Source organism: Budorcas taxicolor, chromosome 7, assembly GCF_023091745.1.
Source record: "Budorcas taxicolor isolate Tak-1 chromosome 7, Takin1.1, whole genome shotgun sequence".
Lineage (NCBI taxonomy): Eukaryota > Metazoa > Chordata > Mammalia > Artiodactyla > Bovidae > Budorcas > Budorcas taxicolor.
The window spans coordinates 53150048-54303480 of NC_068916.1; the positions used below are offsets into that span (position 1 = coordinate 53150048).

Here is a 1153433-nt window from a genome sequence, read left to right on the forward strand (position 1 = left end):
ACACGAGTAACGACTGGGCTAAGCTTGTCAAGTTCACAGTAATGTTTCTTCTCAATGCTTTGGGTCTTTGCAACCACAGACTTCTGTCTCATCTTTTAGCCACAGTTTTAATTTTTCTTGGCCAATGTCATACTTGAATTTGATTCGTAAACTAAAAATTATGGACCATTATAAGTATCTTAGAATTCCTCGCTGGGTGCCTTTTCCTGGCCAAATCTTCACAGGCAAGAGATGTCAAGCCACACTGCACTATCCTCAACTTCCCTGCAAAGACTTACTAAAATAAGGTAAAATTGTCTTACCCAACTTACGAGAACAGAAGAAGTTATGAAATGTTCTGCTGTACGAATGCAGAATTATATTAATAACGTAGTGTTAACTTAGCTCCTCAATTGTATCATGCTGAACTTTCACATACTGCCATTTTTCTTATTCAGAATAGTTCAATTACTAAGGAATTACCTTTCAATTAATAATTACTGAAAATCATTATAAGACATCAGTTTTTATACACAATTATATCATTGCTCGAGAGTCCCCGTTTTCAAAAGAAAATTTATAACACCACAGTGAGAAACAAAGAGAAATCTCATTTTCTAAGGTAAATGTAGTAGTCTAAGTAGTAGATAATTAAGGAGCTTATATAGCATATGCTATTATTGCCGTTGTCAATGGCTGAATACTAATCCGTTTAACTGCCTTTGAGCTATATATTTTTAAATATGAGTAAAAGGTACAATCTCACAGTAAGTTTAAATGGCTTATTAAAGGTCTTTACATGGCAACAGTATCACGTCAGAGATGAATGGTGTTTCTAATTTGCTAGCCACTTGGGTCAAGTTTTCTTGAAGCAGGAAGCATATTTATATAAGTAATCATCACACAAACGGCCTTTTGGGAAAAGCTGTTTGTGAGGGTTTAACATTTTTGAAGTATGCTTTTGTATATCTTCTAAATGGGCATTTTATAGGCATTGGGCCAAAGTGCTTTGAACCCACAATCCGTAACTCAAGCATAACTGCCTGAGTGCAGGAAGATCCATGGAGCATGGGGTCTGGGTTTGAGCCCCCTTATATTTGAATAACACTTTCAGGGACCTTGCTATTTAATGTGTGGGGGTGGAGTGGATAGGTAGCAGCATCTGCAGCACCTAGGATCTTGTAAGAAATGGGAAAACTCCACCGCAGAGTCACTGAACCATAATCTGCAGTCAAAACTAGATGCTCTATGGTTTGTAAGCAGTGTCCCAGGACCCCCAAACCTGTACTTTCTGGTGCCCACACATAGGTCATGGTGTCCCTTTCTCTTTCCTTCTCATTTCTAGAATATCCTTTTTGGAGAATAACATCCTCTCAGCCCATGCTTCCCCAATCTTATCACTCCCACACCCACTCCCCAGACCCAAATGAATTTCCCAACACCTGACAATCTGATTTTTATCAAGAATCCACTTCTGCTCTCCACCTGACATCATCCAAGGGCTTCCTGCTGCTGAATAACCAGGGGGAAGTCAAGGCATTGTAACAGCTCCTAAGGCTGTGCCTTCATTCTGCTCTCTTGTGCCCGAGCCTCCCACGATCCTCCCAGTGGGATTGTGCACTGAAATCCCACTCGAATCCAGTCAGCCTCCCCTTGCCACTGGAATCCCTTCTGTTCTTGAGAGGGGATTTCTTCATCCATGTTTCCACTCATGGAAAGCTGCCTTCCTCCAACCTAGCCATCAACTTTTCTGCTGACATTCTTGATGGATTGAAAGGATGAAAGGGAATCATGCCAGATGTTCGGGGGACTCACAGGCAGGGTTTACTCTGTAGAGGGAATTGCATGCAGTTACTCCCAACCCACTTGGCAGCCCCCTGCTCATACTTCATTTGGCCCCACCCATGCATCGAGAGGCTCAGCCAGCAGCAGATGCCCAGAGGCAACTGGACTTCCAAACCAGACCCAGACTGGCCAGCCAGCTGGCCCCTAAAAGCCATTTGGTCCCTCAGTTCCAAACTGTGCCAGGGCGAAGGGCTCTAAAAATAGTGAACTGGGCATGTAGAAGCGCATTACAGGTTTAGGCTCTGTGGGCCAGGGGTTAGCACGGCCAATGGTAAAGGGTACAATCTGGGGTCAGCCAGGTGAGGACGCCTTCAGATTCCTCTGGAGTGGTCAGCACCCAGAACAGATTTCTTTAATCAGAGGAAACTGGCAGGGGGAGAAACAAGATGGCTTTCTGGCCGAAGTGAGTCCGAGGACCGAGTTTGGAGCTTCCGTTCTTCTTGAGACCAATGAACCAATTTTTCTCTGCATGCTTCTTGGATATGTAGGTGTTATAATGGTTTTCCTCCAGCCTTTCCAGGAACAAACATTCCTCACTGGGTGTCTGCTAAAAAAAATAACAAAACCAGAGAGAGTAGAATAATTAGTGAGTGGTTTTCGATGGGGTTCCTCTGTTTACTAGTTGTGTGACCTTGGGCAAGTTAGTGAGGCTCTCTGTGCTTCACTTTTTTTGTTCAGTGAAGCAAATACTGGGAAAATAATGGAACCTGTGTCTGAGGCTAGAAATGAGGACTTCAGTGAGCCTTCAGTGTGCGTCTGCTGTTATGCAAGCTCTTCTCGTGTCTGTTGTGCTTAGGACCCTGCACTCTCCCACGGAGGAAATCCTGAATGACTTTAAGTACCTCAAGGACAGGGCTGAATCTTTTGTTTCTGTGGAGACCTGACATCTAGGTTTGACCGTGAAAAACATCCAAAAGAGGTGAAACCAGATTGTGATGCTGTGGGACGTTCTTAAGTGTGATCCTGAAGAGTAAATGAAAACTTGCCAATTTTACTTTATACCCTGGTGGTTTTCACTAACAACATTAGGATTTTACTTTAGTGCTATTATGAACATGCTGCTGCTGCTGTGCTGCTAAGTTGCTTCAGTCGTGTCCTACTCTGAGCGACCCCATAGATGATAGCCCTTCAGGCTTCCCCGTCCCTGGGATTCTCCAGGCAAGAACACTGGAGTGTGTTGCCATTTCCTTCTCCAGTGCATGAAAGTGAAAAGTGAAAGCGAAGTCACTCAGTCATGTCCAACTCTTCCTGACCCCATGGACTGTAGCCTACCAGGCTCCTCTGTCCATGGGATTCTCCAGGCAAGGGTACTAGAGTGGGTTGCCATTGCCTTCTCCATTATGAACATGAGTGCACAAAATATGTCCAAAGCACAAAACATGTCCTGGAACGTAAAGGGTTGTTTTTGTTTTAATGAAAATAACTTTATTTTTTGCTACTTATCAAAAGAATGGTACTTGTAAAAATCACAGCTTCACTTTAAAAACAGAAAGAAAAAAATCACCCCAAAGCATACCCATTCAGATATAAGCATCTGTTAACAGTTGATGAACTTCCTTCCATACATCTTTATGTATGAGCATACAGAGACATAGATAGGCCATATGGATATAGATTTAGGATGTTATCAAAATGGCATGTTATCTCTGCTGTTTTAAAAATGGGTGATAAATCTATGAAAACATATTTAATCTCACTAGCAAGAAGATGTAAATTAAAAAATGATTTAACTTATATTGGTTATAATAATCTTAAAAAGATTTACAAGGCTTGGTATTGGGGAGAGTGTGGGAAATAGGCACTTTTACACACATTGGTGAGATTAATTGGTGGAAACTTTTTGAGGGGACTTTTGCATATGCTGAAGCTGAAACTCCAATACTTTAACCACCTGATGTGAAGAACTGACTCATTAAAAAAGACCCTGATGCTGGGAAAGATTGAAGGTAGGAGAAGGGGATGAAGAGGAGGAGATGATTGAATGGCATCACCGACTCAATGGACATAAATTTGAGCAAGCTCTGGGAGTTAGTAATGGACAGGGAGGCCTGGCGTGCTGCAGTCCATGGGGTTGCAAAGAGTTGGACACGATTGAGTGACTGAATTGAACTTGCATGTGCATCAAAATTTAAAGTATGCATTACCCTTGACTCAGTGATTTCCCTTCTAGGAACTGACACTTCTGAGTTAGTTGAGCCAGTGTAAAACTATATTTTCAAAAGATGTTCTTTAATATTGGCTATAATGATAACATGGGAAACAATGTAAATACCCATGGAACTGTGATTGGTTAAGTGGAGAGCAGTATATCCACATGAAAGGATCCAATGCAACTGTCAATTTATTAATTGGATAGATAGTTAAAACATTTTAAATTGTGCAATTACACTGAAAATATCTACCAACAATTACTTTTCTTTTTTTTTTTTTTACTAAAATGCATGTTAGAATGGGAGGAATTCCAGTTCTTGGCAGTTTCTATTTGTCAAGATTTTAGAATACGTTTATTATGTTTGGACATAAGACAGGAGTTTTAAAATACATGTGCTCTGTATTGACTTAGCTCCAATTCCAAGTCATGTGATGTCTATGTTATCTCTTCACTCAGCAACGGTTGGCAAGTCCCTTTCTGGTGGTTTCCGATCCTGTTGTTTATTCTCTATTGGTGAGCATGTTTGTGTGTATAGACTGTCAGTCCTACTGAGGAAAGAGATGGAATCTTGTCAGCCTTGTGTCTCCTCCCCAACACAGAGAATTTGCACATAAGAGGTGTTCACCAAGTAGGTGATGAATGTACTTTCATTCTTGAGTTCATTTAAAGTATTCAGTAAGGTTATCTTTGATTAGTAAGGAACTACGTAAAAGGATTATACAGTGAAAGTGACAAATAGATTCAAGGGTTTAGATCTGATAGACAAGAAGGCCAGAAGAACTACGGATGGAAGTTCCTAATGTTGTATATGAGGCGGTGATCAAAACCATTCCCAAGAAAAAGAAAGCAAAAAGACAAAATGGTTGTCTGAGGAGGCCTTACAAATAGCTGAGAAAGAAGAGAAGTGAAAGGCAATGAGAAAAGAAAAGATATACCCATCTGAATGCAGAGTTCCAAAGAATAGCAAAGAGAGATAAGAAAGCCTATCTAAGTGATCAATGCAAAGAAATAGAGGAAAACAATAGAATGGGGAAGACTAGAGATCTCTTCGAGAAAATTAGAGATACCAAGGGAACATTTCATGCAAAGATACAATAAAGGACAAAAATGATATGGACCTAACAGAAGCAAAAGATATTAAGAAGAGGTGGCAAGAATACACAGAAGAACTATACAAAAAAGATTTTCATGACCCAGATAACCACGATGGTGTGATCACTCACCTAGAGCCAGACATTTTCAAGTGTGAAGTCAAGTGGGTCTTAGGAAATATCACTATGAACAAAGCTAGTAGAGGTGATGGAATTCCAGCTGAGCTGTTTCAAATCCTAAAAGATGATGCTGTGAAAGTGCTGCACTCAATATGTCAGCAAATTTGGAAAACTCAGCAGTGGCCACAGGACTGGAAAAGGTCAGTTTTCATTCCAGTCCCAAAGAAGGGCAATGCCAAAGAATGCTCAAACTACCGCACAATTGCATTCATCTCACACGCTAGTAAAGTAATGCTCAAAATTCTCCAAGTGAGGCTTCAACAGTGCATGAACCAAGAAATTCCAGATATACAAGCTGAATTTAGAAAAGGCAAAGGAACCAGAGATCAAATTGCCAACATCCATTGGATCATAGAAAAAGCAAGAGAATTCCAGAAAAACATATACTTCTGCTTCATTGACTATGCTAAAGTCTTTGACTGTATGGATCACAACAAACTGTGGAAAATTCTTAAAGAAAGTGGAATACCAGACCACCTTACCTGCCTCCTAAGAAATCTGTATGCAGGTCAAGAAGCAACAGTTAGAACCAGGCAGAACAATGGACTGGTTCCAAATTGGGAAAGGAGTACATCAAGGCTGTATATTGTCACCCTGCTTATTTTACTTAGAAGAAGTACTTCATGTGCAATTCGGGCTGGATGAAGCACAAGCTGGAATCAAGATTGCCGGGAAAAATATCAATAACCTCAGATATACAGATGACACCACCCTTATGGCAGAAAGTGAAGAAGAACTAAAGATCCTCTTGATGAAGGTGAAAGAAGAAAGTGAAAAAGCTAGCTTAAAATGACATTCAAAAAACTAAGATCATGGGATCCAGTCCCACCACTTCATGACAAATAGATGGAGAAACAATGGAAACAGTGACTGACCTTATTTTCTTGGGCTCCAAAGTCACTGCAGATGGTGACTGCAGCCATGAAATTTAAAGACACTTGCTCCTTGCAAGAAAAGCTATAACAAACCTAGACAGCATATTAAAAACCAAAGACATTACCGTGCCAACAAAGGTCCATCAAGTCAAAGCTATGGTTTTTCCAGTAGTCATGTGCAGATGTGAGAGTTAGACCATAAGGAGAAGGCTGAGTGCCTAGAATTGGTGCTTTTGAACTGTAGTGCCAGAGAAGATTGAGAGTCCCTTGAACCATAAGGAAATCCAGTCAATCCTAAAGGAAATCAACCCTGAATATTCATTAAAAAGACTGATGCTAAAGCTGAAGCTCCAATACTTTGTCCACCTGCTACAATGAACCTACTCATTGGAAAATACCTGATTCTGGGAAAGACTGAGAGCAAGAGAAAAGGGCCGCAGAGGACGAGATGGTTGGATGGCATCACTGACTTAATGGCCGTGAGTTTGAGCCAACTCCAGGAGATGGTGAAGGACAGGAAAGCCCGGCATGCTGCAGTCCACGGGGTTGCAAAGAGTTGGACACGACTGAGTGACTGAACAACAACAACAGTGTAACAGGAGGTGTTCTGCTCCTTATTCATCTGTAGCCTAGTGCAGTGACAGCTGGGCGAGACACTTTAGACCATTTAGGAACAAGATAGGATAGAGATGTAATGTTTGGTAGGTGACTCTGCAGCCTCTGGAGGAACTTGCCCAGACATTAGTCTGGTGCACATCATCGGGGTGGGAGGAGGTTGGCAGTGTTGGACCCAGGTGGGTTATCCATTCTCCTGCAGGGAGGACTCAGCCTATGACAGCCCTCCGTGGGTGTCAGGCCTGGGTGCTGTGATGAAGCTGAGCATGGTCACGTCCCTCACCTGATGTGTCTGTTACCCAACAGCAGCTGACACACAGAATTGCTGAGTCACAGGCTGAGTCAGAGGCCAAATTGGAGATGCTCTATCTGTGTTTCAACCAGGATTTGTCAGCACTTACTGTGTACTTCGTGCAGTGCCATAGGCCTGGGGATTAACAGCTGATTCATGGCTGTTGTTCTAGTTAATTTTTTATATTTAGCATGAAAAAGAATGAAGTGAAAGTGTTAGTCACTCAATCATGTCTGACTCTTTGCAACCCCATGTCATGCTTTCCCCCAATTACGTAGGCGATGGATACCCACTATAGAAAATTTGGAAAACACAAAGAAGCATTCGCGTATTATAAAGTCATCCATTCACCATTCCCAAAGATAAATATATTAATGTTTTAGAGCCTTTCAAACTTTAAAAAAAAAAAATGTACTTTCCACGTATAAAAATTTGTATCTGGATAAATGAATACCTGCTATTGGCTAAGAGCATGGGGCAGAGCTCTGAGATATTTTAGAACTTTGGTTCATCAATGAAGGCAGATGAAAATTCATATTCTTAGGAATATGAAAATAGTGATATATTAAGATCACCCTGGGCATATTTCAGGTGAATCAGTGACAGCCAAGACTATGGTTAGAGAAGGGTGTTTCAATCCTAGAGGAAATGGAATTTAAGGGGCATTCTCCGTCAAAGTTTAATACAAGTAAGAGAAGGTTATAATAAACATCAGTATTGACTTAAAGAAAAGCCATAAAACTGTAACATATAACGTGATAATGAAGGTGAGGAATTTTTAAAGCAGTTGCGTTACAGCTGTCATTGCTCCGTGCGTGTGGATTCTGTGTGTTGTCTCTCTGACTCTCCTGCCCTATGTAAGTATGCGGTAATTACTGTTCATTACTGTCCTTGCTTCAGATAAGGCTCAGAGTAGGTGAGTAACTTGCCAAACTGGCAGAGATAACGAGATTAAGTTATGAGTCTGAGACTGATTGATGGATTGGTCTATTGATTTCATTACAGATTGGAAGATCTGCCTTAAAAAAAATATCTACTCTCACTTCCAGTGACTGCCTAGCTCTAAACCCTTTCAAGTTGTCCAAATCAATCTGTATTTCAGCAAACAGCCTACAGGAGTTAGCTGTTCCTCCGATGGTCTCATCTGCTGAGCCCTAGTGGGCAGCATGAAAAAGATGAACTGTGTTCAGACCCCAAGCCCTAGCTGAAATTCCAGCTTCAAGAAAAAGTTTGAATTGCCACTTGGCAATTCGATATAAGTTAAAGGGAGACCTGGACTGAAATTCCCCTGCTGGCTGCCTTTTGGTAGATGTCTTCATAAAAGGGAAGAAGGGGGTTTGGTGAAGCCTTAATGTTCAGTTGTTAGGCTACAGAGAAGGGATTATTGAAATCCAGAAATAATTTGCAAAAGGTGCAGCCATTGGCTTTAGCTCTCATTCAAAATCAAATTGCCCCTGTTTCCTTCCTTTCTCACAAAGATCAATATGTACTGAGTCAGACATGTATAAAGCCTTAAGTAAAAGAGGGAAGGAGAAGGATTTTAGCCACTGAATAAGCTCTTGGACTGTGCTTCTCCAGGGCAGGGATGTGTCTATTCATTACCCTCCCCACTCCCACTCCCCACCCTCCTCTCACCCCTGTACCCAACTGCACTTACACACAGGAGGCATTACTACATGTTTGTTGAATTAACTTATTAAACTTTTTATCCTTTTAGGTGACCCTTCCAGAATAAAAGGACTATTTTAAAAGTTTTATGTATGACGTATCAAATGCGAGAGTCTGGGCTCTGCAGTTTTTATAAAAAGCATGAGACATACCTATATAACCCAAGGCACATGCTCAGGAAGCATTTTTGGAATTAATGAATGAATGAATAAAGTGGGATTGGGTATTCTGGAGCAAGTGACTGGATGAGTTACTAAAATTTCAATCAATGTTTTCTCTTTGTCTATGTGATAATATGTTGGAGTATTTTGAGAGAATACCGCAAGAAACTCTTATGTTTGTGCCTAAAATAAGGCAGTGTGGAGGGTGGGAATCCTGCTGGAAAAAATAACAAACAGAGACTAATTGATGCTTTATAGTTTGCATCACTCCATGTAACAAGATTTCTGGAAACCTCAAACCTTGGCTGAGTCTGGAAGCATGTCAGCCACATACTTACTGAGCCGTACAAAAGCCCGTTGGTGTCCATGGCCAAGAACTGGCCAGTCTCCGTACTCTTAATATACACCTCCCCTATGCTTTCCGCATAGAGCTGCAGCTGAACTGAAATAAAAATAACACGAGCAAAAGTAAATAAACACTAAGCTTTTGCCGATAGAGTCTGGCAGCCAGGACAGTTAGCCACGGAAAATTCTGCTCATTCATCTCACAGAGCCTTCAAGGATGAGCCTCATATTAATCAAAACATAGAAATACAGTTCCTTTTTCTTTGCCCTCCAAAGAAAGCCGTCTGTTGGGAGTCATGTTCTCGACGGAAGGAGAGGTGGTGGCAGGCTCGCCCACCCGTCTCTGCCTCGTTTGTGACCCCAAATGCACTTCACAGGGCAGGGTCAGGGGAGGAAGCTCATTCACTTCCCTGGATCCAGCATCCCAGCAAGCGATCTTGGGGTACCACAGAGTCGGCAGCTGGCCAGCCTGAGGCTGTTCAGCTTCAGTTCTCAACCTGCTTTGGCAGGAGTGCTGGGAAGGCCTGGGCCTTCCTTTCGTGGGTGCTTTTCATGGACAGATTGTTATTTTTCAGAATCTAATAATGTTATTTTCCCAGATGGAAGAGGTTCCCAGGAAGTTATTGGCACGTATGAAACTCAAGGAGCTTACCCACGATGAAGTTCAGTCAAGCCCCTACCTCTGTGGCAACCCCACTCGGGTACTGGTAGAGGGGAAATCCTGACCTCTGACAGGGAGAATGAGGAAGGTACCTGGGGTGGGAGTGGTGGTTCTCAACTGGGGATGATTTTGTTCTGCAGGGGGCAGGTAGCCATGTCTGTAGACTCTTGGTTGTCCCAGCTAGGGTGGGATAGTGCTACTCACATCTAGCAAGTAGAAGCCAGGCATACTGCTCAACATCTTACAGTGCCCAGGGAACCCCTTCACAGCAAGGAATGATTCAGCCCCAAAAGTCAGTAGTGCCAAGGTTGGGAAACACTGAGGTTAAGGGTAAAGACTGAGATGCTCTGAGTTACCTCCTCTCGAGTTACACTGACTGATACTCCCATGGTGCCTTGCCCACTTCGGGACAATTTCATTGGTCCTAACCATTGTTATGATTAGGGGTGAAGTCTGGACTGGGGACCACTGAGCATCCAACAGTTCTTTGGGAGTCAGCTGACCTCTCTAAGGGTAGACTTTGTCAGAGGCCAAGGTACAGGGGATGCTAGAAGGAGCACAGGCCTGCAGTTTGAACCGCTAGGCCCTTCATTGCTTTTCTTTGTTTTCATTTTTTATTTGATTTCTTAGAATCAGAAATGTATTCCCATGTTTCATACTTGGAAACACAGAGGAGGAGGTGGTGAATGTTTTCCTTCTGCCCCTTCCAACCTCTTGCTCCCAATTGATGGGGGTCAAGACAGACAGGGATCCTTGCCCTTCCCCTGGGATACATTCTCCTGGGTAGACAGAGACAAACAAGTAAACTCCTCCTAGCTATATTTTGAGTGTGTTCTTCTAGAGAGATTTTATGCATGAGAAATAGATTTTATCCCTCCTGTCTTTTTGTTTTTTCCTACACAAATGGTGAGATACCCTACAGTCCTGTACCTGTGTTTTCCAGTTAAAACTGACTGGAAATCTTTGCACTGAAGCAGTGAAGAAGTTACCCTCCATCTTTGCCAATTGAATTGTGTCCCCTTATATGGATGTGTGATAATCATTTTACCACTTCCTTATTAGTATGTCTGTATCTTTCCCACTGTTTTCCTTATCTTCTGATTCATCCCAAGGGTGATACGTAGTTACATCACCATTATTGAAGACTCAGTTCTCTTGTCCTTGAAAGTCTTTGCTGCAGAGACTCAGGACCTCCACTCACTTCCTCTGGTGAGCAGAGTTTATTTAACTCATAAGAAGAAAGCGAGAAGCCACAATCTCCTTTGCTACCAGGCCTCCTGACTCTGCTTAGCTCTGAGAGGCAGTCATGAAAGCACAGGCCAGAGGCCTCCTCTCTCCAGCCTCGGGTCCCACCACTCGCTCACTGAGTCACTACTCCAGCCACACCACTCCTTTCCCACACCAATTTCTCTTCTGCCACAGGATCTTTGCACACAGGCTCTGCCCTCTGTCTGGTATCTCCTCTCCCCTAATAGTCACAAAGATGGTCCTTTTCCTCCTGGCCTCAGCCCAAAAACCCTTCCTCAGAGAGGCCTTCCCCCCACAAGTACCCCACAACACTCTGCACAGCAAGTCCTTTCACCCCCACCCCAGAAGCCCTGGCACCCTAGTCTCTGCATCTTTGTCTTTCTCCTTCCTGGTTTGTTTCCTTCATGGCACTTAGCGTGCACTTATTTTTGTTGTTTAGGGCTTTACTCATTTATTTCTGCCTCCCCAGGGGAGTGTACACTTGGAAGAAAGGGCAGGAATTTTATCTGTCCTATTTCCCCTTCAGTCTCCTATGCCTCCCACAGTGCTTTGCACCCTGGGGAGAGCCAGTATGTATTTGTTGAGTGGACAATGTTAGGCTAATCTTTGCAGAAATGATTCTGTTGGCCCATCATTAGTAAGCTGCACATTTTGAATTGTGTTTCCAATAATGCTTTGTGGAGTGAAGTAACATGCAACCGAGTTGTGAGTTGTAAGGTTCAAGGCTGGGCTTTGCCACTTAGGAGCAGGACCTTGGCTGTGGACCTTTCAGGCCACAGTCTCCTTGTTAGTAAAATTGGAATGATTTAGATTCAATTTCTAGAGTTTTTTCCCACCACTAGCAGTCTTGAAAGCATGTAAATACATTTAATGATGGTGCTATATACAACAGAATATTATTTCACCATAAAAAGGAATAAAGGACTGGTGCATGCTACAGCATGGCTGAACCTTGAAAGCATGTTAACTGAAGAAGCTTACTCACAAAGGACCACATATTGTATGATTCCATTTAAAATAAATGTCCAGAATAGGCAAAACCCGTAGAGACAGGAAGTAGATTAGTGGTAGCCAGGGGCTGAGGAAGGGGTTGGAGAGAGAAGGGGAAACTATGGTTAAGAGGTATAGGGTTTCTTTTAGGGTGATGAAAGCTGATTGTAGAGATGGTTGCACAAATCTCTAAGAAAACCACTGAATGGCATCCTTTAAATGGGTGAATTGTAAGGTATGTGAATGTATCTCAATAAAAAATTTTTTTCAATGCTCAGTATTTTCATTGACCTCTGATTTGCAGAGAACTTTCACATGTGTTTTCTATCAGTTTCTCAGCATAGTCCTGTATATTTAAGAGAGACCAAATTGCTACTTCTGCTAAGTCATGTCAGTCGTGTCCGACTCTGTGCGGCCCTATAGACCGCAGCCCACCAGGCTTCTCCGTCCCTGGGATTCTTCAGGCAAAAACACTGGAGTGGGTTGCCATTTCCTTCTCCAATGCATGAAAGTGAAAAGTGAAAGTGAAGTTGCTCGGTCGTGTCCGACTCTTAGTGATCGCATGGACTGCAGCCTACCAGGCTCCTCCATCCATGGGATTTTCCAGGCAAGAGTACTGGAGTGGGGTGGCCATCGCCTTCTCCAGAGAGACCAAAGGAAGGGAATAATTGTTTATTCATCATCTACAATGTGCCAGGCATCTTGCTAGTTTCTATCTTGGTATAAATAGTGTAAAACTGAAGAGTTTGGACTCAGGAAGCAAACTGCATGAATTTAAATTCTGGCTTGGCTGTGTATTAGCTGTGTAATGATTGGGTATGGTATTTACCTCTGTTTCCTCATCTGTAATGATAGTGTCTGCTCCATAGAGTTGTGAGGTTTAATGATCTGACACCTAGACGTGTCCAGTAAAATTGCTATCATTTTTATTGTGTTTAGGTGACATCATCGCTTCTCAGAGCATCCCGGGAGGAAGGTGGCACTGGCTCTGTCCTACAGGTGAGGAAACTGAAGCTTGGTAAGAGCACCTTTACCAGACATTGTACTTGGAATCATAGACAAAACCATGACCAGAATCCAGGCTTGACTATTTTAAATATCCTGCTTTTTCCTCTCTTTCATACAATACCTTGAACAGTTACCAGAAAGATTGGTCCAAATCAAGCCATATTCACTTCACTCCTTGGTCCCCCTTATGTTCAAGATCTGACCTGCACAAGATGTCGGATGGCCATGCAGAACCCCGTTTTGTAGCCATGATGATGTTAGCTACCTGGGACTTTTGGCTCAGATGGTAAAGAATCTGCCTTCAATGTGGGAGACTTGGGTTCGATCCCTGGGTGGGAAAGATCCCTTGGAGAAGGAAATAGCTACCCACTCCAGTATCCTTGCCTGGAGAATCCCATGGACAGAGGAGCCTGGCAGGCTATAGTCCGTGGGATCACAAAGAGTCAAACACGACTGAAGTGACTTAGCATGCACATCTATATAAGTAGGTCACATTATATATAAGTCAGTCACGTTATAGCTGCAACAGAAACCCCAAAGGGCAAGTCCTTTGGGGTAATCAAGAAAAATGTTTTTTTAATAGACTTCTTTTGTAGAGCAGTTTTAGGTTCATAGCAAAAATACGGGGAAAGTATGAAATTTACCATGTGCCCCTCCCCTGCATGGCACAGTCTCCCCATTATTGTCACCCCCCACCAGTGAGGTACAGTTGTTATAAATGATGAACCTACACCAGTACATCGTGATCACCTAGGAAGACTTAGTTTTTTTAGCTTTTTATTTTCTAGTCCATTTCTGTTCTGCGCCTTAAATACTGCCCGTTTGTCTCGCTGTGGGGGTAGGTAGAGTTGACTTTGCCGTCTGAGGAGCCCCGTCTTGGCCATGTAAACGCTCCATGGAGGTAGACATGAGACAGAGCTGCCTGGCGCACGACTCAGCCCTCGGCCCTGAGCCCCAGCACCAAGTTGTTGCACTGGTGAGAGTTTGTCTCAAGAGTTTCCTCTGTAAATATTATTTCTCCAGGATGTCCAAGTTTCATAGCTCATTTTCACTGGATTTCTTTCTGGCTAAGTTGCTTAAACATATATCCTTCTACAAGCAGGGCTGGCAGGAAGGAGTAACACCCAGCGCGTTGCTCGCGTAGCTGACTAGGTGTCCAACTGCCTAGTGTGACTTCATTCCAGTTTTCCAAACCTACATCCTCCTGCAGCTGCTGTTAAGGGTTGAGAGGGAAGGAGGGCAAGTGGGAGAGGGGGGCTTACAAAGAGAGGGAGGGACTGGCCAACACCCTTGGCAGAAGCAGCAGCCCTTCCCTCTTGGAGGGAGCAGGGGCCTCAGGGGAAGCCACCGAGTCATCATGTATTCATGGTCTGGGCATTATGTGCTGGGTGCTCTGTTCAGTGTGGGCAAGGTCCCCGCCTTCAGGGGCTTACACCTATTCAGGGTCAGATGACCCAGAGTAATCAAGCAGTACAATAGCAAAAACTCCACTTGTTTTCGAGCTAAAAGTAAACAAAAGTGCAGCAACCAAAACCCTCTTTTTTCCCTCTCTCTATAATTGTTTTCTCTCTCAAAGAAAAGCAGAAAATAATGTATGATGGGGAAAAAAAGCAAACTGCAAAATAATATTTATGGTAAATCCTTGATGAAAATTTTGTAAACAAAACATAAACCAGTGCACATAGTTCATGAATAGATAGGGAGTAAAAGGTTAAAATGTGCATTTGATTCAGTCCAAATTCATAGCAGTGGCTGCTCTGGGGAGGATGAAAATGACTGAGACTGGGGAGGGGAATGGAGGGAAATTGCCTTTCATCCTAACTTCATTCCTTCCAAAAGACAATACTGAGGCAAGAACAGCCAGCCAGTTGATAACAGTGGTTAATTTCGGGTGATGGGGTTGCTGATGGTTTTGTAGTGTTCTGGGTGAGGCTGAGTAGTTGATCTGTAAAGCCTGGTTTATAGCTGGTGGGCAGACATTCAGTTTCTTGCTGTTGCTGACCCCTGCGGTGCTCTGTGACCCAACACAGACTTGACCTCGGGGACCATCTAGACCTGAATGCAGGTATCTGCAGAAGGTATGTCATCTTGAGGGCAGACACACCTTTCCGACTCACTGGAAAAGACCCTGATTGAGGGCAGGAGAAGGGGTCGACAGAGGATGAGATGGTTGGATGGCATCACCAACTCAATGGACATGAGTTTGAGCAAACTCCAGGAGATGGTGAAGGACAGGGAAGCCTGATGTGCTGCAGTCCATGGGGTCACAACTTAGTGACTGAACAACAATTTAAGGGCAGACAGGGAACCAGGAAAGCTGGTGAAGGGCCCTCAGGTCACACCTGCTCTGTTCAGTGTCTTCTTCCAGCACCTTCCACCAGGTTAGCACCCAGGACACAGGGGTGGAGGCAGTGCCTCCTCTCTCCCATATGGGGAATTTAGGACTTGCTCTCTATGAGCAGGGTGGTCAGTGGCTCTGTAGCATCCCAAGGATGAAGGGGCAAGTACTTTTGGAAAAAGAAGGCAAATCACTCAGCCCTCAGGGGAGTTACTGTTCCCCATCTCTGAAATATGGACAGAGACTTTTGACTTAGCAGAAGAAGTGAAAAGCAATTTTTAAGAAACGTACTCTAGTGACAGTTACAAGTTTCTTTGAGAAATTCAAACTTATAAAGCACTTTAAAAATGTGCTACAGAAAGACTGGAAGCATTTGCCTGATGGACTAGTAACCATAGCGTCCCCAGTGGAATCCAGAGTCCTGCTCCTTGTCTAGGAATGCATTAAGGTGTGCTGGTTTGGGAATGGCCAATTTATCAAAAGTAAATGTCAAATAAATATACAAGATGACCTTTGCAGCCCATGCTCCTGCCTCATCCTTTGGACCCTTAGGGGAACCTAGGTAAGTGGGAAGCCAGGGATCTGAGTGGATATGCTGGCCCCTGTCTAGAGCTCTTCCTTCTTTTCCTGAGGAATTATAAGCTGGTATCTCTGGTTTTCTCTTCTGCTCCTCAGAGCCTTCCATTAGCTCTTCATAGTCATTTAGTCACAATAAGACACATGATCCCTTACATTCCAAGGATAGAAAGAAGGAACAGGAGTTAGAACCTGCCAGTGCCAAGAGACATGAGCTTTGGGGTACCATGCTATTCTCTTCCTGTCCTTCCCTAGGAATTTTGAAAGGTAAGACTACAGCTGCTGCGTTCAGCAGGATGAATGCTGTGGAGGGAGGTCCTGCTTCTGCAGCACGTTCCTCCATGGCCTTTAAGCCTGCTTTCCACCTCTGTTCTCCAGATAGAGGCCCAGAGAGATTATGTGCCTGGTTTATTCTGGGTTGGAGACTTCCCGTCCTTTGCCTTGTTTACCCAAAATGAGGTCAGCCTCATTCAGAACTTGGTGAGGTTGTTTTATGTCAGTGGCATTTATAATTAAAATGTAGCCACAAGCCAGGCACTGTAAAACATTAGAGAAAGACAGAGAAGAAATAAAATGGAGTTTGTGGGGGGAAAAAAGTTACAGTGGTTTGGATACATGTGTGTGTGTGTGTGTGTGTGTATGAAAAAGACTTTTCTTAGAATGTGTAAAGGTGTTTGCTTCTCCTCTAGGGTCTGAAAAAGGTGCCTGGAAAATTTTGATACAGTCCATGGACTGTGTGATATTTTTAAAAAAAAAGTAGTCTATCTGGAAAAATCCCTCCTGTGTAAGCAGATAAGGAGCTGGTAGGGAGGAGAGGGAAGGAGGCCTTCAGCAGGATGTGCCTCCAGGGAGAGCGTGCCTGTCTGAAGACCAGTCACTCTCTCTGATGCCTGGCTCTGCCCACTGTGGTCACCTGAAGAGCACACCAGTGCAATGGGGAGCACAGTGGGTTCGCCGTCAGGTGGTAAGCCACAGCAGGATGGGGAATCTGGATCGCCCCCAGAACTGCAGGCAGGAGGGATTCACTGAAGGGAAGGAGCCCTTTCTAAAGGGCTGCAAAGCAGGGTTCTGGGGACCAGTGAACTCCTCTAGTGCCTTTAGGATGTGGTTTGATTTATAAATATTTGATTGGCACACACTTTGCTCAGGAACATTTCCATTTGTGCAGTGAGTGGTGCCGGTAATCCTGCTCCCCATGAAGCCTCGTACGTGCTTGGGGAGGTGAGGGGTGCGCACCACAGGAGGGGGCTGCAGGTTTGGGATGCTTGTGAGCTTTTTCCTATCCTCCAGTTACTGCTCCAGAAATAGGTTATGGCCCCCTTAGACAGAGAGTGAACTCCCCCCAAAAGAGCGGAGTCAGGCACGGAGATCCTTGCTTTGCCCAAGACAGCTTGCTGTGCAGAGAGGCGAGACAGGGCAGGGCTTGCAGAGCCGCTGGTGCCTGGGCACAGGGTACCTACATGCCAGGCCTCAAGAGCTCCAAGCCCGGACAGTCCTGGAGATGCCGAGATGCAGGGAGCTGGTATAGCACTGGTTTAACTCAGCACACTCTGAAGATCAGATGGTTAGATGAGGAAGGCCCAGCAAGCCTCAGGATGCTGCTGCTGATAAATACCATGTTCCAGGCACTTCTCATGTGCCTGGCAGGCTGTTAAAAGACATTCACAAACTGTCATACTTAAAATTCCAACTTTCCTATAAGAGTGGGTACTGTTGCCATCCTTGTTTTTAAAACAAGGAAACTGAGGCATGTGGAGAAAAAGTAACTTCCTGACAGGGAAGCTGACAGGGAGCCAGTAAACCGCAGTGATGGGTCCTGCATCTACTGGGCCCACAGATGGGCTGTGTGAATCCAGTATGTTCATTTAATTAGTTTGTGGGGTGAAACCACCGCTGTGGTGTTGGTGTCAGGGGTGGAAGTGTGCTATAAGAGAGCCTTAGTTTTGGAAGATGCAGCTGAGGGTCGGGCCCAGTTTCCCAATTACTGGCTGTTCCCCAGGACTCAGTGTTTGCAGAGTTAGTGCACAGGGCAGTTCATTATGAATGATAATTAATAACCTCATCAGGACCGTGGCTAAGAGGAAATTAAATAGTCTAGCGCAACGCCTGGCATATATTACGTGCTTGATAGATATTTATGGAATATATTATTGAATTTGAATTTATTTGCTTCCAACAGTTCATTCACTCATCCAATTAATATTTATTGGCCATGATCCTGACCGCCTAGCCATGTGCTTGACACACAGGTTGCAGTGTTGAGCTGTGAGAGACGAAGTCCCTGTCCTCAGGGAGCCCAGCGAGGCAGGAGACCATTAGATAATCGCACAAGGAAATGTGTGGCATGACCCCGAGGAGGGCTGCCTTGATACAGAAGGCGCTCCTCAAACACTGCGTGTCTGAGGTGAAGCTGGCCCTCATTCCCTGTCCCTGTCCCTCCTCCAGGAGCCTCCCTCTCCTGGTGATGTGGCCACTAACCAGCCCCCCAAGCCACACCCTAGGGGTCAACAAAAGTCTTCTCACACCCTGTGCCCAGCGCCCCTTCTCACAGCCTGCCAGTCTCCTGTCTGGTCCTGCCTGGCCTTCCTAGTGTGGCCAAGTAACAGATGTCCATAGTCTGCGTTACTACCTGCCTGCAGCTGTGATTTGAGCCATTGTAAAGGGATGAACCAAAAACATCTCTGCAGGCCAGAAATTCCCACCTGTGGAGACCTCTGACTCAGGTCTACAGGACAGTGGTCCATGCACATCCATCCATCCTGGGTTTATTCCACTCCAAGAAAGACCTTGGGTTAGGTTCTGGGAAACTTATTCTCCTGGGGGTAGGAAGGGAATACATTTTGCAGATTTCTCAGTCTTGTCCAGGGTAGATCAACTGGTTGGGGACAAAGAGAAGCTGTGAAAGGAGTTGAGGTTTTCTTTTTTTTTTTGCCTTGTAGTACTGGAAGGCGTATAGTTCCATTTTGCATGGTGTATGTAGATTTATTTAAGTATTTGATTGGCTTTTAGAAATACTCTCCCTGGAGGAAGTTTTAGAGTGTGGTTATCCACTTATCTTCATGGTCTCTAGTCATACTCCAACTAATGATCCAGGAATACAAACCGTTGTGCTAACCACCCAGGGATCATCCACTCCACGCCTGCCCAGGTTTCTGAAGAACCTTGCAATTCAGAAAGATTGTGGCAGTACCACCACTGGGCAGAAGAGGGCGACAGAGCCACATTTAGTGGGTGCATCCATGGCAGGGAGTCAGTCCTTTCGGCTGCAGGATCTCATGAGTTTTCAGCTTTGTCAGACACACAAGGCAGTGTTGCTTTTCCCATTGCACAGGTGACGAAACTGAGCCTCAGTATCTCCCCACTAGTTGAGATAGCCGGAAACACTGGAGAATTTCACATTTTTGTAGAGGAGAACATGATGGGAAGGGTCTGGGGGCTGGGAGAGTTGAAGCTGCTTTTGCAGAGCACTTTATGCCAAATGGAGAGAATGATAATTGTCTGGTGCTGATCCAGTTAGAAAGCAGCAGCATAGGAATATGACCTCAAGGTTTCTGACTCTAAATCTAGGCCTCCTGTCTCTGCAAGGGGTACATGGATTACCTGGTTCTCCTGGCACTGACAGGTAGTGGGGGATGGATTTTGGCTTACTCGCCCTGCTTTGATTTCTGTCCTCCTTGGCCTTTGTTCTTAGTTCTAGACTAAGTAAATAGGCCAACACAACAACTCTGAATGTTGCCAGAGAGGCCTTGCATCAAAACCCGAATCCAAACCCTTGGCTTCCTGGAGGGCAGTGTTGCTGAAGAGAAGAGCCCAGGGAGGGTCGTTAAGGGCTATCCTGTGTTCCATGTGCTGTGTTGAGTGCATGGAAATCTTGGTGGTGGTAGTGACGGTGATAGTGGTGACGACAGTAGCAACATGAACCAACATATGGGGAGCTGTTACTCTCGGTCAAGAGGCCGTGCCAAGAATTTTCGCTACATTGTCTCATGTAAGCTGCCCAAGAAACTTGGGAGGCAAGTAATATTGCTCTTATTTTTACAGTTGAGAAAAGTAAGGCCAGAACAGTTACATAACTAGCCTGAGTTCACTTGGGAAGTAATTAATCCACCATCACTCTTGTGTCGACCTCCTTATACACAGTCCTGTGCCACTGTATGCTGCCCTTCAGGGCTTCTGACATCTCAGGTCAGGCAGCTGAATTTGCAGCACTCTGCAGAAGTTGTCCCACATTCTGTACCCAGAGTGCAGACTATAATGTTAACAGTGAAGTCACATGCCCTGTGTACAGAAATTCTAGTACTTGGAATTGTAATTGTAGCCTCCTGTGACCCCAGAATTTAAGGTTTCCCAGAAGAGCCAGCTTAACCCCATAGAATACATCACCAAGGTTGTCTTTTCCTCTGGGATGCGGAAGACCAGAGAACATTCTCGTTGGTTCAAAAAATTGGTAAGACTTACTAGAAATGTTTAAAACCTTCCAGAAATTACAGCTTGTTCCCTTTATGTTGTGTGAGGCAGATCACACAAATTGTGTAGCTTGCCTGATACAACACGACAGATTGAAGTCTGAGTCCATTTATTTGCAGTGAACATTGCCTGTGTGTATGTTTGACATACTCAGAAGTCTTTTTATTGCTATACTCTGGCACATATTTTTCATCAAGTATAGGCATTCGGAAGTCCATCTGAAGACCAGCCATTAAAACTAAGCTGGCCCTGCAGCGGTCAGTCCCAAACTTCCTGCTTCTCATTGCAAGCGTCTGCTTGGTGGATGAGAGGGAAGGGACAGTGCCACCTGGTTGGTAACTGCTGGCTCCCGCCCCCATCATCTGTGCTCCTGTGGATGGAGAGTGGGCACCACTGGGGTGACCATCTGTGCCTAGTGCCTGCAACCTTTGGTGTATGTACATGCATGCTAAGTTGCTGCAGTTGTGTCCAGCTCTTTGCGACCCTGTGGACCATAGCCTGCCAGGCTCCTCTGTCCATGGGATTTTCCAGGCAAGAATACTAGAGGGGTTGCCATGCCCTCCTCCAGGGGATCTTTCCAACCCAGTGATCAAACCCATATCTCTTGAGTCTCCTGCATTGGCAGGTGAGTTCTTTACCACAAGTACCACCTGGGAAGCCCTAACCTTTGGTGTAAATCAAATCAATAATTAAGACTACCATCACATCAAAGCCAGTGTTCTGTATCTCATTTCAAAGCCATCCTGCACAACCTTAAATTCTACCTGTGCTATTCTCTATCTCCTGATTTCATCCATACTTTCCTTCCCTTGATTCATGACACGTTTGACCCCTCAGACCCTCTGAGCAGGGACCAGATCTAACTTTTGGCTCTGCTCCAACATCTAATGATTTGGTGGGGCTCAGGGAATCCCCAGTGACATCACAGTAGAACCCAGACACCTCGTATCAAACATACACACCACTGCCAGAAATACCAAAGCAGAAGGGAGGGATTTTTTTCTTAGTCAAGGAGAGTCTTTTCTCCAAAGTTATGCCGCCATTTATCAACACCATCTGGAGAGCCAGGGCTGGCAGGAAAGCCCGGAGGAGATACTCAGCCTTTGGCTCAAATCGCTCCTACTCTCCTGTTTCTATAAGGTCTGGTGAATGACTTTACCCCTCCCAGTTACCACAGCCACGTCTGCATGATATGCAGAGCGAGAGCAGCATAATTAATGATGTGTAAGACTACGATTGTGAACTAGGATCTCACAAATCAAGCCCAATGGAAACATAACCTGGAGAATCGGTTAACTTGGAATTGAGCCCTTGTCTGTTGGGAGTTTATTGCCCCTGCTCCGTGTGGCCCTTCCCGTCATGGAGTGAGATGGGCCCTGACTAGCCTTGGGGATCAGGCTTCTCGCTGCTTACAGGAATCTGGAACAGTTGAACATTGGCAGCCAGTCTGATCTCACAGCAAGTATGTTAGGTCAACAGAGAGTCCTCTTAAACTCTTGAAATCAGACTCCTTTAGGCAGGCTGTTGCCCTCACAACTCCCCGTTCTCCACACCCAGACCCTCTGTACCTTGTTACCCCTGTGTCTGTGTGTCATGTCTGAAAAGAATCTTGGAGAATGGGTTACAGCCCTTAGCTATTCTCCCTTCTCCCATCCCTGACTAAGGAAGATACCAGAAATGTGAGATGGATGCTTACTGTGCTGGTCGCTCCTGTCCTTCGTCCCATCCACTCTGCCATCTGGGAGGATTCTCAGGAAGTAGCCCCCGTTGCTGCAATAGAGGAGCTTGGGCTTCTTGTAATTGCCTAGAGGCAGGTTAAACTTCTCAGTCAGGGCCCTGAAGGTTGTGGTTTCTCCTTCAGCCATGGCTCAGCAGCTGCTGGTTGTGGCTGTTTCAAGGCTGTAAGAAATTAAACAACCCTGTAGGATGTTCTTCCAGTGAAGGTGCTGTGTGCACTTTCAAGAAGGCAAGGAGAGCCTCAGGGCACCGGCTTCTGGGTGGGCGGAAACCACAGACTGCCCAGGTGCTGTCCACAGTAAACAAGCCTGCGCAGTGGCCAGTGGTTAAGGAATGATGGTCCCCGGCAGGGGAGGGATTTTCAGTCATTTCCCACTTCCCAATTGGACACAGCTCTGGACCAGGCTGTGCGTTTTTTGGAATATCAAATTTGATCATTTTGGTGGATGGAAAAAAAAATAGTGTTTTGGTCCCTCCTTCTGATCCACACACATCCTCAAATTAAACACCAAAGTTGCACTAAAATAACACTCAGGGTCTGGCTGAAACCCACAAAGCCAAGAGGCCGGCACCAAGGTTGTGCCCTCCACCCTCCCACTGTTTTGCCCAGGTGCTGAGGCCTGTGTACAGAGATAGCCCAGGGAGCCTGGGCACGCGAGACCCACGGGGGCAGGGGTGGGGTGGGCTGGGGTGGGGTGGAGTGTTTCCGAACTAGCCAACAGTTAATGTGTAAAGGAAAATTATGGGTTTGCTGGTGGGAACGGAACCAGAAGTGGAGAAGTAGGCACGTGGAGGTGTTAGGTGGGGTTTTTAAAGGGCCATCACTGTGCCAAAGGAAATTTTATGGGGTGGAATATTTTGAAGGTTCTGCTGGCTGTCGCCTGCATCCACAGCTTCCTGTACATCCTCAGATCACACAGGGAAGACAGTAGTCTATCCCTGGTACAAAGACTACCTTCACCCTAACTACTTCCTAATGAGAAGTCTTATGACACAGAAACCATTGTATGACCTTCTATGACCCTCTAATGCTATGTATACCCACTATACACAAATTATATTATCGGAAATGCATATATGTAGAAATGCATTAGTGAACCCACTATACACAAATTTAGATTATCAGTGTACAGGTGGATTAGTGGACCCACTCTACACAAGTTTGTATTATCAGTGTATAAACGCATCAGTGGCCCTCTACGAACTAAAAAGCAAAGCTGATAAACTTTAGTATTTTAAAATATCTCCTTGCTCCACCATTTAGAAGACTGGATCAGTGCTTACTACAAGGACTGCACAAGAAAGAGGTGAAGAAGAGGCCAGAAAACCACCGTGGGAATTTCATCCTATAAGAGTGAGTAGATGCCAATTGTACACATTGATTACCAAGCAGCCTTATAATACTAGTGATCATCAGCATCATTGTTAACATATGATGGGCTAGAAGTTAACTTATGTCATTGAGGCAGGCACTGATATTATCCTCAATTTTTTAATAAGGTGAAACCAAAGCTTAGAGCTGCTCATGGCCTGTCTCAACAGCTAGTAAGTGAGCCTCTAAAGGGGTCTGTTGAAAGAAAGCCCCAACTTGCCCTTCATTACCATGACAGTATTAAGTGACTTCAGTGATAGCACAGTGTTATTAGCAGAAGTGGGGGTTTTACTCATAGCGTGGCACGTACTTCTGCCCCCATGACCTAATCATTCATTGTTACTCATCTGTAACCCAAGTACTGGCTGTCACCACCAACAGCCTCCACTTTTGCCCCCATGCATGTTGTCATTCCCTGGAGAACCCATGTCACCAGGTGTTAGGAGCCCTGTGAACTTAACAGAAGGCCAGCCAGTCTCCTACATCCCTCACACTCCCCTTCCAGCCGTCCAGCCGTCCCTGGAGTGGCTTCAAGGAGCTGCTCGCGTAGAAGGTAATTCCAACAGAAATCAAGACAGCAATTTGGATGATTTGTCCTGGTGACTTTGGAATTAGAGTTCATGTTAGAAACCTCCACATGTTCCTCTGCTCCAGGCATTTTAATGTGTCTGGTACATCTCTTCCAATCTGCAGCCACATGGGCTATGGTTTGAAGTCCCTCCAAGGATCCTCAGAGTTTTGCATACACCATGTAAACTATCTTTAAAGTCAGATCACCTCCAAATGTCTCCTTCACATAAGGCAAAACTCTGTCTGATCCTGTTCACATAGTACAATAACAGATGGAAAACTAATTTCATATACATCAGTTCCACAGGGCAGATGGCAGAGTTCATGCATTCCCTTCACAAAACCTCACTCTCTTTTCCAAAACTCTTTATCCACAAGGCTCTGAGTCTCTGTACTCAGCCCTGTTTCCTCCCAACCTCTCAATGTCCCTCTCCCTCCTCTTCCCCGTTACACACAATTCTGGAATCCCCTCTGATGTAAAGCGATTCAGTGTTTCCAAACATGGGCATTTTCACCCATCACCTGTCATCAGCATAGAACACTGACCAGATCCTTGTTCCTCAAATTACAGCTAAGAGATAATCCATACTTTTTGTTCTATCAGTCTTCTTTTCAAGCACCTAGTACTTAATTAGGTACAGGAGACAATAACTATATACTAGTGGTGGCCATTTCACTATACAAATAGTCATTTGTATTCTCCATCTTAGGCAGAATTTTGTTTCTTGCTGTCCCTGGATTTTCTCAAAGGGAGGTCCCCATGAGCCCTGGTCATGTAGCAGTTGCTGTGGTGAGGATGGCCTCCGTTCTAGATCTGGCACCCATTAGGAGTCTCCATTAAGTTGGTTTTTAAGTGTTGCATGTGAATTTGGCTCTACTCATTTACATTGTTGCCTCCATCCCATTGGGATGAAGGGGACAGTTCAGTTCAGTTCAGTCGCTCAGTCATATCCGACTCTTTGCGACCCCATGAATCACAGCACGCCAGGCCTCCCTGTCCATCACCATCTCCCGGAGTTCACTCAGACTCACGTCCATCGAGTCCGTGATGCCATCCAGCCATCTCATCCTGGGTTGTCCCCTTCTCCTCCTGCCCTCAATGTCTCCCAGCATCAGAGTTTTTTCCAGTGAGTCAACTCTTCGCACAAGGTGGCCAAAGTACTGGAGCTTCAGCTTTAGCATCATTCCTTCCAAAGAAATCCCAGGGTTGATCTCCTTCAGAATGGACTGGTTGGATCTTCTTGCAGTCAAGGGACTCTCAAAAGTCTGGCCAAGGTTGGAGGCCTCAGTTCTGGCCAAGATTTCTACTTATGCTCTAACATTCATGTATGTGTTAAGCCATGAAGCCTGGGCTTTATCACTGCAACTCTACCCAGATAGGGCCTCTGCCAGAGGCCAGGCACCCCTTCCCTCTGGTTTGCATTGCAGCCTGGGGTTATACAACCCCCCGCCTCTGCTCTGTGCCTGCTCCACCCACTAAGAGGTGCAGTGACAGTGTGGCTGCATTGACTTAAGATTGCTCCCATCACCCTTCAGTTCAAATCCATACCTGAAATCTGAAGGTGATTTGCTGATCCCTGAAAATAAGCCTTGAGTTCAATGTGAATTTGGTAGGCTGTGACAGTGGCATATATGAATCAGCTGTAAAACATACTGTTAGGGACCAAACGACGGTCTCTAGGACCTGAGTCATGTTTACCAGAAAGAGAAAGGATATGCGCTCATCCTGCCTGGCCAATCATGTAACGCCAGCTATTCCTGTAACTGAGACAAAGAACTGCCTGTATATAAGCCGCCATACTCCTTTGTTCGGGGCTCTTGTCAGATTCCCTTGTGTGGGATGAGACTTGAGCCCTAGCGCGCTAGAGATAAACTCCCTTCTTGTTTTCGCGTTACTGTGGTGGACTTGCTCTCTCGGTCGGTTCGGAGATATGGGCTCGGAGCATAACATTTGGGGGCTCGTCCGAGATCTCTGTCCCGCCGGGGAGGACAACTCTCCTGGTAGAAGGGAGTAACCTCGTTAGGAGATAAGAGCTCTGAGCACCGGTGCTAACGTTGCAGAAGCCCAGATTAAGTCCGAGGCCCGGTATCGTACTGGGGAGGCATCTGGCTGTAAAGTGCAGAGGCAAGTCAGCGTAAGGCCGGGGCCTGGTTTTGTGCTGGGGAGGCAGCTGGCTCTGGTTACTGGATTAAGTCAGTGTAAGGCTGGGGCCCAGTTTCGTGCTGGGGAGGCGGCTGGCTCTGTGAACATCCTGCAGGTAAGATTGAGTGCATTGTCGGTGGCCACCTTGCGTTTGTTATCTGTTTGTCTATTTGTGGTGTCTGCGTTGCTCTTTGTGTGCTCTGTTGGCTCCCAGTATACTTTTCTGTGATCATGGGGCAAAGAACTTCTACTCCTTTATCTCTTATGATTAACCACTTCTCTGATTTCAAGTCTAGAGCACAGAATCTATCATTGCTGGTAAAAAAAAGCAAGTTAGTAACTTTTTGTTCTGCCGAGTGGCCTGCTTTTGATGTCAGCTGGCCACAAGAAGGCACCTTCAGCCTGCCTACTATTCGAGCGGTCAGAGAGAAGGTGCTTGCCCCCTACACTTCGGGACACCCAGCCAGACCAAACTCCATACATTTTGGTCTGACAGGACCTGGTGGAAAACCCCCTGGTCTGGCTAAAACCTTTTGTTTTTCAGCCCCTCACTTCCCTTCCCTCTTCCCTGCCCTTGCTTCCACAGCTTCCACAGGTTTCATCGGGAAAAGCCAAAAAGAAAACCAAGCCTTCAGCTCCTCCCAGAAAAAGGGGCCCAGCCTAGGGAACTCGAAAAAAGGCAAAAAAAAAAAAAAAATGGCCAGCGTAGCGGAAAAAGACCCGGAGGTTCCCTCCTCCACCGTTCATGCGTTTCCGGTCCGGGCGGGGCCAGCCAGAGAGGGTAGAAAACGGACAAATCAGTATTGGCCCTTCTCCACTAGTGATTTGTACAATTAGAAAACCCAGACTCCCTCCTTCTCTGAAAAACCACAGGGTCTTATTGATCTTTTAGAGTCTATCCTGTTTACTCACAATCCCACTTGAGATGATTGTCAGCAACTGTTACAGGTACTTTTTACTACAGAGGAGTGCAAATAGATCCTGTCAGAAGCCCGAAAAAATGTGCCAGGGGTAGATGGGAGGCCCACAATACAGCCTAACCTCATTGAGGAGGGGGTCCCCTTGGTGCGACCCAACTGGGACTTCGAACGCGCTAAAGGTAGGGAGCGTCTCCGAGTGTACCGTCAGACTCTCATGGCTGGCCTTAGAGCGGCCGCCAAAAAGCCAACTAAATTGGCCAAAATAAATCCAGTGAGACAACAGCCAAATGAGAGCCCAGCAGCCTTCCTTAAAAGGATAATGAAAGCTTTTAGACAGTATACCCCTATGGACCCACAGGCAGATGAGTCACGAGCGGCAGTTATGTTAGCATTTGTAAATCAAGCAGCCCCCGATATTAAAAAAAAATTACAAAAGATAAAGAGGTTAAATGAACAATCCTTGCAAGATCTAGTGAGGGCAGCCGAGAGAGTTTTTAATCATAGAGAGACCCCAAAAGAGAGAGAGGAGCGCATTAAAAGAAAAGAAAAAAATTTAGAGCTGAAAAAAACCGTAAAAATCAAAAAGAGCTGGCCCAGATATTTTTTGCTGGGGTTAAAAACAAAAACAGGTTCCAGAAAGAAAAAAAAAATTGGACTCAAAAACTAAAGAAAAAATGACAAGGCGTAAGCTTGAAAAAAAACCAATGTGCGTTTTGTAAAGAGTTTGGACATTAAAAAGATAAATGCCCCAAGAAAAATCTAAAAAAGGGGCCCAAGAACCCCAAAAACGAAACTCCCTCTCCAGACAGTCATATCCTCTACGCGGGTGAGGATAGCGACTAGGGGAGTCAGGGCTTGAAGCCCCTCCCCGAGTCCTGGGTAACTATAAATGTGGAGGAGAAACCGGTTAGCTTCATGGTGGACACGGGAGCTCAATACTCAGTCTTAAACCAAAAAGATGGACCCATGTCTAAAAAAAGTAGCTGGGTGCAGGGAGCAACCGGGACTAAACGATATGGATAGACTACAAAACAACATGTGAACTTGGGGGCCCACCAGGTAACCCATTCTTTTCTGGTGATACCTGAGTGTCCAGCGCCCTTGTTGAGAAGAGATTTACTGTCTAAAGTAAATGCCCAAATTCATTTCCACCATGGACAAGTGTTGGTTTTAGATGGGACCAGGCATCCTCTTCAGGTCCTGTGTCTGGCATTAAAAGATGAATACAGACTCTACTTGCCAGAGGCCCCAGCGACAATAAGCCCCAAAGTACAACCATGGGTTCAAAGATACCCTCAGGCCTGGGCTAAAACAGCAGAAATGGGACTGGCCAAACAGAGGCCCCCTATCATTGTAGAACTGAAAGCCAGTGCTTCCCCGGTGAGGGTATGACAGTATCCCATGAGTCAAGAGGCTCGACAAAAAATTACTCCTCATATACAACGCCTCATAGATGCTGGGGTCCTAAAAAGGTGCCGGTCCCCATGGAACACTCCCCTGTTGCCTGTAAAAAAGCCTGGGGGAACTGATTTTAGACCGGTTCAAGATCTACGAGAAGTCAACAAACGGGTAAATGATATTCATCCTATGGTTCCTAACCCTTATACATTGCTAAGCAACTTGCCTCCAAACTACATTTGGTACACGGTTTTAGATTTAAAAGATGCCTTTTTCAGTTTGCCTCTTGCCCCCGCAAGCCAAGAGATCTTTGCCTTCAAATGGCAAAAAGACGGTGGTCAGACCCCTGTGCAGCTGACATGGACTCGCTTACCACAGGGTTTCAAAAACTCGCCCATGTTATTTAATGAGGCCCTGGACGAAGACCTCCATAAAAAGCAGAAGATAAAAAAAGGGGTACTAACACAGAGATGGGGACCATGGAAGCGACCTGTAGCTTACTTTTCCAAGAGACTGGACCCAGTGGCAGCCGGATGGCCACCTTGCCTCCGTATCATTGCGGCCACCACGCTCTTAGTCCACGATGCTAGTAAACTGACTTATAGACAGAGACTCTTGGTCTACACTCCTCATGCCATAGAGAGAGTTTTAAAGCAACCCCCAGGTAAATGGATTTCTAATGCCCGCTTGACGCACTACCAGGCCTTGCTACTTGACACCCCACGGATTCATTTCCAAACACCCTGCACTCTAAATCCGGCCACTCTTTTGCCCAATCCAGAAAAAAATAGCCCCCTCCATGATTGTGATGAGATACTGGCCGGGGTAACAGCAATGCGAAAAGACTTAACCGATACTCCACTAGATAACAGTGAGCTAAAATGGTTCACAGATGGCAGCAGTTATGTAAAAGGTGGACAGAGACGGGCAGGAGCCGCAGTAGTAGATGACTCTGGACAGACGATATGGGCAGAGGCCCTTCCCCCGGATACCTCAGCACAAAAGGCAGAGTTAATTGCCCTGATTCAAGCAGTAAAAAGAGCCAAAAAAAAAGAAAATAACTATTTTCACTGACAGTCGCTATGCTTTTGGCACGGTACACATCCAGGGCCCAATATATCGGAAACGGGGGTTTTTAACAGCTAAAAAAAAAAATTTAAAAACTTGCCTGAAATCCGTAGACTTTTAGAGGCTGTACAGATGCCTCAGGCTGTTTCAATAGTACACGTACCTGGACATCAAAAGGGTGACAGCCCCACAGCACGAGGGAATCGTGCCACAGACCTGGCGGCTCAAAAAGTAGCTAATGAAGATTTCATCACCCCTGTGTTGGCAATCGGACTTCCACCTCCAGGTATGGGAACTCTGCCCCCAACCCCTGAGTATTCATCCACAGACTTTGCTTAGATCCAAAAACACACCAACCTTCAAAAAGGTGAAGATGGATGGTACCGAGACTCAGACGGCTACTGATACTCCCTGCTCAGTTGGGACGGCAACTATGTGAGCATTTACACTTGTCTACTCATCTAAAAAAAAAAAAAGACTCTGATGCTCTTTCAAACTGCGCGCCTGCGATTTCCCCAGCACCAGACAACTGTAAAGAACATAGTGCATGCTTGTAAGGCATGTCAACAGATGAAGCCAGAAAAAGGACAACATGCAGGACTGAGGTATCGGGGAAAAGGACCAGGGCAACACTGGGAAATAGATTTCACCGAGGTAAGGCCAGGCATGTATGGTTACCGGTACTTGTTAGTGTTGGTAGATACCTTCTCAGGGTGGGTGGAGGCTTTTCCTACAAAAAAAAAACCGCGATGATAGTGACAAAAAAAGATTTAAAAAAAAATAGTTCCCAGGTTTGGCCTGCCAGTGACCATTGGCTCTGATAATGGACCTGCTTTTGTGAGTCAAATAGTTCAGAGCCTTGCCCTAGCCCTGGGGACTAAATAAAAGTTACATTGTAAATACAGTCCACAGAGCTCAGGGCAAGTAAAAAAAAATAAATCAGACTCTAAAAAAACTTTAACTAAATTGGCTATAGAGACTGGCGGGGACTGGGTGACCCTCCTTCCCTTCGCCCTCTTCCGTGCGCGTAATACTCCTTATCAACTTAACCTGACCCCATTTGAGATTCTATATGGGAGACCTCCCCCTATATGTCCAATATTTAAAGAAAAAAAACTACCGCCTCCCACGTTGGGGCAACTCCAAGAGGCCTTGATGGCCTTAAGAAGGTGCACTCTCGTGTCTAAAAACTGCTCCGGAAAATACATGTGGGTCAAAATAAGAAAACTATTCCCTCACATGACATTGACCCCAGAGACTGGGTATGGGTCAAAAGGCACCAAACCAAGGCACTAAAACCCAAATAAAAGGGTCCTTATGTTGTTCTTCTTACCACCCCAACTGCCCTAAGGGTTGACGGTATCGGGCCTTGGGTGCATTGCAACCACGTACGCCCAGCTGCTTCAGCAGAGCAAGAAGACGCTAAAAAAAAACAAAAAGCATCTCTGCACCCGTCCAACCCCTTGAGGCTAAAGCTTCAAAGGCGCCAACAAGACCAGGACAGCTCGGCTGGGCCACCTTGTGGATGACCCAGTTACTCTGCTCCAGAGCTGCCAGTGTAAACCTGCATCAACCAGTCAAAATCACCTGAAAGCTGCAAAATAGACTAACACGTGAGATGCTTAACTCCACCACCGCAATACATCCACCAAATACTTGGTGGCCAGACTTCTACTTTGACCTTAAGCCGATGGTAAATGTGCCTTGGGCTAGGGCTTATCTCCAAAAACAAGGGTTCTGGGCATGCCCAGGCGCACCCAGACATGACTAAAAGACCTATGGGGGGGCACAAGACTCATTATAAAACTTAAGATTGTGTTACTTCTAATGATAGACCTCGGCGCTAAAAAGTAAAAAATCGAGATTTACTTAATTTTTCATTCGCCAAGCCCCTCCCTAGGGTCCTCGGAAATCCAACTTTTAGCTGTAAAAGTTGCAATTATGCACAAGTCAAAATAAGGTTCAATCCAAAAAAAAAAGCAAACAGGAGGGGATTAGATCTGCTCTTTCTGCAACAAGGGGGACTCTGTGCTGCCCTAGGAAAAGAGTGCTATTTCTATGCGGATCATACAAAAATAGTTTAAAAATCTATGGCCAAAGTGAGAAAAGGACTAGCCCAACGTAATAAAAAACATGAGGCTCAACAGAGATGGTTTAAATCTTGGTTTCAACAATCCCCTTGGCTGACTGCCTTAATCTCCACCTTGCTGGGACCCCTGCTAATACTTCTGATGCTTACCTTTGGCCCATGTATTATCAATAGACTTATAGCCTTTGTAAAAAAACGCATAAATACAGTACAGCTGTTTGTGCTTCGACAGCAATATCAAACTGTGTCTCAGGACCAAGAGAAAGATTCCTCTATATGATCTAAGGACAGGGGGGAATGTTAGGGACCAAACGACGGTCTCTAGGACCTGAGTCATGTTTACCAGAAAGAGACAGGATATGCACTCATCCTGCCTGGCCAATCATGTAACGCCAGCTATTCCTGTAACTGAGACAAAGAACTGCCTGTATATAAGCTGCCATACTCCTTTGTTCGGGGCTCTTGTCGGATTCCCTTGTGTGGGATGAGACTTGAGCCCTAGCGCGCTAGAGATAAACTCCCTTCTTGTTTTTGCATTACTGTGGTGGACTTGCTCTCTCGGTCGGTTTGGAGATACGGGCTCGGAGCATAACACATACAAAAATGAAATATTTTTTTTGATGAAGGAAACTCCAGAGGCATGAAATGCCCCTCCTCTTTTTGCTTTGTTTAGAGTTTACTTGTATTTTTAGTAGTGGTTGGTCCAAAGTTCCTTGCCAATCCAGTAAGTGTTAAAGGGACAGGCATGAAGAAAGTATATGACGCGATAAAACCATTAGGCAGCAGCCTTCCCAGACCCTTGGGGATTTTCACAAATTGCTCTAATAAATGAATCCATTAACTATGTGAAATCAGGCATAGAGCATAATGGAAATTTATAAGCCCTGCTCCTGCTTACTATAATCTTTTTGTTGGCTGTCAGGGAAGGGAGTTATCTCTGTGTATGTTGGGAGATGGAAAAGACCAAGCCCAGTGGTCTTTTGTCATGTGCTTGGCCCAGCTCTCTGGGATTTGGGGCCCTGGGGAGATTTTCTCGACTTAACAGTGACAACCAAAGTGAGGAGAACACCAAGCCTATTGGAACATTCATATTAAGTCTGACATATTTTGTTAGCTGTAGTCTCTGGAAGAGAATCTGAGCTCTGACGCATGAATAGGATGTTAAGTATATGCTCTTACCCGGGAATACAACAGTCACTTTTCAGTGTGAGAGAGTAAGGAACACTGTACAGCTCTAGCTATGCTCAAATTGTCTCTGGGAGCCTGGGCGAGTCATTAACTTCTTCCAAGATGTTTCCTCTAATAATCTCCACCCTGCTGCCTACGTCAGATTTAACCCTTCAACTGTCTGAAGGGTTAAATGAGCATAGTGTTCATAACACTACTTAGAAAGTTTACAAGTGTGACCTGACCTCTAGGAGAGAGGGCTAGGTGGTTATGTTGAACTGGTCGAAGCCTAATGTGTTCTAGGTCAGTTGCAACTGAATGCTTAATTTAAAATAATTTTTTCAGAGGCGGCCCTAAGATGGCGGAGGAGTAGGACGGGGAGACCACTTTCTCGCCCACAAATTCATCAAAAGAACGTTTGAACGCTGAGTAAATTCCACAAAACTATTTCTGAATGCCGGCAGAGGACATCAGGCATCCAGAAAAGCAGCCCATTGTCTTCAAAAGGAGGTAGGAAAAAATGTAAAAGATAAAAAGAGAGACAAAAGAGGTAGGGATGGAGATATGTCCCAGCAAGGGAGTCTTAAAAAAGAGAGAAGTTTCCAAACATCAGGAAGCACTCTCACTGTCGAGTCTGTGGTGAGCCTTGGAACCTCAGAGGGCAACATAACCGGGAGGAAAAATAAATAAATAATTAAAACCCACAGATTATGTGCCCAGCGTAACTCCCAGTGGAGAAGCAGGGCAGACGCCTGCATCCACCACTAGCAAGCAGGGGGCTGGGCAGGGAGGTGCGGGCTGCATTGCTTAAAGTAAGGACCAGGCCTGAATGCCCTAAGGGCAATCTGAGGGAACTAACTTGAGATAGCAAACCAGACTGTGGGATAGCTACCCCACAAAAAGCCCTAACTTAAGACACCGCCAGGCCCGCTCATAGAACAAAGGACTGACTAGAGCTAGCCAGCTTCGGACCAGCCCATTCCCCCTCCGGAGACAGGAAGTCGAGGGCAGCCAGAGCCAGAAGGGGGCTATCACGGCCCTAGAGAGGCATCATCTACCAAACTGCAAGCAGGCTTCATTGTTAACCAAGACTTCTTGAGATTCTGGATGGTCGACATCTGCCTGAGAAGGTGCGCTGGTTGTACACCCAGAAAATCGAGCAGCAGGGACGGAGGAGGCAATAAGTCTCAGCAACCACGCTTGCCAAACACTTGGTCACCTGAGCTGCTTGGACCTGAGCTGCTCGGACCTGGAAAGGGCACAAAACGCAGGCCCAACCGAATCTGTGCCTTTGAGGAGTACCCAAGTACCTGAACCTGAGTGGCTTAGACCTGGGAAGTGCATACAACCCAGGGCTGGCCTTAGACAGTTCCTGGCAGAGCAACCTAGAGCCTGAGCAGTGTAGACAGGGAAAGCACACATGTCGTGAGCGGGGCCAAACCCAGTGGGCCTGAAACACTGCGAGCATTCCCCACACACGCCAGTGATATTCGTTTGCAGTGTTCCTTCCTCCCCACAGCACGACTGAACAAGTGAGCCTTAAAAAGTGTCCACCACCACCCCCTTGTGTCAGGGCGGAAATTAGACACTGAAGAGACCAGCAAACAGAAGAAGCTAAAACAGAGGGAACCACCTTGGAAGTGACAGGTGCAATAGATTAAAACCCTGTAGTTAGCACCGACTACATAGGAAGGGGCCTATAGATCTTTAGAAGTATAAGCCAGATCAAGGAACTATCTGAAAATGAACTGACCCCACAGTGTCCATAACAACACCAGAGAAAGTCCTAGATATATTTTTACTATTATCATTATTTAAAAAAATAAAAAATTTTTAAAATTTTTAAGTCCTCTATTACTCCTTTAATTTTTATTTTTATAACCTACTATTACTTTGCAAAAAAAGACCCTATTTTTTAAAGCAAACTTCATATATATGTATATATATATATTTTATAATTTTTGTGACTTTGTTTTTTTTTCTTTAATATTGTATTTTTGAGACTCCAACCTCTACTCTAGATTTTTAATCTTTGCTTTTTGGTACTTGTTACTTTGTACCTTTAAGAGCCCAATCTTCAGTACCCCTTTTTACTTGGGAGCAAGATTACTGGCTTGACTGCTCTCTCCCCCTTTGGACTCTCCTTTTCATCCACCAGGTCACCTCTATCTGCCCCCTCCCCCTTGTCTTCTCTACCCAACTCTGTGAATCTCTGTGTGTTCCAGACTGTGGAGAACACTTAGGGAATTGATTACTGGCTGGATCTGTCTTTCTCCTTTTGATTCCCCCCTTTATCCTCCTGGCCACCTCTGTCTCCTTCCTCCCTCTTCTCTTCTCTGTATAACTACATGAACATCTCTGAGCAGTCCAGTTTGTGGAGTGCACATACGGAAGTGATTACTGGCAGCTTGCTCTCTCCTCTTTTGATTCCCCCTCTTCTCCTCCTGGTCACCTCTGTCTTCCTCCTCCCTCTTCTCTTCTCCATGTAACTCTGTGAACCTCTCTGGGTGTCCCTCACTGTGGAGAGACTTTTCATCTTTAGCCAAAATGTTTTATCATTGGTGCTGTATAGATGGAGAAGTCTTGAGGCTACTGTAAGAATAAGACTGAAAACCAGAGGCAGGAGGCCGAAGTCCAAATCCTGAGGACACCAGAGAACTCCCGACTCCAGGGAACATTAAGCAATGGGAGCTCATCAAATGCCTCCATACGTACACTGAAACCAAGCACCACCAAGGGCCAACAAGTTCCAGAGCAAGACATACCACACAATTTCTCCAGCAACACAGGAACATAGCCCTGAGCTTCAATACACAGGCTGCCCAAAGTTACTCCAAATCCATTGACATCTCATAACTCATTACTGGACACTTCATTGCACTCCAGAGAGAAGAAATCCAGCTCCACCCACCAGAACACCAACACAAGCTTCCCTAACCAGGAAACCTTGACAAGCCACCTGTCCAACCCCACCCACACTGAGGAAACTCCACAATAAAGAACTCCACAAACTGCCAGAATATGGAAAGGCCACCCCAAACACAGCAATATAAACAAGATGAAGAGGCAGAGGAATACCCAGCAGGTAAAGGATCAGGATCAGTTCAGTTCAGTCTCTCAGTCGTGTCCGACTCTTTGAGACCCCATGAATTGCAGCATGCCAGGCCTCCCTGTCCATCACCAAATCCCAGAGTTCACTCAGACTCACGTCCATCAAGTCAGTAATGCCATCCAGCCATCTGATCCTCTGTCGTCCCCTTCTCCTCCTGCCCCCAATCCCTTCCAACATCAGAGTCTTTTTCCAATGAGTAAACTCTTCGCATGAGGTGGCCAAAGTACTGGAGTTTCACCTTTAGCATCATTCCTTCCAAGGATATCCCAGGGTTGATCTCCTTCAGAATGGACTGGTTGGATCTCCTTGCAGTCCAAGGGACTCTCAAGAGTCTTCTCCAACATCACAGTTCAAAAGCATCAATTCTCCAGTGCTCAGCCTTCTTCACAGTCCAACTCTCACATCCATACATGACTACTGGAAAAACCATAGCCTTGAGTAGACGGACTTTAGTCGGCAAATGCCCACTAAACCAAACAAGAGAGGAAGAATTAGGGAATCTAACTGATAAAGAATTCCGAATAATGATAGTGAAAATGATCCAAAATCTTGAAAACATAATGGAGTTACAGATAAATAGCCTGGAGACAAGGATTGAGAAGATGCAAGAAAGGTTTAACAAGGACCTAGAAGAAATAAAAAAGAGTCAATATATAATGAATAATGCAATAAATGAGATCAAAAAAACTCTGGAGGGAACCAACAGTAGAATAATGGAGGCAGAAGTTAGGATAAGTGAGGTAGAAGATAGAATGGTAGAAATAAATGAAACAGAGAGGAAAAAAGAAAAACAAATTAAAAGAAATGAGGACAATCTCAGAGACCTCCGGAACAATGTTAAATGCCCCAACATTCAAGTCATAGGAGTCCCAGAAGAAGAAGACAAAAAGACCATGAGAAAATACTTGAGGAGATAATAGTTGAAAACTTCCCTAAAATGGGGAAGGAAATAATCACCCAAGTCCAAGAAACCCAGAGAGTCCCAAACAGGATAAACCCAAGGCGAAACACCCCAAGACACATATTTTTCAAATTAACAAAGATCAAACACAAAGAACAAATATTAAAAGCAGCAAGGGAAAAACAACAAATAACACACAAAGGGATTCCCATAAGGATAATAGCTGATCTTTCAATGGAAACTCTTCAGGCCAGGAGGGAATGACAGGACATACTTAAAGTGATGAAAGAAAATAACCTACAGCCCAGATTCCTGTACTGAGCAAGGATCTCATTCAAATATGAAGGAGAAATCAAAAGCTTTACGGACAAGCAAAAGCTGAGAGAATTTAGCACCACCAAACCAACTCTCCAACAAATGCTAAAGGATCTTCTCTAGACAGGAAACACAGAAAGGGTGTATAAACTTGAACCCAAAACAATAAAGTAAATGGCAACGGGATCATGCTTATCAATAATTATTGTAAACATAAATGGGTTGAATGCCCCAACCAAAAGACAAAGACTGGCTGAATGGATACAAAAACAAGACCCCTATATATGTTGTCTACAAGAGACCCACCTTGAAACAAGGGACACATACAGACTGAAAGTGAAGGGCTGAAAAAAGATATTCCATGCAAATAGAGAACAAAGGAAAGCAGGAGCAGCAATACTCATATCAATTAAAATAGACTTTAAAACAAAGGCTTTGAAAAGAGACAAAGAAGGACATTACATAACGATCAAAGGATCAATCCAAGAAGAAGATATAACAATTATAAATATATATGCACCCAACATAGGAGCAGTGCAATATGTAAGACAAATGCTAACAAGTATGAAAGGGGAAATTAACAATAACACAATAATAGTGGGAGACTTTAATACCCCACTCATATACAGAAGAACTGTACAAAAAAGATCTTCATGAACCAGATAATCACAATGGTGTGATCACTCATCTAGAGCCAGACATCCTGGAATGTGGAGTCAAGTGGGCCTTAGAAAGCATCACTACGAACAAAGCTAGTGGAGGTGATGAAATTCCAGTTGAGCTATTTCAAATCCTGAAAGATGATGCTGTGAAAGTGCTGCACTCAATATGCCAGCAAATTTGGAAAACTCAGCAGTGGCCACAGGACTGGAAAAGGTCAGTTTTCATTCCAATCCCAAAGAACGGCAATGCCAAAGAATGCTCAAACTACTGCACAATTGCACGCATGTCACATGCTAGTAAAGTAATGCTCAAAATTCTCCAAGCCAGGCTTCAGCAATATGTGAACCGTGAACTTCCTGATGTTCAAGCTGGATTTAGAAAAAGCAAAGGAACCAGAGATCAAATTGCCAACATCCGCTGGATCATGGAAAAAGCAAGAGAGTTCCAGAAAAACATCTATTTCTGCTTTATTGACTATGCCAAAGCCTTTGACTGTGTGGATCACAATAAATTCTGGAAAATTCTGAAAGAGATGGGAATACCAGACCATCTGACCTGCCTCTTGAGAAATCTGTATGCAGGTCAGGAAGCAACAGTTAGAACTGGACGTGGAACAACAGATTGGTTCCAAATAGGAAAAGGAGTACGTCAAGGCTGTGTATTGTCACCCTGCTTATTTAACTTCTATGCAGAGTACATCATGAAAAATGCTGGACTGGAAAAAACACAAATTGGAATAAAGATTGCTGGGAGAAATATCAATAACCTCAGATATGCAGATGATACCACCCTTATGGCAGAAAGTGAAGAGAAACTAAAAAGCCTCTGATGAAAGTGAAAGAGGAGAGTGAAAAAGTTGGCTTCAAGCTCAACATTCAGAAAACGAAGATCATGGCATCCGGTCCCCTCACTTCATGGGAAATAGATGGGGAAACAGTGGAAACAGTGTCAGACTTTATTTTGGGGGGCTCCAAAATCACTGCAGATGATGACTGCAGCCGTGAAATTAAAAGACGCTTACTCCTTGGAAGGAAAGTTATGACCAACCTAGATAGCATATTCAAAAGCAGAGACATTACTTTGCCGACTAAGGTCCGTTTAGTCAAGGCTATGGTTTTTCCTGTGGTCATGTATGGATGTGAGAGCTGGACTGTGAAGAAGGCTGAGTGCCGAAGAATTGATGCTTTTGAACTGTGGTGTTGGAGAAGACTCTTGAGAGTCCCTTGGACTGCAAGGAGATCCAACCAGTCCATTCTGAAGGAGATCGACCCTGGGATTTCTTTGGACGGAATGATGCTAAAACTGAAACTCCAGTACTTTGGCCACCTCATGCGAAGAGTTGACTGATTGGAAAAGACTCTGATGCTGGGGGGGATTGGGGGCAGGAGGAGAAGGGGACGACAGAGGATGAGATGGCTGGATGGCATCACTGACTTGATGGACGTGAGTCTGAGTGAACTCCAGGAGTTGGTGATGGACAGGGAGGCCTGGTGTTCTGTGATTCATGGGGTCTCAAAAAGTCAGACACGACTGTGTGACTGAACTGAACTGAACTGATACCTATGGATAGATCAACTAAACAGAAAATTAACAAGGAAACACAAACTTTAAATGATACAATAGACCAGTTAGACTTTTTTGATATCTATAGGACATTTCACCCCAACATAATGAAGTTCACCTTTTTCTCAAGCGCACACGGAACCTTCTCCAAGATTGATTACATCCTGGGCCATAAATCTAGCCTTGGTAAATTCAAAAAAATTGAAATCATTCCAAGCATCTTTTCTGACTACAATGCAGTAATATTAGATGTCAATTACAGGAGAAAAACTATTAAAAATTTAAACATGTGGAGGCTGAACAACACGCTGCTGAATAACCAACAAATCACAGAAATCAAAAAAGAAAGAAATATGTATAGAAACGAATGAAAATGAAAACACAAAAACTCAAAACCCGTGCGACACTGTAAAAACAGTGCTAAGGGGAAGGTTCATAGCAATACAGGCATACCTCAAGAAACAAGAAAAAAGTCAAATAAATAACCTAACTCTACACCTAACGCAACTAGAAAAGGAAGAAGTGGAGAACCCAGAGTTAGTAGAAGGAAAGAAATCTTAAAAATTAGGGCAGAAATAAATGCAAAAGAAACAAAAGAGATCTTAGCAAAAATCAACAAAGCCAAAAGCTGGTTCTTTGAGAGGATAACTAAAATTGACAAACCATTAGCCAGACTCATCAAGAAGCAAGGGGAGAAAAATCAAATCAATAAAGTTAGAAATGAAAATGGAGAGATCACAACAGACAACACAGAAATACAGAGGATCATAATAGACTACTATCAGCAATTATATGCCAATAAAATGGACAACGTGGAAGAAATGGACAAATTCTTAGAAAGTACAACTTTCCAAAACAGAACCAGGAAGAAATAGAAAATCTTAACAGATCTATCACAAGCACGGAAATTGAAACTTTAATCAGAAATCTTCCAGCAAACAAAAGCCCAGGTCCAGAAGGCTTCAAAGCTGAATTCTACCAAAAATTTAGAGAAGAGCTAACACCTATCCTCAAACTCTTCCAGAAAATTGCAGAGGAACATAAACTTCCAAACTCATTCTATGAGGCCACCATCACCCTAATACCAAAACCTGACAAAGATACCACAAAAAAAGAAAACTGCAGGCCAATATCACTGATGAACATAGATGCAAATATCCTCAACAAAATTCTAACAATCAGAATCCAACAGCACATTAAAAAGGTCATACGTCATGACCAAGTGGGCTTTATCCCAGGGATGCAAGGATTCTTCAATATCCACAAATCAATCAATGTAATACACCACATTAACAAATTGAAAAATAAAAGCCATATGATTATCTCAATAGATGCAGAGAGAGCCTTTGACAAAATTCAACATCCATTTATGATAAAAAAAAAAACCCTCCAGAAAGCAGGAATAGAAGGAGTATACCTCAACATAATAAAAGCTATATATGACAAACACACAGCAAACCTTATCCTCAATGGTGAAAAATTGAAAGCATTTCCCCTAAAGTCAGGAACAAGACAAGGGTGCTCACTCTCACCACTACTATTCAACATAGTTTTGGAAGTTTTGGCCACAGCAATCAGAGCAGAAAAAGAAATAAAAGGAATCCAAGTTGGAAAAGAAGAAGTAAAACTCTCACTGTTTGCAGATGACATGATTCTTTACATAGAAAACCCTAAAGATTCCACCAGAAAATTACTAGAGCTAATCAATGAATATAGTAAAGTTGCAGGATGTCAAATCAACACACAGAAATCCCTTGCATTCCTATACACTAATAATGTGAAAATAGAGAAATTAAGGAAACAATTCCATTTACCATTGCAACGAAAAGAATGAAATACTTAGGAATATATCTACCTAAAGAAACAAAATACCTATATGTAGAAAACTATAAAACACTGTTAAAAGAAATCAAAGAGAACACTAATAGATGGAGAAATATACCGTGTTCATGTATTGGAAGAATCAATATAGTGAAAATGAGTGTACTATCCAAAGCAATCTATAGATTCAATGCACTCCCTTTCAAGCTACCAGCGGTATTTTTCACAGAGCTAGAACAAATAATTTCACAATTTGTATGGAAACTAAAAAAAACTCAAATAGCCAAAGCAGTCTTGAGAAAGAAGAATGGAACTGGAGGAATCAACCTGCCTGACTTCAGGCTCTACTACAAAGCCACAGTCATCAAGACAGTATGGGACTGGCACAAAGACAGAAATATAGATCAATGGAATAAAATAGATAGCCCAGAGATCAATCCACACACCTATGGACAGCTTATCTTTGACAAAAGAGGCAAGAACATGCAGTGGAGAAAAGACAATCTCTTTAACAAGTGGTGCTGGGGGAACTGGTCAACCACTTGTAAAAGAATGAAACTAGAACACTTTCTAACACTATACACAAAAATAAACTCAAAATGGATTAAAGATCTACACATAAGACCAGAAACTATAAAACTCCTAGAGGAGACATAGGCAAACACTCCCTGACATAAATCACAGCAGGATCCTCTATGACCCACCTCCCAGAATATTGGAAATAAAAGCAAAAATAAACAAATGGGACCTAATTAAAATTAAGTTTCTGCACAACAAAGGAAACTATAAGCAAGGTGAAAAGACAGCCTTCAGAATGGGAGAAAATAATACCAAATGAAGCAACTGACAAAGAATTGATCTCGAAAATATACAAGCAACTCCTGCAGCTCAATTCCAGAAAAATAAACGACCCAATCAAAAAATGGGCCAAAGAACTAAACAGACTTTTCTCCAAAGAAGACATACAGCTGTAACAAACACATGAAAAGATGCTCAACATCACACATTATCAGAGAAATGCAAATCAAAACCACAATGAGGTACCATTTCATGCCAGTCAGAATGGCTGCTATCCGAAAGTCTACAAGCAATAAATGGTGGAGAGGGTGTGGAGAAAAGGGAACCCTCTTACACTGTTGGTGGGAATGCACACTAGTACAGCCACTATGGAGAACAGTGTGGAGATTCCTTAAAAAAAAAAAAAACTGGAACTAGAACTGCCATACAAACCAGCAATCCCAGTGCTGGGCATACACACTGAGGAAACCAGAATTGAAAGAGACACATGTACACCAGTGTTCATTGCAGCACTGTTTATAATAGCCAGGACATGGAAGCAACCTAGATGTCCATCAGCAGACAAATGGATAAGAAAGCTGTGGTACATATACACAATGGAGTATTACTCAGCCATTAAAAAGAATACATGTGAATCAGTTCTAATGAGGTGGATGAAACTGGAGCCTATTATACAAGTGAAGTAAGCCAGAAAGAAAAACACCAATACAGTATACTAACGCATATATATGGAATTTAGAAAGATGGTAATGCTAACCCTATATGCGAGACAGCAAAAGAGACACAGATGTATAGAACAGTCTTTTGGACTCTGTGGGAAAGGGCAAGCATGGGATCATTTGGGAGAATTGCATTGAAATGTGTATTATCATATGTGAAGCAAATCGCCAGTCCCATGATACAGGATGCTCGGGGCTGGTGCACTGGGATGACCCAGAGGGATGGTGTGGGAAGGGATGTGGGAGGGGGGTTCAGGATGAGGAACACATGTACACCCGTGATGGATTCATGTCAGTATATTGCAAAACCAATACAACATTGTAAAGTAATTAGCCTCCAATTAAAATTTAAAAACATATTATAAAATAATTTTTTCAGCTGGTATAGAAATAGAGTTTTTCTCCCCTCTAATATTTGGCAGAAATTAGCTAAGCCCTTCTTCCCTCATCATTCAAGCCTTAAACACAGTGGAAAAGGTGGAGGAGGCACAGGTAAGCCATGGTCATGTGAGAGAGAATCCAGGTCACTGTTTCAGACTCAGTTTTCAGCTCACTGACAGTTATTTAAGGTATGTTCATGAGGCTTGCTGTTTTTAGGACACATTTGTGTTCAGTGTGGCCCTGGGCTAGATCAGAAGGGAAGACATGGATCTAAGAACCAAAGGAAGACCAACACTGATGTTAATTGTTTTTTAATTTTGTTTTTAATTTCTGTCACTGCTTCAGCAATGCAGAATACCCATGAAGGAGGATGTTTTGCAAAGTGTATTAAGCCATTGAAGGTAAGTACATAGGCATCTGTTAAGGTGATAATTGGGTATGTGTCCTCAAATTCAGTTTATGTAAAACAGATCTCACCTTTGGCCTCAAAAGTACCCCATGTCCTTTCTCTAATCTCTTTGAATGGTGTGACTCAAAAGCCTGAACTCTTCCTTAGAGATACTCATTTACCTTAGATTTTGACAAGTCAAATATACATGTTAAAAGAAATAGAATGTATTCATTCCAGCAAGCAACTGACAGGTATAAGGGAAAAGAAATGAATAAAACTGTACTTATCCCAAAGAATCTAGAAAAAAAGAGAAAACTAATAGAAACTTTAAAAAACACTGCTCATAATTAACTGGCAGAAATAAATTCAAATATGTTTATAATCACAATAAATGTAAATGGGCTAAATTTGCTAGTTGTTGGATTTTTTTAAAAAATCCATCTACACTGATTACAAGAGACACATTAAAAGCATGAGGACACAGAAAGGTTAAAAGAAAAAGGATGAAAAATAGACACCAAAAGTTAACAAAAATTTAAGTTAGTATAGCAGTATTAATATATTAATAATATAAAATAGGTCTATGGCAAAAGGAATGATCAGGGATAAAAGGGATCACTGCATAATGGTAACTGGGTCAATTCAACAGAGAGATGTAAAACTTCTAAGCCTGTGTATACTTAATGCTGCTGCTGCTAAGTCGCTTCAGTCATGTCCGACTCTGTGCGACCCCATAGATGGCAGCCCACCAGGCTCCCCCGTCCGTGGGATTCTCCAGGCAAGAACACTGGAGTGGGTTGCCATTGCCTTCTCCGATGCATGAAGGTGAAAAGAGAAAGTGAAGTCGCTCAGTCATGTCTGACGCTTAGCGACCCCATGGACTACAGCCTACCAGGCTCCTCTGTCCATGGGATTTTCCAGGCAAGAGTACTGGAGTGGAGTGCCATATACTTAATGATGTAGCCTCAAAAATGAAAATGGACAAATATATGAAGAGAAGTCATTGACCAGTCCACAATGATGGTGAGAGATTTTAGCACATTTTTATCATAAGTAATAGAGCAAATAGAGAAAAAATACTACAGATGTGGAAGATAAAAATACAAAATTAACATGCTTAATTGAAGAAACCATATAAGAGAACCCTATACCCAACAATTAGTGAATACCATTTTTCTCATGGACACACAGAGCATTTACAAAAGTTGACCATGTTCAAGGTCATAAAGTAAGACTCAACACAAATAGAATTTTGTTGAGACTATTCTTTGGTTAGAGTAGAAATCACTGCCACCCATCCCACGTGTGACAAAGCCCTTTCAACTGTGCCTCTTCAATGTCTGCTAGCATCACCCTCCCTCTTGCATTTTCACTGTGCTCCTGAGAGCAAGTGTAACACCTTTTCTCACCTGGGCTACTGAGATGGGCAGCAGTGGCCTCTCTTTTCCAGCACTGCTCTCTTCCAGTCCACTTTCTACCTTGCTGCCAGTGACCATTCTAATGTATGAAAAGGAGCATTTCTCTCCTATTGAAGACCTTAGACTGTGTCCACGGGTTCTCTGCTGCCGTCAGGATAAAACCCAAACCTATGACCTATGGCCTTTCCTCATCTGGTCCCCACCTAACCTTGTCACAATCAGCCAGCCACGTTCTCTCTCTCTCCCTTCTTCCACCCTTCCACTGTGGCCTGGCTAAGTCATACTCATCTTTCAAAAATTCATCTCAGATATTTCCTCCTCCAGAAAGCCTGTTTGGACATGTCCCCAGCCCTAACCTCCCCACTTTTCCTCCATTCCACAGATACCAGTTTAGATTAGTTGATTCCCTAATGCTCCCATGGCAGCATTCCATTTATTCTGTCATAGCACTAGGTGTAATTGCTGTACATATTCCCTACTTAAACCATTCATTATTTTCCAGTTACTCTGGGATAAAGAGTAAGGCCAGAACAAGGACAGCAGGGTTCTGTGAGGACCAGCCCTGGCTTCTACCCCTGCTGATGCCCCTTCATGTTCTCTTTCTAAGCTTCTACTTTCTTGAAAACATGGATTCCCACCCACCTTAAGACCTTTATCTATGCTATTCCCTCTCTGTGGAGCACCGTTCTCCTCCTCCTCCCCTCTACCTTACTCACCTGGTTAACTCCTACTTTTTTTTCCAGTCTTAGTTCAATTCTCATTTCCTCAAGCCTTGCCTGACTTCCATTAACTGGATTAGGTTCCTCTAGTTCTCCCAGGACCATTTAACATTTCTTCAGAGCTCTTATTTCAGTTTTTAATTACACCTTCATTCTTATGATTATTTAATTTCTGTCTCTTTGTGACTGAGCTGTCAGCTCCGTGATAGTACACACCAATCTGTCTTGCTCACCATGGTAGCCTAGTACCTGGCAAAATGCCTGTTACTGAATGGGCATTTGATAAATATTTGTTGAAAGAGTGAATGAATATAATTTGACTATGTTTGCTTGACCGTCTCCTACATTAGTTTCCAAGGCCCTGGAACAGAAACTGTGCTTTTTCTTTCTAGACACAGAACTTAGCAAATGGCTGGACATAATCAGTGTTATGTGCATTTCTGTTGATTGAATACCAGGCCAGTCCCTTCTTGGGAGCCTCTCATGGAAACATATTATCAGGCCACCTAATTAGAAGGTGGTGTCCTAAAGGTGTTAACAGAGTAGCTAAGCCAAGAGCCTACATGTATTTTAATTTGGTTCAGATTAGGTCTGGAATATCCTATCCTATGTTAAAAGCAGGCCAAAACCTGGTTCTCATCTTGTAGAAGATACTTACTACTTTGAAGAAAATGTTAAGGAAATTAAAGATCTTAAAGGAAGGGATCAGACCCTTTGGTCTTTATCTCACCTAGAGAAAGTTGGTAGGGTCTGGGGAAAAGTTCCAGGTGTTGTTATTTCTGCCAGGGAGTGTCAGATTGGCAGGAACCCACTTCATACCCTCTGGTGAGGAGAGGGAGACAAGTGTGTTCTTCTCCCCTCTTTCCTATCCTACTCTTGGTGTGTACCAGGTCTGCACCAGGACTGAGGAAGGAATGGAGCCATGACTCCCTGGTCTGGGCTATCACTTCTGCATGTTCCTCCTAAGCCAGATCTGTTCCATGAGCTGATATCTCATCTTCCAAAGTTAGCAGTAAACTATGGACATGGCCATGGGGTGAACTTGACAGTGGCATGTAGGAGATGACTCCTACAAGTTTGTGAAAGCCAATTTATTAATTCATGAGTTTTGCTAGCCGGTTGTTGAACCATTAGTAACTTGTAAATTGGCCCCAGGGAGAGTATTTACACCACAGAAATTGGCAGATGCTGTAAGAAAAGACTTTCTCTCTCTCTGTTCTTCCTTTCCCTCTTTCTCTCCCTGCCTTCCTTCCTTCCTTTTTTTCCTCTGACTGTCAAACTCAGGTTGGAGTTCTGGCTGGACACTCACTAATGTGTGTCTTTTATTTTTATTTTTTTTAACTCCTCATCTCCAGAATGAGGCCCCCATAGTAGCAGCTACTTCATGTAGTTCTGTAAGCCATAAATAATAATGCATCCAAAGCACTGAGCCCAGCACTTGAAAACTTATAAGCATTCAGTATATGTTAGCTTGATTACCAGCCTCCATGTATCTTATTGTTTGGTTTTGCCAGTTATCTGTGCTATTAAAATTGAACAAAGTTGATTTTTAATGTTTACCGATATTTTAGCAATATTTGAAAATATTTTTTAAGTGATAGGGTAGAAATTTTTCATGTCACTGACATGCATTGATGCTCTTTTCTCATTTGGTTAGATGTTGATTATAATATACTATGGGGTTGTGTGTGTTACTGTCCAGGATGATAGAAAATCTATATTTCAGTTGTCTTCATCTCCAATACTCTTTAATTTAGTATTCTTCTAATCCTTAAGAATCCCAAAGTCATTGAAGATAAACTATCCCCTGGCTTCCAGAATCAAATATTACGTGAGGGAGATCAAAATGTCATTTTGTTTTTTAAGATAACTTCTACTCTGCACCTGTCAAGGGCAGGATGCTGCAGATGTTCTGAAAATTTGCAAAAGAAGGAAAAATAAAATAAAATTTTAAAAGGCCTGAAATCCCTAATCCATAATTCTGAAATTCAGTTCAGTTCAGTTCAGTTGCTCAGTCATGTCCGACTCTTTGAGACCCCATGAATTGCAGCTCGCCAGGCCTCTCTGTCCATCACCAACTCCTGGAGTTTATCCAAACTCATGTCCATCGAGTCAGTGATGCCATCCAGCCGTCTTATCCTCCGTTGTCCCCTTCTCCTCCTGCCCCCAATCCCTCCCAGCATCAGGGTCTTTTCCAATGAGTCAACTCTTCACATGAGGTGGCCAAAGTATTGGAGTTTCAGCTTTAGCATCAGTCCTTCCAATGAACACCCAGGACTGATCTCCTTTAGGGTGGACTGGTTGGATCTCCTTGCAGTCCAAGGGACTCTCAAGAGTCTTCTCCAACACCAAAAGACTCTGAAAACCGGAAGTCCTTTCATAATTCAAATGTGGCAAAACCTGACACAAACTGTCCTGAGACTTTTTAAAGTTTTTTTTTTTATTCCATTTTGTGTTAATATTTATATAATCTGGTGCAGAGTTACTAACATGCTTGATTTTAGGCTACTATGCCAGACACCTCTGGAATTGTTCCATCATATACAATATACACACCATACTACCTTTCTAAAATCTCCCAAATTCTGGATTTTGAAACATATCTAAGTCTTTTCGAAACAGGAATTCTGGACCTGTAGTAGAAATCATGTCTGCCTTTAAGGTATTCACAGTCTGGCCATACCAGACGTATGAAGTCATGAAGTTATGCTTCAGATAAGAGGGACATAGATGCTTAGACCAAGTGTAGCCAGCAGGAAGTGGGGACTGTTCATCTAATTGGGCTGTGTCACCCAATGGCTCAGTCCCAGCCTTAGGTCTTATACCCCTCAATGAAGAGTAGAAAATATGAGTAGACACGTACATTCCAAAGAATCTCCTCCAGTATCCTTCATTCCTTCCCTTGATTCCCAAATTTAATTCTCTGCAGTCTGGCTTAACCATTCCCAAAATACTTCCCCCTTAGAGCATCATTTGTTTAGACATCAGGAATTCTTTTAAATGCTTAGAGAAAACGGCCTCTGTTCAAGAGGAAAAACAGTGCTCCCTGGCGCAGCTGTGTGCTCTGTGGGCCCCAGGTCTGTCTGGGCTTAATGGTACACCCCAGGCCAGAGCATCCAGCAGGCACTCAGCCATTCTGAAGACCTGCACACATCTTCAGTGGAAACATCCTTCTTGCAGACTGACACTTTAAAGCCCCAGGGCCTCGAGCCAAATGCAAAGTGATTCTGCAGGGGCTCTAGCAACCCTTTCCACCCATCCTCTAGCCTCCTCTTACTGATGTGTCTCCACAAATCTTTTGAATCTGTTGTGCAAATTAACAGTCTCCAGGACCAGCCCAGCAAGGACATTCCTTTCTTGAAATCAACAGACCTTCCAGCTCATAGAAAGAGAGTCTGTTTGCTGAGTTGTTGGTTTGTTTTTTTTTTTCTTTTCTCCTGACCTAGAATATTTGGCTTCTACAAACTCAGTCTTTTGAAGTATGTGTTTGTTATCTCTTTGGAAATGCTGAGGCCTTGCCCTACCATATGTTTCCCAATAGCCTACCCTGGACATACCCATAAATAATAAAATATGCCCATAAATAATAAAATAGTGACCTTTTCTCGAATATTTACTATGTACCAGGTACTGACTTAAATGCTTTGTATATATTATATTAATTAATCTTGAAGAACTTCCGTTAGGCAGGCATTGCTTTTATTTCTTTGTTTTAATGGTTAGGAGGTAAATGAATAGGGAAATATTTTCTAGCCATCAGCTATCCTAGCCAGTTTGATGTCCCTGAGTTTAATTAGCAGAACAGAGATGCTGCCCTGAACTGAACTCAAGCCATTCCTTGTTTGTCCCCTATTTTGCTTCTGAAGACCCTGAGACTCAGAGAGCTTAAGTAATTTGTCTTAAGGTCATACAGCTGCTGTTGCTGCTGCTAAGTCGCTTCAGTCATGCCCAATTCTGTGCGACCCCATAGATGGCAGCCCACCAGGTTCCCTCGTCAGGCAAGAAAACTGGAGTGGGTTGCCATTTCCTTCTCCAGTGCATGAAAGTGAAAAGTGAAAGTGAAGTTGCTCAGCTTCATAAATGTGAAAACTGAGAGCTGAAGAAAGACTTTTCTGACTCCAGAGTCCATGATTTGAATTGCCAAAGAAACATGAGGAAGAGAATAAAATGCCTGTTGGATTAAGTGATCCTTAGCTTTTCGGCTTGTTTCACCCCACCAGCTTCCATAGCTTGCAAAGGGCCCTGGCCTGTGTTCTGCTGAAGGTACTTTTTTCCTTGAATGAAGTCTTTGACGGGTTCTCCTTTGACACATGACTATCGTCTTCCCCAGCGGTATAGTGGCCCCCACCCGCGCTTTCCTTATTGTCACTGTGATGCTCGCCCCAAATAACCCAACAATGGCTAAATCTTTCTTGGCTTTTGTCACTGCAGAGTCATTTGCCTTTACTTTTAAAGGGCTGGGGTGAGGTCTGAGGTCACTGGGCAGACTGAAAGATCTTCCTTCCTACTGTGTTGAAAAGGCCATGAAAAAGGGAGGTTCTCATAGACATTGCTTTTTATTTTCTGTTGGGTCTTTAACTACTTGCATGACCTGGCGAGTCATTTAATTTTTCTGATCCTTATTGGTAAAAGGAAGCTGTTAGGAGGACTGATCCTATTGTGGTGCCATGAGGACAGGAGAGAGTGAGGCCTGGGAAGGGCCTTACATATAGTGAGTGAGTGCCGTGAAAATGGAAGATATTATGACTGTTGTTAGTAAGAGTGTATGTTTTATCCTATGTGTTGATTATTTACTTTTTTACAACATTTAGGGTTTCACAAAGCATCTTACATGAGTAAGCTATCATCTGGGAGTGTCAGTTGCATAGACTGTACATTAGGTACTTAATAATCATTTCATATTTGCTCTTCCTGCTGTTATGTCAAATGGATAAAGACCTCTCCTTTTCTCTGGCCAAGAGACCTGGGGTGCAGAGAGGCTGAGTGAGTGACTTATCAAAGCAAACTTATAACTTAGCCAAGACTAAAACCCTCAGTCTCGAGATATCAGTTTATCTTGCTGCCTCCCCTCTGTGGGGCAACCTCGTTTCCAAGGGCCCCATGCTCACTTGAAACATTAAAAAATCAAAAAGACAAAACTCACATTTCTTCCAGACAGTGATTTCCAAATGTCTCTGGAAGAAGAGTTAGCATTCCTGGCAGGCGGTTTTGTGTTGCAAGGTGCTTGGATACGAAAGAGGAATGTAAACCCCATGGAACTCGTTTCACATGTCAGAGTCTATTCTGGATCTTGAAAGTGGGCCACAGAGGCCCCAGCTCTGCCCCAAAAGCTACATTCCTGTGGAGGCATCCAGCAGGAAGCGGGCGGGGAGCAGAGCCCAGGATTCACAGAGGGACCCAGTGGATGTCACAGCCAAAGGGCAGGAAGAAAAGAATCCCCTACCCCAGCACCAGCCTTCCAGAGCCTGGTCCCTGCTGAGCTTGCCTCAAGGCAGTGTGAAATTTGTTTCCTTTTGTGTTATTTCTTTTTAAGGACTTTGGCTATTTTTATACGTTCCTTTCACTTGCCTACTCTCTTTGATCCCACATGAAAAGTCCAAAAGGGACCAATGTCCAGTTTGCACTGTTTGCCGCGTTTCAGCACATCTGATGGCTCTTTGGCCCTGTGACCCCATCACTGGTGTTGCCCACACAGGTCTACACATAGCTCAGCTATTGGTGGGAACTGGGGGGACTTTATGGGAAGGGATGGAGCAAGAGAAAATCAACACCAAAAGCCCCAGGAAATGGCTGGTGTTTGATAAACCTTGGAAGTAAGTTGAAATTTGTCTCCAAGAAACTCAACTAAGAGATAACTCTGCCCCTCATAGCTAGTGTCTCCAGGAACATGCACATTGCAACCAAGACACCATTTATCAGGAAAATCACAATGATAGCCCAGGACCAACAACCAGGGCACTACACTCAGATGTTAAACATGGCCTCATAAGAGTTGTATTTAGTTCTGGCAGGTAGCTGGAAGCATGCTTTGCTCTCATCCTTCCCACTCCACGTGGTTTCTGTCCTTGTTTATTTCTTTTTTCTAACTGACTTTTCGAAGTCACTAATATCCTCTACCATCCATTGCTCCCCTCTGATGTTTTAGAGATCAAAGCGCCATTACATTGGGTGGAGTGGTTTGAAAAATGGGGCACTTCTATTTTACTGGCCTTTGAAGGCAGATTAAGCAACAAGAAGTAAGGGGAAATGTCAGAGAGCCTTCTTACTTCTCTGGGCTGCCATCTTTTTGCACATAATTCCTCTTGACTTTCAAGGAGCCTACATTCCTTGGCTCCTTACCATTGTCAGGTTCAGGGGACTCCTCTGGAATTTGATAAATCTAGACATTTAGGTGGGACCATGAAGTGGGGCAGTCAGAAGGCTGAACATTTCCTAACATTTTCATGATATTGTATTCCTAAACCCTTGATGGTATGAATAATTTTTCTGTGGATTTGTTCATACAGAAGATAGATAAATAGATGGATGTTGCTTTTCATAACTGGCCTGCACTGGATCAAATCGTTAGGTTGTCAAGTTTCACATTCTGTAAGGAGCTTGGTTGATTAGATTTGCAAAAATTCTTCTTAACAGCATCTTCAACTGCATGACAGTTGGGAGCCTCCCTGAGTCTACTTATGTTGGGCCCACCCTGTCTAGGGGAGATCCTATTACTTCCCTATCCTCTATCTCAGACCCAAACATTTATGATAATTTATGATTTTATTTATGTATTTGCTTACACACAGACAGACACACACACACACAGACAAATGGAAGCCCCAGGAGGGCCCAGGTCAGGTTCCTTAGGCTTACATGATATTGTCAGTGCCTAGCTCTGTGCCTGATGCATAGTAATTACTCAATATGGGAGTGCATGAATTCAAGAAATATGTTCCCAGAAAAGTTGTTGGGAAGAAGTGTAAAGAAAACCAATTTATCAAAAATGCTTCCTATGGAAGAAGGTGATATTTAAGGTTAGTTTCCTTTTCCTTTGAATCCTTTTAAGCAAGGTAAATAGCATGTTAAAGAATAGTGTTTGACCGAGTTGGAACCGCTTGTTATCCCTATAGGACTTTGAAGGAATTAGTGGAAGGCCCACCCCTTTTTCTTTCTCTTATTTTCCCTTCTATCTGTTCATCCGTCTTTTCTTCCTATATTTATTAAATGCCTGTCAAGTACAGATATATACCAGACATGGTAAAATAGGTAATAGTATATCTACCTAGTATATATTACTGTGAGGATTAAATGAGATAATTGTACTTAATTTTTTCTGGCAAAGCACCTAACATAATAAGAGCTTGATAAATGTTAGTTATTACCATTACCATCAGAATTATTTATGAAGCAACTATTTACACCCTTTGTCTCAGAGTCTCCACAATAAGGAAGGAAGGATACCATTGAAACCACCAGGGGCTTTCGATGATATGTCATTAATTCCCCTTCCTTCATGTCTGTTTTAGAGCAGTGTTACATATGGCCTCTCATTTTACAGGTGGGGATGGTCAACTCGACATGACAAGAGTGAGGAACAGAATGTCAAATTTTTCAGTAAAGATAGGATCAGTGACTGATTTTCCCCTTTTGCCCCAGCTCCCCTAAATGACTTAGCTCAGCACTTGTACTGAGCTCATCACTTGTACTCTTTTTAAAGAAGCTCGATATTTTGTTCATCATGGACTTTTCTGCATAAAATTTGATTTTTAAAAAGTCTTGCATTAAAATATCATTTCTTTTGATTTCTAAGTTTATTTTGTGCCCAGTGCAAGTGCCTCCCTCATCGTACCCTGGTACCAGCCCTTTTATCTGGTTGACCTCTCTGAGCGCTCATGATCAAGCCGTTCGACTCTAGTTAAGGGCTATCAGATTCACGTTCTTGACACCCACTGCCAGTACCCAGCCCAGTTCACCACTGGCTCCTGTCTTGATGTCTAAAGTAGCCCCTCATTTGTTCTTGGTCACCTCAGGTCAGTACTGTACACAGAGTCAGAAGATCTTTTAAAACCTATTTCAGGTGATCACTCCATGGCTTAAAACCTGTAATTTTCCATTTCCATGAGGTAAAACTCAAATCCTTAACCATGGTCTGAGACCCTATGACCTGGCCTGACCTCCCATTCCTCTCTCCCTTTGCCCATCACTTTCCATCCACTCTGTTCCCTTGGATCCTCGAGTCCACGGTGGTCTCCACATGGCTGCCTTCATCACATGGTTCCCTCTCTCAGCAGTACCCTTCGCCACCTCTTTCTACCTTGCAAATGGCAGCTGAAGCGCCACCTCCTCAGAGGTCTTCCCTAACCTCTGGTCTTAAGTTCTGCTGCCCTCTGCCTCTATTGTTCTCTTCTGTTGCCTCTTGTTCTTTCCCTTTTCAACACTTCTCATCATTTGTAATTTCACTGTATGTCCACCCATGAGTTTACTTGCTTTATATCTTTCTCTCTGACTCAACCATAAGCTCCTGGAGGACAGAGCTGGGCTTATTCACCACCTTCTCCCCAGCCTCTAAACCATGCCTGGCACAGAGAAGTCACCCAGCCCTTTATTGAGTAAGTGGGGAAGGAAGGGAATGAGTGGAGAAATCGGTCTTCAGCTTGCAAAATCTTGATCTAAGGACTCTCCCACACACTGAGGAACTTTTATGTCCTATTCTATTCTCTGTCGTCATGAACTTTGCTCTTCTAAAGCAAGTGTTTTTCCCTTGGATTATTTTTATAGAAAAAAGGGAAGCAAATATAGAGATAATTATTGATTCTCACTCATCAAGTCGCTGCTCCCTATCACCAACATCCTTCTGAGAGCCTGCTGCAAAATTCTCGGGAACCACAGGAAATAAGTCCACTAACCACTTGAAATGCTGTTATAAAAATAGACTGGACTTGACCTTCTTCCTGTGGAAAAGCCTCTTTCTTCAGGGCAAATGTTACAGAGAAATTCTGTCTGCTCTTAAGAGCCTCCCTCTTCCATCATCCTTCCAGCAGGACTTAATTGGACAAGTGTGGAATCCTGTTCTGACCCTCTGCCTGGGTCACCATCTGAGCAAATTCTTCCTTTATTATTTTCATGCTGTTGTTTTTATATTGAAATGGTGAGATAAGCAGACAGAAGTCAAAGCCTGGGGGAACTATTGGGATATTCTGCCGTGCACTGATACTCCCTGAGGAGTGGTGTTTGTCTCGCCACAGGTCATCACCACTATGCCCTGGCTTCAGTACAGGGGTACACCTTCATCACTCTGACATTATCTGCTTACTTTAAAATTTTATTACCAAAGTGCAGTTTTACTTCAGTTCAATGTCCTTGTGTAAAGGAGGCTTTATATCTCTAGTATAATCGCAAAAATATCCCATCAGTAGAATGCAGTGGTCAAGACAAATAAAATCAAAGGACACAGTCACTGGCTCCTGCTTAGGTGCTGTTCTCTGCCTGCTCAGCTCTTTTGGTTATCAAGAGAGCGACAATTCTGCGGCTGCTGCTAAGTCACTTCAGTTGTGTCTGACTCTGTGCAACCGCATAGATGGCAGCCCACCAGGCTCCCCCATCCCTGGGATTCTCCAGGCAAGAACACTGGAGTGGGTTGCCATTGTCTTCTCCAATGCATGAAAGTGAAAAGTGAAAGTGAAGTCGCTCAGTTGTATCCAACTCTTAGTGACCCCATGGACTGCAGCCTACCAGGCTCCTCTGTCCATGGGATTCTCTAGGCAAGAGTTCTGGAGTGGGGTGCCATTGCCTTCTCTGGACAATTCTTCTAGGGGAGTTGAAAACAAAATTGTACCATGATGACGCTTTCTCCTTCAACAGTGAAAATGATTGAAGGAGACTTTGAAGGGGACAGTGGTCTCCCTACAGTGGTCCTGAGAGATGTCATAGCACCACTCAGAGCTTCTCCTGTAGCAGCAGGGGCACATGCACCCTACTTGATGAAGCGAAGTGTTAGTACTTAGGCTTTATTGTTATACCAGTTCAACAAAGAAGCAGAGAATGCCAGTCAGTCCCCTTAGAAATCCTGAAATAGGAGGAGGTGATAGAAAAATTAGAAAATACAGATAAACAACAGTAAAAAGTTTTAAAAGATTGTTCATGATCCTGTCAGCCAGAGAGAACTCCTTTTAACATTTCCATTCATGGAAATGTAAGCATTTTACAAAGTGGAATCATATATGTGAATCATATATACAAATATCTCAGATTTTCTGCGACACAAAACTTGCTGCTTTGTTAATTTTCTGCATTGTTTGCCTAATTTCTATTTTGTTACTATCTACTTTTATCTTTATTTTTTCCTATTACTGCTTACTTTTAGTTTACTTTCTCCTTTTATTTTTCAAAACCTTTTCCTGCAGAGTCTTGGATCATCAATTTAAAACCTTTTAAAATATTTTAATGTGAGCACTTAAAGGTAAAATTTCTAATAATTGTCTTGAGTTACCTCCCCAAATTTTTGTATGTTGGGTTTTGTATATCATTTAGCTTAAGCTATTTTGTAATTTCTTCTTTGATTTTTTTTTCTATATGTGTAGTTCAATTGAAAATATAGTTTTCCTAGATATGTTATGGTTATTGATATTTAATTTACCAGTGACCTTAGGATTTACTCTCTATGGTTTCAGTTCTGTTAAATTGATTCAGACTTGGTCTAAAGAAAGTGGAATCACATGTATAATTTTTTTTCATTAATAAACATATATCTATGTACCTCTCCATTTGTAATGGCTACATAGAATTATAGCATTTGGTTATAAGTACAAGCAAAACTGTGTCAACTAAGCCTCTATCATTAGACATTTAGGTTGTGTACTCTCTGTCACTGTTATGAACAAAATTGCTCTAGGCAGCCTCACCCACCAGGCCTTTATGTCCTTAGGATGATTTATGGAAATAGAATTGTTAGGGAAAAGCATATACATTTTAAGTTTTTTCAAACTTTTCAGAATTTTCAAACTTTCAAAATTTTCAGAAAGTTTGTACCCTTTATGTGCTTAGGTTCCATTTATATTCCTTGACTTATTATCAGTATTTCCCTTCTTATTCCTGTCTGCTCTTCAAGGTAGAGAAATTAATTTGAAACCTTCTGACCTGGTGACTGGTTTCCAAGTCCTCTCATAAACTGGGGCCCTTGCTCCTTTTGCCTCCACTTGCTCTGAGGGTGCCTGGCACCACTTGTGGAATCTTGCTGCACACGTTCCCAAGCCTGTGACCCAATGTAAAGGATGCTTTCCTAGCAGTGTGGGCCTGTAGAGCTTTCCAGAGTCCAGTGAGCCCTGGGCTCCTGGGGAGCAGATACCCCAGACCAGCACTGGCTCAGGCAACCTTGGAGGCATCCTTTGTCTCTTTGACACTTCAGGCCACTTCACTCCTTTGCTACACTGCCCTCATCTCTCAGTTCTGACAAACCACTCTTGACTTCTCTTCAAAGCTCACCTCCTCTATGGATCACGTGGTATTGATGACTGTTCAATCCAGCAATTCCAAGACCTCTTGTGATTTTATCCACTATTAATTTATAAATTTACAATGAATTCTTGCAAAGGGGCACCACACACACCTTATTAAATGTGGAGCTCTTATGTAGCGTGAAGCACAGTGTACTGAAGGCAGTCAGTAAACACTTGTTGAAATAAGAACTCAGCATCTCCCAGACTAAGGCGTGGCTTGGCATAGCCAAATACAGAATGGCAGACAACTGGGAATTCTTGCTCACTGAGTATCCCAAGTACTGTCCTTGTGTCTAAATGTTTAAGTAAGAGACAGCCAAGGCACTGGGTAGAAACTCACTGAGATTCAGACCAGCAGGTGTAATTCCATAGTTGGTGTGTGATTCCAGGCCAGTGTCTTGTCCTCTCTAAGTCTGTTTCCTCTCCTGAATGGTACCTGCTTGTGAGGTTGTTGCAAAGATCCAACTTGATAAGAAGGTGTAAAGTGAATAGCACTTGTGCAGCATGTGACCAGCTCACCATGGATGACATCATTAATGTCCTTTGTATTTAGGGCATTTACTGAACGATACAGTCTCCCTCTGAGTTTAGCCTGTGGTCTCCCTTCTTTGTGCAGCAGAAACAGGCTGGGAAGGCCACTTGGTTTTCTCTAAAATCCCCTCACTTCATCCTTCCACAGAGGAGGGAAAACAGCTCCTTTGCTTTCAGGGTTTGCCTTTCATGACTCCTGAGATCCAGGGAACAGCCTTAGCCAAGTGGTTAGCTAAAACAGGATAAGACTCATCCAGTGTCCCTAGGTTGATGGCTCATTGTTTCATGAAACTATATAGTTTGTACCTCTTCTTTTGATTGTCTTATGCCTTTCCTGTTAATTATAATTAACCAGGGGCTGGCTGTCTCAAGAGCACTTATGTGCTAACAGTTCAAATGGGAGATAGATTGCACAGTTAGGAAGACTTGGGTTTCAGTCTGGGTCTGCACTTACTTGCTGGGTGACTTTGGGCTAGTCATGTCATTGCCCATGCCTCGGTTTTCTCATCCATCAGTGGAAATAGTAATAGTAATACCTTCCTAGGTTGGTTGAACATTAAATGAGATCATGCGTGTAAAGCACCTAGCACATTCTATGGTGCCAGTACCTGTGAGTTACCATCATTTTCATGCTTAATTCCATCCCTGTCATCACTTTGCCTTTGCACCTGGCACAGGTCCTTGCCTACGAGGTCCCTTCAGTCAGTGTCAACTTAAGTGAATGAAATGAATAGAGTATGTGTCCCATTCCCCTTTCTGCCAGAAGGCGAAATCAATAATCTTCATTGTCCTACCAATCTTAACTATAGCTTGTGGTGTTTTAGTATGAACAAGGTTGTCAGTATCCAGGAGCAGATGTGAGTCTCTTACCTGGACCCTGTGTTACTAAGCAAGCACAGGGCATGACATTGCCTTCACATCCTGAAAGTTATTTCTCAAGGTGGTGCCTCACTGCAGTGACGGTCCCCTCCCCAGGGGTCCTGATTCACTGGGCCTGGGTTGGGCCTGCAAGTTCAGCAGACCTCCCCTAGGGATTCCAGTGCACACCAGGATGTGAGAACCACTAGTCTGGGATATCCTTTTTTTAATGCATCAAGAGAGAGGAAAGGAATTCAGCCTAGAAGGGCCAGCTTGGTTCTTTTTCTCTTTCTCATTTTAGCAAAGTCACTGAAATAACTCTAAATCTACTCACGTTGTTTTCTTTAAAAGCAGTGGCTCAGAGGACACTGACATTTTGATATGTTTATTTTTTCTCTTTCTTTCCATTACTCATATTTCCTTTGCTGAATTATTGTTTGTGCCTGCTGGGGGTGGGGTTGGGGGGCAGAATAAGACAGAGGGTAAATGAGTGAGGTAAATTAGTGAGGGCTCCAGGTCCTTCTCAACCCTTTTGCTCTGAGAGGCTGGGATGGGAGGGAGGTCTTCCTTTCTCTGCTGTGGGAGCCACAGGCCACTAGCAGGCAATGTGTCTCAACTAGGTCTGGTTTGCTCTGAGGTTCTGGCTTGCTGATCATGGTAGAGCCTGATGGAAAGGCCCAGATTTCTCTGAACTGAGTCAGAAACCAGTTCTGAAGAATTAACTGGGGCCTCAGCACAATGTACAAGTAAGATTAAATCAGGCCTCCAGAGTGAGGGAGGTTGTGCAGCTTGGAATTGCAATGCAGTTCTGTTGTATTCTCATTTCTCTCTGCTTCTTAATTTATTTGGTAAAGTTCTCAATTGTTCAAAGATCTGAGTACTCATTCATTCACTTGACATATTTAATGAGCACCTACTATGCATCAGGGATGAGGAATGTAATGGAGAAGAAGGCAGATGCAATGAGATCCTCTTGAACCTGGCATTCTAGTGAGGAAGACCTACCATAAAAGAAATTCCCGGTGAACTGAATGTTAGAGCAGCGAAGTCCAGGGCACCTTCCAAACTACATAATAGGTCTCTTAGAGAGCCTGGGAGATGGGAAGACTTCCTGGAAGAAGGAGCATTTATATTCCTAGTGAACAAGGGGAAAAAAGCAGCAGGAAGAGTGTGTGCAAAGATCCTGAGCCCACAAAGGGCATGCTTCATTTAGGGAACTGAAACTAGTCCACTATAGGTGAGGTGAGAAGGCTGTGGATGGGGAAGCTGGTGGGGCCAGGTCATGCAGCGCCCTGCAGGCCTTTGTCTAAAGACCACCAAACAATGCAGGGTGCAGGTTGGCATGATCAGATTTGCATTTCTAAAATGTCGCCCTGGCTGCTGAGTGGAAAAGTACTGAAGAAGAGTTCAGGGAAACTAGATGCACTGGTGAGAGGTGATAGGGACTCAGCAGGTAGACGTGGGTACAGGCCAGATGTGGTGTACATACTTCACAGCTACCGAGCCACTAGCCTTCTCTCAGAGGGACAGCAGCATCCAGCCAGCACATGGTATTATGAGATGAGCTAAAGTTGGAAAATCTGAAAAATCTCACCACCAGGCATATCAGGAAATGTCATTTCGACAGGAGATGGTGCTGCTGGGGAAATGTGAGCACACTGATCTTTAGGAGCAGATTGGGAAAGGATGCACCTTGGTGTCTTAATAAATGACGCAGAATCCGGGGCTCCAGAAGGCCTTGCTACCTGACCTGCTGACTAGGACTCTTGTCCTTGCTTTTCGTCATTCTTCCCTGACTCACCAGGTCACTGGACAAGTCATCTATCCCTTGGCTATACGTGTATGAGCTCAGAGACCCGAGTTTCCGAATCATGCTACTAACTTTATAAAATCTACAAGATTGCATCAGCTCAGGGCAGGTCAGACAGCCTGGAGGGAACAGTGGCCCAGCTGGCTCTCTGCATGACTCGTGGTCTTAGGATTCTTTGGGGCTTGGTGACACCAGAGGAAGTGGCTGGGGACACCTCCAGGGCACTTCAATCATTCACTCAGGAAATGGGTAAAGTCTTCTGGCCTCATCCTCAGATGGTAAAGAAAGTGGCAGAGTCTTTCCCCGGGGAGCTCATGTAACAGTCATTTCCTGAGGTGTAACTGATAGTCCACAGTGCCCCTCAGCTCTCCTGGTCTTGGTGTTGAATAGCGAAGCCCAAGAGTTCCCTGGCCTCGAATTCCTCAGTGACTTCAAACAGGGGTGACCATCTTTTGGTTCCAAGCTGGCAATCTGGGCCTTTGAACTTGTTTCCCTGTGGCCTGCACCTCTCTTTGCCAACATTGTCCACTGCCCACTGCCACGCAGGGTGTTCCTGCTTCTTTCTCAGCCACGCCCTCAGGTGTTCCTCAGATGAGCCTTCCCTGACCACTCGCCCCAGATCCAGGCCCACCCTCCCAGCGGATGTCCTTGCCCCTCTGTAGTTCACTAGCTGCTTACTGACTGTCCCTCCCATCAACTTTGCTCCATCAGGGCAGAGCCCTTGATTTTGTTGCTCAGCTGTTTAGCATCCTGCACGGACTAGCACATAATAGGTGAGTAATAGTGTTTGTTGGGAGAAGGCAATGGCACCCCACTCCAGTACTCTTGCCTGGAAAATCCCATGGATGGAGGAGCCTGGTGGGCTGCAGTCCATGGGGTCACTAAGAGTCGGACACGACTGAGCGACTTCACTTTCACTTTTCACTTTTGTGCATTGGAGAGGGAAATGGCAACCCACTCCAGTGTTCTTGCCTGGAGAATACCAGGGGCGGGGGAGCCTGGCGGGCTGCCATCTATGGGGTCACACAGAGTCAGACACGACTGAAGCAACTTAGCAGCAGCAGCAGCAGCAGTGTGTGTTGGAAAAAAGAGGGGTGGGAGAGAATGATGGTCTGGACATGTTGTGTATTGCATCAGTTTTCCTGAAAAGTCACATGCTACACGTAGAAGACCCCTTGTGAATCAAAGCCTGAAAAACTACTAATTTGCCACTTGCTGTACTGAACCGAGATATTAGTATTTTTAATAGATTAAGTCAATCAAAACTTCATCCTATATGTTTTCTGAAACCATTGATCCCATCCCACAAAAACTAACCCAGTCAGCCAGGAAGATGAAGAGACTGTGGGAAGAGATGAGGTTGAGTCAGTCTGTTATTATTCATTACTTCATTCCAACTTTATACAATGATTTCTCGGCCACTGAGGATACAGCACAGTCCCTGCTTTCATTGTCTGCTCTTATTCCTATGGGGGAGATAGTAAGTTTGTAAAAAGTGAACAACCAAATGAGAACATCTTTCAGTGCTAATTCCTGTATCTCCCTGTTGAAATCGCACAGCAGATGGCTGGTGGTGGCGAGGGCACTGGTAGATGGAGGGTGGTTGGGGTGTCTCTGAGGAACTGACACTGAGCTGAGACCTTGGGGATGGGCAGAAGTTCAGTGCGTGGGCCCAGGGATGTGTGCATAGCCACGTGTCCTAATCTGGAGGAGACTGTGTGATCCTCCTGGGTAAGGAAATGGCACATTTCGGGAAAGCAGTGTCAGGATGCTAAGCCTTCTTGCAGTAGTTAGCCCAGTCTAGGCAAGGGACGCAAAATAATTGAGCCGTTGGGGGCCATAGGAATTCATGTCATCTTTTAAAGGACAGATGTGTCTCAGAAGGGCAGTGCTGCCTCCTTCCTGACCCTTCCCAATCTGCACCAAGCCGAAATTGATTGTTTCCTGCCTCGGCATCCTGCACCTAGTTGGCTGGAGCTGTCTGTGGCAGTTACTGCGTTCTACCCTGCAATTAGAGCTATTTGCATCCTTCAGTTGGTCTCCTAGTGAATTTTCACCTCCTCAAGGCAGGGATTGGATCCTAGGGACTCCTTTCCTTCATAGATACATGCTTTTGGCTTGCATCTAATAGATGCTTGGTGATATATGTTGGCATTTATTAAATTGAGTAACTGAAATTTCTGACTAATACTTTGGAACCATACATTTTTTAAAAGAGTTTGATTTGGGGAATGGGAATGATAATATGGGTCATGTGGGAGACTCACACCTGGATGGTTCTAGTGGAGACCATTCAGTGCCTCAAGGCTTTGCAGTCAGGGTGGCTGGATAAGAAAAGAAAGCTGATGAAAGCACAAAAAGGGCTGGGGCTGTGAGGACTAACTGCCTATTGATAAAAAGCTATTGAAAATCACCTTGCTGTGCCACACTTGTGTGTGTTTGCTCTGAGGGTATGCTGATTGGCTTGTTGGTTGATTTGGAGTTTGGGGTTTCATGTCTTCTTGTGTTCTCTTTATCATTTCCTTCTTTGAGTGGGTTTATTTTCTATATGTACAGAATGTATTGTCCTGAATAATCTAGATATAGGCAGTTTTGTGCAGCTTTGTTATAATTGGTATTTTTGAAGTTGAACCAGTGTTCAATCTGGAATTCAGATCAAATAGAAAGTTAGTATCACTACTGAGGCTTTCCAGGTGACTCAGTGGTAAAGAACAGACCTGCCAATGCAGGGGGATTCAGGTTCAGTCCCTGGGTCAAGAAGATCCCCTGAGGAAGGAAATGGCAACCCCCTCCAGTATTCTTGCCTGGAAGATTCCCTGGTCAGAGGAGCCTGGTGGGCTACAGTCCATCGGGTTGTAAAGAGTCGGACACTACTGAAGTGACTTAGCACACCACATAGCACATTTTAAGTATCGAGTTCGCCAAAAATTTCCTTTGGGTTTTTATATAAGCTGCTATAGAAAAACCCGAATGAACCTTCGGTCCAACCCAATATTTCATAGATGTCATCTCATGGTTCCATGTAGGAGCTGAGGTGGCATAAACATTGTTATTCTCATTTTCACAGAGGAAAAATCAGATTTTGAGCAGTGAAGTAGCTCCTAGAGTTATGAGCTGTTTTAATATAAATTATCGTTTAGTTTTTTGTTTGCAAATGGAATAATGGAGCTTAAAAGTAGAAGGTGGCCCTGAAAATGATTACCTTTTAAAGTGGATACTTAAGTACTATTTAACTGTTTCCTTTTGTAACTAGATATAAAATCTAATGAAGCACAAGAAAAGAAAGCAAAAAAAGCAAGAACAGAAAAGACCTCTGTCCCAGGAGGAGTGAGGTAGACTGCTGTTGTCAGAGGAGCCAGCTGACCTTTGGCCTGCTGGGCCATCAGTGTGGATGTCCTTGGCGGTGCCGTCACCTCAGTTCAGGATGAGGAGTGGTGGCTCAATAAGCAAAGGGTTACATGGAGATGCAAAGATAGGAGAGGGACCAGGTGCTTTCCTCCCTCTTGACTGTTACCTATTAACTAAAACCAAGTCCATTTTCCTTGTCCCCTTGGACTGGGAGCAAAGTGCTGATGGAGGCCTGAGGGGATAGTTTTGTGGGGTCTTTTAAGGGTCAGAAAACTCACATGAAGGCAGCTTTGTTTACATCAGCAAATCCAGCTGCAGCATGCAAGCCCTTGACCGGCCAGTGACTCCCAACACAAAACAGATGTCCGAGCTGCACAGAGTGAGCGCACGGGGCTCCTCCACTGGTAGAACTTTGTCTTCATGAGCTGGGAAAAGGGCAGGAGATGGGTGGCACTGGGTGTGCCAAGAGTTGACAACAGCAGCGACCACATAGACCTGGCTTTGTGCTGGCTTGAACCACGTGGGCTCCAAGAGATGACGCTCAGAGGGGGCTGTAAAGGCCAAGCCGCATTCCTGCCTCAGAAGGCCCCGTTATTGTGTATGCTGGACTGTGGGAGTTTGAATTGCCTGTGACTGGGACATGGGAAGAGATGGGGTTCCCTAGGCCAGAAGAGGGGAAGTGGGGTCAGAACCAGGATTCCACTTGGTGCTCAGTCCTAAAAGCTCCTCTTCTACTTTTTGTCTCTATAGCATGATCAACGTCATCTGTATGGTAGGTAGATTGTGCAATAAATCTCTCCTAATTAATAAATTGTTACCTGATTAGGTTAATCATTATGTTAAGCATTTTTCAGGTAATGCTTACCAACTAGAAATATTAAATAATGAAAACCCAAGTCCTCCTAAAAGAACCAGGCACATACATTAGATCCAGTGCACCCCAGGAGGCCCTCATGTCTTCTGTCCTTTGAACAAAGGACCTTGCATTCCAGATCATGTTCTACTCCATTCACTGATATTCATTTAGTAGATTTACCAATTTGAATACTCTGATACAATTCTTCCTCAAGGAAAAAGGTGAAATCAAGGCAATAACAATTATTTAAGATATTAAGAACTATGATTTAAAAACATAATACCTATACATAGATATATATATGCAGTTTAAAGAGAGACTATAGATTATATACACACACAGACCCCGGAATAGGACCATAGCCATTATTAGGTGTCAAGGTTACAGATGATTTTTGTTTTCTTATTTATATTTTCCTATAGTTCCCTAGTTTTTTATAAGTAACATGTATTATTTGTATAAAGACATTTTTTATTCTAAAAATCCCATCAAATTGTTATATATGCCTCTTGCTGCAACCTAGAGGTTAATATCCTGACTTACTGCTACAGGCACCAAACTAAAGTGTTCCTCTAGGAAATGAGTCTTTTTTCCCCTCGGATAAAATTTGAAAATTTCTCAGTAGGGAGCAATAACTAACTTGAAGATTCAAAATGGTACCCATGAGAGAAGCAATAGCTAAGGAATGAAGCTTCCAACCTCTTAGCATAGAAAACAAAGTGTTTTCTTCTGTGATGACAGTTTTTCTTCATTGACGCTCACTTTGTTTTCTGTCAACACACTCTCGGTTATAGAGAAGTAAATCTACATTTGCATCTCAACTCCACAATTTGCTAACCATGGGACCTCAGCCAAGCCATTTATAATCTTTGTGCCTCTGTCTGCTGGTTTCTAAATAGGCTTCTAATGAGGATTAGATGAAGCAATGCATGTAAGTGCGTGATAGCACAAGCAATAAAGGCCAGTTATTGTCATGATCCCATTGGCTTGTCCCAGTCATCTTTTCTAACTATTTCACAGAGAATATTTTTCTGATTTAGCTGGTCTCTATAATCTATGTCAAGCATGTACTCAGAACTGTGACCTTCCAGAATGGCCCCAGGAACACCAAAAAATTTTTTTAAAAATCCAATATAGTTCCACTTACCTGCTGGCAATAGGCTTATTTCCCCACAGAGCCTCAAAGTCCCTGAGCAGCAAACTTAACTTACTCAGGAAACCATGAGAGCCTGGCTGTGGCCCCAGTGCCTGCTCCCCTCAGTTAAGTCAGTGCTCCCTTTAAGCTGTTCCTTTTGGCTTTTCTGACTCAGTGTCTTAGGTCATCCTGAGACAGCCTTCTCCCCACCTTCCCCACTTGTACCTGCTGTCCTGGACATTTGCCATCCTTTTTGACTGCCCACCATCTAAAGCCCAACATAAACACACAGGTCTTGATCTGGCTGGACCCTTCTTGCAGTGTGATTTGGGAGTACCAAACCTTCCCACTGATTCTGTGCAACTGTGGGTTCTCCATATTCTCTTTATGTTTATTGTCAAAGTCATTGGTTGCTCACAATTAAGGAGCTTAGCCAGCTCCTGCTTGTCCTACTTTGACATAAATCCTTCAGCTGTTAGTTCCCCAAACTCTCTGAGCTTCCTATGGCATACTGTTTATTTCATTCTGGTTGTGACATTTTATTGGAATTACCTTCTTATTCTCCCCTAGACTTAGCTCCCTGAAGGCAAGAACTAAAGCCATCTAGATCACCGTAGCGATGTTCTATCATGGAGGAGAGTGCCTGGCACATAGTAGGCCCTCTGCAAATGTCAAATGAATAAACAAGCAACCACCTGGGAGGGGACCAGAACAACCACAGTAGTTCCGCTTGGAGAATCAGTTACTTGCCAACTTTCTGATAACCTGGCACCGTTCCTAGCCTGATTCCAGGAGAAACCAGATTTCCTTTAGGCTTTGGCAGGGAAGAGGCTATTCCAGCAGCATCCTGAGTGGGCGGGTGAGATGTTGGCTGCATCTTAGAGTGGGTGAGTAATCCCCCAGGCAGCACTTAGCTTGCAACCCTGGCTTACATCACGGTCATCTCCTGAAGCTCCCAGCTTAAAATGGAAAGTGGCATTACTCATGGCGGAGAGCAGACAATAAAAAAAACATTGAGGTGGGGCCCAACACAATGGAGTGAATATTCCCTGATGATGGATGAGAGCATCTTTGCTCTGAGGGCTCACGGCCCTGACAGACAGCTCAGTCATAGCAAGGCTTTTGAACTACACCTCCAAATTAGCTCATCACCCAGAACCTCACTCTTTGGGATGTTGGAAGACGTTGTGTTTCTCAGCCTGCATCAGGCCTGGGGAGAAGAAATGCCCCTGAATCAATATCAGAAGGTGATAGCAAGCAGCAGTTATGAGTTGAGGCTTTGACATGTAACAGAGCTAAGCCTGAATCCTAGCTCTTCTAGTTGCTAACTCTGTGACCCCAAGTAAATTACTTCACCTCTCTACTTTTTATGTCCTTCAGCTGTAAAATGGGTTGAATAATAGTACCAACTACAATCTTGAGAAAAGTTAAGTCAGAGAATTTATATAAAATCCTTACCACAATGCCTGGCTTGCAAGCAACACTCAGTAGATGATGACTGAGGTTGTGCTTTTACCATCTTCCTTCAGCAGGCTCCATACTTCTCCACCCTTTATATTTTTTCCCCTTTTAATCTCTCTCAGCCTTCATACCCTTTCTCCTTCCAGCAGTCCTCCTTTACCTCTCACACCCTTCTGAGTTGACACCACCACCCAGCATCCCTACATGCTCACTCCTCTCCATTTCCAGCTCATCTTTCTCTCACTTTCTCGGTGTCTGTCAGCTTATGTCCCCAGATCCAATGTCCAGCCCATCATGGTCTCTTCTCCACTTCAGAATCCATGACTTGGCACTTGGTGAAGCGAAAGACACTGAAATAAATCAGTCTGGCTTTAGTGACACCTCATGGACAGATTGGGCCTAAGGTCATAAAATGGTCAGAGCGCAGTGCCCATTCCAGCGCCCCGGCATGCTGAACGTGTACCCACAGAATGTACAGTGGACCAAAGTCCAGTCTTATCAAAGCTGGGCATGGCACAGCAGTGGTGATGATCACAAAGGCAGTATTTCTCTCAGAAAAGATCATATACCAGCTTTTCTATTAATAGCCTTCTTTAAGAAGTTCTGAATTAGATTCCGTTTTTTTTTAAGGGGCACACTTTTGGCCTAAGCAGGTTACATGCATCACTGTTGAGAGATACATGAGTATCTCTCAAGTGATATACATGAGCTGAGACTCTTAGCATTGCACTAGATAGTTCCTTACCAATGGTCTGAGGAGTCCACAAACATCAGTTCCTCCATGGTTAAGAAAACTTCCCACTTTTGATCTCCAATGACTAGATTAACCACAGGCTGTCCTCCCAGGATGTGTCCTGATCATTATTTATTCAACACATTGAATGAATAGCTTTTTATGTTCTAGGAACATTGTGAATACCATGGCAGTGTTACAAGGAGACACAAATCCCGCAACTGATGGAGATTTAGGGAAGATATATGTATCTTTTTCAGATTCTTTCCCACTACAGGTTATCATGGGATATTATATGTAGTTCCCTGAGCTATACAGTAGGATCTTGTTCTTTTATCTATTTTCAGTATAGTAGTATGTATCCATTAATATCAAGCTCCTAATTTATCCACCCCAGCATTTCCCCTTTAGTACCCGTAAGATTTTCTGTGTCTTTGAGTCTTGAGAAACAGTACACTTTGAATTAAGGATGGCCCATATATAATGAGTTCATGGGGAAGGGATATGTCTGGAAAGATAATTTATAGCCAGATCTGTACTTGGATGTCTAGTGTTTATCTTAAAAAAGCTGACCTCAGGAATCCCCTGGCAGTCCAGTGGTTAGAACTCAGCACTTTCACTGCCGTGGCCTTGGTTCAGCCCCTGGTTGGGAAACTAAGATTCCACAGGCTGCTCAGTGCCAGGGAATAAGTAAATAAAGAAGACCAAAAAAAAAGAACCCTTAAGATTACAAAGAAAAACTCTTAAGATTACCTCGACAGAACAATTGGTTCCCCTCACCCAACCCCCCAGCTTTCTCAAGTATTTCAAATCTTCGTAAATGTCCCCAGTCATTGTTTCTCTCTTCTTCACCTACCCCGCTTCAGTTCATCAGCAAGCTCAGTATCCAAAATGTATCCTCAGTCTGACCTCTTCTATCTTCTCCAATATTGCCCCTATGTTCCAAGACATCATCTGTTTCTTACCCACTTCCTTGTTCCATTTCTTGCCCTCATACAGCAGGTAGCTCAAGTCAGATCATATGCCCTTGCTTGCTGAAAGCCTCCGAGCAGCTTCCTGTTGCTGTATCTGTCCATGGCAAGACCGTGTCCTACAGGCTCATGATTAGACCCAGGCTCTCCTCTCCTCTCCTCTCTTGCTTGTCCTGCTGCACCCGCACGACAGCGTCTCTTCTCTTCTGAACTCTCCAAGCATGGACTTGCTCCAGTATCTTTGTGTTTACTGGCCCCTCTGTCTGAAATGCTCCTCTTTGCTTAGACCTCTGTGTGTCCACCTCTTCATGGCTTATATCTCAGCCTGAATGGTACCTCTGCAGGTCATCCTCACTATCCTAACTAAAGGAGGCCCTTCTCAATTTTTCTCTATCTCAGAACTCCATTTTTCCTTTACAGCACTTATCTGAAATGCTCTTCAGTATTTTCTCTCTTATCACCATCACTTCTACTAACTTGCAAGCTCCATAAGACTTTGTCTTATTTACCACTGCCTCTTTAGTCCTTAGCACAATCCAGTCCAGGTAGGTACTCAGTAGTCACTCACAGAATGCAGATGCCTAGACCGCATGCCCAGAAAAATTCTGATTAGTCCTGGTTAGGAGTTTAAGAGAAGTTAAATTGTTTGAGGTGCTTTCTTTTTTTTTTTCTATATGCATATTTTTAGCCATGTTATATCTAGTACAGTTCCCAGGTGGTCCTGATTTTTAGATAGTTAAGAATCCTTGACTTAGGGAATAGAAATCTCTGTAGCATCTTTTACTCACAATGGGGTCTTTGGACTGGTATCCACCAGATACTTGTTAGAAATTCAGATTGTCAGGCTCCACCCCCACCTTAGAGAACCAGAATCTGCACTGTAAGAAGATGTCCCAGCTGACTTGTATGCATATTAAATTTGAGAAGCACCAACCTAGCAGAAATACGGAATTCCTGAAGAGTAAGAACCTTGAATTTGGCAGGTTGAGTTTGCTTTGTTTGCAGGACAGTGAAATCGGTATGTCTCCCAGACAGCTGGAAATGTGGTTCTGAAGTCATGGAAAGAGAACCCCAAAGGAAATTAACATCTTCACCAAAATGCTCATTAAGGGTCAGAGTGCAGGCTGTAGTGAGGTCATGAGTGGAGAGAAGAAGACAGAGTTGGTGGACCACAGGGGCAGGCCCAGTAAGGGTACAAGAAAAGGGGAGCTGAGATGAGGAAGTGGGGAAAGAGACTGATGGAGAATGATGGCTCAGGTGAGGGCAGGAGGCAAGGTTAGAAATGGAGTGATCCAAGCATCAGATTCTGCAGAAACATCAAGGAACATAGAAACTAAGAAATGGGCATGGAGTTCTGTCCCCAGAGGTGGGTGATAAGAGAAACCAAGCGCAGGGAGCGGAGGCTTGAGTCAGTGGTGAGCAGTTGGAAGCAGCGAGTCCACACCACCTGCCCAGGAAGGACTATGGTCTCACAAAGAGGAATTGTGGCTTGAAGCAGGAGGAATGGAGAGAAACTTTTCTCAAATGAGAGACCTGGGAATGCTGTCAAGAGGAAACCTTCAGAGAAGGGGACTGAGTAGATTAGAGATCAGAAGAGAATTTAATTGATGAGACTGGGTCCTGAAGCAGGTAGGAGGGAATCACATTAGACTCGTATGCTTGTTAACACATAAACCGACCTAGATGGGCATGAAATAAACAACAGGCCACCTTCAAGGAAGGAGACTGGGTGACTAGAGAGGCAGGGTAGCTTTCTTTTTTATTTAAGAAAAACGAAATAATAGTTAAAAAAACCTATGTGTGCTCTGCCCAGATTTAACAAATGTTAACATTTTCTCAAATTTACCTTAGATTTTTTATATATAAAAGAAAACATTAGGAAGTTGAAGTTCCTCCTGTTTTCCTTTTTCTTAACATTTTTGCCCTCTCTTCTCCAAGGGCAGGGGCAGATAGTTGGTGGAGAAAGGGTGTGCTTGGGGAGAGCTGGAGAATGACATTGATCAACAGCTCCCCTGTGCCAGGCACTGGGCTTGGGTTTGACATTTGAAGTAGCAGGGAGAGGGAGTCCACAGAGATTTATCAGGATGATGTGTGCGAAAGGTTCAAAAGGTCAGGAAAGGTGAGTATGGCAGTTAAAACCGTCTGTGAGCCTCAGTTTCTCCATCTGTAAAATGGTCATAGTAATACTACCTACCTCAGAGTTGAAGATCGAATGACTTGGGTGAATAATCTACTCAGAACTTGAGACTTCTTACATGGCTATTAAATGATGACAGTGGTGGCAAGGAAGATGCTTACAACTGTGATTGTTCAACCCCCTTTATAATCAGTATATATATTTTATCAGTTCAGTTCAGTTCAGTCGCTCAGTTGTGTCCGACTCTTTGCGACCCCATGGACTGCAGCACGCCAAGCCTCCCTGTCCATCACCAACTCCTGGAGATTACTCAGACTCATGTCCATTGAGTTGGTGATGCCATCCAAACATCTCATCCTCTGTCGTCCCCTTCTCTTTCCACCTTCAATCTTTCCCAGCATCAGGGTCTTTTGAAATGAATGCATCAGATGGCCAAAGTATTGAAGCTTCAGCTTCAGCATCAGTCCTTCCAATGAATATTCAGAATTTCCTTTAGGATTGACTGGTTTGATCTCCTTAGAGTCCAAGGGATTCTCAAGAGTCTTCTCCAACACCACAGTTCAAAAGCATCATGTCATAAGGGGTAATGTGTTCATAATGATGATAAGCATGAAGGTTTAAGTACTTAGTTCCGGGCTCTCCATACCACCTCATCTAGTCCTTCCTGAACCCTAGGATGTAGGTATTATGAACCCTCCTTCTTCATTCATATGAAGAAACTGAAGTCCAGGGAGGTTAAGTCATTGCTCAGTGCCACAGATCCAGGAAAGGATTGGCCTGTTACTTGAACCTAGACATTCTGACTTCAGATGTTAGTATTGGTAGTGCTGTAACCTCCCTGAAAAGTTAAGTGTTTGGCATGTAGTGAAAACATGCTCATGTTACTTCTTCTTATTGTAAATATTTTTGGAGCAGAGCCATTTAAATGGTCAGGCTGCAGTTCTTTTCTAATGAGACATACAGAGCACTGAGATGTTTGGAAATTCCCTGGTGCCATGCTGCCACGAGGTTACAGAACTGAAATGAAAAGCTGTGGGTACTGGAGGCTCCAGGCTGCTCTGAAGAGAGTGCTAATTGACTTGTAAGCTGAGCACTTACCAGATAGGTTATCCCATTCCATGCTAAGACAACCCATTTAGGAAACAGGTGCCCAGGAGCCTGGCCTTGCTCCCCCTACTCCCCAGAAGCTCCTTCCATGTTGCCCATCCCACACCACTTCTCCCCATCTGAGCCCAGGGAGCAGTGTCGGCAGACCAAGCAGATATCAGAGCACAGAAGCAGCCTGAGAGCCTGGGGTCTGGCCTCAGGGGCGGGCGCCTTGGCAGCCAGCTGCAGCCCCTCATCATCATCCTAGCCACAGTACATGCTGGTCCCTGCAGGGCGCCTCAGCCTGGGCACACCTGCTCACTCCCTGTCCCCTCCACTTCCTTCTGCCCTGGATTTCCAGACAGAGTCCAAAATGGGTTCACATCAAATAAGATTTGTTTTCTTTCAGTGTAATTTTCCGTTTATAGACAGCCTTCTCGCAGGAGGCACTGTCCTCCTTCCTCTGTCTCGGTTTTTTTCTGGGTGTTTGGGGATAAACTCCTGGTGGTTGTTTTGGAGCCCTGTGGTCAGCAGTCCAGCCGGTCATTCATTCAGAGTGTCTCCAGAAAGCCTGCACTTACGCTTACAAGAGCTTATGCTGATTTCTGTGGCCTCTGAGCCGTCTATGGAACTGTGCCCATGTAGCCAAGTGTTAAGAAATATCTGACGTGGGCCAGCAGGATCCTTATATGCAGGCTCATCCTGGTGAGATGATGTGGATGATAATTACAGCATTATAATAGCAGCCGATCCTCACAGACACTCCTCTAAGTGCTGAAAGGGATTCCCTTATTCCTGTGAGAGTAGGTGCTGTTTGGACCCCCTTTATAGAGGTGAGGAAATAAGCACCCAGAAGGAACAGTCCTGGCTGACCAGGGGGTGTATGGGATCCAGCCCTGCTGACCTCTCTGGCCCAGCCGCCCTACCACCCATCTCCGGCCCTGTGATCTAACCACACCAGCTTTGGTTTCATCCCTTGGATACACAGTGTGACCTCCTGCCACAGGTCCTTTGCACACGCTTTCCCTCTGCCAGGACCCCCGTCCCCTCTACTCCACAGCTAATTCACCCTGAACCATCTTTCACATCTCAACTGTGCCTTACTCAAGGATGTCCTCCTCAACCTTCCCTGACCATATGTCCCATTAAAGCTCTCATGGCGCTGCCTGCCTCTCCTCCATGGTCCTGGTCAAAGTTTAAACTCTATTTTTATTTGTGCACTTTACCAGTCAGTGTCTGGCTCTCCCTCTAGACTGTGACTCCATGAGAGCAGAAGCTTGAAAGTGCTGCCTTGTACGTAATTCTACCACTGCGCTTACCATGCTGAACTGAAATGATTTGTTCATTCATCTGTCTCATCTCTTGGTCTGTGAGTTTCCTAAGGGCAATATCCAGGTCTTTTTTCTAACACAGAACTCAGCTCAATAACTACTTGGTGAATTGAATTGAATGACTGGGATTTAATTGAACAGTGTAACTTGGGAAAGGGAACCTGAAAGTTCAGAACTTTGGATGGAGCAAGCCCACAAATACTCTCAGAATCACCCCCTGTGGAAATCTGGAGTGATGTTTGAGAGAAGGTTAGTGTTTTTAAAAAGCCAGGTTCACTTATAATTTGGATAGCAAACTAGGAGGATCTATGACTTTCCTGAAGAAGCATCATACGACGGTTATAAATCCAAGAGAAGTGAAGACAAAATGGTGTCTGCCTGTCCGAGGTTCATCTGAAGTTTAGTAGAAGTCAGAGCATAAATAACAAGTGGAATCTCATGGAAGTTGTGCTGGGATTTGGCTCCTCAAGCCCTCAGCCTTGCGTCATTTCCTTATCTCTCCTGGATGACCTTGCCTGGCTCGCTTCCCAGTGTGGTTATTGCTGTCTTTGACTCCATAAATGTGGTCTGGTTGCAAGGAAGCATCCCCATCTTTGGAGCCGATCCTTTCCACGACCTGATGCCCCTTAGTCTGGCAGATGGTCCCTAGGGATTACTTGAATGAGAATAAGAGAGGCAGAGAGGCAAAAGGGGCTTCCGTTTTGCCCAGAGGATGAGCAGGGCCAGGGGTAAGCTGCCCGTTAGAGGCTGGTGTTGTCCCAGCAGGGTTTATGAAGAAAGTGCCAGGTGACTGCGGGCTCTCGCATCCAGACAGGACCTGGCCTCAGCTCTACCCACCCCGGCTCCAAAGGAAACAGGCAGTTTTTCGGAAAAGCTGTTTTCATTCATCATGCCTCCTCCTTCCTATCAAAACAGATTATGAGCGTTTCTCTGGAGGATTGAACAGCACCCTTGAAGAAGTTAGAAGCCATTTCTGAGTTGAGAGGATTAACCTAGTTAAATTTAATAGTAGCGGCACATCATAGGTTAGCAGGTAATTTGAAAGAACACGATTGAGGCCCCAGTAACCCATTATGATGTGCATAGGTTTTCAACTGTTTTGCAATAACAATACCACCTGGTTATCACCTGTGAGGGATTAAAGTAACACTAGCCTCTTATCCCTGTGTGAATACCTCTGGCACAGAGCAGGTGCTCAGCAGTATTTGTTAAAGGAATAGAAGAAATATGAGGCTGATCTAAAGTTCTGAGAACTTTCTAAAATGGGACAGAAACCCACAGTTTTGAATAGACTTGCCCCAAATGCATTGGGTAATGGCACGTACAGCTGCTTGCTGTTCTCCTTGGGTTTCTAGATCTAGTTCCCACTCATTCAAAATTAGGAATGTATTCCTGACAGCCAACTTACAAGGAATCCCAAGGCTTAATTCAGATCTAAGGAGGGTAATTTTTTTTTTTTAAGTCACCAAGGAATCATTCTTAAAGAGGAGACAGAGTCCTGTGTAACCTGAAAATGTAGCACAAATATTGAAAAAGAACATCCTGGGGCTTCAGTGGCTAAGGCAGAGGGAACTCAAAGATGTGTTGAAGTTAGAATTGGAGCTGCTTTCCAAACTGAAAATCAGACTTGTCCTGTCTTTGGTGGGCTGGGCACAGGCTGGTGCAGAGGAGCCCAAGTCCAGAAGAGGGCGCTCCGAGCTAAGGGTGCTGACTGCAGCTGGGAACCCAGGGTCCTAGAAAGAGGCTGTTCATGCTTCATCTTTGTTTGTACTGCCTGTTTTTGTCTTCTCTGTAGAAATGAGAGAGGGTTTTCCCTCTTCTCTGCCAAAGAATGGTATTCCGAAAATATAATTAAGCTGATGATTTCACAGATTAAATACCAAATCCTAGGTGTAAAATTATGTTTAAAAAAAATTTTTAATAGCCTTCAACCTTTGGTCTCCCTGAAATCTGTGAACAAATTTCCCACATCATGGCTCTTCTAACTTATTTCAGTGGGCCCTTGGGAATCAATGGCATCCCACTCCAGTACTCTTGCCTGGAAAATCCCATGGACGCAGGAGCCTGGTGGGCTGCATGCAGTCCATGGGGTCGCTAAGAGTCGGGCACGACTGAGCGACTTCACTTTCCCTTTTCACTTTCATGAATTGGAAAAGGAAATGGCAACCCACTTCAGTGTTCTTGCCTGGAGAATCCCAGGGACAGGGGAGCCTGGTGGGATGCTGTCTATGGGGTCGCACAGAGTCTGACACGACTGAAGCAACTTAGCAGCAGCAGCAGCATGCATAAGTACCACCCTACCCACAGCATCTTGATTAAAAAGAAATCTGTACAGTCATAAGACTGGGATACATCAAAGTCTTGTTTTTAGTTGTATAAGCTTCCTTGGAAATATACCTTCTTCCCTGCCTTTTTCATCCCCAGGCCCTGAGGAGAAAGCAGACAAATCCAACAAGTCCTTCAAGGAGACATCACACTGTGTGCAGACTGTGGTAAGTCCAATGTGAAGAATTTGTCTTATGGAAGGATTCACCCCAGGACCCAGAGATCAATGTATAAAGTTCACAGAGGCACTGTTTCCCATAACAAGAACTGGGAAACCATGCTGCATCAATAACAGAATGATAAAGTAAATTATATAGTCAAGCAAATACCAGGCAGATATAAAAAGAGAGCGACATATGGGGGGAAAAAGCCCTAGAACAGTATGTGTGGAATTGTCCCATAACTGGTTTTCAAAATTATATGTGTGTGTATAGATACATAGATAGCCACCTGAAGAAACGATTACCTTGGATTGTGGAATGGAGCTGGTGAAAGTATATTGGGCGTATTCTTCTAATTTAAAGGAAAAACAATAACACTTGTACAGACAGCCTTCTGGAAAGAGAGCAAGAATGCTGTGTTCTCAGCCTGTCGCTTCAACCCCAAACCTGCTTGATGTCTTCCACCTAAAGATTCGTTCCCACCCTCCCTGGGGCCCTCTAGCTCCCACCTCACTCTTAGCTTTCCCCGTGGCCAAGCTTCCCCCCACCGGTGTCACTGCCTCCAGCCCCTCTCAGTCACCCTCAGCCCTTTGGAGTCCTCCTTCTGCCAAAACTGCCTCTGGAAAAGCTTGCCCCTGATGTTCTCCAAAACTGGGACTGTGGACTGGTGGCCCGTGAGCCAGAGGTGGCCTGAGGCTGTGCGGTTTGCCGACGCTGTGCTTGGGTTGTAGTTGCTCTCAGTCGATCCGATGTGTACCAGTTGGGAGGTTGCACCTGGACCTGGCACTGTCCTCTCTTTAACCATCCGAAGATCTGACCCGCTGCACCTGCCGTCAGACCGAGGGGCAGCCTGACCCTGGGTCTCCGCTGCTCCCTCCTGTGGGTTCTCCTGCTCCCACCGCCGGTAGAGCTTTCCAGTCCCATTCGAAACCATTCTGTTCTGTCTGATTTCAACCATTGCTCTGGCTTTCCGGTCTTCCTTTTTTTTCCCTTTTTTTCTTTTTTTTTTTTTTTTGGCAGCTCTTCATGGCTTTGTCGTTTGGCCCTTCCTTGGATGTTCAGACCCCTCAGGGGTCTGCACCCCCCGTGTCTTCTCTCAACCATGTACCTGCTCTCCTCCTCTCCCAACATGTCCTTGTCTGCATCAGCTTCCGCCCGTGTCTCCAAAATCCCAGATTGCCTTTGCCTTAATGAATGACAGTGCGGTGGTTACAAAGTAACCCAAACTATAAACGTTGGTCATATTCCCTTTCCCTCGCTTCCCACAGGCATTTCCTAATGATTTGACCTAAGTATGCCTTACAACTTCATTCCTCTCCTTCCCTGCCATCAGTGTCTTGGGCCAGGATAGTGAAATCTTGACCCCAGTCTGAGGCGATTGCTTCTAATTTTTCTCTCTGTAGTTTATTCCTCTTACCTCACCCACAACACCTCCAGCCTTGTCCTTCCCAACCCCAAATCTTATCATGCCTCATGTATGCATGCACACGTGCTAAGTCGCTTCAGTCATATCTGACTCTTTGCGGCCCTATGGACTGTGGCCCACCAGGCTCCTCTGTCCATGGGGATTCTCCAGGCAAGACTACTGGAGTGGGTTGTCATGCCGTCTTCCAGGGGATCTTCCCCATCCAGGGATCAAAGCCAGGTCTCCTGTGCCTCCTGCATAGCATCCTTGCTCAAATACCCTTCCATATTCTTCACTGCCTGCAGGCCAAAGTCCAAACTTCTTAGTTTGGCATTCAAGGCTCTTTATGATCTAGTTCTAGCCTTTATTTGTTCAGGTAACAAACTGAGGACTGATGGTATGTCAGGCCTTGGAGGTACTTTGGTGAAAAAAGTAAGTTCTTTTCCCTGTCTTTATGGGACCACATTTTACCTGGAACTTTACAGAGAACACTGCATGCATGCACACACACACACACACCCCACACACACACACACACACACACACACACGTGACTTAAACAACAGAGAAAGAAAAATTCAATATCAGGAAACAAAGGCAGAGAATAAAGAGTAAATCCAACTTTAGATTAGTCAGGCAAGACTCCCCGAGAAGGTGACATTTAAGCTGAGACCTGAAGGAGGAGAAGGTGCAGAGATTGGGGGGTAGCCCACCAGCAAAACCCCTCCTTCTCATGCCCGCCTATCTTCACTCCCTTTTAAAAAAACCTATTCTCTACTCCATGCACACTGAACCACCATCTCTACCTGTAGGCACTGTGCTGTGGGGGTGCCTCTGTCCCAACTGTGACCCTCTCAAAGGAGGAACTTTGTTGTTCATTTGGGCCTCTGGTGCGTTATACATACTAGGCTGAGAAGAAAAAGTGGGATGAAATGCTGAGGTGAAAGGGAAAAGTACATAGATCGATGGTTGGATAGGTGAATGGATGGATGGGCAGGTGGATGGGTGCGTGGATGGGTGCGTGGATGGGCAGATGGGTGGGAACACACATGCTTTGAGCTGAGCTGGGGTTAGTGTCTTTTGGATACAGGTACATAACCAACAAAGCTGAGGTCTTGGGTTTGCTGGAGGTGGTTTGTGCTAGGAGAAGATATGCTGTTAAAGAGTGCTCACTCAGGTTCTCTACCAATTTGTTCACTAGTCCACTTTGGTCACTTTTCTGGGCAATTTTTTTTTTTACGAATATGAAACAATAACATTAACATTTTTACTTCAGTAAACAGCTCTTGCCTCAAATCTTAAGGGGAATTTTTAGATAGAAAAGTGAGAGACCATGTATCCAGTAGTACAGTCTTCAGCCTCTGCAGCTAAATCACTGTGCTTCAAATGCTGATGCCAACACTTCCTATGAGATCCTAGGGGACCTCACCAAGCCCCCAATTTCTTTATAAAACACAACCACCAGTAGTCCTTACTTTCACAGTGTTGCTGGGAGGATTCGATGACGTGTTAGCACAGCACCTATAATAAAGGAAGGGCTCAAAAACTCAGAGGAGCCACTGTTCGAGAGGTTTTCTCAGCCTGGCCCATCCTCATGTCTCCAAAAGCTTCTAAAGGATATGAGCCAAACATGACAAAGGACATGCACTTTGAGCTGATCTTCTGGTTGTAGAGCAGAGTTGCCCAGACACTCCTAGACCCTACAGTGGACCCTCAGAAACAACTGCAGACAGAGCCACACTCAGGCTAAGGTTGGATTCCGACCGTGTCCCGTGCCCACTGCCCATGCAGCCTGGCTCACTGCTGGGTGAATCAGCCCTCCAAGGCCCCAGGTGGCATGTCACCAGTTTCATCACACAATGTGACTGGAGCGTCTCTTCATTCGTCTGTCATCTGGGCTTCTTCCCAAGACCTCACGTTTTAGGTGGCTGAAAAGCAGCAACATCAGTCTCACCCAGAATAGGAATCCAAACAGCCCTCTTGGGTGATGCCCCAACCCAGAGAGCCCCCTGTCTTTGGCCACTCTACCTGCCCCTCTCCAAAGCATCAGCTAGCTGTAACAGGAGTGGATGTCATTCAGCCTCTTATCGGAAGTGTCAAGACCCTCACTCAGGGCCTTTGGGGCTCAAGGTCTCCATGTGGAGCCCTCTGCCTGCTCTTGAGCTGCCCAACATGGCTTTCACGGCTCAAGCTGAGGCCCTGGTTTCACTCGTTTTAGCTGGGGCCCAGGGTGACTCCCTGGCTGAGTGGCTCTTGCTGGCCGTGGCCTCTCTGGGTGTCTGCCTCCAAGCCTAGGAGGCCTGTCCCTGGTCCTGCTACAGATCACCATGCAGTGGCCTCTGGCCCTCATTTCAGCATCACTCAGGAACAACTGCAGGTCTGGAGTCCAGGCTGCATCCACTTGCCAGGGGCTCAGGCCTGCCCACCCTCTCAACTCACTGGGATGTCATTAGAGCCACAGCTACCTCCAGCCCCTGCACACTCACAGGCAGATTGTCCTCAAGACTGACCCCCAGCAGCAGGCGAGCAGCCCCCTACACAGTGGCAGAAGTTCTATAATTTGTCTGCCAGGTCCGGCCCTCCCTGTATTAAGAGGGAACTTAAGCAGTTTCACAAATCTTGGCAATTCTTCTGCGTTCCAATTTCCCTCCCTGGCTCTGGGTGCCAGGCCTCCTGACCCAGCCTCTGGGAAGTGAGGCTCCAAATAGAACATGGTTTAGAGGCAGCAGGATGGGGTAAGAGGGATCAAAATGCATTGCTTCGTTTTTGTAAAATATATGCCCTCATCCAGCCACTCCTCTTCCAGGCCGGCTGTGGCTCATGGAGCCAGCGTCCTTTAAGGCAGTTTTCTTTGCTACATTCTTAGTTGTGTTCATTCAGTAATATTATTGAGCACCTGTGACAGGCATGCATTGTTCTGGGACTCAAGTCAGTTGCTGTCTCACAAACATAATTTAGATACTCTCATCTCCATATGGAAAGATACTCAGGATCATTAACCTTCAGGGATGTGCAGATCAAAACCACAATGAGATGCCGTTTACATCTACTAGGATAGCTGTAAGCAAAAGACAGATAATAACAGGTGTTGACAAGGATATGGGGAAATTGGAGCCCCTATACATTGTGGGTGGAAATGTAAAATTGGTGAACCACACTGGAAAACAGTTGGACAGTTCCTCAAATGGTTGTCCAAGGGTTACCATATGACCCAACAAAACCACTCCTAAGGACATACCTAAGATAAGTGAAAACGTGTTCATACGAAAACATATAATAATGTTCAGAGCAGCATTGTTTATAATAGCCAAGAAGTGGAAATAGCCCAAATGTCCAACACATCATGAATGAATGGATAAATAAAATTTGGTGTATTCATACAATGGAGTATTACTGGACAATAAAAAGGAGTGAAGTACTGAAAATGAAGGGATGGAGCCAAAGGAAAAACAGCAGCCAGTTGTGGATGGGATTGGTGATAGAAGCAAGGTTCGATGCTATAAAGAGCAATATTGCATAGGAACCTGGAATGTTAGGTCCATGAATCAAGGCAAACTGGAAGTGGTCAAGCAGGAGATGGCAAGAGTAAAGCTGAAACTCCAATACTTTGGCTGCCTGATGCGAAGAGCTGACTCATTTGAAAAGACCCTGATGCTGGGAAAGATTGGGGGCAGGAGGAGAAGGGGACGACAGAGGATGAGATGGTTGGATGGCATCACTGACTCGATGGACATGGGTTTGGGTGGACTCCAGGAATTGGTGATGAACAGGGAGGGCTGGCGTGCTGCAGTTCATGGGGTCGCAAAGAGTCGGACACGACTGAGTGACTGAACTGAACTGAACTGATAAAATGCTACAACATGGATGAATCTTGAAAACAATATGATAGTGAAAGACACTGGTCACAAATACCCATATAGCATCTGATTAGTTTATATAAAATGTCCAGAATTGGCAGGTTCATAGAATCAGGAAGTAGATTTCTGGCTGCCAGGGCCTGGGAGAGGAGGCATGGGGCAGCAACAGTCTAGTGAGTGTGGAGGTGTTAGCAGGATGAAAACGCCCTGAGGTTAGATAGTGGCAATAGTTGCCCTACTCTGTCAATATAATAAAATCCATTGAATTGTATGCTTTATATGGGTGAATTGTATGGTATATAAATTAAATCTCAATAAAGCGGTTAAAAAAATGTTTTCATCTCATTCTCTAACTGACTCTCCCTTTCCTAGTTGCTTAGCCCTCCTAGGACAAGCATGAATTCAAGACCTTCTCCAGCACGCTTATTAGAGTCCAGTACTTGGTGACTAGACTTCAAACTGTCCTTTTCCACTAGAAGTGAAGCTTCAGGGACTTCTCTGGTGACCTGGTGCCTGAGACTCCACGCTTCCATTTAGGGGATCCAGGTTCGATCCATGGTTGGGGAACTGGACCCCAAATACCACAACCAAGAGTCCTCATGCCACATCTAAAGATCCCACATGCTACAGCTAAAGATTCCACAAGCTGCAGCGAAGATGGAAGAAGATCTGGTATGCCAGAATTAAGACCCAGTGCAGCCAGATAAGTAATAAACATTTATTAAGAAAAAAAAGTGACGCTTCAGGATAGCAGGGACCACAGTAGGGGAAGGAGAGGGTGGGGCAAGCTGAGAGAGTAGCATGGAAACACATATATTGCCATGTACAAAGTAGATAGCTAACGGGGAGTTGCTGTGTAACACGGGGGGCTCCGCCCAGTGCTCTGACAGCCTGGAGGAGTGGGATGGGGTAGGGGATGGTCAGGAGGGAGAGGACGAATATATACTTATGGTTGATTCATGTTCTCGTATGGCAGAACCCAGCACAACGTTGTAAAGCAATTATCTTCCAATTAAAAATTTTTTAAAAAGAGATCAGAGACTCTTGTTTTATTCATACCCCCCATGCTTAACATAGGTTCTGGCACATGGTAGGGTACCACAGAGGTGTGTCAAAAGAACAGATGCTTCATGGTGCTCATATCCGAAATGGAGGCAGAAGCCCAGCAGTGGCTGTGAGTCATTCATTCCCTCAGCACATATTCACTGTGTCCTCATGACCCTTGGATGGAGTAAATGTACAAAGCAGACAAGTCTTTACTCTGGAGGGACTCCGAGCAAAGGAAACCTGTCCTGAGCAGGGTTAACGCATTGATCAAACACTGAAAATAAATAATAACGAACCTTCAGTAAAAATTTACATAGATGGAAAGTGGAAATTATGTTAAAGGGGGCTTTGTGGGAAGTTAGACTGAGTTGAGACAACCGTGCAGTAAAGAAGAGAGATTCTGAAGGATAGAGGCAGGGTGAGAAGAAGCTTAATCAGGAAAAAAGAAAGAAAATGGGCATTTTTCAGTACAATTATTCTGCCAGTTAGGAGGTGTGTCCACCTGGTGATTTTAATTTCTCCCTGAAGTGGGGAGTAGTATTCAGAAAGTGGAGAGTGCCAAGTACCCTCCTTCATCTCCTGTGTTGGGAAAGCTCTGAGAAGAGACGTGCAGGGAAAGAGTGACTCAAGTGGCCAGGAGAGGAGGGAACCAGGGTGTTTCAAAGAGATGGTGGAGATTTCATTAAAGCGCGACTGCCTCCTTCACTTTGGAAAATTGTGGGAAGGACAGCCGAGAGGTCAGGACACCAGGCGAGCAGATACACAGTAACACAGGCTGGGAAACCAAGAGGCCAGCTTTTAGCTGCATAGCCCGTGGCAGGTGATGGAGGTCCCGGCAAGAAAAATTAAGGAACCTTGGCCAGTTGGCTTTGTCCACACATATAACCATCTCACTCCACGTCTCTTTTCTCTGTGTTTTCATTTGGACACGCAGGGATTCTAGAAAGCCTTAAATGAAAAGGAGGTATGAAACAGGGCTAGGAAGTGATTAATATGTGAATAAGGCTCTTGAACAAGGCAGGGTTAGGCCGAAGAGTTAAGACACTTGGGAAGATGGGAGGAGGCAAGGAAGACGTGGGAAGAATAAAGTTCAGGGTCAAAGATGATGCTGCCAAATCTGGTACAGATCACCAGCTGGAGTTTGGGAAAAAGGAGATGTGGGTCAGAGAAAGACCCAGGACTGAGGAGGCTTATGAGCTCAGAGACGAAAGGGCAGAGCTGAAAGGTCTTCCTGAATGGGTCACCTGAGCTGGCCACCAGAGGCTGATGCAGCCCCAGAGTTCAGAGGAGCTTGAAACTCGGAGTGAGTCCAGGCACAGATGAGCCTGTGAAGAGCAATGAAGCGAAGTTTTCTTTTCTCCTGAAAAGTGCCGCTGTTGTGTTTTTGGTTTGCTTAGCTGGCTGCCCACCAGAAGGAACAAATGACAAAGATGGCCCACCTGCCTCAGAGGCAGTGTGGCCTGCTGGTCAGGCACAGGCGTTGTGGGCACAGGAGGTTGCTGAGCAGCCTTCTGGGTTCCAAGGCTCCATGGTGCTGTGTCACTGACCGTGGCACAGGCTCTGCTGCTCTAAGTGGCGTGTCCCCTCCCTGACAGTGGGGGTGATAAAGGGCTTTTGTTGGCTTGAGATAAAATAGCCTAGGCAAGGCTTTTAGTGCATTGTGGCACTTAGAACCTTTTCTCAAGCCTCAGATGAGGTTTTCCTTTGGTATTTTAACATCTCTGATATTAGGATATGCAGCATTGATTTCTTAGTGGTACATAAAATACAATTTATGGTGCCTTAGATTTGATCTGGGAGAAGGCAACAGCACCCCACTCCAGTACTCTTGCCTGGAAAATCCCATGGATGCAGGAGCCTGGTGGGCTGCAGTCCATAGGGTCCCTAGGAGTCGGACACAACTGAACGACTTCCCTTTCCCTTTTCACTTTCATGCATTGGAGAAGGAATGGTGACCCTCTCCAGTGTTCTTGCCTGGAGAATCCCAGGGACGGAGGAGCCTGGCGGGCTGCCGTCTATGGGGTCGCACAGAGTCGGACACGACTGAAACGACTTAGCAGCAGCAGATTTGATCTGGAAGTAGACAGCCGGTAAGTGGCAGTGGAGGTGTTCTGTGTCATTCTCCCTGGACCAATCTCATGGCTCTGTCCACATCTTGGGGTCCCTTCTTCTCTCTGGACTGATTGAGCCTTTTCCCTGGGAGACAGTTAGGCTTCCCTTGTAGCTCACCTCAGTGAAGAATCTGCCTGCAATGCAGGAGACATGGGTTCGATTCCTGGGTTGGGAAGATCCCCTGGAGAAGGAAATGGCAACCCACTCCAGTTTTCTTGCCTGGAGAATCCCATGGACAAGGAGCCTGGCAGGTTACAGTTGATGGGGTTACCAGAGTTGGACACAACTGAGCAACTAAGCATGGCACGGCACCTGGGGGACAGGAACTTGGGCCCTGCAATTAGGCCTGCTGAAGGTAAGTCTTGTCTGGGCTACTACTCTCCGTGTGACCCACGCTAAGCAACATCACCTCTCTGAACCTCAGTTTCCTCTGCTCTGCAAGGGAGAAATATTACCTACATTCATAGGGTTATCAGATGAGGATAAGAGGAGACGGTTATATAAAGTGCTTGCTTAGCGCAGTGCTACACTGGATAAATGTTAGATGATTATACAAATAAACAATGTTACCTTAGGTAGCAGAGTTACACTATGTTATAAGTATTACTATTCCTGAGGTATCTTGGGAGCCCCACACAAAATTTCATCTCAGACTCTCAATGGGAAGGATCTCAGAACCCAAATCCATCCTCCTGCCCTGTGATGGTGGCTGAGGTTGCAACCTTCCACTGCCTCACCTGGAACCCTTCTCCCACTTCCTGCCCTGCTCCTTCCTCAGCACTCCCCTGCACTGCCCTCAGGACTCTGGACTCACTACTTCAGGAACTGTTTTTCTTGGGAAGTGGCTGGCTCGCTCCCTCCTTGGGAAAGACCACCCCAAACCCTGGCTGGGGTTTTGTCAAGCAGTTAATCACCCGAGACCTCCCCCAGCAAGACTTCTCTGTGGCTTCATCTTCCTGTCTCCTCTTAAGTGCCCTGACTCACTTCACAAAGCTGTCTGCCTCTGTCCTTGCTGGCATCCTCTACCCTAAATGTAAATACCATATTTTTCTCAAAGCTTCTTACCTCTGCCTAATAAGTCTTACGTATCAGAATCAATCGTGCTTTACATTTATAACGTTGATAACTCATGCACTCAGAGCCTCCCCAGGTCTTCAGATCCCCGCTTAGTCTCTCCCATTCACAGCTTTCCCTGGTCCTGAGGGCATCGCACAGCCTTCCTCTTCAAGTGCCATAAGCAAGCCTTTCCTTGTGGGGGAGGCTACAGAGCCTCATGGAGAGACAGGTTTGGCCAGTCCCTTTCTTGAGCCCTCCTAATCTTTCTCATCATTTTTTCAGCACAGAAGATAGAACTAATGAGTCTTCCCCAGGCTAGCTCTTTGGCAAGCCCTTCTCTTTTGAGGTAAGACACCCCATCCCCACCCTACCCGTACCTTGCAGCCTGCCTTGTGCTGCCTTTTGTAACTGGCCTGCCTCTTTGCACCAAACCCACGGGCAGGAAACTCAAGACTTTTGCCCGCACCTTGGCTGGGGGATTCCAGGGTAGCACAGCCTCTCTGGTATGGAATGGCATCAGATCAAATCTCAGACTTTGTCAATGAAACAGCCACTAGCTCCCCCTCAAGATCTTTGTCAGGGGCTGGTTCTGGAGGAGCGTGGTAGGCCTGCCCCTCAGGGGAACTGTGGGATTTCTAGTCTTTACTGTGTTTGTAACAGAATGACTCCTGTGATCTTAAGGAGTGTGTCCCAAATGTATTGGCTTCTCAAAACTGGTTTCTGCTCCCTTAAAAATCTTCTGGACAGAGTGCCATGTGCTGAAAAGGATGGGGCAGATTTCACAAAATGCAGCAGCAGCCACATGGCATCATTGAGTTAGGAGAAAACACGACACATTAGACACAAGTCCCTGTGTTTACTTCTTTATCAGTCTGTTCGTCTGCCTGCCTGTCTGTACATCCTCTGATACGTTTAGAGAAGGACATGTGGTGTATACGCCAGGATATAAATGAAGCTGAGGGTGGTGTATAAAGGTGTCTGTAAGATAGCAAGATGAGGAGCCTCAAGGGCACCCTCCCTGGAGTCCCTCCCAGGCCACGGGAGGGACAGACAGTAAGAAGGCAGGAGTGAAGCCCTCCCCCTGTCGAACGTCCCACACTGCAGTGTGTCCTGTGGGCTCTGAGAGGCCAAAGTGTCTAATGCTGTCAGGCTTCAGAGCCCAGGGCTCCAAACCTTCCTGAAGGTTCTGTGGGGCGAGCTCCTACCCCACTCATCCCAGAAAGGAATGGAGGAGGCACCCAGCTGGCTCATGGCGGCTGCGTGTCCAGCCGTCCGGGAAAGCGGCCATTTCGCCTCCCCAGCCTTCCCGCCGCAGCTCTCCCCTCTGGCCGAGCTCCCAGGATGCGGGATGCCAAGCAGTGCCCTCCTCCTCCCCCCACTCCCCACTTCCCACCTTGCTCACAAAGGCAGGTCTGTCTGGAGCTGAGCAGGGCAGGCCCACAAGGAGAGCTGGTGCTCCACACCACACCCTTTCCTTACGGAAACGGACAGGTCTTGTCCAGTGACGGGGAGAGGGAATTCCCCTCGTGAAATACCTCCTCTCAGGCTCAGCAGAGGGTGTATGTAAGTGGGAAGTTCTCTGCTTTGCATGTCTAGTCAAAAGAGGGCTGTGAGGGCAGCACGTCACCACCTAAGCTAAGAGTAAATGCTCCCGCATTCAACAAGCCGCCTTCTGATCCTTTGCTCCTGAGTCAGTCAGAAATGTTTACTTTGCTTTGAAAATGGCCTCCATTTCCTAGTTAATATGTGTAAGAGAAGATGCTGCCACTCAGCATTGTGCTTTTGCCCAGCGATTGTGACTTGCATGCAGTATTACCTTGAGAAGACTGCTCTGGGCTTCACTGTCTCCATTCACTTAACTTCACTACACCTAGTAAGGGCCCATGCATACTACTATTAGGCACATGGACTTGGCAAGACACTACAAGGGAATAAAGGTGGAGATGCAGTCAAAGCGTAAGCTCTGAAGTTTGGCTTCCTGGACTTAAATCCAGAGGGTCGGTTCACCTCTCTGAGCATCAAGTTACTTGACCTGTGATAGCCCCCACCCCACATTGTTCATTGTGAGGGTGCAACAGGGTAAGATGTGTAACTCACTTGGCACAGCACCTGGCACATCTGATCTCTGTAGCTGTTATTTTGTTAGTTATTCAGAATAAATAAGTTCCCTGTGCTTGGTAGACGGTGAGAAGGAAAATCGTAAGTAAGCCAGACTGGTAAGTGCTTTGATGAAGGCGCCCTACTCTAGAGGGAGAAGAGGTCCAGGAGGATTTAGTGGAAGCTATGGCAGGTCAGACCCGGACAAGCAGCTTCATGCATGCGGACATGGAGTAAAGGGAAAGTTGAACAGAGGCCTGAGTGTGGGCAGATAGAGGCGGTCTGGTCCCAGCATGAGTGACTGGGGCTGCTGGACCGGGGCTTGCACACTACTTTGCAGGTCAGTGCACGCCAGTTTGGAGTCACACCAGAGAGGACCCCAAGTGGTGCCACCTGAAGAGTGTAGACTTCTATCTACAAGTTGTGGGCAGTCAGTGGAGATCTTTGAGAAGGGAATTAGATGTTTCTAGTAAAATTTTATGGGAAAATCTTTGTGGGGGCAGGGAGGGCTGGGCACTCAGGCTGAGGGACACTTGCTCTGTGTTCCCATCTCTGAAAATTCACTAGGCTTCTAGTCCTTGCTTAATATTCATCTTCTTTACTTGACTACAAGGTCATCTAGGACAAGAGCCATATGCTTCCTTCACACAGCTCTACCCCCCAGCACAATCCCCAGTGCTTCATAGATAGCTTTTGAATTGAAATAGACAAAAGATCTGAAACTCGAGCCATGAGAGTAGAGGGAAGGGATGGTCTAAAGTCACTTGAGGAGGAGCATGAAGAGGATTTGGCGAATGCCAGGAACTCAGCAAAGGAATAATCAGAGACAGCATAGGACATGGTGGGGAAGATGGATGAATGGATGGGAGAATGGACAGAATCAGGAGAAGCCTGGTCAGAGAGGCAGGTACCAAGTGCCTGACAGAGTGGGCTGCTTCCCAGGGGTGAGACACCATCCATTCAAAGCTGGGTGTCTGGCAGGCCTTGGACACGGGGCTCTGGGGAGAAGCCAGAGTTGGAGGCAGATGTGGGAGGGTCAGGGATGAGGGGAGAGATGGGGATCTTCAAGGAAGAAGGACCCAGAGCCTGAAAAGTGAGGTGGACAGAGGCAGCTACCCTGGGGGACATCCCACATTCTCAAGAGATTCCTAGTGCAGCCCTTGATCTCAGAGGAGAAGTCGCAGGGGACTGGAGGCCAGAGGGTACAGGATCACAGCATTCTTTGGGAAAACTAGCTCTAGACCACACTGTTGAGGTGCTGAGAGGTTAAACAGATGGAAAACAGAAGCCAGAACCTCGAGATTGGTCTCGTGGCATTGCTGTGCCAGTCACTTCTTCCAGTCTTCTAAAGGAAGATACATACTCACCAAACCTCCCATTATCAGAACCTTCCATTGGTTCCCACTTCCCAAACATTAAGGCCCTAAGTCCTTGGCAAAGGGTTTCAGTGACCCCCAATCTTGCCTGAAAGCCTCACCTCGCTGTTGCACGTCCAGAATTTCATGAGTTGGTTCATGCTATTCCTTCAGCCTGGAGGAGCCTTCCCTTCCAGTCTCTTCTAGCTAAACTTCTTACCTTTCAGGGCCTACATCACATTGCACCTCCACTGCAAAGCCTTCCCTAATATCTCCTATAAAAAGGGTCATTCCTTTGAGGACCCATGGAGCAGTGCTTTACCTAGCAATTCTTGCGTTCTCTCTAAGATTCCACCCGGCTGTTGGCTTGTCTCTCCCCTTCACTGGATTATGACGTCATGAGAGCAGAAGACATACCTTGTCTTAGAACATTCTGTGGCTTGATCTCTTATGCACAGTAGGGACTCCGCCAAGCGCCAGCAAAACATATGGAGAAACGAATATCTGAGGACAGTAGATGCTGGCTGTTCCGCTTGTAAATTACAGGGCCTAGGAGCTGTTTGACTTCAGGGCTTGGCCCTGCAATTAAAATCTTTGCCCAGAATTAGGTTGCCTTACAACCAGATGTGCTATCTGTGATCTCTAGAGTCATTTTGATATTGTGGATACATTATTACAGATACACTTAAGATTTTCCTGAACATTTCCCATATTTAGACAAAGATGGAAAAACTTGGCCTGGTCATCAGAAGTACTTTATCACATATGTTCCCCTTGATGGCGATTTACAGTAATCCCTACACAATTCCATGAGGATCATAAACATATTTCAAGAGCCATGAATTAGGAGGAGAAAGTTTCCCAACACTCAATTTACAGACTCAGAAAGCATCTGTTCATTTAATCATCTGTCATCTTCAGCCCCTCTGAATAGGCTCTGACAGTATTTAGATAAAATAAATATAATGATTTTGCAACAGCTCGTTATTTGTAAGGAAAACATGTATTCAATAAATATATTCAACAAGGTTCAGCGAGCACCTACTCTGTGCCAGTCGTGTGTCTTTGTTAGTGTATGAGTCGGATGAATTCTTTCTGTAGTCTGTGTCTTAGGGGTTAGATATTCTCTGTTTTGTTGTATAAAATTGAGAGCAATTTAGGACTGATATAGACAGTCCTGCTTTTTTTGGTCAGCTTTGTTTTTATTTTAGGATAGACAGTTACAAAACACAGCTGGCAAAATGGAAAAAAAAGCTACATTCTTCATGCAGCTGTGAACAACAGAATTTAAATATCTCTAATCCAGCAGACCTGGTTCTTGGCAAGGGAGGGAAAAAGAGTTAATTGTTTTTTACTACTTTAGGCTTTCACACTCATACGCACATGTGTGCACATGCATATCCAAAGAGTAAAAAGGCAGTGAAGCCAGAGGGTATGTTGAGTGCTTTTAAAATTCTTTTTCCGTGGATCTTGCGGTGTAGGCTGGGAAGGAGTTTCCCAAATAACTAACCTTGTAAGGAAAGCCTTCCTCTGCCTTTGTGATAATAAAAATCGCCTTCTCCTGAGCATCCGTCCTGTGCTAGTCTGGTGCCTGAATAGCATTACCTGTTTTATTATATCCTCTGAGGTGTGTGCCGTCTACACACACAAAATGAGGCTCAGAATGATGAAACAGGTTGCAAAACTGGGTAGGCATGGAATAGGAATTTAAATCTAGTTGTCTGACTTCAGGGCCCACATTTAGCCACAACTGGGTTTTTCCTTAACCCATCTCCACTGTGGCAGAACAGCACCAAAACATACTTGAGAGGTGAATAATGACCAGACTTGGGGAAATGGGGAACATTCCAGATGACATCTCGCCATCTTTAAGTGATTCCAAAGGACAGATGTAAGAAATGTGGTTGGCCTGCACAAAAGAACCCTAAAAATAGGGGTCTTCATCTTTTTTATATTTCAATATATATTGCCCTTTCCTCCTTAACAGTAATAGAGCTATGCTTAAATGTTTTTGTAGAAGGATATTCAATATGGCATTACTAATAATAGTGACAATGAACTGAATATCCGATAATAGAGGACTCGTTAGATTATAGAGGAGTACACTGCCACCATTAAGAAATCTGTTTCAGAACAGTCTTGAGTGGAGGACACCCATGATATGTTGCTAAATGAAAAAGTCAGTTAAAAGTCTGTAAAGACAGCATGATCCCATTTTTGTTTCACATACACAGAAAAAGACAAATAGAGACACACAAACACAGACATATATATAACACAAGAGAAGAACTGGGAAATTCTCAATATTTTAACTGTGACTATCTCTTGATGGGTAAACTTTTATTTTCTTAAATTGTATTTTCTGGTATTCCATTTCCTATAGTGAAATATATCACTTAATCATCTGAGAATAATCTTTTAAGCAGTGCATACTCATTAACTCAACAGCTTCATTATACAAACAGGTTTTGAGACTCCATTGTGTACTAGACTCAAAACATTTAAAAAAAGAAAAACAGAAAGAAAGCAAAGTTACTCATACCCTTGTTCACTGGCATTTTGGATGATCTCCTTCAGCTCATTTTCTGTGCTGCATTGAAAGCATAATGGTGACCAAAGCAGACAGCTACCAAGCCCTGGGACAGTTAGGAGTCCTGCCAATGGAGATAGAACAGCCTCTGGACCCTGATTCGGCCGCTTCTACCTCCAGACATCATTTCACTTTCCTCTAAGTCTCAGCTCCATCATCAGTAAAAAGGATGGAGAGTGGTACCTATGTCATCAGCCTTTGGCGGATTAACCGAGTTACAAGAAAGTGCTTTGAAGTAGACAACAAATAATAGCTATTGTTACTATTATTGTGTGGAATGGCTGCATTGCTGTTCTGTTTTCCATCTCCTTTCTTCCAAAGAGTGTAACATAGTTGTATTGCTCTTGGAGAGAGGGACCACTTTTTAGGTCTTTTTTGAAAAATTTATTTGATTTTAATTGGAGGATAATTAGTTTATGATATTGTGATGGTTTTTGCCATACATCAACATGAATTGGCCACAGGTATACGTGTATCCCCCCCAACCCAAAGCCCCCTCCCATCTCCCTCTTTTTAGGTCGTTAAGGCTTAGGACTTCCCTGGTGACTCAGATGGTACAGCGTCTGCCCACAATGTGGGAGACCCGGGTTCAATCCCTGGGTTGGGAAGATCTCCTCGAGAAGGAAATGGCAACCCACTCCAGTAGACTATAGTCCATGGGGTCGCAAAGAGTCGGACACAACTGAGCGACTTCACTTTCACTTTCTTTCTTTCAAGGCTTATAAAGTCACTTTTGAGTTTTGTCTGTGGTCAGATCACTCAGTCCAAGCCATTTTCAGGCAAAGCTATAAAGGTCAGAGGAGCTGCCATGGTTTAAAGAAAAACCAGAGAATTTTTACATCTATCAGAAAATCTTGGGAACCAATGTTGGACAAAGATCTTACTTAACTGTGTTTGGAAACCTCATAGATGTGGCTCGGTATAGGCATTATGATAGCTAAACTCTTGCTTATTTTCACCAACCCTTTGATTTCGGGCCTTGCTGTTCTGTTTTGTCTTATCAGCTCTGTTATTGTATGAGCTCTTTGGAGAGAGGATGCCTAGTAGTGGGCTAATACCTGGAGGAGCCAGCCTGTTTCTGGTTGTGGTCCTGTTTCAGCCTCTCCCATCTCCTTTCTGCATGATTCCCAGACCTCCTGACTCAGACCCCTGCCTTCCCTCCACCCATCTTAGAGTCAAATCTCCACTCAGGATCAAGTGAGGGTCTTAAAATGTCCATTGTTGCATGTCACCTCTAGTGCTAATCCCCTCATTATTTTCAGTGCATTCAGAATAAAGCCCTCGCTCTTTGCTTGACTCCAGGTTGTGCATGATCTGGTTCTTGCACACCTCTCCAGCTTCACATTGACCCATTCCTTCACTGTTTATTCTTGAGGTATCCTGGCCTCTGTTGGAGTCTAGAACACACGAGTTCTTGTCCACCTTGGGGCTTTATCTCAGGTTCTTCCTTCCACGAAGAATAGTCTTCATCCCTCCTCTTGGCATGCCTGGAGCGCCTTAATCCTTCTGGTCTTTGCTTCTGTGTCACCTTGGAGAGACTTTCCCTTTCTACCTAATTTCTAGCAGCTTCTCTTGTTCCAGGACCTTGTTTGTTCTATTTGTAGATCTTAGCATGGTTTTTACTTAGTTCTTTTTGTTGACTTACTTGGTGTGGGTGTGTGGGTAGGTGTATACACTATTTGCCATTCCCTTGCTGAATTAGAATGTCAGCTCCTCAAGGGTAGGGACCATGTCTGTCTCCTCCTCATATCCTTGAGGCAGTGCCCTTCACGGAGAATGCACCCAATATATAGGGAAGGGAGAGAGGGAGGGAGTCTCTGAAAAGTGAGATGCTTCTCCAGGCAGCCCAGTTTCCCGTGAATGTGGGCAGTGTGTGCTGCTCAGCCCTAACATTACTGTGCAAGTTTAAAAATAAAACCCCTGGGTGGAGTGAGAAACCTTTAGAGGATGGGGGAAAGATAATGAGAAACAGAAGCTGGCCAACACAGGCCCAGCAGGATGTGGGACTGGCCAGGAAGAGAAAGTGACCCTGACTCCAAGAAAATACTGCAAGAGTCTGATGAAGGTAGAACTCCGCGTTAGGTACTAGAGGTCTTCCTCTTAGTCGATGGTGGATGAAAGACTTTAACCGTTTCAGGCTGTGCTTCCATCCCGGAGCGAGACGTGGTTTAGAGTCTTTTTTTTTTATTTTTTTAAGAGCTATTCTTTACATTTGCTAGAACAGAGGCCTCCACACCCCACTTCTGACTGCCATGCTGTCAGAAGAAGAAGGAATAGCAGGAGGTTACAGGGAGGCGATGAAGCCTGCTTTGGCTCACTCTCCCCATGACCTTCCCCAGGGCCCCTCCCAGCGTGGGATCTGAACCTCCCACCACAGTAGGGCCCCGGCCAGACAACCCAAGGTATAGCCACCCTCCACAGTCTTGGCTTAGTTCTGGGGATGTGCAAGGCAGGGAGGGTCAGGTCAATGGGTCTCTAGAAACAACTAGGACGTTGCCTTGGAAACCTTTTTCCCCCACTTGCACTGTGTGCGTTTGGACCCACCCTGAACCAGCTGTTTATTAAATCCTCTGGCCGCAGTGGGAGGTAGGGAGTCATGTGGAGGAAGGTCAGAGTGTGTCAGGAAGGGGTCCACCTCTGTGATGGGAGACCATCCATCTTCGGGCCTTAGTGAGAGGTCTGATGACCCAGGAGAGCCATGGGCTGAAAATCCATACTCCGTGCCCGGTCTCTGTGGCGCAAGAATGGGCCGGGCTGAGTGTGGGGGCTGCCAGCATCCCCTCCTCCAGATTGTGGCCTGGACCCCTTCCCGTAATCCATCTCTCTGTGCTGCTCCAGAAGCCAAGTGATGTGCTCATGGTCACCTAGTGCAAGGGAGTGTTTGCAGACCTCTACAGCATTGTTCACCAGTGGGTTTTTCCATAATCCCTGCTCTGTTATGGTCAGGAGGGCCATGAAGGAAATCAGCGAATATAGAGGGAGACAGCTGGAGCTTTCCATGCCCCTTCATAACCTCTGCTCCCGCTTCTAGAGATGAACTCTTGTAAAGAAGGAAACCACAGCACAGGGAGGACCAGTTCTTACCCACAGTCACTCAGGAGGGCAAGATGGGGCACTGGGGCAGCCTGGGTGCAAAATAACTGTGCAGTTCACAGCCTACAGGAGGCCATTCTGTTCACTCTGCATTTCATCTTCAAATGTGTTAAACTCAAAGCCCAGGGGTCAGGGGACATAGAGGAAAAGTTTGAAAGCACCCGAGCACCAAGGAACCACATGTACCCTGGAAGGGTGGGGATCCCACAGCCTTTTGGGGAATGGTGCTAAAGGAGCGTTGCTAAAGTTGAAGCTTCTTTTTTTGTTGCAAACTCCTACAGCTTAAAACTGCTGGACAGGAGGCTTGTCTGCTCCATGCTTGAACTCTTTAAAGGAGCTATTGGTTTCTTGGCTAGTTCTAGGTTCCTGACATGTGAAAGAGCACAAGGTGATCATTGTCCCTTGGAACAAAGAAGACTGATGGGAACAGCAAGTGACCTTCATGTTCCCAGATCATTTTTTCAGTTCAAATACAGTCTTAGGTTTCCTGAAATCCTTAGCCAGACTGCAAAGTGTTGGTAGCAATAATAATTAATATTTTATTGATCAAACACTGTGCGCTCTGCATTATGTACTGAAACATTTTTGTCTCACTGACATCTTAAATCACTTCTGTGAGGGAGTAACAGCTAATGATGATAATAAAACACTTTCTCAGACTTCACCTGTATAAATTCACAGAGTCCCGTCAACAACCCTCAGGTGTGGGTGCTGTTATCATGTCTCTGTTTCAGAAGTGGAAAGGTTACAGAATTGGGCCAGAGCCTTACAGCTGTTGTGTGTCAGAACCAGAATTCAAACCCAAGCAGTCCTGCCTGCCCCAACTGGTACACTCCTATCCTCACGCCCTGCAGACTGTCACTATGGAAAAAGATGATGGGAGAGATGGGCCAGAAGTGGAGGCATCAGGAGAACTCTTGGTCTACCACATCAGCTCCCTTTCCAATGAACTTAGGACACTGCCTCCCGAGTCTTCGGCAGAGACATCCCAGGACCAGCCTTGGAAAACGGCAGCTCCTTCTGTATGGCCAACCAAGCGAGGATTTTACCCTTGGGAGGAAATGATCCTGAGGCTGACCTGCATCTCTGTCCCAGAGACATCCCCATTAGCATTTCAAATGTGAAAAACCAATAGAGGCTTAAGGAAGAACATTTTGCTCCTTTAACCTAACTACCACCTTAGCACTGAAGACAAAGGAGCCAGGGTCATGCCAGCCTTGAACTCTGAACCAGGGACATGCTCTCCTGGGGCTGCAGCTTGCCATATAGACTCCAGGGAGTGACTCTGCAGTGGTCATTCCCAGCTTTCTTCCAATTGCCATTTCAAAATTCTGACATAGATTCTGAGGAAGAACAAGTACAGCCTAGTTTTTGGACAGCTCTTTGTGTCCCCAGTTGGTACTGAAGCAGCACTTTGTGCTCATTGATTAATCAGTGCAGACCCTGCTTCCACCCCATGGACCTGGTAGCCAAGGTTGGGGTGAGTGGCTTTGTCCACTCCTCTCTGAGTGCAAGGGCAGGAATGTGCTGTATCAATGTCACCCTTCTGGGTGCCTGACATCACTTGTTTGCCTTTGATGCCCATCAGCCAAAAGGTGTTATTCATCTCTGAGCATGAATAACACAAACAGGCTGAATTTTTCCAGGCTTCCAAAGTGAGTTCTCTGAAGAGACGAGATTATGCACCCTAGGCCAGAGCAGCTGATGCAGAGCATGGGGCTCTGGGGGCTGTGAGGGGCCTGCTCACCCAAGCCGGGGTCTGAGGCCCCAAAGCACACTTGGCAGGGCTGCTTTCAGATGTAACGTGCTCCTTTCTAGAGCTACGAGGAGGGACAGAGGCTGGGAGGTCCCACTGCTGTCCTTGGTTTTGCCTTCTCCACTCCCAGGATTGAACCAGTCACTCACTTATTGAGCACTTACTATGTGGCTCAGCTCTGTTCTAGGCACTGGGGATACAGCAGGGAAAAAGAGAGACAAGGCCTGCCCTCCTGAGGCTTATCTTCAAGGGGAAAGGATGAATCAAAGCAAACTTTAAAAAACAATTGACAAGATGATACAGACTGGGGTCAGTGCCATGAACGAAATAGAATAGGGGGTAACAGGAGAGAAAGCCTCTTTGAGGAGTTGACCAGAGAGATGAGGCCTGAAGGACAAAGAGGAAAGAACAGCAGGGAAAGTACGCCAGGCAGATGGAACAGCAATTGCAAAGTCCCAGAGGCAAGAAAGGGCATGGAATGTCCAAGGCATGGAAGAGAGGCCAGTGGGGCTAGAGCTTGTGGGGGATATGAGAGGAGTGGGAGGATCTTGTCCCCATGAGACTCCCCAGCTGCTCTCACCTTCCTGAAAGTCTCCTCTCTTCTCCACAGTGGACTCCACTTGCCCCAGGGACTCATCCTTGCTAAGCCAACTCTAGCTCCTCTGCTGGCAGGAAAAGGAAGGGAATTCTTTTGTGACTGTCAGGACATATGGCAAAGGCATGGCATTCAGTTCGACATCAGGACTCACTCATGGTTTATGTCCACAGTGGCTGGCGTCAATGAGAAGTTTCCGAATGATGGGAATGGTGTGTGTGTGTCTGATAGGGAAGACACCTGAGAGGGCTAAAAACTCCAAGCTGGAATTCCATTGCCGCAGACCTATCTTTCTGCTTCTCATGTGAAATCCTGAATAAGGCAAATTTTGGCTTTAAGTCCTTTGTACTCCTTTATATTCTCTGCCTATTTTCATACCTGTGTCTGCCCACTTCCACCCTTTGCCACAAGGGGTCTGCCTGGGTTTCTTGCCCTCACTTCTTGCCTCTTTACAATTTGAATCTCTACCATTCTCCACAGCCCTGCTGAATGAGTCTGCTGACCTATTCCTGTAGCTTCAGGAAAGGTTCAGCAGGCAAAGGAGAGGTTACATTCATGAGAGCTCTGTGTGTCCTTCAAGTGATGCCAAAGAAGGTTGGGCTTGGCTGCCTGGTCAACCCCAGTCTGAGCCTGGCCCGGCTCCCAAGGTCTTGAATTAACTCATCAGTGGGAGACAATGGTCCCTATTTAGACTTTAAAATGCTGCACTCAGTATGTCAGCAAATTTGCAAAACTCAGCAGTGGCCACAGGACTGAAAAAGATCAGTATTCATTCCAGTCTCAAAGAGGGGCAATGCCAAAGAATGTTCAAACTACTGTACAGTTGTGCTCATTTCACATGCTAGTAATGTTATGCTCAAAATCCTTCAAAATAGGCTTCAGCAGTATGTGAACCAAAAACTTCCAGACGTGCAGGCTGGATTTTGAAGAGGCAGAGGAATCAGAGATCAAATTGCCAACATGCATTGGATCATGGAAAAAGCAAGGAAATTCCAGAAAAACATCTACTTCTGCTTCATTGACTATGCTAAAACCTTTGACTGTGTGGATCACAACAAACTGGAAAATTCTTAAAGAGATGGGAATACCAGACTACCTTACCTGTCTCCTGAGAAGCCTGTATGCAAGTCAAGAAGCAACAATTAGAACCAGACATGAAACAAAAGACTGGTTCCAAATTGGGAAAGGAATATGACAAGGCTGTATATTGTTACCCTGCTTATTTAACTTCTGTGCAGAGTACATCATATGAAATGCTGGGCTGCATGAATCACAAGGTGGAATCAAGATTGCTGGGAGAAATATAACAACCTCAGATATGCAGATGATACCACTGTAATGGCAGAAAGCCAAGAGGAACTAAAGCCTTTTGATGAGGGTAAAAAAGGAAAGTGAAAAAGCTGGCTTCAGACTTAACATTCAGAAATCTAAGATCATGGCATCTGGTTCCATCACTTTATGGCAATTAGAAGGGGGGAAAGTGGAAGCAGTGACAGGCTTTATTTTCTTGAGCTCCAGAATCACTGTGGATGGTGGCTGCAGCCATTAAATTAAAAGATGCTTGCTCCTTGAAAGAAAAGTTATGACAAACCTAGACAGCATATTCAAAAGCAGAGACATCACTTTGCTGACAAAGTCCATATAGTCAAAGCTATGGTTTTTCCAGTAGTCATGTACAGATGTGAGAGTTGAACTGTAAAGGATGCTGAGCGCCGAAGAATTGATGCTCTTGAATTGTGGTGCTGCAGAAGACTCCTGAGAGTCTCTTGGACTACAAGGAGATCAAACTAATCAATGCTAAAGGAAATCAATTCTAATTATTCATTTTAAGGACTGATGTTGAAGCTCCAACACTTTGGCCACTTGATCCGAACAGCCGACTCATTGGAAAAGACCCTGATGCTGGGAAAGATTGAGGGCAAGAGGAGAAGCGGGCAGCAGAGAATGAGATGGTTAGATAGCATCACCAACTCAATGGACATGAATTTGAATAAACTCAGGGAGATAGTGAAGGACAGGGAAGCCTGGCGTGCTGCAGTCCATAGGGTCAAAAAGAGTCAGACACAACTTAGCAACTAAACAACAAAACAGTGGGGCCATGACGGACACCTAGAACATGCTGTTGAGGGGACCATGGCTAGAACACTATTGGGGAAGAGGTCTGGAATTTTAATCCCTAATGGCGATGTATCCAACACTAAGTTTATGAGCTCAGGAAGCCTGCTGTCTTCCTTCGGGGCTGACCCACTGTTGAATCACGCCATCAACTTCTCTGCCCTTTGTTGAAATCAGAGTTTACCCTGCAGAGCATTGCCTCCTTCTCTGGCTTTCTGTGGCTCTCAGCAAAGCACCTAAATCCTCAACATGGCCCCCATGGTTCAGCCTCCGTCTGTGCCTCTTCTTCCCTGCCTTCTAGCCGCACAGCCTCCCCTCCACTCCTTGGTGAAGGCGCACTTCTCACACCATGTGATCTTCCCTCATGCTCTGCCTGTAATAGAGCATGGACAGAGTACACCCCTTAGCACACAGCCAACCCTCTGTGCTATTACCCGGCACCCTGTTACCAGGCAAGGGTTACCATGGGCCCATTGGTCCTGCCCCCCATTGGTTGGCGGGGCAGTGGGCCCTTCCCCCAGTCAACCAACTGGCAATAAGCAACCCTTAGTAGTCCTGTTCAGTCATTGGTTGGTACCGTGGTAGACCCCGCCCACAAGTAACCAACTGTCAGTGAGCGGCCATTAGTAAAGCAATTCAGCCAGTAATGGTTGTTGTCAGGTGTAGAGTGAGGTAAGAAGGGGATCTTGGCCTTCTCCCTGGGGCTCTTCAGCTCACCCAGCCTTGGTCCAGCAGGTGAGTTGGGGGCTCAGGGAATAGGCGAGGGCTTGGGTCCTCACCAAGGCCACCCATTGGCTGTGAGGCAGCCAACCGTGAGCCTCTCCCCCACCCCCACCTCTGTTAACGAATGGCTATGGCCGTCTGCGTGGGACGGTCTGTGGGTCTGCCCTCGCCCCCACCTCACACCCCCTTGGTTTGGGCGGCCCGAGGAGCCTGAGGGTCACTGTGTCCTGGGCACCTGGCTCCCTCAGCATTGATGGCTGGACAGGGTCTGGCGACCTGGTCCTGAGGGAGCTGCCAACTCAGTTCTGCCTCCTTTTAGGCAATATCTGGACCTTGGAGGAGAAGGAGGAGGAGGAGGAGGAAAGTTGGGACCTGGCCCTTGTCAGAACAGAGAATAATATTTATTTGTTAGAGATTTACAGGAACATGGTTACCTGACAATGACCTGACCTCCAGAACAAAGGATCTGACACGAAGAAATTTACAACAGCTAACCATGCCCCTCCTTCAGCTTTCTTAGAAAATGGCTTTGCTGAAAGCTTTTGGGGAACTTGGGGTTTTAAATACGGCATGAGCTACCCATGTCCTTGCAATAAACCTTTCTCTGTTCCAAACTCTGACGTTTTGGTATTGTTTGGCCTCACTATGGTTTGGGGAGAGAAGGAAATGGCACCCCACTCCAGTACTCTTGCCTGGAGAATCCCAGGGACAGAGGAGCCTGGTGGGCTGCCATCTATGGGGTCGCACAGAGTCGGACACAACTGAAGCAACTTAGCAGCAGCAGCAGCAGCACCAATGGTTCAGGCACATGGACTTGCATTTTTGATAACATTCTCTCCACCTGAAACATTCAGCCTTCACCCATCTGACCCCTGCCCATCCTCCAGATCTCATCCCAAGCGTCACCTTGTCACTGAAGCTTTTCCAGACACCCTGACTTGGTCCAGCATGCTGTCCTCTGCTTTCAGGGGGACCACTCAGGAGAATTCGTGCAGGATGGATGTTGATGGCCCCACCTAGCCTCTTGCTTTCGTGCAGGTAGGAACTGTTGGTCCTAGGCTCTGCAGCCTGCTCCTGGCACATAGGAGGGCCCAAGAATGAACCTCCTGACCTGGACTGCTCAGGAGTGGACTCCAGGCTGCCCATCCTGGTCTGCACCCTCTCCTCTTTCTCTATGTCCTCCTGTCTTCTTTTTTTCTTTGCTTTTCCTTCTCTTCGTCCTCTCCATCTTTCCTATCCCTTCCTTCTTCCTCCCTTGGCCTCAGGCTTACCTGTGGCTCCCCAGAACACTATGTAAGTCAACAGAAAAGCATTCAGAGTTAAAGAAATAGTTGCCACAACTTGGCAGGATGTGTTGGTCAACTAGATCACCCCAGACCCAGGGCCTCGAGAGGAGATCTGATTCCTAATATGATCATTTTCTAAGGCTGCCGTAACAAGACTGTTACAGAGACTGGGTGGCTTAAACAACAGAAATTTCTTGTCTCACAGTTCTGAAGTCCAGAAGTCCAAATTGAAGGTATTCACAGGGTTGGTTTCTCCTGAGCGCTGTGAGGAAAGGATGTGGTCCAGGCCTTCTTGACATGTAGATGGCTGTCTTCTCCTTGTGTCTTGTCATGTCCTTTTCCCTCTGTGTGTGTCACTATGGCTTAATTTCCCCTTTTTAAAAGGAGACCAGTCATACTGGATTAGGATCCACCCTAATGACCTCATTTAAACTTGATGACCTCTGTCAAGACACTGTCTCCAAATAAGGTCACATTCTGAAATGTTAGGACTTCCACCTACAGATGTGAGGGGGGACACAGTTTAACCCATAACTACTACCTTCCAACTACCCATTGCCCCCACCCTTTTTGGCTTATTGAATGAGATAAAAATAGGGAACAACAAGGATACATCATCTTCTGAAGAAATTATGTGGGAGTCTCAGGATAGGGGAGGACAAGATAGGAATATGAAGAGGAGAAAGACACTGAAGGGTGAGAAAAGAGGGTTGAACGGACAAAGAGCTAAAACTACCCTCACATATTTGTGAGAGGCTCCATGGCTATGCTATGGAGATCTGTGGGGCCTGGGATCCTATCCGGGATCTGCCACATACCAGCAGTGAGGTCTTTACCCTCACTAGTGAAATGTGATAATAACAGAACCTAACTTATGGGATGGTTGTGAAGGGCTTAGCACTGTGCCCAACACCCGATAACTTAGTAGCAGTAGGTGGGATGCTACACTGTTCCCACAGTGCAGGTTTAGCCTAAGTAAAACGGTGGTTCAGGAAGAAGGCCAAGTCAAAAAAGAGGCTAATCGCCACTGATTCAGGCCACATGACTCTGTTCTCATTAAAAGCAAAGAAGACAGGGAACCAGACCAACTGAAGAAGCCCTGGGCTTCTTCAGCTGTGAACTGTTAACTGGAGGCATCAGAACCAGCTGGGCCCTACCCAGGAAATGCAGAATCCTGGGCCCCTCTTGAACCCAGCTACGTCAGTACTTACGTGGGTAGTTCCCAGGAACCTGATGTTTTAACATTTTAAAATTAATTTCTGGCTGCTCCATGTCTTTGTTGCTTTGCATGGGCTTTCTCTAGTTACCGGGAGTGAGGGCTACTCTTCCTTGTGGTGCACAGGCTTCTCACTGAGGTGTCTCCTCTTGTTGCGGGTCACAGGCTCCAGGTGCATGAGCTTCAGTAGTTGTGGTGCACGGACTCAGTAGTTGTGGCTCACGGGCTTAGGTGCGCCACGGCCTGTGGTTTCTTCCTGGGGCAGAGATCGAACCCATGTTTCTTGCACTGGCAGGTGAAATCTTATCTGCTGCCCCACCAGAGAAGTCCAACAGGTTTTATTATTATTATTATTAATTATTTTTGAATATAGTTGATTTATCATGTGTTAATTTCTTCTGTACAGCAGAATGATTCAGTTATATGTGTATATACATTTTTAAAACAGTCTCTTCCATTATGGCTTATCACAGGGCATTGAATATAGTTCCCTGTGCTATATATATATATATATATAGTAAGACCTTGTTTATCCATTCTATATATACTGGTTGGCATTCGCTAATCCCAAACTCCCATTCCATTCCTCCTCCCCCTTTCCTTTCAGTTCAGTTCAGTTGCTCATTCGTGTCCGACTCTTTGTGACCCCATGGACTGCAGCACGCCAGGCCTCCCTGTCCATCACCAACTTCCAGAGTTTACTCAAACTCATGCCCATTGAGTTGGTGATGCCATCCAACCATCTCATCCTCTGTCGTCCCCTTCTCCTCCTGCCTGCAATCTTTCCCAGAATCAGGGTCTTTTCCAATGAGTCAGTTCTTTGCATCAGGTGGCCAAAGTATTGGAGTTTCAGCTTCAACATTAGTCCTTCCAATGAATATTCAGGACTGATTTCCCTTAGGATGGACTGGTTGGATCTCCTTGCAGTCCAAGGGACTCTGAAGAGTCTTCTCCAACACCTCTGTTCCAAAAATATCAACTCTTTGGCGCTCAGCTTCCCTTTAGCAACCAAAAATCTGTTCTCCATGAATCTGGTGTTTTAAACAAGCTCCCATGTTTTTCTTTGGCACATTAAAGTTTGAAAATGCCTGGGCCAGACCACGGGTTCTGGAGCAGCAAGGGTGAGTCTTGTCCATCAGTAATCCCCACATCTACACAGCTCTGGTACAAGATAGGCATACCTTCCCATCACCATCATTCCTTAAGTAAAGTCAGAGAGGTGGGCTTGAGCAACTATGCATAAAACAAATCTCTGTGTCATGTTTTGAACATTCAATTTAGAGAGATTACATTAGCAAATCAAGCCTTTTGCATCACTATAAACTTGACTGTGTCCAGATGCTAAGTTCTTTATTGCCCATTCCTCCTCTCTCCATGGCTGGAGTCACCTAGTCTTCACCTTAGGCTTAGCTCAAGATGACCTCTGATCTTAGGCTGGAGGTTTGTCAAGAGCTGTGGCCCAGCACCCTTGCTGTGTCCTTGTCTCTGTTGTTAGGCACCATTTTTTCTCTTCTTGGTACCATCCTCTTGCAGGAAAGCCTGTGCCCCACCTTGTCCCCCAGGGCCTGCATTCATGTCTTATTCCTAAACACCCAGGCCCAAGGTCATGAGTCCTCAAGGCTGAGATTCTATCTCCAGTCCAATCCAGGGTCTTGCTGTCTCTTGACAGAGCTTCCAAATCCTGGCCTACTTTCTAGGGCCTTCAAGAATCATCTTTTCCTGAAGTCCATCTGTCACCAAACTCTACCTGCCTCTCAGAACACCTCCAATGATCCCCCAAAATGGAGATGACGCAGCAGTTAGGAGCACAGCCTAGGTGAAAGTTCGGCTCTGCCACTTTTTAACTGTGTGACCATAGGCAAATGGCCAAACCCACCAGGCTCAATTCCTGCAGCCAGGAGAGCCCCGCTTCACGGAGCTGTTACTAGAATCTGGCAAGGTCACATACAGAGTCAAGAATGGTGCCTGGCTCATGTAAAGGCTCAAGAAATGCTGGCCACCAGCACAGAAGCTCCTCTATTTTTTAAAATTTATTTTAATTGGAGGCTAATTACTTTACAATATTGTAGTAGTTTTTGCCATACACTGACATGAATCAGCCATGGGTTTACATGTGTTCCCCATCCTGAACCCCTCTCCTACCTTCCTCCCCATCCCATCCCTCTGGGTCATCCCGGTACACCAGCCCTGAGTACCCTGTCTCATGCATCGAACCTGGACTGGCAATCTGGTTCACATATGATAATATACATGTTTCAATGCTATTCTCTCTATTCTAAAAGCTCAGAAATGTAAGCAAAACATCACACGAAGCAAAAGCATCTCCATGTTGCCCAGAAGGTGGCACTGATGGTCACACAGAGATTCACTTGGACCTTGGAACAAATGGACTTGTGAGCAGCCTTTTCAGAACTCACCTTTCAATAATAATAATAACAACAACAGATACTTAAATTTTGCTCACTATAAACCAGCCACTGAGCTAAGAGCATTTACTTATTTGAGCCTTTCAATTATAAGGCTAGTACTTTATTCCCCCATTTTATAGATGTGAAGACTAAGGCACAAGGTCACAGGACTAGTAAGTGTCAGAGTCTGAATTTTAACCCTGGCTTCTTCCTACCTGCAGAGTCTATGTTCTTAACCACTGTTCTGCTGGCCTCTCTTCAGTTCAGTTCAGTTCAGTCACTCAGTCGTGTCCAACTCTTCGTGACCCCATGAATTGCAGCATGCCAGGCCTCCCTGTCCATCACCGACTCCCGGAGTTCACTCAAACTCATGTCCATCAAGTTGGTGATGCCATCCAGCCATCTCATCCTCTGTCATCCCCTTCTCCTCTGGCCCGCAGTCCCTCCCAGCATCAGAGTCTTTTCCAATGAGTCAACTCTTCGCATGAGGTGGCCAAAGTACCAGAGTTTCTGGCCTCTCTTAAGTGGTAACATTTAGGAATCAAGGTAATTACCCTCCCCCACTTCCCTCTTCTCCTGCTGTAAGCCAGATGCTTGTCTTTGTTCCTGTACCCCGGACTCCTTTACCTCCCAGCTGAACTGGACATCCTGTCAGCCCAGGTTCATTCGCTCTTACCTGCCCACCCAGTTAAGTCCCCGCCTTTCTCTATGGTTGGATAGGCTGGATCCAGTCCCATGGGACACCTTGCCACAGTATTTGATGAACTTGATGAGTGATACTTTTCTTAAGGAAAAATAGTAATTACCTATACTTTATATGTCATGGATAGTTGTTAGATTTACCTAAAACAGGGTATATCTGTAGCCCGAATGGCTGCAGACTATTTTTCCAGTAGCTTAAATCAAGGAGTATTTCATTAGCCAAGCAGTGCCTATTTGATGACGTGGAAGGGGTGTGCCTTCCCCTCTGCATGGTCCCTGACTGCTGGAAGCTGGTGCAGTGGGGTGGCAGCTCCACAATCCTTAACCGTTTATTCAGGATCCACAGAATGCACATCAGCAGAGTAAGCAAACACATCTCTGTCCTGGCATCAGACATCCCTTCTCTGGATGTAGATGGAGCGTATAGGTGTCTGTCCACTGTCACGATGGAAATATCATCATCAGAGTTTGTGCTGCCTGCCTGTGAAATCAAGCCACTTAATCAACTGGATACTTCCTCCTTGAATCCTTTTTGGAAGCTGGCAAGGTGTATATGCATATGTGCACACCAGGTCTGGGAGGAAGTTTATAAGTAACTCAGTGTCTTCTCCCTAACTTATTTTGTGTTAACTTTGCTTTTGATATAACACTACAGCAAATCCTTTTCTTCATGCTAAAAAGGCAGCATCAATAGAAAACAGTTTCCCTGAGTTTACCCATTGCCCTTAGCAGCAGATCTGGCAAATTTGCCTTCAGATACATGATCTCAAAAGGGGAATTTCCTTGAGAGCCCTCAATGACCAACACAAAGAAAACAAAGGAAGTTTGTGACTGTGAATCACAGTCTCCACCAAAATCCACATTCATTCACCCAGACAGCCACTTTGCTAGACACCACTCAGCCAGCTGATTTCTCTCGAACCCTTTGCCACCACTGGGCTGGGTCACCCTCAGTCAGAACCCGGATGCTTGTGTCCACCCACCAGTGTTCGTGGAGCTAAATCATGAACAATTGTGTCCCTAGAGCAAATGAAAGGGAGAGTACTAGTCACCACAGCAGGAAGGTGGGGGTGGATTTAAACAACTTGAGAGAGCACAGAGTGAGCTCTTGCACCTGATTAGATAGGTGTGTGCCCTCTCGAAAAATGGGTCCTTGATTTTTTTTAGGTCTGGATTTTTGGAATGTTCTATCTAGAAGCCTTGCATACTTTCAGCATGTAATAGTGATGTGGGTATGGATAGCATCAGTGCCAGAGAATGTGCCCAGTGGCTAGCCATTCCCGTTCCCTCTCTGCCGGTGCCTATCTGGAGGAGCACTGAGATGACAGTGTGATTTTCAGAGATTAGAAAGATGGTAGGAAGTAATCCAGGTGACCAGCAGGGCCATTGGAATCCCACCCTCTCAAGCATACTCAGATAATTGCATACTTCAGCCTAACATTTATATCAAGATGTTGACTAATTCTAAGGTGCCCACCCAGTAGACAGGGTTGCTAAGACGGCTGAATTTCCAGGCTACTTAAGAGGGTGAGTATGACAAGCAAAATAATGCTAGCCATGCTCAGTACAGCCCCAGAGTCCTGCCAAACCACAAAGGTTTTAGTGAATGAGAGCCTTCTGCTCCCTCTGGTCCTCATGGCCGGCAGTGGGGGATGAAGATACAGGAGGAATGCTGCACGATTATTCTCACAGGCTCTGCACTCCAGGTGCTATTTTTCACATGTCTGTGATGTTAGCCAGCCTTTCTTTTTTTTTTTCCCCCAAGAAGCCTTATATTTGCACTCAGACAGACAGACAGACACACACACACACACACACTCTCTCTCTCTCTCTACCTCAGCACTGGATGTATATAACCTGCTCTCCGCTCCCAAGAGTAGAAACCCTGATTCCTACCTGAACAGCTCGCAGGCTGAGGGCTTTTCCTCTCCAGTCGAAGGGAAAGAGGATCCTCTCAGTCTCATCCGCCCTGCGTTGTCACTGTCAGTGTGCTGCGACTGCTTCTCCAGCAGCCCCAGGCTGGCTCTCAGCACCTCCCGGTGACTGCAGCTCTGTGTGGGGAGAGGGGACGGGCCGTGGCATGTACATCAGGTTGCTGGTCCGCCTCCAAACACCGTACTCCAGAGCCGGCTCCCAGTCCTGCAGGGCTGTGTGGGAAGCAGGGAGGCAGCCAGGGGGCTGAGCGTGCAGCCTGTAGGTCTCTCTCCAGCCCCGTTTGGATCGGCAGAGGGGACCTGCCTTTAGACAGCTGCCTGCACCGACCCTGCCTACCGGGGTGCACACGGAGTACCACTAGCCTTGGGCAGCCAACAGCAGGCCCAGGGACACAGAGCTTGTGGCCAGCGGGGAAGGGAGGCAGAGACAGCAGACAGTGGCGGCAGCTCTCCTGGGTGTTATTTTAACATGGTTTGTCTTGGGGCAAATGGCTGCACTGAATGGACTACTAGCCCGTCTGGGCAGATTCCTGTTTATTTTGAGGCCTCAGTTGGCAGGGAAACAGCAGGTCATGGCTCAGAGACACTCCTCTGCAATCAGAAGACAGCTGGATGAAAAGGAATCCTTTTCTGTTCTGACTTCTGGCACCTCTGCACAGTGTGTAGATGTCTGTCTGTCTGTCTGTCTGTCTGTTCCTGTTTTGCAAAGCCACTCGAGGCAATGGCCATGCAGTTTAGAGCTGGGGAGGGGCTGCAGAGAGAATATTTCTGCCCTTTCTCACCAGTGGTCAAACCTGTCCCTGCTGAACTAAGCAAATCATCAGGTGGGGTTTCTTCAGTGGACCACGGGCATCATCTTTGTGCCCCTGGCCAGGATGGGGTAAGGAAGAGGGGAAGCTGCTTGTACGAATGACTTTTGGCTACAACATGAGGAATGAATTTGGACTGAAAGGCTATGGATCAGGAGGTATCTCTGAAGAGACCAAATGGAAACATGATTAATAGTTTCCTATAATTGACAAAGAGTCCTATTCCTGATGCAGGCATTTGAGCCTGGGAGGTGTCACTGAGAAAGAGAGTGTGTGTGTATGTGCGTACACGCATACAAGCCTGCCCACCTGGTGATTCAGATAGGAGGTACAGATTGACCTGTTGGAACTAGAAATATATTCGCTGGTTTCTCCCTCCTCTGGGAAGGTGGAGATGGAAAACTGTTCTCCAAAGTCATCAGGGAAACTTCATGTGCCTCTGAAGGAAGGAGTTCAGAAAAGCTCACCTCCTGTGACAAAGAATTAGAAGCACAGACAAACATAACTCTGATAATGGATGAAGCACAGCTCTGCTAAACGGAACTTGAGAGGTACAGGAATAATTGATTTTTCTCAACTTTATTAACAGGAACCTCAATGAACTGTCAAAGGTCCTTTTGACAAAATTTAAAATTTGCTTTAAAAAAAAAATAGTAATCTTCTTAAGCATCTGCACAATTCCAAAGGACCTTCCAGATCATAGATGAAGATAGTTTAGACAGTCATCTTCTTAATGTTGGAGAATTGTTTTGCTGCTTCCAGAGTGCATGTGAGCTGTTCTTAGCCACATGGAATGATAGGTGGTAAAGTTAGGAAGCACCCTAAATCTTCCCTGCAAGCTCCTGTGATTATGGTGACAATCAAATGTGCCCAAATGTGTGACAACACCTCGAACACCAGTAATGCAAGTGTAAGTCATTATTTTAGTGCTGTTTCTTCATTACATCTAGTTGTCAAATGCTCTTAAGGAAAAAAAAAAGCCAAAAAAAACACACATCTCCTAGGCAGATATAGGCAAATGCAATCCCTAGCTACTGATATAAACCAATTAATTTACTACTATCAGGTGTTGTTTGGCAGTGTTCCTGTCCAAATTCTGGGAAATCATGATTTCTCAGTTCCTTAAAGTACTTAACATAATTCTCAATACTGAATTTTTAATGTTTTAATTTAACATCTCTCAAGTTCCATATTTGTTTCAATTTCCATGTCAAGTGTGTAGATTTATCTTTTTTTAAAATTTATTAAAGTATAATTTACAATATTTGTTAACTTCTGCTGTACAACAAAGTGATTCCATTTTATATACATATATATACACACACATATACATATATATATTCTTTTTCATATTCCTTTCATTATGGCTTATCATAGGATATTGAATATAGTTCCCTGTGCCATACAATAGGACTTGTTGTTTATCCATTCTATATATAATAGTTTGCATTTGCTACAACTCCAATCTCCCAGTCCATCCCTCTTCCACCTCCCCTTCCCCATAGCAACCACAAGCCTATTCTCTATGTCTGTGAGTCTGTTTCTGTTAGATAGGTTCTGCTGCTGCTGCTGCTAAGTCACTTCAATTGTGTCTGACTCTGTGCGACCCCATAGACGGCAGCCCACCAGGCTTCCCCATCCCTGGGATTCTCCAGGCAAGAACACTGGAGTGGCTTGCCATTTCCTTCTCCAATGCATGAAAGTAAAAAAGTGAAAGTGAAGTCACTCAGTTGTGTCTGACTCTTAGCGACCCCATGGACTGCAGCCCACCAGGCTCCTCCGTCCATGGGATTTTCCAGGCAAGAGTACTGGAGTGGGTGCCGTTGCCTTCTCCAATAGATAGGTTCATTTGTGCCGCATTTTAGATTCCACATATAAGTGGTATATGGTATTTGTCTTTCTCCTTCTGATTTATTCAACTTAGAATGATAATTTCTAGTTCCATCCATGTTGCTGCAAACGGCATTATTTCATTCTTTTTTATGGCTTTGTAGTATTCCATTGTGTATATATACTACACCTAGATTTATCTTTTAAATAATGTATATTCAGATGCTTGGAATCATGAGATATGAAATGTTAACAGTTCCTGGCCCTTCTGTTATTTAGCATGGTAAAGAATGGGAGGTTTCTTAGTTTAAAAGTCTGGCCTCAGAATAGCCTCCTAGCTCTGGACTAGGAAATAGTCCACGGAAATAACAGCTGTCAAAGCCTCTTGTTAAGCATTCACAAGCCACTAGATTCTATAGAGAGTATGTAACAGAAACCGTAGCTTCCTTCAAAGCTCTTAGACCTCTTTCAGTGCCATTAAGACCATTTAAGGTTGTGAAGTAATTAAAACTTTATATGTGCACTTACTAGCACTACAGAGGGTAGGTCTGAGAAAAGAAGAAAATGACAGATTTGGAGGACCAACAGAAGTCCTAGTAGAGGTCTGGTAGGTTTATCCACAGAGGTGTGGCCTTGGCCAGAGTCAGCCATGTCTACAATGTTGTGGCTGGTACTGGACCTGAGATTTTTCCTTCCCCGACCTGAGAGATTGACTTACTACCAAGCACTTAAGCAGTTGCTATTACAGAAAGTGGTTCCAAACCTCTTATAAGAGATTTGGAAGGACAGGAAAAGTAAAATGTGGCATTTCTATAATTTTTTCTTATTCTGTGTTCAGCGCCTCTGAAAATCAGACATAAAACTATCACTTTTTAACTGCACCAAAATGAAAGAGGAATCAGAGCATGATAGATTCAACAGGACTCCAAATGTCCACAGGAAATACATTTTCCTTCTCTCCTGCCATAACACATAAGCCCTGGCTTCTTATCTTTGAGTCTTGAGGCTGATGTTCAATATTTGCTTTAAAGTTTCCCTGTCATTCATCCTGTTTACATGAACAATGCAGTTATATGAAATGCATACCAGACACTGCATTTTCTTTCTAATCTCGTTTGACCTTGTTTGGACTCAAAAAATCCTAATCAGCTGACAGGAGAAATCAGATGCTGCCTGCCTCTCTCTCCCCGCAGCAAAGTATTTCCTTCTGTTTATGCTCAATCATGCAATTAAATGAAGGGCACGCTGGCCTCCTGGTGAACCAGCTGCCAAGATGACGGAGGGAAGCAATTTGACAAACAGGGCACAGGGAAACACAGCAGACATTCACAGGAAATTGTATTAGTTGCCCAAGGAGATCCAACAGACACAAACATAACCAGAGCTACAGGACAGAAACGGGGTCTAGAGGTTCTCAAGTGAGAAGGTGCCTTTCTCAAATCTCACTGTAACCCAAGAGCAGGAACTTGTCCCAGTTGATCGGCCTGGCTCAGCAACTACAGGAGAGGATGCTTGGAGAGGGTCACACCCATGAGAAGTCGGCTTTCTTTTTCTGATACTGGTATCCATTGCCTAGTCAATGTTTTCCTCGATCTCTGCTTTTCAATTTTATTTTAAAATATTTTATCTTTAAATAAAAGGAATGCTTTGTGCATTTATATAAATATGTACAGTATATAGACAGGTACAAAATGACCCGCACTAACCCCCTTCTTCGCAAAGATAATCATTGTTCACTTTTTTCCTGGATCCTTGGAGGGGAAAAATGTCTTTATACACCTGAATGTGTTTGTTTAAAAGCAATTTACTGGGCAGAGTGTCCCGCATTGTTTGTTTTTCGCCTAACACTAGGTCTTTGCATATAGGTCTGGTCTATCCAGGCGCCAGTATTCCCTGCCTGGCTTGTTGCAGTACCTCCTTGCTGACTTCCCTGCTTCTGCCCTTACCATCTACAGTTCCAGAGGAATCCTGCTAAAAGGTAAATGGGATTGTGTTTCTATTTGAACATAACTGCCCAGTGCCTTTCTCTGGCACTAGGAACAAAAGCTAAGCTTGCTGTCAACCACTTGCATCTTCAGGTCCATCCCTGATGCATTTCTCACTGTGCTCTAGCCTCCCTGCTCCTCATACAAGCCAAGTCTGGTCCTGCCTCAGGGCCTTTACACTTCCTGTTCCCTCCACCTGAAGTGCATGGATTTCTTTTCTGCCCCTCGATTCTTTACATGGCTGTCTCTTCCTTATCATTCTGGTCTCACTTCAGACCCTCCTCCCTGACCACCTGTTCTAAATTAGCCTCTCATAGATCTCTCTTTTTCTTCATAGATCTTACTACTATCTGAGAATTATCATGTTCAGTTATTTGTTGACTTATGTGTGTGTCCTCCTGACACACACACTAAAATGAAATGTCCATGAGAAGAGCCAGGGATTTTGTCTGTTCACCCTTATATTTCCAGTTCCTAGATCAAGAGTTTTCACGTTTGAATGTGCATCACAGTCACAGATAACTGGGCCTCAACTCCAGAGTTTCTCTTCAGAAGGACTGGAGTAGGCCTGGGAATTTGCATATCTGACAAGCTCCAGGTGATCCTGAGGCTGCCGGCCCATGGGCCAGACTTTGAGAACCACTAGTCTGCACAGTGCCTGGTACACGGTGGGTGTTGCTTATACATTTATTATGTGAATACACAAGTCTGCACAGAAGGATCTGCTACTTTCTTTGGAAAGGCAGTTTTATTTTCAGTTTATCATTTATTTATATTTATTAGACTATAAGCCTCCAATTCTTTGTGACAGGAGGGCTCCAAGTTCTGTCAGCTAAAGTGATGTATTAGCTCCATTCATTTGTCAGCAGATGATTAGAAACCTAAAGTGTTACAGGCCCAGGGGAACCAATGAGAGACAGTCATCGTTCTTTGCCTTAGTAACGCCGCAAAGCCAAAGGTGGTGGGATTCTCGCTTGACATGTGACAGAGTACTTTCCCTGTGGGTAAGTACTCAGGCCTCCCCTGTATTTGTTTAACAACTATGCTGTTGACTTGGCTTAGGCCTCAGTGCATTGGAATATATACAACACACACACACACACACATTTTCATATTGAATTTCAGGAAGTTACAAGATGCCTCAAATCTCTTTTAATCTAAAATTTAAAAACTCCTGATCTAATCATTGGCTATGTACTTGGCAGAACAAAGACAACCTGGATCCTCAATTTGTTAAATTCCTGATGAATAAAAGTTTATTAAATGTAATCAGACAAACCTTAGAGGGCAACATTAGAGAAAAGCATTAGAGGAAATTATTAGGTAATAAGGTTTCCCATCTTAGGTTGGAGAATGCTTTTTGAAGCATATTTTGAAACCCAGAAACAAAAATATAGTGAGATTGATTCCATAAAACTTAAAATGATCTTTACAAGAAAGAGGAGAATAAGATCCTTCAAGTCTAAATTCTGGAGAGAAATCTGTGCATCTTATGTTTTCCATCTATATTTTTTCCACTTGAATTGTCTGGGAGACCTATAGCCAAGCTCAGTGGGACGAGACATAAACTTATCAGAGCAGACAGGATTAGACTACATCCTTCAACAAAGCCATTTTGTCACTTTGTTAATTATTTCATTAGCCATGCATGGTTTGGTTTTTTTTTGAGAGAGAGATTTTATTGAGAGATAGTTCACATATCATGCAGTTCCTCCATTTAAAGTGTGCAGTTAAGTGGTTTTAGCATATTCCCAAAGTGGTGCAACCATCTCCACTGTCTAATTTAGAACACTTTTGTCATCCCCCAAAGAAACCCTCATACCCATTAGCAGTCATTCGTCATCCCCTCCCCCACTCCCGCCAGGCCCACACAACCACCAGCCTACTCTCTGTCTCTATAGATTTTCCTGTTCTGGCTATTTCGTATAAATGGGATCATATAGTATGGGTTTCTTTTCCTTAAAAAGCATAACGTCTTTAAGGCTTATCCATATTGTAGCCTATTCATATTTATCAGAATGCCATTCCTTTGTCCATCAGTTAAAGGGTATTTGGCTTGTTTCCTCTGTTTAGATATCATGAGTAATGGTGCTGTGAATGTGTGGTGTCCACATTTTCATGTGAACATGTTTCTATTTCTCTTGAGTCTAGCAATGGTTTTTCTCTTAAAGATTTACCCAAAACATTTTACTTAACTTAAATAATCCTTTTCGTTTTAGCTTTGTTCTATCATGATCACTTGGGGAAGCAAGAAGGCTTGTATCCTAAGGACTTCTGAACTCCTCTGCCCTGAGTTTGAGCCCTCCTTGCTTCTGTGTAATTGGGGATGTGACTTCATCTCACTGAGCCTCACTTGTGAGGAAGCCAGCTCTCTGATCCTCTCAGGGATACTGTGAGGATTAATGACATAAACCCAGTAGGATCTGCTCTTGAGAAGACACTATCCCACAGGAGTAGGTTCCTGTGTATCAGAGAAACAAGATACCCTCAAGCCAGGCAGGGGCTCCCCAGCACCACAGGTGATGGTATCAGCCCAGAGGCCAGTGGGTGAATGCAGAGGCACAGATGGTATAAAAAAATACTGTTTACTTGAGATTTGGGTTTCCTCTGCTATCTGAATTTGGTTGCATTCTAAATCCTTCAGACCACCCTCTGCAGGAGGCCCTGGCTTGGTCACCCTGCTCAGAGGGCAGGAGAAAGGTCAGGGCCATGCTCAGTGACGGGCAGCCAGATCACCAAACAAATTCTAAAGCCCACCCTCCAGCTAACATTTTCCCAGAGACTACTCTAATCAAAGACCTCATTTAATCAAAAAGTACCTGGCTTTCTGCAGAGTCCCAGAAGTACCTCCTTTTGTAAAATTCCTGTACCCTTGACTTTCTTGTTGGCCCTGGGGTAGGACCCCGCACCCCTGGATACAGTCTAATAAAGACTCCCCTGTAGAGGCACTGGGAGCTCAGGTGGCAGGAGAGGAGGCTAAAGTATCTGAGCTTATTCATAGTCTCTGACCAATTGCCTGTGCCCTTCACTTTTTAAAATCAGGCAGCAGAAAGTGCTATTGGATAAACAGGGAATTGATGAGTTTAATAGGAAAGAAGATGGCAGGCTTGCTTGGGTTCTAACTTCCAGACCACCACTTACTAGCTGTCTGATCTAGGACAAGTGACTAAGTTCTCTGAGACTAAAGTAAATGTCTGGATAATATTGGCACTTACTTCACCGGGTCACTGTGGGGACTTACTGAGAAGATGCCCATAGGGTCTCTAGTCTATCAGAGCTCTGTCAATGTTTGTCATAGTTATTATATTACTTGCAAATTAAGAATTAAGGATCTCAAGTAATCTAGCCATCCTCTCTAAGCTATTTAGTGACAAAGTGAAGGTTGCTCAGTCTTGTCCAACTCTTTGCAACCCAACGGACTATACAGTCCATGGAATTCTCCAGGCCAGAATACTCGAGTGGGTAGCCTTTCTCTTCTGCAGGAGATCTTCCCAACCCAGGGATCAAACCTAGGTCTCCCACTCTGCAGGTGGATTCTTTACCAACTGAGCCACCAGGGAAGCCCCTCCAAGCTATTTAGGGAGGCTGTTTTTATTTTTATTTATTTTTACTAATTGGAAGCACCTAATATGTGTTAGCAGAGAAGGCAGTGGCACCCCACTCCAGTCCTCTTGCCTGGAGAATCCCATGGACCGAGGAGCCTGGTAGGCTGCAGTCCATGGGGTCACTAAGAGTTGGACACGACTGAGCGACTTCACTGTCACTTTTCACTTTCATGCATTGGAGAAAGAAATGGCAACCCACTCCAGTGTTCTTGCCTGGAGAATCCCAGGGAAAGGGGAGCCTTGTGGGCTGCCGTCTATGGGGTCGCACAGAGTCGGACACGACTGAAGCGACTTAGCAGCAGCAGCAGCAGCATCAATATGTGTTAGACACAGCAGGTAGGGCTGGGGATGAAACTTAATTTTCCCCAGGAATATAGAATTCAAGTTGGGAGAGAAACTAAGATACGTGCAGCTCTTAAAGAGCAGGTAAACAGTGATGGAATGCTGAGGGTCAGTGCTGCCCCAGCTTGGAGAGGAGAGGAGTAGAGAAGGTCAGATGGGCCAGATGAGGTGTCGGAGGGAAGGCACTGCAGAGGCCAGCCTTTGAGAGGCCAGATGGGTTCCCATCAGCAGAGCAGAGCAGAAGGAGGCGGAAGTGGACAAGGGTGGGGGAGGGGGAGGGGAGACCCCTGTGAGCACAGCCAGGTTGAGGGTCCAGTGGGTCTGGGCATGGGGGGTGGTCTGGGGACTGAGCCAGAGCCAAGCCTTCCAATGTCTTTCCCACTCTCAGGAGTCTCTAGGGATGGCATACCGTGAGATCTTTTAGTCACCTGTTCTATTAATTATCTTTTCTATGACACTTTCTGTCACTTATACACTTTTGTGAACTCTTAAGAGAGAGGAAAGAGGAGGGGCTGTGTTGGAGGAGTTTTGGCTCTTAATCTGAATGGTCACCAAAAAAGCAGTACAAAGTGGTAACTGTTGACCCTAGCCGTCCTGCATCCAGACCCCTTCTTGTCTTTGGGGACCAGCCTTTCATTGCTTTCAGGTCATTTGGTTTTGGGTGGCAATGACTATACCCCTGTGGCACGGCTGGACACAGTTCCCACATTGGTTTAGTGAAATGAGATCCCAGCTAGAACTCTTGGGAAAGGACAGCACCCATTCTTATAGGGCAGCTGTACCAGCAGGGTGTCAGCCCTGAGCTGCTGGCAGCCATCCTCTACTGTGATGGATGGGTCTTCCTGGAAATGGAATGATACAAGGATGGAAAGCAAGAAATGGAGAGAGACAGATTCAGGATACCATCATCTGAACACCTGGATTCCACCAAATCAAAACCCTGGCCATTTCAGTTACATGAGGAAAACATTTCCACCCACCCCTTTCTTTTTTTGTGTAAGTCTCTTCAAATTGGATTTCAGCCCGTTGTCACTCAAAGAATTTTGATTTATTCAAGGATTTATCTTGTTCCCACCAGCATTTTGTTGGCTTACCCTTAGCATAGCATTCATAGTCAAGAGCTGTGTCTAGGAAGAGCAGTATGTGCATGCAAGCGATGGAGACATCTCTCTGTACCTCCAAACAGGCCCAGGTACACGTCACGTGCTTAGGAGGCAGAGACATTAGGCAGAGAACACAAGACTCTGAAACAATGTCTTTCTTCTTTTTCCTTTGACTCTGCTTACAGAGGAGTTCTCCCCCAAACCCTTGCTTTTTTCCAAAGAGAAGAATTTTTGGATCTGTTAAGTGTATTTTGCAGGGTTCCAAGACGTCAGGAGATAGGGAGGAGGTGAAGGGAACGGAAACTCTACAGATGCTCTTCAATCTCATTTGTGTTCTTCCCTTTTGCCCAATCACAAGGAATCACCTGGCATCTTTTTTCTTTTCTTTTTTTTTCCTATTTGATGCAGAGCTTTTTAAAAACAAAACAAAACAAACCACTAAGCATTAACATTACCGTAATGGGATTTGTTAATGATTTTCTGGGAAATATCTTCTTGAATCTCAGCAAAGATAATTCACTTGGTAGCAGCCCTTTCCTGCTTCCCTGCTAAGAATTCAACTCACCCAGTTCTTTCCGGAATCTAGCTAGTGTCTGAATGAGAGAGGGGAGTACAAGGAATGTTTCAGTTGAGCATCCATCACATAGACTCGAGCCTGCCACTGACTGAAGTCAGGGAGAAGAGGGTGGGGGAGAGCATTCATGCAGAGCAAAAGCCTGAAGTCAAGCAGAAAGTCCACAGTAATCTGAGCCCCTTGGAGAAACGAATGTACTCACCTCTGCTTTGGCTCTGGGGTGCTTTCTTTCTGGGGTGCTAGCAGCTGTGGCAGCCTACGGTGTCCACACTGTCCTAGCAGGACTGCAGCAGGCAGGCCTCTGCAGGAAGAAAGGAGTTCCCATCCTCCATCTGAAGGGAGTGGCCTTCACCAAAGGAGGCGATGCCCTTATCCCCGTAGGGGCCAGACGGTTGGGTCTGCTTGTCCTCTCTTGCTCCCTCTCTGATGTGTATGGAGCTCAGGGGAGCCCCGAGAGGCGGGCTACGTGCCGACCACACATCACACGCGCCCTGTTCCAGGTTGTCTCCCCAGCCTTGCGGAGCCTGGGGAGAGAGGCAGCGGAGTGTGGCATGAAGCCACTCTCCTGGGGCCCTACTAGAGCGGCTAGTGGACCCACAGAAAGCCCAAGGACGAATACTTGCGTATTTATTTCTCCCCTTCTCATGTGATCTTATTTTTGGACCAAACACAAAAGCTATTTGGGGGCTGGACAGCTGCCAGGTGAAAGGACAGTTATCTCATCCAGCTTGTCTCCATGCCTCTCTCTGAACTGTCCCTGCTACCTTTCTCCATGTAAAGCAGAAGGGGGAGGCAGGGCTTGCTCTGAACCTTACTTTTAATATATCTGAGCAGTTAGTCTAAATTACTAACTTTATTTCAACCGATTCATCCCCACCCTTTAAGGTTTCACAGAGGATCTATCCAAGGACAAAGTCACTGTTTCTATGTCTGAGGCTACACGTATAGCCATCATCTACACAGTACTGTAGACACAGAGACCCTGTTACCAGCACTGGGTGGGACCTCAGCCCTGGAAGGCACTTGTGAGTGATATGGAGGAGCGAGACTGTAACTCTGAATCTCTGATTCTGCCTGTTTCCTTTGGCGCTTCTGCTTCTAACTCCTGGATTTGTTAAACTTACAATATGTAAATAGCTTGTTTTTTTCCCTTCTGATTCTTCCTCTTCAGACCCAAATGGGAAGCTCTGAAATGCTCACTCCTGACAAAATGCCAGTTCCATATCATCATCTTCACCATCACCACAGTTATTTCTTGAGCCCTTGCAAAATGCCGTTCCCATCCTGAGCTCTTTTCTAGCATTATCTCATTTATCCTCACAACAGCTCTGTGGAGAAGGTAATCCTGTTCCCATCTGACAGCCAGAGAAGCAGAGGCCAGGAAGGTGAGCTTGCCAAGGAGAGAGATGCCAGCCCCATTGGCCGACTCCAGAGCAGGCGTTTTCAGTCACTTTGTTTGCTCCCTGCCTCCTGAATCTATAAATCATTGAAATTTCACTGTTGTTTTCATCTCATAAGAATAACAAAAACCCACGTTTGATTCAGATCCATGACTTCACTCCTCAGTTTCTTTTCTCAAACTCAGATCTTGAAGAGGAGAAAGGATAAAGTTTACAGTCCTAGGCCCTGACTCGAGGTGCAGGATGGAGAGTCTCGGGCCTCCATTCTCTGTGGAGCCAGTTTCCTATGAATAATTCACTGTGCAAACACAAGACACCAGAAAGGACTGGGCTGGACTGCCCAAGCTGTGGTCCCCACTGCATCCAAGGTGAATTGCCCTTTCTCTTTGCTACCTTGAGAGCCAGGGAGATAGAGCCTAGCAGCTTGTACAATACTTCCCTCTGCTGGCCACTGGTATTAATTACCCCCAGGATGGTGGTCTCTAAGATTTTCCAATGGGCACACCAAGGAATATTTTTAGAGAACCAGTTTCCAGGTTCCCAGATTTTATAAGGTATCTTTTCCTAAAACTGGTTAGCCTGAAAACAATGTCTGTGTTCATAATAATCCTATCCTTACTGGAAAGCATACCCCTCACTTTTCACAAATCTTAACTCAGGAGCCATAACCCCAAATGTGAAAATTTCCAGGTCCAAGTTCCCAGACAAAAAGGTTCCTTTAATAATTTAACTCAACTTCCTTCAATAAATAATTAAGGCAGTTTTAAATTTCACAGATTTTTCTTTTCCATCCCTTGAATTTGAAGGAGAGTACTGTGAAAGTTGTAGAGGATATTAGAAATAATAACAATAGATTAATAGGTACATTTAAAGAATTATATCAGAGTTTAATTTTTTAAATCCAATGTTTATAATATGCTGGAAATTATTATCTTAATTCCATATGAACTTGGTGGTGACCATTTAACATCAATTTTTAAATGTGAGTATAGGTAACATAATTTTTCATAATTGCTTTAGAAGGCACAGGGGCAAAAATGGATGAAGACTGTTGTAGCCTAGGGTGGCCCTTGTTGACTGATAATTTGCTCTTATCCACCCACCCCTCCATCCATCCATCCATCTTCCACCCATCCATCCAATACCCATCGAGCATCTACTGTGTGTCAGGCATTGTTTTAGGCACTAGATATAAAAATGGTGAGTAAGAACTGACATGTGATATGCCAACTTCTTACTTATGAGTCCCTATAGGGAGTTGAGTGAAGGGAAACAGATTAATTTAGTAATTTCTTAAATAAATGTAAGGATTCACCTTTGATAAGTACTTCCAAGGAAGGGTATTCAGTGATGAGACAGTGTATAATGAGGATTATATGTATATAATGCATATATATATATAAACATTATTGTATGTATACATTAATATATTAATGTATATAACATATATATGTATATGATGTCAATGTATAATGACACTATATAATGAAGATTGATCTAACTCATGGTGAAGATGTCAGGAATAAGGTCTGAACTCAGAAAAAGGTATTCAGCAATCTATATGAAAATCCAGGAAGAAAGGGCATTTTAATGAGACAGGATTGTCAAGAAGTAGGATCAACCTTTGCCGAGTCAGTTGTTTTTTAGAAAGGGCATTTCAGTTCAGTTCAGTCACTCCGTCGTGTCCGACTCTTTGCGACCCCATGAATTGCAGCACGCCAGGCCTCCCTGTCCATCACCAACTCTCGGAGTTCACTCAGACTCAGGTCCATCGAGTCAGTGATGCCATCTACCCTCTCATCCTCTGTCGTCCCCTTCTCCTCCTGCTCCCAATCCCTCCCAGCATCACAGTCTTTTCCAATGAGTCAACTCTTCGCATGAGGTGGCCAAAGTACTAGAGTTTCAGCTTTAGCATCATTCCTTCCAAAGAAATCCCAGGGCTGATCTCCTTCAGAATGGATTGGTTGGATCTCCTTGCAGTCCAAGGGACTCTCAAGAGTCTTCTCCAACACCACAGTTCAAAAGCATCAATTCTTCAGCACTCAGCCTTCTTCACAGTCCAACTCTGAGATCCATACATGACCACAGGAAAAACCATAGCCTTGACTAGACGGACCTTTGTTGGCAACGTAATGTCTCTGCTTTTGAATATGCTATCTAGGTTGGTCATAACTTTTCTTCCAAGGAGTAAGCATCTTTTAATTTCATGGCTGCAGTCACCATCTGCAGTGATTTTGGAGCCCCCCAAAATAAAGTCTGACACTGTTTCCACTGTTTCCCCATCTATTTCCCATGAAGTTATGGGACCGGATGTCATGATCTTCATTTTCTGAATGTTGAGCTTTAAGCCAACTTTTTCACTCTCCACTTTCACTTTCATCAAGAGGCTTTTTAGCTCCTCTTCACTTTCTGCCATAAGGGTGGTGTCATCTGCATATCTGAGGTTATTGATATTTCTCCCGGCAATCTTGAATCCAGCTTGTGTTTCTTCCAGTCCAGCATTTCTCATGATGTACTCTGCGTATAAGTTAAAAACAGTCCATACTGAAAATCAGTGGAAGCAAATTTTCCCCAGGGAAATTTTGGCAATTTTTGGAGACATTTTTGGTTGCTGCGGCTGGGCTGTGCTCATGGCATCTAGTGGGTAGAGGCAAAGGATGCTGCTAAACATGCTACAATGTTCAGGATAGCACCCACAACAAAGTGTCCAGGCTGGCCCTAAAGTCAGTGGTGGTGATGTTGAGAGGGCAGGGAAGGCCCAATAAGTGTCTACCATGGATGTGGATTCATCCATCCATCCATTCATTCATTCAACAGGTTCTCATTGGGTACCCACTATGTTTGAGACACTTTTCTGGGTGTAATCAAGGCATACCAGGCACTCCCTAACCAAAACTGTCACCTCCAATGGCCTGATAGTGCTCCTGTTACCCAGCCTAAACTTTTCACTATTAAAATGGTAGGCAAAACTGGTCTGGCTTCCTGTAGAAAAAAAGACAAAAATCTATGGATATTATTCACAATCTGGTCACTGCAATAAGGTAATGGTGAAACTCTATGTCTGTCAACAGGGAAGTAGCTTCATAATTTGGTACATCCATACAGTGGAATACTGGGCAGCCAAAAAAAGAAAAGAGGTAAATGTCTTTGAGATGACTCAGAAAATAACCGTGAAGATATTAACTGGAAAATTTTTTCTGAACAGCAGATTGAATGTAGTTGATTTGATTTTTTTAAAAATTGGTTTATATGACTGTTTGCTTGTACAAGCAATTGCTGGGAAAATTCTCACCAAATTTTTTAAATGTCTATTTCGAGGAAGTGGGGGAAAATGTTTAACATATTCATTGGGAAAAGTTCCCTACCTGATTCCCTCCTTTAACACCAGCTAGATTCTTCCTAGTTCATCCTCTTAGTTACTATCAACTTCCGGCACAGTATCTATTCCATACTGTTAATCCAAGGTCCTTCAGAACTTGCCACCAGGCAGTCTTCATGGGCCCTTCTTGGGAGCTGCTCTTCCTGCCCCAGCCCTGTTCCCACCCCACCTCCCCAGAGCTTAAGTCAGGTGAACTTGCCAGGACTTATCACATCACACTCGTACAAACAGGCTTACCTCTATGCCTGTAAAACAGTCCTTTGCTTTTTCTACTTGTATTAGTTCAGATAGACCAGGTTACATGACATTTATAAATAATCTCCACATTTCAGTGACTTAAAGTAACAAGGGCTTCCATGATGGCTCAGCGGGTAAAGAATCTGCTTGCAATACAGGAGACATGAGAGTTGCTGGTTTGATCCCTGAGTCAGGAAGATCCCCTGGAGAAGGAAATGGCAACCCAGTCCAGTATTCTTGCCTGGAAAACCCCATGGGCAGAGGAGTCTGGTGGGCTCCATACAATCCGTGGGGTCACAGAGTTGGACACAACTGAGCAACTAAGCACACACATGAAGTAACAAAGGTCTAGTTCTCACACATCAACATCAGCGTGTCCATTTGTAGGTTGGCTAGGCAGCTCTCTCCATGTCATCCTCAATTGAGGGTCCAAACTGAAGGAACTCTAACCCTCCCCTTACAGGAGGGAAAGGGGAGAGGTGTTTGCTATTACAATAGCACCTGGAAGTTACTCCTACTCACATTTCATTGGCCAAAATGAGTCTTACAGCCACACCTAACATAAAATGAGACAGAATTTTAGCCCTATAATTTGCTTGGAAGGTCACGGATTATAAATACTTGGGGAACCTGAATTCTATAATTGCTGTATAATACATAATAGTGTACCAAATCAAGTTTACTGATCATGTTCAAATAATCTACATCCTTACTTCTTTATCTGGTCACTTCTTGTGGTTTTTGTCAATCTTAGCTACATATTTTTTGAAGCTACATCATAAAATATATGATGTACAAGTTTTATAATCAGGATTTATAATCACTATTTTCTTTATGAATTGAACTTTTTATTATTTGATATATCCTTCTTTAGCTGTAGTAATGCTTTTGGCCTGAAAATATGTTTTGTCTTACATTAATATGTACTATTAATATAATTTTGTTTAATATTTGTATTTTGTCCACCCTTTCAATATTTTTAAAATTAATATTTTAGATGTGTTTCTTATAAATAATATATAGATTTTTAAAATCCAGTTCAGTATTCTTTGGCTTATAATTGAAGTATTTTGTTCATTCATATTTAATGTAATTATTGATATATTTGGGTCCATATCTACATCTTGTTAAATGCTTTCATTTGTCCCACATGCTTTATATTCTTTTTATTCTTCTTTCTTTTTTGCCTTTGGAGTGGTTAAATATACTATTTTTTCACCCTGTTACCTTGCAAGCTATATACTTTTTTACTATCCCTTTTGAAATTATCATGGCAATCACAATATTATCTTGGATTATCAAAGTCTAATATTAATTAACAGGGCTTCCCAGGCTCAGTGGTAAAAAACTCGCCTGCCCGTTCAGGAGACAAGCGTTCATTCCTGGGGTCGGGATGACCTCCTGGGAAGGCAATGAATGGCCACCCACTCAAGGATGCTTCCCTGGGAAATCCCATGGACAGGGGAGCTTGGCATGCTGCAGTCCATGGGGTTGTAAAAGAGTTGGATGTGGCTTAGCGACTAACCATCAACAATAACAATGTTAGTTAACATTTCAGTCTTCTTCCATAGTAATACAAGGACTTTGGAACATTTTAGTTCCATTTGTCCCTCCCTCCTTACTACGTGTATTTGTTATATATTTTAACTTTTTAAATCCCCAATGGACGTTGCCATGTTGTTTTGTAGAGTCTACTTCATTTGAATTTCCTCAAATTAACCTTTGCATTGTTCCTCATTTCTTCCTGCACCTATATCTATCATATTAAATCATCTTCCTTCTGCTTAAAGACGCTTTAGTATCTGCAGCTATTAAAGAATCCTGAAAATGTCTTAACCTTTCTTATTAGAGGCTACTTTCACTGGGCATGGAATTCTAGGTTGGCATTTATTTTCTTTCAGCACTTGAAAGATACTTAAATTCTGTTAATTCCTAGCTTCCATTGTTTCTGTCAAGAAGTAAGCTAACAGTCTATTCCATTTTCTCAAGTAATGATAACTCCTTTTAACATTTTTTTTTGGTCTTTGGTTTTCATATATTTTACTATGATGTACCTAGGTGGTGTTGTTATTTAATTACTAAGTTGTAATAACTTTTTTGTGACCTCATGGACTGTAGCCCACCAGGCTCCTCTGTCCATGGGATTTATCAGGCAAGAACATGGAGTGGGTTGCCATTTCCTTCTCCAGGGGATCTTCCTGTACCTGGGATTGAACCCCCATCTCCTGCATTGGCAGGATACCTAGTTGTAGTTTTCTTTTTATTTGTCCTGCTTGGGGTTCCCAGGGATTCTGGAAACTGTGGCTAGCTTTTAGTCAATTTTGGCAGTTTCTCAAATATCTTCTCTTCAAATTATTGCTATTGCCTTGTTCTCTGTCATCTCTTTCTAGAACTTCAGTCTTCACTTTATCTTCCTTATCTGTTATTTCCTCCCCAGTATTTCCCATCATTGTGTTTATGTTTCATCCTGATGTTTTCTTCTAACTGACTTCCCAGTTCATCATTTTCCCTTGTGACTGTGCCTAATCTGCTTTGAAGCCATCCACCGAGCTCTTCACTTTTGTTATTGTATTTTTTAACTCTAAATTTCTACTTGGTTATTTTTCAAATCAAGATTGGCCCCCACACACACACCTTTAAGTTTACAGTTCTCTGCTGTATTTTTACATCTCCAAAGTCTGTGTCCAGTAACTCCAAAAGTGGAATTCTCTGGGACTGTTTCTATTGTAGTTGTTTCTGTTGGATCTCATTCGTGTTGTCTTATTTCCCTAGGTATCTGGATATTTTCATGCTGAAATTGTATGTGAAAAATTGCTAGTAGAAGTAACATGTGACATTATGGTGTTATCTTCCTCCAGAGAGTACCTAACATTTGCTTCTGCTAGACGCCTGGGGATATTAACAGTTTGGGATAGCCTTAACCCAACTTAAAGAATTAAAATCATTGAAAGCTGGGTTGAGGCTCTACAAAATCTGTGGTTAGTTCCGATTTGCCTAGTCTTAAGGTATAGTCCTTCAGGGGCTTTGCCTAAAATGGGGAGTTACAGTGCCCTCTGTTCTTTGGTGGGCACTGGATTCTGCCTTTTGTCCCATTCAACATGCAAAATTGCCTAGGTACTGCTTAACTTTTCACCTTTTTAGCTGTCTCTTCCTGAAGCAGTAAATGTCCCAAGGGGGAAGAGCCCCTAGTTGTTGGGCTTGTCTCCTTGAATGGCTGTCTTTTCCCAAAACTTGGTTTGGCGATTCTTCATTATCTTATTGTCTTTGATGCCTTCAGGCTGATTTTATTCTTGTTTGGTCCAGACTTTCTAATTGTCCTCAGGAAGAAAGGAGAGCCCAGTGATCTAGTCTGCTGTGATCAGATGGCAGGAAATATAAATTCAAGAAGGTGTCCATGTGTATGTACATGTGCATACATTATGTGAATGGCGAGCACTAAGGTCAACCAGAGAGCATGGACCTATTTTTATTTTAGGGGAATGAAAGTCTCATGTTGGCAGATTTTCCAGTTTTTTGCTTTTCAAGAGAAGTAGGAAATGCAGACTTTTTAAATGTGAAATTCCAATTTTCAACGGTGGTTAAAAAATTAACTCTCAGTGAGCCAAACAAGACCCATCTGGGGTCCAAACCCAGCCCATAGGACACCAGTTTGAAATAGCTAGACTTTAGTCTGTGTAGATGGGAGAAGTGGGGTGAAGGGTGGCTCTCCTGCACCATTAAACACTAGCTTCCAGAAGTCCAGGCTGCCTTGAATAAACTTGTGAAAGTCGCTCAGTCGTGTCCAACTCTGTGACCCCATGGACTAGCCAGAATACTGGAGTGGGTAGCCTTTCCCTTCTCCAGGGAATGTTCCCAATCCAGGGGTTGAACCCAGGTCTCCCACATTGCAGGTGGATTCTTTGCCAGCTGAGCCACAAGGGAAGCCCGAGAATACTAGAGCAGGTAGCCTATCCCTTCTCCAGTGGATTTTTCTGACCCAGGAATCGAACAGGGGTCTCCTGCATTGCAGGCAGATTCTTTACCAACTGAGCTATCAGGGAAGCCCATAAGTTAATCAAAGTGAAAGTTGCTCAGTTGTGTCCAACTCTTCGGGACTCTATGGGCTATACAGTCCATGGAATTCTCCAGACCGGAATACTGAAGTGGGTAGCCTTGCCCTTCTCCAGGGGTTCTTCCTAACCCAGGGATCGAACCCAGGTCTCCCACATTGCAGGTGGATTCTTTACCAGCTGAGCCACGAGGGAAACCCAGATAAACTTGAGGCCCTCATATAAAAAATAGCTTTAAAACCACTTTATGTCTCTACTGAAATCTCTTAAAAATGCCAAGGGGAGGATGGATTCCAATCATAATATCAACAACGTTCCTGAACAATCTCCCATCTCTCTCCCAAATTCTTCTCATAGCAACCTAGCAGCTACTCCATTTCCCCTTAATTTATCTCTTAATTCCTCCCAATTCAGGCAATCCCTGGCTCCTATCTCTCGTCCCCCTTCTCACCTTCTGATCTATTCTGCTTTCTCCAATAGGTGATTTCACTATTCAGTGAACCCACAGCATCACACAGTTCAGAGCCCCTCCTCTATTTTCCTACAATCTGCACAAGAAAAGTCTCCAAAACTTAGCTGGCCAAGACTAAATCCTCCTTCATAGGAAGTGGGGGTGGCAAGAAACGGTGCTGTAAATACTCTAAAATACATATGTTTTCCTATCCCATCAGCTGTGCCATCTGGGCTGGGGTGAATCAAGGACAAGATGTCATTTGCAGAGGAGGCAGAGCCCATATCCTGGACGCTTTGGCAGCAAGGTGACTTTTCAGATGGCTGTCATCTCCTTGTCACTTACCCTCTGTTGAAAGGACAGGGCCCCCACCCAAGCCACCACCCCTCCCACAAATGGGGAGGCAGAAGTTAGAAGGAAGAGAAGTCAAACATGGACTTTTTCTGATGTGTCTAATAATAGAAAGTTGGCAAAGCATGTCACAGAATACAAAGTATTTGATAAAAATAGCATATGTTGAGCTTGGGACTCAAGCTAGAGATGCATGGAAATGAAATTTATTCCTTCCTTGAGTGTTCCCATACTAGTGTAACAATTCTGTCTCTCTCATTAATGAGGGTTCAAATGCTGTTTTCTGTGGCCAAGCAGTTTCCTTTCCCAGGGTCTGATGGTGGAGGAGGTGCTGGCTCAGTTAAAGAAAGCACAAGACTGAGAGGGTCACGGGCCATGGGCATGGCTCCACCACCCTCAGACCCACCCTTGACTTTGACACGCAGTGTCAGCTCTACCTTCCTCCAGCGCGAGAGTTTTCTAAACAAGCTAGGAGCCTGAACAGTAGTAGTCTTACTCCCCTAGAGGAGGGCACTGCCCAGGCGGCCCTCAGTAGAGGCAAGTCCATAAAGGCTGCTGTTTTCCTTCCCCCTCAATCACCTTCTGGAGAAGGAAATGGCAACCCACTCCAGTGTTCTTGCCTGGAGAATCCCAGGGACAGAGGAGCCTGGTGGGCTACCATCTATGGGGTCGCACAGAGTCAGACATGATTGAAGCGACTTAGCAGCAGCGACAGCAAGCAGCTTCTCAAGGTGTCAGGGACTCAGATTCCCCTCTTGCTCCTGAGGACTCCACAAGGCTATCCCTCTCAGTCAGGTTGGAACTCAAGACTTGCCCTTTCTCAAAGCACATCCCACAGCCCAGAGAACTACTACCCCTTGGACTGTTGCCTCTCACCAGCTCTTCCAGATCCCATCTCCTCAACATCCTGCTCTTGGCTGAGCTTCCTTTACTGAGACGTAAAGCTGAGCCAATCTAATAATAAATAAGAACAAGGGATCAAGTGGTCCTTTTTAAATTGCTTTTTAAAATTGTGGGCAGGATATATATGACACAAAACTACCATCTTATTTTTAAGTGTACAGTTCCGTTTACATTGTTGTGCAACCATACCATCATCCACCTCCAGAACTCTTTTCCTCTTCTCAAACTGAAACTCTGTACTCAGTAGACAACACTGCCACATGTTCCCCCTGCCACCCTACCCCAGCCCCTGGCAACTGCTGTTCTGTTTTCTGTCTCTATGAATTTAACTACTCCAGATACCATATATGGGTGGAATCATAACAGTATTCATCCTTTTGTGACTGGCTTATTTCACTTAGCGTAGTGTCCTCAAGGTTCATCCATATTGTAGCATGCGTCAGAATGATGTTCCTTTTTCAAAAGGGCTGAATAGTTTCCATTGCATGAACATACTACCTTTTATTGATCTGTTCATCCATCGATGGACACTTGGGTTGCTTCCACCTTTTGGCCATTGTGAATAATGCAGCAATGAATGTGGGTGCTCTTTTCCTGACTGTTTTGACCCATTTGTTGTTTAACAAGACTTTTTAGGAAAGTTATCCAAATGGTGCATTATTTCAGGAATCTGAGGGCAACCCTTGAAAGCTGTTTTAGACAGACTTGATGTTTCTCACGAAAAAAAAAACCAAAAAACTATGTCACATGCATATAAGGCTGCCTGGGGATATGTATTCTGGTTTCAAGTGTTGTGTGCTTTCCTCACTGATAGGGTTAAGAAATTATGTCCAGTGAGGGGAACATGTTTCTGACTATAGACGCATAACTTCTCAAGCCACTTGGCCGTGGGACTCTTGACAGTGGTTGATTGGCAGACAGTGACGGTGGGAGGTGATAGGGTAATACAGGTGCAAGAAGGCTTTGACATCAGACCAGCAAACATGTATCCCTGACATGGGCTTCAAACACCTCCCTTGTTCTCACTCTTTAGGGTTCTTGCTGATTCACATCCACCCCCTCCCCAAGCTTTTAATTTTCCACCATCAGCATTGCAACATGCTCATGTGTAACAAAACTGCAAAGCAAATCATAACGTCCCTCACCTTGCCCCCACCCTGAGCCCCATCACATTTCTTCTCCCACCCTCTCTCCCTGTCTTCTCCAAGAGACCTGTCTTCACTCTCACTTCCACATCCCCACCTCCATCCACTCCTAAACCCATCACGCTCTGGTGCCCATACTCTCCTATCTCTGGGTCCTGATATATGGCCTGCTGGGCCTGCTGGTTTGAACTCCTGATAGACCTGAGTCTCAGCCCCTATTCAAGGCAAGAGCACTGCATCTTGAATGGTCCTGGCATCTTGCTTCAGAGGCAGTCCTTAGAAAACCAAGAATTTTGTATTTTATTATTTTTTTTAATTTAAAATCTTTTATACAGTTTTTAAAAGTTACACTCTGTTCACAGCTATTACAAAATATTGGCTGTTTGGATAGATCACATCTATGTCCAAAGTCTTTCTTTTAAAAAATTGTTTTAAAAATTTTAATGCCATTTTTAAAGGTTATTTCCCATTCACAGTTATTGCAAAATTCTGGCTATATATCCCATATTGTGCAATACATCCTTGAGCCTTATACCCTGGAGTTTTGTATCACCTACAACTCCACCCTTATATTGCCCCTCTACTCCCCCAACCACTAGTAACCACTAGTTTGTTCTCTATACATGTGAGTCTGCTTCTTTTCGTTATATTCACTAGCTTGTTGTATAGTGATATTATACAGTATTTGTCTTTCTCTGTCTGACTTATTTCACTTAGCATAATGCCCTCCAAGTCCATCCATGTTGCTGCAGATGACAAAATTTCATTTTTATAACTATATATATATAAAGTATATATTTAATACTATATAATAGTATTCCATTGTATATATGAATCACACCTTCTTTATCCATTCATCTGTTTTTTCATTATTATTAAATGAGTTTATTTATTTACTTGGCTGCACCAGATCTTACTTGCGGCATGTGGGATCTAGTTCCCTGCCCAGGGATGGAACCCGAGTCCCCTCAATGTATCCCCTGCATTAGGAGTTCAGAGTCTTAGCCACTGGACCACCTGAGAAATCCCCCATTCATCTGTTGATGGATACTTACATTGCTTCCATATCTTGGCAAGTGAAATAATACCTGGTGTTCTGTGACAAACTAGAAGGGTGGGATGGGGGTGGGGGGTGGGAGGAAGGTTTGAGAGGGAGTGGACATGAGTATACTTAACGGCTGATCCACGTTATACAGCAGAAACCAACACAACATTGTAAAGCAATTATCCTCCCATTTAAAAGTTTTTAAAAATTGAAAAGAAAAAAGAGAAGAGGTAAGGGATATAATCTAGACTCACACTCTTACAAACTCAGAAATGAAGTCAGTACTTGCAAATCACCTTTCAGACAGTGGCGCATGGTGATGAGATCACCTTTATCATCAAACTAACTTCGATACAATTCCCGACTCTGTCAGTCGCTAGCTGGGACACCTTGGGCAAGCTTCTTATTCTCTCTGTCTCTTCTCCTCATTTCTGGATGGCAATTGTAATTGCACCTACCTTGTAGATCCATTAGGAAAAATAAGAAAATGTGTGTCGAGTGCTGGGCACAGCATATGGCTTGTAGGAAAATATTTCATAAGGATGAGCTCTTAATAACAACTTTTTATTGGTGTAAGTTAATGTTAGTGCTTATATCTGTCTTGATATTCATACCTGTAAAATTTGAATGAACAAATCTGGTAAGACTAAGGGATTTACTGCAGAATTCTCTAGGGAATGATTTTTTTTCCAAAGAGATCAGACCAGAAGCATTTACTGAAGACGGCATGAGAACTGCAGGGAGAAACATTGTCTGGGGGCTACTGAAAGGCACAGTCACTGAGGGAGGTTGAGCGTTCCTGGATGTGAGGGGATAAACCAAAAGACAGGAGAGTGTGAAGAAATGTGTGGCTCACTGATTAGTGACAGTTAAGATGGTCTCCGTGATGCAAATACAAACACAGACTGTGGGAAAACAGCCAATGGAAAAGCTGTAGGAACTAAAATTAGATGATAGCTAACAGGCTGGCCACCAGACGAGGAATCTACTGTTTGCTGAATTTCACAAAACTGCAACCCTCGTTTTAAAGTAAGTAGAGATATTCCAAGAAGAGATTGCAGGGCCCATGAATAGGTACAGGAGTCTGATAAAATGGATGAAGCATAAGCCGAAACCAAAAGACATTAAGGTGAAACTGACACACGTGTTCCACACATGGAGGCTGGAGGGTGGCTGGGCTGAGGTGCAAGTCTAGTCCAGGGTGATTCTGCGCAGCCCTAGAGCACCTGACCTGTGGCTGGTGGGCACTGAGGTGCTATCAGTGTAAAACATGCACAGCTCTCAAAGGTGGAATAAAAAAATGTAAAATATATCAACAATGTAAAAAAAATATTAATTGCATGTTAAAATGGTAACAGTTTAGACATAAATGTTGGGCAAAATAGAAGATTGTGTTTAGTCGCCAAGTCATGTCTGACTCTTCACAGCACCATAGACTGCAGCAGGCCAGGTTTCCCTGTCCCTCACCGTCTCCTGGGTTTGCCCACATTCATGTCTATTAAATCAGTGATGCTATCCAACCATTTCATCCTCTGTTGCCCTCTTCTCCTTCTGCCTTCAATCTTTCCCTGCATCAGGGTCTTTTCCAGTGAATCGGCTATTTGCATCAGGTGGCCGAAGCTTTTGAATGTTGAGTTTTAAGCCAGCTTTTCACTCTCCTCTTTCACTTTCATCAAGAGGCTCTTAAGTTCCTCTTCACTTTCTGCCATAAGAGTGGTGTCATCTGCACATCTGAGGTTATTGATATTTCTCCTGGAAATTTTGATTCCAGCTTGTGTTTCATCCAGCCTGGCATTTCACTTGATGTACTCTGCATATAAGTTAAATAAGCAGGATGACAGTATACAGCCTTGACATACTCCTTTCCCAATTTGGAACCAGTCCATTGTTCCATGTCCAGTTCTAACTGTTGCTTCTTGACCTCCATACAGATTTCTCAGGAGGCAGGTAAGATGGTCTTGTATTCCCATCTCTTTAAGAATTTTCCACAGTTTGTTGTGATCCACACAGTCAAAAGCTTTGGTGTAGTCAATAAAGCAGAAGTAGATGTTTAAAACTCAACATTCAAAAAACTAAGATCTTGGCATCTGGTCCCATCACTTCATGGCAAATAGATGGAGAAACAATGGAAACCGTGACAGACTTTTCTTGGGTTCCAAAATCACTGCAGACGGTGACTGCAGCCATGAAATTAAAAGATGCTTGCTCCTTGGAAGAAAAGCTATGACCAACCTAGACAGCATATTAAAAAACAGAAACATTACTTTGCCGACAAAGGTCTGTCTAGTCAAAGCTATGGTTTTTCCAGTAGTCATGTATGGATGTGAGAGTTGGACCATCAAGAAAGCTGAGTGGCGAAGAATTGATGCTTTTGAACTGTGGTATTGGAGAAGACTCTTGAGAGTCCCTTGAACTGCAAGGAAATCAAACTAGTCAATCCTAAAGGAAATAAGTCCTGAATATTCATTGGAAGGACTGATGCTGAAGCTGAAGCTCCAATACTTTGGCCACCTGATGCAAAGAACTGACTCATTAGAAAAGACTGTGATGCTGGGAAAGATTGAGGGCAGGAGGAGAAGGGGACAACAGAGGATGAGATGGTTGGATGGCATCACCAACTCAATGGACATGAGTGTGAGCAAGCTCTGGGAGTTAGCGATGGACAGGGAGGCCTGGGGTGCTCCAGTCCGTGGGGTTGCAAACAGTCAGACACAACTGAGTGACTGAACTGAACTGGCCAAAGTGTTGGAGCTTCAGCTTCAGCATCAGTCCTTCCAGTGAATTTTCAGGGTTAATTTCCTTTAAGATTGACTGGTTTGATCCCTTGCTGTCCAGGAACTCTCAAGAGTCTTCTCCAGCACCACAGTTTGAAAGCATCAATTGTGTGGTGCTCAGCCTTCTTTATCTTCCGATTCTCACATAGAGGATATGAAAATTAGTTTGTTTTTTCTGTTTTAATGTGACTTCTAGAAAATGTAAAATTATATCTATGGCTTGTATTTGTGACTTGCTTTATACTGCTATGGGACTGTGCTGGTTGGTTCAGCCACACACTCTCCTGTCCCAGCCAGATCTAACTGGTATTAACCATGACCTTGGACAAGTTATTTAATCCATGGAAGCTCCATTTTCCTCATTAGTAAGAAAGTGTTTGTAGGAGTTAAAGAGGGTAATTAAAAAGCATTAGTAGAGTGCCTTGCCTAGATTAGGTAGTCAATGAATGTAAGCCGTTATTTTTTGTTGTTAGTTAAACCCATAGAACTGAAAATTTACTGTAGGTCAGTAGCATCTTGTATTAAAGGCAATACTATGGGACACTGTCACAGTCTATCAAGTGAGAGAGGAAATCTACCCACCTTTTGGAGCAGTGGTTCTCAGGCGCTAATGCCTGAGAGGGGTGCTACTGGCATCTAGTGGGTAGAGGACAGGGATAGATGTTGCTAAACATCCTACAACTTACAGAATAGCTCCCAACCCCCAAAACACATACACAGAAAATTATCAGGTCAGAATATGAGTAGGGCCCAAGGTGAGAAGCCCTAAATTAGAAGCTTTGGGTTGCTTGCAACTTACACTGATTGATGGTCAGGTTCTAGTGTATGTATGATGTAAAGAGAAACTACAAATGCCATCCAGTTGCCTGCCTCCCAGCCAGCAGCATCATCGTCATCCAGGAAGTTATTAGAAATGCAGATTCTCAGGCTCCATCTCAGTCCTGCTGAATCAGAATCCCTGGAGGTGGAGCCCAAAAATCTATGGTTTAACAAGCCCTTCAGCAGATGCTGAGATGCTAATATACTATAAAGGCTGAGAAGCCTGCTCAGCTGACATTTTCCTGGTTACCGTTTCCTGCACATCCCAGGCCTGAGCAGCAGGTGGCAGCAAAGCCCATAACGATGTTGTAATTCCTGCAAGAAACTTGTGCTTTTGCCAAATCTGTTGGTAAGAGTTGGGCGCCAAAGTGTTTTCACACTAGATCACAGTTAATAATGCCAGCTTTCTCATTTCAGGGAAGTCAGAGGGGAAATGGTTCATAGTCATCCTAAGGTCCCTTCTTAGTCACATAGTGCTTCCAGGGCTTTGAAATTGTCCAGTTCTAACGTCTGTTACAAAGGCATCTTCTCCAACAGAGAATTTAGTGAGTAATCCGGTTTGGACTGTTCTCCTAAAATACTTCTCACCCTGTAAAATCCCAAAGCCAAGAGAGTAAATCATTTCTGCTGTCCTCAGGCAACTTTGTGCCAAGTATTCAACTCATCACCCATCTGAAAGGACCCTTGGTCCTTCCTCATGGACCAGATCTAGTGAATGATGAGCATCTCAAGTTTCCAGGGATCTTTTGTCTGGCAGAAAAAAACTAAATTTGTTCAACAACCTTTGTTAAGGGTAAAAGTGAGCAAATTTCAGTTCAGGTAATTTTCCATTTGTGCCACAAGGGGGCACCCTCCACACCGTCGTAGGCATTTATAGTCTGGATTAAGGCCCTGAAAAAGGAAGATTGAGTGACCTGCTAGGCAGGGAAGAGTGGAGCAAGGAGCAGTTACTTTTCTTCCATCAAGTAGCTGAATGATGTGGCTTCAGAGTTAGACTTCAGTCCTGGACTCTGGGCTTCCCTGGTGACTCAGACAGTAAAGAATCTGCCTGCAATGCTGGAGACCTGAGTTTGATCCCTGCGTTGGGAAAATGCTCTGGAGAAGGGAATGGCTACCCACTCCAGTACTCTCGCCTGGAGAATTCCGTGAACAGAGTAGCCGAGCCGGCTACAGTTCATGGGGTCGCAAAGAGTCAGATGAGACTTAACGACTAACACCACACAACCTTGGACTGTAGAGCTAGGTTTCTCAAAAGTGTGATCCTTGGTCCAACTACCTGGGAAGTAGTTGGAAAAGCAAGCTCTTGGCCCCACCTCAGATAGCTGCATCTGACGCCTTGGAGGCGGGGCAGCCATCTCTCTTAATAAGCAGCCCCCACTCTCCCCCAAGGTGATTGCTCTGCAGGCTTTAGCTTGAGCACCACGGCTCTCCAGTCCAAAGCATCTCCCTGGTTATTGGCTGGGAGGCAAAACCACCTTCCTATCTGATCTCATCACACTTCTGCCAGGAAGTGAAATCTAAGAGCCCACCTTCTTGATGCCCAACATCTTCTTCAGGTCACTTACCTGAGAACACCTGAGGATACTGAGGTCTGTCACTGTGCATGAACCTGTGGAATCTCTGGCTCTGGGAGATACAAAGGAGTGCTGAGTTGGACGTCTGTCCTCATGGAGCTTCCACTCTTCCTGTAGAAGATAGGATTGCCACAGAAAACCAAAGACCGAGGGAGTCCCGAAGGGTGTGGTTCTGGCTACAGGGGGAAGCAGCATGGAAGCTCCCTATACGCCAAATTCCCTTCCTGACCTTGGGCTTCCTTTCTTTCCCAGTGCTGCTGCAGCCCCTCCCCTTCTCCTTTCTGTGCAACTGACCCCGCCGGGTTAGCCCTGTTTTCTCTTCCTTTTCCCCTAACCTCTCACAGCTCTTGTCTTATTTCTCCCACCCCATTCTGGTTTTGTTTAAAATCACAAAAGTTCAGGGCCAGGGCCAGCAGGGGTGGGGACCCCAGGGGGGCAGGGGGAAAGGAGAGAGCAGAGTGGACAAAGGCAGGTTTCCTTTGGGGTAAAGCCCAAGAACCTCTGACTGCACTGGAATCCTGGTTGCTCCTGCCCATCACGCCATGCAAGTCTGGGGGATTGAGAGCACCCCAGGCTGCAGAGTGTGGGAGAAGTGGCTGTACCTGAGCTTAGCTTTGGCAGGTGAGCAGAAGGGAGGGAGGGGCCATGCCAGCCCCGTAGCAGGGAGGAGCTGAGGTGTGATGGGGAGTCATGAGAAGTAAGACCGGATGGGTCTCCAAATTGAGAAGATGACAAAGTTTGACTTCGATGATGGAGGTACTAGAGAGCTATACTAGATTTTTGAACAGAGGAGAACTGTGCATAATAATGAACTGTATTGGTATTGAGAAGGTATCATACATGACAGGGGGTGCAAACTCAAATACCTATAATTTGAAGCAGGCCAAGTAAGAAGCAGTGGGCATGGAAGGTGCTGGGGAAGCTAGAGAGCTGATGCCTGCCAAAATGAGCAGTTAGTATACAAATCCAGACAGTTACTGCCATGGAGAGATAGAAGCCCATAGCAGCCAACTCTTCTAGTTTCTCAAGAGAAGTCAGAACTCTGGATTTTTTCCTTAATATGAAGTTCCTTCAGTATTAAATATGGCTAATTAAAAATGTAAAAATCTGGGCCTCTTGTTGGCCAGTTCTCACATGCATTTTTGGGTCTGACCTGGGGGTTTGTACCATAGTCTCAAAATAATATACTGTTTCTTCCTCCCTCAGTCTTTTGTTATCAAATCCATCCATTATGAACAAAAAATAAATACAACATTCATCTATAAGTGGGACTATCTCATTGATCACCCCACAATCCTGTAAGATGAGTTAGTCCCGCTTATGGATGGGACTCGGCCTCAGAGAGGTACAGTCACTGGCTCTGCATCACATAGTTACCAAGTTGGGAGCCAGGATTCAAATTCAGGTGTTCAGATTCCTGAGTCATGCATTTATCCTATGTGTTATGGCCCTTCCTGTATAGTTCTGTTAGCATATTTTTGTCCTGTTTTTCTCTCTTCCAAGCATGAGTGATATTCATGAGGTTATATTTACCATTTTGTATTAAAATACCAGTTCTGCTCTTTCTATTGCTCATACCCTTGGTATATAAAGCATGTGAGTCAGTTCTGGTCAGTTTGACAGACGTTTATTGGAAGCCAATCATGTGCCATGTGGGGAGGTGGACACCAGTCCAACTTTATGAAGTCATTTTAATAGGGGATTCTGAAAAATAGAAGTGCCACCTGTCATGGGATATCATGTTGGGATAAAGTCATCTCCAGTATGCAGCGAGATCACACTGTGGGGTTGTGAATATGGGGAAGGGGTGGGTCAGGAGTGTCTTCCTGAGGTAAAGGTTGTGAGGCTGAGTGTCAGAGAACTCTGAACAACACCAGGGTTCAAGAGACCAACCAGTGGGAGAGCCACAGGGTGGAGGGAAGATCAGGAGAGTGGTGACAAGGCATCAGGAGGAGTGAGGAGAATCTACTTGGGAGGGCTAATAGATGGGAAGGAGGGCCAGTGTCAGAGTGTGTAAGGTGGATAGGCTGAGGGGACACTGCATAAGAATAAAGGTTTGTAGTATGAATAGATCAGTGAATCCATGGAAAGGCACGAAGAGGACATTGCCTCAGCTCAGCCTGGCACACAGGAAGGGCTGACTGCCTAGGAGTCTGTTCTGTATCTCTTTCATTTAAAAAAATTTTATTTACTTATATATTTATTTAACCGTACAGGGTTTCAGTTGCAGCACTCGGAATCTTCGATCTTTTGTTTTGGCATGTAGAATCTTTAGTTGCAACATGTGGGATTTAGTTCCCTGACCAGGCCCAGGCCCCCTGCAATGGGGGTTCAGAGTCTAAGCCACTGGACCACCTGGGAAGTCCCTGCTCTATGTCTTATTGTTTGTGGCATCTTAGGCAGTCACCTCTTTGATCCTCAATGTCCTCATCTGTAAAATGGGATCTCTCACTCATATGGTTTGATGAGAATTGTATGAGATGGACGTGCCAACCCTAGACCAGTGCCTGGCCCAGGGCAATCACTTAGACAGTGTGAGTTGTGATTATCATAGTTGGCGCTTGGTAAATGTTTGTTGAATGAATGGGAGAGAACAATGGCTTAAGCAGCCCCAGTGATACCCACTAGAGGTGGGAGATCAGGAGAGGAGCTAAGCTTAAGACTAGCCCCATGATTCCATTGTCTTTGACTGGAAAATGGGAGTTACATTCATCAGAATGAGACTTCAGCTTTATCATAAACTACAAATGAAGCCATCTGGTCTCCCTGAGAAGCATCCCACCTGGACAGGCAAGTCTGACCACAAGTTCTGCAGTTGAACTGGCCATAATTGGGTGCTGAGGCTGCTGATTTTCCCCAGTGCACTTGTCTGCATGCAGGCATATCTAGCATTCCTGAAGGTTACATCATTCCCGCCAGGTGCGGCTAGCCCCTCTGACAGAGCATGTTCTCCCGGGCAGTTGCAGCAACCTGGCACCTGGCATGGAAGAGCCCAACTAGTGCTCATATGCAGCTGTTCAGGATGTGTGCCAGTTTCGCTGACTCTGGATGATGGGCGGATACAGCTATCGCCACTGCCTCCGTTGCTCTTGAATACAGTGGCGCGGCCAGTCTCCCAGTCAGGTGGGTGACTCTAAGTGGCCACTTTCACCCCGGGGATTTCTACAAGACCCAGGAAAAGAGAGAAAAGCTCTGTAAAATGGTTACACTCATACTTCCCATTTCTGTAGTCAGTTGTGTTAAAGATCTCAATGACTGGGGCACATCGGAGTTTTTCTTCAGAGATTCTATGCTGACAAGTATTGTACCGTGATTTTCAGGTGGTGCTGGGTGCCCACACCAGAGGAAGGGTCTCAAAGATGAAAGTCTGTCTGCTTTTTTCTGAACGAAGTACGTCCTGTGGCAGTGGATCCCCGCCTTAGAGTGAGCTGGATTCCTCTGTGGAGAAGAACAGACATAGCACCACAAGTTCTGAATTGGTAGGTGAGTAGCCAGACCCGGACACTGGGATCATTAACCACAGTGTGGTCCATAGGCTGCCTACATTGTCTCTTGGGTACTTGTTGAAAAATACAGGTTCCTTGTTCCCACCCCAGACTCACTAAATAGACTGGGTACGATGGCTTACTGTTTAACAGGTGACTTTAACCACAGATCTCTCAGCAATTTGAACACATTTTCATTGAAAACTGCTACGTAAAAGATGCTAATGTACCAGGACACTCAGGAAGCCATTGCTTAACAACAGTGAAGTTTGAATTTCTGTCCCATAGACCCCATTTTTTTTCCTGACTCAACTAGACTTCCCTCAGCAACTGAGGGGAAGTGTTGATAACAGAACACAAAGAAGCAGAGAAAGAAAGGAGATATAATCTGAGGCTATATTGAGTCTAAGGCCAAGAAATTATGATGGAAAAACACCATAGCTTCTCACCTGGCCTTTGGGGGGCAAAGGAGAGTGTGTGAGAACCATCAGAAACTGTCCACATCACCCAGTTCTTTTTTTTTTTAAATAAGTAGTCTTATATTTTGCTTTATTTTTATTTTTTAATTTTATTGGCATATAGTTGATTTACAGTGTTGTGTTAGCTTCAGGTGTACAGCAAAGTGATTCAGTATACATATATTCATTCTCTTTTAGATTCTTTTCTCATGTAGGTTATCTCAAAACACTCAGTGGAGTTCCTTGTGCTATACAGTACATCCTTGTTGATTATCTGTCTTATATAAAGTAGAGTGTGTGCATTCATCCCAAGTTCCTGATTTATCCCTCACCTCCTCATTTCCCCTTTGGTAACTATAAGGTTGTTTTCAATATCTGTTAAGTCTGTTTCTGTTTGTAAATAAGTTCATTTGTATCATTTTAAAAAATTAGATTCCACATATGGGTGATACATTTGTCTTCTCTGACTTTCCTTAATATGAAGTGAAGTGAACTCCAGGTCCATCCATGTAGCCACAAGTGCCGTTCTCTCTTTCTTTTTAATGGCTGAGTAATATTCCGTTATATATACGTACCACATCATCTTCATCTATTCCTATGTCAGTGAACATTTAGATTGCTTCCATGTCTTGGCTATTGCAAACAATGATGCTATGAATATTGGCATGCATGTATCTTTGCAGATTATGGCTTTCTCTGGTTATTTGTTATATGCCCAGAGGTGGGATTGCTAGACCATATGGTAGCCCTATTTTTAGTTTTTTAAGGAACTTCCATACTATTCTCCATAGTGGTTTTACCAATTTGCATTCCCACCAACAGTGTAGAAGGGTTCCCTTTTCTCTACACTCTCTCCAGTACTTATCATTTATGAACTTTTTGATGATGGCCATTCTACCTGGTGTGAATACCACTCAATTCTTTGATGAAAGGGCTCATGGTAGTTTGCAACCTCCTTTGGGAGAAGAAGCTGCTGCTGCTTTCAGACCTGAGTGGCTTTTACCTCTGCCACAGGCTGGGGGCAGGACTGTGTGAACAGAGCAATTGGGAACTTGGATACCAGAGGTCAGAGCACTGTCCCTGGCCTTAGCCTGCAAGATCCAACTCCCAGGGAACAGAGGGGCACAGGCCAAGTGTCTGTGCAGTGGCTGGGGAACCTTTACCCCTGTGTTTCCTGTCCCTGTGGTCAGTCTGAGCCCTATGAGTGTGACAGCCAGTGCAGGATGTTCTCTAGGAACCCAGTCAGCCAGACAATGTGCACTCTGTCCCCATGTTTCCTGGCACCTAGACACTTAACTCAGAAATTGCCCTTGCACCCTTTGGGGGTGGGCAGATTTAAGAGCTCTCCTTTCAACTTTAGCCTGACATCTCATAAGCTGAGAAGATGCACTTTTCTATCCGAAAGTGCAGTTTTTCCGCACTCTTTGACCATCAGGCCTTCAAAAGAGTATCTTTTCTTCTGCTGAAGCTGATGGTCCCTGGGAGAATTCACTGAACTTCAGAAGAATTCCCCCAGAAATTCCTGTGACCAGGGGACCCCATGTCCAGCGATTTGGACTGGGACCACTCCAGTGTCCTTTCCCACTCCCAAGACAACCAGAGATCAAACAGCCATCCTAGAAGGCCGGAAACTGGAGAAATATTTTAAATGTGTTCTCAAGTTCATTGCGTTATACTCAATGCCATTTCTGAAACTAAGGCAGCTTGCCAATGCACACAGTATATCTCAGTAAAAGAAATAAAAGCAAAGGGAAAACAGGATGGGAAACAGACAAAACCAGGTTCTTGCATATATGCTTGAGTAGCCTTAGTAAAGACAGCACACAGATGGGTTCTGAGCTTTCTAACAAGAAAAGTGATCAGTCTTAAAGGTGACTCAGATATCCTTAATTCTTTCACCCTTTCTTTTGTTAAAAGATCCCCTGGAGGAGGGCATGGCAACCCAGTCCAGTATTCTTGCCTGGAGAATCCCTATGGACCAAGGAGCCCGGCAGGCTACAGGCCATGGGGTCGCAAAGAGCTGGACACGACTGAGCGACCAAGCACAGCGCACAGCACACACTTTACTGAACTTCTGTCTGCCAGGCACTGCCGCCGGCCCTGAAGATAGAGCCATAGGAACAAAACCAGTCTTCAAGGAGCGTACTTGCCAGTTGAGAGAACTAAACAATATCCAAGGAAACAATGAAACGTGATAATGTATCAGGTGCTGCTAAGTACTAAAAGATAGGAAACTATGTAATGAGGTCTAGTTAAAGAGAATAGTTAGGAAGGTCCTCTTAAGGAGTGATGTTTGAGAGGTAACCTGAAGAGTGAGGAAGAGAGTCACGCAGATGTAGGGAGAGAAGGTCTGGGGCAGAGAGGGCAGTGTATGCAAAGGCCATGAAAGGACAGTGGTGTGTCTGAGGAACCTCTGAGCCATCAGTGGGGCTGGAGCACGGTGAGGGGGGGAGTAGGACTTGCAAGACGCCCTGGGGAGTGGTGCGGCCTGGTGGCCCGGGGAGGTGATGAAGGCAGAAGGAGAATGGGATGTTCCAGGCCGCGTGAGGACTGAGACTCTTACTCTGAGTGAAATGGGCAGCAAATGAGAGTGTTGAGCAGAAAACTGATATGATTCTAGAAGATCCCTTGGGCTGCTGTGTAAAAAATGGGTGGCAGAGGGATGTTTTGCTAGTTGGCTAGGACTGCCATAATAAAATACCACAGACTAGGTGGCTTAGAAAAGAAATGCAAAAAAGCAAAATGGCTCTCTGGGGAGGCCTTACAAATAGCTGTGAAAAGAGAGAAGCAAAAAAGCAAAGGAGAAAAGGAAGGATATAAGCATCTGAATGCAGAGTTCCAAAGAATAGCAAGGAGAGATAAGAAAGCCTTCCTCAGCGATCAATGCAAAGAAACAGAGGAAAGCAACAGAATGGGAAAGACTAGAGATCTCTTCAAGAAAATTAGAGCTACCAAGGGAACATTTCATGCAAAGATGGGCTCGATAAAGGACAGAAATGCTATGGACCTAACAGAAGTAGAAGATATTAAGAAGAGGTGGCAAGAAAACACAGAAGAACTGTACAAAAAAGATCTTCATGACCCAGATAATCATGATGGTGTGATCACTCACCTAGAGCCAGACATCTTGGAATGTGAAGTCAAGTGGGCCTTAGAAAGCATCACTACGAACAAAGCTAGTGGAGGTGATGGAATTCCAGTTGAGCTATTTCAAATCCTGAAAGATGATGCTGTCAAAGTGCTGCACTCAATATGCCAGCAAATTTGGAAAACTCAGCAGTGGCCACAGGACTGGAAAAGGTCAGTTTTCATTCCAGTCTCAAAGAAAGGCAATGCCAAAGAATGCTCAAACTACCACACAATTGCACTCATCTCACACGCTAGTAAAGTAATGTTCAAAATTCTCCAAGCCAGGCTTCAGCAATATGTAAACTGTGAACTTCCAGATGTTCAAGCTGGTTTCAGAAAAGGCAGAGGAACCAGAGATCAAATTGCCAGCATCCGCTGGATCATTGAAAAAGCAAAAGAGTTCCAGAAAAACATCTATTTCTGCTTTATTGACTATGCCAAAGCCTTTGACTGTGTGGATCACAATAAACTCTGGAAAATTCTGAAGGAGATGGGAATACCAGACCACCTGACCTGCCTCTTGAGAAATCTGTATGCAGGTCAGGAAGCAACAGTTAGAACTGGACATGGAACAACAGACTGGTTCCAAATAGGAACAGGAGTACGTCAAGGCTGTATATTGTCACCCTGCTTATTTAGCTTATATGCAGAGTACATCATGAGAAACGCTGGGCTGGAAGAAGCACAAGCTGGAATCAAGATTGCCAGGAGAAGTATCAATAACCTCAGATATGCAGATGACACCACCCTTATGGCAGAAAGTGAAGAGGAACTAAAGAGCCTCTTGATGAAAGTGAAAGAGGAGAGTGAAAAAGTTGACTTAAAGCTCAACATTCAGAAAACGAAGATCATGGCATCTGGTCCCATCACTTCATGGGAAATAGATGGGGAAACAGTGGAAACAGTGTCAGACTTCATTTTGGGGGGCTTCAAAATCACTGTAGATGGTGATTGCAGCCATGAAATTGAAAGTCGCTTACTCTGTGGAAGGAAAGTTATGACCAACCTAGATAGCATATTCAAAAGCAGAGACGTTACTTTGCCAACAAAGGTCCGTCTAGCCAAAATAGTCTGTCTAGGCTATGGTTTTTCCAGTGGTAATGTATGGATGTGAGAGTTGGACTGTGAAGAAAGCTGAGCACTGAAGAATTGATGCTTTTGAACTGTGGTGTTGGAGAAGACTCTTGAGAGTCCCTTAGACTGCAAGGAGAGCCAACCAGTTCATTCTAAAGGAGATCAGTCCTGGGTATTCATTGGAAGGACTGATGCTAAAGCTGAAACTTCAATACTTTGGCCACCTCATGCGAAGAGTTGACTCATTGGAAAAGACCCTGATGCTGGGAGGGATTGGAGCAGGAGGAGAAGGGGACAACAGAGGATGAGATGGCTGGACGGCATCACCGATTCGATGGAAGTGAGTTTGAGTGAACTCTGGGAGTTGGTGATGGACAGGGAGGTCTGGCGTGCTGCAATTCATGGGGTCGCAAAGAGTCGGACACGACTTAGCGACTGAAGTGAACTGAGGTGGCTTAAGCCAGTGGTCCCCCACCTTTTTGGCACCAGGGACCAGTCTCATGGAAGACAATTGTTCTACTGACCTTGATGAGGAGGGGGAGCGGGGAGGGAGGGGAATGGTTGGTCTCGGAATGATTCAAGCACATCACATTTATTGTGCACTTTATTTCTATTACTATTACATCAGCCCTCACCTGATGGATCATCAGAAATTAGATCCTGGAGGTTGGGGACCCCTAACTTAAGCAACAGAAATGTATTTCTCCAGTTCTGGAGGCTGGAAGTCCAAGATCAACATGTTGGCAGGTGTAATTTCTTCAGTGACCTCCCTTCTTGGGGTGCAGACCGCCTTCTCCATGCATCCTCATGTGATTTTCCTCTGTTCTTGTGTATCCCTGGTGTCTCTCTGAGGGTCCCCATTTCCTTCTCTTGCACAGACACGGCTCAGATTGGATTAGGGCCCACCCTCACGTACTCATTTGAACTTAATCATCTCTTTCAGGGGCCTGTCTCCAAATATATCCCAATTCTGAGGTACTAGGGGGTTATAGCTTCAACACATGAATTTGGAGGGAACACAGTTCAGCTCAAAGGGTAGAATTGGAGAGACTACTTAAGGGGCTAGCAAGAGATGATGGTACCTTGGACTAGAGTGATAGATGTGAAAGTGGAGTAGTCAGCTTCTACAAGTATCTTAAAGGTAGCATAGGGTTCACTGATGTATTGAATGGAGGGTATAAAGAAGGACAAGAGACAAGAGTCACGGATGGCTCCAAATTTTTTGGCCTGGGCAATTGAAAGCAAGAGGTTGGCATTTACTGAGTTGGAGAAAAGTCTAGAAGGAACAAATTTGGGGAGATGCTGAGAATTCAGTTTGGGATATGTTAAGTTTGAGGTTCCTGCTAAGTATCCAGGCTGAAATGTCAAGTACTGAGTAGGACACACCAGTCTGGAGTTTAGGGGAGAGGTGACGGTTTCTCTGGTTTAGGGGAGACACCTGAGTTTCTATGGTTTCTTTCTCTTTTATATTAATAACAGCTTTATTGAGAGCTAATTCACATACTGTAAAATTCACCTTTCTGAAGTGTGTGGTTTGGTGGATTTTAATATATTCACATGATTGTGTAACCATCAGCACTATCTAATTTCAGGAAATTTCATCACCCCCAGAAGAAACCCCATACCTATTAGCCATCACTCCTCTGCCCCCTCGAGCTCTTGGCAATCAGTGATCTACTTCCTCTCTCTACAGATTTACCTGTACTGGACACTTCATAAAAATGGAATCATATAATATGTGGCCTTTTGTGTCTGGCTTCTTTCACTGAACGTAATGTTTTCACAGTACATCCATCAGAGTCAGTACTTGATTATTATGGCTTAATAATATTCTTGTGTATGGATATGCCAAAATTTGTTTGTCCCTTTATCAATTAATGGATAATTGGGTTGTTTCCACTTTTTAGCTATTATGAACAATGCTACTATGAACATTCATGTACAAGTCTTTGTGTGAACACATGTTTTCAGTTCTCTTGAGTATTTACTTAGGAGTAGAATGCCAGGTCATAGGGTAACTCTATGTTTAACTAAAATTGTTTTCTAAAGCAGCTAAACTGTTTCACCATTTTACATTCCTACCAACAATGTGTGAGGATTACAATGTCTCCAGATAATAATCCTTGTTGTTGTCTGTCTTTCTGATTACAGCTATCCTAGTGGGCATGAAGTGGTATCTCCTTGAGTTTTGATTTGCATTTCCCGGAAGATTAATGATGTTGAGCTTTTGTAATGTGCTTATTGACCACTTGTGTATCATCTAAAAAAAATATCTATTTAAATTTCCTGCCGATTTTTAATTGGGTTATTTGTCCTTTTATTTTTGGGTTTTGAGAATTCCTTGTGTAATCTGGATAGAACTCTGTCTCTGAAATATGATTTATAAATATTATTCTCTATTCTGTGGGTTGTCTTTTCCTTTCTTGATGATGTTCTTTGAAGGATAAAGTTTTTACTTTTGATGAACTAGCATATACATTGACAGTCATCACCTTATAGTTGTTATTTTAAGCCACAAGACTCCATGATATCCTCCAGGAAGTTAGTTTAATAAGGAATGGAAGTATCCAAGGACTTGCCCATCATTCACAGGTCCAAGATGTGAGAAGACACCAGCAGAGGAGACTAAGAAGGACACCGCTTCTACTTTCTCTCTTCTCTCAGTTTTGGGATGTTCATTACTTTCCAAGGTGACAAGAGAAAATTTAGAATCATTGTTCATTAATTAGGCAGTGCCTCAATTCTCTCCTTCAAGGCCATGCAAACCCCAGGGGCCTCTCCCAGTCTTTTTCTTTCATGACACTTATCAGATGATCTGATGGACTGAGCTCATAAATCTCTATATATTCTTACCTCTTATTACTTTTGCTTTCACACAGAATGGGTCCACATGCATCACTTACAGCGACACCTATTGAGAAGATTTTCTATCTCCATCTCATCAATTAAAGGCCACCCTTGAATTTGGCTATATTGCAGCCACCATCAGGCAATGGCACCCCACTCCAGTACTCTTGCCTGGAAAATCCCATGGATGGAGGAGCCTGGTAGGCTTCAAAACCATGGAGTTGCTAGGAGTTGGATACGACTGAGCGACTTCACTTTCACTTTTCACTTTCATGCGTTGGAGAAGGAAATGGCAACCCACTCCAGTGTTCTTGCCTGGAGAATCCCAGGGACGGGGGAGCCTGGTGGGCTGCCATCTATGGGGTGGCACAGAGTTGGACACGACTGAAGCGACTTAGCAGCAGCAGCAGCAGCAGCAGCATCCATTTTCGCCTTGCACCTGGCAGCCAGGCCAACTCATCTGTAAAGCCAGCAAGGGCTTCTTCCTCTGCTTATAGCTGGTCTTAAGGACCCTAACATGGCATTGGTGTAAGCTGGGCAAGGGATGTTTGTGCAACTGCAGTAAGTGACCTGGGAGTCTGGACTGTCCATCCATACAACCTGGTCCCAGACACACCATTTCCAACTCAACACCACACTGTTGCTGGGCCCACCCAACTCTGTGACTCGGTGGGTCTGACAGACACCAGCTCATAATAGGCAGCTACAGACTGTCTCTACTGGTACCAGGCAACACAGCATGAGCTGTTTCTCTAAAGGTGTGTGCTTGTCTGCTGTAGATTGCTTGACCCTGCTTTAGAATCCGAGATTCTTGATTCATCATGATTCTTCCACTGGGTCTGTCAGTAATTTTCCTTTTACTTTAGAGGCGATGTTCTGGTATACATCTGACCACTGGACACCTAAAGACTTCACAGTGGCTTTGGCTGGTCATTGAATCTTCGCAGCATTCATGTCCTACCCTGTACAGTGTACTTGTCTTACTGAGGTCTCCACTGTTCTGCTCATCGTGCTCTTGCTCTTCCTATCTGACCAGTCTGATGCCATCAGTGTAATGTTCCATGGAGTGTCCAGGTGGCTCAGATCTCTGTGGACTGTACTATTACAGAAGGTGAGAGAGTTAAAAGAGCAGAGAAACAAAACTAAATAAAGGTCAGTTTCACAGTAATGTGAACTGTTTCTCATTTTCTTTCCTAACCAAAATAGAAAAGGCATTTACCAAATTAAGAGCCACATACCATGTACTTTGCTGCTGCTGCTGCTGCTGCTGCTGCTGCTGCTGCTGCTGCTGCTGCTGCTGCTAAGTCGCTTCAGTCATGTCCGACTCTGTGCGACCCCATAGATGTCAGCCCACCAGGCTCCCCCGGCTGTGGGATTCTCCAGGCAAGAACACTGGAGTGGGGTGCCATTGCCATGTACTTTAGGCCTTATTAATCTTCTAGAGCAAAAATACCCCATGCAGCACTGCAGCTGCAATCAGGGGCACTAACTGAATTGTGACAGTCTTCAGTCGTTCTCCAGATACATTTGCTGTCTGCTGGATTCTAATTGACAAATTAAGTGACGATACAAGAGGAACCACCATCCCTGTCCTTTAAGCTTTTCATGGTGATATTAATTTTTTCCATCCCTCCAGGATATAGTATTTTTTATTTACATTCTTGGCCAGGAAGGAGGGGGCACCTTCCGAGGTTTCCATTTGACCTTCTCCACTATGATAACGCCTATGCCAAAGGCCAAGGACCCAGTGCAGGTATTATACCAACTGCTGAACTTATCAATCCCAATTTTACACTCAGGGATGGTGGAAATGATCACCTGGTGGTTTCACAAGCCACCATGAGCCAGATGTTAGCCATGATTTCATTTATAACCTGATCCCTACAAGCCCCTGCTCTGAGGCAGACCATGATAATGATTTGTGTCTCTGGCTATCAGTGTCACCCCACATCTGCCCAAGGGTCTCTTCAGTATCGGGACATTCCCATTTTCTTAGTGTTCAGTGACCTGAGTAATGCTCTAGTGCATACTTGCCATGGAGTGGCTAGGTCATTTCTGTCAAGGACCCATCTGCCTCTTCAATCAGCAGATTCTGGATCTGAGAGTGGACTTGATCCAGAAACCGAGTGAGGGACCACGACTCTTTCTGGGAAGGAATGCCTTGCTCCATCAGCCATCTCCACAGCCCCCTGCAGGTCAGTCTCCCTTGGCTGCCCCTCCACACTTGACAGCTGTTACTGTGAAGGCAGCAGAGCTGGCTTCTGATGATTGACATTTGGCTTATGTTACTTGAGAATGACGAGTCATGCCTATGGGTACTAGCAAGCCTAGCTCTGTGACTAGCCCTCTGGCCTGCAGAGGAAAGCTGCCACTAAACTTCTTACTGCCATGTAAGTTAATAAGGTCCTGATGGTCTTAGTTAATAATGTGTCCCCTGGGCTTTCTCATGGAACAGGGTCCTGTGATCCCCTGGCCACACGTAATGGATCCACTCCAGCATTCAGCTTCTTCATTCCTCCCTCGCCTGTCTTTGAGAAAAAATCAGGCATTTCCCCTTTGTCCTTCCTGGCTCATCACTGTTTAGGCTTCTGAGAGCTATTGGATTTCTCGTCTATTACTATAGACCAAATCCCCTAAAACTTGCTGGTTTCAAACAACAAACATACATTATTTCACAGCTGTTGTGGGTCAGGTCGGAAGTGGTTTAGCTTAGGGACTGTCATCAGATCGCAGTCAAGGCATCAGCCAGGTACACATCATCTTGTCACGCGAGTGTATGTCCCTCGGTTCTTTGTCTCATCACAACAAAGATTTGGAGTGACGGACATTAAAGCCCCCTCGGTGTATCACAGCTCTTGGGGGTCTTGCATAGACCGTGTTATAGCTCTCAGGTCTCAAAAGGACCATGATATAGCTCTTAGACAAATCAGTGTTACAGCTCTATTTTATTTAGAAGATAGCAGGAAAATCCATCTTCGAGGCGTGAGGGAAGTTAATACCAAACTAGATCTAATACCAAGTTAGATCCAAAGACGCGAAGAGAAGAGTGCCCCAGCGCGTGGGAGAGAGAGAGAGAAAGAGCTAGCTTTGGCTCCTCTTTTTATATGTTCATCTCTCCCTGGGCCTGTCCTATGAAAACTGGGCCATCCAGGAGCGTTGTTTGTTTCACCTGAGGTCCTCACTCCGGTCCTCAGACCTTCCTTTGTTCTATTTTCGCGGGCTTTTCCCTTCCTTGTCTTTTAGCCACCGCTATTTTGGACTCCTTTTCCCTATTCTACCAGCTAACAATCTGAAGCCGTGCTTGGACTGGAGGGGTTGCTTCCAAGAAGGCTTGCTCACCTGGCTGGCAGTTGGTCCTGGCTGGGATGCCTCGGTTCTCTTCCATGTGGCCTTGCATCCTCCAGGACTTCTCTTCCCCATATGACCTCTCTAGTCTGGATTTCTTTACATGGTGGCTGGACTGTGAGAGAAAAAGGAAGTGTGCATTCAAAAAAAGAAAAAGAACCTCAGAAACAGAGAGAGAGAACCTGAAGTAGAGAGAGAGAGAGCCCAAAACTTAAGCAAGCCTAATCATGGAAGTGCCATCTCATCACTTCTGCTGTGTTCTTCTTCATAGAAGTAAGTCATAAGTCCAGCCTACAGTTAGTGGGAATGGATTACACATGGGCATGAGTACTAGGAGGACCATCTTGGAGAATGCCTACATAGCTACCATAGCAGCAAATTGGCCTTGGACCCTGGGATCCTGGACAGGGTATTAACTTCCATGTATCAGGAAAATCCCTCCAAGTCAGAGTATTTTGGGTAGTGTATTCTTACCTTTGATCAAGAACCCTCAAAGCAAATCCCTGAGGTCTTCAGCTCCTGCTGACACATGTTTCGCTAATTCTTATAGCTCTCATTGTATGGCCCCTTTCCTCCCTTTTCAGGCCTAGCACATGCTGGAATTTAATCCTTACTAGTGGAAGGTGAGAGCAATTCTCAAGAGGGCTTGTCAGGGGAGAAACCTGTGCAGGACCATCCTGCGTGGGCAAGTACTCTTACTAGAAAGAGGTGGGCTACTAGAAAGAGGAGGCCTCCCGGGGAAGCAGGGTGTTGCCATAGATATGAAGAAGCCTGGAGCATCTGTCCAGGTGTCCCCATCCCCCATTTCAGGGACCAGATTTTCCAGCCAGGGTTTGACCTTAGCACAATAGCTGGTCTAGGCTGGGTTTTTGAATGCCTCTGGAACTCTGAAACTCAAACAATCAAGTCCTCTTCAGTCCTCAGCTCTGTTAGCTTTTCTACTGTAGGAAATGAGGGCCTTTTTGTAAACTACCAAATAAACCCTGTGACTCTCACGCTTAGCCTTTAACTGTTGGTTTAACTATTTGTTAATGACCTTCGGTTCCTCCTCCCTGGCTGGGCTTCAGGACAGCTTAGCAACAACCAGCTAACTCTGAGCTCTTTGTAGACATCATCCCAAACCTGTTCCTCACCCCCAGTATCATTCAAATTCCTCAACCTGACAGGCCGCTGGATGCCTCCCCAGGCCACCACCAATGAAGCATCAGCCATTAGGCCACCAGCTTGTGCCAAGGATTCTCTCTGCCCCCATTCCACTCAGGATGATGTCCTCAGTCTTCCTGGTGGTAAACAAGGCAGGTCCCAAGCCTCACCTTTCTGCCTGCCTTCTCCAACTGTTCCTGTGCTAGTTTGGATTCTCGGAGAAGCAGATGTGATGAAGTGTGAGAGATTATTTGTGGAAAAGGGAGGGAGCAGGATTGGACAGGGAGGGTCTTCAGACTGTTCTGCTGTTCTGATAGCTGTTTAAGGAAACCTTGGGAAGGATGATTGAGAAAGAGACTCAGACCACACTGTAGTTCTAAGAAAGCTTCAGTCAGACAATGAAGAGTACTTCAGCTGGAGTTAGAGGAGTCATGTGCTCAGACCTCAGCATTCTCAGTCATTGCTGGGAGCAGCTCTGGAAAGTACCTGGGCACCAACCCCAAAGGATTCAGAGGGGCTGTCAATCAGCTACACACTCCACCCCTTCCCTAGCTTCTGGAAGCAGCAGGAGGACTGAGCAGCCTTGTTTTGCTTGTTTTAATTTTTATTGAAATATAGCTAATTTACAGTATCTTTTAGTTTCAGGTATACAGCAAAGTGAATCAATTACATAAATATATATGTACATATGTCCACTTTTTAAGATTCTTTTCTCATATAGGCCATTACTGAGTAGTGAGTAGAGTTCCCTGTGCTGTGTGGTAGGATACTGAACAGACTTTTGATAGCCTCCAGTCCGCAAGTGTGCTGACTATTGAGAACTCCAGTTTACACAGCTTGTTAACTCACCTGGTGAGAAGATGTAATGACCCTCAACTTCTAAGTATCTGAATTTGAGGCCACTTCTGTTCTAGAAGCTCAGGGCCTCCTGGACTGCCCCCACCTCCCCTCACTGGCCCTGGATGCATACCTGGTCTCAGGGGTAAAAAAACTGGTTGTGTGTGGAATTGTGGAGAGTCAGGCAGAGACAGTGGGGCACATTTGGCATCTTTGGAGAGTCTTCTCTAGGATTTACTGTTCAGGCACAGAAAAGCTGGGATAGAGAAGCCATCTCAACAGCCGAGTGGGTTCCTCAGGCTGTACCCAGAGACTTGCGTTGTGATGTGATGGGTCCCAGCTGTTTGCTGCCCTGCCTTTGTGGCTGAACTTCCACCACTGGAGTCATTCCTTTGTCCAAAACATGATCTTCTCCAGGCTCCTCTTTTTAAACGATATTCTGTATCCACATCCCCATCCTTCTCTCACTTCCCAAGAAGGAAGTGATTAAATCTCAAATGCTCCCATATGAACTCATTTTCCTGGGCCTTTCCTCAGTTCAGGAAAAACCCTGGCAGTGGGGCTGCACTGGAGGTGCAGTGAGGGATGTGGTTAGGGCAGCAGATGGGGAGCCCCCATTTTTTTTCTTTTAATGATATGCTGCATAATAGATTATGATTACTTTGCTGATCCTTGCTAGGAAGGTCAAGTGATCATATTTTTTTTCTATGTGATATTTGCCCACTTCACCTATCTCCGAGTATTCTAGGAAGAGATCTTTGTGTTTTTGAGGCAGGAAAACAGCCTTTAATATCATCCAGTGGGTGGGTGAGGAAAAGCTAAGATCAGGCAGTGTTTCTGTTGCCTTGGGTGCCTCCAGCAGGCGGTGAGGGGGAAGACGACTCAGAGCTGCCTCACTCCACTGCACGGTGTTTGTGTTGTGGCCGCTTCAGGGTGAACATTATTCCAGAACTAAGATGCATCTGAAATGTCCTACTGCTTTCTTATGTTTTAAAAAGTAAAAATGAAATCCAACTCTAAGCCATCAGGTTTTCAGGAAACTCAGTCTCAGGTATTATAACAGAATGCCCAGACATGGGGGAGATGCCTATAGGGGCCTAAGGGGACTGATGCACCTGAAGTCTGCTGACCCTGAACTTGTAGGCCTCTAGAGCACAGAATTTCCAAGCCAGGCTTCATGCCTGTCTTCCTGAGCCCACCATGAAGCTCTCCCCGCTACACTATCCTGTAACTCTCAGGTCTCCACGTGACCCCAGGGAATGTCTCCAAGGCTTCATCACTCACCAACCTGCAGTCCTGCTCCTCCTCTCCCCATCAAAGCCAAGCCCCTCACCCTCCTGGCCCTCTGAGTCCCCTACTATCTGCTCTTCGGCTTGGTAAGACCTTCATAAAAGAGGAGGACAGGATGACTTCAGGCAGCTTCTGCTTATAACTCCACATCACCTATTCCCCCGTGGCAGGGAGGTGGGGACAGGGGAGGGTTTAAAAGGGTGAAATGCACATTTATTCACTTAGTTATTCAAGAAGTCCTGTCTGTGTCAGGTACCACTCTAGTCCCTGAGACTGATTTATGAACAAGTTCCCTCTCTCCAGAGGCTCACATTCTAGTGTGGGGAGGAGGAGTCTGATGATAAGCACATAAGCAAACATAGACGGTGATTTTGCCTGGTGGTGGTAATGTGCTAGAAAGCAATAGAATAGAGAATTGAGCAGGAGAATGAACATTTGGTTGGGTCACTGAGGAAGGCCTCTCTGGGAAGGTGATTTCTGAACTGAGCTTCACTTGCAAAGACGTGGTCGGAGCAATCCAGACAGAGGGAACAGTGCTGCAGTGGAAACGTGCTTGGCCTGCTCGGGAATCATGAGCAAGATGACGGTGCAGAAGCAGTGGGAGGCCAGATGGTGACCTTTCAGGCCATGGCAGGAGAGTGGATTTGATTTGAAGTCCATTGGGAAGCTCTTAGAGCAGATCTGAAGCAGAGCAGTAACATAATCTGATTTATGATTTTAAAAGATAACTTTGGCTGCTGGGCAGAGAACAGTTTATATGGGGGTATAAGTGGGAACAGAAATCATGAAGAGACTGCCTCTGTGGTGCTGGGGAGATGAAGACTCCTGCAATAAAGCAGTGCAAACAGTGCTCTCTGGCCACTGGGGTTGCCTCGGTGTTTTGATATTACAGCTGAAGCAGCCTGGCCTTCTTTTCCCCTTCCAGTAGACATTTTAATTCTACTTCTTCTTATTTCCCTTTTTATTTATGAACAAGCACAAACAGTTTCCTACCAGGTGTTTTAATTTTTGGCCAAACTGTGTAGCATGCAAGATCCTATTTCCTCAACTGGGGATCAAACCCATGTCCCTTGCATTGGAAGGCAGTCTTAACCACTGGACAGCTGGAAAAGTTATCCCTCCTGCCAAGTTATTTTAATTTTTACATTTTAATTTATTTATTTTGGCTGCTCTAAGTCTTTGTTGCTGCACGTGGGCCTTCTCTAGTTGTGGCGAGCGGGTGCTACTCTCTAGTTGCAGCTCCCTGTCTTAGCTTGTGGGATCTTGCCGGACCAGGGATCAAACCCGTGTCCCCTTTATTGGCAGGCAGATTCTTAACCACTGGACCACCAGGGAAGCCTAAGTTATTTTAAATGTTATCCTCTGTCACAGACAGATAAACTTGTGCTGGTGGGTAGGCATGTAATTCTTACAGTGGGCTCTTTCTCTCCTCCATCTTCCGTTCCTGCTTGGTATTTCAGAGCCTTACTCATTCATTCCCCTCTTCTCTCTTCTTTTATTTTCTTACAAGGTGTGGATTTGGTCAAATCTTGCCCCATTTCTGTGTCAATCCTCTTGGTACTGTTAAAATATAAATGGAGTCATATTAAAATTTTAAAGTTTATTTGAGCAAAAATCAATGCAGAGCAGGCAGAGCCCATCCAGAAGTGGTTAGGAGTGCTCCTTTGACAGGGAGTGGGGAAAGACTTACATAGAGAAAATGTGGAAGCAAGGAAAAGAAGTTCTTTGGCTGTAGCTTAAAGGGTAGTTGACTGTTTGTGATCGGCTGCCCTTAGGTTTTGATTTTGTAAGCTTGAGGCACTTCCAGGCTTAGATTTGGTTTGCATTCATATGCTGCCACATCATGGCATTAGAACCACCTCATTTTAATGACTTCCTTGTTTAATTAATTTAACAGTATGCTTTGATGTTTTATGGGGGGCAGGACTTCAAAGACAGTAATAAAGATTGTTACTACAATAAGAATCAGTCCTACTTAGCTGTAATCATACATTACTTGAGCAGTTACTGTATGTCACGCTGTGTGCGAGCTAACTCACTTCAGTTATGTCCTACTCTTTGCGACCCTCTGCACTACAGCCTGTCAGGCTCCTCTGTCCATGGGATTCTCCAGATAGGAATACTGGAGTGGGTTGCTATGCCCTTCTCCAAGGCATCTTCCCGACCCAGGGATCAAACCTGAGTCTCCTGCACCGCAGGCAGATTCTTGACCAACTGAGTCACCAGAGAAGCCCCGGCAGGTTGCAGTCCATAGAGCAGCACACACGTGTCAGGCACCAGGCTAAAAATTTGTTTCACTTAATTTCTCATGGCAACTTGTGAAGTGGTTGTATTATCCCCATTTTACAGAAAAAGAAAAGCTCTGGAAAACTAAGCACATTTCCCCAGGTCTCATGCCAGAGTAAGTAGCAGGGCCAGCATTCAGACTCAGACTGTCTGATGCCAAAGTGCCCTCTTGATTAACCCCCTCACTCCTTCCTGCCTCGTGGTTGGTTGTTTTATGCTTGGCTAACGAACCTGGTTTGAAATTAGAAGAACGTGGAGCTATGTGAGCATACACTACAGTTCCCTTCTCTGCACCTACGTGAAATAAACAACATGCAAATTCAAATTCTAATGCAAATTAGCATCTATTTGTTTTTCAAGTCAACTATTCAAGCATTTTCTGTACCAAGTCAGTGGCTTTCTGGGTCAGATTAGGCCTTGATTGAATGTGATGTTGCTGTCAGTCCAGATTTGTGCTTCCACATGTGTGCAGGTCCCTACAGGCCGCAGAGCACTTAGATGCAGCCCAGCAACGGCTCCTGCCCACTCTACCTTCCCCCCAAGAGCACGGAGCTGGTGCAGCTGCTGAGCCTGTCCTAGCCTAATGACTCTGTTCATTTTCGTGCCTGGCCATTGTTAATGACATTTGTCCATGACACACACACGAACACACACTAAATAGAATTAGGATGTACTGGAAAATGTGACTTCTGTATAGGAAGTTAAAAAAATTAAAAAATTGCCATCTGGATTTTGATTTTAAGTCTTCTTACACAGTAAGGCTGCCTCTCAAGATGGCACATTTTGGGGTCTGCTTGGCAGCATCATTGCAGCTTACTTTCTCTCCATCCTTCCTGCTCCCAGCTGCTGAGTCCAGCTCTATAGCTTGTGGGGTAGGAGATAGGTCAGTGTACACAATATCCAAGGCTGTGCCCTCCTTGTTCTCTGACTGTGACCACAGATGGGCCAGGATTCTTCTCTGTCTCTTTGCTCAGACTTCCATGAAGGCTTGTTTTCTCTTCTTTGAAATCTTAATGAAACCGTCCTCCAGCTAAATCTGGCCCTCATTCTCTCCACAGACAGCCCTTTAATTGTTTCATGTATTTATGAAGGCTGGCACAGCTTCCCCAAGGAAGACAAGTAAGGAGAGGGTAAACATAAATTCTCACTAAAGGCTAACCACTGCTACTACCACTGGTAAAATCCCTGATTCAGTGTCCATGATTGACGGCTGGCACAGCTTCCCCAGGGAAGACAAGTAAGGAGAGGATAAACATAAATTCTCACTAAAGGCTAACCACTGCTACTACCACTGGTTAAATCCCTGATTCAGTGTCCATGATTTCTAAGTCTCTTATATTCTGGAAGAATGCTGGATACAGAATAGATATTTATTAAATAGTAATATAGCTGTATTGATCGCTGAGGAAAGCTTTCTTTTCTCTTCTTGCTATTGTTTGGAACTCAGCATTCAGATGCTTATATCTTTCCTTTTCTCCTTTGCTTTTCACTTCTTTTCTTTTCACAGCTATTTGTAAGGCCTCCCCAGACAGCCATTTTGCTTTTTTGCATTTCTTTTCCATGGGGATTGTCTTGATCCCTGTCTTCTGTACAATGTCACGAACCTCTGTCCATCGTTCGTTCATCAGGCACTCTCTCTATCAGATCTAGGCCCTTAAATCTATTTCTCACTTCCATGGTATAATCATAAGGGATTTGATTTAGGTCATACCTGAATGGTCTAGTGGTTTTCCCTACTTTCTTCAATTTAAGTCTGATTTTGGCAATAAGGAGTTCATGATCTGAGCCACAGTCGGCTCCTGGTCTTGTTTTTGCTGACTGTATAGAGCTTCTCCATCTTTGGCTGCAAAGAATATAATCAATCTGATTTTGGTGTTGACCATCTGGTGATGTCCATGTGTAGAGTCTTCTCTTGTGTTGTTGGAAGAGGGTGTTCGCTATGACCAGTGCATTCTCTTGGCAAAACTCTATTAGCCTTTGCCCTGCTTCATTCTGCATTCCAAGGCCAAATTTGTCTGTTACTTCAGGTGTTTCTTGACTTCCTACTTTTGCATTCCAGTCCCGTATAGTGAAAAGGACATCATTTTTGGGTGTTAGTTCTGAAAGGTCTTGTAGGTCTTCATAGAACCGTTCAACTGCAGCTTCTTCAGTGTTACTGGTGAAAGAGAAGAGTGAAAAAGTTGGCTTAAAGTTCAACATTCAGAAAATGAAGATCATGGCATCTGGTCCCATCACTTCATGGGAAATAGATGGGGAAACAGTAGAAACAGTGTCAAACTTTATTTTTCTGGGCTCCAAAATCACTGCAGATGGTGATTGCAGCCATGAAATTAAAAGACGCTTACTCCTTGGAAGGAAAGTTATGACTAACTTAGATAGCATATTCAAAAGCAGAGACATTACTTTGCCGACTAAGGTCCGTCTAGTCAAGGCTATGGTTTTTCCAGTAGTCATGTATGGATGTGAGAGTCGGACTGTGAAGAAAGCTGAGCACCGAAGAATTGATGCTTTTGAACTGTGGTGTTGGAGAAGACTCTTGAGAGTCCCCTGGACTGCAAGGAGATCCAACCAGTCCATTCTAAAGGAGATCAGTCCTGGGTGTTCTTTGAAAGGAATGATGCTAAAGCTGAAACTCCAGTACTTTGGCCACCTCATGCGAAGAGTTGACTCATTGGAAAAGACTCTGATGCTGGGAGGGATTGGGGGCAGGAGGAGAAGGGGACAACAGAGGATGAGATGGCTGGATGGCATCACCGACTCGATGGACGTGAGTTTGAGTGAACTCCGGGAGATGGTGATGGACAGGGAGGCCTGGCGTGCTGCGATTCATGGGGTCGCAAAGAGTCGGACACGACTGAGCGACTGAACTGAACTGAACTGAACTGAACATACCTGCACTGTTTCTGTGCCACTGCCTGTAAAATACTCATCAGGGTTTCCCAAAGTTCAGTCATTTACTCATTACTTTTGCATATTTTTGTACCAGTTGTATAATTTTTTTTTACTATTCTTTAAATCCACAGGTCACTTTTGTTTTACCTGATTTATTTTCCAATTTATTTATTATATTATCTTCACAAATGGAAATTCAGCATCTTATGCATCAAGTAAAAGGGAACTTTAAACCTAATCTGTTACTATTAAAGAAGAAATCTGAACCTCCTTGGCAGTGCAGTAGACAAGAATCCGCCTGGCAGTACAGGGGATATGGATTCCACCCCTGGTCTGGGAGGACTCCACACGCCATGGAGAAGCTAAGCCTGTGTACCACAGCTCCTGAGCCTGTGTACTGCGACCACCGAAGCCTGAGGGCCTAGATCCTGTACTCCATAACAGGAGAAGCCACTGCAGTGGGAAACCCGGGCACTGCAATGAAGAGCAGCACCCACTCACGGCGACTAGAGAAAGCCTGACTGCTTTCTTGTCCTCTAGACCCTTCCAACTGCCAAGATCTGCACCTCTATGCTTGAGAGCCCCTCTGCCTCTGCCCTGTTCTGTGGGCTATCAGGAAATTACATCCCTGAGAGTAGCCTCTACCAGTGACTGAAGGGAATTGGTGTACAACAACCCTAGCTCTTTACCCCTCTGATGGGATACTTCTGAAGCATGCCTTTTGTACTCTTTCCCAGAGTTTCTCTGGAGGGTTAAGTTCTAGTCACTTGCTGTAGTTGCTACCCAATACCTCTTGTTGGCTGCCTTCCTTCCCTCTATTACCTTTACCTGCATCTCTGTACCTCCCACACGAGCTAGTTTCTCTCAAATCCAGGTCTTTTTCCAGGTGAACCCAAACTATGTCAAGGGCTTCTTGCAAATCAGGAGTTGATGGTCAACTTTGCACTCCCCAGTTGACATTTGCATGTGTGCTCTGCATGACTATGCACTGTCTACGAAAATTTATTAAATCATGAAAGTGAAGAAGTATGACCACAACTTCAATAAATATTTATCCAGGTAACATGTTTCTAACCAAAGTAACAATTTGAATGTATTTCCCAGGAAATGAAATTTAACTACATTGACTCATTTGAGAAGACCTGATTCTGGGAAAGATTGAGGGCAGGAGGTGAAGGGGACGACAGAGGATGAAATGGTTGGATGGCATCACTGATTCAATGGACATGGGTTTGGGTAGACTCCAGCAGTTGGTGATGGACAGGGAAGCCTGGCGTGCTGCGGTTCATGGGGTCGCAAAGAGTCGGACACGACTGAGTAATTGAACTGAACTGAACTGGACGCAGTTTTTAATAGCAATGGCTCTTTACAATAACACAAGTAAACATGAGATGAAAGTTTTATTTGGATAATGTCCTTCCATGAGGAAAGTCAATATCTAAATGCCTGGGTGTTATTCAGCAGAGAAATTTGTTATAACTGCAAATAATTACTTAAAGAGAATAGTTGAATGAGATGTTCATTAAATAGTAGAATCATCACAGTAGTAACTATGGTTAATAATTTCAGAACTCTCATAATTTTATCACTTGTGCTCTCTTTTAATGAAACCCTCTATATAAAAGCTGTACCAATGTCTCCTGCAAAAACTTACTCCAAGTGGTGGAATAACAAGACAGCTTCAAATACAAGGTTATTCTGCTTTGTTGATCTAGATGTTCAGCTGATATTCCACTTTGGTCTTCAGAGATACCAACATTACTGCAACCCCTTTGAAGGACTCCTATGTGCTTTCTTGACATTCAGATATTGGTGGGGCTGATTAGCAATGGAGTACAATGGTCACCCCCAAATCTAGTTGTCCAGATTTCTAGGTGCTGAGAATATAGCAGTGAGCAATGCAGAATGAGTCCCTCTCTTCCTGGAGCTTATAGACTATTAATCAAACAAATGATTATAAGGTTTAAGTGCTACAAAGAAAGAGGACAATAGGTTTTTAGAGATAAATCAAGGAAGTACTTATTTACTTCTGTGAGGATTATCAATGGAGGTTGTAGTCACCTAGAAGTAATAGAAGTCAAATGAACAGTAGCTTAAGCGATTTCGGGTTGGTTCCTTCCCACTGCGGGATGAGAAGTCTGGATATAAGTAGACAAGTGTTGGTATGGCATCTCTTCAGTGTCATCAGGGTGTTGGTGACAGTTGCTCAGTCATGTCTGACTCTTTGTGACCCCATGGATTATACAGTCCATGGAATTCTCCAGGCCAGAATACTGGAGTAGGTAGCTTTTCCCTTCTCCAGGGGATCTTCCCAACCCAGCAATCCAACCCAGGTCTCCCTCAGATGTTAGGTTCCTTCTAACTTTCTGCCATCATCAGAGTATGGCATCCCTAGTAGAAGGATGCTGGAGTGCCTTTCATCGTGACAGAGGTCCAGTTGGAGGCAAGGAGGAAGTGTCAAATATAAACAGGGTTAGCTTGCTTGCTGGTTGAATTGGCCTCCCTTTTAGGGAAATCTTCTGAAAGTAGTCTTAACAGCTTCTGTTCATACCTCATTGGCTTGAACCATGTCATGTAACTACCCTTAGCTGCAAAGGAGGCTGGGAAATGTCATGTTTTATTAGGAACTTTACCACCAACAAAATCAGAAGGATGCATTTAAGAAGGAAGAAGGAAGAGTGGATCCTGGATAGGCAGCTAGCAATCGCTGCTACAGAATAAAGGTTGGAGTAAGCTCTGTTGAGGAGTTCCCTTCAATTCAGTTCGCTCACTCAGTTGTGTCCAACTCTTTACCACTCCATGGACTGCAGCATGCCACGCCTTCCTGTCCATCACTAACCCCCGGAGTTTACTCAAACTAATGTCCATTGAATTGGTGATGCCATCCAACCATCTCATCCTCTGTTGTCCCCTTCTTCTCCTGCCTTCAATCTTTCCCAGCCTCAGGGTTTTTTCAAATGAGTCAGTTCTTCCTATCAGGTGGCCAGAGTATTGGAGTTTCAGCTTCAGCATCAGTCCTTCCAATGAACATCTAGGACTGATCTCCTTTAGGATGGGCTGGTTTGATCTCCTCACAGCCCAAGGGACTCTCAAGAGTCTTCTCCAACACCACAGTTCAAAACCATCAATTCTTTGGTGCTCGGTTTTCCTTATAGTCCAACTCTCACATCCATACATGACCACTGGAAAAACCATAGCTTTGGCTAGACAGACCTTTGTTGGCATAGTAATGTCTCTGCTTTTTAATATGCTTTCTGGGTTGGTCATAACTTTTCTTCCAAGGAGAAAGCGTCTTTTAATTTTATGGCCACAGACACCATCTGCAGTGTCTTTGGAGTCCCCAAAAAATAAAGTCTCACACTATTTCCACTGTTTCCCTGTCTATTTGCTATGAAGTGATGGGACCAGATGCCATGATCTTCGTTTTCTGAATGTTGAGTTTTAAGCCAACTTTTTCACTCTCCACTTTCACTTTCATCGAGGCTCTCTAGTTCTTCTTCACTTTCTGCCAGAAGTGTGGTGTCATCTGCATATCTGAGGTTATTGATATTTCTCCCAGCAGTCTTGATTCCAGCTTGTGTGTCATCCAGTCCAGCGTTTCTCATGAGGTATGTTGCATATAAGGTAAATAAGCATGGTGACGATATACAGCCTTGATGTACTCCTTTCCCTATTTGGGACCAGTCTGTTCACACAGTTCTAACAGTTGCTTCCTGACCTGCATACAGATTTCTCAAGATGCAGGTCAGGTGGTTTGGTATTCCCATCTCCTTTTTCCACAGTTTGTTGTGGTCCACACAGTCAATATGACCAACCAAGGCAACATATTAAAGAGCAGAGACATTACTTTGCCAACAAAGGTCTGTCTAGTCAAGGCTATGGTTTTTCCAGTAGTCATGTATGGATGTGAGAGTTGGACTGTGAAGAAAGCTGAGCACCGAAGAATTGATGCTTTTGAACTGTGGTGTTGGAGAAGACTCTTGAGAGTCCCTTGGACTGTGAGGAGATCCAACCAGTCCATCCTAAAGGAGATCAGTCCTGGGTGTTCATTGCAAGGACTGATGTTGAAGCTGAAACTCCAATACTTTGGCCACCTGATGCGAAGAGCTGACTCATTGGAAAAGACCGTGATCCTGGGAAAGATTGAGGGCAGGAGGAGAAGGGAATGACAGAGGATGAGATGGTTAGATGGCATCACTGACTCAATGGACATGGGTTTGGGCGGACTCCAGGAGTTGGTGATGGACAGGGAGGCCTGGCATGCTGCTGTTCATGGGGTCGCAAAGAGTCTGACACAACTGAATGACTGAACTGAACTGAACTGAACACTGTCAAAGGCTTTGGCATAGTCAATAAAGCAGAAGTAGATGTTTTTCTGGAACTCCCTTGCTTTTTTGATGATCCAATGGATATTGTCAATTTGATCTCTGGTTCCTCTGCCTTTTCTAAATCCAGCTTGAACATCTGGAAGTTCATGGTTCAAGTACTATTGAAGCCTGACTTGGAGAATTTTAAGCATTACTTTACTAGTGTGTGAGATGAGTGCAATTGTGCGGTAGTTTGAGCATTCTTTGGCCTTGCCTTTCTTTGAGATTGGAATGAAAACTGACCTTTTGCAGGCCTGTGGCCACTGCTGAGTTTTCCAAATTTGCTGGCATATTGAGTGCAGCACTTTCACAGCATCATCTTTTAGGATTTGAAATAGCTCAACTGGAATTCTATCACCTCCATTAGCTTTGTCCATAGTGATGCTTCCTAAAGCCCACTTGACTTCACACTCCAGGATGTCTGGCTCTAGGTGAGTGATCACACCATCGTGATTATCTGGGTTGTGAAGATCTTTTTTGTATAGTTTTTCTGTGTATTCTTGCCACCCCTTCTTAGTATCTTCAGCTTCTGTTAGGTCCATACCATTTCTTTCCTTTATTGTGCCAATCTTTGCATGAAATGTTTCCTTGGTATCTCTCATTTTCTTGAAGAGATCTCTAGACTTTCCCATTCTATTGTTTTCCTCTATTTCTTTGCATTGATTACTGAGGAAGACTTTATTATTTCTCCTTGCTATTCTTTGGAACTCTGCAATCAAATGGGTACATCTTTCCTTTTCTCCTTTGCTTTTCGCTTCTCTTCTTTTTACAGCTATTTGTAAAGCCCCCTCAGACAATCATTTTTCCTTTTTGCATTTCTTTTCCTTGGGGATGGTCTTGATCCCTGCCTCCTGTAAATTGTCATGAACCTCCATCCATAGTTCATCAGGCACTGTGTCTATCAGATCTAATCCCTTGGCTCTATTTCTCACTTCCACTGTATAATCATAAGGGATTTGACTTAGGTCATACCGGAATGGTCTAGTGGTTTTCCCCACTTTCTTCAGTGTAAGTCTGAATTTGGCCATAAGGGTTCATGGTCTGGGCCGCAGCCAGCTCCCGGTCTTGGTTTTGCTGGCTGTTGAGGAAGTAACACACCAACAGCAGTGGGAGAGGCTTTGCAAGGAGACCAGCAACACAGGCGAGAGAAAGAAGGGTGGGCGGAGGAGCCAGCTTCCGGATTCAGCGTCTCATCACGAGCAAGGTGAGAGGGTTCCAGCCCTCTCCCGACTTCCCAATGAAAGCCAGGAGGAGTGTAGTCGGAATATACAAGTATGCCGAGCAGGAATATTCAGTGACTGGTTTTCGAAAGAGAGTATTATACGTCATCACTTCTCCATGACTCATGCCTTCCCAAATAATTTCAGTTTTGAGCACTTAGTACTTTTTCCACCAAAAGTATGAAGTGGTTATCCTTCTTCCTGCCAAACTTCTTGTCAGCTTTGTTTTGGACCTAGGAAAAAAAGAAATCCTGTTTCCTGTCCTTTGTTTCCTGGCTGCAGCCTCTGGTTCTGCCCACTTCTTAGTCTCACAGTGCCTATTTCGTCCTCAGGCTCTCAAACAAGCTCACAGAGCTCTTTCTCTTCCACTGTTACTAGTTAGTCACACAGACTTATCAAAGTAGAAAACAACTTCTGTCAGTTTGTGAAGTCTGTTTTCTCTTTTTTTCCTCCCCTTGTATCTTTTTGTTTTGTTGCTTTCTTAGGTTAATTTCCCAGACTCCTTTCTGCAAAGCCAGGAAGAAACTAAGCAGGTGGTGAGGGCCTGGTTCTCCTGGGGAATATACTGGAGCAACGTTGATTCCAAACCAGAAATGATGTAATCAAGTCACTGGCAACAAACGAAGACAAGGAAAACTCCAGGGTTTTCTATTTTGAGTGTGGGAATTGAGATCTAACAGTATGGCCAGGAGTGGGGAGTAAAGGGTTCCTCATCTAAGAGAATAGCTCCTGGGTTTGCGTAAGTTCCGCCATTTCTAGGCTGGCTGCCTTCCAACCAGTTGTTTGACTGCTCTAAAGTTTGTTTTTTTGCATTTGTACAATAGAAAAGGAGATAATAGTTCCTATCTAATCAAGTTGTTGTGAGGATTAAATAGGCCAATGAATGTAAAGTGCTTGTTGAGTACCACATTGAAAGTACTCAACAAATGATTATCATTATTACTAGTGAGATTTAGATCATGTGTGTTTTTAAATTAAAATAATACTATTGATTCCAGCAATGAGAAGAAAATATATGGAAGATTACTGATTCCTTCATGGAGAGGCTGGCTTGGGAACAGATGACATGTGTAAGACTGGCATCAACCCTCAACCCTTTCTCTATTATAAACTCCTTAGAGTGAGAGCTGCTGGGCACAGATGATGTATCTGAGTGTGTTCCCAGTTTGCGGTCAGGCAGCTACCCAACTTCCCTGAGCAGTGCCTATGGATGAGAGAAACAACCTGTTCTGGGTTCTCTCCAGGATGTCAGTGGCCTAGTCTGTATGTAGATGAAATTCCAGCTGGGAATACAGATTTAGGAATTGTGTTTCTTACTCTCATGATGGCACAGAAATCTCTTTGATCACTTTTGGAAAGGTCTCTCTGAATCTTTCCACTAGTCTGTTAAAACTGTTCGGACATTGATTGTGATTCAGAGCTTCATTTCTCCATCCCACCAAACCAGTAGCTTCTGGAAATTAATTATTGACCAAAATGAGAGAATTTAAGCATGGCACCATGAGTGTGCCTATTTTCTATGTCACCTGCATTCAGAATTTTGCTATATCTGTTGGGATAAGCTAGATTATGCTCTAAAATTTAGTGGCCCTAAAATCTTTGTGGCTTAAAACAATAAAAATGTTATTTTATACACACTATACATCCAGAGCAATCTCAATTGACCCTGGCAGGGAGACAGGGGACATGCAAAATCATGTTCTGATTCTTAAAGACTACTGCCTACATTTCCATAGCTCAAGAAGCCACAGTCCTTGTAGCCACACCTAACTTCAGCAAAAAAATTCTCTCATCCTTGTATTAGGATTTTCCCCGTTTGAATGAGCCTACCTGTAGCCAGTGTGATCTGGTGGGTTTGTTGATCCTTTGAAATCAAAGAAACTGGCTTGAAACTGTCAAGGACTGAGTAAAGATCTAGATCTAATGAAAATGAGACAGGATAGGGGTTTTGAAATGCCTGTTAAGAGTCTCTTCTGAGAAAGTAGTAATGTTTCATCTGCATACTGTGTTCAAACTTAAACCTGTTTCATGCCTCACATCTGAACCTTGAAATAGAAACAGAACGTATGGACCATAAAACAGTCAAGTTTTGTGTAATATCAATAGCTATTTTCCTTGAGAAGTGATCAAAACCATCTTTGCAAGAGTGATAGACTTAGTTTATTGAATCTTTTCCAAGGGAGAGTTTAGTAAGAAGTGCTATGATAAATAAGTCCATGTAGCTTTATTCCCTTATTTCCAATTAATTCTGCTCATAATTTGGAAATAGAGAAAGTAATCTACATGCTTTAAGGATGACTTCAGATCACACTTGCCACTCAGAACATTGAGAACACACTGGACTTTTGGACTGTTTTGAATAAAATGTGTAAGTGGAGCCAGCAGAGACATCACTATTCCTAAGTCATCAGTTTACTGCCTACCTGTCATGTACCTGGCACTGGACTAATCATTCTATACACATTATCATGTTTTTGCCATTCTTTCAACAACAGACAAGACTGCTGAAGCTTTGGGAGTTTACACTGTTCTGCCCAAGGTCACTCAGCTAGTACAGCAGCAAGCCAAAGGCCTGAATCCAAAGGCTAAACTGAATTAATAGCAGAGAATGAATGAGACTCTACCGAGGGAACCCTGTAGACTTGGTGTGAAAGTTGGTTGCTTATTTATGTCCCTATTTGGCTGTTTTCCACATTTGAGGAACTGAGGCACAAAAGGATATACAATGGGTCTTATATCAACCAAAGATTAGCTTTAGTTCTGAAAGTAGTAATAAATAACATTATGCTCCCAGTCCTTAACAGAGAGCATAATAGCTGGATTTGAGGGTTTTGTAACAATGAGATGGGGTGGAAAGAAAATAGAGGCTTGGCGGATTCATGTTGATATATGGCAAAACCAATACAATATTGTAAAGTAATTAGCTTCCAATTAAATAAATTTATATTAAAAAAAAAGAATGTAAAGAAAAGAAAATAGAGGCTAAAGAGAGGAAAGAGTTCAACCACTAAAGCTCTTTCCTCTGCAGTAGTCACACCTTAAAATGCATATTAGAATGCAATTTCCAACATTCTTTTAAGTAGTTAAAGTATAGGCCTTTTCTTAAATTTGTGTGTAAAGGTTGAGATACAGCTGAAGGGGAGATGATTCATTTTTATTTTTTTGAGGTTTCAAACTTATTTTATTATATTTATTTATTTTTAAATTTAAATTTATTTATTTTAATTGGAGGCTAATTACTTTACAGTATTGTATTGATTTTGCCAAATATCAACATGAATCCGCCACAGGTGTACACATGTTCCCCATCCTAAACCCCCCTGCCACCTCCCTCCCTATACCATCCTTCTGGTTCATCCCAGTGCACCAGCCCCAGGCATCCTGTATCCTGTATCAAACCTGGACTGGCGATTTGTTTCTTATATGATATACGTTTCAATGCCATTCTCCCAAATCATCCCACCCTCTCCCTCTCCCACAGAGTCCAAAAGACTGTTCTATACATCTGTGTCTCTTTTGTTCTCTCACATACAGGGTTATCGTTACCGTCTTTCTAAATTCCATATATATGCATTAGTATACTGTGCTAAATGCTAAATGCTAAATCGCTTCAGTCGTGTCCGACTCTTAGCAACCCCATGGACTGTAGCCCACCAGCTTCCTCTGTCCATGGGATTCTCCAGGCAAGAATACTGTAAGGAAATGCAAATCAAAACCAGTATCACTTCACACTCATTAGCATCAGTTCAGCTGCTCAGTCGTGTCTCTTTGCGACCCCATGGACTGCAGCACGCCAGGCTTCCCCGTCCATCACCAACTCCCAGCTCAAACTCATGTCCATCAAGTCAGTGATGCCATCCAACCATCTCATGCTCTGTTGGCCCCTTCTCCTGCTTTCAATCTTTCTCAGCATCAGGGAGGGGAGATGGTTTAAACTGAAACCAAGATCTTCCTTTTTCTCTTGTCTTTTCCTTCCCTGAGGTCCAGAACAGTGAGCCTCCTTTAGATAAAAGAGTATTTACCCAAAGCCTATTTCCATTAAGGATATTTCAGCAGCCCAGTTAATCTTTTATTCTATTGAGGAATTTTCACTGTCTGTTATTATTGGAACAAAGATGTCTTTATTAAAATAAACTCTCGGCTTCCCAAAGAATTGTCACCTTAGTTAAAAGAGCATTATTTGTGATGGTTTTATAGGAATGGAAGCTATGACATCATCATCATATGGAACACTATCAAAGATCTTGTTTCTAAGAAACAGGATTCCTTGGTGGCAAGCAACAGAACCAATTCTGGCTCATTTAACCCCTTCTATACTTCACCCCCTCCACCCGCCCCCCCCCCCCCAAAAAAAAAAAGAAGACTTCTGCTCATAGATCCCAAGGAAAAGGCGGGAAACCAGATTTTTTTCTCTTTTTCCCATTTATTTATTTAGTTGTGTCGGGTCTTAGTTGCAGCATGCGGGATCTTCATGTGGTGTGGGGGATTTTTTTTTTCCTGTTTTTTGGTTGTGGTATGTGGGATCTAATTTCCCAACCAGAAATTGAACCCTGGGCCCCCTGGATTGGGAGCTACTGGACCACCAGAGAAGTCCCCAGACCAGGCTTCTGAAAGCACGGGGACCAAGATGGCTCAGGGAGCACGGTCCCTGATCACCTGTACCAGATGAATCAGCTTTGTTTTTTTCTGTCTCTGCTTCATTTGTCCCACGATTTTATTTCCTGGGAAAGAAAGTCTGGTTGGCCAAACTTGGGTCTTGTGCCTACAAGTCAGCAGGGGGGACATCAGAGCTCCTTGATTGATATTCCTATCAAGCCTACCTGCAATGGGAGAGTGGGAGAGGAGTCCTGCCACCTCCAGGGGATGTAGATAATAGAAAGGCAATAAGAATTTCATGATCGAGAGAGCTGCTGGGGACGAGAAGTAATGGAAGAATCACCAGTACTTTGTCGGGGAAATGGAGTCACTGAATGGAAGTAGTTTTCCTGAGGGGTCACAGTGAACAGGAGGAATGAAACATTCTGACTCCTAAGAGCCAAATGGGGAGTTCTCCCTTATTCTGTCCAGCTTGCTAAAGCAGTGGTTCAGAGGCCTGGCAGTGCATCAGGATTACTTACCTGTGGAACTTGTTAAAAATAGAGGAGCTGGGTTTGGCATGGGGCTGGTACCTCTGTATTTTTAATAAGCTTCTCATCTGATGCTGTTTACAACTAACTTGGAGGCCCATTACACCAAATCTCCACAGGCTCCAATATAGAAAAAGAACATTATAGAACTAAAAATGGAAGAATGTGATTTTAGGAAAAAGATTCAGGTTTGGTAATAAAGTTTTTGAGGTCCAGTTAGTGTTAGCTGTCTACGTGGTTTGTGGTTTGGAGAAGGTGAGGGCGGAGAATTCTTCCTTGGTTATGATGAGCCTGGGCCAAGTGGATTAGGAGGTTAGGCCATTGTCCCAGAAAGCACTTGCAATTGCCCTTTGGAGAGGAGGCTGGGGGCCCTCTGAGGCTGTCCTGACCATCTAATAGTGCTGAAGGGGGAGGCTCAGATTATATGGATAGATTACCCAAGGGCTAAGATCTGGAGTGTAGAAAGGGTTGGGAAAAAGGCCTGAGCTGACACAGACAGGAAAAGGATCTGTTACCTTTATCTTTCTGTTTCATCACAACTGATGACAGGCCACACCAAGTCTCTTAACCAGCTTGGAGCATGGAGGAGACGGGGGAATGCTGTTCTTCTGCTGGGAAGCTGCATGCCTCCACTTCTCACCTGGCTACTCCCATCCATCCTTCAGACCCTTGCTGAAATATCCTCCTTCCAGGCCCCCGAATCTCACGAGGCCCCCTGCTGTTCTGTCTTGTGGACGCGTGTTCTTTCCCAGGGCCAATTTCTTGGGCATGCAGCTTGAGCAACTCACAGGCCCTGTACTTCGGAGGACTAAGCTCGGTTGGCTGGATGCTCTGCTGTTGTCATCTTGCAATTCTTCATAATTTTTGAACAAAGGACTCTCCATTATCATTTTGACTAAGTTCTGATGATCATATAGCTGGTCCTGTTTGTTCCCTTCCTTAAATTTAGCATTATTTAATTTCAATAGCTCTAGCATCTAATTCTATGTCTACCACTATAGTATAGATTTGATAAATATTAGGTTTAATCATTTGAAATTATTGTTATTTGACTATGTTTGACTTATTAAAAAACATTCATGTGATTCAACCTAAAATATTCTGAGTGAGTGCATAAATGAATGACGGAAAGAGGAAAGATACCTTGAACACAATGAGTTGCTCACCTAGTATCCACTTTCTTCCTTCCTACCTTTCTTCCACCTGTTTTGATTGTGTCCATCTCCTCCCCAGTGATTCAGAGAAGGAGACTCCATCTCTAATTCCAGGGTAAATCCTGATCAGTCTATGTATTCTTTCTTCTAAGAACAATCTTTTTTCTCTGGACATTGTCAGGTTTGAAGGAGACCTGCTATAGCCATCTGCCAGTCTAACAACAACAACAACAACAACAAAAACTCAAAGCAGAGAGCAGACGTCAAGGGATTTCAGGAAAGCAGTATCAGGATATGTTGTGGATAGCCTGTAATCTACCCCTGAACTTCATATTATGTGAGATAATAAGATTTCTGTGCTGTTCATTTTGATTGTCTATTGTTATGAAACAGTTATCCCAAAATGGAATGGCTTGCAACAGCATCCGTTTTATTATATTTCACAAGTTTGTGGGCCAGGAAGCCAAGCAGAACTCAACAAGGAAGTCACTCAGTGTTATTCAGCTGACTAATGGCCTGGACTGAAAAGCCCAGGATGGCTTCCTTGTACTCGGCATCTTGGTGGTAATGGCTTGAAGGTTTTTTGTTTGTTTTTTAATTAATTAATTTTTGGCTGTACTGGGTCTTTGCTGCTACACGTGCAGTTCCTCTAGTTGCAGTGAGTGGGGGCTCGCTTTCTAGTTGCAGGCGGTGGCTTCTCCTGCTGTGAAGCACCAGCTCTAGGCACATGGGCTTAGTAGTTGTGGCGCACAGGGTAGTTGCTCCTTGGCAGGTGGGATCTTTCTGGACCAGGGATCGAAACTGTATCCCCTGGATTGGCAGGCCAGTTCTTAACCTCTGGATCACCAGGGATGTCCCTGGTGACATTTAAGTTCAACTGATACCTTCAGCCAGAACATGTCCATGTGGACTCTCCAGCATGGCCATCCAAGGTAGTCAGGCTTTTCACAAGGAGCACAGGGCTCTCAAAGTGCTGTAAGAGGCAGAAAGCAGAAGATGCCAGTCTCTTTAGGCCCAAGACTGGACTGGCACAGAATCGTTTCTATCATGTACTATGGATCAAAGCAGGCACAAAACCCACCCAGATTCAAAAAGAGATGACATAGATTCTATTGCTTGTGGCGAAAAGCCCTGAACATCACATAAATCAATTGGAAACAGGTTTTCTGTTATTTACAGTCAAAGGGGTCAGAAATAATTAAAGAAATTCAAGGTTCTTTCAAGCCTGGGAAGATATTTCTTCCTGTTCCTACAATATAGAGGTCAGTAAACTGTTTTGTTAAGGGCCAGATAGTAAATATTTTAAGTTTTACTGGTCACACAATCTCTTTTGCAACTATTTGGCTTTGCCAGTGACACATGAAAGCAGCCATGGGAAATATTTAAACGATTGATATATGTGTTCCAAAAAATTTTTATTTATGATCACCGAAATTCGAATTTCATATAATTTTCATGCACCATGAAACATTTTTTCCCAACTATTTAAAAATGTAAAAGCCATTCTTAGCTTTTGGAGTGTACAGATAAAGAAGGCAGGCCAGATTTGATCCCCAGACCACATTTTACCTACCCCAGCTGTAATGTAGCAAGTTTGCTCCAAGCTCAGGGCCTTTGCATGTGCTGAATTCTGTCTGGAATACTCCTCTCCAAGGTCTTCATGTGATTGGTACCTTCACTTCATTTGGGTTTTAACTCAGATATTACCTCCTTAGAACAGCCTTCTCTGATCACTCTATCCAAAATAGTTCCCTAACTATTTATATTAGCCCCTTATATTTTCTTGATAGCACTTCTCACTGTCTGATGATAGGCATCAGATAGCACTGTCTGATGTTCCTTTATGTCATATGTTTATTTGCTACCTCTTTTTGACCTTCAGTAGAGTAGGAGTTAAATGAAGCCTGTCCTCTTCTCTTTTGTATACCCCTTACCTAGTACAGTTCCTGGCACGTAATGGATGCTCAATTAAATATTCATTGAATTTGTATTGAATGGTTACAGTGCAGTTCTCTGGGGCTTGACAAGAACATAGACGCCTACTGAATTCATATGTATTGAATGAGAGAAAGATAATTAAAGCAGAAGGAGGTCACCTTATCATCTGCACTCAGAGAAGCATTGGTCCCTCTGTTATTCCCTGTGTTTCAGGAAAATGCCAAAGGAAAAACTCTTATCCTCTTGTATAATTCTGAAATAAATTGTTTTCCTCTCTTGGCAGGTGTTTCCAAATAGATACCTTGCCTGTTTAGAGGCAGGAAAAAGGGAAACCACCTTATTTGAGGACAGAGAGTGTCATCTTGGTAGTTGTGAAATAGTGTTTGGAAGCTAGATTATTCTAGTCTACTAAGGTATGATTTCCCAGAAATTCCTAAGATCCCTGAGGGAAAATGGCAAAGGTCTTTGATGTCACGACAACAATCGAGATGACAGAGTTGGGAATAACATCAGGGTAAACTTGTCATCTGGAGAGAGAAGAAAAAAAGCAATAGGTACAACATTTGGGATAAGAAGATTTGAGCTTGAACAAAGTGTACTGGGTGGTGTTGGGTGGTGGCCAGAGCCAGCCATTTGGCAGTGGGCTTTGCAAGCTTGGGGACAGAAGTGGCTTCCATCCAGTCCTGCCTTTACTTATTAAAGCAAACAATTGGCAGAGTAGAAAGAGCCTGCTGTAGGTGAATACAGTAAACAGGACGTATCCATGGGGAGCAGTGAGGGCTCCAATCTACTGGATCTTAGGACTTAGGACTTTCCGAGTTCAGTGAGTTCAGGTGATGAATAGAGCTTTAGGACACAAAGTAGAAATGGAGAATGAGGCTGATACAGAAGGTGACAGGAGGCTGATCTGAGAATGCTGAGCATAGTGTGGGCTATGTTCACAGGATGACTTGCCAAAGGAAGTTAACTTTGACTTTAGACAGTTGACTCCATTTTCAGGGGATGAAGCAGAAAGAAGAGTGATGGAATTTTGTCTCTCATGTAGACTTTTTGGTTGCAAATGGTGGGAAAGCTAAAAAAATGTTGCCAGAGTTTAAAAAGGGAATTTATTGCTTCACATAATTGATATTGCCTTAGGTATGCCCAGATCTAGGATTTCAAACATCTTTAATTTTTTTTAAAGATTTACTTACTTTTGCTGCACTGGGTCTTTGTTGCTGCACATGGGCTTTCTATACTTGGAGTGAGCGAGAGCTGCTCTTTGATGTAGTGTGCGGGCTTTTCATGGTGGTGGCTTGGCTTCTCTTGTTGCAGAGCATGGGCTCTAGGCGTGCAGGCTTTGGTAGTTGCTGTGCATGGGCCTAGTTGCCCTATGGCATGTGGAATCTTCCTGGAGCAGGAATCAAACCCAGGTTCCCTGCATTGGCAGGTAAATTCTTAACCATTGGACCACCACCAATAATGTCCTTAGTAACTTTTGGTCTTTCTTCACCTCTCAATTCCTCTTTCCTCTGTATTGGCCCTCCCCATGATCAGCTCCTAGTATACCCCATCCAGCTTTAAGTTCAGTAAAGAGTTTATTTGGCCTAGTTTCTCTAGCAAGTCCAAGGATCCTATCTCGTTGCTTTTTACTGGTCATGTGCCCATCCTTTGAACCCAGGGATTGCAATGTTTTATTGATCAACTCTGGGTCACATCCCCTCTCCTTGAAGTCTGGTGCAGTCAGCTCCAACCAGATTACTTGGACTAGACATGGGGAAGAAGTGGGTTCCCTAAGAGAAACTGAGATACCATTATCAAAACTCAGTATTGATGCTGGGTAGGCAAAACAAAATAAAACGAAAATAAAAACCAGATGACAGACGTCTACAACCAATAATCCACACACTCACATAAAATTGAGTTGGAAGCTACCATCTATCATCAGCACATGAATATATTATTAACTAAATGCTATCATCAGGTCTTAGATATTCAGTTGTTCTCATACTGGCAGAACTTTATCCTCTGGTTTAAATCAGCATTAGACAAAAAAGATCTTCATGACCCAGATAATTATGATGGTCTTAGATATTTAGTTGTTCTTATACTGACAGAATTTTATCCTCTGGTTTAAATCAGAGTTAGACAAAAAAGATCTTCACAACCCAGATAATTACGATGGTATGATCATTCACCTAGAGCAGGACATCCTGGAGTGTGAAGTCGAGCAGTCCTTAGGAATCATCACTACGAACAAAGCTAGTGGAGGTGATGGAATTCCAATTGAGCTATTTCAAATCCTGAAAGATGATGCTATAAAAGTGCTGCACTCAATATGCCAGCAAATTTGGAAAACTCAGCAGTGGCCACAGGACTGGAAAAGGTCAGTTTTCATTCCAATCCCAAGAAAAGGCAATGCCAAAGAATGCTCAAACTACCACACAATTGCACTTACCTCACACGCTAGTAAAGTAATGCTTAAAATTCTCCAAGCCAGGCTTCAGCAGTATGTGAACCGTGAACTTCCAGATGTTCAAGCTGGATTTAGAAAAGGCAGAGGAACCAGAGATCAGATTGCCAACATCTGCTGGATCATCGAAAAAGCAAGAGAGTTCCAGAAAAATTCTGCTTTATTGGCTATGCCAAAGCCTTTGATTGTGTGGATCACAACAAACTATGGAAAACTCTTCAAGAGATGGGAATACCAGACCACCTGACCTGCCTCTTGAGAAACCTATATGCACATGGTCAGGAAGCAACAGTTAGAACTGGACATGGAACAACAGACTGGTTCCAAATTGGGAAAGGAGTACGTCAAGGCTGTATACTGTCACCCTGCTTATTAAACTAATATGCAGAGTACACCATGCAAAAAACCAGGCTGGATGAAGCGCAAGCTGGAATCAAGATTGCTGGGAGAAATAGCAATAATCTCAGAAATGCAGATGATACCACCCTAATCGCAGAAAGTGAAGAAGAACTAAAGAGCCTCTTGATGAAAGTGAATGAGGAGAGTGAAAAAGTTGGCTTAAAACTCAACATTCAGAAAACTAAGATCATGGCATCTGGTTCCATCACTTCATAGCAAATAGATGGGGAAACAGTGGAAACAGTGTCAGACTTTATTTTGGGGGGCTCCAAAATCACTACAGATGGTGATTGCAGCCATGAAATTAAAAGACGCTTGTTCCTTGGAAGAAAAGTTATGACCAGCCTAGACAGCGTATTAAAAAGCAGAGATATTATTTTGCCAACAAAGGTCCATCTAGCCAAAGCTATGGTTTTTCCAGTGGTCATGTATGGATGTGAGAGTTGGACTATAAAGAAAGCTGAGCACTGAAAAACTGATACTTTTGAACTGTGGTGTTAGAGAAGACTCTTGAGAGTCCCTTGGGCAGCATGGAGATCCAACCAGTCCATCCTAAAGGAAATCAGTCCTGGGTATTCATTGGAAGGACTGATGCTGAAGCTGAAACTCCAATACTTTGGCCACCTGATGTGAAGAACTGACTCATTTGAAAAGGCGCTGATGCTGGGAAAGATTGAAGGCAGGAGGAGAAGGGGACGACAGAGAACGAGATGGTTGGATGGCATCATCGACTCAATGGACATGAGTTTGAGTAAACTCTGGGAGTTGGTGATGGACAGGGAGGGCCTGGCATGCTGCAGTCCATGGGGTCGCAAAGAGTTGGACACAACTGCGAGACTGAGGGAGTTAACACCAAGGACAGAAGCTAATCGTCATAAATGGGGAAAAACACTATCCAAAGTGATTTAAAGCAAAAGCACAAAATAGCATAAACTTGATAATTAAATTTGGTGATTGGAAATGCAACTACTGCCCAGTAGCCCTTGGATTACAAGGTGACAAAACTCTAGAAGACAAGAAATGCTCATTCTTATTTAGATATGTCTCAAGACAGGTTTCACCTTCAACTTAGAAATAATTCATGAAGTCCTTCTAATACCTGATAATGTGTGTGTACTTGGGTCCTATGTCTACCTCACTTTATTTCCATGACACCATACCCTTCTAGTCCTCCACATCTCTGACTTTTCCATTTCTGTATCCTTTATCCAGGCCCAAACTCTGGTATTTTCTAGAGCTTTATCAATGATTCCCAGCTCTTCTCTTCTTACAAACTCTCACAGACTAGCTCTTCATTCATGCTTTTCAACAGATTCCCAAGGACAGCATCCTTTGTGCCAGGTACAGTACCAACCATCCTTGAAGGTTAATTTGTGATCATCCCACAAGCTAATGACACCCAATCTCCTCTAAGTCCAGACCTCTCCTTTCAGATTCACACTTGGACATTCACATGGTAGGTACTTTATAAAGAATTCTTGATCGATGAATAAATGAATGAATGCTTCCCTTAATGTTGCAAGTTCAACATACGTCACAATGAAATCTTCTTCCTGCCTGATCCTTTTACTACTTGTACTTGGTATTACCCTCAGGGATAGAAACCTCAGGTTTATGCTTGCCGCCTCCTTCTTGGCTCCTTCATACTCAGTTCAGTTCAGTTCAGTCGCTCAGTCATGTCCAACTCTTTGCTACCCCATGAACTGCAGCACACCAGGCCTCCCTGTCTATCACCAACTCCTGGAGTCCACCCAAACCCATGTCCGTTGAGTCAGTGATGCTATCCAACCATCTCATCCTCTGTCGTCCCCTTCTCCTCCTGCCCTTCATCTTTCCCAGCATCATGGTCTTTTCCAATGAGTCAGCTCTTTGCATCAGATGGCCAAGGTATTGGGGTTTCAGCTTCAACATCAGTCCTTGCAATGAACACCCAGGACTGATCTCCTTTAGGATGGACTGGTTGGATCTCCTCACAGTCCAAGGGACTCTCAAGAGTCTTCTCCAACACCACAGTTCAAAAGCACCAATTCTGTGCTCAGCTTTCTTTATACTCCAACTCTCACATCCATACATGACCACTGGAAAAACCATAGCCTTGACTAGACGGACCTCTGTTGGCAAAGTAATGTCTCTGCTTTTTAATATGCTGTCTAGGTTGGTCATAACTTTTCTTCCAAGGATTAAGCACCTTTTAATTTCATGGCTGCAATCACCATCTGCAGTGATTTTGGATTTTGGATTCCTTCACACTTAGTTCTACTAATTTTAACTCAATATTTCTTCTACTTGTCTCCTCCATCTCCACTCCTCCTGTCCTAATTCAGACTTGTAGCACCTTCTACTTGGACGCTGCCATAGCCTCCCTACTCATCTGTCTGCCTCTAAATGTGTCCATATAGCACCACACTCCCCTCTTCAGTGACTCTCTGTTGCCTGTGAACAAAGCTCATACTCCTTAAAATGCCAAATAAAGTTCCCTGTGTCTGCTCCCTGCCTCTCTTTCCAGTCTCATCTTGAATATGGTTTGGCTCGAATGTTTGTTATTTCTCACACACCAGCACCCAGATTCATGGCTTTGCTCATGCTCTACTTCCTATCTGGAATACCCTGGACTCCCATTTCTGTACATCATTTATGCTTCCAGTGAGATATCATATCCTCTAGTAAACCTTGTCAACCCTTATTAGACAGATCTGGGTGCCCTCTAGCTGGCTTCCATAGCACGGTGGCCGTCCCTCCATCATTACACTATTAACATCAGATCCTCTTGCTGCAACCTGGACTCCTGTGTGAGTTCCTTGAAGATATGGGCATGTCTTGTTCATCCTTGATTCCTCAGTCCCTACCCACTACCCGAAACACAGTAGGATTTCATGTCTGTTGAAGAACTATGTTTTAAGTGGAGCAGGTATATTAGCCTTGGTACTTTTATAGTGTGAAAAAAGCACTCCATAGAATAGTAAAGCTAGAGGATATGCTATCCAAGACCGAGATCAAGGGTTATCAGTAGAGACTTGGAGGTAATCTAATTTGCATTTTCTGGCCCAAAAGATTAACTCCAGGCAAATACTAAAGACCCTAAAATATTAATATTTATGCTGATTTGATACCATGGGATCAGGGAATGGCAAATAAGAAAAATCAGATATTTCTCTAACTTAAACAGTTTATGTACTTATAGTCAGATATTTTAAACCTTTTCCTGAATTTTCAGACTAATACTTTCTAAATTAATCTGAAATCCATTCAGATTGTCAACCAGTTGTAGCAGAATGAATTGTGGGGAAAAGATGGAAATAAGATGAGAAGAGGTATTCTGGGTCAGATCATGCTTTTGCTTTTACTTTGGTAAGATGGAAAATTGTTGGAGAGTTTTGATTAGAGGAGATTATTGATGAGATTTTATACTCTGATAGGATCACTCTGGCTGCTTGGAGGAGGCTTTAACTACATATAGGCAGCATGGGCAGAAGCCAAGAGACTAGTTTTAGAACTGTTGTCATTCTAGGCAAAAGATGTTGGTGTCCTGGACCAGGGTGATAGCCAGGAGGCAGAAAAGTAGTCAGATTATAGGTGCATATCAAAGACTCAGCCAAAAGAATTTGCCAGTAATTGGATGTGGATTGTAGAGAGGGAAAAAATGGATAATTCCAAGGATTTGGGGTTGAACAACAGCCAGAATGGATTTGCAATTAGGAGGAGCAGGTTTAGGGGAAAAAATCAGGAGTTCAGGTCTGGTCCCTTTTTCAGTTTATGTCTGTTAGTTGTACAAGGGGGGAATTCTGAACAGCTGAGTTGTACATACCTGTCTGGAGTTCAGAAGGGAGGTTTTAGCCTACAGATGATATTTGCAGACACAAGGCAGGTAGGGGTCATCTAGAAGGTGTGTAAGGAATAGAGGTTTGAGGACCAACTTGGAACGGTCTGGTGTTCAGAATTTGGGAAAATGAGGAGGAATCAGCAAAGGAGGCCAAGGTGGAGGGACCAAAGAGAAAGGAGATCCAAGAGGCAGTGAGTGTGTGGTGACCCAGAGGTCAAGTGAAGCAAGATTATTGTGCCTAAAATAAAAAACAACCTACCAAGTTCTAATTTACCTTAAGTCTCAGTGGATAGTGTCTTTCTGTATGTGTACATGTGTGTGTCTGTGTGTGTGTGTATAATTTTTTGGCTTGAGGTCACTCAGCTACCATATATTTCCTTTGTTCCCCACCCCAAACCCCCCAACCCGCCGCAGGGATTCTGAGTCCCATGTAGTTCTGGACTTCATTACTGAGTCTATGTGGTCATGAATTTTACTAGTTCTCTTTTCATCTTGTGGTAACTGCAAGATCAGTTCACCTTCGTTTCTACACTTCTAAGGAAAATCTAAAGCCCTGAGCACCTGCTGGGGCTTCCCATTCATAAAATCATTCATTCATTCACCAAATAGTTACTGGGAATTTACAATACACAGGCGCTGTTCTAGGCCCTGGATTTACAGCTGTGAACCACTGAGTCCCAGCACTGTCTATGTAACAAAGAGCTTACATTCTAGCAGAGGGGGTAGGAGTGGAAGAGAGGGAGATAATGTGTGTGGGGTCAACAAATAAACAAAATAGCTTCAAATTGTTATGTCTACACTGAAGGAAACAATCAGGGGTCTGAGATGCAGACTAACAGTAAAGAGTAACTTTGGGGACTATTTTCCACTAGGACAGCAGGGAAGCTTCTCTAAACTCTAAGATCCTGATGGTTCCAAAGTAACCAGCACATCCATTTCTTTTTAGAGTCCTGAATTGAACTTGAGGCTCTTGTTAGAACAAGGGAGGAAGCCTACCTCCAGTTCCATCTTCTGTGAGCATCTGCCCTCAACAGTTTATAGGAGTAGGCTGAAAAATCAGTTCCTTTACAATTTTATCTAACATCTGCCAGAAGAAACAGAAGATTATAAAAATGAGACTTATCAAAGTTCATCTTCCAATGAAGAGGTTAGTAACCATTTAATTTTTAATATTTATCTGTTTGGCTACACCAGGTCTTACTGAAGGGATGTGGGGTCTAGTGTCCTGATCGGAGATTGAACCCTGGCCTTGGGAGTGCGAAGTCTTAGCCACTGGACCACCAGGGAAGTCCCTGCTGCTGCTGCTGCTGCTAAGTCGCTTCAGTCGTGTCTGACTCTGTGCGACCCCAGAGATGGCAGCCCACCAGGCTCCCCTGTCCCTGGGATTCTCCTGGCAAGAACACTGGAGTGGGTTGCCATTTCCTTCTCCAGTGCATGAAAGTGAAAAGTGAAAGTGAAGTCACTCAGTCATGTCCGACTCTTAGCGACCCCATGGACTGCAGCCTACCAGGCTCCTCCGTCCCTGGGATTTTCCTAGTTACCATTTAATTTAGCTAAAATTTTTTGGGGAACACTCAATACAGTGCAGACACTGGTCTAAGTAAGCTTTTAATATGCATCCTAACATTTAATCTTCACAAAATTCCTTGAGGTTGATACTATTATTACCCCCATTTTGCACTTAAAACTCTTGAGGTTTGGATGAACTACCTCACTGTCTAAGGTTACACAGTCAGCAAGTGGCAGGACTTCCATTAAAACCCATATCTGTCCAGTGTTCAAGATTTTGCTTTCGGCATGACTTTGAAAAAGATGATTTGAAGACATTCTTAACTATATTTTAAGTACTACACTCCTTATCTTCATAAAATTTTGTTAGATAAGAAAGAAAATTATAAGCTTTGAGGTGCTAAGTGCATAGTTGAATAATCTTTGGGATATTTCAGTGACAAACTTGTTTTAAGTGGTGTCAAGCAAATTCCATCCTAAAGTGAAAGTATGTCAGTTGGTGATTTCAAGTTTGAAAAAGCCCTACATTGTCTTTCAAGAATGCTATGAATAGAAATTGAAGGGAACTATCTGAACTAATAAAGATAAAAATATTTTTGGTAGGACATCAAATATTTAGGTCTTATTTCTTACTTAGCTCATTTAAAACCCACAAATTGAATATTTTTAAGCAGGTTTGGTAAATTGTGAGGTTTTTAAAGTTCACATAATAGAAATTCAAGCTATAATTTATTGAGCATTCATTGTGTGCCCCTTCAGTGTACTGTGTATATTGTTTCATTTGTTAACTATACTTTTATGAGATATTAATTATCAATGCTATTTAAAAGATGAAGACATTGGGTCTCAGTTAAGTAACAGATTCAAATCTGTGTGTCAAAGCCAGTATTACAATCTAGGGATGGAAACCCCATGTTTCTTTCTTATGAGATCTTATTTCTTATTCAGGTTTCAGAAGGTATCTTTTATTATTAGACTGTTTTCATTCTTTAAATAAGTGACCTTTGGGAAGTATCTTTATTCTCTAGTATTCAGTGCCCTTGCCTTTAAAGCAGTGTGATTGCACTGGATGTTTTCCATAATCTCTTTTCGCTCTAAAGCTCCATGGTTCTATGACTCCATAAATAGCTCAGTTCAAAGATAATTCAGTGGTGTTCAGTGGGACTTCGGATTTTATTTTTTCAATTAAAAAAAATGAAAACAGTAGGAAATTAAATCTTTTAAAACAATTTAGTCGGTCTGTCTACTATTTTCTCTTTTATACACATGGATATATTATTTGACCCTTTCCTCCTTGTCATTTATAATACTTGATCAGTAACAATAGCCCCAAAAAATAGATTCCAATTGCTCTTGCCAACTTATAGCTAGGGAAACAGGTTGTTCCAGTGCTTCAGTCTGGGTTTTCTGAGGTCGTGGTCACTCAGTGACAAGGAAGGATTGGGACCTACGTCTCTGAAATTTCTAGTTTTACTCTGTGTTTAGTCACTCACTCTTTCGTTTGATTAGTCCAGAGGTCAGTATCCTGTGGCTGGTGGGACATAAGATTTCCAAATTTTAATTTGCCAAAGGATGTTTAAAAAGACTACAGCTACTATCTTTGCTTTTCATTAAAAAAAAATGAGTATACCAATACCAAATATGTGGGAAGGACATACCTTAAACAGCACTTATTTAAATGGAGTACATGTAGCTTCATAGAAAATTCATTACACAGTCACTTTTTTTTTTTTTTTTTCATTTCATGACAGAACACAGAAAACTTCTTTCTAGGCAGGCCCAGATCATCAGGCCAGCTTTGGAAAGCAGAGGGGTAGTTCACACTGTTACTTTTTTAGACAAAACAACCTTTTAAAAATGTCTAGTTTGTACATGGAAACATGCTAGTATTTTAATTTGAGAGTATTACAGCCACAAGTTTTATAAGTAAAAATTTTCTATACATGGGTTTTGGGTAATAGAACTATAACAGTGGGAAATTCTGGAAAAGAAATACAAAGGGAAGTAAGGAAGAAAATGAAAGAAATCTGCCATCATCCACTGTTGCAGAAAGAGCAGATATTATATCCTCTTTGCTCTGTGCTTAGTATTAATTTTTCCTACTGGCTTCTCCCTAGAAAAAGGTGATGGAATAATTTTCTCTCTTGAAATATTGCCCTCCTCTGCCCCAACAGTGCCACCTTCAATAGACCCAGGAACCCACTAAAAACCACAACATCACCTCAAAACCAGAGTCATCTAACAGAATGTGAATTCCTGTGGAAGAAAAGCCCATCCATTAATAAGGTTTTAAAGTTGGATATGATAGCTTTCTAATTGCTTTAGAAAGTTTATTTATTCCCCATGACAAAATTTCTATTTTGCAACCACTGAAATGGCAACCAAAAGACTAGCAATTAACCCTTTCTCCTTATGCTCCTATTCCATTGTTTATAATATTGTTCATTTTCTGAATGTATTTCCTAGAGCACTATGTGGGATGTAACATTGGGGGAAAAAAACAGGATTCTGTGTTCCAAGAAATATGGGAAATAGTGGGTTAGGCAAAATCTCACAGTATTATTTACTTCAGGGCTTCTCAGGACCTCTAATGTGCTGAGGTACATTTAAAGTATACACATGTATGGGAAGATCCAGAGGCAAGAAAGATAGCAAATGTATGGGGGCTACTTCAATTTAAGTTATTTTTCATAAGTAAGCTGATTCATTTTGTCGTTTTAGCAGAAACAATGGTAAGAAATAGGCCAATTACTTTTATTGACCCAAATAACCCTGAGGCTGTAGTGAAATTGTATTTTTACAGTTTTCTGGTATCATCTCAGCTTTTGAATGTTTATTTTTATTAATGGATTATTATTTTTCTTAAATATTGTTTCTTATTTAATATTCAATCCTGCTCTGTAAATCAGATATTATTTTTATCATAAATGCTTAAGAAAACATTCTTATAAACTTGACCAAAGAGGTGAAAGATTTATATTCTGAGAACTATAAAACACTAGTAAAGGATACAGAAGATGATTCAAAGAAAAAGAAGAGATCCCATAGTCTTAGATTAGAGGAATTAACATTGTTAAAATGGTCATACTACCCAAAGCAATCTACAGATCTAATGCAATCCTTGTACATTTACCCATGACATTTTACATAGAACTAGAACAAAGAATCCTAAAATTTATATGGAACTGTAAAAGACCCGGAATTGCCTAAGCAATTTTGAAGGGAAAATACCAAGCTGGAGGCATAACACTCTCAGACTTCAGACAATACTATAAAGCTCTAGTAATCAAAACCGCCTGGTATTGACACTGAAACAAATACATGGATCAATGGAATAGAGCAGAGAGCCAGAAATAAACCCAACCCACACACCTAGGGTCAGTTAATCCTCAAGAAAGGAGGCAAGAATTTACAATGGGAAAAAGTCTCTTCAGTAGATGATGTTGGGAAAGCCGGACAGCTGCATGTGAATCAATGAAATTAGAATACATCTTCATACTACACACACAAAAAAACTCAAAATGACTTAAAGACTTAAATATAAGACATAATAAAACTCCTGGAAGAGAACATAGGCAAAACATTCTCTGATATAAATTGTAGGAAGTCAGTCTTTCAAGGCAATAGAAATAAAAGCAAAAATTAAAATATAATTAAATATATAAGCTTTTGCACAGCAAAGGAAACTATCAACAAAATGAAAATGCAACCTATGAACTAGGAGAAAGCATTTACAAATGATGCAACTGAAAGGGCTTAATTTCTAAAATATACAAACAGCTCATACAACTCAATAATTATAACAACAACAACAAAACAACCCAATCAAAAAAGTGGGTGCGTAGAAGACTTAAATAGACATTTCCCTAAAGAAGACATACAGATGGCCAGCGGGTACATGAAAAGATGCTCAACATCACTGATTATTAGAGAAATGCAAATCAAAACTGCAGTGAGGTACCACCTCACATCATTCAGAATGTCCATCATTAAGAAGTCTACAAATAACAAATGCTGGAGATGGTGTGGCAAAAAGGAGCCCTCCTGCATTGTTGGTAGGAATGTAGATTGGTGCACCTGGTGCAGCAACTATGGAAAACAGTATGAAGTTTCCTCAAAAAACGAAAAATAGAGTTGCTAAATGATCTAGCAATCCTATTCCTGAGCATATATCCAGGAAAACTCTAATTTGAGAAGATATTTGGACTTCAGTGTTTATAGCAGCACTGTGAACAGCAGCTAAGACATGGAAGGAACCTGTATGTTTATCAACAGATGAATGAATAAAGAAAATGTATATATACACAATGGAATACTACTTAGCCATAAAAAGAACAAAATAATGCCATTTGCAGCAACATGGATGGATGCAGAATTTATCATACTAAGTGAAGTAAGTCATAAAGAAAAAGACAAATGCCATATGATATCACTTATATGTGCAGTTTAAAATATGACACAAATGGGGACTTCCTTGGTGGTCTAGTGGTTGAGAATCTACCTTCCAATGCAGGGGACTTGGGTTCTATCCCAGATCAGGGAACTAAGATCCCTCATGCCATTAGACAACTAAACCTGCATGCCACAGTGAAGAGCCCACGCATACCGCAGGGAAGACCCAGCACAGTCAAAAACCAGAAACATACAGACGTAGAAGTAAACTTAGAGTTACCAAAGGAGAAATGGTTTAAGGGGGAATCTATTGGGAGTTTGGGATTAGCACATCCAGACTACTCACATAAAATAGTTAAAACAAGAAGGTCCTGCTGCTGCCGCTGCTAAGTCACTTCAGTTGTGTCTGACTCTGTGCGACCCCATAGACAGCAGCCCACCAGGCTACCCTGTCCCTGGGATTCTCCAGGCAAGAACACTGGAGTGGATTGCCATTTCCTTCTCCAATAAGAAGGTCCTGATATATAACAAAGGGAACTAATATTCAAAATTCTGTAATAAAGCATAATGGAAAAGAAAAATTCTTAAAGCTAATAATTTTCCTTTTTGGAAGCTATGTAAGAACCATGTATTAATGCAGATGATCAAAATTCAGGCAGAAGTGAAACAGTAGGTTTTGTGATTAGTGCATTTTATCAATTAGAGTTGTGTTTGGCTTTGAGTAGCAACAAACCCCATTAACGGGACTTAAACAGGTTATGTTTTTTTCCCCTTCAAGTGATGAGTAGTTGAGAGGAAGGCACTTTGGGGATAAGAGTTATGGCTCCGTGGCATCTGGCTTTCACTATCTTCCCATACATCAGCCCCTAGCATGTGGTATTCCTCTTCATAGTTGCAAGATAGCTGCTCCTCCTTCATGCTTTGTACCCACATTCTTGGCAAAAACAAGAGGAAGGAAGGTGGGCAAAAGATGTGTGTCAGTTGTCTCCTTATTTAAAACAAACAAACCCTTTTCCAAACCCTACACAGTAGATTTCTGGTTATACCTCAATGGCCAGTAACATGGCCACGGTCATGAGTAGCGCTGTGAAAGTCAGAGGAATTGAAATCTTTAGCTGGGCACTTGAGGTTCTGCTAGTAACATAGCCTAAGATTGGAGCTGTACTACCAGTTAGAATCTCAGCTCTGTAGATTGGTGGTTATCTCACAGTAGATGATTCCTTTTCAGTTTCCTCTTGCATAAAATGGAGATAAGATAATAATCTTGTTGTAATGAGATTAACTTCTGTAAAGAGTTTAGAAAAGTATTTGATAAATAGTAAATGTTATATAAGTACTTTCTCATTAAATGAGTAAGGAAGATGGGGGAATGGACTTTGGGTAGAAAAGTAGCAGGCATGGAATAAACAAATTATTAAAAAATGGAAATAAAAATATTGCTAACATATATGGCAGACTTATGTAGTACAAGGAATGAGTTTATTAATTTCTTGCATGAAAGAATGTTAATTAAGTGCTGTTACCTCCCTTAACAGGGCTTCTCAGGTGGCATAATGGTAATAAATCCGTTTACCAATGCAGGAGATGCAAAAGACATGAGTTTGATCTCGCGGAAGACTCCCAGGAGGAGGAAGTGGCAACTCGCTCCAGTATTCTTGCCTGTAAAATTCCATGGACAGAGGAGCCTGGCAGGCTGCAGTCTGTGGGGTTGCAAGGAGTCAGACATAGCTAAGTGCAAGCGCGTGTGTGTGCACATACATACACACATGCACGCACACACACACACACATGCACACACACCCCACATATTTCCCTTAAAGAAAACTGCAAGCCAGTGGTTTTATCAGGATATATTACTCTTTTTTTTCTTTTGGAGAAAAATGAGAATTTTACGTCTGTTTCAGTCAGTTGCTTCTACACAAATTACAGGGCCTGGGACTTAAAGCCAAAACAAATTAGAGGCTTTTGTATAGTGATTGATGTATCTGGGACATACTAGCAAAGGGAAAACACACACACCTCAGAATGAGACCTCCTCTTTCATTCATATGTGATTTTTATTCCATTTTTAGGTATTTGGCTATTATTATTTACATGTATAAAGTGTCTTTCTTATAGACATCTTGTATGGAGATAGTTGGGCTTCCCTGGTGGCTCAGATGGTAAAGAATCCATCTGCAATGCAGGAAACCCGGGTTCGATCCCTGGTTTGGAAAGATCCCCTGGAGAAGCAAATGGCAACCAGCTCCAGTGTTCTTGCCTAGAGAATTCGATGGACAGAGGAGCCTGGCAGGTTACAGTCCATGGAGTCAAAAAGAGTCAGACAAAATTGAGTAACTAACACTTTCACTTTTCATGGAGATTGTTATTGAAGGCAGACAGATTTGAATTATAAGCGTTGTTTCATCACTAACTATGTGACCTTAGGCACCTTACATCTTCAAGCTTTAGTTGCCTTATCTATAAAGTAGGGAGGGTTACAGCACCTATTTCCCAGAATTCTACTAAAGGTTAAGTGAAGAAGTAATAAAAAAAAAATGCTTAGCATGAATCCTACTACTCAACAAAAACAATAAATGTCATTGTTAATGCTACCACCACCATCATCATTTTTTAAAACCAACTTTGTTGAGGTGTAATTTATATAGACAAAAATGCACTCATGGATTTTCACAAATGTTAATGCCTTTGTGCCACAGTTGAGAAATAGATTTTCTGTTATCCCCAAATCATCGTTTTAAAATAGGATAACTGATGTCTTATCCAATAAGAACACAAAGGTGAAGTCGTGTGTAAGGAAATATACGGTATCAACTATAAAAAAACTTGAATGAATGCTAACTAGAATTACAAAACCCAGGGAATATAGCAGAAGGAGCACTCATTTTGAGGGGTGGGTGGGGGACTGGTCAGCTGTACTGCATGTTATAGTGTCTGCCTGCTGCTGCTGCTGCTGCTGCTGCTAAGTCGCATCAGTCGTGTCCGACTCTGTGTGACCCCATAGACGGCAGCCCACCAGGCTCCCCTGTCCCTGGGATTCTCCAGGCAAGAACACTGGAGTAGGCTGCCATTTCCTTCTCCAATGCATGAACGTGAAAAGTGAAAAGTGAAAGTGAAGTCGCTCAGTCGTGTCTGACCCTCAGTGACCCCATGGGCTATAGCCTTCCAGGCTCCTCGGTTCATGGGATTTTCCAGGCAAGAGTACTGGAGTGGGGTGCCATTGCCTTCTCCTATTCAACAGCAATTCTCTCTTTTCCCTTTAACAGCACTTTGCTTGCTAACTCCCAAGGCTTTATGTGTTGGGAATGGGACTGTTTCAACTCTGGCTTTAGTCTTGTATTTCTGCTAGATTTTTTGGAAACAAACAAACAGAACTTTCTTACTGCTAATACTGCTTGACATAAGTTTGGAGAAGTAGAGAGAATCTCTGAAAATGAAGGCATCACAGAGGAAGGTCAGCTGGAGTGATGGAGAGAGAGATCTTATGCCGATATCATCAGCTAAACTGCTAGAAACTGTCCTGAAGCTGTACTACCCTGGTCCTGTTACACGAGGACCAGTGAACTTTTATCATAGACGAGCTGTGTTCTCTAGCTTGTGTTCAGGAATCATGGGTGAGTGGCCCTTGCCCACCTCTGCTTGTGTGGGCTTGGAGATAACATTTGTGAGAGTGCTTTCCTGTTTTCTACAAAGGGGAAGTAATTGTATTGTGGATTTAAAGTTAATTGGACAATTCAAGTCAGAAATTATATGGATATAAAATATATTGATATCAAAAGTAGAACTGTTTGGACTAACTGGCTAATTGGGAGGAATTCAGATATTTATCTAAAATGTTTAGGCCAGATCATTTTGCCTAAATAATTTCTGTATTTCATCTGAAACTTATTTCTGGGCTTTAAGTGTTGTATTCTATTTGCATTCATGGCCACAGCCCATGCTGTTACAGGAGTCACTGTTTCTTCCTTACTGAAGAAGTGCCCCTCCCATTGGCATTGTGCATCTTTGAAGTGCCCATTGCTGTTCTAGGTGCTGGGGCTGTACAGTGAATAACACAGAAACTGTATTTCATGAAGATTACATTCTAGAAATAGAGAAACAGCTGCATCTTCCAGGGGCCAGTTACTGTACTCAATACTACTACATTCTGATTCTCTTCTTCTGATAATATTATCAACAGTGTGAGGGGTCTTTGTGGAAATTCTGGATAAAATTCATAAGAAATTTACATGCTATCCCTATACTTCAGTTCAGTTCAGTTGCATCTGACTCTTTGCGACCCCATGAATCATAGCACGCCAGGCCTCCCTATCCATCACCAACTCCCAGAGTTCACCCAAACTCATGTCCATTGAGTTGGTGATGCCATCTAACCATCTCATCCTCTGTCATTCCCTTCTCCTCTGGCCCTCAATTTTTCCCAGCATCAGGGCCTTTTCAAATGAGTCAGCTCTTTACATCAGGTGGCCAAAGTATTGGGGTTTCAGCTTCAACATCAGCCCTTCCAATGAACACTCAGGACTGATCTCCTTTAGGATGGACTGGTTGGACCTCCTTGCAGTCCAAGGGATTCTCTAGAGTCTTCTCCAACACCACAGTTCAAAGGCATTAATTCTTTAGCACTCAGCTTTCTTTATAGTCCAACTCTCACATCCATATATGACTACTGGAAAAACCATAGCCTTGACTAGACGGACCTTTGTTGGCAAAGTAATGCCTCTGCTTTTTAATATGCTGTCTAGGTTGGTCATAACTTTACTGCCAAGGAGTAAGCGTCTTAATTTCATGGCTGCAGTGACCATCAGAGACTTTGGAGCCCCCTAAAATAAAGCCTCTCACTGTTTCCACTGTTTCCCCATCTATTTGCCATGAAATGATGGGACTGGATGCCATGATCTTAGTTTTCTCAATGTTGAGCTTTAAGCCAACTTTTCCACTCTCCTCATTTCACTTTCATGAAGAGGCTCTTTAGTTCTTCGCTTTCTGCCATAAGGGTGGTGTCATCTGCATATCTGAGGTTATTGATATTTCTCCTGGCAATCTTGATTAACCCAGTCAAGCTCTTCCCCAAATTCCTGATCCACAGAGATTAGGAGAGAAAATACAATGATCGTATTTTGCTTTAATCTATTAAGTTTTGGTGTGATTTGTTATGTATTACTTAAGAGCCAGAACACCTACTTTTAAGTGCTCAAGATATAGCATTAAGCAGATTTAGTTTCATGGAATTCCATTCCACATCTTTCTCATTCTTGGCAACTGAGGAACAACTATTTTCAGACTTTTAATTATCCATTTGATAACTGTTTGGGCCTGCTATCAAGTCTAAATTTGTAGCTACAACTGGCAAACAGATCACATTCATTCATTCATGCATTTAATAAATCAATACCTCCATGTAGATGACTTCTCTAGCTCCCGAGTTAGCATTGCCTTCTCAACGTTCCCAACTTACTATGCAGCATTGCTATTGCTTGTCGCTTTTCTATCCCACTAACCAGTAGCAGACAGGTTCATTCTGTGTTATTCATCTTTGCATCTCTAGTATCTAGTCTAGTGCCTGCACATAGCAGACCTATGTAAAAACAAAAACAAAGACAACCGAACAAACAAAAAACAAGCCACACACACACACACAAAACCACCTAACTGGAGGGCTCCTCCTTCCTAGACATACGAATAATTTATTCAAAGACAGTCCCTTTCCTCTAGCACTTTATAGTTCAGCACTGGACACTGGGATCCAGACTGACAGGTGCAGTTAGTGAGCTGCCTGGATTGATTACTGTGGTGGAACCCAAGGGCAATAGGGCAACACATGACAGGAAAGTGGAAGGTGGAGAAGGACACGGGAACGGATCCATTCATTTATTCCACAAATCCTTATCAATCGCCGTTGCACATATAGCACAAGGGAAGGGCTCAATATCTGTTACTAGATGCCAGCCACTGTTCTAGGCGTTAGGGATGCCGCAGCGCACAAGAAAGCGGCGGTGTCTCATTTCGTAGTCTTGAAACTCACAGTATTGATTGCAAAGGACTACAGGCAGTGGACGTAATTATGTAAAATTGTGTGAGGTGCCCAGCAGGAAAACAGGCGGCTGAAATTCTTGAAAGGATGTTAGATCTTTCGGTTGGGGGCAGCCGTGGGCGGGTTTTGAGCAGGAGTGGCCTTGAGGGGGCCGGACTGTAGGGGGCGGGAAGACTGCAGGCCAGAAGAGATGGTAATTTTAAGATGTAAGTATGTTTTGCTTGAGTGGAAGAAGGAGCTTGTGTCTAGGGGCGACGTGGTCGCTTGGTACGCTCGGGGTTCTCCTGGGACGTGCGCGAGTGCTAAGTCGCTTCAGTTGTGTCCGACTGGGGAATGCATTTTGAGTGTAAGCACGATTGCCTCAGCCTTAGGGGAACTGCAGCCCTAAATTCCTAGATTTTTCATGTTCGGCACATCTAGGCTCCTCCGCTCCCCAGATATGCAGACGCACCGTCTCCGGCTCGGATCCCGGCCGCTGCGCTGGCCCATGCGGCAGCAATCTTCGTTCCTTTCTGGCTCCGACTGTGCAACCCAGAGCAGACGGGAGGGGGCGGAGCTTGTGCTGCGGACCTAGGCGGTGGCGTGGGCCACGCCCCCGACCTAGACCCCGCCTCTGGACCCCGTTGATTGGGTTATGGTCGCGGAAGGGCCGGGCATCCTCGGAAGGCCCGTGGGTAGGGCTGAGACGGGGTTCTGATTGGCTTGGCTGGGATTAGGTCATTGCTAGCAGGTTCGTCCGGCTCGGACGCCGGCTGGGCGGCCGAGGCTGCTGTGAGAGGGCGCTCGAAGCTGCAGGAGAGCGAACTGGCGAAGGAGGCGGGCAGGCGGCTGCTGCACTCGCTCGACTGCTCGTTCCCTTCCCGTCGCCGCTGCGGGTCCTCAGCTGCTCTTCCTGCTCCGCGCCCTCTCGGTTACACGCCGTTGGAGCAGACGCTCTTCGTTCGCCTCCAGGCTCTGTTCAGGAGTCGCGCGCGCCCGCGGACCCCGCGCTGAGACCGAGCCGGCGCCACACCTGTGGAGCCGGCGGCCGTCGGGGGTGCCGGCCAGGGTCTCGCCGCGTGCGTGCTCCGGGCTGCGGGCCGCCGGAGCCCCGGGGGAGGCGCGCCCCCCGGCTGGGCGCCGCGGACACCATGGGGCTGCCCGCGCTCGAATTCAGTGACTGCTGCCTCGACAGCCCTCACTTCCGAGAGACGCTGAAGTCGCACGAAGCGGAGCTGGACAAGACCAACAAATTCATCAAGGAGCTCATCAAGGACGGGAAGTCACTCATCAGCGCGCTCAAGAGTGAGTGCCCGGGAGCCTGGCGGGGACGGTGCCCCGGGGCGGGAGGGGCCGTCGGGCGGCGCTCAGACCTAGGGGTCCCGCGCCGGGCTGGATTTCTGCCCCCGGGCGCTGAGGGACGGGTGTAGACCCTTGTCGCGAAGCGGAAAGAATACGTAAAATGGGCGAGCTAGCAACAAGACAGTGAAGGCAGAGACCCGTCACCCGGCCGTTTGCGTTCCGGGGGGACTGAGAGGTGACCGAGCGCGAGTAGCGCTCTGGGGCGCCGCGGGTGGGTGTGCGCGTCACACAGGTGTCTCAGGAGTGGGACTGGAGTGCCTGGAGCACCGTAGCATATTGGGAAACCCCTTCGCGTCCACGACTCCGGCTTCCTTGGGGGAGAGTTGCTCACCCCTGAGTGCCCAGCCGTGGGAATGGAGCGTGCCCCGCCAAGGGGGCGCTGCCTCCCCTCAGGAAAAGGCGGGTTGTGCCTGCTTCACTCCCGCCTGCTCAGGGCCGCCGGGGTCTCCGAGAGATCTCCTTCCCTTCCCAGAAAAGGGCTGGGTAGGGTGGTTGGTCAGCTCGCGATTCTTTGGAATAGTGGCAGCTTTTAACCCACCAGATCTAGAATCAGGGCCACGTACGTGTGCAGGTTCTGATTCCTGTGTTTAGCAGAAGGTGATAGGGGTGGGAGTACAGAATCAGAGTGTTCCTTTACTCTAAACTGTGGGCGAGGGTTTAAAAATAGAACGAACATATCCTCTCCCTCTCTCGCTCCCTCACACTCCTTTTTTACCTCTCCCAATATCCTTGAAAACTCAAAGGTTTGGGAAGGAATGTCCTCGATCTTCGCTCAGAAAGAAGTTTAAACTTATCCTTAGAGATTTTCGAACCTTTTGCAAACCCATTTTTGCAAATTTCCCTTTGGCAGGGGAGAAATGAAATTTACATTCTGTGTATGATTTCCCTTGTCATTTGCAGAGCCAGAGAGTGTCTCCTTCTGGCCAAACGAGTGCTCTAGGGATGGATGCCTTGGATTGCTGAGCTCCTTTTTTTGGGTGCCTTTTCTGTCTGCCTATTTAAGAATAATTTGGTCCATCTTTTATTTTTAAGAATCAGAAATAACATAAAGGCAGATAGTGGAATTGTCTTTCACTTGACTTTTCCTTTCTCTTTGCTGCAATTCTTAATAGGTGATATCTTTCAACTAGGAAAGCTTGTCTTGGTAGAGTGCAGCCGTGGGCCTGAGAATTGTCACCAAGTCTCTTTAAAGGAGACTTAAAGTCAAGTGCCTGAGATGTCATTTTGTGAGCCTGTTGTTTCTAAAGATGAAGAAGACAGAGGAGCCCCAGGGCAGCAAGTGGTAGTCTTTTGAGGTGAAATAAAAGTAGAACTTTGGTGTGCTGAGGCTCTTCAGAGGCAGGGTCTCTGTTGGAGGCTGTGACCTGAAGCAAATGAATAGACTCTTCTTTTGTTGATGACCAGGGCCGTCCTTAGAATATGTAACCCCTAGTTTGGAGTAAGTTAGGGGCTCACTTACAGGTTGGGCCCACACATTTTGTTTGAATCTCAGACTGGCTTTAATTGGGCCTCTGCTTTATTCAGCAAACATCTGGAGTGCCTGCCGTGTGCTCGATATTACCCTGGGCACTGAGGATGTAGTAGTGACTGTTCTGTTGTTCCTGTGGCTGTGGAGACTTACTCCATACTAGGCACTGCTTCACCCACAAATTATCTCACGTATTAGAACTCATCTTTCAAATGAGAAAGCAGGCTTGAAAGAATCACTGGCTGAGAGTTTTACCGCTCTAAGAGCAGGGCTGTTTTTGTCCCCCGCAGGGTCTGAGCCAGAGATGAAGTTCCTGCTGATGTTGAGCTCTTAATTCTGTCTCATTCCTCTTGCCCAGAATTGAGCCCCTGGTCCGAGAGTGTTGGAATTTGGACTTGCATTCTGTATCTTAGCCTTGAGTCTGAGGAAGATGCCTTTATGTGATTGGCAGTTTATCTGCTTGCCACTATTTTTAAGGTGTGTATGGGGGAGGAACTTAAGAATTCTTTGGGTAGGAGGAAACAGTACAGGTGATAAAGAGTTTTTTAAATTGTCTAATGAATGGACCAGCTCTATAACTTGGGGGAGAGCTAGGTGTTCTAATCTCTTAATATCCAGCTCTGTAATTATTCTCTTCTACTCTTATTAGTGCTTGAACAGGTGCCACATGCCTTCTTAAAGAGGGTGGAGAGGATTATTATTTCCTGAACTTCAGGCGTTGTGTTATCATTGGGTCCTTCTTGCATGGTATATTACTATGCTAGTATATGTGTATTCATTTTCTTTGGATCATCTTTATCACTTCTGCAAAATGTAAAGCGTTTAAAAAAATATATGTAAAAATACATAATTGTGTAAAAGTAACATTGGTTTAGATGATTTATAGGCTCTTCCCTCTCTAAAATTTTATGGCTTTATTTTATAATTAGTATGCACAGATCTTTGGGTTTAGATTTCCTTTGTGTGTTAATCTGAGGCTATAATACTGGCCTCCAGGGATTGCTGAAGTTCAGCTAGATCATTGCTCTTTATGAATGAGGAAACTGAAGATCAGAGAGATCAGTCACCTGCCCAAGGCATCACAGCAGTTAAGTGTACTTAAACATAAGTTATCTGATTCCAGAGCCTGTGCACTTAACTGTGAAGTAGAAATGTTGTGTAGGTCTGTTGTCTATCGAATACCCTTGAGAATCTGGTAAACAAACGAACTCCTAGAAGTCTTTCCCTGGAGCTCAAACCTCTGGGCTGGACACATGGCAGCTAAGCAATAAAATAATTTGGGATCTGCATTTCAAAAATTCCTGCCTTTGGAGAAAGTTCTTGTTTGATGTGGTGACTCCCAGTCAATTTCTTCTGTGCTAATTTGTCTAGGCATTTTCTGTGAGCACTCTTTCCTTGACCTGATTAATCTGTCTCAGTCCAGAGGATTCAGTGTGCTTTGGTCATTTTTTCTTTCTGGAGAGATAATAGAGGCTGGCGATGACGTTCAGACTTGTAGAATTAAGAGTTTTAGGATTTTCTGTGTTCTTGACCTTATCACTTACTGGGCAAGGCACTAAGCCTGAGCTCCTCCTGTGTAAAATGGGAAGAGCCACGCTGACCTCCTAGGGCTGTTGTGAGCACGAAATGAAACGTGCATGTAAAGAAAGCACTTAGCTTGGAGCCTGGTGTGTAGCGCTGCTTAGTTAATGGCAGCTATTATTATCTTCCAGAATGTCAAGACTCAGAGCAAGAGTCACTAATAGCAGAATTGTCTACACAAGTGCACTGAACTTCATTTCTGTCTGTCTCATGGACTTCATGGCAAACCAAATGTGATTTCATAGAACTGGGAAAGTGAATTAGGCTTTTGGTTTTGAGAGGTGGTTTTCAGGAACTGTTTTCTTTCCACCTTCAGTTGGTTTATGGACTTGTTCCTGGGGATATGCCCCTTTCAATTTGACTTCTTTCTAAGATAGAGTGAATTCTCTTACTTTAATAGTCTTAGGTGGGAGGGATGGGGCAGGAATTCACATTTTAGAATATCAACTTTATTGAGATGTAATCTGTTCACCCTCTTAAAGCATCCAGTTCAGTGGTTCTTAGTACATCCACAGAGCTATGCAGCTGTCACCACAATCAATCTTAGAATATTTTCATCACCTCCAAAAGAAATTCCATTCCCATAAACAGTCAGCCCCCACCATTTTTTTCCAAGTCCTTCCTCCCCATTCTCCTGCCCTCCAGCCCTCATCAAGCACTGATGTATTTTCTGTCTCTATTGATTTTCCTATTCTGTATATCAGGAGTGTAATTTTAATAGTTTTCTCTTAGATGGTGGTGGGCAACTTGAGGCACTGAGTTCTTGATTGGAATTTCAGGTGGGAAACTTTGAACCATAAGCTGCTCTCCTACAGTGGGGTTTAAGTAGGGGTGAGGTCCCAGAGACTGAACTGTGTCCTAGGAGAAAACCCAGTTGTCTCATGAGATGGAAAGATGGATTCATTCTAGTTCCTGGCACTTTCAAGGATACAGAAAGTGAAAGTGTTAGTAGCTCAGCCGTGTCTGACTCTGTGACTCCATGGACTAGCCTGCCAGGCTCCTCTGTCCATGGAATTCTCCAGGCAAGAATACTGGAGCTGGTTGCGATTTCCTTCTCCAGGGCATCGTCCCAATCCAGGGATCGAACCCAAGTCTCCTGCATTGCAGGTGGATTTTTTATCATCCTAGCCACCAGGGAAGAGACTACCAAAACTAGGACAAGGATCCAACCCCTTCTGTCAGTCAGCTTTCAGTCAACTTGGGGCAGAGAGTGTGATACTGAATAAAGCCTTTCTCTGGGGTTGATATCTTGTTGGGTGACACTTTTTTTTTTTTTTTTGAGTAAAGTGAAATGAATGTATCTGTGTTTCTCTAGTTCAGCCTATAGTTTTCGTGAGGCTTTTTGGGTATGATATGCCTTTATCACTGCATTCTCAGAGGTTAGTAATTCTGACCTGCATTACATTTCGAAGGCAATCACAGTGAATTTTAACAGAAATAAATTAATAAGAATGCCAGTAAAAAACACAGCAATTAATTTTAGCTGCTATGTATTTGTCTGTCAATATCAAATCTTAAATTCAAGGCACATTTATCTTTTAACAGAAATAAGAGTTGTAGAAATCTGTCGTAATAGCTGTACATGAACAAAGCAAAATGCTGTATTTTGGACCTTGAACCAAGTGGAGAGATGGATAAAAAGTCTGGTATACTTAAGTGAGGTCATACTTGAAAGGTTTTTTGCTAAGGCATGAAGAAAACGTTTAGATAGTACATTACTATCTAAAAAAGAATGAGATTTAAATAGTTTTGATAATATTTGCTAGAGGGCATTCATGAGGCTCAGTGGGGCCCTGACCTCATATTATGGGGGGAAAAAAAGTAAAAATTATCTCATATCTACATTCTTAAATAATGCAAGCTGTCATTAATTGCCATAGTCTAAACGTCCAGTCTAATAGATGTGTTCTAGAAGAAGCATGAAAAAAAAGTGAAAGTGAAAGTTGCTCAGTGGTGTCCAACTCTTTGCGTACTCCAGGCCAGAATACTGGAGTGGGTAGCCATTCCCTTCTCCAGGGGATCTTCCCAGCCCAGGGATCGAACCGAGGTCTCCCGCATTGCAGGTGGATTCTTTATCAGCTGAGCCACAAGGGATGCCCAGAATAAGCATATATATCTTCAGTGTATTGAAAATTGTTTCTAATCCTCCGGTAACTGCTCTTCTGCATTTCACAATGATCTGGATTCTGAACATTAGTAATACTAGTGGGCATTCTCTTTATAGAAGTCCTTCGCAGGATGTCTTCCAAGAATACATCCCTGAATGTGGCTCTGGTGCCTCAGATGGTAAAGCGTCTGCCTGCAATACGGTAGACCCAGGTTCGATCCCTGGGTTGGGAAGATCTCCTGGAGACGGAAATGGCAACCCACTCCAGTATTCCTGCTTGGAGAATCCCAGGGACGGAGGAGCCTGGTAGGCTACGGTCCATAGGGTCGCAAAGAGTTGGACACGACTGAGCCACTTCACTTCTCTTCTGGCCCCTTTATGTAGATGGGGAACATATCTCAGCATTAAGTTCATTTAAGAAGTGAACTCTGCAGAATTAACTTGGAACTGGTAATGTTCAGGCTGAGGAGACCCAGACCTGGGGCACATAGTGTAATTCAGAGAGCCAGGCCTCTGTTATCAGGCAGACTTGATGTTCAGTCAAGCTCTAGCACATACATGCTGTTAAGACCTTGGGAGCACTGTCAGTTTTCTCAACAAACAAGCAAACAGAAAACCTGGAACCTTGCCAGCAGCTCTTGTTCTCGAAACACTCACCAAGGGCCCAGCCCTATGCTAAGTGCACACACTGTCTCATGGGTCCTTAACGTAGTCCTGTGAGGTTAATACTCTTATTCACCTGCATTTTGCAGTTAGGATAACTTGTCTCAGGTCACAGAGCTAGGAAGTTGTGTAGGCAAGTTTTGAACTTGGCAACGGACTGCAGGGCTTCTCTTAAACATGAGCCATCAGTGCTTCAGTAAACACTTTGCCAGTGAAGATACAAATTCTTCAGAGGTAGACGCTAGACAGGAGAAATGTGCAGCAGGTGTTAGATTAAGTGAGAATATTGTACCCATTGTTTTTCAGTCTCTGAGTCCTGGTTGCAAAGAATAGCCAAGATTTGTATTGTGCTCTGAAGTTTTGTGCTCTCATCATCGTAGGATTAAAGACCCATTGTAGGCTAGTGAGGCATAAGTAAAGGGTGCCTGACTACTTGGCTTTTTGAAGCAGTAGAGTTGCTCTTTGGGGGTGGCACTGATTACCAGTGAGTTTCTCTCTTCTTTTTAATGTTATTTAGAAAATGCATACTTTTCTAACATTTCTTTTTTCAGTTGAAATATTTAAAAATTGAGATATAATTGACACAGAACATTTTTTTAGTGTTAGGTGTACAATGTCACGATTTGCTATTTGTATATATTATGAAATGATTGCCACAGTATGTCTAGTTAACATCCATCACCATACATATATTACGAATTTTTTTTCTTGTGATGAGAACTTTTAAGATCTATTCTCTTAGCAGCTTTCAAATTATAGTACTATTAACTACAGTCACCATGCTATGCATCACATTCCACGACTTACTTATTTTGTGAATGAAAGTTATTCTCTTTTAACTGGGTAGTAAAGAGTTGAACATGGAGGCCAAAAACCTGTTCCTGGGTCTGATTTGTTAAGATAAATAGTTCGTCCTTTTTGCTCATTAAAACGAGAGTGGAAAAAAAAAATCACCAAGAGTGGTGTGCTTAAAACACCACTTTTGTACTTATTTAGGATTTGATGTAGGTTTTTGCAGTAGTGAGATGAATCCTTCGTTAATAGTATAAACTCCCAAAGGCTCTTCAGTACCAACCTGCTTTGTTTAGGACTAATATTATTTTTTACTTACCAAGTCCTAAAGGATCAAATGCATATGGAGTTAGGTAACAAAAAGTTTTTTTCTCAGCTCTTTTGCTTTGCTTTAGCACCTTTCAAATAAAAGAAGAAAAAGCATTTCCTAATTATTTGTAAATGGTGGTAATTTGCAATACTGACATTTGGAATATTACTCATACAAATATAAACATCTGCAAATTTTATCCAAACAAGATTTTGTAGTTTTCATATAACACTGGCTTTAAAAAAAGTCCTTCCACTTTAATTCAGTTATTCAGTTCTGGATTGGACTGAATAAATTGCATCTATAATCTGTACAAAATTTCCCACGTGGCTCAGTGTAAAGAATCTGCCTTCAATGCAGGAGACATAGGTTTGATCCCTGGGTCAGGAAGATCCTCTGGAGAAGGAAATGGCAATCCACTCCAGTATTCTTGCCTGGGAAATCTCATGGACAGAGGGCTATATTCATTGGGGTCGCAAAAGAGTTGGACACCACTCAACGACTAAATAACAATAATCTATAGCACTCAGCCCACTGATTTGAGGCTTAAGTTCCCCCTTCCCTCCTTTTTAAAAAACATGATTAATAGGCTTTATTTTTTAGAGCAGTTTCAGGTTTACAGAAATACTGAGTGGAAAGTATAGAAAGTTCCCATATAGCCTCTCACACCCATTTCTCTCAGATAGTACATTTGTTACAATAATGACATAGTGTTATAACTCAAGTCCATAGTTTACACAAGGGTTCATTCTTTGTGTTGTATATTCTGTGGGTTTTGACAAATGTATTGACCTTAACAGTATCATGCAGAAGAGTTTCAGCCTGTGAAATACATGTCTTTGTATGGACATATGTTTTCATTTCTTATTTAATTTCCCACCTAGGAGTAGAATTACTAGGATGCATAGATAAACTTAGGTTTAATTTTGTAAAAGCCTGCAAAACTCTATTCTGCACCAGAGGCATTCTTTTAAATTCCCCTCAGGAACATCCAGGGGTTCCAGTCTCTCCACATTATCACCAATACCTGCTATTGTCTGTCTTTTTGATTGTAGCCATCCCAGTGGGTAGGAAGAGGTACCTCTTTGTTTTATTTTGCATTTCTGTGATACTTACAATGTCAAGCATCTTTTCATAAGCTCATTGGCCACTGGTGCATTTTCTTTGCTGAAGTGTCTGTTCAGATCTTTTAGATGGGCACTGTTTATATCTTGGATTGTTTCTTTAATCCTTTTGTGCGTACATGCTCAGTTTCCAAGTTGTATCTGACTGTTTGTGATCCTGTGGACCATAGCCCGCCAGGCTCCTCCATCCATGGGATTTCCTAGGCGAGAATACTGGAGTGAGTTGCCATTTCCTTCTCCAGGGACTCTTCCAGACCCTGGGATCAAACCTCATCTCCTGCATTGCATTCTTTACCACTGAGCCTCCTGGGAAGCCCTTAATTCTTTCACTTTTTCCATAAAACTTTTGATGAGTAAGTGAACACCATTGGGCATACTTTATTTGCACTCATTTGGGGACTTTTTGCTTCTACTTGCTTCAACCTCAGATGTACTTGATGGATCAGTTTCACATCCCAGGGCTTGAGAGGTGATTCTGACAAGGCTATGGTTCAGATTTCTGCTCTAGTTAGGCCAGTCAGCGTCCCTCTGGGGAGAGGCCCCAGGCTGAACTTCCTAATGCTGGCCAACGTAAGCTAATGATCACAAACTCCATGAATTGACAAAATGAGAATGGGTCAGGGAGAAAGTGTTGTCACCATGGAGCTTTTGGGGAATGCAGTTCACGAAGGTGACTTTGTTACCCGGTCTAGGCCATTGCATTTTTGAAAGTTAGCCAAAGGAGAGGTGCCAGTATGAAGTTAAGTGTCATACATTTCTGACTGACTCAAGTTTTAATTTTTAAAATTATAACCCAGTATGTTTTAAATTGTATATCTTAGGCCACCAGAGGAAGGCTTTCATTCAACAAACATGGAGTCTTACTTTGCTCTTACCTTGTCATCCAAGCTTTGGCCTCGAGGAAGGGCTTTTAAGGTTGTGGTAACAGATGCAGAAGTTGTGAGGTGAGAGGAATTATGGGGTGTCCTGGGGCTCGCAGGGAGGCCAGTGTAGCTGGAGCAGAGCGATGGCAGATGAACAGGGAGAGAGGCTGGGAGCCAAGTCCTCGAGGTCTTGACTCCCAAAGGGACTTTGAGTTTCATTCTGAGTGTGATGGAAAGTCAGGGGAAGGTTGTGACATCATCCTTCTTGTGCTTTAAGAGATTATGGGGACCACTGTGTAGAGAATAATTTAGTGGGGCAAGAATGGAGGCAAGGAGAGCAGTTAGGAGGCTGTATAATAGGTGAAGTAAGAGGCAGTGGCACCTTGGGCTAGGGGGCAGTGTTGGAGATGTAGGTCAGATTCTGGGTGTGTTTGGAAGCCCACAAGATCTACTATTTGATTGGATTTAGGCTTTGAGACTAAAAATCAAGAATGATTCAAATGTTTTTAGCTAGAGCAGTTACGGAGAAGGCAATGGCAACCCACTCCAGTACTCTTGCCTGGAAAATCCCATGGACGGAGGAGCCTGGTGAGCTATAGTCCATGGGGTTGCGAAGAGTCAGACACGACCGAGCGACTTCACTTTCACTTTTCACTTTTCACTTTCATGCATTGGAGAAGGAAATGGCAACCCACTCCAGTGTTCTTGCCTGGAGAATCCCAGGGACGGGGGAGCCTGGTGGGCTGCCGTCTATGGGGTCGCACAGAGTTGGGCACGACTGAAGTGACTTAGCAGCAGAGCAGTTATGTGAATGATGGTGCTATTTTCTGAAATAAGGATGACTTGGGAAGGATTAGGTTTGGGGGAAGATGAACAGTGTAAATGGATGACCTAATCTTACCGTGCAAAGACAAAAAATTACACATTTCATGCATACACTCATAAAAGAATGACAGAGTATGGAAGTATACAGAGTAAAGCACCCCCTTGCCTGAGTTAGCCACCGATGTGCTCTTTTAACTCATCCTTTTTCTGTGCGTATTTGTTGTTTTCCTAAGTGGAGTTACAGGATATGAATTAGTCTGTGTTTTGCTTTTCTGGTTGATATTACCTCTTAGAGTACACATATACAGTGTATTCTTTTTAACACCTGCAGAGAGCACTGCTATATGGCGACACCATGGCTGATTTAACCCTTCTCCTGTTGAGGGATATTTGGATTGCCTCACTTTTCACTATCAGAGAAAGTGCTACAGTGATGGTTTGCACACTGTCCTTTCTGTGTGGCTCGTAGTAGTTCCATGGGGGTTGATTCCTTAAAGCGGAATTATTGCCAGCTCCCATCTTTTTTTTTTTTTTTGTTTTTTACAAGTTCCTTGACATTGACTCTTTAGGTCCTTGGCACCCCTGTCAAGTTGGTATTTGTCTGGCACTGTTTTAAGTGTGTTGTTAGATTGTTTCTGAAGCTTAATGTTTTGCTTTAATTGGAAGCGTCCTTAACAGGACAGGCTCTTCTTTTAGGTGCTGGCATGGATTCTGAAGGAACCAGGGGCTAGAAAAGAGAGAGAGATTACAATTAATTGGCTGTGTCCTAATTAACGTTGGACCTGTCTGATATCCTTTCTGAGCTCTAAGTTCTTACAGATAAAATGGGACATGGGATGTGGCTTTGCCCATATCTAATAGGCTGTTCCAACCTCAAATTTCAGGGAAATCACATTTGTTAGGATGAAGAAAATAGCCTTAGTGGCCAGAGGAATATTTACAAATTAGAGTCCCTGGAGTTTACACATTTTGTAGAAACGCAGAGTGGAGAAAGAGAGGAAATAGTAAGGAAAACAGCTTGGCAGTGTGGCCCAGAAGCTGTCACGGCATGTTTATATCTGGCTCATTTCACCTTGGTAGGAAGGCACGGAATGCTGCAGGGGGTGAGCCTGGAGGCTTGCGCAGTGTTACTATATTTAGAAAGTGGAGATTCCTGGGGCTGAGGGGGTGTCTGTGTGTGTGTGTTTTCTTTGCCAGATGGATAAAGGGTTGAGGGGCTTGGGAATTCTGGATCAAACCTTGCTAACTGGCTGGCTTCCTTTGGCCAAGCCAGTAGCTACGGTTGATTCCCGCTGCTGCCACACAGGAAAAGCCACAAGAAACCCCATTTTATATGGTTTGTAAAGACACCACAGGTTGATTTCAGAGCTCATCTGATCTTGCTGTCAAATGTGCTTTTAAGTTTATTCCAGGCTGATTTGAACACTTTGAAAAGATGAAGTGGCTTCTCCTGTGAGACTTTAGATAGGTTTCCAGGTAGATCGAGTTGAACTTGAGGCTGTTTCTGTGCCACAGAGACTGTCAAACAGATTGAGTCCAAACCATAACAGATTCCTGACTGTGTCTTGTTATTACACTGGTGGGTCAAGTGTACAAGCTGATTATTATTTGAGCAAGTGAGATGAAATTAAAACAGCATTTTTACTTTAATTCATACCTATGTTTCTTTTTAAAAAGTTTATGTCACTAAGTAATACCTGTAAATAGTACACAATTTAGAAGGGACAGGAAGGAATGCAAGCATCCTTAAATGCCTCCTGTCTCCAGATTCCTGGTTCTTCTACTGGAGACAGCATTTCATCCATTCTTGAGTATTTTTCAGATATAATTTATGCATGTGCCAGCAAATACATATTTATATATTTCTCCGGTAGCAAGCCATATGCACTGTTTTGCATATATTTGCATTTTGTACTATTTTAATGGATTTTGAATATTATTCAACTTTGGTACATATAGAGCAAATTCATTTTTAGCATTGCATTGTATGGCACTGTATGGACATAATTTATTTAATCAGACTTCCTGGGTGGCTCAACTGGTAAAGACTCTGCCTGCAGTGCAGGAGACGTGGGTTCGATTCCCGGGTCAGGAAGTTCCCCTGGAGAAGGAAATGGCAACCCACTCCGGTATTCTTGCCTGGGAAACCCCATGGACAGTGGAGCCTGGTGGGCTACAGTCCATGGGGTTGCAAGAGTTAGACGTGACTTAGCGACTAAACCACCACCAAATAATAGACATTTAGATAATTTCCAACCTTTTGCTACTATAAGCAATGCTGCTGTGAACCTGCTGGTACCACCTGTTATGAGCAGATGAGTGAGTGCATCTGTAGGGTGAATTCTGGAAATGGAACTGCTGGGCCAGAGGGTACGTACACTTTTCATTTCAATGGATATCTCATAGGAGTGCTTCTGAAAAGTTCTGAGTGAACTGAATTTTATAAATCACATTTTTGGAGTAGAAAGGAAATTCATCATTTGGTTTATCATAGAGTGGCACTGCAGTAAAGCAATGCTTCGAGTTTTGTCCATTTCCTACTCCTCAGTTTGTGTGTACTTCATTCTGGGATCAGAAGTGACAACAAAATTGCTCCCTAAAATGAGCCAGAGCTGGCCTGGTGATCAGTTGCACGTGGGGCCCCCAGAGAGCTTGTTTGTGCTTCTGGTGAGGGTGCTGCTGAGTTGTATCTTGGTGCAGTGTGTGCTTTACTTTGGAGGTTTGTCAGGTGTGAAGGAGGGCAGGCTCCCACCTCTGTCGACAGAAGACTTTTATTCTGAGCCAGTAGGCACAGCTTGTCTGTCCGTGAAGCTTTTCTGGGAAGTGGCAAGGGAGCTGGGCATTTTTGTCTGACCTCTCTCTGCTGGCTGCCTCTTCCGCAGAGCTTGGCACTTTTCCTGATGGAGGGCACGTGTTGTCTGTGGTCTCTGTTTCAGTGCCTGGGGCCACTCACATTGGGATAGAAGGCTCCTGGTAGTGGGGTTCTGGGATGAGGCGAGCACAGTGACTGCTCTGGTTGCTCGGCATCTTCAGGAGGCCAGGGAAGCCCAGACCGTCCGCAGTACAACGATTCCTGGCAGGTTAAGAGGATCTCTGGGGAGCTAGCAGAGGACTTAGGGAAAGGCAAGTCCAGGGAGGCAGTGTTCCTAACCATCAGTCTTCTAAAATCACCTAGGTCATTTCTGCCCCATCTTATCACAGTTTATTTATTTTGAAAAAGTCTACTCATTAAAAATTACATTTATTTCAAAAGAGAACATTATAGCATCCTGAAATCATGGCTTTGATGTGGTTAGTAATATTTTTTTCCTAGAGTATCTTCAAGTGGTCATTAATTCATAATCATTACATTGAAAAGTATTTGTTGTTGTATGATCTAAAATAGAACTATATTTTATCAGTGATTTGAGCTTCCCTCTGCTTTGCGCTGTCCTGGAGCAGAGGCGCATCAGAGAACAGACAGCATGTGGCCATTGTGCTAGGAGGGAGGGAAGGGCAGAGACGTGCTTCTCAGACTCAGGTGCTGGCGTCGGGGTAGGTGGCAGTGTGCCAGGGCGTATGCAAAGCTAGTTGCAGGGAGTGCACTTCTTGAAAATCTGTTTTACTCAGTGGAATCATTATTTGAATATTCAAACAAACACCCATAAATTATAGAAGAAAAATCAAGATACCATGGCACTTTTCACAGAAGACCTGGTGTGACTGAAGAGGAGAACAAAGGAAGGGGAAACAGGGGTGTCCCTGGCTGAACTGGTGGGGGACACGGGGCTAAGAGTCCTTGCTGAGTTATTTGCATGGGACCTACAGGTGGAGACACCTACTAGGTGGAGGGAAAAACAGGCCAGGGGCCCCAGAGAGAGAGGGGGTACTGCTGTGGGTTTGGGTCTCACCAGGTGCTATCAGAGGCCCAAGCAGTCCATTGAAGTCACTGGGAGTCTGGGACTCACCCCAGAGATTCTAATGTAATTTGTCTGGGTTGCAACTTGTGCCAGGGGAATTTTAAAAGCACCCCAGGTACTGCAAATGTGCAGCACAGTTGGAGAACCACTGGCATGGAGTGAGGAGAGCGCAGGGGCCAAAATTGTGGGCAGCATCAGCATTTGGCAGAAGAGGTGGGTGGAATAGGGATGGAGAGATTTGTTCTGATTAAGTATGAGGTGTGTCTTCCTGGGCAGTGTGGGTGAGGGCTTGCCTAAAGCCTTTGAATTTTGCCCTTGGAAACCAGAGAAAGCAGTTTAAGTGCGAGGGTGATACATATCCACTATCCGATATTATTGTGAGGAGTAAATGAAATTATCACAGGTATCGTGACTAGCGGGGTGAGCAGGCCCATGGTAAGTCCTTTGTGATTGGAATGTCACTACTGTCATTTCTAGATTTGTCTCTGGAAGGAACCATTAGAGCAGGTCAAGGAATGATGGGGAATTGGCTCCAAAGGGTACAGGTTCTCCCGTTTCAGAACATCTCAGCATGTGGCTGCACGCCTAGGATCCAGTTGTCCCATGAGCCTAGGGAGGCCGGGAAGCTCCTGAAGGGAAACTTTTTGCTCACAGTCACACGACACACATTTCCCCAGTGAGTCCTGTCAGGGTTAAAGTCATGTGGGATCAGAGCCTGTGATTATATTGCATGGTTTTTGTTTAAAAACCTAGAAGAAGCATAATGAGCTGACTGAGCTGTTGTTGCACTGCTGGTGGGGGGAACCCTGTCTCCGGGAGAGCCGCAGAGGGACTGGCTGATGGCTCTGGAGGACGAGCTGTGCACCAAACCCAGAGAGGGCTGGGGTGCCTCCAAGGTGCCATTGGAGAACTCATTTCTGGCACCAGCTCCTCCTTATCTCTCTTCTGATCTCAGTGGGTTCTCAACCTCCTAGGAAGGACTGGGTGACAGAGCAGACAACAGCTACCGCTGTTGGGACCCTGGGGTGTTGACCCGTGCAGCTTTTCCCTTGTGATTTGCTTCTTAAGAAATTCTGTAGGATGCTCTTCCAAAGACAGGGAAGGGGGTTTGCATTTGTATCTGACTGGTGCCTTGAGATGTTGACACAAATCCTGTCCTGGGCCGGTACCCAGCAGAGCATCAGCCTCATGACTCTGACTGTGGGCAGTGCGGAGACCAGGCAGGCCCTGGAGATGGGCACGTTGGCATCTGCAGCCTCGTCCAGCCCCAGCCACACCCAGAGGTGTCTGGCCTGCTGGCCAGGCCTTGGAAGCCACAGATGACTTTGCTTGCTGCCCTCTCCCAGCCCTCTGACTGAAGCCGCCCTGAGCTCAGTGTGCAAGGTTAACAAACCACCATATTGTCAGCTCTGTGTAGAGCAACAAGATGCTTCTCTCTCTGGAAAGAAATTCTGTTTCTCTCCATATAGCCAGCATGCTTGGAATCAGCTCCCCAGTGGGAAGCTCTGCTCCAGTGCGTAGAAAATTGGAGTGGCGCTGAGCTATTGGCCCCCGTATCTTTTGGGTTCTGTCTTTGGCTTGCTTTCCGGTCCCCTGTCTCTTCTGGCTGGCAGCACACCATACTGTGATGAAAGGAGAATCCCAGCAGGGCGTGGGATTTTGCACTTGAGGTGCAGAGTTCAAGCTTGAAGATGGTCATCAGCCGACAAGAACCTATATTTGGCTTGTTTTCACAAGTCTTAGTTTTGAATATTGGGGTCTCCTCCCCTTCCCCTCTAATCTGGAGAACTGAGCCCCTCAAAAAGAAGGTTGAAATGTTTCTTGGTGGTTATCTTAAATGAGAGATGTGTGAAATGTTACGGAGGAGAAGGATGACTCATGCTTCTTACTGTGACACCTCAAACAGTCAGATCACTGAGCTCCTCAAATGTGTTGGCATGGAGTTAAGCAATGGTGGGCAGAGACCTTGGAGGTCCTGCCTTAGGGTTTTTGAAAGTAACTTAATGAGATGTAATTCACATACCACACAGTTCACTCATTTATAATGTACAGTTCATGACTTTAAGTATGTTCACAGAATTTTTCACCCATCTCCACAAGTAATTTTAGAATATGTTTGGTCATCATCCTCAAAAGAAATCCTGCACTCCTTCGCCAGCATCCCCATCTCCCCAGCTCTAGTCAGCCACTTAAGATTTTAACCCAGGGCCCAAAGTGTGGTGCTCACCTGTCTGCTTTGTCCTTAGATCGTTTTAAACTATAGATCTGTTTCCTTTAAGGAAATGGCAACCCACTCCAGTATTCTTGCCTAGAGAATCCTGTGGACAGAGGAGCCTGGTGGGCTGCTGTCCATAGGGTCGCACAGAGTCGGACAAGACTGAAGCGACTTTGCATGCATGCATGCATTGGAGAAGGAGCAACCCACTCCAGTATTCTTGCCTGGAGAATCCCCTGGACAGAGGAGCCTGGTGTGCTGCTGTCTATGGGGTCACACAGAGTTGGACACGATTGAAGTGACTTAGCATGCACGCATGCATTGGAGAAGGAAATGGCAACTCACTCCAGTGTTCTTGCCTGGAGAATCCCAGGGACAGAGGAGCTTGGTGGGCTGCTGTCTGTGGGGTCACGCAGAGTCGGACACGACTGAAGCGACTTAGCAGCAGCAGCAGCAGCAGCAGCAGCTGTTTCCTTTGATGCATTCAGATAATTTGCACTTCTCCAGAATGCTGCAGTTTCAGCGCCAAGGTGTTTGGATCTGGAACTCAAGTTTTTCTGTATTCTGTTCACCCCTGACAAATGTGCTAGTGTGGCAGGGACTAATTCACACTCATCCCTGAGTGCATGTACATCTCTCGTTAGGATTTCTTTTATCCTGTCTTTCTCTGTTTTGATCTTGCTTTGTAGAGGGTAATCTGGTGTAAGTGGGGAGGAATACCCAATATCCAGTAGGTAGATGCCTTGTTTTGAGCAGAAGAGAAGAACATTTATTTCTAGAGTGGGAAAAATTTCAGTGATACACTGATTTGGATAGTCACACTTGGAGGGTTTTGGCTTTATTTTAGGAATGTTGGTAAAGAAGTAAGTTTCTTGTGCTGAAATGATGGTGTCTAAGGTACTTAACATGAAAGTCCTTCTTCCCTACAAAAGACCTTGGATTGTTCTAGGAAATGTCAGCCCAGATGTAGATGACACATTTTCTACATCTATTTGTTTTCTCTTTCTCTCATTTGCTTCTGTCCCTTCTCTTTCTTTTGCTTTTTTTCCCTCTCTCATTCTTTCCCTGTGCCCTTCCCACATCTTGCCTTGCCAGAGGGCAAAAAAAGTGACTGATCTCTGACCTCTTGATTTTGAAAAGCAAAACCTTTTATAAATGGGAATGACCTGAAATCAATTTCCAGAGTTTCTAGGGTTATACTTAAAAAGACTTCTAGATTTGAGGTGACTATGAATCTGTAGTGCCAGGAAGAAATGTGGGCTCTGAGTTGGCACTGTGTTGTAGACAGCACTGTGTGGGGTCCCGTTTCCTGTTAAACTTCCTGTGTTAGGTTCCAGAGGTGAAAACTGCTCAGAACCAGTGAGGGTGTAAAATGTCTGGCCCCTCGTTAGCTGTTCTGATGAGGAACATATTTTTTTCTTCCCCTAATGGGACTTGATGCAAGCCTCATTTTTTTGTCATTGAGATAGGGGTGCTGTTAAGATTATCTTCAACAAAAGTAGGCCAGTGATTTGTATTTCATAAAGATAAATTTGGGGATGCTGAATGAGAGCATGTTATTTGGGTTAGTTGAACAGATCCAGATATAATTATGTATATTTATAATGCTGATTAGAGACCTAGAAACCTATTTAGAATAGGTCAGGAAACGGGGTATGACATCTCAGTCTTTACTAGTATAATCTCTGGAAATAATATATTTTGGGCATAATTAAATGACAGCTGGATCAGGTGGGTTATATCTCCCTCCCTCCAGCTGAACAACCCACAAAGTTGTTACATGGCATGATAGTATGAAAATAACAGGACGCCCCTTCAGCCTTCTTCTAAGGTGTATATCTCTCGCCTTTTTCATCACATAAACTAATTCTTTAAAAAAAATTAAGCAATCCAAAAACAAACCTGTATTTTTTCTGATTATACCAGTAATGCGTGTCAATTAGATATAACTTAAAAATTACAGATGAATAAAAGAGGAAAATGCAAATCACACTAATAGTACTGATTAGAGATACTCATTTTGGTTTTATCATCTTTTTCACTCAGGTTATGCTCATCTTTCCTTATGATTATACACTATCTGAGATTGTTTTTAGTGGTTATGTAATATTCCAGGCATGCTCTGTCAAGACTTACTAATGGCCTACTTTTGGACGGTTAGGTGGTTTTTCTCTTTTTCATGTTCATTAACCAGTCTATAATGAATGTTCTTACAGCTATGCCATCATTAGCTCCTTAAGAGTATTTACATAGGTTGCCCCGTTTCTCTTCCTGTCTTTAAGATTCCATTCTCATCTCTCTGCTTGTTGCCTTCTTTTCCTGCAGGTTGAGCAGAACCTTGGAGCCAGAAAGTGGATGTCTTTTTTGAGTGCCACAGAATGAAGCATCTCATATATTGAATGCATATGATTGCATTCATTTTTTTTTTTGATTGCATTCATTTGAACATAATAACTAGTAACACGTTTACCACCATTTAACTGTTTATTAATATGTCAGAACCTTTTATTATGTGTTTTACAAACTATTTCATTGCACCTTCACAGTAGTATTATGAGGTATGTAGTAATATCTCAATTTATAGACTAGAAAAAGGAGACACAGAAAGCAACAATAACTCATCCAAATAAAAAGTATTAGACTCAGGGTTAGAACTTTGAGCCAGTGCGGACTCTTTTGCTCTTAACCAGTGGTGGACAGTTGACTATAATCTTAGCCCAATCTCTTAAATCTTCTGTTTCTTCCTTTGAAGTGAAGTTAAGTGAAAGTCACTCAGTCATGTTCTACTGTTTGTGACGCCATGGACTATGCAGTCCATGGAATTCTTCTGGCCAGAATACTGGAGTGGGTAGCCATTCCATTCTCCAGGGGATCCTCCCAACCCAGGGATCGAACCCAGGTCTCCCATGTTGCAGGCAGATGTTTACCAGCTGAGCCCCGAAGCGAGCCCTTTCTTCCTTTATAAAGTGAGAATAACAGTACTTGCTTGAGAACATTGTAAGGATTAAATGAGCTCGTTAGTTGTCAACAGCATCTGGCCCCAGATCACTGCAGCTGTTGCCACTCTAATGACTATTTCACCTTTTATAAGGTAGGAATAATATAGATACTGTAAAAATAGTCTTTGTGCAGTGTCTACATTTGAATCTCTGACTTTCTCACTGGAGATGAATCCATGTGTTGGGGATTATCTCTAAAAGTTAAACTGGGCCTCATACTCTAGTCACTAATGTTTTGGTGGCTTGATTTTATACACGTCTGCTCACAAGATTCTGATGCTGACTTGTCAAAAACCGCTCTAAAAGTAACACATTCCATGAGCACCTCACTACCCAGAGGTGAACTTTCTTGTGCAGACAACTGAATTCTAACAGGGAATTCTTCCTTGAGTCTAACCTCAAGTATCTGTTGCAGGACTGGACAAAAGTGTTTTAGATAAGTGTTGGTGTTAAGTGGAGGTCGGTGATCTCTGTCCTCTGGTCATGAATTGTCCCCATTTCCAACTCGAGTTGTTTCGTTGCGCGTGTCCTCCTGTCTCTCCCTCCCCTCCTCCCAATCACTCCTGCCTCTCAGCAGCCATGAACACTTGGGCAGTTCTAAGGAAAACAGTGCCGGTTCTCACACTGCATTCTGAGAGCATATCTAGGCTGGCTTACCTAGGGATCCAGAACAAGGCACTTTCCAGCCATAGGACCTTTCCATTGCTTAGAACACCTTTGCTACAGCTCTTCATAGGGTTGGCTTCATCTCATCTTTGGGGACTCAGCCGAGTGAGTCCCTCAAAGAGTCCTCCCCTGACCATCTGACCCCCTCCTTTATGTCATTACCCTAGTTTATAGGTAATGTGCCTATTCTACCCTTAAAACTCCCCAGTGCATTTTTTTTTTTAGTTAATTTATTTTTTAATTGAAGGATAATTGCTTTACAGAATTTTGCTGTTTTCTGGCAAACCTCAACATGAATCAGCCATAGGTATACATATGTCCCCTCCCTTTTGAACCTCCCTCCCATCTCCCTCCCTATTCCACCCCTCTAGGTTGATACAGAGCCCCTGTTTGAGTTTCCTGAGCCATACAGCAAATTCCCGTTGGCTATCTATTTTTCATATGGTAATGTAAGTTTCCATGTTACTCTCAACATACATCTCACCCTCTCCTCCCCTCTCCCCATTCCATAAGTCTGTTTTCTATGTCTGTTTCTCCATTGCTGCCCTATAAGTAAATTCTTTGGTACCATCTTTCTAGATTCTGTATATATGCATTAGTATATGATATTTATCTTTCTTTCTGACTTTACTTCACTCTGTATAATAGGCTCTAGGTTCATCCACCTCTTTAAAACTGATTCAGATGCATTCCTTTTTATGGCTGAGTCATATTCCATCATGTATATATGCCACAACTTCTTTATCCAATCATCTGTTGATGTTATTAGTTATGTTAATAGTTCTAGCTATTCTAAATAGTGGTGCAGTGAATAGTGGGATGCATGTGTCTTTTTCAGTTTGGGTTTTCTCAGGGTGTGTGCCTAGGAGTGAAATTGCTGGGGCACATGTGGTTTTATTCCTAGTTTTTTAAGGAATCTCCATACCATCTTCCACAGTGGCTGTATCAATTTGCATTCCCACCAACAGTGCAAGAGGGTTCCCTTTTCTCCACACTCTCTCCAGCATTTATTGTTTGTAGACTTTTTGATGATGGCCATTCTGACCGGTGTGAGGTCATATCTCATTGTAGTTTTGATTTGCATTTCTCTAACAATGAACAGTGTTGAGCATCTTTTCATGTGTTTGTTAGCCATCTGTATGTCTTCTTTGGAGAAATGTCTGTTTAGGTTGAACAGTGTTGAGCATCTTTTCATGTGTTTGTTAGCCATCTGTATGTCTTCTTTGGAGAAATGTCTGTTTAGGTCTTTTTCCTGCTTTTTGATTGGGATGTTTGTTTTTCTGGTATTGAGTTGTATGAGCTGCTTGTATATTTTGGAAATTAATCCTTTGTCAGTTGTTTCATTTGCTAGTATTTTCTCCCATTCTGAGGGTTGCTTTTCACCTTGCTAATAGTTTCCTTTGCTGTGCAAAAGCTTTTAAGTTTAATCAGGTCCCACTTGTTTACTTTCGTTTTTATTTCCATTACTCTAGGAGGTGGGTCACAGAGGATCTTGCTTTGATTTATGTCATCCAGTGTTCTGCCTATGTTTTCATCTAAGAGTTTTATAGTTTCTGGTCTTGCATTTAGGTCTTTAATCCATTTTCAGTTTATCTTTGTGCGTGGTGTTAGGAAGTGTTCTAATTTCATTCTTTTACATGTAGCTGTCCAGTTTTCCCAGCACCATTTATTGAAGAGGCTGTCTTTGCCCCATTGTATATTCTTGTCTCTTTGTCAAAAATAAGATACCCATAGGTGCATGGGTTTATTTCTGGGCTTTCTACCTTGTTCCATTGGTCTATATTTCTGTTTTTGTGCCAGTATCATACTGTCTTGATGACTGTAGCTTTGTAGTATAATCTGAAGTCAGGCAGGTTGATTCCTCTAGCTCCATTCTTCTTTCTCAAGACTACTTTGGCTATTTGGGGGTCTTTCGTATTTCTATATGAATTGTGAAATTTTTTGTTTTAGTTCTGTGAAAAATGCCATTGGTAATTTGATAGGGATTGCATTGAATCTGTAGATTGCATTTGGTAGTATAGTTATTTTCACAATATTGATTCTTCCTACCCAGGAACATGGGATATCTCTCCATCTATTTATGTCATCTTTGATTTCTTTCATCAGTGTTTTATAATTTTCTGCGTACAGTTCTTTTGTCTCTTAGGTAAGTTTATTCCTACATATTTAATTCTTTTTGTTGCAATGGTGAATGGGATTGATTCCTTAATTTCTATTTCTGATTTTTCATCATTAGTATATAGAAATGCAAGTGATTTCTTTGTATTGATTTTGTATCCTGCAACTTTGCTGAATTCACTGATTCAGTTCGGTTCAGTTGCTCAGTCGTGTCTGACTCTTTGCGAACCCATGGACTGCAGCACGCCAGGCTTCCCTGTCCATCACCAGTTCCCAGAGCTTACTCAAACTCATGTCCATTGAGTCAGTGATGCCATCCAGCCATCTCATCCTCTGTCGTCTCCTTCTCCTCCCGCCTTCGATCTTTCCCACCATCAGGGTCTTTTTCAGTGAGTCAGTTCTTCCCGTCAGGTGGCCAGAGGATTGGAATTTCAGCTTCAGCATAGTCCTTGCAGTGAATATTCAGGACTGATTTCCTTTAGGATGGATTGGTTGGATCTCCTTGCAGTCCAAGGGACTCTCAAGAGTCTTCTCTAATACCACAGTTCAAAAGCATCAATTCTTCTGGGCTCAGCTTTCACTGATTACCTCTAGTAATTTTCTGATACTGTCTTTAGGGTTTTCTATGTATAGTGTCATGTCATTTGCAAATAATGAGAGCTTTAATTCTTCTTTTCTGATCTGGATTCCTTTTATTTCTTTTTCTTCTCTGATTGCTGTAGCTAGGACTTCCAAAACTATGTTGAATAATAGTGGTGAAGTGGACACCCTTGTCTTGTTCCTGATATTAGGGGGAATGCTTTTCCACCATTGAGAATAATGTTTTCTGTAGGCTTATCATATGTGGGCTTTACTGTGTTGAAGTAGATTCTTTCTGTGCCCATTTTTTGAAGAGTTTTAAAAAGGCTTTTTCTGCATCTATTGAGGTTATCATATGGTTTTTATCTTTGAATTTGTTAATGTGGTGTATCATATTGATTGACTTACATCCCTGGAATAAATCCAACTTGATCATGGTGTATGAGCTTTTTGATGTGTTGCTGAATTCTGTTTGCCAAAATTTTGTTGAGGATTTTTGCGTCTATGGTGATCAGTGATATTGGCCTGTAGTTTTCTTTTTTTGTATTATCTTTGTCTGGTTTTGGTGTAAGGGTGATGGTGGCCATGTAGAGTGAGTTTGGAAGTGTTCCTTCCTCTGCAATTTTTGGAAAGAGTTTTAGAAGGATAGGCATTAGCTCCCCAGTGCATGTTGAATGAATTATGTCAAGTGTCCCTTCAGAGAGCCCAACTCAACCACTTGACTCTGTGTTCTAAAAGTCACTCTTAAGTGCTTATGGCTCCAGGTATCCCTTGGTTCTCTTTAGATTTTATTTTATTTAAAGATTCTTTCTTAGACAGATTCAGTGTTACTGCTCTGATGGGGTGGCAGTCCAGTCTACCTTTGGGGTAGCACAGGAAATGATGATGGTTTAGAAAAGGCAAGAGTCAGCTCAAAGAGCCTTCACCAGCTACCTCCTTGCTGCCCATCCCTTTGCTGTGTTTGCCCTCTTTCTCTTAGATCATTCTCTACCTCTTTATTTTTATGCTTGTCATATTTTATCTTTATTTCATGTTAATCACGTGGAGGAAAGGAAAGTCTGATGTTCTAAAATCCGTGTAAGTAGCACCAAGCAGGAAGCTCAGATACCCTTGGCTGGGCCAGTTAATGTGAGTTGACTATTTTCATAATCTTCACACCTAGAAGAAAGTGACTTACAACTGTCTCTTAAATCAATAAGACTGTTTGCTTAATTTTTTTTTCTTTAAAAAGAGAGATTTTTTAGGGTATTCTCCTCCATACCTCTTATTTAAAGGTGTTAGGTTTTGGATTTCCCTGGTGGCTCAGTGGTAAAGAATCTCCTTCCAGTGCAGGAGACACCAGTTTGATCCCTGGTCCAGGAAGATCCCACAAGCTGCCGAGCAACTAAAGTCTGTGTGCCACCAACTCCTGAGCCAGTACGCCGGCGCTTCGGAGCTGCCGCTGCTGAGCCCGTGTGCCTAGAGCCTGTCTCTGCAGCAGGAGAAATCGCTGCAGTGAGAAGACTGCCCCACAGCGAAAAGGAGCCCCTGCTTGCTGCAACGAGACAAAGCCTGCACGCAGCAGCCAACAGCCAGAGTAGACATCAGTAAATAAATAAATCTTAAATGAAACTGTGAAGTTTTAACTATCATTTTAAAGTAACACAAACGGAAAGGCATCCTTGGTAAGCCTCATAATCAATCATAAAAGGCTTATTTTTCATTTTCCTCTAAAAAGATTAAAAAAATATTTCTTTTGTTCATATTGCAGGCTGTATGTTGCTGACAGTGTTTCCAGCTGGAACCACTGTACTTCCAAAGGATACAACACCACTCTGCCAAGGCATAATGTCTGTACAAAATTTTTTCCTGAAACCTAGTAGTAATTTTTTAAAAAAACGATTTAAATCAGTTCATTTGGATAGTTTCATGTGGACAAATGGGTGTTAACAGTGATCAGCCAACTAAAGACAGTGCTTCCTGTACAGCCCCTTACTTTTTAGGACTTCTGTCTTGCTAAATAGAATTTTAAGCACAAGCGTGAGTTTCTTGTCCCTGTCTCTCTTGGGCGCTGTCTCTGTTTTGTGTGGAAAGCCATTGTCCTTGGTTAGATATGTAATTTAGGAGCGGGAAGAGAGAGAGAAGGAGCAGTGTCACATCTTTGTGGACACAGATGCCCTGCTTGGAGACATCTAAGCACTGGAGACTCACTGACCCGCATTCTTTCCCTACCCCCCTGCAGTGTACTGACCGTGCAGGGATCGGCTGCCACAGTTACTTCTAAAATGTGTTGCCAAATGCAGAAATCTCCGTCCCCACTGACTTCTCAGTTGTTGGAAAGGAACTCATGACCTAGAGTCGCATAGCACAGTGGCCAAGTTTTCAGCACCCAGATCCTTGGAGGTGTCCTCAGAGTATACAGGGTCAAGGAAGATTCCAGAAAATCCTGAACGTGAAACGCAAACTGGCCCATTTTTTTCTGGAGTGTGCACCATGCCCTCTGCTCCCTGCTGGTTTCTGCTGTCTTCATAAATAGTATTAGAGTTCTTTCCATGTCAGAAGCTGCTCTCTATTCTTCTGACAAGCTGTTTTTGAAAGTATTTTAAATCTATTTTGAGGAGACATCCACAGCTTACATTCATTGAAGGCGAAGGTTCAAGGGCAGTGTGGGAGAACCCCTAAAGACGGCAGGTGCTCTGTGGGCTGGATTTGGCCAGTTTTGTAGAACAGCACGAACCCACCCCTGCCCTGGAGTCACGGGGCATAAACAGGACATGCTGCGTGACCTGGAGGTCTGACATTCGTTCTTCTGCTTGTCCGCGGGAATTACCAGGCTGAGGCTGGTTGCCAAGCAACCCTGGACATAATAGAAGCAAGAGAACTCGCCCACTGACTGTTAAATTCCCTTTGCCTTTTTTCTCTGTTTTCCCTTGGAGGCTTGAGGGGTACTGGTTTTGGGTGGGAGGAGATCAAGTACACTAATTTGAAAGACTGATTGTGAGAGTCTTACTGTTTTAATACCACTGGTCTCAGCTCTAGTCAGATAACTGAGCCTTAAATGAGAACGATCATTCTCAGGGATCCCTACATTCCTGGAGCAGTTGGGAGAAGAGAGGTGAGCTTCCCCTCGTGTCTGCAGGGACGTGGTCTGTTGGTCTGGACCTTTGCTGACTGTGAAGGCAGCTTTTGTTATCACTAGCCTCTCAGTCGGTTTTCAGAAAGTACATGGTGGGCATGACGATTCCACTCTGTGCCAGACGGGCCACTTTCTGTTGTGAAGGAGTGAAGACACAGTCCAAGCCACTTACAACAGAGAATTGATTGTGGTGTGGAACCAGAAAGGCCAGAGATGTTCTGAGTTCTCACTGTACCAGCTCCCGTGGCTCACACAGTGTCTGCGGGCCCCAGTTTTTGCTTCTCTCCATGCCGCTTTCCTGTAGGTTGGTGCCATTTTCAGACAGCCTCTTTTCTTATGTTGGCAAGAGAACCTGTGGCCAGGAGTTTGAACCAAAGCCCTGAGTGTGGTTCTCTTTGGATTTTTATTGAGTCATGTGCACATCCTTGAGATAATCCTTGAAGCTTGCCTGACCTGAGCCCAGAGTGGAGTCAACAGCATATGAGATACAAGTTCTGAGTGTCAGGGAGGAGTGGTCTCCCAGAGGAATGTTAAGGTGCTATAAATACAGAAGAAGGGGGGCTAGCTGCCTGGCAGCCAAGGCAACCAAATTCCTCTACCCTGGCCTGGTTAGATTGAACAGGGTCATCCAGGGAAGAGAAAGGGTTATGCCTCTCAGATACTTCATGGTTCTTGGCCACCTTTGGGTGAGTTAATTTGGGATATGAGACTTATTTTTAAGTGAGGTAACCTGGAGATTCAGATTTGGGGAAAATGAGACAGTTTAGAAGCCCTGGGGACCACTAGGATTGGGCTGATGGTGGGCAACCTGAGAATAGTGTTTAGGAGCCTAGTAAGCTGGGGGTGGGGTGTCTGGTGGGTAGGAGGGTGAGAGGGGACTGTCCCTGTTGGGCTAAATTTTAAAAAATACAAAATGCTATATGAGATAAGTAATACAGCAGATCCATAACCGCAAGCCGCCGATTATCTTGCAGCCCAGCCAATATGAGATTGAGTTCTCCGTCTTCCAGAGCCTGTTTCCCCTAATGACCCTTGCAATTTGGGAAACATAATACATCCTGTGGTGTTTGAACCTGCTGGTGGTCAGTGTAGTAGGTTAGACTACCAAGGTCAGCAAACTTTTTCTGTAAAGAGCCAGATTTTATTATCTGTTTTAGGTTTTGTGGATCTTGTAGAGTCTCTATCACATATTCTTTCTTAGGCTTTTTTTTTTTTTTAAACAGCCATTTAGTAATGTAAAAACTCATCGTAGCCCAAGGACCACAGTTTGCTGAGTCCCAGTATGGGTTGTGGAATTAGTGGTCCTGGGTTCCTGTGTGGGCATTTTAACGTCTCAGAGACTCAGTTGTCCCAGTTTTCTCATATGTAAAAATGAGTCTGGTAAAAGTACCCACCTCATTGGGTTATTGCAGGGATGGCTCAGACAGTATTGGCTCCTTGGAATCGTGATGTTGACCCCTTAGAGCACTGCACAGTGTATGTACTCCGAGGGGACGATGGGGTTGAGATCTAAGAGTTTTTGTAATTTCCATTCTTCTTCCTCTTTTTTTATGCTCACTTTTTCTCTGCTCTGGACAGCTCTACCAGCTTTTGGGAACTTGGTGCCAATCTCAGTTTCATTTCTGGTCTGTTCAGGAAGTGACCCACATTTTAATCCATGTTTGGCAGTAACTGAAATAAATTGGCTTGGTTCATTGTCAGAATGCAGAATGTGTACTTGTTTTCCTTCCAGCCTGAAATTCCCTCCTTATCCACTTTTTCACTACATTCCACTTCATCAGCCCATCAGGACCTCTTCTTAAAGCTGGGAAGAGAATTGTTTTTTTCTGTTTTATCAGAGAGAATGTTAGAATTGTGGATTTTGTTTGTTGAACTTGGTGGATGGATGTCAGCCTATTACCTGCACTTACTTGTACAGGCAAATTGTGATGGAATGGATAGAAATCACATGACTTTCCAAATCCTTAGTATCCTGCAAGCACTCACCGTCAAGTCTTTGCTCAGTTGACATTCCTCAGTGAGATTCAAGCTGGCCACCCACTCCCATCCTACTTCTTTGTTCTACTTTTTCCTACAGTGCATTTCTCATTCTAACATACTACATAATTAATTTATTATGGTTTCTTTTTTGTCTGTCTCTCCCTACTAGAATGAAAACTCTACAACGCCAAGTGTGTTTGTCTCGGTTCACTTCTGTACTCCCAATGCTTTAAATGACATCCAGTACATAAATATTTGTTGAATGAATGAATGCCTTGATTCCTATATCGGAATGTTTACATCCTGTTCTTTCTTGCCTAGAAATCCATGAGATGGGTTTGAGTATTGACCCTACCACAAATTGCCTGTGTCTTTGAGCAAATCGTTTAAGCCCTTAGGACTATAGTTTTCTTATCTTTAAAATAAGGGGTTAGAGTAAATGATTGCTAAAGTTCCTACTAGGTCTTTAGTTCTGTGATTATAATCTCTGGTTAAAAGAGACGGTGTACTACTATTAAAATTGCCACAGATATTTCCTAAAAACAGCTTGAATTTCATTGGTGGGCAGAGTGGATTTAAAGAGACTCAGAAAACATTTTTAGAGGTACCTTGTGCCTTTCCTAAAACAATTCTCAAGTCTTATAGTCTGGTTGCAGTCAAGAACCTTTCCACTAACCCTTTTAGGAGAAAGCACGTATGTCGTGATAGTGCTTTCTGAGCTTCCGTACTCCGGCCCCTGCCTGCTGCCCCAGCTTCACATTATCGTCCTGTCTATACTCTGCGTTTTGGTCCTCCTGAATTTATTTTGGTTCCTCCAATGGAAGATGGAGTCAGCCCATTGAGTGTTTCTGTTTCTACCTGGTATCCCTGGTGCCTTCCTCATCCCCCTTTGGCTGGTGCCTAAACATACTTTGAGTCTCAACACACAGTGGGTATGGATTTAGGAGGGATTGGCAGTGGGGTTCCAGTTCTACCAGGAACCTCACTAGCTAAAGTGGAGACTAAAAAAGGCCTGAGTTTGCTCAGGAACTGTCACTAGCCTGGGTTGGCTAGAGCATCTATGCAATAAGTATGCCAAGGTTTGGGGGATTAGACTGTAGAAGGGTTGGGTGCCACAGTGAAGAGACTGTTTTCATTTAGTGGGTACTGGGAAGCCAGTGTAAGTTTTCTGAGTAGCACAGTGACATAATCAAAGCTTTATGAAGTGAATAGCACAGATGAACCTCTAAGAGCATTGAAAACATAATTTCCCTAATCCTTAAAGCATACTTGGAGGGATAAATGCTAGGGTTCCTGTTTTGCAATTGGGAAGAAAGCTGGGACACGTAATGATTAAAGGACTTATTTTAGGCGTCACAGAAAAGCAGTGATTGAGCCATCAAGCGTCTTTATAATTAGATAACATTGTGATCTGCAAGACTGATGGGTGTTGTAAGTGACTTCGTTCATTTTTCAAAGTGGAGAGCAAAGTGAATAATTGTTTGAGTATTAAGATTATCTCTCAAAGGTGACTGACTCATAGATGCTTCTGGAAGCTTTGGCAGAAGCTTGGATTCTGTTTAGGTGTGTTAACCAGATCCTTTGAGGGTGGGTAAAGGATGCTTCTTTGTATCATAGCTATTGTCACCCTACGTGGTTGTTATATGTGCAGATTTAGCAAAGTCAAGAAGCAGAAATGCCAGTTTCCTCTCCTGGCTGGTTTAGGAAGAGTTTTTTTCGCAGTAGGTGTTGTCTGTGATTCCATTTTACTTAAGATTTAAGGGAGATACTGGGTTTTTCACGTTCATTACAGACTATGTTTAAAGCTGAGTTTAAAAGACTTCAGCGGTATAAATTAATGATCTTCAAAGACCAGTTCCCACTCTGTATTGGAGCAGTGCTTTTCAGCCTTTAATGGCCATCTAAGTTGCCTGGGGCCTTGTTGAAATTAGATTCTGATATGGGGCTTGGAGCTGTGTCTTTCTCACGAGCTCCCAGTTGATTATTATTGATGGTGTCGAGTTGCAAGGAAAAGGCCTGGATCTCCTTTCACCTGAACTTTCTTCCTGTCCTCTGTGCCCTAGTGTTTCTATTTCCTGGTGTCTCAGATACTTGTCTTCCTTCAGTGGCTGCTTGTATTTGCCACCAAGACTCATTGTTTAGCTTGTAGCCAGAATGATCTTTGCAAAGTGAACATCTGAGCGTGTCGACAAACTGTTGAAGTCCCTTCAGTGGTCCCCAGTGCACCTCTGTATCCTAGTCCGGCCCATTTGCCAGTCTGGTTTCATCTTGCACCATCTTTGTATTTTCCAGCTTCGAGGCCTCTCCTCTGCTCTCTTTGATGCTCACGTGCCTCCCATCACAGGGCTTTGGTACACACGGTTGCCTCTGATGCTGCACTCCTTTGCCTCCCTTCCCCTAACTACTACTTCACACCCCAGCTCAAGTGCTACTTCCTCTGAAAACTGCCCCAGGCTTCCCTGTTCAGTGACCTTCCGCCTTGGCCTCTTCTGCCTTTGCCAGTCCCCTCTGGTCTCTAGCTGGGGTCCAGAAGCAAGGAAGTGGGGGATTTGGCTGGGGGCTTGCTGGATATTATATTCCAATAATCCACTCAGTTCAAGTGCTGCGCATCATTTTAGGAAGTTGTAGATTGCCCAAGAGCTGCCTTTCAAAAGCTCTCTGCCTGGAAGGGTGGTGATGGTGAAAGTGGTCTTTGTAGTGTGAAGGAGGAAGAGGAAGGGCAGTTTCCACTTGAAACCAAATCATGTCATCTAAAGTCTGCTTTCAGCGCTTTTATTGGTGTCCATGCACTTGGTGAAATGGTTCTGTGTGTCTCTCTTCCCCACTGCTTTTCCTTTTTCTGTTGTTCTTAAAATTACAGAAACTGTATTCCAGAAAGCAGTTGCCTAGCTCAGGCATATAGGACGTGTGGCTGAGCTGAGAGAAGAATCCAGGTGGGGTTGCTGCTGGGCTTCGTCATCTGCTGGGCTGGGCTGCTGGGCATGTGGGGGTTCTCTTTAAAGCCCAGCAGACCTTTGACAGCTTCCTGGGCCTACACATAGCCCTGTTGAGGTGAGGCTCTTCCTTCCCAATCTGGAACGCCTTGAAGGGATGCCTCGAATGTGTTCTGTGGCAAACCTAACAAACCTCAGTAATGTGGTCACCTTTTCTGCTGTGTCACCGCTCTTACAGCAGTGACTGTTACCATGAGTAACAACTGTGATACTGTGTGTGGTGGTTTTTTTTTTTTTTGAGGTAAGAGCTGTCATTTATTATCCCATTAAAATTTTTTTATATGTATGTACTTTTTAAAAGTTTACTGTCCATTTACGTTTACTGCAAAATATTGGTTATATTCCCCGTGTTGTACGATAACATCCTTGAGCCTATCTTACACGTAAGAGTTTGTATCCCCCACTCCCCCACCCCGATGTCGCCCCTCCCCGCTCCCCACTGGCAGCCAGTGCTTTGTTCTCTATATCTGTGATTGGCTGCTTTTTTGTTATGTTCACTAGTTGGTTGTATTTTTTAGATTCCACATATAGGCAGTGTCATTCGGTGTCTTTCTCTGGCTGACATACGCTTAGGATACTGCCCCCCAAGTCATTCATGTTGCTGCACGTGGCAGAATTTCATTCTCTGTTACAGCTCAGTCGCACTCCATTGTACTTACTGCGCCACATCTTCTTTATCCATTCATTGTTGACGGACAGCAGCTATGGGTTTTTTAGAGGCATATTTTAGTTTTCTCCTCCTCTCCCTTTGGAGGTTTGTCCTCTGCATTTTGGATCCTTCTCATAACTTATTATGATTTAGACTGAAAAGTACACTTAGATTCTAAGCTCCAGGAGGGCAGGCTCTAGGGCTGTATCCTTTGTTGTCTGCACAGTGACTGGCATATAATAGCTGCTCCACAAATGGTCATAAGGAGGAACTTGTTAATTTGCAATATGGTGAGACTCCCCAGCCTCATCCTTCCCATACCGATCTGATCTTTCAGCAGCCCTGCCAGTGATGCTTTGAGGCTGGAAGTATTTATACCTGTGAATTCCTGCAGAGGCTTTGTTCTGCCAGCTATGGGGACTGACACGAGCCGTGTGGTTGTAATTGGCCTCATGGCTGCTCATTGACCTGCTTGACCTGTTGGCCTGATGGAGTGCAATGCACAGTATTAAACGGACGATCCATCGGAACAGATGTACAGGGAATAGCTCGTTCTCCTTCTGTCCTTGAATGCAAGCTCTGAGAGGAGCCATGCTTACGTTGCCGTTGTCTGGAGTGGTTATCCAGAAAGCATTGGCTGTAGAATAAATAACTATAAAAAATGCAGACTAAGTGGATGAATGATGAATATATTTGTTCTGACTTAAATGTTGGGGTGCAGAGCTGGGGAGGACTAGGGAGACACATAAACATTCCTTATGACTCATTGGAGTCCCCTTTCCCTGCCTTTATTTTGGGCTTCTCTTCCATTAAACTACCTTTAGAAGGCCAAGCTTTTTTCTTTATTCTTGTCTAATCCCATTATTTGTGCTTCATTAATAGACCTGGTTGTGGTGGTGGTTCAGTGATTTCCCTACTTTCTGCAGTCCTCCTTGGGAACCCAGCAGCATGCTTCTGGTGTTCATGTGTGCTTTGAGTCTCCTAGTCATATGGCATCTGTCTGTAAGCTGGAGGGTCTTGGCATCCAGGTGGGAGGAAAGCAGGAGCAGTAGCAGAGAAGATTGAAATGATGTTGGGCTCATGTCTTGTTTCAGTTTAAGCAAGTGTCTAGGGAATTCCCTGGTGGTCCAGTGCTTAGGATCCGGTGCTTTCACTGCAGAGACCTGGGTTCAGTCCCTCGTCAGGAAACTGAGATCTCACAGACCACACAGCACCGCCAAAATAAATTTTTTTTAAAAAAATGTAGTGTCCAAACCTCCCCTTCCTGTAAGGAATATAAGGGCACAGACGGGCTCCAGGCTGAGCGTGTGTGTGTGTGCGCGCGTGCGTGTGTGTGTATACAGTTCGGTTGTCAGCTCACAGTAGGTGCTGTTTCCTATGCTGCAGGCACCTTTAATTTTGTGGTTTAGTTGGTTGGGGCACAGGCTGATAGCTTTTTCTTTCTGTTTAAAACTGTTTTCTGGCTTTGGTTCTTTTCTTTGGTCTTCAGTTGGAGAATTTCCATAAGAACCTTTGCCTCATGTCTTGCACACCATCCAGTTCTATATTCTGTCTTTCCAAGTTAACCTTCGTGGTCCAAGTACTGTGCTGGGAAATAGCGACAGTCATAACTAACATGCATCGATGATGCCCTCTGTGGCAGACCTTTCTATACATCCTACACATGCTCTCAGTAAACCCTGAAAACAATCAAGGTAGTGATATTATCACCCTTGCCGTTGTCTTTGTGAGGAAAGCTGTCAGATCCACTTGGAAAGATATTAGATGCCCCCTTTTGATAAAAACAGACAAAACAAAATAAGCATCCCTTTGAGAGAAAGGACTGCGTGTCTTGCCTGAATCACAGGCATATTTTCTAGACTGCCTGCTAAGGTGTAAGATTTAGTAGAGGGTTTTTTTTTTTTTTTTTCTTTTTTAGAATTGTTACCAAGGAGATATATTGCCTCTGAAAGGCAAATATGATGATGAATTCCCCCCGCTTTTGGCTACTCCTGTGCTTGAAGATTGTCACCATACCCAACTGTTTTCCTTATGGAGAATGAGGATGAAAAGGCCTTGTTCTGAACTTCGGTGGTTAGAGTAACCCACATGTCTCAGGAAACACTGTGTTCTTTAAAAATGAATTAAATCCATGCTATTCATACTCATTTGTAATGCCAGCCATTGGTTAGAGTATCCAGATAAGCAGTTGCCTTCAATCTGGTGAGACTAGAGTGGGCGTGGGTCAGATTCCGTAACCTTGGAGGAAGCGGGTAAAAACTGGACTGAAAAGAAGAACATCAAAGAGTATCTGTTCCCTCTTAAACCCCTGGCAGCCGTAGAGGCTGTCAGCATTGAGATGAGGAAAACTCTTCTGTGGTACCTTCTGTTAGAATAAAGCATTTGTTTATGACAACTGTCCAGGGAATTTTCTTTTTCACAGTAATGGCTACCATTTTCTCATTGTGGCCCAGTCCCATGATCACTGACGATGAAGGAGACAAATGGATATGATGAGTTGTCACTTTTCTGATTTCATTGTGATTCTAGTCTTATTTTCCATGTATCCTTTAACAGAGCTATACCCAGTCAAAATGATTTAACTTGTTTAAGGTTTGGTTACCCTTTGTTTTTTCTGTCCTTAATTTTAGTGGAAAGGCTCATGAGAATTGTCTGCTATAGAATGGAAGAGAGGAAAAGCAATTATATTTATCAATTGAAGTGGTTCTAGAGTGTTTTATGGTTTGAAGTTTCTCAGTTTTATTGATGGAGAAGTAGATATTGGAAAGCATTTTTTTTTAAACAGCCTTATTGAGATATAATTCACTTACCAGAGCATTGGAAATGTGGAGTTAGCTCAGGGACACCTGAATAGATTGTAGGCTGAGTCTGGGACTCTGGTGAGAGGCCCCAAGACAAGATAAATTTGAGGTTCAAATCAGGAGGCCCAAACTTGAGTTTGATTCTACCTCTCCTAAGCCTCAGTTTCCTCACCTGTATTATAGAGATAATAGTACATGTGCCTACCATGCAGGGCTAATTTGAGGATTCAGTGAGCTAATAGTGCTTATAAGGTACTTAATACTGTGCTGGTTACAACCTCAATAAATGGTGGCTGGTATAGATTCCCCTTAATCTAGCTTCATACACAGACTCTCACTAACTTTGGGAACTTTATCTTTCTGGACTGCCTAGTTTTACTGTGGTTAAAGAACAGTTAATTAAAGATGCATTTTCTTGTGTCAGGGAAATAAGCTCTGATAGAGTGCCTGAAGAACTGTGGATGGAGGTTTGTAACATTGTATAGGAGGCAATGATCAAAACCATCCCCAAGAAGAAGAAATGCAAAAAGGCAAAATAGTTGTCTGAGGAGGCCTTACAAATAGCTGAGAAAGAAGACACGCGAAAGGCAAAGAAGAAAAGGAAAGACATATACATCTGAATGCAGAGTTCCAAAGAATAGCAAGGAGAGATAAGAAAGCCTTCCTCAGTGATCAGTGCAAAGAAATAGAGGCAAACAATAGAATGGGAAAGACTAGAGATCTCTTCAAGAAAATTGGAGATACCAAGGGAACATTTCATGCAAAGATGGACTTAATAAAGGACAGAAATGGTATGGACCTAACAGAAGCTGAAGATACTAAGAAGAGGTGGCAAGAATACACAGAAGAACTGTACAAAAAAGATCTTCACGGCCCAGATAATCACGATGGTGTGATCACTCACCTAGAGCCAGACATCCTGGAGTGTGAAGTCAAGTGGGCCTAGGAAGCATCACCGTGAACAAAGCTAGTGGAGGTGATGGAATTCCAGTTGAGCTATTTCAAATCCTAAAAGATGATGCTGTGAAAGTGCTGCACTCAATATGCCAGCAAATTTGGAAAACTCAGCAGTGGCCACAGGACTGGAAAAGGTCAGTTTTCATTCCAATCCCAAAGAAAGGCAATGCCAAAGAATGCTCAAACTACCGCACAATTGCACTCATCTTGCACGCTAGTAAAGTAATACTTAAAATTCTCCAAGCCAGGCTTCAATAGTACTTGAACCATGAACTTCCAGATGTTCAAGCTGGATTTAGAAAAGGCAGGGGAACCAGAGATCAAATTACCAACGTCTGTTGGATAATAGAAAAAGCAAGAGAATTCCAGAAAAACATCTGCTTCATTGACTACACTAAAGCCATTGACTGTGTGGATCATAACAAACTGGAAAATTCTTCAAGAGATGGGCATACCAGACCTCCTGACCTGCCTCCTGAGAAGTCTGTGATGCAGGTCAGGAAGCCACAGTTAGAAGTGGACATGGAACAATGGGACTGCTTCCAAATTGGGAAAGGAGCACGTCAAGGCTGCATACTGTCACCCTGCTTATTCAGCTTCTATGCCGAGTTCAGTTCAGTCGCTCAGTTGTGTCTGACTCTTTGCTAACCCATGAACCACAGCACACCAGGCCTCCCTGTCAATCACCAACTGCCGGATTCTATCCAAACTCATGTCCGTCGAGTCGGTGATGCCGTCCAACCATCTCATCCTCTGTCGTCTCCTTCTCCTCCTGCCCTCAATCTTTCCCAGCATCAGGGTCTTTACAAATGAGTCAGCTCTTCACATCAGATGGCCAAAGTATTGGAGTTTCAGCTTCAACATCAGTCCTTGCAATGAACACCCAGGACTGATCTCCTTTAGGATGGACTGGTTGGATCTCCTTGCAGTCCAAGGGACTTTCAAGAGTCTTCTCCACCACCACAATTCAAAAGCATCGGTTCTTTGGCACTCAGCTTTCTTTATAGTCCAGCTCTCACATCCATACATGACCACTGGAAAAACCATAGCTTTGGCTAGATGGACATTTGTTGGCAAAGTAATGTCTCTGCTTTTTAATATGCTATCTAGGTTGGTCATAACTTTTCTTCCAAGGAGCAAGCATCTTTTAATTTCATGGCTGCAGTCACCATCTGCAGTGATTTTGGAGCCCCCCAAAATAAAGTCTGACACTGTTTCCACTGTTTCCCCATCTATTTGCCATGAAGTGATGGGACCAGATGCCATGATCTTAGTTTTCTGAATGTTGAGCTTTAAGCCAGCTTTTTCACTCTACACTTTCACTTCCATCAAGAGGCTTTTTATCTCCTCTTCACTTTCTGCCATAAGGGTGGTGTCATCTGCATATCTGAGGTTATTGATATTTATCCTGGCAATCTTGATTCCAGCTTGTGCTTCCTCTGGCCCAGCGTTTCTCATGATGTACTCTGCATAGAAGTTAAATAAGCAGGGTGACAATATACAGCCTTGACGTACTCCTTTCCCTATTTGGAAGCAGTCTGTTGTTCCATGTCCAGTTCTAACTGTTACTTCCTGACCTGCATACAGGTTTCTCAAGAGGCAGGTCAGGTGGTCTGGTATTCCCATCTCTTTCAGAATTTTCCACAGTTTATTGTAATTCACACAGTCAAAGGCTTTGGCATAGTCAATAAAGCAGAAATAGATGTTTTTCTGGAACTCTCTTGGTTTTTTGATGATCCAGCGGATGTTGGCAATTTGATCTCTGGCAGAGTACATCATGCAAAATGCCAGGCTGGAAGAATCACAAGCTGGAATCAAGATTGCCAGGAAACATATCAACAGTCTCAGATACACAGATGATATGACTCTAATGGCAGAAAGTGAAGAGGAACTGAAGAGCCTCTTGTTGAGGGTGAAAGAGGAGAGTGAAAAGCTGGCTTAAAACTCACATTCAGAAAACTAAGATCATGGCATCAAAAAACTAACTTCCTAGCAAATAGAGGAGAAGTGGTAACAGTGACAGATTTTATTGGCTCCAAAATCACTGCTGATGGTGACTGCAGCCATGAAATTAAAAGATGCTTGCTCCTTGGAAGAAAAGCTATAGCAAACCTAGTGTGCATATTAAAAAGCACAGACATGACTTTGCCAACAAAAGTGCATCTAGTCAAAGCTATGATTCCTCCAGTAGTCATGGATGGATGTGAGAGTTGGATGCAAAAATACAGAGCATTGAACAATTGATGCTTTTGAATTGTGGTGGTGGAGAAGACTCTTGAGAGTCCTTTGGACAGCAAGGAGGTCAAATCAGTCAATCCTAAAGGAAATTGGTCCTGAATGTTTATTGGAAGGACTGATGCTGAAGCTCCAATACTTTGGGCACCTGATGTGAAGAGAGGACTCATTAGAAAAGACCCTGATGCTGGGAAAGATTGAAGGCAGGAGGAGAAGGAGATGACAGAGGATGAGATGGTTGGATGGCATCACCGACCTGATGGACATGAGTTTGAGCAAGCTCCAGTAGTTGATGATGGACAGGGAAGCCTGGAGTGCTATAGTCCATGGGGTCACAAAGAGTCAGGCATGACTGAGCAACTGAACTGATTCTGGTACCAGTTTAATATTGAGTTACCAGATAAAGCACAGGATGCCCAGTTAAAATGGTATTTCGGATAAACAATGAAAATTTTGTAGTGTCAATCAGTCCCTACATATTTGTTGTTTACCTTAACTTTAACTGGTTGTCTTATATTTTTATTTGTGAAATCTAACCACCCTAATTTAATCCCAGTTCCCCCTGTTTGGAATCATAGACTAACTTTATGAGTACTAAAAATGAGGAATTTTGAGTAGGATGTAAGGATAGGATTTTATTTGCTTCTCCCCTGCTGCCCCCATCCTTTCTAGTTGCCAGTAGAAACCTGGCCTTTCCCTAATAGCCACAACATCCACTAAAACACTGGTTGCATAGCAGCCAAACATCTTTGTTGAGAAATAAGCCAGAAGGAACTGTCTCGGATGGCACTTCCCCTGCCGCATGGTATTGCTGAGCTAGTGGTGAGTAGACATTGGGAATGCCAGCGTAACAGTCCTGCAGTGATGTTTGTGGTTCACCTTGGAGGAACCTGGGGGTCTGCAGGCAGATACTGCAGTGGCATCCAGGAAACTGCTGTCAGGCTTCAGGAGCTGTTTGGAAGCATTCCCTGTGCAGGACTCCAGCAAGGAGCATCCTTTGTCTGCAGGTCTAGGGAACACATGAATACAAAAGAAAAATCCCAGTCCTTGATAACTGAGGAATGAGCAGTTTCATAGACAGGAGCAGCATCTACCAGTACTTTCTGTCATTTACTGAGCAATTCCTTGGTGACTTTGCCTCAGTGCTGGTCGGTGCTTTCCAGGTATTGTCCTAGTAATCCTCATAGCAGCCTTAGGAGCTGGATCCTATGATCATCTCCATTTTCCATCTGAGGAAATTGAAGCTTCCCATACAGGATGGAGCCTGGAGCCACACTCAGGCTGGTCTGACTTAAAACCTCTCTGGTCTTGGGTCTTAGTTGGTGGTCTAGTGGTTAAGACTCTGTGCTTCCAGTGCAAGGGGCATGGGTTCAACCACTGGTTGGGGAAGGTCCACATGAAAAAAGAAGTCTCTGTTCTCTCTTGTCTCCTCCATCAAAAATTGCATGCATAGGTTGAATCACGTGAAATTACCAATGCTGTACCAACCATTTTTGACCTACAGAAATGGCTGTTTCATATAGTTCAAACTGATCCAAAGACTTGATGATAAACATGCACACACACACGTAACACAATTCATTGTTATATAACTAATATATGTAACCTGTTGAGGCTGACAGGAGTGACTGAAGTGTGTAGACCTGGTTCAAGTTACCAGGGAGGCTTCTGGGAAATTAGTTTTCATTCATTCAATCATTCACTCACCCCCTCACTCTGTGGCTCACTTAGCAGATAGAATCTCACTAAAAAATTCTGCCAAGCATCATATTAAGCATAGAATTGAGCAAGTTTTTAAAAATACATAGTATGAAAATTTCCCTCTTGCACATTTGTAGTCAATCCTGCGCTCACCGCTAGGCACCCACTCATCTGTATTTTGTATGCTGACTGTTTTTGGACATTTCATAAGAATGGAGTCATACATTCTGCGGTCTTTGTGACTGGTGTCTTTCACTCAGCATCCAGTTTTCCGGTTCATCCTGCACTGTAGCATGTATCACTGGTTCGTTCCCTTGTACAGATAGACACTGTTTTGTTTTTCCATTCACCAGTTCCTAGATACGTGGATCATTCCTGTTGTTTGACTGTTAATGTATATTGCTACTATGAACATTCTCAGCTTTGTGTGGCTTTGTTTTCATTTCTCTCAGGTAGGCTGGGTCATATGGTAAATTTCTCCTTAAGGAGCAGATTTCTGAGGAAGGAGAGTGAAAAATGGGTTTACAGGAAGGCTCAAAAGTAGAAGAGAGGTTTGGATTAGACAGCAAGGCAATGATGACCTGGAGTAAAATGTCAGAACCCAGAAAGGTGAGCTGAACATACTTTAAAGTAGGAGAGTTAGGAAGGGCAGATGGAGTTAGCTAGAAGATCCTGGTGTCCATGGAGGCTAATACTGCTTCTCTTTGCACATTTGGCAGAGTGGGCAAAAGCCTGCTCTTGCCCTTGCTGTTTTTGGACATAGGTATTGGAACTCGTTTTATAATTTTATTGTAGTGATAGTCCTTCATAGGAAAGTAGTGTTTCCTCCTTCTCAAAATCCCAGTCCCACAGTTTTTGCTGAGAAAATGCAGACTGTATATTGGGTTTTTTCACAAAGCTAAATTATCTTATTCTGAGAGTGTATTTGTATTATTTTGGAATTGTTAAGACTGTTCTTATATTTAGTGATGGTGATAAAATTTTTTTAATGGTTGTGCTTCAAGTAATGTTACTGGCACCCAAATGTGCGTGTGCCTGCCTCCTTGCAGTTCTTGTTTAGTTTAAGTTGGTTGTTGAAATCCCCAAATCTGGGAACTTTTCTAGAGAAGGTTTTGGAAAGGAGGCTGTTGGCATCCATGGTGGACCTTGTGTTTTGCCTCCTTCCTGATTTTCTTACATAATTGTGGATTGTGGGCATCTGGAGTGATGCCTGGGTGAGACCAAAATAAAAGATTAGTGAAACCAAGAAAGGACTCTCCCAGGCACGTCACCCGCTTCCTTTCTTAGCCATCTGACTGTAAATATATGGAGTCGCTTTGGTAGGGTAAGGAAGCCAGGCTAAGCTCAGGTTGGATTTCTTAGCCATGTTTGAGGCTACCTGACAGTTGATTCTCTTCAGGGCAAGAGTTGTTTTCTTTGGATCTTCTGCTGAGGCTGGAGGCTCTGCAGGAGCAGTACTGTGGTGAGGACTCTGGGACAGAAAAGCAGCCCTGGGTCCTGAGGGTGAGGGGAGGCCCCAGTCTTGCTCTCCAGTGGCTGTTCTCTTGCCTGGGGTTTGGGAGTGGAATTTTTCTGTAACATGATCCTGAAGTACACATAGCCATTTTTTCCAGCTAACTACAACAATAGTGTTGGTGCTATGCATGAAATTATAAGAATGAAACGTGCCGATCTGGGCACTGTGCTCAGTGCTCTCAGGCGTGGTGTAATTTGACTCTAGCAACAATTGTGTTAAAGAGGCGCGGTTATTCCATTTTTTGTGTGAAACAACATCAGATCAGGAATGTTTAGTAATTTGTTTGTTTAACTTGCCACTGAATGAGAGACACAGAATCAGGAGTCAAACCTAGCCTGTCCTGTTAAAAACCCAAGCTGCTCAGTTCAGCAGTTTCTACACGAAATCTCATTTCCAGAGACCGATCTCACTTTGATCCCCCTTCACTGTGGGGGTCTTGTGTGTGAAAAGGTTGCTGAAGATGGCTGCTGTGGGCTGAGCTTAGCAAGTTCTCCCTGGGGTAGCCCACATAGCTCTGGTGTGTCTGATAACACTCTGTTTGCCGCCCCTTTGTCTATAGACAGCTCTATTGATTCAGCCTTGGGAAGTCTTTGCCCTGGCTGCCCCTGTCACCCCTTTTGTTGATACATCCCCAGAACATTCAAGTTCACACCCAAGTTGCAGGCCTGGCTCCTGGGGCTGAGGACAGGATGTGAACAGCTGCCCTGGTGCTCATGGGCGTCTGCTGGGTCACATGCAAGTGGCTTCCCCCTTGCCTGACCTTGGGAACTAGGGGCTTCTTATCAACTGTCTTCATGCCGCTCTTTCAGGCCACAGTTTAAACACTTTGCCAATTCCTAGTGAGGAAGAAGGTGGCTAGAAAATGAGAAATTGCATAGTTCTATCCATTTCTCTTCTATTTTGAAGAATGTTGTAGTTTAGGAGAACACTAGACTGAACAGCAGTTGAATCTCTTCTGCTTGTTCTACTTTAGCCCTATAGTTTGAGGTGGTGAAATCCCATCCATCTAAGTGGTATCAGATTTTGCTTAGTTCTTAAATTATTTCTTCCTTCCCTTTCTGCCCCCTCGCAGCTTAACATTTGCCTTAGTTTTTATGCTCAATAGCCTGTGAGATATGACTGATCTTACTAACTTTTGGTAAAATGGACTGACCAAGGCATTCAGTGGTTGAGTTGTACAGGGTCTGGTGAGAATTGGGCCTCAGAATTAGGTCTTTGATTGCCAGACCAGCTGCTTTCCTGTCACCACTTTGTGGGACAGACGAGCCATTGACAGTGAGTTCCAAGGACCTAACAGAAACAGAGGCACTTAGCTGGTGGTTACAAGCTGCTTAGAGTATGGTCCATCAGTTTGGGACCAGGGGTGAGCTCCAAGATGGACCAGCCAGCTCCATGAAGAGAGGAAAGCTCTTCTATCCCTGCAGAGGGTACCCTGGCCACTATTAACTTCTGGAGGTTTCTGCCTGAGAAGAGAGTTGCCGAGCAGCTTTTCTTAGCATGAATGAGTTAGAACATATGTCTTATCCATATATGGCACATTGCTTATTAAGCTTGTGTCCTTGTACTTGTCTCATTCTCTGGCACTTGGCCCATCAGTTAGTTGCCCTATTATAAGATAAGTGCCTGTATGACCAGGTGTTCCGCTTTTAAGTCAAGAACTTTGACTTTAATCAGAAATTTACAATTTGCTTTCCAGAGGACTTAGTTGAGTGCAATTACATGACATAGCAGTGTTAAATTTTGCAGTGTATCAATAGAAACATTAAAATGAAGTCCTGTAAAATATGCACGTTCAGTGTCCTTTTTGAATGGTCTTATTTGTGTGTTTCATCAGCCTGTGTTAGACATTTTTATAACTCTAGTAATCTATGTTCATCGTAAAATGATTAGAAAATTCAGATAAGCAAAGAGAGAAAGAGCAAAAGGAAAGGAGAAACATATATATACTCTAAATAAAAGTCCCTTGAGAGAAACCAGGATGTGAAGGACTTTGAACTTTTTAAAAGGAGGAGTCGAGTCCATTGGTGCAAGTCATCATTCTCAGAATCATTCTTCTCTTCCTTGGTCCAGGGAGCAAGACCTGGAGTTGGAGTGTCTGTGAGCATGCCCTGGAGAAAGTCAAGGTTGCTTTTGATTGGCTGCATTCTGCTATAATTCCAGATAGTTCAGGGATCAAAGGTTCTGCTGTTAATTTACCACCTGCTCAGGGTGGCTGTGAAAAGGGAAAAGTATCCTTTTTGGGGTCTCCTATTTATACAGTTGCTAATTCTCAAGCAGAAAGGGGAGAAATAATCTTACATTCACACCTCTTCACTTCTTCCTCCCTTCACTGCCGTGGTCATCCATCAATTCATACATTGATTGATATATAGATTGATTGATTGACTCATCTATTTATTTAATACCTATTTACCGTGTACCTCCTGAGCACCAGCCACTGATTGCGCTCAGCTCTAGAGTCAGACAAGCCCCTGCGCTTGTGGAACTTACGAACTTGTTGGAACACGTTGGCTTGGAGCAGGTTGTGGTACCGTTGCTTCCGTTTCAGCTTTTAGTTGCATGGACTTGAAGGCGTTCTTCTCTCCCCAAGAACTGATTGGACTCCTAGGTCTGACCTGGAGCTCAACTTGTCCTCCCACCCACAGCCGGCCTGAAACTTGACTATCCCCAACAGGGAAGGTGAGGAGGAGAAGGCTGCATGTGGCTGGCAGAGTTCTGCTCAAAATGGGACTTTACTTTTGTCTGGGAGGAGCAGGGGAGCAGATCACAGAGGGAGGGGTTCCTGGCTTCATCAGAGAGAGAAGGCCTCATTGTGTGTTGTTGTTGGAACAGGTCCCAGAGACCTCAGTGCAGTTCTTTGGACAGGGCTGAGCTCAGCTACCATGCCGTAAAATAAGAGCTGAAAGAATCGGTGTGGAATTCAGGATAGTATCAAAGGGAGCTCTGTGCTGCTGCTCTCCCCAGGCAGGGGCAGGGCTTCAGCTCCAGGTCAAGCCCTGCTGTGAACTTCATACTATCTTAATGAACGTGCCTTTTGTGTTTGTGTCTGTGCTTTCTCTCTCGCTCTTTTTTGTCTTTGTTTCTCTCAGTCTCTCTCTCACATGTAGTCATTTATTAAGGGGTTTGGATGGAAATGGAAAATTTTCATCTCTGTAGGTTCTCTTCCTTTTGAGTTGTGGCATGTCTGGGTGAACGCATGAGGTGCAGGGATGGGAACATTTGACACAGAGAACTGAGAATGTTCCAGGAAACCGCAGTTCCCAAACTTTAGTCACTCGTGTACTTCCATGAGGATTTTCTGTCACATCAACGCAACCTATTCTATTGTTTACCTAATGTGTTTATTTAAATGGGAGTGCTGTTCTTTTTGAAAGGTCACCCTTTGTTTTAAAAGGGTATTTTATAACTGGGCCATAAATAAAGCACTAGTATACTTTGGTCAAAATAGAAAGTAACCTTAGCAATCACGCCATCAGCTCTAGTGAGTATTTTTGTGCCATGTAAGCTGATTTTGTACCCTGCGAAAGTTGCGTGCTCACCATGCTTTGGGAAGTTCTGTCAGAGATTGTACTGGCTCTATTCAACTTATTCCTGACGAGTTGGACGAACCAGTCTCCCTGCTTCCAGTTGCTGTCTCTCCAACTACCTGTCCACTCTCAGGTGAGTTCCTGGATACAACACACGTTGCCGTGTGCGGCCTCAGGGAGTGTCACAGGTATGAGGGAAGGGCATATTCCTGACTGCCCCTTTTTCCTATCATCTGTAGGCCCCGGCCCCAGTTTCACTTTGCTCTGTACTCTGGATGCAGATAACATCTCCTTGCTGAGGAGCAGGAGATGCAGACATTGAAAAGTGCAGTGGACCAAGCTGTTTTCACACCAGGCATCTTCCCCAGCTCTTTAACAAGCATTCTCCATCCTGTGTGGCAGAGCAGAAGCTGAGAGTGTGGCCTCTGGTGCCAACAGCACAGGCTCAAATCCCAGGCCCGCTCCTTCTGTAACATTGACATGTAACCTCTGTTTTTGTTTATTCAGCTAGTAAACACGGTGTGCCTACTATAGCCCAGCCACTGTTCTAGGCTCTAGGGCTAACATAGTGAACAAACCAGGAAAAACACTGAGGCTTTCGCAGAGCTTATATTCTGGCCTTATTTTCATGTGCTGAATTGAAGTTAATAATAGTTCTCCCTGCTGTGGTTGTTTGAGGTTTTAGTGAGCCAGTGTGAGTAGTGTGCTTGCACAGTGCCTGGCTCACTGGCTGCCTTGTAAATAGCAGTTGTTTCATTATGATAATTAGGTGCCCAGCAGTATTCTTGCCTGGAGAAGCCCAGGGATGGGGGATCCTGGTGGGCTGCCGTCTATGGGGTCGCACAGAGTCAGACATGACTGAAGTGACTTAGCAGCAGCAGCAGCATACCAGCAGCAGCAGCATACCAGGCTTTGAGCCTGTTGAGCCCACTCCTGCCTGCCTCAGCTTCAGCAGCACCCAACTGAAATACTCTCTCCTTATTTCTTGGCCTTAAAGTAATTCTCGAAGCCCCGGAGCCTCTGGGAAAATTGCCTGGTTTGGAGCCTCCTCAGCTAATCGTAGGACTTCATGTGTCCTGGTCACCCCCTGAAATAAGCTTAGTCATTGCCTCACTGCCGTGAGGAGCCCTCACTGCCGTGAGGAGCCCTCACTGCCGTGAGGAGCCCTCACTGCCGTGAGGAGCTGGCGTTCTCATGCCCTGGATGGCGTTTCTGGGGCGGGCTCTTTTGCCCTTTGTTAACCAAGAAGGGACCCTCCTCTGCTGCTTTTCCCCCCAGAGCCGCCTCCTCCCTTCCTGTAGTCGGAGGGTTATTGAGGCAGGAATCCTCACCCTGCAGTGTGCTGTGAAGAACTGTTTAATGCAATTCTTTGTTACTGCACATGGGAGAAACCTTCCGTAGCATGGTTGGGCTCAAACAGAGGTATTGGAGGTAGGCCTTGGCACCTGTCCGTGAAGGGATTTGACTATGTTTGAATTCCATTCATTTCCAGAATACTGTTTTATCACCTTTGTAATTAAGGACGCAAGTATAGTTTTGTCCTGGGTCTCCAGTCCCAATGGCAAAAGTTTCCACTGACTCGAGCACTCAGTGGTCTGATTGTGATTTGTGTGCCCAGAGCGACGGCTTCAGAGGAGAAGCCAGTCTGCCTGTGCCCTGTCAAGACTGGGCGATGGGCAGTGACTTCGAGTTTGGAGCAACATGACTAGTGTGCATGTTCGTTGTCAGGGGCTGCCATTACCCAGTATCACAGACTGAGTGGTTTAAACCACAGAAGTTAATTTTCTCACTGCTGTCTGAGATCCAGGTCCACACGGTTCTTCTGAGGCCTCTTTTCTTGACTTGTAGATGGCTGTCTTCTCTCTGTGTCTTGACATGGTCTCCCCTCAGTAATTGTCTGAATCGTGGTGTCTTCTCTTTTCTTGGCTGCACTGTGCAGCATGTGGGAGTTTAGTTCCCCTGCCAGGGATCTAACCTGTGCCCCCTGCCTTGGAAGCCCAGAGTCTTAACCACTAGACCACCAGGGAAGTCCTCTAATATCTTCCTATAAGGACCCAGTCATATTGGATGAGGGCCACCCGTATGATCTCAGTTTTCATTAATCACCTCTTTAGAGGCCCTATCTCCAGATATAGTCTCATTTAGAGGTACTAGGAGTTAGGACTTAAACACAGGAATTTTGAGAGGGGACATGGTTCAGCCCATAACACTGTGGTTCAGGAGTGCAGTTCTGAAAACACCCCTATTTCCTATGCCTTGAGTTGTTCAGATGAGTGTTTGAGCGTGTTAGGGAGGCTCAGCAGGCCAGCCAGCTTTAGAATTGGGCGTTGGCTTTGTGGTGGCCGCCGTTACTGATTTAATGAGATCTTGCTGGTGACTTAGGTGAGCACCCTCCTCAGAGGTCAGCCAGGCCTCAAGTAGGTTGGCTAGTTTTATCCAAACAGGTAGGTAAACTTTGAGAGAGAAGAGTAGAAATAGTTTGGGGACGGATTTGTTGACAGAGGAAGCATGATATTGTCCTTCATAGACAAGACTCAGAACTTTGTCAAGAGTTGGGAAAACTGTGGCAGGAGCTTTCCAGTAATCTGAAACCCCCCTCTCCTTCCTGTTAGATGCACTGTAAACAGCGACTGCCTACAAGAGGGTTTGGAGGCTGTTGACTTTGGCTGCAGTGTGGCCTGAGAAGATTCATCGGTTTCCAATTCCTGTTCTCTCAGGATATTAAGTATTGCAATGAACTGGAAAACTTTTCTTTATTAAAATTGGAGGAAGAGTTGGGGTGTTTTGAGGGAGACCTACAACAGGAAGGGAGCTGACACTAGAAGTTTCACTGCATTCCTTCAGAAGTTATTTCATCTTGTTTCCATTGTCTGTGTTTAGCAGCTTAAATGTGTGTGTGTGTTTAGGGAGGGGTGTTTAAAAATAAACACAATTCCGGAAATTCTGACATTATAGCTGGCTTGTGAGGCAATATAGCATGGTGGTTAAGGGTAAAGGTCTGGTGTCTCATCAATCCTGGCTCTACTGTTCGTCCCCTGAGTGACCATGAACCAGTTACTAATCTGAGCCTCAGTTTCCTTCTCTGGAAGATGGGAGTGATACTAGTACCTGCTTCATGGGATGTTGTGAAGATCAAACGAGAGACTGCATGTCAGCCAGTGGTTAGCTTAGTGATTGACAAGCTGCTTATTTCCCCAGTCCAGTGGCTAGCTATTAATTATGAAAAAAAACAGCATTATATAACTTAGAGTCTTAAGTGATTTTTATCAGTTTCCAGCCTTGCTTACAGAGAAGGCAATGGGACCCCACTCCAGTACTCTTGCCTGGAAAATCCCATGGATGGAGGAGCCTGGTAGGCTGCAGTCCATGGGGTCGCTAAGAGTTGGACACGACTGAGCGACTTCACTTTGACTTTTCACTTTCATGCATTGCAGAAGGAAATAGCAACCCACTCCAGTATTCGTGCCTGGAGGATCCCAGGGACGGAGGAGCCTGGTGGGCTGCCGTCTATGGGGTTGCACAGAGTCAGACACGACTGAAGCGACTTAGCAGCAGCAGGAGCCTTGAGTGCATTTCTGTTTCCAGCTAAGAGAACTTACTTTAATCTTTTTCTGAGAACAGCATTCATGCTTAAGGAGGAAATTTCTTTCCAATGGGAAAAAAAATATACATATATTTTAAAAATAGCTTTGGTGTTCTGCTGTAGAGCTAAGGTGTATTGGTCTTGTTGACTTAAAAATTGTGTGCTAATTGGGTGGAGGTCACTCCACAGATTTGCTGAGATTCCGCAGTCACAGTGCAGCCTTCCCCTGCTCCCTTCACATTCTGTAATCGAGATGCTCTTGCCCACCGCAGGCCTTTGCATACGCCCTTGCCAAACCATGGAGCACTTTTGCCACTTCCCCTTCTCACCACTCATCCTTCAGACTCGTCCCAGCCTCACTTCTCTAGCTGGCCTTTCTGGCTCCTCTGTGCGTCTGTATGACCCTGGTTCTTGCCTTCTATAGCACAGAGCCGTTTTTGATTGCACATTCAATTAGGTAAGGACTGGTTAAAGTTTGTCTTGTCACTAAGTAGGAATCCCATGAGGGTAGGAACCTTGTCTTTTTTGGCTTACCACTCTATACTGAGCACCTTGTAGCACCTTGGGACATAGAGACACTGGGTAAATAGGTATTGAATGAATGAATGGATATTGTTTTGGTGAGAAGAGCTGTGTTAGATACAATGGAGAGCTGCAGAGATAGTCCTATTCAGTTCCTACTCTTAAAACAGTCTCTTAGAGGAGAACTCAGTGGTGCCATCAGAGGAGTACACCAGTGATGCTTGAGTTCACAGGAGGGCAGAGTCATTCTCCACAGGAGAAGCAGCATACGGGCCTAGGAGAAAGAGGAGTTGAGCATGAAGAAACGGGAGAAACAGGCACACTGGATGGAGGGGCCTGTGTGCCGAGGCTTGGAAGGCACAGCCTGGCTTCAGAGACTGGAGTCACGTGGTTTGGCTGGAGCCTTGAAGGCTGGCGGGGAAGCAGTGGGCAGTATGTTGGAAGGTATGTGAGAACCAGGTTGTGGCAGGCTCCAGGGCCAGGCAAAGCACTTGGGTTGGCATGGAAGAAAAGAGGAGGTGTCCTAGAAGTTAATGATGATGTGGGCACTGTGTCTCAAGAGGATAGTGTCTACGATCTTGTGCCGAGAGGCAAGCCCATGATAGGGAGGATGAATAGGAGATGCTCGCAGAGTGGGAGGAAGAAGGCTTAAGGGGGTTTTGGACAGTGAGGTGAGAGATAACACTGACTGGGTGAATCACTGGTTAGTGGGCTCCTCCGTCCATGGGATTCTCCAGGCAAGAATACTGGAGTGGGTTGCCATTTCCTTCTCCAGGGGATCATCCTGACCCAGGGATCGAACCCAGGTCTCCCACATTGCAGGCAGACACTTTAACCTCTGCACCACCAGGGAAGCCCAGGTGACTATGGGAGGTAGTAATGCCTCTTTTAAATGCAGGAATGTGGCGAGCTCCCAGCATGGTGCCTAGCTAGTGCTGGAATATCAGTAAATGCTAATTCTCTTCCCTGTGCCACAAATAAGAGCTCAGGCAGAGAAACATGTGGGAGGGGAGCGAGCAAGATGGAGGTGCCAGCCCAAAACTCAGGTGATGAATCTGGGCAGGTGGCTGGAGAAGCAGGAGTGGAGCTGGCCAGGGAGAGAAGCGTATGTCACTGTTATTGCTGCAGTCAACCGAGGGAGAAGGGGTGTCTTAGTGAGTTCTGGCTGTTGTGACAACAGAGATTGATTTCTTACAGTTCTGGAGGCAAGACGTCCAAGATGCGAGTGCTGGCATGGTCTGTTTCTCAGAAGGGCCCTCTTCTGGGTTGTGGACTATCGACTTCCTGTTGTGTCCTTCCCTGGTGGGGAGCAGAGGTAGGGAACAAGCTCTCTTGCGTTTAAGGGCACCAATCCCATCATGAGCGTTCTACTCTCATAACCTCCTTATTACCTAATTACCTCCTTCCTCACTTCCTTCACGTTAGGGAGTAGGGTTTCCATGTGTGAATTTTGGCAAGGACACAAACATTCAGTCTAAAGCAAGGGCTTGGGCAGCACTTTGGGGACCATCTCCCTCTGAGGATAAGAGAAGGGAGTCAGGAAGACTCAGAGATACAATAGGTGAAAAACTGAGGGGATGGTGCTTTGAAAGCCTTGGGTTATAAGATGGGTTTTCCTGCTGTCGACATGTCGAACGCTAAGAGGACTTTAGGTGGTCTGTGGGTGGCATTGTGGGTTGACGCCATTTCAGCCAGCATCTTTGTCACTTTGGTTCCCTGACCATAGGTTGCAACCCCAAATCCTGGCAGCCATCTGGTAAGTGCCTACTTCTCACGAGGCGGTGAGGACAGCTTGGCGTGACTTCAGCCCTTGGCTCGGTGCCTTGCCCAGAACTGGCATTTTATCCAGTCTCGTCGAATCGCACTGTTCACTCCTTTGGCAGAGATGGTGAGAAGTGAATGTGTCAGTGCTGTTTTCATAGGAAAACTCGCTGCCCAAACATTGAAAAGTTCAGGTGCCTTATTTAAGATTCCCGACCAGGTTTGGGGTCTTCTTGGAGTTTGGGGAACCAGTGCTTTAGTTGAAATTGATTTGTGGACTGTGGCAGGTTAGTTGTCTGCCCTGGGCTTCAGGTTTTAGAAATGAGAGATGAATAGCAGGGGTATCTATCCGAGCAGGCTCTGGGGGCATGATTTAGGTTCTGTTTTCTCTCTTTGACCATGTCATCCAGTCCCAAACGTGGAAATGTGATGTCTGTCCTGGTATTTATTAGAAGTTCTGACAGCATGGCTCTTGGGCAGGTTTGCTTAGATCTGTCTGGCCTGGGAGTGTGTCTTCCCTTTCACTCCGTGTGGGGCCACAGAGGAGACACCAGGTACCAGTTGCTGCTGCTGCTGCTGTTTTATCATTCTACTTTAACCCCGTGTCTGTGATCTGGGTCCAAGCCAGGCTCCAGTGGGTCTTACTTGGGTGAGCCAAACCACGCCCCAACCTGATGGCACCCCTCTCTTGGCTTCTTTTGCACACCCTTGTTTTCTTGGTGCTGTGCCCATAGGTGTGCCGCTGCTGGCTGGGGTCAGAGATTGGCACAGGAGAGCTGCTGGAGGGAAGGTCCTCTGGCGGCTGCACCTTCTGCTGTCACTCAGGTACTAGCTCTGCCCGGGGTCCCTGTGTTGTCCTTTAGTATCGTTTCATAAATCAGCATAGCGTGATGGGTAAGAGCTCAGACTCTGGACTTTGGATCCTCTCTTAGCTTTATCACCTTTGTGAAAGTCACTCAGTCATGTCTGACTCTTCGCGACCCCATGGACTACACAGTCCATAGGATTCTCCAGGCCAGAATACTGGAGTGGGTACCCTTTCCCTTCTCCAGGGGATCTTCTCGACCCAGGGATAGAACCCAGGTCTCCCACATTGCAGGCGGACTCTTGACCAGCTGAGCCACAAGGGAAGCCCACCTTGTCAAACACTTAACTTTTCTGAGTCTCAGTTTCCTCATGTATAAAATTGGGAACATAACATCACCACCTTCTTTGGGCTCTCAGGAAAAATAAATGAGATCATAATTGTAAAGAGTCTAGCTCATATGCCAACACTCAGTAAATGTCAGCTGTATTTGTCATCTCTCTTATTCTCTGTCCACCATCAGTGGGGGGAGGAGCTCCATGTACCCTTGTGTCAGCTCCTTCCTGTGAACCTTTCACCTGGAGTGATGCGGAGGGGACCCCCATGAGAACCCCCCCTTCCGTGTCCCTATGATAGGGTTCCAGCGTTACCCTTTCTCTGGGTGTGTCTGGAAGGGCGCCCACTCTGGCTCTGGCTCCTGGCGCCTGGCCTTTCTTCCCCTCCACCTGGTCATCTGAGCCAGGGCTGTGCAGCACACGGAGCCTTAATTTAGTGCTGATTGGGTTGCGAGGAACAGCTGCCTGTTCAATTCAACTGAAGCCAAGGGGAGAAATTTACCGATGGGATGCCGGGATGTCCCGTGGACCCTGAGGGCAGGAAGTGCAGCTGGCTGGGAACCAGGAATGGGGAAGTCTGGAGCCAAGTTGTGTGAACTTTCCCTCTGGGGCTGCTGATGTGTCCTCTCGCTTGCCTCCACAGACCAGCTTTATCTGTTCAGTGTGCACACAAGGGGAAGGAGGCTGCCCCAGCCCAGTTCTGAAACGCTCCTCAGTTTGAATGTCAGCATCAAGAACAGGCTCCTCTATGCCCCAATCACAAATGCCCAGAAGAGAAACAAAGTGGCCCAGCTAGCTCAGTGCCCACCTTTGTCCCTGTACTGAGGAGGCAGAGCTGGGGCTGGAGTGGGCATGTGCCACCTCGTTGATGGGGGCAGGCAGGTCACCTCCCAATGTACCATACCTCCAGTCCTCCTCTTAGGAAGGGAAGCCCTCTCCCTTCCTTGGCTGGCTCTGCCAGGCATATGCAAACTGAGGTTTTGAGGTTATCTGGGATTTGCCAGAATAGACAGCCTCTCGTGTCAAAGAGCATGAGTGCCTCATAAAACCCCAGTGGGTTCGGATTTCTGAACAACACAAAGTGCTTCATGAAGAGGGATAATACTTATGTCTCATAGGTGACACAGGAGATGGCTTTAGGATATGCAGTAACAACCGTTTTTTGTATTGATAATCATATATTTTATTAGGAAAACTTATAGCTAAAGATCAAACCAACAGACTCAAAGCTATTACGCATAATAAGTAGATAAAAATAAGTTTGTTTAGAAAGTTTAAATAGTATGGATTTGGAAAAAGAAAGTGTGGAGGTCGTATATGAATGACTCAGGCTGGGGAGCAGTGACTGTTGGTGTACAGAATTTTTACCCTTGAATCCAAGGGAAGACTTCAGGAGGTCTGTAAATCCCTTGAAGCTGTAGGCAAAATTGTGAATGCGTTTACTTGTTTGTCTTTTTCCTTGGGGCGTTAAGTCTTAGCGCTGTTTAAAATTTAGTGTGTGCTGGAACTTTCTGGAGGTGATTTATTAAAACTTGCGGTTTCCTTCCTCAGAAATTTTGATGTAGTGGGTTTTAATGGAACCCAGGAATGTGTATTTTCATAAGCATTTAGGTGACTAAAGTGGGTGATTCTTGACCTTGCTTTGAGGAACACTGGAACTTAAAGAGCTCCAGGAGGCTCAAAACTTGAGTATCCAATTTTTATTCACCCCAGTGTCCTTAGGATTGTTGTTCAAACTGGTATAACTTTCTTGTGAAGGATTTTTGAGATCTGTGGACAAAGGGTGCTGAATAAATTCACATCACAAATTATTAAGGGTTTCTTAGCATTGTGGCTCTTTTCTCTCTGAACAGCCATTTCATATTTGGGTTTGGCCTTGTTGGTTCAAGATGCTAATAAAAACTAAGGCTTATACTGAGCAATGCCAGCCTGGAGCTGGAGGCTTTGGATATAATCTTGAACCTAGTAGTAGAGAAACATGTGCCTGGCCACAGTGGTTGTTAAAGGACTGTCACAGTGTATTTTACATCAATAAAAACAGAAGCAGAAAAGACAACCACAGGGTTTGTGAGTGGCAGCAGTAGCCACCAGCATGGTTCTCTGACGGCTGTGTATGTATGCAGTGGAAGGATGGTGGGAGCTGGCCTTTGCCCTGGAGATGCAGCATAGCATTTAAGCTCTTCCATTTAGAAAAGACTCTTTGTGAATGGGTCTTGGTCTCTGCATGTTCATAAAGGCCATAATAATCAGAGCATAATAATAAGGAAACGTTTTTAAAGCCTTTCAGTGTTCCGAACACATTTGTATGCATTTATTTTTCCCCAGCATGCTATGAAGTGACATTTTACAGATGAGGAAACTGAGACTTCAAGAATAAGTAGGGAGGACAGTCTTCTGCTCCTTGGTCTAGATCAGAAGTCAAATCATCTGGGAAGGCAGTGCCATATGATGGTGAGATTCAGGTAGTGTCTGCTCTGCTTGGGACAGACAGATTGCCAGAAAGGAGGGCTCCTTGAGGCAAACTCAGGCTGAAGGTGAGTCACTTGTATCTTGGAGGCAGTTTATGGAGTTTCCTTATATTCTCTCTTGATTTCTTACTTATTATCCTTCATCTTTATGGCATCTTAATTGTGTTACCTTTGACCAAGGGAGGAGAGCACATGCTGCTCACATGTGGGCCAAAGAGCTCACTGGGATGCATCCCTCTGCCCTACGCCTGGCTTATCTGGTATTGGCAACAGGAACAGGCAGACTCCTAAGGCAGAGGTTCTTGTCTTGGGTTCCATGGACCATCTTACAAAGGTGGGGAGGCTCTTCAGTGACCTCTAGGAGAATTCTGAAATTTGTTGTGCACGTGCCCCTGGCTACCATGGTGGCTCAGATGGTGAAGAATCCACCTGCAAGCCTGGTGTGCTGCAGTGCACAGGGGTTGCAAAGAGTCGGGTGCGACTTAGTGACTGAACAACAGCAAAGACAGTGTGCCCCTGCCTGCAGGACACACACGCATTTTTCTAGGTAGTGGGGTCCTTGGCTCCCTCTCTACTCTCTGAGCCTCTACAACCCTGAACAGATGCCTCACTGCAAGGGGAGTGCCCACTGCTGAACCATGGCTAGCTGGTCTAGCTCCCTGCCTCTCCAGGTATAGTTTTCGGGCCGGTAGCATCCATGGCATCTAGGAATTTGTTTACATATGCAGAATCTTGGGTACCTAGAATTGGAATTGGCAGTTTAACAAGAATACCAGGTGATTTATAGGAACATGAAAATTTGAGAAGTACTGGCCGGGTAACCCTCTCCATCTGGTGAGTTAATTTCCAGTGCCAGCTGTGTGTTGAGAGGAATGTTTATTAAAAAGCCATATTTCCTTAAAATCTTTTTTAGGAAACAGTGTTCCTTTATGCATAATATTTCTCATCTTTCTCCTTTGCTTATTGGTGCTCAGCTGATTGTAAATTGAGTTAGATCTAGATAAGAGGATTTTTGACCTGCACTGGTTAATTCATGTGAACTTTTATGTTGGCCATAATGTGGCATCTGACCCAGCCCTTTGAGGCCAATAAATCGGAGGTGATAAACTATTGATTTGCTGAACAAACTCCATTTCCCATTAGGAATTTCTTCAAAGAGTATCATTTTGGGCTTTAAAGAAATAATTGAATTGACTTTTCAGCTGGTCATGGTTATGCTTGCTCATTTTCTTCTAGAGTTGGCTCATTCGTCATCTTTCCATTGTACTTTTGGATGAATTGTCAACAATAAGCCCGTTTAGTCTTACATTTGCCTAGAGAGTTGCCTGATGACTCATACTCACAGTTAATAAGTGCAGCCAGCTGGATGTCCATGCATCTTTAGTCTTGTGATTGTATGTTTTCTGGTGACATACACCTTGGACTCTGTTCATCTCGAGGGGGAGGCGATCTTCATTTCGGTGTGTATCCATCTGGCAGCTTCTCCAGTTCCTGCTGAACTTTAACCCACTGTTGAACATTTACTTTCCGTGGGTGTGTTGGCAAAAGCAGTGCCTGGTTGAATCTTAGTGTAGTTCCTGTGTAAGGAACAGATATCATATGGTGTCTGATATGTGTATTTTTGACCAGTGTCACAAATAAAATTCTAAATTATGAAGAGGCATTTGAACTGTTTAATTGTGTTTATGCTTTGTTTTACTCTGGAAACTTGGCTACCATATCAGTTATGTGCGCATCTCCCCATCAGACTGGAGTTGTTGAAGTTTGAGCCCCATGCTACTCACTGGTGTATCTCTAACCTCTGGCACCGTGCCTGGCACTTGCGGGAGCAGTCAGTAAATATTTGCTAAATGAGCAAGTGAATTAACTACTTTTATTGCTCTAGTTCATGGGTGAGCCCCCATTTATGGAAATACTGATGATATTGACAAGAGTAGCAGTCATTTATTGAGTATTCTTGCTGAGACAGGCCCTGTGCTAAGCAATTCCAGTACCTTCTATCATATAATTCTCTCTACAACCTTAGAAGGCAGGTGGTATCATTATGTCCATTTTACAGCTGAGGGAACTTATAAAGTAACTTGGCCAGCATCATGTGGTTGGTGATGGGACCTTGGGCCATATGACTTTGAAACTTGTGCTAAGTTGTTGTTCACTTACTAAGTCGTGTCCAACTCTTTGCGACCCCATGGACTGTAGCACACCAGGCTTCCCTGTCCTTCACTATCTCCGGGAGTTTGCTCAAACTCACGTCCACTGAGTTGGTGATGCTATCCAACCATCTCGTCTCTGTTGCACCCGTCTTCTCCTGCCTTCAGTCTTTCCCAGCATCAAGGTCTTTTCCAGTGTGTTGGCTCTTCCCATCAGATGGCCAAAGTATTGCAGCTTCAGCAGTAGCCCTTCCTGTGAACATTCAGGGTTGATTTCTTTTAGGATTGACTGGTTGGATCTCCTTGCTGTCCAAGGGACTCACAAGAGACTTCTCCAGCACCACAATTTGAAAGCATCAGTTCTTTTGGCACTCAGTCTTCTTTATTGTTCAACTCTCACATCTGTACGCAACTAATGGAAAAACCATTGCTTTGACCATCTGGACCTTTGTTGGCAAAGTGCTGTCTAGGTTTGTCAGAGCTTTCCTTCCAAGGAACAAGTGTCTCTGAAGTTCATGACTGTAGTCACCATCTGCAGCGATTTTGGAGCCCAAGAAGACAAAATCTGTCCCTGCTTCTACTTTCTCCCTTCTATTGGCCATGAAATGGTAGAACTGGATGCCTTAATCTTAGTTTTTTTAAATGTTGAGTTTTAAGTCAAAATTTTCACTGTCCTCTTTCACTTTCATCAAGAGGCTCTTTAGTTCCTGTCCATTTTCTGCTATTAGAATGGTATCATCTGCATATCTGAGGTTGTTGATATTTGTCCCGGCAATCCTGATTCCGGCTTGTGACTCATCTAGCCTGGCATATCGCATGATGGACTCTGCATATAAGTTAAATAGACAGGGTGACCATATACAGCCCTCTTGTACTTGTTTCCCAATTTTGAACCAGTCAGTTGTTCCATGTCTGGTTCTAATGGTTGCTTCTTGACCCAAATATGGGTTTCTTAGGAGATAGGTAAAGTGGTCTGGCACTCCTATCTCTTTAAGAATTTTCCACAGTTTATTTTCATCCACACAGTCAAAGGCTTTAGTAGCCAGTCAGTGAAGAAGAAATAGATGTTTTTCTGTGATTCTGTTGTTTTCTCCATGATCCAGCGGATGTTGGCAATTTGATCTTTGGTTCCTCTGCCTCTTTGAAACCCAGCTTGTACATCTGAAAGTTCTCTGTTCATGTACTGTAAAAGCCTAACTTTGTACATGAGCATTTAACTTTTTAGGTAAGGACACTGACCTGCAGAGAACGATGGGGTATGTGGGGCTGTGGCTTCTGCTTGGCTCCTTTAAAATGGTAAACAGTTACAGACAGAAAATGTTGGCTGCGCAGGTGCTTGGGTGGAAGTCCTTACTCGGCATGCTACTTACCTTCTTTCCTGCAGAAGTAAAGCTGCACACTGGTCAGTGCGGCCCCTGTTCTCTCACTGTCCAGCCTGAAACCTGGTTGGAGGGCCTCTGTGACCTTAGACACTGCTCTCTTTGTTTTTGGAATCCATCGTGTCACCCTGCTATTAACCTAGTGTTAGTGGCAAACCAATCTTAAAGCACTGGTTGGAAGCAATATTGTGATTTTTTTTTTTTTAAGCCTTCTTAAGACATAGGATTGAGAATCTAGTTTGAAACATTTTTTTAAGATTAACCTGAAAATCTATGCTCTGCTGTCTTTTAACATGAATGTCATAATGTGCATGTTGACAAGTATTTGACGGCGGTAATTGCTTATGACAGCTTATAGCTTGCTGATGGTTATTTAAAGGCAGTCTCTCCTTAGATTAACTTCCCCCTCCACTGCAGGGAGCAAAGCGATTTGTCCTTTTGTAAGGTCTGTCATGGCATATTTGTCACTTTTAAAAAGTGGGCATCTTATTTGTCACCCTAAAAAGATCTTTTCTTTCAGTGGTTATAGATAAACAGCCAACACAGTGAGTGAGTATTGTAAATAGTTTGTGGACCATTTCACTTATTTTCCCGTGGTCCTGGGTGAGTGTGACTCATACATTTTGGAGCAAGCTCTACAGTTAGTTTCACATCACATATTTTGGTTGGTTGGTTGGTTGCAGAACTCTGTATAGGGTTTTTTTTTTGGTGTGTGCATATGTTGATGCGGTTTCCTCTCACTGTATCTTACGGGTGTGTCCTGGATGATCCTGCCTTCCAGGTTTCTGGCAGTATGTGTTAGTGCTTCTAAAGCAGAGCTCTGTCTGTATGTTAGTTCTGAATTTGGCTAAATAGAAATTTAAAAATCCTCAGGGAGTTAGGAATGGAGTAGGAGGCCTAGTCTCTGAGGGTCACCTAGTACCAAACACCTCACCTGGGCTTTCTTTGGCAGGACAGAGCTTGAAAGTGTGTGGGCCCTGAGCCCCTGGCCTCTGCCGTTTACCTGTCGTCCTGCAGGGTTGCAGCCCTAGCATCAGCAGCTGTATAATCTCCAGGGTGGGTGTCCTGGCAAGAGAGCCAGACAGGTGATTTGTTAAATTAGTACCTATGTGCAGCTTCTAGCCTCTGGTGCCAGGCAGCACAGAGCTTGGCAGGATTAAAAGCAGGCTGATTATACAGCCAGCAAAGGTGGGAGGTAAGACTGCTGGCTGTCACCATGCTTAACCGTTGAGACACCCACAGAAAATGGTCCCAGCAGCTCTGTCTCTGTGGGATTTCAGAGCATGTGATAAATGAGAGATCCAAGCACAAAGTTTTGACTAGAAAAGAATTTCCTAGGAGGTCTTGCTAATGGGACAGGGCATCAGGAGTGCCACAGTAAGGGCCATGCTTTATGTATAGGAACACTGTTTTAGGAATTAGGGACTGTGCTTAGTCGCTCAGTCATGTCCAACTCCTGCAACCCTGTGGAATATAGCCCTCCAGGCTCCTCTGTCCAAGGGGATTCTCCAGGCAAGAATACTGGAGTGGGTTGCGATGCCCTCCTCCAGGGGATCTTCCCAACCCAGGAATGAAACCCTGGTCTCCTGCATTACAGAAGGATTCTTTACAATCTGAACCACCAGGCAAGCCCAGGAGTTAGGGGAATATCTGGCTTATGTTAAACAAATATTAATTGAGGGTCTTCTGCTCTCTGCTGCTTCAGGCTGAGAAGAGAGAAAGTGAGCTGGTACCTTTTCCTGGGATAACTAGTGGGAACACAGGCCAACTGCTCTTTTTATTCATTTATATGTATTCCTTGCCTCCTGTGTGTGAGGTCTGTGTTCTACCTTCCTTCTAACAAGAACAAGGGGCTTCTTTTCTCTCTCCTTCAAGCCTGGGAAGTGGGCTTGAATAAAGAGTGATTCCCTAGTTGTGTGATCTTAGGTATACTAACATGGCCTCCTTCGTAGGATAGTTGTGAGAATTTAAATCCGTGTTGTGCGAAATGGGCTGAATGCATCAAAAGCTGGAATCAAGATTGCCAGGAAAAATGTCAACAGCCTTAGATGTGCAGATGATTCCAGCCTAATGGCAGAAAGCAAAAGGAACTAAAGGTCTCTTGATGAAGGTGAAAGAGGAGAGTAAAAAAGCTGGCTTAAAACTCAGCATTAAAATTACTAAGATCATGGCATTCAGTCCCATCACTTCATGGTAAATAGATGGGGAAAAAAATGGAAACAGTGACAGGCTTTATTTTCTTGGGCTCCTAAATCACTGCAGATGGTGACTGCAGCCATGAAATTAAAAGACACTTCTTGGAAGGAAAGCTGTGACAAACCTAGACAGCGTATTAAAAAGCAGAGACATCACTTTGCCGACAAAGATCCAGACAGTCAAAGCTTTGGTTTTTCCAGTAGTCGTGTACAGATGTGAGAGAGTTGGACTATAAAGAAGGCTGAGCACCAAAGAATTGATGCTTTTGAACTGTCGTGTCCAGAAGACTCTTAAGAGTCCCTAGGACAGCAGGGAGATCAAACCAGTCAATCCTAACAACCCTTAATGTTCACAGGAAGGATTGTTGCTGAGGCTGAAGGTGCAGTACTTTGGCCACCTGATGGGAAGAGCTGACAACATTGGAAAAGACCTTGATGATGGGAAAGATTGAGGGCAGGCGGAGAAAAGGGGATGACAGAGGATGAGATGGTTGGATGGCAGCACTGACTCAATGGAAATAAGTTTGAGCAAACTCCAGGGGATAATGAAGGACAGAGAAGCCTGGTGTGCTACAGTCCATGGGGTCACAAAGAATTGGATACGACTGAGTGACTGAACAACAAAGATGCATTTAAAATGCTTGCAACAGTGCGTTACACACAATGCTAACACACAGTGCAAAGTCTGTGATAGTAATAATAATTCTGTTATTAGTAGTGCTATTATCATCATCATTGAACGAAGAGGGAGTAATTCCAGAGGAAGAGGGTTGTCAGTCGCTTCCACCCACTGCCAAAGGTTCTGGAGGTTTCACTTTTTGTCCCTCCTGCTGGAGGTGGATATGAGGATGTGAATGCGGAATCTGAGAGGGAGGACCCGAAGCCTGGCCCCTTCCCATCTCCCAGACAGGGACAGATGGGCCCAGGTCAACAGCCTCTTCCTGGAGACAGCCTGGAGCAGTGTCGGCTTCTTTGATTTAATCTCTTCCCTGTCCCCAGGCCACCAAAAGTTCAGAGAGTTCTTATTTTTCTATTGTAATTTTTTAGAAGGACGGTTAATTCCTTCTGGGACATTCAGGACATTTATTCTTTTGTTTGAAAAGCAAAATTGGCAACACTGACTGAAGGATAAGGCGAAAAGTACTTAAGAGTCAGTATTCTAAGAAGGTCTTTCTCTGTAGCAGAGGTTTGAGATCAGAAAGGAGGAAATTTTTCTTGAGCCAGAAAGTATCATTTATAGGTGTCCTTGATGAAATCAGTGCTCAGAACACAGTTTTAAAATCTGCTTATGACAGTGTTGCTTTTCCTCCTGCATTTCGTCTGGCCTGGGATTTGTGGAATTTGCACAGGATGCCTGTGGGTATTCAGTTTCCAGTGGCTGAGCAGAAATGAAGAGGAGAAGGAAGCAGAGTCAGAAGACCTAGGTTTTGGACTTGCTAATTAGCCCACTCCAGTATTCTTGCCTGAAGAATCCCTTGGACCGAGGAGCCTGGTAGGCTACAGTCCACAGGATTGCAGAGACTGAAGTACTTAGCAGGCGGTTAGCACAGGGAAACCTGCAACTGTGCCCTGTGTCTTCATTTGTAAAATTAGAATATCTTTCTAGTTCACAAGGATAGTAATGACCAGTGAGACAGTACTGAATCTGGGGATTAATTTTACTTGGGGATTAAGGGTGTGGATATTTTCTCCAATTGCATTTCACATACTTGACATGCTGAGGTGTTTGTGCTTCCTGTGTCCATTATTGTAGGGGAATGGGGGTTGCTTCATAGGTCCGATTTCCAGATAACTGAAGATGAGCTGTACAGATGTCACAGTATGGTAAGGTCCTGTCCACACCCTGGATGAGGCACTTTTCTAGAATTAACTTGTTTAATCCTTACAATTCCATAATATAGGAATTGTCCATAATATAGGAGTTGTCGTATCTATTTGGCAGAGCCGGAACATGCAGTTCAGAGACAGTGAAGTAATCTTGTCAAGGTTGCGTGGCTTCATTCAGTCACTGAATAATCATTTATTGGGTTTCTGATGTGTGCCAGGTAACAAGATCATTGTCATGAGCAAACTCGACAGGAGCTGCTAGTGGGTAGTTGGGACTCAGCCAGGCTTGCTTGGCTCCAGGGCACATGGCTTGCCCCTACTCTGTGTTCTTTCTAACAGAGCTCTAGTGATGGGGGGGACGGGGAGGCCCACGCTGTTGTTGAGGCAAGTCCCCAGGGCATGGGGATTTCTCTGGGTCCCCAGCCACAGAGCTGGGCCTTCTGCAGCTCTCAGCAGTGGAGCCCAGGGCACTGTCCTGTATGCCTGCTTCTACCAAGCCCCTCTACCTCTTACTATTTCAAATGCCGAGTCCTGAAAAATTTGAAATACTTGATCAAAACCTGGCTTAAATGGTAGGGATTTCCCTCCTTCTAAAGACAGAGGATGCTTAAGCAGAGGCCAGTTTTTTTTTTCATGATGACTCAGGCCTGTCATTTTGTGTTTTATTCATGTACCATATAATTTTGCATCTGTATTTTCAGTTTTTCCTTTTTTTCCCCTCTCTGTGTCATTTGTCACCTCACCTGCAGTTACTGAGATTGTCACTGACTGCCTCCGACTCCCTTTGGATTGATTGTTTCTAACCTGCCATGAATGAGGACACTGAGCATCTGGGCTTTTTATTCTATTTGTGTGTGTGTGTGTGTGTGTGTGTGTGTGTGGTCTGGGCTTTTTATTCTGTGTGTGTGTGTGTGTGTGTGTGTGTGTGTGTGTGTGAGTGGAATTAAAAAGCAGGAAGTTGCTGGGTGAGACTTGAAGAATAAGAGCCAGGGACTTTGTGACAGCCGCCTCTGGAGTTGGCCTCTGTTGTTTGCATTACGGTCCCCGGCCTGTGGTCATGGTCTTGCTATAGCCCTGGCCTCTGATGGAGGGATTGAGAGCTCAGTCTTTGAAGTCCAAGGGACCTGGCCCAAATCCTGGCTCCTCTGCATGTGTGGGATCTGAGTCAACTTAACATCTCTAAGCGAAAGTTTCTTATCCTGGCCCGACAAGCCCTCCATAAATGATGTACTCTGTTATTAATAGTGAGAGTAGAATTTGTCATATTCATGGAGTTCAGGGCAGGATGTCTAGTAATATCTTCCAGGTAACTGTGTAGAGTGTGGGTTAGGAGCATGGGGCTTTAGGGCCAGGAAGACCTGGGGTCCAGTCCTCACCTCCTGCCTTCACCAGCTGAGTGACCAATAATAGAAAGTTACATATTGAATATAGTGTAGAGGTCACCAGTGTGGGCACTTGAGTTAATGTGGGGGCCCGTTTCTAGCTCTGCTGACCCAAATCTAAAAGCCGCCTCTGGTTTCTCACCTCTGAAATGAGGATGGTAATGGAGCCCGCCTTTCAGGATCGTTGGGGGCTGAGCTCAGTGCGAATATTCAGTGCTTTACATGTGTCTTGCTCCTGTAAGAGCTCAATATCAGTTGTCACCAGCTATGACTCCCCTGGCTTCCAGGAAGTGTTGATACAGCTTTTATTCCTTAAATGTTGTAGTTTATGTTCTCTTTCCCAGCACTGTAGTTAATTTCAACATCACTCTTCCTGGTCTTTGTTCCCTTGGCTTTTCTTGGTCTACCAAGGATTGAAGTAGGCCTGGTGGAGGGGTTGTTCTGGGAACAGTTACACACACTCTCCTGAGGGAATAGATGGTTTGCTTTGGGAAGTTCTTTCACGGGTAGGCATTATCTCCGTATTGGGTTCTTGGCCTGGAAGTCCCTGGGAAGCTCTACCAGGTTGTATGAAATGCTGGAGATACTCTGAAGACAAGTGTCTGTGAAAAATGGAAAGTGTTGTCCTCTTCGACATCTCTGCCCTTTCTTAGGGAAAAAAAATTGGAGTGTACTTTAATGGAAGGATTATTCCTACACCCTGTACGATTCCACTTTTACTGATCTAATTTTTCTTGTTACAGACTTTTCTTGGGCTTATAGAATATGCATCATAAAACACATCATTATGAATTAAGATTATTTTATTTCCTTTTTGTTTCTTCTAAGACTGACACATAAAGCAGGGTCCTTCCTGGACAATTCTGTCAGTGGTTGGGGAAATGAAAATTAAACATATACATTATCTTTTCCCCAAAGGCTTTTGTTTTGACATGAATTTGGTTTCCTTTTCCTGATGATTAGTTGTAACTGCAATACTGTTGTCTTTGGGTTAGTTTACGAAGAAACGCTTTGCCCTGCTATGCAGGGGACTGGTCACTGACAGTGGCTGTGAGCCTGGGGATGGCCTGACTTCACAAGGACTTGTCATGTGGGGCATGCTCTGTGTTCTGGGGTTTGGCAGCACCCAAGCACTCTTATGTGGTGTTGCCCGAGTCTGGTCTTTGCCTCCCCTACCAAGACTTCGCCTGCCGTGCTAGGTGATTATAGGGCAGCTGCTCTCACCTCCTTCAGCCTGACCTTGTCCTCAGCCCAAACCAGCTTGTCTGACTGTGTTTCTGCTTGACCTTCCTAAATGCTTCTGTGCTCAGGTCTTCACTGTTGCTGTTGGTGGAAGTTGGCCACCGTGTTCAAGGGAAAGGCATGGTTTGACTGTGTAGGTTGTAAGTGCTGGTTAGGCATGTGCTTTTGTTGAGTCAGGGAAAGGGCTGGTCCTGAAAGGGAGGGGAGGAGGCTTTGAGGTTACCGTACTTTCTGACCTCTGGATTTCCTTGACTGAAACCTGGTAGAAGGGGGAAGAAAGGCTGTATATCCTCTTCCTCCTGGCCGAGGACCCGGCCAGGATGGACTGTATGTCTTGGGTCGCAGCTCCTGTCTCAGAATGATTTCTAATAGACCCCTTTTTCTCAAAACTGCCTTGCTTTGGATATGGTCACCCTGTGAATGGATCACATCGGATTCCTCTGAAAACCTTTGTCAATAGGAATGAACATCAGCTTCCTGAGGGGTTTTTCTCCAGTAGATGATTATAAGAGTGAGGCTACCTCCTTTTCCACCCACGTCAGCAAGAAAGAATGGTTCTGGAAAGGGTTGTTACAAGTTCCATCCTGACTAGCTTCAAAAACCTACAGACCTGTGGAGTGGTGGGCGCCTTAGATCCTCACAGTGGGAGAGAGTGAGGGATGACATGGTGGGATTGGGGTCTCCAGATTGAAAAAGCAAAACTTCAGTGCTAGTTGATGAAACCCGATATGCTCACTGGGGAGAGAATGAAACTTAAAGGAAACGAACGATGAGCTTACCCAGTGTCATCAAGCCCAGTAGGTAAGGGAGAATCCAGAGGAGTGCCAGGGTGTCTGACTCTTTCTGCTGCCCCTTGCTGGGTGCCCTGTGGACCTAGCGTTTTCATGATATTCCCATCATGCAAGCAGGGGATGAAACTGATTCCAGCCATGAGCCACTTCTCAGTCGGGAGTGGCAGAAGCAACTTTCACGCTCAGGGTTTTATACCATTGTTACCTTGGAGAGGTACAATTGGTAGAAGCTTTTGGCCTGATGAGAATAGTAGAAAGGGGCAATTAGGATACTGGTCCAGGATGAACCTCTTTGAGCCTATCTATGCGAGTCAAGTCATATCCCTCGAATGCTGGCCAAACCTCAGAAACGCAGCACGTGGGGATGTTATTCATGTTCAGTAAATGTCGAACAGCATCCACAGATTTATGGGTTTCTAAATCCAAAGAGGCTTCTATTATTGGGGCTTCTTACAAGCTCTGAATTGCTAACATTAAAAAAAAATCAATTCTAACAAAACCGCTCATTACTATCGAGTGTGATTTAAGTATCTGACTGAGAAAAGCAAGCTGATTTTTGGATCTTTTAATTCATGCCATTGAAGACAACTGTGGTGATGATGAAAAATTATTTTGTGGTAGATAATGAGTTGTGGTAGAGAGCAGGAAGAAGTAGTGAAAGATTCTCAAACCTCCTAATTTTCCCATTTGTGTTAAATTTCCACAAGTTGGAAATATTTCCTAGAGTATATTATACTCTATTTTTCTGTATAATTTTTGAATACATTTTTCATAGCTGTGATGACCTGTAAGTCATCACATTGATTTTTTTTTAAATCAATGGCTTGCTGAACTGAGAGTTTAATTACTATAGCTGTGCAGGTGCATGCAGAAAAATCAGCCTTCAAAAATTGTTGCTAATAGTACGAGTTTGCACTGGGACTGATTGACCACATAAGCATGTTTTTCTCCCAAGCAGTTCTTGTGGGAGCCAGAGAAACACACACACAAATCCATTTGCCATTACAAACATTTTGATCACATGCTTTAGTCACCCAGCCAGACCATTCCATATTCAGCCCCTCTCAGTTTGTACCATTTTCCCTGATACCAGTTTCCAGCTACATGCTTGCTCTCAAATCTCCATAGCTGCATCAAAATATGTATGAGAGGTTTTTTTTTCTTTTTTTTTTTAAGGTATGCTTCTTTCATTAAGTTATACGCGAAATGCTCTGGATACAAATTATTCATAGCACTTACTTTTAAGGGATGTTTGTGAGGATTAAAGATGATAAATCCATACAAAATTCCTATCATGATGCCTGGCACACACCTATGTACTCAGCCTGTTAGTGGCTGCCTAAACACCTTGTCCTACTGATCACATAGGAGCCAGATCCAAATGCTCTGTCTCGGCCATTCGATGTTTCTGGCCCCTGCTGATACTGAGCACTCCATCCAACCGGAAGACATTGCTTTTCTGGTTCGTGGCACTGTGTTATCCTAATTCTCCTCCTGCCTCTGTACCTTTCTTCAGTTCCTTTCCTTGGTTTTTTGGCCTCTTTTTCTGCTGTCCAAAGAAGATAGTCTCTGAGTTTCTGTGCTCAGTTCACCTATATTTTTTTAGCTATCTTACTCACTTCTGTGGATGATGTTCAGGTACCCACCTCTGGCCTGATTTCTCTCCTGGGGTTCCCTGCATCCATTTCTGATGGATTGACTAGCATCTCTGCCTGCATATCTCCTGGCAGCCCAGATTCAACATATCTCATATGCAGACCACCTTCTGCAAAGCATATCCTCCTCCTCCCATCCCTAGCTCTTTGGATGATCAGTTCTCCTCTCCCTATCTCCTCTCTTCCCCTTTGCCACTTTTTCATTCTCTGTGTCTCTCATCCAGTTGGTAACAATTTCGTGTGGATCTGACCTGGGTGATACCCCTTGCATCTAATCTTCCCCCTCTCTTCTTACTACGAACACCACAGCACTCAACTGACTCCTGAAATGGCATCTACCAATACATTCTCACCTCCTGTGTTTTGCATCTAGATCCAGACTTAACTATCTTCTCATTAATCATTCTAAAGCACAACAGGTTTGGACATATCACACCCATATCCAAATTCTTTCTTTCTTTAAAAAATTAAAAAAAATTATACAGTGTTTAAAAGTTACTTTCCATTTATGGTTACTGCAAAATACTGGCTACATTCCTTGTGCTGTAAGTACATCCTTAAGCCTATCTTACATGCAACAGTTTGTATCTCCAGTCTGCCCCCTTCTATTGCCTCCAGTTCTCACCTGGTAGCCACTAGTTTGTTCTCTGTATGTGTGAGTCTGCTGCTTTTTTGTTATATTCACTATTTTTTTAAATTTTTTAGATTCTGCATGTAAGTGGTAGCGTACAGTATTTGTCTTTTTCTGTCTGACATTTCACTTTAGCTTAATGTCCTCCAAATCTATCCATGTTGCTGCAGATGGCAAAATTAGGTTCTTTTTTATGGCTGAATAGTATTCCGTTGTATATATGTAACACATCTTCTTTATCCGTTTGTCTGTTGGTTGACACTTAGGTTGCTTTCATGTCTTGGCAGTTGTAAATAGTGCTGCTGTGAACATTAGGGTGTGTGTATCTTCTTGAATTAGTATTTTTGCTTTCTTTTGGGTATATACCCAGGAGTGGCATTGCTCTGGTGTATGGTTGTTCTATTTTTAGTTTTTTGAGAAACCTCCGTGCTGTTTTCCTCAGTGGCTACACCAATTGACATGCCCACCAACAGTGTATGAGGGTACCCTCTCCAGCACATCTCGGCCAACATATGTTGTTTATGTTCTTTTTGATGACAGCCATTCTGATAGGCATGAGATTATAGGTCACTGTGGTCTTGATTTGCATTTCGCTGATGATTGGCAATGTTGAATATCTTTTCATGTACCTCCTAGCCATCAACATGTTCTCTTTGGAAAAATACCTATTTGCTTCTTCCTATCTGTTAATCAAGTTGTTTTTTTTTTAATGTTGAGCTGTTTATATCTGTTGGATATTAGTCCTTTATTGGTTGTATCATTTGCAGATCTTTTCTCCCATTCAGTAGGTTATGTTTTCATTTTGTTGATGGTTTCCTTTGCTGTGCAGAAGCTTTTAAATTTAATTAGGCCCCGTGTGTTTATTTTTTTAATTTTATTTGCTTTCCTTTAGGAGACAGATCCAAAAAGATGTTGCTGCAGTTTATATCAAAGAGTGCACCACCCATGTTTCCTCTAGGAGTTTTATAGTATACAGTCTTACATTTATGTCTTTAATTCATTTTGAGTTTATTTCTGTGTATGATGTTAGACAGTGTTCTAATTTCTTTCTTTGACATGTGGCTGTCGAGTTTTTCCATGACCACTTGTTGAAGAGAGTCTGTCTTTTCTCCGTTGTATATTCTTGCCTGCTTTGTCGTAGATCAATTGACCGTGAGTGTGTGGGTCTATTCTTGGTTCTCTACCCTGTTTCATGGGTGTGTCTATTTTTGTGCTAGACTCATACTGTTTTGATGACTATAGCTTTGTAGTATAGTCTGAAGGCAAGGAACATAATTCCTCCATCTCTGTTCTTAATATTGTTTAGGCTGTTTGGGGTCTTTTGTGTTTGCCCATATTCTTTCTTGACTTGCTGTTCTGCATGAAATTAGGAAGACATACCAAAATCTTATACTTCTCTTTGGTGCACCCTATCAGACGTTGTTCTGGTCATAGGCAGTTATCTATTTTTGGTATCACTTTAGTGATCCACTGGTGAGGTGAAATGTTACCACTTTTCATTTACTAATGATATAGACTGAATTGTGCGCCCCCACAACTTACATTTTGATGCTTTTATACTCAATGTGACTATTTGATAGGGCTTATAAGGAGATAATTGAGTTAGATGAGATCTTAAGGGTGGGGTTGCATAGGATTAGTGTCTTTCTAAGAAGAGACATGTGTGTGCACTTGTACTTGCTCTCCCTGCCCCTCAACCCTGTGCACATGCATAAAGATGTCAGGTGAGCCCACAGCAAGGAGGTGACTGCCCACAAGGCAGGACTAGAGTCCTCACCAGAACCCAACCATGCGGGCAGCCTGATCTCAAGACATCCAGTTCTCAGAATTTTGAGAAATAAATATCTATTGTTTAAGCCACCCAGTCTCGAATTTTTTTATGGCAACTCAGACTAAGACAAATAGCATATACTTATTTTAGATCTTTTGTGCGCCAGGCGTGGGATATGTAGGGAAACATGGCCCCTGCTGCCAGGCAGTAGGTAAATCCTCTTGTCGTTACTCTGGCATCCAGCAGCTTTCAGTCAAAATATATTGAGTGCCCATTAAGGCAAAGACACTATGTTGAGCATTGGGTTTACAAAGAAAATGGAGAACTCAGAGCCTAGAGGAGAAGAAAGAAAGATAAATAGATTATTGTGATTCATTGGGAGTTGACTCTGGTAGAATGTTCAAGGTATGTAAACAGCTGAAGTTATGATTCCAGGCAAGGAATGTAAATAATGGATAAAATCACAAACGGTTACTAAAAGAGAAAGATTATAATGTTAATTACCTTCAGTTAAATGCATTTTTCTGGTTTTTTCTTTGTTTTGATTATAAAAGTAAGAAGTGAAGAACCCTTGCACTTTGTAGAAAATCTGAGAAGTACTGAAAGCTGTAAAGAAGTAGGAAGAAAGACACTCATAATCCTACCACAAAGAGAGAACCTCTTTTCTCTCTCTCTCTCTCCTTTTTTTTTTTTTTTGGCTACATCATGTGGCTTGCAAGACTTTAGTTCCCAGAACAGGGATTGAACCCTTGGCAGTAAAAGCACTGAATCCTAACTACTGGACCATCAGGGAATTCCTTCTTTTCTCTTTCTTAATGTCATTTTAAATGTCTTTGTGTTTCTGCTTTATGGATGTATAGCATTTCCTAATCTAATCTAACTTTAAACATTTAAAGGATTTGCATTCTTAATTTTTTCTATGTTAAAGAATTTGATAATATCAAATGTAAATCTTTGTCTCCATTTAATAAAATTATTTCCTTTGAACAGACTCCTTGAAGAGGAGTTACTTAGTCAAGGGATATAAACATTGTTAAGGGCTTTGGGGTGTCCTAACAACCACAGACATATATTGAGTTCTTTCTTTGTGAACAAGTGACTCTGCTTGTCTTTAGGATGAGAATGCGGGGGTTGGGGGACAGTGAGATGAGAGAAATGTGGTCTTATGGAGTTCGTGTGATCTCTTGCAGGCCGTTTTGTCCATGCCAAAAAGTCCTTGAAATTTGGTCCTGTCTGAAACTTTCATTGAGACATTTAGTCTGTGATTCATTAAATAATATAAGCATTTAATTTTGCCAAGAGATCACTGAAATTTGATCCTTTTCCAAATATCCATTGAGATGTTTGATCCATGATTCGTTCAATTTTGCAAACATTTAACTTGGTTAAATTTTCTTTACATTATTTTTATTGTAATTTATGATGAATTTTGGTTTTCACATTTATTCTTGTTCGTCCTCCTGATAAAGTTTGTCAAGGTTACTCTTAAGTCAGTGAGCAGTCTTTTAGATATATGTTATTGATTATATTTGTAAACAATTTCAGTAATATGGTTTTGCTTTTGTTCATATTGTTGCATAAATTGATGGCTGTATTTGTGTGCGACCACCAAGAACTTGGGTGCTAATTTATTGATTGCTTTGTTGTTCATCTTTTAATATGTCAATAAATTTTCAGATTAAAGAATGGTGCACTGCCATCAGCTCTTGAAATTTGCTCTGCCAGCCATCCACTGTATCGTTCATCCTGTGATCTGTGTTCAGCACTGATGTATATACATTGCAAGTTTCTGGGGGAGATCTGCCACGTCTTCCATGGGCATGCGTTTTCTCCACAAAATCTATTAGGTCATCTGAATTTTCCTTTGCATTCCTCATAATGCTTAAAAGTTTCATTTGCATTTTCCAAAGGCAGAAATGGCAGTCCAAACAAGATGCTTGATACTTCCGGGTGTTACGTTCCTTTGTCATATGCTCACACATTAGACTCAAAAGGTATTTTTTGGTCACAGTGATTGTGGAAAATGAAACAAGCGTCCTCTCACTTATGCACTTGTTGGGAGTAGTCTAATCACCTTTATATTTGCAGTTTTGAAATCCATCATGTACAGTGAAGAATTATTGATGAGATTTCTTTTCCTTGCAAGTGCAATACTTTTTTATATGTATATCTATAAGTGTCTTTTCACCGTTTCACTGTTAGTGTATGAACCAATGGCATAGTCTAAACCAGTGAAACACCACACACAGTAAATAACTGAACTTGTTAGTGTATGAACCAGTGGCATGGTCTAAACCAGTGAGACACCACGCACAGTAAATAATTGCACTGCATTGGTGCCACCCCTAAGGTGCTATTATGGCATAATGTGGAACTGGTTCTTAAATATTGAATATTGTCATGAGTTGCGTGAATAGGAAATCTGTCGTCATCTTGAGCATAGGCATCGTGTGTGAAAAATGGTCACTTTGTACTCCTCTAGAATTCGGCTTCCATGTGGTGGAGCTGGGTTTGGAGCTGGAAGTCTACTTTCCGTTCTCTTTACTTGCCTCTTTAATGAGTTTCTTTCTGGCAGTTTGAACAGGGTCTCATCATCGTGAGTATCATGATGAGTTCTTAGAGGTGCCCTTGATGGTGTTGCATTTGGTTCTTCTGTGTGTCGTTTTAACTTGTTCAGGGTTTTCCCTCCTTTGCTTTAACATCAGTGTTGTGCTGCTGTTTTCCTGTCCCATCTTGACTGATGGCAATGTTATCCGAATCCTGACTTGTATATATCGGGCATTACAGGTTCTCCTTTCTTCATAGTGTCAGTGCCTTTTAGTTCTTTGTCTTTTAAAGAAATGAAAACAGTAATAAAAGCCGTTATAATGCAGCACTGGCTTTTCCATTGTGAGTTTACTATTTCTGTCATACTCTGGTGGAATTTTCAAAGATGGCACATTGCCGAGCAACAGAAGAAGAGTTGTTTATTTCTTCTGTAGCTGTATGTCCAGTGGTCACTGGTAGGTAAACCTAATTAAATGTCTTATGTATTGAATCTTGGTTTGGCTGGGCTGAATCAGCCAGTAGGTAGGCACTAGCTGAGGGTGTGGTGGTCGCTGCTGATTGACAGTTAAGTATGGGAGTCATACCCACAAAAACGTTTCCAAATAGTGGCAGACATTTTTGTGGATACTGCAGTATTATCTTGTAGAGCATTGATTCAAAGGTAATATTGCCCCTTAATCCTGGGCGCTGGTATAGTTGTATGGGGCTTAATTAGATGCCTGATAATCTCTTCATGGTGACTCTTACACCAGACCTCTTATGTGGTAGGAGAGCCACACCCATTCTCTCTTCTCCCATACAAGCAAAATAACTTTGTTAAGTGTTTACATTACACTCACTGCTTGTTTTACACAGCAACTTGACCAAGCTCCTTCTTTCAAACTCTGCCCTTATTGAAGGACCCAGCAACATTCAGCCAAATGCCCAGTGATGTATTAATGCACCATGCATGCACTGCGAGACTCCATCCTCAACTTGTCAGTCATCCTCTGTACATTTCTCTAACTGTAGAACTCTTCCTGGGCATACATAGTTAATATACATTCTGCTCTTCTGTGGGACTCGAATCCTAACCCATCTACCTAACCCCAGTTAGACTACTGAGGCAAGAATGGTTATTATTGGCGTATAGCCTCAATACAGTTATTGGACCAATAAGACATGGTAACATTTTTTAATATATTAATTCCATAAACTGAAAGTGTAAGTAAGTGTTATGGGCTATTTGAACTCAGAAATTTTCCAAATGTGCATGTTTTTGGCAGGCCCCTGAATATCAAGGACCATTTGGCATGGACCAAGTAAACTCGAGGATATATTTTTGGTTTTTTTTTATATCCTGCCTTTAAAAGATTAGTTTGTTTAGTTTTGGTTGCTTTGGGTGTTTGTAGCTGTGTGCGGGCTTTTTCTAGCTGCAGAGAGTGGGGGCTGTGCGCCGGCTTCTCCTTGCAGTGGCTTCTCTTGTTGCGAAGCACAGACTCCAGGTCTGTGGGTTTCAGAAGTTTCAGCATGTGGGCTCAGTAATGGCATACAGGCTTCGTTGTTCTGTGGCACGTGGAATTTTCCTGAATCAGGGGTTGAACCCCTGTCCCTCACGTTGGCAGGTGGATTCTTATCCACTGTACAACCAAGGAAGTTCACTTGTGGATATTTTTGATAGGACCTGATTTCGAGGAACTTTCGGGGTGGACCAAGTGTCTCAGTAGATGTTTTGTACAGGATCAAATGTGTCCTAATCATGTGACCTATCAAGGGAGACATACCTGTGTGTACAGAAGCTCTGAGGACCTTTTACTTTGTAAGTGATTTGTACAGTGTTTCTGAAATGACATGAAAATTTCAAACCAGGACTTAAATATCTTGACCTAGGCGTTACAGTGGAGAAGGGAATGGCACCCCACTCCAGTACTCTTGCCTGGAAAATCCCATGGATGGAGGAGCCTGGTAGGCTGCAGTCCATGGGGTCGCTAAGAGTTGGACATGACTGAGCAACTTCACTTTCACTTTTCACTTTCATGCGTTGGAGAAGGAAATGGCAACCCACTCCAGTGCTCTTGCCTGGAGAATCCCAGGGATGGGGGAGCCTGGTGGGCTGCCATCTCTGGGGTCACACAGAGTTGGACATGACTGAAGCGACTTAGAAGTAGCAGCAGCAGCAGCAGGCATTACAGAGTTTCCTGGGATTTTGGGGGATATCTTTAGACTCATAAATGGGTCATGTTTTTGGCAAGGAAGAAACATGCTCATAGTTAAAAAGTGAGGCTGAGTTTTTAAAACTGGACTTGTGTGTGTTATATGCTTTTATGAGGAAATTTTCATCGACAAAAATAATTATGAGCATGATTATTTATTTCCTTTAGCCACATACCTTTGTTTCTCAAAGAGATTTTTCCAAGAGAGGTTTATTTTAAACTATTAAAAATGTAAGTTTAGTATATATCTGGAAAAGCCCACAGCTCAGAATTGCAGGGTTTGATAAATTATCACAAAGTGGACGTATCCATGTAGTCACTACTCAAGCCAAGAAATAAAATTTATCAGCATCCCATAAAGTTCCCTTCCCATCCCATTCCTCCTCTCCTAAGCTAGCTGCTATTCCTGAGTTCCAGCAACCTGGATTTTGCCTGTTATTGACTTAGGTAAGTTTAGGATTGTTTTGAAAGCTCATTTCAAAAATTGAACTCCAATTAGTCTACCTGTATCACTTATCTCTTGCTGTACAACCGATCACCCCAAACCTTTGAGACTGAAGGTGGCAGTAGTTATTAGAGTCTCTTCTGGTGACTCCGTGGATTGGTTGGATGCCACTCTTGCCTCTCCTGGGTTTGCTCATGCAGATGGATTTCACTGGGACACAGGACCCTTCTCTCTCCCCATGTGGTCTCTCTTCCTTGGCTTCTCCATGGAATGACAGTCTCAGGATAGTGTTCCAAGATGGCAGAGGTTGAAGCTTCAGCTCTTTTTGAGGCCCAGGTTTTGGAATTCACATAGCATCATTTCTACCACATTCTGCTGACCAAAGCAAGTCGCAAGGGCAGCCAAGATTCAAGGGAGTGGAGAAATGATGAATGGCAAAGTCACACTGCAGAGAAGCTTACGTTAAAGATCTGTGACCATTACCCAATGTGCCATACCAACTGAAAAGTGCTATTCCTACTATGTGGACCAAGACTACTGTTAATAATAGAACCTGACTTAACGATACTGAGGCTATATTCTACCTGGTCCAGTGTGAGCACTGTCATTTGTCAAAGCAAAGCAGCCTGGGGCAGGTGGAGGGTCAATTTTATCTACCTCTGATAGAAAACAACTGGATCAGAAATAGAAAGAAGTACTTTTAGGGATTGACTTTTTTTTTTAACTAAGTTTGTACTGTATCTTTTTCTTTTCCTGATATTTCTTTCATGGTTGAGTGGCTCTGCCTAGCTCATGAAGTGATATAAAGCACATGCTTTACCAGCACACACTTATCTGGAATTCAAATGGGTATTCTCAAAGTGCATGGCGCTTTGAACCATCAGAGGTAAAATTTTTGGTACAGAAGCCCCTTCTCTGCCCTCTAGGCCATAGAATCCTTGTGTAAGAGAGCATCCAGCAGGCCTTGCTCATTTAATTTCTGGGTCCTGAAATCTGTATTAAAGTGAAATTCGCAAGGTAATAATCAAGGCTGTTTGCAACTAGAGGCTCTGACTCATCAAAAAGATCTGGTTTATGTGTTATAAAATAGATGCCTAATATGTGATTTTCTTCGAATTGTATTACCCAGGTATCTTTGCAGAACTGAGTGAAGGGGTGTTTTGGGTTTGATTTGATAATGATAGTAGCAAGGGTGGGTTCCCTTTATCGAGCATTTTCTATGTTTCTGAGGGCACTGAGCTCAGTGCTTTACATTCATTGACTCACAGGGCTTTAGGGGACTAATTGGCAACCTATGGTTAGCACATGGTACAGAAGAAAAGCCCAGTAATGGCTGGCTAGTAGCACAGTGAGCTAGGCAGTGATAGCTTTGATTTAATTGAGCACTTGCTGTGATCAAGGCTCTATGTTTGTGTTCACTCATACAGTACTTGCAAAACTCACAAAAGATTGCTTCTGTTATAACCATTTTGCAGATGAGGAAATCCAGGCACAGAGCATTAGATCGCAGAGCTAGTTAATGACAGAGCTAGGATTTAAACCCATGTTGTCTGAGTCCAGTGCCTTGGTTGCCATGCCTGCCTCACTCAGGAATGGAGCCCTTGTGTATGTTGATGTGATGTCTGGATTGTTAGAGAGCAAAGGCAGGGTTGCTGACCCTTTTCACAGGCCCCACCCTCCTCTGTTGGAGTTCCAGGGCCAGGCACCCTCGGTGGTGGTGCCGTCACAGCGGCTCTGAACTGGCTGGGCCAAGTCTCTGTCTCACTCGGTTAATGATCTCTCTAGGGTTTTGACTTCCTCCTGAATCTAGCATTCATGCTTCCCCTCTGGAGAAAGGTGCTGTCTTCCTTAAAGCCTGACAGCCTTTTCCTCTGTAGTGAACCAGTCCTGTAAATCATTTATAACTTTAAAGAAATTTTCCCTTCTTCCGATACTAAAATTCAGTTTAACCTGTAAAGCAAGAGCTAAATGCCCTGACCTGCGTGTGTCATTAGGCTGCCTTTTCTGTTTGCTCTGTTTTGGGCTTCAGCTGATACTTAGCCTCCTATGTACCAGCCTGAAGTAATCACCATGGTTTTCCTTGTCACCAGTGGGTGTTTTGACACATTTCGAAAGCATTTGTTTTCACAGGAGAAGTTGTCCCTTGGTTGCTTGGAAGAGTGAAGATTGAAAGAGAACTGCAGGGTGCCAGAGAATAGTTTGAAGATGTCTGAAACTGAACAAATATAAATAAGATGTTATGAGTCATTTTTTGCTTCAAAACCAATACAGTATTGTAAAGTAAAATAAAGTAAAAATAAAAATTAAAAAAAGAAAAAGAAAAACTTTGGGTTGGATACCATGCTGGGCATCTCACATACATTAATCCATTTCTTCTTTAAAACAGATCAGTGATGGTGGTGGTGTTGTGCCCATTTCACAGATGTGGAACATGCAGGAAGAAGGTATAATTTGCCCCAGGTCAGATAGGAAGTATCTCTTCCAGTGCTGGGGTCAGGTTTTCTGATTTCAAATCCTGTGCTTTTCCTGTCAGCTTACCCTGGGCGGCCTGTCCTTCGAAAAAAAATAGTGAAAGTAAAAGTGTTACTCATTCATATCCGACTCTTTGAGACCTCATGGACTGTAGCCCGCCAGGCTCCTCTGTCCTTGGAATTCTCCAGGCAAGAATACTGACTGGAGTGAGTAGCCACTCCCTTCTCCAGGGGATCTTCCCGACCCAGGGATCGAAGGATCTCTTGCATTGCAGGTGAATTCTTTACTGTCTGAGCCACCAAGGATGCCTGTCCTTCAAGATCCCTTTAAATCTCTCACAGAACAGTGTTGGAAACCCAAACAGTTTTTGTTTAAAACCCATTCTCTGGAACTTGCCATAGTGAATGCTCTTTCTCCTCTTCTGTGCTAGCTTTCCTTTTTCCCTCTGAGTCGCAGGAAGAAGCAATGAGGTTTGGAGGCAAGAGGCCTGGGATTAGCTTCCCTTTAAGTTATTTGGCAAGAGAAAACAAAAGAGTGGACGTCATGAGAAACTTAACCATTGTATTGCAAAGCACGTGGAAGATACTCTGTTGAAAAGGCCTGTTCTTCCCAGGAGAGGAATTAAGAAAGGGAGGGGAAGATCTTCGGGAAGTTTGCTTGTTCACCCTCCTGCTGACCGCTCTGTCTTCACTTCTCTGCTGTCTCCTTCCACCTCCCTCCTGCTGACCAACCTCAGTGCTTTGTAGTAAAGACATCATTCTGACATGATAGCTTGTTCTTCCAGCTTCATTTGAGCTTCCTTTTTGGGCTTTGGTTCCCGGCTGCCCCACTTCTCTCCCTCTTTGCCCTGTTCTTGTCCTTTGGTTCTTTGCAGAGCTGAGGAGCTTAGGCATTTACCTTATATCTCAAAGGCAGAAAACAAGAAATGCAAAGAAAACAAATTTTGCAGTGAAACGACCAAAGGCATAATGGCGTAAGAACACAGGTGTTGGGTCAGGTTAACCTGGCGTGGAATCAAGGCTGTGCTACTACTGGCCGTGTTACTTCAGACAGTTATTAAACCTCTAGCAGCTGGCTGTGAACATTAGACATTTTTAAGTGGATGAAGCATTTTGGACAGTGGTCTTGCATATAGCGGGGACTTAATAAAGTGGGTACTCTTAGTTCATTTGCTATAAATGCACAAAATCGGGGGTCTGAGGGACTTGGGTCTAGTAGTCAGGTTGTGGGATCAGGTTTGAAAAGAAGGCACCTTTGGGGTTATCTAATCTGAAGCCTTCCTTTTACCAAGACCCAGAGAAGTTAAGGGTCTATGTCCCAGCTGTAGAAATAGTTAGGGGCGCAGCTAAGATTAGAATCAGGACTTCTCACTGTGACCATATGCTCTTTCTATGGCATCAGGATTGATTCAGTCCAGATATTTACAGCAGCATCTTTAGGGCAGGGTTTGTTGGAGTCACCTGTGGATGGGTGGGGGTGTTAAGAAAGCAACTTCCTGGACTCCATCCCAGACTATTAAATCAAAATCTCTGGAGATACAGTCAGGGATCTTCTGTTTAACAGGCCCCTCATTTGATTCTTATACATCTTATGAGTTTACAGGTTTGTGAGTTGATTATAAATTTGAGGCCCATGGCTCTTGCGCTGTAATAAGAGTTGATGTTTACAGAGTTACCCCAAGGGTTATGGCTTCAGTCAGAGGAATATATCGTCATCTAATGATGTTACATTAGTAATAGCGATGCTCATGACAGCCACTGCCTATGGACAGCCGCTGTGGGCCAGGGATGGTCTGAGTGCCTTCGGGCACTTAGAACAGTGTCTGACGTATGGTAACCACTTTATAAGTGTTAGTTGTACTAACCTCATTTAATTCTTACAACACCCCTTTGAGGGTTATTATTGTCTCCATCACAGGTACAATAAACTGATACACAGAGAAGTCAAATAACTTGCCAGGGGTCCCACAGCTGCTGAGTGGTTGAGCTTGTATCTGGACTCGTGTGTGTCTGATGCTGACACCCATGTGGGATCATAAACATGTGCATGTGAAATGTTCTTTCAACAAATATGAGACATGAAGGATTCTCCAGATTAGAAGAATATCCCTCCAAGTTTGGTTGATTAACGTCTGCCAAAGCAGATCTAAGAGCGCTCTTACATAGGTAGATAATCCCTATTCCAGTTTATTCAAAACAAAAGAAGTTCCAGAGTGAGGCTTTCCTGAGAGTGAGTGAACAAGCTGGTAAAAAGAGCTTGTTTAAAAGGGAGTGTTCTTACTTTCCAGTCTCTGTTCGGGGGAATGAAATGTACAGTGAAGGGGGAAAGCGGCAGCTGGCCAAAGAGCAGCTTCTTCAAGTCTGAAGAGCTCAGAGACTGGCGAACTTGGAAAAGCTTTGTGTGCTGTGCGGTTTTGTATTTTTTTTTTCCTGCTTCTTGTTTTGTGACGTTCATTAATCCAGAAATTTTGGGGTTGTACATTTGCATATATATACACACACACACTGCATGTGGACTGAACCACCCCCACCCCCAAGACATGGTGGTGAAAACTACAGATGCAGGACTGTTACTACTGATTTTGTATGTCTTGCAGCTTTGGTGGCTGAAAAACACAATACGTCCAAACTTAATGGTTTCAAAACAACAAGATTTATTTCACCCATGGATCTGCATTGTGGACAAGGCTCATCAGGGGCAGCTTGTTTCGGCTCTGCCCATTGTCACTGAGGGCTGGGGCTGGAATCATCTCTCTGGTCCACTCGCATGGCACCTGGTCTGGGAGGACCAGAAGAGCTGACGGTGGGAGCAGGTGGGAGCAACTGGGCCTCTCTTTATGTGGCCTCCCTGTATGGTCTCTCCAGCTCTACAAGGTCACTGTGGGCTCCAACGTCACGTGTCAAGAGCAGGAGGGCGTGCACACTGGGCAAATGCCGTCTTGGCTCTTGATCTTGCCTCTGAAGCCCTGCAGCATTACTCCCACGTATTCTTTCAGTTGAGGACATTGCAATGGTCCATTTGGTTCCAGGGAAGGGGAACATAGGCCCCACTGCTTGATGGAGGAGTGTCTGTGTCTCACTTATTGTTAGAGTAGCATGTGGGATGGGCTGTGTTGGTGGGGCTGTTTTTGGAAAATATAATCAGCCATGTTTGTTGACTCTACTCTTGCTGAATAGGTTCATTCAGGGCCTGGGTAGTTTGTTGAGTCCCTGTATCATCATGATTAGTGTGATTTATGAATTTGCAGATGTTAAAAAAGCTAAGTTTACACAGTTTTTGGGTGGAAACTGAACTGAGTTTACTCAGAGCCATGTGAATATATGATGGGGAGGGGCTGGCAAAGCCTTACCTCATCATGGAGGAATACTCCATAGATTATTTTTTTTCTTTTAAGAAGGAACAAGCTCATTGTCTTTGTTCAGAAGCCTAGGCAATCTCACAAGGCACGTAGTTACTGTTAAGTTTCTTTGACAATTGTTTTATGGGGCTTAAAATGTTCTGCAGTCTTGGAAACAAGACAGACAAGGCTCTACTCTTACGAAACTCAGATTCATGTGGAAAAGACAGATCCATTTAAACAAGTAGATGGATAGAAATTTCAGATAGTTATAAGATTCGTAGGTAAACAAATGAGAGAGCCTGGGGTCAGTGGTAGTTGCCATGATGTCTTTGAGCCTAGTTAGTGGGCAGTGGAGTCATCAGAAAAGTTATCTGTGGAGTTTCATGTAGCCTTCTTCTCAGGCTCCCCATGCACGTACTCCCTTCATAACTGAGAGAAAATTATCAAGGAATGGTTAGGGGAAGTGTGGGCTTGCTGATTCATATCCTAGAATAACAGTTGGATTTAGCCACCCCTGTAATATCTGTCCTGCAAGTTTTTTCCCTTCCATTCCCCCTCTCAGAATAAAGGTTCAGTAGAGGTAATTTAGGAACATAAAAAGAAATGTTACTTTCACACAGTAGAACACATGTAATTCATTTATTTTCCCTGAGACTGAAAGTGTGAAAAGTCATAAGAATAAATTTGTGAAAACTGGATCTGTAATAGATTATTTAGGCAAGTTAGTAGTATTAGGATATATCTCTTACCACGTGAGCATATACGAGGGCCTCTGTGTGGTTTTCCTCTCACCATCTTATCCCATCCACATGGTAAGTATTAGTCGTGTGCCTTGTTTGTGCCCATCTCTGGGGTTGAAGGATAACAGCAGTAATCAGGGTCCCTGTGTTCATGGAGGGAAACAGAAAAAGAAAACAACGAGGCAAAGTCACTCTAACCCAGGCAAGAAGCAAGTCACAGTTGATAGAGAGGGACTGACTTTAGGTGAGGCTTCAAGGAAGGGCTCTGAGGATGTAATCAATGGTGTCAGCTATTGTGGTGCTAAGCCAGTTGCCTAGGCTGGAAGATACACTGGGCCAAATCCAGGACCTCGTTGGCCCCATGCTTACACTGTAATTGAGGACAGATTGGGTGAGAGCTGGGGGATCCTGTGGTTTCTGCGGTGTACTGAGTCCTTGAAGTTTAATAAGAACCTTTGCCCTGGTCTGACTGGTTCAGGGTGACTCTTCAGTGACATCGGGTGAGGGCACTTCTGCAGAGCTTCTCTTGCTCTGAGCCTAGGTCTGATGGAAACTGTTGCTCTGCTTGACGCTTATCCCATGAGTGCTAGGGAGCAAGAGTTTTCAAAAGCCTGACTTCATCTTGGCTTCCTGGTTTTGGTTTCCCAGTTTTCCTTAGTATTTTGTTGGAGAGTAGTTGCTAAGTGACAGATTCCTCTGGCTGGAGCAAAGGAGATGGCCAATTGAAGAGGGTGTGAGTCCTGTGAAGGATGACTTCTAGGAACAAAAATCCAGAGAGAGTGTTTCATTTTCAGAGGGAGGTCCTGTTGCAGAACTTCCCACGTCCGTTGTGTCTATCTCTTGCCACCTCTCTTATGACCTCTGCTATTGGCTTTGGGATTCATAGACTTTTGCTGGCTTGGTTAGAGCCATGCAAACCTCAAGTCTGGTGGTAATTACTGGAGTGAGGTGGCCTGGTGTGTGAAAGTACATTTACCCTGATAGAACATTGTAGAACTCTTCAAGGGGGGAACAGACCTTTAAATGGGAACATTTGGTTCAAATTATTTTGATTTGTGTTAATGGGTTGGTTCCAAAGTCATGACTTGCTTTGGGAAATCTAATGGAGAACACTTGTGGGGTGTTATGTGTTTGCTTTTTTTATTTTGTTTTCAAGCGATGTGTCCTCTGCATTCTTCTTAGGTCAGGCTTCCCAGGTAGGTAAAGAACCTGCCTGCCAATGCAGGAGACTTAAGAGACGTGGGTTCGATCCCTGAGTCGTGAAGACCCCCTGGAGGAGGGCATGGCAACGCGCTCCAGTATTCTTTCCTGGAGAATCCCATGGACAGGAGCCTGGCCGGCGATAGTTCATGGGGTTACAGAATCGGACACTACTGAAATGAATTAGCACATATGCACGTTTCTTTGGTCACCTCTCCTTATTCTAGAGACACTTCACTATCATTTCTGGAATCTTGTTCTCTTTGGAGAAGGCATCTTTTCTTGAGATTGTGATTTTCTTCCTTCTCTTGGGAAGAAAGGAGTGTGGAATGCTCTGGGTATGTTGGTCTATGGGATAAAAGGTTTGTGGTCACATCCTCTTTTCCCTCACCTGTTAATTCCTCACCTCACATGTATTTTGTATTATTTAAACCCCTGTCTGTGTGCTTATGAGCATAGCTGTTGCTTGGCTTAGTGGGGTTTATCTTGGGTCCAGTACCTAGCATAAAAAGTATTTTGGATTAGGATAGAGTGGAATAAGTAAGTCCCTCACTTTCTGGAAGGACTAGGAGAAGAACCTGTCTACAGGCCTTATGGGTGGAACCCAATGTTTTATGTGAAAACGCATAGTAGTAACAGCATGGAAATTAGACACCTCTCTTTGTCACTTACTGGCCCTGTGACCTTAGACAGGCTGTTTAACCTTTTTGGTGCCAATTTCCCATCTGTATAATGGGGATTGGAATTTTCTCAAAATTCCATTTTGAGGCTTAGATGAGATAATATATATAAAAGACAGCATAGAGTATAATTATTTAATAAATAAATGGCAGGTGTTACTGTAAATATTTATTTTCTGTGTGGGGACTTCATCGATGGTGCTAGAGATGGTATATTCTGGCTGTGAAGAGTGGGTCCAACTCATAAAAATTATCATTCTTGGAGAATCACATCAGTTAGATGTGTTTTTTGGTAGGGATGAAGGGCCTGTGAGTCAGGCCCTTGTATCCTTGTTTATCCTCCCAAAACCTTGTCCACCAAAATCCTGGCTTTTTCATCTGTTTGCATATCTGTCTCAGGTGGCCCTGTCTCACCTTTGAGAACTTCTTATACTTATTTTCTGTTTTTATTTTCTGTATCTAGAGAAGCCTGCCATGGATATTCCCCACCTCCTGTAATTACCCTGGAGGTTTCCAAGACCTCTCTGCACCTCAGATGATGTTGAATAGTTGGCTCTGGGACCTAGGCTTGCTCCCAAGTCTTGCTGGCTGCCGCCACTGGCTTCCCAAGCAGGCAGCTGTGGGAAGTGTGATCACTTCTGGGAGCCACAGTGAAGCCTCTCTCACCAGCATCTGAGCAGAGTTGAGGGATGCAGGGAGGTGGGCTCACTGAAGCAATCTGGGGTTCACTGACGTAAAGATGGCACCTTGGATCACTGGGCTTCCCTGACATCTCAGTTCATAAAGAATCTGTCTGCAATGGGGGAGACCCTGGTTCGATCCCTGCGTTGGGAAGATCCCCTGGAGAAGGGAAAGGCTACCCACTCCAGTATTCTGGCATGGAGAATTCCATGGACTGTATAGTCTGTGGGGTCGCAAAGAGTTGGACATGACTGAACGACTTTCACTTTGATCACTAGGACATGTGATTCATTAGATTTTACTAATTACAATGATACCTACCATTCATGAATGCTTCAGTTCAGTTCAGTTCAGTCGCTCAGTCGTGTCCGACTCTTTGCGACCCTATGAATCGCAGCACACCAGGCTTCCCTGTCCATCACCAACTCCCGGAGTTCACTCAGACTCACGTCCATTGAGTCAGTGATGCCATCCAGCCATCTCATCCTCTGTTGTCCCCTTCTCCTCCTGCCCCCAGGCCCTCCTAGCATCAGAGTCTTTTCCAGTGAGTCCACTCTTCGCATGAGGTGGCCAAAGTACTGGAGTTTCAGCTTTAGCATCATTCCTTCCAAAGAAATCCCAGGATTGATCTCCTTCAGAGTGGACTGGTTGGATCTCCTTGCAGTCCAAGGGACTCTCAAGAGTCTTCTCCAACACCACAGTTCAAAAGCATCAATTCTTTGGTGCTCAGCCTTCTTCACAGTCCAACTCTCATATCCATACATGACCACAGGAAAATCCATAGCCTTGACTAGACGGACCTTAGTCGGCAAAGTAATGTCTCTGCTTTTGAATATACTATCTAGGTTGTTCATAACTTTTCTTCCAAGGAGTAGGCGTCTTTTAATTTCATGGCTGCAGTCATCATCTGCAGTGATTTTGGAGCCCCCCAAAATAAAGTCTGACACTGTTTCCACTGTTTCCCCATCTATTTCCCATGAAGTGATGGGACCTGATGCCATGATCTTCATTTTCTGAATGTTGAGCTTTAGGCCAACTTTTTCACCCTCCACTTTCACTTTCATCAAGAGGCTTTTGAGTTCCTCTTCACTTTCTGCCATAAGGGTGGTGTCATCTGCATATCTGAGGTTATTGATATTTCTCCTGGCAATCTTGATTCCAGTTTGTGCCAGCAAATTTGGAAAACTCAGCAGAGGCCACAGGACTGGAAAAGGTCAGTTTTCATTCCATTTCCAAAGAGAGGCAATGCCAAAGAATGCTCAAATTACCGCACAATTGCACTCATCTCACACGCTAGTAAAGTAGTGCTCAAAATTCTCCAAGCCAGGCTTCAGCAATACGTGAACCGTGAACTTCCTGATGTTCAAGCTGGTTTTAGAAAAGGCAGAGGAACCAGAGATCAAATTGCCAACATCCGCTGGATCATGGAGAAAGCAAGAGAGTTCCAGAAAAACATCTATTTCTGCCTTATTGACTATGCCACAGCCTTTGACTGTGTGGATCACAATAAACTGTGGAAAATTCTGAAAGAGATGGGAATACCAGACCACCTGACCTGCCTCTTGAGAAATCTGTATGCAGGTCAGGAAGCGGCTGTTAGAACTGGACATGGAACAACAGACTGGTTCCATGAATGCTTACTGCATGCCAAATGTGCATGGAGTAGTCATTTATAACCCTCATTTTCCCAGCAAGGAAACTGGGGCTTTTGGTACCGATGTAACATAGCCAGCTTTCTGTATACTTCCTTATGACATCTTGTTTCTTTCCTGATGTCTAGAAAATTTCTCAGTGTCAGTGTGTGAAGACAGACAGGATGGGTGTAGTGGAAAGATGTTGCACTGTAAGTCACATTTGGACCCCTCTCCCTCTCCCCCTCCCTTCCACCCTTCCTTCTGGTTTGTGAGATTGGGGGCTTGGCCTGGAGGAGGTAACACTCTTGACGTGATGACGAGGATCCTGAGCCCTGGCCTCAGACTCTGTTGGCGTTGCATCCTGACTTGGCCGTTTGCTCATCCAGGGTCCTTGGGAAGTGGTGGCCTCCTGTGAGCTCAGTTTCCTCACTTTGGGATGGTGACTGTCCCCTTCTGCTGTAATGGGGACTAAGTGACATGACACGTGGTGAAGCACTTTGTGAAAAGCGTCATTACATGTGAGCTAAAATTAGAGACCATTTTATGTTATTCTCTTTCTCTCAGACGTTCTTGTTTTCCCTTAATGAATTGGTGGTTTTAAACCCTTTTTCTTGGGGAAGTGTCACAGACTTTGTTGAAAGTCTGATGGATATTCTGGACTCTTTCCCAAAAACGGGAATGTTCACCCCAAATCATATTCAGTTTCAGAGGACTCAGGATCTTCTAAAGCTCCTTGTCTGTGAACTCCAGAAGGAAACCCTCCCAGATGATTGTGACCTACTTTCTACAGAGACCCTCCCTTATTTTCCCTCTGCACCCTGCTGGCCCTTAGCTGAGGCTGGGGTGCGTGGAGGAGCTCCCCTGAGGACTGTGGGATGCGTTTCCTTTTCTTCCTCCACTCCATTCACTACTAACATGCAGCCTCCTACTTGCTTGGCCCTGGTGTTACTGCCCAGAACATACAGCAGGAATGTCCTTCAGGGGTGGGCTGCCCTGGGAGCAGGGAAGATCAGTCTTTGTCTTCCTGCCTGGGTTATTTTAGGAATGAGAGGGGGATCAAGGAGGAGGGAGACCCTGGGATCTCAGGAATGACCAAGCTCCTGTGTGTTGATGGCCTGCTCTGTGCCAGGAACTGTCCTAGGTGATTTGCAGTCATTTCTGATCCTCACAAGAACCCTATTGGGTGGATGCGGGCCTCACTATCTCTTTACAGATGAGGACACTGAGGCTGAACGAAGTTAACTGAGCAGGCCAAGAGGCCGCGGTGGGAGTCAGGACCAGTCTGTCTTGGTCACAGAACGCCTCTGTGCTGTGCTGTGTCCTGAGACAGAGTCACCCTCCGAGGTGAACGGTAGTTTCACACCCTTTGCTGTTGATAAAGGAAATGCTTTTCCTCCTGGGGCCCAGACATCCGCTGATGGCAGCTTTGTTATGCGCTCTAGACGGCCTTTGCCGTGCTGAAGTGCAGATGTGTATTTTTAGAAAAGGAAGAGACTTCTCTCTCTACTGTTTGTGTACAGAGATGTATCAGTTTCTGAAGACTAAGGCCAGCTGAAGCAGCCAAACGTCTGCCGTGGTTGATGGCCAAATGCCGGTGGCCCATCTCCTGGCTGGCTCGTGTTTGCTGTGATGGCTTGAGGGGCAGGACTGACCCTCAGGTCTCTTTTCTTAATAGGCTAGGTGCTGTGTCCCCACAGGGACCTGTGTCTGCTCCCCCCTCACCGAGTCTGCACTTGCCACTAGCCTGGCTCTCGGAGTGTCGGCAGCTGGTTAGGTGACATCCTTCTCTTCCGTTTTCCTATTAGCGTGTTCTCCTTTTATCTCCCCAACCACTGGCCTTTCCCCCATGTAAGACCAACTGCATTTTAAGTTCTTGTTACTGTCAAAGAGGTGTTTATGTACCACACTGAGACTGACCACCTAATTCCTATATAGAACTAGTTGCTTAGAGCTCACGGGGCCAAGCTGCTGCTCCTGGGAGCCAGGACAGTGCCCGGTGATGTTGGGGTCCCTCTGTGTCCCCGCTGTCTGCCCACATTCAGAGCTGACACACACAGAGTGCTCCTTACGTACCAGGCAGTGGCTCCATGGATCATCTGTCCACTCCTCCCATCAGCATTCTGAGGGTAGTTCTGGGATTGTCTGGATTCTCCAGATGGGAAGACTGAGGTTTGAATGGGCCTGTGACCTGCCATACTGGGGCAGTGCCTACACTCAGAGCTGGGTGCTGAGGTGCGTGTGTGAGGCGAGGCTGAATCAGCTCAGACAGGGAGAAACATGGTGTGGGCCCCCCTGAGGCCCGTATTCTTGCTCCCGGGAGGCTGTCCTTTGGTGTGGCACAGGTGAGCCAGAATTTCAGGTCCTCTGGAGGATTAGTCTCGTTGACCTTCTTGGTGCTGACAAAGAGGATTTGAATGGGATTTTCCCTCCAGTGAGGATTTTGTCTTAGTGAGAGCTGTAGAACTGGACCTGCTGCTCTGGGTCATTCCTGCGCACCCCACTGCTGTGACCTCCCACACCCTTCCCCTGTACACTCGGAGTGAGCACTGCATCTGAGAGACACTGTGGAGAAAGAGGCTACGTTTTGTGCTGCCCTGTGAGGATCTGTATAAAGAATGTTCAGTATCTGCTTTAAAAATACTTCCTTCTCTTAATTTCATTTAGCTGATACTCTTCATTCTTTTCATTTCATTCATTCATTTATGCATTTATCCATTCTCTGATTAGTATGATTAAAGCATGCGCGTATGCCTGTAATTCTTCTCCCTTAAAGGATGTGACCTTTCTGGGAACAGAAAGACCCAGTACCAGTCAGTGTGCTAAGGACTTTTCCTGTATTATCTCAGAGGAGCCCTGTGAGGTAGGCAGGGGACTGAAGAAAAGAAGGGCAGCAGAGCCTGGTGATTGAGAGAGGTCCTGGAGGAGAGATTGCCAGAGAGAGAAACTCTGCTCTGTTGCTTGCCGGCTGTGGACATGGGCAAATCACTCAGCCTTTTTGATCATCTACTTTCTCATCTATGAAAGGAGAAGGCAGTGGCACCCCACTCCAGTCCTCTTGCCTGGAAAATTCCATGGACGGAGGAGCCTGGTAGGCTGCAGTCCATGGGGTCGCGAAGAGTCGGACACGACTGAGCGACTTCACTTTCACTTTTCACTTTCATGCATTGGAGAAGGAAATGGCAACCCACTCCAGTGTTCTTGCCTGGAGAATCTCAGGGACAGGGGAGCCTGGTGGGCTGCCGTCTGTGGGGTCACACAGAGTCGGACACGGCTGAAGCGACTTAGCAGCAGCAGTATCTATGAAATGAGGATGGTGGCACCTGCCTTCATAGGATTTCGAGGATCAAAAGAGACAGTGTTTGTAAATTTCACACCATTTCTCTGGTATGCAGTAAGAACTTCTTAAAAGGTGTCTATTTTCCCTTTTATTGTTTGTAGGCATTCCTACAAACAATGTTTTAAGATCTGTTTTAAAGATCCAGAAACCAAGCCCTGGAGAGGCTTTCTCAACTCATGTTACAGTGAGTACTGCAAAGGATGATAACATATTAACCGCCATTGAATGCGCATAGTGCCACGAAGAGGTTCCAGGGAGGGGAGTGGCGCTTGGTTTGTGTGAGTGGCAGGAGATGCTGCAGGCTGGGTGACGTGGCATTGGGAGGACTTCATGGAGGAGATGGCATTGGAAGGATTGGTCCATCTGGATGAGGGGAGACCAGGAAGCTAAATATTCTGACGGAGGGAACAGCAGGGATAAAGGCCCAGCCAGGAGGATAGGGTGGCATGTGCGCTTGCGCTGGGAACCCTTAGGTTCAGAGGAGAAGAAGGACTGTGTAAGCCTCAGGAACGTGGGGCCTGGGCTATGGCTCTGTACAGAGTTTAGCCCAGCTGAAAGGCAGTGTCTAGAGGGGTAAAGCTTTAGTTGGTGAGGGGGAGTTGACTTAATGGAAAGGAATTTTGAACTCCAGTTGGCGAAGTTGATTTCTGCCCACAGTGCCTCCTGGGATTGTTTATTTCGTCTGTAGAACGCCATCCCTCTCTCTCAGCTGCCTTCCTTAAACTGTAAGTCACTCTGGACACTAGTTTTGGTTTTACCTGGACTGTGAACAGATACTCCCTGAGCTTTTGGTCAGCATTCTGATAGTAATAGGAGACTATAGGACTGTGTGGCCAGTTCTCTCCCTGGGGTCATTTAAATTTGAGACCATCGGACCTTGAGCCAAGTAAAAACTTATTTGAAGTAAATATCGTGGGTGGCCCTGTGGTATTCCCAATCATGTTTCCCTCCTTTACTCTCTCGCAGTTTTTCCTTATTTTCCACGGTCTGGTTCTCACCATAGGTAGTTCTCAAGTCTTAGCTCATCAGCCGAGGCAAATGCTTCTCGCTTCCTGTAACATGGGGTTAGAGAATGTCGTGTGCAAATAAATCCCTTTGTGTGTGCAGGGTGGATGCTGTCAAGGTGAGCACTTTGTGAAAGTGAATCTTGCCTGCAGTGCTTGCTTTACAAGGTAAAAGATTGCTTTAGTTTTGAACACCTGTGCCCTGACACGATTTGTTTAGCGTTTTCATCATTGGATTTTCCTGGAGCAAGATTGGAAGCTCTTTAAAACAGGGATCTGCTCTCTCAATATGTGGTGCAGCCTTGGCTTGTGCGAATTAACCAGTAGGTTTCTGATCTCTGGACCAGGCAGTCCTTCCTTCCCTCCTGTTTGTCTTTGCGACCCCATAGACTGTAGCCTACCAGGCTCCTCTGTCCATGGGATTTTCTAGGCAGTAATACTGGAGTGGATTGCCATTGCCTTCTCCAGGGGATCTTCCCAACCCAGGACTAGAACCTGGGTCTCCCGCATTGTAGACAGACGCTTTACTGTCTGAGCCACCAGGGAAGTCCGTTTGGTTTCTTGGCCTTACTAAAAAATGACTGTAAGAGGATAAATAATTGGTGTACTGTATAGATCCCAGGAGCAATTGGTTGTCTTTTCACTAAGTTGATTTTAAACTGGAGGTAGTGATCCAGATCATCTTTTTACCAGTTGTCTCTGCTGCTCTATGTATGTCTTTCATGCTAATTCCATTCCCAACTTCAACTTGATCTAAAAAAATGGTTTTATCACCATCTTCTCTGAGCCACAAACAGCACTTTAAAAGGAGGCAAAGGATGTGAATGAAGGTCTGCAGTTTTGAATAATGTTATGAAAGATCGAAACCATTATGACAGGAGAGCTTTCATCTTAGCTGAAGCAGTTCAAATAGGTTTTCATGATGAGTAGGTGTGGACTCTGTCCACTCTGTAGTTTCCTCACCCTTGAGTGAGACAGGTTCTCATATAAAACAGAAGGAACAACAACAACCAAACACAACAACCCCCAAATCAAGAGACTTCAGAGCAAGTGAAGTACCTGCAGCCTTATCTTTTCTCTTCCCTCCCAAAACACTCACGTTGGTGTTGGCTTTTCTTCCAGAAAGATGAATGGTGCTTGGGAAGGAATGTGGGTTCATTTTCAAATATGACTCGCCATGTGGTATCATATGCACTGTGGTTGGAGACACAATCAGTGGAGAAACTGGTCAGCCTTCTCTCCAGGGAAGACCTACTGATGCTCTTAAAGCTCTCTCTCCCTGTTGCAATCCTCCTCCCTCTCCGGACACAAGATCCATTACTTTAGGGCCCAGAGCATCCTCCTTCCCCTCGTTAGACTCTCCCCCTTTACTAGTGGCACATTTTCCTTTTCATCTGCAAACAGGCTGAAGTCTTTATTGTCTTTTAAACAAGAGGAAACAAAAAACCTATCCCAGCAAAACTTCCCTTTGTACCTCTCCCACTTACTACTGTCCTGTGCTGCTACTGTTCTCCTAGCTAGAGTGTTTGAGAGAGTATTCTGTGTTTACTGCCTTTACCACCGAAAGCCCTGAGGTCCAGTTTCTGCCCGTAGTTCTCTCTGGACCTGCTGTCTGTCTCAGAGGTCCCCGGGGCTGCCCACTTACTTAAACCAGTGATTGTTCTTGGCCTTCTTCTTTCTCGAGACTCTTCTGCTTTGCCTTTATCGATGGTATACTCTCCAAGCTTCTTCATCCCTTCTGAGCATCCCTTCCCAGCTCATCATGTTTGTCCTATGGCTCTTCCCAAGGTTCCAGGCCACCTTTGCCTCCCAGACCAGAGGGTTTGTCTCTTTCTGTCATCATTAATCTCTCCTGTCCCTGGCTTCAGCCATCTCCACGTGGACATGATTCCCAGACTTCTGTCCAACAGCCCCTGCCCCTCACCTGTTCTTCATCGTCCTGAGGGCCAGAGAGCTCAGGAGGTCTGCCTGACTCACAGGAGGTTGTTCGTAAGGTCTCTATATCTCTAGAGTCCTTGCTTCATAGGCACACTGCCCCTCCCCAATGTTTTAAAGGTAGTTCACTTTGACCAGAAAGGTAGAAATGAAACTGAGCTCTAGCAATAGTTTGGATTTGCTAGTTGTCCTCCCTTCAGAGCTTGATAAAGTTATGATAGGCACTTGTGCTAAAGGGTTCTACAAGTTTTCTGTGAAGAGTTAGGGAATTCTATGTTGAGAAATGTTAATGAAAAAAGAAAGAGTCTTGTGCATGAGGTAAGCAGTAGGGCTAAGTTTTAGGGAACTATTTATCAGGTAGGGGGTCTGCAGCTGGATGTGGTTTGGAAGGGGCAGGTCTCAGATGGGACCCCTTTAGCCTGTGAGGTGTTGTGGGTGTTAGTGGGTATTGTCTTGAGGACCCCATTGTCCTTTGGAGGCCTGGGACCAGCTCAGGCATTGCCAGACTCCTCTTGACCAATGTGTCTGCTGTCCAAGATAAAAGGCCTTCTAGGGAAAGAAAGTATGACAGGATCTGCATTCTTAAAATCATTCTTGTATCTCTTGTGACATTCGGAGTTGGTTTCTTCATGGAGGCTGTCTTAGGGCAGGTTTATTTTAGTTTTCCCTGAATGACTCTAATGATAGGAGTTGTGCTATTAATACAGATGTCCATGGCTTGTCACAGAGGTTTTTATCATTTTGCGCATAAATTCTCACACGTTGATGTATTTTGGCTCCTTGCTGCATATAAACTGCCAGCAGTCATATTGATTTTTACACGATCTGGTTGAGTGTCCTGGATGGGGGCTGGTGGAAAGGTTCTTTGATTCAGAGGATTTCTGTGTTCCTCTGCACTCTGTCATTGTTATAACCACGATCTCTCCCAGTAAGTTTGTGTCTTACCTGTGCCTTAGAGGGCCAGCAGAACAGAAGAGTTTACCAGCCAGAGCCCTGGGTGTCCCTCTGCCTGCAGCCAGGGAATCGAGCGGTTGTGTTTCTGTGTCCTGTCGAGCGCTTCTTTTAGCACCAGAGAGATGTCAGTCTCTCTTGTGCAGAGTCTTGCTGCTCTGAAACATGTGAGCCTCCCTTACTTCTCACACTTGGCTTTGTCAAGCTCCAGAGGCGGTGGAAGTACTGATGGGGGAGGGTCAGAGAATGTGCTCAGCAAAATTTGTACTGGAAAAATTGCTTAGACTGTAAAATGGCTTTCTGAGGCAGTTGATGAGCAGCTTATCCTTACAGTGCTATAGCGTAGATTTTTAAATTGTGGGATCTAGAGTCGGGCTCTTGGGTTTATATCTCGGTTCCACCACTTAACTGGACATTTTCCTGTTTGTTAACTGGATTTAAACAATAGTACTTACTTTAAAGGGATTGGGGAAGAATTGCATGACATAATACCTTTAAAGCATTCAGGGGCTGGGTGCATAGTAAGCTTTCAATAAGTTGTTGTCTGTCATGACGTTGGCAGTCCTTCAGAATAGCCTTAAATCCATGTTCTGAGAATGTTGCAAGTCCTCCTTAGTATGTAGACAGCATTCTACTTGGGCATACATTTGTACGAAGCTACAAGCTCTAGGAGAACTGGGTTAAGTATGTTTTTGTTTGTATTATAATGGAGAACACAAAAGACAGTATCTGACCTGTAGTAGGTGTTTAATAAATCCTTGTGGAATGAATGAATGAAGCTGTGAGCCAGTCAAGAACAGGAATATGGTTGGGTGGGATGTTTGGTGTAGCCAAGTTTTTATTAGTTTGTAGCTATAGGAACCTGCATCATCCTGGAAATCCTGAGAGGTAGGCAGCAAATTTAGGGGGAAAGTCTTCTTTTTTTAAACAACTTAATTGGCATACAAAAAACTACACATGTTAAATTGTACAATTTGATAAATTTTGTTATCTGTATACACCTGTGAAGCCATCGCCACAATGCTAGGGGAATTTTTAATGCTTGTCTCAAAAGTCTTTTGTTTCTGGGTAGCTGATCAGCCACTTCCCTGTTTGCCTTGATGTGGCTCTCTGCCTTACCTAGAGGGAGCGTCTGCTTTCCTCCCCTTACATCATTCCTTCCCAGCCACCGGCTGCATTTTTATATCCTTGCCGGTGAGCTTTCAGATGATTATTGTGTGTGTTTGTGTCTTTGTTGAGTGTCTGTTCCCACCAGGTTACAGGTTGGGGGCACGAGGACTATATTGGTTTTGTTCAGTGTTCAGTTCTCATTGCCTCCCACAGTCCCCCACACATGGGAGGTGCTCAGTGGAGAGTAGAGTATGAAGCAGCGAGTCATGGTGCTTTGGGGCCTGAATTGAGAGCATAGGAAACAAGTGTTCTGAGACTCAGAAAGTTATTCTTATCTTTAGCAGAGGGAAATCAAAGGGAAGAAAGGCCTGCTAGGGTCTGAATGACTTTAGCTTCATTACTGAGTGAGACCAAGGAGAGCCTGGAAATGCAGGGAATTTAATCTGATACAGCTAGACCCAGAGGTAAGGCACATGGGGCCTCTTCTGTTGTTCTGAGCCTCGCTGTTTTATGCAGGAGTAAACATTTATGTTGGGGCTCTGTTAGGTTTTTTTTTTTTTTAATTGCAAACTGTTTCTCTACTATAGGTTGCCAAAGAAAGGCACTTTGACTGGATATGCTCTCAGAAGCCCCCCCACCCCATCCTTTTCTTCTCCATTTGTGGTATTTCCACTCCACCCCATCCCACCCCTCAATAGTAAATGGCAGTAAATTTTCAGAGTCAGCTGATTCCCTCAAAGAAAAGTCTCTCTTAGGTACTTGAAGAATCATAAAAATAATAATTAAGAATGACACAACCAGGTAAGTGGTCTGTGGTGTGCATTTTGGCAAGAGTCAACATTGTAAAGCAGTAAATACTCACTGTGGTGGAGAAGAACGAGTGAAACAGGCTTTTAAAACCCCCATTACGGAGAGAAAGGGAGGGGTGGGGAGCAAGAGAGAGCATATTTGTGCTGGTGAAGCTGATTTTCCACTAAATGTTTACAGAAGATCTGGATACCAGATTCATTTAGAATTAGCGTTTCTTTCAGATGCTAGCAGGCAGCTGGGATGCTTTGGGAAGAAATGAGGTGATTCCAGAGGTACCACTTAAGAAGGCTCTGAAGCCTTTTGTTCTGTGAAGTTGTATTTTGTACAGATTTCATCCCAGGAGCTTTGCTCCCTAGATATCTGTCTCTGTCCTTCCATTTGTTCATCATCATTGACTGCCTGTTATGTATGAGGCTGTATCCATACACTCATCTGTCTTCCTCCGTTTGTGTATCCACGTATCCTATTATTGACTATATCTATCCTATTATTGACTGTCCTATTATTGACTGCCTGTTACATACCAGGCACTCTCCCTTCCCTCCTTCCATCCATCTACCTATTTTCAACCTATTCATCCTTCAGCCATACAGAATTTTGGCAATCCTGTTATGTACCAGGTGCTGTTCTAGGTTCTAGGAACCCAGAGGCAACAGGCCCATGAACAAGACTGTTCTGTTGTTTTTCAGCTTTAATGTGAGGTTATTAATTACTGACTTACACCCATGCTATAAAGACACAAGCTGGGTCTGCTTTTTCCTTTCTTTGTCTCCCAGACTAGTATACCAGGCACATAGATGCTCAATGCATAGGTTTTTGAATGAGTAACAGAATAAATGAGTGATCTATATAGTGTGGGACACGCTGTGAGAAGCCACACAGAAGGCGGAATTACTCGCACTGACCCCATTTCTGTGCCGAGTGATGAGGGACGAGGGCTGGCCGAGCGTGCTGCCGAGCTTGCTGTCTCTGTGTTGGCTCGTGCGCTCGCTGGGCTGATCCCCTGTAGTGAGCTGTGTGGGAAGGCCGCAGGCTGTGATTGAGTACAGGATCGGCAAGGTCTCCAGCCTCTCAGAGCTGCCACACTGAGTGAGTGTGGAAAGTGCTCGGAGGGAGAAATCCAGGTGCCCTGGGCACGTGGTGGGGGCAGCCTGGGCCAGTGCAGGATGGCAGGCAGAGTGTGTGTAGCTGGCAGGGGTAACAGGTGCAGTGTGTGGACAGGGTGAAAGCAGGCCTGTGTGGGCACTGATCAGGAGGAAAGCCAGGACTGCCCAAGTGAGGAGAGCTGCCCTCAGTGAGGCCAGGCCAGGGCCAGCTACAGTACTGGAAGCATTCCTTTTAGTGTTGTTGCAGAACCTCTAGAGTTTGGTTGCAATGTGACTTAAAGGCTTCGACTTCCTAAGAAAGGAGGTGTATTAGCTTCCTGTGGTAAAAAATTTCCACAGACCAGGTGGCCTAAAACAACAGAAATTTATTGTCTCGTGGTTCTGGAGGCTAGAAATCTGAAATCAAGGCTGTGTTCCTTCTGAAGGCTCAGTGGAAGGATTTTCCCTTGCCTCTTCCTGACGTCAGTGGCTTCTAGCAATCCTGGGTGGTGGTTGGCTTGTGGTTCCATCACTACACTCTTGGCCCCTCCTTCCATGTGTGTGCATGTCTCCTCTGCTTCTAAGGATACTAGTCCTTGGGTTTTGGCCCCATTCTAATCCAGTGTGACCTTATCTCATCTAATAACATCTGCTAAGACTCAGGTTTCCCAGTAAGGTCATGCTCCGAGGTTCTGGGTGGACATGAACTTGGGAGACATCATTTAGCCCACTGTAGGAGGGGATATTGAAGTTGGTGAATGTGTGCTGAGAGGCTTCTTACGGATCTTCTCATTTCTCAGGGCTTTTGGGTTGACAGGCAGGAGACAGGTGGTGAGGAGGGTGGGCCAGGAGTGGCTGGAATTCCAGTCTCTAGGGAGGGCTCCTCGGAGAAGGCAATGGCACCCCACTCCAGTGTTCTTGCCTGGAGAATCCCAGGGATGGAGGAGCCTGGTAGGCTGCCATCTTTGGGGTCGCACAGAGTCGGACACGACTGAAGCGACTTAGCAGCAGCAGCAGCAGGGAGGGCTCCTGGCTACTGGACCCTTTTCACCCTAAAGGAAGCTCTGGAACTATAAGAGGTGGCCCTGCTTATGCAGCCCCTGGCTCACGTTCACTGTGTCCTTCCTGCAGTGAGGGGACAGACGTCAGGTTCCCTTACTGGCTGTCCCCAGAGCACCTTGAGAAAGGAGGAAGTGTCCACAAGAATAAAACGGCCAGAATAATTCACAGCCCTAGCCGACAATGGCCTGGGGTTTTTCCAGGCTCCTCTTCTCTGGGAACAGTTTCCTGCTTCTTTCTTGGAGGCGTGTTGCCAGGGACTTTCTGGGTCCAGAATGGGACATCGCTTTCCTTTTCTTTCTTGTGTCCCCGCTTTCTCAGGTTCAGTGTCAGTAGTGTCCTGCCGTCCCTTGGCATTTAAACAAATGACTCAACAATGTCTTCCTATAACAGCAGTTCTTAAACTTACTGTGATTTGCAGATTTGATTGCCAATCTGGAAATTTGATTTCCAGATCTAATTTTCAGATTAGATTCCCAGAATTTCAGATTTAAAAAAGTCTGGGGTGATCTGGTTCAGGTGACCTTACAAACACAGATCAAGAAACATTGCCGCCGAAGTTATGTTTCTCTGTTTTCCCTCAAGTAGTACCTGGTGTGTTAAAAGGGATGGCTTCTGTATTTGCATGACACAGTTTGTCACCAGATTATATTTTTAAAGTTCTGACCTAGGTATGCTGTCTAGGTATACTGATGCCAATTCTTTGCCTATCATTTGCTTGTAGGTAAAGTTTGTAGGTAACTCGATTTTAAGATCGAGTTAGTGGTACCTTGAAAACATTGCCGGACTGTTGGCCAAGAAAGAGAGTAGGGCCTGCGTGTCTGGTTCGTGGAGCGGCCGCCCGCCTTTTTTTACGCAGGTGGGCTCCATGGCCTAGTGCTCCCGTGCCCACCATCAGTGATCGCACGCCAAGGCCTGCGAGGGCTCTCTGCTGAGGTTTCCACCAGCTCGCAAGCAGGAGTATGGGGGCCATCCCCTCCAGCGGCTCACTCGTGGCCACCCACGACTGCTGCCAGCGCCGCCTGGGCTCCACTTCCAGTAACAGCTCCTGTGGAAGTGTTGAGTAACCTGGGGAAGCCATCCCCCACCACCTGGGTCTCCCCAAAGCAGACCCAGGACACTGGTGGGCTAGCTTCTTCTAAGAGAAGTCCGCTGTCCCGAGTGGACTCATGGCCACGGTGCTGGAGTCCCCAGAGCAATCAGAGTCTGCCCCAGCCTCCACCAGCATGATCACCTATGACCTGGCTCGGGAAGCTGCGGGGAAGCAGCAGCCTGGCAGCCAGCCTGGCAAAACCCACTGCAGCCCCTGTCCTGAGTGACCACCACCAGCTTCCAGGCTTCCTCAGAGGAAGCTCATCAGAGCCCTGCTCCTCCCCCTGTGCTGTACCTCCCCCCCCCTCCTCTCCCCAAGGCCAAGCAGACTGCAGTCAAGGGAAGCAGTTCGGTTTTTAATATCAAAATGGCAGAACACCAAAAAGGAAGTTGAGAGAATCCCACTCTCTGCTATCTGAGCCACACGAGTGTGCCTTCCTCACACCCTGTAACCCTGTGCCATGCACCAAGTGGACAATAAACTCCAGCAGTGAGGAAAAAAAAAAAGAGAGAGTAGGAAAAGTGTGTCTTCAAGGCTAAGCTAAGCCTAGGAAATGGGGTTCCTGTTTGATTTCGTGAGTGTAATGAAGTAAATAAAGAGATGGCTGACCTCCGTTTCGGTGATCTAGCTTCTTCCCTTTCTGTAAAAAGAGGATTGCAGGATTTGTCCCTTTCCTGGCTCAACTCTTAAAAAGAGTCACGCAAATTCGTTTATATATTTAAAAGTGTTATTGGAGGCTTGCTTACTACATACTAGAATTGTGATAGCTGTCCTAATATCATCGGTGGTATGCATTAAACAGCCATGAAAATCTAAGGAAATTACCTGTCATGTGAAGGGATGGGAAAGGAAGTTGTAGGGAGGCGGGAGAGCTACCATTAGGAGAGGGTGGGGGGTGAGAGGAGGCCACTTCCCTGAGGAAGTGCCCCTCCAAGTGGAATTTGAAGGGTGACAGCAGCAAGGTGGAGAGGGTTGGGCGAGGACTGTGGGCTGAGGAAACATGCCAGGCTTTGTGGCCAGAGGGGCCCAGGATCTGAGCTGGCCAGTGGGGCTGGAGGACTGAGGGAGGACCAGGCCAGTGGCGTGTGCCCTTGAGTTGTCTCCCACCCACTTTCTAGTCAGATTTGTAGTTACTTTGAGATGAAAGGGAAGAATTATAGCTGGGGAGGATGTGGAAGCTGCAGTGACAAGATCAGATCTGCTTTTTGAAAAGATCATCCTGGACAGCTTAGCTGGGAGGGAGCGGGGAGGCCAGCTATGATGCTGCTGGCTTGGGCTTATGCTGCTGGCCTGGGCTCATGCTGCTTAGCATTGGAGCTCCTCCTCCAGGTGCCAGCTGGAAGAAAGGAGAAAGTTAACGCAGGGAGAAGAGCCATCCTGGGTGTGTTTGTGCCTAGGGCTGTCTGTTTTATCTGTGGGCCTCTTGTTCATGAAGCCCAGATACGTGCTGCTAAAGGTGTATTAAAATGTAAAGCCTTTTTTTTTTTAATGGTCTCTCTCATTGTGTCTTGCCTCTTTAAAAAAAAAAAGCTATTTAATGCTATTTAAAAAAAAGAACAATCGAAAATTTGAACTATTAGTATGAATTTTACTATTCATCTTTATATTGTGCAATGCCAGTTTTAATTGTAAATATGAGATAGTTGATTTGTATATAGAATCACTAAAATTATATAGTTTGAATTGTGTATCTTATATGCATATTAATTTTGTTCTGACTAGGGCACTGCATGAAATGACTCAACTGGTTTTTTTTGTAGTTTTTTAAATTGCAATATAATTGACCAATGGCATTATATTGGTTTCAAGTATACAGTTTAATAATTCAACATTTTTATATATTGCGAAATGATCATCACAATAAGTGTAATTAACTCTGTCACCATGCATGGTTACAAATTTTCTTCTCCCTTGTGTTGAGAACTTTCTCTAAGATGTACTTTCTTAAATACTTTCAAGTATGCAATACAGTATTTTTAAGTATAGTAACCACATTCTACATTACAAACCCATGACTTTATTTTATAATGGGAAATTTGTACCTTTTGCCCACCTTCACCCATTTTGTCTGTCTGCTACCCACTGCCTCTGGCAGCCACCAATCTGTTCTCTGTACTATGAGGTAGTTCTTTTGTTTTTGTTTTTAAAGATTCCACGTATATGTGAAATCACACATTATTTGTCTTTCTCTGACTTATTTCATTTAGCATGATGTTCTCAAGGTCAATCTAAGTTGCCACAAATAGCAAGATTTCATTCTTTTTTATAACTGAATAATACTCCATCTCTCTCTCTCTCTCTCTCTCACACACACACACACACACACACACACACACTACACATACATCACATCTTTATTTATCCATTAATGGACTTTTGGGTTATTTTCACATCTAGGGTATTGTATATAATGTTGTAGAGAACAGAGAGATTAATGTATCTCTTTGCATTGCAGATCTTCCTTGACTTATGATGGGCTTATATCCTGATAAACCCATTGTAAGTTGAAAATGTAAGTGAAAAGTGCATATCGGGGGCTTCCATGGTAGTCCAGTGGCTAAGACTCCATGCTTTCAATGCAGGGGCCCCAGGTTCAATCCCTGGTCAGGGAACTAGATCTTACATGCTGCAACTAAGCATTTGAATGCCGCAGCTGAAAGATCCCACATGCTGCAATGAAGTTCAAAGATCCTACATGCTACAACTAAGACCTGGCACAGCAAAACAAGTAAATACTTTAAAATGCATTAGTACATCTAACCTACCAAATATGATAGTTTAGTCTAGCCTCCCTAAACATATTCAGAATACTTACATTAGCCTACAGTTGAGCAAAATATGCAAACCCTATTTTGTAAGTGTTGAATAGCTCATGTAATTTATTGAATGTTGTATTGAATGTGAAAGACAGAATGGTTGTCAGTGTATCAGTTGTTTGTTCTTGTGATTGAGTGGCTGATTGGGAGCTGTGGTTCCCTCCCACTGCCCATCATCATGTGAGAGTATCGTATTGCTTACCGCTAGCCTGAAAAAAGGTCAGAATTCAAAACTTGAAGTACGGTTCCCCCCGAGAGTGTTTTGCATTTGCACCTTTGTAAGTCAGAGACTGTCTGTAGTGTTTTTCTTTTCTTTTTTAAAAAAATGTATTTATTTTAATTGGAAGATAATTTCTTTACAATATTGTGGTGGTTTTTGCCAGACGTTGACATAAATCACCCCCAGGTGCACCTGTGCTTTCCTAAGGTACATATCCAGATGGGGAATTACTGGATGATTTGAGGACCCTTCACACCGTTTGCATGGTGGTTGTGCCAATTCGCATTCCCACCAATAGTGCATAAGTGTTTCCTTTTCTCTGTATCCTTGCCAGCACGTCTTGTTTCTTGTCTTTTTGATAACAACTAGTTTAACAGATGTGAGATAATCTTTTTGTAGTTTTGACTTGCATTTTCCTGCTGACGAGTGATGTTGAGCTTCTTTCTTATGTACCTGTTGGCTATCTGTTTGTCTTCTTTGGAAAATTGTCTATTCTGAGCCTTTGCTCATTTTTAAATTGGGTTGTTTGGCTTTTGCTGTTGACTTATATGCATTCATTATATATTTTGGATATTAGCCCCTCATCGAATATATGATTTACAAATATTTTCTCCCGTTTGGTAGGTTACCTTTTCATTCTGTTGATGGTTTCCTTTGCTGTGTAGAAGCTTTTTAGTTTGATACAGTCCTTCTTGTTTATTTTTACTTTTGTTGCCTTTGCTTTTGGTGTCAAGCTCAAAAAATCACCTCAAAGACTAATGTTACGGAGATTACCATCTATGTTTATTCTAGGAGTTTTATGGTTTTTGGTTTTATATTCAAGTCTTCAAGTCATTTTGAGTTAATTTTTGTGTATGGTGTAAGAGAGTGGGCTAGTTTCATTCTTTTGCATATAGCTGTTCAGTTTTCCAAGCACCATTTACTGAAGAAGCTGTCCTTTCCCCAGCTCATATTTCTTAAATTAATTGACTGTATATTATGGGTTTATCCTAGGCTGTCTGTTCTGTTTTAGTGATCAGTTTTATGTCAATACCACATTGTTTTGAATGCTATAGCTTTGTAGTATAGTTTGAAATCTGAGAGCATGATGCTTCTGTCTTTGTTCTTTCTGAAGATTGCTTTGGTTATTTGGGGTCTTTTTGTTCCATACAGATTTTAGGATTGTTCTATTTCTGTGAAAATACCCTGACAGAGCTGTTTTTGTTATTTCACTTTTTGATACTTGCACGTTCTACTAACAGCCTCTCTCTCTGGCTCACTGATGAATGAAGGAGGATTGAAAGGAATGTGACTATGGGTTGCTCCATCCTTTACTGTCCGGTGTTGTTGTGGTCAACATAAGTAGTCCACTTATCCTGGGAAATAACATGAATAAGAACGGCTGTTGCAGGGTTCCTTAGTCATTTGTATTTCTAGGATGCTCTTTCCTGCTTTTGCATTTCGGAAGTTCTGGTCTGAAAGAAAAGCGTAGCCTCTCAGGGCTGTCAGTATTCCTGCTTATTCAGTTGTAGGCATCACAGGCATACCTTGTACTCACTCTTAGTCTGGCTCAACTGCCACATACTATGGGTCCACCAGAATCCTGTATTTAAGGGGCCTCACACCTTGTGCACATGGGGCCAAAAGGAACCCTGGTGGACCCACATGACATTCATGTCGTAAGTCTTGCCTCAGCTCATATGCGTGCTCCACCATCATACCAGACTTCACTTGTAAAACTCAAGTTCAAAGATGAAAATTTAAAAATTTCAAAATGATGACAGGAGAGCAGTAACCCAGGCAGGCCCTTCTGTGTATGAGTCTGTGAAGGAGGTTGCACACCCCAGAAGTACCTTAGGTACTCTCTCTCCTAGGGCACCTGTGGGCCTTTTTCCCAGATTCAGTGGAGTCTGTGTCAGATTTATTATTTGCAGGCTCAGAGAAGATTAACCGGGCAGAGCCTGTATTGGGAGCTGCAGCCTTGCCTAGTCCAAGAGTATTTGGCTCCCCAGGCACTAAAGGCAGCTACCACTTTGGAAGCCAGGTTTTGGATGGGTTTCTAGGCAATCAACTGATGAACTGGCGTTCGTCACTTCCAGGTGCCATGAGCTGGGTCTGTGCAAATCAGGTTCTAAACAGAGCAGCTTTCCTAGTGGACTCTGTGGGCTTCACAGTAGAAGATGTGATTGAGAACATTTTTGAGAAAAGGCTCAGTGTTTGGAATTTGTGATTTTTAAATTGAATTGGGGTGTTCCCTCCTTTCATCTCTACTGTCACTTAGATTTCTTCCACTATGAACTTTGATTTCCTGCTTTGGAAACATTTGTAAATCTTCTGTCAGGAGTCAGAATTTTCGGCTGCTTCTTGGAGCCCCACCTTTGTGATCCGGAGAGGTTTACATTCTTGGTACTGGAATGAGATGTTCCGAAGGCTCTGGTGTTAGGAGTTTTCAAACTCCTGCATGTATAAAAACTTCTGGGGAGCCAAGATTCTTGGACCCTAGCCCCGAAGTTGAACTCAGGTGGCTGGTGTGGGCTCCCTGGGAGAGTCCGCCACAGGTGATGTCCCATCATATTTTTGACAAGCAGTAGTCTTTTTGATGCCTCAAATTCTGTGATGGTGTGGGGAGAGGTGGGTACTCTGAGAACTAGATGAAACCTAATTTTGTATGTGGACTGGGGGACGGAGCTGGGGAGGGGACAGTTGGGGAAGGAGGCAGGGAATCAGGTTCAGTGGGGAACCTATGAGGCAGAAGGGTGCCCACCTGGACCTCCCTGCTTGGTCTGGGAGCACAGCCTCCCCTGAGGGCAGCAAGGAAGGGGTTCATTAAACGGGGTAAAAGAAAGTGAAACTAACTTCTGAGAACATTATTAGGTGTGGCTATGTTCAGAATTGCTAGATACATTTTTTTTTTTCCCTTCAGGAAACGTTAATTTAATCCTGGAGCAACAGGCAGGTTTTCCCTTTTTAATTGAACTTTTTTGGTGCTGAGGAGTAGCCATCTTGCTTCCCGTGGTGTTAGTGAGGAGGAGAGTCTGAGTTGTGCTGAGGGATTAGGTGGATTCTGTTTAGAGGATAGTAATGTGGGAAGTCAGCCAGGTAGTGGGTGTAGAGGTGGGTGGAAGGAGACCGAGTGGCTTGGCTGTCCTTTCATCTTTACCCCAAAATAAATCAGCCTGTCGTTTTATTATGTTACTGCGTGAAACTCTACACTACAAATACCTATCGTTTATTGCCTGTTGCTTAGCCAGGCCTTGTGCTAAGTGCTTCTGAGCATCATTTGTTTCCTCACAGAAATCCCCAGAGGCAGCTTTCTTCTCAGTTTCATACAGGTGGAAACTCAGTACTGAGAGCATGGAGGGGTCTGCAGTGGGCTTTTGAACCCTGCAAGTTTGTTCCCTTACCCACCGTTCTTGGCTTGTAAGGCTGATGGAAGGCCTTGTTTTACTCACTGTGCCTTGTCTTGCCTTAACTACTCGTAAACTGTTACAGTTCTTGATGAGAACCACTGGTGATGTAGCAGATTTTGTGTTTCAGTTCCAGGTTTTGCTGCCCAGGACTTTCTGAGTTAATACCAGTTAAATGGACATTGAACCCTAGTTCTTTAGGCTGGGTTTTTGGTTTGTTGTTGTTTTTTCTTTTTGTCCTTTGCTGGAAAAGATTTGAAGGTTATAGGGAGGTGATGGACCTTGACTTCCCTTTTCCTACCTTTCAAGTGACATTCTTGCTTGCCTGAATTTGTTCAGAATAGACATGATTGCCCAAACCCTGGAAGAGGCAGGCCTGAGGGTTTGGGAAGATGGTAAATTATAAAACTTACAGAAGTTGTATTTTCCCTTCCCTTTTCTAACTCCAATCTAAAGACCTTGGAGCTGGAAGGTCTGCATCCCATGATGAGCTGTAAATCCAATTCCACCTCTAATTTACTATTCTGCAATTGTCCTCTTTTTCACCTAAGAGGTTTACAAGTCTGCTGCTGAATCTCTTAGAAACCTTTTCTGAGGGAGCAGTATTTGTTTCCTTTGATTATATACATGAAGGAGGCATGGAGAGAAGACAGTTGCTTGCTGATTCCCTGGTAGAAGTGGTGGCACTCAGATCTGCAGCTGTTTAACCACGTTCCAGATTCACATCTGGGTGATGGCTGTGTCTGTGTGGACCTGGGACAGGCAGGGTGGCCCTGCTCCAGTTTCTCATCAACTCAGTTTTTCTGGCTCCCTGTGCCGTCTTCGTTTTATTGGCAAGGCCTCTCTTTCACTTATAAACCTCTTCCAAGAAGATCTGGCTTTCACTGTAAATTTACGACCATAAATTTTGAGATGGTACACGTCACCCTCTTAATCTAATTGAGCCAGCACATCATTGTGAAGACATCATTTTATTTGGGGGGTATTAGTTGCTATGGTTATTTGCTGAGACCAACAGAATCTGTGTTCTCTCAATTGGATTTTTGGAAACGGCTGTCTGAGAATGACAGAGGTGTGTGTTGCTGGAGGAATATCGAGCAAATATCCTCACCATTAAAATGATTTTTTTTTTAAGGCACAGAAAAAAAATACTTTGGGTGGAGTTTTAGAGCTGGAAGGCCTTAGAGATCAAGTGGTTCATTCTCCAGGTTTTGAAATGAGTTTCCTAAGGCCAAGCATGTTAAGTAACTCTCCCTAGGTTCACATACATGATTGGTGGATGAGCAAGGATTCAGCCCATTTCTGGTTGTTGTTTTAGATTTTGTTCTTTTTCTGTTACAGTTTAAGTCGTCCTAAGTAATCTTTTTCCAGGAAAAAGACACTGTGATCTTTGATCTCAGAGTCTTGGGTGGGAATCACAATCCTTGCTTAGGAGAGTAGGGCTTGGACCAGCAGCACTGGCATCACCTGAAAATTTAGAAATGCAGCCTCAGATTCTCAGGCATACTGAACCAGAATCAGCACTTTGATAAGATCCTCTGGTGTGTCTTGAAGTTTGGGAAGCTCTGCTCTAAGTAAGAAGGTACTAGAAGCAAAAGCTGAATCTTGAGGCCCAAGCTGGGCTCATTTGCCCCTCCGCCAGTTTGTTCCTCCGCCCCTTCTCAAGCCTCATGCAGTGGTGTTGACCTAGGGGGCGCTCACCCGGCCTGCACTCTGGCTCCATCTCATTCTGGCCCCTCGGGGCCTTCTGGGTACCACTCTGACTCATCTTCCTGCAGATCCTTTGTTTTGACTTGTGTGGCCTCTTCTTCACATCCCCCTGTCACTCTTTTCTAAAACATGCCTGTTTTAGGGGCAAAGCACAAATGTCAGCTTCTCAGAAAGCTAGGCACTACAAGCCTGTGACCCCCCCAAATCCCATTTATCTTGCATGTCCTGTTAAGCATGCTCACTCTTTTATCTGTTTCATCTAGGACTGGCCTCATTCCCCAGGCAATTGACAGAAAGGGTTTGATGATACCACTGTTTCCCCAGTACATTTAAAAGGTACCACTTAAGGTTAATAAACTCAAGAAGAAACCCATACTGCTTTGAGTTACAGTTCAGTTTAAAAAAAATACTGTTACTTAGTCCAGGATTTTTGCTTTGCTTTCAGCTCTGAAGTGTGAAAGGAAACTTTTAATTTGTAGATGGATTGGGGTTTTCTAAGCATCTGAGGAAAACCCTTATGATCTCGAATGTGTTTTTCATTTCACTAGAATGAGGTTCTTTGATTAGTTTGGTGAATCAGTGAGGCAAAAATTTCTTAATTCTTACTCTAATTAAGATTCTCCTTTTGTTAATTCTCTTATCTTTAACCTGCAAGTAAACTTCCACTCAGCCAGTGCTTGTGAGCATCTAAGTTGCCAGCATCTAATATCTAAGGTCTGCCCTGTGCTTTGCTGTTTCATAACATGTTTTTTTGGAGAAGGAAATGGCAGCCCATTCCAGTGTTCTTGCCTGGAGAATCCCAGGGGTCGCACAGAGTTGGACACGACTGAAGCGACTTAGCAGCAACAGCAGCAGCAACAGCAATGTGTTTTCTTCCTTCCTTCCTCCCTACTTCCCTCCCCACTTTATTTCTTTCTTTCTCTCTTCCTTTCTCCCTCCCGCCTTTCCCATGACAATCCTGTGAGGTACATATTATCCTCATACTTACATGAACATTTGGAAAGGTTGAGTAATTTGTTCAAAGTCAGACAGCTGGCAATTGGCAGATCCAGGGTTTGAACCCCTGTTTGTGGAGTCCATGTACTTCACAGTCTTCTGAATTGCCCTTGACTTTGCTCTGTGTGTATGTGTACATTTGTACTTGGATGGCCTGGAAATACCCTTTTTTCCCTTTCACTCGATTAGCCCCTCTCAAAATAGATTTCTTTGTTTTAACTAAGCAAACCATCACTCTTTCCTTGAGTGAGTTTTTCCTTTACTGACCTGCTGTCTTATAAGATCTTGGGACATTTTAAATGTAATTGTTCTGAATCCTGTACCTCTGTGTTTTGGTTCTGTTTTGTGTCAGGGCTAAGCAATTCAAATTTAGGGCTGGAGTCTTTAGGGGTTGGGTTTTCATCTGTTGACCTAAAACAAATAGGCTGCCAGTCATTTTTCTAGCAAAAACGGGATTGTCAGGATCAACCAAGAGCTGCAGTGTGAGTTCTGCAACCATGGTGAGCCACGTGTGAGTCCCTAGCCCAGGAAGGAGAGACAGACTCTTTTCAAGAGGGAAAAAGGAAGTTGGGAGGACTGTAGTAAACAAAGAGTCCATTGGAGGAATCAGTGTTTAAAGTATAGTGGGTTTTCATCAGCTGAGTGGTAACAATGTCTCATTGGATGAGCTCTTGCCAACTAGAAGAGGAAGTCTTGCTACTTCCTCTTGGACTCTGCTATCATTGTAGGGTGTGAGCGCTCTCCCTTCCAGCCTCCCAACTCTTATTTTAATTGAGATTTTTGTTTATTAATTTTTACATTTCCTCCTTTTGATTAGGATCCTTCTCTGAATGGATCATTGGTAAGAGTTAGGTGTTCTTGTTTTAGCAGCTTTTTGTCCCTTCGTGCCAAAAAGGACCTTTTCTGAGTATAGTGTCCCACCTTGGAGGGATAATACACAGAAACCTACTGAGATTACATCTAAAAGCAACTCTCAGGTTCTTTTATCTAAAGTCCATATGTTATTAATATCCTAGTCATTGGAAATCATCTGAAATATTACATCATCATCAAAGGTTTGACAAACTTCTGTAAGCTTGATCCAGGTATCTTAGAAAGGCTGTCTCATCAGATGTTGTCTCCTTCAGTTCCGAGGAATCTTTCCATTCAAGTTACCAAACGATGTGCAGATCTGGTTTGGTTTGCTGCTTTGTTTAGCTGTGTTATGTAAATACAAGAGTCTATTCCCTGGATTTTGGCTGCAGAAAGGTTGGTTAGTAGTACCTGGTAGGGTCCTTTCCACTGAAGTTGAAGAGAGTCTTTCTGGAGGTGTCTCTTTCAGTAATGAAATGTCCAGGTTGCAAGGTGTGATGCTTAGGGTATTCATCTCCCAAGAGCGCTCTGTGAAAAGGTTGCTCTACCAAAATGGTTATTTTTGATAGAAGCAATAAGACATTTACAATACTGGAGTACTTCTCCTTTTATCATTTGTGAGTCAAAAGAATGATGAGTCAAATGCATTGAACATCTTGTGACTGTCTTAAAGGTGACAGTTTGAGTTCCAGAAGGGGTGGATCTGAGATTTAGAAGGATCGATGGCAGTGCTTTTTGCAAAGGTATTTGGAGGGCCTCTATCCTCCAGTTTTGCCAGTTGAGTCTTCTTCTTCTTTATTTTTTGAATTATGAAAGTATGATAACTCATCTGTAGGAGACTTGGAAAATATAGAACAAAGTTGCAAATGGTTGCGCTAGTTGTTGCAATTATTTTTTTTAAATAGATAAATTAAGATTTTTAGTTGGGGTTTTAATTTCAAACTCTCAAAAATTAATAGAACGAATAGACAGAAAAGTAGAAGGATATAGAAGACCCTCAAAGCACTATGAACCAATTCAACATAATTAAGATTTATTCAGTTTTCACATAACAGCAGGATAACAAATTCTATTCAAGTTCTCATAGACTCTAAACCAGGAGACACTGGAACATACGCAGAGACATAAAACTGACAAAAGTTTCATGGTCTAAAGGTATTAAGATGATTAGATAGCATCACTGACTCAATAGACATGAATCTGAGTGAACTCTGGGAGATAGTGAAGAACAGGGAAGCCTGGCATGCTGCAGTCCATGGGGTTTCAAAGAGTCATACACGACTTAGTGACTGAAATGTGGCAACAAAAGGTATTGAAATCATACAGTCTGTTCTCTTATCACTGTGAAATGATAGAAATGTTAGAAATCAATATCGAAAGATACTTAAATTTAATTCACATATTTTCAAGTGGAATGTGACATTTACCAAAAGAGATCTTTGACTTAGCCATTGAAAGCTTCAATAAAGTTAAAAGACTGAAAAAACACAGAGGGTGATTGCAGAGAAGAAAGCATTTAAATGAGAAATTAATATCAAAATGAGAAATTAATATCAAAGATATTTTAAAGAAAACCCATGTATTTGGAAATTAGATGTCTACTTTTAAATGATGAGTGTATCTAAGAAGCCATAATAAGGGAAACTAGAAAATATTTGTAACAAAATAAAAATAAAAAGAGAATTTATTAGAATTTGTTGCATGCAGTTGAAGCTAGTCAGTACAATTAAATAAAATGTGGAATCTTAAATAAGGTATGAAAAATAATGGATGCTAGCATAAAATTCTGTGTAATTTGAACAAAATCTATACTTTGGTTAATAATACTGTATCACATTTTAATTTCCCGTTTGTTTTACAACATAGTATTTCTTTATTTTCTCAGAATTAGAAGTTTCAAGCCTCATTCAGATTATTTTTTTTAAATCACTAAAATAGTAAGCTTTTTAGACTTTTAGTGATAATGCCAGATGGCAGAATAAATGGAACTAATACCTGTTTTGAGTGAATATGAATTAGAAACCTAGTATTCTATTCATACTTAGTCAAACAAATGGAAACAAAATGTCATAAATTTTTTAGTTAAGCAAAAAATCATGTTTTCTAAAATATAGATTATAAATATTATATATATGTATACCTAAACTTTTTCTATTTTATTTGATAAAGGCATGAGAAATAATAACAACAAAAAGAGTTGGAGAAATTGGAAAACATAAAATAAATGAAATGGGAACCTTAACTATAAAATAGAAAAAGTGAAACAACTAGATAGAAGTAAAAGGTCATCACATAGTCCAGTTGTTTTTAAACATGGATGCTAAAAAAAACCCCCCAAAAACCAAAAAACAAAACATGGATGCTCATTAGAATCGGATCTGGAGTTTTGGAGGAAAAAACAATACCTGGGTATTTGTATTAAAAAAAAATTCCAAGATAATTCTACTGTATATCTGGATTTTAAAAAGTGGTTGCAGATTTTTCTGTTATATGATAGATTTAGTAATATAGAATTCTATTATTTTCTATTGACTAATCATAATACAGTGGTATTAAAATGAATAAGAGTTATATAATCACAATAACAAAAGATATTTATCAGTTTTCACAATCAATAGCCAGAAAAAAATAAAAGATAATTACAGGAATAAGCCATAATGGAAATATGATTAACCTAACAATATAAAATATAAAATAATTGCTTACAATATGGGGGGTTAAGTAGAGTGAGGTAATAAGTGGAAGTTGCTGCTGCTGCTGCTAAGTCGCTTCAGTCATGTCCGACTCTGTGCGACCCCATAGACGGCAGCCCACCAGGCTCCCCCATCCCTGGGATTCTCTAGGCAAGAATACTGGAGTGGGTTGCCATTTCCTTCTCCAGTGCATGAAAGTGAAAAGTCAAAGATCCCCTGGAGAAGTGGAAGTATATACATGCAAATATTTTCATCCACCTAGCCAGTCTGTATCTTTTGATTGGTGCATCTAATCCATTTACACTTAAATGTAATTTTTGATATATATGATACTATTAACATTTTCTGAATTGTTTTGGATTTATTTTTGTAGGTCATTTCCTTCTCTTGTGTTTCTTACTTAGAGAAGTTCCTTTAGTATTTGCTGGTTTGGTGGTCTGAATTCTCTTAAATTTCGCTTGTCTGGAAACCTTTTAATTTCTCCATCAAATCTGAGTGAGGTTCTTGCTGCGTAGCGTGTTTTTGGTTGTAGGTTCTTCCTTTTCATCACTTTATAGATATCATCTCATTCCTTTCTGGCTTGTAGATTTTCTGTTGAGAAATCAGCTGATAACCTGATGGGAGTTCCCTTGTATGTTTTTTTTTTTTTTGGTCATTTTTCCCTTGTTGCTTTTTAATATTTTATCTTTGTCTTTAATTTTTCTCAGTTTGATTATTATGTGTTGGTGTGTTCCTCCTTGGGTTTATCCTGCCTGGAACTCTCTGTGCTTCCTGAACTTGGTTGCCTATTCCCTTTCCCTGTTAGGGACATTTTCAGCTATTATCTCTTCAAATATTTTCATGGATTCTTTCTCTCTTTCTCCTCCTCCTTCTGGGACCTGTATAATGCAAATGTTGGTGTGCTTAATGTTGTCCCAGAGGTCTGTTAGGCTATCTTTTTTTTTCCCATTCTTTTTCCTATATTCTGTTTTGTGGCAGTGATTTCAACCATCTGTCTTCAAGGTCACGTATCTGTTCTTCTGCCTCAGTTATTCTGCTATCGATTCTTTCCAGTGTATTGTTCGTCTCTGTCTGTTTGTTCTTTAGTTCTTCTAGGTCTTTGGTAACCATTTCTTGCATCTTCTCCATTCCTTTCCAAGATCCTGGATCATCTTCACTATCAATGTTCTGAATTCTTTTTCTGAAAGATTGCCTATGTCCACTTCATTTAGTTTTTTTTTTTTCTTTTTCTCCTGGGGTTTTATCTTGTCCCTTTATCTGGGACATAATTCTCTGCATTTTCATATTGATTAACTTTCTGTGGTGTGGTTTTTGTTCTGGTAGCTATGGAATTGTAGTTCTTGGTTCTTTCATCTGCCCTCTGGTGGATGAGGCAAAGAGGCGTATGCAAGCTTCCTGATAGGAGGGGCTGACAGTGGGAGAAACTGGATCTTGCTCTGGTGGGCAGTGCTCAGTAAAAACTTTAATCTGATTGCTGATGGGTGAGGCTACGCTCCCTTCCTGTTAGTTGTTTGACTTGAGGCAGTCCAGCCCCAGAGTCTATGTGCTTTACGTAGGGTTAATGGTGTCCTCCAAGAGGGCTCATGCCAAGGGGTATCTCCCAGGACTGCTGATGCCAGTGCTGCTGTCCCTGTGGCAAGCCACTGCTGACTCATGCCTCCACAGGAGACCCTCCAACACTGGCAGGTAGGTCTGGTTCAGTCTCCTGTAGGATCACTACTCCTTTTCCCTGGGTCCTGATATGCGCTAGACCAGGGTATGTCTGTGCCCTCCAAGAATGGAGTGTCTGTTTTCGCCAGTCCTGTAATCAAATCCAGCTGACCAAGGTTATATTCCCTGGGGATGTTAGTCCCTTTGATGGATCTTCAGGCTGTGAAGCCTGACGTGGGCCTCAGAACCTTCATAACAGTGGGAGAACTTCTTTGATATTTTTCTCTAGTTTGTGAGTCATCTACCTTGTGGGTGTGGGATTTGGTTTTGTCATGATTGCAGCTTCTCCTTTGTCTTTGAATGTGGGGTCTCTTTTTTTTTGGTGGGTTCCAACATCCTCCTGTCAATGGTTGTTCCTCAGCTAGTTGCAATTTTGGTGCTCTCTCAGGAGGAGATGAGCACACGTTCTTCCACTCCACCATCTTGAACCAACCTTGCCAGTTGAGTCTTAATGCCATTAGTGCATTCAACTAAAATAGAGAATTGAGGGTGGTAAGTTCAGTAAAGTGTTATTAAATTGGCCAGATAGCACAGATTTGTTGAAGTACTTGACCAATAAAGTAGGTTCCATGATCATTATGAAAACTGAGAGTAGTTCTCCAAGTAGGGGCAGTCTTTTCCAAAAGGACTCTAACCACAGAAGAGGCTGTCTGCAAGGGGAGGCTTCATTCAGTCCAACAATGACCAAAATATATTTAGATCAACAAGAGGGAGGAAGTTGTATGAAATCTATTTGCCATATCTTGAATGACCTGTTAGGCAGTTTAAAATATCAGAGAGTGGTATCCAGCTTTCTCTAGGTTGTGCTTTGGACAAGTGGGACAAGTGAGGTAGGCACTTTAAGCAGTCTTGTTGATGTTTCCTGCCAATATTGATTCATAAATGCTGGCATTTTATTAGTAGACCAGTGGCTGAATGGATGTGCAGTGGTGAGGAGTGGGAATTTTAGAGTCTGCAATTTGACTGGGTTGTTATTTGGTATGAACTAGCACCTTATCTTTTTAATCAAACAATTGTTGAATTTTTAATCTTGTTGTTCCTTTTTTGAGCCCAGTTATTATGCTTTTGTAATCAGCTTTTCTAAATTCCTATTTGGGGAACATTTTATATGAACCATGACAGAGGTTTGGCTGTTCTTGATTTCTTTTAGAGCAGCATTTCTCCTAGAAAAGTCAGTGAAGTGATTTCCCTTAGCTTCCAGAGAATTGGGCTTCCCTGGTGGCTCAGATGGTAAAGAATGTGCTTACACTGAGGGAGACCTGGGCTTGATCGCTGTGTCGGGAAGATCCCCTGGAGGAGGGCATGACAACTCCAGTACTCTTACCTGGAGAATTTAATGGACAGAGGAGCCTGGTGGCTTACAGTCCATGGGGTTGCAAAGAGTCAGACATGACTGAGCAACTTTCACTTTTCCAGAGAATCAAGCTTAGAATGCTCTGGGATCTTAATAACTATAAAGTGGTGGGTTAAAGTATCACATCCAATAATTCCTGTATACATGGGCCATTTTAAATTTTATTTCTGCTGAAAGTAAGGAAACTGTGGCTTCCGCAACATTCCAAAATCATGAGCTGCTCTGAAAGCATATCTACTGTCAGTATAAATATTGGCAGTTTTGCCCTCAGCTAAAGTATCAGCCTGTGTAGGAGCGTGTAATTCAGCCTGTTGAGCTGAAATGGCCATAGGTTAAGATGCTGCCTCAACGTATTAAAAGGAGCTGCGATATCATATCTAGCCCAGTATTCACCATTGTCATCTTTTAAATAAGAACCATCAGTGAACCGTGAGAAGTCAACCTTACCCAAGGGAATTTACTGTGGAATATCAGAGTCAGGAGGTGATCTCACAGAGTCAGGAGGTGATCTGCCAGCATTGAGCAGTTGTGAAGGAGTTTTTTTCGGTGACAGAGGGGAGAAGAGTACCTAGGTTAAGTGTATTATAATGTAATATTGTAGTTAAGTGAGGAGCAGTTAACAAAAGGACTTCTAGGAGGTAAGGTGACTGAGAAAAGTTGAGTGTGATGAAAATTCAGCAGGGCTTCTAGTACACAAAGTAGAGAAATTGTTAAGGGAGATCCCACAGTGATACTCTTGTTGGCCTTAACCAAAAGGGCAATGGCAGTTTTGGCTCTAAGGCAAGAAGACTTTCCCCTGTGTCACAGATGGTGCCCAGTTGCTGGCTCTAATACCATATGGTTTGTGGTGGTCCTCATGTTTTTGGGTGAGTACTCCAAGGACATTCTCTTCCATTCATTTTCCTATACAAAAAGGAAAAAGGCAATCTGATAATTGGACTGCCCGAGGGCAAATGGGTTAACCAAATTCTCCTTCAGTGCTTTATAGGCTGTGTGGATGAGTTCTTATAAAATTTAGCCAAGGTGGTAGTTCTTTAGTAAATCTCATAGAAGTTTGGCCATAAGAGAGAAATTTGGAATCAGCAGTAGCTAACTAGCCTGAGAAACCCTTGCAGTTGGTGCTTAGTTTTGGGTTTTGGGAAACTTAAGACTCTTTGAATCCTATCTGGATCTAAGTGGAACTTTCGTTCTGATATCAGTTACCTTAAAAATTGAACCTGGGTTTTGGTAAACTGCAGTTTTTCCTTGTTGACCTTATGTCCCTTTAAGGCTAGATGCTTTAGCAAGTGGATGTTACCTTCCTATGAGGAGGCTTGAGAAGAATAAAGAAGTAAGTCATCAACGTATAGCTGCAAAGTAAAACCTCCCAAGAACTTTTTATCATCCAAATCGGCCTTCAAGGCTTGTGAGAAACGAATTTCTGAGGCATTACTCTTAAGGTGAATTCTTGTTTATTCTCAAGTGAAGGCAAAGTGGTGTTGGCTGACTTCAACTGGAATACTAAAGAATGCTGTACGTTGATCAATTACAACACAGCATTTGCTTCCATGGAAATGAATGTTAGTAATGTATGAGGGTTAAGAACAACCAGGTGTCAAGAGGTAATGTTTCTTACTCAGAGATCCTGGACAAACCTCCATATGCGGCCCTTAGATTTTCTTACTAGCAAAGTAAGAGTATTACAAGAGGTAGTGTCGAGGGCAAGGACTTGCAATCTTCTGTTATGGGCTTTGTACCTTGAAGGGCTTCTTATACAGTATTGATTAATTCTGCGGAGAGATTTTGAGGGATCCGTTTGAATCTTGATAGGAGGTGCATTATGAATTTTGCCAATATCATTTTAGATATTTTGCACATTAGGTTGGTAGCTGATTCAATAGGAACAGATGATGCGTGTTTACAGACCCTACTCTAGTGTTGTCAGAAATGGAGCAAATAGAAAACCTCAATGGGTCATTTAATTCACCTAGTTGGTTGCTTTGACGACTGCTGTTAAGTTCTAGAGTTATTTTCCCCTTTTAGGAGAAAGAAATTTTGGCATGATACTTTTCTAAGAAGTCTAAGCCTGTTAAATGGATGGGGCAGAGGAACTGCACAGAAAAAGGTATTTATCTCTCAAAGAGTCTACACAAAAGAGGATAGACTCAAAACAGGAATCTCTGAGGTTCATCGGAGATCCCCACTATTTAAATTGATTTAGTGTCCTGAGGCAGGGGTTGTTTTGTTATAGTGGGGCTGAGTACCGAGAGTATAGCCCCAGTGTCAGGACTGGGAGAAATTAATCCATAATCTGGAGAAATGTTTCTCTAAGCTAATTAAGAGGGAGGATTGGAAAGAGCCTCTATATAGTTCCTTGGAGTTCCGTGATTGAGAATTGGGAGGACATTGGAAAGGCTGGTTAGACAGCAGAAGGTACCTGAAACATTAAAATTTATAATCTCTTTTCCAATGTCCTGGCTCTTTGTGATAATAGAAACTAGGAGGGTTTGGGCTTCATTTTGAGACCATAATTTGCTGTAGTTGAAGATTAAGAATTATAGCCATCTTTTAGGTGACTCACCTGCAGTGTGAGAGAGCTAGTTTGCCAGACTAACTAAATCTGGAGTGGACATAGTTTCCCATTCTATCCTGGTCCTTTTTACTAGAAGGAGAAGGTCTCGGTTCAGCCCATTAGTAAACGCAGAGCTAAGAGCTGTGCAAATAGAATCAATATCTGAAGGAAGACCAGAATTTCTTTTAAAAATAACATTGTCAATTGTAATACTTATGAACAGGCTCATCAGATTTTTGTTTGAATGCCTGAATTTTGTTTCTGTCCACAGACTTTGGAAGAGCCCTAGGGATTGCCTGATGAAGTTGCCTAGTGATTGCCTGAGCCTGTTAATAACAGAAATCAGTGGGCTGGGCTCCCAGTTGTAATCTTAGAGACCTTCAGGATTTTTCCCATTAGCAATTTTCATCCAGTGCTGGTTCTGGCCTTCATTCACAAGCATATGAACTAGCTGGTTCAAGTCAGAGCAGTAAGGTTGATAAGTTTGAATGCTTTATTAAATTTCTCAGCAAATATATGAGGATTTTGGGTTACTTTGGGAAAATAATCTTTGTGGTTTGCAATTCAGCTTTAGTCCTGGGAATATAAGAAATTAAGAGTTTGGCCTCTGGATCCTCAGAAAGGTTAATTTTAGAGGCTCAAGTTCTCATAGGTTTAGAGGAAAAGGGAGTGGAGAGTTTTAGGAGAAGTTGGGCCAGAGAATTAGTATGGGAGAGCTGAGGGTACAAAGGTGTAGTCAGCATAGAGGCAAAGGAAGAAGGCAGCCCTGGAGACAGAGCCTGAGACAGCCCAGGAAGAGGAGCTGGAAGCTTCAGAAGCCACTTTACATTTCTTTAATCATTTGTTTGTCTTAGTTATTTTTAAATCTTATTTTGCAGAAAGGCAGTTTGGGCTCCTAATAATGTTTGGAAACCTCAGAATACCAGTCAAAATAGGCATTTCTTTCAGTTTTTGAAAGTTTTGACCTATGGTTTTTAGTTTGGTTTTAAGAAAAGTTTGGGATTTTAAAAGTTCCTCATAATGGCTTTGATGTTTTAAATTGCCTTTTGTTAGGTATGTACATTTAGTTAGAAATGTGTGAGGAACAATTCTGTATTTAAACAAAACTGGCTGGAATCCTGGTGTGGGGAATGCCCTCAAAATAGACACACAACTTGGTTCCCATCGCTCAGAAGTTTTTCTCTTGAGCAATGAGTAATTTTCAGACAGCTTGTTCAGTTACTAAGTCACGTCTGACTCTTTGTGACATCATGAACTGTAGCACGTCAGGCTTCCCTGTCCTTCATCATCTTCATGAGTTTGCTCAAACTCATGTCCATTGAGTCAGTGATGTCATCCAACCATCTCATCCTCTGTTGCCACCTTTTCCTCTTGCCCCAAATCTTTCCTGAACAGCTCAGATAGCCTGCAGGCCTAATACCAGCCAATCCTAAGGGAACAGTCTGGTCCTGGAAGAGCCAGGCTGAAGGCTGCACAGCATAGCTCTAACGACACAGCCTAATTCTGAAAGAGTCAAGCCAAAGATATAACACATAGTTCCACTAGAGCAGTTTAGTCCCCAAGGAGTTGCATCAAAGGCTTAACAGCACAGTTCCAGTAGAATAGCTCCTGCTTCAAAAGGGATCAGGCCAGTGGCTCAAGTGGCACAGGTCCAATGAAGCAGGCCTTGTTCCAAAAGAAATGAATGGAAGACCAACACAGTTTGAATTGTAACAGCCTAGAAATCAGGCTGAAGTGTCAGGTTAGTACTTGAATATATTGATAGAATAAGGCCTATCAGAAACAAGACCTAATAAGAAAGAATGAGGCCTTAAAATAGATTTCAAGTGAAACCTGGAGAACTTCAAAACACAAAGAGAGCAGAAGCTTGGATTTGGATGGAGAGAGGAGGAAAAACTTAGCCTTAAACTCCGGGGTTGGTGAGAAAAGGAGTGAGCAACAATGGACATTAAGTGGGTACCACATCTGTTTGCTCACCAGCCTTGGAGTCATTGGGGTCTTCTCTGGATCCCCATACAAGCCACCAAAATCTTGACATCGATAGACTGACAATTACTTCTCCAGCAAAAGTGGGTTTATTTGAAATCAACAAAGATTTGCAATTTGGAGTTTACAATCATGGTGAGCTACATGCGAGTCCCAATACAGCAAGGAGAAGAGAACTTTTTCAAAGAGGGCAAAAGAAAGCTGGGAGGGCTGTAGTAAACAAAGAACCCATTGGAGGAATTGAGAGTTTAAGGTATAGTGGGTTTTCATTGGCTGAGTTGTGACAGTCTCTCGTTGGCTAAGCTTTCGCCAGGCAAGAAGGGGAAGTCTTTTTCTTCTTGAGCTTTGCTAGCTTTGTACGGCATGAGAGCTTGCCCTTCTGGCCGTCTGACTTTATTTTAATTAGAGTTCACTTATTTTTATTAATTTTTGCACATTGTAGATCTGATGCTGAGTCACTTAACATAATGATAATCGATTAGCATATGTTCATTGAGCACCTGCTATGTGATATGCACTGTCATTCAGTTAGTCCTTAATTTCCCATCACTTGAACTCTCAATATTTTTGTGAGGTAAAGCTAATTAGCCCTTGGGAAATACAGATGTGTTTGTATGAATCATTTGTATATACAGTTGGCCCTTAAACCATGTGGATCCACTTGTATGTGGGTATTTTTCAGCTGCAAATACTACAGTACTGCATGGTCTGTGGTTGCTTGAAATCTGCAGATGTGGAAGAAATGTGAATATGAAGGGAGAACCGTGAATATGAAGGGACAACTGTAAGTTATATGTGTTAACCCCCATCCTGTTCAGGCGAAAGTGAAAGTCGCTCAGTTGTGTCGGACTCTGCGACCCCATGGACTATACAGTCCATGGAATTCTCCAGGCCAGAATACTAGAAGTGGGTAGCTTTTCCCTTCTTCAGGGGATCTTCCCAACCCAGGGATTGAACCCAGGTTTCCCACATTACAGGCAGATTCTTTACCAGCTGAGCCACAAGGGAAGCCCAAGAATACTGGAGCGGGTAGCCTATCCCTTCTCTAGCAGATCTGCCTGGCCCAGGAATTGAACCCGGGTCTCCTGCATTGCAGGCGGATTCTTTACCAACTGAGTTATCAAAGAAGCCCCATCTTGTTCAAGGGTCAGCTGCCATTATGTATATGGAATGATGATGCTACTGACCCCTCATAGCTGGACCTGAAGTTGGAGGTTTTAGTAAGGAGCAGAGTTTCTTTGAATTCCTCATGGTCTCGTTATCTCCAGACTGGGTGGCCTGTGCACCAGGGTCCAGTTTGAGAGGTGTTATACCACAGGGAGAAAGCCTCTTTACTATGGTTGCTTGTTCTTGAGTGAAGTGGGATGGAATGTCAGAGTAGAAGTTCCCAAACTAAGTTCTGGGCTAGCCTCTCAGTGAAAGGGTTAATCAGTGTTTAAACTGATCTAGTCTCTCTTCTGTATAAAAATCTGGTTTCCATTTTCTTGGGGATGAAGTTCAAATTCCTTAGCTTGGCATTCAGTTTCTTCCAGAGTTTGATTCAAAGCTCTCTTCCTAGTCTTATATCCTTCAAGCTGAGCTTCCTGCTATTTCTGGAAGGTCCTCTGCTTTTGCATCTCTTTGCTTCCCCTTCCTACTTCTAGAATACCTTTGCATGCCTCTCTCCCCTGCCCTGCACCTCTTCCCATCTCTAGTTATTCAGATAGTACTAAACTTTTAAAGTGCACTTCAAATGCCACTTCTTTTTTTTCTCCTCCCCCCTGGGGAGCCTCCTCCCATGACCCCAGCTTAAATAATACCCCTTTTACACTTCCGTGGCTATTTTTTTGCCTTAGCATGTACTGCTTTAATTTATAAGTTTGTACATAAAGTGCGTGTATGCATGCTTACTCTCTCAGTTGTGTCTGACTCTTTGTGACCCCATGGACTATAGCCTGTCAGGCTCCTGTGTCCATGCAGTTTTCCAGACAAGAGTACTGGAGCTCGTTGCCATTTCCTTCTCCACGGGATCTGCCTGACACAGGGATCGAACCCTTGTCTCTTATGTCTCCTGTGATGGCACGTGGATTCTGTACCACAGCCCTGAGTAGACCCTTCTAAATTGTATTTTCCTCAAGGATATGGAGTAGATACGTGTCATCTTTTTATTTCTTGAGTACATACATTGGTATCAGATTCTCAAATATTTGAGTAAATTAGGCATTATGGTATAATAGTTAAGAATTTGGGCATCAGAGGAACCAGGTTCTTAGACTACCAGTTATTAACTATGTAGTTGTGACAGGTTATTTAACCTCTCTGGTTTACCCATTTGAAAATGGGAGTAATAACACATGCTCAGTGCAATGGTTGTAGGGATGAAATGATTTAAATTGCTTAGTAGGTACATGTTACACAGTAAAGTATCCAATAAATAATATATTTAAAGTTGTTTTGATTTACATAAAGGTGAGTTTGGATCTTCCACATTTTCCTTGAAGGATATGTTCATGTAAATAGAATTAGAAACCTCATCTGGAAAAAGGTTGACACACCTTTCTTTGTTCTGTTTGATTTCATTTTAAAAATCAACCCTGAAAATTTCATTAGCTTCAGTGCTCTGGTTGGAAAAACAAATTCTCCAGAGTCAGTGCTGGCTATGGCCTCATTTAAGAAATACAGTTTTAGGGGAAATGGCCTTAGGAAGAACATGCAGATGTGTACTCAGAATGCACACTGTGAGCTGTGTTGTGACTGATGTGGTTGGTGGGCATATCATCATCTGGAGAGGTGAGAGGTTTTCCGAGTCTTCTCCAGCCATGTTTGAAAGAATGCAGAAGGCACTGGTGGTGACTTCATCCCTCCAACCCTTCCCCTCCATGTCTCAGGCTTGATTGGATGAGACCAACAGAGGTTCTTGGAATGTATTAGGACAGTCCTTCCCCCATGGAGGCTAGGGCCCCTCTCTCCACTTCTGACTGAGCATCCACTGGACATTTCCCTCCTCTCGCTGGTATCTTCATCAGTGGGACAGGGTGAAGATTGGCCCTGTTGTTTTTCTGTGAGTCTTGGCACACCTTCCCTGACATAGTCACTTGCCACCTAGAAGCTATAGGCAAGACTGCACATCACAGAAATTAGTCAAATGTATTTGAACGTGGTCTGTTTCCTTTTGCCTGTGTAATAATCTGGAGTTCAGGCTGTAGAATGGCATTGAACAAGGAGATGTCACTTGTTTTTCTTACAAATTAAGCAACAGAACTCAGTTTAAAATGCTACATGTGACTTGGGGAAATGCCTCTCTCCAAGCACAGTTTTCGGTAGAATGTGTTCTCAGCTTGTCCACATATGGGGAAAGAGAAGAGTCTCTGGGAATTGCTTTCACCTGTTTTAGCTCCAGGCGTGGGATGTGCTGGGGCTGAATAGGGACACCTGGCTGTGACCAACAGTGACCATGTTTGTAGCTCATTTTCCTGGTCACTTGGTATAGAGGTGGTTTTGTTTTATGTGCTTGCTGGCATCTCTTTATTCAGTTCTGTGGGAATCTTCCTTAATGGACAGTGTCAGGGCAAGTGGCTGTATGTTTTAATAGAAACCAACCACATTCTTATGTGGTAAGCTCTGACCAGACTTGCATAGTTGGAAGGTTTCACCTAATGTACCTAATCTGTCTTTTTCTTTTTTCTTCACTCATCAAGCATAAAATTGGGAATATCACCTTTGATGAGTGTGATGAACTATGGAGTGGCCAATTTCCTCTCTCCTTTTGTTCTTTCAGTGACACCCTCTCTCAGCCAGTCACTGTGCTAGGTTCTTAGGATACAGTGGTGAACATGAAGGCACACAGTCATCACTCTTACAAAACTTGCCATCTGGGAGACCCTAAGCAGATAATTATCCGAACGATGTAAAGTTGCTGGGAAGAAGAGATACATAGGATTCTGGGAGTGAAATTGGGGCAGGGTTTGGCCTGAGTAGATGAGTCAGGGAAGACTTCTTGGAGGAAGCAACTATTGCACAGAGGGCTGCTGGCAGGAATAGGGTCCATTCCAGAAACTGGCAGAGGCCAGAGCTTCCAGAGCCCACGGGGAGGTGGCGGCCCAGACCCTGCAGAACCTTTGAGGCCTCGGGGGGTTGGAGGAGGGGGTTGGTCTGTGTCCTTAGAGCTCTGGGAAGCCGTTGCAGGGCTCACTGCTGGAGCCGGCATGGTTGGGTGGAGAGCCATTGTGGGACAAAGCTGGGAGGCGAGGAAGGGGCAGTTTCAGTTGTCCAGGCAATGGGGGTTTTGGTTTACAGGTTGCCGGTGTTGATGCAAGAGTGTGCAGGACTGAAATGCGCAGGAAGCCAAATAGACAGACTTGAGGAGGAGAGCGCTTGCTGCCAAAGATACCGCGCGGTGTCTGTCTCTGACCTGTGTGGCATGCTGAATGGTGGCACCCTTTGCCTAAGTAGGGACACAGGAAGGGGCCTGTGGTTGGCTCTTTGGGGAGCCGGTAGGAGAGAAGAGAGGATTTCATTTTGAGAATGTGGAGCTTTACCTGAGAATGGGGCTTCTGAGGAAAAGCTGCAACTTCTCTGGGGCTCATGTCCTCCTCTCAGCGCTCAATGTTGGTCCTCTTATCTAAAGAATCTGACATTGCGCACAAACCAACTTGTGTTTCTTTGGCCAAGCAGATCGATGCAACAGGTTTTGAGGGCCACTTTGTCCAGCCCTGTCCTACATACTCATTGTGCATTGTAATTCAAAATCACTCACGAATCATTCTAAATGCAGTATGATGGGGTGCAGGGAGTAAGTATAATTGGCTTTCAGAGAAGGGAGAGATTAACAAGGCCTGGAGACTTTGGTGTTCCTGTGCACACAAGAACACCACTTGTAAGCAGCCGAGAGGTTAATCCTGTTGCAAGTGTTTCCCTCGGCCGTTGGTCTGTATTAACTGGGACCAGTTTCTAGGTCCAGGGACAGTGACAGAGTAGCAGAGCATATCCAGTCTTGCTGACTTTGGAGATCAGATGCACCGATAATAAACATAACTGTGAGATTACCTTGAGTTCTTCATTATGTATGCGTGTGTAAGCCCGTGTGTTCATGTGCACGTGTGTTGTTTTACCCAAGGAGCAAAAGGAAATGGCTTGACTTGTGCTATTACTGGTAAAACTTACATAAACTAACTTAAGAAATTAGGATAAACCTACCTATTTCAGTGAAAGAAAGGATTATACTTGGCTTACTCTCTTAATCTCTGGGGAGTTAGTATCTGCTCTGGCATCTCCAGGAAGAGAAGGGCAGTTTCCTTTGGTTCTCGAGTGAGCAGCAGCTTTCGGAGCAGCCTGTCGGGCCCAGACTTCCAGCTGCTTCCTCGTCCCTTCATTGCCTGGTCTCCTCACTCAGCGGCAGAGCCTACTTACTCTGTAAAGCAGATCCTTGTCCTCCCCAGAGGCTGCCAGTCACGCCTTCCCTCTGTTCTGGCCAGCGTTCTGCCTTTCTAGCAACAGATGTTTCTGAAAAGTAAATATTATTGCCTCTGCTTGGCTCCTTGCTGTGTCTCCGCTGCCTGAACATGAAACAGTGGGGTTATATGAGCAGGGTGCCACGAAGCTTGGCATGCACCCAGCCCCAACACCAGCCTCCCTGCCTTCTCTCCTCTTACTGAAATGTGTGTGTGAGATTCCTGCATGCATCAAGATGAAGGCACCAGAAAGAAGTGTCTGTGCAGCTGCAGACACACTTCTGTAGCTGCAGACACTCTGTGGAGTTGCAGATCCACGTCTCAGAGGTCGTGTGAGCTTTTGTCAGTCCCTTCACTTCGCCCACTCTCAGTACAGGTCATCGTGCTTCCCTTTCCGGGTCCTGTTACGGGAGGACTAATGTATTAAGGAAGGGTAGCCCAGCCCTGCCTAGAACAGAAGCTGACAGCCTACAGAGCGTTTACCCCGTGTGTCTCTGTGGGTCTCCTGGCAGCCCCACAGCTTAGGTAGGTCTCCTCACCCAGAGGATGGTGACTTACATTAGGTGAGATGTTAGAGACTTTATGACTAACTCAGGGTTAGTTACGTAGCTGATCAGTGATAGAGCTAAAACGTGAATCCAGGAGCAGCAGAGGTTGAGGTGAGGGCCAAGGGCTGGGGAAGGGGTTGACCAGTGTGTAGAACCAGGACCCCATGTAACGCCAGTGGAGAAGGGAGGTTCTCACAGTTGAGCTGGAAATGCTGTTCCAAAGGCTGGGAGTAGATGCTGAACCAGGAAACAGCAGTGTTCACTACCTTTACATGGAGAGTTCTCTCTCAGGCACATGTCATTCAAGCCCGTGGTGAGTTTCTTTTCAGATTCTGATGACTGGGCTTCTCACTCTACCCAGCTGTCCTTTCTGGCCCACAGCCCAGTATTGACTCCATACCAGGACTCATTACCTAATCTCCCATCCAGGGGACTGTAAGAAACGCCGCGGGAAGAAGGACCCACCCCTATGGACCGTTGATCAGGGCCTTTTATTGGGCAGTCGCTCTGGGGCAGAACTCCCGGGGGGCGGGTAAGCAAGGGAGCGAAGGGGGTCTGCGAAGCAAAGGGGGTCTGTGAAGCAAAGGGAGTCTGCGGGGTAAAGGGAGTCTGCGGAGTCTGCGAGGTATAAGGGGTGGGGAAGGGTTTTATAGCCCTGGCCGGGCTCCCATATAAGGAAGAAAACGCGGGCTCAGCGGTGATTGGTGTCCAAGGGCTCCGTGTCGGCTCCTGATTGGATGGCGAGGGCCCCGTGTCGGCTCCTGATTGGACGGCTTGGTTATCGGCCCGCCTCTGGGGCGTGTCTGCAACACTCTCCGCCGGGACATGTCCCCACATGCCTGGGCATGCCCGGGCATGCCCAGGCATGCCTCGGCATGCCCAGGCATGCCTCAACACGCCTGACCTTGCCCTGACCTTTCAGGGACCAGCCTCTTTATCAGCTTTGTGGGGCCCACAGCACTTTGCGGGGTGTGCTGTGTGTCACCACACAGGGAAGTCGGGTCACAGTCGGGTGGTAAGCTTACAGGCTTGTTTCTGGCTCCATGGGCCTCCCGAGGAAGGCCCCACAGAGGCCCATTGTGTATCATTAGCCACTGCTCAATCTTCGTTGGCAGCACAGCTTTTCAGGTGCCTGTTTGGGAGCTTTCCCAAGCCTGGCTGACTTTTCTCCTTTCTTCTACCTTGTTGAGAAGAGGGTCCAGCTTGAGTCTTACTTGCCCTATTGGAGAGGCACAGGAGGGTTGCTGAGTGGATAGAGAAGCAGTCCTGTTCTTACTCTGCTCAGGCCTTTATCTGTGAATCTCGATCAGAGAAACATTCTGGCAAAGCCGAGACTGAGCACCACCTGCCCACATTCCATGCACTGCATGAAGAGCTTTGTCTTCTACTTAGAAACATTGTTCTTCCTCATTTTCTTCCTGCCTGACTGTTGCCACCCCTGTCCTTCTCCCCACAGTGTTCTTTCAGATGCATCTGTTTCTTTCTTGACTTGCCAGGGAGTGATGTGTGTTCTTGGGGATATTCTCAGCCTGGGTTGGCCAATCTTAAGAAATGCCCTGAGAGATTTCTCTGCCAGAATCTTTATACTTTTGGCCAAGAACCATTCCATTAAAGTGACTGAATCAGAGACTGCTGGCCGTTGGCTCCTGTGTTCCCCTCCGCTCCGAGTGCCTTTCTCTTCTGGTGATGAGCAGCGGGCCTTGCACAAAGCATAGCTAGCTTGGGACCCGCGTCATATGAGCTGAGGTTGGGAGGGCAGTCCCAGAGCAGGAGCCCCTGGAAACCATGCAGGGGTCTGAGCCTCAGACCCAAGAATAGCAGGACAGCCCACCTGGCTCCATTGCTTGGGGTGAACACTGGGTTTGGCGAGCTCACTACTGGGGATTGGATTTGTATATAGCTTTCCCCACCCCTGCCACACACATATTATTTAGCACGTACTGAGCAGGGTACAGTGCCAAGTACATAGAGAGGAAACAAACAGACCAAGCCAGTAGGTGGAAAAAGCATGACCCCTAACCTCAAGGGACAAATTTAGGAACTAAAAAAGAAGTGCTGAGGGTCATGGATGCTTTTATTCTAGAAGGCTCTGTTGATCTGTGAAGCTAGAACACTCCCTCGCCTCTGACTCCCCCTAGTACCTTATGAAAGCCAGACCTCGCTGCCAGTTATGCCTCATATTTCCCTCCTTTGGGAATTTGAACATAATGCCATTTCCCCTTCAACGAGGGAAACATGTCCGAGGGTAATTTGAATGATTAGCCTAATCTGCAGCAAGGCTGCACATGGAATTAAGTTAAGCACATTTGTGCCTAGCAGCCTTGTCCATCAGGCCACTTAAAGGTACCTCGGTGGTTTATACCCTTAACAGAAGCTGAGGGTTCCGGAAGGGTCATTGGTTTTTATTACTGTCTTAAATGAAAGCTTGTTTTTAAAATTTGACAAGGGCCTCTGAGAGCTTTCTTTATTACTACCATGTGTGGGGTGCGTTTTTTACCCCAGCTCAGAACATTGCCAGGGCTTTGTTCTTGTGACAGTGGTGGAACGAGGTCACCCAGGGAACTATCTGGTTCAGGCAGAGCTTTGTCAGGCTGGCGGCTGCTCTCCTCTGAGGGGAGCCCAGAGGGTTCTGAGAACTCAGGCCTTGTGTGTCCCTGAGTCAGAAGAGGGGGTTCGGGTGCTCCTGTGCAGTTCCAAGCTCTTTCTGCCAGCTCCCACCTAATGCCTGTTTGTCTTGTGTGTTAGATTGAGGTGCGTATTGTTGAGTCTGACATGAGGGCAGCTTCACTGACCATGCAGAGGGTCAATGACAGAGCAGGGCTGAGCAGATCCGAATGTGGGCTCTGACCCTGACATTCTTAGGCAAGTGGATTCCCACCCGTATCAAGTGGAGATGGCAGGACCTGCTGTGTAGCTTGAGGAATTAAGAGAGAGAGTGCCAGATTTGCTAAAGCAAATGTAGCAAAAGTACTGACTTGTGAAGCAAATCAGCTATTTCATGTTATAAACAGTTATTTACTATTTTGAATCGACATTATTTTGTGCTCTGAGATGGACTCAGGAACAGATCTAGCTGCTTTTCGTAGTACAAGGGCTAAAAAGTGCAGTAAATATGAAAGCAGATTTATTTCAATAATTCACATTTTTTACTCTCTTTTTTGTTGTTGTTGCTAGATTTGTCTTCAGCGAAGCGGAAGTTTGCAGATTCGTTAAATGAATTTAAATTTCAGTGCATAGGAGACGCAGAAACAGATGATGAAATGTGTATAGGTAAGTCACAGCCACGTGTAAGGAGGTGAAAAGTGCACTGTTCACCACACTTTCATCGTCCTCACTGGGTCTTTCCCCTGGAACAGTGAGTATGTAAGTGTCATATACATTAAGAAGTCGATATTAAGAGTAGAGCCAGCGGAGTGAAGTGAGGAACAGGGGCCCTCGGGCTCTCCTGGGCTTTTCCTCAGAGTCCTGGGATCGCCTCTCCGCCTCTGGCCTGTAGGAGAGCACGGGAAGGTAGGCGGTGGGGCTCCTGTCTCCACCCTCCACTAGCATGCTGCTTCTGGCTGGCTTCATGACGTTCTTCCCCTAATTCCAAACGTGGTGCCTTAGGATTAGAACAAAAGCAGAACATGGGGAGACGGGAGAAGAGCTATATCAGAGGTCCTAATGCAGACATGTTTTCTTGGCCACTCATTTTTTAAAACTGAATTACCATATAAATTGAATTTGTGTCAAGTTCCAGTTTTTCAGTTTCTCTAAAAACTGGGGAGCCTGAGAAGCCGACCTCTTGTTCTGCCCTGGCAGCAGTTGGCTGGGGCTATATAGTTGTCCTCGCTTTTGGATGTGGAGAAAAGCTGGGTGTCTGCATCATTCACTGGCCCCCACCCCCCACACACACCTGCCCCTTGCATTTTCCTTAGCAAATAGACTGAGAGTGGAGGTTCCCACTTATTCCCTCACTGTATCTCTCTTCACCGTCTCCTGTCCATCTTCTGTGGGCAGCACTGAGCACAGAGGATTTGCAATGTCAAGACACCTGTCTTTGCCAGATCCTAGTCTCTACACCTTATTCTTCCATTGGGTGTATTGGTTGACTCCATTAAGTGAGCAGGAGTTGAGCGAGTTACATTAAATTAATTAAGTCACCAAATGCTTATGGAGTCCCTGTTGGCTTACAGAGCATCAGAATCTGGGGGTGAGCAGAGGGAATTGGGAGACAGCTGAGAGTAGTGAAAACATATCATTGTTGTAATGCCTGAATATGTGAATGCTTTTCCCAACAATACATGAATGTCTCCAATATCCTTAGGGCTATTGTATGCAATGCTTGTTGTGTTTGGAATAATTTCAGTGAAAGAGACTGTCTACGCCTGATTGCTGTGCTGCCAACTGTGTTGCAATAATAAGGGGCTTGAGGATTCAGAGAGGAGGAACCCAAGGCAGAGAGGTGGCTTCCAATGCCAGCGGCATTGTTTGTTTAACTCTGGTGCAAAGAAAAGGTTGGGTTCTGACGCAGCCCCACAACAAAGGTTGCAGAGGTTGAATCCTGGGCAGGAAATCCTTGAACTCCTGAGAAGAACTCTACACCATCCAGCCTGGGAGCTAGCCAGCATCCCATCAGTCCTGGATACTCTCAGGAACAGGCAGGCCTTTTCCTTGAAGGAAACCCTTCCCCAGCTTGAGTTCCCAGTGGATTATCCTGCATTTTGGGGTCATCCTTAATGGTTAGTGATGAAAAGACAAGGGGAGCCTTGGGAAGAGTTGTCTTTAGGCTTCTGCACATGCCAAGGGATTTTAGTCCATAACATAATAGCTGTATCTGGAAGGGTTTCCAAGAGCCTTTCACTCTACTTCCACCTCACACCCCCTTTCTCTTTTCCAGCAAGGTCTTTACAGGAGTTTGCCACTGTCCTCAGGAATCTTGAAGATGAACGGATACGAATGGTGAGTTTGGCTGGGTTGCCCCTGGTCATGGACAGTATGATCAATGGGGGAGCACAGGGTTTGTTATCAGAAGAATGGGGTTGAGTCCAGGCTCTGCCACTTGAGCGCTCTAGGCTCATGAGCAAACCTCATCTTCTCATCCTTGTCGGGTTTTGAAGCCTTTTGTAAATATTAAAGGTTTACCATGCATAACTTAGAACCACATACTTACCCTCCTAAAGATTCACTATAAGGTATGTGTGTATATATGTACACACACACACATATACACACACACACACACACACACATATATATGTATATAAAGTATATGACTTAGGGTGGATCTTTTGAATTACTTAACTTTTGGATGAAATAAATCTTTTGAGTTTAACTCAGATCCCTTATTGGCAGAATGGGAATGAAAGTGCCCTGCCCTGCTCTCCTTCTCTTCACCTTACTAAATTCATCCAAGAGCTCTCTTTTGTTAATTCTGAGGCACCTAACACAGTGCCTGCCATGTTGGTAGGCACCCAGTCAATGGGTACTTAGTAAATGATAGGAACTATAAGAAGCTTTTCAAAGAGAGGCAATATGCCAATTCAAGAATCAAACACTGATCTCCAGGTTTCTAAGAGATATCTTTTGTATGAGGATTTATTCTGATGTCATCCAGCATTCACAGATGAGGGATTTTGCATTCACAAGAAGCTCTTTTGGGCCTCCCCCTTATTCCTAAGAATAAGGAATGAAGCTGCATATTAGGAATGAAGCTGCATGCTGCTTTGTCCCCAGGTGGGCTTGTGGCAGCAGTGCCACAGAGGAGAGTCATCCATGAGCATTTGTTTCTCTTCCCATACTAATAGTCAGTGGTTTCAGGACTAAGTACTGTCTTAGTCTGCTCAGGTTGCCATAACAAATTTCCATAGACTGAGTAGCTTAAACAACAAGCATTTATTTTTCACAGCTGTGGAGACTGGTAGTCCAAGATTAAGTTGCTGGCTGATTTGGTTCCTGGTGAGGGCCCTCTTCCTGGCTTGCAGACGGCCACCTCCTTCCTGTTTCCTCACAGCGCAGAGAAAGGTCGGGGCCGCTCTCCTGCCTCTTCTAACAAGGTCATTCATCCCATAACGAGGAGTCTATCCTCATGACCTCCAAAGGCTCCGTCTCTAAAAATCAGTACTATCACATTGTGAGTGTTGATAAACTGAGGCTTATTAAAATTTTAAGTTTATTTGAACAAAAATTGGTTCAAACTGGGCAGAACCAACCCATAAATGGTTAGGAGCACCCCATCAAAAGGAGACAGGGCAGAGACTTTTGTATAGCAGATGTGGAAGCAAAGGAAGGAAATTATTTGATTGGCTATAGCTTAAGTGGTTTCCTAATTTGGAAAAGTCTAGTTGTTTGTGATTGGTTTCATTTTCTTAGATTTCAGTTTCTTAACCTTGAGGGACTTAAAGCCTTGGGCTTTAGTTTGCATATGTAGGCTGCTAAGGCATTAGAGCCACCTCAGTCTAATGGCCTCCTTGTTTAATTTAATACGGGTTAGGGCTTCAATCGGAGAAGGCAATGGCAACCCACTCCAGTACTCTTGCCTGGAAACTCCCATGGATCGAGGAGCCTGGTGGGCTGCAGTCCATGGGGTCGCGAAGAGTCGGACACAACTGAGCGACTTCACTTTCCCTTTTCACTTTCATGCATTGGAGAAGGAAATGGCAACCCACTCCAGTATTCTTGCCTGGAGAATCCCGGGGATGGGGGAGCCTGGTGGGCTGCCGTCTGTGGGGTCGCACAGAGTCGGACACGACTGAGGTGACTTAGCAGCAGCAGCAGCAGCAGCAGCAGCAGCAATTCAGTTCACAAGCTCTACAAAGACATTATGTAGGCATGCATTTTCTATTTTAACTCTCATGATGACTCTATGAAGTGGGACCTTTATCATCCTCATTGTCCAGATGAAGATACTGAGATTTACGTCTGTAAAGTAATATGACCAAAATCACGCAGTTAATAAGTGGCACAGTCTGGATTCAAACCCAGGTGTGAGTGACATCAGAGAAGCAGGTGTTTCTGTTAAACTTCAACCAGAAGTCTGTCGCTTTCTGCTCTGTAGAGAGAGACAGTGTTTGCCCTGATTGCTCCCTGCCGGGTTCTTGAACCAGAGTCAGGAGGGTGGTGGGTGGAAGCAGAGCAAAGCTTGTATGTTTGTGCACGTGCTAGTGCCTCAGAAAGGGAAGTGATTCTTTTGAGTCTGATTCTTGGCGGAGTTGTTATTTGGGGGTGGGGGGGTGTGGCAGGCAAATCATGATGAATACTCTGCAGATTGCTATGGTCTGGGGTAAGGGAATAATGACTGGATTATACTTTTCAGCTTGCCTCTGCAATTTTATTATTAATGTCAGAAAATCGAGTTTCTGCTGTCTGCATATGAGTATCTGGCCATCGCAAGCCCCTTCCCTAACCTCCTCCCCTCGTGACAACTTTGTTTTCAGTTCACCTTAGCCTGGTAAAGCTGTACCTTCCTTGGGAAGCCTTCCTGGCCATCCTTTGTATTTTCTGAACGTCCAGTTCCTGCCTCTGACTTTGCATATGGAGTGTCTTGATAGTCACTGAGTATATTTGAGTCCCATTGGAAGAATGAGTTCTTGAAGGGTTAAGAAGGGGCTACTGTGTTCCCATATTAGCTTAGTGCTTGGAAATGAGTGGAAATTATATAGTCATAAAATTTTAGACCCACATGGACCCCATTCCTTACTGTGTACAGCCCAGTATTTGACAGAGAAGAGAAGTGAGGTGTCCTGAAGACTGATAGCATGCAGTAGCAGGCCCCGGGACAAGGACTTGGGCACCCTGATTCCCAGGTGGGAAGTTAGGGCTTTTGTATATTTAGCATCTAGTGAGGGCTGGATTCTCCCCCATGGAGGCCCACGGGAACAACTTGGGGAGTTTAAAAGATACTGATGTGTGGAATGAGGTACAGAGTTTCTGATTTATTGGTCTGGAGCGTGGCCTGGAGACTGGGAATTTTAAAAATTCCTCAGGTGAGCCTAGCTTTCAGTTAACACTGAGAACCGCTGGCTTAGGGGCTCTGAGCACCATTGTGAGTTTGAGACTTACACTTGATTTGTGGAAAAGATGAAATAAGTGAGCCAAATGACAGTATAAATCAAGCAAGTTAAACAGTAGTGCAACACTCTAGAGTTAAAATATTATAACAGAAATGCTCTCAAAAGTGAGGAAAAGGCAAATGGCAATAAATTTGGAGACCTGCCACCTTCTCCCCTTCACATTGTCTAGTTAGTTCTTTGCTGTCTCCATCTATGGCTTCTGGCATTTACTCTGTTAGTTTCATTGCAATGGATAGGCATGTGATTTAGAAAAATAATGCTTTGTTGCGATGAGATTCCTGAAATAATCAGTTGAGTGACAAGTGAGCAGTGAATGACTTAAAGGAAAGACTGTAAAATGTCGTGCTGCCTTAGAAAAGACCATAGAATCTTAGAGCTGGAACAATTCACCCCACTTATTTTGCAGATGAGGAAATTAGAGCCCAGAGAGGTTAAATGTTTTGCCCGTAGTCACACAGTTGGCAGCCAACCAAGAACCAATTTATTCATTTATTTCATTGTTGAAAACGTCTGAGTGTTCCTTTGTTTCAGCACTCTTCTGTGTTTTGGGGATGATGGTGGACAAGTGAGCATTTATAAGACAGTGGCGTGTATGTATGTATATTGTAATGGTGAAGCAGAGAGCTTCGGCTAGTCTACGTCTTCTGAAGAAAACGCTTGGTGAGGTGGTGGGAAGTTTCTTTGGATTACTTTGGCAGTAGAGAAAGCCTCCCTAAAGAGGTGATATTTAAGCTGAAAACTGAATTGCAAGAAGTAATGAGTTGTCCGCACAAGAATTTGGAAACAGAACATCTAAAAGACCAACCAAATGCAGAGTTTCGGAAGTGGGGAAGGTTTGGTCCGTTTGAAGTGCTTTCAGGTGACAGTAAGGCTTCCCTGATAGCTCAGTTGGTAAACAATCCGCCTGTAGTGTAGGAGACCCCAGTTCTATTCCTGGGTCGGGAAGACCCACTGGAGAAGGGATAGTCTACCCACTCCAGTATTCTTGGGCTTCCCTTGTGGCTCAGCTGGTAACGAATCTGCCTGCAATGCAGGAGACCTGGGTTCAGTCCCTGGGTTGGGACAATCTCCTGGAGAAGGGAAAGGCTACGCACTCCAGTGTTCTGGCCTGGAGAAGTCCATGGACTGTACAGTCCGTGGTGTCGCAAAGAGTCGGACACGACTGAGCGACTTGCACTTTCAGGTGACAGTGTGGTTGGAGGGCGGGGCCTGAGGGGGTGAGTACAGTGAGATGAAGCTGAAAGGCAGCCGGGAGGCCCGCGTGTCTTGATCCCAGTCCAGAACTGGTAGGGAGGGCTACATAGAATCAGTCTTGGATGGTTTTTATGTCACCAAAGGTGGGTTGTTTTTTTTTTTTTTTTTGCAGGGAGGGTTAACTTAGATTTAAGGTTGAATATATATCTACTTAAATATAACTTGGCTGAATGAGCATTTACAAGAAGATGTCAGCTGAAGCTTGAAATTTAGACCCTACTCTGTCACCAGTTCCGCTTGCCTTCAGTGTGGTTGCTTACATTTTTAAAGGTTCTCATTTTTATTTTTAAAGAATCTGTCTTACTCATGCATAGGAAGAATACCGTATTTTGAACCGATGACTAAAGTTTGATTTGGTGTGCTGTTGGTTCAAGTGTTACGAAGAGGTGACGCAGGCACCACGCTAACTCAGATTTTATACTGAGGCCTGGGGGAGTTTTCTGTGCCGGAACTGCCCTGCTTCTTTACCGATCCTGTTTCTGTGTCCCCCCTCCCCCACCCCTCTGCTTTTCCCCTCCAGATTGAGAACGCCAGTGAAGTGCTCATCACTCCCTTGGAGAAGTTTCGAAAGGAGCAGATTGGGGCTGCCAAGGTGAGAATTTTGCAAGCCTTCTTGGATTTCAGGATAGGAGGTCTGGAAAATACAACACCTAGTATCCGAATAAGACTGAGAGGTCATCCCCAGATGAGTCGTGTAGTGTTTTGGTATCTGATTGTGTTGTGCTAGCTCATAAATCATCCAGAGGTGGAAACTGTGTCTCCTTTGCGTGAATAGTTAACCTGTGTGTTTGGACACTATGGAATTGTATTGTTTGCCAAAGTCAGGACTGAGGCCTAGGACAGGGGTTACAAATAGGCCCTTGTGGATGTGAGGACCCTCTTCTTAGCTCACTTTCGCTGTGCGTGAAATTGAGCCCTTTGTTGTTAGATCTTTACATTTTTTCAAGAGAAACTGAAAAGTCAAAGTTTTATGTGAAATTTCCTGGCTTTAAAAAATTGGTGGCACATAATTTTAAAATAAATATTGCATGCTGTGCAAGTCAAAAAGCAGGACTGCGTCAACCCAGAGGTCAGCATTTGTTACCACTGACCTGGGACGATTGTTGCTGAAACTTGGCTGATTCTAACCTGTTATTCATTTTTTTAAAGGTGGATTCTCCTGGGTTTCCCGCCCTGTGATAAATCACTAGACAGCCCCAGCCAGGTTGACCTTCAGTAGAGTGTTAGAGCCCACCTATAGGCAAGATGTTTTCATTGGAATCAATGAAAGCAAAAGAATTTTCAAGGTTTTCTTCCTGGTTTTTTTTTTTTTTAAACTGAACTGAGTCTTTTGCCTTGCAGCCCCTTGCGCCACCTGCAGGGGATCTTGGGCAATGTCACCCTCTTGTTGAGACGGTGTGGATTTTACTGTTGTGAAATGGCCTTGAGAGATGCCTGCTTGTAGGTAGGAAAACACAGAATCGAAGTGTAACTAGGGTGGTCTCTCCCACCCCCAACTAAGTGCATCTGCTTTCTGAAAATGAATATGCTTAGGGCGTGAAAGAGACGTTCTGGTCAGTCACCGTTATTCAGAGGGATGGACGACCCTAGTTTGAAGGAGGGACCACAGCCGAGATTTTTCTTCCAGTTTTCCAGCACTTCTCATCCAGTTTTACAGTTTTCATTTATGAAGAAATTGGAGCTCATTGGTATTGTATCATCATACATTAAGGAATGTATAATTTAAAGGAAGTCTTATTCTGCTAAGATTTTGTCCAGGCCTTTGAACAGGCTGAGGGACAGATAGGATAATGCTGAGTGCCCCTCCCTGAGTTCTCACTGATGCAGACCCCATGAGCACCTTCTCTTCTGTGGCCCTGGGGCCTGTGCCTCCCAGTCCTACCGATATGGAAGTGGCTCTGGAGGATCCTAAAGAGCTTTGAGGCAGAGGCAGAGCAGACCCATGCACTGAGTCATCTTTCAAGCAGTCACTTCTCCAGCTCCCAAGCGCAGACGCCTCTCACTCCAGCCTCTTCCCTCGGTCCAACTTTGGGGATTACCATGGTTACCATGGAGAAGGAGGGGAGGTCTGAGCGCGCTCCTTTTGGGCTGATGTCAGTGATGGTCATGACAGGAGCAGGTACTTTTCAGAGAGCGATAGATGGTGAGGAACGCAAGCACTAAAAAACGTATAGAGAAGAGCCACTCGCCAAAACGTGCCTTTCCTCACACGCATTCTCCTCTCTCATTCTCGTCAAAGAGCAAGGTGATGGCACTGGGGATGATTTCCCATACCTCCCCCTTTGTTCTTTCTTTTTTTTCAATATACCTGTTCCTCATCCCCACCCCCACACCGTTCATGTATATCACAGAATTATGTACATTTACAAGAACACAAAGAAACAACAATCTCTCTACTAGGCCACTGAGGGAGCCAATTCAGGAATACCTCAGAGCCAGCAAGTTCCCTGTAACGGCCAAGTGGAAGTTTCCAAACTCTGCCCGTGTGATGCAAAAATTACCCATCCTCCTCCCCACTCTGGTGCCAGTTCAGTTGCTATAACAACCTGTTGCTACTCGAAGAAGCAAAAGTTAGAGTGCTGGGGGCGGTGGCAGGGAGTGAAGGCTATGAATGAGGAGCATTCTTGTGCTAATATGGTGCTTGGAGGTAAGGAAGATCCTATGGGCTTGGCTTAGCCATGGCCTTACTTTTAGATACCTGAGTTTGGGGGAATTGATTTTTCTTACAGCCAAAGCTGGGTTCTCCAGTGAAACTACAGTAGACGTCAGAGAGGGTGGTTCAGAGTGGGGCTGCTCGAGTCCAAATCCCATTTGTGCTGTTCACATATAAACATGGGGCGATTACTGACCTTCTTTTTCCTAAACTGAGAAATGGGGATCATGGTAGTGCTCACCTTACAGAGTTATTATGAGGAAGAAATCAGCAAACCCCTATACAGTGCTCAGAATGCTGTCATAAGGTCATTTGGTATTAGCTGTTCTGTTCCATACACGCAGTTCATTCATAAGATACGATGGAAGCCTGCTGCGTGCCTGGCACTGTGCTCCACATTGCTGTTTGGTGGAGAATAAATGCAGATGTAGTTGCCTTGCTCATGGCCTGCAGGGAGGAAGGCCCTGTACAGAATGGTATAAATAAGCATGTGATCTCGCACATTGCGGTGGGTGCTGTGAAGGGTTTCCTTCCTGGGATGTGGGACATGGAAAGTGATTGGTGTTTTGATAGAAGGAGGTAGGTTTAGATGCTGGACCTCATCGTCACTGCCGCTACCCCGGCTGCCGCCACCACCGTCAGCACGGAATTCTATCAAGCTCTTTCCATGTGCCAGGTGCTCTGCCAAGCACTGGATACGGCTAATCTCATTTAGTCCTGACAGTCCTACGATGGGGTGGGTGTTCTTAATGCTTTTTATATTAGTCTCTGAGCTGAAAGGGAAAACTGGAGGCATTATCTGATTTAGTCATCCTGAATTTATAGATCAGGAAATTGAGTCCTGAAGGGACAGAGGTTTGTACGGAGTTGGGAATCATTACCAGGATCCTAACTCTGTCTTGGATCCATTTTGCCAACTACTGTGTACCCTCTGGAAGTCAGTGAATACCGTCTTGGTACCTGAGTGGCTGAGTCTTACTACCTTCCTGTCTAAAGAACATTATCTCAGTCTTAGTGGAGTTATGCCCCCAGAGATCTTGTTTCTGTTTTCTCAGGACAGGAACCGCTTCCTGTTCCCTTAAGCTCTGGCTGTCCTCTTGAGCATGGAATGTGGAGGCTCAAGTTGCCAGAAAGTCACAGAATGTCAATGACGCATGTTCCCAGGCCTCTTCTCACCTCTGGTCAGCTGGACTGTGCTGGCACAGGGTTGTCTTTTGGGGGTTGCTGACAAGCCTGGTGAAAGGGCTGTATGAGTATTAAGCAGAGTTGGAACCGCAGCTCCAAGTCACTAGATTTCTGTGAAGGAAAAGCATTGAGTCAAGTGTCTTGCCTATACCTTTCCTGTTTGAAGGATTAATGTGTCCTCTGGCTTTGTCTCCACTTGCTTTTACATGTTTTTTCATGTATGTAAGACTTTCAAACAAAATTCAGATTTGTAGAAGTGGACACATGCCAGCTCAAATGGGTAAATGATGATTCTGCCCATTTTGTGAGGCTTAGAGTCTTGGCGTTGACCCGATGAATGGTGTTCTGATGCCACGGGTGCTTGTTGGCGCTTCAGGTGATGGTCTCTTGGTGTCTCCGTGACGCTTAGGCTCTGGGTGTTCTGCCAGCTGCATGTATCAGTCCCCTCCCACTCACTAGGTGAGCAGCGCTTTGATCACACTTCCCCTCCCCAGGGAAGCCTCTCCAGAACACTTGTCTGCAAGAATCTTTGGGGCTGCACCCTGTTCCCTTCATGGATCTGTGGCAGTCTGAAATCGCGCTGTTTGTTTCCTGGTTAATTGTGTTTCTCCTTCTGCTTGAACACCCCCACCATGAGGGTGGGGCCTTTTCTGCCTTATATTTCCAGTGCCTGAAGGATCCTTACATAGAGTGTTTGCTCATTACATCATCATTAAATGAAGAGGGGTCTCAGCTTCCTTATCTGGCCACAACTTTTTTTCTCCTCTTATAAGCCTTGGAGTTGCAGAAAAATATCTCCGGTGGAATCCCCAAAAGTCAAAAGCAGGAGTGATGCACCTAGTTAGTGCATTTGATCCTGTTTATCAGGCCATGGTGGACCTTCCTCCAGCCCCCTTGCCTGCCATCCCCACTGAAATGTGGAGGGAAGAGAAACCACCTACGACAGTATGTCCAGGTGTGGGCTTAGAAGCAGCTTGTCTTGGGCTCAGACTCGAGCTCTTGTCACTCTCTGGAACTTTTTACAGAAGTTAACCTCCTGCATCTAAGTTTTCTTATCTGTAAAATAGGGAATAGAAACGCAGTGACTTTGGGAGAGCAGGGATTATTACTTGTAATACAATGTTTACATACATATATTTTTTATTTTGAAAGCAATCATATAGGATAATAGACATCTCCCTAATGGAGGAAAACATCACTCATTATCCCATTTCCTATCTCAGGTATTTTCACTGAAGTACCTTCCCACCTAATGTTTGTCTGCAGGTAGACACATCCTTTGTAGGATGCAACAAGTTTGTATCATGCTGTCACTACTTTTCATTATGTTGTGAGCATCCTTCCATATGATAGCTAGCCTTCTAAGTTATGTGTATTGAGTACCTCATATTTTAATTATCCCAAATTCTATTCTTAGGCAGCAATGTTACTCTTGCTTTTTTTTTTTTGGTTATTATAAATGCTGCTGCAGTGAACACATCTGGGAAGATAACATCTTCTTTGTTTAGAATGATTCCTTACCTTGAAGATCCATATGTGATATTATTGCATCAAGGATATTTAGGCCTCCAAATTAAACAGTGCTTTTTGAACATGGTTAAAGCTTGATCTACCATTAGTTCAGACTTGTCCCCTTTAAGGTGTATGTAGACCTTCCTGTTTGGGGACTAGCTTTGCAGATAACTTTCCTTCTTCCTTTGGCTTTGAACATCCTTGTGAGTTATAAACTATAAATTTCTATCTTACAACTGAAGTTTTTAGAAGGTGGAGTCCTGACTCTGCCACTGTGAAATACTGGTGTCTACCTCTTTTCTGGTATTGCAGTGGCTCCTCTATGGTAGACCCTCAGAGCGGTCAGGATATTGATGTGTGGTTGTTTGGTTTCATGGGCATTATTGGGAGAGTAGGAGCTGGGTAGTCTGCCACATTTCTGGGTCTAAGGGAATGATTAACCCGTGAAGATGAACAGGAAGAGTCTGACCCTGGGTTGCTTTCATTCCTGGAACATCTTATTTTTCTTTTTTCTTTCTCTTTTCCTCTTTTTTTTTTTTTTTTGCCAGGAGGCCAAAAAGAAGTATGACAAGGAGACAGAGAAGTATTGTGGCATTTTAGAAAAACACTTGAATTTGTCTTCCAAGAAGAAAGAGTCTCAGCTTCAGGAGGTAAGAGACTTTACTAGTGTCCTGAATAAAGTGTTTTAATGTTTCCATGGTACTGTGGATATGTGCTGGTTACTCTTTGCTGGAACATCCTAGGGTTGGCAGGGACCTCAGAAGCCAGGAGCTTCATTCTCATCCCTCCTTCCATGCTTGCTGCCCACGTGGCCTTTGTCCCTTCTCAAACTGCAGCTCACACTGTGTGCTATCCATCCTGTCCATGGCAAGGAACATGCAGCTGGTCAAAATCACCCTAATCACTAGACTGTGCTTCCTCCTTTCAAACTGAGATCTGTTTTCCTGTTTCTCTCACCCTTGACTTTTGATTCTGTATGCCCTTACCTTGCCTTTTGACTTTCTCCTTACATCACTGATTTGAAATGTTAGTATCTGAAACCCTTTGGTCATCCTTCCTTAATGTGAAATGAAAAAAAAAAAAAAAAAATCCAACCGCTACTTGACATTATTTTTTTTTCTTTAGCATTATTTTATTGTCTCATATATTTTGTGCAGAGGTTACCTTGTTTCAAAAAAGTAAATTCTTTGATCTGCCCCTGTTTGTTTGTTTGTTTTTGCATAAAGTCTTTTTGAAGAGTGGTTAACTTGGAAAGAAAAGTTGGCTTTGTGAACTTGGAGCTGTGACCATTTTTATTTAGTTCATGGAGATTTTCAGGGTGATGGGGTATATGTTTTGGAGAGACAGGGCAGTTTGCTAGTGTAACTCCATGCTTGGCTACATGAATATCCTCTTAACTGTTAAAAATTTGCTTGAACTGTCTCAGGTGTGTGCTAAAAGAGACCCTGTGGGTCCTGAGTGAGCCTGCATTCTTCAGTTTCCTTTCTTTTAGAGCAAATTCCATGCCAGTACTTCTGTTCACATGAAGGTGATGGGGTTAAAGGCTGAAAGATCAGGATTAGTCAGGAGATGTTAGAGGCCACTCCCCTCCCCACTGGGATTTGTTTCATATCCCAGTTAGGAAGTAGTGTGCTTAGAACTCTTTGCTTTGAAGTGAGTGTTTGAATGAGTGAGTAAATAGTTGTTCTAGCACCTACTGGTATTGGGAGGTGCACATGTATGACATCCCCAGAGTGAGACAGCTTCTCCTCCCAGTCTGTTCTCTCCACGCTTGGATCCTGATGAGTTGGTCTGGGACAAGTCCCACATTTTCCTTTAGGGCCATGCCAATAGCATCTCCTCCTGAGATAGCTGAAGCTCCAATACTTCAGCCACCTGATGGCAAAGAACTGACTCATTGGAAAAGACCCTGATGCTGGGAAAGATTGAAGGCAGGAGGAGAAGGGGATGACAGAGGGTGAGATGGTTGGATGGCATCACTGACTCGATGGACCTGAGTTTGAGTAAGCTCTGGGAGTTGTTGAGGTAAAGGGAAGCCTGGTGTGCTGCAGTCCATGGGGTTGCAAAGAGTCGGACATGACCGAGCGACTGAACTGAACTGAGATAGCAGTATGGGGACCAGAACACTGGACTGACAGAGATACCTTCTTTCAAGGCTTGCTCTACCACATAGTTGACTGTGTGACCTGGTAAAGTACTTGGTCTCTCTGAGCTCTAGTTCCTTCGTAAAATACTCATAAATCACCTGTCCTGCCTACTTCATGTATGAGATGGTAAATCACAGCTGCTACACAAATGTAAAGTATTATCCCCATGACTGGCCTGTTCCTCCCCCTCCCCTGTTAACATTGGATGGCATTCTTCCTGGTGCCTTATGTTCCGGCTGCTGTGATGGAATACCATAGACTGGGTTGCTTATAAACAACTGAAACTTGTTTCTCAGTTCTGGATATTGGGAAGTCCAGGATCCAGGTGGTGGCAGATTTGGTGTCTGGTGAGGCCTGCTGGTTCATAGATGGCTGTCTTCTGACTGTGTCCTCAGAAGGCAAAAGGGGTAGAGTGAGTGAGTCTCCTTGGCAACTTGTGTAGAAACTCTACAAGAGACTTCCCTGGTGGTCCAGTAGTTAAGACTTCACCTTCCAGTGCAGGAGGTGTGGGTTTGATCCCTGGTTGGGGAGCCAAGATCCCACATGCCTCCTGGCCTAAAAAACAAAAAATAAAACAGAAGCAACATTGTAACAAATTTAATGAAGACTTTAAAAAAAGGATTCTATGCTCAAGACTCTAAGCTCATAATTACTTCCTACACGCTCCACCCCAAATGCTATCACACTAGGGATTAGTCACTAATGTAGTGGGGAGGAGGGCAAGCATTCTATCTGCAGTTCTGCATTTGCCAGTATTTATCTTAGTGGATATTTTTGCATTATGGTTTTTTTTTTTGTTGTTACAGCCCTTGTCTTTTACCCATTCACACTTCCTAAGTACTTGGAAAGCAAGTATTGGGCCGTAGGTCTTTGTTGAAAGTCCTGGTCTCTTCTCAAGCACTGCTTTTTATACCTTAGCTGAGTTAAATTGAATAAAAATCTCATAATAATAATGATGATAATATTTTTACTAGCAACAGCAACAATAATAGTGGTGGTGTTTACTGAATACATATTTATGTACCAGCACTTCACATGGAATCTGCTCAACTTCTCACAACCACCCTATGAGGTACAGATGGATTCCCTCTCTCTTACACAGAAGGCAGCTGATGCTCCAAGATGTTAAATAGCCTGCCCATTGCTAGTCAGCAAGTATTTGAACCCTGGCTCCTGACTCTGGAGACCTTTCCCTTAACCCAGTAAGCTCTTATCTCTCCATCTTGGAAGGGAAGGATGTTGCTGGGCTGCCTGCCAGCCATTGTTATTTAATGTGAGTGTCAAACTAATGGAAGCAGGGAGCAGGAGGGACCTTGGTGATCCTCTGGTTAAACCTCTTAGAATTCCATTTGCAGGAACTGAGGTCCTTGCAGAGGTCAAGTGATTAGCTCAATGTCTTCCAGCTATTTAGTGATGATTTTCCTCCCATTTATTAAAAAATAAACTTTTAACAATCTTATTAATCTACTACTACACATATAATGAAATCTATTTTCTTTGATGATCCAGAATTGTTCCTTGCTTGTAGGCCTGACCTGAATACTTGTAAATTCTAGCCCATCCCCTGTCTCTGGTGGCTGAAATAACAGGGTAGTGATGTGAAGCGATGCTGCCATCTAGTGGATGGCTTTAAAATGTCAGTGTCTTCAGTGGCTCAGAAGTTGGCTTCTAAGAAATCATTCCTTGGACAAATTATTCATTGGATGCTTCTGTGAAAAGTCTGTTCAGGAGTTAAGTGTGTTGTGGGGAGTGAAATGAATGGTAGGAACTTACAATCTAGGAGAATGTGTCTTTTCCAGGAAGCAGAGAGTAGTCGGTGGGTCTTAGACAAGCTGGTAGATTGACGGCTTCTTGAGTAACAGAAGAGCTGCCTGCTCAGGGGTTGGAATCCGGCTTCTGATTCCATTGTAGCAGCGGCTAAGGATGTGGGTGAATTCAGTGGTCCAGATAAGAGGGTCACTGGCAGGAGAAACATACCATTCCACTTGGGATTTCTTTTTTTTTTTTTCCTTTTCCATTGGAAATGCATCCTGTTTAACTTTTCTTCTCAGTGCTGGGTCACTGGTGTTCACATAGAGATCAATTCTTTTGTTCCTCAAGCATCAGAATGTTTGCTATGGGCCAGGCCCCTTTCTGGGATCTGAAATGGAAAAGTGGAACAAGGTCTTTACTCTCATTGACTTTATATTCTACTAGGCAGTACATGAAAAAAGAGAAGAATAAATGAGGATTTCATGTAGTGATAAGGAAATAAATTGGGAGATAGGATATAGACTCCTCTGGGTAACCTTCCTAAAATAATGTCAATGCAGGCTTCTCTAAAGAGGGGACATTTGAATTGAGACCAGGGGAAAAAAAGGAGCAACATGGGCTAAAAGCTAGGACAGTGTTCTTTAAATTGTGTATGTGTCATAAGATCTGAGTTATTGGATCATGAAATAGAGTAGAGTAGGCTGGAATAGAGTGAAAAAGATGACAGTGTGTTGCGTCTAATTATATACGTATGTTTATTGAGTTATGTGGCAAAGGTATTTCTCCGTATGCATTAAAGTCCAAAAAAATCGAACTTCTGTCTAGGGAGAGGGGTTTTTTCAGGCAGATGGAACAACAAGTGCAGGGGTTGCATGGAAAGAAAGAGTTTGGAGTGTTGGAGGGTGGCTAGAAGCCCCAGTTGGAACAGGAGAGGGAGGGGTTGAGGGAGAGAGAGAGGGGTGGGCTGGCCCCTCAGGGTCTTCAGACCATCGTTGGGGCCAGGGGGAGGCACTGAAGGAGCTGTGAAAGTATCTGATGGAGATTTTAGGAAAAGTGTTCCGGCTGCTGGATAGAGATCAGATTGTGGGGGCAGAGAAAGAAAGCAGAGAGGCCAGTGAGGAGAGGACTGGCATTGCCCAAGAAGATGTGGCTGGTTTAGGGTAGGAGCAGGGCTTGGAGCCCATCTGCTTCCACTTCCCTGGTGGTAACACTCAGTGTACATGGAACACATCCTGGTTTTCAAATTGTTCACGTCCTTTAACTCATTTTCTCCTCTAAACAGCTCTGCTCAGAGCAAGGGCAAGTCATACCAGCCCCAGTCTCCAGGTACGGGGAAGAGACCCAGAGAGGATACGTGGCTGTAGCAGGTCCCACCGGCTAGAAAGTGATGGGACTGCGATTCCCACCCAAGCGGTCGCTCTCGCGGCGCTCTCACTGATGCTGCGCTCTACTCTTCTCAGAGCACTTTCCTCCTGCCTTCTCCAGCCTGGCCTAACTTGCGGCTTTTCAGAAGCGCCCTTTTGCTGCTGCAGTCTCACTTGGCTAGGCTGAGCAGGGAGGATGTATTCAGGTTGTGGGGGAAGTCAGGGGAAGTAGATGTGTCCCTAGGTGTAAAGGTGTTGGACTTGCACTACGAGAAATCAAGAACTGCGGGGGCTTACAGGCCTCAGTTGGCAGGAGCCCAGGCAGAAGTGTGCAGACTCTTGCTGACCACCCTGGAGAGGGGGTTAGTGCAGCACTTTTTGAACTCTGTCCTCCAAGTGAACTTGGTCAGTGCTCAGACATCAGCTCTCCTGCTTGGAGGCTTAGGACATGCCCACAGGCTTAGCCCTTTATGTTGATTTGTGCAGCACTTAAACTTAGGGAGCTGGGACCTTCTCTGTATTAATATGGAAGTTGCCCTGGGAGGAAGTCACTACCAGGAGACTTGAATGGATCTTCTGGATTGTTTCATAGCACCTCGTCCTTTTCCAGAGTTTGTAAAATATTTTTTTTTTAATTTACACGATTATTTATCTCTTTTCCTCATTAAGCTGTGCAGCCCAATGACTGAATGAACAATTTGCCAAGTCCTTAAGATACAAGGTTAGCAATACCATATGTTAGCAATACCTAATGAAGTGCAAGATCTGTCCCAGGTTTGCTCTGCAGGAATCTTGACAATGGAACGCTGAAAGAAATACTCCTTTGGGAGCTTTGTCTTTGTAAAGTATGTTATCGAATGACACCTGACACCTTTATTTCTAAAGAAAAGAGTGTTTTGTTTCCTATTAGCAGGATATCCATTTTTGTTTTTAAAAAATCATATTTTTCTTTTGTCATTGAAATGTGCTTTCAGTGTAATTATCTGTTTGGAAAGAGTGAATTGACTTCCGCCACACTGTTGAAAGTGTAAGAGCTTGGTAGTGGTGGTTGAGGCACTTCTCAGCACAGCTTCTTGCCGCTCCACACAGTGATTTTCTCCCCTGGGTTCTGGATCCCAGATCGCTGCCTACTTGTACCAGGTGTGGGTCTTTCCAGGTCTCATGACCTGCAAGAGTAGGAGGTAAGGCTTTGAGGGAGCAAGGTAATTACTCTGCTTTGCTGTTGTTGTTCATCCAGGATTTGGGGGGAGTTGGGGGAAGTAGGTGGGTCCCTGGTGGAAGTGTGTTGGATTTGCACTTCGAGAAATCAAGGACTGCAGGGGCTTGACAAATCCAGCTGCTCGTGTAAGTGTATCTGACTGTTTTGCGACCCGGTGGCCTGTAGCCCGCCAGCCTCCTCTGTCCATGGGATTTCCCAGGCAAGAATACTGGAGTAGGTTGCCATTTCCTTCTCCAGGGGATTTTTTCCTGTCCCAAGGATGGAACCCAGGTCTCCTGCATAGGGATGTGGATTCTTTACTGCTGAGCCACCAGGGAAGCCCAATTACACTGTAAACTAGTAGTTCATCTTTGTCCAAAGAAAGTGTTTGGGATGAGTGAAAATGTTCTGTTCTGAGGTCTCCTGTCCGCTATCAGATTGTTTTGTTCATTAGGGTGGATCGGATGAGGATGGTCCTGCACGTTTTCTTTTTCTCTTTAAAATTCTGTCTTTCATGGAACGTAGGTCTGCCCCACTGTGGGAAGGTGGTAGAGTCTAGAGGTTTGGAGAAAGAGCAGCCAGGACAGAACTCCCAGCTCTGTCTTGTACCAACTCTGTCAGGTTTGTTAATGTTAGCCGATTTCATTTACTTCCTGTAAGTTAGGGGTAAGGATGCTATCTTCTTTTTAGGATTATAATGAGGGTTAAATAACTAAAATTTATGAGGACTGAATACGATAATGATGTACAGCTATGGGCACGGTGCCTGGCCCAAACTTAGCGCTCAGGTAACCATGAACATTATTCTGATTTCTGCTTCATGCTACTGGATTTGTTTTTAAAAACCATCTCCGGAGATCTTTTCTTGGCGAGGGGTGGGGGTAGGGGTGGGGAGCTGCTTACTGAATCCTCTCCTCCGATAGTGACCTGCTTTTTCTCTGAAATCCCATCTTGCTTGTAGGCAGACAGCCAAGTGGACCTGGTCCGGCAGCATTTCTATGAAGTATCCCTGGAGTATGTCTTCAAGGTGCAGGAAGTCCAAGAGAGGAAGATGTTTGAGTTCGTGGAGCCTGTAAGTAGATGCTCAGGGTTTTGCCGTGTACCCAGACTTGCATCCCTACCCCTCATTCCAGTTACCTAGATTTTGAAATGCTCTAAGTTGTTAAAGAAGAGACTGACCAGCCCTGATGCTGTGCCTTGTGCTAGTAACAGTGCTGTCATCTGGCTACCCTGGATTCTTCCCAGTGCCGCCAAAGACATGGAAGTAGAATGTTCAGCAACGGTTCCCTCATCTATGTTGGGTTGGGTTGGGCTGGTTCATTTCCAAGTCAGAGTAAAGGAGGGGAGGGGTTTTCATCTTGCAAACAATAGTGATGACCCCTTAACCTTTTCTTCTTCCTCTGCCTGCCCCTGAGCCCCCACCCTCGACCCTGCTTCCTTTCTCCCACAAATAACCCAAAGATAGCAACCCAAGGAAACCTTTCTCTTTTTGCCCCCTAAGTTCAAAGCCCCTTCTTATCCCAGGCATGTATTAAAAAGATGGGATAGGAAGCAGTGTCTCACTCTAGGCTTGTTATAACCAGGAGGCATGGAGATTGCCCTGAAGAGACTGTGATGGGGTTTGGACTTGGGTGGAACATCCCAGTGGGCATGTAGGGCTGCAGTGTGGGAACAAGTCTGTCCGTAGCCTCGGCCACCCCAGTGTGGTTGTGGTTTCGTGGAGACGTGGTACTGCTTTACTCTGCTGTGGCGCTAGTGTTCAGAATCCATGGAAACACCAAATGAGCACATGGGCCTCAATTTAAGACTTGCAGATCTTGAACTTTTCAGCCAGATGCAGCCTCTGATTTAGACCTAAGCCTTGAATCTCTTTACAAATAAGATTACCTAAATTTAAGAAAGAGTGATTTTCTTTAGTAAATAATAAAATTATAAGAAACTGAAAGAAAATGACCTCCCTTTTTGGTCAAGAGTGTTTTGTGCCCCCTTTCTATTTTATAGACTTTGGGGGTGCTTTTTAGGTGTGTAGACTGGCAGGTGATTTTAAGACTCTGATCTTGGAATCTGATGCTTCTGTCTTTTACTTTGCAGAAACTGTTATGTTCTTGGGATCTCCTCCCAGCCATGTCATCTGGCAAATTCTTCAGAGTTGTTAATTACCTCAGTCTTACTTGAATGTTGGAAATTTTAGAGATATCTTCCTTTCTAGCAGTGATCTCTACCAAGATCTCAAAATCCTTGTCTTTCTGCAGGATCTGTGAGATGGGGAAGCCATCTGTCAGAGAAAGCAAGCTTGTTGATTTCCCTGCTTGGGGCCCAGAGGTGTTAAAACCAGCCATTCAATTACAGTCTCATCTCTCATGGTTGGGGCAGGAATTCAAATGCTGTCATGAAGAATGAGCCTTTGGCATTTTTACTTGCTTTTGCTAGAATTTCTATAGAAAAACAGCAGTATGATTCTAATAACCTTTATGTACAGATTAATTGATGTTATTTTATAAATGCCTGATTTTGATGAGTTGCATTTTAATTGACCCATCCCGTTTTTTGGAGGTGTTTTTCCTTGTTCATTTTGATTTCTCCGTATAGTAAATCAGGTACTGTATCTGTTAGCTTTTGTTGGGTAACTAATAACCATAAAACCTTATATAACAGTAGATGTTTCTCACACATCTGTGGGGTTCATCTAGTCTAGGCTGGTCTCAGCTGGATGACTCTGTTCATCTATGTGAGCTTTCCTCCTCCTCCTCCCTTCCTTTCTCCTCTTTTTAAAAAGAAATCTGTAAGGATTTACCTTTCTGTTTCCTGGCATTCTAGTGTAATATATCAGTGTCTTGAGCTTTTTGAGAGGCAGTGTAGCATCATTGTCAAGGGCTCTAGAACCAGATTGCCTGCTTTTAAATCTCGGCTCAGTCATATTCCAGGTGCCTGTTCTTGGGAAGTTATTTTGTGGGCCTCAGTTTTCTCATCTGCAAAATAGGTACAACAATCCCATTTATAAAGATGTTAGGGAGATTACCTGAGTTTATCCAGGTAAGATGCTTAGCATAGAGCTAACCTAATTGGGTGTGTGTGTGCTCAGTCACTTCAGTTGTGTCTGACTTTTTGTGACCCTGTGGACCATAACCCACCAGGCTCCTCAGTCCATGGGATCCTCCAGGCCAAGAATACTGGAATGGGTTGCGATGCCCTTTTCCAGTGGATCTTCCCGACCCAGGAATTGAACCTGCATATCCTGCATTGCAGGTGGATTCTTTATGAGCCACCAGGAAAGTGCTAACCTAATTAACACCCAGTTATTATATAGTTGCTTATTAGGACCCAGTTAACAGCTTTTTTTTTTTTTTTTAATTCTGAGGCAGAGGGTCAGACGACCCCTGGCCATCCAGGGTCTCCTTAAATGAGTGAATGAGTCAAGTGGCAGTGTTAACAGGGTCTGCTTTGTTTAATACAGTCTTGATAAATCTAAAAGCATTTTTTTCTGAATACATAGAAAATACTGACAACCCAGCTGCTCTGTCCAGGGAGCTCACAGCCTCCTTGGGGAAGCAATATATATAGTAACGAGCTAGCCAAAGTTGCATGCGGGTGAGTGCCAGGTTGGACAGGATGTACAGAGGGGTTTAAAAAGTAGAAAACCATTGTGGATTGCAGATGTTTTTGAGTTCATAAAGTGAGGCACCTGGAAAGCTAATGAAAAAATGTCTGGTCTCGTGTTAGAATTGGCTGAGTGGCCAGTGGTCAAGTGGCCAGTGGCCGAGACACTGCACTCCCAATGCAGGGGGCCTGAGTTTGATCCTGGTCAGGGAACTACATTCCACATACCGCAACTAGAGATCCTACATACTTCAACTAAGATTCCACATGTCACAACTAATACCCAGCACAGCCAAATAAATAAATATTTTTTAAAAAAATGAGTTGGCTGAGAGGTTGGATATAGATACATAACCTTCACTTTTCCACAGAAGTTCTTGTTTCTGAGCATACTAGTAGACAAGCAGGTGAGTGGCTGGAGCTGTGAGTAGGGAGAAGAGAGTCATATAGCAAAAAAGCTACTGACTGGATTAGTAGTTCTCAAAGTCCTAGAAATAAAACTTCTCAAGCTGTACCCCATAACTGAAATTTGGGAGTGGGATCCGGTCATCTATACTTTTGTGAGCCTTCCAGGTGATTCTGCTGCACATTAAAGTTTAAACTACTGGCCTAGATTGTACAGAAGAACGTAACACTTGATATCAGCTGAAACTCTGTTATGTTCTGTGTAACTAATAAGTGCATTGCCACATTATGTCATTCAATCATTATTTGAGGGTAGGTCCTGTTTTTGTTTTCAGATAAAGAAATTGAAGCATGTTTATTTACCTCTCTGCAAGGTCACACCTAGTAAATGGCAGAGCTGTAATGGTCTGACTCTTAATTTCTATTTGAAACAGCATTTGACTATTTGCAGGTGGAAAGGAAACCGACAAAAAATCAATTGAACTAAATTGTTGGGGTGCCTGGTATAAGTGTTCATGTGTTGAGTTGGTTTCACTCAACGGAATCTTGCAGCCATTCAGGGAACCTCCATGCACATCAACTATGTTCATTTGTTTCTTAAAAAGTAACTTCAAGTACCAAGATGTTACCTACCTTTAGAAAAACAAAATGTTAGTATGCCAAGGAAGAAAAGTCAGACTTCAGGGATCTAAATCCTCTATTTTTTTGTGCCCTGGAAACCTTAATTTTATTGTTGAGATACTAAATGTTCTGGAGATTGGGATCATACATAATGACTTAATGGCTTCCCGAAGGGGAAGCCTCGTTCCGTCTGTTTCCTGAGTTTTCATAGTTGACGGTTACCTTGTGCTGCTGAGAACTCAGTCTACACATTTGTCAGGCTCTGCAGCCTCTGAGTTTCGCCTCCTGAGTATTTCTCAGTGCTCTGCCTTTCTGTCCTTTCTCACAGCTCTTGCCCCATTGCAGGTTGTCCTTCTTTCTCTTTGGTCAGTGGCATCCTGTTGCGACCCCATCCGCTCAGTGTCTCTTCTGATACACCGGCCTGCATCTGTCTCTCTTGCTGAGTGGCCCCGCCAGCACTCCTGTGCTAAATCAGCTGCATAGATGATCTCAGCCTTTGCCGTGGCCCAGTGTGCTAATAGGTTAAGGATGAGTTACAGGGAGTTACTTGGCTTCCCCAGCCCAGCTTTTTATCTCTCTGCCAGCAGCCCTTCTCTTCACTGTGTGCATGAATTGTTCTTAGTAGCTGTATTTTTCTGCTATGGTTTCTGTAACAAAGTACTACAAACTGGGTGCCTCAGAGCAGCAGAAGTGTACCGACTCACAGTTCCAGAGGCTATAGACGTCTGAGATCCAGGTCAGCAGGGCCCTGCTCCGCCTGGAACCTTTAGAGAACTAATCCCTCCTTTCCTCTTCCTGGCTTCTGGTGCTTTCCTGGCAGTGTTTGGCATTCCTTGCTTTATAGACAAGTCACTTCAGTTCCTCATCCTGGCATGTCTGTCTTCTCTCTGTGTTTGTTACTATGTCCAAACTCTACCCTCCCACACCCCCGGTTTTTCAGAACACCAGTCATTTTCAATTAGGGCCTAATGGATTCATTTTCACTTTATTACCACTGTACAGATCCTATTTCTACAGAAAATCACATTCTGAAATCTGGGGGTTCACACTTCATATCTTTTGGATATAGAGGGGCAAAATTCAACCTGTTCTATGAATGGAAACAAATTTATCACAGAGTCCAGAATGATGCAACCATTGCTAATAAAGCAGTTAGGTTTTTGTTCTTTCTTTTTTTTTTTTTAATTATGTAATCAGCTAGGAAATAAAAATAGATTTTTCTTACAGTAATTCTCAGAGGAAAACAAGGATGGGGCAGAAGGGAAGGGGAGAGTGGTAAGGTCTCTCTTTGGCATTTCCTTTGTTGTGCTGTGGTGGTGTGTCTGGTGTCCAGGGAGGAGCCTGGGTGCACATGCGGCTTCTCTTACCTAATAACCAGGTGAGGCCACAGCAGCACTTCTCTCTGTGTGAGGAGAAGCATTTCTTTGAAGCGGACAGATCCTTTCTTCTCTGGAGTCTTTCTGTGGGCCTTGCCCACCCCTGAGCAGTGGACTTTCATTTCCCATGGGTCATAGGTTCAGAGATGCATACAGTGTGTGGGAGGTCAGGGAGGGGAGGAAAGATGCTGTGAGGGGAGAAGGAAGGGAAGTGGTCCAAAGATAACAATATTTAAGGCATCATTTCCTGTAGAAAAATGGACAACCAGGCATGATACCAAAGGAAGTGAAAACCAAAATAAATATCAGCAGCCCTCTGCCTTTGGAGTGCTTGTGTGTACATGCAGGTGACATCTTAGTGAGATAATTACCCTGAGACAAGAGAGGCCCTGTTGATTTTAAGTGAAGGATAACTCAGAGTTAATAGGAGGAATATCCTGAGCATCAGTTGCTTATCTTCTGCATTATTCTCCAGTAGAGGGTGATTGAGTGCCCTGGAAAAGTTGATGGAGCAGCAGCATTCAAGGACGACAGGGAGGGAAGACATAAGGAAGGACAGCTGTCCTTGTGAATATGGCACTAGATTTGGCACAGCAGCCCCTCCTTCTCCATTACTGGAGCTGTTTAGAAGAAAAAGTATGGGCCTTCTTCACAGAAATGGGTTTTACACAGAGGACGTCCAGAGACTATGGTCATCTTGAGGAAAAGAATTCATTGTTAGCCCTTGGTGACTCTCTGTGGCTTACCCCCTGTTCCTTAATTTAGGTTAGGGATGTATAAATGGTGCCCCTAGATGTGTTTCTAGCCAGAGGAGCCAGCAATGCCTGTGGCTTACCTCCTGTGAAGATGTAAGGGAACAGATGCTCCAGGGACAATGGCAACAGGAAGTCAAGAGACCATGTTGTTATGAGCTGGGCCTTGTCTGACTTTCCAGTGTAAAGCTCTTTAAAGTGGGCTGGCCATGTGGCGTTGCCTGAAGACAGGTCAGTATACACCCTGGTGTTTACCATTCCTGCCACAGGCAAAGTGTAAAGGTCTCCTTTACTTTCATCGTTAAGGCTGCTTCTCAGAAAGGGAGAGTTAGGTGAAACAAAGTGAGATTGTGTTTAATAAGTAAAGGTGTGTTCATTTAAGGACTAGAAGATTAAACACAACAGTATAAAGTGATGCAACTGTGTCTTGATATAACGTGTTTGAGGTAGGTCTGAGGGAACAACTCAAACGATGTGAGTCAGCTTCAGGAAGTTCATGTTAAATTGGGGCTGGTCTCCAAATGTAGTAGAATTGAGCTTGTGATAAAGTTGAGGTCCTGGTTATTCTAAACCCTGTTCAGGCTTTAATTATAATCCTTTCAGCTTGCGATATGGGACCGAGGCAGGATATGTAGAGCTTGGGAAGGGGCCAGAAAGCGTAACAGCAATGAGGTTCCATATGCGCTATGAGAGGAGAGACGGCAGGACACTCGTTTATTTAGCTTGGAGAAGTGAAGGCTGGCAGGGGCTCAGGCTGGGGACATTAGTGGTTTTAAGTATATGAAGGCCTATTGTGAGAATCATGGTGAACAGATGTTTTCACTCTTCACTAAAGACAAGACTAAACAAGGAATGCCCTTACCTTTTAGCCCAAGGCACTTTAAATGAGAATTTAGGGAAACCATCTTAACTGAAAATGTGGGAACATGGGATTATTTTAATAAAGGGTCCAGAGTGTTGACTTTTGGATAATTTATGGCAAGTGCAGAAACACACTTGAACTGGAGTCTAATCTTGATGATTTTTTTTTATTTGACTTTGCCTGTTAGGCTGCAGACTCAGGACACACCAGCTTCCTTTTCTGTCTTCTTTGTCAGTTATCAGTATAACCACATCCTTTTGCATGATAACCTGATGTAATGAATTTAATAGGTGGAGACTGAGTGGGACCCCTCGTCTTTGGTTTCTGAAGGAGTGATTTTCTTAGGAGGTGATGAGGCTCACAGGATATGAGCTTGGGTGTTGGTGCCAAGGAGGCCTGGTTTCAAATCCTAGCTGCTATATACTGTGTGTTTTGGGGCAAGTTACCTAACCTCTCTGAATCTGCTTCCTTATTGTTAAAATGGAGATAACAACCTATGAAATGAATCCTACTGTTAGGACTATTCAGCGAGATGGGGCATATGAAGTCCCAAGTGCCTGGCATGTAAGAAGAGCTCAGTAAATGATAGTCATTATTATTACCTTGTCATTATATTATGTTCAGAGCAGGGCTGGGAACTCAGATACAGCTCCATAATACCTCTTGAACCTGCTTATGTGAGGTCTTCCCTTTACAGCTACTGGCATTCCTACAAGGACTCTTCACTTTCTATCACCATGGTTATGAACTGGCCAAGGACTTCAATGACTTCAAGACACAGTTGACTATCAGCATACAGAACGTGAGTGGGCGAGGGGATGGGCTTCCTTTCCCTTGTTAAGGGAAGGAAGAAACAAAACATGGGTCTGGTTGCATAGAGATCGCGTAAATGGATGGGAATGCAGATGGGGAGGATGGATCTTGCTTGGGTTCAAAGGGCAGCAGAGGGCAGTCATCTCCAGGGTGCTTGGTGGTCCCAGAGCTCATCCTCACCTCTGTTATTTCAAAGCTCCGTTATTTCTGTTCGCGGAAGTGCTGCTGCTGATTATGTTTTAAATCTGTAGCACCAACGTCAGGATTTCCTTCGGCAGTGGAAGTCCCAGCCCCACCCAACCCCGCCTGGCCTCCCTTCTGTGCGTCCAGCTGCCTGGCCACTTGAAACACTAGACTGTGTATTCAGAGGTAGGGGGTGGGGAACACATGCTGGCCTCCAGCTCAAAGGATGTGCTCTTGTTCAACTCTTGGTGAGGAAATCCAAGTCAGTGTGCCTTACTCCCAATCTCCTTTCCCAGATTGTAAGCAGCAGGACCTTTGGGTGCACAGAATCTGGCTTAGGCCTCTGATCAGTCTCACTGGGACTAAACCCCTTTCTTCCCTAATGTGATCACATTAGTCTACACTTTGTCTCTGGGTGATCCTGTGTCAAAATAAACCCAGGTGTATCCGAGTGGGTTGGACTGTATGCTTTTGGAAGCCCAAGCTCTCATTGTTCCCTGTGGTGCCTCTGAGAACAGGAAGTTGCAGGGTCTTGAACGAGCCTTCACGAAGTATGGCCTCCTGTTGGGCTGGGTTTCTCAGAAGACAGGCTCTGAAGCGGAGATTTACACAGAGCAGGTTCCCAGGAGGCAGTGTGGGTGAAAACGCCTATGAGAGAGTTGAGGGCAGCAGGCCCTGCAGAGGGAGGAGTTGTGCGGCCTCAGCTGATGGCACAGGCCCCCCTGGAGCTGCAGTGGTCCCTGGGCTGCCCTGTGTGCTGGTGCAGGCTGTCCTGGGGGAGCGGGAACCTTACATGGAACGGCGGCATTTGAGGAGGAAGCTGTCAGCAAGCAGCCAGCGCGAGAGCATCTCTGTCCTAGAGGCTGGTGGAGGGCTTGTCTTGCTGTGGGCCCTCTGCCTCAGAGTTGCTGGGACGCTTGCTAGAAACGCACGTCTCTGGGTTGAGAGGTGATGAGTTTATCTTTGGAGGTGAGGATTGGTCAGTTGCATTTCCTGCTGGTTCCCCATGTGATTTTGATGGTCCCTAGAATTTGAGAGTCATTCTTGGATAGGGCTTTCAGGCCAAAATATACCAATGAAGTGAACATTTGCCTTATTTTTTGATAGCTGAACATTTCTCACTTGGTTTTAGATCTGGGATTCTGTAGCTTGATACTCTGAAGTGTTGGAGAAACAAAGAGGGTTTCATTTCATTGATTTGGATAAAATTCCTTTCATTCTAGACAAGAAATCGCTTTGAAGGCACCAGGTCGGAGGTGGAATCCCTGATGAAGAAGATGAAGGAGAATCCCCTCGAGCACAAGACTATCAGTCCTTACACTATGGAAGGGTACCTCTACGTCCAGGAGAAACGTGAGTGCCAGGCAAACCAGCTGCGTGGCTGTACTCATGCCTTTTTTCTCAGGAGCTGGGGGTGTATCCAGTAGTGCCTGACATGGAACATTTATTTGGTCAAAGGAGAATGACTTTATAGTTCAGCTTTCTAGGGAAAAGATGCTGTCCACAGGTCTTGTCTATCTCCTAGTGAAATATTGTGTTTTCTGTGTAACTGGAATCCTGTTGCAACCCGGAATTCATAGGCTCTGCGGTGCCACCTCTCCCCTTGGTGCCACTCTATTCTTGAGGTTCCTGTGTACCCTCAGTACAGCTTTACATACCACAGCCTTGGCGTAGAGGCCTTGGAGAGGTCTAACTGACTGGACTTTATAGTCATATCCTGTGGTAGACCTGATAATAGTTGTTTTTGAGATTTGTTTCAGCAAGGCCTAAACTACCATGACTTTGGCCCTTTCCTTCTTCACTTCAACTCTTGTCATTCCAACAATTAAATTTTATGAAAAGTAGACACAAAAGCTCACTTTACAAGCCAGGGAGAAGGGCCATCGACTTGCCCATAGGACGTCATGAAAGAAATGCTAGGTGCTGCTAACATAGGGTTTTCAGTGATGACTCAGATTTATGCACTGGGCTGTAGCACTCCCAGACTTAATTCATGCATGCAGTACTAGAGATTAAAGACAGGGCATTGTTTTTCTTTAATGGATAGTTCTTCTTATAGTCTCCTATCTGGGCACTGTGGATTAGGATTGTTAAATGTCTTCACTCCTAGAAGTTTCCTATGAAACAAAATACTTACAGTGATTATTCTGTGTAGTGGTTGCTCAGAAACTTGCTTGGGCATAAAATTGTTCCCTGGTGACAATGGTGTAGGAATGGGATTTGAAGTTGGAGTATCAGTTATGACGAGAGTTTTATGTCCCTTATTCTTACAGGTATGAGCTTGTTAAGGCTTGTAAGAAGCAGAAGCTACATACACAGCACTTTTGAAATCTTTGTGCCATCACTGTAATTTATTCTCTAAGCCACAAAAACACATGAGAATAGTTGCTGTTTTCATTTGTTCTTGATGCTCCAATGTAAACACTCCGTTGCTTTTTAAGTGTATTAAGTGACATCCAACACTTGCAATGGGTATTCATACCCTGACAAATACCTATTAAGTGTCTGCTGAATCTTTTTTCATGTTATCATTATTTTTTTTAATCATATCTGCTATGCAATCTCTATAAGCATCCAGAACTCATATTGATTGAGGTCTTTGCAGGCTAACAATGCCAATTATGCCTTTTTCCCCTAATAGTACTTTGTTTGAAATAAAGTAATTGGGCAGGCACCAGTAAAATAAGAAACTGTAAGAATTTGTCTTCAGGGCACCTGCCTCTTTCCCGAGGGATAATTTTGAGGGACAAACACTTAGATTACATTTGAGTATTTGTAGTTACTTCTGTTCCACATGTCTAGTGTTTCTGGGTTTTTCTTGTCTGCTTTTCAGATCTTCTTGAGTTCTGCTGAAGTAAAAATTAGGAGTTTGAAAGTAGGTCAGAACCCCTGTATGTCTGTGCACGTGATCACACCGTAGCTGTGTGGGAAGCATGTAGTCATTGCACCAGATGGGGACGGTGACGGGCATTTTGAGGAGCCTCGCTATGTTCTTATTCAGTCATCTTACTCCTGTCAGGGGAGAGAAGGGAAGCTTCAGATGGGAATCGATGATGGGAAAGTGATTTAATTTCCCCAGAGAACCTCTACTTCCATTATATTTTAAGACCCACCAGATGCAGCATTTAGTGGGAAAAAGTCTTCCTTGGTCCTTGGGAAAAGTCCTGGGTTAGTTTCACTTCCAGTGTGTGAGATCACATTTCTGCCTGTGGTTGTCTAGCTGGTGTGGAGAATATATTGCCCCTAGAAACAGTTTAAGGATAGGTGAGCATTGTGAGTTACATGTTCTGTGTTGTCCAGTATGCAGTGGACATGTAGAGATGTTTAATGGGGAGTATTATTTTGCAGGTCACTTTGGAACTTCCTGGGTGAAGCATTACTGTACATATCAACGGGATTCTAAACAAATCACCATGGTACCATTTGACCAAAAGTCAGGAGGAAAGGGGGTGAGTTCATTTTTAAATTTCATGTTTGATTTACTTGGTTAACATACGATGGGTGTAATGCATGTTTGAAGTAAAACCTCCAATGTTTACTGTAATTTTCTCCATTTTTATATAGTAGTTTCAGAATAAAGTAGATAAATAAGATGATTATTTTTAGTTATAAGCTGTGTTAGAAGCTGTAATTAAGACAGATTCTTGTATTTCACATATATGCAATATTAAATGTGTTAATATGTTTAGATACTAGAAATTCTTGGATGACCTCATCCTGTGAAACTGATTTTCTATTATTATTATTTTTTTACTTTACAATATTGTATTGGTTTTGCCATACATCACTTTCATCTGATACCTAGAGGACTGCCAGTTTGCAGTTTAGATGTTCCAGTTATCTATCTGTCATTTCAATTTTCCAGATATCTATTCCAGTTATTTATTGTAACAGAACACTAAAAAATCTAGTGACTTTTAAAACAGCACCAATCATTTTAGTTATTTCGTGCAGTTTCTGTGGGTAAGGACTTTGGGGATCATATGGATAAGTGGTTTGGGCTTCAGTTCAGTTCAGTCTCTCAGTCGTGTCCGACTCTTTGCGACCCCATGCATCACAGCACGCCAGGCCTCCCTGTCCATCACCAACTCCCGGAGTTCACTCAGACTCGTGTCCATCGAGTCAGTGATGCCATCCAGCCATCTTATCTTCGGTCGTCCCCTTCTCCTCCTGCCCCCAGTCCCTCCCAGCATCAGAGTCTTTTCCAGTGAGTCAACTCTTCGCATGAAGTGGCCAAAGTACTGGAGTTTCAGCTTTAGTATCATTCCTTCCAAAGAAATCCCAGGGCTGATCTCCTTCAGAATGGACTGGTTGGATCTCCTTGTAGTCCAAGGGACTCCCTCAAGAGTCTTCTCCAGCACCACAGTTCAAAAGCATTAATTCTTCAGTGCTCAGCCTTCTTCACAGTCCAACTGTCACATCCATACATGACCACAGGAAAAACCATAGCCTTGACTAGACAGACCTTAGTCAGCAAAGTAAAAAAAAAAAAAGTTTGGGCTTAGAGTTTCTCAAATGGTTCCAATCAGATAGTGACTGGAACTGGATCATAAGGGTTTGAAGCAACTCTGGGCTGATCAGATATCTTGCTTTCTCCTGACCTCCTCTTCTCTTTTCTTCTCTTCCCTCTTTCTCTTTTGCTCTGTATAGTTCCAAGTCCTGTTCTCTGGCTTCTCTATGTGGGCTGGTTTGGGCTTCCTCATAGCATGGCGGGCTCAGGAACGTTTTCAGCTAACGTTTTCAGGAGTGAATCTTCCAGCAACAGAAGGAGACACTGCATCGCCTTTTAATGATCTAGACTTACGTTGGCCCTCTGTGTTGGCTGAAGCAGTTATAAAAGCTCACCTGATCTCACCCCCTTGCAGCGGGAGAGGATGCAGACCCTGTCTTGGTGGGAGGAACAGCACAGTCACATCACGTTGAAGAGCACGTGGGGTGAAAGACGTTCTTGTGGCCATCATTAGAAGTGCCAGGCTGCCTTTGTGGGGTGACTGCTGCTAGGAGTGCCTTGCCGTGCCCCAGTGTTCACCTTTCCTCCGGGAGCGCTCCGTCTGTCTACATTGCCTTTTTAGGTTCTGTCTTTTCTCTCTGGCTGCACATTACATCTTCTTCTTTTTCCTTTCAGTATTCTATTTATGCTGGTCCTCTCTGTGAATTTTTTTGTTTGTTTTTTTTTGTTGTGCTTAGGCATTTTGGCCTTTCTGGATTTGCAGATTGGTGTCTTTTAGTAATTTTGGAAAATTCTTTTCAATTATTATTTTGAATTCCACCTCCTCCCCATTCTTTCTATTTTCTCTTTCTGGAGATATTTAAATACTTTTAATAAAAAAAATTTATATTTTTCATTTCTTTGAATCTCTGGACTGTGTTCTGAATATTTCTCTGGTTCTATCTTTAGTGTAAAGAATTTTTCAGCTGTGTGTGATCTGTTGATAAGGTAGTCCTCTGTAGTATTCCAGCCATGGCCTTCTTTGTGGTGCATTTTTGTGCATCCTGTTGGGTTTGCTTGCATGTATGCAGGCACTGCAGTGTAGAGGCGAAGAGCACTGGCTTTGAGGTTAGACTGCCCAGGTCAGTGATGTGTGACACTGTAGGCGTTACTGTTAGCTGCTCCCCCAAGATGCCCCCTTGCTCTCTGCCACTTCCAGTTTCTCTTCCTGACTTTCTTTTTCTTAGGCCACAACACTGGAGTTGGTCAGCATCTCTGTCCTTCCTTGTATCAAAGCATAAAAAAAAGTCAAGGCACTTTTAATGTTTCCTGTTAGGGGTAGAGTTGACTTATAAATAATTGCAGGAAAATAGACATGTGAAATGATCAAACATAGAGAAATTATAGAGTTATAGGAATATTAACAATCTCTGTTAATAGGAGTCACTTATTATCATGAAGTGGAAATAGGGTTAGGTCTGCCTTTCTTAGACCAAGTCATAGTTCTTTTCTAATTTCTAGTCCTTCTAGAAATCAACTTCACTGAGTTATTCTCTCACATTTCTTTTGGGACTGTTTATCTGGTGCTTTCCTAAACCTGGAGTGAAGGAACTCTCTTGTCTTTTCTCTACTCCTTTCTTACCACACTTAAAAATGAAGGGCAGAAACCAATTATGGTGAGTGATTCGAACTCCTTAGGCTTTAGTGAGATAAAAGGAAACACCTCACTGAGTTGTGAAGAGGTTTATATATATTACAGTATATAAACTTTTTGGGACAGAAAATAGAGGCTGACATAGAGGCTGCTATATTGGGAGCTTGGTATTATATGAAATCATTTTTCTAGTAATAATTACTTATATTTATATTATGTTTTACGTTTTCTAAAATATTGTCCTTTCTCATCCTGTTTGATCCATTTTTCCTCCTTTACAAAAGAGGAAATTGAGGATTAGAGAGAGAAAGTGATTTCTAAGATCATATGATCAGTGAGTACTAAAGCCAGTATTCACACCCTGATTCTGGAGCTGGCATCTCCTGATTCTGAGGCAAATCAAATAGAATAATAATGTATAAATATAAAATAATGGCTTTTCATGACACCTCTCTGTTTCCTTAGCCTCAGGATGGAGGAGACATGAAGACTGGCTGTCCAGAGGTGATATTTTCTTAATTTATACAGGAGAAACATGTGATGTCAGTGTGTTACGTGTTTATGCAAAGCTCTCTTAGGAGCTGGAGATAAACTTAAATAGGTGATAGGGTGTTTTCTTTTCCTAACATGCTCTTTATCCACCCTTTCTCTGCTTCCTTCTTTGCATTTGAGTTATTTTCCTTTGAAAGTACCCGCTTTTCTTTTCATTTCAGTCCAGGAGATGTGAGCAGATTTTCTGCGTCCTCGTGGAGACAGGGCTTGTGTGTGGTGAAAGACAGTACCCCGAGTTCTACGCTGTGAGATGAGGCCCCTCTCTGTGGGAGCCCTGGAATAGCCCAGGGCTGACCCTGTCCCTCCCCTGGCTTGAAACCCTTCATTATGTTCCCACTGCTCGCAGGATACAGACCGTAATCTGCACGATCAGGTCCCTGTCTTCCTCAGTCCTCTTTCACTCTCGCTCTTGGATTCCAGACACACCGACTTCCTTTCAGCTCCTCCAGGGCTCCATGGACCCTGACTCTGGGGGCCTCTTCACCTGCTGTTCTCCACCCAGATCTGTGTTCTTGGTTTTATCTCCTATGAATCCTTTGGTCTCAGTTCAAGAAAGCCTCTGCTGACCTTTTTGCCCAGGTTACACCCCCTTAATTTAGGCTCTTGTAGCACAACATGCTTCTTTTTTTGCAGTGTTTGTCATGGTTGTAACTCCTCATTTGTTTGTATAAGTGATCGTTATCTCTGTCCCCTATTTTTTAAAACCATGAGTACTTGAACAGATTGTCTTTATAGATTTTTCCTGGTATGTTATGGTCATTTTTGGAACAGAATCTTATATTCCTCTTATTTCTGCTTATATTTGCCAGTTTTGTATGGACCCTCTGTTTTCTCCTGTTTCTCAGGGACACCTCCCCCTAACCCGGAGAAGGAAATGGCAACCCACTCCAGTAGTCTTGCCTGGAGAATCCCATGGACAGAGGAGCCTGGCAGGCTACTACTGTCCATGGGGTCACTAGAGTCGGACACAACTTGGCGACTAAACCACCCTCCCCCTAAACTTTCAAAGTGGGAAGCAGTCCAACACCATTAAATCAGAAATAGAGTTAGATATTAACATGGTCAGAAGTACATATGCTTGTGCATTTATGGGCCTACATTTATGCATTGCAGAAGGAGCAGTTCTCAATCTGAGAAGTTAATCTTTGCCATTCAGTAAAACACAAGTTTAGTGTAAGACTTGTGAATGTAGACTGTCTCTTCCTAGGTCTTCTGTGTTTTATGTGCTATTTTGATATTAGTGGGTGATTAAATTTTACCATATGCAGTCACATTTCCTATTATTCAACAGACTAGGCAAGTTTGTTACTTTCCCCCTAGTTTAGGAAGAAACATTGGCAGATACAGGAGAAAAAGGAACCCTAAAAAATTCCTTTGTGACAGGAAGAGAAGAAATCAGGGTCAGAAACCTCTATGTTTCTAAGCAGTAAATTAGTGCTGTGCTGTGTGGCAAAACCATTGCATTCCATTTGTACAATGGAATACTACCCAATAGTAGAAAGAAAAAAGCTCCTTTGTTTTGTACCATGGATTAAAAAAATTGCCTGCATTGTTTTTAATGTTTTTATTTTTTATTGAGATATAGTTGATTTCCAACACTACCTATGTTTCAGGTATAAAACAGTGATTCACAATTTTTAAAAGTTAGACTCCACTTATAGTTATTATAAAATATTGACTATATTCCCTGTGCTGTACAATATATCCTTGTAGCTTATTTATTTTGTACATAGTAATTTACATCTCTTAATCCCTTACCCCTATCTTGCTACTCCTTCCTTCCCTCTTCCCACTGATAACCACTGGTTTGTTGTATATTATGTGAGTCTGTTTCTTTTTTGTTCTATTCAAATGTGTTTCATTTTTTAGCTTTCACAGATAAGTGATATTATACTGTATTTGTCTTTCTCTGATTTACTTTATTAAGCGTAATACCCTCCAAGTTCATCCATGTTGCTGCAAATGGCAGAGTTTAATTCTCTTTTAACGGCTGAGTAGTATTCTGTTGTATGTGTGTGTGTCTGTGTGTGTGTCATACACACACCCCGCTTCTTTTATTTTAAAAATAGACATATACATATGTTTGCTTTTTTGCTGCAGTGGGTCTTTGTTGCTGTGCGCAGGCTTTCTCTAGTTGTGAACAGTGGTAGTGGTGACTTCTCTTGTTTTGGTGCACAGGCTTCTAGGAGTGCCGGCTTCAGTAGTTGTGGCTCATGGGCTCTAGAACCCCGGCTTAGTAGTTGTGGTGCTTGGGCTTAGTTGCTCCACAGCATGAGGGGTCTACCCTGACTAGGGACTAAACCAGTGTCCCCTGCATTGCAAGGCGGATTCTTAAGCCCTGTACCACTTCTTTATCCATTCATCTGTTGATGGACACTTAGGTTGCTTTCATATCTTGACAATTATAAATAATGCTTCTATGAACATTGGGGTATGTGTATCTTTTTGAATTAGTGTTTTTGTTTTCTTTTGGATGTATGTACACCCAGGAGTGGGATTGCTGGGTCATATGGTAGTTCTATTTTTAGTTGGTTGAAAAACCTCCATACTGTATTCCACAGTGGCTACACCAATTTACATTCTCACCAACAGTGTACAAGGGTTCCCTTTTCTCTACATCCTCACTAACATGTGTTATTTGTGGTCTTTTTATAATAGTCATTTTGATAGGAGTAGGATGATATCTCATTGTGATTTTGGCTTGTGTTTCTCTGATGTTTAGTGATGTTTAGCAGCTTTTCATGTGTCTATTGGCCATCTGCATTTCCTCTTTGGAAAAATATCTGTTTAAGTCTTCTCCTCATTTTTTAATTGAGGTGTTAGCTTTTTTTGTTGTTGAGTTGTATGAGTTGTTTATATATTTTGGGTATTACCCCCTTGTTAATCATATCATTTGTAAAAAGAAATAAACCCTTGATTCGCACAGCGTGAGTGAATAGCAAATGAATTACGTTCAATGAAAGAAGTCTGGCATAAAAAGGCATTCCATTTGTATAAAGTTACAGAGCGTTCAAACTAATTTGTAGTTGCAGAACAGATTCAGTGTTTGCCTGGGAATGGACTGGGTGGAGGGCTGATGGATTATAAAGGGACTCACAAGGAAACTTGTGGGCTGATGGAAATGTTCAGTACCTTGATTGTCTTGATGATTTCATGGATGTATACAGATGTCAAAACTCATAAGTTGTTTGCTTAAACATATGCAATATATTATACATTAAAAATTATACTCAACATCTCCTGGAGAAAGGAATGGCTACCCATTCCAGTATCTTGCCTAGAGAATTCCATGGACAGAGGAGCCTGGAGGGCTACTGTCCATAGGGTCACAATGAGTCAGACCCGACTGAGTGATAGGATGGATAAACAACAAGGTCCTATTGTATAGCACAGGGATCTATAGTCAGTATCCTGTGTTAAACCATAATGGAAAAGAACTGAAAAAGAATATGTATGCAGATAACTGAGTGACTTTGCTGTACAGCAGAAATTAACACAACATTGTAAATCAACTATACTTCAATAAGAAAGTACATACTTTAAATATATATACTCAAAAAGCTGTTAAAACATATTCATTGCACACCTACTCTGTTCCAGGGACTGTTTGGTCTCTGGGGACCCAAGGGCAAGCAAAAAACAGGCTTAGTACGTGCCCTCAGGGAGCTTGCAGAGACATTATTTGAATCATCCCTTAGGGCAGCAGCAGGTCTCAGCTGTGATCAGTGCTATGAGGGAAGGAGGGGGGGTACATGGTGCTATGTGAGCATGTCTGGTGTATTTGCAGGAATGTTTTCCTGAGAAGTGACCATTGCACCAAGATCATAGAAGCTCAGAATTGGGGGGAGGACCTCAAGATCCTCTTGTTTCAACTCTTATGAAACCTGCAGATTAAACTTATTTAAAACAATACCAACAAGAGTTTAATCTAGCATGTGTTGCTGCTATACCATCATAATCTATCAATACTCGGATGCTGGGCTCCAAGTAAAACATGGCTCACAGATTTTATCTGCATGAGGCTCTGGCCTGAGGAAGTTGGTGACCAACCTCCTGTGGTCCTGAATACTCAGGTCTTAGAAGATGAAATGATCACTCCTGTTTATGTGGCATCTTTGTCCAGGAGAGGAGCATGGCCCGAGTTCTGGCCTCATTTTGACTGTCTGTGTCTTCCCAACAGGGAGAAGATGAATCAGTCACCCTCAAATCCTGCACACGGCGGAAAACAGACTCCATTGAGAAGAGATTTTGCTTTGACGTGGAAGCAGTAGACAGGTGAGCAGCTGTCATGTTTTTTCTCGGAAAGAAATATCGCTAACTTTGAATTTCTTACCTTTCCCATCCAGTCAGAACATTCTGGTTTTTTACCCCCTCTTTCCCTTCTCCATTCCTCCATTTAGAATAGAGGCCAATTGCTTGTTTGCAGGAATCAGTATCTCTACCCCTGTGCTTTATAGTTGGAACTGAGGCCCTCGTTGGTTTTCTTTTAATGTCAGGGCTTCCTTCTTGGGAATGTGTGTTAGGTCTCAGGAAGGTGAATTTATGTTTAGAGAAATCTATTTAGCACAATTGTATCAGCTATATGAGATTTTTTTACTTAGAATTTTTATGAAATGGTTCAAAAGGAGTTAGATAAAAGGAAAAGTAGAAGTCCTACTCAGTTCATAAAGGGGCTTTTAGTTACAGCATTTCGCCTACCATTGTGATGTGTATGCCCCCAAGAAAGAAAACACACCACTTGTGAAATCAGTCTTTGGAGAGGAAGCTCTGTGTTGTGTTCCTCGAGATTTATAGAATCTCATTAAGTTGTACCATTTCATGATGTAAAGCTGGTTTGACAGCATTCCAGTTCTCTGAGACACTTTACTTGGCAACAGGTTAATTCTTTGAATGAATGCCATGAGTTAAGCTTATTTAAGCTGTCTATTTAAGATCAGCAGTGCTAGCACAAAGATGCTTAGATCTCAGCATCATTCTCTTGTCATGCTGTTTAATTTTTCCCCTTTATTAAAAAAAAAAGAAAAAGGTACACATTTTGTCAGGCCAGTACTTTCTATCTTCCCTGAGACGTTTACCTGTGGCCACTTCATGACAGCTCTAAAGGCTCTGGAGCGAGGGTACCACCTGGCGTGTTCTGCTCTGTGTGCTGCCAGGGATGAAATGCCTTCTTGTGGTGCGATGTGTCCCTGCAGTGTGGTCCCTGAGGCCGATAGCGTGTCCGTGGAGAGAGCATGCCCATGTAGTCTAAATTGGACATTTGTAGAAACTAACCGTGTCTCATTAGCAATCTAGTTATTATACTTTTGGCTCTCAAGTCAGGAAACCCAGATCTAAATTTTGACTTAGTAAAATTTTGCTTAGTAGCCATATGACTTTGGGCAAGTCACTTAATCTTGAGAGGCCTTGATTTCCTTCTCTGGAAAATGAAGATAGTCATAATGCCTAGTTCCGGGAATGATTAGGATTCAAAAAGATAAGGCATATAAAATGCTTGGCAGACTAGCAAATAATAAATGTTCATCAATGAATTGTTATTAGTTATTAATTAGCATGTCCCTCATGGTTATCTGACTTGATATTTCAAAAGCTGGCATCTAAATGCAGAGGAATAAATATAATTTGTAAAGAAAAGTGAGTGCCCTAGTTGTTTGCTGTGTGTGGGTTGTGAGAGGGGAAGGGAATGGAGAAGGGCTGTATGGAGGAGTAGGTTGAATTGGGGTAGCAAAGGGGGATTGCGAAAAGTGCACCGCAAACTAAGATTATTCTTGACTTTAAACAAATCCTACGTCTGGATGCTTTGAGCCCATGTAGGCATCTCTCTTCTCTATTACAAGTTTGGAATTTGTAAGAATTCATATTTGTTGACGTCCATGAAAAATGGATTAGTGGATGTGTTTGTGTGGAAATGGAGCCCTGTTGTGTGATGCTGGTCAGCTGAATAGTTCCGAGAGGTGGCCATCTATATTAGGGCTCCTTGAACAAGGGCATCCCCTGCATTGTAGGTCTTGTTATTTTGGAAATGAGGTCAGTGACACTTTCTGAAGCTGAGTCATTTTCTTCTTCAGAAGTTTCCCAGAAGTTGTAAAGAGTTGCTTTTTAGGCAATTAAAACTCGCCATGGTTCCTCTATCTCATTTCCACCCTTGCCAACACTTCCTACCACCTTCCCCCTGTGTTAGGCCAGAAAAGCTTTGCACGTCCCAATTATTAGCCGAGAGCAGATGTGTCACATTCAACATACTGAGTGTATTTGGGAAGTCCATTTCTTTTAAGTCATCGCCTCTGGTTTTCTTGGCGTGACATGGAGAGGTTTCAGTTGTGGTTCAGAATGAGGCTGCTGAATCTCCTCTTAATAAGCAGGAAGGGAGTAGAGGGTTCTGTTATATTATTTGTGTTTTTAATGTTCAGTGTATTGTGATGCTGTTCTGCCTGGGGAGAGCCTGCCCTATTCAGAGCTGGCCAGTTTTTGGAGTCATCTGAAGGCTGAACCTGGGGAGTACCACTGACATGTGGACCCCTGGTCCACAGCCACGCTGCCTCCAATGGCCCCCGCTGGCCCCCGCACCCCAGGAGGCAATATTCCTCTGCCTGAACCATCCAAGGCCAGGAACCAGGCCCCTAGGGACTGCTCTCACAACTTAGCACCTGTGAAGTTATTCAAACTAGCCAGTCCTAAACAGTTGACCTGGCCCTGCCTGGCCTTTGCTGCAGAAACTCTAACAAAGGTCAGAGTCTGGACTCTCCTCTCCAGCCACTTCTGCCTCCTGGATGATGCTGGTGTTTTCCCACGTGGTCTATGTGGTGTTCCAGGCATCCTGTTTCTAGCACCCTTGAATATAAGGAAATTGGTTTCCTTGAGTCCCTTCTGTGTCTCCTCTTGTGGTTGCACTTGACTGGCCATCACCTGAAAGAACACAGAACATCCACGAACCACCTTCTCTCCATTTTCTATACAGGTCGTCATCTTTGGTCTCAAAGATGAGGTTACCATTGGCACCATTTTCTTTAGCATCTTTCTCCATTTTCCTCCCACATCCAGGAAGAAACTGAGGTGAGAGGGAAAGGCATTTGCATGTGCTCAGGGGAGGCATCCCTGAGAACTCTGCATAGAGTCCTGTTCTCTGGAAGACGCCTGCACCCCTCTTTTTCCTCCAGTGTGCTTTAGCAAGGCAGGGATGCTGCTAGCTGTCCTGCTGTGTTTGCAGCCTTCCACAGACTTCTTAGCTTCTGCCTGCTGAGTTGGAGAAGCAAAGGGGTGAAACGCAAGTTTAGCACCTGGGAAATGTGAAAGTCAGTGAGAGAATGGTTATATCTAACAGCATGAAGTTTTAGAATGTTCCCAGAGTATGTAGCACAGATTAACATTTATGTAGTAGCTATTAATGTTTTCTTCTATGAAGATATTACTACATGCTAAAGTGTGACTTATTTGACTTAGAATATGTGAAGTTGTGGGGTTGGAAGATTGACTACTTTTATCCTTTCGGCTCAGTGCTGATATTTCATGTCATTGTGTAGCTGAAACTGTAGCCTTTAGGAAGTAATGTTCTAGGAGGTCAGTGTTGTGAGTTGAAGATACCAGTGTCTCTTACTGTGTGGTGAGAACCACCCACTCTCAACATCCACAGGGGTGCTTGTGAGAAAGGCAGCTTCTTGTTCCTGCCCCAGACCAACACAGTGCGCTTTTCTGCAAGAGGGACCCTGAAGTCCACTTTGAGAATAAGGTCTTCTCTTGTCCTCTCTTCTTGCTCATAGTTGGTGTATTGAAGAGCGGGCATATCCTAGTATAGTGTTCTCAGAGTGTACCAAAGCATTTTCCTTGTTAAAAACAAGCAACAGTAAAATAAAACAAAACAACTCAGACTCCTTCACTAAGGAGCTTAATTCTTAGCTTGATAGAGGAGAATATAGCTAGTAGAAAAAATGATCACCAGTCTCTGATACAGAGTACTAGAAATAAAGCAACAGTAAAACCCACAATAAAACCCAGTTTTTTAGGTAACTATGGAGGAGACCAGCAGTAAGAGAGTACTTTCTGGAAGCTGAACACTTCATGTAATTTCATGTAATCCTTACCCAGCCCAGGGAGACTTGTGCTCAAGTGTCTCATGTTACTGAGGAGGGATCTGCAGTTTAGAGGGTGAGTCTTACCCAAGGTTCAGGTGGCAGTTGAACCGAGGGCACTTTTGCTGCCTCAAAACTCAGGGTGTTTTAGAAGCGTTTTCAAGTGATGAGCCCAGTGCTCTCTGTACTTGGATCTTGGGGCTGCTGCTGAGCAGTCACCTTGCTGACTGAAATCTGAGGAGTGCTTTCTCACTCTTGTCGTTGGCGTTTGGTGTGTAAACTAATGGTGGTTGAATAAAAGCAGCACACACACTTCTGTTCCCGTATTTCCTACCCTGTGCTCTTCAGAAAGTCCTCACATGGCTCACAGTTTAAAGAGACACACAGTAGGTGTTCCGTGAATGCTGTGTGTTTTTTGTACTCTCTTCTTATGCCTTTTATTCCTGACGATTTACATTTCTGCTCATCTAAGGAGACTGGCATGAGTAAGGAATCCAAGCACTGGCACCATTTGTCAGTAGACTGTTTGCATTGCATCCCAGTGCATTGCTGCCAATTCGTTAATCCTCAGATTCTGCCAAAAAGGGATTAATTTCTGTCCTCTAGGAAGAGCTGTTGTAACTCTGACCCATGCATGAGTTGGAAATCAAATTGAGGATTAATTCAGAGTTTAGGGATTTAGATTTATACCTCTTGAACTTTTTGTGTCAAAGATCCTCCTTACTACTGTGAATACATCTCAGAAAGCTACTTTAATTCTTACATCTAAGAATCTGTGTGGCTTTAAATGAGTGTGTGACTTGTAGTAGTTGTGGGTGTTACCACAACTTGCTCTGAAGAATATTTTATTTTCCCAGAAGGTTCTTGTTATGGGTTAGGTTGCATACCCTGACAAGTTCATAATGCTGAAATTCTGATCTCCAGTGTCTGACAACAAAAATTGTTTGGAGATAGAGTATTTGTAGAGGTAGTCAAGTTAAAGTGAGGTGACTAGGTTAGGGTGGGCTCTAATTCATTCTGACTAGTGTCCTGATAGAAGGGGGTAATTCGGACACAGAGCCAGACGTGTACACAGGGAGAATGCTGTGTGAACATGAAGGCAGAGATCAGACTCTTTGAGCCAGGGAATGCCAGAGATTGCTAGCAGACGACCAGCAGCTAGGAGAAAGGCATGGAAAAGCTTCTCCTTTACATACTGCAAGAGGAACCCACTTGCTGACACTTTGGTCGCGAGCTTCTAGCCTCTAGACCTGTGAGATAACACGTTTCTGTTATTCATGTCACTCACTTTGGGGGTCTTTGTTACAGCAGCCTGAGCAAACCAATACAGTATTGGATAAGAGGGATTCTCTCAAGGAAGCAGCCATGAAAGGCCCCCACAACCTTTTAGATGGGTGGCCCAGTACACATTCCTTGAACAATCCCATTGATAAGGAGCCCCACTTCACAAAGCCACCCTTTTACATACATTATCTTCCTTAGCATTTGAAAAATCATTATTTCTTATACCTTAATAAAGAAGCATTCTTTGGTGCCTTTGTATTACCTTGCTGTAGAACTGAACATTTGAAAGTTTATATGCTACATTGGTTAATATAATAAAAGATAGATTTTTTTTCTTTAAATTGTGTTAGCTCTTTTTGAGTGAGTTTAATGTAAAATTCCTGAGTAAAAAATGAGAGTTTGTCTAAAAGCAGCCGTTGGGGTAGTGGCATGTGATACTTGCCATTGTCTGTCTTTAGTTACTCTGAATAATTAACTCTACCATGCAGCATCTTATGGAAATTAATGAGCAGATGTAGGGAAAATACTTACCTAAGCTGAAGAATCATGGTGGTAGTCATCTCTCGGCATCTCTGCATTTGTTTATTTTTAAAGAGATGTCTCACAAATGTATGTGACACATGGGTATTTTCTCCCAGATGTTTTCCAGGAGGAGCCATAAACCATATGGAAAATAATAGAAACAAAAGACTTCTTTTTGATGCATTGAATCAGTGTAGTCTCTTGAGGAGCGGTGTTTATACTTGGAGGAAAGGAAACAATTAGAATGCTTTATGTTTTCCAGGACTAGCTGACCCCAACAGAAGTCCATACATTTGAAGATACTGTGTGGAGTGTTGCATGCCGCATTCCCACCTTTGGTACTCTCCAGAGGTGGGCAGAACAGGAGAATTTATTAGGATCACAAGGTTACTGGGTGCTGGGGGTGTCATGGGGACCAAGACAAGCATAGTCCTTGCCTTCATGGGTCTTACTTAGCATTGATTGTAGAATGGCAAACACATTCGTGCAACTGGAGGTATAAACACCAGTATATTGAGTGTTCAGCAAACTTGGAGGATCAAAATGCTATGAGGAAGGCGTAACTCACAGGGGGATTTCACCCTTCCAGTCTTATAGAGACTGATGGCATAATTAGAATGCTTTGAATTTTCATTTCCTCTGTTCTCCCCTTCCCCCTCCTCATTTATTAGCCATAACTAACTGCCGGAGACTCTACTGACCATGGAGATAACAAAGTTTAATGAAGCAGTATGAATCTATTGGACTTTCCTTCTTAAGAGTCATCATCTGATTTTTCTTGAAAACCACATTCACAGTCCTCCTCCTGTGAGCTTTCTGTGAATAGGTCAAGAGAGACAGCTTTCCTGTGAACCAGTCCTAGCCTGGCATGTCACACCCACTGTGAACTCTATCCTCACGTCCCACCAGGTACTAGGTATTTGCACATTGTACAGGCTTTCCTTTGTATTGGTTAGTTGTTCACTTAGTTATGTTTTATATAACTCTGTTCAATTCTAACTATTTGTCTCAGGTAATTTGCTCCCAGAGGCAGAATAACATTACTTCAGCTTTTAGTACAGTACTGTGTGCTTGTAGTTCAATTTTGTTTTTTATAGTAATGCATTTTCCGAGTTAGATTATTTTGTTCTTTCCTTTGGGACTTTGGTGAATTACTATGTAAGAGATTATGGGAACTGAATCATGTTAGTTGATATTTAAACTGAAGCTTGGGCGAGTTTAAACATAATCTCCATTTCTGCATTGGTAGGACAAAAAACCAGAAGAATGGGAAACTGGTTAAAGAACGAATAGTGACAGCTAGAAAGATTAATGGAAGATCTGAATAATCTACCCCAACCTTCTAATGAGTCACCACCCTTAGTATATTTTTATAGAAGACTGCATGGTGCACGTAAAAGGTTGAAGCAGCCCTCAGTTTGAACTTGGGATCTGCCTCTTACTGGCTGTGTGAGTCTGGACTGGTGATTTACCACTTTAATCATACCTACCTTGCAAGATTATTTTGAAAATGGAATACTGTAATATTCTTCCCTGATGTAGTTCTCTGTTGGAAGAGGTTCTTTCTTTGAAGTTTGCTCTCTGTCCTAAAACTTGGGACTTCATTGTTCTTACAGTGTACTTTAGTGTTGGAAGGTATTTCTTTGAACCTGTTTCATTTTGATGGCACACCTTTTTCCTAGTGTTGTGACTTTTCCAGTCATCTATAAGTTGAGAGTGAATACAGGTACTTTAAGGGTATATGTGTATAGGAGGAAGAATCTGTTTTCAAACTATATGTGATAATCTATTATTTATATATATTTCCTATACAGGATAAAAGGTTTAAGCCCCTCCTTCCAATTTATGCTCTCAAAAGGAAACCATACCATACTACTTTTAACTTAAAATAATACTCTTCTAGTTGGGAATGTGGCGTGTGTGCGTGCGTTTGTTTGTGTGTCTTTGTGATTTGCGAGTGTAAGCCTGTGTTTTTTAAAAAGGATCGTCTTATGTAACAGACTTTGTTTCAGTGCCCAGCCTCTAGATGGCAGTGTTGTATACGTATTATAACCGTTAGCTGGTCCAGTGGAAAATCAGCTATCCTTTCTACACCGACATTTAGTAGTCAGTGGTGTGTGTGTGACGTGTGTTTCTGTAGAAGAAGCCATCATGTGAATATTACCTCTTAAAGGAAAGGCATTCTAAATGACTCATTCTTTCCCACCTTTCTATGATGGATCACTTCATACCCACTTTCCTGCAGAAGCAAGCATGCTCAGCCTCTGTTTAAACATTGCATTTTACCTTACTTTCTGAATTCATGTGTCAGGCTCTTTGCTTCAGGGACAGCTTATTCGAGGCTGGTGATAAAAACAGATGAGTGATTGGGACTGTCCAGTGTGTGCTGAGAACCAGGCATTTCTGCTTTTCCCTTTTGGTGCAGTCTGCCTTTATCTTCTGCAGCAGATGAATCCATTTTTCCTGGTTTCAAACTTCCCCTCCCCTCCCCTTCTCACCCCTTGTTTGAAATAATATTTGATTTTGCCTTCCTGCTGGTTGGTTACAGTGCTGGTCTCAATGCCGTTGACATTTCAGGGAGGAAATGGCTTTTTCCTTCCTCAGAGGGTGTTCTCCTACTCTGACTTCCATGATTTGGGTGGGGGTAGAGTGGGGAGAAATATTGTACTTTCTGAATTGCTCCTTGACTGTTCCATAAAATAAGCTAGTTTAGAAGTTCTTAGAATCTTTTTAAAAAGTTAAATGAGAGAGTATTTGCTGTTTGATTCTGGTTTAAGTAAGAGTGGGATGTGCTGGTTAATGAACTGTGGTGTGAAATAAGGCACCCGTACTTATTTTATTTCTATTACTTAATCCTGTTTCTGTTCTTTAGTCTACATGGTGAAATTTGGAGTTTTATTGATTGAATATACCATTTTATTTGCTAATTTCTAAGTATAAAATGAGTTTAGTTTTTAAAAATCAAAACCAAAATTTTGCTAGTATATGAATCTGAAGAAAGGAGACAATTCAGTATGTAAACTCCACTTACCTGCGTGTCTGTTCATCATGAGACAGAATACTAACAAGGATTGATAAATGACCTAGAAGATTTTTAGAATTAGAATATTTTCTCGTAGGTTGTTATCAAAATAACATTTGCATTCCCCCTGAGGGTTATTCGTCCTGGCAATGCTTTCTTCTGGTGGTGTGTGTTGAAATCTGCTTATTCCTCGGTCCTTGGTGCCTATGGCGCATAACTGGCGCTCAGTCAGTATGTTTCATTAAAGACCATGTAACTTACTGCGCCAAAGATGTCTTTGTCTGGGCTTCCTGATGTTTCATGACTTCATTCTCCTTTAAAGTAAAAATGTAAAGAAATTATATGAAGCGACTGGCAGTATTCCTCTTTAGACTGTTATCTTTGCTATGGTCCTGATTATTTTAGGACTTCTCCTCCCAGGAGCTCAGTGCTATAGGCTATAGTAGGTTATGATTCATTCACTCATTAGGATGATATCCTTTCTAAATAATTGATTAGAAGCCTGCTTCCGAAAATTTCTCAAGGGCTGTATGTGTATTTGTGTATGTGGGGGTGGGGGTGTGTGTAGAGGAAGTCCTTTCCTCCTTCTCCCGTTTCCTTTTTCCAGAGAGAGAGAGAAAGAAGTGCCTTCTCCCCCTTACCTCCGTCCTCCTAAGGAAATGGTCACCTTGGATCCTGGGGCACAGATACTCCCTGCTTGGAGTGGGGGCAGTACAGTGTTGTGCTTAATGTATGGGCCTTGCTTTAGAGTCAGGCAGACGGGGTTTTCAAGTTGAGGCTTTGCTGTTGCCTACCAGTTGAAGATTGTGCAAGTCATTTCTGAGCCTCAATTTTTAAAAAGAAGTATGATGAAAGTACCTACTTCATTGCGAGGAACAAACGATAATGCTAGCCACATCCTTAGCCCAGTGCTTGGCCCATAATAAACAATAAACCTTAGCTGCAGTTGCTGGGCCACTGTTTGCAATGTCTGGTTTCTCCCTCACGTCTGTCTTTTCTCACCTGTAGCCCACTGCAGGTTACTCTGGCATGTGTATTTTTCTTATGTGCAAGCATATGTAATGCACAAGGACCGCCAATGGTTATTTATCTCAGAACATGCAAATTGTGCAGATTCGTAAGTTTTTGAATGGTAGATGAATATAGTAGATGAATGTTGCCCTTCTGTGATGACACTGAGTCCTCATATTGGGAAGAAACGGGCAAGTATCCCCAGTTCCCCTTTCGTTAATGAACTGGAAAGACTCTGCTGAGTTGGACTCTGAGGCACATCAAGGATGCAGACATGCATCATTGTTAGTCCCAGCGCACAAGATGCATTGTGACATGTGGGGATGCCTTGGGATGGAGCTCAGGCAAGGCGAGGCAGAGAAGGACCAACAAAGACCCCAGAATCGTAGGCTGGCAGTCCATAGATGTTCAATTTGGCTTGAATAGTGTTTGAAGCAACATTTTAAAATGGGAAAGATGTGTAAACACTGACGCTGACTTCCCACGTGCCAGCTGTCTATAGAGCTGAATGGCAGATGCCTCATTTAGGTGGGGCATGTGCTTTCTACTTTGCGACCATCCCCACCATGCCCTGATGTCCCCCACCATGGTGACAGGGGATAGCTACCATTTTGCCTTGCATTTGTACTGTTGTTTTTCCCATAGAGGGAAACCCCTTTTGTTTCTGTGACTTTATCAGAAAGCAAAAGTGAGAAAGAAAAAATAATGAGCTGCATATTTTAAGGTAAATGAGACCACACCTGTTTTCCTTGGGGCAGGGAAGAAGCTTCTCCAGTTTTCCTCATTTTGCTTACTTGTCTGGTCTCTGTAGATATTTGACTCTGTAATCTCACATATACACGGAAGAGATGTCATTCTCCAGAATTATTCTGCTTTGTCCATAAGTTTGTGTACTGAAGATCTTCCATATGTTTGGTAACATGAAGATCTGCTGAAACCTTGCATGCTTGTAATTGCCAAGGAACAGTTAAGGACCAGGTTTGCTAGTAGCACTTTAAAACCAAAGGACCACTTCCTTTGGCACTCATATGTCTCTCTTTACCTGTGACTGGCAACCTCTTCTCTAGACCTTCATCGTTTTCCTCTGTCTTTCTGTCTAAGCACAGTGAGGCAGGTTTTGTGCACAGGCTGTGAGAACATGTGTTTCTGTGGATGCCACAGTCCTTCTTTTACCCAGATTTTAACCCTTATGTGTACAGCACTGTGGATAGAACCTGGGGAATGAACTCTTGCCAGGAGAAGATTTGTAGTCTCATGAATGAGTAAGCCCTAGATCTTTGGAGGTCAGTATAGAAAGAAAAGTACTGTTAGATTCTGAGTGTGTTTCAGTGGGGTGGAGTGAGTTAGTAATAGCATTTCCTGGTCCAGTAGGAAGTGGGTAAATTGCCAAGCCACTGAGATCACCATTGTTGACTCAGATTCAGGAATAAGATTAGAGTAGGAAGGCTGTCCAGCAACCCTGGAATCAGGGCTGGTTGTGATTCCGCTTGCTCCTGGCTGGTGAGAAGGCTGTGACCTGACATGAGTGGTCCCAGGTTCCTGGATGTGCTAATAAGTGATGTATTACTTTACGTGGACCCTTTGTGGAGACCAGAGTTGGAAGGAGATAAGTTGGTGGGTAGCAGTTTGCCTTTTGATAGGTGAATAACTATTTTCTGCATTGCCCCAGTAGTGCGAGAGGCAAGGTGTGTAGAAAATTGCAGATCCTTATTCATGCGTCTCAAGAGGATCCAGATAGAGCACCAACCAAGGACTTGTTCAGAGTGAACAGGAGGTACTGTATTTGAAGTAGAATTTTAGGGTTGAGCTCTAGAAAGGATTGTAGATCATTTGTTCTTCTCTCCTCTGGTGGGTAGTTGGAATGCTCTGGCAGGTTTTCTAGGATTTGCTGAAGACCCCTTATCAATGATCAGACATTAATTCCAAAAGGGGGAAGTAGGCCACTTTGATGTTTTACTCAGGAGGAAAAAGGAAATGGCCATGATCTCAGAGCCTGTATGTCAGCCCTTGGCCTGGCTTGCTTTGTGGTAGAGGTGTGATTTTTCAGTGGTGTGTGACAGTGTTTGGGGGGTGGGGATCATGTGTATCAGAAGCACCTGTGACTTTCTGTCCCTTTTTAATCTGCCCTTCTCCTTCCATAATTTGGACACCACCCAACACTTGTCATCTGTTCCTGCCACTGACCTGCTGCTCATTTGCTCCTGTGATAGAAACTAATTTTTGGATCACTTACTTTGTGTCTGACATTTTGAAATGCCTTATACATAGTTCACTTAGCCTTCACAACCACCCCATGAGGTAGGTACTCTTATTGTCTGTTTTTTAAAGAATAACATAGAGTCATTCAATTACTTGTCTGCTAGGAAGCACTAAAGTCAGAATGACAAGTAACGTTAGATGACAGGTGGTATATCTTGGGTATTTAAAAGCATTCTTTTTATTGAGTTATAATCAGAATAAAATGCATAAATCTGAAGTCTACATCTTAATGGCTGTGCACACACAGACACATCCTCCCACATACCTGTATGACCACCTAGGTCAAGTTATAGAACATTTCTGTCACTCTGGCAGGTTTTCTTGGGCACCTTGCCAATCACTGCCCATACTTCTTCTCCAAGGCAAAATCACTGTTCTGGTTTCTCTCAGCACAGGACTTTTGCAAGAATTTGAACATTATATAAATGAAATCCCACTGTTGGTAGTCTTTTGCGTCTGGCTTCTTTCCCTCGTTATTATTTCTATGAGATTTATTTATGTTGTTGCATGTAACAGTAGTTGGTCTTTTTTATTGTTTGTGGTGTTATATTGTTTTAAATATACAACAGCTTATTGTCTTGTGAATGAATATTTGTGTTCTTGTTGCAAAACTTGGCCATTGTGAATAAACCTGAGTATTCTCAAATGTGTTTTTTGGTAGATATGTGCTCATTTCTCTTGGGTATATATCTAGAGGAAGAATTGCTAGATCGTAAGGCATAGGTTTAATTTTAATAGATATTTCCAAAGTGGTTTTATCACTTTGCTCTCCCATCAGCAGTGGATGAGAGTTCCAGGAACTCTGCTTTCTTGCCAGTACTTGTTACTGGTGGTCTTTTGAATGCTTTCCATTCAGAAAGGTGTTTATTTCATTGTGGTCTTAATTGCGTTTCCCTGATGTGTCATTGCGTTCCCTTCTGTTTTTATGTTTGTGGCCCTTTGTGTGTCCTGTTTTATGAAGGTCTTTCATCCATTTTATTAATTAGGTTGTTCTTTTTTTTTTTTTCTTATTTGTTGACATTCTTTGCATATTCTAGATATTTGTCTCATTGGAGATAAAAATTACAAACACCTTCTCTTACTCCCCTAGTAGTATCTTTTGACTCTCTTAGTATCTTTTGATAACTGGACTTTCTTTTATTTTGGTGAAATCCAAATTTATCCTTATTTTTTATGATTAGTGCTTTTTGTGTACTTCTGCAAAATGAAAAACTTATTGCCTTTCCATCTCTTGGATATTTTTAGGCAGAAAAAAACGTGGAGACCCACTGTTATAGAATGTAAACCACAGTCACACTGCTCATTATTGGATTCCTGTTTTTGAACCAACTGTTTGCCTAGAGTGGTGTTCTGAGCCCTCATCTTTATAAAACACTTAAGGTTTCACAGAGCTCTTAATCATTCGACCTCATTTGATCCTAGGCAAGAGCTCAATAAAGGCCTTGCAGGAGGGTCTAGTCCCTTCTGATGGCCAACAGAGGCTCTCCGGCAGCTGCAGTATCTCCATGTTTCCCTTAGCTTTGTGCTTGAGGGCAAAGCATTAGACTGTGTGGTTTGGTTCCTGGCTCTGTAACTGGGGACAAAGTACTTAACCTATTTGTGCCTTGGTTTTCTCATCTGCTAAATGGGATAATGAGAATATCCCTCCCTCATGATGTAGTTGTGAAGATGAAATGAATTAATTACTATATAGTGCTTAACACACTATCTGGCACACAGAGTTGGGTTATTATTATTGTAGTTTTATTATTATTTGATGGGGTCACAATTCTCTTTTTAATTGATGTATAATTGACTTAAAATATTAGTTTCAGGTGTACAACACAGTGATTTTGTAATAGACTACACACCATACAAAGTTATAAAATATTGACTATATTTCTGGTGCTATATATGACATCCCTACGACTTACTTGGTCACTTGTACGTCTTAATTCCCTTCACCTGTTTTGTCCCTCCTCTCACTCTTCTCTCCTCTGATACCTGCTAGTTTGTTCTCTGTATCTGAGGACCACAGTTATTTGCAGAGCTGAAAAGAGCTCTGATCATTTACTCCATTTTCCTTTTATTGTGTCATATTTTCCTTACCTCATTCCACACTCCTAACTCGTGAGTCCTCTGTCTCTTTCCCTCTTTGTCTTTCCACTTTTGTTATGAAAAGCCAGATGCATTTCACACATGAACTAAATTGGTACCTGAATGAAAGTGTATTGCCTTATAGAGACTGACATGGAATATGTAGAGTCATTGAGAGTTTTGCTCAGTTTCTTTTGTTTTGAGGGATGGTAGCTAGCAGGGGCATAGAATATTGGAAAGGAAGTCACTACTTGATTCCAAAATAAAGTTGACCCATTTATCTTGGTTCTAGGAATTACAGACGTAAGAGATTTATGTAATAGTGGCTTAAATTGTAATAAGGGAAAAGAAAACTTGAAGCCAAGTGAGTGTTTTCTAGATGTCTAGAAAGGATAGTATAATACTGTGATCCAGATGTTTACATACATGAGGCTGAAAGTTTTCTGAACTTGGGGGTGATAGGATTAGTATCAAGTGTGTTAAATCTATTCAGCTTTCTGTCACCCCATCCCTCCAAAAAAAGAAAGAACAAAATCACACGTGGAAAAGAATTTATCTTTTGATATTTTTTCATGAAATAAAAACAAATCCTGTTGACTTTCCTGGTTGCTAATGCCAAGTGGCCCACCCTTAATAGCATCTGAGTTTGTTGGAACTTCCTCTTTGTGACTCTGGGTGGAAATTTCACACTGTTTGCCATGATGTTGATGTGACATCTGCAAGGTCCCTGAGATCTTGGTCTGCTAGGAAGCTATTGTGGTTTCACTGTTTGCTGATGAACACCTAGCAGGAAATGAATTGAGATACTTGGTGTGTAGAGAGTAGCTTTACGCCAGTGTGGAGAGTAGGGTGTCTTTGCTGTCCAGTGTGGGGAGAACATGAAGGAAAAATGGGGTGTCTGGGTGGGAAGAGGTGCCTCAGGATCACCCGAGAAGATGGTTAAAATTCAAGTTCTTAGGCACAGCGCAGAAGTTCAGGTTCAGTGAGGCAGGGCTGGGCTGGGTACCTCTATGCTAAGGGGATGCCTGATGTCCAGGCACAACAACACTGAGAACAACACTCAAAAAAGAGTTTCAGGCTCAGGGACTGGAGAGTTCCACAGTGGACTGCAGCTTCGTAGACTTTTCATCTTAAAGCTATTAAAGCTTTGCATGTGGCTTTAAACTAGAAGAGTAGAATCAGCCCACCAAGCCCCCAGCCACAGGGCCACAGCTGCCAGCAGTCTGCAGGTACGCAGCAGGTCAGGCACACTAGATGGGCTGACAATGGTGGGAGAAGAAGAAGGAGTTTCCTGGCCTGTGCAGTAAATCACTGTGCCTTTTGAGTCATTGGGTCTAGGTACTAGCACCCAGTGTGACCTTCCCAAGAGTGACTGCCCCCTTGGGAGTAGCTTCTGTCCCATCGCTTGCGTGTCGTCCACCTGCTTACCCCCAGCCACCTGCACACACCCCACCTCTCCCGCCGCTGCTACTCCCGCCTGGTCTTTCCCCCTCTCCCTGCCCCCACCCTCTCGTTCACTGCCTCCCACTAACACTCCCTCCCCAGTGCCCCTCGTTCCCAGCCTCCCCTAGATATGTTTTGTGTGTGTGTATCAGGTCTTCATTGCTGTGTGGGCTTTTCTCTGGTTGCAGAGAGTGGGGGCTACTCTCCAGTTGCAATGCATGGGCTTCTCATCGTGGTGGCTTCTCTCGTTACTGAGCACAATCTCTAGGCACGCAGGCTTCAGTAGTTGTTGTATGTGGGCTCGGTAGTCGCAGCTCACTGGTTCTAGAGCACAGGCTCAGTAGTTGTGGTGCGTGGACTCAGTTGCTGCACGGCATACGGGATCTTCTCAGACCAGAGATCCAACCCATGACTCCTGCATTTGTAGGCAGATTCTTTACCTCTCAGCCACCAGGGAAGCCTCCACACTTCCATCTTTGAAAACTTTTTTCTTTGGAGATGTTGAGGAAGGATGAATGAAAACAAATGTGATGTTTAAAATATGTTCGACATGAGTAGACCTAGCATGTTCATTGAAACTGTGGAAATAAGCCAGGAGCAGCTAGAACAGCGACTATAAGTGGATTGAATAAATAGGCTTAGTTGTTTCTAGACCCAGACTTGTGCTGTGCAAGGCATCGTGGAGTTCGTGTGTGTGTCCACTGTACCTTCTGTGATCCTGAGCAGTGCTGCAGACTTAATTCTTGCTCCGTGGATCTCTGCCTTCCTTTTAGGCTTTCTCAAACTTTAAAGATGAGGATTTGAGTCATTAATTCTTAACTTTTTGTGGGTTGCAGTCTCCTTCCATAATCTGATAGGCAGTTTGAATTGTTTGTCCAAAAAAAGGCACAAACATTTGGAGGAGGGAGGGTGGCTCATAGACTCTTTGGGGCCCATCCTTGGACCCTAAGTCAAGAATTCCTGTCTTAATGCACATAGAGGGCTTGTAGACCCTTCTGCCAAGTTCCTTTTTGTGGTGTACCCCTCTTGTGTGACATCTGTTAGGAGTACACAACAAACGTTATTCGATAATCGTGTGCATGCTTTCTGGAGGGTCTTTGCTCAGTTTGAAAGAGAGTGAAAAGAGCTAATGCATATAAAGAATGTGTTTAGTTCCTGCTGTGCTAAAGATTCATTTAAAACTTACGTGTACATTTAATATAGTCAGAAGTATAATACCCATTAGATATTAGACCAGGATCCCTCCACTTGGATGTTCCATCTCTTTTTATTGAATCCAATAATTCTCTTCAGTTTTTGTTGTTGGTTAGTCGCTAAATCGTGTCCAACTCTTTTGCGAACCCATGGACTGTAGCCGGCCAGGCTCTTCTGTCCATGGACTTTCCCAGGCAAGAATACTGGACTGGGTTATCATTCCATTCTCCAGGGAATCTTCCTGACCCAGGGATCGAACCCATGTCTCCTGCATTGGTAGGTAGATTTATTACCACTAAGCCACCAGAAAGCCCTATCTTCACTTTAGTACATGTTTATTGTACCCCTCAGTTCAGTTCAGTTCAGTTCCGTCGCTCAGTTGTGTCCGACTCTTTGCGACCCCATGAATTGCAGCACGCCAGGCCTCCCTGTCCATCACCAACTCCTGGAGTTCACTCAGACTCTCGTCCATCAAGTCCGTGATGCCATCCAGCCATCTCATCCTCTGTCGTCCCCTTCTCCTCCTGCCCCCAATCCCTCCCAGCATCAAAGTCTTTTCCAATGAGTCAACTCTTCACATGAGGTGGCCAAAGTACTGGAGTTTCAGCTTTAGCATCATTCCTTCCAAAGAAATCCCAGGGTTGATCTCCTTCAGAGTGGACTGGTTGGATCTCCTTGCAGTCCAAGGGACTCTCAAGAGTCTTCTCCAACACCACAGTTCAAAAGCATCAATTCTTCACAGTCCAACTCTCACATCCATATATGACCACTGGAAAAACCGTAGGTTTGACTAGACGGACCTTAGTCTTAGAGTCAAACACTCTGGTAGCATTTTGGGGGAGAGGAACGAATGTGATCTCAAAGAACAAACAAGGCCAGAGGGAATCACTTGACTCCTCTGTGTACTTAGCTGTATGTAGAGTCCTGTCTTCTGTGTTTCCTGCCACTATCCTGAGGGAAGTGGGCTTACTGAGAGGGATTTGGGGTGATGGCTTTTCTTTCTGAGGCTGGAAGGTGGCTCTGAAGAGCTGAGGGGTGCCTCTCTCTCTGCATGCCATTAACCCTAGTAGCCTTTCACTTTCTTTAAGACACACCTTCATCTATGGCACTGTGTTTACATGTCCTTGTTTCTCCGTAGGCCCGGGGTTATCACCATGCAGGCATTGTCTGAAGAGGACCGAAGGCTCTGGATGGAAGCCATGGATGGCAGGGAACCTGTAAGTAACAATTCAGGGAAGTAGAGCAAGAATAAAGGTCTCGAGTTGTTTTGCTTCCTTAGTGTAGCAGTTTTTGCTTTTGCTCTAAATAAAACCTTGGGCTCTCGAGACCAGTGTACCAGAGGGGCTTTTTATTTTAATTTTTTTATTCCTGGACTAATGTTCCTGGATATTGATATTGCTTTTGTGTGGATGCAATTCTGGAGCTCTGGCCTCTCAGTCTAAGGTATGGGTCCTTTATGACGCCACATCAGACCAGAGACCCCCCTTCACCAAGGCAGTTAACGCCCAGAGGACTCTTAGAGGGAGGCACCATCAGTCTAACTTGAATACTCATCGATACCTCCACAAAGTGCAGTGCAGAGCATTACTTCAGATCCATTTTAATAGATTAAATGATGATAAAAGTGTATGCAGATGATGCAGAATCTTGTCATCACCCTCTGGTTCAGTTTCCCATTGCTATACTTGGTTCACATCCCACTACAATTGATGAGATTACCAGAGTCCAAAAGGAGTTAAGCCTAAAATGTGATCTATCCTCCTGTTTCAGAGGTGCTTGTCTCCACCAGGTGATGTAATCTTGTGGTTTTCCTGCATCTTGTGACATGTAAAACCCCCGGAAGAACCTTGGGGAAGTCCCTAGAGTCAGAGTAGTCATCTTAACTTGGGGCAAAGGATCTCAGCTCCAGTACTCACCAAATCTCAAGGTTACAGAAGTCGTTAAGAGTACGGTCTAACCATGTCCCACCAGTAAAAGATAAAAAGAACTCCACACTGTCAGAGGGCCAATAATTGGGCCAATAATGATCACATTCAAAGGTACTGTCAAAAAAGGGAAATATGTGCAAGGGACATGAGGCAGGCATAGCCTCCATTGACTGTAGAACTGTGCATCACACGGGGTGTGCAATATAGATGATTCCAGTTCAGTTGTGTCTCTTTCTCAGCCTGCTCTGGTTAGGTGATCTGTATTGATTAATGTCATTTTCTACTGAGATATTTTGTGTCCAAACATGGAACTCATTATAGTCAACTAAGTATAGACAAATAACTAGTATTTGTATCACATTTAATAATACAGAGCAAGATTTAAAGAACTGTTTGAAGATTTAGGTGCAGTTTGCTAAACCTAGTTAATTAAATAAACATGTCTTAGTTCTTCTCCTGGACTAAATAAAATACAGGATACCCCTGATTTTCCCTGAATACTTTGTTACTGATAACTTTTGATAGCTCTCTCTAAAGCAGATACACATTTCTACCTTCAGGGCTTTGTGAGCACAGTAGGTGCTTGATGTCACAGGCTTTTCAAAGCAGTTTCCTAAGTAGTCTTCATTCTGCTATTATCACCTACCATTAATTGAGCGTGTGTGTGTGTGTGTGTGTGTGTGCGCGCGCGCGCGTAAGGCACAGATTTGACACATGGCATCTTTTAACCTCTTAGTACCTAACAAACTAAATGTTATGATTCCATTTCACAGATGAGGAAACTGAGGCTTAGAAGAGGTTAAATAACTTACCCCAAGTTGTACAGATAGTAAGTGGCTGTTATTAGTAGGGCACAGGCTAGGTTGCTATAACAAAGAGACTTCAAAGTACAAAAGCTTAAATAAAATAGAAGTTTATTTCTTTCATTGAGCTCAGAAGTGAGCAGTCTCTGCCTAACAGGGTCATTTTGCTGAGACAGATTGGGACCTGGGACCTTGTGCTGCAGTGCTTGCACCTGGACAAACCTGTCCTCCAACAACAGAAGACAAAGAAACTATGAGGGCCTAAAAATAACTGAGTGCTCGCTCTGTTGGGGCAGATTCTGGACAAAGGATACAAACAGACCAGAAGACCTAACTGCCACTTTTGAAGAACAACTAGCAAAAGCAGGGATTTGGGAGCAAAAGCAGGGATTTGGGAGCAAAAGCAGGGTACTGCACATGCCTCCTGCACACACTACCACCTAAGGGGTGAGAGAACCACCTAAGCCACCCCTCCAGCCCAGTCCCTCAACACACCTCTACCCTCATTGCATATAAGGAGCCATCTCCCACCTCCTCAGGGAGCAAGTAAGGGAAGCTGTTACTTGTTCTTGTTCCCCTGCTAGCTGCCCCGGGGCCCATAAAACCTTGCGTGAATTTCTTGTCTGGCCTCTACTCAATTTCTGTTGATTGGGAAAGGCTATGAGTCCTGACCGGTATCAGTGCCATCCTCAATCCATGGCTTTCCATGTTCCATTCATTTCCATTTTTCAGCCAGATAATGGAAATGAGAGCATCTGGGATCCAGAAGATGCATACCCCACTTCCACGGCCCCCCAAATAATTATATGGCCACATCCATCTACAAAGGAGCATGAGAAAGGCAGGCTGAACATGGGCAGCCGTGGCTCCAGCCAGTGCCCAGGGGGTCTTCTGACTTCAAGGAGGAAGAACAGAAGCTGTGGGGTGGTTAACAGTTTCCACCACAGTGCAAAGCTAGCACTGGAACCTGTATCTAGCCCTAAATGTCTTTGGTTTTCATTTTTAATAGAGATAAAATGTCAAATTGCCTTCTAAGAATCCTTACTCAGTTAATTTTTTCATTGATTTCTGTGACTTTCTTGAATGATTCTTAACTCTTAGGGCAGGAAATACCCAGAAAGAAAAATCCTGTCGGGCAAACTATTCTTTTTATGAACAAAAAACCCACTTTGGGGTGGGTAGATACGTGTGTGTGTGTGTTCCCTCTAATAAGCTGGAGTTCTTAAATTGCTTCACGCACTGCATTTTAGGTTGCCCCGCCTCCCTCTCCCACCCTTTGGTGTTTGTTCTCTATCTGCATATACTTGGTTTTCTTATAAACCACGTTAGTTTCCCCATAGATTAACATCTGACCTCTGCAGGGAAAGTGTGTCTCTGAGAGACACATCTCCTTGCTCCAAAATGTGCATAGTAAAACAAGCTTAAGCACAAATTAATTGTTTCCCAAATATAATATAAATTTATTTCCTCTCAGTAACATATAGCTTGCATTGAAAACCACGCCTCTGTGTGCTTTTAAGTTTCCTGAAGAGACACATAAATGCAAGCATGTGATGACAGTATAATTGGCAGGAATATTCGGCCTAATTTTGTCTCTCATTGCTGAGAGCCTCTGGGGAGCGTTACAGGAGCTTTATACCCAGTAGACAATTAGCAGCTCTGCTTAATCACCATCTCCCTAACAGTTAGGTCTGTCCCCTTGGGAATTTTGGCTTTGGTAAGGGAGCAGATACCTTTTTCTCTAGCTGATCTTTGAATATTTCCTTTACTCCGGGGAGATTTTAATGGCAGCACCTATCTTTTGTTTTTATACTTACAGCTTGGTTCTGTAATTGATTACTCAGTGTTGGTTTTTTTTTTTTTTTTGGTTAATTGAAGGGATTGGTAATCTTGGTTTCCATCTTTTTGTTCTTTCATCGTTCAATAACACCTGTTTTGGTTGGGAAAAAACCCTTTATGAACTCCGAGTCAATTTTGTTTTTTTTAAACAATGTTTTAGCTAATTGTTAATTACAGCTTTTAACAACCAGTAACATGCTAGCCTAAAGAAAAGTTGAATGTCTTTATCTTATTGATGGATATATAATGGAGAAAGAAATTAGAGTTGTGTTTCAGTAATGAGCATTATTGGAGAAGGCAATGGCACCCTACTGCAGTACACTTGCCTGGAAAATCCCATGGACGGAGGAGCCTGGTGGACTGCAGTCCATGGGGCCGCTAGGAGTCGGACACAACTGAGCGACTTCACTTTCACTTTTCACTTTCATGCATTGGAGAAGGAAATGGCAACCCACTCCAGTGTTCTTGTCTGGAGAATCCCAGGGACGAGGGAGCCTGGTGGGCTTCCGTCTATGGGGTCGCACAGAGTTGGACATGACTGAAGCGACTTAGCAGCAGCAGCAGCAGCAGCAATGAGCATTACGGTTTTTAATCTATGTAATGAATTCTAATTCAAATGAAGGAAAGCCAATTTAAACTTTTCAGAGAAAAATCTGAATTTATGGGGTTATGTAACTGAAAAATATTGGGGTGTAATAGTTCTGGCCCATCTGAATCCAGGGGCTTCCATAATATTTGGAGTCAGTTTCGTCTTTTTTACTGGCGTCATTTCTGAGAGGTTCTTTTTATGTAGTGGTGATATGCTTTTTAGCTGTTCCAGGCTTACATCTTATTATCAGGAACAGGAGAGAGGAACCTTTTTCTGTAATGGGCTAGATAGTATTAATAAATATCCTAGGCTTTGGAGGCTGTAGGCGTCACTATTGCAGCTACTCAGTTTTGTTATTGGAGCTCAAAAGCAGCCATAGACAATATGTAAATAAATAAATGCGTGTGGCTGCATTTCAGTAAGTTTATTTATAAAAACAAGTAGGCCAAATTTCAGTCATAGACTGAAATCCCCGCTCTGTAAGTCTGGTAGAAGGAGAGCTTTGCTTAATAATTCCCAGGAGGTCCCATGTTTGAATTTTAATGGGCTGAATACTTGGACCAGAGCATGGGACAGGTGAATTGACAATGTGGCTCACCTTCCCACTGCATGAGAACTGTAATGGTGAGGGAAGGTTGGCTTCCCTTGGGGTAAATCAAAGCACTGTTATGAAGAAGGGTGGTAGACATACATGAAATAGGCAAAAATGACACAGTTTATCCAATTCTGATATCTATATTCCATTAAATTTTCTATTCAGAGAGCTTTTAATACTTGGCCGGGAATGAAAACCACAAGTTTACCATTAACATCATACTTCAAATGAAAGACTGGATGCTTTCTTCCTAAGAGTGGGATCAAGGCAAAGATGTCCACTCTCATTACCAGTCTTACTCAGCATGGTACTGTAAGTCCTAGCCAGTGCAGTAGGGTAAGAAAAGAAAAGACCCATAGATACTTTTTAAGAGCTCAGTAACTAGCTAGTGAGATAAAATTTTGAAATGATTTTGCTGGATTTTCTTCACTTTCTGTTAAATGTGGGTTGACAAGCTATCGAGTCACCATTCCAGCCACATAAGCTTTGATTTTAATAGTCTATGGCCACTGTCTTAGCTTGAGAATAGACTTTATATATTAATTGGGACACAGAGCTTTAGTGCAAGTTGCATAAACATTGCAACCAGGAAAAATTTTAGAGACAGCAAATTTCCTTTTTTCTCGGTTCCTTATAACTAAAGTTCTCTCTCCTGTTCTCTTTGTATATTGCTCTAAGTATGTTCAGTATATTTAAGCAAGCAGATTAGAATCAGTGCAGTCATTACCAACACATACACCCAACCTTCTGCCCAATGGAAAGATGACTCAGCACATAAGTGGAACTAATAGGGGAACCCAGAGTCTCAGAACTTGGATCTTTCTGAACTGTATTCCTATATATTCCCGTAGTTGTGATTAGTGGTATCTCTGGAAGTGCTTCTCTTACCTCCTTATTTTAGAAGTATTAGTCTTCCTTCACACCCAAGAATTCTTTAGTAAAATTAAATGTTTCTCCACTTTGAGTTAGTACTTGAATCTCTTTTGATAGCCAGAAAGTTCAATAGTTGGCAGATGCCAGAATTATGTGGAATTAGTTTAGGAGGAGAAGAAACAGGTGGCATAGCATCAAAGATTGTGTGTAAATACATGTGTTAGTTTGAAATCATGCAGTTGCCACTTGTGAAAGTCAGAATGGCCAGATATTGGTGATTTCATGTGGCTCAAGCTCCTACTTGTGGAACAGAAAGAAGCCCACACCTAGGCCAGTATCACATGCTTATTTATTTAAGTGGGAACACTGCTCCAAAGGGCCAGTCAGTGGTTGATCTTGGGTGGATAATCCAGGTCTCCTAGCTTTCAGCTCTGTGATGTTTTATTAAGTACTACAACTCATAAACTGATGAATTATTAGGAAGCCAAAATTGAATGGGGGCTTTCCCAATGGCTCAGTGGGTAAAGAATCCACTTGCAGTGCAGGAGACACAGGAGACTCAGGTTCAATCCCTGGGCTGGGAAGATCCCCTGGAGGAGGAAATGGCAACCCACTCCAGTATTCTTGCCAGAAAAAATTCCATGGACAGAGGAGCCTGGTGGGCTGTAGTCCAAAGGGTCACAAAGAGTTGGGCATGACTGAGCGACTGAGCACAAGCACATAGTTGAATGGCATCTACCCTCCCTTTTAAATGGAGCTCCTCTGTTGGGGCTGCTGCTGCGAAAGAAGGAAAAAGTATCAGGGACTAAGGAAAAACCACTTGTCTAGTAAGTGGACAAGTCAGCATGGCTTCCTCCTGCAGACCTCCATGTTAAAGAAATGTTCTATTTTAGTCCTTGTGGACTTTGAGACTGAACGGTCTGTCCTTCTCTTACCTATCTCTGCTAAGCCCAAGTTCCAGCCCCTGAGTTCTTCAGGAACTCATGCTGCTGCTGCTAAGTCGCTTCAGGAACTCATAGGAAGCAGCAATTGCATTGGATCTTATGTTCTGCACCCAGTATCCGAAAGAGTGAGCTGTGTTTTAAAGGCAAAAGTGAGATTGATGACCATTCAGATGAGATCTCATAATCAGAGGCAGAATGTCATGGTGGTTAAAAATGTGGGCTCGGGCAGCCAGGCTTTAAATCCCTATTCACCACAAATAGCTCTCTAACACTAGGAAATGACTGGTCTCTGAGCATGTTTCTTTCTTTTTTTTTTTTTTTTATTTTGCTTTACACTACTGTATTGGTTTTGCCATCAAGGTGGAGATATTAATAGTATCATCCTATAAGATTATTTTATAAGGATCAACATTTATGTGAAGTGCTTAGATAAGGCCTCTATGTGGTGAAGTGCTCATTAAGTGTTAATTCATACCATTATCTTTTTGGAGAGGAGGGACAGATATCCAGACACTTGGATTCTCTTTCTAGCTCCTTTTCTAAATTACTCAGCTTATTTGAACACAGTTTATTTAGTCACCCTGGCCAGGCTTACCAAAGTGCAGGGCAGGAACTGTTTTCACTAGTATGGAAAATGTGATTTCATTTAGCAGTCAGTCTGAACTCTCAGGCTATGAGTTGGAGGAGCATGCAGTAATGTTTAGCCTTATTTGCTATGATGTGGCCCAGGTCTGGCAGTTTGTAATCCCAGCTGTATACTCAGCTCAGCTCACTATTCTACTGCTGAAACATTTTCCTTTCTTAATAAAATAAGTGATCAAAGGAGTATGGATGGTTAAGAAGGCGAGGAGTGGAATTGCTGAGCTCCTGTGTAATGATGCAGGTCTTACTTCTTTATGAGTAGAAGGGTGGTGTGGAAGAATACTTCTGTCCATTTTGTGAAGGCTGTCTTTGTAACATCACATAGTGTGAACTGATAAATCATCGGAAAGTGAGGTTCCTAATTTACTTTCCATTTCCCCACCTCAGCCCCCTACTTGGCCGCAAGCTGCGGGGAAACTGGATTAAACCTCCATGTTACTTGTTTCTGTTTCTTTTCCTCTTACTGAGTTAAGAAGCTGGTTGTAAGCTTCATCTTTGAATCATATCAGTGTTTTTATATAGGTAGAATTTATAATAGTGCATATTCTATCACCAGCATGCCCAAGTCTTAAAAAAGAATTGTAGTACTCATCATGTCTTTCCTTGTTCTCTTTGGTTAGATGTCCTTTAGAAGAACAATTTCTTATGAAAATCGTAGTGTATTTAATTGAGGCACCTGAGCTGTGAGTTGGGAGAAGAGATCAAGTGAAATTGTTTTATGATGAAGAGCTGATGAAACTGTTCTACGAAATGGAAATTTTGATAGCCAGAAGATTTTTGGTTTGAACCTTATGATTTAATAACACACTGGTGGTGCTTACTCAGGTCTTAATCATTCTTCTTTCAGCTTTAGCAAACATGTGTATATTGTCCACAAATTATCTTGATGAGTAATGAGGATGCCAATATGAGGAAGGCCCATGTTAATAGAAATCTCACTTGTTTGCTGCAGTTTCCCCATTGCCTAGCACAGCATAAGTACTCCGTAAATTCTTGCTGAAAAGCTGGAGTCAAAACTAAGGGGAGGAATTGAGGATAAACCCCCTTTTCTTCACAAACTGTATTGCTTCCGACACTTGAGACTGTGTGGGTAAATTTTTAATTCCTTGATTGTATACTTCATTTAGGTACATATCTACTTACTTGAAACAGGATTTAGCTGAGGGACCAGTTAATCTTTTTTGTGCCAGGAAGACATTTGGCAATCAGGTAAAGCCTTTAAATCCTTTCTCAGAGAAATATTTTTATTTTTTTTAAAAATTGGGGTATAGTTGTTTTATAATGTTATACAACAAAGTGTATCACTATAGTGGTGTGTTCACTTCAGTTGCTCAGTCCTGTCCAACTCTTTGTGACCCCATGGACTGCAGCACGCCAGGCCTCCCTGTCCATCACCAACTCCCAGAGTTTACCCAAACTCATGTCCATCGAGTCAGTGATGCGATCCAGCCATCTTATCCTCTGTTGTCCCCCTCTCCTGCCTTCAATCTGACCCAGCATCAGGGTCTTCTCAAATGAGTCAGTTCTTTGCATCAGGTGGCCAGAGTATTGGAGTTTCAGCTTTAGCATCAGTCCTTCCAATGAACACCCAGGACTGATCTCCTTTAGGATGGACTGGTTGGATCTCCTTGCAGTCCAAGGGATTCTCAAGAGTCTTCTGCAACGTCGCAGTTCAAAAGCATCAATTCTTTGGCACTCAGTTTCTTTATAGGCCAACTCTCACATCCATACATGACCACTGGAAAAACCATAGCCTTGACTAGATGGACCTTTGTTGGCAAAGTAGTTCCTCTGCTTTTTAATATGCTGTCTAAGTTGGTCATAGCTTTTCTTCCAAGGAGCAAGCATCTTTTAATTTCCATGGCTGCAGTCCCCATCTGCAGTAATTTTGGAGCCCAAGAAAATAAAGTCTGTCACTGTTTCGACTGTTTCCCCATCGATTTGCCATTAAGTGATGGACCAGATGCCATGTTCTTCGTTTTCTGAATGTTGAGCTTGAAGCCAACTTTTTCACTCTCCTCTTTCACTTTCATCAAGAGGTTCTTTAGTTCTTCTTTGCTTTCTGCCATAAGGGTGGAATCATCTGTATACCTGAGGTTATTGATATTTCTCCCAGCAATCTTGATTCCAGCTTGTGCTTCCTGCAGCTCAGCGTTTCTCATGATATACTCTGCATATTAGTTAAATAAGCAGGGTGACAATATACAGCCTTGATGTACTCCTTTCCCGATTTGGAACCACTTTGTTGTTCCATGTCCAGTTACAACTGTTGCTTCCTGACCTGCATATAGGTCTCTCAAGAGGCAGGTCAGGTAGTCTGGTATTCCCATCTCTAAGAGTTTTCCACAGTTTGTGGTGACCCACACTATCAAAGGCTGTGGCATAGTCGATAAACCAGAAATAGATGTTTTTCTGGAACTCTCTTGCTTTTTCAATAATCCAACAGATGTTGGCAATTTGATCTCTGTTCGTCTGCCTTTTCTAAAACCAGCTTGAACATCTGCAAGTTCTTGGTTCCCATACTGTGAAGCCTGGCTTGGAGAATTTTGAGCATTACTTTACTAGCGTGTGAGATGAATGCAATTGTGCGGTGGTTTGAGCATTCTTTGGCATTGCCTTTCTTTGGGATTGGAATGAAAACTGACCTTTTTCAGTCCTGTGGCCACTGCTGAGTTTTCCAAATTTGCTGGCATATTGAGTGTAGCACTTTCACAGCATCATCTTTTAGGATTTGAAATAGCTCAACTGGAATTCCATCACCTCCACTAGCTTTGTTCGTAGTGAGGCTTCCTAAGGCTCCCTTGACTTCGCATTCCAGGATGTCTGGCTCTAGGTGAGTGATCATACTATCATGATTATCTGGGTCATGAAGATCTTTTTTGTACAGTTCTGTGTATTCTTGCCACCTCTTCTTAATATCTTCTGCTTCTGTTAGGTCCATACCATTTCTGTCCTCTATCGAGCCCATCTTTGCATGCGATGTTCCCTTGGTGTCTCTTAATTTTCTTGAAGAGATCTCTAGTCTTTCCCATTCTGTTCTTTTCCTCTATTTCTTTGCATTGATCGTTGAGGAATGCTTTCTTATCTCTCCTTGCTATTCTTTGGAACTCTTCATTCAGATGCTTATATTTTTCCTTTTCTCCTTTGCTTTTCACTTCTCTTCTTTTCACAGCTATTTGTAAGGCCTCCTCAGACAGCCATTTTGCATTTCTTTTTCTTGGGGATGGTCTTGCTCTCCATCTCCTGGACAGTGTCACGAACCTCTGTCCATAGTTCATAAGACACTCTGTCTATCAGTTTTAATCCCTTGAATCTATTTCTCACTTCCACTGTATAATCATAAGGGATTTGATTTAGGTCATACCTGAATGGTCTAGTCATTTTCCCTACTTTCTTCAATTTCAGTCTGAATTTGGCAATAAGGAGTTCATGATCTGAGCCACAGTCAGCTCCCGGTCTTGTTTTTGCTGTATAGAGCATCTCCGTCTTTGGCTGCAAGGAATATAATCAATATGATTTCGGTATTGACCATCTGGTGATGTCCACGTGTAGAGTCTTCTCTTGTGTTGTTGGAAGAGGATGTTTGCTACGACCAGTGTGTTCTTTTGGCAAACCTCTATTAGCCTTTGCCCTGCTTCATTCTGTACTCCTGAGGCCAAATTTGCCTGTTACTCCAGGTGTTTCTTGACTTCCTACTTTTGCTTTCCAGTCCCCTATAGTGAAGAGGACATCTTTTTTTGCTGTTAGTTCTAGAAGGTCTTGTAGGTCTTCATAGAACCATTCAACTTCAGCTTCTTCAGCCTTACTGGTTGGAGTATAGACTTGGATTACTGCGATGTTGAATAGTTTGCCTTGGAAACGAACAGAGATCATTCTCTTGTTTTTGAGATTGCATCCAAGTACTGCTTTTTGGACTCTTTTGTTGACTGTGATGGCTACTCCATTTCTTTTAAGGGATTCTTGCCCACAATAATAGATATAATGGTCATCTGAGTTAAATTCACCCTTTCCAGTCCAGTATTTTTACCTGGAGAATCCCATGGACAGAGGAGCCTGGCAGGCTACAGTCCATGGGGTCGCAAGAGTTGGACACGACTTAGTGACTAAACCACCACCACCTCCCTCTTGGGCCTCCTTCTTCCCATCTTCCCCCGAGTCCTACCTGTCTAGATCAGCGCAGAGCACCAAGCTGAGCTGCCTGTACCGTACAGCAGCTTTCCACTAGCTAGCTGTTTCATACATGGTAGTGCACATGTGGCAATCCCAATCTCCTGATTCATCCCACCCGACCCCACCTCCATGCCCACACATTCATTGTCTGCACCTCTGTCTCTATTCGTTTCCTGCAAATAGGTTTGTCCATACCATTTTTGTAAATCCCACGTATATGTGTTGATATATGATTTTTCTCTTTCTAATTTGCTTCACTCTGTATGACAGACTCGAGGTCCATTCACATCTCTACAAATAACCCAATTTCATTCTTTTTTTTATCACTGAGTAATATTCCATTGTACATATTACCACATTTCTTAGAGTTATGTTTTTAAACATATAATATATATGACTTACAAAGGAAAATATAGAAAAATAGTTATGAAAATATTAAAACCATTTGTGATAAAATATATGCTTCTTTATCACCATAGTAAATAATAAGATACAAAGACAACTGCTATAAATAATATTTCAAGTTACCTGCAATGGCAGTAATGTTATATGGAAATATCTGTGATTTCTATTGGTGACAAAGTCACAGATACTACTTATGTGGTGCTTGCCCACAGTCATATTTCAAGAAAACGCTAAATTTCAGTTAGAGGCTAAGGTAAATAAAGGTTTATTTTTTCCCCTTGCTGGTGAATTTCATGGACCCTTGTATGCTCTCTTTCTTCCCCCAATTAGTCCATTTCTTTTCAAAGATGTTTTGAGAGACTTTCTTTTTGACTTCCAAGCCCTTGTCTCAGCTTTTAGTGGTACATCAGTTAATATGATTGTTTGATTAATATCAGTCCTCTCGCTTAGATTGCCATCTTCCAGAGGACATGACCATTTTCACTTTTTCAAAAGGTTTTTGTTTTTTTTTATCTTTTATACATAGTGTCTGACACAGAGTAAGAGTTCAGTATCCACTTGTCAAATAATCACATGAATTAACCTAGGAAAAAGAGACAGTATTGGTTTGGTGTGACTTGTTCTAAATTTATGGAGTTTCCTGGGATTTCTCACCTACCTTTATAGACTTGTGCAGACCCACTGTTTAATATTCTCACTTCTTTGTTCACTTTTGGGGTCTACATAGAACATAAAGGCCTGTTAGATTGTCTTCAGCATTTTCTGCAAGTCTCAGATCACTGTGAACTTCATCTTCACATCCCTGCCTTTCTAGACTTGAGCCCCTGTTCTAGGGGGCTTGTTCTTGTCCCCCTTTACGCTCCTGTCATTATTTTTGTCTTTATTATTTCAGCTTAACCTTGGGCAGGGGTATAGGATTGGTTGTGATGGACTTTGTAATGGTTTGAATTTTTCACCGTCAGCATGTGCTAATTTTGTTATTAAGTAAAAGTAATAATAGAGACTGTCCCTGTGAGTCACATTTATTCTTTCAGTCCTTTCTCACTCTTCCTTTGTCATTGGCGTTAGTTACTTGGGTTGTGGAACCTTCTATCCCTAGACATATTGGAAGGGAGAAACCCCTCTATAGAGTTAAACATATGGTGTACGTCTGTCTGGAATTTTCTCTGGGTATTTATTCCTTTACTTGTAAATCTAAAAATAAACTCTTCTGTTTCGTAGAATTTTTGAGTTAGTACAGATTTAGTGTGGATTAGTAGACAGTCTTTGACATTTAGGTTGTTTTCAACTTTTGATTATAAACAATCATGTCATGAAATCCTCATTCTGTACCTTACTGTCTACCTAGTTAAGCATTTTTTCTAGGATGCATACCAAATGGAATTGCCAGTTGAATGGTACATGCACATTTAATATTGTAACGAATTTTGGCATGTTGCTCTCTCCACAGAAAAGCATTAGCTTTTACTTCCTCTAGTGACTTGTGAGGATACCCAGTTTTTCCACACCTTTGCAAGTAGTGCATACTATGAGTACACAACAGAGGTGTGTATATACTTGTGTGTGTCAGTCTGATGGTAGAAAATTGTTCCATTTGCATTTTTCAAATTACTAATGAAATTGAAAGTCTCTTCTCATGTTTCCCAGCCATACATATTTCTCTTATTTTTATATAATAATGTATGTAAAGTACATAGAACAGTGTCTAGCTCATGATACATGCTATAAACTCAACATTAAAAAAAACGAACATCATGGCATTTGGTCCCATCACTTCATGGCAAATAGAAGGGGGAAAAGTAGAAGCAGTGACAGATTTTATTTTCTTGGGCTCCAGAATCACTTCAGTTGGTAACTGCAGCCATGAAATTAAAAGACAGTTGCTCCTTAGAAGGAAAGCTGCTGCTGTTGCGGCTAAGTCACTTCAGTCGTGTCCGACTCTGTGCAACCCCAGAGATGGCCTCCTACCAGGCTCCCCCGTCCCTGGGATTCTCCAGGCAAGAACACTGGAGTGGGTTGCCATTGCCTAGACAGCATACTAAAAAGAAGAGACATCACTTTGCTGACAAAGGTCTGGATAGTTAAAGCTGTGGTTTTTCCGGTAGTCATGTATGAATATGAGAGCTGAACCATAAAGAAGGCTGAGCACTGAGGAATTGATGCTTTCAAACTGTGGTGCTGGAGAAGACTCTTGAGAGTCCCTTGGACAGCAAGGATATCAAACTAGTCAGTCCTGAAAGAAATAAATTGTGAATATTCATTGGAAGGACTGATGCTGAAGCTGAAGCTCCAATACTTTGGCCACCTGATGCGAAGAGCTGACTCATTGGAAAAGACCCTGATGCTGGGAAAGATCAAGGGCAAGGAGAGAAGGGGGTGACAGAAGATGAGGTGGTTGGATAGCATCACCAACTCAATGGGCATGAGTTTGAGCAAACTCAGGGAGATACTGAAGGACAGGGAAGCCTGGCGTGCTACAGTCCATGGGGTCACAAAGAGTTAGATACAATTTAGCGACAATAGCAACAACAGCACACATAATTTCATTTTTTCTGGAAAATCCTCCATTTTCTGTCCTAGGTTAACTACTGCCTGACCTCTGTAGAGGTTGTCATAGGTGAGACTGTAAATCTGAAGGTTTCTGTCACCAGTTAGTTGTTCATTTGAGTCAGAATTAAGGCCAAATTAAGAGTTCCCTATTTTGTTTCCTCCATCTACAATATGATATTTTTGTAAGTCAAGAATTTATCAAAGGCTTCATTTGAAAAGACCCTGATGCTGGGAAAGACTGAGGGCAGGAGGAGAAGGGGACAACAGAGGATAAAATGGTTAGATGGTAGGATGAGAGACTGAACTGAACTGATACTTTTGTATGTGTATGTGTGTGGATGTATTAGCTTTTTTTCTTAACTTTTCATTTTGAAATTGTTTCAGAATTATAAAAATGTCACAGAAATAGTGCAAAGAATTCCAGAGTACCTTTTACCCAGGTATCCTGAATGTTACATCGTGTATAACCACAGTATGATTACCAAACCAGGAAATTCACATTGATGCAATATTATTAACCATTTTACAGAACCAGATTTTGCCAGTTATACCACAAAAAAAAAAGTTTTGTTTTCTAATCCAGTGTTCTACTTTATCACATCTCTTTCAGTTCAGTTCAGTTGCTCAGTCGTGTCCAACTCTTTGTGACCCTGTGAACTGCAGCATGCCAGGCCTCCCTGTCCATCACCAACTCCCGGAGTCCACCCAAACTCATGTCCCTTGAGTCGGTGATGCCATCCAACCATCTCACCCTCTGTCGTCCCCTTTTCCTCCTGCCCTCAATCTTTCCCAGCATCAGGGTCTTTTCAAATGAGTCAGCTCTTTGCATCAGGTGGCCAGAGTATTGGAGTTTCAGCTTCAAAATCAGTCCTACCAATGAACACTCAGGACTGATCTCCTTTAGGATGGACTGGTTGGATCTCCTTGCAGTCCAAGGGACTCTCAGGAGTCTAATCCAACACCACAGTTCAAAAGCATCAATTCTTCAGTGCTCAGCTTTCTTTATAGTCCAACTCTCACATCCATACATGACTACTGGAAAAACCATAGCCTTGACTAGACGGACCTTTGTTGGCAAAGTAATGTCTATGCTTTTTAATATGCTGTCTAGGTTGGTCATAACTTTCCTTCCAAGGAGTAAGCATCTTTTAATTTCATGGCTGCAGAAATCATCTGCAGTGATTTTGGAGCCCAAAACAAATAAAGTCAGCCACTGTTTCCCCATCTATTTGTCATGAAGTGATGGGACCAGATGCCATGATGCCTCTTGAGAAACCTGTATGCAGGTCAGGAAGCAACAGTTAGAACTGGACATGAAACAACAGACTGGTTCCAAATAGGAAAAGGAGTATGTCAAGGCTATATATTGTCACCCTGCGTATTTAACTTGTATGCAGAGTACATCGTGAGAAACGCTGGGCTGGAAGAAGTACAAGCTGGAATCAAGATTACCAGGAGATATATCAATAACCTCAGATATGCAGATGACACCACCCTTATGGCAGAAAGTGAAGAAGAACTAAAGAGCCTCTTGATGAAAATGAAAGAGGAGAGTGACAAAGTTGGCTTAAAGCTCAACATTCAGAAAACTAAGATCATGGCATCACATCCCCTTAGTTTCATTTAATCTGGAACTTTAGAGGCTGGGCTTTTTAAAGGAATATCACCATCAGCAGACGTCCAGATTGTTGAAATCAGGACATCATCCTCTCTCTGTTCCCATCTTGGTGTGGATTTGAGGACTGTTGTCAATATCCTCTCTCCCTTGAGATAATTTATAACTTTTATTTATATTTCTGTTGTCTTCTGTAGATTCTCTGATATATAGTTCATCTCATGTTTGTAGATTTTGTTATAATATATTTATTTCTTTTGGTCATTTTGTCTTCCACCGTATCTGCTCACATCATATATTCTTCCTTGGGCAATTTACTGTGTTTATTATCTGTACTGTAGTTGCTAGTTTAAAGGCACTAAGGCCGTAGCGTGGTCTTAATAGACATTCCATAGCGTGACCTCTGCCTCTAGCAGCAGCATCAATTACTTTTGGTCCTCTCTCAGATATCATGGCAGTGATTCATGAGAGTGGAGATTATGGTTGAAGTAGTTTCAATTTTTTTTTTTCTGCAGGAAAGGCAGTCGATAAAAGAGAAATCTTTTTCAAATGACTTTGTTCATTGGAAGAATGATTGAATGGCTTGTACGTCCATTTCTGCAGCCTTCTCTTATACCCTAAAAGCCAGAAAGTGGTCCTATCTCTTTAGTGATAAAAGTCAAGGGTGGTAATGTTAAAATTATACGGACAGAAGACAGTAATTTGAATATTAGGAGGACTGTGAATTAGGTTGTAGTGAGGTGTGGAACAAGATAAGCATTTTTGCGAGATTATCTTTGGGTTTACTGAATCGGGCTGCAGTGTGGTCAAGTTTGGGAGTCTCGTGATACCATTGGGACCACATTCTTTTTAAGTGTGTTCCCCAAAATCCTGGCCCACAATCCTGGAAGAAAACATAAGAACAAATAAAAAAAATCTGAACAGCAAAGCCATTTTCTAATATGGTTTAAAAAATCCTTCCCTTTGGTCATCAGGAAGATAGTGCAGACGTGTGGTCTAGTGGTTACAGCCAAAGGCTGAGCAGAAGGAACCAGGCCCTGACCGGCCCCCAGCCAGCTCCCCTGGCTCCCGCATGCTGTGTGGTCCTGACCCAATGCCCAGAAAAACGAGTTCTCCCTATCTTTGCCTCTATTTTTAAAGGCAAAGAAGAGAAGGAGGTGAGGGGAACCACAAACTGGGCTAAGATTCCTCAGATTAGAAACATGCTGTCTTATAATTAATCATTGCTAATTAGTTTTGATTTTTTTCTATAAATATTAAGAGAGCTTTACTTCCGCCAGTCTAAGGAAATCATCAACATTCTTGGGGTAAATGGACTTGGGTTTGTTGATTTTGTCTTTTTATTTGGGGGAAGGGTGCCTAGTGTTGAAATATATTGGAGCAATTTCAGCAATACGTGAACCGTGAACTCCCTGATATTCAAGCTCGTTTTAGAAAAGGCAGAGGAACCAGAGATCAAATTGCCAACATCCGCTGGATCATGGAAAAAGCAAGAGAGTTCCAGAAAAAGATCTATTTCTGCTTTATTGACTATGCCAAAGCCTTTGACTGTGTGGATCACAATAAACTGTGGAAAATTCTGAAAGAGATGGGAATACCAGACCACCTAACCTGCCTCTTGAAAAATCTGTATGCAGGTCAGGAAACAACAGTTAGAACTGGACATGAAACAACAGACTGGTTCCAAATAGGAAAAGGAGTACATCAAGGCTGTATATTGTCACCCTGCTTATTTAACTTCTATGCAGAGTACATCATGAGAAACGCTGGACTGGAAGAAACACAATCTGGAATCAAGATTGCCGGGAGAAATATCAATAACCTCAGATATGCAGATGACACCACCCTTATGGCAGAAAGTGAAGAGGAGATAAAAAACCTCTTGATGAAAGTGAAAGAGGAGAGCGAAAAAGTTGGCTTAAAGCTCAACATTCAGAAAACGAAGATCATGGCATCCGGTCCCATCACTTCATGGGAAATAGATGGGGAAACAGTGGAAACAGTGTCAGACTTTATTTTTGGGGGCTCCAAAATCACTGCAGATGGTGACTGCAGCCATGAAATTAAAAGACACTTACTTTTTGAAAGAAAAGTTATGACCAAACTAGATAGCATATTCAAAAGCAGAGACATTACTTTGCTCACTAAGGTCCGTCTAGTCAAGGCTGTGGTTTTTCTTGTGGTCATGTATGGATGTGAGAGTTGGACTGTGAAGAAGGCTGAGCGCTGAAGAATTGATGCTTTTGAACTGTGGTGCTGGAGGAGACTCTTGAGAGTCCCTTGCACTGCAAGGAGATCCAACCAGTTCATTCTGAAGGAGATCAACCCTGGGATTTCTTTTGAAGGAATGATGCTAAAGCTGAAACTCCATTACTTCAGCCACCTCATGCGAAGAGTTGACTCATTGGAAAAGACTCTGATGCTGCGAGGGATTGGGGGCAGGAGGAGAAGGGGACAACCGAGGATGAGATGGCTCGATGGCATCACGGACTCGATGGACGTGAGTCTGAGTGAACTGTGGGAGATGGTGATGAACAAGGAGGCCTGGCGTGCTGTGATTCATGGGGTCGCAAAGAGTCAGAGACGACTGAGCGACTGAACTGAACTGAACTGAATTTTTAACTTTCCCTCTTGAACTGCTTTGTGGAAATGAATGCCATGTTTCTCCTAGTTGTTGGCTATGCCAGACATCTGGATGGATTATGATACCTGGCTTTGGCAGTTTCTCCACTTAGCTCACACCTCTATGTGTTGTCATCTCAGGAAGATGTTGACTTGCTTATGGCCGGGATTGATCATATTCTTTCTGTCCTTAATATTATTTACCTATAGTGTTTGGGTTTGGAGTGCATAATAAGCACTCATGACTTACTAAATTACCTTGAAGGCAGTGAGTTGAGTTGGCTTCTGTTAGGTACTCTACAGTTCAATTCATTTGTTGAATGTCTTGGGTTCTGGTCACTATTGTGTGTTTGCTTATTTGCTCAGTTGTGTCTGGCTCTTTGGGACACCGTGGACTGTAGCCCACCAGGCTCCTTTGTCCATGGTTGCCATTGCCCTTCTCGAGGGCATCTTCCCAACCCAGGGATCGAACCCAGGTCTCCTGCATTGCAGGTGGACTCTTTACCATCTGAGCCACCAGGGAAGCCCATGAATACTGAAGTAGGTAGCCTATCCTTTCTCCAGGAGATCTTCCCAACCCAGGAATCAAACTGGAATCTCCTGCATTGCAGGCAGATTCTTTACTAGCCGAGCCACCAGGGAATCCCTCTGGTCACTATTGGGCCATCCTAAATATAAATCCGTGAAGGCAAGGACCTTGCCATTCTTGTTTTTCCATACATCTCTAGCCCTAGAACAGCCCCAGGCCAAGATCACTGTAGCATATTGATTGAGAATCCATGTTAAATAAATATTTTTTGAATGAATAAAGGAAAGGATACCCAGAGGTGTGTTTCTGTTTTTAGTCACAGGCTTTGAATTTAACTACATTACTTCCATGCGGCTCAGGGTTTCTTCTCCGTATTTTAGTCATTGTTGGTATGTGGCTGAAATCAGTGTCCTGAACCAGAGAAAGTATCAGTTTCGAAGGCTTATTAGAGACCAAAAATATGGAATTGGTTGAGAAGTTTGTAATCCCCTGACTGTTATATGCTGTCTGCAGCACTGACAATGAAGTTAGAATTCATATATGTATATATAATATCAGGGAGCTTGCCTGGTTGGCTCAGTGGTGAAGAATCTCCCTGCTAATGCAGGAGACACTGGTTCCATCCCTGTTCCAGGAAGATTGCCTGGAGAGGGAAATGGCAACCGACTCCAGTATTCTTGCCTGGAAAACCCCGTGGATGGAGGAGCCTGTGGGCTATAGACAACAAGGTTGCAAAGAGTTGGAAACGACTTAGCGACTGAAGGACAACAGTATATAATGTTAGGATATACGTGTGCTTGTGTATGTATCTTCTTGCTGCTGGTTTTCCATGAATTTATGCAAAATGCACAATTATGGTCACAGGTGTGTTTTCAGTGGTCAGATTGCCATGTTGTAGGAGACTCTGTGACCATCAGTATCCTTGTAGCCATGCTGAAGAAGTAAGAGTGATAGGTAAGGGCTGACCTCAGCCTTCCATTTCCTGAGATGATCCCTTTACTTTGACCCTTTTTTTTTAAGTGTAAAAAGTATAAACCCTAAGAAAATGTGTGTGTGTGTGTTGTATACACACATGCATGTGTGCATACACACACATAACTGCAGCAATTAGGTACAGTGGAGAAGCTGGCAGTAGTCATTTATTATAATTCCACAAATGGATTTCACTCTGTATTCAAGTGGATTCCTGCTGTCCTAGTTCACTTCATTTGTGGTAGGAAAAGGGTTAAATACATGGGCTTTGAAGTCAGCCAACCTGAGTTTGAATTCTGCTTCTACCATGGACCCTTGAGCAGCTTACTTGATATCTCCAAATCTCAGTTTACTGAGCTGTAAACGGGGGAGAATAATAGTACCTATGAGACTCGAGGAGATAACACATTGTTTCACATCAGTTCTGTAAAGATTAGCTGTCCTCTTAAATGTGAATTCCAGAGGCCTTTAGATTTTATATGTGCCTGTGTATAGATTATGTCATTGTCTAGATGCAGGATCTATCTGGACTCTATACTGACTGCCTTTTGGGTTAGTTCTAGTCAGTGGAACTATCAGTTCAGTCGCTCAGTCGTGTCCAACTCTTTGCGACCCCATGGACCGCAGCACGCCAGGCCTCCCTGTCCATCACCAACTCCCGGAGTTTACCCAAATTCATGTCCATTGAGTCGGTGATGCTATCCAACCATTGCATCCTCTGTCCTCCTCTTCTCCTCCCACTTTCAATTTTTCCCACTATCTGGGTCTTCTCAAATGAGTCAGTTCTTTGCATCAGGTGACCAAAGTATTGGAGTTTCAGCTTTAGCATCAGTCTTTCCAATGAATATTCGGGACTGATTTTCTTTAGGATGGACTGGAGGGGTCTCCTTGCAGTCCAAGGGACTCTTAAGAGTCTTCTCCAACACGACAGTTCTTTGGCACTCAGTTTCTTTGTAGTCCAACTCTCACATCCGTACATGACCACAGGAAAAACCATAGCCTTGACTAGACGGACCTTTGTTGGCAAATTAATGTCTCTGCTTTTTAATATGCTGTCTAAGTTGGTCATAGCTTTTCTTCCAAGGAGCAAGTGTCTTTTAATTTCATGGCTGCAGTCCCCATCTGCAGTGATTTTGGAGCCCAAGAAAATAAAGTCTGCTGTTGTTACCACTGTTTCCCCATCTGTTTGCCATGAAGTGATGGGACTGGATGCCATGATCTTAGTTTTCTGAATGTTGAGGTTTAACCCAACTTTTTCATTCTCCTCTTTCACTTTCATCAAGAGGTTTTTTATCTCCTCTTCACTTTCTGCCATAAGGGTGGTATCATATGTATACCTTTTATTGATATTTCCCCTGACAGTCTTGATTCCAGCTTGTGCTTCATCCAGCCTGGTGTGATGTACTCTGCATCTGAGTTAAATAAGCAGTGTGACAATATATGGCCTTGATGTACTACTTTCCCGATTTGGAACTACTTTGTTGTTCTATGTCCAGTTCTAACTGTTGATTCTTGACCCGCATACATATGTTTCAGGAGGCAGGTAAGTGGAACTATAATGGTTTATAAAATCCCAGGTGGCCCTAGTGGTAAAGAACCCACCTGCCAATACAGGAGACATTAAGAGATGTGGATTCAATCCCTGGATCCCCTGGAGGAAGGCATGGCAACCCACTCCAGTATTCTTGCCTGGAGAAGCCCATGGACAGAGGAGCCTAGAAGGTTACGGTCCATAGGGTCATAGTTGGACACGACTGAGGCGACTTAGCTTGAATACATGCACACAAAGCATGATATATTTTTTATTTATTGGTATGTTTTGGAGCAGAGTTTGGAATATGATATAAAGCAAGAAAGCAAAAGTAGTAACACTGAAAAACAAACTTTGGGGATAAAAATTGGAGGTAAATGTGATTCTTAAATTGTCAGGCCAGTTTTGTTAATTTATGTCCATCTGACAACAGTGCATTATGCAAGCACAGAAATGACCTGCTGAGGCTGAATTCCCAGATGCCGTTGAAGCATCTTGACAGAATGATGGGGCTACTTAGGATGTGCTACTGTCCAGTCTTTGTTGCAGAGGGCTCAGAGGCCTGGTGATTAATACCTTCCTCTCTGTGAAGAGGCTCAGGACCAGAGCCCTTATCACTCTCACCTTGAACAGAACACGAGCTATTTCTTTGGGTAGGTGTATCCATCGCTATTCTTACTGGATTCAGGACTCTTAACAGGTTGTTCTAAACTCCATCCACAATGTACTTGACTTGGTCTATATGCTCATCACAATCCATAGAGAACTGGTACAACCAGAGGAATTAGACACAGAAGGTAAGTTTGAAGGGTAAGGGGGTAGCTGGCACTTGAATCTTTTCTACAACAAGGGCTGCTCATTCTGGGAGCTGAGGACGGACTGGAGCGGGGGGTGTAATGATGATGTCTGTGAACCCTCTGAAGTGGCATGGAAGACGTCTGTGTATGGGGCTGCTAAGGAAACACACTCAGCATTTCTTAGTCTATCAGAGAGTGCTGTGGTCCACTGTGGCCTGGTCATTTCATGTGGACCTGGTTGTTTCATGAGACTTTTGAGGGAGGGCTCTCTCTCTCTCTTTTTTTTCTTTTTGTTGTGTTTTTTTTTGGCTGTGCCGTGTGGCTTGTGGAATCTTAGTTCCCCGCTACGATCAAACCTGAACCCAGAGCAGTGGAAGCGCCAAGTGTTAACCACTGGACCACCAGGGAAGCCCTAGCTTTCTCCTCTTAGTACCCAGTAAAGGAGGTGGCATATTGTTTGGTCTGGGTCCATGAAGGAGACTTGGGAAGGCTTTACAGCTAAGTGCGTTTTCTGCTGTCTGCTTGCATTTTGAGTTTGCTCAGAGATAAAACATAACCACATTTCCTTTATAGATGAGTTATACAGAGGACAAACTTTAAAGCGTGAGTGAGTGAGTGAGTGAGTGAGTGTGTGTGTGTGTGTGTGTGAGAGAGAGAGAGATGGAGGTGGGGGGGGAAGTGACAGGCAGAGAGCTGGAGGCAGAGGGAGAAAGGGCGCACACACATTTGGGGGGAGCTTTCAGTCTCACCATTGGGTTTCTGTGTTGTGTTGATTCCAGTGATATTCACCTCGTTTTGGTTAGTGCTTGTATTTTCATTTTTTGGCTGCCACATTCACAACTGAACTCAAGGTAGCGTGTGATTTTTTTTTTTTTAAGAACTTTAGAAAGTTTTTCTTACAAGAGAAATAGCATCACCATCTCATTTCCTTTTTCCTGAACAACTCTATTCCTGTCAGATTCTATTCTTGGCTCAAACAAGAAATCCTTAAAGTGAACCTTTCTTTTCTGCATGTTATTCCTTGTCTGGTTGTGTTATTGTTAGGAGAGTGCTGTGTTTCTGGCAGTGACAGCCAATCTGAGTCATTGACCAAGAAAGTCTAGTTAATGATTGTAAGATGTCTGAATCTGCTCTTGTTTCAGTTCAGTTCATCCTAGGCCAAGTTATGAGAGAGATCTGGTTAGGTAAGAGAAGGCCCTCTCTCAGGTGACATAGAGCACAGAGATGGCAACATGAGTTTCGTGGAGGAAAGAAACACTGGTTTGAGAATAAGGGCTGGGTCCTGTGTAAGGACAGGTGAGGAGAGCACATCCCACACTGGGGCCATTGCTCCCTCGTTGCCTTTTGTTGAAGCAATTCTGAGGTGGTAGGTGCTTGGGAAGTGTAAACAACTTTCAGAATGGTCATTGCCTTTGGAAGACCTTTGAGGAAGGCTGGAAATGTAAAGTGAGGAGAGGGGGGAGGCACCAACTGTGTCCCCACACCTTTGGGGAACAGCTCTTTGGGGTCCTCGCACCTCTGGTGTCATTTGGATTCATAGTGGGGAGCATCACATTGAGATTTGGGCTGGAGTCTAGTCTGATTCCATAGATGTGAACTTTGGGCAAGCTAGCTACCTTTCAGGGCTTGATTACCTCATCTGAAGAATAAAGGGACTTGTAAGGACGGTAGGCATGTCAGTCTTCAGGATCTTATCAGTCTTAAGGGGGTCCTTCCGTCTCTGAGATATGAATCCAAATCTCTGACTAAAGAAGCAGTCAAGATCTGACCACATAGAGCACCTGAGGGTCCTGCCCCAGGGGGGTTCCCCTGCTGCTCTGGCTGCTCATGCAGGAAGTGTTTCTGTGTCTGCTGGATTGGAGATGAACACACCATAAGAGGAATCCTGAGGGTAGGGCAGGTATATTAGTTTGCTGGGGCTGCCGAAACAAATTAGCACAAACCAGGTAGCTTATAATTATAGGAATGTGTTCTGTTGCAGTTCAGGGGGGTTAGAGGTCCTAAATCAATGTTATCAGTAGGGCTGTACTCCCTTTCAGTGCCCCAGGGAGATTGCTTCCTTGCCTCTCACTGCTCTGTTAGCTCCATTCACTCTTTGGCTTGGGGCTGCTTCACTTCAGTTTCTGCCTCTGTCTCCACGTGGCATTCTCCTCTTCTCTGTGTTGAGAACTCTTCTGTCTCCTATAAGGGTACTTGTCATTGGACCTGGGGCCCATTGGATAGCCCAGGATTATCTTTTTATAATTACATCTGCTAAGATCCTTTTGCCAAATAAGATCACATTCATGGGTTCGGAGGGTTAGGACACCATCCAACTCATTAGAGCAGATTAACTTCCTTTCTTGGTTTCTGTGTTTAGAGGTGACATACATCATCTTCGCTGCCAGCGTTCAGCTGTGAGGGAGGCCTTTGCCTGGGGCGCTTTCTTTCATGAGTGTGTCTTTTCTGTTGTCTGAGTCAGAGGCACTCTGTTCTGTCTTCGAGTTTGTTGGAGGTGGCCTTCTCATTCTCCTGTGGTCTCTCTAGACATTGTGGCTTGGCTGGAAGCGGATAAAAGCCTTGGTTCTTTCTTTAGTGGAGGAAGTTGGTGGAGGTGGAGGGGGCAACTGTGGATAGAAAGGAGAAAAGTTATTAAAGCGAAAATGGATCCTGACCCCATCCATGAGCCATTGTGTTGATTTAAAGGCAGATACAGGTATTTGCTGTGCAGGTGCTCTGGCCCTTGGCTGTTACTGTGCTTGGTTGCTTGTTTTTGTTAAGATGGTAGCAGCCAAGCGGAGGCTATAGCTTTTATCCCTTTGCCCCAGCCGGTGTACTGAAGCTGTGGTGTGGTGTGGCATGACAAATCGAGCACCCTGCACCACCCAGGATGTACCTTCTCCACTGTCACTCTCCTTCATTGACACATGAGAGGGCACAAACTGATCTTCAACATTTTGAACCTCTGGAGTTTACCTCAGTGAACATGTATTGGGTATAAAGTATGTACCAGCCACTATGTAGGCCTTGAGAGAGTTAACAAGCCAGCAGGTTAAGATACCTGCCCTTGTGCCGTAAATAGTTCTCTTTTCCCATCTCTTGTCGCACCTTTTTCCAGTCCTGAGCACTACAGTAGTTAGTTGTTGTAAACTTAATGACTTTTTTGTTTTTAAAACCTCCATGCAAGAGAGTCTCTGTGCACCACATGTTTATGGATGTGGTGTTTTGTAGCTTCAGAGCCTCATTTCCCATAAGTTGGGAGCTTTCACCAGCCTATTTGAAACACTTGCTGATTTTACCAGCTCTGTCCTATTAATTGGCTGGCCTTTCAAGTCCTGACTGTAGAGGACACTGGTCTGTGTCCTGTTAGTTCAGTGTTTCAGGACTTGCCAAAATTACGGCAGCTTGTCTTATATAGACAAGATTTTTTTTTTTTTCTTTTTTGGTGAGGTGGGATTTATGGAGTACCAGTTGACAAGAGAGCAGCCAAGAGTTTTCCTATAAGATGTGCTGACTAGGTATTCCCTCTGCCTGACAGGTGAGCTTCAACTGTCCATGAGGCTGCAGAGTTGTCTCAGTTTGGTACAGAGATTCCTGCAGAACATTTGGACCACTGAGGAGCATGATTCTGCCTATCATTTTATAGATGATGCAAGGCCAGCAAGTACCTAAAAAAGGGGCTTTTCCAAGGGATTTACAAACACTGCATGTTTTAGTTCTGCATCCCATCTCTGGGAAAGGGCATCTAGACTTTGGGGTGATTATTGCAGACCATTAGACTGTGGGGCTTCCTAGGTGGCTTAGTGGGTAAAGAATTCACCTGCAGTGTAGGAGACTTGAGAGAAGAGGGTTCAATTCCTGGGTCAGGAAGATCCTCTAGAGAAGGAAATGGCAACCCACTCCAGTATTCCTGCCTGGGAAATTCCATGGACAGAGGAGCCTGGCAGGCTACAGTCCATGGGGTCGCAAAGAGTCATACATGACTGATCAACTGAGCACACATACATGTACTAGACTGTAGTCAAGAAAATCTGCTAATTGCACTCTTCCTAGGAAGTGGAAGAATGTTATGCCCCATAAATGGGACTTTTTTTCTGAGCACTCATTATAATGTTCGCCCAATTTAGAGCTCAGATCAGGCTATGCTTTTTTTCTCTGCTCCTGTGATCAGAGTCCCTACATCCACTTTCTTGGCTTCTGGTAGAATCCTTTTGTCTTATAATTGAAAATTCCCAAGGTTTCCTCTCCCCTGTGTTATAATATGTTTTCTATAATAAGCTGATGAGTTATCCTCTAGCAGCAGCAGCCACCCCAGCCCTTTTGGAGTCATTCATTTGGCCCTGTTTTCTCTCCAAGCTCTCTGTTTTCTTTCTGTCCTAATGATGCTCAGCTTCCTTGTTAGGCCAGCCTACCTGCTTCCCATTGGGATCTCTACATCCTCCCTCTTAGGAACTTGTCTGGTTCTCTTGCCTAGATGAGTAACTTTTCCCAGTAGCACAGTATCTGGCACAGGGTCCCCTCAAGATATGTTGGGTAAGAGCTTGAAACTTGACCAGTGTCCATTGGTGGTAGAACGTCAGTTCAGTTGTGTTTCAGGTGTTTTGATGCCCATCCTGTGTTCTCATGGGGTTGCTGAAGTATCCATATTAGGCTTTTTCTTTTATTATTTGTTTAGGGACGTGATTTGCCTATTTACTGATGTATTTTATACAGGGCTAATTCCTCTATGGCTTTGGTGACATTGATTCAAAGGTACACTGTCAGTTTAATAATCGCTGTATTATTAAACTGAAATATGATGTATTTATGCTTTCCTGATGGCTCAGTTGTAACCCAGGAGTCATGGGTTCAATCCCTGGGAAGATGGCATGGTGAAGGAAATGGCAACCCTCTCCAGTATTCTTGCCTGGAGAATCCCATGGACAGAGGAGCCTGGTGGGCCACAGTCCCGCAGTCCCTCAGACACAACTTAGCTTTTGGAGGAGGAGGTGTATATGTAAACTCCTGGTGATCTACTGGGATTGATCTGGAGGAAGATTATGTACACAGGAGGTTTTGGAGGGAGGAGGGGCATGAGAGACTATTTTTAAAATCCAGTGGATACTATGGCCCATGTGAAAAATAAATGTATCCAAATAAGTAAGTTTGGCATAGTATTTATGAGCATTTATGTTTATGGACCCTCTGTGTCTGCCCAGGTTCAGATCTCCAGTGTCACACGTTGTGGATTAGAATGTCCTGGTTTGACCCTGTTGGGAAACTTTCCAAGGAATGACTGAAGAAGACATCTTGCGGTGTTTTGTATCAAGAACCTTACTTCAGTTATTAACACTAAAAACTCCATAGGCCTCTATTGGGAAGAGTGAGAGTAGATGATGACCATTTCCAGATGTTAGTGTCCTTAAAACCTGTCTCTCTGGCCAGGGCACGTCTCAGGCTGTCCCCGTGCAACACGCAACAGACTCAGAGTGAATCCTCTACAGCTCGCTGCTTCCTTGGCTTGATTCGCTCGAATGCCAGAATCCTGGCTGTGGTGAGAAGTGGAGTCCAGCTAGCCCAGCTATTTCTTTAGAGCAGTCTCCGGAAGGGTTTGTGTACTCAGGACTTAAGAAGACAGCTGAGAATTAGTTGTGAATGCTTAAACGCACACTATGTAATGAAGCCAGGCATGATTTTAGGCCTAACTTTAGGGGTAGGAGTATTTGTTTTTCTGTGTTTTCATTATCTCAGTCTCTGAAGTTAGGAGCCTACCTATGGAAGCAGAGGTTACAATTCATTGAAAATATCAGCTGATGACAGACACTAATAAAATTAGTCACAGCTTAACCCATTGTCCTCCTCTCTTCATGTTTTCAGTTATTGTGAGACATCTTGTCTGTGTCCTGGTTTCACCCTGAATGGCAGATATTCAAAAGCAGAGCACAGGGAAATTGTAAATCCTTGGAAGTGGTATTGGAGAACTTCTTGAGTTGTGTGCCTGGTCATGGACAAAGGAGAATCTTGGGTGTTAAAACAGCAGCTGATGAGGAGAAAATACGTGAGGACGGCAACTTGATAGATGCTTGAAATGAGAAAGAGTTGAATCAGAGGATGAAGAATGGACCTTGGGAAAACTGATGAGGCTCTTAAATGCAATAATGACCATTTTTTAAATTGTGCAGTTAAATTCAAACTTACAGCATTTGTCATAACATCTTGTAGGAAAAATTTTGTTTCTCATCAGCTATTAGTCTGTTAATATTTTGCGCACAGGTGAAATATGAAGTTCAGTCTTATATAAAGGAACCCTTATTTTGATTGCTACTTCATTTCCTAAATAAAGTCCTATTCAGCCCCTTCACCCTCACCCAAGACCCCCATTTGATCATCGAATGTTGGTCTTCTTATTAGGGATATTCGCCTTGTATCTTTGCTTTTGTACCAATCATCTTGTGATAACAAGTCCCTCTTTGCAATACATGCACACAGTACACAGAGGCAGGCAGGTCATCCTTACTAAGAATGGTGTCTTTTCTGATTTGATCTAGATTTCTGTGCAGTCCTGTTCTTATTCCCTGCTGCCCTGTATTGAAAAGTATCTTCTTTTATTGTAGCACATGCTGTTTTTTACAGGAAGCCCTCCAGCACTCTTGTGTGACAATTCAGAGTTCAGCTTGAGGTACAGAGAATTTAGCGGTTGAGCTGCTTAGGAAACTTGTGCCTGTCTAAACATGGCAAACCTCTCTCTTTCTGCCTCTCTCCCTCCCCCTTCCCACCCACTCCACCCTCTTGCTCTGTCCGCATCCTTTCCCCACAGTAATTCCTCCCACTTTCACACATTATCTTTTCATTCCCACATGCTCAGGTTTCCAGTCTGGAAAAGTACTTGAACTGTGACAAAAGCTCCACATAGTTTTTGTAGACAGATCTTTATTTCATAATGTTTCAGTTCAGAATGACTTGCAACTTTCACATGGCATGAGCACATTGAAATAACGGAGGGGAATGTATGTAATGGCCCTTCTCTCTGTTTGATTTAAAATACAAATTAGTAGTGAAAAATCCAAATGGTAGAAATGGAAATTTGAACAGAGGCCCCCAAACATGTATGGTCATTTTTTATTCAGAGAACATTTTTTAGGCTTTAAGGCATGTGTTTAGATAACTATCCTCCCACCTCCACCCCTAATTTGACACCCAGATCATGTTTTACATAGGTTTAGGATTATGTTGACTCAGCTTTTACATGAAGATAAGCTGTGTAGACTGCCTAAATATTTAGTTAACTGTGCGACTGAAAAGCCTCTGAGATGCTGTTATATCCTGTGATAAAAATAAATGCAACAATCATGTATTGATTATATTTAAAATAAGACGTATTAGCAGATCTTTGTTCTGCACCCTTCCTTAAATATTACAGCCTGAGACACAGATATACTAGTACACAGGAAGTGATGAGTATCATTTGAAAATAATATACAGAGAAAAATGTGCATGTTTGTTTTTAGTTCACTTTTCTTATGTAATAAGGAATGACTCATCTCTCAGAATGTCAGAGCTGGAGGAGACCCTAACCGTCAGTTTGAGCATCTCCCTCATTTGTAGAAAAGACAGGCTGAGGAGGAGAAGGACTACCTCGCTGAATGCCCAAGTACTTAGTGGCAGAGCCAGGACTAGACCTCAGCGCTGCTGTCTTCTAATTTTATGCACTTAGAGTGTCCTGTGCTCTTACTCTCTGCTTTTAAGGGACTTGTGTGATTAGATTAAGCCCATTCAGATCATTTCTGTGCCTTAAGGTCAACTGACTTTGGGACCTTAATTGAGAAAGCTTCTTCAGAGTTGTACCTGGGCTAGCATTTGAATAACCGCAGGACTGAAGTTTTAGGGAAGCTGTCTTTAGAATTCTACCTACCATATCCACTTTATCTGGTGGCCCCACTTTGGACAAACCCCAACACTTCTATGAACCTTGAAATAAAGACAACTATTTGGGGTTGATCTGTGTATTCCAAGGTCCTCGTGATGGTAATGGCCTTTGGGCAGCAATAACTGTCTCGAAATGCATGCCCTTGATTGCATAGAAGAGGCAGTGTCTTGCACAGCCTGATGGTCATAGCTGAAATTGTTGCCAATAAGGCAGCTGGAACAGTCTGAGGGAGCGAGAGTGACTTTTGGTAGCAGAGGAAGAAGAAAGAAACTGGATTATAAAAGCCCAGTTATCTTGGTTCAAACACCTCTGCTCTTCTCATGGATGACAGTACTAAAGAGTAGTTGATTGAGCCTAGGTCAGCAAGAAAAGGTTAAGCTCTATATCCCCAGTTTAAGAAGAGAAAATCTATGATCTAATATGAAAGGAATTCCTGTCAAAAAATGGTTTAACATTTTGATACCTAAAAAGGCTAAGTTTAGCTTAATGAGAAAACTAATCTGCTTTAGTGGCACCCTAGTGGCTTCCTACTCACTTGAAATAAAACCTAAAACTCCTGGTGTGGCCAGAAAGGCCAGCTTCATTGGCCATCTTTCTGTTCCCAAGTTCACTAATCTCTTTCCCTCCTCACGACCTTTGCACAAGCCTTTCTGCCTATCAGCGTTTCATGTGCTTTTATTATTTTTTATATAGCTCACTTTTCCCATCATTTCCCAGCCTAAATTGTACATTCTTAATTTCCTGATTGCCCTGTTTATACCATTACTATCTTCTCTCTTCCTAACCTCTGGTACCTTCTGTCTCATCACTCTGTCTTCTGTGCAGTCTGCTCCTTTTGCTTGTTTATGATTTGTTTCCCACCTTTAGAACTGCACTCCTTGAAATAGGCCTTCTCTAACTCACCTTTGTCTCCCCAGTGTCTAGATTGGAGCCCAGCATGGAGTTGACACTCAGTCACTATTTGTTGAATGTTAAACGGGTCCCAAGATATTAAATGTTCCTTTGTCACAAAGGGAGGTCATGGTGTAACAGGAGCAGCACTGTCAGCATGTCCCTGGACCTGTTGGTATTCCTGGTGATCGTTTTGGCAGTCAAGATAAGAAAGGCTTCATGACTAGCCTGAGGTCATACAGTTAAACAGAGAAACAGCTAACTAAGATTGACTTCCCCAATACTTGATGTTTCCCATCCTCCCATATGAAACTGGTCTGTGTTGAAAATACTCAACTTTTAGAGGTCTTCTCTTTCTCAAACAAAAGTCTTTTACTGATAGTCTTCTAATGTCCAATTTGAATTGTTTCATTTCACCCTCCTTACTCTGTTCATATTTTTTCTGCTTGTAGATTCTCTTCCAGATATGTTGTTTTCATTTTCAGTGTCTGTTAAACAAAAATGATGGCAGATTCATCTCCCAGTGGAAATTACACATCTTTTGAACTCTGGCCAATGTTCCTAACCCTTAGCACTCCTGGCTTTGTTAAAAATATCATTTATCCTTTAAGATACTTGTGCAGTTGGTATTGAGAGTAAATTAATGGGAAACTTCAAATGTTGGCGCGAAGCAGGGGATATATGCTGGTGGCAGAAAGTACATAGAAATTATTTCGCAAATAAAACTTTCTCTGTGCTTGTCTTCTGCAGATGATGCCAGATACTTCTTTCTCTTCTGAGGCTTCTTTCATTTAGGCATCTCCACATGAATTTTAGCCTGGCAAATATGAAACCGTGCTTTCGGGTTTTTGCTTGTTTTGCCTTTATTGCATCCTTTAATGCCCCTCAACTCTCTGCCCTCTGGAGTCTCTTGAGTAAACAGGAATGTTCTGTTCGGGTGGGGTTGCTTTTGGCTCTTGCATGTGTAGAAGAATGGGGCGGGGGGAAACAATAGGAAAAGCCAGGACCCTTTTTGCCAAGTTTCCAGATCATCTGCATTGTTGGGTGGTGATATGATGACTTATATTTGGTATCTTTATAGCCTTAATCTATTGCCAGCTTATGGGCTGCCAGCCAGAAGATCCACAAGAGTTTTCCTTGTTTGACTCACGAGACTGAATGGTGACAGCTTTTCTTTCTCTTTCTTTTCTTTAAAAAAAAAAAAAAAAATCTCTGGTTGATAAAGCTATATATGTACAAAACATTGCTTCTACTTGAGTGGTAAGAGAAACAACAGGAACCCCCAAACCAAGCAACCAACCAAGAATAGGCACAACCTTTTATACAACCATAGAGATGTTTAACTTTCGATGTCTGAGTATCTTGGAAACATAAACTGGGGGCAAAGTAAGTTAAGGGTCGAAAGGATTCCACATAGTCACACATAAAGGGATCACCTGACATTTCACTGGAATGTCTGCCATATTCTTTATAGATTATCAAATAATTAACAAGGGGAAAAACTGAAATCTGAAGGGTGCTATGTCATTGATGACCAAAAAGCAATCAGAAGTCAAGATAAACAAAATTAAATTATAATGATTTTTTAATTGGACGAAAAGATCAATGAGAAATCAAGAAAAAACAAATCTGGAGTTACAGTGCTTTCATTGGACTCACAATGTCTAGTTTTAATTGTTTGTTTTAACTGACAAATTAGAAATGTTAGATAATTTTTTCTATGTTGGATTCCTGGCAATTGAAATAAAACATGATATTAAAATAGAACCCTTTCCCCTTAAGGATATAACAGTTATGTTGAGGGTTGAGGGGATGAATATGTACAAAAGGTGACAAGTATGAAATGTAAATAGGCCTAATGCAGTTTTATAAACGTTAGCCTTTCTCAACATCCTTCTTGATTTTGGTCATATTCCCATAACACTTGTTTTGTTTGTCTTTTTGATTCTTTTTACTTTCTTTACTTAGCAAAACTATGTAAGCTAGTATCACTTACTGTATAAGGATATCCTAAAGATAAAGAAAATGGAAACACACTTACATTGGTAAGTTCTAACTAGATACATTTACTTGCTAAAACCTTTTACTTTATGCCCAGCTTTTCTCTCTGTTAAAAAAATGAGAGTATGTTAGCAACTGTTAAATGTTGAAGACATGCCAATACCAGATAGACACTTCTTTTAGATCTGTCACAAACCTTAGAAGGGAATAGGAAGGGAATGTCTTTCATATGCTGTGACACAGTGTGTTTCAAGGATGCAGCCCTGGGTCAGGTGAAATCACATCTCACACAGGAGCATAGGTGCCGCATGTGGGGATGCCAGCTGAGTGCAGGATGCTGCTGAGACCCAGACAGGGTGCATTTTGTCGGTTTTGTGTGTGCTTGGGAGTGGAGGCAAGCTTCTGAAAACCATCCAAGGTAAATAGGAGGAGCATGGTGATTTAAAGGGCTTATAAAAATGGGTGGTTTAGTTTAATCTTTAGTAGACAGTTTTAATATAGGACTTTTATTTTCTCTCTCAGTCCTTTCCCCCTTATATTTTAGACAGTTTGGTTTCTGTTTTTAGGGATTTGCTTTGCAGCATACAGAATGGCAATGACTGTGGCTGGGATGATGGAGAAAAGAGTACAGAAGGGAGTCAGATATTGACACACACTTTCCTTTTTCTCTTTGGGGACTCAGAACCAAGTGGAGTCACAAATAGGAAGACTGTTCCAGTGGCATTCACAGTGTACTGTGGGAGAGGGCATCTGGATGTAGACAGGCAGCTCTCAGGTCTGTGTGTAGATGGCTTCTGGCCTTCTTGCAGTTCTTAGACTGGTGTCCCCTGGCTTCTCAGCAGCGTTCAAATTTGTATTGGTCTTTTAATATTTCATAGTACTTTCACATACCTGATCTGTTTTTTCTACATGTTCTCTTTTGGTGTGTGAAGTGTAATTAAGAAGATAAATAATCTATAAAAGTATGTGTAAATATTTGGTCTCTCAATTGCAAACAGAAATAACTTGAGTTATCCTCAACTCTTTTTTCTTCTATTAGTGTGTATAATAGTGTTGACTGTAGGCATAATTGTTAAAACTCTTTAGTTTAATAGCCTATGACTGTCAAAAGCCTTACATTCTTTTTTCATAGCTTTGGGTCTAGTAATCCCAGGGCTGGAAAAATTTGTTCCAAGTCCATAATTAAAAAGAAGAAAAGGAGTGTATACAGGAAGATCACCTGTCAATGAGTTAACTTTTAAAACGGAAATAATTTCTGTTTTCATCAGTAGGAGAGTAAATAAGTAAAGTATGGTGTGACAACCCTTTGAAACTTTATACTGCTCTTAAAACCATAAATATTCAATGCAGAAAAATACTTTCTCAATAAGTAGAAAAGTAATATGAGAGTTTATGTGTGCTATGATTAGAAATGCATAAATTGACACACATGTACAAAAACAGAGAGAAGACACGAGAAAATAAAATAGCTGCTGTTAGCATGGTGAATTTTTTTTAAAAAATTATTCTTCTTAATGTTATTTTAGTGCTACAATATTTTGTCTGTAATAAAATTCAGGAGAAGAAAAAAAAGAAAGATACAACTTGACCACATACATATTAAAACAAGTGACACTGAAACAAAGTCAACTCCAGTTGTTTAGGGTAGTCAAATAATGGAATCTTTTTTTAATTAATTTTTATTGGCATATAGTTGATTTACAGTGTTGTATTAGTTTCTGCTGTACAGCAAAGTGAATCAATTATACATATACGTGTGTATACTCTTTTTTAGATTCTGTTCTCATATATAGGTCGTCACAGAGTACTGAGTAGATCACAGAGTACTGAGTAGAGTCCCCTGTGCTTAATAGAGCCATTAAACTACATGGTTGTTAGAAGCTATATATAGCATCAGTTTAACTTTTTATTGGATGATGGTATTCCTAGTCTCAGATGCCCACCCTGGCTTAGTACCCAGCACGATGATTGGCTTGCTGTTGTTAATCACTAAAGGATGGGTAGGTGAATGGATGGATGGGTGAGGGAGTGGGAGGATAGTTTTCTAAGAACACTAATTGAAATTAGAGTTTAAGGTTGAAGTGGTAGGGAAGAAGAAGAACATGCCTCAAACATCAATATATTTAAAGACCAATCAATCTAGGCACTTAAATATGTAGAGTGGGAAGGGATGGGAAGGGAAAGGAAATAATAACAGAATCAAGAGGATCTACTTGGATAAGCCTTAATGAGCACCACAGAGAGATGGAAAGAATCCAGTTTATTGGAGAACAGAGAAACTTCAAGGCTGGAGAAGTAAATACTTGTAGCCATGGAGACAGGAGAGGGTAGTGCATGGATATGGGTCATACTGGCTGGGAGGGAGGTCAACTGATGGGGTTAATGATGAGCAAGAGTTTGCTAAAAGCTCCTGATACCCTTGAAGAGGTGGTCCTTGCTGTTATTAGAGGAATAGATCACAGAAAGGCCAGAAGGGCTTCAGTCAGGCTTGTACTCAGAGATGTTTCAAGCAGGGTGGCATGTTCATGGATAGTATGTCTGAAGCAGCTTGATCTCCTTATTCTCTATCATCATCATTGCCTTCTCCCCATTTGTTATTAATTCATTTAATCCTCATAACAGAAGCAGAAGAGACTAAGAAGAGGTGGAAAGAATACACAGAAGAACTATAAAAAAATGATCTTCATGACCCAGATAACTACAATGGTGTGGTCAGTCACCTAGAGCCAGACATCCTGGAATGTGAAGTAAAGTGGGCCTTAGGAAGCATCACCGTGAACAAAGCTAGTGGAGGTGATGAAATTCCAGCTTAGCTATTTTCAAATCCTAAAAGATGATGCTGTGATAGTGTTGCACTCAATGTGGCAACAAATTGGGAAACCTCAGCAGTGGCCACAGGACTGGAAAAGGTCAGTTTTCATTCCAATCCCAAAGAAAGGCAATGCCAAAGAATGCTCAAACTACCACACAATTGCACTCACCTCACATGCTAGCAAAGTAATGCTCAAAATTCTCCAAGCCAGGCTTCAACAGTATGTGAACCGTGAACTTCCAGATGTACAAGCTGGATTAAGAAAAGGCAGAGGAACCAGAGATGAAATTACTAACATTTGTTGGATCATGGAGAAACCAAGAAGATTGTACAAAAACATCTACTTCTGTTTCATTGACTATGCTAAAGCCTTTGACTCTGCAGATCACCACAAACTGTGGGAAATTCTTAAAGAGATGAGAGGGCTTGTCTCCTGAGAAACCTGTATGTGGGTCAAGAAGCAGCAGTTAGAATTGGACATGAAACAACTGACTGGTTCAGAATTGTTGTATATTGTCACCTGCTTATTTAACTTCTGTGCAGAGTACATCATATGAAATGCTGGGCTGGATGATTCACAAGCTGAAATTAAGATTTCTGGGAGAAATATCAACAATCTTGAATATCATCTGATATACAGATGATACCACTCTAATGGCAGAAAGTTAAGAGGAACAAAAGAGTCTCTTGGTGAGGGCGAAGAGGAGAGTGAAAACCTGCCATGAAACTGAACATTCGAAAGACTCTTAAGAGTCCCTGGGACTGCAAGGAGATCAAACCAGTCAATCCTGAAAGAAATCTACCCTGAATATTCATTGGAAGGACTGATGCTGAAGCTGAAAACTCCAGTACTTTGGCCACCAGATGTGAAGAGCCAACTCATTCAGAAAGACCCTGATGCTGGGAAAGACTGAAGGCAGGAGAAAGGGACGGCAGAGGATGAGATGATTGGAAGGCATCACTGACTCAGTGGACTTGAATTTGAGCAAATTCCAAGAGATAGTGGAGGACAGAGGAGTCTGGTGTGCTACAGTCTGTGGGGTCACAAAGAGTTGGAGGCAACTTAGCAACTGAACAACCACAAGCCTCGTAACAACTCTGTGAGGTCAGTCTTATTAGCCTTAGTTTACAATTTGGTGATCTGAGGCACAGAGAGATTAATTTACCTTAAGTCACATAACACATAAGTGACAAAAGTAAAATTTGAGCCCAGATCATCTGATATGACAGCCAGTTCTCTTATATATTGTTAGATGGGACCATAAAATTTTAATACACAATTTTTAACACTCTTAAAAAATCCCAATGATAGTGAAAGTGGCATGTAGATGATAATAATTACCCAAATCCCCACCTTTTAGAGATGACTGCAAGTAACATTTTAGTGATTATTAACATACTTACACTCATAGATACAATATACATATATTTCTTTAATGACAATTGGAATTGCACTTCACCCACTGTTTGTACCTGTGTCTTTATGTGCGGGAGATTATCCGTGTGAATATATATGAATTGGTGGCACTGTGTTTTGTGTGCTCTTTTGGTTTGTGTGCCTTTTGAATGGCTGTCACAGAGATCTTACCTTGTTAATGAATTTAGATGTAGAGCTCTTAGGTTTGCAGTGGTCTCTCCACTTCCCAGTGGAGCTCTGGCAGATCATAGATGTTCAGTAAATCTTTGGTTAATGAATCATGTTGATTGCATTGTCTTAATGCAGAATGTTTAACTGGTCTTCTTTCTAACGAACATATACTTTGTTTCCTGTTTTTCGCTATAATAGATGACACTGTTCCCTCATTTCAGGTAGGCCAGTGTTTTTTTCTTTTTTAAGAAATCTTTATAAGGTTAGCAGGCTCTTGGACAGGGTGAGGATCTACCTACCTCTTTTCCGACTCCGTTCAGCTGGGCATTTGTAAGCTGCCACTGATCATTCCCATTAGAGACAGTGAATCTTGAGAAATCATTTCCTCTTCTACCAGAGGTCATATTTAAATTTAAACAAACACATAAATAAACCTTGACTTTTTGTTGGCCTCTTCCTTGGAGATTCTATCATTTATGGGTAAAAGAGCTCTAGTTCAATTATTTCCTGTTTTTTCTGTGAGTTACGGGCATTTTCTCCTAACTGAATTAGCAAAAGAGAAACAAAATGCCCGAAAAGCCCCTTGTACCCTTTAGAGCAGTGGTTCTCCACCTCTGTGGCATCACAGACCCCAGTTGTATATCATCTCTGAAGAAGATTGCAGGTGGGCATTCAGATCAGGACCGCCCCAAGGGTGAAGCTTACAGATTGAGAAGCGGGGGTCCCAGGGTAGCTATTCCTACCCTGCTTTCCTTGCCTTCCTGCTGTGGTCGCTCAGCTCTTTTCATGTGATGGTGTTTCAGTGACACTGCTTTGGAAACTTTGTGACTTTTGTTGTTGATGATGATAGTTTGAGATTGGGGGTACATATAGAGAGTTAATAAATGACTCTCTTGTAGCGAAAGGAAGAATACTCTTTCTTTTTAAAAGAATTCTTCCCTTTTGCTCTTGTATAGCAAAAGGGAAGAATGCAGCATTTTGTTTTCCCTCAGTGTGTTTGAACAACCCCTAATCAGATCTCTTTTGTGCAATTTGTTACTCACATTAAGCTAATGAGCCGGGTGCATATGCACCTTTTCTTGAAATAGGATAGTGGTTGTAGGAAAATCCTCTCTGAGCCCAGGGCCACTGTGCATATCTACTCAGGCCTTCTACTAATTGTGGGCAGAGGAAGACAGTAAAACATAGTTTCTGCCCTTCATGGACTAACAGTCTTGTGGAGGAAGTTGGGCATGAGTAGAAATCAGTAGAGCCAAGCTGTATATCTTAGCATGCTGCTGCTGCTAAGTCGCTTCAGTCATGTCCAACTCTGTGCGACCCCACAGACGGGAGCCCACCAGGCTCCCCCGTCCCTGGGATTCTCCAGACAAGAACACTGGAGTGGGTTGCCATTTCCTTCTCCAGTGCATGAAAGTGAAAAGTGAAAGTGAAGTCGCTCAGTTGTGTCCGATTCCTAGCGACCCCATGGACTGCAGCCCACCAGGCTCCTCTGTCCATGGGATTTTCCAGGCGAGAGTACTGGAGTGGGGTGCCATTGCCTTCTCCAATATGTTAGCATGTCTGCTTCCAAATACCAGAAACTGGCCCGTGGCAGAAAACAGAAGTTTTAGGCATATGTATTTCTGAAAATTTCAGAACTTTGTCTAATCTGTTTCCAGACCAGAGTGGACTTGCTCTGTTTCCATTTTCCTCTTTGTTGACTTTTTTTCTTAGGATGCATCTCTGCATGTATGACCTAACAGCCGTCTGATCTTGGTGGGCCCAGTCTTGCATCATCCTTATCACTAGCAACCCTAAAGAGAACACCTGATATTCGCCCCCTCAGGTTGTGATAAAGGTCTTGGAGTTGGGTCACATGTTAAACTCTCAGCCAATCACAGAAAGGAAAGATAGAATATATTGATTGGCTGGATTATGTTGGTGGAAAGGTAGGGAACCATCTGACTGACATTTGAGGACACGAGTGCTGCTACCAGAAGTGGGAGTGATGTGGGGCAAGTAAGAACAAGGACCACCACAGTAGTCTACACGAAAATGGCTGTAAGATATGGGTGGGCAAGGGAGGAAAGGCTTTCTGGGGAGGGTGGTGGTGTTTAACCAAGTCTAGAATGAATGAATGAATGTGCAAATAGGGAATGAAAGAATAAATTAAAGACTAAATTAGCTAATTCTCAGGATAAGAATTCTCTTATATGAAACTGTGTGATTCTGTTAAATTCAAATTTCAGCCCCACTTTGGTGAAATTCAAGATTCTGTGTGTTTTTCAGGTGACATTGAAAGTTTAAATGAATTTGAGAACCAAATTATTTTTTTCAGAGATACACATAAGATTAATACTTGGCGTGGTGGTCTGTGTGTTTGATAGATATTCTGAATGGAAGGAAGAGAGCCTGAGTTAAAAACTGTTTCTCTTTGGCACCTGGCATTTCTTTGAAGGGACTGTATTAGGAACTACAGTGTAACCTCTTGGTAGAGTAGAATAACTGTGGTTAAATAAGATGAAAACAGCATTTTTATGAAGAAAATGAAATGACAGAGAAAGGAAAACATCTATAAAGTTTACGATTTTCTGGAACTTGGCCACAGTCAGTAAGTGTCACACGCCATTTTTTGCATCATGGAGACACCCTTCACACTCTTTCTGGTTAGCTGTATCCTTACCTCATTGCAGCCCTGGATTAGCTACTGTCTCTTAGGCTGAGGCATTACCAGGGTATAAATAATGGCTGTACCTTGGGTAGCTTGAATAGGTTTAATCATATCTCTAAGCAAAAATCTATTTCTTCTGGTAGATAGAGCCAGAGTACTCTTTTCTGTGCCTGCTCATTTTTCAAAACTGAGACTGTGGTTTTGTAAGTTACTAACACCTTTTGAGCCCTTATTTTGTATCATTCTTCCCTTCAAGAGTGTCACATGTGTTATCTCATGGTCCTTGGCTGTGCCGAGTCAGTATAGGTACTGTTCCCATGTTGCATTTGAGGAAATTGCAGCTTAGAGAAGCCGTATCTTATAATCTCTTAAGTTCAGCACCAGGCTGATCTGGGGGAAGCTGGGGGGCCTCTCTGGTGACTGACATTTGAGACAAATAGACACACAGTGTGTGTCATGTCTTGGAGAGACTTTTGAGGGGACTGGCATTAAGTGGGTTAACTTAATTCCCTAATTATGTGATACCTGAGGTTTAAGATACTAAGCAGTGATACACGGTGGTGAGGTCACTTGATAGAGAAGAAGAACAAGTGAGAAGCAGTGAGAGCCACTGGCTGGCTGACCCTTAAGTCATTGAGAGGCCTGGTCTCTCTTAGCCTCTGCTGCCAGATCCTTCTAAGAGGGTGGTTTGCTCAGAGACAAACTGTGGTCCATAGGTTCCCTTCTAACACTGGAGGAAAAGAAAACTCATCTCCATAGGGGCCTTAGAGACAAAAAGGGACTGCTTTAAAAGATTGTTACCAATTTGGGCCTTTTTTTTTTTTTTTATAAAGAGAAAGGCTTGATCCCAAATCTTTATATGGTACAGTTTTAATTTTTTTCCATAATGTTTTAAAAATGATAAATATTTCTGTATATTGGCTATCAGATTTTCCAAGTAAGTTTTCATTTATCCCGTTTTATACCATAGTTTAGTAAGTTTTCATTGTTACTAAAAATTTATTTTGGGTTGTTATTGAGTAGTATTTTGAACCTTTTGGTGCAGCTGGTTAACTGGGAATTAACGCAGGATGAGAACAGACCCTTACAGCTCAGACTGGCTTAGAGCGAATGCTAGGGATGCAGATTGGGATGTTTACTGCAGCTTGTTTGAAAGAGCCAATGAGTATATTGGATGGACAGATGGATGGATGGGTGGATGGATAGATAGACAGGAAGACAAAACTGAATTGCTCATACATCTTACTAGCATGGGACTGGTTTATTCCATTACAGTGGGTCTATACAGCAGATTACTGTGCAGTGCTTTTGAGCTGATGCAGGCCTGCCTGTACTAATGGGAAAAGCAGTGTGACAGTGGTGATGTCCAAAACTTTTTGAGTAATATGATCTCATTTGAATAAATAAAAATTGTGCACATGCCTTTCCTAGTATATAAATAATTTCTTTTCCAGGGATGATACTCAAAAATGTAAAGGTTACGTCTTTTGGGAGAGTGTTTAGAGGATATAACTTTTCATTAAAAATTTTTCTGTATAGTTTGGTTTTACCCCATGCACCAGTATTACTTTTGTGTTTAAAAAAAAAAGAAAGAAAACACCCGTTGGTTATGAATGAGTACAAGTGAACTTCCCCTTTGAACTCCTTAATGAAAACCATCAGTGTGTTGTGAAGGAGTGAGGTCTGTCACTGACACTGAGACCCAGAACATTTCTCTTCTTTTCTCTCCTTCCTCCCAGGCTTTATAGAACTGCTTTTTTATACCTTGTATGTTCAAAAGTAGGTCAACAACAAAACTGAAAAAGCCTCTCCTTCGGTTTTTGTGTGGTGGTGGGGAGAGAGCTGGCAGAGGATGTGAAGTTTGCTTCCTTGACCCTCTTTGGCTTTTTGCATTTGTTGCTGACTTCTAATCCCTTCCCTTTCCTTTTCCACATACAGTTTGAAGCGATTATTTAGACAAGGCAATGCACTTGTAACTTTTACTGTCTGTATTTTTGTTTTATTTTCTATTTGATCAGTTACGTCGAATTTTGTATGTAGTATTTTATTCTTACCCAATTGCTTCTGGCATAGTTTAGTGTGGGGGTCTGGTTTTGGGACTCCCCTACTATCCCCCTCCTTTCTTATGTCTGTACTTCAATGGTTGCTTTTTGAATATCAGGATAGTTCAGTGTCTCTGACCCAAATAACCAGTGGAGCTTTTCTTGGATTCCTTCCTTGCGGAATCTGAAATGGTGTAACCAAGAACCCTTGGGCGGGCAGATCTCTGATTCTGTTCTCTGTGTCAGTCATCTGTTCGCCTGACTTCGGAATCTTGGCAGATTAATGCCTGCAAACGCTTTGTTAATGTTGGAGAATTGGAAGAAGAGCCCTTTTACCTTGGCTTTTCTTAGAAATGGATTATTTCACATGAATGATTACTTAGTATTTTGTTGTTAAATACTAACTATATTTACTGGTTTAATGTTTGTGAAGTATTTTTTTTTTTTAAACACTAGCTCATTTAACTTACTGGTAGCTATAATTGCAGTCATCCACTGTGGATGAGGAGGCAGGGCCACCTCTAGAATCTAGGCGTCATGATGCAGGCCCCAGGCCTGTACTTTGCTCTCCAGCTCCATACAGTCTTACCCATGAGGACTACTGAACGTATTTGCCAGCCATATCTTTAGGGAAGCTGGTATATGTTTTTGGAAATAGGTTTTCCTCAGCTATTTAGAATTCCTAATGTACTCCCCTTTTGTTCTGTTCTCCCCTCTCTCTTCTGTCCCTCTCTGAGACCTTCTGTTCCGTTTCACTTGCCAGCCTTCTCCCCGACACGATCTGAACTCTCACACTCTATAGTTCACCCCCATGACTTTTTCCACTAGTTCAGTTGTGGCTTGTTTTTCCTGTAAGATGCAGCACTGAACTTCCCTCCTCCCAGAAGTCTTGCCTGACCTGCTACAGCCAGCCTCATTCTCTCCAAATCTCCATTTGGACAGTGTTGTGAAAGTTTACCTCTGATGGACTGGTGGGTGGTGGAGGGACCAGATTTGTAGTGAAAGTGGGGGCACACTGTGTCAGGAAATGCAGTGTCTTGCCCACTGATGCATTAACTGCATGACCTTGGAAAGGTTCCTTACCCTCTCAGCCTGGGATTATGCAGCTCTAATGAAAGGGGGCAGTGTACTCTCTAGATGGATAGTTTTTCACATTATGTTTCAGGAACATCTAAGATTCTGTGGGTTTGGGGGTGAAAAGATTTTCTCTTAGCTTCTCCTAGAGCTGCCTTGCTTTTATCTTTTTAGTGTGTAGAAGTTTCACATTTGACTGATCCATTGTTGGAGTCATGGTTTTTGATAAAAAGAATTCTGTACTAATAGGTTGAAAACCACCAGATTAGATGATCCTAATATGATTCCTGTCTCTTACCACAATTAATTCCTACTCATGAAATACTTTTCATTTGACTTGGCTTTGCTTTAGATGTTTTCCATGTGCATAACCCACACCCCACACCCCCGCCTCCCAGTGTAAAACTTCATTATCCCTGAAACCTAAGATGCGTAGTAAAGGACTGTATAGGCTGAAAGCAACATCAGTCTTTGTGTTGTGGGTGACTTGGATAGTAGTAAAGGAAAGCATAATAACGTTAGTTGAGGTACGTGCATTTATCTTAGAGAAATGTTTAAACTGTAAGTGTCCTGTGTGCAGCACCACTTCATTGTGGCCTCTGAACACAAGCAGCTGCTTTGGCAGGTGCTCAGTTGAAGGAGCCACCAAGTGGTAACAAGCCTCTCGGTGGAACTGACTGACTTGCAGTACAGTGTGGTTTAAACAAAGCAGAGTGCATTGTGCTATGTGCACAGCTTAAGGGCTTTGCAGGAGAGATTCCCACACTTTCTGCGTTTTGCCTTAACCATTAGCTTTAGAATCTTATAACCTGATAAAACATGATGTCACCATATTCTGTCTCATTTCACTGACAGTCCTTACCCATGAAGGAGTTTACAGATATTTATTGTATGGTGGTGATTTCACAATACTGCTTTACCCTTTAAAAGCATTTTTGAAAAATCTGCCTGAAATAGAAATATGAAAATATTTAAAAAACACCTCCTTTAAGGAAGTTGTATGTTTATAAAGAAAATAAGTGAACTGATGTCATCCTAGTGGTCCGTGCAGAGTGGCTTCTGCTTCTGAGGAGCAGGGGCTTTTGTCTGAGGAAAGGACAGATCCTTTTGGTCTGTGCTTTTGCTGATTCTAAAGGTAGCCCAAGGATAAGTTGTCTGTCGTTCCAGGATGTTTGACCCAGTCATCATTACTATATTTTCATATCATCACCATGAAGTCTTTAATATCCATATGTAATAAATATATCCATTCAATATACATTCAGCCAAGGAATAAAAGCACACCTGATAAGACTGAGAAAATGCAAGATTCATAAGATATCCTGCCAGGAAAAGATATTTTTGACATGCCAGAGATATAAATTGAGATCTTACTAAACTAGATTGGATAGACAGTTTTGTAGAGACATCTGGTTCCTTGTAGGTGGAATTTCAGCTCTTAAAACAAGGCATGTCAACTTAGGTAGTGTGTGAACTACAGAGATTTAGAGCCTGAACCTGTCGGCCCCTGCTTTTCTTTGCTTAGCATTGCTTGCGGCTTTCCAGGTGGTGATAGTGGTAAAGAACCTGCCTGCCAATGCAGGAGACATGAGATGCAAGATCGATCCTTGGGTCGGCAGCATCCCCTGGAGGAGGAAATGGCAGTCCACTTCAGTATTCTTGCCTGGAGAGTCCTATGGACAGAGGAGCCTGGAGGGATACAGTCTATAGGGTACAAAGAGTTGGACATGACTGAGTGACTTAGCATCTTCTCAGATAAGTGCTTCTGACTGTGTCATAGAGAGGCCTCTGTACACCAGCAGCTCCTGGTTATCCTCTACCAACTCAGCACCCTCAGCACAGAAGAGTCGGAATTCAAGCAGAAGTCCCAGGGATGACTGTTTCATTAGTCTGAACCGCTTCCATTCCCTAAAGTGGTCACTATGACGGATGGGCCAGATCTGAGTCCTAATACAGCCCTGGGGTTGGCTCCCCCTGACCACATAGACAGAGATGAGGGAAGGGGTAGTTCCTCGAAGGAAAATTGAGGCGTTTTACCAGTAGAAAGGGGACTAGATTCTGGGCAGACCAAGCGACAGATTGATGGTCCGCATCGTTGTTGTTGTTCAGTCACTATGTTGTGTCCAACTCTTGCGACCGCATGGGCTGCAGCATGCTAGGCTCCTCTGCTCTTCACTGTCTCCCAAAGTTTGCTCAAACTTATGTCCATTGAGTCGGTGGTGCTATCCAACCATCTCACCCTGTTTCATCCCCTTCTCCTTTTGCCTTCAGTCTTTCTCAGCATCTTTTCCAGTGATTCATCTCTTTACATCAGATGGCCAAATTATTGGAGCTTCAGCTTCAGCATCAGTCCTTCCAATGAATATTCAGGCTTGATTTCCTTTAGGATTGACTAGTTTGATCTCCTTGCTGGTCAAGGGACTCTCAAGAGTCTTCTTAAAAAAAAAAAAAAAGAGTCTTCTCCAGCACCACAGTTCGAAGGCATCAGTTCTTCGGTACTCAGCCTTCTTAATGGTCCAACTCTCGCATCTTTACACAACTACTGAAAAATCCAAAGCTTTGACCACATGGACCTGTGTTGGTCCATGTCTCTGGTTTTAATATGCTATCTAGGTTTGTCATAGCTTCCTTCCAAGGAGCCAGTGTCTTTTAATTTCATGGCTATAGTCATTATCCGAATGATTTTGGAACCTAGGAAAATAAAATCTGTCACTACTTCCACTTTTTCCCCTTCTATTTGCCATGAAGTGATGGGACCAGATGCCACCCATGATCTTAGTTTTTTGAAAGCTGAGTTTCAAGTCAACTTTTTCACTTCCCTCTTTCACCCTCATCAAGAGCCTCATTAGTTCCTCTTCACTTTCTGCCATTAGAGTGGTATCATCTGTATGTCTGAGGGTATATTTCTCCTGGCATTCTTGATTCCATCTTGTTATATGAGCAATTAAAAGAGATTGTATAGATATGCTTCAGAGGGGGCTCTTGGAGGTGATAGGTAAAGAAAGCTCTATAAAAGTAACACCTGAGCCCTGGGTTCATTCTTGAGCCTCTGGTTTTGCTTGGTTTATGATGTATGCCTTTTATTTTGTGGCACTGTTCAGCCAGTTAGGGGGTTTTCAGATAGATGAATAACCCTTCGTTGTTCATCAGTTAACACAGTCATCAATTAACCTGACGTTGCAAAGAAAGAATCCTCCTTTGATTTCTTTGTTTCAGAAGCACATAGAAGGTAGGCAAATTTTCTGTCGGGTTGACTTGGCTAGAGGTCGTGGGGCTGCCACAGGTCAGTCCAACTGCTCTTTTTTCCCCCCACTGTATGATACTGATCTGTGGATATTAATCTCAGGTCTTTGTGCTGAACCCTGCAGTGTCCTGGGTAAGGAGCTGATGTTTGTGAGCTTGACTTTCTCCACTTGGCACGGTCTGATGTAGTTGTGTCTAAAAGTCCCTACCCATCTCCTGGTTGAGAAAGAAAATGGAAGGTGGTAGGGAAAGGAAGCAGAAACAGCTCACACTTGGCCCCCCCAGAGACAGATCTGCTATCCTCCCCTGACCACAAAAATTCACTGAGGAAGTTGGTGAGTCAGAGATGCACCAGGCTGGACGTCTTTAGCATAGTTCAGCAAGCCTCTGGTATCCTGTGTTTTTCTGTTTTTACCATTACTGCTTCCCTTCCAGGGTAAATTCACCAGCACAAAAAAACATGAGTGTTGCCTTGAAAGGTTTCCTCAGGCCCACAGCCAGGTGATTGATGGAACACCCACAGAGGCGCAGGAAGGTGATCCTCTTGACCACTCTGACTTTATTTTCAGTGACTGACATCTTGACAACATTTTCCATTTCTTTCCTGGGCTCTTGCAGACCTTCCCATGAATAAGCACATTTAGTCTTAAATTTTTCCATTTTGCGTTAATTGCAGCGGGGTCAGGTTTTGTCTTGTTAGGTGTTAACTGTATTCAGAGGGGCTACGTGGCACATCCGAGGTTCAAGGTCATCAGTGGTGGTACATCAATGGATGCCCTTGCTGTCAAAGGAGTGCTGCCTCAAATTTGTCTTCCCATTTCTTTCCTTCTCTTTCTCTTCAACTATGAGGTATGAGATAATGTCTGAGAAATCCTTGGTTCCCTTCGGAGGAAGGCGCTCTCTCCACTTACTTGTGTCTCTGTCTGCTGGCCAGGTTTAGCCAGTGGCCACTCCCAACCTTGATCTAGGCTATTCAAACTCAAAGTTGAAACACTAATAGAGAGTGATGATGAAGCGTGTGGTCTGATTTTAGATAACCTGGGGTTGAATTCAGGCTTCATCATGTATTATTTGAATTACCTTGTGTCCCAGATTCCAATCTGTTAAAGTGAGGATAATTTTAACAGTAACCTCATAGAGTTCTTTGTACAGTTAGATGAGCTAATGCATCAGAATTCCCTGGCTCAGTACTTGCCATGAGTGCACCCCCTATAAGTATTATGATCTTATTGTTGGAGCTCTGTGTTAAGAAGGGAGTTTGCCATTTTTGTAAGGGTTGAAATTTGGGAGAAAATACAAAGAGGCATATTGAGTGGTATAATGGCTATAGTGCCTGCCTGACCAGTCAGCTTTCTCAAATCAAAATGTTTACCAAGTTTCTTTAGTTTTTTAAAAATAGTTAAAGCATTCAGATCAAAGTTCTCCAGTAAAGCAATGCTGTGTTAAAGGAAAAGGGTGGGGGGGAGACTGTAAAAGCCAAAAATGACTTTTATCACCTAAGCAAATGTAACGTGTGGGCCAGGGTTGGACGCTGGTTTGAACAAAACAGTTATAACAGTTTTTGAGGCAGTTCTGGAAATTCCAGTGTGGATTATCAGATGATATTAAAGAATTATCATTAATTTTGTTAGATATCATAATAGATGGTTGTTATTTATGGAAAAAAGTAAAAGTTGAGGGGATTTATGAGTTTTTCTTAATGTTTCCTATTTTTTTTCTCCCCTTAATAAATATTATGCCACTTTAGCAATTTCTTCTCGATGCTCTTTCTTTCTTCTCTCCCCACCTCTTGATTCAATTGAGTTCTGAGGTCCCAGCTGCTGTCTGGGTTTTGCTTCATCCTGCTTCAGTCTGTGTCTCCAGCCAGAGTGAGTCTGCTCAGAAAGCATATTCTTTCCTGCGGGAACCACGGTGCATCTGGAAGGTACTGCAGTCTTCCTTTTAGCTCAGTGTCTTCACTTATATGTGCCATATAACTGCCTCAAGGACCAGGAATGCCAGCGATAGGCTGCCCTGTTATGCCCCACAGAAGAAAATAGCAGGAACAGATTTAAAGCTTTCTGAAGATTTAAACATTTCTTCCATACACAATTGAAAAGAAAAGGAAAATTCAGGGACTGAGTCTCCAAATTTGTATTCAAATTGCATTATTTATGTTGGGGTCAAAGAAGGTATTTGTATGAGAATTAAGGGAAATCCCCACCCCTACTGTGAACCCACTCCCAGGAGCTAATCCTTAGTTCACTTTCTGCAGTCCCTCTTTTAGGCAAATCAGAGGAAAAGGAAGTGTATGGGAGGTTGGCAGAGTCCTGTCTGCCTAACCAGGAAGTAGCTAGAAACTCCAGAGTCAGGTATTCTGGAGAGGAATATCAACTGGGGGATCATGTTCTGTTGTCACTTTCAAGCCAAATATACAAGTATTTCACCACCCAGATTAAGATATAGAACACGTCCACCACCCCAAAAGACTTCCTAGTGCACCCAGTCAGTTCCTCCCTCCGTCTCCCACCCTCCAGGGAACCACTATTCTGACTCCACCACCATCGACTAGTTCCCTATTGAGCTTCATGTAAGTGGAATCATCTGCCATATACTCTCTTTTGTGGCCTCTTTCCCTCAATACATGTCTGTGAAGTGTGCACATGCCTGTAGTAGTGTGTGTGTTAGCCTCTCAGTAGTGTCTGGCTCTTTGTGATCCCATGGACTGTATAGCTCACCAGGCTTCCCTGTCCATGGGATTCTCCAGGCAAGAATGCTGGAGTGGGTTGCCTTTTCCTTCTCCAGGGGATCTTCCCGACCCAGGGATCGTACCCAGGTCTCCTGAGTTGCAGGCAGATCCTTTACCGTCTGAGCTATTGGGAAGCCTGCATGTAGTAGTATCTTGTTCTTTTTGTTGATGTAAAGCATTTCATCATGGGGAATATATCACAAGTTTTTCATTCTTTTGTTGATGAATGTAGGGTTGTTTCTAAACTTAAGCTTTTATGAAGAAAGTCTCTAGGAATATTCTCTTACATATCTTCTGATAGCCATAAACACTCATTTTCTGAAGTATATCCCTAGCAGTAGGATTGCTGAATCATAGGGTAGATGTCTGTTTGCCTTAGTAGATATTGCCAAATAGTCTTGAAAAGGACTGAACCCGTTTCCATTTCTACCATCAAAGTATGAAGGTTCTAGTTTTTCCACATCCTCATCTACACTTGTAATTGTCCACCTTTCTAATTGTAGCCAATTTGATGTGTGTGTAGTAGTATCTCATTGGGTGTGTGTATTTTCTTTTCCTTGGTGAGTAATGATGTGGAGACCATTTGGGTATCTACTTTGGTGAAATGGCTGTACTGTCTTTTGGCCATTTGTTTTTTCTTCACTGCATACGTGTCTTTTCTATAAAGGCAAATATGAATGTCACTAGTTACCGTGAAGAGGAAAATGCAAGTGGACAGGTCGCATGTGGAGGCAGCATCACCTGGTTAGTGATAAAAGGTGTGGTTGTTGGTTCTGACACCATGAATTCTGACACCGTGAATTCCAGCCCCAGCCTCACTTACTTACTAGTTGGGTGGTTAAGTAGCTTTCTCAGCCTCTTTCGTCACTATACCATGTGGGTAATAACAGTACCTATCTCAGCAGTGGGTTAGGAAGATTAGATATATGTCGCTTATGGAGTGATGCCTGACACATAGTAAGTGAAAGTGAAAGTGAAGTCGCTCAGTCGTGTCCGACTCTTTGCGACCCATGGACTGTAGCCCACCAAGCTCCTCCGTCCATGGGATTCTCTAGGCAAGAATACTGGAGAGGGTTGCCATTTCCTTCTCCAGGGGATCTTCCCGACCCAGGGATCGAACCCAGGTCTCCCACATTGCAGGCAGACGCTTTAATAAGTGGTCATTAAATGTTGTAAATGAATAGCCATGTCGGTGGTGATGAAGGGGAGGCAGGGGGGCTCCTTTGGGAGCTCAGGGTATTATAAGTGTGTGAACATTCAGTCATTTTTAGCACCAGTAGTCAAGCAACCCTTTTCTCCCACTCCATCTGTCTGGTCAGGATCGGATTGTCCCGCTGTCCATCCTGCTAGGGCCTGTCTCAGCCATTTACTGGCAGGGCCTTGGGGCATCACCCTTATTCTGTGGACAGTTCAGCTCTTGAATTTCTCTTTCTAGCTCTGACCCAAGCTTTTTTATTTTTCTTCCTCTTCAAGTAAGGTGGATAATGCATTTATTAAGCACCTAATTCCTAGACACTGTACCAGGGTATTTCTAGGGAATCATAACCCTAAAGTCCTGATTCCAGCCCTTAGTGAACTTACTATCCAGTTAAATAGTGAAAATAAGTAGTGACTCCATCGTTTCAATGTTTCTTATATGCCAGACACATCTAGACGTGTTCATGTATTAGCACATTTAATTGTAACAGGATTCTACAGAGGTATATACTGTAATTACCTCTGTTATCAATATTGGAAAATGCTACCCAACATTACATAGCCAGTAAGTATCAGAACCAACAGCTGAACTTAGATGCAAGTCCATTCCCCTGTTGCCTCTCAACTTGGGCCAAACTGACAAAGCATCAACTACCCCAAATCACAAATTCAGTCTAAATGTTCTACTCACCTTTCTCTACTGGTGTGTGCATCTCCTGAAAGTGGAGAGGCCTTGAGCTACCCCTTGAGACTTTTGATCAAGTCTATTTATTTGGCCGTGTCTGTCTTAGTTGCAGCATGCAGGATTTTTAGTTGCAGCATGTGGGATCTAGTTCTTTGACCAGGGACCGAATCTGGGCCCCCTGCATTGGAGTGCAGAGACTTAGTCACTGGACCACCAGGAAAATCCCTATAAAGTCTGTGTTTTGGGGTAGGGTGCACGTTAATGTTTGGCAAGCTCTTTGAAGTACGGAGTGTGCTCCTGATAACCATTATTATTATAAGTAGTGGGTTGGCTGCTGTTTTCCAGGGCAGAATTATGTTCAGTCGAGTGGTCTTCCCGTGTGCATGCGTGCTTAGCTGCTGAGTCATATTCAACTCTTTGCGACCCCAGGGACTGTAGCCTGCCAGGTTCCTTTGTCCAGGGAGTTCTCTAGGTAAGAATGCTGGAGTGGGTAGCCATTCCTTTCTCCAGGGGATCTTCTTGGCCCAGGGACTGAACCTGAGTCTCCTGCATTGTAGGCAGATTCTTTACTGTCTGAACCATCCGGGAAGCCTTGGTCTTTCTGTATACTTTTTCCTTAAAAGAACTGATTGCTTCCTCCTCCTCAGCTCCCCCTTCACTTCTCCAGCGCTGTGGGCCGGAGTTAAACTGGAGTTGCCTTTGTCCCTGATGGGGAAAAGCTACTTGAGTCACACATGGTGTCAGCACACCCCTACTGTCTCAGAGCTAGTTTAGCACTTCCCCCTCCTTCTTTTTATTTATTTTTTACTTTTTAAATTCATTTTCAATTGGAGGAATATTACTTTACAGTGTTGTGTTGGTTTCTGCCATACAACATCACAAAACAGCCATAATTATACATACATCGCCTCCCTTCCCTCCCTGACATCACCCCTCTAGGTCATCCCAGAGCGCCAGGATTAATCTCCAAAGTGTATAAGCAGCTCATACACGCCGCACCCCCCCCCCCCCCGCCCCCCCCCCGCCCCCCGGCCTTCTTTTTAAACTTCAGAAGTTACTGGGTAAGGGAAAGTTTACCATTTTCCTGTCTTCTGTTACAGTTATACATCTGCCTGTATTTTGCTCTGTAGCCTGTAAATACATAAAGGAGACGCTTGGAGGCTCTTGTATTAGCCCACTCAGAAGCCTTTTATCCAGTCCATTTGACCTGAGGCTCCTTTTTCACTGTTGTTGCATGTAAGCTAGCTCAATCCAGTTTACCTTATGTTGCTTTCAAAGGCTAAAGCAACTCTGTGAGCAAGTATTTAGCAGGCCATTCAGACATGATGGTGTGACAGCTCCATCTCAGTCCATTTCCTGCCATACACACTTGTCCCCTTCCCCCGAGCCAAAGGTGGAAACCCAGCACGTTACATAAGCTGTTGGAGCAGTGCAGATGGCCGGCTATTAGCCCTGGAGACTCAGCCAGCAGTTTGGGAATGCCTGCACTGGCAATAAGAGGTGGGTCCATTTTTAATGAGAACAATTATTTCGTTCAGCTGTATGAGTTAGAAGAATGGAGCAGAGTCAGAACAGGATCCCCTAAATTTGGCTACTGCCTCCGCTCTGGGGCAGGAGAGAGTTTGTCTCCTGGGGGATGGGGTCCATCTCTACTGTTTAGACTTTACAGGGAAACTCTGCTATTTAAACAGTAAACAGAGGGGCACAGCAGGGCAGGAGTAATGGTTATACAGCCTGGCAGCCCTGTGGAATCCTTTGGGGAGTAGAAGGAAGGAATCTTAACAGGAAGGAAGAAACAATTTTACTGCAGGGTCTATCAGTTCCAGCCTTGCTGTTTTGTGTGCTTGTGTCTGAGCTTACCCTTTGTTGCATAGGAACACCTCAGGGATGTTACAGGTTCAGTTCCAGATACCTCTATAAAGCAAGTATCACAATAAAGCAAGTCACCTGAATTTGCTGGTTTCCCAGTGCAGACCAAAGTTACATGTACCCTATACTGTAGGCTATTGTATGTAGTAGCATTATGTCAAAAAAACAACAATGTACATACTTTAATTTTAAAATTAAAATTTTAAAATAAAAATGAAAAAAAATTTTTATTGCTAAAAAAATAGCAACATGTTGACAGTAGTATCATCAGAGATCATAGATCACCATAACAAGTATAATAATAATGGAACAGTTTGAATGTGAGAATCACCAAAATGTGACATAGAGACACAGAGCGAACAAATGCTAATGGAAACGTGTTGCTGATAGACTTGCTTGATGCAGTGTTGCTACCAACCTTCGATTTGTTAAAAAATGCACTAGCTGGGAAGTGCAATAAAGCGAAACATAATATAATGAGGTAGGCCCGCATGCCATTTTTCTTGAAAGGTTTTGAAAAGACATCATTCCTTCAGCTTTGAGGTGCAGCATGTCTGCAGTTGGCTAACCTGGCTTTAAATCTCAAGCTCTGTTTATTGAGCCTGATGTTTTAAGGAAGAAGATATACCAGAGGCTTCCAAGAGACTGTGGGATCATCCTTCCTGGTGGCCAGGTGTGGGCTCGCAGGGAGACCATCTCGGGTCCTCCTCGTCTGCATTGCCTTGATGTGACCCAGAAGCAGTTGTTCAAGGTGCCTGCTCACCTACAGCACCTCATACAGGCCTTGTATCAGGATTATTTTGTCCAGGTGGCCTGAGCACTGCCTGGGACTGCCATGCGCCCCAGAGCAGCCCTACAGAACTTTCCCAGCTCCCTCTCTGCTCCCACCCTAGACTGCAGCCTTTTGGTAGGCAGGGTAGAGCTAGGATGGGTCATGGACTGTCTGCTACCCAAGTTCATCTGAAACAGAACAAGTTGTGTTTGTCCTTGATGTCTGAGGCTAATCCTCCTTGCTATTCGATGGTAAATCAGGCTCAAAGGTACTAATCCTTTGTTTCTATTGTTTTGAAAATGGTCAAATATGGAAAATAATCAAAAGCATAAGGGGGAAAATGAATATCACTCATCTCTCTCACAGAGAATAAGGGCTAATTTTTGACGTTTGTGCTTTCAACCTTTTTTTCTATTATAAATAAAATGGATTGCTTTACACATATGCTATTATCGATAGGATTTTCATTTAATTTATTATATTTTTATCGTATGTACTAGTTTAGTCATGAGTTTTAGTGTTAACAGCTGAAAATCCACCGAACAGTGGCTTAAAAGAAATGGGAGCTGTTTGGGCATTAAGACGTAGGGTGGACAGTATGGGACAGATAGGTGGCTCTGAGAAGCCTTCAGGGACCCAGATTTCTCCCATACTTGTGCTCCTCTGTCCTTAGGGTGGAAGCTTTTGTCTTCCTTGTCACCTCATGACTGCAAGATGATTGGTGCATCCTTGCCTTGTGTCTGGGGATCAGGCAGGGAGAAGGATGGAAGAAGGAAAGAAGAGTTAATATGTGTGAGAGGAACAGAAGGTTCCCAGAAATCCTCAGTTTGCATCCACTCGTGTCTCATTGGCTGGACTGACTCACATTCCTGCCTAAAAGAATGGTGTTGATTTCAGCTGAATGATGTTTTGCTTCTACATAATCAGGGGGTCAGTTCTTAAGGAAGACAAAGGAAGATGGACATTCTATAGACAACTAGCAGTGCCCATCACACCTTATTTCTAGGTATTATTTCTCAGCCAGAAGTTCTTGGGTGACTTACAAACTCCTTTGATGATATTAAGAAAATCATATGCATTCACCTCAGAAAAATGTATAAATAAATAACATTTCACATATAGCATCAGGGAGTTTTATATATTCACTAAATTCCCTCTTTGGGCTACTGTCTATGATTCTCTCCTTAGCATAGATTCATAGAAGTACCATACTTGATAAACACATGGATCCATTTTTGAATCTTGTTCTTCAATGAAGACTGTCAATTTATACTTCTGTAATTCACATATTGAAGTATCTATTTCCCTGAGCCCACATCTATACTGATACCATCTTAAATTTTTAGAAGTTTTTTCAAAAGATAAACAATAATATCATTGTTATAATTTCAGTTTATTTTCTGTCAAGTTTAAATATTCTCCATGTTTATTGAATACTTGTTCTCCTTTTGTGAATAGTTTATCCTTTGTCCCATTTGTTTTTCTATTTGCCTTTCTCTTATTGATTATAAGAGCTCTTTATATATTAAGGCCTCAAGCTATTTTATGTATTTTATCATTGCTTGAATGCATCCCATTCTAAGGTAAATATCTTCTGGAGATTTGGTATGGCATCAAAACAGAGTAAAATGGAGATCTGCCTTCATTTTTTCCCCTTCAAATTATTATTATCTCACAAGGCTTTATTTCTGAACTGATGTGAAATGCTCCGAGACAGTTTAAGAAAGGCAGCAGTGATTTCTAAGCACATGGAATATGTAAAGTTTAGTTGCCATAGAAGAAACCAGATAAGCTGCCACACTTTAAGTCACCTTGTTTTTTTTTCCATGGCTGACGCACTTCCAGGAGTGAGAAGGTTATGTTCTGTGCCTGGGCCTGCTGCTCACTGCTTAACCTTGATGTGAGCAAAACTCTAAATGAGCAGTTTGATACTTAAACTGCTGATGGACAGATGGCAGTTTGCTCTTCCCAGGTTTCTCTAAATACTAAACTCTTTTGTAATTTCCTGACTTCTTTCAGTGCTTTGATTGGCACTTTCTAAGTTAATGTAAACTGAGTCTAGGATGTGCATTAACAGCGTTTTCAGTGGCTTTGATTCATAAGGTCATTCATCAAATGTATTTGAATGCCAGCTATGTACAAGGCCCTCTGGGATCTACAAAGATAAACCTATTGCCTTGCCTTTATTTCAGAGTGAAAGTGATGCATGTGAGGTGTAAACACAGGTCTTTGAAATAGAAGAGATGGTTTTAGACAAGGGAGTTGAGGACAGCTTAGGAGAGCAGGCGCATATAAGTAGGGCTTTGAGGGCTATACACAGGCAGAGATGAATAGAAAGCCTTTCTTTGCCAGAAATACAGGGACAAGGTTTCTTAGACAGAATAGCCTGTGGCAGGCATAGGAAATAGCCAGACACTGAGTGTAGCTTGGACATGAGGTTAGGGAAGAGAAAGTAGGAAGTAAGAAATGCTGGGGCCAGCTTGCCAGAGGCCTGAGATAGAAATCTGGGCATTGTACCGTCAGGGAGTGATTTGACCACAAAGGTTTTGAAGCAGAAGTGATTTCAGAGCTTTGGCCACATGAAGGATATATTGGCAAGGGGAAGGGCAAAAGTCAAACCAGTTTGAACCAGTTTGAAGACATTACACGTAGGAGGTACTAACTCCTCAAAAGTAGTCTTGGGACTGAAAAGGAAGGAATAGATATGATCATCACTTTGAAAATAAAATATAGTTATTGTCACCTGATGAGATGTGGGAATAAAGACAGGAGTTTTAGGTCCAAGTTACTGAGATTAAAGTGATGCCATTAACCAAGACAGTGGTTATTAACTACTGTGTGTGCTGGGCACTGTGCCAGCTGCCTGCCTGCTGATGTCTCATCCCTCAGTTTGGGTGGAATAATCTCTATATTGCAGATGGGAAATTTGAGCCATAGAAAGGTATCACAACTAGAAAGGAGCCGAGTTGCTGTGTGAAAATAGGTCTGTGTATTCTTTTTCCTATTAAATGACCTTGTGTCAGCCAACTGAAAACAAGTTCTCATTTAGCTGCCTATTCACAAGTTTTAAGGTGTTACTCCTTTCATTGTCTCAAGAAACCTTTCTTGGTGGTGAGAGGAGAAATGGATGCTGGGTTTGAGGTTCAGGGAAATTCCCAAGTGGAGATGACTGATACGTAATCAGAAATGGAGATGTGCTCCTCACAAAGCAGGGGCAAGGCTGAGATCGCATGTTTAGAGGTAGGGAGCCATCTGCATCGAGTCATTTGTGGAAGCTGCAGAAGTGGATGACATTTCCAGGGGTTGTGTGTGGAATGAGAGTGTGATAAAGAGAGCTAAGCAAGGAGCTTTGGGAATTTTTAGAGTAAGCCAAGGAATTCTCAAAGTGTACTGCTGATGGAGAGTAAATTGGAAAATCCATCCAAAACTTAGTAAGGCTGAAGGTGCACATACCCTCCAGTGACCTGTGTTGAAATGACTCGGCCCTGCTGTCGTGGCGCGAAAGCAATCACGGACCATCTGTGATTGAGCAGATCTTTTTTTCAAAAAATCCTTACTTACACAGGACCAACTGGATGTGACCCACCAGCTGTGGTTTGCTGATTTTGTTGCCAAGAAAACACACATGAGTACAAAAGGAGATACGTAAAAGGTTGTTCATTGCAGTGTAGTTTGTAATAGTGGAAAATTGAAAATAACCTATATTGTTATGGACATATATACAATGGACTAGTAATAGCATACTTTATTTGGATTAAATGAATGAACTTGATCTGTATGTATTAATGTGGATAAATCTTGCAAATGTAATGGTAAGTGAAGAAGCAATTTGCAAGATCAGATATATGTATATATGGTATAAGCTATCTATGTGCATTTTAAAAACATAAAACTGTTGTATGTAAACATGTGCATATGTAGTAGAAGTATTAAAACATGGAATGTACATACCATCTTTGGGGTACAAGGAGAAAGGGGTAGAGATAAGGCTAAGGGACTGTGATATTCAGTTTCTTTAAGATCTCAGAAACAAAATTTAGAAAACTGCTAATATCTATAAAATCTGCATCATGACTTACATAATGTTTTTGTACTTTTATGCTCAAAATATTTTATGTGTATGTATGTGTATGTACATACAATTGATCCCTGTTATTTATAGATTCTGTGTTTGTGAATTCACCTGCTTGCTGAAATTTCCTTGTACCTCTAAATTGATGTTTGTGGTGCTTTCACAGTCATTTGTACATGTCTGCAGAGCAGAGAAAAACTTCAGTTGCTCAATACACATGTTCCCAGCTGAGGGTGGACAAGGTGACCCTCTGGCTTCTTTCAGTCATCATGCCATAATTAAGTATTCTTTTTGCTATTTAGTACACTTAATATTTTAGTATATTTTGTGTTTTTGTGCTCTTTGCTGTTGATTTCACTGTTTAAAATGGCCCTCTGCACAGTACTGAAGGTGCTGACTACTGTTCCTAAGCACAGGAAGGCTGTGGTGAGCCTTACTGAGCAAACAAGTGTTGGGTGAGCTTTGTTCAGGCGTCAGTTACGGTGCTGTACCATGAGTTCAACGGTAATGAATTAGTGGTATACATTAGATAAGGTATCTTGAAACAGAAGCACGTAAACAGGGTTGTATGCTGATCAGTTGATGAAAATATTGTCACCAGAGGCTTGTAGGAATTTAACCCTGTATTCTCTCTATGATCACTGGTTCGGTGTTTGTGGTGACTTTAAAAAACATAATTACTGTGAATAATGAGAATCGACTGTGTATAAATATATATGTATCAGTATGTTTTATATTTATGATTACTTTGTATTTGTGATGATTTTATTCTCATTTATAATATTTATGTGTAAGTACTTCCCTCCCCCTGCCTCCAAATTGAAGAAGATTAGCACAGGGTAGAAGAACCTGCAGTGTTGTCTGTGGAGCAGGGCTGGAAGGGTTCAGAAGAGATGAATTTTTAAAGACCACAGGCTATCAAGTGCCTACTAACCATATCAAGTGCTGTAGGAAAGGGACCAGAAGCAGCCTTTGGTTTGTGTGTTTACCTGCCATGCTCTCAAATGCAGATCAGAAGTAAAGCACGTCCTAATCTCTTCTGTCCGCCACTCTGGGGAGGGGACCAAGTGAGCTTAGCCCTCCCAGCTGACTTTGGCAGCTGGCTGTGCTCATAACCAGCTCCATGGCTCTGTGTACAGCGTGCTTTGGCTTTCTCCAAAGAAGAAGCAAGAGAATCTTGGGTTGGGCGCTTTGTGCTTTTGATGTGAACACTAGCAACAACCTTTTTCTTCCTGGTCCATTTTAAACCATATTGTTCAGTGAGCTGGCCTTTGATCAGCAACCTTCCAACCCTGCCTCCTTTTCCTTTTCAGTCCTTAGTCCCTGTTCCTCTAAACTTCTGGGGCCTCATTCTTAATTGTCAGCAAATCCCAATTTAGCAGGTTGCTGATAAGATATAAGGTGCTACCCTTCTGTTGTAATGGGAAATCCTTAAAGTGAGTGGAGTGTTGACATGAGCCCTTCAGGCCAAAGAAGTTTACTTTTGATGGTGGTGTGTTAAAAATGTGAAGTAGTAATAGTAAGGGAGTTGAATTTTTTTAAGCAGCTCTGTTTCCAGCCCCTCTTTGATGGACTAGGAAATTAAGTCCAGAGAGAGGGAGAGGCTGGATCAGGGTCACACAGGACGTCAGTGGCTGGTCAAGACCACTCTACTTGTCACCTTCAGGCTCCCTGACTATTCAGATCACAGCTGTGTGGTTAGCCGTATACCCTGAATATCAGTATTGGGCATGTATGTAAATCTTTACAAACTTCAGCATTCTTATGCCCTGTCCTTAGCTGGGGGTACAGAGTATGTATTAGTTTTCTAACAATGTGCAGACTCCCAAAAGTGATGTGGATCAATTCTACGTGATAGCTTCCTGGGGTTGGGGAAAGGGGAGTGAAGTGTGTTAGGGCTCCTTGTCTTAAATTTGTATTTTAAACCAGCAAGTTCCAAATCTAGGCTGTGACTCAGAAGCAGCTGTAAATTATGTTTACAAACTAGGGAAATTAATTCAAGATGAAACATAAACATAAAAACTAAAACTATAAGCCTTCCAAAAGAAAGCACAGGACAAATCTTTGCAATCTGAGTTTAGCATTGGTTTCTTAATGAGATACAGAAAGCAATAGCCCTGCCCAAAAATGAAAATTTTGACTTAATTAAAATCAAAAACATGTGCTTACCAAAAACCACCATTGAGAAAGTCAATTGGCAAGCCACAGTAGGGGAGAAGATATTTGCAAAACATGCATCTGACAAAGGACTTATGTCCAGAATGTAGAGACAACTCATAAAAACTCAATAATAAAAAGACCAATTCATTTAAAAGATGGACAAAAGACTTGAAGAAACACCTCATGAAGAAACACCTTAAGAATGTCTAGTAAGCATAAGAAAAAAATACACTACATCACTAGTCATCAGGGAAATGCATCTTAAAATCATGATGAGATATTACTACATAGCCACCAAAATGGCTAAAATTAAAGAACTGACAATACCACGTGTTGGTGAGTATGTGGAGCACTTAGAACTCTTATATATTATTGGTGGGATTGTAAATGAACATTTGGTAAAAGACCTTGGCAGTTTCTTATTTAACAACACATAAAAAGCCTGCCTCATAATCCAGCAGTTCCACCCTGAGATATTTACACAAGAGAAAATGAAGTGGTAGGTCTTCAAAAAGATTTACACAAAGACATTCAGAGCAACTTCATGTATAATAGCCAAAGAGGGAGAACAGTCTAGATGTCTATATACAGGAGAGTCAGTCAACAGTAATATAGTCAAATAAAATATTACTCAGCACTGAAAAAGTCAGAGTACTAATTCAGGCCAAAATGGGAATGAATCTCGAAAATTTTATGTTGAATGAAATAGGCAGCCATAGAGAGTATGGTCGGTATGATGCCATTTGTATGATGTTCTTGAACAGGCAAAGCTAGTGGTGAGAGCAAATGAAAACACAGCACAGTGGTTGTGCATGGGTGTGTGTGTTTTGAGGGTAAAATGGAGAGATCTGAGAGAACTGTCTGAAGTGATGGTAAAGTCTCTACCTTGATATGGGTTAAGGACACCTTCATGCATGACTTTGTCACAACTCCCTTAAGAATTGTGCATTTCCCTGTAGATAAAACTTTTGCCTTAAAAGACTGATAATATTGAACCTTAGTGAGTGATGAGCTTACCAAAGTGTTTAGAAGGGAAGACCTGATATCTGCAACTTACTTTAAAACTTATTAAAGAAGTAAGCTGTGTTGGTGGATGAGAGAGATGGTTAGATATGTGATAAGGCAGATGTAAGAATATGTTAAAACACCTGAGGAATGGAGGTCATTCCCAAGGTCCCACCCTTACCCTTTAGCACCATTGCTGTGCGGGAAGTGCTAGGGAATCTCGATAAACCTCCTCCCTTTCACACTGTGTGGAGCTGAGGAAGAGCTCAACTTCCTCTGTAGAACCAGAAAGCATTCTATTGGGTTGGCCAAAATGTTCATTTTGATTTTTCCATAAGCTGTTACAGAAAACTCTGAATGAACATTTTGGCCAACTCAATAGAATCTACTTTTCTTTGCAAACCGCATTCCTTTCATTGGAAATTGTCGGAAAATACAGAGATTCCTCATGTCATAGAGTTAGGGATCCCCTGTCAGAGCAAGGACGTGGCTATTCCCAGAACTCCTTGCTGCATATCCGTGGGTTGGCATCAGGATTATTCCTATAAATTTAGGAGAGGTCCTGCATCTAAGGGAGCTTGGTTTTGAGTCAGTCATCTGTCTGAAAATGCGGTACTCCGACCTCGCAGTTGTCTGAGGCAAAGAAAGAAGTCACCTGTGTCTGTGTTGGATAAATTCACCTCCTGCCTCACAAAGATGCATTGTGCAGATTAATGAGCTCAGTATAAAAGCCACTCGCTTAAGTCCTCTGAAGGACAGAGGGCTGGAAGGTGAAAGGAGTGGATTCTGTCCAGTGTCTCACCCTCTGGCTCTCCTTCCTCCTGCCCTGCTCTGGCAGCAGCACCTCACACGCTCCCACTTGGGGATCACGTATACGGGACCAAGGAGTTTCTCATTTGCAGTTTTCCAAAGTACAAAAGAACAAAGTTCCTTCTTCTGCTGATGGTACTGTGTCACTATTTCCTAAGACAGAGAGAAAGAGAGGAGAGGAGAGAGGAACACAGAAAGACCTCCTCTGTTTAAGAGCACGGTCTTTGGAGAATGGGGAGATGATCCCCCTTCTCCTCACAGAGACACCAGGCTGATGGACTAATGGGTTCACACCCTTTTACATGAGCATGAAGCCAGGAAATTTTAAAGCCAGAAGACTCCTCACATTATGAGCCGGCCACGTCCTCCATACCTGTCAGCTCACACGCCATGTGTTTAACTGTCGTGCGTTTGATATCACACGAGCTTGTGTGCTTTGTGTTGCCTTTAAATTTTCCCTGAGACGCTTTTCTGACTTGTACATCAGATTTCTTTTTTCCTCTTTTGTGTCCAGTTTTGTTTACATTGGCAGTGACTCCAATCTTGGTTTGAAAGCTAGGGAAGTTGCTTATAGGGGTTTTCAGGATTTCTGAATATGAAATACAAGGAAATTGCATAATATTGCAGAGTTTCCTCTTCTTGTTGCTTGCTTGTTGCCCCAAATATAGTAGTTCCTTCTAGAAGCTTAAAGGAATTTGGCAGATCTTACCCACTGATGGTCTATTGTGGTCTCGAGAGTCAGTGTCACCCTGATTTGAGGTTGAATTTTTTTCTTGAGGTCAAGCAACAAAGCTTCCTGAATTATAACTATGACAACAGTGTTTATATAACATGCAAATCAAAGTTCTGTGGCAGAGCGGAAACACCCTCCAACAACACTCAGTGTTAATAGTCCCAGAAACATTTTGCTCACGAAGCTGGTTAAAGCAGTTAGCTTACCCCTCCACTGGATATCTGGGTGGACCCTGCCACCTATATACTCCAGGAGGAGCTGTTTCACCTTTTCCTTTGAAATTCTGTTGGCTTCATTTGTGATTTCTGACAGGGAACGGTAGTAAATGCCAGCAACACTCAAAAGTGGGAAGTGCTGCTTTAAGAATAATCTGCTCATTAAGGTCCTTATGACCGGCTCCTGACCCACTGAGGAAGACTCAGACAAGAGAATGTGGGTCCCATGTTTTAAGCTCCTGTCCCTCAGTCAGCGGTGATTTCCTGGACTGTATATATGCCAGCCCTGTGTTAGAAGCTGGGTGATCCCCCAGGAAAGTGTAAGGCAAAAGTAGCCATTGGGGAGATATTTGGAGATGAGAAATAATGAAAAATGCAAAGTTGTATCCTAAAGCATTAAATTCTATAGAGTAGGCTGTTCGAGGAGTGAGAAGTCAGAGAGAGGATACAGGAGGGAGGTCTGCAGCCGTTAAGTAAGGTAGGAACTCTTCATGAAGGTAGAAGAAAGGGAAATGACATTTTTGAGCACTTTCAGGCGCTGTGAAACTACTTCTAATTCTCCCATCACTCCCACAGATATTATTACTTAGCTATACTTTACTCTAAGAAAAAAACAGGCTCAAATGTTAAATAACCATCTGAAGGCCCACAGCCAGAAAGGCCCATGGAACCAGGCCTTTATGCCAAGTCTCCAGGGTACACAGCCCATTCTGTCCACCACTCCACTTTGCCTCAACCACCTCCATTCCCCCTTGTTCTGGATTTCCTCCAGTTCTTGTACAGGTGGAAGGATGGGCTAACAATAATGAATGAGGCTGACTGTATCAGCCCAGGAATGCCCAGGGTTGCCTTCTGGATGAAACAGGGCTTAGTCTTATGTATGGGAATGACATTCAGCCAGCCTCCCTACTTCAGTGGACTGAGAAGAGCTCCTGCTGCTGCTAAGTCGCTTCAGTCGTGTCTGACTCTGTGCGACCCCATAGATGGCAGCCCACCAGGCTCCCCGTCCCTGGGATTCTCCAGGCAAGAACACTGGAGTGGGTTGCCATTTCCTTCTCCAACGCATGAAAGTGAAAAGTGAAAGTGAAGTCGTTCAGTCGTGTCTGACCCTCAGCGACCCCATGGACTGCAGCCTTCCAGGCTCTTCCGTCCATGGGATTTTCCAGGCAAGAGTACTGGAGTGAGGTGCCATTGCCTTCTCCAGAACAGCTCCTAACTGCCGGTTATTTTCGTCCAATTGAAATCTACTTTCCTGGAACTCCACCCTGACTTTCATCTCCATTTAGAGCAGTAAGTCTTCCTCTTCTTGGACATGATAGGTCCTTTGAGTATTTGAAGGACCAGTATTGTGATGTTTCGAAGTTTGTTCTCCAGCCAGAGCTGTGGTTTAGGGCAACACATTTTCCAGGAGCAGTGTGTCAGATAGATTAGAGCAGAGAGAGAGAAGTCAGCAAGTCCAGGGAGAAGGCCAATGTCGAGATACAAATGAGAAGACACAGCCTGACCTTGAGCAGTGAAGGAGAAGTGGGGATGAGGGATAGACTCAGGATGCAGGACAGTGATAAATCCTGGCACTGGCTGGGTATGTGAAGTAGAAGGAAAGAGAAGGAAGGGGGAAAATCAAGGATGAATGAGATTACTTTGCCTCTCTACTGTGTTGTGTATTTTTCTTTGTTCTTCATTTAAGAGTTCCCTATAAAGCTTAATTAGGCTTTTCTCTCATTAGCTTTTTTTTTTTTTTTGCCAGAACTCTTGGCTACAAGCAATAGAAACACAATTTTTTTTTTTTAAAAAAAGAACCCTGCTGGTTCACTCGTGGAGAGAGCAGGGATGACACTGAGCCACATCTCAGTAGCTCGGGTAGTGCCCTGAAGTCCGGTCTCCCTTCATGTCATCACTCCACTTCCTTTGGCCTGTGCTCAGTCTTTGTGCCTGTGGTGGCAGAGTCAGCTACAGAAGCTCCAAGCATGGGTCCTGTTCTAACAAGGCCTCATTCCCGCTGGTGTAATAAAAACATTTAAACACAAATCCTGTCGACTGCATTTGGCCTGGGGAGAATCACACGCACTCTGGGATACCAGGTCTGGATCCTCTGGCCACACCCAAAGATGGAATTAGGCTCAGCACCCCCACCCCCACTTCCTGCCCCAAACAGCAAGGACTTGGTGGTGAGGTGGCTCCCAAGGAAAATGAGGGCAGAATCCCTGGACATAGAAAGCGTGGGTACTGAGTAGAGGAAATGGGAGCAGATGTTCTGAGTACTTTGCTTCCCCCCTGGTGTTCCTGAGGAACTGTACAAGAGATAAGCCCTTTTAGAGCCTTTAGTTCAAGCAGCAGACGATGCTTGAATTAATGGAACAAAAAGTGTGTTTTTCTAGTCATCATCATTGTCATAGTCATGTTGAAGCGCAGGGGGTCACTTTTAGTCACCAGTGAGCTGGTGTGCTGCTGAGCAAGTCTACAGAGTCAAAGACTATTCAGCTGACTTTGGGAGCATGGCCATTTAGTCACTTGTGCTGGGCCATTTTCCAAGAGAGTGCCTTCCTCCTAAGGTGCCTGTGTTGCATGGGGGAGGGAGCCTCGGTACCTTGAACTACAATAACGCCTTCCTGGTGATGCCATGGACTAGCATTAGCAGCATTTGTGGTCAATTGTGGGGTGTAAAGCTAGCATTCATCAGTGTGCTATAGAAAATGAATGACTCTGTAAAGGGTTTTGACAGCCTGAAGTTAAGCCAAGTAAGATAAATCTGCCTTATATTGTCTTGTAATAAGACCTGAATTGTGTATTTCTCTTCCTCTCTGAGGTAAAGATTCATAGTGAATTTGCCAGGTGTTGAGAAGAATGAGGCATACTCACCTGGCAGTGATAGATCTGGCTTACTTTCTGTCTGGTTGATCCATCAATGCATTGTCCTCGTTGCTTCAACTTGGAGATTGTTAAAAAACTTACATCTCTTTTATTCCTCTACTCACAAACATTCATCCAGTCAATATTGAGTGGCCTACTATATTCCAGTTACTAAACCTCTTTGCATGAAGAGCAGGGTCTTCGTGTTTGTTTAGGAACAGGTCATGGGGAAGAGCCATCAGACATGTGTTTATTGGTTTCGCTTTTGAAAGAGCCTCCCTACAACAGCAGATGCAGTACTGGTGGCAGTGGAAAGGGCAAGCCAGAGGAGGTGCTGCCCGGTGAGAATTAGAAGAGCAGCAGCAGCCATTTTCCTTGCTTCTCTGGCCACCTTCTGTCGCTCAGACTGTGGTGACAAGAGGCATGTTTCTAGTGGGAGAAGGAGGAACCAATAGTAGCGCCCCAGCTCTGGCGCCTCGAGTTGAGACATATCCTCATTTACTCCAGGCTCTTTAAACTGATTTTATCCCCATAGGCTTAAGAGTCAAACGATTCATTTTTTTCCATTATACTTAATTGTAGGGCATTGAATATAGCTCCCTGCTAAACAGTGTCGGACCTTGTTGTTTCTCTTTTATATATAGCAGTTTGTATCTGCTAATCCCATACTCTCAATTTATCCCCCTCACCCCCTTTCCCCTTTGGTAACTGTATGTTTGTTCTCTGTATCTTGAATCTGTTTCTCTTTTGTAAAGAAGTTAATTTGTGTCATATTTTAGGTTCCAGGCATATGTGATATCACATGCTATTTGTCTTTCTCTTTATGACTTACTTCACTTAGTATGAGAAGTGCCTTCTGAATGGATCTAGATGTTGCTGCAAATGCCGTTATTTCACTCTTTTTTATGGCTGAGTAATATTCCATTGTATATATGTACCACATCTTATCCATTCACCTATCAGTGGACATTAGATTGCTGCCATGTCTTGGCTATTGTAAATAGTGCTGTTATGAACTTGGGGTGCATATATCTTTTCAAATTAGAATTTTCTCTAGATATCTGCCCAGGAATGGGATTGCTAGATCATATGACGGCTCTATTTTTTACTTGTTGAAGAAACCTCCATACTATTTTCCATAGTGGCGGCACCAATTTACATTCTTCCCAACATACAGAAGGGTTCCCTTTTCTCCACACCCTTCCCAGCATTTGTTATTTGTAGATGTTTTTAAATGGTGGCCATTCTGACTTGTATGAGGTGGTAACTCACTGTGGTTTGATCTGCATTTCTCTAATAACTAGCGGTGATGAGCATCTTTTCATGTGCCTTGTTGTTGTTCAGTCCCTCAGTCGTTTCCGACTCTTTGTGATCCCATGGACTGCAGCACGCCAGGCCTCCCTGTCCTTCACCATCTCCAGGAGCTTGCTCAAACTCATGTCCATTGAGTCGGTGATGCCATTCAACCATCTCATCCTCTGTCATCCCCTTCTCTTGCCTTCAGTCTTTTCCAGCATCAGGGTCTTTTCTATTGAGTCAGCTCTTGGCCTCAGGTGGCCAAAGTATGTCTTCTTTGGAGAAATGTCTATTTCTCTTCTTTTCTAAATATCTTCTGCCCATTTTTCAGTTGGGTTGGTTTTTGGTGTAGTTGTGATGAAATTGTATGAGCTGTCTGTATATTGTAAATTAAGCCCTTGTCAGTTGTGACTGTCTTCTCCCATAGAAGATATTCTACGGGAGAAAAATACATTGTCTTTCCGTTTTGTTAATGGTTTCCTTTGTTGTGCAAGCTTGTAAGTTTGGCAAACTGACTCAATGGGTATGAATTTGAGCAAATGCCAGGAGATGAAGGACAGGGAAGCCTGGTGTGCTGCAGTCCATAGGGTTGCAAAGAATCAGACATGACTTAGTGACTGAGTAACAAATGAGTTTGATTAGGTCCCATTTGTTTATTTATTTATTTTTGCTTTTATTTCTTTTGCCTTGGAAGGCTGACCTATGAATTTATATGAGAAGAGAGGGTCTCCTGGATGCAAAAATTCATGTCCGTTATTGGTTGGTGGTGCACAAATGAGGGGTGTCTTACTAGTAACTTCTCTTGGTTTTTACTGAAAGTGCCTATGGTAAGCCTGTTTAAATTCAAATGTGGTGCTCTCACGGATCTGTCCACCGCACCATCCCGGGCACCGCTGCCAGTTCTCTCTCTGCTGTTAGCTTTTGCGAAGGATGCTTTTTGAGCATCCCAAAGTGTCTCCAGCTGGTTGTGGTTTTCCGTTACTGCCATACTTGTATTAATTGGAAGTTTATAGAATTACTGTTATGTTTAAATTGGGTGGAAATTCTGTTCTTACATAATGGTTGTGTTGTTGCCATTTTAATGACTGCTTAGCTTCTTTTGAGTTCTTTGTTGATTGCCAAACTTTTTTTTTTTCCATTGTACTGGGTGGAGGAGTCTATGAAGTTGTGATTGAATACAAATCTAGACCAAAACGCTCTCCCACTTGTTGGCTTTTGTAACGTTTGGAAACTTATTTAATCTACATGATGGTATAAAGTGGAGGAAGTAGGAGTACCCCATAAGCTTGAGGATGAAATAAAATAATTCATGTAAATGCTGGGTGTGGTATCTGGCACATAACTGGTGGTGAAAAAGTGTGGTAAGTAGTTACTTTTATGTTTAACTGTTGTTTTAAAAAACATTGACAACTATTGCTCTGCAAGTTGACTGTAGATGGTCTCCTTTCCTTTAGTCCTTTAATTAGTTTCATTTGGTTAAATTGTGTGGCTAATGAGGTCGCTGTCGCTGTGTCCCTCAAACCACAGACCTGTGCTTAGCCTTTTATCCCATAGAGGATAAGTCTGAAGAGAAGGAAAGAGGAGGGCCACTGATGGTGATGAAAGACCATCTTTACAGAACGCTCTATGGGCTATAGAATTTGTATTCTATCCTCCATGTTAAATGTTTTCTATCTATTGTCTTACTTAATTTTCACAATGACCCTAAGAGGTAGGGAATATTAATATCCCTCTTTTAGACTAGGTAAGACTGAGGTTTAGAGATGTGAAGTGATTGAACTCTATAGCTGGTAACTGGTAGAGCTGGACTTCGAACCTAAGCAGCATATGAGCATAAATCTGTCACCCTGACAGTTGAAAAGAGCAAGCCCTAGTGATGGTAGGTCCATTGTGTCACAAGAGAGGAGCAACAAAAATGGTCTCTGATGGTATAGAGCCAGCGTGGGCAATGTTTGGGAGTATGGGCAGGTAGTTCTGTTTTGTATTTCTCCATATGGACGCGTAAGAGGAACCGCCTGGTGGGAGGGGCTTAGATGGTCCAAGCTACTTGGAAGAGACCTGAGAATGACAAAGCTTAAATGTGAATTCACTTGCAGCTGAGATAGGAACAGCAGTTTTAAGTGAATTTGTCCATGAACCTGTTTCTCCAGCACTTTCCTTTTGTGCAGATTTTGATCCAAAATGTGATATGGCCAAGTGTTAATGCAGCTGTGTGTCAGAGGGAAAAGTGAGATTGCTTTGTCTAATTCTTGCTTTACTTATGCCTTTAATTTATAAGTTAAAAAATTTCTATGCTTTCTTGGTAAGACCTGGATAATGGTGATAAAGGACAGCTGTGAAAAAATTCTGGGAACCGAAATAACTCTGTTCTCTTAATTCTCTAGGGACACGTAAATTGAATTGGCTCATCAGTGAGCAGAACTGATTGCAAAATCACTTCTTAATGCAATAGGAGCATATGAAGGCTTTCCTCACCCTCCTTTGATTTAATTAAATTGTATTCCCGTTGTAGCTTCTGGGTGAGGTCTCACAGAACTGCAGTATCCTGTGATTTGTATCAAAGACCTACTTTCCTGTCCTGGTGTTTATCTTCAGAATTGAGCCCTGTGGTTCAAAGAATATGAAGTTTTACTTCTGGGTTAGATGTCAGCTGGTCACATGGGTTAGTGGTAAATGCTTCAGGCTAGAATCAAAAGGCAATTCCCAATTTCATTTTCTGACTCATGGCAAATTCTTTATGCCAGTGACTCACCTTCCCTGGCTACCCATGGCATCTTATCACCTTTATTGTCATCATCATCATGTCTTAGGTATCACATGGTTAGTTATTAAGAGTTTGGGCTTTGGAGACAGACTGTAGGAGTTCCGTCTGGATTCTGCCCAATTCCAGGTGCCTAACCTTGAGCAAATGACCTAACCTCTCTAATGCCTCAGTTTTCTCATCTATATGTCAGGAATAATTAGGTTGGTGTGAAGACTAAACAAGATAATGCATTTTAGAGTGCTCAGAGTGGTGTCTGACACGTGATAAGTCTTTTGTCATCATCCTTTGTATTAAATCCATTATTGCTATTGTAATTATTTTATAATGAGTCTCAGGTGGACCCTCATAACATAAAGTAAATCTGTAGTTTGTATTCTCTAGAAGTGTACACTTGAAAAATAATATTCAGCAGTATGGATATTTAACAGACCCTCATGTGCAGGAAGAAGGCAATGGCACCCCACTCCAGTACTCTTTCCTGGACGATCCCATGGACAGAGGAGCCTGGTGGGCTGCAGTCTATGGGGTTGCGAAGAGTCAGACACGACTGAGCGACTTCACTTTCACTTTTCACTTTCATACATTGGAAAAGGAAATGGCAGCCCACTCCAGTGTTCTTGCCTGGAGAATCCCAGGGACAGGGGAGCCTGGTGGGCTGCCGTCTATGGGGTTGCATGGAGTCGGACTGAAGCAACGTAGCAGCAACAACAGCAGCATGTACAGAGTTCAGCTGAAACTGGTGCATCCCGGAATGAAAGCACTATAGAAAGCCAGAGAACCAAAAGAGACTTGATTATGGGGCCAGGTTTTAGGCACTCTGGCTAAGCAGGGTGGATGGACTTTAGCTTCAGTTGGGTTGTTGTGTTTGTGTGTTGAGTGATTCATTCTTCCTTGGAGTCATAACTCAGGAATTGTTGAGTGACTCATGTCACTGTGAATTGGTCCTGGAGAATTGAATTCTATCCTTTTAAGACATAGTCTCTTAGAGACTTACTTGAAAACATACAAACCTGAGATAACTCTACTAATCAATCTTAAGGCAGAAGCCACTGCCAAAGGGACCTTTTAGTTGGGGAAATTGCCCTTGTCTCTGGACCTCAGTCTGGCATTAGTGGGCAACTGTGAGATCTCACGGTTTTCCCAGAACAGACTGAGCATTTCTGAAGGGGTGAATTGCATGCCCTTTACTTCTGCCAGAATGGAAGGTATTTATACGCCAGAGACTACTAGTACAGCTTGGTAGTTGTGTGCATTTGCCACTGCCCAGAAAAGTAAAGGACAATTGGAACCTCGCTGCAGCAGCAAGATAGACCAGTATGCCACCTTCCAGCTCTCTGTCCTTGGATTAACTATGTAACCTCTCTGGCCTCCAGTTCCACATCCATAAGATGCAAACAACACTAGTGGCTAATTGACAAGGTGGTTAAAAAGATTTGATAATGTCATGCATGGCACTTGGTGAGTGCCTGTGAACAAAGCCATTTCCACTTAGCACTGTTCCCATAACACCATCCAGCCTGTGTGATGATGAGGCTGCTTCCTTACCCGGGCCTTCCTTGTCGGGCCATGTAGTCATACCGTTCTGGCAGGCATGGTTTGTTAGCTTCATTTCAAACTCATTCTCTTTGGCTCATTTACTCAAACCAGACAGAGATTAATGGCCTGCCCTCAGAGTACCGGGCGGCACATGTTCCTGGCACCTTTGGCTCATTGATCGCGCCTCTGCAGTTTGGGGAATACCTCAGTGTTCTAGGCAGGGGCCTCCTGAGCTCTAAGAGACATTTAAAGGAAAGTAATTTGGTGCAAATTCACCTCCTAATTAAGGAGGGCTGAAAGCCTGTTTTGTTTTGTTTTGCTATTCCTTCTGGATTTTGCCAGTTAGAAACAGGAGCAGGATTCTCTGGAATAGAATGTGTGAATTTATTGGGAGGAATGAAGTGAGCAGGGATGGCCGGAAAAAGTACTTGCCCGCGTGTGGTGTCTTCCCCTGTGTCTGCCTTAGCTACCTGTCCAGTTGCAGTGCATGCCATTGACTGTGGGCTGCTGGTCTGACCTGTACCCATTTGGCTCTGCAGGATTGTGTTTCTGCTTCCCTCTTTGCCCCATTCTTATCTCCTCTGGTCTGAGGCCTTTTCATTCATCAGACAGTGGTGCTTGAAATATAGAAACCCCTTTTATCCTCATCTTTCTGACCTTCAGTGTGTGCCTATTTATCTTTGTACAGTCTTTGAGAAATGAATAATAATCATTTGATTATTTGATTATCTCCATTTGACAAATGGGAGATTTGTCAAATTACTGTTTGACCATTCAAAGACCTTCTTGGCTGACTCCTTCAGGTTATAGACAGGGCAGCTGAGATGCAGAGAGGGTGAGAAACTTACCCAGTGACACAAGGCAACTGGGGGCCATGTTGGAATTATTGCTTAGCTCTTGACCAGCAGTATCAGTAAATATCAGTCTCACCGATACTTACTAGTAGATAAGAAGCCCCCTTAGGATATCATGGCTCTCTTTTCAGAGTTGCTTGGCTCTGTTTCTCTAAGGGTTAAATAAGTGGTTCTCAACCAACAGTGACCATTACAATCATTGGGGATATCCTTGTTTTTTTTGTTACCACCAACTTCATCCTATGCCTTTTCATATCTATAGGATCATAAGCACCAAAGAAAGATTTTGGAGCTATGATTTTTTTTTTTTCTAAATCAGAGGTTTTATCATCTTACTTAATAATGTCAGCATATCAGGGATTGGCAGACCCTGCCCTGCAGGCCAAGTCCAACTGGCTACCTGTTTTTTGTAGCCCATGAGCTCAACATGGTATTTACAAGTGAACATTTGCCATTGACTCAGTGATAGGAAACACTTTGACATCTATTTAAGCTAAATGCTATCTTCCCTCTATAAAAATTCTGTTTTTCTCATTAGTCTTATCTGTATTTCAGAAAGTTACACTCCTGAGAAAAGATACTCCCAGTGGTTGTGATGGCCACTCTTACAGTTGAGAACCAGCTGTATAACCCCTGGAAGAACCAAGCCAAGCATCCCCAAAAAAGACAGCCATGAAACAATAAGATTGATTTTCACCTGCTAGGAATATTCTACCTGTATTTTCAAAACTTACTCTATTTGGATTTTGTCAGGAAAAAATCGTGAAAATGTGTGGTCTCTCTCGTTTTTCAAGTCCCTGTATAATCATTGGTTTGGCTTTTGCCTCTTAGCTCGCAAAGCCTAAAATGTTTACCTTCTAGTCCTGTACAAGAAAAAGCTTGCCAACTCTTCCAATGTATCATTGTCTGTTTTATGTTGGGACTCATTCCCTTTTGTGATTTGTATAAATCACTTAAGGATTTTTTGTCATAAAAGTAGTATATTCTCCTTTTAAATTCACAGTAAAAAGTTACTGGTCCCATTTGCCAGTGTTAACACTTAACAGTTTGTAATGTATCTTTGTCCAGACTTTGCCATGTACTAGCTGTGAGACCTTAGTTAACCTCTCTAGCCTCAAATTCTCCATCTATGTATCAGTGATATTAACAGTTTCTACCCAACAGAATTGTTGCATAGATAATTTGAGATAATTCATGTGAATTGCTTCACGCCGTTGCCTGCTGTGCAGTTAATGCTTAATGATTTGTAACTAATTAATTTTTTCTCCCTTTTAGTTTATATACACATATTAGTTTTTTTTTTTAAAGGAAGTATATGACTTTTTTTTTTTAACAGTAAAGCTCCAGAGGTGATTCTCTGAACAGCTGAAGTAAATATTGCTAAGTCTGCTGCTGCTAAGTCGCTTCAGTCGTGTCCAACTCTGTGCGACCTCATAGACGGCAGCCCACTAGGCTCCCCCGTCCCTGGGATTCTCCAGGCAAGAACACTGGAATGGGTTGCCATTTCCTTCTCCAGTGCATGAAAGTGAAAAGTGAAAGTGAAGTCGCTCAGTCATGTCCGACTCTTAGTGACCCCCCTGGACTGCAGCCTACCAGGCTCCTCCGTCCATGGGATTTTCCAGGCAAGAGTACTGGAGTGGGGTGCTGTCACCTTCTCCCAAAGTAAATATTAGGAAGTGAGTAATAATAGAAGGAATTTCCATTTGGGGGCCAGAAATTGCCTTCCATTTTCTAGCACATACTAAGCAAAAGGAGAAGGTAATGGTTTTCTATAGTGAACCTGTTGGGTGGTATAAAATGCACACAAGTAAATGTTATTTCTGTTTTCCAGGTCTACAACTCAAACAAAGACAGCCAGAGCGAAGGGAGTAAGTATGTTGCTTAGATACTTTTCCTTCAGCTGGGTGTGGGCCTGGGCCTGGTGAAGTTGCCATTCTGGGGAAGAACCACCAGGAGGTGCTGTGGGCACATTGGGTTGGCCCAATTCCCCCAGTGCAGTCTGAGCTGCTTCTGCCCTAATATACCATGTCAGGACAGTCAATGAGCCTGACGGGCATGGCTGTGATGACATCTTGCACTGTATAACCATTCACACGGTGCAAAGAATTTTTATGTACATTATCTCAGTTAATCCTGTGTTGTCTTAAGAATGTAGCTCCCGTCACCACTTAAAAGTCACTTAATCCAATAATACCCAGCTCCCCCAGCACCCTGACCTGTGGGAAGCCAGAATTGACTTTGCCTCCCACACGGTCTCACTCAGAGGCCTGAAGAGGCAAGAACCATCTTAGTGATCACTTAGTAACTAACGCTGTGTTCCTTGTTGCTGCTCTGGAGAGTTATGAGTGGAGACGGTGAACTCTGTAATAATATTCCATTTTGATGGGAGTGGCCCTGGGCAGCCTCTGTAGCATTATATAGCACCTTTCTCCCCCCACTGGCTCTCTGAGTACTCTGGTTAATTGTGGTTTCCAAGGGCACCTGTAACCTTGTAAAGATGATGGGATTAAAATGGAACTGCTTTTGCTAAGTGTTTGGGCTGATCATCTCCTTGGTGCATAGGGGAAAACACAAATTCCTTCCACGTTGCTACCAGAGTACAAAGGAAATTCTGTCCTCTTGCCTCAGATTTGCTTTTGTAAAATCCATTTGGAAAAAGATTCCAAGGTAGCCCTCCCATGAATTCTAGTATTGTTAGAAAAGTCAGTGAAACAGTGCCTCTTCTTGTGGACGAAAGGATGAGCCATTTTATGTGTGTGTGAAATCCATTATGGAGTAGAGATTTCCCTTCTTTCATTCTTTCCAAAATACAGATTTTATCAGAAGTTTTAAATAAAATATTAAGTAATTTGGAATGGTTGCTGTTGGTAAGTTCAGAGGCCTTAGGGGAGGAAAACTATTTTTTTGTTGTTTCTTTTTTCCCCTCAGGAATTGAACAAGGGAAAATGTTTTTCAAGTAAATATTCAAAGAAACAAGTCATGTTCCTCCCTCTCTGTGTCAGGTGGGATTTCTTTAGAATATCTGAAATCAGCTCTGGCTAACTTGTCCTAAAATAGCCATAGCAAAAACAATATTAAAGATAATGAAGGAATATAGAAGTCCTCAGTTCAGTTCAGTTCAGTCACTCAGTTGTGTCTGACTCTTTGCGACCCCGTGAATCGCAGCACGCCAGGCCTCCCTGTCCATCACCAACTCCTGGAGTTCACTCAGATTCATGTCCATCGAGTCAGTGAAGTCCTCAGGGTAATTCAAAGTAAGGTAGGAAGAGCTGAAGAACCAAGGCTTGAAAGCCAGACAGTTCTGGAGACCTGAGAACCAACAAGAAAGGGTCCTCTGGATGATACTTGCAGGATCATAAAGCCCATAGAATTTTTTAGTCCTTGCCTCACTCTTGTGAAGGTCCAGATTCCCAGGAAAGATAGCATCAAGATGGTCTCGCTTTGGCCCACCCAGAGGATAACAATGCACCTTGATCGATGGTTTCAAAAGTGCTCATAAAATGAGAGCATGGTGGTTTACCTGCAGGGAGATCAGCAAACCCCCGGGACATGAGAGGGTAGATGCCATGCAGGCTGAAATAGGAGATGCCCACCCCATGCCCCAGCCTACAACCCATGTCTGTTATAAAGGACCCAGAACTGTGGGGGTTGAGACACATATGAATAGAGAACCACCCCCACCCCCGTCCCCAGACCAGAAGCTTGCCTGTAACTTTTGACCTTACGAACCTGCTTGTCTCTCCTTGAGATAAGTGCCAAAGATATGAAAGATGACCAGGATTCTGCTGGTGGGCATGCCAGCTGGTTGTACCATTCTGTAAGGCCTTTAGGACATAGGTACTGGAAGCCTTTAAAAAGTAAACATCCTTTGATTGATGTGTACACACTGTTGTATTTAAAATGGGCAACCAACAAGAACCTACTATATAGCACAGGGGACTCTGCTTAATATTATGTGGCAACCTAAATGGTAAAAGAATTTGAAAAGAATTCAAACATCTCCTGCATTGGCAAGTGGGTTCTTTACCAGTAGCACCACCTAGGAAGCCCAAAGAATCCATGCTGAAAAAGAATGGATGCATATATGTGTACACAGCTATGTGCTGTGCTGTGCTCAGTCGCTCAGTCGTGTCCGACTCTTTGCGACCCCATGGACTGTAGCCCGCCAGGCTCCTCTGTCCATGGAAATTCTCCAGGCAAGAGTGCTGGAGTGGGTTGCCATGCCCTCCTTCAGGGGATCTTCCTGACTCAGGGGTCAAACCCAGGTCTCCCACATTGCAGGTGGATTCTTTACCATTTGAGCCACCAGAGAAGCCCTATACTCCAATATAAAATAAGTTAAAAAGAAAAAGAAAAACTCCCCAAGTATTTAAAAAAAAAAAAGGTAGATATTGTTTGACCTAGTGATTTGTCCTAAAGAATAGACTGGAGCACAAAGATGTTTCTGTTTAAAAAAAAAAAAAAAGTTCACCAGAGCATTGATAATAATAGGTGAAGAGCTGGAGACAATCCAAATGTTCAGTAGGAAGTTTATTAAAAGTATCATAGAATACTTTATAGCCTTTAAAAAGAATGAGAGACCATATGTAAAATAGATAGCCAATGGGAATTTATTGTATGGCTCAGGAAACTCAAACAGGGGCTCTGTATCAACCTAAAAGGGTGAAGGGTGGAATGGGGAGGGAGATGGGAGGGAGGTTCAGAAGGGAGGGGATATATGTCTACCTATAACTGATTCATGTTTTTGACAGAAAACAGCAAAATTCTATAAAGCAATTATCATTCAATAAGAAAATAAAATTTTAAAAAAAAAGCACTTAAAACCAAAAAGAAAAAGAAAAAGAATGAGAGAGATCTTGATACATTTGCAGAAGCAGTGTCCCCCATATACTGTTCATTGAGCTTTTGAAAATTCAGATCATGGAATGGTGTATTTATTAAAATAAATTATTTGACTTGTCTAGATATATTGCTAGAAAAAAAGTCTGGAAATACATTTGTCAGCAAGCTGTTACTCAGGATAGAGGATGCTGCTGCTGCTAAGTCGCTTCAGTCGTGTCCGACTCTGTGCGACCCCATAAACAGCAGCCCACCAGGCTCCTCCGTCCCTGGGATTCTCCAGGCAAGAACACTGGAGTGGGTTGCCATTTCCTTCTCCAGTGCATGAAAGTGAAAAGTGAAAGTGAAGTCGCTCAGTCGTGTCCGACTGTTAGTGACCCCCTGGACTGCAGCCTACCAGGCTTTTCCGTCCATGGGATTTTCCAGGCAAGAGTACTGGAGTGAGTTGCCATTGCCTTCTCCGCAGGACAGAGGATAGATTACTACAAGATGCTGACCTTCTACTTTAAATATTCTTTAGACTTTGAATTGCCAACAGAGGGTGTGTGTTTTATAATAATAGCTGTTAATAGTTAGCATTTATCAACTGCTCACAGTGTTTCACCGTGTTTTATGCACATTAGCTCATTTAATGCTCACAGTGCTGGGTGAGGTGGGTGCTCTTGACCTACTTTGTAGATTAGGAAGTTGAGGTTGGTAAACTCAGGAGATGTAATTTAATCCGAGTGCTGTCTGACTCCAACGTCTTTGCTGTTAACCACAAAAGATATTCTACCTCCCTAGGAAAAGGGCAATGCAAAGTTCCATTTTGGGAAACAGAGACACTTGAACATTTTGCTTTTGGCATCCTGTTACCCACAGGGCACAGAGAGTTGGCTGCCTCGAGTCTCCGATGATTCTTCAGTTGCTTAACCTTTCATTTAGGAAGTGGGAGAGAAAAAGATGTTAAACATATTGACCACATTTTCAGGAGCACTTTTCACAGAAACTGTTTTTCTAGGGCATTGCTATCCTAAGAGATGTTCTGTTCATTAATTTCCAAGCTGGCAAAACCAGAGGAGTGTTCTGGACTGGTGCTTCCTCCCGTCCTTTGACATTACAATCCCCTCTAACCATCACACAGGCCTTGGCTTCAACTCGCCTCGCCTCCCCTCCAGAGTGCCGTCCCTTTCTTATTCCTCCTGGCTGTAATTTGCAGCTTCACTGCACACCCACTATAGCACTCATCGCCACAGGAAGCACTATTGCCCAGGGCCTGGTTGTTCTGCAAGTGTTTATAGGACCATCAGAACTTTTTTAAAGGAAAAAAGTCAGTCTGACAGGAGTTTAAGAGCTGGACATCGTGCTTTTCACCTCTGATAGCCAACTTCCAAATGTCTAGCATTTTCCTTTCTAGAAAATATTTTGGTGGGAGTTTGAGTGCCAACATTTTAATCACAGAACCAGAATGTTTGAAGAGACAGGTAGCAAAAGGGAGTTCCTCTGAGGACAGTGCTGAATTTGTTGCTTTTGTCTTGAAGTTTCTCTCAGGGCTTACTGAGTCTGTGGGGTATAAGACAGGGCCATACATAATGTCTGGCAGCAGCTGGTATTTTCCAGGTGGCCCGGTGCCTGGGAGAGGTTGCCAGCAGACAAATATATGCACCTTTCTTTGCAGAGCCTTTTCCCCCTCCTCTTTCTTCTCTGTTTGGATCTCAGGTACAGAGAGAATGATTTAATCATTCTCCCCGGTTTGTTGTGCGTGATCATCCCAGACCCCTCCCTCCCTCCCTCCCTCCTTCGTGTGTTCATTCACTCACTCCCTTGGAATTCTTTCCCCGCGTCCTATTGCTGTCCTCCCTTGCACTGCTCTGACGTGTGTCTTTAACACGTGCTCTTGGATGGTTAGTCTCGTACCTACCTGTGTTTTCAGGTATACAAGCGTCCGTTGTGTTCTGATTTCTGCCATGCTCCTTCAGTGTTGTGTTGGGAGCCGCTCGTATTCCTCTGTACACTTAGAGTGGCTTCTGTCTGCTGCATGCTCCACAGTGTGTACCACTGTGCAGGGATGCCCTCCCGCTCTTCATCACCATTACCGTACTGCAGTGGACATCTCCGCACAGGTCCCCTTGTGAGAATCTCCTTGGGGTTTACCCTCCAGGAGAGTTGCTGATCAGTCAAGGGGTGTGTGTGTACTTGGTTTGAAGGAAGGCTCTCACCTTTGTGACCTAGAGTAAGTAGCCTGTTCATAGTTTCCCCAGCCCAACGTGACGATTTCCTCATTCCTGTCAGCTATTGCCATTTTATTCAGCTTTGTGATTTTTTACCAATCTAGTAGATATAAAATGGTAGCTCATTGTTGTCTTAATTTGTGCTTCTCTGATAATTGATGAGTTTACTGGGTATCCTCTTCTGCTTTTTGCCTATTTGTGTCCTTTGCCCATTTTTCTATTGCAGTTACCATTTTTTTTATTGATGATTTATAAAATTCCTTCTATAGTCTAGATATTAATTCCTTGTTGTAGATTTCAAATATATCTTCCTATTTTGCCATTTAACATTTGATATTATGTTTGATATCTTTCCTTGAGTATAAAGCTTTACTTTTTATAAATTCAATTTTTTTTTTTTTTTTTACCTTCTGGTTTGTGATTTTCAAGTTGTGTTTTGAGAGAGGCCTTCCTGACCCATGTTGCAAAGATGTGCACCTACACCTACACTTTCTTTTATTGGCTTCATGATTTTGTCTTTCACGCTTAGGTTTCTAACCCAGTTGATATCCATCGTTGTATATGGTGTTTCATAAGGATTCAATTTTGTTTTAAAAAGCCACTTTTCCCAACAACATGTGTGAAGCTATCTGTTCTCTCCTTCTTTTACTTGTGATACCAGCTTTCTTGTGTATTAGGTTGGCATATCTGAGCTCTGTCTCTGAGCTCTTTATTTCCTTGGTTTGGTCTGTCTGTTCTTGTGCTAATATGTCTCTGGTTTTAATATGATGACTTTGAGGCAAGTCTTAATATCTGGTAGTTTAAGTGTCCTCTCTTTGCTTTTCAACAGTTAACTTAGCTGATTGTGGACCTTAATCCTTCTACATAAATGGTAGCATAAGTTTGATAATTTCCTCAAAAATATGAAATTTTCATTTGGGATTGCATTGAAGTGTACAGGTTAATTGGCAGAAAATTGACACTTAAAAATATTATTAATAATTGTTTACTCTTGAATGTTGTTTCTCATAGTATGCTTTACAAATAACAAATACTTTTTTAAATTGAAAATTTTTTTATTGAAGGATATTTGATTTACAGTACTATGTTAATTTCAGGTGTATAGCAAAGTGATTCAGTTATATATGTATAGAAGTGATATATATATGTATCACTTTTATATATATATCAGTTCTATACATATATATATATAAGTGATACATATATATATACACACACACACAGTCTTTTTCAGATTCTTTAGGTTATAACTAAATACTAAATATAGTTCCCTGTGCTATACAGTAAAGTCTTATTGTTTATCTAGCCTGTGTATAGTAGTATCCATTAATCCCATACTCCTCTAATTTATCCCTTCTCCAGCTTTTCCCTTTGGTAACTGTAATTTTGTTTTCTATGTCTGTGAGTCTGTTTCTATTTCATAAATAAGTTCATTTGTATTATTTTTTTGATTCCGTATGTAAGTGATAGCATATAATATTTGTCTTTCTCTGGTGTGCTTCACTTAGTATGGTATTCTCTAGGTCTACTCATGTTGCTGCAGATGGCAGTGTTTTTTAAATGGCTGAGTAATACTCCATTGTATATAGGTACCACATTGTCCTTATCCATTCCTCTGTCAGTGGACATGCAGGTTGCTTCCATGTCTTGGCTGTTGTAAACAGTGCTGCTGTGAACATTGAGTTATATGTATCTTTCTGAATTAGAGTCTCTGTCTTTCCTGAATATATCCTCAGGAGTGGAATTTCTGGATCATATGATAACTCTATTTTTAGTTGTATAAGGAACCTCCACAGTATTCTCTGTAGTGGCTGGACCAATTTACATTCCCACCAACACTGTAGGAAGCTTCCCTTTTCTCCACACCCTCTCCAGCGTTTATTATTTGTAGAGATTTTGATGATGGCCATTCTGACTGGTGTGAGGTGATGCCTCATTGTAGTTTTGATTTGTATTTCTCTGATAATTAGTGATGTAGAGCATATTTACATATAAATCTTCGCCATCTGTATCTCTCCTTTGGAGAAATTAGGTCTTCTTTGGAGAAATGTCTATTTAGGTCTTCTGTGCCTCCTCCCTACTCCCACCCCCACCCCCACCCCCACCCCTGCCTTTTTTTTGCTATTGGGTTATATGAGCTGTTTGTGTATTTTGGAAATTTAGCCCTTTTAGGTCACATCATTGGCAAATATTTTCTTCTAGTACATAGGTTGTCTTTTTGTTTTGCTTATCATTTCCTTGATGTACAGAAGCTTGTGCATTTGATTAGGTCCCCTTCATTTATTTTTGCTTTCATTTCTTTTTCCTTGGGAGACTGACCTAAGAGAATATTGCTGCAATTTATGAGAAAGAATGTTTTGCCTATGTTCTCTTCTAGGAGTTTTATGGTATCATGTCTTTATATTTAAGTCTTTAAGTAATTTTATTTCTGTGTATGGTGTGAAGGAGAGTTCTAACTACATTGATTTACATGCAGCTGAAAAAATTGACACTTTTATAGTGCTAAGTCACCTCCTTCAAGAACTTTGAATGTCTTTCCATTTATTCACACCTCTGTTAGCATTTTAGTTTTCTCTGTAGAAGTCTTCTGTATTCTTGGTTAAGTTAAGCCCTACATACTAAATTCAAATCCCAATCTGCTTTTTTTGCCAATTGTATGGGCCGCTCAACCATGGATCCTTCTGCCATCAGAAACCTTACCTGGGTTTGTTCCTGGAATGTGAAGAATATGCAGCAGTGACACTGAGTTTTCTCTCATTAGTCACATTTGTAACCAGTAGTGAAGGGAAGGAGAAAACAGGAGTAAGAATAGCAGAGAAGAAGGAAGTCCTGTTTGTTGCTCCCTACGCTTCTTTATTGAGGAGGTGATCGCACCAGTGTCAGTCATCTAGACAGCAAACGACTGTCACCGATTTTGCCCTTTGTTATTAAAAAGAACAAGAGTCTTCCCTGGGCGGGAATGTTGCCACCTTAATGCATAGCTCCTCAGTCTCCATGTCCTATCGCATCTTACGTTTGGTACAGTTGTGAGATTTACTCCCCAAAGGCTCTGTGAGAACTGGTTCATTCTCCTTTGAAGTGAGCCCAGGTCAGAAGCAGGAGGAGGCGCCAGGAAGGAACCTGTTCTCAGCCCCCTTCCTGTTGTCCTGTCCTCCCACTAGAGGGACAGTTGGAAAGCTGAGAACTTGTCAGAGAGAGTACACAGTCCAGTGCAAGAGATCCAGGGAAAGGCAGGCTGTTCTAGTGTGAGTTTGTCTTTACCAGCTTTGAAGTTTTAAATAATAAATGTCACTGCCTACTTAGCTGTGGAAAGATTAGCTTGTTTGTGGAAATGGTGCTCTCCCGCTGCTTTGCCAGCTGTTTGGAAGCCGACAGACTGAGACAGAGAGGGCTGTCTCCTAATCTTGGCTTCTAGTGGCATGTCCCTTAGTGTATTAACTCAGATCCCCTGGGCTAATCGGGTGGTTTCAGAGGAATATGCCTGAGTTGCCCTAGGTGTGCCTTCTTGTGCACTTCTGACCCCCGCTGGCTTTTCAGAGGGACATTGCAGCCATTTCCTTGTTTCCTTCTCTTGCTGAATATGTTCCTGTGCTTTAACCTGAACCTTTCGCTAGACTTAATATCTGTGCTTTTACGGATATACTGATGTGCAGGCAAGTGCCCACGGCCAGTTGGAGTGGACTTCCAGCTAGGCTAGAAAGACTTTAAAAAGTACCCTCCCTTCTCCCCAGAAGAAGGAAATATAGTTCTTCCTCTTTTATTTCCTTGTTTTAATCCCTTCATTCCTTCCAGTTTGTTCTTAACCTAATACTTTAACAAGACTCCTTTTTATCTGCATAATGCTTAAGAACCCACTTCAGGTTGCCAACTTGTCATTCACACCAGAGGTGAGGGGAAGAGCAGTGATTGGAGAAAGTTTGCAAAGTTGGAATTAGGATCTGTAGGGTGTGGACATGGAATCTCTGAACCTCATTCCAAAGGTTTGACAGATTTGTATTTTTGCTTATTATGAAAATAATATGAACTCATTGTGAAACATTAAGGAAATGTAGCAAGGATTTTCAAAAATTCAATAAGAATCATCTATAATTTCATCTCTAGAGATACTTCTTCCTTGCTTTTTCTTTTTTCATGATGTCTTATGTTTATTTTGCCAATGACAGTATGTATTTCTACTTAATTGACATTATACTGAACATACTTGTTGGTATTCTGCTTTTAAAAATTCACAAGCGTTTTCTCAGACGATGAGTTGTTTATAAATATTATTTGTAATGGTTGTTGCATGCTCTGTCATAAGAGTGCATCCTGATTTGTGGAACTATTTCCTGTCATTGGTCTTGAATGTCCTTTCCAGAGTTCTGCTTTTGTGAATGACATCAGGGTGAGCATCCTTGTACATCCGTCTTTGTACACATTTCACGTAACTTCACATGGGACAGTCCTAATGGATGAGCTGGGAGAGCTGTTGGCTGGTGAATACAGTTCCTGGTGAATTGGGAGGGTACTGTGTGAATGATGCAGATTATCCTGCAGGCCCGCTGGCCATGAAACCACGGGTCAGTGCTGGGCCTCTCTAAGCTTCTCTTTCCCTGTCTGTAAAATGAGGATAAATCACAACCCTACCTCATAACCTTGCTGTGAGCATAAAAGCCCAGCACAATATCTGGTCTTATTAGTGAATAAGTGCCTAATTACTGTGGTTATTATCCTTGTTGTTATCTGGTCATACCAATTACTCTCCCATATGAGGAAGAAAGAAGTCACTGGGTTAGGGGAACCACTTCTGAGCGGAGCAGGGGAAGAGAACAAAGGGCAGAAGCCAACACCCCTGCTGTTGGGGGCTGGAGGCCAGCCTGTGTTAATTCACTGAACCCTTTGGATCCTCATGACTGCATTTCTCAAAGTAGGGGATGTACACTGCTGGTGACAGCCCAGATTGTTTTGTATGCTGCTGCTGCTGCTGCTGCTAAGTTGCTTCAGTCGTGTCCGACTCTGTGCGACCCCATAGATGGCAGCCCACCAGGTTCCCCCATCCCTGGGATTCTCCAGGCATGAACACTGGAGTGGGTTGCCATTTTCTTCTCCAATGCATGAAGGTGAAAAGTGAAAGTGAAGTTGCTCAGTCGTGTCCGACTCTTAGTGACCTCATGGACTGCAGCCTTCCAGGGATTTTCCAGGCAAGAGTACTATAGTGGGGTGCCATTGCCTTCTCCGTATAGGACCAGACAAGTGTTTTCAATTGCCTTTTAAATTTATGTATTTATTTAATGTGTATTGACTGGGGACCGGCCCACAAGTAAACATAACTTCTCCCTGCCCCACCCAGGTTTCTAAATGTTACTGCTTAGCACAGGGGTCAGGTTTTTCAGGAAAGGAGTAGATTTTGGGATTTGTGGTGCTATTTCACTCTGCTTTGATGGTCTGAAAGCAGCCATAGACAATGTGGAAACAAAGGGGGTGGTGTTATTTACAAAACAGGCAACAGTGAGTTTAGCCCATTAACTACAAGTTTGTTAACTCAGCGTGATACAAAGATAGGTTTTTAAATATTCATCTCTTCAAGACAGCATGGGGTTATGGCAGGGAGCACGAGTGTGGTGCGTGGATGGGTACTACTGCAGAAATGCTATTCACAGCAAGCGAGTTACAAGTGATCAAACAGGCTTAAGGATGGCAAGGTACCAGAGCTAAGTCTGCCCGATTTCCAGGATCATTTCCCCTACCATTCTTGATGTGCGTGAGATCTTTGCCCTGCCCTGCCATCTGTCATTTTGTGGGCAACCCAGTGCGACTGGAAAGAGTTTCATCATCAATTTCCAATACTTAACCTGCCCAGCAGTTTGCCATTGAGGGGCCATCCCTTGTTCCTTCTTAGTGAGCCTCCTCCAGAGCCATCTGTGGCTCTTCACACGTCACGTAGGATGCTGGGAGAGTCAGGGTCACACATTTCAGTGACTCGAGCTTCCCAGGTGCAGAGCTGCAACATGACCCATTACTCTCCCACGGACTTTGACAACACAACCACAGCTGCTTTACATGTTGTTTCTGTTATATACACTCGTTCTCTCGGCTGTTACTCAGATTAGACTCCGTAATGGTGCTGGATCAAAGCACTTCTTGTTTCATGAGGGTAAGATTGAGGACAAGGAGAGAGATGGGAGGGGCGTCATTACCTTTCTCTGTTTGCCCATTGCCCTGTTCTGGGTTCTGCATTCCCTTCATCCTCTGCCTCAGCTTCCATTGATCGTAAAGCAGAAAAAGAGATTGAGTCTTGAAGCTCGCAGGGGAGGAAGATCTGATGGGACCACATGGGTCGCTGTTTTTAAAATGTTCTGAAGTCTTTAGCCATCACTAAAAAGCTAGCAGTCTCACGAAAGCAGCGAAGGACAGGAAAGCAGCTTTTTTTTTCGTTTGCTTCCGATCCCCTTTGGCCTTTTGCTTTGAGAACACCCCCAGTTGAGAGGCTGGAGAAGACAGCCGCGAGTAGCCAGGATCCCTGTGGGATCAGAGCCATCCAGCGGCTGCCAGATCTCCACTGGTTGGTGGCTTATAAATAGAACATTTCCCCTCTTAAACCTGAGAAGGATGGACGCATTAGTGGGGATGGTGGCCTGGCCTCCTATGTGCTGGCCCACGAGGGAGTCAGCTGAGTACACCTTCCCCTCCAGCTTTCTCTCTATGCCTGCCAGCCAGAGTTGATAGAAGACAGGCGTGCATTCCCTCCCCGCTGCCCCCAGCCCCTCTCGGCCCTCCTTCTTCCCCTTTTTCCTCCATGGCAGCTTTTTGTCACCACTGCTTCCTTCTCCTGAGCCACGGTAGGATAACATGGTCCCCTGCTCCCTCACTGAAGTGCTGGCCCCCAGCCTGCTTTTCCTTACGAGTTGTGAGCATGGCACAGCTGCTCGCTGTGGCCTGTGTAGAGTGGCAGCAGCCGGCACGCGCGCTGGGGGCCAGCGGGAGAGGAAGGAGAAGGAATGGATTGTTTTCTCCGAGATGCTTTTCTCTGGGTTCCCAGCCCTTTGCTTTGGTGACACCCCACCCCTCAAGGACATGGCTGACGGGGTACTCCTCAGACTTGCCTGTGCCGTCAGAAGACTCTCGGCTCATCCTCAAATCTCTCCTCTCCTCAGCCAGCCTTAGACTGACAAACGCAGCCAGTGCGTGACTTCATTGTGGCCTGATATCCCCTTCCCCTCAGCCATGTGGGCTCTGGACAGACAGCAGGCTGCCGCCTGGCAGGTGCCCACCACCCCTTGGCATCCCAGTTTGGGCTTCAACCAAGGAGCCGCGAGCAGGTCCCTGGCAACATCCTTAACTCTTAAAGCCCAGTGCAAGGGGCTGTGGAGAGAGACTGATTTTCCTCACTGGCACCAAGTACAGGCTCTTGATCAATGAAATCATTAGTGATAAACATTATCATTAGTACGTACTGTGTCCCAGGCAATGTGCTTATTGTCTGACCTACATTGTATTATTTGATCTTTGTAAGAACCCTGTGAAGCAGATGGTAGTATTGACCCCATTTACCGATGAGAAAACTGAGGCTTCATCCTAAGTGCAAACTTGTGGTTACTCAAGATCATTCCTTCCCCCCATAATCAGCGTTCAGTGTGCACCTCTCATTCAGCATGTAAGATTTTGTGAAAGCTGTCAAGTAGTGTTCCCCACAGTGGGGGGCAGTTTGAGTAGTGGTTGGGAATGTTAATTCTGGAGTATTATTACACATGTGTTTGGGATCCCAGCCTCATGGCTTATTGAATTTGTGACTGTGGGAAATTAGTTTCTCCAGACCTCAGTTTCTTTATCTGTAAAATGAGGATAGTCTTACTGTCTACATCATTGGTTTTTTTGAGAGTATCAAAGGAGAATAAACTGGAAATTCTTTAATCAGTGGTGCTTGGTATTCTAAGCAGTCATTAAATGTTGCTCTCTGCTGTTATTATCAATAACGTCATCATTAGCTGAAACGAGAGGCTATTTATATAAAGCCTGACACTGGATAGTTTTCTTTCAGAGTGCCTTCACATGCATTGCTTTTTTAAATTTCTACTGTGCTTGATCTTCAAGATGAGAAAAAGGGTCCGAGAGGTGATGTATTTCCACATCATACAATATCATGGTGATTCCAGGTGCAAATCTTAGGCCTCAGATTCTGAATGGCATCTCCTTCCCTGCCTTCTACCACCCTGGAGTTTGATGTGTCTGAAAAATAGCTAAACCGTTTCTAGGGCAGATAAGGTAGAGGACGCGTAGTTAGAGGCAAGAAGGGATCTAGCTGGACAGAGGAGATTGGTTTTCCACTTGAAACACATCCACCTTCGGAAAGCTGGCACTGATCTCTTTTGGTTGAGAAATCAGAGCACAGCCACCCAGGCCTCGAGGTAGAAAGGAATTGAGGCCGCTGGACTGTAAGTCGTTCTTGGGATGTCCAGAGTCCCAGGTAGGAGACAAATGGTTCTGATTAAGATGGTTCACATTACCAAGGCGTGTGTGCAGCCTTGCTTCTTCGCAGCTGTCCTGATCAGGAATTTTAAGGTAGATGAGGAGATTGCAGATGTCAAAACCCACAAGGAAACTGTCCTTCCTCCATCCTTCTACCCCACGCTGGTCTGCAGTTCTCAGCTGTACTGTGCAGAAACCCGCCTGCTGCCACTTTGGCTGCCTCTGTCTGGCTGAGAACTGGAACATCTGAGACTTGCAGGTTTATTCCAAGCCAGGCAGGGTTTTCATCTCTTCCTCTGACTTGCTTTACTCTCCGTCCTTCTCGGCTTATTTTTCTTAATGTGTGTCTATGGAAACCATGAGAAAAGAAGATTGGAGAAGGCAATGGCACCGCACTCTAGTACTCTTGCCTGGAAAATCCCATGAGTGGAGGAGCCTGGTCGGCTGCAGTCCATGGGGTCGCTAAGAGTCGAACACGACTGAACGACTTCACTTTCACTTTTCAGCTTCATGCATTGGAGAAGGAAATGGCAACCCACTCCAGTGTTCTTGCCTGGAGAATCCCAGGGACGGAGGAGCCTGGTGGGCTGCAGTCCATGGGGTCGCCGGGAGTCAGACATGACTGAGCGACTTCACTTTCACTTTTCACTTTAAGCATTGGAGAAGGAAATGGCAACCCACTCCAGTGTTCTTGCCTGGAGAGTCCCAGGGACTGGGGAGCCTGGTGGGCTGCCGTCTGTGGGGTTGCACAGAGTTGGACATGACTGAAGCGACTTAGCAGCAGGGAAGAAAATCCTGATTGGTGGTATTCATGCACAGAGGTCAGGGGGTGAATGAGAGCCCTGTCAGTGCTATCTGTTCTGCAGTTCCCCAGCAGACCCCTGCACTCTGGAAGGTACTGGGGTTCAGTCAGCTGCTCCCCACTGAGGTTCCTGGAGTGTAGAAACTTCTTTACCTATTGATTTCTTGGTGTCTCTACTGTGGGTTGTATTTGTTGCTTCCTTCAGGAAATGTATATTGAAGCTATGGTAGTGAACAAGGCAGATAAAGTCCCTGAATGAGAGCAGGGACCCCAAACAGTCAGCTAGCAAACAAAGGGAGGCTTCCAGGTGGCGAGAAGGGCTATGAGGAAGCAAGAACAAAGGGATAGGGAGTTACAGGGGAAGGGTGGCCATTTTATATTTAATTTATTTTTTACTGCAGTATAGTTGATTTTACAGTGTTGTGTTAATTACTGTTGTACAGTAGAATAGCTCAGTTATACACCAAGACACATTGTTTTTCATATTCTTTTCCATTATGGTTTATCACAGGATATTGAACATAGTTCCCGGTGCTGTACAGCAGGACTTTGTTGTGTATCCATCCTATATGTAACAGTTTGCATCCACTAACCCCCAAACTGTCCATCCCTCTTTTGATGGGTGGCTTTTTTAGATACCAGGGACAGAGGAGGCCTCCTTGAAGAAATGACATTTAAGGAGAAACCTGAACAAACCTAGGGAGGGTGGCATGTCAGGAACTGGCAGAGAAACAAGCATGCACAGAGGCCCCTGCAATGGGGAAGCTGAACTAGCCATGTTCAAGGAGTATCAGGAAGGACCCTTGTGACTGTATTGGCAGAGACCAGAGGGAGAGTGTTCAGGTGAACTGAGCCATGTGAGGCTGTGGTCAGGAGGTAGGATTGCATTCTGAGTGTCATGAGAAGTCCCTGGCGAGTTGTGATCAGGCGAGTGACATGAGCCAATGTATATTTTTAAAAGATGACTCTGACTGCCGGCAGAGAATCCACTGTAGGGGGTGAAAGGAGAAACAGTTGAGAAGCTATGGAAACAGTCCAGGCAAAAGATGATGGTAGCTTGGACCAAAGTATTAGTAACAGAGATGATGAGAAGTAGCTGGATTCTAGGTTTAAGTTATTCCTGATGGGACTGGCTAATGGATTGGATGTAGGGTGTGAGAGATGGCAAGGACTCAAGGATGACTATTGATAGCTTGCTGATAGAATGTGGTACCCTCCCATCTTGTCCTTTCAGCCAGGTTGAAGGTGGTGCCTGGGCTGGTGCAGATTAGAACAGTAGCTCCCAAATGTGGTGTTTGTCACCTTCATTATTTTTTAACATGTGTATATACCCCCTGTGTTATGTACTATTTTTAAAAATCAATTCACTCTTCTTAAACCACATTTATTTTAAAAATGCATCATACTTTGTGAGATAAAACAATAAATTTCCAGTACTTATTAAAGTAAGTGTGTAACAATTGGAAATATTTATTTGTGAACTACTTGGAATCATTTCACATATCCCAATGGCACAAGCCAACATTACACTTTGAGGTACACAGCACTGGTGAATCTTTATTATTGGATGAGGAATGTGGAATAGATATCACCCATTAACTAACAGTCAATAATCATTGGTAGTGGTCTTTAGTGATAATAATTTTAGTCACTTAGTATACAGTACAGTGTTATCTCTCCCACATGTGATTCTCATACCTGCTGAAGCATATCCTTTGGGAGGCACCCAGAATCTGCATTGAGCAAGCGTGCTCCTGAGTCTGTCCCCTCTGTTTGGGAGCTACTTCTGGAGTAGAAAGGGCAGAATCCAGAAAATAGGACTCCAGCCCTGGTCCTTCTCTGACTGGCTGTGTGAACTTCAGCAGAGGAACAGGGGATAGAAGAGAATGGCCTCTGGAGCCAGACCAAGTTAGAGTCCTGGTCCCACCGCTCATGAACACCTCAAGCCTACAGGAGCCCCTTAACCTCGTTGGATCCAAGGTTTCCATCTGCAGAGCAGGGCTGGTGATAATGATAATGGTGATGATATGGTGCAATTAAGTGCCTACTCCAGAGCAATACTATGTGCAAAGTGTTACTACTGCCATTATCATTGTTGGTACCACTTAACATCGTGAGCCTGGCTTTTCTCATCAGAAAAGCTTAACAGATATATTGGAAAAGTTAAATAAACTATAAGCTATTAATTTATTCTATAAATAGTATTATATTATCCTTCATTATACTTACTAGTGTGGAGACACAGCAAGACGTTTTTAGTAAGAATAGTAGCAATATGTACCCCCATGAGATAACAGTAAGGTTAACATGCACTTGGGTGTGAAAAGTATTTCATCAACTGGAAAGTTTGATTCAAGTATTAGAATGTAGTTCAGTTCAGTTCAGTTCAGTTGCTCAGTCGTGTCTGACTCTTTATGACCCCATGAAATGCAGCACGCCAGGCCTCCCTGTCCATCACCAACTCCCGGAGTCCACCCAAACCCTTTACCATCAAGTCGGTGATGCCATCCAGCCATCTCATCCTCTATCGTCCCCTTCTCCTCCTGCCCTCAGTCTTTCTCAGCATCAGGGTCTTTTCAAATGAGTCAGCTCTTCTCATCAGGTGGCCAAAGTATTGGAGTTTCAGCTTCAACATCAGTCCTTCCAATGAACACCCAGGACTGATCTCCTTTAGGATGGACTGATTGGATCTCCTTGCAGTCCAAGGGACTCTCAATAGTCTTCTCCAACACCACAGTTCAGAAGTATCAATCCTTCGGTGCTCAGCTTTCTTTATAGTCCAACTCTCACATCCATACATGACCACTGGAAAAACCATAGCCTAGACTAGATGGACCTTTGTGGACAAAGTAATGTCTCTGCTTTTTAATATGCTGTATAGGTTGGTCATAACTTTGCTTCCAAGGAATAAGTGTCTTTTAATTTCATTGCTGTAATCACCATCTGCACTGATTTTGGAGTCCAGAAAAATAAAGTCAGCCACCGTTTCCACTGTTTCCCCATCTATGTGATGGGACTGGATGCCATGATCTTCGTTTTCCGAATGTTGAGCTTTAAGCCAACTTTTTCACTCTCCTCTTTCACTTTCATCAAGAGGCTTTTTAGTTCCTCTTCACTTTCTGCCATAAAGGTGGTGTCATCTGCATATCTGAGGTTATTGATGTTTCTCCCGGCAATCTGGATTCCAGCTTGGGCTTCTTCCAGTCCAGCGTTTCTCATGATGTACTCTGCATATAAGTTAAATAAGCAGGGTGACAATATACAGCCTTGACGTACTCCTTTTCCTATTTGGAACCAATCTGTTGTTCCATGTCCAGTTCTAACTGTTGCTTCCTGACCTACATACAGGTTTCTCAAGAGGCAGGTCAGGTGGTCTGGTATGCTCATCTCTTTCAGAATAGTTACTATATCCTAATAATCATAGTACTGGTAATGGCCATTTACCGAATACTGGCCAAGTCTCAGTTGCTGTGCATTTCATTTGACCTTTGTAGCATTAAGGTGACTTACCACACCCCGCAGGTGAGGAAGGTGAAGCTTCTTGCCTAAGAGCATAATGGCCAGAGGTGGCAGAGACAGGCGTCCAAGCCAGATCTCTCTGGCCTTAAAATTCACTGTTCTCTTTCCAGTATATACAGCTTGTGTCGGTGTTACTTCAGTTAATATTAAGGTTCATTTGCATTCCCTGAGTACCTACCCACCAGGGAACAGAATAGAGGGCAGTTGGCAGTGAAGTGAAATGGGTCACAGGTTTGGGGAACTGATCTGGGATTAAAAGTGGCTCTGGATTATTGCCCAAGTAGAGAACTCACACCTTTCCTGGACCCCACTAGAAGCTTCACAGCCAGGAAGCCCTGGTAACTCTGGGGCTTCACATTCTGAGGAAAAGGATGTGAGCCCCTCTGAGTGTGTGAGCCAACTGGAAATCTCTTCTCCAGATGGGATTTTGTATTCAATTCAGTGTGGGTGTTTTTCTTCATGGCTTTTAATGGTGCTGAAATTGATTAAATTCAGAAGGAGCAAGGCAGGCCAGGCTTTAAAGAGCAAATCACATAGGGAAAGTGAGTAAATTTCTGTGGTGAGAACGTGCCCCAGGAACTGTCCATAAAGTGGTGGGCTGGTCTCAGCAACTCCAGACAACTTCCTGTATCCATCAGCATTGGAAACACAGCAGGGACTTCCTTTACCTCAGTTCTCTTGTTTTTATTTCCAGAAAATTCCATTTCTCCCATAAAAAAGAAAGAAAAACTTGAAAGTTATATATATATTTTTTAATCAAAGAGAAGTTGAATGAAGAAAAAAATCTGTCGAACACCAGCTTTAGGAAACTGTTAATTCCATCTAATTCATGTTGAGCCTGATTCAGGTAAATCAGTTCCTCTCCTTTTGAGGAGAGGTCTGAGGTCTGTTAGAATTCCTGGGAGGCATGTCTGGGGTAACTTTGGGACATATCTCAAAGTGTCGGGTTTTTTTCAGAGTATGTGTCCATCAGTCAGCCTATGCTGTGAAAAGGTCCCTTCTATTCAGAACTGGTGATTTGGCCACTTCTTACCTAGTTTCTGGTTGCTTTGAATACTAAGGATTTGGAGACGGGCAGCACCTAGTCAGTGATTTTTATAAGAAAGACTTTGGGTCCTCAAGAGTGAGTGGCACAAAATTCTGGAGGTGAATGCTCTTGTTTTCTAGAGCTTTCTCTGCCCTCAGGCCTGTCTGACTTTTTTTTTTTTTTTTAATGATTTTATTTATTTATTTTTATTTTTGGCTGCACTGGTTCTTCATTGTTTTTCTCGAGCTTTCTCCAGCTGCAGTGAGTGGGGACTACTTCTTCATTGTGACTTGCAGGCTCCTCATTATGGCGGCTTCTCACTGTAGAGCCCAGGCTCTAGAGTGAGGGCTTAGTAGTTGTGGTACAGGCTTAGTTGCTCCACAGCATGTGGGATCTTCCTGGACCAGGACTTGAACCCGTGTCTCCTGCATTGGCAGGTGGATTCCTATCTACTGTACCACCAGGGAAGTCCTGTCTGACTGTTTAGATGGCCTAGTTTAGTATGTGCAAGCAAAGGATTTCTATTAATAAAAGTGTCCAGGAAACCTAAACTTGGTTTTGTCTCCTCTGTTCTGTGTTGCATAGTTGCATCTCCTCTGTTCTTGGCTTGCATAGTTTTTGTTTTTCCCTTCTCTGAGACTGATTCTTAGGGCTGTACTGCTTGGTAATACCTGTTTGTATTGATACAGGAAGGAAGGAAGTGGTTAGATTAAGCCATTCATTTCTTTATTTAACTTTTTATCCTCACAAAAGATGGAAAAGTGGAGGACCAGAAGCTTAGATAACCTGTCTGCTTTCATAGGGTTTACATCAGTTGAAGTTTGAAAGGTCACTTTGACTCTGCCACACTGCCCCTCTGCCACTCTTCCTACCATTCAGTCACCACTTTACAGATCCATGTGTCGAGAATGAAAAGTTACACCAAATGAAAAGTTCCATGCGTCTACTTCATTTCCAGCATTATGGTGGACAGTGGATGACAGAGATTTAGTAGTAATAACAATAAATCAGTAAAGTTATATATGGACCATTGTCTTTATGAATGCATATCCAGCTTGGTAGACATCTTTTGCAGGATTGTACAAATAACTGTAGGCTTGTCCTCATGCTGCATACTCTGATGGAGAGGCTAAGTAAGGCATCAACCTAGGTGGAGGGGTCAGAGAAGGTTTTTTATAGGAGATGATACTTAAAGGGGAAGACCTGAGAATTTGGAGTCACATGGGCCAAAGGGCTCCCAGGGGTGAAACAAAGCTTGTGCAAAGGCTAAGGAGAAAGTGTGGTTAATTGGGTTCTCTGAGAGGAAGCCAGTGTGTTTGGGATACTGAGACCTGGTGGAGGGCCATGAGACCAAGCTGGAGCCAGACCATGCAGGGCTGTGTGGGCCATTTTAGGGGCCAGGGTTATGCTTCCAAGAGCAGTTGGGTGCCATTGAATGATTTTAGGCAGAGAGGGAATGTGGTCTGGTTTTGTCAAGGTCATGGGGACTGCAGGGTTGAAGGGAAGGGTTGAGGGCAGATTGGAGGGAGCCAGAGGAGGTGTGAGCCAAGGAGACCAGTTGGGAGGGCCTTGCAGCTGTCCTGGTTATAGATGTGGGGTCCAGGACCAGGGTGGTGTGGTGAAGGCAGAGAGAACTAGATAAAATTAAGATGGCATTAGGCGGTAAAACTGAGGGGAATAACTTGGATGTGGCAGACAAGAAAGAAAGGAAGTGCCAAAGGTTAAGTTCATGATTTTCTTGTAGCTTTCACTCTTTAGCATCACCTACATGCTTCTTCTTCTTTTTTTTTTTAAGGCCAAGGAAAGCTTCATATGAGGTAACATGAGGTACCAGAAGCTGCAGAACAGGGCATTGAAGGTTATGTTAAAATCCATGTGTATACCTGACCCACCAGCCTCCTTCTTTTAAACAATTTGACTGATCCTTAAAGTATATTGCTGTTTTAAGCCCATTGCAGTAAAGCAGTCAGTTTCTGGATCTAACCTGTTTCCCTCTTCTCAGAGTTCATACCCTGGGCATGGTAAGCAGAGACCAAATAGTCTGCTAGACATCCTCCTCCCGCTTTGGCCCTAAGAATCTCCAGGTTGACTGAGAGTCAAGCTGCCTGTCCCATGTCCTTCTGTTCCCCATAAAACTTCGAGAAAATAGCTTTGTGTGACCCCGGCCCTTAACCTCATCTAAAAACAGACAAATAATGCTTCAAAAGTTGACATGACAGTTGAGAGGATGACCCTTTTCTAACTTGGCAGGTCAGCCTGGGTGTTGTGTGAGCTCTGTGAATATTCATTATCTGACAACTGTTTGGCCTACCCTTTGCGTAAACCTAGGCAGAGCTGAACTCATGGCTGAGAGAGAAAGGTAAGCCAGTCCAGGCCTTAGCTGCCAGACGGTGAGTGTCTGGCCTAGGAGGTACCGGCCCTGCAACAACTCATTGCCAGTCAAATTAAGGGAATAATGCAACCCTAGTAGATATTTAATGAGAGATTATTTCTGGAGATTATAAGGATACAGCAATTGCAAATAAATCCCTGACCTTTTCTGAGCCTGGGCTCAGTAAAAGAGCTGAATCACCTGCCTGAAGGGATTAAGGACAGCCGCTTCCATCTGGCGGGCTGCTCAGACTTTTTCTGTTATTAGCAAACTCTGCTCAGTGGTGATGGTGTTCTAAACGTAATAGTGGGAACTGGGTTTTCCAAATAGGAGATCTCAATTAACTTAGATTATGTATCTGCTGGACAGTGATCAGGACTAATGATCTGATTTATGGATTCACTGTAGTCCCTGTCACATCAGTGGTACTCAGTACATGTTAAATAGGAAAGAAATTATTCATCATCAGTAACCTAATCATGATGTCAGAAGGAAACTCAGACTGGTGAGAATAGAATTCAAACCTGTGTATTTGTCTGTATGTGTGTGTATGTGCGCACCAGAGATAGAGAGATACAGGGAAGTGCCAGGGTAGGGGTCAGTGTAATAATTTATACCAGTTACAGTTTAGAGATTTACAACAGTGATAGTTAAAGTGTTTTTCGTGAGTTCCTTATTAGGACTGTTGTTTGATATTAATTCCATTTCTTAACACAGTTTTGTTTATGAAACTGTAGTAATTATCACCAGTATGCAGCTTGAACACATTAGAGGCTTACAGTGTTACCTTGAACTCTTAGCATTTGATTTGGCAATTATGAATTTGTTATATGCATTTGAACTTAGACAACTAAAAATATTAATATTGTTATATGCGTAATGCCTTTACACATCAAATCTTTGTAAGATTTATTTCATGAAAAAGATTTTGCTGGTATAAAATGAATTGGAGAACCTCTGATTTTGGGAAAACCAAAGAAGGAACATTTACTCAGAGATTTTGGGTGGGGGGCATTTTTCTTTGTCATTTTCCAAAAGACATAAGTGTAATTAGTGTGGGTTAGTGGAATTTAGTTTTTTTCTGAATATACTTGGGGGATAGCATTGTATTCTTTTCCATCAGCTATTACCTACTTAGAGAAGGAGCCAACTTCCCACAGTTCCATGAGAAAAGGTCAAGGACTGATTTGTCTCTGCAGGGTTATATCTAGCTCTGTCCATATTTCTTCCAGTAGCTGGGTAGTATGTGGCTTTATGAGCATGTATCTTCTGGCCACTGGGGTCATCACTGTCAGCTGCCAAGTTATTTCTAATTTTAACCATGTTCATGAGGTAGGGAAGCAAAGTAGTCTTTGTCCAGAGCAGAAGTTCGTCAATGCCTAGAACATGACCATGTTCACAAACCTAACATTAAAATTTCCAAATTTGGAATTCATCTCAGCAACTCCCCAGAGCACTGTCCACAACTTCCGTTCTTTTTCTCCCAAACTTCCTTGACTATTATCCCTGTGCAAGAATCCTAGCCATCTCTCAAAAGAAGAACCAAAAGGCTTCAACTGACTATTGAATCATGTTATGGACATTTAGGAAGCATCCTTAAGTATAGAAAATAATTTCCCCTCTGACAAATACTTGCCAGTAGGTTCTATTCTGACTACTGTATAAAGGAATGAACATCCTCCCCTATACCTGAAAAGGTGCCCAGCACCACTAGTCATTAGGGAAATGAAAGTAAAAACTGCAGTGAGATACCATTTCATATCCAGAATGGCAGTAATTAAAAAGACAATAATAAATGTTGGTAAGGACCTGGAGAAATTGGAACTTTCATATGTCACTGGTGGGAATGTAAAGTGGTCCAGCACTTTTAGAAAGCAGTTTGGCATTTCTTCAAAAAGTTAAGCATAGAGTTACCATATAACCTAGCACTTCTAACCTTGGGCACATAATGAACAGAAATGAAAATATATGTTCACACAAAGATTTGTACACCAGTGTGTTCCTAGTAGCATTATTCATAATAGTCAAAAAGCAAAAATGGTAACTGATGAATGGATAAATGAAATGTGGTATATCCAGGCAATGAAATGTTATTTAGTCATAAAATGAAGTAAAGTGTATTGATGCTGCATTGTAGAAAAATCTGGAAAGCATTATACTAAGTGAAAGAAACTAGATACAAAGACCACATGTTATATGATTGCTTGTACATGGAATGTCCAGAATAGGCAAATCTATAGAAACAGAAGATAGATTTCTGGTTTCTAGGAGCTGAGGGAGGAGAGAAATAGAGAGTTACTGTTAATGTGTATAAGGATTTTCATGGGAGTATTGAAAATGTTACGTAGAGAATGGTGATTGATTCATGACTTTGAAATATACTAGAAATTAATGAATTGTAAGTTTTAAATGAGTGAACATTACAGTATGTGAATTATATCTTAGTGAGTTATCATTTTGAAAAAATGTTGCTTTGATTCCAGTAGATATTTAGACTATGTATTATAGTTTGTCATAAAATTTGAGAAAACTCAATGGTATGAGTTGAGCTTCATTTGGAAGAATGATCCTTTTCTGAGTCAGAAAGCTATATACAACACAATGTGCAGAGTAAACACTTGGTTCATACTAGAAGAAACAAGGGATTGAATTAGTAGACTCTTTGTAGCTTTAAGAGAATAAGAACAATGATTTGTACAGCAAGTGCTCTCCAGGAAGAAAAACATCATTTCCCCCACTTTTCTGGTACTTTATTTACTATCCTAGAGATAGTTAGTATGTTTAATAATAAGTACCACAAAGTGATATGTACACATGTAAGAGCTAAAGCTGGTTCTGTTTGGGAAAAGAAGTTTGGGGAAATTACCGTTCCTTTTTGGTTTGATTTGGGGAATTTTCAGTGATTTTTAAAGGATTTTTTTTCTTCATTGGACCTGTATTCAACCATCTACATTAAGAATTGGAGAGATTCCATTTGGATGAGATCCAAGATGAGTTCAAGTTCTGCTCAGTTCTCCTGTTTTACAAGCGTATTTCTTGCCCTGGGATGACAACAAATCATTTATAAATATTTACTTTCCTTCTTCCTACCATTCCCTTCTCCACTCGGATCACTGGTTTGTAGAACATCTTGTCCTGATATCCTAAGGAGGTCAAAGATTCTTAAAGATTACCACGCACATCTTATCATTGGGTAATCAGAGCATGGGAATGAATTTTGTTGGGTTTTCAGCCTTGTTGCCAGGTTGGCAGTTGGTTCTGCATTGTGGAAAAGTTGGTGCTGCTTGTCATTTTTTTCTGAGTGACAAGAGGGTGTTTTGGAGCAGATGGAGAACCTGTCACCGCCTGCTGGTTTACTGCATAGAGGGTGGGTCTTCCACGTTAGTGCTTTTCCCTTAGATACCTTCTTTGTCCTTGGCTATTTTAATTTTTCCCCTGGTCAGTTTTGCTTTTTTCCCCTTTTTCTAGTCATCTGAGCAGACTTTTATTCTTCCTTTGAACTCAGAGTCACTTTATTTTTTTAAAATTTTTTATTTTTCAGAGTCACTTTTAAGGCAGTTAAGGTTGTACTGGCTCTGGAGTGAGTCTCCCACGTATTAGCTCTGCAGCTTTGGTCAAGATAGTTAGCTTTGCCAAATCTGTTTCTTCTTGTATAATTTTGGGCTCACGATGGTACCAACCTAGAGGACTTGCTGGGATTAAACAAGGTGAGCTCTGTGAAGCACTTACCTGACATTTATTGAGCACTTAATTTATGCTTTATGAAGGAGACCAGCACACAGTTAGTCCTAAAGCTCCTGACAATAGCAAAACAAGTTAAAGTTTGCCTGGTTACTCCTTCAGTAAAGTACTCATCACTCTGTGCTGCATTTCTTCTGCTGTTAATAGATGATAACCTTGCAGAGAGTTACCATGAAAATTAAATGAGATAATATGTGCAAAGCACTTTGAACTATACCTGGCATATGGTAAGCTCTCCGTGAATGCTAGCAGTTTTAAATCTTGAATCATTCCTGTACTTTCAGTGGAAAAAAAAGAAAAGAATCCTTAGCAACACCATGGGACTGAGTCATGCTGGGTTGGTCAAGCCCTGTTCAGAGTTGGTATGTGTGCGGCCAGCACCTTGACTGCCTTCTTCTTTCTCTTTCAGCTGCACAGTTGGACAGCATTGGCTTCAGCATCATCAAGAAATGCATCCATGCTGTGGAAACCAGAGGTAAAATAGTTCAGCAGATGGCATTGTTCTCAGCAGAGGTCACACATCTGGTGAGGTGGCAGACCTGCTACCTGCTGTTTGCCAATCTCTAGTGACTCATTCACTCTCCAGATGCCACTGGCAGTGTGTTTCCACAGCTTGTGTTGTTCTGAAGCACAAGGGCTCTCAGCTGATTTGATTCATTTGGTGTCATTAACCTTTTCAGCTAATCAGAAGACTGTTTTAAATACATGCATATCAAATACATAGAATTATAAGGAATCTAGTTACTGATGTGTGTTAGTCACTCAGTCATGTCTGACTCTTTGTGGACCTATGGACTATAGCCCACCAGGCTCCTCTGTCCAGTGAATTCTCCAGGCAAGAATACTGGAGTGGCTAGCCATTCCCTTCTCCAGTGGATCTTCCCAACCCAGGGATCAAATCCAGGTCTCCTGCATTGCAGGCAGATTCTTTACCATCTGAACCACCAAGGAAGCTACTGAAGTTACTGAAATTCAGCTAAAATACTAAAACCCATTTTTGTGATATAATAATATATGCAGTTCTTTGTTTACACATCAGATTCCAGCAGTGGGTCTGATAGCTAGCATAATTCAGAAATAGTTCAAGATGTCAGTGACAGTTGTAACATGTTAGGAAAATATCTTTGATTTTCAACCAAGTTGCATGTACTGCTAAAGCTGTGATTTGTTGCTTATATTATAATGGAAGAAAATGTTTAATTTCAATTATAGGTTAGTGGAAATAAAGTTGTGATTGTTTTTCTAAGTAGATAGACACCCTGAATTCTCTAGTGGGCCTCTTGGGGTTGTGGACCCCAGGTTAGGAATCCTGCCCAGGGCACTATCTAGGTAAGGAGAAAGGGTCAGGCCCCTGGTTTCCTGCAGTGGTGCTGAAGTCACACGTTGACCTTCCCTGGGTCCATAGGGGCAGCACTTTGAGGTCAGAGAAGCTGGTTCATCAGTGGTCTCTGTCCCAGAGGAGACAGCCGCAGAGGAGATTCCTCAATTCTGGCAGTTTCAAGCTTTGAGTACGTTGTCTGTTATATTCCTGAGGAAAGCTGATTGTTGTCTTTCCACTGGGTTTGATTTGAACCATTGTCAAAGATGGTAATCTTATTGATTTTCCCACCTCTCAACCCTCCAGCCCTTTTGTCTGAGGAAGTTCTGTCTTCTAAAACAGGATCCTTGACTCTTACAAGTTTAGAAATACAAGCATTTTATTAAAGGCTATGAAGCATTGAGTAGAGGGGGAGAAAAAAACCAAAATGAAACTAACTAAACATATAAACTTCTACTCCTGTGCACCTAGTCCAAATCTATTCTTTCCAAAGTAATCATTATAATGTGGGCTATTTTTTTTTAAGTTTGCTTATTTCTGCTATACCTTCTTTTAATAAAGAGTTGCAAAGATGTGTAAAACATAGCCAGAGAATATAAAATAGAAGAAGGTGAGATTTCTGGAAATTGTTCTTGAGGAAATAAGGTCATGGGCCAGGTTGAGCCATAAAGATGTTTATACAGTAGTGCTAAGGTAAGAAACAAAACAAAAAACAGAAATTGGCCAAATGTCTCAAAAATTGGTTAAACCGAGAATGTGCTACATCCTTGCAGTAAAACACTCTGAATCACTAAAAATGCAGTAGAAATATATTTATTGAAACCTAAGGTTTTCATTAATGTATATTAAGTGAAAAATGCTAGTTATGAACCAGCCTGTCCACTCTGAACCCATTCGGGGGACGGCAAGGAGAGGAAGGATCATGCCTGCGTGGACAACTTGTGTTGTGAGTGGCAGTTTCTGGTGTCCTTCACTGTCTTCCTTGGATTTGTCTATTTTCCATAACTGCACTTTTGACACTTTTTAAAGTGTGTTACTAAGGTAATTTTTCAATAGGCGTTTTGATTTGCTTGTCACTTTAAAGGAATGAGAAATAAGAGGTACAGGGTTCAGTTCAGTTCAGTTGCTCAGTCATGTCTGACTCTTTGTGACTCCGTGGACTGCAGCACGCCAGGATTAACAAGGGTGAAAGTATAAAAATGGAGCCAAAAGTGAGCTCCCCTCCCCTCCTCTCCATGATGAAGTTCAAGTTTCTGCAGAGGTGGACCAGCCCCTTTGTCTCTCAGTTTTCGGCCACCAAAACTGAGAGCAACATCTCCTAATCATTTAAACTCCTTCACAGTCTGTGTGATGAATGCAAACTCACAGCTCAAGAGGTGACTTTTTCTGATGTAAAACCAGAAAATATGTGCAGTGATTAGTAGAGGAAGAAGAGGGTCACCGATTGGTTTGATCTTTCAGCCTCCATCTCCTCGTCCCCACCCCCTCTAAAAAGAGAATGAATGTAATATATTTTAACATCAAAAGAAGGTTTAACACAAAGAGGAAACAAGGACAGTGTGAGTTAAACGCCATTTTCGCATAAATGCTTGGGAGGCCGTGGGTTATCTCCCTGCTGCGGTGCATGTATGTACACACCACCAACATTGGTGGTGACCAGAGGTGAGTGAACAGACCTCATGCATGCTGAGGTTCGTCAGTCATCCACTAGGAGCTGGAAGTGTGTGAAGCTCTAGGAAAGCACAGAGACAGAAGGCGTGGAGACATTGCAGAAAGGATAAGCCCTTCAAGCCCCCACAGCCCTGAATAATGGTTCTGCTACTCAGTAACTTGAGGCCCATCCCTCAGGAGACCCGGGGTCTCCTAGCCCATGAACCATGCAGGATGATGTACATGCTTTTATAGTCCATTTGAGCTGTAAAATCTTACCATTCTGGACTACTTCCTTTTGTTTATTAGTTCCATTTCTATAAAGGCCTTGTTAAAAACACTGCAGAGTCAGCCTTTTCCCATATTTCTTCCAGGAAATTTTGTTTTGGTCCCAAAGTAGTGGCCCTGATGAATACTCTGTTCATTCTGTCCTATATTGTAGACTTACCTAGGTACTGGGGATATAATGGTGAAGAAGATAGACTCACTGTACTTAAAGTTTACGTGATAATTGTGGGGGGAAAGCAAACAAGAAATTGAATAATAAAGATGATTTCAGATACTGTTGACTACTATAAGGAAAAGAAAACTGGTTAAGGCAGTGGCGAATAGTATTAGTCATGGGATTTTTTGACCGAAAAAATTGCATGTACGCTGAGACCTCAGTGGTGAAAAGATCTGGGAGAAGAATGCTCCAGGTAGAGGGAATCCTGTGCAGAGGCTGTGGTTTGAGGGCATGAGCTTTGCATGTTGGAGTAACAAGAAGGCACACATGGCTGGAGGAGCATAAAGGTGTTTGATAAAGCAGTCAGAGACGGGCTGTGCTCAACTGTGTAGGGCCTTACAGGCCATGGTCAGTTTTGATTTGATCCAAATGCAGTGGGAAGTCATTGGAAGATTTTAAGGAAAGAGATGATTTGAACTGACTGACACTTTGAAAAGCTCCTTTTGGGTACTAAGTGGAGGATGACCATCAGGGGAATAAGAAGCGACAGGAGACCAGTTAGTCGAGAAGTGTCAGATATAATGGGCTTGGGACCAGTAGGAAAAAAGTCATTTCACCACGTCATTCCACTTGGTCTGGATGTAAAGGATGCGGTGAGTGGTGATCTAATCCTTGCAGTTCAATGAACAAAGTTCTGAGGCTGGTTAGTTTTGGTTCTTTGTTTGGGTGTTTGAAGGTGAACCCCTTCTAGCCTATTTTCATGTTTCCTTGGGTTCAATAAAGGTGGTTGACTTTTTTCTTTATAAAGAAATTTTCACCACAGATGAATGAATTGTCTAATTTCTCAGCCTTAGCTGATAACATTGTCCAAAATATAAAATGCCCCAACACCTCAGTATTTGCATTCTGTATGCAAAAATAGGTTATAAAGTGTTTATCCTTGTCTGTAGTGTGAACTTATTTTATCGTTTCATTTTTGACTTTTTAAATGAAAAAACTGGTTAAATATGACATATGGAGACGTGTATATTTCACATCTTTCAAAACTCTTCAAATGCTACCTTGGTTTTGTGCCCCTGTGATGACTGAACTAACACAAGGGCTGAAGTGTGCAGCACACCCATGAAATCCTAGACAGCTGTACCAAATCCCACTCCTTCGCTAAGAGCAGAGCTGAGTGACAGGGAATTTTAATTAGAGAAGCTTTTAGAAGTCCTGAGAAAATGAAAAAAGTGCATTTGGCTAGGCTGGCCTGACTGGTGTTCTGACGTGCCTCTAATTAAATCTTCACTGTTTCTCTTCTCAGGGATCAATGAGCAAGGGCTCTACCGAATTGTGGGGGTCAATTCCAGAGTGCAAAAGCTGCTGAGCGTCTTGATGGGTGAGTGCAGGGGCTCTGCCAGGCAGTTCCCAAGGGTTGAAGGGGGAGCCTCCTGAGAAGGAATTCGAGTGTCCAAGAGGTAATTCCCAGATATCAAGTGTCCTACTCACCAGTGGTCATGGCCTCAGGCATTACTGGAGGAGATAACTGAGTGGGACTAGACAAAACAAAAAATGGCAGGTCCACAGCGGCACACCCTCTCTGCCTGTAGAGTTGGTTGCCACCAGTCCAAGTGGTGCTCCACTGCGCATGCGACTGCCACACCCTACTCTGTCTTTAATAGCTCATGACACTCCCTTTGTCCTCTTTGAAGACCAGCATTTCACGGGCACACCCATTTTCCCCAAGAAAGCTCATCCTTCTAGCTTGCAGAGAACTTCAGATCTCATGTTCCCAGTGACTGAGAAGGTGTCATCCTGTGACTTCCAGATAAATGTATAGAAGCAGATAAGTCTTCTGATCCTCTTTGCTTCTAGACTTCCACCTAGTCTCTGTCATTTGAGCAACAGAACCTCCTTTGCAGCTGGCTGGTATAAATATAAAACCACTATCTCTAAATGTGCAGCATTTGAATCAAAAAGCCCTGAGCCAATGAGCCAAATTTGCCTAGGCTGCAGATTTCCTGTATTTTTAGATATGAATGCAGGCAGCCTCAGTGAGTCACATGGCTCTAAATGGCAAACGGATCAGATTTCACAGATTGGTGGCTCTTACTCATCCCCGTGGAAGTCCAGCCATGCACTGTTAGAGATAGACTTGCTCAGGATCCACGCTCAGTGTTTTGGGCAGGGACACTTCTCTTTGTTAGTACTTGTCATTTCTTTTTGCCATCCCAGTTTCTGAAAATAATTTTTATGTGTAAAGAAAACTCTTCTTTCATATTGATCAAGAAAATTCTCTTTTCTTCTCACCTCTTTTAAGCAAAACTCTAATGTATGACAGTTGCCGTGAGATCTATTGTTGGAAACTATGATTCTTTGTGAGGTACTCTTGCACTGAGAATCTAATTTTAGATTTGAGATATAGCTAGTGGTTTTTTTTTTTTTAACTAGACTTTTTATTTTGAGATAATTGTAGATTCACATGCAGTTACAAGACATAGAGCAATCCTGGGTACTTTAACCCACTTTAACAGTAGATTTATAATACAGTATCATAGCCAAGATACTGATGTGATCAAGATACAGAACAGGTCAGTCACCACAAGGATCCATTTTATAGCTGCCCTCATCTGCCTCATCTCTCACCTCAACCCCATCCTTAACTCCTGGCAACCACTAATCTGTTCTCTGTTTCTGTGATTGTTGTCATTTCAAAGAAGCTGTTAGTCGTATCCAACTCTTTGCATTCCCACGGACCGTAGCCTGCCAGGCTTCTCTGTCCATGGGATTCTCCAGGCAAGAATACTGGAGTGGGTAGCCATTCCCTTCTCCAGGGGATCTTCCAGACCCAGGCCTCCTGCATTGTCAGAAGATTCTTTACTGTCTGAGCCACCAGGGAAGCCCAAAAAATAAGAATGAAGGTGTCATTTCAAGAATCTTATTTACATGGAATCATATACTGTTTGACCTTTGGGATTGGCTTTTTTTCAGTCAGCAAAATTCCTCTGACATTTGTTCAAGTTGTCTTGTGTATCGAGTTATTTTCTTTTGCTGAGTAATATTCCATGGTGTAGATGTACCTGAGTTTGTTTAGCCAATCACCCAATGAAGGATGACTGGATTGTTTCTACTCTGTGGGTGAATAAAACAGCTATACAGGTTTTTGTAAAGTGTATAAAATTACAAAGTAATGAAGATTAACTTGTTTCTATAGGATAAATGCCCAAGAGTGCAGTTGCTGGATTATACAATAATACAGTTAATTTTTGAAAAGTTGTAATGTAAGAAAGAATGAAGAGTCTAACAGGTATCTATCCTTAGTCTTTCATTTCCAATCAGAGCTACATACATTTGTGGAGTGTCTGCTCTCTGAAGGAGATGGTCAGGTGCTAGAGGTGAAACTTTGTAGAGTCATTCCTTGTTCACAGAGTATCCAGTTAGGGGGCAGTTATGCTTGCATATGAAAGTTGTTATGTAAGATATGATGCTGGTGCCCAGTGGGAGCTGGGTCAGAAGGTCTGAGTATTGGAGGGAGAACAGAAGTATAATTCAGATTCAGGAAATGTTATGAACTAAGAGTATTAATTTCATTATTATTATTTTAATATCTGAAAATACTTAAGACTGGAACAGGAGAATTAAAGCTGGAAATCTGAGATAACCCCTTTGATTGAGGAACTCGAATGTTGTTCTGAGGAGTTCAGGGTTTTTTTTTCTCTGTAGGAAGTAAGATGCTATTAAATTTTCAAAGTAGTGGAGTTGTTTGTGTGAGTACTCTTTTTACACAAAACTGTCAAGAAGACAATTCAGAATAGGCATTTATTTGCTCACATTACTGGTGCGTCCAAGATGGCAGAAGCATGGCATGGCCTGTGGCTCCACATTTGCTGCAGCCTTTCCCTCTTTTCTGGTGTCTCATTATCTGTGAGCCCTTGTCTTCCTATATTCTCTGCAGGAAAGTTAATAGATAAACCAGCCTCAGTGGTCCTTGGAACTTGCATCAGTGAGTGGAGAGTGTCTTTCTTGATCTTTTTGACAGAAGGTCCCAAGGATGGACTTTGACTGATCCATATGGGGCCATCCATGTGATTCATTTCATAGTCTTCAGGCCAGTTGCATGACCTATAGCAGAAAGATCCCAATGGCCTGGATCCTTTGCTTGTCTCTGATCCCACACCACCTCTGGGAGGTTGGTGGGTGTGCAGGGGTGGGGTGGGAAGGTAGGTTGGTCCATAGAATCCTGGGGACTGAGCAGGATTATTAATAGAATGATGGGGGAGTGCCTTCTGGAATAATGCTTCTGGGTGATTTTTTTTTTTTTAAGTATATGGTTAACATAGATGTAACTTGATCAGAGGCTAGTTTTAGGCGAATAATGCTGGCAGCAATGTGGAGCATGCATGTGATCTTGGAAACGCATGGAGGAATAAGACAGTTGGGATAGATTAGGCAGAGCATACATGATCAACTGCTGAACCAGAGAGCTGCTCTGAGGTCAGGAAGAAAGCACAGCCTCAAAAGGACTGGAGAAAGAGAATCAACAGGACCTTGTAACCAACTAAATACAGGGGAGTCAAAGGGGCAGAGAGATTTCAGAGGCAGCAGATGATTGTGTAAGATGACACTAATGAAAAGAAATACGACATTTTAGACGGGGTTGCTAATGTAAAAGAGAACCAACCATCTTAGCTCACGTGTGCTAAGCAAAGAGTGGTATGAAAAGATATTGTTTTTATCACTTCACTTAGTGACCTTTGAACAAGATATTTGTCCTGCTCGCTTCATCAGTTTTCCTAGGGACAGACAAAATAATCATGAACATCTGAGAAATGTCATGAGAAACTAATAACCAACAGCTGAAAGTCACAAGGCCAGCTGTCTCTGCCAGGAGGACATTACAGATAGACTGGATTCCAGACTGAGGTTCAACCAGAGCTGAGAGGTGACCATAGTGCAAGATCTAATCAAAAGTGTTGAGAAGGATATCTGAGATTCTCACTGTCAATTAAGTTGAACAGTTTGGCTCTTGGAACTGAGGGATCACCCATTAGGCCAGAGAAATTCTAGACCTGAAGGCAGAGCCGTGTCTCCCTTCATCTTCATCAGTTCTTCATACTTGTACTAGACTGGGTTAGCCAAGAGTGTAAAAAAATATAACTCTTTTACTCCAAAACCTCTCCCTGACACGGCTGGGCTGAGTATGAACCATTCAGTCACTATTCCTTCATTCTGTATTCACTGGATGCTGTATTATGTACCAGGTACTAAGATTTGGATTATTGGTCAGAGTCTCTCAAAGTGGAAGAGTACGTTTTTATTATTGAAAATGAGAGTTAGAATTAAGCAAAACCAGAAGCTTCCTTTGATTGCTTCAAGTTGGGGGATGTTAGGTGGGAGGAGGAATGGAAGAGCCACACTTTGAAAACATTGTATTTCGCAGAATCGAGTTTCTAAAGAATGCTTGCCAGAATTTCTCACAGCATATGCTATGTGGCCTGCTAGTGTCATCCCAAGAGCTGCCCTTGATCCATGTCTTTGAAGAGTGTCAAGAGGAAGCCGATTTACAGCTTCTTAGAAATGGAGTGGCTTCCATGTGTGTACTGTTTGGTTTTTTTCTCCCCCTGAATGTTAAGTGAAGGTAAATCTTTCTAAAGTTAGATTCAGCATTTAAAAAACATAGATAGCTCGATCTGTGCATGTTCAGTATACGTCTGTCTCTTCATGTACAGATTTTAAAAACCTTTTTTCTGATTAAAAGTCATAGTAGCAAAGAAGAAATAAAAGTCTTTCAGACTATAGATAGTCTTTATTGACTATTTTCCTGGTAGGCTGCAGTCCATGGGGTCGCTAACAGTCAGACACGACTGAGCAACTTCACTTTCACTTTTCACTTTCATGTATTGGAGAAGGATATGGCAACCCACTCCAGTGTTCTTGCCTGGAGAATCCCAGGGATGGCGGAGCCTGGTGGGCTGCCATCTATGGGGTCACACAGAGTCGGACACAACTGAAATGACTTAGCAGCAGCAGCAGCAGCATTGACTATTTTATCATATTACTGTCAAACAAGAAATGCTTAGAAATCACATGGTGCATATATGCTGCTTTTTAGCAATCTTCTTTCACATAACAGTATAATGTCTATTTTCTGTTATATTCTTCTAAAGTGCGGTGGGTTTTTTTGGGTCACATATGTATAGATGTACTATAACATTTTAATTAGCCTCCTCTTCTCAGATCTGTAGATTACTTTCAGTTCTTCATGATTCTAGAAAGTGCTCAGGTGAACATCCCCACAAAAGCAGGATAGCATAGGTTATGAGCATGCCTTTTGGAGTTGAGCAAGTTATAATTAAACTGCTTGTCCATTTGACTTTACACAAATTATTTAAGCCCATCTAGTCTTCTGTCTCATTATCTGTATTAATAGCCTCTGCCTCTGTAATAAAGAGAGGATTAAAGAAAAGATGCATGTGGGTTGCTGAGTCCAAAGCCTCTACATGTTAGTCAATAAATGTTAGCTGTTGTTATTTTAAATTTTATATGCATATTTAAATATTTCCTTAGAGTTTATTTTAAGACGTTGAATTTCTAGGTCAAGGTATGTACATGTTTTTAAGGCCTTTAATTGATATTCCCAAACTTGCTGTCAGAGTATCCTTTACCACATACCATTCTCTGTTACTTTTTTGCATATAAATTATAAGTATTTAAAAATATATTCTGGGTGAGATTGGCTTTTTTTTTTCTAGGTTTCTTGCTGATATTTATTCTTAAGTGAATTGCCTATTTGTGTTGTCAGCCAGTTTTCTATTGATGTATTCATCTTTCAATTTTAAGACATTCTTATATATGGAAGTTATGTTACCAATATTTTCTTTCAGATATAATTTATTTTGAACTTTATATGGGTACTTTTGTTTTTGTTTTGTCTTATGAATATTTATAATATTTTTATGAAGTCCTAGTCTTTTTCATAGATGGATCGTGCCTAAAAGACCTTCCCCATTCTAGGACTGCAAAAACTTTCTTTTCCTTAAAAGCCATCTGGAATATATCCATGAAAAATGAAAACTAGCCCTACTTTTCCTCAAATACTTACCCAGTTGACAAATAACCATATGTCAATGAGGAGGAAAATTTTCCCTTTCTGTTATTTTATTTTTTTAAAGATGCTTTTTTTCATGTGAACCTTGTTTGAAGTCTTTATTACATTTGTTGTAATATTGCTTCTGTTTGATATGTGTTTTGGTTTTTTTGGCTGAGAGGCATGTGGGATCTTAGGTCCCTGACCAGGGATCAGACCCACACACCCTTAATCACTTAAGTCTTAACCACTGGACCGCCAAGGAAGTCCCTCCATTGCTTTAAATATCACCATTTAGTCCTTCTCTTACACATATTGGGGGTCCAGTGAAGGAGTTTTCACACACGGTTTTCTAAAGAAAAGCAAATTCTCTCTCTGTTTGTTATTCTTCAATTCTTAATATTTTAAAAACATAATTATCTTCATTTTTCATCTTTCTAATGTTGTTTTCTGTCTTGATTCTTTGCATCATAAGCAAACATTCTAAAATTTGCACCTCATATCCATGCCATTTGTTTTAATTTCTTTGGGGCTGTTTTTTTTTTTTTTTTTTTTGACATTTATAATGCACATTTTAATTTGGTAATTGAATTATCAGTGTTTTTACTGACTTATTTTAACTCTTTTCATTTCTACCTTTCTGCCTTCTACATTTCACCTTTATTATTTCAGTGTTTTGTTTTTTTTTGCTTTGATGTCTTGTTTCACAGCATCCGTATTTTTCTGAATTTTATTTATATGTAGAACAGATGCTTTGTGAAATGTTTTTGAGTGCTTTGGTTTCTGTGTTTTATGTGAACAAGTATTTTATCAGCTTTTTAATCTTCTTTTTAAATCCACCTGAACACAGAGTGGTTTATAAACCTTTGCAATTGAATTCATTGTGAGTAGACTCTCCTTATCCTGCTGCTGTTTTCATGATTCCTATTAGAATCATCCTGTCACATGAAATTAGAGCACTATTATACGTGATTCCATCCACGTTTCTGGTACTCTGAAATTTTTCATTTACTGTGGACCTACCTGTACTCCTGAAAAGGTTTCTCCTGGTTCTGGTTGGTCATGGTTGTGGGTGAAGTGGAGTTACTTCCTGGTTAATCTGAAGTATGCTGTGGTTATTCATTTGTCATTCTCATATTTGTTCTAGAACTTTCCCCTCCTGAATTCACTTCCCTTTGTATAAGCAGACACACCTCCACTTCTGTCACAGTTTCATCTCACTGCCTGGATTGCAGTCTCGACACTGAGCTGTGCTGTGGTGGGATGGGTGCAGTGCAGCGTGGCCCCCTTCCGTGGGATAGCATGGGCTGTAGCTTAGAGCAGGCAGAAAGCAGTCACCCATCACATAGTTCCCCAATGTGGGTCTTTCTCTGGGCTTCTCCTGAACTCTGCCTGGTGGATGATCCTCTAGGGACAAGTAGAATGTTGATTGTGAGCCTTATTTTCTGTGCTGTTGAAACTGTATGTCTGTGTGTGTGTGTGTGTGTGTGTGTGTGTGTGTCTTTATAGGTTCTCACAGTGGTGTTGAGGGAATGCAAGTTTAGTGTTGCTGTTTTTTTTTCTTATCCTGTGACTTTATCCTGTTTTGTCTTTTGGGTTTTTTTCTTTTTTTAACTAACATTTAAGGTCAGTGCTACAGAGAAATCATGGAAGGTTTGAATTGCTATGCTTTAAAGCATCAGGTCACAGTAGCGTGCCTCACTCACTGATCTCTGATCCAACCATGAACCGTCCTTCTGGCTCCTCTGGGGCCTTTTTTCTGTGCCTTTCCTTTCTCACACCCTTCACAGAGTATCATAAATAAAAGCAAGCAAAGCTTCTTTCTGAAGAAATGCTAAGTAAGATATGCTTATGACAGCTTCTAAGATGTAAAGGCTTGCAGAAACAGCCCCAAATCTTTGAAGACTAGCAGAGAAGAAGCCCTGACATTGTGCACTTCCAGTTTTACTTACCAGTAAAGGACAGCAGAGAAATGCTGACCAGAACCGGGAGCTAGTATACTGTTTGGATGGAGGATTGACCCATCTGAGAGCTAGTAAGGGCACTATTCACCACAGTCCCAAGTTCCTAGAAAATGGAGGCCACAGATGGACACTCCCCTTCTTCTCTGCTCCTCCCACCGTCACTTTTGCTTACAGGGATGCTTCAGGCAGGTTCTCTTAAGACAGAGACAGAAGACAGCAATAGCATTTAGGTCTTAGAACAGATGTGGCTATAGATATTCTGGATTTTTAAGCTTTAGATATGGAAAATGATTAAAGTTTTTAAGAGGTACAGCTTTTATAATCAGAAAATAATTTGATAAACAGATTTGCTTATCAGGTTGCTAAGTATCGAATCTAGTCTTTTTTTTTAATTTATTTATTTTAATTGGAGGCTAATTACTTTATAATATTGTATTGGTTTTGCCATATATCAACATGAATCTGCCACAGGTATGCACATGTTCCCAAACCTGAACCCCACTCCTCCCTCCCTCCCCATACCATCCCTCTGGGTCATCCTAGTGCATCAGCCCCAAGCATCCTGTATCTTGCATCGAACCTGGACAGGCGATTCATTTCTTAATATGATATACATGTTCCAATGACATTCTCCCAAATCATCCCACCCCCTCACTCTCGCACAGAGTCCAAGAGACTGTTCTATACATCTGTGTCTCTTTCGCTGTCTCGCATACAGGGTTACCATTACCATTTTTCTAAATTCCATATATATGCGTTACTGTATTGGTGTTTTTCTTTCTAGCTTACTTCACTCTGTATAATCGGCTCCAGTTTCATCTACCACATTAGAACTGATTCAAATGTATTCTTTTTAATGGCTTAGTAATACTCTATTGTGTATATGTACCACAGCTTTCTTATCCATTCATCTGCTGATGGACATCTAGGTTGCTTCCATGTCCTGGCTATTATAAACAGTGCTGCGATGAACATTGGGGTACACGTGTCTCTTTCAGTTCTGGTTTCCTCAGTATGTATGCCCAACAGTGGGATTGCTGGGTCATAAGGCAGTTCTATTTGCAATTTTTTAAGGAATCTCCACACTGTTCTCCATAGTGGCTATACTAGTTTGCATTCCCACCAACAGTGTAGGAGGGTTCCCTTTTCTCCACACCCTCTCCGCCATTTATTGCTTGTAGACTTTTGGATCGCAGCCATTCTGACTGGCATGAAATGGTACCTCATTGTGGTTATGATTTGCATTTCTCTGATAATGAGTGATGTTGAGTGATCTTTTCATGTGTTTGTTAGCCATCTGTATGTCTTCTTTGGAGAAATGTCTATTTAGTTCTTCGGCCCATTTTTTGATTGGGTCGTTTATTTTTCTGGAATTGAGCTGCATAAGTTGCTTGTATATTTTTGAGATTAGTTGTTTGTCAGTTGCTTCATTTGCTATTACTTTCTCCCATTCAGAAGGCTGTCTTTTCACCTTGCTTATATTTTCCTTTGTTGTGCAGAAGCTTTTAATTTTAATTAGGTCCCATTTGTTTATTTTTGCTTTTATTTCCAATATTCTGGGAGGTGGGTCATAGAGGATCTTGATGTGATTTATGTCAGAGAGTGTTTTGCCTATGTTCTCCTTTAAGAGTTTTATAGTTTCTGGTCTTACATTTAGATCTTTAATCCACTTTGAGTTTATTTTTGTGTATGGTGTTAGAAAGTGATCTAGTTTCATTCTTTTACAAGTGGTTGACCAGTTTTCCCAGCACCACTTGTTAAAGAGATTGTCTTTAGTTCATTGTATATTCTTGCTTCCTTTGTCAAAGATAAGGTGTCCATAGGTGCGTGGGTTTATCTCTGGGCTTTCTATTTTGTTCCATTGATCTATATTTCTGTCTCTGTGCCAGTACCATACTGTCTTGATGACTGTGGCTTTGTAGTAGAGCCTGAAGTCAGGCAGGTTGATTCCTCCAGTTCCATTCTTCTTTCTCAAGATTGCTTTGGCTATTCAGGTTTCTTGTATTTCCATACAAATTGTGAAATTATTTGTTCTAGCTCTGTGAAAAATACCGTTGGTAGCTTGATAGGGATTGCATTGAATCTGTAGATTGCTTTGGGTAGTATACTCATTTTCACTATATTAATTATTCTGATCCATGAACACGGTATATTTCTCCATCTATTAGTGTCCTCTTTGATTTCTTTCACCAGTGTTTTATAGTTTTCTATATATAGGTCTTTAGTTTCTTTAGGTAGATATATTCCTAAGTATTTTATTGTTTTTGTTGCAATGGTGAATGGGATTGTTTCCTTAATTTCTCTTTCTATTTTCTCATTATTACTGTATAGAAATGCAAGGGATTTCTGTGTGTTGATTTTATATCCTGCAATTTTATTATATTCATTGATTAGCTCTACTAGTTTTCTGGTGGAGTCTTTAGGGTTTTCTATGTAGGGGATCATGTCATCTGCAAACAGTGAGAGTTTTACTTCTTCTTTTCCAATTTGGATACCTTTTATTTCTTTTTGTCTTCTAATTGCTGTGGCCAAAACTTCCAAAACTGTGTTGAATAGTAGCGGTGAAAGTGGGCACCCTTGTCTTGTTCCTGACTTTAGGGGAAATGCTTTCAATTTTTCACCATTGAGGATAAGGTTTGCTGTGGGTTTGTCATATATAGCTTTTATTATGTTGAGGTATGTTCCTTCTATTCCTGCTTTCTGGAGAGTTTTTATCATAAATGGATGTTGCGTTTTGTCAAAGGCTTTCTCTGCATCTATTGAGATAATCATATGGCTTTTATTTTTCAATTTGTTAATGTGATGTATTACACTGATTGATTTGCGGATATTGAAGAATCCTTGCATCCCTGGGATAAGGCCCACTTGGTCATGGTGTATGATCTTTTTAATGTGTTGTTCGATTCTGATTGTTAGAATTTTGTTAAGGATGTTTGCATCTATGTTCATCAGTGATATTGGCCTGTAGTTTTCTTTTTTTGTGGCATCTTTGTCAGGTTTTGGTATTAGGGTGATGGTGGCCTCATAGAATGAGTTTGGAAGTTTACCTTCCTCTGCAATTTTCTGGAAGAGTTTGAGTAGGATAGGTGTTAGCTCTTCTCGAAATTTTTGGTAGAATTCAGCTGTGAAGCCGTCTGGACCTGGGCTTTTGTTTGCTGGAAGATTTCTGATTACAGTTTCAGTTTCCGTGCTTGTGATAGGTCTGTTAAGATTTTCTATTTCTTCCTGGTTCAGTTTTGGAAAGTTGTACTTTTCTAAGAATTTGTCCATTTCTTCCACGTTGTCCATTTTATTGGCATATAATTGCTGATAGTAGTCTCTTATGATCCTTTGTATTTCTGTGTTGTCTGTTGTGATCTCTCCATTTTCATTTCTAATTTTATTGATTTGACTTTTCTCCCTTTGTTCCTTGATGAGTCTGGCTAATGGTTTGTCAATTTTATTTATCCTTTCAAAGAACCAGCTTTTGGCTTTGTTGATTTTTGCTAAGGTCTCTTTTGTTTCTTTTGCATTTATTTCTGCCTTAATTTTAAAGATTTCTTTCCTTCTACTAACCCTGGGGTTCTTCATTTCTTCCTTTCCTGGTTGCTTTAAGTGTAGAGTTAGGTTATTTATTTGACTTTTTTCTTTTTTCTTGAGGTATGCCTATATTGCTATGAACTTTCCCCTTAGCACTGCTTTTACAGTGTCCCACAGGTTTTGGGTTGTTGTCTTTTCATTTTCATTCGTTTCTATGTATGTTTTGATTTCATTTTTTATTTCTTCTGTGATTTGTTGGTTATTCAGCAGCGTGTTGTTCAGCCTGTATGTGTTGGAATTTTTAATAGTTTTTCTCCTGTAATTGAGATCTAATCTTACTGCATTGTGGTCAGAAAAGATGCTTGGAATGATTTCATTTTTTTTGAATTTAACAAGGCTAGATTTATGGCCCAGAATGTGATCTACCCTGGAGAAGGTTCTGTGTGTGCTTGAGAAAAAGGTGAAATTCATTGTTTTGGGGTGAAATGTCCTATAGATATCAATTAGGTCTAACTGGTCTATTGTATCATTTAAAGTTTGTGTTTCTTTGTTAATTTTCTGTTTAGTTGATCTATCCATAGGTATGAGTGGGGTATTAAAGTCTCCCACTATTATTGTGTTATTGTTAATTTCCCCTTTCATACTTGTTAACATTTGTCTTACATATTGTAGTGCTCCTATGTTGGGTGCATATATATTTATAATTGTTATATCTTCTTGGATCGGTCCTTTGATCATTATTTAGTGTCCTTCTTTGTGTCTTTTCACAGCCTTTATTTTAAAGTCTGTTTTATCTGATATGAGCATTGCTACTCCTGCTTTCTTTTGGTCTCTATTTGCATGGAATATCTTTTTCCAGCCCTTCACTTTCAGTCTGTATGTGTCCCTTGTTTCAAGGTGGGTCTCTTTCAGACAACATATATAGGGGTCTTGTTTTTGTATCCATTCAGCCAGTCTTTGTCTTTTGGTTGGGGCATTCAACCCATTTATATTTACGATAATTATTGATAAGTATGATCCCTTTGCCATTTACTTTATTGTTTTGGGTTCGAGTTTATACACCCTTTTTGTGTTTCCTGTCTAGAGAATATCCTTTAGCATTTGTTGGAGAGCTGGTTTGGTGGTACTGAATTCTCTGAGCTTTTGCTTGTCTGTAAAGCTTTTGATTTCTCCTTCATATCTGAATGGGATCCTTGCTGGGTACAGTAATCTGTGCTGTAGGTTATTTTCTTTCATCACTTTAAGTATGTCTTGCCATTCCCTCCTGGCCTGAAGAGTTTCTATTGAAAGATCAGCTGTTATCCTTATGGGAGTTCCTTTGTGTGTTATTTGTTGTTTTTCCCTTGCTGCTTTTAATATTTGTTATTTGTATTTGATCTGTTAATTTGATAAATATGTGTCTTGGGGTGTTTCACCTTGGGTTTATCCTGTTTGGGACTCTCTGGGTTTCTTGGACTTGGGTGATTATTTCCTTCCCCATTTTAGGGAAGTTTTCAACTATTATCTCAAGTATTTTCTCACAGTCTTTCTTTTTGTCTTCTTCTTCTGGGACTCCTATGATTCGAATGTTGGAGCGTTTAATGTTGTCCTGGAGGTCTCTGAGATTGTCCTCATTTTTTTTAATTCGTTTTTCTTTTTTCCTCTCTGATTCATTTATTTCTACCATTCTATCTTCTACTTCACTAATCCTATCTTCTGCCTCCGTTATTCTGCTATTTGTTGCCTCCAGAGTGTTTCTGATCTCATTTATTGGATTATTCATTATATATTGACTCTTTTTTATTTCTTCTAGGTCCTTGTTAAACCTTTCTTGCATCTTCTCAATTCTTGTCTCCAGGCTATTTATCTGTAATTCCCTTTTGTTTTCAAGATTTTGGATCATTTTCACTATCATTATTCAGAATTCTTTATCAAGTAGATTCCCTATCTCTTCCTCTTTTGTTTGGTTTAGTGGGCATTTATCCTGTTCCTTTACCTGCTGGATATTCCTCTGTCTCTTCATCTTGTTTATTTTACTGAGTTTGGGGTGGCCTTTCTGTATTCTGGCAGTTTGTGGAGTTCTTTTTATTGTGGAGTTTCCTCGCTGTGGGTGGGGTTATATTAGTGGCTTGTCAAGGTTTCTTGGTTAGGGAAGCTTGTGTGGGTGTTCTCGTGGGTGGAACTGGATTTCTTCTCTCTGGAATGCAATGAAGTGTCCAGTAACGAGTTATGAGATGTCAGTGGTTTTGGAGTAACTTTGGGCAGCCTGTGTATTGAAGCTCAGGGCTGTGTTCCTGTGTTGCTGGAGAATTTGCATGGTATGTTTTGCTCTGGAACTTGTTGGCCCTTGGGTGATGCTTGCTTTCAGTGTAGGTATGGAGGTGTTGATGAGCTCCTATTGATTAATGTTCCCTGGAGTCAGGGAATGTTCTCTGATGTTCTCAGAATTTGGACTTATGCCTCCTGCTTCTGGTTTTCAGTCTTATTTTTACAGTAGTCTCAAGTCTTCCTCTATACAGCACCATTGATAAAACATCTAGGCTAAAGATGAAAAGTTTCTCTACAGTGAGGGACACCCAGAGAGGTTCACAGAGTTACATGGAGAAGAGAAGAGGGAAGAGGGACTCAGAGGTGACCCAACTGAGATGAGGTGGAATCAAAATAGGAGAGAGCAAGCTAGCCAGTAATCACTTTCTTATGTGCACTCCACAGTCTGGACCACTCAGAGATGTTCACGGAGTTATACAGAGAAGAGAAGAGGGAGGAAGGAGACAGAGGTGGGCAGGACGATAAAGGGGGAATGAAAAGGAGAGAGACAGATCCAGCCAGTAATCAGTCCCTAAGTGTTCTCCGCCGTCTGTAACACACAGAGATTCAGAGTTGGGTAGAGAAGAGAAGGGAGAGGGAGGAGAGAGAGTCAACCTGGTGGAGAAAAAGGAGAGTCCAAAGGGGGAGAGAGCAGTCAAGCCAGTAATCTCGCTCCCAAGTAAAAATGGGTACTGAAGATTGCATTCTTAAAGGTACAAGATTGATAACAAATACCAAAAAGCAAAGATTAAAAATCTAGAGTAGAGGTTGGAATTTCAAAAATACAATATTAAAGAAAAGAAGAAGAATAAAAAAAAAGAAAGTCACAAAAATTATTTAAAAATATATATATGAAGTTTGCTTTAAAAAATAGGGTCTTTTTTGGAAAAGTAATAGTAGGTTATAAAAATGAATATTAAAGGAGTAATAGAGGACTTAAAATTTTAAAAAGTTAAAAAAAAAGAATGATCATAAAAATAGTAAAAATATATCTAGGACTTTCTCTGGTGGTATGTGGGCAGTGTTGGGTCAGTTCATTTTCGGATAGTTTCTTGGTCCGGCTTATATTTCTCAAGATCTATAGGCCCCTTCCTATGTAGTCGGTACTAACAACAGGGTTTTAATCTATTGCACCTGTCACTTCCAAGGCAGTTCCCTCTGTTTTAGCTTCTTCTATTTGCTGGTCTCTTCAGTGTCTGATTTCCACCCTGACCCAAGGCGGGCGGTGGTGGACACTTTTTTAGGCTCACTTGTTCAGTTGCACTGTGGGGAGGGAGGGACGCTGCAGAAAACACTGGCGTGTGCTCGCAGTGCCTCAGCCACACTGGGCCTGCCCTTGCTCATGGCGCCTGTTCCCTCCCTGCCCACACTGCTCAGGCTCTAGGTTGCTCTGCCAGGAACCATCCGAGGCCAGCCCTGGGCTGCATGCACCTCCCAGGTCTAAGCCGCTCAGGTTCAGGCACTCGGGTAGTCGTCAGAGGCGCAGACTTGGTTGGGTGTGCATTTTGTGCCCTTCCCAGGTCCGAGCAGCTCAGGTGGTGAGGTGTTTGGCAGGCGCAGTCGCTGCGACTTATCATCTCTCCCATCCCTGCCGCTCAGTTTTCTGGGTGTACAACCGGCGCACCTTCTCAGGCAGATGATGACTGTCCAGAACCCCATGAAGTCTTCGTTACCAAAGAAGCCTGCTTGCAGTTTGGTAGATAATGTCTCTCTGAGGCTGCGATTGCCCCCTTCCAGCTCTGGCTGCCTGTCACTGGAGGGGGATGGTTTGCAGCCAGCTAGGTCAGTTCAGTCCTTTGTTCTGTGTGCAGTGCTGGCAGTGTCTTAGGTTAGGGCTTTTCGCGTGGTAGCTATCCCACAGTCTGGTTTGCTAGCCCAAGTTAGTTCACTCTGATTACCCTCGGGGCATTCATGCCCAATCCTTACTCTAAGCAATGCATCCTGCGCCTCCCTGCCCAGCCCCCGCTTGCTAGTGGCGGATGCAGGCGTCTGCGCTGCTTCTCTGCTGGGGGAGTTACTGTTGGGCTTGTAATCTGTGGGTTTTGATTATTTATTTATTTTTCCTCCCAGTTATATTGCCCTCTGCTTTCAAGGCTCACCACAGATTCTGCAGTGAGAGTGTTTCCTGGTGTTTGGAAACTTCTCTCTTTTTAAGACTCCCTTCCCGGGATGGAGCTCCATCCCTACCATTTTTGTCTCTTTTTTTGTCTTTTATATTTTTTCCTACCTCCTTTTGAAGACAATGGGTTGCTTTTCTGGGTGTCTGATGTCCTCTGCCGGCATTCAGAAGTTGTTTTGTGGAATTTACTCAGCGTTTAAATGTTCTTTTGATGAATTTGTGGGGGAGAAAGTGTTCTCCTTGTCCTATTCCTCTGCCATCTTAGGACCACCCCTCGAATCATAGTATATTTACATAAATGTCTTTCTCCATTCATAATGCAGAATGAATATTGTGAAAGACTCAAGATTTTAGAAAAAGACAAAAACCAAAATACAACTAATGTTTATATGCAGGAAATTCAGACTGTGTGGTAAGGAATGACATATAGATCAGTGGAACAGGCAAGAGAATCCAGAAATAGGGTCCACATATATAGGGTCAATTAATTTGGATAAAGATGTCAAAGTAGTTTAGTGGGGGAAACGACAGTCCTTTCAACAAATGGTACTAATGTAATTGGACATCTATATGAGGAAAAATAAATTCAACCCTTATCTTAAACTATGTTCAGAAATTGACTCAAAATAGACAAATGATCCTAAACCTAAGAGATAAAACTGTTAAACTTTAAGATTTAGGAGAGAATCTATCTTTGCTATCTTGTTGTAGAAAAGATTTCTTGGCTAGAACACAAAGAGCAGGAACCATGAAAGAAAAATCTGATTAACTGAACCTTATCCATTTTAAAAAAAAAATCTGCTCTTTAAAATATATTAGGAAAAAGAAAAGATGAGCTACAGATCAAGGGAAAATATTTGTAAAATATATGTCTGAATAATGATTTATAGCCTGAATGTATTAAAAATAACTTGCAATTCAGTTTTTAAAATGGACACAAGATTTGAACAAATAGTTCACCAGAGAAAATATATAGATGACCAAAAAGCACATGAAAAGATGACCAACATCATTAGTCATTAAGGAAAATCAAATTTCAAAAATGAGTTATTTCTACATACCTAATAGAGCTAAAATTTCAAAATTAAACACATAGTTGTATCATGTGTTGACAAATATATGAAGCAACTAGAGTTCTCCTGTTGGCTACTGCGAATGCAAAATAGCCCAACTGTTTTGGAAACCATTTGATAGGTTTGATAAAGTTGAACATATTTACCATATGACCTACTCCTACATATTTTGACCCAGTTCTACCTCTGAGTATTTACTCAGGAGACAAAAAAGTAGTTCATAAGACCCATTGCAAGTATTTATAGCAGCTTTATTCATAACAGTCAAAAATTGAAAACAGCACAAATTCCATCAACTAGTCAGTGGATATGCCCATAAAATTGAATACTACTCACTAAGAAAAGGATTGAACTACTTGTGTATGCAGCAGCATGGTGAATTTCATGAGTATTATGCCATGGAAAGGGGTTGCCAGGGGCTGGAGATGGAGGGAGGGAAGTGACTGTGGAGAAAGAGGCACAAGAGAGTTTGGAGAGGGTATGAGGAAAATGACTTATATCTTGATTGTGGCAGTGGTTACATGACTATATATATTTGTCAAAAATCATGGAACTGAATACTTTAAAAAGGTGAGTTATACTTCAGTAAATTTGACTTTAAAACACACATGCAAGAGAGGATTCTCAATTTTCCTGCTCAGACAAAATTGCAAATTAAAGTAGATGAGCTGTTTTTCTTTAACCTGTCAGAGTGACTAAGATCAAATTGTTTGATTCTTCATTGTTGTCAAGGAATTGAGGAGGGAGTCACACTCATTCTTAAATGTAATGGTATAACCTCTGAGAGATAGTTGAACAGTATCTTTCAAAATTAAAAATGCACTTTCTTTTTGACTCAGAAATTCCACGTAGAGGAATTTTTTCTGTAGGTAAGATAATCTACAAGGGAACAGTGGTTTTATATCATTGTTTACCATAGCAAAATCTAGGGAACAACCTGAATCTCTTTGAATGGGGGCATTAAGTATGGTACAGTGAAGTACTGTGAGTTAGATACATTTGTCTACTAATAGGAAACTATTTCTTAAGATACTATGAAATGAAAATAGCAGTGCACAGAATGGCATCTAGAGTGTGCTTCCATTTGTGGTTTTAGAAAGCTGTACGTAGTCACTTAACTGCTTGTTCATGTACACACTGTTAGAGATCACATACACATGACAAAGCTGGTATTTTGTTTTTAATTAATTTATTTTAATTAGAAGATAATTTCTTTATAATATTGTGCTGTTTTTTTGCCATACATCGACTTGAATCACCCACGGGTGTACATGTGTCCCCCCAACCTGAACCCCCCTCCCACCTCCCTCCCCATCCCAATCCCTCTGGGTTGTCCCAGAGCACCGACTTTGAGTGCTCTGCTTCATGCATTGAACTTACACTGGTCATCTGTTTTACATATGGTAATATACATGTTTCAGTGCTATTCTCTCAAATCATCCCACCTTCACCTATGTGGACTATGTGGACTTCCCACATAGTCCAAAAGTCTGTTTACATTTGTGTCTCTTTTGCTGCCTTGCATGTAGGATCATCATTACCCTGTCTAAATTCCATATATATGCGTTAATATACTGTATTGGTGACAAAACTGGTATTGAGTAACCGCTAGCAGGGGAAGTTTTACTTTTGGTGTATATGTATTTGTTTTGTGTGATTTTCTTTTTTTTTTTTACCCCATACATGTGTTACCTTCACAGTTAAAGAGAAAATATTTTAATATGTATACATTATAATGTAGCATTAGGAGATTAGTTGTGTATTGGTGACTTTCCTAATCCCTTCACCCAGAAGATCCCTAGTGACTTTGTCAACAGCACAACAGTGGATCACTGGATCTTCTGTGATCCAGTGTGACATTTCTAAGACCATTCCCCCCTTGTAACCGTCACTTCCAACCCATATCTCCTACTTTTCTGAATTCATGCAGGGAGTAGGTTGAAGAGAAATGCCTCTACCTATATGATGCCTTTCTGTACATTGGACTGCTCCTCTAGCTTAGGTCAGTGTTACTAAGTCTACAATCGTCAAGCCACCTGGTGGAAAGAAAGGTACTGAGTTATGAAGGAAATTGTCAATTACGTCTCTGTATCATATGCAGGTGCTGCCAGAAAGCTTCTGTAAGTGAGGGGAGCTTTGGTAGGGAGGGGAGCTTTGGCAGTACTTTCTGAAAATGGGGTAGTTTGGGAGGCTGTATTCAATTTAGTTTGGACATTAAATGAATTAAAATGAACGTACTCAAGTTATGAACTTTGCCTCATCAGTGCTATAAAAAGCCCTTTAGCCTGGCTGTAATTTGACTCTCCTCTCTGTAATGTTACACAATATTCCTATGGTTACAGAGCCCGAATAAGTGGAAGCTAATCATTAGTTTGCTAAATGTGGTTCATGGAACAGTTCACAACTCCCAGACCTGCCAACTGCTGCTTATTTAGTGTCATGTTCACTCTTCTTGGGTAGAAGTTGGTTTGTTCCTCAGAAAAATGTACAGTAACATTTGTCTTGCATCCAAGAACCATGTACTGTGGTAGCTTTCCATGTGTCTTGGGGATAAGGAGGGAGGAAGGTCATGGTAAGCGAAGTTGTTTGGTACCTACACTTCCACAGGAAGCAACAAACCATTAAGGGAGTGTGAGATGGCAAAGCCAGGAAAGAATTAATGTTATGCCATTCGGAGTCAAACACTTACTGAACCAGGGCCCTGTCAGGAGAACGCACTGAGAGCAGTAGATACCAACTGGATTTGTGCCCTTACTTGGGGATTAGGGCCTAAATCCTTAAGCCACTCATGATTTTTTACCTCTTCTCACTAGGATGAAAGTAAATGGAAAATGTGTCATGCCCACCTGTGGGCATTTCCATCTGCAAGGCTGTGGGCCCTGCAGGAGGATCCTCTTTCTTCTGAGACTGTCCAGAAAGAGAGAGTCTGGTTGCTGTCTCCATTTACCTGCTGCAACATTTTGACCTCTTTGGATTGTAAAGAACAGAGAACCTGACCTTAACTGGCTTAAGCAAAAAGGGACTTTTTTGGCTTATTTGATTAAAAAGGCATGGTGGTCTACAGAGGCTCAGACCATGTCATCCAGACTCTCAGCCTCTCCCCGTGGCTTTGTCTGTCAGACTATACTCTGAGGTTCCACGTGGTGGCATTCAGGGCAGCAGTATAGCCCCACTCACACACCACCCCCCCCACACCCCCAGGTGCACAGCGAGTGCTTTTTCTTCTTTCCTAGAGAAGTCCTGGACTTCATGCTGACTGACCTGGCTTAGGTCTTGGACCATCCCTGAACCAGTTCCTGGGTTCAGAAACATCTCATCCTCCCCCCCGCCCCAACCTGGAAGAGTGGGGCCTCACCTGAGCATGGGGAGTAGGTGTAAGAAAAGGGTAGCAGCCCAGCTGAAAATGAACTGAACGCTGTGCAGAAAGAAATGGCAATGGGAGGTGGGAGGCAAATCGCTAGAAGCTGGATTGTCCATTCAGTGCACTGAGAGACTCTGCTTCTGACTTCTTGCCAGCGAGAATCCAGGTTTCTGCCGGTTTCTGAAACAGTTCGTGTTTCCCAACCTCTGCCTCTCCTCTTGCCTGCCTGTGTGCTGCTCAGAAAGACTACAAGAATTATCTCTTCTTTTACAGTATACATTCATCTGAAATACACACATTTGTTTGGAAGTATACACAGAGGAAATGAAGAAATGATCAGGAGTTGATATAATTATGGTGGTTGTTTTTTGCACATCTTGGTTTAGGGCAATTTAAAATATATAAGTAATGGAATCAAGTCATAGTTTTAAAAAAAATTAAAAACACAATTCTGCCATTCTCCAACCACACTTTTCTTTTTAGAATATTTCCTTTCAGCTTTCATTCATTTGAGTTTCTCACAAAACTTTAAATCTTTTTTTTTTTTTTTTGCTTGACATTGCATGATAATTCAGGCATTTTCCATTCTGCAATGTAGTTATCATTTTCATGTAAAGGTGGCATGTTATTCCATCAGGAATAGACCAGAATTAATTTAATCATTCTATCATTGGCTGTTTAGGTTGTTCTTTTAAAATGTATTGTGGTATTATCAATAGTAGTGTAGGGTGGGCATTTTGAGTGTATGTAACTTTCTCACGTCTTGTCTTATTTCCTGAGGGTGGGTTGTGAGAAGTGGGATTACTGTTTCAAAGTGTATAAACATTTTTAGGGCTTGATATATATTGCCAAATTTCTTCTCACATCTCTTGCATTAATTCATCTGCGTCCAGCAGTTTCTGAGAGGATCAGTTTCACTGCATTTTTGCCAGCAGTAGATATTTGGATTTTTAAAGTTTTCTAATTCCATCAGGAAAAACTAGCTGTCATTTTTGTTTTTACTTTGGATTTCCTTGTTTAGTAGGGAGGTTGAATGCTTTTATGTATGGTTGTTTTTTAGCTATATTTTCTGCTCTGTTTTACCCATTGTCTTTTCTTCTCTTTAGACCCCAAAACAGCTTCTGAAACAGAAATGGATATCTGTGCCGAGTGGGAGATAAAGACCATCACTAGTGCTTTGAAGACCTACCTAAGGTAGGGACTTTCCATTTGCAGGGCATGGTGCCAGCTTGTTATCATGCAATCAAGAAGCAAGCAGTTTTATTTTCAGCCTCCAGAGGACTGATGGGTGGGAGTTTGAGATGTGGAAACAGCTTATGTGTGGGTGCAATTAGCTGAGCTGGTCAAACCAATTATAAATCATCCAGAGTTGATGGATTGCCATTGTGCAATGGTGCCATGAGTGATTTAGGAAGCTTTGCTCTTTTTGAGAAGCTCTCTGGTGATCAGCCTTTAACAGAACCTCAAATATGGTATTTCCTGTAATGCTTGGGTAATCAGCTAAGAAAACAAGGAATCACGTATCCCATTGTGTTGAGAATGCGTGATTACATACCCTATGTATTCTGAGAGTTCTGCACCTTGCATAGATAGTGTATTGCTAATGTTGCTCCTTAAAAATGAGAACTTTAATGGTACTCCTTTTTAACTCCTTCTGCTTAGATTGGAAAATATGACTTTGTTGGCGAGAAGACTGCTTTTCTTATAATAATACATGTGTTACTCCTGCTGCCTCCTACCCTTCCCTTGGTTATTAAGGGAGTGGGTGATTGACTAGCTGCTCACATCTCAGTTTCCAAGTGGACTGAAAGCCATGCTAGATGTGAAGCATAGGGACGCTGTAGTTCTCCACTGTGGTCCCTCTTGAGCAGGAAAGTGGGGGTCTAGTCGTAAACAAAGAGGAGAACTATAATCGGGAATTACATCAGCATTTCTACAAGTCTGTTAAGATTTACTTGGTTCGAAAGCCACAGAAAAGGAATTGGTGATGCCGGTTTTATTGGCTGTTGGGGAATTGCTGGAAGGCTCTTGGTATCAAGAGTAAGATGTCATGTAAGTGATGACTAAGTTGAATCAGGGGATCCAGTGAGAATAAAATGAAATCTGAACCAAGGACCATAGATAATCTGTTGAGAAGCTTATTGTTTGGACTATCAGTAAAAATACTCAAATTTCCAGTTAAACATATTCATACACCAAATACTACCATAGTAGATTATATAAACCCTAGATGCTAGAGGTTTATATTTAGTACTTATCTGTGCATCTTGATATTGATTAGCTAATAGACACTATGTATAAAATATATATATTTTTTATGATAGCAGGTAAAATTTGATTATGTCATGCCTAATATTAACGGTTGGCATACTGGAGCAATACTCCATAGGGAATTTGCTATAAAAACACCTACAAAAGTCTCTCATAGTGTTTCCAGATGAAGTGATTAATAACAAGCTGCCAGGAAGACAAGAGTTTAAGACTGATGATTGCAAAAGTTGGGTTAGTGCCTGTATTTCAGGCACATCTTAAAATGCTCTTGTTGTGGGTGAGTCATTGACTGAAAAGGAAATCTCTCAGTTGTGCTAGACTTCTACATTAGCACTTTGCTGGTTTGTGACTGAAATGTAAGTTTTGTCTATTCCCTTAAAAAAGGAGAAAGAATGAACATTTCAGGTGAAATCTCAGGACCCTTTCAAAGGGGAAACTAAGTTGAACTAAACTGAGTTGCTCTTGTTTGCCCATGATCTTTGTCTTTGAGAAATGTAACACAGTCTTCCATCTGGAGGCTGCTGGGTAGTGAGAATAGGATTGCTTTTGTTAAACTGACTAGTGTATATCCTTTTATTCCAGAATGCTTCCAGGACCACTCATGATGTACCAGTTTCAAAGAAGTTTCATTAAAGCAGCAAGTAAGTTTTTTATTTGCAACAGTTTTAAGGGAAAGGGAATAGATTTCTCTATTTCAAAGAAAAGTATCCCCAAATAAGTATTACCTAACTCCTTGTATGCTGTGTGTAAACTACCCATATTCACACTCATAAGACTGTCACAGAATGAAAGCAAAACCAAGTCGGGTTTTGCTAAGGACCTTGTGAGCATACTGAATTTACAGTAGAGGGGAGAAGCTTCAGAAGTGAGCTGGAGGGTAGTGGTACAGGGAAGGGATGAGGTGAAAAAAGCAAATTTGACTTTCTAGTTTTGATTATTGGAGTTCTAACTCCTGGGGCCTTTTCCGGCCCTGGAGGTAACATTTTTCGGAATGACTCAGACTTTGCCCATTACCTAAATTGAGCACGGGATGTTTCCCTGAATCCAACACCGTTTATATAACTTCTCAGTCCTCTTTTCCATCATGGTTTATATAACTTCTCGGTCCTCTTTTCCATCATGGCTGGTATTTACAGCTTCTGGTCAGTCTTCAGCTATATCATGCAAGCCTGGGCGTTATATTACTGGTATTAAAATACATAGGGATTAGGTGCAAGCTACCCTAAGCATACTGGAATCTTTCTACGTGGGGCAGGCCTCCTGTACGGGGAAGTAAGATTCTCTATCAGATTTAAATCTGGCACAAATCCCCACCGTGCTGTTATGTCCATAGTATGTGCTTTTCCCTGCTTCCGTTAAGCCATCTGAGTTTGTTTACACTGGTAGCTGCTACTGGCCTCATTAAAGAATACCTCGTGTCCTGGTGGCCTTATCCATGCAGAGTGGCCCCCATAAAACAGGAGAAAGACCTGGGAGAAAGCTGAAAGTAAAGATGGTATTTATGTGATTTCTTTCTCAGAGAAATTCCAAACCCATAGCAACCATTCTTTAATTAAAACTCACCTCAGAGCTATAAATAGGTGTGGTGAGTGCCATCGATCTGTTTCCCAGAGACATGACGCCACGTACCCAAGTGCAGCCATTAAATGTGACAGATCATGATTTAGGTTACAGGTTGGCAGAAACATTTCCTTATTTTATCTGCCATTTCTTTCTTCTCCCTAGCTGGTTGTTTCATGTGATTGGAAATAACTGGACATTTCCTTTGATGTCTTTGATGTAGTCTTGAGACGTTATTTTGATATTTGAGACCCTGGCAGTGTTGTTCACGTACAATTTGTTCATCACTTAATGAGTGCATCAAGTTCCTTCCTTCCTTGAAACAAAGTTCCCACTCTAGGGAGCCAGCCACTCTCAAATTTATTCCCACTCCTGAGTGAGGAGGTTCCATTTCCTTACCGTACGTCACCGTCTTGGCTTGATTTTTTGGACAGTCTTATTTTTTCATGAACTTTGTCATGGAAAGCATTATTAAAAGCACTTCTATGTACACCCGTGGTGGATTCATGTCAATGTATGGCAAAACCAATACAGTATTGTAAAGTAAAATAAAGTAAAAATAAAAATTGAAAAAAAAAAAAAGCACTTCTAGATCCAGTCAGTCTAGTCATGAGTACACAGAACAGGGTCTTCTCTGTGAGAAATCTTCCCTCTCTTGTGCCCCACCTTTATTTTCCTCTGATTTTTGTCTTGCAAACTGATTTAATTGTAACTCTGATCCAGTGTTACCTCTCTCCTTCCTTTGCAGAGCTGGAGAACCAGGAGTCTCGGGTCTCTGAAATCCACAGCCTTGTTCATCGGCTCCCAGAGAAAAACAGGCAGATGTTACAGCTGCTCATGAACCACTTGGCAAAGTAGGTTTAAGACTGATTGCTGGTCTCTTCAGCCCTGGAAATTTCTTATCTTAGCACAAAAACTGATTTTGGTTCTGCTTATGTTTCCCTTTCTCACTGTTGCATCAGGGATGCTGAAGGCATAGGAAAGAAATGTGTGAAATGTTAACTCCAGTTGGTCTCAGCAGTAGGCTTTGCAGGGTAGGCTGAGGAGGCTCCCATACGGCCAGGCCATTGGGCACAGTTTTGCAGGACACTTTGTGCTCTTGTGATGATCGAAGTCAAGAAGTGTGTCCTCCATGTTACTAGATCACAAAGCAGACTTTTCAGGAGTTACATGTTCTTGTGATGATTGAGGGCAAACAGGAATATGTTACAAGTTTAGAGAACTTGGATTCGAAATAAAGAGGCCTGAATTCTAAAGTTGATTCTGTTCTTAACAAGCCACTTAACTAGCCCTGGACAAGCCACTGACCTCTCAATTCCTTAGTTTCTTCATCTGTCAAAAATATGGGTAGTAGTCTCCCCCTTCTCTATAATGTCATTGAATTTAAAAGTTACATGTGTTAAAACCCTTGAAGTAGTATAAAAAATAGAGGAATTGGCAAATGCCCATTTGCCTTCTGAGGAAGTCAGTGGGGACTTGATTTTCCTGCTAGGAATGCTTATAGTCTTGGAACCATTTGAAATTCTTGTGTGTTTACTGTTGCTTGACCTGTTTGGGATTGGCCTTGCTGATACCCCTTATTGTATCAGCCACTGCATATGTGTGTGTTCCAACTTTCTCTTAACTTTGATGGATGTTCTTGATTGGAGACTTCAGTCTAAGAAAAGACAGACTATAACAGTTAACCTGAATTGATAAATTTGACATTCTGTGGAACTGATACATTGTAAATCCAGCCCTTATGCCTGCATTGTTCTGCCATTAAGTCATGTCTTTTGGGTAAATACTTTGCTGAGGGAGATTATGATGGCTTGTTTTCATATTTCTACTAGTGAAAATGGAACCTGAAAAACAACCAGTCATGTCTGACTCTTTGCAACCCCATGGACTGTATAGTCCATGGAATTCTCTAGGCCAGATACTGGAGTGGGTAGCCGTTCCTTTTTTCAGGGGATCTTCCCAACCCAGGGATTGGACCCAGGACATTCTCACTGCAGGTGGATTCTTTTCCAGCTGAGCCACCAGGAAAACCTAAGAATACTGGAGTGGGTAGCCTATCCCTTCTCCAGCTGATCTTCCTGACCCAGAAATTGAACTGGGGTCTCCTGCATTGCAGGTGGATTCTTTACCAGCTGAGCTACCAGGAAGCTCTATATTTCTACTGAGCACTTGATTTTGAAGAGAGAGTATAGATGTTACCATAAAATTTATTCAGATGTTAATGATGAATAAACATAGAGTGGTTTGCATGCTGCTAAGAAGCAATCAGCCAGAGTCAAGGGTTGCTGTATTCTATTTTGAGTCACATTTTTTTTCTTGCCATACCACGTCAAACTTGTATGTTCAAAAACAATTAAGCATATCCAAGAACAGGGGAATGCCCCCCCCCCCATCCCGATGTCAAAGAATCTTGATAGTGTGTTGAAAATAATGAGAACTGGGCTTTACACAGAAATCCCTTGCATTCCTATACACTAATAATGAGAAAGTAGAAAAAGAAATTAAGGAAACAATTCCATTCACCATTGCAACGAAAAGAATAAAATACTTAGGAATATATCTACCTAAAGAAACTAAAGACCTATATATAGAAAACTATAAAACACTGATGAAAGAAATCAAAGAGGACACTAATAGATGGAGAAATATACCATGTTCATGGATCGGAAGAATCAATATAGTGAAAATGAGTATACTACCCAAAGCAATTTACAAATTCAATGCAATCCCTATCAAGCTACCAGCGATATTTTTCACAGAACTAGAACAAATAATTTCAAGATTTGTATGGAAATACAAAAAACCTCGAATAGCCAAAGCAATTTTGAGAAAGAAGAATGAAACTGGAGGAATCAACTTGCCTGACTTCAGGCTGTACTACAAAGCCACAGTCATCAAGACAGTATGGTACTGGCATAAAGACAGAAATATAGATCAGTGGAACAAAATAAAAAGCCCAGAGATAAATCCACACACATATGGACACCTTATCTTTGACAAAGGAGGCAAGAATATACAATGGAGTAAAGACAATCTCTTTAACAAGTGGTGCTGGGAAAACTGGTCAACCACTTGTAAAAGAATGAAACTAGATCACTTTCTAACACCGCACACGAAAATAAACTCAAAATGGGTTAAAGATCTAAATGTAAGACCAGAAACTATAAAACTCCTAGAGGAGAACATAGGCAAAACACTCTCCAACATAAATCACAGCAGGATCCTCTATGATCCACCTCCCAGAATTCTGGAAATAAAAGCAAAAATAAACAAATGGGATCTAATTAAAATTAAAAGCTTCTGCACAACAAAGGAAAATATAAGCAAGGTGAAAAGACAGCCTTCTGAATGGGAGAAAATAATAGCAAATGAAACAACTGACAAACAACTAATCTCAAAAATATACAAGCAACTTATGCAGCTCAATTCCAGAAAAATAAACGACCCAATCAAAAAATGGGCCGAAGAACTAAATAGACATTTCTCCAAAGAAGACATACGGATGGCTAACAAACACATGAGAAGATTCTCAACATCACTTATTATTAGAGAAATGCAAATCAAAACCACAATGAGGTACCACTTCACACCAGTCAGAATGTCTGCGATCCAAAAATCTGCAAGCAATAAATGCTGGGGAGGGTGTGGAGAAAAGGGAACCCTCCTACACTGTTGGTGGCAATACAAACTAGTACAGCCGCTATGGAAAACAGTGTGGAGATTCCTTTAAAAATTGCAAATAGAACTGCCATATGACCCAGCAGTCCCACTGCTGGGCATACACACCGAGGAAACCAGAATTGAAAGAGACACATGTGCCCCAATGTTCATCGCAGCACTGTTTATAATAGCCAGGACATGGAAACAACCTAGATGTCCATCAGCAGATGAATGGATAAGAAAGCTGTGGTACATATACACAATGGAGTATTACTCAGCCGTTAAAAAGAATACATTTGAATCAGTTCTGTTGAGATGGATGAAACTGGAGCCGATTATACAGAGTGAAGCAAGCCAGAAAGGAAAACACCAATAGAGTATACTAACACATATATATGGAATTTAGAACGATGGCAATGATGACCCTGTATGCAAGACAGCCAAAAAGACACAGATGTGTATAACGGACTTTTGGACTCAGAGGGAGAGGGAGAGGGTGGGATGAATTGGGAGAATGGCATTGAAACATGTATACCATCATGTAAGAATCGAATCACCAGTCTATGTCCGATGCAGGATACAGCATGCTCGGGGCCGGTGCACGGGGATGACCCAGAGGAATGTTATGGGGAGGGAGGTGGGAGGGGGGGGTTCATGTTTGGGATCGCATGTACACCCGTGGTGGATTCATGTCAATGTACGGCAAAACCAATACAGTATTGTAAAGTAAAATAAAGTAAAAAAAAAAAAAAAAGTAGTTCCAGATTCTCTGAGATGACAGTGTGGTGCCTGTTCCACATAACCCAGTCAGGCATTTGCGAAACAGAAAAGCTGGTTTAGATGTTAGTATTCTTGCCTGGAGAATCCCAGGGACGGCGGAGCCTGGTGGGCTGTTGTCTATGGGGTCGCACAGAGTCAGACACTACTGAAGCGACTTAGCAGCAGCAGCAGCAGCATACACTTGAATGGCCTGCACCAGAACAGAGAAAGTTCTAGGTACACCCTCTGGCCAAGTATGTGTGGTGTTGCTTGTTTGTGACGGCTTTATGGCCACTGAGTGTTAAAAGGCCTCCATACCTGCTGGGAGCAGCTGGAGAAAGGATAGGAAGCAGCTGAAAGAAGTTAGGCATTTCAGGCTGTGCAGTTGTGATGAGAGTTTAGTTGGACTGAGAGACCAAGAGTCAGTGGTGATCCAGAGGAGCCAGAACTGAATCTTCCCAGTTTTAAAATGCCCTGAGGATTGTTAGAGATCCTTAAAGAAAAATAAATAGAAATTAAAAAAATCTGAAACCCTCAAGGTGGGTATTGAATCATTGAGGTTATTCATCTCTGGTGGATGCTTCACTTTGTCCCTCTGGTTCCACCCTCTTCTCTTCCCACCCCATGAAGTTCAGTCTTTGTCCCTAAGCCAAGGAGAAGTACAGCTGGAATTTGTGTGTTCAAGTTGTAACCTTGACTTTCTGCCTTCTAACAAATTTAAACCAATTTTGTTGCTGGAGTTAGTTAGTTATTTTATAGCATTTCTGGAGCACTTTGTATTATCTTTGATACTTAACAATGATTTTTTTGGTCCTGTGAGGTTCTATGGCAGTTCTTTGTCATATAATCATTAAGAAATCTACATATAGACCTGCCCTCATGGTTGTAAGTGGGAGTTGGTTAGAGCTGGTGGTAGGACACACAGACTCCTGTTCTCAGTGTGCTATGTTCTTGGTCTCTGGCAGCTCTAGATTTACAATCTCTTGTGGAGAAGAGTAGATGGTGCTACTCATCTGCCTGCCAGTGCAGGAGACATAAGAGATATGGGTTTGATCCCTGGGCTGGGAAGATACCCTGGAGAAGGGCATGGCAGCCCCCTCTGGTGTTCTTACCTGGAGATTCCCATGGACAGAGGAGCATAGTGGGCTATAGTCCATAGGTCGCAAAATGTTGGATACGACTGAAGCGACTTAGCCTGCATGCATGCTGAATCCAGTAAGGAGTATTTATTTAGGTTTGAAGAAATCTTTTGGCACCCAGAGGAGGTCTAAGATTCCACATAAATTCTCTCTTCTCACTTACGACACTGTCCTGTTTTAAAATATAACAAGAAGGGGAAGTTAACTTGGGACAAGAGGTTTGTCTGTTTCATTCCTGTTTTCTCAGGTTCAAACTTATCCGAGGATATGCCTGAGCTATTGTTCCTCTGGTCCACTACTTAAACAGTCAGCTTCCTTTCTAAGTTTTAGTTTCGGGGTTGGTTCTGCTGGAAAACCTGGTGCTTACTTCTCTCATTACCTACTCTGTTTGCCCTGTATGTCCCAGGCGTCTGGTTCAAAGGGAAGATATTTTGTGTACTTTTTAAAGCACTCTTGAAACACTTTAAAAAATTGATTTCCTTTAGCTGTAGAGGAAGAGTTAAGACATTTTGTATTTAATCCCGACTAGAAATGCATTGGCGAAGGGGTGGGGGGGGGCGGGGAGGTCTTGGAAGGAGGAAAAGAAACTCCAAACCTCCATGCAAATGATTGCCAGGGTTCATCCAAATCACAGACCTCTTGGGTCAGTTTCAGACCTCAGAGGGAACCTAAAAATTATAGGCAGCTCTGCACATATTTTTGTTGTTCCAGCTTAAATCTACTGTAAAAATTAGATGTTTTCTATTTGGAACGTGGAATAAAGCATACAGTCTGGAGTCATGTGCTTCAAAGCACAGTTACACTCACCTGGGGAGCTTGTTTACATGGACAGTGCTGGGCCCCACCCTTAGTCTTTTAAATTGGACTCTGCCTGGGAATCTGCATTTCTGATTTACTTCCCAGGTAAACCAGATGCAATCTTTTGAGAATCACTGGGCTCGAGAATGGCCATATGAAGCAGTTTTCTAGGAGGGATAAATGATTTTGGGAGGAATGGATTAGAATTTAAGAGGCTATTAGAAATAAAGAAGAAGAAACTCAAAGCAACAAGTTCAAAAAGTAGATTTTACTTACATAATGTAATTACAAAAAAAATTCAATTTTGATTTCCTGTGTCTCTACAATTCTCCTTTCACTAAACTGGGTGTTCAGCAAATGATTTTGTTCTAAAGTCATGCACAAAGAATTTTTAATAATAAAGAAAATCGCCCCCAACTGGCTGTTGCACCTTGTGGAAATCTTTTAACCTCTTTAAGCCTGGTTTCCTGACTTCCCCTTCCAATCATGTGAGTCTCTGTTTTCATCAGGTAGGAAGGGGGCAAAAAAAAAAAAAAAAAAAATCCCCAATCTTATAAATGTAGAAGGAAATAAGATTTGATGAGTAATAAAGACTAATTTCATGGTCATTCCCTGATGTTTACATATTATTATGATTCCAAGTATGTTGAATATCCCCACACATACCATTCACAGTGGCTCACTGGAACTTTATTACAGTATTTATGCTGCATGGGAGGATTCTAGAGCGCTCTCCTTACATCCAGAGTGGCTATTAACAATACCTTTTCACAGCTGGTTTTCCCAAAACACTTACTGAGACATAAATCTTAGTCTCTTTTCTTTTTTGAAGCAACTATTCCTTCGTTCCTAGGGTGTTTTCAGGGAACCCTTTTCTTGCTTTTCCAAAGAAGTACTATATCATTTGAGATGCTTTGGGCTGCAAGAAACAGAAAATCCAGTTTACAGTGGCTTATGCAATACAAGGGAATCTATTGTCTCATTACACAAAATAAGTCCAGAGGGTTGGTTAATTTCTTGGCTCATGAAGTGCTTGTATTATTTCCATGGCCCTGGTCACAGCCAACTTCACTGTGTTAGCTAGCCGCTCTCAAGATCATTAAGATGTTACATTGCATTTCTGCATATGAGTATGAGTGGTTGTCCAGGGGCAGAAAGGCATTGCAGTTGACCTCTGAACGACATGGGTTTAAACTGTGTGGGTTCATGTATATATGAATTTTTTTTTTACTAAATATGCACTATTTATATGCATAATGCAATATGGTTGAATGCATGGAATATTGTGGGGCAGATGCTTCGCATACAAGTGAAACTTTGTCAAAATATGTAGACTCCATTGCCACAAGTTATCAAGGGTTGACCATCTAGTGTGAGTACCTCCAGGCATCCCTGCAAGTTATCACGGATTTATTTACATTTCCTTAATCTACATGCAGAGTGAGTTGGGTTTCTGTAAAGATCAGTCGGTTCAGTTCAGTTTAGTCGCTCAGTCGTGTCCAACTCTTTGCCACCCCATGAATCACAGCACACCAGGCCTCCCTGTCCATCACCAACTCCCTGAGTTCATTCAGATTCACGTCCATCAAGTCAGTGATGCCATCCAGCCATCTCATCCTCGGTTGTCCCCTTCTCCTCCTGCCCCCAATCCCTCCCAGCATCAGAGTCTTTTCCAATAAGTCAGCTCTTCGCATGAGGTGGCCAAAGTACTGGAGTTTCAGCTTTAGCATCATTCCTTCGAAAGAAATCCCAGGGCTGATCTCCTTCAGAATGGACTGGTTGGATCTCCTTGCAGTCCAAGGGACTCTCAAGAGTCTTCTCCAACACCACAGTTCAAAAGCATCAATTCTTCAGTGCTCAGCCTTCTTCACAGTCCAACTCTCACATCCATACATGACCACAGGAAAAACCATAGCCTTCACTAGACGGACCTTAGTCGGCAAAGTAATGTCTCTGCTTTTGAATATGCTATCTAGGTTGGTCATAACTTTTCTTCCAAGGAGTAAGCGTCTTTTAATTTCATGGCTGCAGTCACCATCTGCAGTGATTTTGGAGCCCCCAAAAATAAAGTCAGCCACTGTTTCCCCATCTATTTGCCATGAAGTGATGGGACTGGATGCCATGATCTTCGTTTTCCGAATGTTGAGCTTTAAGCCAACTTTTTCGCTCTCCTCTTTCACTTTCATCAAGAGGCTTTTGAGTTCCTCTTCACTTTCTGCCATAAGGGTGGTGTCATCTGCATATCTGAGGTTATTGATATTTCTCCTGGCAATCTTGATTCCAGCTTGTGTTTCTTCCAGTCCAGCATTTCTCATGATGTACTCTGCATATAAGTTAAATAAGCAGGGTGACAACATACAGCCTTGACGTACTCCTTTTCCTATTTGGAACCAGTCTGTTGTTCCATGTCCAGTTCTAACTGTTGCTTCCTGACCTGCATACAGACTTCTCAAGAGGCAAGTCAGGTGGTCTGGTATTCCCATCTCCTTCAGAATTTTCCACAGTTTATCGTGATCCACACAGTCAAAGGCTTTGGCCTAGTCAATAAAGCAGAAATAAATGTTTTTCTGGAACTCTCTTGCTTTTTCCATGATCCAATGGATGTTGGCAATTTGATCTCTGGTTCCTCTGCCTTTTCTAAAACCAGCTTGAACATCAGGAAGTTCACGGTTCACGTATTGCTTAAGCCTGGCTTGGAGAATTTGGAGCATTACTTTACTAGCATGTGAGATGAGTACAATTGTGTGGTAGTTTGAGCATTCTTTGGCATTGCCTTTCTTTGAGATTGGAATGAAAACTGACCTTTTCCAGTCCTGTGGCCACTGCTGAGTTTTCCAAATTTGCTGGCATATTGAGTGCAGCACTTTCACAGCATCATCTTTTAGGATTTGAAATAGCTCAACTGGAATTCCATCACCTCCACTAGCTTTGTTCATAGTGATAGTTTCTAAGGCCCATTTGACTCTACATTTCAGGATGTCTGGCTCTAGATGAGTGATCACACCATCATGATTATCTGGGTCTTCAAGATCTTTTTTCTATAGTTCTTCTGTGTATTCTTGCCACCTCTTCTTAATATCTTCTGCTTCTGTTAGGTCCATACCATTTCTGTCCTTTATCGAGCCCAGCTTTGCATGAAATGTTCCCTTGGTATCTCTAATTTTCTTGAAGAGATCTCTAGTCTTTCCCATTCTGTTCTTTTCCTCTATTCCTTTGCGTTGATCGCTGAAGAAGGCTTTCTTTGGAAACTCTATTCTTTGGAACTCTGCATTCAGATGCTTATATCTCTCCTTTTCTCCTTTGCTTTTTGCCTCTCTTCTTTTCACAGCTATTTGTAAGGCCTCCCCAGACAGCCATTTTGCTTTTTTGCATTTCTTTTCCATGGGGATGGTCTTGATCCCTTTCTCCTGTATAATGTCACGAACCTCATTCCATAGTTCATCAGTCACTCTAGCTGTCAGATCTAGGCCCTTAAATCTATTTCTCACTTCTGCTGTATAATCATAAGGGATTTTATTTAGGTCATACCTGAATGGTCTAGCGGTTTTCCCTACTTTCTTCAATTTAAGTCTGAATTTGGCAATAAGGAGTTCATGATCTTAGCCACAGTCAGCTCCTGGTCTGGTTTTTGTTGACTGTATAGAGCTTCTCCATCTTTGGCTGCAAAGAATATAATCAATCTGATTTCAGTGTTGACCATCCGGTGATGCCCATGTGTAGAGTCTTCTCTTGTGTTGGAAGAGGGTGTTTGCTATAACCAGTGCATTTTCTTGGCAAAACTCTATTAGTCTTTGCCCTGCTTCATTCTGCATTCCAAGACCAAATTTGCCTGTTACTCCGGGTGTTTCTTGACTTCCTACTTTTGCATTCCAGTCCCCTATAATGAAAAGGACATCTTTTTTGGGTGTTAGTTCTAAAAGGTCTTGTAGGTCTTCATAGAACTGTTCAACTTCAGCTTATTCAGCGTTACTGGTTGGGGCATAGACTTGGATTACCATGATGTTGAATGGTTTGCCTTGCAAAGGAACAGAGGTCATTCTGTCGTTTTTGAGATTGCATCCAGGTACTGCATTTCGGGCTCTTTTGTTGACCACGATGGCTACTCCATTTCTTCTGAGGGATTCCTGCCCACAGTAGTAGATATAATGGTCATCTGAATTAAATTCACTCAACAGTCCATTTTAGCTCGCTGATTCCTAGAATGTCGACATTCATTCTTCCATCTCTTGTTTGACCACTTCCAATTTCCCTTGATTCATGTACCTGACATTCCAGGTTCCTATGCAATATTGCTCTTTACAACATCGGACCTTGCTTCTATCACCAGTCACATCCACAGCTGGGTATTGTTTTTGCTTTGGCTCCATCCTTTCATTCTTTCTGGAGTTATTTCTCCACTGATCTCTAGTAGCGTGTTGGCCACCTACTGACCTGGGGAGTTCCTCTTTCAGTATCCTATCATTTTGCCTTTTCATACTGTTCATGGGGTTCTCAAGGCAAGAATACTGAAGTGGTTTGCCATTCCCTTTTCCAGTAGACCACATTCTGTCAGACCTCTCCACCATGACCCGCCTGTCTTGGGTAGCCCCGTGGGCATGGCTTAGTTTCATTGAGTTAGACAAGGCTGTGGTCCTAGTGTGATTAGATCGACTAGTTTTCTGTGAGTATGGTTTCAGTGTGTCTGCCCTCTGATGCCCTCTTGCAACACCTACCATCTTACTTCGGTTTCTCTTACCTTGGGCGTGGGGTATCTCTTCATGGCTGCTCCAGCAAAGTGCAGCCAGTGCTCCTTACCTTGGAGGAAGGGTATCTCCTCACCACCGCCCTTCCTGACCTTCAACGTGAGATAGCTCCTCTAGGCCCTCCTGCACCCGCGCAGCCACCGCTCCTTGGATGTGGGATTGCTCCTCCCGGCCGCCGCCCCTGGCCTCAGGCACGGGGTGGCTCCTCCCAGCCACCGCTCCTGACCTCGGATGCGGGGTAGCTCCTCTCGGACGTTCCTGCACCATTGCAGCCTGGCACTCTCAGCCGCTGCCCCTGACCTTGGATGTGGGGTAACTCCTCTTGGCTGCCGCCCTTCGGGCATGGAGTCCTCCCGGCTTCTGCCCCTGACCTCGGATGTGGGGTAGCTCCTCTCAGCCATGCTTAGTGCGCCAGTCGCAGCCACTGGCAAAGATGCCTGTGGTTATAAAGAAAATCATTGTTAGGCCTTAGCACCAAGGAGGTTGGACCCTGGTAGTTAACTAGTATTTCTGAAGTTCTCAAGGTTAAAATGTAAAGAAGTGGATACTTGACGTTAGCATATATCTTACAGATACTCTGCTATTCCTTCTTCTTTCACCCCAAATCTAGAAGATTTAGCTTCTTGAAGAGCTGTTGAACACATGAGCAGTGCTTTCCATTTCCTTGCCATCAAGGCTAGTCCAAACAAAATAGGCGTGGAATTTTATAAAGCACATTTAAAAGGAAACAGTACTTTTGAGATGATGGCTTTCTAAGATGAAAAGCTCCTGTGAGCTTCTCTGGCAGCCTTTCCTCAGACATACACCCTGGCTTCAGAACCTTCTTCTCTCTAGTAACCACTAGATACCCACTGCTGCTGGCGCAGAGTTGCCAGGCTGCTGGGCCACGGGTGATGTGGCCTGAGAACCCCACAGAGCCACACTGGCCACATTCTCCAGGCCTGTTTGGCTTCTGCCTCACTGACTGCTATCCCGAACAGATCGTTCCGGTGATTTTAACCCCTCACCATCTTATGAATTCATCCAGTTTCCTTCGTGTCCATTACTGCCAGCCTAGGTCAAGCTGTCGTCATCTCTTCCCTAGACTGCTTCCCAGCTTGCTCTGGCTGGTGGAGCTCTGGCTCCCTGCCAGGCCACAGAATGCATGCTCTGTGGCTGGGGAAACTTGGAACACTGCAGATCCCAACATGTGATTCCCCTGCTTAAAAAAGATTTCAAAGGCAGCTTTCCCCCTGCTCTTAAGACAGAACTCTGGATATGGCCTCCCAAGGCCTTCTCTGGACTGGGACTTTCAGACTTTGCAGCCTTATCTTCATCGCTTGTGATCACATTGCATCTCTACTGCCTGGTGCACAGTGAACATGCATGAGTATTTGTTGGGTAGCTCAACCTTCTCCTTCCCCACCCTGTGTTAGGAAAGGTCCCTCCCCAGCTTCTGCCAGCCTGAGTCTCCCTTTTTCTTTAGCCTCAGCTCCCACGCTGCTGCCTATAGGAATCGTTTCTGCCTCAAGTACCCTCGTGCTGTCCTGAACTCCCATAGCCTCTGCTTATTCCTCTTTTAATGTGTATCACATTCACCCTGGGGGACAGTTTACAGGGTGTGCAGCTTCTCACTCCTACTAGGTCATAAGCTGTCAGGGGACAGGAAATCTGTCTTCCTTTATCTTTGTGTCTTACCTAGAAGTTGCAAACAAGGGCCTTCAGCCAGAGCAGCCCACACATGTGCTCTATTTGGTATTGTTGTCCCACACATTGCTGTTTTTAAAATTTGGACAGGTTTCCAGCATTTTTAACAGGGGTCATTTTACTTGGAAAACTTGAGATCTTCTTGTGAGCAATTGGCTGGAACTGAGTGAGAGCTACACCCTATCCCTTGGGCATGCCTTCTTCAGTTTGCCTAGTTCAAAGATTGAAGGCAAAAGGAGAAGCTGGTGGCAGAGGATGAGATGGTTAAATAGCATCCCTGACCCAACGGACATGAATTTGAATAAACCCTGAGAGAGAGTGGAGGACAGAGGAGCCTGGCATGCTATAGTTCCGGCTGTGTCCAACTCTTTGATTGCAAAGAGTTGCAACTTTGCAATCAAAGAGTTAGACAGAACTTAGCAGCCGAATAATAACAACAATAGTCCCTATTGTGCCTGGCCTATTTCTTTCCTGCCCCCTACCTGCCTGACCCTGGGCAGACACTTGGATGTTCAGCCATTGGCCTATCTGCTCATCCCAAAAGAGGACCTTGATATTTGGTGATCCCATAATGAACAAGCAGAAATGGGCTGGCAAAATTGTTTCCCTGACCAGTTCTGTTTTAATCCTGAAAGATTTATTGTTTTTGATAGATTGGAGGTCCCTGGAAGAAGTAGGAGATACTGCTTCCAGGCCTGTTTATGTGTATGGGGCAGGGAAGAGAGTGCATTTTTTTAAGACTAAGAATGGAATTCTCAAAGGACCTTCTCTAGCTATTTTTGGTGGAGCCAAAGGAAAATCTATTTAAAGAGCCACTACAAAGAGGACAAGCACATATTTTGAAGCAAATAGGCATTAGCACTTTAGCACTTTAAATTAATGGAAATGCAGGTGACGTCAGAACTCAAGCCTTACTCAGCCTACTTGCCAGACGTCACTTACTTTCAACCCAGGAATTTCTTTTGTGACCTTCCAGCCTTCAGGGTTAGAGAAGGAAAGATACAAGTTCAGATGTTTTGCTTTAAAAAAAAATATCAACAAAATTTCTGAATTCAAGGAACTGAATCTTTCACATCATAAGAAATACCCATTCTGAAAGGGGAAATGCTTGGCTTCAAGCTGTTAATGCTCAGTAGTCTTAGAGCTTCTTTGATTTAGTTCTCTTGTTTGTTTTGATTTGTTCAACTTCTGTTTGGGTTAATTTTCTCAGAGACTTTCATGGTTTTTGATACACCTCTGATGCTTTCTCTTCTGAACCCCTGGAGTCACCTATGGAGTTCCTTTTCAAATTCAGGGAGGAGCAAAGGAGAGGATGCTGTCTTCCTCTCAGTGGCTGCCCCCTATTATTTCAGGATCTTACAGAAGTGAGAGTATCATCAAGCGTGAACACAACTTTGTTTCTTTTTTGTCAGCCCTTACCAGAGCCAGATTTCTTCCCATCCTTCCTTCTTCTTTCTTTCTCTCTTCCTTCCTTTTCTAATTTTGAGTCCCCTCTCTCTTTCTCTTGATGAGTCTAGTTAAAGGTTTGTCTTTTCTATTTACCTTTTTAAAAGCCAGCTCTTAGTTTCGTTGATCTTTTTTCTTTGTCTTTTTAATCTCTCTTTCATGTATCTCCGCTCTTATGAGCCAGCTTTCTTACGTGTTGGCCCCAGGGGTTGGTTTCATTAAAGGTCTCTCTTTGGCTCAGCGTCAGTGACTGATTCACTGGCACTGTTTTGTGCACTGAAGCCCTCTCTCACCGCATCCTCTTTGCATTGCACAGTGAACATTATCTCTGATACTTATTTTCTTACACTGACTGGTTTTTCAACGAACTCCTGACTGTTGTGGCTCAAACAGGGCAGCTGCAGTGAGGCAACTGGCAGACTCTGGGGTAACTGTAGTTCGTCTAAGGTGCTTGAGCACAGTGGTGAAGAGAGAACATTCTGGAGCCAGACTACCTAGTTTTACCCATCTCTTCTGAAACCTTGTGTGAATGTCTTCACTGATTTATGACCAAGTTTTCTCATCTGGACTTCCCTGGTGGCTCAGATGGTAAAGGGTCTGTCTACAATGCAGGAGACCTGGGTTCGATCCCTGGGTAGGGAAGAATCCCTGGAGAAGGAAATGGCAACCCACTCCAGTACTCTTGCCTCTTGCTGTTGCAAGGCTGATTTCATCTCAGAAGCAGCTGTCTTTGCTACAGTTTAATAACTCTTAATTTCCTGGAGGGGGAACAACACGTTATATTATGAGGACTCATCTTAGTCTGCACGGTCTGGAAATTCCCAGTCTTCTTTGTGATCTTCGAAATGTTTCTCTTTGTGGGAGAGTCTGACTTATCTTCTTTCTTAGCGTGACTGCCTCTCAGATGCCATTCCCAGATTAAAGTCTCATCCAGTGTGAGAATGGTTCTCTCTGCCTCCAGTTTCCCCCTCTATGCAGTCTTCATGTGGGTTTCCTTCCCTGAGTCTGTAAAATCTGTAATGAAGTATTAATCTGAGCTCTAAGGACAGTTGTATATATGTTTGTCTTCATTCCGTCTTGGTAGACACTTTGACTGTTTAACTCAAAAGAGGGTCTGAAGAAACATTAAGGCAATTTGAATTTCGGTATCAATCCTTCCTGCTTTCTCCCATGGATTGAAATGCTGTTCTTTCAGCAGTTTAGCATGCTGGTTTAGTGCTACCAGTTAGGTATCATAAGTATAAATCGATATGTCTCGGTTCTTTCAGTAAGTGGTAGAGGAACCCATCATATTTGGCTGGTTGGTCCATGGCAAGCGACTCTTATATACCTGGAGATGCATAGTCTGATAGAACAGAATCAGTTTCATTAAAGTCAGACTTTCAGTGAGAAATTGGGGTAACCTTAAGGCCTCAAGGAAGAACTGGTGTATTAGATCTTTGCCTGTAAACAACAAAAGTCAACTGTCGCTAGTTTTTAAAAACAAGGGAATTTACTGGCAGTCCTCTGGGAGTAACCGAAAACAGAGTTGAGCTATCAGCTGTTGGAACACAACCTCAAGGGCAGTTACATGCCTTGCATCCTACTCCATGTCCCTGCGCCGTTTTACTCTTCTCTAGGTGATTCTCTCAGATCTTGCTTCCTGTTTCATTGACAGAATAGGTACGACAGGAGAATGTCTACAGTCCATGACACCTGTGCCCATGTTTCTACTTTCCCTCCATTGTGTGCTAGAGGAACGCTTGGCGCTCCTCCCTAAAGGTAGTTCCATCACTGGGGCAGAAGAGCTGATCCGCAGTTGCATCTAGAAGGGTTTGGCTCCAATAGTTTTCCCCTCTGTCTCCTTGGCGGCTCGTTTTCAGTCTCGTTTTCTGTACCGCAAGACTTTAACCCTTAAAACTGCTCTGCCCACTCTCGCTCCTCTCTCTCTACAGTGAGGTCTTGCTCTAGAATTGCAGCCTGCAGCTCCAGTGCTCCCTACCCATGACCACTGCTGATTTTTTCTTCCATAGCATGTATCCCCGTCTAATATAGTATGTGTTTGACTTATTTATTGTTGTTTTCTTTGCACTGAAGTGTAAACAGTTTGAGGTTGAAAATTTGTCTGTCACCACACTGCTTGCAGTGAAGCTTTGTGTATTTGTCGAATAATGAATGAACTAAAGGGTAGAAAATGTCCAGGGAACTCATGCTGGCCCTGGAGCACTACTTTTTGAATGTCTCACCTCTGACCACCTTTTCTTCTTATGGTTCCACTACAGGTTAATGTTTCTAATAAAGAGAGTGCAGTGACCTCCCTTGTGTAACACACTCAACTTCTGTGGTGAGGCGGTAGCCGGGTACTCAGCTAACATTCTTGTTAGAACCGCATGTCATGGGAGAGGGTAGTCTAAGGAAAAATTGGAGGCTATCATTCAAAGGTTGCCAGGCCAGTGAAAATATTAGGTAGTCACAAGAGTTGTGTTTGCTGAAACACATTTCTTATAAATGCCTGGATAACTTTATTATACATTGTTTTGTAGCTGGTGGGATAGAAAAAAAACACACATTGCTTTCAGATATTTCTCTAATGCCTGGTTGCACGGCTCAGTTCCCCAGAATGCTTGATTCTGTTTTTCATGAGCTAGCTCTTGACAGGAGCCTGTGGTCTCCCTTCAGAGCATGTCTTCATACACACCCTGGGCCCAGAATCACCTTCAGGGGTGGTTGAAGGAGTGAAGGTGTGAGCTTGGTTAACCATGTCCCAGAACTAGACACACTTGAACACATTTCCTTAGGTCACCAAGCAAATGGGGGTTTCCCATTTCAAACCTGCCTCTTAGTCTAGCAGGCTAGTCAGATTTTCTTTTTCCCACTATTGAAAGATAACCTTAACATTTTGCTGCTTTAAGAGCCACACTTTCCTTCTTACTTGAATTACCACCTAAACTGCTTTGCATGCCACATGGACAAGCTTTTCTCCCAGCATTGTTGCATGTCTCACACAGTCCATCTCCCTGGCCATACCAGATGGTTAAAGAGGAAGAGAACATGGGCAAAACCATAGGTTTACTGAAGTATAATTGACTTAAAAATACCGTATTGGTTCCATGTGTATAACATAGTGGTTTACTATTTTTATATATTACTAAATGATCACCACACTAAGTCAATTTACCATCTGTCACCAAAAGTTACTATAATGTTCTTGACTGTATTACCTATACTGTACATTATGTCCTCGTGACTTAATTTATTTTACTACTAGAATTATGTACTCTTTAATTCCCTTCACCTGTTTTGCCTCCCACCCCTACTCCTCCCCTCTGGTGACCACTGGTTTGTTCTGTTTTTATGCATGTCTCTATTTTGTTGTTTGTTTGTTTGTTTTGTTTTTTAGATTCTGAATGTCAGTGAAATCAAAAGTATTTGTCCTTCTCTGTCTGACTTACTTCACTTAGCATAATACCCTCTAGGTCAATCCATGTTGTCACAAATGGAAAAATTTCATTATTTTTTTTACGTTGAGTAAAATTTCAGTGTTTGTGTATCACACCTTCTTTATCCATTCATGCATCATTGGACACTTAGGTTACTTCCGTATCTTGTCTATTGTAGATAATGCTGCAGTGAACATTGATGTGCATATATCTTTTCAAATTACTGTTTTTGTTGTCACCAGATAAATACTCAGAAACAGAACTGCTGGATCACATGGCAGTTCTGTCTTTTTTGAGAAACCGTCATACCGTTTTCCATAGTGGTTGTACCAATTTACATTCCCTCCAACAGTACACAAAGGCTCCCTTTTCTCTCCATCCTCACCGACACTTAGGTTTTGTCTTTTTGATAATAGCCATTCTCATACATGTGAGGTGCTATATATCATTGTGGTTTTGATTTGCATTTCTGTGATGATTAGTGATGTTGACTATCTTCCCATGTGCCTGTTGGATATCTATATATCTTCTTTGGCAAAATGTCTATTCTGTTTTTTTGCCCATATTTTAATCAGATTTTTTGGTTTTTGATAATGAGTTGTATGAGTACTCTATATATTTTGATATTAATCTCTTTTCAGACATAACATTTGCAAATATCTTTTGCTATTTAGTAGGTTGCCATCAATTTGTTAATAGTTTTGTTTGTTATTAAAAAGCTTTTTATTTTGATGTAGTCCCATTTGTTTGTTTCTGTTACCCTTACTTAAAAAATATTGCTAAGACTGATGCCAAAAAGCTTTACTGCCTATGTTTTCTTCTAGGAGTTTTATGGTTTCAGGTCTTACATTTAAGTCTTTAATCCATTTTGAGGTATTTTTTTGTTTGTTGTTTTGTATTTGTATATGGTCTATGAAAGTGGTCTAGTTTTATTCTTTTGCATGTAGCTGTCCAGTTTTCCTAGCATCATTCATTGACGAGACTGTCTTTCCCCCATTGTATATTCTTGCCACTTTTGTTGTAGACTAATTGACCATATAAATGTGGGTTTATTTCTGAGCTCTCTATTCTGTTCTGTTGAGCTATGCATCTGCTTTTGTTCCAGTAACATACTGTTTTGATTACTGTAGCTTTGTAATTTAGTTTAAAACCAGGGAGTGTGATATCACCAGCTTTCTTTTTCCAGATTACTTTGGCCAACTGGGATCTTTTGTGAGTCCATACAGATTTTTAAGATTATATGTTCTAGTTCAGTGGAAAATGCCATGAATATTTTGGTAGAGATTGCCATGAATAGGTAAGCTTTTTGGCTAGTATGGACACTTCAACAATTTTAATTCTTCTAATCTCTGAGCATGGACTGTCTTTCCACTTATTGGTGTCATCTTTAATTTCTCTCATCACTGTCATACTTTTTAGAGTACAGATCTTTCACCTTCTTGGTTAAATTTATTCTTCAGTATTTTATTCTTTTGATGTAATTATAAGTGGAGTTTTTTCTTAATTTCTGATACATCATTATTAGCATAGAGAAACACTGTAGATTTTTGTATACTTCTATTGTATCATGCAACTATACTGAATTCACATATTAATTCTAAAGTTTTCTTGGTGGAGTCTTTAGGGTTTTTATATAGTATCATGTCATCTGTAATATTATATTGAATAAAAGTGGGGAGAATGGGCATCCTTGTCTTATTCCTGATATTACTGGGATGATCATATGATTTTAATCCTTCATTTTTGTTCATGTCATATATCATGTTGATTGATTTCTGGATGTTAAATCATCCTTGCATGCTTGGGATAAATCCAGCTTGATCATGGTGTGTGATCCTTTTTTAATGTATTGTTGAATTCAATTTGCTAGTTTTTTCGTGAGGATTTTTGCATCTATATGTGTCAGGGATATTGGCTTGTAATTCTTTTAATGTCTTAGTCTGGTTTTCGGAGAAGGCAATGGCACCCCACTCCAGTACTCTTGCCTGGAAAATCCCATGGACGGAGGAGCCTGGAAGGCTGCAGTCCATGGGGTCGCTAAGGGTCGGACAGGACTGAGCGACTTCTCTTTCACTTTTCACTTTCATGCATTGGAGAAGGAAATGGCAGCCCACTCCAGTATTCTTGCCTGGAGAATCCCAGAGACGGGGGAGCCTGGTGGGAGGCCGTCTGCGGGGTCGCACAGAGTTGGACACGACTGAAGTGACTTAGCAGTAGCAGTAGTCTGCTTTTAGTATCAGGGGAATGCTGGCCTTGTAGAATGAGTTTAGAAGCATTCTTTCCTCTCAGTTGTTTGGAATAGTTTGAGAAGAATAGATAACTAACTCTTCTAAATGTTTGGTAGAGTTTACCTGTAAAGTTATTTGGTCTTGGACTTTGGTTTTCTGGGTGTTTTTTGATTACTGGTTACTAGTAATTGGTCTTTTCATTTTTCTGTTTCTTCCTGGTTCAGTCTTGGGAGATAGAATGTTTCTAGGAATTTATCCATTTCTTCTACGTTGTCTGATTTGCTGGCACATAGCTGTTTGTAGTAATCTTATTATTCTTTGGTATCAGTTTTAATTTCTCTTTGATTTCTGATTTTATTTATTTGGTCCTCCCCAATGAGTCTGGCTAACAGTTTTTTATTTTTAAAAAGTCTTTTCAAAACCCATCTCCTTTATTGATCTTTTCTATTGCTTGACAATTAGCAGCTTTTATGATGAAGCTGACTTGGACAGAGCCTGACTGAGATAAACAGGACAGCCCAGTTGGCCTCATTCATGCCAGCATGTATTAATTGATTGAACACCTGTGCTAACAAGGCACTAACTTATCCAAGATGCTGATGATTTATTTCTTTTAGGAGGTGGTAGGAGAGAGTGTTGGCATAATAGGTAAAAGTCATTTTATTCATGATCTTGAGCAAGTGTGCCAGACCTCAGGTATACAAGGCCTCCATCTACAAAATAAAAAAAAAATTTTTTTTGCATTAAAAAAAAGCACATATATACATACACACAATGTAGTTAAGGAAAACAGGATAGCCAGCAATATCTTAACTGAAAGAAAAACAGGATAGCCAGCAGTATCTTTAACTGTTGTTATCTCTAGGTGCTTGTGTTTTCTTCTCTTGCTTTCTTTATTTTTATAAAATGACCATGTGTGCTATTTACAAAGTTACAACTACTTTTAATGAATGGAGCAGACTCTGATTCTGAGCCTCTTTTAATTTTGAAGACATCTATGATTTTATGCACAAGACTTGGTAAAACAGGACAGGACAATCAATCTTTGGGTATTCTGACACAGAACCCCTTTTGTCAGCTTTTGCTTCCCATCTTTCGACCACTTATCTTGCTCATTTGGATTTCTATGTGAGAATGGGGATCAGAGAGAAAGGAGAATATACATTAGAATATACCTTAGCAATGCTTGAGATAGGGGTAAAACTAACCCAAGAAGCTTTGGTCTTTTCCCCTAACTAGTATTACTAATGACTTTTAACTATATCAGTTTTTTTCCTGACTTCCTTAGGCATTAGTTCATTGTATATGAGCTTTATTGTTATGATAGAACTTGTTTAAAATAAAATTTTTAAAAAAACAGCAAGAAAAAACTGCATTGTTTTTATTTTTGGATTGTGTCCTTTGTCCCATTTTTAGGTACTATGAAGGTCCACTGGGTTTTTATTCAACATAGACCCCTTTCTTCTCTTCTTAGATTCAGTCTACTTCAGCTTGTCTGGTATCTTGAGCTTCTTCTCCTGCCTGTCTGCCCAGATCTGCTACAGCTGGAGTGGGAAAACCCTGCTGCTAATTTTTGTACAGCCCAAAAGCTCAGAATGTTTGTGTACAGTTGTCAATAGTTGCAAATAATCAAAAGAAGAACAATAGTTCATGACACGTGGAAATTACATGAAATTCAGATTTCAGTGTTCATGAAGTTTTATTGGGACAGAGGCACTTTTTTTATTTATGTATTATCTATGGCAGCCCTCCAAGTTACACTGGCTGGTTGAGAAGTTGCAAGAAAAATTGTATGGCCCTCAAAGCCTGAAATATTTACTGTCTGGTCCTTTGGAGACAAGTCTGCCAACTCTGCACTGGAAACTGTCTTTTCTTTGGATGTCTTCAAGTTTAAGACTTGTTCGGTTATGCTAACTCATTCAAAGGAATATTTATTGAGTGCCTGCAGCTTGATAAATACAAGTACAGTGCCAGGTACTGTGCTAGATACAGGTATCAAAGAGAGCATGATCCCTTTCCTGTTGGGAGGAATCGATAGCCTGGGTGGGGGGGCATGGATGTGACTATAGGTAACCTACAGCATAGATCTGTGTGCTAATCTCAAGTATGAGTTAAGGGCTATGGGAACCCTGAAGGGGTACCTTGACTCTGCTTGGGAAAGCAGAGAGGATATCATCATTAGATAATGGATTACAAAGTCTTGATAGTTTAAAACTATGTTTTTCTACATTGGTGACTTTTAAAAAAAAAAATTATTTTATATTGGAGCATAGTGGTAAAGAATCTGCCTGCAATGTGTGAGACCTGGGTTCAATCCCTGGTTAGGAAGATCACTTGGAGCAGGGAATGGCTGCCCAATCCAGTATTCTGGCCTGGAGAATTCCATGGACAGAGGCGCCTGGCAGGCTAGAGTCCACGGGGTCGCAGAGAGTCAGACTCAACTGAGCAACTTTCATTTTCATTTTCAGTTGATTAACAATGTTGTGTTTAGTTTCAGGTATACAGCGCAGTGATTCAGTTATGCATATATCTATTCTTTTTCAAATTCTTTAATTAAAACACTGGAATTGTTACACTGAAGTTGATTGTTACCTAGAATAAGAGTTTTATAAGTTCAGCAAGTGTGCCTTTAACATTTCAGCTGTACATTGTACAGTGTAATTATTGTTCTATTATAGGATCAACATTTTATAGAGCTTTGTAAATAAACATTGTATAAAGTGACTTTATCATCATCAAGATATAAAATTTTCTTTTAAGAGCCACTGTTAGCTATTCACTTTTGGGCAAAGGGAAATAGACTTTTACATTAAAATGGCAAGTTTCATTTACTTTACGTTCCTTTTTAAATGCTTCTCAATACGTTTTAAAATGGATTGAGGAGCCATACCCTTCTCCAGGTGATATTCCTAACCAGGGATTGAACCCAGGTCTCCTGCATTGCAGGCGTTCTTTACTGTCTGAGCTACCACTATGCTCCAATATAAAATAAATTTTTTTAAAAAAAGTCACCAATGTAAAAGGCTTAACTCTACTGTACTCAAGATATATATATATATGAGATATAAATTAATTTTTACATATAAATGATAATACATTCATTTATATGTAAAAATTACATATAAATTTATTAATATATGTATAAATGAAAATGAAAAGGAGATTGCTAGGCTCCATTTAAGATTTCCTGATTCAGAATGTTGCGGGCTGGGATAAGCAGGATATGGAGTTCTATTTTTAATAAGCTCTCAAGTTTTCCATCTACACTAAAGTCTGGGAATATTATTAAGGATAGTATTGATTAAAGATGCATTTATAAAAGTTATTCTTAACTTCATTTTTAAAAACTCTTTTCTCTTTCCTGTCACCTGCTATCAGCCTTTGACATACACAGAGCTTTTTCAGGATCCTTAAGACAATGTGAAGGAATTCTTCTGATTTCCTAAAATGTGCCCTCTCTCCTTCTTCTCTTCCTTTTTTTTTGAAAACAGAATTAGGGCAAAAATGTGTATATTTGGAGTGCATATGTTGTATGTTTCGCTGTAATTTTTCATGTGTATATGTAGACATGTATACGTATTTATGTGACAGTTAACATTTTTATTTGACCTCTCTCTTCTTTATGTTAACACTGAAATCCTCTTTGGGGTTCTCCCCAATTCCATTTGTTACCACAAATGGCCATCTGGTGTGTGTGTCCATAAAGGCTCTCAGCGTGCACTCACATTTTTCAACATGTTTTTCTACTGAGTTTTCTCTCTTTGAGATAAATGCTAATTCATTCTCTAAATGCTGTGTAAAAATGGTACATACTATTTATCTCTTTCCCCTACTAATAAATAGACACTTAGGACTGTGTCTCATTTTTTTTTACCATTGTAAGCAGTGCTACAGTGAACATCTTTGCAGACACCTTTCTGTATACATGTGAATTTTGGCATGATGTATACTAGCACTAGAATTCCAGGCATATATGCAGCTTCCCTGTTTTTGGATATCACCAAATCATTTTCTGCAGGGATTGAATTTGTTTAGCTGCCTCACAGTTTTCATTTGGGACAGTGGGTCCATATAGAGCAGAATGCTGCAGGCGACACGTCTTGGGTCCCAGGCAGTGCTCTGACTTCTTTGAATGCATTCAGTGTATGGGAGCTGATATGTTACCATTAACCTGAACTGTAAAAGATTTAAGCAGAAGTTAACTAGGCTACAGAGTTGGAGTGGAGGCCTAGAGTATCAGGGAAGTAATAAGAACCAATGAATCAAAGGGGCAAATCTCTTCATAGGCTTATAGACCAACTGATGTTGAATCACCCAGAGTCTGATGTAGCACCACCCCAGCACCTGCCCTTACCATTGTGCTCACTGGGACCTTTGCAGGTCCTGCTTTATTCTATAAGTAGACTATAGAAATGATCCCTAAAAGTGTAGTCTTAAGAGTGAAAGTGTTAGACGCTCAGTTGTGTCCAACTCTTTGCGATCTTATAGACTGTAGCCTGCCAGGCTACTCTGTCCATGGAATTCTCCAGGCAAGAAGACTGGAGTGGGTTGCCATTCCCTTTTCCAGGGGATCTTCCCGAACCAGGGGTTGAACCCCAGTCTCCTGCATTGCAGGCAAATTCTTTACCATCTGAGCCACAAATATAAAGACTTTTAACCTGTGCCACAACCTCCATAAAATAACCCTAGCACCCCAAGGGCCCAAGCAGCTACAAGTCATAACAGCCTCACTGCAGGTGAGTGGGCTCCAGGGGCTCCTGGCTTAAAATATGGGAAGCCATCTTTTCTGCTTGCAGTAGCAATAAGGCCCTGCCAGCTTCTTTGTGGAAGTCTTTTTTGAGGATGAGTTCAAAATTTCTAACTGAGGTGAGGAATTTGTAACAGCAGACTGTTCAGACTTTGGGTATGGTTAGCCATGTGGACCACCCAGAAGGGTGTAAGGCCAGGACCCCTCACAGTTCTTTGGCTTCTCCAGTGATGGGAGAGGAGCTCTGGCTATTGGCCCTTGGCTCTTGTCTTCTGGGGTACAGCTTGAGAGCACCTCTCCTTCCCCAGTGCTGATTGCCAGCAATATCCTTAGACTCCTGAGTCCTGAGAGGGGGCTCACCTTTGCTGCCAGCCTCTAAAGGCCAATTAGTGTCTCTATGCCTTGTTTATTCCACCACCATTAAAGTGAGCCAACACATACCTACTCTGTTTCCTGCTTCTTGTGAATGAACAGGAAGTGAAAGGAAGGAAGCAAGGAAGCTGATGAAGAGGGAGAGAAAAGTCTTAACAGAAACTTGGTTCCTATATTATCCAGACAATAATACTATGGTGACTCAATAAAAAAATGTCAATCAGCAGGTAAAGTAAGCAAGGACACCAAGATGATGTATATAACAGGTTTGGGAGCAGGATGAAGGAAGAGAGACACCTGAGGTGTACAGTTTAAGGAGATGATGACCCTTAACATTGCTGAAGGGAATGCTTCTTTAAATTTAAGTAAGTGCTAAAGATGATTCAATTTTTTAAGTAAAAATATATATGAATGAGTGAGGGAGGGAGGGTGTGTGTGTGTGTGTGTGTGTGAAAGGAAAAGGGCCCAAAGCATGCACCAAATGGTTAGTAACAATGACTAGATTTTCACAGTAGTTATAATGGGGGAGATTTTATTTCTCAAAAATGTGACAAAATTATGGGTAATCATTACTTCCACTTTCTCCTTTATTATTTTTCAAATAACAAATGGTACAAGGAAAAACGAAAATATTTTCAAATAAAGTTGGTTTTGTTTTTTCATTTTTTAGTGAGAAGAGAGGTTTTATTTGCAGTTTTATTGTTATCTGCTCTTTGCAGCGCACGGGCTTCTCATTGCAGTGCCTTCTCTTGTTGTGGAGCACAGACTAGATGTGGACTTCAGTTGTTGGTGCACAGGCTTAGTTGCTCCAGAGCATGTGGAATCTTCCTGGGCCAGGGATTGAACCCGTGTCCCCTACACTGGCAGGTGGACATTCTTTATCCACTGGGCTACCAGGGAAGTCCTAAAAGTTTTAATCCTAGCCTTTTAAAACAAATTTGGAAGTACCGTGAGATGTTCCTTCTCAGGTTGGTTTCAGGACCTCACCTCCTGAAATTGTGCACCCCACCAGCCTCTCTTGTCTTACCCTAGTCCTGGCCCTGACTGGATTTAAATTCCCTCTTTGGGCTTTTTGTTAGCCTCCAGACCGTAGTTCTTCCCTCAGCTATAGGCCATGATAGAGAATAGGCATTGGTTCATTGTGTCCTTAGTTTGCCATCTCAGACTACATCTGGAATTATATAGCAGTGAATGGGAATAGGGGGTTTCAGACACCGAATTTCAGTTTAGAGAGACCTTTTCAGGAGTGAATGTGTTGCCGCTTAGCATGGATAATTGAAAATTGTGCCCCCCTCTTGCCTTCTATTAACATAAGTAATTGAAAGCTGTGGCAAAATAGGAACAGGTGGATTTGATTTGCTTAGGAACTGGAAAAGCTTCATTAGAGACTTCAAATTCTTCAAAATTCTTTGGACTTCTTGAGTACTTTGTCCCTGGCTGGCTGGTGAAACAGGTGGTGGTGGTAGAGCCATTTAAGCAAATTAGTGGTAATAGGATAAGCAAAATTTATACTGCCTTTTTGTTCCAAGGAACCAATCTGCCAGTCACACACATCATCTCCTCACCATGCCCTGCAAACTTGGACCCCAAAGGCAGTTTACAGCTGAAGTGGGCAAGAATAACATTGGCCATGGCGAAGGTCCTGGGATTATCAAATTATCTTATGACAGTTTTTACTTTTTCTTTGGTTTCTCATAACCAGTCCTGCAAAAAAACCTTATCCTCCTTCAGCTTATGTTCTGTGGGGAGTACTGAGAAGCCTAGCCCCATCTAAGTGCCAAGTCAACCTGACAGGAGTAAATCTATATTTACTATATAGTAAATATATAGGAGTAATTTATAGTAAATATATAGGAGTAAATCTGTATTTATAGACAGGAGGATCTATATAGTTGGATAACAGACAAGTTATCCAACTGTAGCACAAGGGTGAGCCTGTGAAATTAAAAAAAAATTTTTTATCCTGACTCACTGTGAAATAAGCACCTTCTCCTTTTGGGACTGCTATAGCAGAAACCCACCTCTCACCCTCGCTTTTCCTTTCTCTTTCCACCTTACATGCCCATAAGCACCTTTGCTTTGCGCCCTTCACTTTAGCCATTGCTCTTTGCACTTAGCCTGGTAGTAAAACAGATGGGGGAGATCACCCAGGAAGCTCACTTTGCTGCTTCAGAGTTAACTGTGCTGCGCCGCTAACTTGATTATCACATTTAACTGAAAACACCTGCAGGGACCGTAAGAGTATAGCCAGCCTCTAAGTGTGGGCCCCATACACAGCCTTTTCACTGTCAGACTGAATTAAATGAATGTGTTCGTAAGTGTACATGCCTAGGTCAGGCTGTGGAGCAAGTGCTTGCATCACTTTGGTGGCTCCTTGGAGTAGAGCTCAGATTCCCTGAGAGCTTGTCTTTCTTTTGGACGCATGCCTACAATGGAGGAGGCCCAGATTTGATTCCCAGGTTGGGAAGATCCTCTGGAGAAGGAAATGGCAACCTTATAGTCTTAGCAAGGTAGTGTTTGTGGGAACTGACCCAATGGTGCAGCCTGTCTGCGGAAAATAAGCTTGTTTGATGCAGGCTCTGCAAGGCCTGGGTGGGGTCTCAAGATAGGGGTGAGATACAGAATTCCCCTGATGGTCAAAACTTGGGCTCATATTGCCTCACACTGTATTTTCCCCTTTTGAATGACCAAGCCAGCTGTCACCCAGTTTCAGGACATCTGGATGGGGAAGTTCTAATGTGAAGCCCCAGGATCACAACATAGCTCTGGATAACGGGGCCCTTTGAACTGCTCCGTCATGAGTTCAGATGGCCATTCCACTGAGGGAGCTCCAGTTAGGTGCTCGTGCTCAGCTGCTCAGTTGTGTCCGACTGTTTGGGACCCCATGGACTGTAGCCCTCCAGGCTCCTCTGTCTGTGGAATTTCCCAGGCAAGAATACTGGAGTAGATTGCCATGTCCTTCTCCAGGGGATCTTCCCAACCCAGGAATCAAACCTGCATCTTTTGTGTCTCCTGCATTGACAGGCAGATTCTTTACCACTGAGCCACATGGGAAGTCCTGCCTGTTAGGTACACCTACTCACTATTATGTCCTGTGAACACAGCAGTGAGTTTTTTTAAAGTATGGTATAAAAATATAGACTAAATATAATTTTAGAGAATGTTAAGTGCTCTCAAGGAAGTGAATGCTATTAGAATGGTGGGAATGGGCAAGGAACTATTAAATCAAGATGGTCAGAGAAGGTGTCATGTAAGTCACTACATGAATGATGTGGGAGAGCAAAGCCATGTGAAGGATGGGAGGGAGATTCTTCCAGGCAGAGGGAATGGTAAGTACAAATGCCCTTAGAAGGGAACATGCTTGACATGGAAGCATATGCAGTTCATTCAGAGAGTCATGTCAGTGCGTCACAAGCTGAATTTGGACAACTAAGTAAGGAACAGACTAGGTATGGCTTGGGGAGAGCCATGGGAAGAAGCTTGAATTTCATTCTAATTGTAATAGGAAGTCACTGGCTGATTCTGAAGAGTGACGTGATCTGTTTTTGTTGTTGTTGTTTTCTCCAGTGTTGCTCTCTTGGTCTCTAGAAAACGAACTGAATTGGGGTAAGAGTAGAGTCAGGGAAATCAACTGGAAGGCTAGCACAGTAATCCTGAACTGGGATGGTGGTGGTGGAAGTGGTCAAATTTGGGATCTATCAATACTTTAAAGATAGGGCCAACAGAATTAATTTATGAGCTAGATGTGTCTTGTGAGAAAAATCAAGGGTAACTCCTAGATTTTGACCTTCTGCAGGGAAGAAGGGGGTCTGGTTTTGTTACATGAGTGTGGTGGAGTGGGCAGGGATCAGGAATGAACATATCCAGGGTTCTGTTTAGCCCTCTCAGCATACAGATGCTTTCTTTTTCATACATATCAGCATGGGACTGATGTGATGACTCAGGAGATCAATAGAGGAAGAGCAGTCCCACAACAGAGTCCCGGGCATGGCAGCAGTTAGAAGTGGGGAAAGAAAGATCTAGCAACAGAAACTGGAAGGAGAAGCCTGCAATCAGATCAGAAGCTCCTGGATGTGTCCTAGTTAGGACTCACCTTACACAATGAACCAAAATGGAACTCAGGAAGACTAAGCCTACCTTTTGGGAAATAGATCACTTGGCTTATTTAAGGTGATGACTGTGTAACTGGTTTACCATTGATGTATTTGGAAATGGCACGTTGTTTAAGAGTGAAGCCCTGGTATCAGACAGACCTGAGTTCAAATTCCAGTTACACCACTTACAGCTGGAGGGCCTCCTATAGTTATCTACAGTTACCTGGGTCTCTATGTCCTGATTTATGAAAGGTGGGGGATGGGGGGGGACAGTAGGACCTACCTCAGAGTCGTGTTGTGAAGATTAAGTGAGTCGATACATGGAAAGTGCATCGTCAAAGTTGATGCATGCAGAATGCATGTCTGCATGGAGTCAGCACTGAAAAATGACAGTGTTTACCTCATTAACCTCTGTTAAGGTCTTTTGCTGTGAATGTTTAACACTTTGTGGGACACTGTCTTTTCTACTTTGCGTTTTTGGGTCTTCAGTTGCTATTTATAATGGCTTTTTGGTATCTGTTGCTGGCTCTCAGCTTGTGATAATGCCTCAGTTGCTTCAGCACTGACACTCGCCCTGACACTCGAGACAGTAATGATGTCACCCTGGAAGGGTTTGGAGGAATTCCTTCAGGGTGACTGAGCTATGATCTCTCTGGATTGTCATGGCAATATGGAGCTGTGTTGACCCTTCCCATCCATGGAGAAAAGCTCTTATCACTCTTTGTGCCTACTCAAAGTTAAGAGGGATCAGAATTCATACTCGAGAATGTGAGAACATTAAAATTGCTTTGCATTTGTTGAAGATCTTTGACTATTCAGTATCTGCTATCATTGCAAAGATATCAAAAAGCAGTTACTAGGATTTTTAGTTTACAGAAGAGAACATTGAAATTCAAAGAGTCAGATATTTTGCCCGAAGCTACATTGCTACCAAGTTTCAAAGTCAGGATTTGTACCCATGATCCTACCTGAGTCCCAAGCCTGTTTAATTTCCGCACTATATTTTACCTCCACATAAGCGTTAAATATGGGTATGAAACCAAAATGATAGGAATATGATCTGCAGCTCACTTTAAGTCGACCTTTCCTTCTGATGTATTTTATTTCCTTTTCATTTTTGTAACACAAGATTATTCCTTTTCAGATCATAAATTCTTAAATGATTTAGTTTTTCCCATGGTGGCTATTTAAATGATCTTTTCCTATAGAACTTCACGACCCAGATAATCATGATGGTGTGATCACTAATCTAGAGCCTGACATCCTGGAATGTGAAGTCAAATGGGCCTTAGAAACCATCACTATGAACAAAGCTAGTGGAGGTGATAGAATTCCAGGTGAGCTGTTTAAAATCCTGGAAGATGATGCTGTGAAAATGTTGCACTCAATATGCCAGCAAATTTGAAAATCTCAGCAGTGGCCACAGGACTGGAAAAGGTCAGTTTTCATTCCAATCTCAAAGAAAGGCAATGCCAGAGAATGCTCAAACTATCGTGCAATTGCACTCATCTCACATGCTAGTAAAGTAATGCTCAAAATTCTCCAAGCCAGGCTTCAGCAATATGTGGACCGTGAACTTCCTGATGTTCAAGCTGGTTTTAGAAAAGGCAGAGGAACCAGAGATCAAATTGCCAACATCCACTGGATCATGGAAAAAGCAAGAGAGTTCCAGAAAAACATCTATTTCTGCTTTATTGACTATGCCAAAGCCTTTGACTATGTGGATCACAATAAACTGTGGAAAATTCTGAAAGCGATGGGAATACCAGACCACCTGACTTGCCTCTTGAGAAATCTGTATGCAGGTCAGGAAGCAACAGTTAGAACTGGACATGGAACAACAGACTGGTTCCAAATAGGAAAAGGAGTACATCAAGGCTGTATATTGTGACCCTGCGTATTTAACTTATATGCAGAGTACATCATGAGAAACACTGGACTGGAAGAAACACAAGCTGGAATCAAGATTGCCAGGAGAAATATCAGTCACCTCAGATATGCAGATGACACCACCCTTATGGCAGAAAGTGAAGAGGAACTAAAGAGCCTCTTGATGAAAGTGCAAGAGGAGAGTGAAAAAGTTGGCTTCAAGCTCAACATTCAGAAAACGAAGATTATGGCATCCGGTCCCATCACTTCATGGGAAATAGATGGGGAAACAGTGGAAACAGTGGCTGACTTTATTTTGGGGGGCTCCAAAATCACTGCAGATGATGACTGCAGCCATGAAATTAAAAGACGCTTACTCCTTGGAAGAAAAGTTATGAGCAGCCTAGTTAGCATATTCAAAAGCAGAGACATTACTTTGCCAACAAAGGTCCGTCTAGTCAAGGCTATGGTTTTTCTAGTAGTCATGTATGGAGGTGAGAGTTGGACTGTGAAGAAGGCTGAGCACCGAAGAATTGATGCTTTTGAAGTGTGGTGTTGGAGAAGACTCTTGAGAGTCCCTTGCACTGCAAGGAGATCCAACCAGTCCATTCTGAAGGAGATCAACTCTGGGATTTCTTTGGAAGGAATGATGCTAAAGCTGAAACTCCAGTACTTTGGCCACCTCATGCGAAGAGTTGACTCATTGGAAAAGACTTTGATGCTGGGAGGGATTGGGGGCAGGAGAAGAAGGGGACGACAGGGGATGAGAATGCTGGATGGCATCACTGACTTGATGGATGTGAGTCTGAATGAACTCAGGGAGTTGGTGATGGACAGGGAGGCCTGGCGTGCTGTGATTCGTGGGGTCGCAAAGAGTCGGACACTACTGAGCGACTGAACTGAACTGATAGAACTTCATGAGTTTTGATGAGTTTAAAAAATGGAAGGAAAGGTTGATGTTGCTTTGAGGAGGTGGTATTCATAACTAAATATTTTTTGCATTCCTCAAGATAAAAGGTCATTACTGTTCCTTACTGTTGAGCGTAAATTTTCCACACCAGTAGGTTATACTTATGAAGAATCTCAGTAGAGTATATTCATCAGTTGAGAGCAGTCCTTAATGCACCTTGAGTTTTTTTCTTTTTTTGTTCCCTAGACCCAGGTTACATTGTTTCCTAGATGTGGTCTAGTTTAAATTATTAGTAATCTAAGCTATGGGCAGTAGCCACTTTCCTGAGGAATTGGTCTACTGTTTATAAATATATCTGAAGTTCTCACTTCATTTTCTCCCCAAGTGTATACTGTAATAGCTGATCCAATTTTACTGTAACCAAATTTACCTTTGTCTCTCATTTCTCCCCTTCTTTCCACTCAAATGTTTTTGGTGGAGTGGGAGATCAAATCTTATTTGCTGGAATATTCCTAGCATTTAGTTTGTTGGCCGTATTGTAGGTGCTCAGTAAAAATTTTTTGAATTGAGAGGACTCTCACTTTTTATGTCCTCTTAACTTCTTTGCGTCTTAACTCAAATTCAGTATGTCTTCATCCTGTCTTGTATCTTGGAGCTCATCTCTCTCATACGAAGTACTTGAGATATTTCATTTGCAGAGGGCCAATTTTAAATTATTACACATAAAAATGATAGCATGATTTTAGAGCAGATAATAGTCTGCAAGATAAAACACTTTAGCACTGTCCACGTATACTTTATTGAAGATTCCTTGGCAGGATCCCATCCATCCATGTTGTTGACCTTTATGTAATGCTACCAGCCCAGTCCATCCAAATGCATCCATACTATAATTGAGGGGAAGTTAACAGTCTGAGAAAGATTTTACTTTTAATGACCTGACTGTAGGTGATTGATTAATTTCCAAGGAGATTTGGGATCACAGCCACAGTCACAGTCTATTCCCTGTTGCTTAATCCCATGTTAAAATTTTTAAGGTTTCTTTATCGCATGCTACTAAAATAGAGAAAGAAAAGAAAATATAAAGGGAGCAGATTTGGCTGTGTCCCACCATGGGCTCTGGATTCTCAGCTCGCTGCGGTGACTGATCTGTGATGGCTCGTGCAAGTGAATTTGGAATGCACGGAAAAGCTGCTCACTCCTTTTTGCTCCCTTGAGTGGAATGCATGGAGTGCTGATGGGAAATCTGGCAGGAGAGCAGGGGAAGGAATACAACCTGAGTTTCCACAGATTTGGAGGGAGACATGTTTGTAACCAAAAGGGAACCCTACCCTTTTCACTGCCCTACTTAAAGCCGCAGTCTGCACTCCCCAGCGTGGCATAAGAAGGCAAGCTTCCTCTGGAAACTGCTTCCCCTCTAGCCTCGCCCTGACCACTCCATTGCAAAGACCTGATGCTCTGGGAGCCATCAGCCGCTTGTGGTGCCCAGAGACTTGTGCAGCTCCCTTCCTTTGCTTATGTCCTCATCTCCACCAGATGCTTTCTGCACAGATAAAGCTTGCTGTCCCGCAGCCCAACCCTGTGCATTGTGCATGCTGTGGTCACAGCCTCTGAAACACTTATTTCACCAATTTTTCTTCCTCTCTGTTATAGGACAAGCTGCTTGATCACAGGCCCAGTGTCTGCCTCATCATTGGTCCCACTCTGCCCAGCCTGCTGTAGATGCTTCACAAAGCAGCCTCTGGTGGGAGAAAGTGAGGGAGGCTTTCACCAGCTAGTCCCATATACACACATGATGACAAGCCGCAGCAGAGTTCACTCCCTTAGTGATGAGGAATCGGGTGGTGTTAGGGTTGAGCCAAGAGCCAAAGAGTTACTAGAAGTTAGTTGGATAAAGACAAAGGACATGAAGGAAGAGGCTCCCAGATAATAGCATGTGAGCAGTGTAGTTGGGGTACCAAGAGGAAGAGGCCAAGGTAGAGATTAGCTTAGGAAGAGCAGGTAGGGGTGATAAAATAATTGTGTGTAATGAATAATTTTTAAGTGAAATCTTAGTCTGAGCTTCATAATTAGACAGGCAGCGCTGAAAGCCAGATCCTGTTCAGGCGGTCCTAGACTTTGAGTTTGGGGGTGACAGATGCACAGTGCTCCAGAGCATTTGTTCAGCTAGACCAAGCATTCATCCCTTCCAGTTGCAGTTGAGAGAGTGCCAAAAGTTAGCTGAGGAGCCCCAGCCCTGATGTAGCTGGTAAGGACAATGTAGGAAGCAGACCTCTTAGCCAAAAGAATGCCCTAGAATTCAGGTTCGATGGAAACTATCTTGATTGTTGAGATTCTCTCTTATTTTTTAAAATCATATTATAACCTTTTTAATGTTTAAATAGTTTTGGCTCCACTGATCTCTTTTACACAAGGAAACTTTCAACCTCTTAGAACTGATAGATTATTCATCAAGGATTTTCACAGAGAAGCGAGAGTCTTCATTCCAGTCTTTGATTGTCAGAGCTGACTCTCTGGGGTTTCAGACAGTGGCAACGCAGCTTCCACTGACCGGACATGAGGTTGTTGATCTTTGTTGGAAGAATCTTCTTCTTTCCAGACTATCTGGAAAAAATAATTGTACATCTGGGTGTAGCCATTCAAAGAACTAGAAGACTTCCAGCCCCCTCTGGTATTGCTAAAATGACACAAACCCCCTATCTATCATTATTTAGAATTTTGACTATGGAGAAAATGAACCTAGGCCTCCATTTTTATTTTTTGTTTATCATACTGCAAATTTTGCCAGTATACCTAAATCCACACCTGTGACCTTAGTGGAGAGCTCCACAATGAGAAAGCAAGAAATTATCTCAAAGAGATGTAAATTCTGCTCTTGAGTTGTCTTCACCTTGGACATTAATTTAGGGTTTATTAGCTGGAGATTGAGCCAACCTTCCTTGTTTTAATCAAGGTATTTCCTTCCCTTCCTAGCACTTCAGACTGCTGCTGAGATGCTTCCAGTGTAAATTCTCTTCTGTAGTCTACATCCACACTGGGAGTCTTCTTCCTTCCTGGGGGTCTTCATATGACTTGTTTTAGTCAGTACAGAGGGGACTGCTGGGCATAATTGGTTCCTTCCATGCTCAGACATCCATGAATACTTGGAGCCACAAAGCTATGGGTCATGTTCTCTCTCTCTCTTTTTCTCTGTCTCTATCTCTCTGTCTCTTAAATATGTGTTGACTTCATCTCTTTGGTACAGCTCCTGCAGTACAGCCTTTAGAGTTTGTCCTGCTGGGTCATGTTCCATTCAGTTTCCTAAGGAGTCGATACAGTGTTCACCAGGATCAGTGGCATTGTGACCCATGTTTGATATCAGAGGGCCAAATACATGGAGAATAAAGATTTACGCAGAATTAAGAGCGCAGTCACTCATTCTTAAGAGTTGAGACCTTGCTAGTAATGAGGGGCCTCCGATGCATCAAGAAGTTAATATGATCTCTTACACACATTTCATATTAAGGCTTTGCAAAGCTGCCCTATTGTTTCACTGTGGGGAACCAGAGCTGTTGCCACTTGTGCTATAAGAGCCTGGTTCTTTCATTGGAATTAAAGGAATTTGCCCTTTGGCAACTATAAAAGGATGAGAATCTAACTGTTGGGTTTGTTTTAAAATCAGTTTAGTGCCGGAAGGCCTGTCTGATGGAGTTCAGGAGGTAGCATTCTAATCCCTCTGTTTACTCGTGCCCAGGTTCAGTGTCTGCCAGCCACTGAGAGCTCTGGTACCATCCTTCCCAGGCTCTTTCTGTTCCAGCCACTATAGCTTTCTTTGAGTTCTTCAAACACACCCTCCTCTGACCATAGGGCCTGGGACTGTTACCTGTTCAAGAGTATTCTTCCTTCATAGAATGAACGCCTGTATATTGTTTAGAACAGTGAGTGCTTCTAAAGTGGGATGACTTAGAAAGCTTATTAAAATGCAGATTCTCCTTCAGCAGTTCTTGGAAGAGCCTGGGATCTGGCATTTCTGACAAGTTCCCAGGTGAAGTTGGTGCAGCTGGTCCTCTGGAACTCTTCTTTCCATCTTCAGTTTAGTTAAGTCTTCTGTTTTTCATGCTTCTGGGCTTCCCTGGTGGCTCAGAGGTTAAAACATCTGCCTGGAATGCGGGAGACCCGGGTTTCATCCCTGGGTCGGGAAGATCCCCTGGAGAAGGCAATGGCAACCCACTCCAGTACTCTTGCCTGGAGAATCCCATGGAGGGAGGAGCCTGGTAGGCTACAGTCCATGGGGTCGCAGAGTCGGACACGACTGAGCGACTTCACACCTTCACACACCTTTCATGCTTCTGAGGTTGTAAACTTTCCTTCATAGAGGACTCTCAACTACTGTACCATTTCTTTAATGTGAGCCATTGTCTGATGAATGTTTATCATCTACTGAAGTATGAATCCTGCAAGAGTGCAGAGTTCAGGGACCACTTGGTTTTGCTCACCCCTTTGTTCCCAGGGCCTATCACAGTATGGCATATAGGGTGCGTTGTATCATCCTGGCTTTTGACAGAATGGTTAAATTTATTAGTTTGAGATGCATAAGATTATAAAACCCAGGATGCATGATTTTACCCATGCATGATATTTTTAAATGTACTTTGGTCATTTGAAAAATACTGATTAAAATCTTCCAGTGTGGGCATATTTCATCATACAATTTTTTTAATAGTATTTATTAGTATCACCATCGATCACATTTTTCAGATAGTTCTTAAGTATTGGGAACCTGTCAGACTCATGGTGGCAAATCCAAATTTTCTAAAATTATACTTACTGCTTGAAAGAATTAATTTTACCGTTATACCAAATACTGTCAGTTGTTTTCCTTGCAGTGACAGACTCAACTTGGTTCATTTCTGAGAAAAATGTCTGCCAAATACCGAAGTCTGAATAACCACAGTTTCTCAGTTGTTCTTTCAAGCTAAAATGGTGTTTCATGAGAAAAGAGGTTAGTTTAGTTGCAGCTCAAATAATTGCACAACTGCTCTCCCTCAAGTCAGTTCTGGTGTGTAATAGAAGTACTTCGTGCCTGTGTCCTATTCATTATAATATAAAAAATATTTGTCTGGGGGAGAATGGATGTATGTATATGTATGGCTGAGTCCCTTCACTGTTCACCTGAAATTACAACATTGTTAATCAACTGTACCCCAATACAAGATAGAAAGTTAAATATATATATATATAAATTTTTAAAAATGTGTGCTAAGTAAACAGGATTTAATCATATTAATAATTGTCACCTCTTTCTCTAGGGTATTTTTTTTGTTGTTTTTTTCTTTAACATGTGAATCTGTGGTGGTGAAGAGTACAGTGATTACTGGTACAGCTTGGTGCCACTGCTGGATTAGTGCTAAGGCATGAGCATTTTTACATACACTTGTTATTGCATCTCATGGAAGCCTTGAAAAGGTCCTGGAGATCCTTCAGGAGTCCGTGGACCACACTATGAAAACCCCTGTTAACAGCTTAAACCAAAATCGCCTTCTATTAAATATGATTATTCCAGCCTCTTCCTTTAAGAAGAACAAGGAAAGAATTTGAAGAAATTTCCTGTATGTTAAAGCAAATTACTTCTATAGAAGTAATACCCTGAGAATTTGAGGAATTCTATGATTGATAGTAAAGAATCCATCTGGCAATGCAAGATACCCAGGTTCGATCCCTGGGTCAGGGAAGATCCCCTGGAAAAAGAAATGGCAACCATCTCCAGTATTCTTGCCTGGAGAATTCTGTGGACAGAGGAGCCTGGCGGGCTACAGTCCATAGGGTCATAAAGAGTGGGACACAACTGAGTGACTAACACTTTCGCTTTTACTATGATTGCAGAACTTACCTGAAAATTCCTGTGTGTTGCCTATTAATATCTAGTATTTTTTGATTCAGATATCTTCAGTATATCTTGTTTGATGACAGTTTCAGTGGGGCTTTTTTTTTTTTTAAGATTACACAAATCTGGAGATTTTTGAAAATTTATTTTTGTGGAACTTCAATTTTTAAAAAGTAGCTCAAACTCAGGTTCCTAACTTCTCAGAATTCTATACTATACCTTTTTACTTATTGAGAAGAGCTGGTTGCAGCTCTTTCTTGTTTTCTGTTTTTGAGAGCCTGTATAATTAAATAATTTGGAATTCAAAGTTTAGAATTCTCTTTTTAAATTCTCTCTTAGACTCTTCCTGTTCTACAGATGTGCTTGGTATATTTCACCATAAGTTGAAGTGTTACAGTACAAACCATATAGACTTCCTTGGTCTTTGCATTGGGTAGCATACCTGTTACTTTTTAAATAATTATATTACCTTTAGTGGCAAGTTCAACTTTAACATAAAATCAGTTCATGGGAATAATCAGTAGGAGATTAAGTTGTGTGTAAGGTAAATGTGAAACACAGATTGAATTATTTACCTTCAAATTATTTTCTTGTTATTAAAAGTTAGTGTGGTTTTAATTTACATTAGCTGGAATATTTTGTCTTGAAAAGGAAGGGACAACTCCTTGTGGTGTTAACACCGGTGGGTAGATGTTATAGGAAAATAATATCACTTCATTACATTATGAAGACAAAAGAACATGAGCTTGTAAAGTAATTTTCCTCCTATTAAAAAACAAATTAAAAAAAAAAGAGAACATAGGATTTGAATCATAGCTCAGTTCCTTCTTGGCCTGGTGACCTTGAATAGATTACTCAGTTTCTCCGGGCCTCAGTTTCCTCATCTGTCAAAGTGGAATAATCACCCCTCCCTCATGGGAATTGAATTTAATCATACAAAATATATAAAGAAGTTAACGCTTTGCCTTACATATGATAGATTCCCAATAGAGTTAGTGTACAGTTTTCAAAAAAATTTTTAAATATTTTTTTAAAAATATAGAAAGAGCACATGTCAAAGATTTATGAGGCTCCTGGTAGAAATATAAAGCATCTCAAAAGAGAATGGGAGAAACTTATTTATATAGTTGATGAAAGAAAAAAGCACTGAAAATAAGATCAGTGAGTTAGGTTCATAACTGGTAACTGGTTAATGTTCAGTAGGACAATAAAAATCTTAATTTATGAGATTATTTTATCTCCTGGACAGTAATTATTTGCCTCTCTATTAGGCAAAAATCTATGCAAACTTACCCATTTTAACACAAGTTGAAATCTATCTTCCCAGAGACTGAATCCTCATCAGTAGTAAGTACAAAGTCAAGCAAAAGTTACTTTTCCCTAGAAAATTAATTAATAAGAGCCTGCTGACACTGTAACTGTCCTAGGATGGTAGGGATAGGCATTGGGAAGTTAGAGGAATGTCAGGTAATCAGTGCCAATTACCTTGGATTTTAAAATCTTGTGTGGATGGAGATGAGACCTGGGGGCTGCTTGAGGATAGGAGGAGTTAAAACTGAGACTCCTTCCTGCCTTAATCTGGGATCCTGGACAGCCTCACTCTCATCAAAAATGTGCCTTGGATTTTATTTTTAATCTACTTTGTAGCACAAGAGTACAGTAGGGAATTTACTTTACTATCTCAGCCTGGGATCTGTAAGGAAATTTATGACCTCATTCAAATTTATTTTACCAACATCACTCAGTGATACTTCTTGAGTATGTACTTGATCTGAAGTACTTAGTATTTCCATAAATAAAGCTCCTCTATAGATAAGTTCAGAATCAAACACACAGGAAAATAATCTGTTATCAACTAGAGTCAGTGGGAGTAATGTACAGGAGTATCAGAATTTTAAAAATGCAAATAATAAAACAGTAACAGAAAAATCCCATAGAGACTGTAAAATATATGTGATTAAAAACATAAAGAAAGCAAAGTGGTTGTCTGAGGAAGCCTTACAAATATCTGAGAAAAGAAGATAAGTGTAAGGCAAAGGAGAAAGGGAAAGAAGATATACCCAGTTGAATGTACTGTTCCAAAGAATAGCAAGGAGAGATAAGAAAGTCTTCTTAAGTGAACAATGCAAAGATATAGAGGAAAACAATAGAATGTGAAAGACTAGAGATCTCTAAAAGAAAATTGGAGATACCAGGGGAACATTTGATGCAAAGATGGACATAATAGCAGAATTATGCACAATAGCAGAAACAGCAAGGGATTAAGAAGAGGTGGCAAGAATTCAGAGAAGAACTAGACAAAAAAGGTCTTAATGATGGTGTGGTCACTCACCTAGAGCCATCCATCCTGGCATCTGAAGTGAAGTGGGCCTTAGGAAGCATTACTGCAAGCAGCTAGTGGAGGTGTTTGAATTTCAGCTAAGCTATTTCAAATCCTAAAAGATGATGCTGTGAAAGTGCTGCACTCAATATGCCAGCAAATTTGGAAAACTCAGCAATGCCCACAGGACTGGAAAAGGTCTGTTTTTATTCCAATCCCAAAGAAGGACAATGCCAAAGAATGTTCAAACTACCGTACAATTGCACTTGTTTCTCATGCTTGCAAGATAATGCTCAAAATCCTTCAAACTAGGTTTCAGTAATATTTGAACCAAGAACTTCCAGATGTACAGGCTGGATTTAGAAAAGGCAGAGAAACCAGAGATCAAATTGCCAATATCTGTTGGATCATAGAAAAAGTAAGGGAATTCCAGAAAATCATCTACTTCTGCTTCATTGACTATGCTAAAACCTTTGACTGTGTGGATCATGACAAACTGTGAAAACTTTTGGAAGAGGTGGAAATGCCAGACCACCTTACCTGTCTCCTGAGCAACGTATGCAGGTCAAGAAGCAACAGTAAGAACCAGACATGGAACTACAGACTGGTTCCAAATTTGGAAAGGAGTGCATCAGGCCTGTATATTGTCACTCTGCTTATTTAACTTCTATGCAGAGTACATCATGCAAAATGCCAGGCTGGATAAATCACAAACTGGAATCAAGATTGCTGGGAGAAATATCAGCAACCTTAGACAGGCAGATGACACACTCTCATGACAGAAAGCAAAGAGGAACTGAAGAGTCTCTTGATGAAGGTGAAAGAGGAGAGTAAGAAAGCTGGCTTAAAACTCAACATTCACAAAACGAAGACCATGACATCCAGTCCCATCACTTCATGGCAAATAGGAGGGGAAAAAGTCCAAATTTTATTATCTTGGGCTCCAAAATCACTGCAGACGGTGACTGCAGCCATAAAATTAAAAGGTGCTTACTCCTTAGAAGGAAAGCTATGACAAACCTAGATGGTGTATTTAAAAGCAAAGACATCGCTTTGCTGACAAAGGTTCATATAGTCAAAGCTATGGTTTTTTCAGTAGTCACGTACAGATGTGACAGTTGAACCATAAAGAAAGCAGATGAATGGATAAGAAAGCTGTGGTACATATACACAATGGAGTATTACTCAGCCATTTAAAAGAATACATTTGAATCAGTTCTAATGAGGTGGATGAAGCTGGAGCCAATTATACAGAGTGAAGTAAGCCAGAAAGAAAAACACCAATATAGTATACTAACACATATATATGGAATTTAGAAAGATGGTAATGATAACCCTGTATGCTGCTGCTGCTGCTGCTGCTAAGTCGCTTCAGTCATGTCTGACTCTGTGCGACCCCATAGACGGCAGCCCACCAGGCTCCCCCATCCCTGGGATTCTCCAGGCAAGAGTACTGGAGTGGGATAACCCTGTATGCAAGACAGCAAAAGAGACACAGATGTATAGAACAGTCTCTTGGACTCTGTGGGAGAGGAAGAGGGTGGGATGATTTGGGAGAATGGCATTGAAACATGTATACTATCATATAAGAAACGAATCGCCAGTCTAGGTTTGATACAGGTTACAGGATGCTTGGGGTTGGTGCACTGGGATGACCCAGAGGGATGGTATGGGGAGGGAGGTGGGGGGGGGGGGTTCAGGATAGGGAACACGTGTACACCTCTGGCGGATTCATGTTGACGTATGGCAAAACCAATACAATATTGTAAAGTAATTAGCCTCCAATTAAAATAAATAAATTTAAATTAAAAAAATTTTTAATAAAATAAATTACTACAGAAAAAAAAGCGAAAACTGAATGCTGAAGAATTGATGCTTTTGAACTGTGGTGTTGGAGAAGACTCTTGACTTTTGGACCGCAAGGAGATCAAACCAGTCACTCCTTAAGGAAATCAACTCTGAATATTCATTGAAAGGACTGATGCTGAAGCTGAAGCTCCACTACTTTGGTCCCCTGATGTGAAGAGCCAACTCTTTGGAAAAGACCCTGATGCTGGGAAAGATTGAGGGAAGGAAGAAAAGGGAGTGACAGGATGAGATGGTTGGATGGCATCACCAACTCAGTGGACGTGAGTTTGAGCAAATTCTGGGAGATAGTGAAGGACAGGGAAGCCTGGTGTGCTGCAGTCCATGGGATCGCAAAGAGCTGGACATGACTTAGCAACTGAACAACCAAAAACATAAAGAAAGGACTAAACCCAAAAGGATAGGCTGCATTGGAAGAATCAATAGAACTTACAGAAATTTTAAAAATCATTAAAAATAAAAACTCCAAATAAATACCAAATTAAACAAAGCTGATGAGAGAGTTAATGAACTGGAATATGTATTTTAGAAGATTGCTAGACTGCAGTTCAGAGAGATAATGAAACAAAATATTTGAAGAGACATGGAAGGCAGAATGAAAATACGTCTCTAAGATGTGCTAGAAGGTGAGACTAAAGAGAATAGGATGAGGTAATATTTGATGAGTTTAGGGCTGAGAATTTTCTTAAATTGAGAGATATGAAGCATCAGATTCAGTAATCACACATCCAACGGATAGAATAAAACTACGTCCACACAAATAGATATCTTAGTGAAGCTGCAGAACACTCTAGAAATAAAGAGAGAATCTGTAATGATCTCTTCAATATAAAGAGATCCCACATCTCTTTATATCTTCAATATAAAGGGATCTTATAAAGAAAAGGCCACACAGCCATGGCCCACATGGCATTAGAAAGTAGTGAATGAACTTTCTGTCTCTAGCCTTGTGCTTGGCAACATAAGTCCTGGTACAGCATGAGCAAGTTCAGTGACGCCGACTTTCTTCTCCTTGAACTTCTCTGTTGTTAAAGTGCGTTTTAGACTGATAACCATTAGGCATGGCATTTTATAGCTGGACATTATTTGTTCTACTTATTATCACCTCTAATTTTAGGCTTAGTCACCTCCAGTGGTCTGAGTGTGGAGGGTTAGTATTCTTTCTCTTGTCTTTTGATATTCCAGGCACCGAACTAGAGTAGTTACTGCTTGGCAGTTGCCTTAGGGACTTCTCTGGCTTTGTGAGCAGGAGAAGAAACCTCAACATCTTTGGTGCGGTCTGGACTTAACCAAGTTTCTCCTTTGCTGCTGCTTTCTCCTTGTGGATCAATGCATCTCTCTCCGTTTTCTGGACTTAAATAGAGGTCTGAAGCTTTTCCTTACTTGGGAAGCATCCCTGGGAGGGAGTCACATGCCAGGTCAGCTCCCTCATGGACAATAACCTCAGAGTTAGGAGAGAATGGGAATGAGTGCTGGCAGGAGGGATGCCTTTTTAGAGGTAAGGACAGTACAGAAAGTTGCTCCACTCATGGTACAACTGTCCTTATTGCTTTCTCATTATTTTTTTCATTCTGCATTCCATGGTGGGTACCAATAAGTCCCGTAATACAGGGTTGTGACTGATACATCACCTTGGATTTCTCTCCAGGGGTCTAGTCCTTAAATGTGTCTTTGGTTAGGCTTCCAGACAGCTCTCACTCCTTTTGGTTTCTGTTAACAAAGGGGGATTGTTTTCTCAGCCCTCTGGGGGACTCTTTCTCATCAGCCATTACCATTACTGACTTTTCTTACTCTTTTCCTCAGCAAACAACCAGACATTGCTTTGGTGTCTGTCAGATCTAATGATCTTCAGAGAATGTCTTTCTTTAATTACTTTTCATTCTTTCTTTTTCCCCTCTACCTAACCCAAACACATATACACTGTTCCTTTGAACAGTTATTTTGTACCTTCCCTCTTTGTGGAAACTGGATTATTAATTTTTTGTTATTGCTGTAATTGAAATGCCCACATTTCAATTTCTGCTGTGAGCACTACTCAAATTTAACTGGACAAGACAGAGAAACAGGAGGTGAGGTGAAACATAAAAGCTTTTTATTTTCATAATGGCTTGGAGCATGCCCTCCCTGAGAGTGGGGAAAGCAGGTACCATGGCAACAGGTTCTAGTCTCTGGGAGGGCTTCAGTGGCATTGGTAGTACAGGAGTTGGAGGGCGGGGAGCAGAAATCAGGAGCAGCAGTAGCCTTTGCAACAGGAGCTTAGGGTTGCAGGCTCACTTCTAGTGATTACTGCCATGTTTCATAATTGAGTGTGTCTGTTATATATACATGGCCAGGTTGTTCATGGAGCTGGAAGACAGCGGCGGCAAGGGCACGGACCTTCAGGCCCCTCTCTGTCCCGTCTAGTATGTGCATGGGTGGGGGCACTCCTGTGCTCTTGGCACACGCCAGATCCCTTCCAAACTGTCATCCACTCTCTCCCCCCACCACCTTCCTGCATCTCAGGCTCAGGGCTCCTGCCTAGTGAAGTCCAATCTGCTTGGTCAGGAATTACCAGAGTGTGGATTTTTCCTGTCAGGGCCTTATAGAAATGCCACCCAGCTGTTCAAGAGGTTTCCTTCACCAAAGACCTCTGTGTTGAATCCCAAACATGCAAAAGCCGTGTGGGTATTTTTTTTTTTTTTCAACTCTTCCCTAGAATAAGTTCTTATCATAGGATTTTTTTTTTCTCTCCCAACTCAAAATGCTGACCCTCATAAAATGTGCACAACCATGCTTAGTTCTGCTAATAGCTGACTTCCTATTGGACCTTAAGCTGAAAGATCTGAAACATCAGATTCAGTAGTCACAGCAAATTCCAAAAAGAGAAATAAAACTAACTCCACACAAATGCATGTCCTAGAGAAGCTGTAAAATGCTCTAGATGGAAAGAAAAATCTATAAAGAAGAACCTTTGTATGATAAATAAGAGCCCAATAGCCATGCTGCTGCTAAGTCGCTTCAGTCGTGTCCGACTCTGTGCGACCCCACAGCCCACAGTTAGAGGTCTATTTTCAGGACTTTGTACCCTGGTTACACTCCATGCCGTTTTTATCACCCACCCAGGGTCCATGGAGACAGGCTGTCTCCATACACAACTCATAGGATACCAGAGCAGAAAGGCTGGTTTCATACCAAGACTTGCTTCAGTATAACGCAGTCTCTGCATGTACCCATCAATCCTGCCTCCTCGAGGCTTCTGTTTAAATTTGTTCTCTGCGTCCTCCTTCTCCTCATCCCACTTGGCACAGCACCAGATAGTCTTCAGAACCCTTTTCACCTCTCTTTGTTGCTCTGTCCTTACAACCTCCCTGTGAAGTAGATTAGAGGGGGACGGTGATCCTTTTTTGGCCTCTTTGGCAGCCGCATCATTTATATGCTGCCTCCCAAGTGCCCTGGTACCCATTGGCATGGGTGCAATATATTGAAATCAGCAGTGCTGATATTCTGAAGCTTGAGTTCCTTCAACTCCCCTGACCACCAGCCTGAGAATAGCCCACAAATATTAAGTGCTTGTCCTGCCAGGTACTGGGCATACATTGATGAATAAGGCTTACATTGATGAACGAGGCACACACCGATGAACACTTCCCTCCTGTAGACCCAGTTGTTCTGCACCAAATGCTGGGCCAGGGAAATTCTCCCTTTCCTGGCCTCATAGAGAGGAATTTGATGTTTTTTTTTTCCTTGCCCATTAAATTGCATGAACAATAGATGAATTATAATTACAAAAATGCTTTAATAGATGTAGAATTGTGTTTATTTTTTAAAATATAGTAAGATGCCATCTTTGCCTGGTGTATCTTATTATTTTACCTGAGACTTTTGGTCTGCTCTGTAGAAGACTAACTGTTTTATTTGGACCCTTAGCAAAGTTGTTGAGTCAATAAACAGTTGGGAAAAAGTCAATACTGTAACTAATCAAAGAAATGCAACTTAAAATGAGATAGGTACAATATCATTTACTACTTATTAAAAATTTCAAAATAGTATTGCGTTAGGGCTCAGAGAGCTAAAACATTCTAGGTGGGGGTGTGAATGGATAGAAGTCTCCTAGATGACAGTTTGCTAGTGTATATTAAAAGTATTTATATGCTTTAATCCAGAAATGCCACTTCTGTGAATTTATTCTAGAGAAAGAAAGATGTGCCAGTATTGAAAACAGTTGGATTATCCAATAAAAGAGGATTTCTTAAATAAATTATGGAATATCCATACAGTGAGTGAGTGAGTGAAGTTGCTCAGTCGTGTCCGACTCTTTGCGACCCCATGGACTGTAGCCCACCAGGCTCCTCCCTCCATGGAATTTCCCAGGCAAGAGTACTGGAGTGGGTTGGCATTTCCTTCTCCAGGAGATCTTCCCGACCTAGGGATTAAACCCGAGTCTCGCGCATTATAGGCAGATGCTTTACCATCTGCGCCACCAGGGAAGTCCAGATCCATACAGTAGAATACTATAAACCTTAAATATGTAGAATAGGACAGTGAATGATATGTGAAAAATTCATAGTAGAGCAATAGAAACAGGTTATAAAACTGTGTACATACAGTATGATTCTGGCTTGTATTAAGATACATGTCTGTATCCATGTATGTATGTGTGCCTGGGAAAAGCATAGGGCATAATAGGTCAATCTTAAAAAATTGGGTGAAACTTAGTTATTTCTAATCAGTGGAATTATGAGTGATTTTTATTTTCTTTGTGTTTTACTGCCTTTTTCATTATACCACAATGGATGCTTTTCACTTATAATACCAAAAAAAAAAAAAAAAAAACCAAAAAACAGGCAGGGGAGGGAGTCAAGTCTTAGTTTTTTTCTCCCTGATGATAACACAGAGAGAGAGTAAAGGATAACTATTTTTAAATGGCCACTACACCTGAAAGACATCTAATGACATTTACTGATTCTGTGTTAAGGGAGATAGAAACATTTTATTTTGTAAATTTCACACTCTGCATCTGTGCTGAGGGTCGGGGAGTCATATTTGGGGGTGTGCATGTTTAAGGGAGTGTACATCCAGGTAGGGTTGTGTATGCATACACGTGGGTATATGCACACACGCGCGTGTGTGTGTGCGTTTGTGTGTATGTAGCCAGATGTCATAACCTTGCAGGACCACCATCCTTGCAGGAGGCTCTGAGATCTGTAAATCAAAGATACTGCCTGTGCTGAGCTGACCACTGTGGTTCACAGCCTGACTCATTGGCTCACTCATTTGATGCCCAAGGTGCCCCTACAGGCATCCTGCCTTCAGTGGGTCAGGAGTCTAAAGAACTTACAGTTGCACTGAGGCTTCAGGAGACAGTCACATCTAGAACTGTGCTCTGACTTCTTGAAGCCTCTTGCTATTTGTTTTTTTTTTAAGCACCAATACCAATTCATAGAGAAGACTTGTTTTAGGGAGTTCAAGTGATTTTTTATATATATTTTTTACTTTTATTTAATGAACGCTCTCCTACCTTCTGTGGAATCCTACCTTCCACAGAGTAGCAGGACACCCTGAACCTTGCTACTTCCCCCCGCTCAAGTTTTCCACACATACTTGATCTTTCTAATGGGTTTCTCCTTTGTTTATTTCCTGCCCCTGTTTAATGATTACTTAGCTTTTTACATAGCCCAGCCACATGCTGGCACCTGTCACCAGGATTTTCTCCTTCCACGCGATTTTCTGCTTCCATGTAAATTCTGGGAGGTGGCCTTCTGTTTGCAAGAGTGAGCAGTAGATCTGCTAGTGACATGTTTTCAGAAGAGCCGCTTCCGAACTGGGTTGGGGCCACAGAGGTGGATGGGGTGGGGTGAGCTGCCGAAGCTGCAGGGCGTTGCCATCATTGTGTGGGAAACCATAGGATTGGCAAAGATCCCAGGGCTTCCACTTGGGTTAAACAGCTGTTGACAAAGACTTCGGGATTCCTGCGGAAGAGGAACCAGACTCCTTTAGCATGTAACTTTTAAAGAGGTCTCAGGCAGGCTCTGATGTTTGTGGTTGAAGATAGTTCTTACTTGCCTGTGTGTTTATACATGTGCTTTGGAGTCTCCTCGTCTGTAGACTTACAGACTGCACTCTGATGAACAGGCTCAGCTCACCCATCTTCCCTTTAGGGAGGCTTTCCCTAGTCTACTTAGATTGGTGCTCCTCACTGTTTTTTATCACATGCTCCTGTTTCATATCTTCTTGTCACTTTCACAGTCTGATATTCTTACTAATGTACTATGTACTGTCTTTCCAGTTGGAACAGAATGCCAGTATGTCGGAAACGGGGATCTTGCCATTCTGGCTCCCTGCCTCAGTGCTTAGAAGGAGTTGTGGGCTGTCCTAGTTGTTGAATCATACGTCGTTAGGTATAAGAGGCTGCAGGAGTCCAGGGGAGCTGGAGCTTAGGGTGAGAGCAGAACCACATGACCTGAGGTTAGACAGATAGGCAGGGTCAAACCACATGGGCCACAGTGAGGGGTTTGGTTTTACCTGAGTACCCAATCTTCATTACGTTGATTCATCTTTGCGGGATTACACACATCCAGATTGGTCTGCTGAAGTTACTTCTTGATGGCATTTCTCCTGGGGCTTGGGTGCCACTGTTTCCTCAGAGTGTTTGTTTAGCCTGTGCCACAGTCTCTTCTCGTCTCCACTGCCAGCAGCTTGGCGTTCTTCACCCACCTTTTCCAACAGGCTGGGCAGAACAGGATGACAAGAGCTAAGGTGTTAGGCTTTGATGCTTGCACAATTGGAAGCATTCCAGAAGCTTGTCACTAAACACCTTGACTTCCTCATCAAAAAGTACTGGATTTGGGCTTTGTGAATGATACTCACCAAGAGCCTGAAGGGTGGGGGATTGGGGCCCAGATCTCAACTGCACTGTTTGAGTCATTTGTGTCTCTTCCCAGGCTTATTTGCTGTTCTCTGCCTAGTGATATTGTTAGTTTTCACACACTGGATCTGTAATTCCTGTTTGTCGACACTGTACTTTGTTTTATAATTTGCTTCCAGAGTAGCAGAATTCAGTTTGGTGCTGCCTATGAGGATAAACCAGGTTTTGCCTGGCATGTGAAGTAAGAACTCTCCTGGCATAATTCCCTGGTGAATCTATTTTTGTGATTGAGGCAATAAATGTAACAGAAGTATTGGTGTATTCACTCGTATTCTAACATGCACCACTATATATAAATACATTTTATATGTATAGATAAATAAGATGAGCTGCTATTTCACTTCAGCTTGGACTACATTGACATTTTAGGAGATAACAGTTTAGGTGTAGCAAGAAGCTAGATGGTGGTGTAGAGTTTCAGGAATGGGAGATGTATTAAGATGTATTAATGGAGATGTATTAAGATGTAATTCACTCAGATTTTTTTTCTAATTTTTATGAGTTGTGAAATATATGTTGTTGAATATTTTTTAAAGAATTGTATTCTTTAGCATCAGAAATGTAAACATATATAAAAATGATGTTCTACTCATGTGATTGTTCATGGATGTTAGAGATCTAGGGTTTCATTTTTCATTGATCATAACTGATCTCCAGAACTTTTCCAGGGGGTGTCAGCTCTTGTGTATGAAGAGGCATGAATTTTTCAGGACACCTTGAATAATAATTTTCTCTGTTAATTGCCTATCCACATGTAGTTCATAAGTTCGTTGATAGGCCATGTAGGTTTATAAATTTCAGTCATTTTGGTACGTTGGCCCAGTGTACCAGTAATCCAGCTTTTCCAACCTAAGTCTCATTTGTTTCAGGTTCATGGCAAGGAATGTAATTTTATGTCTGTATCCTTTCTGAGGTGAAAGTACACTCCTTTTCAAAGCTATGCCATTCAGATGGGCTATTTCCTTTGTTTAAAAAATCTTCATGAAAAGAAATAGATTACCCAGTGCAGAAGTGTGTGTCCATGTTTACGTGTATGCATACTTCTTTCTCTCTCTCTCGCTTGCTCTCAATTTGTCAGTTTCTCTCTCAGTAACATTGCCTATACTCCCATCAGTGGATTTGAAATCTTGATTGTACCTCATGAAAGGATTATGGTCAGTTTATAGATGCAATGACAAACTAAAGTGAAAACCTCTGACTGTTCAGTCTTGGAGCCGTTGTTCTTATTGGAGCTAAGCCACATGGAAAAGGGCCAGTCCCTTAACCTTTGATGTAGTTCCTTTTATCCCTGACTTTTCATCTGTAAAATAGATCTAATCATACAGATCTGTTATTTTAATTAATTAAAGGTTGTTAAGATGGTTCAGTTCAATGGGCTTTATAAATGTTTACATGCCTTGTTTAATATTGGTGCTCTTTGTGGGTGACTATTAGCTAGGTAGCAGGTAACTAGCACCTAGAGGCTGTTACGTATTCTAGGTTTCCAGCTTATTGGCTAAACATTCTGATCTTTCATGGACTTGCCTGTAGAGAAGTTGGCAAAAGACTTAGCGTAATGACTAAGGGGAAAATGTGGAATAGCTTCAGAGACCGACCATGTTAACAGACAGATACAAAGTACAGTGCTGACACATTTCAGTTAGTCAAATAAATATGAGAAGTAGCATATTCTGGTGTTTGCCTGTCTCGAACTCATCCTCTCACGGGGCTTCATTATGCTAGTTTGTGCAGCTCTTATATCTCATGGACTAGAGGCATTTAAGTCTTAGTAGTTGAGACCTTTCTGAGTCTACAGAGAAGCATAACTGATTATGTTATCCCTCTGGTCATAATTTTCTCCTGGATTACATTAAAAAAAAAAAAAGAATTTTCTCCTGGAGTATCATCTCGTTGAGTGGGGGATGGGGGGGAAGCTTCAGTGGCCTGAAAAGTCCTCCAAGGTTTCCTGCCCCCAAATCCGTGATCTAACTTCTCCTGATACCTTCTTTGCTGGCTATGCAGCAGGGACACTGGCTTTCACCGGTGCTGCCAGCTGCCTGCATCTGCTCTCTGTTTCCTTGGAGTACTCTTCCCAGAGACCCACATGACTTGCTTCCTTCCCTCCTTCAGGCTGCTAGCACATGCCTCCCTCCCAGTGGCTCCTTCCCTCACCACCATGCCTCAAACTGCAGACAGCCCCCCGGTGCTCTCTTTCCACTGTAGATTTTATTTGGTTATTGTCTGTTTGACCACAAAAGAATATACGCTTTTAAAGCAGGGAATTTATGGGTTGGATCATCCGTCTTCTTCATGGCCTTATCCCTAGCACTTAAAGCAGTCCCTTGTGCATGATAGGCAGTGGAAGGTCCTAAGGCAGTTTCTCCAGGGCCTGCCTTTTGGGACAGTGCTCACCTAAAGGTGGCAGGTGAACCACTGAAGGAAACATCACCATCAGCAGAGACTGATCTGTTCACAGTGCTTGGTGGCATCAGGTTGGCACACACAGGAGCATCTAATATGCCTCCTCTGTGCTCCGGCATCTCTCTCCAGACTGGAGAACATAAGCCTCAAAATAAGTCAGTCAGTGATAATGTGAAAGGACTTTAAAAACTGTAAAATGCTTTGAAAATGATAACAACACTGAACTTGAGAATGGATTATTATATAATTTGAAATGGTTAAGTAATTTTCCAGGAAGCAGGGTTCCCTGGGCCAGCTTCTCTGCAGGTCTTTCTGTATGACAGTGCTATGCTTCCTCATCTGGGCCTGTGGACTGGGTCCAAGAATACAGCTGCAGGCCAGAGGCTCATCTAGCCAGGGCCAGAGAGGGGAAGCCCACCCATTAACCCCTAGACTGAAGGGATATGCCTTCCATCTGCACAGAACTATTTGGATACCAAGTAGCTGAGACATTCTACTTGCAGGGCAAGTAGAATGCAGGTTAGCCTATTGTTAGTCTCTAAATGACAGTGACTAATTAGGAAAAGTAGACAGCTTAGCAGAAAAAGTATAATTCTTGTTGTTAATGAAACTTGGCCTATTCTAGAGGGGGCCAGTAATTCCCATGACCCAGATTAGTTTTCTCCCAGAAGAGAAGCCTAGGGATTTTATACTGTTGATGGGCAGAGATGAACCTAATATTCTTGTTTGCTTTCAAAACATCTGTTTAAAAATAATCTGGTTCTCCTTTTACCCATGTTCTCTTTAAGGCTAGGCTATGTAGAAAAGAAGAGAGGCCAGTGAGATAAAAATGACAGACCATATACTGTATATATTATATCTCATACACACATACACACCCGCATTGCATTGTGCCAGAGAGCATTTAGTAGCAGTAGCTCTGGACTGCAGACTGCCTGGCATCAAATTCCCACCATATGACTTATTCAGTATGTGGTGGTATTGTTTAGTTGCTGAGTCGTGTCCTACTCTTTGTGACCCCATGGACTATAACCCATCAGGCTTCTCTGTCCGTGGGGTTTCCCAGGCAAGAATACTGGAGTGGGTTGCCATTTCCTTCTCCAGGGGATGTTCCTGACCTAGGGATCACATCTATGTCTCCTGCACTGGAAGGTGGGTGCTTTACCACTGAGCCACCAGTATGTGGTAGCCCCCAGTATGTGACCTTAGACAAATTTCTGGATTTTCTGAGCCTTAGCTTCTTCATGTGGGGGCAGTAATGGAACTTACCTCATAGGGTTATTGTCAAGATAAAATGAGTTAATCAATGGAGTGCTTAATACTTGTCTCACAGTAAGTGCTTGGTCAGTGTCAGTAGCTGTTATTGTTGATGATAATCTTAATAATCTAAGGCAGGCAGGAAATAATGAAATTGCAGAACGGGATAAGAAAAGGCAAAGTGAGATTTTTTTTTCCCCACAGGAGACACTGTCCTAGAAGGTTTAAGTGTATTGAAAAGAGCCTGATATAACATTGTGAACTCATGCTGTATTTTATAGTGCATATTAGAGCAGTCATGTAATAATGGTAATTATACCCTACGAGTATTTTATGGCCTTTGTACCTTCCAGATTAGCACTGTGGCCAAGGAGAGCCACTGGTTTGTTACATGCTGTCAGTGTTGCAGTAAGCTGCTCTGGCCACTCCCCTGACTGCTGTCCCCCCTTGGCAAAGGTAGCAAGACATTAGTAGATTACATGACAGCTTAAACCAGGCATTTAGGGAGTTGGTGATGGACAGGGAGGCCTGGCGTGCTGTGGTTCATGAGGTCGCAAGGAGTCAGACACGGCTGAGCAACTGAATTTAATTTAATTTAATTAGTGCAACTGAGCCTTGATAACCTCAAAGGAAGGTGACCTCCTAAAGCATGCATGTGTTCCTTTTTCCCCCAACGCCTAATACAGGCAAACTCTGTGCTAAGCCCTGGCGATGGAGCAATAAGGGAGGATAATGCCATCCCAGTTTTCTTGGAACTTCTAGTAAGTGGAGGAGACAGACAGTGATAATTCCATGAATAATGACATAATTCACTAAGTGCTAGGAAGGAGAATTGCAGAATTAAGAGTTGTAATGAGGTATCTGACCGGGCTTGGGGTATCCAGGAGAGACTCTTTGGGAAAAGAGAATGATGAGTTAGAAGAGAGCCAGATCAAGAGGGACTGCAGAGCTTCCCTGATCGGGGGATAGGCATTAGAAAGGAAGGCACCCAGGCCTAACTAGAGTTTTAGCCCAGGGATCCGTGAGCTAAGGGAGAGATGATGGAGGAAGGTCTAGATCAGGCAGGATCTTGAAGGCCAAGGGTTTTCAACTTGAAATTTAAAACAGAAACCTTTGGTGGATTTTAAATAGGTAGTGGAATTGGATTGGAGGAGACCAGAGTAGAAATAGAGTTGGTTGCACACTCAGATTTTGGAACAGTCTCCACTTTAGACTGCAGGCTACATGCCAAAAGGTACAGTGACTTTTTAAAATTCATCCGAATCCCTTTTCCTTTTCTCTAAAGAATTTTCAGCACCAAATGGGCCTCTGTAATTGGGCATTAAAGTTGACATATATTAAAAGTGAAAGTGAAAGTCAATCAGTTGTGTCCAATTCTTTGCAACCCCATAGACTATACAGTCCATGGAATTCTCTAGGCCAGAATACTGGAGTGGGTAGCCTTTCCCTTCTCCAGTGGATCTTCCTGATCCAGGAATCAAACCAGGGTCTCCTGCATTGCAGCCGGATTCTTTACCAACTGAGGTACCAGGGAAGCCCTGATGTGTGTCATATTGGTCAATATTTACCATCTTAGCAGTGATGCTTACCCATCTGAAATATAGATTATACATTTCACTGAAAGTAGAGAAGACATCGTTGCTATTCACAGAACTTTTGGATGAAAGCAGAGCAGCCTGCAGGGATGCATGTACAGCCATAATTGTCTTGGGGGTGGGGAGGGGCTGCTTTGGAAACCATCCATTTAGCCATTCCTCCTTTTTTCCTTTTAATTCATTCTTCTCTCTCAAAGTGTTCACTCTTTTGATCTGACTCTGCCCGCCAACTACAAATGGAATGCTATCAGGTATGAGGGGCATTTTGCCACTTTCATGTTTTTGTGAAGCATGAAGCCATTTTCACTGCAAGACGGGAGTAGAAGTGGTGTTTAGTCCCATAGCACTGTCATAGGCTCTTCTCCTTTTTCTTCCTCTCTCTTGCTTTTTTCCCACTTCTTCCAGTTTAGTAATTTGGGTGGTAAATCAAGGGAGAAGCTTTTATTTTTTTTCTCTGTTGTAACCATTGCTTTTTCTCCCACATGCTGCAGCCTCAATATATTCATTTGTGGTTGGATTTTCTGAGTGGGAAAAAGAAGAGTGTCTTTTAGCCTAGCTGAACTGACCCTTACTTGTGTGGGCACAGCAGAGTGCTGACGTGAAGATGATGGGCTCTGCAGCCACCTTGAGTTCCTTTCCTGGTTCTGTCCTTCATTAAAGTGCGACCTCAAGCAAATTACTTAACTTTTCAGTGCTTCAGTTTCCTCATCTATAAAATGACAGTGATAGTCTTACCTACTTGTCTTAAGGCTTTCTCTTGAAGATTGCACTGTAAAAGTGTCCATCATAAACCCTTAGTGTTTCAAAGTTTCAAATCTGGCTTCTCACTGGATAGCCATTCCCAGAGAGATGTTAAATATGGTTGGTGAACATGACCCCAGTCAGTACATGGAAAAGTTTATTTTAAACTCTCATTCTGGTGCCAGCCATCGGTACAGCCCAGCAAAGCTGTATTTATGGCTCTGATGGGTTTCCTTGGCAGAGGCCTCCTGAGCACCATCCAGACTGTTCCTGTCTCACTAAGTTCAGGTGGTATCCAGGCATCATGCACACACAGTCTGAATTAGTAGAAAATGCATGGCCAGTGGTGGTGGGGATTCCCCTCACCATTTCCCCACTCCGTACTAAAGATGAATTTTAAGCTGGTAGAAGGAACCACAGTGACAACCCTAGAAACTTAACTTGCCTTGGGGGACCACAAAAAATGTATAGTTCTAGCAACTTCATTTCTGGCTACTCCTTCTTGGCCCCAGGGCATGGAGCTTCTCTAACCCTGAGAGGATGGTAGAGAAATAAGTGATATTTATTGCAGTTTGAGTGCCCACTCACACAATGACTTTCCTAATTGGTAACCTGAGGCCTTCCCAGTCCCTGCCTGTGTGCTGCAGGGGACTCACTTCAAGATCCAGATCCAGCTCACAGTCCTGAGATGCTCATGAGAAGGGAAGCAGTCAGTGTAGAAATGTTCCATGGATTGGTTGTGAACATAATCACTTAGAGGAGAGAGTTCTGTGTGCCCTTCTGTCAGAGGTGTGTCTAGAGCTGGCCTTGCAGACAGGTGAGCTTTGGATGGTTAGGGGAGGACTTGCCAGGCAGGCCTAACCCTTGGAAGGCCTGAGTGTGGTGAGTTTTGCTATAGTTTCCAATGAGGCTCTGAACCTGTCATGCCCAGAGTTGCTTATAGGGAAATAATAGAAATTAAGTCACAATATATTTTGAATTTATTTGTAGATTTGAAGTATATCATAATTTTTTTTAAAGTAGAAATGAAAAGAACAAAGAATAACCAGAAGAAAAAATTAGCCCTTGAAATACAGGTGGAAGAGACAGGTTCCTTGCCCCAGGTAGAAGCAGGCCACTAGAGATTCCTGAACGTGACACCAGGTGACACCACCAACTTACAGTGTGACTTTAAATTGGCACTTGCTGCTGCTTCCACATTGTCATCACCACTGTCTTGACTGCCCCTGTGGACAATACCAGCTGTCATTTATTAAGCCATTGTTTCAGTCCAAGAGGTCAGTTCACCTAGTTTTACTTTATCGGCCTTAAAGAGTCGGGCGTGACTGAGTGACTGAACAGTGACAAACTTTATGAAGCAGATGTTGTTGCTCATGTTTGACAGGTGAAGAAAGGGGTTTAGAGAAGCCAGGCGACCTGCCTACTCTCATCCTGCTGGGACTCTCTGTCTGACTCCACCCCCTGTACCATACTGTCTCCCTTAGCCTTTATTTCTGTGTATTTACAAATTGGACGTGATATTTGTACTCTTTACCTGTAGAAGGAAGCTTTTCAAACTGTAAGTCATGACACATTAGTGAGTTGTGAAATTGATTTAGTAGATAGAAAAATGAGTAGAATCAAAACTAACAGAAGTTATCACACTATTTCTGAGACTTGTGTTTCTGATATGCATGTGTGTATGTGTGTGTACCTCTCTCTGTGTGTATATATATGTATGTATGTGCTAGTGAAATGTTACATGGGGAAATCTATTTCCTACCACGGGTCCTTGTCAGAAGGTTTGAGAGCTACTGTTCTAGACATATTATATGAAGTTCAAGCAAACATAAAAACATGTTGCAGAGCTCCTTGTAAACTCTAAAACACCTTACAAGTCTAAGTTATCATTTCTTAACACTGGAAGCTGAAGCAAACAAACAAAGCAAGGCAGATAGTGTTGCTGTGCTGGAACCTCCACCCATCCGGTCCATTGCAGATAGTGCTGCTTTGCCAACATATTGTGTCCTATGGAGCCAGGTTGCAGCTTGCATACTCCATGACACAGCACTGCAGGCCTCCAGATGAAACCTGTTTGCAAACCTAGCAACAGGCTTAGGTATTGTTGGTACATCAGGACCAGTCTGTAGTTATAAAGTACTACTCAGCACTTCCAGAGCTCCGGCTCTCATTTAAACGCTAGAAAAACAGATGTGATCCTTAAGACAGCATGGGCGTCTCTGCATTTCTGGCCCCAAAATAGTTGGCTCCTATTTCTCTCCTCCTCATGCTCCCCATCACCATCTTCATCTGGAAGTAATCTTCTGCCTCTCAAAAGATGTCAGACCAATCCAGAGCCCTCATCCATTTTCCCTGGCAGCAAATGTAGCAAGAGGCCCCTTTGCCATTGCCATGTTCCTTGGAACGTGCTCTTTCCTCATTAACCATAATTCCTGAGGGAACTACAGGGAACATGGGGTGTTGACCCCCACCAACTGCCCTGAAGTCACGTCCCTCAGGAGATAGATGCCCTGTTTCTCAGCCGTTGTGGCAAACTCTTATGGGTCACAAAAGGAAGCAGGCCTTTCCCAGGTTAAAAGCACATGTGGAGCTGTTTCTCTTCTGCCTGCAAAGGAAGTCTGTAGAACTGGCAGTAATGTAAGAAGGCTCACAGAGGAGTCCCTGTGGGCCTAGGCAAGGCCTATCAAAGACTCCCGTGGTGGGGTGTGCAGTCATGCCCAAGAGACTTTTGTGTGTGGATTTTAAGTCAAGACTCAATGTAACATTCTGGGCTGTGAGGAAGAGCTCAAGCACCTCAGTTACCAGCCCAGAAAGCAAGTTCTCCATATTTTATAGACCTCACTAATGAATGAGTCCCGTGGCCTCAACTAGACCAGGCTCCCCAGCACTCTGCCAGCCTGCCTCCCACACACAGGTAAATGCATCAGGCTGTAATGGATGGCTGGTGCCAGCAAGAGGCTGAGGTCTGTGCCTTTCTTTCTGGAATGCAAAGTGATCTCCAGCCATTAATAATTCATTCTTGAGTAATGAACATAGCTATACCAAGTTGTGAGCAGTAATAATCAAATGATAGATCAATTTGTTGCTTCAGTGTACCAGAAGATAATGGTAGGTAGTCGTAAAAGGTGCAGCCTGTTTCCCCAAAAGTTTATGAGTTACATCAGTGTGTTGTAAGTTCTAGAATAAAATGGATCGTTAAAAAAGAAATGAATTATGTTAGGTAGCCTCAAGCTTATTTATATTCACAAATGCTTATTCACAGTTACCATACTTTTTTTCCAAATGCCTTTGGGTCACTGGGGTCTACAAATCAGAGTAACTGTTGCTCATTAATTAAATCTAAGCAGTGGAACACAGTTCTAGACTTTGAAAAGTTGAGATACATTCCCCCAAAATCATCAGTAATAGTTTGAGGTTTTCCAAGTAAGTAGCTAGGTTGTGAATAGTTGTTTAATGTCTACTCAGAAACTCCCATCATCTTTTAACACCACAGAGAACATTTGTTGTGTTTCTCCTGAGCCAGGCACTGCTCTCAGCACTGGTGTTACCAACTAAAATAAAAACAGTCTCTATCCTAAGGCAACAGTTGAAACACTAATAACTTGTAATAAATCCAGGGCCAACACGCCTGCCTTCATCAAGTGGTGGAGGATTGGGAAGAGACTAGTCAGAGACTTTGGAAAGAAAGGGCACCATTGGAACTGTGCCTTGCAGATCAGCAGTTTGCCAAGCAAAGAAAGGAAGGTTAAGAGGACATTCCAGGGCGAGGATTGACAAAGGCAGATAGATATGAAAGTAGACAGAAGATGGGTAGTGAATGATTAATAGAATCATCATCACTGCATTTCCCACCTTATATCCATTTAATCTTCATAGCAACCTCATGAAGTAGATTAGAAATGAAACTCACCCTGTTTTTAAAAGATGAGGAATCCAAAGCTTAAACATTAAGTCCCTTTTCCCAGGACCAGATCTGGGAGGAGGCAGAAGGCTTAGAAGTGAGTTGGAAAAAGCTGTGGTAGGTTATAGGAGTTTGACATGAGAAACAATGGAGCCCATCAACGGTTTATAGTCACCATTATCAGGACATTCCAACCGTGGAAGCATTCCTGAACATACACTGTGTCATACACATACACTGTGTCACTGTGTTCTCTCCCAGCGACCAAGCGAGGCGTGAAGCCATTGTAGTTTTCAACAGAGGACTGACTTGAGTGGCGCTGAATTGGCAGACAGAAGCTGGTGGGGGCAAGCGGGACGCAGCTGAACCCAGAGAGTCTAGTCTGAGAGCCCTGTTAAGACGCAGTTGCTTTAGCCAGATGCCCTGTTGAGAAGCGTGATGGTGAAAGTGATCATTATCCAAACCCTATATTTTTATATTGGTCTACAATTTAAAAGTGCTTTCATATATAAATAGCTTGTTGATTCATATACACAAGGGACTTTTGTGACAAGAGGGTAAGTCTACTGACTTGGCTCATTTGGCAGGGGAAATATAAGAGCATGGAATTCACTTCCTGCACAAAGGAGCTGATGTTGAAAGTAGTGGTGTTACAAGCAACTTGTAAATATGCAGACATGGTGATTCTAACTGAGACTCAGAACCAAATCATTTCCCCTTCGCCAGGTAAAACCTTAACTATCTGCTTTAACACTTTCAGACTAGAAACCTGATACAGTTCTAGGTAGAATGGAAAACTCTAAGTAATATCCGGAAATTCAGCTAGATCTCAGGAAATGAAAATAGTCTTATGTAGACCAGAAATAGGACAAAGCATCAGTGGCAGATGCTACAGGTGTTGCTTAGCAATAAAAAAAGCAAATTCCCTTCTTTATTGGGCTGTTCCACAGTCAGGCTTCACAGATGTAACGATTTCTTTCAGAGGAGGAGTTTTTTATGAAATTAGACTTTTAGCCCTAGAAAATGAAAGAAAAATACGTTTCTGGTGATAAAATCAGTTAATATAGTATTCAGTAAAGGCTCAGTTTCAAAACCAGTACTTAAAGCAGTCAAATCTCTTTTTTCTCCTACAAAATAGAAGTATCCAAGAGAAACAGTGCAAACATTTATAGAATTGTATGAAAAAAAAAAAAAAAACCTCTGTATAAATAGCACTAAATGCTAGGGAGGTATGTCTGTGCAAACTGCCACCACTGCCCAATTTCTCTCTAGTTTCTAGTAATGAATAGTTTCCTTCTTCCAACAGGTGATTTAGGGAAGCCCCTAATATTTTCTTAACAATATTGAATGGCCTTGACTTCTAACTTAACTTGTTGTCAATAGATAACTTTGTATATTTTTATACATGGGGCTAGCAAATGAACAATGAAGTTTTATGACTAGGTCATGGTGACCTGGGTGTGGATTTCAGATATATGTTTTGATTAGTTGGTTATACAAAAATATGCATATGTGTTTAGAAGCTTACTCAGACCTGATATTCCTGGCCCTGCATATTTCTTGGATTTTGAGTATAAGTGATAATGTAAACAGCTATATATGTGGATGTGTTTTTATTTCTGTTCATGCCGCGAGTCTGGCTTAATACAAGCCACGTGTCTGATGTGATGGGACTTAAATGCTTTGAGCCTAAAGTGCTGAATTTCCTGACAGATCTACTCATTTGAAAAAATTAGATCTATTTTGGGCTGTGTTTGCAAATGTATTAAAGCCGTCAGGAGTTTTTATATTTGCACTAGAGAAAATGCTAATGATCACAGTGGTTTAAGCAGCAGCCAAGGATAAAAGTTGTAACTAAGAGGGATTACCAGTTAACCTGGAGTTGCAGAACAAGGATTCAAATGTGCAAAGGTTCATATTTTGGAAGGCAAGCCATTTTGGTTGGTTGGTTGTTGGTTTCTTTTAGGCAAAATGGGAATTGTAAAGGGTGGCATATCATGAAATAGCAAAATAGGCTAACACTGGAGATTTCTGAAACTTTGGTAGATGAAACTATGAGTAAAAAAGTCTCTCTTTGGACTCCAGACTCCTAGGTCTGGCTCTTACCAGAGGAGGTGTCTGAAGATGAGATGGGTATAGGAAGTCAGTTGTCTGTCATTTTATTTCTCTCATTTGTGCCATTTCTTTTGCTTCCTCTCAGTGTTGCTAACAACCACAAGCAGAATTTGATGACAGTGGCAAACCTCGGCGTGGTGTTTGGACCCACCCTGCTGCGTCCTCAGGAAGAAACTGTAGCAGCCATAATGGATATCAAGTTTCAGAACATAGTCGTTGAGATCCTAATAGAAAATCATGAAAAGGTAATATATTGTTTGTCATTGCAAGTGGAGAATTTATCTGGGGAGAGCTGAGTTAGAACTGGCCTACAGGGTTGACTCAGGTTTGCGTTGCTGGTGGCTCTTACGCTGTGGCGACACTGACGGAGTTGCTGATGGTGGTGGTGATAGTCATCTTGGGATGGCAGCAGTGACTACGGTGGTGGTTGTGGTGGTGGTAGCAGTGGGCAACATAATGAGCATTTCTTTTGTAATAGGAACTGCGCTAAGCACTTTATATATGTTGTCCTTTTAACCTCACAACTATCTGATGAAGGAGGTACTACTTCATGGCTTGTAGCCATTTTTTTACTTTTTTTTTCCTATGAATTTTTGAGTTTTTAAATATTAGGGATAGTAAATGATTTTCATGTGCATTGCAAATATTTTTCCTAATATAGTTTCCTTATAATTTTATAAATGCTGTATTGTTTTACACTGTGTATGTGGGTGGGTGCATGCTCAGTTTTTTTCCTTTAGGGCACTGAAGTTTCTAGTCTGTCTTAAGAGGGTTGCCCTCACCCCCGCCTAATGATGTATGTCAACACAGCTGCCCTTAAAAACTGGGCTGCGGGGACAGAAAGCAGCATGCACCCATCAGTCCCACCTCAGTTTCTGGTAGCAAATCCCTATGAATCTTCTCAGCATCTGCAAGGCCCCCTAGGGCACCATTTGACAGTCCAAAGTGCTGAGATATAATGAAATCCTAAATAAAAACTTTACCTAGAATGGTGAATTAATTGTGCTAGATTACCTGCCAAGTGAATCTAGCATCTGACCACTAACCACCTGCACTGACGACACAATACCGTAAGCCATCTTCAGCTCTTGTCTGGGTTTATACAGGAACCTCCTAATTTGTTTCCTTGCCTCCACCATTGGCCTGTCTGTTCTGATGTCAGCCACCAGAATGAGATGTTTTTAGTGTTAGATCACATCATGTCAGTTGTCTGCTAAGAACTGTCCAGTGTCTTCACATTTCAGAGTGAAACTCAGAGCTCTTACAGGAGCCTGGAATGTCCTCCACGGCCTCTGCTCTCCCCTCTGCTACTTGCCTCATGTCATCTCCTGCAGCCCTCTCCTCCAGCTCCTGCCTACAGCCACTTTGACCGCCTCACTGTTCCTTGCCCACGGCACACACTCACACCTCAAGGCCTCTGTGACTGCTGTTTGTGGTGCCTGGAACACTCTTCCTCCTTCAAGCCTGAGTGAGGCCCACCCATATCTCTCTATGTGAAACTGTGGACAGCCCCAACTCCAGCACTCCCCCTGCCCCTGAGGGTGCTTTCTCTCTCTCCACAGCACTTAGCACTTTCTAGTATACTGTATATAATTTACTTGTAGATTACATCTGTTGCCTTTCTCACCTCTTCTAGAACATATGTATCATGAAAGCAGACAAATTTGGGCCGTTTTGTTCCCATAGTTCTTCAGTGTGTGCTTAGTACATGCATGTTGGGTGAATGGATGGTAGCTGGCCTCCAGACTGGCTCCCGGTGACCCTTGTTGCCTGGTATTCAGCCCCTTGTGTGTTCTCATCCAACTGTGAATAAGGGATCAATACTGATCCCAGTGTGATCAGTAGGAATTGATAATGAGAAACTGTGACGGTAATGGACTTGACTTTGGAGACCAGTCCTGAGACCTGGTAGCATTTGCCGTGGTCTGGATTTTCTCACTCTGGGGGAAGCAAGCCACATGTTGTAAGGATGATCACACAGCCCAGTGGGGAGAAAGTGAGGCTGCCTGCCAACAGCCAGACCAGCATGCCAGCCATGTGAGTCTGTTATTTTGGAAATGACCCCTGGTCATGCTTTCATATGATGTGGCCCCAACTAACACCTTTAGTACAGCCTCATAAGAGACCACTGAGCTAAGCCTCTCCTGAATTCCTGACCCATTGAAAGTGGGAGAGATATTAAATATTTTAAGCCACTAAGTTGGGGGGAGGGGTAAGTTATTACGCAGCATTAGTAACTACTAAAGAACCTCTGAATATAGACTTTCACGGAGTAATTGAGGTATCCTGGAAAATTGTGTAGACAACATAGCTTTTTTCTTACATGGTTAATAAAAAGATCTGAGGTCAGATAATTTCCTTGAAGAAATTATCTTCTCTCTGTCTCAACCTTTGGACTTTGTCCAGCCAACTTCCTTCATATATAGTAAGTCAGGTATAGATGATTATGTTCTGTAGGATTAAAATGAACTTGTAAAAAGGAAATATAATTGAATAACATGTTTCTAAACAAGTTAATAGCATGATTTCTGAAAGCAAACACACCACTTGGATGTAAATTTATTACCTCTTGTCAGCTGTGTGACCATGAACAGATTACTCAACCTCTCTATGCTCATAAAAATACTTTCAGTACAGTGTGACTGCCGTGACAAATAACCCCCCAAATCAGTGACTCAGGACAATAGTAATCTCTGTCTTCCTCACGTACCGGTTCACTGTGGGTATTCTGTTGGCGGGATCCTACGCAGTGATTCAGCAATCCAGGTCCCTTCTCTCCTGTAGCTCTGCCTTCTGCTCTGCAGATCTCTGCAATCAGCCGTTTGGTGAGGAAAACGAGAGGGCATGGTAGATCGTGTAAGAATATGTGGGCCAAACCCAGAGGATGCTTTCCTTATTCTCTTCCACTTTCCATTGGCCAGAACTCAGTGATGTGGCCACTGCTCACTGCAAGGAAGACTGGGAAAGCCCCTAACCATGCAGAGCAAAGGGAAAGACGTTTGATGACCAATCAGCCAGTGGGCCACATCCCTTTAGTTGGTTTGTTATAGGGGTGAGATAAGGTGATTTATTAAAGGTCTTAGCCAAGAATCTAACAAGAAGTGTCACTAACTGTAAACTATTCTTTTCAGCAGTCTGAACAGATTTCTCTGAAGATAGAGCATAAATACTTCTATGAGTATCACATGTGCCCCCTTGCTCAAAATAATACTTTTTAAACATAATATTTTCTCAAATAAATAATATTAAGTATTGAGACAGAGCTCTAAGGAGTAAGTACTTTGATTATGTTTCATGTCTGAGCTTATAGTAGGCAGCATCTAGTAGGTTTTGAACTGTAGTAATTTTTGGTGTCTTTGGGTCTTCAAAGCCAGGAAACATTAAAAAGTAACATGATAGGAAAAAGATTGGATACTGCTAATAACATTATTGAGACTTGTGTCAACAAACACCCTCCCACTTGAGCACAAAATGCAGAAATAGAAATGAAATATGAAATGCAGGGCCAGGCCTGCAAGTATATGGGCAGGAACTGGTGCAAATACACATCTGATATGTTGGATTATAAATTATGTTCCTCTCTACTGTGTATCTGGTGAGGCACATATTAAAAGAGCATTGCAGTGCTTTATTATATGTTCTTTTTCATTAGTTTCTGCCAGAGAGTGGGATGAATCACAGTGAGATTTATGTTCCTGTGGGAGCCGGTGCAGGAGTGTCAGTGGAAACATTCTTGGGATGAAGGCTACCGTGGAGTGTGTGTCTCCAGTCCTGAGGGAGCTCCCGTGCCACCCTGATAGAGGTTTTTAACCTGGGGTCTGTGATGGGCCAAAGCTATATGCAAGACCTGTGTTTGTACATGATTCTGGGGAGAAAGTCTTTAACATTCATCAGGCTTGCCTTTCTGATAAGAACAACTTAGACTAAGGCAGCTTGACTCCTTTGCAAATGTTGCTTCAGGCCTGGTCTGGTATAAAGTCAGCAGATGCTGTGTTAGTCTCCTTTGGAAGCCTGTGATGTTCACCTCAAGGAACTCATGCTCTGAGAGCCCTTAGCTTTGGAGACAATGCTTTGGATGAATTTACTGCCAAAGGAATTGAATTTTATTCATCAACAGACTTTGTCCTCAGATAAATATTGTCATCTTTCCTTAAAATTCACAATATGGAGATGTCAGTTAACAGTATTTAATGAGCATTCCCTTGGTGGTAGTGGTTTGTTTAGTTGCTAAGTCGTGTCAATCTCTTGCGACCCCACTGACTGTAGCCTGCCAGGCTCCTTTGTCTACGGGATTCTCTAGGCAAGACTACTGGAGTGGGTTGCCGTTTCCTTCTCCAGGGGATCTTCCCGACCCACGGATTGAACCCGGGTCTCCTGCATTGCAGGGAGATTCTCTGCCAACTGAGCTATGAGGGAAGCCCTTAGGCTTGGCTATAATTTTCTAGAAGCATAAACACACACACAAATCTCTTGAGTGACCACTTTTCTAACTTTGTTGTCAGAAGTTGCACAAAATCCTGAAACACCAGATGAAGAAGTGCTGTCTAACAGCATCATTTCAATCTGTCCCCCAACAGGCATCTGATAGCATATGTCCTCTTGCTTGAAACAAGCCGTCATACAGATCTTAAGTGTATTTCCCCCCAGTTAGTGGCATAATACCCTCTCCCATGTTGTTATGGGTATTTTATATAGAATGTGTAGTTTGTGCCTTGGAACAAAATTGAGAGGGGCCCAGGAATAAGCATTGGAAGACAGCACAGAGAGAGGGTATAGAAACCCAGGCACCTAACCTTGTTGGAGCCACTTGGTGGGGGGAACCATAAGATGTGTCTTTTGATTATCGCTTTGTAACAGATCATCTGCAGACCTAGTGACACAAGATAGCAATAATTTTTTTGCTCACAATTCTGTGTATCAGAACTTTGGGGAGGGCTCACCTGTGTTCTATATAATATCTGCCCGAGTGGTTTTAGTGCAGCTGGTAGATCCAAGATGGCCTTATTCCACGTGTCTGGGACCTTGGTGCCACCTGTTGCTGGGACACTTTGGTCCTCCTCCACTTGTCCTCTTTCTTCACCTGCTCTATCATTGTTTAATAGTCTAGGCCAAACTTTCAAAAGGATAAGCAGAGAAGCCGCAAGGCCTCAGAAGTTCTAGGCCTAGAACAGAATAGACAAAGTGTTGCTTTGACTGGATTCTCTTGGTCAAAGCAACAAGTCCAGCCACACTGAAGGGGCAGGAAAGAGAACCCCCCCTGCCCCACCATGAGAAGAGCAGTGTGCCCACACAGATGTGGGAGGAGTTGTGGGCTGCTGTCTTTGCAGACCATCTCCCAGAATGCCTCACTCCCCGTCACTGGCAGGTTCGCATGTAGCTTCCTTTTCTTATTAGTGCTGCAACTCCTCAGCATGTCGTATGGAAAATGCTCTTCTGTTTCTCCTCAGTATTGCCATTTTTACATGGCCAGGGAGCATCCAACATTTGGTAATAGTGGCACGTTCAGTCTTCACATACCCTTTGTGAGCCTCAGTATGGAGTACTGACTCATTAATGTCTAAAATGGAAAACAGCTTTGTCTTTAAAATGACGTTTAGAAGAGAGGGAGAATTTTCTCCTGATGAGAAAGCTCAGTTTCTTTTTCCTTATTAAACATATTTTTTCATGCATAGGACCTTGCCTCTCTACTGTCCCCCACCCTTTTCCGCCTCCCACTCTCTCGTTGTTTACTGAGGATTAACACTAGACATTCAGACAAAGGGTTAAAAATTAAAGTGAACTCCTGGACTCCTTTATGTTATCTCTGGCACATCTGCACAGCCTCAAGACAACAACTATTTGTCTAGAAACATCCCCTGCTTAGCATCATCATCTCATCTCGAGAACTAACCTGTTTCTTATTCGTGGGAGCCTTCACGATGTGTTTCTCACAGACATGGTTTGGTCAGATTAAGTTCACTAACTACATACCTTGTGGTGATGTTCCAGAAACTTTGTTGTTCACCTCCTGCACAGCCCTGGGTAGGGGAGCAATGTTTGGAACAATTTGTACCAAATAGATATTTCACAGTAAGTGAAAGCAGAGAGAAAACAGCTAGAAGATACAGATTATGTATGGGTGTTCATGGTACTTGTTCTTTTTCCATGCTGGTAATACATACTGATTTATTTGCTCAGTTAAAGGTAATGGGCCTTTTTAATGTACATAGTCTTGCAGTAATAAGAATAGTGATATTAATAGCTAACTTTTACTTACAGCTTATTGTTCACAAGACATTGTGGTAAGCAGCCATATATTTATCGTATCATTTACTTTCCATAGCAACATTATAAGGCCAATATTGTTAGCTCTTTTTTATAAATTTTGAACCTGAAGTCCAGAGAGTTGAAGAAACAACTTGTTAGGAGAGGAACTAAGGTTGAACTTAGGACTCCTTTCACAACTCAAGCTACTAAAATCTATTCTTGTTAATCTCTAATGATGGCATTTATTGAACATCTGTTAACCAAAGATAAATGAGACAAGATCTTTTTTCCAATGGCTTTCTTGTTTTCTCAGGATATATAACTTACCATAATATGGTTTGCTAAGTGACATTCAATCAAATGACTAAATTATATGGTACCACTGAGGAGAAATAACTTCATTCATCTTATACTGGCCTCTGACAGATAGGTAGAGGTTTTCTAGGCAGAGCAACAGTGGAAACAGTGGGGACAGCCTTCCGGAAGAACATTAATCAATTAATCAACATTAATCAACTCGTATGTATTACAACAACATGGGTGTGAAAGAATCTTGGCTTGTATGTTAGCAAGTGGTCGAAGATGATGCCAGACAGTTGGATTGAGCCCCTCTGTCAGGGGTCTTGAAAGCTATGGGAAAAAGGTTGACATTTGCTCCAGAAAAATGGGAGCTCTCAGGGATTCCAAGTAGAGGGGTGAAAGTTAGATAAATAACAAAACCATAGAGTTGATCATACTGTTGTAAACTTGGGGCTATATATTTTAAAAGTCTTACTCAAGAGACTATAACCTTTAACCTATGCTACTGCTGCTAAGTCGCTTCAGTCGTGTCCGACTCTGTGTGACCCCATAGATGGCAGCCCACCAGGCTCCCCCATCCTGGGATTCTCCAGGCATGAACCCTGGAGTGGGTTGCCATGTCCTTCTCCAATGCATGAAAGTAAAAAGTGAAAGGGAAGTCGCTCAGTCGTGTCCGACTCTTGGCGACGCCATGGACTGCAGCCTACCAGGCTCCTCCATCCATGGGATTTTCCAGGCAAGAATACTGGAGTGGGGTGCCATTGCCTTCTCTGATAACCTTTAACCTATAGCCTTTACTTATTATAGGCTAGGGTAGGATCCTAATGGCTTTTATTTGAGTTGTCTTGCCAGACTTCCCAAAGGGAAATACTAGCTCATGGCATCATTTCCCATCAACAACTCCATACCCTGTACTCAGCATGGTTTATATGAAAGCTAAAGAACAGACTTGAGAGTCTGGCTCTTTTTGTGGTCAGATTTCAGAGTTGAAAGTTCAGAGGGAAAAGACATTGGCTGTTTCCATGCTTGTTGAGGTAATGATTATTTTAAGTCAAACAGCTCATACCTTGTCACCTTAAGACATCAATTAGGCCCATACTTGGGGTTATAGTGAAAGTTACCAGTATTTATATGCGTCTAGTTAAGATTTCAAAATACTGAATGCTGTCATTGTCCAAGATACCTGAAAGCCCAGAAATTCCGTAATTTCTTACAAAGTTTGTTCCATTTCTCTTTTTAAAGGTTACCTTGCCAGCTTTGAAAAATTTAAATGTCTAGAAAGAACAACCCTGTCAAGAAACAAACTGGCACCTTTTCAGAGTTTTGGTCAAACGTGAAATCTCAGGTTATGTGTATGTCTTCATCTTCCTGTTACTTTCTGACACATATTTAGTAGGATAGGACTGGTTTGTTCTTGGGCAGTCCATGGTGTTTCTTTTGGCCGTAACACTAAAAAAGGTTCCTGCACATGAAGCTGGACGTGGGTGTGCACAGGTGCCCAGGCACCTTGTGCTTTTATCAGTACTGCCCCTTTTAATGCCTATTGATGTTTTGCAAAGTAAGTTACTGTGATTCTTTTTCCAGTCCATCAGTTGGCTTTGGAACAGGTAGGAGAGTTGAGCTTTGAGTTGTTAATTTCCAGAAGTGCCCAAAGATCAGTGCCCCTTTTTCATACCTGTTAAGTTTTAATCTTATAGTCAAGGGAAAGAGTGAGCAAATATGGATGGCCTCACTTAACACCTATTGTAAAAGCAGCAGGTTCTAAACAACCTTGCATTTCCATTAAAATGATAGTGTTTCTTTCAAGATTGTCTTGATTTGAGTTGATTTGGGCCACTGAATTGCCTTGATCTGCTTTTAACAAAATATTGGTTGCATTGACACCTATTGCGTTCATTGTTGGGGTTTGTACACAAAATGTAGATCAATTAATAGAATACAGTTGATTTCAATAGATTCTGTCAGCTGACCAGTGTCGGGCAATTGTATTTCATTTCCTTGGTATTTCAAGCAGCTGTTGATATGCAGAATGGACGATGATGATGATGATGAAGAATACCTGGACACTTTAATTCCATGGAGATAACCCCTGTCACTGTGGCCTGCCTGGGAAGCTAATCTTGTGTCTCATGGCCATGGCTTTTTTCATTTGCTCATTGATTTGTTGTTGTTGTCATTACCTTTCCCTACATTGGTCCCTGAGGACCTTCTTTTTGCATGCGTGGTCAGTCCTGTCCGATTCTTTGCGACCCAATGGCCTGTCACCTGCCAGGTTCCTCTGTCCATGGGATTTCCCAAGCAAGAACACTGAAGTGGGTGCCATTTCCTACTCTAGGGAGTCTTCCTGACCCAGGGATAAACCTGCATCTCCTGTGTCTTCTGCATTGGCAGGTGGATTCTTTACCACTGTGCCACCTTGTTTTTGGTTCTATCCAGTTAGGTCTAGAAATAAGCTGGAATTACTTATATACTGGGCCAGAATGGTTCTGTCACAGACCTTTTTTCTATTTGTTGTGTCTAATGCCATGTAAACTGTTCTTCCTTAGTTTCACAGGTTGTGGATCTGAACATGTGTATTCCCCCCACCACCCCACCAGTAAAGCCCCAGAAAAACCAAGCATATTTGAATTGAAGCTTCTTTAATGGTTCTCAAGTAACGATGGAGCTTTGTTATGTTACACTCTATTCCTCTCTGTCAGCAAAGATAATAGGAAATAGAATCATTTTGGAGATAAGGGAAATCACAGCCTCCCATGGGTTACCCAGGCCGGCGATATATATGGCCAGTTACTAAATGGAATTGGCTCCTTTTGAGGGACTTTTAATAAAACTCCACAAACTACTTTCCAAATTGTTCTCTGGGCCAAAATGCTGATATCAACAGGGCATTGGACTTCCAACTGTCCTTAAAAAACCTCTCTGTGCCTGTAGCCTCTGAATTTGGCTTCTTAACTATTTTATTAAATGAGCCCTGCGAAGACTTGCCTGGCTTTCCAGAAGAAAGGCACTGGGTTTATGGCTTGCCGTACCCTGAGCAATCCTGCTCTACAGCCTGTTGTTAGAAAGAGCGGGCAGTGTGTAAGCTGGTATGTGTAGGCCTAATCCTCCACCTCCAAAGCAGACCCTCTTCAGATTAAATAAGCCCATAACTTATTATTTTTTATTACTTGAAACCCTGATGCACCATGTCTCAGAAAAGTGCTTAGTCTCCTCTCTCTAGAAGCCTTTCTCTTTTGTCTTGTAATCCCAGGCCTCTGTCATTGATTTATTGTCTCAACTACTTTTCAGTTACAGACCAGGAACTCTTCATCATTACCTAATTTTCCTCCCATAAAGATCACAGCACATAATAAAGAGTAGACCACACACATTATGGGGAGGCTTCTAATCCTTGTAAATTGCAGAAGCATGTTACAGGTGGAATTAGAAAAGGTATAAAAATGTATATGTGACGTGGCTAAGAATAAATCCCACAAGTGTCAATGGTCTCCAGTGTTGAGATGGGCCCAAGGGAGGGGCGGGAGGGCAGCAGTGAAATTTGAGTTTTGTAGACAACAAAGGGAAAAGAACAGCAAATTCTAACATTGCTGTAAGCATATGAGGTCGTAAGCATATGAGGTCGATGTTTTGCAAAGAACAGTAATTAAATTTGCACTTATAAATTAAATCCTCTGCAGATAATTCATTGTTGAGTTTCCAGTTATTTTCCTTCTTATATTTTTTTACTGGATGCAGTCATGGCTTTTGGGCACTGAGTGTCAAACTGTGTTAGGTGCTTCTGTCCTCACCTCAATCCCAGGAGTTTTTATAGATGCAGCAGCTGAAGGTCAGAGTTACATAACTTGTTCAAAGTCACAGAGCTAGTGAGTGACTAAAATCAGAGCCATCAGACTCCAGAACTATGATCTTTGCATTTTGTCTTTTGTCTCTCAAATTAATAACAGATATAAAGGCCATAGGTGATTAAGACCCAGACAGCCCAGCTAAGCTGTCTTAAGTCCTAGTCCAACTGTACTCACCCATGTGACACTGAACAAATCAGTTCATCTCAGTGAGTCTCACCTATAAGATGACAATGCTTAACTTAACATCTGCTTCTGTTGTGTCCAACTCTTTGTGACCCCATGGACTATAGCCTGCCCGGCTCCTCTGTCCATGGGATTTTCCAGGCAAGAATACTGGAGTAGGTTGCCATGCCCTCCTTCAGGGGGTCTTTCCAACCCAGGGACTGAACCCACGTCTCCTGTGTCTCCTGCGTTGGTAGGTGGGTTCTTTACCAGTAGCGCCACCTGGGAAGCCCCAAGGATAATGGTAAATCCTGAGAGAAAGTGAAAGTGCTAGTTGCTCAGTTTTGTCCAAGTCTCTGCCACCCCACAGACTATAGCCTACCAGGCTCCTCTGTCTATGAAATTCTCCAGGCAAGAATACTGAAGTGGGTAGCCATTCCCTTCTACAGGGTATCTTCCCTACCCAGGAATTGAACCCTAGTCTCCTGCATTGCAGGCAGATTCTTTACTGTCTGAGCCACCAGGGAAGCCCAAGTCCTGAGATAATCCATGTGAATAACAGCATGATAAGCACTCAGCAAACTTTGGATATTTTTATTGTCCTTTACACTAACTCTGCCTCTTGCCCACTCTTTATCAGGTTTTGTGCTCAGCATTTAATATGCATTAACTTTTCAGTATCTCTGCAGGATAGGTGTTAGATTCCCATTTATGGAAGGGAAACAACTGAGGGGTTAAGGCTTTTGCCCAAGTTGAACCCAAGTCTGTATGGCTCCAATGCCTGTTTACTTTCTCCCCATAAAATGATGGTAAATTCCTTTCCTATATATTTGTTTTTTGGATGATGTTTAGGTTTTTTTTTTAATTAATTTTTATTGGAGTCTAGTTGATTTGCATTGTTGTGTTTCTGCTCTGTTACGCATATATCCACCCTTTTTAAGATTCTTTTCCCGTATAGCTCATTATGGAGTATTGAGTAACATTGCCTATGCTATACAGTAGGTTCTTATTAGTTACCTATTTGCCATATCAGTTCAGTTCAGTTCAGTCGCTCAGTCATGTCCGACTCTTTGCGACCCCCTTAGAGCCTTCCTAATAACTTTTATTTCTAAGGCATTCCTAAGTCAGAATTTGTTTGTAAGTTTGAACAGAATTAATGGGACACTTGGGGTATGGAATAAACCTTGCCCCTCCACCCCACTTTTGTGTTAATTTGGAAAGTCTCTGTGAGACAAGTAGATTGCTCAGCTATCTGGTAGAGCCCCATAAATCCATTGCTCAGAGATTACGTGAGCTCATACTTCCATTGTTTGGCAGAGAAGTTGGTACACTGATTCTACTCATCAGAATGAAGGAAACTCCACAGGGTTCTCTTAAAGTCATCCCTTCCAAACAAATTAGGATTGGAATAACAGCAAAACTGTGAATCATTCAAATTCTCTTTCGAATTCCAGCTCACTTTTAGCACACAGGCATCTCTTGGCCTGGCTGAGAAGTTGGCTCAATAGTGAGCAGCTTTAAGCAACCTGTATGTATTCAAGTTTCAGAGTTAAAGGAACAACAGTAGTTTGGAGAATGATTGCCCAGACTCCTTAGTGAAAGTTTGTATCTTCTGTTCTGAATTGCTTAGATTTGCAGAAGTGCCCTCGTGCCTCAGAAAAAAACATGTGTAATAATAATGATGATAGTCCTGTGTCTGGCACTCCACATTTCATAGCAGGCCCACTTGCACATGTGTCCATTTGATCCTGAAAATAGCCCTGTCCAAGTTCTTCAAAAGCCTGGGCCTGGCTTGCACTGAGGCCCAGAGAGCTAGACTTCAGGACTATAGCTCTGGCCCATGGAGAAAATCTCCGTCTAGAACTGATGCTAGTACGCTCCAATAGCTTTCCTTTTACAGAGAACAGCCAATAAGCAGAATGTAATTCCCGTGTCTCCTCCTATTTATCAGTGTATAAACACAGTTTTGGAGGCAGTTTTCCACTCCGCTGTTTAAATCCATAGTTCTTCCTTACGACTCACTCTTCTTTGTTTCTCTAGCATCTAGTACAGTTTTTAGGAAAGAGGAAATGCCCGCTTTTCTGGTGACAGTTGAAATGGAAATGCTGCATATGCATTATCGGTTTTCTTATTGTGGTTGTGCGAGGATCTCATTCTCAGTAGCTCATTAGGAAAAGAAAGACAAAATTTGGAAGCCAGACAGAGGAGGTGGGGGCCTATCACTTACTTTGAATTCATTTTCAGATATTTTTTGCTTGGAATTGAGGAACATGCTGCACTTAAGGCCAGAGGCAGAAGGGTGTTAAGAGACATCATTATTTGTTGAAATCTGTATTTGTGGGTTTGGGCCCCGGCTTTGGTAGTGTAGGTTGGCTGGAGAAGATGAGCTGAATGCTGAGAACTGCTGTGGAGGTGGGGAGGGGAGTTGTTGGAAACTGCAGGTCTAGGGTTCCATCCAAGCCCCTCTCCTGCTGGGCCATGTGGTTCAGGAAATCTCTTCTTGTGGAATGGTCATCCTGCTTGGCTACACTGAGTTGACCTAGCACAGTGACTGGCAGGTGCAGACACTCATATATAAGAGCAAGTGCCAATGTTATTGGTGCAGAGTGTCACCTAGGAGCAGCCCTGGCTGGATTGTTGGGTGCAGAATGAAGTGGAAGATAGCTTCTTAGGTCTGTGCTTAGGTCTTAGCACCGTGGTCCTTGAGTTCAGCAACAACCATAGTTTCTCTTTTCTTTCCCCAAAGATCCTCAGAAGGAGCCTGATGACATGTGTGGCACTGGTACTTATTTTGGGGGTTCAAGCTCCTCTGGAAGCTAGGGGGTTTTGTTGTTTTTGCTTTAAGTTCCCTTCTCTCCTTATATCCTCACCCCAGATGAACTCAGCTATGTAGTGATTCATTTTATTTTGTGGAAAATTCAGTCCCTTGGGGAAAATATGATAATACTGTTTTCAGACAGCTGTGTTTGGAAGGGAGACTGACTGAACCAGCTGGCTGGCATCATTGGAACCCAAAGACCTGCCAACTCATGGAGAGCAGCTGTTTTGGCTGAAATTCTTATCATTCTTATGACTTTGCTTCCTATATCTCAGCTTCTGCTTTTTAATGCACGCACAAAGGAGAGAAAACTGTGGGAAAGATTCTCATGTGTCTAGAGCCACCCATAGGTGAGGGGCATGGGGGTGCCACCACTTTCCTCTCATCACTTGTGATTATTGGGAAACAGAAGATCCAGAAGACTCCAGAGTATGAGATGATAATGAATGGGTCAATAAATGTTGATGTCTTAATACAGTGGGTATATTATGCAGCCAAGAAGGATAAGGTTTGAAGATTTTTTAAATGAAGGGGGAAATGTTACAATACAATGTTAGAAGAAACATATAGGATACAAAACTGTAAAAAGAATAAGATTCCAATTATGGAGAAGTGTATTTTAACATTAAGTGAGATAACTCATACAAAGCACTTGAGGTGGTGCCTGACGTGGTCGATACTCAGTAAATCACAGCTGCTTGATGCAGACTCTCTAAACCACAGGAAGCATGTTGGCCTCAAGCACTGCTGTACCCAGAGTGCTGGTATAAAGGAGATGCTCAAAAGATCTTTCCAGGCTGAATGAATTAGTGTTGTTGTTATTATATGCACTTAAAAAGAAATCTAGAAAACTAGGGACACAGGTTTTCTATGTTATCATCTGTAATTATATTTGTAATTGTGGCAGTTTAACCTCTCTGCCTCAGTCCTTCATTATAAATGATGAGAACAGTACCTGATGCTCAGGGTCACTCAGAACTGAGTGAGCTACATGGAAAACACATGCAGTGACTGGTCCTTAGGGAGCCAGCGTTGCAGGGTGGTGACTGTAATCATGGTGAGCACCATGTAAGTGGTAGCTATTATAATAATTCTATCATACTTGGATCTGTAGGAAAAAAGACAAGCATTGTCATGAATTTTATCTGTCATTTTCTTCTCACTTTTTTTTTTTAACCATGGACCTGTTTTGTTTTGTTTTGCAATGAAAGCTTAAAACAAAAAAGCTCATGTGAAAATAAAATTCAAATGCTAACAGTGGTTATCTCTGAATAGTGGAATTCGGAGAGTTTTTCTGTTTTCTTCTCAAAGCTTTTCTACATTTTCCAAACAGTTTGTAGCAGGTATGTTACTTCTGTCATCAAGAGTTGGGGAAAACAGCCTTTTTTTTTTTTTTTTTTCAGCTCAAAAATAACACAAAGCTGCTGAAGTAGAAAAGATGGTCCAGCTAGAGATGATTGAGGATGAGAAAATGATGCCCTGTTCTGGGCTTCTTTGGTGTCATTTAAATGCATGTTTCACATCTTCAGAAAATTGTGAAGCAGTTGTTAAGAACTGGGAAATAGACTCATGGGCAGTGAAGAACAGGAAAGTGATTTTGATTAATCAGTTCTAGATAAAGGTGATCAAAAAAATTTTAAGTCATTTCCACAGACAGTGGCTACTTTCCATTGGCCCTGGAGAGAACAACAGAAAGAAGATCCATGCAAATGATAACAGAGGGGGTAGGAAGTGGAAGTGGATGGTTCCTGACCTTGGGGTGTACTTCCAGAGGAGACTCTTTCCTGCCAGCTCTTAGAGATACTTACAATAGAGTCCTGAGCAGATGCTGGTGGTCTTTTTCTATCTTTTTCTTGCTGATTCTTAGACCCCACTAGACTTTTTAATCATACAGGTCCGGACTTGTGCTTTCTTCTGGGTTCACATTAGTGTGTAACATTTTTATGAAACTGTTTTGCAGATATTTAACACCGTGCCAGACGCGCCACTCACCAATGCCCAACTGCACCTGTCTCGGAAGAAGAGCAGTGACTCCAAACCCCCGTCCTGCAGCGAGAGGCCCTTGACGCTCTTCCACACCATGCAGTCAACAGAGAAACGTGAGTCACTGCCTAGGGTGCCCTAGGGACACCTCAGCCGCCTCCCCGCTGCCCAGAGAACTTTCCTCTACCTCTGTGTGTGAGCTGCTGCCTTTTGTGTCCTTGAGGACAGCGTATTGACCATCATGCCCTCCGAGGTTCTGTGGCTGAGTAACCTCGACAGGACAGGAAGCAGGGTGCTGAGGATGAAAGGCTAGGAGCTGTAGTGTCCGGGATCCACTTTCCAGATCTCCTGTGGGCAGATACTGAGCCTCTTTTCCTCCAGTCACACAGTCAATGCTTAGCTCAGGTGCTGCTTCTTCAGCCCCTCTTTTGTTATTGGCTCTGCTAAAACCAGTTTCCCTTCCTTTTCTCAGGTTGTAATTCTGTGCTTATTAGCTCGAGTCACGTGTACTACTGGAATGGGGCTTTCTCTGTTCGGGGACCTTATTTGGCTTGCTTCTCCTTCCCTTCCACTTCTCCCAGGCCTGGCGCACAGTAGATACTTACTGAGTGTGTGAAATTAATTAATAGATTAATAAGAGAGCACTACCCTCCTTGCTCCAAACGGCAGAGGGTTCTCACCATGACTGTATCAAATCTTGTTTTCACTTCTGGATTTCCAAGTACTTTGCAGCGATTGGGTTACTGGGCTCTCAGATCTCCAGTGTGGTTTCCCTTCAGTTCCTGTAATAAGGGAGTCCAGTGGTGGAGGAGCGGGGGTTGAAGGCCCCAGCACTGCCCATGGGCAGGCAGACCTGGGCTTCAGTACCAGTGACAGCATTTGGGCAAGCCTCCTACTTTCTCTCAGCTTCAGTTTACTTGTGTGTACAGTAGGGTTCAGTTCAGTCGGTCAGTCGTGTCTGACTCTTTGCGACCCCATGAACTGCAGCACGCCAGGCCTCCCTGTCCATCACCAACTCCCGGAGTTCACTCAAACTCACGTCCATCGAGTTGGTGATGCCATCCAGCCATTTCATCCTCTGCCGTCCCCTTTTCCTCCTGCCCCCAATCCCTCCCAGCATCAGGGTCTTTGCCAATGAGTCAACTCTTTGCATGAGGTGGCCAAACTACTGGAGTTTCAGCTTTAGCATCATTCCTTCCAAAGAAATTCCAGGACTGATCTCCTTTAGAATGGACTGGTTGGATCTCCTTGCAGTCCAAGGGACTCTCAAGAGTCTTCTCCAACACCACACTTCAAAAGCATCAATTCTTCGGCGCTCAGCTTTCTTCACAGTCCAACTCTCACATCCATACATGACCACAGGAAAAACCATAGCCTTGACTACATGGACCTTAGTTGACAAAGTAATGTCTCTGCTTTTTAATATGCTCTCTAGGTTGGTCATAACGTTCCTTCCAAGGAGTAAGCGTCTTTTAATTTCATGGCTGCAGTCACCATCTGCAGTGATTTTGGAGCCCAAAAAAATAAAGTCTGACACTGTTTCCATTGTTTCCCCATCTATTTCCCATGAAGTGATGGGACCAGATGCCATGACCTAAGTTTTCTGAATGTTGAGCTTTAAGCCAACTTTTTCACTCTCCTCTTTCACTTTCATCACGAGGCTCTTTAGTTCCTCTTCACTTTCTGCCATAAGGGTGGTGTCATCTGCATATCTGAGGTTATTGATATTTCTCCCGGCAATCTGGATTCCAGCTTGTGCTTCTTCCAGTCCAGCGTTTCTCATGATGTATTCTGCATATAAGTTAAATACGCAGGGTGACAATATACAGCTTTGACGTACTCCTTTTCGTATTTGAAACCAGTCTGTTTTTCCATGTCCAGTTCTAACTGTTGCTTCCTGACCTGCATATAGGTTTCTCAAGAGGCAGGTCAGGTGGTCTGGTATTTCCATCTCTTTCAGAATTTTCCACAGTTTATTGTGATCCACACAATCAAAGGCTTTGGCATAGTCAATAAAGCAGAAATAGATGTTTTTCTGGAACTCTTTTGCTTTTTCCATGATCCAGCGGATGTTGGCAATTTGATCTCTGGTTCCTCTGCCTTTTCTAAAACCAGCTTGAACATCTGGAAGTTCACGGTTCACATATTGCTGAAGCCTGGCTTGGAGAATTTTGAGCATTAGTTTACTAGCGTGTGAGATGAGTGCAATTGTGTGGTAGTTTGAGCATTCTTTGGCCTTGCCTTTCTTTGAGATTGGAATGAAAACTGACCTTTTCCAGTCCTGTGGCCACTGCTGAGTTTTCCAAATTTGCTGGCATATTGAGTGCAGCACTTTCACAGCATCATCTTTCAGGATTTGAAACAGCTCACCTGGAATTCCATCACCTCCACTAGCTTTGTTCATAGTGATGCTTTCTAAGGCCCACTTGACTTTGCATTCCAGGATGTCTGGCTCTAGGTGAGTGATCACACCATCATGATTATCTTGGTCATGAAGATCTTTTTTTGTACAGTTCTTCTGTGTATTCTTGCCACCTCTTCTTAATATCTTCTGCTTCTGTTAGGTCCATAGCATTCCTGTCCTTTTTCAAGCCTGTTTTTACCTGAAATGTTCCCTTGGTATCTCTGAAAGCACTAGACCATTCAGATATGACCTAAATCAAATCTCTTATGATTATACAGTGGAAGTGAGAAATAGATTTAAGGGACTAGATCTGATAGATAGAGTGCTTGATGAACTATGGACAGAGGTTCGTGACATTGTACAGGTGACAGGGATCAAGACCATCCCCGTGGAAAAGAAATGCAAAAAAGCAGAATGGCTGTCTGGGGAGGCCTTACAAATAGTTGTGAAAAGAAGAGAAGTGAAAAGCAAAGGAGAAAAGGAAAGATATAAGCACCTGAATGCAGAGTTCCAAAGAATAGCAAGAAGAGATAAGAAAGCCTTCATCAGCAATCAATGCAAAGAAATAGAGGCAAACAACAGAATGGGAAAGACTAGGGATCTCTTCAAGAAAATTAGAGATACCAAGGGAACATTTCATGCAAAGATGGGCTCGATAAAGGACAGAAATAGGGTTAATAGGACCTAACTCAAAGGAAGGTGATAGGGATTCAGCAGACTTATGCCGTTAAGCAGCTAGCACAGGACGTGGCAAGGGTGATCGACTGAAAGCTACTGCTATTATCATTAGTTACTGTTTAATCACACGCAGGAACCAAGGAGGATAAAAACGTGACCTTGCCTATAAGGAGCTCAGGATTGAGTAATGGAAGTAGACAGGTGAATAGGTGACAGTAAGTCGGCAGATGGCTGCTCTCACAGAGCAGTGTGTCTTTGGGGAGGCAGGAGAATGCTGTGGTTGACAGTGACCATAGGCACAGCAGCCTGGGTGAGAGCCTGCTTGACGCTCCCTGGCTGTGCCACGTGGGCCCGCTCTCTGCTACTGCAGGGTCTCAGGCTCCTCTTCTGCAAGACAGGGATAATGGTTTTCTACCTCACAGGTTTGTGGTGAGGATTAAAGCACTTCAGATGGTGCTCCGTAAATGCTACGGGTGTGAAAGTGCTATGATTATTATATATTTATTATATATTTTTATTTAATATATTAATATGTAGTCTGTATTTGTTTTATATATTTATACAAATATGATATGTCTGTTATGTATTATGTGATAATAACAATATTATCTATGAGTTACAGTAAAATCACAAATCAGAGAAAATGATCCTCTTGGCTTTGAGGAGGGAAGACATTCCATATCCTGATTGGCATCTTTCTCTTTGTTACAGAAAATGTTTTCTATCCCTTTGCCTTCCAGAAGTAACGGCCTTCCTCTCATTATTCCTGAGAAGAAATCTTCCCCACCTTGGAGGATCACAGCTTTTAAAGAGATTGCTGTATCCCATAATGTGGCCACACCTTGGTGCATCCACTTGGGTTGTTTCAGATACCTTGCTTTTATGAATAAAGCCACTATATCATCCTTGTAGCTGAATCTGTTCATATTCATGATTATTTCCTTAAGATAAATTCCTGGAAGAATCCCTGGGTCAGCAGATAGGCACAGTTTCTGGGCTTTGACCCCGTAATGCAGTTGGCTTCCCTTCAAACAGTAGCCTGTGTTTCCCTTAAGTATCTGGCTAGGGTCGTTCTCACTGTGGTCTGTACCAGAGAATACTTGGAACAGGCCTGGCCTTACCCTCATCTGCCACGAACACAGCATCTGGCTGTGGAGTGAGAACCTTATCATGTTTCCAGGCCAGCCACGGTCACCTAAGGTTTTGTGCTAAGCAGTGTACATTTGCGGCTCAGGACAGATCAGATGATATTAGTAAATTCCTCTAAGCTTGAAAAAGTGCCAAGTTGATGCTTAGATGGAAACAGAGGCAGCTATGGATCAGGTCTTAAAGCATATTCTAAGAGCATGTAAGAAAGAAGGTGGCGATTAGGAGAAAATCAATTAGATCTCTTCTCAAGATTAATTCTGTCACACGAGGCAGCGAGTGAAAGTTAAGGATGTGTGAAGGCAGACGTGCCTAAGCTGCAGATCAAGCTGTCCCTGTCTGAACACGGTGGACAGGAGGATACGAGACGGGAAGACAGTGAAGCAGTAGATCTACCCTGGGAGCAGCAGGAAACCCTCCCTGGAAACAGGGCTGACTGCTCATGTGTGACGATACTTGCGGGATGCTCAGCTTTCCTCCTTGCCTTGGGAGAAACATTGTTGTTGAAAAGTATATAGCGGTGTATGTATAATATACTTTCTAGAGTTTGTTTTGGAACCCCCAGCTCCCTGGGAAATTAGAACAATACTCAGGCTGGCCTGGAAAGCACCGTAGAAGTGGGTGAGGAAGACTGGCCAGGAGGTGTAAGGTTCTGCCAGTACTCACTCCTCCTAGGTTGCAGTGCAGCCGCTCACCACTGTTACATGAGCAGGTAACAGGGTACTATTGCCACACACCAAACCCTCCTCTATGTCTGATCTGTGGACAAAGATGGAAGACTTTATCAAAGCACATCACTGGGTTTACTCTTTGGGATCAAAGTACTGGTGAAGACTCTGCAGGTAATCTGTGAAAAAAAATCTTATATTTCCGTACAGTGATGTTTTTCAGTTTAAGGCCTTTATCCATGCCCAGCTTAGTACTTCCCAAACTTGCATCATTTACATAAGCCTTCATCTAGTCTTTGGGCCACAACCATATAACTTTTCCACAGTTGTTTGTTTGATACATTTCTTTAAATCAGTTTTTAAGAACCTCACTTCTTTACATTGCCTCATCCTATTCAATAAAATTTCTAAAATATCAGTTTTGTTATCTTACCGTATTACTCTCTAATATACATGAAAACATTCAGTTCAGTTCAGTTGCTCAGTCGTGTCCAACTCTTTGTGACCCCATGGACTGCAGCATGCCAGGCTTCCCTGTCCATCACCACCTCCTGGAGTTTACTCAAAACTCATGTCCATTGAGTCGATGATGCCATCCAACCATCTCATCCTCTGTCGTCCCCTTCTCCTCCCACCTTCAATCTTTCCCAGCATCAGGGTCTTTTCCAGTGAGTCAATTCTTCACATCAGGTGGGCAAAGTATTAGAGTTTCAGCTTCAGCATCAATCCTTCTAATGAATACTCAGGACTGATTTCCTTTAGGATGGACTGGTTGGATCTTCTTGCTGTCCCAGGGACTCTCAAGAGTCTTCTCCAACACCACAATTCAAAAGCATCCATTCTTCATTGCTCAGCTTTCTCTATGGTCCAGCTCGCACATCCATACATGACTACTGGAAAAACCATAGCTTTGACTAGATGGACCTTTGTTGGCAAAGTAATGTCTCTGCTTTTTAATATGCTGTCTAGGTTGGTCATAACTTTTCTTCCAAGGAGCAAGCATCAAGTCTGTCACTGTTTCCATTGTTTTCCCATCTATTTGCCATGAAGTAATGGGACTGGATGCCTTGATCTTAGTTTTCTGAATGTTGAGCTTTAAGGCACCTTTTTCACTTTCCTCTTTCACTTTCATCAAGAGGTACTTTAGTTCTTCTCTTTTTGCCATGAAGGTGGTGTCATCGGCATATCTGAGGTATTGATAATTTCCACAATCTTGATTCCAGCTTGTGCTTCATCCAGCCCAGCATTTCTCATGATGTATTTTGCAAATAAGTTAAATAAGCAGGTTGACAGTATACAGCCTTGGTGTACTCCTTTCCCTATTTGGAACCAGTCTGTTAATTACATGTGTTTTTAAATATTAAAACATAAGTAACTGTTAAGCTAAAGAATGTTCATCCACATCAAACCTTAGAATTGTCATATGTCCAAACTGTGGAACATGTACCACAGTTTGGAGTCCACAGGTCTTGCTCTAAATTTTTGACTGAGATCCTTCCTCTTAACATACACAAACTCAAGATTCTTCTGTCCAGTTGACTGGAATCAGGTTCAGATGTTGCCTGTTGGTTTTTATATCATTGTGGACCCTCACCAATCATCTGTCAGTTTCATGTTGAAAACTTTGGGTGCATTGTGACACCTCTCCAGGTTTGACGTGACCTTTCCTTTCTTCAGATTCTTGTTATAGGGATGACGTCTGTGAGGACACATAAACATACCCCACATGGTACCTCCATGTGCCTCCCTTGTGCCTTCCAACTTCATATGATATTGCCAGAGCTTCATTTCTCTTATGTCTGTGTGCCTGCTCTTGTTTGAGTTATATTTTTTCTCAGTCTCATTGGCACACTTGCAGTTTAATATTTCCTGTGGTTGTGGGTCAGCCTTCTCTTCAGCCCCCAGTTGACATGCTTGATGAGCCCCAAATTCACAGAGTAGGTGCATTCCTTTGGCACATGTTTTCCCCTCACCTCACTGCAGTGTCCCCAGCCTGTGCAGAAGTTGGAGCCTGTTTTTTCCTCTTAGATGTGAATCTGTGCCAACACTCTGGTCTCAGATTGTCATGAAAGTATCTCACCTGTTGATGTTCACAGATGCGTGTCTTATTTTCCAGAAGGAGTTTTTCCTTCCAGGAGGGTAGACCAGTTGTATGTCTGGGTACCTCTGTAAGACTCCTCTGCTTTAATCTGAGAGTAGTTACTGGAGTCTTCTCCAGGTGGCTTTTTCCTTTTCCCAGTGTTACTTCATCTCATCTTCATAATTGCTCATCACCCCGTGAGGTAGGTTCTCATCATCCACATTTTACAAACAAGTAAACTGAAGCTCTAGGGCATCAGCAGAAGAGGAATCTGGACCCAGACCACATCCCTTCCCCATACCATGTTGTCTCCAGAAGGGTACCTCTGTCACTTCTCGAGCCACAAAAGTGAAAACCTTTCTAGACTGAGTTAAAGAAGCAAGAAAAACTATCTGTCTGGTGCCCAGCATTGCCACGGAGGCAGCTGGACTATTTTGAATGGGTTCCTCACTACGCGCAGTGGCAGGCAGCAGCCACACCACGGCCACTCCCCTCCCCCACCCCCATCTCACGGCCACTCTGCAGTGAGCTGTGTGCATTCAGCAGTCGCTTAATATGCTGGGCTGAGGCAATCACTTTGTTTGTGATCACCTCAGAGGAGATGAAAGGAGGTTTTTCATCTGTGCTGCCAGATGAATGGTAGCAAAGGAGATTACTGTTTAATCTCCAAGTTTCCATGCAGATACATCATATAGCAGAGACTAGACTGGTGTGTCTAGGTGAAAGGTACTGACACACAAGCTGTACTTTTTTCACACAACTGTAGAAGGTAGAGCCAGAGGATTAGAGGGAACCAAGCACACAGGTCTCATACTTTTTAAGATTTCTTCCAAGAGGTTGCAAGGTAACATTTATCATTTTGTCCTAGCTTTTTATTACCTACAAAGACATGCCTCTTTTTATTGCACTTCACTTTACTGTGCTTCAAAGATACTGCATTTCCACAGATTAAAGTTTTGTGGGAACCCCGTGGTGTCAGATAATGATTAGCATTTTTTAGCAATAGTTTTTTTTTAATTGAGGTATGTACATTGTTGTTTAAGACATAGTGTTCTTATATACTTAATAGACAACAGTGTAGTATGAACACAACTTTTATATGCACTGGGAAACCAAAATATTCATGTGACTTGCTTTGTTGCAATATTGGCTTTATTGCAGTGGTCTGGAACCACAGCCACAGTATCTCCAAAGTATAGCTGTCCCAGGTCCTCAAATATGTTTCTTGGAAGTGTGGTTCTTCAACTTGAGTATACACTAAGATCATGTGAGGAGCTTATTGGAAATACAGACGCCTGGTCTCCTCCCCAGTACATTTTGAATCAGGTAATGGCTGGAGCTCAGGCCTCTTCATTTCAAAAGTGCCCTGGTAATGCTAAAGCCAGCAAGGATTAGAGAAGCACTGGCTTGAGGAAGGGAGGGATGGTCAAGATTGCCTGTCTTCTGTCATTAGCAGAGTGTCTCTTAGATTTTCTTTCAGGGTTTGGGGCAGCCTGGTGGTGGTTAAAAGCAGGGGCTCTGCAGTTGCCACACTTTTCTTCAATGCCATCTCTACCTGCTACCAGCTCTGCAACCTGGAGCTCATTACTTTTCATTTATGAACCTCCATTTGCTCATCTGTAAAATCGATCACTAATAATAACTTCCTTGGAGGGAAATTGCCATGATTAAGTGAGCCAGCGCATACAACATACTTGACAGCAAGCCTAGTACATAGTAAGCACCTAATAAATGTTAGCTCCGATTATGATGATTACCGTCAGGAGTCCTACTTTATGTTTGACTAAGAAAGTATCCCTTCTCTGGAGCCTGCAGATTCCGAAGGAGAGGCCCATACGTGAGAGTAATGCAGAGTCGCCCTGGCCCAGAGAGAGCCCGTTGAATGCTAGAGTGCCAGTGCATCAGCAGCCAGCGGTGGGCTGTGCAGCCTTGCTTGGTCTGGGAATGGATTCTTGGGCTTTGTTTTACATGGATCTTATTAAATAGCTGCTGAGATTATAGCTTTGATTAATTCTCTTAGTTGTTAATTCATCCTGGACCCTCTCCCAGACAGGCCCAGGGAGAGGCTGAGAATCCAGCTCATGTACTTCGGACGTGTGTCTCCCTTGCTGAAAAATAACTGGGACTCTGTACCATTCTGAGGTTTACGTAATGCCTCTCTCGGAGCTGTCGAACCTGCGGCATGTGTCTTTTCTCAGGTAGTCTCTGCAGATCCTGGGAGCTCTGGACATAACCTGTTTGTTTTGGCAGACAGCATGTTTATCTACAGGAATTCCTATTTTCACGCAGACTGTAAAGTGTAATGTGGCTCTTGTCTTAATTGTGTGTGGTTACCATGTGTGACTGAGACCTGCATAGTTGATGTGGCCCTTAGAAAGTGATGCCGTGGAAAGCTAATGGCAGGAAAAAAATTAAGAAGAACATATTCCAGGCTGCCATCTCTGGTGTTATCACTATAAGCAAAAAAGGTATCATGGCATTAGGCATTATGTTATCCTACTTTGTTAAAAGAAAAAAAAAATTATATAAGTACCTATTTCTGTGTATAGAAAAACAACTGGACTTTTATGCACCAGAATATATCTGGAGTATTTGTATGCCATTCTGTACTTTTAAACTAAAGAGAAATGCATATTTATTATGTATTAACTAATTTTTAAGTTGTTAAAAACACTCTAATCATACATTTCATTTTACTCTCTCAGCCCATTTTGCATTGAGTTATAGTATAAAAATAAGTAACTGTATCAGTTTCTTCTCTTCCCATAAGTAGTGGGAAAGAAGAAACTGTATTGTCAGCAATACATCAGCAGTCTGTGTGTGGGCTTTCTCAGTTATCAGGGAACCATAGATTAGAGGGAGTGTCCCTCCTCAAAAGTAAGTTCTCAGGGAGGAAAGAAGGCTATGTTGTGAGCGGCAAAGTGTCTCTTTAACTCTGAACATTCAAGTCCCTGTTCAGCCATTAATTAGAGGCGCATTCCTAACATGTGGTTTTTGAAATGTTGTTTCAGGAGCAGGCTTCCCTGTTGTACCACGGCATCTCAGTCCTGTGAATCTCTTCAATCTGGGACCAGCCACAGTGACTTCCCCATTCTCTCATGAAACCCATTTTCACTGGCATTCTTTCCCTTTGCAAAGCAGAGGGTTGTTATGGCACCATGGGGAGAGTATGTCAGCCAGTCTATAGGGAACCAAGATTGGTGGTGCTTTTGCTGAAGACAACTTGTCAGAAGTTATGATCACATGTCCTGTGTCTGTGGTCCAAGCAACATTGACATTTTTCACTTGTCACCTCCCTGTTTAATACAACATTGCCCAAACTATGTTTTACGATTATTTTTTCAAACATTGTCCAAATTGTTTTCATGTGCTTAAACATGTTGCCCAAACTGTTTCCTAAGATTATTTTTATCATAGGGACTGAGACTGGGTTAGCAAACTTGTAATCAAACCAGCTCAGATTTTAGTGGGGCTTGGCATGCCACCCTTATCAGGAGCAAAAGCTACAGGGGAGAGAAATTGCTTCAGAAAGTCTTGATTCCAAGCTTTCTGTGTATTTGGGTGTTTCTCAGAGATGGCAAACTCCAAAATTGCTGTGCACTCATCATTTTTTATTGCAAAATTCATTAAGCTGCCTTGCTATTATCATCCTATCTTGTCAAGATGATACATTACAGGCTTCATTGCAAAACTTTAACAAGTGGGAGAAAGTACACCTCTCGCTCCAACACAGCCCAGGAAAGCCTCTGGGCGTTTGCTTCTGCCTTAGTATTTTTGGTGTAACGCCCTGGGTCTTTGCAGAGCCTCCATCTGGTGACTCCCTTTTCTGCCTGTTTGATCATGTGCAGAGACAGTTCCCTCCTTTGGGCTCTGCGAGGCGGCGTGAGCTGCTGTTACAGATCAGTCGTCTTAGCTCTTCTTTTTGACAGCTAGTCCAAGACCTCGTGGAAAGCTAGAATACCAGCCTGTATGATGACATACTGTTGTGCATGGTGGGAAAGCTCCCTGAAAGTGTTATCGGAGGTCTGTGTTTCCTGTTTACCCTTCAGCTCTGAGTATTCAGTGGGCCAGACATGTTCAGGCCTGCCAAGCCAGGCGAATTTGGCTGGGCTCTGCATGTGCGTTCCTTGTCTCACCTCTGGGTTCTGTGATCAGCAGAGACCCTGCCTCTTGTATGTGGTGTGTTTGTCATCAGAGCAAGCGGGAGTCACTTGATAAATATGGAAAGTGAAGGAGCTTAGCTCCAAAATTTCCATGGCAACCCCCAAAAGAAGTACAATATCACCAAAATTATTCTGTGGCTTGCTTTTTTTAGTTGCAGTGATTTGGTTGCATACTCATGTTTTTCCACTCCTGATTTGTACAGAAAACAGAGACTCTGCCCACTGTAACCAGTACTTTGGTTTCAAGGACATTAGTGGTCCCTGCCTGAAGCACCTGAAAAATTAAGTCACACAAAACTGCCTCCTTGTGTGCCAGCAGAACGCGTCCTGGTAGTTAGGGTTGCCTTATTTATGTTTATCATTTATGTCATGACCGTTGTAGAGCCTTAGTCTCTACTGTGCATGGCCTGGGCACCAGGAGTGTATGAACTAACCTTGACCTCACTGGCCATTGTCATGGCTGCTTGATGTAGTCTGTGTGGACAGACATGGCCCTGCCCTTGAGTAGCGTGCATTTTTAAGGCACAGATCCACATCCAGTTTGTCCCTTCCTAGGGAGCATGTGTTAATGAAAGCATCCAACACATGACCTGTGCACATTTGCAACTGTTTGAGCTTTTATTTTACCATTTCTTTGTCTCTGGGCTCTTCTTTCCTGTGAGTAATAAGAAAAGAGATTCTTGTTGACAAATAAGCAAGCGTTTTCACTGCCTTCAACCAGGTCAGGAAAATTCCTGCGTTGTGGGGATTCTTTCTGTTTTGGTCATTTGATCTTGTTGATTTGACTCATAACTGGTTGCTGTTTTCCTTTTTTGAGCCCACTAGCCTGTAATTTTTTTTTCCAGCAATATAATTGCCATCAGTCCTTCTTATACCTTCTGATGTAGATGCCAGAGCTCGTTTGACTCATAAGTGACTCAAAGAAGTCCAGCTCTGGTATTTGAATGATTTCGTTAATTTTTTTATTTTTAATCTTTTAGGCTGCTTGTTCTCATGTTTTTCTGTCAGAGGCAAGTGTCCATTTGCTGACTTGACAGAAGTCCTCCTGTTTTGAGGGACATTACTGAATCATTTGCTCTTTTTCTTCTTAATTCATTGAAGCTGCAAATTAGAATTTGTTGTGTATAGTTTTCCTTAACCGCTAAACATTTGATTTGCTGTTGAGTTTACTCCCCACTCAGTCTCTGCAATAATCACCTTCCTACTCATCCTCAGAAAGGATTGTCAGCATTTCAGCTTAGACGTCTGTCCTCTTAGAAGCTCTCAGTCTTATTATGTGAGGTCTCCTGTCAAAGAAAATTGTAGTGTTCCTGTAGTCAGAGAGTGCCAGGTTTTCCAGGTCCCCATATCTTGTGACCCATGGGGGATGTCAGTAAAGAGTCTGCCTCTTGGGATGCGTATTTGTTTATCTTGGCTGCAAACCTGTGAAATATTATGATTAAGTTTTTGGCATTTTCTTCTTGGACAAAGAATCCCTTTCCCTGATTTTTTGCTTTTGTTGTTGTTTTATTATAAGTCCACCACATGTGACAGGTCCTAGGTACCTAAATATAAGTCAAAATATAATCTCAAAAAGAATTTATTATTTTAAGAAAGAATGTATGTCCTCCAGTAAATGAATCCCTCCTCAAGCTCAGTTAGGGTAGAGCCACCTGTTTTATTCTATTAACTGCTAGTCCGAGGAAGGTTGAGTCCTCGTTATCTATCCATACCCTCATTCTCTTATGGGTTTATGGGAGTTTGGGATTAACACACAGTACTATACATAAAATAGATCAACAAAGGCCTACTGTATAGTACAGGGAACTCTACTCAGTACTCTGTAATAACCTATATGGGAAAAGAATCTGAAAAAAAGAATAGCTATATGTATAACTGAATCACTTTGTCATACACCTGAAACTAACAATGTTGTAAATCAGCTATACCCCAAAATAAAATTTTTAAAAAATAAAAAAATTTTCAAAACCCAAAATCATCATTGTTCCACATGCTGCAGTCTTCCTCGTTAGCTCATGGGAAAGACCCAGTCTATAATACTGTAGTGGGAGCTAGGTTCTTAAAACTTTTACCTAAATCCATTTTTTAGAAACAAAGCTTTTTTATGAGCATTAGGATTCTGGTAAAATACTTTATAAAGCAAAGCATCTTTCTTTGACTTTTTTCAGTTGTGATTTCAAAATGTTGTCTGTCCCGTGCCCAATCTTAGGTTGTTTGTAGTCTACTGAGAAAGGTAGACATATGAATCAGTCAGTACTCTAATATTCATCTGATTAAACTAGCAATGAATTAGTGTCAGAGTCTGCTGTCTGGGGGCTAGGTTCGGTACTCAGGAGGAGCTCAATAAATATTTATTGAATAAGTGAAAATTAAAAATGTTTCATTTCAGGTACTCTGTTTTCTGATGAATAGCAAATGTCCTCATAATATTTTAGAAAAGCTGATATTCTTTTAGCAAGGCAGTATTTTAATTCATAGAATTATACCCCTCTCATGGACAAGTCGGAGAAGGCAATGGCACTCCACTCCAGTACTCTTGCCTGGAAAATCCCACGGGCGGAGGAGCCTGGTAGGCTGTAGTCCATGGGTTTGCGAAGAGTCGCACATGACTGAGCGACTTCACTTTCACTTCTCACTTTCATGCATTGGAGAAGGAAATGGTAACTCACTCCAGTGTTCTTGCCTGGAGAATCCCAGGGATGGGGGAGCCTAGTGGGCTGCCATCTATGGGGTCGCACAGAGTCGGACATGACTGAAGCGATTTAGCAGCAGCAGTAGCAGCATGGACAAGTAAATATAATCACAAAGAAATATGAGCTATAGTTATTCTCTTCTATTTCCTATGAATTCAGATAATTATATCCTACATACTTAGCCTCAAACCAGAGTTAATGAAACTCTTCATCTCTCCTCTCATGAAGCAGAACATACATCCTTTGAGCCCCAGTGAAGTGTCATCCTTACTCCCTGTGGAGTGGAGGTAGTCTTGGGCTCCTCGTACTGTTTCAGGAGTCTTGATGCGAGGATTTTGTGCAAAGGAAAATTTTACTTACTTATGAACTGATTCATACTGATAAATGGCATATCCATTCTCTCAATGATCCCCTAATTATGTAATTTTGGAGTTGTTTTTCTTCCTGGTAGCAAACTCCCATTTGCAGGTCCTATTAGTCCTCCCACATCTTGGCTCAATGTAACTGTTGATTTCTCCTTCTTTGTTGTTTCTCTTTGGGACTCAAACTTTTGAAATATCACTTGTTCTAAACCTCAGGAATCAACTTAATAATCTATTTTTTTTTTCAAAATTTAATTAGAGTTCAAGGATACCCCATAAGCATCATGGGTTTTTTTGATTCAGAATTCTGAGAGGTTTCAACATGGCCTTGAGAATTTGCCAAGATGCTAGGTATTATTGGTGTGTATGTGTGTGTTTGTATGTTTATGTATTTGTGTAACTGATGTGAATATTACTCTAACATCATTTCATAAGCTTATTTTTATATACATGAATAGTGCAAAGGAAGAGCATTTTTTATCATAACACCCCACCCCCCATTTTGCCTAAAGAGACCTAAGTTCAAATGTTGACCTCTAAACTACCATGTAAGTGAGCCTAGTCTTTCTTCTTAGGGATATGGTATACCTCTGGCTCATTTCAGAAAGATCCAGTGAGGATTAACCCAGATATGACATTTCTTGATACATGAATTGATTGCCCAAAACATCAGTTGATTCCAACATGGTGTATCTGTAAGGAATGTGGAACAAGAAAGACATTCCATGTCTCTGATGTTTTGCTTCTACAGTAGTGCCCATGCCATTTGTCTAAATCATCCAAAGTGTTTTCTTCAGCACATGGTTCCAAGTTTTTAAAGATGGGAAGAAACAGAAAGTTCTTTTCTTTGAGCAATGTTCTGAAGTTTACAAAACACATTCTTGCATATGATCCCACTTGATCCTCATGACAGCTCCCCAAGCTGTGCAAGGCATTTTTCATGCTCCCCATTGTATAGCTGCATTGACCGAGAAACAGAGAGCCAAATATTGCCTGACTCTACACACCCAGTCAGGAGTGTCGTCTTGAAGGGAACTCAAGGTTTCTCCCCTCTGACTTGGTAATATTCTCCAAGCACTAATGTGACTGCTTGGAACATAGACTCAGATTTGTATATGTAGACTACTCTGTAGTCCTTACAGATCTATTAGTCAAAAAACTAACTGGAAGCTCAGCATCAAATAGTTGGAGCTAGAGGCAACCCAGAAGGATCTGGCTGGGGAGTGATCAGGGGGTTAGATTGCAGAGCCATAAGGAAGTGGATGGCTAAAGAGTAGATATTTTATAGTGTGGTACCATAGGGTCAGAGGTAGGACCTGGCTTAGGCAAGTAAGGCAGTGTTAGGGGCAGGAGTTTTAGAATAAAGGGTGAATGTCACAGAAGCCAAAAGGATATGATTGACTGCAAGGGGGCTTTGAAGGTTCTCTCTGTTCTGACCATCTGCCAGTCCAAGGAAGATACAACTTGTGTGGTGGTTGAGCCACTCTTAGGAAAAGGTTTGTCATGTGAAAGAGAAGATATGTCCTGTCAAGCAGAGGAATGAGTTTTGCTCTAAAGTTTCACATCACCTGTTACTCTCAGGTTCTTCCTTTCCCACTGGTAATTAGTATTTTTTTAATTCATTTGTTTATTTATTTTTGGCCGTGCTGGGTCTTTGTTGCTGTTTGTGGCCTTTCTCTAGTCGCCGCGATCCAGGGCTGCTCTCTAGTTGTGGTGTGCAGGCTTCTCATCGTGGTGGCTTCTCTTGTTGCAGAACACGGGCTCTAGACACACTGGCTTCAGTGGTTGCAGCGTGTGGGCTCAGTAGTTGCAGCTCACAGGCTTTAGAGCACAGGCCCAGCTGCCCCTCGGCATGTAGACTTGTCCTAGTCTAGGGACCAAACCCACGTCCCCTACATCGGCAGGCAGTTTCCCAACCACAGGATCCACGGGGAAGTCCTCCCACTTGTGATTCTTATTTGTCCTGTAATTCTTCCCTACGTCCTTTTCCTAGTTTCATTAGCACCAGAGAGCTCCATGTAACCTCATTATTTATAAACTTTTGGATAGGTAGGAACAGACTATCCCAATGGAATCGAATGGAATAATATTAATATGGGGTTTGTGGGGTTTTGTTCCCCACAGAGGAACAAAGAAACAGCCTCATCAACTCCAGTTTGGAATCTGTCGTCTCTTCAAATGCGAACAGCATCCTCAATTCCAGCAGCAGCTTACAGCCCAACATAAACTCCAGTGACCCAGACCTGGATGTGCTCAAACCCACCCGGCCCAACTCACTGTAAGTATGACGTCCAGCTGCTGGCCACAGGGGGCCCTTTTCAGCCATTCTACCCAGAATGTGCTCTCTGGCCCCGCCTGACTTTGAGTATTGTCCCATGAACCTAACGTAAACCTTCTCCCTCAACTTGGAAGCTTGGCTAAGTTTATTTCACATGTTTTAAGCACCATCATCTCAAAGGGGAATCACGATTCTTAACATACTGCTTCTTCGCCTTGGTGATGTTTGATCTACCATCCTGCTGAGATGGCTTTGGTGATGGCTCCTTGCCTGTGCTGGCTGCTGGGGCATGAAAAACTACTTCTTTAAGTTTTACAAACATCCGGGCACTGTAGTAGCTCAGTAGATCAGCAGCTACATTTGTTTCACTCATTTGTGTTGTCACAGTTTCCCTTCTCCCCAGCTTTTGTTGAGTATGTTCAGTGCTATCTGTCTCTACTGCCAGAGAGAATAGCTCCAGGAGCCCTTTGAGTCTTTAGCTCCTCAAAGCTCAGCATGACCATGATCACAAAGCAGATACTCTAAAAGAGAAGAACCTCTGTTGCTTCATTATTTGGTGTTGAGCACCCATAGCTGAGACTGTTTTGAGGCTGGTTGTCCAATCCTCCACGGAAACTAGATCTATTCTGCTTGGGCCAGAAAGTTCTCTTTTGTGGTTACATCCCACATTACTTAGCTTGCTTCTTCAGACCACCGCATAAATCTTGTCCACTAGAGCCTTTGCAGAAAGAATGTGAGGCCATGACCAGAACAGCTGGACCCTCTGGCCACAGTTGTGTGAAACTCAGGAAGAGCAGAGTTGACTTTGCCTTTCTCTGATGAAAATAGTTCGAGGTTCAGCCACAAATTGCCTTCAGGGCAGTCGTTTCTCTTGGTGAGACACCAGCATGTCAGAACCATTTCCTACCCTTCTCCTCGCTGTGGTTGCATGATTGCACCCCGCCATTCTATCTCGCTAACATATTTACAGACCCGCAAAATGGGTCTAACATTTTTTTTTTCCTGAGAAGAGACTAAGGGATACTTAGGGTTGGAATGAAAAATGACTCTAAAGTGGGTAAGAGGTGCTTAGAAAATGCAGCCACAATGTAAGATGAAACTGTACATTGAGAAAATCAGGTCTCTTTTTAATTGTTGACAGCTTTAAATACTACCTTGATATTCAAGAAGTTTAATTACTTACCTATTATGACGTAGATGATGTGTTTGTATACCAGGAAGTATCCTCAAATGTTCAAATAATGTAACTTGTTCAGCTTGTGGACAGCGAGTCCCTTCTGGTTCTCCATGGCCAGTGGAGCCTCCGTCCCGTGATGGATGGCTCCCTCAGGGACTCCTAATGCTGCTTTCCTAGGCTTTAAGGAGATTCTGGTTCCTTTTCTTCCATTCTGTTTAAGCCTCTGTACCTTGCAGTTGCTGAGGTTATTTGTTGCTCAGCATGAGCATGGTTTCATGTGGCCATGAAATTAAAAGACGCTTACTCCTTGGAAGAAAAGTTATGACCAACCTAGATAGCATATTGAAAAGCAGAGACATTACTTTGCCAACAAAGGTCCTTCTAATCAAGGCTATGGTTTTTCCTGTGGTCATGTATGGATATGAGAGTTGAACTGTGAAGAAAGCTGAGCACCGAAGAATTGATGCTTTTGAAGTGCGGTGTTGAAGAAGACTCTTGAGAGTCCCTTGGACTGCAAGGAGATCCAACCAGTCCATTCTGAAGGAGATCTGCCCTGGGATTTCTTTGGAAGGAATGATGCTAAAGCTGAAACTGCAAAGAGTTGACTCATTGGAAAAGACTCTGATGCTGGGAGGGATTGGGGGCAGGAGGAGAAGGGGACGACCGAGGATGAGATGGCGGGATGGCATCACGGACTCGATGGATGTGAGTCTGAGTGAACTCCGGGAGTTGGTGATGGACAGAGAGGCCTGGCGTGCTGCGATGCATGGGGTCGCAAAGAGTCGGACACGACTGAGCAACTGAACTGAACTGATGAGCATGGTTGCTCAACACTCTATGATTTTCACCAGCAGCACCAACTAGTGGTCTTTAAGCTCTGTTTTCAGCAGCTGGTGTCTGGGAGCCCCTAAGGCTTTGTTGAGTATAGTGTGTCCAAAGAGGCTGCTTCAGCAGTTACATGGAAATGGGGGGTTATGTCTTTTAAACAAGTCATGGATGAGGGGGCTTGTGATTTTTTATTTTTTGATGTCTAGATGTGATTTTTTTGAGAACCCAATTATTCATCATATGCTATGAAATGTACAAAAGTCATACTTTAAATAAGCTAGATTTGTTTTATGTAAAACACTGGCTATCACTTTACCTGCTTCATGCCATCCGTGGGACACATGCCTACTTGCTATAGGTTTGGGGGCTTTCCTTGGGGGCTTTCCAAGGGAAGGGAGTATGAGGCCTGTAACAATCTCCTTGTTTGGTGGAGGATGGGAGGCTGGAATGTGGGTATGTTTCTTGCTGGGCTGTTGTCTTCCATTCGAGGGAATAGCGAAGTGATCCGTGGGAGTCCTGAGCTCTGAGAAAGCTGCTCTTGAGGTAGAAGCAGTGCTGAAACGGAGTTTGCCTCAGCCCTGATGAGGGCCGTGTCAGTGGCTCCACACTGCAACTGGTTCACCACCCATTTCTAAACCCAGGGCTGGGAGAGCTTGTCACCCAGTTTGTGCCTGCCTGTTTTTTTCTGCCTGGGATTGGCCTGGATGGACCACACACAGACAGACTCGAGGTCACCCTGGCAAATGCAAGCCGCAGCATTTCCCTGAGGCTATGAATTCTGAGAGGTCTGAAGCACCTTCCGCTGTGGTGCTTGGGCTCTGTCACAACCAGTCCAGACCTCTTGGGTCTCAGCCCTGGACCCTTTCATTCTTTCCATCTTTGCTCACTTTGAGATGCACCAAACCCCTTGAATGGGAAACACTTAATGATGCAGATGAGGACACAAGACCAAATCAAGGGGTGGGGGATTACCACTATGTTGAGTATAAATTAGGCATGAGTTGGGGAATCAGTCACCAGAAAACTGTCTTTTTTTATTTCATTCATTTTTCATTGTTTTCATAATGACTGGGATGATCCTTCTGACCACATAACAATCATAATGAAAGAAACACATTTGTGACTCGGCATCTTTGGTGCTTCAGAGGCCATATTTTGCTGTCTCATTGTTACATCTTTCCTAATTCTCCAAGGGGATGAGTGCCCTCTTGTTTGTGTGGACATAATGCTAAAGCTGGCATCAGAATCAGAGATGCTACCATTTCGGCCTTGCTAGGGCAAGACTTCAGGGATCCTGTCTTTGGGAGGTCCTCAGCCATCTCTCCTAAAGATCAAAGAGCACTTTAGATTGTCTAAAATAGTTGGTGGAGATCACTGACCAAATTTGTGCTCAAACCTCTGCTGAGCTTCCTGTGGTAAAGGAGAAGGAGAGAATTCCTGGGCCTCCCCAGAAGTTTATACTCTGGTTGAGGCAGAAAGACGGTGGTAAACAACAGTGCTAAATGGAACTTAGAGCTCAGAAGTGTATATAGAGTTCAACAACTCTTAACTGGGTATTTTTTAGGTACACAAGCCAGTCTAGTGTTGGGAAAGGTGGAGTAGATGAAATGTGAGGTGGGCACTAGGAAAGATGATACGAATGGATGGAAGAGCATTTCAGATAAGGGGATGAGGGAGACAGAGGTGATCCAGGGTAGAGAAAAACATTCTACAGAAATGTGTATTGGAGAAAGGGGAACTTAGTTGTCATCTCAGCATGACCACCAAAAAAAAAATTGAACCAACCTTTTAAGATCAGGTCACTTCACAACAAAATCCAGATTTCATGCTGGCTGGAACCACTAGACATACACACACACACAAATGAATTTAGACATAGACCTTACAACTTTCATAAAAATTAACTCAAAATGGATCATAGACCTAAGTGTAAAATGCAAAACTATAAAATTCTAGAACACAACAAAGGAGAAAAACTAGGTATCTTTGGGTTTGGCAGTGACTGTTTAAATATTGCACCAAAAACATAATCCATGAAAGAAAAACTTGGTAAGTTGGACTTCATTTAGGCTAAAAGCTTCTGCTCTGCAAAAGACATTATTAAGAAAATGAAAAGCCAAGCCACAGACTAGGAGAAAACATTTGCAAAATGCATATCTGATAAAGGACCAGTATGCTCAATATTAAAGCAAGGGTGTATCATTCTACACCTATTAGAACAGCTAGCCTCCAAATCACTGACATCAAATGCTGATGAGGATAAGGAGCAACAGAAGTCTCTTGCATTGCTGGTGGGAATGCAAACTGAGAAAGCCACTTTAAAAGGCAAGCTGATTGCTTCTTATAAAACTAAATGTAGACTTATCACACAACACAATCAAGCGACCACACTCCTCGGTGTTTACTCAAATAAGTTGAAAACTTACATTCACAACAAAATCCTGCCCACAAATATAAATAGCAGCTTTATTCATAATTGCCAAGTTGGAAGCAACCAAGTCATTCTTCAGCGGGTAAATGGATAACCAAACTATGGTACATCCAAACAATGGAATATTATTTGACGTTGAGAGGAAATGAGCTATCAAGTCATGAAAAGACATGGATTAAACCATACATGTGTAAAGCCACTCTGAAAAGACTATAGTATGGTATGATACCAACTACGTGACATTTTGGAAAACAGAAAACTACAAAATCAGTAAAAAGATTAGAGGGCAGGAAGGACACAGGGTTTTTTTAGGACAGTAGTAGACATAAGACATGATGCCTTTTCAGAACTCATAAAACTCATAGAACAGAAAGAGTGGATCCTAATGTGAACTGTGGACTTTAGTTGATAGTTAATAACAATGGTAATAATAATGTATCAAAATTGGTTCATCAGTAGCTATAAATATACCACCGTAATGAGAGGTGTTAATAATAGAGGAAACTTCGGGAAAGGGGAGAGTTATATAAAAATTCTAAGTTATTTTGAGCAGTTTTTTATAAGCTTAAAACTGCTCTAAAAAACTGGCTATTAATAGATTTTTTAAAATCTAGATTCCCAGCTTCCTTGGAAAAGTTAAAAGATTTGGCCACTTTAAATCCATATGTTTTCTGGTAACAGATGAAATTCTTTAGTCCCTAGCTTCTTATGGTCCCAGTTCATTCCCTTCTGTCTCGGAGGCCTATGATAAATATGGCCCAAGAGTCTTTGCAGCTCCTCCCCTTAAGAGGTGGAGCTGTTGAACTTAGGCTGGCCTTTACCCTCTGACTTGATTTGACCATCATATGACTTCCACGCCAGGCCATAAGGCCCTGCAGCTTCCTGTCTCATCCTCTTGGATCCCAGTCACCATGTAAAAAAGCCCAGTCCAACCTCCTTGAAGATGAAGGACTATTGGAAAGAGAAGGCCTACTCTCACCAGCTAAGCCCAGAGCCCAGAGTCAGCCAGTGCAGGCACAAGAGTGAGTCCAGGAAAGAGCAACAGAAATGCTGCCCAATTAACTCACAGATGCATGAGGAGTAATACCTTGTGGTTGTTTTAAGCTACTGAATTTGGGCCAGTTTTTTCCGCAAAGGTTAGCTGACAGAAGTCAGAGTCATGAGCAATGGCCTTGGGATGGAGCTGGGCTGCCTAGGTCAGTAGGAGGGGATGGAAGGTTCTCACCCTGCCACAGTGGCATATGAAGATGAGCTTCCCATTTCCAGAATCTTATTTGAAAGAAAATAACTCATAAATGAGATTCTAAGAAGTTAAGAAACAAAACCAAACCCATATCTGATGGCAGAGGCAAAAAGAAAGATAGTTCTATTACTGATATGGAAAGCAGGAAGACCTAGGTTTTAATCCTGGCACCAACATCAACTGGCCAATGCCTGTCCTTGGCCCCGAATGTGTCCCTGAATGCCCGCATCCCCCTTCTCCCAATGGTGGACATAGTGGGGTGAACTGTCCTAAGAATAGAGGTCATTCGCTGGGTGCTTACAAAGGACAGCAGAAATTCATCTCTTTCTTTCCTAGTGACCAACAGAACTGGCCTCATGCCTCCGCTTTTTTGGAGGATAGTGATTTTTAAGGAGGAAGTAAACAAATGCTAAGAAAGAAGTCAGGGGGCATCCCACTAGGGACTGAAGATACTGCAGTAATTCCCCCAAATTAAAACTGACCAAGGAAATGCTTTTTTTCAGACCACTGGGGTAGGGATAGAGAGAAGGACAGGGGATGATTCCAGTAATGGAATAACCTAACCTGAGAGTTCTCCCTGCCTAAGTGGTCCCCACCCATAAAAACTAACTCACTGCCCAGTAGCCCCATAAATAAAACTGATTTTTCTTGTCCTTTCCGCTTAACACACACACACATGCATGTCCAAGTTATTTCTGGTGACCTAAAAGATGTGTGCATGCCAAATGCCTTCAATTTCTGCCAGAGTCAACCTCTCCAGTTTTAGTGGCCAGTGAGAGGCAGGAGAACAGTGCCTGGAATTCAGAGGATAAACACGGCCTGCTTCCAGGCCGAGTTGTTTCTCTGAAGCACTGTTGGCTCCTACTGAATTTGCTTCAGCTGCCCTCACATGAAACCTGGGAAAAGCTCACCAAGAGAGATATCTCTAAAAGTTTACTTCTGTTTTACTTATTCAGTCAACATTCACTTAATAAATATTGTTTGAACACTGACTGTGGGCCAGGTGTTGTTCTGAATCCTAAAGATAGGGTGATAAGAAATTGCATTGTTTCTGCTGTCATGGATTTTATATTCTAGAAAGGTAATATCAGAATCTCAGATAGCAAATGTTGAAAAGTTCTGTGGAGAAAATTAACATAGAGAAAAGCAGGTATGGATTTGGAGGGGAAGGAGGCAAGTTGCTTTAGTACTTTCTGCCTCAGTTTCTTCATCTGTAAAATAGGGTAACCATACCCTCCATGAAAAGGTTTTGTGATGTTTAAACGAGATCATCTTTTGTGTCATTTACGTGTTCGGCACTATGAATGGCAATTATCAGCAACTCGTCAGGGGTCCTCTTCTACTCTGTCCTTCCTGTCCCTTTATTCCTCATCTCTGGTGTGTGTTATTCAGGTGCAGAGAGATGTCCCAGGCTGTTCTGACCATTCTCCACACTGGCCTCCTGTCTAGATGGCCTGGAGCTGTCAGGTCAGTCTTTGAGTTACTAGTGGAGGAAGGAGCTTCTACTGTAGAGGCAGGTACCGCCCCACCTTAAACCTAGACCCACCGGGGTAGACAGGCCTGTTCCTAAAACAGGAAACCTCCACACCTCACCAGGTACCTGATAAGCTGCATGCCTCACTGTTATTTATTGGGTCCAGATAAATCACTAAATGAATAAGAGGCATTAGACAAGTGATAACTAATGGCATATTTTTTAAAGTAATTTTACCATCTAAATGCTATTTTATGCCAAAAGAGTTACACCCAAACAGGCAGCTATGGGTTTGCTCCAGTGATCTTTATTTGTCATTCTTTGGAATGCAGGGATTTGAAAGAGGAAGTTTTCCTCTGTGGTTAAATCAGCTTTCTGTGGGAAGAGGATCTTTCCTGTTAGATTGAGGATATTTTTTCTCACCTGCCTCCAAGCATAAAAGATCTCTTCAGACAGTTTTGCCTGAAAATTTGGCAGTGTTCCCCACCTTGCAAAATAGCTTGAAAGCAAAATGATTTTCACAAGGAATCCTTTTCCTTTTCTTGTTACTCCTCACCGCCCCCACGGTAGTTCCCGCCTGCTCAGTTGTGGTCATCTCTTGGACAAGCCCTGAACCATCCCTCTTACATCTCAGGCTCCTGGGGCCACCATGGCCACAGCTTTTCCAAGGCTAGGTTGGATACCTAGCCAGGTTCGGTTTGGTACCAGACTAGGTTCCCTTGGCATTTTCAGAGATTGTCACTGATGTCACCCACATTCTTGTTTTCTGAGAGGCTTCCTGTCAGCTTTTCCCATTGCCCAGCCAAGATCTCACTTGGTCGAGGGTGGTGATCCTGCCTGGTGATCCATCCAGTTTTTATTGGATAAATGCATTTGGTTATTAGCGGTTCTTCTTTTTTTTTCCACAGAAAAAAATTGCTCAAGGCAGGCCTCACTCTTCATGACCCACAGGATTTCTTTCCCAAGCACCAGGGCTGTCTGTGGGCTTGGATATCTCCAGCCGGTCGGCAGAGGGGGTATGGGAGGAGATGGGGACCAAACACCGTTCACTGCTTAGCTGGCGTCCCTGACAGAGTGGAAATTAGAAAGAGAACAATGTTTTCCTTCACACGGATTGTTTTCTTCCCCCCTTTACAAGCTAAAATCATGGAAAGGGTCTGCATTTTCTTCTATAAACTAATTAATCTTACTAAATAGTCTTAAATAATGCCCCCCATTTGCCATGACATGGTAGACGCTGAAACCTTGGAGTTTAATTAAATATATGAATGAACAGGTTTCATTCTGGAGTTAGCTGTATTTTGTCTATGTAAGTAGGTGTTAAGCATTTTAAGTCCCCACGTTTTGGTAGTGCCTTTAGGGAAGGAAGTAAGCTTAAGATTTTGCATGGCTTTCGGCACTTTTATGCCTGTAAGTGGACTTGGAAGGAACACTAAGTGGCTGTTTTTCTCGATTTGGATTAGAACTGGGATTGTCTGTCTCCTCCCTATGTATATAATTTGGAGGAATCTTACTGGGAGATCCAGATCCTAAATTAAGTAAATTAAAAGCATATTGGAGTTCAGGAACTACTTTTAAAACTTTTCAGTCAGTCTGGAAAGCAGATGCTTACTTAGCTAGGAACACATTTCTAGTTGGAAACAGCCTTGAGGTCTTATTTTTAATGTCTGAGTTAAGAATCTAGAAAACCTTGTACTGCAGGCTGCTTTGGTCTCTGCATGCTGCTTTGGTCTCTGCATGCTGCTCTTTCTAGGCAGGGTCTTAGCTCAGTGTAGTGGTTCCCAGAATGTGGTCCTAGGACCACCATCATTGGTATCACCTGGGAGCTTGTTAGAAATACATGTTCTCAGGCCCCACCCAGACTTACAGGATAGGCAGCTCTGGAGGAGGGGCCCAGCAATCGTGGTTTAACAAGCCCAGCAGGTCGTTTTGACACGTGGTCCTCAAGTCTGAGAACCAGAGTCACAGTGCCTTAGGCTGATGGACTTCCACAAGAATAAAATCTGGATATATATCAATGTAAAGCTCTCAGGGCCAAGCCTGTGTCATCACTGGCACTTTGACTGTCCCTGCAGTGATGACAGTAGTGGAGCTTGAGAGCGCCCGGCCCTTGGCCCTCAGGGGAATCCAATTAGCTCACCAGTGCTTTCCTTTAAAGCTCCTCAAGGAAGCCAGCCAGCTACTTTGCAAATACTTGCCTTTTGGTCATAAATCGAGACAGGATGGGTTCATCAAATTAATCAAGCCAATAGATATTCTTACTGTGCATCTACTGTGTATGTAACCCAAGAAGATCAAGACCCTTGCACTGGGTCTTGACAGGAAAAGAGATCTCAGGGTATGTGATACTGAGTGTTGGGTCGGCATCAGCATGTATGAAAGATGTGAGACTTGTAGATCACCGTGCACCAGGCTGATGCTGGAATGGGAGACAAGTGCAAAGAGGGGAATGGGGCAAAGTTCAACAGACTCTTAACAAGAGGACTTCTGTGCCTTTAATATGTCCATTGTGCATCTCCCGAGGGGCATGTCTTAGGCTGCATTTCCTAAATGTATGTGACCACAGAAGATGGTTTTACAGTACTTCTCTTCAGCTTCTTAAAACAGGATTCCATAGTTTAAGGAAATGCTATTCTGAAACACTATTTTTGAGGGGGGAAATATGTTTCTCATAATGGATGGTATCATTATGGCAGAGATTCTGCAAACGAATAGTGATTTCATTTATAGAGAGATATATGCACATAGGTATCTGAAGACTGAAACGGGCTCTATCATAACATAAGCGGCTCTGTCGTGCACAAAGCATCAGTGAGCCTTGGGATCTGCGTTAAGGAAAAGCCAGTGTGGCCCGGGCAGAGAAACCTTAGCTCTGGTATATCCTAGCTGTCACTTGCCCTCTCTGAGTTAGACCTCTTCCTTGAAATGGTAAGTAATAATAGTGAAAGTGACGGTTGCTCAGTTGTGTCCGACTCTTTGCGACCCCATAGACTGTCGTCCATGGAATTCTCCAGGCCAGATACTAGAGTGGGTAGCCTTTCCCTTCTCCAGGGGGTCTTCCCAACCCAGGGATCAAACCCAGGTCTCCCACACTGCAGGCAGATTCTTTACCAGCTGAGCCACAAGGGAAGCCCAAGAGTACTGAATGGGTAGCCTATCCCTTCTCCAGTGGATTTTTCCGACCCAGGGATCAAACGGAGGTCTCCCGCATTGCAGGTGGATTCTTTACCAACTGAGCTATCAGGGAAGCCCCAATTAAGAATAATACCTGCATTCAAGATTTGTTGTGAGAGTCAGATGAGATATCACTGTGTAATATTTAAATGGCCAGGTTCGTAATAAGTGGTCAATGTAAATCAGTTACTTCTGTAATTTTTAAAATTGCCTTATCTTTATTGGCTGTTAAACTGTCTCCCCACCACCAGTGGACAAACCCCTAGTGTTGATTCCTTTCGGGTTTAGCAGCAATGTTTATTTTTGTTTATTTGTTTGATCCTTGTGTAACACAGAGCAGCCCAATTAAAAATACTGAGATAATAATTTTAAAATAAAAGAACTAAAGCTAAATGAACTACAAATAATAAAATACATAGAAATCAGTAGAAGCACTCCCTTTACAAGTCAAGCTACAAGTGTTTGCTCACAGTCATCAGGCTTACCCCTTTGCTCTTGAGAGCCTTGTCGGGCATCTGCCCTATTGTTTCTCCTTTGGGTGGGGCCAGTTGGAGCAACACTAATTAGACTGCAACCCAGTTGCAATTCTGAGTTTTCACTGAGTGATAATTTAGCCTCAGGGATTCCTTTCCAGCCTGTAACTTTTTGTCAATTTGACTGTCATATGGCAAAAAAAAAAAAAAAAAAAATTGTTTCTGAAAAGAAAGCATCCTGAAATTCTGCTTCTTAGTCATCCACTGCCCTTGTTCTTCTGTTTTTCTTCAGTGTCTGTCAGCTTCCTTCCCAAGAAAGCAGTGAGGTTCTCCCTAAGCCATTGCTTCAGAATACTTCCAATACTCCTTGCACATTGAAGAGGTAATGGGGCTGTTCCCTGGTTGTTGTCAAAAATGTTCAGAAAAAGGGATAAAATGGCTGCTTTAAGGTAACCTTATTACCTCTTGTTGCCCTTTGTGAAGAAGCCAGTGCTCTCAGAAGGAACCGGGACAGCATTGTCCACAAAGAAATAAAGGCATAGATGCCATCTAGGGTTGACCTTTTGGAATCCTAAGAAGAAACATCAGTCTGCAATGAAAATAGCATTATTCAAGGAGAATTTATTTATAAAGGGGTGGGAATAGGAGAATCACAAGAGTTATTAGTACAGTAAACCAGAGCTAATAGCAGCCAACTAATTACCATCCTTAGGCCAAAGGAATTTGAGTAGAAAGTGGTTACCAGAACCCAGAAGGAGAGAGACTTCTATCAAGTCAGCACTTTGAAAGGACCTTTGGTCAAGGGATTCGGCCAGGTGGAGGTGACCTCTCAGAAAGGGAGACTAGGGAATAAATACCTTGGCTCTCTCCTTCCTCCTGCTGATCTCCTGCCGGAGCTCCCCATTGGTGAACCCAACAAGAAATCCATGCTGGTTAGTGCCCAGAGAGGAGGGCAGATGCTCCTCCCAGAGAGGAGTGGATGCTCTCCAGCACAGAGGTATAGTGTGGTACCATTTATAAAAGCCAAACTGTGGGACCAGAAGGAATAACTGCCAGTAAAGGGCTGCTGAAATAAATCATAATGTAAACTGCTACCTACAGCAGAGGAATGAGATTGTTCTGTACGTGCAGGTATGGAGCATGCTAAGAGCAAGGTGAAGGGTGGTGTGCAGCTCTCAGCCCAGCCACACTTTAGCACCTGAGGAAACGAAAATGAAAAATTCCAGCACATAAGCCCCTTCCCTGGAACCTCAGAGTTCATTGATCTTGGTGGGATCTGAATTTTGGTATGTTTCTTAAACTTCCTTGGTGATTTGATATGCAGCTACTTTTGAAAACCATTAGTGTACATACTTATATATATGAATCCAGGAGTATATACTCAGACAGATATGTGTATGTGTTTTTAGTATTTCTGGAAAGATACAGGAAAATGAATTAGGGTGGTTTTCTATAATGAAGGCAGACCGGACAGTGGCTTGTGCTGGAAGGGACATTGATTTTTCAACACTGCCTTTTTTATCATTTTAGAATTTTTTTACAAGCACATGTTTGTATTTTTCTGTTTTGAAAACTGGATTTAAAATAGATATTTACTCAGTTTTGCAATTGTCTTATTTTATTTATTTGCTCCTTTAAGTTATGCTATACGTCTTTGTGAGGAAGAATTCTCTTTTTTTATATCCTCAGTAACTAATAATCTGAGTGAGATACCTGCCATTTGATTAAAGAATAAGGGCTGTATAGGAAGGTGTTGCTTTTGGTTTGTTTTAAATGAAATTAGTGGTATTTAAATCATTCATGCAGTGACCAAATGACTTCTCCCAAGGTTGGTCTCTCTATGACTCCAGGTCAGTTTAGTAAATGATAACTCTTTTAGGACAGCAGAGGAAATTTGTCTCAGGCAGCTAAGTAGAGTGGATCCAGTTAGACCTCTAGGTCTGAACTGATTTCAGATTTCTTAATAAATTAGGAAGCCCTAACTTAGGAAACCAGAAAGTCAGCTGGCTATTCATGAATTCCTCTCCCATCCTATCAACCAACACTGTGAAAGTTCAGGAGTTCCATTTTCTTGAGCTGTGTATAGTTCTTTCACCTGACCTTCATCTTTCTCCATCTACCCAATTTCCTTTAAAAGCCCCATTTTAAAACAGAATATATAATGGAAAAACCTTAACTTCTGACCTCGATGGAAATACGTTAGAGTTACTCCATCACAATCAGCAGTTGCTCTGGAAACTCAGTCACACAGCATAAGGCACCTGTATTCCTCACTACCCATCTCTGCCTTCTGGATAGTAAGATCACATGCTTCCTGTCACGAAAAGGAATAACTTAGTACTTTTATCATTCTTTTCAGCTTCTCTTGTAAAGGATAGAAGTGACACCATTTGTGATTAGACACACTGAAAATAAGTGTTTTATGTAGTTTCTGGTGACTATAGCAGTGACAGAGAGAGAAATCATCTTGGGTTTTGAGAAAATTGGAAAGCCCTGTTCAGTTTATTTTGCTTACCACTGTACTCAAAACCTTTGACGATTTAAGCAGGTGAAAGATGCAGGATAGAATTTGAGGACAGCGGCACCCAAAAGATAGAATAGGAGAAGGAGGTTGGCAAGGCTGTTGTCATGTCACATCAGACATCACTGACAAAAATGATTATAGCCCACGAACTTCAGCATTTAGACTTGAAGAGTACAACTTGACGGGTGGGAAATCCAAAGCTGAAGCATGAGAGAGATTTCTGATCCTCAAGTGTGTTGGCTTCAACCTTGTCTCGGAGGAAATCTATACCCTCCCCTCCCCTCCCTTCCACACACTGTGCCTTATAGCATAGACCTCATGACAGGAGTGCCATGCAGCTCTCTGCCCACTCTGGGGGAGAAGCAGCCCCCGCGTCTCACGCACACACTTCCTCTTTACCATTCTTCTCTTGACCCTTTGTGTAAAAGTGGAATTAGGGGACTTATTCCCTGAGCCATCTATGGCGGTACTTGTGATGTGCGGTTATCACAGTGAAAATAAACTGGCGGAAGATCAAGAAGTAGACTCATAGACATTCCAAACACAGTGAACCAGTCCACATGTTAGTGGCCAACACAGACAAGGTGATCATTTCAGACAGCCGTTAGACCCAGCACTACCCCAGGTGAAGACTGCAGTTTAAATAATTATTAGCAGAGGAATACCACTGACTGCTCTTATTTGAGCTTCTACCCTTTCTTAAATCTTAGTGTAACAGAGACTTTGCTCCAGCTTATGTGTCCATATGGTTATATGGCACCACCAGTTGAGCGTTTGCTGGCGTAGCCTACCTGCACAGTGTGAGCCGCCAGAACCACCAGATCTGAGGGACAGTCTCTTCCCCATCAGCCCACAGACACATAATAAATACCTTCTGTTCAGTCAGTAGGAAAGAGACTTACCAATACTCTCTGCTCAAATCTCTCAGAGTCCACATGGGGGAAAATCAGAGCTTTGAATATAAGGAGAGCATTACTGCCAATGAGAGACAGATTCTAAGCAGTAAATAAGTGAGTGATCTGGTCATTCATTCAGAAATATTTGTGGTTGAATGAAGTGCCTTTGCAGTTTATGTTGTATGGACAAGGTTTCCAATAATCTCCCTCCTTCATCTTCTAGATCTGCTTTAGATTTGTAATTTCCTTGTCTGCCTTGGTCCAGTTTACTGAGAGTGGAGTAAGGAGGAGTTCTGGTTTAATGATCCAACATTTTTATCCTGTTAACCAGGAGACTTTCTGCTTCTCAGACTCTGCCAATTTTCAAGCATTGGGTTTATAAAAGAAAAGATGGTACAGTTCCTAATTCTTTTTTTCACAAAGGTCTATGGATCTAACATCTTAGATGACCTAAAATTAAAAATTTCCACCATAAGAGTGATATAGAGAGAAAAAATATTGAAAGAAATGAAAAGTTGGAATTTGATCATTTGAATATGTTGCGGTTAAAATTTTTTTCCCGTCCCTAACAAGAGACTTTCTCATTGAAGTGAAGTGAAGTTACTCAGTTGTGTCTGACTGTTTGCAACCCCATGGACTGTAGCCTGCCAGGCTCCTCTGTCCATGGGATTTTCCAGGCAAGAATACTGCAGTGGGTTGCCATTTCCTTCTCCAGGGGATATTCCCAACCCGGGGATCGAACCCAGCTCTCCCGCATTGTAGGCAGATGCTTTTACTGACTTTCATTAGGATAGTTGTACTTTTTTTCCTGCCAAAAAACCAGGAGTTCAGTAATACTTGTTGCAAAAATCAGTAATAATTTCTTGTGTAAAGTCCTACACCAAATGTCCTACTAAATTGAAATTTAATTCATACTTTGAAGGTTTATTTTGTGACCTTACATGGAAAAGGAAAGTTCCTGAGAATTAGTAGTACTTTAATCTCTGAATTAGAGTAGCCAGGAAAAATAAATAAGAAGACCTTGCTGTGGGTCAAGAGAAGTTTTGCTAGTAAAATTTCATGCAACATCCAAATCTCTGTGTAGGGGTGAGGGCTATTTTTTCTGTATCTATGTCTATTAGGAAATTCTGAGTTAAATTTCCTCTGCTTCACAAGCCAATTATTAATTATGCCTTTAATTTCAGTACGAGTCCATTAGGTAACATGACCAAAAGTAAATACCCAGCTTCATCAATGCAAAGAAAGAAACTTTTCTTAGAGTATTTTTCTTTGCAAACTCAGATGATTTTTCCAGGCTCGTCTTCTACTTCAAGAAATGTCAGCTCCTGGAGTTATCCTTTTCAAGGTACAATTTAGTAACCAATTCCAGTGGCAATACAAAGGGAAGCTTAATAGAACTTGAGCTGATATTGATATTTTGAATAGGGCTTGCTCAGAATCAGGCCATAGAGAGCTCTGTTAACTGTGATCTGAATGCTCCTGGCTGAAACATAGTCCAAGCCAGCTTCCTGCCTTACACTTCACTCTTGGTGTGCCTCATACAAGCAGTTTACCAAGTAACCCACTGAATTTGGCATGGCTCAGGAAGCATTGGACTTCTGTATTAAAAATATTCAGCGGAAACCTAAGACACTCCTCTAGAATATGAATATGTAATCAGTATGTTCAGTTCAGTTCAGTCACTCAGTTGTGTCCGACTCTTTGTAACCCCATGGACTGCAGCACACCAGGCTTCCCTGTCCGTCATCAGCTCCTGGAGCCTACTCAAACTCATGTCCATTGTGTCAGTGATGCCATCCAACCGTCTCATCCTCTGTCGTCCCCTTTTCTCCCCACCTTCAATCTTTCCCAGCATCAGGATCTTTTCAAATGAGTCAGTTCTTCACATCAGGTGGCCAAAGTATTGGAGTTTCAGCTTTAGCATTAGTCCTCCCAGTGAATATTTAGGACTGATTTCCTTTAGGATGGACTGATTGGATCTCCTTGCAGTCCAAGGGACTCTTCAAGAGTCTTCTCCAACACCACAGTTCAAAAGCATCAATTCTTTGGCACTCATTTTTCTTTATGGTCTAACTCTCACATCCATACATGACCACTGGAAAAACCATAGCCTTGACTAGACGAACCTTATTGGCAAAGTAATGTCTCTGCTTTTTAATATGCTGTCTAGGTTGGTCATAGCTTTTCTTTCAAGGAGTAAGCGTCTTTTAATTTCATGGCTACAGTCACTATCTGCAGTGATTTTGGAGCCCAAGAAATCAGTATGTCGGGCCCCCCCCCCCCCCCACAAAATAGAAAAGTGGTGTGATTTCCAGCAGAACCTTTGATGTGTGTTGCTACAGCCTCATGCTTAGCTTTACTCCAGGTTCATTGAGAAATAGAAGAATCTGTAGTAAAGAAGAGAAGGAACATGTGATCTCTACTCAGGTGAGCTGACCTGTATTTCACCACCTCTCAAGATGTTCCCTTTTCTATGGAGAGTGATTCTTTGAGAACTCCTTCCCATGCATCACTGTGGGCCTGCCTGTGCTCCACGTGGAAGCTGAGAGACTAGAGTGCGTGTTTGCGCACAGCTGGAGGTGGAGTCCGGACTCCCGAGGGCCAGGCTTTGATTTTGTTGAATGGCGCATCTGGATGCAGAGTTGTAGAGGCTGGGGAGAGACAAGAGAGGAGAGATGTGGGTGTTGTCAGTTGGGTGGGGCACTTTGGGGGGGCAGAACTATCTCAAGGGAAATGTTTGGAGTCTCTCATAAGTGGTGTGTGATATGAATCCTCTTCATGTCACTTTACGAAGTCCGCAGTACATGTCAGGTTTTCATTATTCAGGCTGTCACAGTGTTAAGAGTGTAGGCTCTCGAACAGATTTATTTGAGTTCATGTCCCAACTTTACTGCTTATCAGCTGTGTTGCCATGAAGTTGCTAGACATCTGTAAAAGTTGTCTGTTTAATAGAAATAATAATACTCTCTACCTCCTAAGGTTGTGAGGATTAAATGAATTAGTTCATGTAAAGCATTTAGTATGGCTCTTGTCATGTAATAAGTGCTCAGCAGAAGTTGCCTGCCCTGCTGAGCAGCATAGTTGTTACTTTAAGCATAGCTGAGGACACAACATGTCTCGGTTGGCTGTGCTGAGGTCCTGAGCCCTGCTTCCCGGTAGGCGTAGGGTGAAGAGGGATCTCGCATGTCTGGGTTAGAGAGCAGCACCGCCCCTCCCCCAGACCAGTCGCAGGGCGCGCGTGGCAGTGAGCCCCAGGGCGCTCTGAGTGATCGGGAGAGCCCATACCATCACCTGCTTTCTGACCTGGTTGGCCACCCTCAGGTCACTTGAGGGGAGTGAAGGAATATGATGGGGAGAAACACAAGCCAGGAGCCAAGGCAAGGTTGGAAAGAGCTGGGGCTACAGAGAGGTGAAGCCACCCAGAGGATGGCCAGGACCAAAAGGAAGCTGAGTAGGGGTTTTCACTCCACGTCACCACCTGCAGCTGCCCTCACTGTGTCCAACTGTTTCTGCTTGATGCTCACACCTGGCTTACTCTTCTTGTCATTTTGTGAAAGGTGTCTACTGGTTATAATAAAACATGGGTGCTTAAATAATTAAATTTGATATTTTTATAGAGTTACTTGGTGGGAAATCTTGACACATGACCAAACCAGACCCACCCTAATATTTTCTTTTTTTTTTTTTTTTTGAACTGTCACTTAAAACTTAAAAAATTTTCAGTTAGAGTCTGATTTGCCCACCCCCTCCCCTGCCCAGAATGGTGAGCAGCATGTTTCCTGCACAAGGAGAAAGTCCAGTTGCTGTCACTCCAGTGTGCAGAGAGAAACAGAAGATAGCTGGGCCAGCACTACAGAGGTGGCTTCTTGTACCCTTTTCATTCCTCTGGTTCAGGTGTTTCAGTCTTCTGCAGCCAAAATATTCCTTAGTCATCCAGCAGTGTTTACTGAATGTCCTCAATATGTAAGCACATTACATTAAAGATGAGTTAGTTGGAGATAGTGCCCTTAAAACAAGAGTCTGCAGAACTATAAAATGTTAATATATATATATATATATATATATATATATATATACACACACACACATACATATTTAAAAATGGCTGAAGGTGGTCAACAGGTGCAAACTTATTAAGTCCCAGGGATATAAAGTACAGTATGGTGACTTCAAAGAAGTTAAAAAGAAAAAATAAGAAAATATAGTCCTTCTATATAATCATACATATTATTAATATATAAAATATGTGGTAACTGTAAACCAAGACCAAAAAGTCTGGATCCTACAGGATGAAGTGCTGCTGAATTCCCCAACAGGATGATCAAGGAAGGGTTTGTGATCAAATTGACACTTGAACCTGGGTCTTGAGAGATCGGTCAGGTTTAGGCAGAAAGGACTGGGGTGTTCTGTGCAAGAGGGACAGTAGGGAAAGGCTCAGAGGCAGAAATGTACCAGGCACATGTGGGGAGCAGCTCATAATTGACTCTGTCTGAACATATGCTTTTCATCTACAGTATTACAGTTGTTTTGTTTCTTATGTCAATATGATTTTTTACTTCTTTAGGCGCTAAAGCTGGGAAAGCCTAGTAAATGTTGTCTTCCCATTCCAGAATTCTATGCTAACTGGATCCCAGTGGAACATCATCTACTGATTAATCTTGTGTAATTGACTTGCCCGAGACGTTCCCTACTTTCATCACAGTTTTGCTTCACAGTCAAATAGACCTCACCATCTGGAAGTCGTCTTTTTTTTAAGGCCAAATTCTCTTTCACAGAGGGCCTATTTTCATTTCTAAGTGTCACATAAAGCCCTACAACGTTCTGCTGCTCCTTCTTTGCTTTGAGTTTTCTGTTGTAAAAAGTAAGCAAAACGGTCTGAAAGTAAGTTATATTCTTCTTGTCTGTGCTACAATCCAGCACCAAACACATCAGACAAATTCTGACACCTTTAGCTTTCAGCGGGGGCTGCTTACCTTGGAGTTAGGCTATAGTTGAAAAAGACAAGTTCTGAGCTCAGAATGGGGAAAGCAGCCTGGAGACAATCGGGACAGGCTAAACTCTTAGTGGGCTTAATAAGGAGAGAGTATAAATAGGGATCACATAGCCTTACAGAAAATTCCTGCTTATTTTTACTCCTTAGGCAGAGATGCTATGTTTAGCCTTCAGTTACTGTGCTAAACTCACTAAAGTAAGCCTGGTATTTATTTTCATTCCAATCAGTAACATCCATTCTCTTTCTCAAATCCTAAGTGAATGATGGAAACTGCATCCCAGCTGTTCACCTCTAGCTGACACATTTTAACAAGGCACCACCCACTGTAGAAGTTACTGTGCAGCCTTTGCTTTTGGAATCTGCTTTTCTACCAATCCAGGGTCTTTCTGAGTTCTCAGTAAGAGGTGACTATTCCCATCCTCACATGTTTCTGATACTTGAGCACCAAGATAAACTTCCCTAATCTGACATCTTTTCAGTGAACAGGCATTCATTATATTGAAGACCCTATGTGTCAACTTAGGCAAATCCACCAATCAGAATTCTTGATTCAAGTAAAGAAAACTTGGCCCACCTTCCATAGGCTGACATGGAACTTACTGGTTCACCTACATAATTGATAAGCAAGGAACCTCTGCTTCACACATGTGTGGATCCAGGCACTCAGATGTGGCTGTTGGGACCCAGCTCCTGCCATCTCTCAGCTCAGTTTCCCTCTGTGTTGACTCTTCATAGATAAGCACTTTCATTTTTTATTGTAAGATGGTTGCCACCAGCTGGACTGACTTCCTTAAAAGCCCAACTTCAGGAAAAAAGAGAGAACCTCCCTTCCTTAAAAGTCTGAATGAGGCATTTGAATCAGACACTGAATGGTGCCTGATTTCTCGTGGTCCACACTGCACCGCCTGTCCAGTCCCTTATCCAGTCTCTGTGACCCGAGTGTGGGATACTCTGCGGGGCTGGGCCTGTGTCTCCTGCTCCTCCTTGCCTGGCTGAAAGGAGAAAGATCGACACTCCAAGCACAAGGACTCTGAGTATTGGGGGTGGGGTGGGATGCTGTCCCCAGAGGAGAGTTGACCCAGACCATAAGTGTCTACTCTGCAGGCCTTTCTGACATGGATTTGGTGAAGGATTTGGTGTCTTTAGATGCCAGGAGGCAAATCTATACTGCTTTTTGTTGTTGTCCCCAATAGTTCCTCACATGTCCTCTGAAAATGTCACTTTTTGAGTCCAAATGGTTGTTGTAGAATGTCTTATTTTAGTCTTAGTTAACTGGCTCCTTCCAGAAGAACATAGTTTATAGTTTTAAAAAAATGAAGAAAATATCATCTTTTTACTTAGCTCTGGACAAAATTGATTCACTTAAAAAACAAATTTCTGGGAAAAGGTTTCATCATCAGAGCCCATTACAGATCATTAGCAGACACGAGGCAAACACCGGTGTGCCTGGGCGCAGTATCCATTAGTTTTAATGCAATGTTGGGAGGAGTGCATCTGAGCATGTGAGTAATTGGAAGGAAAAGCACCTCAAAGCACTGGCCCCTTCTCTTCTGTGAGAGCCTTGAACACACGGGGACAGTGTATCCTCTGGCTCAGCGGCTCTGGGAGCTCCTCAGGCCAGGCCCCTGGGTGGTGGCATCTTCGGGTGGCTTGCCAGAAATGGTTGGGCAGCCAGCAGCCAACTCACTGAGCTATGCACCAGTCTCCAACTTGTGGTGACGTTGTCCAAAGCCTACGAGTGTGGATAAGAACTGAATCTTCTGCCAGGATCACATTGAGCTGCTGGAAAATTCCACCTTAGTTTGATCATCCAGGGCCTGATTCATATTCCTGAGAACAAATTTTGCTCTCAAGAATTGAAAATATAATGATGGGAAGTGAAGTCTCCATAGAATTTAGGATGATGGTGGTGGTGGTGATTGTGGCTAACACTCAGTAAACATGGCTGTACCAGGTTCTTGACATATATTTACTTAAAACGTTGTAATACATGAGGGATTGTTATCACCCCGATTTTACATGTAAGGAAAGAGCACAGAGAGATTGCCTAACTTACCTGAGGGTAGAGGTGGAATTTGAACCCAGGCAGTCAGATTCTAGTATCCCCCACCCTCAATCTCTATGCTTAAAACGCTCTTCTGGAGGTGATTGGGTGAGGACAGGCTTCCAAGGTTGGACACGCAAAGCAGCCCCACCACGCTCTCCCTCTCTCACCTCCATTCCCCGTATGACTGAAGTTCAAGGGCTAGGCAAGTTGGCAAGGTTAAGAAGGACTAAGTAGCAGTGAATGAGTGCCTGATAAAAGAGCTCAGGCCAAAGTTTAAGAGAAGGAGGGAGAGAGAGGAGAACAGGAAGGAGATGGGATAAACTGTAACAAAGGACAGAGAATATAAAAGACGAAAATGGGGGATTCCAGGGAGTTCGGAGAATGGGGTAGTGTTCAGTGGCCATCTGCTACTGCCAGGCACTAGTCTTGAGATTTTACATGATGGGACTTCCCTGGTAGCTCAGAGGTTACAGCGTCTGCCTGAAATGTGGGAGACCTGGGTTTGATCCCTGGGTTGGGAAGATCCCCTGGAGAAGGAAATGGCAACCCACTCCAGTATTCTTGCCTGGAGAATCCTGCTGGGCTACAGTCCATGGGGTCACAAAGAGTTGGACAGGACTGAATGACTTCCCTTTCACTTTCACTTTCAACCTTCCTTACAACCTAGCGAAGTAAACAACCACTTTTTACAGATGGGGAAACTGAGTTTCAGGTGGATGAAGTGACATCCACAAGGTCACAGAGCTGGCAGGAAGCAGAACCAGGATGTTAAAAAGAGGCCTGTGTGAGCCTCAGGTCAGCAGGTCTTTCGTTGTCTTGAGGATCAGTCAGGGGCACAGGAGAGAGACTAATCTTTTTCTGGTGGTGGTTTGTAGCCTGGATGTGAGCCACAGTTTGGATCTGGAGCTCTGACAGATACTGGGAGATAACACTGTTACAGCCCATCCTTTGCTGGAAGGCACTGGCTGTTTTCTCCCATTTGCAAGGAAGGGAGAGGAAGGGAATGCAGTTTCAGAGCACGCCTCCGTTCTCCCAAAGTTTCTAACTTTCTAGGGCGAACTCTTTCGACCGCAAGTATGCTGGCAGAAGTGCTCGTCTCTCCTTAAGCACTCCATAAACCTCTAATCTCAGGTAAGCAGTGATGTTTCATAGTCATGAGATTCCCTTACATTTGCCCGTTTCTGCCCTTTAAAGACGACAGTAAAAGCTTTCCTTCAGAAGCTGACCGTCTGTTGTCACTTACGCTTTCTTCCGATTGAGGAGGAGGCAGCAGGGTGTTTGCAGTTCAGTCCGTCTCTGGTGTCGACACCATCCTGGAACCGACTGATCTCGGTTCCAGTGTGCTCTGAAGTGTGTGATTCAGGGATTGAATTTCCTCTCCAGTTTTTTCCCTTCTCTCCCATTTCTTGCTTGGAAGGTATAACTATGCCCCTAAAGAATGGAGAGATTTCGATACACTTATCAAAGGAGGGCTTTACGACTTGGGCATCATATCCATTTCAGAAATCTTTGTAGCAAGCGTTACATAAGTTGGCTCCTGTTGCCAGCTAAAACCAGCTTTCCACGACTCGTAAGCCTTTACTAAGTGCAGGCATTTGTTTTTTATTTCAGGTCTTTGTGTGCCAACAAGTTCTGTATGATGTTTGTGCATTTAGAGCACAGTTGCGTGACAGTGCAGGCAAGTGTGTTCCATGTGTCAGGTATTTGGTGACACTTATTCTCCAAGCATTGGTGATAAACAAAACAGGAGGCTCATGACTTCTTCTCAAAATACATACACAGTAGAGTAAACTTAGACTGAAGAATAGCGGCTTAACAAAGGCTGAATGAAGACGGGGGTTATTCACCATCCGAGTACCCTCCGTTATCTAGCAGCCATGATGAGGAAGGGAAAAATATGACAGAATGTATAATTCAGCTTTCTCTTCAGAGAAAGCATACGTGTTCATTGAGTTGCAAGTTTTGATATTAATTTGTCATATGAATCTCTGCATTAATGATTTTGAACAGGACGGTAGACTACATCTTTGCTAGCAGTTTTATCCAATGTATAAGTCATGCAGCTGTTTCTCTCACTGGTTCTGACCGACTGTAGAGTAAAACCTAAGCTGAAGTACTGAAAGGCCCTTTGTATTTTGGTGTCGAGAGGAGAACAGCCTTGACAAAGCATGTGGTTTTTTGGTTGCAGAGATCATGGGAAGGCAGGAGCTCTCTTAGAAGAAGGCTGTCCTGTGTCGCCTCAGCCCTGTTTTGACAGGTGACTCTAAATTAAAGTTTTTAAGAATATAAACACCTGTAGTGCAGATACCTGTGTTGATGAAAAGAACATACCAGAGGCACAGATTATGTTTTATTGAGGAAATGAAGCAGGCTGATAGAAATCCTTGTCACCATGGAGTTCGTTTGAATTCAGCAAGCCAAGTAGCTATGGTGTGCTAATACTGTGCTGGGTGCCTGGAATTTAGGATTCCGTTCCTAAGAAGACCTGCTCCCAGGTCCTTTCCAGGTGGCCTGGCAGTGCGGTGAGGGAGGTAGGCTCAGGACGCCGTGGGATCCAGAGGAATCCTGGATTCCTGTGGGCTGCATCTTGGGAAGTGAAGTTACCCATGTGAAGACAGGAGACCTTGTAGGCCATCGAAAATGCTCAAACACATAAAAGGGGGCAAAGATACTGAATGTTCAAGAAATGGCAAGCCATTCCGCAGTTTGTGCAAGAAACCTGGGGCCTGGGAGAAAGAGGAGTCAGAAGGCTGCAGCATCACCCCAGGGCCAAAACTCGCAGCAGATGCATCTTTAAGGTGGGGCCAGGGTGTTTCTCAAAAAAGAAGTGGCTTTGGATTGCTTTGTTAATAGTAATTACCATTCTCTTGATTTTTTATTAACTTAAGGCACTTTGCTTAGCAGTTTACCTGTGTGTTATTTTACTTAATCCTCACAGTCAGCCTCTGAGGTAGGTATTGTTTTCCCATTTTATAGAGAGGAAACTGAGCTGTGGAAAAGTTAAATAATTGGCTCAGAGTCCAGGCATTTCAGCTCCACAAACTTCTCACTAACTTGTTGTTTGGGAGTTTGGGAATTTTTTTTTTTTTTTTTTTTTTGGGTCTAAGGCTTGTGTAAGTCCAAAATTAGAGCCCCCATAGAATGAGATTCCTGCAAGACACTGTGTGGAAGGGAGGGAAGACCTTGACCTAGATTCTGCACTAGGCTCCCTAAACTAAGAGGTTTTACCTTACAGAGAATTTTTGTTTGGTGGAGGGGCTTGGATGCCGAGTCTGTTCTGCCCAACAGGATGAATTGGGTTCTGGCAAAGCTAAATACCTCCTCCTCCCAGGATTCAGCTCCTGCTCAAGGGCAACACCAAAACTTCCTCAGCTTTGGAAACCAGCCGTTAGCTCAAGAAGAGAGGAGAGGGTTCATCTTCCTGTGTGTAGCACCAGGAAGGCTGTCATCCATTTCTTTTGAACATTCTCTCCATGTTGTTTAGACATCATTGTGTTTTAAAAGAAAAAATGGCAGTAAGTAGGACAAAACGTCAGTATATAAGCAGTGCCTTTCCTGTCCTATTCCAGCTCTGAGATTCTGTCCCATTAGAAGGCAAAAGATGGGAAACAACCTGTGTGTTCTTTGGTAAATGTGTAGCTGGGTACGATCCATGTCTGCAGTGAAATATGATAGGGCCACTGAAAAGAAGAAAGGGGCAAGGCTTTAGGGACTGTTGGAGCTAGCAGTCTGCAGGATATAGTAAAGAAAACAAGCAGTGTTCAGGACAATGTTAAAACTTGCTACTATTTGTTTTTTAAAAGAAGGGGGAGTCACACACAGGTGCCCATGCAGGCACATGCACACACATAAGCTTGTATGTTCATGTTCATATCTCCAGAAGGAAATACAAGCAACTCATAAAGATGGTTACTTCCGAAGAGGGGGTCAGTGGGAAGACAGACTTACTATTCCCTATTTGTGTTTTAATATTGATACCCTTTTATAATGTTCAGAAATTTTATCAACTGAGGTGATATCCCAGAGCAATAACTCAATATAAAAATTAAAGGGAGAAACCTCCCCATTCTCCAAACAAGTTTTAGGATATTCATATGTTTTATTTATAGATATAGAGGTAGACCTCTGGCCCCTGGCTATGAATTATCCATCATGAGAGTATTTAAAAATCTGTAGTTTATAACCAGGCAACCTTGGAGCAATATAGGATTACCTAGGATCACCGGTAATTGGAGCCTTTATCTAAATACTGGCTGATACACTACATCTGAGTTTCTACACAAGTGAGCAATGAAGTACTATATTGAACTTATAAGCCTCATACCTGTCAGGGACTGATAAGTGCCCCTGGGCAGGTTCTTTGATTTGTGTCCAAGTCCATTATCAGAGATAAGCAAGCTTAAGTGTAAACCTGTGATTTAACTACATTTCAAATTTGATACAGAGCTACAGGAAGAATGCCAGAGAACCCATGTGTTCAGAATACATCTGTTGCTCCAACTCTTTAAAAAGATTTTCCTTTCCTATGTAAAAGGAGCCCCAGAGTCTCTCTCCTGTTTATGGCTGTTTAGGTGACATAAGAGCTAGCTCTTACTTTCTAGTGCTTCACAAGTGACCTCAGTGGTTGTATTATTTTAACCAGGAAAAGTTCAGGCCTCTAGGGTCGTGCTTACAGCTGGCAGAATTTATAAACAGAGGGATTGATAAACACCATGAGAGGCAACCCAGGGGATGCATTAAGCAAAATGCTTAGGGACTGTGGTGCTCTGGTGACACTAAGGGAAAACCTGTTTGCTGTCATCTTGTCATGAAGAAAGGGTGTCTGCCATACTGCAGCTTTGCACGATAGTTTTCCTTTGAAAATATGTGTTTTCAGAAATGTTTTAGGAGAACAGCTTTTTTTTTTTTTTCCTTTTACCAATTTTTTAGTGTTTATTAGAAGAGGCTGAAAAAATTATACACTTCCTCTTATGAAGGATGATGGATACCAAAATGTAGAGGATTCCTAGTACATACCTGGTCCTGAAATTCTATATTCTTTCTAGTATACTTGATATACTTTGGTTTTTGCAAAAACAGGCTTAGGGTTTTTTCTGATTCTTAGGTTTGGGAGAGAACTGGCATAAGGAATTTTTTTTTTTTTAACCAACTTTGACTTTTTTCCCCTCTCTTTTTAAATATCTCGGCTGAAATATGACCTGTAAAAGAAGACAGAATCATCTTTATGAGATAGGTGTTATCTCTAAGCCAAAGATTGGCTATGCATCTGTCCCTTAAGAAAGATAAAAAGTCGTGTCATCTGTGTAGTGAGACGTCTGCTGCTTAGTCAATTACAGATAATCTGATTATCAACATATCAGGCCATCAAGTCTACTGGTGTATTTATAAACATAAGCTTCCTTCTTAAATGGTGGGCTTTCATCCTATGGGACTTTTCCTTTAAAGTGAATTTCACCTGGGAAATTACTTCTGCTGGCAAGGGAGCTCTTTAGGCAAGAGAGTGACTTCCAAACCCTGTAACCTGTGGACGTCTCCAACATATGTTTAGTCCTTCCCCCAGTTTGTCTTTCTGGGAATGTCACCTCTATGCTTACATACATTAAAGTAGAAGCCCTTTTACCATTGGATATACAGAGAGTGAGTCTAAAACTGAGAAATTAAATTGAATTAGCCCTAGGGTAACTTGGAGAAGGATTTTAAATGCTAATATTAAAAAGCACTTAGAAAGACTGTTCATTTTGGAGCTTGAGGAGGGAAATCCTTTAGATGAGTGTTTAACATAAACCTAAGTGGCAGGCCATTAGGCAGAAACATAGAAATGGCATGGAAACTTAAAATACCATAATGTAGATTACTGCCGTTAAAAAAAAAAAGGCCTCTGAATATTTTATCATCCTTACACAATTTTCAGCTCATAATCGTGAAATCCACAAATGCCTTTACGGTCCAATAAGCAAAAGATATAGTATATTACAAGGAAGCATGAAAGGGGGTAACTAGTTTCCTGGAGAGCAAAAATATCAGTTACGTTGAGTCAGGCTACAGTATCAATTTGCTTTGGTTCTGACATTTATCTGCCATTACTTTGAGCAAAAATTGGACCTCTGTATTCTGTCTAAGGACCATATAGCTCAATTCATGTTCATAGCCCAGGTATAAATTTAGTCGTTTCACCCCTCTTTCACGGTCCTGGTGTAAGTGACAGATGATACTATCACTCTAGTTGGATACAGCATAGCATTAATCATAACACCTCTTCACATTATCACCCAGTGTCTTTCTCACTAAAGTGATTGCCTTTGGACCAGGAACCCTCTTACTTGTCTTTGTACCTTCAGCCTATCAGAGCACTGCTTTGCTGACATTTTGCCACGAAGTGGGTGTTGAATGAAAGAATCGGCATAACAGACGGCATCACAAGCCTGTAGGGTTTGGGTCCATGAAATATATGTGAAATCACCGACCATACTGTTACCCAATGTGGGCAGGCCTTATCAAATGCCAAGGTGCTCTGTTATAGTTGATGACCAGGCTGAGAGCCTGCCCGTGACAGCGTGTAGAGAGTCGACATATACATGTACTTTATGTGCATGTGGACCCATAGCTATCTTGAAAACAAGGTGCCATCAGCAGACTACAAGTTTAGAAAACTTCCTAGGAGGTTTAGAATCTGGCTGGCGCTATTAGAGTAGTACTACAAAATACACTGATAGGGTTTACCGCTTTTCAGAGCCTGTTTTGTTTGATGTTTGCATTGACTCCAATCACAGCACTTCGCACACTGTATTCTAGTTGCCCACTTACTCCTCTGACTCTTGCACTAAACTGTACCATACCTCACACCCGTGCCCATTTCTGGTTCGTGGCTGTGTCCCTGGCACTTGGCAGTGCTGTTAGTAGGTATTTGATAAAAAAGGACTGGCTGGCCGAGGAATGAGGGCAGCTAGCGCCTACATTTTGTGAATGAGAGGAACTGAGGCTTGAGAGGGCTGGGTGGCCTATTCACATGGGTGTGGCAGTCTTCAGCTGGAAGGCTGCCCTCCAAGCTTGGACCTTCTGATTCCAAGTTTTGTGCCCTTCCTGTGGAATCAGCACCAGAAAAATAAAACAGCATCATGCTTATTGTGTGGGGTTAACAACTTTGTGAGTGACGTGGAAAGGCAGGAGATTGCCGTTCCCCCTGCCTGGTGTCCCACCCCACCGACCCGCACTTGCTGACGTCTGCTGGCCCCCACTGGGTCCACTGTGAGCTCCCTGGAGAGCCTTCCCTGACCCCTTTGCCCTCGACTACACAGATTTCCCAAGCTGTCAAAGTAGCCAGGGCCAATGTCTGTCATTAGATTTCTGTCATTGACACAAGTACAGCTGCCACCATCCTTCCAGGGCTCCAGTGGTGCCAGTGAGCTGAGTGAGATGTTCACATTTTCTCACTATCAGCCCCTTTTGTGTCCCTAGTGGCTCAGCGGTAGAGAATCTGCCTGCAGTGCAGGATACTTGGATGTGATCTCTGGGTTGGGAAGATCCCCTGGTGAAGGAAATGGCAGCCCACTCCAGTATTCTTGCCTGGGAAGTCCCATGGACAGAGGAGCCTGGCAGGCTACGGGGTCACAAAAGAGTTGGACCCAATGACTAAACAACAAGCCAGGAGGCAGCCTGCTATGACCTCATTTCTCATATGGGGGAAGTGAGGCTCAGAAAGGTTATCTCCCCTGCGCTAGGTCACACAGTGTGCACAGAGCAGACCAAGAAATGCATCCCATGGCTCCAGGATGCTGAGCCCACCACACCCCCCTTACCGAACTGCAGAATAATCTTCTGTTTAGATGTGAAGTTTCCTCACTGGGCTGGACCTTGCTGCTTTTCAGGATCCAATCTTTCCCAGCATCATGGAGGTGTTTAGTAAATAGTTGTTGGGTAGATAAGCAGGTGAAGCAGCAAGGAGAGAGCTGTGTGACCCCAAGTGTAAACAGTAGTCGTGTCAGCTTCTCAGACCAGACCGTGACCACGTGTGATGCTTTTCGTGACTGTGGCTTTCTCATCTTCTGGCAGTGCTCCCTCCCCTGCATGCTGCCCTTGCGACTCAGAACAGACAGTGAGCCATGGTTGGAGTCAGGTTCCTGGCATCACCTCCCCTCTACCTGGGGCAAAACTCACAGAAGGGAGGCAGGGTCCTTACTTCCAGGCTGTAAGGTGGCCACTTCAAAAGGATTCAGAGGGAGACATCTTGGGGCTTCTTCAGCTTTTCTTGCCTCGGACTATTTGCCCCCAAATAGCCCTTTTATGTCCCTTTTTTTAAAAATCTGGAGTTACTTCCAGTGTTTGGAAAATTCACATTTGATTTGTTAATGTGGGGGAAGTTCTGTGCTGAATTTTTTTCATCCCTATTCTTGAGACTAAATATAGGCATCTCTCCTGTTTCCACTTCCTCCCCCGACTCCACCCTCCCCTCTCAGCCTGGGCTTTGTCCCCAGCTACCCTGCTGACACTGCTTCTCACCAGGTCACCAGCGTCTGCCCTGTCAAACCACGAGGATCCTTCTCAGCCCCCGCCTTGCTTCATTGCTGGCAGTATGGGGCATGGTCAATGGACCCCTCTGTTTAAAGTCCTCTCTTGGCTTGTCTTGGGTGGCACCACACTCTCTTGATTTTCTTGCTTGCTCTCTGCCTGTCTCTTCTGAGGGTTCCTTTTCTCTTAAAAATTATTTCTTCTTAACTCTTCAGTGAATCACATCATTTTCTGTGGTTCCAGTTGCCAGCAACCTGCTGAAGACTCTCTGTATCCCGATCTTCTGCCTGTTCCCATGTGTCTGCCTTAGACCCATGTGTCCAGTTGTCTGCCAAGCCCCAGCACCAGCCAACTTCATGCACGAATGCTTCCTCTCATAACCCTGCATTTCCTGTTTCCATGTATTTTACCACTCTCCATCGGGTGCCTGGAAACCTGGCCAGCTTCCTTCACTTCTTTTACTGACTTCTCATCAATCATCTGTTCTGTGCTTAGTCGCTCAGTTGTGTCTGACTCTTTGTGACCCCATGGACTGTAGCCCACCAGGCTCTTCTGTCCATGGGGATTCTCTAGGCAAGAATACTGGAGTGGGCTGCCATGCCCTCCTCCAGGGGTTCTTCCCAGCCCAGGGATCAAACCCAGGTCTCGCGTTGCAGGCAGATTCTTTACCGATAGCCATCAAGGAGGCATCAGTTATCTAGACCTGTCATTTCTGGCTCTCTCATACCAGCCCGTTTGTCTCTGTCCCTCCTGCCTCCACGCTAGCCCTAGACCTTCTGGTGTTCTTTACCCTTGACTGGTCCCTCCAGCTCATGCTCTATACTGCAACCCATGGGATGTGCAAACCTGAACTCCCCTGCTTCTTTACAGTCTTGATACCCCTCCCCCACCATTGATACCATAAACTCCAGAATCCTTATTAACGGAGAGGCCCTGGTGATACACCTCTGCTTGACCCTGTTTAAACCCTGCACTTGGGCGAACTGAACTTGTTTCACTTCCTCAACCTTACCCTATGCCTTTTTACCTCTGGAGAATGTTGTGTTATTCTCCTTCAGGGGTCACTTCCTTCGGAAAACCTTCTGTGATTCTCCCTGCTCGCCCCTGTTCTCTCTCCTAGACTGTGTAGAGAATCCCTGCGTATTAGGGAAGCACTTACCCAGCTCCCCGTAGGGTGTAATCAGTGTGTTGTCATTGCCTGGTTATTTGTCTCATCCTCTGTGGGCCAATGACGTTTTCTCCATCATATTTCCTCAGCACCCAGCACAGTGCCTAGAACTTAGTAATACAGATTTGTTTTTTATAGGATTGAGTAAGCACGTAAAATACATTGAAAAAGATTTCTGAACAATCAGTTTTGCAGAAAGCAGAACTTGTGCCCACCCCCCCTCCTTCCCCGTACTTGGGAAATGGCACTCACCTTTGAGATTTTTCAGTGGGGGTTATTTTTTTTTAAATTCTATAAGCACATCAAATGTTTAGCAATGCTTCAGATTCAGGAAATTGTTTAGAACTCTGCAGTGCCTTCTAGTTGAACACAGAATACAATCTCAACTGTCTATCCTGGCCTGTGTGACCTGGCTCTGACTGGTTACCTTACTTGACCTCTCCTGCCTCACTTCATATGACCATCTCCCTTGCTTGCCATGCTCCTATGCTTACTCTGTTCCTCATACAAAACACACTTCATTCTTGCCTCAGGACCTTAGCAACACCTGTTCCTGCTACCTTAGAAGGATCTTCCCTGATCCTCACACACCCTGGCCTGCCCTGCCCCTTCCAAACCCCACCCATCACTGTCTACCATCACTGTCTCCTTGTTTTATTTTCTTTATAGCACTTTTCCTCTGCAATCTTATCTTGCCTCCTAACTGACTGACTTGTTGTCCATCTCTCCTCAAGACACTCTAAACCCCATAAGAGCAAGCATCTTACTGTATTATATATCACATAGTATCCCCAGCAGTCCTGGCTCACAGTACATGCTTCATAAGTATTTGTTGAATGAAACCATTTTAGTTGTGGCGGGGGGGTGGAAACTTGTTTGTTCATGAGTTAAGAATTCCTTTATCCAGAGGTAGTCATTAACACAGAAGATGTACAAGATAATTTCTCACCTGCCTGAAGTACTTGACCAAATTATCCACATAGCGACTGAGTTTTTGTAAACTCATCACCAGTTGTATCAGGCCAGAATGTCCTGAAGTTTCCTAGAAATAGAGACGAATTCTTTGCTCCCTGGATGGTGGCCTGGCCACGTCAGTTCTTAAGTAAATAGTCACTATCTTTAGCCACTCCATTCTCAGATTCAGATCCTTTGTAAGTAGTTGTTTCCATAAATCATGTCAAAGAAACTATTTTTGCAAGGTATGGCCCTCAGTTAATCAGTGCACCCAATCCTTTATAACACAGGTCCTTTGGAAAGTTGATGCTACCACTTGCTGAAAGCATATTCCTCTAGTTTTGACTCCAGCTGAACACAACATATCGGCAACAGGAAGGCTAGTTTAGAGTTATTCTTCTTACGCCCCGTGCAGTTTAAAAGTGGCGCATGAGCCTGTTTCTTTTCCTGGATATGGCCTATCAGGGAATTTGGGCTATTCCTTGTGGCAACATAACCTCTCTAGTAAACACCGCACTTGGCCCTGTACTTCTGGAGATGAGGGCAGAAGGTGAGATGGGGGTAGGCCCAGAGTGAAAAACGTCCTGGAAGATTTTCTGTGATTTTCCAGAACACCAAATTTGTGTATCTGTGCTTCTTATCTGGCGGTGGTTTCTGGTGGGGAATTGAGCTAATGAGTGCAGAGCTCTCTGTGACCTGCCTTGTAATGAGCCCTAAATAAATATTAACTATTCCTACGTTTCACTCATCTCAGCTGCTATTCTGGAAGGACATATGACCCTAGGCTTTGGGGCAAAACCACCAGGAGTTTGCCCCCACCCTGAGCAGTTGCAAAACACACAATCTGTCTGTCATCTTCTGAGGAGCAGCTTGCAGAATGAGTTGGCTCTAGGCAACTCATTTCTTGAGCTCTTCTCTGCCCACACGTACCACATTTTACCCAGAGAGCAACAGCTGTACCCCAGTGGAAATTCCCCCAGGGTGCTCACTGCCTCTGGTAATGGGCAGAGCATACCAGGGGAATGGCTTCCCTCTCCCTCTCCCAGTGTCCAGCACAGGCACCCAGATACCAGTGGAAGCCCTGAGGCAATACAGCAATAACCCTGCCCCTCGCAGACATCAAAACAGACCTTTCTTTGTGGTCTCTATACGCAGGCAGAGAATTCTGATTGGGGAGATGGTAGAAGGCAATTGGGGAAAGACTCCATTTTCTTAGTTTCAATAGAATTTTGGATAACTTGTAGTTCTTGAAAACTGTTTGTTCTGTCTCTTTTCCCCAAGGGAGCCGCGTCATTTGAAGTTACCTTTGCCCCTGGTCCAGTAAGGGGATAAGGCATTCAGATTCTGAAAGTTTTACGGAGGGAAAGGGGTTAAGGGAAAACAGCATATGTGTGTACACACTGATGGCCTGAATATTACATTATCTATTTCAACAAATAAACTTTAGACCAGATCAGTCTATCAAATACAGAGACAACATTGATCTTTCAGGAGCAATTTGCCAACTCCAAAATGCCAGCTGTCCCTTCTCACCCGTTGGGAGTAGGAGAATGCTTCTTTTTCACTAGCTGAAATACTCATTATGAATATTTGAGCCTCCAACCCAGATTATCTTTTTTTATCACATATCCTTTTATCTCCCCTTTAAAAAAAGAACATGAGGAACATTCCCTCTTAAGGACATCGTACCTGCTGGAGTATCTCCGGTGTCAGTTGCAGCTGAGATGTGATGGGGGTAACTGGGCTTGTTTGCTCTCAGTTTGTGTGTCCCTACTATGTATAAGCTCATTCATTCCCTTGCTATAATTGAGTGTTCAGACTCAGCTTGCTGATTGATGGACTGGAGGAAGCCAGTAATTCTCAATTCAGGAGACGAGGCTAAGGCAGAACAAACCTCCCCTCCCTTCTCTCACCACCCCCTTATTCTGAAACGGTGCAGTGCTTCAGGGCAGGCTCCTCTTAGAGCTCTCATTTACTTTGGAATAACGATTCGAACCTAGATGCGATCTACCCCATTTTTGTCTCAGTGGTTTGATGGGCTTGTTTGACAGAAGCAACAAAATTCATATACCCAAGAGAGGAAGAAGGGAAGGGCTGTGTGTGAGGTCAGAATGGCCCTCTGTGGGTGGGATTCTGAAGCAGCATGACCTTTGCTGGGAATAGTATGGAAATAGGTGTCAGAAGTCTCCAGATGGACTAGCCCTTTGACTCAGTCATTGCACTCCTAGTATTTATCACAAGGAAATAATCACAGGTATTTGCAAAGGTGGAGGAGCTTTCATTGCAGTATTACTTATCATAACAAAATAATTTAAATGTCCAACAATGGTGATGATTTGGTAACTATCACATAGCCATGGCCTACAGTGCAGCTATTAAAAATCTTGCTGCTGATAAACTTTATTGGCATGAGAATATTTTTATAATAAACCACTTTGTTGAAAAGAAAAGCAGAATAAAAAAGTATGTAGGTTATAGTGCCGCTTTAATGGGCAAAACAAATACATATGAATGCATATATGTACCTGCAAAGGTTCTGAACCAGTCAGCGATATGTGGTACCTTTTGTCAGGTTGGCTTTGTTTCTTTTTTTTTTAGTTGTTTTTTTAATCAAAGGATAATTGCCTTAGAGTACTGTGTTGGTTTCTGCCAAACATCAACATGAATCAGCCATAGATATACATATGTGCCCTCCCTCTTGAGCCTCCTTCCTACCTCCCTCCCCATCCCTCCCCTCTAGGTTGTTACAGAGCCTTGGTTTGAGTTCCCTGAGTCATACAGCAAATTCCCCTTGGCTATCTGTTTTACAATGGTAATGTGAGTTTCCGTATTACTCTCTCCATACATCCCAGCCTCTCCTCCATCTTCTCCATCCGTGCCCATGAGTCTCTTCTCTATGTCTTTCTCCATTGCTGTCCTGCAGATAATTTCATCAGTGCCACCTTTCTAGATTCCATATATATACGTTATTATGCACTATTTGTTTTTCTTTTTCTGACTTACTTCACTTTGTATAATAGGCTCTGGGTTTTTCCACCTCATTATAACTGACTCAGGTGTGTTCCTTTTTAGGCTGAGTAGTATTCTATTGTATATATGTACCACAACTTCTTTATCCATTCATCTGTGAATAGACATCTAGGTTGCTTCCATATCCTAGCTATAGTAAATAGTGCTGCAATGAACATTGGGGTACATGTGTCTTTTTCAATTTTGGTTTCCTCAGGGTATATGCCTAGTGGTGGGATTGCTGGGTCATATGGTGGTTTTATTCCTAATTTTTTTAAAGAAATCTCCATACTGTCTTCCATAGTGGCTGTATCAATTTACATTTCCATCAACACTGCAAGAGGGTTCCTTTTTCTCCACACCCTCTCCAACATTTATTGTTTATAGACTTTTTGGTGATGGCCATTCTGACTGATGTGAGGTGATACCTCATTGTAGTTCTGATTTGCATTTCTCTAATAATGAGCAAAAATTGTTGAGCATACTTGCTTGTGTTTATTAGTCATCTGTATGTCTTTGGAGAAATGTCTTTTTAGGTTTTTCCCTGGAGAAGGCAATGGCACCCCACTCCAGTACTCTTGCCTGGAAAATCCCATGGACGGAGGAGCCTAGTAGGCTGCAGTCCATGGGGTTGCTGAGGGTTGGACACGACTGAACGACTTCACTTTCACTTTTCACTTTCATGCATTGGAGAAGGAAATGGCAACCCACTCCAGTGTCCTTGCCTGGAGTATCCCAGGGACAGGGGAGCCTGGTGGGCTGCCGTCTCTGGGGTCGCACTGAGTCAGACACGACTGGAGCGACTTAGCAGCAGCAGCAGCAGCAGCCTCATTTTGATTGGGTTGTTTGTTTTTCTGATATTGACTTGTATGAGCTGCTTGTATATTTTGGAAATTCTTTGTCAGTTGTTTCATTTGCTAAGTTTTTTGTTTTATTGAAGGATAATTGACTTGTAACATTGTATTGATTTCAAGTATAAAATATAATGATTTTATATTAATATTGATTGCAAAATAACCACCATAATAAGTCTAGTTAACATATATAGTTACAAATTTTTTTCTTGTGATGAGAACTTTTAGGCTTTATTCTCTTAGTAATTTTCAAATATGCAATAAATTATTCTTAACTATAGCTTCCATACTGTATATTGTACCCCGTAACTTATTTATTTTATAGCTGGAAGTCTGTGCGTTTGGCTGCTCTCACGGCCATTTCCCTCCCCACTTTGCCTCCGACAACCGCCAGTCTGTTCTCTTGGTTTATGAGCTCAGTAGGTTTGTTGTTGTTGTTTTCAGTTTAGATTCTTACATATAAATGAGATGATGTGGTATTTGTCTTTCTCTGACCTATTTTACTTAGGATAATGCCCTCAAGATCCATCCATGTTGTCACAAATGGCACCATTTCTTTCTTTTTCGTGGCCACATAATGTTTGTGTGTGTGTGTGTGTGTGTGTGTTTATGTACCACAACTTCATTATTTGTTCATTTGTTGATGGACAGTTGTTTCCATATCTTGGCTGTTATAAATAATGGTGCAATAGACACAGGGGTCCAGCTATCTTTTCAAGTTAGTGTTTTCATTCTCTTCAAAGTGGAATTCCTGGATCATTTGGGAGTTTTATTTTTAATTTGGGGAAGTTTTGTGTAGTTTGAAGTTTTGCCTATTTATTGTTTCTTTCATTTCTACATTGAGTACAAATTGCTTTTATAGCTAGAAACAGAAATGATGGTTTTCTTTTTGTATTTAAAAAATAAATATTTATGTGTTAAAAATATATATTTGGGGGACATGCTCCCCTCTTTTTTTTAAAACCAAAACAAGACGGTGGGGATAAGGAGAGAAAGTGAGCTGGCTTTGGATATTTGAGTTAAGCAAAGCCCTGGCATCCTTCTTCCTGGTCCTGGTTAGTTTTAGTTTGGAAAAGGCAGATATAACTGCCCAGAACCTTAGGTCATCTACTGCTTTACTTAATTTTGCTGTTTTGTCAAGCTCAGAAAGTATTAATACTTGCTGTTGTGTCAAGGGCACTTTCCAGGTGCCAGAGATGGCTCCTGTCCCTTTATAGACATAGACTCATACGGTCCTTACTGAGACCCTTTGCGATAACAAAAGGGTCTGATATTCAAATGAGAGTGATTTTCAAATGGTTTTCAAATGAGAGTGAGGTGGAGTGGTAGGGATTCCCACCCTCACACCACCTGCCCCCACAGCCCTTACTCTTCCCTCTCAGCCTTGCATTTCCTGTGGGAAGTTTCTCAATGATTCTTCCCTAGACCGTTCTTAAAAGACCTTCCCTATTTAAAGACCCAGCATTTAGTCTGTTGGCAGAGAAGAGGACAGGGAGAGGGGAAGTTAGACGTTGAGAAGCCCACGGTTTAGAAGGAAAAGATGAAAAGGAAGCTGCTGCGGTGGCCCGCATGCCACCCCCAAGAAACTAAGCCTTTCATTGAGTCCTAACGTCGAGGGTCTGGCTCAGCCTACCTTGGCCACTTAATGATGGTGACCCTGGCTGCCCAACTTGAAGAAAGATTATAAGAATGAGCAGCACCATCTCCGGGAGCTTTTGTGTGGTGCTGCTCTTTAGAGCTTGTAGTCATCCTTGGGGGAAGGCCTACCCCAAGAAGGAAGTACTGCCCACGACTCTGTCCCTCCACCTGCCCTCTCCATGTGGGCTCCTCAGGAAGCTGTCAGCTGTGCATCCAGAAACTCAGATTCTCTCCCTGGACACCCCGAGAATGAGTGTAGATAGGTGGACAGTGCTTGTCCTCCTCTCTTCCCCAGGCCCACTCTCTTCATCACCACCAGGTCTTCTATGAGAATCAGTGGAAAAATAGACACCTCCTGCCACCCTGCCCTGAAAAAGAGTCTGGGGCTTAATTAAGGTTCATGGATGTGCCAGAGCTCCGCATTGACACCTCTTCTTGAACATGAGCTTCTGGGCTTTACGCTTTAGTTATTTGATCCCTGTGGACCAATCTGTCCCTGGTAACACAACCTGAGTGCCTGTGAACTTGTCTCTGTGTGTTTTCCACCGGGGGCTTTGCTGTGCAGACACACGTGACGGGGCTATGCTAAGAGGACAAACGACCCTGGGGTGAAGCCCTAGAACTGGAGGCAGATTACATCTTCTTGCCTTTTGGTTCGGAACTGCTGCAGTTTGCTCTTCATTTTCCCTTCTGTTTGGATCAATGCCTTCAGATTTATAGGTGGTACAGTGCTGAGTCCTGAAGTCTACTTTTCACTTTGAAATAGAGGAACCACTTTTTCAGGAGAAGTCAAGCATATCCTAATCATCATAGTTGTTGTTGCTCAGTCACTAAATCATGTTTGACTCTTTGCAACCCCATGAGCTGTAACCCACCAGGCTTCCCTGTACTTCACTATCTCCCGGAGTTTACTCAAACTCGTGTCCATTGAGTTGGCGATGCCATCCAACCATCTCATCCTCTGTCTCCCCCTTCTTCTCTGGTCCTCAGTATTTCCCAGCACCAGGGTCTTTTCCAGTGAGTCAGCTCTTCGCATCAGGTGGCCGAAGTATTGGAGCTTCAGCATCAGTCCTTCCAATGAATATTCAGAGTTGATTTTCTTTCTGATTGACTGGTTTGCTCATAGCTACCATTTAGTGTATGTTTACTGTGTACCAAGCTTCAGTATGCTAAGTGTATTATATGTATGATCCCCTTTAATTCTCACCAATCCTCTCAGATAGAGTTATTAATTATCCACATTTTAAGCAAGAGAGGAAAATGAGGAGCACAGAGGTTCAATTCCCCACAGTCACACTGCGAATTAAGTGGCAGAACCAGGATTCAAAGCTTATTGGAGCTCTGACTCCAGACTCTTGCACTTAACGGTTAATTCACCATTCTTAAGAATAGTGTTTTTATTTAGAAGTCCGTTTATCAAACAGATAATGTATGGAAATATTGAGAAGCTTCCAAACTGTTTTTCTTTTTCTGTGTAATGTTATTTGTAAGATCTTGGAACTGGGATTTACCTGCTTCAACAGGTTCTAGGGCGCCCAGGCAAATTCCCTGTAATTCAGCTCACTGTGTTTGCATCAGCCATCTACCAGGCCTTCTGTACACCAGGCCCTTATAGGAAGTGTGCTGGGGACTCTGTGAGGAGCTGGGGGATGTTGGAGGGGAGCAGTAGCCGGGGGAGCAGTAGGCACAGGCATTCAGAAGAGGCTGTTCCAGAGCCGGGCTGTCTCACTTCAGTCCCAGCACCACCATTCTCTGGCTCTTAGAAAATAACTCAACCTCTCCAGCCTTCCCCGTACCTCTCTGCAAAGTCAGGACAGCAACCCAGTCTCTTCGGTTATTGGGACAGTCGGGGACCAAAAGTGTTCAGCCTGGAGTCTGGCGGGTTGTAAGCAGTCTACACCAGCGGGAGTTGTTACTTTAGAAGCAAGGCTGTGTATGCTGTTGCTGCATCTTGTTTTAGCAGAGAGTGACAAAGGGGCTTTTTTTGCCCTTGACACTGATTCTCCTTTTCCAGCTTCAAGGCTGACCACATAGCCCCCCTAATTTGAAACCCCGAAATGAAAAATGGAAACACTCCAACTCAAGGGAAACTTTCCCAAACTCATCCAGCTTAAACTGATCCCTCTCTTTCCAGAACCCTTTTAGTTCTTTTGACCAAATCACAGATGAGCACTGACATTTTATTAATACCCTGTTTAAGAGTTTATACTTAACTATACGTGACATGCCAGGAAGCAACAGTTAGAACTGGACATGGAAAACAGACTGGTTCCAAACAGGAAAAGGAGTACGTCAAGGCTGTATATTGTCACCCTGCTTATTTAACTTAGATGAAGAGTACATCATGAGAAACGCTGGGCTGGAAGAAGCCCAAGCTGGAATCCAGATTGCCAGGAGAAATATCAATAACCTCAGATATGCAGATGACACCACCCTTATGGCAGAAAGTGAAGAGGAACTAAAAAGCCTCTTGAAAGTGAAAGAGGAGAGTGAAAAAGTTGGCTTCAAGCTCAACGTTCAGAAAATGAAGATCATGGCATCTGGTCCCATCACTTCATGGGAAATAGATGGGGAAACAATGGAAACAGTGTCAGACTTTATTTTTTGGGGCTCCAAAATCACTGCAGATGGTGATTGCAGCCATGAAATTAAAAGACACTTAACTCCTTGGAAAGAAAGTTATGACCAACCTAGACAGCGTATTCAAAAGCAGAGACATTACTTTGCCAACAAAGGTCCATCTAGTCAAGGCTATGGTTTTTCCAGTAGTCACGTATGGATGTGAGAGTTGGACTGTGAAGAAAGCTGAGTACCGAAGAATGGATGCTTTTGAACTGTGGTGTTGGAGAAGACTCTTGAGAGTCCCTTGGACTGCAAGGAGATCCAATCAGTCCATCCTAAAGGAGATCAGTCCTGGGTGTTCATTGGAAGGACTGATGCTGAGGCTGAAACTCCAATACTTTGGCCACCTCATGTAAAGAGTTGACTCATTGGCAAAGACCCTGATGCTGGAAGGGGTTGGGGGCATAAGGAGAAGGGGACGACAGAGAATGAGATGGCTAGATGGCATCACCGACTCGATGGACATGAGTTTGGGTGAACTCCGGGAGTTGGTGTTGGACAGGGAGGCCTGACGTGCTGTGATTCATGGGGTTGCAAAGAGTTGGACACGACTGAGCAACTGAACTGAACTGAATACATGACATATTTGCCATGTCAAAAATAATAATAAATTCCATGAGAATAAATCAAAAATTTTATAGGAACAAAATAATTCCTGGGAGGATGAGAAAAAGGATAAGTCTATGCAGAATACCATTTTGTCCCTATAAGCCTTGGTAACGATAAGGAGGGGAACTGGCAGAGGTATAATGTGGGCCTCGGGGGATGATGTTATAGAGAGCTTACCAAGAATACCTTTGTAGGTGAATTAACATGAATATAGTGACAAAAAGTGAGTAGAACTTCAGAGGTGTTATACCTCTCTTTCATGTAGTGAAAGAGAGATCCAGAAAATGGAGGTGTAATAACTAGGGTGTCTAACTTTGTGCTTGGTCCTGTAGAGGTCTGGGAGATATGGCATTTCCCACCAGAGAAGACACATCTCCAGGCTGATTGTTGGTTGGTTTGGGATTTATGTCTTCTGAAAAGGAACGAGCAACATACTTTCTTTAAGGTACATAGAGACTTCATTGAAAAGGCACACATTTATTTCCCCCAACAGAATGACTTTCTAGCTTTACCAGGAAACAATTTCTTGCAGAAAAACTATGTCTTGCTGTTATTAGTCACTACTGGGAATTCTGTTACTAGCCACTACTGGGCTTCCCTTGTGGTTCAGCTGGTAAAGAATCCACTTGCAACGTGGGAGACCTGGGTTCAATCCCTGGGTTGGGAAGATCCCCTGGAGAAGGGAAAGGCTACCCACTCCAGTATTCTGGCCTGGAGAATTCCATGGACTGTATAGTCCATGGGGTCGCAGAGAGTCGGACACAACTGAGCGACTTGCACTTTCATTGGGATTTCTGCCACAGCCAAGCCATTAGATTTACTACTAATCTTCTTTCAGTAGTTCTTCCCTTCAGAATGGGACCCTTCCCATTAAGTTCACACGGTGTTCCAGGGAAAGGCTCTCTGATTAAGCAGAGAGACTGTGAGCGTGCTTAGGAGGGATTGGAATTTGGTTTTTTAAAATCCCAAATGGTTAAAATAAAAAGATGCCCTGATCTTTAAGAGAAGGAGCCTTGAGCATTCTCCTATGTGGATGTCTCAGCTGAGATGTTACTCCTGAAAGAAGCAGCCCCATCCTTGGAATCTGGTTCACCCCACCTACTCTTTCCCACTTGGCACTCGTCGTCACACTGTTTGGTATTTTCTTCATAGCTCTTGAAGAAATGATGTGCTGTTTACTTGTTTGTCTGTTAACACACACACACACACACACACGAGAATAGTGTTCCTAAACAATTTTAATCACTTAAGTGATCAAAATATTGTCATTAAAAAAAAATATTTGGGGTAAGTACCTCCAGTATGTATTTGTTGGTTTTATTTATTTATAAAGTATTTACCTATCTTACTAATTGTTTTACACACGTCAGAAAGCATATATAAAATAAAAATCTTATAAGGATCAGATGAAGAATGCAAGTGGAAATTTTGATATTTTCCTCCACCCAGCCTGTGCTCTCATAACCTGCCTTGACCTTCTCTGTGAGTGAACATAAGGTGTCTGAGAGCAGAAACCTTTTTCCCCTGTTTTCTGCTGTGTTCCCAGTGCCTGCAAAAGTACCTGCCATGTAGTAAGTGTGGAGGAAGTATTTGTTTAGTAAATATTTATCACTGGATAATAAATAAGATTAAGTCGTAATTTACTCTGCCAGGCTTTGAATAGCTGTGGTTTTACTGCATCTGTGCAGGGCAAGGTGGTAAAAACCCTGGGTTTTAGAATCAGAATGCCCTCCTGATACAATATGTGCTGAATAGGGGATTTACTGTAATGATTCAAATCCTTCACCAAAGAGGTAATTACAACTTCCTTGATAAGAGCAGAGCTCAGGCAGGCAGACAGGTGGTTTCGAGTTTCCCTTATAACAGATGGCACAAATGGACCAGCTTGAGGCTTTTTGAGGAAATTTGCTCATAAACAGCCTTAAATATATATATATATATATATATATATATATATATATATATATATATATATAGTGTGTGTGTGTGTGTGTGTGTTTTCCAACACATGCTTTCTAAATAAAGTGAAAAGGCTGCAGAAGACTGAGGACAAGAGCACATATTATGAAGGATGCTGTGAGGAACAGGCCTCTTTTGGTTTGCCTGAGTGGCAGGAGCAGCAAGCCTGGCATACAAGACAGGGACTCTGTGCCCCATGGAGGCTCACTGTGCTGAGAAGGTGCCAGAGTGCCCACTGTGGTGAGCCTCCCCATCTAGGCACCCTTTGTTTGTTTTTTTCCTCTAGCACCGTGAACTGTATTATTGCCTTCTCCTGTAAGTTGAAATATCTTTTTTTTTTCTTTTTAAGGAAAATCTCTGTTGGTTCATCTCAAGATTTTTTTTTTTTTTTTTTAAACACCAGGCAGATGGCATAGTGGCCAAGATTTAGGGGTAGTTTCAAATCTCGGCTCATCCACTGATTAGTTAATTGACTTTAGGCAAAGATCCTTCAGTTTTATGAACTTCTGTTTCATCATCTGAAAAATCAGAATAATAGTACCTGTCCCTGTGATTGTTTGGAAAAATTAAATAAGGTCATGCCTCCCAAAGCTTGGCAGAATTACTGGTATATACTAAGTATTCAATTAAAGTTAGTATTTGTTACCATCTTCTTTCACCTTCCTTTTGGCTCACTATAAACATCTGCAGGTGAAATAATCCAGACACAAAAGATCACACATTGTAGGACTCAGTTTTTTATATAATGTTGGAAAAGGCAAATGTCTAGCGATTGAAAGTGGATCAGGTTGCCTATGGCTGGTTACAGGAGCAGGGCTTGGCTGCAGGTGGCAGGAGGGACCATTGGGGGCTGATAGAAACATTATGGAACCAAATTATGGGTGATTATTACACAGCTCTCTCCATGTTGTACATTTACAGTGGATAAATTTCATAGTATGTGAATAATCCCTCAATAAAACTACCTTTAAAAATCCTGCTCTCCCAGGGATGCAAAACAGTAAGTAAATGTTGACTTGATGGTGACAATAGTATAGACAAGTAATAATCAAAATTAAGGGAAGAAAAATACTAAATGACCATCACCACCTTGCCTGAAATAGACGTACACATTTTGTATTAGCTGATTTTGCTCTTTGGGGTTATTAAGTAGGTCTTGGGAAAATATATGCTGCATTTCTGCAAAAGCAAATGAGAAGATTGGTAACTGAGAACAGAAATGTTCAAAATGTGAGCCTTGTGGCACTGAGGTGCTTGAAAGTTTTAAATGGTGCCTGGACAGCTTTTTCTTCTTCATTTTAACAATAATGAGGCTTAATTATTTAGAGTGGATTGACATAGTTGTTCATGTGTTATTAAAAGAACAGTGTAGAGAAAAATGTTAAAATATTTCATATTTATATTATATTTTGTTCAGTCACTATGTTGTATCTGACTCTGCAACCACATGGACTGCAGCATGCCAGGGAAGTCTGTGTCCTGGAAAACTATCTCCTGGAGTTTGCTCAAACTCATGTCCATTGAATCAACAGTGCCATCCAGTCGTCTCATCCTCTGTCATCCCCTTCTCCTCATGCCCTCAATCTTTCCCATATATAGTATATAATATTATGTATGCTACATTATATATTAAAACACATACTATGGTGAAAAGATAGGAGGCTGGGTCACAGATGACTGAGTTTAGGCAGCACTACACAGTAGTCAGAAGGAAAAACACCGCAAGTGAGCAACCAGAATTACAGACTGAGACACAGGAATCCTTCAAGTCTAGACCAACATGCCTGTCTCCCTCCCCTCCAGGAACAAAATGTCTGAAATACCCCTTATGTGGTACTTGTTGGGCATAACCACCCTAGACAAGCAAACAAGCAGTTTAGAGCTGTCATGACAACACTGAAGTGAGAGCTGTGCTTTTTTGTGATATTCCGATGTCTGGCTTCCTTGGCTACCAAAAGTCTTACCCTGCACTTCTGGTGGATCCACAAACCTTTATTAGTTGCTTTGATCCTGTGGAGTTTTTTGGGGGTTTTTGTTGCTGTTTTCAGCCTTTTAGATACTATCAATTCCAAAGAAACTGACTAAGCACTCACAGTTTACAAGAGCTACCAGAAGAGTAGCATAACTACAGTGCAAAGTGGGGTCAAGACTAAAGAGAAATAGTCCTTAAGGATTCAAAAGAGAAAGACCTTCCTTTGCTGTGATAACAGAGAAGCCTCGGGTGGTAGTTCAGACTTATATGGGCTTTGAATGGTAGATGGCAGTAGTTAGTGGCAAGGGAAGAGACCTTCCAGGGGAGAAAAACATCATCAGCAAGAACATGGCAATAGAAAGCTTACAGCATGCCCACGGCACAAGTAAACTAGTTTGACTGGAACAGGGGTTGGAGAACGATGGCCCATGGTCCAAATCCAAGCAGTGACCTTGTTTTTCTTTGTTTGCTCTTATTTCTACTTTATGGCTCATGAAGTAAGAATGGTTTTTACATTGTCAAACTGCTACATTTAGAACGTTTATGTAACTATGTAATAACCATAATTTTGCCTCTTGTTCTACAAAGTCTAAAAAATATTTACTATATGACCCTTAAGAAAGTTTGCTGACTTGGAGCAAGTAATGACTCCAAAGAAGAGCACTGAGGATGTCTTGTTAAAGACATTCAAATGACAGGAACTCAAGTAGCCTAGGGAAAAAGTGGAAATCATAAGCTTACAAGTTTGGAAAATCTGAGAGTGAATCTAACTTCGAGCACAATTGAATCCAGGAGCCCAAATTATTATTTTAGTTGGCTCCTTTTCCCTCTTGTAAAAAAAAACAAAACAAAAAACTTCATTTGCAGAAAGATGTTTGCCATGTAATAGGAAAAAAGGGCTCTCTGGTCATCCTTAAGCCAATACATTTAGGTTTTGCATTCATGAAGAAGAGCATTCATATATTAGACCCCATGAATGAACTGTAATCAGTTACCTGTCCATTCTTCACTCACTGTAGCCAGAAGGAAGGGGGGTCCTCTGATTGACTAGCCTAAATCACATGCCTGCCCCTGCAGTAGCATCGGTAGGACCCTGGACCCTCCTGTATTGCTTGGGGTCTAGAAGAACTTCTCCAAATGAACCAGAAGAAAAGGAGATGGAAAACTGGTGGACACAAGTAAGTTGTAATTACACATTCCACTCTAGTAGGGCAAGCAATGTATTCTACATGCAGTAGGTATTGGAGAGTTAGTGAGTGGGAAACAATGTTCATTGAGCAACATTCAACAAGTTGTTATTAAGCTATGTGTTTAGGAGGTTTGTGTGGTTAGGATAGATTAGATAGGGTGGCTTGAAATGGTAAAAGATAAAGAAACCAGGCTAGGGATTTTATAATAGTCAAGGTGGGAAGGCTTTGGTCTTCACCCAAGAAGCAGTGGGGAATCATTGAGTGTTTTATGTAAAGAAATGATATGATCAGACTTGCATTTTGAAATGATCACTAGAAATGGTTCTTTTGGGTTAAACATCTATATTGAAAATCTTGTTGACATTGTTAGTTGGCTTAGTCACTCATAAACTGTTCAGGGTAAATTTGGATCTACCTCAGATCTGAAAAAATAGAAATTTCAATTTTGTGAGATTAGAACTAATGGTATTTTGCTGTGTCTGTTTTCATTGACTTCTCAGTGGGTGTTTGGTTTTGGAGTATAAGAACTAGAGAATATAAAAATCATTTTCCTTCAGTTTGTTTTTGTTCACAGATGTTAAACCTCTTTTTTACCACTGGAAAGGGTGACTTTGCTGGAAAATCATTTAAAGTTTTTTCCAGTCAAGTCAATAAGCTCCCCAGAAGCAAACGAACAAGGGGTGAAAATCACTGTGAACCTGGTGAGATTGCATTTCTTCACTGCAGCCCGAGCCAGCCATTGTGGAAAGTGAGCGTGGTCGAAGGGAGAAAGTGGGTTTTGTGCACGGTCACGTCTGTGAAGCAGTGCCAGGGGTGGAAAATACAAATGGAGTAGGGAAGACATTTGAGGAGGTTAAAGTCAGCTCACAGACAATTTTCCACATGTTTAGACTAAAGAATAAACACTAGAATTTTAGGGAAGCCAGCTATTTGCTTGGGGGGCGGGGACAAGCAATGTCCAGTGGCCTTCACATTAAAGTCCATGCCTCCTTATCTCTCTGTTTCATGCGCCTTTCACGGTATCCAGACCAAGCATTGTACTGTGTAGTGTAATTTAATTGTCCTGGATATTATCTTCAACAGAAGTGCTTTTTCTGTTGCTGAGAATTGTGAACATAGCAAAATATTTTAGACCGCTTTTTCAAGGAATCCTCTTTCCCCAGGGTTACTGTTAAGCTGAAGTACCTTGGGCCACCTCTGCTAATTTTAGATATTCCTTTGTTTTCATCAGTGCACATTTAGATTCTTATTAAGTCCTTTTACCTCCTTTTCCTCTCCCTAGTCCAAACAGGAAATATTCCCTGAAAGCAGACTGCATAGAAAGGGATGCCAGATGGCCAATGACTTGAGGCAGTGTTGTTAACTGGTTGTCCAGCCAACTCAGAATGTGACATTGGAGATGTCCCCCTCCTGGGGGGAAGGAAGACACCGTTGATTTACTGTAATAACTTTACCTTAAAAAAAAAACAAGGTCTCTAGAGCAGTCAACACAATTTTTCAGTGAGGACAGAGGATGGAAAATTTAGTCCTTGCATATGGAGGGGCACTCAGTAAATATTTGTTGCTTGTATTTGACTGAAAAAGAAGAGAAACAGTAAAAACAGTTGGGAACTGCCAACTGTATTATGCAACCTAAACCACGGATTGGTGTAACAAAGACAAAATTGTCATTTTGCCCTTTTTAAGCATCCCTCCTCTAAAGAATAAAAGTAGCCGTTTGTATGATTAGGGAGAGCATTTCTTCTATTAACATGTATTAACTTTTTGATTTTAAATGTAACATATTAATTGTAGAAAATATGGAAAACATTTTAAAAGCACAAAGAATAAAAATCACCCAGAGAATGCTATTAATATGCTTACTGTCCGTAGGTATGTCTTAAGATAGACGTGTACATATTTTTTATTACATAGAAGAGTGCATGAGACATATACAACTTCACAAATTGATCTTCAGCAGCTGCCCCCCAGGTAAGAAGTACAATGTTGCTGGGACCCAACAACTCTCACTTTCTCCTTCCCTCTAACAAGCCTTTCCCTCTCTGTGGATAACTACTAGTCTGATGTTTATTGTAATCAATTCCTTGCTTTTATTTATATTTTAGCTCTTCAGTACAAACTCTGGGGGGCTTCCCTGTTGGCTCAGACAGTAAAAAATCCACTCACAATGCAGGAGACTCAGGTTTGATCCCTGGGTCAGGAAGATCCCCTGGAGAAGGGAATGGCAATTTTTATTTGCAATAGTAAGGTCCCATGAAGTCACTGCAAACACTGGATTAGCAAATATCTAACTATTGCTCCTATAGGAAATACAGGATTAGGTTCCTACAGCCTCTGTTTACAATGTTTTTGTCAATTTATTAATCCATAACCTTGTTTTACATGGATTTCTATTTAAAGACACTTTGTTTAATATTACTATTGATTCATGAGCATTCAGCTCAGGACCAGCAGGGCTGTAAGTTATGCTGGATAAAGCTTCTTAAGCACGTGTATTCTTTGTGAGGCACATCCCAGCCTTTTTGCACATAGAGTCATTGCAGAGCTGGAACAGAAGGCAGAGCATCCCTTTATTCAGCCTCAGCTGAGAATGTGCATGTTGGGTGACTGAAGGTTTTCATCACTCCATATGTGTCCACAAATGACTATGAAAGCACTTTGAGTATTGATTCTGGACTTACAAATAAATTTTAGCAAATAGGTGAATTCACGACTGCAGATCCACAAATGACTAACTTATTTAGCGCATCCCTAAAATGCAACATTTTGTTTTATTACTTTGAGTCTGGCTTCTTTTGCTCAATAGTTTTAAAAGTCATTCCTGTGTAATAGCTGTAGTTTATTCATTTATTTTCACTATAGTAGAATGAACAATTGTATTAATATACTAAAACTATTTCTGCATTCTGCTTTTGCTCAACTTTTAGTTTGTTTTGGGGCTTCCCCAGTGAGTGGCTCAGCAGTAAAGTATCTGCCTGTAATGTCGGAGATGTGAGTTTAATCCCTGGGTTGGGAAGATCCCCTGGAGGAGGGCATGGCAACCCACTCCAGTATTCTTGCTGGGAAAATCTCATGGACAGAGGAGCCTCGGGGGTGGGAGGTAGGGAGCAGGGACCACAGTCCATGGGGTTATAGAGTTGGACAAGACTGAAGCAGCTGAGCATGTTAGCTTGTTTCCAGTTTTTGTTTTTTACAGATAAACTGCTCAACACATTCTCATACATGTCTTTTGGTACACACATACACACTGTGCTCTAGGGTACACATCTGGGAATGAACTGCTGAGTCACAGAGAGTGGTAAATTATTCAGTTTTGTACCAACCTGTTGTCCAAAGTGAGCAGAGCAGTTTACAGCCATCCTCCAACAACGTATAAGAATTCCAGTGATTCCACTTCTTGTAAACACTTGGTATTTTCAGCATTTTGATGTTAGCTGTCTTAGTTGTTCTGGTAGGTGAGCAGGATCATCCCCCTGTGGTTTTAATCTGTGCTTCCTGCATTACAGAAAGTGTGAGCACCTTTCTTTTGCAATTTCTTTTCTGAAATCCCTGCCCAAATGTCTTGCCCATTTTCGACTTGGTTGTCTGCTTTTTCTTACTGATCACGATCAGTAGGAGTTCTCTGTATAGTCTTGTGTGTGCTCTTTTTTAATGTATTTATATGTTGTAGACCATCTTTTGCTGTCTTTTAACTTTATCTTTTGATACGTAAAAGCTCTTATTTTAATATAGTCACATATATCGATACTTTGCTTTTATGCCCTATTGGATAAGTTTCAATCCCAAGTTCCCAGAATTATTCCCTGTTTTATTGTTTGCCTTTGGCATTTAGACCTATAATCCGCTAGGAAACTATCTGTTAGGTATGATATGTGGAATTGGTCGTGTCATTTTTTTTCTGTATAGATATTTGATTATCCTAGCACCTAGTGGAAGAGTGCTTTCCATTAGTATTATAAAGTAATATAGGCTCATGATTTAAAAGCTCAAAACAGTATAAACAAGTGTAAACGTTTAAAAAGTGAATGTCCAGTCCATGCCTGTGGACTCAGTCCCCATTCTTAATCCCCTGAGGCAGTTACAGTTCCTTGCCTGTAAATTTTAAGAATAGTTTAAAGAACCCTAGCATTAGAATGGTGGCTTTAAGGCAAACTTAAGTTGTGCCTCAGGACAGAAGATCGAATCTAGTGTCACTATCACTTTTCTGTTTGTTACGGTGAATGCACTTGTCTTTGCAGTATCTTCATAGAGAATGACAGTTGTATTGCACTCAGTTTAAGATAGTAAGGAGATACTTGGATTTCTCTGCAACCACTTCAGTCTTATGAAATAGCAAATGTTACCTTATGGATCCTTTGAAGTGCTCGCAAAATGTTTCTGAGTTTCATTAAAAATAGCTTCATAAATTGTGAGGTTATTTAGTTGAAGTAAATACATTTTAAGAACCAATTCTGATGTAGCTAAAATGCAATTTTGAAAAAGATTGACGGGCTTTAACAGGAAAGAATACTCCCCTTGGTAAGTTCTGTGCAGTGTAGAGCACACTGTCCCGTTTGCCCTGCTGGTCCTTTTTCTCTTGAGGGTGTTCCCCTGCATGGAGTGACTGAACTCAGATCGTTGTCTTTTTACTTACATTTTACCATTGCATCTTTACTTACAATCCAGAGTTTTGTCCTCTACCTCGTATTTCTTTATTATTCTATGTGAGAAGGTTCAAATGATTGGCTTCAGAGAACCTTGAGGATAACAGATTCCCTATTCCAAGATTTTGGATTTCATTTAATCACAGAATTATATGTCTTTCCCAAAATATTCCATCTGAATTTGACACTTGTTTGGAACTTCAGAAAAATAATTTTTTAAGCTAGAAAACAGAGCTGCTGCCCTTTAGACTAGTCAAGCTCTTTTAAAAGCAAATTATTTAAAAACCATTTTAAAAGCAATTGCATATAATTGCTAAGGCCTTAAGGGGATTTCACCAGCCAGTCTCATTAAAATAAGAATCAGGACTCTGTTACCGTCTGAATAAAAATATGTATTAAATTATATTAGATGAAGGGAAAAAAATCTGTAAATACTGTGTATACTTGTAAGAGTCAGAAAAGAATACAGAACAATGCATCTTGGGGGCTTGTGGTTTTCCTCTTGTAAAGTTGTGTAGCACATACTGAAGATTCAGGATGTAGACAAGATACACGTAAAAAATATGTTCAAATTTTCAACAAATAGAAACTGGTTTTTGTGTCATCTGGGGCTTCCCAGCTGGTGGCTCAGTGGTAGAGAACCGTCTACGGGAGGAGGTGATGCAGTGCAGGAGACAAAGGAAACATGGGCTCGATCTCTGGGTTGGGAGGACCCCCTGGAGGAGGAAATGGCAACCCACTCCAGTATTCTTGCCTGGAGAATCCCATGGACACGGGAGCCTGGCAGTCTACAGTCCATGGGGTTGCAAAGAGTTGGGCACGACTGAGCGTCTGGGCACTTTGTATCATTTACTCTGATTCACCACTATCCAGTTTACTGGTATTCCTTTTGACCCTGTTTTCCAACTGAAGTTTGATTTTCCTTCTGTTTTTATGGCACTTTAACTGAGGACATAAAGAGATATTTTCCAAGGAAGAAAAATTCCCTAATTTGGGATTAGATTAGATGGGACTTTACAAGTTTTCATGGGATTTTCTCTTGTCTCTCATTATAGGAGGAAAGAGAAAGAAATGCAGGCCTCCTGCCTTGAGTTTAATAGCACCATCTGCTCCAAGCCTAATGGAAAAGGGGGACTGAGGGAGCAGTCAGTCCAGGCCTGAGATCCATGATCCAGAACCTGGCCTATAGGTCACAGACCACTGCCTGGCAGAGAGATGTCAGTGTCGATTTTGTGAGCTCTCCCTAGTACACTGCCAACAAGACACTCTTTGGCTCCCCTGTGTACCTCATCCCTCCAAGTTAGTCTTGTCTTTGAGGATCCTACACTAAACCAACCACCCACCACTCCCTGTCTCTCTTGGGTGAGCCACACCACATGGCCAGGGGTCCAGCACCCCCCAGGCTGCGGCAGTCTGGCTCTGTCCATCTGCTTGTCTCCTTTCCCACTCGTCCTTCTTGGCAGAATGCCCTTTAGAAAATTAAACTTTGCTTCCAGATAGAAACAACACAAGAGAGGAATTGTATTCATTTTTCTGGAAATGCTAGGAAAGAGAAGAGGCCAAGGTAACTTTGTGGACTGGATGGGGGTGGTGGGGAAATCCATCTGATTTTTCAAATTAGTAATTCTCTGTGCTGGTGGGGCCATGGCGAGAGGGAAGGGGCAACCCACATACGCTACTGGGGGGAATGCAATTCAGTCTAAACTTTCTGCAAAGCTGTTTGCTAGGATGTATCAGGATCCTTAGAAAAGGCTCCTAGCCTTTGGCCCATTAATTTAACTTCCAGGAATTTATACTTAGGAAACAACTGGAGACAGCCGTGGTCTGCTACAAGAATGTGAATTGCAGCGCTACTTCTTATGGCTAAGGGGGGATACTAGTTCGAATGTACACAATAAGAAAAGAGTTTCATAAATCAGGCCATACCATACAGTGGACTCCCCTGTAGGTCTGAGAATACTCTGGGGGGTTGTAGAAAGGCCATCAGGGGGTCATCTGCTAAGATTGCGGTTTTGAAATTATTTTTCTATCCTAACATCAGTTTCTTTTTAGCCTCATTAATGAGGAAAGGGTTTTATGATTTTTTGGAATATATCAAAGGTTAGTTAATGACAACAGAAAATGCTTACCTGAAAACAGCATGCTACTATGTATGTAGTATTATCCACGACACTCCCCCTCCCCGAGAAAAGTGAAAAAAAATTGCCAAGTAATTATCAGTGAAATAAATTATGTATGATTTTACTGCTTTTCTTCTGATACTTTTTCATTTCTTCATCATCTATAATTTTGCATATCAGAATTAAAGAAGACCAGTTTTCTTATTGATGGTCAGCTGGCTGCTTATCTTGTACCAGCTCAGGATTTTCCACTCCTGTGCTTTGGAGCCACGAGAGGGTCTGCCACATCCGTGATCAAACTGGGAGCCTGCTGGGGCAGCCCTGTCTACAGCCCAGTCGGCGTGCCCTGGCTGGTATATCAGATGCCCCATCAGTCAAGTGAGTCACCACAGAAGGGTGTCAAGCTGATGATATTGCCACACAACTGTACTTGAACTCTCAGCCACATCCCAGCATGATGCCAGGCCTTTGAGCCTTATCTTCCTAAACCATTATTTCTTCCCTGTCCAGTGAATGTCACAGGGACTGGCTGGGCTATATGACTCCTTTTGAGGACACTGTGGATCAGCAAACTAAAGCTGATGCAAGTCTCCAGTTGAATCAAAACCAGACCAGCAAATGTTCCTTAAAGTTTAAGCTGTTGTTGCTGTACTTGGGCCTTGATGTGGGGGGCTGGCAGAACCCCAAGAATATTTAGGGAGAAAAATGTGCTAGGGCATTCAGCTGGGCTCTGAGGTTGTGAAGAGGGCTTCATAGATCAAGTGCTAAGAGTGTAGTTATAAAATTATTTTCTTCTAACCTAACATCAATTATTTGTTATCTTTGGCCTCATTAATGGGAATAGAGTTTGAGGATTCAATATTGGAGATTTCAGAGCCAGTAATACCAAAGCTGGCCAGTTTTAGTTTGTTTTGTCTTAGATTTTTTACCATTGCTGTTGTCACTTTAAGTAGCCTATAGCCAGACACTTCTGCAGTCAGAGGTTAAGATTATACAAATAGTCTTTGGCCATTATCGTCATCCCTGTGCATCTTATTTTCCACCTATATGTTCTCTGGGTTGCATCAAAACTGATATATAATGTGCTCTATATTTCTTGGAGGAACATTTATATGTTTATGTCATTCTGTTGCTACAAGCATCAATCGTTGTGGTATATAAGAGTGTTCAGTAGTATTGTTGACATTTGGTTTTGTTAATGTGACTCTGGAGCACAAGCAAAGTGTAATTTCAATCAGTTTAAAAATCATAGAAGTACTGTGGAGTGTACATTTTATTGTTGTGCTAAAATGTAGTGGTAATAAGTTCTAAATTGGAGTTATTTTATAGAAAATAAATGTTATTGCTATAACTAAAATGCAAGCCAACAGATGAAAATCTGCTAGTTGTTAAAAAGCACAGTTAATAATACTATGGCAGTAGACATGGAGATTGAAGAGTAACTTCTTATGACCGTTGTGAATGTCCTGCATTGCAACCATTGTTGTTGTTCAGTCACCCAGTCGTGTCCGACTCTTTGTGACCCCATGGGCTACAGCACTCCAAGCCTCCCTGTCCGTCACCATGTCCTAGTGTTTGCCCAAGTTCATGTTCATTGCTTCGGTGATGCCATCCAGCATTCCCATTCTCTGATGCCGTCTTCTCCTTCTGCCCTCAATCTTTCCTAGTTTCAGGGACTTTTCTGTTCACATCAGATGACCAAAATACTGGAGCTTCACCATCAGTCCTTCCAGTGAATATTCAAGGTTGATCTCGCTTAAGATCAACCATAACCCCAGATAATTTCAGCCATGTACTGAGTCACCAAGAACCACTTAGATATCCAGGGTTGTGTTCATAGACGATGTTCCCAGCTATGCCTTTAACCAAAGGAATGATTCTTGGTACAGTTGAGGTAGGAAGCTGGAGGGATTTCCTGCTTATTGTTGTTTAGTCGCTGAATCATGTCCGACTCTTTTGTGACCCCCATGGACTGTAGCCTGCCAGGCTCCTCTATCCATGGGATTTCCCAGGCAAGCATACAGGAGTGTGTTGCCATTTCCTTCTCCAGGGGATCTTCCTGACCCAGGGATTGAACCTGCATCTCCTGCATTGGCAAGTGGATTCTTTACCACTGAGCCACCAGGGAAGCCCTTCCTACTTATAGAAGCCAGTCAAAAAAAAAAAGTCTTAAGAACTTTTAAATTATCCTCTGCTGCCTACTAACCAAAGGAACAGATTTGTTCAGGCCTCTGGGCCTGGGTTGCTCTCATAAACCTCCAGACTGTCCCTGGTTGGAACCTGAGTTGCCAGGCTGGGCTGCAGTTGGAATAGCCAGGCCTTGCTCACTGGGTCATTACCTTGTGGGAGGGTGAATGGTTATGGGAGGAGGACTAGGGAATGCAGGGCCTCTCTTACCAGCTGCTGTATGGATTAACTAAGGACTGACTACCCAGTGGAAATAAGGCAGCACTCCCTCCCAGGACCCAAGACAGAATCAAGTGTGGGAACAGGTATTAAACTGATCATAGAGTAACTGATCCCTTAACTAATGACGTTTACTTACTATCTTATCTCATAGTTGTTTTTTAATTTGTCTCATCTCGTGAAATACACTGTATGCTCTGCAAGTCAGAGACCTTGGTAAATGCTGAATTGTATTCCATTTATTGTCTTGATCGCACTGTGTGTCCAATAAGTTAGTCATTGCTGGAATAATTGAGAAGAGAAGAGCCATACTCTTCAATTGTAATCTCTTCTATTATATGAATTCCATCTGCTGTATGAATCTACCAGACGGAAGACTGGAGGCAGGATTGAGTATTTTGTTGGGATTTACAATGTGTTGAGTCTATTTGGGTCTGTCTGTTGCTGCATTCCCATTTTCCCTTGCAAATGTGATAGGCATCTGAAAGAAGCTCATAAATCAGTGGTTAAGAAGGTTTCTAGTGGATCTATAAAGAAGCGTGGCATAGCCTAGAGGACCAAAGCAAGTCCTACCACCCAGCAGCAATGCACTATGGCAGCAAGAGCCCTGTGCTTGGATTGGATTGAACCTCAGTCCTGACACTTCCAGCCTGAGTATCTTTAGGTAAGCCTCAAATTGGCCCAAGTTCCCATTCCTATGAAATGGGAATTATAATAATGCCTCTTGGCTAGATAGTTGGGTTAAAGGAGATTCATTAATTTAGTGAATAATAATTTATTGAAAACCTCTTAGGCACTATTTTAGATGTACAGCAGTAAACAAAACGAACAAAACTCCCTGCTCATAGATTTTATGTTCTAGAAGCAAGTACCCATAGTGGCATTTACTAAATGTTTCATTCAGTTAGTCTGAGGATATTCAATGAACTCACACAGTGGGATTTTACTGTACACTTCTGTAGGAATTTATGTTACAACTGTAGATAATTAAGGCCATTATTGAGTCTCTCATCTGAGTTGAAGATATCTCATTAAGTAGGACATTTATGTGTTCTTGCTAAATCCTGGAATGTTTAGACAGTGTGTTCCCTGGAATTGGATTCGTACAGTGCTTGGGTCAGAAAGGCCAGCTGCCGTCCAGGGCTGCAGGTGGTGTGGCTGGGTGGTTTCTGCGTTGTTTTGGTGTTTGTGCTATCTATGACTTAACGCAATTTTACAGAGTTGCTAGATGTTTGTTTGTATAATTTGTGAAATAAGTCAAAGGGCTAGCATGACTACTTAAAAGCCACCAACCATGTTTTAGTGAGTGATTTCAACCTTTCCTGTCCAGTTTTTTGATCAGCCACCCAGCAAAGAACAAATTGACAGATTTAAGCTTTCAGTTCATTTTTACATTGCCTTCAATCTGGGACTTTTTCTTCAAGCATCAAAATGCCCAAAATCATTGAAAAGAGAAAGAATAAGCCTGGAAGGCAAACCTCCGAGGGGCCACGGGGTGCTGCACGCAGTCGTGTGCCCTCTCCTGGGAGGTGTGTGTGCAGACCCATCCTCCACCTGCGATCACGGTCCTAATGCAGCCCTTCTCTGGGTCTCCAATGGCACACAGCCCATTTAGTTAAAAATGTAAACAGGAAATCGTTTTCTGGTGGACTGGCCTGTGTGGCTCCCCCCCACCCCCGCCCCCACCCCCGCCCCCGCCCCCGCCAGAAAAAAGATCATTTTTGCTGAGACACAACTTTCGAAACCCATAGTGGTGGAAGCTGGAGGCTGGTTATAAGCTAGCCCTGCCCCAGATGGAGGTCAGTGATAGGATGTGTGTGTGGGAAACCATGGATGTGGGTTCAGGGCATTTTTCACTGATGGCCAAAGGCACAACAGACACGACTGCGGAAGCTCCTATCACCTAGAAAGCAGTTGTTCTGTGGGGTGAAGAGACATGTTAACACCCCGAGGAATTCCAGAGCAGGCATTACTTGGAAGACACGGGGGTCTGGTCTGGAGAAATGTGCCTTGGCGCTGAAGACGCAGTCTGGGTTCAGTGCCCCTCCCGTCTCTCCAACTCCCTGTTGCTCAGCCTCCTCTGACCCTCCTGTGCTCCTGCTGTGGTTTCCCTGTGTGCTGACGAGTTTTTTGGTGGTTATGTCTTGCAGCCCCCCGAATCCAAGCCCAACTTCACCCCTCTCGCCATCTTGGCCCATGTTCTCGGCGCCATCCAGCCCTATGCCCACTTCATCCACGTCCAGCGACTCATCCCCCATCAGGTCTGTTGCAGGGTTTGTTTGCTTTTTTGTTGCTGCCGTTGTTCTCTCATCGGCTTGGTCCTCTCTTCATGCAGTGTTCAGCCTCCTCGTCAACTTTGTTCCCTGCCATCCAAACCTGCACTTGCTTTTTGACAGGCCAGAAGAAGCAGTTCGCGAAGACTCCAGGTAAAATCACGGATGATGATCACTCTGTTCCTGCTTATCCAAAGCTGGTCAGGGATTCCAGCCTCAGAGACCAAAGCTGGGAGGGACCATTTGCATGAACCAGCATGGCATTTTTCGTGCCCCTCTGAACCCTTCCTCCAGTTCCTGAATTTATCTGTGGTGCCTAGAGTTTGGGGAGAGAGTGCTTCTTGAAAGGGCTCCTGTTTAGATTGCTGTCTGAATCAGGAGGCTCTCTAAGGGGAACAGTGCTGAGACACGTGCCAGCCTTTTCTTCCCTCATTTTTATCAGGTAGCATCAGGCAACATTTATTTGTGGAGTTGGGTTTTTGGCCATGAATATTGATACCTAGATGATGAGACCCAGACCAGTTAGGAGAGAGACAAATATAATACAGAATAAATTGTTCCTTACCTTCCATGGCAGTCCCAGGAACCCTCATGCTCCCAGCCTGCGTCTGTCTCCAGGTGTCATAAACCCTTAGCTCTTACGGGAACAGGTAACACCTCTTTCTGAGGGTTGACCTAATTCCTCCCTCCAAGGCCCAGGCTGTAGTTTTTCCCTGCTTTGATGACATGCAGACTTAATTCTTTGTATCTGAGTTCTTTGGAAAAAAGAAGCTGTTTAAATGCTACAAAAGAATTCATGAGGATGCTGCAGAGTCCCTCTGCTCTGTATGTCCCCAGCATGTGTGTATCTTGCAGTGATAGGCTCTGCTTTCAGACAGCCCAAACACAGAGCCTAATTATAAGCTTCATCAGTACCTCAGGCCATGGCAGTGTTTTCTCATCCATCTTTTACTCATAGCTGGTTTTCTCCAAAGGGGAGGCCCAGCAGAGAGGCTTAAATAATCGATAAAGCTGTGTCTCACTTAAAAAAAAAAAAGAAACATCATGCTATTTATACATATGTACAAGTCACTCAGTCGTGTCTGACTCTTTGCGACCCCATGGACTGTAGCCTGTAGCCTATCAGGCTTCTCTGTCCATGGGATTCTCCAGGCAAGAGTGCTGGAGTGGATTGCCATTTCCTTCTCCAGGGGATCTTCCCGACCCAGGAATCGAACCCGGGTCTCCCGCATTGCAGGCAGACGCCTTACTGTCTGAGCCACCAGGGAAGCCCCACATACATACGTGGGTGCTCCCCGGTAGCACAGTGGTAAAAGTCTGCCTGCCAGTGTGAGAGGTGTGGGTTCAATCCCTGCGTCAGGAAGATCCCCTGCGGTAGGAAATGGCAACCCACTCCAATATTCTTGCCTGGAAAATTTCATGGACAGAGGAGTCTGGTGGTCTACAGTCCATGGGGTGGCAAAGAGTTGGATACAGCTGAGCGCGTGCGCGCGCGCACACACACACACACACACACACACACACACACAGGCACACACATTACTTTATTCTCCTCCAGGTACTTCCATACCTATCATTTCATTGTATCTTCACATGAGAATGAGAGAAGAAACGGCCTGAACCGTATTACAGAGAAGGAAAACTAAGGCACAGAGAAGTGGCTTGCAGTCACATGGCTCATGAGGTCCAATCCAGAACTCAGGACTTCTTGCCCTCAACCAGCACTCTTTCCTCCAAATACATGGGTAGCCCCAGATTTGAGTCTTCATGCTTCCCAGCCCGATAGCCTGGCTTGCTTTTCTAGGTTTTATGTCTAGCTTTTTCCTTTAAAATGGGAAAGAGAGAGCTTTTCACTATATCCTTTTATCCTCACCCTGGGAATAAGGTAAAAATTCAGATTATACTTTTCTTGACACTCAGATTATCTCCTACTTGTTTCTTAGGTACATTCTGGGAGATGTTAACTTTCTAGGACACCAGATATATGGCTTGAATTGTTCTGGTTAGATCATTGATTGCCCCATGAAGACCTGAACCAGAGCCAAAATGTGGCGCCTTCATTTTGATCAAAAGAAAGTAAAATCTTCAGAACATTGGCCCTTGAATAGAATGGGTTGGGGGGACTCAGGACAGTAGAATAATTCAGCTAAAAGAAACTGAAATGTGCTCTGCTTTGACGGTTTTCATTTTTCTGTATCTCTGAGCTTTGGGGCCCTATTGCCTGTCCAGTATCTCCACCTCTCTACTCCTGTCACCCAGGAATTTCCAGGTTTTACTCTTTTAGCTTTTCCTTTTCCAAAGTATTTCCAGATTGGCAGAGGACAGCGGCAGCAGAATCTGCACACCCCATGTGTCTGGGTTCATGGTTACTCAGGCCCATTCACTCTGGCCGTTGTTGTAATGCACCATTTGGATGATGCTGTTGCACAGCCCTGTAGGATGCTGCCATTTTGAAATAGGCAAGACAGAGTAGGACTTAGAATTGGCTATCATTGAGCTGACCATGTGTGCCAAAGTGAGCATGGATGGGGACACAGCTGGGGAGCCAGCGAACAGAGGGCAAAAATCCCGAAATTGCTGTTGCAATATGCAGCCAAGAGGTGGGGGCATATACCCATTATTCAGGTCCAATGAACCATTCCCCCAAATCCACTTCCAGAACATGAAGTTTCAGATTTCCTTCCCTAGACAGAGCTTTTAAAAATAAAAACATAATTAGACCTAATTAATGGGCCCATGAACTTCTATATAAACTTCTCTGGAAGAGGTTTGGTCCCCCCTCTTCAAAGCATTGCTTTGCTTGTTATTTCAACCTCAGGAATGGAGATGCCTTTCACAGCACAGCAGAGAAAGGGGACTGGAGGAGTGTTCCCTTTACTTTCACTTGCACCCCTAGAAAAGCTCCCCACCCCAAATTCCTAACTTGGAATCACACAAGGGCTCCTGGAAATTAGGCCAAAATGATCAGACTATTGCATCTCGCCAGTCTAGCTGAGCCCGCCTCCCTGGACAGTGCAGATAGTGGGTTGTCATTTTGCAGAGCTTGCAAGGGCAGTTGAGGGAAACTCCTCTGAGTGCTTTCCTGGCCCTGTGCCATGCTCAGAGGCGAAAATTAAAAATGAACTAGCAGAAGGTTCCAAGCTTGTTTGTGCCCTTGAAGGCCCCACTGAGGTCTGAAGGGCACCATCGCAGAAGAGTCACAGGCACCCCAGACTCTCTGTGTCCAGGGTAGAGGTGCTCTGCAGAGAGTAGGGAGCAGAAGAACCAAAGGGGAGATCTTGTATTTCTTTAATCAGAGCCAAAGCCTACAAATAAAACCTGTGTGCCAACAGGATCTGTTTGGGTAGAAACCCTACCTAATGCAAACTGCTCAAGGCTTTTGATAAGGAGAGAGTGTGACATGGGACTCTTTGGGACTCAGTGGGACTCAGTCTAGCAAATTCTTACAAACAGAAAACTTTCCCCTGCGTAGGCTGCCAGATTTAGCAAATAAAATGAAGATTCAGAATATCCAGTTATATTTGAATTGTAAACCACAAATGTTTTTTTAAGTATATCCTGTGCAATATTTGGGACATACACTAAAATAGTATCCCTCGTTGATCTGAACTTCAGATTTAACTAGCTGCCTCGTGTCTTATTTGCCAGCCCTCGTCCTGGGGAGCAGGAGTAGTTCCTTTTAGAAGCAGCCCTTGTATCCTTTCTCCCATTCTTGGTGCACGTGCCATGGAGGTAGGAGGAAGCCCTCTTGTAGGCTGTCAGTCACCTCTTAATTTGAAACAAAAGCAAGATTCTCTCCTGAACTTTGTTCTTATATTTAATATGCTGCTTTATTGAATGTTATCGTTATTAAATCCCCCAAAGCAGATATTAGTGGAAAATTTACTCCTCTTGAAAGACAGTCTTGGGCATCTGAGGTATTCCCCCTCTTTCCTTCCTGCCAGATATCCCAGTTGATTTCCCTGGCTTGTCCCTGTTTTGTCCCATTTTTTGTATTTGAGGAGGTTAATAAGTAACCTCTATGAAAACCCAGCCAGAGAAGCCTTGCCTCAGATGATTTTTGCCTCACCTTTTATCTCCCCGTCCCTGGTCCCTGGCCTCTCCCCCCACCTGCTCTGCCCCGTCCTCCAGGGACAATGACCCTGGCTCATGGCCACTGCGTTCTCCTTCCATGTTCATGTCATTGCAGGCTTCACTTGCCTGTCTGTTCAGAATTTTGGTTGTTTTAACACTTTTCACAAGCAGATGGTCTCTGCTCCCCATTCCATCAAAAGCAAAAAAAAAAAAAAACACCAGCAAAATAAAACAATAAAACTTTAATCCCACATTGGCTGTTTGGCCGTTGGTGGTCAACACATAGACTTGGTTTTGTTAGATTCACAGACTCTGCCCCTTGTCCTGAACTTAATCCTAACACTAATGATAATTATGTAGGAGGAGCTGGTTTCCAGCTGGAGCTGATACATTCTAAAGGCTCTTCCTCCTTCCACTCCCAGCAAACCCACTTCATGTTCTCCTACTTGCCCAGTTTTCTCCCACCCGGTTATTTCCTGGTTACTAGAAGACCAGAGAAAACACCAGTAAACTGCACCTCAGCAACAAATTCTGAATAGCCATGTATCCATCAGTAGACCTGTTACGTCACCTTTCCTTCAGTTTTCATGGAACCAAGACTAAAAGTTTTAAATGCCTGGCCATTGTATAGGTTTCCAAACATCAGTGATGCTGGGAAGCTGGACTTGGTGACTCCTAGAGTAACAGTTCTGTCGTGATTGAAAATGCCCTGCTCCTTCTGATCATGTCAGATTACCTGAGACCATTCCTCTACTAAATCTCACTCAGTGACTTGAAATGGAGGTTTAGCCTCCCTGGGTCCTTGAGGCCCTTCATTAGCCAAATAAAGGTAAAGCAAATAATACATATCTCTTGAATAATTGTCTAACCCAGAGGACTACTTGCTCTTCGGCTGCTCTATCCTGGAGCCCCTAAATATGCTTCCTTAGATAGCTTAGAAGAAGAAAGAGGTTGCTTTCAGCAAATGAAGAGCCAGCCTTTGACTGCTAAACATCCATTTTCTTATGACCTTTGAGAAGTCATAGATCCGTTGGAACTGGTTGGATATCAAAACAAAAATTGATTTAGCAGTGCTCGCAACTTGTACTCTAGAACATGGACTCACAAACTGTAGCCACTGGGTCAGATCCAGCCTGCCCCCTGTGTTTGATAAGCATAAAGTTTTGCTGGAACACAGCCAAACTCTTTCATGTACATCTTGTCTGCAGCTGCTTTCATGCTGCAGTGCAGAGTTGAATAGAAGCAGCAGAGACCGTATGGCCCATGAAGCCTAAAATTTTTACTGTCTAGCCATTTACAGAGGGAGTTGGCCAACCCCTGCTCTAGAAGAATGGTTCTTAGCCCTCGTTGCTCACGAGAGTCACTTGGCGAGCTTTATAAAAATACTGATGCTGGTATCTGCACGTCAGGGTGGAACCCAGACATCTGCATTTTTTGAAGTGATTCTGATTCACGAGTGTCAGCACTCCTTGAATGAGAAAGGCACAAAAAACTGCCACAGTGTCCCTTCTCCCTTCTTCATCCCCACACACGTGTACACACGTATGCTCATACACACACGTGTGCGCGCGTGTGCACGCATGCACACATGTGCTCATGCCCACACCTTGTCTGCTCCCCGCCCTGCCCTGCCCTGCCCTGGGGGTCTGGGAGTTCCAACTCTGGAATCCTGCTCCACCAGCCCAATGAAAAAGAAGTAACATCTGCAAGAGCTAACGTCAGCCCTGGGCCTGGAGCCCAGACCCATCTTTGCTTGAATTTCTCCTTTTCAACTCCTTGAGCATTGCAGCTTTTAGCAGGGTCTGCTGGGAATGTCCTCAAGAGAAACTTGGAAGCTCTTTTCCTGCCTTCACTTCCCTACTCCCCAGCTAGTCCTACTCCCCATATGGGGCCCAGCCTGCCCTCCCAACTGTTCAGCTCTTGTGATTCCCGGGTCAAGTTTTGACTTGGCACAAGATGACCCCACAAGAAGAGTGGTTTTCCCGGGCTCATGGCTCTTCTTTGCCTATTTCTTTTTTTTACTCTGGTGACCTTTGTGACTTTCCTACCTCATGTTTTGCCATCTGGCTGCCTTGTCAGGCTCTTCCCACAAGAGAGGGCTAGGCCGCTTGCAGGGAAGGGGAAGAAGAGAGATGAAATATCTTGCAGGAGGTTTTTTAAAAACGCTCATTAAACTGTTTTCCCCCAGCACACCATTCCGGAAGGCAAAAGCCTTGTATGCCTGCAAAGCAGAACACGACTCCGAGCTCTCATTCACAGCAGGGACGGTCTTCGATAATGGTGAGTTTTTCAAATAAATAACTGGAGTTGTCAAAGTTGCTTTCTGCTGCTGCTGCTGCTGCTGCTAAGTCGCTTCTACCTAAGGAAAATTTCCATAGAACAGGTAAGACTGAAAAGGACTGTGTGTGTGTGGTGGGGGAGTGGGGGGTCTTTTCCCACAGTGGGAGAGCAGCGGCAGAGCTCAAGGAGTCACTGTCAAGAGAGGAGAGTGGAGTCACCTCCTCACGGTGACAGGGCGGTGTCATGGAGACGTCATGGGCATTGAATGTGATGGCCCGTGGACAGGCTTTGAGCATCAGGGGGCTGGACAGGGCGGGGAGACAAAGCAGTGGAGAACAGGAATCCTGCAAGGGGGCAGAAGCTCTGGGTGGGGGGCTGCGGCGCAGGGTCTATGCCTGTCTTCTGGGGTTCCAGGGGATTCACTGTCCATGGCAGGTGAGGCCGGTTTCTGAGATGGTCTGGTAGGCTTGGGGCATCGGGTGAGGTCAGGGCAAAAAAGCTGTGCTGCGTCCCTTCTCGTCCTTCCCGTGTTGCCGGGAGCGGGAAGTTGACCCCAGAGTCAGACCACCCCTGCCAAGCGCCAGCTGTCCTGCACAGGCATTCCTGCAGGAAAATGGATTCAGGCCCCTGCCCCAAGGGCCTCGGGCTTGCTTGATACATTTCCTTGTTGCATTTGTTCGTATTCCTCCCTCAAAAAAAGGGAATATTTTTTAAAATGAAAATTGATGAAGTTGATGTCCCAGTGTGTCATAACTTATTATTGGCCTTGAGAGAAAAATCAGGATTCTGGGGAAAGGCCCAAGTTTCTGTTGTGGCTGAGATTTCCCCAGATGTAGTTCTCCTTGGGAGTTAATCCCTCTAGATGCCTGGGTGAAAGGGTCTGTTTGTTTTGCTCAAAGGAAGAAGCAAAAACCAGCTGCCTGGTTTCAGGAACTGGACATGCTCTGGGCCTCCCTCCTGGACCTCAGGTGGGGCGGGGGCAGAGTTCCCCAGCAGGGGTGAGTGAACACTGCCCCCTGCTCCCTCCCCGTCCTGATCACACAGTCCTGCCTAGAGCTGGACCACACCTCCTACCACCTGCCAGAGACCTGGAAACGTGGGACTGCCAGGGCTCCTGTGTAGCAATGAACAGCCTGAACTTGAGATTCAGGCCACTGTAGCGCAATCCCTGCCTTGATCACTTGATTCTGTGTGGCCTCAAGGAGTGACAACCTCTCTGCTCCTAAGTCCTCTCTGTCATAGAAAGAGAACAGAGTGTGAGAGAAGACTGAGATAGTGTGCATGCCATGTTTAAAGTAGTACTCAACACACACTAAGCTCTCAGTGTCTTGCTGTTGTTATGATCATCATCATTTCACCACATCTGTTTTAGAAAAAGACCCTGATGCTCTTATCATTCACAAGGACAGTTTTTCTTCTTAGCTGCTAATACAACCCAGCTCTGGCTTGCTCAGCTGGGCTGTAGGTACTGCACCTTAACACCCCGAATCCTGGCTTTCTGTAAGGGCCTTGAGGTCCCAGCCAGAGCAGAGATGGGCTCCTGGGGACCAGCCTTGAGTGCATCTATATGCAAGGGGGCTTCCCCACTGTTTGGCCAGCCCCTGCCTTCAGCATGGCAGAGATAATGGTCAGGCTTGAGTAGATAAAATGGGAAACAGTTCACAGAGCACCTCGGGAATTCCCAGGTCACATCTGGTGGCCCTCATCTGAGCCAGCAGGGCTGGGGGTGAGCCCACAGCACCTCATGTATGGTTCTCAAAGTCCCCAGAGCACTGCCCTTAAACCTTTGCTCTATTAACTTTCATTTGGGTTCTTTAAAAATGAAGATGTACATATAGCAAGCCAAGCCACCTCTCCTGTCAGCAGCTGGAGCTTTTAGATCCTGCACACCTGAAGATGAAGTGAGTCCACTGAAGGTTGTCTAAAGCCATGTGCGGGGGCATCACAGCCCAGCCATAACATGACACAGTTTTCATGGCAGACCAATCAGTGGGCTGCATGCACGGGCTCTGGTGCTATGCTGTTAGCAGGGAAGGGGCTTCTGTACATACATGAGCAAGATATGAGAGGTCCCCACATCTGGCAGTAAAGCCAGAGCTTAAAGGTCTGCCATCTAAACCACAGTTCACTACAGTACCCCAGTGGACAAGGGGCTGCTGTGTTCCTATCAGCTATTCACTCTGACAACACAGCGGACCCCTGATCCCAGGGCAAAGTGGGTTTAAGCTCACAAAAGGTCTGTGTAAGCGTGTGTATCTTGTTTGGGACTCCTCTTCCTGAGTTCAGCCTTCTTCCATTTTTTTTTTTAGACAACTTTAATGTGGGAGACCCGGGTTCGATCCCTGGGTTGGGAAGATCCCCTGGAGAAGGAAATGGCAACCCACTCCAGTATTCTTGCCTGGAGAATCCCATGGACGGAGGAGCGTGGTGGGCTGCATGCAGTCCACGGGGTCACAAAGAGTCGGACACGACTGAGTGACTCCACTTTCACTTTCACTTTATTGAGGTAGTCTAGTCAAGGCTATGGTTTTTCCAGTGGTCATGTATGGATGTGAGAGTTGGACTGTGAAGAAAGCTGAGCACTGAAGAATTGATGCTTTTGAACTGTGGTGTTGGAGAAGACTCTTGAGAGTCCCTTGGACTGCAAGGAGATCCAACCAGTCCATCCTAAAGATCAGTCCTGGGTGTTCTTTGGAAGGACTGATGCTAAAGCTGAAACTCCAATACTTTGGCCACCTTATGCAAAGAGTTGACTCATTGGAAAAGACTGTGACGCTAGGAGGGATTAGGGGCAGGAGGAGAAGGGGACGAGAGAGGATGAGGTGGCTGGATGGCATCACTGACTCGATGGACATGAGTTTGTGTGAACTCCGGGAGTTGGTGATGGACAGGGAGGCCTGGCGTGCTGCGATTCATAGGGTCGCAAAGAGTCAGACACTACTGAGCAACTGAACTGAACTGATTGAGGTAGCCATGTACCATGTAATTTACCCGTTTAAAATGTGCATTTCAGTGGGTTTTAGTATATTTAGAGTTGTGCAATCATCACCATTATCTCATTCCACAATATCTTCAGCACCCCCAAAGAAACCCTGCTCCCTTTGGCAGTCATGCCCCATTTATCCCAAGCCTGCTCCATCCCACCTAGATATCTGCTCCTCTGCTTTCTGGCACTATAAATTTGCCCGCTCTGGATGTTTCATGTAAATGGAATTATACAATACAGGGTCTTTGTAACTGACTTCTTTCACTTTGCATTATGGTTTCAACATCATCCATGTTGTAGTATGCCTCAGAACTGCATTCCTTTTTATGGATATATATCATGTTTTGTTTATCCATTTATCCATTGATTGAAATTTTGATTATTTCTACTTTTTGGCTCATTTTATGAGTAATGCTACTATAAACATCTTCATACAAGCTTTTGTGGGGACATAGATTTTCCACTCTCTTTGGTGATATACCACGGCATGGAGCCTACTGGGTCACATGGTAACTCTACGTTTAACTGTTGAAAGAACTGCCCAACTGATTCCCAGCAGGGTTATACATTTGGCATTCCCCCCTTCTTTAGTTTTGAAGTCTCCTTTTTGAAGTTGTTTAGCTAGCCAACTGAAAAAAGAAATGATACTTGAGTTTTAACTACCAAGTCCTTCCCTTCCCAGCAGGTTCTATGACTGCTCCCGCCCCTCAACTCAGTAATCGTCTTAACCCCACAAGGGCCAGTGATAGCAGAAGAGAGGCAGAGTACTTACCGGGCCTTCCTGTGGTCTCTGGGGATCACAACAGCATTAATGACACTCGTTTCTTTTTAACCAGCAATGCCAGTGACCTTTCCAATCCCCTGAAAGGCAGAAGGCCACATTAAGCCCTAAAGACAACACCTCTCAGTGTTTACTGAGCTGCAGTGAAAGAAGGATCTAACAAAATGTTGATCTAGTTTTTAATCTAGTTGGTTGGTAATGTTTTATGACTTCCAATTTTTAGAAAATGATATTTAGACCCTACTTGCTCCATCCCTTTGTCTTGTTAGGAAAAAAAGTGGACATTAAAGAAAAGAACTATTCACATGTCAGAGAGATTTTTTCCTTGTTCTCTCACTCAGCAGTTTGTTGCTAAAGATCCTAGGTAAGGCCTTAGCAGTGTGAGTTGTATGCTCTGTCACTGTCAGATTAAATCATCAGATCAATCAGAAGGAAGTTTTCTAATGACAGAGTTAGAGTAAGTGAGTGAGTGTGTGTGTGTGTGTGTATGTGTGTCTTGTCTTTCTCAGGATCAAGAAGAAGAGAAGAGGAGGGAGAGGGAGGGGCTCCTTGAGGGGGAAGTCAGTTGTTCCTAATGATTAATCTCCAAGCTTCTGGATTCCAGAGGCCCCCTGTGAATCTGGAGAGGATGCTCAGTCAGCTCTTGGACTTTGTGCAGTGGGTAATGGCTGCGCAATACTCGGAAATAACTCCAGTGTCCACCCTGGCCAATCTACTAGGAAACTGTGCTTTCACCAAGAGCAGCTCAGACAGTAACTGGAAAGAGAAATAACTGGTGTTCCCAGTAGCATTAGTCATCTAGAAGCAGTGTGATTAGTGATACCTGGAAAATTCATATGGCATTCACTGAAATTGGGTTCTTGGGATGCTTTTATCCACATGTGAGATGGGCCAGATCCGTCCTTCCTGGGGTACAGGGTGCAGTGGTGAGTGCAGGCAGGGCCGCCCCAGATTTCCTCTGCTGATAAAGGGCATCTCAGGCGGTGGGGTTCCCAGAGAATTTCTCGTGGAGTCTTTTAGCCTCCCCAGCCTCTCCATATCTCCCTCGGGCGTTTCTACCAGCTGCCTAACTGGTCTTACTGCATCTCCTCCTGCCCCACAACCCAGGTGCTACATAGCAGCCAGATGATCGTTTAAAAATGGAGGTCACATCATGTTGTTCTCCTGTTTCTGGTAGCCTCATGTTGTTCTTAGAATTATTGACGAGGTCCTCCAGGTCCCACCCCTGCCCTCTGGCCGCCTCTTCCTCTCCCTTGATACATAGCAGCCTCTGAGTCCTTCTTTATGTTCTTAAATAGGGTCGGCAACTATGACCTGCCAGTGAAATCCAGCCCACTGACTGTTTTTGTAAATAAGTCTTCCCTGGAACACAGCCACCCACGCCTTGTGTTTATATATTATCTGTGGCACAACAGTGACAGATATGAGTAGTTACACACTGATGATCTGGCTTTTTAAGAAAAACTTAGACAGCACTGTTCTGAAATCACAACAAGCTTCTCCCCATTTTGGGGCCTCTCACTTGCATTACCCACTGCGTGGCCATCCATTTTGGATTATTTAGGTTTTAACTCTTCAAACTCTTGGCCACCCGCTCATATCCCTATCTTAGTCTCATTCTCCCCTCATCAGTTTACCTAAAATTACATGCTTGCTTACTATAGGCGGCCCCTCCCCTAGAGCAGTCTCTCTTCTTGTTCTGTGTGCAGAATGTGGCACTTAGTAGGTGCTGAAGTAACATTTGTTAAATGAGTCCACTCATTCAGCCACACGGGGGTCTGCACTCCTCCAGCTAGTGCTGCTTCCCCTTGGGGCAGCCTGCTCTCAGGATCTTAGGCACACAGTTGCTCCTTGTCCATCATGAGTGAAGGAGCCGGGAGAGCGTGAGTTGCTGGAGCAGGGGTGTATGATGTGAATATGGACTGAGCTGAGAGAGAGTAGTTGGCAGTAAGCACACCCGTGTCAGTAGCAGCTTTTATTTGTTATAATGCCTGCTGGGCTGGAGAGCTGCCCAGGCAGCTCACTGCAACACCTTGTGTGTTTACATAGCATAAGGGACACTGGTACAATTCAGAAGGTTGGATGTTGGTGTGATTCAACCCAACAAGTACTTACAAGCATCTTCAGTGTCTGGGGAGCATTAGGCTAGGCCAAAGTGGTAGTACTTAAGGCCTCAGAGCCTGGGGTCAGATGTCCTGAATTCAGATCCATCTCCATCATCTGCCAGCTTTGTAATTGGAACTACAAGTTTAACTTCTCTGAGTCTTTGTTTCTCATTAGTAACATGAGGATAACAGCAGGAGCAACTCTGTAGTCATAGTGAAGATGAAAAGAGGTCCTGCAGGGGAAGCACTTAACAGAGGGCCCACCAGTTAGTCTCCATGGGCACCATCATTCTTCTTCTCAAGGATCACCTCCTCTGGTTGGATAGGGATATGATATAGTGGGAAAAGGCTTGGTTTCTGGGATCAAACAAATTGGGTGCAAATCCTGGTTCTAACATGGTGCCCCTGCATGAATCAGTTGACCTCTCTGAGCCTTAATTTTTCCTCAGCTATAAAATAGGAGTAATAGTAGTACAAGGTAGGATCCTTAAGATTAAATGAGTCTGTCTCTGAGTCCATGGCTACTTCCTAGTCACCATTTGTAGGTGTTACCTTCTTTCATTGTAGTCCACTGGAGGAGAGTGAAGTATGTTGAGTGATAGAATACAGACTAAAATGCACTGAAAAACTAGTTAGGGAAAACAAGCTTAACACATTTGAACAGCATTAATAAGACCTATGAATAATATGCGGTATGTACAATGAGCATTCCAGGCGCCTGGGGAAGGGAGGGAGCAGGTAGATGGCATTCCATGACGGTATTTATGGAGGAGGTGGGGCTTCAACTGAGCCCTGAAGTGCGAGGAAGGGAAACAAAAGATGATGGAAAGCTGGGGGTTCTGGGGCTGCCTCTTTTCTTTGTCAGTTCTACCACTTCGTTGCAGGGGCATTTTCACACAGAGAAGTCATAACTTTCTGTGAATGAGTTAAAATGCAGATCCCTGGGCCCCCTCCTCGAGATTCTGCTATAACCCATATGCCACGAGGCCTAGGAATCTGCAGTTTTAATAATTGTGCAGGTGGTTCTGTTGCACCTGGTCTGGTACCATGCCTTAGTGAAGCCTAACTTGCTGACTCCACTATGTCAGCAGTCTGACCCAAAGGCTGCGGCATCCTCTGCCATCCCCCATGGCATTTCTCCCGTTCTTTAGTTTAGAGGGCCTCCTGTGTCCCCTCTGATTCTTCCCTTATTCTGCAAATTCCGTTTCTAATGTTTGCACACATTACCATCTCTGCACCTGAGCTGTGTTTGAACACAGGAACAGAGAAAGTCTGAAAGAGATGGACTCAGTGCATCCAGTAGAACAGCAACTCAGCGAGGAGCCTTGCTATTAAATAGGAGGTGTCTTTTTCGGGTTTTTAATTTGTGTGTTGATTTATTCTTTCTAGGTCTTTAGTTTATGGGAGTGAGTTTGATTTGTTTGGTTTGGGTTCTGAACATTTGAGATTTCCCCCAGCTTAGGTGGTTGTTGAGACCAGGTTGTTGAGACTCAAGTTTGACCAGGAAAGTCCTGCTGACCAGTCCAAACTACTGGTCAAATGATGCAGGCTCCCCTGCTGACTCACCCATGCTGAGCATTTACTGTGCTTTCTCCATGTTGGCTCCTGAACCTCCAAAAGAGTCCACTGAGGGAAAGAGAGTTTTGTTTTTGTGTTTTTTTTTTTAATCACCACTTGATAGGTTGAAGAAACTGAAGTAATCTTGACAATATCAGCTGGATAGATGGGCAGGAAGCTGGGGTGTTTGGGTGCTAGCGTTTCAGTGGTGGGCTGAGAGAGCTTGGTCATTGGAGAGACTGCATTACTTTTAAGCTATGTTGTATTCTTTTCATGGAACTTCTTTCCCAGACTCCTCCTTGTGTGGTATCATGAATCCAAAGTACCCTTGCTACTTGGATCTAGTCCTAGAGAAACAAAAGCATGCAAACATGTTGGAGGCCAGCTCATAGGTGTTTGACCTTGTCTTTTCCTACAGAAGCCTTCAGAATCTAGCCAAGGTTGACACTGATCTTCTGTAAGCCTCAGTGGCAATCCTTCTGCTGCTTCTCCATTTAGTCTCATTGGTCTCTGTTCTTTCCCTACAGACCGAAACTAGAGTTGTATTGTAGTGTTGAGGGTGGAAATGCTCTTCTAAAATGAACTCAGGAAGTCATTCAGTTAGCCTACGAAGGGAATGGGGGGAATTCATTCTCTCCAAACAATCTTGGAAAAATTGGTGTTTTCCTAAAATGTTAGGAGCAAATGTCCTGCCTCACCCAAGAGTGATTTGTGTATTCCCAGTTCACAAACATGAACAGCCCCCTCTCCTAAGTCCATGATCCCTTCTTTCTCCCTTCCTGCTGTTGACTGCTTTGCGGACTCAGCTAGATTGTGTGTAATTTTTACAGTGTCACAGTGGTTTCCATGGAGATGGATTGTCATATCACAGAACATTGGGTATGTAGTATTTGGATATGGAAAAATCAAAGGGGTAGAAATTTTCTAAATTGCAATAGAGAGGGAGAGGACAGCTCTCAGACTTGTATATAGGAAAGAGGAAAACTGTAGGGAATGGGAAAGAAAACTAAGGAAGGGTATGGTTGGAAACAAGAGAGGGCCATTCAAAGACTATAAGATACTTTTTAAAAATGCAGAGGGAATTTGCAAGGAAATTGGAAGCAGAGGGTCAGGATTTGAAGGGAAATAAAATGATTGGGAGCTAGGTATCTTTAAGGACTAGTTCTCAGCAGTCCTCCATGGATACTTTGGTACATAGTCAGCACTGGGTGGGTAGATGAGCACATAGATGGATGGATACCTGGGTAAAAATAGAGAGGGAATATCATGACTGTGATCTCTAAAAATCTAGCCTCTATCCTAAAAAATTGAAATGTTACTTCTTTATAGTTAAAATCAGGAACTTTGCAAAGTCCATGAAACTCCTAAAATTGTAAGTAGAATTTGTGTCTGTGTCTTTTCTCCTTTTAATTATGGAGAAAGTTCAGAATGACCTTCACCAGGTTCCCCAATGGGTGAAAAACCTCTGGTTTAAACAAGTACAAGAATTATGTTCCTTAACAAGCAACGGCACTCATCTGTAAGCTTCCTCCACACAAGCGCAGTCCATATCCCACCCATCTTGTCCTGTGTGTAACGTCATCCTCTCTCTCTCCTCACTTCCTATACAGTGCATCCATCCCAGGAGCCTGGCTGGTTGGAGGGGACTCTGAATGGAAAGACGGGCCTCATACCTGAGAACTACGTGGAGTACCTCTAACCAGGAGCCCTGGCAGAACTGCTGAGCTTTCCACTGTATCCATGACAACTGCTGATTCCAGTGTTGTGGACCATTGCTCTTTGCCGCTGAGAAATACAGGGTGACTGACTCTGCTGCTACCTGTCAGCACGAACGTTTTCCTAAACTCTGGTGTCACACATCCCCGTGATCATCTCAGCTGACATGCGGTGATGCTGCAAGAAACAGAAGGAAACCGGCAGAGGAGGCCATGTGATTTTGATTACCACGAGAAAGGCTTACAGAGCCATGTCTCTCATTTAGCACCCTATATGGGGTGTGCTCATTTTGTTTTCACAGTCATCCAAAACCCAACCTTCTGAAAAAGGAAGTAAATGAGATACAAGTAGTCCCCAAGACCATGCAGTGTAGCCAGCTCTGACAGGGCTGGGCAGTGGCCTGAGATCCAGGCTGGGTCCACTGCTTTTGTTTACAGTAGACACTCACTCTATCCCACCTCTGAATACTTGAGCCCCGCAGTGCTCTGGGCTGCTGGGTCTGTTTGTTTGCATGAAGGATGGAGAGGGGTCACGGCACTGGTTATACAAGATCCAATCTCACCATCTCTAAAGCAGCCATTGGCCCAGCATCAGCAGAATTCTGTCCAGTCCTCTCATGCAAGAGAACACACACACTCCAGGGCCCCCCTTCCAAGCTGGGAACTTCTCTGCCACCGAGGGCTGCCATCACCTCATAACCATGGCGACCCAGCCTGCTCTAAACCAAACCAAAAAGTAACTCACAATCTTTGTATGACATATTTTTTTGCCTCCTCCCCCTTTCAGTCATTTTGTGAATGGTTTTCCAACAACCCTGGTCAAGTTCTGTGCTTCCCGGATGGGTCAGCTGGTAAAGAATCCGCCTGCAATGCAGGAGACCTGGGTTTGATCCCTGCGTTGAGACGCTCCCCTGGAGAAGGGAAAGGCTACCCACGCCAGTATTCTGGCCTGGAGAATTCCATGGACTGTATAGTCCATGGGGTTGCAGAGAGTCGGACACGACTAACTGACTTTTAATTAACAAGGTCTACTCGGGGGCAGATGGAATAGCAGCTGAGAACTGTTCCCTTTTTGATGAATTTCAGCAGCACCAAGATATATTTGGAGCAAACTCTAGTAACCTCTTGAGATTAAATTACATACAGGCTTAATATTTCTGTTCTTGCATGCAACTCGTGTCTGTTTTCTAGAGGGCAACATGCTGCCTCCTAAAGAGGGACACCCTCTATCTCTCTCATTCCTTCCTGTTCACCTGTCCCTCCCCCTGCCCTTGCCTGCCTCTAGCCTACCACTGACCAGCTCCCCTGGCCAGGCCCTGGGTTGCTCAGCACTGGTGCCTGGAGGTTTTCAGGCATGACTCCTGAGCTAATAACCCCATGGCCTCCAGTTTAAAAGGACATACATGTTCACTGCCACTCAGAAAAAGGGAATTGTTTCTCAGGCTTTTGGGGCGTGAGACTAATATCATAAGCCATTGTGATTTAGGAGGATGCCACAAGGTTGGGGCATGGAAGGTGGGATGGGTACCTTCTGAGAAAGAGGATTTCCTGGACCAGAAAGGGCTGGGTCTTGTGGAAGACCACCTTGGATGGGGAAGTTTGGCCTGGACATTTCAACTCCACTTGGCTTCCAAAGAAGAGAGTCCAAGTATTTTCCACACTTGAATGTCCCTGCAAGAGTGATTCTGGGCAGACCAACTCCAAAGTGAGGGACTGTCAAGCTCCCTGGGAGCCCTTCAGGAATGGCAGCCTTGTTCCAGAGTGTGTCCTGCTTCCGGAATTCCTCTTGAGGGAACTTTAAAGAAGAAAAGAAAAACTTGAATTGTGTTGAATTACTGTATCTTTTACATTTTTTTAAAAGATAAATTTGTAAATAGAGTGATTTGAAATACTATATGGCAAAGTTTTATATTTGATATTCTTTAAGCTAGTTGCTTCACGCATTTAAGCTTTGATTGCTGAACAAGTGTGTATATGAGGCAGAGAGGGGGACACATGGTCAGAGAGAGCCAAGGTCAGCCCCTCTCTTGCCTTGAGGAAGAAGATATTTCCACATATTCTGCTGGTTCTTGGTGGTGGACGTGGCACATTAATGGTGTTCAGTCTTCTTTATCAAGATGTGTTTTTTTAAGCATTTCTTGGGCTTTGGATTTGGAGATGGAAAGAGCATCTTCAGGCAATTAACTTTTCCAAGAACTCCTACCCAGTAGTAAGATGAAGCTCAGGATTTAAACAGGTGAGGCCAAGGGTTAGATTTTTTTTTTTTTTTATCATTTTTCTTCTCAGGTGTATTTCTTGGTACCCCAAAGTACCAGGACAGAAGATGGGATAGTTGTGTGCTCCTTGTATCTTATTCTTCCAGCACATCTTATAAGGCTTTATAACCAAGTCCAAGCTAAAATTTGCAAATGTTTTGTGTGTCTAGGTTCTAAGAACAACTGGCTTAGGATATTTAGTTCTTGATATGCTGCTTCTTCCTTTTTCCCTAAACATGTTTATTCATCTCAGATTTCCTCTGGCTCCAAAATAAGAAAAAAACTCCAAAGAGGGATGGAGATTGTGCTATTATAGCTTTATAGATGACTTTAAAGGTAATAGGAGTTTGTTGTGATTCATTCCATCAGCTCAGGGATGACACAGCTATTACCCAACCCAGAGCAAGCGAGACACTACCAATGGATGAGGGAGTAAGAATTAAGATTGGAGAAGACTGAGATAGGACTCAGGGAAGCTATTATTGAAAACCCAAGAAGAAAAGGCACACAGGGGCAGCATACATGTACTCCTTGCAGACTTTGAACAGCTTGGGGACCTGTTCACAGGGGCCAGAGGGGACCAGCACACTCTGTACCACTGTGCTTTCTAACTAGAGTGCAACATAATGCTTTTAATACATTTGACGTTTTAGATCACCTGCCCCATCAGAACCTGAACTGGAGCTACTGTGGGGGCAGCCAGAAGGTCCAGACCCTGACTTTCAGAGTTCCTTACTGAAGCATACCTGTAAACATTTGGCCCCGCCTTGACCACTTTGGAAGCATGTCCCTCCCTCCTCAGTTGGCCCTGATTTGAAGCTGAGGGAAATTGGACTGGTGCAAATGGGAATTTGAGGTAGAGCCTTCCCTGGCTTCTCTGGACAATGCTGGACCCTGACAGATGGCTGCTCTGCTTCCTTTTCCCTGGCCAGGCTCCCCTCCTCGCCATCAGCTACAGAACTGGAGACACTGTTCAGAGTATGAGCCAATGAAAAAGAAGGAACTTAAAGACTGAAAAATGGGTTTTGCCGTCCACTACCTTTGCTCCTCACTTCTGACTCTTGTCTTTTGGAAGAAGGAATGTTAGGGCAGATTAGGGGAGTGAACTGGGTATCAGAGTGGAATACTATGAACCAAAATCTCTGAGCTTTCCCAGGAGTCTCATGTTGCTTTGGGAAGGCCCTGGGATCAGGTTGGCAGACATAGCCTGAGTCTTCTGCAGACATCAAGATCAGTCTCTCACTCCTCCTCCAGGTACTCCCAGAATTCCATAGCTACAGAATACCATATCTTGAGAAGACAATTAGTTTCACGTTCTTCCCCCAACTCCCCAGGCAAGTAAAGTCCTGACTTGCTCAAGACTGATGATATTCTCTTCTCTTTTCAAATCTGAACATAGAGGCACGGATCCTGCATAGCACTGCCAGCCATGGTGTCCTAGGATTGGAGCCAGTTTTTAGCTTGGTTTTTTAGTATTTCTACAGACAATATGTATTTCCTTATGCCAGACCAAACTGGGTTTTAGTGGTTTTTGTTTTTTTTCTTTTCCCAGCATAATTCCAGTTCATGTCCTCTTGCTGAGTCCTTTTTGGATAGAGAGGCAGAGAGAAAGAGAGAAAATGGAACAATCAGGTATTGGCCAGCTGGTATTAGCAACACAAAATCATGCTAGTGATAGTGTCATTTCAGGTTTGCCAGGACTCTGCAGTTATGTATGCCCTGCCTATAGCTCAGATGGAGGTCCTTCTGCCATGAGAGTTTGTGTCTCTTGAAAGCAGCAACCCCAGTGACACCAAAAACTATTTTGACTATAGATTCTAAAAACATCCATGATTGAGGAGTAGTGAGACTGAAATAATAGGCTGAAGTAACGTGATCAACTACTCATGATTGTCTATTGGCACATTTCATCTTCTGGCTCCTGTTTCCAAAAGAAGCAAATCTGGACCACTCAGCTTTATAGACAGAGAACTCCTGGGTACAACAGTGGCTGTTACGGCACTCGCAGTTCCCCTAGCATTGAATGTTTTATGAGCAATCATGTTACCCAAGTAGGTAGCCGGCAGTGAGGAAACTCAACAGCCGCTTGACTACCTGACTTTGAAAGGAATGGCCTAGGTGTTCTTCTAGGGAGTTATCTGTCATATCTGGCAAACTTGACAGTGATTATTTACCTAGACAACCCTGCCCCACTCCAGCTGGGTGTCCTCTCACACACCCTGTGTCAGCATTTAAAAAATGTATCATGTCGTGCTTCAAATGTGTTTGACAGTCAGGCTGGTGTGCTGGGTGCAGAATCACTTTTCTGTAAGTGTAGCCTCCCAGTGACAACAGCCGTGGAATAATGGACCTTGCAGAAACCTGAGCATACCTGAGACCAGACTCCACCAAGTCATAATTAGCTTTTCCCTTTCACTGCCTACAGTACCTGTCTAACGAAGGAACTTCCTAGAGCAGAGGGAGAGGCTGTGTAGAGAAGGCACATCATCCAGAGCCAGCCCTGGCTAAAATGTGGCCTCCTAATGGAAGGACTTGTATTCTTAGAAGAAAAGGATTGGGTGTAAAGTAATGCTGGTAGCAGAAAGGGAGAAACCAGGCTGAAGAACTGTGGATTTTTTTAAAGAAAGATAAATGTAATTCTTAATAGGGGGGAAAATCTATCACATGAAAAGGTCACAACTAATATTTTACAAAAGTTTTACAGGCCACTACAAGATGAAAACATCTTCCAAGGCAGAATGCCTTAGCAAGCAAGGCTAAGGACCTTAGCACAGTCCTGGACCCATGTAAGTATAGCAATTACTATTACATCAGAATTCTACTGAGTGTAGTCAGTGAGACCCAAGAGTAGTGATAAAGTGTCAGAATTACCTGGGCAGTCCTGGAGGGGCCAAGACATTCAGCACCTTTCCACATCAACCATTTCTATAGAACTGTCCAAACAGACCCTGCATGCAGCTTCTTTGGGTATCCAGATGCCAGGGTCAACCTTGTACCTGTGAAAAGAGATTCATCTGGTGATTCTTAAGTGTATATGTATTAGTATGTATTTGTGTTTGTGTGTGTGTGTGTGTGTGTGTGTGTGTGTACAGCTCATATTTACATATATAACGAAACAGACTCTCTTCTAGAAACCCACATAAGCTGGCAGTTGCTGAGCCTTGACAGCCTTTAAGATTTAAAGGTTGAGAATTACAGAAACAAGAGAGGCTGTTGATAGATGATCAAAGATGTAAATTAAGTGCCATTTTGAAATTTTGTTCATATTTATCAGATGGTTACTATCTACAGCTATATTCCTTATTAACTTATTAAGAGTCATGTTGGAATAAAAAAGATCAAACTCATAAACAGTAAGTCATTCATACTAGGATAGTGTTCACAAGCACTCTAAAAGACATTTTGTCCATTACTTTGAAGAAAATATTTGCATGTTTAGTTCATAATTTAGGCTACCTTTGAGTATATTATAAAGTGCTGTGTGATATAATATCAATAAAGTACTTAAAAATGGCACTTTAATGTTTTTTTAAAACCATAAATGCACTGTTTTAAACTTCAATTCAGTATTGAATATTGACTGGTGTGTAGAATCCTATTTCTTAATTAAAAAGTAACTTGTGACTAGAATAGAACTTTTCCCCTGTTATTCATAAAACAGTTTACCATGTTTGGGCTTTAGAACAACAACAAGAAAAAACTGTGCTTTCGCGTCACTAAGCATATCTATAAAGAAAATATAGTTTCTGTTGAGTGGCCTCTGAAACTTGGCTTTCTTACATTTGGTTGGTTTATGTGACAATCTCTGTGAAATGAGTGGAAGTATGATTTTTGAATTAAATGACTTTTCCATTTGGTGGTATGTTTGTCTCTTGAATTTCTGACAAAGTTTTGTTTTGACGTGATGCATATTTTTATATTTGTTTCAAATAAGCGAAGACCATGATCGGAAGTTACAAGTGTAGTCTCCTGTGGTCCCTGGCAACACCGCTGTGCTGATTTCTGATGTGCTCTGGGTAGCTCTGGTTTCCTTTAGGGAGAGGTCCACTGCTCGTGAACTACAATTAAGCTGCAAAGAGTCACATTCCAATGACTGTTTCTGAATTTATCTCCTGGGAAACATATTTTATTCTTCCTAAATTCAATTGTCAAATCAACCATTTTCTGGAACTTCCATTAACAGTCTGGAATAGCTAGAGAGCCAGACTGCAGACAGTCCTGTCACAAAGTTGGGTGTGTCTCCCAGGGTTGTATTAATAAATCAGTTACTTGTGACATGTTGTCCCAGGCCAGCTCATGTTATTGAGTTGTTGCATTCATCACATCCCCTCCAGGTACATCCTGAGTTGCAGCCTGGGAGCCAGGTTTACAGTGCACTCCCAGCTTCTGCTGTGAGAGCAGAGGAGCCAAAAGGAGAGGGCAAGGGAGCCAGGACTTTGGGGATGGAGGGCAAGGCTTCTGATTCCAGAAGCTTGCCCTGGTCAAGCAGAAGGTGAGTGAGTAGGTGCTGGGTTCTGAGGGATTTGAATATGTGGGTCACATGTGAACTGTTTATCCTGTCCTTGTTTGCCACTTAGGAAGGGCTGGTTTACCACAGGAACAACACAGATTCACTGCACCTTCTTCCTTCACTGAGCTCATACCCTGCCCTGGAAAATTGGCATCGGAAGCATCATACACGGGTGGGGTCACGGGGTACCTGGGTGAGACCTTCTGAGTGGCACATGTAGACAACTGTTGCCAACATGGAGAATGAAATGAATGTACAGATTTGTATCTTATATCTGTGTCCTTGGTTTTTCCACCAGACTCTTCACTTCCGCTTTCACATCTCTTTAATGGGAAATATGTTTTTCATTTTCTTGTTGCTTTTAACTGCCCACTCAGAACAGAGCTCAAATTGTGTCATGTCTTGTGGTTGGTTTGGTGTTTTCACTTATTATTTCCAGCCATATGATTGATCCTAAGAGCACCTTGATTAGATATGGACTTGACTGACACTTGAAATCATGTAAATGAAAGATTTTCTTAAATCTCAAGCACATTTGCACTTTGGGGAATTAAATCAGGGTTTCCATTCCTTCTTTTCTCGATTCTGTCTCAACCTCCACTCATACCGTGTGTCTCTCTTACCCAAATGTGTCAGTGTCTTTGGCTCGCCCTGCTTTTAATAGCACTATGCTAAGCTACAACTCATTAACTGTGCCAGGCAAGTCAGGATTGCCTGAGTTCAGCCTGCATAGCAGCCAAGGGAGCCTCTAAACAACACAGTTCCTGCTCAGGGCGGGTCAGGCTCATCGCCTGGGAGAGTGAGCAGCCATGCCCAGCCAGGCTGCATCTTTCAGAAAGTCATCCTGTGTTACCTGGCCATTGTCAGCCAGTGGGGACCAAAGCAGGATGGTTTTTGGTTGAAATGATCAAACTCGACTCACTATATCCCACAGCACTTGGCAACTCCTGTCACACTGGGTATTGTAAAGTGTCGTGTGTCATTGACTCCAGGAGGCCTTCCCCAGCCTCTGTTCTCTAAAACCCAGATAGCCAATAGGCCTTCCTGAGGCCAACCAGCAAATCAGTCAAGACGTGAATTCATAGGTCCTTTCTCTAAGCACCAAATCACATTTGATAACTTCTTGTTCTTCTGTGCATCCTAAAACTAAAAGTTGGTTGTTGTTTTTTAAACACTATAGCTGTATGTTCTTTTGCATTTGGGGGAGTAGATTATTGAAAACACTTTATTATTAGCTTTATTCTGTGTTTTCTGAAACTTCATCTGTTAAAAAATGTGGGAAAGTAATGCCTTCCTTGCCAGTGTTAGGTGAAGGGATGATAGTGAAGGGGAACCCGCCTTCTTTTCTACTTTTTCTCCTAATCACCCCATTTTGCCCTTTCAAAGTACTTTTTACCTAAAGTTAACTCATTATTTGTCATCAGATGTTTGGCATTGTATGTCACCCTCTTAATACCTCCACCAGGACAGGACCTGGCACCTGGCATGTGGCAGATGCTGGATGGCCCTTGGGGGTGCTGACCTAGTAACAGGAGGCAGGAGAGCACTGCTGTGGACTCTGATCCCTCCTTCATGTCTTCTCTACACTTCTAGTTGAAAGAAAGAAGTTGGATCATTAGACATGGGTGTTTGAACACACGGTAACGTTGTGGTCTTTGGCAAGCTACTCCACTCACTTGTCTTCCAGCATTCAGGCTTGTGGGAGAGACTTCTCAGTCTCCTTTCAGACACACGCAGCCACATTCTTTCCCAGCCTCCTTGCTAGTGCTTAACACAGGAAACCATCTGGATGACCAGTTGACCGAGAGCCAAGACCCTTCTCAGTCATCTGAACTACTTACGGGTGGTATTATGAACTTCAGATCAGACTGGAGACCTGTCTTGAAGCAATCGCACATCAGAATCACCCCTAAAATAAGAAGTCTTCCTTTTTCAAGACCCTTAGAGGAAATTCCACACAGTCCCGTGGGAACTGGGCCTGGTATCTAACACTCTCACCAAAGGAATTCTGTGTCCAGCTGAAGTTTCCCAGGATGCAGCTTCGGTCCATTTCCTTTCTGTATTTCCTTAGAGAGGAGCCATCATCTTTTTAGAGCAGTCACCCTCAATTTTCATGCTCCCATTCAACAAACACTTGACAATGACCTCTTATGTGCCAGGAGCTATTTAGACCAGGAAGTATAAATCATGATCTCTGTCCCCAGGGAACTCAACAGTTGGCCTTGTTGATGACCAGTGTACAAGAAACAGAGTTTACTGTGTGCTGTTGCTACACATGTATGTGGCAGGTAGTCTTGGGCCCCAGGGAAGACTGATTCTTTCTCTTTGAGAAACAGGTACCAGAAAAATCTTCACAAAGAAGTGACATTGGAGATGATCTTGAAAGATGGATAGAAGTTTGCTACTTAGGCAAATGGAAAAGTGTCCCAAGCACAAGGACAGCAAGGACTAAGGCATGAAAGGGAGAGAAAGAAAGACAAAGCAACAGAGAGGTGAGATCGCTATGATTGTAACGAGGAGATAAGGGCTTTCTGAGAATGGTACTCATACTCCCTTAACCATTAGGCTTCTGTCTTCTCAATAAGTGACAATATCGGCTGACATTTACCACTGTCTTACTAGGTACAAACACTACTATACATGTATTGACTCACTGAATCCTCAAAATATGTGAATGAAATAGTATACGTACTAGGAGTATGTCAAGGCTGTATATTGTCACCCTGCTTATTTAACTTATATGCAGAGTACATCATGAGAAACATTGGGCTAGATGAAGCACAAGCTGGAATCAAGAGTGCCGAGAGAAATATCAATCACCTCAGATATGCAGATGACACCACTCTTAATGGCAGAAAGCAAGAATTAAAGAGCCTCTTGATGAAAATGAAAGAGGAGAGTGAAAAAGTTGGCTTAAAGCTCAACATTCAGAAAACGAAGATCATGGCATCTGGTCCCATCACTTAATGCAAATACATGGGGAAACAGTGAGAGATTTTATTTTGGGGGGCTCCAAAATCACTGCAGATGGTGACTGCAGCCATGAAATTAAGAGACGCTTACTTCTTGGAAGGAAAGCTATGACCAACCTAAACAGCATATTAAAAAGCAGAGACGTTACTTTGTCAACAAAGGTCTGCCTAGTCAAGGCTATGGTTTTTCCAGGGGTCATGTATGGATGTGAGAGTTGGACTATAAAGAAAGCTGAGCACCAAAGAATTGATGCTTTTGAACTGTGGTGTTGGAGAAGACTCTTGAGAGTCCCTTGGACTGCAAGGAGATCCAACCAGTCCATCCTAAAGGAGATCAGTCCTGAATATTCATTGGAAGGACTAATGTTGGAAGCTGAAACTCCAATACTTTTGGCACCTGATGCAAAGAACTGACTCATTTGAAAAGACCCTGATGCTGGGAGGCATTGGGGGCAGGGGGAGAAGGGGACAACAGAGGATAAGATGGCTGGAAGGCATCACTGACTCAACGGACATGAGTTTGAGTGGACTCTGGGAGTTGGTGATAGACAGGGAGGTCTGGCGTGCTGCAGTCCATGGGATCGCAAAGAGTCAGACACAACTGAGCGGTTGAACTGAACTGAACTGAAATACTATAATTTTATAGATGAGGAAACAGCATCAGGGAGATCACACAAGCTAGGAAGTGGTGAAACAAATTTCAACATGGGTCTGCTTTTGGAGCCCATATGCTCTTAATTTTTAAAATTTCTCTATAGATACATGTGATTTTACATAAATATATATACTTTTTTAATGGGGTGGAAGACTTTCCTTCCACTTTTGACTTGGTTCTTCAATTCTCCATATCAGCCCGCTCCCTCCTTAGAACTATGTCAACCACTTCTTTATGCCCTTTGCAATAGTGAGCCCTTCAGAAAGTACAGCTTGGTTTTTCAGTGGCTGGAGTAAGAACAGGATGTTTTGGTGTTAAAACCTTTCCTCCAAGGAGCCCTTTGCTCACTCATCTTAGGTGAACTGCTCCCCTCCCCACTTGTGGAGCCCTGTGCAGACACTACCGGTTCTCTGGGCAGCCCCGGGGACTCCAGCTGCAGTCTTTGGCTGGTCCCAGCATCCTTGAGGACACAGCAAGGAAACAGTCCCTGCAGAGGGCTCAGCCATATTTTTCTGGCTAAGAATAAATAATGTGCAATTAAAAAAAAAATCTAACAATTTGAAAATGGTCCCTTTTCCCACCCTGATCCAGCTGCTAACGACAGACCTTCAGGCTCTTCTGAGACTGCCAGGGAAATCCCAGGAGCATGTGTCTTCTTGTGGGAGAACCAGTGTTTCTAGCCTGCTCTATTAATGCACCAAAATAGAGAGTTTTGGGCATTTTAACCCCCTCTTAAGCTTCACGAGATTTAAAAAATTCAGAGAGAGGAAAGAGCACGAGAACTAAAAGCAGACGATGGGTGAGTGCTTTTAGCAGATGGAAAATATCTGAATTGCACTAAAATCTGCTTATTGAGTAAGAGTCTCACCCAAGTCTCCTCTGGGGAGTGGGGCTGACCTGTTACATGTCAAGATGACTCAGTTTCACTTAGGGAGCACTTCCATTATACTAATTGTTGTACATGCATAATCTCATTTAATCCTCAAATAAATCCTATCAAATAGGTACTGTTGGTACCCTCTCCTGCAGAACAGGTAGCCAAATATTAGATTGGGTAACCTGTTCAAAGTCACTGAGTTAATGAGTAACAGAGCAGAGATTCAACCTCAAAAGGCAGACACCTACACTACCCCAACCCTGGGGAAGGTTTCAGGAGCTTCAGCCCTCAAATGTACTTCAGTCTTCTCACCCTGAGGGCTTTCTTATTTTTGCCTCCTTGGCAGCCAGTACCCCTTCTAATGCTAACAGCAGCTTAGTTTTTCTTTGGGGAGTCACCCACTCAGGTTCCATGGGTTTGGGTGGGCTGGCATCCATCCTTGATCCAGTGGTGAACCTGTGGCCCTTGTTGGGCCTGTGAGATCATCACATCCACCCAGCCAGGTGGCTAGTTGGTTCAGGAACAAGTCCAGGACCTAGTGAGATCCACAATCCCAGGACTTTGTCCTGGGACAAGGCCTCCAGGTCATAGCAGGGGAATTCATTGTATCAGGGAAGCTCAGTAAATGTTGTCCCCTCCCCTGCCCCATCCTCAGATGACTCCTTCCGTGAGCTCTGTCTGCCACTTCTCTTTATTTGAAAGCCCTCATACTTTTGTTGAGTATTTATAAAGATTTTAGTAGTGCACCTCTTAAAAAAGTTGCTTCAGAAGACAAGCAGAAGATTTTAAATATTCATAGCAATATAAAATGAACAGGACTACTCTAGTGTGATCACTCCTGGAATAAGTTCACCAAAAGAGAAACCTTGATGCCTGAGCTCTGCAAGTATATCTTTTTTGTTGTTGTTTTTTTCAACTCTGACATTTGTCCTCTGTTTTGGACCAGAAGCAGCCACAGCTCCACATAAGAATAGGAAGAAATTGTGTCATTCAGAGCCCTCTGTCCATACTCTTCCATCCCCAGTTGATTCAAGTCATCACTTGATGATTTGACTCATCCTGGGGATGCATCAGTGTTGAGACATTTCACCCTGAAATTCTCATCGAGGACCCCCCAGTCAGATGTAATAATGAATGCCCATAAATCATGCCTAATCATGATACAGAATTGCATTCCATCAAGTGCTCCTTGGTTAAGAAAGATGTTCACACACCCCAGGGGCCGCACCCAGACCTGTTCAACCATCCCACAGATGTGAGTCTGAGAAACTCCAGTGTCTTGGAGTTCAGACCTTCACCTTCATATGGGTGGGGCTACATACTTCGAGGCCCTGAAAGGGGGAGGGTATATCTAATCAGGCTTCGATAGGATAGCCTGCTGCTGCTCTTTCCAGTGACATGTTCGTGGTTTTCTTTTCTTAAGGACTTTCAGATCAAGCAAAAGCCTTCACAGGCAAGGAGAGCACTCCTGGCCCACAAAAAAATAATGCTCTCACTTAGTATAGCACTTTAACATTTTCCAGGTTTTTTTCCTTCAAATTTTGACCATGGCACACCCCTGATCAAAAAACCTTCAAAAACTCTCATGGCCTGATAAAAACAGCATGGCACTTCAAAGGGTGCTTCCCAGTATGGATCTAGCATCTTTTCTTCAACGTTCCTTTATGTATCCTATGCTCCAGAGGGTCCCTGTCTTCATTATGCTAGGACAGTGTGAACCAACATTCATTCACTTCTTCGTCAGTATTTATTGGGCGCCTTCTCTGTCCACATTCAAGTGTGGTGTGCTGACTCTCATTTGTGCCCCCCACCCCCCCGCCACCGAGGTTCACTCAGGCTCAAATGCTCTTTGCCTTTTCCACCCCAAGGGAGATAGCTGTTTGGCAGCCATTACCCCTTATTCTGGTAACAGCACCTCAGTTTTTCTTTAGAGACCCAGCCCTCCCCTAATCTCAGGTCCCAGGATTTGGGGTAGACAGACACCAACCCTGCATCCAGTGATGAACCTGTGACCCTAGGCAGACCTATGAGATCATGCAAGCTACCAAGCCAAAGTGATGAGTTGGCCCAGGAATGGGCCCAGGACTCAGTGAAGTCTGAGAACCAGTTTCTGTATTGGACTGTTGTGATGAGAGATTTTTTTTTTTCTTTCTGGATTTGAAACCATGAGAACTGCTAGTGGTCCTCTTGTCTCTTCGTCAGGGAAGTCTGCCAAAGAAATGGGAACCCTCGAAGTGATACCAAGACAGATGATACCAATGTTCCCTGTTCACAGTAGTCAAAAGAAATGGAAACAACCTAAATATCCATTGACAGAGGAACAGATACAGAAGACATGGCAGATATAGAGAGGAATACTAGCCGCCCATAAAAAGTAGTGAAATAATGTGATCTGCAGCAATATGGACTCAACTGGAGATTATCATACTAAGTAAGGAAGCCAGAAAGAAAATACCACACGATATCACTTACACATGGAATCTAAAATATGACACAAACGAACCTATCTTATGAAACAGACTCATAACATAGAGAACAGACTTGTGATTGCCAAGGGGACGAGGATGGGGGAGGAGTTGGGCGTTTGGGATTAGCAGATGCAAGCTGTGAGGTACAGAGTGGGCAGCCAACAAGGTCCTACTGTAAGGCACAGGGAAGTATATTCAATGTCCTATGGTATTATATTATTTTCCATTATGTTCCATTAATACAAACCATAGTGGGAGTGAATATTAAAAAAAGAAAGAATGTGTATATATGTATAACTGGATCACCTTGCCATATAGCAGAAATTAACACAAAAAATCAACTCCACTTCAATAAATAAAAATGTAAAAGAATACTAGTGGTCCGTGTCATGAGTCCAGATGCGCCTGAAATCTGTTACATAAGCCAATAAACTTATTTTGTTTCAAACAGTTTTCTTTTTTTATTCTTTCACTTAAAACTTAAGTCCTGAGCTCTAGATAAACCTTCATAGTGTTTCTGTCCTTTCTCCCCCGCTTTATTGTCTGATCCTTTCCCAGGAGGAAAGAGCACAGGATTTGTAGTCAGAAAATCTGACACGAAGTCTGGTTCTGCCATTGCCTAACAGCTGGAACCTGAGGTAACTACTTATTTTTTCTGCATATCCATGTTTTCATCTGTAAGATGGACCTAAGAATGCTTCTAATGCTGTTTCAATGAAATTACATGATACTTATTCATGTACTTTGTAAAATTTGCCATCCTCAGAAATCAACAATATAGTATTACACTATGGATTTCTTCAACACCTTGCAAAAAGCTGGCAGTTTCTAGGTGTTTGTTACATTGTTTCATATTCATTAGTGTGTCCAGTCTATCAGTCTTGGGAGGCCCTAGGGCTATGTGGGCTCTGCCCATTGCCCCTGTAAAGGACAATCCTTCATATCATGTGTTTCTCCCCACTTGCTTCTCTAGTCATAGCCAAGAGGAACATACCTGGGCAGACACCAAAGCTAAAGACTGTCAGAATGCAGTGTCCTGTGACACATTCCTTGGCTTAAACACATAATGTAGGTCAGTTAGTTTCTCAGTCCTATAAATTTGATTTCCAAGGGAAGTCACCCTTAGAATTGAGAACACGACATGAGAACTCCTGATGTTGAGCAATGACTGGTGACCATGTCATGCTGGGTACAAGTTTAAAGACACAAGGAAGTCTGTCTTCAGAGGAGGAGAATGGAGCAAATAGTAATCTCTTTGGAAGCAGAGGAAAGAAAACTGCCTCAATCCTGGCAGCAGTGTATTTTTCTTGAGCTCCTGCATGTACCTGATGCCTTGCTCTAGAATCCTAAATGAGCCTACATTCTTACAACACATTGTTATACTTGGTCCAGTTTGAGTAGCTTCTGTTCCTTGCAACCAGAAGAGCCCTCCTTAAAACCATGATGGGTCCCAACTGGCAACGGGGAAACCAGAGGTTCTGGCAGCTTAAAGAGTAGCCCCAGGTCGTATAGAGATACAGAGTAAACAGCCACTGGGCTTTTTACTTAGTCTAGAACTCTTGGACTAGGGAACTCATTCTGGGGTTTCTTCATACCAGGAGAGAGGGTGGTGTGTGCATCTTGTACCCACCTCCCTTTCCAGCCAGTTAGGAAGGATGGGTTTAGAAACTGGCATGAGTTGGGCTCATTCATTCCACTTGATCTCTTTTTACTGTTAACTTTATGCATTGGTCTTAAAACATACACATTCAGTGGTATTGTTGCAGGGAGATCCAAACAGAAACAGCTACTTTCTACTTCCTCTGGCCATTTGAGATAGGCAGAAGTATTGGTATTACTTACCTCTTTCCACTGGTACAACCCAGGTTGGTTTTCCATTAAAGGCAAAGCTGAGTGCCCTGAAGTCTGAAAAATCCCAGGCCTTCTGCCACATTGCTGTTCTCAGATGCTAGGAAGAAAGGTAGAAATCTTGAGAGCAGACGGATTTCCTCTCCTCTGAGACCACTGCTGACCATCCATTACTGCCCAGTTCATCCTCTTTACTACGGAGAACAGTGTGCTCCTCCATTGCCTCTCCCTGCACAAGCCCCAGTTTAAGCCTATGAATCTCTTAGTCTTAGGATTGTTGTGTCCTGGATCCAGCTTGCAAGAACCACGTGTTAAATATACAGAAATCTTGTGAGCTGGTTGTTAAAGTGCTGATAGCTTAAAATTGGCTGTGATGGGAGTATTTACAGCAACGAAGTAACCAAATGCTACCAACCAGCCCCTCCCACAAAGAGCTGGTTGTTAAGCTTGACCAGCACACCACTGTGTGTTTGACATGAAAGGTGATGTCTGCACTTGGCTCCATTTACAGCCTGGACTGGTTTCAGCCTGATAGAGGGGGGATGGGTGTAGAGGTGAGGTTAGGTAGAGCTGAGAGAAGCTACAAGTACCCCACTTGGAGCTGTCAGTTACTTTCCAGTGATCTTGGTTTGGGGATAAAGTAACCTTTCCTAAGTGCAGGCAGGACTCTGCTTTGTGGATCAACAACTGGTTTTTATTTATTTGCACTGGTTTTAAACAGAGCCTAGAAAAGGTGTTTGGCTCCCCACCACATTCAAAAATGCTTTTCAGAACTTTGCTTGGGGCTGCCAAGAACAGTGTACAGATTCTGTACATCAGAAAACTTGGAGGATGATGCATTCCTTTTGGTGCCCACTTCCTGCAGGAGGGAGGAGACGGGAGCCCACCCTGGGCTCATTCCCCAAGGGCAGTGAAACTAATGCATTCCCTTTCCCTTGATGAGTTCTGTGGGCAAGAGGCCAAGTAACGAAGGCTGACTTTGCTGGTAGAAAGCCAGCATCATTGTGAGCCCAAAGGGATCAGGCTGCGTCAGAGGCCCTAGCAGCCATTTCCACTTTAGTGAGGGGTCTCTGGGGAGTTTGTTAAAATGGAAGGATTCTGATTCAGTAGATCTGAACAAAGCCCCAGACTGTGTTTCTTTTGTTGCTGTTGTTTTTCTAATTTTACTAGCATATAGTTGATTTACAGTGTTGTGTTAGTTTCAGGCGTATGGCAAAGTGATTCAGTTATACATGAACACATACTCATTCTTTTTCAGATTCTTTTCCCATATAGGTTATTACAGAATATTGGGTATAGTTCCCTGTACTACATATGAGTGATATCATACAATATTTGTCTTTCTCTGTCTGACTTACTTCACCTTGTATGATAATCTATAGGTCTATCCATGTTGTTGCAAATGGCATTATTGAATTCTTTGTTGGACAAGTAATATTCTATTGTATATTTGTACTAATGCCACATCTTCTTTATCCATTCCTCTGTCAATGGATATTTAGGTTGCTTCCATGTCTTGACTGTTGTAAATAGTGCTAGGATGCATGTATCTTCTCAAATTATCATTTTCTCAAAATATATGCCTGGGAGTAGATTGGGTCATATGGTAGTTCCATTTTTAGTATTTCAAGGAACTTCCATAGTGTTCTCCATAATGATTGTACAAATTTATTTTCCCATTAATAGTGTAGGAAGGTTCCCTTTTCTCCACACCCTCTCCAGCATTTATTATTTGTAGACTTTTTGATAAGGCCATTCTGTCTGGTGTGAGGTGATGCTTCAATGTAGTCTTGATTTGCATTTCTCTGATAGTGCTGTTGAACATTGTTTCATGTGCTTTTTGACCATTTGTATGTCTTCTTTGGAGAGATGTCTATTTAGATCTTCTGTCCATTTTTTTATTGGGTTGTTTGGGTTTTTTTGACATAGAGCTGCATGAGCTATTTATATATTTTGGAGATTAATCCCTTTTGGTTGCTTTGTTTGAGTATATTTCCTCTTATTCTGTAGGTTGTCTTTTCATTTTGTTTATGGTTTCTTTTGCAATGCAAAAGCTTTTAAGTTTAATTAAGTCCCATTTGAAAATGGAGCTGGAAGAATCAGGCTCCCTGATTTCAGAATATACTAAAAAAGCTAGTAGTCAAAAGAATATGGTACTAGCACAAAAATAGAAATACAGACCAGTGGAACAGGATAGAATGCCCAGAAGTAAAACCACGTGACTATGGTCAATTAATCTATGACAAAGAAGGCAAGAATATGCAGTGAAGAAAAGATAGTCTCTTCAATATGTGGTGCTGGGAAAACTAGACAGCTACGTGTAAAAGAATTAGTGCATTGTCTAACACCATACACAGAAATAAACTCAGAAGTGTCAAAGACCTGAATGTAAGGCTGACCACTATAAAACTCTTAGAGGAGAACAAAGAACACTCTTTGACATAACTCACAGTAATATCTTTTTCAGTCCACCTCCTAGAGTAACAGACTCTGTTTGTAATGGGCATCTGGGGTGACTATAAGTCTGATGGTCCTCAAACATCATTTTAAGGTCACCTGGGATCAAAGCTAGACATAACTGGTGCTTTAACACATACACTTCCTTTTCAATTAAATATCAGAAATGTCTGGGTTCTCTTTATTTAGCTATTAGCAACTCTTGTTGGCCCACAGGTTCATGATTGAAAAGCTTCTTCACTGTGCTGTGATTAACACAAACATAGTAATGGAAAAATCCATAGACAATAAATTCGAGGGTGACTATGTGGTGAAAGACCTCACCAGAGTCTTCCTGAAAAACTGGAATGAACCCATTCATCTTGAGAGATTAAATATTTTAGTAACTGAATTGCCATGATCTTCCAAGAACACCAAGGATTCCAGCAAGATCTAAATCACCACAACTTCCCCTGACTTCGTTGCTGATTAAGATAGGGATAGCTTTTAACCAAAGCAAAAACAGTTACAAAAACAGGCTATCAGTTTGAAAAAAAAAAAAGAAAAAAAAAAGCCACAGTTTCAACTCCTCTGTCCTGAATAGGATTAGATAAGACTAGATGCTTAAGGATCTCATCTACAAAAGGGAAACAGCTTAAAGGAGCAACGTGGTCTGCTGAAAAACAACATGGGATTACAAATAGGCTTCCAAATTCTCATCACAGCTTCTGTGACTGGTCACTTAACCTCTCTGAGCCTATTTTCCCATCTTAAAAAGGGAGGGAGGGGATAATTCCTATATGGCAGACACATAGGCAGAATTGGGAGGGAAATTTATAGACATGTGTATATACATATATATCAAGCATTTGGCATCAGAAGATTGGAAACTCCACCAATTAAACATGATGAAAGTTGATCTCTGAGTTTCAGCTTTTGTCTGCAAAATAAAGATAATCATAATCCACACCACATAAAGTTGTTTTGAGAATTATATGAAATATTTTACATGAAGTACCTGGCAAACATCTGGAACAGTTTGAGTGTCAAAATAAAAGATAGTGAAGGATTATAACAAACTGATTAAAGTAATAATTCATGAACCCATCCATTAGAAATAAATATGGCATGTAAGAAAAACTCCTGCTTACAATTGAAAGCCAACTCATAATGGTGGAAGAGAGACTTGATTTAGAATGCCACCATTTGGCAACCATAATATTTGAGTCAATTGAGAATCACCTATGGATGTCTCATCATAGGGTATTTCCATAATCTCAAGTATCGCCTCACAAGAGACCCATTGATTACAAAGGATAAATAGTGACTTTGCATTAGTGAAAACCAGTGGACACTGCCTTTTACTGGGACTAATTGACAGCACGTCTTTTCTATGAGGCACTGATAGGAACTCATATCTTCTGTGGAATTCCTAAAAAATAAGTGCATCAGGTGAGTTTCATCATGAGAAAGACAAATCAAACGTTTCAAAAATGTCAATGTCATGAAATAGAAGGACTCAGGAATTGTTCCAGATATCAAGACATGACAAGTGAATGCAATGCCTAACAGGGAGTTGGGCTAAAAAGAACATCACAGGGACATTTGGTGAAATCTGAGTAAGATTTATTGATTAGGTAACTAATGTAGTGCATTAATGTTAATACAATGTAGATAATTGCATTGTGGTTTTGAGAGGCAGGATTTGTAGGCAGACTTTTAGGAAATAAGTCTTACGGGTTAAAGGGCATCAGATCTATAGCATCTCAAATGATAAAAGAAAAAATGATTGATAGAGCAAATATAGTAAATACTAACATCTGAGGTGTGAGGGAAAAGGTGGCAACATTTTGTAAGTCTGAAATTTCAGGTTTTCTTTTTAAGTATTCCGTGTATATGAAGTAACTGACAGCTGTTTGTCTTGTTAATCAATTAACAACAATAATGAAACTCTCAGTGTGGTCTAAAGAGTTTAGAAGCCAGGAAGAAAACGAGTACCAAGCCAGCATGAGGATTTCCTGAAGGGCAGTTTTTGGATTGGCAGTACAAAATGTGACTCCCCATCCGCCTTCTGTGATTCCCGTTGTTTCAGTTCCTCTTGGCAGCTTGATCGAAGGATTGGGGTCCCTGCATGGTCTTATAGGAAATGCAGGTTCTATGAAGGGCACCCTGCCTAAGGTAGAGGCCAGTAGGGTTGACTGATGCTGTGACTCAGGCTCTTATGGATGGAAGGGACAGCAGTGTACCAGATCCTGGGTCTACCCTCCATCCCCCAGAGAACTCTGTAGAAAGCCATTTCAGGTTAAAGGTTTAGTCTTGGTCCTGTTGCTGTCAATTTGGAGGCTTAAATATGTGGCAGTGCTTTTAACAACACAGAGTGCCATAAAATACATCAGTCACACACACATGCTGGGGAGACTGTGGCTTTGTGGTTAAGAGGGCAGCCTCTGGAGTCAGACAGACTGCTTCCAGACCTCAGATAAACCACTTATCAGACAGACAATTTGGGGAAGGTCATTAAACCTCCAGGCCCCCAATTTTCCTCATCCACAAAATGGGGTTAATAACTTTAATACAGAGCTCAACTCACAGGAATAGTTTTAGTAAGTGAGATAATGCAAATGACAGAGCTTTTGTGCCCATACATCCTAGCACATCTTTAGGTATAAAATAATGTTGTTATGATATTATCCTGAAATTATCTAGAATCAGAGCCAATCCATTAAAATATGCTGGGACTTCTTTCCTTCTTTGTTGCCTGCCCTGGCCAGCCCATCTTCTGATAACACCAGGCATCAACTGCTTTTCATGTTGATTTTCTCCTGATGCTTACTGGGCACCCAGGGATGGGACATGCCTCCTCCCTCTGCTTCTCCCTTCTCAAGATTCCAATTTGCTCACTGAGCCCTGGGGTTCTGGAGACTTCTATGATTCTGCAGGAATTTATCCTGCATGACAAGCTCAACCAGAAAATGTGTGACTGAAAATGGAACTTCAGTGCTAGGCCCCCAGAACGGTGGAATATGTTTTCACTTCTACTCTCTGCCAGGCGCATGACAATCCTATGAAAATTCTGGTCCCCATACAGAGGTAGAGGAAGAAAGCTGTGTCACTGTTAGGGCTGGGAGACTACACCCAGGATCGCAGAACAGCACGCCCCCTACAAATCTGTCCACAATGGCCTTAGCCAAACCCCAGGAATGGAAGCTTAATAGGAATGTGTCATAAGAAAGATATTCCACCAGAGTCCTCTCTCCAGAGCTCCACACCCATATTTCTGCCTGCTTGCTGGACGTCACCAGATGACCCACAGGCACCTCAGACTTGGTACATCCAAAGTGACACCTCGCCCCACTTCCTCCTATGCCCTCTCTTTTGGGTGATGTCACAAACAAGTCAGAAATCTCAAAATCATCCTCCCCGGAAACCCTTCCTTTAAGAGGTCTGGTGGTGGTGGTTTAGTCGCTAAGTCATGTCCAACTCTTGCAACCCTATGGACTGTAGCCCGGCAGGCTCCTCTGTCCATGGGATTTTTCCAGACAAGAATATTGGAGTGGATTGCCATTTCCTTCTCCAGGGGATCTTCCTGACCCACAAATTGAACCCAGGTCTCCTGCATTGCAGGCAGATTCTTTACCAACTGAGCATCTGGTCTATCCCAAATCCTAAACGGCCCAGACCTGATTCTCTATCTTCACGTCACAGGTTGACATTCAGCCGTTATGATCTCTCCCTCCCTCCCCTGGACTATGTCAGTAGCCTCCTACCTAGCTTCCCTTCTACAAGCTCATCCCAGTGCGGTCCAGTCTTCACATTAAGGGCAAAGTTACCTTCCAAACCAGGAATGTGATAACTCCCACAGTGGTGAAGCCTGTGCTGGCTCCCCCAGCAACTGAAGGAGGGAGTGTTGACTCTCGAGTGGGCAAGCAAAGCTCAGCCTATCTAGCCAGCTTCATCTTGCCCTGAAGCCCACCCTCTGGCATACCAGACTGGTTACTGGTTCTCAGACTGCTCCTTATCCACTAGTGAATTAGCCTTTGAATGAGGTCTTCCTTCTGTCTGGACTCTCTTTTCTCCTCCTTTTTTAACCCAGAAAATCTTTACTTACCCTTCATACTCAGTTCAAAAGTCACCTTCTCTGGAAAGGAAGTCTTCCTCTTCTCTGCTCCCAGAGCATGTTTTTGGTGCCTTTGTTAGTCTAACCCTCAAGTCTGCCTTGCGGTGGGTTGGTTCTGCATTTACACTGCACGCTCTTCACGATCAAGGGTTCTGCATTATTGGCCTCGGTACTCTCAGAGCTGGACTTGCCTGGCTTGGGGAAAGGATGTGTATAACACGTCTATAGTCACAGAGCACCACTGTGTCACCGTTTGGGGGTAGCTTTATACTGTTGCCTACGTGCTAGAATGTTGGTTCTATGAAAGGTGCAGTTCAAGGATCTCAACCTTCTTTCAAGTGAACTTATACCTGTCTTCCTGATCTCCTGCCTTCTCAGTATATCTCTGTGGGGATGTCTCTGGCCTTAAAAAAAAAAATGTATTCTGGATTTGCTGGCTGGGGAAATTTACTTCCTATGGGATCAGAGAAAGAGCTGAACTTGTTAGAAAGGCTTTAGCTCTTATTCCTCAGAGATAGAATAATGTGTAAACAGTACAAAATGCTGACACCTGAGGTGTCAACTTTGGACATGTGGTTATGTTTTCCTGTGATATTTAGAGCAGGGTTAGACTGACCCTGACATTCACTTAACAGCCTTCTTTCTAATTTCTTCCACACTGAGTTTTGTTCCAAGTATCCGGGCATTTCTGCCTGGGCGGTGGCCAAGGTCCAGGGAGTACCTATGAGCATGCCAAGTCTCTGTGCCCCTCTGCTCCCAGGGCTTGGGCTACCTCTTGGAATGTGTGCATTCTGGTAGATGCAGTACATGCAGGGGGCAGACCCCGCCGTCTGAGGAGGGGGGCACCTCCTGCACGGGATCTCATTTTTCTCCATCTGCACAACCATTTGGGGCCTCGGGCTTTGTGACTCACACAGTGACTATCCATCTGCCCATTTACTCCAAAAAGGAAGGATTTCTTCACACACAGTTGGCCCAGATTCAGGCATGAGCTGAGTCATCCGATCACATGTTCCACGGCCACCTGTCCTGACCCCTACACTGTAGTAGATCTCCATAATAATAAGGCTTCCCATTACATGAAGATGAATATGACTTGCATGCTACACTCCCAAACCAGCTGAAATTCCCAGCCTGGACTGATAATGGGACAGGTCAGGGCTGGCAATCCCTGCTGCACCTGGCAGAAATGCTAATGTACTGTGGAACTCCCCTCCTCTGAGCCCAGTGGGGTCCTGGACATCATTGTCAATACAGCACTCCCAGAAACGACCCCTCATGGAGGTCAGACTTGGCACCAGAGGGTAAAGCATATTGATACCTGAAGGTTAGATTGGCAAGACTTGGTGATTTTCTTGGTGATGAATGTAGTCTCCTGAACGCTATTTTCATTCACTTGTATATATAATGACTTTATTGGTGGACAGGGGGAGTTTGGAGGAAGTTGGAAGGTGAAAATTTTCTGTTCCACCTGTTTCCCTCCCTAGAGGCAACCCATATCATTGGACTTTTTGTGTGTATATTTGTACACACACACGCAGACTGTATAAATTTACCAAGGCTGGTGCAGGTTAGAAGTCTGAAATCAAGGTGTCAGAAGGGCAGATTTCTTCAGAAGGCTATGAGGGAGGGTATGTTCCATGCCTTGTTCATAACTTCTGATGTGTTGCTAGAAATCTTTGACGTCCCTTGGCTTATAGATATAACACCCCAATTTCTGCTTTGTGTTCAAATGGTGTTCTTATTCTGTGCGTGTCTGTGTCTACATTTCCCCTTTTTATAGGGATACCAGCTATATTTAATTAGAGTCCAATCTCATGACCTTATTTTAATTCATTACCTTGTCTTCCCAGTAAGGTCCCATTTAGAGGTACTGGGGGTTAGGACTTCAATGTAAGAATTTGGGGATGACATAATTCAAAACATGTAGCAGGCACTTAACATATTCTAATTTTAAAGTAAACGATCTCATGCTTAATTGCTAAGTTGTGTCTGACTCTTTGCAACCCTATGAACTGTACCCCACAAGGCTCCTCTGTCCATGGGATTCTCCAGGCATGAAGACTGGAGTGGGTTGCCATTTCCTACTCCAAGGGATCTTCCTGACCCAGGGATCGAACCCACGTCTCCTGCAGGTGGATTCTTTACCACTGAACTACTAGGGAACCTTGCTCTAAACACTCTTTTGCATCCTGCTTTCTTCAATATTCTTGGGAACTTTTCTGTATCGATACAGCGACCTTTGGTTTTCTTTAAATGTATATGGCAGCTTTAACCTTAATTGGCTAAATTGGAAGTAACCAAGATGGGCTTTTTAAAATTTATTTTTAATTGGAGGATAATTGCTTTACAATTTTTTGTTCATTTCTGCCAGACAACAACATGGATCAGCCATAAGTATACATATATCCTCTTCCTCTTGAACCTCCATTCGACCCCTCTAGTTCATCACAGAGTGCTAACTGAGCTCCATCGGTTTTACACATGGCAGTATATATGTTTCAATGCTCTCTCCCAATTCATCCTACCTTCTCCTTCCCTGCTGTGTCCACAAGCTCATTCTCCACATCTGTGCGTCTGTTCCAGACTGGATTCTCCCTCTTTGTGTCACATGTTGGCATTCAGGATTTATGATCTGTCTATCCCTTGAACTGTTTCCTGTATTCCTGCCCCAAAAGGTTCATCAGTATCATTTTTCTAGATTGCATATATATGTGTTAACATATTTGTTTTTCTCTTTCTGACTTACTTCACTCTGTATAACAAGTTCTCGGTTCATCCACCTCAGTTCAATGGACTCACATTCATCCCTTTTTATGGCTGAGTAATATTCCATTGTATACATGTACCATAGCTTCTTTATGCATTCATCTGTTGATGGACATCTAGGTTGCTTCCATGTCCTGCCTGTTGTAAATAGTGCTGCAGTGAACATTGAGGTATATGTATCTTTTTCAATTAGGTTTTCTTAGGGTATATGCCCAGTCATGGGATTGCTGGGTCATATGGTAGTTTTATTCCTAGTTTTTTAAAGGAATCTCCATACTGTTCTCCATAGCAGCTGTATCAATTTACATTTCCACCAACAGTGCAAGAGGGTTCCCTTTTGTCCACATCCTCTCCAACGTTTGTTGTTTGTAGATTTTTTGATGATGGCCATTCTGACCATCGTGAGGTGATACCTCATTGTAGTTTTGATGTGCATTTCTCTCATAATGAGTGATGTTGAACACCTTTTCATGTGTTTATTGGCCATCTGTATGTCTTCTTTGGAGAAATATCTGTTTAGGTCTTCTGCCCATTTTTTGATTGGATTGATTGTTTCTCTGATACTGAGCTTCAGGAGCTGCTTGTATATTTTGGGGATTAATCCTTTGTTAGTACTTCATTTATAATTATTTTCTCCCATTCTGAGGGTTGTCTTTTCATCTTGTTTATAGTTTCCTTTGCTGTGCAAAAGCTTCTAAGCTTATTTAGGTCCTATTTATTTTTGTTTTTATTTCCATTACTCTGGGAGGTAGGTGGTGGGTCAAAGTGCAATTTATGCCAAAGAGTGTTTTGCCAATGTTTTCCTCTAAGAGTTTTATGGTTTCTGGCCTTATGTTTAGGTATTTAATCCATTTTGAGTTTATTTTTGTGTATGGTGTTAGGGAGTATTCTAGCTTCATTCTTTCACATGTAGTTGTCCAGTTTCCCCTGTACCACTTATTGAAGAGGCTGTCTTTTCTCCATTGTATACTCTTGCCTCCTTTGTCAAAGGTAAGGTACCTATAGGTGCTTGGGTTTACCTCTGGGCTTTATATCTTGTTTCATTGATCTATAGTTCTGTTTTTGTGCCAGTATTGTACTGTCTTGATGACTGTGGCTGTGTAGTATAGTCTGAAGTCAGGATGGTTGATTCCTCCAGAGACCTTTCTTTTTAATGGGTACATAGGGCTGCACAACATGTAGAAGTAGTTATTTACTAATTTAACATCTCTTGGTGATGCACATTAAGCTCCTTTCAATCTTTTGTTGTTACAACAAGTTTTCACTAAATGTTCTTGAAGTTGTCCTTTCATACTTTAAACCCAAGTGTAGCTATAATCAAGATTCTCACACAGTTCAAAGGGTCAGTGCATTTTGATTTCAGTGTGGGTGTAAACTGCTCTGAATTGCACGACAAAGGGCAGAGGAGAGGGTTTTATTCGATTAGCTAATTGCCACAGTGGCTGTCTTTTGGGTTAAAATACAGGACTAGAAAGAGCCCACAGGAGGGAGGAGGACCTTTCTAAAACTGGCTCTTGTGAACCACCAGTTGGAAATGACATCCTTAGTCTGTGCCATGAACAGACACTTCTCTGAGTCTGCAGTAAGACTATCTCCTCCTTCTGAGCCCAGAGACTGGGGCTGGGTCCAGGGACTCCTGCCTGCCTGAGCTTTCAGTCCAGGGCTCTGGGGGGAGGGACAAGGAGCATGGGGGACTGGAGAGCAGAGGGTAGAGCCCCAAACACAAAAGAAGATCCTTCAGCTGAAGAGCAGCCTCAGTGTGTCCAGTCGCTATTGTCCTTTCTCCCTGGTACCATTTCTGTTCAACTGCTGTGGAATGCTAAACCTCCAGTTGCGTTTCGGCCAGGAATTTCCATTCCTGTGAGGGCTCTAACCTTGCTGAGGGTGTGAGGGCATCTGCAGTCAGTCATCCGACAACAGCATGGCACAGCATTTGAACATAACTGCCAGCTGGAAGCCCTCCCTCGGCTTTTGCTTATACGTGGGAGCCTGACTCATGGAGGTGAACTTGCCGGCTCTTTGTAGCCCTCTCCTCACAGACGCACAGGGTTCAGTACTGTAAGGAAATCCAGAAGCTTGTCCTTTGTTACCACAGAACTGCTGAAGCCCAAAGAAATGACGTATGTGGGACTCACTCAGCACCCACCTACAGGTGTTGATGTAGCGTGATGCTAAACCCTGGAATTCCGGGTGTAATTAAAGCAGATCCAACCCCTGCTCTCCTCACAGTCCTGTAGAGAAGACGCGCTGTGAACAAATGAATTACATGAGACAAATGTGCACCGATAAAGAAATGAACAAAAATGAAAGCTGTGAGAGTTGTGAAGAAGACATTCATGGTGCCAGAAGGGTGTGTGGGGTCGGGGACAACTCCAAGGAGGAGTCACCTTTGAAGCTATGACTCAAAGAAAGCTCCATCTGTGAAGAACAGAGTGGCTGAAAGGGCCTCGTCCCATGGTCGTCCTGTTGGGACCAGCAAAATAAGACAGAAACCATTCCCTCCGCAGCCGCTCCAGACTTCAGCCATAATCGAGAAAAATTCCCTTGGAAGACAGTTTACTGCTCTGGCTACAGAAGCCTTCTATAGGGAATTTACTGGTCCAGGAAGAGTTTGGAAGATTCTTCCAGGATGAATAAAGGACTGTTTACTGCAGGATGGAGCTCTTCCAGGTGGGAAATGACTTAGAAAACCTGGCCTCTACTTCATTATTAGAAAAGAAAGCAATTAAGTTTGCGTGAAGCTGGGGGGCCACAGCCAGGCAGGACAGCTGCTAACTCTGCAGGCCTAGCTTATGCTTCTCCCCCATTAACCCTGGCTGCTGAGGGCCTGCTGGCCTCTGCCCCAGCCAGAGCAGGAGTGGCACTGGAGAGAAGTTTTTCTGTGTGCTTCAGCCTGACCTTCCTCGGGCCCTGTTTTGTGCCAACCATAATTATTTAATTTATGTATTTCTGGTAAATGTGAGTGTAGCTCGGAGCCATTAAAGACATTAGTACAGGTCTGGGACCCAGGATGTCTGGAGTTCAGCCCAAGTGCTACCACCGATCAAGTCAGTGACCCAGTGAGTGCCCTTGGGCCGTGTTGCTGGGTTGTGTGAGTGTGGAGATGTGGGAAAGGAACTTGGCACGCAGTAATGTGACCTGATAACTGTTGTTCCATGAACACTAAAGAGAGAACTGGTCTGCCTTTCACTTTAGCACCCTGTGAAACTGGTATGATGGGCTCCATTTTACAGATAAGCAGATTGAGGCACAGAATGATCTGTCCAAGCTCACAAAGCCTGGGACTGAGAGAGCTGGCTTTCGAACCCAGACACCTTCAGACACCGGATCTCGCTCATAAACAGTCATCTAGGGACAAATGCCACCCAACAGAAAGTAAATCCAGTAACAGTAATTTTGTCTTTCTCTACCCCTTTCTTCACATCCAAGGTTCTTGTTTCAGCAATTCAGTGCCCAGCAAGACCAAATGAAGGGTGTGTGCAGAAATGGAGAGAGCAGCTTTTCTGTTGTTTATAACTAACCCAGGATAAGTGACTAAGGGGATGGAGAGAGCGATGGGTAATGCAGTGGGAATTTTACTGTTTCCAAAACAGTCATCTAACTTTGATCAGGGAGGGTCAGGTCTAGAATCTAAACCTTGTCCCTTGTGAACAAATGCAAAACTATAACTGCTGGTGGACCCATAATCCAGAGGTATCTGTAAACTATTTTAGGGAGTTTCTTAGCTTTTCAACCACAGAAGCTCTTTTGAGAACTCCTGATCTTAAGACGACATAAGCCAGTGTGAGCAGGTACAAGGCATTTAGTGAGGTCTCTGCTTCTCCAACCCAGCTATTCAACTGTGTTTGAAACGAGAACCTGGTCCAAGTGCCAGTATCTCTGCCTGGATAAAAATAGACTAGTCCTTTGAGCCGATGGATGTGGCTGAATCACTGAGCATGAAAGCAGTGGGCTAGAAAAATCTCCGCACCCATACCCACACCCAGTGGATAGCAGAGAACACTGGCTCAGAAATGCCCCAGGCCCATGAAGGATTTTTACTTCTTATAGGTCATCTTTTAAGGGTTACTCAGGCACTCTGCTGCTCCTTTTGTTTCTCTGAACCAATGTAAGTCAGACCTTGTCCAACTTTATTTGCTCTCCAAGTTTTAGTTCCTCACTGATAAATGGAATGACTGAATTAGAGTCTCTCTGCAACCGTTGTTGTTCAGTTGCTCAGTCGTGTCTGACTCTTTGCAACCCCTACAACATATAACACACCAGGCTTCTCTGTCCTTCACCATCTCCTGGAGCTTGCTCCATTGAGTTGGTGATACCATCCAACCATCTCATCCTCTGTTGTCCCCTTCTCCTCCCTGCTTTCATTCTTCCCAGCATCAGGGTCTTTTTCAATGATTCAGCTTTTCCTATCAGGTGGCCAAAGTACTGGAGATTCCGCTTCAGCATCAGTCCTTCCAATGAATATTCAGGACTGATTTCCTTTAGGATGGACTGGTTGGATCTCCTTGCAGTCCAAGGGACTCTCAAGAGTCTTCTCCAACATCACAGTTCAAAAGCATCAATGCTTCAGAGTTCAGCCTTCATCATGGTCCAACTCTCACATCCCTACATGACTACTGAAAAAGCCATAGCTTTGACAAGATGGACCTTTGTTGGCAAAGTAATGTCTCTGCTTTTAGTATGCTGTCTAGGTTTGTCATTGTTTTTCTTCCAAGGAGCAAGTGTCTTTTAATTTCATGGCTACAGTCACTAACTACAGAGATTTTGGAGCCCAAGAAAAATGTACCCATTTCAAGTGAACAGTTTGAGTTTTGAAAAATATGTACATTATTTTAACTACCACCAGCACCCAGGCAAGATACTGACGATTTCCATCACCCCCTCAAAATTCCCTTCTGCCTCATCTCTGTCTCCACCTGTTTCTTACACCTGGCCCCAGGAAACCAATGATCTGCTTTCTGTTAGTATAAATTAGTTTGCCTTTTATAGAATTTTAAATAAATGAAATCATACAATAAGTGCTCTTTTGTGTCTGGCTTCTTTCACTCAACATGGTTTTGAGATTCATCCATGTTTCAGTGTTTATGCCTTTTTATTACCTGTAGTATTTCATTTTATCAATTTGCCTATCCATTCACTGTTAATGAGTACTTGTTCTTTCCTGTTTTTTGTTTGTTTGTTTCAATTTTTGACTACCATGAACATTCATGTACAAGCCTTTGTGAGGGCATATATATTCTTTATTTTTTAAACAAATTTCTATTTATATTTGGCTGCACTGGGTCTTTGTTGCTGCATGGGGCTTTTGGCGAGCAGGGACTACTCTTTGTTTGGTGTGCAGGCTCCTCATTGTGGTGGCTTGTCTTGTTGAGGAACATGGGCTCTAGGCATATGGGCCTCAGTAGTTTCAGCACACCAGGGTCATTAGTTGTGGCACGCTGGCTCTAGAGTTCTGCGGATGAAGTAGTTGTGGCCCAAGGGCTTAGTTGTCCCATAGCATATGGAATCTTCCCAGACCAGGGATTAAACCCATGTCTCCTGCATTGGCAGGCAGATTCTTAACCACTGGACCACCAAGGAAGTACCAGGGCATAGGTTTTTAATTTCTCTTGGGTAAATATATAGATTTTAAATAGAGAAACATAGTAGTGACATGCCTTCTTCAGGGCAGGGCATCCAGAATGGCAGTATCACAAAATAGGACCAGGTATATCTTACATGAGAGCAGCCTGCCTACTCTGAGTCCTTCCAGTTAATAAGATGGCTATTTTAATGCTTTATGAGACAGAGAACAGGTGCCTTTCCTCTCCTAGTTCTGAGTAATTTACATTGAAATTAAAGCTGATTTGGGATGAATTTATTATGAATGGCAAATATGGCTAGCATCTATTAAACACTGAGTATTCTGACCATTTCACCTATGTTTTATTATTGAATTCTCACAAAAACACTGTGAGGTAGGAAATATGATTTCTCTCTTCAGCAGATAAGGAAACAGAGGTCCAGTGGTTAAGCAAGTTGTCCAAGATTACAAACCTAATAAAAGGATTTGAACCCAGGCCTTTATCGCTCCAATCCTATGCTCTCAAACCCAAGTTACACTCCAAGTAATGCCTGACTTGTATTACTTGTAATGGCACCCCACTCCAGTACTCTTGCCTGGAAAATCCTATGGATGGAGGAGTCTGGTAGGCTGCAGTCCATGGGGTCGCTGAGGGTTGGACACGACTGAGCGACTTCACTTTCACTTTTCACTTTCATGCATTGGAGAAGGAAATGGCAACCCACTCCAGTGTTCTTGCCTGGAGAATCCCAGGGACGGGGGAGCCTTTTGGGCTGCTGTCTGTGGGGTCGCACAGAGTCTGAAGTGACTTAGCAGCAGCAATATTAATGGTGGTCTACGCTTAATTGCTGATAGCTTTCCAATGAAATCAATTCTGGGTATATTCACATGTGTCTAATTATGTGGAACTCAAACTGAAAGCAGTACCCCCACAACCTTCCCAGGAGGGGCGGAAATCCTTCAAAAGAAGCACAAATTCCATTATATTTGTAGATTCAGCCATTCATTCATTACTCCATCTATTTCTTCATCAAACAGTCATTTACTGAGTGCCTTGTAATGGACACTTGGAATTGACTCTCAAGCGTCTCTTCCACTCATAGAGTAGGCTTTCAGTCAATCATGATTAGTTGGCTCTCTCTTGTTACTGATTGGTTGACAGGTGGGCAGGCCCAAGCCAGTTTGGGCCAATGATAAGTGAGTACAAACGTCAGTCTTTGTACTAATATAAAGTCTTCGGGAGAAAGCCCCACCTCTCCACCGCAGGTGAATTGATAGGCGCCATGTTGCAGCCCGAGGGAGATCCCATCTTGGCGGAAGGCATACGTTTGCAGAGGAGAGTGAGGGAAGAAGCTGGTTTCGAGTCTCAACATCTTCCTCTGTGAGGTACAGTTTTTCTTTTAGTATTGCTTAAGCTGGTTTGAGTCGCGTTTCTAGCACTTGCGGTCGAGTTTTTGAAGTACTTGCCTAGGTGTGTGATGTCTGTCTGGCACAGGTGAGGCAGGAATTGAGCGGCCGGGCCTACCCAGTTATAACTCTGTACAGCCACTCAGGCTGCCCAGCTCCTGATCTTGGCTGTAGGTTCCTTGATGACAGGGACACCTTTTTTTTTTTGGCACCCTGAATTCATGTGCTGATAAACTTCTGGGGAAAACCTTTGTGGAGTGTCCGTGTGTTTGCCTCTGACAGCAGTAGCCACTTCAGGGAGGCAGTTTACGTTTTTAGGTAGCTGTTGTCTTGTGCCAGGTGTTTTACATATATGTAAGTTAATTTCTTCCTTGCACTCATCCCAGAAGCCAACCGCAACGATGATTCCATCTTTTACCTAAGAAGAGCCCAAAGCCTAGAGGAGTTTTTACACAACTTGTAGCCATTGCCTGTTGACGCTACACCGTTAGAACATGGTACTGTAGTGCTGACTAATAGAGCCTTCATTATTGGAAAGTGGGTGGTTGGCCCCAAGCCAGAGGAATCCCTTTTCACCACAGGTGTAATCTGTTAACGAAACAATTAGGATTCATCCTTTTGGTGTTTATACGGGAGTTCCATTGTAAACATCTATGACCAGCTTGTCAGTAGAACCTGAGAACAAATGACTTCATCTTAACCTTATGGGATCATTGGAGAATAATCAGTCTCTTCCTGTGGGTAGCCTGGCAAATAAAGTGCTTAATTTATCCCAGCCCAGCCTTTGCTGCAGATGCAAAAATGATAGTCAATTTTTTGTTTTGTATTTCTTTGTACTTTCTTAATTTGCTCTTGAAAGACTGAGTGTAGTCAGTATATGCTTTAAAAGGGAGCTTGAAAAACCACTCTGAAAGTTCTCCTCCTGCGTTTATAAGTAGATATATAAGGTGGACAGGTAATAGTTTTTGAATTTCTGATTTATAGAGGCTTAAAGTCATTATTTTAGATTGGATTTCATAAAAAATTAGTGTAAGAAATATTGCTAATAAAATACTAGTCACTGTGCTAAGCCTGGGCTTCCCTGGTGGCTCAGCAGTAAAGAATCTGCCTCCAGTGCCAGAGAAGCAGGTTTGATCCCTGAGTCCGGAAGATCCCCTGGAGGAGGGCGTAGCAACTAGTATTCTTGGCTGGAAAATCCCATTAACTGAGGAGCCTGACACAACTGAATTGACCCAGCTGCATGTGCTAAGCCCTGGAGGTAGGTGATCAACACAAACATAGGCCTCTGCTCTGAGGCACATGTAATATACGGTACTACAAGCTTGATTTGAGTGTCTGTGTTGACTTTAAGAGCCCCTGCTAATGTCTTACAATTTTGGATTTTGAGTGTGAATACTAAAGGCATAATACTTTTTCTTTAAAAATGGAATGCTAAAAGCTCTTGTCAGTGAATTTTAATATTCTGGTTAACTGACCCTTTGTTGACCCTCTGAAGTCAACAGCTCTTTTCTAGATTATTGAATACTGTTGGTGATATTATGCTTGGAACAAATTTCTTCCTATATACCCATAACTGGTAGGGAAAGTGAATCCTTTTAGGATATTTATTACAGTGCCTTATTCCCATGTTATAGACATAGAGAGCACCATTTCTTACAAGACACTTTACTCAGTAATGTAGTATATGCTGGAAACAATCATACTCAAGGTAAAATTAATGCTGAGATGTTCTTCCTGTGGTACTAAAGACCAAAGACGGATGTGGCTAGAGCAAGGAGTACTTGGGAAAAACATTTTTTCAGCTCTGTACTTAACTGTATTTTTTGATGAATTCTTGGGGCACAACAACGAAAAAAAAAGTTTCAGCAGATCAGTCTTTCAGCTGACTGTCTGGCAGCTTTGTATACGAAAAGTGGTGTCATACCAGCTTTCTGATTCTTGTTTGTGATTTGACAGCGTCTGTCTTTGATTGCTGGCTACAAGAAGGTGTGTAATTTGTGATATATCTAAGTAGGAAACAGCTAACTGTTCATGGTCCCCAGGTCACAAAGTTTATGCCTTGTTTAATCAGATGGATCACCCTACTGTGATGCACTATATTTTTAAAAACTGAGATAGATTCGCTCTTTCAAAGTGTACAATTCAGTGATTTTTAGTTTATTCACAAAGTTCTGCATCTAATTAGGACTGTCTTAATTCCAGAACATTTTCATCAGCTGAAAAAGAATCTTTGCTGCCCATTAGCAATTATTCCTTCTCTCCCTCCATCCTTTGCCCTTGACAACCACTAATCTCCTTTCTCTCTGTATGGATTTGCGTATTCTGGACGTCTCTTATAAATGGAATCGTACAGGATATGTTCTCATGTAGTTGTATCTTTCAGTTGAGATGTTTTCAGGGTTCGTCCATGTTGTATGTAACAGTACTTCATTCCTTTTTATGGCTGAATAATACTACATTGTGTGTGTATAGTTGTGTGTGTATATATGTAGACATATATATACATATAGCATTTTATTTATCCTTCATCAGTTAATGGATGTTTGGGTTGGGTTTTTTACATCTTTTGGTTATTGTGACTAATGCTGCTCTGAACATTCCTGTACAAGTTTTTGTGTGAGAATATTTTTTTCAGTTCTCTTGAATATATGCCTAGGAGTGGAATATCTGGGACATATGATAATTGTTTTACACAGTGGGTGCACCATTTTATTAATACATTCTCAAACCAATGTATAGGAGTACCAGTTTCTCCACATCCTTGCCAACACTCTTTATTGTCTGTCTTTTTAATTATAACAATCCTAGAGAATGCTGACACACTTTTGTCTATGGTAGAAAGTATATTTTCACATTTTTAGGATTAGAGGTCTGTTCACTACAAAATCAGAATTTTTATCTAAATCTTTTATTTTTGACCTCCTGAATGCTGCAGTTTAAATAATCCTACTGTTGTGTACTTTCATAAATAGGAAAAGGAGTACGTCAAGGCTGTATATTGTCACCCTGTTTATTTAACTTATATGTAGAGTACATCATGAGAAACACTGGGCTGGAAGAAGCACAAGTTAGAATCAAGATTGCCAGGAGAAATCTCAATAACCGCAGAAATGCAGATGACACCACCCTTATGGCAGAAAGTGAAGAAGGACTAAAAAGCCTCTTGATGAAAATGAAAGAGAAGAGTGAAAAAGTTGGCTTCAAGCTCAACATTTAGAAAACGAAGATCATGGCATCTGGTCCCATCACTTCATGGGAAATAGATGGGGAAACAGTGTCAGACTTTATTTTTTTGGGCTCCAAAATCACTGCAAATGGTGATTGCAGCCAGGAGATTAAAAGATGCTTACTCCTTGGAAGAAAAGTTATGACCAACCTAGATAGCATATTGAAAAGCAGAGACATTACTTTAACAACAAAGGTCCATCTAGTCAAGGGTATGGTTTTTCCAGTGGTGGACTATGAAGAAAGCTGAGTGCTGAAGAATTGATGCTTTTGAACTGTGGTGTTGGAGAAGACTCTTGAGAGTCCCTTGGACTGCAAGGAGATCCAACTAGTCCATTCTGAAGGAGATCAGCCCTGGGATGTCTTTGGAAGGAATGATGCTAAAGCTGAAACTCCAGTACTTTGGCTACCTCATGTGAAGAGTTGACTCACTGGAAAAGACTCTGATGCTAGGAGGGATTGGGGGCAGGAGGAGAAGGGGACGACAGAGCAGGAGATGACTGGATGGCATTACCGACTCGATGGACGTGAGTCTGAGTGAACTCCGGGAGTTGGTGATGGACAGGGAGGCCTGGCGTGCTGCAATTCATGGGGTCGCAAAGAGTCGAACACAACTGAGCAACTGAGCTGAACTGATAGGTTAATCTTTGAAAATTCTTCATTATGGCTTGAGATTTCCTGGCTCTCATTTGGGTTTTATTGAAAGTTCTAGCTATAATTGAAAAAGCCCATAATTATAGATAAAAGCTAAAAATTATTTTTAGTCTTTTGAGTACATTCCCCTGCCCTAGACAGTTTTTAATGCCCCAGTCTTTTTTTTTTTTTTAATAATGCTCCCAGACTGTTTTCAGTGCTCCAAATTCATTGAGTGGCAAAATTTCTTTGCTTTATCAATCACTCTGGCTGTTGACTTTGAAGGTATTTCCAAAGTATTTATTAACATTATAACCTCTTATCTTAAAGGAAGGTTCTGTGAGCCAAAAAAAAAAATAGTAATTTTTTTCCACCTTAGCAAAATTTTAAGTGTGTGATACAGTATAATTAACTATACATAGTGTTGTTCAGTAGATCGTCAGGATTAATTAGTCTTGCATAACTGAAATTTTATTCCTGTTGGTTAGCAACTTCCTATCCCTAACCCCCTCCCCACCAGCCGCTGGCAGCCACCATTCACCTCTGTGATTCTATGAAGTTTGCTTATTTTAGATACCCCACTTAAGTACTGTCTTGCAGTATTTGTCATTCTATGATTGGCTTATTCCCTCAGCATAATGTCTTCTGGGTTCACCTATATTGTTGCATATTTCTGAATTCTCTTCTTTTTAAAGCCCAAATAACATTTCATTGTGTACGTATACCTGATTGTCTTTATCTGCTCAGCCTCTGATGGACTTTTAGGTTGTTTTCACATCGTAGCTGCTGTGAATAGTGACTGCTGCGAGCTTGGGGGTATAATAACAGATATCTCTTCAAGATCCTAATTCCCATTCTTTCAGATACATACCCAGAAGTGAGATGCAGGATCATATAGTACTGCAATTTTTAATCTTTTGAGGAACCTCTATGCTGTTTTCCATAGCAACAGTACAATTTTACATTCCTGTCTACATTATACAAGTGTTCCAGTTTACCCATATCCTCACCAATATGTTGTCTTTGGACTTTTTGATAATAGCCATCCTAACACGTACAAGGTTTGTGGTTTTAATTTGTCTTTCCCTGATACTTAGTGAAGCTGAGCCATCTGTACATGTTAACCATTTGTGTATCTTTGGAGAAGTGCCTATTTAACTCTTTAGAGGCTATTGAGTAGTAGGAGCCACTTATATATTCTGGAAATTATCCTCTTATTGGGTGTATAGTTTGCAAATATTTTCTCCCATTTTGTAGGTTACCTTCTCACTCTGTTAATTATTTCCTTTAATATGCAGAGGTTTTTTAGTTTGATGTAATCCCACTTACCTATTTTTCCTTTTTGTTGCCTGTGCTTCTGCTGTCATTCATATCCATGAAGTCATTGCCAAGGCCAATTTCATGACGATGTCCCTCTATATTGTATTCTAGGAGTTTTGCAATTTCAGATCTATGTTTACGTCTTTAATCCACTTTGACTTGATTTTTGTGTATTGTGTGAAATAAGGGTTCATTTTCATTCTTTTGCACGTGGATATCCATTTTTTAAAATACCATTTGGCAAAAAAACTATCCTTTATCCAATATGTTTTCTTGGCACTCTTGTTGAAGATCATCTGACCTTATATGCAGAGATTTATTTCTGGGCTCTCTGTTCTGTTCCATTGGTCTATATGCTGTGCTATACTGTTTTAATTACTGTAACATTGTAAGAGTTTTGAAATCATTAAGTGCTTTTGAAATCTTGTGCTTTCTTAAGATCGTTTTGGCTATTCAGGGTTCTTATGGTTCCCTCTGAGCTGCAGGGTTGTTTTTTTCTATTTCTGTAAAAGAAAAAAAAATTAAAAAAAATATATATAGTCCACTATAATTTTGGCAGAGGTTGAATTGAATCTGTAACTCTCTTTGAGTAGTATAGGCATTTAAACAATACTGAGTCTTCTGATCCATGGACAGGGGCTGTCTTTCCATTTGTTTATGTATTTAATTTTTGTCATCAATGTGTTATACTTTTCAGTGTGCAGCTCTTTCATTTTCTTAGTTAAGTTTATTCCTAAATATTTTATTCTTTTTGACACTATTGTAAATGGGATTGTTAGCCTAATTTCCTTTTCAGATAGTTTGTTGTTAGTGTGTAGAAATAAAACTGATTTTTGCATGTTGATTTTCTGTACAGCAATTTTACGAGATTGTTTATCCTGACTTTTTTTTTTTTGGTGGAGTTTTCTACAAGATCATGTCATCTGCAAATAGACTTTTCCTTTTTAATTTGGATGCCTTTTGTTTCTTTTTCTTGCCTAAATACTCTGGCTAGGACTTCTTGTATCAGGTTGACTAGAAATTGCTGGAGTGAGCAGCCTTGCTTTGTTTCTAATCTTAGAGAAAAAGCTTTCAACTTTTCATCATTAAGTATGTTAGCTGTGCCCTTTACATTTATGGCCTTTATTATGTTGAGGTAATTTTCTGTATGCTTTGGTTTTGGTAGACTGTGTGTTTCTATGAGTTTATCCATTTCTCCAAGTTATCCAATTTGTTGGTGTATGATTGTTCATAGTAGACTATTATTTTTTCCTTAAAAATTGTCTTGGGACTTCCCTGGCAGTCCTTGGTTAAATGCTTCCAGTGCAGGAAATGTGGGTTTGATCCTTGGTCAGGGAACTGAGATCTCACATATCTTGCAACATGGCCAAAAAAATAAAAATTTTAAAAAGCAGAATCTTTTAAATTTCTATAGCATCAACTGTAATGACTCCTCTTTTAGTTTTGATTTTACTTTTGAGTGTTCTCTCTTTTTTTCTTAGTTTAGCTAGAGGTTTATCAAGTTTGTTTATCTTTTCAAAAAAGCTAGTGTCTAGATTTCTCATGAGCAATTTTGTGAATTGTTGAATTAGTGTGTTTGTGGGATGAGAACAGGGTTTTCTATTCAGCCATCTTGGTGACTTCTGGAAGATAACATTTCTTTTTTCTCCTTATTATTGCTACAGTTTATGTTCTAAATTCACAAAAGCCCTTTCACACTGTGTTATCTCATTGTGGTGGTTTACATTACCCTATCACTAATATTCATGTTTTATGCATCAAGAAAGTATATACAGAAAGATTAACAATTTCCCCAAATCACACAGCTGGTAAGTAGCTCATGTGAGCTTTCTGATTTCATTTCTTGACTTTTTTTTTCCCCTCTCACAGCATTCTCATCTAAATAAAGAATGATGTTTTTAAAAAAATTATTTATTTTTTAATTGAAGGCTAATTGGTTTACAGAATTTTGTTTTCTGGCAAACCTCAACATGAATCAGCCTAGAATGCTGTTTTAACAACTAGAAAATGGTATTTGTAAGTTCTCAGCAGTTGCTTTTTCCACACTGCTTTAGTGATACGAAAAAATATATTCTTTTTCTTGAAAGGATTTTCTTGAATAAGAAATTCTCATTAACAACTGCCTTTACAAGTATCTGGCCCATCAAAGCACCCATTCAGTTAGAATATTGCTAGGCCCTAGAAAATCAGAGCTAAGTTAAGACGTGGTGCCTGTCCTTGAGGAGATCTTATTTTAGGGAGTTCAAACAAGTCAACATATTGTAACTGTGTGCTGAACACCATAAAAGTGTGTACTGTGGAACACAGGAGAGGGGGAAGGCCTGGAAAAGCCTCCTCCAAGATGACATTTGTGTAGGAGAACCTGAAGAGAAAGGCAGTTGAGGTAGAGGGAGTATTATAAGCTAGATGGTACAGAGGCCCAGAGGGGTATGTGGAAACTTCAAGTAGACTGTGTAATGTGATCTTAATATGTACTTGGATATATTGAGTTAAAGTTTGTATTCAGGAAGGCAGAACTGAAAGTTAGCCTGAAGAGGTTACGTTAAGACTAGGTTGGGAAGGGTCTTCTGACCTTTGGGTTTTTTTAATTTATTGTATGGGAAAGCATCAGAGACTTTTGAATGGGAGACCTGTGTGGTCAGATTTGGTTTAGAAAGAATGTGTGGAAAACAGTATGAAGGATGTTTTCAGGGAGGTCAATTAGAAAATTTTTGCTGCAATTCAGGTGGGCCATAATAAGGGCCTGCATAGCAGGGCCAGTGGGACTTTAAAAAAGGACTTTAAACCAGGTTTTTTAGTTGGAAAATTGAATTTTCATGTTAGTGATAATCACAGTTTCTAATCTGAGAGCTTTTATTTGAACTCCTTTCAAGTGCCTAAAGCTCTTTAAGAAATAAGGACATTTAAGTCTCTGTCTTATTTTTCTAAGAGCAATTATATTTGATTCTGTAAGTTGAAGTTTTTCTCATTTTAAATTTCAAGTTTGTCAAAGTATAATTTACATACAGTAAAACTAAGTGTGCAGTTCAGAATTTTGACAGACTAATATACAGTAATGTAAACATGTAACCATTACCACATTCAGGGTTCAGTTTAGTTGCTCAGTCGTGTCTGACTCTTTGCGACCCCATGGACTGTAGCATGCCAGGCTTCTCTGTCCATCACCAATTCCCAGAGCTTGCTCAAACTCACGTCCATTGAGTAGGTGATGCCATCCAACCATCTCATCCTCTGTCGTCCCCTTCTCCTCCCTGCTTTTATTCTTACCCAATATCCAGATCTTTTCCAATGATTCAGCTTTTCCCATCAGGTGGCCAAAGTATTGGAGCTTCAGCATCAGTACTTCCAGTGAATATTCAGGACTGATTTCCTTTAGGATGGATTGGATTGATCTCCTTGCACTCCAGGGGACTCTCAAGAGTCTTCTCCAACACCACAATTCAAAAGCATCCATTCTTTGGCACTCAACTTTTTTTATAATCCAACTCCCACATCCATACATGACTACAAGAAAAATCATAGCTTTGACTGGACAGGGCTTTGTCGGCAAAGTAATGTCTGCTTTTTAATATGCTGTCTAGATTGGTCTTAGCTTTTCTGTCAAGGAGCAAGTGGCTTTTAATTTCTTGGCTGCAGTCACCATCTGCAGTGATTTTGGAGCCCAAAAATATAAAGTCTGTCACTGTTTCCATTGTTTCCTCATTTATTTGTCATGAAGTGATGGGACCAGATGCCATGATCTTAGTTTTTTGAATGTTGAGTTTAAGCCAGCTTTTTCACTCTCCTCTTTCACGTTCATCAAGAGGCTCTTCAGTTCCTCTTCTCTTTCTACTATAAGCGTAGTGTCATTTGCATATCTGAGGTTATTGATATTTCTCCCAGCAATCTTGATTTCAGCTTGTGCTTCATCTAGCCCAGCATTTCACATGATGTACTCTGCATAGAAGTTAAATAAGCAGGGAACAACATACAGCCTTGACTACTCCTTTTCCAGTTTGGAACCAGTCTGTTGTTCCATGTCCAGTTCTAATTGTTGCTTCTTGACCTGCATATAGATTTCTCAGGAGGCATGTCAGGTGGTCTGGTATTCCCATCTCTTTCAGAATTTTCCACAGTTTATTGTGATCCACACAGTCAAAGGCTGTGGCATAGTCAACAAAGCAGAAGTAGATGTTTTTCTGGAACTCTCTTGTTTTTTCGATGATCCAATAGATGTTGGCAATTTGATCTCTGGTTCCTCTGCCTTTTCTAAATCCAGCTTGAACATCTGGAAGTTCACAGTTCATGTAGTATTGAAGCCTCACTTGGAGAATTTTGAGCATTACTTTGCTAGCATATGAGATGAGTGCAATTGTGTGGTAGTTTGAACATTCTTTGGCATTGCCTTTCTTTGGGGATGGAATGAAAACTGACCTTTTTCAGTCCTGTGATTCTTTACCAGTTCAGATGGTAAAGAATCTGCTTGTATTGTGAGATAGCCAGGTTTGATCTCTGGGTTGGGAAGATCCCCTGGAGAAGGAAATGGCAACCCACTCCAGAATTCTTACCTGGAGAATTCCATGGACAGAGGAACCTGCTGGGCTACAGTCCATGGGGTCACAAAGAGCTGGACATGACTGAGTGGCTAACACACACACCACACACACACACACCTCCAAACCTCCACACCTCCTCTTATCCCCAGCCCCTGGCAACCATTGATTTGATTTTTTTTTCCTATGCATTTGCCTTTACAAAATGACCCGTGTAGTAAATAGAACCAAACAGAATGAAGCCTTTTGTATGTCTTATTTCATTTAGCGCAGTGTTTCTGAGATTTATCCATGTTCATGCACGTATCTGTTCATTTTTATTTAACGTACTCATAGATGTGTAATGTTACCTTATTATGGTTTTATTTTGTATTTCCCTAATAACTAATGATGGTCATTTTTTTAAATGTATCTATTTTCTATCTGTATTTATTCCTTGGTGAAGCATGTATTCAGATATTTTGCCCTTCCTTTTTTTTTTTTTTATATTGCAGCTTTTATTTCCTAAGCTTCCTCTTCTCATTGTAAAATGTATTTGAAAGATATACAGACATATAACATAAATGCTCAGGAAAAATACATTAAAAAATATATCACAGTGGTGGTAAATAGTGGTAATTAATGAAGAGATTATGACTGATTTTCTACTCCCCCCCCCCAAAATTTACAGTTTGTGCAGCTTTTTTGTTTTGAATATTCTGTTTTCTTTTAAAAAATATTTTATTGGATATAGTTGCAAAAACGATGTTGTGTTATTTCCTGCTGTGTGGCAAAGTGAATCAGCCATACATATACATAATATCACCTCCTTTTTGGACTTCCTTCCCATTTAGGTCACCACAGCGCATTAAGTAGAGTTCCCTGTGTATACAGTAGGTTCTCATTGGTTACTATTTTATACGTAGTAGTGTATATATGTCAGTCACAGTCTCCTAATTCATCCCGCTTCCCCTTTTCCCCCCTTGGTGTCCATGCATTTGTTTTCTCTGTCTGTATCCTTATTTCTGCTTTGCAAATAGATTCATCTGTAACGTATTTAAAGATTCCACAAATATGTGTTACTATATGATATTTATTTTTCTGACTTTACTCTGTATGATAGCCTCTCGGTCCATCCACATCTCTGTAAGTGGCACAATTTCATTCCTTTTTAAGGCTGAGTAATATTCCCTTGTATATGTGTGCCACATCTGCTTTATCCATTCCTTTGTTGATGGACATTCAGGTTGCTTCCATGTCCTGGCTATTACAAATAATGGTGCAGTGAACATAGAGGGGCATATATCTTTTGGAATTAAAGTTTTTTCGTATATGCCCAGGAGTGGGATTGCTGGGTCACGGTAGCTCTATTTTTAGTCTTTTAAGGAATCTCCACCCTGTTCACTGTGCACCAATCCACATTCCCGCCAACAACTGTAAGAGAGCTCTCTTTTCTCTATATCCTCTCAGGCATTTGTTTGTAGAGTTTTTTAAAGATTTATTTATTTACAGCTACACTGGATCTTCATTGCTGTGTGTGGGCCTTCTCTAGTTACGGTGAGCCAAAGCTGCTCTCTGGTTGTGACAGGCGGACTTGCTGTTGCAGTGTTTTCTCTTGTTGCATGACATGGACTCTGGGCATGCAGGCTTAGTTGTGGCTCATGGGCTCTAGAGCATTGGCTCAGTAGTTGTGGTGCAAGGGCTTAGTTGCTCCGTGGCGTGTGGGATCTTCCCAGACCAGTGATTGAACCTGGGTCCCCTGCATTGGCAGGTAGATTCTTTACTGGGGAAGCCCTTCTTGTAGATTTCTTTGGTGGTTGCCCTTCTGATTGGTGTGAACTACTCATTGTAGTTTTGATTTATATTTCTCTAATGATTAGTGAGGGGCTTCCCAGGTGGCTCAGTGGTAAAGAATCTGCCTCCCACACAGGAGACTCGAACTCCATCCCTGGGTTGAGAAGATCCCCTGGAGAAGGAAATGGCAACCCACTCCAGTATTCTTGCCTGGGAAATCCCATGGACAGAGGAGCCCGGCAGACTGCAGTCCAAGGGGCCTCAAAGAGTTGGACATGACTTAGTGACAAACAGCACAGCACAATAATTAATTATGCTGAGCATCTCTTCATGTGCTTCTTGCCATCTGAATGTCTTCCCTCAAGAAATGTCTAGGTCTTCTGCCCATGTTTTGAATCGGTTGTTTTCCTGACATTGAGCTTCATGAGCTGTGTATATATTTTGGAGATTAATCCCTTATTAGCTGCTTTGTTTACAGATGTTTTCTTCCATTCTGGGAGTTGTCTTTTCAACTTGTTTATGATTTCCTTTGCTGTGCAAAAGATTTTAAGTTTAATTAAATCTCATTTGTTTGTTTTTATTTTCATTACTCTAGGAGAAGGCAATGGCACCCCACTCCAGTACTCTTGCCTGGAGAATCCCATGGATGGAGGAACCTGGTGGGCTGCAGTCCATGGGGTCACTAAGAGTCGGACACGACTGAGTGACTTCACTTTCACTTTTCACTTTCATGCATTGGAGAAGGCAATGGCAACCCACTCCAGTGTTCTTGCCTGGAGAATCCCAGGGACGGGGGAGCCTGGCAGGCTGCGGTCTCTCGGGTCGCACAGAGTCAGACACGACTGAAGCGACTTAGCTGCAGCAGCAGCAGGAGTGCGTCAAAAAAGATTGTGCTGCAATTTATGTCAAAGAGTGTTTTGCCTATGTTTTCCTCTTAAGATTTTTATAGTGTCTGGCCTTATATTTAGGTCTTTAATCCATTTTGAGCTTATTTTTGTGTATGGTGTTAGAGAGCAATCTGATTTCATTCTTTTACATGCAGCTGTTCAGTATCCCCAGCACCACTTACTGAAGAGACTGTCGTTATTCTGTTGTATATTCTTGACTCCTTTGTTATAATTTAGGTGACCATAGGTGCATGTGTTTATCTCTGGGCTTTCTATCATGATCCATTGATCTGAATTTCTGCTTTTGTGCCAGTACCATACTGTCTTGATTACTGTGACTTTGTAGTATAGTCTGAAGTCAGGAAACCTGATTCCTCCAGTGCCATTCTTTTTTCTCAAGATTGCTTTGGCTTTTCAGGGTCTTTTGTTTTTCTATACAGATTGTAAAATTCTTTGTTCTAATCCTGTGAAAAATGCCATTGATAATTTTGATAGGGATTGCATTAAATCTGTAGATTGCTTTAAGTAGTATAACCACTTTCCCAATATTTATTCTTCCAATCCAGGAACATGTTATATCTCTCCATCTGTTTGTGTCACTTTGATTTCATTCATCAGTATTTTATAGCTTTCTGAGTATTCCTAGGTATTTTATTCTTTGTATTACAATGGTAAATGGGATTGTTTCTGTAATTTCTCTTTCTTATCTTTAGATTATAGGAGTGCAAGAAATTTTTGTTAATTAATTTTGTATCCCACGACTTTACCAAATTCATTGATTTAATACCAGTAATTTTCTGGTGACCTCTTTAGGATTTTTAATGTAAAGTATCCTGTCATTTGTAGACAGTGACAGTTTTACTTCTTATTTCCCAATTTGGATTCCTTTTATTTCTCTTTCTTCTCTGACTGCCTTGTCTAGGAGTTCCAAAACTATGTTGAATAATAGTGGCAAGAGTGTATATCCTTGAGACCCATGCAGCTAAAGGAGGCTTTATCAGGAGTGACAGGTGGACCACTGGAACCCTTGTGTCTGGAAGAGGCGGCCTTGGTGGGGTCGGGCTCAGGCCCAGGATCTACACGATCCTTGGAGACTTTCTGCGGGAATGGGGCTCAGGCCTGGGACCTGTACAGCCAGAGGGGACTCTGGCAGGAGTGGGTCTTAAGCCCTGGGACCCCAACAGGCTTGCCAGGGCCTGAGCAGATGGGAGACCCCACCTTGAAGGGCATGTGGGCCTGTATAGATGTGTGGCCCTATCACTGCACAAGGAGGCCAGGGTGGCAGGCAGGAAGGAGTGCCACAGTGGTGGCCCCACGCTTTGTATATCACTGTACAATGGTGCCTCACCTCCGTGGTGTCCTGGAGCTCCTCCACCAACCTCTCTGGTGGTGAAGGCTCTCCCCTACCACCAACAGTTGTCCTCTCTCTGGGTCCACTCCCCAAGCCCCTCTTCTCCTCAACAGGAGACACACAACTGAGGCTAAAGTGCCCAGGGCTGTGACATGTACCATGCACACACGTTCCACTCCATCCTGCCCTCCATAGACTGGCCACTGCATTCCCCTCTAATCTCCCAGTCCCCTAGAGGTCCCTCCTTGTGCCTGCTGATTCCCCTAGCTGTGAGCGGAGTTCCTTGAGTGTGGGAGCCTCTCCTCTCCCCAGCTCCCTACCATGGGCACTGATTGCCTACTGTCTTCAGTCTTCACTCCTCATCTACCCCTCTTTCCTTCTCATGCCCTACTTGGTTGCACAGAGCCTCCTCCCATCCCTCGAGGCATGGGAAGCCCTCCATCAATGCCCATCAGGCATGTCACAAGAACTGCTCTAACTGCACACTCAAGATGTACCTCTCCCCTCCTTCCCTCTTTTTTCTGTTGAGCTTTGAGAGTTCTTTACATATTCTGGACACCAGTTCTTTACCATCTTTGTGTTTGCAAATATTTTTCTCTCAATTTGTGCATTATAGTTTCATTTTCTTGAAAGTATGTTTGAAGAGTAGATGTTTTAAATTTTGGTAAAATCTGTTTTATCAATTTTTAAATTAATAGATAGTGCTCCTGGTGCACATGTAAGAAATCTTTGACTAACCCAAGGGCACAAAGATTTTCTCCTGCATTTATTCTGCAAATTTTGCAGTTTTAGATTATTCATATATGTCTGTGTCCATTTTGAGTTAGTTTTGTATATGGTTCAAGGTATGGATCCAGGTTTTTTAAACACGCATACCCAATTATTCTAGTACATTTGTTGAAAAGGCACCTTCTCTGTTTTGTTGCCTTTGCAACTTTGTTAAAGAAACAAAATAAAACCAATGTATATATGAATGTGTTTATATCTGGACTCTCTAGTCTGTTCCATTGATCTGTTTGTTTATATGCTGATACCATGATTTTTGTTTGTTTTTTGTTTTCTTAGATTTACAAGTTTATTAATCTGTAGGCCTCCCTTGTGGGTGGGTCCCTATTATGGAATCCAAAATATAGCTTATTACAGAAATATAAACAATCGTAAGAGAATACTACAAACAGTTCAATATCTGCAAATCAGTCAACATGATACACCACATTAACAAAATAAAGCTACAAATCACAGAATTATCCCAATAGATGCAGAAAAAGCACTTGACAAAATTCTGTATCCATTCATGATAAAAACTCTCACCAAAGTGACCATAGAGGAAACATATCTCAACATAGCAAAGGCCATTTATTTTTTAATTAATTTTTATTTAAGTTGCTTTATGACGTTGTGTTAGATTTTGCTGTACAACAGAGTGAATCAGTTACACACATACAGATAACTCCTTTTAAGATTTCCTTACCGTTAGGACACCACAGATCATTGAGTAGGGTTCCCTGTGCTGAGGAATGGTTTCTCGTTAGTTATCTGTTTTATACATGGTAGTGTATATATGTTGATTGCAGTCTCCCAATTCATCCCATCCCTTCTTTCCTTTCTCCCCTGGTACCGTAATTTTGGTCTCTACATCTGTGACTCTATTTCTGCTTTGCCAGGAAGTTAATCTGTACCATTTTTCTAGATTCCACATATAAACAACATTACATGATATTTTTCTAATTTACTTCACTCTGTATGACAGTCTCTGGGTTGTCATACACTGGAGACATGTTTCTGCAAATGACGCTATTTCATTCCTTTTTATGACCTATCAGTATTTCATTAAATATATATAACACATGTTCTTTTTCCATGCGTCTGTTGTTAGGTTGCTCTAATGTCCTTCAGCTCAGTTGTTCAGTCATGTCCGACTCTTTGCGACCCCATGAACTGCAGCACACTAGGCTCCCTATCCATCACCACCTGCCAGAGTCTACCCAAACCTATGTCCATTGAGTCGGTGATGCCCTCCAACCATCTCATCCTCTGTCGTCCCCTTCTCCTCCAGCTCTCAATCTTTCCCAGCATCAAGGTCTTTTCAAATGAGTCAGCTCTTCGCATTAGGTGGCCCAGGTATTGGAGTTTCAGCTTCAACATTAGTCCTTCCAATGAACACCAGGACTGATCTCCTTTAGGATGGACTGGTTGGATTTCCTTGCAGTCCAAGGGACTCGCGAGTCTTTTCCAACACCACAGTTCAAAAGCATCAATTCTTCAGTGCTCGGCTTTCTTTATAGTCCAACTCTCACATCCATACATGACTACTGGAAAAACCATAGCCTTGACTAGACGGACCTTTGTTGACAAAGTAATGTCTCTGCTTTTAATTTTTTAATTTTTTTTGATTTGAGAGCATTGTTATTTATTTATTTATTTTTAATGTTAAATTTTTTTTTTCCATTTTTATTTTACTTTATTTTACTTTACAATACTGTATTGGTTTTGCCATACATCAACATGAACCTGCCATGGGTGTACACATGTTCCCAATCCTGAACCCCTCTCCCACCTCCCTCCCCATACCATCTCTCTGGGTCATCCCAGTGCACCAGCCCCAAGCATCCTGTATCCTGCATCAAACCTGGACAGGCGATTCATTTCTTATATGATATTATATATGTTTCAATGCCATTCTCCCAAATCATCCCACCCTCTCCCTCTCCCACAGAGTCCAAAAGACTGTTCTGTACATCTGTGTCTCTTTTGCTGTCTCGCATACAGGGTTATTGTTACCATCTTTCTAAATTCCATATATATGTGTTAGTATACTGTATTGGTGGTTTTTTTTTTTTTTTTTCTGGCTTACTTCACTCTGTATAATCGGCTCCAGTTTCATCTACCTCATTAGAACTGATTCAAATGTATTCTTTTTAATGGCTGAGTAATACTCCATTGTGTATATGTACTACAGCTTCCTTATCCATTCATCTGCTGATGGCCGTCTAGGTTGCTTCCATGTCCTGGCTATTATAAACAGTGCTGCGATGAACATTGGGGTACACGTGTCTCTTTCAATTCTGGTTTCCTCGGTGTGTATGCCCAGCAGTGGGATTGCTGGGTCATAAGGCAGTTCTATTTCCAGTTTTTGAAGGAATCTCCACACTGTTCTCCATAGTGGCTGTACTAGTTTGCATTCCCACCAACAGTGTAAGAGGGTTCCCTTTTCTCCGCACCCTCTCCACCATTTATTGCTTATAGACATTTGGATTGCAGCCATTATGACTGGCGTGAAATGGTACCTCATTGTGGTTTTGATTTGCATTTCTCTGATAATGAGTGATGGTGAGCATCTTTTCCTGTGTTTGTTAGCCATCTGTATGTCTTCTTTGGAGAAATGTCTATTTAGTTCTTTGGCCCATTTTTTGATTGGGTCGTTTATTTTTCTGGAATTGAGCTGCAGGAGTTGCTTGTATAATTTTGAGATTAGTTGTCAGTTGCTTCATTTGCTATTATTTTCTCCCATTCTGAAGGCTGTCTTTTCACCTTGCTTATATTTTCCTTTGTTGTGCAGAAGCTTTTAATTTTAATTAGGTCCCATTTGTTTATTTTTGCTTTTATTTCCAGTATTCTGGGAGGTGGGTCATAGAGGATCCTGCTGTGATTTATGTCAGAGAATGTTTTGCCAGTGTTCTCCTCTAGGAGTTTTTATAGTTTCTGGTCTTACATTTAGATCTTTAATCCACTTTGAGTTTATTTTTGTGTATGGTATTAGAAAGTGTTCTAGTTTCATTCTTTTACAAGTGGTTGACCGATTTTCCCAGCACCACTTGCTAAAGAGATTGTCTTTAATCCATTGTATATTCTTGCCCCCTTTGTAGAAGATAAGGTGTCCATAGGTGTGTGGATTTATCTCTGGCTTTCTGTTTTGTTCCATTGATCTATATTTCTGTCTTTGTGCTAGTACCATACTGTCTTGATGACTGCAGCTTTGTAGTACAGCCTGAAGTCAGGCAGGTTGATTCCTCCAGTTCCATTCTTCTTTCTCAAAATTGCTTTGGCTATTCGAGGTTTTTTGTATTTCCATACAAATTGTGAAATTATTTGTTTTAGCTCTGTGAAAAATACCGCTGGTAGCTTGATAGGGATTGCATTGAATCTGTAGATTGCTTTGGGTAATATACTCATTTTCACTATATTGAGTCTTCAGATCCATGAACATGGTATATTTCTCCATCTATTAGTGTCCTCTTTGATTTCTTTCACCAGTGTTTTTTAGTTTTCTATATATAGGTCTTTAGTTTCTTTAGGTAGATATATTCCTAAGTATTTTATTCTTTTCGTTGCAATGGTGAATGGGATCGTTTCCTTAATTTCTTTTTCTACTTTCTCATTATTAGTATATAGGAATACAAGGGATTTCTATGTGTTGATTTTATATCCTGCCATTTTACTATATTCATTGATTAGCTCTAGTAATTTTCTGGTGGAGTCTTTAGGGTTTCCTATGTAGAGGATCATGTCATCTGCAAACAGTGAGAGTTTTACTTCTTCTTTTCCAATTTGGATTCCTTTTATTTCTTTTACTGCTCTCATTGCGGTGGCTGAAACTTCCAGAACTATGTTGAATAGGAGCAGTGAAAGTAGGTACCATTGTCTTGTTCCTGACTTTAGGGGAAATGCTTTCAATTTTTCACCATTGAGGATAAGGTTTGCTGTGGGTTTGTCATATATAGCTTTTATTATGTTGAGGTATGTTCCTTCTATTCCTGCTTTCTGGAGAGTTTTTATCATAAATGGATGTTGCATTTTGTCAAAGGCTTTCTCTGCATCTATTGAGATAATCATATGGCTTTTATTTTTCAATTTGTTAATGTGGTGAATTACATTGATTGATTTGCTGATATTGAAGAATCCTTGCATCCCTGGGATAAAGCCCACTTGGTCATGGTGTATGATCTTTTTAATGTGTTGTTCGATTCTGATTGCTAGAATTTTGTTAAGGATGTTTGCATCTATGTTCATCAGTGATATTGGCCTGTAGTTTTCTTTTTTTGTGGCGTCTTTGTCAGGTTTTGGTATTAGGGTGATGGTGGCCTCATAGAATGAGTTTGGAAGTTTACCTTCCTCTGCAATTTCCTGGAAGAGTTTGAGTAGGATAGGTGTTAGCTCTTCTCTAAATTTTTGGTAGAATTCAGCTGTGAAGCCATCTGGACTTGGCCTTTTGTTTGCTGGAAGATTTCTGATTACAGTTTCAATTTCTGTGCTTGTGATGGGTCTGTTAAGATTTTCTATTTCTTCCTGGTTCAGTTTTGGAAAGTTGTACTTTTCTAAGAATTTGTCCATTTCTTCCACGTTGTCCATTTTATTGGCATATAATTGCTGATAGTAGTCTCTTATGATCCTTTGTATTTCTGTGTTGTCTGTTGTGATCTCTCCATTTTCATTTCTGATTTTATTGATTTGACTTTTCTCCCTTTGTTCCTTGATGAGTCTGGCTAATGGTTTGTCAATTTTATTTATCCTTTCAAAGAACCAGCTTTTGGCTTTGTTGATTTTTGCTAAGGTCTCTTTTGTTTCTTTTGCATTTATTTCTGCCCTAATTTTAAAGATTTCTTTCCTTCTACTAACCCTGGGGTTCTCCATTTCTTCCTTTTCTAGTTGCTTTAAGTGTAGAGTTAGGTTATTTATTTGACTTTTTTCTTTTTTTCTTGAGGTATGCCTATATTGCTATGAACTTTCCCCTTAGCACTGCTTTTATAGTGTCCCACAGGTTTTGGGTTGTGTTTTCATTTTCATTCGTTTCTGTGCATATTTTGATTTCTTTTCTGATTTCTTCTGTGATTTGATGTCTCTGCTTTTTAATATGCTGTCTAGGTTGGTCATAACTTTCCTTCCAAGGAGTAAGCGTCTTTTAATTTCCTGGCTGCAGTCACCATCTGCAGTGATTTTGGAGCCCCCCAAAATAAAGTCTGACACTGTTTCCACTGTTTCCCCATCTATTTCCCATGAAGTGATGGGACCAGATGCCATGATCTTCGTTTTCTGAACGTTGAGCTTTAAGCCAACTTTTCACTCTCCTCTTTCATTTTCATCAAGAGGCTTTTGAGTTCCTCTTCACTTTTGCCATAAGGGTGGTGTCATCTGCATATCTAAGGTTGTTGATATTTTTCCTGGCAATCTTGATACCAGCTTGTGCTTCCTCCAGCCCAGCGTTTCTCATGATGTACTCTGCATATAAGTTAAATAAGCAGGGAGACAATATACAGCCTTGATGTACTCTTTCTCCTATTTGGAACCAGTCTGTTGTTCCATCTCCAGTTCTAACTGTTGCTTCCTGACCTGTATACAGGTTTCTCAAGAGGCAGGTCAGGTGGTCTGGTATCCCCATCTTAAGAATTTTCCACAGTTTATTGTGATCCACACAGTCAAGGGCTTTGGCATAGTCAATAAAGTAGAAATAGATGTTTTTCTGAAACTCTCTTACCTTTTCCATGATCCAGCAGATGTTGGCAATTTGATCTCTGGTTCCTCTGCCTTTTCTAAAACCAGCTTGAACATCTGGAAGTTCACGGTTCACGTATTGCTGAAGCCTGGCTTGGAGAATTTTGAGCATTACTTTCCTAGCGTGTGAGATGAGAGCAGCTGTGCGGTAGTTTGAGCATTCTTTGGTGTTGCCTTTCTTTGGGTTTGGAATGAAAACTGACCTTTTCCAGTCCTGTGGCCACTGCTGAGTTTTCCAAATTTGCTGGCATATTGAGTGCAGCACTTTCACAGCATCATCTTTCAGGATTTGGAATAGATCAACTGGATTTCCATCACATCTACTAGCTTTGTTCATAGTGATGCTTCCTAAGTCCCATTTGACTTCACATTCCAGGATGTCTGGCTCTAGGTGCATGTAAGTGATCACACCATTGTGATTATCCGGGTCATGAAGATCTTTTTGTACAGTTCTTCTGTGTATTCTTGCCACCTCTTCTTAATATCTTCTGCTTCTGTTAGGTCCATACCATTTCTGTCCTTTATTCAACCCATCTTTGAATGAAATGTTCCGTTGGTATCTCTAATTTTCTTGAAGATATCTCTAATCTTTCCCATTCTATTGCTTTCCTCTATTTCTTTGCACTGATTGCTGAGGAAGGCTTTCTTATCTCTCCTTGCTATTCTTTGGGACTCTGCATTCAAATGGGTATATCTTTCCTTTTCTCCTTTGCTTTTCACTTCTCTTCTTTTCACAGCTATTTGTAAGGCCTCCTCAGACAGCCATTTTTCCTTTTTGCATTTCTTTTTCTTGGGGATGGTCTTGATTCCTGTCTCCAGTACAGTGTCATGAATCTCTGTCCATAGTTCATCAGGCACTCTGTTTATCAATCTAGTCTCTTAAATCTATTTCTCACTTCCATTGTATAGTCATAAGGGATTTGATTTAGGTCATACCTGAATGGTATAGTGGCTTTCCCCAGTTTCTTCAATTTAATTCTGAATTTGGCAATAAGGAGTTCATGATCTGGGCCACAGTCTGCTCCCAGTCTTCTTTTTGCTGACTGTATAAAGCTTCTCCATCTTCGTCTACAAAGAATATAATCAATCTGATTTCGGAATTAACCATTTGGTGATGTCCATGTGCAGAGTATTCTCTTGTGTTGTTGAAAGAGGGTGTTTGCTATGGCCAGTGCATTCTCTTGGAAAAACTGTGTTAGCCTTTGCCCTGCTTCATTTTGTACTCCAAGGCCAAGCTTGCATTTTGTAGCTTTCAGTTTACAGGTTTGTCACATATTTTGGTCAGGTTTATTTCTATTTCATACTGTTTGGAGGTATTGCAAATGGTATTTTTAAAAATTCAACTTCTAATTTTTGTTACTGGTGCATAGAAATACAATTAATTGTTATATATTGATCTGGTATCCTGGGCATCAGCAAGTTTTTGTTGTTGTTAAGGGCCAGATAGTAAATATTGTACACATTGTAGGCCATATATTCCTTTTACAACTACTCAACTCTGCCTTTACAGTATTAAAGCAGCATACATAGGACTTAAATGCACATCTGTGTGTCAGGAACTCTTTTTTTTTTTAAACAGAAATAGGAAATGGGCTGTTTGGCTATAAATCATATTTTGCTGACCCCTGTTGTATCCTGCAACCTTGCTAACCTGTATCATTTCCTGTAGCTTTTTCAAAAATAGTAATTTATTGACATGAAATTAATAAATCATAAAGTTTACCACTGAAGTAATTCAGTGGCATTTAGTATATTCTCAGTGTTATGGAACCACCATCCATGTCTAGTTTAAAAATATTTCTGTAAACGCACAGTAAAACGCTTACTCATTAGTGATTTCTCGCCATTATTCCCTTCCCCCAGACCCTCTCAACCAACCATCTTCCTTCTGTATCTGTAGATTTTTCTGTCCTAGATATTTCATGTGAATGAAATTACGTAAAATATCACATTTTGTGCCTGGCTTTTTTCACTTAACGTTTTGGAGGTTCATCCACATTGTAGCATGAATTCATACTTAATTTCTTTTTATGGCCAAATACTATTTTGTTGTTTATATATACTACCATTGATTCATCCACACACTCGTTGATGAACACGTGGAGTAATTTCCATTTTTTGGCTGTGGTAGATTGTGCTATTATGAACATGTGTAAATGTATTTACTTGAGTACCCCTTTTCAGTTCTTTTGGTTTTATACTTAGAAGTGGACTTGCAGGATCATGTGGTAATTCTGTTTAACTTTTTGAAGTCTAGTAGTTTTTCTATAGATTACATGGAATTTCTGCATAGACACTGTCTATGAGTTAAAACAGTTTTACTCATTCCGTCTAATATAAGTACATTTTATTTCCTTCATGCCTGATTGCATTGGTTAGGGCCTGCAGTATAGTATTAATGGAAGTGGTAAAGAGGGTACATTTCTGTTTGGTTTGTTTTCTAACTGAAATTAGGAGGAAAGTGTTCAGTGTTTTCCCATTAAGTATGATGCCACAAGAAGGTCAGTCAGTTCAGTTCAGTTCAGTCACTCAGTCGTGTCCAACTCTTTGCGACCCCATGAATCGCAGCACGCCAGGCCTCCCTGTCCATCACCAACTCCCAGAGTTTACTCAGATTCACGTCCATCAAGTCAGTGATGCCATCCAGCCATCTCATCCTCGGTTGTCCCCTTCTCCTCCTGCCCCCAATCCCTCCCAGCATCAGGGTCTTTTCCAATGAGTCAACTCTTCGCATGAGGTGGCCAAAGTACTGGAGTTTCAGCTTTAGCATCATTCCTTCGAAAGAAATCCCAGGGCTGATCTCCTACAAAATGGACTGGTTGGATCTCCTTGCAGTCCAGGGGACTCTCGAGAGTCTTCTCCAACACCACAGTTCAAAAGCATCAATTCTTCAGTGCTCAGCCTTCTTCACAGTCCAACTCTCACATCCATACACGACTACTGGAAAAACCATAGCCTGACTAGACGGACCTTAGTCGGGAAAGTAATGTCTCTCCTTTTGAATATACTATCTAGGTTGGTCATAACTTTTCTCCCAAGGAGTAGGCGTCTTTTAATTTCATGGCTGAAGTCACCATCTGCAAGAAGGTGGTGTTTTGTAAATACCTTTTATAAAGCTGAGGAAATTCCCTTCTATTCCTAGTTTGCTAAGAGGTTGTTTATTTTAAATTAGAACTGTATGTTGGGTTTTGTCAAATGCTTTGTATCTGTTTGGGTAATCACATGGAGTTTTCATTTTTTCACAGTTGTTAATTGCATTAATTTGGAAATGTGGATCCAACCCTTGTTCTCGAGGTAACCCTTTGGTCATGATGTGTCATCCTTGTAATAAATTGTTACATACTGTTTGACAAAGTTATGTGTAGAGTTTTTCCATTATGTTCATTAGGGATATTAGTCTGTAGTTTTCTTTTCTTGTAGTTTTTGTCTAATTTTGGTATCTAGACCAGCATAATGCTGGTCTCTTAGAATGGATTGAGTAATATTCCCTCCTGTGCAGTTTTGTGTTTGGAAGAGTTTCTGTAGAATTGGTATTATTTCTCTCTGAAGTGTTTGGGTGAAATCACCAGTGAAACCATCTGGGCCCTGAAGTTTTCTTTATGGAAAGGTTTTTAACTACAAATTCAACTTAACTTTTCTTCCAAGGAGTAAGCGTCTTTCAATTTCATGACTGCAGTCACCATCTGCAGTGATTTTGTAGCCCCAAAAAATAAAGTCTGACACTGTTTCCACTGTTTCCCCATCTATTTCCCATGAAGTGATGGGACCGGATGCATGATGGACAGGGAGGCCTGGCGTGTTGCGATTCATGGGGTCGCAAAGAGTTGAACACAACTGAGCGACTGAACTTGTCAACTTAACTAATAGATAGAGGGCTAATTTGGGGCTTCCCAGGTGGCTCAGTGGTAAGAATCAACCTGCCAAGGCAGGGGACATGGGTTTGATCCTTGGGTCAGAAAGACGCCCTTGGAGAAGGAAGTGGTAACACACTCCAGTATTCTTGCCTTGGAAATCCCATTGACAGAAGAGCCTGGCGGGCTACTGTCCACGAGGTTGTAAAAGAGTCGAACATGACTTAGCAACTGAACAACAACAACAATAGGACTAATAAGGTTATTTGTTTCTTTTCTGTTTTTTAAAGCATCTTTTTTGAGCTGTAATTAGAATAGCAAAAAATGTACCCGTTTAAAATGTATAATTCACGTACCTTTTGTATACTCACAGTTGTACAGTCATGAAGATAGTTTTATTTTAGAACATTTTTGTTACCTTTTAAAAGAATCTTGGTACCCACTAAGGGTTTCTGAGATGGTGCTAGTGGGTAAAGAACCCACCTGCCAATGTAGGAGACATAAGAGATATGGGTTCAGTCTCTGGATTGGGACCATCCCATGGAGAAGGAATGGCAACCCGCTCCAGTATTTTTACTTATTATTTTTAAATGAAGCAAAGATGAATATTTTTAATGATAAAAGGTACAATTCACAAAGCAGATAGACATCATAAGTGGTTAGACACCTAACAACAAAGAAACAAAGGTACATGAAGCAAAAAGCAGAAGAAATACAAGGGAAAAGAAAAAATATATAATAATAATGAGGCAGATTAGCATTTCTCTGAGAATATTTTATAAAGCGCGGAAAAAATTAGGAGCTTCTTGAGTGATGTCGGTAAATTAACTATAGTAGATTTCTATTTTATATGAATTTATATTAATCTCATATTCTACATAAATATATTTCAAACTTTTTATCTCATACATTGTTATTAGATGTACATAGGACATTTAGAAAAACTGGCAGAAAGATAAACATTACTAAATTTCAGAAAGTAGAATTCTTTTTTGTGTGTGATTTTACCGTCTGAGCCACCAGGGAAGCCCAAGAATACTGGAGTAGGTAGCCTTTCCCTTCTCCAGGAGATCTTCCCAACCCAGGGAAGGTTGGTTGTAGGTTCTTGAACTGGGGTCTCTTGCATTGCAGATGGATTCTTTATCAGGTGAGCTACCAGGGAAGCCTGATTCTATCATACATGTACACATATATTATTTTTGAAATCATTTTCCATTACATGTTATTACAAGGTATTGACTGTAGTTCCCTGTGCTATACAGTAAACCTTTGTTGCTTGTATCATACATGTTTTTTTAGATTAGAAATCTAGCATTCTATTCATACTAAGTCAAATAAGTGGAATCAAAATGTAAATATTTTAGGCAAAAATTCATAGTTTTTCTAAAATATATAATACAGAGTATTTATATTAGTATACAAGGGCTTTTGTATTATGCTGGATAAAGGCTTGAGAAAGAACATCAGGAAAAATATGGAGAAATTGGAAAATATAAACTACATGAAACAGGAGCACTGAATATGAAACAGAAAAAGTGAAACAAAGTAGAAAAATATAAAAGATCCTCATATAGTTCAGTTGGCTTTAAACTGAACTATGGTTTTAAACATGGCTATTCATTAGAAACATATCTGGAGCTCTGGCAAGAAAAAGCAATTTGTTGGCATTTGTAGTTTTCAAAAAATTACAAGATAATTCTCATATGTATCTGGATTTTAAAAAGTGATTACAAGGTTTTCTATTAAATGGTAGTTTTGATGATAATAGAATTATATTATTTTTCTGTTGGCCAAACATGATATATTGGTATTAAGTAAGTACTAGTTACATAATCACAATAGTGAAAGATGTTTATCAGTTTTCACAATCAATAGCCAGATAAAAAATAAAAGATAATTCCAGTTGCAAGCTGTAATGGGACCATGGTGAACCTAACAATATGAAATAACTACATGCAAATTGTGGGGTCAAGCAGAGTGATGTGGAAAGTGGAAGTGCGTGCATGCACATGTTTTCATCTGCTCAGGTAGTGTATGTCTTTTGGTTGGTGCATTTAATCCAGTTACATTTCAGGTGATTATTGATATGTATGATCCTATTACTGTTTTCTTAATTGTTTAGGATTCATTTTCTGTAGGCAGGTCTTTTCCTTCTCTTTGTTTCTTGCTTAGAGAAGTTCCTTTAGCGTTTGTATAAAGCTGGTTTGGTGGTGCTGAATTCTCTTAACTTTTGCTTGTCTGGAAAGCTTTTGATTTCTCCATGAAATCTGAAGGAGAGTCTGGCTGGGTAGAGTATTGTTGGTTGTGGCTTCTTCCTTTTCATCATTCTAAATATATCGTGCCATTCCCTTCTGGCTTGTAGAGTTTCTGTTGAGAAATCAGCTGATAGCCTGATGGGAATTCCCTTGTATGTTATTTGTTGTTTTTCCCTTGTTATTTTTAAATATTTTATCTCTATATTTAATTTTTGTCAGTTGGATTGCTATGTGTCTCAGTGTGTTCCTCCTTGGGTCTATCCTGCCTGAGACTTTGTGCTTCCTGAATGTGGTTGACTATTTTCTTTCCTCTGTTAGGGAAGTTATAGCTATTGTCTCTTCAAATATTTTCTCAGGCCCTTTCTCTCTTCTCCTTCTGGGACTCCTGTAATGCTAATGATGTGGTATGTTTAATGCTGTCCCAGAGCTCTCTTAGGCTGTCTTCATTTCTTTTCATTCTTTTTTCTATATTCTGTTCTGCAGCAGTGATTTCCATCATTCTGTCCTCCAGGTCATTTATCCATGCTTCTGCCTCAGTTATTCCACTGTTGATTCTTTCTAGTGTATTATTTTTCTATGTTTGTTCTTTAGTTCTTCTAGGTCTTTGGTAAACATTTCTTGCATCTTTTTAATCTTTGCCTCCATTCTTTTTTCAGGATCCTGAATCATCTTCATTATTATTATTCTGAATTCTCTTTTTGAAAGACTGTGTATCTCCATTTAGTTGTTTTTCTGGGGTTTTATCTTGTCCCTTCATCTGGGGTACAACTTTGTGCTTTTTCATGCTGGTTAACTTTCTGTAATGCGGTTTTTGTTTTAGTCACTGTGGGACTGTGGTTCTTCTTGCTTCTTCTGTCTGCCCTCTGATGGAGGAGGCTAAAAGGCTTGTGTAAGCTTCCTGATGGGAGAGACTGGTGGTGGGAAAAACTAGGTCTTGCTGTAGCGAGCAGGTCTTGCTCAGGAAAGCTTTAATCCAATTTTCTGCTGTTGGGCTTCACTCTCCTTTATATTATGGGCTTCCCTGATAGCTCAGTTGGTAAAGAATCTGCCTGCAGTGCAGGAGATCCTGGTTCAATTCCTGGGTCGGGAAGATCCACTGGAGAAGGGATAGGCTACCCACTCCAATATTCTTGGACTTCCCTTGTAGTTCAGCTGGTAGAGAATCCACCTGCAGTGTGGGAGACCTGCGTTTGATCCCTGGGTTGGGAAGATCCCCTGGAGAAGAGAAAGGCTACCCACTTCAGTATTCTGGCCTAGAGAATTCCATGGATTGTATAGTCCATGGGGTCGCAAAGAGTTGGACATGACTGAGCAACTTTCACTTCACTTTAGTTCTGCTGATTTGGTAGTATTTTGGCCTGAGGCAATCCTCCAAGAGGGTTTACAGCAAGGGGGATCTTCCCAGGCTGCTGCAACCAGTGCCTCTGTCCCTGTGGTGAGCCCTTGCCAACACACACCTCCACAGGAGATCTTCCAACACTAGCAGGTGGATTTGGTTCAGTCTCCTGTAGGGTCACTGCTTACCTCTGAGTCTTGTGTATGCAAGGTTTTGTTTGTGCCCTCCAGGTCTGGAGTCTGTTTCCCCCAGGCTTGTGGAAGTCTTGTAATCAAGTCCCACTGGCCTTCAAGGTCAGATTCCCCAGGGATTCCCAGTCCCTTTGTCACATCCTCACGCTGGGAAGCCTGACATGGGCTTCGTAACCTTCACAACAGTGGGAGAACTTCTTTGGTATTATTGTTCTCCAGTTTGTGGGTCACTCACCTGGAAGGTATGGTATGTGATTTTATCATGATTGTGCCCCTCCTGTTGTCTTGCTGTGGCTTCTTCTTTGACTTTGGATGTGGGGTATCTTATTTTCGTAGGTTCCAGCCCCCTCCTGTCGATGGTTGTTCAACAGCTAGTTGTGATTTTGGTACTCTCACAGGAGGAGATGTGCACATGTCGTTTACTCTGCCATCTTGACCCAGAAGCCCACTCCAGTATTCTTGTGTGGAGAATCCCAAGGCCAGAGGAGCCTGGTGGGCTACAGTCCATAAGGTTGTAAGCAGTCAGACCCAACTGAAGTGACTTAGCACACATGCAGCACCCAATAAGCGGTCACTTTTCAATATCCCCTCCTCCTCCCTCAGCCCCTGGACATCTCAAATCTACTTTTTGTCTCTATAGATTTGTTTATTCTGGACATTTAATGTAAGTGGATTTATAAAATGTGATCTTTTATGACTAACTTCTTTTGCTTAGCATAGTATTTGTGAAGTTCATCCAAAAAACATATGTATCAGTATTTCACTTCATTGCCAAAATAATATTTCATTGTACAAATATACTGCATGTTGTTTATTCATTCATCAGTTGATGGAAATTTAGCTTGTTTCCACTTTTGGGGGCATTATGAACAATAGTCCGGTGAATATTTGTGTATAAATTTTTGTGTGGACATGTTTTCATCTCTTGACTATATAAAAGTTTACAATTTTGATTTTTAGTTCAAATTGTCCTCCTGTTCATTAATGACATTTAATGAAATTTAATTCATATTTATATTCATCGTTATAGTGATAGCCCTGGGAAAGTGTCCAGGTGAGGTAAACAGGCTGGTCCTCTTTTTCAGACTTCTTATTGACCAGGAAAAAATCTGCACAGAAAACTTAGATAAGACCTATAACGTCCCACTTCTCGTTTGATCTTACTGCACTGGCACTGTTCTTCTCATGCTTTGAGATACTGATTGGAAATTGAAGGCTCTTTCTGTAAGAATGTTGAGTGCCTCTGAGTAACCTTTGCCAAGGTCTGATAGTTGGGAATATACAGGAAAATGAAAATGCAGGCCAGTGATAGAACAGCTTGACTTTTAAAAATTAGAATATGTGAGGTTGGAAATTTATATGCAGTTCTTGTGTTCATCACATCACTCTTCATTTGATTCACCTTGACTTTTTCTGTATGTTTTTGGGGGATAGCATTAAAAATAAAATTCCCCTTTTCTCTTGGATTTTCTTAGATTTTCCTCAGACTGCTTAGATTTTCCTTTTAGATTTCCTTTGTATCTAACACTTCTTGAGTACTTGGTGTATGGTTGGAACTGGGTTAAAGCAGCTTAAATATGTTGTATCTCATTTAATTTTCTTAATTCCTTAAGATGCTGGTGTTCTTTCCATTTTTCAGATACAGAAACAGGTTTAAAGTGGCTATAGAACTTTTCCCAAGACTTCACAAAGTTAGTGAAGGACAAAAGTAAGACTTAAACCCAGATTTGCCTCATTATGAAGTTGTAACTACTAAGATCTCAACAGTTATGAACACTTCAGTATTTGTGCCATGCATTCCTTTATATATATATTTAAAATGAGCACCTTTTTCCCACTTGTCATGTTGGTAGTCAGTTTATGCATGGTTGCTACCTCAGGGTGAGTCCCACATGGAACTAATTAAATATTGGGGGAGAAGTCTATTAATATTAAATGAGTCAACCCATGTCTGTGCTGAACTTCAGCTCTTCCTTTAGCACCCAACACAAGGAAAAACTCCTTTCTGAAAAAATTTTCTTTCTTTTTAATTGAAGGATAATTGCTTTATAGTGTTGTGTTGGTTTCTGCCAAACATCAGCATGAATCAGCCATAGGTATACATATGTCCCCTTCCTCTTGAACCTCCCTTCCCATTCCACCCCTCTAGGTTTTTACAGAACCCTGGTTTGAGTTCCCCGAGTCATATAGCAAATTCCTATTGGCTATCTTTGTTTTGTTTTTTAAATTAGATTATTTTACTTGGAGGATAATTACTTTACAGTATTGTGATGGTTTTGCCATACATCAGCATGAATTGGCCACAGGTATACATGTGTTTCCCCACCACACTCCTGACCCCTGCCATCCTGAATCTCCCCTCCTACCTCCTGACCTACTCTATCCCTCTAGGTTTTCCCAGAGCACCACCTTTGGGTGCCCTGCTTCATGCCTCAAACTCACACTGATCATCTGTTTTACATACAGTAATGTACAGTGTTTCAGTGCTGTTCTCTCAAATCCTTCACCTTCTCCCACGGAGTCCGAAAGTCTGTTCTTTACATATGTGTTTCCTTTGCTGCCCTGCATGTAGGATCATCACTACCATCTTTCTAAATTCCATATGTATGCATTAATATACAATATTTGTCTTTCTCTCTCTTGACTTACTTCACTCTGTATGTTAGGCTCCGACTCAGATGTGTTCCTTCCTATAGCTGAGTAATGTACCACACCTTCCTTTTCCATTCATCTGCTGATGGACATCTAGGTTGCTTCCATGTCCTAGCTATTGTAAATAACGCTGCAGTGAACATAGTCGTACACGTGTCTCTTTCAGTTCTGCTTTCCTCAGGGTATATACCCAGCAGTGAGATTGCTGGGTCATATGGCAGTTCTATTCCCAGTTTTTTAAGGAATCTCCACACTGTTCTCCCTAGCAGCTGTACCAGTTTGCATTTTCACCAACAGTGTAAAAGGATTCTTATTTCTCCACACCTTCTCCAGCATTTATTGTTTCTAGACTTTTTTATGATGGCCATTCTTACCAGTGTGAGATGGTACCTCATTGTGGTTTTTATTTGTATTTCTCTAATAATGAGTGACATTGAACATCTTTTTATATGTTTATTAGCCATCTGTATGTCTTCTTTGGAGAAATGTCTGTTTAGATCTTTTTTCCATTTTTTAATTGGGTTTTTCTGGTGTATGAACTGCTTGTATATTTTGGAGACTAATTCTTTGTTAGTTGTTTGATTTGCTACTATTTTCTCCCATTCTGAGGGCTGTCTTTTCACCTTGTTTATAGTTTCCTTCATTGTTCAAAAGCCTTTATGTTTAATTAGGTCCCATTTGTTTATTTTTTGTTTTTATTTCCTTTACTCTGGGAGGTGGGTCATCAAGGATCTTGCTGTGATTTATGTCAAAGAGTGTTCTGCCTATGTTTTCCTCTAAGAGTTTTATAGCTTCTGGCCTCACATTTAGGTGTTTAATCCATTTTGAGTTTATTTTTGTTCATTGTGTTAGAAAGTGTTCTAGTTTTCATTCTTTTACACGTGGTTTACAAGTTTTCCCAGCATCACTTATTGAAAAGACCGTCTTTTCTCCATTGTATATTTTTGCCTCCTTTGTCAAACATAATGTGTCCATAGATGCATGGATTTATCTCTGAACTTTCTATTTTGTTCCATTGATCTATATTTTTGTCTTTGTGACAGTACCATACTGTCTTGATGACTTTGGCTTTGTAGTGTAGTCTGAAGTCGATAAGGCTTATTCTTCCAATTCCATTCTTCTTTCTCAAGATTTTCTTTGGCTTTTCAGGGTCTTTTGTGTTTCCATACAAATTGTGAAATTATTAGTTCAAGGTCTGTGAAAAATACCTTTGGTAGCTTGATAGGGATTACATTGAATCTGTAGATTGCTTTGGGTAGTATACTCATTTTCACTCTATTGATTCTTCCAATCCAAGAACATAGTATATTTCTCCATCTATTTGTGTCACCTTTAATTTCCTTCATCAGTGTTTTATAGTTTTCTGTATACAGATCTTTTGTTTCTTTAGGTAAATTTATTCCTAAGTATTTTATTCTTTTCTTTGCAATGGTGAATGGGATTGTCTCCTTAATTTCTCTTTCTGATTTTTCATTGTTAGTGTGTAGTAATGCAGTGTACATATGTGCATTAATTTTATATCCTGTGACTTTACTGATTAGCTCCAGTATTCACTGATTAGCTCTAGTAATTTTCTGGTGGCATCTTTAGGGTTTTCTCTATAGAGAGAGGATCGTGTCATCTGCAGACAGAATTTTACTACTACTTTTCCAATCTATATTCCTTGTATTTCTTTTTCTTCTCTGATTGCTGTGGCTGCTGCAGTTGCTAAGTCACTTCAATTGTGTCCGACTCTGTGCAACCCCATAGACGGCAGCTCACCAGGCTCCCCATCCCTGGGATTCTCCAAGGAAGAACACTGGAATGGGTTGCCATTTTCTTCTCCAATGCATGAAGGTGAAAAGTGAAAGTGAAGTCACTCAGTCTTGTCCGACTCTTAGTGACCCCATGGGCTGCAGCCTACCAGGCTCCTCCATCCATGGGATTTTCCAGGCAAGAGTACTGGAGTGGGTTGCCATTGTCTTCTCTGTTGCTCTGGCTAGGACTTCCAAAACTTTTGAATAGTAGTGGTGAGAGTGGGCACTCTTGTCATATTCCTGATTTCACAGGAAATGCTTTCAGTATTTTGCCACTGAGAATAATGTTTGCTGTGGGTTTGTTGTATATGGCTTTTATTATGTTAAGGTATGTTCCTTCTGTGCCTACTTTCTGGAGAGTTTTTTTTTTTTTTTATCATAAATGGGTGTTGAATTTTGTTAAAGGCTTTCTCTGCATCTGTTGAAATAATCATATGGTTTTTATCTTTCATTTTGCTAATATGGTGTATCACATTGATTTTATGACTATTGAAGAATCCTTTCATTGCTGGAATATAGCCCACTTGATCATGATGTATGATCTTTTTAATATGTTGTTGGATTCTGTTTCCTTGAATTTTGTTGAGGATTTTTGCAACTATGTTGATCAGTAATATTGGCCTGTAATTTTCTTTTTTTTGTGGTATCTCTGTCTGGTTTTGGTATCAGGGTGATAGTGGCTTTTGTAGAATGAGTTTGGGAGTTTTTGTTCCTCTGCAATTTTCTGGAGGAGTTTGAGTAGGATATGTGTTGGCTGTTCTCAGATTTTTGGTAGAATTCATCATCTGACCCGGGGCTTTTGTTTATTGTAAAATTTTTGATTATAGTTTCGATTTCTATGCTTGTCAATTGATCTGTTCAAATTTTCTCTTTCTTCTTGTTTCAGTTTTGAAGTTATAGTTTTCTAAGAATTTGTCCACTTCTTCCAAGTTTTCCATTATATTGGCATATAGTTGCTCATAGTAATCTCTTATGACCATTTGAATTTCTGTGTTGCCTTTTGTAATTTCTTCATTTTCACTTCTAATTTTATTGATTTGTGTCATCTCCCTTTTTTTCTTGATGAGTCTGGCTAATAATTTGTGTGAGGTGATATCTCATTATAGTTTTGATTTGCATTTCTCTAATATGAGTGATGTTGAGCATCTTTTCATGTGTTTATCAGCCATCCATATGTCTTTGGAAAAATGTCTGCTTAGGTCTTTTTCCCACTTATTTTTTAATATAAATTTTTTATTTTAATTGGAGGCTGATTACTTTACAATATTGTATTGGTTTTGCCATACATCAACATGAATCTGCCATGGGTGTACATGTGTTCCCCATCCTGAACCCCCATCCCACCTCTTTCCCAATACCATCCCTCTGGGTCATCCCAGTGTACCAGCCCTGAGCATCCTGTATCATGCATTGAACCTGGACTGGAGATTCATTTCTTGTATGATATTATACATGTTTCAATGCCATTCTCCCAAATCATCCCACCGTCTCCCTCTCCCACAGAGTCCAAAAGACTCTTCTATACACCCGTGTCTCTTTTGCTGTTTCACATACAGGGTTATCATTACCATCTTTCTAAATTCCATATATATGCCTTAGTATATTGTATTGGTGTTTTTCTTTCTGGCTTACTTCACTCTGTTTAATCGGCTCCAGTTTCATCCACCTCATTAGAACTGATTCAAATGTATTCTTTTTAATGGCTGTGTAATACTCCATTGTGTATATGTACCATAGCTTTCTTATCCATCAGCTTTCTGTCTGCTGATGGCCATCTAGGTTGCTTTCATGTTCTGGCTATTACAAACAGTGCTGCAATGTTTTTCCCACTTTTTTGATTGGCTTGTTTTTCTGGTGTTGATTTGGATGAGTTGCTGGTAATATTTTGGAAATTAATCCTTTGTCATTGTTTCATTTGCTATAATTTTCTCCCATTCTGAGGGTTATCTTTTCACCTTGTTTATAGTTTGCTGTGCAAAAGCTTTTAAGTTTAATTAGGTCCCACTTGTTTATTTTTATTTCCATTACTCTAGGAAGTGGGTCATAGAGGATCTTGCTGTTTATTTATGTCTGAGTGTGTTCTGCTTATGTTTTCCTCTAATAATTTTATAGCTTCTGGTCTTACATTTCAGTTTTTAATCCATTTTGAGTTTATCTTTGTGTATGGTGTTAGGAAGTGTTCTAATTCCATTCTTTTACAGGTAACTGTCCAATTTTCCCAGAGGCTGTCTTTGCCCCATTGCATATTCTTGCCTCCTTTGTCAAAAATAAGGTACCATAGGCATGTGGATTTATCTCTGGGCTGTCTTGTTCCATATTTATGTTTTTGTGCTAGTACCATACTGTCTTGATGACTGTAGCTTTGTAGTATAGCCTGAAGTCAGGAAAGTTGATTCCTCCAGCTCTGTTCTTCTTTCTCAAGATTGCTTTGGGTATTCAGGGTCTTTTATTACTCCATGTGAATTGTGAAATTTTTGTTCTAGTTTTGTTGAAAAATGCCATTGGTAATTTGATAGGGATCACACTGAATCTGTAGATTGCATTTGGTCATATAGTTATTTTAATAATATTGATTCTTCCAACCTAAGAACATGCAGTATCTGTCCATCTGTTTGTCAGCTTTGAATTCTTTCATCAGTGTCTTACAGTTCTCTGTATACAGCTCTTTTGTCATCTTAGGTAGATTTATTCCTATTTTATTCTTTTTTGTTGCAGTGGTGACTGGGATTGATACCTTCTTTTTGATTTTTCATTGTTTATAGGAATACAAGTGATTTCTGTGTATTGATTTTGTGTTGTGTGACTTTGCTAAATTCACTGATTAGCTCTAGTAATTTTCTAATAGTATCTTTAGGGTTGTCTGTGTATAGTATCGCAAAAGGAAGACACCTTCTTACAGGCTTTCCTGAAAATCAGCTGCACCTGCCTTTTGTATTCAAAGTACTTTGTACCAGGTGCTGATACAGTGAACAAAAGTTACACATTTGCTTACATCCACTCTTAGATGTAGTGTGTGTGTGTGTGTGTATAAATATATATAAGCTACATACCATAAAACTTTGTGTAAATCTTAATTTTTATTAAAATTTCTGAGTTGTGTAGCTATCATTATAATCCAATTTTAAAACATTTCCATCTTCCCATAAAGTTCCCTCATACTATTTTCACTTGAGCCTTGATGCCGCCCCCAGTCATAGGAAACCATTGACCTGTCTTTTGACTATAGCTTTGCCTTTTCTGGACATCTTATATACATGAAATCAAGTAATATGCGGTCTCTTTGTGTGAATTCTTTAGCTTGAGGTTCATTCATATTATAGCATGCACCACTCTCTCTTTTATTGTTGTGTGGTATTCTACTCTGCTTTGCTTACAATTCTTTTCTATTGTATGGCTATACATAAGAACTGAAATATAGCTATGCCACATTTTATGTGTTGATTCATTTGTTGATGTTTTATTTGTTATGTATTTATGTTGTTGGACATTTGAGTTCTTTTTGGTTTTTGTCTATTATAAAAAATGGTGCTGTGAGTATCTGCATGCAAGTCATTGTATACCCATGTTTTTATTCCTTTTGAATAGATACATAGCAGTGGAATTGTTCAACCCCGTGTCTCATCTTTGATTCCTTGAAGGCAGGAACATCATGTTGAAGTTTTTAGTACTGGCTTAGTGGTTGGTCTTTGAATTGGCTCCTCTAGCATGCCTGCCACACAGTGGGTCGGGCAACTGATCAACAGGTATTTATGACATAATTTCATGTTCTGTGATCCCTTGTTTGGTTTTTATGTGCACTATATCTCCTGTTACACCCACGCGGAAAGAGTTACTTTTATCTCTATTCTTTGCAATGCTAGCAAACAATCCTAATGGTTTCGGATGATCTAGATTTTTATTTCCAGCATAACTCCATGTATACTCAAAGACAGTACTTTCTAAGACAATGCCACAGTAACAGTAATAAAAACTATGGCTTATTTAGTGTATACATATTATTCTATTGATTTATGGAGAGGGTATAAAGATGAATAATATAAACTGTCTTTTATTCAAGTGGGTTGGATAGAATGAGGAAAGTTTTTTGGGTGTCTGATGTATTCTGTATGAACTGTTTTGTTCTGATGTTAGCTTGTCTGTGACCAAATAAAGTAAAAAATGTTTCCCTACCAAAGTATGGTTTCATTCTAACTGGGCAATAGAAACCTGACATAAGAAAAGAAGACTGGATTCTCTGCACTAAAGCAAATGCTATAAAGTTACTAATGCTGTTAAGAACCATGTACTGCCAGTTAATAGAAATTAGCTGAAAGTCTAAGAAAAAATGCACTCAAAATTCAGGCTCTTACTTTTACTTGCCAAACTAATCATAAATTTTGACTTACATCAGTGTTCATTTATAAATGACTCTCTTCCTCTGTTTGAGTGTAGCCTATATTCTCTACATAGCTTGAAGAAATGTGTTAATTTTCCTGTGGGTGTTAAGTGAGACAGGTTCCTTGTACAGTATATTTGACAAAACAAACGGTATTGGACACATGGTAGAACACGTTTTTAAGAGAAGGAATTATCATTGTTAAATGTGTAAGTCAAAATAGCTATGGTTAAATTAAAATGATTAGGTTAAATGAGATTAGGTCAAAGGCCTGACATAGAATGCTCAACATTGGCTCATTTAATCTAGTTAGGAGCTTCATATTAATAATTTTTCAGTAATGTTTAAGAACATGGACTCTGGAGCCAGATGCCCAGTATTTAAAAACAAACAAACAAAAAACAGACCTAAAAAGCCCTGCTTAACCACTTGCAAGCTTTGTAACCTAGGTAAGTTAGTTGTTTAAGCCACAGTTGTCTCATATAAATACAGTGAGCTTATATAAGGTTTATAGTAGCACTTTATAGAGTTTCTAAGTTTAAATGAAGTAATACATTGAAACATGATGCCTGGCGTAAAGTAAGTGTTCAGTAAAACACATATTTAAAAACAGAAAAGCAACCCCAGTTCCCTGGGAATTTGTAGACTAGAGCCATATTCTCAGACGTGGTAAATAGCCTCATTACAAAGATTTTTCATTCAGATTTCAATAAAATGGGTTAGCAGCTATGAATCAGGTGTTTAAACTCTGAGCTTGTTCCCTTTTTACGAAATGGAGTTATGTTCCTTAGCATTTGTTTTTATTTCATTTGCTTGTTGGGTAGGTGAGGATTAACTGCTATATGTGAAAGTGTTCTACAAATGTAAGGCTAATACTTGAATAGTAAAGCAATAATATGTATACATACTAGTAAGACACTGGGAAGGGAAGCTTCTTACATACTTTTGCAAATGACTGAAGGTAGGAATAGTAATTTTCTGGTTCATATTTGAACTTCAGTATTTATCATATAGTGGGTACACAGCAAATACTTAGTATACATATGACAGGTAAGATAGACTTGGTTTTAAAATTGTAATGCCTTTTCCTTAGGGATGGAGGTTACATGTGGAGAGAAGAGTATTTATAGGGAAGTTTGTTAGATCATCCAGTTTATGGATATGATTGGACACATGCTTTTGGAAATACTACATAAATTAATTGTATAGAATAACTGGTTTACCATTTTACCCCTTTTGCCTTTATTGTCTATAATATGCAATATTGCTGTATTTACTGAATGTTTACGTCCTTTTTTGGAGAACTGATATTAATTTAAGTAAGGTAAGAATCTTGATGAGCTAATCAGTTTACATAAAATAGCATTTTCATTGGAAAAGGCTTGAATGAGTTCTTCCTTCCCTTAGTACCCTTTGCAGTAGTTGGCACATGACCATTTGAGGCACAGATGGGACAGTTTTTGGGTCTTTGGTGCCAGAGTTAAGCTCATTTTGAATTTATGCTGTATTAGCATGTAAACCTGCCACACTGACATTTAAATGTCCTCTTTAGCAGCGTAAGCTCCCTGAGGTGATAACTCTACGTTCAATAGAAGAGGGAAGAAAAGCAGGAGGAAAAGTGAAACTGCATGAGTTCTACAAAAGCATGTTGGAGTCATATAATGAAAAAGCAGATTTTTTTTTATTATGATGTTTCTCCATATTTGGCATTGCTGTAAATGGCTAACTAACATTTACTGCCAATTCAGTACAAATGTGTGGTTTGGTAATACCAGAACAGCAAATTTAAATGAAAAAATAAAAGTTAAACATTTCCACACAAGATTTTACAGTCTGACATTTCACTGCGTAGGTAAAAAGACACTTTTTTTTAAACTACATATTATTATTCAGCATGAATAAAAAACTACAACTTTTATTTTTTAAACAGGAGTCACTGGTTTTAATTTTTACACATTTTAAAATTACTGTGATAAAAAATAATGAAAAAGCTTCTTAATAATGCCATACACAGTATAATATAGATTTGTCCCCATTATATAGCATTTAATATACAAAATAGAATATTGACACACTTGAATCTATATGTAGTTAAGCAAGTTATTTGAGGAGGGTATTTTCATACAGCCTTTCATCAGAAAATAAAATCCTTCTTTCAGGCATTTGCTAGAGAGAAGCTAATCCTTTCCCAAAAACCTGGTCACTAATCCCTTGGTGGACCAGGCTGACTGACCATAGTCTGGAAAATGATAAACTTCCATTCCAAGTGGTTAACATGTCCTCCTTACACTCTTAGTTTCTCTTCTGATTCTCAAACCAGGCACAGAAAAACACATTCATATACAGCTGCAGTCTTTTCAGTGATCTACCAAGATCGAAATCTTACTGAGGGCTGTCACAGTTCTTAACTTTTGACCGATCAAAGTATAATAAGTACAATAATAATGTCCATTCCATGGTGATGTAGTTTTAGGATATTTAACAGAGAACTAAAATGATAATACAGTGATAATTGGTTGTATAGGTAGATATGTAAAGTTGGAGTTGCTCATTCTCCCATTCCTCAGTTCTGAAGTGAGCCTGGCTTTCCTTTATATGTGTATCAGAGCTCATCCTATGCTAAACCCTAAGTTCTGCACAGACACTAGTCATGTGTGCTCTCCTTTTGCTGTGTCGTCTTCTTTCCAGGAGAAGGCAGGTGCACGTTTAGGTTCCCCTCACATAGTTTTCGACAGTTGGGTGTATATCCCCCCAGACACTTGTCTTGTTTCCTATACCAAGGCCTGAAAACACAGAGAGGGTCCCTTTTTCCACCAGTAATTAAAAATACTTTTCAGGATTTGTTGTGACTCATCTACGCATGTCACCTATCACTAAAATTACTATACACTTTTATAGTTTGGGATGGCAGCATACCAAATATATAGAAAATGAAGCTCCTTTCAGACAGCACCATAGTTTTCTTCACTTAAGCCCATAATTACACTCACACACAATTAAGGTAAATTTCTTCTTTCCTACATTTTCTAAAAGGTCACGGCTTCTTTTTCCATTTAACGTACAGCTTCCTATAGCTTCATGAATGTCAGTCCATTTTCTTTTAACAACAAAGTGCACTTGTCTTTATTCACTGAGCTCGATTTTTTAGGAGCCAAGGTTGTTGGGGCTAAAATTAAGATTAATGTGTGGTACACCTTCTGATTTTAATCAGATAATACTCTATAAATGATTAATAATTTATCTTTCAGAACTTATTTTTTGAAAACACTATCACTGATAATATTCAAGCAATATTTCTTAGGCACCAAAAATTTCACATCCAGCTGGGATACAAATCATTTTAAAATACTTTGAGATCAATTTAAAGAATTACAAAAGGAGTATTCCCTTTTTAGAGAGCATTCAAAAAGCAAATGATTACATTTTTATTAAATAATTTCTCCAAAATACTGAAAAATAACAACATTCAAAAAGCATTCAAAGAAAACATAAACGTCCTCATTTTATTAGGAAATGAACTCTTACAGGATAGAAAGGAATTAGTGTATTATTGGCAGCCTATGAGATTCTGCGCTATTTACATATTGCTGGTACCTCAATGCGTATTATTGCCAAACTGTTAAACTGTTGGGGAGGCTGTATGTGATGGTGCCTGTAAACACCACCTTTCTGTCCTGTTAACACGCTTTAGCGCAAGGGGAGATTTAGTGAACTAAACCTGTGCAGACAGACGCACTGTTGGAATGAGAAGGGTGGTCATTCTGGGAGGCAGAGGATTACTTCCTCTCTGATCTGAATGGGACGGAGCCTCAATAACCTTCACGGTGCACAGGGCCAGTCTCCATTTCCCTCTCCCTCTAGAGCAGACCTGTTTGGTTTCTGAGACCACTGCTGTCTGCATGAATGCTTGCACACATTATAAACCGTATAGGTTATCCATCAGCATTTCTTTGACCCCTACAAAAAATATATAACATGTCATGATAAAACAATCTCATCTAAAAATCATTCTTATTTTACACTATACAAGCTATTTTACAATCATTTTAATAAATTGCATGTAAAGCTGCAGTAGCCCTTCCCTTCCCAGATTAGTGAATACCAATATGATATATATCTGAAACTATAACTAAATATAAAAATATATTAGAAGTTTCATATTTTTAATATTAGATTTTCCATTTTCTATTACACAAATAATTTGGCCACCTTGAATAGAAATCAGATTTCTTGTGGCTTAGTAAATGTAAGTTTTGAGTTTACAGAAAGTTGGTAAGGTGTACACAGAAAGGGCTACTACAGCTTCTATCTTGTTTAAAATGATAATTCTCAACAGTGAGAAGGAGAAATTCACATGACTTTGATTAAACTCTATGGCACACATAAGGCTGTGAGGGATGTATAGTTTTATGAACATGGAAGTCTGACATACAGTTCTAAATCAGAAAAATCAGTAGCTGAGCTTTCCTGTATCCCCAGGAAAGAAAGACCAATTGGTGACAAATGGGAATGTGAAAATGGGTGTCTAGCCACTTTTGCCATATTAGAGATTTTTGGGAGGGGGTAAAGTTTAGTGGGAGGAATTACTTGGACTGGTTAAAAACACTCAACTGTGTTTCAGCTGGTTATCTGGAATTATAACTTTTAGGAAGTTTTACAAACTACAGCAAAAGGTCCTGAAAGACAGTTTACCAACTTTCTTCCCATCTAACCATTGCAGAGATAGGTAGGGCGTTAGGTACAAACAGGGCCTCTTGGTAGTGTTTTTTTTTAATTAGTCTTTCGCAATCCACGGTTTACCCAGCAGGTTACTGGACTAGGTGCTCTACACCAGTTAGGACGGTTAATTTGCACAATCTATATAATTCTCCACTGAAGCAAATATATACAAAATATGAGCTTTTTTGACAAGAAAACTGGAGATTTGAGTCAATTTTTGTGGTCTTCTGATAGCTAACTGCCATCAGGTTAGAAGCACCGACCCATTTTCACACAGAAGATTAATGTTTAGAGTTTGATTAGGAAAGCTATGAACTAGCTGCCCATCTTAAACAGCTGTACAATAACTTGAATACAAAAATTATGTAAGAAAAAATGAGCAAGCGTAGTTCACTGAATATAAAGGAAATTGTTAAAACCAGACAGTAATAGCTATAAAAGGCACAACTTCCCTTTTCTGATATACACTTGTAAACTTTGTTTCAGGTTTCCATGCATAAATCAAAAAAATGCTATCCTAACTATACAGGGGAAAATATATCAACAAAAAGTCTAAAAAATTTTTTCCAGCCAACTGTGAAAAGTATGAGCAGAAATTTTATCACACAGACTTCGGGCACTGGTGGTTTAGGTGCCATCCTTCTCTGAAAGTGGAGCTTATACACCCACATTATTGGCTCTAATTTCTGGGATCCACCAACTCTCACTTTCTACTTTGCCCATCACTGAAAAGTGATAGGTCAACTGCTTCTGTTGCCAAGTCTTGGCCCTCTTTAAACCACATGTAGTGCATATTCAAAACAAAAACAAAATCCAGACAAAAACAAAAAAATAAAACTGCTACAGGACAGATTGATAGTTTGTACAATAAAAGCTATAAATTCAACTTTCTTTAAGGCAACCTTTCTTATTAAGGCAGTCACTTTTGATGAAACAGAAGTTTTTTGATATTTCCACCTGAATATTTTGGTATCTGATTGGTGATGATTTCAGCTAACATCTCTGGGAATTCAATACTCATAGTCTTATCCAAAAATGTTTGGAAGCAATAGTTAAGAAGATTTTCAACCACCTGCAAGAGAAGATATAGTGATGATCAGTCTTAAGAACTTAGCAGTAGAGACATCTCATGGTTGTTTTGGCCTCCCCCTCCTTTTTTTTTTTTTTTTAAATTTCTGACCTGGAATATACCAATCTGCTGGAATTGCCCGGGTAAGAAAGAAGTTTACTTAAAATGAGCACTCAGTTACCAAATACATTTGAATTTCTTAAATTGTATACAGAATTATATGGAATTAAGTGTTTCATGATGAATTGTGATACCATAGTATATGAAGGACACATTCAAACTTACTGGATAAATTCATAAAGAAATAGGGAATTCTGCCTTTAAAAAAAAAGTGCCATTACATTCTGTACTAGTATCTTGATGTTAGATGCATATGACTAGAAATGGTATTTCATAATTGACTTTAGGAGAATTGTGTGCCAAACTGAACTTCACAGCCTGAAATCAAACCATGACCAAAATCAATGAATGGGGGGACCCTAACACTACTGGTATGTAATTATATACACTAATCAGGACATACTTTGTCTCAGGAAATTCTTCTGATACTTGGATTTTTTGTTTGACACTTACATCATGCATGGAGTCCAAGAGTTTTGTCAGTTGATAAAACCGCTGCCAGTTCTGACTGGAGTTTCCTTCCCTCTTGACAATGGCTTTTCCTAGCTCTTTGATGTAGGTCATTCTAATTTCATCAAATAGTTCTTGACTCTTCAAGCCTTCCTTAGGAACTAAAAGGTTAATTGTAATCAATTAAAGAATTTTCTTGTGATAACTTTTCATATATACAAGTAGAACATTTATCAGTAATAGATCATTTCATGTTTTACACTGTATTTAATGCACTCTTAAAATATAAGCATTTTGAAGGATTATGAAACTACAGCCACATGAGAATATGGGATAAAGAAAATTGGAGGATGTTAACTTTGGGTTTATCATGTTGTTTCTCATCTGTAAATGGATCTAGTAAACACCTTCCTCCTTAGTTCACAAAGCTAGTGTGAAGACCAAACAATACACTGATTGTCATTCTGCCCTTGAGTTTAATTCTAGTAAAGACATAGATGGCTTCAACAAGTGTTTATTCCACCAGTTACATCTTGGAATATCTGTGATAAAACCAATTAGGACCTTAAAACCAGCATGCAGTATATTTTATTAATGTGTTAACATACTGAGTTGATATGATTCCAGTCTAAAAACAAACTTGATTTTTTATGTGGTTTCTATGTATGCTTTACCGGGGAGCAAATTTCTGCCTTTCCTTATGTATAGAAATACAGAAAATACGTCATGGATCATAAAATTAGTATAAAATCAATTTTTCAGAGTACTCTTCAGGAAACAATACTAGGAAGAAGGACTGTGAACAGAGGATTAAGATTAATCATAGTTTCACTTGATCTTGCAGAGATTATGACTTGTGGATACTACATTTCTTAAAGTGCACTCCAAGGAACTCTGGTTCTGTGTAAATAATGATTAGGGGGAAAAGGATTTGATGATCAGAATTTAGCAAAAGTAGATGTTTCAATACCAAGTTAGGCAGATTTTTGGATTTCAGGACTTCTTAGAGCTATAATTATGCACTCTCCAGGGATCCCATGGACTGGGGCCTGTCAGGTTCCTCTGTCCATGGAATTCTCCAGGCAAGAGTATTGGAGTGGGTTGCCATTCCCTTCTTCAGGGGATCTTCCCCACCCAGGGATTGAACCTGGGTCTCCCACATTGCAGGCAGATTCTTTACTGTGTGAGCTACCAGGGTAGCCCACTCTCCAGGGAGGGGGAACAAATCCTTTTCCAAATGTAAACTTCATTTCTACTGACTTAGAAAATGCTAGAACAGAGGAAAAGCAGTGTGTTTAGGATAAGTCTTTTTAACTCTTACTTGCCAGGTGGACTTCAGTATAACCTCCCTGAGCCCGTTTCCTACTCCTTTCTTTCTCAGTGAATTAAAAAATATATTTTTTAAATTTAGATATAATTAGTGTGTAACATTGTATTAGTTTCAAGTGTACAGCATGATGATTCAGTATTTGTATATACTGCAGAATGATCACCACAGCAAGTCTACGTAACATCCATCACTATAAATTGTTAAAAAACTTTATTTCTTGTGATGAAAATTTTAAAATTTACTGTTAGCAGTTTTCAGAAATACAATATCATATTATTAACTATAGACACCATTACATCTCCACGACTGGAAGTTTGTACTCTCTAAACCCTTCACTCATTTCTCTCATCCCCCAACGCCCCCCACCCCCAAACACACACACCTCTGGTACTTGTTAATTTGTACTCTGTATCCATGGGCTTTTGTTTTTAGATTACATGTACAAGATGTATGTGGTATTTATCTTCTTTGACTGATTTCACTTAGCACAATGTCCTTAAGGTCCATCCATGTTGTTGCAAATGGTGAAGTTTCATTTTTTTCTTATGGTTGAATAATATCTCATGGAATCACCCATCAGTATACATTTAGGTTGTTTTCATATCTTGGCTATTATAGATTATTTTGCAGTGAACGTGAGGGTGCACATACCTTTTCCAGTTAATTTCTTTGTTTTCTATGGTTAAATCCCCTGAAGTGAAATTGCTGGGTCATATAGTAATTCTATTTTTAATCTGCTGAAGAACCTCCATACTGTTTTCTGTAGTGGCTGTACCAATTTAAATTCCCTAAAGAGTGCACAAAGGTCTCCTTTTTCTCCACACCTTTGCCAATACTTTTTGTCTTTGGATGTTTTTATAACAGTCATCCTGATTGATGTTAAGGTGGTATTTCGTTGTACTTTTGATTTGCATGCATTTCCCAGATGACGTAAAGCACCTTCTTATATACATATTATTATTTGTATGTCTTTGTGAGATACCTGTTCAGGTTCTAAGCCCATTCAAACAATCCGGATATTAGTTCTTTTGCTGTTGAGTTGTATGAATTCTTTTATTTGTAGTTATTAACCCCTTATCAGCTATATGATTTGCAAATACTTCCTCTCATTTGGCAGACTACCTCTTCATTTTGTTGATGGTTCCCTCTGCTGTGTAGCTATCTAGTTTGATGTAGTCTCATTTGTTTACTTTTGTTGCCTTTGCTTTTGATGTCTGAGCCAAAAAATCAACCTCAAGACTGACATCAAGGAGCTTACTGCCTGTATTTTCTTCTGGGACTTTTATGATTTCAGAACATATGTTCAAATCCATATGATCCATTTTGAGTTAACTTTTGTGTATGGTGTGAGATGGTAATCCAGTTTCATTCTCTTGGATATAGTTTTCCCAACATCTTTATTGAAAAGACTGCCCTTTTCTCACTGTATATTGTTAGCTCCTTTGTCGTTAATTCATTGATAATACATATATTGTGGGGTTACTTCCTGGCTCTCAGTTGTGTTCCACTAATCTATGTGAATGGTCTTGTGCCAGTACAGTACTGTTTGGATGACTACAGCTTTGTAATATAGTTTGAAACCAAGGCGTTAAGTCCAGCTTTGTTCTTTCTCAAGTTTGCTTTGGCTGTTCTGGATTTTCTATGCTTCCATACAAATTTTAGGATTATTTATTCTGTTTCTGTGACACATGCCATAGGAATTTTATAGAGATTGCACTGTGTCTGTTGATTACTTTGAATAGTAAGGACATTTTGACACTATTAATTCTTCTAATCCATAGGCATGGACTGTCTGTTTATATTTTGTTTTCTTCAGTTTTGTTCATCAGTGTCTTACAGTTTTCATTGTGCAAGTCTTTTGCCTCTGTGGTTAAATTTATTCCTAGGTTTTTAAATTCTTTTTGATGCAGTTGTAAATGGAACTGTTTCCTTAATTTCCCTTTTCCCTTACTGCTAGTTTGTTTTGACTGTATTGAAACTCAACAGATTTTTGTAAATTGAATTTGTATCCTGAAACTTTATTGAATTTACTAGTTCGAACAGTATTTTTTGATGTCATATTTAGGGTTTCTCTATATAAAATCAGATCATTTGCAAATAGAATTTTATGTCTTAAAAATATTTTTTTCCTAATGGTTTTACTTCCAGTTTAACAGGCAGTAATAATTAGAACACTCAGGATGTGCTGACCCCAGTTGGAATTTTTACTTCTTCCTTTTTGATTTGGATGCCTTTTCTTTCTTTTTCTTACTTAATTGGCCTGGCTAGAATTTTCAGAACTAGGTTGACTAGAAGTGGCTAGAGTGGGCATCTTTGCCTCATTCCGTATTTCAGAGGGAGAGCTTTCAGCTTTTCACCATTGAGTAATGACGTTAGCTGTGAGCTTGTCATATATGGCCTTTATTATGGTCAGGTACTATACCTGGTTTATTGGTATTTTCTATCATAAATGGATGTTGAATTTTGTCAAATGCTTTTTCTGCACTTAGATTTTTATCCTTCATTTGGCTAGTGTAATATATCACTCTTATTGGATTTTGATTAGGATAAGACCAAAAACTACATATGAAAATATTTTGATTTCATAAAGCAAACTTGACACTTCTAGGATATCAGTATTAGTGTGCAAATGAAGGCCACTTAATCAGGAGTGTTAAGACCCATGTTCAGAGTGGGTTAATTTTTACACATGATTGTATTACAGGTAATCTAGTTATTGCTGATTTTTAAAATAATGATTTCTTATTTAAAACTTTTTTTCTGTGCTGGTTTTCCTCATTGTAAAAATCAGGTGAGAAACCTATTCAGTATTTATATTTAGAAGACTTTTATCCATCCCAAGTTACCACAAATATTCCTTGGGATTTTTGCTTTATGTCGTTTGGGCCATATATTCAGAAGTATTTTTCTGGTGAGTAGAATGCTTTATGTAGTGGAATCTTTAAATATAGAACTGTTTTGGGGGGCCTTAGTGTTTATTTTTATAGTAATAAAGCTGCTTCAGATTGCTTTTGGGTAAAACAGTGGTCAGCAATGGCCCCTTCCTATCTGTAGCCTGTTTTTGTAAATAAAGTATCATTGGAACACAGCCATGCCTGTACTCTTTAAGCATTGTTAATGACCATGTTCATGTCACAAGGGGCAGAACTGAGTACCTCTGACAGAGATTGTATGCGAAGCTGAAATTATTTACCATCTGGCCTTTTACAGAAAGTATGCCACGAATACCCTATACTGCATGGCATGTAGTATGCCATGTACTACACTATGCGTAGTGTATCTTTTTACTTCAGCTACTCAACATCTTTAGTTAGATACGTATCTTACATAAACAGCAGAATTGGACTGTTTTCTTAAACTAGTCTTGCACTTTCTGTACATTTTTATCTTGGAGCATTTAGTCCATCTATATTTAATGAAATTGCTGATATATTTGAACTTATTTGTACAATCAGTGTATTTGTTACTTCCTCCTATCATGCCTTTGTTTATGCTTCCCCTCTGCCCTCAGCTTCCTCTCATTTCTTTTATTCTTTTGGATTGTTTTTTTCTTACCATGTTCTCCCCCGAAGCCCTCATGGTTTGATAATGTACTTTGTATACTCTTTAAGAAATTTAAACACTCATCTTTAACTTTTCAAAGGCTCCTTTTTTCTTCTTTGCCTATATGTAATTATTGTCTACTTTAGTTCTATTTTATAACTTCCCAAAGACATTATTACTGTCATTTTACAGTTAGTTTAAATGTATCTAAATATTTACCACTTTATTCTGTTTTCCATCTTCAAGATACTACTTTCCCTTAGCCTAAGTACATCCTTTAATATTACTTTACTGAGGATCTGTAGTGGCAAATTCTCTTTTGACCTTCATTAAAAAAAAAAAGACTGTGTATATTAGGCCTTTCAAATTTAAAGTGATCGTTTGAGATATCTACATTAATCTCTACCATGTTTGTAACTTATCTATTCATTTTTCTTATTTCCTTTTTCTGCCTTTTCTAGTCTTTACTGAGTATTCATGTGATTCTGTTTCCTCTTGGTGTATCAATTATGACTTCCTTTAAAAGTTGTTTTTAGTGGCTGCCTTAGAATTTGAAATATACATTTACAACTAATCTACATCTTCTTTCAAATAACACTGTACTATTTTTATAGGTACTGTAGGTACAGTAAGTCATCATCAGTGGATGTTGAATCTATCATGGGTGATCTTTTTCTTTTAACGGTAAATAGTTCACTCTACTACCTTCCTGCTTGCATGATTTCTAATGAGAATTCTAATGTAATTTATATCCTTCCTTTACAAGGAATGGTAAGCTGTTTTCCCCTCTGGCCTTTTCCTTTATTGTCTTTAGTTTTCTGTAGTTTGAGTACAGTATGCCTAGGTGCAGCTTTTTTGGTATTTATCTATCTTTCTGGATATTTTCTGAGCTTCCTGGATGTGTTTTGGTGCCTGTCATTAATTTTGGAAAAGTTATCAGCCTTTATTGCTTCAAATATTTCTTCTCTTCCTTTTACTATCTCTCTTACCTGAAACAGGAAGGTAAAGGGGACTGGAATTATCTATTTACCCTTTCCCCTAGGATAGAAAGGGGATCTTCTCTAATCTTCATCATTAGAATTTGGTGGGGTTTCTCATGGTAAGCCCCAGAGAACTGTGGGGGGGAACCCCTGAAGACTAGGTCTCCAGAGTTCTTATAAAGTGAAGTGAAAGTCGCTCAGTCATGTCTGACTCTTTGTGACCCCATGGGCTATACAGTCCATGGAATTCTCCAGGCCAGAATACTGGAGTGGGTAGCTGTTCCCTTTTCCAGGGGATCTTCCCAACCCAGGGACTGAATCCAGGCCTCCTGCATTGTGGGTGGATTTTTTACCAGTTGAGCCACAAGGGAAGCCCAAGAAAACTGGAGTGGGTAGCCTATCCCTTCTCTAGCAGATCTTCATGACCCAGGAATCGAACCAGGGTCTTCTGCATTGCAGGTGGATTCTTTACCAACTGAACTATCAGAGAAGCCCTGATATCAGGGTTCTTAACACTCCAGCTATTCCTTACTTGGTCTTCAGAAATTCATCAGATACCATAAGTGTTTCTGCGTTACTGGGTCCAGTAGCTTCTGTTTCCAGGAAACTGATCTTGGCTGTGGTCCTCTGTATTTGCCTGTTTCTCCAGATTTTGATGTTAGTGGTTTGTCCTGTGACCTTACTTCTCAGATGGATCTTTAAAAAAGTTATTGTCAGTTTGCCTAGCTTTTTCTTATTTGTGAGGATGGGAGCAATAGCTGCCAAGTTGTTTAATTGTGAGAGTTTAAACTGGAAATCCACTCTCTTTTTTCAGTTTTTCTCCCCTCTTAGCTTTTTGAAAAAAATTATTTCACTTTCTTCAATTGCTGCTGTTCTGGAAAGTTTCCAGCCATTATCTCTTCGTATAGTATCTTTTCAGCTTTCATCTTGATATTTGATTATAAGAAGACCATATGAATGGGTTACTAATGTGTTGTTAATGATCTGCTATGCTGGTCACCACTGGTTGCAGGAAGCTTTATTCATTTACATCATTGTGCTATGAACGAATGCTATTTTTTATGTTATTATGACATGAAAAGAGTTGTGAAGTACTGTTTTAGACCTCTCTCAATCATGCCTCTTATCTTTGTTCATACATATACACAAATGCACATTAAAAATGTTCTCTGGCTAACTTCTTTAGATGTATATTTCAGTTTAAATGTCTCTACAGATATGTCTAATCTGCCTTTAGATCCATCTTTTTTTTTTTTCCCCAATTGTACTTGTCTTTAAATTTACTGAATGTACTAATTTACCAGTCTTGGCAACTACCCTCTAAGAGAAAGCTAGCTTCAAGTGCAGCTCATCTCTTTAGGTACCTGCCTGCATGTAGTGTTTAATTTTTTGAGTCCAGTGTATCTTAATGGAGGGTTAGGACACTTCTAGTGTTCTGTCAGGGTAGCAGTCTAATTATATCTTAAGATACATATTTTCATTCAAGTCTGTCTTTTTTTTTTTTTTTTTTACCAAAAGGTTAGTATCTTGGCATTGACCTGTACCTGGATATTATCAACCCAAATGATTCATTATCAGAACTTTAACGGTTTACTTCAACAGTATCAAGCTCACTGCTTTGACAAGGGTACTGCTACAGGTAACCTTAAAAAATTAGCTTTTTAAAAATGGGTTGTAGAAAATTTTCTTACTTTGGAATATCACTAATATTCCTTAAGTTCTGTGACATTAAACAACAAAAATAGTATGAAAGCATTAAGGTTGATGTGTGCTTTGGAAACACTTAAATAGTCATGTAGTCATGTAAGGGGCTTCCCTGGTGGGTCAGACAGCAAAGAATCTGCCTGTAATGTGGGAGACCTGGGTTTGATCCCTGGGTTGGGAAGATCCCCTGGAGGACGGCATGGCAACTCACTCCAGTATTCTTGCCTGGAGAATCCCCATGGACAGAGGAGCCTGGCGGGCTACAGTCCAAGGGGTCAGCAAAGAGTTGGACACAACTGAGTGATGAAGCACAGTCATGTACACCATCCATAGATTATTTAGCCACTTTGAAACCACAGTTACTAATGGAATGAAGTCTTTAAAAAATTGAAACGCTATTTATATGAAAGAGTTATTCAGCTATCAACTCCGCATCTTATAAAGTTTATAATCCCTACTGGTTCACAGACCTTCTTTCATTAGTTGTTGAAAATGCCACATTTTTACTAATATAGACAAGATAACGTTGTATTTTCCAGAAGTTTTCTAGTTTGCCTTTGCTTGCTAAAAGCAGTCTCACTGAAGTTCATATACCAATATACTTTATGTAAACTTTCAAGATAGTGTTGTTCCTTTCTAGATAAAATACCTCTGTCCAACAGTCCAGCTCCAATGCTGCATTAACCAATTCTTTAACAGTACTCAAGCTCACTTTTCGTAGGTCATCCTTTTCTTTCATAATTTCTTTCTTTTAAAGTAATTTTTATTGGGAGTATAGTTGACTCACAATATTCATAGTTTCTGCTGTATAGCAAGTTTCTGCTGTATACCATCCCCCTTGGTAACCTTAGTTTTTTCCCCTACAACTATGACTATTTCTGTTTTGTAAATAACTTCATTTGTATGTAAGCAATGTTATTGTTGTTCAGTTGCCCAACTGTTTCTCACTCTTTTTGACACCATGGCCTCCCTGTCCCTCACCATCTCCTGGAGTTTGTCCAAGTTCATGTACATTAGTACATGTAATGTACCATCCAGCCATCTCATCTTCTGTTGCCCCCTTCTCCTTTTGCCTTCAGTCTTTCCCACTATCAGGGTCTTTTCCAGTGAATTGGCTCTTCACATCAGGTGGCCAAAGTATTGGTGCTTCAGCATCAGTCCTTCCAATGCATATTTAGGGTTGACTTCCTTTAAGATGGACTGGTTCAATCTCCTTGCTGTCCAAGGGACTCTTGAGTGTTCTCCAGCACCACAGATTCAAAGCATCAATTCTCTGGCACTCTGCCTTCTTTAAGGTCCAGCTCTTACAGTCGTACCTTGACTATATGGGCCTTTGTCAGCAAAGTGATGTCTTTGCTTTTTAACACACTGTCTAGGTTTGTCTAGCTTTCCTGCCAAGGAGCAGTTGTCATGATTTCATGGCTGCAGTCACCATCCACAGTGATAGAAGCAATATCATGTGATATTTGTCTTTCTCTGACTTACTGTGTATGACAGACTCTGGGTCCATCCATGTTGCTATAGATGGCATTATTTTGTTCATTACTTCTTTTTTATGGCTGAGTAATATTTCATTGTATATATTTACCACATCTTATTTATCCATTTCTCTGTGGATGGACATTTAAGTTGCTTCCAGGTGGCTGGGTATTATAAACAGTGCTGCAGTGGACACTGGAGTGCTGCATGTATCTTTTGGAATTGTGATTTTATTCGGTTATTTGCCCAGGAGTGGAATTACTAGATCATATGGTAGTTCTGTTTTTAGTTTTAAAAGAACCTGTATACTGGGGCTTCCCAGGTGGTGCTAGTGGTAAAGAACTCGCTTGTCAATGCAGGAGATGTAAGAGATGCAGGTTCAGTCCCTGCCTTGGGAAGATCCCTTGGAAGAGGGCATGGCAGCCTACTCCAGTATTCTGTCCTGGAGAATCCCATGGACAGAGGAGTCTGGAGGGCTGCAAGTCTATAGGGTTGCAGAGTTGGACATGACTGAAGGAGCTCAGCGTGCACAACACATTCTGTTCTCCATAGTGGTTGTGCCAATTGATACTCCTGCCAGGAGTGTAAAAGGGTTTCCTTTTCTCCACACCCTCTCCAGCATTTATTATTTCTAAATTTTGATGGCCATTCTGACTAATGTGATACCGCATTGTACTTTTGATTTGCATTTCTTTAATAATCAGTGATGTTGAGCATCTTTTCATGTGCTGTTTAGCCATTTATATGTCTTCTTTGGAGAAATGTCTGTTTCGGTTCAGTTCAGTCTTCAATGTCTGTTTAGAGCTGCCTATTTTTTGATTTAGTTGTTTGGTTTTTGATACTGAGCTGCATGAATTGTTTGTGTACTTTGGAGATTAATCCCTTGTTCACTTCGTTTGCAAATTTTTTCTCTCATTCTGTGGGTTGTCTTTTTGTTTTGTTTATGGTTTTCTTTGCTGTGCAACAGCTTTTAAATTTAGGTCCCATACATAATTTCTTATTGTCATTGGATTACCAATGTATTATTAGTCATTGTATAACTAAAATTTTTGACTAAGTAACTGAGTTTGAGCAAGCTCTGGGAGTTGGTGATGGACAGGGAAGCCCAGTGTGCTGCAGAGTCAGACACACCTGAGTGAACTGAACAGTGTTGTAGGGAAAAATCATTCATTTCTCTGTGTCTTCTGTAGTGGAAGTGTAAAAAGTTGTAGGAAGGAAGAAGGCTATAGATATTCCAGATCAGCAGTGACTTCCTCCTTCCTGCCATGTGGTTCGAATACCTCTCCATTTCTCCATGATACTTATCTATCTTATTAATCTTAGCCTTTCTAAAATTTTACATTTATGAAAATCTAAAGTACCAGGAAATAGTAGAGGTATAATTATTTAGTGCTTTGTATACAAATAAACCTTTATTTCTAGCCTTCTACGTTTTATGTTTTTGACATATTTTAGAAGTCAATTTTAGAAGAGAATAGGTGTTCTACCAACCTGAAGAGAGGAGCAGTAAGGTTTTCATACAGAGATACTCTTCGTAAGATACCTGAAGCCTGTTTAACTCAGAGGAAACATATAGCATATGTTTACATTGGTCATACATGCAGGGTAAAGCCATTCTCTGCCTGTGAAAGACAAATATCAAGTGTTTAAGTTAAAGAGAAATAATTCTTGTTCCACAAGAAAGTAATTTTCTGTTTTATTTTGCAAAGCATTCTATTAACTCATCTACCTATTGCAATTAATGCAAATTCCCTCTGATCTGAATTTTGGAAAGCTTTTCTTAAGTATTTAGAATATATTCCTACAGAATCTATTATCAGTCATTCATTTAAATCAAGCTTTTATGGTAGTATTTGAATATGAGCAGTTAGACAACACAGTTTTAAATCCTACCCAGTTGAAAATCAAGTTATTTTTTCCATAGCACTGCATTCTAAAGACAACTGTGTGTGATAATATTTATAGTTACATAGAGGGTCAGAAATAAAACTTGACTCTAGGGTTTCTGATACCCAAAATCTGCCTCTGACCAATGTTATGTGACTGAATATTCTTCCAACTAAAGGTACTACAAAATGAGTTTTCAGTTAAGGTTCTCAACAGTTATGATTCACATCTAAAATTTTCAAGTAGATCTCTCAAGTTTCCTAACTTTTTAAATGACACAAAGAGCCTGAAACTGTGTCTCTTCATGGTTTAAAATAAGATCTGTTTTTTAATTTTTTGACAAAAAGTGACCTTGGACTTAAGAAAAAATAAAAGGTTATTATCCCAACGGCATAAGGAGGCAAGAATGGGAAATAGAATGCCCACTTAAAAACTATTGTTTCTGTAAGCCATCCATCCTCAAATAAAGTTGAACACTGAGAAAAAATTTCTGTAACTCCTACTTTATGTAAGAAATACCAGGTTACGCTATGATGGTTTAAATCTAAATTTGACTACCCTCCCAAATAAATACTCTGAGTCAGATTAATTTTATAAAAGAAGATATGTTGGTATTTCATATCATAACTCTATTCACACTTTTATTCCCAATTAATGACTTCAACTTTCTTTTTAGACAGTGACTACAGACATTGTCAACATGTTTTTAACTTCTAAAGTAAGCATGGTCAGATTCTGAAATGGGCAGCAAGTACTTAGAGATTTCAAAGGTGATTAAGCTTACATATAAGCTACATATTTTTAATTAGTTAAATTTAATCAAAAAACTTAAATCTTGTTAAGCCATGGCACAGTGGATTGAACAGTCCTTTTTTGGCAATAGATGGTCAAGGTGATGTCTGTCTTTGAAGCAGACACCTGAAAAGATGTGTGGAGATTTGGCCTGGTCAAGCACATGGCAGTGCCTATTAGCTGAAAATCAACAGAACAGAACGCAGAGAGTTTGATTACAGTACATATTTCACATGCCTCTTGTCATGTTTCTTCTAACCATGAAGCCTGGTCTTTTCTTCATGTCTCACTCAGTTACACCTCCTCCAAGAAGCCACTAGTGACTCATCTGAGAAAGACCTCTGTCTAGTAAAAACTCAGATTATTTTATTTGATGGTTATCTTTGTCTCCCCAACTAGAGTGTAAGCAATAACGGTAGGGAACCTTGTTTGTCTTGTTCTCTGCTAATACTGTAGCAGGCACATACTAGGAGTGTGGTAAGTATTTGATGATCCCCTGTAATCTGTTTTCCTCTGTTTGAAACCGCCCTTCTCTCCTCCCAGTGCTGGCTTCTTCATGCTCCTAAAACAAACTCTGTCTCATGGCTTTTAAGATGCTGCTTGACTTGGTCCCTGTCCACTTCTCTAAACTCGGAGAAAGTCTTTATTGGCTTTCTCTCAGTTCCTCACATATGCCAAGGTTGTTTTTCAGCCTCTGTAGTCATCTCTTCTGCCTGAAATGCCCTACCTTTCCTATAAGCTTATTCTTTTGTACTATTCAGTGCTCAGATATTTAGAGAGGTCTTCTATAGTATGCCACACTATGATGTCATGGCTCTCTGAAATAAATTTGGTCATTTATTTGGTTTTCCTCATTGGTATGTTAGCAGAGCCTTATGTATTATAGCTCAAGCTCTTAAAAACAGTGTCTGACACTTGGTAAGTACTCAAATATGATTAAATGAATACTGTGCTGGAAAGTAAGTATCACTGATAGAGACACACCACCAAGTTTAACTCACCAGTTAAGCCTCTTAAAATATCTAGAGCTAGTATCATCCAGTCTCTACTAAAACAGATACAATTTGACCTTTACTGTGTCATAAGGCAAGCCCTGCTGTTTAACACTCGCTGGAATAGATGCTTTTTTATACCTTCTCCCCGTTATTTTTGTGCTTGGTACACCCAACAGCGGAAACAGCATGTTTGCTTGTTCTTCACAGGATATCTTTTTAGGCTGTCCTCATAATTCCTTTTCTCCTTTACACATCTTCTGTTCATCAACTGATGTTAATTTCTAAACTTCTTGCCACTCTGGACAGTTATTTTTTTAATATGGCATCCAATTCTGAACAGAAACTACTAATGATGGATTAACTCACATGGAGTATAGTGAGACTGTTATTACGTGGTTGAAGATTTCATTAATTTTTTTTTGGACCCCCACAGTCAACAGGTGGAGAAGGCAATGGCACCCCACTCCAGTACTCTTGCCTGGAAAATCCTATGGACGGAGGAGCCTGGTGGGCTGCAGTCCATGGGGTTGCTAAGAGTTGGACACGACTGAGCAACTTCACTTTCACTTTTCACTTCCATGCATTGGAGAAGGAAATGGCAACCCACTCCAGTGTTCATGCCTGGAGAATCCCAGGGATGGTGGGAGCCTGGTGGGCTGCCGTCTATGGGGTCGCACAGAGTTGGACACGACTGAAGCAACTTAGCAGCAGCACAGTCAACAGCACCTGGAGCTCACAATTTTAAAATCTTTTTTTCACATGAATACAGATCTCCTTCTGCCAAGATCAGTGGGTATGCATATGTGACTGTGTGTGACTTCCCTGTTTGCTATCTAATAAAGGAGATGATAAGCTGTGAGTGCAAAAGTAGTAATAAAAGGTAGAACATGATAAACACTAGGGATATACAGCAGAGAGGTTTTTACCTGGTGGTATGACTATCATGAGCTAGGGGTATGTTTGAAGAATAGATCATCTGAGGGGAAAAAGAATATGTGAAGGAGAATAATGAGAGAGAAAATGAGGCCAGATTCTGGAAAGCCAGAAACCATGCTGAGTATGCAGAGTGCTCAATGAAGACACCTGTGTGTCAAGGAGAAAAACTTAGCATGAAGGAGGATACACGGGCAGCAGAAAGCTGGTTAGAAAACAAGTGCAATGGGTAAGGGGAATGGGTATCTGAAATGGTTCACGGGCATAGACCTAGAGGACTAGAGAAAGATGATTTATCAAATCTTAGTGGGGTTGGTTCTCTCCCAAATTAAAAACATCTTGTTCCCATTTTCTTTACAACTCATAGACATTGCGTGAGCCTTGCCATGCAAAGAGATGCTTCTTGTCTTTGGGTCCATATCTGTCATCCCTTCATCCTAGTTGTCCTCATCTGTTCATTGTCCCTGCTGAAAGTAAGATCAACATGAATTGTATTATGCTGTTTCCTTTCTGAAATACGATTATATACTTAAAACAATGCCACAGTAAGATTCCTTTTCCCTTGCTATAGACTTTACTGACCCCAAGAGATGCTATTTAAAAAATATCCTTCAGTAGGTCCTGGTACGTAATACTGCCACATGCAGTTTGCTCTGTAGTACATTCTGGCCTGCCTTAAGCATTGATAAATTCTGCTTCAAGACACTTGGTAGGTTGCCCAGTTCCAAAATAACCTGGTAGGATTGATTCAGTCCTGAAGGAATATGAATACAGGGAAAATGACTAACAAGTGACTTACTCATTAATAACCAGATCAGGAGCAAAACACAGCATATTTGAGCTTGACTGTCTGTATGATCTCCACCCCAGGGCGAACGCCATGAGGAACATCCATGAATACTGCAGCAGAGTCATTTGGTCATCCAGATGTAAGTTCCTGAATCCTGAATGAGGAGGAATAAAAGGTGTGAGGGAGCACTCTAGTTGCCAAAGAGAAGATCCTCTCTCTGGGAACTGTCAAAGACAGTTTTGGAAGATGCTAATAGAAGAAATGAAGTGTTAAGTGGACACAGTTCTCCTTTGTCATTTGACATGTAAGACCAAAGCTCTCAGTAATTTTTTTAATAGTATTCAATGTTTGAAAAAAGAGTAGCCAGTTTTTGTCACCTGTTGCTTATTTGAGTAATTATGGACTAAACACTAAAATGCAATATTAAAAAGTAAAACAGAAAGCCACGAATCCTGGCAGACATGACTCATTCAGTAGATTTAAGTTAAAAAAATGCTTCCGATAGTTATACCTCTTTACCCCTTGATTAAGCAGGGATGACAGGAAGCCATGGGACCAAGGTGATACACAGCCAGAGTGTTTTATGTAAAAAATTCTAAGGTTTACACCTTAGTGGTGTTATCTTTTGCATCTTACCTGGTATTGCCTTTGCCCATTTCACTGCTGCAATCACCTGCCGCCCACCTAACATGTTGAGTGTGGTCATGATCCGCCAAGTTGAATCTGGAACAGAGCTGTCATATCCTGCATATAACACCTCGGGTTCAATGACTTCCAGCAGTGACACCAGTGTGGGCGTGAGTTGTGGTAATGTTGCAGGAACTATTGTTTTGTTAGCAGGATTTTCAGAAGTTTCTTGCGAGACTCCTGTAGTGGCCTGCTGAATTCCTTTTATCTTTTTCTTTGTTTTTCGAGCTGTGGGTATATTAAAAAAATACACAGAAATCAGCTGTAATGGGAAAGTCTGGGTAGCATAGTTTATTCAAGAGGTATTTCAGTTGCTGAAACTAATTTGAAAAAGGAGAAATCTTTTATGTAGCAGTTATGATAAAGTGACATGAAAGAAGAGAAAAACACTTTTTCCTGAAAGCAAAGAATCAAGAGGAACCCATTCATTTAATTTCCTCTACAAATAAGACAGTTAATTCTTCATTATAGTTAAAATTAAATGTCTTATGATGTTAAAACAATATAAACATATTACTTACATATTCTTCCATTAAAGTAATTTCTATCTCAATTTCACTCCAAAGTAAAAATTTTCATTAGTTATACAAGGCAAATTACTATCAACTGAAAGAAAGAATTTAAGTTTGTAATACCAGTGTGGTGGCTTAGGGTTAATCTAAATAATGGGTATAATGAAGAGAGTGATACTGTTTATTGTCTTGCATAAAGTCCCCTTCTTATCAAGATAGTAAGAAGATCCTGCACAGGAGATCATCACGCGGAAAGATCCCCATTTCACCTTTATATTATGTATACTATATGGGATTTAAAATCTTTGTGGACATTCAGAGAAAACCATTTCTTTATATAAATTACCACTGGGTATAATTTCTTTTATAAGAGATTTTAACTGATGACTCTATAAGCCTAAAGTATCTATTTTCATATCATGTATAAAGTAACTTATTTTTGACTTAGTTTGGAAAAGTATAATTGAATTAAAACATGGATTCTGTAGATTTTTTTAGCAGAGATATTCATATTCTTGAATTTACTTGTTCCAGTGACAAATGAAAATATTATTCTTTTCTGGTTATATGTGGGGCCAAAGCAAGCAAATTACGGTATTCTTAAAGAGAAATTACTCAGAGCTCCAAGGAAGGACAAGGAATGTAGGTTGTATGAAAGCAGAAGTGTGCCTGTCTCAGTCATCAGGTATGCAGACCACTGTGCCAAGGAAAAGTAAATGATAGTCATATTTAAAAATTATGATTATATCATCTTTTGTCCCTAAAATGACAAAGTACATAGTTTGTGGAGGACAGATGTGTGGACAAGAACTATGTATATCCATGTGCAGTGTTAGGGGGAAAAAACCAAACCCTGTCATTTAGTTGGGTAGAATGGTCCCATTTCTTACTGTGCTCTGTGCTCAAACATTTAAGAATTTTTAGTTAACACTTCAAAACAGAGAAATACGATCATGACTGACACATTCTATTTTACCATGCTCTATTGAAGACACAGTATGGTGCAGTAGAGAGCATAAATATGAAACCAACATGTTGGGATATAATCCTGGCTCTGCCACTGAGTAGCTGGGTATCTGTGCCCTATTCCCTGGGCCTTTGTTTCCTCTTCTATAAAATGAGGATAATGTCAGTACTACCTCATAGGGTCTGTTGATAATTAAATCAGAATATATAAAAATGCAAGGCATAAAACATTTCTTGGCACATGTTAAGTGCTATGTAAGAACGCTCACAGAAACTGGTAGTAAAATACAGTTGGAAAATATTCTGAATTCATGTAGTCCAAGTTTATAGAGGAGTGACAAAGTTAAAAATGGAAGAGCTCCTATACATTAAGGAAACTCTTTCACCAACCAAAGTTACCATATCTTACACCCAGACCTCAAAAATCATGAGGTTTTGTTGACAAATGAGAACATGCATGTCCCAAATAAATACACTGAAACAAAGCCGATTATACAGAGTGAAGTAAGCCAGAAAGAAAAACAGCAATACAGTATACTAACACATATATATGGAATTTAGAAAGATGGCAATGATGACCCTGTATGCAAGACAGCAAAAAAGACACAGATGTGTATAGCGGACTTTTGGACTCAGAGGGAGAGGGAGAAGGTGGGATGATTTGGGAGAATGGCATTGAAACATGTATACTATCATGTAAGAATCGAATCACCAGTCTATGTCCAATGCAGGATACAGCATGCTTGGGGCTGGTGCACGGGGATGACCCAGAGGGATGTTGTGGGGAGGGAGGTGGGAGGGGGGTTCATGTTGGGATCGCATGTACACCCGTGGTGGATTCATGTCAATGTATGGCAAAACCAATACAGTACTGTAAAGTAAAATAAAGTAAAAATAAAATGAAAACTACTATTAACCATAACTTTAAATTTGTCTAGGATATGTGTTCTTACACTCTACATTAGAGCAGAAGAAACCATGACGACAAACGGGAGGACTTTAAAGTCTTCTCACCTTATCATAAAACTCTTATAATAGAACACAGGCAAAAGATTTTCTGACAATCATACCCATGTTTTCTTAGGTAAGTAAGTCTCACAAGGCAATAGAAATAAAAAGACAATCTACAGACAGGAAGAAAATACTTGCAAATGATTCAACAGGGCTTAATTTTCAAAATATACAAACAGCTCATACAACTTGACAACAAAAATCAAACAACCCCCCAAAAAAGGGCAGAAGACCTAAAGATACGTTTCTCCAAAGTACACAGATGGCCAATAGGCATGTGAAAAGATGATTAACATTGCTTAGAGCTCCAAATGAAAGTTAAACCTGGTGTGTATTCGGGAAAGCATCTAAAGATGTTACTGGGTAAGCAGCCACACTGTATTAGGGATAGGACCAAATGTTGAGTTTGTTCTCTGAATGAACTTATATCTGAGATGAATACTCGGGGAATTAAAGGAAAGCAGTAAAACTGGGGCTGGAGGACAAAATATATAAACCAGTCACTAAAACCTGGCATGCATTAACACATATTCATTTAAATGGTCAGAGAAAAGGAAGATGAAACTGAAATATGCACAGAGATGTAAGAAATGAAGAATCAACATCTGCTTTTGGTAATGAATTATCCTTGTGGCACTGAACATCTACGTGAATTTGTAGTCAATCTGTAGCTTTTGTAACACCTGCAAGAAGATGGGCATTTATCATTTTCTTTAAATCAATGTTTAACATATTGGCACTCTGTAGTAAAGTTTAAGAACATAGGCATACTTGGAAAAAACTGGGCTAAGTGATTGATGTGTTGTGAGTTTGTAAATATGGTGAAGACTAATCTTTTTTGCTATCAAAGTAATATGAAGAACTGAGAATGTTCTTGTGTGGACTGGGGAATTAGACTGTAGTTACACCCATAAATCTACTTTATGTTTTAAAACATGTACACAGTGTGTACTGGACAGCACCAACAGTTAGTCTCTTTTCTGTCAGAAGAACCACATGGACTTCATCCTTCCTCTAAAAGCACTTCTAACAGCACCATTCAGTTCAGTTCAGTCAGTCAGTCATGTCCAACTCTTTGCAACCCCACGGACTGCAGTACGCCAGGCTTCCCTGTCCATCACGCACTTCCGAAGCTTGCTCAAACTCATGTCCCTCGAGTCGGTGATGCCACCCAACCATTTCATCCTCTCTCATCCCCTTCTCCTTCTGCCTTGAATCTTTCCCAGCATCAGTCCTTCCAGTGACTATTCAGGACTGATCTCCTTCAGAATGGACTGGTTGGATCTCCTTGCAGTCTAAGGGACTCTCAAGAATCTTCTCTAACACCACAGTTCAAAAGCATCAATTCTTCGGTGCTCAGCTTTCTTTATACTCCAACTCTCACATCCATACATGATCACTGGAAAAACCATAGCCTTGACTAGACGGACCTTTGTTGGCAAAGTAATGTCTCTGCTTTTTAATATGCTGTCTAGGTTGGTCATAATTTTTCTTCCAAGGAGCAAGCGTCTTTTAATTTCCTGGCTGCAGTCACTATCTGCAGTGATTTTGGAGCCCCCCCCAAAAGAAAATCTCTCATAGTCTCCATTGTTTCCCCATCTATTTGCCATGAAGTGATGGGACCAGATGCCATGATCTTAGTTTTCTGAATGTTGAGCTTTAAGCCAACTTTTTCACTCTCCTCTTTCACTTTCATTAAGAGGCTCTTTAGTTGTTCTTCATTTTCTGCCAGAAGAATGGTATCATCTGCATATCTGAGGTTATTGCTCTTTCTCCCAGCAACCTTGATTCCAGCTTGTGCTTCATTCAGCTGGTATTTCCCATGATGTACTCTGCATATAAGTTAAATAAGCAGGGTGACAATATACAGCCTTGACATACTCCTTTTCCTATTTGTAACCATTCTGTTGGTCCGTGTCCAGTTCTAAGTGTTGCTTCTTGACCTGCATATATGTTTCTCAGGAGGCAGGTCAGGTGGTCTGGTATCCTCATCTTCTTTAAGAATGTTCCAGTTTGTTGTGATCCACACAAAGGCTTAGGCGTAGTCAATAAAGCATAAGTAGATGTTCTTCTGGAACTCTCTTGCTTTTCCATGATCCAGTGGATGTTGCTGGCAATTTGATCTCTGGTTCCTCTGCCTTTTCTAAATCCAGCTTGAATATCTGGAAGTTCACGGTTCACGTACTGCTGAAGCCTGGCTTGGAGAATTTTGAGCATTACTTTTCTAGTATGTGAATTGAGTGCCACTGTGCGGTAGTTTGAGCATTCTTTTGCATTGCCTTTCTTTGGGACTGGAATGAAAACTGACCTTTTCCAGTCCTGTGGTCACTGCTGAGTTTTCCAAATTTGCTGGCATATTGAGTGCAGCACTTTCACAGCATCATCTTTTAGGATTTGAAACAGCTCAACTGGAATTCTATCACCTCCACTAGCTTTGTTCATATATTAGCCTTTCCAAAATTCAAGTCTGATCCTGTCACTGCCCCGATTTCCCATCTAACTCCTACTCAAGTTCTCTAGATTTAAAATTCAGTGTTGCTGGTTTTTTTTTGCCTTTTAGGACAGAATCAGGTGGCTGTCCTCTTGCTCCTGTTTATCTTATAGTGTGTTGTACCATTTTGTGTTGACTCTGCAACCTAATTAGACAGTAAAGTGCTTGAGTACAGGCACTATTTTACTGATTTTGAATACAGAGACTGTTTTGTTCATTTTATGTCTAATGCCTGCTTTGGTGAAAACTTGGTGAATTGAAGTGCACCACTACCACCTTCAATTAAAGCAAAATTCCAAACTTTTTTCCCCAGGGAAAAGATTTCAAATAATGAGATCAATGTTAATTATACTTGTTTTATAAACAGGAATATGAAACTCATTCATAACTAGTTTCTGATTTCTTCTTTGCTTGAAAAAACCCATTGAAGGCTTTCTTCACTTTTTCCCCACTCTAGATTTGAAATAAAAGATTGATATATACATGTATATGCAAAGTAAAAGGTAAATAACAGGATAATTCTGACTTGTTTCTATACTAACCCTAGCAATAAAAAGAAATAGAGACCAAAGTAATGTTTCTTCAAGTCTTACAAGTTTCATTATTACATAATTTTCTTTCTTCATCTATAGTTTGGCTATAATGAAGTCAGTCTATGTAATAAGAGTTGAAACCTTAAGAGGAATATGAAATAACTCATTTTAAAAATCCTTTGAATTATTGCATCTGCTTATGTATTTTTTCAAAAGTAAAGTGGTAAATTTTTATATGGTACAAACACAATTCACTTTCAATATTTACATTACCTTCCAGATTCATTCCAGCTTGAAGACATTTTCTATAGCGGCATGCTGGGCAGTTTTTTCTTCGAATTTTATCAATGATACAATCATTTCTTCCAGCACAAAGATAATTGTGCTGTCCTACATGGAAAATAAAGGCACTGTTAAAATTTCCCAGGCCTTAAAGGATATTTTTATGGGGAGGCTCTTTTTTGTTGTTTTCGGTGGAACATAGCCAAGGACCAAAGGCACTGATTAAGGCAGGCATACTGTACATCCAATACACAGTGAGAGGTCAACTTAACAAGTCTTTCATATTGTTTAACAAGCATAGTTCATTTTAAAAAGTTACTGCAGTATACATACAGAAAAGTACACACAAATCATAAATTTATCACCTAATAAACTTATTAAGAAGCAGAAAGTACCCCACAAACCCTCTTTTTGCCCCTTTCCATTCACTACTTCTTCCTCGATAAACTGTTCTTTAAATTGCACTTTAAACAGTTTCTTAAACTGTTATAGAAGACCTCTGTAATCACTATTTTATGATGACTTCTAATCTAATGCTTAGCAGGATTAAAGAAAGAGGAAACTGGTTTAAAAATATGGTGAGAGTACCAAAGGGAAAATTAATTCAGCATTGCACCACCACCTACAAATAAAGTATGCTTCCCTTCCAAATTTTAAATGAAGTCATTGCTGCTAAGTCACTTCAGTTGTGTCCGACTCTGTGCGATCCCATAGACAGCGGCCCACCAGGCTCCCCCGTCCCTGGGATTCTCCAGGCAAGAACATTGGAGTGGGTTGCCATTTCCTTCTCCAATGCATGAAAGTGAAAAGTGAAAGTGAAGTCACTCAGTTGTGTCTGACTCTATGCAACCCCATGGACTGAAGCCCACCAGGTTCCTCCATCCATGGGATTTTCCAGGCAAGAGTACTGGACTGGGGTGCCACTGCCTTCTCCAAAAAAAGTCATTAGTAAAGGCTTAATCTTAAATTGTGTTAAGGTGGCCAGCAATTAGGTGAATCACAGACTTGGCAAACTAAACTACTGTATATGTAACTTAGGGAGATTTTTAAATTATTTCACATGTTTTTAGACAGCAGATATTGATGATTCTTATTGTCTAAAATCTTCTGGGACCCAGTATTAAATGTGTTAAGAGGTAGAAATGCAGTTTTTACCTGTCAAAAATTTTCAAGGTATATTTAAAAGGGAAAGACAAAAAGTCTTCCTACCCTCCCTCTACCCTCAGTGTACCCTCTTTTGTGGAAGAAAGCTATCTGAGGGTTTGCTAGCCTGGCAAAAACTGGAAAGATCCTTCTACACAAGACCAGCATATCTAAATAGATACACTGGATAGTTAAGAGTCCATGTCCTTATACTAGAGGGGGTGGTATTCAGAAGATTGCAGGACATTTGTCTTCTCAAAAATAAATCATATTCAAAGAAAAGAGAAAAAATAATAATCATCAATTCGTAAGGCTGAATATACCTATTTCTGATATTAGGGAAAGATCCTTTATGTATAGAATAATCTACTTGATTTGGATAAAACAAACTATATTCACTTCTTCCTAACATGTTAAATCACAGGGCTTGTTAAGCATTAGTTTGGGGTAGATGGTTAACTACAGGCCACAGAATTTGACTACTGGTCTACAATTCAGCTTTGTTCCAGAGTTGTTCTCCAGTGCCAAGTGTCTCTACCAGTCGTTTCTATTCCTTTCTGTATTGTGTTAAGTTTCCTAGCTTCTTTTCTCGGACATGAAATAGAAGCTCTAACCCAATAATTTTATTATACAGAATTAAAGAAGGAACAACAGATAAAAGCATAATTGAAGCAGTTATAATAATGAAAACGTTTTAACCCATAAGACTATCTCTGAATCACTGTTCTTCAGTAAACTAGAAGGGACAATTAAGAAAATTATTGGTAAACACAGAGAAAGTTTCAACGCTTTACATCTAACCAAAAGCTCAGTGTGTGCATGCTAGGCTGATGTCTGCTATTCTGGCTGTGCCGGGCGTTTCTCGCCGTGTGGGCCTTTCTCTGGCTGTGGCAGCAGGGGCTGCTCGCTAGCTGAAGTGCTCGGGCTCCAACAGCTGTGGCTCCTGGGGACTAGAGCACAAGCTCAGCAGCTGTGGTGCACGGCCTCGCTGCTCTGTAGCATATGGGATCTTCCCAGATCAGGGGTTGAGTCTGTGTCTCCTGCATTAACAGGTGGATTCTTCACCACCGAGCCACCAAGGAAGCCCTAATAATGGCTTCTTTATCCCAGGCATATCTTCACAATTAAGAATCTGAGCTACAGAATCAGGGGCATTGTACCTTCATAAGTTCAATGCTTTATCTGGTTATTAGCATGAAGTTGGACAAGTCTATGGGTATCTTATCTATAAAAAGAGGAGTTTCAACTAGTGGTCACTATTTACAAGGCATGGATATGTACTTGCTGTCAATACATTTGATAAGACAATAAGACATTTCAGTTTGGAGTTTCTGTGTCTTCTACCACTTGGTAAACTTGTTTTCTAACTAGAGAGAGGGCAGATGTCAGGAGAAAAGCCTTCAGGCCAGCTGGGATTTCTCAATACCATTTTGTTTGTATTGTCCTTATTTTTATAGTAAAAATCAGTTTTTGCACCCATTTATGATAAAAACTCTCCAGAAAGCAGGCACAGAAGGAACATACCTCAACATAATAAAAGCCATATATGATAACCCACAGGAAACATTATCCTCAATGGTGAAAAATTGAAAGAATTTCCCCTCAAATCAGGAATAAAACAAAGGTTCCCTCTCTCACCACTACTATTCAACGTAGTTTTGGAAGTTTTGGCCACAGCAGTCAGAGCAGAAAAAGAAAGAAAAGGAATCCAGATGGGAAAAGAAGTAAAGCTCTCACTGTTTGTAGATGACATGATCCTTCACATAGAAAACCCTAAAGGCACCACCAGAAAATTATTAGAGCTAATCAATGAATATAGTAGAGTTGCAGGATATAAAATTAATACACAGAAATCCCTTGCATTCCATACACTAACAATGAGAAAACAGAACAAGAAATTAAGGAAACAATCCCATTCACCAAGAATAAAATATTAAGACTAAATCTACCTAAAGAAACAAAGGACCTATATATAGAAAACTATAAAAAACTGATGAAAGAAATCAAAGATGACACAGATAGATGGAGAAATATACCATGTTCATGGATTGGAAGAATCAATATAGTGAAAATGAATATACTACCCAAAGCAATCTAAAGATTGGATGCAATCCCTATCAAACTACCAATGGTATTTTTCACTGAACTAGAACAAATTATTTTACAATTTGTATGGAAATATATAAAAAATCTCGAATAGCCAAAGCAATCTTGAGAAAGAAGAATGGAACTGGAGGAATCAACCTGCCTGACTTCAGATTATACTACAAAGTTACAGTCATCAAGACAGTATGGTACTGGCACAAAGACAGAAATATAAATCAATGGAACAAAATAGAAAGCCCAGAAATAAACCCAAGCACCTATGGACATCTTATCTTTGACAAACGAGGCAAAAATACACAATGGAGAAAAGACAATCTCTTTAACAAGTGGTGCTGGGAAAGCTGGTCAACTACCACTAGCAGGATGAAATTAGAACACTTTTTAACACCATACACAAAAAAACTCAAAAGGGATTAAAGATTTAAATGTAAGACCAGGAACTATAAAAACTCCTAAAGGAAAACATAGGCAAAACACTCTTTGACATAAATCACAGCAAGATCCTCTATGATCCACCTCACAGAGTAATGGAAATAAAAGCAAAAATAAACAAATGGGACCTAATTAAGCTAAAAGCTTTTGTACAATGAAAGAAGCTATAAGCAAGGTGAAAAGACAGCCTTCAGAATGGGAGAAAATACTGGCATAATGAAGCAACTGACAAAGAATTAATCTCAAAAATATACAAGCAGCTTAATACCAGAAAAATAAATGACCCAATCAAAAAATGGGCCAAAGAACTAAATAGATAGTTCTCCAAAGCATACAGATGGCTAACTAACATGAAAGATGCTCAACATTAGTCATTATCAGAGAAATGCAAATCAAAACCACAATGAGGTACCTACCATGTCACGTTGGTCAGAATGGCTGCTATCAAAAAGTCTACAAACAATAAATGCTGGAGAGGGTGTGGAGAAAAGGGAACTCTCTTACACTGTTAGTGGGAATGAAAACTAGTACAGCTACGATAGAGAACAGTGTGAAGATTCCTTAAAAAACTGGAAATAGAACTGCCTTATGACCCAGCAATCCCACTGCTGGGCATACACACTGAGGAAACCAGAATCGAAAGAGACACATGTGCCCCAGTGTCGACTGCAGTTTACAACAGCCAGGACATGAAAGCAACCTATATATCCACCAGCAGATGAATGGATAGGAAAGTTTTGGTACATATACACAATGGAATATTACTCAGCTATTAAAAAGAAAGCATTTGAATCAGTTCTAATGAGGTGGATGAAATTGGAGCCTATTACACAGAACGAAGTAAGTCAAGAAAGAAAAACACCAATATAGTATATTAACGCATATATACAGGATTGAGAAAGATGGTAATGACAACCCTATACGTGAGACAGCAAAAGAGACACAGATATAAAGAAGAGACTTTTGTACTCTGTGGGAGAAGGTGAGGGTGGGATGATTTGAGAGAACAGCATTGAAACGTATAAAGAAGGTGAAAGCTTCAGCTTCTTTACTGCTCTCAAAAACAGTGTTGTATAGTGCAAAGTGCACTTGGCAAGGATGCTAGGAAGCCCTTGGTCTGAATTGCAGCTCTGCTGCCTAGCTGTGTGATCTCAGTCATGTTTATTAACCTTTCTGAGCTCCCAGTTTCTCCATCTGTAAAGCTGGAAAATTAGCATTTACCTCACTGTGCTTCTGCAAGGGTTAAAGGCAGTTGTGCAGAATGTTCTTAAAATAGTGCCTAACACATTGTAACATATTTATATGCAGAGTACATCTAGAGAAAAGCTGGGCTGGAGGAAGCACAAGCTGGAATCAAGATTGCCAGGAGAAATATCAATAACCTCAGATATGCAGATGACACCACCCTTATGGCAAAAAGTGAAGAGGAACTAAAGAGCCTCTTGATGAAAGTGAAAGAGGAGAGTGAAAAAGTTGGCTTAAAACTCAACATTCAGAAAACTGAGATCATGGCATCTGGTCCCATCACTTCATGGGAAATAGATGGGGAAAACAGTGGAAACAGTGTCAGACTTTATTTTTCTGGGCTCCAAAATTACTGCAGATGGTGATTGCAGCCATAAAATTAGAAGACTCTTGCTCCTTGGAAGAAAAGTTACGACCAACCTAGACAGCATATTAAAAAGCAGAGACATTACTTTGCCAACAAGGTCCGTCTAGTCAAGGCTATGGTTTTTCCAGTGGTCATGTATGGACGTGAGAGTTGGACTATAAAGAAAGCTGAGCGCCAAAGAACTGATGCTTCTGAACTGTGGTGTTGGAGAAGACTCTTGAGAGTCCCTTAGACTGCATGGAGATCCAACCAGTCCATCCTAAAGGAGATCAGTCCTGGGTGTTCACTGGAAGGACTGATGTTGAAGCTGAAACTCCAGTACTTTGGCCACCTGATGCAAAGAGCTGACTCATTTGAAAAGACCCTGATGCTCGGAGGGATTGGGGGCAGGAGGAGAAGGACAACAGAGGATGAGATGGTTGGATGGCATCACCGACTCGACGGACTTGGGTTTGGGTGAACTCCGGGAGTTGGTGATGGACAGGGAGGCCTGGGGTGCTGCGGTTCATGGTGTCACAAAGAGTCAGACACGACTGAGCGACTGAACTGAACACATTGTAAGCACTCAATAAACACTATAAATAATTCCCTTGTTATTCCTTTCATCTCAGTATCTAACTAGATTATAAACTGCTAGGAGATGAGATTTTTATCCTTTCAGGAAGTCAGTGTAGCACTGAGGTTAAGAGCCTGTTTGCAGACAGCTATGCTTGAATCCTAAGTCTGCTGCTTAAGCTGTGAGCATTAGTTCCCTAGTGTATCAAATATGGATCATAAGAGCATTTAAGACCTCACAGAGCTGCTAATTAAGTAGTATCACATATATAAAGCATAGTACTTGGGTATGCTAGTCACTCAGTTGTGTTTCTTTGCTACCCGATGGACTGTTGCCTGCCAGGCTCCTCTGTCTCTGGGATTTCCCAGACAAGAATACTGGAGTGGGTTGCCATTCCCTTCTCCAGCGGATACGTAAAACAGAGTATTTGGTAAATTATTATAAAAGTAGCATGTGTCTGTCTCCATTATGACCCACCACAAACATTATATGCAGTTTGTGCTAAGGGAGCATAAGAAGAAGGGACTCAGTGAAAAAAGACCACTGAACTAGTATACATCTAAAGAAATGAAGCTACCCAAATTCTTTCCTGTACACAGAAAGTAACTCCCAGAATAATGAATAAAATTCAAAATCTCAGTCCTTGATATGGCTTGTATGGATAAGTAAAACTTGTACAAATTTCCTAGAAATATTTAACTTTTGGGTCTTTATGATACTATATCTGTTTGCTGGATAACCTATAATTTCTGACAAGTATTAAAAATGGAATGAATGTAGTATAATGAAAATAACACAAGCTTCATCTTTGTAACTGTTCAAGAAGGTGCTCTAAAATCTGTATATGGGCTTAAAACAGATTCCCATCATGTCTAGAAAGGGAAAAGTAGATCTGCTGTGAGTTAGGTTAGCAAGTGATTACAGAATTTTAGAGCTGGAAGGGACTCTGGAGAAAATTTAAAGCCAAATAAAGGATTTACCTGGGGCTTCCCTGGTGGCTCAGATGGGAAAAAAATCTACCTGCAATTCAGAAGACCCACGTTCAACCCCTGGGTTGGGAAGATCTGCTACAAATTAGGTTAGCAAATGATTACAGAATTTTAGAGCTGGAAGGGACCATGGAGAAAATTTAAATCCAAGTAAAGGATTTACTTAACACAGTTTACATTTTAACCTTTTCTTATTTATCATTTAATCTAGCTATCTCATATTTAACTGAAATACATATATATATTTTGCAACAACATAGCTAATATTCACATATTCATAGCTAAAAACGTGTAAGAATTTAATTCTAAAGCAGAGAATTTAATCCTAAAGCCTAGGGGGCATATGGTCTGCAGTGATGTCTTATTTGTAATATATTTAGCTTTTCTATTCTTTTTAAATTGCCTTTGGACGCTTTTAGGCAAGACATGCTTGCACCCTCTAGTATCAGTGACTGCCCTTCTTCACTCATTTGGTATTGTATTTGGCCAGAACAACACATACTCAATCCCTGTAGGCACTGGAACTGGAATTTATAGCCCCATTTTAAAAAAATAATTTTAGTTAAAATGAGGGAAAAAAAAATTTTTTTTAATTCCTGTATTTCTTTTAAGGCTTCATTGTCTCACTCTGAATTTCACTTTCAGAATTAAATCTGTCAATATTACTTATTATATACAGGAATACTGTAACACTGTAACCACATTTATACCACGGACAGAACTAATCAGTGAAGAAAGTGCTGAATAAAATAAAGTGAGGACAAGAAGCAGCTTCCATCTGGGGCAAATAACATCTACTTTGTCAGTAGCATTGCATTATTTAGGGATGTGCTTTACTTAATGACTCTACTCAGTTGTTGGGTGATAACCAAACTGGTTAAAGCCTGAATTCCTGTGCTTTCTATGGAATAACATAAGTAATTTTATAGTTGCTAATGTATTAAAAGCAATCCAAACAAAAGAAAATGACTCATCTAATGCTTAAGCATATGCAAACACAACTGAAGCCAAATAGTAATACTTCATGTACTGTGAATAAATATATTAATTTTTTAAAAATATAATTATTTAATCAGAGCTTTAGGTAATCCGTTCAGGCCACAATGCCTTCTAACTGCTTTACAAATAACTAAATTACACAACAGTTTTTCCCAAGAGGATTCACTGGTAATATTAGAAAATTTTAGTGTGACTTCCAGTAATTTGCTTATGGAATGAATTTAACCTTTAAGGAGGTGATGGGCAGACTGAGTCTGTAACAAGGGTAAATATTACATGAATATAATAATTGTCAAGTGAGGTCACTTTCTTTTAAACACCTTTCCTGACCTCCCCAGGCAGTTTGTCACTTGCTCCTCTGTATTATAATCTCTGTACCTTGTAACTATCTCATCTTTCAGTTCCAAGTAGACTGTGACCTCCCAGAGGACAGTGGGAGGTCCTTATGTCACATTTATATCATGTAGCACAGCCCTGGCTTATTAGAAAACAAAACACTTTTCCCCTCATTATCACTCATTTTTGCCACACTAGAATAGTTGGTGGCTCTAAAACTAGCTAACTGATGGGAATTAAAGTCGGTAATACTAATACAATGAACACTAGTTACTGCCAAAACCTAAAACCATCATTTCACATGCACAGCACTTTCTTATTTTCCATCTCTGATCATACTCCCTCCCTTCAATTTTTACTTGTCTGTTTTATCCTAGTTTGCTTTTAAAAGTGTCTTTTTCCCACTAGAAGAGTTAGGAGCCACCATCCTCTCCCTGATTTTAATGACTTCTAGCGTTAACAGGCTTTGCATACAGAATCCAGTCTGAGCAAAAGGAACCAAATAGAGGAAAAATAAAACTCTTCAAAACACACACTACCTTCCACTGCTCTTTTGAAGAATACTTTACAGCTTCCACAAGTCAAGACCCCATAATGACATCCCGAAGCTTCATCAGAGCAGACTAGGCAGAGTTTGGGAGGTGGTCCCGTAGCTGCTGAGGAACTGGATGGAGGAGAGCTTACGTCTGGTCTCATTCCAGGGCTAGAGAAGGAAGAAAGTAGTGTTAGGATTTAATTATCATGACTGTCAGGGAAGTATCAAAATACAGTTCTCTTACCTTTTCACTCCACAGTAAACATGTTCACACTGAACGTATGTATTTCAAATACTGGCAAGCATTAAAAAAATCCTACCTAGACGTAGTCAAATAATGTTTTATTCTTCTACACTCAAGAGTGAGGTCATTTATTTTTAAGTATCCCTTAAAAGTTCCCTGGAGGTCTAGTGGTTAGGATTTGGCATTCTCATTTCCACAATCCCAGGTTCAATCCTTGGTCAAAACTGAAATCCCACAAGTCACGCAGCATGGCAAAAAACAAAACAAAACAAAAACAAAACAAGAAAACATCCTTTAAGAAGAATGGTGAGATTGTGCTTTGCTTAGATATAATTTTTAGTTGCGTAGCATCTGTTTACAATCATCTTTAAAGGAATAATTGTGTAATTACCACCATGATCAAGAGATATAGTATTACCCATCTTCCTCCCAAAGATTCCACCTATATAAGAAATTTCTCTCTGCAGTATTCTTAATCTGCCTATTTTCTAAAAGAGATAATATTTAGGAATAAACTTTGAGTGTTAGTTGTCTCTTTATTAATACAACTAATAACATGATTAAATCTTAATTATAAACATGCTTAAACTAATTCACAGAACAAACTAACTTAAGAAATTGGGTTGTCAACATGGTTAGAAATTATATTAAGTAACATCTTTTTGTTCTCTTTTAGGAATAAAAGTTTAAAAAGTTCATCGTAAAATAATAATTTGTTACTTTAAGCAACTAGGCTGATAAGCTCCAAGTTCAGTTGCTCAGTCATGTCCGACTCTTTGTGACACCATGAATCGCAGCATGCCAGGTCTCCCTGTCCATCACCAACTCCTGGAATTCACTCAAACTCATTTCCATAGAGTCGGTGATGCCATCCAGCCATCTCATCCTCTGCTGTCCCCTTCTCCTCCTGCCCTCAATCCCTCACAGCCTCAAGAGTCTTTTCCAATGAGTCAACTCTTCGTATGAGGTGGCCAAAGTATTGGAGTTTCAGCTTTAGCATCAGTCCTTCCAAAGAACATCCAGGACTGATCTCCTTTAGAATGGACTGGTTGGATCTCTTTGTAGTCCAAGGGACTCTCAAGAGTCTTCTCCAACACCACAGTTCAAAAACATCAGTTCTTCGGTGCTCAGCTTTCCTCACAGTCCAACTCTCACATCCATACGTGACCACTGGAAAAACCATACCCTTGACTAGACAGACCTTTATTGGCAAAGTAATGTCTCTGCTTTTTAATATGCTGTCTAGGTTGGTCATGATTTTCCTTCCAAGGAGTAAGCGTCTTTCAAATTTCATGGCTGCGGTCACCATCTGCAGTGATTTTGGAGCCCAAAAAAATAGTCTGCCACTGTTTTCACTGTTTCCCCATCTATTTCCCATTGAAGTAATGGGACTAGATGCCATTATCTTAGTTTTCTGAATGTTGAGCTTTAAGCCAACTTTTTCACTCTCCACTTTCACTTTCATCAAGAGGCTTTTGAGTTCCTCTTCACTTTCTGCCATAAGGGTGGTATCATCTGCATATCTGAGGTTATTGACATTTCTCCCGGCAATCTGGATTCCAGCTTGGGCTTCTTCCAGCCCAGCGTTTTTCATGATGTACTCTGCATATAAGTTAAATAGGCAGGGTGACAATATACAGCCTTGACGTGCTCCTTTTCCTATTTGGAACCAGTCTGTTGTTCCATGTCCAGTTCTAACTGTTGCTTCCTGGCCTGCATACAGGTTTCTCAAGAGGCAGGTCAGGTGGTCTGGTATTCCTATCTCTTTCAGAATTTTCCACAGTTTATTGTGATCCATACAGTCAAAGGCTTTGTTATAGTCAATAAAGCAGAAATAGATCTTTTTCTGGAACTCTCTTGCTTTTTCCATGATCCAGCAGATGTTGGCAATTTGATCTCTGGTTCCTCTGCCTTTTCTAAAACCAGCTTGAACATCTGGAAGTTCACGGTTCACGTATTGCTGAAGCCTGGCTTGGAGAATTTTGAGCATTACTTTACTAGTGTGTGAGATGAGTGCAATTGTGCAGTAGTTTGAGCATTCCTTGGCATTACCTTTCTTTGGCATTGCCTTTCTTTTCCAGTCCTGTGGCCACTGCTGAGTTTTCCAAATTTGCTGGCATATTGAGTGCAGCACTTTCACAGCATCATATTTCAGGATTTGAAATAGCTCAACGAATTCCATCACCTCCTGTAGCTTTGTTCGTAGTGATGCTTCCTAAGGCCCACTCGACTTCACATTCCAGGATGTCTGGCTCTAGGTGAGTGATCACACCATCGTGATTATCTGGGCCGTGAAGATCTTTTTTGTACAGTTCTTCTGTGTATTCTTGCCATGTCTTCTTAATATCTTCTGCTTCTGTTAGGTCCATACCGTTTTGGTCCTTTACTAAGCCCATCTTTACATGAAATGTTCCATTGGTATCTCTAATTTTCTTGAAGAGATCTCTAGTCTTTCCCATTATGTTGTTTTCCTCTATTTCTCTCACTGATCGCTGAGGAAGGCTTTCTTATCTCTCCTTGCTATTCTTTGGAACTCTGCATTCAGATGGTTATATTTTTCCTTTTCTCCATTGCTTTTTGCTTTGCTTCTTTTCACAGCTATTTGTAAGGCCTCCCCAGATAGCCTTTTTGCTTTTTCGCATTTGTTTTCCATGGGGATGGTCTTGATCCCTGTCTCCTGTACAGTGTTGCGAACCTCTGTCCATAGTTCATCAGGCACTCCATCTATCAGATCTAGGCCCTTAAATCTATTCCTCACTTCCACTGTATAATCATAAGGGATTTGATGTAGGTCATACCTAAATCGTCTAGTGGGTTTTCCCTACTTTCTTCAATTTAAGTCTGAATTTGGTAATAAGGAGTTCATGATCTGAGCCACAGTCAGCTCCTGGTCTTTTTGCTGACTGTATAGAGCTTCTCCATCTTTGGCTGCAAAGAATATAATCAGATTTCGGTGTTGACCAACTCCAAAGGTCCTCCTAAATTCTGTCCTCAAATAAAGCATACTGGACTTAGCCAACCCTATGTTTATCTAGAGGCTTAGTGAATAGAAAGCATTCCTACCAGCCCAGCTCTGGGAATAGGCCCCAGAGTTTCATATTTTTCTCTCAGCATTGTTAAGGGAATTTCTGGATGCTTCTGTATCACAAGGTATTGATCCCAGCTAGATTTGGGAGAATGGACTGAGTGCATATTGAAAGCCTACATGGAGGAAAATCACCTGAAATAACTCTGCTGTAGGTGTGGCACAGAATTAATGAAAACTTGTGACTAAGGTAGTGGAGCTGCTGTGGGCCAGAGTTTTTCAGAGAAGTAGGAAGGTCTTGGAGTGAGTGAGCAGAGCAAGGTGTTAGGGAAGCAAAAACTTGTCTGGGTTTTGTTCTGAAGATGCTCCTACTCCAGTTCAGCCAATCTCTGTCACCTGACATCTATTTTCAGGGACCAAACAGTTGTTTGTATATTTAGTTTATGGAAAATAAGTGCAATATTTATTGATTTCAAATGTTAATTCTGTACTGTTTCCTCAGCCAGTTATATATACATATATATAGTGTGTATATATATATGTACATGATATATATGCACACACTGCTGCTGCTGCTGCTAAGTCGCTGCAGTCATGTCTGACCCTGTGCAACCCCATGGCAGCCCACCAGGCTCCCCCGTCCCTGGGATTCTCTAGGCAAGAATACTGGAATGGGTTGCCATTTCCTTCTCCAATGCATGAAAGTGAAAAAGTCAAAGTGAAGTTGCTCAGTCGTGTCCAACTCTTAGTGACCCTATGGACTGCAGCCTACCAGGCTCCTCCATCCATGGGATTTTCCAGGCAAGAGTACTGGAGTGTGGTGCCATTGCCTTCTCCCATGCACACACTAGTATATACTAAAAATGTTTTCACAGTACTTAGGTGTAGTATTTAATAGTTTTGAAACACTTTCATGAACACAGTCTCATCCATCCTCTCAACGACCCTGTGAAAAGGATGCCATCAGCTCTAGGTGAGGTCACTCAGCTGTCAGAGGTTGATGATGGAGCCTGTTTGTGGTCAAACTGACATGTTTCAGATCTGAGTTCTACCATTTCAGAGCTTGTGTGACCTTGGGTAGGTATCTACTACCATGAGCCTCTCTTTCTCAGGAGTACAGTGGAAGGATATCATCTGTGTCTGTGTGTCATGAAAATGAGAGAACACACTCCAAGTCTAGTGTACAATTCCTCCATCTAGCAGGCACTCGATAAATGCTCATTCTTTTTCAGGAAAACTGGAGATTTTATGAGCAAGCTTGGTGTAAGTATTATGTAAGTAGTATTAAGTCTAAAATCTAGGACAGTATTCCCAAATTATCAGTTATAATTAGAGCATATGCAGAGTACATTCAGGCCAGTCAACTCTGAGCTAGAGATGACAAAAAGAAAAATTAAAACTCAATGAACAAATGGATTGGTCGAACTGCAACTAAGAATCTGCAACTTAAGTCAGGCTTTCGGCATCCCTTCAGGCAGTTATTCTAGGCTACATCAGGTAAGAATCGAGTGCATGGAAAGTTGCCAAGCATACCACAAACATCAGTGGAGAAAAACCAATTTTTGTCACACAAATATGAGCACCAAGATGGCCTATAGTGAACACCACTGGGAGAAATGGATGAACGCAAAATGGTCTTCAATTGTAAACACGACCCTATGATACTGCTTTAAAAGACTAGGGTTCAAGAAAATGGTTAAAACTCAAAAGGAAAACCATATGAAATCACCATATTTTAATAAGGATACATGACAGAAATAAAAAGCACAACATAATAACAGCGTATATCACACTCATTCTGAATAGGAAAGCTAAAATGTCTTAGTCCTTGCTTAGTGTGTGTTTACAGCTGTGCCAAACATTCTGAAGATGCCAAGAGATTCCATTATGAACTGACTGTATCCAGAGCGCTTTAAGTGAGGAGCCAAGATAACAAAACCTGCTGTTTCAAATGAATATTTGAATGATCTCTCCCACTCAGAATGGAGGGTATACTGGACATTACTGTTCTTGAGGTCACTGAGTTTACATTTGAGAGACACAAAGTAAGTATAAAGCAGGTTTTTCTATTGTCTTGCAGAAAAAAGCAGTTAACGAGAGGAGGACCATGGATGGATTATGAAAGTTCCTCACACACCTTGAAGAACAGGTAAAATGTGCAGGCAGATTACACCCTTTTACTCAGCAGATGATTCCTGACGTCTTATCATATATGGAAGTCGTCTCATACATGACAATGTGTTACTGAGATGATAGTGGACTTAGAAACTTTGATCTAGGTAGGAGGAGCAGAATTACTTTGGGTGCTTTGGTGTCGAAGTAGTACTTCTGCAAGAGATAGAACTAGGATATAGAGACAAATAGCACTGTAACAGCTGTGTGACAGTGGCTAGCTGACTTAACCCCTGACTCTGTTCCCTTATTAGTACCATTTCAGGAATTTTTAGGTAGATTATATATTTGAACTATATTGGTACACACTTGATGATAATCAAACAGTATGTTTTTCCTTAGCACTTAGGCATTAACTCTTTTTTCCTCCTTCCCTCAACTCCTCTTTCCCTTCCGGAGGATCCCAGGGAATGAGAAGTGCTTTGAAGAATGTTGCCTGTGAGCCAGGGGAGGGTTAAATTCTCCAGAAACTTCTCGATTGGGAGCAATTTTACTTTCCAAGAGATATTTGGTTAGTCTGGGGACATTTTTGGTTGTCACAACTTGGGATGTGCTACTGGCATTGTGAGAAGAGGATAGGGTGCTGCTAAACCTCCCATACTGCACAGCAGTCTTCCACAACAAAGAATTATCCAGCTTCAATGTCAGTAGTGCTGAGGATTAAGAAATCTTTGCTATAAATCTTTAAGCAACATATAAAGTGGAGAAAAAGAAAATTCACCAAGGACCAGAAACTTACTGTAAAACCTTCTAAACTACGTTTTAAAGTAGAGCAACTGCCCTACCGAGGCAGCTGCAAATATTCTTAGATTCAAGACAAGTCCAAAACGAGATTCAAAACAGACCTGAAGCCAGGGGACTACACAGGTCTAGGGATTAGCTAGAGTGAGTAATTTTATTTTTCCCTTTAGCTCTAGCACTAAGAGGTAGTTTTTACACATTACTGTTGCCTGCACTTTTCTTATCTTTGTTCATTAGATAAAATGTAAATACTCCGCTGCACACACCAAGTGATTATATTTTCTGACTGCCCATTTATCCCTGCATTAGCTAAAGGATTACTGAGTTGTTTGATAATAAGCTATGGGATAGTTTTCAAATCAAATAGAAAAATACTCTGGGGGAAGGCTTTCACAGTATTTCTGTTAAATGGTTTTAGCAGAGTGCATTTTATCTTATTTAACAAGCCAAAGAAAGACTAATTAATCTGCTTTTGCACTTGTTGACAGAAGTTTCTATTGGTTTTAACTTCAGGTGCATATTAAGACAGTTTCCTCCACCTTTGCATCATCTGTACTTACTCATCTTATGGAGGTGATTAACAAAGTCTGTACTGTAAACCTGTACTGTAATGTTCAGGAGCATCTTCAGTGAAGGATGTGTAATGGAGGAGATGTCTTTTTTCAGATCTGAGACACCAGTGGTGTGTCATTTAAGATCTTTGCACTCGGTTTCCTTGTCTGTAAAAATAGAGGTGCTGAATCAAAAAACTCCAAAGAAGTTGTCCATATATCCTGAGGCAGGGGTAGGAAGTAGGGGAGAATACCCTTGGGTCTGTGAAAGGCTTCTTTTGACCTGCATATTTACTTATATGAAGAGAGAATATGTCACCTTATCTATGCTTCTTTCTTAAACTCGTAACATGTTTTCTTGTGTTTTTCTTTAGAAGGATCAGTCTGTGGTTGAGTGATTGTGCTGCACAACTTAGTTCCTAACAGAAGAAATACTGTTTCATGTTTTCAGTTCTGTTTGCTTAGGCTTGCACTGAGGGCCATGCGTTCCAAGGAGGAGTAATGATGTTCTAGTAACAGAACATTAAGACCAAGAGTAAGTAGTAAGAACTGCAAGGAAAAACTTTCTTCATTACGTGGTTATTTGTCGAATGAAGACCTCATTTTGTTCTGAGGCTTTCTTGCTTCTTAAGAGCACACCAGGATAATAACTATGACTTGGTACATGCAGAATTATAAATGTGACGTCTTCAACTAAGGCACTAACAGGTTTGAGACAATGTTACACTCACTGCTTTCTTCATATGTGTGTGTGTATCTAGGGCTGAAAGCAGTGGCTGTGGAGTGCTTTTGAGCTGGGATCTTACTTTGATTAATTTTTTAAAATGTCCTTTCAAGACTTGGCTTTTTCCTCATAAACCAATATATTTATAGTTTTACTTGGTTTTATTTTTAGGGAGTAGAGTGGTAATACCTTATCTTCCTACAGTGCTATTCAGTAGGTAACTTCAGAGTCAAGTCTTCCTGCTGGATGCTGCTGTTACTGTAATTATTGGTAATTCCACTGGAAGCTTGAATTTGGGCTTGTACCTACATCTTGTATTTTGTACCTTCACTTATTAGATTTTGGGAGTCCTCCTTGGTTTTAGTCATCTATGTCTACTTTGTAGATTTCATCAACTGTGGTCTATTTTAGGTTTGTACTTTGATTTAGAATGGCATTGATTGTATTTTATTTCATTTTACATTAGTTTGAAGTACATTATTTAATTTTTGGATTCTGAAATTTTGATTATTTCCTGAAATTTGTAATATAGAGCTGTGAAATACTTGACAGAAACAAAAACGCTGTTCATTTCCACCTCAACTACAACAATATTTCTAAATACCTTATTACTTTCTCAGAGTTGAATTCTTCTCACTATACTTAGTAACAGTACTTTGTTCCCAATTCCAGTCCCTTTAACGCATCCTGTTCATTATTCTCTATTACACTGTATCATGTACGTTTCCCTTTCTATCCACTCTGCCTCCATCTTCATACATGTCTTCCCTCACCCCCTGCCTTAACCACTGCAATGATTTACACTAAGTAGGCCTCCTGGCTCTGGCTGCTTTTCCTTCCTCTCTCCCACGATGCTAAAACTCAGTCTTTGCATCGTGGTTAAGTCTCCAAGGCTCTTCCATGTAAGCAGTACAAGCCCAATGTGGTCTTCAATCTGGTTCCTCTTTCTTTCCTCATTATATGTCTTCCCTTTCCGCTACACAAACCATTCCTCTACACTGCCATGTAGCACTTTACACACGATACATTCTGATGTATTAATATTTTTCAGTCAACAATTCCTTTTAGTTAGGGTCCATGTCTAGGTCTCCTATATCACCAGCATCTTGTACTGTGTCCAGTATGTTATTGTATTTAGCTTATATATTACATCTTTATATGTTCTGCAGAAGAACTTGAGGCAACTCACATGTTAGATGTTTATGAGATTGCACCCAGAATACAGGTATCACCTCACTACTACTAGAAGCTGCTGTGCAAGCCCTTTCTTTAACCCCTTTAATCTTCTCCACAAACCTACGAAGTGGGTACTGTTTTCATGTTTTACTGTAGGCAAGTCAGCTTCTCTGCATGTTTCCTTATCTGTGACACAGTAACTAACATAGACAGGATTCAAATGCCTGTCTCTCTGATACCGAAATCAGCATTCTTAACCAGTATTCCACCTCATGACTACCTGAGAATCTGAGGTAGAGCTAGGTTTTCAAATTGAGGAATAAACTGCCTTCTGCTTTTAAGGGCTAAGCTGTGATGTCTCAGTGATGTACAGCAAAAGGATGCAAATGTCCTGTGCCTTCTTCCACATGTGATCTGCAAAAGATTTTTGCCCAAATAAGCCTTGCCAGAGCAGGTCAACAGGTAAAAACAACTGCCTTAGAACTGTATGACAGTCTATGGATCATTTGAAAATTTAGTCAAACTAATGTTTATCTCATACTCTACAGTTTTAGCACAGTAACTCCCAAGATGTTTGTAAATGCAAACAAAAGGCAAAACAGCTGAGTCTATGAAGGAAGGAAAAAAAACCTTTAACACCAACTTGAACTTGGTCTAAAGCCACATACTCCCTTGCTTTCTTCAATCCCTGGTGGCTCAGCTGGTAAAAATCCACCTGCAATGCGGGACACCTGGGTTCAATCCCTGGGTTGGGAAGATCCCTTGGAGAAGGGAATGGCTACCCACTCCAGTATTCTGGCCTGGAGAATTCAGTCCATGGGGTCACAAAGAGTTGGACATGCCTGAGGGACTTTCAACTTTCCTTAGTCAAAAAGCCAAGACTTGATTCTTCAATTGTTAGATTCTTGAATTAGTATGAGAACTTCCTTACTTCTATGTATTTTCCTCAGGTTTTGGTAATGATGCCCTCACTTCACACGCTAGTTCTTAAATACTTTAATTATTCCTTTAGATTGGTTCGATGTGTATCTAATATATGGTACGTACATCGCTAAACATCCCTTTCTTCGTCTTCTAGGGAAAAGTTTACTGATGTTCTTACCATATAGTAAATACTTTAATTATTCCTTTAAACTATTAGAGATAAGAAAGTAGTCTCTGCAATGATGTAACGGTTACTTATTCCTTTCTTCCTTCCTTTTCTAAGGATGTTTGCAATGCATGCAGTTAGATGAAAAATTTAAGACTGGGAAGGTTTTCTGATAGGTGGAACAAAACACTTCCTTCATAGTCATAATAAAATTTGACACCCACTGATTTCTTAGTTCTGCAAGCCAAGATCGACGGCTAGGTACTTTAATAAATGGATTATATCAAATAATCCTTACTTCTAGTCCATTTTACAAACCAGAATATAGGAATTAAGCCATGTGCCTGCCCAAAGTTACATTAGCACAATCTGGAATTGAATTTGAATTCGGCACCATCTGATTCCAAAATCCATGTTCCTTACTCTCATCACTGTGTTATCTGGCAGGGACCTGCAGGGTAACATCTGTTCAGCTTGATAGAATTCTTAAAAGAGTGTAGGAGTCATCAGATATCAGAGTCTTGATAAAGGTAAATATAAAAATAATTTGTTTTTCCCTCTTCTGATTATGCTTGGTATCATACTGAAGTAGAAATTATCTATAATTAAAAGATATGAAACTATTCTGGTCACTTCTATTTTTCCTTCAGATTCTTATTATACTGACTGAAATCTTAAATTAGCATAGTAACTTCTATACTATTAAGACAATGTCACACTAGCCATTAAATACTGAGTTAATAACATGGAGACCTTGTATCAAAAATACAAAAATAGAAATTACTATTTTGCATACTCAAAATATCATTTTTGCCCTTAGAGGAGCTTTGTAGCAATTATGCGGCTACCATATTAGACCATAGAATTTTTTGAAATGCATTTAATTTTTCTAAAATATACTGCTCCACCAAAGTTTTCAGTTGGGAATATATAGTGATGTGACTAATTTCTGTATTCTTCTGAAAAATGCATAACACTTTAGCCTTAGTTAGAAAGCAGCTGTCTAGTCACACTAACAATTTTACAGATCGAAGATTTATGTCTGCTGACTACACAGGTCAACTGTTAGAGCCAAAAAACTGTAGTTATTTACTTTTAAAGTGCTGAGGTAGCAGAATTTTATATTCAACTGGATTATGTAACACTTGAAATACTCTATAATCCTCATCAATATCTGAAAGTAGATGTCACCAATCCCACCGTGTAGACAGAAAGTTAAAAACTCAGAAACTAAAACAGAGCTAGTTAGAGAACTACAGTACCCTTTTATACAAAATACACAGGAATCTGTATTTCTATACACTAACAATAAAAGATCAGAATAACAAATTAAAGAAACAAAAAATAAAATTCCTAGGAATAAAATTACCTCAGGAAGCAAAAGACCTATACTCTGAAAACCATAAGATGCTGATAAAAGGAATTAGATGACACAAATGGAAAGAGACACTGTGGTCTTAGATTGGAAGACTCAATATTGTCAAAAACAGCTGTACCACCTGAGGCGATCTGCAGATTCAGTGCAATCTCTATCAAATTACCAATGGCATTTTTCATAGAACTAGAACCAAAAAATCTTAAAATCTGTATGGAGACACAAAAGACCCTGAGTAGCCAAAGCAATCTTGAGAAAGAAAAACATAGCTGGAGGAATAGATGGTACAAAGGTACAATCACCAAACCAGTATTGGCACAAAAAGAAATACAGATCATGGTACAGGACAGAAAACCCGCACATCTGTGTTCAGTTGATCGATTATGACCAGAGAGGCAAACTATACAATGGAGAAAGACAGTCTCTTCACTAAGTAGTGTTTGGGCAATGGGACAGCTACATTAAAAAAAAGAAAGAAAGAAACTAGAACATTCTCTAACAACATACAGAAAAATAAAGTCAAAATGGGTTAAAGACCTAAATGTAAGATTGGGTACTATGAAGACTCTTAGAGGAAAACACAGGCAGAACAGTCTTCAACATAAATCACAGCGATATCTTTTTTGATCATCTCCTAGAGTAATGGAAATAAAAACAAAAATAAATCAGACCTAATTAAACTGAAAAGCTTTTGCATAGCCGTAAACAAAATGAAAAGGCCACTCAGAGGATGAAAGATAGTATTTGCAAGCAATGTGACTGACAAGGGATTAATCTCCAAAATTTAATAGCTCATGGGGCTTAATATTTTTTAAAAAATGGGTAGAAGACCTAAATAGGTATTTCCCAGAAGACATACACATGGCCAAGAGGCACATGAAAAAGATACTCAACATCACTATTGAATGGGAAATCCAAATCAAAACTTCACACTGTCAGAATGGCCATCAAAAAGTCTGCTAACAGTAAGTGCTGGAGAGGGAATGGAGAAAAGGGAACCCTCCTACACTGCTGGTGGAAATGTAAATTGGCACAGCCACTATGAAGAATAGTATGGAATTTCTTTAGGAAGCTAACACTAGAGCTACCATAGGCTGCAGCAGTCCCCTCCTGGGCATATATCTGGAGAAGCAAAGAGCTCAAAAGGATACATGCAGCCCAATGTCCACTGCAGAGCTGCTTGCAACAGCTAAGGCACGAAAGCCACCCAAATGTCCACTGATGGATGAATGGATAAAGACGACGTGGAACACACCTCAGTCACTAAGAGAATGAATAATGTCATGTTCAGCAACTTGGATAGACCCAGAGATAATCATACTAAGTCAAGTCAGAGAAAGACAAACATCCTATGGTATTGCTTATAGTTGGAATCTTTTTAAGATACAAATATGCTTATTTACAAACAGAAACAGACTCATGTACTTAGAGAAGAAACTTATGGTTACAAGGAGTCGGGGGGAAGGGTGGGGAGAAGGGATAGATTGGGAGTTTGGGATTGACATGTACATACTGTTATATTTAAAATATATAACCAACAAGGGCCTACTGTACAGCACAGGGGAACTCTGCTCAATACTATGTAATAACCTAAATGTGAAAAGAATTTGAAATAGATACATATATAATAACTGAATCACTTTGGTGTACACATGAAATACAATGTTGTTAATCAACTACACTTCAATATAAAATAAAAAGTACTACTTCTGAGAGGCAAAGTAAAACTTGAATCTAAATTCTAATATAAAAAATTATTTCAATGTTTTCATTTATTTTAAAAGTCTACTGCTTTTTAGATTTTTTAGCACATACAGTATAGATTAAATTTGTACATTATAGTAATAATAGGATGTTATGAAACTAAGGTCAAGTGATGCCCAAAGTAATAGTTACCATCAATCTAGAATTATTAACTCCCACCCATACTCATTTATTATCTATTTGCCATGCATTCTCCAGACATAGATTAAAAAGTCTGACCCTATTTTGAAAACATATGTGAGTTGTTAAAAAGTCTGACTATATTTTGAAAACATATGTGAGTTGTTTTAAAATTCAGTACTTTCCTTAACTTTAGTAAGATCCTTTGGTAAATTACTGGAGAAGGGAAAGGCTACCCACTCCAGTATTCTGGCCTGGAGAATTCCATGGACTGTACAGTCCATGGAGTCGCAGAGCTGGGCACGACTGAGCGACTTTCACTTTGCCTTCACTTTGGTAAATTGTAAAATTAAACATAATCAAAACATACTGAAAATATAATCTACTGTGGCACTGCATATCATGCATATGTACTGTGACTTCAGTGTTTTTTCAGTAGAATTTTATAAATAACAGTGATAAGCAACATTGGCTATCGTGTAGTTTCACTTTGCTGAATTTAGCAATAAAGAACAAGCAAGCTTTGATTTGTTTTCTGTAGATTATTGCAGTTCAGTTTAGAATGTTATAGAAGTAACTTCCGTTTCTTCTAAAACGGTGTCTGCTAACATTTCAGAGACCTTATGGGAATGGAAAAGAAACTTTGAAAGCAAGTGATGACATGATTTTTGCCTTACGTTTTGGGGATAATCCTAGGAGTATAAAAATTTCAAGGGCATGAGCGGCACTTTTTTGAGAAAAAATAAATGGTAGCTACTGTGGTAGGAATCTTGCAGTATGCAAGCTCTGAATTTGAGATGTAGTTATGATTCAGTAATTAATTCTTTTTGTAAAATAATTTGCAGAAGATTTAAAAACACAACCAACACCGTATTCTCACAGAATTATCTTAAACATTTTAACACAACTTTGATCTTCACACAAGCATTACAAAAACTGTTCTTTTAACTAACCCTTCCTTAAGAGAATATGAATAGTCAGCCATCAGAGAGTGTTTTAAAAGTGAGTTCTTATTTATGTAAGTAGCTAGTTCTGTATCCAGGAATCAGAATACCAGTGCAGATCTGACAACTTTGTTTGAAATTTTAATTTTTCTCACAGTGTCCAAAAAGAGTAATATGAAGGAAAGAATTTTATTTCTGAAATGTAGTAGAAGCCTGAAAAAAATGATAGTTATAGGATAAAGGATATGAAAGGCTCACACTTGGTTGCCACTGCAGTGGGTAGCTAAAAAATGACTGGCTGACTTCAAGTCTACTTGTGGACTTGAAGCTCTCATTTCAAATAGGAAAAAAAAAAAATTGGTTCTCTACCTGCTAGCATCAACAAATAAACATCCTGTGCAGTAGAGTGTTACATGCTAAGGCAGTTCTAGGTGTGGACTTGCCCCATGTTTCATTCATGTGGGAAAGGAAAACTGAATAAACTCCATGTAACTATGATCCCCACACCAGAAAAACTTGTTACGGTGTCCATTCACAAAAAGCCCAGACTATTTTTGCCTAGTTCCTTTCTTTATATCTAATCTATAATCTACCCCAAGGTTATTGCTTTACATTCATTTAGAAATGTATAATAAACAAACATTAACTTGCCAACTAAAGCTAAACTGGAAGATACTTTTTAAAACTGTAAAAATGATATTCAGTTACCAAATTTGGAAAACACTAGAAAGTTTAAATTAGAAAAAAGCCATCTTAAATTTTTGTTAGAGAAAACCCAGCAAATACTTCCATACAAATCCTTATTTATTTCGGAGATAACATTATAAATAGCTCAGATTTTATATGTGAGACATGGTTCATTTGTTGCTAATTATTTAACATTTTTGAGGAAACATCCTATATGTCAATAGACATATTTCATTACATGGTTCTTTGACAGTTGCGAAGTTTAACTTAGCCATTCCCTCATTGTAATAGTGAAAAAAGAATGACCAATAAACACCACTGCATAAACCTTTGCAAACATCTTTGATTATATACTTAATTTAAATACTTTGAAGGGCAAGGAAAGACTGGATAATTGTAGGGCTTTACACACGTGTTAAACTGCCTACCCTCCCTCATGCCAGGAAAGCAGGCACAGGCATGTCCCCACATCCACTCCTAATAGAAAACAAATCCGGTTCACTGTCAAGTAACCATCCCTGCCGATTCCTCTACTAGGGTATTTGTCTTCTCTTGATTTAGAAGAGTGTCATTAAGTATTTAACACTTAGTCCAATGAGGATATATCTATAAAGCCCCAATTTTAAAACTGTTCAAGTCTGATAGTAAAGTTTATGATGATCAGATCCCATAATGTTGCTCACTTGATACTTCTTTCAGCCATATTATTATTTGAAGTGTCTGTGAGCTTGAAAATAAGATGATCAGCCAGATAAAGTTCTGATTTAAAGACAGAATTTTTAACACAAGCTTTTATTTCAGCTCCCTCTGGAGCCCAGTAAAATGAAAATAATATTTGTTTTAAAAGGCATAAACCTCTAAGAATAAAGACAAAAGAAATAATATTTTGTTATATCTAGGTTGGTGAAAAAGCAATTGCAGTTTCAGACCCTGAATTTTAAATCATTAAAACTAGACTCAAACACATTTTTATTAATCAAAACAGAAGCCATTACCATCAATACATTTTTGTCTAAGAGAAATACATTTGTTTATTCCTGTAGCATAAAAATCCATGCTTCAGGATTCAACGAACTCTTTGGACAGCATTTTCTGCCTCCTGCTGGTTGTAGAAGTGTTCTCCCTGCAAAAGGCTGTTGAGATGCTTGAAAAAGTGAGGTTGGCGAGAGGTCAGGAATATGGCACGAGGCAAAACCTCTGTAGCCCAATTCATTCAATTTTTGAAGCACTGGTTGTGCAATGTGTAGTTGGGTGTTGCTGTGGAAAAGAAATGAGCCCATTCTGTTAACCAGTGCTGGCTGCAGGCGTTGTAGTTTTCAGTGCATCTTATCGATTTGCTGAGCATAATTCTCAGATGTAATGGTTTCACTGGGATTCAGAAAGCTGTAGTGGATCAGATAGGTAGCAGACCGCCTAACAGTGAGTGACCATGACCCTTTTTTGGTGTAATTTTGGTTGTGTTAAATGCTTTGGAGCTTTTTCTTGGTCCAGCCACTGAGGCGGTCATCACCAGTTGTATAAAATCCACTTTTCGTTGCATATCACTAATCTGATCAATAAATGGTTCATTGATGTTGCACAGAATGAGAAGACACTTCAAAACAATTAGTTTTTTTGATTTGTGATCAGTTCATGAGATACCAGCTTACTGAGTTTTTTCACCTTTCCAATTTGCTTCAAATGCCAAATGAGCATAGAATGGTTGACATTGAGTTCTTTGGCAACTTCTTGCATAGTTGTTAAGGGGATCAGCTTCAACGTTCTTCTCGGTTAGTCACTGTCAACTTCTGATGGCTGGCCACTATGCTCATCTTCAAGGCTCTCATCTCCTTTGCAAAACTGCTTGAACCACCAACTGCACTGTGTGTTAGTTAGCAGTCCCTGGGCCAAAGATGGTGTTGATATTGCAAGCTGTCTCTGCTGCTTATGACCCATTTTGAACTTGAATTAAAAAACTGCTCAAATTTGCTTTTTGTCTAACATTATTTCCCTAGTCTAAAATAAATATAAACAGCAAGTAGTAGGTCATTAGCAAAAATGCATAAAGCGAGAAATGTGAATTAAAATAATGTATAAATAACATAACCATGTTTACTTAAGAATGTATTCCAATATCAAATGGCAAAGTTCAACAATGCCAAACCACCATTACTTTTGTATTAACCTACTATCACAGAAACACTGAAGGGAAAAGAGAAGAGATAATACCAGCAACATTTTATATTGGATTTGGGTGTCTGGGGTCTGTTAAGTTACCAGTGGGGAAAGCTAAGAAGCTACCTGATTAATATGACAGAAATTCCAAAAGGCTCAGAAACTTGGGATAAAGGTAGGGTCAAAATCAGAAAGATTGGTGCAAAGTCAGTTGAACACATACAGGTTTCTTTTTATAGAAATGGCAGGCCAGGTTATGGGGCCAATTTGCCTGACAAAAACAAACTGCTGGATAAAAAACATTTTTGAAAAATCATCTTAACAGCATGAATGAGGTGACAAAATAATACAGGACTTAGGCTAAAATCTAAGGAAAAACACCAGATCCACTTGTACTCTGAGAATATTTACAAATTTAGGCAAATCTGAGTTTCAAATAAAAGGAGAGAAAACCTGCTAGAAAAAAAATGGGCAAAAATGTATACAGATACTTTATAAAATAGGACTTCCAACATTTTATCAGCTGTTGTTAGTAATCAGGGAGATAGAAAGTAGAATCATTATGAAATACCATCACATACCTACCAGATTGGCAAATGTTAAATGATAAGAAGGAACTGTGTTCAACTGGTCCATCACTTTTAAAGACAGTTTGGCATTACTCAGTAAGAATGAAGACAAGAATATCCTAAGACCCAACAACTGCACTTCTTGACATATACCAAGAAATTAATGTGTATATACAGTAAAATGTATAACAATGCTGACAACAGCATTTTTTGGTAGTAAAGCAAGACTAGAAACTACTCAAATGTTCATAAAAATGGAACAGATGTAAAAACAGTGGTACAATTCTAAACACCAATGGACTACAAGCTAAATATAACAACATGGATGAATTATACAATGTAGAGTGAAAGAAACAACACAAAATAATACATGTAATGTTATTCTATTCATTAAAGTTAAGCAACACGCAAACTAAGTTATATTGTTTAACAGAGTGTGTGTGTAAGGAAATGGCAACCCACTCCAGTAGTCTTGCCTGGAAAATTCTATGAATGGGGGAGCCTGGTAGGCTACAGTCCATGGGGTTGCAAAGAGTCGGACACAACTGAGCGACTTTCTTTCTTTCTATAGTTTCTTTTGGAGAAGGAGATGGCAACCCACTCCAGTGTTCTTGCCTGGAGAATCCCATGGACGAAGGGGCCTGGTGGGCTGCAGTCTATGGGGTTGCAAAGAGTCAGACACGACTAAGCAACACACACACACACACACACACACACACACACACACACACTCTGACTGCAGTCTATGGGGTTGCAAAGAGTCGGACATGACTAAAGAACTAACACACACACATGTAACTTACACACAGGTAGTAAGGGACGGAGAAGGCAATGGCACCCCACTCCAGTACTCTTGCCTGGAAAATCCTATGGACGAAGGAGCCTGGTAGGCTGCAGTCCATGGGGTCATTAAGAGTCAGATATGACTGAGCAACTTCCCCTTCACTTTTCACTTTCATGCATTGGAGAAGGAAATGGCAACCCACTCCAGTGTTCTTGCCTGGAGAATCCCAGAGACGGGGAAGCCTGGTGGGCTGCCGTCTATGGGGTCACACAGAGTCGGACACGACTGAAGTGACTTAGCAGTAACAGTAAGGTAAGCAAGAATGTAATTATCATTAAGTGTGTGGAGACTGGTTACCTCTGGGGGCAGGGAGTAACGTGGGACTGTAATCTTGGAAGGTCATTCATGCTGCAGGTTTCCAAGGTGTTGGCAGTGTTCTGCTTCTTTCCCTGGCTAGCATTTATACAAGGGCTAGCTTTATAATTATTCATTAAGTTGCATTCATATATGTTTTGTTTATTCTTATGTATGCTTTGTAGCCACTTTCTTAAAAATTCTAAATAAAATAAGGAAATAAGGAAATACACAAGTTAATTCCTATATTACATCTATTTCAATCATTGATGATTTCTTTTGTTGTCTACATTTTCTGTTTCTGGAACTCCTTGGTCTTTGCATTTTATTTATTTTCCATCTCTTTGTCTCGTTTCTACATTAATCTCCCAATCCTTCTACTGAGCTTTGCATCTATCTATGCTGTCACCTTTTTAATTCCCAAGAGTTAGGTTTTATTCTCTGAATCGTCTCCTCCCACCATTTTTTAAAAAAAAACCCTTAATCCTATTTGATAAATGCAGTATTTTCCTTATCTCTGAGGATATAAATGATAGATTTTTGAAAGTCCCTTCTATCTGCATGTTTTCTATTTCCTCCAGGGCAGATTTTCCAATGTTTTGATCTCTGATTTTGAAACTAGAAGTTACCATCCTTTCTTTCACTCTATCCATCCCCTCCTTCTAGACAGAAGGCCTTTCACTGTTAAGAGCAAAAGAAAAAGGGCTCTGGAATGAAAGACTGCACACAGAGCTGAGGGCAGAGGTACCCTACAAAAACAGGAGGATTAAGTGAACTGTTACATACCCAATATCCATGGAACTTTCATACTGTCTGAAGAACAGAGATGTAAAAAAGACTTGCTGAAAAATTAACTACTTAAGGGACCTGAGAGATGATATCGCAGGACCTAACGTAAATGAAGTCCTGGAAGGAGAAGACAGTGAGAGTAAAGCAGCTATGCAAAGAAATAACTGGCTAAAAAGAAATGGGAATAAATTTAGTATAGTGATTAAACATCAACCCTCATTTTATATACGGCAACAAACAATTCAAAAATGGAATTTAAAATTAATGTCACTTATAATTGTGTGCATGCATACTCAGTCAGTCAGTTGTGTCTGACACTTTGCAACACCATAGACTGCAGACCGTGGTTGTCCTTTCCTTCTCTAGGGGATCTTCTGGACCCAGGGATCAACCCCACGCCTCCCTGTGTCTCCTGCATTGGCAGGCACATTCTTTACCACTGGGCTACCTGGGAAGGCCTGTCCCTTATAATTAGAGCGAAACAAATACATATACACAGAAAACAAGAACAAATTGGAAAAAAGGTAAGAACTCTTAAGGGAAAGCTAGAAAACGTTGCTGAAGGAAACTAAAGAAGATGTAATTAGATGGAAGGATATAAAATGTAATTTACATCTGTTCTTGCCATATTGATTTATAAATTGAATGCAGTCATAATCTCAGCTGGGTTTTTTTTTGTGTGTGGTGATTCTCAAATTTATATGGAAATGTGCAATTCAGAAGATCCAAACCTTGGTTCTGCCTTCTGAGAAAGGGTTAATATTAAAAAGATCATATCATTCATTTATCAAATATTTTTACTGACATGATCTTTCAGTGTGTGAATGTACACAAAACTTTTCTTTCAGGTATTTTATATGCTCTTACATAGTTTCAAAATATTAACCTGTGTCACTTGGTTTAGTCAAAAGCCTAAAATATATTAAGTCACTGCTCCAAAGGAAAAAAATCAGCAAAAAAATGACAGCAGGAATGTTAAAGGAAAGCAAATCAACTTAAGAGGAAAGTTGCTTTTGCCAAAAGCTTGGATGGATGTGTTAACTCAGAATTACTGTTGTTTTTTAATTTATGAGGTTCTCATTTGAGTATCGGAGAAGGTGATGGCACCCTACTCCAGTACTCTTGCCTGGAAAATCCCATGGATGGAGGAGCCTGGTGGGCTGCAGTCCATGGGGTCATAAAGAGTCGGGCACGACTGAGTGACTTCACTTTCACTTTTCACTTTCATGCACTGGAGAAGGAAATGGCAACCCACTCCAGTGTTCTTGCCTGGAGAATCCCAGGGACAGGGGAGCCTGGTGGGCTGCCGTCTATGGGGTCATAAAGAGTCGGGCACGACTGAGTGACTTCACTTTCACTTTTCACTTTCATGCACTGGAGAAGGAAATGGCAACCCACTCCAGTGTTCGTGCCTGGAGAATCCCAGGGACAGGGGAGCCTGGTGGGCTGCCGTCTATGGGATCACACAGAGTTGGACACGACTGCAGCGACTCAGCGGCAGCAGCATTTGAGCACATGGGCTTCCCTGGTGGCTCAGTTGGTAAAGAATCTGCATGCAGTACAAGAGACCAGGGTTGGATCCCTGGGTTGGGAAGATCTCCTGGAGAAGGCCATGGCAACCCACCCCAATATTCTTCCCTGGGAAATCCCATGGACAGAGGAGCCTGGCAGGTTATAGCCTGGGGTCGCGAGAGTCAAACATGACTTAATTGAGTACTTTAAAAAATTGAAGGTAAGTTCTCTGATGGCTTATAGTAAAAGGAGGTCCTCTACTTAAGCAAAGTCCTTAGAACAGTGAGTTTGAACAGAAGAGTTAAAAACAGAAGTGAATCACTCAACAACCAGAATGCCAATCAACAATGACAGAACGATGAAGAACTATGTCCATGATTGGTCTTTTGAGGAACATCTGTATACACTGTTCACAGCCACTCTCAGGAACATGCCTTTCCAATACCAGAAGACAAGTCTTCTGCCTCAACTCTTTTAATATAACATGCTTCATATCCTTTAGTATTAATATAGTTATTTTGTTTCACAACAAAGCGAAAGGACATTAAATACTTACTATAAACCTGTCCTTAAATATTCTTAGAGAATTCTTTCATAATCCTTGGGAAAGAAAAGATCTATTTGAAATAAATTATGACTGAATATATAATTATTTAATTTACAACAAATAATATAAATGGATGCCCTCAATTTTTATTATGAATTGAGCTGAACTGTTGTTATTGTGGAAAATTTGGGCTTAACACGACTAGAGTTTTGTGGCAAAGAAAGCAGAGATGGAAGAAAGGAGAAATGAATGTCTTTCATCATGTCAAGCCCTGGCCCACACCCATCTGATGCTTGTCAGGGATGACATGCTTGATGAATCATAAGCTCTGCTACTGACACCACGTTCAAAAATGACTAATTGGTCTCTCAGACCTTCAGCAGGAATCCAGGACAGCTACAGTCAGAACAGTATGAATAACAAAGAGGTACCTTGCAGGTGTTTCACAGAAAAGCTCTGAAACATGTTATAACAGATTTTCTTTCCTTCTGGTACTATCTCATTTAATCTGTTAATTTACTAATTTTAATCTACAATTATTCTTAATTTTCACTTAATATGTGTTAAGCATTGTGCCAAATGCAGTATAGGAATTACCATGACTATTTTTATCCTGGTGGCATCTTTCATAATGGGTTCTACTAATATCCTCACTTTGAAAATAAGCAAACAGGCCTGGAGGGTCAACTGTCAAGTATCACATCATCCAGGTGGTAGCTCTCTGAGGACTAGAACTGATTCTCAGACCTATGGCTGAGGAGTCTCTTTACTGAGTTCTGTTGCTTCTCTCTACTTTGATGACATATCAATAATATTTACTACACATTTGAAGAATCAGTTTTTAGGAGAAGTTGAAAAAGTCATCAAAAGTAAGTAAGAGAAAAATGTTACCAAAACCAAGAGAAGGAGGTACCCCAATATGTTTTGAGATGGAATCAAAGTCCCAAGCAAAGGAAGGAAGGATGACTGAATTCTTACCCAGGAGCTCAGAGCTAGGAAATGTGCTCTTGTACTCAGGATTACAATGGGAAGTCAGACACAAGTTCTGTTTTCATGAAGCTTCGTGAATGCCCATTATAGGAGACATGCAAGGACGTGGGCAGTCACAATACTCTGCAAGTCATGCTGCCATGGGAGAGTACAGAAGGACCTTCAGGTAGAGACAGGTGTCTGGAACTGTTCCTGGAGGAGACGACATCAGCGCTAAGAGCCGGAAAGGTAAGGAGGAGAAAGAAAAGGGATCGAGGGAGAAAGATAGCATGTGCAGAAGTCTTTTGATATGAGCATGGCTCTTTTGGGAAATGGAAAGACAACAGGACTAGGAAAAATACTAAAAAGCATTAGAACATACTGTCCAAGCCAAGGTCCAAAGAGATCTGGAAGTCATGAAGTGCAAATGTTAGATAGCCTCTAGGGAAAGGCAGTAAGAAGAAATTTTGGTAACACACTGGTCAGAGTGCACTATCATACTGAGAATGGCACAGCATTTTAGTGCGAAGCAGATCCCTGTCCCCCCTCCCAGAAATGGGCAACCAGAGAGATTCCAGATGTCCTGTGACCAACTCACTGGGTGACATCAGTAAGCTATTTAGCTTCCCTGGAATTTGAAGCTCTCTCTTCTGTGACAGATTAAGCCACTTCTCTTGCAGGTGGCAGGAGCTGAGCCTGATACTTTTCTCAGGATTCTTTCAGTTCTAACATCCATGATTCTCTAACTAAGACACATAATGGCAGACAACCAGAGGTGAACACCACCACCACCACCATCTTAATGAGAACCAGTAATAGTAGGTGTGTGTGAAGGGCCAAACAGTGTGAGTGAACTCAGTATTCCTTACCTTAAATCAGACCATATGAAGTAGGTACTATTAAGGTTGGTACTATTACTATCCCCACACAGACAAGGAACATGCAAACTCAGACGTTACCTGTCCAAGATCTTAACAGCCAGCTGCTAGTGGAGCCCGATTCCTCCTCCAGGCATCCCGGCTACAGAGGCCACGCCCCTAACCAGCAGCACGTGCTCGGCGCTGCCTCTCTCCACGAACTGTCAGAGCAGCAGCCCCACTACCGTCACTCTGTGTACCTTGATTATACTGAACCTTTCAAAGTCTGCTCACATTAGCAATGCTAAAGAGTAGTATTAGCCCTATTTAGAGATGAGGCAACTGAAGCTCTGCAAGGCCCTGAGGGATTTAGTGATGGCACTCAGACTAAGATTCAGGTTTTATAACCTTTATCTCTGTGCTCTTTCAAATACAGCAAATTATATAAATTTTAAAAGCCAACATCATAGAAAGATAAATTGCATATGTTCTCACTCAACTGTGGTTAATTAATTTATAAAAGGATGATTTATAAAAAGATTTTACTTTTATAAGTAACTTCAGGTGAGCATTTTTATTCTGAATTACACTTCCATTAATTACGTTCCTATAAGGTATAAATAACATGGAGCAATCTTTAAGTTACTTTACTGTGCTATAGTGCTTAGCATTTAAATATTATATATTGCTATGTCTAGTTTGAGGAATCCAGACTTCAAAAGGACTGAGATAAATTAGCCGTGAAAGAGAAAAACAGACTCCTTACAGTCTTCCATAACTTATCATCATTGTACAACAGTCTGCCTTTCTCTAACATGAAGTCAGTTCTTAAATTTTATTTCAGTGTATGTTATTAGCACACAAGTCAACCAAATAGAACCATATCAAAATAACAGCAATGACAACAGTAAATACTGAGTAATTACTATGTACTAAACACTGGTCTAAGTATTTCATAAATATCAGCTCTTTCTAATCCTTACAAAAACCTTACCTTATTCAGTCCTCACTACAATCATATGAGGCAGATATTATTATTACCCCAAAGCAGACCGGGAAAATGCTTCAGAGAAGTTTACCCTGCTCAAGGTGTTGTAACTAGCAATTAGTGTAGCCAAATTTCTTATTTCATGCCTACATTATTACTATTAACCCCATTTTATGGATGAAGAAATTTGACTCAGGTCAGGTAATTTTCCCAAAGAAAGATACAACCAGAAAATAGCTGTATCTGGATCCCAAATGAGGTAACCACTCCAGATGCTGCTGGTAACCACTATGCTAAACATATAATGATACAATATTATGCCTTTAATAAAGAGCTGGTATTTAGGAAGCATACATTGCATGGTATCAGAATTCTAAATCTAGGTTATCAAAAGTAAGTTACTGGAAAGCTAGAGATAACTGACAAGAGAATGAGCTGATAGCCACTTGGGTGAATGGCGGCTGTGGTCAGCGAGGGCTAGGTGAGGGTCACTGCCCCACTGTTTTCCTTTCTTCCCCCTTCCTCACAACAAACTGATTTCCAGGGCATTTTCCATTTTAAGTATGGAAATCTGCTAATTTGCTCCCACCTAGGTCCTACAGGGGCCTCCCAGGCGTAAAGAATCTGCCTGCCTGGGAAGTCCCATGGACAGAGGAGCCTGGTGGGCTATAGTTCATGGGCTCACAAAGACTCAGACACAATTCAGCAATGAAACAAGAGTGAGGTCCTACAGTCTCTCAAAGAAAAAGTGAGACAAGATGGAAGAGGAAAATAGGTCTCTATTCAACTACTTAAAAAGTCAACATCAGTTTGATTTCCTTATCTACTATGCCATCAATATCTTAATTTGATAAAAGGCCTATGGCCTGGATTTTTGTATTTTTATAATAACATTACAAATCTAGAAAATTAAAATTTCCTAAATTTGGATACTCTCTTGATTATAAAGATTGCCACCAAAATAACTTTCAGATCCCAGGAATGGTTAAAGTGAAACATTCTTAAAAGATATTAATAAAGTACAGCAGCAAAACTGAAATGATGAGATGCTTCAAAACTTTATAAAACTGTTTTGAACGAAAAGTGTAGCAAATAGTTCTTAAATTTAGGGAGAAAAAATTAGAAAATCAAATAAGATTCTTCTGTAATTAAAGACTGCTTAGCAGAAACACAGTAAATGTTAAAGAGTTACTGAAAACTGATTTCTAAGGTTACCGAAGCAGCAATAAGAGGGTGAGCGTCTATGTGCTCAGTGTTCATGACTTACAGTACAGGCTTCATTCAGTAAGCAGCACTGTAAAGGACATCCCTTTTCAGAGGAGAAGCTCTTCTTAATGGGAAGTCTCTCAGCCCCCCCGGACTCTTCCTGATCCCTACATGTAACAGTATATAAAATGTATATACGATAAAGAAAATACCAAATATCCTCATACCCATAAATATAAAAATCTCTTGCAAACTATGTTTAATTGCAATATATTCTAATTGTCTTTTATTATAAAGTGCTAAGAAAGTAGAGACTAAAATTCAAGATACTCTCATCTGGTACAAAAAACATTTTTATAAACTGCAGTCATTACCATTTGTGAAAAATGAAACTGGAACTAGTACTGGCATTTTCTCCCTATTTCTACTTAAAACACAAAGAGGAAAAAAAAAAAAAAACTTGCCCATGAAAACTTACTACTTAAGCCAGTGTCACTACTTTTGGCCCCAAATCTTATGATAGTTATTTTTTACAGGGTTATCAGATTGTTAAAGAATTAAAGGTCTTCTTCACTTTTAAGTCCCACTTAAATTACATGACATTTCTATCTGTTATGGACATCAGAGGGTATACACAAAGACTTTTTGGGAAAACTATTTTACTATGCATAGAAGTGGAGACTGCCAAAAGCTTAATTAGGCAGGATCTTTTGGTGCCCAAGGATTTCAGCCTAAAAAGCCCACTTCCTCTCCCAAGGCAAGAATGTGCAATCACATTCCCACTGTAGAAACTTAAACCAAACTGTACATGGAGGAATATCATCTGGTGAAATGACACTTGGTACTTTCAGGCAGGTAAAAGCTGTATCAAATATATGCTACTAAAATGCAGCTTTTAGGCAACCCCTTAAAAACCAACAGCGTTTTTTTTGTAGAAGATGAAGTCCAAATCTCTTCAATCAGTAAATACAGCTTTCCACAGACTGTGCCTGGTCTGCCTTTCCAGGCTGAGCTCTGACTCCTTTCAGTACACACTCCAGTGTTAGCTTCCAAACTCTCCTCCAGCCAGGTTATCTGAACTCTTGTCTATTAGTGTCTTTTTCAGTCTGAGGCCTAGACCCTCAAAATTCAAGTAGTCTGATAGAGTTACTCTGCACACAATTCTTCAGTATTCATCTAAAATCTTAGAGTCTCCATGAAAATTTAAAAAATTTCCAGCCCACAGTTATGATGATAAATTACCCGTTGCTTTTGTCTCACATCATCAACTCACCTTTCTTACAGCATATTTTGGGACTTCAGTTATAAGATTTGAAATGGGATTTCTGATAAAACTACTGAAAATGCCCACTGAAACTATAAACTACAACATTAAGTCACTAAGAACCAGGGCAAGTTATAAGGTACTATAATACTACTTTAAAAACTGATTTAATTATCAGATAAACTGGTAGGGGTGATTCTCATTATTTGCAGTTTTCATACTTGCAAGTTCACCTACTTCCTAAAATTTATTTTTAACTCCAAAGTCAATGCTCACAGTGCTTTCCTGGCCTTTTGTGGATAAGCAGAGAATAGTGAAAATTTTGAACTGCTTAGTGAATAAGTTCCCAGCTGATGTCAAACAAAAAGGCACTATGAAACACTCTTAGTTTCAGCTCTCATACTGCAAACAGGTGTCCTTTTTGTGGTATATTTAATGCCATGTTTTTGCATTTTTGTGCTTTTTGTTGGTGACTTTGCTGTTTAAAATGAAGTGGTTAGTATTCCTAAGTGTAAGGTGGCTGCACATTAGGGAGGAAGGATGTGTATCAGGAAAGCTTTCATCAGGCCTGATGTACAGTGCTACTGGCCATGAGTTCAATGTAAATGAATCAGTGATATTTATTAAACACTGCTGCTGCTGCTAAGGCGCTTCAGTCGTGTCCGACTCTGTGCGACCCCACAGACGGCAGCCCACCAGGCTCCCCCGTCCCTGGGATTCTCCAGGCAAGAACACTGGAGTGGGTTGCCATTGCCTTCTCCAATGCATGAAGGTGAAAAGAGAAAGTGAAATCGCTCAGTCAAGTCTGACTCTTCGCAATCCCGAGGACTATAGCCTACCAGGCTCCTCCATCCATGGGATTTTCCAGGCAAAAGTACTGGAGTGGGGTGCCATTGCCTTCTCCGATTTATTAAATAAGGTATCTTTAAATAGGAACACACACAAAACAGGGTTACACATTGATACGCTGGTTACAGTATTGTGAATAAAAGCTCATAGAAAGCTAATCCTGTATTTCTCCTAGTAGCAAATGCCTCTCCATATTTGCTAATTCACATTGATACCACTGTGGAACCTAAGTAGAGGGAATAATGAGAACAGACATCCATAGGATGAGTATCACACACCCACTGAAAAGGAGGATTAGATGAGGGTCAGCTATTTGTTTCTGTAAAGGGCTAGACAGTGAAAATTTTAGGCTCTGTGGACCATGTGTCACATACTCTTTTTGTTTGTTTTTACCATCCTTTAAATCTGTACAAACCATTCTTGGCTCATGGCTTTAGAAGGGCCAGATTTGGGTTGTGGGCTGTGTAGGCTTGCCAAGCTCTTATGTAGATCTGGATGCAGTATCCACATCCATCTATTCAACCGTTATGTATATCGCTCCATCTATCCATTTATATACGCTGGATCACTCCTTCAGTCAACAGATTATTATGAGTATACTTTTTTCAATATATTAATTGCTCTTCCTTTTTAAAAATAATCTAAGGGCTCAATTTAAAGTTTCTATATGAATATAAACAGAGAATGGGTTTTGGTATGTTTACTATATTTATAAATATTCTTCCAGAAATGGATTATTGGCAGAGGAAAGCATCTAAATAATTACTTTTCTCTCCATGCATGCCATCTGAGTGAAATTTTTATACAAATTCCTACTTACTGTTGAGTAATATATGGTAAAAACTGAAGTAAGGGATGGGGGTGGGTAGAAGCCTCTTAGAATCCAAAGGATTTTTCTCTTCTTAGCCCTCCTAAGTCTCTGAGAGAGACTGGAGAGAGTCAAAAATGATCATATTGTCTTTCTGTAAAGGTGGTGGTTAAAAATGGTAACACAGTCTTCCTTAGCTACATTGCTTTACAAAAACCCAGGCTTCCCCATTGACACCATTTTCCTTACAATACTGTCTGATGATGGCTGCTGCTTCTGTTTCCATTTCAGATTAAAGGCCAAGAAGAGCTAGAAACCTCTTCTTTCACTCCATCATTGCTGTTACTCACTACCATGACTCAATCAACCGTTATGTGTGAGAGCTGTATGCACATGTGGTAGCCTTATCTTTCCCTCCCCTAATCCTTTTCTAGGTAGATTATCATTTTACTCCTTCTCTAGGTTCATACATTACAATCCCAAAGAAAGGCAATGCCAAAGAATGCTCAATGGCACTCATCTCACATGCTAGCAAAGTGAGCCTCAAAATTATCCAAGCCAGTATTCAACTGCACGTGAGCCATGAACTTCCAGATACTCAAGCTGGATTTAGAAAAGGCAGAGGAACCAAAGATCAAATTGCCAACATCAGCTGGATCATCAACAAAGCAAGAGAGTTCCAGAAAAACATCTACTTCTGCTTTTTTGACTGCCAAAGCCTTTCACTGTGTGGATCACAACAACCTGGAAAATTCTGAAAGAGATGGGAATACCAGACCACCTGACCTGCCTCTTGAGAAACCTCTATGCAGGTCAAGAAGTAACAGTTAGAACTGGACATGGAACAACAGACTGGTTCCAAATCGGGAAATGAGTACGTCAAGGCTGTATATTGTCACTCTGCTTATTTAACTTATATGCAGAGTACATCGTGCAAAGTGCCGGGCTAGTTGAAGCACAGGCTGGAATCAAGATTGCCGGGAGAAATATCAATAACCTCAGATATGCAGATGACACCCTTATGGCAGAAAGTGAAGAAGAACTAAAAAGCCTCTTGATGAAGGTGAAAGAGGAGAGTGAAAAAGCTGCCTTCAAACTCAACATTCAGGAAACTAAGATCATGGTATCTGATTCCATCACTTCATGGCAAGTAGATGGGAAACAATTGCAACAGTGAGAGACTTTATTTTTTAGGGCTCCAAAATCACGGCACATGGTGACTGCAGCCATGAAATTCAAACATGCTTACTCCTTGGAAAGAAAGTTATGACCAACCTGCTGCTGCTGCTAAGTCGCTTCAGTTGTGTCCGACTCTGTGCAACCCCAGAGACGGCAGCCCACTAGGCTCCTCTGTCCCTGGGATTCTCCAGGCAAGAATACTGGAGTAGGTTGCCATTTCCTTCTCCAATGCATGAAAGTGAAAAGTGAAAGTGAAATCGCTCAATCGTTCCCAACTCTTAGCGACCCCATGGACGGCAGCTTACCAGGCTCCTCCGGCCATGGGATTTTCCAGGCAAGAGTACTGGAGTAGGGTGCCGTTGCCTTCTCCATGACCAACCTAGACAGCATATTAAAAAGCAGAGACATTACTTTGCCAACAAAGGGCCATCTAGTCAAAGCTATCGTTTTTCCAGGAGTCATGTGTGGATGTGAGAGTTGGACTATAAAGAAAGCTGAGCGCTGAAGAATGCTTTTGAACTGTGGTGTTGGAGAAGACTCCTGAAGAGTTCCTTGGACTGCAAGGAGATCCAACCAGTCCATCTCAAGGAAATCAATCCTGAATGTTCACTGGAAGGACTGATGCTGAAGCTGAAACTCCAATACTTTGGCCACCTGATATGAAGAACTGACTCATTGGAAAAGACCCTGATGCTAGGAAAGATTGAAGGCAGGAGGAGAAGGGGACGACAGAGGATGAGATGGTTGGATGGCATCACCAGCTCAACGGACATGAGTTTGAGTAAGCTCTGGGAGTTGGTAACGGACAGGGAGGCCTGGCGTGCTGCAGTCCATGGGGTTTCAAAGAGTTGGACATGACTGAGCGACTCAACTGAAACTGAAGATCTACTTGGGAGTTTGGCTCTTTCTCCCCATCCTGTCACCTACTGCTATCCATTGTTTGATGATTATGCCCACACCCAGGCCTCAGTTTCTGCTTCATTTATAGTGGTCTAAACAGTATCTCCTAAAACAAATCCAACTATTCTTCCACGTCTTATCTTGCTCCTTTCTACATCTTCCATAGTCTTGTTTTCTTCTAACTTACTCTTACTGCTCATTTTTTCATTTATTTGTATTTATTTTTTTGCATAAATATTTTAATATTTACTTAATATTAATTTTATTAAATATTTATTGAGCACCCATCATGCAGGCACTAGGTATATCACAGTGAAGAAGACAGATATAGTCCTTTCCTCTCACAGAACTTTTAGACTAATGGCAGATAGAGACAAGTAAACAGGTAATTGTAATACAGTGAGATAAACACTAGGATAGAGAAAATGCCAGATACTGAGGAGGGGCATCTAACCCATCGCAGGGGATCAGGAATTGGCTTGCTTGAGGATGTGAATTTTAGCTGGGTTTTGGCTACTGAGGAGAAAGAGGTGGCTAGCCAGGTGGAAAGGATATGTGGTTAGAGGTGGGGTGAAGTGTATGAAATAGCATAATGCAAAGGCCCAGAGGCAAGAAAGAGGGAAATAATATCAGTTTGGAAAGTTACACAATAAAAAGGTTATTGCTAGATCATAAGAGTTCTTGAAGCCATCGTAAACCGTGAGAGTGTCCTGAAGCAGTGGGGACCCTAAGGAATTATAACCAGGGAATCATCTGATCATTATCTGCATGTATGAATGCTGCAGCTACAGGATGGAGTATGGATCAAAGAAGGAAGCAAAAGGAAGCATGGCCTGGAATAAGCTGATTTGTCATTTTGGACATGTTGAGTCTGAGATGACTATAACTCATCGAAGAAAAGATACTCAGCAGGTAGCTGGAAATAAGGGTCAGGAGGTTGAGAGAACGTGTTTGAGCTGGAGATACAGAAAATACAGGTGTCCACTGCATATGGACAGGTGGTAGCTGAAGCAGTGAGAGAAAGGCCTTGGATGGAGCTCTGAGAAACAGCAAGGAGGGGGAATGTGGAAAAGAGGAGGCCAGAGAGGCGGAAGGAGGGAAACCTAGAAAGAGTATTATGTTACGAAAATGCATGGACAGAAGCCTTTACAAGTGGGACCCTGGTATCTAGCATACGGCTGGTACACTGTAGGTCGCTGGAATGTGTCCACTGGATTTAACAGAAGCGGCTAATTGGTAACTTTGGAAAGATGTCCGTAGTGTAGACAGAAACCAAGGTCAGTCCTATGTCCAAGTGAGTCTCACGTCTGTCCGCCTGTGTCCTCCACTGGCACCACGCCAGCTCCTGCTTTTACTGCCACTTCCCTGATCTTTATCAGTGGGTCGTGTGCCTCCGTTTCTCTTTAGTCTCTCTTCCACAACTCTCCCTTCCTCAGAACAAAGCAATATATAATTTATCTTACATATGACTGCTAGAGTAATTTCTTTCTTAGGTACAGCTTAGAGCAAATCAATCCTGGGTCAAAACATAATGATTCTCCACTACCTTCGGATAAAATCCAAACTGCTTATTCATCATGATGTTCAGACACTTCCAGGATTTTGTACCAATCTGTGTCCAGTCATTTTGCCCACATTCCACACACCTGACTTTTAAAAAATTACCTTAAAAATTATAAAACTTTAAAAGGTCAAAATTTTAACTATAAGCATGTTGGTGAGAGTAATTTTTCTTTTATGGGAAAAAAAAAAGGATTGGGGGTAGATGGGTCCAGGGCTCTATTTATCCCACCCAGAGAACAAACAGTACCTGATGCAGCAGTCTCCTAACTCAAACATTCCCTGCTGTGCTACAGCATGAGACATGAGGCTTAAAGAAGGGGAATGGTGTTCTTTTAACAATTAATAATGCATTTTATAAACTGTTTTTTAGAAAACATTTCCACACTATTATCAGTTCATTCTACTACCTTCTCAGCTAAGTAAAATGACAAGAAAAAGAAATAATGGCTTTCTTTTCAAAGGTTTTCCCCTTACCGGTCTCGGAGAAGCTGTCCAGCAGTTTCCAACTGGAAGACAGCCAGTTTGTACACACTGCCCTAGACCAGCAAGTGTCATACTTCCCAGTTATACAACAGACTTCCCTGGTGGCTCAGATGGTAAAGCGTCTGCTTACAATGCAGGAGACCCGGGTTCAATCCCTGGGTTGGGAAGATCTCCTGGAGAAGGAAATGGCAGCCCACTCCAGTATTCCTGCCTGGAGAATCCCATGAATGGAAGAGCCTAGAAGGCTACAGTCCACGGGGTCGCAAAGAGTCCGGACATGACTCAGCGAATCATATCATATAGGCATCAGATTTTAATTTTAATCCAAACAGATCAGCGAGGCCTGTGACACAGCGAAGGGAAATATTAAAGATGACCTAAAAGACCAAGTGGGTTTTGTTATGTAACCCCAGGCATAGCTGAATCCCCGACAACATTCCCATTCTCTTAATTTTGCTTTTCTTTGTAACTTTTGAAGATTCTGCACAATCACATACATGGGTAAAACACTTAATGCAGTGCAGTGATAAAATGCTTAGCAAAGTGCTGCCCTTTGATAATTGATGCTGCTTGCACTGGTACTAGATTACATGGTGAATTAAATGATAAATATAAATGCATGTATATGTTCACATATATAAAGATATATAAATGAAATGACCCTCAGCTCAATCAGTAGACTATGTGCACTTTATCTTATATTCCCAAATAACATTTATGAAAAATTTCTTCTGAGATTGGTACAGTAAGAATTCATTATTGTGAACTTAAAATTCCACTTAATTGCATGAACTGATTATCCTGGACACAGCTTCTTGGTTTTACAGAGGAAGTATAGAGTATGCCATGGGGTATGTCCCCCTACTTACTGTCACTATAATTTAGCACATCCCATTCATATTGCGAACATCTCAACACATTCTACAGCATGTCTTTTTTACCTGCTTTTATCTTTCAGCCAGAAAATATTATTATTGATAATATCTAAGATGACTATACTCCTCCAATGGCCACCGCTATTACATTGCCAGTAGTTCTCAGAAGAAATACCTGAAGCATTTGGAGGGCTTTTGCAATACATAAATAACCAATCCTGAGCCCATTTTAATTTATTAAATCTGGTATGGAGCCTGAGAATTTCCCAGGGGATTCTGATTTGATGATTAGCTATTTTTCACTCATCACAGTCTTTGCACCAGTTAGAGCTGACAGAACATGTAATTTATATTCTACATACTTGGGGCACACAATCTGTTTGGCGCCTCTGTTATTGCTAATTGTTTAGCTTAATTCATATTAAAATAAATGTCGACTTAACTTTTGAATACTTTTAGAGCTAATGGTCAATTTCTTAGTATTATTTATAGCATCAACTATCTTAATTTTTAGCCTAATGCTTAAGTTCAAAATAAGTAAAGCATTATTGGATGAAATGACAAATACCAGTCCTGGTTTTGACTTGCTTTTTTAGTTTTCAAGAGGAAAAAAGTTTCACGTTATTTGAGTTCCTTAAACATTGTTAACAATAGAGACTTCAAACCTAGCCTTCTAGATTGTATTTTCTGCAGTGTTGACAGACCCATAGGGCTTACTTACTGACTTGAGTTAGTTCCAAGAATTTCCTCATTGATAAAATGATAAAACATTGTATGTATGTGTGTTTCATTTTTCTTTGGGAGAAGGTCAGTGGTTCTCAAAGGGGGTTACGGCCCAAGAAAAGCTAACAATACTGGTTCAGGGAGAACTAAAAGTACACTGCACACTAAAAAGAAAAGATTTCCCCCCTATTTTAACAGTGAAAGAAAGGCAGGCTCTAAAATCAAAAGTCTTTAAAAGGCATTAAAAGGACAGACAGGGATTTCTATGAAATTTCTTAGAAAGGGAAACATGCGCCAACTCAGTAAATGTCTTTTCACCCAAAGAAAACTTTTATAATGCAGTTAATTTTTATTGTCCAAAACATTTATTTTTTTTTAGATCTTAATGCTTTAATTTTTAAAATAAATTTCAGTTTAGACAAAACTGCTTTCATCCAATTTACAAGTAAACAAAAATCTGTTAGAAACCTCCAAATTAGTAATTTGATTCCACAAAACAGCTCTAATCTTAATTAAAAAAAAAAAAACTAACCACAACCATCTTTTGCACTGTGGAGAAATATAACAGAATATTCAAGAAGACCATTAGGCCTTGGCTAGTTTATCAGTAAAAAATTGTACACAATTCAGGAGCCTCCACTTTTCATGTAGGGATGACATTCAGTTGGCTCAGGTGGCTGAATGATTCACCAGCTCCAAACAATTGCTTTGGTCATAATATACCTTTAGAGGAAAGGTATCTTTGGGTTTATCTTATCTAAGTAAAAAAAAAAAAAAAAAAACTCAGTTTTTTTAATCATATTTTTTCTCCAAAATAAATTGGCCAGTAAATTGAATTTTTTGAAACTAGGTCAGAGAAATTCCCAAATATAACCCCTGATACACCAGGTGAGGAAAAACCAATTTAAAAAATTCCTTTTAATGATTAACTGCCTTTTAAAACGTATCATTGTTATTTATGTGGGACGTATTCAGATCCTGTGAAATAGTACTAATAACTTCCGAGGAATTCCTAAAAGATCTTGTAAGCCTTAAAAGATCTTATGAGGTACTTAATGAATCAGTACAGTTGTTCCTTTTTCCCCTGTTTAAAAGAAGCGGAAATGAATAAGTTAAAAGGCATTTTCCTAACCCTGACTGCAAATCACAAGTTTGATGCTGCATGAAGCCAGCTGGCATGGTGCCCATTTACAGTAAGTTGTTTACTCCTTGTCCACCAATCACACCACACAGAATGAATGCCTACAGACAGAGTCAGACTGTCCTTTCCAGACAGAGCAACAGAGAAAGAGAGGTTTATAAGCTTTATTAAATTCTTAGAGGTATTACTTTTAATACTGCTTGAAATATTCTAATCCAGTTTCCATAACCTCAGCATTTTAAAGTCAAATAATTGACTGACCAGCTAACACTGCTGGGCTTCCCTGGTGGCTCAGACGGTAGAGAATCTGCCTGCAATGCAGAAGACCTGGGTTCAGTCCCTGGGTCTGCAAGATCCCTGGAGAAGGGAATGGCCTCCCACTCCAGTACTGCTGCCTGGAGAATTCCATGGACAGAGCAACCTGGTGGACTGCAGTCCATGGGGCAGAAAAGAGCTGGACACAACTGAGTGACATTATAATACACACGCCAGACCTTAACAGTGCATCAGTGGCATGAGTGGTGTCCTCTAATAAGTCTAAGTACCTTTTAAATATTGGAGAAGGAAACGGCAACCCACTCCAGGACACTTGCCTGGAGAGTCCCATGGGCAGAGGAGCCCAGCTAGCTACAGTCCATGGGGTCGCAAGAGTCAGACATGATTTAGTGACTAAACCACCTTTTAAATATAACTTTTAAAGACTACAATCTTAAAATGGATTTGAACTTAACTAGACTGAAACCTTTAAATATGCAGTGCTTAACATGAAAACCGAGAATTGTAAGAGAAACAGAATGTCCAGAGGAGGAGTGAAAAATAGAAAAAGTGAACTCTTATTATCTAGTGAGAAGTGGGTTAGAATAACACAATGGTTCAAACAGTGATTCCTGGTCTGCCCTGAGGAAACATGTTTGCTACCTGGCACTTGGAGAGCCTCTCCCCACCCACACTGGCTAGTTTAGAGAAAACCAGCAGTAACAAACCTTTTATTCTGGATCAAACTTGTCTACTATCGCTTTTGTCTAAATGTCTCCCCATGGTTATCTGCCATCACTGGTATCAATGGCCACTGAAAGTTCAGAACATATCTTTCACGCACTGTGTTCAATGAATGTTAAAATGAGTGATAGGACATAAAAAGGGAATGTCTCATCACATAATCCTAGAATCAAGTCACCAAGCATTTTGAATAAACCCTAACTCAAAGGGCCCTAGGAGCCAAAGGTACTTTTAAAAATCATGTATCTGGAGAAAAAAGATGACTAACCACAGAAATGACAGATACTTTCAACAGCCTCTGTGGAAAGAGAAAGGAGCTGATAACACTTCAGAAACATCCAGAGCTAGCTACTATAAAACAGCTCAGTTCTGTAGGAGTGTGCTTCTCTGGCTTCTTCCTTATATGATTCTTGGGCCAACTTTTCCATAGGTTCTAAAAACATATCATTTACTATTAGAGTACCCTAAGCAAATAATTTCATGACAACCATTTTCTAGTTATCTTGTCAATTTTCCCTAATTCCCAAGCCCAAAGGGCAGAGTGAATAATTTTATTAAATGTAGGATTACGGAGGCCCTCAGAACTAGTATGGGTTGTTTTTTTGTTTCTCCCTGTTCCAAGTCCATTATGCCCAATAAATTTGGAGTGTTAGTTCCTACAACCTTTGGTCCTACAGTAATAATTCTTCTGCCATGTCTTTGGTTTTTTTCTATTTCTCATAATTTCCATTTCTTTAAAAAAAAAATCATGTGTAAATTCTGTCAAATAACTTAATAAATTATCCTGCACTACTTTCTAAAAAAAACTCTGACGGGGCACTGAGTGCTCATGACCATCATACTTGTTAAATTTCTCATTTAGGAGCTCACGTAAGAAAGAATACACAGAGTCCTGGGACTAGGTGTGGCTCAGAGCACATGCTATTTCTCACATCTCACTAGGGGGTGAGGTTTAAATTAGACCTTAATCAGTAGGTAAATAAAACCAAATTCTATCTGTTACAGTAGTTAATACCTGGAAAGGTGCCAGACTCATGGCCTTGGAAATTATATGGTTTATAAACGAGATTTCAAAATAATGCTGAGGCAAGAGTGGCACTTCCTCAGTTACTTCTAAATCCAAAGGACTAATGATCATCAGCTATTCATTAAATAGGTTGAAAGTTTTATTTTATGTGGGTACTGTATTTCCTGATACATTTGCTGCTGCTGCTGCTGCTAAGTCACCTCAGTCGTGTCCGACTGTGTGCGACCCCATAGACAGCAGTCCACCAGGCTCCCCCATCCCTGGGATTCTCCAGGCAAGAACACTTGCTATAGGATAGCAAGATGGTTTGTCGATGATAAATATCTTGAAAAGAATATGCATAGTATTGACAAAATTAAAATTTAATAGGTTGATAATTAAATATAATTTTTCTATAATTTCATTTCGCAGATAAATTTCTAACCTCAATCTCCCTTTCAATTTTAACCAATGGGGGAAAAATTTTTTTAATTACTCTTTTGTTAACAACTCTATCCTGTACAGAATTGAGCATCAAACCATGAGAAAGCTAAAACTGAAGAAGATCAAAAGATGCACAATTTACCTATGGAGTGAGAAATAGTTCCACAATTAAAAAATTTAAAATGAATTCTGTAATCTTCACTTTAGAGTTGAACTGAAAAAGGGTGATTTGGGCACTACAAATAGGGTCCTGGGCTTTTTTCCTTCCTTTTCTTCACCTCCCCCACTATTTTTATGTATGTTTTTCAGACTAGTACCTTCAAGTTAGCATTTTTAACACTATGAAAGAAAATTCTGTAATAATATATTAGTCATCCTCACTGAAAAGTATAGACCATCATAATTGTAGTTTAATTGTCTCATCTATTCCCAAGTATCTTCTCATCTTCCCTCAAGCCTCACTTTTCCTTACATTGTTGTTAGACATGAGAACTAAAATGAGGTCTGAAATTCTGGTTAATAGCTAACAAAAAAACCTGAAGTAAATAAGAAAAAACTTAGGCAGATACTTTCTGGAACAAATATCTTTTCAAGCCAAATGACCAGTTCTTTCATCTAAAAACAGCCCAGTTAAGATGCCTTGATCTTTAGGTTATTATGTGTTACTGAACTGGAAATTTGTTTTCAGTGAACTATGTTAGGATCTGGCTGAATGGGGTTGGGCTACAAGGAAATTAAGGCAGATATCTCTCCTCTTCACATCCTCTTTTACCAGCAGCTCTTCCCACACTCCACTCCAATAAACAAAACATTTGTAGAATTGTTAAATTTTGGCTTTTTCACTTCTTTACTCATCCATTTTCCAAGAGACATTATTATGTATCATTCAGTGTGGCTCAGATGGAAAAGAATCTGCCTGCAATGCAGAGACCCTGGTTCGATCCCTGGATGGGGAAGATCCTCTGGAGAAGGGAATGGCTATCCACTCCAGTATTCTTGCCTGCAGAATCCCATGGACACAGGAGCCTGGTGGGCTACAGTCCATGGAGTCGCGAAGAGTCAGACATGACTGAGCAACACACACACAGTGTATCGGGAACTCCCCACCAGAAGCTCTGCAGTGGACAGGTCACAAGAGGACAAGAAAGGAAGAAAGGCTCTGGGACACCTGCATTAACAACAAGCATTCCAAACAAATAAATGATATAATTTTGAAGAGAGATAGCCTTAATGTCATTTCAATCATGAGTCATGAATATTGTAGCATCCTTTGAACACTTCAGCCATTACAGCCATCTAATATCTGATATCATTAAATATTTATGAAAGGAACTCTACTGTGTAACATTACCAAAGAAACCTGAACACAAGAACCTCAAAACTATTCTTTGTTTGTAGTTTTAACCTGATCTACTTCATTCTCCTAAAAAAGGAATTTTCAAGCCCTTAGCAGCAAAATCTTGTTTTAAAACATTAAACTTTATGCAGAACATTCAATACATAAAACAGGTAAAAGTGATATTATGCTGACAAAGCATATTTTATACATTTGGAATCATAATATTAATCTATATAGGAAGCAATCAAATCAGTGAAGCTGTTTGCTAAAACCAGTAAAACTGAAACTGGAATGCCAGGCTTACCAGCAAACTTTGTCTTTATGTTTAAAGACTTTGGAAACCACTGCCCTAAAACCTCACATTGTTTCCATTATCAGCCCCAAGCCACATTTCCACAGCTCTATCAAACTGCCTTTTTGTTATAAAAATAAAGCCCGAGCAATAACACGGCCCACCAAAATCTGTGGGCCAACTCCTTTTTTTTTTCTATTTGAATTGGAGCTATTTACTTTACAATATAGTGGTGGTTTTTGCCATACATTGACATGCATCAGCCACAGGTGTACATGTCCCCCATCCTGAACCACCCTCCCACCTCTCTCCCCGTCCGATCCCTCAGGTCTTCCCACTGCACTGGTCCTGAGTGCCCTGTCTCATGCATCGAACCTGGACTGGCGATCTATTTCACATGTGGTAATATACATTGTCTTGTCTAACTCGAAGAAACTAAGCCATGCCCTGTGGGGCCACCCAAGACGGGCGGGTCATGGTGGAGAGGTCTGACAGAATGTGGTCCGCTGGAGAAGGCAATGGCAAGCCACTTCAGTATTCTTGCCTTGAGAACCCCATGAACGGTATGAAAAGGCAAAATGATAGGATATAAGAGGAACTCCCCAGGTCAGTAGGTGCCCAGTATGCTACTGGAGGTCAGTGGAGAAATAACTCCAGAAAGAATGAAGGGATGGAGCCAAAGCAAAAACAATACCCAGCTGTGGATATGACTGGTGATAGAAGCAAGGTCCAATGCTGTCAAGAGCAATATTGTATAGGAACCTGGAATGTCAGGTCCATGAATCAAGGCAAATTGGAAGTGGTCAAACAGGAGATGGCAAGAGTGAACGTCGACATTCTAGGAATCAGAGAACTAAGATGGACTGGAATAGGTGAATTTAACTCAGATGAGCATTATATCTACTACTGGGGGCAGGAATCCCTCAGAAGAAATGGAGTAGCCATCGTGGTCTACAAGAGAGTCTGAAATGGAGTACTTAGATGCAATCTCAAAAACGACGGAATGATCTCTGTTCGTTTCCAAGGCAAACCATTCAATATCAAGGTAATCCAAGTCTATGCCCCAACCAGTAACGTAACAGGCAAATTTGGCCTTATAATACGGAATAAAGCAGGGCAAAGGCTAATAGAGTTTTGCCAAGAGAACGCACTGGTCATAGCAAACACCCTCTTCCAACAATGCAAGAGAAGACTCTATACATGGACATCACCAGATAGTCAACACCGAAATCAGACTGATTATATTCTATGTAGCCAAAGATGGAGAAGCTCTATACAGTCAGCAAAAACAAAACCAGGAGCTGACTGTGGCTCAGATCATGAACTCCTTATTGCCAAATTCAGACTTAAATTGAAGAAAGTAGGGAAAACCACTAGACAATTCAGGTATGACCTACATCAAATCCCTTATGATTATACAGTGGAAGTGAGAAATAGATTTAAGGGCCTAGATCTGATAGATAGAGTGCCTGATGAACTATGGACGGAGGTTTGTCACATTGTACAGGAGACAGGGATCAAGACTATCCTCATGGAAAAGAAATGCAAAAAAGAAAAATGGCTGTCTGGGGGAGGCCTTACAAATAGCTGTGAAAAGAAGAGAAGCGAAAAGCAAAGGAGAAAAGGAAAAATATAAGCATCTGAATGCAGAGTTCCAAAGAAGAGCAAGGAGAGAAAAGAAAGCCTTCCTCAGTGATCAATGCAAAGAAATAGAGGAGAAAAGAATGAAAAGACTAGAGATCTCTTCAAGAAAATTAGAGATATCAAGGGAACATTTCATGCAAAGATGGGCTTGATAAAGGACAGAAATGCTATGGACCTAACAGAAGCAGAAGATATTAAGAAGAGGCGGCAAGAATACACAGAAAAACTGTACAAAACAGATCTTCACGACCCAGATAATCACGATGGTGGGATCACTCACCTAGAGCCAGACATCCTGGAATGTGAAGTCAAGTGGGCCTTAGAAAGCATCACTATGAACAAAGCTAGTGGAGGTGATAGAATTCCAGTTGAGCTCTTTCAAATCCTGAAAGATGATGCTGTGAAAGTGCTGCACTCAATATGCCAGCAAATTTGGAAAACTCAGCAGTGGCCACAGGACTGGAAAAGGTCAGTTTTCATTCCAATCCCAAAGAAAGGCAATGCCACAGAATGCTCAAACTACCGCACAATTGCACTCATCTCACACACTAGTAAAGTAATGCTCAAAATTTTCCAATCCAGGCTTCAGAAATATGTAAACCGTGAACTTCCTGATGTTCAAGCTTGTTTTAGAAAAGGCAGAGGAACCAGAGATCAAACTGCCAACATCTGCTGGATCATTGAAAAAGCAAGAGAGTTTCAGAAAAAGATCTATTTCTGCTTTATTGACTATGCCAAAGCCTTTGAATGTGTGGATCACAATAAACTGTGGAAAATTCTGAAAGAGATGGGAATACTAGACCACCTGACCTGCCTCTTCAGAAACCTTTATGCAGGTCAGGAAGCAACAGTTAGACCTGGACATGGAACAACAGACTGGTTCCAAATAGGAAAAGGAGTACGTCAAGGCTGTATATTGTCACCCTGCCTATTTAAGTTATATGCAGAGTACATCATGAGAAACACCGGGCTGGAAGAAGCCCAAGCTGGAATCAAGATTGCTGGGAGAAGTATCAATAACCTCAGATATGCAGATGACACCACTCTTACGGCAGAAAGTGAAGAGGAACTCAAAAGCCTCTTGATGAAAGTGAAAGAGAAGAGTGAAAAAGTTGGCTTAAAGCTCAACATTCAGAAAACTAAGATAATGGCATCTAGTCCCATCACTTCATGGGAAATAAGATGGGGAAACAGTGGAAACAGTGGCAGACTTTATTTTTTGGGCTCCAGAATTACTGTAGATGGTGACTGCAGCCATGAAATTAAAAGACGCTTACTCCTTGGAAGGAAAATCATGACCTACCTAGATAGCATATTCAAAAGCAGAGACATTACTTTGCCGACTAAGGTCCATCTACTCAGGGCTATGGTTTTTCTTGTGGTCATGTATGGATGTGAGAGTTGGACTGTGAAGAAGGCTGATCGCCGAAGAATTAATGCTTTTGAACTGTGGTGTTGGAGAAGACTCTTGAGAGTCCCTTGGACTGCAAGGAGATCCAACCAGTCCATTCTGAAGGAGATCAGCCCTGGGATTTCTTTGGAAGGACTGATGCTAAAGCTGAAACTCCAATACTTTGGCCACTTCAATGCGAAGAGTTGCCTCACTGGAAAAGACTCTGATGCTGGGAGGGATTGGGGGCAGGAGGAGAAGGGGACGACCGAGGATGAGATGGCTGGATGGCATCACTGACTCGATGGACATGAGTTTGGGTGAACTCCGGGAGTTGGTGATGGACAGGGAGGCCTGGCGTGCTGCAATTCATGGGGTCGCAAAGAGTCAGACACGACTGAGCGACTAAACTGAACTGATTGACATACACAGGCAGAACTGCTGAATTACAGAAGACAAAATAGGCAGCAGCAATACGGGAATTGATGTCACTGAATTAAAACTTTATTCTCAATTATGGAATAATCAAAAATACTAAATTTTAGAAGAATTAGAAAAGGAATTGAAAGGTACGTTAGTTGTTAATTAGTCTTCTATGGGTCACAATGGAGAGTCTTGATTCAGCGATAAGCATTCCTTGTTTCTGTACACATGCCTTTTAAAAACATTTGTGACAAGTGAAAAGATATTTTACATGGGGTTGTAGGGATGAGGTGGGTAATGTTCTATTGCAAGAAAGCTAAATAAAGTATACTACACAAAATTCTTATTTGTATTTCATTCTAAAGATAGTGTATTCAGTGATATATTCCCATACTTTACACATGTTCTCTGATTTTTCTCCCTGTATTACTGAACAGAATGTACATCTGATTAAGTGTAAGGACCAAGCAGATGAAGCCATGGATCGACTATTTGGTGCATATTCACAATTTCTAAAACTGTCCTGATTTTATTAAATACAGAAACCCAACATTTTTTCCCTGTATTAGCAATGTAATTTTTCTATTTTCAGTTAACTTCACTAAATTCACATAAAAATATAATATGCCAAATGGCATTTGAAATAAAATTTAAAACCCTGGAATTCTTTCTTCAAAGAAAAGCGTCACTGGAAATGAGGTATGTAATAAAAGCTGGGTAGGTTTCTCTGTGCTAAACCCCAGCTTCTGGAGTTATCAGTATAGTTCCTGACAGTTCCTCAGAGTAGTTTGAAAAATGTTACTACAACAGTCAACTGCTCAGATACCACAATACAGGTCAAGACTGCACTACTGCCACAACTGCTGGGTGTCAGAAGCACCACCACGGCCCGGCCTGAAATGTCTGCCAGTTGCCGTAAGACAGTTCGGTGGAGAAGGCATAAATATGTACTTTTCAAACAACTGCAACCTCTTTACAAACAACCTCAAACCTCATTTGTTCCAAAGTTGAACTTGTGATGGTTTAGGACCACTTATACAGTGATATACAAGACAACAGATTGTAAAGTTAAGACCAACAGTGAAACAGTCTGCAAGAGCTCCAATGTTCGCTTTTGGCGAATGTGAATTCATTTTCCCAACCACAGTAGTATTTTCCATTATTCACAACTGGGAGAGACTTCAGAAAAAAAAAAAAAAAATTTGGGTTTCACAAAAAGTGCTTTTAATATAGAAGTGGAATTAGCACTCTGTAATTACCAATATGGGAAAAGAACCTAAAAAGGAGTGGAAACTTGTATAACTGATTCACTTTGCTGTACAGCAGAGACTAACAACACTGTAACTCAACTATATTTCAATAAAATTTTTTTTAAAAAAAGAATGAAATTAGAAAAATGGTGGAGTAAGGAACTCCAGATTCCACCCCACAGAAGAACAAAGAAAAAAGGCATAAACTGTCAGAATCCACTTTTCTTTGGAACCCTCAAAAGCTTGCAGCAACCCAGATGATGTTTATTCCAACACCCTTCCCCACCCACCCTTACCCACAGACTGATTCTTGGTAAGAACAGCAAACTTTGCAGGGTTTTTAACTTACCCAATCCCGCCCCCTACTCTCCAGTTTACTAGTAGTCTTGAAAATAACAGCCCTCATTCCAAGCACCAGAGATAGCAAAATAAACTTACATTTGCAAAGAATTCTAAGTATTTGTTCTGACCATTCTGGTGGCTCCCTGGAAGACTACCTCAAAAAGATTGTCTTTATTTTGCCTAACTCGACCTAGCTTAGTGCTAAAGTGCTACTATACTCTAGACATTGGGGGCAAGTTTGTTGGCAATGTTCATGCTGATGTCTTAGGTTGCTGTTGTTTGAGGTGATGAATAACAACTGGGGGCACACAATGAATTAACCAGAAAGCTTAGAAGGAAAGTCTAGGGCTTTGAAAAGGTCTGACATAATTCTGCAAATCTAGACCACAAGCATGGCCTCAGGAAGGCCCTTAGAATTTCATCTCTTATTGACCTTGAAGCTCTATGGAAGCTGGAGGTAAAGGCTAATGCAGAGCTGTAAGCTCTAGGAGAGAGAGTTAAAGGCTCATCCTAACAAACACTCTGAGCCCCTAGGCAAAGACTGGAAGATGGTTTTGTTTGCAGATATTTAATAAAATCACTGTTCAACCATTAGCTGACACCAAGCTAAGGGAACAGAGACTTCAGGGTTCACAATGGACAAAGAATGCAGCCTTTACAGAATTAGTTCAAAGAGTCAGACAGGAAGCTGCCTGAGGAAGCCCAGATGTTGATCTCTCTAGACAAGGCTATTTTAACTGTGTTCCATGACAAAAGATAAAATGTGTCTAAAGAACTAAAGGAAAGTAAAAACAAGAATGTGTCACTAAACTGAGTAGATTAATAAACAGATATTATAAAACTTAACCAAAATTTGGGAGCAGAAAAGTATAATAACTGAAATGAAAAATTCATTATTGGGGCTCAACAGCAGATGTGAGCAGGCAGAAGAATCAGTAGACTTGAAACGGAAAAAAATAAATTCAAGAAACCCAACAGACTACATAAGAATAGACTTAAAAATATCCACACACAGACACATCATAAACTATCAAAAGTTAAATACAGAAAACAGCAGGAGAGAAGCAACTCATTATGTTCAAGTGATTCCTAACGAGACTACGAGAGTGATTTCTCAACAGAAACTATGCCGGGTCAGGCCGGAAAACAGCACGATGACATGTTCAAAGCGCTCTAAGAATCAGAATTAACCAAGAGGTCCATATCTGGCAGCACAGTTCTTAAAAAATGAAGCAGAAACTGCATTTTCAAATAGTAAAGACTGAAGCAGCTCATCATTAGCAAACCTGCCCTCCGACAACTGCTAATGGGAGTTCTTCAGGCTGAAACGAAAAAACAGTAGACAGTAAATCAAATACACGTGAAGAAATAAAGTACGCCAGGAAAGGTAACAGCATAACCTCTGTCCATGGGGCTTCCCAGGCAAGAATACTGCAGTGGGTTGCCATTTCCTTCTCCAGGGGGTGCTCTTCCGGATCCAGGAATCAGACCTGGGTCTCCTGCATTGCAGATTTTTCACCAACTGGGCTAGGAGGGAATGCCACCTAAATGCACAAAACAGTGTAAATATATCTTTTGTTTGTAAATCCTTTTCCCTTTCTTATTGAAAAGACAACAGTATCAACAATAATTATAAATCTAGGTGGACAGGCACACAATATATAAAGAGGAAACCTATAACAATAACAGACAATCTGATACAGAGATATACAGAGACAATATGTAATCTCCAGGGCAACCAGTAAGAAAATAACCCAAAAAGTATAGCGAAAGGAATGACAAGGGAGTTAAAATGACCACACTGCGAACTATTTAATACAAAAGAAGGTCATGATGGAGGAACTGAAGAACAAGAGTCCTCCTTATCAGTAACTCCACTAGTATCAATAGATTGAACCCTCAAAAGGCAGAGGTTGGCAGAATGAATTTTAAAACATGGTCCAACTATGTGCTGTCTACAGAGACTCACCTTACACACACAGATAAACTGGAAATAGAAGTGTGGAGAAAGATATTCCATGTGAACAGCACATACGAGACAGCTGGAGCGGCTACTTGCGTCAGACAAAGTGAGGCAGCACAGAAACCGTCCCCAGGGCTAAGATGACTGTGTGACGATGGAAGTGAGCGACAAACACACACACACACACGTAACAACGGACCCCCAAAATATGTGAAGCAAAAGCAGTTCAAAGTTTTAATGCTCTCACTTTCTGTCTATAGCAGAACTAGACAGAAAATTAGCATGGATATGAAGACTTGAGGAGAAGGCAGTGGCACCCACTCCAGTCCTCTTGCCTGGAAAATCCCATGGACGGAGGAGCCTGGTGGGCTGCAGTCCACGGGGTTGCTAAGAGTCGGATACGACTGAGTGACGTCACTTTCACTTTTCACTTTCATGCACTGGAGAAGGAAATGGCAACCCACTCCAGTGTTCCTGCCTGGAGAATCCCAGGGACGGGGGAGCCTGGTGGGCTGCCGTCTGTGGGGTCGCACAGAGTCGGACACGACTGAAGTTGACTTAGCTGCTTGGCAGCAGCATGAAGACTTAAATACCACCCTACAACAATTAAATCTAAAAGACAACTGTCAAACACTTCAAATTACAAAGTAAGAATATTAATTCTTGTCAAGTACACAGGGAACATCCTCTAGGATAGATGATACATTAGGCCATAAAACAAAATTTAGAAGGCTGAAATCATACAAATTATATTCTCTGACCACAAGAGAATAAAGTCAGAAACTAACAGAAGTAAGCTTGGAAAATTCACACACACACATATATAAATCAAATAAACACTCCAAATAACCAGTGGAAGAAAGAAAAAAAGTCACATAAAAAAATCACATGTGAAATGAGAAAATACCTTAAGGTAAATGAAAACAAAAATAAATTTCAGGGGGTGCAGCAAAAGCAGTGTGAAGAGGGAAATTTATAGCTGTGTTTATCTTATAAAGAATAAAGTGCTGAAATCAATAGCTTTACCTCTCACACTAAGAAACCTGAAGAAGAAAAGCGTAAATAAAAGAATAATAAAGACTAGAGTGGAGAAAAGGAAATAGTGACTAGAAAAACCATAGAAAAGATAAAGAAAACCCAAAGTTGCTGCAATGAAAAAATCAGTAAAATTGGCTAGCTACACTGACCAATCGTGGGGGTGGAGGGAAGAGAAGAATTAAATGACCAAAATCAGAAATTGAAGTGTGAATAGTTACTGCTGACCTTGGAGAAAATAAAAGGATTATAAAGGAATAAATGAACAATTGTATACCAGCTAATTAGATAACCCATATGAAATGTACACATTTCTAGAAACAAACTACCAAAACTGTCTTAAAAAGTAACAGAAAATGTGAATAGACCTATAACAAAGAGATTAATTCAGTAATCAAAAAAATTCCAACAAAACCCAGATGGTTCAGCTGGTGAATTCAACCACATGTTTAAAGAAGAATTAAAAACAGGAGAGGAGGGAACACTTCCTAACTTGGTCTGAGGCCAGTATCATGGTGTCAAAGCCAGAAAAATACACTACAGTGAGACTACAGAACGCTATCCCTTCTAAAGACAAGTGCGAAATTCTCAGCAGGATACTGGCCAACTGAATCTAGATGCATACAAAACCGGGTATACACCATAATCAAGTTAAGAGTAATCCCAAGAATACAAGGTTGGTTCAATGTGTGAAATCGATTAGTGTAATAAACTATACAAGAGACTGAAAGCAAAACCACATAATCATTTCAACAGATGCAAAAAGAGTATTTGACAAAATCCAACGCCCTTTCATAATAAAAAACATTTATCAAACTAGGAAAAGATGGAATGTATTTTTAATCTGATATAGTATATCTATGAAAAACCCACAGCTAATAACATACTTAAAACTGAAAAATTTACTCTTTAACTCAGGATCAATACAAGCACGCCCACTTTCACCACTGCTACTTAGCATTACACCGGAGGTTCTAGCTAGGGCAGTGAGCAAGAAACAGAGGTAAAAAGAATCCAGACTGGAAAGAAAAATATTCCTCCTTGCAAATTACAGGATCTTACTAATAGCAAATCTTAAAACTAGAGTCAATAAATTCAGCAGTTGCAGGATACAAAATAACACAAAATATCAGTTGCTTTATTATACTGCAGCTGTGAATAATCTGAAAATGAAACTAAAAAAACATTTACAATAGCTTCAAAAAGTATAAAATACTTAGGGATAAACTTAACCAAAGAAGCAAAAAGAGTTGTATACTGAAACCTACAAAACACTGTAAAGAAATTAAAAATCTACAGAAATGGAAAAGATATCCTGTGTTCACAAACTGGAAGACTTTAATGTTGTTAACATGGCAAGATACCCCAAAGTGATCTACAAGTTCAATGCAATTTTGTTATCAAAATTCCAACTTCCATTTTTCAGAAATGGACAAGCTGATCCTAAAATTCATGCAGACTGGCAAGAAACCCAGAGAAGCCAAGTAATTTTGAAGAAAAAAAAAAAAAGAGGGCTCATATTTCCCAATTTCAAAACTTAGTATGAAAAAATAGCAATCAAGCAGTATAGTACTGACATACAATTGGGCATGCAGACTGATGGAATGGAATTGATTGTCCAGAAATAAAACCATACATTCATGATCAGTTGATTTCAACCAGGGCACTGAACTCATTCAGTGGAGAAATTAGTCTTTTCAACAAATAGTGGTGGGACAACTGGGTATCAACATGTAAAAGAAAAAAGTTTGGTCCCTGCCTCATATGAAAATTAACTTAAAATGGATCAAAGAGTTAAATTTAAGAGCTGAAACTATAAAAATTCTTAGAAGGAAACAGGTGAAAAACACAAGCGAAGAAAAAAATAGGTAATTTGGACTTCACTAAAATTAAAAACGTCTGTGATTCAAATAACACTATGAGGAAAATGAATAGAACCCTCAGAATGGGAGAAAATGTCTGCATATCATGTATCTGGTAAGGGTCTAGTATTCATAATAAACCAACAACTCTTACAAACAACAATAAAAAGACAAGCCAATTAAACAGGCAAAGGATTTGAACAGACAGTTCTCAAAAGGTATACAAATGGCCAAGAAGCACTTGAAAAAATGCTCAACTTCATTAGTCATTTGGGAAATGCAAATCAAAGCCACAATGAGATAGACACACCCACTTGGACAGCCATTATGAAAGAGACAGATAGTAACGAGTATGGGCAAGGGTCCAGAGAAGTTGGAATTCTAATACGTTGTCCATGGAAATGGAAAATGGTATAGTCACTGTGGAAAAGTTTGGCAGTTCCTCAAAAGGTTAAACATAGGTATCTATTAATACCCCTAACTGGGTACCTATGAAAGAGAAATAAAAACCATAAAAATGTGTTATAGGAATATTATTTAGTCATAAAAAGAAATGTAATACTGTTAAATGAACACAATTGAACCTTGAAAACATTCTAACTACAAGAAGGCAGATACAAAAGGCCACTTACTGCATACCATTTATATGAAATTTCCTAAATAGGCAAATCCACAGAGACAAAAAAAGTAAGGTTAAATAAGGTTGCCGGGAGAAATATCAATAACCTCAGATATGCAGATGACACCACCCTTATGGCAGAAAGTGAAGAGGAACTAAAAAGCCTTTTGTTGAAAGTGAAAGAGGAGAGTGAAAAAGTTGGCTTAAAGCTCAACAATCAGAAAACTAAGATAATGGCATCTAGTCCCATCACTTCATGGGAAATAGATGGGGAAACTGGAAACAGTGGCAGACTTTATTTTTTTGGGCTCCAAAATCACTGCAGATGGTGACTGCAGCCATGAAATTAAAAAGCGCTTACTCCTTGGAAGGAAAGTTATGACCAACCTAGACAGCATATTAAAAAGCAGAGACATTACTTTGTCAAAAAAGGTCCGTCTAGTCAAGGCTATGGTTTTTCCAGCAGTCATATATGGATGTGAGAGTTGGACTGTGAAGAAAGCTGAGCGCTGAAGAATTGATGCTTTTGAATGTGGTGTTGGAGCAGACTCTTGAGAGTCCCTTGGACTGCAAGGAGGTCCAACCAGTCCATCCTAAAGGAGATCCGTCCTGGGTGTTCATTGGAAGGACTGATGCTAAAGCTGAAACTCCAATACTTTGGCCACCTCATGCGAAGAGTTGACTCAGTGGAAAAGACCCTGATGCTGGGAGGGATTGGGGGCAGGAGGAGAAGGGGACAACGGAGGATGAGATAGCTGGATGGCATCACCAACTCGATGGATGTGAGTCTGAGTAACCTCTGGGAGTTGGTGATAGACAGGGAGGCCTGGCGTTATGCAGTCCACGGGGTCACAAAGAGTCAGACACGATTGAGCAACTGAACTGAACCGAACTCTGAACTTAGTAGAGCTATAATTCCCTATTCATTTTGACAATATCAAATTAGACTGTGAAGGAGTGTTCAAGTATCAGTTTCAAGTTTAGAGTGTACCTTAAAGGTCACCTATTTTAAGACATCTTTAAGATTTTGCAATTCAAATTTCTTTTTCTGAGAAGAGTTCAACCATATTGTACATAAGAATTCTGGGAAATCTGAAAGCCATCACAGTACTTTTAGAACTTGTTTTAAGGATGTTTCATTTATAGAAATCTTCCTATTGAACATTTACCCTCCACTCATTAAAGACGACGAGATTATTGGTTTGAGGCTGGGATCCAGGACTTCACAACTGGCTTGGTGATCAGGTCAGGTGAGCGTTTTGCCGTAGAGGTGCTACACAATTACGTGTGTTACCTGTAAGAAAGCTGTGAGCATACTAGTACCCATGTGTCTTTTCTAATGTTTTCCCTGGAACTGGAATCTGACCAATCACTAGTCATTTTTCCTTCTCTGAAAGATGAGATAAAAGATGTTCATGAAAATTTTCAAAGGGAGCTCTTTATCATTGAGTGTGTGAAAACCAGGAACATGGGCAGAAACGGCTTAGTTCACCAAATCAATGCACTTCTGAATGAAAAATATGAGAAGTAAATTATCATGCTTATAATTCTGTGAAGTAGAAAGCACTGAACTATAGTGAGAAAAGGCACCAATTCAGAAGTAATGACCTAGTTTCAAATCCTGGCACTGCTGAATTAACATTCAAGTCACTTAATCTCTCTGAACCTATTTTCTTATTCAAAAAATAGGGATAATTTTATATTTGCTCTAAGTACTTCATCAGATTATGAGGATCAAACAATAATATAATTTATAAAAGGTGTTATAATAATCACTTGCCTAATAAAGAATGTATTTCAATGGAGAGGTTTGGTTTCTTTTTTAAATGAGCAAAGTTAAAAATTTATGGAAAAGGAGATTAAGATGGAATATGGCTCTTTGGTTTAAGATATTATTACAATACTAAAGCAGCTCAATGGGATCTTTGTAACAGTAGTCCCCCCAAATCCTCTTCCCCCAACTCTCAAAAGAGATGGTGCTGGTATTTACTCAAAAATGATAGCTCAAAAACACATTACAGATGCTATCAACTGATTAAGTTCACTCTCTTTAGCTGACTTCATGTCATCTTGGGCTGGCAGCCAGGAGCCAATGGCAAATGGTACACCCGCAAAGTCTTCAGGCAGAGGAAACCTACTGACTTTTTGTTTTTAAAAGACCTCCAAAATGGTAACTCTGAGGTAAAATAGGCATTACTGTCATCCTTATAAAAAGTCACTAATCATAAATATGCCATTATTATTTAGCAGATGTGACTTAAAATGAGAGAATATGTTAATTTTGAGATTCTTCTGGGGAAAAATGATAATGAGCTGCATATTTATGAAAGGGAGTTTCGAGACATGAAGCCAGCATAGTAAGGACTCTGGCTACAGATCTGTACATTACAACACACTGGTCTTCCCAGGCTTAGCAATGGCTGTACTGACTTCAGACTATTACTAGTTGCACCCCTACTCAAAAACCTGCCTCCCTGAGCAGCTTTAAGACAGATGCAGAAGCCCCAGAGTTATCACTTATAAGTTTGTACTGACTCTGGAATTTAATAAAATAGAAACTGAAGAAAATAAAGCTCAAGTTTAAAAAAATGAAATTAGGTATATATATATATAAAAGCACATTATCAACTATATGTTAATAGTTGTATCAACTATAATTAGTTGGAAGCTTAGTATCTGAGATCATGAATGCCAAGTCTGACACTGAAGATGTATCAATTCATCTTTAGAAAACCTGTTAAAATTCGTTCTTTACGTGTCCATGAATTTTTAGACCACAGCTAAATGAAAAGTCAAATGCATATGGAGGGCTACTAACAAAAGTATAGAAACACAAGAAAATATTTTCTATGAGTCTTACTCATAACTAAATATGGCAACTGCCCAAAGGCTAAAAAAGGGGAAAAACAATATTTTAGATTTGGGTAGTGCTCTTTAAAAAAAAAAATTTTTTTTTTCATTATGTGTACACCCCTGTTATACTGGGTAGCTACCTGAAGTTACCAGACAAATAAGTATTACCTTAAATAACAGAATGAAAAGTGTTTTACTTAAAAGTCAATTTGAATTTTGAAAATAACTTTAACTTTAAATTCTCACTTTTTCATTCCACTCTAGATAGTGCCCTTGATTTTGAGTTATAACTAAAGCAGAGTTTTACTGCACAGTCTGGCACTTAATCAGAAACTGCTTCGATCTCTTCTTGCTTCATATCACTATTTTTCATCACTCCACAATTCTAAGTTCCTGAGTAGGAATTTGGTTTTTCCTTTCTGGTCCTTTGCAGTACATCCACGTGCTCAGAAGGCAGAGGAGCAGTGCTTGCTGGCAGACAGCACCCACAGCAGAACCTGCAGCTGTGATGCTCAGCTGTCAAGAAAGCTAGAAGCAGAAGAGCAGCGAGCTCGCGAAGAAGAGCCCTGAGGACACCCCTCCTCTCTGTCGCTTGGCAGATGGGTGTCAATTTGTTTCACCTCTCTTATCTTTTGTCTCTTTATCAGTAAAACAGTGGTAAAGGGCACTTCCTTCTAGCATTATCACTAAATGAGATAAAAATGGGAATGTTTTGTATACTATAAGAGTTCTTTGTTACTATAACTCACCATTTTCTCTGCCACTGTTGCTAGGGTAAAACAATAATCACATTTTTTTTTCCTTTCTCAAACAATTGCTTTGCCTACCCTTAAACTGCCTACCTGATCCTCTCCAACCTTTTTTTCCCTTCCTCTTTCTCAGCCTTCATCTAACACTTTATAGTAAATTTCAAATTTTCCTGAAGTAGTCTCCTGTGTTTTCACACAGCAGATCACCACCATTCTCATCTAATACAAGTCTTTAGAGCTTGTGGGAACTTTTAGCAAATAAAAGTTGGGGAGGCCGAAACAGACCCACAGCAAGTGACCTTAGAACAGTCACTCAGAATAGCTTACTGTCACTCTGTTCAACAAGCACAATTATTGCTCTGACTTTTAAACCATACATGCGTAATTTAACATACTAGTTTTATTCAGTAAGGCAGAGGAGCTTCCAGAATACCGAAAAGATTTCCTTTTTAGGCACTTCTGTAATCTCAACTTCTGCATTAAAAGAAAACAAAACAAACAAAAATCCTTCCTTGATTTCTTTGTATTAAAAAAAAAACTACTTATATGGTAAAATGAAAAATTAAAAGGTAAATATTTTGCATACACCAAACTGGCACAAAAGACCAGCACTAAGACATGTTGGTGAGCATGTGGGCCAAAAAGACCCCTTATAACACTGCTCAGAAACAATCTGGCATTCTCCAGAGGCTGTCAGTGTGTATACCTTCTGAGCAAGTTATTCCACTTCTGGATTGAATTTCCTAGGAAGACACTCTTACACTATATACACCAAGAGACATTTTCACAGAAATATTGTTCAAAAAGCAGAAAACTAGAGACAAAACCAAATGTCCATTAACAGTAGAACAGATAAATATACTATATTCATTCAAACATGTAACATATGTCTGTATTAATATAGCTAAGATTACATGGATGATCTTTACCATGTTGAATTTAAAAAATGTAAAGACTACATTCAATGTGAGTCTATTATATGAAGTTAAAAAATATCTAAAACTAAATAATGTATCATTTGGGGATATAAAATTAGGTAATAAAATCATAAAACAAAGCAAAAGAAGGCAAAAACACAAAATTCAGTATTACAGTTACCAGAGGTTGGGCAGGAAGGTGACATGCCTGGGAAGAGGCATGCAGTGAGCTTAAGAATAGTAGTGATCTCTTATATTGGGGGTGAGTGTAAAGAAGTATTTGCTTTATTTTTCTGTAAATCATATATATAACTTACATACTTTTTCCAGTGTGTATGAATTCACTTAAAAAGGTACCTATGGTAAAACAGAAAAATGTGTTTTTGAGATATCATATAAATTCTTTTTTTTTCTTTCCTGTCTTTAAGCTTCTACAACTTTTTAATGTAAGCCACTCTATTAATATATAAAAATGCCGCTGCCTTTATTGTCTTTTCCTGATGTTTGTTCACCATTCAAGATTTATATTGCTTAACTTTCCCACATTCTAAATCATTAATAACTTGCCTCGGTCTCATACCTGCCTGGGGAATGTTTTACAGAGCAGTAGGATTAAAAAGTTGCAGTGAATCGAAAAGAGAGAGAGAAGGGACTTGAATTCTCAAGTCACGTTCTTAGTTAGTATCTAGATTATGCTGCTTTTCTGAAGCTCCTGGGGCCTTTACATCCTACCTGTTTTCAAAGGCCCGTCTTATAACTTGGGATGACTATCGTGGAGTGATGAAAACCACACATCTCAGTAATGGGATGCTGGCATGCGGGTGGATGCTGGATTAAACAGAGCACCTTGTCAGGCTCCAGGCTGACATCAGGTCAGCCCCGATATTTGAACTTTTCCCAAATCCTTCTCAGGTCCTTACTCTTGGAGCTAAGAAAGTCTAGTCATTTCACCTGTTCTTAACCTGAAGATTTCAGGAATTTCATGCAGAACATATTAGTGAAAGCTAATCATATAGAGGACACAATTTTTAAAGAAAAATACAAGAAAGCTGTTTAATGTTTCTGATGCTACTTAAGGCAGTTTTAGAACTTTTCCTTTGTTAAGACTCAAACCTACAGAAACACTCGAAAGAATGAGAGTGAAAATGTGTGTGTGCATACATACACACAAACACAGAGATGTGCACTGCAACTCTGAAACAGCAACAAATACGTTCACCTAAATTCTCTTCAATGGAGGCCTAGTACATACAGTATATCCATTTGGCAGCAGACCTACCATATTATCCAGCAATCTCACTCCTGGGCACACATCCAGAGGAATTCATAATTAGAAACATACATGAACCCCAGTGTTCACTGCAGCGCTATTCACAATAGCCAGGACATGGGAGCAACATAAATGCTCATCAACGGGAATGGATAAAGAAGACGTGGTACGTATATAAATGGAGTATTGCCCAGCCATAAAAATGAAGTAATGCCATTTGCAGCAACATGGATGGATCTAGAGATTGTCATACTGACTGGTCAGAGACACACAAATATCATATGGTATTATTTGTAAAATTTAGAAATAAAAAAAGAGTACAAATGAACTTACCTACCAAATAGCAACAGAGTTACAGATGTACAAAACACACACGGTGCCAAGGGGAAAGCAGGGGATAAACTGGAAGATTGGGACTGACAGACACATACCACTACAGATAAAATAATTGACAGATAAATAACAAGGTCCTACTGTACAGCACAGGAAACTCTACTCAGTACTCTGTAACAGTCTATGTGGGAAAAGACTGTTAGAAAGAGTAAGCAGATATCTATGCATAACAGGTTCACTTTGCTGTAGACTTGAAACTAACATTGTGAATCAACTATACTCTAATAAAAATGATTTCTAAAAAGTAGATTTGACATAGAAAGATATGTTATACATTTTCAAGAGACAGTTTATATATATATATACACGCACACATGTATTTTACAAAGTAGAATGTTATTCAAATTTTAAAATATTTTAAAGAATTTAAGATTATGTAATTTTATTTACAAGTAAATCATCAACTTCTGGAAAGCACAAAAACCAAAAGTAATAAAAAGATCTGCGTCTATCATAACAGCACACAATCACTTAACAATTTCTGTCAATCTACTTCTCAGAGAACTGACTGTTTCACTTTCTATCATTTGCCCAATTGATTAATGAAAGAGGAACAGAAGAGTTAAAACGTAAAGCGCTTTTTCAAAAAACTAAAAAAAAAGCCTAAAAAAGTCATGTTAATTTCTTAATAGTCTCTGGATGAGTATCTGAGAGATGCGAAACACAGGGCAGGGCTTGGGCTTTGCACCTTTTCGCTGTTCTTCCCCCTTTAAAGGAGTCACAATGCTCTACTACAGTTTCAGAAATCCTCAGTGCTATTTATTTAGCTTTCAAGCGAGTCTTCCTGAAATTAGGTCTGTGCCACTAAGAATTTTTCTAAGGCAAAAGAGCAAAAATCGTTGCCCATTAGAAAGTTGAAAGGTGTACAGAAAGAAGAGTAAGCTTGGATGATGAGAGGAAGCTGAGAAAGTTCTCGTGCTTCACACACAGGGGCAGTGAGAGAGACTTAAAAGCTTAAGGAGGTTGGAAAGCGGCCTCTCTCGGCCTCCCAAATGCAGTGACAATCTGGTTGCTAGAAGGAACCTTAGGTGAGTTCTCAGATAAGGACTTGCAGGCCCTACAGACCTAAGACACGAGGGAGCCTCCTCTACAGGATTCGTCCCATCACACCTTCCCCGTCTGGCCACGGAGCACGCATCAGGACCTGTTAACAGTTCACTGTTCCTTAATTACTTCATGGATGGATATACATCATGTCTCCCCCACTAGATGGAGGCGCCTTTGAGGTCAAGAAGAATATGATTTCACCACTTCTCTGGAGCACAATGTGCAAGAGTGAACGAGCGGGAAGGTCCTCAGTAATACATATATTGACCCACATGGTCAGCAGGCAGTAGAGGGAGAAAACTCTGCTGCTGCTGTCTCTTCACGACCATCCACTTCTGAGCACTGAACTTCACCTGCCTGACAACATTTCTTCTTCCATGTTACTGCTCTTCCAAGCTAAGGCTCTTTCCTTAGCACAGGCTATTTTTGTTGGTTTGGCAAACACGTACTGACATGAAATTAGCATTAATATTTTGGGAAAATACCCCTGGATCCTAAATATACTTGGGGAAGCTGGTTTCCCCTGGTTTATGGTTTAAGATGGTCTCAGTGAAGGATGAAATTGGGAAATGATTAAAAAAGCAAAGACTGAAATCCACAATCCAGAAGCTTAGCCTTAAAAAACAAGGGCTTCTAAACACTTTTATTGTCCACAGTAAAATATTTTATTATCATTAATCAAATGAGTACAGCTGACCCTTGAATAACAGGGTGTCAACCCGCATGCAGTGAAAAGCTGACTGTAACTTTACAGTTGGCCCTGCATATCCCCTGTACCCTTGGTTCTGCACTTGGTGGACTGTGTAATATGGTAGTACACAGATTTTTTTCAAGAACATAAATAGACCCCCAAGGTTCAAACCTGTATTGTTCAAGGGTCAACTGTATACTCAAATGTTCTTTTCTTAGAATAATGTGTAATTATTAAGCATGAAACGTGGCTAAAGTGAAAGTCGCTCAGTCGTGTCCGACCCTTTGCGATCCCATGGACTATACAGTCCGTGGAATTCTGGCCAGAACACTGGAGTGGGTAGCTTTTTCCTTTTCCAGGGGATCTTCCCAACCCAGGGATCGAACCCAGTTCTCCTGCATTGCAGGTGAATTCTTTACCAGCTGAGCCACCAAGGAAGCCCAAGAATACTGGAGTGGGTGGCCTATCCCTTTTCCAGGGGATCTTCCCCACCCAGAAATCAAACTGGGGTCTCCTGCATTGTGGGCAGATTCTGTACCAGCTGAGCTACCAGGGAAGCCCGTGAAAGGTGGCTCTAGTCAAAGTGAAGCCGCTCAGTTGTGTCCGACTCTTTGCGACCCCTTGGACTGTAGCCCACCAGGCTCCTCCGTCCATGGGATTCTCCAAGCAAGAATATTGGAGTGGGGTGCCATTTCCTTCTCCATGAGATCTTCCCGACTCAGGGATTGAACCCGGGTCTCCCACACTGTAGGCAGACGCTGTACCATCTGAGCCACCAGCCACCTCTAAGGTACAGACAAATCACCTGACTTGCTTGTGTTCACACCGTTAGCTAAAACCAGAGGTGGTTCAGCCTCAGTTTTCAGATCTTTGAGGACATGAACCTGGTCCTTCTCCTAGAAGAAGTTAACATTTCTGATTATTTGGATCCTGAAATACCTGGCTCTTTGTTTGAGCTGAGCTAATCTAATTTTACTTTCACCATATATGTATGTGTGTGCATGTATATGTGTGTGTGTGTGTGTGACAGAGAGAGATCTTTTCTATTCCCCACTAGTAGGACAAAGATTTGTATCAGTTAATTAATTTGACAACAGTTTTCAGCACGATGAAAAGAAATTCATGTTTTTTTATTTCTATGTGGCACCTTTAACTTTTTAAAAGCAGCCAACTTAAAACTGGCAATGTGGGGTGGTACTGTTCTTTTCCTTATCACATGTAGTACCTGATTCAGGTGTGACAGTTCCCAAATCTAATGTTACAGCACCTAGTGTGTCCGAGAGAGGCCAGAATTCTTTTTTTAAAAACGTAGATTTGGATTGTGTCTAATGTTACAACTCTCACCCCATGAATCAGTGAATTCTCCCCAAAGAGACCTATGGACTTTCCTCTCTTAACTATGGGTCTCAGCCATTCTTTTCTTATAGGGAAATTCCCCAGTTGGTGGTCACTTCATTTTGAGGTCACAGTTAGTCACGTATTCTTCCTTCCTTCCCTAACACACTTTCCCTTCCCTTTTATTCCAAAGAAATAACTGAATCTGGCACTTTGATTGGACCATGGGAGCCCGGAATAAAAGCAATTTTGGCTTCCATGAATAAAAGCGATTATCTAAGTACTTAGAAGACACCCAACCTAACCCTTTCTTTATAAAATATTACACATAGAGAGTCAAGTGAATCAACCATTACAGCGTGCCTATTTGGAAGGTTACGTAAATTGTGCAGGGCTGTAGAAATAAGTGACAGATCTGGAGTTTGAACCACAGTTGGTCTCTAAACTCCAGGCTTTTATCTGTTTGATTGCAGTGACGCTGCCTCTCCACCATGAGCAAGCTTCATAAGCGATTAGAGTATCAGCAACTGAAGGATCACAATTTGCAACACACCCATTTCCCATAACTACTGGCATACAGTGCAAAAGAGAACCCACCCCCCACAAAGTCACGCCCTCTGCAGTGTAACTTCGCAGCTCCTCCACCTCCTGCCTGCATCTTGACCAGGCATCCTAACTTGCTTTGATCAATAGAACCTTCGACAACAGGGAGAAGTAAGTCTAGGCCTTAAGAAGCTTTGCATGCTTCTGCTGGTACACTCAACAAGCTCTGGAGAGCCTGTTGGATGAGACACAACTGTCAGTCTTCATGGCCACAGTCAACCAGCCGGCTGCCACAGACACACTGAGTGAGCCTGGCTGAGATCAGTTAAGCCTGGCCAGATTAGCAGAACTCCCCAGTTGACCTGAAGACTCAGGAGGAACAAAAAAATGGTTACTATTTTAAAGGTACTGAATTTGGGGACGGTGTGTTATAGAGCAAGTACTACCTGATACAACTATCAAACAAAGTAACTTTGAGCAAGCAGAAGTGAGACAAAAAAAATCTTGCTTCCAGAAGATGGTTCCAACATGGAAAAGGTCGTTCGTTGATCTATAATAAATTTAGACATCAAAATAAATAATTAGGTATTTTAAAGTCTACATCTGGAAAATAAAGTCCTTTTAATTGTGATAGTTAATTCACTTTGAGTCATTAAAAAATTATTTTCTTAAAGTCTATCTTTGAAGAGATAGAAACTTTATATTGTAAGATGATTTTTAGAGGGTTAATATTCTCTTTAATAAGGAGCTAAAGATATATAGAGATCAGATGACTGAAGCAATGAACTTATTTATAAAACCACAAGAATTTGTCAAGACATGAGAGGGCTGCTCTTCTTCAGTTACCTTGATTTAGCTTAAATGAGTTCCTAAGAGGTTCAAACAGTGGAAGAGTGACTCGGAGTAGAGAAGCGTGGGGGCAGGGAGGACGGATTGGAGAGAGCACCTGAAAGGGAGCACTCAGCACTCATTTGAACACAACACCCATTGTATATACATTTTCCAGTTCCTCTTCAAACTTAAAGCAGAAAATCATAATGGTACCAGGGGTTAAAGTCTCCATTATGTAACCATAATTATTTAGTTTGAAAGTTAAGATCATAATGAAGCTAGCTGAAGAATTATCTTAACTGAAAATGGCTTATGACTAGCATGGTATGGCACAACAGACAGGGTTCTCAAGCAGGAACCTTTGGCATTTAAAGAGCTGACTAATCTTAGCCACACCACTAAAAATAACACCTAACAGTTCATGAACACTTTACAACTGCCAGACACTGCGTTATGAGGCTTATACCCATCATCTCATTGTGCCCATTTCAAAGGTGAGGGAACTGAGGGCTTACAGAGTTTCACACCTGCTCAGGGTCACACAGCTGTTCAGCAGCTTCGTATCCAGGGAACCTGCCTGCAGAGTCCGAATGCTTACCCACAGGACTGTGCTGACTGTACTCAGCCTTAGTTTCCTCAATGAAAAGTAAGGACTAGACAGCAAGACTGGCTTCCACTGGACGGAATGTCAGGAGCAACTCTCGAATGGTTTGTACTCTGGCGCAGTGATGGGGATTGGCACCTTTCCTGAGCAAGGAATGCTCTGGAGCGCACACTAACATTCGTTGCTCGGTCTATTCCTTTGCCTCGCATACACCGATGTGGGAGCGGCAGCGCTGGTTTGGGAACAGGTCTGCCACAAGCAGCAGTCACCCTGGTTGGTTTGCCGCCTTCCAGCAAAGGTCTCAGAGACGGTGATGGCACCCCACTCCAGTACTCTTGCCTGGAAAATTCCATGGACAGAGGAGCCTGGTAGACTGCAGTCCATGGAGTCGCTAAGAGTCAGACACAACTGAGCGACTTCACTTTCACCTTTCACTTTCATGCATTGGAGAAGGAAATGGCAACCCACTCCAGGGTTCTTGCCTGGAGAATCCCAGGGACGGGGGAGCCTGGTGGGCTGCCGTCTATGGGGTCACACAGAGTCGGACACGACTGAAGTGACTTAGCAGCAGCAGCAGCACCAACGGTCTGGCTGCCCCAGGCTTTCTCCTCAGTGCCTGGCAGAGTTCTGCGTGTGTGCACTCAGCCACATCCACCTCTTTGCGACCCTGTGGTCTGTAACCCTCCAGGCTCCTCTGTCCGTGGGATTTTTCAGGCAAGAACACTGGAGTGGGTTGCCATTTCCTGGTCCAGGGGATCTTCCCCACCCAGGGATCGAACCCACATCTCCAGTATTGGCAGGTGGATTCCTTGTCACCCCGCCACCTGGTAGAGCTGGCACTAAGTACATGTTGAATGAATAAATATTCCACAGCCTCTGCTGGAAAAAGCCTGAAACTGGACACCACTGTTTCCATGTTGCCTACAAATCTTTTAAGTATAACTTCTGTAAGACCATAAGTTTCGCAAGGACAGAAGCAACATCAGCCTTGCTCACGGCTGCATCCTTTGCGATCTGACTTACGCCTCACATACTGTAACTGCTGAACACAAGTGTTCTTACTGTTACTGCTGGCACTGGAGTCTTACAGTTCCAATTTGCCCTGGGTAAAATATATGATTAAAGGTAGAGTCATGTTATTTGCTGTTTTTCTCTGTGGTTCCTTGTTTAAATAGTCAACCTAAATTGAGTATCTTAAGTGCTAAGTGCTATAGTGAAAACATTCCTTGTGTTCACGAAGAATGAATCCAGCTGAAGAGGTAAGGCATATATAAAGAAAACAGCATTAGTCCAATAAATACTTATTCGGCATCTACTATGTCCTCTGTCACTGAGCTACATACCAAAAACCTGTATGATCAGCAGCTGCCATTGCACACCATCAAATGAGGAACATGGTTGCTATGGGCTGGGCTCATGAAGGCAAGTAAACACAGTGAGTGGGCAACAGACTGATCTAGAAGGTGACACAGGGCTGAAAGCAGAAAGGATGAGCCCGAATCCCAGACAACAGCAGTCCTCAGCTCTATCACACAGCACACGGCTATGCTGTGATCAATTTCAGAGTCTGTGGCAAGGAATTTGTTATTAATAATGACCTATGTATTTTCATTATAAAGTATAAACACTGCCAGGTTATACTGACCTGCTATAATCCTTGTGGAAAGTAATCTGGAAATACCTGTTGAAAAATGTATATGCCCTTGACTCAGGGTATATACCCTACTTGAAGGAATCTATGTTTAGAAGCAAAGTTGCTATGTGTAAGAATACGCAGAAAAGGATGTCTGTTGGGAGCCTTGTTTGTAGTGGTAAAAATCTTGAAACAACCTGAATGAAATACCATACAAGTGATTTTTAAAAATCGGTTCTACATCTGTTGATCTGGAAGGATGTTCAGAGTGTACTGTTAGAAAACCAAGCCGCAGAGAAACTGGTGCTATTCTTATTTAAAACAAACATTCCAGGATGCCTTATATGTATGTATGCTTATATGATTATGCAGAAATGTGGAAGATAAGGAGAGACAGGAAAGGAAAGGAAAAAAGAGGAAATGAAGTTTATTAAATGTTCTTGGTATAATTTTGCTGAAGGGAATGAACACATTATTTTTGTAAATTTTGAAAAGGCTTTAGTGAAAATGATAGAAACAATTAAAAACAAGCCAACTCACAGCCCATCCTGCCATCTCATCCTACACTCAGATATGCTTTCTTGGATACGGCAGATCAGGACAGAGCTGCAGGAGCCGTGCGTCACCCACATTCTCCAAGGGTTCCGGGCTATCCACGCGGCTGCTACGTGGACTCAGGCTGTGGCGGGAAGAGGATGGAGAACCACGACGCTATGAGCAACAGAACCACAGACACGTTTCGATCAGAGGAGCAGCAGTGAAAGCAGCCTTGCACTAGGGTGTGGCTAGTTTTCGTTTTGTGTTTTTCTTTCTCTTGTGCTGGCTTCTCCAGAAACAGAAGCCTAATTCCCTCCTGGTTTCCAGCCTTTTGTCTCCTACTCCTAACTCAGTGTCAGGGTCCCAGTGGTGTCACAAGTGTGTCTCTCATTATCCACTTTAATATTTTCACCTAAACTTGAAAGACTGATCAGGCTCTAACTTAGGGATAATCAAATTAAATCTAGTTGTATTGTTGTTCCATTTAGGATTTCAGTGATTTCTCTGGCTTTGACTTTTGGCTTCAACAGCAGCCTCTCATATTTATGATAATCTATTCTCTTCTTCCCTAGTTGACTTGACAGTATATGCTACTTTCTCCCACCTCTGTTTAAAATTGCTGGTCTCCTAATTCTCCAGCTATTCATTATCTTTTGTGGCTGCTTTCTCTGGATGCCTTCCAGAGCCCTGTCCTTGGTCCTCCCCTCTTTCTTCCTGAATGCTAAAGCAGTTCGTTCTTAAATGACCTCATCTGATTTTCTTGCTTTAGTTAATACCTACTTACCTTACATTTTCTCTTTTCTATGACTGCCTTCACCATATTAAGTTGAACTCTGTTACCATTCTTAGTAGAAGAGATATCTTACTAGCTTTGAATTGCTGCTATGTACTATAGATGACGGAGAAGGCAGTGGCACCCCACTCCAGTACTCTCGCCTGGAAAATCCCGTGGGTGGAGGAGCCTGGTGGGCTGCAGTCCATGGGGTCACTAAGAGTCGGACACGACTGAGAGACTTCCCTTTCAGTTTTCACTTACATGCATTGGAGAAGGAAATGGCAACCCAATCCAGTGTTCTTGCCTGGAGAATCCCAGAGACAGGGGAACCTGGTGGGCTGCCGTCTATGGGGTCGCACAGAGTTGGACACGACTGAAGTGACTTAGCAGCAGTAGCAGCAGCAACTATAGATGAGGTCAAAACTAAAAACAGAGTAAGTCAGTCAAATCTAAATAAGCTAAATAAGCTTAAGAATGATAATTGAGAAATTCAGACAAAAATAAGACACCTTCTCTCTTGGGAGTATTCAGTCATTATACACCCACTTATCTGAAAAATGGGCAAATTGGTTTCTTGCCTGACTTGTTCTAGATAAATCAACACAAATGTATACATTACATGTCTGCAAGCATAATCTCAATTCTTAAACAAATGAGAAATAAGACGAAAGCTATGAAAGGTACTATCTCAAGCAAGATAAATTTCAAACAGCCAGACCTCAAACTCTTATTTTCAAAGCTTTGGCTACCTTAATTTGCCCAGTGGAAAATGTACCAGACTCAAAGGACATGAATTTGAACAAACTCTGGGAGGTACTGAAGGACAGGGAAGCCTGGTGCGCTGCAGGCCATGGGGTTGCAGAGCCAGACACACCTGAGGACTGAGCACCAGGGACAGATGCGCCGGCACTGCTCTCAGACGCTGCGGGGAAGCACGCCATCCAGAGTCCAGAGCAAGTCAGCAGCGGACCGCAGCTGGAGACAGTTTCTTCATGTACACCTTGTCTGCATGAGCACCGATCCATCTCAAAACCTGCTTCCTATCTGGAGAGCCTAACTTGGGTTGTCATCTCTCAGTGATACTATCTGCTAACATTTCTTTTCTCTGGAAAGACAGAGATGCAGTCCATCCCTACACATCTTAGTTTGTATGTCAGGTTTGTTTATTCATATATTCAATGTGCATTTATGGAGGTCTTACTATGTGTTAGACACTCTGTGACTTGCTGGGATACAAGAATAAGCAAAGTCAACAGACAGCATCACTGCTCTTAAGCAACGTAGATTTCAGAAGGTGACTAGATAAGACATAAACAATTAGATATATAATGTTGAGGAGAGATGCTACTATTTCAGATAAAGCAGTCAGAGAAGGTCTCTCTTAGGAGCTGACATTTAGGTGGAGACCTAAATAGAGAGAGAGAGAGAGCCGTGTAGATATGTGGGGAGGAGAACATTTCCAGGCATAAAACGCATCAGGGGACCTAAAAAGAGGGTTATGCTTCTTGTAGAGAATAAGGAGATATTCTCAAGGGACTGGAAGAAAAGAAAAAAGTCTTAACATCAAGGGTGCAAGTCATGCTTCCTCCTCCTTCTTTTTTTTTTATTATACTTTATTTTACTTTACAATACTGTATTGGTTTTGCCATACATCAACATGAATCCGCCACGGGTGTACACGTGTCCACAATCCTGAACCCCTCTCCCACCTCCTTCTTATATCACATAACGTATAAGATGCTGCTGCTGCTAAGTCGCTTCAGTCGTGTCCGACTCCGTGTGACCCCACAGACCGGAGCCCACCAGGCTGCTCCATCCATGGGATTTTCCAGGCAAGAGGACTGGAGTGGGGTGCCATCGCCTTCTCCAGTGCACGAAAGTGAAAAGTGAAAGTGAAGTCGCTCAGTCGTGCCCGACTCTTGCCGACCCCATGGACCGCAGCCCACCAGGCTCCTCCGTCCACGGGGTTTCCAGGTGAGAGGACTGGGGTGGGTGCCGCCGCCTTCTCCGAACGTGTGAGGTGACAGCAGCATAGCCTGGGCTTCCCTGGTGGCCCCGTGGTAAGGAATCCACATGCCAATGCAGGAGGCGTGGGTTCGATCCCTGCGTCAGGAAAACCCCCTGGAGAAGGAAATGGCAGCCTGCTCTAGTCTTCTCTCTGGGAAATCCCATGGACAGAGGAGCCTGGACGGATGCAGCCCCTGAGGTCACAGAGAGCTGGACGTGACTGAGCGACTGTGCGCATTAGGTTCCTGCACAGGCGAGTGAGTCTCCCGCTGGCTCATTCCCACTGCTCGTCTGATTAGCTCATTCTTTCCGCCTCGCTCAGACTCCTTGTTGCCACCTTTTTATTCCAAATAGCTGAACCAACTCCTACTTCCCATTCATCCACACACTCTACTCCATGAAGTTTCAGTTATGCCTTCTGGGGAAAGTGGACATTTCAAAAAGCAAACTGGGTGTGGAAAGTGATGGGGGAAGCTGCAGTCGAGGGCAGAGTGGAAGAGGTATGAGGATCTGGTATGAAGAGCTCTAGACCTGTGAGGTTCGCGGTTGGAGATATTCATCTTCACCTCCAGATGCCCAGAGCCAGCTCGTTAAGTGTGTGCTGCGGCCAGTGTAGTTGGGAGGCACTTTGAGATGTAGTTAACCTCCACTCCACCCATCTCAAGAATTCCCTTCCTAAGACATGCCTTTGTAGCTCTTCCACCTATTACCACAATGTAACTGGAAGCCTATGTATTTCCCAGTGTTCATACAGAAACACTTAGGCATAGAAAAATCAGATTTAACCAGACCCTGGAACTGGCATTTAGAACTTCCATTTTCTTCTTTCATCGGTTTCTTAGTTCTAACTTTTCCTTCTGGGTTCACTTATTTACTCTACTTTCCCTTTTAAATATGTCTGTGGTACCCCCAAAGTACTGTACAGCCTTGTTAAATGATTATTATCAATTAAAGGGTTAGAGATTATTTCACCCACTTTTCCTACCTTTTTTCTAAAATTATTTCTTATATTGAAAACCTAGTGCCCACAGACTGCACCTACACCAGCCCACTGCATATGTTTAGTGATAAGAAGCATTTTCTACTGAATAGAAACATCAACCAGGCTCCTAGCTAAAAGAACAAGCTAGAATATTCCAGGCTAATAAACAAGTAAAGAAATAAAAGTGAATTTACTAGTAGAGCACACTGGCCACACTATAATGGCTCTTTATTTCCTTTCCTTAGCCATCAAAAACTTACAGATCATTTTGAGGCAGAGAAAGAATAACTATTTAAGAAAACAGGTTGTTTTCAATACAGACACAGGGAAATGTACTAAAGTTATTAAGCAGAATCATCTCAAAAAGAAAATGGTTACAAAAGGTATATCCTCTTTTTAATGCCACTGACTGTATCTTCACGATTTCAAAGGCTGGGATCCATTCCAATTCTAGCATTTTATGAATAATAAACATGGCTAAAAAAAAAAAGAGTAGTGACAACCAAAATTTACTTAATTTTTTAATTTTTTTCAGTAGGAGCAGAAAATTTCTTTTCAGCTCATAAGGAATAAAAGTAGAAAATACATGCAACTGTAACTCTGTTAATTTTACAGATATAAATAATTTTAGTGTACTTGGGTTATTCTCCCTATATACGCTAAGTTGTTTCAGTCATGTTCGACTCTGCAACCCCATGGACTGTGGACTGTAGCCCGCCAGGGATTACCCAGGAAAGAGTATTACAGTGGGTTCTCGTGACCTGCTCCAGGGGATCTTCCTGGCCCAGGGGCCAACCCACATCTCTCACGTCACTGCACAGGCGGGTTCTTTACCACTAGCACCACCTGGGAAGCCCTTGCTCTTACTATAATTACCCTCGAATAGTTAATTCTCTGATACACTGATTGGAATGGGAAGTGAACCGTTTGGGATCAGGAAATAAGACTGAATTTGGATTTTGGAAAAGGAAACATATTGCTGTAGGAATTTACATTTACTGTACATCAGCTAACATGAGATTCCCTTCAAGTTCAGGGCAAAGACAGGCCCACTTTACTTGAATATAAAATATATATTAATATCTATGAAAAAAATCAGGCTAAGAAGTGAGTAAATCTATTTTTTTCTACACTATGTCAAGAAAAGGGAGTATATAAGTTGTCAGCATAAAGCTCCTTGATAGCTTAAAGAAAGCAATCCAAACTTAGCAATCGAGCCACATTCATTTCAAATTAATTGTGTTGGGAGGAGCTCAGCAGTGTCAAGACTCTTTTGTGACCCCATGGACTGTAGCCCACCACACTCCTCAGTCCATGGGATTCTCCAGGGAAGAATACCAGAGTGCGTTGCCATTTCCTTCCCCAGGGGATGTTCCTGACATGGGGATCGAACCCTCGTGCATTGGCAGGAGGATTCTTTACCTCTGGGCTACCAGGGAGGCCCTATCTTGGGAGGCTAGGCACTTATCCCAGGGGTATTCCACGAACGTTAAAATTTAAGTCTTCTACAGAAACACCTACATGAGTTCTTTTAGATAATCTCAATGAAAACAAATGTTATAATTTGGGAGAGGATTAAATTTCTACATTAATGGAAATACTCAAATCATTTGGAATCACATAAATAAGGTAAATGATCAAGCTAAGGAATAAACACATTTTCTGAGTAAGCAAGAACACTTAGGTGCTACTATAGTGTAATAAGTCTGGTTTTGAAGGCAATTTCAAAAGAGGAATATACATAGACTCCCAAGGTAGAGGCTTAAAAAGACAACATTCATTCTGTGTTTTCTGTTTTTAAAAAATCAGTCTAGATATTTTATAGTCACACTTTGTCCTTAGTAAACTCAGCTGTATTCCAGTTGACAAATTTCACATTCAGTTCTAATTAAAAGTTTTAGTTTCCCTATAAGAAAGCTGCCTACAAACCGAATTATTTTTTATATTACCAATTTAAATAAGCATATTACCAATTATCAGTTTTATATTATCAATTTAAACAGCTTACTCATTTAAACTGTCACTTGTTTCTGAACTTGACTCTTTCTCTGTTATTCAAAGAGATTGGTTTCATCCACTAAATTTGTTTTTCTAAAGTTTTTTCCAACCACTTTATCAAAAATAATGTTAGTAAATAAAGTCAAGTCAACTATATAATTCTCCCAGATTTATGCCCTTAGGATACATTTTGGTATTCATTATAGTCAGAAGTTCTTTTGCACACAGCTTTTCAGATTAAAGTTTCTTAATGACAATCTTTGCATACTTGATTTTAGAATACCAGACAATCAAACAGAAAGAGGGATATTCTAGCATTTATTTAAAAGGACAACAATGTGGTTGAAGTTATTAACATGGCTATTAAATTTATATCACACTGAAAAGCTAACAAAAAATCCAAACTGAAAAAAAAAAGCAATAAAAAGTGATTTGGCCCTTGAAAGCTTTAAATATATTTAGTCTTTATAAAACTGGGATCCATGACCCTTCAGAGATTATATATAATGGCACTGAAAATGTCTTAATGCTTCATAAATAGGAAACACCTACACAGGCACAGATGTCCCAGTGTACTTAAGCCAGTGAGGGTCATGTTGGTTTGAGCTCAGGAGACTTGGCAGAGCTTTAAGAATTCCACACTGAATTTTTATAGTACTTTTTAATTTTCAAAGTAAACAACCATGCACAAATCCCTCAAGCAAGAGTGCTGAGTGTTCTCACTATTTTACAGAAGCTGAAACTGTGACAGAGAGCAGAAAGTGACTACACAAATACATGCAAGAGAGATAAGTGGCTTGATCCCATTTCTCCTTTATATATTGTTTAAAAATTCACTAATGACAAATAAAAAGTATCAGCTGGTAAAGAATCCACCTACAATGCAGGAGACCCCAGTTTGATTCCCGGGTCAGGAAGAACCCTGGAGAAAGGATAGGCTACCCACTCCACTTTTCTTGGAATTCCCTGGTGCCTCAGCTGGTAAAGAATCCACGTGCAATGCAGGAGGCCTGGGTTCAGTCCCTGGGTTGGGAAGATCCCCTGGAGAAGGGAAAGGCTACCCACTCCAGTATTCTGGCCCAGAGAATTCAATGGACTGTATACTCCATGGAGTTGCGAAGAGTCGGACACGACACAGAGACTTTCACTTCACTTCAGGAGGTATTTCTAACAATATTAAATATTTCCCCTTCAGATCACAATTAATATTCCTATTATTTTCTCTTTCTCTATAAATGTCTCAAGTTTCCCCACCTGTAAAATTAAGGTAAATAACAGCTGTCTTCTATACTACAAAGTTATTGACAAGAGTCAGTAACTACAGAAACTAGAATTAAAAACCTTCATAGGGTTGTTAAGGGGTCTAAATAAGATGAATGCATACGAAATTTTGAGCACACTGGTGACAGAAAATTACAGAAAAAATTATTAGGAAAAAAAAGTTCAAAATATACAGGACAGAATATGGACAATATACATTAAAAAAAATCTGAAGTAGTTAACTTCATCATAACTTTTACAAAATATCTGACTGATCTGTATTTTGTTTCAGATCTCTAGAGACCAGATGTTAAGAGAGGCCTGCGGGGGACCTTAGACTACTGAGAATTAGGTATACTTGTGTAATTGTTGCTATTGTTTAGTTGCTAAATCGTTTCTAGTAATACCGCTAACTAATCCTGTGCTGTTTCTCTAAACACTTTCTATAGGTCTCATTTCCTCTTCTGAAAAAATAAGTGTGGGCTGTAAATGAGCTCTCAAGTCCCTTTAACTTCTAATCTAAAATCATTGTACCTGACACAGAAAGCAAGCTTTGAGAACTTGAGCCCCAACTCTTAGGCTCTACCAAAAGCAGTGTTTACAGATTATTTTCTATGTACCACCAACGACATTATTTTAAATTACTATTTTGTAAAAATACTGAACCTGGTTTCATTCTTGTCTTATACCTGACAGTGTACAAAGAATCAATTTTAGTTTTTCATTCCCTTCCCCAGGTGCCTCATTCACTGAAATAATAAGTTAAGGGGATTGTAGGATTTTAGAGACAGAAGTACACACATTTTGAAAATAATTCATGTATAATTGTAAAGAAAATATTTTTACTCTAAAACACCTGATTATTCAAGGTCACAGATCAGTTCAGCTCAGCATTAGTATGCAGGTTTCCTAATTTTTAGTCTACTACTTTCTACTACTTCTACTATTAAGTAACGAAATTGTTTGGAAGGGATTTGAAGTTTTTTTTTTTAATCCACTGAATTTGCAGTTTATGTCATCTTAAAATTAAGAAAACCCTTATCTTCAATAATTACAAAACAAAAACACAAAACATTAAAACAATAATAAACTAAAAAAGTGTCCACAGCAAACCGGGAGAGCCTTAATGTTCAACGTGACAATCATAAGGTCATAAGTCACACATTGCCCCAACCAGCATGAAATAATAAATCGTGTACTAAATTAAATGTCATTTCACAACAGCTTTAAAAAATTGGCTATCAAATATACTTTCATAATAGCCACAGCTAAATATTAAGGACAATTATGAAATCAACCAGAATAAAGGTTAATTTTATTATAAAAAGAAAAATTAACATTTATTGCCACAAACTGTATGTTTTAAATACTACATACTTAAGTTGAACTTAAGTTTAAAAAATAAAAATTCAATGTAAGATAATGTGCTAAATATTTACAGCTAATCATATTATTAAACCTTTCTCCCCTGAAATATATGTATTTGGATCTCTACAGTGCAAATGAAAAACATTCTAAAATAAGAGACATTTTCACTAAATTTGTTGTATTATAGACATTATTAATCTTGTTGAAACCTGCTCAAAAGAAAAAAATTTTAAAGCACTCAAAATGAATATGTTACTCTGAAAAAGTATATTTAAGCATGCAGCTCTATTCAGATAAGTCATTAATATTTAAGCCGGGCCAGAGATAAAATTAGGTGATAACACACTTCTATTCAAAATAATTGGCTTTAAGGACTATACTGCAATATAAATAGTTTAAATGACCATCTAGCAACTGGAGAATTCCATAGTTTATTATGGGCTTCCTCAATGGTTCAAGCGGTAAAAACTATCCCTGCAATGCAGGAGACAAAGGACACTCAGGTTCAGTCCCTGGGTTGGGAGGCTCCCCTGGAGGAGGAAATAGCGCAACCAATTCCAGTATTCTTGCCTGAAGAATCCCATGAAGAGAGTAGCCTGGCAGGATATAGTCCATAAGGCTGCAAAGAGTGGGACATGGCTGAGCATGCACACACACAGGTAAGATTAAATAAGAAACCATTTCCTTACTTTTCAGTAGAAAAATACACAATCCATGGAAATATGTTACTACCACAGAAGAGGGTTCTACTCCTGGAGCGTATGACACGGTCAGCTGACAGAGTATGTCAAAGTGCACTAGGAAATATAAAGTGCTTCTGCCAACATACTGTATCATCACTGTTTCAGCTACATGCCAGTAATTAGACTTTTTTGAGTAAATAGCAGTCTAAATAAAAATGGGAAAAATACAAACTTGGTCTTAGCTGAAATAATCTAAAAGGAACTAAAATTTCCATTCCATCCTTTTTTTTTTTTGTAATAAAGGATAGCAAAAGACAACAAGAATACCTATAAACATCAGGGCTATATTGCCACAATTAGCTTTAGATTTTTACCTCAAATAAAAGCAACTAAACTGTAATTCTGGTTAATGCACCGCTTTATGTGCCAAGAGTTGATGTGCAAACACAGCCCCAAATTTCTCTTTTTTCAGTCCTCTGAATTCATGGCAGCTGATCCAAACTGTTGGTTTTTGGAACGTTCTTGATGTTTCTAAACTTATCTTCCACCTTTTCACATCTCTACTGCTTTGCCCTCTGACATCCCTTCCTTCAACACCTGTAATCCACAAACTCCACTGGAAACCTGTATTCAAGGGATATATGTGACAGTGGTAGTCAGGAATAAAAAGGCAATCTATCAAAATCTGGTGTTTGAGGGTTGAAACCACTCTCTCCAACTAATTTTGAACTACTTTATTTTCTAAAATACACCTTTCTGGGTAAAAATCAATACAAAAATTTACCATTAAAACTCACACTCTAATCCAGTTTAGCATAAAAATGATCATGTACAATTCAGAGAGAGAGGAACACTTAAAAGATCTTTTTCTTCCCCCTAAATGGAAGTTCTCCATAAGGATATTTTTATTTACTTGAAAAATACAAAACGTAAGTAGAACAAGCCAGAAGAAAATGAGGGCAACTGACTCTCTGAAATCATAGAAATAAGGAGTTCTTCTATAAAGATCAATAAGTAATTGATTTTTTTTCAGTTATAGCTAAATTCAACAAAATATTTCTTGAAAATTCTTTTGCAACACAATTTACCAATATACATTTTTCATGACTTGGAAATATGGAAGCAAGTGCCCATTAATTTGGCAAATACCTATAAATATTGCATTACACAATTATCAGAATGTCCTCAGAAGGGTATATGCTATCAGGCACAAACCAATTTTGTGTATTTAATTTGCTCACATAAACAGTAGTACATAATGAAAACTTTTTGCTCACTACAATTAGGTATGATGTTAAAAGTAAGAAAAAATATGCTTTAAGAAATATGCCCCAGGCTAATTTTAAGCCCAATATAAATTAAGCGTTCCTAACAACTAGGCTATTTCAAATCACCTGCAGCCCAGAGTGGATTAAAACTTATATAACCAACCAAATAATACAGATATTCTTTTATGTTAGTCACTCATACTAAACACTTTTGATCCAACCTCTCCTTCACTAAAATCTCAAAAAGCCACTAATGGGATCTCTATACACATATGAATTTTACTGCTGTTACAATATACATTTAACCTATATATATGCAAGGTATGTTTCAGAATAAGTCTCTTATCGTTTATAAAAAAAATTTATAAACAGTCTATATAATAGTGAAAGTAGCCAGATTAAAATATCTGTAACATCAATAGATAAAGCCAAAACAGCATTGTAATACAAATTATTTTTATCAACTATAAAAATATAACTGAATAGCCAAAGAAACATCACAAGAAGTAATTTCAATAAAATCTGACCACATGTTAATTACACATCTCTGTACTGTAGTGATTTCAAACTAAACTGACACACCTGAATACACAATGTGTTTATCTTGTTTTTTTTCTTTTACTAACAATAAAGCCATAACAAAGTACAGGGTTTTAAAAAATGAAGACAAATAGCCAAAAGCTAGCCTCCTTTAACATTCAGAAATCATTTTATGAGTGAATATCAGAAATATTAAGCTTAAAAAGACACTGACTGTAACACTCACTGCTAGAACCTTTGGAAGGAGAGAAAAAAGGTACAAATAAAGTGTCCATTAAAAAAGGAAAGAATCAGTAAAAATCTCTTCCTCAGGCCTCCTCTCTCTCTGAGAAAACAATCAACACAATGTTAATAAGAAAAATGTAAAGGGGACACAATTTGCTTCATTCATCCTGTGTTTGTCTATAGGTCTTCATTCCCATTATGTTAATAAGTGAGGCACAGATGCAAATAATAATGAGATGTTAAAACCTACATAAATTTTCACAGCTTCATAAAATGCCAATCAACAGAGCCTTAAACTCCACCTATGATTTAGGTTACAAATTCACCTTGCATCATTCTTTCTCTTCAACAGCCATACCCTTCAGAAAACGATCAACTGTTTCATACTAATGTTTCAACACAGCTCCAATAAAAGCTCTTAATTCCACCCGAAACCATTTACATCTATGCCTCCTTTCAGCAGTTGCACCATTAATACTCAAGTGAAACAACGTTGAAAAGCAAATTATGCAGAAATGTGCCTTCATCAATGTTACAAGTTTATGCTAAATTTTTTGAATTTCAGTATTTAAAAAGTATATTAAGGTAGAACGGCTACTGCATTTTACGAATAAGGTTCCTCTCATTTTACTATCAATTAACTTAAATCTTCAAATAGTCTACTATAGCCCATCGTGATATTCATAATTTTACAACAATGTAATAACTGGATGTTGTACTATGCTGATACATCAGAAGGAATTGCCTTCCCTCACAAAAGAGAGTGAAAAGCGTTTTTAAGTGTTTTAAGAAAAAGCAATTTTAGGTGACATCTTAAAAAGTCAAATTACAATTTATGCTTTAAAAGAATTTAAACAGAATGCAAGTAAAGTTATTAGTGGATTTAATATTTCTGTATCTAAAGTCAGATACAGATACTATTTAACACAGTTGTGGTCTTAACATGTTGAATTATCTGCTGATTACTCAAGGTCACTGGTCATAAAGTTTGGCTATAACCATGTAACATATAGAGAAGAGAAAGCAACCAATTTTAGTTATATCAGGGTTACTGTTTGAAAACAATAGGCTAATTCAATGATGGTAAAAAGAAACACTGTTTCAATTTACTTGGAAGAAGCTTTGTTCTGGGTAATCACATTTTCCAATGTTAAGATAACGCCACTAAGCACAAAATTTTCAAATCTTCTCAAACTATCCTGTAAAGATATTACATCTTTTCATCGGACACAAACTACTGATTATAATTCCAAACTACACATCAGCATAAAATAATCATTTCACTAAATATTAAAGAATCTTGAAAGAGCCACATCATCGTTTTGCCTACCATCCTATGGTTGTTGAGGCTGACATACCTCAAATGTTATCAACGACTAGAAAAAGTATTAAAACTATCTTTAATGATTTAAGAATAACTATATTCATTTAAGACTTATTCTCCAGATCCTAGATTTTATAGGGCTTAATGAAAGTTAACTGTGAATAGAAAATGAGAAGTTCTTGTTCCACGACTTTTTTACAGTAAGGAAAATGAAAATAATACCATGCTGAGTATCAGAACAAAAAGCATTAATTATGACCAAGCGATTCCTAAGATATCTTATTCTTCTTTGTACAATTAAATGTTTAATAAATCAAAGTAGCAGTTTCCTACAAATACCTTAGTCAAATCAAATGTACTTATTCTTTTAAAACAAGCACAATCATGAATTCCATTACCAAAAACACTGAGATTGAAAAATATAAATCACAGCATGTCTTTTAAGATTGAAGCACAACAGGCTAATGTAGTTAACATCTCAAATCTTCTTACTGAAAACATTTTAAACCTTCAGTTCAGAATGACAGCAATAAAAAGTTGAAATGTTCTAAGTAAAAGGTAATTATTATTTAAGTAACAGATTAGTAGGTAGTTTACATTAAAACACACAAGAACCAAGGATTTTTTTTCTTTTATAAGAAACGTCCAGGCCTTTTAAAAGGAATAGAATATAGCCTAAATCTAAGTCTAAAATTTTTCCCCAACGAGCAAAGCTTCCTACTTAAAGAGGAAAGAAAAGAGTCACCTCAGGATTAGGGTATATCATTAATAGAGAAAGTATTCTTAAAAGTCTTAAACAAAAATTTCAATGACTAGTTAGTGGGAAGTGACTACCGTTAACATTTTAGAACTTGAAGTACTTACGTAGAAAGAAATCATGGTGTCTACTATGCCCTCCTCCCGGCTCAAAGAGTCTCACTGATTAATCAATCTTGTGTCTCTACAATTAATTTTTATTTTTTCCTTCACACCTAAAATGTGATACATATTTATCTGAATTGGCAATGGGTGTGCAGGACAGAGCATTTAACTCCTACCAACAGATTCACTTACATTGAGAACTTTTTCTTGGTAATTACATTTTTACAGACCTTTTTGAGTCAAACAGAAATGTCAGTATACTTATAAATGATGGAGAATAAAGAAGATAGAAACAAATTAAACATAGCTGAGACTGAAGCTTAACAATGTTGGCCATTAGTTTTATATGTGAGAACTTGCAGGAACATTTGAAAGTAAACTCAGCACCAATTTCTTTCTTAAAGAAACCAATCAGCAGACATAACTTATCTGCCCTGGGTCAGGAACTCTGTCCCACATCTAATACTCGGGTCAGGTAAACTGTTCACTGCATTGCTTTAGTAATCTCAGAACTCAGTTTCTTCAACAGGAAGGTTCACAGTTTGAAGAAAAGGGTTCATTGTTAGTACTTCTAATTTTCCACAGACTAACACTCCACAGATATACAAATACAGCACAAAGTTTGATTATGTAAGCATTAAAGGTGTTTTTCATTGTAATGTAAGAGCATATTTTAGAACAACTTAAAAATATGCACAATAAATACGTTTCCACACATTATCCCCCTCTGAATTTACATCACTTTTACTAAAGTTATCTGTTAATGAGCAATATTATTTTAAGTTTTTACATAAAATTTCCAATCACTGCCCAATGGGATACCAAATATCACTATTTCAGAAAAAGCAAACACAAAACTTGAAAGGGTTTTGTGCAGATACATCACGTAGTTTGTCTACCAAGCCTACTTTCAAAAGACCACTTAAACTTTTTCACATGAAAAAGCACTTGACTTGCAGTCGAATACATTCAAATAAATGTTTAAATCTATCAATGGATCTTAAACATACCATTTTCAAGAAACAGAAAGCGTTAATCTTACCTTGAATAGCCGTTAGAAAAAACAGATCGACCAGAGAAGTTCAAAGTCCCCAAGGAAGTCAAGCTGTCATCTCCAGACCCCTGGCATCTATTCCAATTTTCTGAACCAACAGGAATTGGTGGAATGACATTAAAAATAGGTTTCTGATCCTGCTGTTGAGAAAGGGATGCTGTGTTCATGTCGTAGTGGTACATCTGTCCCCCAGAGGTACTCACACCATGAACAGAAATGGCAGACATTTTATTGCCAATTATGTTGGCCCCAGAAAAGCTGGCCTGACAATAAACTGGGCCCAGTTTCTCCTGCTTAATTACCCCAGGGGTGCAGAGTTCGATAAAATCTTCTTTTTCTGTTTTCACTTGGGGCAGTGGCACACTGTTAGGACTTGGTAAGATCAAATCTCCATTATCTTTAATTTTAGGCTTAGCGTCTGGTAAAAGAAGAGGCTTACAGTCCTCATTCGAGCTTCCTTCCAGAAGGAATGGATCATCCTCTCCTACCAAAGGAGAAAGCAAACAGTTTTCATCTAACAAGAGGTCTGAGCTCCAAGGACTCGCACTTGTCTCTTTACTTGGGGACCCAGAAGAAAACTCCAAATCCTGGAGCTTTTTCCTCCAAATGTCAAAAGCGCTTTGGTCTGTGGTATGCAACTTCATACTACCCCCGTTACTGCCCTTCTGGCCTTTCAAATTCTGCTGTTCTGAAGACACATCAGAGTGAGTTTTTGGAAACTCCTTCTCTGTGGGGGCAGCAGAGACAGCAGCGGATGCAGAATTCTTGGGCTTTTCTGGAACACTGGTTGACCTACTGAGGTTTGCGATGCTTTCTTCCAGAAGCCGAAAGTCTGTTTCCCCAGAGGAAAGGCTGATTTGGCCCTGCTGTGGGAATCCCAGGTCATTTCCCATCACTTTTGTCTCTGTCTCTCCCATGTACAGTCCCATTGACAGTGAAACTGCCTTGGACAGATCTGGCTGCTGCGCATTGCTTCCTGAGCCTTTTGGAAAATCAACCAGAAGTCTTTGCTGCTTGGAGTCTGACTGAGAAGCAGCAGCCAGTGAGGGGGAAGATGCAGAAACCTTCACAGTAGCTCCTCCCCTTAGGGTTTTATAGAAGTCCATCACATTTCCCCTCTCTCGACCAAGCACACTGCTGGGGATTTCTTCTCTACTGGGGGTGCTTAATGACTCCTTGGGGTCCATCAGTGAGTATCAGCTACAAGAAAGAAGGGGACATAATAAGCTACAAAATCACATTATCTCTGTGATCCGATTAGTAAGAGCCTGTTAAATGAACCTTTTAGTTAACACCGGATCTAATTCCTTGTCATCAAAAGAGTAGATAGATTTTGTCTTACAGAATACAAAAGCAGAGGCTCCTGCTCCCATTCAGTGCATCACATTTAAAAGTACAATGCAGTCCATTTGCACAGCTCTGAGCAAAATTGTATCAAACTAAGCCTGGGTATTCATCCTGCCACTCACAAACTGGTAACTTTGTTCATCAGAGACATTATAATTCATGACATCTGATTATTCTAAAGTTCCCGCTGATGTCAAAGTATTTAATTTTAAAAAGAAGTATGATCATTTCTTTTCAACTAATCAAGGTTATCGGCTTTTCTGAGAACCAATAAACATAAAATTTGATAAACTATGCTAGAATTCTGTTTCTAATTACTCCCCAATTCCCCTCCTACTGGCTGGTCACACATCCACACGTTTTAGTACAACCTACTGGTAAACCATGTATTTTATTTGAAAAATAAACAATGATGGTCTGCTCATTCTCCAACAGAGTAGGAAAAGGCTCTTATTTTAACCCGTACTTCCTACTGAATGTGCCTAATAGTGCCTGCCTTCAAATTTTGGATGTATGAAATGAAAGGTACTGGCTAATCAAAATTTAGATTTAAAAAAGTAGAATAGAATGTGTAGTAGCTTCACACTACAATTTTATCTTATTTAAATACTGTACAAGAACTATAGCTCTCTCAAACCCTTACAACACAACAGAATCTAGATGAAACGTTTTTAAACTGCTTAAGACCTCAGTATGAAATACTATTATCATCTCGAAATTAAATGTTTTCCTTTCTGAATATCTAAGTATTGAAAAAACAAAGAAAAAAAAAAACCACCCCAGACCTGTAAAATCACATTTATATAAATCGAAGTAAAATGCTCAGAACAATTTGCTCCGCATTCTAAAGCTTCACCTATTCTAATTCCGAGCCTTCTTTCAAGAGCGTTAGGTTGACAGGTTATTGACAATCAAGATGTTTTAAGAGGCAGGCAGAGTCTTTGATAAGCATTATTTGCGACATTATAGTCAAATCTCGTTCAAAGAAAGAAAACTTTTCCTGTACGGAGACTCTGAGATGCTCAAACTTCACTGGTCCTCTCTAAAAGTGGAATGTGATGAAGGTAGACAGTGGTGGGTACCTGCCTCTACAAACCTCAAGGGTAAACTGCTTTTCTCCCCGCCCCTCTGCTGTATTTATCTGATAACGATCTCTAAACAAAAGGTATCACCTGGAGCCTAATGAATTTCCAAGCCGCTCTGACAGCTGCCTTCAAACTCGAAACCAAAACAAAACTTCATAAAACGAAAAGATACCTCAAACGACTTTATCCCCCCGTTTAAGTTGCAAATAACCCTGTCACAGTAATCGGCGTTAACGAACCATGCCAAGGGGTCTAAAGCGGCATTACCTGGCTGCAACTGTCAAGTCTGCAATCTCAAAACGTCAGACTAGCGCTTGTCAAAAATTGCACCACAAAACTATAATGGTTAGGGAGGGTCTTTTTTCTAAAAGGGGCTACTTCAAACCTTCAGGCGCGAAGTGATGTCAAGCGCTAGAGAACAAACCCGGGGCCGAGGGAGGGGAGAGGGGGAAAAAGTGCGAGGTTAAGAGGGAAATGTGTCCAGACCTGTTGAGTTCTTTCTCCGACACGCCCACTTCCACCAGATAACGCCAGCCCCGGCCGAAGTCTCCAAATCGCAGACAGTCAGCCCCCTGCGTGTGTGTGTGTGTGTGTGTGTGCGCGCGCGCGCGCACACACACACACACACACACACACACACACACTGCGTGCCCGCCAGAAAGAAGACGCACTGGAGCCTCGACACAAACCCTGCTCGCGCTCGGGCGCACTAGGGTGGAGTGGAAAGATTCAGGCGAGGAGAATTCAGACGCCACTCAACGTTCACCAGAAAAATGGGTGTCAGCGAGGCCCCCCTGGGAGGGAAAAGAAAAGGGACTAGGGAAGGAAAAAAAAAGAGCCAGGATTCCTTGCCAGGGAACGAGAGCGAGAGCCTGGAAACCTGGGGCGGCTCGACGAAGCTCCACTCGCAGGGAGCTCGGGTTCCTCCCCCTCGGCCCCGGGGGACGGCGGCCCAGGGAGAGGAAGAGGCCAGCCCTGTCACCCGCGCGCTGCCCTTTCGTCACCGCCACCCGGCCCTCGCCAGCCCCCACCCCCACCCCCCGAGGCTAATAAAAGTTTGCGAGCTACCGCGGCGCCCCCGAGCCAGCCTCTAGGCCCCGGCCCGCACCTCGGGGAGCAAGCGCCCACGCGGGCCCCAGCCCCCGGCCCTCCCCTTACCTCTGCCGGCTGCGCCGCTCACCCGCCAGCGTCCGCGGCTCCCACCGCAGCCGAGATAAACAACTTAGCGTGTGAAAGCAGGAGGATCAGGAGGGAGAGATTTTTTTCTCTAAAAAAAAAAGGAAGTAAACAGCCGCCCCCTTCTCCATGAGGGGGAGGGGAGAGCCCCTATTTGAGAAAGTCTCCCATTTCCCGGCTGACAAGCCAGACCCCCGCCCCGCGCACGTCTTCGCGGGCCGGGGCTCTCGGGCGCGCGTCCTCCCTGCCGGCGCTCCGCCGCTCCGGCTGCGGCGTCTCTTTCCACCCACTAGAATCCGTCCCCGACGGGCGGGCGGTGACTCGGGCTCCCGTCAGACTCGAGCTCGCAAAATGGAGGAGGAGGAGGAGGGGAGGCAGCGCGGACACGCGAAAGGGCCGCCCGGCCGCGGCGAGCGAGCGGGACCGAGGGGGGCGGGCGGAGGCGGCGCCACGGCGCGCACACACACATACACACACACACGCGCGCGCGCGCGCGCGCTCCCACTCCACCCCCGGCCGCTCCCCGCCCGAGGGGCCGCGCGGCGGCGCGGGGAACGGTGCAACCTGTTGGCGACGCTCGGCAACTGCAGGAGCGGCCGCGGCCCCCGCCCCCACGCCCTCCGCGCGGGCCCCGCCACCCGGGCTGCGACGGCGCCTGCCCTCCCGCGGCCCCCCGGCGCGGCTCCCGCCCAGGCCGCCTCCTCGACCCCCACCTCTCCACCCCGCAGGCGAAAGGAGAGGAGGCGCCGGCGGGGCCGACCTGGCCTTTCTGGGGCGGGCTTCGGAGGGAAGCCGAGTTTTCTCTACAGTTTCTCTTCTTGCCGCTCCTTCCCGCCCCCGCCCAACTCCGCGACTCCAGATCCACTCCGGAGCTCGCCCAGTCCTTCGGCGGTCAGCGCCCCTGCGGACGACAGCGGGCTGGCTGGGGGAGCCGGGGCGCGGCCGCAGCAGAGCCGCGGGGCCGGTCCGCGCCTCCGCCCCCGGGCCGAGTTGAGCGAAGTGTGTCACTTCGAACGGGGCTACGGGGTTGCACGGAAACGGTGCCGCAGCGTCTCGGCCGCTCGCCGGACCGGACAGCCAGACACGCCCTCTGGGGAAGCTTCAGGGAGTGGCGGGCAGGGAAGAGGGTCGGCTCATACGTACTCTTGGCCCACGGGGAGTCGCGTGCCGCCGGTCCCCCACCCCCGCATCGTCTGGGCGGCCAAGTCTGCACCCGCCGAGCGCGCTCGCACCCAGAGTGAAGTTGCAAAGCAGAACCCACCCTCCCCCGCGCCGCGACCGTCCCCCACCCTCTTCTCCGAGTCTGCGAGGCGGCGACGGCGGCAGAAGGAGGCGCCGCCTGCCAAGTTCAACCCCCATCCCTCCCTCCGTCCTAGCGCGCTCACACTTGAAGGAAATTGCACGCCAAATGCAAAACCTCCGGCGAACTAGATTTCTTTGCACTTTTTATTATTTTTAAGGAAAGCAGGAGGTGGCAGGCCTAAAAGCAAGTTGCAAGCGAAATAGTAAGTTGCTTGCAAAGTACGCCCTCCTCCCCCGCACCCCTAACTCCTGACCTCTCCTTCCACCCCCCCCCCCTCCGGGGCCCACGTCCAAGTTTCCCGCGGAGGGCCTTCCCCAGAATTTTGACATTTGCTGCACTCGCCTCAATGCGTTGCTCACCATTTCGTGTTCATGGGACCCCAGTCCCTCCAAATAAAATTGAACACACGCAGCTTTAAAACGTCAGCGTGAAACTCCTTCCAGCTGTTCCCGTTACGCACCTCCCCCTCCGTCCTAGGGAAACACGTGGCTTGTCCCCAAAGAGAGGGGCGTGGGGCGAGGGGAGTCGGCGCGGGGGGCCCCCGCCCCAGCCCCCTTCCCAAGCTCGCCGCCTCAGGAGGGCTAGGGCGACGCCGGGATCGAGCCTCCTACCTTGGGCGGCACATACTGCCATTTGTGTGACTCGGGGAAAGGTTGTGTTTGTGTTGCTTTAGGGTTTAGGGAGGTAACTTTTGCGCCCCTACAGGTGACATCGCTTGCCTGCTGCTGCCGGGGGCGGAGGCTGCGGCAGCTCCACCTAGCCCTGCCCTGGCGCTCGGCTGCAGCTACTCTTTCCCCCAGCTGCACCCAGACTGGCAGCGGCTGCTCTGCCCTGACATTTGCAGACGATTGGCTAAGCGCGTGCCGGAAACCGCCCGCCGCCATCTTGGTAAAGGCTGCTGACGCCGCCTGGCTGCGCGTCCACCATCTTGGCCGAGGTTCTCGTTACCCGGCAGCCGAAGTCGCTCGTCCTTGGTTCTGAGGTGGCGGACGCTGCCCCGTGTGTTGTCCAAGGATGACAGGGGAGAACTAGGGTATTAGCAAGCCACCTGTACGGAGGCGATCTGCACTGGCCGCCTCCAGATGATGCCAGGGCCACCATCTTGGCAAAGGAAAAGACACTCACCGCCGGAGGAAAGAAGGGACCCAAGACCTTTGCCAACGTAGAACCCTCAGCCAGGAGAATTTTTATAAAGAGTACTGAGCAACCCAGTTGCTAACAAAACCCCTTCTGTTAGCAACCCCTCTTCTGATCCAGAAGAAATGACTTCTCTTTTCTTTTCCTTGGCAGTAGTCAACTGGAGGGAAGCCCTAGTCTTGGGTGCTCACGGTGGCCTCTAAATGAGAATTGACTCCGAGAATGCTACTTTGCCTACTTCCCAAGTTTCTTACCTTACAAGTTTCAAATACTAGAATCACATGTCTTTACCCGATGGGTCCCTAAACAACCAACAGCTTCATGGAAAGAAAGTCAAGACCCAAACCTACAATTTTACCTTGCTGCTGCTGCTGCTGCTAAGTCGCTTCAGTCATGTCCGACTCTCTGCGACTCCATAAACGGCAGCCCACCAGGCTCCCCCATCCCTGGGATTCTCCAGGCAAGAACACTGGAGTGGGTTGCCATTTCCTTCTCCAATGCATGAAAGTGAAAACTTGCACTGAAATGAATATCCTTGTACATCTGCTTAGACGTCATATTAGGAACTATTTAAGTATTCAAATATATATGAAGGGGGAAAGGCAGACTTCCCTGGTGGCTCTGCCTGCCAATGGTAGAGTGGTAGAGTCTGCCTGCCAATGTGGGAGATGCAGGTTCACTTCCTGGGTGGGGAAGACCCCCTGGAGAAGGGAATGGCTACCCACTCCAGTATTCTTGCCTCGGAAACCCCATGGACAGGTGAGCCTGGTGGGCTACAGTCCACGGGGTTGCAAGAGAGTCCCAAACGACTTAGCAACTAAACAACAAAACATGTAAAGGGAGCCTATCATATCTAATCAAGTGTCTCTTCCCATACCACAATCCTGTTTCATAGTTGAATCCCTGCTTTTAAAAAACAAAACATTTCATCCCTCTTACCTGTTCATATTGCAGGTTGCTGACACCCTGCATTTATATAACATCTGCTTTTACAAGAGTTCCCAATTCTCCCCTCTCATTTTTTTCTTGCAGGTCCAGTGGGTCACTTTAAAATAGGAGAGGACTCATTGTTTTAGATTAACAAGCACCATTGAAAACACTTTCAGTGGAGCAAAAGTGTTAGAATTTCCTGATTCGTTTCTTTTCAGTGGTCTAAGTATGCCTGTTAATTTTTTAATTTGATGGGAAACCTCTCATTCTTTAGTCTTTCATGTTTATCTGAAAGCATGCATAAACTTTAGCCCACTATCTGCTTTTCAGAGTATTAAAATTCTTATGCTTTGTTATGCATTTATTGATTCCCCCAACACACACACACACACACACCCCACACACAGAGTCTGCTGCCCACTTCTGCTGACAACAGCTGAATAGATAGGTATATATGGTTTTAACATGAGAACCCGAGGCTTACAGAGCTTGAGGTTTATCCAAGATCACATAGCTAAGCATGGAGGGTAGAAATAGACAATATTAAAGAGATTTTTCTTCACTGATCTTGTAATTTCCACAGAAGAGTTTGCAAATCCTGTGATACACCTGCAATAAATGTGTATGGAATTTAATTCAAGAAATGAACTCCTCTGTACCAGAAAGGACATGAGATTAAGCAATGTAATAATAACAGCAATTCTAACAGGAGTTAACATTTACTGAACTTCTATCTACCAGACACCACTGAAAGTGTTTTATATGTATGATTTTATCTTTAAATATGAAAAATTACTAATAGATAGAAAATTATTAATCTGTAACCCTGGGAAGTTATAATTACTAAAAAAGAAGAAATAGGATGAATCCCTATCTGAGGGGGAATATATTTGATTGTCTCAGAAGTAAAGGTGGGAATGAGGTGATATATCCAAACTGCAACAAGGCAAGGACCTTTACTGTCTTGTTCATCGCTATATGTTCCACTCCTAGAATAGAGTCCAGTACACAGTTATAATCAAACATTGGGTTAACTAGACATAATATCACTTTTACTGCATTGTTGCATTGTTGTGGAGGCCAAATGAGTTAATGAAATGTGTCAAAATATTACTCAAGGTCTTCATTTTAATTGATTTATGTTTAAACACCTGAGTACTCCTTCCTAAAAAAATTAAACAACAAAAAAAGACCCATTACTGTTTGATCCTATAGTGTCCTGTACTTTACCTTGGTAGCACATTACAGTGATAGTTTGCTACTTTTGGATTCATTTGTTAAATTTCTGTCTCCCCCTCTAGAATATAAACTGCTCTGGGACTTCCCTGGTAGTCCAGTGGCTAGGACTGCAGGCTCCCAGTGCAAAGGGCCCTGGGTTCAATCCCTGGTCAAGAAACCAGATCCCACATGCTGCAACTAAGACCCAGCACAGTCAGATAAATAAATATTAAAAATTTTTTAAAAAGCTCTTTGATGGCAGAGCCTGTGTCTGTCTTTTTCAACACTGTATCACTGTTGCTGCTGCTGCTGCTAAGTTGCTTCAATCATGTCCCACTCTGTGCGACCCCGTGCGACCCCATAGATGGCAGCCCACCAGGCTCCTCTGTCCCTGGGATTCTCCAGGCAAGAATACTGCAGTGGGTTGCCATTTCCTCCTCCAATGCATGAAAGTGAAAAGTGAAAGCAAAGTCGCTCAGTCTTGCCCAACTCTTCGCGACCCCATGGACTGTAGCCTACCAGGCTCCTCCATCCATGGGATTTTCCAGGCAAGAATACTGGAGTGGGGTGCCATTTCCTTCTCCAACTGTATCACTAGTACATAGTAGGTACCCAGTGGTTAAATGAATAAGTAATAAAGGAAGGAAGGAAGAAATGGAATGGGTCTGAGACTATATCCTAAGGTGAATAAAACCTTAAACCTGAACAGTAACTAAACCACTTTTTTACATTTATACAGCAATTGATAGATTATCAGAGTGAATTCTCCAATTCTGTTCATCTGTTGTATCATTTTAGATAGTTAGTTGGAACCTGCTATACATATATAAAGCACAGGAAGCTCAGCTTGGTGCTCTGTGATGACCTGGATGCACAGTGGGATGGGGGATGGAGGTGGGAAGGAGATCTAAGAGGAAGGGATATGTGTACACATTTAGCCTAGGCTTCCCCGGTGGCTCAGAGGTTAAAGCATCTGCCTACGATGCGAGAGACCTGGGTTCAACCCCTGGGTCAGGAAGATCCCCTGGAGAAGGAAATGGCAACCCACTCCAGTACTCTTGCCTGGAGAATCCCATGGACGGAGGAGCCTGGTGGGCTACAGTCCACGGGGTCGCAAAGAGTCAGACACGACTGAGCGACTTCACTTCATAGCAGAAATTAACAACATTGTAAACCAATTATATACCAATTTAAAAAGAAAAAGAAAAAATCCAGGCCTCACTGCCAGAATGCTCCTCCAAATCATCAATTAAGTCCTGTCACACTCCTGCTTAAGCATCTACAATAAATCCCTATTCCAGTGTATACAGACCTCAACTCTCATTCTGGTTAGTATTTAAGACTACAACTTTCACCTTTGTAGAAGGCAAAACTTTGTCACCGATGTGATTGGACTGGTATTAAAATAAAGTCAGTTAAAGCAAGGGAATCATAGAAAATTATAGTTGTAAATCTGAAGCTTTAAAACCTAGAATTTATGACTGAACATTTAGTTGTTAATCCTTTGATGAGGGTCTAAAGCTTTTGAGAGGCCAGTGACTGGCATTTTATGTTTTCATTCATGTATAAACTACACCTGCATTGCATCAGCATAGCTGTTAGAAGCTAGAATGGCTGGCTGGCCTCCACCTCTATGAAGAATGTAACCTTGGGCAACCTAACTCTCTGTGCCTCAGTTTCTATTGTCTGTAAAATGGGGATGATATTGGGTTGGCCAAAAAATTCACTTGGGTTTTTCCATAAGATATTACGATAATAGTACTAATTCAAATTATTATAAAGATTAAGCAAATGTGATATATATGAAGTGCTTTGACTAATTCTTAGGGTATATTAAATGTTCAGTCATCATTAGCAGTTATTAATATGCGGTATTACTCTTTTTCCAGTTTTTTTTAAAGTAGAGCAAGAAATTAAAAATACTTAAAATAATATGAGTATAGATTTCTAAATTTTTATGATTCATCCTCTCTGTCCTCACCTCGATCTTTTAAAGTAGTCTTATATTCACCTAGTTTGACAGCAATTATTTATAGGGTGTTTTTCCATTTGGATTTTATAAACCAAAAAGTTTCATTACTCATGTTTCATCATTTTACTTAATATTTAATTAAATCAAGTAATTACTAGAACAGTGCAAATGGAATAAACATAATTTCAGGGGAAAAACTGCCAGGAACTGTTGGAGAGCATAAATGGTAGAAACAGCAATGTGTGGAGCATAGGAAGTAACTGCAGCCCCAGTGTTCAGCCTGTCCTGCCCTAATCAGTATGTTTCCAGGGAGAATGGAGAACCTGGATTAGTTGAGATCAATGCCTTTAGTAGCCTTGGTTAAGAGAGGGCCTGAGGAAGAAAAGAGCACAGTGTACATACCACATTCATTTCCACCTTTACCGTTGTTTACCACATGTATTTCCTTTTACATAAAGAGACCTCCTTGTAACTTATTTTCCTACAGCCCATGATTCCTTGTCATGGCTGTACTTTCTGGTTATTCTATCCTTTTATCCCCTCACCTCACTTTAAATCTATGACATTAAATGTAAATTAGAATCAATAAATTTTTATCATTTTCATATGTATTAATTTGGAGTATGGCAGTTCATTCAATATGTAAATTTTACATTAAGCCAGCAAAAGCAGATTTCGTGGGTTGTTGGAACTTACTTAAAAAAATTACTTCTACAGCTACCATAGCTATTAGATGCTGCTTTAAAACAGTATCCTGTCTTTAGGAAACACTTTTGTTCTTGTTTAACTTTGTAAGGTCAGAATTTCAACAGAACCCAGCTGAGTTCCAAAAGCCCTGTCTTTCTTTGCTTCAATATTTGCATTTTACACCAGACATGCTTTTTATAAACAATTCACATTTAGAACAGCAAGTTCTTAATCATAATGAATTCCATTTTGGTACTTCTTTTTGTAATTGGAATTAACATTCCCACATGAACTGAGAAATGCTAAATTGTTAGGGACATCCCTGGTGTTTTGCTGATTCTCATGATGCTTTCAATGGTTTCATCATAAGCTACCTAAAATATCACAATTTATACTCATTTGCATGATATGCTTATGGGTGTCCTATTAAGTCTATATTCTTAATGCTGCAGAACTTAGTTTAAGCAATACCTGATTCAAAGAGGAGGTAAATATCACCAGATAAATGAGATAAATGTTGCAGTGAGCAGGAACCTAATGTTTTTTAGTGTTTGCAGACATTAGAGCAAGCACACTGAATAATTGTAACAAGTATTACGTACCTTGTTTTTCATTTGTGGCATTTGTGGCTGGCCATTATGTCATTAGCTTTCTTCCTCTTTCTGATTTAATCTTCTTTTCTATTCCATGTTCCTTTAGTAGAGATTGTTTCAATTGGTTCCATTTCTAGGTGGAAACTTTCAGCTCATTTTCAAAAACTTACATTTCCATTTTGGTGCTTACACCTTGTTTATTTATTAGGTCATGTGAGGCTTTGCTAGAAATAGTGGAGTTGAAAGATCAAAACATCCTTGGTATAGGGGTCCCTTAACAAGACATGAATGTACTTTATAACAGACTCTGAAGTGTTAAAAAGGACAATTTGTTACAACTTTTAAATCTGATGTCAGTATTAGTCAATTAATTTTCTCTAGCCTCTTGTTTGTCAATATGAGACCTGACTTTGAAATCCTGTTCTGTCCTTTACCTAACTGAATCATCTGCAGCCAGTCATTCACTTCTTCTCAGCCTTGTTTTTCTATTCATAAAAGAAGGGTGATATCTACCCCCTACCTCACAGGAAGCTGAAAGTCAAACAGGATGGTGTGTACAAAAGGAGTTTTTAAACACTAAGCTTGGGAAACAAGGAGGGGTGTGTATAATTTTTCATTGTTAGTTCACTACAACAAAAGTAATTATTAGTTTTATTGACAATCATTATTGCCTCTTTTCACTCCTTCCCCAGATAGTGCAATGGGTAGCCTGACAATTCCAGCAGAGGGGTGGCAATTCATGAGTGCTGGAGCCAATTGCACCTGCTTGGGGACCTGATTGCTAAGTTTTCAGGAATTCTGTAAGTCAGTTTTTCATCATGGCCAAGATTCAAAACAACCATTTAGAAACTTACAATTAAACAAAATACTTAAAAAACCAAGGTAATAAATGCTCAAAACATCACTTCTTAATTGCTTTACCATTATCTATGCTTTAAAGTTGTTTCTATCCATCCTCTATAATGCATATCCCATATAATGGTGTGATACAACATCTCTTCCCAACTCTGCATTCAGAAATGTTATTTCAGTAGTCTGAAATCAATTGTGATGGAGTATGTACACTATAGAAATTGGAAAACACTGCAAATCAGAGCTTGACTTATTGTGTTGATTGTCTAAACCTAAGAAAGTGATAGAAGAAAATTTAGCAATAAAGATTGAACTTCAATGTGTGTTCATTTATGAATAACACAAAAAAATGATGAAATATTTTTCAGTACTTGAAAACTACTATCTGATCAACAGAGAAGCACTCACATCATTGCCAAAGGGTAGTCCAAACATACATCTTTGTTGTTTTACTTTCATCTTGCTCATTAATGTAAAAAAAAAAAAAGTCATCAACATTCATGTTTGAACTTCAGTGGCATGAGTGACTTCTTTGCTGAACTGAATATTAACCAAATATGATCTGCTTTTGCCAAACATAATTGAATTGCGGCTGTAGGCTGACTGTGGGTACAAGAATTTGGCAAAAATCATTGAAGCCAATCTGAAAATCAATGGACTATATAGAATTTACTGTAAAAAGTGTTGTGTATTTTATTATTTTTTGGTAAACGGTATGCTATGCATTCTTTGTATCAGTAAAACTGTATAACAGATACAAAGATACTCCCTCGCAGCAGCTGTTAGACATTTATCAGCACACTGGTTATGGATGTAATCTAATTTACCATTTGAAAGCTCATTCCACCTGTCATGTGGAGCCTGTGTTGTAGGAGCTAAGGCAGGAAGCAGGGGGAACAGTGAGGAGGCAGGCACAGGATTCAAGGAAATACAGATTTGCTCTGGGGTGGTGCCAGTGGAGGTGGGAAGCTATGGTTGGACAGGGGAAGCATTTTGGAGGCAAAGGAAGGCAAGCCAGTCGTTTGGCAGCTCCAGGGAAGAGACAGACTTGCAGGAACTACCCGTGCTAAAGGAAAGTTGTCTGGCAAGGACTGAGAAGGCTCAGTGGTTGGAGGAAGTGAGTGCTCCTATGAGTTGCACCTGAGAGCAGATGGAGGAAGCAGCGTGTGGAAGGAGAGAAGTAAATGGTCGGCTCAAACTCATATCTTTGAAGCACATGCAGAAAGTTAGGCTTGACTGCCTTGCAGTGGGAGAAAGGAGGGAAAACCCTAAATACCAGTAACACGTCCTACTGCTACTGCTAAGTCACTTCAGTCATGTCCTACTCTGAAGTTTTCTTACTCATCTAGAAATTTTATTAAGATTTTTGCCCATATATCTGGGGATAACCTTAACTGGAAATAATGCATGCACCCCATTGTTCACTGCAGCACTATTTACAATGGTCAAGACATGGAAGCAACCTAGAAGCCTGCTGATTTAAGAATAAGAAAATGCGGTATGTACATACAATAGAATATTGCGTGTGTGTTCAGTCACTAAGCGGTGTCTGACTCTATGTGACCCCATGGTCTGTAGCCCACCAGGCTCCTCTGTTCATGGGATTGTCCAGGCAAGAATACTGGAGTGGGTTGCCATTTCCTCCTCCAGGGGATCTTCCTGACCCAGGGATCTAACGTGCATCTTTGGCATCTCCAGCGTTGACAGGCAGATTCTTTACCACTGAGTCACCCAGGGAAGCCCACAGTGAAGTATTACTCAGCCATAAAGAAGAATGAAGTAATGTCGCTTGCAGCAACATGGATGGACCTATAGATTATCATACTAAGTAAGTCAGACAAATATCATATGATATCACTCATATTTGGAATCTAAAAAAGGGCTACAAATGAACTAATCTACAAAACAGAAATAGAATTACAGATGTAGAAACAAACTTATGGTTACCAAGGGGGAAAGGGTAGGGGGAGGAATATTGGGAGATTGGGATTTATAGGTACACATTATATATATATAAGAGATAACTAATAAAGACCTACTGTATATTACATGGAACTCTACTCAGTACTCTGTAATGACCTATATGGAAATAGGGTCTAAAAAAAAAGAGTGGATATGTGTATATCTTTACTGTACAGCAGAAACTAACACAACATCATAAATCAATTATACTCCAATAAAATTAATAAAAAAAAGATTTTGCCCACATAAAGGGATTGTTATTCCAATGCCTTGATCCTATCCCAATGTACAGTAGATTTTTTCCCCATCATTTGCCCATATTAACTGTAAAACTCACTCAACCCCCCTGTGCTATAGAGATGGTGCTGCCTCTCTTTATTCTCCTCAGGACCTTGTTATTCTTTGCTTTGTCACAGAAGACCCCTACCGTAAGCCACCTACTGTATTGCCTACTAGTTAGCAACAAGATTCTGGTCACCATTGCTCTCCCTGCGTCCTCCCTTACAGCAGAAAACCTATACTCCACATTACAGGTTGTACATTTCAGTTTTAAAACATATTGCAAGAGGTTATTAAATTTTGTGGATTTTTAAACAGTCAATGTTTTGCAGGAAAAAAAAAAAAGGACCATCTCCTCCACATTCACCCAGCTTCTGAATCCTAATGATCAGAAAAAGGACAATTTCTCAACTAGACACCCACTAAGGACGGACAGTTTGAGGATTCCATTTGGATATATTAATTTGGTTTACTCTGGCCTTCTGATACTAGTTATTTTATTGACAATTTCAGTCAGTCATGGAATCTTCATTAATAGAAGGGATTTCCCCAACTATTTTCCTCTCCCATTCATTCATTTCTTCAGGAAAATATAATTTCTTCAACCAAATAGCAACTATTACATGTTAGGTCCCAGTGTAAGGTTGCAAGGACATAAAAATGATTTAAGATACAGCCTGGACTCTGGAAGAAATGGAGACAGAGTAACAAGTCGTTATTAAACAAGGAAGATGTGTAGAAATGTGGTGACAGCTGCATGGAGCACTACATACCCATCAAATCACCTGGATGTTTAAGGACAGAGAGGTAGTTGTGGGTCTGGAGGTGGTGGTCAGGGAGAATTTCCAGGAGGTGAATAGGTCTTGTCTAAATCATGAAAGTTCTCCCCCAGGTTATTTCTCATGGAAATAACACAAAGAAAACTTGCCATTAGTATTTTATCAAGATTTTTTTTTTATGGATTTAAAAGAAACCCAACTGTTAAAGCAAAAAGAAAATTTACTGATTTGCTTAAAAGTCAAGAGGAAATTTAGTTTTAGGCATGGTTGGATTCAAGGGCTCAAATGATATCAAAATGACTTGAGGACTTCCCTGTTGGCCCAGTGATTAAGAATCTGCCTCCCAGTGCAGGGGACGTGGGTTCCATCCCTGGTCTAGGAAGATCCCTCATGCCACAGGGCAACTTAGCCCAAGCACCACGATTACTGAAGCCTGTGCACTTAAAGCCCACATACCACAACAGAGAGTAGCCCCTGCTCACTGCAACTGGAGAAAGCCCACCTGTGCAACGAAGACCCAGCAAAACCACAAATGAATAAATTTTTAAAACTTATTTTAAAAAAGGACTTGACTCCTATCTCTTACCTTTACTTTCCTCTGTTTTGGATTTATTCCTGGGAAGGTTACCCCCACCTGGTGGCCCATAGCTCTTGGATTTAAAACTCTACCAGCTTAGTAACATCAATAGAAAGAAAGCTCTTCTTTTCCAAAAATTTTAGTGGATGTCCCTGGGAGTAGCTCCATGGATCTCGCTGGGTCTAGTTGGGATTATACTCTGACTGGCAAAGCCTAGGTGAAATGCCCACCCACTGATACTTAATAGTGGGGTACAAATGAGAGAGAAAGAGAGAGAAGGAAAAAAAAAGAGAAGAGAGATGCTCTTTCCAATAATTAGGATTTTAAATTAAAGTAGGAGAAAAGGCCACACAGAAAACAACAGATGTCTACTGCGACAGCTATTTATCAAAATATTAACAGTGACACAAATATCGTATTTTACATTTTAGGGGAATTAATCATGACCTAAAATTTTTGTGATCATGACCTAAAATTTTTGCCAGCAATGAACACTGAAAATTAAGTATAGTTGTTGTAAGTCCTACTGATTCCCCTTCCCAGCTTCAATAGGAAAAGCATAAGGATTTTTGTTTTAAACATTTCAAATAGTGCACAAATGAATTAACTATTACTTTGCAGAAATAGTACCTCTACTAACTGGCCCTTTTCAGTTGATGTAGTGATATTCACGATTTGTAAGCTAGGTTTGCAGTCTTTCACAGAAGGACTTTATCTTGCTTGCCTGAGATTCCAGTGAACGTGACAGGGTATAGGAGGCTGCTGCTGTGATCCTCTGCCTGCTTATTTGGCTCCTTCTGTCCTGACAAGCTGTCATGCAATTGTCTCCAGCCTGGGCGCTGGGCAGGCAGGAAGCCAGAACCAGTAAAAGAAGCATGAATACTTGCTGATTAATTTTAGCTCCATAGGCCTGATGGGTTTTCCATCCCTATAATTACCATCAGCAAATAGTTATTGAATGATGTCTAGCATATTTTTATTCCCCTTTCCTTGGTCCTGATTTTCATTTCCTATTTTACCTCACTGTGATTTTACCAACAGAGCCTCCTTGATCTGTTTCAACTTGCTCAATTTTATTCCACATATGAAATATTTATGTATCCATCCATCTATTCATCCCTCAATTCATTTGCCCAGCCATCTATCTAAATTTAGTTTTATTATAAACAGTGTAAGTACTCTCTGGATTAGTGAGGGGATAAATTGTGAGGGAGGAAAGAAAGAAAAGGATACCGAGTGGTTACTCTGTTAGTACATTCCACATACACCTTATAAGTCATCTTTTTTTGTTAGAAATAACGCCTAATAAGCCAGTAAGTCCTGACTGGGTCTTTCAATAGAGCAGCAGTCCCCAGCTCGCCAACTTTTTTGGCATCAGGGACTGGTTTCGTGGAACACATTTTTTCCATGGACTGGGAATGATTTCAGGATGATTCAAGTGCATTACATTTACTGTGTACTTTATTTCTATTCTTTTTATTATATCAGCTCCACCTCAGATCATCAAGCATTAGATCCCAGAGGCTGGGGACCCCTCTATAGACCGAATGGAGAGCAGTGAAGAGTGACGACAGTATGAGTTGTGAAAATGACAAGTGGAGAAAGATTTTACAGAGAGAAGATTGGGAGCTCTCAAGAAAAACGACTGTCTGTGTGCATGGCATTAGAAGATGACACAATTTTAGATATTACTTCTGTCTTTTAAAAAACTTTAAAATATACATGTTAAATACATACTTGTTTTTAAAAATTCAAAAATATAGAAGAAAGAAACGCACGAATGAAAAAGTAAAAACTCTCCTCCATATGATCCCATTTTGCAGATGCAACAATTTTAACAAGCTGGTGTACATTCTTCCAGACCCTTCTTGTCTATGCATACACACACCATATCGTTTCTTAAGAAAACAAAGCTAGGGTCTTACTATACATTTTTTTCAACTGTATTCATCAAATAAGATGTTTGGGGACATCGCTCCATGTCAGCATTTTCAGGTAACACCAGCAGAGCTTTCTATTGTTTGGCTATAATTCATTTAACATTTACCTTATTGATAAATATTGAAGTCATTCACAATTTTTCACAATTGTCAGCTATGCTGCAATGAATATCTTTGTATATCTTTACACACCATTGTGAAAGTATTTCTGTAGTATATAATTGAAATTACTCAGACAAATGTGATTCATAACAATCATTAAGCACCCAAATGTGGCACACTAGTGGGCGTATTAGAAAACTGCTTGTCCATTACCAGCTCATTTTCTACTTTCATCTTCCTTGAGATATTACAGTAAGATTCAATTAAAGCAGGAGTCACTGATGGCTATGCAGAATAGGCTGCCACCTAAAGATTCCTCGTGTATTGCTATGGGTCCAGTTTTGCTGTATTCATCCTTATGTTAACTATATTATAAATTCAAGAGCATTGGTTTACATAGGAACTGTGAAGAGTCACCTGCATGTGGTCATTTAGGGATACCACAATGCTTTGGATGATCAGTCTCCATCCTATGAGGGTACCTGTTATGTTCCCTATGATAACCAGATGGGTGTAGATATTGGTTGTGACTGCTACACACTCATTCTCCACATATGGTACTAGGACCTCAACTTTCCTTTGGAAGACTATCCTCTTCCCAACTTAAGTCCATGTATTTGTGATGGGATTAACTCCATCTCAAACTCTATAGATAGGACAGGCCTGGCCTTAGGTCAGAGATGGGCACATGACAGGCACAAATGAGCCTTTCGAGGCCTGCAGGGACTATTCAGAAACTCGCCCTTTTTAAACAGGAGTAGCTAAGCTGGTAAGATGTCTATATGCAGCAGCTGTATTCTAACACTTAGAACCTCCATCAGAAAGAGATTAAAAAAAAAAAAGAAAGAAAAAGGAAAGGGATCTGGAGGTAGACAGCTTCTCAGTTATGTAATTTGAATATCTAGGTCCTCAGGCTAGGGCTACTCCTAGACTTGACAATTACACACTCTGATAAATTATTTTTCCTCTCTTCAGCCAGTTGGTATTAGCTCTGTAACACTGGCATCTGAAAGGATCCTGACAGAAGAAGTAAAGGTCTAAAACACAGGGCACTGTCTTATGGAAGACAGAATCAGGCTAAGGTTACTAGGCATCTGGGGTGACCCCAAAAGAGAAGCCAGAGAGAGGAGCCAGCTGAATGTCTAAAAATAAACTTTACCTGCTCATGAGTTTGGCTCGCATTTCCCCGTTAATAATTAACTGTGTGAGATGGCCAAACTTCTTTATTTATATGTCCATAAATGAGAACGTCAACCTTCAGTTAATTTACTCATTTCGGCTATATCTGCCTTAGATTTCCATCGTTTAAAATTAACATAGAAATTACTTCTCTCCTTCAGGTTGTGCTTTAACAGAAAAAATAAAAGCTGGTAATATTCCCAAAGAAACGTTTTATCTAGTTTGTCTTTTGCTGTTGTTGTTTACTCACTAAGTCGTGTCTGACTCTTTGTGACCTCATGGACTGTAGCCCACCAGGCTCCTTGGTCCATGAAATTTCCAAGGCAAGAACACTACAGGGGGTTGACATTTCCTTCTCTAGGGGATCTTCCCAACCCAGGGACTAAACCCAGGCCTCCTGCATTGGCAGGTGGATGCTTTACTGCTGAGGCACCAGAGAGGCCCCAGTTTCTCTTTAGGGAAGCCTAAATTACTACTCTGCTTTCTTTATTGATCCAGCCTTATATTTTATTGCTTTGTTTATAGTAGACTTGATAATATATTAACTTAAATACAGCATTTGTAAATATGGCCTAGTGAAGTACATATGAAAATATTTTATATATTTTATGTCTTTAAATATACATAAAAATGTATATTTTTACTTGAGTTTTAACTTGTGTTTTTGAAACTCAAACTTGATAGCTGAAGGAAAACCTCCAATAATATGAAAAACCAATCCCTCAGCTGAATTAAACCTACAATATTTATACAAATATTGTTACTGTTTGGTATATGTAAGCTTTATACTCTTCTCTCATCTGTAGCAGGGAAATAAGGCATGGTGGTGGATGGGGATTTCATTAGTTAGACACAGTAAATATTTATTTAGTTATGAATAACTCCAGCTCTGTCGGAAATAAACTTGAGACTCTAGCTCTTAGTAGACATGTGTCTTTAGGCAAGTTAGTTAACCTCTGTGAACCTTAATTTCCTTATTGGAAAAATAAAGGTAATAATAGTATTTGTTTCATAAGGTTCTTATACAGATTAAATAAGCTAATCTATGTCAAACATTTAGCACAGTCTCTGACATAAGTGCTTGTTATGTTACATGATGATTGTTGTTACTAAGCCCTGTGCTAAAGATTAGTAATGTAAAGAAACCAACAAATCATAACCCCTGCAGAAAGGGAGATGGACACGTAGGCATACGCCAATCAGAAAGACACACACATACACTCACACTACCCTACCTTCCTTCAGTCTAAATCACTTTCCTCCTCACATCATAGACTGTGAGGTGAGACTCGCTAAGCACCTACTGGGGATTCTGCAAAAGAAATTCAGCTACTAGCTGGAAATTTTCACTGTATGACTTCTCAGACTCCTCAAAGCTTTGGGGTTCAATAATTCTGTAAATCACACAAGTTACAGATCATGGTGGGATTTTATCCTTATGAAGCCCACATATTTCCACTTCCAGCTGAGCATGCTCAAATAGAGAAACACATTTAAAAGCATAGAAATGGATCGCATGTTCTTTAATCAGCAGAATCCTACAGCCAAAAGAAATAAAAGCACAAAGAACTGAAATGATTTGACTGGAATCTCACTAATTTGCCAAGGAACCAAAACGAACACACAAGCTATCCTAACTCCTGGTTGAGTTCTCTACACAGTAAATACAGTGACATATAATCTTCATATGTCAATATTTACCTTTTATGAATTTATTGCTGTGTCAACCCACAAATTCACTTGTTTACTTGTATCAGTGCCATGAAAACTCCTTTCACTTCACCATCAGCGTTTGTATAACAAGTGGACAAGGCACTGAGCAGTGGTGAGGGGACTGGGTTTTGGTTTTGGGGACCCCTTCTTGCCTCACCCCACCCCCAACTACATGATCTTGGGTAGGTTTCTTTTCATCTTTTCAACTGTCTTTCTATGATTAGGTCCCTGGACTATTACTTTCTATGTCTTTCAACCCAAACAGATGTAATACTGTTCTGACTGTGAATTTTTTGCTAGACAGCCCATATTTATGCCTGGTGGGCTGCCGTCTATGGGGTCACACAGAGTCAGACATGACTGAAGTGTCTTAGCAGTAGCAGCAGCAGTATTGTTCAGCCGCTAAGTCATATCCAACACTTTGCAACCCCATGGACTGCAGAACACCAGCCTTCCCTATGCTTCACTATTTCCCAGAGTTTGCTCAAACTCATTCACTGAGTCAGTGATGTTATCTAATCATCTCATCCTCTGCCGCCCTCTTCTGCTTTTGCCTTCAACCTTTCCCAGCCTCAAGGTCTTTTCCAATGAGTCGGCTCTTCGAATCAGGTGGGCACAGTATTGGAGCTTCAGCTCCAGCATCAGTCCTTCTAATGAATATTCAGGACTGATTTCCTTTAGGATTGACTGGTTTGATCTCCTTGCTGTCCAGGGGACTCTCAAGAGCCTTCTTCAGCAATTTGAAAGAATCAGTTCTTCGGTGCTCAGCCTGCTTTATAGTCCAACTCTCACATCCATACATGACTTCTGGAAAAACCATAGCTTTGACTATTCAGATCTTTGTTGATAAAGTGCTGTCTCTGCTTTTTAACATGCTATCTAGGTTGATCATAGCTTTTCTTCCAAGGAGCAAGTGTCTTTTAATTTCAGGGCTACAGTCAGCCTGCAGTGGTTTTGGAATCCAAGAAAATAAAATCTGTCACTGCTTCCACTTTTCCCTTTTTTATTTGCCATAAAGTGATGGAACTAGATGCCATGATTTTAGTTTCTTGAATGTGGAGTTTTAAGCCGGGTTTTTCACTCTCTCTTTTCACCTTCATCAACAGGCTCTTTAGTTTCCTCTTCACTTTCTGCCATTTGGCTCCTATTGTATGCCTATATGTAAAGCACTGGAGATAGAGATAAATAAGGGAAGCTTCTGACCCTCAAAGCTCTCCCAGTAAAGAGGGGTCAGAAGTACAAAGAGATGACATAATACAGTAAATACAATAATAAACATGTGTACAGGGTATGACAGGAGCATAGGAAGTCAGAGGGTGAAGTCAGGGAACAGGGAAGGTCCTGGAGGAAGAAGGTTGAGATTTAAAGGATAAGCAAGAGCTGGTGTCGGGTAGGGCAGATAGACATAGTCTGAGCTTCCTGTGAGATGACAAAGATCATGCTAAGAGAAAGAAATTGGCTTGGATTAGGGCAGAACTACAAAGAACACAGGCTCTGATGATTCTAGCTGGCTGATCTTGACCCAGTTACCCAGTTTCCCAGTCTATTAAATAGGCATAATGACTAGATTCCTTCCTTAGGGATGGTGTGAGGATTCAATGAGATTACTTATGCTAATTTTAGCACAGTACTTAACATTAATTACAGTTAGTAATAGCTAATAATAATAGTGATAGTATTACCAATTTACTATCACTAAGAACATATTGCCTCCTCTCACTCTTCTAAGGACACAAACATATTCATATCCCACTACTAAATATATTTTGTTTATAATTATTTTTTAGGGATAACACCCAAGTATTTGAAGCACTGTGATTAAAAAGTGAACATTTCATGCAAAGCTTGAAGAGATCATGGAGGAGCCAAATTATAATGGTTTCTCCTAGATCAGTAGTTGTCATCTGTGGGTAACTTTTGCCCAGCTGGCAATGACTGGTTATCATAGCTGGAAGGGGGAATCTCATTGGTATCTGGTGGCTAGATACCAGGGATGCTGCCAAATATCCCACAATGCACAAGATAGTCCCCACAACAAAGAATTATCCAGCCTAAAATGTCTGCAGTGCAGAGCTCAGCAATCCCTGCCCTTGATGTAACCCATTTGCAGCTGGCTGTCAGTCACCATCAGGAAACACAGCAAAGCAGTGTTTCTAAAGATCCAAATTTCAGAAAGTTTATCCTACAGACATCATACATGTTTCAACATCTGCAGAAATAAAAGTCCTTCAGAGCCCCTGATAGCATCATTTAGACTTTTCTTGCTACCAAAGTAATGGTAATTTTAAAAAGTCATTTTCCCTTACTGAGATAACTCAGGACAAATACCCCTTTTTTTGGATAGCTGTTTTTTTTTAATGAAATTTACCAAAAAGAGACTCAGTTAGCCCTTATTTGGGAGTCTTAGAAACTTGGAACAGTCTTGGCTTGTCTCCATAGCCGTGGAGGTTCAAATGACCAGCCACCTGTCGTAGCTCCCATAGTCCCTCAGGGGAGGGGGCTAAGTACCCTTTGGGCTCCCATGGTCTTCTGAACATTCCTGCCAGATCAGGGCCAGCATCAGGGGGCCTCAGAGGGCTTGTGTGTTCATGTCTCCTGAAAATTTGATCCCATTAATGGTCTCATCTTTCATTCCTTCTTTTTCTCTTTCTTCTAGAAGCAGTCTAAGAGTGTGAGCTCTGGTGCAAAACTGCCTAGGTTTGAATCTGTCTCTGCCATTTCTTACCACGTGACTTTGATAGGCTTCTTAACCTCTGTGTAACTCAGGCTCCTTACCTGTAAAATGAGGGAAAACAATAGGACCTGCCTTCTAGGATTGTTATGCAAATGGAGTTCTTATATATAAAGCATCTGGAACACAGCCTGGCACATAATAAGCAGTAAATAAATGTTAGTTCTTTCTCTTACTATTTGTTCCTATTTGCCCTTACGGTTTATTCATTTGCTCATAGGACACTCTGAAATCCTACGATTTTAGGACATGGTAGAAGGTGCATGTCATTGCAGGATATGCCAAACAGTCATAGTCAAGGGCCAGCTGAGGGCCAAGGGAGGGGTGGTTCCTGCTTGGTTAGTTCTGTTTCTTGGTTAGACTACCAGTAGCTTGTGTTTCTCTTCCTTCCTCATCTTTACTCATACCCAGTTTTCTCTTACTTATCCTAGAGTTTCCTCCCAAGTGTGACATCTCAACAGAATCCTCCTTGCTTTGACCCTCCACAGTGTTTTATTTGGCCACTCCTTAAAGCATTGGTTTCCAACTGAGCTCTCCACCAAATTATTTGGGAATCCATTTAAAAGTACAGATATCTGGGTACCACCTCAAACCTGCTGAACCAACGTCTAAAGGCAGAGTTCAGGGATCTCTGTTTCATTAGTCTTTATCTGAGAGGCAGCCTGGCAGAGTAATTTAGAACATGGCCAAGGAGCTAGACTACCCTAGGCCACCTGATAGCTGTGTGACTTTCAGCAAATTGCTGAACTCTGTGACTCATGTTTTCATCTGTGAAATGGGGATTAGAAGAGTAACTTATTTCCTAGGGTTGCTTGGAACATTATAAACATTTTGTAAGTGTTACCTGTTTCTTTGGGCTTTCCTGATAGCTCAGTGGTAAAGAATTTGCCTGCAAGGCAGGAGCAGCAGGAGCTGCAGGAGCCGCAGGTTCGATCCCTGAGTCAGGAAGACCCCCTGGAGGAGGGCATGACAACCCACTCCAGTATTCTTGCCTGGAGAATCCCCATGGACAGAGGAGCATGGCACGCTACAGTCCAAAGGGTTGCAAAGAGTCGGACATGACTGAGACGACTTAGCACCTATTTCTTTTCTCTTTCTCATCCACTCTTGCTTCCCTTTTACCTTCTTAAGTATCCACCCTTCTGTCATTATTGTCTTCTCTCTTTCCAACAAATACATACTGGCCACCTACTTAGGACATGACTTTGAGGATCAAGAGACAAATTAGACAAATGTGATTTTAGTCCTCCATGGGGCTATAGTCTAATGGTGGGGGTGGGGTGGGGAATAGACATATACAAATAGACAAATATAGTGTTCCAGTTCCAGGTGTTGGTAGATATATGTACAGTGTATGAATGAAGAAGATACTGGTTTTCTTAGAAAAAGAGTGTGAGGAAAGGCTCCAAAGAAGTGACTTTCACATTAAATCAATCCAGTATGTGGAATAAACATTCCTGAAAGTTGTACATACCAAGCACAGGTCACAGTGCCTGCTTGACATTTTCTCTCTTTACTGAGTTGCAGCTTCATTTTTAATGTTTTTAAAAGTATTAACCAGGAGTAGCAAAATTATCTTAAAAGGAGAGTGAAGTTAGAGGAATCATAATTCCTGAACTCAGAACTTCCTACAAGGTCACAGTAATCAAGATAGTGTGGACTGGCATAAGGAGAGATAGTTGGATCAGTGGAATAATAGAACTGAGAATCCAGGAAGCTATATGTCCATGAACAACTGATTTTTGCCAAGAATGTCAAGACTGTTCAATAAAGAAAGAATAATCTTTTCAACAAGTGGTGCTGGGACAACTGGATAGCCATATATCAGTTCAGTTCAGTCGCTCAGTCGTGTCTGACTCTTTGCAACCCCATGAATTGCAGCTCACCAGGCCTCCCTGTCCATCACCAACTCCCAGAGTTTACTCAAACTCATGTCCATCGAGTCGGTGATGCCATCCAGCCATCTCATCCTCTGTCGTCCCCTTCTCCTCCTGCTCCCAATCCCTCCCAGCATCAGGGTCTTTTCCAGTGAGACAACTCTTTGCATGAGGTGGCCAAAGTATTGGAGTTTCAGCTTTAGCATCAGTCCTTCCAATGGGAGCTCATACAGCCAATTTTTGTTCCATTCTGGGTTAATTTTGTATATGATATGAAGTAAGGATCCAACTTTATTCTTCTATCCTTCTATATACGGATACATATACTTCTATATATGGATAGCCATATATAGTATAGAAGAATAAAGTTGGATCCTTACTTCATATCATATACAAAATTAACCCAAAATGGAACAAAAATTAGCTGTATGAGCTAAAACCATAAAACTCTTAGAAGAAAACACAAGTGTAAATCTCCATAACCTTGGATGAGGCAATGGTTTCTTGGATATGACACCAAAGAGTACAACAAATGGGGGAAAAAATCGATAACCTGGACCCCATCAAAACAGAAATTTTTTTTTCTGCTTTGAAGAACATAATGAAGAAAATGAAAGGACAACTCACAAAAATGAAAGAAATATTTGAAAATCATGTGTTTTCAGTTCAGTAGTAAAGGTGGTAAAGTGGTCAAGAATCCTCCTGCCAATGCAGGAGATGCGGGCTTACTTCTTGGTCGGGAAGATCTCCTGGAGAAGGCGATGGCAACCCACTACAGTATTCTTGCCTGAAAAATGCAACGGACAGAGGAGACTGGCAGGCTACAGTCCGTGGGGTCACCAAGAGTTGGACATGACAGGACAGCAGCACAATAAAAAGACAATTTGATGTTAAAAATAGCCCAATGAATTGGATAGAAGCAGACAGACAAATGGCCAATCAACACATATTAAGATGCTCACTATCATTAGTCACTAGGGAAATGCAAATAAAAAACACAAGACGTATCACTTCAAACCCACTAGGATAGCTAGAATTAAGAGGAAATAAAGGAAAATAATAAGTGCTGGTAAGGATGTGGAGAAACTGGAACTCTCAAACTTTGCTGATGGGATTATAAAATGGTTCACCCACTGTGGCAGTTCCTTAAAAGTTAAACATAGAGCTGCCCTATAACTCAGCAGTTCTACTTCTAGGTAGAAATAAAGACATATGTTCACACAAAAGCTTACACATGGCTGTTCAGAACGGACTTATTCATAATAGCCAAAAAGTGTAAATAACCCAAATGTCCATCAACTGATGAATAGATAAACAAAATGTAGTATATCCATTCAACAGAAGTTTATTTAGTGATAAAAGGGAATATACTACTGCTTGATAAATACTATACGATGGATGAATCTTTAATATACTATGTTAATTGAAAGAAGACAGACATAAAAGGCTACATATTATATGATTCCACTTATATTAAATGTCCAGAATAGGCAGGTCCATTGAGAAAGAAGGTTGATTAGTGGTTGCCAGGTGAGTTAGGAAGAAGGGAATTGGGAGTGATGTTAATAGGTACTGGAGAAGGCAATGGCACCCCACTCCAGTACTCTTGCCTGGAAAATCCCATGGATGGAGGAGCCTGGTGGGCTGCAGTCCACGGGGTCACTAAGTGGACATGACTGAGCGACTTCACTTTCGCTTTTTACTTTCATGCATTGGAGAAGGCAATGGCAACCCACTCCAGTGTTCTTGCCTGGAGAATCCCAGGGACAGGGGAGCCTGGTGGGCTGCCGTCTATGGGGTCGCACAGAGTCGGACACGACTGAAGCGACTTAGCAGCAGCAGCAGCAGTTAATAGGTACAAGTTTTATTGTTGAGCTGATGGAAATGCTCTGGCAATAGATAGAGGGGCTGGTTGTACAAAACTATGAATATACTGGAACTCATTGACTTGTACTTTAAAAAGTGGTGGTTTACAGTATGTGAATTATGTCAACAGTAATAATAAAAAAGAAAAGATTATTAGAAACCAACACCATATGCTTTCTATTTTCTTTGGAATGTTGATACATTATACAAATCAGCTAAAATAATAAAGCAGAAGAGTTATTCCAATAATATTTGTTTTGTAAGAATACATGTGTCCCATACTAGGTGAGAAGTTCCTTTAGATTGTTACCAAGACTAGTCAAGTGAGCAAGGGAGGGCAGAGTTTAAAGGACTTGATTGTTAAGACTCTTCTGACTAATTTTTAAATTCCTACATGATAATTCAACTGTTCATTAAAACAGCACTTTGAAAAGAAAAATTCTATTAGAACTTTGCTGCTGCTGTTAAGTTGCTTCTGTCTGACTCTGTGGCACCCCAGAGACCGCAGCCCACCAGGCTCCCCTGTCCCTGGGATTCTCCAGGCAAGAACACTGGAGTGGGTTGACATTTCCTTCTCCAATGCATGAAAGTGAAAAGTGACTGTGAAGTCGCTCAGTCGTGTTCGACTCTTAGTGACCCCATGGACTGCAGTCCACCAGGCTCCTCCGTCCATGGGATTTTCCAGGCAAGAGAACTGGAGTGGGTTGCCATTGCCTTCTCTATAGTACACTAATTCATGGGTCAAATACTGTCTTAAAGGGACGAGTTATTCTTAGAGATGGACGAGTTATTCTTAGAGATGTACAAGCTCTTGGAGGGTACTGAATGGCTGTGTATCTGGGGCTAACCTGTGGGGTTCCTGTGATTACTGCCTCCCCTCAGCTTGGTTCACTGTGAAGACTCCACCAATAGTACCTTGCTTGCTCTTTGGATGGAAGAGCATGTATGTTAGTGGATGTAGGATCTGACTTGTTCTTGGGGATGTAATTCATAAAATCATAAGGACCCAGTCTTGTTTACCAAAGCAGGTATATTCATTTCTGCTTTCTTTGAAGGAGTCCAGAAGTTGAGACACTCTCCCCAGTGAACATGCCTAATCCTTGAGGAAGAGCCCTAGTCTACACTGCTGGAGTTAAGGATTTTCATTATTTAATGGGACATACTGTGTTCTTATTGACCATTCCACTCCAGACATGGCTTATTTCTTTTCTTTCCTTAAAAAAAATTTTTTTTTTAAGTGAGGATACAAATAGAGATTCTGAAGCACTTTGCATATTACTAGATAGGGATGATTAATCATATTTGGGGACTGCCCTGATGGTGGGGTGGGGTGGAAGGAATTACCCCTCATAGTTTGACTATGAAATTTACATGAAATAGATGCAGTCATCTAAAGGGAAAGAATGGCAGATAAGACCAGAGGCAGAGGGAAAAGTGTTGGTAAAACTCAGTAGTGCTTTCTCGGGCCCCATCTAGGGGATAACAGGATTTGGGAATTTCCATTTGAGTGGCAAGGCCACATCCAGTGTGGAGTTGGATGGAGGGTTGTAACCATAGGACTTTGTGAGCTGAGGATCTGCTGGTGATATCACTCTTCTGTGAAACGGATGCACCTGAAAACTGGATTCCCTGCTTTCCTTTCTCTATGGATTTAATGTCTACTAGCAGCCTTCTGAGCATATTTGCCTTCTATGGGACACTATGGTGTAGCGGTTAGGAGCCCCGACTCTGGTTTACACCACGTGGTTCAGTTCCCGGCTCTACTGCCCACTAGATTTGACACATTACAAGTTATATAACCTCTGACTTTCTCTGTAAAAGGGGCCTAACCACAGTTCCGACTTGATAGGCTTGTGGTGAGGACTAAACAAGGTTATCACGCTGAGTGACACGCTCAGCACACTGTGAATAAATGACAGCCATCATAATTATTGTTATGTTATTCCAATGTAAGTATATCAGTGGAGACAGCTCAGATGTGGCAATTATGTTTTTCATTGACAGTTACTATGATGAGCTTCTGACTTCATATGTCGATCACTTTAACTCAGTGTAAGTCTGACAGGGAGAAGAGATGTGGGCTGACAGATTCAAGGTTCTGATCCTGGATTAGTGCTAAAAGCCACAGCAAATTCACCAGGGTTATCAGTGCTGCCTCATGAGGAGCCTTGGGGTTAGCTGCTGGTTGTACCCTAAAGATACCATCTCAATCAGGAGTGAATTTCCATAGGAGGAGACTCTACAGAGAAACTAACCAGGTGGGACCAGTGATTCACACAATGATTGAAAGCTGAAATACTGGTCAGCTGAGGGCAGGGCTTATATATACCACGTCATATTCTTTCCAAAACTCTACGAAGGCTTCCCTTCTACTCTTTGGGTAAAAAGCAAACTTAATGCTAGGGTACACAAGATCCTTCCTGCTGGCAATTTCTGCCTTTCCCACCCTGTGGTACAATTCTTCCTCACTTGCTGTTCTCCAGTCCAGGGGCTGACAAACTACAGCGAAGTTCTGGAAGGTTGTATGGGGACACCGCCACACACATTTGTTTCTGGAAGGCAGTAGGGGCCGCCACCACACGCATTTGTTTCTGGAAGGCTGTAGGGGACGCCACCACACGCATTTGTTTCTGGAAGGCTGTAGGGGACGCCACCACACGCATTTGTTTCTGGAAGGCTGTAGGGGACGCAACCACACGCATTTGTTTCTGGAAGGCTGTAGGGGACGCAACCACACGCATTTGTTTCTGGAAGGCTGTAACAACCACACGCATTTGTTTCTGGAAGGCTGTAGGGGACACAACCACACACATTTGTTTCTGGAAGGCTGTAGGGGACACAACCACACACATTTGTTTGCATCCTGCTGAGGGCTGCTCTCATGCAGCAGGGGTGGAGGTGGGTGCTTCAGACAGAGACTAAAATGCCTACAAGGTCACATGGGAACACCTGACTGCATGGACCTGGGAATAAGGTCCACTTTTGGGTCCATGGAGAAATGGTTTTGCTCATCAGCTAACAATTTTGAACTGATGATGGCAAACAATTTTTTGCCATGAGAGCAAAGCTACGTTCTTGGCTAGGGGTAGATGGGTGGGTGGGCGGTGGTGGTCTTGAAATTCCCAATTGCCCTTTCCATTCTGATTACCACACTGTTTCCCATCAGGTCCCTGCAGAACTGATATCTTACAGGCACACCTTTTGAAAAACACTGGCTTTACTAATTTGCTTAGGCTTTTTGAATAAAGTTCCCTTTGTATTCTGATAACATTTGTAATTACATGATATGGATGTACTCACATTGTCAGTGCTTTAAGAACATTCAACAGAGAGCCAGTGACTTCCAAAGAGCTTCAAACACACTGAGTCTAAATTCATTGCTTAATAATAAGCAACAATGATAATAGTAACTTGCTACATACTTTAAAAGCATGATCTTACCTAATGCTCACCTATAAGGTGCTTTGCATTCATCTGATAGGTGAGGAAATGGAGGAAAAGAGAAGTTAAGTAACTTGCCTAAGTTATATCGTAATAAGTAATGGATGATGGATCCAGAAGTCAAAACCAAATTCTGATGCAGAACACTGATGAATTCCCTTAGCCCTATAAGCACCTTACATAGTTAAACTAATACCTTACCCTTGTGCAATAGTTTATAGTTTACAAAACTGATGAGATTATCCTTGTTTTCTGAAAAAGGGAACCAAGGCAGGTAAGTTGTGATTTGACAAGGTTATGTACCTGACTTAAGGGAGAAGAACATTAGGAACTGGGTAATGGATTCCTCCGATCAGAAACAAAACCTGAAGCCGAACCACGTGTAGCTGCTCATTCTCCAGGCCAGTCACCCATCTAGAACCCGGTACCACATCACAACTGGCCGTCTGCACGGCATTATACTCCCAGATGCCAAATATCTATCCTCGGAAGTTCCATTCCTAACAATACATCCTACCTCATCTCAACCAATGGGAGAATGGTTAAATAAATTGTGTTCCATCCACAAGGTTGGATGATGCCATCAAAAATCATGACCACTATGTTGTTAAAAACACACAGGAAATGAACACGTGATACAGTATTATTAACTAAAGTGCAGATTTTATTCAAATTTTGCACAATTTTATGCTAGTGTCCATTATTTGTTTTCATGTCTTATTTAAGACACCACACTCTATTCAGTTGCATCAAGCAGCTTCAGCTGCATGCAACAAATTCTGGTAAATTACCTTTTCATTTTTATTCTACTACAAATGTTTTCTAAATTCTTTTGTTTTTTTGGCTGCTCTGTGCATTGGATCTTAGTTCTCTGACCAGGTATCAAACCCACACCCTCTGCAGTGGGAGCGCAGAGTCTCAACCACTGGACGCCAGGTCCCATCCTGTTTAGTGCTGTTGAACATTTACATGCAACCACTAAAAACACATCCCCATTTTGAACTTGTAAATAATTCTGACTTCCAGTTAGGAACTTCCAATTGACCATTAGTAACAGCTAAGTGTGTCTTGAATTCAATCAGGTACAGTGTTCCTTGAGCAGAGATGTGGGGAGAAGAGAGGAGGTTTTAGTTTTTGCGTCTTCATGGGATGTAGTGTTTGGTGTCTTTTCAGAGGAGAAGAGGGAAAAGATTCAGACATAGTTTAGGACCACAGTATCCAAGACCAGACATGGCCATCTGATGCAAAGAGCTGACTCACTGGAAAAAACCCTGATGCTGGGAAAGGTTGAAGGCAAAAAGAGAAGGGGGTGACAGAGGATGAGATGATTAGATAGCATCACCAACTCAATGGGCATGAGTTTGAGCAAACTCCAGGAGACAGTGAAGGAAGCGAAGCCTGGTATGCTGCAATCCATGGGGTCACGAAGAGTTGGACACGATTTAGCAACTGAACAACAATAATCCAGGACCAGACATGAACTGTGGCCCTGGAGCTTCTCAGAGGGAGTTAGTCCACTCTCTCCCCCAACACCTTCATCTGTTTCTACTGATGTTCAACAGGAGGGCTTAGGAATGTCCAGAGAAAAGACTGGAATCTTGCTTACCAACGCAACTGCAAACTGACTTCTGCAAAATGAGGTGCTCCCGGGTGGAGGACTGATGTGGAGGAACAGGTGCCTCCAGAGAAGAATGAAACCGGCACTGCAATTCCAGGAGTAAAGGTTGAGAGGTGTGGAGAGTGGGGATTACAGTTAGTCTCTCCACTGAGCCCAGAACTTGTCCTGACCTCGGCCGCCTGGGGCCTATCTGCAGCCTTGGTGAAAGGGACTGTGGGTAAAATACTATCCAGATTTGCCTCATGTCATAGTGTTTCTCTATCATTTGGAGGAATGATACCCTGTAATGGTAGGAACACATTGGCACTCAAGCAACTTTGCAGGGGGGCCCCTAGATGAGTGTATCACAGCCGGGACATGCTCTGCCTTTGAATCTCACTTATCTTGGCTTGGGCAGAGATGATTCTCCCTGAGGAGGTGACAGTGGCCTCAGAGGTGACAGCAGGGTTTCAACCTTGGAGACACAGAGCATAGGGAGAACTGTCAGGGTGCGGGCTGAGAAGCGCCCTGCTTGGCTCCCCGCCCCTCCAGGGAGGAAGCCCTGCCATGGGCCACTATGACAGCTGAGGCTGAGCAAATTTGCTGTGGAACTTCTAGCCGAATGTCACCCCGTGTGTCCTCCTCTCACTTTGCTGAGTGGGCAGGTGACCATTGCTTCCAGTTTAGGGAACTGGCAAGTATTTCAAATTTACCAGGATTGCAGGCAGCGGTCTCTGTGACAGCCGTGGGGCTGGGGACAGATATCTAGTCCTGAGGGGGAATCTGTGTGGAAGCACTGAAGCCTGCATCCATGGATTCCCGCCATGATGGGGACCCTCAACCAAATTATTTCTGGTCACATTTCAGTACACTTGGCAATTCCAGAAATATTTAGAGGGAAAGAGCTCTTTAAAAGGCTGAGGTAAAGCAGGGATATTCATAATTAGAGAACTGTGAGATGCTTGGGGCAAGTTTATTTAAACAAAGCAAGCCAAAGGGGCCACTGAGGCATGTTGAAAGTGAAGAGAAAGAGAAAGAGAAACAGGGGAAAGTGGCTCAGTTGTGTCTGACTCTTTGCAACCCCATGGACTATACAGTCCACGGAATTCTCTAGGCCAGAATACTGGAGTGGGTAGCCTTTCCCTTCTCCAGGGGATCTTCCCAACCTCAGGGATCAAACCCAGGTCTCCCGCATTGCAAGCAGATTCTTCACCGGCTGAGCCACAAGGGAAGCCCAAGAGTACTGGAGTGGGTAGCCTATCCTTTCTCCAGTGGATCTTCCCAACCCAGGAATCAAACCAGGGTCTCCTGCATTGCAGGCAGATTCTTTAACAAATAGCATGTTATTCTCCACAAATTCAACATTTTCCTAAAGCAATTTGGCTTCCATGGCTACTTGTTCTAACTCTTCCAAGGAGGTGCCCTTGTAGGACTTCATTTTTTATTAGATGAGACAAACACTATGATGTGAGGCAAGTCTGGATATTTCATCATTAACAGAGTTTATTTTCAGAGGTTCTCCCTACAGGGATCTTCTCAATCTGCCCACAGTATACTCAGCAACCCCTCAGCTGTCACATCTCTGCCCCATATTTATTCTTTCCTTCCTCCCATTCAAACTTAAGCCAGCTATCATGGCAGAGGCGTGATGTAAATTCACCTAAAATGGCAAATGACTGATGGTAGCTCAAGAGTTTGTTTTAAAGGAGGATGTCTGGGGTCCACGATGCCTGAACAGGGAAGAATCAGGCTAATTGTGAAATTATTTTGTCCTGAGAGGCAGTTAGAAGGAGTCTTCTGGGCCGGGGAGCTTCCTGGAATCTATTAATGATACCCCAAAGGTAACTCAGCTGACTCATAAAATTAACTCTGAAGGTGCTAACGACGGAAGTAATCATCCCTAAACCTGAGCTGCCTAAACTCTACTTTTGTTCAATGACTCCTTTTGCAGTAGGGAGAGCAGAAATGACCATCCTAAATTCTCAGCCAAGATACTGAGGAGCAGAGAGGGTCCTTCATGTGCCCTAGTCTCTCACCTAGTAACGGGTGGAACCAGGACTAAACAGACAGTCATCTTGTTAGGCCAAAAGGCCCAGCATCCAAGAGAAGGGTGTTTTCCTTGGCCCTGATGGGTATCATGGAATATGAAGCTGTAAGGGATTAACAGCTCATCTTTCTGATCTGTAAGCCTCTTTTTCTCTCACACCCCATATCCCACCCTCCAGCCAGTTCTACAGACTTCATGATGGGAATCCACAGTGAAATGACCACCTTCACCAGCCCCTCTGTTCCACCTTCACCTGGGTCTTCACTGTCTTTCCTTTACAGGATCAACTTCAGCATCAGCTTCCTGGCTACCTCCCGGCTTCACACTTGCCTCACTACAGTCTGTGCACACACCAGCCAGAGGGATCCTGGTAAACTAGCCCAGGTCGTGGCAAGTCCTCCTTGGCTTAGTACTTCAATGGCTCCCCACCCCACTCAGCATCAAAGCCAGAGTGTGCCTGGGTGCCGCGTTGGCTGCATCTCCCCACCGCCCCAAGTTCTCTGTGCTCTTGTGTGCTGCTCCTCAGCGTTGACAAACACCTTCCTTTCCACTTGCTTTTCCCCTGCTCTGAGTCCCCCAGATACCACATAAAGAACTCCTTCCCTTTCACGAGATCTCTGTTCAAATGTCACCTCCTCAGAGAAGCACCAGCCGCTACTCTCTGTACACAGCCTCTTCGCAGCACGCTCTATCCCCAGTGGTTTTGCTTTCTTCATAGTAGTTTTCATCTGACACATGAAATGCTTTTTAAATGTTTTGTCTGGCTCTCTTATCCAGCACCGTGTGAGTTTTGCTCTATCTCCCATTGCTAGAATAGTACCTGGCACCTACTTGCTGAATAAATGAAGCTGAGAAACTCAGAGCAACCCATTTCTTTTTTAGATAAGAATATTTTCTTCCTTTTTAGTTTAAACTACCCAGCACATGACATCAGTCTTGTGATCATTTTTTTCTGAAGCTCTAACCTCTGGGTGACCTTTAGCAAGTAACCTGACTTTGTTAGAACTCACTTTAGCCAGCTGTGGAATGGGAATGAAAAGACTGCCTAGCTTTCTTCCCTGACACTTGACTGGAGCAGGTTCTGAGAAGCCTTCTCTCTTGTGAGAGGGAAGGAGCCACGAGAAATTTCTCCTCGTGAAGTTGCAAAGAAAGTCCCAGGAGGGTAGGGACTGTGCTTTCTGTCCATTCTTGCACAAAGTAGGCATTCAGTAAGTGCTTATCCAAGTTAGGATCTGTAGGACATCAATTACACCTTCTTCTGCAGCCCTGCTTACAGAAGCTGGCCCCTTTCTGAACTAATGCTCTGAAATAGCAGAAGGACAAAGTCTAGCTTAGAGGTGACACAGATTCTTTTTCTAGAGGAAGACAACTGCACAGCCCTTGATGGACAAATCATGACTTTCCATGTGGTCTTTGCTTTGAACGTGAAGCAAGGAATTTCACAAGAGGAGAAAAATTCACATCAGAGGATTCTTCTTCTCGGCTATAAGTTTTTCTGGAGTGACTCTGACTGATACCATTACTCTCTTAATTTGGGTGACTTTTCTGGTTCAGTTCAGAGCTACTGATTCAGCAGATATTCCCAGAGTCACACCCTAGTGGAAACTAATATATATGTGAAATCTGGTGCCAGGCACTTCCTGATGTTCAACAAGGATTTCTAGAATAGATGAGTGCATGGATCCTCATGCCACACTGCTGGCTTGTCATCACCTCTTAGTCTTTCCTTCTTCTCTTCCTCTTCTGACTCTCTTGACTCCTTCCCTACTCATGCCTCGGTGCTTCTTTGATATACGTGGGCATTTTATGGTTTTGTTGGTCTTGACAGATTACTGACCTTTCAAAGTCCAGTGATTTGGTGTCAGAAGATCTAAGTTTTCTCCTTTTTCTCTACCCTCTAAAGAAGCACGCTGTAATTTCCCCAGCAGAAGTGAAAGTGATTTCGTGGGCAACTGAGATGTCTGCACAGGCACAAGAAAGAGGGGAAGAGGGAGCAAGAGCAGAGGGAGAGGCGACTTTTGCAGGGACTGAGAGCAACCCCCCACACATACTGCCCATCCAGTGGAAAGAAATGATATCTTGCAGGAAAATAATTGTCATTTTGATTTTTGTACATTCATTTTAACGACCGACACTTCCTCATTTGCCTGAGGAGGAGCTATACGAGGATGTACAATTTATAGTTCATTTGAAGATGAATAAAATATTAACATACCATTTGTTGCCCCTAAAACACAATACCCAAATTAGCACTGTGCTCTGCCTGCTGTCCCCCACACACATTTAGGTTGTAAATGAGCTCAGTTTCAAGCACACTTGTAATGGTTGAAGAAATGAGGGACCAATTAGGTGGCCATATTGATACTAATGAGGGTGACCTCCAAAACTGTCCCAGCCCAAGAACACCCACAGTGGGACCAACAGTCCTGGCTTTAGTCCCAATCTGGAGGTTTTCATTCAGTCCTAATCATAGCAGAATCTGTCAAATGGATTTGTTTCCAGAAAACTCGCTTGACACAGGTCAAATGGCGGAAGCTTCAGAAATGCTGTTTTACATAAAATTTCTGCAGAAATTATACCCAGAAACTGCTGCCCTTTTATCTCATTTACTGGTCGATACAAAACAGCCAGCTCCAATGGTTACCATAATGTCAAGGATTATTTTATGGTACATTTGAAATTGTTCTAAAAAAATGATATGAAATGAAAGTTATCAGAATTAAGATGTTTTCCTTAAGAAGTATAAAAGATGAACAGCTTACTAAGAGCCTAAGAAGAAACTGATTCTATAAAATGTGTTATTGTATTTGTTGAAAGAATATTGTCAAGGTCTTGATCCATATTGTCTGGCTCCTCAGAACACAGTTTCTTCAGATTTTAGTCTCAAGTTCTGCAGTAGTGCTGGTTTGTTTTAATCTTGTAGAAACTGTAGGTTTTCATGCTTATTTTCCTCTTTGCTTTGGTTGGTAGGGAGCTCAAAATCAGACTTACTGCTTATCTCTAATGACTCTGTGAACTTCATCTTTGCATTTCTTTTTTCTTTTTCTTAGGGAGATTAGTGATTGTTCATCAATTTTATCTTTGGCTTTATTTTCTTCTCAATATTTTCTCTTTGCTGTGATTCCTTCACTTGTTACTTTTCTGCTTTTCTACTATATGCATTCTTAAAAGCTATCATACAAGGATATGGAACATGAATATATAAATATTAGTAAATCTGGTTTCAATGTGATAAACTTAAGACATACAAAATCATCATCCTGGTGCTACTATTTATCCTATCTTGCTATCCTTTTAGAACATTTAAAATGCTGTTCTCCTTCTTGAAATTATAAAAACATTTTCCTGAATTAGCATATACTGAACTCAGGTATTCCTCTTAGTCTTTTAAATTTTGTTCTCTCTTTTTTTATGCTTTGCCTCAAAATAAGTTCATGTGAACCATTACCTTAAGTTCTATTAATCATCAGCTTAGGGACACAATCCTGCTGCACTGGCAGTGAGTATCTTAGTATTTTTGATAGTTCCAAGAGGAATGATGAATCTATCCTGCGCCATCACATTCTTCCACTCTTTCTGCCCAATGGATGTCTCCTTGCATTTACTTCTTTACTTTCCAACTCAACTTACCTATTTATTATTTGGCCATTTCATATTATCTCTCTTCCTCTCTTTCTCTCTCCTACCCCCTTCAGCTCTTTCCCTTTATCTCTTTATTTTTTTTAATCCAAGTATAATTGATTTACAATGTGATGTTTGTTTCAGGTATATCACAAATATATATATATATATATTTTTTTTCTTTTTCAGATTATATTCCCTTATGGGTTATTATAAGGTACTGACTGTGGTTCCCTGTGCTATATAGTAAGTCTTTGTTGGTTATCTATTTTCTACATAATAGTGTGCATATGCTAATTCCAACCTCCTACCTTAGAGTCCCCCCACTTTCCCCTTTAGTAACTATAAATTTGTTTTCTATGTCTGTGGGTCTATTTCTGTTTTGTAAATAAGTTTATTTGTATCATTTTTTAGATTCAACATATAAGTGATAGCATATGACATTTGTCCTTCTCTGTCTGGCTTCCCTCACTTAGTATGATAATCTCTAAGGCCCATCCATGCTGTTGCAAATGGCATGATTTCATCGTTTTCATGGCTGAGTAATATCCCACTACATATATACACACACACACACCACATCTTCCTGACCCATTTCTCTGTTGTTGGACACTAAGTTTGTCTCCATGGCTTGGTTATTGTGAACAGTGCTTCAGTGAACATCAGGGTGCATATATCGTTTTGAATTATGGTTTTCTCTGGATGTATGCTCAGGAGTGGGATTTCTGGGTTGTTTGGTAACTGTTTACTTAGTTTTTTAAAAATAATTTTATTTATTTATTGAATTTATTTTGGGCTGTGCTAGGTCTTCACTGCTGCATGGGCTCTCTCTAGCTGTGGCAAGCGGGGGCTACCCTCTAGTTGCTCTGGATAGACGTTTCGATGCAGCGGCTTCTCCCACTGTGGAGCGTGGACTCGCGAACAGGTGGGCTTCAGTAGCTGCAGCTTCTGGGCTCTAGAGCACAGGCTTCATTGCCCTGCAGCAAGTACGATATTCCTGGACCAGGGATTGAATCCAGGTCGCCTGCATTGGCAGACGGATTCTTTACCACTGAGCCACTAGGGAAGCCCCATGTTTAGTTTTTTAGTGAAAGTGAACGTCACTCCGTCATGTCCAACTCTTTGCGACTCCATGGACTCCATGGAATTCTCCAGGCCAGAATACTGGAGTTGGTAGCTTTTCCCTTCTTCAGGGGATCTTCTCAACCCAGGGATTGAACCCAGGTCTCCTGCACTGTAGGTGGATTCTTAGCTGAACCTCCACATCATTCTCCATAGTGGCTATACTATCCCTTTATCTCTTTCCCCATCCATCCATCCATTCCTTCCCTCCCTTCCTTCTTCTCTCCCTTTCTCCTGTATATGCTTTTCTAGTTTAAAGTGAAAGTGAAAGTTGCTCAGTCAGGTCCGACTCTTTGTGACCCCATGGACTATACAGTCCATGAAACTTCTCCAGGCAAGAATACTGGAGTGGGTCACCTATCCCTTCTCCAGGGGATCTTCCCAACCCAGGGATCAAACCCAGGTCTTTTCTAGCTTAAAAATAACAACAAAAGCTCATATACAATCAAGCCATGAAAACATAAAATTCTGGAAACCACAGAAGAAGAAGAATAAACACGTACAACAAAAATCTAGTTATGACTACAGTCTCAAACTCAGTTTGGACTCCTTAAATTCATATAAAGGGAAAATCAGAATAGATTATACAAGTCCAAATGGCAGACAACTTGTGTTAACATCTGGGCCTGGGGTGGGTGAAGGTAGAGAAGAAGTGGGTTGTGGTGAACACTGAAGATTTATGTGACTATATAATGGAATGAAGATAGCCGGATCCATGTTGGAGTCATCCCACCTCCTCCCTTTCTTTCATACTCACGCGTAATTTGTTAGCAGGCCTTATCATTTCTGGTCTCCGTATATCAGGATCTGCTGCATACTTCCAGTACTGCAATGACATGAATCATCACCTCCTGCCTGGTCTGGCTTGGTCCCTTTTGGGGCTCTCCCCTTGCCTTTCCTGCTCTTCTCCACCCAGTAGCCAGTGTGACAGTGTGGAAACGTGGATCATGCCCTCTGCTCAAGCATCCCCAGTGTCTTGTCTTTTCTTCTAACTCGCAGAGCTGAAGTCCTCCTAAAGGCTACTCAGCCCCACAAGCTCTGGGTGCCACCTCTCTGCACTTCCCTGCTCACTCCCAGCGCTTCTGCCGTGCAACCTGAATGCCTCTCCCCAGGGTCGCTCCCTTCTCCTGAACAATGCCTCAGAGTCAGCCCTCAGTATCCACGGGCTCCATATCCGATTGCACTTTGATCGTTTCACCTAAGGGGCTAGAGTATCTGTGGATTTTGGTGTCCACCATGGATACTAGAACCAGAGGGCTAGTGTCTCCTTGTCTCTTTCAGGTCTTTGCTCAAGCATTTTCTCATCAGAGAGACCACCTGCCTTGACTCTTTCTCATCCCACCTAAAATTAAGGCTCCTCCATTAATCCTGCCCTCTCTAGCCCTTTGTTTCATTTTGCACTACAGCACTTACTACTTCCTAACACACCATATGTGTTCATACCAGTTTACTTATGGTTTATCTCTGCCTACCAGCAACCCACTTGAGTGCCAATCTGGTGTTGGTGCTGTATGCTCAATACCTAAAACAGTGCCCCGTGGGCACTTAGCTCAATACCTATTTGTTGAATGAATGGGTGAAACTAAACACTCTGACCTTGTTGGCACAAATCTTAAACAGCTAAGATAATATAGCAGAGTGCCACTCAAAATAAATTAATAGGATGGAGCAAGCTCCCCACTGCCGAAGTAAAATAGAAAGTTAAAGCAATAACCATTAAGTAGGGCAAAGGGGCTTTTATTTTCTTCTGTTAGAGGATCATATAGTGTCATAGGCAGTTCTCATTCAGTCCTGCCTCCTGACAGCAAGAATGAGGGGCACATTTACCTCACATGAAAGGGGATCTTTTCTGTATTTAAAGGCATTTGGAGAAATACTTTGGTTTTCCCGTCGTTCACAATTTTTCCTTTTGATGTTCAACCACTCACTATTCCCTCCCCTTCTTAGAAAAGCCATATCTTGAACTGAAATCATGCTCACTGAAATGAAAAGCCAACTGCAATTACATCCGCCTCCTGCTTCCCTTTCTCTTTGATTATCTGGCCCTAAACAGCAATAGAAAAAAGCACAATGTTCCTCAAGTATCTGTGGCACAAAATCAAAATTCTACCAAACAGTACTGAAGACTCTGGCCTTTTCCTAAGTTGTCTTAAGTCATTTTCTTTGAAATACATTTTTCTATCAGAGTTTGCAAACAATTTTCCCTTTTACTTTTTTTTAAGTAGGGAGGAACTGTTAGCTCATTTGCCTTTTGATGTTTACACATCATAGGTCAAATTCTGTTATGACAATATGTTACAACCTAAAAAAATCACCTGGGGTCGGATTTTCTGGTGTATCAAAAGGCCCACTTTTGGCTATAATATCATTTATATTGGAAGTTGTTTGAAGTCAACTCAAACCAATAGCAAGTTTCCAGTGAAGCAAAGGTGTATGAGAAGGTATATTAGACTGGAAGTCAGGAGACTGGGCTGGAACCTGATTCTCATTCTGTTGGACTTGCTGTGTGAGCTTGAGGTAATTTGCTCAATATTTCTGGGCTTCAGGTTTAACTCCTGCAAAAGCAGAGCTTTAAAGGAACTTTGTATTCTCTTTCATCCCTAGGATTTATGATTCTTTGCATGGTTGAAATAAATTTAGTCTGAGGATTTATATTTTCTTTCCTCCCTCCCTCTCTCCCGCCATCACTTCTCCCTGCTTCCTCCCTCTCTTTCCTCTCATCTATCCATCTATTCACCCATCTATTATATTTTGATTCCCTTCTTTTTTCCTTTTATTCTTTCTTCCCCCTTTTAATTTTTCTTTTGTATTTCAATAACTTTCTTTATCTTTTTCCTATTTCTTTCCTTTTCTTTTATCCCTTTTTCTTTATTTTACCCTCTGCCCTCTTTTCAGCTTTCATTCATGCTTCTCTTTCTTAAATTCTTTCTCTCAGCAGCAAATCACTCGACATTTCAACAAATCCAGTAGCGGTGGTTTTATGGGCTGGTGTTAACACCTATTCTAATCAACCAGGCATTGCAAACTGATGTGAGTGCTGATAGTGTGGCTTCCAGGCTTTGCATGGAAAGTAGCCAAATCAGCACATGGCTATTATTTAATGATGCCCGGAGACTAACAGGAAGCCTTCTGCAAATTGCCTCACAAATTACACAGTGGCTCCCTGCCTTCTTTATTGGCACAAAATAGACTTGTGAAACTAGGCTTAACATCCAAATTCTTTCCCTGTTACAGGAAGCATCAAAGTTACCTTTTAAGCATAAAAATGAAAAATAAATTTATACAGAAAATGCCACAAACAAAGAAAATGTAAATGGCAGACTTGAGAAATACAGGATAATGTGAGTCAAAAGGTCTAATTTTCATACTTTATAAAATGCTCTTGTACATCTTTAAACATAGCTTTTAAAAAATACTTTCTCTTAATAAATGACTTCACCAAATCTCCTCCCCTTCCTGTTCTCTTAAAAATGTAGGTTATAAAGAAATACGGGCTATTTTTCTAAGTAATATTTTGTTTAAGCCTAATTCTTCAGACTGGGTCACCAATTTTTCTTCCTCATTTCCCATCCTTACTGAAATTCTCAGAATATTAGGTATCACTACCATTTTTCAAATATATGCTTTAAAACTTCAAGAAACAGGAAGGAATTGGGCCACCTTTAAGATCCCTTCATGTTCATCTCTTGCTTAGTCAGTACAATGGCAAGGTAAGATCACAAGATTTGGAGTCAAATTGAACCTGAGTTTAAACTTAGCTCTGGTATTTAGTTACTCTACATCTAAGTTACTTATTTTCTGAACCACAATTTTCTCATCTGTAGAACAGGACTAACACAGGCATGTCTTTCACAAGGTTGTGGTGGGGCATAAATGACAGAAGGCATGTGGGGACTTAGAGTAGACACAGTACCAGAGGACCAGATAAACACATTGCTGAAACAATGCCGGTGATAATGATGACAGCTTAAGAGAGTGAGGAAGCTCATCAGGACTATGCAAGAAACTCCACGCTGTATCTGCTTCACTTAGAAGGAAAAGATGGAATCTCACCTAAATGCTAACAAAAGAACTCTGCAGTTTAGTCAAGGTTTGAATATAAACCCACTGAAATCCCACTGAGTCAGGATAGCACAGAATGATCTCTCTCTCTGGTAGAGAGCCAAGCTTTAAAATTGTTCACGAATTTGAATACAGCGGAGTGAGGGAAACAGACGAGAAAGGAGAGGGGCAGTAGTCAGAACAGTAAGGAAGGCAAACATACATCCAGGCCCATGTATAATTTGGCATAATATGGGTCAATATCTAAGAATGTCCCAAAGATGATAAGAGGTAACCTTGACAACCCAGCTGATGCAGGCTGAAAGAATAAGAGATTTGCAGGGGGACATAGGAGAAAATCTGGGCCATTTTCTTGGTTGACTGATGGCTCGTAGCTTTTACTCTGTAGAAAACTTGCTACAACTAGTAAATCAGTCTTTTTAACTTCATCAATAAACATCTATTAAACATTCATAACATGCCAAGACACTGTGCAAGGGATACAGAGATATTCCCTGCCCACGAGAAGCTTAAGAAGGACATTTCCATTTACAGGTGACTAAAAAGCACCAATACCCCCAACCCTTGTCCCCGACCCCACTCAGAGCCCCTGCAAGCCTTGGCTTATTAGCGCTATTTTACTGACCAAGGAAACTGAAGTTCAGAGAAAATACAATTAGAAAGAGCCAAGGCTAACATTTCAACTTTACTCTGCCTAGGTTCAATTCTCAGGAGGAGAGTGAAAAAAATAAAATGATTTATTTTGATTGGGATGATGGTAATAATGAGGATAAAAATAGGCTAGGTTTGTTTCAGCAGCAACATTAAAAAAAAAAAAGCCTCAGTTGTGTGGCTGAACACAACTTCATTTCCCGATCATGCTCCATGTCTGTGTAGGCCAGCATAGGACCCTACAACATGGAGCAACTGAGCTCCACCATCTGGAACCAGTGACCTCCTCGGCTGCAGAGGCAAAGGAGAAGGGCATGGAGATCACCTGGTACTGGCTCTTAAGGGTCACTTCCAGGTGCAGCTCACTGGCCAGCCCTTATCACATGCTCTTACTCAGGGTTAGGATGAGGCTGAGAGGAGTGGAGCCCTTAGTGTGACATCTGAGGAGGCACAGGCTCTTTGGGTCATGCAAGCACAGGATTGGCACTGGTGTGACCCCGAAAGCCAGCGGCTCCTTATATTTCTAATCTTAGGCTACTTACTGGTCTCACCCTTGTCCGGGTAGTGGCCCCCCCACAACTGATAGGAGGCTAGGAAATGCAGTGTCTCTCATATCTGGGAGGGAGAGGTAAGGTGGGTATTGGTGAGGACTAGAAAATCTAGTAACCTGGGCTTGAAACCTCAACTTCATATATGATGCTGCCTTCTGCTCCATTTCTCTCCCCTGCTCTTTAATTCAGGAAGTTGCCAACCTTGGGATTTTAACCAAATATAGCAAAAGCTGTATGTCAGATGCTTGCTATGTGTCAGGTATTACACTATCCCTGCTTATGCTCATCAACGCATCTATTCATTCCTCACAATAGCTTTCTGCAAAAGTTCCTATTTCTAAGTCAGTTTTTAAATAAGAAAACTGAGGCTTACAGAAATGGAATAACTTGCCCAAGTTCGTTTCTATAAAAGATAACAGTCACGATCTGGACTCATATCTAACTGTAAAGACTTTTCTCTTGTTCTTGGGAGCTTACAATTGTAGTGTATTCCAAGTGTATTAAATGAAAGTGTGGCTACACACTCAAGAGATAGTTGGAGCAAAACATTGACTTGCCAGCGGTTGGAAGTGTATGTAGGCATCATCTTCAGTGCCAATGTCACTGATATTAATAAAAGATGAAGGAATTTTGTTGTTTTGTTTTGGGTTTCCACATGAAAATTCAGTGCCATCTGTTATTAACAGATGTGGAATAGAGAATGAGAGTCATGATGTCTTTACTAATCAGATATGTGATTGGGGCAACTCCCTCTGTTTTGCTAGATACCAAATAAAGGGGCTGAATCAGATTTCCTAAGGTTATCTCCACTACTGACTTTACAAAATTCAGCATGGATGGTAGAGATAGGTAAGATCATAAGCATGGAAAATATTTTAGAATACACAGAAGTATTTCTCTGCTGCTGCTGCTGCTGCTAAGTCGCTTCAGTCGTGTCCGACTCTGTGCGACCCCATAGGCGGCAGCCCACCAGGCTCCCCCATCCCTGGGATTCTCCAGGCAAGAACACGGGAGTGGGTTGCCATTTCCTTCTCCAATGCATGAAAGTGAAAAGTGAAAGTGAAGTCGCTCAATTGTATCCGACTCTTACAGACCCCATGGGCTGTAGCCCACCAGGCTCCTCCGTCCATGGGGGTTTCCAGACAACAGTACTGGAGTGGGGTGCCATTGCCTTCTCCAAAGTATTTCTCTAGTAAAGCTGAAAACCTTATTATCTGAAATAAAATAGAGCCTGACTGCTAATATGGATGCAAACTTATCACAGTATTTCAACACAGAGTGTAGACTCATCCCTTAATCAGACAAAACTGTGTGGTTAACTGGGAAGAGAACAGCAATTTCACATGCTAATATGCCATGAATGAGTTTTTGTCAGTCAAAGAGCTTAAGTGTTTATTTTGGATTTTAAACAGATAGGATGAGTATGAGTGGAGATGAGTTTGGTTCCATCTGAGGACACACAGGACAGTTGCACATGGCTGAGATGCTGAGAGGCTGTGAAGACAAGAGACGATAGATATTCTTGACATAGGAACTGGTGGGTGGCGGGCGGCGGAGGGGGAGGGAGTTTGGGGTGGGGGGAGGGGGAACTAATTCTCTTAATTAAGGAGGGGGAGCATTTTGAGGCAGTCATTAAGGATGAAGTCATATGCACCAATGCACAAAAAACCTTTGCCTTTACACTTCTTTGTGTGGAAACATCTGGCAAAAACATGTTGAGAAAAGAGAACTTTTGTGCAGCAGGATCTTGCTGTGAAGAGATGAAAACTTAAGCTAATTACAGGATGTCTGTAAAAAGAAAGGGCTAGCTTTATATTTTAGGCCCATTTTTCTCCCTACAGGGTAGACATCTAATGTAAAAGCAGTGGTAAGCTGTGGGAAATAAATATGGGGTAAGAAACAATGAATTGCTTCTAATATATAATACTATACCATAAAGATTATTAAAATAGCTTTCAATTTATACTTGCCTTTATAACTCTGCCAAGAGAAAACCAGACAAGTCTGAAACCTGTATGATACAGACCACAAAACTGCACATTTTCTTCTATGTAAAATGTTGCAGACCTCTTAATTAAAAATGACCCAGCTATTGTCCTATTTAGAAGTAAATAATGCAGTCTGGGATTTTTCTTCACATCTATTTTAAAACTACAATGACCTCACACTCTTTGAAATCACCTCTCTCAATGTCCTTTAGTTCCTTTCGCCTTTCTTTATAATCCTACCTTCATTCTATTCCTTTTCCAGAGTTCTGTGATGCTTCAGCTTAAAGACCAAAATTACAAAAAAGAAAAGCAAAGTTGAGTGCAGCCTGGTCCTAACCTCAAGATTGAGGCATCCCATGTGACTCTATCAAGATTCTAATCACAGGCATCCAAGAGGTTAAGACCAACCCTAGGCATTCAACAAGTTCTTCTGATATTAATCACTCTAAAAGCATTAGGATTTAACCTAGCAGAGGAATGCTTGATCCTACTACAGGCTTCTTCCTGCAGGAACAAGGTGCTTGAAATCACCTGCAGAGGAAATTTCTGACAGTCTTCTCAAGATGAATGAAATTTGTTTTCCCTTTTTCCCATCTCTGTAATTTGGGTGAATATTAAAAGAGACCTTTATAAAGAGGTAGGCCTTCCTCCTGGCTGTGCCATATCACCTGCACTGTCAGGTACCTGGCTGAGACACATGGGCTCAAAGACTAGGGGATCTGGCTCCTAAAACCCAGTCTTGTGGGGGTCGTATTCTACCTTGCTCATGGCCCTCACAACTGCCTGCCATCCTCTGTGCTCTATAAGAACCCCGCTGTTGGAAGTCGGTTCTCTTCAGACGGATCTGAGCCAGGAATCTCAAATCTATGTGGAGATTGTGTCACCTTCACTGTTCAACAGGGACATTGTCCCCTGCAGTGAGCCTTACTTCTCACCAGGCTCTATTGTCTCCAAGACTGAGACTGTAGCATTCGCCATCTACTCCATTAACTAGCAAAGCTTCTAATGTTGGTTTTCTTAAAACTGAGAATGATTTCTTCATGACTACATGTTTATCATAAGTGGGAAAATTAAAGAGGCCAAAAAGATTATGTGACTTTTCTGACATCTTCCTATTCCCTGGGAATTTTTGATTTGCAGTCTTTGTAATGGGACTACCATCTCCATAAGGGCTAAGACTGCACCTGTTTTTGCTTATCTTTGTTCCTTCTTTCAGACCCTAGTACTGATTTGGGTATCTGGTAGGTGCTCAGAAATTTGACCTGTCCAGCAGAGGATTGAATGCACCTACTCTGGCTGTGCACTGTCCTAGGTGCCTTGAATATAATATGTATAAGACACAGTTCTTGCCATCAAAACCTGGCACAGGACTAATCTTGCCAACATGCCTTTCAGCACTTGAGCAAAACAATTTAAGTGGAAATTCCTGTTAAACCTCTGGATTAGGGATTCTAAAGGAAATTCTGCTCCCAAATGTCTTTCCCATGAGCCAGGCAACTCATGATATTTTCTGCACTTATTAACAATGATGACAGGGACTTCCCTGGTGATCCAGTGCCTAAGACATCGAGCTCCCAGGGCATGAGTCCTGGGTTTGATCCTTGGTTAGGGAACTAGATCCCACATGCCATGACTAAGAGTTCAGACGCCTCAACTAAAGATCCTACAAGCCACAACTGAGACCTGGCACAGCTAAATAAATGTTACAAACCAAAACAGGGCTTCCTTGGCAGCTCAGTCCAGGAGACATGGGCTCAATCTCTGGTCCAGGAAAAATACACATGACGCATAGCAAATGAGCCTGTGCGCCACAGTCAGGGAACTGTAACTACCGAAGCCCATGTGCCTCTACTCCACAAGAGAAGCCATCACAATGAGAAGCCCACACACTGCAATGAGAGAGTAGCTCCTGCTCAACATGACTAGAAAAAAGCTTGTGCAGCCATGAACACCCAGCCAAAAACAAGTAAATAAAGGCATTTATAAAACAGACTCCCCCCCATGATATCAGTCATGGCAAACCAAACTTATGGATACTTTCACTGTGCTTGACACCTGTACAAAGTGCCTTGCAAATATTCTGTAATTTTCACAGTCCACCCTACATATTAACAGTAGGTATATGATGATTTTATTGATAAGGAAAGATGGGCTAAGAGAGGTTATGTGTCCCAGTCAATACACCAACTACACAGCTGGCAAGTGGAGACAGTTGCTTTCAGCCTTGCCTGGTCAGATTTCAAAGACCAGACCTGTAACCATGCTCTGTTCTGCCTCCCACTCCTTCCTTAAGAATAAAGTAATATTTTCAAAAAAGGGAAATACATTGACAGGAATTACTTGGTATGACTCTGTCCCTTGTGGAAAACAAAACTGGGTACTTTTTAATTTGGTTCTTCTAAATATTCATTGTATGGGGACCAAGTATTGTACCTGTACTTTGTGAGGGACCTGGGACTCTCCAGGGGCACACGGGGAACAAGCAGCAGACCGCTGGTCTGACTAGATCACGTCATAGTACTCTCCCTACTATAAGCGGAGGGAAGCCTCTGGGCATTTCAGAAAGAGATTTTCTGTTCCATGTTTTCACCAGGGATGGGACTCCTTGGAGCATGTTTGCATCTGGTCAGGAGTAGTTTACGAAGACCAAATTGGTGACTGGAAAAATATATGCCCGCCCACGTCTCTGCAAATGGTGTGATTTCATTTCCTTTTATGGTTGAGTAATATTTCATTGTATATATGTACCACATTTTCTTTATGTATTCATCTGTTGCTGGACATTTAGGTTGCCATGTCCTAGCTATTGTAAATAGTGCTGCAATGAACACTGGAGTGCATGTGTCTTTTTGAATTATGGTTTTCTTAGGGGGTATGCTTAGAGTCCATCAAACAGAGTGAAGTCAGAAAGAGAAAAACAAATATTGCATATTAACGTGTCTATGTGGAAGCTAGAAAAATGGTACAGATGAATCCATTTGCAAGACAGGAATAGAGATGCAGAGGTAGGGAATGGATGTGTGGACCTGGAGAGGTGGAGGTGAGTGGGATGAACCGGGAGATTGGCACTGACGGATATACACCCCTATATACAAAACAGATGACTAACGAGAACTTACTGTATAGCACAGCAAGCTCAGCTCAGTGCTCTGTTGTGACCTAGACTCATGGGATGGAGGTGAGGGGGGACAAGGGAGATCCAAGAGGGAGGGGAATATATGTATACTTATAGCTGATTGACTTCACTGTACAGCAGAAACTGACACAACGTTATAACACAACTGTACTCCAATTAAAAGAACAAAAAGCCTTGGTACTTCTTTGATGATCCAGTGGTTAAGAATCCACCTGGAAATGCAGGGGACACGGGTTCAATTCCTGGTCCAGCAAGATCCCATACGCCACGAAGCAACTAAGCCCATGTACCACAACTACTGAGCTCGAGCTCTAGAGCCCACAGGCCACATGTACTGAGCTGGAGTGCTGCAGCTACTGAAGCCCACGTGCCAGGAGCCTGCGCTTCCCTATAGGAGGAGCCTCTGCAATGAGAAGCCCGAGCACCACGCCAGAGGACTGTGATGCTGGAGAAGACTCCTGAGAGTCCCTTGGACTGCAACTACAGAAAGTCCTCGGGGAGCAATGAAGACGCAGCACAGCCAAAAATAAAGAAAAAATAAAAATATATGACCGAAAAGGCCGGTGATGGTCTTGTCTGATCTAGGTCTGCCTTTCTTGAAGGATGTAAAAACAGTCTGCCTGCCAGCCTCTCCTGCCCTCTAAACCAACAGTTCTCAATGGTGATGATTTTGCCCCCTAGGACATGTGGCAATGTGGTGGGACATTTTTGATTGTTGTAACTGTAGCCTATGTGTGCCACTGGAATTTCATGGGCAGAGGCTAAACATCCTACAAGGCACAGAAAATCCTGACAGTTTAACAGCTAGGATATATAAATTAATTCTATAAGATACACTGTGTAGGCCCAGACCACCTTATCTGCCTCCTGAGAAATCTGTATGCAGGTCAAAAAACAACAGTTAGAACTGGACATGGAACAACAGACTAGTTTCAAATAGGGAAAGGAGTACATCAAGGCTGTATATTGTGACCCTGCTTATTTAACTTATATGCAGAACACATCATGTGAAATGCCGGGCTGGATGAAGCACAAGCTGGAATCAAGATTGCCAGGAGAAATATCAATAACCTCAGATCAGCAGATGACACCACCTTTATGGCAGAAAGCGAATAAGCAATAAGGAGTCTCTTGATGAAAGTGAAGGAGGAGAGTGAAAAAGTTGGCTTCAAATTCAACATTAAAAAAACTAAGATCATGGCATCCGATCCTATCACTTCATAGCAAATAGCTGGGGAAACAGTGGAGATGAGAGACTTTATTTTTTTGGGCTCCAGAATCACTGCAAATGGTGACTGCAGCCATGAAATTAAAAGACTCTTGCTCCTTGGAAGAAATGCTATGACCAACCTAGACAGCATATTAAAAAGCAGAGACATTACTTTGCCAACAAAGGGCCATCTAATCAAAGCTATGGTTTTTCCAGTAGTCATGTATGGATGTGAGAGCTGGACTATAAAGAAAGCTGAGTGAAGAATTGATGCTTTTGAACTGTGGTGTTGGAGAAGACTCTTGAGAGTCCCTTGGACTGCAAGGAGATCCAACCAGTCCATCCTAAAGGAAATCAGTTCTGAATATTCACTGGCCGGACTGATGCTGAACCTGAAACTCCAATACTTTGGCCACCTGATGTGAAGAACCGACTAATGTGAGAAGACCCTGATGCTGGAAAAGATTGAAGGTGGGAGGAGAAGGGGACGACATAGGATGAGATGGTGGGATGGGATCACCAACTCGATGGATATGAGTTTGAGTAAACTCTGGGAGTTGGTGATGGACAGGGAAGCCTGGCGTGCTGCAGTCCATGGGGTCGCAAACAGTCAGACACGACTGAGTGACTGAACTGAAGCTGACTGAGGCCCATTAAAGAGAAGGGAGATGTTTTACTTATTTATTTGAACACGATGTTCTTTAAAAATATTTCTCTTACTCCCAAGTATGACAGACACGTAATAGTATCCTGAATTTTTTTTAAACTCCTGTATTTTGAAAACAAATTATTATACAGCAACTAATAAAATATTAATTGGGGTCCTTTTTCTATCTAAATAACCTAGAACAAAACAGAATGATGAAGCTACTTTTTAATACAGTCAGTGAAGTAAACATCAAACAGATGGTCATGGAAAATTAAAATAATTTCCTGTAAATGAAGAGAAATGTGAGATGAGGTTAATATAAACCTTTAATTCACTGACTGCTTTCTGGGACTTTGAGAAGCATTCTGTTTAGCAATATTTCCACTTACGTGGCACACAGTCTGTGTTTTTTTTTCTCTGCTATTCACCTTTAAGTATCCTGCGATAGGAACTGGGACCCCAGAGCTGCAGTTGCCCAGGGCCTTGGGTGTAACTGGGCCGAGGGCTTAAAACCCAGAGACTGGGTGGGATCTCTTCAGGGACAGCAATAGCAACCTGTTTTCTTCTTCTTTTAAAACTGAAGCATGGCTGATTTACATTATTGTATTACCTTCAGATGTACAACATAGTGATTCAATACTTTTATAGACTATACTCCCTTTAAAGTTATCACAAAATAGTAGCTGCTTTCCCTGTGCTTAACTATATATTTTTGCTCATCTATTTTATACATAGTAACTTTCATCCTTTTCATCCTATTTGCCTATCTTGACCTTCCCCACTACCCCTCTCAACTGGTAATCACTAGTTTGTCAACATGGCTAATTGTCAGGGAAATGCAAATCAAAACCACAGTGAAATATCACCTTACACCTGTCAGAAAGGCTATCATCAGAAAGGCCACAAATAGCAAGTGTTGGGCAGGGCGTGCAGAAAAGGGAACTCTCATACATTGTTAGTGGGAATGTAAATTGGTGCAGCCACCTGTCTTCTGAAGCCAGCCTCCTCATTTTATGCTTCTCAAGGCTGTGACCTCTGCAGAGTAAAGCCTTCTTCTCATAAAATACTTTAAGAAACATTTTTTTTCTGATGCAAACCGGACACTGTGTGAACACTGAGAGTATGTACAGTAAGAAAATGATTGACGTGACCCCTGTCAATGTGGAGATTACAGCCCAGCCAGGGAGAGACAGAGGCAACTGAAAATCTCATAAATGACCCTTTAACTACAAATGTGTTAAGTGTGATGGGTTAGATACCAGAGAATTTGATGAAGGTATACACCAGGGAACCCTGACCAAGTCTCCATATCTGGGGATAGGAGTAGGGTAGGAGGATAGGGAGGTTTGTTTGGAGGTGATGTTTAAACTGAAATCTGTAGGATTAACGAGCCGTCTGGGGAAAATGTGTTCCAACCACCACGAGCCACCTCACAGCTTCTGCTTGCTTATACTTTTGGTTCAAATGTAAATTCACCCCGCATACAGGTCTTCATGTCTTTTCAGCTCCAGTTATTAATACTCCACGTACAGTCTTACTGTTGCATAGTTCTGCCTTCACTTCATAAGGGAAGCTGACTAGGTCAGTTCACTTTTTACCCTTGGCATGTAGGAGTTGCAAGTTATTCCTATTTCTGCAACTAGGGTCAGATTTCTTGGTGGGCAGAAGCCAGGGTCTTCAGATAACCTTACTTTGTGTACGCTGGAAATTTTCCTGGCCCTTGCCATAAGACAATTCCTCTTTCACATGGGCAAAGAGGGAGTTTTGGATTGCATGGCAATGCAACACTTGGGCTATTCCAATATCATGTGTAATTTCCCTTGTGACAATGAGTGGAAAGGAAAGCATGAAACACTCTTCTCCATCTTTACGTCTTTCTCTAAGTTGGTAATTTTGGGCACAAAAGAGAGAGGCATGTCCTTGCTGTACATCTCCACTGAGCTCAACTATGGACGCACTCCTCTATCTGTGCTGCTGGAAACAGAGCATGACCTTGTTCGGATTTCTCAAATAATTCAAGTTAGAACCAGAGAAGCAGTGTAGATAACGTTATTATTTAATATTATCTTGAGTAGAAAATAAAATGCCTTCATTGAAAAATGCTTTTGGATGACTCCCACCCTTTACAGTTCACAACCTTTCACCAAATTACTTAATTTAGGGCTGACAAAAAGAAGGGGATCTCTTATGTTAGGCCATGAATTACCCTAAAACAGGCAGGGATGCTACCTGATACTTCTTTGGTATTCACGACAACGCACACAGTAGGGGTTGAATAAACGGTGATGCCTGAGAAGACTGCCCTGTAAATATTCAGTTTGATGAACAGAAGCAGGAGAGCATGAAGTCTTAGCCCTGTCCAACTCTTTGGGATCTCACTGACATCTTTTCCCAAGACATTTTTTGGGGGTCACTCTTCCATTGTAGCATTTCTATGACAGCACCATCAATAGTATTATCGTTGTCATCATCATTGCCAACACTCACTCTGAGTTGTCTAGTAAGAGTTGTTATTAAGGGTGACCTTAACATGTGTACAGAAGCTTGGTTGTCTTGCTCACTCATCTGTCTGTCCATCCATCCAAACACTGAGCATTTTAAATAAGACTGTCTTGGTTCTGAAGCTATTTAAAGTCTGGTAGCACCATTTTGACCACAGGCAAGTACTTCTTAGTGGTTTACATTCTTCAGTTCAGTTCAGTCGCTCAGTCGTGTCCAACTCTTTGTGACCTCATGATCTGCAGCACACCAGGCCTCCCTGTCCATCACCAACTCCTGGAGTTCGCCCAAACTCATGTCCATCGAGTCGGTGATGCCATCCAGCCATCTTAAGCTACATATAATGGGAGAGTGGGGAAGAGGGGGGACATCAGAGAACTGTGTGTGTGTGTGTGTGTGTGTGTGTGTGTGTGTGTGTGTGTATGTGTGGTGTGTGAATATGAGTATACTTAGTAGCAAGCAGGTACAGATTTCCCTATCAGCTACTTTTGAATGAGACCAATGAATATGTAAAATATTTTGGAGATTTATATGGCTTTCCTTGGGAAAACCCCAAGGTCTTGAACAAAGACCTTTTATGAGAAGCCACAAATAATAAAAGCCACTCATTTAAAGAAAGCGTGCACAAAGAGGAGACTCTAACTCAAAGGAAACATTGAGAAATAGGGAGGCCATTGAGAAATAAGGAAGAACCTTAATGAAGAGGAAGTAGGGTAAGAAGGGGGTAAGCAAAACCTATCATGCTTTAAAAAATTAGTATAGCTCTCTTACTTCTCTGCCAAAAATAGTCTCAGACATTGAGGCAGAAATTAGGACTCCAGGAGGTAAAAGGACCCTGACTCTAGCTCTAAAGGATTCCCTGTGGTTCCCCTAGACTCTCTGCACCCCAACTCTGTCACTCAAAACCACTAAAGCCTGTTTTTCAAAATTTCTATGAAGCTGTCCTTGATGCTTCAAGACAGTATAAGGTATAACCTCATTTCTGCAACCATATCTCCCACCCTGCTCATCTCTCTACTAAGGACTCCTTATTTTATTATATGTTATTTACTTCTCTGGACCTGCTAACCTGGCTATGGACTTGTAGGCAGCAGTTTTGTTCAGGTTGTCTTTTAATTTCTAGAGCTTAGCACAGATATCCTATTGATACAATAAATATTTGAGAAAGGGAAGAGAAATAAAGGAGTACTTAGATGACTATTATATTAACTAGATAAAAAGACATATTCAGTGAGACTTTAGACATTCATTCATTTGTTCAATCAACCAACAAATACCAGTATTAACTAAATGCCAATCACTGGGATAAGACATGGTTTTAGCCCATAAGGGTTTAATCTCTATTAGGGGATTCAGTCATGTCCAGATCTTTGTGACCACATGGACTGTAGCCCGCCAGGCTTCTCTGTTTCTGGAATTCTCCAGGCAAGAATACTTCAGTTGGTAACCATTTCCTTCTCCGGGGGATCTTCCCAACTCAGGAATCAAAACTAGGTCTCCTGCATTGCAGGCAGATTCTTTACTGTCTGAGCTACCAGGGAAAACCCTGATGCTGGCAAAAGGAGAAGGGGAAGGCAGAAGATGAGATGGTTAGATAGCATCACCAACTCAATGGATATGAGCCTGAGCAAACTCTGAGAGACAGTGAGGGACAGGGAAGCCTGGTATGCTGCAGTCCATGGGGTTGCAAAGAGTCAGACACAACTTAGCGACTAAGCAGCAATAACAAAGTGGACTCAGACTTATCAATAGGCAAGTAAAATGCAACGTGATACTAAGAGGTAGGTAGTGGTAATGGTGAATGTGATTAACGCCACAAAATTCTATACTTAGTGATGGCTAAAATGGCAAAGTTTACTGAGATGGTGATTACATGGGTGTATAAAATTGTCAAAACCCACCAAATTGAATATTTTTGATCTGTGCTTTTAATTGTATGTTAATTATTTCTCAATTAAAAAGACAATTAAAAAAAAATAAGAGGTGCTTATATGAGCAACAGGAGGGGCACCAAATCCTCCTAAGTGTTGGGGGTCAGAGAAGTCTTCTTAAAGGACAGAAACCCAACTACATGCAACATCAAAGAGAGGTTTATACATTTGAAGGAAGTGAAAAGAGAATCAGAGATAGGAAGTGACATGTCCAAGGTCCCATCCGGCTGATGGCAGAGCTAGAAACAAAACCCAGTGTTTTGATTCCTAAGCCAGGGCTCATTTCATAAACCCACTGTGCCAGTTATTATCTAATGGCTTTCAGCCCCAAGCCCACTGCTCCACGTTCTGCTCTGTGACGCTGCATTTCCCAGACACTTGAGTTTCCAAGTTAGGTCCTGCCAGTGAGAGGCAGTGGTGGAAATTTTTAGGCAGGAGGCAGGGAGAGGAGGCAGTGTGCAGCTCTAGCCAGAGTTCTGAGCACCCTCCCTGTAGTGACCCTTTGGAGATCCAAGTACTAGCCATCTAGTGATTCCACCAAGAAGCCTAGTGCCAAGCCCTTAACCTCAGAATATGAGTTCAGGTCTGAAAGGAAATGAAACCAAACTTGTAATCTTTCTCCCCAGACTGAGTCATCTAGTGCTTCCAAGCTTGGGGAATGACAGGTTATCCAAGGAGTTACTCTTGACATCTGCCTTTCCCTCACTTTGTCTGTCCAAAACCAACACCAAGTCGTGGCCATTCTATTTCCTAAAAGCCTGTTAGATATGTTCATTTCTTATCCCTACTCTCACCATAGGCTAGGCCACTACCACCTCTTGCCTGGTCCATAATCCTTTCCTAACTCATCTGGCATTCACTCTGCCCATCCTTCTTGACTTTCCATTCTCCCTTGATTTAACGTAGTTTTCAGCCACTTAATCAGGAGACTTAATGTCCAGTCACAGTTCTGTTGGTGTCAGTGCTGTCTTGGGCAAATTAGTTCATCTTACTTGTTTCTAGTTTCCCCAGTTATAAAATAACAGGATTTATATGTATACCAACAGTTTTATGATGAAGGAAGGTTTAAAAGAGGAAGCAGAACTGTACCTGGACATTGAAGGATGAAAAGGTCTTTGATCTGTGTTTCAAGAGAAATTTATGGCCCAAAAGATGGGTAAAGTGTTCGTATGTGTGTGTTTAGGAATAGCACAAAATCAGAAAATAGCTGGCAACTGTATTATAAAGTTGATTTCCTGGAATATGTGATGAGATGGCCTACAACACTGCTCCTTCTTGTCTTCCTCATCTTATTAAATGACACCAGCATCCAGGACTATGACAAGGCTGTATATTGTCACTAAGCTTATTTAACTTGTATGCACAGTACATCATGTGAAATGCTGGGCTGGATAAATCACAAGCTGGAATCAAGATTTCTGGGAGAAATATCAGCAACCTCAGATATGCAGATGATACCACCCTAATGGCCAAAAGTGAAGAGGAACTAAAGAGCCTCTTGATGAGGGTGAAAGAGCAGAGTGAAAAGTTGGCTTAAAACTAAACCTTAAAAAAATTAAGATCATGGCAGCCAGTGCCATCACTTCATGGCAAATACATCAGGAAAAAGTGGAAGCGGTGACAGATTTTATTTTCCTGGGCTCCAAAATCACTATGGACAGCAACTGTAGCCATGAAATTAAAAAGATGCTTGGTCCTTGGAAGGAAAATGATGAAAAACCTAGACAGTATATTAAAGAGGAGAGACATCACTTTGCTGACCTAGGTTTGTATAGTCAAAGCTATGGTTTTTCCAGTAGTCATGTATGGATGTGAGAGTCAGACCATAAAGAAGGCTGTGAGCACTGAATAAATGATGCTTTAGAACTGTGGTGCTGGAGAAGACTCTTGAGAGTCCCTTGGACAGCAAGGAGGTCCAACCAGCCAATCCTAAAGGAAATCAGTCCTGAACATTCATTGGAAGGAATGATTCTGAAGTTCCAATACTTTAGATGTGAAGAGCTGACTCGTTGGAAAAGACCCTGATGTTGGGAAAGATTGAAGACAAGAGGAGAAGGGGACAACAGAGGATGAGATGGTTAGATAGCATCACAGACTCAATGGACATGAATTTGGACAAATTCTAGGAGATAGAGGACAGAGGAGCCTGGTGTGCTGCAGTTCATGAGGTCACAAAGAGTCGGAGATGACTTAGTGACTGAACAATGACAACAACCAACCAGGAACCGCTTAATCCAAAACCACTGTCTATGATTCCTCTATTTTTTCCCACCTGCCCACATTCTTTGAGGAGATATCCCGCGTCCAAGGTCAGAGAAGCCCCAGCAAGATGGCAGGCGCTGGAGTGGTGGCTGTGTGGTGCTGGAGCAACTTTGAGGAGATACCTCATGTCCAAGGGCAAAGGAGAAGCCCAAGCAAGATGGTGGGGGGGGGCAAATTTACATTTAGAATCAAACCCCATTCCTGCCAGAGACGCTCAGAGGGCTCAAACAAACCTTGTGTGCACCAGGACCCAGAGACCCCATAGAGATTGAGACAAAACTGTGTTTGAGTGTCTCCTGTGGAGGTACAGTTCAGCAGTGGACTGCTGCAGGGGCAGGGGCTCTGGGTGCAGCAGACTCGGGTATGGCATAAGCTCTCTTGCAGGAGGTGTCCATTAACCCCACCACAGAGCTGCCAGAACTTATACAGGACTGGGAAATAGACTCTTGGAGGGCAGAAAGAAAACTTTGTGTGCACCAGGACACAGGAGAAAGAAGCAGTGACCCCACAAGAGACTGACCCAGACTTGCCCGGGAGTGTCCAGGAGTCTCCAGCGGAGGCATGGGTTGGTGGTGGTCTGCTACAGGGTTGGGGCACTGAATATAGCAGTACATGCATGGGACCTTTTGAAGGAGGCTGCCATTATCTTCATTACCTCCACCACAATTTGGCCCCAGTTAAACAAGAGAGAGGGAACACAGCTCCACACATCAACAGAAAATAGGATTAAAATTTACTGAGCATCAGTTCAGTTCAGTCTCTCGGCCCTGTCTGAAACTTTGCAACCCCATGGACTGCAGCATGCCAGGCTACCCTGTCCATCGCAACTCCCAGAGTTTACTCAAACTCATGTCCTTTGAGTCAGTGATGCCATCCAACCAACTCATCCTCTGTTGTCCCCTTCTCCTCCCACCTTCAATCTTTCCCAGCATCAGGGTCTTTTCCGAGTCGGCTCTTCACATCAGGTGGCCAAAGTATTGGAGTTTCAGCTTCAGCACCAGTCCTTCCAATGAAAATTAAGGACTGATTTCCCTTAGGATGGACTGGTTGGATCTCCTTGCAGTCTAAGGGACTCTCAAGAGTCTTCTCCAACACCACAGTTCAAAAGCATCAATTCTTCTGCACTCAGCTTTCTTTATAGTCCAACTCTCACATCTGTATATGACTATTGGAAAAACCATAACTTTGATTAGGGGGCCCTTTATTGGCAAAGTAATGTCTCTGCTTTTTAATATGCTGTCTAGGTTGGTCACAACTTTTCTTCCAAGGAGTAAGCGTCTTTTAATTTCATGGCTGCAGTCACCATCTGCAGTGATTTTGGAGCCCCCAAAATAAGGTCTGTCACTGTTTCCATTTTTCCTCCATCTGTTTGACATGAAGTGATGGGATTAGATGCCATAATCTTAGTTTTCTGAATGCTGAACTTTAAGCCAACTTTTTCACTCTCCTCTTTCACTTTCATCAAGAGGCTCTTTAGTTCCTCTTCACTTTCTTCCATAAGGGTGGTGTCATCTGCATTTCTGAGGTTATTGAGATTTCTCCCAGCAATCTTGATTCCAGCTTGTGCTTCTTCCAGCCCAGCGTTTCTCATGATGTACTCTGCATTTATAAGTAAAACAAGCAGGCTCACAATATACAGCCTTGACCTACTCCTTTCCCTATTTGGAACCAGTCTGTTGTTCCATGTCCAGCTCTAACTGTTGCTTCCTGACCTGCATATAGGTTTCTCAAGAGGCAGGTCAGGTGGTCTGGTATTCCCATCTCTTTCAGAATTTTCCACAGTTTATTGTGATCCACACAGTCAAAGGCTTTGGCATAGTCAATAAAGAAGAAATAGATGTTTTTCTGAAACTCTCTTGCTTTTTCAATGATCCAGCAGATGTTGGCAATTTGATCTCTGGTTCCTCTGCATTTTCTAGATCCAACTTGAGCATCTGGAAGTTCACGGTTCATGTACTGTTGAAGCCTGGCTTGGAGAATTTTGAGCATTACTTTACTAGCGTGTGAGATGAGTCCAATTTTGTGGTAGGTTGAGCATTCTTTGGCACTGCATTTCTTTGGGATTGGAATGAAAACTGACCTTTTCCAGTCTTGTGGCCACTACTGCGATTTCCAAGTTTGCTCGCATATTGAGTGCAGCACTTTCAGAACATCATCTTTTAGGATTTGAAATAGCTCAGCTGGAATTCCATCACCTCCACTAGCTTTGTTTGTAGCGATGCTTCCTAAGGCCCACTTGACTTTGCATTCCAGGATGTCTGGCTCTAGCTGAGTGATCACACCATCATGATTATCTGGGTTGTGAAGCTCTTTTTTGTACAATTCTTCTGTGTATTCTTGCCACCTCTTCTTAATATCTTCTGCTTCTGTTAGGTCCATACCATTTCTGTTCTTTATTGATCCTATCTTTGCATGAAATGTTCTCTTGGTATCTAATTTTCTTGAAGATATCTCTAGTCTTTCCCATTCTATTGTTTTCCTCTATTTCTTTGCACTGATCACTGAGGAAGGCTTTGTTATCTCTCCTTGCTATTCTTTGGAACTCTGCAGTCAAATGGATATATCTTTCCTTTTCTCCTTTGCTTTTTGCTTCTCTTCTTTTCATAGCTATTTGTAAGGCCTCCTCAGACAGCCATTTTGCTTTTTTGCATTTCTTTTTCTTGGTGATGGTCTTGATCAGTCTCCTGTACAATGTCATGAACCTCTGTCCATAGTTCTTCAGGCACTCTGTCTATCAGATCTAACCCCCTGAATCTATTTGTCACTTTCTCTGTAAAATTGTAAGGGATTTGATTTAGGTCATACCTGAATGGTCTAGTGGTTTTCCCTACTGTCTTCAATTTAAGTCTGAATTTGGCAATAAGGAGTTCATGGTGTGAGCCATAGTCAACTCCTGGTCTGGTTTTTGCTGACTGTATAGAGTTTGCCCATCTTTGCCTGCAAAGAATATCATCAGTCTGATTTTGATATTGACCATCTGGTGATGTCCATGTGTAGAGTCTTCTCTTGTTTTGTTGGAAGAGGGTGTTTGCTATGACCAGTGCATTCTCTTGACAAAACTCTATTAGCCTTTGCCCTGCATCATTCTTTACTCCAAGGCCAAATTTGCCTCTTACTCCATGTGTTTCTTGACTTCCTACTTTGCATTCCAGTCCCCTATAAAGAAAAGGACATCTTTTTTTGGATGTTAGTTCTAGAAGATCTTATAGGTCTTCATAGAAATGTTCAACTTCAGCTTCTTCAGCATTACTGGTTGGGGCGTAGACTTGGATTACTGTGATATTGAATGGTTTGCTTTGGAAATGAACAGAGATCATTCTGTTGTTTTTGAGATTGCATCCAAGTATTGCATCTCGGACTCTCTTGTTGACTATAATGGCTACTCCATTTTCTCTAAGGGATTCTTGCCCACAGTAGTAGATATAATGGTCATCTGAGTTAAATTTATCCATTTGACTCCATTTTAGTTCACTGATTCCTCAAATGTCGATGTTCACTCTTGCCATCTCCTGTTTGACCAATTCCAATTTGCCTTGATTCATGGACCTAATATTTCATGTTTCTATGCAATATTGCTCTTTACAGCATTAGACTTTGCTTCTATCACCAGTCACATCCACAACTGGGTGTTGTTTTTGCTTTGGTTCCATCTCTTCATTCTTTCTGGAGTTATTTCTCCACTGATCTTCAGTAGCATATTGGGCACCTACCGACTTGAGGAGTTCATCTTTCGGTGTCCTATCTTTTTGACTTTTCATACTATTCATGGAGTTCTCAAGGCAGGAATATTCAAGTGGTTTGCCATTCCCTTTTTCAGTGAACCATGTTTTGTCAGAACTCTCCACCATGACCTGTCCGTCTTGGGTGGCCCTATATGGCATGGCCCATAGTTTGACTGAGTTAGACAAGGCTGTGGTCCATGTGATCAGATTGGTTAGTTTTCTGTGATTGTGGTTTTCAGTCTGTCTGCCCTCTGATGGAGAAGGATAAGAGCCTTATGGAAGCTTCCTGATGGGAGAGACTGACTGAAGGGGAAACTGGGTCTTGTTCCGATGGGTGGAGCCATGCAAAGATAGGCACAATAAAGGCCAGAAATGGTATGGACCTAACAGAAGCAGAAGATATTAAGAAGAGGTGGCAAGAATACACAGAATTGTACAAAAAAGAGCTTCATGACCCAGATAATCATGATGGTATGATCACTCAGCTAGAGCCAGACATCCTGGAATGCAAAGTCAAGTGGGCCTTAGGAAGCATCGCTACAAACAAAGCTAGTGGAGGTGATGGAATTCCAGCTGAGCTGTTTCAAATCCTAAAAGATGATGTTCTGAAAGTGCTGCACTCAATATGCGAGCAAACTTGGAATTCGCAGTAGTGGCCACAAGACTGGAAAAGGTCAGTTTTCATTCCAATCCCAAAGAAATGCAGTGCCAAAGAATGCTCAACCTACCACAAAATTGGACTCATCTCACACGCTAGTAAAGTAATGCTCAAAATTCTCCAAGCCAGGCTTCAACAGTACATGAACCGTGAACTTCCAGATGCTCAAGTTGGATCTAGAAAATGCAGAGGAACCAGAGATCAAATTGCCAACATCTGCTGGATCATTGAAAAAGCAAGAGAGTTTCAGAAAAACATCTATTTCTTCTTTATTGACTATGCCAAAGCCTTTGACTGTGTGGATCACAATAAACTGTGGAAAATTCTGAAAGAGATGGGAATACCAGACCACCTGACCTGCCTCTTGAGAAACCTATATGCAGGTCAGGAAGCAACAGTTAGAGCTGGACATGGAACAACAGACTGGTTCCAAATAGGGAAAGGAGTAGGTCAAGGCTGTATATTGTGAGCCTGCTTGTTTTACTTATAAATGCAGAGTACATCATGAGAAACGCTGGGCTGGAAGAAGCACAAGCTGGAATCAAGATTGCTGGGAGAAATCTCAATAACCTCAGAAATGCAGATGACACCACCCTTATGGAAGAAAGTGAAGAGGAACTAAAGAGCCTCTTGATGAAAGTGAAAGAGGAGAGTGAAAAAGTTGGCTTAAAGCTCAACATTCAGAAAACGAAGATCATGATATCTGGTCCCATCACTTCGTGGGAAATAGATGGGGAAACAGTGGAAATATTGTCAGACTTCATTTTTTTGGGCTCCAAAATCACTGCAGATGGTGACTGCAGCCATGAAATTAAAAGACGCTTACTCCTTGGAAGAAAAGTTGTGACCAACCTAGATAGCATATTCCAAAGCAGAGACATTACTTTGGCAACAAACGTCTGTCTAGTCAAGGCTATGGTTTTTCCAGTGGTCCTGTATCATTGTGAGAGTTGGACTAGGAAGAAAGCTGAGTGCCGAAGAACTGATGCTTTTGAACTGTGGTGTTGGAGAAGACTCTTGAGAGTCCCTTGGACTGCAAGGAGATCCAACCAGTCCATTCTGAAGGAGATCAGCCCTGGGATTTCTTCGGAAGGAATGATGCTGAAGCTGAAACTCCTACTTTGCCCACCTCATGTGAAGAGTTGACTCACTGGAAAAGACTCTGATGCTGGGAGGGATTGGGGGCAGGAGGAGAAGGGGCCAAGAGAGGATGAGATGGCTGGATGGCATCACAGACTCGATGGACGTGAGTCTGAGTGAACTCCAGGAGTTGGTGATGGACAGGGAGGCCTGGTGTGCTGTGATTCATGGGGTTGCAAAGAGTTGGACACGACTGAGCGACTGAACTGAATAGAACTGAACTGACGAATGTATACACTTTAGTACCCACTACTCTAATCAAGATACAGAATGCTTTCATTGCTTCATTATTAGAAAGCTCTCTTGTGTGTTCTTCCAATCAATCCCAATCCACTGAAGAAAACCACAGCTCTGATTTCTGTCACAATAGCCTATCTTGTCTACATGGTTGGACACATCAGTACTGTGTTCATTTTTATTGCTGAGTAGTATTCCATTATATGAACATACCACAATTTGTTTATCCATTCTTCTTTTGATGGATATTTGTTGACAGGTTCTGGATATTAAAAATAAAGCTGGTATGCATATTCTTGTATAGGGTTTGTGTAGACATATATTTTTATTTCTCTTGGATAAATACCTATGAGTAGAATTGCTGGGTTATAGAATAAGTGTATCTTTAAACTTATAAGGAGTTTCCAGCAGATTTACAAAGTGGCTATCACATTTTGCAATCCCATCAAAAACGTATGAGAATGCCAGCTGCTCTACAATGCTTACCAAAATTTGGTATTGCCTTTTTCAGTTTAGCTGCTTTAGTGAATATGAAATGGTATCTCATGGTTTTAATTAAAAGTATTGAGTACTTTTATGTGGGCACACATCTTTGTGAGATATCCAAGTCTCTTTGTTCATCTTTACTATTTTTTGGTTGTTGTTGATTTGCAATAGCTCTTTATATATCTGGATACAAACCCTTTGTATATGATCTACACATTACAAAAAATTTATCCCTATCTTTCAATGAGCAGAAGTTTTAGATTTTCATGAAGTTTATCATTTATGATTAGTGTTTTTGTGTCATCTAAGAAATCTTCATTTATCCCAAGCTCATGAAGATAGTATTCTAAGGTTTTTTCTTTTTTTCCTAGAAGTTTACACATTTAGGTCTAAAGTTCAAGCTTTTATGTTCAGCTCTAGGATCCATTTAAAAATAATTTCTGTATATGGTACAAGATAAGTCTCAAAGTTGTTTCTTTCTGTTTCTTTCACTCAAAAGAGCTTATTTTCCCCAGTAAATTGCCATGGATTCTTTGTTGAAAATCAATTGAAAAATATGTGTAGGTTTTTTCTGGACCCTGTATTCAGATTAATTGATTTACTTACACTTGTACCAAGCCACAGTGTCATGACTCCTATAGCTTCATAGAAACTCTTGAAATCATGTAAAGTGAGGTCCTCTAAATTTGTTTTTCTAGATCAAAACTGTTTTGGGTGTTTCAGGTTCTTCGCACTTCCACATATATTTTATAATCATCACTTTCCTCAAAAATCCAATTTGACTTTTACTGGAATTGCTTTGGATGCATTTCAAGGAATTTGTCCAATTAATCTAAGATGTCAAGTTTTATTGGTATGAAGCTGTTCATAATATTTTCTCATTACCCTTTAATATCTGTAGTATCTGTAATGACATGCCTTCCTTTACTTCTAATATTTGTAATCTGTGTTCTCATTCTTTCTTCGTTAATCAGGCTTGCTATGGGTTTATCATCTGTATTAATATTTTCAAGGAATAGCCTTTTGGTTTTGTTAAATTTTTTCTATGGTTTGTTTTTTATTTCATCTCATTGAATTTTGCTCTTATATTTATTATTTCTTTCTATTACTTTGGTATTGATTTGTTCTTCTCTTTCTAATATCTTAAGGTATAAACATAGATCACTGATCTTTGCCCATTTTCTTCTTTTCTAATGTAAGCATCTGCATTCACAATTCTCCTTCTAAATGCAGTTACCAACATCTCACACAGCTTGCTATGCTGTACTGTCTCTAGCAGTCACTTTGAAACAGTTCCTAATTCTTCTTTGGTTCATGTATCATTTAAAAGTGCATTGCATAGTTCTAAAATACTTGGGGAGTTTTAAGATACTGTATTGGTATTAAGTTCTAACTTAATTTCATTGTGGTCAGAGACTATGGTTTTATCTCAATCTTTTAAAAGTGATACAGACTTATTTTATATTTGACAATATGGCATATTCTGGTGAATGTTCCACATGCATCTGGAAGTAATGTCTGTTCTGCAGTGATTTCATATGGTCTGTAAATATCATTTAGGTCAAAACGATTAACAGAATTTGGATACCCTATATATAGCATTTCTCTATCAGTTATTGTCTACTTGTCTATTTATTTTATCACTGAAAGATGGAAGTTAAGATCTCCAACTATAATTGTGATTTATATATTCTCTCTTTAGTTTCATCAGCGTTTGCTTCACATCTTTTGAACCTCTGTTTCTAGGTTAATACACATTTGTAACTGCCACGTCTTCCTGATGAAATGACCCTTCTATCATTATGAAATGTTTGTCTTTATCTCTGATGTTACTCCTGATTAAGTCATCTTTGATATTATATAGCCATGCTGGCTTTTCTGTGCTTACAGTTTGCATGGTAAAATTTTCCCAACCTTTTGCTTTTAATATAACTAGATATTTATTTATTTTTAATATAAATTTATTTTAATTGGAGGTTAATTACTTTACAATATTGTATTGGTTTTGCCATACATCAACATGAATCTGCCACAGGTATACACGTGTTCCCCATCCTGAATCCCCCTCCCACCTCCCTCCCCGTATCATCCCTCTGGGTCATCCCAGTGCACCAGCCCCAAGCATCCAGTATCATGCATTGAACCTGGACTGGTGATTTGTTTCATATATGATATTATACATGTTTCAATGCCATTCTCCCAAATCATCCCACCCTCTCCCTCTCCCACAGAGTCCAAAAAAATATAACTTGATATTTAAAGCATGTCTCTTACAGACAACAAGCAGTTTGCCTTTGTTTTCAGTTTAAAAGTCTCTTCCTCTTAATTGGAGGCTTAGGCTATTTATTTTTAACGTACTGATTGATAAGGTTGGATTTAATATTACTATCTAATTAGTTGTCTCTCATTTGTCCATTCCTCTGTGTTCCTTTATTCTTTCCTATTTCCTGTTGGACTAATCAGATATTTAAAAATATTCCATTTAATTCATTTCTTGGCTTTTAAGTTTTTCTCTCTAGGGATTTAAATAGGTATTATCTCCTAATGGCAGTCTACTTAGATTAAATATTGTACTACTTCCTACAAAATACTTAGGAAATTATTTTATTTTCTCTATGTCCTTTGTGCTATTCCTGTCTTGTTTTAAAAATATTTCATTTAATTCCTTTCTTGCCTTTTTAGTTTTTCTCTCTAGGGATTTAAATAGGTATTATCTCCTAATGGCAGTCTACTTAGATTAAATATTGTACTACTTCCCACAAAATACTTAGAAAATTATTTTATTTTCTCTATGTCCTTTGTGCTATTCCTGTCTTGTTTCTTCCATCTGGCACGTAGTAGGAACATGATGAATATATTCTGAATGAATGGATGGCATATCAGAGTAAAATATCTAAGAGAAGAGAATGTTTCCTTGTAACGTTGATTACAGTTAGTCTTGCTGTGTTTGCTAAGTCCAGTGTTAGTGATATTCTGATAACTTCACTGAAAGCATGATTTTCAAGTAACTGCTTACTGAGTATCAGGGGGTGCAGAGGTGACAGAGCTGAAAGAAGAGGAAACAGAGTCAGGACTGTTTTTTGCAAGTTAAAGAAACCCAAGTAAAACTGGTCAAGCTAAGAACAAAGAAGGACAGGTATTTATCAGTTTTCATAAGTGAGAAGTTTAGGAATGCTGCCTCTGGAGGCTTAAACAATGCTGTTAAACCTCCTTATGGCTTTCTCTCCTCTCTCCCCTCAATTTCTCTCTGCTTCCCTTCGTGTGTTGGCTTCACTCAGTCAGCTGGAGGTAGACCCTCCCTACCTGGCAGAAAAATATTTTCTGGAATCCCCAGGGCTGTGTTTTTTCGGCTTGGCAGTTACAGATCCTGACTGGCTCCACTGAAGTCACACGACTTCTGTGACCCCATCACTGTACACCAAGGAATGTGGTATTGTGACTGACTTTGACTGAGTCATGGGCTCTCATGCTCACTGGTCAGGGAATAACTGATATTCCCAACAGGGTCTCATGGAATGAGGGATGAGTTCCTCTAAGGAATCTGAAGAAGGCAATTGGGAACATCTGTTGGGGGGAAAAAATACTGGCCACTGAAGTCTCCTACGCGTGCTGTGCTGTGCTCAGTTGCTCAGGCATGTCCAGCCGGCTCTCTGAAACCCTTTGGACTGTAGCTCGCCAGGCTCCTCTGTCCATGGGGTTGTGTTCAGGCAAGAAGGCTGGAATAGGTTGCCGTTTCCGCCTACAGGGGATCTATCCGACCCAAGGACTGAGCCCTTGTCTCCTGTGTTGCCGGCAGGTTCTTGACCACTGAGCTGTCAGAGAAGCAGAGTACTATGAACAGAATCTCTTTTAAAGTCCCTTTCCACTAGTTTCTCTGTGACTTTAGCCAAATCACTTCCCTTGCTTAGCTACCTTTTCTCATTTGTATAATGATCTCTGAGATTTATTCTATCTCTACTTTGGAAGCAATGTAAATGTCTATGAAATGGAATGAATAAATTTAAAAAAACACACTCATATAACGAAATACAACACAGTAATGAAAATAGCTTCCCTAGTGGCTCAGTGGTAGAGAATCCACCTGCCAATACTGGAGACACAAGAGACCCGGCTTCAGTCCTTGGGCAGGGAAGATCCCTTGGAGAAGGAAATGGCAACCCACTCCAGTATTCTTGCCTGGGAAACTCCAAGGACAGAGGAGCCGGGGGGTCACAAAGAGTCAGACATGACTTGGCGACTAAACAAAGTGAAAGTGAATGAATTAAAATCACATATTCTAACATGGGTAAATCTCAAAAACATAATGTTGACCAAAAATGCAATTTGAAGAAGGCTATAGACAGTACTGTATCACTTAAATAAAATTTCCAGAACACAAGATAAAAGTACAAAAAAAATATGACTCATAAAAAAATTGGGACTGTAGATACTGCTGTGAAGGGAGGGATGGGAATGGGAGGTGGGAAGAGTACAGCGGGGACTTCAACTTAGTAACACCTGGAATGTTTCGCTTTTTAAAAACGATATGAAAAAATATGGCATAATATTATGATCTGACAAAGTTGAGTGCATGGATGAATATTTGTTACTTCCTATGCTAAACTTTTCTGTATGCTCAAAATACTTCAAAATGACAATGCCAACAGCTATCAGTACAATACTGTTGACTGTGTTCCAGGTACTCAGGTAATGACTTTAGATAAGTCATCTAATTTAACAGTATGTTAGTTACCTGCTAGACAGTACCCAGCATGACTGTGCAGGCAGGTAGTGGGAGGCAAGTCTAGAACTACAGGACATAGTGTAGTGATGGAGGCCAAGACTACCAGCACACGGCTGAAGGAGGTCTACAGTGATAGCAAGGTGGAGAGAGGCCTCAGAGCTGGGCTTTAGGAAGGACAGCGGAAAACTGGGGGGACAGGGCGAGGAGCCTAAAGTATGGAAACAGCTGTGACAGTGTCCAACAAAGAGGAGGGAACAGAGGTGGTGGCTGACAGGTGGAGATGGCCCAAGAGTGTCTGAGAACTGAGTTAAGTGTTCTGTTTGCTATCTTCTTTATTTCTCACCAAAGCCCTGCTGGGGAAGTTCTATACCACCTATTTTGTTGATGAGGAAACTGAGTCCCCACTGCCGACTTTCTGAGGCCTAGTTCCTAATGGTGAATTCCTCTGGTCTAGAAAGAAAAAAAAAAAAAAAAACTATGACATCTACCTTCTGTCAGCTCTTTTCCAACTTGAAGTTTCTGAGAACTTCCCTTCAATGACCTAAAAAAAAAAAATCTTCCTTGATGCCAAATATAGACCAGTGAAATTACTCATTATTAGATAGTTCTTGCCTTAAAAATAATGCACAGATAGATTCCTGGAATGGTGGAGTAGGGAAGAAAATAGCCTCATTTCTTTTAAAAGTAAATGGGCCTGCTGGAGGTGGCTCATGCACTGGTGTTTCACAGGAGAATTAACCCCAGGTAAAACTGTATGTGGCGGGAACTTTGCTTTGGTGGTGCCCTACCTCTGAGCCAGGGGCTTTTAGGAAGAGAGGCAGTGCCTCCCAGAAGTTTTCCCCAAAAGAGACTGTCACCAGCTTTGATGAAGACTCGTGGGAGGCCAAGCCCTCTATGTGGATGGGTGGGAAAGGACCCTGCCCTCAAGCTGCTCATGAAAGCTCAGCCACAGATAACAGCAGGGCTCAGAGAACCTTCACAACTTGGGCTCATAAAGTTAAGTTTCTGTCAGTCTGCCTGTCATCACATCCCAGGAAACAGCTGGATGGACTTTTATGATATCCAGGGGGTATGTGTGGGATAGTCTGACATAAAACATAGGTTCTATGGAGTAGACAAAAATTAACTTTGAAGGCCAAGGAGGACATTTCAAATAGATGGGCAGTTGCCCTCCAGGGCACCTGAAACTGTATAGAACAAGTTTGTGGTGGGGAGAAGTATGGTGCTATTGATAGTAATAAGGCTACTAAGAAGAACCTAATGTTCGTTGAGTGCTTACAATCTGTCAAGATGAAGCAGACAAAGAACGGAAACAATGATTTTATGTGAGCCTCAAGAAGAAAGTCACTGACGGCAGACGCTCCCAACTGTCGACACTTATTAGCAATGTCCTAGTTGCTCTCACTAGGGCAAATATACACAGGGCTCCAGGGTGAGTAGCAACAAGAATTTATTTATTTCACTATATTTATTCATTCTCCTGAGCTATGTCAAAGAGGCCTATTATTTCTTCTATTACCACCATTAATAACAGCTGCCATTTGCCATGGGCTTGCTACATGCCAGGCAATGAGCCACATGCTTTCACATTGGTTATTTATCCCTCATAACAACCTATGATGCCCATGCTACAGAGAAGGAAACAGAGGCCAAGGAATGAACCAGTAACATGTGCTAGGCTGCCACAATAACGGTAAAATATTCTCAGACCCCAATCAGACACATGGAATGGCATTCTTATGACTTCACTGAGAGCATAATTTTTAAGTAACTGCTTACAGAGTATCAGGGGGTACAGTGTTGACAGAGCAGAAAGAAGAGGAAACAGAGTCAGGACTCTCTTTTTTGCAAGTTAAAGAAACCCAAGTAAAACTGCTCAAGCTAAAAACAAAGGAGAGAGGACAGTTATATATCAGTTTTCATAAATGAAAAGTTTAGGAATGCTGCCTCTGGAGGCTTAACCAGTGCTATTAAGCCTCCCTATGTCTTTCTCTCCTCTCTATTTGTCTCTGTTTCTCTTTGTCTATTGGTTTCCCTCAGTCAGCTGGAGGTAGACCCTCCCTATCTGGCAGAAAAATAATTTCTGGAATCCCCAGGGCTGTATTTTTTTCAGCTTGGCAGAGTTACAGATTTTGATTTGCTCTGCTTAAGTCACATGATCTTCTCTGACCCTATCACTGTACATAACAGAATGTGGTATTGTGATTGACCATAATTTATGTATCTATAAAAGTTATAACCAAGGTATAAACATTGACATATACTTATTCAATAATGAATCATTTTTATTGAAAATATTAAAATGATATCAAATTAACTGTCCTTAGAAAGTCTCAACTGGAGGGTGACTGGTTTGGGGTACAGAGGGGAAGTCATCCCTATCAGAGGGCTGCCACTGCCACTGGACTCCTCCATGTACCACCTCTGCCCTGTGCTGGGTATCTGTGCCCAGACTTCTGTGGTCTCCAGTATTTCAGTTTCTTTCCATTGTCCCTGCTAAACTTCAGGTCTAATTGTACTCTTCTGCTTGAAAACTTCTAATGACCCATTAAACAGACGAGAAGACACTACACATGGACATCATCAGATGGTCAATACAGAAATCAGACTGATTATATACTTTGCAGCCAAAGATGGAGAAGCTCTATACAATCAGCAAAAACAAGACCAGAAGCTGATTGTGGCTCAGATCATGAACTCCTTATGGCAAAACTCCGACTTAAATTGAAGAAAGTAGAGAAAGCCACTAAACCATTCAGGTATGACCTAAATCAAATCCCTTACAATTATACAGTGGAAGTGACAAATAGTTTCAAGGGATTAGCTCTGATAGAGTGCACGAAAAACTATGGATGGAGGTTTGTGATGTTGTACAGGAGACAGGGATCAAGACTATCTCCAAGAAAAAGAAATACGAACAGGCAAAATGGTTCTCTGAGGAGGCCTTACAAATAACCAAGAAGACAAGAGAAGCTAACGGCAAAGGAGAAAAGGAAAAGAGTTCCAAAGAATAGCAAGGAGAGATAAGAAAGCATTCCTCAGTGGTCAATGCAAAGAAATAGAGGAAAACAATAGAATGGGAAAGACTAGAGATCTCTTCAAGAAAACTAGAGATACCAAGGGAACATTTCATGCAAAGATGGGATCAATAAAGAAATGGTATGGACCTAACAGAAGCAGATGATATTAAGAAGAGGTGGCAAGGATACACAGAAGAACTATACAGAAAATATCTTCATGACTCATATAACTATGATGGTGTGATCACTCACCTGTCCAGCCAGACATCCTGGAATGTGAAGTGGGCCTTAGGAAGCATCTCTACGAACAAAGCTAGTGGAGGCGGTCGAATTCCAGTTGAGCTATTTCAAATCCTAAAAGATGATGCTGTGAAAGTGCTGCATTCAATATGCAAGCAAATTTGAAAAACTCAGCAATGGCCACAGGACTGGAAAAGGTCAGTTTTCATTCCAATCCCAAAGAAAGGCAATGCCAAAGAATGTTCCAACTACTACACAATTGTACTCATCTCACATGCTAGCAAAGTAATGCTCAAAATTCTCCAAGCCAGGCTTCAACTGTACGTGAACTGTGAACTTCCTGATGTTCAAGCTGGTTTTAGAAAAGGTAGAAGAACCAGAGATCAAATTGCCAACATTCGCTGGATCATCAAAAAAAACAAGAGAGTTCCAGAAAAACATCTATTTCTGCTTTATTGACTATGCCAAAGCCTTTGACCGTGTGGATCACAACAAACTGTGGAACTCTTACACAGATGGGAATACCAGACCACCTGATCTGCCTCCTGAGAAATCTGTATGCAGGTCAATAAGCAACAATTAGAACCAGACATGGAATAACAGACTGGTTCCAAACAGGGAAAAGAGTACGTCAAGGCTGTATATTGTCATCTTGCTAATTTAACTTATGCAGAATACATCAAGTGAAATGCTGGGCTGGATGAAGCACAAGCTGGAATCAAGATTTCTGGGAGAAATATCAATAACCTCAGATATGCAGATGACACCACCCTTATGGCAGAAAGCAAATAAGAACTACAGAACTTCTTGACGAAAGTGAAAGAGGAGAGTGGAAAATTTGGCTTAAAACTCAACATTCAGAAAACTAACATCATGGCATCCAGTCCCATCACTTCATGGCAAACAGATGGGGAAACAATGAAAACAGTGAGAGACTTTATTTTGGGGGGCTCCAAAATCACTGTAGATGGTTATTGCAGCCAAGAAATTAAAAGACACTTGCTCCTTGGAAGAAAAGCTATGACAGATCTAGACAGCATATTAAAAAGCAGAGACATTACTTTGCTGACAAAAGTCCATCTAATCAAAGCTATAATTTTTCCAGTAGTCATGCATGGATGTGAGAGTTGGACCATAAAGAAAGCTGAGTGCTGAAGAAGTGATGCTTTTGAACTGTGGTGTTGGAGAAGACTCTTGAGAGTCCCTTGGACAGCAAGGAGATCAAACCAGTCCATCCTAAAGGAAATTAGTCCTGAATATTCATTGAAAGGACTGATGCTGAATCTGAAACTCCAATATTTTGGCCACCTGATGAGAAGAACTGACTCACTGGAAAAGACCATGATGCTGGGAAAGATTGAAGGCATGAGGAGAAGGGAACAACAGAGAATGAGATGGATTGCATCACTGTCTCAATGGACATGAGTTTGAGCAAGCCACGGGAGTTGGTGATGGACAGGGAATCCTGGCATGCTATAGTCTACGGGGTTGCAAAGAGTTGGGCACAACTGAGCCACTGAAATTAATGACCCATTGTCTTTAGAATCATATTCAAACTCCTTCAAACATCTGGGACTCTTCATAATGTGCTCACAGCCTGCCTAATCATCTCTATCCATCCTCACACCATGAATAATTTTAAATATTTAAAATAATTTAAAAACTTTAAATAATAGTTTTATTGAAATAATATCACATTTAAATCCATTTTATATTCATGGTATACATCAGAATTTAGCAAATCACTCACATTAAGCCATTTGTTATTCATAGTGACCATACAGGGCAGGCAAGCAGATCAGCATCTCTGTTTATGAAAATAAACTTTTAATTTATAATAGATTTAGATTTACAGAAATGTTTAAAGACAAGGCAGAGAGAGCCTAACATCCTGCACTCAGTTTCTATTATTATATTTTGCATTAACACGGTACATTTGACACATTTGTGAGTGAGTATTGATCCACTGGTATTAGCTGAAGTCCATACTTCATCCAGATTTCTTTACTTTTTCCCTACTGTCCTTCTTCTGTTCTAGGATCTCATCAAGGAAACAACAGAACATTTAGTTCTCAAGTGTTCTTAGGCTTCTCTTGGCTGTGACCATTTTTCCGACTTTCCTTGTTTTTTATGACCTTTATGAGAGCTTTCGAGGAGTACTGATCAGGTATTCTGTAGAAAGGCCCTCAATTGGGATTTTTCTAAGTTTTTTTCTCTCTTGATTATACTGAGGTGATGCATTTTTAGGAGGAAGATCCCAGAGAAGGGCCTTTCTCATCTCATCATTCTAAGGGTGCACAGGATCAAGTGTGGTACAGATATACAATGAAATATTGCTCAGATTTAAAAAGGAATGAAATTTTGCCATTTGTATTAACATGGATGTAGAGCTTATTATTCAAGTGGAGTAAGTCAGATAGAGAAAGACAAATATTACATGGTATCACTGAATATGTGTGATCTAAAAAAGTAATACAGATGAATCTATTTGTGAAACAGAAACAGACTCACAGACATAGGGAAAAAAACACATGGTTACCAAAGGGGAAAGAGAAGAGTTAGGGAGAAATTAAGAGTATGGGATTAACAGACACATACTACTACATATAAAATAGACATGCAACATGGATTTACTGTGTAGCACAGGGAACTATATTCAGTATCTTGTAATAACCTATAATGGAAAATAATCAGAAAAAATATAAAACTGGATTACTTTGCTCTACCCCCCCCACCCTGAAATTAACACACAACTGTAAATCAACTATACTTCAAAAAAAAAGATGGCTTATCACTGTTGATGCAAGTTTTGGTTACCTGGCTGAGACAGTGTTTGTCAGGTTTCTCTCCAGTAAATTGAGCTTTTTCCTTTCCTTTTTCACACTGTACTGTTTGGAAGGAAGTCACTACGCATAGCACACCCAGTGGTAGGGAGTGATGCCCTCCTTCTGGAAAACATACTTAGTTATTTGGAATTCTTTTGGATGGGAGACTGATGCTAGGAAGGATTGAAGGCGGGAGGAGAAGGGGATGACAGAGGATGAGATGGTTGGATGGCATCACTGACTTGATGGACATGAGTTTGAGCAAGCTCCAGGAGTTGGTGATGGACAGGGAAACCTGGCATGCTACAGTCCACGGGGTTGCAGAGTTCGACAAGACTGAGCAACTGAACGGAACTGAACTTGGATGGGAGATCTGATTCTTTGCCCCCATTTATTTATTCAGTCCATCATTTATATCAATGTGGACTTATGGGTATTTATTTTATGCCCTGGGTTCTAATTCAATACTACTTTATTTCTCCCTCAAACTGTTCCAATCTGGGTCACTGGGAGGTTTTTCAATGGCTCCTATGCTCCTTCCACTGGCTTGCCTCATAAATTTCCGGCTCTAGTTCTGGGATTAGTCATTTCTCCAAGCAGCCCTGGTTCCCTTTACTGGAGGACAATATTAGAAACCGATATCTAGGCATTGGCAGGTCACTTCTCCTAGTCCCTCTCAGCTAAGGTAGCTATTATTCCTATGTTCTATTGGAGAATAGTAAGGATTCAGGAGACTTTCATCATTTCTTGAAAATACCAAAACCATCCTGTAGTCTCACTGCTTTAAACGCCTCTCCCTCACTTTTCTGTTCAGTGAAGTAGCTCCTGGTACACCTTGTGAGTTTTCTCCTTTGTAATGTCCTCTCCTCTCCCTCATCAGTTAGTTTCTTCCTCCACGCTCCCATGCTACTAGTTAATAGCACCACCATATGTTGGAGCCAGTTAACATTCCCTTGATTGGCCACCCTGTTGTTGCTCACCTAATAGGTGCTCAATAAACATGGAATGAACTATGTTTAAAAACAAAGATACTACGTGAACATAAAGAATAGGCAGATATGAAGAGGATGTCTTGTATGATGCGTGAAGTCCTCTGACCTCTGTCCTTCCCACTTCCTACTTAGAATTCTTTATTTTGGTTACAATTTACAGCATCATATATGGAAAACAGGGCCACGGGGTCCTTGCAGGTCATCCAGGTAAGGTTTTCATGGTCTGAGTCCTACAGCAGCCATTCCTAAACACTACTGCACACGAGAATCACCTGTTAGTATATAGAGTCCTTCCCCCAACCTCCACTCTAGAAATGTGATTTCAGAATGTCTGGAATGCGAACTATAGATCTTATATTTGATATCCTCTCCCTGAAGAAAGTAAGCCAGTAAAGCCAAAGCAGACAGTCTGTAATCTAGTAATTTTGGAACATTTATGAAATACAGAATCTCTAGTTAATCTGTAATATTTGAATGGTTAAAAACTCTGCCAGAACCTATATCTCCTTCTATGGTAGACATACAGGCGAACTAAAATACATAAATGTAAGTGAAGAGAGATCAGACTGCCTCAGAGGAGCCTGCTGGCAACTTTTCAGTATTGTAACTTTTACATTTTCTTTACAAGGTTAAATTTTACAAACCAAGTTTTAAAGCAACAGTTCAGAGTCTGATAACTGTGCAGTCCATCTAGTCTCAATGGTCATGATTTATTTGGAACTCCCTCATCCCATGCTGTGGTTTTGAGAAATACACTGCTGGGAACAAAGAACTGAGTTAACAGGGTATAATCTGTCAGTTCTTAGAGCTATTCCAAAGTCACTTAGGGATGTAGTCTTGCTCATCTTCCACAGGCAAAGATGGTTTTACAGTAAACCTGTTTTCTAGCAAATGTCTTTACAAGTAAATTTATAAAAGACTTTTCTTTCCTCCTTTCCCTTCTCTCCAAAACTCACACTCACAAAACTCATTTGTTCGAATTCTGTACAATGATACAATAGATAACAATCTGAATTTTAGAATATTTTAAAAAATAATTATAGTTTACAGCTTTCAATTATATTTAATGACACAAATGAAGCTGGAAACATACTCACAGAGATGCTAACACAATGAGATTCTTCAAAGTATAGAAGAGCAAACTTATAGTTAGTTTGAATGCACCGTTACTGGTAAATTGTGTTTTATAAAAATCAAATGTCTTAATTTTTTATTATAAAAGTTTATTGCTCCTTCTACAACCTTGTTTATTTTGTGATTTTTGTTAATAGCATAATTTTTTTTCATAGTCAGCAAAGGATAAACGGAGAAGGCAATGGCAACTCACTCCAGTACTCTTGCCTGGAAAATCCCACGGACGGAGGAGCCTGGTGGGCTGTAGCCCGTGGGGTTGCGAAGAGTTGGACACGACTGAACGACTTCACTTTCACTTTTCACTTTCATGCATTGGAGAAGGAAATGGCAACCCACTCCAGTGTTCTTGCCTGGAGAATCCCAGGGACAGGGGAGCCTGGTGGGCTGCCATCTATGGGGTCGCACAGAGTCGGACACGGCTGAAGTGACTTAGCAGCAGCAGCAGCAAAAGATAAACATTTCAGTTTGGCTCCAAATGACCACACTTTTACTAATTTTTGTGATGACAATCATTATGATGATAATAATAAAAGTCAATGATTTTGAGTGCTTGCCTTGTGTCAGTCATGTCACATGCATTATTTTATCCAACCCTCATATCAACTCTGTGAAGTGGGTAGATACTATTATTATTCCCATTCTCATAGAGGTTAAATAACCCACGTAAAGTCAAACTGCTAATAAATGGAAGATTTAGCTAGACTCTATAGTACAACAGACCACATTTTGGACCATTACATCTCCAAATGACTACAGCATCTCCAGTGACTCTTCAGGTGCTAGGGCTGCACACATTGATGACAACAATGACGATAGAAAATAATTTATATATAATATTTTTAAAGCAAACTTTCATTGAAGAATGACATCAACAAGATGGTGGAAGTGGAATTTCAGCTGTCACCTCACACCCCTCCCTCCCCCCAACCAAACATCAATTCTGACAATCTCCATGTTGAGAGCACCATTGTGGGAGTCTGATAATACCGCAGAGAAGTTCCATCACACCACTGGAGAAAAAAGTAATCCAAGAATACACACATTGACAAGCATAATAATAGTTTCCCTTTACAGCACCACCCCCTCACACCAAGGTAGCTTAGTCTAATGCTAAGAAAGACATCCTCAGCCCCAATTTCTCCCCACAGGGGTAAGTGAGAGTAGAGGTAGAGGCCAGCTCCTCCAGCTGTGTGGTATGTAACCCAAGAGGTACACTTCTTTCTCCATTCACCCTAAACACTGAGAGGATTAGCATGGCTCAGTGGCAGGGAGAGACTGGGAGTGGAGAAGAGAAGTGGGGAGTCATAGCAACCAGGGTTCAGAAATCAACAGAGGGCTATGGATTCTATTAACTGCTTTACAGACTATAAGGAGCCTAGCCTTCTCATGGAGTTTCCAAATGGCCCTCAGACACCCCCAATTCTCTGGTGCCTCTTATGCAAGCATAGCTGGCCCACCACTGGGTGAGTGTGAACTTTTGCCGATGGCTCACAAGCAAATCCAGAAAGTAGGCTCAACACTGTGGTATTGGGAAAAGGCTCACAAACTTGAGCATATCTGGTGGCATCCTGGGGAGAAAAGCTACTTTCGTGAACTGGACAAAACTTTAGTCTGGGGACTCATACTGGAGTAAGATGTGTCCCTTCTGCTATTTTCCTTTGATACTAGGCTACCTTTAGAGTAGTATCAGTAAAGGTGTAGTTAATTTTGACAAAAATTTTTCTTGGGCTCCAAAATCAGTGCAGATGGTGATTGTAGCCATTACATTAAAAGATATTTGCTCCTTAGAAGAAAAGCTATGACAAACCTAGACAGCATATTAGAAAGCAGAGACATTATTTTTCAGACAAAAGTCTGTATAATCAAAGCTATGGTTTTTCCAGTAGTCGTGTATGGATGTGAGAGTTGGACCATAAAGAAGGCTGAGTGTGGAAGAATTGATGCTTTTGAACTGTGGTGTTGGAGAAGACTCTTGCGAGTCCTGTGGACTGCAAGGAGATCAAACCAGCCAATCCTAAAGGAAATCAGTCCTGAATATTCATTGGAAGGACTGATGCTGAAGCTGAAGCTCCAGTACTTTGGCCACCTGATGCTAAGAGCTGACTAATTGGAAAAGACTCTGATGCTGGGAAAGATTGAAGACAGGAGGAGAAGGGGGTGACAAAAGATGAGGTGGTTGGATGGCATCACTGACTCAATGGACATTGGTTGGAGCAAACTCCAGGAGATAGTGAAGGACAGAGAAGCCTGATCTGCTGCAATTCACGGGATTGCAAAGAGTTGGATACGACTTAGCGACTGAACAACAATTGCTCTTTGCAAACCAATTATTTTTAACCAGTCATAACTCTGGCACCAAGTCCCCTTAAGGCTGTAACTTTCCATCCTGTGAAACATTTTCTTCCCAAGTTCTCTTTTCAATATTCTCTGAAAGGTTCAAATCACTCAGAAACCCAGAAACTTAGTGCAACTTTTCCCCAACCTGTGCTGACACAATGGGAATAAGTCGTGTATCAAGTCCCCATGGTATTGCTATCTCCCTCATGGTACCAGTACCTCTTTTCCTATATAATGAAGAATCTGCCAATGTGGTAACTTTGCAGAAAAATGTTTTCCTGTGTTTGGTTACTGATGTTTCTGGAATGAAAAGTTGTTTCCATCAGTCATTTAGCTTCCTCTTGACCTAAAATATGATTCTCTTTATTTTACATTCAAGAATGGTGTGGGGAGAAAGCTACAGTCTTAACAAAATCACCACATCATAGTGCTTTTAGAGTAGAGAACATATTTACCAAAAATGAGCCATTCTTAACACCAAGTGGTTATGAGAGCAATTTGATGGTGTTTTTCTACCTCACGTGTTAAGTTCCTTCTTTCATCTAATTGGTCAGCAATATTTAAGGAGTACTTCCTGTGGAGGCTGTCACTGCTTAGTGAACAAAACAGACACGATCCTTGCCTTCATGAAGATAACAGTGTATCATAGAAGGCATAAAAACAGAAGAATTTTTTTTTTCGATTTTCTTTACTGACATATACTATGATTTGCCCTAAATCAATAAGAGAATGAATAAACATTTCTATTTTGAACCTTTGTAAGGATGGAATGGCCTCCATTTCAGTTTGGGCTAGCTGATTTCAGTCAGTTTTTCTGTGGTTACGGAAATAAATCTCTCACCTACCAAACCTTTTGCAAAATTCATTCTGTTGATCACAGAGGGCCTGCATAATAGAATATAGATATATGAATCTGCCCTTATCCTGATTCCCAGGCCAAGAAATCAAAGTGTGTCTCCTATGGACTGATTGATAATGCATCTAGATGGCTTATCTATCATCAAATGCCATCTGACTGCCTCTTCATCATGCCCCCTGAACACTTGCTAATAAACAGAATTCAACGTAAACTAAATAATGGAGAAATAGATCATCTCTCTATGTCTCTTGGAGTTAAGCTTAAGTCTCATGCAGAGGCTTCAAAGTTCAAGAGTGAAGACAGTATATTTAGCACTAGAGAATGTAACATTTCCATTTTGTTATCAAAATAATTCCCATCTTTTATACTGAAACAATAGAACTCACTATTCATTCGTTCTTTCATTCACTGACTTATTCTTTCCACAAGCACTTTTTACCTGCCTGTAATAGGCCAGAATGCAGTACAGGAGACCCCGGTTTGATTTCTGGGCTGGGAAGTTCCCCTGGAGAAGGGATAGGCTAACCACTCCGATGGGCTTCCCTGGTGGCTGAGTCAGTAAAGAATCCACCTGCATGTGGGAGACCTAGGTTCAATCCCTGGCTTGAAGATCCTCTGGAGGAGGTCATGGCAACTCACTCCAATACTCTTACCTGGAGAATCCCCATGGGCAGAGGAGCCTGGCGGGCTGGCTTCCATGGGGTTGCATCCAAAGAGTCAAAGACAACTGAGTAACTAAGCACACAATGGGCCAGAAACTATGCAAGTACTGCCGAAAGAAATATAAATAGTATTCGGTTTGTAGTTTAAAGCACCTTGCAAACTGGAGGAGGAAATCACAGCATGCAATGCAGGCGTTAAGTGTGTGGGACTCGAAGCTTGAGTAGAGGCCTGGTCTGATGCTTAGGGAGGGTTCAGAAAGAAAACCAAGCTGTAAGCGAGTTATGAAAGATATGTAAAATTTTTTCCCAGGTGGAGGAAAGGGATTGAGGAAAGTGTGAGAAACAGCTTAGCAAGTTTTGCAAGCAGCTTGGAGCAAGGCTCAGCATAGACTGAGTCAGGGGAGATTAGGAGGGAGGGCAGCCAGAGAGGAATCCATCAGATGTAAGATGGAGGAAGTGAAGAGGGGCCTACAGCATACACCTGGTGGCAGAGTTTTGCAAGTCGTTTATAAACTTCTTAGAACCAAGTTTGTAAAAGCTGATTTTTCTCCCCTCCCTCTTTGCATTAGTATCACAGGCTGTTTGAGTTCTGTTTTGTCCCCACTTGAACAAACTTTGTCCTACATCATAACAGTCTCATTGCTGTAGTTTTACGTTTTTGACTGTAACCTTTCCAAGCAGGTCAGAAGTACTATAGCAGGAAGGGAAACTTACACAGTTCAGGAACTTTGTACCTCAGATCAGAGAGAAAATGAATCATGGGACTGCCAAACTGGCAGGTTTCCTGGTGCTGAAATCAGTGTAAATTTGTCGAATTTCTTACAAAGAAATTTAAAAACATCAGAAATTATGTAAGCTGACTTTGAGAACCGTTTTCTCCTTTTGGGAGTATTGGGCCTCTCCTCTTTGCCTGGTGTGAAGAAATGTGCTCATCTGAGTTGCTCCCAGAATGGGCCTCATGCCCTCCTCCTGGCCCTTCAACCATGGTAGATTTTTCTGATTGATCAAAGCCCCTTTGTTGGTGAGTCAGATATGCCCAATGGATATGGATCTCAGATATGCATCTCTTTTGTCTGAATGTGAGTTACATATATTAAACTTTTCTGGGGCTTCCTTGGTGGCTCAGTGGTAAAGAATCTGCCTGCCCATGCAGAAGACAAAGGTTCAATCCCTGGTCCTGGAAGAGCCCACATGCTGTGGAGCAACTAAGCCTGAGAGCCACAACTACTGAGCCTGCACTCTAGAGCCCAGGAGCCGCAACCACTGAGGCCGGTGTACCTAGAGCCTGTGCTGCACAACGAGAGAAGCCCCTGCAAGTGAAGCCTGCATGCCACAGCTAGAGAGCAGCCCCTGCTCACTGCAACCAGCGAGAAAGCTTCTGCAGCCACGAAGGCCCAGAACAGCCAGAAATAAAACAAATTTTTCTAATACGACATTAGGACACAGCCCTAAAAAGGAGGCAGGGGAAATTAATTTTAATCATAGATTTTATTTGACTGCTACTGCTAAGTCACTTCAGTCGTGTCCGACTCTGTGTGACCCCATAGACGGCAGCCCACCAGGCTTCTCCGTCCCTGAGATTCTCCAGGCAAGAACACTGCAGTGGGTTGCCATTTCCTTCTCCAATGCATGAAAGTGAAAAGTGAAAGCGAAGTCACTCGGTCATGTCTGACTCTTAGCGACCCCATGGATTGCAGCCTATCAGGCTCCTCCGTCCTTGGGATTTTCCAGGCAAAAGTACTGGAGTGGGGTGGGGTGCCATTACCTTCTCCTAGATGTACCCAAAATATTACCATTTCAAGATAGAATCTATATGAAAAACTATTCATAAGATATTTTATATCCATATATTCCTACTGAGTTTTCAAAATCTAGTGTGCATTTTTATATTAGTAACACATCTTAATTCACACATTTCAAGTGTTCAAGATCCACATGGGGATAGTAGCACATCTGTTTGACAGCTTGGGTCTCAATGTGATCTCAGGTCACAAAGGGGAAGCTGAGAATGGGTTTGGAAACACTTCTCTTACTTTGGTGGCTGAGCCCTTTCTGTGGTGGGGCGGGGTCCCAGTGGGGTGAGACGAGAGAAAGCTCACTTTCACACTAGCCCCTACAGCGCATGTTCTAGGGCAGCAGGAACTGCCCTCTACAAAAAAAAAACCAAACCAAACCAAAACAAAACAAACGGGAATGTCTTTAAACTGGTAATTGACAGAGCCAATCAAAATCACATATTTTCCTATGGATGTTAGAAGAAGAGTGTGATCAGAGTGAAAAACATATGTTTCACGGAGCTGTTGCTTCTTTTAAGAATAATTAAAGTTGGAGATCATAAGAGGACTAAAAAGAGAATACTAGTGTTTAGAGAAGATATTCAGAAGAGATCAAAGACTCCAGAATGTTAGAACCGGAAGAAACTTTGAGGTCGAATTTACATGTTTGGACACTGAGAGCCACAGAATTTAAGAGGCTTTATCAGCCAACAGCTGGGGAGAGACAATGCTGGGTCTAAGCTCCCTCAAATCCTTACCTTAATAAAGGCAAGTTGGCCCTGTATCATGAGGTCACTTGATGTTAGGAATGAAACATTGTTGGAGGAATATGCAGCTAATTTTAGGACTGTAGTTCATAGCAGAATTATTTACAACTGCCAAGGTATGGAAGCAATCTAAGTGTCCATCAACAGAAGAATGGATAAAGAAGATGCTGTACACACACACACACACACACACACACACACACACACACACACACACACACTACTGCTAAGTCACTTCAGTCGTGTCCGACTCCTAGCGACCCCATGGACTGCAGCCCACCAGGCTCCTCCACCCATGGGATTTTCCAGGCAAGAGTACTGGAGTAGGTTGCCATTGCCTTCTCTGTACACACACTACTACTCAGCAATAAAAAGGATGAAATAACGTCATTTGCAGCAACATGGATGGACTTAACATTATCATACTAAGTAAGCCAGACAGAGAAAGACAAATATATGACATCACTTATATGTGGAATCTAAAAAACAACAAACTAGGGAACATAGTAAAGAAAGAAGTAGACTCATGGATTCTGAGAACAAGCTAATGGTCACCAATGGGAAGGAGGCAATATTTGGACAGGTGAGTGGGAGACACGAACTAAGGGATGTAAGATAGGCTCAAAGGATGTATTGTTCAACACAGGGAATATGGCCAATATTTTATAAGTGTAAATGGAGTGAAACCTCTAAAAATTGAATTGAAAAAGATTGTGACTTTTTTAATACAAAAAGCCAGGTGACTGCCGCTCCTTCCCATCTCATTTTGCTGGACTTCAAAACCTCGAGGGTTCCCATCAACATTAACAGCCTAAGAGTCTAAGAACTGTTTGACATTGCCTCCCAGAATTAGGAGGGAAACGTTCTGGTTTCTGAGTGATTTTTAAAGAGAAAAAAATATATAAGCAGATGATTTAATTACCAGTCCTTGAACTGATTTATTTTCAGCAGTAGCAACAAAGTCATACCATCCAGTGACACAAATCAAGTGATTACTCTTTAAATGTGGGCGATGAAGAGGAGAAAGAGAGAGAGAGAGAAAAGCTCTGACTTCATATGATGGCTTCAAGCCAGACTGCAAAGAAGGAATCTGTGAAATTCAAGGTCCTGGAGTCTATTATTTCTCTTTGCTATTATTTCTGAAATAAGACCTGGGCAAAATCAATTCAGGTTCGGAAAGAATATGACTTTAATTTTCTACATAAAATTGTCAGGAAGTCTGATTTAGAAAGGGAGAAAAGACAGACAACTATCACCCAAGAAGAAATTAAATGAATAAATTAAACAAAGCAAGGTACATTTATACTACCGAAACTCTTGGTCATGAGACAAAACACATCTCCTGGCACAAACACATAGGGATTTAAAAACACAAACCAGCAACACAGATGATGAGGTAATGCTCCTGAAAATAAACTCTTGAGTGTTAGAAAAATCAGTGATGGATCAATCAAATAGAATTAATTTTATTTTGATGCAAATGCATCCTTAATGCTTTGATTACATTTAATCCTAGAATATGTGATCTTCTTAAAATTTTAACTTATATTCCACCCTCCTCAAGTAACTGACATGCAGTTTTTGAAAATTGGGAAGCTCTTCAGCCTGTCATTCTGCCTAACAAGGATGACATACTGACTCTTTTTGTCCTTTCAGCGTAGGTTCTTCACTAACCATAAATTCTATCTGCCTCTCATTCAATCTCTATCAGATGTCAAAAGAACAGCAAAGAAATCTGAAGAAGTGGGTGATAACAGCAGATGAGACTTCCTTGGAAATATTCAAGTGGTTTACAGTCTGCTGGGACTATCTTCTTGCTCTTAAGCTTTTTAGCATTTTATGGGACCTAAGTTTTCACTCTTTAAGTTTTTGCCTTTCCCTTTTGGCTAGCAGAAGCATTCTCACAGGTTTTCCAGGTTAAACTACGTCTGGTGGGAATCCGTCAGCATAGTGCGTGGCTGTTTGCATGACACAAATACATTCCCTTGGCTCTTCCCTTAGCAGGCAAATGCCAACCCATCTTCTGGGTGGAGAAGCAGAAGAAGCTGGGCTCTGGCATTCCATTCAACAAAACTGTTGAGTGCTTACTCTGTGACCAGTGCACACGAGATGCTGTGTCTCTAGTGACCACATGCTCTATGTGGTGATCTGACATCTCGAGATAAAACAGCTTTATTTTTCATCACTTTGTTTTGGATGCACACTAACCTTATTCTCTCTTAAGTATACAGAATTCATGTGCTGCCCAGTTTGGGCCATGATATTGTCTCTTGATTACTTATTCTGAGTCTCTGTTCCTAAATCAAAACTCACCTTCTCTGTGTCTCATTCTTTCCTGATCTTTCTCTCTAGTGACAAGAGCTAGACTGATCTGTAACCATTCAGAGCTAGAAGGACTCTCATAGCTCATACGGTCCAAAGTTCTCATTTTAGGCAAGAGGGAAAGGAGTCCTGAAATGTTCAGTTCAATAAACATTTAATAAGGATCTCTTTGGGGCCAGTGAGACTACCAGCACCTGGGTGGCACATATAAGAAAGACGGGATTTCTACCACAATTCTTTTGTTGGAATAGAATCACAAAAAGGTAATTAGAATACTTTAAGTGCAAAGAAGGAGGTATGTTTAGGGTAAGGTGGTGCTCATGGAAGGACGGAGGGTAGGGCTTCTAGGAGATGATACCTAGGCCAAATTATCAAGGATGAGATGGAATGGGTAAGGTAAAAGTTCGGTGAGGAAAAGTGGAGGGTACTGCAGGGAAAGGCACAATTAAATTCATGAACAGACTTAGCTTGGTGTGTGTATGTGTGCTACAGGGAGCTCAGGGTGCTAGGATAGCAGTCTGAAGCTGAAGGAGATAACACTGAAGAGCAGGTTGAGGGTCTCGCATGCTGTTGAGAGCCTTTGTGCTTGATCTGGCAGGCCATGGGGCTGGGGTTGGGAGATAGGTGTGGGGTGGGCAGCAATGAAGAATTTCAAGCTGAGACATGGTTAGATTTGCGTTTTAGCTGGATCATCATGGTAATACCATGGAAATGAATCTGGGGATAGACAAGAGGCAGGAGGACTAGTGAGTCTAGAACTCTGGTCTCTTCTTTCTGAGCCCAGGGTTTCACCTACTACACCACACTGAGTCCTCCAAGGACTCAGCTGGAAGCAAATATCTCCAGAAAGCCTTTAAGTTATTCCCTTGGTTTTCTGGGCATCTGCTGTTTTTGCCTGATGGGCATCCATTCCTTTGTTCCTATGGCAATAATATTTCAATTTCCTTTTGGGAGAACTATTCCCATTCCAAACTCAGTCTGAGCTTCCATGGGAGGCCCAGGCTCCGTAGACTGGTGCCTGACCCAGATCAAGCTACTCAATATATTCTGTCCTCCTAGAAAAGTGACTGGGTCAGTGATGGACATGGGACTAGGCCAGACCAATGAGACTCAGTTATACTCAGGACTTTTTGGCTATGCAAAGCACTCTGTTGACTTCAGCTTCATTAGCTATTCAAAGGTTCCTAACAGATACATCAGGAAACATTTCTGAACACTTTCCACATCCCTAACTTTCAGACGCTACACAGTGAGTTTAAGTTCCATGGCGTGAGTCTCAGCCCCTGTCACTGAGGGAGCCGCTTGGTGATGACTGGTGGATTGAAGACATCATTGAGTGATCCCTTTCCTTGGTCCCTCTACGGTGCAGTTTGAGATTCTAAGGAGCAGAGTAGTTTGGGAAACCCAGTAAGGCATAAAGAATAATAAAAGTATCACCACAGTCCCACTATGCAAAGTTACCTACTGTTAAGAGTTTTGCATATTGACTTCTATGCTTCTTTTCTATGCAAACATATTGATGCATACCTCTAAGTACTTGAGCACATAGAGACACCCAGGGCGTTGGATGCTGCCTCTGTTGCTTTGCCCCTGGCTTTTTCCACTGCACAGTGTAGCTCGGGCATTTCCCTCATAGGCATGGCATTCTTAACGGGGCTCATTTAACCTCTAAACAGTTCCAAGATGCCCTTATCTGACTCCCACGTTTCTAAGTGTGCGCCAGCTGCCTGAAAGCAGTTTCTCTTGGCCACTATTCCAGGGGAACATCTGCCTGCTGCCTCTTTCTCCTTCTGCAGCCGCCAAGTGATCCATGCAGTGGTGGTGGTGTAGTCGCCAAGTCATGTCCAACTTTTTTGCAACCCCATAGCTCACCAGGCTCCTCTGTCAATGGGATTTCCCAGTATAGAATCCTGGAGTGGGTTTCCATTTCTTTCTCCAGGGGATCTTTCCCACTGGGATGGAACCCTTGTCTCCTGCATTGCAGCTGGATTTTTTATCATAGCCCAGAAAAACTACAGGGCCAGGACCAGGGTCAGGGACAAACCTAGGCAAAGGAAGAGGAGGAAGCATCCTGGTAACTCAAATATGTATGACATGCTAGCTGCAGTAACCTTCACATGATTATTGTTATCGCTGAGGATTCAAACATAAAGCTGATCTTGCCATCCACCTCCTGCTTAAAATTCTCCTTGGCTGCTCAGTGCTTTTAGGATAGCTACCTATATCCTGATCAATTGCGGGCTAGGTGGTGGCACACTGGGTAGTTTGGCCTGAAGACCTCCCCAACCTGACCTTGTGGTCTAGCCTTTCTTGCTCATTCTTAGCAGTCAGTCTGCACTCATTATATTTGCAAATGCACATCAGCTGATGAAATCGCCTGAATCTCTGTCTCTTCCTCTAGACTGCAAATTCCATGAGGGTAGGGAGACCATCTGAGCTGTTCCCTGGGTGATCTTTAGTGCCCAGGTCAGAGCTGAGTGTGTAGTAAGTTCTCAAAAGTCAGTGAAGGAAGGAAGAATGTTGGGAGAGGAAGGTGGCAAACAGAGAGAACTCTGCTTCACGGCTGTCCCTCTCTTCTTGCCTCTCTTGACTGCTGGGGCAGCTCGTCTGCCCCACAATCCCCTAGAAAGGACTCCAAACTCCTTTATCTTTCTTTCTTCCTCTATTTTCCTGCTGGGAGGCAGGAGGCAGAGGGGTCAGGACCACAGTATTTTGTTTTTCAAACACACATGTGAATCCCTGCTCACAACTGCCCTAAGGGCCTTGAGTGCACCAGAGCAAGCAGAGGCCTCCCAGTGGTCAAATGAGCCAGGGTCGTGGAGGGAGAGGAGATGAAAGCCCTGCTGTGGGAACCGTGGACCCAGCACAGCGCCTCCTCATGTAACTCGCTGAGTCAGAAATTATAAGAGGAGAGTTGTTGCTGTTTTCCTGCTTTCTGCCTGGAGCTCTGGTTTTCTACTCTTCCCCTTGGAGGGAGAGGCAGTGGCTATTACTATAACAACAACATCTCTAAATAGGGCCTCCCAGGGAAGGTGGAGAGTTTCCCATCCATGAACTCATAAGATGGTACAACAAATCTGCCCACTCAAGAGTGTTTTTGCCCTTTGTTACTGAATCTTAGCTTGATTTTGTGTTTCGGAAGTGTGCCTCCACCCAGTTCGTGAGAAGGACTGCATCTCCCATAACCATGAAGCGTGTGTCATGGCTTTACAGAGTCTCTTCTAGGCTCAGAAACCAATGATGGGTCTTTTTGGTTAGAAAGGAAAATCCAAGTTCTTTGCCAGCCACCCAAGGCCCTCCTAGCCCAGGCTTCTTCTCCAGTGTCCCCTTCTGGACAGTGACTAAATGGGAAAGTTCCATTGTGACACACGCCAAACCCCAATGGCTACTCTGCTGTTTGGGTTTTAGGTGGTGCTGTTCCCCTTCCCAGAATGCCTGTGTTCTTCCTCTCCATGTCTGGGTACCATCCCCACCCTGCACTTCGGAATCAGCAAAAGCCCTGACTTCACCATCTCAAACTAAAGCTAGTAACCCCTTCCACACCTTCATTTACTTGGCATCTTGGCAGCATTCAACTCTTCTGACCTCTCCTGTCCCCCCACCTCTTTGTGATACCCACCTGTCCTCCTCTGCCTCCTCTGTGGATACACCGTTTTCTACCCAACATTTTCCCCAAGCACAGCCCTAGGCTCTCTCTTCTCGTTTGCCACATATGTGCAAACAACTCACAAATTAGTATCCTATCCCAGATATTCCCTCTATGCGATAAACTCTTATACCCAACTCTTGGACTCTCAATCATATCTTATCCCCAGTACAGCCAAGACAGATTCAGGATTGTTCTGCCTGTTGCCCCCTGCCTCTGCTGTCCATCTTGACCTTGCCAGAGTCCCTTCTCTCAGTGAATGGCTTTACCATTCTGTGCCAGAGTTCTGGCACAGAAGCCAGAACTGTGGAGTCCTTCCTGGGCTCTCTTGTTACAGACACACTTAATGATGCTGACTATGGACCAGACTCTGGCTTCCATTCATATCTATCATAGTGTCTTTGTTCTCTATATATGTGACCTCTCTCTCTCTGCACTAAGACCGAAAGTTCCTGGAGAGCAGTGACTCTCTTACGATCCAGCCTGGTCCTAACTCCAGCACGCTGTCAAATTCCCAGCAGGCACTCCAGTAAGTGTTTACTGATCACTTAAGCGGCCATATAGCAATCTACGACGTGCAAACAAGGCAGATATTCAGAGGGGTGCTCTTTGATTCTTTAGTGCCGCCCAATACCAGAGGCCTGACTTGAGTAAACATAAAGGATTTTATGGCCTCTTCCTGCTTTAAAGTTTGTGATTCTAGGAGAAACTGTGTGTTTTTAAACCAACGGGGAGCCTAATTCCAAGCTTTATGCTTCTATGTTTTCAGATGCATGTATGGTAATAGAAAGGCTGGATTTAGAGCAGTAATTTCGTTCCTTATAAAGGAGTGCTGGGGTAGGAAGCCAGTCTTTCTTCACCTTTTCTTAAGCATTACGGTGTAACACAGTAGGTCAACTGCATGAAATAAAAGGTTGAGTCCATTCTGTTATAATTTGAAGAGTTAAATAACTTGAAAAGGCTACAAAGAAAACGATTTATGAAACTTTACACAGGTATAAGAAAAGGTCAGATTCATGGCACTTTGTGAATAATTTCAGGTATTTGAATATGAAAATCATCAGATGGACAGATATGAATTTTATACTTAATCATGAGGGGTAGTTTTAAAAAGTGGAATCTTGAGTTAACTAAAATGATGCATTGCATTTTATAAAATTTCAGGGAATAGAGAAAGAACTTACCTGGTACAACTCCTCATCTGATATTCTATTCCTTATACAATGGGTTTGCTCAGTAGCTAATCAGGCTGTACTTGAATACCCCAGTGGTGGGGGTATTCACTACTCTATCTTTGAACATATTATTAGAAAGTTTCTGTTATGTTTGAGCCCATATCTTCCCATGTAGCTTTTATCTGTCTAAAATCACTCTTCCCTTTAGACTGATACAGAGTAAGTTTGAGGACTTGTCCACACAAAGACCACACAGACAGCTGTCAGATTCCTTAGAATTGTGTTTATTGGTTATTCATTCAACAACTCTCTTTATGTGCCAAACATACCTGAAGAACGTAAAGACATAATAATAACTTCAGGGCAAGGATCTGAATCTCCAATGCTTCCACCGTGTCTAGCATATACATAGTGGATATTAACTGAATGAATGGTGGAAGCCCTGACTCAACTAGAGATGCTCACTAGTCTGGTTGGGGCAGTGAGATATAGAAAGATGTGAAAGATAGGGAAAAGATAACATATTCATGGGAAAATGAGTGAATGACATCAATAGGAAATTAAAGGAAGAGGAAAGCCACATGGCCGATATACATCTGGCATAATGCTGAGTCTCACTAGCAATCAGGGAAATCAAAGAGATAGAATACCCACATTCATGAGATTGGCATAATCTGATAAGTCTGACAATGCCAAGAATTGATGAGAATGTGAAGCAATTAGAACAATAACACCCTGTGTTGGATGGCTAACTGCGAGACCAGTTTGGAAAGCCATTTGGCACTGTTTTGTAAAATTAAAAGTTGAGAGAACCTTTGACCCAGCAATTCCACATCTGGGTGTATGCCTCAGAGAAATAATTTCATGTATGCAGAAAGAGGCATGTACTAGAAATTCATTGCAGCATTTTTAGAGTAACGAAGAATTATAAATAATTCAAATGTCTATCAGTGAAGGAATGGATAAATTATGCTATATTCACCAAATACTTATTATACAGCTGTGAAACTGAATGAATTAGATCATATGTATAAACATGAATCTAATTAGCTAAGAAAGGAAGTTGAAGAGGGCAGGCTAAGTTACAGTATTTGCACAAATTTTAAAACAGCCCAAGCAAGATTATGAGAGTAACTATATGCCGTCTATGGGGTCGCACAGAGTCGGACATGACTGAAGCGACCTAGCAGCAGCAGCAGCATATACAGTGAAAATACGTGTGGGCATAATAGATTTCAAATTCAGGATAGTGATTGGTTATGGGGTCAGAGTAAGGAAGTGCAACTGAAAAATATACAGGAGGCTTCAATTGGATTTGCAATGTTTCTTTTTTGTCAAGCTGGGTATGCTTGTCTGGGTGACATTACAAACATTTTTTATAGTAACAAACCTGCAGTTGTGTCTGTATCTTAGCCATAGCTGATGAATCAGGGAGGATACTTGACTAAGCTAGACCAGTATGAATTCTCTGTTTTGTGTATATTTGAAATATTTCTTTCCTTTTTTTCCCCCCCAAAATTAGAGGAAATAATGGCAATTGTGGCAGATAACAGTGTTTGGCTGAAATACAGTTCTTATAGATCTCATTCTTCCTAGCTGCCTCCCACCCAACATATCCCCAGCTTTTCTTGCATTAAAGATGACCATGAGACACAGTTCTAATGAATGAAATATAAGGGAACATCTTCTTGGAGTTTTCTCAGAGAAAGCTTTTGCTTTTCTGATATTGTGAACAGATCAAGTCAATACCCTGCCTTCTCCCCTTTTTCCTGCTGTGAACATAGATGACATGTCTGTAGTGCTGATAGACATTTTGCAACCACAAGGAAAGGTTAGCTGAACCACAGAGATGCCAGCCTTAACATCATTGGACCAATGACCCAATGCCAGAAAAAAACCTTCTTAGACTCTTTGCTATGTAAAAATAAATAAATACATTTCTGACTGTTTAAGACGCTGTGGATTAGAGTTTTTTTTTTTTTTTAAAGCTTTTCTAATTCATATGAAGGTATGCTGTAAAGTAGCATTATTAAATTTCACGATGGTGGTGGTGGTGGTTTATTTGCTAAGTTGTGTCTAACTCCTGTGACCCCATGGACTATAGCCGACTAGGCTCCTCTGTCCATGCGATTTCCCAGGCAAGAATACTGGAGTGGGTTGCCATTTTCTTCTCCATAGGATCTTCCTGATCTGGGGATTGAACCTGGATTTCTTGCACTGCAGGCAGATTCTTTCCCAACTGAGCCACCAAGAAAGCCCGAAATCCCAGCATATCTTACTTCAATTTGCCAATATCTATTTTAGTGAGGTATCTCAAACAGAAGACTTTATTGCAGGGGAATCAGATTTTTATCCAATGGAAGAAGGTTGTCATTCAGTTCAGTTCAGTCGCTCAGTCATGTCCGACTCTTTGCGACCCCATGAACTGCAGCACGCCAGACCTCCCTGTCTATCACCAACTCCCAGAGTCCACCCAAACCTATGTCCATCGACTTGGTGATGCCATCCAACCATCTCATCCTCTGTCGTCCCCTTCTCTTCCTGCCCTCAATCTTTCCCAGCATCAGGGTCTTACGATGAGTCAGCTCTTCGCATGAGGTGGCCAAAGTACTGGAGTTTCAACTTCAACATCAGTCCTTCCAATGAACACCCAGGACTGAACTCCTTTAGAATGGACTGGTTGGATCTCCTTGCAGTCCAAGGGACTCAAGAGTCTTCTCCAACACCACAGTTCAAAAGCATCAGTTCTTCGGCACTCAGCCTTCTTCACAGTCCAGCTCTCACATCCACAAAAGACCACTGGAAAAACCATAGCCTTGACTAGATGGACCTTTGTTGGCAAAGTAATGTCTCTGTTTTTGAATATGCTGTCTAGGTTGGTCATAACTTTCCTTCCAAGGAGTAAGCGTCTTTTAATTTCATGGCTGCAGTCACCATCTGCAGTGATTTTGGAGCCCCCAAAAATGAAGTCTGACACTATTTCCACTATTTCCCCATCTATTTCCCATGAAGTGATGGGACCAGATATCATGATCTTCGTTTTCTGAATGTTGAGCTTTAAGCCAACTTTTTCACTCTCCTCTTTCACTTTCATCAAGAGGCTTTTAGTTCCTCTTCACTTTCCTCCATAAGGGTGGTGTCATCTGCATTTCTGAGGTTATTGAGATTTCTCCCAGCAATCTTGATTTCAGCTTGTGCTTCTTCCAGCCCAGCGTTTCTCATGATGTACTCTGCATTTATAAGTAAAACAAGCAGGCTCACAATATACAGGCTTGACCTACTCCTTTCCCTATTTGGAACCAGTCTATTGTTCCATGTCCAGCTCTAACTGTTGCTTCCTGACCTGCATATAGGTTTCTCAAGAGGCAGGTCAGGTGGTCTGGTATTCCCATCTCTTTCAGAATTTTCCAGTTTATTGTGATCCACACAGTCCAAGGCCTGGTATAGTCAATAAAGCAGAAATAGATGTTTTTCTGGAACTCTCTTGCTTTTTCCACGATCCAGTAGATGTTAGCAATTTGATCTCTGGCTCCTCTGCCTTTCCTAAAACCAGCTTGAACATCTGGAAGTTCATGGTTCACGTATCGCTGAAGCCTGGCTTGGAGAATTTTAAGCATTACTTTACTAGTGCGTGAGATGAGTGCAATTGTGCAGTAGTTTAAGCATTCTTTGGTATTGCCTTTCTTTGGGATTGGAGTGAAAACTGACTTTTTCCAGTCCTGTGGCCATTGCTGAGTTTTCCAAATTTGCTGGCATATTGAGTACAGCACTTTCACAGCATCATCTTCCAGGATTTGAAACAGCTCAACTGGAATTCCATCAGCTCCACTAGCTTTGTTCGTAGTGATGCTTCCTAAGGCCCACTTGACTTCTCATTCCAGGATGTCTGGCTCTATGTGAGTGTGAGTGATCACACCATCATGATTATCTCGTTTGTGAAGATCTTTTTTGTGCAGTTCTTCTGTGTATTCTTGCCACCTCTTCTTTATATCTTCTGCTTTTGTTGGTCCATACCATTTCTGTCCTTTATTGATCCCATCTTTGCGTGAAATGTTCCCTTGGTATCTCTAATTTTCTTGAAGAGATCTCTAGTCTTTCCCATTCTATTATTTTCCTCTATTTCTTTGCATTGATCGCTGAGGAAGGCTTTCTTATCTCTCCTTTCTATTCTTTGGAATTCTGCATTCCAATGGGTATATCCTTCCTTTTCTCCTTTGCTTTTCACGTCCCTTCTTTACACAGCTATTTGTAAGGCCTCCTCAGATATTACTCTCATTTTATTATATATACTTATTATAAGCCAAGATGATGCTTGCTTTTTTTTGGCAGCCTCATAAGACTTGTGATTCATCTTAAACTTAGAGTCAACTTAGGTCCCCAATCCTTGACTAGTTGTATAAAGTTTACAGAGCAGTGATCCTTACAATAGGAAGTTCAATCTAGTTCACTGATAAGCTGTGGCTCACAGAGGTGAATTACTTTCCCTGAGTTCACACAAGTGAGATAATTCCTTTAACCCTTCTTTCCTCTGAGAGTATCTTTTCAGTCACCTGGATGGGCTCCAGGTACCCATGCTTGCTTTCTTGGTCCTAGTTATTTGGCTCAGGAATGGATACCTGACTGAAGTTGGACTACTTATATTATCTGCTTAGAATGCCTTCAGGATTGGAAACTGGCTTTGGTTTTTTTAGAATTCACTGCAATGAATATGAAGTGAGACTCACAAGTCCAAATATTATTTTGCTGCTGTTGCTGCTGCTAAATCGCTTCAGTCGTGTCCAACTCTGTGCGACCCCATAGATGGCAGCCCACCAGGCTCTCCCGTCCCTGGGATTCTTCAGGCAAGAACACGAGTGGGTTGCCATTTCCTTCTCCAAATATTATTTTAGGGACATGTTAATCTTATAGAGCTGGCATGCACAGTTAATCAGAGATGGAAATGAAAAATGCCTTCTGCAGAAATCGGCGTGCCTCTCTTATTCTGTCCTCGCACCTCACCTGACCCAGCCCTGGTGAGCATGTCCATCCTGCCCAACATCACTGTGGTTTAGGTACCCCATGTCCCTTTCTATCCTCTCTTCTATTTGCCTCTCCACATTCGACCTTACATTTTTCTTCCTTCCTTTCTTGAAGCAACTATGTGCTATCACATCTTTTATCATGGAGTAAGAAATTAACATTTTTTTCCTAAATAATGTATACTTATTTTGCCTCTATATCTACTTATGATCACATCTACAAAAAGAAAGCAATGGGAAGAAAACACTCTTAACGCCAACAAAGGGAAAGATTCAACAAATTGTGAGTAATTAGGGATTGATTATATTTTTCCTCCTGCAGTTATTAGGAATTTTAAGGCAGCTTTCACAGAAGGTAGAATTTAAGCATTAGAGGAAAATCGATTTTAGGGCCTCTCTGGCAACAAAGGGATAGCACCTATGTGTTGGCCTCCCCTGCTTGTGCATGTGATTAGCCGTGAGTATAAGCCAAAAGTTTATGTAATAACTTGGGTGGATCTTGGACTTTCATTCTCGAGGAGTGCAATGAACTTTTTCTCCTCAGAGAGCCTACATTTGAATGGCATGTTTTAGATCACAAGAGTCCTCAAATTTCAATTAGATGAAGCAGTCTGACATTTTTTGGCGTAGATTTGAAGAATAATGATTATTCTTTGTCTCTGGAATAGTATTTAGGAAAAACAAAATAGTTAAAGTAATTTCCATAAAGACCCCCTGTGCATGGCAGCAAACCTCATTGATAGTTAAACCCATTCAGAGAGACGAATATGGAATTCAGCTAACATCTTGTTTTTCTGCAGGAAATGTTTAACTATCTCCCATACTGCTCACTTCACTTGGGACTAAGAAAATTTTAGACTATAAGGGGAAGACAGCAGAGACTGCTTGGAAGCAAATAAAATAGCCTATTAGGTCAAGATGATCATGCAGAGAGCCCCAGTGGGTTTTGCATTGAACATGGTTTTATAGAAAATACAGATTGAGGCAATTAGTCCCTTCCAATTTTAAATAAGCAGTAGCAGTGGGAAGTATGCCAGGAAGGATGATTAAGGATTAAACAGCAGCATGGGAACTTGATCAGAATTTCCAAAATTTCACTGCCAGAACCTGATATTTCTACATCACCACCTCCTTGATTGTGAAAGGCAGGGGCCCTTCTCCTGGACCCTACCCCACCCCAGTCCCTTACTGCTTAAGGGAAAGCTATGGAAGAGAAGGCTTCTGTCTCCACCAACTTCTAAGAGGGAACACAGCCAAGAGAGGCAGGAAGAAGCATGCTCACTTCCAACCTTTTTGGCAAGCTCAAGTGGGAGCAAAAGCCACTGCCAAATCTATTTTTTAATACAGATTTTAAAAGGGTTGTGTCTACACACACAAAGGGAAGTGCACAGTGCGCTGTGTTAAACAGCACAACAATTAAAAAAAATCAAGCACACACAAAAGAGCCTAAATCTCTGCCTGACTATCCAGGTATTTGTTTGCCATGTGGTAGGTCCTCCCTAGGGTGAGAGTCTGGATTTGCAGCAGTGTCTTCTGCAGTCATATGAATAGGACGCCGCCACAGAGCTTTCACCCTACCTGGCCCAGCTGGGCAAGACACGAACCCTGGTACTTCTTAATCTGATCCAGGAGGGAGGAACTCTCTTTCCTTTTGGAGATAAAGAGTTGAGTTCCTACATGATTGGCACTTTGGTACTTAGAGCTGGATAGCCATCAAGTGAGAGGAAGATACCAAGGGGAAGGGGGGGAGGATAAATTAGGAGGCTGGAATTAACACATGGACACTACTATATATGAAACAGATATCCAACAAGTACCTACTGTGTAGCACAGGGAACTCTACTCAATATTTTGTAATAACCTATATATAAGGAAAAACAGGGCTTCCCTGGTGGCTCAGATGGTAAAGAATCTGCCTGCAATGCAGGAGACCCAGGTTCAATCTCTGGGTTAGGAAGATTCCCCTGGAGAAGGGAATGAATAGCCACTCCAGTATTCTTGCCTAGAGAATCCATGGACAGAGGAGCCTGGTAGACCACAGTCCATAGGGCACAGAGTTGGACATGACTGAGCAACTAACACTTTCTTTCACTTTCAAGGAAAAACAACCTGTAAAAGATTACATATATATATTTTTTTCATACACACATATATGATTGAATCACTGTGCTGTATACCTGAAACTAATATGGCACCATGAAGCAACTATATTTCAATAAAATAAAAAAATAAATTACAAAAAAAGAAGAGAATGAGAGGGAGAGATACATGAGTCCCAATTCTCTCTCCTCAAGTCTCTGAATATTTCCCACAGCCTGTTCCTCAACAATATTTAAAGAGTCAATTTTCCATGAAAATCTGTGTTTAAAAGATCACATGAGGAGAAACATTTATTTATTTAGTTTGTCCTAAATTTAACAGTCTTTTTAACTGTCTTTTTATATTCCAGTCTTTTTGCTGAAAATGTATCCTGGTCTGATGCCATCACAAATAATGTTGCAATGAGCATTATCCCTGTGCCTTTATGTACTTGTTCCAGTTTCAGTCCAATTCTTAGAAGTGAAACTAACGATCAAAGTACATTTCTGTCTCTCGAATACTCCACAATGCCCAGCAGCACTTGCCGAGTAATGGACACATGGCCTGTGCTTAATAAGAGGTAGTACAGCAATGCATGTGGAGCATCAGCTCTGTGACCAGCCAGTGCCAGCTCTGCAACTCATGGCCTGTGTGACCTCGGGTAAGTTATTCAACCTTTCAAAACCAGGGTTTACCATCTATTAAGTGAACTAACAATAATTACATATTGAGGGAGTCATGTGCCAGGTACTGTTTTAAGTGCTCCATTCATTACTTCTCAAACTATTTCGTGATAAAGATTCTATTAGTATCTCCTTTTACAGATGAGGAACTAGGCACAGGAAGGCTGCACACTTTGTCCAAGGTCATATAGCTAGTAAATAGTGAGGCCAGGCTTATCCCCAGAAAGTCTGGCTCCAGAGCCTGTCTTTTAAATACTTTCTTATAGGGGATTTGCATATGATAATGAGAACTGATAGTGAGAAGAGTATGGGAAAATATGTAAGTAGGTTGGTAGGTAATAGATGGAGAGAGAGAGAATGGATTTAGCATGATGTGCAGCCCTCGGTGACTTCAAGTGGCCTGGCTAGAGCAGAGATGTGATGCCAATCCTTCCGTCTGCAACGCGCATCCTTTAAGAATAGATCATCAGCTACTCTCTCCATTCATCTTACCCTCTCCTTCTTTCCTGTCTACCATTTGTAAAATGGATAGCCAGTGAAATTTGCTGTATGATTCAGGGAACTCACGCTGGGGCTCTGTAACAATCTACAGGGTGGGAGGGAGGTTCTAAAAGAAGGGAGCATATGTATACCTATGGGTAATTCATGCTGATGTATGGCAGAAATTAAACCAGTATTGTAAAACAATTATCCTTCAATTAAAAATTAACAAGTTTAAAAAAAAAGAATGGATAAGCAGCAATATAAAACTAACAACTCAATTAAAAAATTGCAGAAAATCTAAATAGACATTTCTCTAAAGAAGACATGGGATTCCCTTGTAGCTCAGTTGGTAAAGAACCTGCCTGCAATGCAGGAGACCTGAGTTCAATTCCTGGGTTGGGAAGATCCCCTGTAGAAGGAAATGACAACCCACTCAAGTATTTTTGTCTGGAAAATCCCACGGATAGAGGAGCCTGGCAGGCTACATACAGTCCATGGGGTTGCAAGAGTCAGACACAACTTAGTGACTAAACCATCAGCACCAAAGAAGACATACAGATGGCCAAAAATACATGCAAAGGTATTCAACATTGCTAATTATTAGGGAAATGCAAATCAAAACCGCAATGAGGTATCACCTCACTTCAGTCAGAATGGCCATAATCAAAAAGTCTACAAAATAATAAATACTAGAGAGGGTGTGGAGAAAAGGGAACCCTTCTGCACTGTTGGTGGGAATTTAAATTGGTACAGCTGCTATGGAGAAAAATACAGAGGTTCCTTAAAAACCAAAAATAGAATTATACAATCCAGCAATCTCATTCTTGGGCACATAATTTAGAGAAAACCATAATTTGAAAATAATAATAACCAGCAGTTATTACAGGCTATTTATAATAGCAAAGACATGGAAGGAATCTAAATGTCCACTGACAGATGAGTGGATAAAAACGTGGTACATATATACAATGGAATATTACTCAGCCATAGCAAGGAAATAATTCCATCTGTAGCAACACAGATTGGACCTAGAGATTATCATACTAAGTGAAACAAGCCAGACAAAGACAAATATATGATATTGCTCATATTTGGAATATAAAAATAAAGACAAGTTAACTTATTTACAAAACAGAAACAGGCTCACATACCTAGAGAAAAAACTTACGGTTACCGGGGGGTCGGGGTGGGGAAGGGTGGGAGGAAGGAATAGATCAGGAGTTTGGGATAGACGTGTACCACTATATTTAAAATAGATAGCCAACAATGACCTACTGCATAGCACAGGTAACATAGTCAATGTATTATAATAACCTATAACGGAAAAGAATCTGAAGAAGAATTATATACACACACACACACATATATATGAATTGCTGTGCTATATACCTGAAGCTAACATGATATTGGAAATCACCTACACTTCAAAAAGGAAAAAATAGATGAGCTGACCTCATGGATTTCCTTAAGATTTCATTTCTAGGAAGAGGAAGGTTGGGAATGGAGAAGCATGTTACTCTGGAAATCTGTTAAATCTTTTAGTCCAGAAAGCAACAGAATCATTGGAATATGTATATTTTTTAGACTGGGAAGATTAAGGAAGTTGTAATGACTATAAAAAATTAATCTTCCGTCCAAGGAAGGACGGAAGACGGGGGGTGGGGGTTGGAACTAGTTATGAAACATGACCTTGGCTGGGAACAACGAACTGTTGGGCCAGATCATCTGGGGAAATTCTTTCCTATCAAGTGAAGCATGATATTCCAGAAGGGGTGGGCAGGGTTCCTAAAGGGTGAGGCTGCTTCTTCCAGGTTAAGTGCTTTACATGCATCATTTCATTTAATTCTCATAGCAGCTAACTGAGGCAAATGGGATTATCATCCCTGTTTGATCAATGAAGAAACTGAAGTACAAAGAGGTGATGTCTGACTTATCCTGGAGTCTGTGCTCTTATCCATCATAGTCAGCCTGAAGAAGAGGTACACGTTTGTCATAAGGAGAGCAGTCAAGACAACAGAGATGGGGGTTTGTCCAGGTGGGTAACCTTGGGCAACATATCTCACAGCTCCAAGCCTCTGTATGACCATGTATGAAAGGGGCATAGATCTGGTATCCAACGTACAGGTAGAGTGATAGATTAGGGAATTCAGATAGCACACTGACCACAGGGGCTGGTACATGGCTAGTGACTGGTACTGGTACTCGGTACTCGTACACGTGAGAAATACATTAAGAACCAGAATATACAGACTTCTTCTACTGCTTCTTTTTTTTTTTTAACTGGTATCAAAACTCACAGTGATAAGATTAGGCCCTTTATATATAGATTGTAACTATTTTATATTGTAATGAGTACCAAAGTGTCTCTTGCTCAGGAAGTAGAATAGATACAGCCTAGATCATATGTCACTAGTTCTAATGACGCCAAGATGACAGTTATGGATTGACTGTTGTTACCAGCAGCTTGCCAGATTCCATGTGGTTTCAGAATTTTCCCTCTGTGGGACTCAACTCTGCCATCCACAGAATAAGGATTCAACTATAATTTCTAATTTCTTAACAAAACTGAGAAACCTAAAGAAAATTCTAAAAATAATCACCCAGCATATAGAATAAACCCTTGCTTGGCTCTTACTGATGGAAGAGTTTGTTCTAGGGGTAAAAAGTGTGAGTTACAGAAGTTTTTTTTTTTTTTTTTAAGAGAAATGCTATTTCATCATGATATGATACTAGTCACTGTTTATGAGCCCTATGACTCAGCCTGGGCCATGTGCCTGACACTCATCAGTTTATTCAGTCCTCCCAACAGTCCTGCAAAGTCAAGAGTTATAGCTTTTCCTTCTTAAATAATAAAGAAGCTGAGGGTCTCAGAGAGAAGTGACTCACGGGATATACCAGTTTCTCTGTTATCTTGTTTCCCCCAAACCTTATCATAACAGATATACCTATTATGAGGTCCCTGTAACTGGAACAAAATAGCCAATAGCATCCTATAGTGGATTATTTAAAAATTATTCTACATATAGTTTTTATTGTATGACATGATGACATATAAATAGTTTCCTGGCTTAGTTCAAATTACAGATATTCTCAATTACATGCAATAATGAGCTTCAACCATGTATGCTATGCTCCTTTTGAAATCCGGAAACAAAGAAGACAGAGAAGTACATTTGTTGAGTTTCTGTGCCCCTAACTCAGCAAGGTTTCCTCCTGGGTGAAGTTGGCCCAGGGCCATTCTCCCCTCCCACAGGCTCAGGAAGACCCCTTTAGGATAAGTCCCCCTGCCCTCCTTGTGTTTGTGCCGGCAAGACTGTTCAGCCTCTTGCTTGTGGGCAGTGAGGGAAGATGAAGAAATAACACCCTTTAAGTTGTTAAAAGAAAAGGCACTTGGGAAAAGATTAGCCTGGAACTAAGAACCTTTATGGCAATTCCTAAGTCGAGGTCAGCAAGTTTCAGAGAAGCCAGCTTGGATGGAGACTCAGATCAGGACAAGTCTGCTGCAAATAACAAACAGATGGGGGTGAAGCCCAGGCTCCCTGTCATCTTGGTGGACTGCTTTCACCCTAAGAGGACCAGGCTGCAGAGGAGGTGATAGACTCGCCATGACTAAAGGCCAGCTACAGAGGGTCCCAACAGTTACTCTGGCCTTAAATGGCTTCTATTATGTACAATTCTAGGCATGATTTTCAGATTCCTCCCTTACATTTCCTTGAGCACTTCATACGCTTGCCTTCTCAGTGGTTATTGGCTTGCATCTCCTCTGAGAGGAAACTTCTTTCCTCAACTCCTCCTATTTCAGGTCTCCCCGCCCCCAGTTCTTCCCTGACCTTCTTCTCTGTAAGGACTTTCCTGCTCTCCTCCCCTTTATTGTTTGTTCCCTTCATGGCACGTGCTGTGAGTCTAATTCCAAATCTTTTTGTTTGTCTGTTTATTGTCTGTTTCTGTCATCAGTCTGTAAGTCCCAGAAGGGCATGTCTGGCTGCTCACTGTTGATTCCAGGGCTGAGTGCGGAGCTGGAGAAAGAGTATGTGTTCAATAAATGTTAGCCAAATAAATTGCTCCCAACTGCCCCCAACATACTTGGAAGAAAATTTCAGTGCAGCCACGGAGTAAGGGATTATTAAGGGCCTTTGTAAAGAGCTTAATTCAATTTTTAAGGTATCCTCAGAGATGAATCCCAGGAGGAAAAGCCACATAAGTTGGTTTGTGGTATTTCCTGAAAATGTCTTGATGAGATTGCTTAGCTGGCATCCAAAAGCTATGGGAATGCTGCCCCTTTCAGAGTTTGTCTTTTCTCAGTCTTATTTCCAACACGTTTATCATGATACAAGTTCTAGAAATACCAGAAGAGTTAGGTTTTCCATTATCCTGGGATTACATTAATGGATTTGAAGTGCCGTCGTGGCAATGCTGTCATCTTGGCCACTTTACCACTTCTCAGAGAGAAAACATGAACATGAAATCTGTTTAGTTATTAACAATTCTAGTCAAGACGTGGGAGGAGAGGGTATAAAAGCTATTGGCCAGACTGAAGTTTATATTAGAGCAGTAAGTTCCATTTATTTGGATATTCCGAGGCCCCATGACCACATTCTAAGATTTAGGAGTAGTGAATTATAAACCCAGCTCCAGAATGAGCCAGCAGTGGCTGTAGCTGTGATTGACTGGGGCTGGGCCTGGTGGAGCCTCACAAGTGGTTGCACTGACCTGCTGGTTGAAGTGTTGACCCTTAGCTTCAGGGCCATGATGAGAGCTGCAGAATTAATTTGAGCACAAGAGTGGACCTACTCCTTGGAATATGGGCCATGCATTCAGATGGGGAAGAGTTGGCAAGGGAGGAAGGGAATATTCTCTTTCATCCCTAGTATTTATATAGAATTCACTCATTCCCTCACTCATCCAATTCAAAATTATATTGTGAGTGTGTGTATAGAAACTAACTATACTATAGCAGTGCTCACCCTGTACAGTAGTGCAGGACCATAAAAATTGCCCTGCAAACTGCAATCGGAAAAGTGACCACTGGAATCAATGAGGAAAGTGTGACTGCTCCATGACCTTTAAAATTCTCTTACTATTAGTTATAAACATACAAGGACATGAAAAAAAATATAGTAAGACTATTATTTAGTTAGTACTCTAATTTAAAACATTAGAAACTTTGAGAGTTAGTATAAAGAACTTCTCAAGAGTTATTCGAACAGTGCTTGCCTTCTCTTTTCATCATATAACAACACAGAACAAACATACTCTCTATGTCTTGGCAAATGATCATATTCCCTTTAAAATTTGGACCAGCTTCTAACAGTTTACCCTTTGCTCTCTTTATATCACTGTGAAGTATCTCTGAGAGTTCCTTCCACGTGAAATGGTTTGCAGAATCACTTCCCCTGGGACATCATCTTCCCTTCTGTCATGAACACTTTACTTATTTATGTCAATAAATTTGCCTTCACCAAGTTCCTCTGGCTGCAAATCTAGACCATGTCCAATGGGAAAAACGTCATACAGTCCACGGCCAGCTATTTCTTCTATCACTATATTTACATTTAAGTTTGACTTCCAAGATAATCACTCTTCATTTCTTTGCTGCACTTTATTTTTTTTCTGGCTAATTTCCTCTTTCAATTATCCATATTCATAAAGCACCATATGGGTTTATCACCAGGAGACAAGGGGCAACACAAGTGCTGCTTTTGCTGTTTGTGTGTGAAATGAGCAACAGTGCAGTGACCACTCACCATGTCATTTGAAGAAGTGACATAATTTGTTACTGATCATAATAACAGCAACATAATTTGTTACTGTTGTGAATCTGTTATTCATTAAGTGATCTGTGGACTGAAAAACCCAGCTGGGAAGTTTATACTGCGCATAATTATTCACAGTTCATATACCATGGGCACAGTATTGTTGGAGGACTGATGTTATATAACTAAATCATGGTACTGAAGTTCGTGCACCTGAACTATGTAAAATGAGGACACATAATAGAGGTAACTAGAGAATGTCATGGTGGGTACGTAATAGAAATTCCCAACTTGTAGAGGCATAGAAGGTTACTTGGAGAAGGTGACACACAAGCTGAGACTTGATAAATAAATAGAAATTAATCTGACAAAGCAGGGGTGTAGGGAAGATTGTTCCGGGAAGAGATTAAAGTAGGTATAAAGCTCCAAATGTAAGAAAGTGCATGGGGTGTAGGGTGGCAGCCATGGTTGTTCCAGGCTGACTGTGGGTGATAATCCCAATACATTATTTTCAGGCTGCAGGCTGTTGTCCCTGGGAACCAGGCAGCACTGGCTGTGACTGGGAATTTGGAATGCTGTTTCAGGACAGTCACTTGAAGAAAGTGTTGAAGGGCCATCAACCACTGCCCTCAGACCAAGAGGCTCACCTTTGGCAGCTAGGAAAGTCACCAGGAAAATGAAACCAAACCAAAAAAAATGACCTTAGATGCTGGTTTGCATACATAACCCAGCGAACACTAATGGTTCAGATGCAAGTGCCCTAAGTACAGGATGGTATAAAGCAAAGAGAAAACTCCCTTTCAAAAGTCACAATTCAAAAGGCTGGTTCAAATCTTTAAATGACAAATTGTATTTCTAGTCAATACAGAGTTCAGTATCTTAATCTATTTGGCTAAAATCTGAATGGTTTCAGCCCAGGCAATGCACTGAAAATATTCTCACTTAATTTCCACCACACTCTTATGAAGTTGCTATTATTATTCCCATTTTACAGATGAGGAAACTGAGGTTAAATCACCATAGGGTCACGGAACTGGTCGCATGTAGGACTTATCCTAAAGCTTGTACCTTTACCTGATATACCATCAGTATGTTTTATTTCAATACATGGAAATAAACACAGATGCCAAATTGAGTGATTATTTTGTATAAGATAAACAGACCAAGATAAATGTTAAAGAATAGGGCAAAAATATTCCATTCGTATAGAAACTCAGAAAGAGAATGCACAAGAGTAGCAGTTTTAAGAAAAGTTTTGCACAACTGTGTGGCGTCCCAGACATGAGCAATGCATTTAAGATTCTCCTAGGAAAACAAAACAATGAGATTATCTCAATTATTGAGTTAACCATGAGATTTCACCATCTACATTCTAGCTATGAGTGAGACATTTGTTTGAATTAGATAAGAAGATATAATGTCATTTGAAGAAGGCCCAGTAAATTTAATAACAGAGATAAATGAAACTGACAATGATCTCACACTTTATAAATCTAAACATGGGACCAGGGTTAGGCACAGGGACCCTAGTAGCTGATGAATGAGCTTTAGTGCCGCTTATTACACCATCAACTGGAGATCAGACATGATTTTTTAATGTTTCTTCTAACCAAGGGGATTAAAAAACAATTAATTCAATTCCCTTTAAACCAAAGAACAGGAGCAGGAAACAACCCTGAACCTTCCCTCCTCAAATAGCAGCTCTGTTGATAATTTAATCACTGAGTTGTGTTACTTGCCTATGACAAATGGTAAAACACCTACAAATGTGGAAATCTGCCAGAGCCTTCTTTCATAGGAAGGGGAGGGAAAGCCTTATCCAGCTCACATATACTTTCTATCTCCCTGTCTTTTGCTTCCTGCCCAGAACCACTGAAACTGCTTCTGTATTAGCAGAGAATATGGGAACTGTTCTGGATCTAGCAAGGAAGCGAAGTCACTGAAACATTTAGGATTCTCTGCTTCCCTCCCCACCTTTCCCCACCCTCACTCTATACTTGTTAGTGTGTAGCTCCATACTAGGCTGCATCAAGCTGAAATGGCAGCACTATGGAGAACACCATGGAGATCCCTTAAGAAAATAAACATAAAACTACCATAGGATCCTGCAGTCCCACTCCTGGGCATTTACAGAGTAAACCATAATTCAAAAAAAATACATGAATGGCAATGTTCATTGCAGCACTATTTACAATAGCCAAGACATGGAAGCAACATAATCGTCTATTGACAGATGAATAGATAAAGAAGATGTGATATATATACACGATGGAATGCAACTCACCCATGAAAAAGCATGAAATAATGCTATTTGTGGCAAATGGATGGACCTAGACATGATTATATTAAGTGAACTAAACAAATATCATATCCTATTACTTATGTGGAATCTAAAAAAGTACAAATGAACTTATTTATACAACAGTAATAGACTCACAGACACAGAAAAACTTATGGTTGCCAAAGGGACAAGAGAGGGTAGGGATAAATTAGGTGTTTGAGATTAACATATACACACTACTATATATAAAATAGATAACCAAGGATATACTGTATAGCATGGGGAACTCAATGTCTTAAAATAATCTGTAAGAGAAAAGAACCTGAGAAAGAAATATATGTCTGTGTGTGCATATCTGAACCACTTTGCTGTGCACCTGAAACTAACACAACATTGTAAATCAACTCAACTTCAATAGAAAAAAACAAAGAAAAGAAGTTGAAATGGCAATCAGGAATGAATATGAGGCCCTGCATGATCTGGTTTCTTCCTCATTGTCCAGCTTTATCTCATGCTTCTTTCTGCCATGCTTGCTCCAGTGTTTAGTTTTAGACATGGACATTTAGAATATAATTAATCTAGGCTGGTCTTCCTTTTCTTAATAACTGAAACTTTTCTTTTTCTTTTTTTAAATTTATTTATTTTAATTGGAGGCTAATTACTTTACAGTATTGTATTGGTTTTGCCATACATCAACATGAATCATTCTTCAGTCTCGGCTTAAGCTTCATTCTCTCTTGGAAGATTTCTTAGGTCATCTAAACTACATTGTCTCTATGTCACAGACTTCCATAGTTCCCTGCGCTTCCTAATACAAACCTGCTTCTTCTACATTCTCTACCAGATTGGAGGGTCTGTGACAACAGGTGCAGCATCTGCCTTGTCACCATGGTCTCCAACACCCAGCACAACGCCTGACATAGTTACTGCCCCCAGCCAGTGTTTGCAGAGTGAACAATTGCCTTCTTCACTTTCCTTTTTGAAAAAGGTATTACAAAATATTTAAGACGTACACAAATGTGTAAAGAAAAATATCACAACCCTCAGGTATCCACTATGGTTGTGAATTTAAATCCCTGCTTATCACTCCTTGATCACATTCTGCTCTTTAGAGGCAACTAGCAGTCTGAATTTGGTTACTATTTCCATACATTTCTTAGTACTTTCATTACACACATATGCAAACCTATAATGTTATTTTGTGTGTTTTTATAGTCTATGTAAGTGTTATATGTATTCTGCAACTGGCATTTTTCAAGTTCTTATGATTTATTCACACTGTTGAAGTTAGCTAGAGATTATTTATTCCACTGCTGTGTAGTATTCTATCGTATGACTACCCCAATATTCATCGGCTTTCTTGTTGGTGGATTATTTTCTAAGTTTTACCTATACCACAATGCCATGAATACCCTTACTTGCAATGTTATTTTTCTTTCAGGTAGCACTGTGGTATCCAATACACTGAATCGTTACAGTATTTACCTGTCAAGGGATTGGGTCTCTGAAAGCTATATGAGACAGATAATTGAAAAACCCAATTTGTGTTTGAGTGAAAGAGTGTATCAGAGGATTTTATGAGAAGCAGTATGGAATAGTGACGACTGATAGAGCACCAATTTGGGAGTTAAACATGGTGGGTTGCAGCACCCACTCAACTGCTCAGCCACTATGCCACATCCAAATACAAAGCCTCAGTTTTCCTTCTGTAAAACTGAATGATGGTCTCCTATTTGCCTACCTCACAAGGGTGTTCAAATGATCAAATGAAATAATGTTGCTGAAAGATTTTGAAATCTGATGGACTATGCAACATCGGAACACCAACAACCAAATTTTATTATCCAAGTGTAATATCACAGAAGAGTTGTCATAAAATAACAAGACCACAAGAATATAAAATAATTTACCAACATCTATATTTAAATTTGTCATCACCTGTATCTTATTATCTCCTATCCATATTTAATTGGGGTGTTTTAGAGATAATACCTTACCCCCAAAGGGCAGAGTAGAGAAAACCAGGCTCTTGAGAGAAATATGTTTAGGTCCATGGACTTCTACTGTCTATAAAATCCTACCGAGAAGATTACTGAAATGAGTCACATTGGTTCCAGTAATGAATTTATTCCCACTTCTGCTTCACTGACTATGCCTTTAACTGTGTGGATCACAACAAATGGCAGAAAGTTCTTAAAAAGATGGGACTATCAGACCACCTTACCTGCCTCCTGAAAAACCTGTATGCAGGTCAAGAAGCAACAGTTAGAACCAGACATGGAACAATGGACTGGTTCAAAACTGGAAAAGGAACATGATAAGGCTGTATATTGTCACCTTGTTTATTTAACTTATATGCAGAGTACATCATGCTAAATGCCAGGCTGGATGACTCACAAGCTGGAATCAAGATTGCTAGGAGAAATATCAATAACTTCAGATATGCAGATGATACCACCCTTATGGCAGAAAGTGAAGGGGAACCAAAGAGCCTCTTGATGAAGGTGAAAGAGGAGAGTGAAAAAGCTGGCTTAAAACTCAACATTCAAAAAACTAAGATCATTGTATCTGGTCCCATCATTTCATGGGGAATAGATGGGAAAAAGTGGAAGTAGTGACAGATTTTTATTTTGGGGGGGCTCCAAAATCACTGTGGATGGTGACTGAGGCCACGAAATTAAAAGATGCTTGCTCTTGGAAGGAAATCTATGACAAACCTAGACAATCTATTAAAAAAGCAGAGATAGCACTTTGCTGACAAAGGTCTGTGTAGTCAAAGCTATGGTTTTTCCAGTAGTCATATATGGATGTGAAAGTTGGACCATAAAGAAGGCTGAGCACTAAAGAATTGATGCTTTTGAACTGTGGTGCTGGAGAAGACTCTCCAGCAAGGAGATCAAACTGATCAATCCTAAAGGAAATCAACTCTGAATATTCATTGGAAGGACTGATGCTGATGCTGAAGCTCCAATACTTTGGCCACCTGATGTAAAGAGATGAATCACTGGAAAAGATGCTGAGAAAGACTGAAGGCAAAAGGAGAAGAGGGCAGGAGAGGATGAGATGGTTAGACAAAATCACTGACTCGATGGACATGAGTTTGAGCAAACTCCGGGAGATAGTGAAGGACAGGGAAGCCTGGCGTGCCGCATGAAGTTCATGGGGTCGAAAAGAGTCGGACACGACTTGGGGACTGAACAACAAAGGAATTTTTCCTAAGGTTCTGTCTTCATGCTTAGACGTACGTTAAGTTATGAAGCTTAAAGTGGTTATAGGAAGGGGTTAGAGCTTGAAAGGTGGGTTCAAATCTTCCTCTACTTCCCTCTCTGTACTGAGGATAGAAAGATAATCATGTAGGACAATTGTTGGGAGGATTAAATGAGCTCATGTATATAAGGCAGTATCCCCTTCAGGATGTGGCTGAAAATTAGCCTTAGTTGAAATTTCCCAACAGGTGAGGCAAGGTTGTTGCGCTTTTGTTCTTAAATTGTGATCTCAGTTACCTCAGTTTAACTCCTCTTCACTTTGAAATTTAATTTTATTTACATTACAAATTTATGTCTCACAGTTCTGGAGGCTGGGAAGTCCATGATCAAGATGCTGACTGAGTTGGTTCCTGGTGAGGGACCTCTTTCTGGCTTGTGTGTGAACACATTCTTACTCTAAGCCGCAGGTTTGGAGAGGGGGACCTCATCTCTCTCATTTTTTATGCTTATTTGTTTTTTTTTTGGCCATGCTGTGTGGTATATAGTATCTTAATTCCTTGACCAGAAATGGAACCTGTACCCCTTGCTCAGGGATCAAACCCATGCCCCCTGAAGTGGAAGCACAGAGTCTTAACCACTGGATTGCCAGGGAAGTCCTCCTCTTCACTTTTTAAAAAGTGTTGGTCTAGCCATTCTGTCAGGACCTTCAGCTATCATATGTCTAACTGTCACTTCTGAATATATGACCGAGGCAGCTATGATATGTTCAGTGCACAAAGAGTGTTGCCACCACTACAAAATTTTATAGGCGCCAAGTGCTTCTGAAATCTTGACTTCTGATTTGGAAACTGAGAAAGAGCAGCCTGGTTAATTTGTCTGATTCATTAGCAAGGAATCAGAGAGAGGTTTTCAAATAAAATCCAATTCCGGCCATGCCGTCTTGGTCTCATGTAAATGCTGGAAATAGATAAGGTTAAAACACGGTGTCACAGCTCTAGGTTTCTGCAGAATTTTTGCTCTCCATATTCTGCTGCACTAGAATTCTATTTTATCTTACAGTAATAATGAGTCAAAGAATAGATTTATTCTGTGCATTTGCACACTGATAACTGGGTTCCTGGGAATTAGTTTGCTTTGCAAAGTACATGTTTTTCTCTATAAACATATCTTCCATAAAGGTCTCTCCATGACTAGCAAGGAGGTGAAAGAGCTAGGAAGAGGGACAAGAGAACAATGTCCCTTCTGTTCTAGTAATATGGGGAGTCTTCCTGGGGGCATATGCCTGGAAAAGATGGTGGAGAGGAACACACGGAATTTTACTGTCATAGATTTCTTAGTTGCACTACATACTTTTGTTTACTCAAAGAAGTTCCTTAAGGTCCCGCTACCAGGCAACACACCCTAGTAGCTTGGGAGCTAGACTCCTGTGTTTAAATCCCAGTTCTGCCACTACAACTTGTATGACCTTGGGCAAGTTATCTAATCTCTCTGTATCTCCATGTCCTCACCTGTATAATAGGGATAATAATAGTACCTGTCTCATAGAGTTGTTGGGGTTAAGTAAATTAATTATTGATATCTCTCTATCTCTATGTCTTTTAACTGTTGCTAGGCCGTTGTAGTGATAGTCGCTCAGTTGTGTCTGACTCTTTGCAACCCATGGACTGGAGCCCACCAGGCTCCTCTGTCCATGGAATTCTCCAGGCAAGAATACTGGAGTGGGTTGCCATTTCCTTCTCCAAGGCCATTGTAAGAGTTCAATAAATATTAGTTATTATTATTACTCTCACCTAATGTCTGTAATTGGTATTAAAAATAGGAGTTCTGTGGATCTTAAAGACAGAGATTTTCTGATAGGTTATCAGTCTTTGGGGTTAAGAGGCTAAAGCAAAACAAGAACACTGAGGTTATAATCTTCTCAGTCATGACAAATAGTTCAAACTTGGGAGGCTGATGCCTATAACTGATTTAGGAGGCAGAGACCAAACTATGTTTAATGGTAAAGAAAATGAATGCTATTATGTATCTGCTAAATAAGCCATCCTTTCAAAATGGAAAACATCATAGTCATTTCAGTTTGCCATTGAGCTTGGCCAATGCCGCTGGAGCGGCACAAATGGAACGTAATATACAAGTATACACATAATGTACTGTTCTAAATTCAGAGCGCAATTCTCTAACATGCCTATTCTCTGAAATTTTCAGAGAGATGATGCATAGAATAAGGTGGCTATTAAGCTAAAAATGAACAACAGTAAAACAGAGAAGGGACTGCAAGGCCTGATGGAGTTGAAGAGAAACCATTAAATATCTAGGTAGTAGAAATGGAGGTGGAAATTGTGTTTGCCTTCTTACTTTATGGGAATGCTAAACCTACTGCAGTTTGGAGTTCACAGATTAAAATCTTTAAAGAAACTAAAAAAACAAATAAGATGTCCATAGATGGAAAGCTTACATTTTTGCTCAATAACCCATTGTTTAGCAATACTCCTAAGCAAATGACTTTTGTGTAACCTAAATTCCTTACCCTGTAGCCAACATCTGCCTAAAAGATGCTGCTTCAACTATAGAAAAAAACCCACATAGCTAGAATTCCTGGGGAATGGGTAGGTTTTATTGTTGTTTTAGTTGCTCTGCTTAGTTTGGACTAAGAAGAAAATTTATTTCAAGCTTTCTGTCCACAGACTTTTTGGGAGTCAGGGGGAAGGCTTAGAGATACAGTAGAGAGAATCTTCTGTACTTCTGTACAATTTTAATCTTTGAATAATTCAGGACTCTCTAGGGCCTCAGGGCTCATCAGGAGGAAGGTGATTATGACTGGGCAGGACAGAAATGTAGAAAGTTTAGAAGACCTGAACTAATCTTCATTTCTGCCCCATCAATCTTGGAAGTAGTGCTTTTATGGGAGATGGAGGGGTGGAAAGACATTCAATATCAAAGTCTTTCCTCATTATCTCAGGGTGGAAAAAAAAAAGCAGTTCTATCCTCCTACACTGTTGTTGGGAATGTAAATTGGTATAGTCACTGTGGAAAACAGTATGGAGGTTCCTCAGAAAACTAAAAATAGAGTTACCATATGATCCAGCAGTCTCACTTCTGGGCATATATCCAGACAAAACTCTAACATAAAAAGACACATGCACCTCACTGGTCCTAGTAGCACTATTCACAATAGTCAAGACATGGAAACAACCCAAATGTGCACTGGCAGATGAATGTATAAAAAATATGTGGTACATATATACAGTGGAGTACTACTCAGCCATAAAAAGAATGACGTGCCGTTCGCAGCAACACGGATGGACCTGGAGATTACCACACTAAGTAAAGTCAGTCAGGAAGATGACTATCATATGATATCACCTATATGTGTAATCTACAATATGACACAAGTGAACCTATCCACAAAACAGACAGACTCACAGACAGAATAGACTGGCGGCTGCCAAGGTGGAGGGCGTTGAGGAAGGGATGGAGCGGGAGGCTGGGGTTAGCAGATGTAAGCCATGATGTATGGAATGGATAAATGGCAAGGTCCTACCATATAGCACAGAGAACCATATTCAGTATCTTGTGATAAACCATAATGGAAAAGAATATAAAAAAGGAATACATGAATGTGTGTGTATATATATATATGTATATATATCTCTACACAAAATATATATTGGAGTAGGAAATGGAAACCCACCCTAGTTTTCTTGCCTGAAGAATCCCATGGACAGAGGAGCTTGGCAGGCTATGGTCCATGGGGTCACAAAGAGTTGGACACAACCAAAGTGATTAGTGTATATATATATATATATATATATATATAACTGAGTCACTTTACAGCAGAAATTAACACAGCATTGTAAGTCAATTGTACTTCAAAAAGGCAGTTATGGTAAATTTGAGGATTGTGACAGTAGTTCTAGTTCCAAGTTTTAAAAAACAACTTTAGTGAAATATAATTTACATACTATCAAATTCATCTATTAAAAATGTACAACTCAGTGATTTTTAAGATATTCACAGACCTGTGCAACCATTATTCTGGAAAGAAACCTATTAATATTAGCAGCCACTCCCCATCAACCTCAGGCAACCACTAACCTACTTTCTATGTCTATGGATCTGCCTTTTCTGGAGAGCTCACACAAATGGAATCATACAACATGGGGTCTTCAGTAATTTGCCTTTTTCACTTAGCATAATGTTTTCAAGTTTAACTGATGTTATAGGATGTGTCAGTACTTCATTTTTCTAACTGATGTATGATATGACTTTATAGTCTGCCTTCCGTATCTTTTGGTTCTGTATCCACAGATTTAATCAACTGTAGATACAAAATATTCTAAAAAAAAAAATTTAGAGACTTCCAAAAAGCAAAACTGGAGTTTACTACATGCTGGCAACTACTTACACAGCATATATGTTTTATTTACAACTACTTACACAGCACTTATTCTATATTTTTGGGCTTCCCTGGTGGCTCAGTCAGTGCTAAAGAATCCACTTCCCAATACAAGAGATGTGGGTTTGATTCCTGGGTTGGGAAAATCCCTTGGAGAAGGAAATAGCAACTTATTCCAGTATTCTTGCCTGGGAAATCCCAGGGACAGAGAAGCCTGGTGGGCACTGTACATGGTGTCACAAAAGAGCTGGACATGACTTAGTGACTGAACAATATACTGTGTTAGGTATTATAAGTTACCTACAGATGATTTAAAATATACAGGAGAATGTGTGTAGGTTGTATGAAAATACTATATGATTTCATATAAGGGAGTTGTGCATCCCAGAATTTTGGTATCTGCTGGGGTTCTTGGAACCAATCCCCTGTGGATACTGAGGGACAAGTGTACATGGATAGAATATATTTTATTTATCCATTGATTAGTTGATGAACATTTAGATTATTTCCACTTTTTGGTTGTTAAGAATACTGTTTCTATGCCATCTTGAGAAAGAAAAATGGAGCTAAAGGAATCAATCTTGCTGACTTCAGACTATACTACAAAGCTATAGTCATCCAGACAGTATTATACTGGCACAAAAACAGAAATATAGATCAATGAAACAAATAGAAAGCTCAGAGATAAGCCCATGCATCTATGGGCACGTTATTTTGATACAGGAGGCAAGAATATACAGTGGAGAAAAGACAGCCTCTTCAATAAGTGTTGCTGAGAAAACTGAGCAGCTATGTGTAAAAGAATGAAACTAGAATATCTCCTTATACTGAACACAAAAATAAACTCAAAATGGTTTAAAGACTTAAATGTAAGGCCAGAAAATGTAAAGCTCTTAGAGGAAAACACAGGCAGAACAATCCCTGACGTAAATCACAACAAGATCCTCTATAGCCCACTTCCTAGAATAATGGAAATAAAAGACAAAAATAAATGTGACCTAATTAAACTTAAAAGCTTTTGTACAGCAAAGGAAACTATAAATAGAGTGAAAAGACAACCCTCAGATAGGAGAAAATAATAGTAAGTGAAACAAATGACAAAGGATTGAATTCCAAAATATACAAGCCGCTCATGCAGCTCAATACCAGAAAAACAATCCAATCAAAAGTGGGCAGAAGATCTAAAGAGATATTTCTCCAAAGAAGACATACACACAGCTAATAAACACCTGAAAAGATGCTCAACATTACTCATGATTAGAGAAATGCAAATCAAAACTACAATAATACCACCTCACACCGATCAGAAAGGCCATCATCAAAAAATCTACAAACAATAAAAGCTGCAAAGTGTGTGGAGAAAAGGGAACCTTCTTGCATTGTTGGTGGGAATGTAAACTGATACAGCTACTATGGAGAACAATATGGAGATTCCTTAAAAAACTAGGAATAAAACCACCATATGGTTTTATTAGTAGTGAGTAGTGAGTCCAACAAAGTCACTACTGGGCATATAGCCGGAGGGAACCATAACTGAAAAAGACACATGTACCCCAGTGTTCATTACAGCACTATTTATAATAGCTACAACATGGAAGCAACCTAGATGTTCATTGAGAGAAGAACGGATAAAGAAGTTGTGGTACATATATACAATGGAATATTACTCAGCCATAAAAGGGAACACATTTGAGTCAGTTCTAATAAGGTAGATAAACCTAGGGCCTGTTGTACAGAGTGATATAAGTCAGAAGAAGCAAAACAAATATCATATATTAATGCATATATATTGAATCTAGAAAGCTGGTACTGATGAACATATGTACAGGGCAGCAGTGGAAACCCAGACATAGAGAACAGACTTGTGGACACAGTGGGGGAAGGAGAGGGTGGGACAAACAGAGAGAGCAGCGTGGAAACTTACACACACCACAGAAACAGAGAGCCAGGGAGCTCAACCCCATGCTCTGTGACAACCTAGAGGGATGGGATGGGGGGCAGGTTAGGAAGGAAGTTCAAGAGGGAGGGCAAATATGTATATCTAAGCCTGATTCATGCTGATGTATGGCAGAAACCAACACAATATTGTAAAGCAACTATCCTCCAATTAAAAAGAAATTAGAAAATAATGCTTCTATGAACATCTATATACAAGGTTTATTTTTTTGGCCATGCCACATGGCATGTGGGATCTTAATTCTCTGATCAGGGATGAAACCCATGACCCCTGCAGTGGATGTGCAGAGTCTTAACCACCGGACCCCTGGGGAAGTCCCTGTGTATAAGTTCTTATGTAGACATACATTTTCATTTCTCTCCATTAGAGTTGAATTACTTAGTCGTACAATAGCTCCACGTTTACTAATTTAAGGAAGTGCCAAATTGTATTCCAAAGTGGTTCACCATTTTATATCCCCACTAGCAATGTACATTTCAATCTCCACATCTTTGCCCAACATTTTTTTTTTTTTTTTATGGCCATCCTTATGAGTATGAAGTGGCATCTCATTGAGGTTTTGATTTTCTAGTTCCTAATGACTAATGATGTTAAGCATTACTTCATGCTTTTGGCCATCTATATATCTTCTTTGGACAAATATCTATTAAAATCCTTTGTCCACGTGTGTGATCTTCCCTGTTTCCTCAGTGGTAAAGCATCTGCCTGCTAATGCAGGAGATGTGAATTTGAACCCTGCATCTGGAAAACTCCCTGGAGAAGGAAATGGTAACCCACTCCAGTATTCTTGCCTGGAAAATCCCATGGACGGAGGAGCCTGGCGGGCTACAGTCCACGGGGTAACAAAGAGTTGGACACAAGTGAGCGACTAACACTTTCCACTTTTCTACACTTTCCACATTTTCCACTTTTGTCCACTTTAAAACTGGGCTATTTGTTTTTTAATTGTTGAGTCGTAAAAGTTCTCTATATTCTGGATACAAGTTCCTTGTTAGATGTATATGATTTGCAAATATTTTCTTCTATTCTGAGGGCTGGTTTTCTGGTTTCTTAACAGGGTCTTTTGAGGCATCACCATTTTAGATTTTGAGAAAATTCTATTTTTATGATTGTTTGTGCTCTAGATGCCATATGTAAAAAACTATTCCTTATTCCAATGTCACAAGGATTTGCACTTATGTTTTCTTCAGAGGGTTTTTATAGTTTCAGCACTTACATTCAAGTCTGTGATCTATTTTGAATTAATTTTGTGTATAATGTAAAGGAGAGGTGTGGCTTCATTCTTTTGTACGTGACACTCCAGTTTTTCTATCATCATTTGTTGAAAAGACTAGGAAATGGAAACCCATTCCAGTATTCTTGGCTAGGAAATCCCATGAACAGAGGAGCCTTGTGGGCTACAATCCATGGGGTTGCAAGAGTTGGATGTGACTTAGCAACTAAACAAAATTCTTTCCTCATTAGTTCATATACAGTTGATCCTTGAACAATGGTGGGGGGTGGTGGGGACTAGGGGTGCAGTCTAAAATCCTTATAAACTTCACAGCAGATTCAACCAACCACAGATTGAATACTGATATGAAAAACTGATTTCATGGATTTTTTTTCCCTCTCTAGTACATTTGTTTGACATTGGATCAGACAGTTTTCACACATTTGTCCACTTTTTTCATTCATGAGTGATGTGCTGAATGTGTATTAGGCAGCAGTGGACACACAGTGAAGAATGTGACAGTGGGTGGATTCAGCCTGAGGCTAGTTCCTCTCTTGGTCTCCAGACAAGGAGAAGGGATGAGGACATTATACGCTTATTTCAATAGATTCTTGTGTCTTCTGTCCTCTTCCCCTCCAATATACTACTATTTCTTAATAAGTCGGTGTCTTCAAATATATTGTTATTGCCCTCTTTCTGAAATAGTCTCCCCCTTTCTCCTCTCCTGGCTAACTCCTTCTCACTCCAGTTCTCAACTGAGCCATCACTTTGTCAGGGAAAATACCCTGATTCGCTCAGACCAACCCCTCCTGTCAGCATGCATATGGGGGTCCTTTATTCAATTGGGTAGTATGCTCCATGGTGGTTTAGTCACTAAGTCGTGCCTGATTCTTGCGACCCCGTGGACTGTAGCCTGTCCGGCTCCTCTATGAGATTCTCCAGGCAAGAATACTTGAGTTGGTTGCCATTTCCTTTTCTAGGGGATCTTCCCGACCCAGGGGTTGATTCTGGGCTTCCTCCATTGTAGGCAGATTCTTTACCAACTGAGCTATGAGGGAAGCCCCCAGTATGCTCTACAATGGTAGGAAATAATTATTTGGGTAATCAGTGGCTTACTGTACATGTCCTCTGCTGTTGTGATAGATCCTGTGGGGTGGGTATCATGTCTATCTTTTCATGCACACTATTCCATAGCACTTGGGAGAGCAAATTCCAGAATCAACAGACAGTCCTGGTGAGAATCCCAGCTACAGTTAACAGCTTTGACTTTCTTGTTTCCCATCTATGAAATAGAGATAATAATGGTACTTGCCTCTTAGGGCTTCTTTGAGAATTAAAGAACAGCAGTAGCATGTGAAATGCTCAGGTTGGTGCTTGGCACATGGCAGTTAGTTGGTTAAAATCTACTGAATGAATGAATGCATCAGCCCTATGGGGCACCTGCTATGCCCAGTGGACTTGTGAGGGAATGTGCATTTCCCATGGCAGCTGGGCAGAGAAGGCTGAATGACTGAGTGGCTTAATGACTCCTTAATAACATTCTGGAATCACAGGCATTCCCCCGGCACCCTGGGTGGAGGTCAAATCTCTCTGTTAAGGGGGGGATGATGACTTTCTGAGGCAGTCTGTAAAGCCATTAAAAACAATTAGCCAAGCCTAGGTACCATTTCTAGCTCCTTGATTCAACATCTAGGCAAGTTACACAGCCTTATCGAGCCTCAGTTACCACCTCTGTAAAACAAAATTATGCATCATATCTTCATTGTGAGTTTGGTGAGCAGATTTGGTGGGACAGAGTACACAACGCACTTAGCTCAGTGCCTGACACATCCCACAGGCTCAGAGAGCTTGAGTTCCTTCCAGTTGTTAGTGTTGGAGAGGCTCTGGTTTCTTGTTATGAGAGATTTAAATCCCCAAGTATTAGTTTCATTAAACCCTTGACAATCTTCCAAGGAGAATGGGAAACAAAGGGCATATAAAACACCCATTTTAGTGCTAGTTTATTGTAAGCCACAGTTAATCGGCTTGCCAAATTTTCCATTCATTCCCAAGAAGTCATAATTAGGAAAACAAACACTGTGTGTGTGTGTGCGCGCGTGTGTGTGTGCGTGTGTGTGTGCGCGCGTGTGTGTTATTTGGCGGTGGTTAAAATTCAGCCAACGTTTTGGTCTCAGTTTAGAAAACATGAAACAAGCCAATCGCTTAAGTATTTCCATCGTTCCAAATTAAGGTAAAAAGTCAGTTTGCATTCACATTATTCTTGATCTTCAGGGATATTTCTTTTGCTTTAGGTCTTCCATGGTCATTTTCCCTTCTATCTTTGATGAAAGCAGAGAGCTTTGCCCCTCTTTTCCTCTTTCCTTTCCCTCCCCCTCCCTCTATTCTTTTCTTTCCTCCTCCTTCCTTTTTACCTCTGTCCCCCTACCTTTCTTTTCTTCTCTCTTTCTTCCTCCAAAGTGACAGCTTGGTGTCTCTATGTCAAATGGGGATAATTAAAATAATAATGACTTCGCAGGATTATTGGGAGAGTGAAATGAGGCATGTTGGTTCTTAATGCAGGGCTTAGCATATAGTAAGCCCTTCTACATGTTGGTCAAGATTATCACTGTTTGAAAACAGGCAGGTTGCATATATTATTCCTTTCCTCTCGGTTCTTCTGTTTTGTTTTTTCAAACTCCAAGTCTTGGGAACAATTTGCCTGTATTTCTTTCACTAGTTCTTTCCACTGAGGCCTGCTAGTGGCTCTCAGTAACAGGAGAGTAGCAGAACTGCTAATAAAATATTTCTGTATGAGACACCTTAGGAGACAGAGGATGAGATGGTTGGATGGCATCACCAACTCGATGGACATGACTTTGAGCAAGCTCCGGGAGCTGGTGATGGACTGGGAAGACTGGCATGCTGTAGTCCACGGGGTTGCAAAGAGTCAGACACAACTGAAAGGCTGAACTGAACACCTCAGGAGCCTTGCATTGGGCCAGCATCTCACATGAGAATTGGTTCCTGGCTGGATACGCTCACAGCATGGTTAGTGTCTGCTTAGGTCCTGGCTGCCACTGTCTTGTTCGACCTGTCCCAAGGGTGCTGGGGCTATACAGCAGACAGGCAAAGGCAGGCTCAGAACCAAGACCTGTTTCCATAGGAACAGGTCAATACCACCCAGGGTCAACTGTGAGTGCCTGCAGCCTTGTGCACCACATTAAGTAGCATCATTAAATTAATGCACAGAGAGGGGCCAAATTCAATTCTTCATTGTCTGACTGTCAGTTGTTTAGCCTATTGGAGATGTTTCTCTCTGGTCCTCAGGACTGGGGCCATAAGAAAAGTAGGAAAGATGGCGGTGTTCTTCTCTGATTCTTTCCCTGCACTTTACTAGGGGGAATAGTGGTCCCTGACTTCAGAGAGCATCTGAATCACCATGTTAAATGCAGATTTCCAAGATTCCACCCACAAGACTCACACTCAGTAAGTCTCGGGGCAAGACCAGAAACGCATCTTGAGAAGCAACCCAGGTTTGCCACTTCTGAAATCCTTTCCTTATCTGTGGTCTGTTTCATCTCCCTCAACCAGTGCAGCGGCTGTTGGAAGGCAGGACTTTGTTTAGGCTGTTTACTACTGCCTTTCAGGAAAAGAGTGAATGCAATCTAGCATCTCCCAAACTTCAACTGGCACACAAATCACCTGCCAGCTTATGAAAAGGCAGATTCTCATTGGTTCAGTCTGGAGTAGGGTCCAAGAGCATGCATTTCAACTCTCCTTGGCAATGATGCAAAGTCGCCACTCTGAGTAGCTAGGGTGGCATCTTTCAGAGTATAAACTGGGGTCAGACCACCTGGATTTGAATCCTGCTTCCACCTCTTGCTAGTGGAGAAGCCCTGGGACGCTCTCTTTTCCTATAAAGTAGAGCCAGTAACAGCAACTTTCTCACAGGGTCCTTTTGGGGCACTTAGGAAGTAACATAGTGGAAGCATTTAGCCCCATATATGGTGAGTATTCAGTTAATAGCAACTGTTATTATCACTGTCATGAAAATTACCAGGAAGTTAAAGCTCAGTCACAATTTGAGAAACTGGCATTTTGGTCAACACACAAAGTTCAGCTTCAGATTGCTTGTATTTACATCCTGATTCCACCACTTATTAATTGTGTGTCCCTGGGCAAGCTTCTTCACCTCTCCATGCCACAGTTTCCTTATTTGTAAAATGGGGAAAATAGTGGCAGCTACGTCCTATGGTTGTTGGGAAGATCAGATAAGATGATGCATCCAAACTCCTTACTGTGGTACCAGGCATCTAGGAGCCCCTTCTACTGTTGTTATTATCACTGATCAGCTGTAGCTGAAGACATTTGGGGTGAAGTTGTAACTTACTAGGACCTCTGGCTTGGCTGATCTACATTCTTGCCTAGTCTTAAGATGTCAACGCAGCTACCACCCTTCAGCTATTCCTTTAGATTAATCACAGTTGTATTTATTATGTGTGCTCCTTTGAGAGTTATTTAACATCTGTGTACCTCACTTTCTTGTCTGTAAATAGGAAAAATAATAGCAGCTGACTCATAGTATTATTATATGCATATAAGTAAAGAATAATTAGAAGAGAATTTGGCACATGGTAAGTGTTCAATAGATGTTAGCTATAGTAGCAATATGCCAGCAAATTTGGAAAACTCAGCAGTGGCCACAGGACTGGAAAAGGTCAGTTTTCATTTCAATCCCAAAGCAAGGCAATGCTGAAGAATGTTCAAATTACCATACAATTACACTCATTTCACATGCTAGCAAGATTATGCTCCAAATCCTTCAAGCTAGGCATCATCAGTATATGAACCGAGAACTTCCAGATGTACAAGCAGGGTTTAGAAAAGGCAGAAGAATCAGAGTTCAAATTGCCATCATCCACTGGATCATAGAAAAAGGAAGGGAATTCCCCCGAAAAAATCTACTTCTGCTTCACTGATTATGTTAAAGCCTTTGACTGCGTGGATCACAACAAAAGATAGAAACACCAGACCACCTTTCCTGCCTCCTGAGAAACCTGTATGCGGCACAAGAAGCAACAGTTAGAACCAGACATGGAACAATGGACTGGTTCAAAATTGAGAAAGGAGTATGTCAAGGCTATATATTGTAACTCTGCTTATTTAACTTATACGCAGGGTACATCATGCAAAATGCCATGACGGATGACTTACAAGCTGGAGTTAAGATTGTCCAGAGAAATATCAACTACCTTTGATATGCCAGTTTAATGGCAGAAAGCAAAGAGGAACTAAAGAGCCTCCTGATGAAGGTGGAAGAGAAGAGTGAAAAAGCTGGCTTAAAACTCAACATTCAAAAAATGAAGATCATGGCATCTGGTCCCATCACTTCATGACAAATAGATGGGGAAAAAGTAGAAATAGTAACAGATTTCATTTTCTTGGGCTCCAAAATCACTGCAGATGGTGACTACAGTCATGACACTAAAAGACATTTGCTCCCTGGAAGAAAAGCTATGACAAACCCAGATAGTGTATTAAAAAGCAGAGACATCACTTTGCCGACAAAGGTCCCTCTAGTCAAAGCTATGGTTTTCCAGTGGTCATGTATGGATGTGACAATTGGACTATAAAGAAGGCTGAGCATCGAAGAACTGATGCTTTCAAACTCTGGTGCTGGAGGAGACTCCTGAAGAGTCCCTTGGACAACAAGGAGATCAAACCAGGCAATCCTAAAGGAAATCAGCCCTGGATATTCATTGGCAGAACTGAAGCTGAAGCTCCAATACTTTGGTCACCTGATACGAAGAGACAACTCATTAGAAAAGACGCTGATTCTGGAAAAGAATGAGGGTAAGAGAAGGGAGCAACAGATGTTGAGATGGTTGAACGGCATCACCAACACAATGGACATGAGTTTGAGCAAACCTGGGAGATAGCGAAGGAAAGGGAAGCCTGGAGTGCTGCAGTTCAAGGAGTCGCAAAAGAGTCAGACATGACTCAGCAGCTGAGTAACAAAAAAAATAATAGCAATTATTATTATTATTAGATTATCATTACATTATAATATAGTGTATGAAGTAGATGTTAGCTATGATAATTAATGCATGTTATACAAAGTACGTGTTATAGTAGTATCATAGATTAAACTGTAATAGTTGGCATTATTTTGCCTGAAAATATCTTGTCTTCAATTCAAAAAATTTCAACTGTGGTAAAATACACATAAAATTTATCATCTTAACCATTTTAAGTGTACAGTTCAGTGGTATTGAGTACATTCACAATGCTATTCAATCATCACCACCACCCATCTCCAGGACTTTTTTCATGTCGCAAAACTGAAACTCTATACCTGTTAGACAATAAACCCACATTATCGCCTACCCTCACTGTGCCTGGCAACCACCACCATGCTTTCTGTCCCTATGAATCTGTCTACTCTAGGTACTTCATATAAGTGGAATCACACAGTATTTGTCTTTTGTTACGGGCTTATTTCAGTTAGCATGATGTCCTCAGGGTTCAGCCCTGTTGCAGCATGTGTCAGAATTTCCTTCTTTTTTAAAGTTAAACAATATTCCATTGCATATATATATTTGTTTATCCATTCATCCACGGATGGACACTAGGATTGCTTCCATTTTTGCCTGTTGTGAACAATCGTGCTATGGACATGGGTGTGCAAAATCTTTTCAAGATGGTATTACTTTTGTGGTCAAAGAAATTATATCTGTTCTTATAACTTCTGACCCTAGTCAGAGATGTTTCTCCTTTACACTACTTTACATCAACAGAAAGGAGAAAGCTGAGAAACAAGTAACGAAAACTTCTCTCACTTATTTATTCAAGCTCTTATCTACTCATTCCCAACATTTCTTTATAATCTCCTGCATAGTAAGGTATGTGCTAGGTGCTGTTGGACTCCAGCAGTAGCCAGTATTCTACTGTATAGTGTAGTAAAGTTATATTTAAATAGTGACTTTTCTTCTTTCTCACAGGGCTACCTTTACCTGGAAGCTCCTTCCTTTGGGATATGGATAGAATTCCAGCCTTGGGCACACTCAGAAACTCTGCCTGAGTCCCAGATAGAATAGCCCTCTCAGAAGAGGCTTTTTTTTCTTTTTTTTCTTTCTTTTTTACCCAAAGCATTTAAAAATAGTCTCAATCAAGACTTTGCAGGAACTCCAGTCTGTAGGAGTAAAACTTGTGTAGAATTAAAAACTTGTGTTCATACTTTCTATCATTCAGAAACATATTTGGAGAGATTTGGGGGTGGGAGGGTGGACTATTTTAATTTAACTTCAGGTCAGTTACAGGCATAAACTTCTACACAAAAGCACTCTCTAATCCTCTGTATCTTAACACCCTTGCGGTGGGGAGTCTGTGGTGGCAGGAACCCATGCCTTTGGGGAGGTACAGTGGCTAAGAGTGCGAGTGTGCCAGAAAGCCTGGGTAGAAATCTCAGCTTACTTACAGAAAGTGGGATCTTTGGTTCAGGTTTAATATCATGAATCCTAACCTTCCGGATTCACAGTTTCCCCTTCAGTAACACGAGGTGAACCACAGTCTCTAGCTCAGAGGGCTGCTGTGCAGATTTAATGAGCCAATACTCATAATGGGTCTGCTTGTCACAGGACCTGGCACAGAGTAAGTGCAAATTAATGTTGGATATCCATCACCAAAATGAATGTGCTCCCCGCTGCAGCTGCACAGACCATTTTTTAATCCTCCAAATATACCATGCTCTTGCTCCTCATCTGGCCCTTTGCCCATGCTTTCCTCTCTCCTCTTTCCCAACTGTGAGCCCTACTGTCTTTCTAACTGTATTCATTCTTCATGTCCCATCTGAGATATTTTCTCCAAGAAAACTGGTTACATGGTTCTTCCTTGAGCTCCACAAATACCCTGCATGTATCCCTGCCAGGGTACCCATCCCTCTGTACCATTGCTCTAATCCAGTCATCCTCTCACCAAGCTGTGAGCTCCATGAGGCCAGATGGAGGTCTCTGGGGGGTCTAAAATGAAAGGAATCAGTGAAAGTGGGGTCAGCTTCCACCAGCAAGACTGCTATCTTGGACCCTTATCTCAGACACCCCAGAGATCCCTTAGTGCAACATGCCTCATGACCCTCCCTCACAGCATGTTGTAGAAAGGGTGTTTGTCCGTTCCCAGGGCACCCCTGGTTGGCTACCAAAGCCCTAGCTTCAAAGGACTCTGATTCAGCTTTTAGAGGGAGTCATGAAGATTTTCAGGTATATGTTCTTGTTCTGGGACACTGGCCAGAGGTTCCGTCCACAGCAAATAGATTGACTGGCCTTTTTTTTCCTCCCTCAAACCACTGTCTCAATCCTCATTAGCAATTCTCCATCCCAATTCTTACAATGGTGTATCTGTCTCCCTTTCATTTCAAATGAATTGTAATTAAGCTACTGGCCTTGCTGGGCAGCTGATTTCTCAGAAAGGCTATGTTCTCAGTGATAAGACACTTCTGTGCTATTTCTAGTCAATCTATCAACCTTCCTACCAAGTTAATTCCTCTCAGATTAATGTAAGACACATAGCTATAATAACAAACATTCATTGTTTCTCTGTGCCAGGCAGTCTGCGCGGACTTTATCTGCGTTATCTCATTTAATTCTTACAACCACCCTGTTAAACATTATAGAAACTGCTAGTGTCCCCTTTACAGCTGAGGAAATTGAGGCACAGAGAGATTAAATAATTAGTTCAAGACACACAGAAAGAAAGTGACAAAACAGGGACTCAAACTCAGTTCTGCTAACCCTCAAAGGCTGTACTCTTAACCATGAGGTTCCATCACTGACCTATAATTTTCAGTTATTATAATGTCCTGATTTGAAAGCACCAGGTACACTCAAAAATATACACTTTGTACCCAAAGGGACTTAGCTTCTGTGATCTTACTAAACCTGTGCTTTTCATATTGCATCCTAGCTTACGTTTTGTCTTTTGTTTGAAAAGTAAATGAGACAGAAATACTTCTTTTTCCCCTTGTCTTCCTTTGGAATCAGGCACTGCTTTGTTTGTTGTGGATGAATGCAGACAGTTATAAGATTGTCAATGGATGGTTAGCTGGACTGGTACCTGGCTAAGCAAGATTAATCTGATGATTATGTTTTTATGGGAAGCATTTTGGTCTTCTTTGATCCAGAGCTCTGGCCTAACACATACCATCCATTTAGCCCCAAAATATTCTTGTACATGAAAGGGATCCAAGGGACAGTTTGGATAGTTCCATTTCTGTTACTGAACAAAGTACTCTGACATACTCACTAAACTGCTTCCATTGTGTGTGTATGTTTCAAGGTGAAGAGAGATGAAAAGAGATGAGAGAAACTGAAAATCAGTAATTCCAATCTTTGATTTCAAAGTGAATCTTTCTGATTCAGCAAATCCAGAAAATTAAATTTGATAAACAGCAAACCATCTTACCTGCCTCCTGAGATATCTGTATGCAGGTAAAGAAGCAACAGTTAGAACTGGACATGGAACAACAGACTGGTTCCAAATTGGGAAAGGAGTATGTCAAGGCTGTATATTGTCACCCTGCTTATTTAACTTCTTTGCAGAGTGCATCATGCAAAATACTGGGCTGGATGAAACTCAAGCTGGAATCAGGATTGTCGGGAGAAATATGAAAACTTCAGATATGCAAATGACATCACCATTATGGCAGAAAGTGAAGAGGAACTAAAGAGCCTCTTGATGAAAGTGAAAGAGGAGAGTGAAAAAGTTGGCTTAAAACTCAGCATTCAGAAGACCAAGATCATGGCATCCGGTCCTATCACTTCATGGCAAATCGATGGGGAAACAACGGAAATAGCGACAGACTTTATTTTCTTGGGCTCCAAAATCACTGCAGATGGTGACTGCAGCCATGAAATTAAAAGACACTTGCTCTTTTGGAAGAAAAGCTATGACAAACTAACACAGTATATTAAAAAGCAGAGATAGCACTTTGCTGACAAAGATCCCTCTAGTCAAAGCTATGGTTTTTCCAGTAGTCACATGTGGGTGTGACAGTTGGACCATGAAGAAAGCTGAGCACTGAAGAACTGATGCTTTTGAACTGTGGTTTTGGGGAAGACTCTCTTGAGAGTCCCTTGGACAGCAAGGAGATCAAACCAGTCAATTCTAAGGGAAATCAGTCCTGAATATTATTGGAAGGGCTCATGCTGAAGCTCCAATACTTTGGCCATGTGATGCGAATTACTGACACTGGAAATAACTTTCCCCTGATGCTGGGAAAAATTGAAGGTGGGAGGAGAAGAGGATGACAGAGGATGAGATGGTTGGATGGCATCACTGACTTGATAGACATGAGTGTGAGCAAGCTCTGGTTGCTGAGGGACAAGGAAACCTGGTGTGCTATAGCCCATTGGGTCGCAAAGAGTCAGACACAACTGAGCGACTGAAATGAAACATAGAAACTTGTTCATTTTTATTCAAATTCCTTTTATATAAAATTGTAACACAGGAAAAAGTTAATACTACTCAGAAAAAAATAAATAATTGTGTAATGCTCATGTTCATTCATTCATTCAAACCACTACTTGCACACTCAGTACTGGGTTGGGGAGCTAAGTCAAAATTCCCACCTTCACTAAATTTACCATCTGTATACAAATACTTAGAGGTGATGAACAAGATCAAGTTGACAGTGGAACATAAGAAAGCAAGAGCTATCTCACAGATGTTGATAATAAATGGATAAGACTATTGGATGGAGTATAAAACAGAGCACACAGTCCTCTCTTGCCTTTGGTCTATATAGTCTCTGGGTAGGAAAGTATTTTCCATGTTTTTCACCTAGCCTTCTATCAGTAGAAATGGTAATGAATGTCTACTGCTTTTTATTTTTCTTGACAAGTATTTGATTTGCTTGGGCTGTATCAGTCAAAAATTATGGGGAAAAACCCCAGAAGAAGTTCCCACTGGTTTTCCAGTGAGGAAATGGCCACTGATCAGTGATGTGGAAAGGATGAGAGCCTGGGAGAAGGTGAATCTGCCATTAATACTAGCTGATTCAAAGGACTCCGCTGTGTGTCCCAGGTTCTGGAAATAGATTTCAAATGACCTGAGCAGGCTTGCTACGGCAGAAATTCCAAGAGATCTACATCAAGAGAAGTGGGTTACTTAAGATTGTAACCTTGACTGCCTATTTGTGAATAATTCCAATGACGAGAAAGGTGAATACCTAAATCAGGCACAGTGAATAGATATACTCTCAAATGCCAACTCAGAATAATTAGTAGCAGGCACTGGAACACTGAGAAGGATTCTGAGTCTTATCTAGCATATCACTGATGAAAGACTAACCACTAAATGCATGGATATTAGATCCAAATCTCTTTGTAAAATGTAATCTCCTAATGTCTGACTCAGGATTCAGAATAATCTTAATATACAAAGCAATGAATCAAAACCAAAGATGAAGGCTAATGAGGATAACAACATAGACCTGTATTTAAATTCAAAATTAAGTGATGGTTTCCATTGTAGGATTGGAGAAATTTGGCTTCATAGCAGCTCAGGAGAAAAGACTCAACCCTAAACTCCATATGAATCAATAGGATGACTACAAAAATTTTCCAGAGCAATGGTGGGCTGCTAGAGTTGAACAGGGTAGCCTAATACCAGCTACTCCACTGGAAATGAATTTCAATTTCTCCTTTTCCCAGCCTGCTGCTTTGCTTGTAGACTTGAGAGTATGAATAAGCTCCTTGTTTCTGAAGCTGGACATTTTCTCTCACTGAGGAACATGAAAAAGAAAAAAAAAAAAAAAAGAAAGAAAAGTACTTGTATAGAAACAAAGGAGGAAGGTGCCTAAAAGAGATCAGAAATTCTTTGACCTTGAAATAGGCTAGATTTGGAATCAGTTTTTAAAATGCATCAAGTGAGTTTTGCAAATATATGGATTTTAGAAAGTCTTTTGCCCCAAGTGCTCTACCCTCAGACACACCCATATGCATTTTAGGAAGATTTTCATCCATGTGGTATATTCACTGACAGTTAATGCATCAGTTAACTGTTGTATCAGAACCATTTGATTTTTAAACTTGCCATTTAAATCATTAAAAAAAAAAAACTGAAAGCTTATTTTATTCAGTTAGGATATGGAGTTTGGTAAAAGGAATAAAAAGAATGTAAAATTTTCAGTTTGAATTTAACTCAGAAAGAAGGTTCAAGAATTTTAAACTTGCTGGAATCTGTTTATTAAAACCAAGTTGACCTTTGCCACCATCTTTATAACGATGATGAGGATGATGATTGTGGTTATTCAGCTGATTGGGTTTGGATAATTTTCTGATTGTTCTTGGAACAAGTTTTTCCTAACAATTATGCTATAAAAATAGAACAGGCATAGGAACTGGAAGGGAAAATTAAGAAACAGTCAGGGACGGCTGGGCTAAAAATAATGGCATGCATAAGGAACATTAAGTTTGAAGGCAGAAAATCTAGTCTGTGAATTGACTAGATTGACTGAGTAAAAAGTATCTTATGAGCTTTCAATTAGTCTCCTTGCTGGAAGGTAAGTTCCAAGGTTGGGAAGGCAGCAACTGGGTTAACTCCTGTGCAGCAGCTATCTGTTTGACATTCAACTCATAAGAGGGAATAGGGACCTGGCTTAAGCTAAAACAGTAAATTCAGGTTGGAGCACAAATTTCCAATGGCTGTTTAGCGGCATTTGCTGTTTTTTGACGAATTTTTACATTCTCCTCATTTAATTGCTTTTTTAAAGAACATATAAAAAGATTAGAGGAATTCTGGCATCTTCTAAAGTAAGTACAATTAAACCATGTGCAGAGCTGAATCCACAATTTTAGTCTCATTAAGACTTGGTCTAATGATTGATTATACCCTTATTTTCAGGTCAGAGCCCCAGCTGCCTTCTGACTTAACAGAACATGATAGGGAGGGAGGGGTAAGCAATTTTACTTTATAATCTTTGAATTCACTTTTCTCAACTGGTATTTGAAAAGAAGGTTACGAAGAATTTTACCTAAATTGAGATTGATGAAAAAAGTTACAGAACACGTACCAAATCAGAAGAAAAGGCATAGGTGGTTGTAAGTACACCTGACTCTTGAACAACATGGATTTAAACTGTGAGTCCACTTACACATAAAATTTTTCAGCAGTAAATACTATCAGTTCAGTTCAGTCACTCAGTTGTGTCTGACTTTTTGTGGCCCCATTGATTGCAGCACACCAGGCTTCCCTGTCCATCACCAACTCCTGGAGCTTGCTCAAAATCATGTCCATTGAGTCGGTGATGCCATCCAACCACCTCATCCTCTGTTGTCCCCTCTTCTTCCCGCCTTCAATTTTTCCCAGCATCAGGGTCTTTTCCAATGAGTCACTTCTTCGCATCAGGTGACCAAAGTATTGGAACTTCAGCATCAGTCCTTCCAACGAATATTCAAGACTGATTACCTTTAGGATTGACTGGTTTGATCTCCATGCAGTACAAGGGACTCTCAAGAGTCTTCTCCAACAATCTGCAGATGGCTGAGTCTGTGGATGCTGACCTGAGGATATGGAGGGACCTTGAATACTGATGGCTTACTAGAAACTATAAACAGATTTTCTACTGTTAAGAGAGTCAGAACCCCTAAGCCCAGTGTTGTTCAAAGGTCAACTGTAATATCAACATGGGTATTTCTGTGAGTACATAATGAAAGGCCATGGAATAATAGTTAATTGTTGGATGGTAAGGGATCAAGAGGATTATAGCATCTCACATTTCAACCCTAGCATCCTCTGGAAAGTATTATCTGTTATGTACTATATGATTATTCTAGAAGGATAGTTAACTTCAAACAGGCCATGCCTCATCTCCTACGCTTTGTCTAGCCAAGGATCTTTCAACATTTTTAGTGACAAGAAGTCATCACTGTAAGTTGTAAGTTATAATAGATACAAACAAGTTGTAGGTTTATGGCTTCTAGGTGTTCATTTTCCCAAGGATGTCATTAAAAATACATATTTACCCTAGCAACTCTCCATAATATTCTGTTCTATGCTCCTTTGTGATATTTTAATATTTTTTCTAAGGCCAATGGGACTGTTAAATTGGCTTCAACATTTTATAAAACAGCAAAGGTGGTTTTGTTTGAAAACAAAAATGTAAATATACTTGTCCAATGGAAGAAAACTCACTGTCTTAGGAAGAAACTTCCAAGTACCTGGCTAAACCAGACTTACTTCATGAACAATTTCTAAGAGCAACCTTGACTTTTTTAAAAGCCTGAGATCTATTCATGCACTATAGATTTTCTCACTGTTCTATTGGTTTGGTCACTGGTTCCAACCTCTTTTGAGCAAAGAATGTTACGTAAGTGAGAGAGAAGCGAAGCTTTTGGTTACCATCCTACCTGGCCAGAAAGAATCAGATTTCAAGGAGCTTACTTTTCCCATATTGTCCAATGAATTCTCTGATCAACATGGTAGTGTTCTTTGAAAAAAGCACTGAGTTGTTTTTGCTGCTGCTGCTGCTAAGTCGCTTCAGTCGTGTCTGACTCTGTGCGACCCCATAGATGGCAGCCCACTAGGCTCTGCTGTCACTGGGATTCTCCAGGCAAGAATACTGGAGTGGGTTGCCATTTCCTTCTCCAATGCATGAAAAGTGAAAAGTGAAATTCAAGTCACTCAGTTGTGTCCGACTCTTAGTGACCCCATGGACTGCAGCCTACCAGGCTCCTCCATCCATGGATTTTGCAGGCAAGAGTACTGGAGTGGGTTGCCATTGCCTTCTCTGAGTTGTTTTTAGGAAATTGCAAATCATATAAAAATGGTAGAGTTCTGTTTTGCAGTGACTGAAAACTATCACTTTCTTTGGCTAGCTCTGTTTATTTTCCTTTCTTAATATTCAAAGATCTTGCCTTATTTCCCTTCATTTTACTCTTCCCTACTTCTGTCATTTCTAAACCCAATTTAAAAAATTTAATTATGTGAATTGCTATGTTTACTACTATTTTTACTTCTATTAGCATTAAATCACTCTTTGAAGCACATTTATAGCCACAGAATAGGAAATCATAATATATCCCCTAAGAATAGAGGAAGTTCTCAGTAAAAGTTTGTTATATCAAGTAGGAAAAATAAGGTCTAATGGAGGAATGTATTTACCTAGGAATGTTTCATTCATTCATTTGTTTATTAACTTAGCAAATATTTGTTGATCACCTATCTACAACCAGACACTGTTGTGGGTGTTGAGGACTTTGAGGTGGACAAGAAAGACAAGGTCCTTGCATACATGGAGTTTACTTTCTAGTAGAGGGAGACAGACAATAAGCAAGCCAACCAAACAAGAGTGTGCCATGCATCATTTAACTTTATTAAAGACGGTGATGAGATAATTGGGTTACTGCTTTAGACTGGGTGGTCAGAGAAGACCTCTCTGAGGCCATTTAAGCTGAGGTCTTATTTCAGCTACCTATGGCTGCATACTGAAGTACCATGAACTCAGTAGCTTTAAAACAACAGCTTATTACACACATGGATTCTCTGGGTCAGGGATTTTCAGAAGGCACAGCGGAGACAGCTTGTCTCTGCCTCATAATGTCTGGGGCCAAGCTGGAGGACTCAAAGTCTGGGTTTGGAACCACTTCAGGTCTTGCTCAATCACATATCTGGTGGTTGCTGAGTGCTTAACTGGGACTACTGGCCAGCACACCTCCACAGTGTCTCTGCACATGTTCTGGTCTCCTCACAATATGGTGGCTGGGTTCCAAGGGTGAGTGTCCCGGGAGAGTGAGTGAGTGAGTGAGCCAGGCCGAAGCACTATCATTTCTTGTGGGCCAGCTTTGGAAGTCTCTTCTGCTGTGCTCTATTGGTTGCTACAGCTAAGTCGCTTCAGTCGTGTCCGACTCTGTGCGAACCCATAGACGGCAGCCCACCAGGCTCCCCCATCCCTGCAATTCTCCAGGCAAGAACACTGGAGTGGGTTGCCATTTCATTCTCTAATGCATGAAAGTGAAAAGTGAAAGTGAAGTTGCTCAGTCGTGTCTGACTCTCAGCGACCCCATGGACGGCAGCCCACCAGGCTTCTCCGTCCATGGGATTTTCCAGGCAAGAGTACTGGAGTGGGGTGCCATTGCCTTCTCCTGCTCTGTTGGTTAGGATGACTAAAAAGATCAACAGGGAGCAACAGAGACCCCATCTCTTGAAGGAGGCATGTCATCCTTACATTGTAGGATATATAGTGGTGTGGCCATCTTTGGAAAATCTAAGCTGCCACAGGTCTGAATGACAAGGAGGAGTTAGGAACATGAAAGTCAAGGAGAAGAACATGCCAGGCAAAGGCCCTAAGTGACAGGTAACTTGAATATTTGAATCACAGCTAAAAGCCAAGAGTAATAAGATAAAATGAATAAGGGAAAGAATAGTACAAGAGAGGTCAGGAAGGTAGGTAGAGCAAGATCTTGAAAAACTAAGAACTACCTCTATTCTAGGCAAAAGGAGAACGAAGGCTGGGTATGTCTTGGAATCATTCCTGCCTTCTTTGGGGAAATCTTACTTCTTTGGGCCAGTGTGTCAATTTGGACCTGTAACTTTGTAGATTCCCACACTACTCTTCTTGGTAGTGTTCTTATTTGAAATTCCCCCAGGTTTAAATTTTTTCCCTTTCTAGACACTGGACACTGTGGAGTGGGGAATGTGAAAAAGCAATTCATTCCTTCAGCCATTCAAGTTGCATTTCATATAGTTGGAGAGATTAATATGCACACAGATACATATACATAGATGTTAATAAAATATGAGTCAGTAAAAGTATCAAATTTGGGCTAAGAAACATATAATTTGAGAATTCTGAATTCTTGATTTTGATTTCATAATCACAACATTGTGATTCCAGTGTCAGAAGTCACAAGAAGAAGATATCATCAAATGTCTGATTAAAATGAATATATCCCAGCATTTATAAAGGAAAACCACATAAATGAAATACTTCTGTAGTATAAAAATGCCATAAAGTAAAAAAAAAATTAATAACAAACTAGGAATACAAACTTGCTGCACACATGACAAAGGTTATCTTTGTATAGAGATAGCTTACACTGGACAAAACAGAAAATTTTTTTAATGAGCAAAAATTACAAACAAGAGGCTCATGGGAAAAAAGTGACTAATAATCATGAAAAGATGTTCAACCACATCATAATGAAACACAAAGCAAAGCAACATACCTCACTAGATTGACAAAAAAGTATCAAACAAAATCATTTTTACTAACTTGACAATAAATATAATGCTTGATGAAACTCAGTATCAGTGAAGATGCAGGGGTATATTGGTACTTCTGTACACCATTGGTATAAACGTTTTCAAAAACTTGGTAACGTTTATGAGTTTAAAATGCATATTTTCTTTGCTCTAGGAATACCACTGTTTGAGAATAATTTTATATACATACTCAGCTCTAGATACAATTACATATACTTGAGGAAGTTGATTTCCATATAATTTATAATAGCAAAGTAATTAAAATTATTCAGATGCCTATAAGTAGGGGATCAGATTTCTAAGTTATGGTCTATGGACTTCTGACATACCATGCATCTGCTTAAAAGAATGTGGAAGATAAAAAAGTACTGATTAGAAAGATGTCCAAAATGTATTAAGTGAAAAAGTAAGGTATAGACAGTATAGGTAAGATGATATTATTTGCTTGAAGGGCTTTTATGCACTATTTTAAGCTACCACTAACATTTATACATCTGTCTATATATCTGTCTTTATACATTATCTGATTTCTGAAAGGATATACAGTTTATGAAAGGTCAGTGGTAGCTTTTCAAGTATGGAACTCAAGGCTGAAGGAAGTGAAGAAAAAATTTTAGCTTTAATCATATAGCTTCTGTAAGGTTAAATATTTTTCTTTCTAATCTTATGTATATATTAATTAAAAATTAAAGACTAATGCTAAAACATCATGAGCATGTCTCCACTAGGCCCTTAGGTGGTGAGGTTAATGGCGGGAATTTCAGACACTGATATGTTGTCATACTTTAGGCCCTTTGGTGCCCCTTAAATTATACCATTTGCCATCCTTGCTGGCTGGGTGTGCCAAAGCGCAGACCACAAACAATACTCTCAGCTGAAAGTAAAAGAGTCATAAACCATTGTTCCTACCTCTTTGACTCCTATTACCAAATCTTAAACGTTTCCATCCTCTAGGAAATTATACTCCAAGGTATAATTGCAAAAAGTCCCCTGCTCTAATTTCAGTGACAGACGCTTATGTCACAATTCTACTCCTTCATTTTAGTTTGGGATCAGAGTTGTTGGGGGGAGTTGGGAGTGAAAGGGGTGGTATGGGAGGCGGGTGGACAGAAAGAACGGTATTATAAAAAAGGAAGCATTAGTCCTTCTTGGTCTCCTTGAACCTTTAGCACCTGTAGATGTCTATCTTTTGCTTACCCATTTTTTAAAATTCCATAATATGACACATCAACATAAGACCTCGGTGCCTATATTTTGCAAGAGACAAGTATCATGACTGGTGGGCTTACGATTATCTATAGATTAAAAAATTTTAATTTAGATTTACAAATTTAAAGTCTGAGGTTTAAATGTTCTTGAGTTTAGAAAACCTAATTGATTACAAATAAGTTACTAATTTCTTCTGTGTAAACATCCTAAAGCTCTTCAGTGCAAACCTATCATCTTCTGTGAAAATTCATCATTGTGACATGTATATTCTTTTTTTTCCTTTTTACTCATTTTAACAGTATGTGAATTGGCTGTCACTTATCCACTTCCTTCTTACTAAATAAGAATTCTTTAGTTTCCCTCAAACATAATTCAATGTCATGTTTCAATTCAGTGGTAAACTTTCAATGATAATACATGTTTGTCTTCCTCACCCACATGTGTGCGCACACACACACAGTCTAGAGCAGGTTATATCAAGACATCAACTTAAGAAGAATACCAAGGAGAGTCTGGAAGGAAAGAGGAAAGCCCAGAAAGGCAGAAGGCAGCCTTTGGATTGCGAAAAAGTCACCACAGCTTTAATCTTGACAGTGAATTGGTTTGGGGGACTATTGGCATGAAAAAAAAAAATCTCAGAGAATTTTCGAATCAGCTAATACATCCACATCCTTCATCTCCTTTTTGCGTTTCTTGAGTCCTTGTGGAGAGCCCTTCCCTTGACCCTCTTGCAAATAAGAATGCTTTGCTCACAGCTTGGCAACACCATTTAAAAATAAATATGTGACCCATGACCCAGCAGTAACATCTCTAGGAATTTACCCCAGTGATCCCTTGATTGTGCCCAGGGGACCACAGGCAAGGATGCTCAGCACTGAATAGCCTAGAACAGTCCCACTGTGGAAATAACCTCTAGGTCCAACAGAATGGAAATAGATAAACTGTGGTGAAATCATAAGAGGAGATGCCACAGAACACTTGAAAGGAATGACTGGATATGTATCATTACAATAGATCTCCCAAACACATTTTGCATTGAAAAAAAGCAAGGTGCAAACATATGATACCATTACTATAAAAAAATCCAACTATATATTTTATAAAAATTATAAATAAGTGTGTGCACACAAGTGTATGGGTGTGCTGTATATGTACAAATAGGGAACAAAACACTCTCTTTTCCTCTGAGACAAGGGAGATGGGACTGGAAGTAAGGAGTCTGGCCAAAGGGGATCTTAGCTTTATTGGCAAGACTTTCATTTTTTAAAAGGAGAATTAAGTCATGTGTATTACTTGGGGAATAAAAATAATTTTAAATACTTAAAGAATCCTTAACATTCCACCTTTAAACATGTCCTGGATAAGGTAAGATAACATTCCCCAAACTGGGTTCTATGAAACATTTGTGCTCTGTCAGGGGTCAGTGGGTATTCGTTGAGTTTTAAAGTTATTAATCCAACAGAAATCAGAAGTTGAAATAGAATTAGCAGTAAACTCAGAGAAAGCAGAAAATTCTTAAACTTTCCTCCCATCTTTAATCCCTGCCAGGATGATTCTGATGGCTCTACCAGCTTCCCTTTCTTTTAACTGCCTCAGAATGTTTCTGTTAAACAAACTCCTCTTTAGAGGTTGGGACTTTAGGCCTCTGTAAATATGGGTGAGGACGGTGAAGGATGCATGTCACCATCTACCTATAAACTCAGTATTCTGAAATCTAGTAAAGGTTCCGAGGAGCCTTGCCACGGCCTGCATGCAATATTAAAAGGAGAGATGAGACCTAACAGGAGAGGGATTGAGTTTCTCTTGCTAAGCTTTGCCTCCTCCTCCCCAGCTTCATGTCGTTATGACAGTGTCAGTTAGTCGTAGGTTGGAACTAACTGCTGGAGGAGGTGTGGGCATTTGTTTTCATTCTGGATCATTGTGAAAACCTTTCTGGGTCAGTATGTTCTGGGACTCTCAAGAAGGAGGTGGGGTGCCATGAAGTCAATGGAATTCCTTACAATTCCCCAATTCTGCTGGCCTCTGTCTGAGCACTGTCTTCTTCATTTTCATGATCCCAGAATCCAGGGGCCATGGACACTTGGGAGGATGTGGCTTTAGAGCCACATGAACTTCCATTCTGCAAAAGATTTGGGTACCCAAATAAAGCTGGGCAACACCAGAGAAAACAAAGTTAATGGGTGTCCATACTGCAGGTCTCCTCAGAGGTTTTGATATGTCAACTCCCACCAAGAATCTCTAAGAGGGGAGGAGCAAGTGTAGTTAGTTTCCACCTGCTTTTGAACTTTTCTCTCCTGGCTCCTTGCCTCATCCTATAGCAGAGAGCACCTATTGAACACAGGTTGGTAAAAGGCAGAATCAGGAAGGGTGGTCTCATCTCAATGAAAGTAAAGTTCCCAAATAGCCAACTAAAAGTTAAACTTCCTGGTCTTGGTAACTGGCTCCCACTTTGATTCTAGTGAGATAAGAGTTGAGACAGTGTTAAACTTTGCTAATAAGAAGTTTATGGCAGAATGTGAAGAGGAACTAAAAAGCCTCTTGATGAAAGTGAAAGTGCAGAGTGAAAAAGTTGGCTTAAAGCTCAACATTCAGAAAACAAAGATCATGGCATCCGGTCCCATCACTTCATGGGAAATAGATGGGGAAACAGTGGAAACAGTGTCAGATTTTATTTTGGGGGGCTCCAAAATCACTGCAGATGGTGACTACAGCCATGAAATTAAAAGACACTTACTCCTTGGAAGGAAAGTTATGACCAACCTAGATAGCATATTCAAAACAGACATTACTTTGCCAACCAAGGTCCATCTAGTCAAGGCTATGGTTTTTCCAGTGGTCATGTATGGATTGAGAGTTGGACTATAAGGAAAGCTGAGGGCTGAAGAATTGATGCTTTTGAACTGTGGTGTTGGAGAAGACTCTTGAGAGTCCCTTGGACTGCAAGGAGATCCAACCAGTCCATTCTAAAGGAGATCAGTCCTGGGTGTTCTTTGGAAGGACTGATGCTAAAGCTGAAACTCTAATACTTTGGCCACCTCATGCGAAGTGTTGACTCATTGGAAAAGATTCTGATGCCGGGAGGGATTGGGGGCAGGAGGAGAAGGGGACGACAGAGGATGAGATGGCTGGATGGCATCACCAACTCAATGGACATGAGTTTGGGTGAACTCCGGGAGTTGGTGATGGACAGGGAGGCCTGGTGTGCTGCAGTTCATGGGATTGCAAAGAGTTGGATACGACTGAGTGACTGGACTGAACTGAATAAGAACTTACAATTCTTCTTGTCTAAAAGCCTGCTGTCAAGGATAGCAGAAATACAATGTTCTTGGTATGTGCGGCTGCTGCCAACATGGTTGGCACATGGCGGGCACACATCAACTGTACTCCTGGCCTCTGATCATGAAGTGAGGAATCGGGTAGCCAAGTGGGCAGCTCTGCTCCACTCAGGGAAGCAAGTCATGGGCAGATCTAGAGCTCAGGTTTGGGAATTTGTGGACCATGAGCAGAATTCAGTTCTGCTCTTTCTTCATTTCCTGTAGGACACTGTCATTTTAGCCATAACTGATGGCTGAGCTCTATGGGAGCCCATGATGACAGATAACCAAAAAGACTGAGGCAAATACCCATTTAATTTAGGCTGAGCACCTATATTATCTTCAATTCCATAAAAATGGCCTTTTGCTCACTATAGAGCTCATCTATTACTGTGACGGTTGTGTAATAAAAAATGATGATATAAAGCAGAGGATGCCTGGGTCCTGAAGTCTACATCTGCTGGCTGACAATGAACAGTTCAGATAAAGTGCGACAGGTTGTGATTAACACAAAGTGTCTAAATACATCTGAACCTTGCAGGATACAATATGTAAATCTCAGAATGGCCACCAGGGCAGTGGGAGCTTGTGGAGGATTTCCAATGTCTGTTTCTCTTACCAGTACTCTGTGTTAGATAATGTGCAGAGATGTGGTTCCAAGCAGGCTCTGGAGTCAGGGACCTGAGGCCACTTCTCAGGCCTGCCATGTTCTGGCTGTGCATGCTTGGATACTTGGGCAGGATTTGCATGTATATGTATGTTTGCCTTACAACACAAAACCCGTGGCTTGTTGAAAGAATGACAAGGGTTAGTGTGAGCATCCAAGTGACTGGTACAGAGTGAGTGCTCATCCAAGTGACTGGTACAGGAAACTAAAGGAGTCATTGCTGCTGCCATCACCAACATCATCATCATCATTGTGTAACCATATTCACAAGTAGCTGTCTAGATAGGAGTACAAACTAGTTTGATAGAACTGTTGAATAGATGTTCCAAACTGATCTAATCCTAGTCAACTATGGGAAAGGGGCTTTTTCCTTATTATGTTCCAGAAATGATTTTCTTTCTTTTTTTTTTTTTTTTAAAGTTATGGTTTGGTGGTTTAGGTGGGTGTGTGGAGGGGAAGACACAACTTTTTATTCGCATGAACTTGGGCTTGAATTCTAGCTCTACTCCTGAGCAAGTAAGTGACCCTGGGCAGTTTGCTTCACTGCCCTGAGCCTCAGTGGCCTTATCTGCAAAATGGGGATAATGGTGGGTTTCAGGGAGAATTATGTGTCAGATAACATTTAAATGGTAAATTCAAGCACACCCATGTTCCATCCCATTTCCAGGGGGACTTGGATGAGATCATGGGAGTTTTAAGTGAGTATTTTGAACTACCTTACAACATGAACACCTGGCTCACAGGTGGCTGGATTTAGTATTTCAGCAAACCTTAACACCACTGCTAAATCACAGTTCAGTTGATCCAAGCCATGGGGGTCCCTTAACCCAGCAGAAATACCCATAATGACACAACAGAGCAAGATATTCTTCTGACAATGCATGAGTCCTCTGCCCGTAAAAAGCATCCTTATTCCTGAAACAGGTTAAATCTGTGGCTGGGGTCCCTGCCAGAGTTGTTCTCCAGGTCATGGATTAAAACATCTGGGCTACATCTACAAACTGATTGCCTGGGTATTTTTTTGTTTCCTCATCATAGTCAAAATGCCTTCCTGGCACACTTCTGCTGGTTCCACTTTCATTCCCACCCCCTGGCATCATAACAGTAGCATAACTTCAGGATGACGGTGTCTCAGGGGCTCTGCCCTCAGCAACTCAGCAGCCAGCTGGTTCTCCTCAGGACTCAAAGGGCTTTTGCTCCGGTTTGGCCAGCCTGACAGGGGAGGGATTGAGGGAGGGGGCAGCAAGGTGGAGGTGACCTGTGGAGGAAACCCTTGACTGTGGAGGGGTCTGGGGCAAGGGGCAATTAACATGCAAAAGGGGAAGGACAGAACAGGCTGCCTTGAAGGGCTGAGGGGGACAAGGATGCTGCTGAAGCATTTGTAGGGGTAAAAATCTGGACCCAAGCAGAATGCTCATCAACTGGGGAATGGCTCACTAAGAAGGGATGCATCCCTGCTATTGGAGAATACTACCCAGTTCGCAGAGTTAGTGATAGCTCTATCCTATCCAGAGGAAGGTCAGTGCTGCAAGGAAAACAATGCTCAGAGAAATGCATGTAAGAATAACCTCTATATGTGCAAAATAATAATGGTTTACATTTAGTATCTATTGTATGCCAGGGAACATGCAAAGTGCTTCTCATGTATTAACTAATTTGAATCTCACAGCCATCTAACTGCAGGTGTTACTGTTATTGATACAGACAGGAGAAAGATTCTAAGGCCTAGGGATGCCTGTGGACACAGAGTTGCTGAGAGTTGAACCAGAAGTTGAATCTGGATGGCAGCCAGAGCTCTTGACCTCTTCCTGTACTGTTTCTCACATATGTTTGTATGCACACAGAGGAAGCTGTGGAAGGATTTATATCAGAAACCAGGCCACCCGTGGTTAGCTGGAGGAGATAAGGAGAATGTATTCTCCAACAATATGCTAAAACTTTATGATTTTTTCCTACTGTTATCTATAATTACTGTAAATATGAAAAAAAAAAAAAAAAAGAAAACTAATGTCCACAAGGACAAAGTTCAGAAGGGAATGGAAACAAATGAAAATTTGGATTTGACAGAAAATTAGGCTATGGCAATTTCAACTTTGGATTTAACTGATTATTTTAGTTTTGTTTTGGCCATTAGTAATTTTTAAAGGGAATAATCCATATGGTTACATTTGCGATATGCAAGCTGCTCATTTCTGTTCTCAAAGCCTGGTGTCTGGACCAGCAGCATGAGCATCAGTTGGAAGCTTGTGAGAAACTCAAATTCTCCAGGCCTAAGCAATCAGAAACTTTAGGGGATGGGCCCAGTAATCTGTGGTTTCACAAGTATCCATCAGATGATTCTGATGTACAGAAGTTTGCAAATCAATGGGTTAAACAAACAAATGAACCAACATACCATTACAAGGGAGAAGAGGTATTAATAAAAGGTGGCACTTACAGAAAAGACAGAGGGCACCTCTTTGCTAGTTTTTTCCCTTCTCAGAATCCATTTCACTCTTTGGTCATCTCTGAAAGTACTCAAGTCATTTTGGCCAAGTCCAGCCTTTGGCTATGTATATTTTCATGTGGTCCTGCCATTATTTTAGATGAGTCATAGTACGAAATGCATTGGAAGATTCCACCACATCCTCCTCATCTGGGGCAGAGCAAGACTAATAGTCACTAAATAATGGGCTTCCCTGGTGGCTGAGATGGTAAAGAATCTGCCTGCAATGCAGGAGATATGGGTTTGATCCCTGGGTTGGGAAGATCCCCTGGAGAAGGAAATGGCTACCCACTCCGGTATTCTTGCCTGGAAAATTCATGGACAGTGTAGCCTGGCAGGCTACAGTCCATGTGGTCTCAAAGATAAAGACATGACTGAGTGACCAACAGTTTCAGTTTAATGGTCACAAAAATGGTGACTTGTTGTTAGCTGCTGCTGTTTCAGGTCATAGAATTGATTCTGAGGCTCAAATTTTTTAATTTGGTTGACCTCAGTGATCAAATTAATCAGACACTTGATTAATCTCCCTTTCTCACAATTTGGAAATGCTCTTTTGACTGTCTTCTATTATGAAAATAATAGATGCTTATTTTTAAAATTTTAGAAAATACAAGTAACAATAAAGAAGAACATGAAAGTCACTTGTAGTTTTATAACCCACCAGAGGTAAACACATTAACAGTAGCTCAACATTTAAGATACAGATTTCTAGGCTATTTTTTTAAATCAATGTGCACATTATCTTGTAAAATAAAAATGGGATATCATAAATTGTCTTATAGTGTTTTCATATAACAACACAAGTATCTTTCCATGTCAACAAAAACTTATTAATGACTACAAAATTATTCCAGTGTATGGATAAGGTATTTTAACTAGTTCCCATACTTATGCAAATTCTAATGCTACTTATGTACAACATATGATTATAATTTATATATACATATTACAAAACATTAGCTTCATTATTTCTTTAGGCTACATTATTAAAACTGGTGTTTCCAGGCCAAGGGAGTTTTAAGGATATTGATATATATGGCTAAATTGGCCTTCAGAAACATCCTAAAATATACTCCTACCAGGTATATATTGAGTTGGCCAAAAGTTCCTTTGGGTAAGATGTTATAGAAAAACCTGAAAGCACTTTTGGCCAGGCTAATACAAAAGTGCCTGTTGCTCCAACTCCTTGGTAATACTGTGTGTTATCACTGCTTGGATCTTTGCCATTCTAATAGGTCAAATGTGTTTTTTCATTATTTTAACTACCATTCTTTAATAACGTTTTAGGTAGACAAATTGATATGTTTTCTGGCCATTTATAATTGTATCTTCCATTCTCTTAATGATTTTTCTATCGGCTCAGTCCTTCCTTCACATTGTACCATATTGATAAGGTAATTTGTTTGAATGCGTTCCTTTAAAATTATAGTCCATAATAGTATTTACTGACCAGTTATGTAAGTAACAGATGTGGTAGTAATAATGACAATATCAGCTAGAATTACTCTATGTATGTTTAAAATATTAACTAATGTAATCTTCACAAAAACCATCTAAAGTAGATACTATTATTATAGCCGTCTTACAAGGAGGAAAGTGGTTACAGTTGAGAGCTAGTGTTCTAAGAGTCAACATGCACAGCAGGTTCCTAAAGCCATTACTTTGAACCACTGCACTTCACTATCAGCCTTCTACCATCATCACCACCATACACATCACCATCACTGTCAACTTCACCACCACCATTTCTACTGCCTGTAATCACTGTCATCCTGTACTATTTATTGGGTACTTACCTGGTACATTTCAGTTAGTAAATGCTCTTTCTTTTTATTCAGCATTCATTCAACACATGATACTTTTGTTGAAAGCCTACTATATCCTTGGCACTATTTTAGTCGCTGGAGATATAATAGTAAACAAAACTAACAAAGTTCCTTGCCCTGATGAAGCTCACAGTTTAGAGGGGGAAACAAACAAAAGTTATATATGCACTATAACCGTATAAAATATGGTGCCTTAATAGGTTTTCTCTAGTCAGCCATAGAAGGGAACAAATGTGAATCAGTTGAATTGAAATGGATGAACCTAGAGTAAGTGATACAGAGTGAAGTAAGTCAGAAAGAGGAAAACAAATATCATATATTAACGCATCTATATAGAATCTAGAAAAACGGGACTGACTTATTTGCAGGAAAGGAATGGGCACGCACACATAGAGAACAGGGCTTGTGGACATAGCAGGGGAAGGAGAGGGTCGGACTAATTGAGAAAGTAGCATTGACACATATATACATTACCATGTGTAGAACAGCTAGAAGGGAGGCTCAAGAGGGAGGGAATATCCATATATACACACATATACATATATAGTTATGACTGATTCACGTTGTTGTATCATAGAAACCAACACAACATTGTAAAGCAATTACCCTCCAATTAAGAAAATTTAAGAAAACAGGTTATCTCAGTCAATCCCTATGGCAACCATATGAGTTAGGTGCTGTTATTATCTCATTTTGTAGATTAAAAGACCTAAGCTAGAGAGACTGAGTATCTTGCTCAAGGTCGCAGAGCTAAAAGTTGACTGAGCCTGTGCCTTCAGACTCTTCTTCCTTTAACATTTTATATATTCATCTAATGGTGAGTTGGACACATCTGTCACATGCCACATTCCCAAAACCATGTTCTCTTTTTCAAGATGAGGGCAGAGAGTTCTGTGATGTGTGGTTTCTGCTGCTGCTGCTAAGTCGCTTCAGTCGCTGCTAAACCAGGCTCCCCTGTCCCTGGTTTCTAGCCCCATTATATTAATTCACTTCAGGAGCATTTGGCTTCCTTTGTCACTGTCAAGAAAAAGTACTAGAGCACCTAGATTTATTTCAGTATGATTGAAAGACAAAGATGGAGGTAAAGGAGATATAACACACACACACAAATATATGTGTGTGTGTGTATATATATATATATATATGTATATATACACATGCTACTGCTGCTGTAAAATCGCTTCAGTCGTGTCCGACACTGTGCAACCCCATAGACGGAAACCTACCAGGCTCCGCCGTCCCTGGGATTCTCAGGCAATGACACTGGAGTGGGTTGCCATGTCCTTTTCCAATGCATGAAAGTGAAAAGTGAAAGGGAAGTCGCTCAGTCATGTCTGACTCTTAGCGACCCCATGTACTGCAGCCCACCAGGCTCCTCCATCCATGGGATTATCCAGGCAAGAGTACTGGAGTGGGGTGCCATTGCCTTCTCTGATATACACACATACATATATGCAAAATATGTATACAACATATGTACATCAGTTCAGTTCAGTTGCTAAGTCGTGTCCGAGTCTTTGCGACCTCATGAATCCCAGCAAATCAGGCTTCCCTGTCCATCACCAACTCCCGGAGTTCACACAAACTCACGTCCATTGAGTTGGTGATGCCATCCAGCCATCTCATCCTCTGTCGTCCCCTTCTCCTCCTGCCCCCAATCCCTCCCAGAATCAGGGTCTTTTCCAATGAGTCAACACTTCGCATGAGGTGGCCAAAGTACTGGAGTTTCAGCTTTAGCATCATTCCTTCCAAAGAAATCCCAGGGCTGATATCCTTCAGAATGGACTGGTTGGATCTCCTTGCAGTCCAAGGGACTCTCAAGAGTCTTCTCCAACACCACAGTTCAAAAGTGTCAATTTTTTGGCCCTTAGCTTTCTTAACAGTCCAACTCTCACATCCATACATGACCACTGGAAAAACCATAGCCTTGACTAGACAGACACTGTTGGCAAAGTAATGTCTCTGCTTTTCAACATGCTATCTAGGTTGGTCATAACTTTTCTTCCAAGGAGTAAGCATCTTTTAATTTGAGAAGTGAAAAGCAAAGGAGAAAAGGAAAGATATAAGCATCTGAATGCAGAGTTCCAAAGAATAGCAAGAAGAGATAAGAAAGCCTTCCTCAGCGATCAATGCAAAGAAATAGAGGCAAACAACAGAATGGGAAAGACGAGAGATCACTTCATGAAAATTAGAGATACCAAGGGAACATTTCATGCAAAGATGGGCTCGATAAATGACAGAAATGGTATGGACCTAACAGAAGCAGAAGATATTAAGAAGAGGTGGCAGAATACACAGAAGAACTGCACAAAAAAGATTTTCATGACCCGGATAATCACGATGGTGTGATCACTCACCTAGAGCCAGACACCCTAGAATGTGAAGTCAAGCGGGCCTTAGACAGCATCACTACGAACAAAGCTAGTGGAGGTGATGGAATTCCAGTTCAGCTATTTCAAATCTTGAAAGATGATGCTGTGAAAGGACTGCACTCAATATGCCAGCAAATTTGGAAAACTCAGCAGTGGCCACAGGACTGGAAAAGGTCAGTTTTCATTCCAATGCCAAAGAAAGGCAATACCAAAGAAAGGCAATGCCAAAGAATGCTCAAACTACTGCACAGTTGCACTCATCTCAAATGCTAGTAAAGTAATGCTCAAAATTCTCCAAGCCAGGCTTCAGCAATATGTGAACCGTGAACTTCCAGATGTTCAAGCTGGTTTTAGAAAAGGCAGGGGAACCAGAGATCAAATTGCCAACATCTGCTGGATCATGGAAAAAGCAAGAGAGTTCCAGAAAAACATCTATTTCTGCTTTACTGACTATGCCAAAGCCTTTGACTGTGTGGATCACAAAAAACTATGGAAAATTCTGAAAGAGATGGGAATTCCAGACCACCTGACCTCTCTCTTGAGAAATCTGTATGCAGGTCAGGAAGCAACAGTTAGAACTGGACATGGAACAACAGACTGGTTCCAAATAGGAAAAGGAGTATGTCAAGGCTATATATTGTCACCCTGCTTATTTAACTTGTATGCAGAGTACATCATGAGAAACATTGGGCTGGAAGAAGCACAAGCTGGAATCAAGTTTTTGCCGGGAGAAATATCAATAACCTCAGATATGCAGATGACACCACCCTTATGGCAGAAAGTGAAGAGGAACAAAAAAGCCCCCGATGAAAGTGAAAGAGGAGAGTGAAAAAGTTGGCTTAAAGCTCAACATTCAGAAAACGAAGATCATGGCATCTAGTCCCATTACTTCATGGGAAATAGATGGGAAACAGTGGAAACAGTGTCAGACTTTATTTTTTTGGGCTCCAGAATCACTGCAGATGGTGACTGCAGCCATGAAATTAAAAGACATATGTACATAGGTATGTATAATACCAATACACACATATATACATATATATAATATATATGTCTAGAGAACAAAAGAGATTTAATTGAAAAAGGAGGATGGTAAAAATGGCCCCCTTACACATACTCTCTCTACCTCTCTCTTTCGTTTTAAAATGTAAGCTAACTAGCTGAATTTGTTTGTCTGTGTCTATTCAATAATTAGATTTAAGACGTGCTGTCCAGCAGCTTTTCCAAAAAAAAAAAAAAAGAAGTAGATTCACTGAATCCTCAGGACCTACACACAACACACACTAAAAACCAAGTATAAGTAAGGTGCCATTCACTCCAAAATACCATCAAAGGTTTTTCCTCAAAAAGTAATTTTTGAAGCCTTAAGTGAAATATACACTGCTTAATAAACCCATACTTGAGTGGAAAATGTGTGCATGCTCAGTCACATGTGACTCTTTGAGAACCCACAGACTGTAGCCCGCCAGGCTCCTCTGCCCATGGGATTCTCTAGGCAAGAATACTGGCGTGGGTGCCATTTCATTCTCTCAGGGATCTTCCCAATGAAGGGACTGAATCCCATGTCTCTGGCATTTCCTGCATTGCAGGCAGATTCTTTACCACTGAGCCACCTGGGAAACTCCCTGTGTAGAGAGTAAAGGCAGTAAAAAGACAAACAGGACCAAGAGTTGTTTTTGCAAGAGTTCAACTGCAAATTAAAAAAAAAAAAGTACCCATGATTAACTATGTTAATATGTCTTTTCATATAGAATAAACTGGTTTAAACTCAAGAAGGCCAAATAGCACTTGTTAATTATTATTATTTATAACACATTGGAAGTGCGCAGGGAGATTAAGGGCCATGTAGAGGTTATGGTCTCCTCTTGGTAGAGTTCTATTTGTTTACAGGTAAATTTAAGTTTCACCAAGGAGGTGAAACCAAGGAGGTTCACCAAGAGCCACCTCCCAGTGGGGCATGACTGTTTGAAAATATCTTCTGAAACTAGGTAGTTTTTTGAATTAATTTCAATGCAAAATGAAAATGCCTAGGTTATTTCTGATTACATAAATGCAATACCCTATGCATGTAAAGTATAATGAAAAGAACATGGAACTAATTAAAACATAGAAACTATCTGTAATTCTAGCCTGAGAGATCATTTCTAACATTTTGCTATATTTCTATCATCATAGTAAGTTTTATGATCAGTTATAATCCAATAATTTTGATGACCTAGTTAAATGGATGAAGTTCTGGATAAATTCCTACATGAACTATGAACTGTCAAAATCAGTATAGAGAGGAACTATAGAATTTGATACATCAGTGTGTACTGAATAATTTGAAATGATGAACAAAGACTTGTCTTCCTCAAAAAACTCTAGGCTCAGATGGTTTGAATGGAAAGTTCTACCTAATTTTTAAGCAATATTAATTTCTACCTCATACAAAGCTTTAAAAATGGAAAAAGGGAAGTATCTATGCACATCACCTTACAAGCTGCTGCTGCTGCTGCTCAATCGCTTCAGTCGTGTCCAACTCTGTGCGACCCCAGAGACAGCAGCCCACCAGGCTCCACCATCCTTGGGATTCTCCTGGCAAGAACACTGGAGTGGGTTGCCATTTCCTTCTCCAATGCATGAAAGTGATAAGTGAAACTGAAAGTGAAGTCGTGTCCGACTCTTGGCAACCCCATGGACTGCAGCCCACCAGGCTCCTCCATCCATGGGATTTTCCAGACAAGAGACCTTATAAGCTAGCATAGTCTTATTCCAAAATTAGATAAGGACAACACATAAAAGAAAATATTAGGCCAACTTTACTTATTTTAACATAGATTAAAAAACTCTAAATAAAATATTAGCTAATCTACTTTAAATTTGATAATAATACATTAAGATCAAGTAGAGTTTATCTCCAGAGAAGGCAATGGCACCCACTCCAGTACTCTTGCCTGGAAAATCCCATGGGTGGAGGAGCCTGGTGGGCTGCAGTCCATGGGGTCGCTAAGAGTCGGACACGACTGAGCGACTTCACTTTCACTTTTCACTTTCATGCATTGGAGAAGGAAATGGCAACCCACTCCAGTGTTCTTGCCTGGAGAATCCCAGGGACAGGGGAGCCTGGTGGGCTGCTGTTTCCAGGGTTGCACAGAGTCGGACAGGACTGAAGTGACTTAGCAGCAGCAGCAGAGTTTATCTCAGACATACAGGATAGTTCAACAGAGAAAATGTATTTATATATGTTCATGTGTTAACATACTAATAAAGAAAAAATTGTATTATATCAATCAAGATGAAAATACATTTGATAAGATTCTATTCAAATTTATGTCTAAAATTCTTAGCACTAGAAATAGCAGAGAATTTCCTTAACTTGATAAAGATTATTTATACTAAGAACCTATAGTAAGTATTATACTACCTGTAGAAGCTCAGGATTCATTCTCTTTAAGATAAAAGTAAGGCAAGTATGCTTACTATTATCATTAGAAATCTTGGCTAAAGAAAAAAAAAACTAAAGACAAAGAAATAATAAGAATGAAGGTTAGAAAGGGTGGTAGATTATAGTCTTGTAGACAATTATTTACTATCCTTTTCTCTGTCACGTAATTTGTAGAGCCTTTCTCTGGGTGGAGGAAACTTTAAACCCTGTTGTCATCAGCCTTGACCATGAGATTTGCTTTTGCCAATGAATATGAATGGATTTGATGCTGTGCCAGCTCTGTGCAGAAGTTTTAACAGCCATTGTGTGGATTAGCTGGCTGCCTTGTGCCATTTCCTGATTAGGGCAGAGCTGCAGCCAACATGTATTTCAACACATTATATGAGTGAGAAATAAATTTTTGCTGTTATAACTCATTGGAATTTGGGGAACATTTGTTATCATAGTATAACTTAGTGAGAGTTGACTAATAGAGACTCAAGGTCAAGGTTTAGCTGCTAAGTTGTGTCCGACTCTTGTGACACCATGGACTGTAGCTCGCCAGGCTCCTCTCTTCATAGGATTTTCCAGGCAAGAATACTGGAGTAGGTTGCCATCTCCTTTTCCAGGGGATCTTCCTGACCCAGGGATTGAACCTGGGTCTCCTGCACTGCAGGCAATTTCTTTACCGACTGAACTACCAGGGAAGTCCCAATAGAGAATGTAAGGGACAAAATTATCTTCATTTGCATATGATATGATCATTTATCTAGAAAAACCAACAGATTCAAAAGACAGACTATTAGAAACAGTCTAGAACTAAGATCACTGACTATAACATCAACATTTTCAACACTTAAAACAGTCATCAGAAAATGTAACAAATAATATATCATTCTCTATCAAGAAATCTGTTAAACAGTTAGGATTTAATTATATTAATGAACAATGTATATACAGAGAAAGCAGAAAACTTTAAAATATCAATGAAGGACATAAAAGATGATCTAAATAAATGAAGAGAATCCTGTGCTTTTGGATGAGATAACTTAATATTATACTATAATGGTATTAATTCTCCCATTTAATTGATAAATGTAATACAGCTCCAACAAAAATTCTACTTTGACTTTTTTGAGGAACATGAAAACAACTTACTTTAAAATTTATTTGGAGGAATAAGAGTTTATGAATGGCTAATTAAAAAAAAAGAACATGAATAGAAAGGAAGCTTGCCCTACTGGATGTAGAAACATAAAGTGTTAGCCACTCAGTCATATCTGATGCTTTGTGACACCCACCAGGCTCCTCTGTCCATGGAATTCTCCAGGCAAGAGTCCTGGAGTGGGTTGCCATTTCCTTCTCCAAGAAACACAAAACAAAGCTATAATAACAGAAACAGTGGTGCATTGGTAAAACAACAACAGATAAGTAGGCCTGTAAAACACGACACAGTTCAGATACTGATCTGTATATGTGGAAACCTAAATATGATGAGAATGATATCATAATTTAGTACCTAGCAGTTCACGCTGGGAAAACTAGCTCACTGTAAAGACAAAATAAAATTGGATCTTTGTCTCATGTCATACAAATGTGAACTCTACATGGATTCAAAACCTAAGAGAAAAGGGTAACTCTATAAAGTTAATGGAGCATAATGTAAGAGAATATCTTGGTGATCCAAGAGTGAGGAAAAGCTTTGCAAACAAAATTTCAAAAGCACAAATCATAAGGCAAAGTACTGATGACTTTAGTCTATTTACATCAAGGCTTCCTGTTCAAAGCCATCATGGACACATTTATCACACAGAGACAGTATGAGAATACTCAAAATGTCTAAACCCTACTACATGAGTAATATAAGTAACTCCTGAAAATTAAAAAAAGAAAGGCAGTAACCCCAATAGAAAAGTAGGCAAAGGATACAAAAAGGCAATTTACAGAACAGTAAATTTTAATTACTACTACACATGTGGAAAGAAGGAGTACCTCAAATTGTTAGTAATCTGAGAAATTTTAAAGAGATTGCATTGAATCTATAGATGGCTTTGAGTATTATGGATATTTTAACAATATCAATTCTTTTGGAATATCTTTTGTTTGCATCTTCTTCAATCTCCTTCATCAAAGTTCAGTATTAATAGTTTTCATTGTACAGATTTTTTACTTTTTTTGGTTAAATTTATTTCTAAGTATTTTATTGATTTCAATGCTATTGTGAATGGGGTCATTTTATTTGCTTTACTTTATATTTCACTGTAAAATGCATGTAAAATGCATTTTTTATATAAAAATACAACTTTATTAGCATATGTTGATTTTATATCCCATAACTTTACTAAATTCATTGCTTAGTTTTGATGGTTCTTTGGTTGAGTTTTTAGAATTTCCTATATTTAAGATTGTATCATCTGCAACTGAAGACAATTTTACTTCTTCCTTTCCAAATTGAATGCCTTATATTTCTTTCTCTTGACTGCTGTAACAGAACTTCCAGTACTATGTCGATTAAAAATGGTGACAGTGGGGAACATCTGTCTGTTCCTGATCTTAAAAAGCTTTCAACCTTCCACCAGTGAGTATGATATTAGTTATGGGTCTCTCATACATGGTCTTTATTATATTGAGGTGTGTACTTTTATACCCAATTTGTGGAGAAAAAGTTTGAGGCATTACTTCCTGATTTCAAACTATAATACAAAGCCTTAGAAATCGAAACACTATGGTACTGGCATAAAATTAGCTGTATAGAATAGTAGAATAGAATAGAATAATGCCTCCCTGTATATGGTAACCAATATTTGACTAGATAGCCAAGAATACTCAGTGGGAAAGGGTAGTCTCTTCAATAAATGATGTTGTGAAGACTGGATAACCACATGCAGAAAAATCAAATTAAACACCTTCTTACACACTCACTGAAATCAAGTGAAAATGGATTATAAACTTAAACATAGGACTTCAAGATGTAAGAAGTCTATGGAAGCTTCCTGATGGGAGAGACTGACTGTGGGGGAAACTGGGTCTTGCTCTGATGGGTGGGGCTATGCTCAGTAAATTTTTAATCCAATTTTCTGTCGATGGACGGGGCTTTGTTCCCTCCCTGTTGTTTGACCTGAGACCAAACTATGGTGGAAGTAATGAAGAAAATGGCAACCTCCTTTGAGAGGTCCCCTGCATGCACTGCCACACTCAGTGCCCCTGACCTTGAAGCTGGCCACCGCTGACCCATGCCTCCAATGGAGACTACTGGACACTCACAGGCAAGCCTGGATTAGTCTCTTGTGGGGTCACTGCTCCTTTTTCCTGGGTCCTAGTGCACACAAGATTTTGTTTGTGCCCTCCAAAAGTCTATTTCCCCAGTCCTGTGTAAGTTCTGGTGCCTCTTAGGTGGGGTTAAAACCCTCCAAGAGGGCTTATGCCACCCAGGTCTGTTGCACCCAGAGCCCCTGCCCCTGCAGCAGGCCACTGTTGACCTTTACCATAGGAGGTACTCAAACTCACAAAGGCAGGTCTGGCTCAGTCTCTGTGGGGTCTCCTGGTGCGCACAAGGTTTTGTTTTGAGCCCTCCAAGTGTCTCTGGCAGGTATGGGGTTTGATTCTAATTGCGATTTCGCCCCTTCTACCATTATTACTTTGCCAACAAAGGTCTGTCTAGTCAAAGATATGGTTTTTCCAGTAGCCACGTATGGATGTGAGAGTTGGACCATAAAGAAAGCTGAGTGCCAAAGAATTGATGCTTTTAAACTGTGGTATTGGAGAAGACTCTTGAGAGTCCCTCGGACAGAAAGATCAAACCAGTGAATCCTAAAGGAAATCAGTCCTGAACATTCATTGGAAGGACTGATGCTGAAGTTGAAACTCCAATACTTTGGCCACCTGATGCGAAGAACTGACTCATTGGAAAAGAGTCTGGTGCTGGGAAAGATTGAAGGCAGGAGGTGAAGGGGACAAGAGAGGATGAGATGTTTGATGGCATCACCGACTTGATGGACCTGAGTTTGAGCAAGCTCCAGGAGTTGGTAAAGGACAGGGAACCCTGGCATGCTGCAGTCCATGGGGTCATAAAGAGTTGGACACGTGTGAGTGACTGAACTGAACTGAAAGATGCAAACTTCCTAGAAGAAAATATAGAGTAAAATCTCCTTGATATTGACTCTGGCAATGATTTCTTGAATATGACACCAACAGCTCAGACAACAAAAGCAAGAGTCAACAAGTGGGGCTACATCAAACTAAAAACCTTCTCTACAGCAAATGAAACAACCAACAAAATGAACAGGCAACCTGCAGAATGGAAGAAAAAACCTGCAAGACATATATCTGAAAAGGAATTAACATCCAAAACACAGAGAAAATTCATACAACTCATTAACAGAAAAAGAGACAGATTAAAAAACTAGCTGAGGAACTGAATGGACATTTTTCCAAAGGAGAATGGCTATTATCAAAAAGACAAAATACAATGTTTGGTGATGATGTGGAGAAAAGGGAACCCTAGGTGGGAATGTATATAATATTGGTGCAGCCGCTATGGAAAATAGCATGGAGGTTCCTCAAAAAATTAAAAATACAAGTAAGCACCATATGATCTAGTGATTCTACTTCTGTGTATATAAGCAAAGCAAATGAAAACAGGGTATTTGCACTCCATATTTACTGCAGCATTAGTCACAGTAGTTAAGATATGGAAACAACCTAAGTGTCCATCACTGGATGAATGGATAAAGAAGGTATAAATGCACACACACACACAATGGAATATTATTCAGTCATGAGAAAGAAGAAAATTCTGTCATTTGTGACATCCTGGATGGAATTTGAGGGTATTATGCTAAATGAGAGAAGTCAGACAAAAGAAAGACAAATACTGTATGATATCACTTATATGGGGAATCTGAAAAAGCCAAATTTGGAGAAACAGAGAGCAGAATGGTTGAGGTGAGGGAATTGGGAAGACGTTGGTCAAAGGGTACAGAGATGAATAAACAGTACAAAGCTATACTGTGATTACAGCCAACGATAACAATACTGTATTATATATTTCAAAGTTGCTATGAGATTAGATCTAAGATGCTCTCACCTCAAGAAAGAAATGATAGTTATGTGACATGATGGAGGTGTTAGTTAACACTATGGTGCTGATCATACTGTAATATACAAGCATCAAATCAACATTTTGTATACCTTAAACTTACACACTGTTCTATGTCAGTTACATGTCAATTAAAAAAAAGAGACTTCTGGGTGATGCTGAAAGATGCTGAAGGAAGATGATAAATTTCAGTCATATAGGTTAATTTTAGCAATCTAAAAACAATAATGTCCTCAATGAATTTTCTGGGCATGGCTCACAAGAGCTTATTCTTCTCAAGCAGATAATAATAGCTTCAAAGGATATAAGCTCACGAGAAGAGAAGTATTTTAACAGATTGTGCTGGTTATTCTTTGTAATAATGACAGCACATTATTACATTCAAACAGATCGTTACACTTCTCAAACTAGCACAGCCACTGGTCCATCTGATCCTCACAACAACCAAATGAGAATAGGCCAGGAAGTGACATTATCACCTTCTTGAAGATGAGGAAATTTAGGCTCTAAAGATTTAAGAGATGTCCCCAAGTTCACAGCAATATCTTCCCAGGAACTTCAAGTCTAGTATTCTTCCCCAATACTTGCATACTTCCCCTGAACCTGAAAGGGAACAGCATTACTTATGCTGAATTATACAAACTTATTAACTTAAAAAATGATGTAGAGGATATACAGTGGCTGCTGCTGCTGCGTCGCTTCAGTCGTGTCCGACTCTGTGCGACCCCGTAGACGGCAGCCCACCAGGCTCCCCCGTCCCTGGGATTCTCAGGCAAGAACACTGGAGTGGGTTGCCATTTCCTTCTCCAGTGCATGAAAGTGAAAAGTGAAAGTGAAATCGCTCAGTCTTGTCTTACTCTTAGCGACCCCATGGACTGTAGCCCACCAGGCTCCTCCATCCATGGGATTTTCCAGGCAAGAGTACTGGAGTGGGGTGCCATTGCCTTCTCCATGTACAGTTGCAGGAAATATCAGAACTGATTTCTGTGCTTGTTTACATGAACCTGTTGGGTAGTGCTTAGGTATAGCAAGCTGATGTGCAAACAAGCATTTTAACCAGCAGAATGCAGTCCAATAATTAATAACTTGTCCGCATTCCCTCAGGGAATTTTGGTTGCAGAGTGAGGCGAGAGATGGTGGGAATTTTATATTGTTTTGAAGTACACAGGGTGGAGTTTATCTGAGAAGCCAAGTGTTACAGCTTTTGTCTTTTGGTTCCCTTGTGGGTTAGACAAAGGTCATTCATTGTGATGTCATGTCAAACAAACCCAACAACAATGCAGATTTCCTTCAGATCTACTGCTAAGAGCAGCTTTATAGAAGACTTTATGCTGAGAAGTAACAGTCCATTTAAGACATCAATGCTGAGTACCTGCTCAATTATCAGCGTGGTATTTTGCAAAGGTAGCAGAAATACTTCAATTGATATTTGGTAAACAGAAAAAAACAGCCGGTATTCCATTAAATTTAGAGGTACCAGGTACTAACAAAACAGAGAAGAGAGATGGATCACAATGTGGGGAGGTGGGAGAGTAGGGAAAGTAATCTGAATTGGACTCTCAGGTCTAGGAAATAGTTTAAAAGGAACAGATGGAGGGAATAGGCAGGATGGGATTGTATGACCACCTAAGAGGTAAGATATGGGGGTACTTGAAAGTATTATCAGCAAATCCCTGTTGAGCTGGTACAGCTGCGGCCTGCTAAATGTCCCATAGTTTGTCCTATACCCATTCTCTTCCTTCTTCCTCCTTGCTCTCCTAGAAAATCCCTATTTATCCTCAAGCACGGGCATCTCCAATTTTTGAATGACCCTTTTCTGACCATCCCAAACATTGCTCATCCTTCTCATTGTATTTAAAAATATCTTCTGTAGTACTGGGATTCCCTGATAGTTCAGTTGGTAAAGAATCTGCCTACAATTCAGGAGACCCTGGTTCGATTCCTGGGTTGGGAAGATCAGCTGGACAAGGGATAGTGTGGGTACCTATCCTTTGGCTCAGCTGGTAAAGAACCTGCCTGAAATGTGGGAGACCTGGGTTCAATTCCTGGGTTGGGAAGATCCCCTGGAGAAGGGAAAGGCTATGCACTCCAGTATTCTGGCCTGGAGAATTCCATGGACTGTATAGTCCGTGGGGTTGCAAAGAGTCGGACACGACTAAGCAACTTTCATGTTCCTGTAGTATCTCACCCATTTACTTGGGCCCTAGTTTCTTCCACCAGCCAGTTGGCAGAGGACAGTGGGAATACCAGGTCTTATTAGCTTCTTTATTTCTACTATGCAGCAGCGTCCTAGCACACTATAAGCAGTTAATAAAATATCCTTAAATAAGTTTCTAATTTTCCTTTTTTATTTGTAATTAACTTTTATTGCAGTATAGTTGCTTTACAATCTTGTACTAGCTTCTGCTGTACAGTAAAGTAAATCAATTATACGCATATGTGTAATTTTCTACATAAAGCTTTACACATCCATTGTAGGACTTGCTCCTCAATACCTTCTATTTCAGAAGTAATTATAGTGGTGTCGTTTTAAAAAATATAAATTTTCTACCTGCTTATAGCTTGTCATTAGATTTGCAATTGACTTTGGTATACTGATCTTATATCCAGTAACACTGCTAAACTCTCTCATTAATTTCAAGAATTTGCCTGTAGATGTTTTGGTGCAGTCTATGTAGATAATTCTATCTGCTCTAAAAGTGAAAAAATTAAGGTTTTTAATACTTCAGTCAGTCAGTTCAATCGCTCAGTCATGGCCGACTCTTTGCGACCCCATGAATCGCAGCATGCCAGGCCTCCCTGTCCATCACCAACTCCCGGAGTTCACCCAAACTCACGTCCCTTGAGTCGGTGACGCCATACAGCCATCTCATCCCCTGTCGTCCCCTTCTCCTCCTGCCCCCAATCCCTCCCAGCATGAGGGTCTTTTCTAATGAGTCAACTCTTTGCATGAGGTGGCCAAAGTATTGGAGTTTCAGCTTCAGCATCAGTCCTTCCAATGAATACCCAGGGCTGATCTTTAGAATGGACTGGTTGGATCTTCTTGCAGTCCAGGGGACTCTCAAGAGTCTTCTTCAGCACCACAGTTCAAATGCATCAATTTTTTGGCGCTTAGCTTTCTTCATAGTCCAACTCTCACATCCATACATGACCACTGGAAAAACCATAGCCTTGACTAGATGGACCTTTGTTGGCAAAGTAATGTCTCTGCTTTTGAATATGCTATCTAGGTTGGTCATAACTTTCCTTCCAAGGAGTAAGCGTCTTTTAATTTCATGGCTGCAGTCACCATCTGCAGTGATTTTGGAGCCCCCAAAAATAAAGTCTGACACTGTTTCCACTGTTTCCCCATCTATTTCCCATGAAGTGATGGGACCAGATGCTATAATCTTAGTTTTCTGAATGTTGAGCTTTAAGCCAGCTTTTTCACTCTTCACTTTCACTTTCATCAAGAGGCTTTCTAGTTCCTCTTCAGTTCCTGCCATAAGGACAGTGTCATCTGCATATATGGGGTGTTTAATCCAAAGTTCCACCTGATCATGCCTTATTCAAAGGCCTCTAGTGACTTTCTGTCATACTTAGAACAATATCCAAAGTCCTCACTGTGGCTAGGAAGCTTGCAAAATCCGACTTCCTATTCTTCCTCCAACCTCATCTTCTCTCACTTCCTCGTCACTCATGAAAGCATACTGGCTTCCTTCCTGGTCCTTGAGTATGGCCAGGGATGTTCCTGCCATAGGGCCTTTGCCCCTGTTCTCGCATCCACTTGGAACTCTTTCTAGATATTCATATGCCTTGCACTCTCATTTCATTTTGGTCTCTTGCCTAATTTCACCTTTTCTGAGATGGCTTCTACTTTTATATCTCTATCATTTCTCATCATCTTTATCCCCTTTCTCTACTTTGTCTTTCTTCACAGTAGATGGCCTTATATATCTACTTATTTGTGCATTAGCTTTTTTTGAATGTAATCACTATGAAAGTGTATCTGTGTTGTTTGCCACTGCCTTCCCAGTGCCTAGAACAGTACTGCACACAGATAGGTACTCAGATATTTGCTGAATCAACAGATGAATATCACTATCATTTTAATAAAAAATTGAGTCATTTTCTTTTAGAAGGGAGCTATATTCTGGGGCATGTGGCTTAGAAATTAACACTAAAAGAATATCATGTAACACATAAAATATATTTTTTTAATGGGTCAATTTGGTCCTTGCAAAATGCACCATTTCCAAGCAGTTGCTTAAAAATGAGGCAATTCATTTCCAAGTGGTTTCCTGCAAGTAATTTGATAGGGTTAAATATTTATTAAGTGCCAGAGTGCTAAATTAGGTAATGTTGGAGAGTGATCATATTTCAATCCAGCTAGTGTAGGTCTGGAGAACACTGAAGAGAGCTGTGGCTTTGGCCTGGCTCCCTTCCTCAGAGCCTTCAGGATTCACTCCCCAGGTGGGGAGAGATGGTTTTAGAGAATGCAATTATTATAGGTTGAGCATTACAGTAGCCCCAGGTGTTTTGCCCCAGTTCAGTTTTCCTTGTTGCAAAAGTAATTTAGAGAAGAAAGTAGGTTGGGACATTCTTCTAGGCCACCTTCTGTTCCTGGAATGACTAGGTGCTTCAAAGTAGTAGGAAACTTAATGACTTCATGGTATAAGCTTGCCACACATTCCTGAAAATGGGAATTACACCTGATTCTGCTCAGAAAGGAGCTGTTAAAGTATGATCCTGGGACTGTGCTTTCACACATGTTTTCCTAGTTCCTTTAAATCTTCCAAGTCCTGACTTCCTGTGGATTCCAGTTGCTTCCAGCTGCAGGTCATCCTCTCAGGTGACAGTGATATTTTCTATGTTCTAGATATTGTTGCACAATTTCCATAAATCCCCAATTACCTGCTGAACTTAGCCCTCTGTTTTGTCAACCATTTCCTCAAAAACACATTGAGCCTTCATAAAACTTGCATTTTAGCATCGTGTTCTACCTTCCTTAATTTCTTTCCTGTGAGTCCAGCTCCATTATCTGCCAAACTTGTGAGACATTGTGAGTCAGAACTGTCCGCCAGGGCTTAAATGAACTGCAGGAAGAGGCCATTTATGTGTGGTAACAACCCACTCTGTTGGACCACACTCAGCTCAAGATGGTGCAGTGGGGCTCCATTCAGCTGAGAGGGTAGGCTGTGTGGTGCAGTGAAATGTAACGGCTAAAGTAGGGGAGTGCTATCTCCAGTTCTGACTTGAGTTTAAAAGTGTACATTAAGTCTACACTGTAATGGATCATTTTACCTCTTCATTTAGGAAAAGTTTCCAGAGGATTATAAAGAATTGGTACTATACACAGTGGCTTTAACCAGAAAATGCATATCATAACTAGAATTCTATTACACAACTGACTTTAGCTGTGGTCACACACAAATGAGTACTATGGGCTTTTTATAGTTTGTATGTGGGAAGATACAGGACATGCCCTGTCCTTTTAGGATATCCACCCATATAGGAGATTTATATAATATGTACATGTATACAAGCATATATTAAAATACATATACCTTTTTGCAAGAATCCAATTTAGTCCAGTAAAAATGCACTGTGTGCAAAACAATTTTCTAGGATACAAAGATGGATCAGGAATAGATTCTGCCCTCAAGGAATTCACTGACAGACTTACTCCTTCACTCCTTCTTGGCAAAGGTAGGTATAAGTTTCCAAGACTCAAGAGGGGCTGAACCATTGATTTATTGTTACCACAATCACTTTGCTTCCAAAGTTGTTATTTGGCTTGTGTTGGTGGTAAGTTACAGTTTGGGTTTTTCTTATATTTTTTCATAAGCTTTCAGCTAAAAAGTATCCAAACCCTGCAACTGATTTAAATAATTAAATTATTGCTTAATGCTGGAGAGGGTGTGGAAAAAAGGGAACCCTCCTACACTGTTGGTGGGAATGCAAACTAGTACAGCCACTATGGAGAACAGTGTGGAGATTCCTTAAAAAATTGCAAATAGAACTGCCTTATGACCCAGGAATCCCACTGCTGGGCATACACTCCGAGGAAACCAGAATTGAAAGAGACACATGTACCCCAATGTTCATCGCAGCACTGTTTATAATAGCCAGGACATGGAAACAACCTAGATGTCCATCAGCAGATGAATGGATAAGAAAGCTGTGGTACATATACACAATGGAGTATTACTCAGCCATTAAAAAGAATACATTTGAATCAGTTCTAATGAGATGGATGAAACTGGAGCTGATTATACAGAGTGAAGTAAGCCAGAAAGAAAAACACCAATACAGTATACTAACACATATATATGGAATTTAGAAAGATGGCATAATGACCCTGTATGCAAGACAGCAAAAAAGACACAGATATGTATAGCGGACTTTTGGACTCGGAGAGAGAGGGAGAGGGTGGGATGATTTGGGAGAATGGCATTGAAACATGTATACTATCATGGAAGAATCGAATCGCCAGTCTATGTCTGATGCAGGATACAGCATGCTTGGGGCTGGTGCACGGGGATGACCCAGAGAGATGTTATGGGGAGGGAGGTGGGAGGGGGGTTCATGTTTGGGAACACATGTACACCCGTGGTGGATTCATGTCAATGTATGGCAAAACCAATACAGTATTGTAAAGTAAAATAAAGAAAAAATAAAAATCTAAAACAAACAAACAAAGAAGTAAATAAATAAAAATAGCTTAATTCATCCCATTAATAGAAGTAAATAAGTATCCCAAGAGAAAACAGGAAATATAAAGAAAATAAAAATTACACCATCCAGGGAGAAGCACTTTAAACATTTCTTTGAATATATTGCAATTTCATACCCAAACGCACATATGTATGATTTTATATAAATTGGATCACAGGTATAAACCTAGTCTGAAACGTTTGCTTTTTTCTTTTTCTTAGAAGAATATTATCAGGTATATCTTTTCATTTCAATAAATAAGGAACTACACACAAAAAAAATTTTAAAAAATAATTAAATTATTGCTTAAACTTTTTTTCTATTTTGGCATATAGCATGGAAAATCTTTGATTATATAAAGTTAAAGACCACTTCAGTTGAGTGTTTAAACTAGACTCACACCAGCTTGGTTCCACTTATCCAATATCACAGATAGTTAAGAAAAGGAGAAAGGGTGGGAGGAGTGGAGGGAAAACAAAAAATGGAGGAGGAACAAAGAGAAGTGTATCAATGAACTGATGATACTTTCCACATCCTTAGAAATAATCTTTGAAGGCAGAATATGAACTGAAGAACACACTGGGTAGAAGATAAGCTCTCTAATCTCCCCCTTTTGCAATAAACTTTCTTTTTAAAATTAATTTTTATTGTAGTATAATTGTTTTACAATGTTGTGCTAGTTTCTGCTGTACAGCAAAGTGAATCAGCCGTACATAAACATGTATTTCCTCTTTTTTTCACTCAAGGGACAATGAGCACTCATTATGCCAGGCACCTTGGTGGGTACCCAAGAAATGGAAATAAACCAATTATAGTTCCTATCTTGAAAGAATATATGCTTTAATAGGGGGTACTAATCATATAAAAATATATACTAAGTGAAAAAAAGAGGATGAGACAGAGAGAGAGATTTTTTTTAATTAAAAAAATACCCATTTACAAGGATAATCCAGAACTTCTCATCTCTATAGGGACATGATACTTTTTTTTAAAAATAAAAAACCTTGCTCATGGCATTTCATGTGAGTAATCTACTCCATTTGGCTAAAGAGAGTACATGTCATAGATATGGAATATGACCAGAGTTCTAGCTTATGGCTGAGTAGCCTTGGAGCAGTCACATCACCTCTCTGAGCACAGTGCCTTGCTTGACAAAAATGGAGTCAGCTTTCTATGGGAGGATGCTGATAGGAGAAAAGTTCTTTGCGGATGAGAAGTACTCTAAAGTATGACTACATTCTTTACTAGATTACCGTTCAGCAGGATGACTTCTAATATTTCCAGCTGCCCATCTTTCATGTCCAGTAGACCAAGGGATCTTAACCAAGGTCCACTGATTAATTATTGTCTCCCAAATTTGGGATACTACCTAAGATCATTGTAAAGTTTTGTGTATATATTCACATGAACATTTTATTAGTTCTACAGTTTTCATCAGATTCTCAAAGGGGTCCATGGCTGCAAAAGAGGTTAAGAACTGCTGGTCTAGACAGAGTCATTTGGCGGGGTGGGGGGGGGTGGCTTCCCTGGTGGCTCAGTGGTAAAGAATCTACCTGCCAATACAGGAGACACAGGTTCAGTTCCTGGGTAGGGAAGATCCTCTGGAGAAGGAAATGGCCACCCACCTTAGTATTCTTGCCTGGGAAATCTCATGCACAGAGGAGCCTGGAGGGCTACCATCCATGAGGCTGCAAAAGAGTCGTACATGACTTAGCAACTAAGACAACAAGTAGTATCTTATTTATCTTTGTATTCCAATATCTGTCACAGTGCCCTGTACATGGTAGGGACTCCTAAATTTGTTATAACAATAAATATAAAAACAGATAACTGTTATGATGGCAAATATTAACACTCATAAATGAGTCTGGCTTTATCCTAGGAATGACATATTGACTTCTGATGAAGTCTGCATTGGTCAGTAGGAACAGGTGCCAAATTTAGATTGCCTGACAATGGCCCAATTTTAAGCAACTGTTTTCAGAAGTCTTATTTCTTTCCTTGTGTTCTCAACCAATTTGGAAGCTCCATCTTTCCTCTTTGTTGAACTTTCAGATGCTTTAATTTGTTTGATTCTGTCAAAGCTGAAGGATGCTCAGTCATGCAGGCCTCCTAAGACTCTCCTCCCAAAACAGGGGAAGGATCTGATAAGCATGTGCTCCCTCCAGGAGAAACCACAGCTTACACGCAGAGTCAGCTTCAGGGGAGGAGATGCAAGCCTTTCAGTAAGTCGCTTATGTTTGCTCGGACTATACATTTCTTGTGGTGGTGGTTTATTCACTAAGTCATGTCCAACTCCTGTGACTCCATGGACTGTAGCCTGCCAGGCTCCTCGGCCCATGGGATTCTCCAGGCAAGAATACTGGAGTGGGTTGCCATTTCCTTCTCTAGGGGATCTTCCTGACCCAGGAATTGAACCTGGGTCTCCTGCATTGCAGGCAGATTCTTCACCAACTGAGCTATGAGGGAAGCAAAAATGCAAATCTGCTAATAGAAAAACCTTCCTGGACATAGTTACCAGTGATTGTAAAGTTTAAATATATGCCTCGTAGAGAAAAACAACTGAATCACAGGTAGAGGTAAATGGACAAGGCCTTCCATGGCATCATTATCGTAATATTAAAAAACTGGAAAATAAATAAATGTCTGTCAATAGGAGACTAGTTAGAATAAGTACTGTATATGCTAACGACAAAATGCTAGTAAAGCATTCAACAGAATGAAGTAGTTGTAATGTACTGAAGTGACACTCTACCTAGGATAGATACATTTTTTAAAAGTGAAAAGTTTACTGGTTTTTAAGAAACATCTTATTCTGAAATATTTATGGACTCAAGAGAAGTAAAAAATAGTGCAATAAGTCATATGTACCTTTCATTCAGTTTCCCCCAGTGGTACATTTAAATAGGTTTTAAAACAAACAAAATAGGTTAAAGAATGGCATATATGGTAGGATTCTATTTATGTAAAAGAAAAACAAAGAAATAAAATTGTTAGCACTGGATTGTTAGCACTCTCTGGGTATGAGATGTGATGGGCAGCAGCAGCAGGAGAAAATGAATTTCCGTTTTTAACTGATAAATCTATGTACTATTTAGTGTAGGTACATTATACATCGATATAGGTGCCCGTATATCTATATATACATATATGTTTCAATGAGCATATATTGCTTTTATGTTTGAAAAAACACCCAAAATAATATATTTAGGAGAATCATTTCTCTGATGCAAATCCATGCAAATTAAATCAAGCTTTAAAAAAAATCAGTGACTCTAATTTGTCAAATTAAAAAAAAAAAGAAAGCTACAATTCAGAACTGTGTTATGGGCATTTGATGCCTCTTGCCCCAGAACTCACAACATTGCTCATAGAATATGTCCTGGAAAAGACATATTTCATGAAACACAAAACCCATTTTCCATGATTCCACGGATGTTGGACCCTTCAGGCATGAATATTTACAAACTTGGAAGCCAAAGTATAAGGGAATTCTTAAATGTCTTGGTTTCTATATTTAAATATAATTTTACCAGCAGAATTATAATACTATGTCGATTGCTCCCTAAGCCAGATTTTGAATGGGCACAAACCATTCTTAGCTAGAATTCAAACCTGGCCTTGGTATGCAATCTTGACTATTTTAAGCTCTCTGGTTCCCCACATGCTTTTTCTCAACCTTTCTCAATTCTACATCTATTTGAGTTATCTGGTACACAATCAAAAATGCATTCCCAGCTGTATTGTACCAGTCAGTAGAGAATGACAGGGCTTTCCCATACCTTTTCTTTTTAAGCTTCAGCATCATATTTGGGCTCTTCATTCTATCTGCTTGGAGCTGTCCCAAATTCCACAGGCTGCTCCAGTGGGGAGGTGGAGAAGAAAAGGGGAAATGAAGAGAAGTGACTGATGCTGTATAACACTCCATTGGACACTATTAATGTATTTAAATGTTTGTTTATTGAGTAATTTATTTGTGGCACTTTAGAAGGTTGTTAATGGTGTTAGAAAGGAGTAATTGCTGTTTCTGTGATTAAGTGGAAATAACACAGACACATAGTTAAAACAAAATGTGATATTTATATGATATTTGTGAATTGTATAAATAGATTTTTCTTCCCTGAATGTTAACTAGAGGCAAATGAATCATTCATGATGTTTATGTGACTGAATGAATGCCGATTCCATAAGTAGAATTAGTAAAGAAGTTGATTCATATGAAGAATACTAGTATTTCTACTTTTCATTGATCAGAATAGCCTTAAAGAAAACCAAAAATATATATTCAGCAAGTTACATTAACAATATTTCCATTTACTCTCTCTCTCTCTCTCTCTCACACACACACACACTTTCTCACACACACATACACTCACACACAGTCACGTGTATTTATCCATCCAACGTCAATTGCAAGCCAACAATGTACCAGGCTCTCTGTACAAGGTTGACAACCTGATGCTGAGCAAAAATAGATCCAGTCTCTGTTTCCACAGGGCTTACAAATTCTGGGGTGGAGACTGCCAATGATAAAGAATTACCCAAATTGTTATATAATTGCCAACTGAGTCAAGTACTTTGAAGGAAAAAATAGGTTTTGTAAGAGTGTATTAAGAACCTAATCTAACATGACAGGCTTTCCTGCAGAAGTGGTACTGGTATGAAGGATCACAGTCAGATAGGTAGCAGAGGAGTAGTGACTAATGAATCTGTGTGGTTGGCGAGTGTGTGTGTTCATGCATATGTGTGAGCTGCCCAGCTCTGGGACCTATATGTACAAAGGATCTGGGATAGGAGGGAAGATGATGGTGTCAAGGAATTGAAAAAAATGACAGGTGACTGGACCACACAGAAATTGGGTCAGGTGACTGAGCATGAAATGAGAAAAAAGCAGGGAGATCATGCATGGCATTTTAAGTTGTAGCAAGAAACAGAAGAAATAGGAAAAATCTTAAGAGGTCTAAGGGTAATAAAAAGTGCTTCCTTTCCCCCATTCCTAATATACATTACACACAAGATAAACAGAAAATCTATATTCAAAAGTCATTGGGCTCTGTGCTATATTCTAGACATCTGCCCATTAAAATTGGCTCATATTCTTATTCAGGGTTCTGTGTACAACCATAGCAGAACAATTCCCAAGGAATATTTTTTATAAATGAAACTTTGATTTATTTTTGTGGTCTGTCCATCACAGAGCTCCTTTATAAAACTGAGACACATAAATATATATGACTACCCTGTAGATATCAAGAAGGTACAAAATTCCCAGCTGGACCCATAAGGCTAGGTAAATGCCTACTTTGGGCTTTTGTTGTGCTTTTAGAACTGGTAGAATCTGACCTTCATGGAGACAAATGGGAAAATCAATAGAAATTGAATGTGCGACAAAAGGTGTTAGAACAACAGCTACGAGTGTGGGCATTAAGAGACCCCAGAACAATATCTTTGGTGTCAGACAGCCCACTCTATGCTCATTCTATTATTTTACTTCCAAAGAGTATTGATGATTAAGATGTGTTTTATTGGCTGACATCTTGCCAAAGCATTTCTCCAGAGAAGATAACCACAGCCTCTCAATTGCTTTCATAAGAATAGCCCACTAAAACCATTTTTCAAAAAAAAAAAAAAGAAAAAGAATTGCCCACCATCTATAGGTGCACCCACCCAAGAAAAGTCATTGCTGCACTCAAAGGAGGAAGCCTGCTGCAGTGGAGTCCACGTTCTGTTTATCATTCATCCTACCTTTATGACTTGGAAACATCTACTGAGATACGCATCCATGAGTCACATGGCAGGGCTCCGACAGCCCCCGTGTCACAGAAGGACACATCTTGAATCTGGAGAATGAAAACCTCCTGAAACTTGTGAATAAACCCTCTGTGAGCTCATCCACAGCATTCATGTCAAAGAAATAGAAATAGCAACTAAAACCCATCACTGGGCAAGCTGAGAAGGGCTGTCTAGCCAACAAGTTCTGAACAAGGAAGTTAGGAGAAGAGGAAAATCTATGCTTCATACATATATATGAAAATCATCTCCTCTGCTACCAGCTTTCAAATCAAAATAATAAAATAACAGCAAGTCTTGGAGGACAGTAAGATGAGAGGAATTTTATTTGTAATTTATAAACAATAGTGTCTGCCTTCAGCAACTAATTTCAAGAGAATCACTTTCAGAGTCCATGGTGGAAGAACATTTAACTTGGATATTGCTCATTATAAATATTAATCTGATGGTCCACAAAAGTCCATAAGGTATGAAAGCTATTTTAACCCAACTAAACAAATCAACTGATAGTTGTTGTAAATATCTGTGCATCTAGTTCTCTGCTAACACCACTGTATGTGTGTCTCTTAGGGATAGAGAGTAGGCACATTCATTCAGGTACAGGAAAGGTTTTTTTTTTTCTTCTGACAGAATGGATGAAACAGACTGTTATGGTGTCATGGAAACCTAGCCATGGAAACCTTATAGAAATATCAGGAGATTAAGGCAGAGAGTGTTGAAAAAAGCATCAAGAGACTGCTACCAATTTATTCCTGTAGATATTACAAAAATAAACACTCTTATCTCCCTATTGTCAGTGAGAGAAATCTCACTATTTAGAAAACCATGCTTGCTGTTCTGCAGCTTTTCTCCACAAATAGCTAATAAACAACGTGGAAAACACTCTCTCATCTTGAATTGAACTGAACTGAATAGGATGTCTAGCTTGGAGGGCTGAGGAAATGAAGCTCACCTTCCAATCTGAGCCCTCTCCCAGCCTCCATATTAAGTACACCAGCAAGTCCCATTCATCTTATGTCATCAACATGCCTTGGACCCACTTCTCTTCTGCCCCCCAGCTACAACTGTTATCATCCTCCCTACCTTTAATCATTTTCTCTTCAATGCTTTCACAGCCCTCCGTGCTTTCTTTCATAGCACCCAGTGCCCTTGATGTTTATTTGTGTGATACTTCACTCATTCACTTGCTCCTGCATTCATTCACTCACTCATTCTTTCATGTATCACTAGTGATACAGGAGAAAAGAGGCAAGGTCTTGGGAATTCCCTGGTGGTCCAGTGGTTAAGACTCAGCATTTTCTCTGCTGGGGTTCTGGGTTTGATCCCTGATCCAGGAACTAAGATCCCACAAACGAAGTAGTGTGGTTAAGAGAAAGAGAGACAAGGTCCTTCCTCCCAGGAAGTTGACACTTGACGGGCATAGAGAGGTATAAGTGAATAAACAGCAAAAAACAATGGTGCCAGCATCCAATGGGGAAGACATATTCAATCCATGATTCCTTCAGTACTCAGCACTTAGCATGAGCTGTAACACAAACCAGCTCAGGCCAAACCTCTCCCCAAACCTTTAATGGCTTCTCGTTGTACTCAGAATAAAACACCCCAGCACAACCTCTGTAAAGCCATGGAAGAGAGTACTTTGGTCTGAATATATCATTCAGTTCAGTTGCTCAGTCGTGCCTGACTCTTTGCGACCCCATGAATTGCAGCACGCCAGGCCTCCCTGTCCATCACCATCTCCCAGAGTTCATCCAAACTCATGTCCATCGAGTCAGTGATGCCATCCAGCCATCTCATCCTCTGTCGTCCCCTTCTCCCCCTGCCCCCAATCTCTCCCAGCATCAGAGTCTTTTCCAATGAGTCAACTCTTCTCATGAGGTGGCCAATGTATTGGAGTTTCAGCTTTAGCATCAGTCCTTCCAAAGAAAACCCAGGACGGATATCCTTTAGAATGGACTGGTTGGACCTCCCTGAAGTCCAAGGGACTCTCAAGAGTCTTCTCCAACACCACAGTTCAAAAGCATCAATTCTTCGGCGCTCAGCTCTCTTCAAAGTCCAACTCTCACATCCATACATGACTACTGGAAAAACCATAGCCTTGACTAGATGGGCCTTTGTTGGCAAAGTAATGTCTCTGCTTTTGAATATGCTATCTAGGTTGGTCATAACTTTCCTTCCAAGGAGTAAGCGTCTTTTAATTTCATGGCTGCAGTCACCATCTGCAGTGATTTTGGACCCCCCCAAAATAAAGTCTCTCACTGTTTCCACTGTTTCCCATGAAGAGATGGGACCAGATGCCATGATCTTCATTTTCTGAATGTTGAGCTTTAAGCCAAAGTTTTCACTCTCCTCTTTCATTTTCATCAAGAGGCTTTTGAGTTCCTCTTCACTTTCTGCCATAAGGGTGGTGTCATCTGCATATCTGAGGTGATTGATATTTCTCCCGGCAATGTTGATTCCAGCTTGTGTTTCTTCCAGCCCAGCATTTCTCATGATGTACTCTGCATAGACGTTAAATAAGCAGCAGCCTTGATGTACTCCTTTTCCTATTTGGAGCCAGTCTGTTGTTCCATGTCCATTTCTAACTGTTGCTTCCTGACCTGCATATAGGTTTCTTAAGAGGTAGGTTAGGTGTCTGGTATTCCCATCTCTTTCAGAATTTTCCACAGTTTATTGTGACCCACACAGTCAAAGGCTTTGGCATAGTCAATAAAGCAAAAATAGATGTTTTTCTGGAACTCCACTGCTTTTTCCATGATCCAGCGGATGTTGGCAATTTGAACTCTGTTTCCTCTGCCTTTTCTAAAACCAGGTGACCATATAGGGTTTCAGGTCTACTTCATGAAAACAAAGTGAATTCTCAAAAGAAAGGGTGTCCTCTCCCAAGCTTCATTTTCAATATCCAGAATATTTTGTACCAACACTTTTCTTAAGTTCATCTATTTTTTAAAAGGTTTTTTTTTTTTATTATCAGATTATCTCCTGGAAAACTGCTGTATCTAGTTATTTATGAAGCTTTCTGAAGTTCAGTTTCTTCATCTGTAAGATGGGGATGGTCATATATTACTTCATTCATTGCTCTGAAAATTAAATGATCTAAAGGGCAAAATACTTGCAACAATGGGAAAGTTGAATTATGGATCCTTTCCTCTGGGCAAATGAAACAGCACACTCCTTTACTGTTGTAAATAAGCTTCCTAACATTGGAATAAGAGAATGTCACTGAAATAAGAATAGCTGTTTAGTAACTGCTGACTGCACAACATGGTGATAGCTGGGGCAAGGAGGCATCTGTAGCCCAGGTCACTGGTAAGTTGTCACAGTGACTGAGTTGACACCAAGCCTTACTCCGAAGCAGGTATTTTTGTGCAGTTAACCTTCTCTGGGCTGGTGATTATGCAACATGTTTGTTCCCAGAGCACACACTGTTCTCACACAGCTAGCATGGTCACTAAAAATTCTACCTACTTAGAATCTTCCTATTTGCAAATACCAGGCAGTGTCACTAAAAAGGTTTATGGCTGCACAGAGAAGCTGAAAGAATCCTAGTCAAGAGTAATCTACCTCTTGTGTAGTACTTAGGGAAAGATGTCTTCATCTGTCAGACCTCAACACAAATAACAAGCTCCTGTCCCACCAAGTCACCACCTCCACTGCTTCACTCTTTCAAATCTTTATAACCTTATCAATTTTTTCTCATTATACAAGTAAAATAGAATTAGACAGAGATAGGTGGGGAGAGGGAGGGAGTGCCGGGGGTTGGGGGAGAGAGAGACAATGAATCAGAATATAAAATATATGGCAAGAATAAAATACAAGTCACTAGTTATTCTACTTTCTCTCTACTTCCAAACAAAAGTATAACTTAAAAAAATTTATTTCATTGAAATATAGTTGATTTACAATGTTGTGTTAATTTCTACTGTATAGCAAAATGATTCAGTTATCCATATATTCTTTTTCACATTCTCTTCCATTATGGTTTATCACAGGATATTGAATATAGCCCCATGTGTTACACAGTAAGACCTTACGGTTTATCCGTCTTATATATGATGGCTTGCATCTGTTAATCCCAGACTTCCAACTCTTCCCTCCCCCTTAACAACCACAAGTTTGCTTTCTATGTTTGTGAGTCTGTATCTGTGTCATAGGTAAGTTCATTTGTGTCATATTTTAGATTCCACATGTAAATGGAATCATATGGTATTTGTCTTTGTCTGACTTACTTCACTGAGTATAATTCTAGGTCCATCCATGTTGCTGCAAATAGCATTATTTCATTCTTTTATGGCTGAGTAGTATTCAATTGTTTATATGTACTACACCTTCTTTATTCATTCATCTACTGATGGACATTTAGGTTGCCAAACAACAATATAACTTTGATTGACATTTGGTTAGACTTTCAGATTTTTCTCTAGTCATCTATATTTGACTTGGCCAAACCTTTCATTTGGGTTTTTCTGTAACATCTTACAGAAAGATGTTTTTCTGTAATATTTTATGCCAGCAAATTTGGAAAACTCAGCAGTGGCCACAGGACTGGAAAAGGTCAATTCTCATTCCAATTCCAAAGAACAGCAATGCCAAAGAATGTTCAAACTACCGCACAATTGTGCTCATCTCACGTGCTAGTAAGGTAATGCTCAAAATCCTTCAAGCTAGGCTCCAACAATACATAAACCAAGAACTTCTAGGTGTTCAAGCTGGATTTAGAAAAGGCAGAGAAACCAGACATCAAATTGTCAACATCCATTGGATCACAGAAAAAGCAAAGGAATTCAAGAAAAATATCTACTTTTGCTTCATTGACTACGGTAAAGACTTTGATTGTGTGGATCACAATAAAGTGTGGAAAATTCTTAAAGAGACAGGAATAACAGACCACTTCACTTGTCTCCTGAGAAACCTATATGCAGATCAAGAAGCAACAATTAGAACCAGACATGGAACAGCAGACTGGTTCTAAATTGGGAAAGAAGTATGACAAGGCTGTATATAGTCACTCTGCTTATTTAACTTATATGTAGAGTATGTCATGCAAAAGGCCAGGCTGCATGACTCACAAGCTGGAATCAAGACTGCCGGAAGAAATAACAACCTCAGATATGCAGATGATACCATTTGAATGGCAGAAAGTGAAGAACTAAAGAGCCTCTTGATGAAAGTGAAAGAGGACAGTGAAAAAGCTGACTTAAAACTCAACAGTCAAAAAACTAAGATCATGTTATCCATCATTTCATAGCAAATAGGTGGAGAAAATTTGTCAACAAAGATAGATTTTATTTTCTTGGGCTCCAAAATCACTACAGGCTGTGGCTATATCATGAAATTAAAAGACACCTGCTCCTTGGAAGAAAAGCTGTGACAAACCTAGACAGAGTATTAAAAAGCAGAGACATTACTTTGCTGACAAAGGTCCCTATAGTCAAAGCTGTGGTTTTTCCAGTAGTCATGTACAGATGTGAGAAAAGTGAAAGTGAAAGTCACTCAGTCATGTGCAACTCTTTGCAACCCCATGGACTGTTGGAATTCTCCAGGCCAGAGTACTGGAGTGAGTGGCCTTTCCCTTCTCCAGAGGATCTTCCCAACCCAGGAATCGAACCCAGGTCTCCTGCATTGCAGATGGATTCCTTACCAGCTGGGCCACAAGGGAAGCTCACAGATGTGAGAGTTGGACCATAAAACAAGCCGAGAGCCAAAGAATTGATGCATTCAAATTGTGGTGGTAGAGAAGACTCTTGAGAGTCCGTTGGACAGAAGGAGATTAAACCAGTCAACCCAAAAGGAAATCAATCCTGAATATTCACTGGAATGACTGATGCTAAAGTTCCAATACTTTGGCCACCTGATGCGAAGAGCTGACTCACTGGAAAAGACCCTGATGCTGGGAGAGACGGAGGGCAGGAGAGAGGGCAACAGAGGATGAGATAGTTGGATGGCATCATTGACTCAATGGACATGAGTTTGAGCAAACTTTGGGAGATAGTGAATGAAGGACAGGGAAGCCTGGCATGCTACGGTCCATGGGGTTGCAGAGAGTTGGACATGACTGAGCTGAACTGAATGGAAGAAAAAGTTGGTAGAATAAGACCTCTTGGCTTAGATCCCAGCTGTGTAACTTATTAGGGACAAGGCCTAAAGAACTACTTTTCATTCTTCTGTCTCAGTTTCCTGATCTATAAAATGGCAATTCTCCTGGAGTACTGCAAAGATTAGATAATATATGTAAAATGGCCAGGACAGTACCTAGCATACAGTAAGTACTCAGTAAGTGTTATCTAGGTATAAGATAATATATAAAACTGAGTTGGGAACATTTAATTGTGTGTCTCAGGAAAGAGAAGGATGTCTCTTTTTCACAGCTGTGTTCCTAGAGTGCATAGTAGGTATATTTATAAGGTAAATGAGAGAGAAAGCCAATGAATGGATTAATAAAAAGTATGAGTGGATCAATTATAAGAATGAGTCAATGGAGTATAAATGCAGGGAACCCAGAGGAAAAATACTGGCTGAGGGGAATTTTTGTGTGCTGATGATTTTTCTAAAAATATCAGTAAATGTACATTAAGCACTTGAGGCGTTTTTGAGAAGAGCAGGATGGCACGGAATCTCTCTGGAGGGCAGTGAAAGGAAGATAGGTGACTGAAGGCTGGTAGGGGTCTCCTCACTTGTTACCATGTTTCCTCCTGCTGCTTTTAAGTCATGTCCATGTTCCTGAGGGGAGCTGAAGGTTTCTGTTCCTGAGTGTGGCTCTTGCCTCTTCACATGTTCAGATAGCATGATCTGCAAAAGCTAGAACATTCTAGCAAATGCTAGAAAGCCCTTGGGGTGTATTTAAAGTAATGCATCTAGTCACTCGCCAGTAGGCCTCCAGAAGATCTCTGCAGAATCTCCTCAAGCAGAACTCCCCATCTGTCCTTCCAAATCAGACCAGGGAAGTGGACTGCAGTGGAGGAGCTGCTCTGAGTTCTTGGGGAAAGTTCTGCCTGAGAATGGCCCCAGCCTTCATCCTTTCAGTCATGGGGCTTGCAGAAGGGCACAGTCTCGGGGGGCTTGGAGAGAGGGTGTGACAAGGTGTGTGTGGCTGAGACTCACAGTAGAGCCAGAAGGGCCTGTCTGGGGCCTGGCAGGATAGAGGGGGAGTTTCACACATTTCTCACAGTGAGGCCTGTTTTCCACGCTGGTCCAACACCATGACATCACCCTTTTCCAGTTATAGGAAATCCAGTGAGTGCCAGCCACAGAAATTCTCTGTGATCCAAGGTAAACAAGCTGCTCCTCCTCAGTCCTGGAGGCTGACAACGTGCAGAGAAAAAGCCAATTCACAGTATCCTTCTGTTGGGCCTGAGAGGCTGAGAGTGAATCTGCTGGGTGGGCAGGTGGACAGTGGGCAGCTTTCAGAGTGCATAAATGACCAGGTAATTGGGGACACACACTCCTGTCTTTTTCCTTCTTTTTAAAGAAACATTATTTGAATCCCATTTTTCCATCTGATAGTCTGCCAGGGCTGACAGCCTAGGTCTGCTCTTTCTAATGGGGAGCTCTGGGCAAGCCCCTTATCTTACTAAGCCTCAGTTTCTGCATCTGTAAACTGGGGCTAATACTAGGACCAATCCTCATAACACATGTAAGAGTTAAATGAGAACATCCATATAAAGTATGCGGGGTGTGCCTGTCACATATTACACACACTATAAATGTTTTCCTTTACTGTTATCACCAGTGAAGATGGTCAGATCATATTATTCAGGGATTTAACTGCCTTCTGTCTCTCAAATACAGAATTTTTTTTAGAGTAAAGTTTTATTGAGGTAAAAAAATCCACACTTGAAGGGTCAGAAACCCTAAGTAAGCAGTTTGATGAATGTTTAAAAAGTGAATGGCCCCCATGGAGTCACCATCTAGATCAAGATCACCAGCCCCAAGAAGCTTTCTGGGACCCTTCAAATTCATTATTTTCACTATTTGGACTTCTATTGCTACAGATTGACTTTTTAAAAGTGAAATCATTGTCCTAACCACCACGCAAATAAAAATATAGAACATTTTCAGCCATCCAGATGGATCCCCATTCCATTCAAAAAGAGCTGCTCTTTTGACTTCTATTATGATAAATGTTTCTGAATCTATATAAATAGAATTATACAGATTGTGCAGTATGTGCTCCTTGGTGTCTGGCTTCTTTTACTCAACCATATGTTTACTTGAGAGATTCATCCATGCTCTTGCATGGAGCAGACATTCATTTCTTCTCATTGCTCTATACTGTTGCACTGAATAAATACTCCACAATATTGGTCCATATTATGGTTGATGAATATTTGTACTATTTCCAGTTCTTTTCTTTTGCTATTATGAATAATGCAACCGAGTAGTATTCCATTTATATGCATGAACCACATCTTCTTTATCCATTAATCAATGGACACTTCAGTTCAGTTCAGTTGCTCAGTCGTGTCCGACTCCTTTCGACCCCATGAATCGCAGCATGACAGGCCTCCCTGTCCATCACCATCTCCTGGAGTTCACTCAGACTCACGTCCATTGAGTCTGTGATGCCATCCAGCCATCTCATCCTCTGTCATCCCCTTCTCCTCCTGCCCCCAATCCCTCCCAGCATCAGAGTCTTTTCCAATCTTGGCTATTAAAAATAATGCCTCTGTGAACATAGGTATGCAGATATCTTTTCTAACTCATTTTTACTTTCCATGGAGAAATACTAGCATTGGGATTTCTAGATTGCATAACAGTTCTCTTTTCAAGTTTTTCAGGAATCTCCATATTGTCTTCCATATTGGCTATACTAATTTATACTCCCAATAATAATAATATATTGCAATAATAATGCAAAAGTTCCTTTTGTCCACATCCTTGCCCCAACACTTAGTTTCAGGTTTCTGATAACAGCCATTTTGACAAGTTAGAGGTATTATTTCATTGTATTTTGATTTGCATTTCCCTGATGATTAGCTATCATAGAAAAAGGAAGAGAGTTCCAGAAAAACATCTATTTCTGCTTTATTGACTATGCCAAAGCCTTTGACTGTGTGGATCACAATAAACTGTGGAAAATTCTGAAAGAGATCGGAATACCAGACCACCTGACCTGCCTCTTGAGAAACCTATATGCAGGTCAGGAAGCAACAGTTAGAACTGGACATGGAACAACAGACTGGTTCCAAATAGGAAAAGGAGTACGTCAAGGCTGTATATTGTCACCCTGCTTATTTAACTTCTGTGCAGAGTACATCATGAGAAACGCTGGGCTGGAAGAAGCACAAGTTGGAATCAAGGTTGCCAAGAGACATATCGATAACCTCAGATATGCAGATGACACCACCCTTATGGCAGAAAGTGAAGAGGAACTAAAAAGCTTCTTGATGAAAGTGAAAGAGGAGAGTGAAAAAGTTGGCTTAAAACCCAACATTCAGAAAAGTAAGATCATGGCATCTGGTCCCCTCACTTCATGGCAAATAGATGGGGAAACAGTGGAAACAGTGTCAGATTTTATTTTTTGGGGCTCCAAAATCACTGCAGATGGTGACTGCAGCCATGAAATTAAAATATGCTTACTCCTTGGAAGGAAAGTTATGACCAACCTAGATAGCATATTCAAAAGCAGAGACATTACTTTGCCAACAAAGTTCCATCTAGTCAAGGCTATGGTTTTTCCAGTAGTCATGTATGGATGTGAGAGTTGGACCGTGAAGAAGGCTGAGCACCGAAGAATTGATGCTTCTGAACTGTGGTATTGGAGAAGACTCTTGAGAGCCCCTTGGACTGCAAGGAGATCCAACCAGTCTATTCTAAAGGAGATCAGTCCTGGGTGTTCATTGGAAGGACTAATGCTAAAGCTGAAACTCCAATACTTTGGCCACCTCATGCAAAGAGTTGACTCATTGGAAAAGACCCTGATGCTGGGAGGGACTGGGGGCAGGAGGAGAAGGGGATGACAGAGGATGAGATGGCTGGATGGCATTACTGACTCAATGGACATGAGTTTGGGTGAACTCCAGGAGTTGGTGATGGACAGGGAGGCCTGGCGTGCTCAATTCATGGGGTCACAAAGTGTCAGACACGACTGAGCGACTGAAATGAACTGAACTGAACTGATGATTAGTTATGTTGAGCATCTTCCATTGTCTGTTGGACATCTGTGTGTCTTCCTTGGGAAAAGTCTGTTTTTGTCTGCTGCCCATTTAAAAATCAGATTATTAAAAATATTGAGATGTGTGAGTTCTTTCTATATTTTGGATATTAACCCCTATCAGATAACGCTTACAAATATCTTTTCTCATTCAGCAGTTTTGCTTTCTTATTTTGTTGATACTTTTCTTCACTGTGAAAAAGTTTTTTGTTTGACATAGTTCCATTTGTTTATTTTTGCTTTTATTATCCTTGCCTATGGAGAAAGATCCAGAAAGATATTGTTAAGACCAATGCCAAAGAACTTACAACCTATGATTTTCTTCTAGGAATTTGATGATTTGGGGACTTATATTTAAGCTATTAATAATTTTTGGTGGCTTCCCTGATGGCTCAGCAGTAAAGAATCCACTTATAATGCAGGAGATATGGGCTTGATCCTTGGGTTTTGAAGATCTCCTGGAGAAGGAAATGACAACCCACTTCTGTATTCCTGCCTGGGAAATCCCATGGACAGAGGAGCTTAGCAGGCTACAGTCCATGGGGTTGCAAAAGAGTAGGACATGGGTTAGTGATTCAACTATCACCACCACCAATCTACTGAGTTTGTTTTTGTATATAGTTTAAGAAAGTGGTCCAGTTTTAGTCTTGAAATGAAACCCGCTTGCCACCTTTAACAAAGAATTTCTGATAGCCCTTAACTTCACTAATCCTTAAAACTCCTAGGGGCTTATTCCTTTTAACATAATCACTCTAAATTTTTCTCTGAGTTCAGCTGTGATTGAATTGTACTGCATTTAAGGTGGTAAAAAAGAAGGTAAAAATTTTGTAAAACTCAGCGGTGGTCACAGGACTGGAAAACGTCAGTTTTCATTCCAATCCCAAAGAAAGGCACTGCCAAAGAATGTTCAAACTACTGCACAACTGCACTCATCTCATATGCTAGAAAAGTAATGCTTAAAATTCTCCAAGCCAGGCTTCAACAGTACATGAACCAAGAACTTCCAGATGTTCAAGCTGGATTTAGAAAAGGCAGAGGAACCAGAGATCAAATTGCCAACATCTGTTGGATCATCAAAAAAGCAGGAGAATACCAGAAAAACATCTACTTCTGCTTTATTGACTACACCAAAGCATGTGACTGTGTGGATCACAATAAACTGTGGAAAATTCTTAGAGAGATGGGAATAACAGACCACATTATCTGCCTCCTGAGAAATCTGTATGCAGGTCAAGAAGCAACAGTTAAAACTGGAGATGGAACAACAGACTGCTTCCAAATCGGGAAAGGAGTACATCAAAGATATATATTGCAACCCTGCTTATTTAACTTCTATGCAGAATACATCATGCGAAATGCTAGGATGGATGAAGCACAGGCTGGAATTAAGATTGCTGGGAGAAATATCAATAACCTCAGATATGCAGATGACACCACCCTTGTGGCAGAAAGTGAAGAAGAACTAAAGAACCTCTTGATGAAAGGGAAAGAGAAGAGTGAAAAAGCTGGCTTAAGCTCAACATTCAGAAAACTAAGATCATGGCACCTGGTCCCATCACTTCATGGCAAATAGATGAAGAAACAATGGAAACAGTGAGAGACTTTATTTTTGGGGGCTCCAAAATCACTGCAGATGGTGACTGCAACCATGAAATTAAAAGACGCTTGCTCCTTGGAAGAAAAGCTATGACCAACCTAGACAGCATATTAAAAACAGAGACATTACTTTGCCACAAAGGTCCATCTAGTCAAAGTTATGGTTTTTCCAGTAGTCATGTATGGATGTGAGATTTAGACTATAAGGAAAGCTGCATGTCAAAGAATTGATGCTTTTGAACTGTGGTGTTGGAGAAGACTCTTGAGAGTCCCTTGGACTGCAAGGAGATCAAACCACCCGATCCTAAAGGAAATCAATCCTGAATATTCATTGGAAGGACTGATGCTAAAGCTGAAGCTCCAATACTTTGCCATTTGATGCAAAGAAGGGACTCATCTGAAAAGACCCTGATGCTGGGAAAGATTGAAGGTGGGAGGAGAAGGGAATGACAGAGGATGAGATGGTTGAATGGCATCACCAACTTGATGGACATGAGTTTGAGCAAGCTCCAGAGTTGGTGATGGACTAGGAAGCCTGGCATGCTGTAGTCCATGGGGTCGCAAAGAGTTGGACATACTGAGTGACTGAACTGAAAAGAAGGGAAATGGCTGGTTGGCTAGATGCCTCCAGCAGGCCTGCTCAGGTAGGAAATTCCTTGGTAATGTAATTTCAGGACAAGACCTAACCCTCAACTTTGTAGTTTTAGATATGTTAATCTATCAGCTGTCCCTGAGCTTATCAAGTTCCCAGGCACTGACTCATAAGAAAACTTAACTAGAGACAGATTAATAAATCAGTGTGCAACTGAGTGATAGTAGAAACATAAAACTTTTCCATGGGTAGAATACAGGTTTCACTCCTTCACACTGAGCTACCTGGGAAAGCGAATTAGGAATTTGAGGGTTAGTGATTAAGGACTAAGGCTCTGGAGTGGAATGCTACACTTGAATCTAGATCTTGGTGATCTCAGGCAAGTTCTCTTTAGCTTCTAAATCTTAATTGTCTCATCTGTATATTGAGGGTGGAGGTGAGGGTGGTAATAGCAATTACTTCTGAGGATTCAATGTATATACATCATTTAATAGTTTAGGATCAGGAACATAGTAAAAGTCAATCAATGATAAATTATTAGTACAGACTCAGCACAAAAGGAATAGAACACTTTTAAGAGATGCTTTGCCCAGACTATGGAAAAGCTTTGAACTGTTTCCAAAATCATTAGCTTTCTCTGACGAAGTATCTGTCACTTTCTTTTTGTTGGATAGTTATATATGAATATTAACAATTCTTAAACATTGAATCTTCATTCTCTAGATTTCCTGCCTACTTCTATCTTCTGATGGCAGTCACTGTAACATTAGATCAAATAAAAGGACTACATCATAACATTTATATTGGGCACATTCTACCCCTGAGGATAGAAGCTGGGCATCTTGATTAGATGACAGACTGAGAGATACTTTGACTGGTCCAAGAAGATACCTTGACTTCTATGGTAAAGCCTTGGGAGAGGTCAGGAGCAGCGCACAGGTGCAGACATGCTTATTTTGACTGTGATTTTACTGGAGATGGGGTGAAAAGGAAGAAGGAAATGTTCCCAGAGTGATTGATGTGTGTTATCACTTCACATATGCTACCTCAGTTAGTCTTTATAATAGCCCTGTAACTTCGGTCTTTTACCCACATTTTATGGACAGTGCTACAGAGATGTAAATAACTAGCCTGAGACCTCACCAGCTAACAGGTGTGGATTTAAATGTTTGGTGGACTTGAATCTGGAGCCATTTAATATGAGAATCCATGCTCTCTCCATCACACCCAACTGACTAATTTTAGCTGATTTTTCAGAGGTTGACATTTCTTCTGACCTCATCTTAAAAATGATAGTTTGGCTCTGTGGCAGTTAGCATGATCACAAAATCCTTCTCCATGTATATCAAGATTAGAAGACAGAGAGCTGTGAGCAGATTCAGGAGAATGAGCCTCAGTAGGAGGAAGGAAATTATTTAAACTAGTGGTTCTCATATTTGAGTGTGTATCAGATTCACCTGGAGGTCTGGCTAAACCATACATTTCCGGGCCCTACCCAGAGAGAGACAGTGAGTCTTAAGTGGGACCTGAGGATCTGCATTTCTGACAAATTCACAGGTGGTACTGAAATGCTGGTACAGTCATTACACTTTAATAAGAATTGGCTGATTTAAACAATGAGAGAGAAAAGAACAAGAATGGAAAGACACTGGACCAGAGGACTAATTACTACCCAAGGGAATCTACAGATTTAACACAGTCCCTATCAAATTATCAATGGCATTTTTCACAGAACTAGAACAAAATTTTTTTAAAGTGTATGGAAATACAAAAGATCTCAAATAACAAAAGTAGTACTGAGAAAGAAAAACAGAGATGGAGGAATCAGGCTTCCTGACTTCAGACTATACTACAAAGTTATAGTAATCAAAATAGTATGGCACTCATCACATCAAAAAGAATAAAATATTGAGGAATAAATTTACCTAAGGAGACAAAAGACCTGTATGTGAAAATTAAAAGATGCTGATGAAAGAAATCAAAGAAGACATAAATAGATGGAAAGATATAACATGTTTGTGGATTGGAAGAATCAATACCGCCAAAATGACTGTACTACCCAAGGCAATCTACACATTCATCACAATCCCTACCAAATTACCAGTGGAATTTTTCACAGAACTAGAACAACAACAAAAAAATCTCAAATAGCCAAACCAATCTTGAGAAAGAAAAACAGAGCTGGAGGAATCAGGCTCCCTGACTTCAGACTTTACTAAAAAGTTACAGTCATCAGAACAGTATAGTACTGGCACAAAGATAGAAGTAGAAGTCAGTGAAACAGAGTAGAAAACCTAGAAATAAACCCATGCACCTGTGGTCAGTTAATCTACAACAAAGGAGGCAAGACTATACAATAGAGAAAAGACAGTCTCTTCAATAAGTGGTGTTGGCAAAACTGGATAGTTACATGTTAAAAAATGAAATTAGGTAATTCTTTATTATCATACACAAAAATAAATTCAAAATGGATTAAAGACCTAAATGTGAGACTGGACACTATAAAACTCCTAGAGGAAAACATAGGCAGAAAACATTTTGACATAAATTGCAGTGATATTTTTTTTGATCTGCCTCCCAGAATAATGGAAATAAAATGAAAAATAAATACATGGGACCTACTTAAATGCAAACACTTTTGCATAGCAAAGGAAACTAAATGAAATGAAAAGAAAGCCCACAGATTGGGAGAAAATATTTGCAAATGATGTGATCGACTGTTGGGACCTAACAAACACCATGATAGGCTTCAGGGACTAAGGTAGGACTCACGGGAAAGGCTGAGTCATTGCCCAGTGAGGTCATCCCTGTGGATGCCAGGACTTGTCTAATCAGCATACTCTCCGTAACCTGGTTTGAGTTTATCAGGACGTAAAAGACACCCCCCTGCAGCCAATAGCCAATTAGTAAATACCAGGAAACCCCTGCAGCCAATAAAGATTAGCCAATTAGTAAATACTAGGAAACTCCTGCAGCCAATCAGCCCTTGCCAACTCTCTGTTCTAAAACCTATAAATACTGCTGTAAATCTGGTCTCGGGGCTCCTTGCTCCACCCCACTGCATTGGATGTGGCGGGAGCCCTAGCTCGAGCTAGAAATAAAACCCCTTCATGCTTTTGCATTGCTGTGGACGTCTTATTCTCTCAGTTTTGGGGACTTGGACTCTGGGCATAACATCGACAAGGGATTAGTCTCTAAAATTTAGAAATGGCTCATGATGCTTAACAGCATCAAAACAAACAACCCAATCAAAAAGTGGGCAGAAGACCTAAATAGACATTTCCTCAAAGAAGACATACAGATGGCTAACAGACACATGAAAAGATGTTCAACATTGCTAACTATTAGAGAAATGCAAGTCAAAACTATAATGAGATATCACTTCACATCAACCAGAATGACTATCATCAAAAAATCCACAAACAATAAATGGTGGAGAGGGTGTGGAGAGAAGGGAACCCTCCCACACTGTTGGTGGGAAGGTAAACTGGTATAGCCACTATGGAGAAAGCATGGAGGTTCCTTAAAAAACTACAAATGGAGCTACCATATGATCCTGCAATCCCACTTCTGGGCATATATCTGGAGAAAAACATGATCTGAAAGGATACATACATCCCAATGTGCACCACAGCACTGTTTACAATAGCCAAGACATGGAAGCATCCTAAATGTCCATTGACAGAGGGTGGATAAAGAAGATGTGGTGTGTGTGTGTGTATGTATGTGTGTGTGTGTGTGTGTGTATATATATATGTATATATATATATATATATAGGAATACTACTCATCCATTAAAAGCAATAATAATGTCATTTGCAGCAACATGGATGGACCTAGAGAGTGTCATACTAAGTGAAATAAGTCAGAAAGAGAAGAAGAAATATCATATGACATCCCTTATAGGTGGAATCTAAAAAAAAAGTGATACAAATGAACTTACTTGGAAAACAAAGAGAGACTCACAGACTTAGAGAATACTTATGGTTGCTGGGAAAAGGAATAGTTAGGGAGTTTGGGATGGACATGTACACACTGCTATCGCAGCACTGTTTATAATAGCCAGGACATGGAAGCAACCTAGACGTCCATCAGCAGACGAATGGATAAGAAAGCTGTGGTACATATACACAATAAAGTATTACTCAGCCATTAAAAAGAATACATTTGAATCCATTCTAATGAGGTGGATGAAACTGGAGCTGATTATACACAGTGAAGCAAGCCAGAAAGAAAAACACCAATAGAGTATACTAACACATATATATGGAATTTAGAAAGATGGTAATGATAACCCTGTATGCAAGACAGCAAAAGAGACACAGATGTAAAGAACAGTCTTTTGGAGTCTATGGGAGAGGGAGAGGGTGGGATGATTTGGGAGAATGGCATTGAAACATGTATACTATCATGTAAGAAACGAATTGCCAGTCTAGGTTCGATACAGGATACAGGATGCTTGGGGCTGGTGCACTGGGATAACCCAGAGAGATGATATGGGGAGAGAGGTGGGAGGGGGGTTCAGGATTGGGAACTAATGTACACTTGTGGTGGATTCATGTCAATGTATGGCAAAACCAATACAATGTTGTAAAGTAAAATAAAAAATAAATAAATAATTAAAAAATATAAAATAAAATGGATAACCAACAAGGACCTACTGTATAGTGTATTGAACTCTGCTCAGTGTTATGTGGCAGCCTGGAAGGGAGGGAAGTTTGGGGAGAAATTGCTAATCCCTTCAGTTCAACTGAAATCATCACAACATTGTTCATCGGCTATACCCCAATACAAAATAAAAAGTTAAAAAAATAGTATGATACTAGTACAAAAACAGAAACACTCGTCAATAGGACAGGATAGCAAAAATAACACATATATCCATGGTCAATTAATCTACAACAAAGGAAGCAAGACTATCCAATGGAGAAAAGACAGTCTCTTCAAGAAGTGGTGCTGGGAAAACCGGACAGTTACATGTAAAAGAAGGAAACTAGAACATTCGCTAACACCATACACAAAAATAAACTCAACATGGATAAAAGACCTAGATTTAAGACTGGATGCTATATAATTCTTTGAGGAAAACATAGGAAGAACACTCTTTGACATAAATCATAGCAATATCTTTTTTGGATTCACCTCCTAGAATAATGAAAGTAGAAACAAAAATAAATAGATGGGACCTAATTAAACTTAGAAGCTTTTTGCACAGCAAAGGAAACAATAAACACAACAAAAACATAACCTAGTACTAAGAGAAAATATTTTCAAAGAAAGCAACTGATGAGGGGTCAATCTCCAAAATATACAAACACCTCATGCAGCTAAAAAAAAAACCAACAAAATAAAAAACACCCCAATTAAAAAATAAGCAGATCTAAATAGACATTTCTCCAAAAAAAAAAAAAAAAAGACATAACACATGAAAAGATGCTCAACAATGCTAATTATTAGAGAAATTCAAATCAAAACTGCAATGAGATATATTACCTCAGACCAGCTGGAATGGCCTTCATGAAAAAATGTAAACTGAAACAACCATTTACGGAGAACAGTACAGAGGTTTTCTTAAAAAACTGAAACTAGAACTACCGTATGATCCAGCAACCCCACTCCTGGGCATATATCTGCAGAAAAAAAGAGTAATTCAAAAAGATATCTATGCTCCAATGTTCGGTGCAGCACTGTCTATAATAGCCGAGACGTGAAAGTAACCCACAGAGGAATGGATAAAGAAGATGTGGTCCAATGTGCAAAGGGATCCTTTCAGCTGTAAGAAGAATGAAACAATGCCATTTGCAGCAACAGAGATGGGCCTAGAGATAGTCATACTAAGTGAAGCAAGTCAGAGAAAAGGCAAATATCATATGATATCACTTATACGTAGAATCTAAAAAAATGATACAGATGAACTTACTTACAAAACAGAAACAGACTCGCTTCAAAAACAAACTTATAGCTACCAAAGGGGAAAGGGGGAAGGATAAATTCGGAGTTTGGGATTAACATTTACACACTATTATATATTATATATATATATATTTTAATATGAATTGACTTAGTATGCTTATATAAAATAGATCATAAATAAAGACCTACTATATAGCATAGGGAACTCTAATCTGTAATAACCTATATGGGAAAAGAATCTGAAAAAATGGATACATGTATATGTGTAACTGAATCACTTTGCTTTTCACCTGAAACTAACATAACATTGTAAAATCAACTATATTCCAATATAAAATAAAAATTAAATATAAAAAGTTGTATTCCTTTGCAGTACCCTCTCCTTTGTTTTATTGGATTTCACACTCTTGTTGTCTGTTCAGGTCTATCACCCATCCATGTGCCTATCAATTGGGAGAGTGGTGGTGAGATGACTGAACAGGAGGCAAGGAGGGAGGGCCAACTAGCAGAAAAGGCAGAGGAGGTTGTGAACTTCGTGAGTTAGTACCAGGAGCTCTGGTACTTGCCACAGTCTAAGCAGCCCTTTCCAGAGGGAGAAGTGACTGGGGCCTGGCCCTTTGCAAGGATGGCTAGATCAGGTCAGAAAATGCTATCAGGTAGCAGATCCTCCTGGACCAGCCAGGCCTCCAACAGGGGAGGCTCAAGCCATAGAACTGGCTCTTGAATCACTCATCCTTGTTTCTGTACTGATGCATGAGCCAAACTAAGCCAAAGTTTTCCTATCAAACTGCTCTCTGTGTGTTTCCCACTGAATTGCAAAGAAGAACAATAACCAAGGAGGAGGCTCCCCCTACTCACTGGAAGACCTGGAAACTCACCTGGGGGCAGGGAAGACTAGAAGAAGATTAAGCAATTCACTTCTACTTAGACTCAGTATTGAACTTTGAGTCTGGAATGTAGTTTGAAGAAAAATATTTTCTCCTTAACAGATTGTCCTTGGGCAAAGAAGAATGTCAACAAACCTAAGAAAAGGCTTTATCTGCTATCTGCCCCTGCAGAGGTGCTTTTTCCTTTTCTTTTCATTTTTCTAGCTTCATATATTGCTTTAGGTGAAAACAATAGTGATTAATTTCAGGCACTATTGACTGTGAGCCATAGGTTTGCAAGATTCCTGAGGTGCCTTGTTTTCTTGGCCATAAAACAGAAATGTTGATGTTAGGTAGTTTGAGTCATTTCAAGAGGGGATGTGGTGTTAATTCAGGTTGGGTGACCATTTCTTGAGCATGTACTATGTGCTAAAGTACCGTTAGGTGCTAGAAGTATCAGTAGTGAAAAAAGCATTGATCCCAACATGTTAAGACCTGGGTTTGAGTCCCAGCTCTACAGGTTACTAGTTGTTATGTCACTGAGCTTTTCATAGCCTCAATTTCATCTGTAAAATGGGAATACCTTCAGCATATGAGATTGCTTCAAAATGACTTTAGAAATCATAAAAAAGGACTTCCCTGCTAGTTTATTGGTAAAGAATCTGCCTGCCAATGCAGGGAACCTGGATTTGATCCCCGGTCCAAGAAAATTCCACATGCCGTGGAGCAAGGAAGCCTGTACTCCACAACTACTGAGCCTGCACTCTAGAGGCCAAGAGCTGCACCTAACCGAGCCCGCATACTGCAACTACTGAAGCCTGTGCGCCAAGCATCTGTGCTCTGCAAAAAGAGGAGCCACCGCAATAAGAGGCCTATACACTGTAATGAAAAGTAGCTCCTGCTTGCAGCACCTAGAGGAAGCCCACACGCAGCAACAAAGACCAGCACAGCCAAAAATAGAAAATAATAATTTTTAAAAAGTGTTTAAAAATCATAAAAAGCCATACAGGTACAAGGTGGTATTCTCGTAGCACTTGAGCTATTCTCTCTTCCTCTCTTGGCGTTATTCACATGGACTTTTCTGTGTAGCCTGGGATCAGCACAGGGCCTGGCACATTCATGGAAAGAAGGGCATTATAACATACAGATTCTTGGTCTTAGCATTTTGGTTTCAGTTCTCCCAGAACAAAGGTCCATAAGGGTACGCTAAGTGGTGAGGCAGGAGCTGAGCCATGTCTGTGCTGACTCACCCCAGGCCAGACATGGGCACCAATCCATATTCTCTGGCCTGCTGATCACTGAACCTCTGAGATAACTTCACTTCTGAGCTGTAGTCTTCAACAAGTGCACATGTATCTCCCACTCTGCCCACCTCCCTGGGCTGCTTTGAAGATCAGACAAGATAGTAGATTTGTGCGCAATACAAATGAGATGTTTGCTTATCTTTTTTTATTTATCTGTACCTCTTTTCAACTAAGACTTACAAGGAAGTCTTACATTATTTTGCTATCTTGCAAGGGTCCTGTTCTCTTGGGGAACTACTTCTGTAAAGATGAAAACAAGAGAAAAATAACCTTCTGAAACCCTTTCTGGGGAAAGACCACAGTAAAAATAATGGGTCACAAGAGAGGTAAGAATATTGTTGTGAAAGGGAGAAAAAGGAACTAATGACCAGCAGCCAGCAAGGAGGGTAGGCAAGACAGATAATGGGTGACCAAGAGCCCTTGGTTGATGGTGGAGCTGATCAGAGTGAATTCCAGTTGCTACAAAAACAGACCATCTTCCCTGGGAGGAGATAGCTGGTCCATCAGAAGGCAGGTCCTCTTCTCTTTCTTTGGCTTTGGCATTTACTGGGGAAGGAGCTCTGCTTTGCTAATTGCCACCTGAACTGTATCCTGGGCCTGCATGTGAGCCTCAACAGCAGGACCCTCTTTGCAGATCAATAGGACCAGGCCAGGTGTGCAAACAAGGGAAGTTTGCAGGCAAAAGAAATAGGGAGTTTGGGGCACTGGATAAGCTTAGCAATGAATACCTGAGCTAAAAGTAGCAGCCATTCCAGTTAAATGAAGCCACTCTGGAATATGATCCAGTTTTCTAGACAATTCAACTTGTTTAAAAAAAAGAAAAAGCAAGAAACCTGGATTTCCAAGTTGAGATCTCCTAGTTTTACATGTTAGAATTATTGTGTAGGGCCAAGAAGATGTATCTGTGATTTGCTTGTTTGGAGGCTCAACTGTATCACAAACACACTTTTATTTATTTGTGTGAATTTCTCATAAGAACCATCAGCATAAGCTCTATGTACCTGCTACTATTTCAGAGCATGCTGACCTCTTCCCTCTTAGAAAAGCTACTGTATGTCTAGCTGGGACAGAGGCATTATGATGTAAGGGTTATGAGCTTGGACTCTGGAGCCCTGGGCTTGAATTCTTGCTTTATCACTTTCCTACTGTGTGACTGCAGATAAGACACTTAATCTTTCTGAGCCTTGGATTTCTAATCTGACATGGAGCCAATTACACTTTATTCTTCAAAGGGGTATCTTTAGGATTCAATGAAATATATAAACTACTTGGTGCCATGCCTGACACATCAATGAACACTGAATAAATGTTAAATATTCTCACTGTTAATAATTATTAACAAGCTGTCGAGTAGTTAAGTTTTTCCAAGTATTTTAATTTAATCTACCAAACATTCTTCTTTGAAGCAGCAATTCTTTCTCATTTTCTAGTGTATACCCTTCAGAGTTATGGGCCCAGCCCAGGTCCTCAAATGTTGGATGATGATATTTATTACTATCAGCATCATCACTTCCACCATCATAACTATCACCATCACTGTCATCATCACTACTATTATCATGAACAATATCATGACCTCCACTATCATAACTGTCATCTTTATCATCACCACCACAACTGCTACCATTATCACCATCATCTCTAGGGCTATTATCCACCACACATATTATGTCTCAGCTCCTATACTGATATTGGTATTTTTCACATCTATTGGGTTTATAGCCTCACAGCAACCCTACTCAGTAGGAACTGTCTTATTCCTGCTTTAGGAGTGAGGATGACTGGGTGCTAAGGCACTGAGCACCGAGCTCAAGGTCCCCACTACAGAACATCTGGACTAGACTCAGACCTGGGCCCATCTGAGTCCTAAGCCTGAGCTGTCTTCTTTATGTCAGGCTCCTGAACAACTTGGGAAATGGAAGTGATGGAAGCTACAGATCATGCTTGGTGTTGCCTGTCTTAGTGTTCTGAGGTGTGTGTCCCTCGGCATTTTGGTACTAATACATTGTTATCATTTTGTCTTTTGCAGATGGCTCATGGCAGTTTATTTAAAACCAAGGACTGACAGTATGTTTACCAAATAGTTATGGTTCTGCCACATCTCCGAAGTCTGGTGGTGGAGATCCAGCACAATGTTATCTGTGCCTGCCTAGGTATAGCACACAGCAAAACACCATTATTTGAGAGGAGCCCCTATGGGGCAGGATAGCCACACTCCAGGGCAGGTTAATACCAAACATAGCCTTTTGAATAGATGCTGACCACCTTCCAGTTCATGTCCTCCATTGTGACTAATCCCCCTAGACAAGGCATTGTATCATAGATCTAACAGGAAGTCCTCTGTCTTGCATGATTTCCAAAAGGTGGGTTTCTTGTCAGCCTGAATTGACAAACTCTGCAATGAGCATGTGACCTCCCTTCTCACTCTCACTCTTATCATCAAGATAAGCTAGTGAGGTCACAGTGGACTTGCAGTTGATCGGTCCACAGCAGCAGGGCCAGGTCCTACGCTGAGCACCAGAGAGACACTAAAGATAACAGAATTCAGAACCTTCGCCACTGTTGAGAGAAGAGATGAGGTTGGATGTGTAAGCTGGGGCTGGCCTGAGGGTATGCACCTTATCAGGATGCTCTATGTACAAGTCTGATTTTGCACTTCAAGGAGCTGCATGGAAGCGAAAAAACTTAATCAGCAGACGCAGCATAGCCAAGAGAGCAGCTTATCAGACATCTTCTGCCACAAACTTGCTACATCAGCTTGGACTGGCTGCTTCAACTGGAGTCAGACTGTCTGGGCTTGATTCCCAGCTTTGCCGCAGACTAGCTGTGTGACTTTGGCAGGCTGGTTAATTCCTCTGAGCCTTAGTTTTGTTTTCTGTACAAGAAGGATAGTAGTCAATTTTGCACAGAGTTGTTAGGAGAATTAAAGAGGATAATGCATGTGAAGTGCTTAACATCGTACCTTGCATACAGTTAGAGCTGAAGGAGGGTTTAGTAAGAATAATAAAAATTAAAACATGTAAATATTCTCATTAGTATGTTCCAGCATTCTGTGCTAAGTTTTGTTCTCCTTTATAGATCCACTCCCTGGAGAAGGAAATGGCAACCCACTCTAGTATACTTGCCTGGGAAATCCCATGGACAGGAGCCTGGTGGGCTATAGTCCATGGGGTCGCAAAGAGTCGGACACGACTTTGCAACTAAACCACCGCCACTACAGCTCCATTCACTCTCAGGATGACTGCATCCTCTCTTGACTTTAAATGCTATCTCCAAATTTATACCTCAGGTCTCATCCCTCTCCTAAGCTTCATACTCGTCCCCCACACACACACCAGTGAATGCATATGTGTATATCTGTGTTTATGTATGTGTATACGTGTGTGTATATATATACTTTTTTCTTTCATAGACCTTAATAGGCCTTTAACACTAAGTCCCTCACCAAATTCTTTTTATACCCCTACTCCACCAAACCTCTCCCAGCTCAGTAATATCAGCCCCACCTTCCTTGATTCTCAAGCCAAAAAGCTGGGAGTCACCTTTGATTTCTCTGGCTCACTTGTCTCCTACGTCAGTAAATCCCATGGACTCGATGTTCAGACCCAGAATCTGAGTACCTCGTCACTGCCACCACATCCACTCTGGTCCCAGCCATCATCCTACCTCCCCTGGATTACTGTCACAGTGTCCTCCCTGCTCTCCTTGCTTTGGCCCTTGGCCTCCTGCAATCTACTCTCACACAGCTACTGAAGGGATATTAGTAAGACCTAAGTCAGGTCACGTCACTGCCCTGCTCAGTACTTTCCAATGGCTTCCCATTACCCTGAGAATGAATCAAAGTTCCACGCAGCCCACAAAGTTCCTTGGCCCCTGCTCACAGCTTCATCTCCCATCACCCTAACCCTTCTCAATGAACTCTACTTGAAGCTCCCACTCAGGGCTCCAAACTGCCTGCTCATCCTGCCTGGAATGCTCTTGCCCCAGATATCCATATGGCTCATCCCTTACCCTTTTGTGCTCCCTGCTCAAATGGTGCTAATCAAAGAGGTCTTCCACATCTACCCCATAAAGGAGAAACCACATCCCTTGTCCTTCTTTACTCTCACTATCTTATCTTATTTTCCTTCATAGCACATGTCCCCTTCCGATCTATCATATACTCTGTTGTTGTTATTTATTGCTTCTCTTTCCTAGAATATAAGCCCCATGAGCATAGGATTTTGTTTAATTCACTGTTGAGTATCTACACAATAGGTATACTCTATGTCTTATTATGAAGGAAGGAAGGACCATTAGAAGCTTCATTTTTCCTGTCTCCAAAGAGCAGTGATTGGGTTAGATACTCTCTAAACGACCCCTCCAGCTCAAACATTTCATCACTCTCAGGTCAGCAGAAGTCCAATCAATGGCTCTCAGCTCATATATTTTAGCAAAGTCATGCCACCCAGAAGACCAGAGTCCTTCTTCATAACAAATTAAGCCATTTACCAATATCCCCACACCTCCCACCCAAGTTTCATGAACTGAATCAGATTACCCTTAAGAAGACAGTCTTGAGCAAATTTCAAACCTGCTCACTCTTAACCGCTGTGCAGCCATCTCTTCTCTGACACCTGCTCCTCCTCCCTACTTTGCACCTAAAGAGGCTGGCCCATGGGCTGCTCCGTCAGGGCTCCCTTGCCTTTTGGCGTGGGTGGTTGGGTTTGGCCCATGGAAGCCAGAGATGAGGGGCAGGAAGCAAGAAGACCTGGCATATTTTATCCCTGCTCCTTACTTTCTCTTTGCTGTCTTCTAGCCACACTCCTCTGTGGCCCCAGCAACTGCCAGGCAGCCCTCCCCAGCTCTAGCTCCACTGGGCTCCCAGGGCATCCTTTCTTTTAAGCTTTAGGGGTGAAAATGCCTTCTTCCTCTTGCTGGTCCCTTTTTGGCTCAATTTGCCCTATAAATGATTCCTTTATTAAGGTCTCTTCAATGAAAGCCTATGAGAGGAATGCTGCATTCCATCTGCCAGTACTTTGACAGCAATGAGTGGATCTTGTTCCTTTGTGCTTTGAAAGGCATGTAAGTCGAGATACGTGATGCTTTCTGAGTAAACGCTTGAGACTGTGTGTGTGTGTGTGTGTGTGTGTGTGTGTGTGTGTGTGTAGCCCACGTAGTGGTTTAGAACAGGACCTAGAGATCTTTCACAATCTGAGGAGCAATCCATGCGTTCTTTTTACTTGATTCAACCCCCAGACCTGTGAAATGGAGACTACTTGAAGAAACGTCTATGGATTGACACACTGTGGAAGTTCCACTAATACACGCTCCAGGGTGGGGGTAGAAAAATCCAGCTGAGTATTACTTTTATATTCTTACTCTTCAGAGGAAAAGCTTCAGTCATCCTCTTTACTGTATAAGTATGAAAAAAATCACTCTGCATGCCTTTCTTGGGACAAGAGTTTTGAATTCCTTTCTTTATCTTTATTCAGAACAGTTCTACACATTCCTGAAGAAACAAGCATAAATCCAGAGAGCTGGGTGACAGGACAGTGGCAGAATGCCAGGAAACATATTATCATGTGTGCTAACCCTGTTTAAGAAAACAGATCATTTTAAACTTAAGCAGATTACTTTAAAAAACAAAGTGAAGCATAACCAAGGAGCCCTAACTGAGAGAATTTAAAATGAAACTATAATACAAATTAAAATAAGAAAAAGAGAAAAAGGCGGGGGGAATGTACTTGTGGGGAGGAGTAAAAGATTTAAAAATTCAAGTTGATACTCATGTAAACAGAGATGCAGACTTGGAGGACAGACGGGTGGACACAGTGTAGAAGGCGAAGGTGGGGCAACTTGGGAGAGCAGCACTGGCATATATACACCAACCTGCGTCAAATAGACAGCTAGCAGGAAGCTGCTGTACCTCACAGGGAGCTCAGCTCGGTGCTGTGTGATGACCTAGAGGGGTGGGGGCAGGGAGTTAGAGGGAGGCTCAAGAGGGAAGGGATATATGTATACCTATAGCTGATTCATGTTGTACAGCAGAAGCTATCATAACATTGTAAAGCAATTATATTCCAATAAAAAAGAAAAAGGTAATCAAGTAAAATGATCTTTTCTTTTGCCTGCATACTTTTGCTAGAGATAGGAGTACCTCTGAAAACATGCACATTTCAAAACAAGATATTCCAGCTAATCTGAGCTATCCAGCCAACACCGAAATAAAGAATAAGCTAGATTTCCCCATCTGGTGAAAAGCATTAAATTCACAAATACAGAGCTGTGGGTAAGAAGCTTTTAAAAACTAGAAGGTAGCAATGGTCTGTGCATGTTTATTTCACCTTTGCAGGCTGCTGAATATGAAGAGCCTTCAAAACAGAAAGGATCTGAGTTCACTAAATAATAAGCCCTTTAATGACTTCTAGAGAAAGAACAAAGAGAAGAGGCTGAAAACTAGAATGAACACCTGATGAGGGGGAATAGCTCCCTTCTCCAGACCCTGTGATTCACCAGATACTACAGCACCAATCAGAGCCTCAGGTGGAGCTCAAAGCTGAGCTGTGACTTGGGACACAGCCAGAATATACAGAGTTTCCATTTCAATAGAGTCCTGAAAGTACCCTGTATTCCAGGATGAATCTCTTGTCTCCATCTAGTTCTATAAGCAAGGCCATATGAGAATCTTTCTGAACATTCTGAACCTACTATTTATACTATTGCACACTGGGTCCTTCCTTGACATGAGGGTTCACGTGATATATCGCAGCTAGGACTCAGTGCTAAGGGTTTCCCTTTCCAGGCAAATTGGTAGTCCTCTTTTCCCCAGCAAACAAAAACTGACACATTATATTTATTCTTTATTTTCTCTTCTGAGTAAAGTCACTCATCTCTTTTTGTCTTAATAGACATGAATCTCAGAGCAAATATAATAATATTCAATATATATATATTTTTAAATAGCAAGACAACTCTTTCAATGCAAAGCTATGTAGGAGTCCAAACATAAAATAGACATACGAGGTACTATTCTGAGGAAAGCAGAGACAGAAAGGCCCACAAACATGACCCCTTCTCATCTCCCTCGTCCCTTGGTGGCCTCTCAGTCTCCTCTTAGGGTAAAGAGGGTTTCTCAAACACAACCCAGAAAGTACATAATATAAAAAGAAAAATATCCATACATTTGACTGTGTTAAATATGTTTCTGCATTTTTTTTTGGAAAACCCACCACAAATAAAATTGTAGTAGCAAGCAATCAACAGGGAGAAGATATTTGTGACTCTTATAACAAGCAAATGTATTTCTGGATTATATAATGAATTATGAATGAGCCAGAAGAAGATGAACCTACCAACTTAAAAAAATGGACAAAGTTAAAAATAAGTAATTTCTAGAAGAAAGAAACTTCCATATCTTAACTGGCCAGTTAAGATATGGGAAGATGGTCAACCTTACAATTAATTAGGACATTATAATTAAAAGGCCACTATGGAGAACAGTATGGAGGAAACTTAAAAATAGGACTACCATATGAGCCAGCAATCTCACTCCTGGGCTTATACCAGAGAAAACTGTAGTTTGAAAAGTGACACACACCCCAATGTTTATTGCAGCACTATTTACAAAAGCCAGGACATGAAAGCAACCTAAATGTTCATCAAAAAATCATCATAAAAAAGGTATGGTACTTATACACAATGGAATACTACTCAACCATAAAAAGAACAAAATAATGCTATCTGTAGCAAGATGGATGGACCTAGAGATTGTCAAACTGAGTGAAATAAGTCAGACAAAGAAAGACAAATATGGTATCGCTTATATGTGGAATCTAAAAAATAAAAGGAAGTACAAATGACCTTAAATACAAAATAGAAGTAGAGGCATGGATGTAGAAAATAAATGCGTACTAGTGGGTAAAGAGAGTAGGAATAAATTGGAAGATTTGGATTGACATATACATACTAGTTATATATAAAATAAATAACTAATAAGAACCTCCTGTATAGCATAGGGAACTCTACTCAATACTCTGTAGTGACCTGTATGGGAAAAGAATCTTTAAAAAGAGTGGGTATATGTATATGTATAACTGATTCACTTTTCTGTACACCTGAAACTAAAACTACATTGTAAATCAACTACACCCCAACAGAAACTTTTTAAGTGAAAAAAGGAAAAAAAAAAAGACATAATGATTCCAACAATAAGTGGAAACAATAGAAAACCTAGGGGGGAAAAAAAGACAGTATCAGATAGGCAAATGTTTTAAAAGTTTGACAGTCACTATTGTTGGGGACATTCTGATGTGCTGCTGGTGGGTGTACAAGTCAGGTGAGCCCCTTGGCAATGTTAAGAGAAGGTGCAGCTGCAGGGATGTGCACAGCCTATGTGTCGTGAGTCCTCTCCTAGACAAAAGGTATTTACACCTTACACAGTCTTCTCCTAGATGTAAGTTATTTCCATATTACACAAAGTCTCCACATGCATGCAACAATAATGCACAGGAGAGCTCATTAGAGCGGCTTTTATAGTAGCTAAAATTTGGAAACTCACTCAATGTCTATCAATATGTAAATAAACTAGTTGGTCCTTTCTTTAGAATGTTATTCAGCAGTTAAAACAAACAACTGAGATCCATATATGTCAACATAAACAGTGAAAACACAATATAGAACGGAAAGGCACACTGCAGGATAAAAGGTACAGTGCATTTCCACCTGTGTAAGGCTAACACACTAACACTACGTTACAATAATACACTCCGTACATTACAATACACTGTGTCACGTGGGTAGAGGCACCAGTACAGAAACCTGGACAGAAAGGATGTGCATTCTGCTTTCTATCCCTAAACAGAAGTGGTTTAGGTACAGTGGTTACCTCTTAGGCCCAAGAAGGGATGCTGGCCAGGCACAGGAGGACTACAGCAAACCTGGGACGTCTTTGTTTTTATCATAAAAAGAATAGATTTGAGTCAAATATGGCAAAAGCATTTACATTAGTGAAATCTAGATGACAGGTAGATTGATAATTGTCATATTGTTCTCTGTTCTAATTTTTTTTATAACAAAAATAATATACTTCACTGAAAACTACTACAATTAGGAAATCGAGTAACCCCAGCCATGATTTCTGGAAGACAGAGGAAAGACACAAAGTGCAAAGGGGTTTCTTTCCCTTTCATGATCCAACACTTGACCTTCTACCCTCACTGTAGAAGTCTTGCAATGTATATGCTCCAGTCTCTGTTTGGAATGACATGACATACATAAAGGTCCTAGCATGGCATGTGACACAAGGCAAGCATGTTAATTTCCCTCCCACTTGAAAGCTTTTCCGCAGCATTATATGGGGAATTTGAATAATAAATAGTGACTTGGTTGTCCTTCATGTTCCTAGTCACTTGGCACTTCAATTTACTATCTCACGGTTCTATAGGTCAGAAGTCCAGTGGGCTTGGCCATGGGTCACAGGAGGTCAGAATTAAGGTATTTGTCTCCCTGGGGTCTAGGGGAGAAGGCACATTCAGGGTCATGTCGGCTGAGCTCAGCTGATAGGGTTCAGCTCCACGTGGTTTTAGGACCAAGTCCTGTTTCCTTGCTGGTTTTCTGGCCAGGGTTGTTCTCAGCTCCTAGAGGCTGCCCACATTCCTTGGCTCACTGCCCCTTCGTTTTCAAAGCCAGCAACAGTGGGGTGAGTCCCTCTCATGCTTTGTGTCTCTCCTGCCTCTTCTTACTGACTCTTCCTCCTCTGCTTTTAATGGTCCATGTGATTACGTTGGGTCCACAGATAATCAAGGATAATTCTTCCACCTCAAGGTCTGTAACCTTAATTACATCTGCCAAGCCCCTTTTTGCCATGTAAAGTAACACATGCACAGGTTTGGGGGTTAGGATGTGGACATCTCTGGAGAGCCATTATGCTGCCCATCATACCACCTATTCAACTATTATGGGACCATCAACAACAATGATTAAAATAGTAAGGCAGTGTTACAGATGACAAAATATAGGTCCAGTAAATCTTGGCTCCGTGATAAGAAGTCAAGGAGTCTGACTCCAAAGACCATGCTCTTAACCACTATGCCACTGCAAAAGTGCTTGATCTCCTCATTCTGGAATTTGTAGAGACAACAGATTGCTGTCTTAGCTCTGATTTTCACTGTGCCTTGCTAATGTCCTTACAGTACTCTGATACAGAAATGAGGCCTCAGAATGGAACCTGGAGAGACGGAGTTTGAAAGTCCTTTTCATTTAAAGAGAAAATCTGAATTCTTTCATTCACAAGATAATGATAAAGTCATGGGATTAGGGTCTTCAGTATGTCGCTATACACATAGGATTGGACATAGAATCAACTATAAGCATGTTAATCGTGGAAAATGCTCACAATGTAAAAAGTGAAAACAGCTGACAATAGACTAGGAATTAATTACTATTTATCAAGCCCCTGAAAATACTAAGTACTGTACTAGACACCTGGATACAAAGTGACTAAAACTCCCACCCCATCTTATAGAAGCTTACATTCTATGGGCTGCTGGGAGATTGACAATAAACAGTGTATTGTACTGAAAATAATACATATGTTAATTATATCATATATATATGTGTGTGTGTATATATATATGTATATGTGTATATATATGGCATGGCAGAAGGTGATAAGTGCTTTGGAAAAAAACAGAACAAGATAAGGAAGACAAGGAGTGGTACATGGGCAAGTTTCAGTTTTAAGTGGGAAGGTCAGGTAGGTTTCATCTAGAGAGTGCTATTTTAGCAAGGACTAACAGGAGGCGAAAGATCTGTCACACAGATATTAGGGGAAAGAATATTTCAGGCAAAAGAGATCTCCAGTGCAAAGACCCTAAGGTAGGAGCATGCCTTGGGTGCTTGAGGAAGACCAAGAAGTCCAAGGTGTCTGCAGTAGAATTAAGAAGGAGAACACAGTAGGAGAAGAGTCAGCAAGTAAAGAGGCCAAACGATGTGGGACCATGGCTTTGACCCTGAGCAAACCGCTGGAGGACTGCCATCTGATTTGTTCCAAGTGGACTGGAGTGGCTGCTGTGTTGATAGTAGACTATAGTGAGAAACCTGACCTGCCTCCTGAGAAATCTGTATGCAGGTCAAGAAGCAACAGTTAGAAATGGACATGGAACAACAGACTGGTTCCAAATAGGAAAAGGAGTATGTCAAGGCTGTATATTGTCACCCTGCTTATTTAACTTATATGCAGGGTACATCATGCAAAATCCTGGGTTGGATGAAGCACAAAATGGAATCAAGATGGCTGGGAAGAATATCAATAACCTCAGATATGCAGATGATACCACACTTATGGCAGAAAGTGAAGAGGAACTAAAAAGCCTCTTGATGAAAGTGAAAGAGGAGAGTGAAAAAGTTGGTTTAAAACTCAGCATTCAAAAAACTACGATCATGGCATCTGGTCCCATCACTTCATGGCAAATAGATAGAGAAACAAGGGAAACGGTGAGAGACTTTATTATTTGGGGCTCCAAAATTACTGCAGATGGTGACTTCAGCCATGAAATTAAAAGACGCTTGCTCCTTGGAAGAAAAGTTATGACCAGTCTAGACAGCATATTAAAAAGCAGAGACATTACTTTGCCAACAAAAGTCCGTCTAGTCAAAGCTATGGTTTTTCCAGTAGTCATGTATGGACGTGAGAGTTGGATTCTAAAGAAAGCTGAGCACTGAAGAACTGATCTTTTGAACTGAGGCATTGAAGAAGACTCTTGAGAGTCCCTTGGACTGCAAGGAGATCCAACCAGTCCATCCTAAAGGAGATCAGTCCTGGGTGTGCATTGGAAGGACTGGTGTTGAAACTGAAATGCCAATACTTTGGCCTCCTGATGTGAAGAACTGATTCACTGGAAAAGATCCTGATGCTGGGAATGATTGAAGGTGGGAGGAGAAGGGGACGACAGAGGATGAGATGGTTGGATGGCATCACTGACTTGATGGACATGAGTTTGAGAAAGCTCCAGGAGAGTTGGTGATGGACAGGGAAGCCTGGCGTGTTGTGGTCCATGGGATCGCAAAGAGTCGGACGTGACTGATCGAATGAACTGAACTGAACTGAACTGATAGGGCGAAAAGTAGAAGCGGGGTGGCTAGTAATCCGGGAAGGTCCAGACCATGTAGTAGTAACTGGAGAGTCTGAAGTCTGGTTCTCTTTTCAAGATAATATGCTGGTGGACTGGTTAGAGTCTTTAGCAATGAAGGTGGGAAAGACTAAGTGTAGAACAGGTTTGGTAGGGATGGGAGTGAGTGGAAGGGGAAAATAGGAGTTCATCTTGGACATGCTGAGTTTCAAAATGCTTGTTAGACATTCAAACTGAGTTCGTTGTTGGTTATGAGTCTGAGGCCCAACAGAGAGGTCTGGGCTGGAGATAGAATTCCTAGAGTTATCAACATAAGATTAAAGTAAAATGAGAGTTATGGGGGTCCCTGGGGCACCTCAACTTTGTAGAGAAGAGGAGAAACAAGCAAAGGAGACAGACCATGAGAAGGTAGGAGGAAAACCAAGACAGAATGGTGTTCTATAAACCTGTATCAAAGCCGAATACTGACCACTGGATTTAGTAATGTGGAGATCACTGGTGACCTGAAGAGAGCTCCTTTCTAGGGTTGGGGAAGCTGGAGGAACTAGGCTGGATTGGCCTTAAGATTTCATGGGAGGGGATGAATTAGTCTCCACTAAAGACAACTGTTTGGAGGAATTCTATCACCAAAGAGAAAATAGAGAAATCGGGTATAGCCTTGGGGGATTTGGAAGCTATTAATATTATTATTAAAGATAAGAGGAACAATGGCACATTTGTTGCCTGATGGGAATGATCCAATAAAGGGAGGGAAGAACTGCTGAAGTAGTGCCTTTGATTGGCCAGAGGGGATTAGGTCAAGGACACAGAAGAGAGAGATTGCATTTAGATAGGACAGGAGAACAGTGCTGTCCAGCAGTGGGGCTGAGGAAAATGAACTCTTGAGTGACTTGTATTTTCTAGTCAAAGAGGATTCTTCTCTCTCCATGAGGTCACCATGCTAGCAGCTGCAACATTCAGCGTCTGGAGTCTAGAGTCTTTTAGTGACCTCAATATTCCTTTTGTTAGAAGCAAGCTGCCTTAAGTCTTTCTATCTGTTCAATTTTTTGTTTTTATTTTTCCAGGGAAAGTTCACGTAGCAGGATAGAATGTCAAAACTTACTGGGGAAAAGTAGCTATCTGATTTCCTTCTGGACCCAGAACTAGATTATTTAAAAGACAGAATATGCATGTACTTAATGCCCTACCAGCAAAGAAGGGGAACTAAAAGAGAGATGCAAAAGGGCAGAGAAGAATTCAGGTTAATCACATTTATTCAGACTTTTGCCATCTCTAAAGCCAAATGATGTTATTTTGATTTCTGACTGCATATAAATTTTCTGTTTTACAGTGAAGCACTGCTTTATGGCTATGGTGTCTAAGTATCACAATCCAGCCCTGTTCAATCCATGTCCCTTTGAGTAGAAGAAATCCTGACCCGCGGTCAGAGATGATACTCAAGACTACATAGACAGATCTTTTACATGCGCCTGATCCAAACAGGACTGAGAAGAAGCATCTGCAGCTCGGCTTTCACTCATCATCTCTAAGTGAATACTCATAAGAAATGTGCATCCTAAAACAGTGGGCCAGAGTATCATGTCTACATGTGACAAATGACACACAGTCCATCTAAATAAAGATTTTCTTTTATGAAACCCAATTACAGCAAAGCCATAGGCAGCTCCAGGTCCGTCCCACATTGCTCCACAACCAAAAGGTATTGAAGACATGGATGGGTGCCTTTGCTTATAGTGCACAGAGAAAACACATCATTCTCTAGTTGACCCTCTCAATGAGGTTCCTTCACTTGATGAAATAGTCAAGCATTTATGTTCTTTCTTTCCAAATTACATTCTCCAGAAAAGAAGTGGCAAGGGTGGACAGTGGACTTGCCTTCCCCTAATGGTAGACAGGGGCAAGTTTATGGAAGAGGAGGGTAAACATCAGAGTATTAACAGGAAAGAAAACAGAGAGGGGCAGCTGGCAGTAAGAGAGAACAGGAGTAAATTCAGTTCCCACTTGCCATGTGCTAAAAAGAGAAATAACCCACAGTTCCTGCCCTGAGTATCTGATGGGTTAGAACAGATTCTCAACATCTTCAGTCAGTCAGTTGAGTCGCTCAGTTGTGTCTGACTCTTTGAGACCCCACAGACTGCAGCATGCCAGGCTTCCCTGTCCATCACCAACTCCCAGAGCTTGCTCAACATCTTGAGTAATATCTATTAGATAGTGTAGGGTTGGCAGAAAAGTCCAATTGAGTTATGGAGAAACCTGAAGGTCTTTTCGGCCAAGCCTATATTTCACATGCCCCACCACTCAAGTTATCAGTAAGGGTACTTCTGGACCATGATAAGATACTTTGCAAAAGATATATAGTTCTGAGCTCAGAAATTAAACTTTTCCCCTTTTCTTCACTGCCCTCTGTGAGGGCAGTGCTGCCAGCCCTCCCATCCTCACCTTTCACGTCCCCCAGAGCATAATACACTCATGGAGTTAGGTTGATACTGACCCATCCCCAGCTCTAGGACTTAAGCAAATCTGTTATCATTCTGCTTGGTATAGGAAAAGGAGTGTGACCTCTCTGTTCCTGGAGAGAAAACCAGGACTGTGGCATAATGGTTGGGGTGGAAGCACCAGGGGAGGAAGACAAGTTCTTCCTGGCATGTGGTACACAGTGTGGATGTGGGACCTAGAACTGCTAATGTCATTTTGCCACCATGAGTGACATAAGCTTGAGATGAAGCCAGTAGAGCAAGAGCACTTCAGCCCAAAGGAGCTAGGATCAGACACAAATATGCCAGAAGTTCATATAGCATACATATGTGTGTGTGTACATGTACATATTTTTATATATTAGTTACAGAAGCTAATACATTCCTTTTATCGTCATTTAACCCAGTGGCAACTGGGTGTTGGGAACTTGGCACCAAAAGCACTGATACACATAACAAGTCTCTCAACACTGTGGCCAAGAACCTCCAGGGTAGAGTAAGTTCAAATACAGTACTAGTTTGACAAAGAAAACAACTATGTGCTCATAATAGCAACTATTATTATAATATTATATAGGTTATATCATGTCATATATAAACATACACTAAATGCTGAAGAATTGATGCTTTTGAACTGTGGTGTTGGAGAAGACTCTTGAGAGTCCCTTGGACTGCAAGGAGATCCAACCAATACATCCTAAAGGAGATCAGTCCTGAGTATTCATTAGAAGGATTGATGCTGAAGCTGAAACTCCAATACTTTGGCCACCTGATGCAAACAGATGACTCATTGGAAAAGACCCTGATGCTGGGAAAGATTGAGGGCAGGAGGAGAAAGGGACCACAGAGAATGGGATGGTTGGATGTCATCACCGACTCAATGGACATGAATTTGAGCAAGCTCCAGGAGTTGCTAATGGACAGGGAAGCCTGGCATGCTGCAGTCCATGGGGTTGCAAAGAGTCAGACATGACTGAGCTGCTGAACTGAACTGAAGCCCCCTACATACGAACCTTCTAGTTGAAAACTTTCAAAGATACAAATGTGGGACTTCCTGGTGGCACAGTGGATAAGAATCTGCCTGCCAATGCAGGGGACATAGTTTCAGTCCCTGGTCTGGGAGGATTTCATGTTCCACGAATCAGCTGAGTTTATGCCCTACAACTATTGAGCCCAAGCTCTAGAGCCCGGGAGCCACACCTACTGAGCCTGTGTGCTGCAAATACTGAAGCTCGAATGTCCTAGAGTTGTACACCACAACTACTAAGCCCACAGCTCATGTGGCGCAACTACTGAAGCCTGCACGCCTAGAGCCTGGGCTCTGCAACAAGAGAAGCCACTGCAGTGATAAGCCCATGCATCACAATGAAGAATAGGCCCTGCTCTCTGCAATCAGAGAAGACTACGTACAGCAACAAAGACCCAGGGCAACCAAAAATAAGAATAACAAATAAATAAATAATATTTAAAAAACAATATAAAAAATGTAAACCGACTACAGTACAAGGGGGCCTCCCTGGTGGCTCAGACAGTAAAGAATTTGCCCGTGGTGCAGAAGATTCAGGTTTTATCCCTGGGTTGGGAAGAACCCTTGGAGAAGGGAATGGCTACCCACTGCAGTAGTCTTGCCTGGAGAATCCCACGGACAGAGGAGCCTGGTAGACTATGGTCCATGGGGTCGCCAAGAGTCAGACACGACTGGGACTAACACTGTCACTGTCACAGGACAGTACTACATAGTTGATGGTGTTAGTTGGGTACCTAGGCTAACTGTTGGACTTACAAACAAATTGGCTTTACAAATCCACTCTTGGAATGGAACTTGTTCGTATGTAGGGACTTAATGTATTATATACAGATATGTAAGATGCAAAAGCAAATGACAGCATTAGAAAGATGTCTTGGGATCGAGGTGGTGATGGCAGTGGTAACACAGACAGAGAATGAACATGAGAACTCCAGATGAGGTAATACTTAATAATTGTTCATCAGCTCTAAAATATATAGAGTTACCAGATAGGTCTTCCCATCATAAAGCTATACATAGTATGGAAGAGGTGTTGCTAGAAGAGAGAAAGTCCCCACAGATAAGAGATTGTAGATCCAGACAGGAAATACTAAAACATCTGGTGCTAAGTCACTTCAGTCGTGTCCAACTCTTTGTGACACTAAGGACTGTAGCCCACCAGGCTCCTCTGTCCATGGAATTCTCCAGGCAAGAATACTGGAGTGGGTTGCCATTTCCTTTTCCAGGGGATCTTCCCAACTCAGGGATCGAACCCAAGTCTCTTATATCTCGTGCCCTGGCAAGTAGGTTCTTTACCACTAGGGCCCCCTGAGAGGCCAAACGTCTCTGGACTAACCAGCGAAACTGACGCTCAGTGTGGCTTACACACTACAACCATCTTGGAGGCCCTGGGGTATTAATGCTACTATTGTGTAGAGTAAACATTTGGTCATTAACATAAAAACAAGTGTCTCAAACACACAGGCAGCTAGTCTGCATGACTACGGTGTGTTTAAACTAGTATGCTAGAGGGTCCTCCAGAGAACACAGTACCTGAGGATCCATCAACTTAGTTGATTCAATAAGACATGCCACCTTTATTTAGTTGCATACTTTAACTACAATGTCCACATCCTTTAAGAAAAATCTTTTTCCCTGCCTCTGTCTCAGTTCTCCTTTTATTTTTCCATTCCACTTCCTTGTGTGTGGATGCTTGCCTTTATAAGTAGAGCTTCTCATTGATACTTGAGGTCATTTTGCTCTGGGGCCTCAGGATTGTGCAAGCTGCCTGCGTGGCTCTAGGCAGGTTCTTGAACTTGACTGCATTCAGGAAATTTTTAATATTTCCTGGAAATTGCTTGAGTCAGCTCAGAAATCAATGATAAGACATATCCTGTAAGCCTGTGTACAACATGTGGGCAGAGTAAAGATACAGCAATTTTCCAGCTGTTAAAATCATGAGCAGAGGAGTCCCTTCAGTGAGTTCCCTTGTGTAGGATAGAAAGTTAAGGCAGGATAGAGTGGGCAGGACACTTGCATGATGTCTGGAAAATGAAGTGGGAGAGAAGACCATGTGGTTGTGGGAAGGCCCCTGAGTGCTGAGAGGACAGATCCCAGGAAAGTCTACAGTCAGAACAGAAAGTCCCACAGTTTTCATTTTTCCAAACACATCTTTGTTAGCATATAAGCTACGAGAAAAGAAAAGTGCACAGTGCGCTTGGAAAACTCAGAAGAACAAACTGTTTGAGCTTTTCTGTCTCACAAATCCCATATTCTACCTTGCAGTTCTAAGACTGGAGATGAACAGTGTTACTCAGTTCAGATAAGTGGCTGAGTAATGTTTTAGAAATAAAAGACATTTTCTGGTTCCAAGTGCTCAGATATCTTGGGTACAGGAGAAATCTAGAGATCTTGTCCCTCCGCTTCACACACAGCTTTATTAAGTCTCCCTGGGTTTGAGGACCCTCAGGGGATCAACTTAGGTTCTTTTTCCTCTCCCTCTCTCCTTCTTCCCGCCCTCTTTTTTGCCATTCATTCAAACAGCTCAGGGATCACGGATCAGATACTATGATAGGTGCTGGGAATAAAAGGATGACTAGGCATGGTTTCTGTCCCAGAGGACAGCATTCCCTAGTCGAAGAGCCAAAATATGACTAGATAAGTTATAATATAGAAAGATGATTGTTATGAAGAACATGGAACAGTGGGAGTCTGAGCCTGCTGTGGGGTGCATTTCTAGCTAAGGTAGGGTAGGGAGCAACTCATCAAATACCTCCACAGAACCAGGCATCCAAGAGATCATCAGCTACCAGGAAGTTATAATACCAAGAATAATATTTTAGCTGGCAGAGAAATACCCTCAGGCAGAGGTTTGAGGAGTTGGTGTTATAAAATTGCCAAATTTCCTCTTATAGACTGTTGATTGGAAAGGAAACTGGCACTGTTTTTTATTTGCCTTTTTTTTTTTTTTTTGAGGAGAGAAGTAATCTGGCAGTTTTTCTATCAAAATAAGAATGGGCATAAAAATAAACATCTTTGACCCTGCAATTCTATTTCTAAGAAATATGCTCTCAGATACATTCTGAAGAATGTATGAGGATAAATGTATAAGTAAGCTCACTAAAACATTGTTTGTAATAGGGAAGCTTATAAAACACCTAACTAATTATAGAGGAATGGTTAAATAAATTATTAAATACTATGCAGCGCTTTAAAAGAATAATATAGAGATCTAAGTGGAAAGAACTTGTTCAGTATAAAAAGCATGATGCAGAATAGTTTACAGAGTCTAATGCCAATGATGATTTTTAGAAACTCTCCACACATACACACACATTCTATTTTTCTACATATCTATTTAGAAAGAAGCATAGAAAGATGTTCACAAGTTAATAGCAGCTATTCCTAGGGAAGGGAATAAGGCTGAAAGTAGGGAAGAGGATGGGTGGAATGGATATTCATTTTTCCATTACCTATTGCTATGTCATTTGAATTATTTTTATACTGAGCATGCATCTGTAATCTGTGTGTTACTCTTACTATAACATAAAAACGACATTTCAAATTCCAATGGCTTCAAAAATACCACTTTGGGCATGAGGCAGGAACAAAACCTCTAGTGAAGTGGTGAACGGTTAGCAAATTTCAGCTGCACAGAAGTGGCCTCTGACATTCTGCACATTCCCCAAAGGGAGAAGGCCTCAGACTTGCTGTCACAGTCAAACCTAGGACTCTAGGGAGTCAGCAAAGATTATATGAATGTGTGAAACCTCTGAGCTGAGCTTCTGGTTCTGTCCATGTGGTGCCACAGGGACAATCAGAAAAGTGGAAAGTTCAGTCAATTGAACCAGCTGCTTCAACTATGAAACTGGGCCTATCCCTTCCCCATATGGATCAATGACAGCATCAGTCAAACCAGTTATACTTGTTGGCATGCAGACAATAAGCCCAGTCATTAGACAGAAATGTTCCCTTTCCCACCAATAGCCAGGCAGAACCAAAAGCATGCATGGCACTCTCTGGCTATTAACTTGAGCTGTTGGCTTACCCTTTGTTCAAAAAATTTTTGAAGCTGCTTCTTGGCAGGAGTGTGGAGGGGGCCCAAGGACTTCTCAGCATGAGATGAAAGCAATCCAGCTTGCAGGCGGGCAGGGAGGCACGGAGGAAGAGCGTCAGCAAGAACTAGATCGGCACCCTGTCTGCTCTTGCAGGCTCTGTGACTGTGGGCAAGTTCCTCCACCTCTCTGGGCCTTTCTGTACTCATCTGCAGAAGAAGAGCATATTTTGCCATTCAGTTGCTTTCTCTAAGAACTAAATACACCTTAGCAATATGCCAGCCACATCATCCCTGTGTTATTATAAGTATACTGAAGAAAAACATTTGTGTTTGTTATTAAAGCATAATATCCTTGAAATTATCATCTGGTCTACAGCTTTCATTCTCATTTGACTTTTTCAGTTCAGCAAAGGCCTCTTTTCTGGCTAGAGAAATGTCTTGGATTTCAGGTTCAAGGCAGTTTGGTTTTGGGGTGGGGTGGGCTCAGTATAGTCTGGGGCATCCTAGTTGGAGTCTGTTTCCTGCAGCTTGCCCATGTCTTCAAAATATCTGGTAAATACCAAAAGCAAATTTCACCGAGCTGGTAATTCCAGGGGAAACAGAATTTCAGACTGTTTACCAAGAAGACTCCCAGGTAGGCACTAAACTATTTGGTCTGATTTTTACCACTGGGGACAAGTTTCCTTTTGAGTTCTCCCAATTCTCCTGCTGCAGAGGCAAGAATCCTTTTGGGGTTAGAGCTCTGGCAGTTCTGTGGGCTTTGCAAGCCCCACACATTTCTTGGTCCTCTCCAGAAGGCTGGAGTAACAGGAGCAGTATAAAAAGTATATTCAGTTTTCTGTGTCTGGAACCAACCCGAAGTATGGGGAACAGCAGACTGTATTAAAAGACCAGCTGAGAACACCACCTTTATACAGATAGAGGGAGAAAGGAACAATTTATGAATGTGGCTGTACCCTTGCTGAGTTGAGCTCCCCATCAGTTAGCACCTGGTCACATGGCTGGGGCAACCATCCAGATGGGCAGGAAAGTCATCTCACCCACCTGAGGGATGGATGAGGGGACAGACGAAGGTCACCCCTCTGGTCCACAGCAGAGCTTGGATTTTCATCTGTGCTGTTCAGCCCTCAAGTCTGAGCTCTGAACCTTTGGGATCATGGAAAGTCCGAGGGACCCTGTCACAGTGGTCCGGTCAGCTGGTGACTTTGAGCAAGCAGTTAAACCTCTGTGCAGCCTCAGTTTCCCCATCAGTAAGAATGGCAATCAGAAGCAGCTCTCCCTCAGAAACCAAGTGTATGGATTCAGTGATTTAATATGCCAAGAGATTATCAACAATGTTTGTATATAGTAAGTACTCACATGTTGTTATTTATGGGTGTGATGATTATTCCCCTTCATGGATCACAGCCTTGCCATGGTGAAGGGACTTGCCTAACTCAATAAAGCTACGAGCCATGCTGTGCAGGGCCACCCAAGATGGATGGGTCATAGTGAAGAGTTCTGACAAAATGGGGTCCACTGGAGGAGGAAATGGCAACCCACTCCAGTATTCTTGCCATTAGAGCCCCGCCTGGAGAACCCCTAAAAGGTATGAAAAGGCAGAAAGATGTGAAACTGAATGACGAGCCCTTACAGGTTGGAATGTGTTCAGTATGCTACTGGGGAGAAGTGGAGGGCAGTTACCAACAGCTCCAGTAAAATGAAGTGGCTGGGCCAAAGTGGGAACAATGCTCACCTGTGGATATGTCTGGTGGTGAAAATAAATTCTGATGCTATAAAGAATAATATTACATAGGAACCAGGAATGTTAGGTTCATGAATCCAGGTAAATTGGACACAGACAAGCAGGAGATGGCAAGATTGAACACTGACGTTTTAGGAATCAGTGAACTAAAATGGACAGAAATGGGTGAATTTAATTCATATGACCAGTATATCTATTACTGTGGGCAAGAATCCCTTAGAAGAAATGAAGCAGTCCTCATAGTCAACAAAGAGTTCAAAATGCAATAATTGGGTGCAACCTCTAAAATGACAGAATGATCTTAGTTCATTTCCAAGGGAAACCATTCAACATCACAGTAAACCAAGTCTATGCCCAACCATTGATTCCAAAGAAGCTGAATTCAATGAGTTCTGTGAAGATCTACAACACTTTTTAGAACTAACACCAGAAAAAGACATTCTAGGGAAAAAGACTTCATAGGGAATTGGAATGCAAGATTAGAAAGTTAAGAGATACCTGGAATAACAGGCAAGTTTGGTCCTGGAATACAAATGAAGCAGGGCAAAGGCTAACAGAGTTTACTCAAGAGAACTCACTGGTAACAGCAAACATCCTCTTCCAACAACATAAGAGATGACTCTACATGTAGACATCACCAGATGGTCAATATCAAAATCAGACTGATTATGTTCTTTGCAGTTGAAGGTGGAGAAGCTCTATACAGTCAGCAAAAACAAGACCTGGAGCTGACTGTGACTCAGATCATGAGCTCCTTACTTCAAAACTCAGGCTTAAATTGAAGAAAGTAGGGAAAAACACTAGGCCATTCAGGTATGACCTAAATCAAATCCCTTATGATTAAACAGTGGAGATAATAAATAAATTCAAAGGATTAGGTCTGGTAGAGAGGATGCCTAAAGAAATATGGATAGATGTTCTTAACACTGTACGAGAGACAGTGACCAAAACAATACCAAAGAAAAAGAAAGGAAAGAAGGCAAAGGGGTTGTCTGAGGAGACTTTACAAATAACTGAGGAAAGAAGAGAAATGAAAGTTAAAGGAGAAAGGGAAAGATATACTCAATTGAACATAGTTTCAGAGAATAGCAAGGAGAGATAAGGCCTTCTTAAATGAACAATGCAAAGAAACAGAGGAAAACAATAGAATGGGAAAGACTAGAGATCTCTTCAAGAAAAAATTTCATGCAGTGATGGGCATGATAAAGGACAGAAACAGTAAGGACCTAACAGAAGCAGAAGATATTAAGAAGAGATGGCAAGAATACACAATATATGGAATATAGAAAAACTATACAAAAATGGTCTTAATGATCAGGATAACCGAGATGGTTTGGTCACTCACCTAGAGCCAGATATTCTGAAGTGTGAAGTCAGGTGGGCCTTAGGAAACATTCAGTTCAGTTCAGTTCAGTCGCTCAGTTGTGTCCAACTCTTTGCGACCCCATGAATCGCAGCACGCCAGGCCTCCCTGTCCATCACCATCTCCCGGAGTTCACCCAGGCTCACATCCATCAAGTCTGTGATGCCATCCAGCCATCTCATCCTCGGTCGTCCCCTTCTCCTCCTGCATCAGAGTCCCCAATCCCTCCCAGCATCAGAGTCTTCCAATGAGTCAACTCTTCGCATGAGGTGGCCAAAGTACTGGAGCTTCAGCTTTAGCATCATTCCCTCCAAAGAAATCCCAGGGTTGATCTCCTTCAGAATGGACTGGTTGGATCTCCTTGCAGTCCAAGGAACTCTCAAGAGTCTTCTCCAACACCACAGTTCAAAAGCATCAATTCTTCGGCGCTCAGCCTTCTTCAGAGTCCAACTCTCACATCCATACATGACCACAGGAAAAACCATAGCCTTGACTAGACGGACCTTAGTCGGCAAAGTAATGTCTCTGCTTTTGAATATGCTATCTAGGTTGATCATAACTTTCCTTCCAAGGAGTAAGCATCTTTTAATTTCATGGCTGCAGTCACCATCTGCAGTGATTCTGGAGCCCCAAAAAATAAAGTCTGACACTGTTTCCACTGTTTCCCCATCTATTTCCCATGGAGTGCTGCGACCAGATGCCATGATCTTCGTTTTCTGAATGTTGAGCTTGAAGCCAACTTTTTCACTCTCCTCTTTCACTTTCATCAAGAGGCTTTTGAGTTCCTCTTCACTTTCTGCCATAAGGGTGGTGTCATCTGCATATCTGAGGTTATTGAGATTTCTCCCGGCAATCTTGATTCCAGCTTGTGTTTCTTCCAGTCCAGCGTTTCTCATGATGTACTCTGCATAGAAGTTAAATAAGCAGAGTGACAATATACAGCCTTGACATACTCCTTTTCCTATTTGGAACCAGTCTGTTGTTCCATGTCCAGTTCTAACTGTTGCTTCCTGACCTGCATATAGGTTTCTCAAGAGGCAGGTCAGGTGGTCTGGTATTCCCATCTCTTTCAGAATTTTCCACAGTTTATTGTGATCCACACAGTCAAAGGCTTTGGCATAGTCAATAAAGCAGAAATAGATGTTTTTCTGGAACTCTCTTGCTTTTTCCATGATCCAGTGGATGTTGTCAATTTGATCTCTGGTTTCTCTGCCTTTTCTAAAACCAGCTTGAATGTCAGGGAGTTCACGGTTCATGTATTGCTGAAGCCTGGCTTGGAGAATTACTTGAACAAAACTAGTGGAAGTGATGGAATTCCAGCTGAGGTATTTAAAATCCTAAAAAATTATGCTGTTAATATGCTGCACTCAGAATGTCAGGATATTTGGAAAACTCATCAGTGGCCACAGAACTGATAAAGGTCAACTATTATCCCAATCCCAAAGAAAGGCAATCCAAAGAATGTTCAAACTACCACCCAATTGCACTCATCTCACATGCTAGCAAAGTAGTGTTCAAAATCCCACAAGTTAGCCTTCAGCAGAATGTGAATAGAGAATTTCCAGATGTACAAGCTGGGCTTCAAAGAGGCAGAGGAACCAGAGACCAAATTGCCAACATCTGTTGGATCATAGAAAAGGAAAGGGAATAGCAGAAGAACATCTACTTCTTCACTGATTGCGCTAAAGCCTTTAACTGTGTGGGTCACAAAAAACTGTGGCAAATTCCATAAAAGAGATGGAAGTACCAGACCACATTACCTCTCTCCTAAGAAACTTGTATTTTAGTCAAGAAGCAACAGTTAAAATTGGACATGGGAACAACTGACTGGTTCAAAACTGGGAAAGGAGTACAGCAAGGCTGTAATGGTCTCCCCGCTTATTTAAATTATATGCAGAGTACATCATATGAAATATTGAGTTGATGAATCACAAGCTAGAATCAAGATTTCAAGGAGAAATGTCAACAACTTCAGATATGCAGATGATACTACTCTAAAATGGCAGAAAGTGAAGAGAAACTAAGAGCCTCTTGATGAGGGTCAAAGAGGAGAGTGAAAAAGTTGGCTTGAAACTCAACACTGTAAAACTAAGATCATGGCATCTGGTCCCATAACTTCATGGCAAATAGAAAGGGTTGGGGGTGGGGGGTGGGGGGTGGGGAGTGGAAGGAATGACATTTTATTTTCTTGGGCTCCAAAATAACTGTGGATGGTGACTGCAGCCATGAAATTAAAAGACACTTGCTCCTTGGAAGGAAAGCTATGACAAACCTAGACAGTGTATTATAAAGCAGAGGTATAATTTTATTGACAAAGGTCCATGTAGTCAAAGCTATGGTTTTTCCAGTAGTCATGTATGGATGTGAGAGTTAGACCATAAAGTAAGCTGAACACTAGAGAACTGATGCTTTAGAAGTGTGGTGCTGGAGAAGACTCTTGAGAGTCCCAAGGACAGTAAGGAGATCAAACCAGTCAATCCTAAATCAACCCTGAATATTCATGGAAGGACTGATACTGCAATTGAAGTTCCAGTACATTGGCTACCTGATGGGAAGAGACCTTGGATTCACTGGAAAAGACCTTGATGCTGGGAAAGATTGAAGGCAAAAGGAGAAGAGGGCAACAGCAGATGAGATGGTTAGATAACATCACTGTCTCAATGAACATGAATTTGAGCAAACTCTGGGAGACAGTGGAGGATAGAGGAGCTTGGCATGCTGCAGTCCCAGTAGATTTTAGGACTTTCTGGTGTTTTCAGCACAGTGATGACCTACGCTGCTCTCTGGACTGGACTGGACTGAGACTAACAGAACTTTCTAGGTAAAATATTTTTCATATAGCAACCTCTATTAGTTATTCAGCAATATTTACTATGTGCCTAATGACACTGAGTGCTTGCTGGTTGCCAGGTAGAGCAGGGAACATGATAGATGCCATGTTTGTTTTCAGGAAGCTCATGTTCTAGAAGGGAGATGGGCATTAAATATGTGCTTAAAAGCATCATTATATGCACTATAGTAGGGATTAGCATGGCAGCTTCCCTGGTAGCTCTGTGGGTAAAGAATCCTCCTGCAATGCAGAAGACCCCTATTTGATTCCTGGGTCAGGAAGATCCCCTGGAGATGGGGTAGGCTACCCACTCCAGTATTCCTGGGCTTCCCTGGTGACTCAGATGGTAAAGAATCTGCTGGCAATGTGGGAGACCTGGATTCGATCCCTGGGTTGGGAAGATCCCCTGGAGGAGGACATGACAACCCACTCCAGTATCCTTTCCTGGAGAATCCCCATGAACAGAGGAACCTAGTGGGCTACAGTCCATGGGGCTGCAAAGAGTCAGACATGACTGAGCAACTAAACACAGCACAACACAGGCATTAGCATAACGAAGGAAAAAGCAAAGAATGAAAGAATCTGACATAATGTGGGGCATGGTGGACAGTCAGAGAAAATTATATTTAAGCTGAGGCTTGAAGTTTGCAGAGAAGTTGGCCAGATAAATCAGGGTAGAACAGATTAATTGTTCATTCACTTATTCAATAATTATTTATTGAATACCTCCTCTTGCCAGTCACTGTTCTAGAATATTAGGGAATGCTACTAAGCAAATCAGACCTAAATAGCTATGCTTATAGAGTTAAATTCTCAATTGTTCTGATTATCTATGGTGATGTAACCAACCACCTAAAAATTTAGTGGGTTAAGACAACCATTTTATCTGACTCACAGTTGTTTGTGCCAGGAAACTGGGAAAGGCTTTGCAGGCTGGTTCATCTCCACATGGCATCACTGGGGCTTCATCACTCACATGATTAGATTTTGTCCTGGGTGGAGGATAAGTGATGCTGGCTGATGGCTGGGAACTCTACTGGAGCTGCATACTAGCCTGCCATATGGTATGGGCTTTACAGAGTGAGTATTCCAAGAGATCTGGGAAGAAGCATCAAGGCTTCTTTTCCTTTGTTCTTTTTTTAAAAAATGATACTGATTTATGCTTCAAGTCTTCTTATGATCTAGCCTCAGATGTCTCAAAATATCACTTCTGTCTCTATTGGTCAAGCAAATCACTAAGGCCAACCTAGATTCCAGATAAGGGGAAGTAGACTATATCTCTCCATAGGAGGAGGAATAAAGGATTTATGTCATTGATAGCCTACTATATGGAGAAGAATCGATACATTCTACTTTGAAGGTTTCCTAAGGTCACAAGTGTGGGTAGAGCCTCCGACTCTGAGTTCAAAGCCAGGTGCAGATTACTGGAATTTGGGACTTTTAATGTTTATATTTTTTTAATTCACTTTGGCAACAGCAAAGCAATGAACATAAATTGGACACCTCTGACATACACTTATATAGCAGGAGTCAGCAAACCAAATACAACCCTCTGCTTGTTTTTATAAATAAAGTTTTATTTGAACACAGCTATGCTCATTTGTTTATTTTTTGACTGTGGCTGCTTTTATACTGCAATGAGTAGTTGAAGACTTGAATGGTTTTGACAGAGACTCTCTGGCCCACAAAGCCTAAAACATTCACTATGTGGCTTTTTATAGAAAAAGTTTGCTGACCCTTGCTATATGGCTTTCATTTATTAGATATTTATGAAGCACCAGTTACTGGACTAGGACTTTATATGCATTAAGTTGTTTGATCCTCATGCCAGTCCTTTGAGAAAGGTATTACCCCTGTTTTATAGATAGAACATAAAAATTCAAGGAGGTTAAAGAACGTTTCCAAGATCACAATAGAACTGGGATTTGAATCCAAGTTGTCTGATGTTAGGGACCTGGCTCTTTTAGACTTTGACAATAGATTTGCACTATACCAGTCACTTAAACTCACAATTGCAGTAAGTGACAACTACCACACACAAGGTATCCCCGAGGGCCAATCATTGGGGTAGCCTCTTTCAGGCCATGACAAGGTGCTTATACTTTAGTCAGGGAGCAGTGGGAGACAAGGAGTAGTTCAGAGTAGTGGAGGACAACAGAGGGTGGGAGCAGGGCAGATTGGGCCTTATACCCTAGGATGTCCCTGGGGCTCAAGCCCCTCGGCTTATGGTCTGGGACCCAGATTTGTCCCCTGGATAACACCTATGGGGCCCTCCATACTGGTGCTGCTTTCACAGGTTGCTGACTAGAGGCAAAGTTAGGGAGATAACAGCAGGAATGCAAAGATAGAGAGGGATAAGAGAAACTTGAGAGGGGTGGTAGTCGAGATAGTGACTTATCAAAGCTGTCCATGACCTCATTTCTGGTGTTGGTGAATGTGTTAGGTTACATGACAAGGAGAATTAAGGTTGCAGATGGAATGAATGTTGCTAATCAGCTAGCATTACAATAGAGAGATAAAAATCTTGAATTATCTATGTGGGCCAAATGTAATCACAAGGGTCCTTTAGAATGAAGGAAGGAAGCAGAAGAGGAATCAGAGAGAGTTAAAGATGCTACACAGCTGAAGAAGCCTTTAGAGGCTGGAAAGTTCAAGGTAACAGATTCTTCCCTGGAGCCTCTAGAAGGAAAGCAGCTCTGCTGATACCTGGACTGTAGCCCAGTGAGACCCATTTCAAATTTCTGACCTTCAGGACTGTAAGACAACAAATTTATGTTGTTTTAAGCCACTTATTTTGCAATAATTTGTTATAACAGCAATAGAAAAGTAAGACCAGGTGCAGCCCACTGGGTCATCATATTGCAAACCCAAGCACTTCAGTGGGGGTAGCACTTCAATGAGGGAGGTAGGCAGGAAGTCCTAACTAAATCAGAGGAGATGACCTTTGAGACAAAAATCCCATCAGTGAAGCAAAAAGCAAGGAGAGTGGCCTAATGCCAACATTTTGGTGCATTCATAGCTCTTGCTGTTCACAATAATAGCAACACCCTTGACTATGACTGAGCACTTACTATGCACTAGGCATCTGCACACATCCCTATTCTGTATAACAGTTCATGACATAGGATTTGGGCTCCACTTTTCCATATGAAGAAAGACTCAGCCCAAGTGACCTACACAAGGTTACAGATGTAGTAAGGTGTTCTGAACTCAAATTTCACTCCATTATGCCACATCGTTAGAGCAACTCTACCACAAATTTGATTTACACTTTCAAACTGTAAGGGGGAGAGGAAAGACAGGTTACGTATCCTACAGGGCAGAGATGCTATCTGTCCTAGTTATTACTTAACCCCTCTGCCTAAACACTATCTAGAGCATAGGAGGCACTGCAAGTACGGATTTTCCCCCAATGAGTGAAAGAATAAATACAGGGCTGGATGGAAGGAAATTCCTAGCGTAGGAAAATGGAATCCTATGTTACAGTCAAAGAGCCTTAGAACCGGAAGTGACTTTAGAAATGATTTAGTACACTTTACTTTTGCAGATGGGAAAACTGGGTCCTAGTAAAGCAGAAGAGTGATCTCATGAGTGAGTCAAAAAGTGCTCTGCCTAGAAGGGATGGTTTTGGATGAATATACATTTAAGAAGAGCAGGTTATTGGATTATAAACCAGAACTTCACATGTCACTGATTCCATTCCAGACATTCTAAGCTGAACTCTACAAGATAAAGGCTAACGTGGGTCACTCTACTTTCTCACGTTCAGGACTAGTCATCATCTACACACAGTGGGAGAATGGGGGATGCCCAAGCAGACAAGAGAGAAGGCAAGACAACACAGGGACTGACTTTTAAAGTTGATCCTTTTCTTCAGCCCTGGGTGAAGTCATAGGTATTATCTGAAAACAGTTGTGTTTTCACCACAGTTCAACCATATTACACTTGTTTAAGCATGCAAAACTGAGAAGAAGGTTATGGAAGCAGGTGGAGGAGGAGTAGGAAGGAAAGTGTAAGGTAGTAGGAAGCAAGAGCAGTCGTTGAAAGCAGTTTTTGTAAAAGGAGAAAGAGATCTGGAGCAGGAATGTCTTTTCCTGGGACACCAGGGACGCCTGAGACTGGCGACAGTGTCGCTAATAAGTGACTGCAAAGCTGCGTGAGCTCCAGAGAACCTGGTGGGCTTAGATCACGTCAGCCCTTCAGAGGCTAGAGGCAACAACCTCAGACATAGACTGGGTATAAAATGATTGCATAGCTTCACCTGTTGTGTTAGGCAACATGTGAAGGTCAGTGTTTCAATCAGCTGGATAAAAAGTTCAAAGTTTTCTTTGTTCACTGTAAGGAAAAAGTAAATGATGATTAAAAGGCATGTTTTATAGACTATGGTTTAGGGTGGTAATAGAAAAGATTTGATATGATAGCATAATCAGACGCAGACAGACTTGATTTATTGTCAAAGGAAGACAGCACAGGTGTCGCTAAGAACTTGAACTTCAAGTCAAGATGGACCACCCTTTACTTTCCGGGGACATTGGCTTAAGTTGTTTCATCTATGAAAAGATAGCAATAATAGTAACCTTTTTCATAGGGCTTCCCTTCTATACTCAGAGGGCTTCCTTGGTGGCTCAGATGGTAAAGAATCTGCCTGCAATGCAGGAGACCCGGGTTCAATCCTTGGGTTGGGAAGATCCCCTGGAAAAGAAAATGGCAACCCACTCCAGTAATCTTGCCTAGGAAATCCCATGGACAGAGGAGCCTGGCGGGCTATAGTCCATGGGGTTGCAGAGAGTTGGACGTGACTACTGAAGTGACTAACACCTTTTTAGGATTGTTTCTGTTTTTTAAACTTTTTAATTGGAGGATAATTGCTTTACAATTTTGTGTTGGTTTCTGCTGTACAACAATGTGAACCAGCTATAAGCATGCATATATCCCCTCCCTCTTGAGCCTCTCACCCACCGACCCCTTATCCCACCCCTCTAGGTCATCACAGAGCACTGAGCAGAGCTTCCTATGCTTTACTGCAGCTTTCCACTAGCTTCTATTTTATACATGGCAGTGTATATATGTCAATGCTACTCTTTGAATTTGTACACCCCTTTCCTTCCTCTGCTGTGTCCATAAGTCCATTATCCATACAACTGTTGTGAGGATGAATTAACATAGGTAATACACATAGTGCATAGGACATGCTTGCTAAACACATGCTATTTGTATCCATTTCTAAACTCCTGGTCATGTTTTTCATCACTCTCAATACTTTAGTGACGCTATTGTATATACATGCTTTCTCTGCCTTCCGGGTTGATCTTTTTAAATATTAGATAACATGTGCCTAGAGGAAGAGATGAAATTAACACTCATCCTCCAGCTTTGCAGCCAAATGAGTCCTGGAATAGAAATGGACAAAGGAGTCTGTGTGTGGCATGCACACCCAGCCACTTAGGGTTTGGGCAGGGATCTCTTGTCTGCTCACCCAGCAATCTCATGCTGAGGACTGGTGCCTCTCTCTGCCTTGTTGTTGTCGTTGTTCAGTTACTCAGTCGTGTCTGACTCTTTGCAACCTCATGGACTGTATGTAGCACATCAAGCCCCATTGTGACCCAGGGCCATTTTCCTGTTGTCTTCCTGTCATTCAGGCCTCTTATTTACAGAGACAAACACATATACCTTTTACATAGGCACTATGTGAGCAAGCCTTGGATCTTTCCTCATGTCTGTTCCAAGTAAATGTGATTCAGTTCCTTGACTAAATACTGGTGGGTGATTTTTTTACAAGTGTCTGGTGAGCAAAAGCAGGAAAGGTGCTCCATGGAGGCAGGCTGTGTTGACCCCAGGAAAAAAAATCTGAAAACCCAGCTTCCCTGGCAGTACTGTTCTGATGTGCTGACTGACGTGTTTGCTGATTAAATTCTTAACCCATACCTATTTGGGGCTTGCGTCAGTTTTGCGTCTTTGATCCTTAATTTTGCAGTGCTTTGGTTCCCAATTTATTGTTTTTATTTTTTTTCAGTAAACTGCATAAATGACTCATCAGCAGGAAATGTGGATAAATAGTCAACCTAACTGAAAATACAGATAAACATATTTCTTGTGTAGGGAGGATTAGCTTAAAGGGGAAAGAACCATGGGAGGACAGAGTGTAGTTCCCAGGGCAAAATCTACTTTCTGTGGAATTCTAGCCCCTTTCTCTGGGACAGAGATTGCAGAAGCTCAGCTGCTAAGGCAGAGAAGTCAATGGCAACCCACTCCAGTACTCTTGCCTGGAAAATCCCATGGACGGAGGAGCCTGGTGGGCTGCAGTCCCGGGGGTCACTAAGAGTCAGACATGACTAAGCAACTTCCCTTTCACTTTTCACTTTCATGCATTGGAGGAGGAAATGGCAACCCACTCCAGTGTTCTTGCCTGGAGAATCCCAGGGACGGGGGGAGCCTGGACTGAAGTGATTTAGCAGCAGCAGCAGCAGCTGCTAAGGGGACATCTATCCATATGGGGAATTTGGGATTATTGGTTTCAAACTGGCCGTCTCTTCATCAGGAAGTTAAGTGGTTTTTGAAGACTTTTCTGATAAGCATGTGAATGTGTGTATGCATGCATGTTCACCCACATGTGCCTGCTCTAATCCTTATGAATGATCATCCTGGTCACTCATATGACTAATAATATTATCTCGTATAAACAGAAGTCTAATTCTATTTATTTATTTTTTTGGCAAGTCGTGCAGCTTGAGGGATCTTAGTTCCCTGACCAGGGATCAATCTCAGGCCCTTGGCAGTGAAAGCACGAGTCCTAACCATTGGACCACCAGGGAATTCTCAGAATGGAGGTATAATTCTATCAGTCACTAAACATACAATGACACCGAGCACTCTAAAACATACCATGAAAGGACTGAATGAGGACTAGGAGGTAGATCAGATTGTTCCCATACGGGCACGGTCTTTGGGGACATAAATACAGTTTCTTGATTACAATGTCCACATGCCCTTTGATTCCAAAATCTTCTGAATTTCCATGTAAACAATTGTGCCAGCATGGCAATCACAGAGAGAAGTTACAGGAACCTGTGTTGTCTCTCTTGACAGCGATGAAAGAGGCAAAGCAGCGGTAGTGATGAAAGTGTTGCATCAGAGGTGCCTTTCCATACTTCATGTCTGCAGCAAAGCCAAGTTGCAAAGTTCAGGAGGCCCCCTGAGCCCTCTGGAGAGACTTGACTTGATGACTCATGAGAGGTGGAAATATTTCTCTTCCTTTGTTCAGGCCTGATCATCAACTCCCTTTGCTCTCCCACCATTGCCTCCTGTGAGTCCCTGAGGTGGGTATTTCCCCCATTTTTCCCATCTGCGATGTGCCTGACAGTTTCCTGGCATACCACACTGGCAGGGATGGGATCACTCCCAGGAAGTTTCTCTCCATTATGACTTTTTCTGTTTACTATAGAAAATGCAAGCCTTCAATTATTTTCTGATACTGGAGACCTAGAAACTTGGCAAATGCAAAATAAAATTCAAGGCAACGTGTTATCTAGTCACAATGAAATGGAAATGCTTGTGTTGTGTTTTAAAGGAGTGATTAATACTAAAATTAAAAAATGTTAAATTTAGTTAAAAGGATAAAGAATTATAATTATGGGCACCATCACTTCATAATAATGTAACAAAAATTGGCAAAAGGCAGAGGGGAATTCAAGACTCTTCCTACGAAACCCCAGATAACTTTATCAAATGCTGAAGTATCAGGATGTAGTGTCTAGACACCAGCTACACTCAATTAAGTTGCAGGGGAAAGCCAAAATAGACTCTTCTTTCTCTGACTCTGGGAATTCTGATTCAGGAGGAGAACGGAGAGATACAGGAACACTTTCAGGATAGCCATTTTGGCAGATCTTGTAAGCAAACCGCTTAGTGATATATGGCATGAAAATTCATCTTGGTTATGAGCTTAAAGTATTCCCTCATATTGATACTGCCTTCAATATATTTCCAATTTTACTAGATTCAGATTTCTGGTTTTGAGAGGCTACTATAGTACTACTACTCCTAATAATGACAGTTGCTAATACTGGTTTAGTGCTGACTATCTCCTTGTAGTTCTAAACACAGTTTTAAGTGATATGCAAGTATTATCTCATTCAGTCCTCATAATACATTCATGAGATGGATGTGCGTATTATCCGCACTTGACAAGTGTGAAAATGGAGGCACTGAGAGATGCTGAGACCTACCTAAGGTTATGCGTCTGGTGGGAGCGGGGGATGAGAAGGATTTGATCAGAGAAGCACTTTCTCTGGCCATGGGACACATATGCACAAAGAGCTGAGACAAGGGCTCCAGAGCTTCCCTTCATTCTGAACTGCTTGCCATGGACGGCCTCTCCATGCTTGTAGCATCCTGGTGTTTCTTCCCTATCAGCTCTCACAACAGTCATTAATAAGTTATTTGTTTAGTTTCTCTCTCCTTTCCCTAGTTATAAGCTTCTTGAGAGTAGGGACTGCAGGTCTTGCTGAATCCTCAGGCCCTGCAGTGACTCAAACTTAGTAGATATAAAATAAAAATTTGCTGAGTCAATGAACTCTCTTCTGTGGAGATGTATGATGTTTGGGAAACATTTGTTCACACACCCCTAAAAAGTCAGGACCTTCATGCATTTCCAAGACATACTTTTAACCTCAAAATGAATAGCTCTTTAATATTTTATTTTTAAAAGTAAAAATTTGGAATAAAACTCTTCATGGGCCATAGGTAAGGATGGATTTGCTCTTTGCAACAATCAATGTCACAGTATGTATATGTATTTTCATTTAATTAAAAGTGGCAAGGTTAATGAAGTAGTCAAGATTTCAGAGATCTGAGCCAGATGCCCCTGGTCTTACTTAATCATCTGCAAGACAGTAGGCATGTTATGAATGTCCTGTGCCTCCATTTCCCTGCCTACAAAATGGGAACAATAAAAGAACCTATCTTAATAAGGATGGTTGTGAGAAATGAATGAGTTAATGTATGCATAAGTGATGCCTGGCACATATTAGTTGTTATGTAAACATTAACTACTATTCCCAATGTGTTACTATTTTACGGTATTACATTTATTTTCCTATTATCTTTATTAAGCTAGTTTATCATCACTGAACATCATTTTTGTTACTTTAGTATTTCATATTTTCTCGACTCTTACACTTTTTTCAATGATTTGCTTATATATTCAGTCTTTTAACTTTTTTTTTTTTTTTTTTTTAGTATTTATCATGAGCCAGGAACATAAGAACATTTGAATTACTTCTTTTGAGCACATTAAAAAAAATCATCAGCCTACCTTAGTTGAAAATTTTTTCCTTTTCCCTGTAATTACAGACATATTTAGTGGTCTGTCTCACTGGCAGAGAACCTCACCAACATTTCTGCCGGAAACTATTTCCTAGGAAATTTTAATTTCTTTCTTAGTACTCAGAAAATTTATATGTAGGTGCCTACACATTGAAAAAAGAATCAATTCTGTCCTTCCTTCATTTCTTTCTCTTTCCTCTACAATATCTTTGTTGAATATATGCTAACTTCCATCCACTTGGCCAGGTCACTCAGCAGCTACAGATGTGCCAAGTCTCCACTCTTTGTGGAGGACACTGGGCAGAAAGCTGTCCAACAGAAAGCACACAAATATATCTGTGATTCCATAGTATTGTGTTATAAAGAAAAATCTTAAATGTTATGAGAGAATAACAATGGATGGCTGGATTTAGAATGAGAGGGTCAGCGACAGGTCCCTGAGGAAGTGACATTCAAGATGAAGAAAGGGTATTTTATAAATAAGTTCATTTGTATCTTTTTTTTTAAGATTCTGCATATAAGTGATATCACATGATATTTGTCTTTCTCTGTCTGACTTACTTCACATAGCATGATAATCTCCAGGATACAAATGAACTTGTTTACAAAACAGAAATGACTCACAGACATAGAAAACAAACTTGTTTTACCAGTGGGGAAGTGTTGGTGGGAGGGAGGGATAGATTGGGAGTTTGGGATTGACACCTGCACATTACCATATTTAAAATATGGTTATGGTAGGTCCAACCAGGACCTACTGTGTAGGACAAGAAACTCTGCTCAATACTCTGTAATTACCTAAATGGGAAAATAATCTGAAAAATAACACACACACACACCCACACACCCACACACCCACCCACACACCCACACACACCTACACACACCCACCCATCCCTTCCCTGGTGGCTCAGGCATAAAGAATCTGCCTGCAATGCAGGGGACCCAGGATCAGTCCCTGGGTCGGGAAGATACCCTGGAGAAGGGAATGGCAACCTATTCCAGTATTCTTGCCTGGAGAATCCAATGGACAGAGGAGCCTGATGGGCTACAGTCCATGGGGTCACAAAGAGTTGGACATGACTGAGAGACTAATACTTTCATTTTCATATTTATGTAAAAGTCAATCACTTTGCTGTACATCTGAAACTAACACATCTTTAATCAGTAGTTACATGCAGATATAAAATAAAAAATATATATTAAAAAAAAAAGAAAAAAAATGGATGAAGGGCTTTTAGGGCAGAGGGAAGGGACTGGACTGTGTGAGGGGCCTGAGGCAGAAGAACCCACACAGCTGCTGCAGGGCCTGAAGGGAGACCCTGGTAGAGAAGAGATACAATGGAGCGGGTGAGGGGTTCTGCTGGCAAGGCAGGCTGGTTCAGGGTTGTGTGCTTTATGCTCAGGTGCAAGTACTGGCTTTGAAGGGTTGTAAGCAGTGGAGTTCCACATATAGGTTTACTTCTGAGAAAGATCATCCTGTGCTCTGGGATCCTTTGGGACCTTAGCAGCTCTGGCAAGGTGCCAAGATGGGAATCACCATCGCTTGATTGGATCAGTGAAACTCATCCAAAGTCCTGGTGATGCCAAAGTCTGATACTCTCGCTACTGAGCCCACTAACAACTTTAGAAGATGGAGGCTAGCCTAGTGACCTCCACCATGGGGTGACACACCATGGAAAGTTCAGGAAACAGTGCACTGCAGGGTGGCAGGGAAATATTAGGGGTTCTAGTTTTAAAAATAGCAAATAAATACAAAAGTTAAAAATTGCATTTTCAAATTAGCCATTTCTTTGTATATTTTGTAATGTACAAAATATAAATGCATAAACATTTATACATATGTGTGTGTATATATATACACATACACACATATATGTAATTTATAAACAAACATATACAAATATGGGATGTTACTAAAAAGGTTTTAACTGATTGGGTGGCCTTTCCTCTCATGCTGCAAATCTGTTATCTCTGTTAAAGGTTAGTATGGCTCAATGCATTAATTATTATTCTAGAATTTTTATTGAGATTACGGGAAAACTTAGGTCAACATTTATACCAATAAATGAAAACAAATAAAATCAACAAATTAAAACTGAAGTTCTGCTCATCTCTTAGGCTCAGCCTTTCCAAAGCCTAGGACAGTGCCTGATACACACACAGTAGGTGTCTGATGTTTGCTGAATGAATTCATGGATAAAGGAGGAACAATTTAAAAAAAATAAAAGTAAAAATTAATTCTGTGACCTGAAGGGTACCTATGTGCTGTGCTGTGCTTAGTTGCTTCAGTCATGTCTGATTCTTTGCAACCCCATGGACCGTAGCCCACCAGGCTCCTCTGTCCATGGGATTTCCCAGGCAAGAATCCTGGAGAGGATTTCCATGGCCTCCTCCAGAGGATCTTGTCAACCCAGGGATCGAACCCAGGTCTCCTGCACTGCACATGGATCTTTTGCCATCTGAGCCACTAGAATGATCTTAAGTTGCTTAAATGCAGTAATAAATAGAACTGTTACACTTTCACTTGATTGTATACAAACATTTCAGACATTTATCTTGTTTTTCTGTATGACTCCCTAGTTTCTTTGTGGAACTCACTGTTTCAACCTGCACCCTTTCCATGACTTCACTGCATCCTGGCTTTGACAGTTTCTGGAAGCTGGTTGGCTCCCCTGCTTGCAGATCCTCAGCTGTGAGTAGTTCTTAATTTAATTCCCTTCCATCCTCACTGGCTCTCCCTCTTTGGGACCATTTACAATAAACTCCTGATTCTGGCAGCAGAAGCCAAAGTAAAATGTAAACCCCATCTCAAATGGATCTATTTTCTCCAACTAGTCTGGGTATTGATTTAGACTCTCTCTCTCCAAGTGATGACTGCCGAAGCATGACAAGATAAAAAGCACAGGTGTTTTTTTTTTTTTTTTTAAATCTCTGTACATTCCTAGGAGCAGCTCAGTTTCTGGGATGAGCAGGGAAGCTCAGAAAAGTGTCTGCATTGGCTCCTGGTGGCCACAGCTGCTGGACTAAAGCAGAGCTTGCAAAATACAGATGGCTCTGGGGGCTAGCAGTTAACATCAATGACAAGTAGGCTTCCAGAGAAATGGAAGAAAGAGAATTTAGGCAGTGTTCAGACGGAACAGCTGCTCTTCAATTCTAGCCTAAAGCTTTCATGCAAAAATATTTTTATATGAAATACTGATTTTTAAATGTTGATAATTCATTGTTAAAGATCCTACTGTCCCAGCTGAAGAAAACATAGCTGAGGGCCTGAATCAACCCTGGAGTCACCTTTGAAACTTCTGGCTAGAGCTATTTTCTTCCACAATCTCTCTAGTTCCTTCTTGGCTTGGTGTCATGTTTGTTTTGTATCTTTCCTTCCTGACATGTAAATAGCCTTAAATCAGTTCAGATTTTTTTCTTCATTCCTCAAGGAGGAGCAAACAACAGAGATCTTTTTTATATTCCTTGGAATTTAAAAATTAAAAACATCCACATATCATTCTCTTATGAAGGGTCAACAGCTGCCTGGAGCAGAATTTGGAGCAAAGGAACAGAAGATTAGAATAAAGCTTGGAGTAAGAGCTGGAAGATCTGCTTTCCCTTTTGAGAACTTTACCTGAAACCCATGTTGATCTTTTGTTCCCTGGAAATGCCCTTCCTGCCTTCCTCTTTCAAAGGATCTCTCTTCTGGCTGAACCGAGGGCTGGAGAACCTTGCATCCAGGTTTGGAAGAACTTTAAGTTCTCCAGTCCTGTGTGGTGAACGTGGGTGGGTTTTGCTCAATGACAACTTCATTTTCTTATGGGAAAACCCTCCTCCCTACTGTGATACAGGGGTTGTATCTATCCACATGCCTTTCCCTCCTCTTCCTGGGGACCTGCAATTGGGTTCCCAAGGGAGACGGTGAGCAGCATGACAAGGCACACTGACAAGCTGACACCAAAGAAAAAAAAAGAGCCCAATGGCTGGACAGGCAGAGCTAACTGATGGCCACCATACGCAACACTGGGTAATGTCAATTTAGGGGAAAGGGTGTTTCCCAGAGAAGTCCTTGCCTAGTTCTCTCATGCTTTGTGAGAGGAAGTGGAAGCTTGGAGATGATGGGTGACCGGTGTGCAGCACAAGAGATGGGACCTGCAGTTTGTTATCTGCTTCTGATACAACTTCGGAGATTTGAGCATTAGTGGTTTGTCGGTCCTCTGCCTCAGTTGCCTTATCTGCAAAGTGATCACAATGGTTTCTGACTCAAATAAATTTTCTGAGAACAAATGGTGTCTTATCAAAGTACACTGTGCCTTGAAAGTACGGAGGTGACTAGTAAACAGATTGCTATGGAAGGTTCACAGCTGGTAAAATTAGGTAACACAAAGTCTTGAAGAGAAGGCTTCTTCTTCCATCCCAAATTATCTCAGGGGCTGGAGGACCCTAGTCATACTAATTCTTGACCAAATCACATAGCTCTGGAGAAGTTTCTAGTTGTTGATTTCTACCACTGAGAAGTGGCATAGTGTGGTTGCTAAGAGTGGGCTGATGGACCCAGATTCTAATTCGGGGTTTGTCACTTTCTCCTTTGACCTGGGCAAGTGACTGCAACTCTCTGTGTTATCAGTTCTCATCTATAAAGGGAATGAATGATTGTAGCTACCACAATAGTGGTGAAGATGGAAGGTGATCAGGAAAGGAAATGCTTAGGAGGCTAGCTGGTACACATGCAGCTCTCAGTAAATGCTAGCCAGTGAACTTGCTGATGAAGTCTTAGTGGTAGCAGTAATGGTTCTGTTCCTAACTGGGTGAGACCTTGGCTACATACTGATTTTTAGGGAGTGTACAGAAGGACCAAGAGTGTGTACATTACAGATAAGCTCAAGTGGTCCTCTGCCCTTCCCCTTACTACCCCGGGCAAGTCGTCCAAGGTCAATTGTTAGAGGCAGTAGGGTCACCCAGCCTTGTGCTCTGCTTATACAGAGAAAATGCCTTCTTTTACAGTAAATGGAATGATCATGGAAGGAAAGAGAAGGGAAATGAGGCAGGATTGGCCTGATGGTTTTTCTGTCAACTTGCTTCAGTGTCACCCTAGCATAATGGTTTCTTAGAGTTCTTTTCCGAATATGTAGGGTGTGTATGCCTCCCTGTCATAATTTCCTATGCTTTCTTCCTAGCTCCCATCACAAAATTAAATGTTTACTTGTATAGTTAATTGTTAACCATGTCTCCCCCACCAAACTATGAGTTCTATGAAATCAGAGACTATTTCTGTCTCATTCACCACTGAACTCTTATCACCCGTCTTTGCATATAGTATGCTCTCAATAAATATTTGCAGAGTAAATGAAAACATGAATCTTTCACGAGCTTCCCGGTTCTTTTTGTATGTGAGAACATGAGTCAGGATTAAGTTTGAGACCCAAACTGATCAGGTAGCCCTTGCTGGAATCTTCATTTCTCTTCCAGAAGAAATTTCTACATGAGGTGGAGACTGAACATACAGTGACACTTCTCACTGTGAGTAACACAGCCTTGCTCCATCTGGGTTAACACATACACATGGGATTTGACCATATCAGCCATGTCAGATAAGGAGTCATTCAGCTTGGGCCAGACCTTGGGAAGTCAATGAGAAGTTAGACAAATTCCCTGGTCCTCAAAGAATTTGCCTTCTAATGAAGGAGACCAAAAACTAAAAAGCAGAAAAGATAACTACAGGTAGTGATGGGAAACATGTTGAAAATAGAAGATGGTGGGGTGATACAAGTGAAAGCAGCTGAAGGGTGGAAGGAGTCACACAGATTTGGGTGTTCAGGGGAGGCCTGAGAAGGTGGTGGCTGAACTGAGACAAAAATGACAAAGGGAACCAGCCTTATGAAGACCTGAGTAGAGAGTAATCCAGAAGAGGCAAAGGCCCTAATGGATAAGCTTGGTATGTTTGAGGGGCAGAAAGAATGACATGGGAGCACATTCAGCCTCCATGCAGTCAAACGAGATCAGTCAGACAGGTAAGAAGGACCTGGATCCTGCATGATAAGGCATGTGTACTTTATCCTAAGTGTGTCAGGAAGACCTTAGGGGGGTTTAGCAGGGGAAAATGGCTTGTCAGGAACTGGCAGCAAAAGTGGTCATGTTTTAGCAGTCCAGGTGAGAAACTGGACCTTCTAAGGTGTGGCCTTAGAAGAGCAGTGGTGGACAGGGGAAGATGTATCAATAGATCACCTGCTGATGAACAGGATATGAGGGAAAAAGTGGAATCAACGATGGCATTTAAGGATGGATTTGAGCAGCTGGGGTGGTACCATTTACTTATTTGGGGGAAAACAGAAAAGAAGTCGATCCTTGGGGGAAAACTTCCACAAAATTCTGTTTTAAGTTTGAGGCCCTAATGAGATGATCATTTGGAAATGCTGAGCTCAGTGTAGAGGTCTAGCCCTGGAGAGTCATGGAGTCATCCGTATGTGAAGGGGCTCAACTCCATGGCTCTGAATGAGACCACTGGTGCAAAGTACTGAGATCACAAATAAGGAGGGAAGGGAAGTCAACATCTTGAATATGTAAGCCTATCAATCTATGCTGACTTATTTTAAGGTCTGAATCAGCCTGAGCATTTCTTTACAGTTTGTCACCATACTTTGCATCTGAAGAGTCATGTGTTTTTATTAGTTAGCTATTTGGTATAGAAATTATTACTGTAAGTGATCTGTAATCACATTCTAGAAATCAGTTGGCGGGTAACAGATGCACATATGACCAAAGGAAATGCCAAAAACCCACTTCCCATGGTTGTTCCTCTTGCCTGTACACATCTATTTTCAACACTCATGACTGCAAGGCCAAGTCCTAGGCACTTGAGGGAACTGTGTTTCCCAACAGGGACCCACAGCAACTGGATACAGAGAGTGGTGTACCCTTGTGTGCCAACATTTACTGCTGCCAATTTGGCAAGGGAGAGAGGGGATGGTTGCAGAACACCAGTTCTATAGTTTCTAAAGGTTTCCTAACACGTCAACATTTTTCAGAAAACTTTGCTAACATAGGACTCTGACTAATGATCAGAAGTATTTACTCATCTCTTTCCTAAGAACTCATCCTCAAACTCTCAGCTGAGTGAAGTTCATTATTTTCTAATAATGAACTTAGGATGAACTTAGGTAGGTCTTGACCCAATAACCTGAGAAGGATTTCTTAAAATTCAAACTCCAACAGGTTCCTGCTGTTTGCCTGGAGCTGTGTTTTCATGGTTCCTGAATACTCAATTGAAAAGCTAATTATTGCTTGACAATGGCTTGAACCAGCTACAGATAAATGGTTTGGGGTGGGTAGGGGTCAAAATCAGCTACTCCAGTTAAATGGCTCAGCTTAAAGGTAGCCTGTTATGTAACCATACCCCATTGGTTTGGATTCACACTGTAAAACTTACTGGCTCTATTATTGTGGGGAAGTCACCATATATTTTTGGTCTTTTGTTTCATTGTCTATAAAATATGTATTATAGCTACTCCAGAGTTCTATAAGGATGGAAATGTACTTTCTAAACTAGTAACTGCCATATAAACCCTGAGATAGTGAGAAAAATCCTTACTATTTCTCCATTTGTTCAGAAGGACTTTTGGAAGGGAGTGGAGGCTTAGAGGGAGAATTCCCGTCTCCAAGAATCTGCTGAGTTCATGAATTCTCAACCACAGAGGGCCTGGGCCTTAGCAGTCCTGTCTCAGTCTACCAAGCAGGCTTTGTGTGAATGTGAATCTATACAGTGGTGACTCAATATGGTCTGTTAAGAACTCAGTGACCTTGGTTATGTCAGATGAGGAAGAATCGAGCATTTTTTGACCTTTATCACACAAAATCACGTTCCCCTTCACACTCCAGTGTTTCTTGTTTCTTCTGACTCACTACTTCATTTTCTTCATGTCCCACTTTCAGGAGGCGTTAAGGCCCCTTTCTTCAAAGTTAAACTCATGGAGGGGGAGGCAATTAAATAATATTTATTGACCTGTAAAGTCCTAAGTCATGGGCCCCAGCAATTATAATTTAAAAATTTATAATGCAAATAGACTCACAAAATTACTCCAAGATACACAGGTAAGATATTGCTGCATTAATTATAATACTAGAGAACTAAAAACAACCTAAATCCTAGGGGACTTATTAAATAAATTTCAGAATTTCCATACAACCTTTGTAAATAAAATGACAGATATTTATTTTAGGACTCTGGAATGGGATTGTGTAGTAACAAATGACTGCTGAGTACCCACTTAGGTTGAAGGTAAGGAAAGTCATTATGGGAAGACACTCCAAAAGTTAGGAACCTCCAAGACTATGGATGTTTTTGGGAAGCTTGAAAGTCTGGGTTGCTAGGTTACAGATGAGGTTATTTTTAATTGCCAAGACACTAATTCATTCTTTTTGTTGTGCCACTGATTTATTTCGCTAGGAAAATTCACATTGAAGAACCTGTGGTACAGAAATACTGGTTTAAAAAAGAATACTTTGAGTGCTCACTTTAGATATATTTAGTAGCTTGCTAGTAGCTAACCAATTCACACAGGCTGGAATCACTTGGTGTCTGAGATAACTCAATTATCATATTGGGCAGTGTTAAATTTACAAGAATAGAACACTTTATATCACCAGAAGATATTCTTTCTTCTCAGTCTTTAATCAACTGACATACCAAGAACTGACTGAAGGACCGTTGTTCAAATATATTTTTATGATACACCAGAAGGCAATGGCACCCCACTCCAGTACTCTTGCCTGGAGAATCCATGGACCGAGGAGCCTGGTGGGCTGCAGTCCATGGGGTTGCTAAGAGTCAGACACGACTGAGTGACTTCATTTTTGCTTTTCACTTTCACGCATTGGAGAAGGAAATGGCAACCCACTCCGGTGTTCTTGCCTGGAGAATCCCAGGGACGGGGGAGCATGGTGGGCTGCCATCTATGGGGTCACACAGAGTTGGACATGACTGAAGCGACTTAGCAGCAGCAGCAGAATTAAAAGAACATAAGAACCTGGGTCTCCCACATTGCAGGCAGATTCTTTACCATCTGAACCACCAGGGAAGGCTGACCTGCATAGATGTTGTATATTCATATCCAAAATTCAGTCTACTGGAGGAAACATTCATGCAGATAATGTACTACATTAAAAGATAAAGATTTGGGCAGGAAGTGAGAGCTCAGAGTAGAGGTTCAGGGACGCACCTTGTACATGGTCTCAATACCTCTACCTTTGAGTATGGGTGAGGAGGAAATGGTGAATTCAATTTCAGGGAAAGTGAAGGTTTAAATGGGCATACACACCAAGGAAACCAGAATTGAAAGAGACACATGTACCCCAATGTTCATCGCAGCACTGTTTATAATAGCCAGGACATGGAAACAACCTAGATATCCATCAGCAGATGAATGGATAAGAAAGCTGTGGTACCTATACACAATGGAGTATTACTCAGCCATTAAAAGGAATACATTTGAATCAGTTCTAATGAGATGGATGAAACTGGAGCTGATTATACAGAGTGAAGTAAGCCAGAAAGAAAAATACCAATACAGTATACTAACACATATATATGGAATTTAGAAAGATGGTGATGATGGCCCTGTATGCGAGACAGCCAAAGAGACACAGATGTGTAGAGCGGACTTTTGGACTCTGAGGGAGAGGGAGAGGGTGGGATGATTTGGGAGAATGGCATTGAAACATGTATACTATCATGTAAGAATCAAATCGCCAGTCTATGTTCGATGCAGGATATAGGATGCTTGGGGCTGGTGCACGGGGATGATCCGGAGAGATGATGTGGGGTGGGAGGTGAGAGGGGGGTTCATGTTTGGGAACTCATGTACACCCAGGGTGGATTCATGTCAATGTATGGTAAAACCAATACAGTATTGTAAAGTAAAATAAAGTAAAAATAAAAATTTTTAAAAATTAAAAAAGAAAAATCTTTGGTTTTCTGTACACCCATGTCTGAGCTTCAGGATGACTTGTTCTTTCTACACAAAGGGCAAAACAAAAACAAACAAACAAAAAAACCCGAAATAGTGAGTCATTTAATCCTTCATTGGACTAAGTCCCATGAGGTCAGAGCCTATGTTCCTCTTATTCACCAACATGTCCCCTATACCTTCATCATGCCTAGTATATCACAGGTGCTCAGCAAGTATGTCTAAAAGGAAAACTGTCTATTGAATGGAAATGTACATACAGGAAAGCACACAGATCATAAGTACATAGCATGATTAATTTTCATGATGTGACTATAACCACCAAAATCAGGGAATATTAATGACACCTAGAAGGCCTTCAAGCCCCTTACCAGTCATGACCCCTAAAAAGGGTAAACACCACCCCAACTTTAATTACCATAGATGAGTTTTGCCAGATTTTGGACTTCATGTAATAGAATTACATAGTATGCATTCATTTGCCGTTGGCCTCTTTTGCTCAATATTACACTTGAGAGGTTCATCTGTATCCTTGTATGTATTAAATCTGTTCATTCTCTTGCTAAGTAACAATATATTATATGGATATACCACAATTTACTCATTTTTCTGTTGATGGATATTTGGGTTTGGGGCTCTTAAGAATAATGTTGTTATTAATGTTCTTGATTACATCTTTGGGTGTAAAAATTTCTGTTGGGAATATTCCTAGACATGGAATGGTTGGGTTGTTAGTAAATCCCCGGTGCATGAGTTGGTAAACATTAGCTCCTACCAAAGTTTTTGGAGTTTACCAGTTCACATTCCTCTCACATGTTTACAAGCGTCAGTTGCTCCTTATGCTTGCCATCAACTTGGAATGATCAGTCTTTTTAAATTGTAGCCATTCTGGTGAATCTGTAGTAGCATCTCATTGTGGCTTTCATTTGTATTTCTCTGATAACTAATAATGTTGATCCCCTATTCACATATTTGTGGTAACATGAATATCCTCTTGTGAAATGCCTTTTAAATCTTTTTGCCCACTTTTTTTCTTTCAATTGAGTTACCAGTTCTTTTCCTCTTTGAAGGAGTTCTGTGTATATTCTGGATATAATATATATAATCTCTGTTCAGACAGAGGTATCACAAATATATTCTCCCACTGTGGCTTACCTTTTCACTCTATTAATGGTATTTTTTGATAAATAGAACTTCTTACTTTAATGTGATCCAATTAATCAGTTTTTTCTTTTGTGGCACTTTAATGCTTATTTGTGTCTTGTTTAAAAATCTCTGACTATTTCAAGGTCATGAAGACACATACTTCTATATTTTCTTTTTTTCTATGTTTTCTTATATGTATTTTATCATTTTGCCTTTCAGTCTTATATCTAAAATGTAATTGGAATAAGCAGATGGTAAAGAGTCTGCCTGCAATGCGGGAGACCAGGGTTCAATCCCTGAGTCGGGAAGATTCCCTGGAAAAGAGAATGGCAACCCACTTCAGTATTCCTGCCTAGAGAATTCCATGGACAGACCATGGGGTCGCAAAGAGTCGGACATGACTGAGCACTAAACAGTAGCAACATAATTGGAATGATTTTTGTGTGTGATGGGGTCAAAATTCAATATCTAGTTGTCCCAGAACCACAAAAAAGGCCATTTTTGTGCCATTCAGCCTGGTTTATAACATTGAGTTTCATGTGCTATACAATAGTACTTGTTGTTTGTCCATTTTGAATACAGCAGTGTGTACATGACCTTCCCAAAGTCCCTAACCATCCCTTTCCCCTGTCTACCATAAGTTCATTTTCCAAGTCTTACAAAACAGAGAGAGGCTCACAGACTTAGAGCACTTCTAATTTGTTGGAATGTCCAGAAGCTTCTTTATTCCCTTCATCCACACAGAGCATACCATAGGTATGCTACAGGTGATTGTTCACTGTTTTTTCCCAGCCTTATTGGCATATAATTGACAATAAAATTTGTTTATATTTAAGATGGAAAACCTGATGATCTGATATATGTACATGTTTGTGACATATTCACAATACATTTATAAAGCAAGGTGCTCATCTACAGAAGAATACATAAAGAAAATGTAAGATACACACACAATGGAGTATTATTAAGCCTTAAAAAAGGAAATCCTGCCATTTGTGACAACATGAATGAATGAACCTGAAGGACATCATGCTAAGTGAAATATGCCGGTCATAGAAGGACAAATACTGTAAGATCTCACTTACTTGAAGAATCTAAAATAGTCAGACTCATAGCAATGGAGAATAAAAGGTGATTGCCAGGACTTAAGAGAAAAGGAGAACCGGGGAGACGTTGGTCAAGGTGTACAAAGTCCTAGTTCTGCGAGATGAGTAAGTTCTGGAGAACTGGTGTGCGGTACAGTGACTACCGTTGACGATACTGTATTGTGTTCTTAAAATTTGCTAAAGGGTGTTTCTTGGTTGTTTTCATCACAAAAAGAATAAAAACAGTAAACATTATTGCTTTTGAAGTTTTCTGTTCTTCTTATTACTGCTGGTTTAAGAAATAATGCAAATAAAATCAAAAATCAAAACAACTCACTTAAGAAAAGATAAAACTATCTGTTTGGTATCACTCAGACAAAATGAAGTGGTTAAATTTTTTTCCACTTTACAATAGAACATGGACGAGCAAGTATGTGAAATGGATATTGCTCAGAAAGAGAACAGAGGAAGAATTGAAGCAAAGATAGCTAGGTGGTCTCTCTCCCTGTCCTGGGCTAACCACTAAAATCAGGGGTTTTCATCTATTGAATCACCTGGCCTACAGATGCAATTTGTTTGCTGGTCACAACACATTTTTTAAATAAACTGAGTCAACAAGAACAACTGGGATATTAAAGAAATACAGCTTCGGAGACTTTCTTGAAAAACTGACAGAGTGTTGGGTCTCCAGTACTATCAGTGTCTTTGTGACTGATTGTCTTCTGAAGTGGACTCCTTTGTTTTTAGACTAGCTTTATTTTTAAATTTCCCTTTGTAGCCAAAATCCTTAAAATAATTGTCTAAACGTAGTGTTTCTGCTTTGTCACCTCCCAGTTCCCTCTTCACCATTTAGATGGTTTTTGTCCCTACCTACTCCACTGAACTGGCTCTTTCAACATCTTCACTGACTGAAATCTTACCAAATACAGTGACCAAATCTTGTGTTCATTATACTTGGTCTCTTGTTATAGCCATGGCCCAGGTTGATCATGCCTTCCTTCTGGAAGATGAAACCCTTAAAGCTTTCATGATGCCAAGCTCCTCTTGCTTCCCTTTTATCATATAATACAAGGGACTCCTGAGTCTTTTTGCCTTATTTCACCACTGTCAGATTCTAAATGTGCTCCAGAGCACTGGTCTCAGCTTTCTTCTCTTCTTTACCTGCCTTCTCTCTAGATGAGCTTATCCAAGAAGGCAGGGTCTTCATCAAGTTCACTCTTCTATCCCCAATATCTATAAAAATGTCTAACACAGGATAGGAGCTTGACAATTGCTGGTTGAATGAACAAGTGTCAACATTGGGAATGAGGATTCCTTAGGATTCTTGCTTTCCAGTATTATTCAGTGTTCACCTCCTTTCACCCTTAGACTCTTGGAGTCTCCTTACTGACAAACGAGCTAATTAAAATGGGACTGAAGAAACACAGTATTAATTGAAAAAATAATTGAACGCATGTTTATTGGAAATGAAGACAAAGAAAACAATCTGTTGTGTTTCATATATATGGTCTTGCAGGTTTTAAAAATGTAGGAAATACATTAGAGTACAAAAATGGCAAAAGGGATTCTCTGCATTAAATATGACTCAAAAACACTTCTAACAGAGATGGGTTGTCTTTAGAGGATCTTTTTCTTTTTTTTAATCTCAATCAGATGTCCTTTTCTTCAATTTTAAAGAAAACACTCGAGATATCTTTGATTATCAAATTATCTGATTTTACTATTAATGATTTTTTTGTTTAACTTATTTTATTTAACTTATTTAACTTATATGCAGAGTACATCATGAGAAACGCTGGACTGGAAGAAACACAAGCTGGAATCAAGATTGCTGGGAGAAATCTCAATAACCTCAGATATGCAGATGATACCACCCTTATGGCAGAAAGTGAAGAACTAAAGAGCCTCTTGATGAAAGTGAAAGAGGAGAATGAAAAAGTTGGCCTAAAGCTCAACATTCAGAAAATGAAGATCATGGCATCTGGTCCCATCACTTCATGGCAAATAGATGGGGAAACAGTGGAAGCAGTGTCAGACTTTATTTTGGGGGGCTCCAAAATCACTGCAGATTGTGACTGCAGCCATGAAATTAAAAGACCCTACTCCTTGGAAGAAAAGTTATGACCAACCTAGATAGCATATTCAAAAGCAGAGACATTACTTTGCTGACTAAGGTCTGTCTAGTCAAGGCTATGGTTTTTCCAGTAGTCTTGTATGGATGTGAGAGTTGGACTCTGAAGAAGGCTGAGCGCTGAAGAATTGATGCTTTTGAACTGTGGTGTTGGAGAAGACTCTTGAGAGTTCCTTGGACTGCAAGGAGATCCAACCAATCCATTCTGAAGGAGATCAGCCCTGGGATTTCTTTGGAAGGAATGATGCTAAAGCTGAAACTCCAATACTTTGGCCACCTCATGCGAAGAGCTGACTCATTGGAAAAGACTCTGATGCTGGGAGGGATTGGGGGCAGGAGGAGAAGGGGACAACACAGGATGAGATGGCTGGATGGCATCACGGACTCGATGGACGTTAATCTGAGTGAACTCCGGGAGTTGGTGATGGACAGGGAGGCCTGGTGTGCTGCGATTCATGGGGTCGCAAAGAGTCAGACATGACTGAGCGACTGAACTGAACTATTAATGATAATGAAATTTATGCTAATGATAATGGAAACTAAACTCAGCTTACATTCTTTACCATTGCCAAAGTCTGGCGAAATATCTTTTGATCATTTTTGTAGTTTTAATTTTACTTTTTTACTGTTTATCATGCAGTTTGCTGTGGACCCCAGAATTTTATGCCTTTATGCACCAAAGGTCATAGGACTAAAATTTATCTTTGCCAATTGTTTCAGTGAGATTTCTTTCCAAAGACAAATGACTATATTAAGGACAGATGTCACAAGAAAGATATTATCCCCATGTGTGTACATTAAAACACAGAGCAAACTGTGTAGCCTTCATTTCAGGAACAAAGCTAGACTTCATGGTATATATTTATTGGTGTTAAAACTTAAAAGTCAGGGGAATTCTCTGAATTGTCCTACCTGTATCTTACCCATAAGGTGGAGATTTTCCTTTCTATTAAATACTTTCTGGAGATTTGAGTACTCACTTGCTGACTACCTTTAAATGAGCTGTTTTTCCTCAGCCAAAGACTTCTTTCCATGTGTGCATGCAGCTTTCTAAATAGGGTTCACATGAACCACTCTAGCATCTTTTAGAGTTGCTCTTAATAAGACAGGGTCTGCTTATTTTAGGAAGCAGACCAACATATAAAGAAAAGGCTGTGAGGACAATTAGAAGGTTGAATGGTTACTTGCTGGATATAATCCTCTGAGCTATTTTATAAAGATGATTAATTACAACATGTGTCTAGTTACATGAGTTTCAGAGCCCAGCTGTCTGGGAGTGAAAATGAGAGGGCTGTTGTCAGCCTTGGATGAAACCTGATAGCCAGGGCAAGAAATAGTCTTTAGCCTTTTCACTCTCATCCCTCCGCCTGTGTTTTTGATCCTGGTTTCCTAATAATTCTTGCTGTCCTCTTTATTAAGATTTCCCCACTCCTGGACTCTTTCTCTCTGCTGATAAATAAGCTCAGATCACCCCTAGGTGGGACTGAGGATGTGGTTGTTGTTTAGTTGCTAAGTTGCGTTCAATTCTTTCGTTACTCTGTGGATAGTAGCCTGCCGGGCTCCTCTGTCCATGGCATTGGCAGGCAGAGTCTTTGCCACTGAGCCACCAGGGAAGCTCCAGGATTGAGAATATAAGGCATCAATTCAACAATTAACTAATTTAACAAATATTTATTGAACCACAGTCAGGGACAGTTCTAGGCATTGCAGATACCGACTGTATTGGACAAGAAAGCCAAGATGCTGTTTGCAGCGAATTTACAGGGGAGTGATGGTGGAGAAGACAATAAACAAATAAATGGACAAGACAGTGTTTGACAATGTCAAGCACTGTATAAAAATAAAACAGAGTGGTGGGATTGATAGAGATTGAAGGGGTTATGGAGGAGACCGCCCTAGAACGGCCTGGAGCTTGGGGTGGAAGTGTGATGGGACCCCCTGTGTCTGCTTCCTTCCCTGCGTCTCCATGCTCTGAAGCATCCCTATCCATTCAGGGCCAAATGGTCAGTAAGTGCACCTGGAGCCGGTGGGGCCCGAACCCCTGCTGACCCCTCATTCTCTTACTTTCAGCATACTGAAAGCACTGAAGCAACTGCAAAGTTTCTTCACAACTGTTATTTAAGCATGTCCTTTGTACCTAGGCAATGTTGTAAGTCCTAGTCTCCTTTAGTTATCACAGTAGCAGAATACTTTTATTTTTTTATTTTATATATGAATCCCAGGGATATTACATAACTTGTCCAAGGCTTATAGCTAATAAGTGTCACAGCCACAGGGACATACTGCCTTTCAAATCTCACCATTTATAGTGCAGCCTTGGCACTTAAACTCCCATGGCTAGATAACAAAGCTTGTCTTAAAGCTCTCTCATTGCCTTGACTCTCCTGCCATGACCCTCCCAGACTTTCTCCTACCTATCTGCCTGACTCTCTCCCCAGGGATCTGCCTCTTTCTCTGCACTCATCTCTTACCCTGGCATCTAACACTTCCCCCCACCCCCATCCCACAAGCAGAGCTTCTCAAAGCTCTATCCATATCCTTGATCTTTTCTGATTTGCTATAGTTGGCTGGGATTTCCAGAGATTGATATTTCCAGTTATTGTAATCAAAAGGATTTACAAGAATGGTGATTTTTTTTTTTTTTTTCTCAGAATCACATAGTCCTGCAGTACTTCTGAAAGAACTGAAGTTAATGGGTGAAAAATTCTTAGGACTATAAGGAACTGGAAAAGACTCAGTATAATACTCAGCCACAACATAACCATGTGTACTGACTGCGCACTATTCTGGGCTCTAGGAGGGCCCCTGGAATCAGGGACAGAGGAGGGGTGGTGGGTGTATTGCCACTCTCCCTCCCCCGACAGCCACGGCCTATCAACCCTCTCACACCTTCCCCAACAACTGCAGAGACTGCCTCAGAAGCATTCTTAACACAGGATGCCTAGTTGATGTCAGTTGATCAGAATTAATACAAGAGAAGAAGAATATTTCTAGTGGGATAGGCACTGGGAAGGTAGAGACCAGGATGACAGGACTCCCACCCCTAAGGCCCAGCAGGAAGCGATTCAGTACAAACAGGTAAGAGCAGTAAAGCGGTACAGATGTTGGAAAGGCATGTATATACGGAACAGCAGAAGCACACAGTGGCCAGTTTGCCTAGAGTAAGCGGTTTGGATGAGGAACATGGGTGGACAACACCAGAAGACTCCACAGAGGGAGTGTTTTCCACTATGGGCTAGTTACTTAGTCTCCCAGAGCCTCAGCCAACTATTCTGTGATCTCAGGTGGGCTACTCAATGTCTCTGAGCCTCAGTTTCCTCATCTGTAAAACAGAGGTCATAACAATGCCTGCCTCATAGGGCTGTTGTAAGGATTGAATGGATTGATCCACAAAAAGCATTCAGAAAGTATCTAGCTGACAAAAAACTACTCAAGTGGTAAGTGATGTTACCTCTTACTTCCTTTTCAGGTTAAAAGTCCAAGGGTCTCTCATTTCATGGGGCCATCTAACATTTTTAACGAGAAACAAAGACTAACTTTGGCACAAGTCATCTTTCAACCTGGGGGCAGATGGTGCCCCTCGGTGGCTCACTTGTGCAGCCCTTGCTCTGCACACTGACAGCCTTCCTTTCTCTTTGTCTCTGGGGCAGCTGTGAGGTGGACTCAGTGGTTGTTCATCACAGTGGGGCTGTAGGAGCTGCGTGTCAAAGGGTATATTCAACTTGTGTGGTTACTTGGGGGACCTGTGCTGGGCAGACTGGAGACAGGAGGCAGTACAGGGAGTAGGTGACAGGTGATAGTAAAGGAGACAAGACAGGGAAACAGACCTGCCAGGTAATTATAATTATTTCATATGTTTTATTGGATAGTACAAACAAGTCTCTGCTTGGAAAGGATAGAAGAAAAGCAAGATCTTTCTGTGTGAAAAAAAAAAAAAATCAGTGTTGAGAGGTGTAGATAAAAAAACAAACAAACCAGGATTTAAAAAAATCCCTCTAAGACTAAGTAACAATAGCAATGTGTTTCTGATTAGCCCCCAATGAAAAGAGCCAAAGCAGAAAAACAAAATTGATACCCAACAAAGATTTGGGGGAGGAGTTTGGTTTCCAAGTCTCTTGTATTGATCTGACCTGTAATCTTTATTTTACTTTGAATCTAGAAGCTGCTTTTTACTGGAAAGTGAGGCAAAGGATGAATCAAAAACCTGTCAGGGGTGTGTTGCCTGTTGGGGAGAACAACAGATGGAGAAAGTACATCTAATGGATAGAGGAAACATTCTGGGGAATTCCTGGTTTGCTTCAGCATGAGGGCTAGACAAACCTGTCTGGTTTCTGGTTACTCCTTTAGGAGACCATCACGGAAACTAAGCAAGGACTTCAAATTACTCTAAGTAGGCAGATCATAGAAACTGAAGCGTTATGCTCTGAAATCAACTCAGCCACTCAGAGTCAGAGTAAGCCCTGTAGTTTCTTTTGAAATATATACTATTATCGGTCTTTCAGGTAACCAACATAGGCATGTTCACAAAACATAGCCAAAGTCATTCCTGCAATGCAAGGGCAGCCACTTTTTCATGTCTTGATTTCTGCTTTGCTGTCTTTCTCTTTAAATGTATCTGCTTGGAGGGAAAATGAGAAAACACTTCAAGGATTGTTTATGCAAAGGCACTCATTTCACTATCAGATGTTTTCTTCTTCACTTTTGTGCTGTCCTTCTATATACTGGTGGAAAAAACAAAATTGTACCTATGTCAAGTTGAGAACAATTTAAAATGCACAATAAGAAAGAAAACAGGTCTTATTAGATTTCTGTACTTGTATAAAAGAGTCCCCGAATGTACACGCATATACACTGTTTCTTTCTCTTCACTGTTTCTGTGCCCCTCGACGTTCATAAATGCTGACACATGTTGAACATGCTTTACCATGCATTCTTCTAGATGCCTTGAAGTACTGATTCCTTCATTTCACAGCAACCTTAGGCACGGTGTACTATTATCACCTCTATTTTACAGGTGAGAAGACTGAGGCTCAGCAACATCAACAGATTAACTGCACAGCAAGGCTTTATCTAAGGCCATCTGCCTCCAGTGCCCCACTGTGTCTTAGGTCTTTTTTCTCTTTAACTGCTAGGTCCGTGCCACCCTGAAATATCCTTCAGAGTAGCTTTCCTCACTATCTCATCTGTGATTGGGAACCATAAACCTTGACACAAACACCCTGTGGGGCTAAGTAGTTCTGAACTCAGCCCCTGAAAGGCTCTCTGCAAGCAAGGACACTATGCAAACTCAAAGGGAAGGCTTTTTTTTTTTTTTTTTTTTGCTTTTAATAATGCCATTTCTCAAAGGGAACCAAAGAGCAATTTAATTTTAACTAATCTTTCACCCTAATTATAAAGGTGACTCAAACTCACACAAAACATTTAAAAATGAAAATATATACAAAATAAAATCTTTCCCTCCTATCACTTCTTCCAAGAGGTCAGTGCTGTTTCTTATACATGCTTTCCAGAAATTCATGAAGTGTTTTTGTTTTGCCTTGTTCTGATGGAAGCAGGAACCTCTATCTTCTTGAATTCATTCAAAACTATTTATTGAGCATCCACTAGGTACAAGAACCTTTGAAACAATGCAGACAAATATCCCTGCCATCAAGGAATGCATGATGTCAAAACTATAAAATTATCCAGAACACAAATTAGCTTCTCATTTTGCAACTATATTTATACAGAAGCCAAGAAACTCTTTTAATTAACTGTTCTTGCACCTGAAACTTCTTTCAGTGAGGAAGAGAAGGGCTAGGGAGACTTTATGTAACCAACTAAAGGGCAATGTTTCTTTTTTTTTTTTTCTCCTGCTGGGTCTATGCTTTTGTTTCCCCAGGAATAAAATGTCTTCTGGGCATTGAACAAAGAACAACTTGGATATCTCCCTTCATCTTTATAGCCTCAGAGAGGCAGCTCTACCATAAAGTTGCAACTCTTAGGTCTGAACATATCAGAAGAAACTATGTTTTGATTTTTATTTCTTTTGCTTCAAGTAGATCCTGGAAAAGTTCACTCTTTAATCAATTTTTTATTTGACTTAAAGCTAGGTTCCACTTTGTGTATCTCTCTTGCCTTTGTTCAGGCATGGATGGGAATTCAATCCCACCAATTCTGCAGTTAATCAATTTTTACCAACAAGCAGATACTCCAAGTACCATGTACATTCTTAGTCCTCCAGACAGAGAGCACACCCTCCTGCATATCCCTCATCTAGCACATGGCAGGCACTTCCTATGTGTGCCTGAATATGACCATTTAAAAAGTGAGTCTCTTCGAAAGAAGAGAGCATAGCGTGACTTTCTTCCAATGTTGCATGTCAAAGGAACTTTTAAGAAACTCTATTAGCAAAACCAACCATGGTAACTTCCTGTAAGAGCAGGAGGTGAGATGTATTTCCTAGCATTGACAACAAATTTGGTTTGGTCAGACTATTTATACAGTGCTGTGATGAAGGGAGTGATAACACAATGTGTAACATTTCTGCCTCAACCTCAACCAGACCAGGATCCTAGCTGTCAGGAGTTGGAAACAGACTCTGTCAGTGACAAGTTGATGTTTAAGATGGTTCAAAAGGGCTTCTTCAAGGGCATTAATGTGCCTTAGAAACAAGTTGCCATTGACCAAGAGTCGGTCTTTCCTTTCTTAATCCTTAGCTCTTAAACAGTTAAACTCAAGACCTAAACACACCATAATTTTTCATATAGTGATTTCAGATTTTATGAGTTTTAAAATCTTGGTTTCAGATTATCTTCAATGTTCAGGTCCTTCTGTTCATGCTTCATTTCCTAACAAAATGGCCACTGAGGCTCCCAGATAGACTGTGTCCAGCCAGCCTGGACCACACGAGCTATGGTCTCATTTCTCATTCATCTCCTGTGATCCTCACTTGCTGTCAAAGTTCAGCTTCCTAATCTATTCTTTTATGGCTCTTTTCTCATCCTCTAAGGAAGGAGTGGAACATATATTTCCTTCTTCAAGTGTCCTGGGTTCCTCTTTTCAAGGAGCTGTTAGAACAGGTGTTCTATTGTGAACTTCATTAGCTGAGTGTGATATGACTGCCATATTTGAGGAGATTTTGAGATGTGTGAGGACGTATCATGTAAGACTTATTTTTTTTAATGTATGCTTTAGGTGCTTCTGTCACACTAAATATTTAATCTAATCATGCTTTTCCTTAGGATAGCTGATTGATGGGCTTCTCAGGTGGCTCAGGGGTAAAAAATCCATCTGTAAATGCAGGAGACGCAGGTTTAATCCCTAGGTCGGTTGAGAAGATCCCCTGGAGGAGGAAATGGCAACCCACTCTAGTAATCTTGCCTGGAAAACTCCATGGACCGATGAGCCTTGATGGGCTATAGTCCATAGAGTTGCAAAGAGTCGGACACAACTGAGTGACTGAGCACACTCATAGCTGATTAACAATGCTGTGATAGCTTCAGGTGAACAGCAAAGGGACTCAGCCATACAGACACGTGTCTCCACTCTACCTGAAACGCCCCTCCTATCCAGAGTGCCTCCCATTAAGGGTGCCAAAGTTTATAACTTAAACTTTGTGCCAATGACCTCCACAACACTATATGATCTGGCGTTTTCCCCTAACAACTTTGAGGAAATGTTAAAATACAATAACCTGCATATATTTGTAGTGATCTGCACAAACTTAGATGGTAAAGAACCTGCCTGCAATGCAGGAGACCTGGGTTTGATCCCTGAGTCAGGAAGATTCCTTAGAGAAGAGAATGGCTACTCACTGCAGTATTCTTGCCTGGAGAATCCCATGGACAGAGGCTTGGTGGGCTACAGTTCATAGGGTTGCAAAGAGTCAGACACGACTGAGCAACTAATACTTTCACTTTCTTTGTTTTGCACATACTTAACATATATCAGAACAACTCATTCAAATATCAGGAGAGGAAAATATCAATGCAGGGAAAAATCCATGAATTTTGAAGTCCCCCAAATTTTTTGGAATTTACTCCTACAGACAAGACAAACACAAGAGTGACCTAATGGGATATGTTACATTTAAAATATGTACAGGAACTCAGTTCAGTTGCTCAGTCATGTCTGACTCTTTGTGACCCCGTGAATTGCAGCACGCCAGGCCTCCCTGTCCATCACCAACTCCCAGAGATTACCCAAACTCATGTCCATCGAGTCAGTGATGCCATCCAGCCATCTCATCCTCTGTCGTCCCCTTCTCCTCCTGCCCCAGTCCCTCCCAGCATCAGAGTCTTTTCCATTGAAGAACTCAAGGAAACTTTTTTTAAAAAAAGCAAATAAATAAACAAACAAATAAAAGGAGGAGTTTACCTAACTTGGACAGACGATGGGCCTGACAAGGAAAGAGGGAATAGACCCAGAGCTTTTTAAAAGTCTCAGGCAAAACTTGGAATGGAATCCCGAAGAAAAAATGCAGGGGGAGGGCATACTTCCACCCCTGCTTTGCTTTTGTATGGAGAGTTTGCCACTATGACACAATTGGTCAGACACTTCGGGTAAATCATAAAATATAAGAGGATCAAGCTGCTGGACTTGTATAGTGGCAGGACTTTACTCTGAGGCTTGGGTCCCTCCAGATCTGCTTAGAAATGTAACTGGGAGAGATTGACGAGTTTTGAAAAGGGATCAGTTTTATTTCGCTCTTCCCAAAGGACGTAGAAGACTGAAGGAGCTGGAAGGGTGAGAGCAGGAGGGTGGGTACACACCATACAGCTGTAAGACATGAGAAAAGGAGAAGCCACTGAAACTGACAACACCTTTCTTCTGTCTCCAGTCAGAACTAACACAAAAGGAGTTCAACTGATCATTTCAAGTGGATGCACTGTACTTGATGGGGAGGAGGAGCCGTGTGAACTAAGGAGCTGTTGTAAAGCAGTTTTGAGTTCAGTTCCTAACGTTTCAGCTTCCCTGCTCTGTGACTTTGAGTTAGTGAGTCAACCTCTCTGAGCTTTGACAGTCTCATTTGCAAAGCCAATAAAATACAAGTATAGATTGTGTATGGTAGCTGTGGAGAATACATAGATCTGTATCAGCATGCTAGCAGGGTACTAACCAGGTAGCGAGTACTTGTAAGTTTTAGCCATCATTATTATTTTTAGGAGAAACAGAAACAAAAAAAAGAGCTACTGATTTGGTCTTATTGGAATTTGGGCTTGAAAAATTGATTCAACAAGTTTGAGCACTCAACATGGTTTAGTGACGGGATATGGCACAGAAAAATCCCTTTCTCCTTTACAGAGTGACAATCCAGAGAGAAGATACAGATAATGAATAGGTAAACAAATAAACATGATATTTTTAGATAAATATTAGACCTTCAAAGAAATTATAAAAATAAAACAAGGGCTACGAAATGCTTGTGCTCTGCATGAGAACACTGGCAGAACCTGTGATGTATACAGAAGGATACCAATCCTAAACGCTAACATGAGGCATACAATGAGGCTCAGGTTTGACCAGTTACCTTATATCCCATAGCCCTACACTTACAGAATCTTCATAAATCAGGTTTCAGGCAAATTGGTTCATTTGTTTCAAAGGGATTTACTTCTGGACCCCCATATTTCTTTGGGTCTCAGGCAAGTTAGATTACTCTTTCACTAAGTATTCTGGCAGAACTTTCAACATATGTCTATTTTTAGTATTGTGTTTACTTGTAAGAAAAATACATGCATCTTATTCATCTTTGTGTTCTAATGTTTAGAATCACAATGACTGAACTACAAAAGGTGAGCCAATTCACAAATGAAATTGAAGCAAGCAGGAACATTTTCTACAACACTATTTGTGAAATGATTGACTATATATCAAGCTTCTTGATTTCTACAGACAAAATACGCAGGGCTTTTCTACAGAGAGAAGGATTCATGCAACCCCAGATAAATGTAGGCAATAACAGAGAATTTCAGAGAGAGTTCATAACTATGCTTCCCCTCTTCCTTCATTCTCCTGGAACAGCAGAAACACAAATCCTTTCACAGCCCATCTTTACAACTTACCACTAAAGCCTTGAAATATTTTGAACATAATATTTACTGGAGAATTAAGAAAAATGGGCATAGTTTCCATCCCTGAAATAAGTTTCCTTACTAGTAAAAATAGCATCCAGTGACTGAGTGAACAACTGATCATTTATTCATGTATTTTGTTATTTATGCAATGAACACATATTAAATGTCTTTTGTGTTGAGGGTTTAAACTAGCCACTAAAGATCTAGCAATGAGCCCAAATAGATGTGGTCACTGCTCTCCTACTTATTTTCAAGACAGGGAGACAGTCATCAATATAAGAAGGACAAAAATTGTGCCTTTGATTATTGCTATGAAGAGGGATGTATGGGCAATGAGAGCAAATAGCAGGGAAACAAGAGGCATGGTCCAAGCCCAATGTGGAGACATGGGGACAGGACTGTCTTACTGTGATTAAGATCGTATTAAGGATTCTGGTATTTATCCCAAGAGCAATGGGAGGGTTTTAAAGCACTGAGCTAATGTTATTAATTCGTGCTTTCAATAGGCCACTTTGCTTTCTGTGTGGATAACGGATAGAAGGGGCAAGACAGAATTGTAAAGACATGGATTACATGGCTATTACATTGGGCTAAGTGAGACCAGGTTTAGAAAACTAGTTATACTGCTCTGACTTCAAACAGTAGCCTATGAGTTTAGCTAAACCTACTGAGGCTACTTGTTAGCAGGTAGAGGGGAACAATAGCTGAGCCACTTGAAAGAAAAATATCACCCATTTGCTCCTACTTTAGATATTTAAATGTATATATTTGACTTAGTCAAGATCATTTAGCTTGAGGAAATGAATGGATATCTGAAATAATCAGGGAGCAAACTGCATGACCACAAAAGTACAGGTTCAGAACTTTATTTCTTTCTACCTCCAGTTATAGTTTACTCACAATTCTTCATTGAAAAGAGTAATACTTCCCCCTCTCCACCCACACACTCCCCCAAAAGGGTTTTTAAGACAATAGATTAAGTTAGTAAGTAAATTTAACACTTACTTATTCATTATATAAGGTTTTTCACACCCAAACTCTGTCTTGACCAGGGGCAGGGTCTTATCTGATCTTTGCATCTCTAGTGCCTGCTTTTCAAACCTGGGCCCCTGTAGTGGAAGCTGGGAGTCTTAACTGCTGACACCAATACAGTATACTAACACATTTATATGGAATTTAGAAAGATGGCAGTGATGACCCTGTATGCAAGACAGCAAAAAAGACACAAATGTGTATAGCGGACTTTTGGACTCAGAGGGAGAGGGAGAGGGTGGGATGATTTGGGAGAATGGCATTGAAACATGTATACTATCATGTAAGAATCGAATCACCAGTCTATGTCCGATGCAGGATACAGCATGCTTGGGGCTGGTGCACGGGGATGACCCAGAGGGATGTTATGGGGAGGGAGGTGGGAGGGGGGTTCATGTTTGGAAACGCATGTACACCCGTGGTGGATTCATGTCAATGTATGGCAAAACCAATACAGTATTGTAAAGTAAAATAAAGTGAAAATAAAAATTAAAAAAAAAAAAAGAGAGAGGAAAGAAAACCTCATTAACTGCAGAGGGAATTCAGATTAGTGGCGGGGGGGCAGGGGGAGTAAAAGGATTTAATACCTTAATGCTACATGGGAATAGGAAATTTTAGGAGGATTTTGCATGTTTTTTTACTTCAATTTCCAATCTGACTGTCTGATTTGTAATTTACATTTGTTTATAGTTGTCTTTATGCCAAGACTGGCTTCCTTCCATCTGCATGTGCAAATGTAATAAATTAGATAGTTAATGGTGCTGTGGTTATCTATGGTATTTCCAGAGGTCTTTAGTGTGACCATGAAAATAAACACTTAACTTTTTCTAAAAATTCTTGCATGCTGAGAACTGGATGGTCAGTCCCAGAGAAACTTGATATATCCAGACTTGTCTTTTCTTCTCTCCCGGTTTTGACAGCACAGGGCAGCCCTGCTTGGAGAAAGCACTGGGAGGCCAGGTCATCAACACATATTTTCTGAGTCTACCGAGCTGAGTATGCAGGGAAATGAGGGCTCATAAAGACGCCTATAAGGAGGAAGGGATGACACTGATTAATGTGTACTGGCCAGAAACATGGTGGCTCTGGGGAGCTATTTGCAAGGGCGGTGAATGTTTTCTCCAGCTTTATAGCTACTGGAAGGCCAAGGGAACTGACTCAAGGTCACAGGGAAAGTAAATCAAGGTTCAAGCTAGTCCTAGACCCAGGAGCGCCAAACCACTCTTCTCTCTTTATTGCTAAAGTGCAATCCTGAGTTATCTTCCTCTGGCAGACTTGCTCCTCTCCTGGGTTACCTCCCTTAGTTAGAGGCACTATCATTCATCCTCTTGGCCAAGGTAAACACCCTTGTGCTCAGTCTCAAAAGCTTTCAAGCTCAGGCAGGTGTCAAAGACATATGAAGTGGATAAAGTAAGGCAAATGGGTATAGAGAGTCTTTGAAAAAACTTATATTAGGCCATCAAATATAAGTTTTAAAAAAATGCTAGTCTGAACTGCTTACCCAGGTCTTAGAGTCATCCTCAACTTCTTTTCCCTCAGCCATACATCTTGAAGTTTACTCTACCCAAACGAGCCTACCTTTGACATGACCGTTGTTACATCTTCCTACTTTTCTCTGGTTCAGGGTCTCATCTTCTCTCGCCTTTTACCTGAACTCCCCGACTCCAGTTTAGCTCTGTACTCTCCCTGCGTCCCTCTACTATGTTGTCAACAAAGTCATCCCTCTAAAGTCCAAAATGACTGTGTTGTTGCACTGTGTATGAGCTTTGATAGCTCCCCACCGCCCATGGGTGAAGTGGACCTTAGCATGGCTGAACCACTCTAATTTTTGAGATGAAAGCAGCTTCATCTGCTACCACTCCTCCTCTATCACCCTCTACTCCAAAACATCAAATTATGTGCTAGTCTCCAAATGGGCACCATCCTAGCATGTCTCATTTACGTGGGGGATGAACTCCTGGAAATGAAAATGCCTAAACCAACTGTATGTTTCAGCACGTACATTTCAGCACAGTCTCCCCAGAGAGATATGTCTGGCAGTGTACACTGGCAATGGCTCTTCAGATTTTCTCAAATCCTCTGAAGTCATTACAACCCTCTGGCCATAGTTTCTTCCAGGTCACGGGTCACACAATTGTCAGTCGATCTTATCAAGCTGCAGCTATACTATGACTGGCCTCATGACATTCAAAGGATGATCTTTATTGTTTGTGTCCTTGACCATTTCATGAAGAGACTCAGGAAGCAAAGATTACTTTTTAAACACTGAACATGGTACTCCCTTTTCGTGGACAACTCCAGGACCAATAATAGCAAGTCTTTCAGCAATGGTTACAGGTCAAACCTGTTTCCTAGAGTACAACATCAATGGCAGAAATAAAGGTCACTGGTGAGAAAATCTAACACATTGAATTAGAAGAGTGTGGTAAGATGCTCATTGGCCGAGAATTACTCTGACCAAAAGTATATAGTACAGTTGACTAAAAATATAATATCTGCTTATTGTGTCTATGTACCTGTCTGTCCATCTGTCCATGTATGTGTATATATATATTTAAAGAAAATTATCTAGAAAGAGTTACAATGGACTGCATAAAAGAGGATATGCACGTGCATTTGTACATGACCCTTCCCCAGCCCTAGGGGCTCTCCTCTCTTCTCTTCACTTGATGAATTTCCTACTCATGTTTCAGGCCCTGTTTAATTGTTACCTAGATCTTTACTATTCATGGAACAGCAGCATTGGCATCTCTTTGGAGCTGGTTACAAGTGCAGAAATTTCAGACCCAAGCCCTGATCCACTGAGTCAGGATTTTTAATTTAACAAAATCTCAGTAAACCTTGAGAAGCAATAGCCTAGGCTTCCCTGCATCCCTCTAGCAAAACAAAACTCTTTTACTTACACACTAGGTATTTAGTCTTTATCACATTGACTCATGATTCATTGCTTGTATGAACCTATAACAAGAGAAGACTCTTGATGATATTTCCCAAAACATGTCATGACATATTAATGCGGAGGTCTGCTATTTATTTGGAGAAGGAAATGGCAATCCACTCCAGTGTTCTTGCCTGGAGAATCCCAGGGACAGGGGAGCCTGGTGGGCTGCCGTCTATGGGGTTGCCCAGAGTCGGACACGACTGAAGTGACTTAGCAGCAGCTGCTATTTACTATGACATCTGTAATAATATACTCTAGATTAGTTGACCCAATATCTTCTCCCCTTTAAAGGTTTAAAAAGTTAAAAATTTGATTTTCTAAGCTTCCTTTACAGCCAGATATGGCCACATGACAGTGCTGCTAATGAGATGTAAGTAGGAATTTGCTATTCTTTTGCCTGAAACATAGATACAACATTGAGGTATAGCTCTGCTGCTTCCATGAGACCAAACAGTGCAGTCAAGGATGGTGGATCAAGAAGACAGAAAACTCTGGATTCTTGAGGGCATCCTTCTGACCCCAAACTGCCTCTCTGCAGGCTCCTTATGTGAAAGACAAACACATCTTTATGTGTTTGAATAACTTCAGTCAGTTGGCTATTAATTGAGCTAAACACATTTCTGATTAGTACACTGTCTAGTCATTCTGAGAGGCAAACTTGAATTAAATCTCTTCACTGGTCCTTGCTGAGCTTCCTCAAGGTGGAATAGAAAAAGGTGCTAGAACAACGGCTTTTTGCTGTTCCCTTAAAAAAAAAAAACTGTTTCCCTAATAATTGATTAAGAGTAACACTGATGCCCAATATCCCCCCAGTGGGAAACAGGGACATGGGACATATAAAATCTCTGTAACCTGAAATTTTGGTGAATGTGTAAATCTTGGATTACCAAAGAAGTTAATTAAGGTCTTTAGTCAATATTAGAAGAGAAACCTCTTTCCTTCTTCTTGATATCTTGGCTGTCATAAAAATGGGGAAGGGCAGCCAAAGGAGGGAGTTTAAAAAATTTGGCAATTATGATTGCTTTAACAGGAGTTTTGTGAAAACATCTGTCTCTGCGTTATGTTTAAATCCAGCCATATTCCCCGATTCCCACGGCGGAAGGATGCTTTGGGTGACTACTGCCTCTTAATATTTCTCATGTCAATTAAATACAAGCTACATTCCACTGGGAAACACTGTGATGGCCAAATAGAAAACACAGTGTTAACAGTCATAATAAACAGAGTGGGATTCTGTGGCATTAGTCTGTGTGACATATTGCTCCCCAAACTACCCCATAATCTCTTGATGGTATTGTGGCTCCACTGCATTGCTCTATCTCCATCAGAATCTGGAAGCTACTGCATGGCCCATCACTGTCCAAACTATACTTAGAGTCCAAATCATGCAAGTTAAGCAGCTCTAGAAACATTACGTGTCTCTTTCTTGGTACACCTGGCCTCTGACTCACAGTCTGGTGTCTCCCAGAGTCTATGAGGTTATCCTTTGTCACCCTGGAGCCAAGCCCCATCGTACCTAGAAGAGCCACATTCTCAGACTGTTCCAGATGGGTGCTCTATGTACAAATACCTAGAAAGGACAGGGGCACAGCAGCTCAAAGTCATGGTAAACAGGTCTGAGGTCATTGCCTGGAGCACATTCTGTTTGAATACCCTCAATGAGGAAACCTTTGTCCTCTCAGGCTGAATTTGAGTTTGAAAATCTGACAAAAGACATTTAGAGATGGGCCTGGGAATCAAGCTGTGTGATGTGACTTTGTGTAAAGAACCATCCAAATAAGGAAACAAACAAACAAGGTCCACTCTGATCCTGGTCTCTGAAGTCTCTTTTCAAAGAAGAATCTGCCTAAAGTATGACTGGAACAAGTACTCATGGGGAGCCAGTGGAACAAGGTACATGGAACAAGTACCCATGGGGAGCCAGAAGGCCATGCTCCTGAGATGGGAAGTTGTGCTGTCTTCCTTAGACAATCAGCTTCAATGCTCAGTTCATTGGTTCCCAAAGTTCAGTCTGTGTTAGACTTATCTGAGGGTTTTGTAAAGCTCAAACCCGGCCCTGGGGTTTCTAATTCAGCAGGATTGGGTGGTGTGACTTGATAATTTGCATTTCTAATAAATGCCCCCATGATGCTGATGCTGTTGGTGCAGGACCACATCTGGAGGGCCATTGTTTTAGTCAAACCTTGCACTTGCATCCCATCATCTAACAGCTTGTCAATCTCAAGACTGTTTTCTTATAAACCCGTGTTCCTCAATCATATAGCTTTTACTGTATTCCAATTCTCAATTATCCTAACCTCTCATATTTTATGATTACATGGTCCATAATGCTAGATCTCAAACAGTACATCAGCAGGCACACCAAGTGAGAGATTGGGCTAGAGAGAAAGCCTTGCTGCTGGAGACCTTAGGGGAGATAGAGTGGGCAGGATGTGGAGGCGTAATTGCCATAAGCAATTATGACAATCACTGCATAGGCCTGGCAAATCACCCGTTTTGAACCCTGTCAGTGAGTTCATGAAAGGATTCCACTTGCTTTCCGTGTGTAAAATTTTAGTGTTTCTAGCTTGTGGAAAAGGCTGCTGTTCTCTAGTCACAAGTTGGTCACGCTCTCCCAGTTTATGTGGTCAGGTGTTCTGACTAGGTATTTTCCCTTCTTTCATGTTGTCTCTGCTCCGCTCAGGTACACAGCAGCTGAGTGCTTGGTGCACATTCAAGATTTCTGTTCAAGACTCTAGGCTGAGTTTTCAATTCCTTCCCTTACTCATCTTTGCCCCCAAAAGAAATCTCCTACTATCTCCAAGGTATCAGCTAGCTGTGTTATCAATCCCTAATTTTTGGCCATGAAATAAGGTCTTATTTGTCCCTTCAGTAAACCCTTAATTATTCAGACTTTAAATATTCTGTGTTTCTTTTTTTTTAAAAAAAAAATTATGGTGGCACGTGGAGGAAAACCAGTGACCTCCAAGAGGCCAGCTGCCTTTTCCCACAGAGCACAGTCATCTGGCCTCCCTTCCAGCCCTACCAGGTTCCATTCCCTCCCAGCTCACATTTATCAGGCAGAGGGCGAGACCCTATGGTCAAACTGCAAAAGGACTGAAGCATATCATCCGCCACACTTAGACAGATATGCAGCAAAGAAGAACATGAAGAGGACATTTCTAATCCCTTTCCCTTCCTCCTCTTGTTCCTCTTCCAACCTCTTCCCATGGAAAGCCACGGGAAGAGTCATCAGAAGACAAACTCTCCATATAGAGAGCCGCCTGCCTTCATGAAGAGGACACTTAGGGCCAGAAAACGAGTGTCTGACAAAGACTAACAAGCACAAAATTGCGGGGGGTGGGAGGAAAGGACCCTTGTCTGACTGTTTCTTTCCTTTTATCCTTGCAGGTCAGGGATCTTCAGAAGCAGGGCTCATTCTTCTTGCTTTGGGGATGCATCGTGGGTGTTTAGTGCCCTGAAGAGTGCTAAACAACCACAGGATTTCTAAATATTTGCATTCCATAATTGTCCTTGGGCAGAATTTGCTGGGCTGAGTCATCCTGGGGACACCTTCCCCTCTCTCCGATGAGGAGCTGCTGAGCAGTGAAGCAGTTTCATTTCCTCCACTTGGTGGCTGATGGGTGCTCCTTCAGCCTGGTCACAGCTCTCCTTCCAAACGGCACTCATGGGACCCTACCATGAAGTGTCTGCCTACCCTCACTGCTGAGACCCAAAGGGCCTGACTGCCTGAATTAATAAGGCTTGTCATTCCCCACTGCCAGCCACTTGGGTTCTCTCTGAGTCTCTCCTCTTTTCCTTGCTTCTCCTCTCTTTCTCAGGCCAAAATAAACCCAAACCAAATCCACTGGATAGGGGAGTTTCCTGACATGTCTGCTGACAGCAAGGGCTTGGAGTATTACGGGATTAGACAAAAAATATTGAGTGTGGCATTTTAATGGGGTTGTAACTCAGTTTGATGGGACAACTTGGGAACTATAAAGGCATCTGGAAATGAGGATACTTGAGACTAAGCGTCGTGATTTTTTTCTTCCCTTCACAAGCAAAGAAAACAAAGCTGCCCATTTTTCACCTATGACAGGAGAGGATGGGAGGGTGTTTCTTCAAAAAGTTTCCTCTCATTCTGGTTTTGACATTGACTAGTGGGTTTGGCTTCAGAAAATTCCAGATGGATGATGCTGGATGAATTTCCTGAGGGTAAGGAAGTGACTTTTTTTTAAGGATGTATTTTGGCTCTTGGCACTCTTGCCCACATTGAAGGCAAATCCGAGGACCTCAGATGAAGATGTTTTACTTTGAGGGGTACTGTGTTTCCCCTTCCTGGTTGGGGCATTCTCTGATACAGTCTCTCACTGAAATGTTCACACGTATGGGAACCAGCCATGGATTCTGGTGTGTGGGTATCAATCTCAGTGCACAGCTGTGTTAGGGAGCTCACCTCTTTACGGTACTTTTTCAATTAAAGCCTGATCTTCAGTGCCTATCCTACCAGCTAGCATGGCAGGAAGCCTAACCACAGTCCTGGCTGGGAGCCATCTGCTCCTTGGGTGGCACGGGAGGCTAAAATTATCCCCGGTCATCAGCTGGTCACAGGGCTTCCTGGGTGGCACTAGTGTTAAACAGCCTGCATGCCAAAGCAGGGGACAGAAGAAATAATACGTTCGATCCCTGAGTCGGGAAGATGCCCTGGAGGAGGGCACGGCACCCCACTCCAGCATTCCTGCCTAGAGAATCCCATGGACGGAGGAGTCTGGCGGGCTACAGTCCATGGGGTTTTAAAGAGTCAGACATGACTGAAGCGACTTAGCACAGCCTCAGACCAGTTTGTCACAGTTACCGCTGACATCCTCACTGAAACTGAATCACTATGTTGTACATTTGAATTCTCTTCAAGCCCTGCAGTCTATTTTTGTGTCTCACTCATGAACAGAAACTCTACTAAGGCTGGAGAACCCTTGCCCAGAGGGTCAGCCCCCTCTGGTGTACCTGGCAAAAGTCCCCATCTGAGTTCTGCCCTATCCTTGGGGTGGGGCCTTCAATGGCCATCTGACTTTCCCTTTCCCGGGTACAGAGACACGTCTCCTTTCTCTCAACTTAGCCTCAAAGGCATTCCTTTGTCTACCCTCTCCCTCTTCCTTCCTGAGGATATTTAGCATCTCCTCAGACAGCTTCAACTTTTACAAGACAGGAGGAGCCTTGTCTTCAAAGGGCTTCTGTTTTTCTTTTTTCTGCCCTGAAAATCTCTCTTAGGCAAAGAAATAGTAAAAACCCATCAACTGGAATAAAAAGGTTGATGGAGAGGCTCTGAAAAATGTGGAGAGGACAAAGCGAAAGTAAACTGAAGTAAATTCAAAGTAGTGCTGGATATATTTTAAAAGATGTGGTCATACACACACACATACACACAATGGAATATTACTCAGCCATAAATAGGAGTGAAATTTTGCCATTTGCAACAACATGGATGGACCTGGAGGGTATTACACTTAAGTAAAGTAAGAGATAAAGACAAATACTGTATGTTATCTCTTGTATGGAACTCATGTACACTTGTGGCAGATTCATGTCAATGTATGGCAAAACCAATACAGTATTGTAAAGTAAAAAAAAAAAAAACAAACAACCCTTGACACTATGAAAAAAAATACATAAAAAAGTTACACGAACAAATGAATATAACAAAAAAAGAAACAGACTCACAGGCATAGGGAACAAACTAGTGGTTACCAGTGAAGAGAGGAAAGGAAGGAGGGGAAATATAACCATAGGGGATCAAGAGGTACAAACTACTATGTATAACATAAATAAGCTACAAACACATATTGAACAGCCCAGAGAATATAGCCAATCTTTTATAATTACTAATAACAGAGTATAATCTATAAAAAAATGAATCACTGTGTTGTACACCTGAAACTAATATAATATTGTAAATCAACTATACTTCAATAAAACAAAAACATTTCAGTCAGGGAAGCAAGTAGTGTACCTAACCACGGTTACACCTGCAAGTGATGTCACAAAGGGAGTATTTCATCCTGAGGGTGAAGGTGCATGAAAAGAGGGAGAAATCCTCAAGCGGGCATCGGGACACTGTAAGCATGAAACATCGCAGAACTCTCTCCAGGTCCCTTCTGCATATGGACAGCATCAGGAACAGGCATGAGAAGGATTAGAAGAGAAACGAAAGCAAACTAGATTGGGATTTAGTTGGTAGAGAGACAAAAGGCTTGAAAAATGAGGAAATGCTGTATTTTAATTTGGGAATGACGGGGTAATTGATAAATGGAAAAAATAGAAATAATCTTGTAAAACTCAGCAATACATTACCCTGACAGGTTCATAAATAATCAGTTCAGTTCAGTTGTTCAGTCGTGTCCAACTCTTTGCGACCCCTTGGACTGCAGCTTGCCAGGCTTCCCTGTCCATCACCAACTCCTGGAGCCTACTCAAACTCATGTCCACCCCGTTGGTGATGCCATCCAACCATCTCATCCTCTGTTGTCCCCTTCTTCTCCTGCCTTCAATCTTTCCCAGCATCAGTGTCTTTTCCAATGAGTCAGTTCTTTGCATCAAGTGGCCAAAGTACTGGAGTTTCAGCTTCAGCATCAGTCCTTCCAATGAATATTCAGAACTGGTCTCCTTTAGGATAGACTGGTTGGATCTCCTTGCAGCCCAAGGGACTCTCAAGAGTCTTCTGCAACACCACAGTTCAAAAGCATCAATTCTTCAGTGGTCAGCTTTATTTATAGTTCATATTTATAAAATATATATGTCTTGACAGGTGCTATTATAAGTACAAATAGCATCAGCCCTAACTTATGAAGAAATTGAGGCTCCAGAGATATCATATCAAGAGAGCTAGAAAGGGATACTCCTAGACTGGGGCCTGGGCAGCCCAATGCTCACTGGTCCAAGAGGGTGGAGTGCCCTTTTTGGGATCACCTCTGGTGAGATGGATCAGAGACCCTGGTTGACTAGGCCTGAGTCTCATACACACTCATTCCTTCATTTGGCAGAGGAGAGGGAGTCATAGATTTCTAGAAGAAAATTAGGGTACTCTTTTAAAAAGTGGGGAAATAAAAGCATTCCCCAGCAGAAATCCATTCCATGAAACAGAGAAGAAAATCTGCTTGATGCTTTAGTTGTAGCAGAGGACTGACCGAAGCCCCATCCTATATCCCTGACCCCTCAAAAGCCCTTTAAGCATCTCTTGGAAGCTTCTATGAATGGAAGAGCACATATGAAACCACTGGTCTGAACCAGTAAGGAGAATCCAGAAAGAAGCATAAAAATTCTCTAAGCAATAGAACAGTGGTCACCAAGTCCAGGCAGAGAACTTTGTATACGTGACTAATAGGAGTTCCTTCTACCTCACCCAGAAACCATTTCTGGTTTTGTATCAAGTAATTTTAATAAGCTTGGTTATCTGGCTCCCCCATCCCAAGCCAACAAAGTAACAAAAAAGGGCATCCCCTGGCCCCTGGGAGATACGTCACCTTCTGTTACCCTATTCTCTCACCTCCAGCCAGCAGGGGCAGAAAGACTGGAACATAAATCTTAGTCATGGAGCTCAGGGACCTTTAAGCTCTCCTTCAGTGAGTCAAACACAAATGATTTCACAGTTAGTAGAGCCGGTGTTCCCAGAATAATTTTCATTCCACTTTAAACTGTAATGGTTCGCAAGAGCAATAAGTCCACGCAGTCAGTGTGGCTGCGGAGTTTAGATACTACGCTTGGCACCACTAAACTGGATCAAGACTGCCTGCCAACTTGTGATCTGTAGACAAGTTGGGTGGAGGACACCATGTGTAACGCCTTCCTCCCATCTCCCTTTGTTGTTGATCCCAGTTTCACTCACTTCTGCTTTAGGGTATGGCCCAATGTGAACTTTCCCCCTCCTAGGTTAATGCAAACAAGAGTGGGCTGTCATTCCACAAACAAACTTATCTATGAAACAGACTCATAGACATAGAGAACAGACAAGTAGCTTCCAAGGGGGAAGGGATGGACTGAAAGTCTGGAATTAGCAGATGCAAACTAGTATACATAGGATGGATAAACAATGAGGTCCTACTATACAGCACAGAGAACCATATTAAGTATCCTATGTTAAGTCATAATAAAAAAATAAAAATGAATGCATACATATATGTACAACTGAATCACTTTGCTGTATAGCAGAAATTAACACATAATTAACACATCATAAATCAACTATATTTGAATAGAATATTTTTTTTTTTAAGAAAAAAGAGTGGGCTGTCTCTCTCTGGCTACTTCCTATTCATATATATGCTCTCTCTTCCAATATTATGCCCGATGTCAAAGTGGATTCACGTGAGCAAAAAAATTCTTAAGAGAGAAGTAGTTTTTCAACAGCAGAAAGAGTCAAGAAACCTCTCATACTTCCTTAGGGAGACCCTGTACATTTTTTGTTACCCAGAAGCAGTGAGTGTTAAGGTTGAAAGCTGGGGTTTGCACTTGACTAATAAACTATGGAAAATTCTGAAAGACATAGGGAATACCAGACCACCTAACCTGCCTCTTGAGAAATCTGTATGCAGGTCAGGAAGCAACAGTTAGAACTGGACATGGGAACAACAGACTGGTTCCAAATAGGAAAAGGAGTACGTCAAGGCTGTATATTGTCACCCTGCTTATTTAACTTATATGCAGAGTACATCATGCAAAATACTGGGCTGGAAGAAACACAAGCTGGAATCTAGATTGCTGGGAGAAATATCAATAACCTTAGATATGCAGATAACACCACCCTTATGGCAGAAAGTGAAGAGGAGCTAAAAAGCCTCTTGATGAAAGCGAAAGAGGAGAGCGAAAAAGTTGGCTTAAAGCTCAACATTCAGAAAACGAAAATCATGGCATCTGGTCCCATCACTTCATGGCAAATAGATGGGGAAACAGTGGAAACAGTGTCAGACTTTATTTTTGGGGGGCTCCAAAATCACTGCAGATGGTGACTGCAGCCATGAAATTAAAACACGCTTACTCCTTGGAAGAAAAGTTATGACCAACCTAGATAGCATATTCAAAAGCAGAGACATGACTTTGCCGACTAAGGTCTGTCTAGTCAAGGCTATGGTTTTTCCTGTGGTCTTGTATGGATGTGAGAGTTGGACTGTGAAGAAGGCTGAGCGCCGAAGAATTGATGCTTTTGAACTGTGGTGTTGGAGAAGACTCTTGAGAGCCCCTTGGACTGCAAGGAGATCCAACCAGTCCATTCTGAAGGAGATCAGCCCTGAGATTTCTTTGGAAGGAATGATGCTGAAGCTGAAACTCCAGTACTTTGGCCACCTCATGTGAAGAGTTGACTCATTGGGAACTGGGAGGGCTTGGGGGCAGGAGGAGAAGGGGACGACCGAGGATGAGATGGCTGGATGGCATCACGGACTCGATGGACGTGAATCTGAGTGAACTCCGGGAGATGGTTATGGACAGGGAGGCTTGGCGTGCTGTGATTCATGGGGTCGCAAAAAGTCGGACACGACTGAGCGACTGAACTGAACTGAATCTTGATGTTAATCGCAACTCCCATGTACTACCCTGTGGCCTGGGGCCATTTAGCTTTCCTCAGCTAAAAACATGGGGGTATTACCAGTACCTACAGCTCAGGGTGACTGTGAGTCTCTAGTAAGATAATATGTGCAAAGTGCTTTGCAGTGAGTCAACCCTCAGAATTTCTAGTTATCCCAGAAATGTTAACCCCCTTGGTTATTACTATTATAGTTGTTATGATTATTAGTAGCTATATAGGTAACTCAAGAGTGTCAAGAATGTTCCTTCTTTGAACAATGTTAAATTGTTTTACCTGTAGTTTCTTTTCTGATGTACAAAGGCAAAAACTCCCAAAGACTATCTTTGGAGTTTGGCATTTCTGGACTAAAATCTCCATTTGATTGCTTATTGACAGTGAAACTTAGAAATTACTCTCTGAGTTTCAGCTTCCTCCAAGTAAAATCCCAGTTAATTCACCTTATGTGTGGATAACAAAGTAGCTAAGTCGGTGGAGGCTGGTTTCGGTGATTAGGTTAAACAATCACTAATATCACTGATTGTTGTTGTTGTTCAGTCACTAAACTGTCTCCGACTCTTTGCAACCCTATAGACTGCAGCATGCCACGCTTCCCTGTCCTTCACTATCTCTCGGAGTTTGCCTCAAACTCGTATCCATTGTGTTTATTATGCCATCCAACCATCTCATCCTCTGTCTGCCCCTTTTCCTCCTGCCCTCAATCTTTCCCAGCATCAGGGTCTTTTACACTGATAACTATTGTTAAATAAATTTTAATTCCCATTAGGTAGTTTTTTGACTTACTCTTGAGGTGAACAATATACTAGCAAGAGGTCCTTCATCTGATTCCAGTTAATTCAGAGACCTGATATGGTTTCAATGTTTTGTCACTGGGAGTTGTCACTGGGAGTTGAGAATTTTGAAGACTGGTAATGCTAACTGCAATTTGGGAAACAGGATGAGTTTTTAGGCATAGATGTGTCACTTTTACCACCGGCTCTTAACCCACTGAGTTAGTACAGCCTGCCTATAATTTAGAATCAAACCTGTGTTTGAGTCACTGCTGTGTTACTTAGCTATGTTTGAGTTGTCACAAGAGCAGAATCTCACTAAATTTCAGCTTTCCTATATTAAAAAAATGAGGAAAATATTAAATGTTCCTCATGTGCTATGCTTAGGCACTCAGTCATGTTCGACTCTTTGTGATCCAATGGACTATAGCCTGCCAGGCTCCTCTGTCTATGAGGATTCTCCAGGCAAGAATACTGGAGTGGGTTGCCATGCCCTCCCTCCAGGGGATTTTCCCAACCCAGGGACTGAACCCAGATCTCCTTCATTGCAAGATTCTTTACCATCTAAGCCACCAGGGAAGCCCCCAAAATGAGGATATTAATATCTTCCTCATAATATTTCTGTAACAGTTAAAAAAGATAAAGTGTATTAAAAGCTTAACATAAAGTAAGCAAGTTAATTGTTCTTATTGTTGTGGAAATTTAACTTTGATGAAAATTATATAAGAAAATTGATAGCAAAAACACCCAAGTAAATTATAATGCCTGTATTTAGGTTGACAAGCAAATGGTGTCTCATTCTCCATCAATGACACTACATCAAGCTGTCTGGTTCAAGATCCAGTGACAAGAGTTAGAAAATAAGGACATTTGGATTAACTTGTGGAATGATTCAATTTCAGACTACGAGGAGGAAAAAAAACAGCACAATCATTACATTCAATCAGAAGCCTCAGCAGGGAACTAAACATGGCTAGGGATCATCAGAAACAAGGCGACAACAATCCATTTAGTGATGAAGATGCATTTGTGCAAGTGGTACCCATACTGAGGTCAGTAGGATAAGGTTGTTAGACAACAAGTTACCCGCTATCATATAATCCACCAATATCAACATGAAGTGTTAACCAACCACACTCCTGGTTCCACTTATAGGACAGCTACGTGGAAATACTGGGGAATAGAGAGGATTATGTAACGTGGAAAAAGTGAGAGTTGGCACTGTATATATAGCAAGGCTTCATCTTTGAAGAAGAAATGATTCAATAGAGATCATCTGCTGGTTGTGATTCTTGCTTAAATTGAAGAACTTAGAAGAAATATATTTAGGAGAAATATACTATATATTTTCTTAGAAGACATATATATACTATGTATTCCCATGCCAAGTCTGCCCCACAAAGTGAAGCAAAAATTTGGGAAGCTTTCAGTGAATGTGATCCACATCAACAAAGCAGGTAATTCTTGCTCAAAAGTATAGTTTTAAAGAATAACTATTTGGCTCTGAAATCACCAGTTTATCAGGATAACCCTTGTAAGAGTCATTTGCAGCTTTAGTTATCCCAACAACCAACTCAATAATGCATTTTATTTTGACCTTATAGAGAAAAAAAATGCTTAGCCTCTTGAAGTCCACAAACATAGGCCAATACAGTTACATTTTAGAATATTCTAGATTATGAAAGTATTTGCCCTAGAATTTATGTGGTTTCAACCTAGGAAGGAAATAAGCATTGTACTGCTGCTATTGCTGCTGTGAAGTTGCTTCAGTCGTGTCCGACTCTGTGTGACCCAGTGGACAGCAGCCCATCAGGCTCCACCATCCCTGAGATTCTCCAGGCAAGAACACTAGAGCAGGTAAGCATTGCACTAGGGTACCAAATAACCTATCTATTTATTCAGCAGTATGAATTGCCCCTATGCTAGCTCTGAGCGGATGATGTGAAAGTCAATAACCCAGTATTTTGATCTGATTTTGTTAAATATGCTCGTACCTATTAAATCAGTAATAATCAACAATAGGTCACATTTAATTGGAAAGAGAATTTTCAATTGAATAATCAGTGCAATTGAAGTATTATAAGTTTGGGTACAGGACTCCTGAGAGTATAGCCATAAATCAAATAGTAGATATAACTGGCTACAGGAAACACCAAAAGAGGCTAATTAGATAGAAATACAGAACACTGAAAATGAAAAAAAGTAGATATGTGGAAATTTTTGAGATTTTGAGCCAATTTTGTGACTCTAAGAGAGATGCTATGGGGAAAGGCTGGGGGAAAGTGCAACAGCATACAGGAAGCAGAGTACCAGAGTAACTGCAGGTGAGCAGGTTGGTCATAATTAGTAACTGCTCATTTGTAGCATCTATCATTACAGCTGTTTTGACAGAAAATAACCTCTGGCCATGTATTTCTTCTGCCCTCCTGGTTTCCACATGTGACTTTTCTTAGAGAACTTCCCACATACCCAGGCCACTGAACTCCTTGGAGATGAATGGAAACACTCGTGGAACCACCAAAAGACAGGATTTCATTTGTTGTTGCTGGAAGCTAACGAGAAGAAAGTGGGGCAGGGGGAAGGCACCTATAGGAATTATATTGGTGGGACTTCTGGGTGGCTGCCTGGAACCCTGGCCAGGTAATAGCTATGCTGATTACATTGTGGTCACTGAGCCAACACCAGCATCTGCCAGGTCAAGCTCAAGCTCTTCTCTTAGCTCACATAAGTTTGGTCCAGATCAGACACCCAAGCAGTGTCTCATGATAATACAAAACAGTTTGTTCTGAAAATTTAGGCTCGCTCATGTCAAAGATATCTTTGCTGATGTCTGGAAGCTTGCTAAAGGGTAAAAAAAAATGTCTAGTCATAACAGGGGTGAAAGGACCTAAAAAGGTTATGAGTAATCAGAAGATCAAGTGAACACACAAATAAGTTTTCAAAGGACCTGGATGGATCCTCACATGACCAACTCATTGACCTTTAGTCTGCTCTTAGTAGTGGAATCTCTTTCTAGAACAGACCAGAAGAGTTTAGCAAATCAAATCATATGACTTGTGGAACCACCCTGCTTTTCACAAATATTTATTGAGAATTTCCTCTGCTTCAGACACAGGGCTAGGTATTATGTGCTCGGTATAAAGAATAAATATATAGATATGGCTCTTGATAGTTCTGAAAACTCGAAATTGCTCTCAATTAAAATATTAGCAAATAGAACCAAGCAGAATATTTGTAGCATAATACATCCTAATAGAGTGGGATATATTCAAGTAATGCAAGGATGGTTCAACAACAGCCTATCTAAAAATATCATTAACCATAGTAATAATAGATCCAAGGAGAAAATTCATTTGATCATCTTTGTACCAAAAGTCCATTTGATAGACTTCAGTATCCAATGAAAAGTGAAAGTGAAAGTGGAGTTGCTCAGTCGTGTCCGACTCTTTGCGACCTCATGGACACCAGGCTCCTCCGTCCATGGGATTTTCTATGCAAGAGTACTGGAGTGGGTTGCCATTTCCTTCTCCAGGGAATCTTCCCGACCCAGGGATCGAACCCAGGTTTCCTGCATTGTAGACAGACGCTTAACCGTCTTGAGCCACCAGGGAACTCATATCCAATAAAAAATGTTAACGGGTAGATAGTAGGTATAACCTGCCTCAAGAAAAGTCACTTCTAGTCTAATAAATATAAAAGGATCAGACACATTCCATTTATATATATAAAAAATCTAAACTTAGCAAAACATGCATAAGATATATAAAGAAAAATTTAAAATTCTACTCTCAAAAAGAAAAACTGAATAAATAGAAACTATACTATCATTTTGGGTAGAAATATTTAATATTGTAGAGATATTAATTCACCCTAAATTGATCAATTAAAAGTGACTTTTTTAAAAAAGTGATCTTAATCACAATAGTAACATTCCTTTCTCTGTCTCTTTTTTGCTTGCTTGTGCTTTTTTTTTCCCCCCAGAATTTGATCAGCTGGTTTGAAAAATAAACAAAACCAAATCAAATAAAAATTAAATTTAAAAGGGTAAACTGAAAATCTGATAAATAGGAGATTCCGTGACTAAAATTAAACATAAAACCATAGCAATTAAATAGTTTTGCTCTAGTACAGGCACACAAAACAATAAATGTCACAGAGCCTAGAAATAAGCTCCATGAGTTTCAATTTTGTATATAATAAAGAAAGGCTTTTCAAACTAAAGAGGAAACAGATTATCCAAGTAAATGATTTTGAAAAAACAGACTAACCATTTTGGAAAAATATTAAGGCTGTATTACTCCTTCCATTGGACAGCTCAAAGATTCAAATATATGTATTTAAAGAATGAAACTGATAAAGTATTAGAAGAAAACAAGAAAAAGAGTCCAAAATGGTGAAGTTTTTCTGAAGCAAGACACTGAACACAAAAGCCAGATAGAAAATAAATGATACATTTAAATCCCTTTAAAACACACATACACACTTTTGAATGGCAGAAACTACAACTGGGAAAAAAATGCTTTCAGTACACATAATAAAAAGCAGCTATTTTTAAATGTTAAAAGAGCTCATGTATATCAAAAAGATGAAAATCAATCATGTAAAGGATAATGGGAAAAATATGAACTTTATGAATAATAAAGATGGTGTTGCTGTGATGAGCTGAAGTTGATAAAATTTCCATTATGGTATATTACAAAGAAGAACTAAAGAGCTTCTTGATGAAAGTGAAAGAGGAGAGTGAACAAGGTGGCTTAAAACTTAACATTCAGAGAACTAAGATCATGGCATCCAGTCCCATCACTTCACGGCAAACAGATGGGGAAACAATGGAAACGGTGACAGACTATTTCTTGGGCTCCAAAATCAGCACAGATGGTAACTGCAGCCATGAAACTAAAAGACACTTGCTCCTTGGAAGAAAAGCAATGACCAACCTAGACAGCATATTAAAAACCAGAGACATTATTTTGCCAACAAAGGTCTGTCTACTCAAAGCTATGGTTTTTCCAGTAGTCATATATGGATGTGAGAGTTGGACTATAAAGAAAACTGAACACTGAAGAATTGATGCTTTTGAACTGTGGTGTTGGAGAAGATTCTTAAGAGTCCCTTGGACTGCAAGGAGATCCATCCAGTCCATCCTAAAGGAGGTCAGTCCTGGGTGTTCATTGGAAGAACTGATGTTGAAGCTGAAACTCTAATACTTTGGCCACCTGATGCAAAGAACTGACTCATTTGTAAAGACCCTGATGCTGGGAAAGATTGAGGGCAGGAGAAGCGGACAACAGAGGATGAGATGGTTGGATGGCATCACCGACTCTATGGACATGAGTTTGAGCAAGCCCCAGGAGTTGGTGATGGACAAGGAAGCCTGGTGTGCTGCAGTCCATGGGGTTGCAAAGAGTTGGACACAACTGAGCGACTGAACTGAACTGATGTACCTGGATGAGATTAAGATGTTGAGACTTTATAGGAAACTGAAGTAAAAACAAGCACCTGAATATGACCTATCATAGATGAAATTCAAAGAACAGTCCATATATTTTTTTTAATATACCACCATCACTTTCACCATTCAAGTGGTAGCATTACCTAATTAGCACAGAATTACTCTGTAACCGGTCTTCCCGCATAGCTCAGTAGGTAAAGAATCTACCTGCAATGCAGGAGACCTGGGTTCGATTCCTCGGTCAGGAAGATCCCCTGGAGAAGGAAATGGCAACCCATTCCAGTATTCTTGCCCGGAGAATCCCATGGACAGAGGAGCCCATGGCAGGCTACAGTCCCTGGGATCACAAGAGTTGGACATGATTTAGTGACTAAACCACACACACACTCTCTGTAACCTTTGTTTTAAAGTGGCTTGAAATTTCAGTATCTTTTTTGTACTTAAAGTACTAGCAGAGCAATTCAAAATTAAAATGAAAAATGAGTACAACACCAAAATGCAGTCACCACATTGCTCAATATCTCATGATTTAAGAGTTTTTGAGCTTTTTCTGGGCATGGAACTGCAATGGAGCCATTATGCCTATAAGGCCTCCTAATAGTGATCAGTTGTTACAACTTGAACTTAATGAAGAGGGAGAACAGCCTGTCCTCCATTATGCTGTAAAGTCAGATGACAATTGGTAATCAAGAACAAAGATTAATAATCAAACTTCAGAATTTTTTATCCGATGTAAAAAATTAGGAAGTCAAATATGAAGTCTGTAGATGTTCATCTAATACACTGAATTTTTTTCCCCTGGGTTAGAGTAATAATTTATTACTGTTTCTAGCAGTATTATATTTTGCATTCTAATACAAACTGGAATTAGAGATGAACAAAAAGCTGTCTGTGACAACTTGTTTGATCACTCTTAATGTCTTCTGTTAGAACAAGAAAGAATAGCATGTTAAGTTGATTTCACCAATAATCTGAGCCTAATGAGAGAGAATGTATTCATACCTTTTGAAAGGAAGTAAAATAAAATGTTTAACTTTTACCTGCTTTATCAAAGTGCTGGTACAGAGAGGATGTAGGGATAGGTGAAAGCAGGCCACTGTGTAAATGAGTAGAAACCATTTCAGACCAGGAAACAAGGATTCTGGGTCCCAGTTCTAGCTCTGCCAGGAATGAGCTGGGTCATTTGGGGGAAAATGACTGAATCTCTGGCTCAATTTCTCATTTGAGAAAGGAAGGGACTGAATTAGGCTCCTAAGAGCTCTTTCAGTTCTTGGTCTTTAAGTAACACTTGTGACTTTTGCCTGGAAACAACAGTAGAGAATATGAAGAAGCAGGTGTCTACTGTGTTGTCATCAATGATTATTTCAGTACTTCTGGTTCAGTGACTTCCCCTAAAACAGGTAGGATGATTGACTGCTATGTGAATACTATGAGCACTGTGCGAGGTGCTACATAATATACTGGGGAATAAAAGACAGCATCCTACCCTTGTGAGGTGTATGCAGTGTTGTTATCAGATGGGCCAACAGGGCAGTGGAGTGAGACCCAAGCAGTTAGAATAAATTAGGTTGGTCATTGAATTACAGCTTCTATACCTTGGTCTTCTAAAAAACCAGTATGCCAAGTAACCAAATTCTGAGACTGATAGAATTCTTATTAATGTGACATAGCAAATTCAGAATCTGGTATACACAAATAGCTTTTCAAATTAATTCAGGTATGTTACTAATGTTGCCTTTTCTTCTTAAACAAGCAAACAGACCAACTTTTGTTTTCTGGAGTCATCAGTGGTAATGTTGTAATCTTATTTTCTTGTTATTATAGGTTATTATAAAATAAAACAAATATGTAACAACCTATAACATAAAAGCAAAAACATGCAAGTATGAAATCAAGCAAAAAACCCTCCTTTAAATATTATTTGAAAATATCAGTGGGAAATCATGATTTCTTTCCTCATTTTTATGCCCTACCTTTGTTTATTGAAAACACTTAGGAGCAATGATCGTCCAGAATGATGAGCAATCCTAGCACTCAAATTGTGGTCTCTTAATTCTCTGCCTCTCTAAAAGGAACCAGAGTTCTTAGAAAAGGCCGAGTCTAGGTTTAGAACAGGAAATGAATGAGATAAGCCTGGGAAATTGGCTTATGCCTGGGGTAGTAAGCAAGGAAGCCATCAAAGAATAATAGGGAAAATGCCAAAAGACACAGGGGCCAACCAGAAGGTGTTTCCACTGAACTAATCAAGGGCAACATGAATACCAAAAAGAATAATCACACAGATTGAAACTCATCTAATAAATAATAATATATATTAAAAAACCCCGCTGTCTCCAGGGCACCACCTTATTGCTCTGAAAACTGATAAAAGAAAACTATGAAGAATGTTTCTTGCTTTACAGGGCAACCAAATGATTGATGAGGAAAAGATCTTCATAGAAGAATTCCAGCTAATTCGGAGTAACACTGAGATAATCACAGTTCTGCAATCTTAAAATAATGGATGCAAGCAATGATAAAATTATGTGAAACACTGCTGGGGAAGTTTATAAAGGAGAGATGAAGCTGAAAGAGATAAGCATCTGAATGCAGAGTTCCAAAGAATAGCAAGAAGAGATAAGAAAGACTTCCTCAGCGATCAATGCAAAGAAATAGAGGAAAACAACAGAATGGGAAAGACTAGAGATCTCATCAAGAAAATTAGAGATACCAAGGGAACATTTCATGCAAAGATGGGCTCGATAAAGGACAGAAATGGTATGGACCTAACAGAAGCAGAAGATATTAAGAAGAGGTGGCAAGAATACACAGAAGAACTGTACAAAAAAGATCTTCATGACCAAGATAATCATGATAATATGATCATTCACCTAGAGCCAGACATCCTAGAGTGTGAAGTCAAGCGGGCCTTAGAAAGCATCACTACAAAGAAAGCTAGTGGAGATGATGGAATTCCAGTTGAGCTATTTCAAATCCTGGAAGAAGATGCTGTGAAAGTGCTGCACTCAATATGCCAGCAAATTTGGAAAACTCTGCAGTGGCCACAGGACTGGAAAAGGTCAATTTTCATTCCAATCCCAAAGAAAGGCAATGCCACAGAATGCTCAAACTACCACACAATTGCACTCATCTCACACACTAGTAAAGTAATGCTCAAAATTCTCCAAGCCAGGCTTCAGCAATATGTGAACCGTGAACTTCCAGATGTTCAAGCTGGTTTTAGAAAAGGCAGAGGAACCAGAGATCAAATTGCCAACATCCGCTGGATCATGGAAAAAGCAAGAGAGTTCCAGAAAAACATCTATTTCTGCTTTACTGACTACACCAAAGCCTTTGACTGTGTGGATCACAATAAACTGTGAAAAATTCTGAAAGAGATGGGAATACCAGACCACCTGACTGGCCTCTTGAAAAACCTATATGCAGGTCAGGAAGCAACAGTTAGAATGGGACGTGGAACAACAGACTGGTTCCAAATAGGAAAAGGAGTATGTCAAGGCTGTATATTATCACCCTGCTTATTTAACTTATCTGCAGAGTATATCATGAGAAACACTGGGTTGGAAGAAGCACAGGCTGGAATCAACATTGCTGGGAGAAGTATCAATAACCTCAGATATGCAGATGACACCACCCTTATGGCAGAAAGCAAAGAGGAACTAAAGAGCCTCTTGATGAAAGTGAAAGAGGAGAGTGAAAAGGTTGGCTTAAAGCTCAACATTCAGAAAACGAAGATCATGGCATCTGGTCCCATCACTACATGGGAAATAGATGGGGAAACAGTGTTAGACTTTATTTTTTGGGCCTCCAAAATCACTGCAGATGGTGACTGCAGCCATGAAATTAAAAGACGCTTACTCCTTGGAAGAAAAGTTATGACCAACCTAGATAGCATGTTGAAAAGCAGAGACATTACTTTGCCAACAAAGGTCCATCTAGTCAAGGCTATGGTTTTTCCTGTGGTCATTTATGGATGTGAGAGTTGGATTGTGAAGAAAGCTGAGCGCCAAAGAATTGATGCTTTTGAACTGTGGTGCTGGAGAAGACTCTTGAGAGTCCTTTGGACTGCAAGGAGATCCAACCAGTCCATTCTGAAGGATCAGCCCTGGGTGTTCTTTGGAAGGAATGATGCTGAAGCTGAAACTCCAGTACTTTGGCCACCTCATGAGAAGTGTTGACTCATTGGGAAAGACTCTGATGCTGGGAGGGATTGGGGGCAGGAGGAGAAGGGGATGACAGAGGATGAGGTGGCTGGATGGCATCACTGACTTGATGGACGTGAGTTTGGGTGAACTCTGGGAGTTGGTCATGGACAGGGAGGCCAGGCGTGCTGTGATTCATGGGGTCACAAAGTAGGACACGACTAAGCGACTGAACTGAACTGAAGCTGAAAGCATTATAAACCCATCCCACAATCCCTAAAAGTGGGGCAAACAGATATTATATGCCTCAAAATATAATACAATAGAAAGTAGACAATGCCACCTATGAAACATTCTTGCCTAAAAATGAAGTAGAATCAAGCCTCTAAATGTAGTCACCAATTATAAGAAATGTGGATGACAAAAGAATAAGTTAAATGATACCACAATGAAGCAATCAGGCAAATCCAGACTATGTAATGGGACATAGGACAGATGACTCAATTTCTCCAACGAATCAACGATATTAAAGGAGGGGGGCTGTAACAGGAAAGACTGAGGAGACAGAATTCAAATGCATCTTGTGGTCATGTTCCAATACTGATTTAGACCAACCTTTTACAGAGGCATCTTTGAAACAACTTGAGAAATTAGGTATTTCAGATGGTATTAAGGAATTTGTCACTTTGTAGGAGTGATAATCACATAGTGACTCTGGAAAGCATTCCTCTACATTTAAAGATGCACACTTCAGGGGACTTCCCTGCTGGTGCAGTGGTTGAGCCCTCATCTTCCAGTGCAGGTGGTGTGGGTCCAACCCCTGACGGGAGCGCTAAGATTCCACATGTCCCAAGGCCAAAACAACCAAAGCAGAAGTATATTGTAACAAATTTAATAAAAGACTTAAAAACTGCATACTCTATTATTTGTGTCATTATGATGGACATCATGTCTAAAATCAGCCTTAAATGCTCCAGTCCCATTCCTGGCCCATATCTTATGAGGCTACATGAAACAAGACTTGAGTGGAGAGAGAGTGAAGTCACTCAGTCGTGTCCAACTCTTTGTGACCCCAGGGACTGTAGCCCACCAGGCTCCTCAGTCCATGGAATTTTTCAGGCGAGGGTACTGGAGTGGGTTGCTATTTCCTTCTCCAAGGGATCTTCCCAACCCAGGGATCTAACCCAGGTCTCCTGCACTGCAGGCAGACATTTTACCGTCTGAACCACCAGGGAAGCTGAAACAAGATTGGTGTACTGTTAATTATTGTTGAAGTTGGGTAGTGGGTCTATTAGTGCACCACTCCCTGGTGCACCCCACTCCACCCCACTCTTGCCTGGAAAATCTAATGGATGGAGGAGCCTGGTTGGCTGCAGTCCATGGGGTCACAAGGAGCAGGACACGACTGAGTGGCTTCACTTCTAGTGGGTCTATAAAGACTGTTAACTCACTCTCACTTCTTTGTGTATGCTGGACAATTTCCACAATAAAATATTTATAAAGTACACAATTTCAGAGAAAGATTTGCTATATTCAGCCAGGCTTCATCTACTCCTACTAGTTTCTTACTTTGTTTTCTCTAAGACTGGTCACTGTCTTCTAAAATTCCAATTTTCTTGATTCCCTAGTTTTCCTTTAAGTCAGCACATTTCTAATTCCATTTACCTCCGCTTGCTGTCTGCCCAGGGGTCAGGAGATGGGATCCTGTAAATATAACTAGTTTCCTGTGCTCTGAGATAACATTAAACCCTGTGTCTATTTTCTCAATCTTCTCAGGTTGCCTTTAATTTATTTTTCTTCCTGAGAAGCTTTTTAAATTTGTATTGGATTTGTGGTTGAATTTCCTGATACATACCTCTTTCTAGGAAAGAATTTCAGAAATTTGAGACACAGTTTCAACCTTTACATTTAGAACCTCAGGCAAACAGATGATTAATATTTAACTCATTTCATCCCAAGAAAAAGAGAAGAAGAATGTATTCTACATTATAGAAAGCTACTTTCTGTTCACAGAACTTCTTCAGTCCTTGTAGGCCTTACTACCAAAATCATTACTTTTTTAGAATTTTTTATGCTTCAAGACAACATAGCCTTCAAGCAAACATCTCAAAAAAAATCACACAACATTCACACACTAGATCGGCATCAGCTAAAACCGAGTCATGAATCATATGTTTATTTGCAGGCCTGTTGTAAAGGAAGCTGTTGATGAAGGAATGTTGGTTCATTCTTGCTGTGTATGTACTCTACACCAGGCTCTGTGTTAAGTGTTCCACATACAACATTTCATTAACAACAGTAGTTAATAAAAGCAGATATGATCATTACAAATCATTTATCTCCCATCTGCTATGCTCCACTCAATATACTTTCTATTTGAACAGACAAAAGCTCTGAGGTTACTGCAGCTATTTTTAAGTGAGGTTAAGTACCTTACTCAAGTTTATTCAATTATTAAGTGATGGACTCTGACTTCCAGAACTCTCTTGCCTCCACTAGTTTTTTCCATCAGTCATTTGCATAAGACTTACATAATTTTTGCCACCTTACACACCACTTGTATAATTATGCACATAATATTTTAAATCAACATATTTTTAAGTGTATTTAGCCAAAAAGGAAACAAACACCACTGTCATAAACAGAAAACTAACATCATTTGCCATGAGTAGAAGGTAACCATAAATAAATACAATGAAATTTTGGCCTCTGCAGTTTCAGACTGGCCCCATCCTGATGGAGCAGATTGATTTCCCTGCTTTTGTCTCTGATTACCCTGCAGAACACATCGCCTAAGTCATCTTGTGTGCTGTTTGTAGTGTGGGTACCATATTCTCAGTTCAGTTGCTCATTCATGTCTGACTCTTTGTGACCCCACGGACTGCAGCACGCCAGGCTTCCCTGTCCATCACTAACTCCCAGAACTTGCTCAAACTCATGTCCATCGAGTAAGTGATGTCATATTCTAGGCAAAGCTTTGTTTAATGTCATCCAATGAGGCTTCAAATAGGTGTAGCTATTATGGATCATGAGTCTCTTATAAAATTGAAATAGGGTAAAACTTTACTTATGCTTTGGCAAACACACTACTGACATTAGGCATGAAAGCCTGAAAGAGAAGATCAGTTCAAATAACTAGATTAGAAAACAGAGAGGTAGATATAAATTTAATGAATAAATAGGAAATTGTATTTCTTTGGCAACAAATTTTGACCATGTTCAGTTTTATAGTGAGACAGAGTATCTGGAGCTATGCATAAAATATGGGTATGTGTATTTGGTGGGTATGCATACATACATGTATACACACATACATATAAATACACTACACATGTATATCAGTATGTGTATCATTCCATTTATACTGGGAATGTGCCTCCCCAAATTTTGTATGCCCAAACTAAAATGGTCCTATAAATGATGCTTATGTATAGGCTACAGTCCTAATTTATGCACAGGAAGCCAATTAATGATCAATTATAAGCAGAATATCAACCATACCCATTATCTGGCTAAACACTGCATACTTATTAACGAGCGTGTAGATCCCTCCTTATAGTTTTGGGTTGGCATGTGTGTGGACAGAGGGCTTAAAAATGTCAAGTTCATTTAATAAGCAATGGAAATCTCATTCTTTATTTTTGTTTTTTAATTCAAGGGATAAGATATCATTCTAAGAACTTTGGTATAAAATCACAAGGCTCTGAAGGCTGGAGTCAAATGTCTTAGGATATTTAAAAAATTTAAAATCCTCTCTTTTGTGAAAAAATTTCCTACTAGAAGCAAAACAATTTGGTAGAAATAAAAGTGACTTTGGAGTCAGCTAGACTTAAAGTGGAAATTTCCACTTTCTACATACAAGCTGTAAGACTGTATCTCTGCCTTCACTTCCTTGTTCACCAAGTGAGGATAGTAACTACTCTAGAGGATTTTCATAAGATTAAAAAAGAAAATATTTGTAAATTATTAAGCCCAGTCCTTGGCCCATTCTACCATCCATTTGCTTATTCATCAGACAAGCACTGAGTGCCATTTCATGCCAGACCCTGTGCGGGCTGGAGACACAGTGAACGAGGCAGCCATGGTCCTCCAGCAGATAAGACAGATTAAGATGATGGTCAAATAAATCAAGTGAGATAGACAGTAAGTGATGGGGACAGTTGTTAGCACAGTTCCCATGAGGAATCCAGTGGTATATGAAGGGAAGGGAGAGCAGTGGGAAAACAGAGGCCATTACTGTAGTCTGAGTGGGAATAATGGTGACTTGGATAAGGGCAGTAGCAGTAAAGAATAGAATGACTATTGTAATAGTCATTCTATTCTCCTAAAATTTCTCCAAAAAGAAAATTACATTACTGAATAATTTCCACTAAGTAGAAATTCAAAAAAGAAAGTATAAATGCTTCTTAAGTCTGATGCAGGTTCTTAAGATCTCAGAGTCTCACAGCCTTCCTTTCTATGGGTTATTTTTCTTCTGGAACAGACCTTGAGATTAGATACATTACTATGACAAATGGGTCTGCTTTAGACTTGATTATTATTTTCATTTAGTATTGCTTGTCCAGGCAATACTACCAAATTATTCTTGGTAATAAAACTTTTCAGAGATAATATATATCAAAAAAGACTGAATGTTCTTTTTCCTTTATGGATAGTCACTCAGTTGACTCACTGGCAAACAAATTTAATCACAGGAATTAACTGGTGTTGTGTTGTGATCCCTCTGCCACACGTAAGGGTGATTCTTACTGGCATAGTGACAAAAACCATAGGTGAAAGGCCTGTGACAGGACGTGTTACACGTAAAGACAGGCCTCAGTGCACATCCTCTCTTTCAGTCCTAATACTGTCTAATTTGGAGAATAGGCAGTGAAGACCCAACCCTCAGTCCATTTCCTAAGACAGCAGGCCCAGAAACGTGTTCTCTCTATAGGAAGTCTGTTGGGTATCCATGTACTGAAAAGCACAGATGACCTACACACCTACCTTTGCACTTTCTGATTGGAGACCATCTTCCCCAGCTGCCTTTCTCTTGTTTGGAGTGTGGATCTCCAGCACCATGCTAGCCTCAACTTGTCTTAGATGGTTATTTAATCTAAGGAAACCAGTTATCAGTGATGTGTGAGCAGCATCTTTATACTTGCAGGTATGATCAGGTAAGGATTGCTTGCTATTTAATGATCTTAATTGCCTTGGAATAGACTCAGAAGCAATACTGGAGGGTAATCACTGAAATGGTCTAGAATAGCTCACCCCTCACCCTCCCTATTTCCTTCCCTTCTTTATTTGTGTGTGTGTGGTGTGTGGCTATACATATAACTGCATTTGTGCACACGTTAGCATGGCCTTGTTCTGCAGCTGATGGCTATATCAAGAGATGCACACATTGAGCAGTCAGCCGCTTGCTAGTTCCTTTCCATAAGTAAAATTAACTGGACGTGTTCCTATTTTTTTTTTTTTTTAAATGATTCAACCTCTGATGCACACGCCAGAAAAAACATCATCAGTATAGTGTGGTGGGAACAGCATGGGCTTTGGAATCATGCTGAACCAGGCTGGGTCAGGGTAGTACACAGTAACTGGGTGATCTCAGGCACAATAATGGGTATAATAGCATATAACATAAAGGAATCTTGTGAAGATTTGATATCATAGTGCAGTGAAGTAGCTCAGAGTCTGGCACAGAGCAGGCATTCAATAACCATTTTTATTACCACTACAAACTGCCACGATTCATCTGGATGGAATAAGGAGTATAGAAGAAGTGCTTCTGGCTGAAAATGAGTTTCCCACAAGGATCTGTAATGACTTTGGTAAAATATCATCTCTTGTGTATAATTTCTGCCTTGGACCTGCTTTGGCACACTGCTAAGTGTTCCTTTATCTCATTGCTGGGGCAGAGAGTGTGCCTCAGTCTTTGTGTATCCTCAGTGTCCTGCAAAGTGTCTGGTACATAGTAGGGGCTCAACATATGTTTGTTGAATAAAAGAATCAATCTTTTATTGAAAGAAAGGTAAAGGGGGGTTCTTTACCACTAGTGCCACCTAGGAAGCCCTATTTTTGCATAATCTCCTGAGCCTCAGATGCTGAAAGGTTTGAAAAATCAGAGATGTTTTAAAACGGAACTTAAAATGCTCATCAACTTTTAAAGCTGTTCAATATGATGCATGTGTGCTCAGTTGTGTCCAGCTCTTTGCAATCCTGTGGACCGTGGCCCGCTCGGCTCCTCCATCCATGGGATTCTCCAGGCAAGAACACTGGAGTGGGTTGCCATTTCCTTCTCCAGGGGATCTTCCTGACCCAGGAATTGAATCCTAGTCTCCTGTGCCTCGTGCATTGGCAGGCGGATTCTTTACCACTGAGCCACCTGGGAAGCCTGTTCAATACGGTATCATTGAACGAATATACTAAGTGGCTGATTCATGTTGAGGTTTGACAGAAAACAGCAAAATTCTTTAAAGCCATTATCCTTCAATTAAAAAATAAGCAAACTGTAAAAAATTTTAAAAATTAAATTTTTATAGTTTTCAGGCACCTAGATTTAAAAACAATTCCAAATAATCTCCCATTTTATTTAAGCCAAAGGGCTTCCTTAATGGCTCGAATGGTAAAGAATCCACCTGCAATGCAGGAGACCAGAGTTCTATCCTTAGGTCGGAAAGATCCCCTGGAGAAGGAAATGGCAACCCACTCCAGTCTTCTTGCCTGGAAAATTCCATAGGCAGAGGAGCCTGGCAGTGGGCTACAGTCCACAGGGTCCCAAAGAGTCAGAAGTAACTGAGCTATAGGTCAAAAATCTTTAAGCCAATCCATTCTTGATCTGACTTAAAAATTCAGAAACATAATTTCATAGACAAAAGATTTTGCTAATTTTTCATAGTGTGATAACCATAGACATAAAAAATAGTATTCTTAAAAATCTACTTAAACGCATTTAAACTATAGTTAATAATACTGTGCCTCAGAAAGTAGAGTCTGCCTGCAATGTGGGAGATCCAGGTTTGATCCCTGGGTCGGGAAGATCCCCTGGAGAAGGAAATGGCAACCCACTCCAGTATTCTTGCCTGGAGAATCCTCATGGACAGAGGAGCCTGGTGGGCAACAGTTCATAGGGTCACAAAGAGTTGGACATGATTGAGCGACTTCACTTTCTTCCTTTTTTCTTTAACAATACTGTATTGTACCTTTGAAAGTTGCTAGGAGAATAGATCTTAAAAAATTTGATCACAAGAAAAAAACCATTTTATAAATATGTGTGGGGATGGATGTTATTTGGATTTACTGTGGTAATCGTTTCACAATACATACAAGTATGGGATCATTATGTTGTAATGTATTGAAACTAACGCATTATAAGTCAAGTATGTCTTTTAAAATATATTTTCCGTTAACATTTAACAGAGGAGCAACTAATCAACTTACTAAAGCAGCAGCAGCAAAGCGTAGGAGAGTGATATTATTACTACTTCAAGACGTTCACATATTCTTAGACTTGAATGACAAAACTGTCCAAAAGGAAAGGTTACGTTATCTGTCAACAGATGCTTCCTCAGATTTCTAGAAAGAACTTTCAGGAGGTTGAGGCAGTGATGGTGGCTGGGAGCGGGGGATAAAACACAATGCAAGGTATACTCGGGGGCAGGGGTGGCCTGTGTAATATCAACCCAAATCAAGTAATGGCCACAGAACATTATCAAATTAATGAGAAAAACAGTCAGCTAAACTACAAGAGTCCTTTCCCTTCATAGCAATTCTTTAGAAAGACATGTTTTTCTTCTTTCCTTTTTCTTTTATGAATTGCTGTTTCCTTCTCTTATCTGTCCCATCTGGAGAACTGCTACTTGCTCTGAAAACCCCAGCTCCCATGTTTCCTCCTCTCCAGAGCTGTTCTTAATCTTCCTCTTCTCACTGCCAGGCAGAAGAGAAACCTGCCTTCTCAGCACTTTGAAATGTTGCATTTGCAGCAGCTTTGTCTTTTTCCTCGAGACCAGGGGTCAGCAACCTATGGAGCATGGGTCAAACCTGACCCACTGCCCATTTCTGTTTAGTTTATAAATTGAGAATGTATTTTACATTGCCAAGAAATGGAAAGAAAACCAGAAGAATAATATTAGATGATGTGTTAAAAACAAGATGAGAGTCAATTTGTATCATCTGTGGTTACTTCCATGCTACAATGGCAGAACTGAGTTGTTGTGACAGAGACCATATATAGCCCACAAAACATAAGATTATTACCCAGCCCTTTGCAGAAAAGCTTGCCACCAACTGCTCTGTGGGGAGGGCTCACAGTCATGTAGCCATCACGTCCTGTTACCATAGGCAGAGCACGATGCTCCACACTTCACATGCTTTATCTTTCTTAATCTTCAGCAACTCTAAGACAGAACTGCCGCATGATTTCCATTTTATAGATGAGGCAACCAAGGCTCAAAGATGGTGAGAAGTTCTCTGAAAGTTACATGAGTAGCAGTTTGTAGATGCGTGATTCAAATGTAGGTCTGTCTGCCTCCAGAGGGAACCCACAGGGTCATCCTAATCATCATCACCCAAGACCTGAGGGCAGTACCTGGCACTGGAATAAATCAGTTACATTCCTCCCTGTTGCCCTCAACCATACTCCTCCATTCAGAGCAAGGCACTTCAACACAACTTCCATGAGTCTTCCTGAGCAGAGTGAGGGCATTACTACTAGATGAGTTTATTAATCTATTAATGGCATGTGTTGACATATCCCTTGAGCCAGGCTCTGTGCCAGGGTTGAGATACAGAAATGAGGGAGCTTGCCATCTAGAGATGAATCCTGGGCCCTGTATCCTAGAATAAGGAGGCAGAAAATTCTTTCTGGATCCTGTCCAGCAGAATAGTTGAGTAGCAGATACAAGATTTCATGGAGGCTTCACTGTAAATGTTCTCTTGTTTCACAGGGAAGTCCTCATTGATTTTATTAAGTGTTTTCCCCTCATGGGGAAGATGTGGTGGTCAGTTCATATAACACTGTGCTTGCTACCACAATAGTAAGGGTTTTCTACTTTGCCCACGACTTCATCTTGCCATGCCTAGGAAGGAAAGGGTTGCCCTTCCCATGTCCTCAGCGCTACTTGGGCATTTACTGGGATACTTTCCCTGGTGGCTCAGATAGTAAAGAGTCTGCCTGCAGTGTGGGAGACCCGGGTTTGATCCCTGGGTCGGGAAGACCCCCTGGAGAAGGAAATGGCAACCCATTCCAGTATTCTTGCAGGGAAAATCCCATGGATGGAGGAGCCTGGCAGGCTACAGTCCATGGGGTCGCAAAGAGTCAGACAGTATTGAGAGACTTCTCTTCTTCTTCTTTGGAATAAAGTGATTTCTTTAATGACCACAAATTGCCTGAGGCCCCAAGGGAATGGGGAGGAGGGGATGGGTGGGGAATCTATTAATTAGTTGTGTGACTTGGTCACTTAAAACACTTCCTATGTTTTATTCTCTTTACTTGGAAAATGAAGATAATAACAGTTATTAACTTGTAGGGATGCTATGAGGATTAAATGAGACAAAGACAAGGATCTTTTGCACTGTAAGTTCTCAAATATTAACTGCTGCCATGACCATTACTCCTACCAAAGTTCTAACTATTGCTAACATAATATTACTAAATTCCAAAAATCTAGTCTTAAAAAGAGCAGACAGAGTCAGGCTTTGGACATATGCTGAGTGCTGGGAAGTGTGCTAAGCAGTAATGGCATCATTACAGCAGTTTCATAGGGTGCTTTTTGCTGGAATATTTTTCCAGGCACAGTATCATCTTGAGATCCCTTCCTGAAGCCCCTTTGGTGTCCAGTTTAAAGGAATTAACTGGAAACCAGGTCTTCATTCTTTAAAACCATGGGCCCAACTAGCACCTCTAATGCTACTTTCCATACAGTCCCTGAACACCTCACCAAAGCTCTCAACCCCAGCTAGACAAAGGCACTGCCCAAATGTGTATCCACCTCCAGGTTTCATCATGCTCAGGGCTCTTCCTTCAAAACAGAACCCTCACCTGTGGATTTTATAAGTTCCTAATGGGGCCTCAATTGTAAGCCTTACCACACAAAGGGTTTGTGGGCCAGCTGCACTGGTGTTACCTAAAAGTTTGTTTGGAAGGACTGATGCTGAACCTGAAGCTCCAATACTGTGGCCACCTGATGTGAAGAACTGACTCATTGGAAAAGATCCTGATGCTGGGAAAGATTGAAGGCAGGAAGAGAAGGGGATGGCAGAGGATGAAGTGGTTGGATGGCATCACCGACTCAATGGACATGAGTCTGAGCAAGCTCTGGAAGTTGGTAATGGACAGGGGGAGGCCTGGCATGCTGCAGTCCATAGTATCACAAAGAGTTGGATGGGACTGAGCAACTGAACTGACCTGACTGAAAAGCTTGCTAAAAATGCAGAATCTCTAACTGTTACATCTTCCTCTTGAATTGATCCCTTGATCGTTAAGTAGTGTCCTTTTTTATCTCTTATAACAGTCTTTATTTTAAAGTCTACTTTATAAATATATATGCAGCCAACAGAGGAGCAAACACCATCCTGTATAAGGCAATGTATAAGGCAAACATCATCCTGATTGCACCTGATCTCATCAATATATAAGGCAAATGTTATATACAGCCATAAAAGAAGAAATTGACAGTGATACAATAATAGTGGGGGATTTTAGCATTGCACTAACATCAATGGACAGATCATCCAGATGGAAAATCAGTAAGGAAACACAGGCCTTAAATGACATATTAGACCAGATAGACTTAACTGATATTTATAGAGTATTTCATCCAAAAGCAGCAGAATATACATTCTTCTCAAGTGCACATGGAACATTCTCCAGTATTGATCACATGCTGGGCCACAGTAAATTTAAGAAATTGAAACCATTTCAAGTATCTTTTCTGAACATGCTATGAGATTAGAATCAACTATAAGAAGAAAACTTAAAAACACAAACACATGGAGGCTAAACAATATGCTACTAAGCAACCAGTGGATCACTGAAGAAACCAAAGTGGAAATAAAAAATACCTAGAGACAAAGGAAAATGAAAGGTCATCCAAAACCTATGGGACACAAAAAAAGCAGTTCTAAGAGGGACGTTTATAGCAATACAGTCTTACTTTAGGAAACAAGAAAATTTCCAAATAAACAACCTAACCTTACACTTAGAGCAACTAGAGAGATAGGAACAAACAAAACTCAGAAGTTTGAAGAAGAAAAGAAATTATAAAGATCAGAGCAGAAATAAAAGAGACACAAAGAAGACAATAAAAGATTAATGAAACAAAAGCTGGTTATTTGAAAAGATAAACAAAATTGATAAACCTTTAGCCAGACTCATCAAGGAAAAAAAAAAGGAAAGGACTCAAATCAATAAAAATGCACAATCTCTAGGCCTAAGCAGAACTACTGAATCAGTATCTATATTTTAAGATGATTCCTGGGTGATTTACATGTATATTCATGAATGAGGACTGCTGCAAAGCAAAACTCACTTAAGAAGGTAAGATCTAGTCTCAGGAAACAGGATCTATGGTAGGATCAAGATGTGAGCATAGCAGAAGGCAAGTGATTCCTCCCATCACCCATCTGAGAGCCTCACTCATTGCAAATCAGGTGCTACACATGGGGTTGCGGAAACCCCAGGTAGTCCTGGATTCAAATTTGAGTTCTAGTAATGCTCAGTGTGCATCATCTCTGAGCATTTCCTCCTTCTTAAGATCTCAGCAAAAGCAGGAGAACGTTTAACACTCAACATCAACCTTTTTATAGATCACTTTTTAGCTCTATGCTCAAACACACTTTCTCTTGTTGCAATAAACACAGAGAAATAAATAGGACTTGATTCCCCCAACATCGTTGAATTCCCATGAAAGCAGAAATGAGTTAACAACATACCTTTGGCAGGCTCTTGCCACCTACATTCTGAAGACAGCAACATCAGCAACAAAACTTCCTCATGTTCTTTGGAGCTTCAATTATTTATGAAGTACTTTTGGATAATTCTTTGAGCTCAGATTTAGAAGTGGTCAGGAGGGAATGTTATTACGATGCCAGCTGTAAGTAAGGGGTTCAGGGAAGTTATCTGCCTACACATTGATGGGAAGATGCTGAGCTTGAGTTTGTGTGAAGCAGTGCCACAACCACGCAGTATGGACTACCTGGAGCCTGACACTGAGCTATGGGAGTTACATATGAGCTTTGTTTGCATCACCTCCACAGGACAGGCAGACTTCATTTGACTGCACTGCACTTTATTGCCTTCCCAGGTACTACGTATTTTTGTTACAAATTGAAGATTTGGGGTGATACTGCTTCAAGCAAGTCTATTGGCACCATTTTTCCAATAGCCATTGCTCATAGCATGTCTCTGTATCATTTTGGTAATTTTTGCAACATTGTACACTTCTTCATTATTATTACATTTCTTATGATGATCTTTGGTGTTCCTAGCATGAGTCACTGAAGTTTCAGGTGATGGTTAGCATGTTTTTGTTTTTTAGCAGAGAACTGTATATGCTCTTTTAAGACATAATGCTACCACATGCTTGATAGACTACAGTATAGTATAGCTCTATAACTACTATAAAAGATAACTTTTATATGAACTGGGCAACCAAAAATTTGTGACTCCGTTTACTGTGATACTTTCTTTGCTGTGGTGATCTGGAACAGAACTGACAATATCTTGGAGGTATGCCTGTACTGCACCTTGGTACTGTTTTGCATTTGATGAAGCAGACCTTTAGCCCAACTGCAAGTCACCTGTGATCTCCCAGTCCAAGTTGCAGAATCTGGGTGCAGGTGGGTCCAACTCCAAAGCTCAGGGTCTTAGCTGTGAAATTGCTTTCTCTCTACAACATTCAGGCAAGGGATGAGGTACTTCCTCATCTGCTTTAGAATTGTAAGGCAAAATGATATGAGAAGGCAGAATTTTTAGACAAGCAAATGCCTAATCAAGAATAAGCAGCAACTTGCTCTGTTTCCCATTTCCAGCCCTCTACCAGTTAACAAAAAAGTTCTACCTTTTCCTCTGTTTCTTTTGTGATTTAGTCTCAACCTGAGGCAGAGGGTACAACCCAGAAAGAATTAATCAAGGGTGATGTATGGATGTGAGAGTTGGACTATAAAGAAAGCTGAGCGCAGAAGAATTGATGCTTTTGAACTGTGATGTTGGAAAAGACTGTTGAGAGTCCCTTGGACTGTAAGGAGATCCAACCAGTTCATCCTAAAGGAGGTTAGTCCTGGGTGTTCAATGGAAGGACTGATGTTGAAGCTGAAACTCCAATACTTTGGCCACCTGATGCGAAGAGCTGACTCATTGGAAAAGACCCTGATGCTGGGAAAGACTGAAGGCAGGAGGAGAAGGGGACGACAGAGGATGAGATGGTTGGATGGCGTCACCGACTCAACGGACATGAGTTTGGTTAAACTCCGGGAGTTGGTGATGGACAGGGAGGCCTGGTGTGCTGTGGTTCATGGGGTGGCAAAGAGTCAGACACAACTGAGCGACTGAACTGATGTCTCAGAGACTTGTCCCAGATAAGGTTAACAGCAACACAGATAATATGAATTATAATTAATAATAATATGCAATGCTTTTTCCTTAAGGGCTTACCATGTACCAGGTACCACACTAAACACTTTACATGTATTTGCTCATTTAAATCCTTTAGTCACACTGAGGCCAGCATAAAAATCCCCATTTTGTAGCTAAGAAAACAGGATCAGCAAGGTGGAGAGCACTTCCCAAAGCTGCATGGCTATGTTAAAGTGAACCCAGATGTGTCTGACTCCACAGCAGAGGTTCACAATCACCTTGTGATGGACACTCAGAGGCCATTTATGCAGGTGGTGGTGCATTCTACTACCTCTTAGACTAGATAAAAGAAGGCAATTAGAGAGACCTGAAACTTCAGGATAAAGATAACTATGGGGTTCTTTAGCTTTTTAAGACAGTGATTCAGACAGTGGTGCTCATAATTGCCCGTGGGTCAGAATTACCTGAAGGCTTGTTAAAACACATGTTGCTCTCCTCCTCCCTTGCCCCTCCTGGTGAGTTTCTGCTTTTGTTGGTCTGGCAGGAGGCCTGAGAATTTGTATTTCTAATAAGTTCCCAGGAAAGGCTATTTAATTTGCAAAACCCAGAGCAAAGCGAAGATACTGGGCTCCTCATTCAAAAAGCAGGGGGAAAGTGCCATTAATTAAGGCACTAAAAGATAAAACTGTTTCCTTTCTACCATGGTCCCTCTCAACTAGTCATAGGTTTTTTATTTGCCATTAATGTTCTAAAGAAAAAGTAAAGTTAAGAGCATGAAGTTTACTGTTCACCTGTAAATTGCACAATGCCAATTTTATAGAATGCATAACTCATCTGTGGAATCATCGAAATTATATGACTTAATCTTTCATGGTTTCTCTCTCTCTACATATATATATATACACACACACACATATATATACATATATTCCATTCTAATCAGAAGAGTGGAACTGCCTCACAAAACTGCATCTATTATTTTAAATTTCACTTCTTAATATATTTGCATTCTACCAACTTTCCCCGCTTTTGAGTTACTGATGGGTAAGGAAGCTCTGAAAAGATAAGGAACAACAGGTTGCCTTCTTTCCTTCCAGTGTGAGCGGTTGGCTAATTCACAGGTTGGAGAAGATAAGATAAGGTTTCCTGGTGGATTGTTGTTCTTAGAATGCCATTGCTTTTTTTCTGGGTTCCAAGAAAGTTCTAGTTCAAATAGAAAGTGTGACCTCTCTGGGCTGTCATAGCCCCTCACCTTCCTAACTTGCCACATTTGATTCAGTTGCAGACCTAACATGCTTACCTTACACTTGCTTCAAATCTTACTGAACTCTCACACATGTGGGGTTTCCTGGAATTCTATACTCATGGGATACTGTGGATGCTGTTTTTGAATGGGGAATCTACTCCCACCAACATTCTGCTGTCCTCTTTTTTTCCATTGGAATTGAATTACAAAAAAAGAATTTCAATATGGCAACAACATCAAACCAAGTATGAGGCCTTTCTTAGCAAGAGGGCCCTGCCCAGGTGATAATGACGATGCTGTTCTGGGGTCCACAGTTTAAGAACCTCTGATTCCGAAACTTCTATAATGTTTCAGTTCACTCAGAATGTATATACTCAAGGTCATGCAAAATTTTGCTTCTTATCGCAACAACAAAGGCTTCCAAAGTTTTTCTAAAAGAATCAGATTACTTCTCAAACAAATGTCTCCTACAAAATGACATTTTAATAAGCTAAAGGGCAAGAAAATAAGAAACATCCAAATTGAATTTGTTAAAAAATACATATGGTATTCCAAAAGTAAAGGCTTGAGGCAAAATTTAAATCATATTTTACTGAACCCAAGAGTTTGGGAAAACACTGCAAGATACTCAGCTGGATTTGGGACGTCTGAAGCATTCTCTATTTCTAGAATTTCATTTTGGTGGGTTAGCTCCTGACCTGAGCTTATTCCACCAAAGGGTATAGGATTTCAATCGTGTAGAGAGGAGGCTATTTCCACAGTTAAAATTCTTATTTTTCATTAATTTTCACTTACTTTTTTAGGTTAATATAATTAGCTCAAGTTATTTCTGTCCTATTAGCAAGGAAGAATTTCCCTTTTTTTCACCCCACATTTTTTTTTGTCTTTGTGGTGTGATTCAAGGATAAGATCTGCAAGTTTCAAAGCAAATTCCCTCAACTCTGAAGCTGATCCCTTTCACCTTGACGGAATATTTTTACTCCCAGCAAGTGTGAACATTTATAACAGATGTATGGAAGCAGATTTTGTTTGAGAATGAGCTCACAGGTGAGGTCTGCTCCACAAAAGTGCAAAGGTTATCCCAAATCGTAGCTATTACCACGTGGATACCTGGGTACATGCACATCTTTCTACCCTGTCGGTCAGTGCAGCTGAAGACTGAAAGGATTAATTCTGGGGTTTTCACTTGCTTTAAGTTTATGGGTTTGAATCATTAGCAAATTTATGCATGATCAAAGCATAAATTTCCTCTTTTCTGGGAAACCTGTTTTCCCTACACTGTTTCTGTCCTTTTGGCTTTTGGTCAAATTTGCTAACATGCTGCTTTAATCTGTTTCCCTACAGTTCTTTCAACTCTTAGGGCCCCAGTAAAAGAAGAAGAGGAAAAAAACCATGGCTTCTCAAGTCTATGATCTTGAAAAAAGAACATGACCTACATTATGATGGGGTTTTTATACATCAGGCTTGAAGTGACCTGAAACAGGAGGCACAAGCACCTTTGTCACTAACTTTGTGTGACCTTGGGTAAACTGCACCACCTCCAAGGTTCAGTTTTTTATGAGTAACATAGGACTCTCACCTCTTATCCTTAAACAAATGTTCTTGAGCACCAGATTTGTGTTAGATTCCAGGCCCTACCTTCAGAGTTTGATCAAGTAGTTGTGTCAGAGACTCTTCCTGTTACTGAAAGAAACTAGGGTTGTTTGGCAAAGCCAAGAGTAGAAGTGACATGCATGGCTACTTTGCCAAAGTGTTTCACAGCATCTAAATGCCCTTTTCCCATTGTCAGGTGACCCTGGAAGCCATATGTTCCAGTGATAAACCTCCAAGATGGAAAAAGAATGGAATCATTGCTTGGAAAGGAGTCACGAGACTCATGGTAGGCTTTAAGTAAAAGATGAACTTTTATATGTTAAGCAACAGGTACTTGGAGGTAGGCTTGTTTCTGCAGCATAAACTAATTTATGCCAAATGCACAACCAGACATCCAAGGTGGAGGGCTGCTGTAGCAAAGCCTTAAAAGATACAGCATCCACTCAGCAGTGAAGTTACTGATAATGAAGAATAGAAATGTGGATATTGTTAATTCAGTGACAAAGAAATTTTGTTCGAACTGTCACCTGTGATAACTTGGGAGGGAGATTATGTGTGCACTAAGCCACCAGCTCCAATGGAAAAGTTTTAGAAAACAGAACTCATTAGTGCTTATTGGACACCAATGGCATCAATCAGCACAGCGCCATAAAAGAAAGGAAGGAAAAAAGAGAGACATGCTCTAGAAAGAACTGGCAGAAATGAAAGGCAACAGAGCCCAGAAATGTGATGCCTTTAAAGATTGCAAAATCCACTGTAACTGGACCGCGAACTGTGAGAAATGGGATATAAAAAGGCTGTGAATAACAAATGTCCAGAAACATACATGATCCAAATGACCCAGGGCAAAGATCAGATTTCATGTGCGGCCATTCAATTTGAAGGAATCAACAAAGAAATGAGGCAGTTTTGAGAGCTATGTCTCAAATAAGATATGTGGATGGGGTTCCTGGCACATGAGACTGCATGCAAGCAAGTGCACTGAATGTCTTCCGAATTTTTGAGAAAGTTGTATTTGACCAAAAATCAAGAGACTTAAAATGACCCTTAGCTCTCAAACTCCCTTGATTAGAAAACCCTTAAGGAGGACATATACCACAATACACCCTTTAGATAGAATAAAGGAAAATCAGGGGATATTAAGAACTTCCCAGAGGGTGGAACTGGGTGCTACAAGAAGTAACAGACCAGGGACTTCCCCGCTACTCCTCGAGAACACAACCAAGGTCTCACTGAGGAACCTCCCTGACATTCGGGTCAGAACCACGGTAGCCATTGTCCATGGACCCCTCAGAATTGCCACAAACCAGTGACTGTGATGTGTCTCCCTTTAATGTATTTAAAAGTATTTAAAGTCAATATTCCAAATGGGAGTACTGACTGCAGCTACCAGGTCTCTGTTCCATCATTCTACATTGGGATTATATGTGGAAGAGTGGCAGATAATGTGCCTTTTTAATTCATAGTTCTCTAGCCCCAAAGGAGCCACATCTGCACCAGGTAATGACTACTGGCCACCACCCAGAAATTCTAAACTTTGAGCTTCATGCATCTATTCAAAGCGACTTTTGAGTTGTATTTCTCAGGGAGAGATTCAATATGTTCTCTGTATAGGAAAAAGGGGGAAAGGATGGAAAGTAACAGATATATTTATTGCTCACTCCATGTCCTTGTATTTCCTGGTACTTCCCAGTACCTTGTAGGAGGGAGGGTCCTTGTACTAGTTATAAGCCAAAGCACGGTAGAGTGCTATGAACACTCCAAGCCCCTTTATTGAGATAACAGAACCAGAAAATATCAGTAGCCTGGATCCTGGTCACTACTTCAAAACAATAGTGGGTAAAACCTGCAGCAAACTTTAACTGAGGAAGAAACAAACCCTGGTTTTGTCAAGTCACTGAGACCTGGAGATTAACCTACCTTATCTTGATCAGTGTGGTAGGTTTGGGATAGGGTCCTTTTTAAGAAGTGTCCTAGATGTTTCTAATATGGATGGCATGTAGATGCCACTTTAAGAAACACTGTCTGAAGATTGCCATTAGCTAAGTTGTTTTAAAGGGCCTTAGAAGAGAGGAATAAAAAATTTATTTTCAATCATGGCATCCAATAAATGAGTACATGCATTCTTAGAATGTTCAGAATATTTTCTGCTTTAAATGCATGATGATTACAGTTTAAGTGGAAACTGGATCTACTGTACATGCTACTGGTATAAATGACACACCAGTCAGGAGAGCCAAGCAACAACTTAAGCCCTCAGAACATCATACAATGCACACCCACTGGGCCCTGTTTCCAGGGTGCCAGAGACTCAGCTTTCTTCCAGGCTGGATGGGCACAGAGAGTTCAGACCTTTCCATTGCCTCCTGGCCAAATCAAGCCTCTGAGACAGGCCAATCCTGTTGGTGAGCAGAAAGAGTTACTCTCATTCTTTATCTCATAATAGCCACTCTTGCCAATTTGGAAACCATGTACACTTTGAAATGGGTTGTACCTTATCCAAGAACCCTTCCAAGGTCTATTCCAGCCAGTTCTGGTAGATCTTACTTCTGGGTCTATCCTTTGCATTGTAAAGTATCATTTTTTTAGTGTCTCTTTCCTTAAGCATCAGTTCAGTTCAGTCGCTTAGTTGTGTCTGACTCTTTGCGACCCCATGAATTGCAGCACGCCAGGCCTCCCTGTCCATCATCAACTCCTGGAGTTCACTCAAACTCATGTCCATCGAGTTGGTGATGCCATCCAGCCATCTCATCCTCGGTCGTCCCCTTCTCCTCCTGCCTTCAATCCCTCCCAGCATAAGAGTCTTTTCCAATGAGTCAATTCTTCGCATGAGGGAGTGCAAGTATTGAAATTTCAGCTTTAGCATCAGTCCTTCCAATGAACACGCAGGACTGATCTCCTTTAGAATGGACTGGTTGGATCTCCTTGCAGTCCAAGGGACTCTCAAGAGTCTTCTCCAACACCACAGTTCAAAAGCATCAATTCTTAGGTGCTCAGCTTTCTTTACAGTCCAACTCTCGCATCCATACATGACCACAGGAAAAACCATAGCCTTGACTAGATGGACCTTTGTTGGCAAAGCGGCATAGCAGCTGAAAACTTAGGTTTGATTATTGCACTTATATACTGAGAAATGTTTGATGAGCTTCTTTCTCTCTCTCTCTCTCCCCCTCCTGTTCACTCATCTGTAAGGGGAGGGTCACCATGAGAGCTAGGTGAGGCAGTGCATGTTATAGCACAATGCACAGTAAGAGTTTAATTAACTTTGGCTATTTGCATCAGACTGTACTGTTCTCAATCTTATCTTTCACTTTAGCCTTTTGCTGCCATGCCCCAAATATTGGAGATTAGTAAGTGCCCAACTTGTAGTCACTGCCAGACCTCCTGCCTCTCTGGGATACGAAGGAAGGTGTTCCCAAACACTTTAAACTACTCCATAACCAAGTTCACTTACACTATACTTGAACAAATCTTTGTCTTTTTTTAAGTTTAAAGTGAACCTTGACACTGAGCTTGCTGGTAGTTGTGGGCTAACAAGTCTGAAGAGCCTTTTTGATATGTGGGGAAAAACAGAACCTTGAAGAGTACATTCTCCCCATCAGCATTACTGTTAAACAAGCTTGAAAAAGCAGTCAATTTACTCTGAGTTTAGAGATGTAAGGCAAGGGAAAGGACTCTATCTTGGGTTTACATAAAGGGTGTGTATTTCTTCATTCAATCTGGATTTCTTATCGACATTAGAGACCTTTTAGTGAAGGAGAGGACCTTCCATGTTAATTAGCCTAACCATCTACCCAGGATGAGATCTCTTTCATTAATGCTGTTAACATTTTGATAGGGTACCCACTCTTTCATGAATTATTTCTACTTGTTAGAAAACTGTATTAAGTATGCCTCTCTATAACTTGTATCCATTAGTTGAGTCCTGTATCTCTCTCAGCTGCAGTGTTTACATTTGTGAAATTTGAATCTGTCCATACGAAAGGGAAGGGCAGTCATGAGGAACCAGTACCTTCAGGAGTGGAGCAGTCTCTACTTGAAGCCTTTCCAAAGCTGTGATCTGATTACTCAAACAGTCCAGCAGCCAAGACAGAATTTCCTTGCACTAAAGATTCATGCACTAAAGAAATGCTGCTTAAAATTCCTCCTTTCTCATCCTCTTCCCTCGCCCACTGCTCCTGCTTGGTACCTTGCTCTCCAAAGAGAAGACACAACAGCAGACAAATGAACTCTTCTTGGGGAAGCAAAAGTGAGTAAATCAGCAAACAAGCAAAGTAAAAGTTTATTTTAGATGGTGTCCATAATAAAAATAGCATTTATGATGTAAGCCTTTCCATGCACAAGTGTACAAATTACTGAAAGGATGGCCTGTGAATAATAAAAAATAAAACCACTCATTCCTCAATCCCAGTCTGAGCATCTTTTCAATTTTTCTGCTCACCTTTCTTCTAGTTCTGAATATAAAAGCACTTAAAATCAGGGAGATAAGTTCTCTGAAGTTTTTTAAGGATGGAGAGAAAAAGACTGGGCAGACCAAGACTGCTTCAGAGTGGGCAAGGAAAGAGTGGGAACACACCCTACCTTTTGTCTATCACATGCAGCACTTAAGAATACCACCATAATCACATGGATGTGACTGAAACCCTGGGGAGTCTGTGGCAGACGTTTGATTCTATTTCTCAATCAAGTATTTTGAGGCAGAGTTCATTTATACATTCATTCATTCATCCATCCAAATACTTTTGAATGCCTTTTATGTGCAAGGCAGTGCCTCTGTAACTTAATGGTAGTCTCCAATTATGTGGCAGTTCTTCAGACGGTCAATAATACCTTTATCTCCACTGTAAAGATGAGCAGTAGAGTCCTCTAGATGTTGAGAACTGGCTAATGACATTCTAAATTTCAAATATCTATCTATCTATCCATTCATCCATCCATCCATGAGGGGAGGCAATCCATGAGAAAGAACTTGGGAAACAGAAGTTTGGCCCTGGGGAATGGTAGATGGTTCTGTCATTTCAACATGAAGTAATTAAAAGTGCTTTAAGAATTCTGTTAAGACTCCAAAAAAAAAAAAAAAACAAAACCAAAAACCTAGAGCTACCCTGTTTGCAACTGAAGCAAACTGTTCAAAGTGAACAATTTATTGGATGTTCACTCTGTTGGGGATTCATATCTACGTATCTTATTTTTTTCCAATCAACATCGAGCACAATGTCAAACACAGAGCAGATACTTAATTCTGTAGAACTGCAGAGCTGTAGGTGGCTTTGGAGACCAACAGAGACAAACCTCTGAATTTTTATAGATGATGAATCAGGAACCTGCCTGAACCATTAGAATAGCTTCCTGATTTTTAAGCCTCCAGCTCCCCTAAACATTTTCAAAGCATTTCTTGACCCTCTTCCATAGCATTCCCCACTACTTGTAATTAAACTTTAATTTCTGTGACTAATTTTAAAAGATCTATCTCCTAACCAAGCTGTGAGTGCCATAATCCGTTCAGTTCAGTTCAGTCGCTCATTCGTATAGCAAGGGCTAATTCATTCATCACTGTATTCCAAGTGCCTAGTATGATTCTGGCACATTGGCGCACAATGAATATTTATAATATTTGTTGAATAAACAAATGGTTGGAAGGCATGCACCAGGCCTCTCTTTAGAAGACACAGATTTCATCAAGTCTTTCCCGACTAAATTATTTGAGTTCCCCAGTTTTTGACGGTGAAGACACAATGTCTTAGCATGTCTGAGAAGAGCCATCACAGTTTAAAGAGTTTTTCTCTAAGCTGCTCAGGTCCTTTCAGACCACCAAGTCTTTGCATACCCGGTGTCCTCTAAGAAATGTCCTGCCTGCCGTTCCTGACCAAGTGGTAAGCACCCACTCATCCTTCCCCTTGTCAGTGAGGTATAGACTCCCAAAGTGAGGGCTGGTTGGTTGGTTCTTGTTGTCCCCATAGCACTGTTTCTATTTTCCTATGGGAACAGGAGGGGTGACATGGAAAGGGCATACATTCTTTCCCAAAACCTGTCCCTGAACTGCCTCTACTGCCCCTGAGGCTGCTGTGAATAATGGAAGAACAGGGGTCCTTCCACCACCTTCAGAGCTCTGTCTCCTGTTTCTTTCCCAGACTCTCTCCTCATCTCCTTCTGGCTTTTCCAGGGTCCCCACTCTATATAAGGTATGATGAGTTAGCTCCTTTTAACTTTCTTCCCAGGAAAACACACTGGAGTGTGTTGCCACTTCCTTCTCCAGAGGATCTTTCTGAGCCAGCGATTGAACCCAGGTTTCCTTCATTTCAGGCAGATTCTTTGCAGACTGAGCCACAGGGGAGCTCTTGAGAAAGGGGGCAGGAATTCCCATATCATACTCAAGGAGTCCTAGCAAGGCATTTTCCAGAATAAAAAAGCTGTCTCAGGGCTTCCCTGGTGACTCAGGGCATCTACTTGCCAATGCAGGAGACATGGGTTCCATCCCTTAGCCAGGAAAACCCCATATGCTGTGAAGCAACTAGGCCTATGCATCACAACTCTTGAGCCTGTGCTCCAGAGCCTGGCAGCCACAACTACTGAAGCCCCTGTGTCCTAGAGCCTGTACTCAGCAGCAAGAGAAGCCACAGCAATGAGAAGCCTGCACACCACAACTAGAGAGTAGCCTCCACTCGCCACAACTAGAAAAAGCCTGTGTGCATCAATAAAAATCCAGTGCAACCAAAAATAAAAACATAAATAAAATTATTGAAAAAAGCTCCCTCTTCTGAGGGAGATTCTGCCATTCCCTTCACATGCAAAAAAAGGGCAGTCAAGTTTCTGGCTTTACATTGTAACTTTTCCTTCCTCCTGTAGAGACTTACAGCCTAAGCAAAAACAAGGATCTTTTGTAAAGCCACTTCACTTTGACATCTCAGATTCTCAGCTGGTTTTGTAACAGTGGTCACCGATTTATCCATCGCCCCTCTGAAGGTGACTCTATGAACTCCAAGAAGGTCTAAGAAGAGAGGCATCGTCAGGAAGGGGGTATTCTTAGAAATGGCTCTGTAGACTTTAAATTCCAATTCCTCTTTCTGTGTTCAGACCTCCTGTATTCAGACCGATTGCTCTCAGTCAAGTTAGTTGTTTTATGACTCCTGTACTTGACAACATAGAAACAAGCCCCACTGACTAAGACAAGGCAGCCAGACCTGATGATACTCCCATTTCACCTCCTGTGTGTGGTCTCCTCCAGGTGTGGAGAGGCCAGCAGCTCAGGCAATCAATTTTTTGTCCTTAGAGAATAGGGTTGCACATTTCCCCACTGTTAACAGGCAAAACTGAGACACAGGACTTGAGATCTGGGAGATTCGTTTCCTCCTGACTGACCCTCTGGCTCCCAAAGCAGACAACTAAACTATGGCCTCTATTTAACATCTCCATCCTTTCATTCATTAAGTACAAAGGACATAAAGAAGAAGAGAGAACAGGCACAGAGAGTAAGCCTAGGTGGATGTAATTCAGATAGATCTTACCAAGCAAGCAAAAACCAAATTTAATGGGCTCAATTACATTTAAACCCAGTGCTCTTTTTTTTTTTTTTTTACTGAAACAAAATCATTAAGAAAATACATGATAACATTTAGTAAAACTCCTAAACACACTGAAGACATTAAAAATGATTAGCAATGAATGATAACTCTTTATTTTTATGTAGCAGTATATTTAAAATTTTCTTTTCAGTGCCAATAAAGGGCAATCTCACATTACTAGTGAAAATAAAGGAGAGAGGGTATTTTTATTCCAATTTATGGATAAGGAAATAGTTTCAAAATCTGAGATCATATGATAAATCAAAAAGATACTCTCTGCAGCAACTGGGGTTATGGCAAAAAGAGATTCTAGAGGGTTGTTATTTTTTTAAACTAGTCTATCTTCAATTCAGTCCAGAAAAATGAGGGTAAAGCAAGTCAATGGAAGAAGAGAAAAGAGATGTTTCTTTTTCCTTTGAAGCAAATTAAACTGTAGTCATCAGAATCTGAATACGCAAAATCTGAAATTAGTCAATACTATACACCTATGAATTTATAAGACAAGCAGTGAAACATACTTTTTGTACTTCTAGGCTAATATACCAATTTTGACCTGCATAAATAATAAACATTTATGCTGCACTTGAACACATACCTCTGCAAACTTTATCATACATAATCTAATATTTTTTGTGGCTGACAAATCAGCTGTCATGAAAAGAGTATTTGGGGCAGGCAAAAGAAACAAAACCCACAGGCTCAGGAGGGGCCCAGATTACAATGGACTCTTACTGTCAGATTAAGTGTACAGGCAACATGTACAGGAGCCATACTTGGCAATGAAGACAAAATGTCCAAGGATATTATAGTCATCCATGCTTGGCCAGCTGGTACAAGTCAGGCTCGCTTGGTTATAGGTAGATAAAAGACATGTACCTTTCAACATTCTACATATGACCCAGAAATCTATGAGAAATCAATTCCTCAAACATTTAGGATGAAAGACAGTGACCAGTAACTATAGTTATGTCTGTCTGTATTACTCACACTCACACACATTCTACCCACCACCAATCACATCCAGTTTTTTTTAAATCTCTCCCTTCAATATGAACTCTACCTAAAATTCCAACCTGTTGAAAGCCTCAGGTACGAAGTCACTATCCTGACTAACAAGAAGTTCTCTCTGTATACACAAATCGTGACAGCTGAAGCCCACTATGGGTCTCTGTTAATGGATCCCCAATTTAGACCCTGGGCAATTTCAGCCAGGCCATATTTAACAGGGGGCCCTCGGCTCTGGTATCCCATGTCTTGGTGGATCAGAGTTTCACTTGCCAACCTTCTGGGCTAGATGCCAACCTTATATTTTTAGAATAATCAACAGGCAATCTGGGGCTGGAGTTTTGGAAGTTTGGTTATTTTTCCTCTTGTTTTATTCAGAGCTGGTACTAGGTATTTTCAATCATTTGAATGAATCTATTTTATCAACATAAATTCATTATTTGTTTAATGAAATTCTTGAATTTTTAAAATAATGTTCACTGCAACATGCTCCTGGGCATAAGTACAGAAAATGAACACATTAATTATAATAAAACATTCAAGGACTGAAACTAACTAGGAGAAAAGACAGTAACACATGAGACTCAACGTCTACCATACATGTATATGAATATGGTGCCTTTTTCTATCTAAAATGCATCTCCATATCTACCTGTTGGGCAGTGGCTCTGCTGATAACATTTTGGTGAGAAGAGAAGAGGAAATGATGGTGTGTGGTCATCTATTCCCGTTGTTCTCTTCCCAGCACTGTGCCATGCTCTGAAATGCCTGTAGCTCACCTCTGAGAACATTTTTAGTTTCATGCCACAAAGGAGACAAACATTAATTATAGGTTGGTAAAGAGGGTACTGGAATGCTGTGGAGGCACATTCCATTTTAATAGAAAGGAGCGCATGTGCTCAGAGGGTTTACCCTCATGCATGCCCTTACTATTGACTGCACCCTTCCTCCATGTTGTGATTTTCTTTGTTTTCTATGTGCTTGTGCGCACGATAGGTCGCTTCAGTCATGTCTGACTCTTTGCGACCCTATGGACTGTAACCTGCCAGGCTCCTCTGTCCATGGGATTCTCCAGGCAAGAATGCTGGAGTGGGTTGCCATGCCTTTCCCCAGGGGATCTTTCCAACCCAGTGGCTAAACTCTTGCATCTGCTGCATTGGCAGGCAGGTTCTTTACCACTAGTGCAACCTGGGAAGCCCTAGGTGTGTTTGCTATTGCATTTAATTTACACCACTCTAAGAAATCTTAAAAATCACAATGTGAGAACACAGTGATAGCACACTGTGTTTGGAAAGGAAGATAGTTAATGAAGAAAATTTAAAATATGTATTTTGTGTGTTAGTCATAATTGTAATTCAATCTGATGAAGCTAGAATCAATTTTCTTGATCTGTGACTGGACCAGTTGGGTGACTAATCTGGAAAGGCTTGCTTTGGATACAAAAGATAAGTATTTCCCTCTTTCCTTATATGCTTTACCTTCCAATTTCATATTTGTTTTTGGATATTGTTCTCTTCTATTTCACATTCTTTGTCAAAAATTTTCAAAACAAAATAGGTTCACTTTAAATATTATAGATATCCACTAAATAAAAAGTAGATAATCAACAAGGACCTACTGCATAGCACAGAGAACTACACTCAATTATCTTGTAATAACCAATAATGGAAAAGAATCTTAAACAGTAATATGTATGTATGCATAACTGAATCAATTTGCTGTACACCTGAAACTAACCCAATATTGTAAATCAACTATATTTAAATACATTTTTTAAAAAAAGAATATACCTGCCCTAAGTGCTTATATAACTGCTATGTAGAGTACATCATGAGAAATGCTGGGCTGAAAGAAGCACAGGCTGGAATCAACATTGCCGGGAGAAATATCAATAATCTCAGATATGCAGATGACACCACCCTTACGGCAGAAAGTGAAGAGGAACTAAAAAGCCTCTTGATGAAAGTGAAAGTGGAGAGTGAAAAAGTTGGCTTAAAGCTCAACATTCAGAAAACGAAGATTATGGCATCTGGTCCCATCACTTCATGGGAAATAGATGGGGAAACAGTGTAAACAGTGTCAGATTTTATTTTTTGGGCTCCAAAATCACTGCAGATGGTGACTGCAGCCATGAAATTAAAAGACGCTTACTCCTTGGAAGGAAAGTTATGACCAAGCTAGATGGCATATTGAAAAGCAGAGACATTACTTTGCCAACAAATGTCCATCTAGTCAAGGCTATGGTTTTTCCAGCAGTCATGTGTGGATGTGAGAGTTGGACTGTGAAGAAAGCGGAGCACCGAAGAATTGATGCATTTGAACTGTGGTGTTGGAGAAGACTCTTGAGAGTCCCTTGGACTGCAAGGAGATCCAACCAGTCCATTCTAAAGGAGATCAGCCCTGGGATTTCTTTGGAAGGAATGATGCTGAAGCTGAAACTCCAGTACTTTGGCCACCTCATGTGAAGAGTTGACTCACTGGAAGACTCTGATGCTGGTAGGGATTGGGGGCAGGAGGAGAAGGGGAATGATAGAGGATGAGATGGCTGGATGGCATCACTGACTCGATGGACTTGAGTTTGAGTGAACTCTAGGGGATGGTGATGGACAGGGAGGCCTGGCGTGCTGCGATTCATGGGGTCGCAAAGAGTCGGACGCGACTGAGTGACTGAACTGACTGACTGAAGTGCCACGAATTCTCTATGTGAAAGAGAGATAGGAGATCTGTAAATAATTTTTAATATGGACAGAAATGCAAATTTTGTGTTCTATCATCACATTTGTACTGGACAAAATGATCCATATGCAGATTGGTCATACAGCTTCACATTTGTTTATATAAATGATTTGGTCAGAATAATGAAAATATCCCTGTATAAAAACATTTACAAAAAACGGGTTAGAGATCATCAAGGATCTACATGGTAAAATGTGAAGCGAGACAAAAACATAAAAATAATAAAAAATATAAAGTATTTTGCAAAAAAAATTATAGAAAAATAGGTTACAGTAAACTGGATCCCTTACCACTCATTCTCACATCATTAATAATACTGAAATATTTCACATCATTTAATGCCATGTCATTAATGTCATTTTAAAACTTTTATTAGTGATGTGCTAATGAGAGCCTAAAGACTCCAATCTGTTACAGAGGATGCAGTCAAGACTAACACAAACAGAGCTTCCCTGGCAACCAAGCATCCATTTTTTTCCCAATATAAGACGACTGGTCAATTTTCTATTCCATTGATGTTTCCTGTTACAACAATGAAGTAAGGTATATTTTCTCTGTAACAGGATGACTAATTTGGTTATTGGCTTTCTGTTTCAATTTCATCTTTTATTTAAATTAGTTGAAAATACAGGCTCTCTATTCTTCTTCCACATGTTCAGGGTGAGATATAAAAGTAATATATTCCATCTGGCTGAATATCTGAAAGGGATTTTGTCTCATCAATTTTTCTCCCTATTTTATTATTTTTTTTACAAGCTTATTATTCAGGTAAGATAATCAACTGGGATTCATAGCCTATAATGTTGCCCAATCCAAAGAGAAATTGTGGATATATCTCAAAATTCACATTTGAACGTGAAATCACATAGATGGACTAAAGCTGAGAAATCATGAGAAAAAGTCATTTTCTTATTGCATGGGTCTCTTTCTCTTGAGACCAGACTCTACATTTTAGAGACAGAATTTTCTCATACCAGTCACTTTGTGGTAGGTGGGATAGTGAAGAACTTCAAAATGCTTGTGCAGATGATATTTTGATCATATGGACGTGGTTAGAGTTTTCTGAACATTGGCCTTGTGAATCCCATTAATTGATGGCTCTTTGAAAACAGAAGCTATATCTTATACATCTATATATGGTAAATAGCAAAGTGACCTGCACAAAACAGGTGCACAAGAAATGTCTGTTAAATAAAGCATCAAGAGAAATTATAGACTAGAGAAAGGTAGGAGATAAGAGGTTCTAAGGACGTATGTCTAAGTAGGCACTTATATGTATTGTGTGCTTTATTTTTATCAGAAGTCCTTATCAAAATGGCCATTTACTTGGGTGTACCGGGGTGCAATCACTCCCCTATTACTTAATTTGACAGTCCTGTCTTTGAAGTCACTAAAGGCTAAGTCAGGAACAGCCAAGAGGATTCATCCCATAAATCAATCATTTCTTTTGAACTGGAGGTGATCTCTCGGGCTGGTGTATAAGGAAAGAACTCAGACTGTACCTGGGCTCAGTGGAGAAAAGGGAGATGATGGCCTTCTCTGGACTTGATAGTTAAGACAACCTTCTCTGTCTGGTAGCATGATCCTTCTCCCAGAGTCAGCCCTCATTCTTCTTTCAAAGCCCAGATCATGTTTAAGAGAAATTTGCAGATCCCAGCCTTAAACTCAGAGAAGGCAATGACAACCCACTCCAGTACTCTTGCCTGGAAAATCCCATGGATGGAGGAGCCTGGTAGTCTGCAGTCCATGGGGTCGCGAAGAGTCAGACACGACTGAGCGACTTCACTTTCACTTTTCACTTTCATGCATTGGAGAAGGAAATGGCAACCCACTCCAGTGTTCTTTCCTGGAGAATCCCAGGGACAGCAGAGCCTGGTGGGCTACCATCTATGGGATCGCACAGAGTCAGACACGACTGAAGCGACTTAGCAGCAGCAGCCTTAAACTGGAATCAGTCACCTTTCCATTCCTGCTCAAACAGCATGTTATTCTGGCCTTTATTCTTTTATCTATCACTGTCTCAGATATCTTTGCATCTCTCTACCTACCTACCTATTTAGTCATTTATGTCAATTTCACTAAAGCAGTTGCTCTGGGGGGATAGGGGCAATCTTCATTTTTCTGATCCCATGTGCCCAGCATGGATGGGCTTTACTCATAAGACATGCTCCATCATGATGATGAAGGAAAGTGAACAGTAGGCTATTTGACAAAAGGCCACCCAACTGATCATTGTGATTAGGCCACCCAACTGATTAAGGTGCTGATGGTATGTAAAGAGGGATGGAATCTCTGCTGCTGCAGACTGATCTGAAACTGCAGCTATGGAGGCAAGTGTATGGGATTCCATAGATGAAGTGTCAATGGCATAAGATGATTCTTGACTTTTTGCCAGTTCAAGAGGAGTTTTGTAGCACCCTGAGTCATCCATTGCTCTAAATGTTATTCTACTTCATGATCTGTCACCAAGAGGGCATGACCTCAACCATCACTGAAGAAACAAAACCAGGAAAGCAGACATTTAAAAAAAAGTGCTCTGTGATCCACAACTTGTAATTTGGTCAAGCTACTTAATCTCTACAAGTTTTAACTTCTTCTTCCTATAATGGTATCTACACTCTGGAATTAAGTACAATAATACATGCAAAGAGCTTAGCATGGTATGCTCAAGTGACATTCACACAATTGTGAAGATGATTGGATGCACTACTTTCTTTTACTTTCTTTGCCATATCATTTCCACTCCTGTGATTTTGCTTTACTGCGTCTGAGTGAGAAAACTATGCTGTTGAAAAATACAGCTTGAATTTTTTGTTTTTAATCTGTCTAAAGCTAAAACAATTTTCTTTTTAATATCATGCAGCATCACCGAAATAAAAACTGAAGTCATGTGACACACTTAGCTTTCTCAAAAGGACACGTTTACTGATCTACACACAGCTAGAATTGCTATGAATCACGAATCCTTCAACTGATGCATGAGTCAGTTGGGACAGATGCCTTTAATGTACATTCCACGGAACCTCCAGAATTTTATATCCCTTCCCACTCTGCTACTGAATCCTAAAATGTTAGGCATCTAAACAATAGCACAAGCCCAAACCTCATACTTATTCTTTAGGACACTTCCCAATCATTTTTACATGTGATTATTTCTGATTATCTCGATTATACAGCAGCCATCTCTGCTGACAACAAAGAAGCTAAATCCCCAAATGTTAAGTAATGTAACCATAGCAACCCAAGCTAATCAATGGTCAAATCAGTACAAATAATCATTCCAGTTGCTCCAGAGATGGATGATATAGCAATTTTCCTCGGAGAGGCACAATCCTAGCTGTGGTCACCTAGCTTGGCTGATACCCACATAATGTTTATGAGCAGCCTATGGAAGAATAATAAAAGCAGCTAACACTTATTGAATACTCAAATTCCATGCATAGTGCCAAGCACTTTACATGAATTATCTCTCATCTATATAACAAATAAATAAGAGAAGGCTATTATTATCTCCACTTTGTAGATGCATAAATAGGCTAAGAGACATTAAATAATTTGTTCATGGTCACCCAAATAACAAGTAGTTCCTGACTCCCATTCCAAACTCAGAACCAATACAGACACTGCTTCTTTAAGTCATTTAACACTGACCATGGGGCTTCCCTGACTTCCCTGGTGGCTGAGACGGTAAAAGCGTCTGCCTACAAAGAGGGAGACCCAGGTTCGATCCCTGGGTCAGGAAGATTCTCTGGAGAAGGAAATGGCAACCCACTCCAGTATTCTTGCCTGGAAAATCCCATGGACGGAGGAGCCTGGCAGGCTACAGTCCATTGGGTTGCAAAGCGTCGGACATGATTGAGCAACTTCACAACAACAAAATGGGGCTTCCCTGGGAGCTCAGTTGGTAAAGAATCTGCCTGCAATGCAGGAGATCCAGGTTTCAAGAAGATCCCCTGGAGAAGGAAATGGCAACCCACTCCAGTATTCTTGCCTGGAAAGTCCCATGGGCAGAGGAACCTAGTGGGCCCTAGTCCATGGGGTCACAAGGGTTGGACATGACTTAGTGAGTAAATCACCACCAACACTGACTATATCTATTTCATGACTAGATTTTATACTGACTTCTGACCCAGTTTTTTGGAGAAATGGGAGTGGGGTGGAGTGAGATAGGAGAGACAGGGAAAGGAGGTGGAAGGAGGGAAGAATGGCTTGTTCACTCAGCTACTGTTTGCATTCCAGATTTACTCATTCCTACTACATAGCCAGATGCCAGGCCAGATGCTCAGTCATAGTTGTGAAGAAAAATAACCTTTTGGCTCTTATGAGGGTGACTGTCCCAGGAATCCAGCATCTACTTCTTTCAGCAAACCAAATGCATATGAACACTTGAGAAGATGTGGGTACCATGGTTTAACATCACCAATAGCTTTCTCTAAAGGTAATATGTGAGAAGAACTGTCTGATACCTGAAGATACCTCAGAGAAAGTTCTTAAGATATAACAGTTTTTCTTAAAACTAATTTTGAAGCCTGTGTTTTGACTAGGGTATATATGATATACCATATATTCCCCTTGATGTGAAGTGGATTGTATTACAGTCCTGAAGTTATGAGTTACCATAGTGAAGCAGCAGGCATAGCACTGCTGTTGGCTGGTAACTGTTTCTAATAACAGATGGACTGCCTCCGTGCAGGGTTCTGAATTCATAGCAGGACACAGCTAGGGGTCTCCTTGTTTTCCATGACTAAAGGTGAGGCTGGTCCCAAGGCAGATCCCTAGGGCTCGTCTAATGAGTCTCCAAGCTGCCCTGGAATAGTCTTACCCTCTTTCTTTTCTTGCCAAGTTGGCTTCCCTGACAGTCAACCACTGTCAATCATTAAGAGTTTCAGGACAGATGGGAAGGGGTGGGGGTAGAATGCATTGGGAGACTGGTACTGGCATAAATACACTACCATATATAAAAAAGATAACTAATGAGAACCTACTGTATAGCATAGAACTCTACTCAATGCTCTGGAGTATCCAAGGAAGACAGGATATATATAAATGTGTAGCTAATTCACTTTACTGTACAGCAGAAACTATTAATAACACAACATTTTAAAGCCACTAAACTCCAATTTTTTTTAAAAAAGTTGATTGACTGCTGAAAACAAAAATAATAATTAAAGTGTGTTTGTACTAGTCATTATTCAATACATAACTGATTATAATAAACACTTGGCTTTAAAAAAGTTTTAGGACAGGGAAGAACGGGCCAACTACAGATCCCCTAAATGAGTACAGCAATCATGCCTCACTGCATCATCTGGCTCCAAAGAACAATTCTGCAAATATTTCTCTTCAACATCTCTTTCCATCAAACTAAAATGGCAGATTAAAAAAAAAAAAGCCTTGAGTAAAGGATGAAAAGTTTCATAATGGGATTTGAAAGCCTGGGCAATCATGTCATTAAAACAAAAAGAACTGGCTGCCAAACAGCTCGCTCAAATGACACCAGGCACACTGCCTAGTGAACTTCAGATGAATAGGCGTTGGAGTCTGTCTGGGCCTGATTTTCAGAGCCTTCTTAAAGAGGGAAATCTAAGGCAGGCATGCAAACTACAGTAAGATTGGGCCATGTCTGGTTAGCCTGAGGGAGCTTGGATGGTGGTCTTTATTAGCTTGCCAGAATTTCTGTGTTGGGTCACGCCCACCATTCCCTTTCCCGAAGGGACCAAAAAACCAGACACTCCTCTGGCCCATGCAGTATGGTGAACAGATGTCTGCCTCACACAACTTAAATGGGTTGGCTTTCCTGAAATGTAGAGGTAGCAGAAGATGTCTCGGGAACAGTGGGGAAAGGGAGTTCACAAACCACGTACTGCTACCATTCCAAGGATGGGGATTCAAACATTCTTCTGTGC

At 41.9% G+C, this 1153433-nt stretch overlaps 3 protein-coding genes and 2 non-coding genes across 10 annotated transcripts; 2 read left to right on the top strand and 3 right to left on the bottom strand.

Annotated features, from left to right (window-relative positions):
- Window positions 1-543: 543 nt before the first annotated feature.
- FGF1 (fibroblast growth factor 1) lies at window positions 544-118155 on the bottom strand. 3 transcript variants are annotated; one of them, XM_052643253.1, is made up of 5 exons: window positions 117774-118155; window positions 107286-107440; window positions 22188-22390; window positions 9197-9300; window positions 544-2371 (listed from the first exon to the last, which is right to left on the bottom strand). In XM_052643253.1, exons 3-5 carry the CDS (start codon window positions 22354-22356, stop codon window positions 2177-2179), a joined length of 468 nt encoding a protein of 155 aa, XP_052499213.1. In that variant the 5' UTR covers window positions 22357-22390; window positions 107286-107440; window positions 117774-118155; the 3' UTR covers window positions 544-2176. The 3 variants fall into 3 exon arrangements, with proteins under 3 accessions (XP_052499213.1, XP_052499215.1, XP_052499214.1); XM_052643255.1 differs by lacking the exon at window positions 107286-107440; XM_052643254.1 differs by lacking the exons at window positions 107286-107440; window positions 117774-118155 and adding an exon at window positions 65784-65879.
- Window positions 49467-49589, bottom strand: LOC128051818 (small nucleolar RNA SNORA36 family). Its single transcript, XR_008199749.1, has one exon. It is a non-coding gene; the product is annotated as a small nucleolar RNA SNORA36 family (small nucleolar RNA).
- Window positions 118156-192022: 73867 nt separating the features above from the next.
- On the top strand, window positions 192023-667927 carry ARHGAP26 (Rho GTPase activating protein 26). 2 transcript variants are annotated; one of them, XM_052642542.1, is made up of 23 exons: window positions 192023-192176; window positions 318154-318249; window positions 319859-319920; window positions 324805-324876; window positions 330183-330284; window positions 337057-337167; window positions 344406-344510; window positions 345928-346057; window positions 348053-348153; window positions 355520-355614; window positions 373352-373430; window positions 447181-447217; window positions 472713-472778; window positions 477023-477097; window positions 498214-498301; window positions 499961-500019; window positions 501687-501792; window positions 561855-562014; window positions 577101-577239; window positions 593442-593595; window positions 650655-650930; window positions 657040-657131; window positions 666171-667927. In XM_052642542.1, exons 1-23 carry the CDS (start codon window positions 192023-192025, stop codon window positions 666257-666259), a joined length of 2448 nt encoding a protein of 815 aa, XP_052498502.1. In that variant the 3' UTR covers window positions 666260-667927. The 2 variants fall into 2 exon arrangements, with proteins under 2 accessions (XP_052498502.1, XP_052498503.1); XM_052642543.1 differs by having other exon boundaries at window positions 650655-650765.
- A 68585-nt stretch (window positions 667928-736512) lies between these two features.
- Window positions 736513-852672, bottom strand: NR3C1 (nuclear receptor subfamily 3 group C member 1). Of its 3 annotated transcripts, XM_052642622.1 has the most exons (10): window positions 852604-852672; window positions 851873-851981; window positions 848271-849482; window positions 770801-770967; window positions 762083-762199; window positions 756246-756524; window positions 755619-755763; window positions 751704-751834; window positions 741180-741337; window positions 736513-740609 (listed from the first exon to the last, which is right to left on the bottom strand). In XM_052642622.1, the coding sequence occupies exons 3-10, from the start codon at window positions 849467-849469 to the stop codon at window positions 740457-740459; spliced, it is 2349 nt and encodes a 782-aa protein (XP_052498582.1). In that variant the 5' UTR covers window positions 849470-849482; window positions 851873-851981; window positions 852604-852672; the 3' UTR covers window positions 736513-740456. The 3 variants fall into 3 exon arrangements, with proteins under 3 accessions (XP_052498582.1, XP_052498583.1, XP_052498581.1); XM_052642623.1 differs by lacking the exon at window positions 852604-852672 and having other exon boundaries at window positions 770804-770967; window positions 851873-852129; XM_052642621.1 differs by lacking the exon at window positions 852604-852672 and having other exon boundaries at window positions 851873-852129.
- TRNAC-ACA (transfer RNA cysteine (anticodon ACA)) lies at window positions 803283-803354 on the top strand. Its single transcript has one exon. It is a non-coding gene; the product is annotated as a tRNA-Cys (tRNA).
- Window positions 852673-1153433: the final 300761 nt, after the last annotated feature.

Coding starts and splice junctions, on each gene's coding strand:
- ARHGAP26 (XM_052642542.1), top strand. CDS start 192,023: ATGGGGCTGCCCGCGCTCGAATTCAGTGACTGCTGCCTCGACAGCCCT. Junction 192,177..318,153: donor ACTCATCAGCGCGCTCAAGA/GTGAGTGCCCGG, acceptor TGTTGTTGCTAG/ATTTGTCTTCAGCGAAGCGG. Junction 373,431..447,180: donor CCATGGATGGCAGGGAACCT/GTAAGTAACAAT, acceptor TCTGTTTTCCAG/GTCTACAACTCAAACAAAGA.
- NR3C1 (XM_052642622.1), bottom strand. CDS start 849,469: ATGGACCCCAAGGAGTCATTAAGCACCCCCAGTAGAGAAGAAATCCCC. Junction 762,200..770,800: donor CAAAAGAGCAGTGGAAGGTA/GTGTGTGTTTTG, acceptor TTTTCCATGTAG/GACAGCACAATTATCTTTGT. Junction 755,764..756,245: donor ATGGGCAAAGGCAATACCAG/GTAAGATGCAAA, acceptor CTCCTCATTCAG/GATTCAGGAACTTACATCTG.
- FGF1 (XM_052643255.1), bottom strand. CDS start 22,356: ATGGCTGAAGGAGAAACCACAACCTTCAGGGCCCTGACTGAGAAGTTT. Junction 9,301..22,187: donor GGACAGGAGCGACCAGCACA/GTAAGCATCCAT, acceptor TTTTTATTTCAG/TTCAGCTGCAGCTCTATGCG. Junction 2,372..9,196: donor ACGGGCTTTTGTACGGCTCA/GTAAGTATGTGG, acceptor TATTTTTTTTAG/CAGACACCCAGTGAGGAATG.